General features: G+C 38.3%; 7 protein-coding genes and 1 long non-coding RNA gene across 15 annotated transcripts; 3 read left to right on the forward strand and 5 right to left on the reverse strand.

Moving 5' to 3' along the window:
- Nucleotides 1–1558: 1558 nt before the first annotated feature.
- Nucleotides 1559–29033, reverse strand: PANK3 (pantothenate kinase 3). Of its 2 annotated transcripts, XM_032989948.2 has the most exons (7): nt 28364–29033; nt 17362–17714; nt 15283–15536; nt 14464–14640; nt 12729–12852; nt 9464–9589; nt 1559–8077 (listed from the first exon to the last, which is right to left on the reverse strand). In XM_032989948.2, exons 1-7 carry the CDS (start codon nt 28389–28391, stop codon nt 8027–8029), a joined length of 1113 nt encoding a protein of 370 aa, XP_032845839.1. In that variant the 5' UTR covers nt 28392–29033; the 3' UTR covers nt 1559–8026. The 2 variants fall into 2 exon arrangements, with proteins under 2 accessions (XP_032845839.1, XP_032845840.1); XM_032989949.2 differs by lacking the exon at nt 28364–29033 and having other exon boundaries at nt 17358–17446.
- A 7544-nt stretch (nt 29034–36577) lies between these two features.
- On the reverse strand, nt 36578–561987 carry SLIT3 (slit guidance ligand 3). The gene is made up of 37 exons (XM_042790009.1): nt 561526–561987; nt 561185–561437; nt 538429–538500; nt 534426–534497; nt 508509–508580; nt 292304–292375; nt 265754–265825; nt 244305–244376; nt 239002–239165; nt 223923–224064; nt 207674–207745; nt 201599–201670; nt 191390–191461; nt 179501–179644; nt 177166–177329; nt 163276–163426; nt 161989–162063; nt 152805–152948; nt 149449–149592; nt 143848–144011; nt 141461–141593; nt 131962–132030; nt 130777–130848; nt 130521–130592; nt 123891–123962; nt 119140–119303; nt 114830–114954; nt 98532–98629; nt 91640–91779; nt 78450–78543; nt 72936–73073; nt 64668–64908; nt 62221–62351; nt 46294–46448; nt 43649–43934; nt 41239–41447; nt 36578–40119 (listed from the first exon to the last, which is right to left on the reverse strand). The coding sequence occupies exons 2-37, from the start codon at nt 561367–561369 to the stop codon at nt 39881–39883; spliced, it is 4563 nt and encodes a 1520-aa protein (XP_042645943.1). The 5' UTR covers nt 561370–561437; nt 561526–561987; the 3' UTR covers nt 36578–39880.
- Nucleotides 561988–583642: 21655 nt separating this feature from the next.
- LOC122153276 lies at nt 583643–597620 on the reverse strand. The gene is made up of 3 exons (XR_006165123.1): nt 597609–597620; nt 589918–589920; nt 583643–583763 (listed from the first exon to the last, which is right to left on the reverse strand). It is a non-coding gene; the product is annotated as an uncharacterized LOC122153276 (long non-coding RNA).
- Nucleotides 597621–640451: 42831 nt separating this feature from the next.
- On the forward strand, nt 640452–673680 carry SPDL1 (spindle apparatus coiled-coil protein 1). Of its 5 annotated transcripts, XM_042790362.1 has the most exons (13): nt 644643–644694; nt 646554–646601; nt 648450–648633; nt 650240–650416; nt 650723–650917; nt 651219–651368; nt 652006–652104; nt 652980–653090; nt 655716–655856; nt 657353–657462; nt 665315–665502; nt 666457–666802; nt 672780–673680. In XM_042790362.1, exons 3-13 carry the CDS (start codon nt 648475–648477, stop codon nt 672928–672930), a joined length of 1827 nt encoding a protein of 608 aa, XP_042646296.1. In that variant the 5' UTR covers nt 644643–644694; nt 646554–646601; nt 648450–648474; the 3' UTR covers nt 672931–673680. The 5 variants fall into 5 exon arrangements, with proteins under 5 accessions (XP_042646295.1, XP_042646292.1, XP_042646296.1 ...); XM_042790361.1 differs by lacking the exons at nt 644643–644694; nt 672780–673680 and adding an exon at nt 640452–640470 and having other exon boundaries at nt 666457–667007; XM_042790358.1 differs by lacking the exon at nt 672780–673680 and having other exon boundaries at nt 644636–644694; nt 666457–667007.
- Nucleotides 673681–678778: 5098 nt separating this feature from the next.
- DOCK2 (dedicator of cytokinesis 2) lies at nt 678779–872492 on the forward strand. Of its 2 annotated transcripts, none has more exons than XM_042790158.1 (52): nt 678779–678987; nt 688577–688660; nt 691664–691704; nt 694423–694478; nt 694633–694729; nt 696896–697044; nt 699124–699259; nt 701443–701597; nt 702237–702318; nt 702840–702975; nt 703548–703623; nt 704565–704641; nt 705027–705152; nt 705950–706074; nt 707475–707573; nt 709041–709113; nt 709189–709292; nt 711655–711838; nt 711937–712034; nt 713289–713378; nt 713634–713734; nt 715561–715695; nt 719538–719646; nt 726588–726658; nt 727295–727401; nt 743004–743152; nt 753104–753199; nt 797816–797914; nt 798903–798997; nt 815622–815700; nt 825766–825866; nt 825962–826020; nt 828056–828204; nt 837227–837312; nt 842693–842849; nt 844016–844056; nt 845338–845428; nt 846508–846627; nt 848248–848337; nt 849690–849794; nt 851987–852128; nt 853839–853920; nt 855179–855263; nt 857099–857185; nt 857500–857676; nt 859039–859122; nt 861967–862104; nt 864366–864493; nt 866242–866422; nt 867896–868016; nt 869000–869142; nt 870493–872492. In XM_042790158.1, the coding sequence occupies exons 1-52, from the start codon at nt 678948–678950 to the stop codon at nt 870565–870567; spliced, it is 5511 nt and encodes a 1836-aa protein (XP_042646092.1). In that variant the 5' UTR covers nt 678779–678947; the 3' UTR covers nt 870568–872492. The 2 variants fall into 2 exon arrangements, with proteins under 2 accessions (XP_042646092.1, XP_042646093.1); XM_042790159.1 differs by lacking the exon at nt 870493–872492 and adding an exon at nt 868691–868750 and having other exon boundaries at nt 869000–869081.
- INSYN2B (inhibitory synaptic factor family member 2B) lies at nt 759078–796674 on the reverse strand. Its single transcript, XM_009969781.3, has 4 exons — nt 796524–796674; nt 768028–770203; nt 764771–764845; nt 759078–760967 (listed from the first exon to the last, which is right to left on the reverse strand). The coding sequence occupies exons 2-4, from the start codon at nt 769401–769403 to the stop codon at nt 760781–760783; spliced, it is 1638 nt and encodes a 545-aa protein (XP_009968083.2). The 5' UTR covers nt 769404–770203; nt 796524–796674; the 3' UTR covers nt 759078–760780.
- A 7924-nt stretch (nt 872493–880416) lies between the features above and the next one.
- On the forward strand, nt 880417–884427 carry FOXI1 (forkhead box I1). 2 transcript variants are annotated; one of them, XM_032992698.2, is made up of 2 exons: nt 880417–881492; nt 882793–884427. In XM_032992698.2, the coding sequence occupies exons 1-2, from the start codon at nt 880876–880878 to the stop codon at nt 883019–883021; spliced, it is 846 nt and encodes a 281-aa protein (XP_032848589.1). In that variant the 5' UTR covers nt 880417–880875; the 3' UTR covers nt 883022–884427. The 2 variants fall into 2 exon arrangements, with proteins under 2 accessions (XP_032848589.1, XP_009972810.2); XM_009974508.3 differs by having other exon boundaries at nt 880417–881449; nt 882468–884427.
- Nucleotides 884428–971633: 87206 nt separating this feature from the next.
- On the reverse strand, nt 971634–1005448 carry LCP2 (lymphocyte cytosolic protein 2). Its single transcript, XM_032992693.2, has 21 exons — nt 1005165–1005448; nt 1001633–1001695; nt 997994–998040; nt 989300–989365; nt 988294–988325; nt 987422–987456; nt 985910–986108; nt 985076–985176; nt 983839–983908; nt 983547–983630; nt 982770–982795; nt 982661–982680; nt 982451–982555; nt 981527–981557; nt 980880–980892; nt 979720–979840; nt 977386–977435; nt 976434–976537; nt 975474–975551; nt 974228–974383; nt 971634–973482 (listed from the first exon to the last, which is right to left on the reverse strand). Exons 1-21 carry the CDS (start codon nt 1005240–1005242, stop codon nt 973360–973362), a joined length of 1602 nt encoding a protein of 533 aa, XP_032848584.1. The 5' UTR covers nt 1005243–1005448; the 3' UTR covers nt 971634–973359.
- Nucleotides 1005449–1036110: the final 30662 nt, after the last annotated feature.

Here is a 1036110-nt window from a genome sequence, read left to right on the forward strand (position 1 = left end):
CAAACACGTTTCTGAGACCTTAAGCACTCTCAGTGCACACATTCCCTTTTTACATGGTGTAGCTTTATGTCCTTCACAAGAAAGGCACCCTCAGGAACTGAAGAGCTTTACTGTGTCTTTGGAAAAGAAATTTTTACCTATAGCAAGTTGATATTGCTTCTTCCCTAACTGCTTATGACCGTGCTGTAACAGAGCTACTCTCATCATCGCCCTTCCTGCATCCAGCTGCCAGGGCCAGCCAGACTGGAAACAGGACATGGTCAACCGCCTCGGTACCTCCCACATGCTGTGCACAAGGTGACTGCTACCACTTTTTCATGCTGTAGCCTGAAATGGCAAAAAGTGGATTACTGAACACCTGTTGATGGACAGAAATGTCTTTAGAGTGTGGGGGGGTGTCACTCTGGGACAAAAGGCAAACTTCATTTTCAATCTATAGTTCTAAAAAGAGGGAAGTTACAAGGATTATTAAACTAGAGGTGTGCATTGCTGAGTCCAATAAAAAATCAAGTACAGCTGGCTGAATAGTCTTACAGTAACAGGAAGTTACTTATTTCATACAGACTTTTTTTTTTTCATCAGATCCACAGATAACTACATGAAGCTCACACAGCTTACCCTGTCCTGAGCTCGCACGCAGTCTGCACCAGGAAGTGGTTAAGGACCCCAGCTGAAATGCAGACCAGCTTCCACAGAAGGCTACTACAGTCCACTCAGAGAAAGAAGAGGTATTTCTGCATTTAAAAAATGGTAAACCAAATAAATCAACACCCCATAGACTTGTAAAGGAACTTTTATGTCTTAAAAGCTCATCTCCCCTAGGCAAAAAGAACGACTGGTGCAGAGCTCCTCTTCGCCTGACTCAATGGAGATACAACATAGAATAGAATTTTCAGGGTTTCATTTTTGGTAGTTCAAAGCAAAGATTTTCAGTTTGGATCTCCAAAATATTTGTACAGTGAACCCTGAGAAACAGTCTCCAACACAGCAAGCCTGTCACAAGATGCACTGCCAGTGTGCTGTTGTGGCACAGACTTCACTCCTGAGAACTTCTTGCCTGTTAGGCATCCGGTCAGAACAACTTTAGGACAATGTACTTTGGCTTTTCCAAAACATAAGCAAAGAATAATTGCAACAGAGTAGTAATTGCAGTATATATGTGATGTGCAGTTTATACATGAAATATTTTATTAAACAAAAAAATATCGCTCTGAGTCACCTGTGTGGATGAATAAGCATGTGCTCTCAAGATAATTTGGAAGTGAAAAGCTTATGGTAGCTTCACAACACGTTTTCTACTTCAGGACTCCAAACCTAACATTCTTTAGTAGACCAAATGTTTTTAAAAACGGGACCTGAATTTAAGAACTGTGAAGCATAGGCTTTTATTAAAGCCTGTAGAAGAGGAAGAAAACAGCTTGAAAACCATATCGGTCATGTTTCCTTAGTATAAAATGCTACAGAACAACCCCCAGTATCAAGTACCACAGCAATTTATGATGCTAAAGGAAAAAAACACTCCAAACCTCTCCCAAAGCCCACAAATATAGGCAAACAATGAACAATCTCAAATTATTTATTAGGAAAAGACAAAGTACTGTTTCAACATTCATACAGAACAAATGGTAATAAACTCAGGAAAATAAACTGTAAAACGTAGGCCCATTATGGAGGATTTGGGTTATGACAAAGTAAATGAAATCGAAACTTCATTCATGCAAACAAGCAGTAAAGAATTATTTACAGTTTTGATGGGATGAATTACAGCATTGGCCATATTTGCGCCCCAGTCAAATTACTCAGTGACATGTTAAAGGGATCTAATCTGTACATTCAATAACGAGAATCTATAAAAAGAAAAATAATTTAAACAATTTACAAGAGCTGTATTGCAGATGGCATAAAGGTATCATTTACAAGAGTTGTATTAACAGGTGACACAAAGGCATTAATCAGTAATTTATGAATAAAAATTTGTAGCACATATTTTTACATCACATCTTCAGTGTCTGAACAGTAAACAAGAAAGTGGAGACATAACATGAGTGCAATGTAATAGAATAAGGCAACTTAACCAAATGGCTCTTCGGAGAACTTCCATCCTACAAGGGTTTACAATTTATAAATTTGCCTGTCCGTTTTGCTAACCAACTAAAACAAATACGTGAAGACAGCAATTGGTGATTAGAAGGCCTGCATATGATGAGACAGTAGATGGAAAATTAAATACTCACTTGTTAAAATGCCAAAACTCAGGGATGTAAAAAAGTGCAGATTATCCAAAGCCCTCTATATCCTACCTCTATAACATCAACACACTAATTTTCATGTTCTAGATGTCATAATTTAGTATGTCTCAAAATACTAATTCACTAGTCTTATAATTAAGTTCTTCTGTAATGCACAATCTGTAACTAATATACCTCCTCCCAAAGCTTGTATTTACAATGTCCTTAAATTGATGCTAGAAGAATTGGGAAATGCTAGCAATTTATTGCAAAGATTAGCAACTGGCACACCAAATTTCAGTTTATTTTACAGGCAAGACTAATTAACGCATTTAGCCTTTAAAAATATTTTAAATGGGTATTTTTGCATTTTCAACAACTACCCCAAATGCTTAAGGTAACAGCTGATTTTCCCAACATTTTAGCAGAGAAAAAATGCCAATTGTTTTTTACTTGATAGTATTTGTTTAAACAGCTACAGTGACAAAACAAGGTGAAGGTTAACACTGAAATCCAGCAATGAAAAATCATCCATATCATAATGCACAATGGGAATGTTACGGGCCTTACAGAAAGCAGCACAGGAAGCCAAACCTGCCAATGACTTGCCACATTAACAAACACAATCCACATACTCTAAGAAAAAAACAAAAGGGAAACTTGAAATAAGGCCAAAAAATATTCGCAAATGATAAATTTTACGCCCATCAAAAGGACCAGGCCATAAATATTTTATTTACAATTTCTATTTAGAATCTTTATTTTCAACAAATGATTTAGCACCAGCAGGAATATGCAAAGTAGCATTACTGTGTTCCCCAGGCAGAAGACCTTGAGGCCAAATCTTGCTCATTAGTTTAAAAGCCCCCATTTAAGAGAATCTTCTACTCGGGTAACTAAAGTGAGCAGGATTTGGCATTCAGGGTATGCAAACCTAGACTGCTCAAACATATTCCATTAGCAATTAATAATTACAAATATATTACAGCATCTATTGAGATGTTTTCAGAAAGTGTGTTTTTAAGAATACTTAACATGCTTTACATGTGTGAAGTAAAACTAATAAAACAGGCTTCTTTGCAGACTTCATTTAAGTAATTTTATCACAGATGACAGAATACAGGTGATGTACTTTGGAATATATGAATGAAACTTAAAGAATGTAAGCAGGGAATTATCCCTCTATACTGCGATAAAGCAATTTTTACCTCCCATGGTCATGTCTGAGGACTTATTTCACCCATCGTATCCATAATGATTGTTAAGTCTGCCCCCTCTCCCTGTGCGTTTATGGGAAATGGAAAAATTAATACAACCCAAACAGTTACTGTATGTGTCAAGCGTGTTCCTAGCTCTGCACTGTGACCTACACCTACTTCTAGTCTGACCCACAGGTTTTTGTTCACTTTTTAACCTAAGCAAAGCTCTATTATATATTACATGTTTTTTTAAACCTACAGAATAATAATAAAAAGAGGATGTAGAAAGCCCTGTTGCTAGGACAACACTGACAAGGGAAAGAACTAGTCTCTTCCTGTGTGCAAATGGACTCAGGATAAAAAGCTGACCACAGCCTGCTCAACAGAACCGCACTGATTTTCATCTCTCTTCTGAAGCTCAATTAAACTGTTTCCTCAGGATTATACACATCTAGTATCCAGAACGTGAACAGAGAAAGTGATATTTAAAAACAGGTTGAATATAAATTTAGGCATTACTGTAAGTTAATGACTGAATACATATGACACCATCTAGTCTTTTAAGAAGCACAGATTTGCTCTAGATAAAAGACACTTTAATTAGTTCCAAATGTTAAAATCCCACCGTTATTCTGAAACATTTAGAAACAAGGAGTTATTCCAGCTTCTCTGGAAGTATTTTTTTTCCTAAAGACCTATACTGGATAGAGAAAAAGAGTTAGTATTACAACCCTTACAGGCAATCTAATCACCTTGCATGTATACTACCAACAACTCAAATGCAAGTATGAATCTCACAGTACTACCGAAGGAATATTTAAATCGTTATGAGGAACCAGAAGAGAACTTCTGTTCTTAATATACAGGCTGAGAGTAAGTGGGACAGTGTGGTCTCATGTTCTTTCCACACTGTCTCAAATTATGAACAGAGGTGTTGGTAGAATCACACAGGTGCTTGCTTGCAGAACACTACAGAGAGAGAGAGAAGGATCTTCAAAAGGCAGGTCAGACATCTGAACATCCTTTGAAAATCTGCATTGAACTATAAGACAAAGAAAGTATATCAGTGCTGCTTCTCTTGGAACTGTTAAATTTATTGAGGCTTTACTAAAAATAATGAAAAAGTGTTTACACTTAAACCTCTGCTAGCTTCAGTAAAGAACACTGAGGATGTGTTCATACCAGCTTGCTAAATATTCAAAATATATTGTAGAAGTACCCCTCTCATTTAAATTGCAGTTACCCTAAAAGTAAAACTAGAAAGGTGGAAGTGGTTAAGTTTAATATCCATACTAACTTGGAATAGTTTAATCTAAAAATTCTTTGGCCAGAAATAACCTGTACTTATCTGACTAAAAACTTGCATGATTTTTAGGGAGATACCGATACAATAAAACTGTGCGTAATACTTAGAAAGACCACGCTGGAGGGATGAGACCAAGAAATCCAAAAACATTACCCCAAGCTAAGGGCTACAGGGATAGGAAGCCAGAAAACTGACGCTGTTTTCCTGGCATCTCTATCTACACTGGGTTGAAGGGATCATCTCTATGGCCAATAAAATTACCTGCCATTTCTCTGGTAAGCAACACTGGTTAGAAAACCTCATGGATAAAGGCCCAGTACCAGTAAAAGTGGCATTATATGAAAAAATTAAAAGGCACTCACATGGCTGATTGAGCTGAAAACAATTACACATTCAAAATGAGCCTTACATTTTACTTTAGAAGAAAAATTATCACACAACTTCCCTCCAGAGAAGTGGTTCCACTTGAGAAGACAACAGTAGCCCTGAGAAAACACCAAATTTTCTCTACTGTACTACAACACATTGAATCAATTCACTCTAAAGCTGCTTCAACCAGTTAGCTTCGAGGAAAACAAATGGCAAGGGTGAAAGTAAAAACAGAGAGGATCGCAAAAATGCAAGTTAATTCAGTGATTTGCATAAAATAAACAAGCCTTTTCAACCTATTTAGAAGAGAATTTAGATGAAAAGACTTTTAAGGCTTATCTTGCAACTATTTGTGATGCCTAGCATTTCTACTGGTGGTAGAGTCAATCTTCGGAGACTCTAATAACAAGTTCTAAACTGACAGAAAATGAGATGAAACCCAAAGATGTGGCTTTACAGCAGGGCTTGAAAACTTCTCTGGTTGCTCTTGTAATGAAGTAACGATTGTGCTGATCAAACTAGCAAAAGGAAGCCATTTTTTCAGAAGCTCAAGGGAAGTAAAATAGAGGTAGGGCATACTTTTTGATTCTCACAGTAGTTTCTATACAGTACAGCTATTCAAGAATTACTCCATTAATTTATTCTGTAACTCTGTACAATTTAAAAATGCATCTTAGGTCCTATCAACTTCAAATGGTTTAAATTAACCATGGTCATTAGGTAATCATCTTCTACATGTGCTTCTGGTTAAATATACAAGTAACTTCTAACTACTGCTTCAAGAGCAGCTCTCTTTCAGTATCACAAAATGAGAAGTGAAGTAGCAATAAATACGGTCTAGAGGAACTGTTTCTAATTAAGCTGTAGTATGTGTCTTAAAGTACCTTACTTTACAAGAAAATACGCAGTTGGTTTGCAAAATCTTCAGGAGGCTGTCAAAACATTCAGAAAAATAAGTTTTTACAAAGTTTTATAACCAAATAAAGGTTACTTTCTATAGTCAATTGTAACTTAAAAGGAACAGTATACAGCATTTATAAAGACATTCTATAAAAAACATGTTCACTTATTTTCTGAAGTGCTCTGATCTAGCATTAGATCAGTTGAACTGTGAGTGTAATTTTGGGGGGTTTTGGTGGTGCTTTTGTTTTTTTTTTTTTCCTAAAATAAAACATCAAAGCAAGCACAATGAAAATGTAGTATGAGTACCAGAAAAAGCAACAATAAATGGAACTGCATTTGCAATTGGCATTGGGCTTAATGCGTAGGCTACTCTAAGTTACTGTACTCTTAAGGGACCACAGAAATAAAAAAAAAAAAAACAACCCCAAAATATGATGTTGGTATGGGGCTTTGAATTTTAAGAAAAGAAAGAAGACTGAAAATAGCACACAGAGGTTTCTAACACACTAGGTGGATGTGTCCATGAATACAACACATCCATGCTGTGGAATACTTGAGCGATCAGTTTTAAAAATACCTTAAAACCCAAGATATGAATGTGTTCTAGTCTGGTTGCTCTCATGCACTTATAGGAAATATTTAACATTAAAATGGTATCATAAAATTGGGTAGGTCTTTAGTCCACAAAGAGTCATATAGCTAATGACCGTTTAATAGTCCTACAAGTTGAAGATTTCATGCCCTGGCTTCAGGACTAAACTTATTACAATAATCACAACTGTAAATTTTAAAAGTATACAGAAAAACTCAAAAATCAGTTCCAGAGTACGGATTTTATCCAAAGGCCACAATTTGATAAATGTTTCCATATTGCAAGTGCACTAAATATTGGTCCATTTGGTGCTGCAATACAAACTCTGATGATGTCCTCAGCTTTCAAAAACAAACTTCCAAATCCAAAAGCAAGCTAACCACCTTTCATTTTTGCCATCTAATTAGATTTTGATCAACTCTGATAAAATTAAGGAGAAATCACATTTTCAGATTAGTAGGATGGGGCAGAAATTTTCCAAACTTCCACAGAAATGAGCCAAAGCATCAGAATTATGAGGTCCCATATTAAGTCTATTTTATAAGGATATCTTCAGTTCTCTCAAGCTTTGTGGTATCTTTACAAATAATGACTCGTGATGTCAGATTTTGTAAGAGACACCAAAAAAACCCAGAAGGCATTTTAAAAGTCATGTCCTCAAAAAAACAAAACCAAGCCCCCAAAATCTGCCTTCAGTAATCATTACATTCTTTTCCAAATCCAACCAGACCGAAGGGATCTTCCCAAAATACCAGCTGCATCTTTAAACAAATAAAGAAGGCAAGTGAATATCTTCACAAAACCTTCAAAGTAGCAACTGCTTAATCTGCTGCTTTGGCTGATATTTTGTGTTGCTAGTCTTCCACTGAAAATTAAAGCATTAATATTATTTCCATTACACATAAAAATAATTACTGTTCTTACTGTGGGAAGCAATTGTCTACAGTTCCCTCATCTCGTAGATAGTAGCTTACTGGTTTTAAAGTTGTTTCTTGTAAGCACACATTGCAAATTGTGCTCATAATATAGCTATAATTAATGAAAATAATTCTTCATTGATCAATTATATATAAAACTGACGGGCTTAAATACTCAGAAGTAAACTTGCAATATTGTGATGCTGAGCACTTAAAGGTTTGGCATTCCTTCTTCTGGAAGCTTGTTTTCAGAGAGTGTATTGCATATTAAAAGTTTGATACTGGCTACATGTACCAAAGAACATAAACGATATCCCCAAACAGTTCACTTTCAGTGCCCAACAGAGTGAAACCCCCTTTCTTATAATGGCAACATTCAGTAGCTAATCACTTCTTAAAAACAGTTACAGAAAATCTGCTATTTTCTTCTCCCCTCCCCAAATTTAGTTCCCCTTGCCATAAACAAATGTCATTCAGGTGGAAAATAGTTCAGTGTAGTGACATCTGGTATCTCAACTGAAATTTGGCAGCCCAAGAAGAGCACCGACAGCTCCGAAGTATCCCTGTTCAAAACAAACAAAAAATATTTCAGGTTCAAGCAAGGTATCAAATTCTGCACTAATCACATTTCCATGACAACAAAGCATCTGGTGGACCAACACTACAGAAAGAACACCATGCACTTTTAATATATAATCTTTAATAATAATTTTTTTAAGCTTTGTGAAACAAACATTTTATCCTTCTTATCTAGCTTAACTTTAGGCAATGTCACCCCAAGCCTCCCCATACACTGCAGGACTTCAAACACATGGAAATCAGGTTTGGTTTGTTTTTCCTAGAGGAGATGCATATTTTGGTTGCCACAGGATCTTCAATATCCATAGCAACACTATTCCTAAGGTGTAAGTCAAAAATTCATAAACTAACTGCACCTCACATTTAAAAAAAAAAATTATGTCCAGGGTTCAAAACCATATTTTTGACTGTATACTTACATGCATATAAAGAACCACATTCTCCTGTTGGGTTACTTTTCCCCTCTGGGGAAGCGAGATGTTCCCCCGCCCTCCATAACTATGAAATATAGAAGTGTTTGAAATCTACACTTGACCGAATGCAAGAATTTAAAATTTATCCAAGAAGAATCTGAAGGGTGTAGAACTAACACGGAACCATTCTGCTATTACTGCAGATACTAGCACCAGGACAGACTACTGTCAGTCTCAGGATGGGCAATAAAAGAAAAAAGTTGCGAGAATCAACTGAAGGGGAACAGATGTAATGCTGTAATATTTCCAGATCAACAAACTGAGGAAAAAAATTGCCAGCCAACTGTGCCAAGAAGCTACAAGTCTCCCAGCTGTTGCACATGTGTAATTAATATTGGTTGCCTGTATTTTAACCAAAACAGGTCAACTCTCTCAGCATTACATACTGATTGAACTGGAGAAGCTACCCAAAAGCAGGTTAGTCTCAGAGCATAAAATCACTACAGTGATTTAAGGTGTATCTGTGGTGGTATGAAATCAGTCCTTCTTAAAAGCAGTCTCAACTTTCAGGACATTGCTCAAGCTCAGTTGAGAACAATATAAGTGTTTCAAAGGCCCATGCTTTAGATCTCTCTGCAATCCTCTGAAATACAATACCTACTATTGTTTCCACACAAAACCAAGGAAAGACTGTTGAACCTCAGTGCAGAGCTTGACATTTTTTTGTCCCTCACCAAGGATCTCTAGTGTCAACTGAGATATCCCAAAGTGACTGAAGTACTTCCCTGGCAGAGAGAGCTATCCCCAGAGAACCAATACAGCATGACAAACCTCCTCTTATTTTCAGTGTTGACTTAGTCCCTGATGTCTCAGGATATCACACATAAGAGCTACTCAACAGATGCATTTCTGATTTATGGTAAAATAGTACATACAGATAAATGAACCACAGCATACCTCATGTTCTAGGAACAAGGCCTTCAGCTGGCCTTTTGACCAGTAATCCAGTGCATATGCAAGAAGCTTCATTGACAAAGTATTCACACGTAAAAAATTGCCAACAAACACAACTCTGTTTATTTTCTAAAAAGAGAAAAACAGCAAAGGATTAAGTCTTTTCACTGTTTAACACAGCTTTGAAAAATGAAGCTATGAAAGAAAAGACTGTCTTGAGGAAGAAAAAAAAAAAAAAAGCAGACCCCCAAAATGAACAATCCACAATAAAAATATGGTTCCAAAATTTAAAACACAGCATACTTGAGGAAAAGGAAAAACCATGCAACCCTCAAGAATTAAAGGACTTAATTAACAGAGAAATCACATTTGTGTTTCAAATCAAGTAAGCATTCTCAGTAATTAGGCTGAAGAAACAGCTCACCTAAAAGTAAAATAGAATGAAAAAATACTTGTATTTGGTAGAGAAGACTCAATGCCTTCATAGCCCTGTACAATGCTGCTTGATCCATATGCAACAAGGCAGCACTGTAAAGAAGCCGAAGACAGTAAGACATAACAGATATTCCTTTCATCTTCAGACTTCAATATACCTCAGCATAACATTAAACTAAGACTTAAATACTAGAAGTGATCTGTGAATTTTAATCAAGTCAAATGTAAAAAAGTGAAAATGGTTTAATTTTCCCCATTCACTGAAATAATCCAACATTATGTAGAAGCATCATTAAACACTGGTTTAATGATATAAGAGCAAGAACCAAAGAAAATTTAATTCTTAGTGTTTAAATAAGTGCTTAATTATGTTCAGTGAATATTCATATCCAAGTTGTTACAAAAACTAGTATGACAATTCAACCTGTAGTCAAATGACTAACATGCAACTGTTTTTCACTGTCTTGATTAGTTCACAGTGAAGACAAAGTAAACACACTGCTAAGGCACCCAAACATAATGTTGCTCTATGGCAGGAAGCCGAATAATTAAATCCATTTTGTCTTTATACATCAGTTCAAGATACTGGTTTGTGTATTCCTGCTATTTCTTATGATTTGTAGTTCTGTGACATAGTTGGAATTAGACCAAACCAACTTGGAATAAAGCTAATTTGTGCAGTTTACAAGTTCTGATTTGTAGTTGTTTACCCCCACTCTTGAATATAAATTGTATACATTTGCCTCAGACTCAGACTATGAGTATGTACTTTCAACTTCACCCTCATTATAACTCTTTTGTTATAAAGCTTTGGCATAAAGCAAAAGAGCCAAAATTAACTTAATACCTACAAAATAAACTTTCTTCTCCAAGACAGACATGACAGAAAGACGGAGAAGGAACTTGAGGGAGAACTTCCAGTATTAAAACCAGAAAAATATATTAGTCTGGATCCTAAGCAAAAGAAGGGTTACTGCAGCTAACAAGGTTGATATTTCTGAGACTTTCACATCCACAGCTTTTAAACAGAGTTCTAAATACAGTTACCCTTAGTCTTCTCTAAGAAAACCGTTACTAAACCTCAGTTATCCAAAGTTTGTTGATAATGAATGAGAAAATCCCTGGTGCTCCAACACCCGTATCTTCTATGCCTGAATTCGGTATTCTTTCCTAGGTTCTTGACTGTCCAGTGCTAATCATACTGGAACTGAACACATACTGTTTCTGTTGAGCAGTGCTTTGAGAAATAGAAGATGGCAGGAAACCGTCTCTGCATCATCCAGTAAGATAGGTGTCAAAACAATTAGAAGTCTCAAGAGTTGATAAAAATTAAAAATAATGTTTAACTAGAAGCAAGGCTTTCTATGAGCTTTAATCAGAGAATAATTTCAGCTTGATGAAACTGCTGGAGGCCATCAGGTCCTATGCACTACTCAAAGCATGTTGTTCAGCAACTTAAATACTGAAGCTGCTCAAGTCATATGGTTTGAAACTCTCCAAGGACACAGAGTCCACAGTCTCTCTCTGAGTCCATGTTTCAGGGCTTAACCACTCTCATTGTGAGCATCTTTTTTCCGTTATACCAATCAGAACTCCATTTGCTACAAGTTGCATCTATTGCTTCCTGTTCTTCTGCTCTGCACAGCTGTACCCTGGCAGTGTCTTCCCTGTAACCCTCTCTAGACAGTGACAACCATTCCACACTTCAGCTTCTTCTTCAGGCTTGACCCGGATTCCTCCACGTCTGCTCACACATTAGGTGCTCCAGGGCAGAGCCCTGTCTTGGTAACCTGTCTGTTAAGACTTGTTCTAGTTTGCCAGTGCTTCTCTTTTGGTGATGGTGGTGGCTGGGGGGAGGAGAGGGGGAAGAGGTCATGCCCAGAGTATCACCACCTCTGCTAATGCATCTCAGTACAAGGTCAGCCTTCACCGCTGCACATGTACACTGCTGATTCGTGTTCAGTTCATCTTGTCTGCCAGCACCTTCCTCCCTTCTGCAACGCTGCTCCCTACCTAGTCTGTATACCACCTTTTGCTTTTGCTGTGAGGATGCTATCCTGGAAGATCAATGAGCTATTTTCGTCTCCTTATGCCATTGGGACAACCGCCCACAAGATCTAGCTTCCTAAATCCTCCCAACACCAGAATCCTGTTCTACTCAAGTCCATCGACAGTCTCCATTCTGCTACGTGCCTTCTTCACTTTCCTCAGGATCTTAAACTCTACAGTTTCAAGGCTGTCACTAAAATCCCTGACCATTTCCTCACTCATGAACAGCAGGTCCAGCACCATGCTTGCCTAGTCAGCCTGCCTAGCACTCGTGTCAGAATATTGTCCCCAGCACACTGAGAAGTACAGATTGCTTGTTATCTGCCATGTTACCCTTTCAATAGAGGTCAGGATAGTCCCTCATGAGAATCAGGACTTACAGGTCCTCTTGTGACCCATGCTGCATGTGTTTGTGTACACATACTTAAGTGGGCCCACAATTATCCTGTTTTTGCAAGGAGACTTGAAGTCCTTTCATCACAACATCCCATGCTTCCCTGCTCCTTCACTTACCTGTAGGCTTTGGGCTTCGTTCCCTAATAAAGCTAGCTTGAAGCCCCCTCATCAGGTTACCCTCCCCACTTGCAAGGATATCCTTGTCCCACTTCTCCAAAGACAGAATATTCTGAACCAATTGCTAGGTCTTTAATATTACATTAATTTCTTTGTTTGATTTGAGAATGTCCTGAAAGGTTTAAAAATGATATATCATTTTAGCAGTCATTTAATCTGAAACCAAGTAATAGACGTATAAATAGATCATTTCCTTGTCAGAAGCTTTTACCTCATTTACTGCACACATCCGGGCAATAGACCCAATATTATTGGTGATGGTGACCAGTATGGCTCTTGCAAGATCTTCTTTACTAACAGACTCTCTCTTCTCTTTGTAGATCATATTTCCAAAACTAGAACAGGAAAAATCTTCATTAAGTACAAAGTGATTCATGTGCATTTGAAGTAATTTCAGAATGCAATTTTTATGCTATAACAGAACTTAAGTCTCATCTCTGTTCTTAAGGAGCTCCCTTTTTAAGTCTGTATTAAATACAGCAATTTGACAACTGACACTATAATGTGTGTATTTATTCCTTCACACAAAACAGTCAATCTTGTTACAATAATGACCCCTAACAAAATACTTTTGTTTAGATTATTGACTTCCATGAAGAATCATCTACAGCAAAAAGTAGTCTTATTCTTAGGCAAGACTACTCTGCAAATCTAGTTACTGTAAATTAAGTCAATGCCTATGTCTGACTGGTGAGTCCTCCAACTCCTCATGATTGCTTCCTCACTCACAGTATCTATCCAATTCTCTATTGTCAAAGTAGAAATAAACCAGAGGTGAGTTGAATGGTTTTATGATAGAACACAATCCTCTGAAACAGAAAATAAACAGCTGTCAGAGTGCAATTCAGGTTGTACAAATTAAGAGTTCTAGATTAGAAAGGCATTTCCATTACTACACACAGTAGATCATTTCCCATGAATTATAAAAAAGAAAAAACAATAAAAGAATCCATAGTTATACATGATATTTTACCACTAAGGACCGTGCCATATCTAAGTCAGTTCTGAGAGCCAGAATCCTGATTATTCTAAAACTTAATAGTCATCAGCAATCCTAAGGGTCTTAAAAAGTAAATGAGAACAAAAAGTACCTATATACAGAGAGAGTTAAGATGTATTGACTAAAAGTGTAAAGCTTGCACATATTAAAACCTCTCAGCACATACTCTCTCAAGAGGTTTGGGCTCAGCTGGCTGGAGAGCGAGAAGAATTACGTTACCATGAATTAAAAACTCTTATTACTGAATAAGAGCAAAGATTTAATGAACTCTCTTATATACATACTAGTTTCGCTCCTAAAGTTTATTCTTCTTACATTTCTTAAGGGTAGAGAAGTTGTAACAGCACCAATAATCTTCCTCTACAGAAATGAATCTTGCAGCTATGAAAAAAATCCTATGTCATTAACAGTAAAATACATTTGTTCTCATGGTGCAAACTGTTTAGGTTCAACAGCCTTCATAAGTGATAAAAGTATTTAAAACATTATGCCAGGTCCTGTACTGACAACCATGTATCAAAAAAAGCAGACTTTCCCAAAAAATTAAGAGATACTAACATAAGAGCAACACAAATGCCATCTTATACTCACCTTCCCTCTGGACAATGGCCCTAATAAAAGAATCTAGGAAATCAAAATGTAATCGGATTTGTTTTTCCTCTATACTCTGTTCTTGCCACTCCTGTGATCACCTCACGTTCTGACTCATGTACAGCTGTATATGACATACCACATGACGTTTCCTCAATACCTAGCTAGCAGGCACCTGCAGTTTTTAGGCTTTAAATCTTACAAAAACTGAGTATGTATGCTTTTAGGATAAAAATGTAACTTGACTACAATAAAAGTTTGCAAAAAGCAGTTTTCTCTGTATTAATTGTTTAAGTCTTGATTTTGAAGGCCCCCAAACCAGCAAAAAGAACAACAAAAAAGATCTCTTGCTTACCTGGATGCTACAGCCCATCCTGGCAAGCCAAATCTTTCGTAGTCTCCTCCATAAATATCTCGAACCAGCTTGTCAGCGTGTGTGCTGTCTCCTTTAGATGCCATTTCCAGAGCTTCTTCAAAACTTTCACAGCCCGTCAACAAACTGCATAAACCAAGAAAGGTCCCTCCACCTAGACTAAGAAGAAAGAAGACTGGTTGCTTTTAAATAGTATTTTCTCTCATCAAAGATTATTATTTCTGACTAAGAAAATAAACAAATAAAGCCCTCTAACTTAGATACCAAGCTGTCTGCTTTCTTGTTCAAGGTTTACTACATAAACAGTCAATCAATTTAACATTTTTATGTCACTTACAAGAAAATAGACATATATTAAGAGCTAACAAATAGTTATAAACTCTCAAAAGATAAGCTGAAGACGTAAGAGACAAAATCCCTAAACACCCACATTGTGCCACTGACTCTGATCTTTGATCATTTACTGTAAATCACGTGTGGACATATTTATTCTTATGGAGCAAGAGAAACAGGTTCACTGGACACACTATCAAAACTGAAGACAAAACCTGTAAAACTGTTACTACAGAGCACTTCTAGCACTCATTGATTGATAAGTAAGATACTAGCTAAACCTCCTCAATAACAGAACTATGGGAATGGGCTTCAATGAATGCAGCTGTAAATTAAAGATAAAATCCTTTTCCATATTACAGAATGAGGGAAGAGGTAGGTGGGGGAAATCAGGGGGAGGAACCACTTTGAAAACAGAAGGCTCACTGTTCCACAGAGTAACAACCCCAAAGTAGGATTTTAAGTTACCTTGTTCCAGTTACTCTTTTGTAGTTGTCTTTGGAATGGACTGATAAAATACTGACTCCTGAACCAATGTTAACAACCAGCAATGGGTATGGATCATCCAGGTTAAAAGGCATCTTTTGGCATCTCTCAGGATCTGAGGCATTTTCAAAATAATAGCACTCTGCCTGGCCATTGAAGCTGACAGAGTCTATATACAATAAGCCTTTGACAAGGCAGTCAAGCTCATCCAGTTTGTGCAGCTGGAGGTTTCCAATCTGTGTTAAAAAAGAAGATGACAGTGTCAACATGTTCTAACATTGCTTAAACACGCTACAAATTTGCAAGTATATTTGTACTGCCTAACTTTAAGAAGCTATCTTGGGGAACTAATTCAGGAACTTCAATCCCACTATAAAGCCAACAAAGAATTCAGAGGTAAATTTTGAATACAATAATTTGCAAATTACTCTATCAATCTAGATCTCAGACCTGACTCAAGAAAAGACAGGCAGTATAAATATCTGCTTTGGTAAACCCAAAGATAACTTGAGATACTCAGACATTAATCCACTGAAAAATTAGCAATATTTTTCATCAATCAAAATCAAAAAAGGTCAGCAAATATACTAGAGGCCCCATCAAGTGTCATATTGATGAAACTTGCACATCTTTTCAAGGTTTGTGTGTTTTCTCCCCCATCTTAGAACGCAAACAGTCCTTTCTAAGATGTCAATAGTTTTATCTACTTAAGATAAAAATGTCAGTGGCATCATATTAACTACTCTTGCAACTTTATTAAAACTCCAGGAATCATAAGAAAACTACAGATCAGAAATTCTACAAGACTTTAGGCTCGTTACAGTTCTTCCTGTTTTGCACATGACATTTAAGCTGCTGTTCTCCAATAAAGCAGAAAGACAATTTCACATGTGCTGTGGATTCCAGAAAGGCTGTAATATTGCACTATACTTACTCTAATTTAACTCCAGGCTTTCACAAAAAGGATGATCATGCTCTCTCCCTTACCACAGCAGGGAGTTCCAACGGTTATAGCATCCAATTAAACAGCTAATTCAAGAAAAAACTCCCATAAAGTCTATCTCTCGATCAGGTGAGCTCACATTTAGAAAGCAGCCTGCAGTTAGATTATGAAGTTGCATAATCTGACAGGATTGCACATTGCTGACTGACATCAGTACCAGATCACAGCACTGTCAGTCCCCTCTTCTTCCCCCAGGCCCTTCAGCTTTTCTTGCCATGGCACAACTGTGAAGCTTCAGTGTTGAGCAGATCAGGGAACTGTTCCAACATAAAATATTTCTGTGGGGTTTTAGATAACGAATTAGTTCTGCTGTACAAATTGTTACCCTACCCCACAAACAGTGTACCAGCTCAATACAAGACTGGCACAGGAATGGAAATACAAGCAGATTTTTGAAACCAAACATTCTGCACTATTTAAAGTCTTCTTCTCTAGAAGTACAAGAGATCTGTAGCCACTTTAAAACTAGGACATGTGCACACTGAGTACTGTGGTAAGATTCTCAGTTAGTAACATCTTTGGATAGGAACTGCATCTAAAATGAATGATCCTTTTTGATTGTGAGGGGAACAGTCAAAACACCTCAGGAAAATCCCAAACTGAAAAAAGACTGTCTTTGAGCTGTGTGTTTTGCCACAGGTCTCTAAACAATGCACTGGACTAAAATAATGAGGATAATCCCACCCACAAACACTGAAAACCTATCATCAAAAACTGCTTTGGAAGGAAAATCCAAAGTGACTGACACACCTCAGCAGTTTAAGCACATTTCCCATCAGAGAAAACATAGATTACAAAATGGTGAACTTTCACAAAGATGTCCTGCATTTCACTGCACTAATGGAATTTTCTAACTAGCTGTTAGCATTAGGTCTTCAGGGTTATGATGATGATGTCAGAAAGCATATTTCTAGATTATCATGCATAAGACTGAAAAACAAATGAATAATTAATAACTTTGAGCATTCCACAGTTTTTCCAAAATACTGTTTATTTTAACCCATCATCAGCAATGCTTTTAGCATCAGCTTCAGTACAAGGAAAGATAGGCTACCTACTGTGCGAAAGTCTTCTTCAAACTTGTAAGCGCCACCGCCAGTGGCACAGAGCACCGTATGTAGTGTTGAAAAGTTTTTATTTCTTCCCATTTGGATAAAAGTAGGCAAATCATGAGTTGGAAATCGAATAAAGTGCAAGTTTCCTCTTCGAGCAAAAATCGTTAGGTCTTTCAGCTCAAGATGAACATCTCGAATGCCAGTGGATCCATAGGCTACATTGGAAGTCAGATATTTGCGGATGCTCTTCAAGCTTTCAACTTCTTCCTGCTCCTCCTCTGCAGTGATATCAATAGGTTCAAAATATGCAAGTTTCACCAAAGTTCCCCCAATGTCCATGCCAAACCATGGAAAAGCTGTGAAGATACAAGAATTGATCAATTAGCTTTGTTAAAGAACAAAAGCAATACATATAACTTAAGGCTACACCAACACTATACTTTTCAACAAGACAGACATTAACAAAAATCATCACAGCAACAAAGAATTAGTACTCATTTCCTTACAGGATCTTAAAATATCCCTCCTGACACAGGTAAAAATAGAAAAAAGAGCAACTCTATTTACACCTTTAAATGCTATCACATGTGCTCATAAGGCCCAACTAAAAACTCCCCTAACCATACTGTATCTTTCATACCAACTCATAAACAAATTAAACATTCTTTTTTTTTTTTTTTCACAACAAAGGATTAAAATAACCTTCATTCCTAAAATAATAGTTTTGACATAGTTTAGTACAAAGACTGCAATGCACACTGGTGAGAAAGCAGGTTACACGTTGTAGCTAACCGTGGCAGGACAGGTGTTCCTCCTGTTATCTTTTCCTCACAAAACATGTTTTGTTTGAGAGAGAAGCATTAATTTATTTGCATGTATTTTAAAAATTGAGACAGTAAAGATGTCAAATTTATGGAGATGAAAAGAGCTGTTTATACATCCCTTGAAGTCACAAAGGGCTAACAAAAAGTACTATTAACAAGTACATGTAAGATAAAAATTAGTATTATTGAATTTAGGTTCCATTTTTCTTTTTTTGTATCTTGGATAGGAAGGGGGAATTTCTGTACTACAAAACAACACCACTAAATCACAGATACTTTGTCACTTTTGTGAGATGACTGCAATTCTTAACAGGGATTCTATGATTTATGTCACCTAGGACCATGATTTGAATACACCTATACCAATAAATCTTCCTAACCACGTGCGGTAAAGAAGATACTCGGCAACCCTACAGCAAAGACAGCATCTTCATCTGAAAGTTTCCGCACTGTAATTTCCTAGAAACAGTGTTTAAAACTTAATCTGTAAGTTTAAAAAAGATCCTGAACATCCATCTCGGAAGCTCGTATTTTTATTTCCTAATTGAATGTAACTTGATGGGTTGTTTGGTTTTGGTTGTTTTGTTTTGTTGGGGTTTTTTTTGTTTTTTGTTTTTTTTGTTTGTTTGGTTGGTTGGTTGGTTTTTTTTTTTTTATTTTATGGTTTGGTTGGGGCTTTTTTTTTTTTGCTTTTGTTTTTTTTAATATTCTGTAGTTTCAATTGATTTCTTCAGATGCAATTCATGTATTATAGAAGCATGAAATTCAGGAACAAAACCAAAAAGATGTTAACATGGTCATCATTAATGGCTTGCCGTCCAAGTGCAGAGCAGTGACGAGTGGTGTTCCTCAGGGGTTGGTTTTGGGAGCAGCTCTGTTTAGCATCTTTGTTGGTGACATGGACAGTGGGATCAAGCGCACCCTCCGCAAGTTCCCCGCTGACACTGGGCTGTGTGGTGGGTGACACGCGGGAGGGCAGGGATGGCATCCAGACGGACCTGGGCAGGCTGGAGAGGGGGGCCCGGGCAAACCTCATGGGGTTCAACAAGGCCAAGGGCAAGGTCCTGCCCAGGGGTCGGGGCAATCCCCAGCACAAACCCAGGCTGGGCGAGGAGTGGCTGGAGAGCAGCCCCGAGGAGAGGGACTGGGGGGGTTGGTGGGGGGAAAACTGCCCGTGAGGCAGCCCCGTGCGCTCGCAGCCCAGAACCCACCCGTGCCCTGGGCTGCAGCCAGAGCAGGGGGGGCAGCAGGGCCAGGGGGGGATTCTCCCCCTCTGCTCCGCTCTGGGGAGACCCCCCTGCAGTGCCGGGGCCAGCTTGGGGGCCCCCAACAGCAGAAGGACCCGGAGCTGCTCGAGCGGGGCCAGAGGAGGCCACGAAGATGCTGGGGGGGCTGGAGCAGCTCCCCTGGGAGGCCGGGCTGAGAGAGTTGGGGGGGTTCAGCCTGGAGAAGAGAAGTCTCCAGGGGGACCCTCGAGCTGCCTCCCAGGGCTTAAAGGGGGGACAGGGAAGGTGGGGAGGGACTCTGGGTCAGGGGGTGTGGGGTTAGAACGAGGGGTGACGGTTTTGAACTGCAAGAGGGTAGATGTAGATTAGATAGAAGGAAGAAATTCTTCCTTGTGCGGGGGGTGAGGCACTGGCCCAGGGTGCCCAGAGCAGCTGTGGCTGCCCCCTCCCTGGAAGGGTTCAAGGCCAGGTTGGACAGGGCTTTGGGCAAACTGGGCTGGTGGAAGGGGTCCCTGCCGATGGCAGAGGGTTAGAGCTAGATGATCTTTAAGGTCCCTTCCAACCCAAACCATCCCATGATTCTATGATCAAGAGTAAGATGTAGTTATGTTGGATTTACGTTACCAGTGGGATCTATCCTTGAGAAGAATTGCCTACCAAAAAATTTTAGTGTATTTAGTCAAAGCTGGCTGCGTGCCAGTTCATTTATTACATGAGTACAAAAGTTAAAGAAACTTAAAAGTTGCTTCAACTTTCAGGAATGGATGTCCAGAGAATATTGTTAGATATTAGAATGAGTTGGTAACCTTTCTCAACTTGAAAAACAAAATTTATATACAAGGGTAAATTCTGCGAGTAAAATCTAGCTCCAAGTGGGAATGGAGTTCTATAAACCTGGTATCTGTTCTATAAAGCTGAGATCTAAGCATAAAGTCACATATGAACTGACTTTACAACTGCATACCTGACTTGTTTGCACTGTGACTCTGGACATAAGAAAATCTGTCATGTTACTGTTTGAACACAATTAACTGATGATTTATTAAGTGATCTCACTAAGTTTCAGCCTCTTCTTGTAAACGATGTCACAAGACCAAACCAAAGGGAAGTTGATTCACCCAGCAGACCAGAAAGTGTCTGTAGGAGTCAATCCAACCCATTCAGAATTTAGCTAGGACACAGCAAGCCAACTACTATCTAAAACACTCGGGCTTCTTCCTGCTCAGTGGGCCTACTGAATAACTAGGATCTAGTCTTCCACAACAAGAAAGAGGGGGAAACAGCTAAAAGTTCAAGTGATGAGCTTAAGAAAGATTGGTGCACATCATGCCCGTTTGTCAGATGATCCACCCTATCCCACCTTAAATGATCCAAAAGGCTTTTGCAAATATAGCATTAGTTGCATCTCTTAAAATATTAATGTTTATAAATCTTGTATACCTAGGAAAAAACAAGAACAGTTGAACTGTAAGGAAGTTTATTCCATAATTCAATTGAGAACATATTTTAAGCAAAAGAATGGGATCATGCTGTACAATATCAGTTTTCTGGGTTAACTGAGTGATCTTAACAGCAATTTAAAGATTTTTTGAAACTGAATAGGTCAGTTTTCACCTCTGTGACAAACCCCAATAAGTTTCACATTTTTCTATTGCAAATTTGTCAACACTGCGCTGGTAAGTATATTGCTCAAGTTTCATTTACAAGGTGGAGGAGTTCTGACAAGCAACTGGGCCCACGTAATGTTAACTTACTTCTTATACCGTCAATCCAGAAGAAGATATTACACAAGGATTCTTGTGTATGTAAGCCACTCAGTTTATATACAGGTCTAGCAAGGAAAATTAAAGCCACTTTATTTTCCAGACACAGAAGGGATACACATACATGACAAGCGTACAATCAGTTGAACTGTAGCAGCAATTTTGGGACTGCAAGGATACAAGATTTGTCCATGCTTGGGCTACCTTTAAATATTAGAAATACACTAATTCTATAGAGTTAGAATGTAATTGTACATGGACACAATGTGGAAACCTTGTGAATTCTCCTCCTATTGCTGCAGCCTTCAAATCAATTTGCTTTGGGTGGATCTTGGCTCAGGATCCCTCCTACATGGAAGCAGGGCAAATGGAGAAAACAAGAACCTGTGTGAAAACACCAGTTCCTCTTCCAATTACTGAAAAAGTGATTTCATTTTCAGGGTTAAAATAAGGTCACAGAGATTCAGGATGGAGGACTGCTCAGAAAATACACTATGGAGAGCATGTTCAAGTTTCCTACAAGACTTCCCCTCCAGAGGGCAGCCAGGCTAATCATGGCAGTGGCTAAAGATGACACCTCTACTTTAACTCATGCCACACATACAAGAAAACTGTGGATTACTTTACACCGCATATAGGAGCACTCTAAGGTGATGTTGTTATTCTTTGAGGCATGTTTGAAGCATAAGAGTTTTCACTCTATATATGGTATCTGTAGCATATAGACCAGCATCTGTAGCTGGTGTAGCCTCTCAAATACATGAGAATTTTAATTCTGAGGCAGTCTTGTATTTGAAAGCTGTCTTGGAAAAAGACAAAAATAGTATGGTACATACCTTGGGCTGGGAATATAGAAATGACTCTATAAAAAATATTTTTATACCCATATTGGTGGGTCATGCTTGAGTGAGATATTTAGGAGAAGAATGACGACAGCACAGTCATTTGAAAAAAATATCCCCAGACATCAGCTTGATCCTGTGGCAGTCACAGTTAAAGAAATGTGCCTGGATAAGACCAGTACCAATTGCACAACTTTTGGTCCAAGCTTATAGCTCTGCAGATACCAGGTTTGAGGATTTGAGCAACTGTAACCATTATGCCACAGCTTCAATTCATACGAAGAAACAATGCACCTACATTAAGACTGGGCTTCTTCTGCAGCTCTATGGGAATTTGGTCATTAAACGATTTTTCTCTGCTCTTCCTCTTTTTTAACTGTTCTTACTTTTAGAAAGACTCTACAAAAAGTGGTGCACAGCTCAGAATTAGTACTTGCTGAGAATTTAATTGCTATTCACAGAAGAAATCCAGTGTCCTGTCTTTTCAAAGTTTAGCTCCTCTCTGCAGAGGACAGCTTCAACTTGAAAAAAGAAAAGCAAGACCTGAACATTTTACTCAACAAGTCCAACTGCCTTGGATAGACTACATAAAACTGCTTCAAAAACATATAGTCTGATTTTAGGAAGTCAAGCCAGGCTGTATTCAAGAATACATAAAATAGATATTTTTACTATCTGAGAAGAGGCTAATATGCAAATGCAAACTGGGAAGTCAAATCCCATATGGTTTAATGTAATACTTCAAATAGAACTGTCTCAAACTGGACAACAAGATAAGTATCACAATATCCAACCTTCTTAACTCCAAATCTAGATTTTCTTTCACTCCCCAGCTCTGCCAGGAGCCACTGTGGTCCCTACGCAGACACAGCATGCAGGAGCCTTTGCTATAAAACAACGGATTGCTTCATATATGTTGTGAAGATAGCTTTGAGAGGCAACCTGCTCAGAGTTAAAAAAATAATAACTTTTAAGAGGATTCCCTAGAACTGCTTCCTGCAGCGTAGAAAAGCACTTCCCACATGGGAAGAGTGCTGTCACAAGGTGATGTGGTCAAGTAACAATGTAGTATTTCCACCTAGTAAGAAACCCCATGATGATGGCTTCTGGTTGTTTTTTAAATTATTCTTGAGAGCTACACAGGGAGGCCTCATTCTCTTGTGTTTGCACTTCTCAAGTTCTTGGCATACATAATTTCTGGCAGCAATCTTAAGGGTTACTTCTATCTTATCATATAAGGTCTTTATATGCCAAAAGGAAATAATTACAGTAAAAAGTCTTTCTCATGCCAATACAAGCACAAAGGTTAAAGTGTTTTCCTTTTCTATGGGTTCTGCTTCAGCAGAGCAGAAGACCTTTGAAGTTCTTCACACTGACCACAACCTAGTATTTTGACTTTGTACACCCATTTCGGATCCAAAGCTGCAGGAGTTACACATTCAAAGGCTTAACTACTTCCTCCTTTTTCAGTCAAGCATAAGATTCTTCAGTTTAACACACTATTTGTATTTAGCTTTTAAAGACTGAGAAACTTATTACTGGTAAACTCTTTCCTATGAATGTAATGACACATTTGAAACACGAACACCTTTAAAATAGTTCCTTCTCACCATAAGATAAAATAACAGTCTGGGTCAACTCTGCATTAAATCAACAAGAACTAACCTTCAAAGAAGAGTAGCTACCTCCTAATTCAAGCAGGGAGTTTTGCACCATAAAAAAAACAACCAACCAACCAACCAAACAGAATCACAGCTGCCAGTGACAGTAGAGAACAGGCTACCAGGTTTTTTTTTTGTAGAAAAGCTTACATATTATTAAGACGTAAGACTGTTGCACTTCAAGTACAAATGTGGCTTGAAGAACAAATGCCAAAGCATGCTGCAGTTCGTGATTCTATATTGGCTTAAGATAGAAGAAAGGAAAATGATCATGAAATCACATGAAAACTTAAATTTACTTCTGCCAGCACTGCAACAGTGCTTTATGAAAGTAGTCAGTATTATCAGCTCTGATGCACAAAACTTACCGTCTAATTCAGCTCAGTACGTAGCTTTTGATAACAAAGCTAACCTTGATCCCATTCTTATCTGATTACTGACAAAACAAAGTTCACTATATAAAAGTTATACTGAACTATTACACGGTTAGTGTTTACAAACACAGAAACTGAATGTATCTTGCAGTTTCTCCAAATGCATTTTCCCCTGTACATGCATTCATTCTTATCATGCTTCCAGTATTTCCTTAAAACATCTGCATACAGCAGAGTAAAAATTAATGGCAAACTCCAGCATCTAAATCAGCTAGCAGTCTAAGGTAACTAACGTGTCCAATGGGACAAGTTAAGAGAAAACACAAAGGTTGTTGAACTTCTAAATCAAGTGAGATGAACCTGATGGCTAGGCAGCAAAGTGCTTTTGCTGTGCCCAGTTACACAGAGGTGTGCCTGTGAGCCTCTACAGCGCAAAACTGCATATCTAAGGTCCTTAGTCCTTAAGATACTGGAGAGTTTCCATGCCTCACTAGTTTTGTAACAGATTTTTGGTTCAGATTTCCCAAATCCAGCTCAAAACAGATTTGGGCTGGACAGAATTAACACCCGGATTAAATATATCTGACACACACTGTCACATCCTCCCATTTCCCTCGTGGGAAAACTTCTTCATCAAGCTCTGTAAACTCACCACACTTTCCCACTCAGCCACCTCTAATCACGCTACAGAAAGGCCACATTTGCCAGTAGGAGGACAGGTGGTAACTGGCAATTACCATATCTGCTCTTCATTAGGTTTATCACATCTACAAGTGGATGCCATGTAAAACTAATACAAGACAAAATATCGCTGCTTTCATCATCTCCCTCCTTGCTCATTCTGTTAATTTTGTTGACATTTCAGCAGCAATCTCTTTGGGGATAGGTGTTTTTATTACAGTGAGATTCAGCATGCAAAGGCATAATCTAACACTCAGAGAGGCAAACACAGTATAAAGCTGTATCTGGCAGTATTAACCCATTACTAGAAATATTTTTTTCTATTCCAGTGAAATGAGAGCCTGTAACACCTGCTATGGGCTAATAATCAGCTTTCAAGTACTAATAAAATGCTAGGATACCACAAGACTAAGCAGCAAGTTCTGTGAACAGAAAAATCAATTTAAAAGAGATTCTCCAGCCATCTAAATAGGTTTTTTTATCAATTTTACTCCACAAATCCTGCATGGGATCACCATGTCCACAATGCCTACATGTGTCTGTAGAACCGCATGAGAGAAAATAAACTTTCACATTAGAGAAAATAAAAAGATTTTCATCTTGTCTTTACATTGATACAGCATTTTGCAAATCTCTACTAAGTACTTTCATACATTAACGTGTCTCAATTTACCTCAAGGGAAATGCAGGCATTTTTTTTTTCCAAACTATTTTTAATAAACAAACAAAAAAAAAAACTGTAAAAAGTAACATACACTGTGTAGTAAATATTAGAAGCCTTTGCCTTTCCTTCAGCAGTCCATTACACTCCAGAGCCAATATGAAGGGCTCCACCTCCCCTGAAAAGCAGAGCATGCTGGCACCTTCCTGCTCTCAGGCACCTCGCCTTCCCCCACCAACATGAAGAGCTCTCTCTGAATGAGTGGCTCCTCTCTTCCCTTTAGACAGATCTCACACAGCAGCGGTTCTGCAACACGCTTTGCCCTCACATTTATCATCTCCACCCCCAAATAACCTTTGGAAGTTTCTCTTAAAATTGCCAGCCATTCTTCACCATATGCATTTCCTCAGAAGAGCCATCACACAGCTGCTGGTTGGAAGGGTCCTCCGGAGGTCATCAAGTCCAACCTCTCAGTCACACTAGCAGGAAAATTGCCAACGCTAGACGAGGTCAACTACTGCTTTGTCCAGTCAATGTTTGAAGACCTCTGAAGTTTTTTAAGAATCCTCTGAGAATGGAGACTCTACAACCCTCTCCAGCTTTCACTGCTGCACAAACTACTTAGTAGAAGGTTTTCCTAATGTGAATTTCTGTTATCCTCCTTTAAAATGCCTATCACCTCCAATCACTCGTAAAAGAAATTTATATGGCCCTTTACTAGCCTCTTTCCAGACTGCTAATGTCAGAAGCCATGCTCCATAAATTCAGCTGCATTTCTTACCCTTTTTACAGCAACAAAGTAGCAACAGCACTAGCCAGGTGAAGATCTGCAAAGGAGGACAGCACAAGCATGTGGAGGCAGTGTGTCCACATCAGAAATTCTGAACTTGCTGGTGTCCCCATTTCACCCTCACCTCTCTTATGACAGACACGGCACTTAGCACAATCGTGCTTTCTTTCATGATGCTAAACATCACAGATAAAATTACAGGTAGGCTGAAGTAATCTTCTCAATTCCACTTTGCAGGCTCTTAAAACAGACTAATAACCTCTTGTTAAATAATGATTTACCATTTTTCCCCTGCATCAAATTTGGCTCCAGCACAGATAATTAAATACTCACTTCACCTAAGAAATGTATATCCGTTCAACAATTGTATTGAAATGTGTCTGCAACTGTCTTAGCCAAATAATTTGTAACTAGACAGTCTAAAACTGGTACTGTGAGCCCAACTCAGCTTTCAGGTCAATTTGAGCATGTAAGTCAAATCCACAGCAGCATTTGGGCACCAAAGCCCCTGAACATCAATGGACATTTCCATCTTTAGCGCTTTTGTGGATCCGCTCCTCTTCAAACATCCAGCTGCTCTCCTACTTCAGTCAGCGCAACTAACCAGGAGCAGAGATCTACAGAATGAGTATAAAGTTCATCTCCTATGAAATTAAGTGCTATTATCTTTAAAAAAGCCATTGGCTTCAAAATACGTTACAGAGTCAAGACGAAATAAACAATGTAGTTTGGCACTGTATTCTTTCCCTCCACTCCTGCTGTTCCACTTGTTTCCGATTCCCATGGTACAACCAACAAAATTCAAGTTCAAGAACTTGAAGAGTGCAACTACAAATCTGGCATATTTAAGCAGTTAAAACTTCTTGATGACATCTGCTGCTGTTATTTAAACATGAGTTTTAAATCCACCACTACAGAAAGCAAGTCTTTGAGACCCAGCAGAGACACCCCTGAAATTAGAAGGTTTCTCACCATTTTACATTACCAAACCACTGTAACATCTTACAGCCAATTACTGCTTTGGAATTTTGGTATCATTCCTTAAATATTATACCAGGGGAAAAAAAAAAAAAGAGCTGTGTGCACTGTCATCTTTGTAAACATGACTAAAGTCAATTCAGCAATTTCCACACATGGGCAGTAATAAAAGGTGATGGCTATTTGTGTGTTGCAAGATTAATATTTAGGGTTTCCTTAACCCACCACAAGAAACAAAGTATTTTCACAGCCAAATTCAATCCATGTTTATAGCTATTTCTAGAGCTACACTAATACTTCCTGTGGTAAATACATGTTTGGTGATTTTCTTGTTAGGCTGCTCAAACAGTGTATTTAAAAATATACATTTTCAATATACTCTCTTAGTTGTACGCTCTTCATGAGACAGGGATGCCATGTGACTGAGAATAAGAGTAGGCCTAACTCTTTAGGACTAGCCATGTTTTCCCTACAGTAACTCACCCTGAAAATAAGTCTCTAAGTATGATCACAAAGAAAAAATAGCTTCACTCAGCAGAGAAGTACCTGCATTCCTCTCAGCTAAGGTACACCTGTGTAAGTCTGACAGTTGCGTTGACTTGAACAGCTATGTATCTGTTACACTGGAAAAAAAAACGCCTGTAACATAGACTAACTTCACCCAACGCAATTCTCTCTTCCCACAAAATATCAGTAGTCTTAGACATTTTGTTTACATTCACCTGAGTCTGAACCATGTTTGTGCCCTCCAAAACAAATATGGTGCTCCAAAGCAATAAATAATAGGAAATATTACTACAACTGTGCCTATTAATGGGGAGCATTTAGCATATTTTAGTGAAGGACTTGTACTCAAATATTAACAAATATTATCTCTTAAAAAAAAAAAAAAAAGAAACCCAACAAAAAAACTAACAAACAAAAGCTGATTAGCTCTTAAAAACGGATTAAAATCAGCATTAAAACCAGCACCCGTACGCCAAAACCTGATTGCTCTCTACTCGAGGAGAAGCCCTCCCCACGCCAGCTCCGGTCTGTAAGACTGCCCGAACCCCGACACCTCACCGAAGAGGGAGGCACAGCGGCGAGAAGGGCCTCGGCGGCACCTTCCCGAGCCGCGGCTCTGAGCCACCCGCAGAACCGGCCCCCGCGTCCCGCCACGGCGCCCACGACCGCGGCCGGCGCTGCGGCACCCGCGCCCTTACACGGCTTCTTGGCGTCCTTGATCTTCATGGTGCGGCGGCGGCGGCGGCGGCCCGGTTCGCCGGCCGGCTGGGGCGGGCGGGGCGCGGCGCCGCGCTCGGGGTGGGTGTCCTGCCCCTCGCCTGATGGGGCGGGAAGCGGCGGCAGCGGCTCCTCGGGGCCGGCCCTCGGTCTCCTGATCCGCGGCCGGTGGGCGGCGGGCGCCCGCCTCCTCGGGAGCGGCGCTGGCAGCACCCGCCGCTACGCCCGCGGCCCGGGCAGGCGCTCGTCGAGCGGCGGCGGCCGCATCGGCTAAAGCGGGCTGGGGCGGGGAGACGCGGCGGGAGGCGGCGCGGAGCGGCCCCTCACGCCCGGCCCGGCGCGGCGGCTGCGTCCCGCGGCGAGGTGCCGAGCATCGGCCCCGGGGCCGCCGCGTCGCCGAAGGGCGAGCCCTTCCCGCCGCCTCAGGGCGCGGCAGCGCCCGGGGAGGAGCGGCACAGGGGAGGCTCCCCCGGCTCGGGCGCGGCCCGGCGCGCAGGGGCTGCCCCGCCGCCCGCCGCCGCGGCCCCTCTCGGCAGGTGGGCGGCCCCGGCCCTGCGGAGGCGCCGGCCCGGCGCGGAGCCCCTCCGGCACAAGATGGCGGCCGGCACCGGGGAGCCGCGGCCGCGCCGCACAATGGGGCCGAGGCGGCGCAGCGGCTCGCGCGCGCCCGCCCCGCCGCTGCCGCAGCGCTGCCGCCCCCCCCCCCCCCCCCCGCCCCGGACCCGTCACGGGGCGGCGCGAGGCGCGCCGGGAGCCGCAGTCCGGCCCGGCACGCGCCGCCGCGCTCTGCCTACAGCTCCCGGCGCGCCGCGCGCCGCCCGCCCGTCACCCCACGGAGCCGCCGCCAATCGGGAGGCGCCACCGCGGGCGGCGGGGCAGGGCCGGCGCTGCGCGCGCGCCGGCTGAGGGGCGGGCGGGTGGTTCCCCCTCAGCCCCGCGGCGGCCATGGGCGCCCGCCGCCAGCTCCGCCGGCCTGGTCGTGTGGCAGTGGAGCGCTTGGGGGCGGCTCACCCCCAAAGCGGGGACGGGGCAAGAGGGGCCCGAGCTGCCCGTGGCGGCTGCTGCTGCGCCACCGGGAGGGCAGGCTGAGTTGGTGCTGCCCCAGCGTTCGCCCTCTCCGTGGCTGCTCAGGTTTAAGTACTGCGTGAGCTCTCTTTGGCTGTACAGAAAGGAGAAAACTGAGGTTTGTTTGTCATTTCTCCTGACTACAACTGGAAGTTCTCACACAATTACACGCTAGAAGCAGTTTGGGAAATTACTCCTTTAATTTGCTGGTGCCTGGACTCCAATAACTACACAGCTAATGTCAGCCCTCAGGAAAGCCTTTCCTCACCCAGAACAAGGATAGGCTGAATTTCATACCCTGTTAGAGGGTTGTGGAGAGTCTCCTCATGGCAGGCAGCTGGAGAGAAGCCTGCTGACAGTGGCAGGATATGGCGAGGTCTCTGGCCTACTGCTCGCAACTCAGAGTCTTCCAGCAAGAAGTCGGTGGAGCATACAGCTGTGTTTCCTCCCCTCTGTGATAAAATGCCATGTAATTCTAGATCAATTACTGTGGTCTGGGATGGCTCTAAAAGCCAGAAGGAGGATTGGGGCATCAGCTCTGTCTTGGAAGCTGAAGTTTCCTGATGTGTCTGGGGTTTTGCTTCAGCAAAAGTCTCTGTTGAAGTCCCCCTTTACAAACTGAGGAAAGACAAGGCTCAACTTCCTGTGCAAGTGGTTTACTCACAAACCTACTATGTAGAAACAGGAACCACCATTTTCTTCCATTCCCCTACTGCCCCTAAACACGTACTAAAAAAACTATTACCGCAAACCAAGTGACCTTTGCTTAGTCCCAGTCACGACCTTCCTTCAGGAGAGGATTTTGGATGTCAGATCCCAGAAAAGGACCATGTATGCTTACAGCCCTACTACAAGGGAAGATTTCAGATGTAGACCTGTCCTCAGTTCCCACTCAGTAGGTCCAGCACAGCTTTTCTCTCCACATTGGCCACTTTTGTGCATGGTGAGGGAGCCCAGATGCCTCATTTTCTGGTTCTACATCTGCTTTCAGCACTGGTATTTTGTTGGGTCTCATTCTAAAACCTGTCACAGAAGGCTTTCTTAATTTTCATCCCGAGTCTTACATTAAAAAAAGCCCAAAGTCTCATGTGGATGCCATCTCCCTTTTATCGTGTTTCCTTTCTTAAATGTCTGGGTTTGGGAACCTGACTCTGAAGCCTTCTTAGTGATTACTTCTTGTCACTTAAGCGTGTATTAACAAGGCTGCAGAACTTCTCTCTTCCTGTAAGCTGCATGTAATTGTGGAAATTCCCATGTGTTCTTCTTAAAGAGAGGAAATTTTGGGGTGCCTTTGTGGTTTTCCACTGCAATGTAGTTTACTATTGAAATTTTAAACAGAAGCATTTACATATATACTGGGGAATACAAGAATTTAGCTGCTACCTGGAAGTTAACTTTTGCCCATTCATGGATATACACTGTGATCATAAGATCACAGAATGATTCGGGTTGGAAGGGACCTTAAAGATCATCCAGTCCCACCCCCCTGCCCTGGGCAGGGCCCCCTTCCCCCAGCCCAGGGGGGCTCCCAGCCCTGTCCAACCTGGCCTTGAACCCTTCCAGGGAGGGGGCAGCCACAGCTGCTCTGGGCACCCTGGGCCAGCGCCTCACCACCCACACAGGGAAGAATTTCTGCCTTAGATCTAATCTAAACCTACCCTCTTGCAGTTCAAAACCGTCACACCTCGTTCTAACCCCACACCCCCTGACCCAGAGTCCCTCCCCACCTTTCCTGTCCCCCTTTTAAGCCCTGGGAGGCCGTTCGAGGGTCTCCCCGGAGCCTTTTCTTCTCCAGGCTGAACCCCCCCCAACTCTCTCAGCCCGGCCTCACAGGAGAGACTCTAACTTCATGCCTGTCACCAGACTATGCAGTGTGGAATGTTTTGTGTAAAATGAGCTATTTGGTGTCGCGTGGGCATCTCTGGTGGGGTTGGGGAAAACAGATCTGCAGTGGGTTTTTTCAGTATCTCAATCCTGAGGCATTTTTTCCACTGCCTGTACTCTGACTATGGTTCCTACACAACTAACTCTAGAGGACTTGAAATACCATCTCTGGGAAGCGCCAGTAATAAACATGCACATGCAACCCAGAAAAACAAGAAAAACCTAGCCTACTGCCTGACAGCTGTTCAATTCCTGCTTTCTTAAAACACACAGAAAACTTCCTGACCCAGCCTTTCAGTGAGGAAATTGTAATTCTCCCTTTCCAGCACTGCAGATTTGGTGATTTCTTTCCTAGTTTTTGACTTTGGTCAGAGAAAAAAATAGATACTTTGTGCATGGGTTTCTTAGGAGCAACTTCTGAATTTGAATACACTAGATGCTCATTTTATTTTATCTAGCAAACCCTCTTATTTCATCTCCCCGTGTAAAAAAATGGGAATAAATAAAGGGCTCTGTGACAATTAATGAACTGGGGGCTGTTCAAATAAAAACAAGATCAGCAAATCTGAAAGTTCTGTTTAAGTACTGCTTCACCAGAAGGTGAAATGCTTTAGCTGAACATCATCAGCTAAGACAGAATATATGAAAAAACAAGCCAAGCTCAACTCCTAGCTATCTTTAATCTTATCTCAGAGTAGAGGCTTAGCTCAAACTAGATGTTTAACACAAGCCTGTCTTTAATTTGCAGATCAAGTTGATTTATAGGTTATGAGCACTTTTAGGTTGGAGTTACTTGTATGTCAGCCAGCATGCTGCTTTGAATATCCCATAAGTAAGAATAAATAAATCTGAAGGTGAATGTATGATTTGCTATATAAATATAAATGTGTGTATGTATCTATATATATTTATATAACCAATGCCAAGCTATAGTTGTTAACGATGTGCCTAAAGTGCTGTACAGTGTCTGTGTGGGATGAAACCGTGTGAGAGGATTCTATATGAACAATATAGCTGAAGGCAAGGACTTTTTTTTTAAACCAGTATTACTTACAAAGATGTTTTGGGGAGAGACAAAAAATGTTTAATTTCTCTATTAGAATCTCATTTATTGATATGACCAACTTGATCTGTCTGGACCTTAGTGCCTTAGACCATACTTTGGTAGTTACTTCAACATAATAAAAAAAGAAAAAAAAAAATGAAAAAACCCTCATGACCCTGACAATTCAATGAGTGCTTTACCCAGAAGAAACTATGACTGTTGAAGAGGTGCAAAATATGCTGGTGTATAATTAAGGAATTTTAAGCTCCTCTATAGTAACTGCCAGTTGTACATGCTCTTATCACATGCCAGGTGAAAGCATGATAGCATCTTGTGTGCTGCAAAGTCCCAACGTAAATTACCTTGTGGTATTTGGTTCCTTTAACCTTGCTCTGCATTCAAAGTGTCTAAGGCAGGGTTGAGTCATTTGCTTGCCATTAACAACCCTTCTCAGTGGAGAACGGTGGTTTCAGTTCCTTCTCGCTTCACAAAAATAGTTTCCTCAAATGACAATTTCATGTTTATTGTCTGCTTTGTGGTATTTCTTCTGCTGCATTTCTAAGTTTCCAATGAAACAGTTTCCAAGGATGAGGCTAGGGAATAGCCCTGTGCTGGACCAAAGCCTCCTGCCATTTTGCCAGGGTGGTGAAATATGTATCTAAGTTGTGGCTTTTTCTGTCTTTGCAGAAGTTCATCCCCTGCGCTAGTGCAGGACGTGGGTCTCAGCACTGGAGACAAGGTGGTGGGGAAGGATAAAGGTGCCTGTACAGGAGCAGGGGCCGGCAGCTGCCGTGGCTCAGGGCCGAGTTCACCTGTCCTCTGCAGAGTTGCTGCCTGGTTAAATGCTGCTGGCAGAAGATTAGCTGGAAAACTGGACCACTGAAAATGTAATGGATGGATTCCCCGTGAGTTTTGAGCTATCCTGTGAGCACAAAGGCCATTGATCCTGTGGGACTCACTCAATCCTCTTGCCTCCCTTCCACACATCTCTGGGATAGGATGTGTACTCTTCCTCCACAGGTAAGACACATTAGTTGTAAGAGATTATTTTTATGAGTGATCTTTGTGCCATGGGGACAAGAGTCATAGACAGTAGGAGAAGGCAATGCCATCCCCAGACTGCCTCGAGCATCATTTTACTTTGAAAGCATGGAAGCCCTGGGAAAGGAGAAGGTCAAGAGATCATGTAGGAACAAGCTGCAAAGCTATGCAAGTCTCGCAGCAACTTCTGTTCCTCCTGCTTGTGAGACTTCGGGATGCCCCTATGTGTCATGGTAGAAGTTTAAGCTTCCTCATACTAATAAGTAGTGCTTGTACCATATATGTGCTCTGTTACATGCCCGAGGAGGTTCTTGCTGCCTGCAGGGCTGTCTGGGGGCTGGAGGTGCTCGGAGGAACAGCTGTGCTTTCTTGCACAGGCAAGCGGTACTGCGGGCTGCAGGGGTGTGCACCTACCTGCTCGGAGTAGGGCCCTGCTGGGTAATAAACTCTGCAGGCATGTAGTGCTTATGCCTCAGAGCAAACCGCAGCAGAATTGGGGTAGAAATATCAGAATCAGTTATTATTCCATACGGTTCTAGCACTGAAGTAACGGTAGTGCCATCAACAGCAGCCTCGTGATGCTGTCCTGGGGCCGCCGCAGTGCAGACAGCAGCTTCCCCGCACACCAGGACACGAAGCCATCGTCCTTCTGCGGAGGGATGGTGCCAAAGAAGTGCTAGACACCCTCAGGTCTCACACACATCCTCCTGGGGCTCAGCAGGGGCATCCTCCTGCTACTGCTTCCTGCAGATTCCCCGGGGAAAACTGTGGACTCCCGACTGCAGTGCCCCCATGTCAAGTTGGAGCTTATGGAGACTGCAGGGGCTCCTTTCCTCACGGGACCAATGTGAAGAGCACTAGGAAGTTGATGTCACAGGATCAATGAAATCTGAGAAATTATTCTTTAAAACTCCCCAGAAAATCCATGTATCGCATATACCTACGCTCCTCTGAGGACAGCTGAGGCGTGCCTAGCTTGGAGAGAAGGGGGCTGAGGGGCACCCTCGTGGCTCTCTGTAGCTTCCTGAGGCGGGGAAGTGGAGAGGGAGGTGCTGAGCTCTTCTCCCTGGGCTCCAGGGCCGTGGGAATGGTTGAACGCTGCGCCGGGGCAGGTTCAGCCTGGCCCCGAGGAAGCGTTGCTTTCCCCAGAGGGCGGCCAGAGCCTGGGACAGGCTTCCTGGGGAGCGGGCGAGTGCTTCAGTGCCCTTAACAACGGGCTGCGGCTGGCTCAGCCCCGAACCGCTCAGGCAGCTGGGCCCGATGGTCGCTGTAGGTCCCTGACAGCCCCGCCCCGCCCCGCCCCGCCCCGCCCCGGAGACCCGCGGAGCGGCGGGGGCCGGGCCGCGCCCTGCGGCGCCACCTGCTGGCGGAGCCGGCGCCGCGCGCACGTGTGTGTGTGTGGCGGGGGAGGGGCGGTGCGGGGCTGCGCTGGCCGGGGCGTGGGGCTGCGCTCGCCGTGTCTGGCGTAACCGCTAACCACGCGTGGGGGACCGAGCGGCCGCGAGCCCGGCGGCGGGACGGGGACAGAGCAGCCTCAGCCCGGGGACGTGGCTTCCAGGGAATCCCGACCCGGCTGGCAGCGGCCGCCCCAGCGGGGTCAGGGACGCGGGGAGGCGGCGCGGGGCCGGGTCAGCGCCGCAGGCGGCAGGGGTGCGGCACGGAGCCCGAAGGCTCCCACCAGCCGCTGGCGGGACGGTCCCTGGGCTCCTGTCCTGGGTCAGCCGTGGGGACCGAAGCCGGTTTGCGGTATCTCATTCGACGTTCCCCTCGCCTGTCCTCGAAAGCTGCAGGGCACGTCCTGGGAAACATTCTGGCTCGGCTCAGCCATGGAACAGCAGTGGGCTTGCCAGCCTGTGACCCAGTGTGACATCTCTCGGCCCGCAGCTGAAGGGATTTCTCAAAAGCACCTTGGGCTGGGCAAATACTGCCTGTCCTAGCCACCGAACTGTGAGGCTGTCGGGTAACCTGAAGTAGGAATTGGGCAGTAGTAAAAGAGGACACAGAGAGCAGAAGTGCCAGGACCCCCAGAGAACAATGCAAAACCCACAGCCCAACACCCTGCAAACAGCAACACCGTCTGACTATTCCCTGCCGAGTAGAAAAAACAAAGATAAAAGAATGCAGGATAGACAGTTTCTCGGCATTCTTTGCCTCAGACCAAGAGCTTAAAAGCGATACCTAGAGCGCTGCAAGCAGAAGCCCAAACAAGAGCATTTTATCCTTGGGCTGCAGTTGCTCGCTGAGAAACCCATCTGCTGCAAAGCCACAAGCAATACTAAATAACTGTTGTGCAAACCAGCTACTTCAGCCAGTACTTAAAAATTTTTGAGTAGTTCCTGCTAGCTTTTTTAGTGGACTCAGCTGGGTTTGCCTTAGGTGAAAATGCTACCATCTGCTACAATTATATAATTAACCTTCGCAGTTCAGGCTTAACGATGCTCATTAAGGTTGAGTGTTTTTATTGGCTGAGTGCTGTCACCAGTTTTGCATGGAATGGCAAAGGCAACTCTGAGGGCTGTAGTTTGAAGCATAATTAGCAATATGTGAGTGTTACATGGGGGCATGGGTGAAGGAAGGCTGAGGGCTAGGTGGGAGCTTCGTTTTTATCCTATGCTAAGGCTGGAATGCAAGGAACAGAAATCTGTTACCTCTGGGTCACTAATAATAATCAGCTATGGAGATGTGGTACCAAATTTGGAAAATATGTGTGTCAGGACATCACGAGATCCCTGTGACCCACTGTAGGCTGTGTGACTTCCATTTCCTCAGTCAGACCTCCTCTGATCCTAATTCCCAATATTTCTTCACTTATTCTATTATTAGTTAATGAGTGTATTTTTGCTGCAGGCCTTTCTCAAACAGCTTTTTTTTTTTTTTTTAAAGCAGCAAATAAAGTATTTAATTGTTGAAGTACCCAGGCCTAAAACCTATGTGGCTTATTTCATCTGTGTATGTAAGACTCCTAAAAGATTGTGATACCATAAAAATCTGTAACCACTGTTCACGCTATGTTTAAGTACATAACCATACTCTGAGGAGATCTGTCCAAGAGGAACATGGGTAGTTCCCCCCCCATTTTCCGTGAGCTCTCTCTCGTGCTCTGATAGGTCAGACTCAACACTGCAAATACATATAGAAATAATCTGCATCACAAGGTATGTTACAATCTTCCATAACCCAACAATTTATTTAAACTTACATCACAATGAGAATCTATTAATAAAATACATCAGTTCACACCAGTCTGCATTGCCATTTTTTAAGGGTAAGCATCTTTCTTCACTTTATATTAAAACTTTATAGAGGTAAAAACTACTGCATTGTACCCGCAGTTCTTGAAATCTATTGTAACATTAGGCAGGTTACAGAGGAACTTTCAGAGCTAATTACACTTCAGTTAACCTCACATTTTTGGCACATCTGAATGCTTTTTATTTTCTTCTTAACATAAAATAATTCTATAGCAAGTCAGAGAATCATTGACATAAAGCATCACTATCCAATGGCAAGTGCTGCCTAAAAGCATACAAAAATTGCATCATTTGGTTACAAAATAGATATCTTAGTTCTTTATCCCAACGCTTAACACTGAAGTGCCATGACAGAAAAGGGCCAGGAACAGGGCCAGGCTCGCTGAGTTGTTACTGGTCACTTTGCTGCAAGGCTTTGCTTAAATAAATCCCAGAGTGATGTGTTAACAAGACGTTGATGGCTTTTGCCTTGCCAGTCAAGGCCATTCCTTACAAAGCACCCTCCAGCAGGTGCGAGGCCACGAGTAAATGTCACCTTTTTCATACGCGTTGCTGCTCAAGGGACAAAGTAAACACAGTTTTGGGTGGCGTTCAAGAGGGGCCGTGTTTCTGCAGGCCTTGGCAGCTTAGTGTCTACAAATCATGTAGTAGAGCACAGGGAGGACTTGTGAGCCACTGCTCAGTCTGGATTTCTTCTGCCTGGCACCATAGCAGCTGCTTCTTTAGAAATCAAAGTGTTTCAATCAGGAGTGAAACGTTAACGGTAGTGGTGGGCCAGGCACATACTTGCGCAAGGGCCTGTAGTTACTTGCACAGATCTTTAAAACCTGTAGGTTGTGGGTTTGGGTGATTTTTGTTGTACACCACAAACTCCAGCTGCTATGAGCTTCTGACACTATATTCAAAATAAAAAGCAGCCCATAGCACTGGCTACCAGAGTCAGTTTTTCCCTGGCTCTTGAGCTGTACTGTTTCAGTCAGAGTTTGGCACATGAACTAGTGGTTGGTTTATGTTTCACTGACTGCAGGCTCCACATACTAATAGTTGTTTTGTGAGATGGCTATCACATTGGTTATGTCCCTTCTGCTCAAACTGCTCTGGTAGTAACAAATAAATATGAATGAACTGCTGCAGTTAAGGAGAGGTTGACATAGCAGAAGAACGTCAAGCATGTTAGAGCTTTCTGGTTGCATGATAGCTAAAGGTCACTTTTCTTTAATGGAAAAGAAACATTCATACTTGTCATGGCAGGGCCGCATTCTGTGCATCTTTCCAAAGCACCAGTCAGACAAAAGCCTCCTTTACTTAGGGGGCAATCGTAGAATCCATAGACTCATTTGGGTTGGAAGGGACCTTAAAGATCACCCAGTCCCACCCCCCTGCCCCGGGCAGGGCCCCTTGCCCCCAGCCCAGGGTGCTCCCAGCCCCGTCCAACCTGGCCTTGGTTCAACATTCTTACTCATCCTTTGCTGAAGCCCCTGATTGGAAATCCTTTTGGTCAGACCAGCAAGCATTCCCCAAAGGAGCTTACAGCTGCTAGGAATCATCTCTGACTTTACCTCTCTTAGAGAAAAAGAAATCAAAGGAAGGACTATAACACTTGCTATGTTAGAGAAAGAAAGAAATTACACTTACAGTGGAAGAGTTGTTGATGGGGATGTTTGAAACTTATAGTAAGAGAAACTTCAAGCTATCCATGGTACTCTTTGCACGTACTTTCTGAACCTGAAAGGTAGCCCTACCCAAAAACCCTCCAAAAATCCAACTCACTTCCAGAGTCAATTTTTGCCTCACGTTCACAGTGAGAAATTATCCCTGCATTGATTTCCATTTCCTATTCAGCATTTGCTCTGAGCACAGTTAAAGTTAACGGGAGCCTTTTGGGAGACACAAGTGTGGGATATGAAGCGGTGCGGATGGAGAAGCTTTGGCTGAATTGTCCAATCTGCACCAAATGCGAGAACAGGCCGGGGTGGAGCTGGAACGTCTCTCCATGTGCAGAGAAGAGAGTGCTGCTAAGGTGGGCAGATGTCAGCTGATACCTTCACACGGGTATAGTGCAACTTCTGCTCGGTTAAAAAGCTGTGGAAAAGTAGCCAATTGCCCGGTACCAGAGTGTGGGTGAACAAGCAGCTACAGCCCAGCTCACACCCATGGCTGAAGTGACCGTGGGAGCACAAGCCATTGCACTGCAGGTACGTTCTGGCACCTGCAGTATTTTCATGCTCTTTACAACCTTTGCAAGTTAAAGTGTCAAGGCGTGACAAACTATGTAGCAGTGCATTCCTCATATTTCATATACAAAAAAAGGCTCAAGGCCGGGAGCAAGAAGGCACAAACTTGGGAAATAACATAGCTGAGGAGTTTACACAAAAGTACTATGTCATTTATTAGGCATTACTTAGCACTTACTTCACATTTTGCCCCCAAATGTCCCAAAGCAACATGTATTTCCCCACTTCCTTTCCCTTCGTCCCCTTCTTTTGGATAAAGCTGCCTGTGCTCTATAGATACAGTTGCTGAAGACTATAATGTGAACACAGATAAATACAACATACACAGCAAAAAAGGTATTATAGTATTACAATAGTCAAATAATGTAGTTAGCCTCAAGCTACGGCAGTGCCTACGTGCTATAGGGAACGGGCTCAAGAACAGCAAGCGGAGCCACTGGACGGGAAGAAAGCAGCGTCGGCAGCGTTGGGCAGAGCAAGGGGCCGAGGGGAGGCTTCCTCAGGGCGCCTGAGCAGGCGAGGTGGCTGTCGGTCATGGGGAGCCGCTCTCTTCGGAGACCCACCCAGAGCCTCGGAGACTTCTCCAGCCTGTATCAGTTCTGTGGCGGGTCCTTGGAACACCTTTACATTTGTTCATTGTGCATACAGATAAAGTCACCCCCACATTTCTCCTGTTAGGCTATGTTTTCTCTATATATTTTTTTTAAACTTTTAACTTTTGAATTTTTTTTTCTTACAACTGTTAAAAAAGTTTCATGGTAAAAATAACTCACTATATGATACATATACCCAAAGTGGTGCGATACTTTATATAATAAAAGATGAAAATAGTCACTTTCCATAATAAAAATAAGTTCTATTTTTAGTTTATTTTACAATATACTTAATAACTCTTTTCTTCTTCACTCTGAAAGTAAATAGGTCCCGTTTTGATCGCGCTTCTGAGTCGATTAAAGTGGCAAGAGACTGGAGAATGGCTTATAAGCATTTTGAGCAGCCGCATTCCACATGTCTCTCCAGTTCTTCCGTGAAGGTGGAGCCATCCACGCACTGGAAGAAGTATTTCCGCCTTTTGCTCCGGAGAGGAACGCAGCACTGCCCGCTGCCGCAGCCGCCGCGGCATTCCAGGCGGGGCACTTTGGAGGCAGTGGCACACGACGTGTAGCCCTGCTGCTTACGGACCACTTCTCGAATGATCTCTCCTTGGCAGAGATTCTCTGGTAAGACAAGAGAGATGTCAGCAATTAAAAAAAAGAAATGTGGTAACTATTTTGCCAGATATTCCCCAAACATCAGCAAACAGCCCTGAACTTGTAATGATATTCAAGGCAAACAGATGGCATGAGAAGGACCTTCATCTTTTACTGCTTTGTACCTGCCATCAGAACAGAGCTTGTGTTACACAAATGTGTAATATCCGGCACAAGGCAGAGGCCAAGCAGGCCTGCTGGCTTTGATCAGCAGTTCTGGAAGTGCTTTAATGAATGCTGAGTGTTGAATCCTGCAACACTCCTGCAAAATATGAATTAGTTTTACTAGGTCTGCTTCTCAGGATCAAAGGTCAGCCTGCTCTGCCTGACATCAGCAATCTGGGGTACCTGAAAATGTCTGTGCTGTTCTGCAGTCGCTTTGCAGCAGCCAGATAAATTTTGGTGAGGCTGTATATGGGTATAATTTGGAAAGTCTGTGGCTCATTCACGAGAAAGGCACAGCCTAAATTAAAATAATACAAGCCAGCTCCTTCTTTTTGTGCAGAAGCCAAAAAGGCAGAAGAGATGAAGTTAGAACTCGCCGAGTTTCCAGTGAGTCTTTTCTGGTCAGGGCACAAGAGTTGGGCCCCTGCTCTAGCGGGGAAGTCCAGCACGATCTGTGGGATCCCCAGGATACCTGCCCGCTGCATCAGAGGCCGCAAGCTGCGAGCCTGCACTGTCACTTCAGATGAGCAGTACCTCCTGCCTTCCCGCTCCTGCTCACGGCATCTACAAAAGCCCTTGTCATGCAGGGCGAGAGCTCCTTTCCCAGCACTGCAAGTCACCGATCACTGCTTGCTGAGGGTAAACCTCACAACAACCTCTCCTTTAAACATCCCACCAGAATCCTGGGAGCAGCAAACCCTGAGGATTCAGGAGACAAGAGAATAAGACCTTTCGTTACAGATGTCCCCCTTTCCATAAGTTATCAGTGTGTGTTTCTTTTCTCCTTCCCGACTTAGCTTTACCTTCTGTTATTTGCCATTTTCCCCCAAAAAATGCAAGTCACGTGGAAGAGAGGTAAAAACAAAGGTGTAAACCAGAAATGCAGCAGACCAGCGTCCTGGGCCCTGGGGCCAAGCGTACCTCTGTCACAGTGTTCTCCACTGTAGTTAGGATCGCATTCGCAGTAGGGTTCCCCGTGCTCAGAAATTTTACACTGCCCATGGTTGCATTTCAAAATCCTGCAGGGATTTGAGGAGTTGTTCTTCTTGTCACAGTACATGCCTGTGTAGCCCTCCAGGCACTTACAGGTGTAAGCAACATTGGCCACCATGCACTTACCATGCAGACACCTGGAGAAAGAGAAGCATTTAGAGCTGGCCTGTGTTAGATGTGACAGTTCCTTTTCCCAGGGATGTTTGGTTTTGGCATTTCTGCCCATTTTATTCCAGGACACTAATCCAAAACCAGCAGTTCAGTGTCTAACGCTCTGAATAAACTGTGAGTTTTCAGTGAATACTGGATAATGTTCAGAGGATACAGTTAGAATTTGTGCTCCTAAGTGATCTCTTTGAAAAACATGCTCCTCCATGAGCACGGATCAGCGCCTGGCGTCCACACAAGACAGCTCACATTTACAGCAGCAGCACGTGGAACCAGGTGCCAACAACCAAGCTGCATGCCCAGGCTTCCTTAGCAGAATAACTACAAATAATGTCAAGTGATGAAAAACAGTGTGATAAATGAAGGTGTTTGTGGAAAAGCTATGCACAGACTTGTTGACGGGCAGTTGTAGTTGAAGTGTTCTCTGGCTGGTGTGGTTTGCAGTGAGCTTTGGTATTTCTGCGGAGTACTGCAGGGAGGGGTGTTGATCCTTAGCAGGTTCTCTGACACCATCTCCACATCTGGGACAGGGACAGGCTTGAAATGGACTGAGGACAGGGAAGAAAGCAACACTGTCCAGCCAAGACAAACGGCACAGGGCTTATAAACCTTTACTGTAGCAGGTCCTACTTGACATAAACCCATGTCTTATTTTTATTTCTTTGCTTTCTAGTACTTTAAAATTGTTCCTGCTTATGTTGAATCCTTGTACATTTCATTTTAAAGCTTTGAACTAAAAAGCACAAATAATAAAAGCTGTTTCAGCCAGGTCAAGACATGCAAAATACTGTCATAAAGGGAGTCACGGCCTATATAAAGCAGGATTTTCTGCCCCACTAACCAAAGGTGTGCTTGGGTAGTAACTCTTGTTATCATCAACTACCTGTTCTTTACAGTTGCATTTCCTCACTGAGATTAATCTGTGAGCAGACACCTGCCAGCACGACACCCCTGGATACAAAGGGCTTGCCTTTAAGGAGACAATGCCAGAAGGCTGAAGTGATTTAATGAAAGGTGAGACAGTATGTAAGCATTAAAAATATGCACAGCTGCTTTCCTTAGCAAGAGGGCTCCGTTCATGATTGCATCACCCTCCTTGGATGATGAGAGAAACAATCCCTCATCACGCAAACATCTGGAACTCCCTTATTTTTCTCTGTCCAACCACAGCAGCTTCATGCTGATGTTGGAAATTCAAGGAAACATTTGGGCCTCTGACTGTTTCTTCACTTGGGTCTTCATACCCTTGGTCTGTAGACTGTCAGGTGCTTCTCAACACCTCCCAGGGTTCAGCACTTTGCAGAATTAGACCCAGAAGCAAGTTTAAAGCAGTACCTCTGCCAAGTGAAATTTCTGCCCTTAAGAGAGTGGTTACTCACTGTGTCAATTTACCTGTCAAAAGTACGTGCTTGTGAAAAGCCCCTTTCCACAGACAGCGCAACCAAAGTGGCTTCTAAAACAAAAGTACTTCCATCTGCTCATGAAACAGCACTGAATTATGCAGACTGCTGCTCTGTGCTGGACTGTTTCCCTGTGTACTTGCCATAAGTAAGCTATTCACCCAGCGTTTCTGATGGAGATGTGGTTATTGAGCCTTTGAACTGCAACTGCTTTATGCTCGTGCTCCCTTTGCATGCAACTCCATGCTGTCCTTTAAACTTGCATTTTAAAGCGGTGTTTCAGAATGTAATATTTAAGTCAGCTATTAGGGAACTTTAAAACTGTTCACGCTGGAGTGCGTAATGATCTTCAGGGAGTTAGTCTGAACACTGGGCCCAATGCTGCTGTGAGCATATCCCTAAACTGCGTACCTCCTGCTCACAGGTAGCTCTGCTCCGGATGAGCGCAGGCACTCACCCCCTCAGAGGCAAGCCATACCCGTCAACAGGAGTTTTCGTATTTTAATGCATAGAGTCACAGCTGAAAGTATGACCTGCAGTATTAACACCTTAGCTCCTCCAGGACGAAGAGCTCATTTGGAGAGTGAGCAATGCCAGAACAAGGAGTGGAAATCGAGAGTTGCCATGGATCCTGACTCACAACTGTCAATAATTTCATGTGGGAACCCAGCACCTCCAAAAATAGTCAGATGTGGTTTTACAAGATCAAACATGAAATATGCATTAGCTGCAAAGCTTCCGCCCTCCCATCAGCATTTGTTCAAGCTTACTTGTGGTTAAGACATGGGTCTCCAATTTCCTGGTCACACAGGGGCCCCGTCCAGCCTGGGTGACATTCACAAATCACACTTGTTTTCTCCAGGGACCGGCAAATGCCGTGCTTGCAGATGTTACAGGATTTGCAGCCAGGAAGGACTCCTAGCGACTGCTGTGGTAAATCCTTGAAATCCTGCAGCTCATTATTGATGCGGACATCGTGAATACATCCATGAAAACCATTTGGTGTCTTATCTGCACCCTGGCGCAGTGAAGATAATCCAGTAGAGGTCGGGATCCCTTCAGATAAAAACAAGAAGGGAAGGTTTACTCACAGTTACAATGATAGTACATAAATTGTAATTGCTAATGTTTCTTTTGTCACAGCCCCTTATAATCTTTAAAGAATTAATTTGCATAGGACCTTTGCAGGGTAGCACAGACTCATTGTCCTCATTCTGGGAATAGAAAGAAACAAAAATAAAGTCACCTGCCCAAGCTTACGTAAGAAGTGTATGACCAAAAAAAAACAGCCCAGTTTTTTTTCGGCCAACGGCCATGTGTTCTTACCCTTAGATAACGTTCCTTCTGTCTATCCTTTAATAGCAGTTATCCTTCTGAAAGGCTTAAGATTGTCTTTACTTGCCAGCAGGTAGCTACCACCTCTGGGACACAGCAAGCTAGTTAGGCATGACTAGATCACAGCGTTAAGACAGGGAGTGGTAAGAGTGCACCCCGTCTAAACCAACGCAGGAGAACTCTAGCGACAGGGCACGGCAGTGGGGAGGCCGGGCCAAGGCTCTGTGGCAAGTACCCGCCATCTCGTTCAAGCCCTTGGAAGAGTTCACACGCTCAGATGGCCGGCAGGTTCTTTTGGAAGTTGTGTCACACCCTCCCCACCCGCATCTGCTTGGGCTGTGCCAGCGCATTAGCAGAGGCAAGGGCTTCCGTCTTCAACCGCGCCAGGCCTCTGAGTTTGGTATCTGTAAGTCCACTGTTAAAGATGGTCTTAAAACAAAACCAGCATCTTTATTTAACTGTGCATTATGAAGAAAGTTGCTAGACTAGGTGATGGAGAGATGGACAAAATTGCGGGCACGTGAAGGCTCAGGTCGCTCTTAAAGCTTAGTGTAGGTTAGGAACAATTGCTCTGGGGTATTTTAATCAATTACTTTAACTAAACAGTCTGCAGTGGCATCCATGGGAATGCTACACGCAGAGGTGGCACATGGAGAACAGTCAGGGTTTAGAAAGAAGCCTGAAGAATTTCAGTGGGCATTAAAAAAAATCTCCACTGAGCCCATGGCTCCTGGTATCCACCAGTCCTTCATTTCAGGTCTCAGGTTTGTCCTGTGAATGCATTTCTGTAGGTACCGTTTGAGAGTTAGTATTGATCCACAGTGCTCATCCATTAATAAAACTTTTCCACTTGGTTACTTCTCAAGTTCCCTGTGTATAAATTGCTGTGGGGTTGCTATCTTTTATGCTGTGCTAGGGGGTGAAATTGTTATGGCCTCACCAACAGATTATCTCTGATGCATAATGCTCTTTAATAGCCTGTGACATTCTTAATAGGAACCAATTATAAAAGTTCAGCTCTGTACAAAGCAAGCTTAGCCAGTTTTCTGATTTACAAGGGCAATATTCAGGGTTGTTTTAGAAAAGTGTTATTAAAGGGAATTATTTACAAAAGGCTTGACCAGCACCAAGTGAAGTTGGTAAGTTCCTACTATTGACTTCAGTGATCTTGTTAGAAAAAGCCCAAATACTTTCTGAGTCTATTATTGTTCTGCTGACTTTTGTATTTAGAAAAGGCTGACTAAAAATTCAAGAACTCTGTGTTGAGAGAAGGGAGAGATTTCAACATTCAGTCAGGAATAGAGTTGGGGGAGTTCTGTCAAAACCAAATCAATTGGGCACAGCACAGCCTTCATTCTGTCTCTCACATCCAGACACCTAATCAGTGGGATACTCATTATTCTGGGCACCTGTTCCCCACCCCATGTGGCCCCTCCGTCCCCCAAAATTCAGTATTGAATGTGAAAAAACTTATTAACTAAAGTTTGGGTAATCCAAATATCTTTCTAATATTGAAGCTCTGGCTTCAGTTTCCAATGTGAAAACTATTAGCCAAGAAGTTATTAGTCAGCTTATGTGTTAATATGGTTTGGAGGCCTTAATTTTTTCTTATTCCCTCCAAATATTTAGACCTCTATAAAATTTCCAGCAAAAATACCACTCGTTTATGGTGTATTTAAACCTACTGACTATTGGCTTGGTTTTTTTGCTGTGGCTGTGCGCGATACTTCCATTGTATTCTTCAACATCTTGGTGCCAGGCAGTTCTGAAAGCTTGAGAAATGACAAACTGATCACCCTCGCCGTGGCTGTGTAACACAGAAGCTGCCTGTGCTGAGGTTAACTTCCCCGGCCCGGCGTGCGAGCTCGTGTGGCCGTGCGCTGCGGTGCTCGCGGACTGCGGAAGCAGAGCAGCAGAGCTGTGGTTTCCAAGCTCTCTGTTCAGGGAAGCAACCTCTGGCAGAGGGGAAAGGCAAACTCCTAGTTCCAACCCCGCCAGAGAGTCCTCTCCATAGGATGGAACGTGGTTTGCTTCTGAGAAGACTTGCTAAAATCTCAAAGTCCAGAGCAACTCACTGTACCTCCAATGTAGAGGGGTGTGTTGAGGCTGACAGAAGACTGTTTCTGGAGTTTTCCTAGACTCTTGGGAGTCCCCTTGTCCACCACCAGGTTCAGAGTTTGATTCAGCATCACGAGTTCCACACTATGAAACTGCCCATCATTTACTGTTTCCACACTAAAAGAATAAGAGAGAAGATGCCATTAACAATGAGCAGCCTCTGCTTCTGTGACATCCCACGTCCCGGTATTACACCTTGGAAGGCACAGCTCCCATTCCATGCTCCTTTACGGTCTCTGTGTTCTCAACATTTCCTTGAGCGTGAGCCTCCAAGGTACAAATTTAAACATTGTTGATGCCTGTGTGGGCAGTACCCATACATATATAGCACTTGAGAAGACAGCTAATCAGGATAGTAGCTACTGTAGATGTTTTTCCCCGGGCAGAAACACAAGGGTGTAGCTACATGGTATATTGGCTTCGGTGACAAAATCCCTTAAAGCCCCTTGTTCTGTGCTCTCAGCCACAGCCTGCTGCCCCTCTGTCACACTGCTTGGTGCCCATGCTGCAAGCTGAATCACTGCAATTATTTCTTCTGGTTTGGTTAGTATAAACTCAAATTATTTCACAGGGGCAGGGAGGGACTGCAGTTTGGGGCAAGAAACAGCAGGGGCCTCTGAAACCAGCATTTCCTCACAGCAGCAATATCTTGTAACTCCACACTGAGGCATAAGGACAGGCTGAGTTTCCCAAAGCCAGAGAAGGCATTCAGGAGGTTTTGGCTTATAGATGACTGGGGTACTTTTTTCAATACAATACAGGGCCACCTGAATGCAAGGAAAACTGACGAATTGCTACTCCTCTTGGAGAAACATTTAGGTGTAGACTGAGGCTTGAGAATAAGACAGCAGGAATTCTGGGGAGGAACAGGGAGCAGATAGCTGTCTGAGCAGACAAGATTTTAAAGGCACCATGTATTTATTGCTCAGGTCTTTTTAACACTGATTTTTAAAATGCATGAACCCTGCAGTGAGTGAGATAACTCAACAGCTCTTGGCTAGTCTGTACCACATACAATCTTCACCTTTATCTTCAGTATCAGTCTCCCAGAAATTAAAAGGTGCAGTGATATAATTCAATCTGCATCACACTATCATATTTTATTTTCATAACAGCCTCAGCCCTCAAGCCTTTCTGCTGCATGTTGAAATTCCCTAAAACAACCCGATAGCTTCACACACTCAGAAAAGCAGGGAGGGGCAAGGGTGGGATTACCTGCTCCTGAGCAAAGAGGGCTGGTAGTTAGAGATGTGATGGGACTCTCCCACTGCCGTGGATGTAATTAAATGGCACAGCCTCTGTTCCATATGCATGCAAACACCAGCGCATAATGAGAATCTAATAGCAGTGGCGGTTACAGCTGAAATTGGACTGTGGGCTATGTAAACTGCCCACATGCATGGTGCTGCCAACACATCTTAAGTCTGGCCTGCGAGCGCCCTTTTCCACATTCCTCCCAGCAGGCTCGTAGCTGGGTGGTGGTTCTGTTACATACAGACAGACAGAAAACACCAACTGTGGGATTTAGGCATCCTGAGGCACTGCTCAGCCAACAACCTGGATTTGGGATTACCCACATTTTCTTTACAACCAGTGGAGAGGAAGAGGCGCGCTTAAGAAGTGACTCATCTCTAAGGATGAATCACCTTTTTTAGATGTGCCCACCTCAACCTAGATGACATGCTGCCCATCTTTAGCACCCAGTCCTGCATAACTGATGTGTGTGCCTGTTGTAGCACAGAAATAGGACCTCGACTTCAGAAACAAATTACATGACTTGGAAATTGCCAGAATTCAGTTGTTCCTGGAAGAAGTTTCACTTTTATAGTGTTTTACAGTAGGCCTGACATAACCAACTAAAACCAAGCAACATCAGGCAGAAAGTCAGCACTGCAGACATTTCTGAGGATGAGCTGGTTTAAGAAGAGCGTACTGCTGCTTCAGAACTGAGCTAATGTGCCTCTGCAGTGCTGCTGTCCTCACAGGATTTGGGGATGAATCACAAACACATACGCCTTTAAAAGTTTATATAAGATTGCACAGGTTGTAAAGTGAGAGCAGTATATGAGCACCTTTACTGTGCGGCTTTACATAAACACACTGTAAGTTAGTTCTGCCGTGGAACATCTCCTGGGGAGGCTCTGCTGGCCGAACTGCTCGTTCTTGACCTGCAGGAGAGCGGCTGGGCTGCGGTTGCTGCCCACCCTCCGGATGGTGAGAGTGCCCCGGGGAGCCAGGTCTCAAGAACCTGGAGCTCATGGTACGGTTTGAAATGGTTCCGAGAGAAAAAAAATAAGGCTTGACATTGTACAAAAATCCAGACCCAGTGGATCCAGCAGACAGTCTGGCTCAAAACACAGTTGTATCAGGGCCACTGCAAGGGCAGTGAGTTGCGTGGGCCGGGGCAAGAGGCCGAGGACTTACACTAGCCTCATTGCCCCCGGTGATGTAGTGCGTGCACCTCAGAGAAGCAAGCCTGTCATCGCTGTACTCGAGCCCGCTGTATCAGGGCCCACACCTCTAGCAGACTACTTTATGGATTGACAACTCAAGTAAGTTTGAAAACAGCTGGTCCAAACTTTCTGTTTAGATATTCTTGAATTCCGCTAAGTATCTGCCACAGTACAAGAAACAGCTGTGTTACAGCAATGTGCCGACCGACCGGGGTGAGCCCTGTGTACTCCCTGCATATCTAACTGTTGTGTTGCAACACTTAATTCATATGGGTAAAGTACTTGGACTTCCAGCTGAAAGGTGCGAGATAAATGGGAATGCATATTTGTAATTGCTAGTCTATGCAGAAGTGCCAGTGAAAGGAAGAAGAATAGCCAAAACCCATCGGCTCTGAGAGCTGAGCACCGAGGAGGTGGGATGGATGGCTGTATGACAGGGAACCCTCCCCTGGTGGGATCAGTATCTGAAGCGAACGCACAAAACTACATCGTTATCTGAAGAAGGCCACGCTATGACCATTTGTCAGAGGACAACATTATCACGTCTGGCAGGGCTGGCCCTTCCCTGGGCCAGGATTTCACAGGCATTAATCACCTCCTCCTCCGCAGTGTGTGCTTTTTCCAGATTAAGCCTTGACTAACAGGCAAACAAAAGTCTGTGTGTCCTGGCGATGGAAGCGGCCGCCCCACGTGGTGCTCACACCTTTCAGCATACCCAGCGCTGGCATTTTTGCTGCAAGGGGAGTGAGAGGTCCCTGTCAGTAGGTACATGTGGGTGAGCGTTACTCAGTCCTGACGCTTTTGCTTTTTAACTCCGAATTAAAATAACCTGTGCCTGGACTTTGAGAAACAAAGTAATTTGCAGCCATCACCCAACACTGCAGCTTGGTAAAGCAGATAAAGTCAAAACGGGCAAAGCACTCATTTGCTTTTTGAGAAGACGCACACATATGATAGAAAAGCTGAATGTGGACAAGCAGGATGGCAGAAAATCCCCAGCCAGGAGATACTTGTGTTAAAGCACTTACTGCTGTTGCTGACAGAAAGACGTTAAGATGCCTTTGGATTTTGAAAGAGATGAAGACAACATTGGGGGAGAAACCAGTGGTGAGAGAAATGCTACATGAACTCTTCTCAGAGCCTCTTATGTAGCTGGGCCTTTAGGAGACTCAGCAATTGTCTGAGACAGTTGGAGACAGTGGCTTGGCTGGAGATGAAGGGAGGAAACCCACAGACGCTGAACAGCGCATCACAGCGCAGCTCGCAGCTCAGACTTGCTGTGCTCGGCTTTTCTCCGAGGGGCCTCTTCCCGACCCAGCTCTCTGCAAGCGTTTTATTAAAACCTTAATTGAATTCTTACTGGGGATCAGGTGGCCTTACAGGGCTCTTCCTTCCGAGAGCGCCCGCGGCGTGGCGGTACCTGCTTGGGAGGCAGGGGCTGCCCTGCTTCACCGGCACCCCGGCGCCCCGCCGGCGGGCACGGGGCTGCGCGCACCGAACCGGCGGCGGCGGCAGCGGCCAGATCGGCCCGAGGGGTTGAACCCGGGGCCCGCCGCGCCGCGACCGGAGCCGCGACCGGAGCCGCGACCGGAGCCGCGACCGGAGCCGCGTCGCGACAGCCCGGGCCCCGCCGAGCCCCGCGGCGGGCACCAGGGGGCGCTGGAGCACCACCGACCGGCCCGGCCCGGCCCGGCCTCCCCTCGGCCTCCCTTCCTCTCCTTTCCTCCTTCCCTCCCTCCTCTCCCTCCCCTCCTGCCTCCCCTCCTGCCTCCCCTCCCTCCCCTCCTGCCTCCCCTCCTTCCCCTCCCTCCCCTCGGGATCCCCCGCTCACCCGCCGGGGAGGGCGAGCCAGAGCCGAGCGCGGGTTTGTGTCGGGTCGCTGCTCCGAAGGAACTTGCGGAGAAGAGCTCTGGCCATGTCACACACCTGACAGCTCACCCGACCTTACCCAACTCCTTCCCTTCCGCCAAGCTGTTCGTGCTTTATGGCCGAATCAAAATAACGTGGCCGGGCACAGGGCAAGGGAGATGGGAAAGGGACCGAAGGAAGAAGCCAAAGGGCCACCAGACTTGAGCCAACTGCTTTTCCTGGGGCACTACCAAACCAAGTCCCGGCTTTTGAGATTTTTCCAAGCTATTAAAAAAGACAGGCATGAATTTTTAGCCAACTTCCAACTGGATATTATATAGTTTGTGATATATTATTGAAAAAAGGGAGGAATTATGTTTGACGCGTAAACATTTGAAGTGTGAGCAAGGATTTTCAGGAACTTAAACTTGCTAAAAAGCAAGCAGGAAAATGACTCAAAAGACCAGCTTTATGTAACACAGAAGGATTCCTCAGGACCCAGGAACTGCTTCTCGTACTGCCGTAGGCAGGCTGGTGAGGGCCCATCTCGTCAGACATCTCACAGACGGTATTCACAGTGTCCGCAGGACCTTCACTCGAGTCTCACTACGCAGTTGGTGCTGAGAAACCATTTCAGTTCCCGTCCAAGCATAATCACTTCTGCTCCCTCACAGTACGTACCGAGGGCCCAAGCAGCGGCGGGCAGGCCGAGGGCTGGCGGGGGCCTTCCCGGGGTCAGCAGTGCCGCGAAAGGATCCCAGCCGGAGCCGGGTGCCCCGGGAGCCCCCTGGGTGCTGCAGCACCGCACCCTGCCTCCCCAGCAAAGGGCACACTGGCTGCTCCCTGGCCAGCAGCACCCCTCACCCCTCTCCCCTCAGTTACACTCCTCTTTTCATAGCCCAGGTGACGTGTCTTGCACAGTCCATTAGATTCCTTTCATCAAGGTTACCCTCACTGAGAGCTCGCCGTGGCATCCGATCAGATTTGGCCAAAAAAAAAAAGAGGAAAATCCTGGGCATGAGAGGAGAGCCCTGCTTGCAAAGCTCAAGAGAAGGCCCTGGGTCCAGCACCTTCTGCTCCCTCTCTCCCCAGGTGTGAAGCTTGGAGCTGCCCTCCCAGGGAAGGGAGCGCTCTGTGAAAGAGTCATTAAAATTTCATATCGCAGGGAGCTGGCCTCATCTGTCAGAGCCATTCCAGCAAGATGAGCCAGCAGACCCATCGCACAGGGCACTGCACACAGGCCATGGACAATGGCCTCTTCTGGGGGCTTAGACTCCAGAACACAAAGAAGTGAAGGGAAAGGGATGTGTATTGAACATAAAGCCCCAGGGAATATATGAAAGAACCGATTTCCACTCTCATTTTTGATCTATTTCTCCTCTCCCTCCTATATTTTCTTCCCTCACTACTCCAGCCCCAAGCACACACAGATGTTATAAACACTGGCTCCACTTGTTCTAATACCCAAGAGAGATTTAGAGCTGAACTACTATAAATATGCCAGTGAACAGAAATGCATTAAAGGATTAAAGCATTCAATCTGAACTTCTAAAATTTGGGCTTTTGGGGTTAGTTTTTTTCACTGACGTGTAATATACCTTTAGTGAAGACAGCAAAGAACAGCAGGGCAGAGAAGTCAAAAACAAAAATAGCTTTAAGTATCACAGCAAACCATGTCACTGAGGAAAAGTATAACCATCAATTATGCAAATGAGGACATCAATTCATTAGCTACAGTCTCCAGATTTTCCTGACCTCTGTCTTAATGGGGACATGCCTCATTTGAAGTGCAGAACAAAGCAAACACAAGGATGGTAAGTGACTGGGGAGTGAAGGCCACAGGGAACACTGAATTTAGATAACCTTTGAAAATGTTTGAAGTAGAAGGGAAGAAGCAGAAATACATGTCCAAAAGGGCTTAAGGAGCTTACAGGACGTGGGAAGAACAGGCACCAGAGAAGAGGTACCAAAATCAAGAAACACAAGGTGAGAGCTGCAGGGAGCCGCATCGAGCTGTTAGCAATTTGGGAGCTGTGAAACCCTTACTGTGCCAGGCTGACTTCAGGTATCAGTGGTAATGGTTTTTCACCTTTTCAAGCTACTGTTACCTCCTGCCCTTAGTTCCAGTTATAATCAGTCTTTGGCCTAAAATAGATTTAAGCTTCTCCATGGCAACAAAGGCAAAATCATAATTGGAGTGGTGTTTGTGCTACCTCTACAATAACACATCATTTCAAGCACTATCATCTTCAGACACCAAATAAAAACCACATGTTGAGAAAAAAGTATGAAAAATGCTAATGAAACACAAGATTAGGTACATAAGAGGCGAAAGAGATACATTAAAGCACTCAAGTTCACTTTCTGCTTAAAATATACTCTCTTTTGTTACGTTCAGTCCTGTTTTACATGACTTGAACGTTAGGTCTCCTAGGCTGAGAGCACTCAATATTAAGATTTTTTTTCCTTGATCCCTCCAGTTTCATTTGCTAGGTTTTATACCTTTTCTCCTACTTACAACTCTGTAGACCACCCAAAGAACCATCTTTCTCTTCTTGGTGTTTACAGCCCTTAAACACTGGCAGCTGATTACCGTATCTCCCTTAATGATCGTTTGGCCAGGCTATGCATATCTAATTTCCAGTCATAATTCAATTCCTGCAGCACCCCTGCCAACAGTGAAAGTTATTGTATTACAGACCTTCTAAGGGAAAAGCAAGGACCTTTTTATACCCCTGCAACATGCAATTAACACAATCCTGACCCCTTCCCCTAGATTATTCACAAAAGGGTCAGATTCATGGCCAGGGTAAACACCCCTTGTTTGCAGTGAATTCTCACGGTGTCCCTGACACGGGCAAGAGGTCTGACACCTCCCTCCAGCTCCACCGCTGGCGAGCCGAAGCTGCACCGGTCTCCTGCAGCATCACCACGTCTCTGCAGAGCTGAATACTTCATTCTGCTAACTGGGAATTTGTGGAACGCAAGCATCATGGCCGTAAAAGCAGCTTAAAGTCCAAGGCCTCTCCTGAATGACAGATCGCAGCGTTACTGCCTTCCCTTCTTACTGCACCAGAACGAGCTTGCACATCATGGCTCACAGCGTATGCGGTGCAATGAGCTATTGCAACTCGGTGTCTTTACTGTAACATGCATCATATAAAATAGCAAACCCAGTAAATACAGGGTGTAAAAACAATCACGTATGGCATCTGCAGTGCTACGGGGACTCACTGAATCTGTTACCCTTAAAAAAAATGACACTGCAAACAGCACAGAGGAAGGCAGGCGCTGGCGCAGCAGCAGGGCCGGTGACAGCACCGGGTGCCGCGCCCCCCCGGGCGCGGAGCCGGCACCGTCCCTGCACAGGGGTGCTGCACGTACCGGGACGTGCTGCGGCACAGCCCCGCCGCGACCCGCAGCGGGACAGGGTGCTGGGGTTTACTTTATAGCACCAGTATCCAGCGCGACTGAAAGCAGCTCTGCCGTGCAGCTGGATATCAAATCTCAGGTTCTGATGAGGAAATCCATCAAGTGTCTTCACAGAGTCATTTCATCAGGGGGAATACTTTACACCATCCATCCCCTTTCCAGCTCTGGAAAATACGAAGGTATCTGCCATTTAGCAGCAGGGAGCAGGGCCACTACAGAATACAATTAAAACAGCTTCCAATTAGAATAACAGAGAATGATGGGTTTTATCTGAAATTGGAGGCTAAACCTCAAGAAAAAAACCAACTGTGTCTATTTAGAAACCTGATGCATGGTCAGGAAATTAATTTGTTTCCACCTCATCTGTGGCAACATACCTACAGTTGTACGCCTCTCCTTCCACAAAAAAACCCGAAAGCCACTGCTGTTTGACAACCAGGAGAGCAGCTGCCATACCCACCTTTTCCAGCAGACTGGGGTATGCTGGTAAATGCAGAGCCACGGCTCACGCTTCTATATTGGGAAGAAGCACTGAAATAATTGTGGACAGAGCCATGCCGCACCTCCGTGATCATGCCAGTTCTGCATGCACTTCTAACAGAGACTGTATCTATTGAATCCAGAGCCCGGTGCTTGGTATAAATGGGATATAAATCTATCACACATGGTATACATCTAAACTTTGTGTTAGTCATCATGTTTACAAGAAATTTACAGGCAGAAAAAAAATATACAAGTTAGCTTGTTATGTGTTGTTATAAGGCAAACCCCTCACCATTCAAGGCATGAGCCATTCATTAGTGCAAAGAAGCTTGTATAATTCCGACCACGTTTAGGTGTATTCCATCATTGTCTATTATGAGAATACTTCAACCTTCCTCTGACGTAATCAGCATGAAGCAACTTTGGCAACATACTACCGGACTAATGACCTGTATAGCAAGAAAATACCTGTCAAAATACATTTGCACACCTTTCTCCTAGTTACACACTGGAAACAGAGTGCAGCACAAGAGTGTATTTCCAGCATGCAGAAACCACGCTGGTGGCTCAGAAGGTGGACTAACACCAGCGCTAATTTATGAGGGCTCAGGAGCTGACAGGGCCACTCTCATGGTTTCACGGATGCTCTCACTAGAAGAAACAGTGAGGCCATGTTATGGACGGACTAATGACAAAACCAGGTTATCTGCTGGGGAGGAGGAAATAGTTCGTAGTAGTTCACAATTACTTTTGGTTTGGCTGGGCAGTTTTAAGGCTTGAACTGAACTTGCTAAAACTCAACCCAGCTATTGACTTTAACAGGGGAAAACCTGCATTTATAATGTGAGTTTCTGCATTCTCAGCAGCAATTTTCTTTCAATGATACAGCTGTATTATTTTTAGTCATAGTCAAATCACTGTAGAGAACAATTTTTGGCTTCACCATTCATTTTTACATAAACCCAAAACTACTTTGAACAGCAAGTACCTGCATGGTGTTGAGCTACTTGTAGAGTTCAGCAAACTTCTAAGAGCAAGCATCTTCCTTCCTGATGCTCTTGCAAATATATAATGGTATTAACCGAATGGTTAACACTCTCCATGGCAAAGTGAAATGTCATAATTATGAAGGATTTGCTTTCCATCTTTAGGTGTAATCCTCTGAAATGACCAATACAGTCAGGAGAGAGAGGAGCAGCATGGGGCTAGTATGTTAGATTCTAACTAGAGGCTGAACTCAGAGTATTTTAAAACATTGATTCATTTTGGGTATTCCCCCCTCTCCACTTTTGTTTATGAACTATCCCTACCTCATCACCTCTCATTTCTTCTTGGGATTAATACTGACATCTTGTTGACTTAATTACATTTTTATTATTCTGTGCTGAAAGAAATCAGCATTATGATGTTATTGTACTGAAACTATATGTACATGGTATGTACTGCGCTCCTCTGTTTTGTATAACGCTTCCTAAAAAGCTGCTGATCAAGAAAGCCACCAGTGGGGATGGACACAGCATACCTGCTCCAGCGTCCCTCCCGTCCCCTCCAGCTGGGAGAGAGCCACGGGAGATACAGGTGGAGCCGGGTGGGGGACAGGTATGCAGTGACTAAAGTAACAGGGTACAGACCAGCCTATGGGTATCTTTTAGAAAACAACATCCGATCAATTTGCTTAACACAATACACAGACTGCTGACAATTTGCTTGTGTGTTCTCTGTGCATTAAAGCCAGCGCAGTCTGCTTAAAAAGTGATTTGGGAGGAGGAAGACTGCCTTCTGCCACCTGCTTGAAGCTGATTTGGGTTTGCAGCAGTACTCTGATTTTTTTAAAAAACAGCGCTAAAGGTGACAGCGATGGTGTAGGTGGTGACATTCCTAATCAAAAGGATACAAATAACATCTCTGCTTTGACTTCAAGTGGTCATAGTGCAAGTCAGTTCAAAGAACGAGTTAAAATGGCACGAAACCCTTTGTGGCAGAGGAGCAGCTACTGAGTTTATTGCTTTCACAGACGGTGGCGTAAGTTGCCCCCAGTTGAGTGGTGAGCGTGGAGGGCAGGACGGCGCCAAGCACGCGCCTGGCCCAGTCCCGGGCCTTGTGGCGACCAGCAGCCCCTGCCCGCCGGCAGCACCCGCGGCCGCCGCCGCAGCCCGGCCTCCGCTGACGGGGACGCCTGAGCACGGCACAGACCGACAGCCCCGGGCTCTGGGCCCTGAGGAAGGTGACCTGGGACTCAGCGAACGTCGCTCCTGTTTCGGCCACCACCACAGGGCCGGTGGCTTTAGGTGACCTAACTTCCCGTACCTGGTACACAGACGTGCCAACACCGACTTGCTTTATGAAGGTTTTGCCTTCTGATAAAACGTCTCACTCTGAAACACCCTACACAGATGTAAAGCTGTGGGGCTGCAGCATGGTGTTTCTGGGTCCTCAGATATTACACTGAAGAGAATGAGCTGGGTGGAGGCAAGGAGAGAGAGGAGAGATGAGGAACTATTGTTCTTGGAAGAGATACTGAAGAGATTTACAAAGAAAAAAATTAATTCAGCTTAACAAGATTTTGCCTGCTAAGTCCTCAGGCAGCCTGAAGGACAAAACTTTACCCTTCTTAAGTCTTAAGCTTCATCTCGGCAGAAGAAATTTTCTGAATTTCATTAAAGCAAATATTTGATTCTGAACCTAATGATAAAAGTTAGATGATAGTTTAGGGTCTTGGCCTTACATTTTCACCATACAACTACAGAAAAATCCAAGAAAAACCAGAAAAATGCAATGCTTGTAGTGTGACAAGAACTCACACGCTTGTCTTTTTTGTCCCATTTAAATACACCAGAGCCCTTTATAAAGCCAAAAAATAATTAATCTGTCCTTTGCCTTGGCTCATGCAAGATGTATAAGCACATTCAAATTTTACAACTTCTACTGTGCAGGTCAGAGATTAATACTGGTTTCTTTCATTATATTTGATGCAAAATCCCTAAGGAGTACCTGAAAAATAAGAGTGTGTGATAGAATAAAATGAATCACAAATATGCAGAATTGTTAAGAGCTCGGTGATATCTCACAGAAATCTCTGAGAAACAGTCTATTTAGAGACCATGCAGAAGTATCAAACAGGAATCCCACCAGGGATGGCACATCACAGCTGCAGACTATGAAGGTATTAGGAAGAAAAGGACCAGTCATGCAGTGAGCTCTGCAAAATGACTTTTGGTGAAAACTGTGTTTGACAAGCTCTAATAATGATCCTAAGAATAATTAATGCTTTCACTCCTCCAGCACATTCCTCCCTAGAAGATAGTGAATTAATAGTGAAGCCTCCCAGGCTTTTTTGCAGATAAGCGATTGCAGCTAAAGAGAGGCAATTATACAAGAATCCCATCTCCCATATCTTTGGAAGACGTGGAAGTTCCTCCATCACCAAAGCAACTGCTCAATCTCAGCACCAGAAGAGTGGAGGAGAAGTCTATGAAGTCTGAGTACTGGACCAAAGTCCTTGAGTACAATCAAGTTCATCCCAGGAGTGGCATGGCCAGGGACCTGTTGGTGGACAACGAGTGCCGGTGGCCACACGGGTGGCTCCCCTGTCTGTATGCAACATGGCAATCTGGGAACTCTGGAGGGATTTACATCAGCAGTTTGTGTCAAATTGCTGTTTTCCATTTCTATTAGGAAGGATTAATTTAGCATCCAAATCGGTATGATTGTGTAACAGCATAAGACCTATCAGAAAAAAAAAAATTACAAGTAAGGCCTTATCTCTGGTTCAAGGAACAGACATAGGAAAAAAGAATGATAATAGGAAGCTCTCCCTATAGAATACAGCTAAACAGATAACCTGTATCAGTGGCTGATTGCTGAAACTACAGAAATTCATTGTCCTTGTTAATTCAAACTTTTAAGAATTGGAGTATGGTGGTAAATAAAAGCAGCACATTCCTCATCAGTTCGTATCTTTAAATTAAGATAGGGTATCTGTGTAAAAGATTTACTTTATTTCAAGAATTCACTGTTGGCTTAGTACTGAGTACTGTCATGACATGGCAGAGTAACTCTCACCAGTGCAAAAACCAGGAAGTCAATAAAGTGTTTGGAAACAGACTTCTCCTTTGTGCACCTACAGAATAATTAAATATAATAAAAGAAACAACAAATACGAATCCTACTTCAAAAATGGATCTTCTTTAAGATGTTTACTATGATGTGCAGGCAACAGTTATTCTGCTGCTTACAGTGAGGAGTTTCAGTAACAGACCGGTCAGCTTTTCCATTAAAAAGGCGAGTTCAATCATTGCATATTCATCCATTAACTTGTATTTCTTTCTAACTTGATGATAAAAGACAATGTACTTTAGGTAGTCTTTTCCACTGGACAATTGCTGACCTTTCTCTGACTGGAACAAAAGAGAAGTCCAATGTCAACTTTAACCTTTCTATCCAAACATACAATAGGAATGAATACATGTAAAGCAAATCCGAATGTACAGCAAGTTAATCTTGGGCTTTTCCAGACCAGCTTTGCACTGCGGTTCTACTTAACTCTGCTCAAAGGAGCGGCGAGCATACAGGAGCAGGTCCACTGCAGAAGCCAGAGACAACCTGCCTTCACGGCGCGGGTGAAATGAACTGCTCTGTCCCGGCATGCCTGCAGCCCGCTGCTCGGGCACATCCCTGCCCTCGGCCTCCTGCAACAGTTCTGCGAAGTGAGGCTGCCGGCAGAATTCACTACCACAGGAAGTTCAGAGCGTACACACCACGTGTCTGGTACAAACCTTCACCCTGGCTGTATGTGAAGGGGCTGGGGGAGAGTTTTGCAATGCTGCACATTGCATGCTTCCTCCCTTCCAGCACCCTTCTGCTGAATACTGCTGGAAACTACCACCACGTGTGCCTTACTCGCTGCTGGCTGCCCAACCTGTCTGACAACAGGCTTTATCTTATCCCTACAGGATATTACCTGTATTAGCCAAGTATTTTGCTAATTTTACTGTTCTTAAGTACTATGAATAAATCTTATCATGGAGTCTCCGATGAAGAATTACAGATAATGTCGCTTGCCAATGACTTCCCACATCCTGTCATGGGAGTACCTGAAGTAGCCAGCAAAACATCTCAGTTACTACACAGGACCAGGTCAGTTAGAGATTTCCTGCAGCTGTAGCTGGCACAGCTCCCGCCAGGCAGTATTTCAAGGCCTCCTCCACTTTTGGCAGACTCTTCTGACAGAAAACAAGAGCCAAAGCACTGCTTATTTCTTCTGAGAAGTGGACCACTTTGGAGGATAGCAGTGCCTGATATTACCCGTGAAAATTCATCTAATAGTCTTTCAACAGAGCTTCTCAAAGGCAAACAGTCCACTTTTGCCAAGACTGAGATTAAAATGAGGCATCTAAACAAGACAGCAAGGAGTAGGCAGTAGAGAAGGCAAACTGTTTTACCAAATGGTGAGGCCAAGATCTGAATGTTACAGGTTCTCCTAGTAACCTTATTTTTAATGGAAAATTGTAGAGGTTGCAGAAAGGAGTTCCCCAAATTTTCAGGTTTAGGCAAAATGCATCACACTGAATGAGCTATTACTTTCATCAAAATGCAAGTTAGGAGACAATGCAATTAAAAGTACAGATAAACTCATGGGAGCCAGTGTCAGATATAAAAGAAGCCTCATTTCCCTGGAGAAGGTGTCTAAAACATCCAGAAGGTATTAGCAACACAAGTTAGAAATTATGGCCAATGCCTGAATAATGGAAATGATTGACCATTGTCCAAGCTACCAAAGGAAATGGGGGATTTTCCATTATTTGGTGTTTTTCTATCAAAACTGGGTGCCAAACTGGAAGTCGTCTTAGCCAAACAGATCTTACACCTTAGCTGAAAATCAAACAGGATATACAGGGAGGTCAAATCAAATCCACTCACGCCTTCTATCCTTAGATCCTGTGATTGTAAGGAGAAAAGCAGGTTTCCTCCCCCTTCCCCAGCCCTTAAGGAAAACAAGGCTTTTAATCTGTTTAGAGGCCCTTTTTGACATTCTTTAGCTGCAGTTTTTCTCAATCAACCTAATCTTTTCCCATCAAGCTCCATACTAATCCCATTTTGCTCCACTCCTTAAACTAATAAAAGATTAGAGTGACATTTCAGAAAGGGCATCGTATTAAGCAGCTTCTTTCCTATCTCAACAGATCACACAGCACAAAACGTAGTGAACAGGCCATTAATCTTATGGTAATGAGGTGTCAGTCTGAATGGAGACCTCCTCCTTGATCAATATGAAGGGCGCAGGAATAATGAGGACACTGCCGCTTGCCATCTCTGGCAACTTTGCCAGAAAGCAGCAGATCCATGAAGAGTTGTTGTGATGGTGGCAACAGCTCTTGTCACCACACCACTCTGCCCTTGACAACGGAGAGCAAGCATCCACGCCGATCTGTCACCCCCTGTGCTGCCCACACATGATGAGCTTTTCCCTATGTTCTAATTAGTGGCATAAAACTGTTTAACAACTTCAGCTTTGGTCTAACATGAAATCAATTAGGATTAGCAGCCACACAGAGAGAAATTTTTCACACTTATCCAGCAGGTGAAAATCCCTAACAAATTACTTTCTTCATTCCTACACTGGACAAGCCGTTGGTCTTCCTGTGACATGCCTGTATTGGTATTAGCCAATTCGCTTTTATACAGAAAGAATTTTTTCATTTTGTTAAACAGGTCACCATTCCCCCTAAAGAAAACTCCCTGGAAGACTCAAGTTTTGCTAAGTTCTGAGAAAACTTTCCAGAGAAAGCACAAGGCCCGTCTTGGCTAGTGATACATGGTGGCACCCTTTCACTTGCTCTCACAGGAGGTGAGCTGGGAAAAACAGCTATTCTGCACACACAGGGCCATGAAACTGCACTGAACCTGAAAGGGCTCCCTGTGGTCACAACCTCATGTTTACACAGAACAAACTGGAACAACAGGGCTTAAAAATAATCAGAAGGGAATTATCCCAGGGTGACAGCTGTGAAAGGAACAGTGGAAGACATGAGCAGCACATCTCTCCTTCCTAGGGAAACGCCTCTGTGCATGTGCATGGGTTTCACTTATACATTTGCTTTTCTTTCTTGTGAGTAGTGAATAAAAAACGTGGCTTTGGTATACCCAAAAGTCAAGTGTCTGAAGGTCAAATTGCCCTACAATTTACCTTCCTAATTTGTGGTCTGTGTAGCTCCTACTGATATAGGTAAGAGTTGTTCCAAAAATATTCACCCTGTAGAGGAATTCAGCCCTTTTCTTATCTGACACAGTCTAATCCTGCAGTTGCATAGTCACTGTTCTGTCTTGGTACAGTAAATTAATGCTAAATATCAACAACAAAGAAACTGATTATTTGGAACTATTTCAAGGACAACATTCAGCACAAACTAAATCTTTACAGTAGATGAGAAAACACAACATTTTGCTGCAATCACAATAGGATATACTATAGCTGGTATTGACAATAAACGCCTATTTTTATCCATGCAGCCTCTAGCCAAGTCTTTATTCTGATGTTCTTATCTAATTACATGGATAAAAGAGATAACTTGAAGTAAAATAAACAGTTCTTCTCCTGTGCACATTTCTTACAAAAATCCTACTTCTCCATCTTTTTGGGGAATCAATTGTCTTGGTAAGGCTTAGCTATTTACCTGTATACTGTGGTAGGTGGAGAATTCAGCGTGTCGTAGATGAGCCTCACGTGTCCTTGATACAACTCCAGAGCCAAAGGATCATTGTCTCCTTTGTATAATAAGATGCCATTGTCCTTGTCTGTTGCTACCTGTGAAACATTAATAACCAGGTAGGGCTGCTTGAGAATGATTAAAAATGAATAAAGCTATATTAAAAATCAAACCAAAATCATATATGCAATTTAAATATGATTTAGTAAATCATATTTATGGGCAACAACGTGAGCAAGAGCCATGAGACACAAAAAGGTCTTGGTGACATTGAGTGGGCTCATACACAAACAGGTCGGCCCCCCACTAAGGGATGGCTCCCTTGTTTCAAATGAGAACTAGTTTTCAGGAGGTGAAAGCTGCAATTTATTTGATCCTTGTCAATAGACTGCTGCGGTATTTTTGGTGACACGTGAATTTATTTCTCAGCTACTACCTCAGCTTGAAGTGAGAGCTTAGAAAATCAACTCTGGCAGTTGGCGGAGTTTCTCACAATTACAAGCAAACAAATTTCAGCAAGCGCTGATCTGTTCATAGACTTTCTATGAACATGAAGAAGGAAAGAAGGACCTGTCCCCACATCTAGCATAACCAGCAGTTAACCAGCACTCAGAGTTATTAGCAAGTCATGATGGTTTCAAATGGGACATTTAGAGAGTCAGAAAGAAGAGAGTAGCCCTCGTCCCTCTAGATTTGATGCACATCAAGGAAAAAAAATATATTGAACTCTGAATCAAAGAACAAAAACAAACAGAAGAGACCAAATGAGATTTTGAGATACAACCTGTCCGTTATTTTCACAGTACATATTTCTTGAGATTTCTTGCTTATTTTTTTGTAATGGCTGTTAAATTCCAAAACAAAACAGTAAATTCAAAAATCCATTTGCATTTATAGATATATAACTACTATATTTTTGCCTTTAAAAGATTTTTTTTTCTTGAGCACTTTTTAATAAGATTTCCTCTATCTGTTCTTAATAATCAAAGTTGTATTCTAATTTTAATTCACCAGTGATTAATTACTGTATGCAAGAATAATATTCAGACTGGGAAACAAGAAGTGAGAACATCGTCTGCATGTGCTCTCAGTAATAGTCAGTTTTATTCAAGCTATGCCTGACGTAATGCATATTGTATGCTTAAGAAGATAATGTCCAGATTTTCAGCTTTAAAGTTGACTTACAGTATTTGGAGCCTTTGGGGAGCCATATTTTAGAGCGCCCACATTTTAGAATTTTTTTGTGATATTAAATAAAAGGGGACTTTGAAGAAAAACTGGATTTTCAAATATACATGAATTAGCTTAGTTTTCATATGAACTGTACACTCAAGCTATTAAAGAAAAGATAAATCTTAATTATGGATTTTTTTCATTAGATTAAACTATGCAGGAACCGCCCTTTAAAAATCCATTCCTAATGAGGAAGTTCAGTCCTCTTTCCCATGTCTTGACATTGGTATTTTAATTACAACCAAACTCCATCAAGTAAGTCTAGAATATGATTTCCAACTGTGAAATACAGTATTTTCAAACTGAGAAAATAAATGCAATGAAATAAACATAGAGGGATTATTTTTCTTCTTACATCTTTTGAAATGCTATGCTTCATTTGCAGGGTGAATCTAGCATAGGAATAGTCCAGTTTAACAATCAGTGGCCTAAGAAACAGATGTATCATGGCATGTGCTTCACACATCTCTTTATTAGAAAACATATAAAGCTAGAAATTATTCCCTCATTTACTTTGGGATACTATAGGAAAAAAAAAAAAAGTTTAATGCTTACTAGATTGTTAAAGTAAATAACTTCCAAATCACTTAAATATCATGTTGGACTAAGTATCCAAAATACCTTCAATCCACAACCACAAAGATGGCAGTAGTGGGATGGCACCTTTGCTATCTATTTTCCATTACCTTTTGGACCTTAGACCTCAAGCCGAATTTAGGTGCAACTACAGGACAGTAACAAAATCCCAGGCCTTTTGTCTACTGAATGTGCATGGTAAAAGAGTATGCAAATTACTGTCTGGAAAGGCCCTTTAGAGTAGCCTCTTTCAATAGGTCTCCTAATATTAAGCACTAATTTCTACAGGATGAAACACAATGCTGTAAATCAGTAAGAAGACAGGGAGGTTTCCCAAAGCTTCTCTAGTTACATTGCCAGCCTGGGAATAAGAGTGGTGAGCTTCTGGAGGCAGCCTGTGTGCCCACAAGGGTACAGTGGTGCCTTAGTTGCTCCTTAACATTTCAATAATTTTAGAGCAGATAACTGGCTCACAAGTTGACTCTAACTTTGTCAGCACCTTGGCCAATAGACCCTGTTCCTTCAGAATTAAAAAATATAAACATGTATATGTACTTCTGCTTAGAAGTGCATTGGGCTGGCAACTGATGCTCTGTGTGACATACCTGGAGGGAGATGTTTGCCTGAGGGCGAATTTTGGCTGACGGCAGCTCCACGTAGGAATCCTTCCCAACAAAGTTGACTGTGATGAGCTTCTCGCACCTCTGGCCAGCAAAGCCAGCGAGGCAGCGGCAGACGGGCTCCTGGTGCGCGACGATGCACTGGGCCCCGTTCTGGCACTCGTAGTTATCACACGGGCTTGTCTGGAGAAGGACCATCGGCGGAGGAGTTTCACAGAAAAGTCCACTGTAGAAGGTAAAGGAAAGAAAAAGCAGCCTCGATTATCAGTATTTTTCAAGGAAGGAAACATTTTCACGTGCTGACATTATACTACTCCTGTGGTATAGCGACTCTCAGATTCAGCTGCCATGTGTCTGCTTTACTGTGTGAAAGCTACACAGCATCGTGCTGTACAGAAATCCCCACGCTGGGTCTGAATGAGCCAGTTCCAATACTGAAAGCAATTTGTACGGCACACTGCACTGGTTATTTAGCTCTGCAAGGTACAGCACTTGGTCTAAAACAGTTTCCATCTCACACTGCACCATGCAGAGGTTCCCAGCAAAAACAGAACCATTTAAGCCCAAACTTGAGATTACCCTGTCCTAGGCTTTGTGACCCGAGTCTACCTCTGCTGTTGTAAGGCAAGCAAGGGGAAAATCCTCTAATTTTAGGGCTTTTTATAGCCTCCTCACTGTATATCAGAGAGTGTATCATCAACAGATGGGCAACTGCTAAAAAGTATCAGAAGCAATGCACTGATCCCACACTATTTGCTGGGCAGCTTCCCTGAATTGGTTGTTTCTAACAGCATCAGGATCATTAACTTTATTTTAGCTGCGTTTGGGGTTGGCCATGTCCTGGATCAGAAGAATGCAAAGGAAGGGAAGCTCTCCCAGAATCAGAGGCAGCTGAAAACCAAATGCCAGATCTGAGTACTTGTGAACTCAAATCATACTCAGATCTGGAGGAAAGCGCTGTGGTTCAGTCTTAACGACATGAGAGGCAAAACACACATGTAGGAACCTCTGACTTCTGAGGCTTGGGCCACATTGCTGAGGAGCAGCGATGGCTCAGGCCCCAGGCTGCCTTCCTGGATCCAGCATGGCTGCACACTTCACAGGGTATTTGCTGGAACGATGCAGCTAACCTGAAATGGCAACACCAGCATAGAAGGAGCAGGGAAAAGAGAGAAAGGGCAAAAAGGGAGAAAGCAATCTTTCACAGTGATGTCATGTGTCAGACTGAACTGCAATAAGTAAATGAAAAATCTCCACCCAGTATACCCACTGGGCCTGTGCAATCAATGGGTACTGCACAGGGACTGGGCCCGGCTCTCTGGCTGGCTGCACGTGGTATGACCCTGCACCCATGCCCCAAATTTCTCATTACAGCCACTGTCCAAAACCAACAAACCCTTTCTGAACTGATGAGAGAACATAAACTCTTTGCATCGAGTTCTGTGACTGCTTGAAAATGTGTAGACAGTAAAATGATGAAAAATTGGTAACTGGTGAGTAGGGAGCGTGTGTCAGGCTGTGCTGCAGGGACTGCTGTGGCGAGGGCTGTGGCGAGGGCTGTGGGCTCAGGCTCCTGCACCATCTCTCTCTGCTACAGAGTGTTCGTCAGCACGGGGGCAGAGGGCTTTTCAGGAGAGGATTGTGGCAGGCCCATTCATGCAGTGAATAACCCATCAGCCCAGTTCTGGAACATTGAAATCCCACTTGTCCCACTAGGAATTTCCTGCCATTCAGGGAGCACTTTGTGGAATAATAGCACTCTTATAAAAACAAAGCAAAAAAGTGCCAAAAACCTCACTCCTTGCCAGTAAAGCAGGTGAGACTTGGAAGCTCAGTGAATTTCTAGGCAACCTTCCTAGATACAATTAGAATAGAAACCCAAGCCATTACCCTACAGTAAATAGTACTGATAAATACAAGACGTGCAAGAACAGCAAATAAAACAGCCACAACATACTTGAGAACAATCTTGCTTAGCCACAGAGACCAGAACCTGCTGTCTCTGTAACAGAAGGGAATGGAGATGACTGATTTCCTTTTTACATTTTCTCATGTGAAATTTTGCACAGAGTACCACAGCTCTATCTTTAGCGCTGTGTGGAACGGCAGCCCAAACCTCTCCCTGTCCCTGTTCTCCCAACACATGCCATTCTCTCGTCTGCCTCTGGGAAACACGAAAGAGAAAGGAACAACACAACAAACCATGGGTGGGCTAAATCCTGAACTGCGTCAAAAGCAGTGGAGTTGCTTTGCCTTTCTGTTAAGTCTGAGTGAAGAGACACAGGGTTTTTCATTACTACTTTTAAAAAAGGCAAACTTGAAGAGTGCCTTGAAAGATGCAAACATTTGGGATTTGCACCTGGAAGAAGACCAGAAAAGCTCTCCTTTCCCCACAGCCGCTCTACAGCATGGAATACATACCCTAACCAGTTTTCTAACTTTGCCCAAATCCGTATGTTGACCTTGGACATGGTGATGTGGATACAGCAAACAAAAATCTGTTCCACAGGAATAAGCACAAGGAAGGTGAAAAACACTGCTGGGGCTTTCCAAGGCCGAGGCAGAGAGCTGCGCCGTCTCTCGCCGCTGCCCCGTGCGCAGGCCCTGCAGGGGCCGTCCCCTCCAGACCCGGTGCCACGCGGGGCTGGCTGTGCTCACGTACACAAACACACACCTTCTCAGACAGAACCACCTCTTGGTACTTTCCAGGACAAACTGCGTTTCAACACTTTTCTCATTGCATTGCCCTAAGCCTCCTTTATTCACCACAGGGTCCGAGCGATGGTTCACAGCCAGCCTCCCCACGCCCATCCCATCGCCACCTCGCTGCTCTGAGGGGCAGGGAGCTGTGCTTGACAGGGACCCCTTACCTTCCCCCACTGCCTGGGTGACACTTCGTGCTGTGAGTGGTCACAGTCACAGGATGCTAAGACTACCAGCAAAGGGTTGGGAGGGGGGGCAGAGGGGAGCAAACAACTCCCCATCATCCAAGTGGTAAATATGCTCTACCAGAAGAACATAATCTTGCACAGGGACAAGCCACTCTATTTATTTAGACAAATGCATCTCAAAAGTGTAATCTGGCAGGCAATACTGCTGGCAGTAAATAAACTCCATTTACTTTGCTCCAAGGAGTATTTGGAGGAGACATACAGGATGAGTACGTGGGCAGCAGTGGAAATGGGAGCACGGCAGGCAGCACGGTGTGGGGGGAGTAACTGCATATGGGTGTATCTGATTAGTGTGGCAAGGCTTTGGTAGCAGGGGGGCTGCAGGGGTGGTTTCTGTGAGAAGCTGCTAGAAGCTTCCCCTGTGTCTGACAGAGCCAACGCCAGCTGGCTCCAAGACAGCCCTGCCGCTGGCCAAGGCTGAGCCCATCAGCAATGGTGGTAGCACCTCTGGGATAACGTATTGAAGAAATGGGAAAAAAAAAAAACGAAACAACTGGGGGGAGCAATTTCAGCCTGAGAGGAGTGAGAATATGTGAGGGAAACAACCCTACAGAGACCAAGGTCAGTGAAGAAGGGGGTGGAGGTGCTCCAGGTGCTGGAGCAGAGATTCCCCCACAGCCCATGGTGAAGGTGATGGTGAGGCAGGCTGTGCCCTGCAGCCTGTGGTGGTCAACAGTGGAGCTGATCTCCACCTGCAGCCCATGGAGGACCCCGCGCTGGAGTGGGGGGATGTGCCCGAAGGAGGCTGTGACCCCATGGGAAGCCCACACTGGAGCAGGCTCCTGGCAGGACCTGTGACCCCTTGGGGGACCCACGCTGGATCAGTCTGCTCCTGGAGGACTGCACCCCGTGGGAGGGACCCATGCTGCAGCAGTTTGTGGAGAATTGTCTCCTGTGGGAGGGACCCACGCTGGAGCAGGGGAAGAGTGTGAGGAGTCCTCCTCCTGAGGAGGAAGGAGGGGCAGAGATAGCCCGTGATGAACTGACCGCAACCCCAATCCCCTGCCCTGCTGTGATGCTCTGAGTGAGGAGGGAGAGAAAATCGGGAGTAAAGCTGTGCCCGGGAAGAAGGAAGGGGTGGGTGGAAGGTGCTTTAAGATTTAGTTTTTATTTCTCATTACCCTACTCTGATTTGACTGGCAATAAATTAATTTTCCCAAGTCGAGTCTGTTTTGCCTGTGATGGTAATTGCTGAGTGATCTCTCCCTGTCCTTTTCTCGACCCACGTGCCTTTTCTTATATTTTCTCTCCCCATCCAGCTGTGGAGGGCAGCGATAGAGTGGCTTTGGTGGGCGCCTGCCATCCTGCCAGGGTCAACCCACCGCAGTGGGAAATGGTTGTCTTTGTTCAGTCCAGTATGTTTCTCAATGTAAGTTGGTTCTTGGGAACATTTCTTTGTGAACACACCTAAACTATGAATTAGTTATAGACTAAGAGACTTTCCCTTCCTGAACAAGACCCTTTGCTGCAGCTTCTTGGCAAAGCCCCACAGGCCACCAGGTTCCTGGAGGGTGAGTGCTGCACCCTGGGGACGTAGCACCACTCAGCAAGAGATGGTTTGGATTCCCTCTTCCAAGAAAACAACGGAATATTAAAAAACAGCAACAACCTCATGGGAAGATAGATACACAGAAAGCAATTCTTGCCAATTTAAGGTAGTTACTGTGGTAGCTGCCTATCAGCACAGCAGTCAGAGCCAGCCAGAGTTGATGAGCTGAGGACACATCAGTGCCACGTCCCCATTGCTAGCCAGGCACTAAAGTGAGTGTCCGATTGCAGCACTTTCCTGTTCAAAGCCTGGTTTCATTAAGTGTGTGATTTCCCTCTCCAGTGCAGGGCTTTGAAGCTGGCTGGCAAACACGTCAGGAGAAGCAGGAATGGGATCAAACCAGGGTCGACTCCACAGATGGCTGTCACCCCTGGCCTGATGTCAGGTGGAATTTTTTTCCAGAGGTGACTAGCAGAAAGGAGCACTACTAACCCAGCCCATTAGCTTTGTTCTACCTAATGCCAATCATTTTGTTTTGTCTGTGAGCAACAAGTAGAAAGCAGAAGGAAAGTCAGTGCATATAATTCTAATTTCATGGAAGTTAAAAATAATAATAATAAAAAATCCATGCGACCCACAACAGCCTCCACTAACAAAAAGCAAATGTTGCAAGAAGCCAGTGTGTCTGTGCTTGGTGCTGCTCTGAAAGATTCTCTGAGCTCCAGCACGGCTCCTGCACAACTCTTCCTTGCTGTGAAACCCCTTCAGTGGGTGGCTTTCCAAGTGCAGCTGTCCTGCTACTGGCATCTAGAAGTTACATTAGCAACAATGTCTGTCAAGGCCTTTCTTTTTCCCATTTAAAAATATTTTTTAAAATATATTTTTGGAAAGAATGAATACTATTTATTTTCCTGGCAGTGGAATGTGGAGCACAGCCTGACTTGTATAGCTTGGCCAAGACCATTCTGCCTGGTACAATCTCATTTATTTAAATAATCACTGCTGAGTTTCTTGAAGCAAACTATCCCAGTGGGGAACTCTGAAGCATCTACACAATGGAGGAACAGTGCTTTGTATCAAGCTCAGCAGCCTTAATGTGTGCATCCCCAATAGAGCAACATTTATCAGGACAACACTACTGTGAGGCTGATTGCTAGAGGGAAGGTTTGGTAAGTTAGGTTTTATCCAATGGGGTTCACAAATTCTCAGAAATGTTTTCATCTGCAGGGGGTAAATGAATGTTATTCTGTGAAGAAAACATTGACAACTTTTCAGGAAGAAAGTGTATTATGTAATTGCAAAAGGTTGCTGAGTGATAAGGAAAGGTGCTGCCTAGAGCACAACTACAGCTGAACAGTGAATAGGAAATGCAAAGATGGGAAAACAAGCGTGTGCATGTTGGTACTACTGCTTTTGGGGGGCTGGCATCAGAGGTGTGTCACCGTGCATGTGCGGCCCTACACTGTTAAGAATTACCAGAGTGCTGTTTGTTCAACTGTGCGAGGATGTAAGTTTTAACATCCTTATTAATGTGTGACTCCAAGTGGCTTTGACATACAGCATAGTGACAACCATAACATTGTTATAGCTCTATGCATTTATTACAACAGCATAAGCTCCAGATAACTGGGAGGTCACTCTGCAAACTCACTGCTGGGAAATGATTCCTGATACTTAGCCAAAAAACTTTATTAATCATCATCTCAGGTCTCCTAGTTACCTTTGTCAGACCACCCCTTGCGTTCTCTCCTTTTCATCAACACTTGCAGCCTTCAAATACTTGCAAAGTTATCTCTGTGCCACACAGCCCAGTGCCTGAGGCACGCTTCGGGAACAGTTGAGTCTATAACCCTGAACATCAGAAGGCTGAACTCTGTCAATCACCATCTTTGCAATTGCAATCTTAAGAGGGAAAAAAAAATCAGAACCCCCTTCAGAGCAGCAGGCCTTTAAACTACAAAAGGCTGGAATCATGGAAAGAATAATGAGCAGATCATATTTTGTTAGCAGAATTTTAATCCTGAAATCAAACAAGATCAGGGACTATTCTGCATGGAGACACAAGGGGATTCATTCTGCTCCTCGGCTTGGCAGAAGGACCCCGTTAGTGCTCACTGTGATGTTTTTCTCCTGTAAGACCCCTGTTCCCTTGCATTTTGCACAGGAAATTTGGGGAGGTGGCATGGACTAGTACAAAAAAAAGAAAGTAGACAGGAGACTTTAAGTTAATCCTGGCTCTGCTGTTGACAGGCAGCAGGATTACATTGCTTGCCCAAGTCTCCCCTGGGCTATGAAGTGCTGTCTAAGCTAGTGGTTGAGTTTTGGAGCTTTGTATATAAAGACGTTTCCTCTTCTTGGAGGACTTTTAGTGGAATGAAACCTACTCATTTGAGTGAGAGAGCAGGCTGGGCTGTGCCAGGTTCTGTTCTTGAAGTCCCTGGTGTGAGATCAGGCAACCCGGGGCCCTGCCTAAACTGCCAGTAGAGCTGCTTGGTACACAGGAAGGGACCCAGACCAGTCTCCCACCTACCCCTGCTGCTCTGCTCAACTGTGTCACGACTCAAAACATCTCTGCCAAACACTGTGACCCTGCCTTCCTGGAAAAAAACCCTCATATTCATCACTGCCTAGTAGTGACATGCCTTAAAAATTAAGGGATCTGCAGCAGAAGTCTCCCGGTCCCTACCATATGATGACAGTTTTGAGTTACCCTTGACTCTAGATATGGCTTTGCAATCCCATTTCTCAACTCTAACAATTAGATAATGTTGAGCATTTACCATTCTACTGTGGGACAGCCACCTGTTATCCTTACCAGTCACCAATTTGCAAAATCCCTAAGGCCATCAAAGGGATTGAAGCAGAGAATGAGACATAGAGAAAAGGGTATGAATTTGAAATTCAGAGGATATCTGGTATCTTGTAAATAACAAGTCTGATTCTGTGAAACCACAGGCTGACATCATGTTATATATCAATGCCTATTCAGGGAAGGCTGTCTGCTTTGCAATAAAAATGTGTGTTCAGAGGCAAAAACCCCAAAACCCAGCAAGGATAAAAGCAAGAAGAATGAAAACAATTGCAGATACAAAGCAGAGAAAATGATTTATAAATGTTCATGCAATTTCTGCTTTGTCAAGACTGATCTTTTCAGGTACTCCTTCTTTGTCTCATGTGTATTTCAAACACAGAAAAGGTTTAGCTGGAAGGAAGCCAGTATCCAGCCTCAGGCAATGATTAGTGAATCCATTTGGAGCAGCACACTTATCTTTGACAGACAGAGAGATTTCCAGGAGTCAGATATATTGGCAGCTGTCAGAATCAGAGACTGGAAATTTAGAGCCCAAGTTGCATTGAGCCCATCCACCAACAGGCACAGAGATAATGGCACAGAATCTTCAGACTCGTGTTTTCTTGCAGCCAGGTCTGAGAGTTCGTATATGTAACTTTATGATCCCTTGCTCACTCTCACGCATGCAGAGTTTATCTCCATATAATTTATGTGAGTGTATTACCTAGTGTTTTGCCAGGAAAGGCTGGGACAGGCAGGCAGGCAGGCAAACTAACACAGCACTGCACAAAAGGCAAACTGCTGTTTTCAAAGCAAGAATTGTCAACCCCCTGTATTCAGCTAGCTCGTTAAGACCTACTTCAGCTACGAGATTTGAAGCACTGAGCCATCCGCTTACGTAGGAATGACAGACTGACACCATATCTAGAGGCTGATTAGCTCTGAGGATGAAAGTAATTACAGAAAGTGCCCCAACACTATGTACGGAAGACAGTCCAGGGCAGGAGCTGACTCTCACGTACCTGAAACCCTGAGGACAGACGCAGGTGTAGCCATTGACTGCATCTACGCAGACGGCTCCATGGCGACACTTATGGCCCGCACAGTCATCATCATCTATTTCACAGTGTTTTCCACTGTAACCCGGCAAGCACTCACATCTGAAATACAAGAAGATCGCTGTTAATAGCTTGTTTCAACATTCACAACAATAGCACACACAGGCAGCGTAGCACCAATCTGATTTGAGATGGAAAGTTGTTAGCAATTATTCCTGGAAACATTAAGCACAGCTCCTGCCATCAGAAGTGCTCAAGTCCCTCCTGTCTGTCTGCAGTTGAGGTTCTGCAATCTGCTTAAATTCAAGCTGAGCAAAGCAATACCATACTACTGCTTTTCCTCAGCCAAGTCTGTGTAGGAGGGTGATCATATAGCGGTCTCCCAGTTATGCTAAAGATGACAACATCTTCCCTAGCCTTACAGACTCAGAGGGCAGTATTCTGCAAGGGTAGTTGCTGTGATGTCTCAGACTGCGATTTTGCCAAGGTCTGCACACCGCTGAGTGCCTGAGGTTGGCTCTGTGCCGCTACACAGAGCACAGTAAGGTTCCACCTTCCAAATGGAAGCAATGTGCAAGCAAACCATAAAACTCAGCAAACCTAAAGGAAAAGATCGTCAGTTTTGAGTCCACCACCTGTTTGCCATTCATTAGCAAGGCAGAACAAATGTTGCTGCAACTACAGAAAGCTGTCTTTGAAGCCTGTCCTTTCCTGTGGTGACACTCAGGCAAAGTGTGTACCTGCTGCTATGGGGTAACACCATTCATTGGAGCAACAAAATGGGATGCACCCAAACCTGCAGACATTGGCTTTTTGTTTTATTTTATACAATTCTCAAGTTTGTTGTATGAAGGCTGCATCAGCATTTCTATTATAAGTCTTACAGAAGTTTATAACCTGACAATAGAAAATACATCCCAAAGTCTGACTTGGAACAGATCTTCTGGGATTGCTGAATAGCCTCTTTTTGAATCTGTAGTGTAGACAATGTTTAGTCATGAACACGCTTTAGTCCATAAAACACGTTTTACTCCTCCCAGCTGGATGTTACTGCACATCTGGAAAACAAAAGGCCTATCACTTCAACCAAAATAAGGGGAGAGCTACAGTTAACGTCAGCAATAAAAAAGTGGCCTGTGCTCTTGCTAGTGCCCCTTGTTTGGACCCAGTGTGCTTGCCACCAAGAGCTGGAAGAGAAGAGACATTATAAAGTTGAGGGAGGAGGCATCAGGAGAGAAACTACTGCTCCACCAAGATATTCTGCTGGCCTCCCCCTCCCTGCCAGCAGCCTGGTCGCTTAAGAGCAGGAGGAGGCTCCATGTGGAAAACCTCTTCAGAGGAAGTGGACACACAGGAGCTGATGAGGAAAGATGTTTCCACTTTCCATTCAACTGTCATTGTGCTGAAATTGGTTGCAAGTGACAGTGTGTTTTGGCTCCTGGCTGCTCCCCAGCTTGTCCAGGCAAGGCAGCGAGTTGGGTGAAACCTGCTGGAGTGGAACGGCGGGTCCTGTGTGCGCTGTGGCCAGCGAAGGGCTGCCACAGCAGCAGGGCTTCAGCAACCACCTAGCTCAAGCACTGAGAAGAATGAGACCTCCAGTCTCCACTTCAAAACAGGGCTTGTGACTGGCTAAACAAGGAGCTGCGGCCTGGAGGATAGATAATTTTGTGTAGATTCATATACTTTCTTTTTCCATCCACCCTACATGAGAGGCCCCCATCGTGACCCTCTGCAGCCACACAATGGTTGATGTTCCAGCTCTGCATGCCTGAATTGCTTTTTTACACCTTAGTGGCTCAGGGAATACTGTGATTAACATAACAGAGATGACAAAACAGAGCAAAAAAGCAAAAAGTGCTCCTTCCGCAAACCATAAGCAGCGGTCAACATTTTTTGGCAACATTTTAGTCACACCTGCAAGCAAATAATGTCAATCAAAAGACTTTGTGGGGGAATTGGCAGCATTTAATCCTGTTGCTTTTTATTGATCCCTGCAGTCCTAATATAAAGTGATGTAATAATGAACGATGTGCAGTTCCTTATTCAGGGCTGCCATGCATCAATTTTATGATGTGTATTGGCTATCTCAGTAATGACAGAACCACCACTTTTCTCTGCAGGGCTGTGTTAAATCAGCATTTTAAGCTGTCAGGTAATAATTCCAAGCTTTAAAATAATAAAGTATATTTATACCATGCTCCAACATCAATACAGTGAATGGAAAACCATGCTCCTTTCCTGAAGTTACTTTTTTAGAAGTAATTTCATTGTGCTAAATAGCATTCCTTTTTGTTGATTTTTGTTTTGTTTTGTTTTCTGGCATACAGAAGGCTACTCTTCTTCTACAGTAACAGCACAATAAAGATGTGGAGGCTGGAAGTGAGAAAAGCCACCTGCAATTTTAGCTTAGAAAGCAAAGAGCTCTGTGCAGCCAAACAGACACTGAAATAGTGCAGTTTGCTTCCAAGCTTGGCTTTCCCTTTAGAAACATGGAATTCCTTTTGGGTCAGTCATCTCTGAGCTCTTAGTGTGTCACATCTAGGCTGAAGCTACCAAAAAATGCATGCCTGGAGTACAGTGGGGGAGAAACTCAGCCACATGAGTGCCTCAGCCAGCCTCCTCCTAGAAACCCCAGCTCTCCCCCGCCAGGGAGTGATGGCATGTTAGCTTCATCCCTATCCCACATAGTGTCAGCAAGTGACTATCAGTAAAAGTATGGTGCAGTAAAGAAGGTGGCAATGAGTCTTCCATATTCAAATCCTGGTAAGAGAGTAATTTACACTATTAGATCAGTTATCTCATTTTGAGTGACCATCTGACACCAGTACAGTTGAAATCTTGCTTTCTGCTGCAGCTTTATAGTGATGGCAACATTCCCAGTATCAGAGAGAGCCTAAAACCATGTCTAGTGGTATTCAAAATGTTGGCCTAAACCGAGGGGATTTGCATCTGCATGCACTCAATGTCTATTGTATTAAAGCTGTGAATCATGGCTTCTATTGCAGGGCCAGAATGGAATTTCCCTCTCCATATCAATAAATATCTTGGCTTCCTATTTTTTTTCCTGTCTTTGTCATCTTTTCTTCCCTCTGCAGAGCTGTGGATTGACAAGAGCTGAGGGCAGGACAGACAGATCGACTGGTGTCCTTGCTGATATGATACTCTTCACCTGTGTGTCCTATTGACATGCCCAGGGCAGAAACCTGACCAGTGAATGGTCAGCTCAGGAACAAGCCTGAATCCTATCATTAACATTCCCCACCTCCGTAAGCAGAGGGAAGGACTGGTGCATGAGCCTGACTCATTCTGCATGTGGGATTATACTGCACCGTTATGTGCTAAATATATGGTACCTCACAGGTTAGGAGATCAAACTGGGATCCGTTTGGTCAAGGGATCAGCAATAGCACAGGACCAGAGCTGGTTGTTTTCAGTGAGACCCAGCAACAACCACACATCACTACAAAAGCTGCTGAGGGCTCTCAGTCCATTTCTGAATGGTTTAGTGCAACTAAAATATGAAAGAATAAGCAATACTTTGACAAATCTACATTCAAGGCTGGGCAGGCCCCTTCACCTCTCAAATCTGGCCTGCTAGAAAGCAAAACGGGACAGAAGGAGTAAAGAAATTATGGATTTTTGTGTAGCATTCAACAAAAAGTGGGAAGAATAACGCAACAAACAGTAGTAGAAAATACAAGTAGTTATTTAGGCTCCCTCCAAGAGTTAATGGCCCCACTGTAAAGAACACTTTTCCAGCAAGCAAGCAAGCAAAAGTGTCTTATTTACTCAAATTATTTGGGTGGCAAATGCTTCCAGCAAGGGTAAAACCACTGAGGACCACAGCTGTCTCCATCCCTTCATACATCTATCAACATAAAGTAATTAGAGTTACAAGCCTTTGCCTCGAAACATGATGTAGCTACTGGGCTAGCTAAATGATGGATTAACTAGGAATGAAAGCTAGAAAGAACATCAGGGACTGTTTATGTACCAGTACACACCTCCTTATCCAGTCCCTGGGCATCATTTTAGGAACTGTACTAATCATTTAATAGCTTCATCTTCCTCAGGAGTAGGAAATATTTCTGTCTGGAGGTTTTTCACCCAAAAGAAGGGCTTGAGTTGTACCGACTGACTGTCTAGCACAGATTCAGCAGCCCTCTAGATAGCCACCATCTCTAAAAATTTGGTTCACTTCCTTTTAACTATCCTGAAATATTCTGTGTATTAGTTTACACTGTTCTGACACGCTGGTTGCTTCACAGGACACAATCTGACCCCAACTGCAAGCTACCAGGAAGACCAAAGAGTGCTACTGTCTCTCCCCTGTGACATGCTGGGTGTGCTGGGAGGAGGGCATCCCTTGCCAAAACCCCAGCACTCCCTTCCAGAAGGGAATTGGTGAGCACCCTGGACTGCATTGTGGCTGTGAAAACAGCCTTAGGAGAAAGTGCAGAATGCAGCTCACACTGCACTGAACTCTCTTTAATCTATCTTCCTTTCTTACTTCTTTGATTCAAAGATCTTTTCTTGACAAGCTTTCCGCAGAGCTTGACTTTTCAAATGACTGTCTCTATTTGCTAAATTGCTCTGAAATTCCCTCTTCAGACAAGTGATGAACACCGCTACTATGCATCTCTCAAAACACCCCAACCCCCAAATCTCCAGATGTTTTACTGCCATTTAAAACATGAGGCTTTATTTTGCCCCTGCGAAAGTCAGTGTCATTCCCAATACGCAAATGCAAACACAGACTTCACAAAATCTAACACGAGCCGAGCGAGGCTCGCCTCTGTAGCCAACAGAAGGCGGCGGCTCCCAAGTGAGAGCAGTCCAGTTTAGCTGTTTTCTGCTGCTGCCCAGGTGGGAAGTGTGGGGAAAAGAGCCGCACTGCGGTCAAGGCCGGCCTTGGCCAGCACACCCCAAGGCTGCAAGCCATCCTGCAAAACAACAGCTAAAGTGGGAATAGAACAGAAAACTCCTGACCTGCAGCTTTATGCTCTGGCCACAATTTTATCTTTCCCTTCTCAGTAGTTAGAATGGGGATTAGATTTTAAACACCGAGCCAGCATGGCTGAGGAGAGCTGAGTTACGTATGTTAAAGCTCCTGTTATGCTACTTGAATCGATGGCTGCCTTAAGGAACATGTAAGGAAACTGTCCTTAGTTTCTGATGCAGGATAAGATACTTTGCAGTAACTGTTCCAGAAGTACTCCTTTTGCCATGCTTTATTCTAGAATACTTTCTCTGGTCTGGGGGGTATATCCATTATTTTCAAGTAAACCACAAAAGGCAAGAAAAGTATGTATGATTGCATTAAAATTAAAATGTGACATGGCCTGAAGTATATACAGTCTTGCACTATTTGCATTAATTTTGATGATTTCTACCCCAAACTCAGTGCCAGTTCAACCCCAGTCAAGCCAATGGAGTGATCTGCCCAGAGTGTGGAGACCATCATGTACACACACTTACCTGGTTCCTTTGTCAAGAGGAAGACATTTGGACTCATGTTGGCACGGATTTAGATCAGGAACACAGTGGTTAATCACCTCATCACACAGTTCACCTGAGACAAAAGAAAAGCAATAAAGCTATAACACAGCTTGGACAATCCTGAAGCAGCTCCAACCATGATGTTCAGGGATGACAAATCTCCCTAAATGGAGACAGCTCAGTAGTTCGGCAGGAAGCGACAATATTGCTTATGAGGGCACGTGAGACTTCATTAAATTGAGCGCCTTTGACCTATAGCGACTGTACTGTTTCTATCACATGAATTTGAAAGGCTGGTATAAAAGGTACTGACATATAAACTCCACTTGGAGACAGACCAAGGATCAAATGGGCAGTTCCTGACCCAGAACCTCTTATATCAAAGCAAGAAAGTGACAAAAGAATGAAGTTGCTCATTAGACCATAACATTTTCACACTGAAACATATTTTAGCCATAGTTAATACTCTGCCAAAGAAGCTGATTGGACATCATTCTGGAAAAGAACAACAACCCACAGACCCTCCCCCCCAAAACCTCTGTGACTCTCAATAATAGGAACCAGCTTTAGGACTGCATGCAATTATAAAACATTCACTATTTATAAGAAAAGTACTAGCTCTATTGTGCTCACAGGAGATGGTGTCTTTTCGGAAAAAAATCCATCACATGTAAGCTCAGATCAGCTGTTTCTAGGTATGGTGTGTTACATGCCACGCACCTCTCTGGATTTGTATAAATTTTAATAATTAATAGTTAAAGAATGTTCAAACCCAGATAGTTTACTTAAATACCACCCTTCCCTGAGTCCTAAATTATTAGGTCACACTTCAGTACCCCAGGATTTGAGATCCAGCCAAAGACCACAGAAATCTTTGCCTTCCCAAGAAACCAACAGAAACCTACCCCACACCTCCCAAAGCCTTGCAGGAAAAGAAAAGGTCAGGTACTCTCAACACAGAAACCCCCAAAAGCTACAGTCCCAAAGTCCCCTATGCAGCTATATCAGAAGACCACATCTGCAGGGTTTCAAGGTTATGCATATTTTGTGTGCCTGTACACGATACATACCATCACATGAGCAACAAGCCATGTGGATAGTGTGGGAAAAAGAATCATGTGGGAGGCACTGGTGGGCTGGCAGTGTTTTAGCAGTATTTTCATGAAGCTGCAGCTCCACCTGTCTTGGGAGAAACTCCATTTTCAAAAATCCTTACATTGCTAACTCTAGTGGTTACAGAGGAACACTTGAAAACACAAGCCAAGCAAACCACAAAGATCAAAATTCAGATGGAAAATGCAAATCAGAACCGTCTGTCTTTTATCAGTCTTGTGATTGGGCAGGGATGACTGAGAGTACACTTTTGAGGATGACTGGTGGTGACAGGTATGGTTTAAGTTGTTAACACCCCCAGCTCACTCCTTCAGGATATTTTTCCCACATCTCCAGCCTCCCTGCAGTACAAGCTACCTAGGTCTTTATTTGACTCTTCATACTAGATTAGAAGTAAATTATGTATTTGCAAAAATTGCTCCCTGTTTTTTTGTTTTGTTCAAACATGGTACATCTAATATATCTGCTTTTTAGAGCTGTCAAGCATAAGTAAGAAAGTGGAGTAAGAATACAAGCCCTGGAGGCACGAGAGAGGGTACTACCAGCATAAACTCTGTACTCGTGTGCCATAGATGCCCTCTTGACTTTTAGTGGGCTGGGTTTGGCAATACCGGAGAAGTCTGGCATGGCAACCTGCAGTGGGCAGTTTATTGTTCATAGTACCAGTTAGAAGACAACCAATTCCATCTGGAGCCAAGGAATCCCAGGAAGGCACCGCTATTAAATGCTACCAAGCCTTTTTACAGCCCTGGATAAATCTGGGGCAAATGTAATGGATGTATCCAGCTCAGGAAGGGGGACATGCCAATGAAACTGAGTGCTGCAAATCCATGGGAACCAGGGAAACAGATCATTCACTGGACTTGAGGTTTGCAATTGTACTTTGTTACTCCTCAAAAGCAGCTAGAGACATTTGAGTCTTACAACTAAGAACACAGCTGTCATTAGGGACAGCTATTAACACATTTTTGAGGTAGCAGAATTAGAGACAGGTCCACTTATTAAGCAATCCTCAAATCCACAGCCCACCAACCCTCCCAAATACTAACAAGCAAAGCAATTCCCTGAGCCTTTGGGCAGACATGAACATGAGCTGGTCAGATCTTGCTATGATGCCTGGACAAATGCCAGTTTGTTGTCTTGGTATTCTTCATGTCCCTTGTGTGCTATGAATCTTATATGAAAATAAACATGAAAAAAAAAGTAACTGGTTGGTGACATTAGAAGATCTCAATGATCTAAAGCTGGAAATATTTTTGGAAGACCATTTAATAACTGAATACAGTGTGGATATATGCCTTCAACTACCATTTCACTAAAAATGGTCAATACATACTTTTGAAGTTTTTATTTCTTCTGTTTTGTTTTGTTTTGAAGAAAAGGAAATAGGCTTTAAAAAAACAAGAACAGTTTCATAAACTCTCAAAGGAAATCATAATTCTTCTTAAACTATTCTTCTCAACAGTCTTGACAAGTGCTTAGAGATCCAGTAAAAATCTCCCCAAATGTCAAATATTATGACTCACTGTGTCATTCTGAAGGCACCACTATCAAAATGTAGGAGAATTCTAGGCTAGGTACCAAACATAGCATCCAAAAAAATTTGTCATTTTTCATGCAAAACTTGGAACATTTAAGGATCCTTCCTGTTATTTTTCCCATCTATCACTCATTAGGGAGCTCACTTGGGAATGCCTTGCAACTAGAGCAGCCTCATCTCAGGAAGAAAATTCTTCTTGATACATTATTTCAGGCTCCACCAATGTTCACTAGATGTTGCAGAAAGCATGCCAGGGAAATAAAACACGTTCTGAAAAGCAAAACCCAAGGCACCAGCTACACAAAGACTTTCTCATATTTTATTCACTCAGAAAATATCTGGGCCAAAAAATCTGCCCTCAGACCTGAAAGTGCAATATTCATTGGCCGCTTTAATGTCAGTATCAGAGGAAAAATCTGATTCTCTTTTTTTAGAGTGACACAGGGCTGCTTCTCCATGCAGCAATTAAACATCCAGTCCAAATTTCTCATTGGATAGCTATGTGAACCTAAAACCAAACTGGACATTAATCTTAGGCCAACTTCTAGCAGCACTGATTCTCCTTGTGGAAGATATTTGATCATGCTAAATCAACAGAAAACCTCAGTGTAATGCTTTCCCAAACACAGAAAAGAATCCAACCACCCCTTTTTCCTCTCTCCTATGCATTCTCAAATCAGAACTCCAATTTGGGTACACAAGGGTGCTTACATAAAACACAGAAAAACAACAACTATATTTCTTTTCTAATCAGTTAAGCATTTTTTAATCCCCCAAAATATTTTTTGTTTCATCAAGGCATACTTACTCTCTTTTATCAAAACCAGAGATAACAGATCAACATGCAATGAACCCCAGTGAAGAACAGGCTAAGACTATGTCAGGTTTACAAGAGGAAAACCACTTATACCATCAGATTTTACTTTTCATAGAAGCTGGAGGTATTAGGTCGATAATGTTCTGTGTTCTGAAGAACTGAGGTATGATATGAAGAGGGTACCTTTATAAAGCTAGGCACATCCTCAGCTGTGCAGGCACTACAATTCAAACTTCTTAAGGGCAGTGGTAATGTGCTGGTAATTAGTGCTTGTTTAGAAGGAAGCATTAGACAGATGAAGGAAGCAGTCTGATCTGCCACAAAAAATGCAACTTTCAGATTAGAGCCAAGTTGTACTGACAGGTGGAACACTAACAGGTGGATTCTCCATTGCTGCTGTCTCATGCATTTAAAAAGGAGAAAAAGATAATCCCCAAACAACAGAAGAAGTATTCTGCCCCTTTAAAACTACTTCCTTTGTCCCCTTTACTAGCATTGCTCGTTGCTTTAAAAAAAAACACAGCAAAACAATTTTTTTGTCTCATGCAACATTTTGCTGGTCTTATTTTTTCATTAAGATCCTTAATTTCATGGGGCTTTCCACATTCACTGTTCACAGGGCTCACTGCTTATGAAGAGCCGCCAAGAAACATGATTAGGCTTTTCTGTAGCCTTCCACACATCTCAGAATGAAGCCAAAACAACAATAGAGTAATAAAGATGACTTTTACACACAGTTTAATAATCATCTTTCTTTTTTTCCGTTCTGTGCTGTCATGAGAGCTATTTATTTCATGCCACATTAGACTTTTAAAATCAGGATCCAAGTTACCCTATTTCTCCTTAATCGGTAAAAAAGAGATTGGATGCATAGTATTTTACTTACTTGTCTATAAGTAAAACTGCAGTTCTGAAAAGACAATCTAGACCACCAATATGAAACCAGTGAATTTGATGTTTTTTTTTCTTTTGTTTCATATGTCAGTTGGGTCATACTTTGTTCTCTCATTCAGAGTATTCATGAAATAATTGATAAAGCAACATAGAAAATATTCTCATCCTATATGTGAGAGAAGCTTTTGTAGGGCCTGGAAGACTAAAAGCAAAAATGCTGTCAAGAACTTCACCATATTACTTGAAAAAAGGAAAGTGCTTACAGTGAAGAAAGAATGAAGAAAGCCTGACCTTTATCCACAGAGAAAAGTTTTACAGGCTGCACAGGGAGAAAGTATGCATTTGAGTGATTAAATAGTATGTTGCAATTTTCTGAACTTTGCCAGGTAAGTCAGAATGGAACTCTTCTGTTTACGACTAATAAAAAATACTGTATTGTTTTCCTCATAAGAGATTACTCATTTTATATCTAATAACTTGTATCAGAAGAAATGTTTTTTTCATTTTGTTTTCCCCGTTTCTCTTTTCAGTTATTAAAAAGAAGTCACTGCCAATTGGAAATTTCAGGAGAACACAGAACCTAAAAATGGTTGGGTGGAACAGACATAGGATGTTCCTCCAAGAAAATAATTCAGTTAGGAATGTTGTTGATGTTTGATGAAAAAGATTTGAGGCTCATCATAGAAAATAGAAAAAATTAATTTTTTACTTCTAAACTGCTTTAACTTGCGATGAAGAAAAGAGAAACTCTGTGAAAATCCTTCAGTGGCAAATGCAGTTTGCTGCCATGTTAGATACCAAAACATGAAAGAAATTATCTGGAATACATTGTAGCAGAATTCTCCTTCTGCATTATTAGTGAAGTTTGCTCCTGCTTGATGAACACTGCCCACAATACTTAGAAGGAAAAGAACTAAAAGCTATTTTATGCTTTTTATTCTGTGTTAATGCTTTAAAAACTCATATCTGAGTTTTTATGTATCAGGTTTTGGCCTATTAAGTGAGAACCTGAAGTTAGACTCCACATTGAGATTCCGAGAGTGGCTTGTTTTTCAGAATTAAGGAGCAACTACCTCTAACCTTGAGGTTAAACAAAGGGATAACTGATTAAACAACAAGATCTGGGTAGAGAAATTACGATCCTTTCACTATTTCTGAATCTTGAAGGAGGAATGTGTTCTAGTTCTATGCACTGCCAAAGTACAAAAAATCATATTCAACATCACAAATGCCACAACACAGTATGTAAAAATTAATTAAACCAGGCAATTTGCAGTGCTCTTACAGGGTGGTAACCTGCATACAGCATTATCCCTCAGAACCACTCTGTCTGGAATAGATCCTAATTTTGCTAGACCCCCTACATTTTTGAGCTGTATTACTTCACATGGACATTTTCCAATTATGTGATTTGCCTGGAATCCATTAGTAATCAGTTCAGTTATTCACACAATCTAGTGCATCCAGTCAGATCTGAGATGCCATACAGTTTCTGAAATGTCCTTTCAGGGCTGGCAGATAGGACACGGAGACACTGTAGACTCATGCGGGTCTGAATGGGGGGATGGGGAATGGGGGTTGCAGTCTTCATAATGCATTGTCTCTGCCACTCCTTCCTCCTCATGCTGTTCGCTGCTACAGCAGGGCTCCCTCCCATGGGATACAGTCCCTCACCAACCTCTCCAACGTGGCTCCTTCCCATGGGCTGCAGTTCGTCAAGACCTGCTCCAGCATGGGTCCTTTCCATGGGATACAGTTCTTCAGGAACAGACTGAAGGGACACAGCTCCTGCCAGAAAATCTGCTCCTACATGGGCTCCCCTCCACGGGGTGCAGCTCTTGCCAGGAGCCTGCTCCTTGTGTGGGCTCTTCACGGGCTGCAGCTCTTTCAGGGCATATCCACCTGCTCTGGCATGGGGTCCTCCACAGGCTGCAGTGTGGATATCTGCTCTGACATGGTCCTTCACGGGCTGCAGGGGGACAACCTTCTTCACTGTGGTCTTCTCCATGGCCTGCAGGGGAATTTCTGCTCCAGCACCTTGAGTACCTCTTCCCTTTTCTTCTTCACTTCACTTGGCATTTGCATAGTTGCTTCTCCCACATTTTTTCATCAGCGCTGCTGACGGGCTCAGCTTTGGGGAATAGCATGTCTGACAGGGGAGCAGCTCCTCTCACAAAAGTCACCCCTACAGCCCCCCTCCTCCTCTGCTACTAAAATCTTGCCATGTAAATCCAATACAGTCTCTGAACCTACCAAGGTCTTTGAAGAATACTTGACATATAGAAAAATTTACCTATTTCCTACTGGCAGTTCTAACGTAGCCATCACTGTGATGTTGGAGTGCTGAATGCATTGACTGTGTATTAACTGCAGTATACACTGTGGCCAGTAAGCAGGTAAGTAATGGGCTTGTGATTAATGTCCAATTCTTTGATGTGTTTCTTCACGGATTGGATTTAATGAATCATGAATTCCCTTTGTGGATGATATTCACTCCACCCATCCTTTAAGACAGTAGTAGCTGAGATTATATTTTCTTAGAGATGTACTGTCGTCCTGATGAACAAAAGAAATTGTCCAGTATATCTGGTTCCCCAAATATGACACATTTCATTTTACAAATGGGACTCTGACCAGAAGTAATCCTGGAGCCAAGAGCTCCAACATGACAAGACACGCATACTGAGAGTAAAGACAGGCTGCGGCACCGCCAGTTACTGTGCTATTTCCTTCTTTAGTCCCCGTACAATGAGATAAGAGAGTCCAAACTGATAGCAATGACATGTGGTTCTCTCTTAATAAAACAGGGCTGATGGGCTTAGGCTCTTAAACAAAGCTAAAAACTTCCAATTCTTCCAACACTTCTCATTCATAGCAACAGAAGTGGGAAATGTGGGTGCTTTTTTATTTTTTGCACCGAAAGCAAACACACTTCACTTTTGCCAAGTAACTAAAACCGAGAAACTTCCATGTAAGGCAGAACTCCTTGAAATAAAGGGAAGAAATGACACCAAACTTTGCCCACAATTTTCTCTGTTTGTCTGGAGGAAATTATGGCTAAGGTTCCAGAGTCTTAAAAGAGGCTCATACTTAAATACTTGTTTAAGCCTTCAGTGGTTATTAGGCAGTCCAGATCCTTGTGGAACCACAAGGCTGAACCATGTTACCTAAAAACTTCCCGTTCTTGTATCAAATGCATAGCTAAAAACTCACAAGGGGGAAAAAACAACTTATAGTGCAATAATCCACTTCAGCTTCATTCAGCTGCCACTGGTGCCCATCTCGGGGATTGTTCCAAATCAGCTTCACAATGGTTAGCAATGGGAAATGGGCTGCAGGGCTCCAGCAAAGAGTGTCAGCCACGAGCCACCACACAACTTCTTTCTTCCAGAGTTGTTTGGCTTGACTAGGTGCTTGGCTTTGGCCATGCAACATTACCACAATCAGATACGCCAGAAAAAGGGACCATAATCACTAACAGTAAAGAGTATTCTGTCTAAAAGTAGCATAACTGCAAAAGTCTCAGATACCATCTACCACAGGACACCACAAGGTCCCCTAAGGTAAAATAGATCCTAGGTTTCTCTTCCAAACAAATAAAACCAGAAATAGTTTCTAGCTTTTTTTTTTTTTTTTGGTAGATATTTTTTTTCTGTGATACAAACTGCTTGCAGCTTTTTCCCAGGGAAACAAACTATTTTAAAACAATTGCTCCCCCCTTCCCCTGCCATGGGATGCCATGTAATTTAGAAAAGGCCTATTTTCAGTAGTGGAAGCCACTATTTTTTTTTTTTTAAGTTTCAGAACAAAGGAGTTTGGCTGTTTGTTGAGGGTTTTTAGGATCTTTAGAAAAACCTGAAATATTTCCTGATTTATTTGTGTGCAAGCATTACATATTTCTGCTTCTGGCCAAAATCAAACAAATAGGAGGAAGGAAAAGTCACAGCAAACAAATAAACAAAAATAAACTAGCCAGTAAAGCATAAAACCATTCAAAGTACATAGTACACATACACTCCTTGGTGAAACTGAGGAGAGGATCTCTTTTTGGAGGTATGAAAGTCTATATTTGAATCTAGAACTATAATCAAAACAGTAGTGGCTCTCAAGAGGGTCTGTGACAGTAGCGAATAGAAAAATGGGATGGAAGGGAAAGATTGTATTAATTTTGTCCTACATTTCTAAATCACAAATCTAGGGAGACAGCAGAATGTTTATATCAATAGTTGATAATAGGCCATGTTAAAGCCAAAAAGACAAAGAGAAACTCAAAAAGGAATAGAACCAGGGTAGCTGATCTAATTCACAGCTTCCTCTTTCAGTGTTCCTATATATGTTTCTTTTTAAAGAGGAGGAAAGCTTACAAAACTGTAAGGAGAAGCTTTAATCCATCAAAGGGTCCAACCAGGTTGTAAAGCAGCCCACAGACTGCTCAGGTTTTAGAGCTGGCTGGGCTTTGGGTACACAATTATCCAGGAGGACATACATGCTTATAGTTTAGCATCAGGATTAAATTAACCAGCTGGGGAGAGGAAAAATAAAACATCAGCTGACAATAACAGCCATCAGGACCCTGCTACATAGCATGAGTATTGGTTTGGTTATGTAAATACAGGCAACAAATGTTGAAAATATTGACTTTAAGAATGGTGAGGAGATCTGGTGGTGCTGGTAAGAGCTTGAATATTTTTTATGGCAATCAGCTATCTATTTATCCTCCCTCTCAGTTTTGTCTTCCTTAACATATGTTTTCCTATTTCCTAGAATCCATTTGTATTTGCACATTGTTTTAAAGCTATTAGATGGAACGGAACTAGGAAGGAGGTCATTGTGTGAGTGTGGGTTGTTTTTTGGTGTGGGTTTTTTTTAAATGAAAGTGAAATGGGGCTGAAGTGTGGGAAATTCTTTCCCTCAGCAGTCACTTAAAAAATTGGCCATTTTTCATCTACTTTGAGTGAGGGAAAAGACTGTCAAAGAATTTTAAAGGAAAACACTGCAAAAAGTTATTAATTGAAGAAAGATCTTTGGCCTCCATTATTCTAACCAATGAAAGCAAAATGTAAGCATTTTTATTTGGGGTATTGTTTCCTAAAAAGGCTATAACAAGTAAGACTAGACAGACAGAAGATAAAGCAGGAAAATACTAAGATATGGAAAAAACCAAACCCAGGATACTGCAACTTTGTCAATAGTCAACATTTCCAACACATGCGTTTTTAATTTGCATTTCATTTAGGAACATAAGATTTACTACTATGATTTAACCATCAGTCAACTAAACCAAGGGGGATCCTGAATATTTCTTACAGCACAACACACATACACGCTCTTGGATCTTCTTCCTCCCTGTATTCAGACTATTTTTTGTGTTTCAACATACATTTATTTCATACATGCAGTGTTTACGGTAAGATCATTGCAGTTTTACCAATATTATGGCATCTGAGACCACAGGAATGATGAGGGATTCAGACTACCTATGTCACAGTGCTACCAGAGCCTGCCTGCCACTACAGTTGAGAAAATAAGGAATCTACAGTAGCTGAGCTTGGCATCCCTAACCAACAGCCTGAATGTTACTAGAGACATCACAGATTCTCAGTACAGAAAGATCTAGTCTGATCTCCAGTGTAACATAGACCACTCTTGAATTAACTTCTGTTTTAACTACAGCATCTGCTGAGAAATCCAGTTTGTATCTAGAACCAACAACTCTTGCATAATTATGTTGATTAAAATGTATGGTCTGGATTTGTTCAGCCACAAAGGCCAGTCAATGAACCTTTTAAAGAAATTCTATTCTCCATACAAGTGTTTGTGGGGACAAAAAAAAAGGAAAAAGTTTGCTCTGTCTGCCTAATCTTTGTTAAGCCAAATAAGTTTTTTTTCTTGAGATCTTCAAGACCTATTCTCAATCCCCCAGTGTTTTTTATGTTTCATCTCTAATCCTCTTTCTCATCTCCCAACTTGCTCCTTGAATTCTGAACAACAGAATTAAGTATAATATTTGGGCACAACACAAAGTGATATTATCTACATTTTCTGTCCTACTAGACACACCCTGCCTATGGATATCACTGTCCTTTTAGTTAAACACATTGAGAGCTCCTTGTCCCCCAGCCTACTTCACAGAAAAACTGCTTCCTTGGAAAGTACCCTCCGTCATCCATTCTTTGTTCATATAAATATAGATAAAATCCATACACGTGGCAACTCTGAAGCACACACAGTTTGCTAAGACAATGTTTAGTACAGTCAGCACCTGAGAGGGATGTGGCTACCTCAGTGCACAATTCTGAGCACAGGATTAAGTATTCCTGACTACACTGGTGACCTGCCTTCTCTCTGAAATGTTAGCATTCAATATTCTTAGTACCTTCAACACAATTTTAGAGTCATCTGCACCTACTTCTTTTTTTTTTTTTTTTTTTTTTTTTTAATAGATACTGCCATAGTAGCTTCAGGTATTGCTTCAGTTTAAAGAGATTTATTTAAGGAGAATATACACTGGATGTCACAGGTGACATCAGTCAAACTCTTCGGTCAATAGATCCCCCTCTCTTTCCAGGTCAAACACACAAATCCTTTTGAAGTGTTTCTTCAGGACTTGCCTATGTGCTTCCATAGCATTTCCTTAGCTGCTGTTCATTCAATCAAGCAACTTCAGATGATATCCAATTTCTTGTGTTTGTATTCAACTCTTGGAGGACCCTCAAAACCATGGCTCACACTTGCTTGGCTTGTATGTAACCTCTGTTTGGCTGATGGCTTCAATTCTTCCAGCCATTTTATGCTGTTCCCTGCCCTTCTGTTCTGAGGGATATTTCAGACCAGCTGGTGCACTGCAGTGAGTCATTCCAGGCGACTGATCAGGTTCCATGAAATATTCCCCCTCCAAAATGGAGGTAAAGCAGGTTAAGGCAATTATTTTATCGCAGTTCACTAAACTCTTCCTAGTTTTAAGCAACATGAACTGTTGAAACCCTTCAGATTTCTAATTTAAGCAACACCCCTATTTTTGCAACCCTTTTCACTTATGATTCATATTATATTTTCCAGAAGTATTTCCTGTTCTTCTTCAAAAATTGTTTGTTTCAACTGTAGTCAAAGCTCTTGCCTGCATTATGATAGCAAATGCTTAGTGTGTGGCATGTACAATTCTGTGTATCCCCCACTGCAAGACTGGTGTCTAGTATTTGACAAACTCCTGTTAATAATCATAAGCATAGCACAGGTAGTATTCAGAAAACAAAAACAAAAACCAAACAAACCACAAACCAAACAACCTGGAAGTTGACTAAATATATTTCAAAACTGATTCTGAAGTATCATATGAGTTCTCTGGCTCCTATCCAGACCATCATTTGAGAAGAAATCCCAATCTATTTCTTTCCTACCTTTTTTGTCTGAAAAAAAAAAAAAATCTGCAATATGCCTGTGAAAAGGAAAGTGCATTTGCATATACACTGGATTCAGTTCCTTACTAGATATGTCTTCTCCTGGCTAGGCAAATATATTTCCTCTTGTAAATGTAAAGACTCTGCGTCCTTGTATAGAGTTTTGTTTGAAACCACCCAAGAACAGCTCACATAAATAGTGCACAAGTAAGCACAATGGGCTCAACATCCTGTAAGCAAAATGCTTTACTCTGCTAAGCTGAATTTTTTCAGTTTTTGGCAGGAAGATCATTTTAGAACTCCAATAAATGTACATTCAAGTCGTAAGGCTTTTCTCAGCTAAAGATTTACATGGGCCTCCTTTGTATCAGCCACAAAAGTATTTTAAGAGTTTGGAAATTCTAGAAGCTTTCCTCCTGCCTTACTCAGCCACTCAAGCTTGATCCTCATTAAATCCCCTGACATGTAATATATTCCAGTGTACAAGAAGCCCTTCATTACTTCTCCATGCTTAGAAGGTAATAAACCCATTTCAAAGGACAGAAGTAGGAACCACTGCAGGTGTTTCCTTACTGCTCCATGCTGGGCCAGGAAGGCTGCGCTAACGCAGTTTGAATGAGTCAATGGTATTCTCCAGTAATGACTTGAGAAAAAGCATTTTTAGATTCCATTTATGAGGGTTTTTGCTCTTGCAGAAGGTTTAGGAAGGAATTTATCTGAAATGCAGGATGGGTGCTGGAGATACTAATTCCATTTCTAACTCAGTTACCAACTCCTGTCACTGTGGACTTAGCAGGTGACTGCACATCTGCTCAGCTGGGCTAACTGCCACGGGTGCACACTGAAGACTACAACTGAGCCTACAGTTTCTTACACAGCCTTTGCTTCTCCACTTGTAAAATGGAGATAACTAATTTAAACAGCATATTGCCAGGCTCATTTTATTTAATAAATGTAGACCTCTGAGACCTCAGGTGAAAGCCATACCCCAAAAGCTATTTTCCCTACCATAATTTAAACAGGAACTGGTTTTATTTTCCAAGATTCAGAACAGATGAATATCAGGCTCATCTCTGTACTGGGAATATTTCTGAAATACATTTAGAGAACATGCATGCAGAAATACAGATTTCTCTGACACCTTAAACTTCACTATTTTTTAATGCATTTTACAATGAGGCATCAGCATTTTGACTCAGAAAAGTGGCCATGTTTGTGAGCACGTGTGTTGCAGTATTGGTAGAACTAACATCTTTCCAGTAAGACATCGGGGTTGCTTTAAAATGGGATTAGATTCTTGGTTAATTACACACTCATGGACAAAATAAACATACATTTGGACCCTTCCCTTCAGGAACTGAAGAGACTCCTAATGGATTCCTGTTCTTTGGTTGTGGCCCTTTCTTACCTGTGTAATTAGGAGGGCAGAGACAGACATAGTTGTTGATCCCATCCACACACGTAGAGTTATTCTCGCAGTCATTATCTTCACAGTCATCTGGGTTTATTTCACACCTCTCCCCCTCATACCCAAGGAGACAAGAACAGCTTTGAAGAAAGAAAAAAATTAATAAAAGTTAGCATGGATCTGAAGGGGCAGGAGGTTTGAGCTATAAAACTGAAATTAAATCATATAAAAGTGAGTTCCTGGAGCCAAATTCACTGCTGCTGTGAAGTACAGAGCACTTTAACCCTGTGTTTGGTGAAGGATGCAGTCTGATGGTTCATGGGGTCATGTAATTATTTACATGAGACATGAAAGCATCAGCAGGAGACAGCCTCCGTCATGCTTCCCTTTGCTTTCTTTGCTGATAACCCCAGCCCTGAATTGAAGTTAGCAACTCCAGGGCAGGAGAGCAAGCACTCATCACAATATTCAAATCCTTGGCTTCTCTGTTAATGATTTTGTGAGTATGTGGATACTTGCCTACTGAGGACTGCACAATCATAGGGCAACTTGGCAGCTTTTAGATGGCTCACTCTCTTTAAAGAGCAATGGCTTGAACTAAGTTTACAGACATGAACATTTTCTTCACATTACCACTCTGTCACTTGTCCAAACAAGAAATGTTTGGGAATGATTGCTTCTACAAGTGCAGTAAGGTTTCAGTACTTCTGCAGCTCCTTCAACATCTATTTGTAGAAGAGCCGATGATGTCTAGATAATTCATCAAAACCACAAACAAACAATGGCAGAGCTAGTAATGGTCTGTGAGGATGTGGACACCGTTAAAGAATAATCACACTAAGTATTTTATCTCAGAAGACTGAGGTACGGTCCCCAGAGGGAGTGTAAGAAACTAAGTGGTTGAAGAATGACTTTAACTTTTTTTCAATCTCCATCTCTTCTCCAGATCTAGAAGTTATGGTTGCTAAGAGAACCTTTATATTTTTAACTAGCTGTAAGTGATGAAGAGGTGGAGGCCACAGTTTCCTATAAGAGAGTCTAAAAACATGTGTTAAGTGTTCCAGTCACTTCAGTGGCTTCTAAGAAGCCAGGGATGATATTTGAAGTGTGAGTATTGAAGTGTCAGTATTGCTGTCCACTAGTCACAGAAAGTGTGTGTGGAAGAGAAAGGTTGTTTCGAGTCCCAGTCCAAACTCCACATGCACTCAGCTGTTCATTTCCTTTCCCATGCAAGTTTTGGTGGCAGAAAAGGAACTGAACAAATGTAAAGCACTACTGATGGATGAGGATGAAAACCAGAAACCACCAGAGCAGTCACACTAATTGCCATCCACTGCTTTCTGGAGCCAGAATTTCCAAAGCAGAGATAGCTGCAGAGTACTTTTTTTCAGCTCAGATGGACGAAGTGGACATGGGGTGATTATCCTGCTTTATGTATGTGTCATGGGGTTGAGGTGGGGAATGCCCTGGAGAAATAGGAGATTTTCGGAGTCTGTGAAGAAAACTGCAGCACTTTTGGGCTGGTTGCTCCTAGCATGACATTTGCTTCTCTTCCTCCTGTGTGCCACAGACTGAGCAGAGCGCAGGGACCCCCAAGGGAGGATGGCACAGAGCTCTACATCCACCTTCAGTCTGTCCCAGGTTGAACCCTGAGGGTAAGCTTAGATTCTTCATGACATGTGCAAGCTCAGAAACTAAGGGATTAACAATGAGGAAGAAAAAAGGGAAGGGAGTGTGTCTTGAGTCACCACAACAGTAAGATCTTCTAGATGGTTACAGAACAGGCATAAAGGTTCCTTGCTAACAGTTGTCTTCATTCAGGTCTGTAGGGACCATTCACAGTTCATAAGAGTTAGGAAACCTTCACCATGCATAACCAAATCCAAACTGCTCAAATAAATCCAATTTAGGACACAATAAATCAATAAGAAATATTTTCTTTTCCTGTCTCAAGCTCATTATTGCTAATAAAATATGTCCTCTTGCTGACCCTGCACTGATCCAGAGGATCACAGGAGGCAGATAAGAAAGAAGAGCTCGCACACCATCTTTTGTGGCAATGCAAGTGTCGGGGAGGGGGTTAAAGACATATAATCAAATACAGTGGCACATTCATCATGTCTCCTTTTTCGATTACAAAACCCCATTTTCAGGGGTTTATAACTCAGCCATAAAAATATGCTCCAGGCTGCAACTTGGCATCCAAGGTCTCAGTTTGGGAGCACAAATTTTTCTCTCCATTTAAAGAAAAGCAACAAGAGTGACTTTGTGCTGGTTATTTTTATGTGAATATAACACCATTTTCCTTCCACAAAAGGATTGGGACAGCTTGGATGTATGCAATTAAAAATGACATTATTAAATACTATCACAGTAATGCTTCAACTCAGTAGATTTGCCATTAGTAACAATACATATGGGATTGTTAACATACAATTGCTCAGTATTAGGACACATTCCATACTGAAGGAAATGTCAGCATAATTGATGGCATTTGGCTACTGGTCCCTATGTATTATAGGGAGTCTTTACATTATTGATTACGTATGATTATTTATTTTGATTTGCATTCAAATGTGCCAAATATGAGGACTGAAATTAAAAGATAAAACATACAATTTGGGACCTGGATTGAACCATATGTTGAAAGAGTTGTAGTTTGGGACTGTTTGTATGTATTTTCCCAGAAAAAGCTTACAAGAAAAATGAAGTTTGCAGAGTGACTGGAAGGTCATCGAATTTGGGTTCCAGCTGACCGAGAGAGAAAATTAATTCCAGAGACAATGATGAAAACTTTGTACTGACTAAATAGTGAAGCAGTGTGAGACAGCGTTTCATTTGGACCTCAGAAACAATGGAACCATGCAGGAAAGAACTATTTTCTAAGATGCTGTGATCTCATAATGGTCCAAATTCCCTATTCCCCCAGTTCAGGGATTTTCTGTTACTGTTGTGTTTTCCTATAAATAAAGAACTAAATAAAACCCCATTATCCTCATGAAGACACAAGGGAACACAGAACTTAATGACAACATTTTGGGGGTAAACTTTTGGAGCTGAAGTATACCGGCAATTTCGTAAATTTACTATATTCATTGTTTTTTTTTTTTTTTTTTTCCCATAAACTAATGAAACAGTTTAGCATCTGTTTATTAAAACAGGCATATATACAGTGTATCACATTTCAAAAAATCAACTTTTAAATAGAGATAGTAAATTCTTTCAGGAATATTAGTTTTTTGGTAAAGGAGCTTTTTACATCTACATCCCAATGGAGTAGCCTGTAAGTCTGGAAGTGCAACGTTTTTCCTTGAACTAGGCAGAATTAACACTAGGGAGTTAATCAGTTCCAGGATTTTACATTTATGAGGGAACTTAAAGTTTGTGGAAAACACTAAAGAAAATGCTCTGGAAAATGGAAGGGATTTTATATGGAGTAAAGTTAAAATAATCCAGAGACTTTTTTTTCCCAACACAGTGGGTTATCAAAGATCAGATTGTTGCCTGTGGCTAACTGAAGCAGAGCTGACAGCTCTGCCTCCTTTGTCAGTCTCACTTACAGGCATGCTAAATGACTAGGACATGTCTGACTGACCATCTTTTTCTATCAGTCTCAATAAGCACTTTTTTTGGCAACCTTTTGCCAAAGAAGACATAGATTAGGTTAGATTAGATTAGATTAGATTATTAGATTAGAACACAACAAACAATTCAGAGGGAAGAAGAACTTAAATTTCTCATCCCCTGAGCCATGGGATGCCACAACTATTCTTTAATACAGAAGTTGTCCCTACCTGAAAAAAGAGAATGTGAAAATTACTCAGAATTGAAAAAGTACAAGAATAAAAGATGCCAAGAAGGACTGAAGAACTCTAGCTGAACCTTTGCCCTTTGGCTGCCTCACCAGGACCTGCTATTACAACAAATCTGAGCATCTCAATCCCCTGCTGCTGTGAGCCTTTGTGGGTACCAGGCACAGCGGGCAAGTCAGGCTGGAATCTCAGTCATAACTATGAATTTCCTGTCTTTGCCTGGGGAACATCACCACCTTAGCATTATTTAAAAGGTAATTTTCTTGTCTACGGCTACAGAAACTTGAGAGTTAAACTGCTTGGCATTTCATAGGGAGAGAGCTTTGGCTTAAGTTTCCTTTTTACAAGAGTAAAGATTTGACAAGTTTGGCAGCAGAGTTTGTGTATGAATATATTTCCCTAGGGAAGAGAATATACAGAAGATATAATTTCTTTTACAGGCCACACAACAGAAAAATCCAAGGAGGCCTCTCATGAAAATGTTTTTGACATCCGCTTCCTCACAGCATATAATCTAAGGCAACATTTTCCCATCTTGATGAACACAATTTATATGTACGTAACTCTGACTGCTGCCATCCACTGGAGAGATTTCCCACCAAAATACCAAACCAGTCAACCAATCAAATTAAATCTCAAATTGTTTCTTTATCTTCCCTGTCACTGACTGTTCCATCCCCACACCACACTTTTCTATGACATGCTAAAGCTCCATGCTCCTCTTCTCCAGAGCAGCTGGGGCTCTGGACTGACCAAATTAAAAACATGGAGAGAAAACAGAGCAATTCATAAGCTGAACATTCAATTTTATGAAGCAAGATTTTGAAGAGATATGATTTTATTTGTCTTTTATTAGACAAACTGAAGCTATATAAATAACTATAAAAGCAGAAACCTTCCCTAAAAAGCTTCATATGTTGTTAAACATCAAAACCACCCCTGCAGTTTTATAAAGGATCTCAAAAACTACGTTCATTTGGAACTGAAGCAAAGCTGCTGAAATTGTAAAATTCTTCATGAGAAAAGTTCAGAAGTAGCTTTCATTTCAGATCATTCAAAACTTGTTATTTTCTACCATAGAACAAAACAAAAATGCTAAAGAAAAGCCTGATCCAAAATATAAGCTGAAACCTTTCATTCTAGTATTATGGATATAATAAAATGTTTTACTAGGACATTTTTAGTATCAGCTAGATTTCTGAAAAATAAGCAGAGTGACAGAAAACAGATATTCTAATATGATACAATTTTGCTTTGGCACAAGCTGGAAAAAGTTATCTAAGCAGTATTGCATGAGGGTGACCAGAAGGGAACCCGAACCAAAGACCACCAGACCTTTATTTCTCTCAAGCAGAAACTGAATCTGAACTGTTACTCCAGAAATTGCTAGGCCTGCTAAAATCTGAATCAAGAAGAGGTATATCAGATCAGAGTAGTGGCTTCACCAAAATCTGGGGGGTCTGCCAAAGCAGCATGACCATCTGCACGTGCTATGATCTGCAGAGCCTCCTCATCCTCTCCCAGCACCGTGCAGCAGTACGACCCCACAGAGGCACCTCTACCCAGGAGATGCACTCCCCTGCTCTGCTAAGGGCCTTGCCACAGGTGCTCCAGCTGAGCGTTAGCTGCCCCTCATGGCGACGTGGCTGTGTGTTTTACTCCCACTGTCCGTGTCGGAAAGCCTCCGGTCGTTATTTGTAACAGAGCCTGACAGTGTCCCTTCATCCCCATCAACCTACACTTTTCCACTGTAATATCACCGTTGTCCTTCTGTGTCCAACACGTGCTGGATCTGTTTCTGTAAGGGGGGAACTCTTGAGGATGGGCAGGAACAGAGACAGAGAGAAGCTTTGGGGCATTTCTTCCATTTTCTGCTTCCCCATTCATCCCACCCACAGGGAAAAATGGAAGCTCTTCTGTGCCTCATTCCCATATGAGAGGTTTGAGGAGTTAAAAAAAAAGGGCACAATGCTTTTCTGGAAATATAAAAGGCATCCTATCACTGGTAGGGGAACAGGACAGGGGTTGTTAACCCCCCAGTTCACCAAAAGTCCTGTCAGTCACCCAAACATAAGATGATTTTTTCTGACATAAGATGATAGGGGTTTGCTGACTTGGTTAACAAACAGTTAACCTTAGTTGGAACAATCTTAATCACAGCTGAAACCAAACTGGAATCACACTGGAAAAAATGTACTGGTTTGACTCCCTGCTTACACCATTTATAAACCTTGCAATTCTGTGTTTCCCTCCAGCTGTTGTTGATAGGAAGCTATATATAGGAGAAGACAAAGCAGCAGCCTCAGTAACATAAAGCATTTAGAAGTGAGGCTTTCATATATGCAATTGAAACAACAGCATGGTGTACTTTTGTACATATTTTGTGCAAAAAATAGCACATATACTGAAAATTTCAGCAACTCTTTTCTAAAAAAAAAAAAAAAAATCTATCAACTCTAATGACAACTAGTGGCCAATGCCTCAAACTTGTACTTAGCTGTAAAGTAGTGTCTGCAGCAGCACAAATCTCCCAGTTACCTCATGAAAATGAATTCTCTTGGAGTATCCCCACTTATGCTCCGTCTTTCTTATATGGGAAAACTGAGATCCGTAATGTCCAGCTGTAAAGGTTATTCTCTTGCAGGCACAATGCTCAAGATGTGGCAACCTCTCCATGTTTTTTAATGGTTTCTGAAAAGCCTGTTTATCTACAGGATTCTTCAGTATGAAAACATTTTGCATCTGGTTGTCAAACAACAGATGCTTACTTTACAAATACAAAAAAGGGTATATGTGAGTTTGAAATGCTCCAAGGAAAATTAGCATACAGATAACACAATGCAGATCAGAGAGACCGCTCAAAATAGCTCTTGAGAGTGTATTCTATTATGAGAAAATAAGGAGGCCTGCTTCAGAGAAAACAATATGTCTCACCAATGAAACCAGATTAATTATTTTGTATGGCAAATAGAAGTGTCACATGCAGCAGATTTTATAAAATAGCCATTATAGTTCATTAATGCAAAGTAGAAACACATTTAATTTTAACATCTCATTTTAAATGATCTTTGTGTTACTACCTGAATCCATCTTTATTTGTCTCGGTGAGGTGGCAGGTCCCTCCATTCTGACATGGATTTTGAATGCAAGAATTAATAGGCACACTGCAGTCTCGACCCTGTTTGGGAAAATTCAAAAGAAACAAGGTTAGTAAGACTCATGTCATCTGAACCAACGTCTCTTGCTCCCTCACCCAACACGTGGCATCATTTGCAGGGGGTCTTCAGTCTTCAGACCCATCACATCACCTAATGTTCTTTACTGATGGTCAGACATATTCATCGCTTAAGTGAGAATCTGGGCAGGGCAACTGTTCTGATCAATGGGACTGGTGGGTATCTTGGTACCATTTCAGTTTCAAGACTTTAATTAATTCTTTAATTTAAGCGTTTTAGGGAAACAGCTGATTTCATCATTACTCTAACACACTTTAATCTCTAATGTTAGTTACTGTGAAAAGAATTAATCATGACCACAGGTAAGCAGAAGGCCACACACAGTCAGCACAAGACCACATAGAGTCGGCGCTCGTTCAGCCGTATTTACCAAGCGGTCAGTTAAACACTGCAACAGTACACCGTACTCATTACTACACACCATCAAAACCTAAAAGGGAAAAGAATTTGAAAACACCAAATCTTGTTTGAGATATCATCACTGAATCAATTCCTTTCTTAAAGATTGCCCTAAACTATATGGCAGTTCCAACTGAACGTCACTAGCTTGAACAACCTCCACAGTTACCAACTGACTTTTATTGGCTCTTCAAGGCATAGACATATTTCTCTGATCATTATGTTCTGCTGAGTAGAACAAGCCTGTTGTAAAATTGGCAAATACACCAAAGAGTTTGGTCTTGCTTTTCAGCTACTCACACAGTTGGATGGAATAAAGACACCTCAAAGCCTCAATACTCGAGGTATCTGTGCAATCACAAGAAGTTCAAGAGATTGCTCTACTCTTCCTAATGAAGATCCCGTTAGCAGTGGCTCTCTGCCAGCTCATCTACTGGAAAGCTGATACATAACTGCAATCAAGATGAGAAAAATATCTCAGGAGATATATTAATTCAGTCAAGGTTGTAAGGTTTTTTTGCCTTGGTTTAAAAATCATTATTTACATTGTACTTTAGAGGAATAACAATGGTATATCCAGGTTTTCAAACAAAGAGGGCAGATGCCAGTCCATGACATTGGTTCGTGACAGATGTAACTTCTGTGTGTTAGTACTGAACACTACACTATCACTGCCAACTTTCCTTGCTGACAGCACTCATTGAAAGTCATTCCTTTCTCCACTGAATTGGCAACAACTTCCAACCCCTTTCAGACTACATGGTGTGATGTACTGGAGCAGGTTGTACTCAGTTTCTATAGTTTCATCTTTTTTATGATGGTTGTGTTGGCAAAATGAAGCATCTTGATGCTTCAGCCATGTATTACACATGAAAGCATCAACTGTTAGTTGTTTTTCCACCTAACTTTGAGACTTTGTTGTTCTCACTTAAGATATACTATAACATTAGAATTAAGAATAGATTTTGAGAAGCCTAAGACTGAACTTGGCAGATGTCTGACAATTATTTGCTTGCCTCAGGATGAATACAGTGGTGTTAGATAAGGCATAGAAAAGGACTACCAAAATGTTCAAGGACATGGAACTACTTTAGAAGAAGATACTATAAAGACTAGGACTTTTAGTCTGGAGAAAAGAAAATTCATGAGGGTTATATGAAAGAGGTTTACAAAACCATGGAGGTGGTGAATGCAGAATTTGTCACACACTAAATCCCTCAGAAGTAGAAGGACCCTTACGGATGTTAGAAGATGAGCTTAAAACAGATAAAAGAAAATAACTTATTCCAAAGTATGAGCTTTTGCCACAGGATGTTGTAAAGTCAGATAGTATAAAAGCCATTAGACAAATACACATACAATAGATCCAAATGAGATATGAAAGGCAATAGGCAGACATCAACATCCCTAGTTGGATGGTAGTGGGTGCTGGGAAAACCAGAGAGGAGTGGGTGACCAGTCTTGCCTCCTCTCCTCAAACAGTCAAGATTTGCTGGTGCCCTCATGACAGACAGAATGCTGCAGTAAATGCACTACAGACCCATGATGGCATTTTTCGTGTTCTTATGTCAAAGTTGTTTGAAAGGCTTATTTGGCTCTCAACAAGGAAAATGTCCCTACCTTTTTTTCAAAAGAACCTAGGCTGCTCCCTAGACGAGATGGTTTTGTGCATTGTAATGGAACAGATTTCTCAGGAAGATCACACCAGGATGGGTTTGATCAGTGTGTCTATGGTTGCATATCTCTTTGGGAAATCTTGGTCTTGAACAAACAAATAGGCTGGTCACATCTTCCTAACTCTTGTTCTTGCCCACTTCTCTCTTGCACTCTAAATTGGTCAAAAGATCATGCTGAGCTCTTGACCAGTGTGCCCATTTCCAGATGTGCCCAGCCTGGAGGTGACCGGCCAGCAGGACAAGGACTGTGCTGGTTCTGTGACAACTCAAGCTCCATTCATGCTTCGAGTACTGTTCAAATAATAGTAGCAATTTTAATTTGCCTCCGGAGCACCTAACCTGAAAGTTCTGTAGCCTCAATTAAGACTAATCAAGGCATTAAAAAGCCCAAATCAGCTTGTAAGTGTGAACTTTTGTACAGTTCATTTGATCTGGTCTGTCCACTGATGGTGCTAGACTTTCCCATTCTCATTTCCTACAGTTCAGTCCTCCAAATACTACTGAAATCTTCCGTATTTTGTCAGGTAGGACATACTGCTTTTGTACTGGGAGAAGAACTGAGGCACACAGTAATTATACTTTTGTCCAACACCACAGAGGAGCTTTGTTACAGAAATGGGAGACAAAGCTGTATTTCTTGAGGCTCTGTCCACAGTATTCCCCAGAGAGAGGAGAAGCAGCTTTGCATTTTTAGATTAGTGCAAATACAAAGAAACAAGGACATACTTCTCCTTGGTTGAATCGGAACACATTTCCAAAGAACAACAGAAAGGCCTGGCCAACCCCCTGCCTCTCTGTGAGTTCATTCCCCCAACACAGCAGTGCAGGCAGCATGCGAAGCCCTAACCGAAGTCCTGGCAGAGGAGGTTTCTGCTTCATCCCATGCTGCATCTGCCAAACAGCCTGTCCTTCTCCATCTGAAATCCTGAGCCCCCAAACGTCTCAGGGAAGAATTGGGAAAGCGCCGAGGGAAGCTTCTGCAGGTTTTGTTTTGGCACCATGTGGTCCGCAGCACTTCACGGATGCGAGCCGTGCAGCATTAGCACTAATCCACTGCCACCCTTCTCCAACATTGCTGGTGTTTTGCCCATCTGTGTTGAGAATCCTGTGTGTTTACCACGATATCCTAGTAAAGCTGGAAGATTCCATTTTTTTTATCTCTAAGATGACAAATACTTTTCCTGTGTCCCTGAAGAATGGACTATTTTACAGATACATCACTAACATCAATTATTTCTGTTTCATATGAACTCTTCATCACTAAAATATTAACACACTGGATCACTAAAATATTAAACCTTGTGCAGCTAAGCATAGCAAAAAGCAAAGCAGAAACTACAGTATCTGTTTTTCTGAAGGTTTTTGTTACAGTTGAACATCGTGTAAAACAGTCCCATCATTTCTACTGCAATTAATCAGATTATTTTGAATGTTCTTGTAAAAAATTAATAAAGATAAGTGTTAAAATGAGAGCAAGGCATTTTCAGTCTCTCATTGGCACATGAAATTTCTTATGATTTAGACTTAGATCTCACTTCCATACAGAACATAGTTGAATTATTGGTTTCTTGGGCCTCAGGCACCATGGAAACCGATTAGTATGTGCTGCTGAATCAGACTTAATTACAACACTAAGTTGCTATGTGGCTTTAGGAAAATTAGAGTCTCTCTCAGTTTACTCACTGTAATAAATGGGCAAACAGCACTTAATCCTTCTCTGAGGATTATCTTCTCTGAGTTGACTTTATCAATAGCACATTGAGAGCCCGCAAAACAAGTACAATTTCTCTAACACATAAGACTATGAAAAACAAAGATTTCTGAAAGGAGAGAAGCTGCAGAAAATATTGGTACTAATAAATCTACAGCAAAGCAAGGCCATTTTATTTCTGTGTAAGACTGTCACTACCCAGAAGAGACTAAAGATATTCTAGAAACATCCTTCAAATGAATAATGCAATTCTCTAGTCTCAATTTACAGTAAGACTGTTCTTACTGGAAAAATGGAATTGCTGTCAAGCATCACTAAAATTAATTTATCTGTGGGTTGGGAAATACTCTTTGAATTACATTCCCTGGAAAAAACCCTATTGTTACAAAGGAGAATACTGTATATTTGTTTCAAGACTGAAGAGCCTTTTAATGAAGTATGAATCAGAAAAAGAGGTGCAGACTTTGTTTCAAGGACAGGCAAGAAGATATGACTGCTTCAGCAATTCACAGAAAGAGGATGAAGGTCCCTCTGTGTGCAATATTTTATTTCTAGAGCTTTCTTAAGCTGCAATAAATTTTTGTCTAGTCTGATAGGAAAGCATCAGATCCAAAACACTTTTATATAATTTCTCTCATTTTCTGTAGGAGAGGAAAGGATTAGGTGTTGAAACATAAAATTTCTGCAACTAATCAGAAGACATATATGTCCAGAGTCCAGCTGCCTTTTTAAATCTTAAGTACCTCAGCTGGTCAGGATTTTATCTGGGCTGCTCCAGCTTCATATTTCAGTGAATGAGAACAGAAACAATCCACCATACTTAGAAATTATCAGTTCTTCATTTCACACTCAGCAGTAATTAAACACACTGGGCATTAGTGTATATACAAGCTGTTCCTCAGTACTGCTTTGCCCAATTCTAGCCCTTACAAGTATCCAGTACTGGAAAACATTACATCATGATTAGTAAAACACCCAAGAACAAGTAGCAAAAATTAATAAAGGCCTCGGCAGGAAGAACAAAGGATAATACAATAAAAAAGCACTCATTTGTTTTGACACTGTTTCAACCACTGCAATGATTATTATTTTTTTTTAAATTAATTTTCACAAATTAGTATTGTCTATGGAGACTGAAAGCTTCATTCGAGATCGCATGGCAGAGATTTGACCTCTGTCCATTTTAATGTGATCCTTCACCCGTTTCTAACAGCAGTGGGCACAGATAAGAAGCGGCATCATGGAGCTCGCCACAGGCACAAGGTAGAAACCTTCTGGTGTATAAAACTATCCCTGCTGACTGCAGCAGAAACATGATCCAGCCAGCAATGAAGACACCTGCAGACAGGCAGAAGTCTATCCAACTTCAATAGTTCGTGAATAAGGAGACCTCTTTCCATCTAATTACAGCCTTATTCAATGACTACAGTGTTTTCAAGCATGTTGGAAAAATGAGCTATACAGAAGAAATACTTAAGTTTATTTGAGTTGTTAACAATATACAATGTGTTCACAATAAATTTTATTTAGATGGTAGATACAGAGAACAGATGGTAGGGTTCATGTGTTTAGTAAAAATACTAGACGAAGACAAATATAGTTGATAGAGATTTTAAATAAAGAACTAGGAAATTTTCATCAACAACTTAATTTTGAAGGTCTAAATACAGCTAGAGCTTTTAGGGAAATCAGGCAAATTACCAGTTACAAAGATACTGTATTGCAAACTTAGTCCTTTGCATTCTTAATAGTGGAAATAATACATCCATATCCAACTCTCAGTCTCACAAATGTCAATACACTAGTCTTATGGGTGTCCTGGTCAGAAGTTAATAAGCAATCATTACGTTAGGGGAAAAGGCTAAGTAAACCTTCCACTTCATTACAGGCTTGAAGGAAAATTCACAGAAAAGATAAACTGAGAAGTACACTGTGTTCTATTAATGTGTATTCAGCAATGTTATTCAAACTTACAAGTATCTGCCAGCTTTAAATTTTTAACCTCCTAATGTTGTGAAATTAAGAAAAAATGGGCACTTACAGCCACTGTGTGTAGCTTTGCTCTGCTTCCACAAAGCTTGGGAAGTAGTTTATTCACCACAGTTTTCTGAACAATTCTGACATGTGCTGATTGCTTGAGTGTTAAACCTACATCTGCATGTGCCAGTGGGATTCGTTCATATACTCAGATCTGCAAAGGTCTAATAGCAGAGTGAAGGGCTAAATGTGGTGTGTAAACAAGTCATGATTCCTGATTCTTCATATAAAAGAATGAGAAGAGATGGGATGAGAGGAGAGGGGGAAAAAACATCCAGAAATAATAGAAGACACAGACACTCAGCGCAGAAAGAGAATTCAGTGTGAACTAAACAGATTGAATGGATTTTTTACTTGAGTTTTGCTTCTTTCATGCTTGGTAAAGTGAGAACTATGATCAAAGGTTTTCCTGAAGTTATGGCATATAGCTATCCAATAAGGTCTAAACTGAGGCTACAGTCTTTTACCTAGTGACAGCTTTACCAGTGTCTTCTTTCACCATTTGAAACCTTTATCCCTCTGTCATAAATAGTTGAAATTGGAGAGCAAATTGAAATATTCCCAGGACAGGAAGGGAAAGAGATGTCTCACAAACAAAGTTTTATCACGTAAACCTCAATTCCACCAGAAAATTAAGCCAGGAAATAAGAGTGAGGTATTCAGCAGTTTCCCTGTAATAAATACCTTTAGCAGCCATAAATACAAAGGAGAAACACAAAGGATTTTGCATAGCTGACCAAGGAAACACAGTCTCATGAATTCAGGTACACAGCCAATACACCCAGTTACAAGTTTGGCAGGAAAAATTCTCTCAAGTTCTATTCACGATTGTGTATTTCAGAGCCTTTCACTGCAAAGAAACCCAGTATTTGCTATAATGAGATAATGAAAATGAAAAGTTTTATGTGTTCTGCAAATCTTAAAGCAATTTATGAAAGTTAGCATGCCATCTTATGCTAATTGCAGCATGAAGGACTTGATGGATCTCAGCAATCACTGCAAACACATCTACTCAGCTTTGTGAAGGGAATACTTAGTTATCAAATAATTAGAGATGTTGAAAACTGAGTGAACAACAAAACTAACTAAAATTAATCTAAATTCCTTTGCAGGAAGGGCTAAAAAATACAGCATTAGGAATTACTCCATTGTTATTTTACCAGCAGAACCATTTGAAACTGATTTCCTAATATATTGCATTGATATTAAGATGTATGTAGACAGCTCACACATTGATATCTATATACAGTAGTCTGAAGCTCTTCAGTAGATCCAGGTGATACTATTTTCTTGTTTATGCTTTCTGGCCATGGACATAATGGCTAAGCCTCAACCTGGAAAAGATGTAGATGACGTTCATTGGCAAGGTCAAATAACTACAAGAGCTGGCAGGGTGTATGTTAGATCCATCTGTTTAGGCATATATACAAATTATTTGGCAAGGCATGGATAATATCACAGTAATTTTGGATCAGATTGGTTTTAGATTGCCAGGTGGAAGTTGAAAGATTTTGATCATCTGTTGTTCACAAAAATGCTGTGATGACTCCTGAATGCAGACCTTGCTACAGACATCCATGCCTTGGATGCTTCTAGGTTACGGTACTCACAGTGGTGATGAATTAACTATTTCTCTTTAGTCATCTGTCCCAATGGGTTAATAAAAGTGTACCTTCTGAGAATTACTGTTTACAAGCCAATTAATTTAACAGTAAAAAGTAACTAACTTCATCCATTTCTAGTGTAGAAAAGAGTTTTAAAATAGGTTTGCTTTTACTAGGCAATTCTGATTTCTTTTTCCAGTTCAGGATTGTTGTTTATACAGCTATACTTACATTGACACAACAATACAACAAAAAAGTTGCCCGCTGCTCACAAGCATCATGAGAAATACCATTTGCTAAATGGCACAGAAGCTAGATTATGAAAAGGAGATACATTGATATTGTTTTTGTTGCTGACCTCCCTGCCATTTGGCTGATTTAACTCCCTCTGAAAACTTACACAGTGTTAGTGTCTGAAGTAAAAATACAGGTAATAGTTATTTATACCCCACCATCTTCAGGACAGTATAGTTATCTTCTATGCCAGTCTAGCTTCATCTGGCACCTGATTCAACAATAATTGGGAATGGCAGCAGCACTTCTTAGTGACTTTCTTGTCCTTGTTAATAAATCACAATTGTCAATTTATAGCAAATTAGGTGAACTCTGCTCTCTTAAGCCTCATTTTATTTAAATCAGAAAGATTTATGATCCTCCAGGGTATAATGCACCTTCCATTACCTCTGTAGCTAGTAATCAAGAATATGCCTGTCAAAGTTAAAGTGCAAGAATTCATCATATTATTTTTTAAAAACTCTGGTTCTTCTCATACAAGTATGAAATTTAATTCTCAGTGGACATCTGAGGTTTATTCTGCAATTATATTCATTACCACGTAAATCCTGATTGTCCTTCTAAACCTCTCCTTACATAAGCACTTTGGGTTTCAATGGTCTTTTGGGCTTTTAATCAATGACAGAGATATGTCATTAATCTATCATGGAGTCAATTCATATAGCACTTATCTGAACTGAGTCCAGAGGTACCAAACTGGATGGGGCTGGTGCTCCAGAGCTTCCAAGGTTACTCAATCAACTGGTTGATGCAGATCACTGTCTGAATGTTTTGGGAGATGTAGAAGAAAATTAGGGACACTGAAAATAGCTGATTTTGCCCAGGGTTGCCTCTGTACATAAAACCCAACTCAAAATATTTGATGTAAAAAGGACATTTTATATGAAATCTCTAATTCAACCAATATTCATGAATGAGAACAACGTTTTCAGTACATTCAAAACACTTAAGAGCTTATTTATTTTACAGTACATGTTGCAGTGACAACAAAACATTCCCTCTCAGGCTATCCAAAGCCAGTGCCTCTTTTAAAATGTGAACACTGTAGAGAAAGTTATAAAGATTGGAGATTTCTATAGAAAACACAATTTCTATTAATAAGAAATAAAAGAAAATATAATTGTTGTATTTTAAACTTATTGCTTGAGGCAATTAACCTATGCCTTAAGCTACTGAACGCAGCCTGCATGAGAGAGGAGGGACACATTACATGCAGGAACCCAATGGAACCTAACATGAGGCACAACTTATGAGATTAAAAAAAAAATCTCTCCCAAGAACTCACTAGATTTCTGAAATAAATACAGCTAAAGATGCTGGAAAAGTCACAGTCCATTTGCAGAGACTTATGCTGGTGTATCCCTGTCTGTTAAGGATGCAGGCTTTTGGTTTGGAACAGTTCTGTGCTGATACAAGGTCTCACACTGAAATACATCTTATATCAGCAAAAATGCCAGTATAATCTGTTTTGCTTGTGGAAGCTCTGTAAAGCTTCCCCTACAAGGCTTGCTGGTTCAGAGATACCAGCAATCCTTTCTGGCATAACCCAAGACTGTAATTTGATAGTGGGTTGAATTGTGACAGATAACCCAGGCAGGCTGCAACGTCTTCAGAATCAGACCTGCAAACGAATTTTTCTGACTACTAAAGAAATCAAACACACTCACTATGACAATGAGCAAGAGCACAACATTTATTTCAGAGGCGCTCAGAAGTACGAGGAGGGGACCCCGGGGGCCATGGTGGCAGGCGTCTGCCCCGCACCAGCTCAGCGTTGGAGCCTGACATTGCCAGCAACGGAGCGCAGAGAGCTTTGGTGGAGCTTTACCTGCAGTGTGCGTGCACTTACCCCTACACAGTAATCTACTAAATCTCAAGCTAGTCTGGCATTATATCATTTCTATTAACAGGAGGGAGTTTACTCTCACATGATAAAGGTTTTCTTTTCAGCTTAGCTTGCTTACAGAAACTTTACAGATTCCATCATTCCCAAAGGAAGGTGGGAAATAAGGCAATTAACATCCTAGGACAATCTCTGTTCATGTTCTTGGACAACAAAAGAAACCCAAAAGCCCTATCATCAAGTACAATCAATGCCAAAAAAGCCTCAAAGATAATAGATGACAGACAATCACAAGAAAATCTAACAATAAGGATTTTCAGCTGTGACCAACTACTTCAACTGATTCAATTATGTGGAAATGGTGGGATGCAGAAAATTAAGCGCTGGTTAAACAGAACTTGATTAAGCAGAATTATAGCAACCAGCAATCACCTGAAAGACAGACAAACCGCAGAGGAAGAAAAATTATTATTTAGTGTAATAGGACCAGGCAAACATAAGAACAAGAGCCTGAAATTCAGACTAAACGCCAATAAAAACTTCTCCTTTACCCGGAGAAAAGAAAGATTGGAAGTCTGGTTTCTCAAGGCATTTAGAGCTAGACCAGAAAAACAGTAGTAAAACAAAGCTGGGGGAATGATTCACACTGACAAAAGAATAAACATGACAGTGCCCACCTGTGGGTATGGCTTAGTATTCACCTTAACTGCTCAGCTACTTCTGATGCAGCACTGAACAAACACAGCAAATGCTTGAAGCTGCTCAACATCTGCTTTTTTGTTGGCATAACAAAAGTGGAAATACTTCTTCACAGTTGGCTTTATTGTTAAGAGCCCTCATTAGGGCATGCCACAATACATTACTATGTCTTTTACAGGGCTTGTGGTGGGTGTATGCATGCCTCACCACCTTCAGCCAGCAACTGTGGTGGTAAGCCTTCCTTAAACCTTTAATTTTTATGCTCTTCTAGATATAAATCTTCATTTTCTTTAGACCTACTGTAACAGAAAGGGCAAAAAGAAAGAAACGCAAGTCTGACTGATGCATAATAAGTTTTAAGGAATACGTACACACAAGAAAATATTGTGATTTCTGCATTTTTCTCTGCCCTAGGAGCATTATGTGAAATCATAACCACTGACTGCTGACGCTGGTGTTTGTCCTAAAAATCCATACACAAATACAGGCCTACTCATTTTACGTGGTCACCCATTACCTCTCATCCCTAAAGGCTTCCTGCTTTATTTTACTAACAGTGGAAAATGCTTCTTCAACATTAATTAATAAGTATTTTCAGTATGGTTAAGGCAAACAAACAAGATATAAAACACCCCAGATCACATAAACTCACGCTCCAGGAGAATTTATTGGCATGAAAGTTCAAGGCAGCATCACCTCACACAAACAGTATTTTGCTGCACTGATTTCTTCATATGAAAACTTGGCATTGAGCTTACATTCCACTGCCTGTCCCCCCGACCTAGACACTGGGAAGGGAAAGAGGCCAAGACAGTGTAACATGTAAGGGCAAAGACATTTGCTCTCCTGTCTCACGTGGATGAGGGCAGGCTGGTTGGTTTAAGAGCTCCTTGCAATTTCTCCTCCTTTTGCAATTCCAATGTGAGGATTTATTTGTGCATTGAATGATGTATATGGGGACTTATATGCATATGTTAATAGATCCAAAGAAACAAAAGCACAGAGTTGTATTTCCAAACAGTATTAGCCTAACAAACTAGGCATGGACTCTCACACAGCTGGCATGCATCAGCAGCCAAGCTCTACACTCAATTACATTCATATAACCCCACCCAAATCAGCATAACTGAGAAACTGGCCCATTGGAAGAAACTTACACTGTCTTGGCCTTGAGCTGTAAAAGCTGGCCAGAATATCTGTACATAAGCAAACACTATCATATCTACATCTTAATATCAGTTCTGTGTTGAATACTTCTCCAACATGCGTTATTCTAGGACTTTAAACAGATTATTCATGTAACGCTACAGAAGTACATCTACACGGCAAAGCGCAAATACAGCAAACTTCATTTGCCTGTGCTCCAAGCAAATGCAAGGCCATGTGCACGCTCACGAGCGTACGATGCAGCCAGGGCAGCACTGAGTCCATGCTAATGGCATGGGGTCTGTACTGATACAACCTGCTTCTTAGCCCTGTGCTGAGCAGTCACAGCCTCTGCTCAGCTCCATCTATCTGCTCAAGTTCTGGCACATTTGTTATGTCTGTGTACAACACGTGAGAGACACGAAACCTGCATATCGCAGAGACACTCTGCTCTGAGATTCTCAATTTCTAACCCTGTTTCCACGGACGAAAACCTGGCGAAGGGGGCGGGGAGGAGGAAGAGCCAAATTCCTAGCAGAACTTTGGAGCCAGCTTCCTCTCTAAATATCATTCTGGCTTCACTATAATGCCTCCCACCACAAGAGTCTGGCTGCAAAGAACACGGTCTCTCCAAAGCCCAAGAGCTTTACCCAGGATTTTTCCAATTGTATCTGTCATTCTGCATGACTGGTGAAATTTCTTGAACCCTCGAGATACTGCAGAGCTGCTAGAAAAGTCAGGACACTGGCTGAACTCAACAGAGAGGTGAACAGAGTTGGATAAAATTTACAGAGCAACTCTAGCACAGCTACGCATCAGCATCTGTTGCCTGAAGTGTGGGATATGTGCTATACTAATTTTGCCTATCTTCACTTTCCATTTCAGATAGTTTTTGGTAACAGCAGAACCCAGAGTTGAAAAACTTCCTGCATCCCAACAGCTCAGGCTCCCATTTATTCAAGCAATCAGAGAGGCTGTGGTGATGCCTAGGCAGGTACTGCATTTCATATTCCAGGTTGCCAATGTTGTTTCATTCTACATATAAGTCTATTGGGAAGAAAGAAAATTACTCTCCTTCATTAGCTGTTACCTCAGTTTTAAGAAAAAAAAGTACAAAGGACACAAAAATCAGCCAAAAAAATCAAAAATGGCATTTTTAGAATACAGCAATGACAAAATATACCGACTGTTGGTTTCACTCACCTTAGTTTTTACTATAGCTATTCAAGTAAATCCTTTCTCAATGGCTTATGATTATTCTCATGAATTCTAACACCCATAGACTTGATTTTACAATATCAATGGGAATACATAAAAGCCACACACTCTGCAGGATAAATGAATTAGTACAGCACCGTTATCTATTTACCAGCCACCAGCTGCACTCACACACACTTGCACTGCAGGTGGCCAGCAGCATTTAAAGCAGAAGAAAGCTTCACTTCTCTACTTGTAATCATACTTCACAATCTAAACCACACATATTATTTAAATAATCTTTCAAAGAATGCTGTGGAAAAGAGGAAAAAAAACCCACTGGATAATTACACCTATGTCTGTGTTTAATATGAAAACACAAGTTTCATAACATTAAGAGACATTTCCTGCCAGCATCGGTGGCACCCTGGAGCTCGAGCTCGTGCGGCGTGCCAGTCGCCGTAGGTGGCACTCTCACACCATCTCCCACTGTCTTTGGGGCTTTGTCCCCAAAGAACAACTGCAAAAACGCTGTTTCAACCATGGTTTATCTACAGCAAGCACATTCATCACCCATTTTAAGAACAGATAGCTATCAGCACGCAGCCTTCCCTGGTTCTAAGTGAGCAATCTATATTTGTGTCCTCATCAGACACAACTGCTGGGCCCGCTGGCCTCTCAGATCAGATGGTCTGTGAGTGATCTCATTTTTAAGTTTACTCAAACCCATCATGGGCAGGATTACACATTGCTAAAGCCCCATAAGGTATACATTTGATAGAAAAAACATTTTTGTGATCATGAAAAATAAGAGATTGAGTCATCATCAATGTGATAGTGAAAAATAAGACTATAGGCTTTTGTGACTACAGTTAACTGGTAGAAGTTCCTGATTTCATCAGACACCAGTTTGGCAACTGGTAACTTAGGTGGCTTTCTGCTAGTTGGCCTATTGCTTTTTTTCTAAAGGCTAGCATGAGCATAGCAACCCAAGAAAGTAGTTGTCTGTCCCTTTCCAGGGAACATTATAAAGCCGTCAGCTCATTTGAATGAGCTTGCATTTGAAAAAGGGTGGGTTTTCACTTTATTGATGCACTCTTCCACACAGGATTTTTTCAAAATCTACATCAAACAAGGAAAAACAAATGCTGAGAGGGCAGATTTCGGGCAATTTATCAAGGTCTGGGAAATAGCTTCCAGATGGATAGAGCTGTTTGGTGCTGGCTGGTGAGAAGGAAGCAAGGTATTGTTATTGAATTAGCATGAATCTCTGGTGGAGAACTGCGTGGTAGATAGAGTGCTCCTTTCATATGGTTTGCATTTGGACCTGTCATATTTCATTTTTATTCAAAAACCTGTGGTAAAGACACACAGTTCTTTTTTGCTTATTAAATTTCCACCAATTCTCCCTGTACTGTTATCCAGTCAGTTTTTTTAAACTCTGATCTAAGTGCCATGCCTGGGTCTGTTTGCTCTCTGCCATGCTTGGATGACGGCTTGGTGCTTACAAGCTCACAAGTGGTTTTAGGTTTTGCATTCACACACTGAATGTTACCTGATAAAGTGTGTGAGAGAGGAGAAAAGCTGGATGGTCAATGAGATGTTTAAACTGAGTCACTTCAAGAGTTTATCAAAATCTTTCTAAGTAAAACGATGTATACTGAGGTCTAATGTGCACACTAGAACGTGATTGCTAATATAACTAGAGGATTATTCTTGTTAATAAATCCTTCCTTTATAAACATGTCTTCTAGCAGTATAAATGCATCTATACTAGTGCATTTGCTAATACAGAAATACTGTAAAAGAAAAAAAAGAAAAAACACAAAAAAAAACTAAGGGCAAAAAAAGAGATATACTCATAACCAACAAATTTCTACTTTGAATAACCTCGATACCTGTTCCATGATACATGTCTTATGGAGTAAGATATTTATTTTCCTGCTAGATTTGAAAGCATTTACTTTCCAAGTTACCCTAACAGTCACCTAGTCCCATCTGAAGAATTCAACCTAGTTTATGTTAAACGTCAAATTAAAATGACCATTCTTCTATTAACCTGAGGAGATAAACTGCCACATTTTCCCTCATTGTAAAGATGTATCAATTGTTACCAAGCAGTTTCAGTTAAATGAATTTTTAACACTATGGTCTTTTAAGATCCTGAAATGTTGTTGCCTGATATGCCAATGGTTTGAAGGGTTTTTAATGAGAGGAAATTTCCAATGGCTTTTTCAACTATTTAGGAGAATTGTTATTATTCTTGAGTACTAGGTGTGGGGGCACTGGGATGTAATAAAAGAAATGAGCTTTACATCTTCCCTTTTCCAATGTTTCAGGGATCTACTGCAATTACTCTGTTACCATCTGGGATGTATCCTTGGCAAATAGAGAAGGGAAATGGTGATATCATCAGAACCAACTAATTCCTAAATCCTACCTGAAATGTAAGACATGGATACTTGTGCATACTTCCCACACATATGTCTGGTTTTGCCCTTCTTTTTTTCCCTTTAGTTCTTATTACTCTGTGTTTTATGATCATCTGCTTCAACTGACCAAGACTCCGTAAGAAATATCCAATGAGGCAAATCAAGTAACAGTCTACAGGACGCAACCTACTTCTCTAGCCATCACATCTGATCCCCACACCTCCCCCCCGAGTTGTTTTACAGATCTTATGCCTCATTTATTACTTATACTTAACTGCTAAGCTACTGACTACTGAGCTAGTTTTCCAGTTCTATCAGCTCTGAAACAAAGTCTTGGTAGCCTCGAGCTCTCATGATGCAGTGTTAACAACAGGAGTTACCTATCACTACAGAAGAAACTGCATTACTCAATGACACTATTTTCAGATTTTCAGATGGTATCAGGAAGCTGACACTGCATGCTCACAATGCTTGGCATCTACAGGATTTCACATTTGCAGATCACTCTATGGACACCAGTGCTCAGAAGTCAGAGACAGCTGAGCTAGTGGTTGTGTCTGATCAGTTATCACCTTTCTGCTAATCAGTCTGTGCAAGATGGATGTAAACTAGCAGGTATCCATGTTCTGTTGCTGTGGACTAAACTGGCCCTTAATTCTCATCTGAGCTGCCTCCTCTTTAGCCTGGCAGTGTATGAAGTGATTATCTTGTTACTGGCAAAAGAAAAGAAATTAAAAGGAAGATAAAATCAACTTGCCATTTCATATGGATGTCTAGATCAAAGAATCAGAGAATGCCCACGGTTGGAAGTGACCTCTGGAGATAGTCTAGTCCAACCACCCCACTCAAAGCAGGGTCAACTAGAGCAAGTTGCTCAGAATGATCTGTATAGTCACAGCATAGAGAGAAAGAAATGTCTTTCTGATTGCACGGGATAAAATTTGTAGTGGGGAGCAGTTTAAAGGTCACACACAATCTACTTGAGTAAGGGATCTTTTGAGCTCAGTTGCCTGTAAAATTGACTTCTCACGGTACAACAATTAAGAAAACAGAAGGGATGGGGAACACTTTATTGCTTTTCATGTAGTTCATTTGTAGTCATACCTTGAAGCCAAAAGGGCAAGTGCATTGATAAAACTCCACTGGATCATTGTTGCATGTCCCGTTGTTCTTACATGGATTGGAGAGGCAGGGGTTACACTTGGACACAACACTGATATCTACCGGATCTGGAAAGGCAAAACACAGTGTACAAATAGGGAACTGGATTACAAAAGCTAATACTTCACATACTCACAGATACATTTTTTCCTAATGCAGTATTCACCCTGCATTGGCACAAATACACATGCTGCTGGTGCAGATTTATAAAACAGCATGGGACTCCCAAGTATCAGAGAGGTTTTAAGTAGTTAAATCAAGCACGAGGCAAGTCTCAGTGATGCTTATATTCTCCTGGACATGCAAACATCAGCTCTGAAAAAACATGTTGGGAATCTCCAGAGAGTGGGCTTATGGATATATGGCTTTCAGCAATCTTTCTTTCTTTCAGTGCTGGAAATTCTGCAATAGCAACCCCTAGGGAACTACAACATGACATTTCTATGGCTGGTATAGGAATGAAAGTGCAGATGCAACAGCAGAAATAAAAAACATGCATAAGAAAGATTTAGTTAAGGGCTTAAGGGAATATTTAGGTGCCAAGTGTTTTACCATCCTTAATTTTAACAGAGTTCAAAACCTACTTTCTTCCTGTTCTGCCCAGAATAATAATTATCAACATTGAGCTATCTCAGCAAAACGCAGCAAATATGCAAAGATGCAAATGTATGCAGGTAAATACACATGGCCTTATTTAAACCATTTAATAAATCACATTTTTTAACAGAACTCTTTGAGAGAAGTAGTAATGTTTGTGGGTGAGCAGGAAAATGAACAGAGGCCAAAACAATACTAAGTACATTTGGGGTACCAAGTCAATCAATATTTTATCGTTGAGATTTTACAGAGAGCTGTATAGGCCGTTATATTTACAGTTAAAGAAATGGTGATTTTGAAATGGCTTCATTTTGAATATTAATGAGTTAACACCTTTTACACATAAAAAATAAAACTTAACACTTTAAAAGAGCTTATATTATACTAGGAGTAAAGACCATAAAATAACTTTATTTCATTTTTAAGGAAATATATTTTAAAAGAACTTAAAATTGGTCCTGTGCTAATCAGAAGTGGGCACAGAGCTTCTGTTATTGCATGATAAATGATAAGAAGGAATAAATTGTGAAACATCCTGAAAATTAAGAAAATCAGCTTATTCTTGATGTTAAAGAGAAGGTGGAGCTCGAGAAGGTGACCAAAACTAAGGATGAAAAAAATCCCTTCTAGTCAAGGATTTGCTTTGGACCATCCTGTATGAGATAAACCCTCATTATTAAATTGAATAGTTGTACAGCACCAACAGGGTGTAAGAACATGTCAGAAATAGCTACCAAGGAGTCTCAGCTGAAAAGTACCTGCAATGTAAAGGCTATATACTGATCCTATACTGATGGTGGTGTTATCAGGGCCACTGATGGCAGAGTGCAACATGCAATGTTCTGTTAACAGGGCACAGTTGATTGCAGAGTGTAACATGCAATAATGAGTTAAAAATACACAAGAAGTAATAAATCCAAAAAATCAAATCAAAGACTGTTGTTGCACTCTTCTATCTTTGCATTTATGTCTAACCAAATGCCATACATGCTTTTAACTTAGAGTTAGGACAGCAAGAGGAAATAACATCTGAATTTCTGGCTCTGGCAGGGGGTGGAATGTGGCATATCTAAGCTACTTTTGTTATGAAGGTAGAATGTTCAAAGAATATAGGAAGGTAGCTTCTTGGAGAGCTCAAGAGACAGGCAGCAGTGCTGCTCTTCTAGATTTAGAGGTCACTAAGCCAGAATTTGTTCTGTTATTTATTTATTTCATAATACACACACGTACATTTTCCATTTATTCCTATGGCATAGATCAAAGCTAATCAATGTAGGAGCTAATAGGAACAGTGTTAGTTCCTAGCAGTTAAGTAGTTCATTAGTTTGCCCTTGTGGATTTGATTTATAAATCCATATAGCAAAATGCCCTCAGCCCAGCACATTCCTTTGCTCTACTGCATAACTAGGAGGGCAATTTAATAAAAAGCAGAGCTGAGTTTGCATGACTTGCACATTACATACTTTTATTTTCTTGGCTCTGCTGAGACATAACCTTCTGCTCAGTCACAGGCTAAAAACATAATTTTAATAAGAATAAGTTAAACTCTATTTTTTTTAAATGTAAAAGTTACTGGAGGTCACAGAGGACATCTATGCACTACCTTTGTACAAGCATCTCAAGGTACCAAGCTCAGCATTTTGCAGCAATGACTCGGGCTTTTAGGGGGCCAGGGGGCTCAGCTCACCCTGAGCTCCGTGCTAGCCGTGCTAGAGCTAGGACTGCACCTACACGGACATATCCCTGGACACTCTGTGTCACCCCACAGACAGTCTCGTTCTGCTGCTGACTGGCACATGTCTCAGGTTCAGCTCTGCAACGAACGAGAGGGCGATGCAGCTGCAGGACAAACCCGGGCGGCACCGCACCCTGTCACCGGCCACGCGCGTGGCTCCAGCCCGAGGGAAAACCTGCGCTTGACATCGTGATAAATCCTGTTGCTTTACCATAAAAGAGCATCACCGGTGTCCGGACAGAATAGCACGGGCATTGGATCTTAAACACACACATGGGAAATTGGTTCAGTTAGACTACCAAATCACGCATTGTTTTTCAAAATATATGCACTGTGATTAGAAAAGGTGGATTCTGCTAGGGCCTGGAGTATACTGCCACTCCTCCAGACCATCAACAGTTTCTGCTCGTCCAAAGACTACTTTCAAATCAACACTTTTTTCTCCTTTTCTATTCAGATAAAGTGAGCCATGGAGCCTGCTGGGAATAGCAGAGAGCCCACCAGTTTTCCAGTGGACCAAGCTAATAATTACATAAAAACCATACAGGTGTTTTTAATAGTCTGAATCACAGGTTTGCCTGTCTCTTGCCTAAGAGCTGCCTGCTTAGTTTTGAGAGAAAATAAGCATAACTATTGATGTATTACAGTTTCAGAATGAAGTGGTCACCTAGTTCATCTTTCTGGGTTAATTTTCAGGCCCTGTTTCATATGTAAATACAATAATTTTGTTTCGCTTCGTGTGAACAAGTACGTTATTTGGTATTTTTAGAGTATATTTGTATCTCACATTTGAGAGGCTATTATAAAGTCTGTAGTTCTGATAATTATAGTCAGAGTTCTGATAGCCTTGAGGCTGACATTTCAAAGTAATTAAATTATAAGGTTATAGTTATTAAAAATATATATGAAAGGGCATAAAATTCAACTCAGGCTTGGGAATCCATGTTCTAAACCCACCTCAACACCATCATTTGTTTGTTCAGCAGTTTAATCTCAGCCTCTACAAAACCATGCTGCCAAGCAGTACTGTACATGTGTGTGGCACTCTGAGAGGCATAAAAACAGGCTTTATGCCCTCGTTTCCATTTCTAAAAGAGGCTACCAACCCATCTTTCCACTACAAATATAGCTACATCTTCACATACTCACTGGTAACATAAGTGAACCTTCAAAACTTTTTTTACAGTAAGAACATACAGGTATATCTTAACCTACATTCAGCAGCAAGCTACTTACTTTATCCATGAAAAAAAAGTGTGCTGTCATTTGTCTAACTGCTCTCTAATGCAGCACACCCCTAACACTGACTACCCCTTATTGTTAACAGCTGCACCTCAACCCTCTCCTGAATGAATGTACACTGTATTCAGACATGAAACATTTTCCATCATCTCCAGTTTCTGATAGAGAGCTGATGAGGACAGTTTGCAGATCTTCAAATTGAAATGTACTCTTGGTAAATACTTGCTTTCCAGAAGAATTCTCGGTTTCTCAGATTGCAAGTAAATGTACATAAAAACTAGAGTGCTCTGTATTTTAAAAATAACTCTTATTTTACCAAAGTTTTCTGGGGTAGGTAGAAGAGCAAAACCAATTTATTTGCTCAAATAAATTCTAGCAACATCCTATATGCTAACTTGCCATTATCTCTGGTGTGAGCAACAGAAATACTAACTCTTCCGGGGTTTGCTGGTTTTCCTTTCAGTGGTGCAGTTAACTGTACTTTGTGGAAGAACACTTGAAAATACAACTTGAGTGTAGTGTGATGGTTCAGAAAATGAAAGCCAAAGCCAACTCCTCCCCCCCCCCCGCCCCGCCAACTCACTTTAAAACCAAACAGCTTCCAAGAGTATAAAAATAAAGCACTGCATATGAGGATAAGCAATAGGACAGAACAGAGAGCCTCCCAGCTTGCTCCTACCTTTGCACTGGAAGTGGTGAGTTGGTGTTGTGAGGAGCAGCCTGTCCACCATGGTGTCAGGCCCGCTGCAGCGGGCTATCCCTGGCTCCTTGTACCCTGCCTTCACCCACTCGGACAGCCAGCGGAGGTTGCAGTCACAGTGCAGAGGGTTGGTACCTAGGGCCCTTGTGGTGTAAAACAATTAACAGCAGTTATGTTGGCTTGCAAGCAAATATAACATCCCCGATCTTACTGAGGCACATTTTATTCTACACTTTTACAGCAGTGCTTTACTTCAAAATGTGGGAAAGATCTTGAGTATTCAGGATGTCTTTTAGCTTTATCTCCCCCAGTATTCCCACTCTTTTCCTTTCTTCCCATCATTAGTTAGGGAGCTTTCATAAATACCTAACAACAAATCACTTTTTCAAACAATTGTGCTTGAGCAATGTCACCAGACAGACTGCTTTTATCAAATTTTTCCCATTTGTTTCTTTTATTTAAGTCTTTGGCCTTCATGACCATATTCTAACAGTGAATTGTGCAATTTAGTTTGAATCTGATGACTCATGCTCATGTGTCCTCACTAGATGAAACATGCACACAGAGGATACCCCTGTTTGCAAAACTTCAACCTGGTGTCTGCTAAGTTTGTTTATGGCTTTGGAAATGCATTTCATGGTTAACTCATCACTTGAGTTAGGTCATATGGTTAAGTAGATGGATTCACATAGTGTAATTATAATTCACAAAACTTTTTTGTTATTCATGAAGATTATCCAAAAGAAAACAAACGTTTTACCTTAAGTTTAGGGGCTGCTTTGACTCATTTACATTATTTTTTCTCTTAAAGTGTCTTTTCAGGCAATCAGCCAATTACAGACAAAGTCCAGACTTCAAAAAAGTCAGTTTAAAAACAATTAATTTTTGAAAGTGTGAAAAAATGTATGTTGGAAGTCTGAATTTAGTTTGCCGAAGGTAAATGTAAGGCTTTAGCTGTAAAACACTTGACTTGCCATGGGAATAAAATTAACTAAATAAAGATTAGCATAGGGAAAAGATACTAAAGAAACCAATAATTCAAACTGGGTTTTAGACTTTACTATTTCTGCATATGTTACAAACTATTTTTAAGACGGTATTTTAAACTCAAGCTTCTTTCAAATAAAAACATATCGGACAGGATATTAAGATAGAAACCTCTGGTAAATTTGTTGATACATTTCTACTGGAGTGACTAATGAACCCACTGTGCCCTAGACAGTTTCATAATGAGAGTTCATAGGTTCAAACCTTGTCTAGGGCTCATTCATCAAAATTAAATGTGTACTGCAGCAGAGTATTAAAAAATACCCATCCATTCCTTCTGTAAATCCATTGCTTATAACAGAAAAAAAAATACTGGGTTGACTTTTTGACCCTGTAACTGTGATCAACTGGCTCACTTGTCCAAGGTCAAACAAAAAGCAGCAGTGAAAGTTGGACCAAGAAATTAACTTCAGCATTGAGAAACTGCCATATATAAAATGGGAGTGGGAGGACAACACAAAGCTAGTTACTGTGTTAATTAATCTTTATAAACTACAGTAGAAATAAGGCTGCTCTATAGACACTAGAAATGATTACCAATAACATTGTTGTACAACTGCAGAAATTACCGCGTGTATCTTTCCATTCTTTTGTTTGTGGTTTTGTTGGGCTTTTTTCTTAGTTTCTAGGAACTATAGTGAATTCTTGTATCTTCATTCATGAATTCCAACATACTCTATTTCTTTGCCCATTACAGAAAAATATTTCCAGAAGGTAAAAATAACTTGTGCTGTAATAAAATACCACTACGAGCATTTTAAAAATGTGCAGATATTTCTGTTCAGACACTTTTTTTTTTTAGGCAACTTAGAATAAAGTCAATTAAAATAACTCTTGCCATGATAATGTGGAGAAACAGAGGAGGGGACAACTTATATTTATAGGTAACTAACATAAATTTGAGTAAAGATGAGACGATTCAACAGGATTAGGAATCTGAGCTGTTTATCGAAAATATGTCTGATAGAAATACCTGCTGTACGCAGCATCCACTACCAAGGTTTTTTGGTGGAGTCCCTGGAGTGCCGAGGGGCCAGCTGGTGTGTGGGCAGGATTTAGGGAGCTGAATCAGTTACAGAGTTGTGTGCAACAGTGAGGACAGAAAATGCAGGAATGGGCCACGCTGAGGTGGTCTCTGTTCTACCCCAATGGATTTTGGGTTCTTTTTAAGTATTAATACATGTGATCATTCAGTAGTGCTGCAACATTGTTATCACTGCCCTGGACTGAACAAGTTAGTATAGCTATGGCTTAACTAGACAATTATATGATTCAAGTAAATAAAGTAATAAATAGTAAACAAAACTAGTGTGTGTATACCATATACAAACCTTCCTCTGTCTTTAATGAGGTATATCAGTTAAATAGTTTGTTATAATAGTTACATTACAACAATATGATGTTTACAATGTAAAGAAAATTTGGTGAACATTTTCTTGCAGGCTTTAAAAAGCTATGGAAAAGTGACTGAAGTTTCTAGATCTCAGTTTTGTTCTTCCAATTACAGACCCATCTAAAGATATTGGAAAAGACTCTGAATAAAACCAGTAGTTTTGTCTATGCCAGACAAATATTTCTTTGCAATTCTTTGCAAAGGTAGATTTGATACCCTCCCTCTTCCCTTATCCTCCCTGCCAAACTATACTGATGCAGAAGGCCCAGGCTAATCATCCTGCTTAACACCTTGGAATCAGCTTTCTCCAGCCATAATATATATCCTACTCTCAGCTATGCAACTTGTAAATTTAACAGAAAATTTTGTTTTCCCATGCATTATTAGTTTGATAAGCAGCTACCCCTTATAACATTTTCAAAATTATTCCAAGTGCCTGCTTCCTCCTTGAAGATCAATATAACAGGAAGAGCTCAAAATGAATTTATTTTCAATTATGTATGACTTCGTTTGACTAAACACAGCTTTTCCTGGCATGTGAAGAGCAAAAATCATTGTGGTTGCTAGAAGTTTCAGAATCCTCTTCAAGAAATTGGAGAGCACAATTGCACTGTAAAATTCAATTGTTCAACTGTGCAAATTACACCCCAGACAGGTCTTATTTATTTTATGGATCCTATTTATTACTGTTCATTTGAGCTTTGTGTATTTTACATTTCTGGCAGCACATATATCTAAACAGATAGACTGCAGTGATTGTATTGGGCCAAAGGGGTTTTTATCACTCCCTAAGGTGAACGGTTTACCCAGGAAAATTGCATCTGCACTTCATTTAAAGTAAACCCTGAGGAAGATCCAAACAAATGGGGCATGATAAGTTTATCTCTTGAGTTCTAAAAATACCCTCAGAAGCCAGATTCCCAGTATGGGAGGTGTCACTGTGCTTCCGAAAGGAGGCAGAGGGCTTCAGTTCAGTCAGACTTTCATCCCAAATCAACATGCTAAATGATTTGACCATACTGTGAACATGAAGAAGAAACACATGTTGCGCAAAAACAATATTATCCTCTGATTTAGATACCAAGGTGTAAGCTTGAAATAGAGAAGGTTATCTCTCTGCTGAAGCCTAAATTGCCTAAGTTGCTCACATATGGTTTCTGTCTCTACCAATCTGAGGTATCTTTATTTTCTATTGTCCAGAGAGAAACTGAGACAGAAAGCTGTTATAGAGAAATAAACAGTCCAAGGACATACTTGCTATCCAGAAAATATGTAAATATTAACTGAACCTTGTGTTCAGTGCTCTGGAGGGCATGCTTACGGTTGTGAAGAGAGAAACAGAGGTATAAAATTTATGTTAAATGCACATGTATCTGTTTGTATGTCTCAAGATGTGTACGCATCAACATCAACTCATGTGCATGAGGGCAGCATCAGAGCAGAAAACTTCTGTATCAACTTGTGAAACTAGTCACTTCACAAAATGACCAAGACATACCCAACCCTCTGATTACTTGAGGACAGTAATCAAGAAACATGCTACACAAAATTACTTTTCCTTTACATCCACTGTCTAATAATGTGAAGTATCACACATTATCTCCGTGAAAAAACATTTTCTGCTCACTCTTTTGGCACCAACTGTTACACTTTAGGTTTATTTTGTAACAATTGCAGCTATTTGTCTCTACAGTTCTTTCATCAACCAAAGTGCATTTAAAAATATCCTGGACCTCCATCAATAGAATAGTAATTTCCTGAAATATCTGAAATGTGTAATAATTTTTGCAAATTATGAAGTATTAATGCTGTGAAATGACCAATTTCCATATGATTAAATATACATCTGAAGTAGTGATTCATCAACAAGTTCATACACTGACATTTCAGTATGCAAAACATATGACACTTATTAAACCAGGAATTCACATTTGCTTAATATTTGCTCTTTGTGGGAGGTTTCCTGTCTCACTCTCAGACCATAACACACTCTGCATTTCACATAGACAATGCTGAAAGAAAGCCTTAAACACAAAGTCCACAGAAGAGGAAACTGTCACATTTGCTCATTTGGTTTTCCTTAAGAAAATATTTTGGTAACTAATAACAACAGGTTCTAGCATTTTTTTTATTTTCTTTGAACAGATGCACTATGAATATCCAGAGCAGAACATGGAAAGTGAGCAGGAAAAACAGAAAAGCTACACCATCTTAAATTTGTAATAATATGTACTGTTTTACAAATCTGAAACTGTCAATCAATCAGATGAACCCAGGCAGAAGTACTTACAGATGGGACAAGGATACCAGGTCGTTGAAAGAACCTTCGGGAACAGTGGAAATATCGTTTCCATGAAGTGTCCTAGAAGAGGGGAGAAGCAGGAAGGTATGAAACCACAGTATTTTATCTGCATCCCACAAGTGAAGGAATTGGTACTTATGAAGGATGTTTAATATTGTTTCTTTGAGAGTTTCTAGGGACTTCACAACTCATGAGTTTTCATGCTTTATTACTTCTACTTCTAGATGTTGGCATTAAAATAACGATACAATAGGAATTGTTGGTGACTAATGTTTTAAATTAAAAAGGTGGCATACTATTTATGTTATTAAAAGTGCATTGATGACAAGCAGACCCTCACATACAGAGCTGTATTCTTGTATAGAATCCCATTAGCTGGAAACACAGTAAAAAATAGAACGGGCAAATAGGAGCTGTGAAAGCTAAATTAAATATTGACTTCAGAGAGATGATAGGAGAGAACAAGGGTCCATGAGGGCAAATATAGCTGCACTTTCACATTCTTACAGTAGGAAATACCTCTATGTGCTGTATTTTTAAAATCTGTTTGACAAATACATTTATGCTACCAGAGAAAATACTTGAAATTAGTTGTTTTAGGGCATTATTCACCCTGTGCAAAGAAACTAACATTTTTCTAGCGGGGTTTTCAGGATCCTTCCAAAGGGGCTCTCTACTGTTTTCAGGACAATTTAAGCAGCCACTTTATCTCTTTTCTAAAAAATACATTTATGTGTGTGTTACATAGGCCAGCATAAATGGAATGATTTTTCACGCAGCTTGTAAAGCACAATACTTGTATTATAAGTGGCAGACACAAGAGTAAAAATCATTATTTGTGATTACTTGCGGTTTTCTTTGCAATTGCAACTGAAGGCCCTGCTACAAAGTAGGGCACCAGCACTAGAGGTTGTGACAGAGAGGAAGAGCACTTCTTGCAGCCCCAAGGCTGCAATCAGTCAGGGAAACATGCAGCAACAAATGAATGTACGGGAGGGTACAGGATGCTGGGGATAACAACTGAATAAAAACTATCCAGAAAATGCACCAGAGAAGATACACAATAATGTAGATTTTATTTTATAAATAAACAAAATCAGCTATTCAGCTGCTGCATCTTCTGTCTCACTAGATCATTATCTGGCAAAAAATATCATAGAGAAGAATATTCATAGTTTATTCTAGCTTTTCTAGTTTGCTTATCACTGAATACCAGTTTGCTATTTTACATAGTAATAAACAGTAAGAATTTATAAGGAGCTAACAGCAGTCAATTCTGCTGGATCTCACTAGCCATTTCTTAAACAAAAGTTGGTAGAAAACTTGCAAAGGAACAGGACATCAATATTTTAAAATTCTATTTTCTTTTGCATTTCTCCCCTGAGCTGGTTCAGTTATAGCAAATTGCTGTATTCTTTACGTCCTCTTTCCCAGGTCCAGGAATTACTCTCAGTGCTCCAGACGTGGCAGAGGAAGGTGGAAAACAGAAACCTGCTGTGTGTCAGTTTTGTAGCAGCTCCTTCCCTCAACTCATTTATTTTCTAATTTACCTGGTAATTTGTGGAACACAATAATCATATCTTATTTTTTATTTCTGTGACTGTAGAGATTCTTGAAATGGTGTACATTGAGTTTATTTAAAAGAAACCAAACATCTGGGCCCATGGAAATACACAATAGCCCCAGATGAAAATAAAAGCATCTCTTTTTACACCATTTCTTCCCTAACACCACGATAAGCTTCACCAGGATCTACATGATGCCTCACAACTCTTACGAATTCCACCTTTACACACTGCCTTACACCAGTGTACACACAGCAAGAAAAGCCAGACTTGCCAGGGGAAGATGCATCTTGTCCTGTCTCCATGAGGCTGGGCCCTACCATGCGCTGTGAACTGTGTGAACATAAGCAACGTCACCATGATCACGTTTCACAGTTCTCATTGCAGATGCAGTTTCTATCTTATTGCACTGCAAAGGTTTTCTACAGAGCATGAAGCCACAAAAACTACAGCAGAGTTATCCTGCTGGCATCTCTCTCCAGCTCTTGATGTCAGTATACCAAAAACTTCCCCTTCCAACATCCTGATTCTGAAATTTTCTTTTAGGCATACCTAGGTTTTGGCTATTAATAATAATACTTGGCATATAAAAGGATGGATGTCCAAGCAATTAATCCAAACAGGAACAGGAAGGATATGAGCTCCCACACAGTAACTCCAGTTAAAGCACATTCACTAATTCTATACTGAATGTCCAACTAACTGAGACATGCCTCACAGTTATTATATGAGTATTTTTGTTGGTATGAGGATGCAAGATCAAGCTGGGTCAACAACTTGTCAGCAGAATGTTCCCTCCTTGAGTGAAATGAGCATATTTAAATAAGCAGTCATTCATAATGACCTCACATTCTGATCTTTTAAACTACTTAAACATGTGCAAGAAGATTCTCTCTGAACAGACAGCAAAACTTATATCTATCTTCATATCAGTTGTGTTTATTCTGTGAAGGGGTACATTTTCCTTCCCAGATGTCTGGGAAACTTCTTCCAAGAGAAGCTGAAGAACAACAAAGCCATTTAGCTGTAAGAAAGTAAAACCATCAGAAATATAAAACTATTTGGAATGAATGGCCTGACTACATATTTCAAACATTGAAAATGCCTGCTTTTTAGTAAAAAAATAATGTCAGCAACATCATCACCCATGCAGCTAAAATGAAATGATAAATGCTAAAAGACCTAAACCCCACAATAATAAATAGTGGCGAGAGAATTCAACACTGCAAGAAAATCTTTTTCCACTTAGATCAACAACAGGAACACATTTTTACACCAAAAAACCTTATAAGCAAATGGTCAAATAAGATCTTAAAATATGTGGACAGTTAAAGCACACACATTGAGGTGTGTGTTCTCTCTGAAAAGCACAACTTCTAGGTATCCTCTTGTCTAAACATTGGTAAACAGCAAGGGTATGAATTTAAGGTGATGTGGATCTCCTCTCAGAGCACAAAGTAACAAAACACTTGAATTCTTGAAACAAAAACTTTCTTCTGTATGTAACATTAATTTGTATTCAGGCAAGAAAATTAACTAAACATACCCTTTTGGGTTGGTTTTTATTTTGGTTGTTTTTTTCTATTACTAGCTGTTCCCAAGTCCTGTCTCCTAGACCACTGTTTCATAACAATAGGTTCCTATAGACACAAAGGGGATGCTTTTTCAGTAAACAGTGACTAACCCTGTAAGAACAGAAATGTGGCTAAAAGCTTGGCTGATCTTACGGAGCCACATCCCATCAAGGGCAAACACCTGCAATGAACCCCGAAGGATGCCAAACCCTACAGAAACCCACACAACTCAGACGTCAGAGGAAGAGGGAAGCCACAGTGCGCAATGTTCATAACAGCAGCACCTTTTACAGATTTACTGGATAAGTACAAGTAGTCATTCTGCCATGAAAAAAAAAAAAAAAAAAAAAAAGGAAAAAGAAACAAAGCCAGATAGTATTTTTGTTAGGTCAAATCAGTGCAGCATTCAACAGTGAAAGTATATTGCAAAATATGGCTCCACGGTTGTGCCTGAAGAGTATTAGTGGTAGCTTTATCATCACACATAATACTATGTTGGTGTGAGCTTTGAACTGCAGCAAATATTCATCACTTTTCAGTAAAACTAGAATATCTCATGTTAGTACAATATTCTGTAACACATCTCATAACTGTTTTCATAAAGATAACATGGAAAATTGTTTAGCAATCTCAGAAAGTATTTTTATTTCTGGACTTTGCCTCAATTAAATCAGGACAAAATGTCATAAGTTACAACACTGTCAAACAATAAAAATAATCTTTAAAATAATCAGGTCAGGTCTATCAGAGAGTTCTAATACTTATAATTACTTTGTCTCAATCTCAGCTTTTTAAATATGTTTGCATTTGGCTTCTAAAAAGACTAGCTTTGGACAAAAAAAAAAAAAACAAAACCCAAAACCAAACCCACAATTTTTCACTGCTATAGCTTTGGTGCAAAAACCTACTGATATTAACTCTTGTTTATTAAAAAAATCCTTAAGGCTCTATGTTGAAATTACTCCCCAGCCCACTTTGCCTGCTGTTATGGATAAGTCATGGGAAGACCGAAGATTAAAGGCCTGATTGCATAAACACTGATATATATTCAAGCTTAAACATAAACATGTTGACTCTGCAGTTTTCTCAGTTGGGCTTGTGCTGAAAAATGGAGAGAGAGGACACAACCAGATATCTGTCAAAGATCAACTTCATCATACATCTATGATTATTCCAATTTTCAAATACATATTTACTTTATTTACTATAGAGAGGCAAAAATTAAAGAAGACGTAAGGAATTTGGAAGACACAGAAGCCTGTATGAGAAGTGTCTGCTACCTTCAGAGGCATGCACAACTAAAGGTAATGAGATCTCTATATTCTTTTTATTAAAAAAAGAAAAAAAAGTGGAAATTGTTTTGCTGATGTTTTCTCTTTTAAATTCCCCTGAGAATATGGATAATAAATAACTGACAATAACAGATTGCACACTGTCACTCAGAAGCCATTTTCTCTCTGGAGAATTGATTTTTAATAACAACATATATGACATGTGACAAAAGTTGTAGCTGATACCAGAGTTTTGTGGGCCATAATAAATCAAATCAATCTGGAGGTCTCCAAATGCATGGAACAGAAGCAGAGATTCCCATTTAGGCTTTATTTCACTCGTGCTGATCTGTGCAAGACAGGGAGGGCTTCTCCCTTGAAGGAGGAAGATATTTTTTCAATTTGATTAGCAGATCATTTTAAAAAGCCAAAAGATAACAGCTATTGTTAAAATATTGCCCTTTTTTTCTGTCCATACATGGCTTGGAAGAACAGAAGTGAAAAGAAAAGTTGCAGCTATTGGAAAGAGTGAGGCATGGTATATCTACACTATAATCACGGTAGAGTCCCAAACTTAGCTTTAATCAAACTAGCTTGCATATCAGAAGCATGCCAGAAGACAGCTCCATATGGAATAATTTATTTAGCCATGAAACAGAATATATTAATCTGTGGCTGAATTTCAGGACTCGTGTAACAGCTCAAATGTGACCATCTTAGTGCGCTAGAAATCAGAGTCCCAAGCCAAACTTAAAACAACAAATCCAAATCACGTAACTTTCTTGGTTTTACTAATGAAAACTGGGAATCTAAAGCTCTCTTCTAAGTTAGGAGGTTGAAACCTACATATCTATTTTACCATTCAAACCACAGCAAAAGAGCTCAGCTAAACAGCCCTATTGCTTCCACAGTTGCAGTATTGCCCATGTCGCCACTTAATTCCACAGTTACAGTCAGTGCACAGCAACCACTGCTCTTTAAATTCACAGAAACTTCCGCATGTGAATGACATTTAACTTTGCTAAAAAAATACAAAGTACTAACATGAAGTTTCAAATCACTCAGGACATATTCTTCAATGCCTCTCTCCTGACCTTTCAGTGTTTAAAGCTCTTTATCCTTCCACACACTGAATAATCAATCTCACCACAGATAAGCTATTTAATTTCTTTGCTTTCAGTTGCTGTGCAAGTAATGATCCACTTGTGTTGCTGGGTCATGGGGAGAAGGTGGCTTCTCCACCTTGTCCTGGCAGCCACACAGGGTCCATCCACACCTGTCCACACAAACAATGGAGCAAACCCAACCCAGGGTTTGTTTCTGATGGGGCAGATGGGGAAGGAGAGATAGTAAATACGAGACTGAAGCAGAAGTCAGTCTAGCAGATGCCTAAGAAAAGCTGGGGTGGCTGCTTGCTGCAAGAAACAGGCCCACAGCCCACACTCCAAGACAGTATAAAGAAGATGACTTTCAGAAGAGACTGTAAGCAAATTGTTCAATCCAGAAAGCTGCTGAAAGCAGATACACTGGAAAGAAAGAGTGCAGAAAAGGATCTCCAAGGAAAGAAATCACACATGGACATCTTTGAGTGTGCTGCAAGTCAACATGACGTGAAATTTCATTCACAATGACATTTGAGACAGGCATCTCAGCATTGCTCAGCTACTGGCTTGACTAATTCATTGTTTTAGTGTGGGGACTTCTAACTTCCTTTCAGATTTCATTCTTCTATGTAAAAAATTGCCTGCAGAAATTTAAATGAATAGAAAATATTCTAAAAATTAGTAAGTTTTCAGTAAAGACACTCTTGCTGAAGCATCCAATGCAAACTTGCACTCTAAAATATCAAGTTTTTGCAGACAAAGAGAAAAGTCCTCTCCTGTGGGGTACCCAGATGTTGCTCAAGTAGAAGAGAGAAACAGACTATGCAGTCTTCTGGAGGCCTGTTTTCATGACAGTTCTTGTCCCTGAACTATCAGAGAAAAGTCATTCTTCCTGCAAATATGTAATTGCTTCTTTTCCAAGTTTAACCTGCTCTAGTCATTACCGTACATATTGCACCTAAGTACAAGAACATTGAAGCTAATTGTGTGAAAATATTTATGACTACTGGATCAAGTGAAAGCCATCTGTTCATTAAAAATCTCCCTGCCATCAACAGCATTCTAATAAGCTGCAACTAAGCTGCATCAAAGAAGCGGTACTTACAGAACTCGAAGAGACCTGAGCCCATTGAACGCGTGGACTGGAATGCACCGAAGTCTATTGTAACTCAGGATGCTGGGAGAAAGAGAGAACCGAGTCACAACACCGTATTTTCTTTGATTATTTCACTACTTATTCAACAATAAGGAAGTATGGAAAGCCACATGCTTAAGTAATAAGATATATACTAATTGCTCAACACCTAAGGATGGTGTCTGTAAAGCAATTAAAACTGTTATCAAAACTTTGGACTACTTACAGTGTTGATAATTGAGTCATGTTGCTGAAGGTGTAATTGGCCAAAATGCTTATGCTGTTGTTGCTCAAATCACTGAAGACACAGACAGAGAAAATATCATTTATATGTATGGATGGAGAAATAAGTATTTTTTTAAAGATTACATAATATCTGCACAACAAAATGCTTGAAGCAGTTGAAAAGTCACATATGATCAATCGATATATTTTCTAATCAACTCTGAGCGAGCTCTAAAAGCAAAGCATATCAGACTTCCCTAAAAAGCCTCAGACTCAGAAATGTTAAAGCATATTTCCAGCATATAGCATTCAGTAAAAAAAAAATCAGCAAACACCACAAAAATTTTTTAAGAAGGATAAATTAATAAATGATACAAGCAAGAGTGAATATTTACTGTACCAACTTGCTTTGCAATGTATTACAGGCCAACCATTTCCATACGCTCTTCACATTGACAACTACTAGTACAAAATTTCATTTTTAATTTAAAAGAAGTCTTCTAGGCTCAAACAGAACATTTTGGTTTGTTGCTGCTTTCCCTTGAAAAACAAAATTAGAGATGTTTCCAAATAAAACATTATTTTAAAACAGAGGATTTTAGTTTTCCCTCCATGTTGCTTTTGTCTGAGGTTGTTCTGCCCATTTGACTTGAGTATCTACACTGCTGATTCAAACAGCACCTGAAAAATTCTGATAAATAGTTCAGTCAAGAAATTTCACTCCTGTGTATTTCAGGCAGCAGTTTACTGAACAAAGTCTAGTTGTGTCTCTATTCATAGCAGAAACAGCTATGCAAATTTTCATTGCTTAGCATTATAAATACTGCCTCACCTAGAACAAATTAATGTCGTCTCCTCTGTTAATGACCTTTACAGCTTTGCACAGATAATTCTGCCAAGTGAAACTGTAGCAGCCTGCATGAGAGTTTAGCCCTCTGGCAGAGGCTGGAAGCTCCTGCAGAGGAAGGGTCTCTGGTGCTCTCAGTCACCTCACTCTTTCTCCACTCTTTATGAACACTTACTGGCAGCAGTGGCCACTGTGAAATTCTTTCCATATTCAATTTACAGAAGGTTTTGGGGTTTTGTGGGTTTTTTCCCCCAAATACTAATTATTTATGTTCTACCTACAACACAGTGCAGAAGGAGTCATGTAATTTTCTTGACATTGTAAACACATGTTTCTTACATCAGTGTCAGGTGTCTGAAGGTGGAGAGCCCCTTCGGCACAGCAGTCAGATGGTTTCCTTCCAGGTATCTGAAAAAAGTCAAATTTGACAATTACACAAACATGTTAACAAGAACTCCTGTCATTCAATCTGCACCACGAATGAGGAAAATATAAAGTCAGTCACTAAGGAAATTATCTTTGATTCATTGCTTTGAAACTGTAACAGTTGCTATTTTATAAGTGAATTATCCCACATGCAAAGCATGACTGCAGTTCATTGATTTTTTTTTTTTTTTTTTTTTTTTTTTTTAAGACTTGCAAGCAAATAAAGGATCTCTGGCCTACAGCAAACAGAAGTGACCATTTGGTTTTCTATGACAGCAACTGAACAAGGGAAGAAAAATTGTATGGCCTGTGCCCTGAACTTAAAGTTACCTTCAACAAGTTTTCCATACGGATGTTGAGTGCTGACTGACCCTGTTAGGAAAGTTTTTGTCTTGTTCATGTAAATTCCTTGTACAGCCACAACTAGAAGAGGAGCTGCAGTGCCAGGTCTCTGTGCTGCAAAAAGTCCCGCTTATTCCAATGTCAACACAAACATCCATGAGTTTGATGACACATCCATTAGTGCAATTCCTACTATGGCATATACACCCTCCTTATCTTTCCTTTTCAAAGTACGCTGCTACAGGAGGGAAACTTGGTACAAATTGAAGACCAAAGACCAAGTTCTCTTTCAATACAGGCTCCTCCTACAAGCACTAAGAGTATTTAACAAAACAGCTTGTGTTTCCAGGTTTGAGACACCACTGGATATGTCTCTATTCAGACACATGCACAATATCACTGAAGCCTTTCCAGATAACTCTGTGTCCTCATACAGACATATAGTGCCTATATGTTGCAGTTTTTCTTCACTGAATAAACATGAACATCCAGTAACCGAGGGAAAAGGCCTGAACAAATATAATACTTTCCAAATGTTTGCTCAGAAGAGAGCACGGGTACTCAAGACTCCACAGCTGACCTGTGGTAGAAATGGGATGTGGGTTTTTTTCCCGTTTACTACAAAATAATAATAATACAAATACAACAGAGCTGGAGTTCTTTTCCTTAACCTTGGCTTTTGAGTGAAACTGCATCCCTGGAAGATACCAAAGTAGTAAGGCTCCAAAGGCAATTGGCCACTGTGGTGCCATGACACTGTCCAGGTGATCCTCCAGGCATCTGCCAGAAGCCCTAACTACCTAGGAAACAAAGCTACCTTCTCAGAAAATACTGTGTAGGAGGAAGGCATTTCTCCCTCCACAGGTGAGGATAAATGATGAAATTATATTTCCTTCATTACAAGATACTTTGGGGGATTTTTCCTAAGGTAGGCACAGGGCAATGCAATTGATGTGGTATGTTTTGAAAGATAATCAAGTGTAGCCAGGAAATGCAGCCCACAGACACCAGAACACTTAATGTGCTGTCTCTACTGCTGAAACTATAATCCGATAATCATGTTAAAAATTTTTATCCCACACATACAATTTCCTTTTCTTTGGCAACAGACCTCCTTATTCTGCATTTACTATAGCAAATAACAACAATAATAGATTATTACTGTGCTGTATGTTCCCTCTCTACATTAATTGTAACAACACAGAGATATTTGTGTAAACTAAATCCAAGAAAATTTTCCCACAAACTTTATTTTTACATCATTTAAAAATAAAATCTATAAACACTAACAGAATTTCTTACCTAATAGATTTTATAACTGCCACATTTTTTCCCCCCTTTCTATTTCAGCATAATGCCCTCTCAACATTTTCTGCTGCTTCAGCTCTTTTCAACTAAACTGCTCCAACTGTACTACCCCAGCCTCATGGTTACCCATTCTGCCTGTGCACGGGCTCCCATCAAGGCGGAGTTACCTTAGAGCATGCGGTGGAGCTGATTTAGCTCCTGGTAGGATTAGACTGGACAAGCAGGACTACGGGTTTTTGAATATTTAGCCAAAAGCAAAATCCCTCCTTGATTAAAAAAAACACCCAGACACTGAACAAATGAATCTCTCCATCCACTGAGATCACAAGCATCGAGTGACAGTGTTCCCTAGTAAACAGTTAGCCCTTGCAAAGTAGCAACACTGGCTCTGCTGATGCAGATTATCGCAAGCCAGGGAATGGGTTAGCTATGCTACATTTACACCTCCCAAGGATATTCGTATTCAGCAAGTGTAAAGTCACTTGCTTCATTTTGATGAAATCTGTCATAAATTATTTAGAAAATGGAGCTCCCTGGTGAATTCACACCATAAATTGTTACACAGAAGATCCTCAGAATTCAACCACGTAAGTACTATTTAAACAGGGTAAATCACGTCTCATTTCCCCAGTCATGGTCTGCTATGGACACAGCTAGCTGCTGGAAGTCTGAGCCTTCTCTTTCATCCCAGAAAGCTGCAAATCTTAAACCCATGCATAAGGGTAGGTTAAGGGTCCAGTCTTTATTCCAAATGTAAAATCCAAAGAATTTCCAAAGGAAATCAAAAGCAGGTCATGTATTATGTATTTGGATGTTATATATGATTTTCCTTTAGGAAAGGACACTCAACTCTTGCAATGTGTTGAAATATTAAGAAATATATTTTCAGGATATTCTCTTGTTGATCCCAATATGAAGCAGCCTGCAATTTGAACAACCTGATGATGGCTAGGCAAGGTTTACCCCCCTGTTTTGCTTTCTGATGCAATCAAAAGTTGAGGGTGCACATTTTAATCCAATGCTTCGTTATTCAGACCAACGTAGACATGGAGACCCCTGGAGTTAAACTCCTACGGCAGATCTGCTTTGAATAGCTGTGGATTTGTACTGCAAGCCATTTGATTGTTATATAAATGTGCTAGCAGAAAACTGCAATACTTATACCAGTGGTACAATTTCTGAACAAACACAATTTTACACTGAAAAATTACTGATAATATACTTTTCATGCATGCATAAGAACAATTCACCACTGTTAAACCTTTCACCACATTATACAAAGAATGTCAGTATTTTTTAAGCAAAAGTCATTCATTCTGAAAGCACATTTAAGTGCAATGATTTTGAAATAACCAGAGCTTTTAGGGCATAGGAACATGCCAAGAGACAGGAAGATCTCAGATGCAACATTTGAAGAAACCGACTGCTGCAGGTGAGCTGCTGCCCACCATGGGCCAGGCCTCGTCCGAGCAGGGGGGGATGTGGGGGTAGCAGCTCTGCACCTCACTGGGCTGAAGGTGATGTATGGGGCTGTGAGAGGGCTGGAAGCTGGACATAGTGAGTAACAGAATTATCCCTGAGGATGAAGGGGCATAGCCCAGTTACAAAACTCTGCATATTTATGTATGCATATAAATAAACAAACAAACATGGATGAAGCCACAGACCCCCTGCCCAAACAAAATCAAACAAGCCATAGCAGAATGATGTGGAGGGAAGATTGTATTTTTCATTCTTTTCAATCCTTAGCCAAAGGAAGATGATGTACATGGCATCTGGCATGCAAAGAAATTCTGGCATGAATGAAAAAAATGTATGCCCAACTTTAATGCTCAGAATCAAGTTATTAATATACAGACAGTCAGAGTCAAGAGTGGGTGTCGGCTGCCTTAATACAGACACACTGACTAGGATCCAAAACAACCTCATTTGCTTCCTAAAGTCTCTAGACTCTATAGTTTAAATAGCAGATTGGAAATCGTTTTCTACCCCATGAATGTTGCCGGGAATCCTAAAGTCTTAATAATGACTTGTAACCAACAAGCAATTACCAGAGCCAAAATTGAAAAAAAAAAAACCCAACCAACCAACCAACCAAAACACGTGTTCACGTTCTCATAAAATGCCACCTGCTATCTACTAGCAAAGACTTTTTCTAAGACACGACTGAGTTCTGGCGACAGGTAACACTTTGGCCAGGATGGCCGGCACTGCGGGGCCGTGCCTCGTTCCGTGCCTGCACCAACTGCGCCAGCTCTCAGATCCCAGTGCCTGCAGCAGCTCCAGGGCTCATCCAGCACCTTCCACACACACTAACACCACACATAAAAAATTTAAAACTATGCATAAAAGATGACAGCTGTTATTTTTCCAACTTGTCTATTTTTATACTGAAACCACTTGGATTGGAGGTGATATAACCAGCACAAGGTGCCAAAGCATCATGTAACGATTTGAATCACTTGGAACCTTTTTTGTACTGCAATGTCTATTCAGCCATAAAGTCAAGATCTCAGCGGCAATCTGTGCTAAGAGAAGAAACTGGAGAGAGAAATCAGTTCTCAGGCAGTAACTGAAAAGGCACAAAGCCTTTCCTTTAATTTCTTTAAATAGCTCATATAGTATGATACATTACAAAAAAGATGATACTTGACAATTTTATAAGGCTCTATAATTAAGTTATAGTCTAAACTTTTTAATGCAGAGACCCAATATCCTAAAATCTTGAGGCAAGTTTCATTTCCTAAAAATGGTGGTCTAGAAAAGAATTGGACTGTGAAAGACGAAACATCCACAAAGCGTCAATTTTAAGAGCTTCAATTACAGTTTCTTGAGAAGAAACAAAATTCAAGTATGGATCTAGGTACAAATTTGGATCTTGAACTTCCTTAAGTTTTAGCAGATTTGGACTCTGGATTTTGCTGTATTTGTATATCAGACCACAACTTACAGGTCTGACACACAGAAACATGGCTGTGTTTGAAAGTAAAGTGAAGGCCCTAAAGCTAAACTTACCTTTAGTCTCAGTTAGTGCTAAAGTCACTTTTCCGATAAGTACTCAAACTTCAACAGTTATTGAACACATTATTTGATAGTATTGATGCTATTTACTTTTTTAAACTATCAGATTTGAAATGCAGATTTAAGTAACTAAATGAAATGCAGCTGTAACTAAAATATCCTTCTACGGAACTATCCATTCTGTCAGTGGAAGAATTTTCCTCCACAGTGAATTAAGCAGGCTGTAAAACCTTTTATAACACAAGACCATGTAAGTCTAAGCTTTGATCTAAATTGTGTCTCTCCTTTATTATCAAAGGGAAATTCTCTGAAGTCTGTGCTAAGGGTCAGTGTATAAAATAGCGCAAATTGCCAGACAAGCAAAAGCATTTGCATTCTCAAGCAGATGATTTTCATCAGATATCTCACTTCAGAGGTACCTCTTCGATCAACAGCAATACAGGCATACTGAGAAATGGCACTACAATATTCTACATGTATCATAACTAACTGCTTACACATATTTATTGCAACAATTTGCATGGCCCAGGTATGAGCCAGTATTTTTAGTCACAAGCCAAGAGAAATCACAAGTGCATCGGAAGATGGAAAGGAGGGTTGAGTGGATGTGGCAGCAAATGTATGGGAAGCAATTGTCAAAATCACCTTGGCAACTGGAGATTCAGCTGAATAAAGGTGCCATACTAAGGCCAAGGCAGCAACAGGCGGCAAACTAGAGGTGGGGAATAAAGAGCTAAAACAGTTCAGTGGGATCGCTCTGCTAGTAAGCGGGTCAGCCACTTGCGAAAATTGTCGTGCCAAGTACTGAATGAGCTTGCAGGCTAAATGAACCTAACAGGCAGAACAAAAAACACAAACGGGAGGGAGAAGGTTTGTGAGGAGAGAAAGAGAAATGGCAAAAGTAATGCAAATATTAATATGCATTAATATAAATGGAAAGAAAAATAATCACTAACAATGATGTATGGATGCAGGTTTTCCTAACAATCCCATCAGTGCTATCATATAGCTCATTGTCATGACAACATTTGGAGACCAGAGACGACATGATTAGTACATATTTATTCTAAAATACACCATGCTCATTATGTTACAGCTTATGCACACGCCGTCCATATAATTGCCTCCAATGTTTTTCCCCAGTGCAAAATATTATTTGCTGTAGGTCCATAAAAGCAGCTGGATGCTGTCAGATAAGACTTTATTAGAAATAGACTATACTTTTGTGAAAAAAAGAAAAAACTAGTGTTCACACACTGAGGTAATATGGAAAAGGAAAAAGAGCATGGGAAATCTCGTTCAAGCAGATTTGGGGGAAAAAAAAAAAGAAGAAAAGGAAAGCCTAAAACACAAAGCAGCAGTGAGGCTAAGTTCCAAACTAGCTCATTGCATGGACATTTTACTTCTGAACATCTGGACTAGAAAAACGAGTATGTTCAAAAATCTGAGGTTTCTCTTCAGAGCAGGCAAACAGTGGGAAAAAATGCAGGCAGTACGTAAATATACAGCAAAGGAATTTGCAAGAAACAACATAATATTTCCCTATTCCCAAGAAGCTGAAAGAAGGCTTGCCCATGATGATGGCGTTTTGTGAAGGAATAGCTGGGAAATAGAAATTTCTTGCATCATCATCCCTCTAAAAAGCCAGGAGACTGAGTGATCTTTTCAACTCTATTCTAGATGGAAGCTTTCCCTGCCAAGGTAATCCCTCCTCCCAGGGGTGGTACAAACCAAACACAGGGATGTCTCCTGTCATTCCAAGCTCTAAATACGAAGGAGATAATGGTTTTCACATGTTTTGTCTATATACAATTCCAAAACAGAAACTCAGGAAGAAAGTTGGAAGGAACGAGCCTATGTCTCCAGTCCACTATAATAAAACATTGCCGGTGATCTTTTTGCTGAGTTTAGGTACAGTGAAATTTCACCCAGGAAAAGGTAACATTTTCCCTATGTCCCTGTGCAAGAGGTATGTTAATTTTTGCACATTGCTATTTAATACCTGTTACAATGAAAGATTTCCTGTTTTAAGAGTATATCTAAGACTATTTTAATTTAAAAGAACTTCTGGGAAGGCTATATTCAGTCATAGCAGACCACTTCATCTAGATACACGTCAGTTCTTAAACCATGTTGCATAAAAACACACTGGATCTTAATAGAAAGCACTGCAGCTAATGTGCCTTGTAAATGAATACATCAATAATGGAAGTTTATAAATGTTAGAGTGGTGCATTCACAAAAATTCCACTAAAATGTTCCCCTGCATCATATCACCGTTCAGGCCTCCCACAGGCGGGAAGCTGTGGGCTACCAGGACAAGAGGCTCCTTACAGCCGTGTCCTCTCCTTGGCCTGCCCTCTGTCCTTAGTGACCGTGGGTTTGTGTGGGTGCCTGGTGGGAGCACCGAGGCCCCAGCACACTGCCCAGAGGTCTCTGACACGAGAGCGTGGAAGGGCAGAAAGGCAGCGCGGGTTGCAGTAACACGGGGGAAGGGCTTTTAATCTCTCTGAGCATCCGTGAGCGCTGTACCAGCGAGAAGGGCGAAGGTGTCCCTGCCCCGGGGGCTGCGCTGGCTCTCTCTAGCCATGCTAAAGCCACGACTTCTTCTGTAGCACATAACTGAGGCGCTTTCCTGTTTCAAGTGCTAAACAGATATCCACTGCTACCCCAGAAACAAAACAGTTTTAAGAAGATATGCCAGCCTTAGGACACAGTTCAAAGCATCTAGGCATCCCTTAGGGAAACGGGGGTATTTTGATGTGAGGAGTGTAAATAGATGGAACAAGAGAAATCTCTTTTACCCTGTGCCCAGGAAGCTATTGGGTTCTCTCTGCCAAGTTTTAGCTGTCCTGAAAATGAGGCACGAGGTGGGGTTCCACAGGAGATGCTGTTTACCACAGCAGCAATGACAATTCTCAAACACAGAACAATAAAAATACTTAGGTTCACACTGGCAACTTGGGACCTAGATGATATAATCCATTTTAGATTATGGGCAACATCTTTATCTCAATATGGAAGCAGAAGGAAGGCAAGTAAGATTGATTTTTTTTTTTTTTTTTATTTCATTCTTCTCACAGTTTCCACAAACACATGAAATTTTCAGCTGCAGTACCTGCAGCTCATCTTTTGCTATACATACAAATAAGGAGCTCAGTTTATGTTGGTTGAGTGAGATCAGGATTGAATTTTGAGACAGCTGGGACAGATTCAAGGTTATATTTGCAGAACATGAAATATTCAGAGCCAGCCAGTCCATGGCTGACTGTGTTCTGCTGACACATTTCTGGATTGAATGCAGAAAGCCGAACTAGAGGCTTGCACAGCCAAGAGGCTCCTGCTGAAGAAGACAGTCACGTAAACTCTTATGAACTCAAACTGCTCTGTTCCAGGCTATTGCCTCATTTGCCAAGAAAGAGCTTAAGAAATATAGCAGTTTTCAAGAATGTGAGATTAATTTCACTCTTTTTGTGAAAGATACGTTGTCAGTGTATCAGATAGTATCAGTAAAACTCAATATGCAAAATTTAGACATAAAAATTCCTCAGTGTGGCAGTGGAAATCAAAGTAACATCTGTGATATCTTATTGTTGGCAAGTCATATTTGAATGCAATGAAACCTGAACAAGAACAGAGCAGAAACCACCTTGCAGACTTTTTATTACTGATGGCAATATATAAGGGAATACAGGCCAGGACTTTGCTTTTAATTCAAACCACTATTAACCATGCCTTGGTTAACAGTGTTCCAAGGATGTATTCATTAATGCAAAATTTCCATGTTAATTTGAGTTACCATATACACTTTCAGTACACTCCTCATTCAGCAACAAAGTCTTGTATTTGACTATAACACTGGTAGAAACCCCATTCTCCCACTGTGAAGGGAGTAAAAAGACATGTATCTCGTTAATCAGCTGCCCTATTACTAAATAGTAAAAATAATACTAGATTCTAAAAAATAGCAGAATCAGATTTTAATTTGTTACAAAATTCACTGAACATACCAACTAACTCGATCAATTACTTTCACACAGAAATGCTGATGAGATTGTAACAAGTTTCAGTAACGACTCACCTGGGATAGATTTGAATAAGGACCTAAAGGGGAAAAGCTCAGTATTTCTGCTGCCAACTGTTTAAACCGAGTGTATCTTACTTCCATGGAAAGAACTGATACCCACCATAAAGTCACTGCGGGGGGTGGATAAAAAGATGACTTGAAAGATGGTTCTCAACTATGATGAATTTACTTTACAATTTAATCTAATTATCCGTTATTTTAGCCATTACATGAGGTTTGGAGAAAAGAATTCATTGTTTATTTCTACCACTGGCTTTCTTTTTATTTTTTCTTTTTTTTAATCTCCTCAGAGGATAATTAGATCACAGCTGCGTAAGTTAGGAACTTATTTTCATCATCCCTTCAAACTGCCTGTTGTGAGCTTAGGTTTTTCAGAAGCACTACAGGATTATTCAATACTAATATATGCATTTGTTCCCTACACATGGAATTAATGGGTACAAGGACAGATAAACTCTGTTCCCATTACAGAGCAATGTATTCAGTCAAGGGACAAGTAAGTATAAAAATAATGGTCAAAACATATGGAAAGCACCAAAGCACAAAACACCAGCCACTAAAGTCAAAGGCAACCCCCCCAAGGACCTACAAAGCCTCATTATGATGTAATTTCATGAACTTCTCATGAAAGGAGCTATGTAAAAGGTAACTTACAACTCAGTCACGTCTTTGGGAATTCCTTTGGGCAATATCCGCAGCCCTTTGTTGCTGCAGCGTACCACCGAGTCCACACAAGTACACTGGGAAGGACAAGGAGGTGAAAGCAAGCAGCTACTTTCATCATTACCTACAGAGGGAGAGAAATGGAGTATTAGGAAGTCAGCTTTACAGCCCAAAGTCATGCACTTTGAAGATGACTGCTTATATGGACCAAGGAGGGACATCCCCGAATCCATCATAACGTTCACAATATTTTAAAGTAGATTCAAGGCTACAGATCTACCTGCCTTCATACTGGTTCTTTAGGCAACAAACAGGAACAAAAGTTCAAAAACTGAATAGCAATATTTTAACGTATTTTTTTTCCTAACGAGTATCTAATTCTCTGTAATTTTGCAAATTACAGTAAAATCAGTTATGCGAATCCCAAATCCTTCCCCCACCCCCAATGTACTAGCTGAAATGGAGAACCTGACCAGAATATTGCCCTTAAGTTAATCCTGACAGATGTGATTCACTATCTACTCTGCTTTAGGAAGACTTTTTTTAAAATTCAGCTTTTAGATGTTAATTTTTTACTTTTCAAAGTCAGCCTGGCACTTCATTTATCATCTGAATTGTAAAAACTCATTGTTTTTGACAAGGATAACCAGGCAAACAACAAACTGAGCAGCATACTTCCAACTGCTGGCAATCCATCTGTTGCACACATAAAAGTATCTACTTTCTCCAAAAACGGTTTCAAAGGTCCATAAACAGCAGATTAAATCTTGTAATTGAAGAACAATAGGGTTTCTGCAGAAGAAACCAACTCTTTGAAGTTAAGAACATTAAAGCATGGATTTTCCCCAAAAGCAACAGGCTTTGCAAAACACAAGGCAAATGCAGGCTACAGTATCACGACGTATACGAAAGGAAACACTTAGTGGCACATTCTGAAGATGACAGTGAGAGGAACAACACAACTGTTGGTGAGTACAGGCAGCCTGAGCTGACCAGCCCCACAGACACAGTGCTGCAATCCAAGAGCACACAGCCAGCTGTCATTATGTGCTGCCTTTTTTTTTTTTTTTTTTTTTTTAAACTGATTCAAGAACTAATTGAGACAGATCTGTTTCTTTCTTCTCTCTGCTGGGTGTACCCATGAGCACTGAGATTAAAGAGTAAGACTGGAAATCCTGATACAAGATAACACAATTACCCATAAATGTATGGGTAGGGAATCATTTGTATTCAGAGGGATGGAGAAGCACGACCAGCCGACAGGGCAGATTTTTTTTCTCTTTATCCCCCACTGAGCTTAATGAGCTTAACGACTGGAACCAAAATTCAAAGTCTTTCAGAAACCTGCAGAAAGAGCATGTTTCTTCAGCATATTCAATTTCCCCCTGTGTTCTGTGTTTTACACCCTGCCACCATCCACCTTCCATTCACTGCGGCTATCAGAGTGATTGTATGAGAGAGAAAGCTCCCAAGCATGGAATGTCAGTTTGTGGATCAGGATTTTTTTTTTTTTTTTCTCACAAACTAAAAGAGAATTATTCTTTAATGACTAAACTTGGGTCCCCTGAGCTCTGAGCCCAAGCACCTGGGCTTGTTGCCACATTGCTTGACTAGGACAGGAATTATTTTCTACTTTAAGTAGGAAACTTCTATCACTCCTATGGTCTCTTTAGAGGTATGACTAACTGCAGCTCCAGCATATCTGGTCTTAACAGGCAATCACAGCCTATAAGTCAAGTTAGCAGTGCATTCATCAGTCAATTTTTATCCTTACTATTTTTTTCTAAAGTCTGCTTCATCAGAAGACAAAGAACTACCTGGAGAATGAATGAAACATCAGGGGTTTTTTTGTTGTTTTGTTTTTTGTTTTCTGTTTGTTTGGTTTTGGGTTTTGGTTTTGGTTTTTTTTTTTTTTTTTTTTTTTTTTTTTTAAACCTATATGGACCCAGCAAAGCATTAAGCATCACTGAGTCATTTCAAATAATATCTAAGGTTTTTTATTTCCCTGTATTCATACCTGCTATTGGTAAAACTGAACAGTATCCAAAAATAAAAGACTTTCCAAGCACGAACCATTCCCACTGGCCTCAGACTGTTAACTAAGTGTATGAATAAGGAAGTGGGAGGAAGGGCCAGGATTATACAAAGCAGAACATTTGTCTATACTAAATGTATTCTTATTTTTAGGTGTAGATAGTACAAATTCAGAAACTGGAAAGCAAGAATAAAAATAAACTGCTGATAGGGAACAATGATCTTCAGCTCTAGATGGCTGTCTTCTTCATCATTAATCTGAAATGTTTACCATGCAGTATTTCTTGATAGGAATGGAGGTGCCAACATTACCATAAATGCCAAATCGAAATGGATTTTCTTACCATCGCAGGTGAAGTCCTGAACATCTACATCTTGAATTGGAATATCCTTTAAGAAAAAGGGTTTCAAACAGCGTGGATTTCCACTGACAATTCTCTTCTTCCTCAGCCATTTTCCCAGCCAGGCCAAATGGCAGTTACAATTAAAGGAGTTAGCCAGCAAATTGCTGAAATGGAACAAGACATAATTGCATTGAACACGAACATACAAAAATACTGAAATAACTACAGAAAGATGATAGGTTCCAAGTCCAAGTGCTTTCCTCCCATTTGTTTCTGTGAGCTCCTCCTCTGGTCTACAGATCAGGCAAGTTCTATGCAGGTTTTATACTAGGACTAGGGTTGTAATTAAAATACATATATATATGCATATATATATATATATATCTACATATGTTTATAAACCAAACTACTTACTGCTACAACTATTATTTAGACACACGTAACCACTACCAGGGCTCTATTTATAGTGGATTTTAACCCAAGCTACAGATCACACCCAAGTCTAAACTCACCACACACAGTGCACTCACGTATGCATGATCTTCAGTGTCATTACTTCAGGGAATGCCATGGAAGAGGTGAGCACCACTAGCCCTTAGCACAGACCTACTCCCTGTGCGTACAGCCACGCTGCCTTAGCACGCAGCTCCTTGCCCCAGTACACTCGTGCTTTCCACTCGCCTGTTACGGCCCACGCAAACGAGTGCCAGGTGGGAGCCACTGGCAACCTCAACTTGGGCTTCCTACTGAAATAGTAAGGATAGCACTCTGTATGTACACACATACATCTATAAAGCAGCACTGTCAGCTTGAGCCACTTTTTATGAAGCTTTCTAAGGTCAGTATATCTGGAGTGAAAAGCACCTGCTCTACAGCCTTGTGAACTTTGTGAGGTCGGCATCAGATCTTACTACAGCTCCCGAAATATCTTTCAAATACAGCTGCAGCCTCGCTTCAGTGCTGTGGTGCACAGTACCCAAAGCATTCATTTGACAGCCTCTGTGAGAGGGATTGATTCTTAACGTAACTGGGGTTAGCAGTGTTTAAGAAAGGAAAGCCCTCTCCAACCTGTTGCAAGCCATGAAAACATAGATGTATAGCAATTTCTCAGTAGAGCACCTGTAACATAGATAGTCAGTATAGAAAAGTAATTTCTATTTCTTAATAGGTTGTGATCCTTTGAATGAAAGGAGTGTAAAGTGACAGTTATTTTAAGCAACTATCTTTCTAAGCTAACTAAATTAATGCTAAGAATCTTGGAAAAAAACTTTTTTTTCTGGAGTCCTGTACTGAAATGCCTATCCATAATTTGTGTGTAGGCTTTTTTAGGACTAAACTTGAGATGAAGAAAAGAGGCTGATATCCCTGGTAAGAAAAGGCAGCTGACTATCTTATGCACAAAGACAGGGACAAACAATAGCTTCAGTCTGAGGTTGCCTCATCAAAGAAGAATGAGCTGTCAGAGCCCGATGTATGGAAAATGAAGTATTCAAACTAACACATCACATGTGAATCTATCTGAAAGTTCTTATTTTGGTAGTACAGAAAAAAAGACGATAATGACATTTCTCTAAAGCATCGCATATCTTTAAAACAAAAAAATGTAAGGCCCTAAAGAAACAGACACTTCAAATGCAAGTGTAGTAGCTGAAGACCTCATAAGTCTTCACTTGCAACATACTTTCACAAACCTAAATGTGTAGCCAAAATCACATTAGGTTTTCATCCAAGCAATTCCTCCAGAAAACAATAGTGCTGAAGACAAAAACATATGGCACAGTTGAGGTGTGGCAGCAAGAAAACAAACCCAAACCCATTCCTAAATTACATAGGTTCTAGGCCAACATCACATACCCACAATATGATTTACAGCTGCTCTCTGAATTGTAAAAAAGCATACTTCAATTACTGTGCTAGCCTGGAGCTCTGGGTGTGTAATTACGTGTGGATCTAGCACAGACTATTGTACATTGTGGAGAGGGAGAGCTGGGGGGGGAGGAGAAAACTCAGCATAATGTTCAATAATGAAAATATTCAAGCTACTTCATGCTGACTAGGATTCAAAGGCAAGGCTAACTTGCTGTATAAAGGTGAGAAAACAAACAGGTTACACAGGAGCTTTCAGACAGAATGTGCAGAAAAACATTGAAAGCATTACTCTAATTCTAGTTACTTTCCTCCTGAATTGTTTTCCATTTTCTTTAATCCATAATGAGACCACATGCAGGATGCCTTGTATATTTTCCATACTGACATACTTTGGCATGAATAGTGTGTTCAAACCTCCAATGCTAAGTGAACCAATGCGTCAAAGGCCATTTGTTCCACTGATGGAAAAGGGTGAGATCATATTCACAGAACAACTTCCGTGACACAAATCCTTATAATGAAATAATCCACAATTGGAAACAAAGAGCAGGTGTATATAATCAGGTTTCTGGAAAACCAGCAGCTCTGAACGTAAAGAACATTTTGCACATCTAGAGAGCATCTTACTGAGACATATCAAAAACTTTCAGAAACATTCAAACATTTGATCTACAAAATGCTCCCATCAAAATAGAAATTATCCCTTTCTGCAGAGGGGAGGTTGCTTTGATTTAATGTGTTACTGCTCACTAGCTGAGCAGCAGTAACTATCCACAAGCCCTCATTTTCTTCTTGGCAAACACAGGTTAACATATGACCTAAAATTTATTAAATCCTTGGATTAGAATTTGGATCATGCTTTTTGCAGGAACTAAGAAAGAATTAAGTTGTTACATATAAAATTAATAAATATACAAATCTACAGTTTTGACATTCATGTAACAGGGTAAAAAAAGACTAATTTATTTCATCATACATATGTCTTCCCACCACTTCAGCAACACATGAATTTTGTTCTTTGTCCAACTGCAGAGCAATGATTTTTTGTTTTAATGTGGTATTAAGTACATACATGTCCCTACATACATACTCTTTTCATGGCAAGACTGTGATGCAACTATTGGAAAAAAATGTAAGAACAAGGCCCTCCATAAAGTATCACAAGGGAAAAGAGATTCCATACTTCACTTGAAAGGCAATTGAAAGTTTGGAAAAGACAATTATTTGCAAAAGCTTTATTCCAGAATCTGGTTATTCAAGTGGAGTTCTTAAACCACAAACAGTAATGTTGGGTAGACAAATTGTTATAAAAACTCATAATTACTAATCAGTGTTCCTACACGTAACACAGTGATTTAACCACTCAAACAGAAACATAGCAATCAGGCTTTTAGCAAAGATATCATACTAATATTAAATTCAGAAGTGTTTACTCAAGGACATAGACATATATTTAAAATCAAGGGGGAATAGAAGTCTTGAGGAATGAAATATGCATATCCTACTACAAGTGTCTCTTAAAAATTGCAAAGAAGCCATAGAATATTAACTATTTAAATGGATTCTAGTGACCTGTTAGAAAAATATGCCGAAATGCAACTGGATATTGTTGAAAATATACTCTGGAATTCAGGTTTTTATACTAGAATAGTTGCATGCCATTCTGATGAGCCTGTTATCATTCTGGCATTAGCTCCATGCAGCTATTATAATAATAATTCATGGAAAACCAGTTCTGCTTGTAAATATGCCCACTTGTCTGTGTAAGGACTGAATTCTCTTTGTGCAGAAGTGCAAGCACACTTCAGTTTAGGTTGCTATAGTACCTAGTTTGACTAGTAACAAATAAAAAACTATTTTTTTACCAACAACTTACAAAATAGATGTTCTTCCTCTACTGAAAACCATTAGTCAGGGCATTATTTTCAGAGCTGTTCGTGTTTTGATAATATCAATGAGGCTGACTCACAAAGAATAATAACAAAAGGAACAATATTTTTTAGTGTTGTAAATATGCCAAGATAAAAATGGAAATGTTAAACTTTATATGAATTTCTGGCTCACATTAATAGATACAAAAATAAGTCATTGCAATGCCAGATTAACTTACAAAGTGTGGGTTGAACAGGAAAAACAGTCATACTATCTATCTTCAGTAGTGTTGTCATCTAATATATCCACCTACAAGGGAGCACTGCTAGGAAATGAACACATCCGAATTTTGCATTTATATGTGAAATTTTTCTATGACCTTAAGCTGATGTCCAGAGAAGTCAAAAGCACACCTTCTGCCTGTAGAATATGCACAGTGAAAACGTGTCAAAGAATAAACTTTTTCATCAAGACACAGCCAGGAGCCTGCCATGACCAACATGATCATAAGTCAGTGCCAAAGCAATGCATTCTAATTAGCAGCACCTTTAATTGCTGTTGCTAGAAATTGTAATAATCTTTATCCATAGCTGAAAAAAAAGGAAAATGGGTTATCTTCTAACAAAACATGACAAAGACACTTCTATGCAAACAAGGTAGGGACTTTATAGACTGATTCAGAGAGACACAGATATTAAGGGATCCATGGAAGGAAGCACAATTGCGGCAGAGGCAGGCAGGCATTGCTTGCAACACAGCAAGAACGAGCTTTTCAAAAAGGACCACTCGCTTTGACCAGTGACTTGAAAACAGTCAATAATCTGGTTGTGTTTCTCTCTTTGTCCATCAATTTCAAGGACACTTCTGGGACTACAGAAAGTAAATGGAAGAAAAGTCTAGGTTCTTTAGGCTGCATGGATCTAACATCAAAATGATAACTGATTCGCTGGTGAAAAGTTAGAACAACAAAATGGAAGAACAAAATAGCAGAGATTCAAGACTTCTTTCTTCTCTTAAACATGATGGAGAATACTTTCAAAACCTGAAATGCAATAGCACCAGTAGTTTATTTTGACTGGACAATTAGGGTGTATTTTCAAGGCAGCGTGCAGGGAAGTAAGCAGACAACTTCCATTAACAGCAACATCAGGGTTCCCATTCACAGCTGGAAACAAAGAACAGATTTTCTTTCTATATTTATCAGTCTGTACTTTATTAAAATGGACGCACTACAAGAAGCATGTAAGCGTATTTAAGAATCAAGGGAAATACCTCAAAGAAGGATTGAGAAGTATAAGAGAATTATCAGAAATAGGTGGCAATTTTCAAATGTCAATTTTCAAATTCACATTCAGCAGGAGTTGAGTATTTTGTCCTCTTAGGCTCTTCTGAAAATGTAAGCATTAGCGGGTAGATTTCTTCTGATATTTAACAAGTTTAAATGAAATCCAAGAAAGCTGTTCTTACAAAACTAGACTCTAGTGAAACTAAAGCAGCTTCAGGGAGCTGAAGTGTATGATAAGCTCTGCATTTCTGAATCTGCAGAGATTGTTTTACATGAACTTATACTGTGCACTGCACTAGGCTATGACACAGCAAAACATACAGTCATCCTGCCTGATGCTGGCAACCTCAAAGATTTTTCAGCCACTTCAGCTGAAGCAATTCAAATGTTTTTCTAAATCACACCTTGAATCCTCCAAACCTGAGATTTCAGTAGGATGGGGTTTTCTTCCCCTAAATGAAGTTTTCCACATTTAAACATTACGTAGTTTAATTTTAAAACTCAAACGTTGTCTTAAAAGGAAAGCACAGAATAACAGCATTGTGACATGTTTGTATCATAAAAAGATAACTTACATTGTAGACAAAGAGACTAATGTGCTGAAGGCTCCAGGGGTGATTGTGCTGATGTGATTGTCATACAGAGAAAGAAGCCTCACTGAACTCAGTCCAGCAAAGGTGTCATTGTTTATACAGCTGATAGAGTTGCTCCTCAGCATCCTGCAAGGATTACAACAGGGAATTAGGAATTACTGGGAGGGGGTATAATTTCAGGATAGGAGGTCCTTTATCTAGGGCATCAACAGATGCTTTGGCAAGCACTGTACTCTATTTTTATTGATTGCTGAAGTTCAACACAGCTATAGGAGGGCTAGACTCATGTAAACACTTTCTTATGAATTTAAAATGCATTTCATCCATACAACATTAGAAGCTGATGGGAGCTCCACATCTGAAAGTAGTATGCAATCAAAATTATGACTAGTGGCAAATTTGAAATAAAAAATAAAGTCTTAATCTGGTAAATATCTGAGAGTAAGTGAAGATGTATTTCATAGACCAGTTGAGAAAGATTGCCAGAAATGTATGACAGTAACAATACTAGCTGAATTACTCCTACTCCTATCACGGATGTTTTTTGTAATCCACCCTTCAAAAGTACGGAAGGAAACAGCATCCTCAGCAGAAATCAAGGAATAGCTTAGGAAAGATTTCCAGAACTAACACAAGCTCTGCAATGTCATTATAATCATTAATTGACAAGACAGAAAGCAGTAACCATTCTACAAAATGGTCTTTGCTCAGTGCTTGTACCAGATGAATCAGTGCTGTGTTTTGGAAGATACATCTCCCTGAGTTGTTATGGTAACAATGAACTCGATGATAAAGCCCAATTAATATGAAAGACTGTAGTATCTTGTTTCACTCCATAGCAAAAAAGGCTCATGTGTATTTGTAACACTGCATGCAATCAAAATCTGGGTCTGTAAACATCACTGCACAGTTGTGATATTCCTACTTAGGTGAAAAATAATACAGTAATTAAACCACACCACCAAAAATACACAAAATATATGCTGCTGATGCTGCTGTTCCAGTGAAATGATCCTCCAAATTGAAGAGGATTAATTCCTTGCTATCAAATTCAAGCAGTGAACAATGAAAATTCAGACTCCCTTAGAAGTCTGGATTTAAATCTCATATTGGTATCCGCCAGCTGGGCATTTAGATGCTGCATCAGTAGATACTTGAAAAATGCCAAAGAGAGATTAGATATGGCTGGGAAGAAATTCACAGTGTCATCACAGACATTTCGTGTTTCAGACCTGAACATTACATTGCTTTTGCATTACTATTCTCTACGTACAGTTATCACCACAGGCACTATGGTCTCAACAGATCTGGTATTGCAACTGGGGTGAAACTGTGCCAGAAAAGAGTCACAGGGCACTGAGACACACACCTTACACGTGGAATACTAAGCTGCCTGAAAGCCAGGTCAAGATCACAAGTTCTGAAATGAATAGGGTAGTAAATAAGAGAAATAAGGGCCTTAGTGGCTTAGTAGCAGTAGTAGTAGTAGCAGTAGTAGTTGTACTTTACATACAATTCTGTATGTAAAGTATCAGGCAGCAGTACTACAAAATGGGATCACCGAATTTGGATGCCCATGTTTCTTGCACAACGATTTATTACACTTCAGGAAACATACAGTCTTCTAAGAACTGGACCACAATCATGACCGATGTGGCCTCTTTGTAAAAGATCACAAATCTAACGCTCAAAGAAAGTCAATTAATGAATAGAAATGTATTTCCCTCAAGCCAAAACCTTTGGGTTTGTATCATGGTTCACCAATGCACTGTGTGCCCTCCTTCCTGAAGGAAAACTTATACTTACAGATCTTCGTATCATGCTGTGTATATTTAGATTGCTTTATCAGCTAGGGGGAAATATAGGTCAGGTCAGCAGGATAGCTTGAATGTTAAGCATCTTTTTATTAAAAAATGCTGAATTTTGTTTAGGAGCACTGCCATAGGCCACTTTACAGTATAAAAATGAATTTAGTATCTATGGACAGTAGCTTCAAATCCCTTAGTAAAGTGCATACATTGAATTAAAGAACAGATGGCTGTAACCACAGAAAAAAAATGTTAAAGGAACAGAAAAAGAAAAGTTCCCCATTTGTCATTACAGGCCAAAGTCCTTGAAGTGAAACTTGGGTTCCTTTTTATGCTTTGAGGAAGGACTGAAGTAATTGTACCATGATATTTTGCAACATAAGAAGTATTTTCTGCTAATGAATAAATTGCAGATTTTAAATTGCACTTTGATTCATAGAGTTTCTTTACTGACATCATCCACCTAGTCGAGTGTTTTCTTTCTACAGCAGGGAAGACTATACCAGAGAGGTATTTTTCACATACAGGTCGTACATATCATCTGGCATGACTCTTCGCTGTTACCAGAAGCTAGTCCCTGACTGCTTCTCAGGATGGGGAATGGGGTGGATCGGACACCACCTTGAAATCTTGTCTGTGACCCTTCTTCCAATCTAACTTTTAACGTGAAAATAAATTAGTGTTAGGTACTATGAATTTAAGTGTGTTAGATCTCAGAAATAAATTACAACGGTTGTCTAAGCATAAAAGTAATACCAAACTGATTTCTTATGCATTTGGGTTCTATGTCTCCTTCACACTCTTGCCAACCACAACCACATTAATAGTATACCCAGACAGACTTTTTATGGTACTTGTTGTGGGCAAGAAAGAGCATGCTGTGGCTAGTTCAAAGCCATGCCTGTGCTTGTGGGCTACTGTACTTATTGTGGAGTGAGTGGTCAGCTATGTTCTGACAGCAGGACCTGTAACAGTGAGATTATGCATGCCTTAAAGTTGCTTAGCTATACCTGTTTTGGTGGCAGCAATAACTTGAGTCTTTTCTTCCTATACTACCAATTTCATATAGCTTGTTGGATATTAAAAATCTTTTAGGCTCCTAGCCTACTCTGAGGCTTGGTTTAAGCAGACCAACAATTCCAAATCAGGTGGATGTGGAGTGTGAGGGTGGACTAATAGACAGCAAAGATGTTCCTACATGCCTTGTTTCCATAGGAAATAACAAAATAATGAAAGTATTAAACGATTAGAATTCCCAAAATTTAACCCACGACAGGTTCACCATCATGTTACTCCTAAAATTCTTGAAAATCTGTTTTTTCACAGAAATATCAGATAAGTCTTAAACTTACCCAGGACTGGAAATATATTGAAGATTTCACGAAATATATTGAAGATTTCATGACAGTGACAGTACGCCCTGACTTACAGCTTGTTGTCTAGTAACAGATATTTTAGCAGGCACTGCTGAACTTGATCACTCCCACTCAACTTATAAAGGAACAGAGAAAGACAGGGCTCTGTACTTACAAGGTCTTTAGCCCTGCAAGGCCTCTAAACATTCGTCCATGCACCGATTCCAGTTGATTCTCTGTCAGAATCAGTTCCTGCACTCCTGAAGCTCCATCAAATGTGCCTTCTCGTATTTCCTTGATCTTATTGTTGCTTAGATTTCTGGAAGGACACAACCAGTCACAGTAAGAAAATTGTTAGTGTTTTATTCCAGACATATGTCATCACACTGGAAGGAGGAAGATAGGAAGAATATGTGCCTTTTAGTGGTTATCTAGAGAGATATTCAGCAAGAAGAGCATACAGAAGTTCAAAAGTATACCTACTGTACTTACAAATAGCTCCCCTTCACTCATCAAAACCACAATTCTATCAGATTTATCAAGAGTATTGAAATTAACAGAATTACCAGCTCTTACACCTCATGTCTTTTTTGCTTTTAAGGGTCTCAGGGATACAATAAGTGGGGGTTTCTAACATCTGACTTATGTCCATGAAGTTACGGACCTTGCTTGGAACTGAGAGCTCATCTGGCAAGAATCAGGTAATGTTACTATGATTGAAATAGGTACCACACACTGAAACATGGAGTACTTTTACTTTGTGTACCAGGATCTTTATTCTTTTTAAACTCAACACTGGACTAAAACACAAAACTGGGTGACTGCATGTATCTGATACAAATTTTAATATGTGCACTCATGAACTCCCAGGCATTTAAATTTAACATCAACACTCAAAATGAAATGAGTATCACTTAATTCTCAATTCACAGCTACTGCAATATACAGCGTTATTTTCTAAATATTTACTCTGCCTATACCATCTCAAGATGTTTGCTTATAGATCAACATTGGAAAACTTCAATCTACAAAGTCAAATGAAGTTCTGATGAAATGCAAAATTAATCTTTTTAATATTTCATATTTGTGAAAAGATACTGAACAGAAAACTTCTGAATGATAAAATGTGATTAGAGATGCATAAAAATAAATGGTGGTTAATTATTTAAAACACTTATATAAAAGGCCTTAAGCACATTAAAACCTTGGGTCTCAGTCCTTCAAGTAAGCCCTGTACAGATTTTGGTGAATAATCCTATTTGTTCAGGTTTATGACAGGAAACACAATTCTTTGTTTTACTGTCTACTAGAAAAAAGAGAAAGTAAAAGATATGCTCTTTCTCCCAAGAAGATGCCAAATTCTAACACTATTACTCATATTGAATAGCACATTATTCCAGAAATGATCCCAGTACACACACAGCATGAGTAATAGTTTAAAATCCAATTCCAGGTGATATAAAACAAATGACAAGGTATCAGATTAACACCTGGGCTACTCTGCTCAGAAGAACAGGCACTCTTGTTGGGATAAAAGTTGACAGAAGACAAGGCAACAGGATAGCTTGGCCTCAGAGAGAAATAACGTGGGTCTTGCTCTTTGCAGAAGTCATCACTTAATAAAAAAAAAAAAATGTTGAATCTTGGAGATACGTTTCATGTGGGAAACTTGAGTACACTGGTTTATGTCTGCTGAACAACTGTCAGATAGTGGGCCCTACAGCATGTGGCCCATCACCTCTTGTACATTCTGTGATCAGAAAGAATAGGAGTATGCCAGCAATCAGCCAAAAATAACACAAAAACATATAGAAATACTTACATGCAGATTTTGCTTTCCAGAAGTTTAGTGCTTTGTGCTAACACTCACATGAAGAGTTTATGTTCAGTGTCAAAGCAAGTCGAAGAAGGATATTCTGACATGTGCATTTAATTTTGGGGCTCAGCTATTTCTCTTGTGGCAATGTTTATAGCTCAGCATCTCTTTTGAATGATGGCATAAATAAATGCTCCCAGTGATCCCTTTTCTGGTAAAGATCATGCCATGATGAATAATTGCACGAAAATAAATGAATAAATAAGTAAATGTTTGTAGTGGGAAGGGAGGGTAAGTTACTATAATACACAAAGATTTTGACTTTCAATTCACAGATTGCAAACTGACATATACTTGTAGTTACAAAGTTTTATTAGTTAGGTTTTACCATCTAAAGGATAGTTAGCCACATATATTAAAACATGGGTGTAATTTTAACAGATGATTAGATACTTAAGGCAAAAAAGAGCAAATATTGGAGAAAAAAGCTGGCCATAACTTCCAAAGGAATTGGCACCTTTATGCAATCCAAACCTCCTGAATTTTAATTGCTGTCAAAGAACTTCTGTAGATAGGGAACTTCACTCATTTGAGTTAATAATGCCTGATCATTTCAGCAACACAAAATTATTCAAAAATATGCTAGCGGTTTCAGAAGAAGCCAATTATATATACTTTTCCCATACAAAAGACTTGAAAATCCAAGATTAAATGCTATGATGAAATTGAAGTTGCAAGGCAGAGAAAAGACAAGCTTTACAATAATAAAGAGGTAAGGATGACACTGCCCTGCAATACCACTTGGAGTATTGTCAAATCAGGTATTGCCAACCTGGATTTCTTTATTTGTCTTCCTGAATTAAAGCTTCCCATATCAGAATGCAACAAAAAAAATGGTAGATGATAGCACTCATTCACTAAAAAAAAAAAAAGTATCCTCCTGAAAGTCTGACCTACAAGGATAACGAACATGAGAAATTACATACTTTTTAGTCTAGAAATACCAGCAAAAATAATCCGGTGATACAAACCTTGAAAAATGGAAGTAGTGAAACTTTTGCCTACTCTGCAACTCAGAGACCTCTACTCTGCCCAGCACTAAAAGAATCTTTCATATATGATCATAACACTTAACAAGGAATATTTTTTTCATCAGAAAAAAACTTCTGACAGACTTTACAGCAAACTCTCATTATAGAAAAGCCCCATCCTCCCGCAATGCTAAGCTTCTATAAGGAATTCTTCTCGAAATATTGGAAGCCAGTGGAAAATAAAGTGAGTCTTGAGAATTTCCCAAGATACCTATGCCCTCTGGGAATCTATAGTCAACATGGCCACTCAGAAAAGGCTATTGTTTCTGCAAGGGCTCCCTGATTTACCATGGTGATAATGTTTAGTCCTATTTCTAGACTTTTGCTTTGGGCAAGACGTCAGAAGAAACTTTCCGAAAGCCTGGATTTACTTTATGTGGGGCTGTGAATAGAAAGTTAATAGATCTAAGAAGCTATCAAGGTAGCATTGTTCACACAACTCACTTTTTAGTCAGATTTAATTTACTTTATGGCCGCAGTTTATCATAATATTATTTCTGTTGATTTTATAACTTCAACACAGAAAAAGCTGGATTCGATTCAGACGTGATAGAGCCATTCCTCCTGCTGTACCTGCTGGGCCAATTTGAACTTTCCAGCTTGCTATCCATCGCTGCATTACCGACACCCCTTCCCACTAGAACCACCACCCGAGCGCAGCCCAGCTGCAAAGGCTCGGCTTCGTCTCACCTTGAACCTTGTAGTTTTATCATACAAACAGCCTGCTCTACGTGGTGGTTTCCCTAGAATATTTCTGTCTGTTGGTGTTCTGTTTGGAATTTTAAAATATATGTTAGGAGGAAAACCCCAGTGCTGTTTCATTCTTGTGGAGGATGTTGAGGTGGTTTTACAGCTTCTACCAAGAGTCTGGCTGGCCTTTATAGCAAGTTGTTCTCAGAAGCAGGATGGCACTGAAAGTCTTAAACACTACAGGCAGTGACATGCACCCAGTGACACTCAGCAGAGTAGACTGATGGCCTCTCTGGAAAAAAAGGCAGGCACATTATGAGTCCAAATGCCTCTACAATATCATTTCCAGAAAACAAAGTCTGTTTCTGTGTAACAAGTGACAGATGACTGCAACCTCAATTGCCATGGCAAAATTTAAGCTTAGGGGAAAGAACAGCAGGTAACAGCTGTTTCCAAGGTCACAAACTACTTTTACCTCCCCAAGAAACTTGAGATTCTGTTTCTGAAACTGACATATAGTCTGCAAACTTTATCATGATTCAATTTTATTTTGCATGTAAAATGTGTTAAATCCTGGTCTGACTTTCCATATAATTCAATGTAGGAGAAATATTTACAGACAAATTAAGCCTCCAAAGGCAATTATGTCCTAGAGGTGGGGTTGGCAGTACCAGCTACTGCCAAGACAGCCTGACACTTCCTATTATAAGACCATTTTTTATGTTCACTTTGTAACTTTGGCAAGATTTAACAGAATGAACTGTTATATATCCCTTTCAGGTTTTGAGATAAATATTTTTTATTGTTCTTGTTCTCTGAGAAGAAAGGCCAGTCTCCTTTCTTCCCAGCAGCGTATGGCAGTTCACCTTTTTATTTTGAATGTGAACTCACTGACAATTTTTCTCTGCAGAAACAGCTGCCGGGACCCCAGTGGGAATGGCCAGTCCCACCGATTTCCTGTAGGCACTGTGGAACGGGCAGGTTCTGGAGCTGACATCTGGGAGTTGCAGCCTCTCCCTGTGGGTCAGCATCACATTTCAGCAAGCAAGTGTATCACCATGCTCCCACTGAAGTAGGTACCCAGGTGGTTTGGAGCTTGAGCCTGCCAGAAGACCCCTCCAGGCTCCCACTGCCACGGGAGTCCTCAAGCACTGGAGGGATTTTTGACTAAGTAACTTGACGTAGTCTCAGGGAGTCATGGGGTCCCCAGCGCTGAATTTGGTAGTTGCTATAAGCAAAGAACTGCTCCCTTCCACAGAAGTCAAAACCTTACCTTTGTGAATGGTAGTGTCACCTCTCACCCCTGCCCGATGAAAGACCTTGCTGTGTTGAGCAAGAAGATCTCCCACTGGCAACTTACTCCTCTGTGAAAGGCAGAAGCCTCCACCTCCCAGGGCTGGAGGGCAGCAAATCCTGGAGCCTTTCTATCTCACACAGATAGGATATCCCCAAAAACCCAAGTCATGGAGCTGCTCCGACTCTTAAGGAGCTCGGAAACACACACTTGTATTTCTCTTGCACTTCAAACAGATTCATATTGCTCTTTTCTAACCACCCCGCAAAATACTAGCAACACAGTTCTTGGAGCCTGGAATTCACTGTAATGTGACCTTAGCTTTCAGAGACAAGTCGTCCCTTTACACTTGCAAGATCAGGTGAGGTAATATAGTAAGAAAGCAATGAAAGCAACACAGAGTTCAGGACATTTTCCAAAACCCACTACTGGAGAACCCGGTAAATTACTTCTGAACCAGCTTAGATCTGTCTACAGCAATCTACATCAATGTTTTTATTCTACTGTAAAAAGCATTAAATATAAAGATGGATTAAAATTTAGGTTATGAAAATAGCATTATGTATATGGGATTTTGCAGCTAATTACTGAAGTTGATGTTTTTTTAAAAAAAGGCATATGCAGACATGTTAACCTTTTAGAAACCAGCAGGTAATCCTAGCAATTTAATTCTTAAATAAAATGTGGCATAACTTTGCATTATGGATCTGTGACCTTTAAATTTCTATATCAAGAATTCAATTTTGTTTTGAATTAACATGTATTAAATCCTGGGCTGACCCATCATACAATATGATTCAGCTTAGCAGGAATATTTACTGACAAATTACAACCCAAAAGCTAATTATGTATTAGAGGTAGGGTTGGCACTACCAGCTATTGCAAAGGTGGTCTGACACTTCCCTTTTTTTTTTTAATTTACGTTTAATTTAGAACATTGTCAAGATTTGAAAGAATGTGTCATCAGATGTCCTTTTCATGTTTAGAGGTAGATAATTTTTAGGTTGGTTTGTTTGTTTGTTTTTGTTTTTTTTAAACAAAAGAAGGAAGTTCACCTATCCCAGGAAATAAAAGCTAACCAAAATACCATTTTTCTTGTATCTCAAAACACTGATAATCTTTTTGTTAAAAGCCCAAAGCACTCAAATTCTGATTTCAATTTTGTTAACTGATTACTATGTAGGTATTTTATCTGTCAGTATTGGGATGAATTCTTAGACTTTAATGAAGAGACTTAAGATTCCTGCCACAATCCAAGGAGACAGCAAGACTTTTTATTTTTTTTTTTTTTTAATTTGAATTTTAGGAGCTAATTTTCCAGAGATTTTTTCAGTTCAGATTCTTCTTCACATGACATCTTCCAACGTCTCTTAAGACAGTGCAGGACACTGAGCTACATACTGGGCACATTTCTCTATCCAAGTATCTATCGTATCAATCCCAGGCAGTATTAAGAAGTAATGCCCTTGGCTGGATAGAGAGGGGACCCCAGTGAGATCTGTGAAGGCTATAAAAATAGCTCATAGCAATGCAGTGGAGTAACTGTGTGTGAGGGGCAGGAAGGGAGACTGAGTGAGAAGAGCAGGAGCTTTGTCAGAGGCTAGAGGTAGAGAGAAGAGGGGCAGGACACTGGCCTCATGCTGAGGCAAAACATGGCGAGAATACAAACTACACTGAATCAGGAGATGAGGAACCTAGCAAGGGATTAGGACAAGAGTCTAACTGAAAATGAAAAAATAAAGACTATTTTCACATATACATACTGGAGCAACCCTAACATGTCAATGACAAGTCTACAACTACTTCCTTTTGGAATCTTGTTAGAAAACCCAAGAGACTGTGATACGCTACAACACACATCCAGGCACCGACAACAGATGGAGTTTGAGTGACAAAAGAACACATGTGAGTGTACACCTAGAATACAAGTAAAACCTGAGTCCTCTTTAAGGTCCAATTTACAGACCACCTCAGAGTGTTTATGTTATAAAACCAAAGCTACACTTAGGGATAACGTAAGATGAGGAGGCACCAAGGTGAAACACCCATCGAGAGGAAGGATGAGCTAATTCCTCTATCTCTGGAATTATGCTGGAGCTTTACTAGCCACAGTGGAATGGCAGTACTCTTAAAGTAGTTTCTTAGCAAATTTCCTTGACTCAGATCTGTAACTAGTCTTAAACTGAATGAAGGACAACCAGAGGGCAATCATTCAAATGCCCATTCAGATATCCAGATTCTAGATATTCAGATTCATTTCAGAAGAAAGAGAATTTCAGAGATTAAATAAATAAAGAAAAAAAAAAAAAAGGTGATTTAGGCTAATGGTCTGCCATTGCAAAGCTCTGAATTTTTTCTTAATCCTAGGAGGCAATGCAATTTCCAGACAGACTCCTCCACCTGCTGTTTTCTTTTAACACTTGAACAGACAAGGAATATGATGAGACAGAGTCAATACTGCCAATCAAATAACAGTAAAATTTTTTGTCCCTTATACACACTGAAAAATGGGGGTTTGATCAATATTATTCCTCCTTAACTAAATAGCAGCAGTAAGCAGTAAGACTTAATGAAGACCACATGCATCACGTTCCTGCCACACATGCAGAGCTGCTGCATTAGCACCAGCAGCAGCACCAATCCCATCCCCTGGTATTTCCCTACATTTCCCTTGTGCATAATGGGGAGAGGCCTATTATTAGCAGAAGGATACTTAGTAAAGGCCAAATAATTACATAGAAGGAAAGGGGTGTTTGTTTGCTTTTTCCTGGGAACGCCTTCCCTTCACAAAATGGAAGTAGCAGAATTAGAAAAAAGAAGTGTAATCTGTTTTTTTAAGGATTAAGCTACTGTGTAAGCTCATGGTTGAAATAAGCTTATAAAAAAAAACATTCAGAAAATCCCTTTATTCAAATTAAGATACTTCTTTACAACATCAGATAGGACAAAAGAAATTAGCTCAACTACAAAGATTACCTAAAGAACCTCTGCTTGCAGGCTGGCACTAAAAATCCATACGAGAGACTCATTTTTATGAGGTGTAGGGCACAACTTTTTTCCTTCCATTTGAACTGCACCTGTACACCTCAGTTCTCATCGCCTACCAAGAACAGAGCAGAAAAATTTTTTGTTTCACAGGAAACAAACTCTTAAAAAACCTCCCATAACTGTTTCATGCTGCATTTACACATAACAATACAGCCCTGTCGAGGCATCCCTCCCACCTGAGTGACTGATGGGACTAGGAAGGACAGCACCATAACTTGCCTACTGTAAGTTTTAAATAAAATGAAAGGAATTATTCCAGCTATCACACCTCTCAAATTTTCAGAACATAAATCCTGATGGTTTGATGAGGACAGATGCTTTCCAATTTTTGTGTACTTCTATACACCTCTTTTCAGTCCCATTTACTATTTACTTACATAGACAACAGAGCACTTCAACAATGTCAACAACTTTTTCTAAATGCATTGTAGTTACAACTTATGGATCATTCATAAAACATGAGGCCAATGTATATGATTAATTACCCAAGTCTGGGTGGCCTGTACTTGCACAAATACAACCCCCAACCCAAATCTACAGTGCCACATCTGAAACTCTTGCAGAAATAAAACTGACCTAAGAATCCCACTACAGTTGTCTCCAAAGCCCCTGAGATCTTACATGGATTCAAAAGACTAGGAAGCTTCAGGCAGCAGAAATCACATGAAAGGAATGCAGAACAAAAAGCCTGGTTGGTTGGTTTCCCTAAATTACCTTGACTCTAGCAATAAAATCTTACTAAATTAAACAGTTAGATGAGACATTAGCAAAGGGCCATAGTGTTAAAACTTTAAACAACTTCAAAAGGCCCATTTAGAAGACTATCAGGAGGTATCTAACATACTATCCTCTTTCCAAAGCACAGCTGTTATTAAATATATACATTGTACGGTACCAGGACTCAGGTTGTTAGCAGAATTATATAGATATATTTGAACGACTGATCTCTAAATTAGCTAATTGATTCACCTCTCTAAAACAATAATGATCAAAAGAAGCTGCCATCATCTATATCTTGTAATATTATTTTCCTTTGACTGTTTGAAACAATTACACTATTTGGAGTCTCACTATACTTAAAAAAGACAAAACCAAAATGCTAAACTTTGTAGCCACTTCTAATAATAAGCATATATCTGGATAAACTCCGGGAGATAATTCACTTCAGTTTCCATAAGCCAAAGACTTTAAGAAATATAGCCTAAAGCATACTGAAATGTCAGCCTAGGGATCTTCATCTGTCACTGTGATTTAACTGGGCCTTTCCATCTAACAGGCAACTCATTCAGATTCCTTAAATTCACATTAAAAAAGCTATTTCTGCTACAGCAGTACTAAACTATAAAAAAAAATCATCCCTTCCTCCTTCATTATAATCCAAGGCAGCATGTATTCTAACAAGCAAGTGACTCAAACTTACATTTTTCTGAGGTTGGGCAATTTCTTGAAGAGTCCGATAGCTTCCAAAACAGAAATATCATTGTCATTCAAACGCCTGATAGGAACAAACAAAGAGACATTTAATACTTCACAGTTGTCTATAGACATATATCTGTGACATACAGGGCTGCCACAGAGAGAACTATGACTTTTGTTAGGCAAGACACTATCTGCCATCTCTCTCAGACTCCTAGAGTAAAAAGAGTTTAGCTTTCAAGGAAGGGCAATCTGGTAAAAGCTTAGGATGCCTCTAAGAGTGTAATGCCAAATGACAGTGTCAGAATGGCTTCTTCTTCCAATGCACACAGATAAGGGATCATTAACCTTAATCACTACACAGCCTTGCTTGCGTGACTAAACCTCCCTAACACATTCTGCTACAGAAGACGTGCAATTGGAGATGTGGTCCACATAAACAGATGAGATCTGATTTCAGGTCCTTTCCCATCAAAGTCTACTGGTCTTCAAAATTGATACAAAGGCCATTTTTGGCAGGCTTGGAATGCAGAATTCTTTCTCTGATTACATGTAGCTCCATTTTTCTATGCAGAGACTTTTCTGTGTTTCTGGATGTCTCATATTTTTCTTCCTTAACTTCAGATCAGTTTTTAAGAGGGTTTAAGTAGAATACCTTAAGTACAATAAATAGAATATCAACACAAAAAGAGAATTGTGTTTGAAGGGGCTACTAATATAACAAAAGAACCAGATTCTTCAGTTACTAAGCAATAAACATGTTTTCTCATATTCTTTAGCAGCCTATTATGTTTATAATTCTGAATAATCTCTAAAAGCAAGTAAATTTCATAAAACCACTTATGGCTTAACAATACATTAGTTTTAGTGACAGCCATTTTACCTAAGTAGCAGGCACTGCTGAGGTGGAATGGACTCCTGATCACAGATTTAACTTGAAAGGGTTAATCAATTTCTTAACTAAAAATGACCAGATGCAAAGACAAGGGACTCAAAAGTAGAATGGAAAGGAATCACATAGCTTGGGCCACAGAACAGGTCAAACCTTCAAGAAGACAAACAGGCAGCCAATGCACAGGGCCATGGCTTCTTTCTCATCTTCACAGTTCGAGTGAATGCTAAGGAAAAAAGAAAGTTGTGGTGCTCCTTTGAAATACTATTAACTTCCCCTTCTTTGCACAAGGATTAATGTAGAAGGTGCCTTGAATAGGTGGGAGTCCCTTTTACAGCCTTTAAAAACTAGGAAAACCAATATGCCCTGCTGAGCACATCCTGGGGAGCCAGCACTTACAGATCAGTAGTATATTCAGGAAGGTGACTGGGTAATCGGGTGAGTTTTTGGTTAGAGCAGTCTACAATTGTTCCCTCGCAGCGACACTTCTCAGGACAGACAAGGTCCATGAAACACTTCCCGGTGAATTTACTTCTGTAATCCTCTGACCCTGCAATAAAACGAAAATATATTCCAGCAAACAGTTCCTGATAACTGCAGCAATCAGAGATTTTATGGAATCTATTCTCAACACCGCCTCCTGTCAGCTCCCAGTTCCTGCACACAATTTTACTACTTGACAAAGACTTTTGTTCAGTAATTTTTCAAATTACTCCCAAGACTAGCCTCTGTTTTCTCACTCTTCCCTTGATAGATTAATTCCTTGTCTAACAAGCCTACCTGTTGAGGTATTTTTTGAAGCATGTCTAATTAGCTGTTGGAGTCTGCTTCAAATGAGCTCCAGCAAAATCACTTTTCCCCATTTGGAACTTAGTCCAGCAACAAGGAAAAGGGATCTCATGAAGGCAGGAGCTATCAATGCATTCAAATGACAGAAGATTTTTAAAGATGTCATTAAAAAGCCCCAAATTTTCAGACCTCAGTTATTAGGGTTATTTTTGAGAGCAATCTTTTATGAGAGAACCTTGTCAATTTTCCAACCATTAGATACCTTTATTAACTATGTTAAACAAACAGCGAAGGAAAGTAATAGCAGTTTAAATCATTTTCATTTTAATTAAGGAACGGGTAGAGCATACTTAGTGAGAAGCACTCCCTAATGTACCATTATACCATGATTGCCAGACCTCTTTGACTAGGTTTTTGACCCGTTCTAATGAAATGCTTTTCCAATTAGGCTCAGTGAACTAATCTGTCCTTTTCAGGTTTGGTTTTTCTCTTTTAATAACAGCAGGTTGGAAACTTGATCTCTGTGCTTCAAGGAACCAGGAGTATTAATAAATGTGTATGTAAGCAAAATGGTGCCAAGATCCTGCCATGCAATACCTATGCACTCACTTCATATTTCATAATGGAACCACACCAGAATTGTCTCAGGAACCTTGTGTAATGCCCAGTGATCATAACTACCAAGCAGTAATTTTTAATTTTTCCAGAGTTTTGTAAGTCAATTGCAAGGCCTTCACAAGAATGATCTGAGCAAGTTCAGTTTTTAAGAACCCGAATAAAATAAAAACTTAAACCTGAGCTGAAATTTGGTTTTAGAGACTAGGTGACATTCATCACCTGCTTCCCCTTGCCAGACTGATAAATACACCACTGCTCATTTTATGACTGCATACTATTTTCTGTATGAAAAAAGAAGTCACCTAAACCCACTATTATTTTAATTTATGTTACACATTACCTCTGCAGGGTGATGCAGTGAAAGTAAGCAATTCTGCAAGCAATCTAACATTTTGATTCCACAGACACACTTCGGTTTAGTTTTGTAATTCCAAACTAGACTATGAGAAAAATCACATACAGCTTTGTATGTTACCACTTCTGCAGTGCTAAATACTTTGCAGGTTATCATGCTTACTGTAAACTATACATCTAAAGTGAGACTTTGCTACTGTTCTTTAGCTTGACAGCACAGCACTTAAAATATTAGGACCACTGGGCATTTTAAAGTATTCTAAAAATACAGTCTAAGCCTTTCCCCACACCTCTATCATTTAAACTCTTACCCTTTCAAAAAATCCCGTCTGATTTCCAGTCCTAAAAATTCAAGCCTTGGTAGTCAGGCTAAAATGTCATGCAAGGAGTGCATTATGGCTTGATTACAAGAACATACAGCTATTCTTTCTTAGGTCTAAGAGACAGTACATTTGGTTGTTTATGACTCATTGGAAATAATATCAAAGTTGAACAGTTATCAGGACCAGAGTTTATTAAAACTGCTACAATTACAGTATACCTTGAAAAACCCACCAACATTTTTCAGTGATCAGAAAGTATCTTGGAAATCCTCAAGTTTACTCCTGAAGAAGCACTTTTAATTTTCATTGTAAATGCTTTCTTTAAAAGAATAATCACAAACATAATGAAGTTACACAGGGTAAAAATTTATTAAGTATAATTCTTACTCTACCGATGGATACAAGATTCAGCTTTCTGTGGGAAAAAAGAATGATGGGAAAGTAAGTAGAATGCTTTATGAAGGATAAAAAGGGGTATATAACATTAGAGGTTGAAAATCAGTTTTTGGTTTTCTCTCAAGGTTTCTGGCGAAGTAAATAAAGAATATTTACCACACTTTGACTTAGCAGTCTCACTCTCTTGATGACATACAAATTTCCACACTGCATCAGCTCTAAGAAGTTGATCTTGCCTGGGCACCAGTCCACTGCCTCCACACGTGCAACAGGGGAAAGCTCTCTCAGCTCAGCAGGAGAGGAAGGGAGCAAACATCACCTTCATACTTTTTTTTTGTTTTCCCTCTCTCTTTTTTTTTTTTTCTTCCGAATGAGTTTAAATAACAGTTACCCAGGTAAGCACTGAGTCAAAAGTAATCAATAGCATGTATATGCTCAGCAAGTACTCAGACATCCATTAGACTGTGAGACAGTAGGAATCACCTGCCAAAGACTAGATAAAATTTACTATTTGACCTGAGCCTTGAGATCACTTGGACAGGTGGCTGTTCTATTAAGATATTCCCACCTGGGATACTAATGCAAAATTCAGCCATCTGCTTGCAGAACTATTTAAAGTGTGTATATCAATTCTACATGCAGGGCTTTATCAGTGTACTACTGCAGGGCTCTGGGTGAACATGACAGGATTCAGGAAGCACGATTAACCATCACAGGCATGTAGTACTGCTTGCACACTGTAAAATCACCTGTGGAAAGCCATGGAAAAGAGATGCAGGACAGGCACAGAAGAAACACTTGGCTTCATTTCACTATTCCAGACCAGCCAATTGGTCATTTTATTATACCTGAAAGCATGTGTGCACTGTAGCTGACAACTCTGTGAAGCTTGGCTGAATATAAAACATGACTTGGGAGTTTCTAGTAATTTCCAAAATGAAAAGTAATTAACTTTGCTGTAAAATGAGTAGCCAAGGCAACAGCAAGACCTGTGTTTAACTGAGGGCAAGTGTGTCTATCTGAATTGCTAGTTAGTCTGATAACGGTTTTATTTCACAACCTACATGACACCACTGTCAGGTACCAGGGTATTGCAATTCCTCAGTATCATAAAACAAGCACACGTCATTCTACAAAACATCAGTACTGAGATATAGAAACACCACATTTCCAAGGGCTCAAAAGTTTTAGGTGCCTTTCTAATACTCATATGGAGAAATTAAATAACAGAGACAAATACCTTTTTGTCCTATTATTTTTAAGCATTGTTTAGCAAACCTGATTTCAGTTTTTAAAAATTAACTTTGCCCAGGGCACATAAAAGGAGTGCTGAATGATCTGTTCTGGAAAAAAATCAAGCTGCCTCAACAGGGGCTTGAATACTGACCTGATACATTCATTCTAGAAAAAATGGATCCAGCTGCCTCAAATTTGGCACCAAAAATATGATCACAGAGATCACTTGGTCTAAAACTTGGACACAAAACCAGAAATCCTGACACTCACTTCTTCATTTAATCACTATTCTCATAGGTTTTCAGGAAAAAAAAGTAGGTACATTGCTTGTCATAATTTCACATTACTAGTATTCATTCTTATCAGTAATTACAGATAAAAATCTAAGAATCTCAGAGGTCCTTCTGATGGCTCCATAACAGACATGTAACAGATCTGCAAGATGAGGCAGTACTTCCATATAAGAAAACTTTTGTATGAGGGTCTCAGAGTTCTTTATGAAGAGGTGTAATTAACTCTACTTTATATAGGAGGGAAGTTAGTCAGAAGTATGGTAAAGTTCTTATCTAAGCTGTCAAAGCTAAAATGGACCATTTGAGTATGCTGACTCAGCTTTGTGCTATGTAACCATTGGATAATACTGTTTTCATACAGGCCATGTTACCCATGTCATTTCAAGAGACAAAAGATAATGCTTTGCAGACACTTCTAAAGTTCTTTTGCAATATACTTCTTTATAATGAAAGTCCAGCGTGTTAAGATTGCTCAGATCAGGCCCAAAGCTACGTTAAGTACCAGGCAGCATGTTACAGAAATGGCATCCAAAGTGTACCTCAAGTAGAAGGACTCATTGGACGGCTCAAATAGAGAGATGCAGCTTACATTATTTATAAGGTAAGATGGCAAAAATGATGTTTTTATCTCTGTAGGTATGGCTGGAATCACCCTTGAATGATATTAATCAACAGGATGCCTAACTTCTTCATTTTATGAGCAATTAAACAGATTAATCACGTAGAAATGGTTATTCTGCATGCAAGCCCTCTGGAAAGTCTGTTGCAAACATCACTAGGGCTCCCCCCTGTAGTGCCCAGGAGTCTGGTTAAGCAACACTTCACCTTTTTCATGTTTCCTGTGAGAAAAGGGGAATCTCTCACCTTTTGATGCTTCTGAAAACAGCAGAAGTATCCCAGCATGCCATGCGGCAGGGAGTATGCAGCCTTCCATGGTGCTTGACAGAACCATGTTCAATTTGTATTGTTCTACCACATGGTTAGATCAAGCACAAAGGAAAACCCCATGAACAGCCAGAGTCAGAGTTAGGCAGCGCCAAAGAGAGAAGAGCGTTGAGAGGAAGCAGCATGGAGAAGCACAAGCTGAAGGTTCACGGAGAGCTGCTCTCCACTCCACCCATGCAAAAAGGTGCTGGATACAAGAGGTCATCCTTTATGCTACAACTGCAGGAACACCCTGGAGCACAATTGGGGTTAGTGGACAAGAACAGAGCCCAGGCGAATTCAGAAACAGAACTAATATGATAGAAAATACTACCAAAGGACTGCAAACAGCTCCTTCCAGGAAAGATGTGCAACTTCCACCAGATATTGAATGCCCGATCTACACTGCTCTTTATTAGCTACTTACTCTCTCCTGGTGTCTCCTTTCAGTATAAATGCCATTTTGGTTTGCTCCATTTATTTAAGTGCAATCTCAGAAATACTGCAGCTCATATTTATAATAGTAGATTCTGAGCTGATGGCCAGGCTCTGGCACTAAGTGCTCCTCAAGCTCTTTCTTCGTGCCTGATTTCAGCTCCCCATGGCCTTTCATGCTGCTGGCACTTACACTGGCAATCTGTATTTACCACTGCTTTGTTTTTTTTTTTTTTTTCTTTTTTTTTTTTTTTTCCCTAATTTCAACTGCAGTTTACAGCAAGGTAGCACACATGTGATACTACAAACATATTAAGTTAAACCAGAGTATTTTGTTATTCTGCCTCTTGGCATAATATCTGTTGGGTGGAAGCACTTGCTGATGGAAGCATTCCCTCTTTCCGACATCCTGGATTATTTCAAACAGCTTTACTTCTCATAACTTATTTCTGCAACTTTGAAATATAAAATAGGGCATTCAGTTTTGGCTTGACTGCTCCCACTGAAATAAAACTCGCATTGACTTTAATGTCTGCAGAACTATGCCACTGGAGAGTGTTTTTTAAAGTCACAACTCAAATGTTCTTGCAGGCTTCATGAATGAGAGAGGAAGTGGCTGTCCTCTGCAACTGCTCAGAACGTTTTGCTGGACTTCAGTGAAGGTCAGTGCTTGTGCTTTTAAAAAAATATCACTTTCCTTAGTAAGGGGTTTGCATTGCCCAAAGAACAAAGTCAGCATCAAGCAGATTATTCATTGCCCACATGGAGAGCAATGCAAATACTTGAGCAGAGATGACAGATAATACAGCAAAGGGCTCTGCTTCACCATTTTGCTATGAACTGGCATTACTTTGCAGAAAGCCAACACACAATTATTTTGGAATTCCAGAAGATAAGTACAGTGTTAAGTTAGTCACATCATACTGTGGGTTTGTGTACAGCAATGAAAGTAAGACAATTTGATTTACTGTCTATCTTTACAAATTAAGAAAGAAACTACAGCAGCTTTTTAGGGGAACCTAACACAATAAAACTTCAATGCCCACAAGCTGCCATATTATCCAGAGTCCTAACTGATACAAAAATTATATTATTAATTTTCTTTCGTGATTCATGCAACATGGCACAAAGAGGCATTAATTTACTTCCATGATTCATTCAAAGTATGCATAACTCTGGAATCCACATCTCATTTATTTAGAAATTATACCTATAATTAACATTCCTGCCAATAATCTTCTATGGCTCTAAAGAAGAAAGATGCAGAGTTCCATATCCTTATTCCTATACCAGTGTAATAATGCAGCAGTTCTGGCATGGGCTCTTTAAGTAAATTCATCAACAGTACTCTGTTAAGCAATGAGAAGCAATAGTTGATATCTTCCAAAGACTTTTATATTATATACTGATTTTCAGTATTAAGTGGAATATCTGTAATAAATTCAGTAATTTCAGTGTCAATGAACTCTTTCAGTCCTACTGGAAACAAATGCAGTCAGAGCCCTGCAAACGTCTTCCTGAGAAACCCCTAGAGAATATTTTGAACAAGTCTCTATTCCTCTGCTGCACTAATTAAACACCGCTTACAATAACTGCCTAAGCTAATCACCAACTACAATGAACAAGAGGTACCAGCACACAAAGAGAAGTCTGCCAAAAACCTAATTTATGTCTCCAGAATACATGAGGCAAAATACTCCACAGGCACATTCTGGCCTTTCTGCTTGTTGTAACTATTGTAAAAAATGTGCAGGAACATAGCTGCCTCTTCTTTCTTTTTTTTTTTTTTTTTTTTTGACAAATAGAACAGAAAAAAACAGGAAAGCACACTATTTTGTAAATTACATTTAAAAAAAAATATTCCATAGGTGCTTGGATGTACATAAGATCATTAAACAAAAAAAAAAGTTGAAAAGAGAATTATCATATCTCTAGATATTTGTTAGTATTCATGAAAAATACCACTCTTCAGATATGCTCTACATCCAAGCAGCTTTGTATGGCTCGCTCTTAGTGTTAATTCACCTCTGGTAATCCAAGATCTGTTTGTTTATCAGTCACTGAATCTGCAGTTTGCCAAGAATTTGTATATAGGACCCTATTTTTAACTGTCCCATAGCTCTAACACCTCAGGAGACTACTGCAGTCTCAGAATAGTCAGATGAAAATTTATTGTTCATTGCTCGAGCATTCTTGTACTGGTTTTAGCTTACTAGCTCTCTTGATGTCAATGCCCCTCCAATTATTTTCTTTATCCTATTCAAGTGACCGCTATACACACAAAAAAATGCTAACTTTGCATCTCTGGTAAGTGTTGCTCAGCTTAATCTCAACACACGCAATGGCAATGTGAGAGATGAGAACAAACTGTTCCACCTTAGATTTTGAAGTATCTGAGTTACAAGAGTAATCACTCAGCTTTCTGCCATAGCTAATGAAGACACCTCCAGAGGACAACTCAGATCTGCAGCGAGGAATCTATATAGCTTTGCACTCTGCCTATATAGGGAATCTAGGACAACTATGTTATTTGGATGCCTAAGTGATATGGATGCATCTGTGACTCAACATTCATTCTCCCTCTTTTCATTGCCTCTTTAGTACAGCCGCAGATAAGGATGTTGGCTGGTAACAAAGCAGTTCAGATGGGTTTGTTTTTTGAAGACTACTTCAACTTAAAAATAGAGTGAGACACAGTCTTAAAATAAACTTTTTAACTGGGGCACATCAATTTACTTTCTTATTAAGAGCCATACTCTCTGCCAAACAGTTCCACCTGCTCTATGTTAAGCTTATGCTTCCTTGAGTAAAACAGTTTCCATTCTGCCTACTTTCCCCCTCCTGCAGTGCGGGAAACCTTCACAACAGTGTTCATCATGAGCTAGTGAAGGGTTAGAGTAACTGACACAAATAAAGATCTGAATTGCTATCAGAGACTTACAGGAAAGGGAGGGCTATAATCAGTATATAGTACAGCCAAATTAGTTTTTCAACAGGAACATTTTTACAGTACAAGGGAATTCAGCTCCATTAATATTAGTCATAGCAGTCATGTTGTGTTCTCTAATGACTTTAACTTCCGAAAAATTTCATGCAAACCAAATCTCAGATATACTCAGTTACGGTACACAGTGAAGACTTTTGCTTCATAATTATGAATTCAGTCTGGGATTTAATCTGCAGGCAATTTGGTGCTGTTAAATAAACTTCCGTTCAGATAGAATTATTCTTATGCACAACAAACACATATCCTAGTTTCTCTATGCTCAGAGAGTTTCCAAAGGTACTTTTGTTGAGTCTTTGTGTCTTTTGGGGGGGTGGGGGTGTGAAAAGTAGAACACAGCATTTAACTGAGTAAAACCAAACCAAAACACACCATAAAACCCCATAGAAAGAAATCTCACTGCAGTTAATTTTCCAGTTGTCCAGATGATAGGCAATCACTCCACTCAAGCAAAAGCCCTGGTGAGCAAAAGTGCTGGCGCTTGTCCTCAGACAAGATTTCCCACAGATGTGACCATGCCTAGAGTGCAGGCAGTTCTGTGCAGGACTGAGATCCACCACTGTCACCTCCAGCATGGCCAAACCTCCAAGCTGTCCGGGCTTGGTGCCTGCTCAGGCAGGAGCTGCTGGAGACCAGCAGGCTAAGGGCAGGCAGAATCATGAATCCCTGAGCACGTGTTACTGCAGCACTGTAACAAGGCAGACGAGCAGGTGGATATTGGTGCTTTTCATCAAACAGAAAATGCTAAGGGCAGGGATATGAATGTCTGGTCTGTAAATGACTATTTTCTTACTAAAAATGGAAGGAATTTGTAAAGTTGTCATCAGTGTGACCGACAAATTACAGGAACAACTGGGGAGTGTTTCAATCACATAAATTATGTATGATCTGGATTAAATTCACCTGCCTTTCATGACTTCTAAACACGGGTTGAGGAGTAACAATATGTTGTACCTTTCATTTTGGGAGCTCAAAGAGTTTAAATAGTGCTTACATGTCACTAAGAGCAGAGAAGGGGATAACCTAGGGAGAGCAAAGGACAGGAAACGTGTGAACTGCAGTAGGAACTAGGAAAAAAGCCCTGATGTGCAACATGTGTTCTCCTGACTGAGAACACTGCACCCATTATAGTTGTAGGCTTCTAAGGTTGAAACAATGCAGAGAAGAGAGAAGGAAATTTCAGGTGATCACAAGTAATAAGAACTCTGTTCCTAAGTAGACAGGTAACCCAAGAAAAGTGTATATGTATGAAGAACGAGACTGGAAAGGACATGTAATGAATTAGAAGGAAAACTGTGATTAGTAAGAAGAGATTTTACCAAATGCCTTCAAAAAATATGAGTGAGCAAACAGCAACTACATTACTGTCTGGTAACAGGGGATAACACAAGAGAGATGACACTAGCCTTAAATATGAAAGCTCTGGATCTACATGTACCACAGAGCCTGACTTTGATTTGTGTTGGGTTAACAAGAAGCAGTGTCCAAAAGGGAGAGAATTGTGCTGGCGGATGGTTCATCCTCCTCCTCCTATTATTCCCTGTGCTTTTGATTTGTACAGCACTGTCTGGAACTGAAGTAACTAATTAAAGTCAGTTAGATACAATACATGCCCCAGTGCAAGAGGAAGCAGGAAGACAGGCTTACTTCATGGTATTTAAAATAGTAACCTTATTTCTAAGATTCTTATTTCCAAGAATTAGAAGAAAAAAAGCTTTTGTGATGTGATGCTGGTATATACACATACACTTTGATCATTATCAGAAATGGTTTCTGTTGGTACAGCAGGTAGAACTTGCAGTGCTTTTGAAATACACAATATACTGAAAAACACAAACATATCACAAGGAAAAAAAAAGATATACAACTGAATACAAGGGCAGCTTTCTGCAAAAGCTATTTCATACACTGTGTCACACAGCAATCAAGGATCCTGCCAACTCTTGAAGTGACAATAAGCTACCACAGAGACAACACAATCTGCTCATAGATTCATTTCCCTTTCTCCTAAAGCCTGGTGCTGCTTTAGAAAACAAAAATGCTGTGTAGTGAACTTAATCAAATGCTACTGGGAAGATTTTTGCTGTTCTTTTCTCCCCCCTATTCCTACTAAGAATGGGACCCTCCAGTGACCTAGGGCTGGCAAGTACCATTGGATCCCTAGGTGGTCATAGTGTGCAGATGCAGTCAAAATGAAAATTATCATCAGAATTTTACTGTTGTCACTGAAAATTACAGTATTTCCCTTTTCTAAAAGAGAGAATTAGTCATAGCCTATTCCTTTCATTTCTCTTTCAAGAAAAACCTTTTTCAGTCTCAGATTCTATAGCTGTGGGGAGAGAGTTGAGCAAGGGGAAAGTTTATTATTATTTTGGTGCACTGCATTAAATAGAAGTCAGAAAAACATAGAAAATAGTATCTATTGCAATCTGAGGCCTAAACATATTTGATAGTATATTCAACAGCTTTGCCTGTCTCACAGCCCTGGGCAAAACCATGCCCCTTTCCCTGCTGTTCCTTCATTTCATGCTATAATGCTTCCAATTCTCCTTTGAAAAAGAATTATGCACATTATCTATCTGTTGCACAGAATCTCCTTCCTGTGTCCACTCATAACCTTTGCAGATATTGCTCCACCATTATCAGTAAAAGCTTGAGTCATTTGGTTCAGAGAGGAAACAGCATCTGGGAAAAGTGCCTTTATGGAGAATTAAAAAAAGAAGGCAAGTTCCTCTTGCTAAATACTATCTAAACGGGTGGTGGGGAGCTGGAATAAAAAACAGAGGAAACAGTGTGCAGAATGAAGTTTTCTAGATTTGATTTTAATTTTTTTTTATTATGCTGGACAGTTTTGTCTTCACCGTTTCATTTAATTAATCAAATACAGTTCTATTTAGCTCAGCTGCATCTCTGAATGTGTCCTATTGACATTACCTTCTTGATGTTCCTTCACCACTTCAGATCGATGAACCTTCAAACAGTTCAGCTTTTCTTCCCCATTCCTGCTAACCACTCCTCTCTCCTACCCTCGTACAAAAAGGACTTTACTTTCTTCTCTTAATTTACTGAACAATCACATTTTGTCTCATGACAGGTCCTTCCTGACAGTCCCTTTTATGATACTTTGTAGAATTCAAATGAATGTGGAAAACACACAGATTGCTTAAGGATGACCTCAGAATTTTATGACTTCAGAACTGGTCCTTTACCTGATGTCAAAGTATTAAGCTCACTTTAGATTAACTACTCATAGGTGTGATCCTGACACTGGCCGAGTACCTCTAATCTCACAGAGCTCACACTTTCTGTGCATCCTCATCACTTCTCAAAGACCAGGTCAGGATAAAATCACTCACACTGCTTCCTTAACCAACCATGCATATTCACTGCGTTTTCCCCCACAAACCCATCTTTCCAACCACTGACATGTACTCAATGTATTAAACAAACTACATGAAAAAATCAGGATATTGAAACAAGAACCCTTTGAGAAAAGAGATGCACATTTACACAAGGATTTAAAATAAAAATTATTTCCTCATACACTGAGGAAACAGTGCAAAAACTAGACAGGGAGAATCCCACAGCCAGCAGGGACACTGACTAGTTACTAAGCACTGAAATCCCAGTGGGACTGTGCAGGCTCATCCCTGGATAGCACAAAGCACTGCTCAATAGTCTGACTTTGAATGATTAAGATTCATACCTCATGGACTTTTCTGCCCAGAGATGTGCTGTGTTAAATCCTGGGATGAAACCTATTCCTCAAAATGAAAACATGGAAAATTCCTGCTAAATGCCAAGTATGAAGCAGCCATGATTCAAAGGGACAACTTGAGCAGAAGAAGTGCCAAGGATGTCTGTTCTCTGGATTGATTTACAAACTAAGATTCTTCTAAACAATTAGACATTCCCCCTGCCTCATGTGAGCGGACAGTGAGCTGAGTTCAATGTATCTCATCGCCATCTGGAAACTCTACAGGCAAGGATATCTTCTCAATTGAGCTTTTGAATAGAATTAGTTTTCATCCAGCTGAAATCTTTGTTCCGAAGCTGTACAATCCCTGCTCTCCTTCTTCATAAGTCAGGTTTATGCCTTTTCCATGTGGTTTTGATATACTTGTACAAGTGGAGACCAAGGGAAAAACAGCCTAATGCCTCAAGGAAAGGACCCCCAAGATAAGAATTCATACAAAATATTATTCTCAACATCACCAGGTACTGTGTTTTGCATTGTTACTCTTCTTAGCTATGACCTTTCATAACTGATATCAGATGCTGCTTGCCTTATCCAACAGCCTGTACCATTGTTCAAGGCATGCATGCACATACATAACATTAATTTCTCTAGCCTATTAATAAAAGCAGAAGAAAATAACAATAGTAAATTGGGTACAGATTTATATCAATCTGGTTTTGCAGTCTACTTTCTTTTCTAAATTATACTTATGCATTTTCATTTTCAGTTTCTTTGAATATTAGTATTACTGACTAATTATCTTGTTACTATGATGGACACAATCCAAAATCCTACATAAAAGTATGTCATAATTTCAGTTCTCATTCTAAATTTTGTGGCTTGAGTCACAAGCGATTGAAGACTTTAACCAGCCTGCCCAAGAAAACCTGACTGCAAACGAAGTTATCTTTATTTTCTTTTCCCCATAAAGAGAAGGTTTAGTGCAGCATATTGCTCACAGAGATACACACAGCACAGTGGTTTGTTTTGGGCTGCTGCCATTCAGTTTCATGCTGCATCCCCATCTAGTGTCATTAATCTTTTACCACCAGGAACACAATTAATCATGGGTTTTGTTTGTTGGTTGGGTTTTTGGTTTTGTTTTTGGTTTTTTTTTTTTGTTTTGTTTTTTTTCCCAGAGGAAAAAGACAAAATCATAGTAGTTTTTATAGAGAACACTGCAAGGTACTCCATCAGTAACAGTAATTTTTCATCTCAGTGCACACTAGCATATTTGCTTACAGAAACCTGCTTGACTTTACAGTATACAAAAATGCAGTAATCTAAAATACATATAACCAATAGAAAGAACACATGAAGAAGCAGTCTGCTTAGTTGTGCTATATAAGGCAATAAATGTCCTTTTACTGATAGCTGGACCATAAATAAAGAACAGACAGGGTTGAGAAAATGGTGTTTATGTTATTTCAGAGGTTATTTTCAAGTGGAAACATTTTTCCATCTACCTCACAACACAAAATCTTTGCCTAAACTATGATGCAAGTTTTGATTCGAAACTTACTAAAACCAAAAATCTTACCAACTTCGCTGACAGTTTTACTTGAATTAGTGCATGTTTCTTGTGGATATAAAAAAAATAAAAAGTCTATTAAAGTATGTGAATTGATGCCATCCCTTCACTCCCAGCTTTACTCACACCCTAGGTCAGAAATGCCCACTGACAATTGTATAAAAACCTTACTCCATACTGTTTCAGCCTTTCAGCTCCGGGAACTTACTGGAGCTCAGCTCTCACTAAGGTCAATAAGAGTTCTGCCTGAATACAAATAATGATCCATTCACCTTCCACCCCTTCAAAATATGACATTTTCCACATGGATTCATTTACATCTTCATTGCTTTCCTTAGACATTTTATAACCTAGTAATTCTTTAAAATTAAATGTCACAAGCTATTCTATTTTTTCTTTTTTGTTTTTAAGAGACACACAGAAGACAGCTATAGACTGCCTCCCCTCTTTTTTTTTTTTTTTTTTTTTTTTAATCCATAAGGTAATTGGCTTTCTGGAGAACTAACTGAATTTTCCAAATTTAATTTTGAAAGATGCTCCATAATACCCATTATAGCAAACACTGTCCTGCAGATTTGATTAGTAGGCTCTCTGGACCTGCTTATTTCTGAATTGAAAGTGCAGTACAGCCTGGATAAATGAATTACCTGAGCAGCGGAACTTCTTGCTCTTGATCTGGCTGATTCGTTTGTTGGCAAGGCGACGCGGATTGCTGCATCGAGCGCCGCTGGTTTCTATCGGATTATCCTGCAGGTAATCAGCCAGCCACTTCAAATGGCAGTCGCACACAAATGGATTCTGAGCTAAATGTCTGCGAGAAGGATGGGATGTTTAATCAGAAGTGACCTGTGACACTGTACTCCATCACTGTTTTTCACAAACGCAAACCTGAAGAGTAGAGTAATTGAATAAGCTTCCAAAAACCCAGGCCTGGCGGAAACCACGCAGAGCTGCACATGAATGGGAGAATTCTGTGAGCTATCACATTTCGTAGCTCATTAAGCCTGCTGCAAGCCCTTTCTCAGAGGAAACAAAAATTAAGATAGCAAAGCCTGCTTTAAAGGACACAGACCTCCTGTCTGCAAAGTCCAGTGTTTTCTCCCGAGAGCCTGATACGCTGCCTTTAGAGAGAAATGCACCTTTTTAGATGCATCTGACCTGAAGATCATTTTGTATCCTGGTTTAAAAGAAATTTTATTGGCAAGCTGTTTCCTAGGGATCAAAATGTGAATTAGCAAAGTGCCTTGGATCTCTGGGCAAAGCCAGAAGTGATCCAGAGGTCTTTTCTCAAGAGTGAAATTGATATTTGCATATACTCATCATGTGTAATAGTATTCCCTATGTACGTATCTTTCCTAGAGCAAAAATTTTTATATTGGAGACTGAACTGTTTATGCAAGGTAGAACTTGACTCTATCCTTCACCAAAATTTGCACAACATATTTCCCACACAGTTGGAAATAGGTATTATAGCATTGATTTTAACTGGATATTTGGACTTCGTTAATAGAAATCTGCTGGAGTATCTTAGAGAGAACCAGCCTATCTCTGCTGATGTTATGATTCATTTTGCCTGACAAAGTTGAGCACTATATCAGGAGAGTTTGTCAGGTCTTTCGCAGAGCCTGATTCTGATCTCAGTTAAGCTAACTTGCACCAGTCCCTCTAGCTTCCATGGGAGCAGGACATGGCTCTTCAATAACTGCAAAGACAGTTTTTAAAAAGACAGATGTTTAAATTTGGTTTGGACAGAGGCGTAAAGTTATAGCCTCACAAAACTCTGCTCTGTTGCTGTTAGTGTGTTTTTTCCACCTGTAGAAACTTATTTTCTGTTTGCACTTATATTTATGAACTGTCACTTAACAGAGTAAGTATAAAATACAGCAGGGCAAGGGCTGTCAAGGAGTGGGAAGTGAAAGCACACATAGCAGAAAGTGCCTGAAGAAACTAGAGATTACTGTTGTAGTAGAGCCATTTCTGGTGTGAAAGGTCCAAAGAACAAACAAGCGTATAGAGACAGGATATGGGACTGGTTTTGTAGCTCTAGAAAAAAGGCAGAAAATGTCAATCATGTGGAGTACTAAAAATGGTAGAATGAATCAGAACACTTAATGAAAAAGTGTCTCAGTGTGAAGCAACAAGTCCATTCTAAATAACAGCCACCAGGAGTGCCAATAAAACCCCATGGAAACCAAGGTGAAATTTTTATGCCTTGAGGGTGTTGCCTGTTGTTTAACTTGACAAATATTATATACCTCTGTGAATGACCCTTCTCTGTCACCTTTGTTTACATTATATATCTATGTACATAGCATGTTGCAGCAGAAGAAAGCACAATAGAGGTGGTAGGGCAGGACTGAAGGGTTTGTACATGACTGTTCTAATGCCTTAATGGTTTGCAGCAATACAAACTGGCCAGAATCTGTTGGAAATGAAGGTTATGCTTGTGGCTGCCTGCGAAGGTAGCAGGTACCCTGCGGCTAGAAATCATCCCTATAAGTTAATTTTTATATGAATCAAAACATTCATAGAACTAATTTTGCCAATGCATTTCCAGTATTGTAATATCTATGTGCATGTGTATATATACATTTTCATTACTATAGTATGCGTATGTATATATATATATATAACATGCATATATAATCCAGAATGTGTCTGTTCAAGTAAGGAGAGATGCCAACTCACTTGTTCATTAAAAACTGTTAGGCAATGGTTAGGCTGTTCATGTATTGTACTGAACTTAATATACTTATGATATCTATATTACTATGGGCAGGCTGTATCGATAGTTGGCTGTTCTAAATTTATGCAATACTTTTCTTTCTTGCTCCTTTTATTTCTGGCAGAAAAGGAGGAGCTACTACGTTGGGGTCTCTTCCAAATTGCCTTAACATCAGATGCAACGCCTTTGCAAAGACAGGCAATATCTTTGGGGGGGAAAAGAGAGAGCTGTCATTTATGATATGGCTGCATACTCACAGAGTCTGGATCGATCGGAGAGGTGCAAAGAGGCCCTTGCTGATGGTCTGCAGTTTGTTGTCATAAAGAGATAGGAGTTTGAGATTATGCAGACCTTGGAACGTGTTTACCCTCAGGCAGTTGATCTTATTGGCATTGAGAAGCCTGAAAACAGAGGAGAGGTTTATAATTCATTAATCTTGTAATAATCAGATAAAGATAAACTGAACTTTGGGGTTAAATCTAAAAAATATTAACCCTCTCACCAAATCCAACCCACATTTAAAGATCTTCATTTGCCTGTTATACTAAAAAGGTGAAAAAACCACAGTCAACACTAATACTCTCATAGCCAGAGAATATATAGACATATAACAGGGCTAGCTATCTTAAAATACTTAAAAGATTTTTTTTTGTATGCTCAGCCCCACCTCCCATTTGTTCAAAATTCTACACAAATATTTAAAGAAATCACCAGCTTAATATACATAGAAATGGCAAATACTCCCTGCCTTGCTATTTCATGCACACACTCATACACAAAGTCCACAATGAGAAGAACCTTTTTTTTTCCATTTTTCACTACCAGCAGCTGTCTTAAGTCTAAATGAAATTCTGGAAGTTTGACATCTTTTGACAAACAGTGCAGGGTTAATTTGATCATTGGAGGAAGGAAAACATGATTCTCCTCAGAGACAAGAAGAGAGAAGTGTCGGGTCTGGACTAAAACTTACTGAAAGGCAGGCTCTCTTTATACCTAGGGATAGTCAAGTAGTGGACCAGGTTGCTCAGAGTTGTACGGTCTCCATTGTTGGAGGTTTTCAAGATGATATGGAATAAATCCACGAGCAACCTGCTCTGACCTAATAAGGTGGCTCTGTTTTGAGCACATGCTCTCCAGTCTCATCAGCTAGCGATCACCTGAGGCCTCTTCCAACTTCCACTGCCCTACAATTCTATGAACATACTTCATTCCAGTTACGCCAGATTCTTGTGCAGTTGTGGAAAAGCAGGAGAAAGAAAAGTTACATCCCTTCTTAATATGTATTTTGCACATCTACACAGAGCCAGCTGGCAGAACTAATCAGTTCAGCCAGAAGAACTTGGACAGTACTTGTGCAAGTTTTCTTAAATTATCCAGTCAGAGTTCTGTCACGTAGAACAAGTATATACAATCCCAACAAGCTGGATCTCCCTCTGAGACAATCAAACATGAGAACACTTAAATTGTCATCGTCATCTGCATATGTGGTATTTTACACTTAGAAGGAAAATAGGCAGGAAATGACCTATTCTTACAAAAGCCAAAATCCACATCTTTTGACTCCTATTAGCCTGAGAAAAATGGTAAACTGCAAACAATATATGCTGTTCGCTCAGTTCTCTTGGTCACAAAATTCTTGCTACTTTGTCAATGAGTTTGAAGGGCTTAATATTGCAACATTGTGGCTCTCCATGAGGCACTGTGCTAATACTAAGCGAGAAGACCAATGTGTTTACAGGTAAAAAGGAAAAGACATCCTCCACTCCTCAGTAAGCAAACACACCACCTTAAACACACCTCTCAGCATAGGGAGCTTCCATTTTCAACAACCCGCACATACACCACTATAGACAACAGGGAAACCTACCAGGGAATAAATGCATGCTTGCCAGCTGTACATGAGGCTTTTCTTTTATTCCAAAAAATAACTTCAGAAGGTGCTTCCTCTGCATAGCAGCCTGCCTTTGCTTTGCTGAAACCTTTGGAACACTGTACACTCATTACAGTTCTTTGCTCCTACTGTCATTTTGGCAGAGCCTTTTTACTGCAGTAAATGGCTACAGTAATTGTGATGCATAAAAGATGGACACATACTTGACTAGGGCCCTTTTTGCAAGGAGAGCAGGAAAGCAGTGCTTTGCAATGAGAGGGTGTCAGTGCAGAACTCACCTTCCTAGCCTACAGAAAAGACAATATCAATTTACCTGAATTTTCTCCTATATATGTTGCAGAAAACAAAGTTTGATATTAGATAAGAGAAAGTCCCATCGAAGGCAGTGATGGATAAATGAGGTTACATTTTTGCATGAACTAATAGCTAAAATAATTTTATGAAATCATAAGCAGCACCAGTATGACCTCTCTGGTATCTGTACTTCTGTGACTGATAATTATGTGACACCTCATCCACACTCCTGTTGACTCCACCAGAAGTAACAGGGTAATTTTCGTGTTAGGCTACAGAAACAGTTACTCCCACGCATTTGAATTCTGAGATTTTACTCCAATGGCAAACATCAATGTCATTTCTTAATACTTGCTTCTTATAGCCATTTGTATGTCCAAGCCAAAGCAATCTTCATTCTTTCTTGGTTCTTGTGCATTATGCATTTCTCTTTCAACCTTGTACATTACCTTTTCCATAAAGAACAGGTTAACAAGCTGTTAGAAGGCAGAATCAGCTACTGAGTTTTGAACAATAACCCCAGACATGCACTTCGACATTACAAATCCTTTGATTTCTACACCCTGCCCTTGTGCACTGGTCCCACACTGCTTTTAGATAATGCACTTCAGTTTAGATTGGATATTCCATGACAGAGGCTTGGTACCTAAGTTATGCAGGAAGAAAACAGAAAGCAAGTACCGATTTATTTTGCCAGATGCTATTTTTTTTCTACTATCATAGTAATATTTTACGTTGCAAGCAGTAGTTGTAACAAAGCATAAAGCAAAAATGAAAATAATCCCAGTAATAAGACAATTTACGACTGAACTACAGTTTATTTATATATGTGGACAACCGGCATGTCTTTTTGTGACACTTAAAAAGTGCACACACAGCAGAGCTGCGTTGTGCAGATGCTATTCACTCCTGTGCAAAGAGTGGGCTTGAAGTCTAACCATCATTGATCCCACTTACTACACCCTCAGAGCAAAGCTGACCTAGAACTGCAGTGAATACACAGGATTTGAATTCATTCTCTGATTAGTTTCAACAAAACATGAATAAACCCCATGCTGAAAATTATAATTTACAACCTGATGAGTTTTTCTGGCATGAATTCTCAATGATTACATTCATGGTGATATAATCTTTGACATTTCTGTAAGAGGCAAATACCAAAAATGAGAGAAACTAGTCCTATATATAGCCACAAACACAGAGGCACACTCTCCTTTAAGCATTGGAGAAGGTAATTTGGAACAGCAAAGCGCCTGTGCAGACTGTTTAGATGTGGGAATTCAGGTACTGCACAGCTTTTTGGAGGTGACAACACCTATTCTGTATATCACCTATGCAATATGTATGCAGTACCTAAATCTAAAGAGGACAGATAGTGTGCTCAACAGTAATACAGATGTGGACATCCCTGGTGGATCATGAGATAGATTAGTGTCCTATTTCTGATCAGAATTGGTGAGAAAGCGGGGAGGCGGGGGCAGGGGGGGAAGTGAAAAACTGAGAAAACAGAACCCCTAAAAATTTTTTCCTCTTACTTCATGTGAGTTAGAGGATGACTTTTGGCCAGAAGCATCAAGATCTATATTCCTTTCAAAATTCTGATTTATTTAAAAATATCTCCTCTATGCTAATTCCCCTATATAAATTCCAATTCTTCGCTTAATCTTTCTTCACTATCACAGCCCCCTAATAGCATCTAATTATTAATTAGGTATACAAGGCTGGACTCACATGCAGCTAAAAATGGTTATAAGAATTTTTTTTTAAACTAACACAAAGGCAGATGAGAAAAACATATTCTAGGAAGCAGAAACACTAATCTTCCTTAAACATCGAACCAAGCTGTAAAATATACTAAGGGTTCCTTTTATTGGACTCACAACAAAAGAAGGGACAATATTAAGAGTTGAGCCTTATTTTAGCAAGAATTACATGGTATTTATTTTGTACCAATTTATGGTGAAAGTAAATTCCACTAATTTTCCTATTTTGTTATCAGCTTGATTGGATGAGATTTACACACGGCCTCCAGATGTGGTGCAGCATTCAAAAAGGAGGTTAAAAATTCAAGTAGAAATAAAACCGCCTGCAAACCAGAGGGATGAGGGATTATTAACTCAAATCTCCATTTTCATCCCTCTGGATATGTTAAAAACATGAAGAAATCTCTTGCAAGTCTAGGACCACCACAGAATACAGGAGAACGGTTAAAGACCTTGTGGTTTACACACCATTGAAAGCAATGAGCAGAACAGAGCAGTATTACAATTCCATGAACCCATTTCCTGAAGAAGTGAATTTGTCCACACACATTGAAATAATAATGTGTTTCAGCTAAGCCCTTTGAATGAATGTATACTGAATTGGCACTGTAATGGTGTCAGATGCTCATGAGCACCATCTGCATAATTAAGATGGTCCCATAATTGAATTATATGCCCAAGCACAGTTTCAAGTGATTAACATTTAAATAACATTTTGAACTCCAACCTCAAAATGATTGAAAAATTTGTTTTTTTAAGAGCAAGTGGGGATGTTTATATGGCTTTTACCATTAGCAGTGTCTGTATTTTCAGCTCAGTGAAGACAAGTAATCAAACTATCAGCAAATAACTACATAACTCAGAGAACGAAACAGCAGCCTAGCAACCTTAACAGATGCTGGAGACTTCAGGTTGATTTCTGTTGCTACAGGATGGACCAAAAATCATCCTAGGGACATCAATGAGCCACAAGTAGTGTCAGGAAGAAAAGCTGCACAGAGCCACTGGAAAACTTCTCTTCCTCTAGCTTTGTGTTTTGACAGAGATGACAACATGATGAGAATGAAAATGTTCGGCATCCCATTAACTGGCTGGCACATCCCGCATGCCAGACTCCACTGGGGAAAATGAGAGCTCACCAGAAAAAGGCAGATGTAAGCTGCATGGGAGACTTGTACAGGAGAACTGGGTTAGAGTTTTTCATGGGTAACAGCAGAATACAAATTGAATATACATGACTTTAATAGAATATCAATAGTCAAAGGCTTCACCTACATTCAAAGGCACTATGGGGCAGCAAAGAAAGGACTCTTGGCAGAAAGCATTCCATAGGATATAGAATACCTGTTATAAAAAGTCAAAAACTTTTCAGCATTTTCTCTGGAAATGTATAGGGAATCAAATATCATTTTTGACTTAACACAACTAATCACAGGAGAAGAGCTGAAGTGTATCTAGTCAAGTACTCTGTCATTCCAGCAGTCAAGGACAAGCAAAGCCTAACAACAGAATTGCATGTGTCCCTGCTTACTTATTGGTAAAATAATTATATTGGGTTCCAGGAACATTTTAAAATGATCTGGAGTGTAGGGGAGCAATCTGACTGCCTCTTGCTGTGTCAACATATTTAGACATCTACTAAAATTTACATTTTCTAATGTGATGACTGACCACTGAAGAGTCTGTCAGTGTGAAATCATCATCATGCTTGCTTGAACCAGCTTCAAGTGTTTCTCCATGTTCAGGAAACTGGATGATGGTGATGACAAATTCATTCAATGTAAATTAAAATGGAAAAGTCATGAGCTGATAATGAGTCAAGAAGGAGGCACAGAGAACAGCCTGACAGTCCTGTTTTGGAGACATTTTAAAGGCCTCCTTTTATTTCTGATCCAAAAGACTGCAACTCCAGCTGAACACCATCCATAAAACAATCCTGTGGTACTCGTGTTAATACCTGGAGAATTATAAGCACATGTTGTCACTGCAACTGGACTTCTGTTATTCAAAAGTCAATATTGCCTAACTTATGCCTGCAGATAAGGTCACAGCTGATTTTATATAACCGCATGATAATTCAGATGCACAACAGAATAAACACATTTCCTCAACTTCCTGTGCTATCAGGAAGTTAGTTTCTTGTGTAATACTAACTACAAGAGTTTCTGTCAGGTGAGTCCAGCTTGGAGCACTGGCGTCAGAAGAGCTAATGAATTACACGCTGACGTACAAACCAGCAGTTGTTTTGGGAAGCTACATGCAGACAGGCTACAGAAGTGACACAGAAAAGGCAGATGCTGTTGTAGACATTCATTAGTGCTTGACTCTAATTGTATTTCTGTGTCTGGCAGATGCTGCTCCCTCACTTTAACAGCAGTTATTTAGTTTAGTAATATTATCACAATAGCAGCCTAAATGCAGAAATCTGAAGGAAAAAAGCTTGAGGCAAACAGCTTGAAAACAATTCTAAAGCTATTAAACAAGTCAGTGCAGAGAGTATTCTGTCCTGGACTGGAAGGACGAAGGTTGTATAGTATCTCTGCTGTAGCCAGAAATATTTCGAGTAACTAAGGGAAAAGTTCGTATGTTATTTTGCTAAATTAGAATCACAGAACCCAGAAATGACATAGGTTGCAAAGGACCTCCAGAGGTCATCTGGTCTGAACGCCAGTCAAAGCATAACCAATTTATAGATATTTAATGCAGATATTTGTTTTATCTAAAGAATAATTATTTCATCAGATCACAGGATAATTCAGAATGACAGGAAGCTTGAGAGGTTTTTTTGTCCTCTTATAGATCAGAACCAGGCTGCTTAGAGTTTTATTCAGTCTGGTCTTTAAAATCTTCACGGCCAGCGAATACACAACCTTCTGGGCAGCCTGATCCACTGCTTCACTTGTCGTTGTGAAAATGTTTCCCCTTACATCTAGTCAGAAAGTCTCTTTTGTCAATGTCTGTTGTTTCTTCTCCATGAGAAGAATGAAGAACTCCATGGAACAAGAACATTTTATACATCAATTAAAGTTCAGAAGATTCCTATGGGGAGAAGAGACTACTGTGCTGTAAGAGACTTGGAAATGAAAAACTGTAATTTCTTTATTCTGGCATTTATATACTGTTTGCATCACTGTTTAATGATACTTGTGTATATAACTGTTATGTATACAGTGCAAAATATTGGAATTGATGTACATTCTTTAGAGTAATTTTGTATTTCTTTTTTAAAATACTTTGTATGGGCTCGTGCTTTACTGGATTTTCTTTGAGCTTCCAGCAAGCTCCAGAAGTATACAATAAATAATTGGTAGATCCTATTTTAAGCCCTTAAGTACTGGGATTCAATTTACAATTACAAATCAACACAAGCAATTCAAACTTGGCACATTTGCCATGGAGAGATTTTCCATGCAACCTCACCAGAAGAGCTATGGGACTACCAAGTATTTCACTATTCATCCAAGGAGAAACAGCATAAAAAGCAGGTTAAAAAGAAGAATCACTCAAAGCAAAATCTGACTGGTTGAATTTTGGGAAGACTCATAATAACAATTTCTGAAAGTACACACATGACTTGTCACTTCATACAAGTTTATTCTAAACAAAGGTCAGTTGAAATTGTAAATATTAGATATAGTTCCCATTTTAACCCAGGTTAGATGATTGGATCTGGAGGTCTAATTTTTCACCACTTTTGAAGTTATTTTATCTGTCAATATGTCAGACTCCAGGCACCAGTATCATTATTGGTCTTTTCCAACTACAGTGCTGAATTTTCCCTAGTGATCAGACATTAGGAGAAGGAGAAGGCTGTATGCTTTTGGCTTCGTTTTATGAGAGAAGAATACAACAAACCTCTGATTTCAATATATATGTACCCCAGGATTATATCTACTTCTAGCAACATCAAAACGGAGTCCACTATAGGGATTCTTTCTTGCCCAGCCAGCCATGGGGATCTCAACCATAAGATTTAGGATCAACACGCCTGAGAACTGGTATGATTAGTAACTATGCAAAGTAAATTTCCTCAAGGAAAAGGTTTTATTGAAAATTGATACTTGCCAGACATTTGAAAAATGAGATTTTATCCCCCTATTTTATTTTGCTATACACTCTCTTTAAACAGTTGAGTTTTTATGATACCTTCTTGTTCCAGGAAACAGAGCACACTGTGAAGCACACAGTGTATAACTGCAGTAAAAAGGTTCCTAGAATGTTTGTTTTAATATCGTTGCAGAGAGGAAAGTGTATTACTTAGATATGAAAAATACTGGTTAACAAACTTCGTGCCCATTATCCACAGTTCACTGTCTTGAGTCACTTGACTCACTGTTTCCCTGCAGACTGGCTCTGCACATTTGCTCATTTGGGAGCAAGCAAAGCAACTGTCAGGTTTATCTGTCACAGGGTTTCTGAAAAAGAGCAAGCTGCACAGTTGTGCCCCCTGTGCAGTGACTGGCAGACAGTTTGGCAAATTCAAGGGCTCCTGAAAGAGCTTGTCCACATTCCAGGGAAACTGAAAGACAGGTGAGAAGGACATTTAAATATACCTCAGTTTCTAGACCAAGGTTAATCTAAAGCCTCCTGGACAGGAGTTCAAACTGGCCATAGCTAACAGTTACTTGAAAACTTCCACCTTGAACTGAAAGTGTTTCCCTTCTTTTGATACTCAAATGCAAGTTACACAAACAATGGTAATTAATCAAACATTATTTCACAGCTTGGATGGATTGTTGCCCCAGCGAAAGCAAAGTTTCAGTTTACTGTTAAAAAAACCCCAACAAACAAACAAAACCCCCCTCACTCTAGCTACCCCTTTCTGGAAAACAGTATAGCTCTCTAAAGTACAAATTGACCTAAAATTCTCAGAAGACACTTGATCCAGCCTGCTGAAAAGAAGAATATATGAACATAGGTTACAGTAGCTACAGTAGCCTTCTAGCATCCTCTCTCCTGGCAACTTCAGAGTAAGAAAAATTACATGGTCCAAGAAAAGATTCTGTTCCACAGAACAGATGTGCAGTTGGACTTCTATAATGTTTGCTGCTGTGTTGGTTATAATTGCATACTGAGGAAGGCGTAAGATTTGTGAAATTGGCAATTTAATAGAAATCCAATTGTGATTATTTATGTGGGGATTGTTAACTACTGAAGACAGCTAATTATAAAGAAGACTTCAGAAGCAACATTGTAAATTAAACCAATAGGGTTAAAAAACCCCAAACCAAAACAATAACAACAACACACAGATACACACACCCCCCCCTAAGAAAAAAACCTTATTACCTAACCATGCCTGGCTGTTTTCTTGCCAAATATAATATTGGCTTACACACCTTTGTTTTACATGACAGAAATACAGAATTCTAATGCTAGCCAAGTAGTCTAAAACTTCTTCTAAATTCTTCATTTCCCATACACCAAAGTCAGATGGGGTAGTTTAAGATGCTGCCATGCCTGAGCTGAGCATTACTTTACCCATCTACAGTGTTTCTGACATCAGTGGTACTGTCTGCAGATGTAAGGCACTTACACAAAACCATTCCACCAGAATAAAAGTGGAACAATCTGGGCCTGTATTGTGACAGTATATTTCAACAGAAGGATAATGACATTTCTGAGAAACTCTGCTAAGTCTTATCCAAACCAGTAAATAACAATATTATCTGCTCTGCTATTTCACAGTAATTATTTTTTCCTTCGAAATACAATCTCAGTGATTTTATACAGGACACACAACCACTCCCTTTTTCTGATTGTGTCCTGCTCTACCATAATGCCAGTATATTTTCAAAAATGCCCCAGCTCAAGCCTAGGAAATTATACTGACTACCAGAATACCTTAATCAGAACGTTCTTATCAGTGTGTCTCCAGACTAATAAGAAGAAATCCAATCTAGAGCCTACTGAACACTAAATTAGATCTAATCATAGGGCACTCTTCCAACTGTTCAAAAGCAGGTCTAAAACCAACGAATGCCATTTATTTTTTTTGGTATCCATTAAAATTCTACAAGCAATCCTTTAATAGCTGCTTCAAAGCCATGATCAGAAAAGTGTGCAGATATTTGTTTGTATTTAAAGCATGATCAATGCTTTCCTTGCCAAAAGCTGCTTTACATCCAAATTCTTTCAAGACCCGGAAAGACTCCAGAGCCACAATACTCTGGGATTTCCATAACGGAGCAACCTACTTACATCTTCTCAGCTTGAGAATGTTTAAATGGTTGAAGTACACCACCTTTTAATGGTTCTCTGGCACACAGATTTTGCCCCCTTAACAAAAAGGCATCATTTATATATGTAATTCATTGAAAGCCTGCACTACATGCACACAAGGACTATAGTATAAAGGCATTGAAACCTACTTAGCGCTTTATGCAGAAGTTCTAGACCCACATTTTTACAGGACATTGTGAGCCATGGGTTAAGTGATTTTTTTTTTTTTTTTCTACTGGGAAATATCCTACTTGTAAAGTGTCCTGGGTTAGACAGAGCAATGGTGTATCAATTCAAACTTATACCCATAAAATATTTGGGAGGGAGGGCTATGACAAAGCTCAGATTTTTTTAATGGTTTCTTTCTCGGAGGTCAAAGCGAAAAGTTAAGTTTTAGCTCTCCTTTTGCTTTCAGCATCTTCATTGTACCAAGAACAACCTGAGTCTGATAATGACTAACATGCCAGTTACATCAGCATGTACTGAGTCCTGGCTTCTAAGCACTTTCATGCTTATTATTCTCGCAACCGGCAAACTACCTCCCTCCTAAATACACAGTCTTCTCTTACTGCACAGGCTGGCCATGAAAATGCTCAAGTACCAACAAATTTGTGAGGTATGGGACAAGAAAGAGGAAAGGAGCTGCCAGAAAAAGTATGTGCAAAAGGTGAAGACAAAGTAATTGGCTGTGTGCAGGAGACGAACAGCTTCCCACTGTCACAGCTCTAGGATTGTCATAACCAAACCATATGTGCTCTTGATCATCCTTCTCTAGAACAGGGTGGTCCATGTTTGCAATTAAGATCTTATGGATAAATTATATGTCTGAGTAGTACTTCAGTTAATATACAGAGCAATTTCAACTATTTCATATTTTGTTTCTTTGGGTTTGCTCACAGATTTATAATCTAAATCTATGCTTGTTTTTATATAGAATATAAGCGCAGCAAAGACTGCAATCATAGACAGACACATTCAGTGGTAACAATGAACTTCTGGATATTCATTTCTGGTTCTGTCAAGACAGTCAGAAAGGTTTAAATTAACATGTCTAAAGGCTACTTTTTATTTTTGTATGTTATATAAATTATTGTTCGGGGGTGGAAGGTTATGTGTGATATAAACCAGAATTAATTAATTTATCATATATCACCTTTACTTTCTGAGTACATCATCCATGATGGCAAGCAGAACTTTAGGAATACACATTAAACTCACTTCACTTCTCCTCTCTCTACTGACTGGATGAAATAGTAGCTGATTTCCTTCTCTGAAGGAGTTACCAGTTCCCAATGTGATTATAGAGACAAGAGTGAGTGAAATTTGCAATTTCATATTTGGCTTAGGAAATTTTTTATGCTACATTCATAAATATCGAAGAGTGTATTATATATATCCTACCCCTAATCATGACTGTGTGTGAAACCCCACATGGCACAAAATACTCAAATACACAATATAATCTGAAATCATTTATCTTACAACTAAACCACATTTGGCATATATGAAAATAGAACTGAGCATGGCTCACAACAATAAGATCTTTTATACTACCGTTTTGCTTGCGTGTGCAGGTACTTGCAACACAGTAGCCCTCAAGGATCTAGGTATTCAACCACAAACGCTAAATGTGTAAAAATCATCAGATGGCATCCCCACCCGCACATCAGCTGGTGACCAAATTTCCTCTCTTGGACTTCACTGAGTCTCATTTCCTTCCCACACTTAAATCCTCTGTGTCTAATAGCCATTATACACACTGTCCTATAAAACTCTTGGCACCTTCTCCTTTTTTTTTTTTTTTTTTTTTTTTTCAGCCCTTGACTCCCTCTTGCCTGACACAGAAACAACAGACTAGACTACGATGTCCCAGTGAGTTTTCAGTGGAAAAGTTGATTATACTAATGTCAGAAGCTGAAAAAAACAGTAAATCTAGTTCATCTGTAAAATAAAGAAGAGGAAGGGATCATACTCACAGCAGCTGCAGAGACACAAGATCATCAAAAAGGCCTTGGGGAATCTCTGTGATCTTGTTTCCATAGAGCACTCTGAAAGATTCAGGAAGACAAAATAAATCTTAAGTAACAGACCAGTTTAGTGTCCTCCCACATCTCTACATTATCATCTTTATTGATCTTGTGCACCATGCCCAGGATCTGTGGGCATTTCATTTAACTACTGATCTCATTTTGTTTTCAGAGCATGTGGTATTAAATGAGTCGTTATGATTCAGGCTTCGTCTGGTGTTGGAAAGCATTTTTAATGTAGAAACTGGAAATCATCCAAAACTTTATCTGAAATATTTTTCATTCTGTTGAGGGATTTTTCTCCACCCTTTTCAGAAATATTTTAACCATTGAAAGGCACATTCTCTGATCACAAAACCTAGAATTCTGCTCAGTGATACTGAATTTAAAAGTCAGGGAGAACAAGCTGGTTGTAGATAAAATTTCATATAACCGACTCTCTTAAGATATAATAATTGGCATGAAACATGACACAGGCATCACGGGATAAAATATTATGGCTTCACCAGCTGCTGTTAACTTTTCAATCAGGTAATATAAAGAAAATTAGCCTGAACTGGAAATAGACATATATTTCAGAAACTCAAAAATAATTTCGGTATAGTTAAAAAAATCAGACAAATGAAAGTCACTGCATATATTTATTCAATCATAAATATATATGATATGATACCCATGATTTGGTTTTAATACTAAAAATATTTCATTTTTTAATGGAAAAATGAACATATACTATCCTCAGAAATTGAATTAAAGGGAAAAACAGACAAAGCTACCATTATGCTAAGATGCGTTACCTAGGGATCAGAGCAAAAATCATAAATGTCAGGAACACCTTAATATCAATCACAGCTAAAGTATTTACTCATGTCATTTCTGCAAGCTGATAAGATTTGTCAAAACCAGAAAGTGAGTTAGGAGCTTATATGGGTCCTGGTAAAAGGGAAGATTAGGCTCCCTCTGAAAATTTTATGCCTTATGTAAACATTTTAATAGATTTCAAATTGGGAAAAACAGTATTTATGCAATTTCTATAAGACATGGTAAATGGTTATAAACCAGCTCATGCCAAAACTTTGTTGCTTATGTGTCACGAAACTGGTAAATCCCCTTATTTTCTAATGTGGAATAACATGCTAGGAATGATTCAAATATCCATGTGATGCTTGGATGCTGGCCGAAATTCTGGCTTGCCCTGTCTTTCAACATTTAAAATATTATGGTGAATTGAACATACTGAAAACCAAACACTTAGCATGATGGACCATTTACAATACGCTCTGGCCTTCCCAGAGTAACACCACTTCAGTTTACTCTTCATCAGTCATTGGAAGTATATCACCTCTATGGGAGAGTTCCCAGATCAACTCATTTTTGAGCATAAATAAAATGAATCTAAATAAAATAACACCACTTGGATATAAAAGTCTAAATGTGAAGCTTCATTTTTCATTACTTTTGTAGTTTAGCAGGAACTGAACTTCTACCCAAGAAACTAATGATTATCTAGTATTATACTTTCTCTAGACAATTGTAACATAATTTCTCTTTATCTATTGCAGAATCAGGAGGTTGGTTTTTAATGTGCTGTTACAGATAGTGCTTTCTGTGAGTAATAAATGATAGTACTACTAAATTTTCCTAGTTGTTTCCCAATTTCAGCGCCAGAAGGCACACACAATTTCCTACTTCAAAAACATTTCATGCATTGTAGATTTTTATACTCTACCCACTCTACCCAAAAATAAACAGAAATGATGGCTGAGCTTTGAAAGGTCAAGCAGGTCCACTTAGATAGCAGTTTCAAAATATAAGATAATATTCAAGTCACTGAATTTCACTGGGCTCTAAAACAACATCCAAATGGCTGACTCAGACTTCTTTCTGAACAAAATAAGAATCCAGTATATTTCCATCTCAGTTTCCACTCTTTCCGAACAACATTTCTTTAGCAAGTGCAGCATCTGTATACAAAATTTAGATTATAAACTTTGTGATGTTAGATGAACATCTTCCTTAGTCTTGTGAAGTAGCAGGATCATCAATGCTGATCAATAATGCATAATACTATAGCATATAAGAAAGAGTTCAGAAGCTAAGCTTTACAAAATGCCCATGGCCACTAGTAAAAAAATCCCCACTCCAGACCAAGGGATTATTCTGGCTGTGGCGGTAAAATCACTTATGTGAGTAAAATCTTAAAGAAATCTCAACACTTACACTCAGTACAGTTGTAAGCTATAGTACTACTAAATACAAATATCAAAATAAGACTCTTATTAGAGTAATTTTTCATTTGCTTTTAAGAGTCAGAAAGTCATAGTTTAAGAGTCAGAAAGTCATAGTGCAGTGTTCCACTGAAGTTTAAACCTTGGATGTGTTTATGCATGCTCTTTATTATTTTGAGTGAAAAAAAACAGATTAAAATAGTTTATAAAATAAAACAAAGCTTCAATTTTTAGAAGCCATGAAAAGAAAATAACCATTTTCAAACCTAATTGGGCTTATGTGCATGTGGCGCATTAACATTCGAACAAATTAACAGCTAAACAAAAGTTAGTATGAGAGCTCAGGCACTTGTCTATAATTCATATTCATGTTCAGTACTACACAGAGCCAAATTAGCTAATGCCATTGTCTGCCTGCCATGCCAGGGCTGAAGTCAAACGCTCCTATAGAAAGAAGCAAAGAGGGGAGGGAAGATACATGATGAACTGCATCTCATTTCTTGAGTTCCTTATTTCCATTTACTCTAACAAAAAACACAGAAACTTTTGCTTTCCTCAGAGTTCTCATTTTTTTTTCTGTTTAAGACAGGAAAATATACTCATACCGACAAATATGAGTATTGGTCATGATCTTGATCGAAGATGCTTTTGTTCTGCATGTACCAACTGCTGCACTCCTAGTAGCACTATGAATGAGTTAGCTTGCAGAAAAGCCTGGCCAGGCTAGGTACACTCCAGTCTTGCAGCCACTTTCCTCTATGTCCTGTCATTACGCTCACCTCACCAACATGCACCACAGTGTTTCCAGAAGAGCAGCTTTGGGGAAAAAAGAAACCAAACAAAAACCCCAAACAAAAAAATAACTTTGAAAGCTGTTTTGAAAAATAACAGGAAACTCAGCCAGCTCAATTCAAGAACTTCACTTAAATACCCAATGCTTTTAGTAACAGAGATAAATTTTAGATTTGCCTATGTCATTGCAAGTTCTAAAAACGTACGTTCACTTGCATCCCTCACATATGTTGCAGGACATGCAGGTGTTCTGGATACTGTGCAAGCTTGGCACAGGAATACAACCTGCCTTCTATCCCCTAGCACCTGAAATTTTAGACCCCAAATATTTTTTTTATTAAAAATAACCTAACAGAGCTAATATGTAATAAAAATAAAATCAGCTCAGTAATTGCTGCCAGTAGACAGCGAATCATTGATTCAGAACGACATTTATTAGAACACAAAAAAAATTACTAAAATTTGTATTGTGTGCTCCTGATTGTTCATTTGCTTCTTAACTTTGCTGAGAAACCAAGTTAGCCACAGGTCTGACAAATACCATTTACTGTCAGGTGGAGAAGATATCACCCTAAACATGATGTACATTTTGGAAGAAAAAGAAAAGTGAGCTATAGCTTAATTCTGTATACATGATGCTAATCTTAAAAGTAGCAACTAGAGACTAAGCCAAAACTGGCTGAGACACCAATAGGTATCCTTTTTCTTACTGTTCATTTCTTTCTCGTCTTACCACTCATGGGAATCTCTTTTACAAAGATGGAAACCAGTCTGAATGGAGAAAACAATCATAAAGATGTGCAAATACATCAGACTTGCCAGTACATGGATTTTATTCTTGCCTTTTCCACAAGACAGGTATACATAACACCAGAATGACCAGTGTGAAGACTCATAATACATTCATCGTATTTTTAACTCAAGCAGACTTTTGTCAAATCTTTTGCTGGTGGCTTTCTAACATCAGCAAGTTGCTGTTATGGCACAGGTGCAGCTGAGCCATCCGAGGGCTATATTCTTAGCAACATGTAGGGCCATCAGCTTGCCAGTTGACAGCTAAAAGCTTTCAGCATGGCCACAAACCACAAGCTGTATGTAGTTCCTCAGAAGTACCTGTCAGGATGGCTCACAACTTGCAGCAGTTTTCAGACAGCTATCAACCTTCCAAACAATGGGAAGGACAACACACATAAAGCACAGACCCCTAGCTGCCCTGCAAGCATTGGAGGAGATCCCTGGAAGAAGCACCCTATTCAGATGAAGAGTTATTATGGAGCTGCAATAAGAAATTATATAAATACATAAAAGTCATAATGAGGCATTATATTTCCTCAGCCTGATTCTGGCATCATATTTTGATATTCCCCCCAAAATCTATCTACTCCAAGACACAATTAAATATTACATTTCCAGTTAAACAATTAATTGTTACTACTAAACTTAAAGTTTTGCAGATTAATCCAACTGATGCTCTAAGTAGCTAAAAATAGATATTAAACAGTGAAAGCAGTCACTACATAGATTCATCTAAAAGCTTGCGACACATCAGAAAAAGAAGGCATTGGAAGCACGCATAGCAACATGCATGTTACCTTGGGGGAGCATGTAAAAAACCTTCAGCGGCACGATCTTGAAACATAAATGTCTCACTGATTCTTCACAGACTCTAGACATTCTGACCCCTTGAACAATTTTAAAATTAATGAATTTGCAAAGACTCTACCAACATATGGATGGCGTTTCACATGCACCAAAGTTTAGCATACCACCTTCTAACGGTGTGAAACAATAATTGCTAAATTGTCTTTATTTTACAGTTCATTGGTCTGCCTTATTTGGAAATGTAGTTGCAATTTAGCTGCTTCATTAAGTCAGATCCCTGAATATAGAGATTTTTCCCTGGAAGGTGACACAGAACTTTTTGGGGTATGAAAGCCTAGCACAGAATCCCTTACTCTAGACCATATGGTTTCCAGCTAAGTGTTCCTTTATTTTGGCTTGGATGAAACATTCTTACTGAAGTGTCAAATTTTAACTTCATGCAATGCCTTTTTCAGTCCTCAGAATGCTTTTAACTTTCCTTCAGACTGTGAAAACAATTCTTGCTAGGAAGAATTATATTTCCCAAGCTACGTACAATGGCACAGGCTCAGTAAGAATTCAAGTTTTCAAAAGAGGAGGAATTGATAGGGGTAAAAACAGCAATAAATTTCTAATATCTGAAAGAAACGTAGACATGTAATTTTTTTTTCCCTGCACTATTTCATATTTCTTCAGAACAAGTTAGGCTAAATAAATCACAGTAAAAATATCCAAAGCAATTTGTTACCTTAAAATAAGTTTGGCAGTTATTGCAATAGACAGTGTTTTATTGCAGATTTCAAATCACCATGAATGACACCACATACATCATCACCCAGGAGATGATGGTCTAAATGGGACTGCTATGTCAAAATCTAAACTGTCTCTTGTCTTCGCGCCCAGGCTGATCTAAGCTTTTAAATTGTTCACTAGCTTAATTCAGCATATAAACAAAAGCAGAGGACTTCTCCCTCTGCAGTGGTCTAAAATTTATTCATTCAGTTTAACACACTGAAGGCTTAGACTATTCTGTCATATCTCATAAAATGTCCCCAGACAGTCTGGATATGGCCTTCCAAACCTACATTTGTGGGAAGTTTACTGACCCCAAGAATAACATTTATCTTTGATATATTAACAATAACCAAATGCTTATACAATCCTCTTACTGATATTAGACAGATTTTGAGTTGATTAAGTGAAAGATTAATTTGCTTCAGAAAGTGCATGCAGCAATCTTGAAACATGAAACTATTCATAACTTAGCCCCCATGTTCTACGCTGAGTTATTAACCACTCCAGCTCCAGCAAAGTGGAATTCTATGTACCACAAACAGAGCATTTCTCAAACTTTTGCTTAAAATTAAAATAACACATTCTTCTGCAATCAACCAATTTTGCCACACTTTTTAATACAAAGATACCATTTGCTCTTATTTACATGGAAAGAAGCACTGGATGGCAAGACGAATCCCTCCAACACAAAAGCCATAGCTACATTACCACAGCTCACTCACACCTGTGCCACTTACTGTTTTTTTAGATTAAAATAATTTGAATTATTTGTTTCTCATCTTGGTTATTTTCTATGGTCCCAGGTATTGCAGTATCACTACATTTCACAGCCTTCAACCCTGTATCATCTCTTTGAGACAGAGAAATGCTTCCACTTTTTCAAGAGGGGAGACTTTGATATAGATAAGCAGTTTGTTTGTCCAACAGCTGTCACTGAAATTATACAACATAATTTCTTCTTCCCAAATCCCACAGTAGCATACTTAAGACTAAATACCCTTTTTCTCAGGCCTTGATCCACAACACCCTTCATTCACTGGAATGGTTTTATGGTAAGCTCTCCACAGCTCTGTTCTCTCAAAACCAGAGGCTGGATCTTACTGTATGTTCAGTTTTGTCCATAAACAAGTTTGAAGATTTGTTCATACCAAAAATATACTAAGGGTCTAAGCCTTAGTGCCTAAATACTGAAAGAGAACTTCAGACACTGTAACAGAATTAAATCCACAGAACATACAGTCCCAGAGCTGACCAGTGACTCACACTGCCACCTGCACATGACACAACAAGGGGAAACTCAGAAAACTCTGGGAAAAAGAAAAAAATGTTCATCAATAAGAATGATTCCAGTTCCTTAACTGTTGTCACAAGCTGGGATTAAAAAAAAAAAAAAAAGTTATGTACATGCCCAAATATTTCTAAGAAAAATGGAGTAGAAATTCCTTGTTCCACACAGTCATCATATAGGGAGCAAAATCCCACTGAAAAGTGGTCATGGAGAAAACAAGGGGTTTTTTCCTCTGAGTGAGGAATGGAGAAGTCTTGAGTTCTTACAAGAACAAGCTTGCCTTTCTTTTGCTAAATGCAGAGAAAACCTAAGGTAGAAATGGTTTATTTAAAGTATTAAGATTTTGTGACCTGTTTGGCTCCCATAGGTGCATTTCTTGTTAGAGAAAACTTACAGATTTAAAATAAAAACTTATGACCTGATAGCATATGGATCACTTAGCACTTCTAAAAGATTTAAGTTTTATATATTTTAGGGAAAACTGCTTCTGTAATAAACATTCCTGTGTTTTGAAATCTACAATACACCATTTTTTCTTCCATCTCTACATAGGTACAATAGGCAGAGTAGTCTGAGAAACAGTTCTGCCTGGAAACACTAACCTAAGTTAACTTCAGAAGAAAGTCGAGTAGCAACTCACTATATATAGGCCTCCATTAGCCCGCCAGACTAACAATGTTGGCTGTCTTCCAGATAAGCACTTTCACTCTCTTAGACCCATAGGGAGCACTGCAATTGCAAGCAAGCAGGGAGTAAAGGGAGGAGCAGAAAATAGGAATAATGCAGGGGGGGAAAAAAAAGCAAGAATTTTAGGTAGTACAGCAGTACTTCATTTTTAATGGAAACAAAGTTGCTTACTTTCATTTGAGCATTAACATTTTCCCCTCTCATTTGTGTTTTAACTCAGCTAGCTGAGAAGTCCAGCTGCTCTGTGCACAGATTAAACCTCAATGGTGTCTCATTAAAATGTATGCCACCAATCACATTTGACTTACGTATATGAAAAATAAAAGTTACTGTCAGCTGAGCTGAAGGACTGTATGCAGAGCAGTGTTCCTTCAGGGCATGCAGCTGACTAAAGTTATTGGGGCCTCAGGCACCAAAAAGACTGAGCTGCTTAAAAGAGAAAACACTAGTAAGCAAACTGTCTTACTTCCTTTCCACCTCCTTGTTCTTTCCCCTTTGGTAGTTTAATTGGGAGGGCTGGCACTTCAAAAGAGCCATCTTCTCTTGCACTTACTTGTCTTCCTGCAGTTGACAGAACTGGACTGGTGGCTATAGCAGAGATTGGATGAAAGAAGATGCTCTACTTCTCAGAAGTAAAAACCTGGGGGAGGTTTCTTCAGAGAAACCCAGATTCTGCAGAACAGCAGATAATCTTGCTCCATAAAGGTATCTAGGGCTCAGAAACTGAAGCAACTACAGAAGTGACCAGCAGGGAAGAACCTGCCAGAGGTCTGGGTGACAGATCATGAAAGCTCATGTCACTAATTCTTTCCTATCAGCCGCAGGGAAAACATTTGTAAGATCTACCTGCAATGAACAGCAAGGTTAAAACCTGTCAAAAAAAAAAAGTAGAAGCCAAAGGCAAGCAAAATGGACAACTGAACCTACAGGAGGAAGCTGACAATTTCAAGGCTGGAGTCACTACTGTCCTAGAAACCAGTCTGCCAAAGAAAGGAGAAACAGATTGTGTGTTACAACATCTTTGGGTGGCTGCACTAGAAGGAAACTGAGGCAGAGACAAACACCAAACAAAGGAAAGACTGCTTAGAGGCAGTTCCTGTACTATAGCCCTTTCTGTACTGCATCTCATCTCTCTGCCCTCTCTCTTTCCCCTTGTAACATCCTAGAATTAACTTAAGCACTATTTTACTCACTTGGATATAAACATATTTAAACAGTTTTTTACTTAAAATATCATTTTCAATGACTGGGCAAAGAATACACAGTCATTTCACTTGCTTCTGTGTACAAGTCAAAACACTTTAAATTCCTGTCCAGTTTATATTCTCATTTCCTCTCCGTCCACTCTGATGTGTTCTGTCCCACTCTTGAGGCCACTTGGGGGTATCTGAATTAGCTATAGCTAAAGCTAAATAACTTCTGATTTGGGAAGTCAACGCCAGTAATGTCTTGCCTGTCTAGCTTGCTCCTAGCCAGGAGGTTTGCCAAGACAAGAAAGCTGGAGCACTGCAGCATCATCAGCAGTTTCATACCAAGCCAAAACTGTAGTGTTCAGTAAATACCATTCTCTTACTGAATCGTTTCCAGACAGCATTGAGGGATTTGACCATTTCCACAGCATGTTGAATAACACCACCCTAACTCTTCAACAAAGGCTAGCAACACTTAATATATATTTCTGGCATTTTCCCAGCTGGATACAGGGTACAAAAAAAAGGCCCATCCTTCTGCATTCTGGCTCAGAAGTTTACTGCAACATGTAAGTTTAATACTGAATAACTTTCTAATATTAGCACTAGTCAACAAGTTCTACAGGTTGTTAGAGTCATCCAGTATTCAGAGAATAAAAGTATGGCAGCATTTAGAAATAAACTACACTATTAAAAATCAAACTTTGTTTTATGACTATTAAGGAGCTAAATTTTTTTAAAACTGACTTTAAAATTACCAGAGGTAAATATCATTCCAGTTGAGCCTACCCTCTTCTCTCAACCTGGGGCTCTTTTTAATACTATTCTAGTTCATTCTCCATGTGCAGCTTCTGACCTTGTATTGCTCCTTTCATCCATTGAAAGCTCCATTGCTTTAATAGTGCTGTGGGTAGCTAGGTTGAAATATAGCTGCATTTAAATTCAACTTGGTGCTAAACCAGTTTCTGTGTTCTATTAAGAGTAACGAATAGTTGTCAAGAGATCCTACCTTCCTTTTATCTTTTGTATGAAGTCGTATTTTTGTCTTCTTTCAGCTTAATAAAGTACTAATTACAGTTATGAAATATAAACATTTTCTTAAAAGCTTAGGTTCTTCCCTAACTAGTTTGAAAAAAACCCCAAAACTAAACCAAAAAACTCACAAGAGAGTGCAATCTCAGTTCTTTAATCCAGAATAAAAATTAAATATGGAAGTATTTCCCCTAACTCCTCCCTGATTAACACCATCAAGAGGTGTCTGAGCTATGAGTAGGTTTTTGTGTGCCATGATGAGTTGGGGGACATGGATTAGCCTGCAGGTGCACATGTACAGCAGATCAACTAATGCACTGATTTGAAGTGAACAAGTCAGTCACCTTGAGGGTCTTCATCTATAAAAGAACTTCCTGGAGATGTGTAAACAGTTGCTCCTTCTAACCTTCATGACCAATTTTTCATTTACAAAACATCAGATGCGTCATGCAAGCTGGCAATTGCATACAGAAACATAAGTTCTCCCAAACAGCACATTATCATTTTTATTTCTCTTACACGCAAGCATTCCCCAAATGCCCATTCAGTTCTATTTTCTACTTACAATGAAATGAGTGATTTCAAGCCTCTGAATGCATCAGGTGCAATGTCAGTTATTTGATTCTTGCTGATGTCTCTGAAAAGATAAGGGAGAATTAAAAAAATATTTGTAAACAGGAATCTGATGAAAATATTTTAGCTGTAGTTTATTGGAAGAATGTACTTGACACAAAACCAGAACTAAAAGATCATATTACCTCAGAGAAATTATGAACTATGTGAGGACACAGATAGGCAAATTCCAGGAATGATCAGAAAACAAGAGTCAGTACGACCGACCATAGCCTCAACAAATCGGCAGCTCCCCTTTTAATAAGGTTAATAATTTTCTGGACACTGCAGTAAAGAGTTTTATGAAGATCTTTGAAGAACAACAGTGAGGTAGCCCACTGAATGAAAGCGGTTGATAAAACCATCTTAAAAAGTATTAACAACAGAGATCGCATTGTGAATCTGTGGGGTGGCCCTCAAGCATGAGGAGCAGCCTGTGACAAAGCATAAAGGTTGTCTGAATGTTTAAACGAAGGCATGGAAGGCTAACTTTATAACAGTGTAGAAGATCATATTTTGATTATAAGTGAAATGATATATAAGGTGAGGAGAGGTTCTGAGGTAGCTGGAAAGTGCTGCCAGGATATACATTAAGGAAGATGGTGGGATTAATGATGTCAGCATGGTGTAGGCACCAGGGGAATGGCTTCTGAGGCAGCAAGATTGTGTTTGTCTAAGAGAAGAAAGCTTGTGGTAAATGAGATATAAAGACAAACATATTTATAAATAACAGAAACATGTGCTATAGTCAAATAAAATTCCCATCAAAAGCCTAGGAAATTCCACTGAGTGTTAGTCTCGATTTATATGAAACAATATCAATAATTCTTAGGATGATAAAAATCTCCTGAGGTAAGACTTTTCCCACACCATCTCTGTTTAATACCAATGGGAAAGGGGATGGAAAACATACTCCCCAGGCCCCGATCCCAAAGCAGGCCCCAGTGTCACCAAGCAGATGTTTGGCTTTTAATGGCCTAGAGAAAGCAAGCAGCACAAAATTCTACCATGACCTTGATCTGGTGAGGCAGGTGAGAAGAGGGTCAACACAGCACTGGGAGCTCTGCCCAGAGTTTTCAGACACTCGGGAAAGCCTTCGAGCACCTGAATGGAAATCATGGACCTTTGAAGCCAGCAGCACTGCAGGGAACAACCAGCATGTTGCAGACCCTGTCAGGGAGCCCCAGCAAGATTCTCCCTTTCAGCTGTGATGAGTGGAATTCAGTTACAGCCTGCTGTCATTTTCAAGGTAAAGTGTGTTCCTGGTTTGGAAAATACCCTTCAATTTCAATCATAACCAACCAAGTACACAAAGATAAATATAGACTATGTCACAATTTCTTCATACATGGAGCCAAATTTACTACACTTAGGACCCAGATGCTCAGAACTGTGTGCCTTATCATGGGCGTCACTGCAATCCAATCTTTCTGTCAATCAGTTCAACCAGGTGCTTAGCTACAGGCATAACTTTCAGCCACCTTGTAGCATTCACTGACAGTTAGTACAGCTTGTATCAGTAGTATCAAATCTTTTCACGGATAGCTGAAGCAATACAGTATTTCATGTACATCTTCACAGTTATTTCCACTGGGGCACATGCTAAGGATCTCAGTCAGACTCTAAATAAACATCACTTGAGCAAGAACTTAGGAATCAGAAAGTAAGAAGGCTTTCCATTCTATACATGTTTCAAGTTACAAATTCTGTTGATTAAAATTTTAATGAAGTCCTCTAACTGTTTTAAAATCTAGTCACATAAAGTAGGATTTTCTCTGGTTCTTTTATAAGGCTCATTAAACAACTTCTCCGCAATCTACTGATGTTTCCTATTACAATATCCTGCCTACAAGGACAGCATTCTGTGAAGGTTTCCAGTTCTTCAGCTCAACTCAGAGCAGCCAAATTTGTGACAGTGAAAGTAGGAATATTTATTTTTATACAGGTTTTTGTGAAACTTATTTAGACTGCCTGGTAGCATTTGGTGCTTTCTATCTAGTAATTCTTATGTAAGCAGAAGTCTGTTGTGAATCTGTGCTATTTATTGAGGAACATATGACAGTGACATGAAATCAGGAGTTTCCTGAACAATGGCAAGCATCTGAAAAGGGGCATTTAGTTTTTGAAACAAGTATTTCAGCACTGTTTTATTGATTTGCTACATTTCAACATTTCCATCCATTCTCTCTCCCCACGTCCGGATGCTAATGAGTGTATAACTAATGGTGTCTGAACGTGCATAAATGCCTTGCTGGGTGATGACACTCACTCACTTCATGCAGATGCACTACAATCAGCAGTAGAAGATAATTAGACACATTATTTCCTTCCCATTAGAGTCCAAGCTCCACTGCTGTTGGATAAGGAGGCTCCATCTCCTTCTGACTTGACTGAGGCAAAGTGATTCAATTATGTCCTTGTACTTTTGTTCCCTTCCTTAGGTCTGCGCTTTGGCAAGATCATCCTATTCTGTGCTTCTGTTTTTCTAACCTGCACAACTAAGGCAATTTAGATCACATAAGGCTCATTTTCATAGTTTAGGGTATCTCTGAATCACTCAGTGGAAATGTGGCTCTTTAGCTGGAAATGTAATAAACTTATCAGGATTCCCACCCAGGCAGGGAATACATTAGTCACCTCACACTGGTCTCCCTGCACCTCTGACAGCACGGCAGAGATGTTCTTTCAAAAGGTGGCTGGACACACCTTGGAGGGTGGCTGTGATCCATTACCAGTTAGGGTTATAAATTGGTTTTGACTTTGCACCAGACGAGCAAGGATACCCTGTGAGTCACTGTATAACATATGACAGTATGGCTTAAATGTCTTTACTGTAAAAGGTTTTGAAACAAAGCAGATTTATTTTTAGATGCGGCCAAATGTTATTAATAGCATTGGATGAACATTCTCTTTGTCAACTAACATTATTAGAAACAGATTACTTGATTATCTGTAACATGTAAAATGGACTGCTCTCATTTGACAAGAGTACTCAGCAAAAATCCATGTCATATATGGTTTAGTTTTTAGAAGCTGCCTAACAAAAGTAGCAATGCCACAGAGCTACTGGGAAGACTGTGAAGTCTCAATGTGTTTTCTGCTAATATATGATAAAATTAATTTGACAACATGAAATGCCACTACAAGCATCAGAGCTAGTGAGGTACAACCCCGTCTTTCAAAATGGCTCAGTGTGTTTGGCTCTTAGTCCTGTGCTACAAACTTGTTAGTTAAAACCTCTGAAAAACAAAGACAAAATGGGAAGCAATGCCATGAACTTTGAAACTTGTAGGCTAGAAGTTAAAGAACTATGGTACAAGCACAACTGCTACTTGAATGAATTGAATATGGCACGTCTGGGAGTGGATACTTCATGCAATAATGACAACATCTATCTCTGGAGGTGAGATGTATCTCCTTCAAGCCCCTCAAACCTCTTCTGAAGCCCATGAATAACTGAGCACAGCTAGGACCTATTACATTCACCCCAAGATCAGGGGAATCGTCATCCCAGATTATATATCTCAATTGCGCATTTGAATTCTACAGGTGCCAAATCTTCCTTCTGAGACAGACACATTCAGCTTCATGTAATTAATTGTGTGAGAAGATTGGGCAATTATGATGAAATCCAAGACACAAAAGATTTCAGCTCCTTTCCTAAAACTCATTCACTAAAATAACTCTCCCATCCTGGAAGCTATTGAAGGGACATTCTAAACAGCAAACTTCAGCTAGATGCAAATATAACACTTGAATTAATATACATACATCTTCAACTATCATCTTGACCTATTAATATCAAGTTATATGAAGATTATCTTGGACAACTGTCACTTGCCTAAAAATTAATCTCAGTTATCCAATTATTTAAGAAAAGGAAACTGTATAATCTTGCAGGAAATACTCAGTAAACAATCAAAATACTGAGACTGCTGCAAGTGAGCAGTCTATTACCCCCAACATTCTTGCATATTTGCTCAACAGAAGGAGAAAAATACAATACAATTCACAATGTTATGCTAATGCTAGACCCTGAATTATAGAAAATATTATTATAAATAATATTTAATAACAATAACAATAATAAGTCTTTATTTGTACCCTGGGTAGGGCATCAAATAATTAAATCAATAATCTTCATGTTATTGCACTGCTCATTGAAATCTAAGTGACAGGAATTAAGAAAGGCTGATGACTTCAGTGATATTGAACATGTCCTTCCTCTATAAGGAAAAGGATGGATAATTCTCTTGTTTTAAGAGGTAGTCTTTGGACCAAAGTGTATTTTTGTGTTAACACTACTGGGAACCTTGCATACTGAAAACATGATGTCAATAATCTCTGCAAATATTGGAACAAATATTCTCAGTTAAAATTTATGTATCAACAGTGATGCCCATTTTAGAGCCTTACTTTCCATCAGGAATAAAATGGTAACAAGGAGAAAGATCAATAACCAAGTGGCAAAACATCATGTTTGTTATGGGACATTCTGCAGCCTAACTATCTATTCCAAGTTCTTCCACAAAATGCTGTCACGATAACTAAGCTTTGATACAGATCATCTGGCAAAATAACTTATTATTTAACGATGAGTTCAGATCTCAATGAGTATGCCAATTATACTCTAGAAAGCTGTTAACACAACTTGCTAATGGAATTCTGCTGTGAAATTCTAACATTAATCATTTCACATAGTAAGTGCTACATTGGGTTGAGCAGCTAGTCAAGTTAAAGAACGTTTTTTTGGTCGACTCCCATAAAACTAGAGTTCACCGATCATGAAAAATGAAAGGACAGTAAAACACTGCCAAAATCTAAAATTAGTCATACCTCAGAAAGAATTAAGTAGCAACTTTAATAATGAAAAAGTTACAAGTTAGGTCACTGAAAAGGGATCCATCAATTTTCACTGAAATTACCGTCTTGCTATCTAATACGGTACTTCTTTAAAAATACATACAGCTATATTGAAAGTGGGACAGAAGAACAGAGACTCTGTAAGATGGATGATTTGACCTGCTAAATATTAAGATCCATATTTACAGCTCTTCAGTTCTAGGAACTTGGTAAGCTTGGACTGGCAAACACAGTAATTTTACATTTAAATCCAAAGGTAGAGCACAAGCTCATTTCAGTTCCCAAAGCATTCGCTACCTGATAATCCAGTGTCTTTTGTGAAATAAGCTGACAGCTTCTTAGTTCCAGTAAGTATTGCTCACATCAGAAAACAAAAACTGTAAAGGCACTTTTTTAGCAGTTTTAGCACTGAGCTACAAAAGCCTGAATGACTTCGGCAAGTTACTGGTCCAGTAAAACCCATCAACATATTGATACTACGGTGAAGCAGGAGTAAATCATTTTATCATTGTACTGCTGTCACAACATCTCTCATATATCCCTTAAAAATGAAAAGAAAGATTGATCTGGGTATGCCCAGGTTATCTGCATAAGAGTGCAAATCAGGATTATTTTTTTTTAAATCCAAAGAGAAAACATGGGAACTAATAAGAAAGTAATTCTCTGGCTATCCACTGGTGATTAAAAAACAGAGAAAACAAACTCCAGCAGGTTTCTTTGTTTTCTTGAAAACAGTCAAACCATTTCAACATCAGGATACTGAATGCACTACAAAAATTCCTAACTACTCTGCAAGAACACGCACTCCTGCTATAACTGGGATCGATTAAATAGAAGTGGTGCAAACAGATATCAGAATGAAAGAGAAAAAAAATAGAACCTAAAATCTCTTCTGAGGAAGCAGATTTGAAGTTTGAACAGACTAACAACTAATTAGCTCACATCATTTATAACAGGAAGTGAAATAAAGCATTATTAAGGATTTCATGCACTGTTAGGCATCTTGAACCAAATTCCACCTTTGCTTACACTTTGAAGAGATTATTTGTGCAATCCCCAGTGATTTCAATATAGAAATTGCCAATATGTTTCTGAAATAAAGATACTGAACTTGAAGCTAGAAGATTCATGATTGCTTTTGCATGTTGGTCTTATTAAAACTTACATTCTCTTAAGCTTCTTGTACTGGGTAAAAGCTCCAGGGGGAATGATTTTGATGAGGTTTTGTTCCAAACGTCTAAAAACAAACAAAGTAATATACATGTTAACTACACAATTACAGGGCAGGAATAACATTAAACATGACAGAAAATTTTTATATAAATATAAACCAATTTTATAGAGTTTTAACGCAAAACAGATTTTTCTTTTGAAAGCCAATAAATGGAGAAATACTGAAAAAATAACTTAGAAAATAAAATAGCCTCATTGATTATACTAAATCTGTATAGAAAAAAAAGGAAAATGCTATCAAAATTGCACCTTTAAAACTCATGGAATCAATAAAAAACAGTAGCCATATTTTATTACTACTTAATCAAAGTTAAGGTGGAAAAGACAGATGCTTTTCGTGACTAGCTGTTGTAAACGGAACATAGCTATCCAAACTAAAAGCCATGCTATGTTGTGACAGCTTAATGAGCAGATTAATAATACTATCAGAGCGTCTCAGGAACAACAATCTGTGGGAGCACGTTGAAAAACAAAGTGGAACTCACTGTGATATGAATCCAGAGTTTTAAGGAGTCGGGGGGAGAGTCTATATTAAAGCAGAGCAAAAAAGGACTGTATCTTCCTATTTTAACTACCAAATACTGAAGGTGTTCTAAAATATGGTCCAGACTACATGATAATGCTGTTGTTTTCATTTCTAAGATTCGGTTTGAAAGAAGTATTTTTTATGATGTATCATAAATGCATGTATCACTAACATAAAATGTAAACAGCTTTAAGACACTGCATACAGTAACCACTAAGATTAATTTCTGTTCCTTCCCGCAAGTATCTTCAAGTCTTTGTCAGCAAGTTCCCCAAATTCCTGCTGAAAGGACTGTCTTCTCAGATGAACCCTAAATATTCATCTCAATTAGGAATGTAAAGGGCAATCCCCATACAACAAATTCAAATGACCATGGCTGCTAAAATTCTACAGAGTTGGAACTGAAAACGAAATTTGCTTTTACCTAGCTCTTATTTATTATTCAAACATTGTGCATTTTTTTCTCAAAAAATGTCATAAAAAGAAACAGTTCCAGTAGCAAAAATCTGTGGTTGGAAATGGTTTAGAATGGAAATACAAAAACAGACGGGAATGATGGAATGAATCACTCTAGTCATTTAGAGCTGCTGCAGCAATGAAGAGGGGAGAAAAAATTTTAAGACCAGGAACGGAGATAAAATGAGATGCAGGGAGAAGTAAATCATGTTTTTTAAAGGATTTGGGAATAACACAGAGATAACGTGGAAGGTCCATCAGCCCTCTATTGCACAGTATATCTTTCTGTTGATCCATGCTTTCAGCAGACAAAAGAAAAATCCCCTTGAAAATAAGATATTTTGTCAGCTCAGTTATACTCTAAGAAGCTATTTAAGTCATGAGCATTGGGATACTTGCACAGTCTACTTGTACAGTCCATGTGCATGCACTCTTATTTCTGTAGCAGTCTATTTTAAAGGTTGTGATCTGAGTTAATTCTATTCCTTTTTTGTGACTTGAGTTAGCATCTGAGGTTTCCCTTCCAGTTGATCTAAATATAACGTGCTTCATTTCTGGCAAGTCCACAGTGAAATGCAAATTGCTGTAAGCTTCAGCACACTACTATTGTTGGGTGTTTGTCACCAGAATTAGCAGCAGACATACTCTTCCCATAAAGGCTTTTTGTCAGCTTGCCTGCTTGGTGTTTAACTCCTCCCAAGTATGTCTATATAGACACTTCTAGGAACAAAAGAGGGCCATGCCTGTCCAATTCCCTCGCCTTATGGATGGAAATTAGGGGTTCACCCATGCTGCACATAGGAGCAGTACAGCAGTCCTTTCCTTACAGGGAAACTCAAATATAGCGATGGGGGGAAACATGGCCCCTTTTTATAATCACTTAGATTTCCAAGGAAATTTTATTGACCCAAGGATGGAAATATACCCAGAAATTTTGCCCCCAAAGGCAAAAAAAAGCCAAAATTTGAATATCCACAGACCTCAAGTAATAAGAAAAGATAAGATTTCTACAAAAGGTGTAGAGGAATACAGAAAAAGAGTTCTTTCAGAGAGCCAACTTCTGAAGCAGTACGGAATTCTTCACCTTCTCCTACAAAATTTGCAGCAGATGGCCTCTACAGAAATAGATGGTCAAGGCTGTTGTCACCTGCTGCTATATTTTCACCTTAGTATCTTACATTTTTTACTGAATTGAGTTCTTTGTAAATGAAGGACTAAAGACTACACATAACACATCATGTTTAGTGCACTACGTTTTGCAGATGTGACCAGAGAAGCAACAAGCAGTGCATGTTTGCAGGCAGATTCCAACTTGGGCACAAAATGCAGATGATCTTGGAGCATTAAAAAAGTGCAGCAGTAAATAAACATGTATTTTAAAAGCATGAAGTACTAATCGGACTTCCATTCATTTTTTTCATAAATGGATGTCATAGATTGGCAGGCATTAGGCTGAAAACCACGATGCAGTTACACATCTAAAATAGTAGAAAACATAGTATTTGTATTAATACTTTGTGCTTTCACCTCATCTGAGGTCATAAATGACATGTAAAGGACAGTACAGGATTAAAAATCTCTAGGAGACATTAGGTTTTGCCAGAAGGGGTGTTGGCAATTTCAAGGTGATGAAGGCTTAATTATAAACCAGTGTTATTCATGATATAATGGAAAACTGCTGCTAGAGGTGCCATCTTTCAAATAAAGTGAGAAACACAGTTCTTGCCTAGCGTTGTCATTTTTTTTCTCCAAAAATTGAAAAGCTAATCTAAATTTTACAGCCACATTTTGTTTCAGAGAAAATTGCCTAGTTTACCTAGAACATGACCTCTGGAAAACTGGTCTATCCCTGCATACTATGAAGTGCTGTTATATACTATAAAACCACCTGTGCAAGTGCAAAGCAACATCTGTGAGTTAATTTTTTTTTTTTGTATCACCAGAATATACTATAAAATAATTTTACAACACATTTGAGAACTCTGTACATGAGACACAGTCTTAAAAGTCTAAATTTTGATAACTTGGACTACTATCCCCTATGTCTAAGATTTCTTACAACTCAATAAAATTTTCCTTGATTTTCCTCTGGTATTTCATAATAAGATCTATTTAAAAGACTCCGCCAGTAGAATTCACAAAATTGATAAAACAAATTGGCCATGTTCAAACCTCTCAGGGCCTTTTGTTCCTCCTTTCAGTTACCCATTTCACCGTGCCATGTCGCCTGCTGGCAGCTGTTTCGCTTAAATGAATTGAAGCAGATCTCCCCACTTTTGACTCCCAGCAATGCTCTGTCTGCCTCTTGAAGCTTTATTTTAGAGTCTTTGACAACAACATCAAAGGACAAGAACAATTTCCTGTCTCTTCTCTAATATATTATCAGAGATTGGAAAGTATGAGAGCCCAATGGATTCAGATGTATTTTTCTTGTAATAACATGATGTTAGACAGGATAAAGTCATTCCCACTCTCTTTAAACAACTTCACATCAATGGAAGCGAAAAGTAAACATATTGGAGGAAACAAACAAACAAACAAACAACAGGGGGAATCTATGCAGTTAAATATGAAAAATTATCCCAAGATAAAGAATAAGCACTCCAATTCCCATGCTAATCCATCTCAAAGTTCACTGAGGTGCAAATCTTTTCATCGTCTCCTCATCTGGTGCCTGTACTGCTCCCACCAAGGATGGCAAAACACAAAGGATAAAAAACTCGGCCTAATGCAGCCTTCCTAGACCCAGCTCACACTCTCAAGGGTGACGAAGTCATTTGTCTTGAAGGGTGATTCCCCCTGCAGAGTGGGGGAGACGGATGTATTAATTTGGGCCTTAACTATCTCTCTTTCATTGAGGGAAAGAAAGAATTTGTTATTTGGGTCTCTAATAGAGCAGTTTGCTAGCAATTTTCTCATTTCAAACACCGTCTCAGCTGCTAATGTGTAATGTTTTGTCAAGCTTACCTAGCCATAACATAGACAAATCGCTAGCTTGGAGAAAAAGAGAGAGGGAGTGAAGCATCAGTACTGATAATTCTTAGCTGTCAGATGAATAGAGCCTACAGATGAGACAGCCATGCTCTATTAACAGTGCCATGAAGCTCTTGCCTGAGATGTGTCAGAAACGTCCCTCTGCACTGGGCAGTCATGAACTTCCCTGCCGGGAGAGAGAGAAAGCGAGTGAATGAGCCAGATTGCTCCACGCTGCTCTGCTCCCGGTGCCGGGGCCCTTTGGGCTTGTACCACTCAGGCAGCCAATAACCAAAAGCAATCTCTGACAGAGAGAAAGCGTAAAACCAGACTAGTGTGCAGCAGTAACCTGTAGCACACTCATGTCTGACAGGATGTACACCTGTGTAAAGGTGGTTGTTGGGAAAGGCAACCCCCTCGCTTTTCTCCTGCTCTATAAGCAGGGATTTGCAGGGAGCTGGTTAAAGACTGTGAGAAAAAAGTAGCATGTGCATCCCCCTCCAGTGACAAAGCCCAGAGTTGGGAAGAACTGTTCATATTAGGAAAGAGGAAACTTCTAGAGCACGTAGCAATCAAGAGACTGCTTCTCCTTGCCAAGGAGTGAGAACAACTGGATTATGAAAGCTGCTTGGATCAATTATCTCATATTTTGGATTTACATATCTTATCGTACATTTCGGACCTAATGAAGAAAAGTCCACAGATACATTTTCAGTATTTAAGAAGAATAAATAATACTTAAAATCTGGTCTTCTTACTACAAATATGGGTTATATCTGATCCCTGTCCTGACCCCTTTTCTTGCCTCTTCATTTGAAATACAAGCTTTATTCCTACCATCCACCACAGGTTCAGGTAGCTGCACTGCAGCATTTACCCAAAGCCTGCCCTGGGTAGGAGGCACCCTTGCTGGGAAGGAAGGAGTCCTGCCCTGTAGTCACGCACTCAGAACCTGCAGCTGATTCTGCAGTGAAAAACGCAGGAGCTGCAGCCATCGCCCTTTGCACCGCAGCACCGCAGCGCTGCACAGGGCGCTCCTCTGCAAAGTGCGCCGCAAAAAGCCTGCAGTCCTGCCCTTCAGAAAGTGTGCATGGACCTACATTACCAAGGAACAGCCTTTCTGTGGCTCTGTCTCTCATGCCTCAGTTCTCTGACAGGTAGAAAACAAAGTGCTTTGGCATGGCAGGACATTCAGCATTTTAAATGTATGTGCTTACTGCTTGTTTTAACAGACAGTTAAAGCCTTCAATCTCTATCTCAGACAAAAACTCTACCACCACTATAAAAACCCTAAACGCATATGGTTCTCCACGACTTTTATACCGCTGCCTTTCATCACAATACCTGAATGACTCCCAAATAAAATTAATAATATGTATTATAAATCCCTCTCATTGAATCTGCGTTAGGAACTGGAGAGCTGAGAGCCAGTAAACTGTCCACCTATATTAATACAAGGTGACAACTAGAGTTTCCCTTCGTATTCTGACGTTTGGTGTCAGTTTTCAGGGTCTAGCTGTCGAGCTCCTGCTTTAAAAAGGACTGCTTCTTAACTATTCACCTAAGGTCAGATCTTCAACAGACAAAATCCTATCAAGAATGAAGTGCCTTTTCAACATAAGTCTACCTAGGAATCTACACAGATAATTCTGCTCACCAAAAGACATCTTTCAGAATGAAACCAGATGTTTTGATATGTTCCCTGATACCATGGTGTTCATATGAAAGTAGTGATAGTGACACTGGATCTTCTCACATACCGCAGTGAATTTAGTTTAAGCTGACACAGCTCTGTAGTTGAGCAGTTGGCCACATATCTGCTGGTAAATGCTGAATTTGTAATGGCAGTCACATTATGAATCCACCAGCTCTGCTGTGGTATGTTAATTTTGCATCAATTGAGGTACAGACAAAGAAGAAGACACCAGAGAAATCTGTAGACTGGTATTTTGCATAAATTTTTTGATATAACACCAACGTCTCTGTCAACATAACCAGCCAGAATACAGTAATACACTGCCAAACCTGAAGGTTTCTCCATCTACCACTGTGATACTCCACATTGCTGAGTGGAATTTTTGGCCCTTCTCACTGCCTTTCATTGTTATTTCTCCTGCCAGTCTCAGTCACTTATTTTCATTGTGTCACCCTTGGAGTGAGGGTGGAGGCACCCACCGAGCATGCTGCAGGTACCTGAGCTCCCTCTCACCGTCCCAGTTGCACCGTTTGTGGTTGTGCCCAGACATAAAAGCAGGGACTTCAGGTGAGCTCCCCGGTGAGCCCCCAGCAGCAGGGACAATCGGCGAGGATGCTAAAGGTTAAACAGAAGATGTTTGAGGTAGAATGCAAAATAATGTCTCCACACTCTTATTCTAGACTAGACAATTTCCCATTTTAGGAGACCTTATTGGGTCACATGGATTTGGGATTAGAGCTTGCAGGAAGAATTTTACCTGTCATTAGGTTGTCATAGTCATTAGAGTCATTAGGTTGGAGAGATTTTGCATTTCCAACTCTCTACTGCTGGAATGCAGCCTAATTGAATACTTCATTCAACAGCATGCATGTGTTCATGCGCATTCTTGTTTCGGAAATGTTGTGGTGTAGCAAACACAGCAGAAACACAGATCCCACTCCTGGATTTTTGTGACACCCATTGATTCCAGTTCAGACCTGGTGATTCCAGTTCAGAAGGCTCCAAGGAGACCAGCCCACAGGGTGCTACACAGAGGATGACAATGCAGCATCTGCTCTGAGGCTGACTCAACCTTAAAACCTTTGCTGAGCCTTTTTTGTTGTCATTTTTTGAATTGAGTTTGGGGGGGTTGTGGGGTTTTTTTGTTTTGTTTTTAATTTGAAGCTCAAAGTCTATACTTGGGACATACATGGCTTCTACAGTATCTACCGGAAAGCAATAGTTGGCCTATGGTTACATTTCATAAATGTAAATGAGTAGGAATGGTTTTTAAGAAACCAGATTCAGAATGCTCTCTTTACTGAGAGTAAGTTTTTGTTTCATCAGGTCCCAGAAAGACTAGCCCCTTAACAAATCACACTGCTATTTCATTATTACTTTGGTAGATCAGTCCTGCCCACCTTCTATTGACTTCCTATTACTTCAAGAAACCTCCAGCCCAGATCTCGTTCAGAATTCTCTAACAGTGCAACAACCAGCTCAGGGATCTGAGGTTTTCAAGTTGGTTAGATTATATTTGCTAAGTTGTAACACAAAATTATAATTTCAGAGTTAGTGGAAATGGAAGCAGTAAACTGAAAGAAAGGAATAAAAGGTAATTGTTTACTCTATAATCTAATTTATGAAGAGCTCTGTATATTCTGTAACATCTATTTTTAGTACACATTTACAAACACTGACAAGGAAAAGTAAACCACAAGAAATAAGTAGGAAAATTAAATAGCTTTCTGGTAGTTGAAGTTCTGCCACCTGAAATACTTTGTCAACAGAATAGATTCTGTCATTTGAATATAAACATTCCTCAAATCCTTTGTTCTATACCTAATTTTTTTTTTTAGCAAAATAAACAGAACACATGTAAGCCAAAAGACTATCAGTGTTTCATGCAGTAAAATGTTTGATTAGTATATTTTATTTCAAAGTTATGATTTTATGCTACCTATTTTATTTTCTGTGTGATTCTTTCTACACTTTCAGAATAGGATTTCAGGATGTATATACTTATACTTTTGCTTGGCAAAACAGAAGCTTTTGAGTGACATTTTATTAGATAAAAAAGATATATGGCTTTTTGTTCATACTGTTCTTTTTATTAATAAGACTAAATTTATGTTCCTGCTGGACTAAAGTTACGTCTCTGGAGAAAAAAGAATATACACAAAAAAAAAAAAAACAACAACAAAACCCCAAACCAAAAAAACCCAACAACCGCAAACCTACAAGCCTTGTAAGGTTACCAAATCCTACACAGCTTGCCTGAGTAAAATTCACCTGCACATAACTTTTTGTTTTGTTTTGTTTTTTTAAAAAAAAATCTCACAATTATAGAGAGGAGGTAAAAAATGATACAGCCAAAATGAAAATTATCATGTGTATGAAATCTAGATTTACCAAAACAAAAACATCTTCTTATGCCTATAGATGACATTAGTTACACTTAATTTTACAAATAAAATTGAAGATATACGAAATAAATCCTGTCTTATCTTACAGCAGAAACTCCCTGATGTTACTGCTTGTTTCTAAAACTGTGAAACATACCTTTCTGTTTTCCTTAATCTCTCAGCATAGAAAACACCTTTACTCTTAACATTTCCTGTATTTATATTTTCTCTACTGACTCTCAATCTAAAACATTGTCTTTCTTATTTCTTTATTATTTTTGTGTCTTGCCCTCAAAGAGTAGATGATTTTCTACATAGTTTTGGCCTGACAATAGAAACCTCTTTTTTATATTGAATGCAAGGAGTGAATGACACAGTTTGCCTAGTGAGATCCAGAAGTAGTAGTCAAATTTGACATGTGAAGCTGTCCAGAGCCAATTTACAGCAGTGAATGAAAATCATATTATATGATTCAACTACAGGAGCCAACCTGATTCCCCAGCCAGAGAACTTGCCACCAGAGGCAATTATGGAACATTTATTGCAGTATTCAAAGATACTGTGCTGGCTCCAGCTACAGTATTTACTAGAAATATGGGAAAATTACTATAATTTTTTTTTAGGAGGAAGAACAATGTTAAATGCAGAACTGTAATTTCCCTATCCCCAAGGTTTATAGTTTCTACAAACATATATATTCTTGAAAAAAGAAAAAACTCTTGCCTTTAAGAAGCTGAGAACTTCAAACCCAACTGTTAATATACGTGAAATTGTTATGGTGCAGTTATTTATGATTTATATAAGAAAGAATTACTTTTATTACAGTTACCAGTGCTCAATCTTTCTATAATAGCTTTTCTGACTTTATTTTAATCGGTGGAAAATTGATTTTGAATATACCAGTAATTTAAATGCCCAGAATTTGTTGATCACCTTCCTCAAATCACAAAAGCTTCATCAAGATTCATAACTGAGGTCCCAGTTCTCCTATAATATGTACTCCTACAGGTACTGAAGAACAGAGAAGGTAATTTCTTCCCAAGAGAATCACTGAAGCAACAAAAGCAACAAACTCGTCTACCTAAAGGTCTCTCTGCAGCACTGCCCAACACAGTGGTACCCTCATGACAGCAATTCTATAAATATTAACTTTGTCAGAAAAGCATGCATTAAAGGTGGAATGAGTATTACATTTCAAAGTGATTCTCTTTCAGAAAAGCAGGCTCATTTTCATTTTGACAGAAACATGAGAAAACCAACAGTTAAGTGCATTAGATTTTTCCCTAGTGCTCAAACTCTAGCATTTTCCCTAGGAGTAGAAATTATGCACCAGAATCAAGCACTATTCATACCTACAAAATATCAGTCACCAATTCAGCTATAAATAGTGAGAATGATAAACTAAACCAACGTAGAACAAGTGATTCAAAACTGACCTTAAGCCAAACCTAGATGCTGGTGGAAGGGCTGCCATCCCATTTTACTCTGCTCAGAAGCTAGATGGGAAGCTGTGGTTATTATCTCACCAGATACGGGTGCCTAAGCAGCACTCTTCCTTGAGGGACTGTCAGCCTCTTTACTCTGTCTGAAGCAATTACATCAGCATTTAAACAAAAGGTCCTCCTTTCTGATTCAGATACATTCTATCCAGCATTACTCTTGGTTTATACAATTATATTGCTCTTAATCTCACCAGACAAAAAGTATTACAAAGGTTAAGTAACAGTGATAAAGCAAGCTCGGTATGAAAAAGCACATGTTTGAAACCTAAGATCAGTTTCAAGATCTAAGGATATACTTTTAATTCTGGAGTTTGAATTGTAAGTCTGCAGATGATGGGGACTCGGCTTTTCAAAGTAATTAGCGTTGCACAGCACAACGTGTTCAAAGCGCAGCTCCTATTGACTTTTGCTGCAGCTGTGAGTCCTCAGCACTTCTGAATATCTCTGCTGAGTCAGCCAGAAGCCCAGGATTACATCACTAGTGACCACCCATGAAAAGTCTGTGCAAGTCACTTGCCCAGAATCAAGTAATAAAGCCACTGGCAAGAAAAGATACAACCCAGTTCTCTGAGGAGCACTCATGCGATTATCTTCCCCAGTCTCCATTTTAGAATTTTCCTGTTTCTGAAACAAATAAACAGATCCTATATACACGGGCTCCCTCACTACACAACCCTGATGCATCCCTAGACGAGAAATGAACCCTGTCTTTTTGCAGCAACATGAGACTATGCTGTAATTAAAGTGCATACCACAACAAATATATGCAAAAGCACTGAATGAAGACTGCCGCTACAAATATTAACTTTGGCATTTTCTAATATTTTTTTTTTTTTACTTTTTAAAAATAATATATTTAATTTAGTAGATTCAAAAATGAAAAAAAAAAAATCAGTAGATTCAAAAGCTGAAATAACTAATTCCATCACAAGGAAACTCCTGTGGAACAAAAGTACACCACCCAGACTTCTGCACTGATGTCTAACTGGAATAGCAGCAGTTTAAACAGTAAATCCCTCTGTAGTCTAATAGTTAATCTCGGCATAGATGGTCACTGCTGCACAGGAACAAAGATAGGAAAATTGTTGTTGGGTTTCTCCAGTACACGGTGACAAGGCAGGGAGGGTCTGGAAGATATGTGTGTTTTCTGGTGGGAAGAGACTCCTTAGCTTCATCTTCACCTGCACCACTCTGTCCTGGCCCCGCAGCCTGGCCATCCCCATCCATGCCAGCCAGCGTCCCAGCCCTCCCGCCGCATCCCCAAAGCCCCCTGCAGACCCTGTGTCCCAGGCTCACTCCCAGCAATCTTAGGTCTTAACACCAAATACTCCTCACTTTTCACAGACTCATAGCACTTTTATCAACCTGTCTTGATTTCCTTTGTTTCCAATCTTTCTCATCATGTGTTTTGTTGTTTCCTCATTTGAGCTCAGCCTTCCTTTCCCAACAGTTTCCAGCCTCTGGGGGCTGTTCCATGCTTTCACCCAGGAAGGTCTTATACAAACTATTACGAAACACGAAGGCAGTAGTAGTCCCTATACTACTGCTTTAAGGTCTACAAAATTCTTAAGACAAAAGCTGTCTAGAATTAATATCCTAAAGCACAGCCTTGTTCACAGAGATAAATAAAAAAAATAAGCAGATTAGTCTGAGATACAGCATGAAAACTTCATTCTAAATAAGGGACAAAGAAAAAGCGTAGTGAGGTGGGCAAAAGACTAATAGGGAGTCACTCTCCAGTACTGGGAGGCATCAAATGAACCTGGCAGGCAGCATGTTGAAGCGAATACTGTTTGAAATGCTACAGACAGGTCTAGCAATGCCATTACTCCCAGTGCCCCACATCTGCAAGGGCAGGGAAGCTGTCCTTTCCCCGGCATAAAATCAGCCAAACACTAATGAATGAGAAGAGGCAAACAGCAGCAGAGCTCAGATCCATCCAGCCCAACATCTTGAGCCAACAGCCCAAACCATACGCAGAGTGAAATCCCCAGTTGTGGCAAGTGTGTTTCTCACACCACCCTTCTTCCAAGCCCCCCCAGGCTGCAGGACAGCCACTCTCGCAGGCACAGCTGGTAGCTTTGGATGTAACAGGTCTCTACTATATCCTGGCTTTGCTGTCTTTACGGGCTGAGCTGTCATTCAGTCTGAGAGGCACCGGTTGGGAGGCTGCCATCTAGTCTGATCAGAAAAACAGATTCTTTGAAGACTTTGTCTCCTACTAGTCTGTAGGCACCCCTCCCTCCCTATGACTCTCCAAGGTCAAGTCCATTTCTGTATTCACATTATGTTTCCTTATACATCTTGCATGCATTTTCTCTCACCCTTTCTCAATAAATGCAAACTTGTCCTCTTATTGTATATGCTGTTCCAATGTAGTGATAAAACTATACTGTGCATTTACCAGCAAACCATCAAGCCATATTTGTTTCAGTATCTCTTTTGCAGTAAATGCCTCCAGGTGCTCAATGACTTTTGTTTTGATCCAAGTATTCATGCAAAACTTTTCTGTGCTTATTCTCATGTGTTTCTCTGTAACATACACTGTTCATTTCTCCTCTGAAAAACACAAGAGAACCACTTTGTAAGCAGAGAATCTTTTATAACATTCAACACACAGCCTGTATTCCTCAGCTTCAATTTCTTGTAACTCATTTTTCCTCAGTCAATTTGGCTGCTGCTGTCAGCTCCCCACTGAACAAGAAGCTTTATAAAAAAATGAATTGCATTCTGTACATTCTAGCTACCTATTTTATGAAATTATGAAAAAGCAAGGCAGGGATACAGATTTTTAGCTTTCCTAAATTCCTTTATTTAATAAACATTCTTGCAATGAAGGCCTTCAGGATAATGCACCTCAGGGAGAGGTGTAATAGAGTAACACAACAGACTTCTAAGTCACATATGGCAGAGGTCAGCAGCAAGGGAAAATTAGTGTCATATGATGCTTGGTTTATGTTCTGTGACAATCGAGTTGCCTGTTTTGTGGTAGGTTTTTATCAACAAAAACAAATTTAGGCCTTGTTGGCAGCTTTGTCAGTGAAGGTTCTGCCTACTCACATTAACGAAGAAAGGCAGGAAGGCTGAGTAAAAGATCTTTAATTAATACCAAAACACAGAGTGAAATGTAGGTCACCTTTAATAACCATGTTAGAGTAACAGCAGTGTGTTTCATTTTTGTAGAACAGTTTGACAGTCAAGGTTTCTTTTCTGATACAATTTGGCTTACAAAGAAATACTGAGTTAAGGGGCAATACAAGAACTAGAAAGCTGTAACTGAATGAATGCGGATAATAACCAAGCAAAGGAACTTGGAAATGCCCCAGGTGGAACTGAGGAAGGCACAGCGTTTTAATACTATCATATAAATATTCTGAATGGACTACAGTCTACAGAGGAAAAATTTGTTTTAGTGAAATGAGTATTTACAATGCTAGATAGAAATGACTGAATGAAAAATACACCATCTCATGTAATATCCCTCAAGATTCTATGTAATAGCAACCCAGCCATGTAGTTTGCTGGTACCCCATATTGCATAGGAGGAATCTCATCTCTAGTAAGAGTTAGATCTCTCTGAGATGATGAGGATCGAATCATAGGGTTACAGAATCTAGAAAGAAGTGTTCGGGCAGCATGACTACATAGCCAATTTTTATACAAAGGGTATGACTAAATGCCAACCATGGGGGATAAGTCCCAAGGGAAAAAAAACAACAGTACTGCTGTGTGAGAGCAAGAGATGTGGGTTGCAGCATGTGGAGACAATTTACTTGGCCCCATTGATATAACATTACAGCAAAAGAGTATTATTCTGCTTATCATATCAAATCAGAAGTCAGCCATTATTCCATGAGTAGCTGGAACCAGCTCTCTGGATGGATTTTATATTGAATAAGCCCAGAGCAGCCACGGACAACCTGAATTTTTGAGCAGTATGACAGACTTCTGCATAAACCAGAATGGATATCTTGGTCAAAAGAATTTATGTTGGGATTTTTCTGGGAAAACACTGTGGCAGTTTCTTCTACCTTTCCAGAAACATTTTTCTATGTGACTATATCCTTTACTCTATGTGAGAATATGTAATACTTTGCCCTTGGATATAAGGTTAATTGCTCTATTTTTACTAGTACTTTTACAAAATGAAAACACCATTTTGGCAGTAGGAAAAAACATATGTAAGTGATGTCACTTGCCAAGACTTATTCTAATAGAATCATAGAATCATCGAACAGATTGGGTTGGAAGGGACGTTTAAAGGTCATCTAGTCCAAGCCCCCTGCACTGAGCAGGGACACCTTCAACCAGATCAAGTTGCTCAGAGTCCCCTCCAACCCAGAATGTTTCCAGGGATGGGGCATCTACCACCTCTCTGGGAAACCTGTGCCAGTGTTTCACCACCCTCATCGTAAACAGATAGAACTAATTAAATTTCTTAATATATATATTCCATAAAAATGAAATCTTTACAGGATTGATTCCCACAGAAAGTGAGCAATGAATGTTTTCATGAGGTTTACACTCTGAAGTTATGCAGAACTGCTCCCACCTGAAATGCCTGCAAAATGCAAAGAATATGTGCAGGACTGGAGCGATAGAAGAGGCTTATCTATAGACAAAGACTCAAATAAGTACTGCCTAAAATGCAAGAATTCTGACAGATCCAAATCATTAAACAGTGTGCCAAAAGCTTAATGTGGTGTTCTACGGATCTAGAAGTTTTATAACCTCCAGGTTATGAAAGTTGCTTAAACTGTTATATGCATCTTAATTAGCTATACCATCATCTAACCTAAAGGCTCTCCAAATCTTCTTTCACTTTCTGCTCTCCTAAGGAGACCTTCTAAGTTGTTTTTACTACAAGTTACAGGGACTAGGTTTGTGAGCTGGAGCAACCAAAGCAGAGACAGGGCTTGGATGCTCGATGCTATTATAACCGCAACAAAGGTGAACATTTTCACTTGCTTTCTCACACTGAAGTGCACTGCTGTCAGGAGAATGATGGAGCACAACAATTTCAGTTTTCCTGCAGATACTGCTCTCTGTGTGACTCTGGAATGGAGCCACAAAGATCATCTGATTTCTCCGAGCATTTTCAACACTACAAAATAAAATTTTATAATTCTCTAGCCCAACCCTAATTTGTGAGCAAGTCTGGACCAATTTCATTCTCTGTCTCTTATGACTGAACCATTCCAGTTACTCTGAAAATCTGTACTCCATCTGACAGAATTGGAAACAGGACTAAACACTGAATATCCTTGGTATGCCAAACACAATCTATATTTTCAGGATAATTTTAACCGATTTTCATGCACAGGAAAACAAGTGTTACATGCACATTTTGTGTGCCACAATATACTGGAAATGAACACAACCAATTCATTCTGAACTTTGTCAGGAGGCATGCAAGCAGGTAATGGGCATTCAGAACAGCTTGCGTAAGAACTTCTATTTTCTGTAAACATTTTTACATGCTCTAGATACATTCTCAACAATGTTAAGATGTTAATTCTTTGCATTTACTGAGCTAATTTTTTAATTTCTAATACATCTTTTCTGTGGAGATGCACAATCAGGCGTAAGCTACCTCTAAACTGTTGTGCTGAGATAGAAATCCAAACAAATTTGAGATGAATCTTAAATTATAAAAGCAACTGAAGAAGTGACTTAGAGCAGTGGTGGTGTAGAGCAAGATCATCAGCAAACAATATAGCACATCATCTTCATTGGCCACAACTGTCACATTGCTGGCATATTACAATGGGCCAGGCTACATATGAGCAATTCAACTTATGCTTTATCCTAGTGAATTTTACTATGTAGCAGTATTTCTACAGCAACGAGAAGCTGAATGAGTCCAGTGACTACACAAATATTTGAATTCATACTATGTAGACCTCAAAAGCTGTCTGGGTGTCAGCAACCTCTGTACAACAAGCACCTTGATCTGCATTCCCTATGGACTAACCAAAAGCATCTTGGTTTAATGTAACAGTATTTCAGGACCACAGTAGTATGAAGTCATGGACACAAAACCAGATGATTTAAATTCCTAGAGGTAGTGAAGACAAACAAGTCTGTAAAACCAGCATCCAATTTCAAAACACAAAAAAAATCACAAAAGTGTTAAAGAATTGGGAATAACAAAATGTGGGAGACAAGAAATAGAAGGTAAAATCAGCAGGGACAACGTGTTCTGATGTCATACCTCACTTCATGACAAACATATAGTGCTAAGATAACAAGAAATCCCTTAATCTCTTAGGGAATTCACCAACTAAAAATAAAACAGTTCAATTTAAAATAATTAAAAAAAAAAAAAAAAAGAACTGTGTATTTTCTTTTCCTGACTATAGAACTGTAATCTCAGATTTGTGAGACGTAAACACAATATGAACATAATACACCAAGAACTTCATCTTGTTTTCGGGTAGGGCAACTTCAAACAGTATCTTAATTAGAGAATAGTTTGAGCCCTTCGATCAAAAGAATGAAAGCAAAGAGAACAACTACATATATACCTGATAACTGCTCAGAACAGTTTTCAAAACATATGCCTTTCTTCCACACAGGATGCTATGAAATGGACTGAAAATGGAGAGGCATGGAAAAGAATGGTGCATTACACTGGCACTTACATTTCCCAGATGTCCTCTGGTAGGTTAGCTGGAATTTCTGTTAAACTCCTTCCTCGACAATCCACTACATTGTTGCTGCAGGTGCAGGCAGATGGGCAAGTGATGGAACTGGCACTGCACGAAGGAGGTTCAGACTGGGAACCTGAGACATAATGAAAACATTAAACATTAGTTTTGAAAAATGATTGCCTGAGATTTTAACAACAAGATACATCAGCCTCCCAGTTTTCCAGATCCTTTTCCTATATTAATAATAATTTATTTGGGTTCAGTGAATATAATGAGCTACAAATCAACTGCAGAGAAAATGTGTAAAAGATCACTGCATTCTTCCTCAGTCTCCACTCTCAACCTTCTGTCATGAACACTTTTTTGGTCCCCTCTATGATTATCCCTATCAATTTATTCAAAGATTTAAAAAATAAGCCTTAAGATCGAGTAGTATTTTGAAAAATTATCTTTGCCTAAAAGTTTCCATTATATAAGCACTGAGAGAAGACTGTCATCAATGATGACTTATGTTTTTGAAATGAGGTAACCTGTTATGCCATAAAGACTGGAAATATAAAGCGATTTTTTTTGAGATTAGACAATGCAGTTAATGGAAACACAAAAAGAGTTTAGAAAAACATGAGCTCAAACTTTCAAATCCTTGCTTAATTTACTAATTCTGCTGAAAGATAAGAAGCTACTTAGCAAAGGTTTAGGATGAGGACGTTGCTCTATATACATTCCCGTCAAACCATTAGATTCAGGTTTAATTAAGTGTCATTAAGTTTTTTTGAAACTGTAGTAATTATGTCAATTTTACTCAAATGGTTATGATTCTTACATCTAAAACTTTGATATATACATACACTTAGTCATAGATAAAATGGTTTTGCTACACTAATTGAGGTATTCAAGATGTAGCAGTTACTGACTTATTTATGGTGAGTCATTTTTCCGAAGTACATGTAGCATGAGAAACATCAAATATCTTTTTGACCAGACACAGAGAGCTGAATGTGAAGGTTTTTGTTGTTAAGAAATGACAAAATCATAATGGAAACAAGAAAAACTGGTATTTTACTACATTACAGTAGATTATAATCACAAAACATATTTGGTCTTGTGTTTGAAAAAATTCAAACCTCATAATTATCAAATCACAAATATATGTGAAATCATGGAAAACTATACACAAAGCTGTACATTCTTGGGGTTTGTCTTGGAGAAGACCCATGATTGATACTTTCATAAATTACAACTGCAGGTGACGGAAAGTCAAAAAATATTTGTTTGCATTGAATCCAGTATCATTATGACGATTAAATTTTTGTACCAGTGCAACATTCTTTTAAATTTTCTCTCTTGAATTATGCCTACATACCCTCTGGTTTAGCCCTTTACTATGCACAACAATGTCAACTTGTATAGGAAGCCCACACGTGTTCCTATTTTCAAAGACTTGTAAACAGCAATGAAAAGTCAACATCAGAAAGACAATCAGAGGCACCTCTAAATATCGTTATTTTGAAAGGCAGATACAGTTTGAAAAGATGTAAGCTGAAAACTTCTACAGGCTGACTTTATTCTTGCAGAGGGAGCCCTCCTGGAAAGCAGAAGACAATTACTGCAAAATCATGTACTTCATTAGAAATTAGAATTCTAATGTGAATTCGTTTCTGTTTGTCTGAATTTTCTTTAGTTCAAGCAAGCGGTCATTCCCTTTAAATATATTGTAGCCAGGGATGACAGAACTGCTTTATAATAAAGTACACTGTTGAGTTTCAGGATAAGACCACCATTTCAACCGTGTATGAAATGTTGCCAAATTAGAGTATTGGGTTTGAATATATACATATCTATTTTTTTTTTAGGTCATCACCTGACTTTCTTTTGGGACAGCAGGAGAAAATTATGGGTTTCACAGCAATTTATGTGTTTTAGATATAGCTGTCATTGATGTTAATCAGAGCTGTCAGTGACTGTATTTTGGCAGACCAGACCTCAGAACAACAATTCAGTCATCCAGAAATTAGATTTTCAGAGGTAGTGACTAACTTTGAAAAAATTAATCTCTCAGGATATTTGTGACATGGGTAGGAGTCAAATTTATTCTTTATGAGAGAGGGCATCTGTGTTCATCATGAGATGATCCTAATGATCCTTTCTCTTTGCTAAAACATCTTGTCTCATTCATAGTCCACTTTCCAACTTCCGTGACAGTTGTAGACAAGGACTTTACCAGCAACAGTCTTTTACCTCAATGCAGAGCTGGCTTTGGTACGAGAGTAGTTTCACCCTACAGAATCAACTGGGCAAAAATCTACTGTAAAAAAATAATTCAGTAATGTAATTTAAATCTAAATCCTAACACATATGGCCCATAGAATCAAGTTCATATTTATCAGGCAACCTGAACTGTGACTTGTGGCAGTTTCAAAATCTTATTAGGCATTGTCTTAACATAGTCAACATATGTGACCACGTGTGTAATACAGTATTTAAGTTGTAGCTATTTGAACAAAACAAACCAAAATCTTCACTAGTTAAACATGCACGTGTCTAACAGGGAGGACAAACAGCTCTCTTGCGTCTGTGTTCTGGCTATGCAATGATGGGCAAATATACCATCACTGAGATTTAATAGAATTCCTTCAAAATTAATGGAGCTCTGCCATGTATCACCAACAGCACTGCCAGCTGTGCCTTTCATGGAGTCTAAAGTTTCTGTAAGATTTTAACTGTTACTACTTCCAGAAGTAGGTTTATATTGCCTCAAAATACACACAGGCCTCTGTTTGCATAAGAATAAGAGGCTTTTTCTTACAACCTGATCACATATATTTTACATTTTCTCTTTGCCTGCCTACCTTATGGTGCAATGCCCAAAACAAAGTGAAGAATGAGCGAAGTGCAAAGAAGCTAATGCAGGCTTATAGGGATAGGGAGAAATTATCAAAATGGGAATAAAAATGTCAGAGCAATCTTTGATCTCTGGAGGCAAAAAGAAAGTTGGCAGCAAGGTCAAATCTTCCACACACACCCTTTATCATCACACATCTGGTGTGCTTTCTGAAGAGACTTTGTAGCAGGGGGGAAATGCATTTTGCACAGTTATAATACTACAACGCATCACTGTGGCTTTGAGAAGCAGTAATACACTCCCTTTTCTTTAGGGCACAACATCAAAAAAACTGATGTATTGCCAGCTGGAGTTTTAAGAGTCTGCTCCTGATGTACTGCATTTAAATCAACAGTAGAAGATTCAGTGAAACTCAGTTCATCACCTCCACATTTTGTGTGACGCAGTAATGCGGAGTGCTCTACACTAAAGGAATGGTTTGAAAGGAGGTTATTATATAAAGCACTCTGAAAAGGCAGAAACACCAGTCTTCCTTGCACAAAAAGCAGGCAGCAAGAATAACAAGGTGATAATATCATACTAGGGTTAAATATCATGGAACTTTCCAGCAACTTTTTGAATGAAAGGGCCAAAAGGTAAATCAAAACAATATGTGTACTGCTCACTAAGCCTTTCGGATCTTCTCCAAACACCTGATATACAGTTGACTGAAACCAACAGAAGTCCTTTGATTTACTCTGAATTTAGACCCAGAACCATTTACATGTGGTTTTCCACTACAAAAGAGGAACTTCTACGTGAACAGAGTTTTGATTTATGGCTAATAAAACAAATAACCAATTAGTTAACCAGGGAGGTACATCATGTCAAAATATAGAGAGAAGACAATATAATGACTTTATTCTTAGCACAGATGCAACCAAAATGGGATGAAAAAAACCCCCAGCTTACGCTGAAAGAAAGTACCATAAAGTAAAAACTAAAAGAGTCTGTCTTTGTGAGAACTCTTTATTTTCCACATATAATGAGTGATCAGTTTTCTCAGTTCTCTTAGAATAGGATCGAAAAATTAGTATTTTTATAAACTTAATTTCTCATTTTAAGCTTGAATTCTGAGTGCCCCAAAATATCTGCTACTCCTGCCACTTTTGATTGACATTTTGTGCCTAGAGTAAAGATACTTCTGATTCCATGAAGAACATAGCCCTTTATATTTGGTGAATTGCTTTTCTCCTCATGCAAAAAAAGTAGATCTAGACTGTACATTTCTGAAACTTTAAGGAATTAAAAAGACTTTGTGTGTAAATAGCTATCATTATTATCAAATGCTTTTGCTTATGTTCTTCTTTTGCAAAGAACAAAATACTGTGTTACACATGCACACTCAACATGCCTCTAGCACATATTCCATCAGCTCTTACACAGTTGTCTGTTAAGGTAAAGTTTTCTTGAATAATGCTATAAACAGAATTTAAAATCTGATTTGGATTAAACTGCTTCATTTAAATGAGGATCTATTGTTAGCTCCATAGCAGATCTATAGAATTAAAGCACAAAAAATCCAAGAGAGTTCAAATTAGTTTAGTGTTTGTATACTTGTTGAGAGCTGGTAAAGAAAGGACTCGTCAAGAAAACAAGTCTTAGTAGGCTAAGGAATTTAAAGTTCTTAAAATTAAAATCTGGGTATGATTTTCATAGGTATGCAGAGTATAAGCATACAAATAGATCAAGGGCCTCAAGGCAATACAGCCTCTAAAGAAGGATATTTGAAATCTAAAAATTAATTTTGCTTTTGCTGCCAACACTTCTTCAAATGAAAAGACACAGGAAAAGCAAAAATATTTCAGGATTCCTGTCTATGTCCTCACAAGTGCAGTAAACTCCTTACGGCATGGATGCAAAAGGAAATAGCCACAGACAAGCCAGCTGCATTTACATTATTTCTGTTCTGAAGTTCTTCTATCTGTCATCTTGTCATTTCAGATTTTTTCTGTTACACGGCAGCACTAGTTCACCATGTTAAACATGTTTTTCACTAAGAGATAAAAATAATCAACTCAATTATACATCTTGCTATAAAAAAAAATCAACTCTAACAAAATGTGGAAGCTAGGATAGGAACATGATTAACAAAAATTACTATGACTTTTGTGCCTGATGTAATGGAATGACAGCTTCAATGATTATGATAGTTAATATCTGGCATGCCATTAGCCTGCATCGCTTTATTATACAGGCTCAAGACTATGGGTTAGGGGGAGAGAGGAGACAGGGGAGAGACTTAGGACCCAGCAGTTTATAGAGAAATTAAGTGCTTTTTTCAAATAAGCATCTCATTGGCTTCTAGCCTTTTAAGAGCAGCAGATAGGCTGATATTACAATTAGAACAGAATGGTTATGGTGTATAAATGAACAGTTTAAATGTCACAGGCATTTAAAATAAATTTTGCAATGACTAAATAAACTAAATAATCTCATTTGCACTGACACCCAATTACGGCACACTAAGTAGTGTGCTTTATTATATCCTTACCTATCCAATTGTCTTTTCAGCAGAGTTCTTTTCCACCAGCAAAATGTTAGTTATTTGTAAAATTATTAATGGATTTTAAGATAAATCTGACAGGATTTACTGGTTAAAAATCTGTGGTGACTTTAAATCATTCTAAGTATAGCAGACATGAAGTTATTGATCAATAAACAAAACACGACCAGTACTGCAGATCTGAGGATATATTATGACCTTTTGTGGATTAATTAAATAACCCATTGGAACTTCTTACAATGCTGGGCCATCTGAAATCAATTACTGCTACATGAGCTATAGCTTTCACTAGACTCCCGATAACACAGTCTCAAAAAGATACCTAAAGCAGATATATTGCTCCTGATTGGTGTTTGCATCCCAGTATTAAAATACACTTAAGCATGCGCAGTCCTGCAGAAAGACATGGGCAAGTCTTTCACAACTGACTATCTGCAAAGTTAACATTCCTTATTGATGGAAAATGTTCCACTAATGGAGAAAAACTTGCACAAATGTGTTTATTCTACAGGAATATGAAGCAAATGGTTTATGCAAATATTTCCATCTATGGCTGTCCAACAGCTTTTCGCTGAACACAGCATTAAGTATTTATGATTAGTGACTTGAGCCCCTGATTGATGATGTTAACACCATCAAGTTCACGGTATGTAAAAATTTGCTAGTCATGAATATTCATTATTTGACTCAAGTTCACTGTTTTGCTGAACATTCCCAAACAGTAAACTTATTTGTTAAAAATTCATGGCACGTGAGCACAACTGTTCTGGAGGCAAAGTCAACACCAATTGGTTTACAAACAAATATTATGGAATAAAAAAGGAAATATCCAATTGCAGCAAAAAGAAGGTCTGGCATAATGAACGAAGCCTACTTTATTCTACAAAAATCTACTTTGCATATTTCAAAATATATCAGTAAAGTAACACCGCTGAAAATTAGACTTTACTTCACATTGTCTTATCTTAATAACACTAATATTGCAATGTTTTCATTAACAGTATGTCGTGGTTTGACTGGTCGGCAGCCAAACACCACACGACTGCTCACCCACTCCCCCAACCCACCCCCCCAACCTGGGAATAGGGGAGGGAATCGGAGGTGTAAAGGGAGACTCGCAGGTTGAGATAGGAACAGTTTAATAATGGTAATAAAATTAAAACAATGACAGTAATAGGAAATATAAATGGGCAATGCACAGTACAATTGCTCACCACCAGCTGACCAATACCCAGCCCGTTCCCGGCCAGCGATCCCGAAATACCAAAATCCTGCAGTAGCAATCCCGGAAGCGAGAGAGAGAGAGAGAGAGAGAGTGTCCTCCTTCCTGACCACCCCTCCTCTATACAGTGAGCACGACGTTCCAGGATATGGAATATTTCATTGGCCAGTTTGGGTCTGGAGCTCTGGCCGTGCTCCCTCCCTGCTCCCTGTGCCCTCGCGCACGGGCAGGACATGGGGAGTCGGAGAGTCCTCGAAATCTCAGTAGCAGCTGAAAACATCAGTGTGCTGTCAGCATTCTTCTCATACCAAACCCAAAGCTAAATCCAAAACACAGCACTATTCTAGTTACCAAAAAGGAATATTAACTCTATTTCAGCCCAAAACAGTACAGAAGTGACATTTAAAAATAGGTCCAGGAATAATAGAGTGAACTTATAAATATATTCAAGCATAAAAATGAAGAGGAAGATAAATTATTTAACTGAAAGAATACCACCTGTACAAGGGTAAATGATAGACTGTAAGCCTATGAAGGAAGTATAGCCCTGGAACAGCCTATCCGATAAAGAACCTGAACTGTTTCACAATGAATTTTGATAAAGTTGTGGAAAGGACAGGAATAGTTTAAGACTATGCTTTGAGTCCCAGGGGTTTGATTTGCTGGTATCTGAAAAGGTGTTTTAAACAGAACTTGATTTTGTTTGATTGCACACTCATCTTTGCTTCTGCTCCCCCTGCCCCTCCACATCCTGCTGTAGCTAACACAGGACCTGCCCTGCCCCAGCACAAAAGCTGGTTTCTTCAGGAAGAGGAGGAAGATGGGATTCACTTCAATCAGAAGCACTGCAGATTGTCACAGCTATTCAGAGGATGTTGGGCAGAATGCGACCTTTCTCCTGATTATGACACCCGAGGGGTCCAGCCTGGTCGTGAGCTCACCCAATGGCCAAATTTGCAGTGTGGAAACACTTTTTTCCAGATGAGCGGGCAAGGACTGAAGAGTGAGGCATCCTCCCTTTCCAGATCCTTCTCAGAATTCTTTGGATCAAATTCTTTGGCATTTGGGACATACTAAGGAACACAGGGCCATACCAACCTTTCTTGCCTTTCTCCTGCGACAGGCTGAGGTTACTGCCTTTGGTTTCTTGCAAGAGATCTCTTCTGGTACATTCAAGCTCTTTATGGTATCTGGAACGTATGGAATAAAATTCTGATGGACCTTCTGACCTGAACACGTTTGCCTGCAGTTACAAGGAATTAACTCAATGAATGAAGAGATCCCGTCGGTTTTGGTGTGGGGTGTCTGTACACAGGCGGCTGCGGGGGCCTCTGTGAGGAGAGGCCGGGGCTGCCTGTGCCAGGCACGGCCGGTTCCGGCCGGTTCCGGCCGGTTCCACGGCAGCCGGGCCGCAGGGCACGGCTGAGCCCGTCAGGGAAGCTGGCACTGCCTCTGTGAGTGTGTATTTGAGAAAGGACAAAGTGGTGCCAGGCAGTAAGGAGTGAGGAAAAAAGTGTGAGAAACAGCCCTGAGAGCGGCAAAGTCAGAGGATAAGGAAGAGGAGGAGGTGCTGAGCAGATCTTGCTTTCTCCCCAGTCCTGTTGTGGAGGGGGAGTGAGAGCAGCCGGGTGGGCGTCCAGCAGCTGGCCACGGTCAACCCGCCACAGTTTTAATGCAACTATATAACACCATGGAATTTCACTGTCAATAAAACAGAAATTCACATGAACCTGATGTTGACTGTATGCAACTTTTTATTTGCCACCTATTAATTTATGAAATTCTGCAGTCATTTTATGAGCAGCTCTATGCTTTTAAAAATTGTTTTTATTAATTGAGTAGCCATAAATGTGTTACCAGTCACATAAATGTATCGAACAGAGAAAGTCTACAGATTTCATACAAAGGCTTAGCCACGTACTCAAAGTCAACCCTGCTTCTTCATATTTAACACCGCTGCTTTCTCTGAACTAGCTCAGAACAAGGCTGTGGTACTGATTTGTGGCAGGACAGACCACCACGATGCATTTCCATTGTATACCAAAATATTACCAAGATACTAGTAATGAAATAAGCCACTGGTTTTGGACATTAACATAAAACCTAATCACATTATTATTCCTTATAGCAACAGTTCAAAAGCTCAATGGCTGATTAATTATACCCCAAACTGCCATCATTAAATAAGCATTAAAGTGTTACACATACTGCTTTGCGGAAAGAGAATTTCAGAAAAAAAGGTAATTATACTGAAAAGGTAAGACATCATTTTCAGACAGTAAAACTAAATTTACTGTAATTTAAAGAAAATTTTCAGCTTTGGTATTCGAAGAAATATTAAGTGCTTTAATAAATACATATTTATCCCTCAGATTTACGAGATGGTCTCCCAAATGAAAAACACCATATGTGGCAGCTTACATACAAAGCAATTCAAGAAATAAATTCTTACAGTGTGAAAGAGCATAACTGCTAGTGCAAGAGTAAATTTAAATTTGTAATAAGAAGTTTGATGGAAACAGTAAACAAACAAACTCGACAAATAACAATTAGTATCTCTCCAAACCTCCTATAGGATTTCATTAGAGGAGCAACTAACAAAGGCACAGTACCGAAATGTTTCTTTAGACTCAATGTCAATCTTAGTTTGTGGTAGCAAATTATAACAACAGGATGCAAAAATTCTATCAGAGTTCCCCCAAAATTTCTAAGACAAAATTTAAAGCACATTTTTTACCAAAAGGCTTTAAAAGTCATACAATGCTGGAAGTTCTGCATAGACTCCATTATAAGAGCAGTTACTGGGTCCACTGATGGTCACAAAAAGCATGAACCAACTTAAGAGTGAGAAAAAAGATGTTCTTTGTCTGATAGGACTCATAGGTCACTCTTTTGGAAAGAGGTCAAAATTAGATGAAATGGTTAAGCTCACTTCTAAAAGCAATAAAACAGCTGTACAATGAGGACATCCCACACAGCAGAAAGTGACCATTCACACGCACACACAGAGAAAGGCCTCCTCCTCCGGCTCTGTTTGTCCAGTGACCATTAAAAGGGAGAGCCATTAGCAGCCCTCCTCTGCGTGCACAGGGATGGACTGCATGGAGGGCAACGGTTCTGCTCCCTCAGCAGCAACCACTACTGCCCAGCACTAGCAAAACCTGCATCATTAGCAAACAGTCCTCCCCCTCTCTAGTTTCCAGTGAGCACCGATCTTCTGTGCTGGCAGTACCTCCACGTTCCGTGTTGAAAGCAGCAGACCTGCTGCTAGTTACGCAGATATACTACTGCACAGAGTCTTTTAAATAGGAGCAGATGGGGGGGAGTTCCTCTCCCCCCACGCTTTTCCTTTGCCATCTCCTGAATGTTCTCATTAAGACGCTAAGCTTGAGGAGTGCTATTTTATTAGCTACTCATTGTTGGTTGTCTCCTCAACAATATGCTATGAAGTTATTAGGAGAAAAATGGAGCAAGACACTCCACTGAGTTTTGTGGTCTGGGCCAGAGAGTAACAGCTATGTTTTAAGACCGTTTGACCTCACCTAAACAAATAAATCTGCTCCCTCATTAGGGCTTCCAGTCTGCATTAAGCAGCAGGACGCTAACATATTTTCCTCTTTACTATGCCTCAGCTGCAGTCTCCCTGTATGAATCAGAAGCTCTAGATCTTAAACCAAGATTTGGATCAATTCACTATTTTCTTAAAATCAGTATCAATTTCCCTAGCCAGAAATCACTAGACACTTGGATCTGGTAATTATTTCTCTCTTGCATTAATTTTAGGATGAATTTTAACTTCTTTAATCCTAATTATGCATCTTTATTTTCTTCAGGTTCTCGAGGATCCTCCGAAAGCGAACTAAGGATCAAGAATCAGAGAAAATCGCTTCTGATGAAAAAGAGAATGATGTATGGATCCACCTTCCTTCTCTAGAATGTTTTTTTCATTATTAAAGAAAACTGTCTTAGAAATGTACTTAAAAATCACATATTTTACACTTATGATTTGCTAAATTTCACATCACAAGACAAACAGGACACATCAGCTCCAAATCAATGTCAAGATTTTAGACGCTGGTGCTTCTTACACGAGAAAAAGCATGAATTCATTAACTGTTAGAAATATCAATCTCTAGTCTATTCTAAGAAATCTCATCCAGCCTTCATACTCCATTGTAAATGTTGCCCACTGTAAAATATCTCGAGCTACTGGCCAAAACTATACAAATCTGTATCAACCTGTGACTTCAGAGCCAACACCAAGTCCTAACATACTGCCTCAGAATCGGCATCAGCAGTACAAGAGAAAAATCAACTTCCTCCCACCACCCACTGAAATCAACCCACAGTCTCTGCTTGCTTATCTACCAGATAGTCTCCTCTGCAAGCAACCAATTGGGAACTGGTGACATTTGAGCTGTTCTGACAGCAGCTAGCTGAGGACAGCAGTGGCTGAAGTACGTTTGTCCTGGGTTTGAGTGAGTGGTGGGGCTTTTTGGTAGCAGGGGAGGGGGCTATAGGGGTGTCAAACCATGACAACATTACACATCACAGCATGAGATACGATGTTGCTGAGTGCATCTGCTTTATTCTTAGATATGCAGTTCAGATGTGTATTTATTCTCTCATGTATATGCTCAGGAAAACCAGAATGATTCATCATTGTAAAATAATCCAAATGGGGTCACTCAGTGGGTCCTGCACAGAGCACTGAAAGACCAACGTGGTATTGATGGTGAAACTTCACAAACCCACTGCTTCAGTTTGCAAAGCTGTAGAGCCACACTAACACAGGTGAGAAAATACATTATGACTTGACAAAACTTATCAATTTGTAGATTAATTTCAACTTCAATAAGTAAAGAGCGGGTAGAAGAATAATCAAAGAGCCATAATAAAACTTATATGAGAGGAAAATGAAATAAAATTACTACCCTAAGGAGGTCAGAGGAGGACAAGAGACAGACAAATATGCAGACAGAGAGAGAGAGAGTGTTTGAGAAAGACAGAGTTAGAGACAGGCTTTGAGAAAGAGAAGCCAGTTCAACAGTGAAACATCTGAACATAGGAAGGAAGCTGGTTTTGATCCAAGTGAAGACTGGAAGGCTGTAAGAGGTACTGAGCGTAAGCCAGCACCCCCCAGATGCTTCTCTGCTAGCTAAGGGGTATAAAAGTAAACAGTTCCCAAGGATCAGAGCGCAGGTAGTATTTCAACTGACATTAAGTCTTTGCTTAATGTACTGTTTTCTCTTGTCACGGCAATGTGGCAGTGAATTGCAAGGTTATGGTGGAGAGAGAGGAGAAATACATCATGCTCTCTACGCACAGCACGTCAACAGGGCACTCATCCTCTGGTGCCACGCAATTTCCCCTTCTGCAACATACTGTCATGTAGGAGACTGTCTCACCAAACAGATCCCAGAGCTCAATAAGTGGTCGTGCGGGAGGAAGAGTCTGTTTGGAGACTTCTTTGGGAACAGATGGCTTTAGGGGAAAGGCCCAGGAAGGCTGCCCTGTCAGGGGTGGCTCTGGAGGAGGGGACAGCTTGCTGAAGAAGACAGCCAGAACGCTCTGGTGGGTGACAGGACTGCCAGAGGTACTGAGTGCTCGCCCCTGATGGTGAGGGGGCATCTAGTCCCAACCCTGCTGTTAATGACCCTTCCCCTGCCTCCTCAGAAACACAAATCCAGTAAGACAGATTTGCAAACCTATCTCCAGGCAACTGCCCACTATTTAATCCTACACATTTACCTACAGCTCTGAGCCAAATGCTTATGGGCATGAACAACTGAAACCTGGAATAGCTTTTCTGCTGCTCATAATCTGCCTACAAGTGTCATTTGAATTAGCATATTTCTAATTTATGTGCACAATCTGAGTATTTTTGAAAGACTGACTCTCAGTTTACACAGGTATGACTCAGTTTACAGAGATATATCTGCACCTACCTCTGACTTCAGCAACATTATCTTGAGAGACTTTGCACCTAATTCATATAAACATCACTGTACAGGACTGGTAGCATAGTGTTCAGAAGGAATCAAGTAATTTAGGTTCCAGTTATGGCACTTCTTTATCAGTGTTTTACTTTTTCTTTTCCAACTTACACTATTTCTTGGTATGTCACATTCAAAATTTGTTTCGAAAGGAATATCTGTCATAAAATTATTTATAAAACCCCTATTTTTGCATAGGGTCCAAAGAATAACCAGAAGTCAGTTTTTCAAGGATTTTTTTCCTCTTTCCCCAAATTATTTGATTCCACTTTCTGCTTTGAAGCATTCAACAGCACAAGTTTTTAACTAGAATGCTCTGATGAAGCCCATTTTACAGGGGAGGAAAAGCTGAGTTTTCTTTTGCTGTGATGATATTCCCACTGCCATAAAAACACAAAAGCTTGAAATGCTGAGCCTATACTTAAACAGAGTAGTTTACTACATTGTATTTCAGTTCTTCATAACTATGATGCAAAGGCGGCTTTCACTGCCAGCTTGAGGCTAGTTACACTGACTCATATAAGCTTAAACTGTATAAAATTCCTTTGCAGAGGGACAAGTTCAGTTCACTATTCACCTCCTGTCCTAGTTTGACTTCACAGTCAAACATGAACAAATTATGCTGTAAAACCAGGAATAAGAACTGTAATAAGAGCAGGGAAGATTTATATCCTCTTTAAACTAGCTGTCCATGTAGGTTTTTGTCGAACTGGCACACACTAAGCCGAGTTCTCCGCTAAATCCTCCACTAAAATGAGTTCTTCAAACACATTTCTTTTTCGGTGTATTTCATTTCCCAAATGAGGGCTAGGGGATACAGTTGACAGACTGTCTCACTGGAAGCTTCTTTCCTTTAATTTCTATTAATTTATGTTTTTTAAAAAGCAGGCCAATCTCAAGAGTTCTCTTACATGTTATTGGTCCAACAGGCAACTGTTAAAAAGCTTTTCTCTTTTAGAAGTCATAGTCTGTAAGAAAACTCTATTTAGATGAGTTCTGTCCATGTTACATTTCTCATTCTGCAGTTATTATCTCTTCTCCTGATTTAAACGACTCTTCTTCCTTTACTTCACCATATCATAAATCCGAATAGCTGAACTCATGCCCCATCTGAAACTTCATTTCATAAGACAAAAATGCTGTGGTTACCTCTTCAGTAAAATTAGATTCTGCTAATAGCTTAATTCATTTATCCATTTATTTTATCTTTCCTCTCTCAAGACTGTTAGATTTCTAAACTTTTCTTTTAGTTAAATTTTTGATGTAATTTATCAGATATTCTGGGCATCATTCAATCTCTGCAACTGCGCAGAAGCTGCTCAGTACTCTTGCAAATCATGTCACAAAAATCACTGGTGCACAACTTCATCTTCTGTGTACCCACAACACTTCCTGCACACCTCCAGGGCTGGGCATTAATTTATTATCCATGATAGAGAAGAAGGGTTTGATCCCCTTAAGTACAACTGTTTCTCCCTTTCTTTGATACATGTAAATGAAACTATAGAAAAAAGGCATTCCTACAAACATGTCTAGCACAAGCACTTATACTGTATTTCCATCAGTCAATCCATGTACCAAGAGGACAGAGCTCCAGGGCTCACAGGCTGTGAAAGATAAAGGACAGAATACCACAAGACTCTCAGTCTATCAAGTTTAGGACTCACATCGGCTTCCTAACAAGCTCCCTGTGTTACCATTTGGTCTGCAAAACTATCTCCAAACTTGTGTCTGCTATCTTCCATTTTTTTTCACAGCATACACACTCCCATGCCTCTCCTCTCCCAGATCTCTTCCTTTCAGACAAATTCAGAATTCTTTTCCAATTTTTCTCTTTTTCTCGGTCTTTTTTCCTTTCTTTCTTTTTCTTATTCTCGTAAGAAAATGCACTTCTATCACAGCAGAGCCAAGTGTAGTTCCATAGACTTGATGAATAGGCCCAATGTATAGTCACACAATTTGTGAGTTGGCTGTGTATCATCAGCCTCATTTACCAGTGTGGAAACTTGTAGAACAGCAAAGAGCCTTGGCTCCCTAACAATCCTGTTTCAGTCCCTGGGATAAAATCTGCTTCTCGTGTTCTATAGTCCAAGCATTTATCAACAGACTCAGATTAGCATTTTCTATTTCCTTTCTTTAGTATTCCAGTCAGCTGTAGAGCTCTTCCCTTGAGAAATACCAAATTATCCACACTTAATTGATTTCTCATGTTGATATCATTGGCAACACTAAAGTAGAAAAAATAATTTGAGAATTGAAATGTTAACTGGAATCCAATAATTCTTATAAAGCTGAAAAAATTAACAATTTTATCTACTCCCATACAGTTTAGCAATGATAAAAACAAACAGGATTGCTACAGAATGGCATTCAAACACAGCACTGTAATTTTCTGCTCACTGTTTTTATGTGAAATCAATATGAAACCATCAGCTGATAGATAAATGAATAATTGGCATCATTACCAGAGCAGACAAAGTCCTTCTTCTGAACCTCCGCCACAAGAAAACCCCGCAGGTTCACAGGTGCCAAACAGAAGGTGAACTGCCCGATAGTGCGCCGCTGCCTCAGCCAGTCCGACAGCCAAGCCAGGTGGCAGTCGCAGTGCAGGACGTTGGAGTGAAGCCGCCTACAAATGACAGAAGAACCCTGAAGTTAGTAATTTTTTAAACAGGAGACACAAACCAGAGCAATCAAGTACAAGTCTGGCTGGCTCTCCACTGCAATGTAAGTCGGATCATTGCAGGTTATTGGTTACAGCTGAGTCAGGTCGTGACTGTCTACATTGCCATGTAATATACAACTGTACACATATAAATTAGTGCTATTATTTATAATGTCTGGGAGGAATGAGGTTCAATAATTACCCGCCTACAGGTAATCATGAGCTGGCCATTCTAGAGAGAAGCACATGCAGAATTTAAGATTCCTCCAAGTAATCACTTTATGATTTAATACCAGAAATAACTGCATGGATGTGATCTTTGAGTGAATACAGAGGATGGTTTGTATAAATACAAGGACTAGGCTGAAAACCAGGATGATAAGTGATTCTTCCCTCTTCTTTCTCCTTTGAGAAAGAGGGAGAGAGGGAAGGACAGAGGGGGACCCCACACACCAGAGGCTATTGATACCTTGTACGTTCCTGTGGTGCCTGTACAAATTCATCAATGCTCTTTTTACTGTGGCAATTTAATGCAAGTATGCAGGTTCTAGACAGGAATTTTCAACTCATGACGCAGAAGGGAACCATGACAGGGTCATGGCACAGAGCAGTGCTGGGGCCGTTCTTTACAATGGAAGATCAAGCCACACAGCTCCCTTCCCAGCCTGCTTCATGTGACTTCATGCGGGGCAAGTCTGCAAAATGACGACGTGTTCCGGGAGTGAATCTAGTCATTCTAATATTTACCAAACTTCAGGTCAAAATAAAAGCCGAGGACATTAATTATTTTATTCCCTGTAATGAGTCTTACATTTGCAGTGTTATACCAAAGCTGAAATGTTAAAACAGATTGAAAATCCTGTCAGAAATGGTTAGACAAAGCATTATTCACTAATATTATAGGCATTACATTTAGAAACCCCATACAATTGTTGTGCACAGAATTTAGCCTTGTCCATCCACCAAAGAAATTAACTGTCTATCTGTAAGATCTTCATATTGCATAGCAGCAGTGCAGGTCTGCAATGGGTCCCGGGCTGACAGTCCCCAGATATGTATGTCTGGGGTAGGCAGTCACAGTAAAAGACCACACATCTGGAACTGAGAGTTTATCCTATAGAGGTGGAAGATGCTGGTGTCCTGGGAGCACTGTAAAACGCAATCATGTTAGAAGGATGGCTAGAAGACCTTGTGTTTAAGGATTATGAAGCTATTTAATTGAAGTAAGTTAGATTTCTAGTAAAATATTTTGTTATTATGAACCATTAATCTGCCTGGAATACTTTTTGTTGACTGAAAGAACAAATAAATATATTTACAAAAAAAAAAAGAGAACAAATATCATCTACCCAGAAATCATCCTAAATTAAGATTTTGTTCTAACTTGGAGAGAAAGCATTTCATTTAAATCCTCAAAGTATTATCCCTTCCCACCACAGCAGTCAGCAATGATACTCAGAATCAACTTCCTTTGTAAATTGAAGCAGAGCTCATCCCTTGCATGGATGTACAGAGGCAGGAATAATAAAGCCACAATTTCACAAAAAGGGGCAGCTTTCCAGTTCTGCAAGATGTTTTTTTTTTTTCCTCACTACATTCTGATAGTTGATTTCTGGGTTTTCCCATTGTAGACTGTCACCTATTTGACAGCTCGCCTGCCTCAGCAGAGCCCTACCTTGTGGCTTGTTCAAGTTTTTTGTGCAGACAATCTACAGTTTGCTTTTGAGAGACCATTTAGAGAGCCTATCAAGCTTAACAAAGCAGCCTATTAGAATATATTTTTGATAACTACATTAATGAATACAGCCACAAAAAGACTTTTCAGAGTACTTCAAAAGCATAACAGACCAATTCCTCGTGAACATGAAAAGCACTAAAGTGATTTAGTACATTTTCAGTTTATCCTTAAACAAAAAAATTAAACGAAATTATGCAATTACCTATCTCAGCAGTCACTCACACATGCCGAGAGACAACAGGAAACTTGCCATTAAGCAAACAGGTATGGGGACATGCTTCAACACAAATAAAGCTGTTCCAGGCAATGGAAAGCAGATCAATAAAAACTAATTCCTGTCACTTCCAATCAAGGCTAAAACATCAATGAAACTTAGCAACAGAAAAGACAAATAAAAAAGGTTAGGACAGAAGAGTGGATTTTTCTAGAAGAATTCTTCAAGTGCTTCAAATTTTACTAGCATTTGTATTTTTTTTTTCTTTCCTCTAAGAGGTCACATTCAAGTTGACTATGCTCTTTATTTTTCCTTCTCTGTTCTTCTTAAATGAGCAGATTGTTTTGAGAGCCATGAAGAAAAAGCTATTTATCCACAGAACTATCACAGCAGATGCAGCTGCGGCACAAGCAGCCCCAAATATCCTGCTAATGGATCTCACTAGTGTGTAAAAGAGACACACTGGGGAAAATACTATCGACACACTGCCCTGGGCCTCAGCTGGGTGCAAAAAAGGACTTGTCCCTATTTAAATAACATCCAGACCAGGGATTCCCTACAACAGCTTCTGAACAAAAAAGCACATCTAAGTGTGAAGTGATTTGAGAAGGTGTACAAACTGATGATCATTTTTTAAGAAAACAGTAGAGTCACCAAACTGTAATGAACATCATTCACGATCCATTTGGACTGAATTTGCATCACCAACCAAGAGATTAAATAGTAGATCTTATTCAGCCATTGTGCCTCAGACAGTGTTCTCCTTTAATGCAAATTGTTTGTTGAGGTTATATATTGATGCAGGAGAAACAGGTTCCCAAGCGAAAAAAAGCTCAGGAAACTAGAGAGAATATTAATATCTCCCCCCAAATATTATCTTTATATAAATATTTTACATAGGTGAACAAATACCGATCAGTTTTACACATGCTCAGGTGTATTTTAGTTGTTAGGGTATTACTATCCATTTACACAAAACTTGATTAAATGAAAATAGTATTAGCCTAAATTCTGAACAGAAGATATTCAGAAAATATTGTGTAATATGTAGCTATTCAAGCTTTTTATTAATAATTATAATTAATGAAGTATAAATTGTGAAAAGTGCTAAGATGACTTGGGGATAGAGGAAGAAATTTTAATATGAAAGAGCAGAAGAAATTATGAAATGCTATTTGATTCCTGTATTTGTCTTATAGTAATTGCTATTTTGATGACTTTTCTGCCTCTTTTGAAACAGATGGAAGGAAATATAGGAAACTAAACTATTTTACTGTATTTCCACCTGTCTATGTAGGATTCTTTAACTCGTATATTGAACTGCTAAGAAGGGTACTGTGCATTATTTGGCATTCTTTGGAGACTGAAACATGCCACTTGATATTGATGAAACTACCTTTACAGAACATGAGCTGAATGAATACGAATGCAAGTTTGCAAAGGTGCCCTTTGAGCCATAGGCCCTAAATTAAATTTCCAGCAAATCCTTTTAGAGTGGGTCAGCATTCATGTTCTATAAAATGTGGATCTCAGAATTCAATATAAAAGCTTCTCTTTATAAATCCTATTTATGACTTCCTTTTTTTTTTTTTTTTTTCCCCTCCCCCCCACTCCCTTAATTACAGCAAAGGGGGATTAGTCAGTGTAAGTCTCCAGGGAGCTATATACAAAGCCATCTCCGAAATTAAACTAAAGGAAAATGGCAGAAGTCATTCAGCTCTGGTAACAGACAAGACTGACTGATCTGAAGAAGCCAGGCCAATTTTCTGGAGCACTGTGACTGAATGAGAAAAGGCACAACTCCAGGAACCTTAACCCTACACCTTTATCTTCTTTATCCATTCTCTTCTAAAAGACAAACATCTAATTTCTACTGAATTACTTACATTAAGATCTATGAATGTTACCATGTAATGAAGAATATAAATTTAACTCAGAGGTTGTCTTACATAGATTGACACGAGTAAGAGCCATTTTTCTTCATTTCTGTTAACTTATTTAATATGATTTTACACATGCGTACGTAGCATCCTTGACGCATTTTATTTTTTCAGTGCCGAAGAAAATTTTAAGGCTAGCTACTATTTCCCTTTGCTTTTAGGACTAAATACATCCTGGTTGAGTTTGAGATTCTGGAGGAAAAAGCAGAGAGACTTTCTTTAAACATGACTTTTCCTGAAGTTGTGTATTCCCTAAAGGAATTTAAAGGAATAATTTATTTAAACAAAATGTATTTGGTAGGCTATGGCTACATTATACAAATGCACACAGTCTAATTTCACGGTCTTTGTATTTTGGTCTACTAAAGCTGATCAGGGCTTTTCCAGTGGAATGGTGCCTAGCTATAGAAAAATGGATTTGACGTAAGAGAAGCTTTTCTTAAAAAATGCATCAGAATCAGTGATATTTTGTTTCAAAATGTATCTAGAAGCTTTTTTCAAGTTCTTTAAAAAAATTATTGTTTCAGAAATTTGCATTCTGAATTTAAAAAGAAGGAATTGGATTTAAACACAGGATATTCACAAAATTAAATTACTCGATCCATCTGAGCAGTTTTCACAATTTTTATGACATTCCAGCTTGGAGCACATTTCACATTATGGATTTTCCCATGGGAACAAAATGCCAGGTTCATTTCTGGGTAAATTCAAACTCATGATAAAACTGACTCTTACCTAACCCTGGGAAAATCCAGAGAACTCGCTGTCAGGGTTCGGAGGGCACCGGCCGCCCTCACAACCCCGCCCGGCCTCACCAGGGGCTCCCAGGCCCGCTCCCGCCCCAGCGACGCCATTGCAGCACGGGGCGCCGGCCCCGCCCCGGCCCACCCTGCCCGGCCATGGGCCCCGGCGGCGCCGCTCCCCACCCGTGGGCTGACGGCCCGGCCTGGCCTCAGCTGCCCCCATCCCCTGAGGAGCCCGAGGCCGCCCCCGCTGCGGGGGGTCCCGCGGGACAGGCCCACCTGCCAGGCCCCGCCATGCCCACCGCGGCCCTCACAGCCTCAGGCTTGGTCGGGGACCATCTTCCTCCAGAGTTGGGAGAATTGTTCACTTTGGGAAGTGACTGAAATGCGATTATCACAAGACAACAAACATCCGAAGAGTTGGCTTACAGCATCATTATTATTGTTATATGTGAAGATATTACTCACAGCGTCCTGATCTTTGGCATGTGATTGAAACTGGTAACAGGAATGCGGGTGATGTTGTTATTGTTGAGAGTACTGTCAGGAGAAAAAAAAAAAAAAAAAAAAAAAGAAAAAAGAGAGAAAATAGATTGATCAATTATTTACATTTCTTCACCATCACACTATTTACAGAAACAAGCTGCTAAAACTCTTGGTAATAAATCTGCCAGGCTGTGAGCAGTAAGACATGCTGACAGTACAATACCTCAACTTGTGACGTATCATGAAACATACTGTTAGGGCAGAACAACCAACAGCTGCATAAGAATAGATGAAGCTTACTATTTACCATGTCAGAGTACCAAGGAGTACAGGAGAGGAGTTTTTATCGACTACTGGAATGGATCCAGACTTTTTGGTTAAGCTGTAACTTTGCTTGAAAACGTGGTACAACCTGAGTGGAGGAACATCAAACTTGCACACCGCAATATGAAAGCTTTGCACTTGAAGCCCTCACTCTCACACAAAAAGAGAGCTGTTGACTCTCACAGGCTTGTTAACACAGCCAGCTTACACAGACAGACAGCTCAAATTGCCCTTCTGAAAACACACAGATGGATGAGTACCATTTCTTTGCTTTCCTTATGAAAAAATATATGGGTAGTGGAATGGACCGTAATAAAACATGTCATGACCCAGGCATGTAAGGATTTCTGCTGCTCTATCAAAGCAGAGCTTAAAGAGAAAATGATCTCAGCTGCTGGTAGGGACCCCCTTAGTGCTTCTTATGAAAAATGAACTGACTCGATTATCAACAGCTGAGTGTGCTGCTCCCATTTATGTAGTCCTAATTATATCAATGACTCTCTAGCAAATTAGAAGCAATAAAGATTATCAAGATGGCACAGGAAATGGAAAGCACTCCAACAGGGCATAATTGTCATGCTCCAAGAGCACCAAATCTGCAAATACAGTAGCCCAGTTTGTCATGAGAGTTGATGGAGCTGGTGAGGAGTCCATGTCCCAGCGTGGCCAGTCCTGCTACTGGCTGCAGCTGCCTGTGTGGAACCTGAGGTGTCCACAGCACCACGGCACAAAGCAACCTCCACTTTGTAAAAGGTGCACAGCACTCCACTGCATCACTTGGGTAGAAGATAGTGCTTTTGTGCGCTTGTGTATGTCTTGAAGAAAATACCTGCTGAAGCAACCTGAAGGCACGTTACCCTTCCCTGAACTATCCAGCTGTTACAATGTTATGTATTTACATAAGACACTTAATCAAAGCTCTTTAAGTTTTAGAGAAGTTAACTAGCCCTCTTGGCCACCTGCCAATTCAAAAACATCTTTACAATTCTGCCTAGAAATCCCATGGCAAAACCATCTACAACATCAGTAGATTAAAGCTAAATTAGATTATACCCTATTAAGACTGTTTTTCTGGTACACAGGAAGACACATATGCATATTGGCAAATCCAGAAGGTTGCAAGTTAACAGAGCTATTTGCAGGCACACTCAGGAGGGGTGTGCAAGCAGGCTCTGACACTGGCAGCAGTGTGTTTATGTTGCTGCTGCACTGCACCCCAGCAGGACAGAACATGACCACTTTGTTAGGAGGATCGTAGTTGGTATTTCAGCATAGTGCCGCAGCAGATGGATGCACTATTAATCTGGAGCCAGCCTGGGGGCTGATGTACCCATGACAGCAAACTGTACCAACAGAGCAAAATTACCCTTTCTTTCCAAATCTGTAAGCAGAGTGAGTTATGTCAGTAAAAGCAAAGTTTTGGAAATCTGGAATCTGCATGTGAGATCTGCTGCCAGAGATCTATGTCAGTCAAGTCACACACATTCACATGCCAGGCTGATAAAGAGCTGTAAACCTTAGTGCATCGTGGCTTATAGCATAACATACAGTATTCATTCCAGATCCTCTGGAAAACTTGATGCTGCCAAAAATTGGACAAGAAACTTGTAGCTAAGTATTGGGAACAATGAGCATGCAAAATTATGAGTTTGTGTATTCAGTTTCTTGATATGCATAGACTCAAACAGAGTCTATTATAAATTTACTGGATAAGATGAAGAGGGAAATACTGTCAACTTCAGAAGTAAACCTGAAAGTAAGCTCTTACAGCTACCAGCCATGTCATTTCATCAGCTGTGCATCACAGTCTGGACACATCACTGCCTTACTGTGCCTTCAGCACCAGCAGAGAACACAATGATTATCCGTGTACATCCACAGGGCTGAAAAGCTCTACCTTTGAATTCCTCCTAACCTCATGATGACAACACAAATGTCCCACTGAGGCAGTTTATATGGTGCAAAATGGACCTTTCTGACATACAACTGCTAATGCTTGATTACCTGATTTAGCCAGTGATGCAAACCAAAGTCTTTTGTGGACACATAGCCAAAACAAGCATGTACAACAGAACCTCTATTAAGGGTGCATACGTATATACATCAACACACCCACCCCTCAATATCTATATTTATTTGCTATTTTCATTTGCACATGCATGTTGGGAAGTCCAAACAGTGCTCACAAATGGAATTTCTAATTGCACCACCATTTTTTTTTTTTTTCTGTAAACGTAAAAATATAATTCACCTTCTGCCCCAGTTACCTGTTACGTAAAAATGAGCTATGCACTTGGTTGGAAGGTTTTAGGAATACACTGATAAATGAAAGCCACATGTGAAGTCAGCTCACAAAATTTGAATCGCATACCTGGCAGATGTCTGAATATGACACACACAGCACTCTAGGAGCCAATGGAAGCCATAGGAATTCAAGGCAGACCTTGTATTGATTTCAAAAGAACATAGATTGGATTCAAGCAGAACTGGACGTGACAGCAAGCCTCCTTCTGCGCTGAGGGTAGAGAACACATCCCTTTCTCCCAGTGCAATTCTTCATCTGGACACAGAAAGGTCAGCCTCTACTGTCTGATTTGATGATTCAAAAATATTTTTAAGTTCTTGAAATATTTCTGTTTAACAGTCAAAGCATTATTCCAATCACACAGTATTTCTGCTCACAAAATATCAGATGAGAGTGGCTCAGGTTTTGCACCTAATAAGCAAAGGTTTCCCATAATTAATAAATATATAACCTAAGAATCCTAAACCAGTGCTGCATTAATATACTCCTTGAACACAGATTTCCTGGGTAACTCTACCAGATAGCTTTTGTGCAGATGACTTGGTAGCAAACTATTTCATTGATATTTAAATGTTAGCCATAATGAAGGCAATAAAACATCTATGATAATAGCAATTATTTCAGAACAAAGAAGGCCAAACACTGCAAAGGGCGCTAATTGACAGTGAACCGTCTGCAGTACAGCCCTCCTGTAGCTGCAGGAATTTAACCCTGCTGCTCTGGTTGTGCAGAGCACAGGGCTCCCACGCAGTGGGAACACTTTGGCTGTTGAATGGGGACACATTTTCAGGTAGAGGTGTGCTCTAGAGGCACTCTGTAAAGCTTCCTGTCACGCACATGAAGCCTTCCCAGCAATGATTTTTAAAACTATGTGTCCTGACAGAGCTAAGCACGCAATACAGTGCCATTTTTAACACATGAAGGAAAAAAATAAGTTCTGCTCCAGTTGTCTGCTAGCTGCTCCAAGGCTTCAGTCTCATTTTGATCCAACTAAGGTTCAAATCCATAGAAAGAGATGCACAAACACCAAGAAGGTGTGAGAAACAGAAAACTTCCAGAATCTTCCAAGTCCTCCAACATCATATGGGGAAACGTGTATTCTGCTGGGTTCTCCCCAGCCTTATACCTCTCATCCCTTCCAGAACCCAATATAGCCTTGTTCCTTGGAAAAGAACTGTCCTCTCATTTAGAAGTCCTGTCCCTGTAAACTATTCACATCCAAAATGCTGAATCAGGAAGCAGAGGTTATAGACAATATTATTTATGCCAGCAAACTTCCCACCTTGGGCCGTGATCCTTGTCAGATCTTGCAAGCTAAGCAGAAGGGGACTGCAGCAGTCCTGAGGATCCTCCAAGGACTACTTGGAAGACACATAGCGTGGGATCAGCAATCTTCGAGGTGGTACATCCCCCCACCGGTATGACCTGTCATAGTCTCATTGACTTCAATTTACAACCCCAGAGGAACTGTTCTACTAACTCCTCTGCCCGTTGCCCAAACTGGTTAGAGGCATGCATGGAGCTGCTTTCTTCATTCTGAAGAATAAAGCTGATTTATAGCCCTTACAAATCAGATTTTTTTTTTTTTTTTTAAGGAAAGAATGCTCACTCTGCAACGCTGTCACAATTTGAAAACAATTATCTCCTTTCTCAAACTTTTTGTGCAAATTTAACTATATGCAGTTGCATTTCTGTTCTCTTCTGACTTGCTCCAAATTCACGTATACCACTCTAGTTCCCTGACAGAGAGTTGGTAATTCCAGACTCAATGTAATTACATGAAAATCATTAACCTGTATAAATGACTGTTATGTGTGTGGGGTTTTTTAATAATATTTATGCATTATTTTTTACTCCTTTCTTCACCCTCCTGAATAGGAATACAGGTGTTCAGGACTAGATGAGAGTCAGAAAAAAATTATGCTCCTAGTGCTAGAAGAAATCACACAACTTTTTGGCTGATACTTTGAGATAAAAAGGAAAGGATTTAAATTTTGAACCCTAATAATAATACAAATATTTTATTTTAAAAACTCAGGAACTCTAAGAATTCTTTCATGTTCCTTGGACTAACTCAGAGAGCAGAAATCCTAGGTTGTCAGCTCCATACTCAAAATCTCTCAATTCTATAAATTACAGAGTACAAAGAGATTTTGTTTCTCTTACTTGGAACTCAATGAATAATATAAATAAGAGCATATAAATATCAGAATACCCTGTGACTTATTCATCTGAAATAATAATACTTTCAATACAATGTATCTACCCACTCTGTTCCAGTTAGGTACTAGACATGGACCAAAGGGATCTTCTGGCAATGATGTCAGAAAAAGTTATAAAACACAACAGAATTATCTGAAATATTAACTATTTAATTTCTTCAATAAGTACATTGTAACACAATAACTGTTTTAATATTTTCCAGTCACAGTTCAAGTGGGAAAATACACAGGAGAGTTGTGTTTTTTGTTAAAGACATAACACTGTTTGATCATAATAGCATCTACTACATTCCAGCTTAAAGAAAGCTATTTTGTCATCGGCAAAAGGAAAAACTACCTTGCCAATGTCCATTTCTCTAAGTACAACACATTTTCATAATGTACATAGATTACTAGCTGTGCTTCAGTACAATAGCCACAGTAACGCTCCTTGTTTACAATCTGAATGGATTCAGATGAAAGGGGAAGGGGAGAACATGTCATATGCTGAAGACGTCCTTTGTTTTTTGACAGTAAGAGAGACTGATTTTCTTTCACATTCCAGTTCTGCAGCTGATTAGCACAAACAGCTAATCAAATTGAGAAATTATATGGTAGATTAAATTTTTGATTAACACTTTTCCCCAAGCCTTAATAAGCATCTACCATAGTTACTAGAGGTCTGCTGTACTGGTCATTCAGGTTTTTGATACATGCCAGGCTGCTTTTGTGTCACATTTGGCTGACAATGGGACATTGCAGCATCTGCAAAATTCTCAGTTAGGACAAAATATTCAGGCTCATTTACTGGCAGGTAAACAGAGAAAGAGATTTGAAAAGTCACCAGTTCATTTATTATATTTCAGGTTTTGAATGCCTGTTATGTTTGGGCACTAGAGATTCTTTACAGGCTTCTAACACACACGATTTGATAGAGGGAATCCTGCAAACAACAGTCCTCATTTAGCAGCACACACTTCTCTATGGGCTTCACTCTAAGTTAAACAACGATGTTCATTTCCTTTTCCTGCTCAAAATTCTCTCAACACAGTGTGGAAAGAACAAGGTGCCTAGTTACCCCACTCTGTGATAAACCTGTATTTTGAAAGTGAGACTTTGAAAGGGAGCAGCAAAGCAAACAGTCAAGGCTGGTGGGGAGGAGCCGTAGCAGGCACTGCAGCACTGGTAGCACTCACAAGTCTAACATTTCCTTCTGTCTCCTTCAATTACACCGCTGCTTTATCACAGTATGCTCGTTGGCCGTGTATGTAATCCGTGTGTTGTGTGTCCATAACACCATGTAATTGGGTTTAATGCAAGATTATTATCTATGTGCATGCAATGGATAGCTACAAATGGTGCATCTGCAGGCTTGTAACGTTCCCAAGAGTGAATTACTGTCATACTTCCCGATTACTGCTTCTCCCACAACTGCCATGGTTTCCAGGCTTCGTATCCCCAGTGCAACTATACATCCAGTAAATGAAACCGGAAAATTTATTAAGACTTAACCAACGCATCTCCATAATTAAGCCTCTCACATAAACAGTTTTCTTGATAATATTATTTCTGTTCAGAAGTGGGTGAACTGATACAAAAAAAGATCGAGCAGCTCACCCCAAGTTGGCAGTGGAGCTCAGAAGGGAACGCAACAGTCTGGCGCTGGCAGTGACAGAAAGGCAACTTCTCCAAGACTCCAAAGCTTGTAGGGGGGGAGTTCAGTGTTGGTAAATAAAAATATATGAAGGAATATTTTCACAGTGTACATGTGGACTGGAACTGTTGAATCCATGCAAGATTAGACATCTCCATCACGATTCATGCACATAAAAAAGAGGATCTTGGGGTCTGTATGAGACTAGAGATGAAACATGAATTTCAGTGTCTGCATTAGCAGCAAGATTTAACACTAACAGTGATAGAACCTTAGACCTCTATGTTAGCAGATTTGTATTACTTACTCTTAAACCTCTCTCCAACTACATAAAAAGCCATTGCAAGAGGAAAAGAAATTCTCTGTTTCCTGTATTCAACAAGGGTTAAGCAAAGCAGTAACGGGTTTAAATTTCAGAAAGGGGAATTATGATTAGATATAGAGGAAATGTTTCTTACAATAAGAACAGGGAAAATACAGAAAAGAGCTGTTACAGAGTGTGCAGCCATCAGCAGCGGAAGCCTGTAATAAAAGACTAAATGAATCCTTGGCAGGAATAGAGCGGGAGTCAATGGCCCTGCCCTAGGGTGGGACAATAGACGACAACTTCAGACCCCTTTCAGCCCTTATGTACTACTTGATATAACTAACAGCAGGGACATTTTACCAATTCCAAAAAGTGAATCTAAATCTGTTTTTAGTCATAAAACCAAGACTTGAATTTTATACACTGCCATAATTAATATTTGTAATTAACTTTGAGTTTGTAGGGTAAAAGGAGTTCTATTTTCAATAGCTGTAGAAAGCTATTTTTCACACAGGTCAGAAGGGATTTGCATTAAACATTTACTGCTTCTCATGGCCTCTGATGAAAAAGCAAAATGGCTTTGTCGCTCCACCCCTCAGCACTGACTACAGCCCTCAACCTTGACTTTCAAGGCACCCAAGATGTGCTCGTTAAGCAAGGTTCAAAACTCAACAGGATCTCTTCAGAGTTTTGGTGAGTCCTGAGTGCCTCTTGGACTCAATCCTTTGATCTCCTCAACAACTGTTAAAGTTAAAGCCCACAACTACTATGTGGGCATATAGTGAAAGCAACTGATGCTGCACTGATTAATCCATTACTCTCAACTGTTAGAAAACATAATGATCTCACAAGGGGCCTTATTCACTGACATACAGCAGTACAGCTCTGATCTGACACCTCAAATTAGCAGCAAAAGCAGGAACAGCTGGGTTTTTGTCTCAATATTTGTACCCAACTCCAAAATGAGTTGGCACTATACAAGTGCTATTTTTAAATACAACGTTAGCCCAGGCAAATAATCTAAATAGTCTCCAGGTGACAAGTAAAATCCACTGAAATAAATAAAAATAACTAGTTGCCAATTTGTGGTTTCTGTTCTAGTATTAGTCTTCTGCCAACATGTTCACAAATGGTCTCATTACAGCAACATGAGAGGCTCTAGCATTGTTAACTTGGGAAGCTGACTTCAAAAATACAATTAGTCTCAAGGATACAGAGTAAAGAAGATGTTCCTTTTAGAAATGTATGAAAAAATAAAATAAATAAGTTTAGCATGGAATTATGCACAAAACTGCCAGCAGTGTTTACTGCTACAACTGCCTGATTCTTACCATTCTGTGGCTGATTTTAATTTGCATATAACTGTCAGATTTTAACTATTTAAGCTTATTATAAAGGCCAGATGTTTGTGGCAGATTTTTTTTTTTTCCCTTGAAGGAGTGAGATTACTTTCAAAAAAAAATCAGGCTTTGGGGAAACAGGGCTATCGTAATAACAAATTATTTTTTTAAAATGCCTGTTTTGTCACCCAGCAAGAACCAGGGTGATCACATTTGCCTACAGCAGTAACTTTAGTCCTGTAGCTGCTGCATTAACTCTCCTTAGAGAGTGGCTGTGCCTTGGCTGGAGTCACTGGGACTGGTGAGGACAGGAGCTGAGCTTAACAGCAGAGGAGAGGGAAAGACAGGACCCACAGCTAAGAATGGTCGGGCAAGCTATCTGGGTAAAGAGATTGGCACTAGCAATCAGTGTGAATGGGTAAAAGGCCAGAAAAAAAAATCATGTGGACCTGTATAATCAAAATTGTATTGTTATATGTATGTAAGAGAGAGCAAAATTAAGGATTCTGGTGACTTATGTCTGGTGACTGATGCTGAAACCTTTCTAGCATTAATCTTTAGCCCTGCATTTAGGTTGTATGTGCACATAAGCATCAGTGTGCCTGAATTTACTTACTTATACTGACACGCAAGTAAATAAAATATGCTAAAACAAGATAAAGTAGAAAATAGAAGAACAGAATAAGATTAACTATGCCAAGACAAAGTAAAATAAAATAGAATAAAGGTTATAGAGAGAATGAGGGTACACGGTTCATTTAGGTTGCGAACTTTGTTAGATGTTAAGTCAAGAATGTCATTCACATGGTCTTAACATGAAATGTCTCACTGCTTCCCCTTATGGAAGTCTCTTTTTTCCGTACACAGAAGGACATATCCATTTTCCCACGCAATCACATCACCCCTATTAGTTGCATAAAAGATAGGTACCAGTTGCATCCCCCAATTCTTTCTAATGCCTATGCCCAGTGAGGGTTGAAAAAGTTTTTTAGAGAAATTTCAGTCAGCTTTTCAATATTTTACATGACATTCTAATTCTAGGCAGAAAATACAAATTCAATCCAGCCTGCATGGACACTTCAGTTATAAAAGCATTGGTGCAAAGACAAAAGAACACAGGCTGAAATTATTCTGCCACTGCTTTATTTTTAAATTAAGGATTCTCCAATGTGTTATTTTTCTAAACTCATAAATGGCACAAGAAACACTGCCTTTACTTTTTTTTGAATCAAGACATTTTCTCAAGTCTTTGCCCAAAGGCCATAATTTTTTCAGTACACTGTATTGGGAATGACTGCTGTGGCTCTAACTCCAAATTACATCCATAATTTTCTGTATTTGGACTCAGAGAAAGAAAAGTATTTTTGCAAACACTGAAAAAATTTTTTACATCATCAGGGTGGTTTTGATGTTTCTCTATGGCACCCAGTTTTCAGAGCTGATATTATTGCCTATAACCACTGGGAACAAGTCCAATTATCATAATACCCAGACCAATGTCCACTGAAGTCAGTGAAAATCGTGTCGCTGATTTCAGCAGGGAGTGAATCGAGTCCCTGCAATCTATTTATTTAGGCGCAGATTTTCACAGGAGCCACAGTGATCAAAACCATAATTGTATTCAATTTCAACTCACCTACATTTTGTTTTGTAGATTAATTTGAAAATCTCTTGTTCAATTAATTAATATAATTAAATTAATAACAGAATGATAGTACTTTAATACAAATTGATTGTTAAAATGATACACCTTTTTTTCTTTTTTTTTTTTTCTTTTTTTTTTTTCAGCTTATACAGCGATCTCTCATACTAAATATGGCTCTTGGTGTTACCCACTTGCATGCATGTCAGATACTGTAGTTTATGGATTCTGTGCTATTCCTGTCAAAATCAATGGAAACTGGATTGGGTTCTCAATGCATACAGAGGTCTGGAAAGCCCACCAGAGTGTATTTATGGAAAGTGTGAAAAAGAATCAACATGACAGGGTCAGATCAATCATACAAACCTTAAGTTTGAGGCATCAGGTTCCTGCCTGAACAGTTGTTTCTGTTTAAGTCCTGTCTGAAGCTAAAACATCTTATAAACCAATTCAAACTAACACAGTCCAGCTCCATTGTTTAAAAGGAACAACAGCTTTTGCCATTTTTTCAGGCTGAAGGCATTTAATGATGGAGATTTCCAAGTTAAAAGGTTTCAGCATTCAGTCAGCTGAGTGCTGTGGTTTTCTTATAGGACTCCACCAAAAGAAATTGTAAAGAAACCGATTAAACTTGGATCAGAAGGGAAGAGTATCATTCTTCAAAACCAAGTTTTAATTAGTCCCATCCTGAGTATGCTGCAACCTTAATGCTATAACCTTATAGCAAAAGCCTCTATTTTGATAGACTTCCCTACCGTAACGAACCTATCTTTTTCACACTTGTCAGTGTAACACACCCAGGAGCAGCAAAGCCATTCCAAGTGGCAGACAGGACTTAGTTGTCTTTTCAGAGCTAGAGGAAGTGACAAAAGATGGACTTCTGCATCCATTGTAAGGGGCTACGCGACCATGTTCCACCTCGTCGGGACAGTCGCCGTGCCAGCCTGTTGCCACTTGCCCAGCTGCCGCAATGCGGCACTGCCTGCGGGCCTGCGGACTGCTGCGCGCCCCACGCTGAGCGCCAGCACCGCCGGAGGGGCGAGCTGGCAGCCCCCGCAGCCGCAGCAGGCAGCTCCTCGGGAAGTGGAAATACAACAGTGAACAGAAATGGCACTGGCAGCAGCCTGCCTGGGTGTCTGGGTGTCAGTGCAAAAGGTTTTGCGACAGCCTGTTAGGAGGCAGGCGACTGGCATCCATGGGGAGGGGGCTGCCAGACCCCTGGTTTCCATTTCCCTCTGACGGCACACCTACCAGGTCCTGCAGGCAAAATAACGCCCCGTGTTCCTCTTGCCAGAGCGGTCCCCCTGATTTCAGGAGCCCGGTGTCTCTGCCGCCCTTCGGCTCCCAAGGCCATTGGCATTCCCACTGGGAGGGGGCAGCACGAAGAGATCTTTCACAGCTCCGTCAACATGACAACGGGCACAGTGCAGCACAGAACCACAAAGGCAATTCTCAGCTTTTCACAGCAAAGGAAGGAAAAGAATCAGATCTCTAAAAGAGGGAACTTCACCTTTACTGCCAAAACTGCCTCCCTTAAGTGCAAGAGATGCAGATCATATTTGTGGAATAATTTTATATTCTAACAGTATGTGATGCTCCTTCCAGCAATTCATCCATGCTGGAAATTAAGGCTAATATAAATCCACATGAATTAAATAGGGAATGTGTGATATACACATTCTGGGAATTCAGACTTGCATGTATGACCAGTTGTTAAGGAAAAGCTACATATATAGAGGAAAGAAATGTTTTGAACGAACAAAGACAACATGCAGTTCCTAGACAAGGGCAATTACATGTTTCTTGGTGAAGCTCAAAAGGGATCTGCTTTCCATCAGGATTTTCTTGTACTAATACATTCGACAGCTCTTGTGTGCATCACACGAGAAAAAGGTCAATATGTTTAAAAACATCTATCTTTCCAATTTTTAAATTTCTCCCAAACACCACCTTCCCATGAGAAGCAGCAATACCTGCTTATATTCATGCATGCGTATGCAACACAGCTAAGAAACCATAACAATTTGAATAGCAAATACTCACAGTGTTTCATTTGCGTTCAGTCCACGCAGTGAAAAAGTGCAAAATAAAATATGCACAGGAAAAAATTCGAAGCACTCATGATCTGTTCAGGAACATTCTACAAGCGCAAGAAGTAGCTAAATAAAAGGAGTCAACTGTTCTCCATACATGGCTGTTTCTCTGTAATATCTGCATGCATACAAAATAAAATCTAACTGCCATTGTGGATGGTCTGTCCTAACTGTTTCAGCGTAAGTATTAGCTGAAGTGCCTCACCCGATTTCTAACGCCCTAGCCGTGGACGGGAAGACGGGGTGTCTCGCAGATAAAATGGACCCAACCCTTTTAAGACATCACTGAAATTGCCCAAGGAGCCAGTAAGAAGCTTGGGTGCTCGCGGAATGGACTACCCCCCTCCCCAGAGCCCGCCCAGCCCGCAACCTCCTCTTGCACCAACGGGGCTTCTCAGCGGCCTTCAAGCGTCGTCGCAGAGATGCTGCATTGCGGCAATTTATCGATCACAGTAGCCAAGTCCAAAGCTGAAAGCCATGAACAAGATTTGCTCTCCCACCCTCCCTTCTCCCAACAAAGCACTTTTGGTGGCAGACACAAGCTAAGATTCTAATGGCAAAAGACGCAAAAGAAAATCTGAATTACCAATCTGGTGAACAAAGACCTTGTTCAGTATATGCTCCTACATCCTTTTATCACAGCCATCAAAATGCCTTCCACAATGTTCTCTTCTGTTTTACTCTCAAATAAATCCCAGTGTCAGCCACTGTCTGGTACTTGAAAACCACAGATATCTCATGCCACCTAGCACCGTGAAGACAAGAGGGATGCATGCAATTTTTAAAAATTAATGGCACTACTGCTTGTTCTTTCCTTCAGTGGCTTTATGTAGCCACCTCATTTGATGCTCTTTCAACTGACCAAGCTGTTTTCTGAGGTATCTCTAAAATACTCAAAAGTAACATGGTATATCACAACGAAGGTTTCTGGATGACCTTACAGCATTTAAAAATCTGTTTCTAAAGATCTCCAGATGTCCTAAGTGTGGCCATCCATCACTCATACATAATAAAACAATGCATTCAGATTACTCACCCCAGAGCAGAAACTTAAGAAATGTAATTCTGCTTCAATAGTATCGAACCAATTAACATGAAACTGTGTCATTTAAGATAACTAAATTAACACAGGAATTGTGATTGTTTGGCTTCAAATTACTTTAAAATTATTTCATACTTCCACCCGTAATGCAGCTCTTAAATTTTCTTTTTTCTTAAACACAGAATTGTATATGCTATGTAAAGAAAGTCTAATTTACACTAATCATATGCATTTCCTTTTAAAGTTTTAGAAATTACTTTTCCTGATTTAACCATAACATACATGATCTTTTCATCGGATATACTAGCACACATATATACTTACGTTATATGCATAACCCTGTGAACAGCAGGAAAAAAAGACACTGTGACTTTTAGATCAGAGGAAGCTTCTAGCTATGCAATTTTTTCAGGTGCAGATGTAATTATGTACTTCACTTACAAGCTAACTATCTACATAGTACTGTTTTGATTTCTAATTTACTGTAGATACAAGATTATTGTCCCAGCTCAAAATATTGGATAATGCTAATAATAAGTAACACATAGAACCCTGATCCCAGCAGCTACAGTTTAAATATCTGACAGAGTACTTGAAGTGGTAGACCAACAATTCTGGTGTAGAGAGCTCTGATCATAATTTAATTCTCTCTTTCCACAGAAACCAGGCTTTTGAGTCCTCTCTTGTATGAAGACTGGCTACAGCACAGAGCCTTTGTCTATGTTGTTCTGCCAGCACAGCAGAGGGACAAAAGCAACCTCTAAAAAAGACAAACCATTTATACCCTTATAGGTCATGAACAATACCTTAATTGCACACACAAATAAAGAAGGGAACCATTACGTGTTGTGAAACATTTTTTGAAATCATCATTTTTCTTTTTCTGTTTCAGTGATGGATCCCAGAGCAAGCAGGAGATCCTGAATTCACCATGAGTTCTGGACCCCAAATGCTGTCACCAAAGGGCTGAGGGCATCCCGGTATAGTTGATATCGGTATCACAGAAACCTGTGCCACACAGGCGTGCAGCCTCCTCCCCCAGCCAAAGAGGCCCTAGTAATGCCGACAGGATTACATCCAGCTACCATAGTATTGTCATCCAGCTGCTTTGGGGAGTCATATAAACAATGAATTGCAAATTATGGCATAAAATGACAGCTCATCTACCTTGAACTTGTTACTTTTCCTCAGAACTCTGTCATCACCTCAACTTTACCTGCAAGGAGTTTTATTCCCATCATAGTCTTCAGCTCAGCTTTTGGTTAAGGTGTTGAGCTGCATGTCTGCATTAAATATACAGCTGAGTGTCCTCTGGATTAAGTCGTTCACATTCATTTGACTTTCAACAGTCAAAATGCTTGTTCTACATCTTTTATATTACTGATGAAGAAACTATATTAGTCAAAGGGGAGGGAGGGCAAGTCACACGATGAGCAGAGCATGCAAATGAAACGATTAGTATCATGGGAGAGAAGGTTTGCCAGAAACCTCTGTGTCTCCTGGAGTTTTGACTTTGGAGTCTCTCAGAGCAGTGACTGCAGCACCGATAAAGGGCTCACACTACACAAGCCATAAAATCGGGCTTCCTCAAAAAGCATATTGGTCAGTGATTCATGAAACTAATAATTCTAACCTGGCACTGCTCTTATCTTGATAAGTTCTGCAGTCTGGATGGCTCCAGGCTATTTTTAAAGGGAAAAAAACCTCCAACCTAATGGAAGCAGGAAAGGAGAATGAGCACAGCATTCAACTACTACATATGCTCCAGGAGGGGAAAAATCCATCTTTTCTAAATATGTAATATAATTAGGCATCCGCACTGAGGATTGATAGAAATGTTCATCAATTTGCTGGGACATGCCTGGAATACTGCAGGATTAGCAAAATCATTGATCAATGAATTTATGCAAATATATTCTCCCCATAAAGAGAGAGTTACATTATAACTGTAACAGGCATCACTGATTTTCAGAGGCCCTCTCTTGCCCGCTCTTATTTTATCTCAGCTGGTCTTTGATATAAAGCCTGTCACCACGGTGCCATCTGGATAGTGTTCCTTTCACTATGCTGTACTTCCAACCTCTCATTTTGTAATATGTTATAGAACAGAGGTTATCTCAGATTTCATTTCCATATCCTGAGCAATGACACCAGATCTCCCATCGACATGTATCAGCAAATAAAAACATTTCTTATCAAGCAACCATGTAAGCACCCCATCTTTCCTCCATCAATTCTTTGTGCTAATTATGCATCTCTTTGCACTAGGGTCCATTGGGGGTGCAGTACCTTTCTAAAAGCTCTCCAGAAAATGGCATTTCTGTAGTTAATCTTATCTCCAACTGATTTATATAAGAGAGACCCTGTAATAACAACTGCCAGGTTCTTCAGGAACATTTTCTTTCCCTTAAAGACCTACAGTGATACAGGAGGCAGGAAGAATGGGAAGGGTATAAAATACAGGACAGTCTAATAAGTAATGGAGTAAAGAAAAATGGAAATTATCATTTGTCCACTGATCCCTCTATGCTCTGGGTGCACCATTTCTCAATTGCCAAACCGACTTTTGTTCTACCTCTGGCGTAACTCAATTGCCTGTGATACAAGTTCAACACAGAAAACCGAGGATACTTGGAAAAGCCAAACTCCTTCTTTTTCACCTAATTTCACCTAACTGGTAGATACTGCAATTACTCATATACTGCCCATGGTTACTGCCTTCAGACATGTATTATGTACATGCTAACTGATGAAATAACTAAAGGTTTTAAATTAATTTTATCCATTTACATACATTTGAGCTAACATATACACTTGGGTAAAAAAAAATAAACCCACCAGCAAAACCCCCAATAATTTTAATTTACCGTACTCAAATATGAATAAGTAAAACAGCTATGCACAACATTTTAAATAGAAATCTCATTTTCATTATTGTATGTGGGTATTTTGGTATCAGTTATAGGAACACAATTTACAGACTTCAAATTTGATCCTGATTGCCTCAACCGATCATAATTTCCAGGAAAATAAAGGAGGAAATCACATTTGTGTGGCATTTTCAGGCTTTCATTAAGCAATGACATCTCATATATTTAGAATTATGTCATGACTTTCGCTCTCTGACTCTCCACGTTGGGAAAGCAAATAAAAATCTCCTATCTAGTTAAGACATGCCCAGAATAGCATTTTGCAAATAAGTAAAACTGACTATATAACTGAGTGTTCAGCATACAGAAGACAACCGTAGGAACAATGAAATCCTGGCTGTAGCACAAAATAATGGTATATGTTTAGAAAAGTTCTTAAAAGTTTGCTAAGACAAAAGTGAGTGTGTATTATAAGCATACTCATCTATGACATCTCTATCAGAAATTGCAGAGATTACTAAATTTTTTATGAAACAGAATCCTTTATAACAGGAACATATGGGATTGAGAAAAGGAAAGCATGAATAACCCTACTGCACCTGTAAAATGCTCGCAGTGATTGGAATTGTCAGGCAATGTACAGAAGAACCGGGGGATGCAGAGCGCAACCAGCCTGACGGATCGCGCTCCGTCCCGCTGAACACGACTCGGTGCCGCATCAGTTTGAAAGAAACCAGCGTGTGGCACTTGTAGCTGTGCAATTTTCTGGGCGTTTGTCGTGGAGCAGGAAGAAGAGGGAGGCACTAATGCTTGGAGAGAAAAGCTTATATATATAGACACTAATAGAACAATTTTAATTTCTGAGAGTCCTATTATTTTCGTTGTAAGATTTCAGGGATGGAAGGGTGGTGTATTTTCATTTATGTTTACATTTTACAATCTGAAAAATTAACTTTTTTTTTTTTTCAAGATCTAATATTTAGGGATTATTTAGAATTGAAGTTACAATTTAAATTGCTTCTTGCACTTCTTCAGTATTACTTGTGAGTGAATTATCACTATTTTTCATCCTAAAGCATCCAGAGTTGGATGGCGGATTTCTCCGTGCATAGTTTGTTGCTACAGAGTCAATGACAGAATCAGTGCTCATTCGTTTCAAAAAGCAGATGAAACTCAGGAAAGAGGATTTTTCAAGCTCAGAGATATTATATGAAAGACCTACAACAATTAACATGACTAACAACAAACAAAACCCAAAACCATTCCAACTAGCTCTGCACAGCAAGAACTCATTTCCCTTCTTTAATAGAATACTATCCACAGACATCCTAGGATCACCTCTTGGTATGATAAAATCTTTTGGGTTTGGGAGTATTTTTTACAGAAAATCTGCAATGAACAAAGTGCGTTCAAGCTCCAGTCCCTCTGGCTATCATTATAATGTAGAAGGAAAACCAGTTTTTACAATATAAAACAAGGAAAACACTCCACCTAAGTTGCCAACAGTGACTCATAATTCTTTCTCTCCTGTCCACATGGCACAACTGCCATGTCACCACACAGTTTTCAAGCTACCCCAGTGAGGCAAAACAATAATAAATAAATTAAAAGGGGGTTTTGCTAAATTGAGTTCTCTATCTTACTGAGAAATGGATCCTAACAACACAAGTATTGTTCAGCACTTCCAGTCAAATGACAATAGCATGTTCATTCACTCAATATTACTAGTTTATCCAGTTCAACTGAGCTTGTCAAACCACCTTGAAATAAATTATTTTTATTCATGTATCCTAAGAGGCTGAAGGTGGAATTCTGAGCTCTGAAAAAGTTCTATCTCCGACGCTTCATCATTTTCGACATTTGGGAATAAAGCTATGGACTAATTTCTAATCTACAAAGGATATGAACATCATATTGCCACACACTATAAGGAATACTGGACAATTATTCTGAATAATTATTTGGGGTTTTTTGTTTTCTTTTGTGAGTTTTTTTTTTTAATAATCTTTAAATGTGCATTCAGCTACACTAATACGTATTTCTCAATAATACTGGTTTTGCCAGATACTGCCATAGGACATAACTAAAAATTAAGCAGAGCAGAAAACTTTCTCCTACTAAAAATGACACTTCAGTTAGTGAAAGTTTCACACCAATTTTCTTAAACTTTTTTGCACATTTCTATTCCAACAGGTCATAAATTAGTTATTAACTTTTGCCACCCCTTTATAAATACATGCCCCTTTTACATTTTATTGCTGTTTCAGCGGTTGCACACACCTTTCTGTGTCTTGGACTGCAAGAACAAACCCACTGAAATATGCTTTATTGTCTTACAAAAAGGGGGAAAGGAAGTATGTCAACAAGAAAAATCCCAACAGATTAAACCCAAAAACCTTCATGGGAAGCCATACAGAAAATCTGACACAAAAATGAACAAAACCAACCTCAACGCACACCTCCCAAGAAAGGATGTTTAAGTCAGTATGTCAGTTCTGTACCTAATTTCTCGGACATTATTTTCACCATGCTGCAGGGACAAAGACAATCAACAGAAGGCACCAAAGCACTTTATACTCAACATTTTGGAACTTTTTAACCCAAAACTCAGAGTCACCAGTAGCACTTGGCACCTGCATTATGGTCTACGTAGGTTAGGTCACAGGATCAGGGACAGCTTTTGGGACATACGAAACACAGAAGCTCGTAAGCGAAGAGGGGATCAAAGGACTGAGTTTGCACTGGGAGCCGCAGTCAGCGCCTTGGTCCGATCCAAGCTTCAGCTGAAGTTAGCAACTCACTGCACCGTGCCACGTACGGAAATTGGTCACAAATGTCAGTCTTGTTTTCATCTCTGCCTCTGTGTTATTTGTCAGTACAGGAACGTGTATCACAACACAGAACAAGAAAATAAAAGTAGTACATGAAAACAGTTTGTTGATAAGCAGAAATAAGTAACACGGACCACTGAGGGCTCTTCATTTCGAAGGATAACTGCACAACTTCCTTGTCCTACACCTCTCAAATCACCAAGCTCCTTGTACTCGTGTTTTTTGAGGAATTCAAGATGAATGAAAAATGCAATCTAGAAACCAAAGTGTTTTTAAAGAAAGAATTCTTAAATTTATTTCTGTTAGTAATTCTAAACATTTCGTCTCTGCCCCGAGTTATCTACAGAATTTAGAATTCTGTAGACAGGCGGGTGTGCAGAGAAAAGATGCAGATATGTAAACGTTTGATATCAGAAAGGTCACGAGATTTCAGTAAGATAAAGAAGAAATACATTGTTTGGTACTCTTGCAAACTGTTCAAACAGATAATTAGATTAATTTTTGCAAGAATCATTAAATATTTTCTACATACCGCATTACGGGTTAAAATATATCTCCATAAAGTACATAGTGGGTCTGAAAGGATGACATTTGTTTTCAGTTGTTAATATTCTTTGATCATTCAAATTGCTTTAAATTTTTAACGTTTATGACTGTTTTACAACTGAAGATATGATATTCTCTGGCGCATTAAGCAAATTTGTTTTGATAGATTAAATGCTTGAACTTGCTTTGGAGAAAAACTTGGAAAAAATTCAGGCTAGGTTGGAAGTATAAAGCTCACATTTTGTGACTGCAAGAAAAATATCTTTGGAAATAGATACAATCAATCTCTTTTCTCATCTTTTAGAATTAAGACTGATTTTTCCTGTAGCAGTATGTCTGTGCCGAAAATTAAAAATGCATTAAAGAACTGATTATGATGTATTTTATATATCCTCCTCTTCTCCCACCCACAAATAACTGGCATAGAATTAACCAATTAAAGGCAGAGAGGTAAATAAAGTAATTCAACATTTACTACATCCTGGGGAGAAGGAATACATTCCCAGCAATTTCTGCAGAGCCTGCAGAACTCGGTAATATTACAAAAAAGGCTCCATTTATTGCCCAGCCTATTTTAGTGAAAGTTATAGCACAGTCTACTGTCAGTGGAGGACTGATTCACTCTCTGCGGATATGGAAAATCAGTCCATTAAAAAAAAAGAAGAAAAAAAGTCAATTTTATAGGCGTTCATGATTTTTTTCTTTTTTTTTCCTTTCTTTCACCACACAGTAGACTTTTTAATCTGACAGACAAGTAGAAGTTTATAGTGGTAACACATTACTTTTTACTGAAAAGCGCTGTTAATATAGAATTAAAACAATACTCTTGGTAACATAAGTTCCCAGACAAGGAACTCTGCAGATGCCTACTGTGAGCTCAATATGAGCATCACACGCTGTGCGATCAGTATCAATATCCCAGCCTGGAGATAGAGGGGCCAGAGGTACCTGTGCTGACCGTGCCAGGCAAACACGCACAGCCACCACGCCGGGTCCCTCAGAAGGCAGAACTTGCTCCTGCTGAAACCGAGCATCCGTACAAGGTGGGTAGAGCCCCTGGGGAAGAATCCCCTCCGTTATCACATGTGTGCTCAAAACCACTGTGGTGCCAGGCACAGCGCTGTCTATAAAGCCCGTTGTTTTGCCTGTTCTCAGAAGACAAAGGCAATGTCTTGAGCCTGCTGACCCTCCAGGTGCCAGGACTGTGCGAGGCAGGTGCTTATTTTAGCCATCTACCATTTGCTGTTTCCTATCACCATGTAATTTAAGGGCAAGCTGTTCAGCAGTCTGAGCAGGCCTTCCCTGCTGTATTTAAGCTTATACTGTTTCAGTGCTGGACCAGTATGAACTCCAGTTCAGATGCTGAGGGTTTGAATTCTGGAGGGGTTGCCCCCATGACACTCCCTCTCCATTTTGGCTTAGGACTGTGGGCTTTCACAAATATTAACACTTTCAGCTTAGCAATATTAACTTTCAGGTAACAGGGAAAGCTTTATATCAGTTCACATAGTCGACACCTATTCCAGAAAAGGTCTCTAAGTGAACAAGAAACTATTAGTAATAAGCACATTATCTGCTCAGAGACTGAGTTCTGGGTAATATGGATTTTACATTGCAATGACAGTGCTCTAAAGCTAATGTGCATTTTCTCTCTTAGAGTCAGCTTTCACTGACTCTTTCACTGTCAAATCTTTCTTTTCTTTTTTTGGTCTGTGCTGCAGCTTTAACAGCCAATGTGTAAAGTTTGTGGTACATGAAGAGCACAACGTGGTGTTATTTCAGCCCTCAGAGAAGGATCCTCCCCAAAAGCCAATGACTGCACTGAACAAGCCTGCCAAACGCCTGTCTCTCCTCCCTCTTACATACCAAACACCTTTTAAACAGCTTTTTGTCTAGGGCAATTGTCAGATACCTCGTAATATCGTTCCCCGTGAACCTGTTACCCATCCGCTACTCGACATTTCGCAGACCTGGGCAGGTTTCTGGCTGCAGAGCATACCTCGGACGCACTTTGAATACAGCTGAACCCCATCTGTTCCACGCAGCAGCGAGCACGGCAATTTCCCTGCTCCTCAGGAGCGGCAGCAGAGAAGTCGTCTATTGTGGTTTAATTAGCAGTAACCCCAGCCTGGGGGAAGTGTGAGATTTCACTTTGCTACCTACACCACCGGGCTGAGGTGGGAAGGAAGGGTACCGAGCCCCCACATTCGCCCAGCACTGCAGCGCGGGGAGAGCCGCCCCCCCCGCCGCCCCAGCACGGCACCAAGTCAACTCACAGGATCTCCAGGTCGCGCAGGGCTCGGAAGGCTCCATCTTCGATGCAGCTGATCTGGTTGTTGTCCAGTTGCCTGCAGAAAGGAAGGGAGAGGATGAAGGCTGGCCGGTACGGGCAGAGCTGCCTCGGCGCGCCAGGTTGGGGGCTTCCCCGTCCCCGAGGTGTCCCTCCACCCCCTCGCAGCGCCTGCTCGCCACCCGGCGCAGGGCTGCTCGGCTGCCACGCTGCTCTGGCTCTGCTCGCTGCTGTCTGACAGCGCTGCACGCTACCGCACACTGAAGCCTGTCAGGTCTCAGTAAATATTAATTGCGCCTTTTTTTTTTTTTTTTTTTTTTAAAGGCAGAAGGGAGTAATTTCATTACATTAGGGCATCCAATCCATTATGAGCTTTTACCGTCATGTCACTGAAACAATTTCATTAAGCTAAAGGCCTGTAAATCATTGGAGGTCACTGTGCTGCCCTCCGTGACCTCCCAGAATGCCTTTTTTTCTTTTACTGGAAGTTGGAGTCCTCTGTCCTGACAGTACTAAATCTCCAGGCTTTATCTGCCCAAGAGCTGTGAGAGTGCATAGGGAATATACCAATTCCAAATTAGACTCAACTAATCTAATTTTATAGTCTTTTTATTATTCTAAGCACCAAATGTCTGTGGTGGTTCGATGCCTCTCTGCATTGTTACTGGTCCCATCTGGTAGCCCGTTCTATTGAAAGATTTCTGACTAAATACAGATTCTGTCTAACTGCATCAGGGAGAGCAATCCAGTGACAGAAAGCATTATACACATGTACACTTAAAACACTATTTTGCTTCAAAATGTGTAATTTAATATTTGGATGGTGGAGTTCTCTCATTTGTCTCCCTGCATACACATGATTTAAACATATTTTACAATATATGTGGATACAGCAGTACAGCTACATCTGTCTCTTCTGCTTAGAAAATTAAAGTTGTAAGTTGTAATTTAAAATTCAGTGATTACATTTTCTGACATCTGATACCTTAAATTTTACACTTAGAGAAATAAAATTATGTACCTACCCATGTGTAAGTAAAATAGCTGCATTTCCTAAAGAAACTGATGCAGGCTCCCAGCTCTATATTATACTGTCCTTTTCACAGTATAAACTTTAGATTTGGTGAGGCAGGGACCGTTTTTTCCGTGTGTGTAAAGTATCGTGAACAAAGATATCAAAACTGCACTGCAGTTTCTGGCTGCTATTAAAAACTCCTGAATACATACGCAGAGATAGCAAATATATTTCACCCGTGTATAATACATTTGTACAGTTTTACCAACTTCTTTCCAATTATTTGCTGTACCTAGCTTTTGTCTAAATAGACATTTATCAAAACTTTCTTCTTGTATAACAATTAAGCACAGAGAGAGCAAATATAATCTTTATGCACCCTTTTAAAGACTGAGTTTGACCTACTAACATTGAGCATCTTGAAAATGTATATCTTTGACAACTATGGGAAACTTATCCTTCGTAATGTAGTCTGGTCTCGAAGAATATCATGTTTTTTATGATTTAAAGTGCATGAAAAACACATACACTGTAAGGTCTACTTAAAAGCTTAGCAAGCATAAAGCCCAGCTAAGGTTTCTCATACCTATCATAACTCCGGAGAACATGCTGAATTTGGCAAAACTTCGGCGATGTCTCCTCTACTGACAGATACCAGGATGTACAATCATCCAAAATAGATCTTTCTGTAGCGTAAGACTTCCTTGCATAGCATATATACATATGTAATATAAGTATATACATGCATATTTATTTATGTTCTCTCTGTTTCTCCCACTAGCTAGCAAAGATGCTAAAAACTATATATTTTTGACTGTTGGGAGGACCAGTGGCTGCTGAGTGGCTTTTTCTGAGGTCCCTGTTTAATTGTGTGGGCTGTTAAAAATTTGGTGCTCAAACAGAAAGGATGGTACATTTCAGGAGGAATAAACTTAAAATGTGTTAAATATAACACTGGTTGCATGACTAAGAACTTTACACTTCAGTTGGCTTTATTAAGCATAAAGTTGGCACATGCTAGCATGACGAAGAGAAAGCAGGTGGAACTTGAGAATCACCTCTCTCTTTTCTCCTATGGGAAGTACTACATATTGCTTATTTTTATTTGAGTTATAGTATAATATTGATTTTTCTGCCAAATACACAAAAGTAGGCAAATAAACTCAGTGTGCAAGTCACAAAGCCTTCTGATTAAAGGGCTTCATATGCAGTGTATTGGTTTTTTTAAAAAACACTACTCTCACGCATTGATTTTTGTTGAAAAAGCATAATGACAATCTTAATCATATTTCTGTAGGTCCAGTCATGCTAGCACTAACAACCAAGTTTACTCTGTGTGATTAATCCACAGAACGACAGCAAGGGAAACCTTTAGATGCCAAGAAGATACGCACTTAGCAGGATAGTCAGTAAACAGGGAAAATATTCATTAGAGATACATATTGATTCCGTGTGCCCCGTAAACTAAATCTGCACAGTGTCTGGGAGACGTCCACGCGCTTAATGCTTCTTTGGAACAGAGCTCATGTCCCCTGATATCTATCACGCCAAAACATTCACATCTGTGTTTAACTCTAGGCATGAGAATTTCTTCTCAAAAGGAACAGAACTATTAGTTGTCTTAAAATTAGACATGACTGTTTTTAAGACCCTTCACCTCTCCATTTATTTCTCTCTGTGTAAAGATGGAAATTCTGTTTCTTTGCATCTGTACAGCACCTGGTAAACGGTTAAACAGAGACTAGAGATTTGAGAGTTTTTCCTGAAAGACAATGGGTTAGTTTAAGGTTTTGAGAAAACTTCAGGTAAAGACTTTCAGAAAGGCAAAGGCAGGTGTGTTCAACACATACTTCTATACCTGTGAAGACAAAACAAAAATCCTGTGATGTGGGCTAGCAGCCAGCTCACATACTCAAGGTGGGTAAGCTGTGCGTGCAGCTCTTCGATGCGCAGAATAGACACACCTAACATTTGTTGAGAAGAACATCTTACCTGAATAAAATTAATCATATGCAGAGAAAGTAAAAATTCTGGTTTAAAGACAAAGGAAAAAAGTCAGTATTTCAGAAGAGGTGGCATATATATTTCCTTGAGGAACATGAGACACTGCTCTCATTTCTTCATCGCTGCCTTATTGACGGAGCACTCACACGGAGCACTGCTACCCGAGACACAGATCAGCTGCTCTAGGCCTGCAGGTAAATTTAAAAAATGCTATCAGCCAGCAGAAGCATTTATTCAGATTTAAATGCCATCTCTATTTGTCAGTGTTCATACCCCTTCTAGACGATCTTTTTCTCTTCAATATTACAAACAGGACGTTATGCATGTAATGGTGTAATGTAACGGTCGGTAAAAAAGGTTAGACAACACAAACTCAGATTTAAGACACAATTTTAAAATGGAAAAAGTCACTTTTTTAATCCCTGTTTACTCCTGCCTTTTAAAGGAATACAGAACTATGCTCAGACTTTACCTAAAACTACAAAGTGATTCAAGTGCCTCTGAAGAAAATAAGGGTTCTCATGAAGGAAGAGTGAGCCTCTCTATTTAAAAGAGGCTAAAGGATGAATGAAACCACAATAACTAAGCTGTGTGAAATAGCCATACAATATGTGTGGCACATTATAAGAGCTACAAGCCACAGTATAAACAAATAAAACCTCCAAACTTTGAACTTCCAATTATTGCTACGTTAGATAGATATCTATGTTTTATTTGGGTAGAAGTGCTCGGTTAAATGCTGAGTCTCTCAAAGCGCTGGTCCTGGGCTCGGTGACACTGGCAGGGGGGTTCTTGATCCAACGTCAGTGAGCTGAGATCCCAGCCTGGGAAACCCAGCAGCTCGCCTGTGATTGAATTACCTACTCTGACCTCACCTAAGAGGCTCCAGGGATCTGAGATCCCCATGACAGGCAATTATCAACCAGACCATATGAACAGATACAAAGAGCAATACCAGAAGATCTCAGAGAACGGATGAAAACACTGAAGCAAAGAAAATACTGAATGGGTATGTGGTACTGAGGTGAAGTGTGACACAGACGAATCCTTATAAACCTTGTTAGAATTTATAAAACTATTCGGAAAAAAAGGGTCTTTCATATGGTAGAGCTATAATACAAGATGCCATATGTACTATTAAAATCTGACTCCACCATGACTCAAGAGCTAGTCTCTGTTTTTATTAAGAAGCAAGGAAATTATGTGACTAAATTATATGCAACTGATTAATCATTGGCCATCTTTAAAATTGTTGTTTTAAAGAAAAAACCTTAGACACTAATCACCTTTCCACAAAATGAGAAATAATGCTGCATCCCAGCAGATTTATATCACCAGACAGTCTATGGTTTGGCCAAGACATCGCTTTAACTGTTTAAAACACAAGTCCCTGGACGGAGTATAACTCTGGCTTATCCATTTAGATTTGTACATTATCTATCATAAGTGAGAATTAAATTTCAAATAACATTTGGAAGGAATAGTATTTTACAATGTTGATATTCTTTTGTCATTTGAAATAATCCTCTAAATACCGAGGCTCAAAGGTTTTGCTTACAGCAATAAGGAATATTTAGTTTTCAAATGCATTTGAGAGATAAAAATCCCCAGCAACAAAGCTGATACAATTCTTATCATGCTACTAGATGTAAGATTTTTAAAAAACCCTACAAAACTCCTATAAAACATTAAAAAATTGAATTAATCCAGAGCAAAATGTTATAAAACCCAAATAATCTCATCTTTTACTAACATTGAAAATCAGTTAATGTTTTAAACCCTACACTTACATTACTAGAAATGTTCCTTCATAGTACACCAACTAACCTGATGCCATATAGAAGAGCTTTCAGTATGTTTCCTGCAATTAGCCACACTCACATTCATGAAGAAGAGGTCCTTCAAGCATCAACATTTCACAGTAATGAAGTATAACATCAGTGTTTTGTACTTTGCTTCAGTAAGGGATTTTTTTTTTTCCATTCACACACCCTACCAAGGCTACTGCAGAGCTCAAGTGTTAAGCTGGTTTGTAATTATACTGTGACAGTAGTTTAATTATTATAACCTCTTTCTGTATTTTGTCCAGAATCTAGATAAATATTTAAATAAAAGCCTGTATTAACAAGTACTGTAATAAATACTTTTCAGATTCTTTGTTTCTCATATTTTACATGTTTAGCATAAAACGAAGTGTTAGAATAGTTGCATATTTAAGAAAGGTCTACTGTTACAGATAAGAAATTACTACTGTTACAGATAACTACTGTTGTAGATCCGAGGTTAAGCAAGAGCCATTTCCTTGTTAATACAAGACTTGCATATTTAACCAGAAGTATCCATATTAAAGGTACTGTATTACTAAAGTATTTAAAGGAATTTTCAATACCTATTTCACAGGAAGGTACATTCACTGTAACTTATTATAGAATTGTTGTTAGAAAAAAATGAATTTTGTTAATTACATCTCCAAAAGAACCTCAGTCTGGGCAATGTTTTTCCCAAACCTTTTCCAATTTTTTTTTTTTTTTTTTGTAATACAAACTGCTGGGTCTACGCCATCACTTTTCTCTAAAGTTTACACACTAGTACTGAACCTCTTCAATAACCCATAAGAATTAGAGAGACACTCTATAACATTTATTGTCCAGCCTCCAAACCAGACATTATATAACTTTGAGAATTTTAACATTTCAAAGGAAAGTGACACCAATACCTCTATGAAAAATTTCTCACATAGCAAACCAAAGTCCTTACCCTTAAATTAAATTGATAAGGAAGCACCATAAATGGTAATAGATGGTCCTTTGAAGTAACACTAAATTCAATTAAATTGAAATAAAGTTTTTTCAAAGCAGCTTTTAATGCATTTTACTCCTTATTGACGCTTTACTAAAATCATTCTGTAAGAGCTTGATTATATTAGAAAATATAAATAATTTATATATTAAATTCAACATTAAGATAATTCTCAAGTGGAGTAAATCGGTCGTGCAAAACACAAATGACAGACCTGCTGTGATCAAGCCAAAATCTCCCTCTGGGATTTTTACAATTGTTCCAAAATTCCTTTTTTTTTTTTTTAAAAAAAACTTCCTAAGATGTGGTTTTGCCAAAAGCTACAGTTGAAGCACTGTGAAGAAGCAGCTCATCTGCATGAAATAATTGGGCACAGTCATATTCTCTGCCTTCAATTTTCATGCCCAACCTATGTTGCCAGGTCGCTAAATAAGGAGGGAGGGATATCTGATTTGGAGGGGAAGAGTTGCTTATAAAGAATTACTCTGCAGGCTATTCAGAAGTATTAAGTATTTACTCTAAGCTTTTTTATTACATTAACCCACAATTCAAAATGTTGCTGTCAAAAAGTAGACATCATATTAGCTTAATGCAAAACCTAAGTGGTAAATGAACATGTAGACTACTCCTGCCTCTTCCCACAAGGATAAATACACACAAACCCAAGATTTCCTCTCAACATCAAGGGGTTTAGAACGATGTTTTTTTCTTTTTTTAACTCTCTGGTTTCTGATGTAACAAATAGTGCATACCAAGCACAGAAATGGCTGTCTCCATAGCAATTGGGGCAGGTTTTCTCGTTTCCCTAGTTACTCTTGACTGATAACCATCTGTTGTTCTCCTCTGCCATGTCCCCAAAGGGGAAAAGGGGAAGAAATAAGAAAGATAAAATGGGTGTTAGAGAATATAAAAGTTATTTACTGTAGTGGTTTTTACATTTTCAAGTTTGCACTTACTTAAACCTTTGTTTTATTTATTGTTATTTTCAGTTGACAAGTATCAAATACCACATCTATAGAAAAAACCTAATTCCAAAATGTTACTAATTATTCACCTTGATAGGAAATCATACTAGGGAACCATATTAGGAATAATAATAGGAAATCATATCATCAAGGATGGTACTATGACACTGAAAAATCTGAAACTAGGGCACTTATATAGAAAAAATATGCAGGTATTTTATCTAAATAATTAGTAGAAATTTGTAATGTATAAAGAGCATGAAGTAGAGGAGATGCAGAAGGTTAGTACCCTCCTAGCTGCTGCAGTCGGAGTAGGATCACTAACTGCTACTTTCCACCCCTGCCCTGCAACAGTGGCTGGAAGTTGCCTCTGTTTCCACGTTTGTGGCCATCACTTCCATCGACCTGTGAGCCCCTGGCTCCCCTCCGCTGTGCCTCTGCGGGGCTCCAAGTCGGGCCCAGGTACGACAACCCTGCAGGACCAGGCTCCCCGTGCCCCCGTCCTTCCTCGAGGACGGCAGCGCCGCTGAACTTGCACCATGGGCAAACCTCAACGGCCCCGCTGCCCAAGGCACGCGTCAGGATGCGTGCTATAAGCGAGGGCAATGTTTACACAGGCTCATGTACCATCAGGGTATTACTTACATGGAACTAATAGCACATAAGCCATGTTCATTTTGAAGCAAAACCAAATAAGCCTCCAGAGGCTAGCTGTTGCGGCAGATCAATATAGCAGCATGCAAGCGGGGTTTGGGTTTTTCATTTAAAATTGTTCTGTGCGTATGTTCCGTGTAGCAACAAATTCATTACAGGACCAAAAATTTTAAAAGGAAGACACGGAACGCTTCATCCCCTAACATTAAAATTTATATGAGCTGTCAGTTGCCAAAACCAGACAAAATTTGTTTGGAGCTACCAGTGTTTCTACAAGATGGCATCGGCAGGCCAGAGGACTGCAAGAAACTACAGCACAATGCAAGAAGGCAGGGCTGTTGCTCCGCCGGTTGTTACCCACAGTGCAGATGTTCTGGACATTTACTATATTCAGCTTTGAGAGGAAAACTAGAGCTCTCGTGCCTTTAAGAAACTTGTTCAGCAAAAGTGAAAATTATATGACGTGATAGAGGCTGTGACAGAGAGCAAATGCAACAGGCCTCGGCAATTAAGCGAAGGTAAACGCGCCCAAGGGCCAGGCACCAGCAGCACCTCTTTTCCACAGTTAGGAAGATGACAGAGCAAAAAGGAATTCTGACATTCAATCTCCAGACATCTGTCCCCTCTGAAATCATGTATTACCTTAGATTAATTCTATCACCCACAGTCACACAATAACTGGAGATATGTTTTCTAGCTCTTAAGACAACAATTAGGAGGAAATAATACCAAAACAGTAAGTGTTGTGAGTAAAGTCATAGCAAAATGTCAACCTTGTTACATGGCTGGTAAATTTGGGCAATTTGTGTTTTGGTGACTTTTTTTTTTTTTTTTTTTAATTAATATTAATGCCTAGTGGATGAATACCCAAACAACTGACATCTTGCTTATGAACTATAGGATCTTAGTATAACACACCAATAAATTTTTCAATCAGATCATGGTTTATCACACTGTTAAAAAAAAAAAATAAATAAAATGGCCAGTTAAAACTGTAGAGGGAAGAACAGTTTTGAATATCTCAGTGCCCCATTTTGGTTTGGGGAATAGTTCTTTTTTTAACATGGTTGTATTCAGTTCCTCAACATCCTCAACTTGTAGTGCTAAAATAACTGAAACTCACAGACACTGGAGCATAATTAATGAACACCACATATTTCAAGATGCTGCTTTAGTTTTAAATCACTCTGAAATGGGTTTCCACTACTGATCCTCCTTAGTACAGGCTCAGCAGATTTTGTACGGAGCTCCAAAGAGCAGGCCATTTCATCTTTCCTACAGCTGCAGGCTCCAAATTTAGGATGAGTAAGTGACATTCTAGACGATGAAAGGGTGGGGGCTGCTTCCAGGATTTTTTGTTTGGTTATACCCCTTTTCTCTTATACTGATCAGGCAACAGCAAATCTCCTTGAGACATTAAATTTAAATTATTCTAGTAATTTCCACTGTAAAAATTGCCACTGAAAAATAACCAATAAGTGTTTTCAATTACTTTAAGACAAGGAGCCATTTGGCTTAGCTACAGCTTTGTCTTGTTCACTGCCTACCTTTCAGGGCATTATAAAAACAAAACCTCTGACTTTGAACACACAAATGCTTCTAAAATGGCTGAAGTCCACAGGCAGCTCCAAACTCTGACTTCTCAGTCTAATTACGTCACTCTGCTTTCCAGGTATGTGACTTCACAGGCCTACTGAAAAAGAGTGGCAGACCCAAGGACACCACACAACTATGCTCCAAAGGCTGTTGCCCTGTTACTGGTATAAAGCAAGGCCAGCAACCGGTACTACAGACACATTTCAGATTTGTTTTCTGGTCGTTGCTTCAATGAACATGCAATGTCCCGATCCTCTGTTTTTAAGAGTCTTTATGTTTGTCATTTCTTAGCATCACATCTCATTTTGTAAGTCAGACCCGTGGTTGACTTGTAATCAACACTAGATAAGCATAGGGGTGAGCTTAGATGAGTTGGTGCTGAGGGTGGGAGAGAGACATTAGAATTCATCCTCAAGCTTCCGAGCTTTTAAGGCATTTACATCAAACTTCATTCTCATTACTCAAGGCAATGAATTCAAGTTCCACATCTAAATTCCCACTGGAATTACTTCTTATGGTTCCAGCTCTGACTGTATACTTCATTGCCCCAAATTTGCCTGTTCTCCTATGTGATTTCAAACAAATAACGTAATACGTGCTTTGGATTTCTGCATTACCTACTCACACTACAAAAACTTTGATGAAAGGGTGTTTTTTTGCTGTGCACTTTTATATATTTATTTATATTTGTACTGTGTTCATAAAAATAGTACTCTGCACTTCTCTGGGCACTCTGTGTGCTTATATATGTAAATTATGTAGTTATGTAAGTACATTTGATTTCTCATACATAAATACATATGTAAGTACTTATATATGAGTAAGCAAATAACACTCCTGTTACACTGAGAAGACTGCTAAAGTGTTCAAATAAGCAATAAAAACTGCTATTTTGTTACTGTTACGAAGTGGGGTAACCCTTGGCAAACACTGAGAGCACAAGAAAAGGAACAAGCATTTCTGAATTTCACTGCTTCGCTGAAAAAGCAGTGACTGTCTGAGGTTGGCTTCAGGACTGGGAGGGTGCTGGGTCACCGCCTTACCTGGGAGCTAGGAGACTAGTGATGTGAAAGAACCCTTGTCACAGCAACCAGAGAACATCAGGAAATCATTTCTGTAGGGAAGGGGGCAAGCTGTGTGCAAGAGCAGAAGGGAAGACCTTCGACAGGAGGCTGCTCTGGGCCATACACTGGTACACACTTTGCTTTAACTGCTGAACTTTCACCAAACAGCCTTCTCCAAACCTACAGCCTTTCATTTCACAGATGTGAGTGTTGTCTTGTCCTCTCTGCTATATGATGAGGTCCATGGGGAAGGAAACCTCATTTCTGTGTGCATTCAGAGCCTCATGCAAAGGTCCTGAGCAGGCCCACCTCAAGGTGACTTCTCATTATCAGCATTGCTGAAGTCCACTCATAGACATGAAGAGTCTGCTGGGCAGTTATACATGAATTTGAAGACCCACTCTCCTTCCTTCAGTAGTTGTCCATATTCAACTTAATCATCTCATGGTGTACTTCATAAAGAAGATGTCACATAAATTATGCCTCTGTGACTTGTCTTCTCTTCTGCCATCCACTCCTTTGCCCAAGTCTATAGCAGGTCTGGAACACTTGCAAAACTCACCTGCACTGTCAATGAAACACCTGAACATAACAAATGAAAGCCCAAAAGACTTAACTGGCCATTTACAGAACAAAACGGGTTAGGAAAGAATAACTAGTTACTAGACATTAAAAAAAAAACAAAAAACAAAAACAAAACAAAACAACAAAAACAAAACAACAACAACAAAAAAAAAAAAACAAAAACAAAACAAACAAAAAAAAAAAAAACAAAACCAAACAACTTTAAAGAAAAGGAAATAAAAAGAAAACTCAAAAAAGGCTGTAGGAAAGGAAAGAAAATAAATGACCTGATACATTAAATAGGAATCAAAAATAATGTTGCTCTTGGTTTTTGGGGGACCTAGCAATTACATACATTTTTAAATACTTTGAAAAGTGCTCTGGAAATACACAGCAAACTGGATCACAGTTGACAAAAAAGCCATTTGTTTTATTGTTTTCAAGCCAGCCAAATTCATGTCATCTGTGAAATGTTTATCACCCAGGGTAAGGACAGCAATCCATCCTGCAGATTTATGTTTACAAGCATTTTGGAACAAATGTTCCTATTTGAACACCCATATGAACCATAAGCATCCAATATGTTTGGATCACTATACTCAGTTTTTGTTAGCAGATCTTTAACTTTCTGAACAATGTTTTACCAAATCAGCGTGACACTACTATATATCCTGCAGGAACAGGGCACAGAGCATATGTGACAACTCTTCCACATATTCACCAGGGAGTGTTTCTTTCCACCTACATGAAACCATAGGACTATTTCTTTTCATTCATAAAAACAAATGGCATCTATCTTTTTTTGGAATTTATGTGATTGCTGTAGTATGTGAGTCCCTCACCCTTTAATATATGTATTCATCCGTCCCACAGATGCACAGCTGTCAGCAGCATAATGAGGTTTTACAAAAATTTCAGGAACTGAACGCAACACTTCCACTAACCTACATCATTTCTAAATTAAAATATGCTTCCCTGGCCTCACGACATGTAAAGCACCAACCTGAAACACAGAACAGGGAGAGGTTATATCAAAAGTGCTGAACACCACTCCCTGCAATAGATAGTTATTGATAATGTTACTATTGTCACAAAGTACATCTATAAAGATATAGGTAAAACACACATAACAGCACTGTTTTCCTGAATTGCAGTACTTGAAAGTAAAAAATATCATCAAAACCCCTTTTGGTACCTGATATCCTCACATAAGCTTAGTTCTTGGGTAGAATTTAAAAGCAGCCTAACAGGTGCTGAAGTCTTTCTTTCAGCTTTCTTTCTGGTTCACTATTCGCTTGGCGAAATTAAATGCTGGATAAGGAATAACTTGACCCTGAATCTGAAAACTGCAGAGTCTAGAAATCCTGGTACCAAGGGACAACCATAATCTCCAAAACAACACACACTGGATGAGAAGATAGGTCACCTTCAAAGGGCTTTATTCCATCTTGCAGGAGACTTGAGTAAGGTAACTTAAAAGTCTGTATTTATCTATAAGTGCAAGACTTCTAAAGAACAGAAATGTGAAAGAATTATTCCATTTAAAACTGATAAAAAACCAGCATCATGAAATAACTGCACCCCTAATTTTAAAAGAAAAGAAGAACAGATCTAGAAGATGGCTTATGATGAGCAATATGATTAGTATTATTAACAATTTTTTACACCTTACATCTAACATCAACAGGAAATATTGCAGAGGCAGGTTTATATACAGAATTTCCTATAAGTTATAGAAGTCAATATTTTTATCCACACGTTGCTAAGTTGTTTTCTTGTTTGTTTGTTTTAAGAAAAACACTTAATTTTTAAATTAATAACATCAACCTTCAGGTCATCTTATAGTTACATGTCTAAACTGTTCATTCACATTTACCTACTAGTCACTGAATAATGACTCTACAAGCCTTACAAAATTGAAGCCATTAACAAAGAATCTTAGAAGTTAACTTAATCCATATGACTTTGAAATTTTCTTGCTAGGTGGTATTTTTTTATTAGTAGTTTTTCCTGACATTAGTCCATAAATATATTCATAGCAGAGCCAGCTGCTTTCTCTGCCAGGGTTGTCATAACAAAAAGGCAGTCATGTGCAAGAAAACTTTTACTCCCTAGTAGAATTAGGCAGCAAATTTGGATCAGAAGAGCATACCAGTTACTTTATCTGACCCTTTAAACAAGATCTCAAACATCTAATTCATACTGAAATGTGACAGCACTTAAATAAAATGGCCAAAGAAAAGCCCTGCCCCAAAGTTTTCTTTCTTGCAATCAAAGCAACAAATCTTTTGTAAGTAGGTAAAGAGGATACCTGCACAGCTGGCTTCAGAGTACATTTCTCCCATTCTCCCATCCTTCTCAGTCATTCTCCTGAGAGTGCTGCTTCCCTAACTTATTGGCAAGAGCTATATGCTTATCCCCCCCTCCTGAACATTAACCCTTAATTATGCTTTCCAGCTGCCTCACACGAAGTGAGAGCGCCACATCTTTGAAAAGCAACGGGAGCTCAAGGCAGAGAGCTAAGAACCAAACAAAACCCCCACCAACACGGTTCAGATAACTGAGTCCCCTTATTCAGTGAATCATTCCACACAAACCACTTGACCTCCTTGAAGCAGTTATCTTCCTTATAAGACTGGTTTTAAAAGCAGGACCTAATCCATAGCTGATGCTGCATATGACCTCAGCATAAGCATATAAATTAAATACAAAATAAAGCAGGCTCAAGGGTGAAACTCACATATAGGGCTACTGAAAAAAAAAAAAAAGTAGAAGGAAGAACAAAAAAAAAAAAAAAATCAGTCTCATTTGCAAAGCTAATTTTCACACCAGAAAGATCCATTTCCCACCACACATCATGACAAGCAACTTTTAACGTGTATGAAAAAGAAAAATCTTTCGCCACATTGAGAGGTAGACTGGATGCAGCAACTCATATGTTGTACACCTGGAAATGCAGCAAGAACTGCTTATGGAGATCTCAGTGCAAACCATTTGCCTTAAGAAACCTGTGCACCACATCACAGTTTTATATAGCCCATTAGCTTATCTGCTTAAATGAGTTAAATTCTAGGGTTTTGTGGATTTTTTGGAAAAGCGTCATTCTGTATTCCAATGTTACCGTATCACGGCTGACTTATAAGCAACTTCTGACTGACAGGTTATTGAGGCAGAACTGTATCGGGAAACAAACCTGATCATTCTTGAAAGTCTCATGTTCCTTCAAAAGAACAATTAAGAAATTCTCACCTTCCCTCATAAACAAGAAAGGAAGAAGAATTCTAAGTGTGAAAATAGCACCTTGGACAAGCCATGTATGCACGTTATCATAGCATTACTGTACTACTGTTCAATGATTTGGAAAAATAACTCTAAAAAGAGCTTTAAAAAAAACAAACACAAAAGACTGGAGCAGAGGTTATTTCTACATGAAGATAGAATTCTCTCATTTGTTTCTCTGACATTTATGGGACTACCAAAGGGTAAACAAAAGCAAAATTAGATCCCACAGGCTTTTGGTAGGAAAAAAACGTGGAGGAAAATGATATTCGGTAGCAGAAATCAGTTGTACAAATGAGTCCACCATCTAACGGCCGTTTCCAATGCTGCTATCTCACATTCGCCCTATTTTATCTGGTCTTAAACAAAAGGGGTTTTATTCTTGCCTACCTCAAAGCTATTTTACGAAAGTCATTCTCATATTTGCACCTAGATAATCCACTTTACACTATTTCCATTAATCTCATAACAGATATTTGAGTGTCTGAGGATTCCCTCTGTGCTTCACTTAGATCCTTATTTTACATTGGAAGAAAACATTGACGGTCCAAGCACAAAAATGATTTTTTATAATAAAATGAGGATCCTCTGCAAGATCTTAATATGCATGCAGGATTTATATGATCTGAGCTTCTTTTGAGGAAATTTTCAAATGATGCTCCAATTTAGCTGTTTAAAAGGACTGCATAATATCCCTTGCTGTATAAACACAGTGAACATACGTTCACATAAAACCAATTTATGATGAAAAGTCTGTAAAACACAACTATACCTTACATTTTATTTCTTTTTTTCCTCCAAAAAATGTTTTCCTTTCAAGGCGTAACAATTTTGGATTGCACGAAACTGCAGGTGGTTTCATTCTCCTACAGCCACTTTATCTCCTGGAGCCACCCAACTGCAAGCTAGCGAAGCCACAGAACAGACTGAATCACGGAATGAGAAGCAGAATCGTTCCCTTCTCTGCTCTAAATGTGGTAAGAAACTATACAGGCTTTGGCGTTGTCGTCATTGTTTTAAATACCCCGTTCTGCTCTCGCACAGAAAGCTGCAGCCGAGTTGAGGACTCACAACAGCCAAGCTTCCGCCTTGCTGAGGTGAGGTCAAGACGAGGGGACATCCATCTTCTTTTGTGGTCAAGGAAGAGTGCTGCGGGAAATCTAGTCCCCCTATCAATTACTGAAATTAATTTTTGAGCTTAAGTCACTGCTTTCTGGAGAAAACATGAATCCATTTACTTACCTGTTTTGCACCAGTGTTTTCATCACTTTTTTTAAATGAAGTTAGATTAAAAATAATAATTGTGTTATCCAGAAAAAGTGATGCAGTCTTAATTAAGAACTGAGGTAGTTTTATTCACCTTAAAAGGTACAACAAATCCAGGAACACTGTTGCCTATTTACAAAATGAAATATCAAAACTTATTCCCAGTGAAAAGGTAAAACAATTGGGGGCTCCAGAGACCCACAGTATCTCTGCCTTGAAAGCCAAAAAGCACATTGGCTCTTCAAAACGGATTCCGAGCAGCAGGTCAGCACTCCCTGCAGATCCCCTCGCAGTAGGCAAGATCCCCATTTTGCACAGAACAGGTCCTGCCAGACAAGTCCCACGGCAAAGCGTGGCATTGCCACGGAACGAGCAGGCACTGCCCAACTCCTGCTCTCATGCCAAAAGACCCTTTTTTTCTGTAGCTAAAAGACATGTGTTGCACTGGCTGAAGAGCTGAGCTGAAACACAGGGGGAAAGAAAAGAAGGGGGGAAAAAAAAAAAAAAAAAAAAAAAGACTTAAGCTATGGTTTTAACTTTGTCCAGCTGGAAAGGTCAAGATGAGAAGGCAAACTTTGTTCTGCTGGTGGACAGTATTTACAACCCCCATTTATTCATGGAGTCTGCACTAAAATGATATTGCTATGCTGTTTTGGCTAGAGACTGCATATGCTGACCCCTCCGTGCCCAGCACAGCACCGGAATAATTCCATACAAAAGGTTTGCATTAAATGTAATGAAGCAAATGACAAAATCAATAAACCTGGAATGGTGTGGCTATCATAAAAATGATGTAAATTCAGAGTTCACCGTGGTTATGAAGCTATTTAGAATTATAATTAAAACCAGTACTATCTTTTTTTCAGAATAAAAACTCCTTTTGACAATCATAGATGAATGCTACAGGAAATTTTCAACAAATGTATTCAAAATTAAGGTATGGCACAAAGACAGCATAAATTATACAAATATAAACTGTAGTCATAGGTTAGCCTTAAAAAGTACAAAATAAAGAAAATTTGATTTTCTTATTTTTCAACTGATGTCACATCCAATTTTAATCAACTTTTATATCAAAAGGACAGTAAAAATACCACATAGCCTGTTTTTAAATCACGGTTATTTTCCGGAGTTTGTTTCTGTCAAAGAGACTTTTGTAAGACTATTAAAACAAAAAAGGGCCAAATCTGCTATTCATTACTCTCGGTACAAAAGCAGTGCTGCAGCATGGGTGCCGCATCAAGATTTGTCTAACGCTTCATTAAGATAAACCAATCATGAGCCCAGAAAGCAGCGGGCAGACATATCAATAGTCACCCTGACTTTTTGTAGCAGATTTCAAACCCCAGACAACAGGTCCCATTCAAATTTAGGGGTGATGTTTTCCTCTGTCACGCTCTGGACATGGAGCTAGTGGCTTCATTTAAAAATTTACACCAATGTCACATTTAGGCAAGGGAATTATATACAACTGAAATCTCTAGATTCCAGAAACTGATTTTTAAGCTATTTTTCACCTAATCAAACAGAAAATGCACTACAAATGTTAAAAGTGACTATGAAGCCTGGAGTTCTCACACCCAAATACTGAACCTTTTCAGTCTCCTGTGCAAACCGTTCACATCGCTGTGTCAGACGGGCTGTTTTCCTGATGGGACGCAGCACATCCCTGTCACTCTTCAAACCCCTCACTGATGACCAACTTACATCACTAATGGCTACAGAAGAAGTCCTTTTAGGGAGGAGAAGGTAATAAATTATGCAAAACACAAAGCATTAGGATGATCAGAACAAAATATGAAGTAGATGAAATAGATGACTTAGGCTTATGTGATACACTTCATCTTTCTTGTCATCAGCACTAGGATTTTACCATAGAAATAATGCTTGAAATACATTTCCAGAAAAGGAAAAAACAATTGGTATTTATGATTCTCTTACACCTACAAGAAATATTTTAAAATCTATGGCTGGCCTCAAAAATTACACTGAAAACAATATATATTTCCATGGATATACTGAATATAGAAATTGTCAAATGAAAATTATGTATAACCTTGTTATGGAGGTAGTCAGCTCTGATTCGCATCAGAAATATTAAAATTTTAAAAATATTAAATGCCACCATATTAAATGCCACCAAACATACATCCTCCATTATTAAATATTTCTGGCTTATGTACTTGTATTTTATTGGTAAAGCACACTTAAAAGATATTTCAGCTTTTATTTATCTGACATTTTAGTCAGGGGAAAGCAACCTTTACAGTGAGGAAAGCTGTTTCTCAGGAGTGATGGTTCAGCTTTTAATGAGTTGTCGGTGACAGATCCCTTGTGGCAAGTCAAGCCCACAAGTACAGGCATCCATGAAACAAATACTTCCTGAAATGCAACTGGACAGGAGCACAGAGCAGACATCCACTCTACTTAATGCAGATGTTTTCATTAAAAAAAAAAAAATATATATAAAATGTAGCGGTGCATTTTCAATCTGTGAAATCAATCTCAAGTGAAGTTCAAGTGGTAGTTTAGCACATCCAACAGATTTAAGATCATTCTGTGCTGGATAGTCCACCTGGTGTTTTATTTATTAGCAAGGGACATGGGAAAGGGGATTACATAAACCAAAATGTGTTTTAAAAATGCAAGTACTGTGTAATGACACTACCAAATATGACATACATTTAAATACTTTGTGAAATGGTGAAGGAGTTTTCCAGTATTTATCATGTGTGCTGGAGAATTTGCAGGTTATTAGTCTGCACATGTTTCTGCCATTGCTCCCTGATGCATTTGGGACCATCCCTGGTTGTTCAGGAATAAAGTGAGGAATCAGCATTCCCTCTAGCAGCTCTTCTCATAAACTACAGGAATATCCTGCAGGTCAGGACCAAACCCTGCCATTCACCATGTGAAGAGTTGGCATAACACTCCTGCTGAGCATTTGCAAAAACGTGCTCTCAAAACTGAAATGAGCTCACTAGCTAGCAAGATTACTGCTGAACTGGCATCTTTTAGTACCAGTGGACAAAGCAAAAAATACCACAAAACTTTTTCTTCCCAAGAAGGTAATTTTGAATAATGACTACTCCTTACGATATTAATAGAGATATATGCAAAAGTTCAGGATTGTTATAAAACTTGAAATAGACACTATTTCTTGACAATCACGATAAACTGGTAGAGAGCACAGCTATTCAGAAGACACTGCCTAAGTGTACCATATTCTAGAAAAATGCAGAATTAACTCCTCATTCAAGACGCTTTGCTCACCCTCAGGCATCCTGCACAAGGCTGTTCTGCGAGGGGGAAGGGATGTAAGGGCAGCTTGCCCTACAGAAGGGCACGCATCCTTGTGCCCAAGATGCTGTGCCTCTACAGACCGCCGGGAAGGACCGGTGGTGTACGTCTTGGTAACCCTTCCCACTGCAGCACAAATAAAAAGGCCATGCCTATTCACTGTAGGCAGAGATGAAACTGTGATCAAGAGGATGCGGTTTCTGAATTAAATTGGAAGTTTTAATCTGTGCATTCCTAACAGGTTTACTTGTGACTATGGCTGCAGCAGCTACGATGTTCCTGATGAGGACAGGGTGAGCAGTAAGGCACCTTCAGATGGGGGCTAACAAAAATGTAATTCCTCCCTTTGCCTGCCTGCTAGAAGTCAGGCTGAGTAGCATTTAGGTTTTCTTGCTTTTTTCTCTGATTTTTACTATAAAATAGTCAAGAGAAGTTATTTAGAAAGATCAGGGCAGGTAGATTTTAAAAGTTAGTGATTCAGAACTGAATAAACTGGAAGACAGAAAAGCAAAGGGATAATATATGCCAAACTGTCCTCAGGCAGTATAGCCAGCAGCAGTGCTGCAAGCAAAACTGCGATACACAGCTGGTCAGTCCCTGCAACGGTGGGGGGCGACTCTCAGGAGGCAAAGGGAACAACCAACTTGCTTGTCACTTGGTGTGCTGGCCCTCTGCATGAGGCCAGCTGAAGATGTAAAGAAATAAACATTACTGTATCACAAAATGCCCACCGCTAAGGCTCAGACTCTCTGTTTGGTTGGTTTTGCATATCTTATCTTAAATGCATTCTGCATTGTGTAGGGGACATGCATGTGCATTCCAATCAATCATATCTTTTTAATGATCTAATTGTGAAATACATGCTTTATGCATTTATTATAAGGGGTAGAACAGATGGTAAAAGCTCAAAGTAATATATTCATAGAATTAACTTATGCTGCAGGTGATGCTCCTCCGTAGAAGGTAGCAAGTTGGTAACGTGTTATTTTAATGTTATAATAATGCTGCATTACAACGGAATTTCTAGGAAAGCAAATGTGATGGCGACCGAGATCTCTCTTGAATTCATTACAGTCACTATCACAGTGAATACAAATTACAGGAGATAGAAAGGAATACACTGTTGGAATACATTGAGTGCAGTGTGAATTTATGGATAAGAAGGAGGAAAATTGTTTACAAATTTTTAAGGTTGAAGTAATTCAATCTTTTCACCCCCTAAAGAGTGCAAAAGGCTTGTCTTTAACGAATATTTTCAAATAGCTGACTGTTTCAATACCTCTGACCTGTTTTGCCAGCTCTGAAAACACTCAAAAATAACAGCTGAGATCAAAGCAACCTGAAATCTGTTCCATAATAGAAATCTATCCTTTCTTTACATTTTCATGTCTTCATATTTAAAATATACTGTGCCTTTCATGCACGTCATCAAATACAGACATATATTGTTCAGTCTACTGAAAGATACATAAGCAAATACACAAGTCAACATGGGATAATCAATTCTCCTCTGGTCATCTCATTGCTTTTATTTGAGGCCAACCACTGACTTCAGTAGACTCATTCCAGATTTTACACCAAACAAGTGGAAAATCTGGCCAACTGTTTATATTCCTCCTTTTGTTTTATTTCCCTGAAAATTGCAATAGTAACAGTGAATACTGTACACAAATGTCAAGAAACTAAGGCCAGGAATTTCAGAGGGCTCCGGATAATAGCTTCCCTTGAGAACTCAGACGAAAGGAGTTAAGTCTTCTAGTGTAACATTTCATTAAGATATACTGCATATTTATGTACAGCAAATAATTCACAATCAGTTGCTTGCTTTCTGCTACTGAACTGGCTACACACAAATCAATCATTATTTCTTTGGGTTTATTCATTATTTTAACTTGACAGGTATGTTTAATTATTTCTATTCTATGGCTGAATGGCAAAGATTACAAATATTCTCTGCAGTGCTGGTTGTGATGGATAAAAAAATGACATAGGAACATTTTTATATTTTGTGTAGGTGAATGCAAAATACCTCTCAACATAAAGAGCAAGTTCAGCTTTTTCTAAAACCTGAATGTGTAATCTAGATGTTTAATTTTTATAAAAGTCACATGGATCGATGCTAATCGTAGATGTATGCAGAAAAAGTAAGAGTATCTTCCAGGAAAAGCCATTTAACAAGTAAGAAACTGAAACTAATAGTCACAAAAATATTTTACAGTACTCATACAGCTCTTATTTTTTACATTGAATAGGTAATGTAACCACTAGGAAAATAAATATGTGCTGACTTACAGAAGTGTTAAATGCTATGTGCTGATGCATTTCTGCATTTTTTTTTTTTTAAATCTAAATGCTTAATTCCTTCTCCAAAGGAGCCTTCATGACTATAAAGATGTATATTACCCACAATTTCCTAAGTGGTCCCAGGACACAAGGAAAGCAGCTTGCGGGTCTAGTAATATGAGCTATTATCTTATGTGTGGTTGAGAAATATTTAGACAGAAATGCAATGAGCCTGCATTATCATGACAGATGAACCTGTTAGCTTGTGTTTTTCTGAATCCAATGCTACAAAATTCTACCTTATAGTCAAAGCCTGCAAAAGGAAAAAGACAGAAGCTGAATATGCACAGGACTGAGTTCCAGTGAATCAAGAACAAGAAATGGCAGCAGCTCCCCACAGAAAAAGCAGTAACTGTCTAACTTCACATGGCTCAAGCTCTGTGTGGTGTTCAAACCGGGCATCTACACTGCCAGGTTGGTTCCCCCTCTGCTCTGCTGCTCTGTCATTCTCCCCACCCACCCACACTGTTTTCCTTTCAGCGCACCATTTAATCATAGAATCACAGAACACCAGGTTGGAAGGGAACTCAAGGATCAACTGGTCCAACCTTTCCTGGCAAAAGCACAGTCTAGACAAGGTGGCTGGTAGATGTTGATGTGAAAGAGAGAACCATGCAAGGCAGAGCCTGAACCCTATAGATAGGATGGTCACGGGCCAGTTTCTACCATCCAGCCCCCTGCCACCAGCACGTGCTCCTTCACGTGGGTCATGGAGGCTGCACTGACATATACACTGACACCAAGTCTGGGCACTCTGGAAATACGTGAGATGCACGTTTGCACTCTCACTGCTTATGTAAGTAGCTTTCCCTTCAGTCTGAAAGGTGCGAGACAAGAATGGGTGCCAAAGGAGCAAAGGCTTAGGGAAACACACAACCAGAGTCTTGCCATTTTAGTCTCAGACAGATCTCTGCTTGTTGGTAAGTCTCGGGCTATTGAGTTTCCTCACTGCAATGCTGCAGAACAAAGGAATAAACTTTTGTCAAGAGATGGCAAAAGGACACAGGGCAGCAACTTTCCAGTAAGAGTCATTCTTTGAAATCTGTCCTGTGCATTTCTTATGGGAGAACAATCCCTGCAACACAACAAGCCCCGCTATCATCATGCCTCCAGGAATCACATTCCTACAATGCTTTGTGATCCCTACACAGCAAAACTAGATATGTTCAGCTTCACAGTCCTGAAGAGAGCACAGCGAGAGGAAGAGCTGGGAGTATACTGCCAATAACCACAAGCAACACCTTAAAAGAATGGTTGCTGCTGTTACAGGATCTTTATCTCAGTCGACCTCTGCATATTCCTGTTCTGGGAATCTGGCTGCCCTCAGTAAGGTGGGCTGGGCAAGCTAATTCAACAAAAACTGCAGGAATGCCTCACAAGAGAAACACTCATCTGAATGCCAGGATGTGATACAAGCGGGGTAGACATGAAGAAATACAAGAAGTGGCTCTGTGCATTTTTATGATGGAAGGCCATGGCTGACAGTGCTGAGTTAGCCCAAAGCTCAAGAATATCCAAATCCATATACATTCATTCTTGAAATAAACGTGCTTACTTGGGGCTAGATTCCTGCAAGAAACATTTCCTGTTCTCTAAGTAATAAGTAACAGAAATTGAATACAGGTGTGCACTGCAAGCTAGCCCTCTCTTGCCCTTTCTTGTTCAACTCTTTTAGGACCACTAAGTAGCATTTATGTATCTATTCTACAATATGTTCAAAGAGCCATTTTACACCAAATTACCATGTAAATTCACTATCTGTAATGGATATTATGTGTTCATTAAACCTTTTAAAAACTATGTAATTATTTCTACATTTTAATTAGAAATAGACTTACTAACTTATTCTTTGTGTGCAGATAGTTCCTTTGATTTTTATAGTCAAACGGCAGGAAACACTTCACATGAAAATAATTCGCATAACAAAATTTCCCCCACTTGAGGGTTTTAAAACCTCCTCTTGCCAGCCTCTGCTTTGGCTTTATCTCATGCAAAAACATTGGTCTCCCTGACATTTAAAAGCTCTTCTTTAGCACAGCCCTTGTATGTGAGCCCATTTTCTAGGGCTCACTGCTCTGCTAAGAGAATGACAAAAGATAGAAAGCTTTTAACATTTAAAAAGAAAGGCATGGTGCAAAATATCCTGGAACACTGCTTTCTATAATACTTTTTCTTTCCTATCATCTTAACATTTATATTTTTAAATGACCAAAATCATATTGGTATCAAGCCAGTTTTGCAGTCCTGGTGCTCGAGGGACATCGCCAAAGACTCCCACCATTTAGCACATGCAGCAGCACCTCTCCCCTCAAATTCAGGATTTTTTTTTTTTTTTTTTTTTTTTTACATCAGTATTCTCCAACTAGACACAGTCTGCCACTTTGTGTTGCTTACTGCTATGGCCATACTGAGATAAGGTAGCTCTCACCAGGTTTCCAAATGGTACCCACTGTAATTTTTATTAAGCCCTTAGGCTGCGTATTTCAGGGCTTGTATCCAAAAGGAATTTATGCCCTGGCTTACTCTATTGCATCATCTTCTCTGCATTTTTTCCTGAGGGAAGCTTTCCAAGCTGCTGTTAAAGACAGCATTAATCTGGACATTTTCATGTGGTCTAGCACTTGCTGTGTCCCTACTATAATATCTACAGAGTTATTATTTTTGCCATGACATTTAGACACTTTGTGTAGAAGCTAGAAGAATTTGAGGCCACGTTAAATGTCAAGCCATGAAAACAGAGACCATTCTATGCCAGCCTTTCCCTATATGAATAGTAAAGATAAACTGGAAAGGGTTGGGAAGTGCAGGAGAACATGTAACTTTATTTCTTATGTCTAAAAATCTCCAAGATCCCTCAAAAGCATGCTTTATAGGGTGGAAGAACTCTGAGATAGTACAATAAATCTGCAAAGTGATAACCATAGAAACGGCCAACCCTGCTGCTATCCTGTTAGCGCATATGTGTCAGAGAGTCACCAAGCGATTAGCAGTGCAGGTGTTTGAACAGCTGAATGGCACTGAAAGGCAAAGACTCATTCTCGTCCTCTAGGTGCTCGAACACTCGCACTCATTGGCATGGTCATTTCTGTGACTCAGAAGGGAGCGATCTGGCTGCCAAATCTAGACTGAGAATGGGAATTGGCATGTTTAAGCTTACTGCTTAAAGCTTTAAGAGCTTTAAATATTAACTTGGTTCAACTTGCATCACACCCTTCTAGTTATTGCTGCAGAAATTTTAATGCGTTTCCAGCAGCAAGTTGGCTCAAGATTTTGTCACATTTTTCTCAGCAACCCATAGGCCATGAGTCAGTGTCTGGAAGCAACAGTCATCTGACCACACCAGGTACACAATTCATCCATTCCTCACCAAGAAAAAATTACTATAGATCTGAGTGAAAAGTCTGCTTCTGCTTTTTATCTAAATAGTCAGTACTTGTGGGTCACATCAACAAATCTATTAATTAGACTACTAAGCTTTGTGCTCCTGCTGAGCCAGAGGTTGGACCAGATGACCTGCAGAGGTCACTTCCAAACAGAATTATTTTATGATTCTGTGATAAGTTCACTATTCCTGAAAGACAGAAACAGTGGCTACAGGGAAGCGCTTCTGATACTGTGTCTTTTACAGCACAATAATAGATACCGCCTAACTTGACAGTCACAATTTTTTGCTAAAGCTTTAGATCCCAACATTTATAGAGTTCCTGCAAGCACTCCAGCCAGCCATCCCTTGATATTGGCACACGTAAAGGTGAGACCCTGGTTCCTTCTGCACTGAGATTGGGTGCATAAATCAAAGAACACCTATGATTTTTCTGACAGCTTGCCAGAGGTGAAATCAACTCCGAATGCAAACTTTGCTATTTTAAATTTAGACAACTAACAGTAAATTATAGCCGGGAAGGTTAGCTACTCTGAAACAAAACACCATAAATTGTTCCTCTAGATTACACAATGGAAGTAAAGTTTGTGCTAACATAACAAAAAAGGCCACGTTTCTGTTGAAAATCCAGAAACTTCTTCCCATTATGAGCTATATTCTCCAGTATTTTCCCATGTCTTAAGAACTAGACCTGCTCACGCAGGTTCTCTGATGCTCCTCCACCGAAGAGGAACATTAGAGTACAGACTTAGATAGTTTAACTGACTCCTCAAGATGTATTTTCTCAGGCTGACATTCAGGTAAAAAAGCTTTCTTACCTGAAAAACTAAAGTCACTGTTGAATATACACAAGTAAGTAATAAACTGTGAAAAAAAAGCAAGCTTAGTATGCTGAATGCCTGCAGAAACAGCCGTAAACGTTTTATGATGTGTAAAAGTCTTCACATTCTGTCTATCCCAAAGTCTCCAGGGAACCTTGCGCACGGCTCAGCGAGAGCAGGGGGCATCTCAGAGCACTGCTCCCGTGCCTATGCTTTCCAGTTCTGGGGGAAGTCCTGCTTTGGTCTTTGCGGTCCTGTCTCGCTTGCACAAACCCCAGTGATGCGATATTCCCTGCAACACAGCATCACCAGAGAAAGTAGAAGAACTGTGCTTTGCCCTTGGATGCAGGTGTGGTCATGCTCTGACTCTTGGTGACTGCCCTTAACAGCTTCCGTGCTGCCTATAGAAAGAAATTTAGTCTGGACACTAAAGAGGTCATTCATTGGGGCAAGAAATGAAAACAGAGCACAGGTATGTTGCAAGACTGTTTGTAGAAAAGTGCTTCTTTTTAGATCTCCTTAAGCTGATTCTTCTAATAAAAAAAACAAAAAACAAAAAACAAACAAAAGAAAAACAACAAATCCACACTATTTACTCTCTGATTACAATATTTAACATGGTGAGGTATCAGATTTCAGCTACTGATGTGGTAACAGAATGCTAATACTAATGGTTCTGAAATGGTTCTGAGAGTGGCTGCAAGTTTTCTCAGGAAAACCTGACTTTGCCATCTTGTTGGCTGTGATTTCCTTTTTCAATTCACCTTGTGTTGACTCTAATGATGCCAATGGTGTGTTAGCGTGGGTGCGCACAAAAATGCATTTCTAGTACATAACACATAAGAGCCTCTAGCAGCTCTGGAAATACAGAGCTGAAAGTCTTTATTTACAGATATTTCAGACTGTATTTTACAGAAAATGGCTAGGACAGACTGGCTTCATTAGCACAAACAGCAAAACCTGCTTTTCTCTCTTTAATGGCTTTAAAAAATTATTTTAATTTTCAATACACACTGTCAATGCATGCACAGTGGATTTCCCATATTATTTTTTCATTTTCTGATATTTGTGCTCAACCACTGTGCCTATGTGCCACACTTTGCCATATTTACTTCCCATCTAAGTATGGGACATAAAATTTAATATAAGTGAAACATTTTGTTTTCATCCCCGAACTCTACCAGTTCTTCTCCTATGCATATCTTGCTTCAAGGCTTGGACCGTGATTTCACTGGATTTTACAGGACAATACTGCAGGAGGCAGTAAAGCCTTCACGTGTACTTTTTCCTTTCCTCAAAACTTCCCCAGGTGTGTTGCAGACTGTACATGTGGGCCAAAGTAGCACATGAGGCCCCTGACAATAACCTGCTGCACACAGCAGGGTCCACAGCTCCTTTTTTTGTTGCAGAGAGCTAACAACATGATGCTCAAACGCTAATAGCCAGATGTAACCACCACAAATATTAACGAAGGTGTCACTTACAAGTTCTTCACATCAATGATTCCTCGAAAGGCCTTTCTAGGGATTCCTTTTATCTGGTTTTCACTCAGGTCTCTGAATAAGGGAAGAGAGAAAAAAAATACATTGTATTAACAAAGAGAACACATATCTCAAATTTGCATGAGATAAAGGAACATACTCATGCTTGGAAAAGTGGATGCTTCTGGATTTGTTACACCACACTATGTTTTCAATTTTCTTTATCTCCTCTCGAGGTCTGTGGCATGAACTGAAATGACTCTCCAACAAAACCCACCAGAATTCATGATGCAAATGACAGAACTTCCAGAAAACATCACTCAAATGTGGTCATGACACTGGCACAATAGCACAATTCACTGTCAGAGTACCTGCAGCCAAATATTATGCCTTGAAATTGCAAACCTGTAGTGTAAATGTAATTTTCTCACCATGCTCCGGTTTGTTTACCAACTGCAAAAATACTTGGCTACCCCTGCTCAGATAACAGCCCCTTATTTGAAATTAATATTCAGGAAAAACATGACAATCATTCTCTTGTGAGTTTTGTAAGTTTACAGTGAAAAGATCTTGATCCATTGCCTTTAAAAAAATCACTGCATTGTGTATCAATGGGAAAAGCAGAATTTTTAACCTTGCTTTAAAAAAACAAAACAAAACAAAAAACAAAAATATGAACAGCAATTCCACATGTCTTTCTAGTACTTAAAACATTACAAAATGTTTCAATTTAAACCATTACATCTGCACTGTGAGTGCAGGTAGAGCAATGAGCACCGCAGGTTATAGTTTTCTGTTACACCACCTGCATTCAGTTGCTTTTTCCTTTGACGCACTATAAATACTTCTACTGGAATTTTCCGAGCTCGCAACCCTCTATCAGTACCAATGGAGGGCATCAGGAATGGGAGAGATACAGAAACATAATCAGAAAGTTGGGATGTTTTCAGGCTAAGGAAAAACAGCACTCACAATGATTTGTTTGCTGGCACCCTGTCAGAATGGAAAAAAGGGAGTAATTTCACTCCAGTTTAGGGTACAAACTGAGGGGAAGAGTGTAAGAAGATGCAAGTAAGAGAGACAAATGGAAAAGAAAAATGTAAGAAATAAGCAAATAGAGGAAATGAAAGGCACAGGGATGGCTGGAGAAAAGGACAAAGAAAGGTGATACCACAGTGCAGGGCATTACACCGTGCATCATTTGGTGTGACTGTGTCCCTATGTTATGTAAGTCCAAGACTTTGCCCCATTTTCAGAAAGAAACTCTGGCTTTCTAATGACTATTAAGACAAAATGGCAGTCATATGTACTCACCACCCGATACTCTTTTCTGTAAGTACATTTTGTGTTGCAGCAAGCCTCCTTTCTAGTCTCCACCAAATTGGCTTTATCAAATGAGAGGCCAGAAATCAGAGCCTGTCACAAAAGCCCACACTGACATTGGAGGTCAAGACAAGTCACGCAGGGCTTTCTTCTGCTTTCCATCAGGCAGATAGAAAAAAAAAAAGGGACTATGTCCTTGTCATGAGACTAATTCAATTTATACCAGTCATGCAGTCTACACCAGATTCTCAGAGTAGCCACAATGGTCCATTCAGACCATCACAAACAAAAATGTGCTGCTGGCTACAAGTCTCTTTTTCAAGCCAGATTAAAATTCTTTGTGACCTTCACAATTTGTTTAACACTGATCCACACCCTGACCCTTCATTCACCTCCCCTTTCTTTAGCCAGCAAGAAAATATTAGTTCTTTAAGGACAGACCTTCAACCCAGACAAATGATCAGGCAACCTGGACAGAGAAGAGAAGAAAGTAAAGTGTATTTCAGACCTATAAGAAGGAAGTTTTACACTGAAGATCGATTTCATGACTGGGAGTCACTTTGGTGTGACAGTGAGGCACAGCAGAGCTACAGCCAATGGTAAAAGCATGACAAAATGGCTTACGAAGGCAAAAATTAGCAAGATCTGAAAGCAAGAGACACGTAAAGGAGAACAAAGAGGGCTTGAAAAAGAACAGTGTGATCAAATAAAACCTTACTAAGCCCACCAACACCTCAAGTTGCATTTGTCTGGCATTTTATTGGGCATTATTTCAAATCAGGTTTTAAAATAAATTAGGTTTTCAAGTATTTTTTCCTAATATTATCGTGGTCTAAAAGGGCTAATTTATATTTTTGCTTTCTGCTTTGTCTTTATGCTCAGCTCTCACTTGCAGACAGGCAAAACCAGCAGACTGTAGGAAATTCATTCATTTTCTATGACAATCTTCTTGTAAATTGTATCACTTTTATTTTCCATTTAGGCACTCTCCTCTAGCTAACAATACTACCTCTCTAAATCTCCAGGATCATGGACTGATTTCATAAATAGCTCTAGTGGTCTGATGAACTGACAGCCTGCATGGCATTAGTGACGCAGCATGGCAGAAAACTCACAAATGCATGTTTCATTTTCCGTAACTGCCTTCTCACAATTATAATCATCCCTGTTTGAGACGGTTAGCAATAGTGTTCATCTCTGTTTCCTAACACTGTTCCAAACTTCTGTTAAGCATCCTTCATAAGCAAGGAAACACCAACCAAGCTTCAGCCTGTGCCCTTCACAAAATTTGCTCTGAGGAAGCAGAAGGCTGTAACAAGCAACTTGTCTACATAGTTTATCTTAAAGTTTCAGCTTTTCATTCCCTACTTCACATAACAGACATAATGGGAACCTCTCACTGAGGGTATGTAAAATAAATATTAGTTATTAATAGTAACTGCAGAAAAACAAATAAACTAATGTGAGGCCAAAACAAAACAAACCCTTAAAAAAAAAAAAAAAAAACAAAAAACAGACAGAAAAAAAGAATTGTGGTATTCAAGAAAAAATAAACAACGAATCAGAAGAAAAATAAATTGTGATCATTAATACATTTCCTATTTCTTAGACTGAAATTTCAAGCCACCTATTTCTGTAATGGAAGACAAGTCCAATGCCTGGGTGCATGATGTATCCTAAGGAGGAAATCTGAAAAATTCCAGCTTTAGAGAAACATATACTTCCAAAAATCCTCATCCTAATAGACAATGTCAGAGAGCTGACTAAAAACACGTCACTGAAGGACAAACTAAAACGTTAGTATGTCAGCAGCACCCTCCTTCACAACGGCTCCTCTGTACAGAAAGCAGCAAGCCCAACAACAATGGAAACACGTTCAATTGCATCCTGATAAAATAGACGTGTTGAGCTAAACAAATGTGCTTAGATGAAATTATTCTTCCTGTTATTTTGATAAATACAGGCAACTTTCATGCATTTCAATCAGCCATACAGCTTTGAGGCCGTGCAAATGGCCCAAAGATTCTGCAACCAGCCACAACCTCAATAAAGTGCAGTCTTTTTTGGGAAGTGTCCCCCTGCGCCTCCTTCACATAGGGGTCCTGTCCGATGGAAACACACCTGAAAAGCCCTTGGCAGCAGATCACAGAGGAGCCAACGCAGGTGCAGAGCACAGCAGGCAATGGTACTGGCTGTGTTCGACCAACAGCTTCCACAGCCAGCAGCGTGCAGTGACCACCCCTAAGGAGACAGCTCTCTCATTTCAGAGATGGGGAAACAGAGCCACAGAGATATTAAAGAGCTTTGACTTCAAGTTTGCATAGATCTGAGATGCAGGAGCTAACAAAATCCAGCTGTGGCTTACCTGCCTTCACAGCACAGCAGACCTCGCGTTAGTCTAACCCAGATTCAAACAAGAGTTGGCACAAGTCAATAGATTTTTTTTTTTTTTTCAGTTTTTATTTTAATTTAACTAAAATGTTTTGGACACAGATTAACTCCCTCCGCAAGTCTAATATTATTTTCCTGATCTTCAAATGTGAATTACAAGAGCCTTACTGATAAAAGGATTGGAAATTAAAAAAAAAAGACATCCCAAACTGCTGACGTTTTCTAAGTGCCTCTGCAGTCGTGGTTATAATGCTGGCTTTAGCTTCCTGTTTCAACCCTGGTTATTGCATCCTAAGTGAAATTTCAACTATCTAACACAGCAATAAAATACATTAAGACTCTTTTTTTATTTTGCCAGTGACAGAATATAAATCAGTTAATTGGAACACAGACCCCATGAACATTCATAAAATAAGAGTCTTCATTTGAACTACAGATCTAAAGCATTAAAATAGCTACTTTAATATAACTTACAAAGTTACAGTGGTACTGACAGTAAGACATATTATATGAAAAATAAAAAATCAACACTGATAGCATTATGCTTACGTTGCCTCCCTTTCCAAAAAACAAACAAAAAAATCCTTTGAGCATTTACCAGTTATTTTCCAGGTCTTTTTTTGCATACAGATTCTAAAATTTAAAAATATTATTTTTAAACAAAGAACTGCCTGAAAAGCAGTGTGATTAAGAAGTATTTATTGTGGTTGAACACAACTCTTATTATTTCTCCCACTCAAATGGACTAAAATGGAGATCACCATTAAGCATCACCCAATAAAGAACTAGACTTGCCTTTAATGTGTAACAAGTTAACGCAAAGACTTGAAGAACTAGACAACAAGAACAAACATTTCACGGCCAAACATGTATCTTTCCCAGTATGTTACTGGATGTTGATCCCATAATAAAACTGTAAACTCCTAGAGTTAACCATTAACACATGAAACCAATATTCAGCTAAAATGAAGAAAAAATCCAGCATAACTACCCTGATTCCTTCGAGTACCTTCTAGCTTATCCACCGTTCAACTGCTTCTTGGAATAAGAAAGGAGAGCTCACATACAACTCTCTCTGTAGCAGCTGATACAAAACCTCAAGACAATCACTGGTTGATTCAACTGTATATGGGGCTTGAGAGCGCAAAATAACCGTTTCCCAACATCTCTTTCTGAGACAATAATACTGGAAAGTTTATGTTGTTTGCTTGCTTTGCAAAATAAAACTAATGGAAAGGTATGGATGCTGATTTTAAGAAAGTGTCAGCTGCCACCAGTGCTAAGAAATAAGTACTTTGTCTGCTACCTTCACTCCAGCTACAGAATGTGAAGCTGAGAAAAATGAGAATTAGTTAATCCATGTTGGTAGCTTGTTTACATCCTTTTACTAAATAGGATTTCTGGGTTAAAAAAATTTCAGTCTTATGCAGTTACCAAAATAAAATAAAAAAGTTCTTGAGGTTTTGTGCACTATTAAAGTTTAGTGACTATTCTTCAACCCAACACTTCTTTATACACGGACTAAAACCAGCCTGAACTACTCTGAAAAAGGTCACATACTTAACACATTCTGGTCACTGCAATTTGTCTCATTAGAATTAGTTTTAATTTGTACAGCATGTTACACATAAACTCTATCCTACAATGTTTTACTGAATTAAATAACACAATTAAGGAGTTAAAGAGTAACAGATGTGGGAAAATTAGAGAGTATAATCCAAAGAGAAGAGGTATCTCCAAGTAACACATAATAAAAGATAAGGAAGTCAGTCAAGTGCGGAATGATACAAGTCAGCTTTTATAATAGAGCAAGAGCTGGAGGGAAGATAACTTCTACAGTCAGTGAAGAAAGAGGGCAAAGGGACCAATGGTCACTACTAAAGGGAGAGTTTGCAAGACAAAATGGGGTAACATGCAAAAAGGTAGAGAGACCAAGGAAAACCATGGAGGAAAAAAAGAAGTTTACTCAATTATATCTATAACAATTCCAGCACAGAATATTAATATTCACAGTGTCTTTTTCTTTTATCGAAAAGCTTGACATTCCCAAAGAAGCTGTGTTGTCTCCCAGAGTTTCTATTACAAACCACAACTTGCAATGCCTCAAACCCTGCTTAACCTCAAGCATGGCATAACCAGGATCATAAAACCAGCAGCAGAAAGGCTGCAGCACAGATTCCCTTCCAACAGCTACATTTTCTTCTTGCCCATCAGTACAATGACCCCCCGCAGAAGTGAATGACATTACAATTAATCTGGTCACATCCTCCTATGCAGCTCCAGCCACTTATTCTCAGGAAGCAGTGTGGAAGGATGCAGATCTGTCTCCTTTGCAATAAGCATGCACTTGCAAAGGCTGCTGTGCCTTCAAAGACAACAGAGCCAAGAGAGTAATCACCATGCCTGAGGTATGCAAGGAATGGATCCGAATTACTTGCGTGGTAAGTGTATCTGGAGGTGTAAGTGCCAGTATACACAAGCTCAAGGATGCAGACGTTGAAATCAGATCAAAACAGACTCTGTAAATATATTCAACCACATTTTTTAAAAATGTCTTTGTATCACATTAAGCTAGCATTTCATTTACAGCAAAGAACAGAAGAATTTTTCCTGCTCTGCTGAAATTGCGTGGCAGTTTTTAAATGGTTAAAATTAATATTTAATACTTTCTAGAGCTAAATACTATTATTATCTAGAACTACGTTGTTCTAGTTTTTCCAAAACTGTTCAGTATTACAGTTTTTCCTTTTCTAAAGATGGATTAACAACTGAGTTAGCTGTTGAGGACAATTTTGTACCTCTGAGCCTTGTAAATGTAAAAGATAAATTCAAGATATTTATCATCTGCCAGGTGGGAAAAACACTGACCAAATCAGCTCGCTACAATAGTAGTAAGAACAAGCTGTGGCAGGTCTGACACTCACATCAGCACCTCTATACTCAGGAGGGGCCTTAGCACTCAGTGAAGCAATGCCTTCCCCCTTTTTGTGTGTTCAGTGTAAAAGATGGTATTTACCATAAAGTAGCAGTTACAGCTCTCTAAGAGGAAAAGTGGCTAAGACTTGTTGCCAATGAACTACAAGGCGAGAGATTAAGAACAATAGTATTACTCTGTGGAAACTTGGCATCACTGCTGATTTTCTAAAAGGAAAAAAAATTCTTCCTGCTACTACTGCAATAAAAGTATAGATCTTGACAACATCTGAGTTCCAAAACAACAGCAGGTCCCACAGATGTTTTGTACCCTGGACAATGCAAGGTGATTGTGGTTTTGCTAAATATAATAAAGCTGGCTATCAATTCATGCTCTGGGAAGCCATTAAGAAACTCTTTCTAGTTTTGTTTTGTTTGTTTTAGGGGAGTGAATTTAGCTCAAAAGTTCCAATTAAACAAATCCTCACTGCTTTCCCAGAGTCACGCACTACTGCACAAGTACTACTGCTAAGCTTCCAGAAGATAAACACCACTGTTTCTTTGCTGATCTGGTTTTACTGTGAGGTGATAGATGCTAACTCTATACTTCTATACTTCAACATTCACTCAAAGCTTCACGTAGTCTAATTAACCCAAGTCACATACACATACCTTCATTCTGAAGAACAGGACACTGAACAGAGGCTGAGCTTAAAGACTGAGGACAGGTGTTCACTAAGCAATCAAGGAGGAAAAAGATCTCAGCAATAGATAATTATTTTAGCATCATCTTCCACCTTCTCCAAGGCCAAACTAAAACCCATTTGTTAATAAAGACCCTTCAAGGGATCCGACCTGCATTGACTTTTGCAGATTCATTACTTCTGTCCTGACACAACTACAGGGATCACTCAGTACATGGTGAAGTCTTTCTAAATGTTTAAAGGAACAGAGGATACACATTTGTGTATGCTTCTTAAGAGGTTTTTAAAAATTTCTTAGTTGCTTCAAACAACAAAAAAAATGCCACTCTGTTTCACTAAATTAGACAAGTGATGCATTTGGTTATCAGTGCACCCAACACAAAACCAGAAAAAAAAATAAATCTACCAGAATATCTCTTACAGAATTACTAGATATTTTTATACTATTTTAAATAAAAATAATCTATGTGTCAATGCCCAATTAAAAGTAACGTTTTCCTTCATGACTTTTACAATTCTTCCACCCTCCTTCTGCCATTCCCAAAATGCCGAGCAAATAGTGGTCAGACAGCATTTATGAGACGCTTATTTTAAAAGGACCCATCCTGAGACAGATCACTGTTTTCATTTTAGAAAGCAGCATCTGTTTTGGCTTTTGGAACATGTGCACAAAAATTAAATTTTACCTCAATCTCTTTATACTCAACTTTGGATACGTCCAGGAGCAGGAACTGCAAAGTAACTGACAGAGGACTGAGAGGAAACACTTGAAGAGAAGCGTCCCTCTAGAAATAGATAAAGCTTCTGACTAATAGATGATAATAAGGCTTCTTCACTAATAGTATTTAATGAAGGGTTTTAGTGCTTTATAAAGTAGTATCGATATAATTAATCCTCCCTTTTTATCAAGGGGACAATGAGACACAATGAGAGGCAGTATGTGACTAAAGCAAGCTACTCTAGCAGGGTGCAGGAAGAGACAAAAAAATCCCTTGAAAGTCAATACATTAGGTATTGTACTTTATGCAATTTATATACCAAGTCTTACCACATGTGGTGAGATTGGCCTGCCAGCAGAGAAACATCATGCACAATTCTGACAATGTATTTAAGAGAGATTAATTTTGATTGAAAAATCTTTTACTGTAGAATTTTCTGGTACTACTATACATTTTCAGCTGGATCACTGACAAAATAAAGTGATCCCAATGTGATATTGTTCCTATGCAATACCAAATTCTACCAATGCATCTCTATTACACTGTTCTCCAACCAAGCGAGATTACAACACAGAGGCACTAAAATGATTTAAGAGTAGGAACAACATACACCTCAGAGAGGTAGGAGCAAAGCACTAGCATCAGTGGAAAAAAAATCATACCCCCCATGATTTTCTGGGTTTGTAAATATTTGCTTGCTGCCAAAACGATGTGAATTGAAAAAAACTCTCTCACTGCTTATTAATGTTAGTTCTATGTAAAGTAGAAATTCAGTTACACGGAGGCTCCTTTATTTTAAGCTAATTTTAAAAAAATCCAAGTTTTATACTGTCGACCTGTCTTCTGTTTTATACTCTTGTCTGTTGAGCTGTATTGAAAAGAAATGCTATGCATTTGCAAATTCTAAAAATCAGTACGCAACATTACCTTACTCTGATCTCCACTGACCAAAAATTAGCACCTGTTTTAAGACCAGCCTGATCACTAAGCAAAAAGATATTTGCAGTCTATCGGTTATACCTTTTTAAAAATAAAACTTTTTAAAAAGTTTTTATTTTAGGAGACAAACATGTGAAATTATAAAGTATAAAACATTAGCTAATAATCTGCACCATCGCTGGATAACTGATCAACATCTGGAGGAAGACTCGCTCCTTAACGATCTTTCTTGACCTAATTCTGCCTTCGTTAATGATGACTATTTTTATAGTAAAGAATTTTTTGCACTTTACCAATACATTCAGAAAAATACCTCTCCGACTAGTTATATTCTTGTGCACCTAACTATCACATAGTAGAATGAAAACAATGGTCATAATAGTATTTAGTCTATTCAGGCTGTGATCCTATACTTTTGCTATGAAAATAGACTATTTTCTTAGGAGTAAGTGGCAACTGAAAGTATAAAGATCCAGGCTTTATTTCTTATTAAGTTCTCCTGAAATAGACCACTTATTTAATTTGTTTGCATGATCACCACAGGCATTTCTGTGGCTATACAGAAGTAATAAAAATTATACAGAATCCATAGATAGTAAAAACAACTACAGTGACATTCCATTTATTCTAGTGAGGTAGAAATGAATTGCAAATTATTTGAATGTACTGCAGTGAGAAAAATAACATTCTGTTTATAGCTAAGCCCTCGTTATCAAGAGGCTATTATTCTGTGGTAAAAAGTGTACTAGTGTAAGAGGGACACACTACTGCTTTAGCTGTAATAGAAGTTTTAAAAATAAATTATAATATTGGACCAGTAATATCTATTGCAGTGATATTCATCAGTCTGTACTTCACTAAGACGTAGTGAAGCCCTAGACAAAGGACAAAAGATTTTTATGCATCTTGTGCCTTCTTCCTTTCATAGTATCTTAGCTTCTATTTTTCTTCCACAACTTCTTTTTTAAATATCTTTCCTGCTATGAAACATTTTGTCCCTGAAAGCCCCTGTGAAACACTGCAGATATAAGAAGATACACTTCAGGCTGGTCTGTAGCCTTGATTCATTTTTCTATGTGGATATAACGTCTAGATTTATTAGACCAAGATGTAATACCACAAAGTGGTTAACTCTATTGGGGATATTAATGCAAGATGCAACTGTTTAAGTAATACTAGCTTCTCCTTTTTACGGTAGGCTCCACAAACCCACAAGCTATTAAATTATTTCAGAGCAGGCCGACCCTGACCATTATAGCTGAATTATACCTACAAACCTCATTCTGCCACCTTATCCAAACATACAAGAAAAGATTCACTGAAGCATAGCCAAATCATTTCTTTTTTTCAATGATTATCCAGGTGGGCAAAGCACCTTCAAGCATCCTACGCAATGCACAGAAAGTTTATCATTCAACAGTGATACACTTTAGAAAAAGGCATCTAAATAGAATATAGGTGTTTTAAATACAGAAAACAAAAATACAGCATACTAGTAGAACAAACGCGTTAACTAACACAACACAGATAGTTCTAAACATAAATTACCTTCCAGATAATGTGCATGCAAAATGATAAATCCCTCCAAAAAACGAAGTTAAACTTGTAATCATGTCACTCAGCCTATAGAGTGCTTTGTTATTTTAATGCTTTGGTAGATCACCTACCAAGGAGCTAAAACTTTATTGAAGACTAAGCTAAAATCAAGACAATTCACAAGAATTAACAGTCTCTCTAGGACTTCATTGCCACTTACAAACAAGCCTGGTCTGAGTAAGTTACAAGCTGAGTTATGTTCCCTGAAGCCAACCAAACACTGTATTATGAAAACCACAAAATTCTACTTTGAAAACAAATTCATTTTCTATCCCCAAACACCCAAAATACTCATAGGGATATGTGGGCATGTGTGAATTGTTTACAGTAACTCTCAAAGATTCTTGCGGCACATTTCAAGCTTTATTCCTGAAGACGAGAAGGAAACAAGGGCACCACTCTGATTCATCAGCAAATGCCTTGCTTCAGCAATCTGCAGAAGGATTTATTTGCATAAAGCCACTTCCAAAAATGAACTCGGCTTTCCTCTGACTCACTGTCAAGCATGTTGCTGAATTTCAGGTTGACAATGTCAGCTCAGGAAATTAAATTAAATGTAAAAAAGCTGACCGGGGAGAGGGAGGAGGGCTTCCTGCACAGCAGACTCCAAAGGGAAGCAACAAGAAGTCTACACATTGCTGTTTTAGTGTTGAAGCACTCTCAAATCAAAGAATATCAAATTGCAGCGTGATTTGATTTCATCACTGCTGGGAATGATGATGACTTTCTCTAAAGCCCACTACAGCTATGCGAGTCTCCACCAGAAACTGTGACTGACAACAACACTTGACTTTCAGTTATCCCAAAAGTTTCTTCAATTTATGACACCTCTGTTCAACTACTTTAGCAAGCTTTTGAAAAAACAATTCACTAAGGGGGTGTCACGTGCCATATGACACCAATAGTTCTATCTTATCAAGAAACAAAATTATAACTTCATTATAAAACTTGGAAAGTTTACATTCTATTTATTCACATCATTACTTCCAGATGTACATAAAGAAAACCAACAATCAAGAAGCAGAAACTAAAAGTCACCCCCCCAAAAAATTACAACAATTCCTGTATTGCATTTCCATACACAAAGTTTTTTGTTTGGTTCCAGAAAGTAACTCGTAGTGGAATCTGTTTTTATCCCAGTTCAGATGCAATCACTCTCCCTTTCTTTGAACAGTTAATTTCTGGAAAGACAACTCTAAGTACTGGGGAACTAGATCTAACGCAGAAAGTGGTTTTCTAACTAAACCTATCCCACCCTGTTAAATTTATACGATTATGATATAGGTTATATACAACACACATGGTTCCAATGTTGCTTCTAGATTGCACTCTTTGTTCAGTCTTTCTAAATCATAGAACATAAGAATGATATAAAAGAAGAAAGGCAAAACAAAAACTAAATGGTAGGGTTGGGATGCATTACCAACACTTTACCAAGGACAATAATACAGCAGAAGTATAGTTTTACATCCATTAAATATTTTGAATTTTCACATGTAACATACATACTTTGATTAGTAACGTTGCACAAGAGCCAAAGTATATTTCTCCATATGAAGTATATTTGGAAGTATTAAATACACCAAACATATATTTCTTCATAAGGTTCTAAATAAATTAAAAAATAGAAACAAACCCAAGTATTTTCAGTAAGTGCCTAAATGCTGATACTAGCTAGTGGAAAACAAAATTCACTAGAAGACAGAGATCATTTCTTCACATTTTCCACTGTGCCTGGTAATCAGAAACATTTTAACCAGGTTAAAAACATACATCGCAGGAAAATATCGGTGCCGTTTTCCTGCAATAGCCTAGAACTATGACTACTGATTATTTTAATAAATTCTATACATTAATCCATATGATATCTCTCTGTGTATTTACATGATGACTTTGTTCAGTTTGCATGGTAGACAGCATCTCTCTCAGAGAAATCAGCAAAGAATGGTCTCATTGAAACCTTCCATTCAGATACTGACCCCAGGTTATGGTCACGAGACGTTCAATAATCACTGAATGCTCAGCAGTGACTGCTCTTCAGCCCAGCACATCTGAGGTTTAAACATGAGAAAGGCCGAAAGAACATGCTCTAATCCCCTCAGTTTTAACTCACTGCCTTTAAAGCAACCCTGAGAAGTGTGAGAGGGGAGCAGGAAGGAGCCCAGTGCTGCCCAGCAAAGCCTGCGAGCAGGAATGCTCTGCTCTCCGCCTTCAGTGCGGGCTCTGGCACACGACCACTCACCTCTGGCCCAGAGGTGTTGGTGGTGTTAGCAATGCCATGGTGCCCCTCACTAAATAGATGGTAGCATATTTACATAGAACAGGTTTTAAGATGACTGAATAACGTATTAATATTTAATTAGGATTTTCTTTACCTTGTACGTATCTCCTGTGGTTATCAAAATCAGGCATTCGTTTAAAGCTGAAGTATTAACTACAGAAACATTTTTCATTCTATTGTACCAAAGCCTTAAAATGTAGATAAAAGGTAGGATGAAGTGGTATCAGTGCATTGCAAAGGTACCTGAGGGAACTTGCTTCCTTCATCGGCCATCTGCATGCTATAGAAATAACATCAATGCCACAAGGACAGCAGAGTTTGCTTATCAGATCAAAATAACGATGTGAATCTGTGACTGAGACTTGTGATTACATTTCTAACAACAGGGGGTGGTTTCCATAGTGGTCAAAAGTCACCCACTCACACAGAAATCTCTCTCCCAGCTCTGACCGCGAGGGTTTCAGCAGAGGCACGGCAGCATGGCCCCTGCGTGTTCCACCACCCTCCCCTGCGCCCACGGGGGCGGCTGCGGGCCGCGCTGCTGGGAAAGGCTGAAGAAGAGTTGTCCTTTGGGCTGACATGTGCAGTACACTGCAACCAGACACGCTCACAAGCAGCCGACTGATTTTAGAGGTTATTTTTAAAACTTTCATCAGGGTATTTTCTTCAAGGTGACCTATGACCTCTTCACTATCACTGATAAACCCTTACTTGGCAAGTTTCTCACGCATACTCCTTCTCTGGCAGGGCTGGAATAGTTCAGGCATCTGAGAAAATACCTACTTGACTGTGTCCAGTCCCCATCAAAAAGAAATTATTTCCAATGTGTTTGTAGGAATGAAGTCACTGAAGCCAAACAGATCCAAGTTTGTTTGTTTTTCTCTAACTTGATAAGCAAATCCTGCACAGAATGCCTAGGAGCTTTCTGCACTGGGAGTTTCTGTGCATCTGAGACTTAAACACTATAAGCATCTTTGCTAAGATAACATAAAATTTCAGAGCACATAGTTAATGTTCAAATGGCAGAATATATTGATTCTCTGCCCATCCCCTAGTATCTTAAGTTTACCCAGAAGACTATTTTATTTAATTAACTTGGTGCTTTATTAATATAAATATTCCACTATTGATCATAAGAGAAGCTGACGCATGTTTGAGTCAGGCATACATCAGATCCATTTAATGGAGCTCCACTTAGAAGAGTAGTTGGCTCTAAATCAAGGTAAATGGTAGCAAGTGCTCCTTTGGGATGACAGGGCTTAGCTGAATCTATAACATTTTTACGGAGCTAGTTTTTTTAAAAGCAGAAAGCGTATGGAAATTAGATATGAAAATGGTCTCTCCTTGCACGTATCAATTAAGCATGTCAATACCTTAATTAAATTGCTCAACTTAATGAGATTTATACCAATGAATATGTTTTATAGTTATAATAGCTTTTTTGGCTACTGTTCAAGATGTCAAATAAATTGTGAAAAGAGGATTAAAAAAGTAGTAATTGACATTCTGAACTGAAGCCAGTATTTTTTTCTCTCATTTTTTTCCTTCATTCATGTGATTTTGGAGAACATATAAATAAAGTAATGAACCCTGTAATAGCTTTGCTTTTAAAAATGTCTTTCTTTTCTAGTTCTAATCATTCTTATCAAATTCTCTGTCTAAGTAGCACACCATTTGAATTAAGAAGCACTTCAACCTAAATGATTACAGGCCTTTTTCCCCTTTGAGGCTCACTATTATGCCTTTCCTCCAAGTAAAAAGGAAGCAAAACTTTTCTATCCAGACATGCAGTTACTATAAAGACTTCTGTATCAGACTACGGCAGCGTAATGCCTCAAAGTAATGAGGCATTGCTTTTCACTGCACCAGTAACGGGGACTTCTACTCCCATCCGGGACTTGCTTCAATTTGTATCCACCATCTCTGGCCAAACATAACTTTCCATAATCTAGACCACACCTGAAGAAGTTGTGCAGAATTGTCAGAAAATGTATTTTGTAGAAGCAGCTCTTCCAGTCCTTTGATGCTTCACAGTGCTCTAATGATACCGCATCGATAAAACAAATTTAAAAAAAACCCCAAACCTAACCCACTACTAGTAAAACATATCTCCAAAAAGAAAATCTTTCATTTGCAATCTGCCACCCCAGGTCTTGCTGGCCTCACTAGCTTCCAGGTGAAAAGCAAATTTAAGTAACATTGATCAGAAACACCTGCTGTATTGGAAACTCTCGAGTAATGAATCCTAATTTTGTATGATGCCAGCTCAGAAGTACAAAAATATACAACAGAGCCTCAGAAAAAGACAGAAACACAACAAATGTCTTGTAGTGAGGATGGACAATTCTCATCTAAGGGTTAAAGAAAAGCATTGGATGTTGAATTTCCTGGCATAATCCCTGGCTCCATCCTAAATGTACTTTTGCAACCTTGACAAAGTCATGGTCTGTCTCAGTGACTCAGTTCTCTAGTATAGGACAAGGAACACGTGTCTTTATTGGTGATACCTGACTCACATGTAAAAATGCATATGCATTCTCAAGTAAGAAGTGTTACAAAAGCGCCTTCCCTGTAACTGCCAGCAGCGCCCCCCCTCCAGCAGGACCGCCAGTGACCGGGCAACACAAAGCGCCTTTTCCCGTGCCAAAAGCAGATGAAGGAGAAAGTTCAGTTCACATGCGATTCTCTCTATCATTGCCCAGTAACAAATACAGGAAGAACTGAAGATACAAAAATTGTCCCAGGGGAGCTTCACGTATAAAAAAACCTAAGTAAACTAAGATCATTTATCTTCCCTTTCAGCTGAATGATTTACTGGATTTTATTAGAAAAATAATGTCCAGCTCAAGCCTTTGCATAATTTAATCTCCAGGTTTCTGTATTTTATACTCAAGCTGAGAGATTTTTCCTGCAAATTCTTCAAGAAAGTACTTATTTTACAGTCATTCTATGATCTGTACTGGGTTTTGTAAAAACACTTACTAAACTATAATCAAAAGCCAAGTATGACTTGACAGTGGTCATTCAGAACTAAGAAGCATAGCAGCCATATCTGATTTTTCATGTCAACCAAGGTCTGACTTCTGGTCAGCTTCCCCTGATTTTCCCCACTCCAAAGTTACCAGTAGGGTTTTAAATGATACACTTCAACAACAGTAAGAGACACTGTGCTTTGACTTCATTTCTTACCCTTATTAAATGTTTGTCTGTACTGCCAATCTAATTTTTCTCCTTTGTCAAAACATTAAATCGATTTCTTCAGCTGAATTCCAAGGCAGCATCTTCTGTGACAGTGAAGGATAAACTCCTTGATATAAATCAGTTTGTTAGGTTAAAAAAATCGTAAGAATGATGGCTTAAATGTCAGGAATGAAGTGAAGGAATAATTTGTATAAGCCTTATCCTACCTCTCTCCACTATTCTTACAAATATTTAAGATCTAAACTGATTTTCAGTTGGTTAACGCAAGCAGAATTTGCTGTCTTTATAGCAATGTTTCTCATATACTGAAGTACCATTATTTATGTAAAATTGAAAATAATTTCTTATTTGATTAGTGTACCCACTACTTTTTTTCATATAGTTGAAGTACAACCTATTGCCTTCTGTTGAAATGGCATTATTCCACTTAGAGCATTCAATTACATTCTGAATATCACAGCCAATCATATCAATGTAGCTTTTTATCCCCTTACTGGGGTAGTCGACAGGTAAGGCTAAAGAAATACCAAATGCTAATTTGCCATACATTCCTAAGATTATATCTAATAAACTACTTTTCAGGAAAATATAACCCATTCCAGCCAGCTGATAGTTTAAATAAGATGTTTTAATAGAAAGAAGTCAAAGCTTCCCACTTGGTTTATCTGCTGCGACCTCTCCATAATCAGAGGCTGTTCATTACAGTATGTGTGTGAATGTGTCTATGGCTACAACTGTTTTACACCGAACCAGAAATCAGAGACCAGTGTGCAAGAACTGGTGTCTTACAAGGTTGCTTACTTTCAAGGTGAGCCTGCTTTCTCTGCAAATGAAGAGCAGCTTTGTGATATTTTGCTTGCCTAGTTAAATGCAAGATTTGACAGAAGAGCAAAGTGTCATTAGATTTGTCAACAGCAGCAACAGTTTACGTGCTATGATGCTGCTGGAGGCTTTCAGCTAGGGATCGAAAAAAAATGACAACACTCTCACATACTATCTGTATATAATGCAATTCACACTTTATAAAGGAAAAAAAGTTCATTCTTTAATGGTTGGCTTTAAGCCCTAATATACTATTTCAAGTACTGCTTCCAAAATTCAGACCGTGATGAATGCGTTCCTTTCTCAATATTCAGAATTGCATTTTTTTTTTTCTTTGCACTGATGACATTAAATTGGTTTATCTCATGGTACTTTCTCAAAATATCTCCCCTCTTTCATTTATGCCTAAATCTCATTCCCACGGTCATTAGTGAAACTGCAGATACAAGGGTAATATTTTCAACTTAAATAAAAACTATTAAGGTTTTACTTTTGACTTCATTTAAAACTAAACTTCATTTCATGTAAAAAGGGCTGATGTGACATCTCAATATATCGCTTTTAGGAGACAGCAGTATCTACATGATTACCATAGCTTACTTTAATTTTTAGCTTTCCTAGGGAACGTTGGAACCCAAGAAACAAAGAAACAGAATATAACAAATTGACAGGTTATATATTACTTTTAAATAGGCATTTATTTCCCAAGTTTTTCATCCACTGAAAATGGAAAGCAGTTCTAGTTTCAGCTTAAGGAATACTATGAAACGAAGCTGAAACCCCCCAATAATTACTTAAGTATTCCACATTTATGAATAATGGGGGGGATTTGACTGGATATGGGAGAGTAAATTTAATTTTTCTTCATGTTATTTGTTCTAACCCAACTATACAAGTTTGTTATAAAATACGCTGTGTTCTTCTTGGAAAAGGATGCACAGAGAGATACATGTATTCACAGAAAATAAAAACATCTAATCAAAAGACTTTATGCAGAACCAAACCATCAGTCATCCTTAACAGGAAAGTTATATTAGACCATTTAAATGTTTGAATGATAATACCTAATCATTTGAGAGAAAGATTGTTTTTTCCTTCAGTGTTAATGAGACCAAAGATTTGGGTAGCTGACTCCAAATCACAGAAAATACAGAATCAAAGCTGGAATGCCCTAATGAGCAGATTTACTCATTACTGAAGTTGCTCAGGACTTCCTCTTTTGTTGAAGAAAAAAAAAAAAAATAAAAAAAAGGAGGTTACAGGGATTTTTTGAGACTTCAAATGTCAGACATGACTACAACATGAAACTCAACTACTTCGATGTTATAATAATTTATGTCAGTATCTCAAAGGAGGTATTCTCCACAAATGACAAATTGCAGGAAACCTGGTTTTGCTGTAGCACCAAAATACACTGTCCTTGATGCAGAAGTGTCAGAAAACATTTTCTGGAGAAGTTCTTCTAGTCCTTTGATATGTCACAGTACTCTAACTTGCAATTGCAAGCATCAGCAATATATTAAAAAAAAAAATACTAATCCACCTCTATTAAAAGATTTCTTCAAAAAGAAAATGATACTCCATTTGCAAGCTGCCTCCCTGCGTCTCACTGGCCTCCCCGGCTTTCCAGTGCACCACTGCTCATATCACTCAACAACTTTGCTGCAGTAAACTTGAAATTAAGACCTCAGAATGGAACACTTCAATTTTATAAACAGAGAACACGGTTAATTTACTTTAAAACTAGGCTTACAACACATTCCAAAAGAAATAACCGTTCTTCAAATAAAAATAGAACTACTGCCTTAATTAGTTATTACTTTAAGTTTTACAAGATGAAGAGGTGTATTTTACTTAAATGCCAAAAAAATATTAAAAACATACTTGCCAAGGGAGAATAATTAGAGAATATGTATCTTGTGAATATATTTATATTTAAAATAATAAAGATGTTTTTTCAAATATGTGTCCTATTATACAGAAAAGAAAGTCACAGTAATATACAGGTTGTTAGTATATAATGCTCTATTATTCTTTCAGTTAATTAGAGTTCTGTAGGCTGAAATAGAAAACATATTATAAATATTGTCTAAAAGTAAGAAAATATTTGTAATGTGTAACAGTAACAATAAATACTTTATTTTTAATCTAATCAGCTAAGATTAAATGAGCCAAGGATGCATACAGTCAACGTCTATCAGATAAGGGATAGACTTAATGTAAAAAGGAAGATTACCTAGTATGCTACTATGCTCAACATTTCTGGTGGGCCTGGTAACAGAATACATCAAGAGTTTCTCCATGTATAACATGGGCATAACTCTTGCCTACCTGGGAAAAAGCAAAGTCCGTTCTATCTTACCATCACAACGGTAGCACAACACATCTAAAACTTGGATAGCATTTCTTATTTTCTACTTCAAATGGGAACTTCTAGCATTTAAACCAGAGTCAGAAGTGCAAGCCGAATACTACTCAGCTTGCATTAGAGCAGCACATATCAGGGTACCTTAAAATTCAACACGTCATTTTTTTAACATGCAATAAAGACATTACAAAATACTAGACAGATACATCTAGTGGTTACCAGAATGCTTTTTTTCATGAGCTCCTGGTTACGGGCAGAAAAGATTTCCTTAGATACCTCCAGCAGGCCTAAATTAAAAAAAGTTCAGCTCCTTCCATGAGAGAAGGCCTAAAAAAAAGTGCACCTAATTAAAAAAAAAGGTCTTTACAGCAGGTTGACCTGCCATGTTCCACTGCAGTGGGGAAGAAGAGGTCAGCATTTGCACTTCTGTCTGCCTCCTCGCCCTTTCTTTCACAGTGCTTATAAATTGATCAATGCTAAAGCAGGCTGAACATTTTCTAAGGGCAATGCTGGCTCCCACACTGCGGTCGGAACACTAGAAGCCTCCGTACGCTCCAGGCCTACTCTAAAGATGGTGTTCTTTGCGGTCCCGAGCTTTGTTGTCTTACGGACAGCTCAGGCTTAGGCAGCTTCATCCAGCTCCACCGCACACAAACGGTCTGCTTTAAGCAGAAGCACATCACATCAGGAATGCCACAAAGCCTCCAAAAGAAAGAGGAAATGATCCCCATGTCTCAGGAAAAGATCTTTTTGGTGGTAGCTCCTGGAGAACGGAGGATGGATAAAATTTGCTGCTTGGGTGGTGGCAGCTTTTCTTTTCTCTCTCTTCTGTTTTGAAAAGGAAAAATAGGAGTCTGTAGGGGGCTCACAATTGCTTTTTCAGCTTGGTATAACGACAAAGGTTGGCAAGCCTCATTTCCAAAAGCAAACTTTCTTTTCTCACAAAAATGGATGATTTTCAGGTGACTTTACATTTGAAAATAAGATTTATCCAAAATGACCTTTAAAACTTCCATCCTTTTGCCAACATTGCCACGGCTCAATGAAATCTCAGCAGTCAACTTTTATTGTTTTTATTTGCAACCTATTCTATTAAGCAAAAGTCTGAATGCATACTATCTTTAAGGTTTTACTTTGCCGACAATTCTGTTTGGGTCTTCTAGTGATTTATCAAAAAATTATTTCATTCTAAATGACTACTTCATAGCAAGGATGAAAAGGAGTGAAAGAATGATCAATGTTTTTAGGTGAATTTGTCAGGACTATGCATTTTACCTAGTATTTTAGGCTAAACAAATTTTCACTGCAGGTATTTTCTCTAGACAAATATTATCCAAGTGCAGGGAGGAGACACAAACAATGAATAAAAGTCACTCAAATATGAAACTCATGACTTCATTTTTCTCCATATTTTAAGAGCAGCTTACATTCTCATGCTTAAGTCAGGTCCTTATATCCTTTTAAGGAAGATTATACTGACGTGTTACCTACTCAATATTATTTGAAATACATGGAGCTATACATACATGCATTTTTAATAAACTGAAATTAAGTAAAATTTCATGTTCTGGTACACATTAATTAGAAATATTTCACTGTATGAGAAACCAACAAGAACACCACCACACCCATGCCCTACACACATACAAAATCTCTCTGACATGTTAATAATAAATTAATGGGAATAAGGAAGAAAATCAAGAAAATTAAAAATTGTCTCAGGTTGAATCTAACTATGATGACCAATAAGGAGTACAATATTTTATTCTTAATGGCCACTATCATAGATTGAATGTCTGCGACCTAGAATATGTCTTTTTTTTTTTTTTTTTTTTTTTTTTCCCTTACTGTGCTTTCATCATGTATGAGCCATCTTGGTCATTGCCAATATCATTTTTAACTTAAGACACTGGGACTTCTCATTATAAGAAAGTAGTAAATTTAATGGGGCTCAAGAAGTCATAGAAAGAAGCAGCTGATTTCATTTGCTTCTAAAGTTCTCTGGTCTTTAACCAGCCTCACATCCCACCACAGAGGAACGATAACAGTAACTAAGAGAACCACAGGGATGGCTCGTAGTCCCATCCCACATGCTCGGACATTATATATGTATTCCTCTCTGGTCACATTTTCCTTCTTCCACCTCTTGTATACTTCTTTTTTACATTTGAGTTTTGTCAGGAAATTTGCTCCTCCTTGCCACCTTTGCTTGAGTTCCTGCTTGTTGAGGTGGACTAGTTGAGCTTGGAGAACATGATCCATGAATCAACACATTGTGATTCTGGTATATTAAACATCACCCAGAGCCAGTTTGAAAAGAAACTTTTTGTTTAACTAGAGTTTAAAACATTTTAATGTAAGTGAGGCTCTAGAAGCATTCCATTGTGTTTTATTTCTTGGTAATATCTCCTTATGACAGCAGTCAACTAAACTTCTTATGTGAACAGACAAACAGAGCTTGTCCTCTTTTCTGTAGAGAACTACAAATTTTGGTTTATGTTTTACCAATAATAAGAGGGAGAAAAGGGACAAGAGGGAAGAAGGGAATGGAAAAAGTGGAACTCTAGTGCACTGTAAGCTAAAAACACTTCCAAAGCAGTCTGGCTGTTGTTTGTATCACTGCTTCCTTTTATCTTACTGGAACTACAACTGCAGTGACAATGCCAAGGTATATCCCAACACAGCATGGAGCAGGGAATGTGTTCTCATCTGTCTATATGCATCATTTACTGTACTCTGCACAAAGAACCACTGACTGCCCTTCATTACTGTTAATGGAATCTCAAGGTCAACGACCAGTCATAAATGTCCATTGTAAATAAAATGTATTGAAGACATGCTGCCCAAAGTCTTTTACATAGGTTTCTGGTGAGACTAAGTGTCAAAAACCCAGTTGACCTTTCAAGATAAAAAAACATTATCAGCTACATGAATTTAGATTTTAATCTGTTTCAATTAAGTGTATCCACTGAGATTACATATTTCCTGTGGGCTATTCACAGTTTGTGACATGTTTTATCAATATTCATTTTCTCTCCCCCCATGCTCATAGTATTTCTCCCACGTGGTGGTCTCCTATCATGCATATGTATGAGGCCTCTCATGGGAATACTGGTATAATAACAGTGCTGTAACACTCTTTGGCATTTTGTTATTAAAAAAATATATAGCTTTTGTATGTTTAGTTTGCACATCTCTCCCTTCTCACACAGAACAGCTGTAAGTCATTAAGAATAACCCCAAAATCCTCATTGGGCAGGATGAATAACAAGTTTGAATTCATAGATAAAGAAGAAGAAAAGACGATCTGACAGAGAAAGTAAAAAACCAACCAACTAACCAAAACCCCACAAACGAACAAAAAGATTTCCCCTACACACCACCCCCCCCAACTCTTCGGCTCAGAAAGCTGCCACACTGGATAGACTCAGAGCATCGGCAGGGATACAGCAATGTGTCCTCTGCACTAAGCAACATGGAAATTCATCCCAAGGTCCTGGCAAGCACTGATTTTGATGACATTCAAATGTTTTGTAACTTTCTCTTATCATAGAGAGGAGCTGATTTTCTGGAAGAGAGAGATGGAAGAACTGAACAAAGTTACAGGTTGCCAGGACAGAGAGCTATACGTTGGTTTTCTCCACTTCACTGAAAAGAAGTAATATGAAAAGAGATTTTTGTACCAAACAAAGTGATAGAGTAGCTATCAGATCCTGCCTTCAAAAGGAAGAGCCTTTTAATAACAAGTTGGCTTTAAACTCTGAAGAAGGGAAGCAGAGGACTGGGAAAGCACTGGATAATGGACCCTGTGATGGAGCACATGAGGCCATTACAACAGCCAGCCAGTTCAAGAACAGATGAAGAAGCGGTATCTTACCAACACCAGAACACAAGATTAGAAAAAAAGACAGGTTTACAAAAAACAACAACAAAACCACCACCACACAAAAAAACCCCAACACAACAACAACAAAAAACACAAACAAACAAAAAAATCCAAAACTATCCAAAAAAGAGGCGTGTCCAAGAATTACGTAAGAAAAAAAACAGTGCCCAGATGTAGGCCACTCATATGCTGACACATGACTTTATGTATTTATAAAAAGGGCATGAAACTACATATGTAGAACTTTATATGCTCTGACCATAGGATAAAGATACTTCTGGTATAATGTTTTTGCCCATTTGAAGGCCAAACAGCAATCTGCTAGAATAAGTCACAATACAGGGTGCAACAATGCCTTGAGACAGTGATACTAGCTGATAACATAGAAGAGGAAAGCTGTAAATAGACTTTGAATTAAATATAATCCTGAATTGTTCCTGAATGCTTATCTGCCAAATTCCAGCCCTTCTGACAGAAGCTTTATCCAGGCAAAATAACCTTTTTCTAGTCATTAACTTCACTACATATACTTATTTACCCCAAGGTCAGTTACTTCACAGAGAATAATGGAGGTCCAATTCCAGAACACATAGCAACTGGGAATTAGAGGCCCTAGCACATTTGTCCTAGTCGGCCTTTGATCATAGGTATAAATACTTAATTTGGTATGACACTAGTCACTTCTGCATGAACACACTATATTCCTCTACATTACATTCAGAAGTCGGACCAGTTTCAGTGATACTTAGAACACCAGCAATTACATAAGGATTTATAACTTCTACTAGAACATAAGTTATAGCACAGGGTTTTACAGCTTTTCCAAACAAGACTGAAATTGTTTTATTCATACTGCAGATCTGTGAAGTTCTTTTTAGTTCTAATTTTATTTTCTTTTTCTTCAGTGTAAAACTTCTTTTGACAGCAGAATGTACTGGAAGATGACAAAATACTGAATTTTAAAATGTTGTTAAACATTTCATACATTGGATGGGAACAGGTTAACAAGGGAACACAGAAATGTTTTCAATTGGCTAAGTAATTATTACTGAGCAAGAACTACAGCCATACTTTATATGTACCAGTCTGTTTAGACCATAGGGGTTAATTTTATAGGGGTTTGTTCAAGCATATTGTTTGTTTCAAATGCACTACATTAGCCAGATGCCAAGCTGATACAATAAACAGCCATGACAAATCTAATGAATTAAGAAAAAGAGAACCACATGAAGAAATTTTCACATGAAATCAGGTAATGACAGGAAAGAAAAATTAAGATATATTAAAGGAAATTAAAAAAGTCCAACATTCAAGTTGAAAAGAGATTCTAAACATGGGGACTAATTACGGCCTTTATCATACCTATGCATTTTACTCCATTAAGTAAAAAATTATTTATTTTAACACGGAAGCATTGGGACTTTAAATATATCCATAATCCAGTAAGTAATCCAGATAAAGGATTCATCTTCTGTTGAGGAATCAGAATAAATGACACAATTAATTAAAATTTTATCATACCATTTCTTAAAACAAAATTTTGCATTTAGCTACAGTGCTGTGTGGCTAATGCTTGCAAACAGGCCTACAGAGGCTTCTTGAATACAGGCAAGAAAAGAGCAGAAAAGGGATCCTTGGGCTCATTACAGATGCTAATGCAGTTTAATGACCAACTTTTTTTTTATTTTTTAAACAAGGTAAAAGCGATGTAAGACTCAAGCCATATTGCTAACAGAAGCTAAATGAACTGCAAAACAATAGAAGTGTTGTGATGTGCATTATTAACCCAGTGCAAGATAAGCCTCTATCGAGAAAAGTGTTAACAGTTCAGAATAAACTCACTCACTGCTCTTTCAGCTTGAGCTATCCGAAATTATTTGCATTTTCAATCCATTTTCATACAGATTAGTTAGAAGTGGATACATACTTGATAATAATAGCCAGTGAAACAATACATACAGTGTATATTGCAAGGAGCAACATGCATTTTTTTCAAACTTTGACTGCACAGCAATGCTTCTCTTTACACAAAGAGAAGTGGTTCTACTGAATGTTACGCTGATGTATGCTGCTAGCTTGGGCTGATCCCGTATGGGCTCTCTCGATTCAACAGCCCCGCTGCTAGTGTAGCAAAACTAAAAAGACCATCATTATCTAGACTAAGTATGAAACGCTCAGCAGCAGGACAAATAATACCATTAACATACAGCTTCCTTCTGCTTTACAAAATGCAAGTGTAAACTGCCCCAAAATCACCAAAATTCAGTAATATGAGCCCTTCACTGTATGTGATGTATGTGATATTAGATGGTGACAAGATGATTAAGATTCAGGTCAGGATTGGATCAGCTCAGTAACACTAATTCCCACATCTTCCCTCTCTACCTGTAACATATATGCATGTGTGAGCATATATAAACTATATATATTATATATTATAGATTGCATATATAAACTATATATATTTCAAATGCTATCACTAAAACACAGACCGCATTTGATTAATTAGTCGCAGAAGCTCTAAAATAAACCTATAACATAGTGAAAATAAACATGGAACAGCTACATTTCATGAAAGAGCAACCATTATTTGGAAATACTAATAGTCCATTACTAATTTTGCAGGTCTAAGCCTAAAGATGATGTGAAAGTACAGATTATTACTATCATTGGAGAATAATTTTTTAAATCAGGAACAATCATACTACATTATCGTATGATTTGAGAGTAGATATAACTATGCAAAAATTTTGCTCTGCTATACTGGAACCACAGGGTTATTCAGAATTTTGAAACCAGGTTTCATGCATTCTTTTTTTTTTTTTTTTAGATTTCTGTCACATTTTATAATACTAAGCACCTAAAATAATATGGGTTGGAAGGATATCTGTGGTTGCAGTGGGACAAAAATATATATCAGTTTGGCTCATGTACTGTACAAGTACACCCAAAATGTTTTTAAAATGTATATGCATTTTGTAACTTGCAAACTTCAAAACCAACTTAAACGTATTTGCCAGAACGAGGCTTTTTTTCCCCAGGGTGGCTGATCTGCCGGCCTTTGACATCACCATAAAAACCCTGTGAAGTTGAGCAGTGGTTGCACAGTGCTGTGGTTTGAAGAAACATTCCCTTCGCTGTATTTAAGTGAACACAGAAGGATCTCATGGAAAACAGGTAGCTTACACCTCACTTGGTGTCTTTTGCAAGAATTACTTTAAAAAACAATGCAAGGTTTGTATGAAGTTTCTTTCTTATGTGATCTTTAACTTAACAGAAATGTCTTTGTACTGCGTAATAGAATAGTATAGATAGTTTATAAGATCTATTTGAAAATTCCAGTGGAATCACTCTTTTCTGTTGTAGCAAATCCATACCACAAATGTCAGCCAACAATCCTACTGTAAAATGTTACCTGGTTTTCTCCAAGGGAGGCAGCCAAATTACCAATATGCTGTGCAGAAGTCACTGAACTGAAATACCTTCTTAATCTGCAGTACCGCAACACTGATAATGAAGTATATCATTTGTGGTTTTGATATTAGATGGAACATAATAAAAAGTAAATTGCAGCACACAAAAGGAAAAAAGGTATCTTCCCAAGGAGTAGATGATGTTTAAATTCAATACAGTAATAAACAGTACTTGTGTAACAAGCAGTAAATCCCTAGTAAATATAACAAATGAACCCTGACACAAGTCCACTTAAAATACTCTCTCACATATCTCTTTATGCATGCTCTTTCCACTAAAACTCCCTTGTGCCAATCTACTTTAATATTGCCTTGTACTGAAACTACAGCCCTTAGCACTATCTTCCAGATAATTCTTAGAAACAGGGCACTTCACTCATATGCCTCTTTGCTACTGAGGAATAAAATGGAACACATTTTTAAAAGGCAATTCTAGAAATATTAAGGTGTAAGCATAATCAAAACTGTACCCTTTAGTGTTTGAGAAGGCTGCTTGGGGATGTCATGAAGGAGAATACAGACACACCTCATAGACCAAAGATGCGTGAGAAAATACACGAACCTGTTTTGGAAAATGAAGGGATAAAGTTCCTAAAATAAATGGCCATTCTTCCTCTGTAAAAGACTATATAAGTATTATACAGATCCTCCATTACCAAGAAATCTACTGAACTAGAAACTGCTACCTTGCAAAAACCATCTTTACCCACACCGACACCCTTTGCCCTAGAACCCTTTGCTCACAAAGAATGGGAAGAAGCTGCTGAATGTAAATGAGAAGGATAGAACAAAATGACCTCAAGTTCAAATCCTATAAAATACCTCCAGCTACATTTTTACAAGCTCTTCTTAGAGATATGTTTAATTAAAATAAAAGCATGATATATGCCACTGTGCAAAGCTATTCTGATAACCAGAGTAGCTAAGAAATAATGACATAAAAGTTCCCCTTAAGACAGTTATTTTAGAAAGGCACACAGATTACTGCATCCGTGGCTTGTGGCCAATTTATCACATGCCTACTAATTTTTCCAATGTTTCAAGTGTGTTTCAGGAAGAGTTTATGGAAAAAGAAAGATAGGGCTTTTTTTTCTAATCTCTGATTCACTGGGAGATAGAAAAAAGTATTATTCATGACATCTTTTTGTTCTGAGGAAAATTTAAAAAGGAGAATCAGTACTTGAGTGTGCTGGACTTTTACTGATGTTCAGTATGTAAAAAAACACATTTCTTATTTTTTTGTTGTGAGTTTGCCAGGACAGGCTTGACATGACAAATTATTTATTTTCTAAAGAAAGTATTTGCAGAGAGGTAGTATATGCCACACCAGACGTACCAGTATGTGCTCCTTATCCAAAGGTGGTGACAAATACAAAGCACATGGGAAATGGAAAGACCCCTCAGCCTCCTTGTGGTGTTAGCAAAGTACTTCCCTGCCTAGATCCTAAACATTTCAAGGCACCTTTCTTGAATCATTTTTCTCGAGGGGAAAATGGAAGAAGATAGATTATATTATCTGTGTAAACCCTAACATTTTTGTAGAGAGAAAATAAGTTGAACACCAAATAATTTTCATCTAAACCCTTCAGCATAGTAACATACTGCTTTCGGATGGTAAGCAAGCTCCTCTCTGGCTGGCAGGATGGAAACAGAGCAGAGGCACAGTCAATGTAAACCAGCAGATTTTCCTCCAGCAAGGTTTGCAGGCCACGAGGTTCCTCCCCCTCTTCTCTCCCTGCAGTGTATTTTCAAGTCCAGTCTTGTCCTGTCCTTTCCATGTTTTGCATTCACTGGAGACTTTATTCTTTGCTGCTCCCTATGCCATCTGATTATTCAAGTCCCCTTATCTTCAGCATGCCTTCAGGAAATGACTGCAAACAGCAGTCCCTTCACAAACACCTCAAGGAGGATTGTTTTACGAGATTGTTATGGATTGCCAACTATTAGACATAGCTTTCCAAACAGGGGTGGCCCCTGACCCTCACAGCCCTGGCCACAAAACCACCTTGCCGGGCTGTCACCACCTCCTGGCAGTAACTAATGTGGTCAAGTCGCAGCTGGAGTTCACTGGTTTAAGCAGCCTCCTTTGCACAACGTAATGATGTCCCACAGCAACTGCAGTGAAGCATTTTTTAGAGCAATGCCTTTTACTACTATGAAAGATCATTGCAAATGCATCGGGCTGAATAACTCCCACTGAAACTTAACAAATACAGAGGTACTAATTAATAGCATATACAGCGCAGACTACTGCCAACCTCAGCATTAAGGATCTTTCCTTTGTGATTTGGCAAAATTTCCATCTTGCTTTATGACAATTCTGACCTCCATAAATGTGCCACGACCACTGCACCTAGTTATGAGACAGGTGAGCAGATGTTTTTCTGCAGTGATCACTGCTGTGGTGAAGACAGACACAGGGTGAGCCGTGCTGCTCATCATTGGTGTCCCATCAGAGACATGCCCTACTGGAATGCCACTAGGGGAATTACATTCCCCCATCAGAATGCCATCAGGGTTGTTCAGGTAAGTTCTCCTAGGCCCGTGGCCATTGACATGAGCCAAGTTAGCACTGCCATTATTTATACAGGTTAAGCCAAGGGTGTTGAATCAGGCAATAGACAAATTCCAAGAACAGCTGAACCAGTGGACCCAAATGCACTCTTATGGGCATATGGAAATAGACTTTGAGGTGAAGAGTAAGCAAAGGTCATAAACTTGCTACAAAATTAGGATTTATTTGTTTACAGAAATCTTAGGCAATCAGCAGCAGTTATACATCTGGTGACTGTCTGAACACAGAAGGACCATTCTTGAACTGGCAGGACAAGCTTCCCACTCTTCATCAAGGCCACAAAACAAAGAAAATATTTAGAGGAGAAATCCTCAGAAAAACAAGCCTTCAGGAGAGGAGATATGGATGAACTCTGATTAGCAACATGTTACTACAGTCTTACACCAGAACATGACCTCAACACATTTTTCTGTCTAAAAGAGCTGAAGGTGAAGAAACAGACAGTTGTGAAGGGAACATAAAAGTATTACCAAGTATCCTCACATTCATTACAAAGAGCTGGATACACAACCACAGAATAGAGAATCATCTTGGTCACAGGTGACTTTGGAAGGAACTTCTAGAGATCATCTATTTCAAATTCCCTTCTCAAAATAGGGTCAACTAGAACAGGTTGCTCAGTTTCCAAATTGCTATATTTTCTGTATTTCAGTTTGTGCCCATTGCACCAGGCACCACCACCGAGAAGAGCCTGGCTCCTTTGTCATTACTTTCCCCAATCAGGTATTTATAAGCACTGATAAAATCCCCTTCTGAGACTTCTGTTTTCCCAGCTGAACAGTCCCAGCTCTCAGCCTCTCCTTTTAAGTCAGATGCTCCAGTCCATAGTCATTCTGGCCCTTTGCTGGACTCTCTCCAGGAAGTCCATGTCTCTCTTGTACAGGGTTACCCAGAACTGGACCCAGTACTCCTGATGTATCACACCAGTATTTGCATCACCAGCAAGCTTGCTGGCGTGCACTCTGTCCCACCTTCCAGGTCATTAATGAAGATGTTAAACAGTATTGGATCCAGTAATAACTGCCAGATGGATTTTATGCTGCTAGTAGTCACACCCTTTGAGAGCCTGGCAGTTCAGCCAATTTTCAAGTACCTCACTGTCCAGTTCTCTAACCCATGCATTGTTGGTTTGTCTGTGAGGAAGTTATGGGAGACAGTGTTCTGTTACTGATTGGAATGTCACTTAATTTCCTATGCTAGGATCTCTGAATTTGGATCTAAGTTTCATAAGCCACAATGGCCAGTCCTCTGACCTGATGCTGAACATGGATGTTTGTTTTTAAATGGAACTAAAGGTTCCATTTTCTCCTAACAACTGAAGGCCAAGATATCTTCGCTGTCCTCTAATGTTCCCTGCATGTATGGATGTGCACATAGGCATCCAACTCTATAGATTAGGAAAGCAACGAGCGTTGATGCTCAAAAATTTATCGCATATGTCCTATTGGTGACCCTGCTATTCTTTGGGAATCCCTTTCTCTAAAAGACAGATAAATTTCAGACACAATTTTCCAGTTTCTATGGCCTGAAGAAACACTCTCTTAAAATGTCAAGCACAGTGCACCACCAGTACACAGGCACAGTATGTGTATGACACTTATGTTACTAACCTTGCTCAGGCCTGTACTTCAAACAAACACGTGCTGTAATTCAGAGATACTGGTGCATATCACAAGTAAAATTCCAGGTCAGATTCTTCATTATAATTAGATTTTGTCTTAGTAATTTGAAAAGTTTTTCTTCCACCACTTCTGATGGAGGCAAGTCTCAGCTTTAATCCAAAGTGATGACAGTGCCTCTACCAAAAAGACTTTAGAAAGCCATTCACCTCCTGCAAAATTATTAACAAATTTTATATCCTATCAGTATAAATAGACACTTATACATCAATAACAAATATATAATGGCTAGGTTGCATCAATTAACTCAAAACAAGAATGCCTTCAAGGGCGCCAAGTATTCTTAAGGAAATAGAGGCTTCTAATACAGGTTCTCTAATACTGTTGGTCTTGAAGCCTGACAGATTATTGATACAAATTGCATGTAATTAGCCTTATTAAAACCTGTAATACAATAAAGTTGTTATATGAACGAACTCACTACATTAACTGTCTTTAGCACTCTTAAGTCATAACCCATAGTTTTGCAGAAGGTTTCCCAGTCTGATACAACAATTTGACTATGTACAGTCCTCATCTTGCAGGAAGACAAGAATCTGTCCATAGAGACAATCTGTCATCAGTTTTATATCAGCTCCTTCCTGCTGCAAGGCAAAACACATGTATTGGACAGGATGAAAAGACTACTCCAGAAGAACAAAGTTAGTTTTTAAGCACCTTCCATGCTCAATGATATCTGAGGGGAGCCACAAACATATAGAATAAAATTTTGAGAGTTAGTGTGCACTGAACTATGTGTGTATACCTTATTAGGAATTAAGATACAAAAAGATTTTTCATGAGGAAAGGAATGCTGTCTCTCCTTCACACATTTTGACAAATGAGGATCATTAGCTAGCAAGAAATCAAGACAAACCTCTGTTGTTACAATTATTTCCTTTGCTCTCATAGGTATGACAGCTTCACACAGAACATCTCAAATATAGCAGTCAGTTTTCCATTGCCTGGTATCTAAATGTAACACTATTTCAAAGATCACCTATGAGCTTATTCCAACTAACCCATGCCTCTTTATTATTATTGATAACATTCAAATAAGAAGAGGTGAATAACAAAGCCTGGTAACAAATTCCAGTTGCACACCACATTTCCTGTCTTTTCCTTTTACGTTTACCCTCCATGTCTTCCCTTTTAAACACTAGCAAGCACTCTTTCAGCCAAAGGAGATGGAAAATGAAGATTTCCACTCTTCCTTTCTGTAAGACAGCTTGGAAAGCAGACAACTAGCATCAGACATTCTCTTCCGTTTGAGTGGGTTCAAAACCTGCCTTTCCCCATCAGAAGAGGGAGTCATTAACATCAAACTAGCGGCTGTGCCAGGGAGAGCAGTCTCTTCCAGTCTCCCTCTTGAAGTTATGCCATTGACAGAAAGAACAATAAACTTTCCAGAAAGACAGAATCAGAAAGAAACAGGACTAGAGAGCAGCAGTTAGAAGAGTTGCCTGGAGGAAGGAAAACCTGGGTTGCCAATCCTTGCTGTAAAGCTATTTATGTATTTTATCCAGTGACATACATGCAAAAGCAAAGCGTAGAAGTGATCTCTTGAAGAAGAGAGTAGAAGCTGGTGGCCTGACAGGCGCTGGATCTAGCCCTCATCTCCCCACTTCCAGTGTAATGATTTCATACAACTGACTTTCAAGATTAATTGCTTCTGATTCATGCCTGCGTGAAGTCAGAGTAAACCACTTAATTAGATTAACTGATCTAATAAGCAGGGAGCTGCACAAAGATCTTAAAGCTCCAGCTTTCTTCCCCCAGGGACATCCTTCACACACATACTCAAAGGGACTTCTTACCATAATAACAAATTCTCCCAAAGATGTACCCAAATCACTGCAGCAATAACCTCCATAGAGGTCTTGAAATCCTTTAGCATCAATCCTCAGGGTTAAAAAGTAAAAAACCCAGCCAGTTATATGTCTTAAAACATCAGCTGTGTTTCCCTGTAGGTGAAGTACATAGTCCATGCCTTTAAACTAAAACAAAAGACATTTCCTTCCCTTCCTTTGCCTGCTCCCTCTCCCTTTAAAGAGTAGGATAGGGCATGCTGCTTTTTCCTTAAGAAGCACACCAGATTTCCTGTCTTAAACACACTCTATAATTAACAACCAGCAAATAATGAGTACCCAGGATATATAAGTCTATTAGAGTGCTGGCAGTGCTAAAGACTCATGCTGTTTCACTGTAAGCTCCACTTGAAGAGGTGATTTATGGAGGACATTTTTTCATTAAGTAATAGCAAATGGTTTCCACCCTCACAGTACCCAGCAATCTTCTGGGAACAGAACAGTGATATTGAGTCCTTTTCTGGAGAGGAACATTTCAAGGACTTTGGCTAGAACATAAAACGACAATCATTTACTCAAGGTCAGTCAAAAATAAGGGCAAATACAACCAGAGGTTAAGCATAAGGCGCTTGATTGCATAAAATCTGTCAGTTAGAGAAATAATACAGTTGCTTTCAAAACTACCAAGGGCTCTAACTATACCCTTGCAGAAATAAAGACGGCCAGATTGTCACCACGTGTCTCAAATTATCATTACTGTTGCTACTTCTTCTATAGCCATTATTACACCTAAACAGCTAAACTCTTATTTCCCTTAATTACACTAAATACTTCTATCCTGAGTGAAACATATAGAAAGCTCCACTATAAAGTGACAAAGCTTTGAGTACTGCCTGTGTGCCAGCTAATACCACAATAATATTGGTACCTAATCATTTCAATTACCGACTTCCTTCTCCCCTAGGAGTATCTGTACAGAAGAACAAAATATAATTACATTGGCACTCCTGCTATTGCACATTACTTTCTCTGCAATTCTCCAGTGCTATTTACTACAAGACTGTGCCTGCTAATAGGGATTTCTCCAGTGTACAGACATGCAGGATTCAAAATATCATACTTATAATACCTTGCCTTCCCAGGCAACTAATTTAAGGCATTCAAATATTGTAGTAATATTAAAATAAACTTCATGACATTCACAGGAATTGTTCTTCACATATCATGGGTATAAATGCTGAGTTATCAGTGACAGCACACCAAACCACTGGCAGAGGTAGGAAGAGTACATTGGAGTCTTGGCTCCCAAAGATCAACACTGATTTTCTCAAATGTTTTCTCCCCCTTGCATCAACTAAAAAATATTGCCTACATTGAAAGATCTCAGTTCAGGAGTCCAAGTATGTACGTACAGCTACTATCACAGCTTAATTTTCTGAGTTGCCAAGAACAGATTTTGCTGTGACCTGGTCCCTCAAGACAGGAATACCAGACAAAAAAATCACCTCCATATATTAAATTCATTTAATATTCCTGTTTTGTTATAATACAGGTTCTTCTTATGAATCAGTACAGTCTTACAATAAAGTATGACCACAGGATAGAAAATCTGAAGTCCCACTGTAATTCAAGGAGTGAGCTGAACACTGGAGAAGTATTTTATTTTAAACACCCACCAGAGCCTTGAAAGAACCTCCCTCCCTATAATACCACTGTACCATGGCAAAGGGGAGAATGAAAACAGTATGCAGGTAATACCAACACACAGAAGTACAGTTAGATGGTTGTTCTTTGACCAAGGACGTAACTTCTGCAGCACTCACAGGCAAAGATACAGATTCATCCCACTCTTGAAACCACCATAAATTGGAAAGCACTGTTGTAGTGATCTCTGTTATACACACACATTTTTCTCTCAATATACGTAACAGTTGGCTATGTGCTTACTTTTCCATTTAAATTGACTTTGTAATAGCCTGAATATGAGAAGAAAGCAAGTAGAGAGCCCAACAATTTGTTCAGTCATCATCACTTTACTTTACTACTACTCTTAATTTCTTTCCTTCAGTACCTCTCATAATGGAGGAGATTTTGCAAAAAACCTACAGCTCCACTCTGGATCAAAAGCTGTTTTCTCAGAGTTCAAAAGAGCATGAATGCTTATTTATAATAAAAGAGGGGCTCTGCTTTCTGAGCCTGGTGAAGAGGGTGAAATTGGAGGCATTCCATAACTATGCTCACTTTGAGAGATGACAAGCAGTTCCCCTGGGGCTCTATGAAGCACATGGCAGGCAGGGCTCCTCACGTGGGGCATGCCTGGGGGTTGCCTGGGAGATATGATGAATACGATAAATATATGTGTTTAGTGGATGTTCTGATCCCAACAGCTCTTTGACCAGTTCTACACACTGCACGTCACCTCCTGCCTTCTGGATACGATAACATAACCCTTGGAGCAGAGAAGCACTCCGCCTGTCACTGCTATAGCTGGGATTTGCTGTTGAAATCCAACAGGCCCAAATCATACAAAACACTTAGATGGTTATTGTAAATCTTACATGGCAAAACATGCTTTCCATAATGTATCTGTGTAAACACTCTCAAACTCTTCAGTGAGAATCTTAACCTGTCTCCCTTAAAACCACAAAAACTGCTCTGTGTGCTGCCTAGGAAAAAAGGGATTGTATTTGGTGTAATCTTCTGCTCATTTTCCCACTTGAAAGGACCTATATTTTCAAAAATCCCATGGATTTTTGAATCCTACAGGACCCAGAAGCTACTCCTATGAAAGCCCTGGGCCCTCTAACATCATGTATGTAACATGGTATGATGTACCATGCACACAAGTCACTTCCCATGAGCAGCATCAACAATCAGACAAAACCACATTACAGCAATTTTAACACTAGCTTTAACATACACATACAGATTACACATAACAATATTTCAAAAATAACTTCTCATTTATTAACTAAAACTTTTGTTTAATGTCACCACACTCTTCTGTCATCTCTCCATTCATAACATTTTCTAGAAACTTAATGTGTCACAACCTGTACTTTTCAAGGCATGGCAAGGGATACATTTTAGCTAACAAACAACAATAAACAGTCCACCTGCTCAAATTTTGCCATAACACTACAAAATGCTCATTTTAAGAGGCATTTAATAGTTTGCTAAAGAGAAAAAGATACATTTTTAAAGGTATAAAAACTGTCCCGCAAAATTATCAGTTTGCAAAAGCAATTATTACAGTTGTAATACATTCATTAATATCCTGCTCTTTACAGTAATTTCTGTTATCTAAAACAGTCTGTGCTGCTCAAAAACCAGCAAAGGACTAGTTAGTATGACTACACACATTTATTTCATGGGAATCCATGCAGTACTCTTAATATTCCTTAAACTGGACAACTGGAGATACAAACAAGAGTTCAGAGTCTCCACTCCTTGTCTTACTCAGAATTCTATTAATCTTAATTACTTTAGTTGATGATGTTTAAAGCTGAAGTGCGGATTAGAGTGAAAGCTCAGATGTTTCAGTGGTCCTATATTGTAACGCTGTCCCTGGGTTTTAAAAAGATGGAAGGATTTGGAGAATTCACTTTCAGTCTCAGTTTTGAAATACCCAAGAAGCCTAGATTTCATTCTACCAGAAAAGTTTGCATTACTCATTTTACTTAGATAAACAGAGAGATGCCTGCTGACAAAAGACAATGACTTTGAAGATGAAGACTTTCATTTATACTGTCACTATACTATAAATATTATTTGTATTATTTAGTATAAATACTACAATTAGCAGCTGAGTTAATAAGTGCTATTTGTTAGTTTAATTATTTCAAAAAGCAGCTTAAGTCTGGTGGAAAATGTATTTCCACAGAGTTCCAATAAACAGTTCATCTTCCCAACACCCACAGTTTAAGAATTTTCCTAACATTTAGCAATATTGCAAAGGGTAAAAGAGGGCACAAAACATCATCTTGCAATTGCCACATAATTCTTCAGCACTATCACTCCCTTCCACTCAACTTGATTCTGACTAACGTTAAAGATGAAAAGAGCAAAACCATCCATTATCACAGGCCCAGTTCAGCATCTCTATAATTTTAAGTATTTTCATGTGACAGAAGTCCATGCAGGAAAAAATTTGGATTTGTTTCTGCTGATACGTAAATATTTAAGGTCTTTTTCTCGCTATTACTCCTGGGACAAAGACAACTAGGAGTTTTGATTGGGACATATCTTTAGCGAGTGTTACTTGATAAGAAATCTCTAAACTATATTTGAATATTCACATAGGATGAAGCAGTCCTTCCAAGCAGAGTGACTGCAGGTCATTTCATAGTGGGGCACTTCCCTCAGTGGTAGGAGACGTGCTTTAGAACTTGCTCAGTCAAATGTGCATATCCCACTCACTTCATTAGTGCCCCAGCCACTTGACTTTTGTTTAAAAGGAACAACTAGTTTGAAAAATTCTGCTAAAATGAATTTGAATTCTCAAGTAGTTGGAAATACCTGAATAAAGCTGGTGACTAAAAGGGCACCGTGGTGGTATACTGACATTTGTTGACACAACTGTACATGAGAAACAGTAAGAGCAAATCCAAGGAACTCATCAACCAGTGATCAGGTATCAGCTTTGCCAGGTGGACATCACTCAGCTTACAAAGATGTTTTTCCATAGGGCTGCTGTTGTGTAACATGACTATATATGATTGAAATGTTTAACAGAAAATTGAGTTTCATATCAAATTATAAAATAATATAATTGTAATTGTACTATTTAGCAGTTACATGAATGACCTGTTCTGCTGCAGGATTATGCAATCTGTTTAGTTTTCATGTATAGTATCTGATTAAATAATGCTACTTGGTCAAGCAGAAGACACATTAAGTTTAGTCCTTCCCAGTATCTCAGACATTTTAGTTGTCTGTATACTAAGAAGCCATCCGGTAAATACTACTGTTTGGAATAGGTAGGATTTGTCAATAAGGGAATGCAGTTCACCTTGGAGCAACGCGGGGCGTAGGTATTCTCATTTCAGGGAAATGAAAAGTCAGAGCATGATACTAAGGGCCAGGAGGAACATGGTAAAAAAAAAAATATAAATTCTATCAGGGAGCCAAGTAACAATATTGGAAATCATCACCATTGGTCTCTTTTTTTTCAGTATTCATCTGAGTATTATTGACCTGAGAAAGATCAGGATGAGCAGGGAGATTAGACACCACAACAAAAGAAAGCTGTCGATGCAGCACTGACTGATGTAGCTGACTACTGCAAACACTGTATATGAGCTACAGGAAATAGGGAGACTGGTCACAAGAAAAGGCCAAAGATAGGAGGCTTTCACCATATCAACACAACTGGCTTACAAAAATCACAAAAAAGGTTTTATTACTGTAATGGAACTAACTTGATATCCACCAGGGGCTACACCACTGAATCACCTGTACCACATTTCCAGCGTACTTAACAAGAGAACAGAAATAAGTAATGACAGTGTCAGACATTTAGCTGGAGGTACAGCAGTGGGTTGGTAAACTTGCAAACGTTTGAACCGACCCTGAACAAAAGACAGCAAAAGAAATGGTATTATTACACATAGCAAAACATGATCTGCAGCCTATGAACTCCTGGATTAAAAACTCAAGCTGTTACAGTGAGAAAACCAAATAAATACTAAAAAAATAGTTTATCATATTAAAATCCACTGTAGCTTGCTCATTAACTACCAGTGGTCTAGTTATATAATAGTGTTGCCTCACCAGTTTGTCATGCATAACAGCGTTTCTTTTTAGTTCATATCCTCTTTACTGGCTTTAGAAAGAGACACAAAAAATTACTCAATAGTTTAAGTCATTCTCTAAAAACTGTCTATAGTTTAAGAACTAGAATCATGGTATTAAATCTATACTGGATGATGGAACATTATTCTCAGTATATGCAAAGTTTAAAACTAAAGATGTGTCTTCTAATGTACTTAGATGCTTCTGGGATCCTTCAAAACGTGTGATTTTGAAGGAAAATCTCCTCAAACCAGATAAATAGACTGCACATCCCATTGATGCCTCCCAATCAACATATTTCCTCTTCCAAAAATACCCCAAAAGTCCCTCATAGAGAAGAATCATGGAATGCCTTAAATCAGTGCTCAGCAATAAAGTTTTATGAAAATGTAACTGCTCTGATACCAAAAAGAATTAAGTAAAATTCTCAGCAGCAAAAGGTTATTTGATTCATGTCTTTGATTCCAGCATTCCAAGTTAAAAGTGTTTCAAAAAAGTCTTGATTTCATATAAACAGTAGATTGTTAAATTGCCCTTTAACTTCATTTCTTTATATTACTCTGTTAACCTCCAGTGAAATCTCATTAGAGATGGATTTTCCAGCAGTACAATATGGTTCAAACATTAAGCCATGCAGCATATTTAATACAAGAGCCACCCTATTAAGCCAGATGATTAAAACATCTATGTATCCAGTAGATTTTATGGCAAAGCTGCTTTAAGATCTGCAGCAAAACCAGCAACGGAGTGAGACAGAACAGACTTAGAACATGCTTTAATGACTCCCCAGAAAGTAACCTTCTCCATACAACTGGCTGAGCTGGGCAGGCTGAGAGGATACCTGCTGGCAGGGCTCTGACACTGGGTAACAGGGAAACAAGAGACAGCGATGCCTGTTCTGGAAACTGGCATATTCCCCACTCATTCATTACATCGAAATTTAGGAAAGAGATTAATATATAAACTTTCTCCATTACTAATGAAAAGAAGGAGAAAAAAAAAAAAAAAAAAGGATTTCAAATGCACTCAACTATACTCATTTCAGACATGCATAAATTGAGGAAAAAGTTACAGAAAATAACACATTATATTGAAATGGCTATAGTGTGGTGATATTACACTGGGAACCTGAGAATTTGAGTACCACATTAGATAGGAGGACCTGCTCACTAACAGCTTTCTTCACTGGTGGAAAAAGTCTTTTTCACACATTTACAGATTATATAGCATACCAAAAGCTGCAAAATACTGCCATCCAGCTTGTCCATCTAATAACTTTTTTTAAGAAAAAAAAAAAAAAAAAAAAAAAAAAAAGACTGCTTTCTCAGAGAAATTAGAATTCCTCATGGAGATGGAAAGTTTATCCAAAAGTAGAGAGGAAATTAATTGACACGTAAAAGCTGAAATTCTGCACCAGTATCTACCAAGGATGGCCACTTCTTCCTTGCAGAGTCCTGCTGGTCTGGGAAGAGCCAGACAGAAGCAAAGCAAGTTTCCCTCCAGGCTTAAATCTTTGCCCAACTCCCTCTCACCCAGCCACGGGGCTGTCACATTTCCCTTGACCATCCTATAATACAGTCACAAGATGATAGCAGTAAGACTGCATGGCGCAGAAGAGCCAGAAAATTATATGACCTGGCGTAGGGATGGAGGAGGCCCTTACCAAACCCTTGGCTCCGGGGCAGGAATGACAGTCATCCTGTAGCTGCCGCCTGGCAACAGCCTATTTTTCAAACAAGCAGAAAAACCATGTGCTATTATTAAGGTGAAGAGATCCTGCTCTGAATGCTTTGTAATCCACAGTCCTGAGAGATCCAAATACTGTTATCCAATAGGACAGATTAAAATTTAGATTAGGAATAATAAAAGCTACTTTCTGCTTTTGTGAAGAGAGGATTATAAAAAATAAAAAAAAATCACATTTTATATTCAGGACATAACAAATAGAATTCAGGCTTTCAGCTGACTGGGTAAGCAGCGAGCTGTAGTGACTCCATTAAGTACATCCTTGAACAAAAACACTCCTGGAAACACTGCTCTCTTGAATAAGCATAAGGTAATACTTTGTGTTTGCATGCAGAAGTGATATTTTCCTATTGGCAACAATACTACTGTAGAATTTTAAATGATTTTTTTTTTTAAAGCATTTTCAAGGGGTGTGGTTTTTTTAAAAAAGTTATTTTCTAAAAGCCAAAAGTGGTATCTGTTCATATGTAAAATATAACTAAGTCAAAATAAATGTGGAAAAATACGAAGACTGAAGGATGGTAAGAACTCATTGTACTTCCAATTACTTTTTGTGATACTTCAGAATCAAGGAGCTCCTTTTAATACAAGGATAATCCTTTGCATTCAGCAAAAGATTAAAACAAAATTAGTTTTCTGTATCAACTACAAAGATTGACAATATAAATACGTGCACCAACGGATAAATCCAGTTCTCTCAACAACAAAAATCCCCTATAAAAGGCAATGCAAATCAATCACTTTGTAAGACTATACTGTGTATGTCTTAATACTCCAGTGGCCTGGGAAGTGCTGTGAGCACCTTGCCTGATGCAGCTGCTTGTTGTTCTGAACTGAGAGTTACACATGAAGGGAAGAAGGTCACATATATGAATTTACTACTATCGGTCACACTGCAGATGAAATCACCAACACCCAATCAGGCTCAATAGCCTACAGGTCTCTAAAGTAATTTTTAAATTTTTATCTAATTTCTAGGAATTGAATACAGTCCTTTAATTTCTTTGTTTTATGACTATTCAGTATTAGTTTATGCTAGAAAGACTGGAGCTTAAAGGTGTGAAATCAGAAGATATACTACTCATACTGCAAATTAAACCAGCCCTAGAATGCTGCTTCTGAGTTTTAGCAGAAATTAACTGTGGAGAAAAGTCTGTGGGTAATTCTAATTAACTTAAAACCATTAACATCATATATGGTTCAGTATAAGCATGCAACCCAGGAGCAACTAAAAATATCGCACAAAATAATTGCAGCATGTTCACATCCTCATACAAGTATTTTAACATCAAGTCAATATTGCTGAAAAGTTGAAGTTAAAAAGACTGAGCATAGGAATAAGGAGATCTGACTTTACTATCAAAGGTTTAACTTATTTTTATGTTGCCTTGGACAAGCAGTGTACCACCTATGCCTCAGTTTAATCCTTCTCTAATAATGATCCCATATGTCAATCACAAGTACTGTATTGTTATACATATATGCCATAAATACAGAGTAACAATTGTCAACATACTTCAAGAAACACAGAAGTATCATCATCTTATGTAAAAAAAAATAATGCTATAGTAGCAGGGCAATAAAGTACATTACTATTTTTAATTAAAAGAGAAAATACTCAGTTTTGAGATGAGAAGTGTTCATTGTAAAAATATAAAAGTTGAGGAGAGGTGCAAAAGTACCTGGAATTCTGAGATCTCCCGACTACTGTTTTTCTTTTATTCACTCTTAAATTTACATATACCCATGCTAACCCTTCTCAATTTCAGTGAAGAAAGAATTATACTTCAAGATTTCCTCCCTTGAAATAAAAGACTTGCAGAACTGAACTACAACCCCCTGAAAACAGAGATTTAATAGAACCATCAAAGGACCACAGCTGCACTATTGGATACCACCCTAATTAATATTACATAATCCATACAACACATGTGATCAATTTAGAGGTCCCAGGCGGTTCTTAAGTGAATGAATGCAATTTGTAAGCTCTGATCTGTCACTTCCACTTAGAGTAGAAGTGTCTACATTTCATATTACATTGTAATGTGTGCTGTAAGCCTGTATCAGAACTCCAATTACTCATATAATGATCAAGTTCCACAGACGTAATTAGGAAATAGGGAAGACAGGACCTGTAAAATCACGAGATGATGGCAGAGGAAAGGTAGGGAGAAAGGTAGGAAAAAAGTTACAAACGGGTCAATGTAACCTGCTTGGACAGGCTGCAGTTATTCGCCATTGGTTGGCACTATGAGGAGGAATTTGTCAAAATCTGCTTCACTTTAGTGTTATTTTGCATGAAGTGGAAAAATGTATCAGCTTAGGCTATATGCTTTAAAGTAAAATTAGGTGCTGAATCTGGGAAAACTTCAATAGAAAGCTTTCTGCATGTCTTATTTCCTATGCCTATTCTATTACAGCATTTAAAAGGAAGTACAGTTTCAATCCTTTAGCAATTCACCTAGTAAAAAGAAGAAATATGTATAAATTCAGTGCTGATTGGCTTTGATCAGGAAATTAACTTGCCCAACTAAAGCATATGCAAGAGCTGCAGTTTTCACAGTAATTTTTATGAATTCCAAAATTTGAACTACTGAACTATAGCCCCATTTAGAAAGACTAAAAGGTTACACTTAGTAAAGCTTGAAACTTGTCTCCATAGAAGAAAATGGATAACTTAAATGTAATAGATCTGAGATCTTACTAATAGGATAAGCTTCTCCTTCAAAAAAATAGCTACAACAGGAATGGCTTCATTGTGGCAAATTTTTTAATTAAACAACAAAGTAAATTTTGAAACACTTTTAAAACCTACTTAGAAATTTTCCAAAAAATTGTATGGAATGAAACATATGGAAAAGAAAGCTTACAAACAATTTTTGCTAGTGAATCAAATCCAAACACTACCACCAAGGAAATCTCCAAGATAATTCCATTATTTTTCCCCAGCCGGACTTCACATTCATGTAACATTGTTTTGAACTAAAGCCAGTTACAGCACAGGTCTGGGAAGGAAGGTTGAGGGCTGGCAACTCTGGCTCTGGTACGTGCACAAAAATCTCGTGCGGAGTTATTAACCTTTTTTTACAAAGTATATTACTTTAGAAGATGCTGAAACAATTAATGTAATTTAAAAATAATCTAGTATTGCCTACAGAATAGTAAATCTTATCCAGAACTAAAATAAATCAGATTTAACGATTTAGAGTAAATACATATGAAAAAAGATACTATAATTACACTCACTAAATATGGCTCCAGATAATTATTATGCTGGCTTTCATTGAAAGAAAAAAATAAAAGTGAAAGAAGGAGAGAAAATCATTTTAGGAAGGGGAGGGGAAAAGCCATGGCAGTGACGTTAGCAATGTTCCATTATGTCCTTATTTAATTCTGTGGCAAAGATCCCATTTACTTCAATGAGAGTACGATTTGGCAGGAAAGAGACAAGCAGAATTAAATAGTTTCAAAACAATTTTAATACACTGTTTTCCTTTCTCAATTCTGACAAGCTCATTTCCTTTTTTTTCTTTTTTTCCTTCTCTTTTTATTGTTGTTGTAGCAGTTCCTGTACATCAATAGAGAAAGTGGTTTTCAGCAGCCTCTGAAATGCTGGATTTTGTGCAGAGAAAACACACCAAGGCCCACCTTGCATGAAAGATCATAATAATCAGAGCAAAAATTTATTTAGTGACAGTGTGGTTAACGCGAGTGAAGTGTAAAACTGGAAACGGAAATCTGCACAGTCTGACTGGTTAATAACAGCTATCGCTCATAATGTTTTGCTGATCCAAATCAGAAAACAAGAAGAGAGAAACAAAGGGAAAAAAATGCAAGTGAGAAACTATGTTAGGGAAGTCTCAAGCCTGCTGTGAAGTAAATAACTGAAATGATTACTAATCAGTCTAATGTTTTTTAAAACAGTTCTGTCAGAGAGAAGGCAGAGCATTGCACCAACTATTATACACAAAATTAATTCCAACATTTCAAATACATAAAAATTGAGGGTATTTCGTTACTCTAGAAAAAGGACATTAACTGCTGTGGCAACGTAGATCGCAATAGGCAGAAATTATAAACAGAAAATGGTCAGAGAAACACTTCTCTTTTCCTCTAATTATTTATTAGAAAAATCAGTCTCAAGGAAGCACAAGATTTCCACAACACTGTCACAGATTTTAAATACTTTGCGCTGTTCTGCATAATGTTTTACTTCGCCCCCCGGCCGCCGCAGGGTGCAGCAAGCAGCCGTCCCCACCAACAGGCCCGTGCGCGCAGGCGCCTCGCTCCGTGACGCTCAGCTCTATTCCACAGCTAATCTTTTTAAAATGAACTTAATCCAGTTAACGGCAAAGAATAGCAAAATGTCAGAGTAATTGGATAACAGCCTGAGATTCCGTAATTATTTCATTACGGCAGCAGACACTGTTTAAACCAGGGGACACCCACCAGCACTGATGGGCCACAGCAGCCCTTGGCCGCTCCCTGCCCGTGCTCCTGAGGGCAACTGGCAGAATGACACCAGCAGCCTCACAGAAATTAAAAACATATTTAGGAAAAATTTAATTTGCATGACGTTTTTGTTAACTACAAGCCAAGCAGTTTACCATACCAGCTTTGGGATACTACGCAGTATCCCAATAGACTTGTCTTTCTCTCACATTTCCTTCAACCACCCCTGGCTCTGGTTCCTCAGCAGCGCTGGGACCCCCCACTTCCCCTTCCCTCCTTTTTGTCCCTTCGCTCGCAGCCGTGTCCCCTCGACAGGGAAGAGAGGAACACCCAGGCCATGGTGCCGTCGGGCTGGGAGCCGGCGCCCTGCCGGGGTCTGACACCTGAGGGGAGCGGGGTGGCAGCAGGGCCTCCCCAGGGAGGAGCAGCTCTGCACAGAGACCCCTCTGTACCCGCAGGGACACAGCCGCCATGAGATCGGCTGCAACGCCTCCGGGCCCTGCTCTGCCAGTCTCTGCTGGGAAAGGGAAGCAGGCTGCCCAGGGCGGCTCTGCCTTCAGCAGAGATCTGTGCAGGAGAGTCAAGATGGCTGGGTACAGCCAGGTACGTGGGGTCCCGCCTCAGACTCAGACACTTCTCCATGGCTGCTTGATCTTCCTTCCAGTTCTGTCAGAGGTCGAGTTCTGGGGCAGATGGACAGCGAGAGTGTTTAGTAATGGAAAACAGCACTTCTACTGAGCAGAAGTGTTGTTTCAAACACATAACAAAACAGCCCGCAAAATTTCCACGGCTGTCACATAATACTGACCAAAATGTTACTAGATGACGTGCCCAGTGCCCAGATGTCTGACCCTTACTCACGTGGACCAACAGTGACACCTGGGGGAGACAGAGGTGGGATGAGCACAGCTCACTCCCCTTCCTCGGGTATCGGGAGCAGCCAAGAAGATCATCTGTAGCCACACACCCATCCACCCTACACGCTGGGCCTCTCACCCCGTGGTGTATTCTAACTCAGTTTTGAAAACTAAGTAGCTTCTTAACTTTTAAGCTCTGGATATCCATTCATTGCCAGTGGATCTGAGCATCCTTGTGTTCAACAGTGTGTGGTGTTGGCTTGCTGTGAGGAGCCAGTGAGGTCACCTAGCACCACTTCACACCCAAAATAAGAAAAGCAGAAATATTTGTATTCTTATGACTGGTAATGCAAACTTTAAACGTTGCTTACTACAGATGTAATATTCTTTTCATGAAAACATTTGTATTTTCTTAAAAGGAAATAAGGAGTCATGAGAGGAATTATAGTATCATCTTGGACTACTGTAATCAGATTTTACAGAGAAAGAATGAGATTTTTTTTAAAGGTTTTTTTTTTATTATTATTATTATTTAAAACTTCCTTTGAAAAGATCTGTAGTTTGTGCTAACTACAGAGTGCAAATACAAACTTAATGGTGCACTCAACAAAGGAATAAATGACCTCCCACACTTTCTTCTTCCCTCCTCCCAATCTGCACCAGCTTCTCAACTCCCACACTTGACTTCTTGCCTCCCTTCTGAACAACCTGCCTCCCTGACGACCGTATCACTATTTATTGATTCATTCTTTTCTTCAGGGCAAAGGGCTGGAGAGGGTTCCTGCCTGCACTGAATGATTCCCCCCACTTTCCTTCACTGTGACAGAAGAAGCGAAGCAGCTTCAGTGGACTTGGGGATCTCGGCAGCATCCTCCCTCCACAGTGATGTTGTGGTTGGTGCAGGCTGGGTGGCTGGTGGGGCACTGGCAGCTTCTGCGGCCTGCACACGTTGGAAATTAGAGAGTGAATGAGCAGTTCCAGTCACTGCAGTTGCTTCACTCTGCGGGTGGCCCTAACGATAAGGTCTAATTCTCTGAAAATAAACTGTCAATCTTGAACAACTATTTCAGCATTCCAGTGAATTGCAGAGATACCTGCGATAACACACTGTCATCTCAAATGTTTATCCTGAGTTATTATAAATCTGATTAACAAAAAATCATAGTGAATTGTTCAGTTGTAAGTTCACTTGACAACAGCAGTTTCCTTCTCTCTGAATTCATTTGCTGTCCATAGCTCAAAGTTATGTTGTTGCAGGGATTTTGCATAAAGCATTTATTTTTTTTCTATTTTCAAGTGAATACCAAATGGCTCTCAGGGGCCATTACTTTTTTCAACTCAAACTCTTCTGGACAATATTTTTGTACAAGCCCTTGAGAGAAGTGGCTCATTCCAATCCTGTAACAATTTCCACCCCCAACATCTATTTCCTCTCCCTTATATGACTATTCTGCCATTCCATCTCTGCAGAAATACACTATTCTGCAACTCCAGACCATTTTCTCTTTCTAGACGGACTCATGAGATCAACACTTCAGAGCAGGTTTATGGTGCTGCTCAAGTTGCATTACATGACATCAGAAGGGATTTGAGCAGAGCACCCCTCCCAGAGCAACAACCACAGCTACCAGACAGTGCTGCAGCTCTTCCCCATCACAGCCATGTGAGCGGGACAGATTGGGGAGGGGAGCCTGGCCACAGGTGCCTGTGGCACACAGGGCTTGGGGAAGGGATAGGCCATGGCAAAGGATCGAGTATGAGCAAAAGAAGGGTGAGGGGGAAGCTACCGAAAGATCGATGCTTACGTACAGTAGGAAGCACCTGACAGGTTGTGCTTCTTATTGCAGTAGCAGCAACATGCAAAAGCCCTTGCTCCTCCTGAAGATCATTCTCCTGTTTTAAGACTGCTTCTTCTATATACTTAAGGTTTGGAAGCAGAAACCAACCCAGGTCGTTGAAAAGTCTCCTGGATAGAATTAGTGATTTTAGTTTGCATGAAGCAGTAATAGCAGGGAATCTCAAATCACTAATAAGAAAATTGACTGTTTCTGAAGTATGACTAAAAAATTTGAATTACTGAAGATGTTTTATATAATCATTGTAGACAAGACAGAATAAGGAAATCTACCTGATATACCTGTAGAAGTCAAAAACTGCAAACCTCATTGCATCTTAGGAGAAGAGTTCATCTCAGAAATGGTGACCATGTGGTTACTCGTAGCAGTAAAGCAAACTGTCACAGGCAAAACCAGCACCTAACATATACACACAAACAAGCAAGCAGACGTAATCCTGTTGCTCTCTACATGTCTTCATAACACCAACACTTCTCACATACTGTAAGAATGAAATCCTGCTGCAGTCATGCTAACAGTGCACAGTCATCTCAGCTAATATAGCCAAAAGCAAAGCTTAATCCTTCCTGATGGAAACAATCATGATATTTTGCCTGTACATTAGGATATTTCCTGCTTGAATACAAATAAAGGATACAGACAACAAATCAGAACAAAAGAAGATAGGAAGTATTTATTCCATGGTAATGACTGGAAGAGTACATGAATGAAATGCTGAAGCTGAGTGGAACAACATCTGTCAGATAGCAATCTTACAAGCTTTCTTACTAAATAAGGAAAGGACTGAACAACACTGTGTAATAATCAGGACTGGAAATTCCAAGCACTATTACAACGTATCCACTCCCTGTAAGCTCAGAGTATAGTTTTACAAAACAGCTTACTAAAAAATATTTCCCTTTAATCATATATACAGGAGCCCATAAAGTGAGAGAAGTGTGGTGCAAACTTAGTGAATCAATGTCACAAACCATAAAAAAAGCACACTTTTTTGCACAGTTGCATGCAAAATTTACAGCTCGTACAACAGCCAGATGACTTTTTAGTCATTCACACTCAGGATGTATTAGGACTGTGTTAACTCACTAGGCTGATGTATTGTAATTATTAGGGAGTCCTAGAAAGCTTTTGGACAGGGAACAATTGAAAGACCTGAAAATTTTCATCATTAATACTAAATGACCCAAATGCTATTGTATTATTAAAGCTAGGGAGGGTCATGGGATCAATAGAAAACAAACCCTAAGCAACAAATACTGAATCACTAAATTCGTAACTAGTGAAAGACAAAGCTTTCTGCAGGCATGCATCACTCCATATATGTAGGAATATACAAATTCAATGGCCTTTTGAAAAATTATATTTGTAAGTTGGAGCTGCATATAAAAAAATAAACAACAACAATAAAAAAGTAGATGGACTCCCCGTTTCTACAGTTGATGAGAAGATAAGGTTTGCCCTTAAAATGGTCACCCTGTTGTCAACAGGTTTTACAGTGTTGCCAGGGCAAAGTACTGCATATCTTGAATAGAAGACAAGCGATTTAAAGTCTTGGCCACAAGACCCACAAATCCACTGGAACAAGATTCACTGGCAGACTTGTGGCCTCCTGGGTGGCCTTACATCTACTTTCCCAGCATCAGTGGACACTGCAGATCAAGGAACTGTTAATCGGTAGAGAAGGAGACACAGCACATGCATGCATGTGTGTTTGCAGGGCTGCACAGGTCTAGTCTTTCACTTTCTTTAACTGAATGGGATGAATTTTCAAATGCTTCCATGCACTTAGAAATTTAATCGGTTGTGACAGATGCTGAAGAGTTCAAAAGTGTTCTTTAATATAAATAAAATAATTTATTGTGAAAGATGTTAGCTGTATTTATTTATTTATTTATTTTATTTTTATACAAAATGTTGGAACTGGTCTCCAACAAATTTTAGTGAAGATGGATCACTATTCTAAAAGGATGAAATGGACAAGGGGAAAAATAAATATAAGTAGAGGCCAGAGCCTGATATAGCTGAACTTAAAAAGAGAGACCTCATTTTTCTTTCCATCCTGAACATTACAGCTGTAACAGCTTTATTACTACAGCTTTATATATGTTTACATTTTTTACTGATTGTTGGCATTACAGCCACATCTGGTATCATTTTTCTTAACTTGCCTTATTACCATTTCTAACATGTTTTCCCCCACTCCCTGAGCCTCTCAAGGATCAATCTTGCCTTGCCATTCCACCCCATCTTGCCCTCCTACCTTCTCCTCTAAGTGTCATACTTTGTAAGACCTTCTTTCACGAGGTAATGACAACATGAACAAATTTTTTCTTTTTTCTTTTTTTTTTTTCTTAAATAAGGAAGAATGTAAATAGAAGGGCTGATTTGACAGCCTGACTGTTTGGCTGTGCTAGCTCCATTCTCATAACCCTAATTCCAACTCCCACTCTGATCTGCTAGCCAAACAACATATTTAATTGTATCATGCTGGTAGTACCAGGCCCAGATAACTGTTTTGCTGGCAGCGTTTCCCTAAACCGACCCTACAGCCACTATCTCAACTTCCACAGCTTAAAATAAATCTCAGGCTACAGAATACAAATTTATCACCTGGGAGATACCCCCTCCTTCATTTAGCACTGAGTTATGGGGAAGCTGCCTTACTCTGAAGCATGTCCACATCAAAGAAAAACTAAGCAGCCTCCTTTCCTTCTTCCATGTTCCTAGTTTCAAGTATTTAACAATTTGTGACATTTGCACTTTTTAACACTAATTGAGAACATACAAAATAAATTTTTATCTTAAGTACAGTTTTAAAACTAGAGGAAATCTTCCACTCCTGCTATTAATGAAAAACAAAGTTCTGGACTTTTTTAGGATTGGTGGAATCAAATTCATCATTATAACAGAATACAGTTCACTTACTGGCTAAAAAAACCCACAACAAAACAAAACAAAACACATTTAAACTGTCTCAGTTAATCAGAAAATACTTGTTTCACACTAGCATTTATACATGAAAATTAGATTAAAACTTATAGAGCAAAATGAAAATTATATAACTGCCAAATATATGGTCAGGGACAGAGCAAGGGAAATGTTCCTATAAAGAAGGCCACAAACCTAAATTTGAAAAATTTTATTCTTCTACTGTTCTTAGAGGCAGCTAATAGATATGTCACTTTGGGGTGGACTAGTAACTGTTGGAGAAGGTTCGATTTGGTGGCTAATGGATGAAATCATAGTATCAGCACATGAAATCAGAAATCCTATCACAAAACTAAGTCATAATGGAAGTTTGGAGTTGCAGTATAGGGGAAGGGTATACTTGTGCACTAAGTACCAAGCAGATGAACTTATTGCAAAGACATTCTCATGCAAAGATGTGCCCTGTCAATGTAACAGTTACTGAGCCCACAAAGTTTTTCGAGGACTTGACTTCAGTGCCAACCTTCCCCGTGAACTGCCCATTACAGAAAATTTTCTGAGTAGAGAGTAGGGTCATAAATTAAGAAAAAATTTTAACAACTGAACAGTTAATAGTTTTGTTAATGAATTTTGCTCTGGTCTATTACAGTGTTTAAAGGTCAAATAATATGCATATTTCTAGGGGTACTGAAAACCACAGGTGTGGTTCCTTACACAGATTTGCTAAAAATGGGTATGTTTGAGAAAGTCTTGAAAGTTGGAAGGAAGATGACTCCACCTGAGGAAGCCGCATCATCTCCTTGTGTTCATGTCACAGTCAATGACTACATTTTGGGTTTTTTTCCTCCAAACTGTGGTAATTCCAATGCAGGAAATTACAAATGGAGAGATCTCCCCAGCACAAATCTGATGACATTTAATTCCATTTGGAGTGCACTATATAAAGTTTTACCTCTGACACTCTATTTACTCCTGCCATTAGAGGCATTCACGGTCTTTGAAAAGATGTATCAGAAAAGGCAAGTTTTTTTATTTCATTTTGACATGTAGTTTTTAAGAAAAAGCAATTATGAGAATGACATGGTCTCTGGTATAGTTTCTAAAGTGGGACATGTGCTGCCAAAACATAACAGATTTTGAAGAATTATGTTTTTCCTTTTTTACATACAACATAATTACACCTATTTGGTGAGAACTCAGCTCTAAGCATTTTTTCTTCTCTCTACAAACCAGTATGGCTCTCTGGTACCTACGAAGAATCATTATTTTTGGCACAATATATTGAAAAAGAAGGTGTAAAAAGCATAGTGGTCACTCTACTTCCCAGCACCAAGTTTTAAAAAAAGTTATGTTTTAAGAAAATGGCAAGTACGCATCTATGAAAAAGTTTTGCACCAGAACAGGCCTTTCGACTTCTCTTTCTGGATCAACAAATGTTTGCAGACTCCTACAAGGTCTTCAGCTCCCTGTTTTTTCCCTTGCACTGCATACCTTCTACTCTAGAAGCACTGAGGTAGGTGCAAGCTCAGGCTATCAGTCTTGCACTGCACTGAAGTCACTTTTAACTATGGCTGTGCTCATTTCCAGCTGAGGCGTTTCACCAGGAAATTGAGCATTCAAAGGTTTGTTGTATAGATTTGGGGTTTGAGTATAATATGCATGTTTATAGATAGACAAGTATTACACACATGCTATATATAATACGTGTTGTATGGTACCCTTGCTAAAATGATTAAGAAAAAACCCAAGTGAGTAGAAGCCCTGCCTGATTACTTATGTCACATAGCCTCAAAAAATTTTAAGTGCAGAAAAGGTGGTTCTATGTAGAACCAACAAAAATAATTTATTTTTGATTAAGATTTTTGTTAACTGCCTTTTTATCCAAAATGTATTTTCTCTTTTCTACTATTACAAGTTTTGTTTACACACACAAATGAGACATTATCAGCAACTCTGCAAGAAAGCAATTATTTCAAATTAAGATAAAAATGCATAGAGCTGATGAAGAGGATGTATTTCTATTTCTCCTTTCTATCCTATACTTATATACCTGTAAACCTAGAAACCGATCAGTTCTCAAGAAAGCAATTAATCGTTTTTTAAATATCAGATAAAAACACCGATACTGGGAACTCAAGTACATAATTTTCCACCTCTGCTGATACGGGTAGCAAAGCCAGCCATATCATCCAGGGGACACTGTGTAGTCCAGAAGCTGGAATTGGATGCTAAGACCAAGCTACGTACCTTTGAAAGAAAGATGTTTCATTCTTCAGGGTTCGAGCTTATGGCTTTCCCGTGACAGAAGGGAAATAGTATTAATTTTTTAAAAATTTTTATAATTGTGCTTTAGAGGGCCATTGGACTTCATGACTTCTAGAGGACCCTTCCAGCCTAAATTATTCTATACTTCTAATTAAGATCATTAGACGTTGTTTTCCTCTTGCAGCTTTCTAAATTTCAACACACAAAACTGATGTAAATGCTAACCTAAATTCAAAGTTTAATTTTTGTGACAGTTTAAGACAAGGTTTCTAGACGGATAAAATATTATTCATTAAGCCAATTAGCATAGTGAGGAAAACAAGACAATTTGTCTGACCTGAAGAAGGGTCTGCGTTCTCCAAAGCCTATCATCTTCTTCCAGCTCTACCAGTCATTCTAAAAATAACACACTTAGTTGTGCCTTAAAAAACTCACATAAGGGATTTATTTCCACACCTAAAGAAGCACAGCTGTACACAGCTGTGTCGAGCAGCTCTGGGTCAGTGCAATCTCAAAACACCAAAGACCAGATGCCTCAAAACACCAGTGACCGAGCCGCTAGCCCCATTACCAAGAGTCAGCCCAGACTCGCCTATCTTGCCTTCAAATACTGACTGTGCAAGCTCTGCTCAGTTTAAAACATCAAAAAAATCTCAGCTTAAGTTGACATGGTTTCATAAAGCAGAAATTAAGAAACAAGTCAAGCGAAACTTTTGAAACTACTGAGGAAATAGGAAGACAGGCTTCCCCTCTTCCCCTCCACCTCTCTGAGCACACTATATTTAGAAAATTTAGAAAGGAAAACCCAGGGGTATATAAAGAAAATTGCAGTGCGTATTCAAATCAGTAAAAGAGGAAAAAGAATAAAGAGGAGGTGGATGGTTAGGGCAGTTTTCTCTCTGAGGTGTTTAATGTCCCCTGCCTCGGCACAGGCATCCACAGAGATGGTGGAACTACAGTCCTACAGCTGAATGTAATCATTCAACCTGCAAGGTAAAAATATGCACAGTTCTGACCCCTTCAAACTTTTTTTTCTTGTTCTTTTGCAGTTGATGCATGGTGATATTTTTTTGTTTTACTTTTAACCTTCTAACAAAAAGTAAAAGTTACCCAAAAAACTGTGAAGACACTTTTTAGAAAGTCCAGTTATCATGAAAACTAGAAAGCCATTGTGGCTTAGACTAACTGTGCCAACCCTATAAAAGGCAACAGGTGATGTAAATAGAAAAAGCTTGGCTTCGGTTCCACATGCCTTGATTATTTATTCTTATTTTCTGAATTAGTGTCTAGAGTTGGACACATAAGGACTGGGACAGCAGACAATATGACTGGCTAGTTGTAATGACAGCTGTTATCCATATGCTGACAGAAGGAGGACTTTGTTTCTAGCAACTGGGACCAAAAATACCTTTTTCTCTGAGTACCTAAGGATGGACAGGTAAGAATTAGTGTGTTCCACTGAACAGCAAGTTTCTTACAGTCCCCATGGGAAAATGAGGAATGAGGTCAAGATGTTAAATGAGATAATGTATACATTTTCATCAGGAATATAAAGGTTTGAAGTTTTGGGGGGTTTGGGGGGGGTTGGTTTTTTTTTTTTTTTGTTTTGGTTTTTTTTTTTGAGGGAGGGGGTGTGTTGAATCTTTTCTCTTGTAGATTAAATGTTCTAAATATCTTAAAATTTGTGCACCCAAGGGAATATGAATATTGTACTGACTCAGTCCCAACCAATCATGCAATCTAAAGAGCATGCCAAGTCTGGAAGGCATATTGAGCATGTTCTCCGACGATGATATCATAAAGGTTCCCACAATGGGAAACACATGGCACCAATTCCTCACATTCCCTAACCTGTACACATGAAGCTTCATTCAACTCTAATCACATCAGTGACAAAAATCAAAAGACATCAGGACCTAAAATTAAGAAAGTAACAAACTCCGGTGTCTGAATTTTACACACTAATCCTGTACTGGGATAAACATTTTTTCAAAAACCCAGGTGTATTCTCAACTGATAAATAGTGTTAGTCTGAAATTCAGCATAACAGTATGAGTTCACTCCTGATGCAAACATGTAAGGTATGATCTGGAGTTGTTTATTACCAAGTGTGTCTTGGAAGGGATGACATTAAAGCAAACTCCTTTCTCCAATATAAACATACATATGTTCACTGAAATACTGAAAAATCTGTCAAAGGAATTCTATAAAAGCTAAGTTACCAGATGTAAGTGCTATCGTAGCTGCTGCAGCTCCGTGGAAACACTTAATCATGCTGAGAAATGACGCCTCTTCCCCATGCGCTGAAGTGCTATCTCCTTTGTCTTCCTGTGTGTTGTACACCCTCAGGAGCTATTCATCGTGTCTTTCTGCTACTCACACTTGCTGCAGTTCGTATGCTTTCACATTCATCTTTGACAGAATACATGGGAATTGTGCTGTCCGTAGGGAGCCATAAAAACTGGAGATGGAGACGTATTTGAAATGCCAGAGAATGAACCCCTAACACCAAATTTTCTGTACCAAGGGTTTGCTACATCATGTTTAGGAAAAGCTTATTCAAAGGAAGCCTTCCATGTCTATGAGATGTAGAATTAGGGAATATGAACAGTGGGAGGTGTTTGCTGGCAAAAATTATGTATGAAAACAGCTTCCATTAATGTGGTCAGAGAATAAAGTTCTCTCTTCCTACTGAGAGAAATCACACATATCAGAAAAGTTTTAAAGCCATTTTTTGTCTCTGAAATTTACAAAATACCTTCAGTTCAGATAGCATTTTTTACTATTTTGACAAGATACCTAATATTTCTATAGGTGTCTTATCCAAATTTAGAAGAAAATTCTGAAGACAACTTATTTAGAGAAAGAAAATGGGGAATGCACCTTAGTTCACCAAGACGTAGATTTTCCTTATTGATTTTCAGGAAGAAATTTCTACTTTATTTCAATTGAAGTCACCATTTCGTTATTCCCACTTTACACCAGATGAACAGAAACACAGACAAAGTGACTTACTCAGGAGAAAAAGAGAAAAGAATAGACTAGGGATAAAAGCCAAGCTGTTAGAGCACTGGTTCAGTGTGCTGTCCCCAGGGAACATACCAACATCTTACAGATTAGAAGAAAGGAATAAACATCATTGAAAAAAAGACGCAAGCCTAAACTTTCCACACTGATAGTTCAAGCCTTCCTTTAACAAAGAAAAAAACTTATCTGGAAGTTGAAATTTAACCACAACCGGTTAAAGTGCATAAACTACTCTCATATTAAGTATCATACCATGTCATTCTAAATAAAAGCTCATTTGATTATTAAAAACTTGTAAACAAATTGCAAGTCAGAAACAGAAAAATCACACAACCGATGTATCTCAGAATACTCACTATAAATTTGAAAAAATCAATCATACAATTTCAGCTCCTCATATGTCACCTTCTATAGGAAGTCCAGACGTACTGAGAACACAGAGACTATTTCCCAACTGCTGAACATGCTTTGCAGATACATACACTTTTACGTCACAAAATAATGGTCTCTTCTTTGGTGACTATTACAATCCCGAATAGCAAATTTTTTTTCAACACCAGAAGCACAAGAGAGGACTAAACCAGAACTAACTGGCACAGTGAGCTAATCTGCAGTGTCAGCAGATTACAATGAAAAAGTTGATATCTGCAACAAATTAAAATCAAACAGGTGATCTCATGAAAACCTTTAAAACATTCTCAGATCTCTCAGAAAACTTTTAGATTAGGTATCAATCCCGTATTTTTTACATATTGAGATGTATGTATATGGAGTCACTTTGCTTCATCTGGCAACCTCTTCTCAAAGGATTTGGAGGACCCGGCAAGCACGTGTGGGTCTAGACAGAGGTAGAATGGGAAAGCTCACGTTATGTCTGCCTTCAATGGTTTGGCTCTAGCCAGAGCTATAAAGATATTTGGATCAAAATGCATACGTATATACACAAACAGAAAAGATATATACATTTTTATATAGATGCATATGAAATGATGTCTTTAGAAAACAAATTTTAAATCTTTTTTCAAAAGCTCTTTTTTTAAAGAGTATCTTTTTGCTCTTCCTTGCTATTGAGGAATACATGAGGAAAAAAAGTATGCATCTTTCCTTGAGGCACTTCAACAGCTCCTCTTTCCTTTCCCTTTCCTCTTTCTTTTCCTTAAGTTTGTTCTTCAATAGTTTATGTATAGTTTCCCATAAGAAAGAAATTACTATGAGACAGATGCTCACCCTCATATCTGGAAACATGTTAATGGAGTGCTTGTTCTCTTAGCTGTGCCCTTCTGTGGATGCTGTAGCTCCAAGTATATTATCACTAAAATTACAGCAGTTATCCTGACAAGGAGCTTCCTTACTGGCAAATCAAAATGGTGTGTAAATAATAAATACTGGAGACTTCATCTTCTAGACACATAGTGATTTATGACCTGTTTTCTCACATGCCTTTCACTTCAGAAACACTTGGCATGTGGCTTTACGTAACCTGACATTTTTCAAGGACTCTGTTTAACCCTTGCTTTGGTTGGTCATATCGGACAAATAAAACATACTTCTGGGCTTTCTACTTTGAGTAGTGATAGAAAATTCATTAAAATATATATTGCAGTCATCAAAAAATCTCTTAACAGCAAAATAAAAATGCCAACTCCAAGAAATCATCTGTTCTTCTGCAGAGCTCCATAAGATGAGGTGGTTTGGAGAATTTTTTTTTTTTTTAATGAGAAAGACAAAGACCATATTTTAGTTCCTAGGTACATATGAAAGATAAGTAGCCCACAAAGTTTCTCTTTTAACAGACAGTTTCACAGAAGAAAAAAGGAAGTCCAACTTCTGAAGACACTTCGGATGCAAACACAAAAGTATAGGCATCATTAACTCTGATGCATGAGGCACACATTAGTGCTTCAGCTGTAACAGCAGCTAATGACCCTGGATCCTCTTCCTGGACCGATACTTATTGGTTCCTAATGGACAGAAGCGTAAGATCTGCTCGATTTCTCTAAAATTTCTTTATGACAGACAGCATAGCCCTGGTTAACCATCGATCAATAAAGCATTTGAGGAGCCTCTTTTTTATATAATAACTATTTATCAAATTTGCCAAGTCATTTTGACCTATTAGTAACAGTGTGGAAGTATTCTAGGAAGCTCAGTTCGGCCTGGCATGAGTGTTTCCTTTCTGTTGTTTAGAGACAAACCCCCAGGAATCCCAAGGCAAGGGAGTTTTTTGACTTCATTAATGATTTTAAGTATTGTAGTGAATGACCAAAAAAATCCACATGAAAAAGATTTAAAATAGAAGTTACTTATCAGGAATGAAAGATTTTCCCTTTCCCATATGTGATCGTTAAGTGAGAGGTGCGCAGGCTAGGATTTGAACTCCCAAGTATAAGATTCTCCAGTACCAAGTCTGCAGTTTCCTCTTGTCACTGAACAATTTGAAAAGACAAATGTGTGTTATGGAATGAAAATAAGGCTTCTACTTCTTCGCAAACCCTTTTCACTCTCACTGACCATAAATTGCAAAGTTCAAGAAAACTAAATGATGCAATATACAACGCAGTATTTAAAAGATCCAAATGACATCTCCAAGTTGTTTTCCTCCCATCAATTTCAATATGAGTAGAGGTTTTTGTAAAAATCTTATCTTGAAGTTTTAAAAATGATCACATTTATTTATTTGTTTGAGCCAGCACAATTAAAATTTAGGTGATTCGCACATCAAATAATAGAATACAATCAAAGCTAAAAAAAAATGTAAATCATTAGACACCCTTATGTTAAATGAAACATTACGCAAGTTTTGAATGTACATTCACCAAACGAATTAACAGGAACAAGATGGCTGACATAAGCCCTTGTTTTATGAGGAGTAGATCAGACCTTACAAGTACTTCAGGCACTAGTAGAGATCTATAAAGACAAACTGGACCAGATGTGTTTCTCTAGGGATCTTGAGGGAACCACACCATGGAAAGGGCAACATATATTGTCCAGGTTAAAAAACAAGGCTTCCTAACCATGAGCTTCTGATCCATAATACCAGAAGAACATTCAAGATCAGGATGTAGGAAAGGCTGGTTGATAAGCAAACATCCCTCACGGGATCTCGCTGACAGTTCAGTGTAAGTTGATATATTTGGGCATCTACAGAAAAATAATCAGTTTTTACTTTTGGAATACAACAGAATTAAAACAGTGCTTTATTCCCTTAATGACTTGTCTAGATATCATTTTGGATTTATTTAGCATGAGGAAGTCATGTAACTTATAGTCAGCATAATAACTTCTTGTGGCGTATTAAAGCATTGTTTCAAAACTTGTTCACACCTTGACATTGACATGTCAGAGAACGTTTGATGAAAATGACTGTCTATATCAGAAGATTTAGTAGGAAGGTATTTCTTTAAGGATTCAATTTATGTGTTCCTATGAAAGACTGCATTTTATATTAAATTCAGTCCTTGAAGTACTGTAAGTACTGTATAGGCTATAGTTTCCATTCTGTAACTCCTAATATTAAATTAATATTTGTTTAGCAAAATGTCTTTAAGGTGTAAGAATTCTCAAGTCTATAGTTCAAGCCAGAAGTCTAAAGATAGAGTAGAACTGCAGTGTAGTAGTTGGTGAATTACTTAACTAACACAATTTTAATCCCATGTCTAGCCTATTGCTCTCATGATAGTCATCAGTGGGTGTAATATAAGGAAAATAAAATTTCAATTGTCCACTTTTCAGCATTAACTTCTAAATTAAACCAAGATTTATTTTTTCTGTTTTTCCCTTAGATTTGCTGATGTCTTTAACGGAGACTAGCACTTTTCAAAGCAACATTAATGATTTCTGAAATCTAGTGATGCAGTAATATATCTGTATGCTTTAGTTATAGCTACCCGATTTATAAAAATTGTCTCTAACTATGCTATAGAACATTCCATAAACAATTAACTGGATTTAGCACTGTCGTAGTTTAAAAATACAATTTGATGGGAACAATTTGCATGGAGTTATGAGACTGAATCAGATAGCTGATTAGAACCAACACTAGCAGAAGACAAACGACAAACTCTCTCAAAATGGTTCATTATATTAGTAAGTGAATGATCATTTGCTGATGGCAAAAAATAACTCAGAACTCTATTAGGAAAAGCAGCGTATTCACAGAATGTTTTCAGATACTTCATCTATAAGAGAAGAGTAGAAAAACCTTAGTAATATGGACAAATTTACAATGCGTTAATAAAATAAAACAATGCACAACTACTTTAGGTGGTTAAATGAAAACATTTAAGATTATGTCAAGCTGATAAAGCTGTAAGTCTGGATAGAACAAGTCACAAAATCACTTACATTAGCCATATACTGAATAGGCTTAAAAAGATGCAGGATAAGGGGGATGTAGAAGTCCATGTAATCACTGTGCAGCTTCTGGCTCCAGTAAAGAAGGATATCAGAACATGTAAATGTGATCAAATAGCACCAGTCGAAGCATGGCTTTCCTCCTACTGGAAACACCATCTAGACACTCATGGGGTAATATTCTGACACCTTCAGAAGAACTTTTTCTTTAGAGAGAGCTAAATGTAGCCATATCAGAATAAGGGTAGGATTAAAGAATATCTGTAGGTAAGACTAACCTCAGCCATCTTAACATAACTGGAGAGAAGAAAAGACCCTAGAACAACCAGCTGGAAGCATTTTGACTTGTATTTTCCAAAGGTGGTCGGATATTGATTCCCTCAGATTCATAAGGAAACAGTTGCTTGCAAAAACTACAAAGGAATTTGAACAGGTGAAAAAAAATCTAGAGCAGAAGCCACAGAAGTAGAAATATAAGAACAGACTGGGATGTATGGAGTCAAAAAAAGCTTTAGTGAACTGAAACGCCTGTGCTCTACAGTGACCCCACAGCAGATATCTAGAGGGCACATGTGCAGTGGTACTTATCCAGCTAACACACATCTGTCAGTAAGAAACAAACAACTAAAATAAATAATCTGTTGACATCAACACTTCATTTAATTAGATTTAAGAATAAAAAGGAATTAACAGAAACAAAGTAGATTATTTGGATTCTGAAAAAAAGTTCTCATGAAGACACCTGAGCATTCCTTGTTCAACTCTCTTCCTTGCTCTTCTTGCAACCCCTATAATGCTAAACACAAGCAGTGAAAATCAGTATGTGCAAAGCACTGCTAAAATTTGCTTAAAATACACTGAAAAACTAAGAGTTGAAGATAGTGTTCATTTTAAGGTGAATTTTGCATTTTTTCTCTCTATCATCTTTAGTTTACTCAGAAATAACTTATGTCAGTGAAATAATACCAATGCCAAATGAAAATGACGGGAACTTTGGCTTTGAAACATTTGTGGAAATATGCAGCAGCTGAACCCATGCCCAAAAGTGTATTTTTTGTTTGGATAATTAATTCTGTTTACCACCTAGCCAAAATGAATTACCATATATTCATCCAAAGCAGAATATTTTCCTCTTCCTTTTTTGCACTGGTACAAATCATAAATTTATTTCCAAAGGGATCCAGATGCAAACCTTCAACATTTCTGTAGGCAAAATAAACTACGACGTATGTTCTTCTTGGCAAATACAACATGCAAAAGGTGCCTGGAGATATGCTATACTGATTATGAGATATTATAGTGAAGTTTTATTATCCTTTTAAACAATAAAACAAGAAAAGAAACCAACATAAAAGCAAGCAGTTCTGTGCCAGATGTAAGAATTTAATGCTATCCATCCCTGACTAGCATTTGGAACATGTGCTTCAAATATGAAACTTTTGTAAGTCTCCCCAGGTGAGCAGTTGATCTTATCTTGCAATTTCTGCTTCTTTTCAAACAGTGCACAGCACAATCTAACAGCTGAGTGATCCTAAGAACGCTAAAGCTAAAATAAAGGGGGGAGATTTTTTTCTTCAACACCATATTCCTCAAGTAAACATTACATTCTGAAGAAAAAACTCATTGTAGTATCAACTCAGAATCTTAGAAGAGAACAAGAGAGTATGGAACAGTAAGGGGCTTGTCCTTCCCCCGCTCATTTCATTTTTAAGCGATCTTTCCTATGATCCTTCTTGCAGGTAGCATAAAATCTTCTCAGTCTTAAAATCTCAGAATTTAAAAATACTTTTTGGTCACATATGGCAGAAAAGGTTTTCAAAGTTGTAGTAAAACAGTCAGTTCAAAAGACTGTGGCCAAGATCATCTTCTGCAATAGTTCTGAATACATTTCTTGCAAATATCTAGTTCTAAAACTGGGGGGTTGAAATCTCTGAAGGAGACACATATACAAACATAACAACTTCCTACTCTATTTGTGGTGACTTTAACTTAAACAAAATGATGCAAATTCATGAAAAAAGAGCATTTCCTGGAAAAGTTTTTCAGATGGACAGTGACTTTCCTTCATTAGATTCTGTTGCATAAGGTCTCCTTGAGGGAAGAAATGTATCTGTAAAAAAAGTTATTTTAGAATCTCAGCTTATTGTTTTCTCTGAAGTGGACATAATGAGGACAGTTAAATGAAAGTAACATATACATGAACAAGTAGCAAATTAGCTTTTGCTTCTGATAAATAAATTATGAAGATAATTGTTCTCCTCAGACGACATCTGCAAAGGCTTAGCTGCTAAAAGGAGCATTTAGCTCACTTTAGAGAAATGCGAAATATCCTGCTACTAAATTCTGTTTTCCAACTGGTTCTTATTCACAGTAGAGGTATTAAATATTTATTATAGCAAAAATCAAGTATTTTCAGTTGTCCTAACTTGATGTCTATCAGTGAAGTAATAGGTTGCTTAGATTTTCTTACATGAACCTAAAATGTCATTGCCAAGAAAAGACATAAATGGGCCTCCACCACTTGACAAGGCCTGTATACAAAAATACATTTGCCCAATTTTCTGACAATTTACTGGTTGACAGCTTGCTAAACAAGGAAGAGCTACACTACAATAATAGTTGACAGATGCTGTTTCCGCTAACTTTCAAATTCCTCAAACCTTTCCAAAAACACATGCAAAAACTGATCTGCTTGTCTGTCGACTTACAATTCCAAGCAGTGATGTCCTGATACCACTGGCCTATCAGTTTACATGGGATATTTTTACATTATTCAAATGCACATGAACCACACATGGCAGAGAAAACATTCAGCAGAACTACTTGTATTTCTACTTACAAAACATACTATTTCGAAGCGGCACCAGTAGAAAGTTTCTAGAATCTAAATTTAAAACATGAGCACAGTGTTAAATTACACTTGCCAAACAATCAAGTCTCTTCCTTTTTCTGGCACCTGGTTATGAGAAAGACTGCACCATCCCATTTGTCATTCTGAGTGGATTTGTAACTTGTTCACATTATTTATTTTATATGGGCTAGCCATATTAGAACTAAGGGTACAAATACTACTGTTGAAGAACACCTAACCTAGCCAATAGCTCTAAAACACTGGTGTTGATTTCTAATAAAATTAAGTGCCTTGTCTATTAAGTTTTGATTTCATAAATGCCATATGACAACAGAAGTCATGCTCTTAATAATTAATGCCATTTGCAGATCCTTGTTGACAAAATCTAAAATGTTTGCCTTTAGCAAAGGTTTCTTCACTACTCATATGCTTTACTCTTTGAACTGGAATGCCGTTGGACTTTTTGCTATTTATTGGAAAGCTGTAAGCAAGAACAGATCTTAAACGGTACGCTCAAGCTTATGAGCTGTCAATGTAATTTCTTTCTAATGAGTCACTGGAATTCAGTATAGAGAGATATGATTAATCTCATCTCAACTACCTAAATGGGGGCACTAGGTAAAGAATACCAATTTGTGGGATCCTGAACACAACTAAACCACCCTCCATTTTGAATCATGTCTTTAACATAACACTGAGGTATTTGCTGGTTTTGAGAGTCCAGATCTGTAAAGATCTTTATAACTCTAACAGAGCAAGAGAAGATGCCAGACTCACTATACCAAAGTTAAGATGACCAGGGAAGCTGAAGTGTCACGGGGAGGCTCTGCCCTTAAATGCAGCCAACACAGCATATAACCAGGAGAGAGAGCACAGCAACTGAACACGTGGAGAGGGTGATCGTCATTAAAACCTCTCCACCCAGACAGTAGTGGTGTGAATTACTGTAGCATGAGATAGAGTAAGTTTGAAGATTAGTTGCCTTCTCCTCAAGTCTAGGACACACACACCTGCACTACATGATACTCTCTTTGAACAAACAGATGGTTTTCTCCACCTCATTCACCAACTTGGGTATTCCTTTCACATTACCACCATATACAAAATCTCAGTAGTACCACAGATGGAACTCACAGTCCAGGAGAGGCAACTATATCCTGGGTGTGGGGAAATATCATGTAGGAAACATATGGTATGCATGCCCTGATATTCAAGAAACAACTGACTCATACAGATGTTTTTTGCTGGCACATGAACCAGGACATGGGTTAACAAAAAAGTAAAAATACACTGAAAATATGTACAAACCTAACTGTTATTGTTATTCACCACTGAAAATCACAGCATGAATATTTTCTCATTTCTCCATTACTAGGTAAGTGGCAAACAAAAAAATCAAATAAGAAATCACAGAATTAAAAATACTTTTTCCTTCTTTTCCTCTTCTCACATTGATGCACATGGATCACTGTGCTGCATTTCCTTTTCAGGCTATCCAAAATCCTTTCTTCTGGGAAAATGTTAATCATGGCCCAAAGGTAAACAAGGTTTATAGGTAACTTAGTTCCTTTGGGAAGGCAGGAAATAATATTTAATTTGGTCTCTGGTATTCAGAGTTCCTGTGCAGACTACAGCAGAAAATACCTCAGTGCTCACCTAAACAAGGAGTTCATAAAAAAAGGTCTGCAAGACTTAACACTCCATAGCTACTCCACAGAACCCTTTTGAAGAGTAACATTCAGCACCTGATCTGCTCCATGTGGCTCTACTGATGTTTCATGCAAAACCCTTAAGGATATTGTGGTCCCCCCAGTTACTTTAATCATTGTTTAATTTCACTGGGCAAGACTTCAATGACCTGACTGCTGTAGGTAGGCAAATATTAATTTTTAAACATTATGTATATAATGAAGGGTGGGGGAAACTATGTACTGGTATCTTAAGCTGTATACATATTTCAGTCACTGACTGGTTTCTGTTCAAAGCAGTCAGGGAAGAACAAATAAAATTGGTTTAGGATAAATCTAGAAGTTCTACAGATACAGCATACTTGATGGCTTAATGGCCAGCGTTACTCAGCGTAGAATTTTGTAGTCTTCGGCTTGCCACAGACACCCAGCGCCAATGTCACACACACTAAGAGTGGCCCCCCGCACTGGGACACAGCCTGTTCTTCCACATCATCAAACATGATGCTCAGCAAAATCTGTATCAGTCCATGCCACTCTGCCGAAAAATATATCCTTAAGTGACAGCAGTGAAGGAAGGGAAGCTTACAATATGTACTCCCCATCACTGAACACAAAAGTTATTTAAAAACACCTATTTTACATGGGAATTTTTAAATTCCTGAGGCTTTAACCTTCTGAAAATTCTTTTAAGAGGAATAAAAGGCAGAGCAGAAGGTAACCTATAAGCAAACGAGGCTGATCTAGACAGAAAACAGATTTTCCTATTTACTGTAAGTGACAGCTGGATGAATTACACAAATCATCTGTCTCTCTCCATTTCCTTCTATCCATCAAACTGTATTTATCTATCTCTTCTTCTGACTATCTTCAGCTTTAGAAAATACATACAGTACAGCTTAAATTATTAATTTTCTGTTCAGTTTCTTCTAACACCAGTTTCAGTTCATTGACCTGTATAACTCATTGATTTAACTAATGCATTATCTACAACACTATGTATTATTAACTAAGTTTGGTCTCTTAAAACATTTCCATGACAACGTATCAAAGTAACATACTCACATTTCTCTGGCATACAAAATTTCTTCCTTTTCATAACATCTTCGGAAAAAGTAAATTAAATATAGATTGCTCTATTCCTGTAGCAGTAGTCAGATTAGCAACTGATACCCTAATCTCGCTCTCCCTGAATAAACTGCAAATCTCTCAGACCCTGTGTACCTATAGGTATTATTAACTGAAGTTTCTGCCACATTGACATACACTAGTAAAAAATGCAAAACCATGGAGGATATAAAACGCTCAACTTTCACTAATTCCAAAAAGAAAGGCAACAAGCATTTCATGCAAAGACTAAATAAAAGGCTTTTTCAGAGTCACAACAAATACAGAAATGCACTGAAGCACTGCCAGGAAAAACTGCAAACTCTTTGCCCTCTCTCACCTAACTCAAATGTCTTGCACCTCCAGGGAAGGGAATCCCAGCCAACATCATATTCTATGTTTTCTGCAAAGTCATCACTGAATCTAATGTGCAGGACTGCAACAGATTATAGAAGAAATGAGAACATCATTAGTCAAGCTATAAAGAGCTAGAGAAATTATGTAGGGTGATGCACTCTGTTAAAAAAATTAACACTAACTTGTATAGTATGAAAAACACAGTTGATATCTGTAGCTTCACTGTCTACTCTTCCTTTCCTTTCTTCTATTAGAAAAGCTCCAATGTTTTGTTCCACCAAAACAGTAGTTTATGTCAGTTAAATGCTTCCATGGTCTTTAGGAATAGTAAGAAGGAGCTGAGGACATTTTGTCGTACTGTGAGATGGAAGGAAGGATTGTGTCACTGCAGGGCTGGCACCTTCCAATAAAACCTGTGAGTGTTTCACTAATTAAATACTTGTTTTCCTAATCAAACCATTTGCTTTCATCCATCTTCTTCCTTGCTCTTGCAGAGGTTAATGTCAATAAACTTAAATTTCTTTGCAATTCTTATGGAAAAGCAAGCCAGAAGCTGGTGTGATTTTTAGAAAAGCTTTGTTCATTACTTTTCTGGTACCTTTCCTCATGCAGCAACTCTGGCAATATAGAATTAATACCATCCTCACTCTCCAAACAATCATGTCCTGTTGGTCTGTTTTGACCTTTCTCTGTTTTACCAAAAAAAAAAAAAAAAAAAAAAAAGAAGGTAGTGCCTTTTTTCTTGGTTTTAGAATTTTAAGATTTTAAGTCATAACTGAATAATCTTATTCCCTCCGAAATCACAGAGCAGATCAACCGAGCTTCTGAATGCTATGAGTACATAGCTAGGAATCTCACAGCCTTTGTAAAGGAGATATTGGTGCAGGTTACTCACCTGAAATTTTAATTTTTAACAATATACTGTAAAATTGAAATCATGTTTATGGTCCAAGAGCCTTAAAGGAAAGCATGTAGAAAGCATGAAGTTCACTGAGCGTCAATCTCTGCTGAAGATCAAAGTCATAATGCAATTCTTAAAATGTAGTAAGGCAAACCTGAACTCATTCCCTCTCACACAGGTAGCGAGCTGTGTTGATAGGATATGGTGCCCTCTGCTGATCACTGAGTATCTCAGCCTAATAATAACCAGAACTGTGTCCATTCCATTAATTGCTTTTCTAGTTGCTTTAGGCATACAGGACATGAATTGGTGCTCTTTCAAAACAAGTTTTAATGGTCCAGATGCACGCACCAGCATCACTCGCTCCCACAGAGCCTTATGCACCTTGCTGCTTTCATGGTGAGGAAGCGAGAAGACTGAGACAGCAGGCATCAACCCTCCAGCAAGTCCCCACCAGTCCTCCTCGCTTTCCGATGCTGCAGAGCAAAAGCAGATTAAAGCAGCCCCGTTCCAACTACCGGGACAGAGCAGCCTATTTCTGGAGCAGCACTGGCCTCCTGCAGCTACTTAGAGAAAGAATGACCCTGACTTGCTGTTGTATTGCCACTTCTTTTCTGCCAGCAAAATGCTGGGGCTCCTTCCCTGGTAATGAACTCGAATGAAGTCTCATTAAAGTACAGCCCGGTAGACTGCTGAGGACAACTGATCAAATGCAGGGCTCACAGTTTTCATCCACTACTGAAACCTGGACAGACTCATTACTCACAGCTGCTACTGGCACCCAGGGTGCGAATTAAAGATAACAAAATCCGGAAGCCATAAAACAACATATTTTTAAGGTCTTGCTCTACTCTACAGCTAATTCTGCTTCCTGAGGCTAAACAACCAAAATGCAAATCACCATATTCACAGTCTTAAATCAGCAACTCTTCAGACCTCATGGTCTACAATGACTGGGCTCTTTCATTCTCAAGAACAAACAGTTCCAATGCAGTAGGTTATAAAGGTTCCTATCAGCCCTGACAACAAGTTAATTTTCTGATACATTTCATTGCTGTATGCCTAGATTATTGAACAGAAAAAAAATTGCCAATTACATTCCATAAATAATAGTTTTATCACTAACTTTGTTAAATGTTGAAAGCATTTCATTAAGTGCTTCAAATAATAAAATATATCATTCTGGCTGGGAGTCTGTGAATGGCTCCCTGGTCAAAAACTGGAACATTGCCTTTAAACCTAGGTTATTAGAACAAATAACCACATTTATAGATTTTTTAGTATTTGTCTATAGGCATTTTCTAATTTGGATTAACATCTATTCTTCACACAAATATTCACAGTGAGAATTTTAGCTTAAGAATATTTATGTCAAGTGTACGCTTCTTTTTCTAACTCTCAAATTAAGACTTCTACGTTATCTTGGTTGTGGTTAAGAAAGGTATTTTGGACGTATCCTTTGTCATAACCATTTTTTAAAAAAGACTGTTATATACTGTCTTGACCATTGGTAGAGTTAACAATAGGGTTCTAATATACTTTGGGTTTGCTTCTGTAAATAGAACACTTAAATATGCAAGATTACTGTGTAATTATTGGTCTGTATCATAACAAATATACAATTTTGCTATTAGAAATCTCACTCTGAACACAACACGATGTTTACCTACCTACACTGCCTGAAAAAATTGACAGTATGTGGAATTTCACAGACAATTATTTGGCTTGCTGTGCCAAGGAAAGAAACTCATACTTCTTGCAAATAAGTACACGAGGTTCATTTAATTCAACGTGTACGCCAAACGGTACTTAGATTCATCTTCTATTATTTTAGGTTCTGTCAGTGAAGAAAGCAGACCTGCTCTGTTTGATAAAACCAACACCCTGCCCTCACCTTGCCTTTTCCAGCTCTCGACCATGAGATGCTGTTTATCCCCGCAAAGCTCACAGTTAGCGTTTGAATAAGAACTAACTACAGAAATCACTTTATCAAACCACCACAATACAATTTACTTCACTGGTTCATTTGGGGTTTTGTAAGCAGAATGCCACCCCCTTCCTCTGAAACAGTGCCAGCAGCTCAGCCCCAGCACGCCTGCTGGGACACCAACACACTGAGCAGAAACAAAGCTCAGGTCGTGCTGGACACGTCTATACTTCTTTTATGAGTCAGTGCCCACACGCTTCCACTTCGTACATCACACGTTTTGGAGAAAGCTGGGTCCAATGTACCATCATTCAAATGTAACATGATATTTTCACCACCCAGTTTGTTAAAGAAAGGCTCTGGGATAAATGAAAGGTAAAATCCTTGGAAAAATAAACTCAAGTCTGTAAAATATTAGCCAATGTTTTCATAACTTTTCCAGCAACTGTAATTTCTAATAGATCAACTGTGACTATATAAAGCTACATGGAGAAGTCTGAGTGACAGAGATAGACATATTGCAACTTTTCCTATAAGGCACAGACATCACATCTTCCAAACTTGTTGAAAAGTATTACTTTGGTTATAATTTATATTTTATATACTTGAAGGTGAACTACAATGGGAAACTTTATATCACGGTTTTTAGCTGTGTTATTTCAGGGAAATTTATTGACTCCCGTAGTTGTGAAGGTATGAAACAAAGGCATATTCTTCCCATGTTAAAGCAACTAAAAGCATCTTTTTCATACTAATGACTGAAATACACAGTTAAAACCGAAATATTTTTCAGGCAGTTCTCACATAGAGCATAGGTTCACTGTTCACTATATATTCACTGTAGAAACAGTCTAACCGCTGAAAATCTAACACCTACAGCGACTACATTAAGTTACACGCTATTTGTGTTTACTTCTCTTTTTTTCCCCAAATTAAAACTTTTTTTTGCACCAAGAAAATATTTATTCTCTGTCTGCCTTGCACTGCTGGCCATAGCTTCATCTTTTTCCTTCCCGTCCCACAGTTATTATTGACACTCTGTACTATGTTTCTCATTATTACTATAAACACAGAACACTGTTTTAATAAAAATAATTTAAATCAAGTCCATGCAGAAAGCCCATAAAAGATTTGAAAGAAAAAAAAAAATCAATGGAGAAGCTAAGACTGACTAGATGGCTAAGAGTATTACTAAGATTGAGGTCAGTCTGTACTTTCAAAACTTGCAGCTACTTTCTTCCATCCCAGCTCTCAAAAGAGCTCTTCAGCCTGTAGTAAGTTCAAGAAAGATAACACGAGGATTAAAGAGCCTGTGGCATGCAGCAGTTATTGCTCACAAAACTAATGGTCCCTCCTTATGTATTGAAAAAAACACAAACCATTTATTCCATAATTTAAATAAGAAACCACGATCTGAATATTATACTTTGATTTCAATCATGTTTACAGTGCACTGCAAATACCATCACAAACACATGTGAACTGACCAAAGCAAATCAACCATACACTTAATTACCCTGAAGAACCTGAAAGACCCTCTGAAGGAGACCAGATTCCCTGTAAAAGCTGATAATCACCTTTACATTTAAAACCTAGCTGAAGATTGGCATTTCTGTAGAAAAGACTATCACCTTTTTTTTTTTTTTTTTTTTTTTTTTTGATTCCTAGAAAGTGAATATTCAGCAGCCATCTGTTCAAGTGTGGTAATTTCACATGGCATAGGAAAAAATCCCTAATTTTTGGGCCTAGTTTATTTTTACACTCGGATCCCTCCACATTGCCAGAGAATTACAGAAGGTGCTTGGTGAGAAAACTCCTCCTTAAAGGTAACTTTGTCAAGGACAATACAGGACAAAATGCAAAGGGAATGAGGAGCTCTCATGTCATGTAACCTGCAGGTATTATTTCATCATGGATTGTAACTACTGCTAGAAAAATCCTTTCCAAGTGGCACTAGCAAAATGAGTAACAATTTTTCTCAGACTTTTAGATTTATTTAAAACTCTAGACTTAAAGATCAAAATGTTAAAACCTCTTCAGCTGTAACACTCAAAATACAACAAATATAAACTCTGAAAGAAAGTGCTTGTAAAGCTATTCAAAATAGTTTACCATTCCAGTACATGCAGTTTAGCCCATGACCTCTTTTAATTCTAGCCAGCCTGAAGAACGATTTATTGCTATTTAAACAGTTTTACTAACATAAAAATTTAGAATAGAACAGCCCAAAGCTGTGTGTTACAGAGAAAATCTTTGCAAAGTGACATCTAACATCAGGAAGACATCAGCCTACCCCTCTTCTTCTACTTCGTAGCAAGGGGAAAACCATAAAGGATGAACGACGTTCTCCCCTCCTGCTGGAGAATCAGTCAAATAAAGCTTCTTAATACTAAAATGACATCCTAGCTTATGAAAATACACTGCAAACTACACTTCTTAAGCCCTTCATAGTATTTGTAGGATACTTCAGGAATGCTGAGTCACTCATGCCATGTGTGCTTCAGTGTGTTACCCAATTAATTACAGAAGACCAAGCAGGGGAGTAGAACAAAATCTGCTTGAAAGTTTTGATATTTTAGGCAATTTTGCTCGGCTGCTTTTGCCTTAAAAGAATTTAAGAAAAATAGGAAACAAAAGACCTGCTTTTTCTATTAGAAATAGGTTCTGATTTTGTCTAGATAATAAGAATTTATAGTGTTGTTGAAAGGCCCTGGAGACAGTCCTGGAGACTGAAGTCATTTATTTACCCACAGAACAAGCACAGACTATACAAAAGCACCTGCCCCAGGAGCCCAGTGAAAAGCCCCTTAGACCTGACCTGGAGAGACAACTCGCAGAGGTGAAACAGGGTGCCTTGCTTCCCATTCCACCTGTGACTTTTTTTTTTTTTTTCTTTTTTTTTTAAGAAAGAGAGAGAGTGTGTGAAAAGTAAATTTACCATCTAGCAACAGTTCAAAGAATTCTTCAGAAATGTGATGCGAAAGTCTGTCTACTTTGAATGAAGCATCAGACCTCCCTGAGGTCACTGATGTGGCTTTTGGTCTTTGTTACTAAGCAAACACATAACTTTGGAACCTTCAAAAAAAATGGGGAAAAAAAATAGAATATGAATTCACACAGACAGACAGCAAACCCAGAAATAATAGCTACATTCATGAGAATAGCAGTTACTATTTAGATTTATGGAGTGTGATGTACTAATGTGTATAATGAAGCAGACGATCTAATGACTCGGAGTGCTAAAAAGGAGGGAAAAATAAATCCACAGAAGTCACAAGATTGCCTTTCAAGATTAATGGGGATAAACCAAACATTCCAGATGTTCTAATCCAGTGTTCTTGTCTCTATGCTACAGAAGATCACCTTTCCCAATGAAAAAACACCATCTTTCTTTCAACCTGCTCTTTTGTTCTCGTTACCATTCATGATTAATCAATTTTCATCTATCTGCTTTTTCTTCCACTTATACAATCAAAATGAAGGAGCAAACGTACTTTGTGTAGAAAACATTTTAATAAAAGTCTCTCTGAAGACAAAATACTATATAGTAGATGCATCCATAATATGTAATTTATCAAGATGAAGCCAAACAATATTTTTTTTTTCATAATTGCTGTTTAAATTATACAAAAATACTAGTATCAGTGCTAAAGCTGCCATTGTCACTGTTTTTCTTCTGCTGTAGAAACAGCAGTATCACAGCTAAGGACATGCTCTATTTACTGGACAAAATTTACTGTTCTAATTACTGGACCTGTTACAGCTAATGGAAAGTGAGAGTTATTGGGTTTTGCTCTGAAGAGGAAAGCTGTTCAACAACAAGGTAACAGTAGGATATAAAAGAGACTGGGGAATCTGATGAGTCTATGACTTGCTGTTACTATGGAAATCGGTGATTATAGCAAAAATATTCACATTTTAATCGTGTTCCCTGGAGGACTTACATCCCTAAATTAATTCTATTTTTAAATCCAAAATTTTGTTAATTTACTAATCCAATATCAACCACAAAAAGTCACCTAGAAAGTCACAGAAGAGCGAGGGTTGTTCATGCATGCTCGATATACAGAGCTCAGACTGAATGGCCAGTATTGAGTAGCACAGTTCCACTTCAGTTACTGCAAACCCATCACTAGCTTCACTGAGCATCTGGACTCCAGCATATGACTATGCTGAATTTTGAGTTCCATTTTTTCAAAAAGAGAGGACTGTACTCTATGCTAATACTAGTAATTTTAACTCTCAGAATAATGTGCTCTGTTAGCCATGCCCAGGTTTCCTAAAGCACCTTTTTGAAAAGAATTGAATAAGATCCTGCATAATCCATGTGATCACACTACAAGGTACTCAATTTCCCACACCTCAGCGTTATCTACAAAGCAAACAGAAGTGTCTAGAACATGAATTGAACATAGGATACAGCAACCTGGAAGATTAAAAAGAAAGTAAACACTTCAACACTTCATAGTTTCAAGAGATGCCTGCTTAGACTTGAGCTTCTAGGAGGTGTGAAAGTAAGTTCTTAATCACTGTCAAGACTATACTCTTATTTTTGACAGAAATCTAAGGATTTGATTGCATGGCTACTTGCATTACTCCCTTTAATTCAGTCTCTAAAATTCACTGTGACAAATCTGAAATTCATCCCCTGCCATGTTTGGTCCTTTTGTAATACAAAAAATAAAGCAAAAACTCAGAAGCTAAAAATAAGTTATATGAAAAGGCTTTTTATGGAAAGAGCATGGTAAACAAGCTTACGTAGGAAGCAGAATCTCAGAAGTGCTTTGAATATCACAGATGCACGTCTGTGATGAGCAGAGACTGGTTGGTTTGCACTGAGGGAGCTTGAGTGCTGCTGGAGACATCCTTTGGACAGAAGTCCTTAGGAGATGCCAGTCCTCAACACTCCTTAAACACAGACTTAAATGTCAGACAGACCTTTAAGGAAAGGGCTTGGGTTTTCTTTCTTTTGTATCTTGTTTCTAAATTTGTAGTTGGAAGCTCAACTTTGTACTTTGCTATATTTTACTGTCTCTTCCATAATCAGGTATAGGAAGAAGAGAGATCTCACCATGACCTGCCACCACATTCCTTTGGAAGTAACAACTTTTCTCAGGCCCGCAGAGTGATTTATAATCAAAGCATGTTTGGGGCTCCCTGAGAGTTGGGGAGAGCTTTTGCCAACAAATTGCAGAGGTCCGAGTGGCTTGGTAAAGTCAGTGTGTCTGGTCAGTGGTGTGGCACGTCCACAGCAGCTGTAATCACTGCCACATGAGAAGCAGCCGGTTGGAGGGAGGAGGACAACTTTTGTGATTTTATAGCTAATTATGCATGTGGTTACCACATTTGAAACCCCACTCAGCTTCCCACATAACGATCATTCCCTGCTACAGAAAGTCACACGCCAGCTTTAGGTCTCCCGCCTCTGTCTACCCCAGTCAGATGGAATCTGGTGACGATGTGAAGCCAAGAATGTGCAAACAGCATGCCTGACTCTGCTTCTCATCTCTGCATTTCAACAGAGATGCTAAGAGATAAACAACTGTGCTCTGAAACGAGGACTTTAGCAAATACTTTGCAAGTACAGTATTGGTTCCATTAAATAAAAAGCCAATTCCCTTTTAAAAAATCTTAAAATCAAAATCCTGAACTGTGTTTTTCAGAAGAGCAGTGGGAACAAGTTTAATAAGTTAGCTTCCAAATAAAATAAAGAAACCAGCCTTTATTAAATTATATGGAAGGGGGTCAGAGATTAAAAATCCTCTGCCTCTCATTATTAGACTTGAGATGACAGATTCATTCCAGAGCACAGAAGGAAATATATTATCCCAAAACAGGATATGAAGTTCAGTCCCAGTAGGTTAGTCTCTGTTAAGTAAATTTATTGTCTAATCTTTTAACTCTCCCCTCAAACTGCTGCTAAAGATCCTCTTCCCTATCAGCATTAAATCCTCTTTCCTTCCCTCTCCAGCTCTACCTACCCCCAAAGCTCACCAACAACATTGCCCCCTGGTCTCATTCCCACTAGGACTTTGATGGTGCATGAACTTCAGAGAAAAAAACAAGAAGTGATGGGAGTAGAAGGGAAAAGACTTTACAACTGCAATCGACCAACTAATAAAACCATGCTGTGCTCTGAATTGTTAGGCAGAAGAGAAAAGCCGGATAAATGTTTTGCTTGCTTTAAACAACAGCAGAAAGCCTGGTGGTGAGCTTTTTGTGTATTTGTGTGTGTGTGTGTGTGCCTAGTAACCGCTTTGTAATTTGGATACAGACATTGAAGAAAACCTTCAAAAGAGCTGTGTTCGTACGAGAGTACTTTCTGGGAAGAATTAAATGTACTATGTGAAGCTAGAAGGCACATCAAACAAAGAGCAACTCTATCCCCTTTTTGTTTACCATGGCAGAAGCAATCTTCCATACAATGATACATTTCTAATACACTGTTTAGTCTAACTTTAGAGTCCATGAAATTATTTGCAAAGACAGGGATTCCCAAAAAATTCCAGTAGAAAAAGGCAGTCTTGCCCTCATCCTCCCTTTCCCTCCCTGAATTGCATTAAATTTAATTGTATGGGTTAACTGCATGAAAGAGACACACTATGACAAAACCAAAATAACAAGAAGAGAAAACGCTTTCAGAGCAGCTAGAAATATTTCTATATGGGCTCTAAGATGGTTCTACCACCAAGGAGGACAAATATTTCACAAAGACCACAAGTCCAATATGCAGTACCCCTAGAAACACTGATTGATTCGATTTGTAAGATTGTGGGGTTTTTTTCCTTTAACGGTAAGTTACAGAAATACTCATATCAGGCACTTCTCCTCAGCCCTTTGCATGCTTTCATGTAGAAGAGCTGTGATGTACCATCTTTATACGTAGCAAAAAAATTGCAAAGAGCGTGGTTTTACCAACAGAGTGTGCTGTCAGTTTGCTATTAAATTGAGGACAACACCATTAAGAAAGACATTTTGTTTTATCTGGAGATCTGTTGCAAATATTTGGTTCTATAATAAGATGTTTAAATAGCTATCTCCACTTAAAACAGTTGATTTTCACAGCATCTGCTACAAAATGGCATTCTTGGCTATGTCTTGCATCACTGATGATGTACAGTCCTGAGCTGCACAACTCTTTCTCTGCAAGCATTTCTCTTATTTACCTCAAGGTTTTTCTGCTTCTCTTTAGGCTCTGTGTGGAGAAAGAATGGGAATCACAAGCACCACATTTGGTGAGTTTTCACATTACCAATGTTAAGATAACCATTCCTAGCCATAAAAGCATCCTTGCTTAGACTATTTTTCTTCTTCAAATTGAGAAATTCTAAGACAGTTAATACCTTAACTTGCACCCTACCATTCCAGTTCATTTTATTTTCACAGTGTGCAACATGCTAATTTTTATTACTGAAATTTATTTTTAAAACAATCACTGTGGATCAAATTCAGGTTTACAAAAAATAATAATACAAGGAAATAATAATGCTCTATTTTCTGTATAGCTTTGGTTTTGTTTTAATCCATAGCTTCCTTTTAACATTTATAATGATCTTTAATAGATTTAATGTTATCTCAATGACATACAGATCAAGTGTTAGTCATAGGTTGACTTTCACTGAACTCTTAACACCACTCTCCAGAAAAAGAAAGCTCTGTATTCTTCTCATTGCATCTGAATTAAAATAAGATATGCATATAGCAAAGTCTAAAGGTCTCCAGCCAAAAGCCTGCATAACCCATTATACATATATTCAACTTCCTTTTCCTTGGAAATTAATTCTTCAAACAGTTACACATTTGTAAGGAGCCAAAAATACATTTGTTCTTTTCTACTGATATAAGCCACACACTTTCCCTCTGTTTTGTGTACTCGAACTTCACTGGAGTACACAAGGCTTCAAGTCATCTGGTGAAAGAGTATATGGGGTTACAATGTAAACTGATCTACCAGACATCTGTAAATTACTCCCAATACAATATACAGGAGACGCTTACATCTGCATAGAAATATTTATGGGGACATAGAACAAAGGCACACACACACACTGAGCAAGCTCCAGCGCTGCCAGGGTGATCAGCTGAGCAATTTTGTCAAGACCCTCTCAGCACTTTTCTAACTTCCCCTGCTAAGTCTTACACTCAGTGGAACAAGCCACATCGGCTCTATGCAAAGAAATTAATGGGTATTCAGAGCACTGGACACATCTACTGTTAATGCAAATAAGATGACATTAACACAAATCTAAAGCAAGCTACCCAACTGGGACTTTTGGGGGAGGCATATTAAGGGCAGGGTCTATGTCTATCCAGATGTATCCAGAAGCAGCACCACACTGTTCCAATTGAACTAGAAAAAGGCTGAAACATTTATTTTGGTCAGTTAAAAGAGGAATACTAAGAATGTAGATTACTACAAAATTATATAAAAGGAAAAGACAATCAGAACAGCAGTCCTAGTGCCTGCCTGAGTCCCTCTGCAGCTCCCAAAACCGAGTCCCCCAGTCCCTTTTCATGGCAGAATCTGCGCAATGAATCATCATTTCCATTAGACATCAGCAAATGAAACTAGTTTTTCCTTATATTATTATTATTTGCCTAAACTGATCGTTCAGTGCAAGACTTCTGAGATTACAAGGGCAGGAGGAAGAAGATCAAACACTAACACTACTTAAGTCAAAATTCAGATGCATGATATGAACCAAAACCCCAGAAACTGAATGACAGTCTCTCCACAGATTTTAGACCAAAATGGACTACGGTGTTTGTGAAATCTAATCTCTTGTATGCTATATTGAACTGTACTGTCAAATGAACATTGCACCTTCGTTCAGAGGTGGCCAGAAGTATTAACATCTAAACTATGGAAAGGTTTAGTCTAACCAGGTTAAAAGGTCTCACTCATGGGATTGGCTGCTTTCAAAGGTGGGATTGGCATCAATAGTGTTACACTATCATCCAACCTAGCTGCCTGAAATAAAGCCAAATCTTGATGCCATGTCAACATTACCAAAACTCAAATGGGATTTTCTGTGCAACTGTCCCCATTGTTCCAAGCAAAAACAAACAAAAAGAAAAAAAACCAAACAAAACAACACCCTCACCAACCACCAAACCAAACTGCCACTCCAATGAAAACTTGTTTTTAAGTCACTCATTCTACACTTTCCATCAGGCAAACCTTGATTGTATCGTTTCCTCTTGATCTCCACCTATTGTACCAGACTGCAACATACTGAATAACAACAGTATTTTAGAAGTGAGTGCAATTACAGCAAAAGTATTTAAAGTGGCTCTTTAACACACACAGGAATGTGGCCTAAATATGAGAAATTCACATATCTCTCCATTTAATGTCCCTGGAAATTGTGAGCGTAAAACAAGTAAAGAAATCAATCAGAATTGTAATGCCTGAAGTTATTTGCTTCCCTATTCTTAAGCACAATCAATTAGATACCCACTTGAATTCCAAATGACTGATATGTTCTAAATGATATATACAGCACTGCCCTGACAAAATGATCATGGTATAAAGTACAAAGTTTGTGTGCTACATGTGAGTGTTCAAACATGCCATTCTAGTGTTGTAATCTCCAGTGCAAGCGTTCCTTCTAATTGTGTGCCTGTGCATTTGATACACTGACTCCAATCAGTCAGAACAGATAATCATCATGTATTTGAGTAATTCTTTAAACAAAATTTCACAAAACAGTTGCAGACAACTTATGGAAAAAAAGAAATTTATTTTGGAAGTATACTCCAAAAAAAGAAGTTGTCATCCTACAGGGTTTGGATTTAAAAATTAAGAGTTCTAGTTTCATAATGAAAGCCAAACATACTGAGAAGGCAAGACAGAAATCCTTACTGAGAAGGACTGCTTTAGAAATCAGTTTCTGAGTTCAGAAACTACTTTAAAACCCAGTGCATTATAAACCTAGATTCACTGGCCATTTCTCTGTTTCTCTCAGAATGAAAACGTGTCATTTCAGAAGGCCACAACAAAATAAGCAAAGGAAAATGTAAGGAAAACTCTTCTTACAATAAAAATGGAGTGACTAATGTGGATGACTCAGTTAATTGCATGACTTTCTACTAAGCATATTCACAGGGACAGAAATAACACTAAATCACAAGGAATATATGGGAAAATTATTTTGGACCAGTAAAAAAATTTATGTCAGAACAAATGTCTGGGTCTTCAGAGCAGTATCTTCTTGTGCGTACTGCAACTAACGACAGAAAATAGGGTCTCTTGTCTCCTCCCACTCTTCAGCCAAGGCCCTAGAGCCTCAGGACAATTCAGGTTGGAAGGGAAGCCAGGATTGTCCCTAGTCTAAACCAGGGCCAGCTCTGAAGTCAGACACAGCTGCCCATGGCTTTATCCTTTCTGGTCTTCAAAACCTCCAGGGACAGAGAGTGCACAACCTGTCTGGGCAGCTTGGGGTCTGCTGCTCAACTTCCTTCACGGAAAACAAGTTCCTCCTTATGTCCAGGTATCAAGATACAGGGTGTAGCATGCAGAGCAATAAAACATTCTGAAAATGAGTATTTTTGTAGCAAAATTCAGAAGCTGATTTTTAAACTCAAGGCCTCACTTTTCTTGGAACAGTATTTATGCTATGTTCCTTACAGATAGTTAGTTTTATCGGTCTTTGGCAGATAGCATCAGAAAAGCTGCTCATGTGAGTCTTTGGGTGCCAGATCTGAGTGGAAGCAATTTGGGATTGAGAACAGTTGGTGTAATAATAAGATCTGAATTAGCACTAATTTGTATCTACTTGACCTCTTCACATGACTTAATGGAGAGTACAAACCCCAGACCTGTTACATCTGTCCATCCCTAAGGATGGGAACAAGAAATATCCACCATGTAGCCGAGAGATTTCAATGCCATTAGGAATAGCAGAGTTTCCTGATGAATATCATATCCTTTTCAGTCATTCAGAAACACACACAATTCTGCACTAGCACTAAGGAGAAGGAAGTAAAAGGAAATTCAGGGGTAAGTGGTTATTGCCATATTATACGTATGCTTATAAATTTATTTCATATATATTAAATGTATTTGTTTATATAATAAATATTATTAAAAAGCATTCCACTTTCCTTTCAAACTCTTTTGACATGCTAAAATATCTGGTATCCAAATTAATTATGAAGTAGCTCTTTTTTTTTTTTTCCCTTTAGTAGCTACAAAAACCTGGAAATATTCACCATTTTAGATTTAATAAGTAAAATCACTAAAACACAGCAAGATAGTAGAAAACCTTGACCATAAATTCACAAGCCTCATAGCTGTTGCATTTGTCTGTGTGCACTGCAATGAAATTGTGAATGTTATCATGAACTTGGTAACGAACATAATTGTTAGTCCTAGAGAAAACTATTAGGAAGGTAACTTGATTTTCTTGTCATCCCTGTTCTGCATGAAGCAAAAGAAAGAAAAAATAAAATGCAATTGATGTAATGATTTTCGCAACAAGTATCTAATTGATTTTTCTGCTGCTACTATAATTTACAAATACTCCCATAGTAATTGTTTGGTTTAACTAAAAATATCACAGAAATGCTCCTGTAGTGATATTAATTATGTCACATTTTAACCATAGAGAAATTATTTAAAGGTCGTTAATGTATTCTATTATAAGATGTGTTTCATTTATAGAAGAACTAAAATGCACTAATAATACAGGAGGAAAATAGCGCCAAATAATCTATTTTCATTTTGGATGGCACTCTTGCATGACTGAAATTTAACAGGGCATCAGTAGGCAGTACAAACCAGGCAGTGGATAGGCTCAGCAGACTTTCAGGATACGTACTTTCTTTTAGGTTTCAAGAGATCATTTTCCTTGCTAATGCAGGCATGCATAATATGACCCTCCATCCATTTTATTGCTCTTCCAAGAAAAGCCACCTGATTGTACCATCATTCATTTCTTACTGAGATTTTTGCATGAGAAATTGGGAAAACCTTTGTTTTTACCCACCTCTATAGGAGACTAAGTGTCCATGACAAGTTAATAAAACATGGAAGCAGCCAGTTCCTATGTTCAGTCCTTTCAAGCCAGCACCATCCGCCCATGTGGCAGCTCTGCTGCCCTGCTCCATGGTCCTGCCAAGAGGAGGGCCCTGCTCTTCCAGAGTCCCATGCTCCTAAGGGGAACACTCAGTCCTCCCAGCCAACTACCATTTGTCACGTTCTGAAGGAGATCTTCCACGTCTTAAGCCTAAAAATGAGTAATGTTCATCAACAATGGAAATTTCTGGTCAGTGACTGGAACACAGATCTTCAGAGAAACTTCTATCACAACCACACAAAGGAATTATCTTTCTTAACTAGCCAAGAACTATTTATTAACTGAATTGAACCAAGAGAATGTTAGGTTTTGGTCTCCATGCAGAGAAGTATTGGTGTCTGGTTTCTTTCAGTATTTATTATGTGAGGGTATTGGCATCACTGAACTTAAAAACTGATACGTTCCTGTTGGTTTTACCTCCTTGTTCTAGCACACAGTGGTCCACGACACAATGTAGGCAATGTACCATCTGATCAGCAATGACTACAAATGTTGGAGGCCACCTGTTAATTAGTAGCATTTATCACTTGACAGCTACAGATCTCTCTCTACTGGAGCTCCTCTGAAAGGAGCAAGTTTGCTCCCAATACATGCAATGTTTTGCATGGAAAAGACAGATGGTGTCTTTTCTGTCAGAATCGGAAGCCGATGATTATTTAGTTCTGCTTAATCTGTATTTCAAAGACCGGACTTGCTAACTCACTGTTAGGATCAGAAGACTCCTAATTCAGGTGCTTACACTGTGGCTATAGCAAGTGTATACATTCAAAAATAATTTAAACAGATAATTTTGCTCCAAAAATTCTTGAAACAGTAGTGAGGCATTTATGCTCACATACAAGAAGTCATGCAACAGAACACGGAACTTGATGCTGACCTGTGAAATGACCAAGTAACTGCTTGTGAGTCCAACAGAAAGGTATTGGTAATGTCATGAGCAGACTTACTATCTAAGCTTGGCTTGGCCTTTGAATTATATCATTTACTATGTCAAGAACATCAACATCTCTCTAGTTTCACATTTCTCAACTTTTCAATTGAGCCAACAACATGAAAGAACATTAAATTTACCAAACAACTGGGGCAATCCCAAGGAAAAATGATGACTCCAAGCCAGAGGCTAACTTCAGAGATTCGTTTTTGTTTGTTTACCTAAACACATCCAAGATCCTTCTCAGAAGAGTTTGTTAGAAACAAATAAGTTTTCCAATTGCATTATAACAAAATCTTGAACCCTTATAGCCTATAATAATTACGGTACTGTATAATAATTACAGAACTACAATAATTACAGTACTCCATCTTAACTTCTCAAAAGGGTAAGAAAATACCATCCAAGTGTGGACCACATTTGTGGAAGCACCTGATATAAGACACATCCAGCTCTGGTTCCACAAGTTTTTTAAAAGAACAAAAACCCTGGTGTTTTTGTACACCAGATTTATTGCTTGATATGCACTTGGGTATGGTTTCACAAACAGACAAACCAGTTCAACAGTGAAAAATGCTTCACAAGGAGCAACAGCACAGAATGTGAAAACAGTGTCAAAATTATTTTCATGGTTCATACGATCCACTTTTTTACATTCAGAATCACTTTTTATTTTTCCTTTTGGGAAAAACATATTCCTGAAAGAAACTATTCTGGCAAACCACAGCTTTCCTGACTCAGTTGTCTTAAAACCAAAGCATCGATGTTACACCTTTTTCAGACAGAAAGACAGAGGTAAAAATGCAAGGAAACAATAAAAATATTGTTTGTGAGATCAGCTCCACTTCTCTCAGCGAAAACCCTTCCAACACATCTGCCAATCTATGTACACGAGGAGATCAAAATCTTCAACAGATGCAGAGAAAAACATTTTATTACAATATTCTCCACATTTTTTATTTTGTTCAGAGATTATTAAATGCAGGACAGTAAGGAACTATCTCTGAACCCACTCTGGGATCCAACTTTTAGTTGCTTCAGCAGCCTGGTAACTGATAGTGACTGAGACTAAAAGTTCTAAACTTTAAAACAAGGTCTGGCAGTGATTTTCAATAGCCAAGTGTGATCCAGCCAGTACTCACTTTAATTACTACTGAAGCATCCTTGGAAAAACTACATGGATTCTGGAATGAAGTATTAGGATGTTAAAACAATTTAGTGAATGTTTCTTCCCAATAAAAACATACAATTTCCCCTCTTTTTAGAAAAGATGTCTCATCAATACAGAGCATTTATTTTGTCAAAGACAGACTTTAATCAAAAGTCCTTCCTTTTGTATGGGTGTAACTAACTCTGTCACTTAATTAGCTTCTCACAAGAAAGCAAGCATTACTGACATCTTGCAGCACGTGACAAGGGAAATACAGCAAACGGGCACATCAATAGAGGACAATCAATATTAATTAAGTTTTCCCAATATCTTCTGGAAAGTGTAGCAAAGGAGGGAATGAGATTTTGTTGCTACGGAGAAGGAGGATTGCTTGAATAGTTATTGAACAAACAACTGTTTTCATTTACTAAGCTAAATAACTACTTCGCACGTGTTTTAAACAAAATCTAGTTGCATGCTAATTGTACCTGTCTGTTTTGCATTACCCAGTTAACATTTTCTTCATGCACATTAGCATAGCAGGCCACAGATAATTCATAATATTTCATCCACAAATATTAGAGATTATACTCAAAAACCTGCACTGAAATTATTCCACAATCACCATTGCACTCCTCACTGAATGTCTAGGATAGTGTCTTTGTCTCCTCTACATGATCAACAGCTAAATCAGCAAAGTCTAGACACACACTCACAGCAGTTTCAGTGCTGAGAAGCTGCCCTACAGCAATGTTCTCAGTTGCTTGTTTCCTTTGATAGTAGCATGGCACCACAAGTTATCCCACCAAAGATCGACTTATTGTATTTATATAGTCCTTCCCTTTCCAGGCCAAAGTTAAATGAAGTTGAAGGCAGCATCTATAGGACAAACCATAGTCACAGCCTTAAAGGATTAGAAGAAGCCATTGTTTTCATGTCAGACATGTTTTTATAATATAGACCATGTCTATTCCTGTTATTCCATTTTCATCATCACACCAGCTTTTCAGCAGTCAGCCGACCCTTTCCCACACCACAGTTTTAAAGGCTCATAAACATTATCTTTATTATATTAAGAGAGATTCAAAAATTTTAAAACAGATGTGAAGTCACTCCTGCCAAGAGCCTACACACAGTGTGAATCAATAGGATGTGGGTGCTGTAATGTACTCAAGAAAAGTAATTCTAAAACTCTGAGCTCAACTTGCTGATCAATTCTTTCTGCCTAGGAAAACAAAAGTCTTAAATAAATTAAGAGCTCCCATCTGCCTGGGACTAAGAGTGATCTGATGACCTGACTGTGGACGCTCCTCAAAGATGCTTCAATTCGCAGCATCTGTGGACACAGGAGTGATGAAAAAGAAGGATGAATTGTTTCTTTTGCTTCTTAAAGAAGCTGCATAGAGCAAACAGTGTCCATCCCATGTCTCTGGGTGAAGACAGACAAGAGAAATTCCATCACTTACTGTGCGTAGCTACAGGTTGGCCACGTTCTTCCTTCACTCCACTAGCAGGCTCACAGGGGCTTAAATTACTGTCACGTACCTAACAGCCATGAGCCCAGCTAGAGCAGACCAGCTTTTCCTGGGCTGTGTGCTGCTCAGATTTCCCCTGCCCCCTCCCCAGGGTTTGCTGTAAGCTCCTTCCTTCGGCGCTGCAGCTCCTGGAGCACTCATGGCTTTTTCTCCTCAACATTTGGGGCTAAGTCAACATTTTTCCCACAACGCAGAGTTGATCCATGTGGCATCATTATTTCTTTTTCCATTTCCTCTCAGCAGACAGTAGCTTTGGTTTTCTAATTTTTTATGTAAAATCTCTATGTGGCGATATCTTGCAGGAGTTTTTATGTGTGTGATTCTGGGAATTTACCACGTTCATCTGTAGGCGGTCAGCTTAATTTCTGAAACAGCTGAGAACTTTATATAAAACAAATACAGGGTAGTCTCAAGAAACAGCCTTTCCCCAGATAAGGATAAGGCCGGTCTTGGTTATTTGGTTAGTTTTTTGTTTTGTTTTGTTTTTTCTTTACTCCAACACAATCCTGTAACTGTTGTTAGCAGACAGAGAACATATTTCAGTGGCTGTCCAGGAGGAGGGACCTACTGTGGCTGATACACTGAGAGGGCTCTGGAGATAAAGGTGCCACAGCTCTGTTCTGAGACACCTCACTTGCAAGTGCAGTGGCACAAAGGGAAAGTGAAGAACAAGGAGTTAATGAGTCTCACGTTATCAAGTGTCCCATTTCAGAGGCCATGATTCACTGGGACTGCCTCCTCAGTAGGTACTCCAGCAAGGTTCCTCAGCTGCTGCGCCAAGACCTCACACCAGGACAAGTTGAGAACATAAGGGGTTATTATAGTCCTGTTCTTGTTGGCCACTTAGAGGTATTAAGCTCACAGTTCATCTTTTTAACCACTTATCTCTCCCCCATGTCACATTCCCCAGGTTTCCTCTTACCACTACAGTCTAGTCTGCAGTTGCATTCAAGCAGTTGTGGCCACAACTAAATGACAATAAGGAAAAAGGAACTATTTTGTCATTTCCATTATTTGTCTAATAGATAACACAGACAGTATACACAATGAGGTAGTAAGATGTGAAATCTTGGAAAGTATTCCATATATTAAGCTCTTAAATACTCTGAATGGCACTGAGCGCAAGCAGTCAAATCCTATGTGGTTTGAAAACTAGCTACAGCTCAGCAATATTTGCCATCTGGACAGATAAAGCGAGGCAGTGAGCAGGAGCAGTTTCCAGGGTGTTTAGGTTGGCAGTGACATGGCAACAGGAGCTGTCCTGTTTGCCAGGAGAGGGCAGGCATTCCCGCAGCCTTCTCCTCGGAAAGTTCTGCTGGATATAAGAGGACCTGTGCAACTACACGGACACCTGAATGTAATATACAAAAAGTGAAAAGAAATTCACTTACAAAACAGGATTTTCATTTGTAAATACACAACCACAATTTCAAAAGGAAATACTGTCAAAAAAACACTGTAAACAACACACCCTGCAAAGTAACATGCATGCAATAAATGCACAGAAAGAGACTGTTGGAATTATTCCAGCCTGTGGAACAGGTGTGTATCCATGTCAGCTAGTTCCACCTCTAGGGACCCCTGCTACGCCACTAACACCTCAAGTACCATGTTCTGTCATTGAGAACTTTTACACAAGTTACCACAAAGATGAACATGCAATCACAAGTCCAGTAGGTTAACCTGGATTAAAGTAACTGATGTAGTGCAGGCAAAATGCACACTCACGTCTGTACAACTACAAGGCACCCAGGGCAATATCACCCTTGAAAGGATTTTAATCATGTTGTAAGATTGGACCTGCTGGGATTGTTTCCACCTGCATGTCCTGAGCAGGGCCATACAGATCTCCTCTTCCATACACCGAAGACAATACAGGCACTGGAACTGGAGATGCCTCACCAAGCAGCTGGGCTTGAAGGCTACCACCAATGCTGTGCATGACACTACTGCCCTCTCCTGGAAGCAGCTCACCTGCATGTCCTTAGACATCTACGATCAGCCTTCAACACTTTTTTCCTTCTAAAATTGGTAAAGTTTTGAATTTTCCAAGCAACGGTATACAAATGGGATACTACACTAACACTAAACAATGTGATAATAATCCAGTTATTTATAGCTTGCCATAACCAGTATCGTGTATTTCAGAAACAAAGATACAGTACTAGGAAGTTGATACAAACTTTCTCCAAAACCAGCCATGGTAACTGGCCCTTGTACCAGTCAGTGTAACTTAAAACTTTTCAACTAGGAAAGTTAAATGCATACGAAACCATTAAAGCAGACTGACTACTCTGTGGAGCACCCTCCAGATATCATGTGACACTAAAAAGCAGCTTTCGTTTCTTATTTAAAACCAAAGTAAACAGCAATATAAAATCCCAATATAACAAACTCACTGTGCAAGTAGGGATGTGCCTAGAGCAAAATTTCCTAATTTTCTTGAAAACATGCATTTTGCTCTTTGGACTAATGCCATCTCTTTTTCTCTTGGCTCTGCCCCCTCAGGGCCATGCACTATTCAGCTGAATAACTGTAAGGTTCTCACTTGCAGGCAAATAGGAAAAGGTTTAATGAATCACAACATTTTGTTCATATTTTGCTTGGAGGAAGCATTTTCCACATTTTCTCCCTCTTAGTGAAGTTCAGAGAAATTCCACCCAAACCCTGTATAACTGCTTTATTGAGACCAAAAGTTCACTGACAGATCCTAGGGTTTCCCTACCAACCAAAAAGAAAGAGAAAAAGGGGCAGGGAAAATAAATGCTTGTATGAAGAGAATTAACTAATGAGCTTCCTGAGGCTTACTTATATTCCTCCAGAGGCCTATGAAGACCAAGGCTGTGAACAGTGCTTGCGCATACGTACAATCACAGCTCACATGCTGTGGAATGCTCTTTCAACTATAAAAAAATTCTTTTGAAATTCCTTCTTAGTGATACAGGATTCATTGGAACTCAAATTCCCATTGCTGTTCAACATCAAATAAAGAGAAAGATATGTGGGAGAAAACAGAAAAGATTTGTGCGATAGAAAATCTGACTTTCAGCTGGCCTGCCAGCAGAGTAAATGACACAGCCCCTGCCAATTGCTTTTATCATCTCAAGTAAAGGTTGGCAAAATGGAAATCAATGCACAGTTACTCACTGTTGTTGCTTTGATCCCTGTGTTGCTCCTTCTTGGTTCAAAGCACTGGGGAGAGTGCTGGCATTTTTGATCCACCCAAATGGCTCGTTGAGATAAGCATGGTCAATGAGGACAACATGGAGCAAAACTTGAGTTTGATTTCTAAACTGGAAACTGGACTTATGGAAATAATTTTACAAAACAAGAGAATAATTTCAACAGTAAGAGTTCCCTTACTTTGACTCCAAGGAGTTGAAAGAAAAACTAGGTGTAGCATAAATTCACTGAGGAATAACTGTACTACCTCTGCTACAATGGGATGGTAAAAATACAGAGTTATGTACACCTTAATATTTAGATTTTTTTTTTTAATAAAGAAATTAATTTACTTACTTATTTCAAACATTTAATTAAAAGTTCAGCAATGTGGGATTTTAAACAGAGGAAATTAGCTTGAAGGCATGTTCATTTGTAATATAAAAGGGTCTCACATTAATCCCTAATTAAATATTTCTCCACACTTAAATCAGTTAGACACTCAAGTAAAAAGGAATGAACACACAAATAATTTCCAAGGAAATTCTATATGCAGCTCAAGAAAAAAAAAAATAGCCTCCAGTTCTACTTTTCCTTCTTTTTTCCTCCTCTAATACCTTTCCTTCCAGGCAACTGCTCTTGAATGGCCTGATGAACAATTTATTCTCATTTCCAAGAGACATTAAAAATTTCTCCCCAAACTTACTAATATACTTACAGGAAAAAAATCTAATACTGAAGGAGAAGAAAGGGCTATTACAGATGTATGTGAAAAAGTCTAAAAACAAAGGTGGAGATGAGTGGAACAAAAGCTGCTGATGTTTACAAATAATTCATATATTAATTTTTTAAAAAGTATAGCTTTTCTTAATAAAAGCACAGTAGTGAAGAAGTTTAAAATATCAACTCTTATTTCACATTTTTCCATCTTGCTTTTACCTCAACAGATCAAATAAACTCCGTTAACAGATTTATGAAGGTATTCAACACAAAAAAAGCATGAGAAAACATGTTATAAAGAAATACATTTTATATTTAGAGAACAGCTTAGCATATCAGTGAAGTAAAGGAAAATCATTTTTGCAAAAAATTTGCTACAAAGAAGATTCAGAAGTATAAAACAGTTTCATATTATAAAAATTAATGAGATGTGTAGACATCTTCAGCATGATTCTCATCTTTCAGCTTCTTTCCTTACTTGTTCCCTCCCCCCTGACCTTACAAAACTTTGATCTTGCACTTGAGATTCATGATAGGGATTTTATTAATCAGCAAAGCAATCTATGACTGCTGCTCCCACCCATCCATGCTGTCAGGGAAGACAGAGAAGTGTAAAGGCAGTTACCAGTCCGTGCTGTCCAGGCCACCCCATAGAGCTTAAGTGCCTGCCTCCGTAAAGTCAGTTAAAAGTAATTATGTTCTATAGCAATGTATAATCTTAGATTTTGTTTTCTTTTTAAGGAAAAATTTCAAAATTAAATACAAAGCTGAGCTCATCAGGAACTGAAAGTGTAAATTTCATCTGATTTTAATTGCAGATTCCATTCTTCAGTTCCTTCATCTTTCTATGGAAGAAAAGCGGTGTTCAGACTCTGTTTCCTAGTCTGTCCCGCTTGAAGTTTATCCAACTCCAGAAAGAGTTGCAAACAGTAGAGAGAAATAAGCCAAGTAAATTACCACTCCTATCTTCTAAGCAGGAATACAAGTCAAAGCAGAAGCAAAGACAGCATATTTCTGAGTAACAGAAGTAAAACCACCTTTTCTCTTGGCCATGGCTGCATCGCTCCTGACTGACTGGTTTTGCTGTGTTAGCAAGCCAGACTCAAACTTTTTTCAGCAGCTGTAGCATTTAAGAAGTAGATCCCCTGTTGCTTAAGAAAACCAAGCTCTTGATACAGCCCTGCCCTTATTCTGGTCAGTTCTGAAACCTGTCTTCCAGCTATCTCCACGTTCTCAGGCTATTTTTTGTTAGAGGTGTCAATTCCTCTGGGAGATTTTCAGAATCAACCACTGTCCTCCCACACAAGTGAGGACATGGCAGTGTAAACTAGACTTCCACAGAAAGCCATGTTACCAACGGTAAATCAAACTCCATACACAGCAATAGACATAAGCAATATTTTCACAAATTGGTAGGGGAAATATCAACTCCATTAAATCATGTGCCAATGAACCAACACTCTATAGGCAGTACGAACTGCTCTGCATGGCGCACACTGCACAGGTGCACCCACGGGTGCCCGGCACAGACGGGAGGTGGCTCGACACCACACTCCCCCACCTTGAGGGAAATTCTCCTCCTCCATTCATCTCCCTCTCCATCCTCATTTTTCCCGCATCACACTTCTATTAACTTCCTTGTAGACTTCTAATGTGTCTTATTTAGTGGCTCATATCCAGCCTGCCATCACATCACCCACAGCTCCCAACGCAAGGCTGAAAATGAAGGAGGCGAAACTCCTCCAAAGCCGCCCATGCTCCGCGGCACCACTGCGGAGTACTGTTACAGGAAACACTTACTGGCAGTCGCAGTGCTGGATAATACTGATTGACAAGCAGTGACAGCACTTTTCAAAGTTTGGTGTACATGGACACGCAACAAAAGTAGAATGAGACTGTGTAAGCACAGCAGCAACCACTATTTAGACATGAGCTATCAGATAATTCTGCTATTTCCTATGTTAGGGAGAATGTAGGCTTGTGTCCTGTAATTTAGCTTTAGCTAATATGCACCCTCTCCTACTTAAATTTAAATCTTTTGAAAGCTCCTTGAAATGCAAGCAGAGGTTGAACCAGAGGTTCAAGTCATACATGGCTCTTTACAGATATTTTTAAAAAATATCTGATATTGCTGTGCCTGTGGTAGCAGCAGCAAGCACAGAAATAGAAGCATGTAAGTAGATACAGGAAGAAAGCAGAAATGTTGCAAAGGATGAAAACACAACAGTAATGGGAGCCTTCCATTACCTCCATGGAAACTAGATAACGTCACATCAGGAGGCACTGCAAAGCCTACATCCAAGGATATGATTAGCAGCAGCTTCACTGAGCAGCTGGGCAGGAAACCCACAAACAGAAAAGCAACAGTTCACTTAACCCTGAGCAGTGTGTGGTACCTGGGTAAATGTCAGCATCAAAGAACTGCTCTGCAATACTGACCATGGCATACTCAAACGCAGTATCCGTGTAGGAACAGCAAGAGTGTGGCTTAGTGGATTTTTTGTTTAACTTCAAAAGCAGAAACTGCAGGAAAGTAAGAAAAAGAGTTTCTTAAATTCTTAAAAAGGAGTTAAAAGAGGCAGTTGACACACTAAGCCCATGGTGGGCAGCACATAAACTATTTAAAGATATCACACTGAAGATTCAGAGAAAATATCACTTGTCAAAAAGAACTTTAGAAGGACCAACAGAAAGCCATCACAGCTGGAAAATACAGTAAAAGACACTACAAAGAAAACAAAATTTTTTTTTTTTTTCAAAAAGCATCAGAAGGTCTAAATGACACAGGAAGGATCATGAACCCCAACAGATTAAGTGCAAAAACACAGTTAGGTGAGGTTAAAAAACCACAAAACCAACACTCTCAAAAGAACTCACAGAAGTCCTCAAAAAACAGCAATATACTCATTTATCAAAAGCGAGAACCCTTCCAGAAAGTCTAAAGGACCGTGAGATGATCAAAGCATACAAGTAACATTCAGAGATAATACCAGAACAAAACCAGAAAAAACTTTCTTTGTATCCATGCTTCTGCTGAAGGGAAGTTTTCATTCCAGAACACCTCTGTTTGGGGAATGCCTCAGAAGCATCATTAGGCTGTGGAAGACATCAATGAAGTGAACAGCAAGATACTGTCAGGATGAGATATATCTACCTAAAATTCTGAAGAGTTTTTAGGATTAAATAGTCAAAGCCATGGAAACATTAGCTCAGTAGCATTTTATTTTTTCAAAAAAGGAAATAAAAGAGATATTATCATGAGTAAAGCAAAGCAGAAAGAGTAAGTCATTATCTCACTTTTTAAATCCCAGGTGTGCTTTGCACCCTCAGTGCAATCTTTAGTATTGTTATACTCGCTACAGAAAGAGCTGAAAAACATCTGGTGAAGATCCTACTGGTAGAACTGGGAAAGGTTCAGAGGGCAACAGGGAAGAAACAGCTTCTGCATGAGAACAACAAAGTAAGCCAGAACTATTAGATGGAAAAAAGGCAACTGAGAGGGGATACAACAGTGGTCTACAAAATCATGTGTGACACAGACTGACAGGGTACAAACATTCACTTCTTATCCAAAGAACAAGCTGCCATCAAATGATACAAAGGCAGCCAGAGCAAGAGTAAAAAGTGGAAGCAGTTCTTCAAACACAATGAAGCCGTGACACCCCTTGCAAAAATGTATCTAGATGGAAAAGTTAACATGAATTCAAACAGATACTGGTCAAATTGATGGAAGAAAAATCTCCTGTAATTATTATTAACTATAAAGACAACTGCTGCCTCCAGGAGCCTGGGACACAAAAGACCATAGGCACTGCACTCCTCCCCTCACACATCTCCAGGCACCTACCACGACAATAGGCTTGACAAACCACTGCTCTGATCTGATTTACTTTTACAAAACTTTCATTAAGTTAGTGTGGAGTGGCTGCTGCTGCTTTACATACTTGACTGGGCAACCTCTGAAAAGGATAAAAAAAAAATCTGTAAGCATCTGAGGCCTTTTCTATCTGCTCTGAAACATGTTTTGCACCAGAGGCTTAGTTAGAAAAGATGTATTCACAAAGATTGCCCTATACCTACTACATCAAATTTGGACAGCACCATCACTTCCATCTTCCTGTGATCCCACTGCATTACAATGAAGTAATAGCAAAGAGTGTATAGAGAACACTAATCTTTATGGCAAACCAAGTAATTTAGCACAAACTTTATAGTTACACAGACAGACCATGCACTTCCCTCCCTAGTTCTTAAAGAAACCCCAACAGAGCTAACTAAATATTGAGAGGATATTCAGATAAAAACATGAGCCAAAAATCAATTTGCAGTTACTCAGGATTCTAGGTGTTAGCACCTTGTATCTTCACTGTGACTATTGGTATAGACACAGTGGTGCAAGTCCAGATTCATAAAAATTATACTAACTATATGAAACCTCAGGACAGCTAAGATCTTTGAGTACAAAAGGGGCTTTCATTTGCAGTCCCTCTGATGCTCTCGGTAGTGTCTTCACACCACATTTAAAGGCAAGTGGCAGGAGGGAAGTCCACTCAAAGAAGACAGATTTGCCAAGTCAGAGAAAAGGGCAGTATTTCATAGAGGACAATATATCAAATGCAGCGAATAGAAGATGGTATGACTGGCAAAGAACCTTTTATGATTTGGTGGCCAAGTTCCATTATTTTTTAATGCTGTCTGTTCCTCAGTTGCATCTGAAAATCCCATCCAGAGAGAACATGGAGTACAGGAAACTGAGATAAAGCTGGAAAATTCTGGGAAGAAACTAAAAATTGTGGTGACAACAGGTTTGGCCAAGTAAAGCAGATTTAAAATTCAACTGGAGATTCAGCTTGACTACACCTGAGATACTTAAACCAACTATCACTTTAGATGAGAATTAACTGAAAACTATTTGTTGAATTTTACATTTGACTTCAGAAATAAAAAAGTTCTCAAAAAATTAGAGAAACAGTTAAAAGCTCACTCAACACATTTCATCATACTTAAAAAACCCCAAAACTTCCTTCTTACACAGAGAAGTTAATGTCAGCCAACCTAATCCAGCTGGCTGGATTTTCACTGATAATATAATCCGAATGACATCTTCCTGTGGGTTTTGTAACCCAGGATTGCCAAATTATTCTACATCCATATCAACACTACTAATACTTGAGTTTCACTGCCCAAAACCAATGGAAAAATAAAATTACAACACAGAAATATTTTCCTACCATGAATGAGTCTTGTGAGTTTTGGAAGCATTTCTTCTTCTATATAAACCAAGCCAGTGTGCGCTCTCCTGCCTGCAACTAGTTTTTTTTTTTGCTCAAGCCATACATGCAATGGAGGTGACACCATTACTTTTTATACACCCTTGCAGTCAGTGAGTCAGGTGCAAATCAATCAGCAACTCATCTTACAAATCAGTATGTACAAAAATCTTAGCACTGTGAAGCACACAGGAAAATATACAACTGCCAAATGAACTGGGCCACAAGGTACACGAGAACCATGTGTGTCATTTAGTTTTCATTCCTCTTTTCTTTTGTAATTTAATTTCCTAAATTGTCTTAGATGCATGAAAGGAAGTGCCAGAAACTTTACCCTCCGTTTAGACAACAGAGATGGAAAAATAATGATAACACATGTCTGTTTTTCTAGAGAAAGTAGAAATAAATATCCAAATCATAATCCAATACTATCTACAGATCATCTTGAAACCATTTCATCATACCAAAGCAAAGGTGTAATTTTTGTTCCACTTACAAAGATTCAGGAAATTTTGAGAAAGACCATTTGTTTGATTTACATTCAGTAACTTACTTCAGGGACTTACAATACCACTGTGTGTACAGTGCACACTAATTTGCACATTAACATATAGTGACTAGAAAAAAAAAAGCAAGCAACTGAAAAGTTGACTGTATCTTTTTCCCTAGTTTCATGTTTTGCTGCTGAGAAAATAGCTTGGTCTGGCTTTAGGCCTGTGAATGCTCTGTCAAATCAATCAAAGGGTCTATAAAGATACTGGAGTCGAGCAGCACCAACAGGGGACTTCTTAAGGCCTCTTGCCAGATACAACAAGAGTAAATATGAAAAGTTTAACATTCCAGGAATGAACTAGTGTCAAGTTTGCAACCAGTAAACACCCAAGACATCACCAGCCTCAGACCTACGGCACAGACCAAGGAGCCTGCCCTCTCCCTGTTTCCACTGGAGTTACCACATCTTGCTTTCTGGGAGAGATTTCTTGCTCAAAGAGCCATAACAGCCTGTAACTACCCCTTGCTCTAACAAAACTGCTAGATTACAAACATAATAAGGACTGACTCATTTTTGCACTGCAAAATTTTATTTCTTTCTTTCACACTGTAGCTATCATGCTACTTTCGGCAAAGTCTTGAGACTGTCACCAGTAAAAGGAAGAAAGGAAAAATGGGGTTGGACCCGATGACCTCCTTATAGTCCTTTCCAACCAGAATGACTCTGTGATCTCTTTATTTCTGATAGCAGCATCTAGATTTTGTGATCTTATTCCAGTAAACAAATAAGTTACCTTTCAGCTCTCCTTCAGAGTCTGGGCTGACCCTCACTTTAACACCTACGGTTTGCTTGGTTCCACACCAGTCCACACTCATCTCACTACTGTAAATCATTGACACAGAACATACACAGGTTAGACACATAACAAAGCAACAGGTTTAGTAGGCTTCATAAAAAATTTTCTTCATTTTTAAGCTTTTGCTCTAAGTAATAATCTAAGTATGACAACTTCAAAAAAGAAAAACATTACGAGAAAGAAACAAGACAAAGTTTTATAGAAAAGCATAGCTCATAAAAAGATATCGCTGATTTAGTTGATGGAGTTCTGGAACAAAGCAAAGGGACCCAAGCCAGCAAGACGCTAACGTGAAAGCAGAATGATAGTAGTCCAATGACAGAACTACTGTGCTTTTGACCAGCTGTAGAAGTGGCCTTCCTTGTTCATGGCCTATTCTTCTAAACTAAAAGCTGAACATTGTATTTAATCTGAATAACAGTCTCACTCAAATAGTCAAGTCACAAATAAAGCCCTTAGAGTAAGCAGAAGTTCTATAAAGATTTTCATCAATATACATCAAAGAACTAGGGAGATTTTCTTAACAGTGAAGCCATTTACCCTTCAACCACACGACACACTATTATCAGTCCATGACCTACTCCCAGCACCTCTGCCACAGTTTTCAATTAAAGGACAGTAGCATAGGGCAATACTTACTGGACTAGGGCAAAGGCTATGTCATAACTGAATGCATACAAAAGTGGGGAGGGAGGAAGAAATGACAACAATTAATGATATGTGCGTTTTTAAAGAGACCAAATACATTTTTAATAAATTCTTTAATCTTGCTCTTCGGAAGTCCCTATACAAGATGATGCCAGAGAACAGGGGTGGGAGTAGATGATGCTGGCAGTCTTCTCTCAGATCTATTACCTGGGAGCACGGTGAGATGAAACGCAGGCACCGTTTTGTGATACCACAACAAAACAGCTTATCTGCCTGTTACAGCTGGAGTAACAAAAAACATGGTCTTGAAGAGCCTGAGGGGACTAAACTACACAGGGCCTCCCACCTCTAGGGACCACGACCCCAGAGGTTTCCTGGACAGATCTAACAGGGGCTCTACACCTCCCTCAGAATTTGATATGAACTCCATATCCCTTACCAGCAAAGAACAGAAATGCTGCAATTTTACCTATTTTAAGCAAATAAACTATTTCATAGTTATTTCTTCATAAGGTACAGCCTAGTTCAGCCACTTCTATAAGAGCCGAGTCTCCTCAATAAAAAATAAAAGCAGCCAGATACTACATAGATTTCTTTTGATTGCTCTGTCATATCTGTAATTCAGAAAACGTACATCTCCTTCTCTGCTTCCAAACAGACCCTCCCTAGTTGGGAAGGAGCTACCCAAGCTGCGCCTACTGTCTCCCTCAAGGCTTCCCACATACCACAAGTTACGGTGACAAGCAAAGGAGTGACTGTCTTGAAAGCTCCTGCTCATTACATCTTAGCTCTAATTATGGACTATAATAACAGTACATTGAGGACACGTCTATAGAAAAATTCAATATTTTACTTACTAACTGACACAACTGGGGAAAAAACCCAAACAACTTTTATCCTTCAAAGTATCTGAAGCTCCAAACTTGTGTTTTTCCCAGCAGTTCTAGCTTCCTAGCTCGTCTTTGCAGACTATCAGTTATTGTATAGTAATACTTAACTAGGATAACACTAATCATTTCCTTTCATCCATTTAAATATATTTTCATTACTTTTCTAGTAGGAATACAAACATCATGTACAACTATGGGAGAAAAAGATTTAATACGTGATGCAGTCAACAGTGCAGAAACCCGAGCAATAATGCAAGAGCAGCAGGGATCGATCTCTTTTCCACACAGCCTTTAAGCATTCCAGTTTCAGGAAGTGCCCTAATCATAATCCATATAATACTGTAGGAGTACAAAAGTGAGATCTGAAAGGATGCATGCAGACTAGCATTAAATTTTGCTTTAAAATATGATGGGATATCTACCATGAAACCAGTAACCATCAATTAGATTTACCGCAAATGTCAAACATATGTTTAAACCAAACCAAATCCTATCATATCTGTATAAAAATGGGAGCAAACCAGTCCAATTTTATATAAAACTTACTTCACACAACTTGTGATGCTGCCTGAAGGAGCTTTATAAAGGAACATCTACATTTTATAGAAAGCTAACTGAAAGTATAGCACATACATCCAATCCCAACTTTAAAAGCCCCTCTCCGCAGAGGGACTCATTCACGTTTTCTCAGACAGAACCCATGTGTTCTGGTGCACTGGTGTTTATAGGTTTTTTGCACTGATGCATGCATAGGAGTTCTACAGTGAGGCACTACCATATACAAAGAACAGCAGCTCTTAATCCAGCACATAAAGCAGTATCGTAGGTTTATATACAGATAGCGTGGTGTCATTACACCCACTTACACAGTCGTGATTGTGAGGCCACATATTGCCGAATTTTATCTGGGCTTTTACTATCTGCTAAATTGTATTTTCTCTGTGTAAAAGTAGACTAATCTGCTGATGTGTTATTTCACTAATAGCACAAAACTATTGTAAAAATGGCTGACAAAATACATAAGCACTTTTATTAAGTTATTTCTGATAAAAGTTTGAAAGTTGCAAGTCATCAGCATCAGCTGCTCATTTTTCTTCTTTTAGGAAGCATTAAAAGCATTTGGTTTCCATACCATTCCCACTGCAAACCAACTATTTTCCTTCTCAATGCCAGATCCTACATTCCTCGCAGCCTTTGAGGATTAAGTCACTTTTACTCTTCATCCCACATAGGAAAAATAAAACCAAAATTAGTACAGCAAGCCAAGCAATCAATATTTTAGATAAAGCTTTATGAATGATGCAAAGAAGAATAAAGTGCAAAAATACATTCCAATAATGCATTAAAAGTACATTTAAAAGTTCTGGTAATTGCATATTCATGTTTAGAAAACATTTCTCCTAAATAGTCCTCCAATCTTGTTTCACAACTGATGTTGATGATACTGGTCTACGAATCTCTGAAGTCCCACAAATGGGGACTTGGCTTTGTGTACTGTTTACCAAAGATAATCATAGTCACCTAATAGTTCAACAGTATCAAACCCAGGACTGAAAAACCATCAGAAAAAGTTTTATTATTGATTTTATATGATCTTATTTACCAAATTATTTTTCAACCTTGGCACATGTAAGCATTCAGGTTTTCAAGCTTCTGACATCCATTAGAGCTTTAAAATTTAATTTTTTTCTTCTAAATCAAAGCTTTATTCATAAGTAATGATTTGATTCTAGGAACGAGAATTTTACGAAAACTTCTGTGAGATTAGAATTACGATCACTAAATGGCTTTTAGCGAAAATTATCTTTTTCTGATCTAATGTAGAGAGAGTTGTGTCTAAATCTCATCGAGCCAATGTATGTCCCGCAGCCAGCACTGGTGCAGGATGGACTTTGGACCACAGGAGATATTGCCCTGACACTCATAAGCACCTAGTTGGCTTTTGCACTTTTTTCCTTCTGTGGCCAGGAGTGGAACATGATGGTCTTCTAAGCTGCATTCCGGGCAAAACAGCGGGGATTACTTCTGAAATCAACGGTATGTGACTGTGGTTACACAGTCACGTCTGCCTTTACTATAGGAGTTGTCACATTAGGAACTCTCTCTGGCTTTGTTACTCAGTATCACAGACGCTATTCTCTATATTTATTGAAAATAATTACAACTTTACAACTCTTAACTACAAGACTGTTTCAACCACACACAAACATAAGATGTTAACATAGGATTCTGCAATTCTGAAGGCTCACTGATGTGATTATCAGAGTACAAGCCATGTCTTGCAGCTTAGCACTTATGGCTTACCATTGAAAGACTGCAATGTGTATTTATAAAAGAAAGAAAAAAGCGCAACACCTCAGAGAACATCAATTCTGAGGGACCACATATTGCTAACAATACTTAAATTCAAATACTTCATACAGTGTTTCTCTATTATTATTCTGAAAAACATATTCCAGAAACAAAACTAAATTACATTTCATATAAATAGCATTTGCCAGCTGAAGACCTCAAGAGCAGGCTGCACAGGAGATGCTGAGACTGATATACTGCTATGGAAAAACAACAAATGTGGTAGCTCAGCAGCTGGAACACACCTCTGCTCCAGCAGAGATAATGTAATGAAGCTATTGAGCAATGTGTCTTCACCAGTCTGCAAATGTGATCATTAGGTACCTGTCCCACAGTCACTGCTCACCCATGTTTACCAGTCCAAGTTACTAAACAATTTGGGTGGGCTGACTTCAAAAGGAAATCATAAACAGATTCTCATTTCTCTTATCCGAAGAGGAGAGGCTGCTCGCCTTGCCCACCACCAAACTGAGCAACCTGCTCAGAAACAGGAAGGAAAAAAGCCTGGGACTGGTGGGGGAGCAGGTGCAGGAACGGCTCAAACCAACTCCTGACCTTTGTCTGTTGTGGGTGAGTGATAATACATTTTCACTGCAACAACTGCCTGAACCACGAATATATTACTCAGCTCCAAGCAAAGCATGTGTTACCAGAGTTGATTCTTGTTAAATGTATTGCTCTAGCACTGCGAGAAGACAGGCTCAAAATGTTCAAGAGGAACTGAACCATTCTTGTACAGTTTGATTTAAGTATCAGGAGAAAGGGAGAAAGCAACACTTTTTCCCTTATAAATCACTGAACCTAACTTTTGGAAATTGCCACTGCTTTAACACAGATTACCAACTCAACAGATTTGTTGCCATATGCTCAGTGAATCACTGATCTCTTTAATAAGGCAAAGGACCTATTGGAAGCAGGAAAAGAAAGGAAGAGGAAATGTACTTGTAAATCATTTTCCTCTCTACACTCGTATTCAGACCTTTCATCTCATTTCATGAAGTTGTGGTTTCAGATTTCATAATGACAGTCTTTTGCTAGGACAACTGAACAGAAGTAAGGTTTCATCATGATAACTCTTTTGTCAATGAAATTACCAACTGATGCAAAAAAAATTCTCTTCATCCAAATGTGCTTGCACCTCATTACTGAAAAGACTAACCTTGTACAAACAAGATTCCCTATAAGACAAGAGGCCACTGCACAGCATTTATAGGATAGTCCAAAACTAACCTACCATAATCTATAAGCTTTCAGTCTTTAAGCCTCACATAAAGAAAAAAAAGTCTGTAACACTGCCTTCTCTAGAAGTGTATAAAGAGGCTACCAGAGGTTTGCAAATCCCACGGTATTACCTAGGCAGCTATCTGACCATGGGCTACTGCAGTGGCATAGTAATTAAATGTTTCACAGGTGCTGCTGAAAGTGCTGCCATCACAGCGGAGCTGGGTAAGGTGCACTGCAGAAGGTCCAAGGAGGTAGAAAATAATTATTCAGAAAATTTAAAAGGCACAATACATGAAATGATATTTAGATGGTTAAAAATTAAAAAAGGAGAGCAAACCAGCTGATGCTTGAGGCACTGCTATAGACGACACTAGGATCTCTGCTACTCTCTACCAGCCCTGCAATAATTGAAATATTGCCTTTTTTCAGGCAGATCCTGAAGGCTGGGGCTGGAAAGCCAAAACGTGCTGCTGGACCCAAGTGTGCTCTGCTGCTTGTAAGCCACCAAGCACAAAAGCAGTTCCATAAATCACAACCTGCCCAGTAACGCAGAGGGAATATTCTGGCATTTAAATGTTTTAATGGCATAAAAGTGAAGATGTCGCTTGCCATTACTGCAATTTCAGACATCCCATTCTGAATTCATTTAAAGCAGTATATGTTCTCATTTCTAGCCACTTTACAGCACATACCCTCATTTAAGTCTGAAAGGTTAATTTGTTTGCCAGAACTTCTGCATAAGAACTGTGAAAATGATCACCCTTTTCCCCTCAGCAGAAATGCTTTGAGGTGACTTAAGAATTATGTAAGTAAAAAACCGCACTGCTCACTGAGTAACTACCATCCCCTGTATTTGTTCTATACATGTATCCATTAAAGCATCCAGACTCATCTGGCTGTGGCAACAAAGTCTAAGAGGATATTTAGAAAAATATTTCCCTGAAGGCACAGGTGCAAATGGCCAAAACAAAGGGCTCCAGTCTAAATATTTAATAAATACAGAGCCATAAAAAACCAAGACTTCATTCACCATAGTTTTTTCTGTCAATTTGACAAAGAAGAATAAATAATTACATCTTTTTTAAATTAAGTATCAAATGCTGAATCATCCAGAAAATTAATAGTAATTTACAGGATAAATTTATAACTCAAATCACAGATACTATAATGATTTTCCATCAAATAAAGGACTGTTTTAACTAAGAACGTACATGGATTTCTCTCATGATTTCCATTTCCACTCAGTATTTCTTCTCCCAGTCTCCCACAATGTACTTTTACATACTGAAAAATCCTAAATTTATTTTTCATCCAAAAGAGTGCTCATCTTTAAAGTTGGTGTGAGATCAATTCAGCTCACCTACTCCCATAAGCAGAATAAGGGGAAAACAAACATTCACCACTTAGAGAAATAACACTCCTTTACTATTAAATATTTACTGTTGGTATTCTAAGAGGCTTGCAAGCTGAGTTGCAGTAGAAGGTATTTTTTATTACTGATTAGACAATGAAAGATTTTCATTGACAGATCCAATACTTACCATTAGGTATTTGTGTTGCAGTAAAAAAAAATGGTCTCCATTGTTGTTTTTTCTTATACAGATTATACTCTGGGGTTTTCTTTTTTTCTTTTGCTTTATTTTCCTCTGTTCTGCTTTTTGTTTGTTTGCTCCTTTTGGGGTCTCTGTTTTGTTTTGGTTTTACTGTGCAGTGTCCCTTGTCGTCTCATTTATATCAACCTCGTGATTGCTACTGAGTGCTTTACCAGCAGTAGAACTTAAACTTCACACAAAATCAGAAGTATATTGCAGTATATCAGAGCATCACTGCGGTTGGATATAAAAGCTCAGGAAGTCTCTAGTCCAAGCTCATGCTCAGAGAAGGGTCAGCTCCAAGGTCCAGTCCGGTCCGGAAAACCTCCAAGGTGGGGGATTCTCCTGCCAGAATGTTCCAGCTTAACTATCGTCACAGTGACATTTTCTGTCCCTATATTTAGTTCAAATCTTCCCTTATTTCAATTCACAATTGTTGCAGCTCATTCTCCTCCAAGAAAGTCCCTGGCTCAGGCAGGCTGTTGTTCAGCCTCTGAAGCCATCTCTCCTCCAGGCCGGATGAGCCCAGCTCCCTCAGCCTCCCCTCCCAGGGCCAGTGCTCCAGCCCCGGCCAGCCTGGGCTGGGGACCTCTGCTGGCCTCTTGCTTGTACTAGGACGATAAAACTGGACCCAATATTACACTTGGTCTAACAAGTGCCAAATATAGGCCAAGAATCACCTCCATTTGCTGATCATGCTCCTCTTCATGCTGTTCAATACACTGCCAACCTCTATCACGGGCAGGGCACACAACGCCCTCACATCCAGCCTTGTGCCCAACAGGGCCTCCACATTCTGCAGCAGAACTGCTCCCCACACGGTCAGTCCCCAGCCTGCGCAAGGCGTTATGCCATCTCAGGTGCAGACCTTGCTACAAGAACTTGTCTACCTGGAGGCAGACATTGTCTACTGCCCGCTGCTCATCCAGTAACTTCAGCACGGAAGGCAGTCAGGTTGGCCAAGTGTGATTTACTCCTGGAGAATCTGTGGTGGCCACTCCCAATCACCTTTTTCTTTCACATGCCTACAGATGCTTAAAGAGGAACGACCTCTCCTCTGATCCAGACCCGTGCACAGTCTCAGTGACCCCCTCATGGAGCCCATAGAGGAGCTCCAGACATTGGAGCCTTTTGTTCACTTGAAGGGCAAATTCTCATCTTCCCAGCCTGTCTTTACTGAGAACCCTCTACCTACCTGCCACCAAACACGAGCTACCCTCCTCCTTATTTATTTCAAAGGCATCTGTCCCGGTTTTGAGTGAGTAGAGGGGTGAGATTTTTTGTAGAGGGGAGGGGGCTACAGCCATGGCCCCTGTGAGAAGCTTCTCAAGGCTCCCCCGGCTCCAAGTCAGCCCCACCTCTGGCCAAGGCCGAGCCCATCAGCTGCACCACTGCCATAAGGTATTTCAGGAGGGACCTGGGAGGAGGAGTGGGACTTGTGAGGAGGAGTTGTGGCAGCTGCGTGAACACCAAGGTCAGTGGAGGAACGGAGGAAGAAATGAGGGGGGGGTGCCGGAGCAGAGACCCCCCTGTATCCTGTGGGGAGACGGCAGGGCGGCCCCCCCTGCCACCCATGGAGGTCTGCGGTGGAGCAGACACTGATATACGGCCCATGGGGGACCCACAAAGCTATTTAAGGTGTCTGCACCCAAAGGCAGCCGGGATCCTGTGGGAAGAAGCAGCCCCCGCTGCTGTAATTCAGCGCTGGGAGGATTGCAGCATGCGGGGGTGTCCCACGCCAGAGCAGCTCGGGAAGGGCTGCAGCCTGTGGGAAGGACTCAAGTCAGAGCAAAGTTGTGGAGGACTGTCTGCTGTGAGAGGGGGACCATGCTGGCAGGGGGAGGAAGTTCTATTAGTTCTCCCACTGAAGATGGAAGAAGCGGCACCAGCAACAGCACCCCCCATTCTCTGCACCGCTGGGGAAAGGAGGTAGAGAGATCGGGAGCAGAGCTGAGCCCAGGAAGAAAGGAAGGGTAGGGGGAAGGTGTCCTCAGGATATAGTAATGCTTCTCACTGTCCTAGTCTATCTGTTGTGTTGTTGTTAGTCTCTGTAATAAATTTATGCTCTTTTTTTCTTCCCCTAATGAGTCCTCCGTTTTCCTGTGACCATAATGGGTGATTTATCACCTCCTGTCCTATCTTGAATCCAAAGCCTTGGCTTATTTTCTCCTTCTCAGAGCTGGGGGGGCAAGGGGGAGTGAGCAGCTGAGTGGTGCTCAGTTGCCCTCTGAGCTCAAACCACAACAGCATCATAGATCTGACTCCATTGGCAGTTTTCATTTTGAAGAAGAATGCAGTACCAATCCTACACCTCACGTAGGCCAAGAGTAATTGAGTTCTTGTCTCCATTTGACGCCTTCTTGCTAACACAGGCTGCACATATAAGCTCAAAGCCAGTACATTTAAAATTTATGAAACCTGAGATCTGGGAATGCTACACAAAGCTTAGTTTTCTACTAGCATTCTACTGTGCAAGACTTTTAAGTGAACCAGAAACACAAATACACCTCAAAGCCATAAGATCCCTAGAATGTCTTCATTCCATGTTGTTTCTGGAAAAAGCATAACTTGTTGGACCACTTCTTTTGGTTCATCATCTTTTTCTCTACCACAGACACCAGCTAATAGACAATAACCTTACTGGGTTGACAAGCCCCTAAGTTAAAATTCTGACTCCAATTTATAAAGCAGCAAGCTGTGAAGAGTGAGACTGTCCCCTTGTGAATTATCTCTTAAGCCATGGAAAAATATAATTATAAGGAATAGATGTTAGTAGGAAATTGTGGTCTGATGGTTCAATTATTACTTTTCCTATGGCATGCTACCATAGCACATCATCATATGTTAAAATTTCAGCAAGACAATCAAAGTCATGTGACAAGTTTTATTTATATATTCTGATTATGCAATTAATAATCTTGATAGAACTGTTTTAGCAGCCACAGCAGATATTTGCCATATGCACACCAGGGGATCACAAAGACAAATTTGTAATCCTGTGAGAAGCAGAAAACACCATTACTCTATATAATGAAAATATAGAAATCTGTGTTAAGGCCGTTTCACATGGCCTGTGCAGGAGATGGCTATTGTAAAAACAACACAACAGCTTCATGTCTCATTGCATCCAGTCACCCACCTGTGATTAAAGGGAAATGACTATTGCTCTTAGACATCTCCAGTTTTCAGTACTTTAGTCACTGGTCAAAACCAACACAAGTAGTACAGGAAGGCACAACTTTCTATTTTTAAATGTTGCTTGGAGCTGGTTTGACCATCACATAGAAGAACACACTGAGCTCAGTAAATAAAAAGGAAAATTGTAACTACACTGCTTATGAAACTCAGCTGCTGACCTCATTTATTTGATAGGCAAGCAACTACCTTTTGCACAGTTGACAATAAATGTTGACACATTTACCTGTGTATTACACAAACATAACCTCCAGCATAGGAGATATAAAGATCAAACTAATCTAACATTAGCAAAGGTCAACAGGTAATAATGTAGCACTAGAATGAGAAAAGCCATTGCTAGAAGCCAAGGCAGCAACAGGTAACTTTTAAATGAAGAGCTATTGCTAAAAGAATACTCAGGTGTTGTAAACATTGTCATTAAAATTCACATTCACTACATCAAGAGAAAGGTAAAAGCAGCTGAAAATTCTTTTCAACAGTTTATGGTTAAACCAAAAGTGTCTACAGGATGCACTGAACCAAGCAGAGGCATTTGATTCAAATTTGCTTTAAAATATTTTATCTTAGTACTAGAGGTTACCATCAGAATACAACAAAGCTGATCCTTAAAGACATACTTTCCAGAAGCTTTGCAACTTGCAGGTAGCATGGTCTAGTCAGTTATGTGCATATGATGCTCAAATGTGAATGTGCTATATTGATAGAGCCCACAAGTATTATTTTATATACACTGCTAGTTTGCACGGAGATATTTTTAAGATAATTCGGTCTGGTGAAATAATAAAGATATGATCATGAAATTATCTAAATAATTATACACTCTTCAATTGATTCTAGATGTTAAGCATCCTAAATTAATAGGTCCTGAAATTTCCAACCACTGAAACTATTTCTCTGACCAATGGACATTTCAGCTAGTAATTCTGCATTTAATGTATAGCCAAAATGAATAAGCAAGGATATAATAATAAGATATAACAATAAGAGGAGACTGGAGGCAAATACCAGTTAATCACTCATTTAATAAGTACAAAATTACCACAAGCAGCCAGATCAAAATCAAAAGCATATTTGTATGTATACTGGCAATAGAAATTATCCTAATACAGTTCAGTTACATTTTGTGATGGGAAGTCGTTTTTAGACACTAAACATTTTTAGATATCATAAATTAAAAAAAAATGTTTTAAGTAGCATAAGGATTGATTAAAGACATATAAGGATCTCAGAGAAGAGAAATGCCATCTTTCCAATAATAAATAAAAAATGAGACAAGGCAAGACAGAGCCTCAGGAACAACTCACTAAAGGTATAAAAAGTACTATTATATTTATTTTCACAGATGTCAAAAAGCAAGAAAACTGCCATAGACAATTAAGGTCAAAAAGATGATAAAGATGCAATAAATATGCCCTTGAGACAACAGTTACGCATAAATTATTACACTGGGGCTGAAAAACTTTCCACTCTGGAGCTTTACCTTCAACTTGGTGAGAGTAAGAGGAACTGTCAGAAATGAATGAGACAGTGGAAAAGGCTTTACAAAAACTGATAAAATTCACAGAAAAATCACCTGGAATAGGTGTCAGTCAAACAGCAGTTCTGACACTAAGTGAGAAATATCTTTTCTGGTTTTGTGCTACTTCAGGATAAGCTTCACATGTCATCTTACCCAGCTGCTTTCAGTTCTTTACAACTAGCATAAAATTTCTCCGTTAGTAACTACAGAGCAAGACTGACTTCATCAGAAAACAAACAGAAAGCAACAAATGCAAAGACTATATTCAGAAGAGAACTTAAGAGAAGAAAAGATGATGGACTCCTGAAATCTGAAATATTTAATTGGGATTAATATGAACCAGGGCTAGTAGACTTACATATTGACCTAATAAGGTGCAGACCTGCTAGCATGGCTTCTATCAAGTTCAGTCTTACCTCAAACTGGAAAAAACATATTTGAAGCAGCCAACAAGTATATTATTCTGGGTGACCTTGTTGTTATAGCGTATTTTAATTTCTGAAAAGCTTTTTGCAACGTCCTTCACCAAAGACACTTACAAAGACTAAGTAGTCACAGGATAAAAGGAAAGGGTCTCTGTGCATCAATAATATTAAAAAAGCAAGGCACAGAACATGGGAAAAAATGAAAAATGGGCAGTTTTCACAGTGCCGGAGAGTTCACAGTATGGCTCCAGAGGCACTGGTGCTGGTCAACGTATTCAAGAAATGAAGAGAGTATATGAGATAACAAAGTTTTCAAATGATTCAGATTTTTTTAATATTGTAAAAACAAGTTAATTGCAGAGGGCAGCAAGAAGGCTCCTTGTTCAAAGTGACAAAGGATGAAGTGGAAGAAGCATTTATCAAAGTTGGGAAGTGCAATGTAGCACACATCCAAAAACATTATCATGATGAGTAAGCTCAGAAACACGAAACACTCTCTGAACACAGAGGCAGCTGTGGACTTCCAGCCTGGAAAAGAGTTAGAATGGATATACTGAAATGGCATGAAATATTACGCAGAAAACAAGAACAGTTTTTAACCGCTTCTCACATGTGGAGAATTAGAGTGTGTCAAATAAAATTACCAAGAAGTGCATCTGAAACCAAAAAGATGTACTATTTGATATAGCATTTAATAGCATGGAACTTTGTGCTGGAAGACCTTGTAAAGATAACATTAAAAAATAATGCTTGTTCTCAAATCCAGGAATGCAAATATTTATGGGGAAAGAAGTACACCAATGAAAATGAAAAAAAACAAACCAAACCACCGAAACTTGCAGCTACTATTTGTGAGTATGGCATATCTTCAGCACCGTGCTTGTGGATGCCAGTAAAAGGCTCCCAGCCGGGTAAGCACAGGGCTCGCGTGCCCCATTCTGACACACACACAGCACTCAGCTTGCTGGGCCAGAACGATCTCTGGTCTGACCAGTTGGACAGTGCTTACAGTTTTGTTTGCTCAGTAAAGCCTTAGCCACACAAATCATTCCTGATAGCAATATTTTAACAGGATCAATTCAGCAAAACAAAACAAAGTTCAAACCACTTGCTGATTACTGCATACTTTGAAATATAATTAAGGTTAATACTTCAAAGTCAGCACTTGAAAAAGATTTTGTAAGTTTAGGCAAGTGTGTTTTGAATGCTTTATTCTTTGAAACAGCTACGCTTGAGATGCCATAATACTTATATTAACAAACCAAAACACATGAAGATTTAACCAAGCTAACTTTCTGCTTATTTTTGTAACACGAAGCAAGGACAAATATCTAAGATTTTTCTTACTTGCAAATCACCTACACAGTGGATTTCCAAGCAGAAGAAATGCATAGCAGAGGGAACCTCACATTCAAAAATGTGTTTTTTCATGATAGAATACATTACCCAAAATATTCTAGAACTGAATTAAACATAGATGCAAGGTTGAACTGTGAACCCAAGGAGAGTCATTTCCAGTTGAAGGTCACATGGGGCAGATGTTGTTACACCTTAGAAGTGCACATAAATCTCATGATGTGGGGGAAAACGAGAATAAATGATTTTCCTATCAGTTTTTATTACAGCACCATTCTGATCTCTTGGATCTGAGGAGCAAAGCTATCCATCATCACTGCAGCTTAAAAATTCTAAATTATACGCCAAGAATCCAAGCAGCTGAAGATAAAAAGAGAGACAAAGATGATATTCAGATGGCAAAAGACTCACCCTACCACAAGTGAAAAAGAGACAAATCAAATGCATACAAGGAAGACACTTGAGAGACTTCTAAGGAAATAAGACTCACACAGGTCAGTGTGACAGGAAGTGTTTTTAGCATATTAGCAGACAACGGCAGACATATTTTCATCAGGAAACATGACAAGAAAGAATTTAAAGGGCAGATGTGGAGAAGCAAAAATGAAGGGCTCACTAGGTGTTTACAGGGAATTCAATTCCTTCCCAGTATAAGGGCAGTGGCGGAGGGTGGAAAAAACTTGTTTTAAAATGTCAAAATTTAAGGAGAACAAGTCTTGTATTGCAAGCTAAGAGGATGATGGATTGCACCCTCGGTTTTGAGGATGAGTTCTGCAACTGAAGACAAACAACTTCTGCATCACGCGTGTCCAGGGATTCCACCTCCCTGTCACAGCAAACAAATTGTCACACATGAAGCAACAGATTTTGAAAATGACCTTTTCAACAGCATCCTGGATTGACATTAGAAAGCAAAATTGTATTCTTTAACCCTAGAAAAAAGTGAATGATGCACTAATAAACGTGGAACTCTCAGTCCAAATCAGTATTTATGAATGTGAACCTACATAAAAGGCTGAATTTACAAATAATACACACACATAATCAGACATAAGGATGTTGAAGGCACAGCACACAAGTCATTTGCTCTTTCCTTTTGACTTAGTAACATAGATGGATTATAAATCCTGAATACGTACTACTTACACTGCATGGTCTTTAAAGAAGTAGGTCAGTAGCCTCCAAAACAACCATTTAAAAAATATTTTTAGATATTTACCTTTTTAATCTGTATCTGAGGATATTCTCACATACAGAATCAAAGCTGAACACAGCTCATTATACCTTCCTACAGCTTGGAAAACTTGAGTATAGAGGTCTCTTTGGTTTCGTAATTAAAACTGAAAGACAAACCCTTTCTTTCTGGAGTCTCAACTCCCAGCTCCAATTTCAAACCATTTACCTTGATGTTTATTAAAATCTCAACATGTCCAAAGTATTGAATTACTCAACACTCAGCAGCTGCTTGACCTCTCTCATTTAATCTCCTCCCTAGGTGAATACCCAAATTGAATTAAATGTTTACTAAATACATGACTCAGAATGGAAATCTATGCCAGTTCTGAGCCTTATGCTACAAAGGATGTTGTTGGTGACCAGCAAATAAGGAATTCAGTTCTCTTTATGCTAACAAGCAGTTCTGTTGTAAGCAAAATAAAACAATGTGCCAAATTCATGGCAGAACAAGAAGGAAAATACTTCTAAGAAGCTTAACAGATTCTCTTAGAATATATTTAACTACCATATTTCTACGCTTTGTTATTTTGACTTTATATTAGCACTCCACTCCTCAGTACAGAAGTACCTAGAACTTCAATACCAAACCTTCCAGAATGTATTAGGATCTTTAATTAGCCTGCTCCTAATAAAGTGGCTCTGTCCAGGTCCTAGACTTTTATATAGTTACTCATCCAATTAAGTCTCAAGACCTCTGCTATAGCTTTTCTGCTTTTAACCTTTAAAATGAAGAAATACCAGGTCAGTGGAGCTTGTGATTCTTGAGTTCAACAGCTAATTTGCTTCATTTCATCTAATCTACACCTTTAAATAGAAAACTTCAGAGATCTCAGCCATACTTCCCTCCCATCTGCTAAATCAATTCATACAGATAAAAGTAATCCAAAGAGTTACTTTCACTGACAATGCTCCTGTAACATGTACATTACATAGGAAAACCCACATCAAGAGAGCTTTCTTTTGTTTTGATTCCTTTTTGCTATTTGTCAGATCACCTGTTAGTTGCCGCATTCAGGAATGGCTGGGCCATACTTTAGCTACCCTCTGCTGTTCCCCACTGTACGTCATGGAACATGAAATCTCCCACAAAGCTACGTGCTCTGGCAAACCTTATCGCATCAGGTCAGTGTGCTTTATATCCAGGCCCATTGAGATCAGATCTCTAAAGCTGTACAAGGAGAATATTACTTTTTAATTTGTCCCGTATTATTTCATGCACATGGTAATTTCTTATTTCTTTCTCTACGTTATCACTTGAAATATGTTACTCTACTCACATTTTTTTCCCAGCCTGGCACTTGTCTCAAGTACAAATACACCCTACCATACCCTTATTCATTCCTCAACTGCCACTAAAAAGGAACCAGCAACTACATCAAAAATAGGCAAAAAGTAATGTGATATTACAGAAGCAGACCAAAATCCCTGACCACATGCACCTACTCTGGCAACTAACAATGAGCTACATGCTGCCATGTATTAGGTCCTTTATTCTCTGTATAGGCCAAGAGCTATTCTCAAATAAAAGCCATGGTACTACCCATTTTTATATCCTCAGACTAAATTAAAAAACTATTCTGTACTTTGGTTTGTGAGCATTTCATACTCCTGAGTATGAAAGCCATGCTTGAAGTTGTTAGCCAAGTTAACATGCTTAGTTCCTTTTTCCAAATCAAATTACAAGCTAGCTTGGACTCATCAGTAGCTTTATTTAAAACTTTGACATATGTGTCATGGCAAAAACACAGAATAGAAAACACTACAAGATAATAAAGTACATGCACATAACTAAATTAAGATTAACTGAAAACGGATCACTGACTTTAGAGAATTCATATGACAGTACCTCCCAGCCAAATATTAAGCACCCCTTTGGTGCACAGTGTCCCAAAATTCTGTAGGAAAATTCACAGCTCCAGTCAGAGACCTGATGAGCATTTCTGTGTTCCTGCTGCACCACATTTTCTATTCATTACATTTACATCAACAAAGCAACGCCATTTACCCAACATTTAACTTTCCAAGGAAGTCACATGCCACATGAATTCTGAAATAAGATTAGGAATATAATAAATCAAACTAACAAAAAGTCCAGTAAAATGTGGGCAAGAAGAAAATTCTTGGAATTATTATACAGAAGTGCCGATACTAAAATGCTTATATAGAAGAATAAAAATTAAAGGTGTTGACAAATCTAAAAAAACCCCACTTAATTCACAGAATTACGAGTCATTTTTAAGCATCCACTATATTAAAGCATTTTTATAACCTGACCTCAGCTGAATCCTAGCTCTGTTACCAAAATTAATAAAGGATTAATAAAAAGATTTCTCCACCTCAAAATGGGGTGGGGGGGGGAGAAAGAGAGGAGGGAATGAGCATTTATCTACCATTTTTCTAAATATATTATTTACTGAACTTCTGTTTCTCTCACTATCAAGCTGTTGGGTGGATGAGCAAGCACAGGCATTGAGAAAAATCCAATTGCCTTCCAGAATTACTTAAACCATGAGGAATCTGGTACGGGGTGCTGGTCTGCAAGCCCTAGCAAGGCTTCTGCTCCTGCCAGCTCACTCCATCCTATGACTCTTATGCTTTCTCACTCTGCCTGTGTCTGGAAAACAACATATTTAAATCTGTGGCAAAGCTGGTCATGAACTTGAAAGAAGCCAGGACTATTAAGTACAAAACTGAACAAACATGAAGATGCTGGGGGGGCTGGAGCAGCTCCCCTGGGAGGCCGGGCTGAGAGAGTTGGGGGGGTTCAGCCTGGAGAAGAGAAGGCTCCGGGGGGACCCTCGAGCAGCCTCCCAGGGCTTAAAGGGGGGACAGGAAAGGTGGGGAGGGACTCTGGGTCAGGGGGTGTGGGGGTAGGATGAGGGGTGACGGTTTTAAACTGACAGAGGGGAGATTTGGATTAGATAGAAGGAAGAAATTCTTCCCTGTGAGGCGCTGGCCCAGGGTGCCCAGAGCAGCTGTGGCTGCCCCCTCCCTGGAAGGGTTCAAGGCCAGGTTGGATGGGGCTGGGAGCCCCCTGGGCTGGGGGAAGGGGGACCTGCCCAGGGCAGGGGGTGGGACTGGATGATCTTTAGGGTCCCTTCCCACCCAAACCATTCTAGGATTCTACCATTATCTCTGGATTATTTAAATTAAAATTTCACTCTTTGAATTACATTGATAAGTCTGTCAAAATGGTGCAAGAAATGAAACACACTAAACTTTAGATGCTTCCATGAGGAGAAAGCATCAATTTAATGCACAGGGAATAAGAAGATTCATAAATTGAGAGACTAAATCCCTGTGTTTCATATTAGCAATTTATCTTAGTATAAATCACCACAACAGCAACTCTGTGTTGAATATAATTATAGTGATATTTAAAAGAAAGCAATAACCCATGGAATGAGATTTCAATATTGTAAACAGGGCTAATGTAAAGGTCAACAGTTCTCAGCAGCAGTGATCACTAAAGAGATGCCAACAAATTTGCTTTCCTCTCAGATTGTATCAAAGGAACAACTTCTGCAAAACCAGTTCCCTGTCCGCAGTCAGCAACACCCCAAGAGGCCGACCCCATCAACCTCTGCAAAGATGCTGGCAAAGCAAAACTCAGTGTTACTGCGGAGGGACACTGAGCACACCCCTAAGGATAGACACAAAATACAAGGGCACGCAAGGCAGGAGACAGAGCTGCAGTCACACATGGCGATGCCGGTACGTGACCTTTAGCTGTAGGTGCCTCTCAGTGCAGGGACAAAATGCAGCAGGACAGCAAGAAGCCAGGTCCCCAGGGTAGCCAGGCAGGATGCAGGCTGTGCCCCAAACCTATCCCAGACTTTTTTTTACCAGAGTAGAAGACAGCAGGGTTTCACTGTGGTGTAATGAGTGAGCCCCAAGATGTCACATCCACCCTATCACCCCACAAAGACGAAAAAACTGGACAGGAGACGTCATTTAACCTGATTTCTGTACATGTTTCCAAGCAAAACGAGTTGAACCACAATCTATGCTCCAGAACAAAAAAAAAAAATAAATCCCACCAAGTGTCTGTCTCCTCTTCTGCAGCCATGGCAAATGTAAGAACACACCACACCTCTCACACAGCAACATTATCTAAGCTGTCTGCAAAAGACATTAGGTATCAAAGTTAAAATACTTCTACATTTGAAGCAGTGACTAACTAAGCATATGCTAGATTATCCCACAATGCTTAAAACAGAGCAACAGACAGGGAGGCTTTAGACTTGCTAAATCCTCTGCTTTTTTCATCATAAATTACGCTCCAGGACACAGGCTGTTATAAATTGCCATTACCAACAGTCGTTTTTCAAGCTATAACTTTTAAATCTAGTGGAGAATGGGCAAGAAGAAATCTCACATACTTAACTAAAGTATACATCCCAGATAATCCCACAAACCACTTCAGATCTGTAGAAGTCTTCTAGCAGTTTTCTAAAGTATGTTTAAGAATAACAAGACTAAGAAAGAAGTAGGAGCCAAAGGAAAACCAAGCAACACCACTTCAAGTTTTCTTTTCAAGACAAGCAGCAGGCACAGTAGTAAAAAGCACCCTGCGAGCTAACAAATAAACATAATCCAGCCCAGGTTGGAGCATGAATGCTATCTGAGGTAAGAAACACTAAAAAGTCCCCAGGTTGCCGAAATGACACTCTTCATTTGTCTAACACAGGAAGACAAGTCTTCATCAAAAGCACATACAAACATTTCACTGCCAAGGACCAGAACACAACCCCACGGGCTATACCAGGCTCCCACAGCAGACACATCATCTGTTACTTGTGACTGCACTAAATAACCCTGTGGGATACATTCCCCAAGCTGAATGAATAGCAGGAAAGCTTTACAAAGAAAACAGAGTTTTTAAGACTTGGGCTACTAGGGATATTTAACAGCACTTCCATCTGGCCTTACTTCACTTTTCACCTAGGCTTCATTTCACCCTAAGAATATGTGTGTAAGCCTTTCCACCACTTCTCTCTCTCCAGGCACAAAAAAATGCCTAATCCAGTATTGACTGAGGTTCAAATCAGAAGCTGCTGCTATATAAAGAAGCCCAGAATTGAAGCTAAAAATCCACATGGAATTAAGATAAAGGGAATTAATTGTTAAGGGCTAAAGAACAGCGTTTGTCATGGGGAAAAGGTGACATAATACAGACATAATGTGTAGCTTGAATCACTCAAGTGACATGCTCTGTGGACATCCCTTCTACTCTTGTTAATCCCATAGACCAGAAACGCTCTGGAGACAAAAGCCTGCTCTTTATATGTGGTTGAAAAGTAGCTATGGCATAGGAAATGCTATTTCTATGTAAAAAACACATAGAAATAATGGCCACCTAAAGAAGCCATACACTGGTTTGTCTTGCTGAACCAAAAGGAGATCTTAACAAACATCTCTTCTCTTACTCTGGCCACACACAGATGGATCAGGAAGAGACAAAAGTAGAGCAAATGAAGTTAGAACAAAATTAAAGATTAGAGAATTGGTATGAAGAACTATCATATACAGAGCAATACAAAGACTGCAAAGATCAGAGAGCCACAAAGCCAACAACAAAATTTTAACTTAACAGAAAGTGGCATGGCACCAAAGCATTAGTAATCATGGAATAGTTACAAAGTAAATTACTTTTACAAATTGCCAAGTAAATATGCAAAGCTATCAATGCATAAAATCTGTACACTGTAAATAAGATGTAAGAAATTACTGGCTTTTAATTAAATTTATTCTGTAAATTTCATAAAATTCTACTCCAACAAAACACCGACCTCTGCAAACACAGCAGTTGGCTAGAATTTTTCAACACTGCTTAGCAGTATAATCATAACAAATCCAATACCTTTGCCAAACCTAGGCAAAATTGCTTTAGAGCACATAGCATCATTTTCAACTTCAGTAAACCCAGGAAGAGTTAAAAATTATATGCCTCGGTGTTAGACCACCCAGTGTTAAACAACGCCCTATTTTCGGGAAATGCTTGTATAAAATCCCATCAATACTAATATGTAGAGAGTGGAAAACAAGACCTTATGAATTAATTTTGATGGCAACAGATCAGGACTGATGTTTCCCAGTTTGCCCTAAGGAGAGGACACTCTAGCAGCCCATGGCTGGTGAGGGTGTTAACCTGTAACTCACACTAACACTCCCCCCATTGCACAGATTGTACTTCTTTACAAGATTATCATTTTGCTCAAGAAATCTTCAACAACCACAGAATAACCTGGATCCTCTCTAAAAAGTGTAAATCCACTCTGAAACAGGATCTACTAAAGCTTAGTGTAAAGGGATATATTTTATTAAGAATTTTTCCACACGTGCATACTCCAAAGCTGAACACCGGGTTTTGGTGCCTTGGAGGAGAGGGTCAGAAATGAAGTGCTGGCCCAAGATGAGAATGCAGGTGCCCAGGTAACAAACCGTGACCTCCGACACGCCACATCCCAGCCTGCTGTCCCGCGAGCATCCCGATGACTGTCCCGCTGACCCCTCCAGTGGCACCGGGCGGCTGGTGGCCTCGGCGCGTTGCCAGGGCAACGCAGCAGCGGATGAGGATGCGGCAGGACGTGTGCGCTGACCGCGCAGTCCGGGCAGGCAAAGGGGGAGGAATAACTTGTTCGCAAACATGATGCTTTTCATTTCTGTAGCAGCGCTTTGAGTTTTGAGCTCGCACGATGCAGTGGGAGTTCAATGGGATTTGATATCCGCATCCGGGCTCATCATTATTCCTATGTCGGTTTATAAATTCATTTTCCAATCAACACAGCGAGAACATGACTGCACTTTATGCTCAAATACTTTATAGTAAAATGTATATTCCAAACCCCAGCGAAAACAGGATGGTTAAAATACAACACCCAAATATTTAGGCTGCTGCATAAGTTCAAACACAGACAGTAGATGAAACACTGAATTGAGAGGCAGTTGTAGATTCCTAGAGGCATATCTAGGTACATCAAAGCTGAATGGCTTGCTATTTACTCATTTCAATTCCTGTGCTATGTAGTGTTAGCTTCATAATGTATCTTGAAGCTCCTTGCTTTTTAACAGTTCAAATTAATTAGGATCGATTGATCAAGAGTAGGAAGAGCCCACAGCTGGACTGCATGCACCAAGAACTGCTGGTTACATACAGCAATTCTACTGCAAGTCTCACAGCATCCAATGGCTTAAAACTTCACTTTCAAGAGTTGTGAATTCACATGAAATTGTTGGCTTTCATTTTAAGAAAGATTCTAGGAGTGGTTGGTTTTTTTACATGGAAAAGCTGAAAACTGAACTGAATCATGAAAAAATAAAAGGAATGAGAAATAAAGGAAAAACACTTTTTTTTTTTTTCAGTGCTTGACAAGCCAATTTTATGTCAGTTCAATGAAATGGTAATTTTTCATTTTAAAAAAGAGTGCTTATACACGAAGTGCTAGGAAATTCTGCAGCTGTTTTTCCTATCATTCTCCTTGAGAATCAGAATTCAGTTCCCTGCTAAGTTTGCCTCTAAAGAGCTTTGAAATCCAACAAGCACTTCGATCACGAGCTCTCTCTTCCTAAGCCTTCCGTGTATCGTAACCCGGGGTGTTACAAAAGCAGCTGCTATGCTGATCAGCAGTGACACTGTGAACACTGAGCCCCAGAAGCCAGTTTCAGAGAGTCCTATCTGCAGCTGCTATTGCTCAGAGAGGGGAAAAATCTGCAACACCCAGCTGGCAAGAGAACTTTCTAAACAAATCTAACATACAAAAAACTAATCAAGGCATGAAGTATTTAATTTCAAGAGAAACCGGGTGGCAGCCTGGTTGCTGCGAAACTTTATTGGTAGCCAGTAATTCAAAGAGGGGCTTGTTTGTTTGTTTTGCATATACAACAAACAACAATTTTGTTCTAAACATTTGGAGATGTATGTTAAGCCTACTTTCCAGGCACATTGGAAAAGGTAACACAGAAAACAGTCACTGAATAACAGGCAATGAATTCAACACTAGCAAGCATGTGCCGTAATCGTTCCCATAATTATGTTGTCTTTGAGTCAGTAGTTGTGAACTCCCTGGAAGCTGCTGAGGTAGTGAAGAATCGGAGGACCTGCCTGACTCCTCCCCTGGACTTTCCTGTGCTGTTACACCTATGTGAAGTGACCTCCTCTCTCCTGCCCCACATCCATCACACAAACATCGCGGTCCCGGCCGGCCGAACGGGCACCTCCGGGCGCTGGGCTGGCCCCCTGCTCACCACACTGCAGCACCATGATGGGCAGAAATGGCAACGTCAACAGTCATTGCCTTCTCACAGGTATTCAGAGCACAATGGCATAATTCTGTCTAAAAAAACCCGCTAGATCGAACACTTTCTCAAACGAGGTTCTAATATCAATATTATTATAAAAACAAAAGTTAAAAAGTAAATATTCAGCATTTGTTTAAGATTAAAGTTACCACAAAAGAAGAAAATTTTCCATTATTTTCAGTATCAAGCTTGATTAAAGGAATTAAATCCTTAGAAGAGATAATTACTAATGATTTCCAATAATTAAAAGTGTATTTTAAAGTCTAAAAGTTGTTTGTTTGTTTTAATGGGAGAGAGACTTTTAGAACTCTAATTTATGACTTTAAATGGAATTACTAAATGAAAAAATATCCCTCATAATAACAAATATTAATACTGAAAAAAAATCTATACTTCTAAAATTAAAAAAAAAAAAAAGTTTTTAAAAGTTGTGTGGCAGAAGCAATGCCCAAGACCCACTGGTAAAAATGAAGAACGGACTGCAGAAATATCCAGCTCCAAACTGGTGGGTTTGGGGTTTTACTTCCATTTTAATCCCAGTCATTTTAATTTCCATTTATAAATTCAATAGGCAACCATGGAAAAAAATTAAATATTATCCTTGCACAAATGCCAGCAGTTGTTCCTGACACAGATGGGTCAGCACACTCAAACAAGAGGACATACTGCAGTGCAAGAAGAGACCTCTCTTTACCATCACCAAGACTTTCCAATGCAGAGACAGAGAAGTAGTGAAATACAGACATTTTTTTACTGTACATTGAAGTTGTCCTGGTCTTTCCAACTTAAGTGGAGTTTAAGATTTTCTCCGGACTGCCAAGTAACTCCTGTCAGAAAACCACATGCACTTCGACATAATAAGCAGCCTCTGCTCAAGATCTCTTCTCCGAGAAAGAATTACACACCTCACCCACGGGCAGGGTGGTCTGTCACATTAATGCTGAAGTCTTTTTGGCAAGGCAGAGAGCATGGACGAGTGCCTGGCGCACAGATAAAAATAAGAAAAAGAAAGAATTCTGCAGCACTTCCAGCACTTGAGAGCCCAAAGCTAAAAACATTAAAAAGCCCCTCCCAAAAAATCCCCCCTCATCTCTTGTGTCTGCAAAGCCCCACTCAACCTGCTGAGTATCTCAAGAAACAAAACGTCTTTACATAAACGTGGGCAAATGCTCAACTCAAGGTATTTGTGACTGTAAAGAGGATATCAACAGTTTTTTTAAAAAATAAGAATCCAGCTGTGGAATATATCACAAACTGTTGCACTGTGAAACCCTGGCTCAGCTGTCTCACCCTGGGAGACACCCTCCCTTGGGAAGCCACCAGTTCACTTCGGTTTTCCCTCACAGCTGCCGGGCGCTAACGAGCACCCGTGCTGGTGCTGCCGGGCGCTTCAGCCCTCTGCTCCCTCGGGACAGCTCAGCTTGGATGGGCAAGGGCACAAACGGCCTCTGCCCTCAGCGGGTCAGGGCTCAAACATTCACTGACAAACCACACTGTCCTGTCCGCTTCGCTGCTGCCTCCACTGTGCTCTGCCTGCCTTCTGAACGCTGTGATAGCCAAACATGTGCAAAATATCCCTTTACCGATACGTGCTACCGTGCAACATTACCACATTTCCCTCAAACAAGGGCTCCGAATGAATAATGTATCTTCGTTTCATTGCAACTGCTCTCACTCAGAGGTGGTATGAAACCGGGCTGGGTTTCCTCTGCTTGCTGAACACAGAGGTGTTCAGATTAAATTTCAGAAGTCTACTTCTTCCTCTGAAATAAACAGATACTAGATACTACTTAACCACTTTCCTTTAAAAAAAAAAATCTTGCTTTCTTAAAGGTAAAATTAACACAAAATCTATTAATCATAAGTGATAATATAATTCAGGATACTAAGGGACTAGAATACAGCTGGGATTTACAATGTTACACTGCTTCAGAAGAGAAATTGCTGTTTACACACTCTAATAAACTGTGTAATTAGCATTTAAGTTTGTTTCAACACTTAAACAGAGGTTTCAACTGAAGTGTGGTTGTTCCTGTATCTGTATCCCACCACAGAAACTGGAGGAACTCATCCAGTTCTCTGCAGCAAACTGCTGCAGGTTCTCTGTGGATCCCCCACATGGGCACAAGAGCAAGAGTGTTGCTGTAAAAGACACTCATGAGACTTTCTACGAAACACTAGTTGCAGTTCTTGTCACCTCACTGCTCAGGAAAGAGCAGATATGGTCCACTAGAGAAAGCTGGTTAACAGGGCATTGTGTAAGAGAGAGCTAAAAAATTGTGGCTTGGCTGAGTAAGTGGGGTTACGTGAATTAAACAGCCATTTCACACTCAAGGCCAAAACAGCAGAGGGTTTGTGTTAAGAGATCAGAACACAAATCCTAAATTCTGTGGAATGATCAAAGAAAAATAGCAGGGGGGAGAAAAAGGGGAGATCCATTTCAAAGCCCGCTGAAGGAGTGAGCATTCCCCAACGCTACTGCTTTGCAAATTATAGCTACACCACTTCTGCCAAACACTCTATCATTCTGTGGTGCCTGAACTCTTGCAATTTTACCTTGCTCTGAACGACCATATTTCCAGTCTCCTGCTGCAGATTTAGAAGGATGCAATAATCCACAGCATTACATGAATGATGAGAAAATTTCTCACAGAAAACTACATCTTTTTACCCTGTTATGCTTCCAAGCAACCAAATCAGAAACTTTGAGCATCTTCCAATCATTTACATCTTTTAACTCAGACTCAACACTTCCTGATTTTTTCAGTCAAAAGCATACAAAATTACATATTCTAATGCATCATTCACAAGTGATATTTTGGAGGAAGGAGAAGCAGACAACCGCTTTATGGGACTAGGAGCTCACTACACCATTTGGCCAAGAGATCAAAGTACCCCAAAGGAAGCCTCTGCAATAAGGCTAGAGAGAAATAGCTGGGGAAGCAGGACTTCAGCCTGGTGTGGAAGAAGAACTACGTTTAAATCAGCTGTCCAACACACACCCCGTTTGGTTGGAGTTCATCAGAAATTTCCATATAAAAAAGGTAGCAGGTTGAGTTACAAACATCTTGGTTTAAAACACTGAGTTCAGAATATGTTTCTGAAGCCCCCAGGGAGAGTCCCAAAGGCATTGGTAACCTACTTAAGTGACAGCAGCCCCTGGGGATGCTGCAGCACTTGCAGCTGCCCACTGAAAAGGATGCTCACTGACCTTGTCAGGACCTTAGGGCTCCCAGCTTACCAGGCACTGATCAAAAAATACCTTCTTAGAATCTGGAACATCATTTTTAAAGTACATTTTATGCAGTATCTAAAAAAGATGTAATAAACAGTAACTTTGCACTATATTCTGTAATTTCTGATCATGCTTTCAGATAGCCTGAAGCCAGAGTAAGGGCTCCCCAGGAGACAATTCTAGCTGATCTCAGGGAAGCCCCAGGCTATGAGAAGAAAAACTGCAGCAGGAACAGAAAAGAACACTCACCACCTCTCAACAAGATGACCCCCAATCAGAAAATATCAATCTGAAAATGTTTTTTAACATCCATGTAACAAAGTAAATAAACTTCACTTTCAGGAGTAAAAGGCTGCCATTGCAGCTACTTACAGTGACTCAAAGAGCAGGAGAAGAGTTAAATTGGTTTATTCCTATGAGAAAACAAGTTTAGGCATTTGCACACATAGCATTTTTCTGATTACTAACACATGGGAAACCCACCTGAATACATAGACACACTGAAAAACCTGGGGTCATCACTTAAGCATTTGTCTATACGCAGTTGAGGCTTCTTGATTTTGATAACAATAGAAATTTTTAGCTGTCACATGTGACAGAAGAAAAAGACAGACAGGAAGAACAAACAATTACCCTTTAATTCTCATTATTTTTGTTGTATACTCTGTCATGGGAATCTTCTTACTTAGTTGTCTTTGTTCCCTTCTATTCCATGGTAAAAAAATACAGTTATACTTCTGCAAGCATCACTGGTTTTCACTGGAATTTTTACAAGTAGTGTAATACACATAACATTCTAATTAATCACATTCTCCTTACAGTTAAGAAATGAAAGCAAGAAGCACATTCTACCCTATTTCCCAGAAATGCCCAGAATTGCCTAACATGTCCTCCAATATTACAGCAGTTAATTTTTTGCAGTCTTCTGACCCTTATTGATCAAATAACAAAATTGTGCTTTCCAATCTAAAATATATTCCAACACAATTATTCAATTCTTATATAAATCCACATTTTATATATATATATATATATATATAAAATGAAGATATTTGTATATATATTATTAGTATTGTATACACATATTTTTATACAAATATAACAGGACTGGGAGAAACAAAATGATAACCTCTATCACAGTCTTGTGGCTCTGTTAAATACGTAAAGAATAACCATCTCATGGAAATATCCACAATTTGTAAAATCCCAATGAACACTGAAATTTCCTCAAACACTGAAGGAAATAAGCAATCCAGGATGGTATTCCACAGTACTTCAGCAGAAAAAAACAATTTCACACTAAGACTTCCTTCATATATATTTCCTAATCATTCTGTTCAAATCACAATACCAGGAAGGGGTCAGAAGTATATAAAAACTTTGCTACACTTTGGTCAGCATTTCTAACAGGAGCACTTCTGTGTCATGCAAATATTTTTATCTGTGCAAAGACAGCACTGTTATTCACTTAGATTCTTAGATATTCTACATTTAACTTTTTTTGACAGAAAGTTTCTGATCTGGCCAAACACTATTAACATAAGCAGAGAGATCCAAATGCAACAACCAGGTGTTTTTTTCAGCTGCTGTTTGACTGCTGTAAACACAAGCAGCTTACAGCTGGCTTCATGTTGACTGTACTTCAGGCATCTCTTCCCAGTGCTCCCAGGTTCTCCAACAGACGCTGAGAAACATTTCATCTGCCTCTTTACACACTCCTGTTGCACTATACTTTTGCCACTCTGTTGCACTGAGGACTCGGTCCAAAGACTAGCACTAATATTTCACTTTTCTGTTCTTGTATTTCTGCTTGCGAGTTCTATAAAAATGCATGACCACATGAACCTCCTCCATGAAAACAGGATCCATGTCACAGAATCCCTTCTACTGTCTGCTTTTACAATTATTGATGCATTGAAGCAAATAAATTCCTTGTATTTTACAGGGGTATCAATGCATTTTAGCTTTCTCTGAGTATCTAAACACAAAGGGATGGATTATTACAGTCTAATCAACACGTGAATAGAGAGGAAGAGATTTCGTACTCACTTAATTCTCAACATATTTCACACCATCTAATTTTAGAAAAGAAAAAAGATATAACCCTTCCCTAGTGTGTGAATATTGGTTTTCAAATCTATTCCTCCTTTTTTTATGCTTCTATGAAAAACTCTTCAGAGTTAGTTTCTTTATGTAATTTCTAAAAATAGGGCAATTGTAACTTTCTGCAATAGAAACAACAATGAAATGATTCTGTGGAGAGATGAATTATTTACTCTGATTAAAGTTCCTCCAGAGAGGCTAAGAATATTGTGTTCCTGGTTCACCAGAGGAAATGACAGTAAATTATTCTGAAATCATCTAAGAGAATGGTTTGCTGAAGCCCCTGTGAAGACAGCAGACATGAGGATTAAATAAATCAGAAGCAAAGAAGCCTCTTTTTTTAAATATGGTTTATGAGAAAACAGCATCAGCTTCTATCCAAATTCCAGGCTTGGGACATAAGTAGGAATAAAATAAAGTTGATTAGAGTTGGCCTCTGGCTGTGGTGGTGTCAGTTCAGTACTGCTGAGAACCCTCAATACTCATTTATGTCAACAGGCATTAACAGGATTAAGTGCTTTTACTTCTGGCCTCTTTACCATTCAAACATCAAGTGCTGGGTGTTATAGATTCTGTATTTGGTGCACCTTAAAAAATAATATGGTCATCTACATGAAGCAAGAGGACAGCTCTGATATTCAGCACTATAGTGCTTGGGTCTTCAGAAAAAAAAAAAAAAAAAAAAAAGCAAAAAAGTAAAAATGCCCTGTGATGCAGAAATTTTGGTCTGTGCATTGTGCCCACCCCAGTTCTGATCTAAAACAGTAGGTGAAAAATCTCCACAACATGAGAACCAACTGAAAACACTTCCTTGGTGGAAAAAATGGCTAAAAAAGAATTGGGTGGGGTTTCCCAGCCTAAATTGTAGTTGCCTCCCAGATTCCAATGTTGTAAGTACTGGTCTGGACTCCAAACTATTTCAAAACTACGCATCCCGGGCCTCTCAGAGACCTTGCCTAGATCACAACTACCAAATTTCTTGGCATAACAGAGATCAAAGAGCTTTATAACATCTGCTTATGATCTCTCTGTGCTCTGATAATTTAAAGATGGCAGTCTCAATTGCTCTCAAAAACTCCATTTAGTGTACAGTTTGACATAATTTTAGAGTCTATGTAAGAAAGAAAAACCCTACTAAAAATAAAAAATCTTGGCTGAAGAGTCTGCAAAAGTAAAAAAAAAAAAAACCAAAAAAAAACAAACCAAACAAAAAAAACACAACACCACAAAACAAACCAACAAACAAATTAAAAAAAAAAAAAAAAAAGAAAGAAAAAAGAAACCAACCAACAAGAACAACAATTAACCCATGGCTAAAGGTCGAAGGAAAGCGATGGATTTTAAACATGCAAGGGAAAACAAATCTCTCTTTATTATGGAAAATACAACTCAAGAGTTGACTAGAGAGTGTGAAATCAAATGTCAGTCAAGCAAAAGAGAATGCAGTGGAATGACTTCATTCCTTCTCATTTCATAAAGAAAATGTAAATATAGAGCATTTAATTTCTCAATAGAGAAATGTTCATTTTATTGAAATGTTAAGCAGGGATTAACTATACAATAGGTTATAATTCAATCCTTAGTTATGTTTGGTTTTCTTGAAGCATCATGGGATATTTTGGCATGAGCGTTTTTTTTCTTGGTTATCTCCTCAAAATCACATTCCCTTAATTATACACAGTTTTTGTCATTCAAAATAAATTCAGTTTATTACTGTCTTTTTAATGCCACTTGAAGTACAGTTGAACAATGCTCAGAAATAGTGAAAATCGCAGCTTTGAATTGCTAAGTGACATGTTCTCACAAAAGATCCAAGGGTGCCAGAGGCCACACATTCAAAGTCCTAATATTAAGATAGGCACCTTAGTCATATGAGTCTTTACACAGCTTACTTTTCTTTCTCTGAGAAAATACTCTCAGAAGCAAAGTTGTACCCTATGCAACATCAACTATAATGCGAGCCTCTTCTATATAAAACTGTGCATCCAAGCAGGATTTAATGCCTGCATTGAGTGTGTATTGCTCTTCTAGCTGATCCTGACAAATGGTACTGCCAACCATTTGTATGCCTCCAACCCAAGTAAACACATCAACAAACTGCATAGAAAATAGTTCCAGTGAGTTTGCTGTTACCACAGAACATCAAACAAACCTCCTGCTAACTGCAAACATCAAGTTGTCAAAGCAACTGGGTTTTTTCCTCTTAAAATGGTCATGCAAAACACTGAGCAATATCTCATGAGCACATTCAGGCCAGGCAAAAGACAGGAGCAGGAATTTAAGCAGGACACTACGTAACTTGTCTTAGTGAGTGCAAAAGGGCTGTTCTGAGACGCGGTGAGTCTCAGGCTCCCAACATGGTGAGTCAACACTCTATCACAGAACTTGGGGCTGCATTTAAACAAGTCACTTGCCAGTTTTGGTTTGGTTTTTCTTTAGCTGTGATGGGTGTGCAGACACCCCACGGGCAGGCAGGCAGCCTCAGCAGGGCTGGCCCAGCGCCCGCGGCGGGAGGCTTGGCTTTGCAAGGAGGACTGCTCTTGGCCCCAAGATCTAGCACTGGCTCCCTCAGGTCTCCGTCAGACTGATGCAGGGGTGAGTGTAGGTGTACATACCTCTGTATACGTGTGGTTTTATTTCACAGCCTCTACAATAACCCTTTAAACTGTATTCTGGAAAAACTCTTCCCATCAGGGAAAATTGAACTCTGAAAACTGAACTGCAACTCACACTCCTACCTCTTTCTTCCAATGGAACACATGGATTAGAGAAAGACTTTAGATTAAAGATGACAATCCAGAGTAAATAAACACAAAGCTAAGTATTTTTTACCTCAAACCTCCATCTGCTCACTGTTGGGACACACTACAAGTTCAAGCCCAGACACCACTTCTGTTAAGAACGGCATCTTCACAAAAACACCATCAGTCAGGTAAACATGAGAAGTTCAGGATCTTTAATGTCATCCATCAAACACCTGTCAGCATCTCTTCCTCTGGAGAGAGACTCTTAGGAGCACTGTGAGGTGTTTCCTCAGAGAGGTGTATTTATCAGGCAGGCACAGACACCCAGGACCCCTCAACACTGACTGCCGTGGTTCCCCTCTGCCCCCCATATCCACACACCAGCTCTAAGGCAACACAGGAGCACAGTAGGACATTGTTTACCTGAGTGTGACTGCACTTACACAGGAGGTAGAGAGGTTCTCTGAGAAAATTTAAGCCTTTCTTTGACGAGCCCGTGCCACAGAGCAGACTTGCTGCACGCACAAGAGCCAACAGGCCTGTGCCAGGAGCCAGCATGGCGGCCCGGCCCGCGCCTGCCACCACAGCCGCCTGCCCCCGGACACAGCAGCTTCCTAATAGCTTTAATAATTACTGTTAAACACTCTTTCTTATCACTGGCTTCTTAAAGCAGCCGCGTTCAACTTGGATAAAAAATTGCCATGTCCCAACATCAGCATCATCTGCTCCCAAGTCTGACACATTTGTGGACAATTTCTGATTTAAACAGCTTCTAAAAGTCAAGGCTCCTAGTGACTGCTTTTTGTCTTAAAAGTCCTGTTAGTGAATCAAAAGCATTCTCTGGCAAAAATACCTTCTGTGACTACCATTTTCTGGCACTTCAGTTATTGTGGTGGCTCAAATCAAACAGATCTCCTGTAATATCCTAGTAAATTATTGTAGCTGTTTAGCAGAATAGGTTGCTTCATAATTGCACTGCAGTATTTGCAGATGCTTTTCTCTGAAAACAAATCTTTAATCACACTAAAAGTGAAAATGTCCAACAGCAAATGGCTCTCACAGTTGCATCATTATGAACACACAATTTTGTGATCAGAAGTCAGGAGGTTCTCAAGAGTTAACTGACTATTATTCCACTCTGTACAGTGAAAGATAAGAGATGTCAAAAGGACATTGGAGTAGTTCATCTAAGTAAAGCCGCAGTAAGGAACTGGAACGCCCCTGCATCCCAAAATTGTACATGGATGTACAAAGCAAACAAGGAACAGATCACAATAGTTCTCTGAAAGCATTTCTATCAAACATAGATACCCAGGAGGAAAAACAAAGCTTTATCTGCTTCAGTAACACATCTCCTCTAGTGGCTACAAGCACTTGCCTCGGGTATTTCCCTGCAAGTAATAAAAATATGGAACATTCTTGCCTCTATGCTAAAGGTTAGATCTAAACTACTATGATTAATAGCCCCTGACAAATAGAACAAAACCACCAAGCTAGCATTTATAAGGTAATAAATAGACATAAAGACCTAGAAATAGTTGAACAGCATATGACCTATTACATCACTTATCAAAGACATGCAACTAAATAACCAAAGAGAAAAAGAAGGTCAACTTAGCCACATTTCAGGTGTTGAAAATCCAAAATAATCCTTTGGCTGTAAACACAATCCTAATCTACTGTTCTAAGGACAATATTAAAAATAATCTTCAGCTTTACTAGCCATTGCTTGTGTAATACTGGAAATTACAGACAAAGTTGACAGCAAAACAGATAAGGCACAATGCCCAATATTTTGGATAACCCTATTTTCAGTCTCTTTTCCTTTTGTGCAAAATGAGCTAAAAACTTCAGCAAAAGTGATTGTACAATTTCCCAGCAGGTTGTTAGAAATAGTTTGTCCATATGACGCATTCTTCTGCAACTCTTTTGATATGAACCAGTTGGACCGGTGCAGCCAAAAGACCTGTGCACCTCCAGCAGTAACAGAACCATATGAAAAAAGAGCACATACTCCATCAGTCATATTAACAGTGCAAATTTATGTCCCATCCCTCTCCCCCCATCCAAGTTTATCCTCACGTTGGAATCCAGAACACAAAATTGGAGAGAATCCCTGCCTCAGCACCACCTTTTCTCTCTGCCTTTAAGCTTAGCAAATATAAGAAATAGCTTAGCCTCAAAAAAGATCTCAGCATACGTGTGTTCACACATCTGTTCAGAGTTTGTCTGAGGAATGCTCTGAAGGCTGTTTGCACTGGGCAGTCTTTAGCCAAAGGCTGCTAAAACGAACACAATTTCTCCTGTACTGATGTTTAGCTACCAGGACCCTTGTCCTTCTGCTCCCCTTCCCAGTGCTGAAATAAAAAAAAAAAAAAAAAATAATGGAAAGAGAAGAATGCCATGTATCAAGAGTTTCTGCATCTTTGGCAAAAATCTTGAAACCTGTCTCTTTGCATATGTGACAGAGTTTCCTAACTAGGCCACTCATTTTAATATGTTTTCACATAACTAACACTAACCAGAAATTATGTAAAAATCAGCTCTTCTGAATGCATGTAACATCAAAAAATGTGTCAGGTATCTCAACAACAATCTGTTAGGAATAGCAGAATCTATATATAGTTTAATATCTCCTGAGCTCAGATGCATATTAGCAGCCTGATTTAGCTGTAACTACCACAGGATTTATCATACTGTCGTCAGAAATTTTGCCCACTCTTTACATATTTGGAATTTTATCTGGTTTATCTGTTATCTGATATGATGTTTGGTGAACACTGGATTTTACACACAGTGTATACTTCATCACATTCAACAACTAATGCAAGCTGCTATAGTACTCCCTAATGCAAAGTTAAAAGTCTAAAGAGCAAAATGTTACACTGTCAGAAATTAATGCTGACTTGACTTGGACTATTTTCACAGGACATCACTGAATAAATCTTGGAGCTAATTTACAGAGACATCCCCTCCACACAGCTCCTATCAAAAACAAGCAAAACATAAGCCTGCTTTGGTCCACACTGTTTATATTAATTTCCAGTTTGCATCACAAAAATAGATGATCTGTAATCATGGCCTGTCAGCTTGGTTCAACAAAATGAACGTTTCTTTTAGTTTGTGTATACCTTCACCATTTCTGTATATTGGTTTAATAAAACAGTAGTTAATCTAAATAAGAATGTTAGTCTTCTGCCTCAAAATAATACACTCAAGTTTCAGGAAAACTTAATTTTAGAAACTATATGGATGATGAACGACACAAATATTTACAAGTTGCAAAATAAATTCAACTGAGAAAAAAAATTCTTTGTAACTGAGCTGTTTGATCCTCCTCACATAGCCACAGTCTGTGTTTTTGTAGGTATACACTTTCTCTCCATGCAAAACCTCCTTTCCCTTGACACTGTCATTTCCTGCAGACAGAAGATGAATGTTTAGTGTAGGGCATGACTGTGATTAAGCTCCCAGTGCATTCTTCATCTGCAGTCCAGCTGGTGGAGCATCTCTACTGCTCCTCTTTCTCCTATGGGAGAAGTCTCTGATGTATAGAGCTTTGCAGGAGGGTGTTAGATTAAAAATCTCAAAAGGCTCTCCAAAACTTATGATCTCAATACTTAATCCCTTATTAAGGCATAAAAAGTGAAAAGTGCTATGACTCTGCCCAATCTCAGGAGTTGGCTTTTACAAAAAAATGCATTAAACTTGATTTGAGCTTTAGCCTCTTTGTTATGTTTTAATATTTAATTCATCATTGAGAGAAATGTTTCTCTGGACTATATGAAACAGTAAAATACATTTTTTTAAAGATGAAAACAAATACCTATGTTCTTACCACCACTCACCAAAATCCTCTGAAACAGGCATCACAGCCACATCCCCTCATGCAAAACTCACCAGTAACACAGCAAAGCACAGTGAAGCTCTGTTTCCTTTTATGCCAGTATATTTACCTTACCACGCCGCAAACAGCGGTACTTCTGCAAACTGGTAGCACTCAACTCTCCCATGTACCCATCACAGGGTGGCAGTAAGGAGTACAAATGCCAGGGTGGGCCTGTTTAATTATTTGAAGAAACAAGTCCCAGTTAAATTTCTCAACCAGAAATTAGCGTATCCTGTGTCTCAGAACAAGACTTTTCCAGTCTCTCAGAAGTGGACTATAAATTACATTAAAACATCTGTTTTCAAAAGCTATACGTTTTTTAATCTGTGATGCCCAATTAGCACATTCCACAGCCAAAATATCAATCGTCTACACAGCCGTCTACACTGAGGACAAAGGGTACCCAAGTGCAAAGAGTCTCTGCTACCTCTGTGTGTCCAGGAAAAATTAAAGTCGCTTCTCAAAAATCTCCCAAACATTTGCACATTCTCATCTTTGAACAAACGGTTTCCTTCTAGAAGTTGTGTCTGTTACAAGCTCTCTCTCCTCTTGCTGGTTTGGCATCCTTGCAATTTCCATACAGTCACAGGGTGGGTGATATTGGAAGGGACCCCTGAAGATGTAGTCCAAGACCCTGCTCAAGCAAGGTAATGCCCCTGCTGCAGGGGAGTTATTCCTCCCCAGGTGCAGGGTGTTGCAGAGCCTGATGAACAACATGTCGGCCTATTTCTCTAGGCTCATGAGGTCCCTCTGAACAGCAGCAAAATCATCTGGTTTATTAAACGCTTCTCAGTTCTGTATCTCAAAATTTTCACCTTCTGAATTTGGAGGCTAAAGCAAAGTTAGATGTACAAACTAGAGGGACTTTCTGTTAAAGAAAAGTAAATCTGTAGTTTTGCAGCTCAACATATTTCCCTTCCATGCTACCAGAATGTCTTTCACAGAAATTAAAGACTTCCGTAAGCTTAAATTCACTCATATAACCACTCAACTTAAGTGTAATAATTAGAATAAGATTATACTAAGAAGTTTCCCTTCAGGTCTAGCTTCCATCTGGGATTTTTGTTTTACATTTTCCAGTTGTCTGCAGAAGAAATATCTGTTATAGCCACAGAAGAACTACATCTATCTACACCCAGCTACTCAACTAACAGACTTCTGTTTTGCAGGGAAAGAGGTTAGTGGTAAACTAGATAGCATTCTATGACTGGCTAGGGTACATTCTATGCAGAACACAAGGACTATCAGATATGTATTCCTATTCCCCAATTAAGCTCTACAAACTACCCACTCCTTTAAAAAACCTAAAATTTTCACTCATCCAGTCTTGATTTTCTCCCGCCTTTGCTCCTTCTCTATTGCTAGTATCTGTTAAAGCTGTCAACTATTCCCTTTCCTGATGCTTCATAACTTCTCAGACTCCTGCTGTCTCTTATCTCCAACCACTTCCCTTGCATTTGCAGCCATGCATTGCTATACATATAGATATACATATTGCTATATATAGACCTTACTTTTTAAGCTATCAATTTATGCACGGATGTCTTTCAAAAAAGTTTCCACATTTGCACCTGTCTACTAAAGGGTCTACAATTCATGAGCTGGAAGTTTTCCTCCTTATATAAGCATGTATCCAAAACTGCAGTACAGCAAGATTGCAGCCCAAACTAAATTCAGCAATGGAGACTGGGGCAGCCCAAATCCCATTAAATAACACAGAATGCCCTATGTAATAAGCCACAGAAAAAATTCTTATTTAGGTAATCCATAACAGACAGCAAGATCACCAAATCACGAGTGTTTCCAGCAATACCATATAACAAGCAGCAGGAGTAAACTACTGTGCTAGAATGCAGTCGACTTTTCAAAAATACTATTGCCTACAAAGTTTCTTCTCTTTTTTTCACACTGACTTGTGTGGTTGTACAAAATCCTTCTGTGAATCTGAATCTAACACCCTTTCCATCCGCCCGTTAATTAAGGAAACACAGAAAATGTGGAAAGATTGCATTATGTTAAAGCAGAATGTACCAGTTGTATAAGAGCCTTTGGAGAATTTCCAACTCTATTGAAACTTGCCTCTTCAGAGGAAGGGGGGGGAAGAAAAAAAAAAAAAAGGTCAGAAAAGGCCTAAATTACCTTTCTGATTATGGAAAGGCTTTACACAATTCACATCACACATTAAAAAAAAAAATCCTCTGAAGCTAAGCAAGGTTTCACAGGAGCCTGAAGCACTGTGAATTCATGAAAAATGAATTTAATCGTCAAAGCTGAGACTAGGAGGAACTGTTCTACATAACAAAAAAGTTCTCAGCTGCATTATTAAAATCACTGCTTAAAAGATCAATTTATTTCAAAGAGTTGACTCCCTGCATTAGAAATTATCAAAGACACGTGATCTAAAAGGAGTCTTTATCAAACACAGTGCCCGTCTGCTGTAACTGCAACTGTGGTATAATTGCAATGCTTACGAACATATTATGTATTTTTGGTTTTATTTTTATCTAAATGTAGACATAAGATGGCTACAAGGCCTGTTAGAAAATGGCAGGATTGGTAGTTACTGACAAACGATTTGCCTAATTGTAGTAATGTTCACATTTCTTTAAACTTTTGATATAAACCATTAGATTTCATTTAGTCCCCATTCTAAGACAAAAATTGTAATGTTAAGCACACAAAATGAACCATACATACCCAATAGCTTTAATCAAAATACACTCTTCAACAGTTTCAGGTAGGTTCCAGAAGGCTAATACCAAATATGAAGGTAAGTCTGAAAGTGAAAAATGACTCTTCCCCTTACCAGCAACAATTTCTACCCCACATGGAAGGAAGCCTATGCTACATATGCCATGCGTTCTGCACAACGCTCATGTAAGAATGAGAATAATTAAGGACTGAAGCCGATTCCTATGCCTCTTCTCAGAAAGCATATAGAAAACCAAAGAATCAGAAGGTGTCAGAACTTTACTTCTCAATACCACATTCTATCCCCCTCACCCCCTTCTCATGTTGTGCTGATAAAAGGTCAAACTCAATTAAAAAAAAAAAAAAAAAAGCCAAATTTAAACAATTATACCCCGCTGGAGGAATAAATAAAAGAACTATGAAAGGAAAAAAATTCTTTTTTCCAGCTTGATTAGAACATAATAAAATTAATATAGACATCTGGCCTATTGATTCAGCTTATATGTAATGTACATGACCAAGAAATGCAACTTTATTTTATAAGACTGGACTGTCTCACAGTATCTACCTTGCTTTCTGACTCCGCTTAAAACAAGTCATCACTCAATACAATTTATGTCTTTCTAGAGTTCTCTCTTCTTTTAAAAGCATATCTAGCTACTAAGCCACTCAACAATGCACTGCTCAGCTCCTTTAATATCCCACCACCTGAATTTGCCTCTGCTTAAAAGATGTAATTCTAAGAGTCTACTATTTGTGAAATACTCTGATATAAATCTTTATGATGAGGTTTTGGATCTATAAATAACAGAAGACACACACACACACACCCTCCTTGCTGCTTCACTAACTGCACTATCGCTTCCCAGTAACTATGGGAAACCAGATGAAATCTGAACCCATTCATCAAAACATAGAAAATACTCCTCTTTTCAGTTAGGGAGATTGTACTTGTAGTATCTAAATGAGTAAACAGAATGCCATTTCCCACTGTTACAATGTTAGATCATTTATTATACCTGCTGCTAGCAAGCCAAAAACAAGTAGAAGAAAAACAACCTGCCACCCAAAATAATCATCATAAAAACAAAGTCTCTTTCTCCTTCCATTTAAGAAACATGGGCATTTCTGAAACAGAATAACAAGCCTTTGCCATGGCCAAGTCATGCTATATGTGTTGTTTAACAGGGAGTAAACTATTAAACTGAAGTTTCCAATACAATACAAAACACTGTGCTATAATCTGTACTTAAAATAGAACAGGCATATACTCAAAATGGCAACTCTGGTTTGATAAATTTAGGCTTACTAATTTGTAGGTGTGTGCACAAATCTGTTTACTTTGGTAATTAAATTTCCTAATAATTAGCTACAAGTGAAATGCTAGGAATGCCACAATGACAAAAGACTGAAAAGTTTTTACAGAATATGGTTTTATTTGCAATATAGGCCCTCAAATAAGTATTCAGAGATAAACCTGGAAATGACAAGTGTGTTAATACGTACTCATGTATAAAGACATTTTCTCCTAAGTTTGTACTAAACAGCAGCTCCTTTTCCAAATATTACCAGCCTGTTTCTTCTGGTTCTCTGCTAGCCACTCCCTGAAATGGAAAGCTTCAATAAAGGCTGCCTTTATTTTAACATCTGTTATCAAAGTTTGCTAGCCATAATAATTGCAGTCATGCTCCAAAAATAACAAGGAAAGGAAAAACTAAAGGCTAGCTCCCCATCCTCAATTTGCTACTACTATGGAATGCATTGCTTGGATAACCTGTTATAGACAGTACTATAGATAGTTCTTCTATCGTGAAATACCATGGCATAAGCTAGAAACTAAAATAAACAGCTAGACTATAAGGATTTTCAGTTAAACATACAGAGTGCTCAAATGCTTCAAGATTCACACCTTTACTGCTCAGTGGCTAAGAATAACCATTGCAACTGAAGTACCCATGATATTTTCTGCAGGATTGGCTGTGAATATCCAGCTACTCAGTTCTACACTGAGGAACAGGAAAGCCTTTTATCTTCCATCACAGCATTCAATTCACAAATGCTGATGCAACAACTATTCAAGGTTAGGCATAAATCTGCTTTCAAGATAAGTGATGTCTTTGTTCAATTTTATTTCACTTTTAAACCGGGAATAACGACATTTAAAATTTATGCAAGACAGCACTTAGTCAAAGTAAACAATTCACCTTGAATTTTAGTAGCTCTTGAAGCACAAGCAACCATTCCATGGCTTATTTTTTGCAGGCAGGAGTTTTCACATAGAAGCGACAGAAACGGGTTTGTGGGTAATAACTCTTTCATAATTTATAACAACTTTGTAAGAAACTGGGAGACAGAGCAGAGGAACTAGTTATCAAGAATCAGTATGGAGACCGATTGTGTAATGTGGTCCTCACAATAGTTGCACGATAGTTTATTGCATACCTGTTATATATACTAAGTATGGTCAAAAAAGAAAAACAAACCAAGTAAAATTACTATGCTTGTTGCTGTTGTGGATGTCATGATGTGATGGGAAGGCAGAAACATAGCAGACAGCAACCTACAAAGTGTAAAACCACACCAATGTTAACTAGGCTGTTAGTACATTCTGGATTTGCTTCTCACAGTGCTACTTGGCTCAAGATTTATTAAACTGCTTAAGTAAGGTAAAGGAAAAAAATCACTTGAAAACAGCATTTTCATTGCCAAATCAGGTCCTACAGTAGTGAGCATCATTCCTATGAGTACACTAGAGCTACGCAGTTAGAAAAACAAACAGCACAGATTTGTAGTTTATACAGGAAGCTGAGCTTTTTAAGTGTTTAACTAGGAAATTATTAAAACCCAGCAATTTTTACCTCCAGAGGGGAGTATCAGCCTTATCTGTGGGCTCAGCAGTGTTTTCTCTATTTGCTGCTTGTCACAATTACAAACTTTCAGTAAGGAACTGGACCAGTCAGGGTAATTCAGTATGAGATAAAGATCTATGAAGCCAGATGGTAGCTCACATTCTAACAGCTACAAATTGCTAAATTGGCATGGGAAATCAAGATAGTTATCAATTCATTATTATTATTCCAAGTTTCCCATTCCTTCTGTACTTCCATCTTAACTAGTTAAGCCAACCTAGACAGACATTTTAGCCTATGGTTGCTGATTTCCATACCTAAAACTGGGGCCAAACACAGTGATTTAAATAGGGATTGCTGTTCTAGACAATCTGAACACGTGCTCAACACGTTCTGCTGCCAGGTGTAACTGTATAGTACTTGGTAAGGATATTTAGTCATTTCAACTACAGTCACCAACTTCAGTCTATGAATGTAAACATTTTGTCCATCACACATACTAATGACTTATAAAGGTTACTGAAGTAGAGACTTTCCTATTTCTACTACCCCAGAAATAATTTTCTAAGACATTCTTATTTCACATCCAAAGCACAAATGTAAAAATTGATGCTACCATCACTGACAACAGCGCCTGTTGTTTCGAGTTGTTACTAAGCTGAAAGACATATTTGCTGAAATTTGACCAAGTCTGATAACCTCTTCCAGCAGTCAATAATCAAGGTAGAAAGAAAAGGTGGTTTGTTTGACCTTTCAAAAGTGATCCAGACAACTTTTAAAAAGCTATCTTATTTTCCAAGGCTTAGACTTGTTGCAGACTGGACATGTCTGCGCAGTGTCTGCATTAGTCTCTTTAAATGCTCAACTGAACAGGACAAGCTCAGAGGAGGAAATGAATTCACAACAGGAGATCCTCTAGTTGATTAACTTCACCCTCAGTGGTGGATGTCAGTCATGTTAATTGGAATCAATACACAGCAGTTAAGGGGGCACAGGGATAATCAGGCAGGGCAGGTCAACAGGCCCATCAGTTCTTAAAATAAGCTATCTGTTAACATCTTACAGTGGCATGTGACAAACCTTCCCTGCATTGGAATGCAAAGCATCTCTAAAATTCCAATTTAACACACAAATAAAGATAATTTGGCAACACCTATCTTACAATCTAGCAATAAAGGAAACACCCATTACAAATTAAACCAATGTTAAAGTGATCAAAGTAGTAAAGTGAAAAAGTAGACTCCCAGAAAAGCTTATAGGAAATCCTCAATCCAGCTTTTACACAAAATAAAAAGAGACACTAGTGTCTTAAAATCCTGCCATAGAGAAATTATGTCTAGCTGCAATTTTATTGTACACCTAAGGCTGAAATTCAACGCACGGTTTCAAAAGCGGTCATATGTCACAAGATGAAAAAGGAATAAAATCCCAAAGGTTTTCTACTCTTCAGATAAGAAATCACTCAGGAAGCCCATTAGAATAGTCACATCCTGGGCATCTCTTTCTCTCTTGCATCTTCAGTGTAGCACCATGCCTTCTTCCTCCCACTCTGCAACCCAGCACATCAGCTTGATCTGCAAGGGCAAGGTTTGCAACATCTGATACATGGGGTGTTTCAACAAGACACATCTAAGTATTATGCCATACACAGAAAAGCCTCTTGGATGGGTCTTACCAAAAATTCCTGCAGAAAAATACAGTCCTGCCTGTAGCACCAGAAGTTACCCTTCCTCAAAACATGGCCTGGTACCGGTACATAGGTATGATACACCAGACATCAATCCCTGCTGCATAACCTTACATACAATGTTGAGAAATCTGTTTCAATACAACACTAAGACAAATAATGCACCTGTAAGAAAAGGTATCTTCATTTCTTTTAGAATACGAAATACCACTGAATTTGAGCTTCACAAGACAATATTTTCTTAGTCTTTTAAACATGATACAATACAAAAGGGAGCAAATTAACCTTTGGCCAAAGGCTTTTGTATCTGTCCTCTACTCCTTTACGGAGTGAAATGAATGCCAGATGTTTTATTGCAATGTCTTCATACTCTGAACTACAGCAAATATCTCCAAGACAAGATCAGGGTATTTTATTTGTTATTATGAAGGTATCAAATCATATTTAACAGATTTATATAAAATCTGTAGTCATCTATATATTATTATCCTTCCCATTAAATTTAACCTAGCCTAACCAATTAAGTGCACAGATTAAGAGCACATGGTTCTTTGACTCCTCAGACCTACAAAAAGACTTTGTGAAATCTGGTTAAGCACTTCAAGGTGGGAGGTTTTCTGTCAGCCTCCTTAGTCATTAGAAAATGCAAAGGAGAGGAAATAAGGGCATCCTATTCTTTACTGTTGATATCAACTGGTCATCCACTCTGCAAACAAACATATTTTACAGAGCCCAAACTTTTTAAAAGAGCTCTTCAGTGAATAAAATGCAATTATTTCCCCTTCAAAATCACAGCTCTGCCTTCTGAGTTTCTGCCATCTGCCAGTGTTAAATTCCAATCCCATCATCAAATGGGTCAGTCCTGCCCTTGTAGGTGATGGTGTCGTTCCATGCACCATAAGCTCACTTGGGTATCAATGGAAGGAGAGATGTTCAGTTTGCTAATGCAGAGAAAGTGGCTTTTTTGAGTTACGAGGCCCAAAGGCATTTCAATTGCCAACTGCAATGAAACCATGCATCAATGTGTCCTCTGTTTCTCTAAAACTATGTATGCAGCCTTAGGAGACAAACCCAGTGCATGTGAAGACATTCCAACCAAATATTGGACTATTTAGGGTTCTTGAGTCTTTTCTTAGGAAGTAATTTTCCCTCACCACTTTATGCAAAGCAGCAGATCTGGCATTGAACTTTTTTTTAAGCATCCTATTTGTTTAAGGTGTCAGTGTGTTCTTCTGAAAATGGTTCTATCTTCAGTAAGAACGTGAACACAAAGCATGGCAGAGCCCGCGTAGGCCCAACACCCATGAGAAGTTATGCTCCACCTTCCTCAGAAAAGGGTTCCCAGGCCTGTATTACATGATGTCTGGCCTGATGTCAAGTTTCTGAACGCTCTGGCCAGAATAACCCACTACATGATCTAGTGAAAGTCCATACTACCTCTTGACTTTCAGCTTCTTTGTATACAAAAACACTAAAGTTACCACACCCAACTGAACACTTCTTAAAGTTTATGATCTTCAAAAGAAATATTGTACTTAATACATATCTCTACAAAAAAGGTCTGTCCACACAACAGTAATAGCTGAAAGTAAACCAGACGTTACAGCACTGTATTTCTTTGGGCATCTAGATTAATTTTATTCACATTCCCACATCAACTACCTCAACAACAGAGAGAATCATCACTTGCCAAGGGAAGACTCAGATGTCAAACCAAGAGACTTGCCTATACAGGCTATATAATAGCACTAAATGTACAGGGTATAGCAGTGCTGACTGCATTTCATCACCTCGCTACAGTCTTAAACTTCCAGAAAACAAAGCAGATAGCTGAACAATTCTCAAGATTACTGTTAAATACTGGCATAGCTGGTATGACTTTTTTCCCAGGTTAAGTATAAATGAAGATGCATTGGCTTCAACAAATAAACTGCTTTCAAACAAAATTCATAGTGGAGAGTGTCAATATTCACACTACTTATTCTACCCTTTAATAACTGTTTTCATCAACTAAACAGAAGTGATCTGGCAAGTTAAAGTAGCTGGGCTGATATCATTAGAACTCCTTTGGGCAAAGAGAACAAAAAAATTTTCCTTTCCTCCTGTGGAAAGCGTATTTATTGTCTTGTATTTGCCTAACTTAAAATCTTTAGGCATTTCAATTTCACTCTAATAGGACCACATGCAAATCACTACATTACATCCTATATCCTTTCTTTATTCCAGGGATAGGAAAATCAAAGCAATGACAAGCAAGCACAGTATGAAAATTCAAGTAGCGTGCCCTATGGTGAGCATGTTGAAATCCCTGCAGCGGATGTGGGATCCTGGATGCAAATGGCACTCTATAGCCTGGTAAGAGAATCAAATGTCTTCACTTGAAAACATCTGTCAGCCCCTGTGGTCACTCACGGCCACACTTATATTTTCAAGCTGCAGAACCCACTGAACTTCCATTTACATACTGATGTATTCAAATGCAGGCCTCTTCTCTATCCCATTATTTCCTGATAAATACTAGTATGCTGACTGATGCTTGCTCGCTTCCAAAGGGTAGCCATTGCAAATACAAGTCAAGCCAACTTAGTATAAACTGAGAAAGTCAAGACTATCTATATTAGTCTGGGTTAAATTGCCAGTGAAGTCTTAGATCCATACGAATTCAAGGATCAAGTTAAAAAAATACAGAAGATCCTTTTCTCAAGAGCTTTACATTAGTAGTTCCAAACAGTATCAGATCAACTGGAAACAGAAAAGAGACCAAGGAACTAGTCTTTACACAGAACATCAGTACAGATGAGTAGAACGTGACATACTGTCAAATTTACTACCTTCAGAAATTACATTAGAGATGCAATTTGAATTTCAGCTGGTTTCCAAAGCTTCTCTTTTAAAACAAATCAAGGCTAAGAGAATGTTCTGGGATTTCTGTCCTGAACTTGGAATACTTTATTAAAATTATACATGAATGAAACAAAAAAAAAGAAACACAACATTTGTATGAAGATAGGATACTTTCTGTATTATTTTCATACTTTAATAATCAAAAAGCTATTGCAATTAATTTCTAGAAGAGATATTTGAACTGAAGGGATATTTGTCAACTTACAGAAAATGGTAATGATTTTTGTTTCACCATGATAAATGGTTTCAGTCAAAAGTTGTGTCCTCTTTTCACAGCACAGACATTTTAATATTAGCTGTATCATACCTGAAGTTTTATATCTAAACTTTAGAACTACTTCTATAGTTGGTTATCACTAACTGGAAAGGATCAATACAAAGCATTTTATTATTACAGCTAGTTCAAGTATGAATGTTTTACACACAATGAAGACAAGCTAGTTCTAAAAAAGTATAGTTTAACTGCATACATCTTGGCATAGTACTGAAACCGCCTACGGGTCTTGACCACCCGGAGAGATGTGAAGAGACTTATGGGGTAAGCAGTACCATGGCTCCTTCAGACTGGGAGAGTGAAAATTAGCTGTCATTACTGGCTGCAAACATTTAAATTATCTTGGGAACTGTTAAATGCCTCTAATGGATGGATGAAGCCCGTTTCTCTCAAGGCAAGGGGCATTTGCACCTCTGGCCTATAACTGCAATGATGTTTCATTCTGGAGGAACCAAGCCTGTTACTGACATATGGAATCACAAAAAATCAATTAACTGAGGAATTCCTACTCTCAAGAAAAAATAAAAAAAAGAAAGGAAAAAAAAAAAGCACCTGATTGGATGAGCCATGTTTCTTATTAAGTGAATCCATACAGTATGAGCAGTCACTAATGTAAAGTACATTAAACATTTAATTAAAAATTGGCAAAGTTATTCTAAGTCACTTCACACACACAAAAGGCTGTAAACATGAATAAGGGCAGAGTCTCCCAGCAAGAGCATACCTGGACATGGTATTTCCTGGAATAACATTAAGAGGGCTGGTCCTAACATCATGTGAGCAAACTGCCAAACACACCTTAGTCAAAGTGTTGCTGCTGTTGCTAAACACTACAACCAGGCAGTGTTTCTTCAGAGTTACCATGTAACAGAAGACTCCATTTAATTCAAAGTGAGGAACTTGAAAAATTGTGATGTTACCTTTTCAATCCATAAAGTGAACACTGGATTGAAGTCTAAAGCTGAAAGCAACAAGAGTGTTCTCACTGAGGCAGCTGATGGGAAAGCTTACCTGAGAACTTTGGGGTTTTTCCTAATTTACTTCCTTGAGACACAAATCATGTTTTCACTGAATACATATGGTACTACATTCTTCATTAGAGTCTCTAAATATTATCCTAACAGCAATACAACTAAACCCAAGTATGATTTTTGTAGTTCTTCTGAAATATATGAGAAACCAGCTTGAATATGAAGAGCTGCAAAGTACAGGATTACCTGGGATTCAAGTGTATACAATTTGCATTCTTACAGATTGCAATGCATCAGCATCACAAAGATCACATGCCCTAAGTTGCTTTTTTAAATTTTTTTTTTTTATCTCAGCATTAACATGCCATTTATATGGCTTCAGAAACAAAGTAAGTCAATCAACAGTTAAGTATTGTAGGCATTTGATGACCTGTGTTGTTTTTTCATTAAATACCATCTTTAGTTCTTCTTCTGGGATTACAAAGTTTCTCTCAATTATTTTTGCCTTACCCCCTTGTTAATAGAAGCTAAACAGAAACATTAACTGCGGGTCCAGAATACAACAGACTCAGCCACACCACACCATTATCAATTTACCTACACTGTCTTCTCTCCTGTCAAGATTACTAGCCAAGTTTTACAGAAAGACAGCCTCAAGGGATAGTGGTGTATTAAAAAAACAAAACAAAACAAACACACACACAGAAAACAAACAAACAAACAAACAACACAAACAAAAACCCCACAAAACCAAAAAACAACAGAAATTTCCTCAGTTGGATTGGTAGTAAGAGTTAGACAAAAGAGTCTTCAGGGAAGGGTAAGGCACCTCTGAAAGTAAAAGTCAAATACATTCCTCAAAGAAGAAATCCAGCAGGAAGAAATGATAAGTGAGAGCAATATTCCATATAAAAACCTAACCGGGACTGCACTGAGAGCTAGTAGGAGACAGAGACTGAAAAAAAGCAGAAGCACAAACCTATCTAAGAAACGAATTCACAAATGCATGACAAGAGCATTTAGGATTCCAGTCCTAAACTCAATTAACAATTCTTAGTAAAGAATAGGAAAACTGAGAAAATCTGCCTGCATGATAAAATCAGACAGTAGTCAATCACCTTTCGGCACTCTCAAGAGCTCACAGGCTGGCTTCCTCATGCCCGCAAGACAGCATGGCTTCAGCGCCCACACGGAGGCTTCAGCTCCTGTAAGGATGCGGGGGCAACACAAAGAGAATGAAGCAGCCATCTCGTCCCAGATTCAGAAATTTTCCTACAGACCCTGGGAGGGCTGGGAGAGTCAATACCTGCTATGGGAGAGAGAAGCCAACTGCTGGAAACACAGAACTGTCAGGCAAAAAAGAATCATGTGCATGTGGCAAATCCAGTTTCTACATGCTTTCAGTCTGACAAATCCTAGCTTAGACGGTGTTTTATCTCCTGTGGATTACTCAATCAGACAAATGGTTGCCCTATGACAATGAGATCTAGTTTTGTTATCTCTAAATATTCTCCAAGTCCAGTCAGCGTGAAATAACATACATTAGGGTTTTGTTCCCTTTAACATGCACATTTTCTCTGTGAAAGATGGACTGATGGCAAAAACTGATCTAGAGCATCCTAGGACTACTGCTGAAAAGCGTATAACTCCAATACCAGGATTAGGATCCCATAGGTCCAAGACATGAATGTCTTGTAGAAGCTGCTCAGCCAAAACCACAATAATCACACTTTGTGCTTTAAGAAGGAACTAAAAGAGAAAAATGATGCTATCAGATTACTGATACACTCATCATCCAGTCAAAACCAGATGCCTTCTCCTTACCTAGATGCAAAGGCCTGAATAAAGGTTAAAAAAACAAGAGTTTTCAGTGTGGCTTAAGTAGTCACAGAATTCTTGCAAGCACACCATGATTTTATTAGCTACAGCTCAACCACAACATTAACTGTTCATGTCTCTACCTGGTTATTCACAACAATGTGAAACTAAATATTAAATTTTACTCAATGCCTACATTCATTTTTGTACTCTGTTTCCGTCAATTTAACAATGATGTGTGAGTTAAAAAGCAAGACAGAGCAGGCTGAGCTGGACACAAAACAACAGTCAACTATACTCTGAAACTGTAACAGAGGAAAACGTTTAAACTAGACAAAGGTAAGTGTCATTAAAGCAGCCCAAAAAGCTATTTTAGTTCTTTGAGTCAGACTGTGGCTCTTAAAGCATAGAAATTTGTCTGACAAACATGGAATGCACACCCTCCCTCAAATGGCTAGAAAATTTGGGCCTACTAAATAGAAGTAATGCTAAACTGGTGAATTCATAAAAGTCCCAAATAAACTCATGAGAAAGTGACACCCGCCACAAAGTTCGGTATGTATACACAGTAAATGACATTAAACCACTGTTACATCTAACATCCTATTGACAAAGAAGCTTGTTAACTCCAGTGCTTTGAAGTTTTAAATAACTTTTCTATCAAACTGAAATATTTAAAATCAGTTGAGTGTTGGGGTTTTTTTGGTGGAGGGGTGGGGGTTTTCCTGTTCTTTAATCAACTTACAATTCATTTTTATTCAAATATTTCATATATTATTTACTTTTAAAAAGTAAAATTATTATTATTCATAATATATTTGCTTAAGAGTAACAAACACTTTATTTTGGAAAGATCACCAGCATCAGCTGCAAAGATTTGGAGACAGTGAAAATTGGACGGGCTCACCCTACTACTATGTGAAGTTCTTCAAATAGTTTTCTTGTTCCTACATGCACTTTTCTGGGGCAAGTGGGGGGGGATGGAGTTTCTCATGCTATTTAAGTACTGCAGTATTGATAACTTTAGGAGAATTGTTACTTTCCACTCCATTTGATGCCCAGCCCTATTACACACTGTCTTGGACTTCTTGTTTCAACAGTAAAACCCACTTGCAGCCAAACTGAATACATATGGCATGCAAGAACTAGTGAGAGTACTGCACTAAAAGTTCTGCGTGATGCCTTGAATTGTAAATCTGAATCCCTGTCAGTGTTTAAACCTGTGAAATGCAGAGGGAATTTAAATAATGATTCAGTTATGGGAGCAGGTGGTTGTTCAACTTGCTGAATGTTCATCCTGCTGTTAACAGCTTACACATTTATACTACAGTACATGAAACAGTAAAGCACTAGTAAGAATATAAGGTGTTAACAACCACTACAAAATATTTCTGTAAGGGTACATTTCCTCCATTTCCCATCAACATAAATTCTGACAACAAAAAAACAATATTAATCCATGCATTCATTCATCTTTAGCATCTGCTTTTAATCTACACATTAATAGAAGGCTACATTTCATTATTAAGTTTTTCTTATTAACGACTGAATCAATATTTCTGCCCCTTCTGTAGTATCAGCTCATTAGTTTCCTGAAGCTGATTAGGTTTATTTAGATATTTTGAAAGGAGACCATATTCTATTTAAACAGACAACATAAAACATGCTGCTTCACAGAGACTTCATGGCACATCTGCATCTCCTTAAGTGGAATCACTCCTTCATTAGCAGCATAACCTTCAGTTCCCATCTAACAGGCGGAGCCAAACTTAATCCACAAGTAATCACACCGTACTGGTGGGTACTTAAGTACACTTAAGTAACCAAAGACCATTTAATTGGGAAAACCACACAGTGCCCATGGCAACGCAACGGTCCATATTCTGTCATTCAATATTTTCTAACTCTTTCAAAAATAAACACTTATGACTATAGGTGCAAGTTCTCCATAGTTATAATGTCTTTGGTAAAATTAAGTAGCACATAAATTTGCAAGCCTCTAAGATAACGCATCAAAACACAAAGGTCCATATTTAGTAACACAGTGTAAACACAGGGGTGCTGCTAATGCATTTTTAATCCCAAATTATCACAAACAGTGGAGAAAAACCCTGACAGCAGCATTCCTTACTAGTGCTCAACTGGTATTGTGCAAAAATAACACAGACCAATTTTGCAGCCTGAAAGCCTTTAAGCAGCAGCTTTACACTCCAGGGCATGCAGAACTGCGCTGACAGAAATGTTTCATTGACCAAGTACATTTTTAGGCTACCCCTAAATTCCTCTGCAGTTCTATGAGTTAGGAAAGAAGCTGAAATACAAATTCATGATGATGGGAGGGATTGAGTACCTGATCCCTCTGGAAATGTGCAGCAGTTAGAAATATTGTCCTTTTTCCTGTGCCGACAATTAAAACCCTGAGAGCAAAAATTATCATGGGAGCAGTCCATAATCCCTGCCAGTGCCCAGACAACTGCATTTGGTCAAGTCGTCTTTCTTGGCTGACTTTTCACTGAAGCACAGTAGGGAACACACAAAACGTCCTGCCTCTGCTGAGCCTGGCCTGGAAAACAGAAACTGCAATGACTTAATCATGATGGCTAAATTCTGGAGGGGGGAGGAAAACAAAACAAAACAAAACTTTCTCACTATGTGGTATCAGAAAAGCAGGAATGACTGCTGGCAAGCAATCTTCTTTTTCCTTTCATCACACAATTTGCTATCAGTAACCTCCCAGAGAAAGCAATTGGGTGTACACGGCATTGCATTTGGGAACATGTAGATACTACAGAGTATCATACTGTGATTATTCATTCATCTCTTTGCAGACAATTTTTCACCTAGCATTCTATATTCAGGATTTCTGCAGGTTTGGGTTTTGGTGTTTGTTAGGGTTAGAGTATTTTCATAGGTATCTAAATGTAAGTTTAACTAACAGAATTATTGCAGTTGTCAACCCAATAGCGAGTGTAAACCATGAACAATATTCTTCAGTAACTTTGAAACAAGGGAAATATGTGAAAGGCAGTTTATACAAACAACAGCTTCTGTAGCCATATAAAGGGAGCAGAACAGCTGACAAAAACATATCACTTCTGTACTTTCAAATAATTTGTTTTGACAGTGTCACAGTAGAACACATACATTAGTGACTTTTCATTTCTATCAGATTCACTGGTGGAGAATCAGAGTTAATTTCCTAACTAAAGAAAACCACATGCGTGTTTTACCACTTCCTGCCTTTTTGAAAAGCCTAAATCTACCTACGATTCCCAGCTTATGAACCAACTTCACTGTTTCCTTTGGAAGATGACAGGAATCCACTAATGATGTCAATGACTACAAAGTTTTAAAAATTGATACAATTACCTCTTTCAGTCTCTAAACAGGTAATCGGTTGTGACCAACTTTTCTCAATTTGCTAACAATCACTAAGTCTTAACTAAACATTTAAAAGCATAAGGACTTCATTTAAAAGTTTAAGTAGAATCAGTATAAAACTTAAATGACACCATCTGTTCTTAGCAGACCACATTCTTTAAGTGTTTTAAGTAGGAACAGGGCTGTACATCTCATCAGAAAATAGAAAACTGCATGCTAAAATTAAAAAAATCTCTTGAAATTCAACTCCAGAAGTATTCTGAGGCACCTTCTTAATTATTATCTACCACCAAAAGGCAACATGTTCATTCATTTAGTGCCTGTTGCATATGCCACTGAAGGGCATAGGAAAAAAAAAAGTATCCCATTGGGATTATAGAGTGAGAAAAAGAACTATAAATGATGATGTACAGTAATAAGAAATCATGGTTTAACTTAACCTTGTTCTGTAAAATCAGAAAAGGTGTACAAGAATTTAAATATATGAAAATATAGACAATGTTTTAATAAGCTGGTAAGCTTTAATAAGCTACAGTGAAAAGAAAAACATTAAAACTAAGTACTACTCTAAAAGTAAAAACTATTAATTCAGTACATTAAACATGTTTTAATCAAGTTTCATAAAATATTATCTTCATTTTTCCTTCATGTTGTTGTGACATAGGGAAAATGAGTTAAGTTTTTCACAAAATGGAGACATGTTATAACATCAGCCATAGAAAGATTGATACACTAAAAATGAAAGTTGTGCACATTTGTATTACAGTTCCAATACAAAACCATGTGGCATATCCTACAATATTACAATTTGATGTTTTGAAAAATAGTCCTGTATAAACCACAGTGAAAATAAATTGCAGCATATGTCCCACATAGTCAGGAACTTTCATGCCTCCTCTATTATGGTGAAAACTCATGTGCATGTACCACAAACCATTCTGCTTCTACTCATTAAGATCTTATGTGAATGAATATGGAAGTGTAAGTTCTAATACCAGCTGTACCCTTGTTTGCCACACTAGTCTGACTAACTCGTCCATTGTCCAGGGTGCTTGCAGTGGAATACTTCAATTCCTTTCTCCTCTAGCATGTCTTTTCTTATTTACCAAGTTTGTTGGAACATGGTTTTGAGGGGGAAAAAAACCAATCATTTTCTGCTGAAAGTTTCTTAGAAAGACTGACAACCAGGGATCTTAAATCGTCATCCCTTATCCGAAATCATCACACTAAATAGTTGAACCCAAAGGAGAATTTGCAGTTGACGATAGCAAGCAATCTTTCTCAAAAATACAAAACCTTGTCCTTTTCTTTTGGTGTTTTAGTAAGAGTTTCTGAACAGAGTAAGCCATGTAAATCATCATTTGGAAGGCTGGGGTGAGAGGGGCAAAGATCACAACACTCCCACAGGAGCACCGAAATGTTCCAGGGTAGTTTGGGGTGATAGCAGGGGCAAGGGGCTGCAGGTGCAGCCTAATTCTAGCGGCTCAGGAGACAAGTCATTTTATAAACCTTTGCCCTCACTATGTCATCTGTAAAATTTGTACAAAAGCCTAAGTGATTTTCAGTACAGTGTTAGGATACACACTACATCCCAGTTACAGCAACTGTTACTTCTGCATAAACAGAAAATGATCTGAAGACACATTTGTAACCTCCAAGTGGTTTGTTGTAGATTTATCAATCTACCTTATGCCACTCCAAGGCACTATTGCATTCACATGTATAAAGCTTTCCTGGAGCACAAAGTCTCAAAATAAATTAATAATAAAAAAGTTTGTGCTATAAATGTTTATTTAATATCACAGTTTTGATACCAACAGTTTGCAATGGTTTAGGTTTTTCCAAGTTAAGTCTTCTGAGTTTTTACCACATACTTATCCTGGAAAAACTCCCATACCAAAATTATGGAGAATACAAAACTGAGTCTATTTTAAATCACTGTCACATCTACTGTCATAAGGAACTGCACACTTAAAATACATCAGCACCAGCACTCAATACCCACCTAACAACACCATCTTTAGGGACATCAAAGAAGCTGGAATAGGGAAAGGTTTATTAACCTCAAGTAACCAGCACATCCAAGTAACCAGGTCTTGAAACTACAAATCTCACAAGGAAGTGATTCTCAGAAAATCTGTGGACGATACAAATTTAGTACCCACTTGTGCAAGAGAAGAGTCTCAGTCTCAACCTTTGGGTGGCAACTCTGCACATGTGTGTACACAGGCAGAGAAAGAACAGCAACAGTAGGGCAGGGAAGCTTCAGGAACAGCTCTTCCACAACTAACATTACACTCTTTCTCCTGCTCTCACAACTTAAGTATGAAGCATCAGCTTCCTTCCCATATAAACAAAAACTTTTCTTTCAACATCAAACTTGTCCTTTCTACTGGACAGGACATGAGTCCTTGCTCAGTTACCATGTTTCTTTTACAGACATGAGCATCTGTTATTGGAATCTTAATAACAATCACAGCACGAAAAAAAAAAAAAAAAAAAAAACCAAAACATTATCAGCTCCACTTTTTAAATACTTCTGATTTATCTATGGTATATTTTATGAAAATAAGAGTTATTTAATCTCTGCCTTGTTTTGCCATTCTGTACCATACAGGCTTTGGGAGCTGAGATACTGACATTTAATTTTACCAAGTGTTTTTGTTCCTTGGCTTTCATTCCAGTAAATCTGAAGATATCATTGCTATAGAAGAGTATTATATCCTCATTCAGAAATGGACAAGAACAAATTTCATAACCACTATATCATTTTCAATGCTGGAACACTTATACTCTTTATAGAGGACATAACTGATTTTCACTTTTATTTTATGGAGAGGAAGACATTTAAGTCACTATCACTTTATTTCTAAAAAGGCTATAAACAAGACATGCATTGTCTATAAAGTGCTAATATGAGAATCAAAATGTGCTGAAATACCTGAATGCAATTATTTAGCTATGATTGTAATTAGCCGCTTTTAAATCACAGTAATGAGCTAATGGAGTAGTACTCATGCAGAGGAAGTCAATGGGAATCCATTAGAAAGCTAATTAGAAGACAGTCTTTAAGAAGAGTTGTGGGTTTTTTCCTCCCTATTGGGTCACATAACCTACTGAACTGTGCACTTGGAAAATTTCTGCCAGCAAGGCTGGGAAGCACCACTCACCTTGTGCTTGTAAAACCACAATAGATTTTGCTTTAAGGGAACCTTCTACTTCAGTTGGAGACAGGAAAAGATTTTGTTCTATTTTACGTATGACTAGAATAAAAACAGAAGTGTAATTAAGAGTACATAAAGACACACACTGCACTCATGCTTACTTGCTGAACACCTGTGCTGCACTAGCAATTAAGGTAACTAAGTCAGAACTTAGCCAACCCTTTCCAATTACTTGAGTGCTCCTCTTCCTCCAGCTCCAGTGGCTCATTCATACTGCTTTGCCAGCCAGAAGGAAAACTTTAAGGAAGAAAACAATGTACAGTTGTTCACAATTTAACAATATTAACTTTACTGAAGCCTATAAGGAATTATTTTAGTAATGGCTTGTAATTGACCTGACAGATAAAGATTTATGGAAGATTCCACAAGAAAAGTAGAAGCAAATACCTGAGCAAAATTGCATTAGTATTTTGGGTTAGGGAAAAAAAAAAAAAAAAAAAAAAAAGGGAAAAAAGATGCCCAGAAGGAAAACATAGCTCCTAACACATTGGTTACAGCAAGGAGCAGAATGATGAATGACTGTGCTGTGCTGAAAGGGCACATGACAAGAGGATATTGTTCTCACCTGTGGACCTCTACTTCACTCAGATTTTAATGAATCATAGTCCTTTCAGTTCACTTACAAGTCTCAGTTCTTTACTCTCGGCACAAGACTTTAACATTTCTGTTTCTAGCATTCGTAGAACTACTGTTGACTGAAGAATTTATTACTCAATCCAGTTGACAGTATGCTGGGAACAGAAGAGATTTAGTCCGTCTTTCTATACATTCCCAACAACATCTCATTTTTACTCAGGAAATATTCATCATTTTCTAAAATGTCCCTCCCTTCTCCTTTAGCTCCAGCATGGCCAACGAGTCAAAGAACAAAACTGTGCTACATGTATGAAAACATATACCTAATGAAAGGTTTTATTTAAAGGTTTTATTATAATTGTAGTCACAGTGTGAAAAGTAAGTTCAGTATACCATCACTAATGCAAAAAATTCATTTCAGGGCACAATAAAAACTTTACACACCTCTTTTAAACTGAATTTAGCAGACACATCTTTCTGTACCTATCAAATCATAACATCTAATGGGGATTTTTAATATCTTGCCCTTCTTTTGCACTTTACAAATAAGCAACTGTCAGGTAACCCAACAAACTACACATAGGTGTTTAACCACCCCCAAAGTTTAAAGACAAAGATTAAAGACTGCAAAGCAGAAGTTGATTTAAGCTTTTCCTTAGCTCCTAATAAAAAATAGACTCGAGTAATTACTGTATCTTTGATGCAACAAAAGCATCAACTTTTTACTTTAAAAATTTATGCAGTGGTGTACAGTCAAATCTGTGCTATTCACAGAAGCAAATCCTTGCTTCCAGGTATTTCCCCCCATTCCAATAGAAAAGCTGCAGCTTTGCAGCAACTTGCAGTGTTTTATGCTCAGTATTCGTTGTCAGCAGTTGCAATTTTTATTACACCAACAGCAGAGGTTCCAACTAAAACCTGTGTAAGCCAAAGAGATGCTTGGCACTGGAGTATTTGATAAAAGAATAGTAAATAATGATGCAATAGAAATTACTAGTAGCAAAATTTTGCCTGTGACCACATAGCTAAATACCAGCAAAACCATAAACAAATAAGTTTTCTGAATCCCAGTACATTGCCTTGTACTGATTCAAGTTGTTTCCTACTTTACATTTTAAGACTTATGACCTCTTACATTGGTACTGGAAGGTGGAAGCCAGGCATTTTCCATGATAAAACCTTGCTTTCAGAAGGTTAGAACTTCATTAAACCTAAAAGGTTAAGTTCAGACTGCAGTAATGAAACTTTAACAAAAATATTCAGACTGAACCATTTTTGTTTGAGAACTGACATAGTACCTGAAATTATGATGCAGGTGCTAATTTGCAACTTTAAGTGATTCTTTTGAATTTATTTTTGTACTTTTTTAATAGAAAATAGAGATCATTCTAAACCACCAAATGAGTCAGCCTTTCTCTCACCTGGAAACACCACAGTGACTTAATTAAATGTGTGTGTGGTGGGGGGGGGTGTCTTCCACCATTATACTCAAAGTGCTATGTTTTTTTATTTTAAAGCTGAAGACATTTGTTTTATTCTAGCTGAAGCTTTTGGAGGCAAGGAGTTGGGGGAAACAATCAAAAGACCAAGTTCTCAGTAACAGTAATGTTAAAATACTTCCACCATTTATGTTGAATTGGATTTTTAAAAACCTTTTGCATACAACTAGAGATACTTACAGTATGAACTGTACTTTGTGATGTCCATGATAGTTGATTCCTTACACAAAGGGCTTTACTTCAATACTTACAACTCATCTAACATCAATACATCCTCATGTGAACAACCTATATATATTAGCTTTCAATTCACAGACCACTCAAAATGTACTGATATACTACATATTCTCAGGACATAACAATGATCATTATTTGATCATTTTTCTAAATAAATACTGTATTAAGTTTGTACTGCATTTTTATACCCCGAAGATCTTAACATTGCAGTGGGTAGCAATGCTAATGGCCTTGCATCTGACACCATACAAACTAGGCAAAAAATGCTAGAGCAAAGGCAAGCAAAAGAAAATAATCTTCGTCTAAACCATACCTGGCAAGAAGAAGAATACATGTGATGGTGAAAAACTTCTTCCACAAAAGACTTAGGCACCAGCAATGCTTGTACTACAGTCATGGACTAGTTACCTATCAATCATCCTCTAAATAATGTCTTACTTTCTCTTGAACATAAATCCAAAAACCTGATTTGAAAAGATGAATTTTTGGGGAACAGAATGGTTCTTAGGGCCCAAATCCCTGTGACACAATCTTACAATCCATACTACTTTCTTATTTATTTTTTCTTCAACTAATGTTCACAAACACTTCTATCTACTTTAACTTACAGACTGATGGATTTTTAATTCAAACCATGCTAAATACTTGCCTATTACCAAAATAATGCCACTCAAAGACTTTATATGTCAGTTCACACATCTAAAAATGTATTTTTATGCTGCTACTGACCCCTTAAATCAATAATCTGAATTTAAGTCGATTGGAATCACTGTTTCATCTGTTTGACACTTCTAGCATATGGAATAGCTTTAGCAATTGAAAAATAAGCCACAGGACAAAAATTATCAGAAGCAAGATCATGCTCAAGATGAATACATCACTTAAGCACATTTAAAGGCAGGATCAGGTATCAAATTTTTTCTTAATTGAGATTTATCTCCCTTTTTCTTTCCAGTATACTTTTAACTGCATGTAAGATGTACTTTGATTCAGACAGTCAGATCAGACATTCCATGGCAATGGTTTTAATTCCTGTTACATAATTAAATTCCAAAAGCTGAAATGGAATTATAGATACCATTTTTACATGTCCTAGAACTTCTTAGCACTCATGTGTACCATAAGAAAATGTGACAGGACATTACTCACTTTTAGTTTCCAGTTCCATTGAAAAAATTGTTAGAGCTTGGGGAAACTCAAAATTTGTGTGTTCTTTATTAGTCTTAGTACAGAAGTCATACATCTGAAGTCAAATTTCCTGCAAATAATGAAGTATTCTCTCTTTTAAATTACTGGGGGAAAAAAATATGCAAGATATCCTGCAATTAGAAACCACCCCCCAAGACTGCAAAATTAAACATTACATTTTGAAAATAATAATATCACCTCTGAATTAAAACTCATGTGATCATTTATTCACCTGTACCAGCCATCATATCAGTGTCTTCCAGTTTATGAAATGTTCTTAAACATAACAAAGCTTTTCACATTCTAAACAACCAATACCTCAATCCCGTGAATCGACTCAATGCTTTCAGCAGTCTATCTCCTCTACAGTCTTGAGTTTCAACATCATTCAAATTGGCATGTGCTGTAGTCAAATTACTATCAACAGTAAGGCTAATGAAGCTATCAGTATGAGCTATCCTAAACAAGCTTTGAGAACAGGCAGGAACATACCCATGCATGACTTATTTTTCCTAATACAAAGTCATACCAGAGCCTTTAAGCAGTTTCAGAGTTAATCACTGAAACAACTGACTGGAACTGCACTTTTATTTCAGAAGCATGTTGTTCAGGAAAAAAAAAAAAAAAAAGTTATATTTCTCTATCAATCTGGTATTTCAAATGCGTTTTTTTTGAGAACCATCTCAAAAGTAATTATATATGCCTTCCTAACATAATTTGGAAATACTTCCTTATACTCAACCTCATGGATAATGCTGCAGTATGTTAACACCTCCAACATGTGCTAATGGGGGGTCAGTTGTTCTGCCATCCTCAAATAAGTGTATGACAAGGAGCTACGCCCTTTTATGTATTTGTGGTGTTTTTGTTAAAAGTGGGGAGGGGAGAATTGGGCTGGGCCAGCAGAAAACATGATCTCTTGTGTATCCTGTCTTGGCTGCCATATTCTGGTTCAGCTGAAACCTTCTAGGGAAAGAGCTGAGCCTTCTGTAGACAATGAAAAGCACAGCAAGAAGGCACAAACAGAATAAAAGAATTCTGAAAGGACCATCTAAATCCTTTCTAACAACCCTATCTAACACCACAAGTAAACTGAAAATCTACTATTAGAGCTGATGAAGAAGCAGAACATTTTCTAACCAATAAGAACAAGTTACAAGACATCTGAGAAAGGCAGGAGTTCACTGACAGAATTAATGAAGAAAAGGATCCACTCAGTCAGGAATAAGTACTGACAGGAGGAAAATGCCCTCGTCTCCAAGTCAAATGGAGCTCTGGAATTAAGATTCCAGGGTGTATTACTGGTTATGTCAGTGAATCTTAGTGTGACCCTTACAAGATTGCAGGCCAAGCATTCAGATCTCCTGAGCAGCTAGCATTAGCATTACCAGTCAAGAGTAGAGGGGCACATAGTAGATCTGAAATCAGGACCACGATTTCTTCAGTTCTATAAAATGAAGGACACGCATTCACCTCAGATATTTTCTGACTTTAATTCATTCTTGGAAATACCACCGCAGTAAAGGATAATTTACTATCATTACTTAAAAGGTCTCAATAATGTTACCAAAAAATCTGGGTTTTTTTTTTACTAAATGCATTATACAGTTATTAAAATGGAACCATACATTAAAACAAAAGAAAAAAAAAATCTGCATTCTAATAGTGGACTTGGATCATAGTGCTGTGCTTGAGTTCAGAAGGAGGCTTATGTTATGGTGATGTATGTGCACATGCAAATAATTTAGTCAGAATTTCATACCATCCTTGCTAATCTATCACAGCTCACAAAACAAAGTTTTCATATCTGTGTACCAACCCAGGGACTCCTGCCAGGGTAGGGCACCCCAGGACCCGACGCAGGGCTGGGCTGGCAGGCCGGCCGTAGCGCAGCACCCCAGCCGCTGCGGGCTGGCAAGCGGGGATCACTGACCAGCCGCACCACTGGAAAAACACGCAGCGTTTTACAGGCTGCAAGAGCTAGTTATGTAAAGGCTGCACATTGTAAATTCTTTTACTGTTATGGAAAGTCCTAATGCTGTGTGGCCTTGAGAACTAATATGATCCCCTTTCAAAGGCCTTTCTTCAGAGTTTCCAGCTCTGGCTTTTTCCTACCCACTTTCCCAGCTTTTCTGAGTTCACCTTTGCAGAGTGGCAGGACTTGAGGATGGGGTGGGGGGCAAGCAGGAAGGAGTTCTCCCGGAAAATGCATTCCATAGATTTTACTTGGGTAATGGCACTGTAGTTTGAGTTTGGGTTTCATTCCTTTCCACCTTGTTTTTTTTAAAAAAAAAAAAAAATAAAAAAAAAAAATCAATTCTTGATATGCCCCTGTAGAAAACTTGAAGTTTCATTGTCAATTCCCTCAACCTCCATTTCTCCACAGCACCAAAGGGAAAAACCCTACCGGGCTGGTTACAGTCACAGCTTTAATGTTCTGTGAATTCCTTCAGCTGTGTAATGCAAACCTAATATTTTATAAATAGCTTGGGATAGTGTTCTCAGGTAGTAAAAAACACTGAGTGAAATTTAGATTTCTTTCTTCCCTCCCACCACCATTTTCTTCTTGGTCTCTCTGTTAGAAGGGGGTTTCTGTTGTTTCATTATTATCATGAGGCACTCTGCTTGGGCACCAGAGCTGATTTCAAAGTACTTTAAAGAACAAAACCCAAGAATAGACTAGATACATTAGACACACCCTCAGAAAGAGGCATCAGTTCCCTGTCTTACAAATCCTGTGCCTGATTTCAAGCTGTTCAGCAGCTGATATTTTACAAGCTAAGAAGGTGCTTCACTAAATCCCTATGTTCCGATTCACAATTTTTTTTTTTTTCCTTCTAAAACAGTCTTCTTATGCCTGAAGCCAGGTAGAGGATTGGATGTTAGTTCCTCTGAGGACTTAATAATAGGCTTTGCAAATATTATGTTTTAGATGTTCAATGATTCACTTTTTGGGGGTTTCTGATCCCTGCTAAGTAACAGCATCTTTGTCCTCCTTTCATACATACCAAAGAAAGCTGTATTATACTAACAAGCTGTCTCTGAAAAATTACCAAGTAATTGTAACAGAAATCACAAACTGACCAAATAAAAATCTAAAGAACTCCAAACCTGCATCAGAATGCCCACCACCATCTCAAAAAAATAAAATTATATTTAAAAAACCCTTCAGAGTAAGTTTAAGTATCCAAAACGTCACTGCTCTATTTAATGAGTTTTCATGTTTGGATATTTGAACATAATAATTTTAAATTAAGTCTGCTGATTTTTTCCTACTGATATTTTCAAATGTCATGGACAATACTCAGGCAGTATTCATAGTTTGACCCATATAATGAGACACGGTAAAACCTAAGGATGCATTTCTTCTCAGGTTAATTACTGTTTGCCAGTAAATTGCATTTTACTTGAAAAAGTGCTCAGAGGTTAAAAAAGTCTTTAGGCATTAGGAGGTCACCTCATGCCTTTAAGTTAAAAAGGAAGGATTAAAAAAAGGGGGGGGGGAACCCTTAACAAAAAAAAACAAAAAAAACCCACTCACTTGGACTATGAAATTCCCTCATTCCACCCTAGATACTAGACAATTATGTCAACCATGCAGTAAGAAAATAGATATTTTCAGACGAATCAATCCTTTAAATGAAGCATACCAAAGGCGCAGTATGGTAAGCAGGTTCTGCTGTAATCACTTTTTGAGCACAAGACATTTCATGTGGTACGATCCTGAGCCTGTTAATGTTGTCACTCTCGCCTGCTTAATGCTGCCTGTCTGCTTACTTCTCAGAGGGATAATACTGAGGACATTTGCAGCCACCACTACCCACTTGCTCATTTTCTGAAACAAAAAAATCTTAGGCTCAGTGCTGACTTGCTAACTGCCAGAGGGCAAGGGCAGGCATAGGTTTTACACTCAAACCACAAAGAATTTCAGGCCACATTCAAATAACAAAGGGTCAGCCAGGTGTTGTCCCATACAAGGAAACAATTTTCCGGTTCTGAACTTTACCTTCTGCTCTTGATTCCTCCCTAGGGATACTGTTAGTTTTTGATTAATTAAAAAAAAAAAAAAAAAAAAAAACAAAACAAAACACACAAACAAACAAACAAACAAAAAAAACACCAAAAGAAACCCCACCCAAAACACCAATAGAAGATGGAAGAGAAAAGAATATAAACCAGTAGAGCTATGTCAAAACAAAGAGATTATTCTTATCTATACACAGTAAACGTGAGCCAGGAAACTGTAAATTCTTAATGAAAGTTTACATTGTATCCTCAAATTCCTTTACAAATTCAGCAGGAAGTATGTGTTAATCTATAACAACATTTCTTTCTATAACACATTTCTAAAGGAGGTAAAATATTTTCTGACAGATCTATTTATTATCTGGAGAATGATCTTCCTGCCATTGAGTAATACAAAGCTTTGTTATAACCTCAAAGTTCACAACAGTAAACAAAAATTCTCCACTGGGATCCAGAAATATTTTATAGTGCATTTGCACTGAGCAGATTGGCCTTCAGTAGCAGTATTTTCAGCTAACAGTTCCTATAAAGTGTGTGTGCATACATATGCACATGTATATATAAACAGAGACACGGTGTATCTGTATGTTTGAAATTGTACTTTACTGTCTATACACAGAATCACTTCTATGCAATTCCTCTGTTACCATAACAGTACTGGAGAAATATTAGAAGCAATGAGTTTTGCTGAGTAGATCATCTACTTCGACAGAGATCATGTTACCTGCTAAGTGACTGTCAGTCAACATTTTCATGTATAAAGCTTCACTGGTATGAATAAGGTAGTTACATTAGTATCAAAAAGACTGCATTCTAGTACTTCTGGACTGATTTGCTCTCAATGTTGTCCAAAGATACAGTAGTGAAAGGGTATGGGTTCTACTAACTATGAATTTAGAGGCATTAATCCTAATGATATAACATAGGCAAATTTCATGTTGTAACCTTCACTAAAACATAAAACAAAGATCATTGGGAAAAGGGAAAATATCACGTTGCAGTACAAATCACCCCGTTCAATTTAGGAAAAACCCTTAATGAATTTGACCCTAGTTAGAAAAGGATGAAAATGTGTGACTCTGTGTCATATTTGCTCATCACACAGCAATCAAGTTGCTGCTGGATGCCAGGAGGGGGCTTAGCCTAAGTTAACAGAGTGGAGCCTCCACATTAAGCTGTATCTGAGGCAAAGCAACCAACAGGAAATTGGTCTTGTAATCTCCTGTTCTTCAAAGCACCAGCCTCTCAAATCTGTTTATTGGTTCAAAGTTTAATTACCCATCTATATGCACTCAATCTGTGCACAGCAGGGGAGACAAAACACTGTCAGGATCCCAATGAAATATCCCAGGCTTTGGAGAACACAAAGCCGATCTGACAGGGCAGGCCCACATTCCTCAGCTATTCCACAGATACCCATGAACTCCTCCAGCCAAGGCACCATGCTCCTCATCTTAAATCCGTAAGATCTCCATTAAAATTAGAATGCCAACTGATTATGTAACAAACGTACCAAGGTAAAAGAAAATTTTAGGTATGTATAATTTGATTAACCTACGGGCTCTAATGCTAATTGCCAGGCTTCTGTCTAAGCTTCTGACTCTGTCGCCCTGGAAGATTTTGCACAGCAGCAGCTGTGGTTTCCTCTCAGCAGCAGAAAGAGATCTTCAGTTCAGAAATTAGAGTAACAACACAAATTCACATCAGTAAGGGAAATTATGAGTTTAAAATAGTTGTATCGGACTAGCAAAAAATTGTACAGATTAATTTTGTGATAGACAATACTCCAATAGCACAAATGTGTATGAGTGGATAAACATACACAAAACTTTTGGAAAAAAAACAAGTACAGTACTAAAAGTTTTGCCGAAGCTTGTGGAAAATCACATAATTTAACTGCGTGTTACGGATGAGAAATGTTTTCAAATCTACAGAGAAAATCACCTAAAAAGTACCAGCAAAATTATTAGTTTTACTAAAAGTTTTTAAACATCTTGACTGTACGCAAATGGTGGGGGTGAAAGAAGAAAAAAAAGCTCTAGACTCAAGTTCCATAGAATTAGCCCAGAGAAAAGTAATTACTACTTTGATGGCATTACCTCAGATGAATAAATAATGGAGAGCATGTCCCATATCTTATCAGCTGCTATTTTTAGGATTTCAGTAGATCTGTAGACAATTACACGGAGTGAAGATAATGACAACTCCACAGTCCATATTTATATAGCAATAAAAACAAATTTCCAGGTCAAGATTGACAGAATTATTGCTGAGCTAATTCATTCTAAAACCGCATAAGCAACACCAAGGCTGTTAGCAGTTTCTCTGCAGAGATGTCTCCTTCTCCTACACTCATTACCTGACTTCTGAAAAAGCACTAGTAGAGGGCTGTGGAAATATTATGCTGACTAAGGTGTTTAATAGGTGAACTAATAGTTCATTTAGTACTGAATCTCACTACTGACAGTGAAGGGATTGCTGTCTAGTTGCCCTAGTCAAGAGAGATGAAGGAAACAAAACAAATTAATGACATCCCTCTTAGAGGCATTGATAGACCATCTGGCATAACCAGATCCCATATATAGAACACTTATGCACATCATCGTGCATGACAAAAACCTGTTTTTTTTCAAAGACCTACTTGGAGTCTAACACCCAAGTCACCTATTTTGGGAGCTCAATTCCTTGCACAAATAAGAAAAATAAAACTTAAGAGTAGGGAAAGAAACTTTCTTACTAGACTGTCTGTATACTTATTAAGTGACAGCTCCAGAAAGCCTCCTCCCCCCATGAACTGGTATCAATTTTTGGAATGCCCTACATGAGGACAGGAAGCTGCATGAATCCTCAGTCAGCATTATGTCCATTAGCTTGTTAATGGAAAGAAATACCGAAAGCAACTGAAGCCAAGTTAGTCAGAGGTACGTGTAACACAAAAAAAGGTAACTGAACAGTCACAAAGGTTCGACCAATACTGACACCCACTGAATGAAGTCAGAAACGAAGGACTGCAACAGAGCACAAATGCAGTAATGCAGAGCCAAGTTACATACAGTCTCAGATGCACCACAGTGCTAAGGATAACAGGGCTTCACTCATCCATTCATTAGCGACTGAAAAAACACCAGAGAAAAATCCAGTTTAAAAATGTAAGGTGCCAAAGTTCAGTAGTCCCTGGGGTTTTTTCCTCCCTGTATCCTCAACTATTACTGTAATTTATACACACAAAACAGTTTTTGCAGTCATATAAAATAACCTTAATGTGTGACTGAAGCTCCTCTGCCTGCTACTACAGTGGAGCATGGATGTACATCCCGTGGAGGTGAATGGATGCATTCCCACGGAAGGAAAGGGAACAAAGTGTTAGGTCAGATGCAACAGCACCCACATGTCTTTTCTTTCAATTCCTCTTTCCGGTGGCTTCCCATTTTAAGATTAAGACCATTCAGATACTTTACGTGATGTTTTAATTATTTTTGATCAACTATACACCATTCCACTGATGCATCTAACTTTTTCACAACCTGCAGATGCATACCACCTCATAGGTTTGACAACCAGAGACAAGCACAAGGTACATAAAGCTATAATTATTCAACAGCCATTGAACTGGCATTAGGGCATACTGTCTGGCAATTGTAGCTAACAATGCATAGGAAATATGCACCACACTCACACAGTTTAACTCCTACTTTACTACTTGTTAAACTGCACAGACTGATAATGTACAAGCTGACATGAAGCTAGTATACATTCATTCACATTTTAACAAATATGATTTCTGATTAGCCAGCAGAGTTTACATTAAACAAGAACATATTTAAAAATCACAAGCATACAATTTCTTCATCAGTCTGTAGATGGTATTTTAAAGGTTTATCAACTACACAATCTCACAGGGCTAATAGAAAAAAAAATCATATTAGAGATAACTCACACTTTTGAACGCAGGGGGGAGGAAAGCAGGAGAGTTTTACAAAGTGATATCCCAGAAGGGCTGCATTCCTGCCTGAAAGAGCACACCTGTGCCACTGCTCTGCTGTGCAGGATAAACTTGGTGTTAAAAAAGGTCAAGAGGCAAGCTTGACACACATGCAGACTCTGGAGGTAAACCAGAAAGCAACGTGCCACCTCTACAGAGTTGTAGATTTTCTAAATTCATAGCATACTTTGTCATCAATAGGGCCTGGAATGAAGGCCAGACACCAGAGTGAGTCAGTGCAGATAGCATTCTTTCCTTACAGATTTCCAATTTATAAACTAAACTTAGCACCTTAAAAAAAAGCTCTGCTACTGCCCAGGAAAAGCATGAAAAGAGACTGAAAGACATTATAAAGTATATCTTATGATTTCTCTTAATTACTACTAAATTTACACTTGGCAATTTCTGAGTACATTTCCATATTTTTAAGGAACACAGAATAAAGAACAACTGCTTTGCAAAAGAACTGCCATTCAATGTATAGCTAACTTTTCACTGCTGTTTTGGAAGGAGATAAGTATTTTAGAGCACCACTTTAACCCAGCCATCAAAAACAACTGTGGCAGTACCACAATTTAAATCTTGCCATGCTGAAACACAATTCTGGTATACTTTCAAGCAGCTTAAGAAATTGTGAAATTGAAAAAGGAGTATCTACATTACAGAGCAATTTTAAAAAGAAATTTTAAGCAGCAAAAATTCTCTAGAACAATCCATCATCTCAATTAGTAACTGAATAAACATACCAACATATTGATACAACACAGAAACATCAAGGTTATAAAGGGACCAACAGGAGTAAAGTTCATGCATGGAAACAGCTACCTGCACAGTACAACCCCCCCCAGCCCCCAAAATAATCAGCTTTAAAAGAGATCCTAGACTCCACCTCCTACCCATAACTTGATGTTTTGTTCAAAAAACAGTAGATTTGTGGGGGGACTTGTTTTATTCCAACATGAAACTACAGGCTTCTGAGAGCAAGAAATTCATAATCCTTCCTTAGGAATCCCACAGAAACCAAATAGCCTCACAAGCCACAGGCATGTTCCCAGTCTCGGGTTCCTGGTTCATTACTAAAGATTACATTGCCAAAGAACTGATTTTTTTTTTTTTTAAAAGACTACTATTGCCCAGCTTTGTAGCAAATAAATCTTCCTGGAGTGCACAGCTGTGAAAATAAAAATGTATAAATACATCTGAAATAGGAATGAAATCTCTAGAAGCGTTGTTCCTCTCTCACTATCCCACCTACCAAAAACCAGAGGGAAAGATTGCTGCCCTGTACTTAGTGGTTTGGTACCTTTTTTAAGTCTGTTTTTCCAGGGAGAAAACCCATACTTGTACCCATCTAATTTCTAACAATATTTCCTTCTAAATCCAGGAAGCAATTTGGACAGGGTAGAGTATCCATTGTATTTTGCTTTCTTCTTCAGCGGAAGACTCAATCGCCAACTGTGCAACCCAGGGACAACCCAGCTGCAAACGTATTGCCTCCTTTCCTGCAGGAGACGTGACTTCAGATTTATTTTGGAAGGGAGTGCTGAACTACACCAGTTAAACAGATTCCAGATATATATTTTGCTGAACCGGTTCAGTTCTGACAGGTGTAAACAGTAAAAGAAAGATGAGGGAAAAAGCAAAGTTTTCTTCTATGAGCCCATGTACACAGTCTTTGAACAGGATACAACTGACACTTCAGTGTTTTTATGAGATTCTAGAGTCTAGTCTGAATTATGAAATGACAGGCTTTCATAACTTGTCACATACTCTGCTTCTCCAAGATCCTCTTCCAAAAATAACACTAGTCATACTATAGAACCCTGCATTGTGCTTAATTCAGCTATTATAAGCGATGCTTTGAATTTCCATCACTCATTTTGCAGTCTAACATCCAATTTGTTGAATTACTGTTCTGTACATAAGAGTTTTCCTGTAGCACTAGACACACTATGAGTGGAAAAATACATAATAGATAAGAGCTTTTTATAATTATTTTCATTTCCACAAGTAATACATAAAAGAAATAATTCAATGTATTAATATGCTTATTAACTTTACAAATACTTACATACTGCTAAACTAATTTTATTTATGCATCTTTTGCACAATTTTTATTTAAAAAAAATTTTTTTTAAAGCTGTAAGCAACTATGCTTTCATTAAGCATCAAGCATTTATTAAATCAATTAATGTTGGACTAAAAATGTCTTGTGTCCAGATTTCATCTCCACAGATAAACACAAATACCTGTTTAAGTTTCCAATTTTACTTCATCACTTTTAAAGGGACAGATTTTGTACTATGCTGTCTTTCATAATGAAGCTGCTAAAAAGTCTGGTCTAACAAACAAACAGTGCTTTCCTAAGTAGACCAGCAATGAAAGCAGCTAGCTGCTGTCTGCAATGATAAGCGGCTGCAGTAGGTGTTGTATGGATAGAGAGAAGTTGTCCCTTGGAACTCCTTCCGCCCCTTCATTTTTGGTAACTGCCATTTCTGGTTCTAGAAGATGGCATGTTTGATCCCCTTCCTCCTCCCGTGGGAGCGGTTAAGCAGGGAGCAGGTTGCCCAGGGTGGCCGTGGGGTCTCCAGCCCTGGAGACGCTCCAATCCCGACTGGCCGCAGCCGCCCCATCCTGCTGCAGCAGATCCTGCTTTGCACAGGCACGCTGGAGCTCAGGGGGCCCAGCTATGCTGTTATTCTGAACTGCTGGATTTCCTCATATTCTAATCGTCTTCCCATCCTCACATGTAACAATATTGGTTTTCCCACTGCAAAAACATTGTGGGACATGGGGAAAAAAAAAAAAAAAAAAAACACACACATTTCTTTTTCCTAATTTTATACTCAAATATAGTAGTTTTGAAAATTAAATTCTAACTTGCACTGTACTTGCATTCTGCTAAAACGCACATGAAGAGAACATTAAGAAAAAGCAGAAAGAAGATGGAAAGAGCACAGAAATACTCTGTGAAAAAAACAAAACCAACTCCAGCTGCTATGAAACATGACATATCTCAGTAATTTGTGCTACCACATGTCTCAAAGAGATGTGATATTCTCAGTTATTCCCCTTCTATTCCTTCAGGGAAAATTCACTGGACTACCATGGGCAATATGTCCCTCAGAAGATGTTTTTTTTCTTTTTAGTTATGTAGAACCACACTGTATGTAGACCCACATAATGTGCTGCATCGTTCCACAAAACATAGACCCACACAATAAACTCTCCCATAGTACACTTAGAAAATATTTTGTCTTCTTTGTTTGCTCTTAGCATATTAAATGCAACTTAAAGCTAGAACAAAGCAATATTAAATCCTCACTGGTTCTACCACTGGGTTGTTTCATAAGAAAAAAAAAAAAATAAAAAAAAATAGCAAGTCCTACAGTTGATAATTCCTTGCATAGAGAATTGGGAATGAAGCTCACAATCTGGCTCCTGACCTTCAAAAAGCTCCAGACTAATCCTGTATATTTTAGAAGTCCACATGTAATCCAAAGTGTAGACTGTAGTCTTTGCTACTGTGGCACACTGGAGCTCTCTTACTCATTCAGAAAGAGAACATGATGCCTGATCATAAAACTATCTCAAGATGAATGCTGAACTGCAATCACAGCTGAATACGATGCACTCTACTGCTAACGTGTACCATTTTGTTGTTTAAAATATTCCTCACAAACACCTGTATTCCACTGCTTGAAGACAGATGCTGGCAAATCAACAACGCAAAGCTTGATGGCGATTTTCCCCCCCTCCCAAAAAAAATGTGAAGATAAGCAGCGGGAAAAGTCCTTAAAGACTGGCAGTTCAGATGAGACTTGCCCTTAAATTTATTTGAGTAAGTGTCTTTACATGTCTACAAATTAAAAGAAAATTCACTGATTTAATTTATTTCAGAAGTCTGGCCTTTCAACTTGACTTCAGAACCTAAGAGCCAAGAAACTGTTCCTTCACTCCAGGAGGATTTAAGTTCAAACATTTCTTACAATTTTTATTAAAAATGAGTAACCGAGTATAAGAAATTCCATAACTGAATACACAGCTGAATGATAAATTTCCATTTTATGACGCTTCAGGAGGCAAAAAAGGAGTGCTGAATGCTAGCTGGACAAATTTGACTGTGAGGCAAAATAGCATACGTGGAAAATGAACACATATCCTAGCAACCTGTCAAGAAGAATTTAGAGCAGCTTGACACAAGTGGTCTGAAGAGAGGCTGCAGGTAAGGATAGAAGGTCTATCCCTTACTAGTTCCTGGATTGCTGCAGACAAACCCATACACAGTTACCAACCCACAGCGGTAAGACTGATCTGTAAAGCCGAGTGGCAGGCCAGCCAGTATTTCTTCTAAACAACCAGTAATAGTTCTTTGGAAGGAAAGTTTAAAGATGACCAGGAGATAACTTTCACCTTACAGAAGGCATTCTTTTTGTCCATAATAACTGTCTTGGAATTGTAACTCAAGCTCAGCACCTTCAGAATAATTAGCATGAATGCATTTGAATGTATTTCATGTTAAAAGCACTGAAATGTGACTATACAGAGTTCAGGGTGTTACACAGAACATTTCTGCCTCACTCGTGCATTGTCTCTCTAAAGCTGATGGCACTGAAGCCTGAATCAAATGTATTAAGCTTTCATATCCTGACAATCTTGACCAAGCTCACTTTTACGTTATGTATAGCTCTCTGCATTAGTCAAGAATTTATCTTCCCTTCCCCAAAATATCTGAACAGAACTGTCAGCTCTATCAAATACACTTCTTAATCCAACTAAAATAAGTCAAAAAAAGTTCAGCAGGCAATTATCACAGGTTAATTTATACCACTCTACATAGAGTGACAATTTGTTCTTTGCTTTGAGTTTCTTGCTGATTCGCTTCTGCACAGAATAATTAAAAGTGATAAAACCACAAGAGAAACAAAATGTACAGACACACTAAACTGCTTAAAATTAATACAAAAGTAGAAACAACTACCAATATGAAGCACACTATCTGCCCAATCTGCAACATACTTCCAATATATAAATCATATTCTGAGCAATTACAGTATCTAAAGATAAGACTGATAAACTGTGCAACCAATCACATTCTCATTTCTAGCTATTAATTTATTTTTATATTTTAAAGTTATATCCACCGTCCAAAATATACCTTGCAATGCTATATTCTTATTATTTTCTTTTTTTTACAGTACCATATGGATTCTTTTTTATTCTTTATCCCCTAGAAGTTACTTTAACTATCACTGCCTTAAGTGTTCACTACAGTATAAGCATGAAATGCAGTGACTGAAGATCATTCCTTTTTTGCACTAGTAGAAAGAAAGATGTCAGGAATCTTTCACTGGAAGATATCTTTCACTTCCTACTCTGTACATTTGCTTGCTATGAAGAGATTTTTGGGAGGAAATCCGAGTGTTACCGCATCCAGGGATGCATATGTATATGATGTTGTTTAGAAGAATACAGTATTCATCTTCTGCCTGAGCTGAAGATCTCATGTCATATTTAACGGAAACATCAAATTGCATTTCAGAAAAATGTCTGGAACATACAGGAAGAACTTATTCCTCCAAATTATACCCTTGTTATGCCAGAAATAGTCTTTGCCTCTAACAACCCTTCCTTGGTGACTGAACAATCAAGGGAACAAACTATCAAAGTTTGCAGCCTTTTCTGTATGTGTGGTTTCTGATCACAGGAGCTTGATTCCTTGCCTAACCACCCGGAAAGGAGACTAAAAACAAATTAGTATCTCCCAGATGTAGAGAGATGCAAGATCTGATTAAGGCACTGACACGACAACTGGTAACCACTGCTCCTGGCACTCTTTTTAAAGAGTGTCATGGTACTTTCACAGCCAAATTCTCCTAATTAAGCAGTTAGGGGAGCTTCATCTGCCCCAAAATACCAGTGCTAAAACAGGTGGAGAGGTTTTTTCACTAGATGAGGAGTGTCTTTGTCCCATCCAAAGCAGCTCTAATGGCTCCAGGTACATATATAGCATCTCAACTCACTGTCTGTGCAACAGGCACGACGACAGAAGATCAGGCTCAGTGGGAAGGGGATAGGAGGCCTGTAAAGCACTTCAGGGGTGCATTGCAAATACCATCATCATTCTCTCAGGCATACTGGTGTTAAATACTGCAAGAACCATTTATGAAAATCAGTATTTATTTTCTTCCTAAAGCCACCTGCATAATTTATCCTCTTTCCTATCTTTCAAGATTCCCACATTTTCTAGGATAATACAACCAACAGGGGCGGGGATTAATTAATATCCAACAGCATAGTCAAGGGGACAGTTTAAAATCCTTTAGGATGTCTTTCAGGATTCACTACAGATGTTTCTAACAGCACGATGCTAACTCCTGAACACCACTCACAGTAATAGGAATATCTATTTCTGTATTTTCTCAATGAAGAGTCCATGCAACTGGTGAAGTAACCAGAGCACAAAGTTATAAACAGGATGACTATTCATGGATTACAGCACCAATTAAAAAACTTTGTGTTTTTATGTTACATAGCACTGAAAAAAGTTCTTACAAGAAACATCTGTCTCCCTCCTTATAATAAACACAATCCATTTACAAAAGACTGGGTTGCATAATGATTACACAAACTGAAGAACCATTTTATCAAAACCAGAAGAATGAAACACTTAAAGAATCCTCACTTACAGGAAAAGCAGCACAGAGATTCCCATTTTTTTACATACCCTGTACAAGCTGTTTACTCAAGCTGACACTAAGCAGAGCAGTACTCAGTACAAGCGAGCAAGGCTGCACGTTGAGGAGAATCTGTCCTCTTGCATGATCCTACCAGGGCATGAGGTGTCACACCTGCCTTCCCATGCCTACTAGGAGACACCAACAACGCGTACTGACATGAGCTACATTCTATGTCAGTGCCTACTTTATGGCAGTTTACATCTTTTACATAGAACTTCTAAAAATAACTAGAGCAATCCAGAATTACTCAACGACCTAGTCCACATGTCATTGGCAAAGTCACGAGAGCAGAAGGCATCTCCAACTTCTAGCATCAGGGAAAACAGCAGAGGTGAACTGAGCAGAAGTGAAAAAAAATCTAAGAGGCTTTTGCTGCACCAGTTTTGTTCCTTCCTGGAGTTGAAGAACCCCAGTTCACCCATTAAAGAAAAAAAAAAAAAAAAAGGAAAAAAAAAAAGGTAATTATTATAATACATCACAGATTTTCAGAGTGCTACACGTCTGTCTGAAGATCTTCTGTTTCATTCAGGCAAAAAATATTTTATGCAAGTAAAATAAAATACCCACATTACTAAAGAATTAAGCTATTGTCATTCCAAAAAGCAGAAACATGTTCACTGTCATTTGGAATGATACGTTCACTGTCGAGTGAGGAACTAGCCAGTCCACTAGCATGGATTTGAGGTTTGGGTTGGGTTTTGTTTTTTTGGGTTGTGTTGTTTTGTTCTGTTGGGAGTGGGGGTAGGCATGGTTGGTTTTCATCCGTAGTCCTGGAATTACATGCAGAGACAACTTCCATGACCTTTAAAAGCCTGAATGGCAAACTTAAGAGGATCCAATACATTTTGAGACTGTTTCCATGTATTCGAAAAGTTGGATTTCTAATGGTCAAATTAATTGATTTACACATTTCAGGTTCCATTTACTCTTAAAAACTGTCCTTTTTGTGACACAGCTGAAATCTTGGAGGACTTCAGTGCACTACGCATGGTCTATTGGGATATGCCTGATATTGAGCATCAGTAAAGATAAAACTCCTGGACATCAATGCATTTCACAGATACCCTCTTCTATATTGCACGATGCTGTCATCTCACAAAAGCATTGCAGAAGTATGGATGCAATGTCCAGTCTTCTTCCCAAACACAAAAATCCTCCAGCACAGAGCTAACAGAAGAATATTTGAGGTGTTCAAACCTGAACTACAGGAAAAGAGAGAATCATACTCTTAATTCACATCTCAGAACTTTCTACTTCTCCTAATGCCTGCTCTTTCCAGAAAAAGCATTCATTCAACAGAATTTTTTCATCATATGCATCCGTTTTCTTACGTAGATTGCACATATTAATTCTTGTGGAACAACCTAAAAGACTTATGAAGCAACTCAGCAGGAATGTACATCAGAGTAGCAGCTTAAACACAAATATCTAAACTGGAAAGACATAAATTGTGTTTAGAAAGTGAAAGACTAAAATATTTTCTTCAGGAATCACCCCTGCAGCAATGCATGTCAAAAGTCCTAATTACCAGCTGGACACAGATACTAAAATACCACAGAATAACAAGATTTTGATTAAATAACAGTTGTGAAATAAAAGAAATGTTTAGTTTGTAGCTTTGTCAATATTAGATTTATATTTGGCATCTACAAAGCCTACGTATGCTTTCAAGCATAAAAGTAGAGCAGGTATTTGGGACTCCATCCTACATGCTCAACTCTAAGTGACATTTCATTTTTCATAAAGCTTCCTAATCATTAACTCTAACATGCTTATTTTATAAAAGGTAATATGCATTAAAGAATTCACACAGATGGAGCTGGCTTAAGCCACGGCATGCACTAGTGAACCTTCTGCCAAATTTTATTTACCAAGAACACTGCTTGTTTGACTGCCTTGGCAATGACATTGGCTAAATATGATTTTGACATTCGGGGCTAAATTTGACAGCCATTAAATTGCAAAACAAATCAGTTAATAGAAATCAGACTGGATTAGATTTATCCCAGAGACACTTTTACAGACATTTGATTTCAGTTAGTGATATGTTGGTTTACTCAAGTTAGAAACAAATTTCATACCATTTACATAAATTTTCCTCTTAAAAACAGATCTGTCTTTTACACATTGAAGTTGAAAAGATGCCTTCAACAAGTGGGGGATTTTCTGGCACGGGTCTGTGCTAAAAGGCGATTGGTAGAATCTTCTACTAACTAATTAGTGGCATGTCCTATTTTCCTATTGATTTATAGCTTCTGATTAGGCTGGTTGTGGAATGCATTACAAAACAGCATCACATCTGAAGTTTGTTTTATTTTGGGCTAGCCTGTTACTCATTTTCAGATACAGAGATCCTCTTAAATAGAACGCAAAATGAAGGCTGTCATAAGTATAAATTTGTGTACAATCGAGCTGTATTACATGCTTTGATTACAGAAACAGAGGTCTTAGCCCACATTTTTCCCTGCTCAACTCAGACTGCCTATTTTATGCTCTTTACGTGGTTATTATTGCAACCACTTAAATTAAAACAAGACTGCCTTAGCATTGAGTGTAGTATTTTTGGGAGCTTCTTTTCTTCAGACTTGAATCCCCTCACACACCCAAAACCCATCTTCCTTTCTTTGATAACCAATCTTTGCAAAAAGCAATAACACAACCTGGGTAATGTTTTACTGCCCGCTTTTGCAAAGAAATTAAGAGTTCCTAGATACTGCCCTTAGATGTTGGTTGTTCTGGTGAGATTTTGTTCATCATTACAGCTTCAGAGGAATTTAAGGCTGTGAGAATTTACACAAACATGCCATTAACATAGCAAGCCACAAACATCAGGCATCAACTAACATTTCCATTGTGCAAATTAGTATCTGCAAGTAAATAACTTTTCCTAATATTAATCATAAAGCCAAATGAAAAGTACACAAACATTTAAAAAAAAAAAGTAAAAAAGCATCCTCTGACTGTGTAATCCTCATGTGGCTTCCAGGCCACAGAATGCAGGATAACTACATTCCTCCCATACCAACCCCTTGCTTGAAGAAATCAGGACTGGAATCAGTTTCTGAAACTCATTTAACAGACCTGCTTTTCCCCAATTTGAAAGAATAGACTCAAATTCAAAGAAATCTGCACATGTGAAAAACAATGGATGCTCCTAATTAATCAATCATTCTTCCAAAAAGTTTTAACATCTTCCTATTCAAAAGTAATTTCAAAGCTTTTGTAGATGTTAAAATATGATAATTTCACATGCATAATCCTAAAGAAACTTCTTTTTAGAAGTCATTAACGGCTAAAGGTTTCATAGTGATTTAGCTGGAAAAGAATAAATGTGCACAAATAAAATGAATCTCAGACACGAATTTCAATTCTGGAACATTACATTTTACCCAAAATCCACATGCAGCATGCTATTGTCAATTGCAGAGTTAGTATGGTAGCTAACCATTTTATACTGGGGAAGATATATGATAAAATTTTGTGGCAGAAAGAAATTCTCTTTAGAAAAGGACTTGAATATCTTCAAATTAATTTCTGTTTAAATATAAGCGAAACCTGCATATTTTGAGATCCTCCAAATCCCTATAAACCAAACTTTTTGATTTAAATGTACTAGTACTAAAAAAACTCCAAGCTTCAAAAAGCAGCCATTTGAAAGCAAATAACCCTCCAAATAGCACATAGCTGATAAGAACGTCAAAACATGGGCAAGTGGCGATACTGAAGTGTCCATCAACATTCCTTTCTGAAGCAAAAAAACGTTGGTGAAGTAAAACCCATTTCATACAGTATTTCACTTTGCCAAATCTGACAAAAGTGGTCTATCACGATTATTAGCCATCCATTCACAGCAGTCATTTTCAAAACTATTTGTAGTGTGAGCTTAAGTGTTCTCCATTTTGCTAAATGCTCTTTTCTCAAAAAAAAAAACCTCAAAAACATCTGATCATATTTGGGAGTGTATGTGGATGGCCTGATGTTATGACTCCCCTTTCTTAAATATTAATTCAAATGGACAATATGTTGAGTTTTTTCACAAACATATTTTACAATTTCCCTATGATATCATTCTTTTAAATATATTTTATTCAATTGCCAAAAATTACTGCAAGTAGCTATTCTGAGAATTTGTTGCTCTTTTTTTTTTTTTTGTACTGTCCTCGCTCACTACACCCAGGAGCTAGTCTCCCTGCACCATGCTTAGTTGCACTCACAGATGGATAAATTCCTCATAGCACTGAAGGGCTTCACCCGACCAAGTCTGCTCAAGCAAATCAAGACAGATCACGACCATTACACCATGCAAATTCTGCTGCACTTTGTCACTGTCTTCCACTGTTTGTTTCAGCTCTTGCAGCACGGTATAATGCCCAGCACTTGTACCAGCACAGCCATTTGTGGAACTGTGTTGTAAACTAGATGAAGTGTAGGTTTCATTACTATTTTATTAAGAGAACATTGAAGTCGGTTTCCCATTGCTATTCATCATGTACTCCTGTAAATATTTCACCGGCACAGAGGAGGTAGTGGCCCTGCTGTCAAAACCAGCTTTCCTAAGCACAGAGCTGAGGAAACTCTCATGACTTCTGCCCAGGCACCACAGTTTAGCATTGACTCAGCTGTGCCAGTAGGACTGGGGAGGGGGGGATTCAGCTTTAACTCATATAATCAGACTGATAGGACAATCTTCTCCAGAACCAAGAAAAGACTATCAACAACACAGATGACTTCAGTGAGGCACACAATCAAGTGCATTAACAAAATCAGAAGTGCAACCTAGCAGAAATGAGAAATCAAAAGGAAAGGTGGCAATGTAAGCAAGCAGCTTTCCTGTGCTCAAGCCAGCATCTCAAGAAACCACATATTCAGACATAAGTTAATCAGTCAGCAAATAGTACCACTCATGCAGGTTTCTTCCTCCTGCTGCCCATTGAATGACTCAAAATTTCAAGGCTCTTACCTTGGAACTTCCCTTCTATGGCACATATATTTCCCATCTGTGCTCTGAACAGTCTCATTCCACAAGGATTTCACACACAAATAAACCAGAGCTATGTTCTGAAGATAGTTTTATATTACCGGATGTAAAACTCCCTTGAAGAAAACATTTTATTATGTAACCATGTGAACCACATGTCCATGTACAGAGAAATCTATCTAAATGTACTTTCCTTGGAATGTTCCAGTAGACACCATTTCAGTGCAGAGATTGAGAGACAAATGAAAAAAACCAAGAGATAATAATATTCACCATAACCTCCTTGTCAAATCACACATAACACACAGACCTATGAGCACAGGTTCAAAATTGGATCCTCTTAGGCCACCACATCCAAACATTTAAGGTGGTAAGCCCAACAAGAAGAAACCTACATGCCCAAAATCGGAGTATAAATTTTTCACCTAAGGACCCACAATGAACAAGTGAATATCAATCTGAGGCTAACTTCCTGATTTGTATCATAAAACATTTTATGCTTACATATTCATTAGTAAACATTGCTTGTTTTCTGTAAAACAGCTTCAGTTTAACCTAGCAGAAACATTTAAATTAATTTTTCTATTTATGTTTATGTGTTTATGACATTTATCCTAAACCGGAGCTAAACCATCCTTTTCTTTGGGGATTGGCTTTATGAAAAATTGCAAACACACCTCACCAGATCCAATCTGACCATCTGACGAAAGTCAGCTTCCCCACTGCCTCATCACTGATGACATCCAAAATGGTGCCTATCAGCTCAGTGTCTGTGAAAACCTTAAATATATTAATAGCAGATCCAAAGAAAGGAGTAATATCTGCAAAAGCAGATGGTGTAATAGGTCTGGCCAGTTGGATAAAAGCCCAGGTTTTCATACCTTCAAATCAATTGAAAGCTTGAGCAAAATGAGTCCAGCAGCTTTCTGAATATGTCCAGATTTGCACTTCAGCATAGTTTTTGCATGAGCAACCTTTCTTCACAGTCTGGAACAGTGTTTAACAAGACAAATGGAGAAAGCATGTTGCCATGTAATGAAAGTAAAACCAGAATCTAGAATACAATCTGATGACTGGTATATAGCACATTAAAAATAAAATAAAAAAAAAATAAAAAGAGAATGACACATACAGTTTAAAAGGATATTCCCCAAAAATGTCACAGTTAGCTCCACAGCAGAGAACATTTATCAAATGAATTTTCCTGTAGCACACTATTTGTCCTCCTATAACCTGAAATATGGATTTGTATGCTTTCTTCCACCACTTCACACTCAAAAAGCCTCAAAGGAACATCCAGAGTAAACAGAGACCACATGAGAAAACCCCTGTGACCTTAAGCGTTATAATGGACTTTAATGTTCCTCATTTAAAATGTAAGCCTACAGCAGGTCTCCTTAGGGTATATCAGTGAACCAATATTTCTAGCAGGAAGAGCCTCTCAAAAGCACAAAAGAACTAGACAAAGAAACTAGATTAATTATTTTTTTTATTATTATTTTCTTTAACATTTGCAGTGGGACTGCGATCTAAAGGTTACTATTTCAAAATAAACACCTGCTTCTTGAAAAAAAAAAAAAGGCACTTTCAGATGTGTTTATATGAACAGATTACACCAAAGAGGACTTCTTTATATCACTGATTTCACCAACCATATAAATCAGCAAATTTCCGCATTTGATCAAGAGGAGAAAAACGTAAATAATCTTCTTGTATACTAAAGATCGCTACAGAACTTTATACAGGAACAAAAATTTGTTTTCAGCACCCAGAAGCAATTATATAACATGTAATAGCTGTATATGGAAGCACAATGTAGTTAAATGTTCAATATTACAAACAGCTGTCAATACTTGCTTACCTAGCTCTTATACAATGGCTAAAATCAAATCTCATGTTCTAAGGCTTCAGTTGGTCATCTGGAAGAGAAGTGGTATCTTTTTCCTCCTCTTGAACCCCAATTAGTTCCAACTTTTTAAAATTTCTTCTTAGTTTATTAATTTTTATTAATTTATTTAAATTTAATTAATTCTTTAAGGTCTTTATTTCTTCTTAGTTACTACTTATTTCTACTTAGTTATTACAAATAGTGGCAGAATAACTGAAGGTGTAGATCACTGCTTTGAGATCACGTGTGACGTTTCCTCAGATGGGCAGAGTAAACTTAATCCCTTAGAGTGGGCACTGTTTCTGAATGTTTCTTCCTGCCTGTGAAAGAATAACCAGACTGTTCATTCTATCTCCTTCTGTAACTGAAGACCTAAGTAGTTCAAGGACGATGTAGCACTTTTTGTGCAGGTCTCCAAGACCTTGCAAACTGGTGCTGCAGTGGTCTCTTGCCTGTGGCATACAACTTCCTTGTCACAATCAATAAAACACTGAGCTGCAGCAGCTTAGGGCTTTGCTAAGTGGGATCCAGGTGAATTGCAGCAGCATGGCATATACATAAATTGAAACAAAGATGATTAAATAGCACCTCAGGGTGTCAGTCACCATAAAACTAGAAAGCATTCCGACATTAAATGGTGTTTCTTGAGAGATGATCATTCTCATAGAAGATAAGATTTATTCTGTTACATTTCATAACTCTCAGCATCATCTGAGCTTTTTAAAGTCACCCTGAAACATGTATTCTCTTCTTTACAAGGTGCTGTCTTCACATAAAGATGTCCTCTGAATCCTGTTCCAATATTTTGATACTGCTCCCTTCAGTTATCGAATAATTCAAGCATTTCCAGGGTAAAACCTCAACATTTTTAAATAGCATAATCTTAATCTTCAAAAAAATTACTCGAGCACAAAGTATCAGTTTGCTTTTGTAGCTAGCACTTCTTTATAATGTCACTTCAACTTCAGTTTTCTCATTCAATGCAGTATTCTTAAATTTCTGAAATTTAAGGAACCATAAAAATGTATAATAATAAGAAAAAAGTATGCTGCATTTAATAAAAATACTTTGGAAATTGGGTATCAGAGATACCAAACTGAATTAGTTGACTGTCTCAGTGATCTAACAAAAAAGTAGTAGACTGTTTGAAGTGGTGGCAAGAAAGGCGATAGAGCAGCACAGTCCATTTATTTTCTGAATCACCTTGAGGTATAGTCACATGTAATTTACAAACCCAAATGTCATAAGTAAACAATATTTCAGTCACAAAAATTATTTCCTAACCAAAAAAATATTACATACTACATTGCAAATCTCTAGGATAATTTGGGGGGGGGAAAAAAAAAAAAAAAAAAAAAGCAGCAGATACTGAGCCCTACCTAGACCTCTTCAACAATGGCTTTTGTCACTTCTTTTCTTTGTTCATGCACCTTTGGGATTTCTATCATAACTTAACTTTTACCTAGGCACCCTTCACCTTTTCTGGCCTTCTGACCAACTTCTCGCTCTCTTCAGGATTAAGAACTTTCTGCATTTAAACCCTGCCTCTGCCCTGCTCTCACTTGCCACTCAGTGTACACAATTTGGTATTTCTGCTTACTACTACATCATATAGTGCACTTTCAAATTTAAGCACCAAGTCAGGCTCTATCACTAAAATGTTTACCCTACAAATTCTTGATGTTGCAATAATGCATATAGATACACTTAAAATCCTTCTGCTGCGAGGCAAGGAACTTTTTTTTTTCTTTTACTCAAACCAACTTTACTTGGGATTTTTAACTACTGTTGGAATTATGCTAAAATTTCTATCAACTTGAACATACCTAAATAACCTGATTTTCTTTTCAAGTTAAGAAAGAATTATTGCCAAGAGCAGTAGCTATATTTTCATAAGTTTTATCAAGTTCCTGAAAAACTTGTCACAAACAAAATAAAACACTGTGTTTCAAACATTTAGTTTCTTTTCGAATTGCTGGAAGTGTTTAACCTTCCTTCAATATTAACTTCAGAACCAGGATATTCTGTGCACATAAGGAATGCCCTCCATTATTTCAAGCACAGAAACACTCCTGCCCTACATCAACTAATACAGTGCTCCGCCACAATGTCATTATCTCGTATACCACAGCATCTTTCTGATTAGTTTTTAACAGTTTTCATTCATTTCTGTAATATTAATTGAAGTTTCTGACATAGGAAGGTTACGATCCTTTGAAGTCAACAGCGAGATTTTATAACTGCATGGATACTTTTTCCTTAGAAACAATGAAGTGCAACCATCATACCTCTACAATAGACTTCATTCTCTGCTAGTACCCTCTCAATATTACACGCTGAACTGCCATGTTTTCGGGATGCTGGTTCTCAAGAGTCCTTCCCACTCTACACCAACTTCTTCATCAACTGCTGGCAGCAGCTCCAGGAAGCATAATTATTGAATAGCCTTGCATGTTTTGTCACTTGAACTGAAGAGCTATAGTGATCTAAATCCCCCCCAACCAATATTTAGCATAAGAAAACTTTCTTATTGGAGCCACCAAAAAAAGCAAGAATCTCTTATTAAAAGGTAGACCACACAACAGAAGAGGACAACACAGATGCTGAATTTGATGACAGTTATAGCATACTATTGATTTGAGGCTTTGGTTATTTTTCTTTAATAGACTACAGGAGTTTATAATCCCTTAAATGAGATTCATAACAGTTTGTTAAATTTACGTTATTTCTCTGCCAGTTGGCATTTCTCTCATTATTTACTAGTTTCTTTGATTTAAAAAGAGAGTCCATACTTTGATCCCAACCAACAGGCATACTGGAAGTCATGTATAAGAAAATAACCTGAAGACAGTATCATTAAGGTCTTTGTAGCAATATGATCACAAAAGACACTAAACTCCATCTTAAATATGTTTATTTGTTGCTATAAAAGGGATTAATCAGCTAGTACATGGTACTGGTAGAGAACATTATAAAGGCACATGCATGTGATATTTGCAGATGCAACTACAGCTACTAAGTAATTGTCACTATTTACACAAGTCCACGACAAAAGTTGTTCGGTCAGTGCAATGCTCAGGACAATCAACATACCATGCTTTGACCATGGGTGGCTCAAATACAGACCCACCTGCAACATATCACCTAAATTTATACTCCTTTCCTTGGTCTTACCACATTTTTGTTCTGTGGAATTTCAGCTGCCACAAGAAACAAGACTTTGTAACATCTAGAAAAAATGGAGCAATGCAGTCAGGTTTCATGTGGACAAGCACCTTACTGACTTCACAAACTCCTCAATAGCTAAATGAGTACCTTCTCAGAAGTTACAGTTCAATTTAGAATTCAGGTCTTCAGGAACATACATTATCATCTTCACTTTTCCACTTTTTCCACAATTAACTAAACAGATCCCGTTAGCTATGCAAGTGTACCAGTCTCCAGGCAGCTTTCTCAAATCATCAAATCATTCTGCTGGGTAATTAAATGCACTCAAGGTTTCCCTTTGTAAACCCTTTCTCTTGCTACAGCTGCCTTTCTAAACATGTTCAATACATAAGGCAAACATGCCTATTCAAACATCATTGCCTTTTGACATTTCACTGGCATGCCAGTACCGCAAGGACCTCCTGATGTTTTGTGTTGCACAGTAAGTTACTGTCAAATGAACTTCAATCCAATCAAAGTACAAAAAGGCCTCATGGTCTTTTACACCTATGTGAAGACAATGGTAAACATGGAAGAGAGCAGCTCAATGCAAAGATCATTGTGCATCAGATTAAGGTGTTGTAGTCAACGCACATTACAAATTAAACTCACCGTGCCCATAATTACTTTGCTTTGTTTTTGCTGTCACTCTACATTTCAGGTTATTCTCTAACTTGCTAAAGCCTAAAGACAACAGACTTTAGACACCAGTGCTTTCCAGGCTTCCCACTTTTGAGAGCGCAACAGTCCTACCAAAATGTAAAATACCTTGATTCTACAAAAATAAAGGCATGAAAAACACTCAGTTATTTTATACACTCCAAAGAACCCATTTTGACATAATATGGTACAGTCTTTTATACCTATGTTTGGCCAAAGTACTCAGTGATATGATACAGAGATGTTCTTTTTTTTTTTTAATTGGCAATATATTATTTTCTTTGAAGTCCACTGACAAAAGGGAAAAGCTGTTAATTCTACAGAAGCATTAAGAAAAACAACAGATCTTCTGGTGTTTTGCCTTAGACCAACCATAAGTAGTATGATTTTGAATAGAAGAGCTCATATGTCTGAAACATTTCTCTGGAATAAAAGAAAACTTAAATTAAAATGCTTCAGCTTTTACCCAAACTGCAGGTACTGTTTTACTTTCTTTGCAACCTACTGCTAATGCCCTACAGCAGCAGCTATGACACCTGCAGCTCTACTTTGGAGCAGCATCTTATAACTAATGATGTGTTGATATGTTGACTGACAACCAAATAAAGCTTACAGTTCTGTGACAATTTTACTACTTCTTCATTTACCAACTAACAGGCCAGTTGATCAGACCAACAGCTCAGTCTTTATTCATGTTTTTCACTCTGAAATGACTGGCACTTGGAAAAAAAATCTGTTCCTCCCCCTATAGCCTCTAACAGCAGAAACCTGATGCAGAGCTACTTTCTCCTGAACATCTGTTTTAGACTTCGACACTGAACCAAAATGATCACAAGAAGGGAGAAAAATACACTCTTCCAATGGCAGAATAACTGACTCAATGAAAAATAGACACTTGTTTTATGTAGCTTGCATGGCACTTGAAGGTCAGACTTCATATATTAGCTTATATGTAACCATTAAGGAAGGGAGAGTTACACTGGAAAAGCAAGTTACACATAACATGCAAACCCGAGGAAACGCCAACATATATTCTCTCATCAGTTACGTCATCCACAATTTCAACTCGAGCACAAAGCTAGAGAACATCAGTGGCTTTTTAAGCATCACTATCTTACAAAAAATACTGTTTATTCTCTAACTGGCTTTACAAACAGAAAACAACAAATTTTTTTTTTTTTTTCATGATTACATATGAAGGTAGTTTAAAGACTACAAGTGAGTTTGTGACATCTCCAAAAGCACACAACATCACCCAGAAAAATGAAGGCAAGAGATCTCATCAGGGACATCAGAAGAAACTTATCTGACAAGATTATGATCATATTGTAAAATGATTTCAGGTGTGGAAACAGAGGACCTCATCATGTGACAAAGAGATCTCCAGATACACTTCACAGGTTTGTTCTAGCTAGAATATTTAATCTGAAATTTAATATTGCAAATGAAAATACAATATAATAACAAAGATTAAGAGCTTTAATTTTCTGAGGGGTTTTTCAGTCCAGAGATTACCATGGTTTAAAACAATACATAACATGTAATATTTTAAATGTTTATGCTAGTCTTCTGATGATCTGGCTATATGTTAACACACACTTAAGTGTGATATGTCTTAAACTTAGTAAATGGACTGGTTTTTTTGTATGCTGTGAGACTTTTTGGCTTCAAAAATACCTCATGTGTTTAGGAAAAGGTACTGAGAAATAATTCTCAGCCAGTTAGAATTGCCTAAAAGCGCCTTGCAGCAGAGCCCCTGCCTTCATCCCGGCACGGTCCCAGGTGAGCGGGGCTCTCTGCGGGGGCAGTAAACCCCAGGAGCATGTCACAATCCAGCCCCACACATACTTGGAACAGAAAAGTGTCTGAACACAGCAGTTGTCTGGGAAAACGGAAAATTTCTCAGCAGTGCCTTCTATTCCAGCCTTAAGAAAAATCCATAAGCAAACCAGTGCTTTGCACATGCATTTTATACAGTTGTGCCCTGGCTTCGCTCAAGTGGAGGGACGCCCTGCAGCATTCAGCCTTCAGCTGCCCCTCGCGGGTGCAGGGTGGGCCGATAGCCACCATTCCCAGGGGAGCGCAGGGCAAGGGCAAGCCCCACCAAGCAGCCGCCGAGCTGCCGGTGCCAAGCCCAGCAGCAGCACGCCTCGCAGCCTCCATCGGGAGCGTGCCGCCGGGGGCCCTCGCGCCGCGTAGCGCGCCGCCTCTCACGGCTTCGGATGCCAAAGGGACAGAAAGTTTTAGTGTCGCCACAGTCCTTTGCTAGCTGACTGCTCCACTCTGTCGTGCCAGCCCGCGTTTTAGATAAATGTTTCGGCTGATATATTTACCATTTAAGCTAATGCTTCATCCAGATTTTGAAACCTGAAAATACCATTTAGAACACACTATATAAATGGTATTCTTTGGGGGAAGGGGGGAAAGAGTGTTTGTGGGGGATTATTTTTTATTTAATATCTGCTTATGGATTCATAATAGCTGCTGGAGAACAGTAGCATTCATAAAAGGATGGTTTCCATGGAGAACAAAAAAGGTCAAATCATAATTTATTGAAAAGATTTCAACTCTATCAGTTAAGACTGATATACACATACATTAAAATAATAAAAAAAAATGGCATCTACGTCAGTTGTTTACTTATCTGCAACTTGAAGGCAACATCTCGGGTAAGAGCTGTCATAGAAATACATTTTCATCGCAAATGAGTTGACAGGAAGAAAAAGCAGGTGAAAAATAGCTAAAGGAAAGAGCTACATGTCATGCACTCATGAGGTGAGGTGTGCACATAGAATTTAATTTCTGTAATTAAATGTCAGGTTACAAAAAGCAAGAATATAATTAGTTCAGCATAATTTAGTGCCATTCAGATGGAACTGGAGCCTTGTGTACTCACCAAACAATTTGTACTAAAACAACACAAGCTGTTCAAACAAATTGACATTTTTAATTCCTTCTTATAACAGACCTTTATTATCAGTTTCTGAGATAGGATGTTTATTATGAACACAAAAATCTTTCAAAATACTTTAGGAAGGATGAATCTAGAAAATGCCAGAATCATTTACCACAAAATAATCAAGTCAAGATAACACTGCAATAATATGTATCCAATTATTAGTATCACCAAAAGAGAGGGAACACTATATGAAAAAAAAAGGTAAATAAAATTCTGAATTTAAAAAATTAATAATTTAATTTGGTTACCCAAAACCTTCTCCATTGAAAATATATTTAGGTATTGCTCTACATGAAGGTGGAAAATATAAGGGAAACCTGCTGGTCTTGATATTGTTCCACATACCCACTGCCTCTTGCATTACTAAAACATTCTTTGCTCCAAACCATTCAAGAACCGAACTTTTCTAATGTTTAAGGCCAAAGCATTTCATACCAATACCTGTAATTAATAGGAAATACTTCTATAAGCATTCTTATGTCCTTAGAAGATTCACTAAGCACCAATGGTCTTGAAATCTGACAAGATCTGAAATCCTTACTCAAGGGAAAAAAGAAAAAAGAGTCTTCAAGGGTAAGGACTCAAGACAAGAAAAACCCCACATCCCAAGCTTCAAGATCCACCCTTACAAAAATTAACGTTGTTAATTATTGCAAAATGTGATCACATTAGCATTTACCTGGTTTTAACTTTACTCAGAGCATTTCTGTATCAGAATATATTCCAAAATTTACTTTGATCCTACTTTAAAAAAATAATCTTATTCCTCATCACAGTCAACGCAAGTAAGCCTGCATTTTACACAGTTATCGCTAATTATATTTGGAATCTGAATCATGTTGCTACCTAGTCTTAATCTCATTTAAGAGAAGATTAACCTTTCTTGACTTTTCACCACAGAATCAACTCTTGAGAATTACAATGTGAGAATGGACACGTGACATTCATGCATCCTGCGTTGTTAAAATACATTTCCAATTACTCTTATGTTGCTTGTATCAGACTATATCAACACTTCGTAAGAGAAAATCTCTGCATTTCATGGAGTTCTAATTAGAAAACACCAAAGGATGTCTCAGAACAGTCAGTTTCTGTACACGACAGAAAATGTTTTGAATTGCAGAACACCAAGTAATTACTTCAACTCTACAGTAACGGAAGATGCATAAACACTCTTCTAGCTGAGTAACTACGGTAAAACCTGGTTAAACTATTAAAATAATTGAAAATACATATATAGAAAATGAGCAATGCTGACAGTGAATGTGACTTAGGTATTATTTACTTATTATTTAATAATACTTAGGGTATTATTCCCCTCTAGAATGATACTGTCAAAGGAGTCATTTGAAATTAGGGTTCCTATCTGACCCATACTTAGGCCCCATATATATTCATGTATTTTGAATAACCCAAAGGTTCTTAAGCCTCCCACTTCAAGACTGACTAAATTTTTTTTTTTTTTTTAAATATCTACATGGGGGAAAGATGTGAAGGAGTGTTGATAGATTGAAACTGGTTCCACATGCATATTAATAAAAGGGAAAGAATTCTTCAAGACAACAGTTCATGTCATAGCCTTGGATTTACAGGAAACCCATAATCATCGGAGTGCTACAGGGAGCCACCAAGGGTCAGAATGTGCAGTGGTATACCTCTAGTGATACAGCTTGCTCAGACGATTTCATATTACAGGAAGGAACTGGTAAACCACGGGCTGTTAAACGCGTGGAAGTCAGCTTCCTCCATGCTCGCCCGGCTTCACCCATGAGCCAATTACTGCAGCAGCACAGACCTCTGCATTCTCACTGCATGTGATCAGGACACTAAACACCAGGGCTTTGCAAAAATAATGGTTAAGAAGCCTCTTGTTTAGAGCTACACATAGTACTCGCAGACTGAAGAAGTTAAGATATATCCATATGCTTAAAAGTGACTTTGTAATGGCCAGTGAAAAATGCCTAAACACACACACGCAAAGTAAGAAAACCAGTCGTGTTTTGGACTCTCTGTCCGCCAAATACTTTCTTAAGCTAATATTGATATTTTAACCACAGCTCAAATTCTCTGACTGAAGTAAATATGCCTTTATAGTGGATTGCTTTTTCTGGACATTTGCCACTCCAGACATTATCCTTCATTAATGACAGAAATGGGACTAGCCCTTGTCAAGAAACTTCTTAAGAACACACATACTAGTTTTTTCTTTTTTTTTTGAACATCGAATATGAAAAACATTAATTTATTGAACTACACACAGCAAATATTCCTTCTACAATTAAACGTTTGAACTTCTTTTAGTACAATTAATTCTCATCTCCAGGTATTTCTTACAACATTATTCTTACGTGTCCCTGAACTCAGACTTCTATCTCTGCAGAGCTACTAAGAAGTATATCTTGTCAGATAGTTGACTCATCGTGCTACAGTGAGTGAAATGCATTATACCACTGGTTATACAACACCGAGTGAAACTATATGTTTCCTGCACATTATGAAACTATATATCAATGCTATATACAGCCTCTATGGCACCTTCATATACAGTTAGTTTCTGGGATTCCTTCTAACCTCTTAATTCAACTTGAGTATTCCCCTTAAAAACTTACTATAAATAAGATCTAATTAGCCTAACTATAAACAGAATAGTAATAACAGTATAATATAAAAATCGATCGTCTGTTCATTGTGGTTTTTTTGTTTGGTTGGTTTTTTTTTAACTACAGCTCTTTTTCAATTAACAAGAATATGTCAGCTTTACTAACTGTATGCAAGCTGTGATGCTGATGCAATCATTTTACCTTCAATAAGTGAGACTGAGAAAACATGGAAATACACTCATGGCTCATTGACGTAACACCCTAATAATGCATCAGCAAAGAAAATCAAAGAGATCATGGCTACAAGCAAGTCATGGTGATACCAAGACAATCACGACAGCTGTTAGTAAAACCTTGAAGGACCATTTTTCTTCAGTAGCTGTTATTACACATTAACATTAAAAAGGCTAAAAGCAAGTAACAAGTTTTCCTTCAGAGAACAGCACAAAACAATACTTCATTCTTAAATTTTATATAAGTTAAAGAGTCTACTGCTACTTCTTTAAAGACAATTTATGACATCATGTATTTCAAATATTCTCTTACTCTGTTTTTTAATATTAGAATTGGTTGACAAAGATTTGGCAGAAGTAGTTCCTATGACAATCATTACAAATAAGCAAAATATTGACAAGCAGACACTAAACTCCGGATAGGAGACAAATTCTTCTTCCAATTCTGCCATGTCTCTATGATACAGAGGCAACACCGCTCATTTGTGTTCATTTTAGTTACTCAATATTTATCTTTTCTCTTTGGACGGTACTTTTCTCTAAGCGTATGTAATATGTGGCAAGAAAACCAGACCATCTGTCATGGTTTGAGCTCAGAGGGCAACTGAGCATGATGCATCCGCTCACTCAGCGTGCTGGGTCTGGGGCATGGGGGAGGGAATCGGAGGGGTGAAGGGAGACTCTTAGGTTGGGATAAAAACAGTTTAATAATTGAAGTAAACACAAACAATAATAAAAATGGACAACGCACAGTGTGACTGCTCACCAGCCCGTTCCCAGCTAGGTATTCCCAAAATAACAAGATCCCACAATTGCAATCCTGGAAGCAAGAGAGAACCGCCCCCTTCCCGGCCACCTCTCCCCTATATACCGAGCATGGCGTTCCATGATATGGAATATATCACTGGCCACTTTGGGTCCGGTGCTCCGGCCGTGCTCCCTCCCTGCTTCTTGGGCACCTGAGAACAGGCAGGACATGGGGAGTTGGGGAGTCCTTGAGATCTCAGCAACAACTGAAAACATCAGTGTGTTATCAGCGTTCTTCTCATACCAAACCCCATCCTGAGTCCAAGACAGCATTATTCTAGCTACTAAGAAGAAAAATTAACTCTATCCCAGACAAAACCAGGACACCATCATGTACTATACAATACAAAGTCTAAGAGAGACACAGTGAGATCTCCTGTCAGCAGTTAAACTGTATTTCAATAGGTCTGTAAGAGTTGTAGGTAGTCGAGTTGAACTAAATGGCTGAAGGGGTTTTGCAGTTGGCAAAATCCACATGCAGAAGGTCTGTGATGTTTTCAAGATTTGTTTGAAAGTAGTCAAAAACACTGAATTTCCATTCATTTTAAAACTCCACCAAGATTCAGAATGTTCATGAAGTTAACTGTATGACTCTCAGAAAAGAATGAAGAATGATGAGACTTTGTAATCCGCATGCGCTCTCTCACAGCTCAAACAATCTCCAAAAATATGTATTGGATATTTAAAGACCAACCAATACACAGAGTCTTAAAATGCAACAATTGTAACTATAATGGGCAAGATTTACCAAAAAAAAAAAAAAAAAAAAAAAGCAAAAGATACGCAGCATGGAACTTGGATGAGAGTCACGAAGAGATTATTTTCTATTGTGGGATTCTGGCTTTGATGAGGGGTTTTGTTTTGATTTATGTTGGGTTTTCATTTTAGGCTTTTTTTTTTGTTTCATTATGTTTAATTTTTTTAAATTTATTTGACTCAACTCTTATAAACACAATACTGAATAAAAACAAGTCACTAGCCACTCCTGTTCCTATTGCATTATTTCTAATGATTATTTAAGAACAGCCTTTTGCAATTTACTAACTTGCATTTCAAAAAGGATGGGAATGAACCTAGTAACTCATCCACATATCATTTTCTCCCTTACTTTTTGCTCCCTTCTACTCTTTCATGCATTACCTACAGTGAAGTGAAAAAAAACTCAAAGTAGTTCTGTATTTTTGTTCATACAATTAGAATTTAAATTTCAAAGACACCAAATGACAGTATTACATTCACAGTCCTCTGCGGAAAGAAAAGGCAGTTATTGAAACTATTCATACATGGAGCATAGAATATCACTTAACTCAGCAAGCAGCCAAGCAGTAGTTCAACACACAAAAATGACTGAAATTCAAGTGCTGTTCTGCAAGTCAGATAGCCCGAACTTCCACTACGCAGAAAAAAGTGTGATTACTCTACCCACTGTCATAGGAAAGCACCACGTTCTGCGCATCCCGACTTCCCAAACCCTGTGCCGTATTTCTAGATCTCATTACCTGAAGAAGGTCAGTTTCCACCTTACAGACACAAAATATTTAGGTGATGACTGATATTTTGAGAAAAATAAATTTTTAAAAAGAGCTGCAAAGAATAGGAACTAGAACCAAGTTCTTCATTTACAGAAAAGTTTAAAAAAAGAATCTATAAACAAAGAAAGTAGGATCGTGTTATCAAATTCTATTTGTGAAACCAAAAAAAAAAATAACAAAACATAGGCTTCAGTGGAATTACAAATCTAGTCACGAACAAGTGCTGAATTCAGGTAAAGGCATAGTTACCAGTAATACTTATTTCCTAAATGCACGAGATAGAATCTGGGTCTGAATAAGAAACTTATTAGCTAATTTTCAAGGGGACTTTCTCTCAACTCTAACCCACACATCAGTTCATCTCTGAATTTGTGACAGTTTTTGAATTTCCCTAATAACCTGTACAAAAGGAAGATTTTTCATTATGGTTGAACTGACTCTGCAAAATCTTCTGGAATAGCTGAGAAGTAGTCTTATTACTGATTTAACTGAATTCTATAATAATTTTATTTTTAGAAACATTTTTAGAATATTTTTGAATACCTTTTTTAGAAACAAAGACAGGTAGCTCCATATATATATTTAGCAATTATGTGCTATTCACGACATATATCTGACTTGACAATTCAGATCTGTCAAATATCACAGATGGCTTTTGCAATAGTCACAACATCCTAACCAAACAAACAAACAAAAAAATCAATAAAATGCAAAATCAGTACATTAAAGAAATATACCCATTGCCTGATAATCATAAATTCAAGTTTGCTCAATCAGTTACATACTGCAAATTGTTCTCTGTGCTTTATCCAAAGAGAAGGAGGTTTTATACATCAACATTTCAGGTGTCATGTAACACAACAACTAATGTAAATTGAATACAATCAAGTAAAGTGGCTGGTTTTAATTCCAGCTTGTGTGAGGTTATACAGAAAGGTCCCAATCTTCTTAATGGGACTTGTCTGCGTAGCTCAGTACACCAACAGATAAAATTCTGGCTAGAAGCTGGTACGACAGCAAAGAGAAAAGTGAATTTGTCTCACCAAAAGAAACAAATAATAAAACATATAAAGGAAGAAAGAAAAGCTCAGAGGAGCTAGCTGCTTATTACAGCAAATTATACAATGAATATCGATATCTCAAATATTATTTATACTGAAAAAATCACTTATAAATCTGTGCTTGCCTACATAGCTCCAATTAACACCAGTTTTGAAGATGTAAAAGAACCCCCAAACCTAAAGCAGTTGTATATACGCATACACATTTACAACTCTGCTATTAGAAAACAAGCAAAACACCATTTCTCTTCCACACAACCCGCTCCACCCCCTCCACCCCCTCATTCTGTTTGCTAGGGAATTCGCAATCTTCTCAATCGTTGAATGCTGTTCAATCAGGGTCGGCAACTATTCCGACTGACACTGGGGAGAACTGGCATCAGCAAGCTGGGGGGGGGCACTGGGCTCTTCTTGCTAATTAAGAACTTGGCAATTTTCTCACTACTGTGGTACACCTGTAATTCTATTAAACAAGCAGCAGGAGCAATCTTCCATTACAAAAAAACAAAAACAAACAAAAAAACACAACCAAAACAAACAAAAAACAAACAAACAAAAAAGAACAAGAAACACACACACCACAACACAGAAAGCCCCCCAAAAAAGCAAACAAACAGAAAACCAAACCCAGGCAGGTTTAATTAAATGACAGCACCTCCTGCTGAAAACAGCTGTTTACTTGCAGAAAATACCCATACCTAAACAAAGAAGCTAATATTTAGCTTAATAGGTATTATTTTACCAACTTCTTTCAACTGCTTTCTTGTCTGTCTTTGATAATTAAGACCTGTTGTATCTGCAGTTTATCTATTCTGCTATTTTTTATATTTGAAAAGGGATTTCTGATGTACCTGTTTTCTGTGGCTTATAAATAGCAGGACATTTCGAACTACAACTTTACATGTAGGTTACACAGCTGCTCTGCGTTAGGCAATTAGCTGTAGTTAATACCTGTAATTATGCAGCCATAAGTAACAAGTTTCTCTTCACGGGATCAGCCACCCCCTTCTCAAATGCCAAAGGCTTTGGGACAACATCTTCCTCCATCCCCCCCCCCCCCCCCCCGCCCTTTTCCCTCCTAGACCTAAAGGGTCAGCACAAGCACACCCTGTCCTTAGGCAGCTTCTGCAGCACGCAAAAATAAACAGCTTGAGCACCATATTTTGCTTCTAAATAAATACCTCAACTCTTTTTATTTAGGAAAGATTTTTATGAAGTCAAAAGGTAACAGAAGTGGCTGCTTTTGTACAGGAAAACAAGATGCACTGAACTAAGAGCTTTCAAAAATAGTCTACACTTATTTTTTCATCTGCTCTTCATAATCAGCAAAAGTTTGTGTATCTTCATACACACAAAATAATTACATTTAATCAGGCACTTTTGTCTGAAGGTTACAATTATCATTGATTTGCTCTGAACCGCTAAATTAATTGTCTTGTAATGAGGCAGTTTCTCAATTAGAAATTGTTGATCTATAGACAAAAATAAGGCTAAATGAACACTTAAAGGGGATTAGTTTTTAACATACTTTGTTCTTCATGAGAATGAAAAGTACATAGAATATTTCTTCTTCTAAATTCTCAGAGAGTTAATATAGACAAATTTAACAGCTGGCTTCCTGCCTAAATAAGTACAAGAAAATTGTTTGGGTTATTTGGCTAACTGGATTTTTAAAAGCCCAGAAGAAAAACATACATAGGCTTCCAACAGCAAGCATTCAGAATATTTACATTACATGGCTCCACATCCCTACTTACCTCTGAGAAATGGTCATTAACTTACCCTTCTCCACTTTTAACTATCCCTGGATGCCACTATTTTACCCCCATCTCTGCACTTCTTTTCTGGCTTTGAACAATACTAATTTTTTCTGCACTATGGTAAGCATTTGCTCAACACTTAATAGGACGAGCTCATTTATCAGCATTGTTCAGCTGGCAGAGGGAAGATTTCATTGCCTATAGGCACCTGCCGAAATATTTTGTAACACCACTTGTACATCCCATTTTAATTTCAGCACTAATACAATCTTGCAGCTATGTTAAGAGGGCATATAGGCTAAGCATGGGTCACACAGAACTGTGGGCTACTGATAAGTGGCACAGACACAATTAGTTCTTATCTGTCCATCTGATACTTCTGCAAATGAGGGAGACCCTGCAGACCTAGGCTTTAAAGTCCATCTTCCCTTTTCCCTTTTTTTCTTTTTTTTTTTTTTTTTGGAAGGGTGGGGGGTTGGGAGGAACAAAAAAAAAAAAACACAACAGCTGTATACTCTTTCCTATTTAAAGACTGGCTGAAGCCTTCTGCATCACAAGTTCACTAATAGCGTAAATCCATTCTGAAGTAAAGCTGATGAGCAGTCCTCCTCCTAAAATGACTAAGCATAAGTCAGAGATTTAATCTCCTTTTTAAGTTCATATTTACTTTTCTATTTCCCTACATAATCTATTTTTGCAGCAAGCTAAGAGACTTTCTATCATACAGCCTGTATCTAAAAATGCAGTGATTACCAATATATACTCCCATCACATGAAATTACAATTAAAAAAAAAATTATGTGGAAAAAAAAATAAGATCAAGTAACACACTTTATGCAGCAGCTGTTTGATACAGATCTATATATATTCTGTAGAATTCATATAATAGACATATAAAAATATTTTTACACTAAATCATATGAAGTAAAATGGTAAGCTTATCTGGCCATAGATTACTTAAAAATTAAGCAGTCAAAATAAATGTTGCACACTCCCCAATCCAGAACTGAGATATGATGATAGCTGCACCTTTGACTTAGCATTTCTATGGTACAGTCAATGTACAGTTTAACTCAAGAGTCCAAACTAAACATTAGAAAAAAAAATAACATACAAGTATTACAATGAAGTCAAAGTTAGGATAAACAACACTTACAATGGAAATAGCAGAGGTAACACTTACATACCCAACTGAAAGAATAGATATAGTTCTTACTTCTGAAAGACGTAAAACCTTACAGCTTACATCTTAAAGGTAAGAACCAGCTTCATGATAGAACAGCACTTCTTTAACCACCTATGTAAATATTTTCCCATTTCCACATTTATATTTGGGAACATTTCTAAAACCAGGTTAGCTCTATCCTGTTAGTAACCAACATTCTAATACTTCTCACACTATGTAAATACTTGTAATACTTGTTCATTTTAGTTTTGCAGTTTTAAAAAACGCTAAAGTTATTATAATATTTCCAAAGCAACAAAGGTTAATGCCTTACTCAGTCGCTTAAAAAAAAATTCACATCTATCTGTTCATGATTTTACAAAGATCAATATTTTAAAGCTCTCTTCACAAACAGGCTAACATGACTCCAAAAGTACTTCAGACACATCCAGTTAGCCTCCATTGAAAAGTTACCACCCCGCTCCATACTCGAGTTGTAGAGCTCAAAGGAGTACCATATACCATTTCCGACTGAAGTCCCGGCCTTCAGTGTTGCAACCACAGCCATGAAACATAACTAAGATGGAAATGCTCCACAGGAGCAACCCATCATCTGCATGCAGTCAGCCCTAGAAGCCAAACTCAGGCAAGGAGAGCTCTACACAAAATCCACCTCTCCTGCTCCATCCATGGATATATTTCCAAAGATTTGTCCCACACTTAAGCAATACTGCCAGTTAGTTTGTCTCCAATTTTACATCTACTGACAACTATTTTCTTATCTGCTACAACAGTTCTGCTTCACAAGATTTTCCCAAAGTAGACTGATGAATAGCATCACATGGCTCATTCTCATTACCCAAACACATCAAAACAGACAAAGAAAACTACGAGCTTACTAAACTATGATTTCACAGAACATTGACTGAGACTTAGGACATTGGCTCACAAAGCTAAGTTGGCTTCTTGCTAGTAAAAAAAGAACAAAAAAAAAAAAACCCAAACCTGAAGTGACAAGGAATTGACAAACTTACTCATTTTGTTCAAAGGTAGCCACAAGATTTGCAGAGCTTGAAATTAGGATCTTGACTCAGCTCAGCTTCTCTCAGAGAAAACAGAGACCAGCCTAAACTTGAAATTGTCCTCACAAATGTTAGCACTAGAGCAGTGTACAACACCAGGATGGGTTTAATATACAATGGTCTGCACAGCGCGGTTGCAAGCATATCGTACTTGAACCAGAAAACAAGTTTAAGCCCTAATACTGTATCTATATATAGACACAGTAAACGAGATTGTAAAATGAACTTCTGGTTTTAAACCAGGCATTTTATTTTTGTTATTGTTAAGCCTATGTTTTATTGTACTTGTATTGTATACATTCCTATGGAGTACATTTCTTGCTATAAAGACAGATACAACACTGAAGTCCAAATGGTAGTGCGAAGAGATTCTCAAAGCATAAGCCAGTTAGGACTAACCAACATAAGAGCTAGTAGGCTACATCAATGAAATCAAATCTAAAATTAGAGAGACTGCTTTATTTCCCAAAACTTAGTTGATGATCTTACTAAAAACTTATATCAAACCTTTCCTACAAAATCAGGATCACTTATTGGGATTAAATATTCTCCTACTCAGTTCTTTGCAAATTTTTACTCCAGTTACTAAATTTTATATTTGTCTGAATAAAAGACTAAACCCTTATTTACACTTCACCATCAGGCCTATGCTATGCTCTACATCAAAGAACAATTCAAATTAACTCCACAGAAAATTTCTACCTGGATTGGTATAGTCCTTTTCTCTTCCTATACCCCAAGTGCCACAGAAAACATTCATGTGAATTAAATACTATGTTTGATTATGTCTTGTTACTATAAAAGCAGCAGGCTCTTCTCCTAATTCTACATTCACAGTCCCCATTCCCAGGAGATTTTTTTAATCACCAGAAAGAAAATTCTGCTTATAATTTCATGGGACAGCTTAGAGCCATGTGAGTGCTATATTCTCCTCCTGATCTTGTCTGTCAAAGTAATCCCCAGAACTTTTTACCTTAGTAAAGCTCCATCTGTTTTGTGGCAAAACAGCAGATCTTCACCAGAAGCACTTCAGCTAAGAACCATTTAGGCTGTAATCTGCATGTCTAACAGTTCACGTTAATTTAGAATAAAGCCACTGAAAACCCACATGACTACCTTGAAATTCATGATATAAAAGTGCTGGCAAATACACTTACACACCAAAATCCCTCCAGTTTCTCTTATCACTGGCTCTCCCCCTTTCTGATGGCTATTACTTGGATAGCAGCTCAGATTTGGCAACGCAGAAAACCTACATTGCAATCCAAATAACCACATCCTAAGGAGTAAGATGCAAGGAATAAGATGAAAAGCAAAAAACAGCAATAAATCAGACCCAGAAAAATCAAGACAAGGTTAAAAACCAAGTTAATGTCAAAAATAACAAAAAAAAAAAAAATCTAGTGCATTCTGTTTACAGGAAAACAATCCCCTGACTAACAAATTGATTTGCCCAGTACTTTCAAACAACATCCAGGTGCCAGTCACAAACTCTCTCACCATTATAGTCTTTTTCTCCGTGCTCATTCAACAGTCCTGTTCTACCACTCAGAACGGCAACTGACTCCAGCCTCTCTTTTTAAGGTCCTTCTTGCCATCTTTAATATTGTTGTCTGGGGGGGAAAAGGGGGGAAAAAAAAAAATCTCTTTTCATCACACATTGTTTCTGTGCTTAAGAACACTTCCTCAACGCCACACATGCAAAACAGTTCCCGTGATCTGCAACAACTGCTATTGAAAATTAATTATCTTTATCGAGTTTGATATGGAAGTAGGTCATGAACTGCAACGAAAAGCTGTACATGTACCCAAGTGATTAGAAATTGTGAGTATTTGGAATGAATATGCCATAAAACAGCAGGGTTTCATTGAGGAGTCTGATGGACACTGACAACAAGCCTGCTGAGCAGACCGACTGGCAAGTACTGAATGGTACAACTCCAATTACAGCAAGGCAGCTACAGCCAAGTAAGACTGTATTTAAACTGAAGCAGATTTTTCTTAGTTTTAAGTGGTACATTATCTGTCTTCTATAGCTCTAGTTCTGAACCCAGCATGCAATTTCATTAAAGGTGCAATTTATAGCTTATCTCTCTGTGAACTAGACTCACCCCTTCCCATTCTCCCTTTTGAAACTTCTCACTAGTTTCAAGCCACGTAATTTCACATCAAATAGTTCCTCAGGCACACCTCTCCCTCCAGCAACTAAACTTCAGTAATCTCATTACTTTGAAGACACATTAGTCTGGAAATTTAGCCTCACTTTAATAAGGCAGCCAATAGGAAAAACACGTATGCTTTGCTATTAGAACATGATCTGATCTCTGACAACACAAGTCTTGCCCATCAGGAGTTATGACAGTTCTTTACAGATAAATTTCTGGAACATTAGCTTCTACACTTCCAGTATGTTAATTGCCAGAAGACAGACCACACAGATCAGAAAGCACAGTTGGACTCAGTTTTATAACTGTGCTAAATTTTGAAAGAGATAATGAGTTACTCTATTTATGCATTTGCTTTATGATTTGTTTTGTGCCAAAGCCAAGCCCGCTACATGCATCCTCTCATTTCTTCTTAATACCTTCAGGGATCCCAAGAACCAAGCCATCTTCAAAACATGTATGAGTACTTTACATATGGAGATCTTCAAAGACAGAAGATTTCTTACCATATTCTTTGCACAACTTTCAGCAGTTGTACATTTCCTTTTCGCGTCTGAGTTGATGACAGGGAACAACATGCCAGTTTTTCCAGGCACAGAAATATACTGAAAAGCTCTCACACACCATTCACGCAGTTGTTTTAGACCTAACTCTTCTTCTATGTGAGATCAAAATATTTCACACACAGTGCTACATGAAAACAATGTAATTAAAAACATACTTCAAAGCCATTGTGTGTGCCAATCATTATGGTATTCACACATTTAAACTACAAATCTCTATTACACAACTGGGCATTTTTATGCTTTCATCTTGTTTTAAGAATGCAGAAAACTTGGAGCTATTCATATATATTGCCAGATGGCTCTGTTATCTCTCCATCCTTTAAAGGCTGTCCCATAATTCCTACCTATTCTTCCCCTCACCCCCAAAAATTTGCCAGAAGCACCAGCATATTTTGCCATTGGTTACACTGGAAAATACTTATCACCACAGCATAGCACTGCTCTATCTTCTGACCCCAGTATTATGTGGCTAAAAGTTCTTGTGATGACCACTTAAATCCCTCTATTAAGATGTTAACGTTTCTTCTGAAATATGTTTCATATCCTGCATATCACTCTGCAAACAGAGTCCACAATGGAGGACACTGGTGACAATACAAAACAGATCTGAGTTTTATGCTTAGCAATTCTATTCCCTTTAGGAATGAGACATGCCCAAAATGCAGAGTCTCTCACCAAACCAGTGACTCAGATGTCAACACAGGTGAACAATGTTATTTCACTGCAACTCCTGACTACTACCTCTAGTTTAGCTGCTTCACAGCGAAAAAATTCTCATTTAGGAAAGTCACATTTTTGATGAGAAAACATGAATGTCAAGCACTAACAACAGCCTTCTAGACTGCTGATATTACTTCAGGGTAACCTTGTAAAAATAGTCTATGAAAATCAACACAGATTCATTCTGAATACTTTTTATATATTACATTTTCATAGGTTTGCTTTTTTTTTTAAGGAATGCAAATGCATCGGTATTATCACTGTGAACACAAAGTGTGTCCTCCAGCCAAATGCTTCCTCCATGTAAGCTCTCAGCTGGTCAAGCAAATAGTCCCTTGTTTAAAGCTGGGGCTGTGGCAAACAAAATTCTGAGCTTCCACAGCAGATATTAAGCTCTAGGTCAGGAGTCATGGCAGATACTCCTGCTTCTCATCATTCTGTGCAGAGAAATGAGGGAAACACAGCTGGATGTAGAAAAGGACTCCAAGATCTAAAGAGTGTTTGGCATAGAAGTCTGCAAATCCCTGCTCATTTACAGTATTATTCTTGAAACACTAACCAGTAAGTTCTCTGCAATTACTGATAAAATAGGCTGGATAGATTAATTTAATCAAGTGGATTAATACAACCAAATATAATTACTGACATGTAAATAACAGGGACTCACTTTTAGGGTAAGTTTTCCATAACTTGCATGAGTGAAGAATGTAGAATTGTATGTACTGAAAATTGTAACACGTAAGGAAATGAAAAATCAGAAAGAGCAACCGGAAATGTTGTTAGTATTGTAGAGGAGAGGGAACAACAAATACATAAGAAGTCCAGTCATCAGAGAATTAATCACAGTACTATGTAAGGCCTGACACACAGACTGGTTAGAAACAGTTTGATCAGCATTTCTTTCAGTTTAAGTTCTGGCACGATCAGCCTTCACCATTTCAACTGCTGGCATGTTAGAAGTACCTAAACATGTGATTGGGAAATAAGGCTGGATAACTTAAAAATTAAACCAAGTAAAAGGACTTCCTCCCCCCAGCCGCCCCCCAGGCAGTTCTCCCCCTGGTAGCCATGCAGAGGAGCAAGTTCCACCATCAGCTACTGGCGCCCTGATGCCCAGTAGCCACAGCCACAGGAGCGACCACCCAGCTCACTGGGCACACCGGGCTGGCTGACGGCGAGGGCAGCACCCACGCGCTCATGTAGATTAGAACTTCAACTAGGGAGAATGCCAGTGAGTCTAGAGCTCTGGTACCCCTTTGGGATGCTTAACAAAGCGCCCACTATTCTCATGGTTCTTCAGGGAAGTGATGGAGAAGGGGCCCAAGTCCTCACACTGTGGGTTCCAATGGTGGAACAAGCTGGTACAATCAACAGCTTCTTCCTGGAGTAATTCAGAAGTATTAAAGAAGTGGGGTGAGGGGTAAGTGGTTGTGACTGTGTCAAGACCTGCGGTCAGCCATCATCTGTTCCGGGCCCAGCAGCACAACCCCACTCTACTTACACCCTTCTAAAGAGCTGTTCCAGCCCCATGGCACTGCGGTTTGGGAAGCAACCACAGAAGTGCAAAATAAAATGCCTCTGTTTACCTAACTGAGGTGAATGAATAAAGAGGCTTGACTTGGAAAACTGCAATGTCGCAGAACCAGGAAACTTTTACTTGAGCGCACTCACAAATCACACTCACAGCAGGTCTGACCAATATAGCAGGTATTTACAACAGCTTGCCTCACACAAGAAAAATTCAGTGCATTTTAATGTATTGAGAGTAGTTTCAGTTTTTCTACTTTGCTTTTAGCCTACAGTCTTAATTAGTGTCCTTTCAGAATATACTTTTGTTGTTTGTGGGGGGGAAAAAAAAAAAACACCACCCACACTGGTAAAATACTTTTCCCTATTCCCTTAATACTCTACATGCTTGCTTTCAATTTAGGATTCAGAAAAATCAATTTAAAACCATCTCAGGATCACTAGTACATAAAAACTAACCTCACTGTAGGTAAATTTTATAAGGCAAAAATCAGTGCCAATTCATGAGAAAATTCTTTTAATGCAGAGAAAAAGCAGCTGAGGAGCTATTAATTTCAGATTTTCTCATTATCTTCAGTATTTAAATGCACTTGTTCTAGCCCTTCTTTGTCCCCATGCATTGCTTAGGATATACATGTCAACAACATTAAAATGATGGTATGCTTGACACCAAAAAAGTAATAGATTTTTTTTGTTCCCCCTGCCCCGACCTCCTCCTTTTTTTTCTCTTTCTCTTTTAAACAAAGTATGGCAACAATTTGATAGCCCAGCAGTGTTTTGCCCTCCTGAACCCTGGCAATGACCCAGAGGATTTGCACTCTACCGCTAATCACAAGTCTGGCTGTGGCCATTTCCCATGACATAGCTGAAATTCTCCAAAACTTGCCCTCTCAACTCCACTAGCCCTGCCAGGCCGAAGTTATTTGCCGAACCCTCCACCTGGCAGCCCCGGCAGCCCAGCCCTGGGCGCTGCCCCCGGCCGCGGGGACCCCCCGGGACGCAGCCCCTCTGCAGACCTGCTTTCCAAACCGCAAGGTTGCAGCAGAAGTAGCAGGTGCTCTTATCTGACACATGCTTTGAAAGGAAACCAAAGGTTTTCTTTTGAAATTTAAATATAAAAAAATATACTCTGTGCACAGACGTCAATGCATTTTTAATATTTCTCTCTCAAGTTAATAAACCTAAGGCCTGTTTCTGTTCAACAGCCTGGCTGCCATTCCAGGCTCACATAACCTAGCACACATTCTCTTCAGTGACACACAAAAACAGCTCTGATTTACTTTACTCTTTTCTATTAATACCAGGAACCACGGGAAAGACACAATCCCATTTCTGATCTGTCCATGGCTTTTTATTATGCCAGAAAAGTGGACAATGTTAGTAGCTTTGAAGAAAATTACAACAAAAATCAAAGTTGCTTAGATCACTCATTCAGCATTTCACCATTTTAAGCTCATAGCATTTAATCAAGAAATCCCATGATTCTCAAGGTAAGGCACAGCTAAACCCTTTGTTTCCTGTCTGTATACCATGAGGTTATTTAAGTAGTGTGTAAAATCAAGATTTACCTCTGATGAAAAATCATCAGTATTTCAGGAACAGGAATGATCACAGTCTTTTTAAAACTTACTTATTCTTCAATGATTTAAGACAACTCAAGTAGTGTCTGGTTTTCCTAACATACCCAGTTAAAAACAAGAAGCAGCAATTTTTAAGCCTATGAAAGCTTTCATTCAAAAGCTCCCAAATATCTCAAGAGTTAGCTATTTACTTAATATCCCAACAATATAACAATCCCAAGTAAATGGCAGCATTATTGTAATGCATTAATGAAATTTACAATAGTGTGCATATTTATAATGTGTTTTGGCTGTTCCACTACACACTGTTTTAATTAAGCATTACATTTTCTTAAAAAACAATCTGAATGTCCATACTAAGAAACAGTTTCCAAGAGCAACTCAGCATCAGCACAACATGCGTCAGCGGTAGAAAGAAGTAACTACTAGGAGGGTCAGTAAAATAAAAGCCTACGTGAAACAACTGTCACACAAAGATGTTTGACTACCTAAAAAAAAAAAAAAAGAAAAAAATTGCCAACTCATAACACCAGTACTACCTAGCAGTTCGCTAATCCACACAACATTACTCAATTAAAAATGTCATCCAATTATTTAGAACACAAGCTGTTTAAATAATGCACTTCAACAACTGCAAGTTCCAATCAGGACACTGACTCTCACAAGTCTTGCTCACCACACTGCAAAATTCTTTGTCCTTATTTGGTAATTGCAGGTAATTGGTAATTGAGGGGTTTTAATAGTCTCTTAGCAAAAGTTTCAGAAGGACTACATGTCTCCTCAAAGTTTTATAATGATGCCATTTATTGCTATTTTTTATTTCATGTAGTTAAGTAATGCATGCTTTCATATTAGTTTACAGTGTGACCCACAAAGGTGAAGCTGCAGTAAATCAGCAGGCGCAACCCCAGAGCAGTCATAACACAAATTGGCACTCCACGGAGCCTCCTGCACAGGAATCCTGCGGGCCCTTGACCCGGATCCTACTGGCTATTATTTAGTTTGAAGACACCAGAGCTGCAATACTAGAAGAAAACCACTGCCACAATATCCTCCTGTGATTGCCTCTTCCAGTCTGGCAGGCCCTGATTCTGGCTCTTGTTTTCAATATATGGATCACTATTTTGTGCTCTAATATCCAGGCACAAGTGAAATAAAAACTACCAATTCAATATCTACAAAAAAATACTGCAAGAGTGAGGCCCAATTCCCATAAAACATCTCTAAATATATTTTTTACTGATGAGAGTTGACTAAACGCAGAAAATACATTACCCATCCTTTTATTCAAATGCTAAAGTGCATTAGGGGTAACTTAAAGGAAATAAAAGCATTGCACCTCAAATACCATTTCTACATTTTCTCTTAAAATTATAAAAAGTATGACCATATGAAATTTTAAGCAGTACTTAAATGTACTGTTTTCAATGAGCATTACAGCTATGCGCTAAAAACTGAGATGCATGGAATCATGAAAAGTCACTTGGTGAAGTAAGGACTCACAACATTACCTGCAACTCCTTCAAAGTAACCAAGTAAAGAGCTATTTAAGAATTAAATAACTAAGGATAATTAAGCTATCTGGAATTATTTAAGATAAAATTAACATTGACACACTGACTAGAGTTTCTGAAATATCACCACTCTTCATCTTCAATAGCTAGTCATTCATATACTGACAATATGACAACTTGCCTAAGATCTAACCCAGGTCTGTAATAGGGACATCGAATTCTATTACAGGGAAATGTAAAAAGAAAGCAAAAATTTTGTAAATACAACAGATGAATTTAAACCTCTATTTTTGTTTGTTAAAACAAACAAACAAAACAAAGAAACCCCCCACCCAAAGGGAAAAAAAAAAAACAAAACAACAAAAGAACAACAACAAAAAACCCACAAACAAACAAAAAAAAAACACACACACACAAACAAAACCCCAGACAGTTCACATATATGCCCTGAAGTAAAGCAGAGTAACACAGCTTTCAATCATCTGGACAATTATCCACTTTCTGTGGGCAAGAGAGCTACAGGGTTATGAGGTGATGCTTAACTTCAGTCTATGAATATGTAAAATAAGGAGCTACTAAATAATACTAAATGGTTTTACTCAACTCAAACTGATTTGTCTTTTATTACCAAAAAAAAAAAAAAATTAAAACAGAAAACCACTTCAGATAGTTCATTTTTTCTTCAAAAATAAACCTTCCTAAAATTCAAGTACTTGTCTCATTGACACAGTTAATAGTTACTTCATGTATTACCTGTCACTGACATATCAGTCTAAGCAGCACAACTCATTTCTTTGGCCGACTAGCCAAGAACTCTAAACTAATTAGTTTATCAGCATGACACAAGTGTTAGGATTTTGTAATATTTTTGATGATGATATACAGACACAAAAAAAAATTTATTTGACTTACATTTAAGTAGAAGTATGTAATTCAGTAACTGATTTGAGTAACTAACTGAAGTTGAGCCTTTCTGGAAGCACTACCAAGAAGTCATTCTCTTCATTATCAGATTAATTGATAATCATGCAAGAAAGAGTGTTATATTTTTCTTAGCTGAGGCTTCACAACAAGTTTCAAAATATACATGCTGGAAATAACATGTTTATCTTGAAAACATCAAGGAATATACTTCATATTTTTAAATAAGCACACATGATATTAAAGATTACAAACTCAACAATATTTGTCTCCTCAGCATCATCCTAGCTCTGCCACTTCGCCATCTCATTTTATATATTGTTTGGACCTATTTGAATCTGCTCCTATTTTACTTAGCTTACCAATCCCGCTTGTGATATGGGCATGAATTTGTAGCTTAAAGCATGCCTGAAATTCGGCATAACCCAATGGACATTAAGATAACATGTCCTCTTAACCACCCTTCTAAAACAGTTGGGGTTTTTATGTAATTTAAATAGACAGGTGACATTGTAGTAACATTACCTTAGAGGCTGTTTGGGAATAAATTTGAAAATTTTATCAAGATCGTCAGATTAAGATCAGAAAGAGAACAATCCTATTTCTGTAGTTGCAACCTGCAACTAAGTTAATATAATTCACATGCAAAATCTATGTTCTTAGATACTCTGAAGTTGAGATCAACTCGCCTTTCTTTTAAATTTTACCACTAGATACATAACAACACCATAGAGAAGAACTGAGTATCTCTGCAGATTCAGTAGTGTGTGCTCTGAAAAAATCTACATACTCACATTATTGATACAGCCATAAACACCCAAGACTGTGGCCAGGAACTGAAACGGGCTGGTAGCCAACTTGCAGCTGCCACCTTCACTGCAAAGCCCACAAGAGAGGCTACAAATTGTATGAGCAGTACCTGTCGACACCAACATCCTTCTGGGGATCTCATGATTTCTCCTTCTGTACGAGGCAGGAAAACATGGGTCCTCCAGAAAAAAAAAAGACTGGAAGTGTCTTCTCCTGTAGGAACACTTCCAGCCTCCATGCCAAGCCCACTCTGAAAAGTCCTGCAGAAAGGAAAATGCTGAGGCCATGATATGAGCCCTCTACACGCTATACTCCCTTTTTTCTTTTCTTATTATTTTCTAGGAGAAACTGTGAAGCACCTATGTGCCTATGTTGCATAATAATCCTAACACAGCCTACTGTGTACATCCTTCAGGTTTTAAAAGGTGGTTTTGAGCAGAGCGGGATCATGCCACATTCAGGAAAGGGATATAGCAAATAACTTTTTTCCGCAATGAGATGTTACAAGATGAAAATGTAAAAATACTGAACACTAAGGCACATCCTACCTCTGAAAAGGATACCACAGTCAGCATTATAAGCAGATCTCAACAGCACAGCTTAGGTTAGGAGATAGCTAAAAATTACTTTCTTGAGCAGCAGTTCATCGATTCTGGCTCCTGTTGACTTCAAAATTTTGTGGGAGTTGAGAGCCCTCATCTCACACTCCAGCAAGATCCTGGTGATAAACACAATCTTACACCTCTTAGGCACAGTATCTTCCAGCACCCACAAAAATCCTGTCTAGTACATTTAATCTTTTATTCGGAATAGAAGGGGGGGGAGGGAATAAAAAAAAAAAAACAAAACCAAAAAACACCACATACCCACCATCTAGTGTCCCATCCATAGTAACTGCCAAACCTTGAACCAGCTAAAAACTTTCAAACCCTAACATTAAATACTGCAAACTATGTACTTAACCACAGAATATTTCAGGTTGTAGGGGACATTTGCAGGTCATATGGTTCAACTTCCCACTCAAAACACAGCGAGCTTCAATATTAGATAAGGTAAATACACTCCATTCTTTCTCAAATGACATCAAGGAAACCAGAAAAATCTCTTTCTACAGAAGAAACAAACATATGAGCTTGCCAACATAATATTACATATGAAATCCTTAAAAATACAGCACAGTAGTGGGGAAAAAACACTGAACAATGCAGTGACTGCTGATTCAAGAAAAGCCACTACCGCTATATTTCTACAACTAATCCCCACCACTTGTACAAAAGAAGTCAGTAGTGTTCTGTGGAAAGTTACTGAATAATCAGTCAAGTATCTAATTGTTGTATGATTCAAAAAGTGCAGATTCAAGGTATACAGACGATTTGTCACCGGCTGTTCAAATCAGCAAAAATTTTCAGTGTAGTCACCCATACCTCTCGCATCCTTGGCATTCCTCTAGCATTTGCATACTCACTGGTAACTGCAAGAGCTTGTTTCAGTATGAATATTTTAAATTTTCATAGATGAAAATTGCTTCCCTAGAGTTTTTAACTGTGTTATCCTTTCAGGTCACCTTAAGTAAGGGAGATGTCAGGATAAAAGCCTAAATACTGTGTATCTTGGCATTCTCCCTTCCAAACTGACATTCAAACCCTGGTGTACCACCATGTAAAAAGCAGCTATAGAAATTCTCTAACTGAATTTCTTTTTCGTTTTCAGGACAAGGCTACAGAGTCATGACAGAGTCGTAAGTCCTCAGTTATGGAGAAATTCTTTCCCCCTTTTCATTTCATTAATTTGAAAGGAAGGACTCTACAAAGCGAATTGAGAGATATAAAAAAAGGAGACTTACCAAATAAGTGTGAACTTTTAAAGGTATATCACTTACACTTTCTATAAAACTGTATTTATGTATATACACAATTTACAAATTTTAATTATGAAGCTTAAAATAATTTAGCTCATACTTTTGCAAAGTTGGACATCAGATACAAGGCCTGTTGTAAGCCACTGCTACCCGCAGGCCAGACAATTTAGTGATTGGTTCTTTGTTCATGCACTGATTTAAACACAATGGAATTGTTTTACCTCATTAAATAGGAGCTGGAATAAGCTGCAGCTGCAAGAGAGAAGGTGGTCCTCATATTTAAAAACTAGCCATGCCATTTGGGAAAAAGAGTAACAGGCAGTGAAGAAAAATAATTCCCTTCAAACAACTGAAATACCCATTTTGAACATTAAATAGTGAAAAACCCAAGGCCAGTAAAAAGAAACATCATTTTCCTTTGAAGTTCACCACCAACTGGGGCAAGTGGCTTGTTGCATTCCCCAGGCTTACGGGAAATTTGTTTCCTGTCATGTCAGGAAAAAAATACCATTATTGCTATAGGTCCCTCTGGAGACTGTAATTACTGATGCATATAAATTACACTTTATCAAAATACTTGACAACTGTTGCCTTGAAAGTCAAAACCAAACAGTCTACCTGCACGGTATTGGTCTAATTCTATTCTCATTATAGGAAGGACTAGTAGAAATGGGAACACTGTACCATGTGTATGCATTTCCCAGTCACATACCTAATACCAAAGAAGAATGATGGAGCTTCACTAGATAATAATTCCTTTAGGTGAGTCACTGCCTTCTGGGGCAACACTCTTGCTCAGGCACAGATGGGCCCCTGTGTCCTCTCAATAAACCCAGTAAATTGTCATGGCTAGATTTACGTTGTTGCCAATCTTACTGCAATGCAAAATGCTGGGACCAGTATTCAAGTGTAGTCACATAAGTACTTAATATAGCAGAAGAAATACGAGGCCTCTAGAGTAAAGGAAAGGATGCTGTTCAAGTGAAGTACCTCCTACCGACCAACAGGTACCCAGATCAAGATCAGACATTGGAACAGCTGCCACTTGTGGAGAAAAAGCTCAAGTGCTAACAAAAACTTAGCACAGTATCCCATCAGCTCTGCCCCTAATAAGGCAATGTAAAGTATGGGGTTAATCAAACAATTACTGAGAAAAAGTTGAATAGGATGATATGAATCCAAGTAACTTGAGAAAGAAAGAAAAATCCCAATGTAATACTTTCAAAGATACAGTTACTAAGTGCATACACTAGTGGTAGAAAAATCGGTTTAGGGCTTGGAGACTGGTAAGGTTCTAGTGCACTCAGCAACCTTCTTCACTTCCAGTGGTACAGGAAAGACACTGAGGCAAGACTGACCCAGGACGATTATCTCAACTAACACAATAGGGAGTGTTCTATTCATGTGATTGTGTCATAGGATACAAGATTATTCTTTCAACACAAGAAACTAACTGTATAGGCATAACATTTGGTTTCATATTGGATGCCTTATTTTTCAACATCTTTCCCTTCACAGTTCACTAAGCACTGACATTGTACCTTGCATGTAAACCACCCAAAACATTAAACTTAACATTCCTTCATATATCAATAGGAATGAAGTAAATTCATACCAGCTGTTTCCTAAAGAAAATCTTTCCTAGATATGTCTCTAGTAACAGCCCATCAGGGAGTTTAACAGAGAAAAGCAAAAGACAGGTACTTAATTCCAAATATGCTTTGTTCAATTTTCTCAATAGTATTGGCATTTTCACTGTAGCAAATCTCAAACTTCAACGATAGCGATTACTGTATAGTTGAGTAATCTCACTAAGTTCCAAAGTATTATATAAGGGAAACATATTAAAAATCAGCTCATGGGCTTTTCATAACACAAGGTGCTATAAGCCTCTGTTTTCAGTATGTTACACTGAGTTAAGAAGTAAAAGCAGCTCAAACACACACCTTGTATAATATCCTTGTCTTAAAAGAGTAAGATGATAATAAACCGTCCTTGCCAATCTATTCTTGTAGCACCGTAACATTTAACTACTTACACGAGTTATTTTAATTTTGTTTCATAAATAGTTTCTACTCTCATAGGTTTTACAATGTAAACTGTACTTGGGACATGGAACTGCATCAGACTCTACATCAAATGCATCCTGGTTCAGCTCCACATTGACTCTTTTGACAGGCACACATACGCCTTGGGCTACAATCCCATGGCCTCTCTCAATTCAAGGAGATTTGAGTCATAATGAAATCCTGGATCATTTATGACTGTATTTCAAAAGCAAACATAGTGCATTTAAAAGTAATAGCAGCATTCGTTTTGGTGACCTTTAAGTGCCTGAAACACTTTAAACAGGCATGCCCTATTACCCCAGTGAAACACATTGAAAAGTTCCAGAAAGCCTAACTTAAGCTTCCCATTGTACACATTACTGACTTCAAGAAGAAAACCAAATGAGAATTCAAACAAGAAAGTATTTGGTCTTGCATCATTTTACCCACAAAATCCTGCACTCAGGGGGCACTCTGAATACACAGTAAATCTCTGCAGGTGAAGCTGAGCTCTGCTGCTGTGAAACAGTTAGATGTCAGAAAACTGGTTGAAGGAAATGGCCTTTCATTTTTGAAGTCACTGATCAACATCAAGATTTCATGTGCAGGACTTGTAATTTAACCATCATTAGTACCTCCAGAGCAATCCCCTACTTTTACTGTCCACTTGCACACCAGTTGAAACTCATTATTTGCAACTTATTTTCAAAGTATTTGAAAGGACTTTTACAAGACAATGAATGTAAACTAATCTTTACCTTCATGATGACAGCCTATCATGAAAAGCAATGGAAATACTTACATTATCATTATTATTATTTTCCTGTTATGCAAATGAGATATCTGTGTTTCAGGTCACCAGTTCAACCTGTTCCTACATTCACCTTGTGTAAGGAAACTGCCTCAAATGTGGAAGCAATGCTAAAAACTCCTATTTTAATCTCCTGTTCACCAAAAAAAAAGTTATATTTATTCTGTATTGTCTCCTAGTTGCACTAATGCAAATTTACAAGTGAATTTGCCAACGCGCATTCTAACTGTGGCCAGGACTCTACCAGATCTGGACCATTTTCTAAACTGAGCATGCAGCAAAACACTTTTCAGCTCCTTTCAATGTACAGCCAATGGGGGAAATGCAAAAAAATATTCACACATGAATTAACTAATTAAAAGGAAGTTTTTAAACAAGAAAAACAGTATTCATATAGTAATAAATTATGTGCAACTACACCATGACGTGCCGACATTTGCAGACGAGCTCTAGCAGCGAGGCCAAAAAGCCATGTTAACAAAGCAGCTGCAGTAAATCTGACTGACAAACTTCAAGCACACACAGTCAAACTGACAGAGTTATTCAGTTTCCAGAAAAGAAACTGCCAGTAAACCATCGGGTCAGAATACCTACAGTAATAATACACTCGCAGATACATCCTAACTATTCTCTGACTGCCATCTACACAGCTACACAATCCTCTGTCAAGCTTGACAAAAACAGCCCATGACTTCAATAGCCAACCCACCCCCAGGGGCACCAGCAACAATGCCTCCCCAGCCTCGCCACCCCCACAAATCAAGCCAGAGGGACCAGAATACAACACTGTAGGGAGCTACAACACTTCAGCTGGTGCTAACAGAAGCAAAAGACCCAAGTTCTGAAGACTAATGTAAGAAAATGGTAAGCCAATAATGCCCACCCACAATTATTGTATTTTGAGAACTCTAATAGCTCTCAGTCATGTGAAAGCCATCATAACAAGAAGCTGAGTCACTGTTCCCCCCCCCCCCCGGTTTTAACTTGTCACTCTAAACAAAGAGGTTGAAGCCTGTTAAAAAGGATGCATTTCAGAACTGGCAGAGAATACATGGCCACCCTCAGAAACCATGTCTCCAAATACCTAGGTGATGACTAACCATGGAGTCCTGATCAAGTTGTCTTTTAACTCACTGAAAGCAGCAAAATGGTCTGTAGAAGTTCAGAAAAGCCTGATTTGGCTAAACATCTTCAGGATGTTCTCAAACATCTTGGTTGAGGAGAAAAGAACCATCTCTGATGGGAGTTGATGTCTAACTGGATAAAGCAACTACATATAGAATTTTATCAATACTCCTTTTTGGATATTAAGAATAAGAAGAATTTTAAGAATCATTAGAAACTCTTTAGAACAGCCCTGTTGATGTGAAGTCCTACGCTGGACTTGTTAAGTTTACAAGGCTACCACTGGTGTTAGTAAAATAAACTAAGCATTTTCCAGGTAAAGATTGTGGTGAGCAGGCAATAACAGTGTAGCAATTTTTAACATGTTACCTCCAAGACATATTATTTGAAACTAGAATATGTTTCAGAGTGCTTTAAAAAACCCCTACATTCAGAAAAACTAACACCCAGCAACACGGCTAAGGCTACCAAACAACTTAGTGGCAAATTAATCTCACAAATTGGGAGCTTCCTGACTTCTTGAGCTGAATGCCAAGTGAAAGACCACATCACCTTTCCAATCGCACACAAAAAAAAATAGTGAAAATAGAAGGCAGTAGTTACTCAGCTAGTAGAGAAAAAGAACTTACTTCCAAAGCAGACTTATGCTTAATCTGCATGTGTGGTATTTCTTCTGGAAACGTATAGTCCTCTGCCACAAGCTACCTTAAATAGCTTAGTAATAAGATGACCTGATCACAGAAGTTGGCAACAGATGTCGTCTTAGAAGAAAGATGACACTAAAACGAAGAAGTAATTTTTGCAAAGAGTGCCCTTTCTTCTCCAGTCATGCCTATTTCCCCTAAGAGGGGAAACAAGACATCTGCACAGTATAAACTGAAATAACCAATTTCACACAAGGGAAAAAGCAGAATTGAGGAGGGAGCCTTCTGGCTTTTTGACATGTCTTCATTTGTTTTCTACTCTCACAATAAAAAAAACATCTTTTATTATTATTTTTTAAAATTAGTCTTCTTCACTAATTTAGACAGGAAAAAAAATCCTTACACTCTCCAAATAAAACTTTGTGCATTTTTATTTTTAAAAATTTCTACATACATTATTTACAACCAGAGCCAGAAAGAAGATATAAAGTGACTTCAGCTTGATAAATGGTGTAAATGTCATCCAGCTATCTGCAGCGCAAGCCTCTGACCTAATGCACATCTTTCTCAAGCCAGAAGTGCACCCTGGAGACCAGCAAACACTTACTGTAATTATTTACTGTCTTCTAAAAAGACCTGCTGTGATCTATGCACAGTAAAACTACAATTATTGGATGTGGATAAAACCACAAAAACACACTGTTACAAGCCCATGCTATTTTGTCATGGCAACGCCATAACTCAAACTCATGTAACAATTGAATTGTCAGGATCCTGCTTTAATGTGAAATGATAATGGAGCTCTACGCCAGCAATCTGTGAGATCTTTCTTTCTAGAAAGAGAACAAACAGAAAAATAAAGAGGACACGAAGAAAATTTATGAACTGGTTGCTTTTCCAAACACAGCTTCTGATGACAACCACGAGATAAAAGACTGAATTTGATCAAGAGTCATGATTTGATACTTTGAGCTTGCTAAGGACCAGGCTGGAAAGGCGGGTTTACAAGTGACAGTTCTAGTAAGGCTTTCAGCAGCAAATTCTTGGCAAATGATACACATGTGAAACAACCTCCCAGTTACAACAAACATCTCAGCTCTAAATGCACTCAAAGGAAAGCAGACATTGGTAAAACCTAATACAAACTGCACTTGTCAAACTCGAACCAACTGATCTACCCGGGCCAACTTCTGACTGCAGGGCCAGTGTGCAATAGAAGGACGTAATACTGCACAGCTAATCTAGAAGTTAAGTACACCTTTATATTTACATTTAACAAAGTCAGCTTCATAAGTAAAGCAGAAACTACATAGTTCCAGCTACTCCTACTAAAACTTACCTAATGAAACTACTTGCACAAAATCAAATCTACACACTGCACAAACACTAATATCATAAGGAAGCAGACCAATCAAGAAAAGAGATGGCAAATAGCAATGTGTAAGAATGAAATTAAAAGCCAGTATTATAAACAATTAAAAAGACTACATAGGTTTTCAGTGTTTAATAAATTTATCGTTAATTGCTTTTAGGTATGCACATCCACACAATAATACACATTTTTCACCAGCATCTTCAAAGTGTATAAATTACAGGATAAACCATTATCTCTAGCTAGTTTTAATGGGGTTTTAACACCTATCTCAAGGAGAATAAATGAGGAATAAAGGTGTGAAAGCCAGCAAAAATGATAAAACTACCTTCAAAGTCTTCAAAAACATTTGGTATGTTTTGTCTGTGTTTGCATGTGTGACCAGTCTTGTTTCTGATCTACCTTTAAAAATTAACAACAAAGGTCAAACAGATATTCAACGTTTACTGGCACTCCTACAAGTACCATACTTACATTTATTTACTTGACTGTTTTACACTGCTATACATACCTTATTAGTCATGTGATTTATTGCATACTAAACTAGAAAATTTAGATGATCTAATACAATGCATAGTTGTGGTTATAAAAAGCAGATGAGATTCATATCGGTGTTTTAAATAAATTATAAACAAAGTAGGAGGTACACATTTTTCCTATTTCAGGAAGAAAACATTTTAGAACTAAATTAAATATAATCAGATAAAACTTAATTTACATTTCATAACCAATGACACTGTATCAACACGAGTTAACAGAATTCCAAATATTATCCTCTTTAATCCTTCCAAAAGCAACAGTTCTGTACAGAGGCAGATGCCAGATAATTCCTGACAACCATGAACCTAAAGGAACAGCACGATGTAGCACGTTGAACACAAGACTCCCCCTATCATTTTAGCAGTTAGCCAAGTTGCCCCTTTTCCCCATTTCATTCTTTTTTCTTATTCCATCTTTGAACACTGAAGTGATACATTTCCCTTTCCAATTTGTTTCAGTCAAGTATTACCTAATTAATGTTTGAGTAGCACTTTCAAAAGCAAAATGTAATTATTAATAGTCACTGCCTATCTGTGACTATCTGTCACTAATGTTACCCTGGGAAACATTCATTTGCAATTAAGAGATACATACACCCATAGGAAACTGTAAGACAACACAAAAATCTCACGTTTCCATGACTGAAGTTGCATGGCCTCAAGCTAAGAAATCAAATAACAGCATCTGAACTTTGTTCATAACGTATTTACTGCAAAATGGTTTTCTCTGTCTAAAATTCAGTTTGCTTCACTACACTTGAGTTATTTGGCATGGCACATTGTACATGTATGCAATACAACAGCTTCCCATTTCTGCCTGAACATAAACACTTTTTGCCTATGAGGCTGACTGAACACTGGGTACAGGTTGCCCAGGGAGGCTGTGGAATCACTGTTCTTACATTTGAAAGCCATCAGGGCATCAACATCAGCCTGCTCGAGGTGACCCTGCCTGAGCAGGCAGTCAGTTGGACAAGACAACTTCCAGCAGCGCTTTCCAACCTCAACCATTTAATGATTCTGTTGGAACAGAAAATTGCTTCTCTTTAAGACTATTCATATAGCTGGTATTGCATGCTGCAAGTACTTACCTGCTGTTACCACCCATCTACCATAACCACCTTTCAAAATATTCCACTAAACAAGAAATAAAGCAGTTCTGCTAGTCCAGCTTTATTGATAAATCTCACAAATACTTACACGGTGCTGACAACAAGCAACACATTATACAATGGCTATTCCTGATAGTAAGAGGCCGTCCCACGTTATTAAAACAAATAATTTGTCTACAAGGTCTCCATCCTGATAATCTTGCTGTTTTAAACTCCTTTGGAAATAATTATAGATTAATACGATAAAACATTGGGACACACACAACTACAAAGTTTTAAAACCTTGAGATTTAGAAGGTATAACGCATGCACAGCCATGAACCAGTTTTGTCCAAGTTCAGGACCCCAGGGCTTTGCTCTCATACTAAAATGTTCAGCTTTAGTCTAAATTCTAGATTCTGATACTACCCTAAAAAGTAAACTACTGAATTTCAGAGTCTAATGGATACCTCTGGTATCAGATTTCAGTATCTTTAAGTCTCCGGAGCCTGGCTTGTTTTGTCAAGTGACAACTAAGACAGTTCATTAAAAGTGAATAGACCCAACTAATGTTCCATGGCTATAAATTCGGTGGAGGTCTTAATTCTCACTGCGAGACTTGAGTTCAGAGCACTTAAGAGTTCTTTTTCATCCACATAAAGGAACTTCACCTTGAGTTCTTCAGAACTGGCTTTATGTATAGAAGTTTCAACAACAAAACCATTACATTCTTACATGTTGCAGTGTTGGGGGGGGGGCTGTTGCCCATTTTTGTTTTTAGAAGATATTTATCTGATGGACCACTAGCATACTTGGCCTTTAGTGAAAAGCAGATGCACTATGATCATTTTATATACCAGCTGTGCACACAAAGGAAACTCGTGATTCCAGCACGCACAAAGCTCTGTTTATGAACTCTGCCAATAAATTTCACAAGTTGTTTTGGCGATTAGAAAATAATTATCTTGGAATCAAAACTTGGTTTTATAGCTGTTAAATTACATGTTTTCATTTACTATACTTTTTCTGTATATTTAATCACATGTATTAAGCTTAATATTACCTTTTTTTAATGGCTACATATTAGTAAATAATATCTGAAACTATACACAAATACATCTCTTGTTTCCATTTCTTGATTTATTAAAACTGCCTTTCCCTTTGCAGGAATTTTCAGTGAGAAAACTCCATTGTTTGATTTATTAGAGACTTAATTATTTATCACAAATAAAACATTTAAGAAGCTTTAAAACCTAGGAAATCGAGGCAATGGAGCAATGGCAAACATTTTCACTACAAAATCCAATCAAGGGTTCATTCACCATCCAATTTAAATTTAAAACTCTTATCTATACTAAAGCAAACAAAATCCATGAGCCTCAAAGCCACTCTTTCTAGAAGAAAAGGCTCAAAATCTTACAAGAAACTCATTTTGTGGGACGTTTCACATTCCATCTAAGGTTTATTCCCATATATATATATTCCTGCTTCTAATACCAACCAGATGTGACAACAAAGTCTAAGCAGCACTGTAAAAGTCACAAGGATATCCTGTAGTTTGGCATTTTGGGAAAGGCTTGGAGTGAAAAGGTAAAGGTACCTGGACTTTCAGTGATTGAGGAAGTAGTCATAATTTGAGAAGTCTTCTAAATCAAATTTTATTACTTATCAGAAAGATTGCATTTCAGTGAAAACGCACAGTGCCCTGATGTAAGTACACTATGATGACAAACAAGGAAACCATCAAGGACAACAGCATCGCTGTCCCAAACTATGCAAGCAGTGTGCATATGAAACTACAGTAGAACCCAACATGGCCACACAGATTTGTTCTCCAGCTTTTCAAGCACATCACTGACAGGAAACAATGTTTACATTTTAATTTCCAGCAGCAACAAGACTGAAGAGATTCTGCTGGTAGTGAACTACATTAAAAAGTTTGTTCCTCCAGTGAACTCACAAGCAGGTTTCAGCCCAGCTGACAGAACACTAAGAGAAGTCTTCGCATTTGTTTTGCACCCTGAGGCATTAACAGGTCTTCCCTGAGACCCTCAAGCACAGAAAAGTCCTGCGTGTTTAAGCACGTCAGTCACTCCATCTCCATCAAATTCTATTAATGCTAATAAATATGCCCAACTTTCACACTACTATCAAGTTACCGAACTTAAAATGTCACCTTTCTGTTTAGTTTTATATTTTTAAATAATGGAGCTTGGATCTTCATTAACGAAGTTGTAGCCTGTTATGGTTCACTGAGTGCGTGCTGAAGAGAGGAGCTGCAAGAATCACTGCTGATTTCATCTGCGTTTGCTATGTGAACAAGATTATGAGTTCTTAATTTTCAACAAATAAAACTAAATTTTACATTTTAGGCATACTGCATGGCAATATTTAATTCTTAAAATTTTGCATCATTTGAGCTGTAGCAAGCAATGCACAATTAAAATACTCTATTTCAGACTTTCTAGTTTACCAGAATTGTAACTATTAAAAAATAATAAAATAATTATTGCAGAGTCAACAGTTTGAAAACACAGCAGCAGAAATAATATATCTACACTACAGAAAATCAAAATTAAGATGAGTATTATCTACACTTTTTTATGTTTTTTTTAGTTCACTCCCTGTAAATTCCACAGAATCTACATCACCCATGTATCAGTCCCTCTTATCAATTTTTGCTTGACGACTTATATTCCCTTTCATCACTTCCTCAGCTATGCTTTCTCCTTGAAAGGCTAGGTCAGAGCACCTGCGGGAGGGGAACGCAAGCAGCATGCCTCTTCACTGAAGCGTTTTACCCAGAAAGCCAGTTGTGAACAAGGTAGACTGGCACCGCTGGATTTAAGACAAGTCATAACAGAAGTGAGAAGGAGCAACTCTGAATTTAACTTGCAGTTGGACTAGGCGAGTAAAACAAAACAGAAAGTAACCAACTTAAACACATACTTTTATTCTTCCTCAAAGTATAAAATAAATAAATATATGTGTGTGTGTGTGGTGTTAAATTCTCATAGGTAGCAAATTTCTCATTCTTATCCCATCACTGAGAAACATACAACCAAACTGTGTTTGGAACCATGACAGTTCACTTAGCTAAGATTTATTTACTTAAAATATACACTGTATTTATATAACACTTGTATCTTCAAAAGAAAAAGCAAGTTTCAACTGACAAACAGTGCTAAAGTGATCTATCTAAAGCACTATTAAACAGTAAGCAAGACGCTGAATGAATGTCAGTGAATAAAGACAAATGTTTCGACAGCATCCATTGGGAGGCATTACAGCACACAGCATTCATATTAATCATTCTATTTTACGTAATTTTCTTACAAATCTTTATATTCTAAAAGCAAAATTATTACCCTTGCTGCTAAGGACTATAATGTATCATGATTACATGATCTACTGAAAAATACACACTCTGGTATTGAAAATTCTCAATTACTTACACTTAATTTCTTTGTACAAGCTTCCTTAAGACAGATGCACACAAGTTATCAACACAAACAACCTTCCCTCAAAACCACAAATTACCAGAAAGTTCCTTTCAGCCTGATGATAGCCACGTACAGTGCATCCACTCACAGAGCTGTTTCTACTTGTTAAACCAGAATTTGTATTAGTGGATACACGTAAACTCTGTAGAAATTTTTATCTTGAAAGCATCACCGTTTTCTAAGACAACCAGCCTACATGAAGCAACTCTTCTACAAAATAAATACAGCTGGCATGTTCTGGGGACCAGATAAGGATATCTTCAAGTAAGTATCAGCTCAGACTTTATACTCAAGAGGAGTTTCAAGATGCAAAATTTCAAAAACATGCAAAGAACATTGGGAAATACAACCAAATCACTCGGCCATAGCAAATCCATTAAGCAAATTTTTTGTAGTGCATTTAAAAGCTGCGACAAAGGTTACAAAAATAAATCCAATTAAGATTTTTCAAGCAGACTTTAAGACCAAAAGACTGTTGTAGTTTGTAATTATTTATAGTTTGCATACGTATATTTAATTTCCAGAACAGTGTCGATCACATACAGTTTTTTATGTGCAAGTTTGGACAACAAAGTTCATTACAGAGATTCTCCAAAACTGTATCAGTATCTGCACAACACTGTTCAATTTGTCTGCTTTTAAAACATCAAAGAGCCTACTACTTTAAATAGCCACCTGATTCCAAAATCTTTGCCATCACCATGTGTTATGTATTTCTACAGGAGGAAAGACTTACTGCACTGCCTAAATGGTTTGTTGGTTGCATATAGAGATATTAAAATACTTATAGAAACTCCACATGGATGTAGCAACTTTTCAGCCATACTGTAGTAACAATTCCACCAGTCAAATCATAAGTCTTCCATATGACCAGACTAGCTGGTCTTCCATAAACAAACTCAAGCATAAAGAAACAGTTTTACTATATAGCACATCTTTCAAAGAGACAGTCTGGATCATGAGTTTAACTTTGGCAGGATCTAGAAAACAATTTCAAACAGCTTTTTGACTAATTTTTTAAGAAGGCAGATGATTCTTCTCTTGATAGTAACTGTGCCGGCATCTGCTCATCCATTTTAATTCTATTCACTTTTTTTTTCTTAAGTATTTTTTATAAATCATCCAGTCATTGTGCTAACACCACCCTCTCCCTCCCTCAACCAAAAAAAAATAATGCCAAGCTCGTGTTACTCTTCTCTTGATGCCATCTAAACATCTCATAACATAGTTCTTATATTTCAAGGAGATGAAAAATTCTTTAACTCTTCATATTTCCTCATCTTCCTGACTGACAAGGCAGCAGCCATAACTTTGCTGGTCTGCCTGGAAATACCTCAACTTAGTTAAAAAGAGAATTTTTAAAACTAAAAAAAGTTAAACCAATCTGTATTATGTCAACATACTATTTTATAAATAAGGGTATAAAATCTCTCTTTGTGGACATCTGGACTACACTGGATATGAGAAGTTGCCACTCTTCATGGTTTCTGTAACTCTACATACAGATTTGGAAGTAATTCACCTTAAAGTCATCATGGTGAATGTCCGAGGAACAGAAAAATTTTGTGGTTTCTCTTCTCTTGGATATTTATGCTCTACTGAATTATGACTACACACATGCAAACATAACACATCTCTTAACAACCCTTACTATGTAGCAGTTCTAATATCACAGAAATTAAACATTTCAGCACAGTTAAAACACAAACCTGTATAAGGAAGAACATGAAATAAAAACATAAATCAGATTATACTTACAATCTAGTTAACTTCTGTGTGTTCTGAAAAAGCAGCTCAGGAAGAACTTGCAACTTATTCTTGTTCAGGCGCCTAAAGAGTTACAATTAGAATAAAAAAAAAATAATTAGATTATCTTCCCAATTAAGAAGCTTATTCTATTATGCATAAACACATGATACTTCCATTGTATTAAACCTCATGCTATGAGCTCAGCATAGAATGTATTGTGTACGTTTTTCATACACGAGCCAAACAGATCATACCATCTGTAGGCCACCTGCCCACATTCTTGAGGTAAGGAGTCAAGTGACAGTCACCACAAAGATTGAATGTTCGAATATGGATGACTACACCAATGTATTATTTTAATTTTCCTCTGGATGCCTACTAACAGTGAATCATAAGCCCCCCCGGTCAGCCTTCACTGCTCTGAGGAATAGTTACTAGGAGGTAAGCTGGATTTTCCCCCCTTCTTCTTAAAACATAGGCACAGTAAATTAGTAACTTGACCAACCAAAATTATTTCCAGATTAGTTATTATTTCTACAGTATACACACAAGATTTATTTGTTTATTTACTTATTTATTTTTATAATTTTCTTAAAACTACTCTTTGAAAGAATGAGCACTACGGTAGAACATACGAACAGACAGGTACCGGACGACTCTATGGTGATTTGAAATAGAATCTTGATCTTTAAGATTCTTCCAGAAACATTTTAGAGAACAGCTTGATGTTTATTCAGTAGTCCATTTTACTCACTCACCGAGAAGTTTTACACTGATGAACAATTTGCCAACAGTAAGAAATCGACTATTAGAAGTTACTCCAGCCTAGTAGCTATAAAAAGCACCACCTTACCCTCCTTCATAAAATGCATGGCAGCCCTGCAAAAATCTAACAGCAGTTCTCTGTATAAGAAGCACTCGTTTCCTACAAGCCCTTTTTCTGTTGTCTGACAAGAAAAACAGTTGCTTACTTTCATTCTCCTAATGAATGTTATTCACACAATGAGGTTGACCTTAATTAATTACACACAACTCTACTGTTCTAAACAGGAAGCTGACTTCTCATATATATTTATATTAAAACTTGTATTTATACCTCGTTTGTTCCCAATTTATCTTAAAAGTTAACTTTGTTAGCAAATCTATGTTTGATAAAGTCTTGATCTCAGAAGACACATGGAAATTTTAGAAATCTGCTGATACTCAGCACCCAATACCTGCTTCCCAGTTTTCTTGCACACTGAGTTATTTCACTATCAGAATTCAGTAATTTTTTTGAACCGAAAGCCCTTCCACAGAGATCAAACTAATGTGGGGGTTTCATATGGCATCCATGTGAACATGCCTTGCAAGATAAAGGGTGACAGAGAAGAATATTAACTTCTCTTTTTGACACCTAGAATAGATCAAAGGCTGCTTTTGCAAGCTTGCTTACAGAGCCTAAACATTATGCATTACGCATGCCACATGCTAACTTAACCAAATAGAAAAACTGGTTATTTCACAGTGCTTTTACCAACTACCCAATTACATTTCTGAGATAAATGAACAATCCAGTAAATGACACACTAAACAAGAACATGGGAGATACTAAGCACTAGTTTGCATTTGGGAAAGCACATCAGAAGTTCTTAAATTGGATTCCCTTACTCATGTAAAATTTCACTTTCATACCTAAACTTATCCATGATCTTGTTTAATTTAAGGTGGATAGTAATGTGCTACTTAATGCTCATCAAATTCATGTCTTCAGTTAAGCCTGTTTATATTCTACAATAGTTGACCTATTTAGCAGAATGAAAAAATTACCTATGCTAACACAGGGCTTAGCACTTCTCAGTTCCATCCTCATTCATCAAGACTAGCATTACTTCTTGAGAAACACTAAACATGATGAACTTATTTATCAATTACAATGAAAAAGACTGCCAGTTAAATGCATCTACTCCACACAGTTGTCTAATGTTTATTACTGTGTCTAATCATCATTTCAGCTCTCATAATGTACTTACTGAGTTTATGCTTACATTTTTAAGCCACAGAAACAATGCAAAGTTATATTAAGTTTCTAGAATAGGAGGTTCCACACCAACAAGCAGACCAGAAAATGTACGTAGTAACAAAACATTGTATAAACAACTTACAGGAAAAAAAAAACTACCATCAAAAAGTTTTCCCTAACATATTGTCAAATTTATCCAGAATATCAAATATTTGTAAATATTTCCTATTATTTTTATGGGCCAACACTGCCCTACCTGTGATGGATAATGGATCAAGCTCTCAGTTGCCCTTTTAAATTCTCCCAAGCATTTTAAGATTTCATCCTGAGATTACCTTAATATTAATGTTCTTTCAAACACGGTGTGAAGGAAAGTCCACGCAAGGACGCTTTTGAAAAGCTCACATTGTGACCTACTGTTCATTACCACTAAACATTTCGTATTGGTCTAAACCTATTTAATAATTTTAAGATTATATTGTTATAAATGAAGTGTTGGTCTTTTTAGACTGTAAGTAAGCAATCCAAATCCATCTATCAAGACCAGTAACTTCATGACATTCTTCCTTTGCCGTACCTCAGGTAAGCTTGATTTTCAAAATAACCCATCAATACAGGTTGGTGCTCCTGCACTGCACTGTGCACGACACTGTCCTCTAAATACTGCAGGCACACAGCACTTCTGACACATACAAAGCTTGCAGCTAGTAAGGCAAAGCTAGGTTAGTAATTGATAACTAAGCACATCTGAAGTAACAACAAACATCTGAACACTCCATGGCTACCAATGTCTTGGTTCAAGCTACAGAACTCTCCAAACATCCCTTTCATCACATCCTCGGCTACCAATGTCTTCGTTCAAGCTACTGAACTCTCCAAACATCTCTTTCATCACATCCTCAGATTAACTTCAACTTGGAATTTCTGCCATAAGTCATTTTACTCATTGTTTGATTCTCAGGGGAACTTTGGGAACGAATAGGGATTTGTTTCTATTGATCATCACCTACTGTATTTCAATAACTTCTACTGCAATATTCACCTAAATATAAGACTAGATCACCTCATACAAACTTAGACATATTTGAGATAGGACACGTTTAACATGCTTATATTTATTATGTGCCAGAAAGCCACCAATAGCCTAGGAAAAATCCCAATTACACTTCTTATTTCTCTTACTGGGCTTGAGAGAAAAGCCATTAAGAAAGTTCTCAATACAGAAGTACCACAGTACAGGACAGGATGTTTTTAAATCCTAAAAAAAGAGACATAGAAGTGTTTAAAATTATTTAATGAAAAGAGCAAGTGTTCTGAATGGTCATTTATAAGCACTGTTTCCTCCACTTCAACAGAGAAACACGAAGGAACTATTCCACTACATTTCATAACACGTTGTTTGACAAGAACTTCAGTTTATCCTCATCTATCAGTGAGCTCTAGGGCAAATAAGGAAACTTCAAGTGTGAGGTGAAGCAAGAATTAGCAATGCCAGCACAGGGCTGGGCAAGCTCTGATGTAGCTGTTCCCAAGAGGTACCTCAGAGCACAAGCTGAGCATGCTTTCAGGAATCCGTTGTGCAGCAGCCCCTTCACATAAAAAAAGACCCAAAGAGAGGTATAGAAATTCCCTGTGCTTGCCTAAGCCTCCTACCTGCAAGAGCCTTGCACCACCATGTTATGGCCTAAATCTTAATCCTGTCAGGTGCTTAATTCTAATTACAACTGTATTTCTGATTTAATAACAAATACATTGGAAAAGGTGAAGCCACATATTATCAGGATAAAATAAAAACGGTCTGCAAAAAGTTCATAAACAAAATGAGACAAAGTCTTGCAAAATTATTTTGTAGGCACTGTTCTTGTGATTGCACTGTATTAACAAATATAGATATTCCTGAATTTAAATTAGTGACTTGAAATAGAAGTAACATCAAGGTACGATATCTGGAAATTGGATTTAAAAACCAAGCCATTTATGCAACTGCAACTAGTTATATCATGAAGGAATTACATGTCAGTTTTGTGAATCTGAACAGTAGACCAGAATTAAAGAAAATATAATTTACATTTTCTCATGAGAAAATTCAGTCAAATTTTGACTGTTAGACCAAATCCCTTGGACTATACAACATGAGAAGACCACCCAGGACTCACAGCACACTGCAACTGAAAACTTTGATCTGGCTTCTTCTCTCATGTTAGGAATACGTCCACCATGCAATCAGCACATGTACAAGCACGTGCATGCACACACAGAGCACCAAGCACCATCATACCAACACTGAGGTACACCCAGAGGAAGGAAAGAAGCCAGGGTGCGGAGCCAGACAAGATCTGGTCCAGGTTATTTGACCTGGGACTCCTGGATGAGAACGCAGCTGCTGAGTCTCTGAAGTATTTTGAACTGGATGTCTTACAGCTAATAAGACCTGCAAAGTATTCCGGGAATTCAGAGCACTGGACAGAATGATGCATAACCATCTAATGCCACAGAACAGATTAGCTCCAGCGCTGGATCAGAAACAACTCTGGATGTGCACAGCATGGAGTCCAGACTAATAAAACCTCCTGGAAGCTGAAGAACTGTGCAGAGAGGCTCTCCAGCAGTCATATCAGCTCTGGCAATACCTGCATTGAGTCAAACTTATTAAGTCTGATTAGACACATGCTGACTGTACAGTCAACAACCTCCATACACTAACAACTCCCTCCATCTTCCAGATCACTTTAACCACTACTGAGCATGGGAAATAGAACTTGGCACATTCCATTTTGTTAGTCTGCTCCTTGAGTCCCCGTAAGTGACCCATAAAATCTGACCAACGAACCACCAACTGCACACAATAGCTCTCAACGTCTGGGCAGTGGGCTTCCAGGACTGCATGCGTCACCTCCAAGGCATCTGTGTAAGACCACCACACTGGCACAACATCCTCTGACTAGGCTCAAGTACATATTCACCTATGTTTCTGTTGGAAGATGTTTAGGGAGCTGCAAATGGTAAAGGCTAAAAACCTGTATTTCTGCATGCAGGAATTTGCTACAGAAGTGAACTATGGTGTCTTCACAAATTCCTGTAACTCACTAGCACACTTCTCATAACTAAGATTGCTTAGTAAGCTGAAAAATTCCATCCAGGGTATAAGCTTACCCAGAGTTTAATTATGTTTGGATACAATATGGTTTCATCCTGTTAAAATCCCTCATATAAAACCAGGCATGGAAGTGGTTCAGCTCTTCTAATCACCTTACAGCAGAATACAGAGTTAAAACTTCAGTGCATGAAATACTGGGCTACCGCAGGAGCACTTCTATACAAGGTTTAACATTGTCTCTAATGATGTTCATAACATACATAGGGATAATATCTCTGCCCACCACAACAGTTATGAATGATAGCTTTATCTAACAAAACTTTATACTTATTAGATGTGCCCTTGAGTTTTTAATAAAAGAAGAGTAACTCCTTTCTTCAACACTGCAGACAGCAAGACACATTGGCATTATTTTCTAAGATATATACCTTGGGTTACTTGTTGACTATTATTCTGGATATTGCATGATATGATTTTCAAGGCAGCTATGAAATGAAAAAGCCATGAAACAAAACAAATACAATGATATGTTACCTCCAAGAAAATAACTAAATATACCTTTAAAAGAAACTGGTGAACTATGCACTGAGAAAGACTCACCTGCTGTTAACGTCTGGTTAAAAGGGCTACTCTTCTGAAACAGTACTAAACTACTTCAAAATGGATGGGAGCGGGGGGGAACACCAAGAAATCGGACGAGAAATAACAACATTTAAAAGAATTTAAAACCAAGGGACTTGAGTATTTTTCCCCAAAGACCGCCAGAGTCTTCCACAGCATTGTCAGGGAAGTCACTGAAGATTTTTACAGGTGCTGGGCTGCGAGTTGGTCTCAGGCACACAGACCCAACTCTTTTTAACCCTTCTGCTTTCTAAGCTCAACTCTGCTTCGCAGGAGTGATCTGAATTTATTACTCAGCTAATATTTAGATCTCTCAAAGACTGTAATACAAATATCAACTGCAGTTGGAAATGGAAAGAGTAAGAAGGTCACCTCTGGAGGCAAAAAAGACTTCTGTGCGGGTCCAAACTGTTCACCACACTCACAGGTGACCTGAAAAGGTGGTGGTGTAGGGGATGACACCATTTGCTGGTGATATGAAGGCTGATTACAAACTCCAGAAACAACTAATGGTATTTAGTGCCCAAATGGCAAAATGACATATAATTCATTGCAGGTTAAATGTAACAGAGATGGAAGGAAACAGGTTTTTAAATTCATGCATTCAACAGCATTCTCTAACCTGAAAATCACTTCACAGGAAGTATACCTATAAAAACATCAACTCACTGCTCTGTAGCAATTCATAAGGCAAGTGTTACAAATTCTTAGAAAAGTAATGGATAACATAATTGCTCTGTGTAAATCTATGGTGTATCCACATCTCAAAGCCTGAAAACTTTTGGAATTTCCACCTCAAAGAGGATCCCATAAGGTTCAGAGAAAGATGGCAAGGATGATCAGACTTACAGAGCAGCTTCCATATTGGAACAACTTAGTAGACAGAGACTCCCCACAAGGAAAACAGCTGAGGAAGAACATGCTAAAAGGTCTGTACAATGAAGCAAGGGAAGGTGATTAGAAACAGTTGTTCTCATCTTTGGTAATACAAGAAAAAACTTGGAAGTGTCAAATCTTGTTGATGGCAGCTTCAAAAAACAAATGGAATTAATTTTCCCACACAACATGCAGTTAAGTTGCGTAACAACCGATTGTGTATCAGTAGTTGTTAGTTTATGTGGGTATGGAAGACAAACAATTAGAAAACACATTAAGTAATATTAATTACAATGACCCAATTGATGATGCCAGTGATTTTTGCCACAATATAATTTATATATTTGCTTTTTCTTCATTTGCTCTTCCTTAGAGAGTTTCAACTGGGGACATGATACTGGCTTACTCATACTTTGGGTCTAAGCTAAGATGGCCACCTTCTAGAATTTGGTACTACTTTTTTTCTGTTCAATTTCATCAGGAAAGAATTTAAACCCAACACTAGAAATTTTAATTTATACTCAACAATGTACATTTTAAGCCTCTATTCAAAGCACTTCTGCAAAGTCTCTTTAGGCTGTGAAGTTTGCCTGCTGAACAAATTCAATGTGTTCCCAACATAAGGCTTAAAAAGACTATTTGAACATCAAGGAGCAACGTAAAAGTTTCATAATTAAAGTCGCAGCCAAGAGAAAGGTATATATGTACATGTGTATATAGGCATATTCATGTATCTATACACATCTCTAGGAACATTCCTTCCTTCTCATTTTACTTCAGCCAAAGCCCTTGTGTCCCACATCTGATACCCTCCCATGCCTCCAACTAAACTCTTCCGCTACTCCTAGTTACACTGGATGCTGACTTCTATTCTCATATAATATAACTACATAGATACTTATACTTCACAGCTTTATCACGTTACAAACTGCATTTTCTTGCTTTATGATTCAGATGGCCTAAAATGCAGATTTATAGAACTTGTGACCTTTAGAAGTCACAAAAAGTATACATGCAGCATAGTTGTCCAGTTCATTATTTTCTTTAGAGCAGCCACATATAGAATCAAACACCCAGTTTCAACAAAGGACAAATACTCCCCTCTCACCTCCCAAAAATACTCTGCTCATATACATAACAAGCACCAGTTTCTCCCCTTCCTCCCTCAGTCTACAGCCTATTTGGGGGTTCCTATGTCCTGAAGGCAAAGGGATAGAGGGAAACAACATCAGTGTCAGTCATGGACTATCAAGGGTCCTTAAATAAACAATGGAGAAGTTATTAACTGTGAAATTCCTACCTTCCTGGCTCCAACCAGGCTAATACTATTTCTTCCTCTGTCTGAAGCTGGGATAGGAGAGGAATTTAACTATTAAGATTCCCCTGACTATTAAAAAACAAGAGTAAGCAACAACCACTGGATCTTAGGAAGAAGCAATGCTACCAGCCTAGAAGTAGACTGAAGATATTTATCTTGGAAATAAATGGAGAATAGATGCTTTAAAAGGGTTATTTTCACCTTCATTATATTTCTGTTTTATTCCTTTCCTTGGCTTCTGGATAATTTCTGGATGAGTAAAGAACATCAATTTTGATAGGAAAATTTTCAAGTTGTTTTCAAGCCAGAGGTCATGTTTTCCTGGAGGAGAAACTTTCTTTGGGGTACTGACTTGTGCTGTGTCCCTCGTATTTACACAATTGGAAGGGTCACATCCAGTTCGAGTACTGTCCTTCCATGGAGTTCCACTCACAAGAAAAGCAAACAGGAGCTAAATCTAATCTATACCAAAGGCATCGTCAGCATAGATGGGAAATAAGATGCATATGGAAGAGCAACTTCCCAGGTTACCCTTTCTACCAGAAGAGACAGTTTGCATTATGGTAAAATGACTATTCCTTTTATCTGCCATTTCAGTCACACATATTATAGCCTTTAATTTTCTCAGCTTGTAACCATTCTAATCTTCTTTCAAGGAAAAAAACATTCATTGCTACTGCAAATTATCAAGAAGGCTATTTTAACAATCATGCAGTGTAATGCCCCTTACGTGCAGAATATGTCTTCCTTCTCAAGACTTGTATCACCACTGGAAGACTTCAGAAAGTTCAGAAGAATTTCAGGGTTCAGAAATCAAATAAACAGGTAAACCAACATTGTAAATCTCAGAAACCAATGTACTCCTTACACAATTAACTTCAGAAGTTGTAAAAGGCCTCATCCAATCACCCTCGATTTTTTTTTCAGCTCACGCATCACTATTTCTCTGTGAGCGAATATAATTTTTTATAATCTCCCTGTAGCACAGCGAGACTTAAGGTATTTTTATAGTGACTTCTCTCGTTTATTTACACAAAAGGTGTACAAATACATGCTTCATGTGGGCCTGACAGAGTAGCAACATTAACAGATCATACCAAATACAACCATATCCACTGTTTTGAGCAGCAGCATTTTCAGCTTCATGCTTTGTTCTCACAGCTGCAGAACAGTTCTACTTTGACTAAGAAGCAAACCAAGGAAAACTCAAAGCCCCTTTTCTGCAGTTAGAGTGAGTGGATGCACACTAAATACATGAGAAATTTCCTCCATGCTCTCTTCAAAGCCCCAGAGAGGCACTCAACTCCTTTCCATGGAGTAGGTAATCAATATAAAAGCCCAGTGTAAAAGCAATGCAAGTGTTATTTATTCAGACTTGGGAAATTGTGCTGTAGTCCAAGGCAATTTAATTTCTCATTATGCTACTAACTCGGTTTGGAAATTCTGAATACCATAATATCAGTAAAACATGCTTCATGCAAACATCAAATATTCAAGATGTGAGTAGAAATCACCGAATTTACATAGTTACAGAGGAAAAAGGAAAGGACCTGGCTTCTACTTGATCTCATGACAAAAAACACTAATATACATCTTCACTTTCCATTGAAAATTACTTGCAGTATTATATTTACTAATACTATTCTCACATATTACTGAACACGCTCTACCCAGAAATTTAAGTTGATACACAGGGTATGATATAAACCATCAGTTTTATTACCATCTCTTTGAATACAGGAATTACCTAGTTTTAACCCCACGAATGCGTGTGATATCCACTGGCCTCCAAATTCTGTGTCTGCTTTTCTACTGAGCATCGACAGTTTTACTACCAAATAAAACTACTACATATTTGTAATGAAATAAGTAGCACTCTCTTCCTTTCCAAACAAGTTCAACAACTTTCAAGTTCAATTTAACATCTATATTCACATTGCTAGCTATTATAAAACTCACTCTCCAACAGAAAACAAAAATTACAGTGGTTTTAAATTTTTAAAACAGGTAGTTTTCAGGGAGCAGTCCTGGTACTCCAGCCTTTAAGATCCAGAAATTATCCAAGTAACTTCGGGTTCACTCCCCAATTTGATAATTTATTTTATTTCACACTCAAAACATCTGGGTCTCATTTCTGGCAATAAACAAGCTAGCTTTTTCTCCTTTGTTATTAAGAGCTCTATGGCATTATCCTTGGAGAATAGCTCCAGGGAACATGATGTAGTTGAAGTAGTTTCTAAGAGTTACTTTAAGGGAGAAGCAGTCACTTCAGAAGTTTGAGTGTAACCAAGAAGCACTAAAAATGAATTAATGCATAAAAGAAGACTTGGACAGAAAGACAGGGGTTATTGAACTCCAAGGAGTTACTAAGTTTACTCTTTTAAGCAGCACTGACTTGGGAAGCAGCAAAGCAGGAGCACTGTCAACTTCATTGAATGGTTTCACCAGAAAATCCTATTAGCATCAAGAAATATGTTGTGGTCATTAATGTAACTTCTTCCTTTGCTTTGTATAACTTCCTTTTTATAATGAAAAACTGTCAAGATACAGCACACATTAAAAGAGTCAACCTTGTCCATTACTTTCTGTCAGCACCTCTTTATATTACTACACTAGGAAATGAAGGCAGACCATATATATTGGAATTTCAATAGGGTTGCTATGAGGAAGCCCAGTACAATCATATTACAGGATTATGGTGTGGAATAATTGAGTTTGTTTATTTATGTGACATGCTAGTACAGAAGCTTCTACAAAAACTGTGAGAGATACCACTGTATGTCACTAAGGGACTGTTTTCTAAGGGAAAGCTGTTTACAGTAGTTACAATTTTGAGATCCCTTATTACAAACACAGCAGGCTGGGTGGTCCTGGTTCACATTTTCAAAGCTGTCAGAAGTAATAACCTCTATTAGTAACTTCTCATTAGGCTGCAAAAGATTATCTATCCTCCTACCCTCTATCAGAAGCAGACTACATGACTTAGTACAAAGAAGCAGCATATGATCTGACAGCTCTACAATACTTTTTAGTTTTCAGCAAAAGATTTTTTTTGTCATTATTATTATTTTTTTAAGAATCTCTTCATATAAAAACAATCTGACATTAAGACGGAGGATAAAGCCAGTGTGTAAGCATTACACACAGATGTCCTCTGGCTAGGAACAAACTAGTAACATAAGCAAATAAAGTATGAGGACAGGTTTAAATGTCAACATTTTCCCAAAGCCAACGTGAAACAAAAAAGGTCTAATAACAATCACATATGCATTAAAGACTGAGATCAATGCCCTACATCATACAGAAATGGACAGAAGTGTTAGCATGAACTGAATTGAAGAAGTGAAGAGAGAACCTTAAGTATCAGAGAGCATTTGTTAATGACAGTGTCAAGAGCAAGAAAATCCTGTAAATCCAGAAGTAGCAAGCAACAGTACAGCGACAATCTCTTAACTCAGTAGCATATTTGTAAAACCAATCAGTTACATTTATGCAGGATGGTAGTTTATACCTGCCTTTATCAGCCTTTAATGTACAAGAACTTACAAATGTTATTAACCACCATTCACATACATCCAAAAAAGATTGATCAATAAACCCTCAAACAGTGAGGTGCTCTCTGCAGAAGCTATCTGTTCCTCAGTTTCTCCAATGCTTTTAGTAAGTTTTCTTTCTTCAAATCTAAAAAAAATTTAGGAATTCACACAAAGTTCTCCAATTTTTGTATCTTCAAAACCCTAACACAGAACAAGAAAAAATACAGTTACTTTCCATTATTCCTCCACAGACTACATGAAAACAGTAGGACTTTATCCAAGGAACATAAAGAATCTATTGGCAGTATCCTTAGTTGTCCACCATTTTTAATACTTAATAAATTTTTTATAGGCAGTAAAATAGACATGGTGAAACCACTTTCTTACACCTGAAAGTAATCTTTCCAGATCAGGGCTGAAACCCTATGAAGAAAGCAAAAAGTAAATTTTAGTATGCACATCTCCAAGCCATGTCAGCAGGGGCAACCAGTCTTAAAAGTTTGTATTAATCGAACTAACCATTTCCAGAAGTCAGAAATAGCTGTGAATAATTAGCAAGAAAACTTGCAAATACAACTATTATAGCAATTTTTACCAGAAGAAATAGAACCCTGTTCCTATTTGATCTGTTCTACTAACTGGATACCAGCCTGGCTCACCATGCCTCTCCATATATAGTAAAGAATGCTTCTGTGGCAATGGGTTACTCCTTCCTCCCGGGGGCTATATGCCAAACAGAGCTATTAAACAAGAAGACTAGCAGAATCATCTCCTGCCTGAAATCAAACTGGATGCCTAACAAAGGATGAATCCTCCAAAGGCAACAGAATGAATATAAGGAAATAATTAAGCAGACCAAAGAGCGCACTGCACACTTGACTTTAATTTGAAAACAAAAAAAGCAGCTCTAATGACTGCTTTATCACAAGTCTGTGAGAATTACCTATCACAACTCAAAGTACATTTTCTCACTAGAAAGCCACAAGGGGTAACTAGCCAAAAAAAAAATTCATTGTCATGAAATAAGATTTTATATAAAAATCAAGCACACTCAATTTCTGTGATTACCTCTGATCCACTTGAGCTTTCCCAGTAAGTTATCAAATACAGGGGTGAGTCTTTCTGAAGTGTTTCAGTACCTAGCAGTTATCATTTCTCTCGTATTTCTAATACACTGCATCACACCTATCCCCCTCAGAATTATCAAAGACAAATTTTTAAAAGTATACGTAATTTCCATAACATCTGCATGAACCCTAGAACGCTCTCTTCCTCTTGTGATCTTCATACTACAATACCTTGAGACGAAGAGGAAGACCTAGAGAAGAGATCACCTCCAAGCAACTGAGAACCTAATACAAGCATAAAGTTAACTATAAGCCGACATGAATTATTTTGTTCTCTTCTGTACGGAAGGCTGCAGCTGCAGGTGAGCTCCAGTTCAACAGATACAATTAAAATACAGTTGTGCCAGAGACAAAGTAAGTTCAAGACAGTACTGGTCTGACCAATGACAGAAAGACTTCAAGACCAACATATTCATATGTTCTCCAAGAATAAAAAGATGTTAAGTACTTTGATTTCATCATTTCACTCAGGAACAGGATTATCCAAGGACTGCTGTGCTTAACAGCATGAAATTCAGCCAGTAACACTTTCAGTTTTTCTAAAATGTCAAGCAGTATAATCCTTCTAATACGAGGAAGCTCAAAGAAGCAATGATAAAATTTAAGCTAAACAAAATTCATCCAAATTATTTCAGACCAGTGATGTAGCAGTTCCTACCCAACAGTAACACAGACCTTTAAGTATTTCCTACAGATCCCAGATGACTGCTCAATCCTTAAGTGTTTTGCTTAAGCAAATACTCTCATAAATCTTCATCAAGTATAAAGAACTGCTAAAATCAAACCAACAAACTACAGAAAAGAATAATGTTTAAAAACTCTGATGTAATGTTCAATGCTCATCAGCTATTCCAACTGATTTATGGTTACATTCTAGTAGAAGTGTCATTATTCCATTTGCTTTGTAACCATCATTTTCAGAAGCTTAAGAATCCTGAGGTTATAGAACCTCTTGTCTACATAAATGAGACCCAAATTTGTTTTTCCATGAGTTCTTATGGGTCAGCGACCTACTATGAAAATGTTTTTGATGAAATCAGGCTCGTTTATTTTCATGTTGTTAAAATAAACCTCTTTGTTTTGTAGCCCTGGTCAGATGTACTAATGCAAACCAAAACCAATTCACTGAAGCATACATCCTGCTTTCTTGCTAGCTGCCCTTTGCCTCTCTCGCACTTTTCCTGTGTTTGGATTCCTCCTGTGCAGACCTATTGACAGAGCTGCTAATGGCTTCCTTCAGAAAAGAGGTGCCAATTTTTTTTTTTTTTTTTAATGTTTACTAAAGAAATAAAAGGTTCACTCTTGCATCAGCAATAACAAAAGAAGTTTGGCTGTTCAGCAATGGCTGAATAATATCTAACTATATAATTATGTGCTATAGACAGACATACTAAACTATGAAATTTGAGGATATTACTGCCCTCTAGGACCCCACAGTACATAAACAGTTATTGGGAACTATTATTTTCCCAAATGCATATACCAAATTAGCAGATATCACCACTACACATCCACAAATCTACACACGTTGAAAGAATCACTGTAGGTGGTTTCTCTTAACTACTTTATTCGCTGAATAGTCCCCAAAGAGTAAGAAAGTGACAGCTACCGTATCATTTAAAAATTTATTCCAATAACAGCCCCATAAAAATAAACGCAAAGAAATACAGTTCTCGTTCACTTGATTTACAGACAAGAGAGTGGGAGGAGATTGGGAGGGATTATCTTTGAACTAGTATATCAGTACTACAGGCTTAGGAGGTTTTTTGCTAAATAAAGATGGTCCAGTAGAAACAGAAAGCAGCAGGTAGTGCTGGGGACTCACAAACCACCAGCTGATTAAGGCATACACTTGTTCCTTTTTAGATGTTCTTCCCATTTTATCTCCAGATTGCATGCACAAGATCTAGCTCACACTAAGTACTTATCAATAGTACGAAGCAAAGCATGAAATTTCTACCATTTCAGTATGTTTGTGCCACTCATCAACTACCGTTCCAAAAAAAAGCATCTCTGATGTGGAAGGACATGCACATCATCAAACCTACTGTTGACAGATATGGAGCAAGTACACTGTGGATTTATTTCCTGAATTAACATGCAACTACTTTTTCAGTCCTGAAACTTCAAGCGCAGAAATCACAGAATTCTGTGGCAAACTGACAGCTTGTCTTATTTTTAATAGTATAATAGAAAAGGACAAAGCAATTTTAACTTTTCTCAAATTATCGTAAGAAATATAAACTATTTTCAAGTATATAACCTGTATGCACATCAAGCAACTGCTGATCTGTGTACAAATACCATTACACATATTTCCATAAAACCTAAAGTTGTTTGCTTTAAAATAAGCAGAAAACTGAACATCGAAATCCAAATTGCAGATGCCTCTCATCAGAGGTAATGCCATGATCACAGTACATTACATGACAAAGCACTACTGTTTTTCAAGTATCCAATGCTCACCAAATGACAAAGTATGCCTCCAAAAAAGCCCCAAATAAATTTTGTCATGTTAAAGCTTTCTCTTACTCTTCTACAAGTCATGTTTCCAGTGATGTTTCTAAAAATTAGCTGACCTTTTCACAATATGGCTTAAACTACTTAAATACTTTGAAATAGAAATGCAGCCCGCTATATTAAGACACTGAACAGGATACTGACTTTCTCCATAATCAAAATGCAGACTGGGTACCTCTCAGAATTACCAGGTTTCACTTCTACAAGTTGTTTCATGCTTATTTTTTCCACCACAGTCTTATTTGCACTAGTGATCTATACTTACACTTGAACCACTGTGTCTCCCCAAAATAACAAGTTCTACCTGCAAGCTGCTATTGACATGAGAAGGTAAACACCAATTAATCTTGAGATACTAAGACATAGGCATTACAGAAGCATGTATATATATTGCGTGCTCACTATGTTGAACAATTATATTACAGAAAATCAAGTTCTAACCTTGAATATAATTTATATTCTTAGAATTTTAGTACCTTCACCCCAAAACACTTTCTATTTTGTCTTTCTGAAAAATAGCATGATTTGTTTAGTTTCAAAGTTATGGTGATACCTCAGCCCTGTGGTACATCTTTTGAAAAAAATTCATAAGAACTACTGAACAAAGTTGTGGCTACAGTTTTTGTTACACAAATGCATTTTGTTGAACATGCGTTGTCCTGTCCTGCCAGGCAGCTTTTCAGGGTTGCAAGAAGTTGCACCGGCATCCTCAAGTGGCCAACAGCTAGTTGTTAGAAAGCTCTAACGGGCCAGGACCATAATAACCAATACCTCACACTGCTGGACTGTGCTGTGAGAGTTAACAGCAGAGGATTCTCAAGGAAAGACTAAAACTGAAAGTTGCGCTAGATAAGAAATCAACAAAATTAAAAATTACATTCATGTATTTTGGACTGCAAAAATGTTCACCTTACAGATTTAAGTATACTTCATTCTGGGATGTGCATTCACTACTCACACTACATATGAAAGATGATTTATCATTACTGGACAGTATCATCCTACTACATCCCAACCAAAGCTACATATCCCTGAAAACTTAATATAAATTATAGAATATAAATTATTCACTATATAAACTGGGTATCTGCATGAAATAGGCCATACTTGAATACTTTCTTCAGTTCTTAACTGTTGTGAGAAGTTTGACTCTATATGGAAATGTATGTACTGGAGATCTTACAACATTCCTTTCCAACAAGAACGACGTTTTGGACTAATGGTTGCATATTCCCCTCCTGTCACAACAATTTTATATTGACGGCATATTTGAATTGTGGGAACAGCAAAAAGAGTTCTTTGAAAAAAAAAATTTTTTTTTAAATCTTTCCTGACCATAACCGGTATGTCATTCAGACAAATAAGTAATGCTTCTCTAAAATACTGGCAGTTAAGGAGTGTACTAAGGATACATTTCAGTGAAATCTTCCCAAGTAGCCTGTGTACAGCACGGACAGATAAGTGAAGCATGACAGCCATATCTTGAGAACATTTATTTTGGCTGTTTGAGCCAGGAGAAGCACATAAAGCTGAAACAAAAGCAATACAAAATTAATGAGCTTCCTTCTTTCCGTCCAAGAATTAATAAAGGTGAGCTGTCAGCTTGAACAGATGTGACACAATTAGATATAGTACTTGCATTCCACCCCAATGATTTACAGAAGTATACTATCCACACTCCACACCTATTTTATTTTTTATTTGTAGTTGCAGAGACACACCATATATATACCAAGAACTACTATATTATTGGTACTGGTTTTGCCCTGTGTGATTCTAAATGTAAACTGAGGTATCAACCACAGAGTTAAATAATCCACCATTTGCATCTTATACAGCAGTTTCCATCACATCTCATGACTAAAATTTGTACCTATTGTTTTATCTTCTCATTATCATTCACATTTCTCAGGGAAGCTACTGATTTTGCCTAGGTTTTTATTAAGCAAATCTTAGAGGAAACAGGGATTCCTTACTGGCAACCTGACAGCACTCCTTTAAAGAAGTCATCTATCCAGCATGAGCTTCTCAGTGGGGTGAAAGGCAGTTTAAGTCCACTAAACACCTCTGATCTAGACATGAAAAAGCAGTGCAACTTCCTCAAGTGTCTCAGCCCTCTCCATGAAAAGGACAGCATATCCTTAATACCTAAATTGTAGGCAGCTAGTTCAGCAGAAGCACAGTAAGGTTTGGAAAAGATGATAAGCTGTATAGTTTCTTGCAACAGATGAAAATCAGAAAACATCCAGCACTGGAACTGCACTGAATAGTCCACCTAGATCAGTACCTTGTTTCCAACAGTGCCAACATGCAGATGCATACAGAGGCATAAGCGCAGGGCAAGAACATACGATACTCCTCTACCAGCTTTGCTAGCTTTCAGCCTTTTTCAGCTGGATGAAGATTTTGCATATGGATATCTCTTTCATGAATGTAGCCAGCCTTGTGATGACCATCTGTGAGCTTCTATTTGAGTCTTCTAGGAGCTCCAACATTTTAGGATTTCCCTACTCTCCCCTCCTCTCCCCATTTCCCTCTTCCTCAACCCTGAATTGCATCTACTGTATTATTTCACAATCACTCAAGCTCCGAAGGTGCTTCTACAATTCCTCAGAGTGGGAATTTGGATTAAAACTGCCCATGAATCATATTTCTGGAAGGCTATATGAGAGCGATGGGAGATGGAGTGGATGGGTCCCAGCCACTCTGCTAACAGTTAACCTTTATCATCCAGGTTATTTTAGAGATAACTCCTAAAACACAAGAGGCAAATTCATACAAGTTGCTCTTTAAGAGGGAAGGGACAAGGCTTGAGGTCTTGACTCATATTTCAGCCAGTCAAATGAGACAAGGCAGTTCTTAAGTGTTCTGTCTGGCTGTAAATGATACCCATGGTTTGGAGGACTGATGAATCTATCTACCAGTAGTTGGAAAGATTTCACTGAGAGCTCCACATTTAAATTCAGAGAAGAGACCAGCAGCTCCAAGGATGAGTCATAAACATCCCATGTTTAAAGTGAAGGTGTTAACCAGCCCACGAGCACAGAGACAACTCTTTCCCCTTGGAAAAAAGGAAAAGCATTGGTCTAGACTAGGCCTGATTTAGCTATACATAAAAGACAGCAGAACAGGTCTGTGGTAAGACCTTGGCTGCGTGGGGAACAGCAAATCACTTCAGTTTTACAACACATGAAAAGATGACACAAAGTTGGAGATCACAGCACTCACAGTAGCACCACATGGTGCAATAAGCATAGCTGAATAATGAGAAAGCAGAAGTAATAACAGAGACCAGTAAAATTTGTAGTACTCCAGTCTCAGAAAAGTAACGCAAGAAGGCACCTCTTGTGCCCAAAGAACTGCATGATACCACAGGAAGATGCAACATATCACTGTGATTGATGAATTTTCACACAGCCTCAACACATGAACATTTATGGACTCAACTTTTCTCTTCACATGGATGTTAGAAATCAAGAGCTCTGGCTTGGCTTCCACCACACAGCATGAACAAGAAAATGGGTCTCGTTATGCCACTTTGGGACAACCATTCTCCAAGACCAAGACAGAAGGTAAAGAGAAGGAGTATGATTTCCCTTACTCTGTAGGAAGAATACATAGAAAGCATACTACTCCAGAGCACAAATGACTTAGAAAAGATTTAGTCTTCCTTGAGACTTTTGGCTATGAGTCAGAAGCAGGATCAAACTGTGAAACTCCTTTTGTGCAGTAAGTTGATGAAGCAACTCAAGAACTTAGAAAGCTACTATATGAGGGTGTTGCTGCTACTCTACTGCTATTAGAGTCAGAAAATTATGCAGATGAAGTACTTATAACATGGTCCTCACTTAAGCAGAAAAACAACATTACAGCCACTTCAAAGAGAAGATCCACACTCCAAAACACCACAATTCTTCAAGAAAATAGTAAGGCTGTACCCACACAAGTTAAACCAAATAGCCACTCCAAATAAATTCATAGTTTTCCTATGTATTTTTCAGAGATTGTCTGAAAGGGAAGCTTTGGCCAAACACCAAACTGGAGAGTAAAAAGGAATGGAAGCGGCTCAAATAATACTAGGAAGATTCTGCAGTACAGAGTGCTCCATTCTCTATTACTGTGCCATTAGCATCCAGGAATAAAACCAATAGCACCCCTTCAGATACTCACACCCAGAAATATTATAGCTCATCATCATGTAAACAAAGACACTCATTTGAAAGGCATCGCTAAACTTTTCTTGAAAATGCAAAGTAAAAGAAATTGCTTTTTCAGATGTTGATTATGGGATTTTTTTTTTTTAAACTGGAATAATTTCTCAAAAGATAAGGGACAAACATTATTGTCATGGTTTGAGCCCAGAGGACAACTGAGCACCATGCAACACTTCACTCCCCTCTCCCTCTCCACCTCTACCCACCCCAGTGCTGGAAAGGAAAAAATGAAGCAAAAGGCTCCAGAGTCAAGATAAAGACAAGGAGGGGTGGATCACCCATTACAGTCATGGGCAAGAGACAGACTCCTTAGGGGAAAAAAGAGCATCACTTTAATTCAAACTCTAGAAACCCCCAACATTTAACAGACAAGGTGGGACAGTGAGAAGCGCCACCACATCCCAAAACACCTCCCCCAGCCCTTCAGCTCTGCTCCCCATCTCTCTCCCTCCTCCCCCAGCAGTGCAGGGGGCAGGGGATGGGGGTTACAGTCAGCTCGCCGCTCCTTCCTCCTCGGGAGACGGGGTGAACGCTGCACATCCCTCCCCTGCTCCACGGGGCTCCCCTCTCACTGCAGACAGGCCACCACGAACCTTCTCCGCAGTGAGTCCTCCCCACGCGATCCAGCCCTTCCCGAGCCGCTCCAGCGTGGGTCCCCCCTGCGTGTTGCAGTCCTCCCAGCGCCGAACTACCACAGCTGGGGGGGCCGCTTCCCCCCTCAGAGTCCCGGCTTCTTTCAAGCTCAGCCTCCTGATCGGGTGCGGGCCCCTCCACAGGCTGCAGGTCGGCCTCTGCTCCACCGGTGACCTCCACGGGTGGCAGGGGGGTGGCCCTGCCGTCTCCCCACGGGAGACAGGGGGGCTCTGCTCCAGCGCACCTCCCGCCCCTTCCTCCTCCTTCCTTCCACTGACCTGGGTGTTCCCACAGGTGTCCTTCTCGTAACTCCTCCTCACAACTCCAGCTCCCCCTCCCAGGTTCCCCTTCTTAATTACGTTATGGCAGAGGCGCAGCCACCGCCACTAACTGGCTCGGCCTTGGCCAGAGGTGGGGCCGACTTGGAGCGGGGGGAGCTTCGAGAAGCTTCTCACAGGGGCCACTGCTGTAGCCCCCTCCCCCACTGACAAAAAACACATCGCACAAACCCAGCACAATTATTCATGATATTATTTAAATATTAACCAGCATCAATAAATATTACTTGAACTTGCAGTCATCAGCCAATGCAGCAAGGAGCTTCATATTGCTAGCTCACAGATGCAGGCAGCACAAGAATTAAGTACTAGTCTGTTCTTCACATCAGGAAAACAAGAACACACCTCAGTGTCACACACTGAATTTTGTTTTTTTTTATATTCTTTGCCATCTCCCACAAAGAGTGGTTAAGTTTACAACTGGTCTGTTAGAAACTCGTTTCCCCCATTTACAAAAGATAACATCACTGACAGGCTGTGATCTGGGTTTAGACAGCACAGGTTCATTTTACCCGATTTATGGTGGGTTGTTGCAGCAGTAATTCTGCCCAGTATGAAAGATTAACTCAAGTTTTGACATCTGCTACACCCAGTTCCTCAGGAGTCAATGTGGGGTGCAGATATCTTTGGTATGAATGCAAAGAAATCCATCCCTCCAAAATGCAAAGACACAGGAGCTTCACGATGCCTCTAGCAGCCCCAATTTATCACTCACACCCTCCTCAGAGGGTAAGGCCACAGGTTATCATTTCTCACTCCTAAAGCACCGCCCGTTCCTGGGGAGTTTGTTAGCAAACCTGGTACTACACCAACTTATATATGATAGCTTGAGAAGGAAGAGGGAAGTATGCAAGTAATGAAGTTGACTAGATATCAGACCACAGCTCTAAATCCATTTTAGCATGTCTTTGTTCTCCAGCATTTTATGATCACTGATTTCGAATCATGTTATCCATAGTCACAGGGAAATGGAGACACAAAACAAAGCTTTTTTCTGAAAGGCTACATTCAAACTGTCTTACATATTTACATATCCATATGGCTTCATAAATGTGTAGTGTATGCAGTTCCAGAAAAACTTCTAAACTGCACACACTGCAAACTTACATAAACACTATAGATTTGTCCATGCTACCAAAGATCTGCAATAAGCTTTTGTTTACAACAGCAAAGAACTGTCCAATGCTTTTATTATTTTGCCTGCTACTCTGAAGCACTTAGCAATCTTTCCACTCAGCATGTTAATTATGGAAGATGCTTTTTGTATTACATGATTTATTTAAAGCCTGTTCAATCTCGATTTATGAAATCCAGATTGTGAAGGATCACATGAAAATTTATTCTTCTCCTTAGCATCTTTGGTCACTAATAGCAGTTTTACAGTACATTATGCCAAATAAATATACTTTAATACCTTAAGCATTTAGGAAGCTGCTTACAAAGACTCAATGCACAGAAGCGACTGCCATTAAAGGTCAAGTACAAATCCCATTTTGACATCTGTTTTATCATGCACAAAACCAAAACCATACATATGTATGCTAGGGTTAAAATCTGGATTCTAGCTTTTTTTTTTTTTTCCTTTTTCTTTTGGCTTTTTAAGCTAATTATTTTTCCCAACTTCGAAAAGATTTGATTTGGCCATGCTTATACATTTTTCCCCCCTCCTCTAAACAACAAAAACACATTTTTAGTGTTTTCAGATGTTGAGATCTTTTATGCTAGCTAAAGACACTAATTTGAGTAGAAAGAACCAGCCATCAGCCAAAGTCCAGGCTTTTGAAGATAATACAGCTACGTGACAATTTCTGGCAGTTGGCCGTGGAAAAGTCAGGATCACTTGGTGTCTTATATCCTGCCTCATTTTTCACATATATGTGTGACATACATCTGGCTCTGGAAGAACTTTCAGTTCATCTTTTAGGCCCACCAGTAAGTATGCCTCTTTCTTCCTGCTCCTCTTTAAGATAAAATTATTATGAAATTCCATATGTAAAATCATACACTGTGTTAGTAGCAAAGCATACAGCTGAAATACTAAAATATAAATGTGGGTATAACATATTGTGCCAGTATAGAACTCTGTATAGGCTACTTCAAACCACAAAAAACAAAACCAGGAAAGAGGATCAAAGTCAGACGTTTTCCACTTAACTAGTAGGAAAAAACTGCAGAAGGGAACTAAAAATAAAGAACTACAACTTCTGAAAACTTCCACACACCAACAGGCCCAGGTGTTGTGCTAAAATTGTTACCCTGCTACTGGCAAGGAGGGCAGACTATCAAAATTTATAACTGGCACTTTCAGGTTTTAGCAGCAGATTTCCCTTGAACAGATGCATATATTTGTCCTGAAAAGTCTGTAATTCAACATCAATTAGCGTTATTTTTTGGAAAGAAGCACTTTAGACCTCAAGAAGCCTGGGAGAAGTTACCAAGCCTGAGAGGAGACATACCCAAGTCATTCTGGCACCTCAGACTTAAGTCACATGGACACATAGGCTCTACGCGCTTGACTGTGGCATGACACAAGAGCATCATTGGTTTGTTTGGGGCTCAACAACAGTGCAACAAGTAGAAGGTAGGAAGCTGAATGCACCATTGGTATCTATTAATGCTGTCTCTTAATTGCTTGACTTTTTATTGTTAGCTACTTCACCACTAATCTTTATGTTTTGAAATAAAACTGTAGAAACTTATTGGAATAAAACCATTAGAAACATTTCTGGTTTTCCGCTGTGGTGAGTACCACTAGTCATTCTCAAGACTTCTCAGTCTTAGGACTCATAAGAATAACTTACACTAAAACCACTGAATTTTGCTAAGAGGCAATCATTAAAATTTCTACACACTTGGAAAGCTGAGTATGGATATGCCAATGTAAGAAATGATTTCTACCTTCCATATGATTTCTCAACTTTGTACTCTTTGTCATTTTAACATACCTTGCATTATGTGCTTCCTTCAACTGATACTACCAAACTTCATTAAGCTATTACACAGTGTTTACAATATCCCGCCCTATATCTAAATAATGCCTTTAAATGCTCCATTGGTATTGTGAGCATTCATCTCCCACCCAAAAAAAAAAAAAATTCAAAACCAGAGTGAAATCTAAATAATTGGAGAGCCATCATCATGATGCTTTTGGCAGCAGTGGTTAACAACCCTACAGATATTTTAAGATTTACTTAGACTGTTATGCAGAACATTTCAAACAAAATTCTGCTAATTTACTCAGTTAATAAGGATGGACTTCCTTCAATATCCAGACAAGTGAAAAAATATTGAACTAAAATAAAATTCACCTAAGGTTATGCCCTTTCAATGATTACCATGAAGCAGTGAGTGGATTAATGTACTTCCACTGTTACTTTGAATGAAAGACCTATATATATGGTATTTTGCCAGGAATAGAAATTACTCGTTTTTTAAAGTCTGACACAATACGGCTGCTTTGTTCAGAAAGAAGTTAACGATTACTTTTGCATCTACTTCAGCAGATCAAAAAAGAACATTATTTGAAAATCTAAGCAATATAAGCAACTTTTATTTGTTATTTGAAAGAAATTAAATGGAAAAAAGCCAGTTTTTTTAATATTGAACCAGCATACTTTCTTCATTAACATTTTGCAATGCTTGACAATACTTAATAAAATAGCTTTAATATTACCTAAAATGTTGCAATTTAGCCTTTATAAGTTACGCCAAACTTTCCACAGTTCAATCTCCAAAGCCTACTGACTCATAGCAAAAAAAAAAAAAAAAAGATTTATAGTTTTGTCCTAAAAATGATTTAAGCTAAAATACCAAAAAATTTTAAGTTTCCAGGCCTCCCTTTCATATTACATTAATTTAGGAAATATTTTAATGACAGGCGATCCTAAAAGAAAAGCAGAGATGTAGTATGTTTAACAGGCCAAGTTAAGAGTTCGCACAGGAAAAAAGTAGTAAGAATTTCAAACATCACATACTTAAAAAGACACTATTAAAGGTGGTATATTTCCTAATTTCTGGTTTCACAAAATACATTAATTTGTTAACAGAGCTCGCTCTACAGAAAAACAACACGCTAAGGTGACACTTGAGTATCATTTCTGGTTACTAATTGCTAACCTTTCACCCAGATTTTTTCAAAACTCATTTTGTAGTTTAACAAAATCTATCTTTATATAAATAGAGGTATGAGAAAGATGTATTTATATACAGATATATATATATAAACACACATATATATATTAAATTAACTTAAAACTAGGACTTAGTAGTTAGGATACCAGTTTTCAAAGATGAGCTGTAACGTGAACAAGCTGTTTTCTACAGCATCAGGCTAGGCTTAATTTTGGGAAATTAGGCTGGTTATTATTTTGTACGCCCAAGAAACATGAAATAAATCAGCTATTGCAAAAATCTGATCTGAAAGTGCTTTCTAATTGAATATAGGTAAAAAGGACTTAAGATCAAAATTTAAAACTCATCTCCTTTACTGACGTAAAAGGAGCTTTGCAATGTAAGACAAAAATCCTGAGTAAATTAATTTCAAAAGTTCAACACACTAGTTAAACATCTTAAATGCAAATCTAATCTTGAGATCATCTGAAACAGTTTTAGTACAGCATATGCTCAATGCTCCAGACTTCTCTTGAACAATTGCTCTTGAAAGCTGCTTCAGAACACATCATTTAGAAAATACCAAGTTCTACAACAAATGCTTTGAATGTAAGTTATCAAGCATAAATAAACCTGCTTCTCCATCTAACAAACAGGCATTCCAAACCAGCATGTGATTTTTTTTAGTCACCTACCTCTAACAAGAAGTAGTTCCCAAAAGTATTTCAAGTATTACAGAGATTTTGTTCTGCTCCCATCATAAGCAGACAAATTAAGCTAGCTTCATGATAATGCTACACAGTACAGTCAACTGCGAGTAGCAACTGGACATAGCATGACTTCAGTACTTTTTGAGATGTAAGTTCATACTCTTGCAGAGTCAGTAGTTTTCTATAAAGCAGACTCTGGATTAAGAGACATCTTATATTCACCTCCTTGAAAAAAAATAAATGTAACTGCCGTCAAAAGCAGCAAAAATATACTGCCTTTCCTCCACTATGCTTTGCATTATATCCTGGAAACCACTGGTATCAGTGGAATTATGCAACTTCAAATGAAATTAAGCTAATCAGAAAATTAAGTCTAAAAGCAGTTTTAAAAATTCTGTGGTTCTCAAAGGAATCCACTGCAACTTCCACGAGCATAAATATTTATGTATGTATATAAATAAATAGAAATATATATGTATAATAATATTAAATTACAATTAACAAATCTTTCTTCTGCTACATATCAATTTTAAGACTTGCCCAGAAAATGTTTTTACAACTCTGGTGTCACCAACAGTTCTATTTTCTTGGCAAGCAATTGTACATTTTATATCAAGTATTACATGTCATGCAATATAAATTCAACTATGTTTAGATGTCATGCAATATAAATTCAACCGTGTTTAAGAGAATATTTTAATTTAGGCAGGTACCCATCTCTCTCTTTAAGGAAGTTAATCTTATAACCATGAAATATTATGAATGACCATTAGCAGTGAGGTGGAAAAAATGTAGATTTTCCATCGGTATATAGAGATACTTACAGCCGCTCAAGTTGTTTTAGGTCCTGAAACGCTCCACGTTCTATCACACTAATCTGATTTTCTTCCAAGTGTCTGCAATTCCAGAAATACCAGTTAGTTTTAAGGCAACAGAATAAAAGAATTTCCCCACTTCCCTTCACACATACTAAAAAATTGCTTTTCATAACAGTACCAATAACAGTTATAATCAGAGATTGTTAAAGCACTGTGGACAGAAGAAGCACTGCTTCTCTTGGTCACCAGTGGGAAACCTATTCCAAAACTGCCTCCTGACTGACAGATTTGGTAAACATTTTTGTTTCTAAACTTTTATAACCAGAACTATTATGCTCAGAAAGGTGTTGGTCTAGACACTGATTGTTATATCCTTACTATACTACTCTTAGTTTATGTAATGTAATTGTGATAACTCTTCCAGCCCACAGCAGGAACCCACTCAATGTCAACATATTTCCTGGTCCAGACTTTACGTTCTGCAAAGATTTCATGCTTGCTCAGAATAAACCATTTGTAAGTAATCCAAAGGGGCTCAATCCCTCCCAAAATACAACCATGGCAGCTCTGTGTGACAACTCTATGTATACACAGTCCCACTTACAACAGGGTGCAAAAACCTAAGGGAAAAGTCCCAGGTTTCCATTGGGGCTGACGCTACTTTTCTTCACCTCCTGAGACTGGGACAAGGGTAAGATATAAGCAATGGAGACTGACTTATCTTTCATTTACACTGTGCAAGAAATGCCTACTCATTTACACAGCAAAAATGTTCTTTATAGGTAAAGAGGAAGCCAAGGAAGAGGAATACCAATAGTCCCATTTAAGCTGACCTTTTTCCTCTCTCAGTGCTGCCTTCCAGCACACACCCATTTTCTGCTTCTCTAAGAGCACTCAGATGCATGGACTAAATCTCTAGGCTCTCCGCACATTTTACATTGCTTTAGCTAAAACACAGAAAGGAAGAACGTAACAGCCTCGGCCCAGCCAAGACTAACTAGGGAAAATGGACTACTCTTGCCTCTTCTCAACAGCCACTCCTCTGCACTTATCTATGAGGGTGCTCACAGCTGTTCAACTGGAGAGCAGTTGAGAAGATGGACAGCAAGAGAGTATGCCATGGCTAAAACCACATATGGAAGCGAAAAAAATATAATTAAAACCCCCAAACATGAGAACCAAAGGGGCATGTTCCAAAAAGGAGGGGGAAGAAAAACTGCATGAGGAAAGGTGAAAATCAGGTTATAAGAGAAAAGGAGAAGGTGCACAGAAAAAATATTTTGCATGTATGCTCTCTGGAAGCTTTTTTCTGTTGTACTGCTCTACCAATTTCCAGATCACTTGTTTATTGTCCTCATTCTGACGTATAAAAACAGAACTAGACTACCTTTCTAGGAACTCTGGGACAGGTTTTAAGTTTCTGTGCTTCCCACTATATCCCTATCACACATGGGGAAAAAAAAAAAAAAAAGAAAGAGGGTGTCAGTAATGTAGAACAACCAGAATTATGAAGAGACCATAAGAGAAAGCAAAGAAAAAATAAGACAAATCTGAAGGAATTCTGTAGAGCAAGAGTGCACAAAGTAAAAAGCTGCACAAAATAAAGTAAGAAAAACCACAAACACATAGCAGATAGGACAGGAACATGCAGAATAGGGAAATACACAACAGTGAATAAAAATGGGTATGTAGCAGACACTGAAATGGCATGCCTTGGGTTTCAGATGGTCTTCATACATTGGAAAAAAAAAAATATAAAAACCCCATATATTTTAATAGGTGTATTATGGTTTTATTCCTAATGACTTGTGGCAAACACCACACTACTCAAAGGCTGAACAACAGCATTACACAAACCTGTAACAAACACAGAACAAAACATTCCTGTAAAGATGGCAGCTGCATATTTCGCTTATTAAGGGCATTCAGTATGAATGACTGCAGGGGCATCAGGCAATGTCTGACACTATAAAAAACCAACCAAACCAAAAGAACTACTGACATTAATGATCGTATAGTACATGTGTTTTAATAGACTTTCAAAATGGTATTGACAGTTGGGATGGGAGCCAAGGAAATCTAAATGTCTCCACTGCTAGAGATGAGAAACATCACAGAACAGAAAGTCTTCCAATAAGACTTGAAATGTTTTCTTAGCATATGACAACTTGTTCAAAAGTGTTACGGTAGCAGGAGAAAAGACTTGCCTTTTCATTGGCAGTATTCAATTAATTCATTGATTGAATTATCACTAAATAACTGTAACGGTTCAACGGTTGCAGTTTTAAAGACTTTAGAAGATACTCAAAGGAAACCACTGACTGCAGAGGGCAACCTTCAGAAATACAGAAAGGAATTTTCAGGGGGTGCTGATGAGGTTACTTGTGTGTTTAACATCTGATAGCTGTTTGTTTCGGAAGAAAAGGTCAACAGGGTGGTAAAACCAGCCTGCCTCTGTCAGTGCTGGGACCAACTCAAGATCAGATCTTTTGTCTTAGTCACTAAAACTTGGAATTAAGCTCAGCAGTTCAGTAAAATACTGTTAGTGAACTCCATCTCACACACACACACACACAGAATGTAGTCACTGTTATGTAAATGGCACCTGATGAACAGAACTAGATACCAATTCTTCCTTTTTTTTTTAAGTAAAATTCGAAATTTGAACTTTATCCATTGGTTACTGTTAACATAAATACATACCTTTCATGTTTTTATTGGAAATGTTTCTGAAACATCTCAGTCACTGCTTTTAAACATATAGATCTCCACACATGCATATATAATCTCCCTGATAACACAGCAATGTTTCTCACTGAGAAACTTGCAAATTTGCATCGCTACAGCAGCACTTGATGCCCAAATTAGACCCAGTGAAGGCAGAAACCAACAGTTACTTTAAATGAGACCTCCAGAAGCGCTAAGAACCTAAGAGGTCAGCCTCAAGTAATTCAGTACATTACATTGAAAACTACTTTGTTTCTCTCATCTGACCTTTCCCGCTCCCCCCCCCCCCCCCCATGTATGCCCAAATATTTAAAGCTATATATTTGGGTTTACATACAGGAGTAATACAACTAACTTAATTTTCACAAAGCAAACACTGGATTCCCACAGTATTTCTGTCAAAGGCATCGATATCTACATCTGCCTCCACGTTGATGTGAAGGGGATCTAAACTACTTGATGTAATACAGAAAAACTGTTAGAGACATTTCAAAGGGAAAAAATAAATCATTTTAAATAGGAAGTCCGTCCAACCTTTCCTGAAAGGACTGAAATGGCTTCAAAATCTACTTCCTGTTCTTTTAACCTATGATTATTTTCTTAAGAAAAAAAAGGTCTGTATATAACTAGAATAAGTCCTAATTTTCATCCTTAATTTAGTGGTGCCATTTGAGGTTCACAGAAGTAAAAAATAGCAAATCAGTAATGACAGATTCTGTAGACTGATGTTTCCCCTTTTGATGTTCAAGGCCCATTTAGAAGTACAGTTAAACTGTAACTGATACTTTTAGATCAAGGAACAGCACCACCTAAACATCTCCGTATTCATTACTTCATATTAGACTAAAAAATTCACATGTTTCCTTGTGTACAACTTCTGCAGCTACCCGTAATCAAGTTCTGCTTAATCTTCTGCAAAAGGGCTGTTAATGGGACTGTACTTTAAGGTGACCAAAACCTGAAAGTCCTATTTGCTAGTGTTTCAGTAGAATTGATTTATGCGTAAGTGACTGTAAAGCGGATCAAAATTTTTACTATTCATTAAAAGCCAGTGAGAAACACAAACAACTAAATAGCTCTGAAGCCACGTTCAGACTTCAGCATAGAACTGAAATGCAGTATTTCACATCACAAATTGTTCCAGTTGCCTGATTTAAAAGAACACTAATGAATAATGTACCGAAATTACTGGCATTTGATGTCTAGAATTATGGACATTCTTGGTATCACCACCACTGTAAAACAGTCTTGTAAAGAAAGATAAGTTTTGTGTTATACTCACAAGACACGGAGATTCTTCAGTCCTGTGAAGTCCGTCTTCGTGATTCTTGTGATATTATTTTTTTCTAGATCACTGCAGAAGAAAAAGAAGACAGTATTCACACACTATAACTGACATCCAAAATTTCTTTAGCAGAATGCATCTCCGTCACTGGAGCATCTATCAGCTGCTCTATTTCTACAAACTAATGTTTCCATTAAAACCACAAAAAGCAAATCATCAATCCTGATACATTTTGCCTCCTCCTCCAAGTACATTGCTCTCATACAAGAACTTTCTTCCATTTTTATTTCCAGTATTGGTGCTCACTGCATGCCTGCCTCTCCCCTCAAGACTACAATCGTTTAAGAAACTAAATATATTTGAGACCCAATTGGTATAATACAGCTTAAACAGAGTACTTGCCACCAAAATTAAGATCAATCTCTGGGGCTACTCTAAACCCAAGTGAGTCCTGCCTGATGCAAAAACTTAGGTAACACAGAGCTTGAGGAGAGAATGACTGACTTTAGTGACTCCTAAGTGTGGTCATACCCAGATGACTGGAATATTTGCAAAGTTAGAGAACATCTTATGGGTTTTTTTTCTGAGCATTCTAATTGGGAAGGCTCCTGAATCCACCTTTTTGAAAAATGCTGGTTTTCAAAAATACTGTTAATCACACTAACCCATTTCCCATGTGTTTACACCCTTTGCCAGTTCCTACCCTCTGTCTTTAAACTCCTGGTTTCCTAACACCTTTATTATCCCCCCAATACATTTTCCTCATGTGGTCACATACCAAGTATAATGTCCTGCATCCTGCTTCACTCTCTGACAATTTATGTTCTAGATTCAAAATTATTAAGTAACTGGCATCTTTTCCAAGACAAGTAAAACACACTGTAACCAGACCTTGAGCTGCCCACTCTTCTGAATCTTCTCTTCCGAGTGAGCACACCAAAATATGGAATTTCATGTCTAAATTTACATCTTAATATGTTAGAGCTCAAAATCAAATACTCTAGTTTGAGACAAACTCTATTTAATTCAAAGTTGAGTCAAATGAAAAGTAAATTATTTTATAAGCTAATCCTTCTTGCAAGATCCTATACTTAAGGATAGCTCTCAGTACACTAACTTTGGTGCCTTCAGAGTCACAACAAACCAAGATTAACTCTTTCTTTCCCAACCTAGAGTCTTTCTGTCATTTCATTTGAAAAAAGCATACCAAACAGCTGGCTGTGCCATAGGTCCTGTGTTGTTGTTTTCTCTCCTCTAGACTTGCCTTTGCTAGACACCCGTAAAGTCCTCCTGGTTGAATATGTTCTGTTGTTTGGGGTTTGGGTTTTTTTTGTTGGTGGTTTTGGGTTTTAGTGTTTTTTGGTGTTGGTTGGTTGGTTGTTGGTTTTGTTTTGTTTTGTTTTTCCTGTCCAGACTGTTCCATCTGACCTAGTGCTAACCAACAGAGACAAGACAAACAGTCTTTTTTCCTGGTCTTCGCCCATGCTTATTTTAATATAATAAGCAATAAGCAGCAAACTTGCAATCAATAAGAACTGATATACTCTCCATCACATCACCACAAATTTGTTCTGGGTGTCAGTTTCCTAGATACATGAAGCCTTTTACAAAAAATAAATTTTCTAATGTCGGAGTAAACTTTTTTTCTTCCAAGTCACATTTTATGTCTACCAAAAGCTGTTAAATGTCAAAAATACAAGCCTTTGGGGAAACAGTTTTCATGCCAGAAAAGCATTCAGTATTTTTCTAAAGATCACGAGACTGTAAACAATACATTCTGACAAATTTTGTTGTCTATTGCCACTGAACGAAAACAATCTAATACGAAAAAATTTGTCATGAGGCTAGACAAATTTTCTAAAAGAGAATATGAGATCACAAATCCAGAACAGCAAGTAGAAGCTTTTCCTATGCAATTAATTTTAACTATAGTTCCTGTATTAATGTACACTGGGATACACCTCTTGGATTTAGGTTCAATTTCTCCCTCATTTCTAGTAAAATTCAATGGCAAAAAGATTACAGTATTATTTTTGAGTACATGTGGCAGTCATCTGACACCTGTACAAACCTTGACCCAGAAATAATTTCTGGAAATCAGATGTGTGTTCCTAAATGTTGTTTCAACTTGATTATTTCTCTAGGTACAAAAATAAATTCAGGGAAGGAGTAGAGGTCAGAACTCCCAGGAATGCCTCAGCTATCACATTTGCATTCTGAAAAATGCTGCATAGCTGGCTGTTTAGGAGGGCTTTTAGTGACTAGCAAGTAATACTGCAAACAAAATGTGAAAGCTCTCGAAGCATTGAGAGCAGTTTAACTACTCCTAACCTATCCTACAGGGGGGAAAAGTGCTCCTGGCTGGCACAATTTCCAGTGATTTTCTGTCATACGTGCAGTTCCATACAAGCCGGCCAATATGACTGCTACTTAAGCCAGTCTCTTTTTTACCTCACATAACATCCTCTTAGTAGGACAGAACTGCTACTAAGAAATATGTGAGTGTTCAAGCATAAATTATTATTTCCTTTGAATCAAGACCATTTTTTTCTCCCAACATGAAGTAATATTCTTCTAAGACATTAAATGAAAAGCAACTGTCATGGTAACAAATTCCATTTTTCTAGTGTGAACTACATTGTCAAATAAAGGCAGTTACATATTTTGAAGTTTAAGCTTGTTAAAAGGTACATTATCAATATTCAGAGAAGAAACAGGACTGATTTTTTTTTAATATACCTACTAACTTCCCCAAATGCTTCTAACCATGAAAAAGAGTTCTTTCCTAATATCAACACCACACTCCACTTATCAAAAAAGTAAGTATTTATATGAGTACAGGTAATTGTACTCATTCATCTGAGGAAATAACTCTTGATATTCCTGAACATACATAACTGTTTTTCCATTTCTGTATCTGATTAATATGGAATTAATCTCCTTTTAACATCATTTTAACATGCTGGTACAGTTACTTACTGGAATTGAAAAACTAACTAACTAAATAAACTAACATACCAACACAAAGAACTGAGGGTAGTCCCATACTTAGAAGTCTGCAATGACGATGATGAAGCTCATGGTTCATACTGACAAAAAACCCAGTCTACATGTCTGCAAGACTCGTGCCACAGACAAAACAGCTACAGTTTATGATCTCCATCTTTCCCCATCAATGTAATTTGACACAGACAACAAGAAAAAAGAACAGATTAAGGACTATAAAAAAAAGAATAAACTAACAAACCACACAGAAACAAACCAACACTATAACTCAGACCAATAATTCTACATGTTGTCCATAATAAATTTTTACTGAATTCTGCCTTTAAAAATAGAAGCCACAGAGGCAAAGAATACATCATATTTTTTGCATCTTTTTTCAATTATTTGCATCAATCTCCTAGTGAATCTTTCTAAGGTATAAGCAAGACATTAACAGGATTGAAAAAGTTGAGAAACACTAAAGTACAGCAGTATTTTATAATATTTAAATCTATTTATGATGGTTACTGATAAATGTCAAATGAATACTAAAGATTCTGAAGTCATAAAATGGTTTAAAAACAGAATAAACTTTTAAGAGTTAGTTTATACATCTTAGTACAGGACATTTAAATAATAGAAGGAACACATTCTCCTGTCAGGAAACCATTTTCTTTAGCACAGATGGGAACTAAGGATAGTGATAAGGAGATGAAGGGAAAATAAAATCCCTACATTTCAGCTATATGAACAAGACAGACAGTATCCTTGCTTGACTTACATCAACTGTATTCAAAAAAAGGCCCAATGAAAAAAAAAAAAAAAACAACTAAACAACTACAGGGTACTTTCACTGCATGTACCAGCCACCCTCTTCCATTTGCCTTTACCCTGTTAACTCAGTTGTGCTTGTCTCCAAGAATACCTTTGAATAACTGCCTACATTTTTCAGATTTTCTAGCTTAATTTCCTCTCCTGTTCTCAGTTCAGTTCTTCCACCCTTAGTGCATCATTAACTAACCATTGGTGTACCAGCGTGACCTGATTGCAAGAAGCATTGGAAAGAATTAAGTCTGGAGTAAGCAACGCATAAATAGCTTGTGTTTTACTTGCATGTTGTTTCCCATCTGCTTTTCATGTCCTTCAGAAGTTCTCCTTTGCCTGTACCTCAGAAAAAGGTTTAGCAAAGCACAGCATCAGAATTCGCCAAGGCAGATCCGAGTCTGCGAAGGTGTGAGAAGCAACACAGTGGACCTTGGCCCTGCTTTTTGTCCACTTTGGTAAGACTTAGTTCTCAGCACAGCTTTACTCAGCTTGAAAAATCGTATGCAGAACTGAACTTGTGTCATATGCACCGCAACCTCTCCACCACCCCAACCCTCCTGCCCAGTCTGAGGGCCCAATCTCACACATCTGCTCTTCTCCCTCTACTTTTAGCCCCAAGCACTCCTACTGTTTAACATTGCTCCCCTGGTGAAATCTGCAGCTCCCTTTTCAGAAAGAGACATAACATTTCTTATTCAATACATAGCTTGAGACTGCTTTTTCCTCTACTCCTGCAGAGCGGCACGGCCTATATTGCATACATAATATCAATCATTCTATTAGTTTATTCTGAAGGATAGTATCCAAGTCAAAGGTTTCCATATCTGTAAGTAAAATTATTTGGACACTGCTCTAACTTTAAGAGAGCCGTTCTTCATGAAGTTCACTTTCCTTAAACCATTTAGGGTTTAATTGATAACTACGGCCTCTGTCTCTATTTTAAAAAGCACTATTTACCTGCTGAACATTTGCCTGTTCCAGCACACTCTCCCTCAAGTTTTATCTATCATTTGAAGAAAAACAGACTAAAACCTTGATAAACTACTATGTAACACTTCCTCCTCCTGCTCACAGTAGGTCTAACACTGCTGCAAAGCAGCAGATTGCCACAGGTTACCCCATTAGTCAATTAAACTTTGTAACTGTGAAGTTACTGAACTAATGCAGACATTAGTGGTTTACAGATGGTATTTGTGGGCAACATAAGATTTTAATGTTTCCTTTATAAAGTTTGGCAGCTGATTATGGGCTCACTAGTGGGTTTCAACTACAGAAAGCTAAACCTTAATATCTAATCTTGGTTGGCTTTCAAACACATCAGCGTTCATAAGAACTGTTGGAAGCAAACAGCTTTGAAAAGAAGTCATCTGGGTCAAAGACATGGGGAAAATTATACAGTAAAGGTGATTTTAATTTATATTTAACTTGAACAAATACCTACATGGAGATGTATTCACTGAACATAATACTTTTACTGTACAGAATTCCTGCATTTTGCATAGTGTGTGGGGCCAAGCAGTTCTTAGATCTTACTCAACACATACACAAGCCCAGCTACTACTCCATCATTTCATGTTCAGATATTATCCCATCATCTGAGAACACCTAAGAAAACTCCATTAAGGAATACAGGTCTCTTCTGATGTGTCAGCAGCAAAATTGATACCACTCACTTAAAAAGAAACTGAAACTGTCATTTATACAAGCTTTAGTAAAGCTTTTGGTATTAGGTCCCTCTTGTCTCTGTATTTTTCTTTTTGGAATAAAACATGTTAAGGACAATGTAGGTGTAATTACAGCTTTAAAGAGAACAAACACAGAAAGAATTATTTCAGTGGGAACAGAAACATGAATTGGACTAGAATGGCACAAGACATCAGGAAAGTGAGTTCAGATGAATTATTAAAGGGAGCTTTACTCATAAACATATCCTGCTATGTTCTAATAACAATTTAATTCAATACATATTTTGTAGATGTTGAAGACTAAGTCACACAATGTACACACTTATTACAAACAGGGATGCTTGGAGCAACTGGAGCAAATCCTACTTCACAGCAAGAATTATTCTGAATTGCTTCATCTTTCATTCTTCTCTAAAGACAATCTAGTGTACTTAAGACAGGCTTTTAAATGTTTCAAAGCATCAACATTGTCTGGAGCATGCCATTACGCAGCTTCAAACAGCACTAGGAGTGAACAGATTTCCTCTTATATTAATTAAATTTCAGTTAATAACTATTTTGCTTTGCGACTCAACTCTTCCAAAACATCCTGTCGCTGTTCTCAACTGCCACCCTCTTCCTTGGACTGTATAAAGTTTGATTTGAGAAGAAAATCCACTTGCCATTTAGTACTATGCATTTCTGTCTTCTAGACTCCCACATTCCCTGGGAAATATACACTCATCTCAGTTCTTAGCCTATACTTCTCTAATATACATGATCAGAATTGAGTTTGATTAACACATCACTACAACAATAAACATTACAACTCTTACAAGAGCCAATAACAACGGCAATCAGATGCTGAACTCTTGCAACAATCTTCAAATCAATAATTCAATACTTACATATATAAAAAAAATATTTATACAAAATTCAAATCCTTTTATGGATAAGGATGCAAAAATTCAAAACAACACTACTAGACTGTAGAAAGTTCCTATTACTCAGATATCATTTTGCTACCTGCTGAACCCCTATGCATTGTAGTCTCCAAAATAATCCAAAGTTTGGGCCTTTATCAGAGCTGTCAGTCTTAAACATATCCAGGTGAATCCTAAACTTAATTCTTTAACTCTTCCAAGACTAGAGTGGGTTTTTTGACATCAGCTGCCCATTTTGGATCTAGCTCTAGTTGTCTAGTTATGCTTTTCTAGGCATAGAAGCCAAAGTAAAAAGCCTTACTAAAGTATTAAAAAAACATTAGCTCTTGGTACAACTCTAACGCATTTGTGTGGTTTTTGAACCTGTGAGGTGTGGGCACTGTACAAGTTCACAGGCACACAAAAGACTCTTGGTCTGATGGTCTCGGTCTGATGGTCTTACTGCAAGTGGTTTATTTGCTTTAAGACAAGCTTCTACTTAATGCTTTTTTTTTTTTTTTTTTTTTTTTTTTTTAAGTTACAGGTTTTTTTCTGATCTGGAAAACCACCAGACACTAGGACTAACCCTGTTAGCTTTTGGTCAGAAAATAAGTTACTTAAACTTAGTTCTCTTTCTAGAAGAAACACAGTTACTTCATTTAGCTAAAGCCATTCACTGCCAACAAGTGTTCCAGAGCAACAAGGTTTTCCTCCCATTCAGAGAACTCTCAGGTGCCAGTCTGGCAAATGCAGTGGCAATCCCAACAACAAAACCAAAGATCATCTCTCATGTCCAGTAATTTCATGCCAGTACTGATTTCGCATATCAATGACAAACACAAGTCCTAGATGGGCAGTTTTTTGTAAAATACTAATCTATTTGTCTTTAACCTAGGAAGACATTACACTAAATGAAAGTACATAGAAACTGAAAATAACCTGCTATATAAGGAGAAGGGAATCTAGAGCACCAGCTGCAACTTCATTCTAGTCCTCAGATGTTTGTTCATTTACATTAATAAACAAAGAAGTCAGTAAGAGCAGCAGAGAAACTGCGCACTATATTTAAGAAAAATTAACTGCCGTACACTTCAAAAGACAGCTCCAGCTCCTATCCCAGTTGTACAGCACTATGATTATTCCCTGTTCAACTGCTTCATAGGTAAGTACATATTTCTAGTCACAGAATCTCAAACACGAAATTTCGTTTCTGTACCTACTAACCCTTCAAAGTGGCCAACATATGCCAGCTCAAAACTATATGCATTTGTGTCACAGTTGGGAGAAACAAATTGGCATAAAACCCAATACTCTGAAAAGCATCTTGATTAAACCAACGCCCTGTGTAATCTACAAGGGAGATGCATTTCTCTTGATCTAATTCCTTGCCGTTTTCCAACAAGGGATGCATAAAAATGTGTGTCACACAGAACAATGCACTTAGCAATTAATAAAAATCTCACTCGTGCCCTAAGAATAGGTCAGGATCCAACACACCACCTAGAACTCCCATCACAACAAATCTCGGCTAGGACACAACTGACAGAACTCCCCAATATTCATGAAAAACAGAACAAAAATCATTTCCCCACACATTTAAGAGAAACTGTTTTGAGGATGTAGCACACAAAATTATTTGTTATGATTAATTTGTAATACATGCCAAAGGATTTATTTCAAATGATAAATCAACTTGGCAGTAACATTCAAAATGAGGGGGCTAAAATTCAAATGATAACAATTGAATCTAGATTCCTGAATCCAAAGAGTTACTGATATTTATCATAAGTCCAATTCCTCCAAATAACTCAAGCAGCACACATTCTTTGGAAACAAGGCTTTTATTGTTTTGCCACTACACTGCTAAAGGACTTTGTCAATCCCAACCACCTGCTAAAATGACAGCTGAGTCTTCCCTTGAAAATTTTCCTGTTTGATTTGTTTTCCCAGTCCCCCCAATCACTATGCAAGGTAACCATGAACACAAGCACACACCACCTGAACAGGAAGAAACATGTATTTTCACAGGTAAGTTAACCATTCACTTGGCTAACTACTGCACTATAGAAGCTTAAAAGCACTAGGAATACCTTCTTGATTTTTATGGAAGTTATCTGCAGGGTTTGAGGCAAAAGACTGGTCAGTAAAGCCCTCCTGTCTTTATGAGTGCTTGTCGTCTTACCTTTGGAACATGCTATCAACCGTCATCATTACAAGGAGAAAATCCACTCCCATGTGCGAATGTATCCATAGAGTATGGTTTGGCTACCTTTTGCAGTCTTTACACACTCAGTATCTGCTTTATTGTTTTAACCATTTTCCAAGATTTCTGCTATGAAAATTAATTTGTCTTAATGGGTATGGACTGCCACTAGCCTCTTAACCTTAAATGACTATAATTCCCTAGAGAAAGTGCTGGGCAATTCTCTTATGCCTTCAATCCAAGAACTTCAAAGTTACTGTGATTAACTACTCAGTTATAGCATTACCCTGAAGCTCTCTGTCAGCACAATCTGCATATCTTCAGAATTAACATATTCCCATCTCAACTTCTGCAATACAGGAAATAAAGTCCTGGGACTGAATTTTATGAAATACACAATTCCCTTAGTTTCTAAATCACTTAAAGTATGAACATAAAGAAAATGTTCATAAACGAATGTAAAGAAAAAAGACAAACAACTTCGAAATCATGTACAGCTCAAGTAATTTAATTTAAAAAAAAAAAATTACTTTTTTTTAGAAGATGGTTCATTCCATCTCCGTATAAGACTTATTTTTTCTATTTAAAACAGCTGACTTTGCCAATGAGCATAAGGATTTTTTTTATTTTTTATTTTATTGACTTCTGGGAAGACTGGTACTCTCTAAACATTTCACATCATCTAGTTCAATAGGAAAAGAATGGGGGAGGGGGGAAAAAGTGTTCCACCTAATAGAAAATAAGCCCATGCAACAACTACAGGCAGGACACTGACCGACCAGAGAGTTGCTTTGCAGAAAAGTATCTTGGAGGCCCTTTGGACCACAGAACACAAGCAGTGTAACCCTGCAGCAGTGAAGGCCACCCTTGACCAGACCACACTAGCAAGAGTGTAGCCAGAGGGTGTAAGAATTTGAAATAATTGACTAATCTCTTGTATTCAGAACCTGTGACAGCTCATCTGCAATACTGCAACCAGTTTCAGGCCCTCGGGTACAAGAAAGGCACTGACACATTGGAGAGAGAGGAGTACAGGGCCACTGGCAACATGACACGGGAACAGGGGCTGGGAGACCCGGGCTTGTTGGACTTAAGTAAAACGGGAGATCTTACCACAGCCTGTAACTACCTAGTAGGTAGGAGAATACAGGCCCCCTTCTCCAATCTGCAGTAAGATCACGTCATATGTGGAAAACACATTAATAGAGAAAAAAAAGAATCCCTGCCACAACCACCAGTTCTTGAAAAGGATTCAGACATCTTCTGCATAACTTCAGTAACAAGTACTGCACACGGTGTATTAACACAGTAGTATTGGGATCCAGTAATTTTTATGTTGTTCGCTATCCATCTTACATCAGAACAATGAACATACAATCCAACATTTAATGAATTTTGTTGTTGCTGGACAGCACCACATGTGTGACACTGGATAGTTTCAGTCTCCAGAATAATTTAATAATTTAAATGGTAATTAAATAGCCACACAATAGCTGGAATGTACAAATACCGTGCTGCAGTCCATCATACTTCTGCAACACACAAACAAGATACAGCTTTTAATTAAAAAAAAAAAAAAGAAAAAGTAGATCTTTCTTCCTGATTACAGAAAGCTTTCACATATGACTCAGGTTGTTTTCTTTCTATCTGAACAATGAGAAAACTGATCTGAGAGGGCAAGCACCCTAATTTTGTGAATAAGCTACCCATTCTTAGGCCCATTAGAGTAGTTCTTAGTTAATAACCCACATTAAGTGTCCAAATGATCTAGAACTGCTTGCAGGCAACACACTTCTGTCCTCATCCTTGTAAAAACAAGAAAAATTACTTGGCAAACCATAGGTGCTAAAAAACACCAAGGAAAAGCTGTGTTTTGCAACGTGTGCAGTAGCTGAATTCCCCATTGAGCAGATTGCTGTTGAAAGTCACAGCCGAGATCTGCAGAAAGCAGCATAATGGACTGAGTAATTCAAGTACTCTGTTTCTTCCAAGGAAATACACATTTGTCCCAGCCTGCAGGAACTCCTGACTAATTACTACAGTTCGCAGATTTTATTATATAAAAGAAATGTTATGCTGGCAGAGTAATCTTCTAACAGTACATGATTTTACACTCCCATGCCCTTCACACTTGACTCCAAAGTTTTGTAGTTATTCTTTATGTCCTCCAGATCTCGCTTGGTAGTGTCACCTGTGCCCTTGTGACAGATAAAGGGAGCCTGCAGGCAGAATATAACAGGTCAAGAGGTTATACTGGCACAACCTCATGTGCCAGTACACAAATACAAAGCTTATCAAACAAGCAGGAAGAGCTAATGTTTTGACTACAGTTTCAGAAATACAACATCATTGGAATAACTAACATGGTGGGATAGCTCTTGCAATCATAGGTACATTTGGCAATGGTTGAACACGGGGTTCTCAGTGAATACAGACAAGGAAGAGGAGTGAGTGGCCTTCACGTAAATAAACAGCTCAAATGTCTGGAGCTCCTCTATGGACTGGGTGAGAGTCCCACCGAGTGTGCAGGTCTGGAGCAGAGGAGAGATCAGTGAAAGTGACATTATCCTAGAAGTTTGTTACTAACCACCCACTCAGGGTGAAGGAGGGAACACCACTCCTCTTCAAGCAATGGGAGGAAGTCACCAGATCACAGACCTTAGATCTTACGAGGAATTTGAATCTCCCTGACATGCTGGAAAGGACGTGCACATTATAAGGAGAAAAAATTACAGTACTGTGTCATATTAGCTCAAGAATCATTTTCATTGATACTAAAATAACCCCAAGATTAACATCTGTATATAAAAAAACTTAATTTTTTACTTATTTCTTTTAACATCTTGATTTTATTTTACCCTTCTACTTAACTCCGGTAACTGCAGCTCATCTTTCATATCGAACATGCACCAGCTGGATTGTATGCACATTCAGTGGCTACATCAGCCCAGTGCTACTGCAACGAAGACAGCACAGTTATACAGGTAGAAATCAGACAGTGTCAGACATTCTTTGGGCCATCTTTTCACTCAACTATCAAGTGAACTATCTCATCAGGATATGAATAGATACATGCCTGCTCTTCTATCTTCATCCCTTTTCGACTTTAAAGGTTACTCAAGTGACTTCACATTCACTACCTCAAACAGTAATACATTGTAAAACAATGTAAAATATAACCTGAGATAACTGAACTTCAGAAAGATCTTCTAAGAATTATAAGCATTCTTCAGAGTTAACATCATTACTACAATTTATGTCAAACACACTTTCTCAAGCTTCTAGATATTTCTCCATTGTGTTTAATACCACTCTAATTTTAATTAAGGACTTACAGAACTGAATGCAATAAATAAATAACGCAAGAAACAAAGACTGACAAAAATCACTATTTTTCATGAGATTGCATATAGAATTAAAAAACCAAAACGGACGAAAAGACAAGTGTGTAGAAGTCAGCCAAAAAAAAAAAAAAAAAAGAAAAACATCACAAGGGGCTTATCAGGGAAGAAAAACATTACAGGTAAATTTAATCAAAACTCATATTGCTTTATTCCAGAAAGACAACATCCAGTGTTTGCATTTATGTCTGTATTTCACTTAACATTGTGGTATATGACTGAATGTAATACTGTGAAGAAACTGCTACCTGTTTACGTGCTCTTCACTAACACAGACAATTTGATGTTTAGGACTTGAAATATTTCACACCTGCTTCTGACTGCTGTGATTCTTGATGACTTGGGAAAACGTTCTACCAACAAACACTATTTTAGTGAAGCCCAACATGAAAATCAAGCCTCCATTTCACCTCCTTGCTAATTTTCAGACATGCACAGACTAGAAATTCTTCCCAGGAGATGTTTTCCTGGAAAGGTAATACAAGTCTTTGTTTGTGTTTGTGGTTTTTTGTTGTTGTTGTTCAGGGTTTTTTTTTTTTAATCTAACAAACATCCAGTTTCACCAATTCTATCCCTTCCAAATAGTACCACACTGAGTGTACATGTCTACCGTAGCCACTAAGGAGCAAATTAACCCAAGAAGTTGTGGTAAGAGATGTAGGACGGGGGTTTTTTAATATGTAAAATGAAATTTTGAAGGAAGTGGTATACTGACTTGACCAAGTTAGCATCTAGATATCACAACCACATGCGATTTTCTTCATTCTCAAGTAGATTCCCACCTCTCCTGTCCTGCCCTGTCCTCCTCGAACTTTTGGTTTTCAACATTTACTTGCTGGAGTAAAGCTGAATTGATTTCATGATGTTTGCTAAGTGAGCACAAAACTCAAGTTTTCCTGAACAAGACTTGGCACACAAATTTGATGGTTCAAGTTACTGAAACTACTCAGGCTTATAAAACCACATTGCACTAAGCCTATTACATACCTAAAAACTATGGAAGAACAACCTTGGAAAGTATCTATTCTATAAAATTAAGTTAAAGCCAACTGGGTATAATTAATTTTCAACTTCTAAAATACTTCATAAGCAATTAGCTCAAGAACTTCCCAGGCTAAAAAAAACAACCCCAAAACAAAATCAAAAACCCAACCAAACCAAACAACCCCCCAAAAAAATCCATAAAACACTTGATTGCTATCTTTTGCTGCTTTTTCATATGTTACCTATTAAAATTCACAACTCCGAAGGACCATTGGGCTGTTTCTTATACTTTCACATTCTTATCTGAGAAGCTTACATCCAGATGTGTTTTTGTGTCACTCTGAAGAACCAGCCTTTGCCTAGGGCTTTGTTTCACAATATCTACTTCCACTTCTGGAAAACAAGTTTTCTTTGCTCGAGAATTTTACTTCTGTGACTTGTTTTACCACTTCATTCTTGTCTCCAGCTTACATCTCTACAGCATTTATTTAGGCATTTCAGAAGTGCACAATTGCTTCCCTGTATTATTTCCTCACAATTAGTTCTTCAGTTTTTGCTCCCCAGCTATAATCTTAAAACACCATCTCTAACCTGCTCTACCACTTCAGGATGAGATGGCTAACCTCTTCTCATGACTCTACAACTACTTCAGAGAAGCTTGTGACCCTTAAGTTCCTGCCTCACTAAGTGATGCAGTAACCACTGCCACTCTCACCAAGCAGAGGTATTTCACCCAGGTTTTTCTGAAATCAGCATTTCAAAAAAACATACTTAATATAATGCCTCCCTAATCTAAATAAAACCATCACACAAATGAATGATAAATTTCAGAATAATCTGTAAATTAAGGTCCCACTAAGTCCAGGAAAAACTTGCTTTATGACTAACAGAAGGCACAAAACATTTTAACTGCTTTCCGGATGCAGGTTTTTATTGCTAAAATTTCTGAATTATATTTAAAGAATACAACTATTTTCATTAAATATTAGTATCTCCATATCTGTGGATGACCAGTACACACATATGCAGTGATGAGTTTTAATGGGCTTGATGTCACGTGACCATGTTTGTTATGAGCTTTATATGCTATGTATTATATTCTAAAACAGAGAGAACAGGCAAACCTTTAGGAGACCAGCATTCGGTGCTGTTTGACATGTTCTTATTGGGGGGGGAGGGGAGGGGGAAGGGAGCGGGCAGCAGAAATCAATTACTGTAAAGCTAAATTATATTCTTACCTAGAGCTCTGGGTAACAACTGAGAATTTCTTTGGTCATCCATCTTTAACAAGACAGCATGTCCCAAGGAACATGATTACAAAATTTTAAGGAAATGTCTTCCATTTTAGGATGAGCTTTTTGGAATCTCTGACAAATAACTGCAGTTAGGAATTTGAATCTTTTCTACTTTTGGGCAAGTGTTTTGGGGAAAAACCTTTTCCAAGTCAAGTTTTTGTATTAGGTCAGTACTCTGTAATATCTACTGCTAATGCTAGTAACTGTTTTTGACAGACAGACAACCAAGTATTTCTTCAACTTTAAAAGCTGCTAAAGCATCTGAAGAAGTGCTCATTATTCACCAGTGCTGTCCCAGAGAAATTACAGTGAAAACAATGCAGTAGGACAGTATGATCAGAGAAAGTGCATGAAGCTCACAACTCACTGCCTGTACCTCTTGAAGCTGTCAAGGTTATTTATTAGGTTCCCATAACAACCTAGACCAGTAGTACCTTACAATCTACTAATACATCTATTTTGTACAAGTTAACTAACACATTCCTTACCAGCCACGGGAATAAAGGAAAAAAAAACAATTGAAGAAACAAGGGTTAAGAAACAGTCCTCTGACTTTTGGTACACACAAGAATGCACCTATGCCTCTGCTTCCAGCATGTTATTTCCGTAATAACGAAGTGCTTTTGAAACATTTCATGACAATGTTCAATCACATACTCTTCCTCTCCACTCCTCTCCCCAAGTGAAGCAGCCAACCTTGACAGAATCTAGCTCTTAGAAAGAAGAGTTTGGAGCCAGACATTAAAACCTGCATTTAATAGTGCTGTGATTCTCAAGGTGAGAAGCTTTGACTCACTAATATGAAATTTATTACCATTTCTGCTATCATGCCTAGAAGCACCCTTACAATAGGTCAAGATTTCTTGATGTTAAGTGTTGTACAAACAAGCAAGTCTCACAGGGCTTTCAGCAAAGACAAAAAGAGCAAAGGGATGGGGACAAGCAGAAGAAACAGTACTGATCATCAGTACAGCAGGCACTGTCCTCAACTGTAAAGTAGCTGACATAGCATTACATATTTTTAACTGGTATCATGAAAATTAACAGTAAATACAAAATTTTGCAAAGTGACCTTTCTCTTTTTTTTTTTTAAATGAGGAGAGTTCCTCCCAAGCAAAAGCATCAAAATGGAATTTAAAAAAAAAAAAAATTCTATCAGAAATTGAGTTCATCACCATCCCCCCTCCAACTTCTACAAGCATCTTCACAAGCTGTTAAAATGGGTTACTGATCTCCAAATCTTTAACTTCCAGAACAGTTTATCCCTCCACTTACGTAGGGAGCCCTGGATGAAACAGAACCACCAATCTTCAGTCTACATAGAAAAAAACAACTGTGAAGGTACACAGAGAAAATATTCTGAAATATTACAGGCAACTGATTTGCCCTGTTCTTTTGGATGGTTGCCTGTATGCACAGCCACAGCATAATGTCACTGCAGTATCCTCACACAAGAAAAGAGGGTTAAAGTCTCTCCAGTTAAACCCCTAAATATAGCACCACCGCTAGGAGCCTTGCATCTCTAACCGGTCCATGTAGCAGTGAGGCATCCATGATAAGAACGCTATCTCCCAAAATGCTCGGTATTGCTTGGACTCTAAATCCATTTAATAGGTGTTTGAGGGCCTTGCTGAGTAACCTGACACTACTTCCAAAAGGTTCATTCTCCACCACGCAACTGAACTAGAAGGCCGTCATACTGACCTCTCTGCAGGAAGCACAGAGGGCTCTCCTGAGAACTCCCTTTGACACAACAAGTTAAGAATTGTTTCTGCAACAGTATTGCAAGTTTTCAGGAAAGCACAGGGAAAAGCGAGTTTGTGAGCAATACAAATTCTGAAGTCAATTTAGAAGTAAATTTCACATAGGTTTTGCAAATTGCTTGATGGAAACTCAAGACAAGACCAGCTTTAAAACACTAAGTTTTCTTCCTCATTTTAACTGAACTGATGTTTATTGAAAATGCTCCCTTCATCAGTGACAGAAAAGGAAAGAATATAAGCATCAGTTAACATGATTTCCCACCTGAGGGACAAAATTAATTTAAGCTCTCAGAAAAAGCAGCAACTCGCAGACAGAAAGGTAAAAATCTAATTAAAAGCTCCAGAAATCTATCAATCATAGGATTAAAAACATACATTGCAGCCAAACAGATGGTGTAAAACCGAAATACAAGACAAATTTATTCTGACAGAGACAACTGACAGACCAGATTCAGTTGGGGTAAAAAAAAGAAAAAAGCTGAAAATAACTGACAGAGAGGTAAGAACCAGCCTCTTAAATTCTCTTTCCTACAGAGATGGCCCTCAACCCATCTAAAATTTACTCACAGTACAAGACCACAGACCTGTTCCCCTTATGTAAATAGATAGATAGATCTTTTATGTATTTAACACCATTAGAAAAGACTGTCAGTTACTTACAAGGCTATTTCTCAACGGGGAAGAAGTAGCTCTTGCCATTGATGAGAGCTGTTCAAGATATTAAATGATACATCTGACTGGACAACATTGAAAACAGATCTGAAAATACAAAGAACATTACGGATCTCTGGAGAAAAGACTTAAAAATAGTGAAAACAGAATAGCTTAAGCCATGTTGCAGCCAGAATATTACTAGAATTCAGCCCTTTCTTATCCTGAAAATTACTTAAAAAATGAAAAAAAAAAAAAAAAGATAAATTGATATAGCCTTATATTGGCAAGCAAAACTCATTAATGAACCTAAAAGGAATGGGAGTGACAATGGTAGTCCCAAGCCAAAATCCATATAATATTATAATAATGCACTTAAATCAACAAGAAGTGACAGAAACTCCCTGTCACCCAAGGAGCAGAAAGGAGCCAAGGATAGGAGGCACATCCAACCAGCCTGTCTCAAAGACTTCACAAGACGAGACGACAGGGCATAAAAATTAGTTCTATCACGATAACATTTCCGAACACCACTGGTCATCCATACATGTGTGTAATAGGAACACACAGATAGACAACCACCTGAAGAAATTTTTGCCACACATTACTTATAGTCATTGTCACAACTGGAAATGCTTGAGTTTAAAAAAAAAAAGCTTGGCAATGACATTCCAGAACGATTACTGATAGTATTCACCTGACTGTCAAATGACTTCATAGCAACCAGCTTCGAGTGACAGACAGTAGACAACACAATGGCTTTTACAGAGGTTACTGTACAAACAAAGGAATATTAGGATTTATTTATTTTTGGCCTCGCATTCTATCTATACAGGTAAGCTATACCAACATTGGTTCACAATTCCCCAGACTCATACAAACACAAATTCCAGCCAGGGAAAAAAAGCGATATTCATCATCTCTATTTTAGGACTTCCTATAAGAAAACAGCTGTTTTTTAGAGGGGCAACTTTGCTTTCACTCAATTCTTTTGCAGGAATCAATACTCAGCTGCAAAAGTAAGAATATGAAAGGAGTTAATAGTCTCAGAGCAACTCAATAAAAAAATTCTGCAGTAAGTAGCCTGGTCCCTTTGATCTCAGAATCTCATTCAAATCTGTGTAAACAAATACAGACAACGTGACAACAGCCACTATTTGCTTCTGTAGCTACCAAACTGCAATAGCTAATTTCATCCTCCTTCCTGTTTCCATCACTTCAAAATGAGGTAACAAATTTAACCATGCAAGACTCTGATCCTACACAAATGCACATCAATGTCCAGTTGAGCACAAGTATACAGCATTAAGTTAGTAAAAGGAAGTAACCAGATTGAATTAAGCAACTCAGTCAAGTCTCCCCAGGATCAGTACCTCTGAGACAAAGCTCTTTGAAATTAAAGCCCTGTATGTCTACTTACTGACACATGACTGGGGTGGGTGGAGGGGGAAAAGGTTCCATGCAAGGTTTTGGAGACTATTACTACACAAACAAATGAATGGTAGTCCCTAGTGGGAAGAATTTTAGAAACACAGAATGTCAATGTAACAGTCAGTATAATTATATTTGCATGTGTTTAACATTGTGTTCTGCAGTAATATTGAAGCATTCAAGTCAGGATCCTAGATTTAATTTGGAAACAAAATTGAGGAAGTTGAAGACTTATTACAAGCCAGTGCAACTTCAGCAGCTACATACACCTAGGCCAAAAACACTATAATAATATATTTATATAACAGAAACCCCAAACCACATGAAAACTCCAGAGTAAGCAGATGACTAAGCTTCTAAATTGCACCTAAATGTGGACACACTCAATTTAGCTACTCAGACAAAGCACAGAACAGATTAGCCTTGCAAGCTTTATCAACGTAGCAAGGTAAAGAATCCTTCAAAGTAAAACACAAACCAGAACAACAGAATAACACAAGAGACCCATCCATTAAACAAGATTCTCAGCCACGAAGTGTAAGTTAATCAATAGCTCAAACATGGCTAAATTCTCCACAGAAACTTTTATACATATATAATGTGCTGCTAACAGACAGGGAGATAATGACGTGAATGGATGGAAAAACACAGAGCTCATGCTCCGTATTCAAACGGAAAGCAGATACTGAGCCAGAAGATTTCTGAGCAGTTTCTCCATATCACATGTTCCTTTCAGAGCTGAAGAATACAACTGTCAAGCAGGTGACTTTGATCTGTTCACTGCATTTACACATCATCCCAAACTAAACTGAACTATCAGCATTAAGTGTTATTAAAAAACCACATATATAGTATTTTACATATACAGAAAATATTTCCACTGAAGAAAATTACATAAATAGAGACTCGCATATAAGAACTGAACTGCTGGTAAGCAAACTCTGATTAGAGAAGTCTGATGAAGCAATCCTGAGGAGCTTTTCAGAAGGTAAAACATTCAAGATATTTACGGATGTATTTACATATTCATTATTTCTAAACACTAACTTCTGCTTCCTTTATTGGCACAAAACATCTTACCTGTTGCATAGCTTAAATAAAACAATCACTGTGCCCACCCCCAAAAGTTAACTATTAAATTATTAGCTTTCTCCAAAACATGAAAGGCGTATAAACTCTTTTTTGGTAGGATGTTATTTGGCTAATGGGGAATGGATCAGTAAATACTAACGTCAAGCCACAAGGTTCAGTTACATCATCCTGCTTGTGTACAAGTTTCTCTATGGAGCATCACATCTTGCAATTTGGGGAAAAGTCTTAGACCTAATTTCCTGTGTGAAATGATGGCTCTTCTGAGGCTTCCTTCTCCAGAACAAAAGTATGTGGAAGTTACTCCTGGAAGTGACAAATACTTGTTTCACCACCTACTTTCTCCAGACTGAATAGTTTCTTTCTGCAGTAGCATACAACACTCACCTCTTTTTAGCTGTTCATGAAACCTAAGCAAAAGCTTCCATCTATACCACACCATTAGAAGACTATCACACAACACAGTAACAAGGTGAACTACAACACAAGCCTAATACTGCTTGCTATATTTGTAAAGATAATATTAATCTGTGTAAAAAAGTTTCAGATAGTTTTACAACTGCGTGTGCCATGTGTGGATTCCCCTCAAGACAGAAATCACAGGTACAACTCCTTACAAAAACCACCTTCAAAAAGCATTTAAAAAAAAAAAAAAAATGCCTCAATCACATTTCTCATGAAAAATCAGCAATCAAGGCTCTGGTGATGTCCATTTCTTGGGGTATCATGAGATTATCACTAGCTCATTTAATAGAACTTCTCAGTAAGAGATTTTTTTCCCCCTAAAGATATTTCCCATTTTTTCCTTAATGTCATATTTTCAGTTTTCCTGGAGTTTCATATTAACACAAATTTAAATAATATTTAACTTGGATCCACTAGCCCGAGCAATCTGTAACATTTGTACAAACATAACTAAAAGCTTTGTGGCAAAATATTTTAAGTGATGCCATTAGTTCTCTTATTAATTAAAGCAAAATCTTTCCAACTTGAACGAGTATGAGGAATTTTTACCTCAAGAGACTGCAGAAAGAAGTGAAAGAAGTGTAAGAGTCTAAGAAGCCACTTGGTGTGTGGTCATCAAGAAACTTGTTAAAATTACTTTCCCAACATACCAGCATTTCTGAGATTAAAAATACCTTTGTCATTTCAGATATAATCAATTTGGTTTTATTCATGAGTTAAACTAGTTAAAGATTACACATCAACCCAGAGTTATGTCATCAATAGTTACAGGTTGCCATGGACCACAAAGAAAAATCAGATACTCTGATATATCCAGTGGCTGACTGATCTTTCACCTATGAGCAGAATTTAGACTTGGAGGAATATAGTCCTTCTCTCTCTACTGATTACATTAGGAAATTCAAGTTAGTGCAATTAGTAGAAATCTAGATTTGAAAGAACTGATACATGCTTTAAAACACAGTTGTAACAAAGGTGAACACTATAAAAAACAGTGAAAGGCTCATAACAGACTAATAAAGAGTTAAGACAGTATTTAAAAACACAGAATAATGTGTTACTACGCGATGCTCTGTATGCTATTTTCACAAGGTTTCAGCCACTGAATGCTTCGATAATACAGTATTTTAAAAACCAAACCGAACAAACAAAAAATATCCAACACAGCTACATTTCATATTTACCAGTAGTGTATCTCTGAGGTTAAATATTCCAACTGAGTATTGTCAAATAGCTACTATTGTTCTTCATGCTGCCATTAAACTAAAATTTAAATCTGTAAATAACACCAAAAATTATCAGGACCAAGAGCACAGGGACTACACTCTCTCTTATTCTTAACGCTTAACATACCAAAGGCCAAGAAACCTGGGCTTCTGGCTTGCTTCCTTCCAGAAGGCAGGGAAAGTTGACAACTCTATTAAGTACATTCTCATAAATGAAATTCTTTAACAAAATTAATTCAGTCCACCTCAAACTTTGGCAATAACAAATCACCATTTTTAAATTCTTCTCAGGATGGCAACTAACTTCGCATTTGTGAATCATTTTAACCTGAAATTTAAAAGTTTAATTCTAGTCTTTGATGCTTAAAACCGTGCACACACACCTCACCAATGAAGCATACAAAACATTTCTGTTATCACACAGACCTACTCCTACTGGCCTGTTGTACTATTCTGGTAGTGGTTTGTTGTTTCTGGGTTGTTTGTTTTTTGGTTTGTTGTTTTGTTTTTTTTTTTTTTTTTTTAATCTCTAAACTGCCAATTTGAGAGAGTACCTGGTTTCCATGCAAAAAAGTTAAGCTTTCCCCAACACTGACATATGAAAACTATTGTTCACACAGCTGGGGTTAAAAGGAAGGCTGATATGGCCACAAAACATTAAAGACAGCTGAACACTGTAGTAAGCAATCTGAATATTGCTATTATTTAAGAGGTCTCAGCACTATAAAATGCATTTAGAAACATTCAAGGATGCTATAAAAATTTAATTCTGGGACAGAATTTAGCTTTTAAGAGGACTCTATGGCACAAACACTTTGTTTGCTTAGTAACCTACTCCAGCTTGCTCTCTTAAAGGCAAAATCGCTTGAGAGTTTGAAGTTTCCTCAACTCTATGACCCAAAAGGAAATAAAATCGGAAGTCAGGCCGTAGAGTCCCCAGCGTTTGCTTACTGATTCAAAACCGCTTCAAGTTCCCAGCTAATCCCCATCAGGCACAAGCAGGGGCGCTTTGCCGAGGTGAGGCGCGGAGGTCCGCGCAGAACACGCCCTGCGCTGCGCATTAAGCGGCGTCAGAGGTGCCGTCCCCTGCACCAAGGCACTGCCAGAGCCGGGTCGCAGAACCGAAGTCTGCTTCCCTCTTTCTCCTTAGAAACTTATTAAGCAAGGAGAAAGAGTCAGCTGAGGAACTCCCGAGCACCCCGGGTACGCAAGGTTTACTCCGAACACACTGATCGCACTCCCGTGCTGAGGTTGGAAGCCCCCCGCAACGGCACACCACTATCATAAACTCTGAAGCCGATTAACAATTGAACAAGCAGCTTCCCCACAGCAGTTTAAGAATGAAATTAGAGACCAATTTAATGCGATTTCTTAGCCATTGGAATTAGTTTACGGCAATAGCCCATTTTTCCCCGGTGATGAATTCACCGCGCTGAGAAAGGCAGGAGAAACTGTTACCAGCAACCAGGTGAAAACATTCAGGTTTCTAATTGCATAGTAAATTGGTGTTTGCATTGACAGTGATTATCGCTGGGAGCACTTCGGGCAGAGCTCTAAACTCTGCATTACAAGCAAGTCAGTGCAAAACCCAATCAGATGGTAACTGAGACGGAAAAAACGTGAAACTCCGAAACGGATAATAATTTTTTTTTTTTTTTAAATCGAGAACAGCAGCAGGATAGCTGTAACTTCTGAAGAGCTCCTCCCCTTCCCTCCTGAAAACATTAATCCGTGTTTGATTACCGAAACTGCTGTTAGTATGTACTCTGCACTGCTAAGCAGGTGTGGAGAAACTCATCCCAGGTGCTTCTACAAGTACTTGAGGAGCCCTTAACGGTTTTTACTTACAGTCTCTCTGCATTCCTGGGAATATCCCTCGGTACAGTTTTGAGTCCTAGTCCGTGACAATCCACGTTGGAAGCAATACATGTACATTTATGCGGGCATCCTCCAACAGGCATCCAACTCACGGAGCTCCAAAAGCTCAAGAGCATTCCAAGGCACAGAAACGCACTTCTTCCACCAGACAACATGGTTTCTCGATCACTTCAGTGGGTATAAAAGTGTGCGCAAGCAGCCGGCCCTTAAAGATGAAATGCCTCTAAGAAGAAAGGGAAAAGAAAACAAGAGGCTCTTAGTACAGCCCAGGGGAGCCCACCACTGCCATCATCGCCGGAGCACCAGCAAACCTTCAAAGGCGCCCGAGAAGGTTACGTTGGGTGGAAGAAGGTGGGGAACTGCCTTTCGGGCTCAGGTTTCCTTCTGTTATCTGCGAACGGTACCAGGAGGCAGATAGTTTTAGAGAGCTGGAGCCAGATGCGTCCTCAGATGAAAGGGAAACCGGGAGCGGAGGCAAACACACAGCAAACATCCATCAGAAGCGGCGGCAGCCCCCAAAGCAGCCTCCTCCGCTCCGCATGGCCCCACCTGGGCCGGGCAGGTAACCCGCGGCGGGGGCGGTGGGGCGCTCCGGGGCTCCCTCCCGCCGCTCGGAGCCCCGGCAGCCCCGCGCTGGCCGGGGCGGGGGCCGAGGGGAGGCGAGGGGAAGCGGAGGGAGGCGGCGGCGCTGCGGCCGCTGCTGCGCTGCCCGCCCGCTCTCCATGCAGTGGGCACGGCAGCCGGGCGAGCGCCCGCGGCGCAGCGCGGGGCCTCCCCTCCCCCTCCCAAAATAGCACCCGCGGCGCCCATTGGCTGCGGGCGCCTTGACGTCACCAGCCGGCCGAACTTTGGGAGCGGAGGGCGGGTGGAAGTTTGGGGGCCGCGCCCGCCCGCGCCCCGCGGCCCCTTCCCCGCCCCGCGGCGTGCGGGGGGGACGCGGTTCCCAGGGCCGGAGCGGGGGCGAGCCCGGCCCCGGGCCCGGGTCGGGTTTCGGCGAGGAATGTGCGGGCTGCGGCGCGGGAAGCACCGCCCGGCGCTGCCTGAAAGCGACTCAGGTTTCCCCCTCCGGAGGGGAATTCGGCGCCTTTTGTCTCCCGCGTTCGCACTCCCCGAGTACCCTCTGGCGGCGGCGGGGGGACGGTCACCCTCCGGCGGGGCTCCCCTGGGACCCGCCCGCCTCCCCGGCCCGAGCGGCGGGGCCGCTGCCGCGATCAGAGCCCCGTGCGAAGCTGAAGTTCAGCGACGCCTCTGTGGAAACGCAGACAAAGCAGGCTGCCTTCCCGTGGCGATTCCCTGCTGATCGGATGGAGGTTCGGGCTCGGAAAGTTTTACCGACAGGGTACTAAAAAAGCCCCCCCAAAAACGCAGCACACCCTGACAAACTGATAGCATTTCGAGATTACTTGGAAAATAGCAAGATACACAAGAAGGCAGGTTTTCAACTCAGTCCTGGCCCATCACCAGGAAGGTTCTCCCTGGAGTTCACCACCAGACACATACAGTGACCTCTTGACCTGGTGCATGCATGTCACGAAAACCCATCCGTTTCAAAATACTTCATTCCTTCTTTTGCAAGCTTAAAGATAGTTCAAAAGGCACATTTGTGCTTAACATTATTGGGAACACAGATAATCTGTTGTTCACCTGCACAAACTCTTAGTCCCTCACTGTGCAGCTCAGGCTCTATTGCTGCATTTAGGGAAGTTCTCCTTCCCACCACTCAAGCAGGATCATGGCCAGTGTTACCATGAAACCCTCACAACCCCTCCGAAGGGTTGACAAGGCTGACAGATCAGGACATGAGTTCTCAGGTTTTGCTCAAAATGTGTTCTCAGCTTTTTTCTATGAACATCAAATTTGCTATTTTAAGTGAAGGGTTTGTAGTTAAAACACAACTGTAAGATCTTCAGCATGAGATATGGACATGGCATTCCAGTGTGCAGTAGCACATCTTAAGTACCTGTTCACTTCTGGCAACATTTGCTTCATGTTTTGATGACGGAAATTTGTAACTACCTGAGGCATTCCTGCCCACCTTGGGAACTGGTTTTGCCCAAACCAGTGAAACGCCCCCCTTTACAGCCAGCAAAGCAGCTACTTACCTACTGCCCTCCCTAACAAGCAGAGTTACACTCTAGAGCATTTGCCTGCAAAGAGAAAATTGCCAGAGAGCATGTGCAAGACCACAACTTAACCTTCACCTCTCCTGGTCTCTGTCTGAAAAAGCAATGAAATGATTTTCTAATTTTATAATGAATTATTTACATGAGAAATTTCATTTTTATATAGAAACCATTTTGATGAAAACTTAAGATTGAACCACTTGCGTGACTAGACTCAAAGCTCAGTTAAGTGCTCCTTATATAGCAGTATCCCGTGCGAGAAGGCTCGGTGACAAATGACACGAGGTTTGAAAATGCAGAGAGGGACTCAGCTGTCACCCCTTTAAGTGGCTGCTTTATGGTGCTTCAGAAAAGATTAGAAAATACTGTTTTCCCAAATCTTCACAAACCAGAAGTTTGGGAAGGTGTGTGTAATTCTGCCTGGATCCCCAAATGAACCTCTCCTTTCCCGGAGCAAAAGGCGGAGGAAGATCACTTTAACCTCCAGCATTAACAGATGAAGTAGGAGGTGAAGCCACAACAAAGCCCTCTCCAGCCTCCCAGTACCCAAAGCAGCAGTGATAACTGTAGGAGCTTGAACCATATCCCTCTCCTTTACCCTCTTGAGAAGGCAAAAGCCCAGACAGCTCCAGGCATGTCAGTGACACTCATCGCTATCTATTCTGAGGCAAGCACCCTCCATCCAGTGTTAGTGTACAAGAGATCAGCTCTTGAACAAGGAACAGCCGGCTCAGGCCAGACAAGACAGAAATTACACTGCTTAGGAAGACAAAGTACTCTGAAGTCTCCTCCACACAGACCAAAGGTGTAGATCCCTACCTCATTCAAGCAGTGAAAATACTTTTGTTGGAACCTAACTTTCCTTGGGAGCCAGGCAACATCATTCCAAAGAAATAATTTTTTTTTCCTGTTCTAGTTGATTAGCAAGCATCATTGTCCCACCTACAAAGATGGAGATATGGAGAGGGCACGCACCCCTCACCTCAGGATGGAAGTACAGAACCTGTTGGATACTTGCCATATGATGGCAAGTAATTCAAACATCATAGCCTGATGGGGGGTTTTTTGTTGTTTTTTTTTTGTTTGTTTGTTTGTTTTGTTTGTTTTTTAAGTTACTAATGTTTAGCTGTGATGAACTTCAAATTCTAAGAGATGCTGAAAAACCTCCCTAAAACCTCTTCAACCCTGTCACCCATGGCAGTCAGAATATTCCATGCTTCACTGCTAATCCCTCATGACAAAATTTCCTTGAAAAGGACAAGTGAACCAGAAAAAATGACAATAAAATAGATGAGCCAAAAGCTAAGCCTACCCTTGAAATACATCTAATTATTATAAAAACTAAGAGGCATGTTCTCCTACATTCCAGTTAAAATAGCTGTTAAAAGGAGATGGTCGCATATTCTCAAGCAATGCCACAGAGAAACGAAGTGTTGACTCTGCTCTTTTTCCTTCACACATCTACTATGGCTTCTGGCTCCCGGCAATTGCTAGAAGCTGGCAAACGAGTCACTATTCGCCTCTTAGTATGGAGTTGGCAGAGGTCAGCACAGCATGTGTTACACAAAACTGCACAAAACAACAGATTATGGAATAATCTGAACCTATAAAGTGTTTCTTATGTATATTTATACTAATTTAAACAACAAAGTTATTTTTATGGAGCTATCTAAAGCTGGATAGTTTTTATCCCTACTATTTGCTGAAGTATTAGAAACTACCAACACTTCCATATATGTAAAACTTCTCACAAACAAGATTATTATCAAAGGTGTGCTGTCTGCTCAGCAGTGATTTGAATCTTGTCTGCTGTTTCTGCAATAAGAAATATAGTACTTTCTCTTAGAAAATGAGTAGCTCACTGTATTTGGAACATCTTTGCATCACTTTGGAAACTGACCATTTAATACATAAATATTTTTATTTAATCTATTTGTTTTCAACTAAGAAAAAAAGTAGTTTTGCTTTTTTCTCCTAGTATGGAAGAATATTTACTAAACAGATGTTCAGAGTATATTTACATTCAAGCAGTGCTGCCACCTAAGCAGTTCTGTAGTTGCTTTCCCTCTTGAGCCTGCCAACAACACCCTGACCAACTCCAGCACTACCTCCACCTTGCAGTGCAGCCTTTGCACCACGCACAGTCTAGAGGAGACCTGACTTCTGGGAGCAGTGGAAAGGCAGCGTAGACAAAACCAGGAGACCATGACAGCTGCTTGGGGAGAGGTAAGTGAAAGAAAATCACTTTCCAAGAAATTTGGAACTTCCAACACCTTCTTCACAAAACACGCAAGCACAATGACTTTCAGAGTTAATATGCATAACTTCACCATATTTCTTGTCATATTCTTGACTTCTTGGGCAGTTCTGCATGCGCACACACTCTGCAGCAAGTGTGACATCTCTGAGAAATCTGGGACTCGCTGCACTGGCGTTGTCCATGTGGCCTGCACATGTGCAGTAAATCGGATGGCTCCCAAATGCTCATACTTTCTGCATGCACAATAGTCAGTTGTCTAGAGGCCTGATGGGAACTGTAGCAGCGCCTGGTCAGCTGGCTGAAGTCCTGAAATCTCTAAGTTTATGGGCAAAAAAATAAGACCTGTCTATGGAATCCAAACATCTGGGACTGTGGTTCAGGCCACAAAAGACCATTGCAGAACCTCACACTGCAGGGATACCTGCACAACAGAACACAGCCTCCACCATCACCAGCAGCAACTAGGAGGGTGGAGAGGAAATGAATGATTTTGATCGCTTCAAAGGGATCAAGCTTTGAATCTTATCATTTGAGTCACAAGGCTCCCTCGACAGCTCTAAGAGGAGCTCTCGAGCACATCCACCACAGTGCTTAATGCTCTGTCACATGGTCAAACTGATGTGTGCCTTTTGAACATGCTAAGTTCAAACTCTGCCTAATCTTAAAGTCCCTGATGCAATCATTTGGGAAGCAATGACATACACCAAGTTAAATAAAGTATCTCAGTATGTTACCTAAAAAGGACATAAAGCTAACACTTCAGAACCCTGTCAATGCTGAGGAATTTGAACTTGATTTTTAAGAGAAGCTGGAAATAGAGCACCGGTTTGACATGACGGATATCAATATTGCCACGCCATTGCAGAGCCCGCACCAGCTGAGCACACAGCCCCCGCAGGGGCTGCCGAACCCGCTCCCGAGCCGAGCCGAGCCGGGTCGAGCCGAGCCCAGTCGAGCCAAGCCGGAACGAGCCGAGCCGAGCCGAGCCGAGTCCGGCCGGGTACAACCGAGACGGGCCGAGCCTGCGCTGTCTCGCGGCGCCCCCTGGTGGCTGCGCGCCCCCGGCCCAGAGCCCCCGCCGCGCATGCTTAGAGCAGGCGGCGGCTCCGCGGGGCTCAGCCGGGCCGGTGTGCGCTTGGGGCGGCCCGCGGGGGTTCAGTGCCACAGGTGTCATAAAGATACCGCCATTTTCTGCTCCCATTTTAAGGGAGAAGGGAATTCGAAAATAAACACCGAATATTGGCTTTTATGAAGATATTTTTACGTTGATTATTTTTGTTAACTAAGAAAACAGTGCTTTCTTTCCTAAGTTAAGAATGTGTTTGGCTGAGCAAAACATTATACCTGTGCCTTTGTTATTAAACATTATGATTACTGAAATAAGCATTAGCTGCTCTTAAAATAGTCAAACTATAAAATGAAAACAACCATCAGATCTAGGACACTGCTAAAGGCTACTGCTTGGTATGAAACACCAGATGGATTAGAAAGTCTGGCAACTGCAGCTAGCCTTGTATTCTCCTCAAGCAGAGTAAAATTAGCAATCTGTACTTTTTTACTCACAAATCCATTCCCATTTTAAGATGTAGTAATAAGGAGCTGGGCTGGGTTTGTGTGGTGGGGTTTTGGTAGCAGGGGAGGGGGCTACAGCTGTGGCCCTTGTGTGAGAAGCTTCTCGAAGCTCCCCCGGCTCCAAGTCGGCCCCACCTCTGGCCAAGGCCCAGCCAGTTAGTGACGGTGGCTGAGCCTCTGCCATAACGTAATTAAGAAGGGGAACCTGGGAGGGGGAGCTGGAGTTGTGAGGAGGAGTTACGAGAAGGACACCTGTGGGAACACCCAGGTCAGTGGAAGGAAGGAGGAGGAAGGGGCGGGAGGTACGCTGGAGCAGAGCCCCCCTGTCTCCTGTGGGGAGACGGCAGGGCCACCCCCCTGCCACCCGTGGAGGTCACCGGTGGAGCAGAGGCCGACCTGCAGCCTGTGGAGGGGCCCGCACCTGATCAGGAGGCTGAGCTTGAAAGAAGCCGGGACTCTGAGGGGAGAAGCGGCCCCCCCAGCTGTGGTAGTTCGGCGCTGGGAGGACTGCAACACGCAGGGGGGACCCACGCCGGAGCGGCTCGGGAAGGGCTGGATCGCGTGGGGAGGATTCACTGCGGAGAAGGTTCGTGGAGGCCTGTCTGCAGTGAGAGGGGAGCCCCGTGGAGCAGGGGAGGGATGTGCAGCGTTCACCCCGTCTCCCGAGGAGGAAGGAGCGGCGAGCTGACTGTAACCCCCATCCCCTGCCCCCTGCGCCCCTGGGGGAGGAGGGAGAGAGATGGGGAGCAGAGCTGAAGGGCTGGGGGAGGTGTTTTGGGATGTGGTGGCGCTTCTCACTGTCCCACCTTGTCTGTTAAATGTTGGGGATTTCTAGGGTTTGAATTAAAGTGATGCTCTTTTTTTTTTTCCCTAAGGAGTCTGTCTTTTGCCCATGACTGTAATGGGTGATCCACCCCTCCTTGTCTTTATCCTGATTCTGGAGCCTTTTGCTTCATTTTCTCATTCCCGACGCTAGGAGTGGGAAGGGTGGGAGTGAACAGCTTTGTGGTGCTTAGTTGTCCTCTGGGTTCAAACTGTGACAGGAAGCTGACTCCATGCAAGACAGTTTGTCACTGTGTCACGTGGCATACCACAATTCACCACACAGTACACAAAAAAAGCCAGAATTTGGAGCAGCAAAAAATGTAAACAGAATTTTTTTCCACTTAGAGCAGGGCTCCCATTCATAGTAATTATGCAGAAGATGATGAATGAAACTTAATAAACCATCTATTTGCTCTTGCTTAGATTCAGAGACAGAATTGCAGTTGTCCTTGAAATTTGGAACTAATTCATTCTATCAGTTTAATTCTAATAATGGATGGTATGGAATTTACCTGCTGCTTATTCTAGTTCCTAATATACTATTGCTAAGGTAGTTGAAGTCAAACTGGGAAGTAGCAGAAAGCTAATTGACAGACATCGAGAAGGGATCATGCACCTTCTCTGCTGCTGAAAACATTTTAAGTGTGTTAAGGAATTTTAAATTATAGCTTATGAAGAAAACAAAGAAGGTAGTTCCACTAAATGCTTAGTAAATTAAATTAGGTTCTTTTGTATTAGATTTGTATCATACAACAGAAGCAACCTAGAAAGCCTTCCACATTATATTCCCTCTGCTGCTTACTGTGCCATATATTCCATCGCTTCCAGAGTATTAACTCTTGAGGTACTTTTGTCTTACATAGTTCACATTCACATACAACTTGCTATAGCTTTTTCCGCTTCATACTCAACATTTAAATACTAGAGAAAAGGAAAAAAAAATGCAAAACAAGGCCTATTATCATATGCTTTTAGTGCACCTAACAGATGAGCATTTCATTCTTAAATTAAGATCTGTAATCAATATGAACATGGCTTGGTCATAGCAGGCAATATTAAATACAGTTCATTCTGTTGCCAAGGCATATAGGCTTCTGTAAGAAAGTACTGAATGAGTTGGAAAATCTAAATAATTTAAATACTTGTGAAATATATGAAAGGGTAAAGAGGCCACAGCACAGCATCCTTTCAGGCTTGAGGGTGTTACTTCTGTTGGAAGGCACAGCAAGTTTTGGCAGTCGTTACCGGGGAGATTGGAGAGTCAAACTGTATAATCCATGACCTTCACTGCTGTATGAAACAATGAAACAGTATTTCCTTAGCTTTCTGTTGTTTTGTTTCAGCCAGATTCTGACATTAAGCATTTTTTGAGAGATTCTGCATTAGAGGAGGTTTAGGGTTTTTTCTAATTCAAGGCATAATAATTCATAATTCATGGCTGTCTATACCAGCATTTGTTTTAAAAAAAAAAAAAATCAGTTGAAGGGGCACAACCATGGCTACACTTTACCATCAACTATTAAGACAGTTTAGAAACACTGTTTTCATATACAAGTCATTACCAGTTTCTGGCATAAACATGCTTTCTCTCTTTGTATTTCAGCACACAGAATACTAACGGTCTTTACACATCTGTAACAATGCACAGTAGTTTCAGTGGTGGAAAATGATTAAACATAGTACAATTTAGGAGAAAGATTAGTGGATGAATATGCTGAATATGTTGAAGATGCACTGTTCATAACAACACAAACTTGCCACACAAAAAAACACGATAGTTTCTTACATTTAGAGGCTACTTGCACATTTATCCAAAACAAAAGCTCCCCTTGAGTAGCAGTTCTGCATTCAGAAAGAAGTCATATCATTTTCTCACCCCAAAAAGTTATTTGAGAAGTAAATAGAGAAGGTGCCCAGAAAAACAAATTTAAACACAGCCTTCTAGCTCAGCCACTGAGATGTATTAAAAGCAAAAGTTTTGAGAGTGGTAGGTTCAGAAGTGAATACTTCTCTTGGACAAGAGCTTGCAACTCCCTACTTAGAGATAAGGCAATCTTTTAGGTAGAGACTATCATCTTCATAACCTAAAATAAATATTTAAAGTTTTCAAGATTTGACTAGTTCCTTAGTTTCTAATCCAAAACAGAAGGATGGTGCAATAGATACCTGTTACCCTAAATGAGACCTTTTCACGTTGAAGTCTCCACTGTCTTAGAGAATGAAGCTAACCTGAAAGTCTTGGTATCTTTGGAGAAAATAAAGCATTCAAAGCTGTTATTAATAACTTCTGTATTTTGGTATTTTGATTCAACATGATTAACGCTTGCACATAGAATGAGCAATGCCATTGCCAGAATGTGAAACATTTCCTTATCTCAACTGTGGCTGGTTCACATAGCTCAATGTGTCAACACAAAACTGTCTTGTTTTGAAGCACAAGTAGCTTCCTAGAATTTTTCCTTCAAAGATGCATCAAGAGAAGTAAAATATAATTTAGTATGTGCTGGCATCAGAAGTTCATGTCTTCACCTATTCACAATATAGTCGTTCCCAACCCCTGACGTTGAAAAGTTTTCAATAACATGTCAGAAGTTTAAAAATATGTTCAACATAAAGCTTAGGCAGCTAGATCCCCATTATGTCAACACACTAACATTAAAAAAAAGTCTTCTGACTACAGAAAGGAAATAACTAGTGCTTATAGCAGGAACCAGAAAACCTGGATTTTGTTTCTGTGTTACTTATGGGCTCTGACCTTGGCAAGTCAGCCTTCTGGCCTGCATTTACTAGTTCATAAAGATTTATAATACACACAAGGTTATATAGCAGTCTGGTCTTTACAGAGCATGTTTCAAGTATTATTTTCAGTCTAAGTTAAAGTCTATATTAAATATAAAGGACTAGAAGTATTTTGTAAATATGCAATATGTTTATTAATGTGAATATTTTGTGGTCTTTGACATTAGAAAATTGTACTTTTTTTCCCTTATGGATTTGTTTAATGGATATAGTAATTGAAAGCAAAGTACTAGAGAAAATTTAAAATTTTCCCTGTAAGCATTTACATACTGTATATATAGTGATCTGGATGTCTATAGAATACTGTTTTTAACAGTAGTTTTCAATATCTACTCTGCATACTGTATAAAAGGGACAGAAATCCAAAGATCTGAAAATGTTTTATGCAAAGCTTTTGACGTGGAAAATTTAATAACTAATTAATAAAATTTGTGGTTTGTTCTCTTGTTTGGGCTTCCTAATCCTTCCTTACCCTCTGCTCCCCACCACCAAAAAAAAAAAAAGATGGAAAAAAAAAAAAAGACTGCAAGAAATTTCACAATGATACTGTAAACATCAGGACAATGAGCTGACCAGCCCCATTGGACAGAGAGAAAAAAGTTTTATCTAATTTTCTAGGTCACAGGATCTGTCTCACATAGTTTCTTTCAAGCCAGCACTTTGAAAGAAAACTGCAAAACTTCATAATGACTTATTACAATAGACTTTGCACTGAAGTTTTACAAGATTGATCCTTCATGTGCTATAGAAGATTACTAAACGCACTACCATGGAAGTGGTCTTTATCCAATATGGTTACTAACAGGAAAGCCAAATGCTGTTAATTTAATGAATTCAGTGGCCACAACACTTAGAAGTGTTACATTGGCACTTGTTTGCTCTTTCAGACACAAAGAATGATCTGCTTAGACTTTTGGAATTTTAAAAGAGTTAAAACATTTTAAAAGTACAAATAAAAGCCTTCAATATTAACAACATTCCTCTTTCTATAAAAGATAGCTATTTCTAGGCCAAACACATTATTTGCCAATCTCTTTGTTTGTTATAATTGTCTTTTCTCAAGAGATGTTATTTAAAATTGTCTAGAAACATTGGTTTTAAAGTGCAACTATGTTTACTTTAATCAATATGCAAACATGTGGAAACAAAAAAAAAGCAAATTCAGAAAATAAAGCTTCTCCTTCTGGTGGCAACTCTTAGATTTCACCTTGGTATTGGGGAAATAAAGAACCGTATCTCCTCCTGTCACCAAAGGTCCAGCACATAGATGTCACTACAAGAAATGACATAATTATTGGTTCAAAGTCCAAGTGAACCAATAGTCCAAGTTCAACTAACCCACTAACCCAGGAATGTTATGATTAGTCCCCAAATCCTGCAGTACTGTGGCATCCAAACAGGGTAGAACATCTTTCAGATCATCATATGCCATGACCCCACCTACCCTTGAAACACCTTTCAGAGAACTCCAAAGGATAGTTTACATCAATCATGCATCTAGTAGGCCTAATTTCAAACACATTAACTCATGCACAAATGACCTCATTCATTGTCACTGTGGAAGAAATAGCAGATAAATCCTGAAATTATATGAGTTTATATATGAACTATCTCAGGATTTCATAATCTAATTCCTTTTTCTATCATTTTCTCTTCAAGATGTAATGAACCATTTTATGATTCACCTTCAACAATCCACTTCACAAATAGAACAAAAATTACCAAAATAAGGCCTTATGTAATCAACCTTTTAGTTCTTTACATTATTACTAAAAAAATTGTCACTGAAGGAAAAAATACCAGTTTGACCTCCAGTGACTCTAAAACCTGGCTTCATATCCAGGATGATTTCTAAGCTTGAGGTTTCATGAGTCAGAATAAATACCCACTATACACTATTTAAAAGAAGTCTAATGCTATTGTAAGTTACTCTTTCATTAGGAATTGCCTAATAAATTTACTTTATTGTTGTCTTTCTTTAAAATGTCCTTTAATGGACCTTGTGCCTTCTTTACTGGCTGTCATATATAATCATATGTCTTTAAGCACCAGGAAAAGCAAAATCACATCACAGATGGAATTCTTTTCCAAGATGCTGTGCAAAAAACGTATTTGTTCCTTGTCAGAACATCATCCTCACAATGAAGGGCTAAGACAGGAAATTATGTTAGTAAAAGTGATGCTTCAGTTTCTGTGTATGTTTAAAATTAGAAATTGAGATTTTGTCTAGAAAGATATAAAGAAATAGAAATTAATTATTAGAGTCCAGTAGGTTAGAATTAGTATTTGCTAGTTGCTTTAAATAGAATATACATACACACAAGGAAACAACACAAACGAGAAAGTGATCCAAACAAAAAAACAATCCCAAATCATATAGATGCAAAACTGTAATACTAATATTGAAAATAATGTGGTTTGTATAGACTTACTGGACACTTTATCAAGATCATTTTTCCAAGCCATAGTTTAATTAAACAGCAACCTATTTGTCATTACTCTTACACTGTAAATATTAAACTCACTTTTTAATAACAGTAGTCTTTCATTGGCTTTATGCAGATTATTTGAGGGTAACTTCATATACTTTTTTGTTTTGGTTTGGGTCTTTTGTTTTGTGAATCCACATAATTTCCCAGTGATTTTCTGGGTTCATTACAAGATTATTTAGCACTCTGAAAATTTGAGAGAATATCTGGACTGAGGGCAACCTTGACATTATGGAATCATTTAAGCATTAAATTATTTTTATTCTAAAAAAGTAAAATCAAAACCAACTATCTGTACATCTTGTGCTGCTCAATCAAGTATCGAATTTTAAGTTTCAATATGATCATTGTCTGGCAAAAGCCTTATTCGACCATAATCACTGTCAAACCTAAACAAAAATTCACAACTTTACAAATCATTATTTTCATTTACATCATTAGTCTTGTTTTTAATTATTGTTCTCTCTCAGTTCAATTTCAGTGAGAAATTTTGATCACACTTTGGAGGAATCATTGCACATGCCTCCCTCTACTTTTATCCACAACTGTTTTGTGTTTTAGGGAACATAGCTCACCACTGATAAACAGCCAAACTAGGATACTACACAGCTCCAGGATTAGGGTTGTTTGTGCCATAACAGCTTTGACTTTATTCTGCACCAGGTGGTGAGTACAAAATACCAGCTGGTCCACTTGTTCTTGACATTTAACTATCTGAAGTAGATTGAGCGGAAGACTGTAAGACAAGTGACTAAACAAGCATTAACCAGTTGAATATTCGAGGGAACAATAGAAAGTTAACTTTTTACCTGGGTAGAAAATAAAAAATGTATGACCACAAGAAGGAAGCAATAAAGTTATTCTGTTATTATATTATAAAATGAACTAAAAGGGTGGAAAGTAGCTGCTGTAGGAAGCCTGTATTTCTGCTAACTCTTAATCAATTTGTATTTGTGATTAAGATTTCTCCACCATTTAACTGTGGTACAACTACTTCCTTGTGCCAAAATGTAAGGGATTTCAGGAATTAGTACAGAATTTGTCTTCTGTAAATATGCAACTTTGACTGGGTTCAAGCCCAGGCCATCAACTGCAATTTTATCTCTCGTTTGAAATTTTTTGACAAGCTAATTATTAAAGTAGCAGTTTTAGAAGCCAAAACAGCCAGGAGACAGATTTAGCCAATTCTCAGATAGAAGCTCTCAAGTTCCAATTGGAATTCTAAACTCTTCACTTCTCAGTTTCACAGAAACATAAGATATTTTTTTGATCCAGCATTTTGGATTTGAAATCTTTTTGGTATAATTAGGCAGAATAAACATGCAGGGGGAAAGGCTAACTCATGGAAAAGAAGAGGGTGTTTTGCTTTTTTTTTTTTAGATGGAATGACATAGCCCACTGCAATATTTACATTGACTATAGTTACGATGGACATTACTGGCTGTTTACACTTTAAGTCTATTCCTTAGAATATAAATCATTACCGCCAAGTATAAAGGGCCAAGAACTCTGACTGTTACTTTTCAATGTTATGTTACTGACTTCCATTATTAAAACTCAGCATTATCTTTACTTACCTTTCCCATGTCACTTTTCCAGTTTTCAGCTAATATTAACTGCTAAAATATGTGCAAAATACACACTAATTACAAAACTATGCTTTAGGCTAGATACATACTAATTCCTGTATAATCTGGTTGCTATTATGGCAATGCCTTTCTCTTAAGCATGCTTTTAGTCAAGCAAGCTTGATCTGTTAAAATCACAAACTTTCTGCGGGGCCTAGCATCCACCATCATATTTTAATACCATCATATTTTTGTGGTGTCAAGTCTACCATGTCCACATAAAGACAACAGGAAATGTACCTTTTGTAGGTGTACATATATTTTGAGACAGCGCTCAGGCAAGTTACAGAGCAAGGTTTCCCTCCCTGCGTGTTCACCTTTATCCCCACTCATGTTCTGAGGTGCTTGCTGTGTTGCTGTTTAGGACATTTCCAGCAATGCTGGTGCATCTCTGCATGCTCCCTCACCAATTGCTTGGTCAATGTACCTCACGTAGCTAGGTCAGCCAGCACAGTCACCGCTCCTATCTGCTTTATAAGCTCTATATCTAAAGCCATTATCAAGTAAAAGATTCAACCCAAGTAGTCAGGGGCTCACTTGCTGTTTTCCTTAGCTGACATTTATTAGTGCCTGACTAAAACAAGCTGGTCTTTAATTCTGGGGTGTTGCCAGTGTATTGTTTCATCCTATAATGTCTGTGATTTGATTGATTTTCTGAAAAAGAGTTATTGATGACTGGACTGAGTGACAAAAAAAAAAAGGGCTTCTGAAAACTCAAATGTAAGACATATTGTTAGGACCATTTTGGAGAGTATATGATGACTGTAATGCCCTGCTCTACTTCACGCTTTTCCTTTTAGAAGATATTAAATCTCAAAGAGAACAAAATATTCCTGTTCCAAAGTTACACAGGGAAAACCAGGTAGAAGTAAGGGAAAGCTCACAGCAGAGGGCTTCTCAGCTTCTCATGCACATTCAGACCTCCATATGTGAACTGAAATGATTGTATTTTAAAAAAAAATTAATGAAGTTAACCATGCCGATACCATACAATGCTGCCACAGAGCCATTTTTTCGTTTTTGAAAATCAGTTTTCCCTAAGCTATCCAGCAAGATACAGTTGGTTTGGGTGTTTTTCATCTGACCTCCAGAACAGGCTTTAAGTGCTATAACATCTGGCTCATTTTCACATTTGGCCAACTGCAATCTAGATGGAGACGTTACTGAAAGTAATGCCTCACAACTGAACAAAGGGCCACAATGAATTTTCAACATCAGTAAGGGTTGCAGCTCTGAACCAATCTGCACAGTTTTTTTCAACAGCTTCATGACAGCCATCTTGAGATGCTGATAAGCTCCAAAAGATGAGCAGGACTGAATCAAATGCAATTAGAGTTGGAACTTTCAGCTCTGAAGGTAACTTCAGGTCTTTATGCTACGCTGATGCAAAACTAAATACCAAGTGGTTCGTTATCCTCTGACTATATGGGCCATTTGTTGACATAAACAAAAACATGAAATAAACTACAGATTATTCAGTAATTTTAAGGGTAATCAACAAACTCAGGAACAAGTCAATGCCATGACAATGATATCTTAGTAAGTTACATCTGGGCAAAAGAAGAAAATACTATCTTTTTAAAAAATTATTTATTTATTGTATGCTTGTCCAGATCTTCAGAAATGGTTGCTTCATAGTTGGCTTTGGCAGTATATGCAGATTTACTAATCTGTTAAATCTCACTTATCCAAATTTAGCATTGTAATAGGGTAAATGTTTAGCATTACAGAACCCTTCTGCTAGTGATGCAAAACCAGAGGAGTTACTGAAGTTGAAGCTGTAGCAACTCCTACACAGTATAGAAACCTCTTGCACAGTACAGGTGCTTTTTTTATGCTAGAGGAAATACTTTGGTTTGCTTATTTTCATGGCAGAGTGCTGTTCTCTTTCATGTGCATTCTTTTATAAGTAGTAGATTAAACATATATTGAAACCTGAAACATCAGACATACAGTATTGTTTTTCCATATGTAAGATAACCATAATTAGCAGGAAATACTAAGGGCAAGTAGAAAATTATTAAGAAGTTACAAGGCTAAGAATAATTTCCTTGCATTAAAATCAGTTATAAGTTGAGCATTAAAGATCAATTTTTTTGGTGTTCACAAATAGGCACAAACTCTAAGTATTAGAAGGCTGACAGCAAAACATAACCTCCTGTGCTGGGTTTGAGTGGCGGGGTTTTTGGTAGTGGGGGAGAGGGCTACAGCGGTGGCTGCTGTGAGAAGTTCCTAGAAGGTCCTCTGGCTCCAAGGCCAAGCCAATTAGCAACGGTAGCTGCACCTCTGCAATAACCTCTGCAATATTTAAGGTGAACCTGGGAGGAGGAGTTGGAGCAGATGCCAATCTGCATCTCATGGAGGACCCACTCCTGAGCAGGCATCTATACCCGAAGAAGGCTGGGACTCTGAGGGAAGCCTGAGGTGAGGCAATTCATCAGTGATCCGCAGGAAGGACAGATGCTGGAGCAATCTGTAAAGAGCTGAAGCCTGTGGAAAGGACTCATGTCAGAGGATTTTCATGGAGCACTGTTCCCCATGAGAGGGACCCCACACTGGAGCACGGGAGGAGTGCAAAGAGTCCTCCCCCTGAGGAGGAAGGAGCAGCAGAGACAACGGGTGATGGAACTGACTGCAACCCCCATCCCCTGGCCCCCTGTGATGCTCGGGGGGAGGAGGAAGAGAAATCATGAGCAAAGTTGAGCCTGGAAAGAAGGGAGGGGTGGAGGAGGTGTTTTTAAAATGTGGTTGTATTTCTCACTGTCCTATTCTGTTTGAATGGTAAGTTAAGTGTTAGTGGTGGTGGTGTTCAAATTAAATTGATGTTCTTTTTCTTCCCCAATCAGGTCTGTGTTTTGCCCATGACCATAAGTGCGGACTCATTCCTCCCTGCCCTTGTCTCCATCCCTGAGCCTTTTGTTCTATTTTCTCCTCCCCATCCCTGAGGGGGAAGGAGTGAGCAAGACACTGCATGGTGCTCAGTTGCCTTCTGGGCTCAAACCACAACACCTCCAAAATATTCCCCTAAATAAAAATCAAATAAATGCTCATATGCTTTAACTGGTACATTTTACAACAAAGAGCGCAACCACAGAAAAAAACCCCAATCTTTTAGACTGATACTGAGAAGAGCTATCATTCCCCATCTGAGTACAAGAGCAAAAAACCTGCATACACACATGCACACAAAAACATGACAGAACAGAGCTGAATAGAAGCCTCCAGAAAATGTTTGACAAGTGTTAGATAAAAGATGGCATCAACAAATCAAGTGAGACCACATTCCCATAATAAGAAAGGCAAAACAGTGAAAGTGAGTTGTGAAGGTACAAGTCTCTTCCACCAAGAAAGGGTCCAAATATTTTTTCACTTCTGCATGTTTGCACTGCAGAATGTTTTATATTAAAACCTCAGTGCTTGCCTACAATATGTTTGTTTCCAGTGAATGCCAGAAAACCCCGCAAGCTGAGTTCACTCCAGCGGTGAAATGAATATTGTTACATTTTTTTCTCCCAGTAAAATAAATGAGCACAAGGACCTGTCGAATTTGTTCATGTACCAATACACACATGTCTCACAAGTTTTGCTCAAAGCATACAAAGTAATTTGTACACAAAAGTTATCTGAAAGGTAACCAAGAAATAGTAATCGATGACGAGTGAATGCTCATGGAAGACAACACAGCAGTAAGTTGCAGCACACGAACAGCTAGTCATCAATGCACAACATGCATACAGTCTACAGCTCTCTCCCTGATGATCTTCCCTGAGCTCTCCTTGCGCCTGAACAGGTCTATGGGAATTGTTCTGGTGGCCCACAGTGCTACGCCGCTCCATAACAACCTGGATACTTTGATTTAACTTGCCCACTCCAGGCAGGAGTTGGATGAGGTTACATCCATGGATCCTTTGCCACCTATATTATTCTGATACTCTAACAGGCCTTACTAGGCCTTTGGAGAAAACTCAGAAAGATAAATGAAAATTGAGCAGTGTATCCGGTATGTACAAAAATATTAAGGAGGAATCATCTAGACAGCAAGCACAAGAGACATCATGGCTAAGCTCAGGATGTACCTCATAGATTCATAGTTTTCTTTTTATTATTCTAACCATCATGTCCTAAAGAAAGAAGGAACCGGATGAATCCTCCCCGTAAATCTGGGCAACTGTGTGAAGACTAAATTTATAACACTGTTTGGAAACATTGTTCAACCATCTTATTAATGCTCGTTTAGCCCCACCTCAAAAAGCTTTGTAGAAAGAACTCCAGTTGAGTAGAATAAACTTCTGAAATCACTCCTCCAAATGAATATGCATTAGAACTGTAGCGATTATTCTCAACCCTGAAGTGTCTGGTGTAATAATCAAGGAAAAGACTTGTTGAAAGTTATAACGCATTAAGGTCTCATTTAAAATTCTCAAGCACCCTGGCAATAATAAAACTACTCTAAGAAATCATAAAGAATGTTTTTAGAGAGTAGCACAGATATGAAATATAGTCTAAGAAGAATTTAACCATGATCAAATATGTTAAGCTGTATACTTTGAGTATTACTTGTGTATACAGATACAAAAATACCCAGATTTTGTAGCAGGCCTTCTGACCCATTCCATGGAATTTTTGCCAAAATCTCTTAAGTGTTCTGGGTCTGCTTAATACAAACACTTTGGTTGTACTTATTGACTACTTGACATTATTCAGCTCTTGGAGACAGATTTTCATTAAACATCTTTAATAGTAAAAACTCTTTCATCCACAAGATTGCCTTTATCCACCATGTAAATACTTTTAAGAAGCAAAAAAATAGTTTTTGAAAATTGTGGGCGTTTTTGTGGCTTCATGGGGGTTCTTTGGTGCCAGTTTTTGTTTTGTTTTTTAACTACTGAAGTAATAATTTACTTCATTAAAGTTCTTTATCATCATTTAATTACCAGTTCACTGTTCATCTGTCAAATTAAATGCATTACTAGAAATTTCTATTCAGATAATGAATACCAAAATAATTCCTTGAATAATATATTAAAATTTCACTGCATCTAAATTACTTGCCTCATAACTATGTTGACTTTGAAAATTTTAAGCTCAAACTAATGAATTCCTCCCTGTGCACATTATTTATTTTTACACACAAAAGGAACAAAACTTCAACCATTATTCATCCTAAAGTGCTTTCCAAAATTGGATAACAACCACTTATGATGTCTACTGAATTGCAGAGAAAGCTATTAGCCCATTTAATACACTAACCAATATAAGTCTGCAGTTATTTAAGCAGCAACCAAGATTAGCTTTGGAAGCCTATGTGGATGGAAAAAATCTAATGTCATTTTCACTACCTACTGCTAAACTACCTTTTAAATATTTACTGTTGTATTTATTCACTGTACAAACCAAAGCCCCTAGAGTCATTGCAAAATAAAGTAAAAAAAATCATCACCTATGAGAAAATAAATAAATATCTTAACTAGATCTTTTTACTCTTTCCAACAAGTTATTTTTGCCCAATACAATGAGGGGGAAAAGAAAAAAAAGAAAGAAAGAAAGAAAGAAAGAAAGAAAGAAAGAAAGAAAGACAGAAAGAAAGAAAGAAAGAAAGACAGAAAGAAAGAAAGAAAGAAAGACAGAAAGAAAGAAAGACAGAAAGAAAGAAAGACAGAAAGAAAGACAGAAAGAAAGACAGAAAGAAAGAAAGAAAGAAAGAAAGAAAGAAAGAAAGAAAGAAAGAAAGAAAGAAAGAAAGAAAGAAAGAAAGAAAGAAAGAAAGAAAGAAAGAAAGAAAGAAAGAAAGAAAGAAAGAAAGAAAGAAAGAAAGAAAGAAAGAAAGAAAGAAAGAAAGAAAGAAAGAAAGAAAGAAAGAAAGAAAGAAAGAAAGAAAGAAAGAAAGAAAGAAAGAAAGAAAGAAAGAAAGAAAGAAAGAAAGAAAGAAAGAAAGAAAGAAAGAAAGAAAGAAAGAAAGAAAGAAAGCAGAAATATCAACTTATTTCTGAATGTATGCACTCACTGCCCTGATAATGGTAATTTTGATCTATTTTATCATGCTCAATACAGACTGTTTGTAGTCAGTGCTCATCACAGTAGTACAATATAAGAATTTTAGGATTATTTTTCTTCACACCATAAGACCGAAACTGTTCAGGAAACTATATAGACTAAAAGCACACGATAGTTGGCTTTTAAAGATTAATGGAAAGGAATGGCAAGATACTAACGATAGCAAACAACAAGCACTCCTCTCCACAGATATTTAGTAATCCATCATAGGTTATCAACAATATTCAATGCACTCAAGAGAAAATGTAATTGTTCAAACACAGTTCTTTTCAAATCCTGAAACCCCAACAGCTATTCTCACCACAGCAGAGGTCCCTCCCAGCTCAAGCTTGTTCCCTTTCTAGCATTTTGATTAGCACACAATCCAGGAATGAATGCAGCATTTGATACGCTGCCAACAGCATGTTTCTCTTCTCTGCCTACATTTGGTAGTTCTTTAGTCTTACTGCCACAAACCTTTTTGAGACTCAGTTCACTATACATGACTCTCCATTCTGAATTTAGAAATTTTAAGGTTCGTCATTATCCACTAAGATACTGTTATAAAATTTCAGTTATTATGACACATTATGCAGCTATTGCTCATAGTGTGAGTGTGCACAGACATACCCATCTGTCTCTCAGCAGAGCCTTTGCAGCTCCTCTACATCTGCACATATACTAACACAGTTCAGACCTAACGCACTTAGTCTGTGTGCCATGAATACAGATTTTACAAATCCATTTTTGGAACGGGAAATTTCTAGAACTTGGCTCTAACAGCTCAACCTGCTGAAATACACAGGCAAGGTACTCCCAGATGTAAGCAACTTAGTATCTTCCTATCACAAGACTATGATTTGTGCTACTCTGTGCATCCCATCTATAAAGCTTTAGCCTGCAGTTAAAAGAACGCCACAGCTCCATGGGCACAAGCTGTTTGACTGATGACTTCTTCTATCATTCCAGCTTCTTCTTGAAGAGCAACACATGTTATAATAACATAGAGCTCTTTTATACAGTCTTACATGATTTCATGTTCCGAGTAAACTGGTATAGGAAAAACATGCTAAACTGTTTTAGCACGTACATGCTGTTTAAACCAAAATAATCTGTCCCGAACAAAGCTGCACAACAGTCAACTGCCCTTCCACTTCTTGCCTGGGTAGCATGCCAATAAGGTTCATGACTTATAAAATGGTCAGAGATGCCCTAAGTGAAGAAGTGGAATAACAGCACACAGAATGAGAAATTCAAGGAGCACACAGCAGGCATTTTGCATATTGGTTCTCTGTGGCAAATACCACTGGAAGAAAATCTATCATACAAGGAGTGACCTTCAGAATGACATGATTCTTACAGTTGAATAACAGAAAACACTTACTGAAAGCCTCAGCCTAAGTGTTAAATCCTGGCCCGGGATAAAATTAACTGAATATATTAATAAAGGCCACATCTTCTGTAATAACAACTCCACAAAAACCAAGTCATGATAACGGCATTCTGAAACAGAACATTTGTATCGGTTAAATATTGCCATGAGGTAACTGCTCTTGCATATAAAAATGTTATGGTAAGGTGTTTTCTTTCAAAACACTCAATTCAAAATAGATTAGATACATGCTACACATTCATTATTCACATATCTTTCAGCCTAAGCTCTGACGTCTTCAGATCTATTTACTTATCCTTATAAGAAAAGCTTATCAGGAGAAGGAGCTAGCTATTCAGGAGACCTTCATTTAATAACATTAAACTTGGCAGAGTAGGTGTTGGAAATGTCAAGGTAACAAAAGCACTTTTTCTTGTGATTATTAGTAGTCCATTTATACTCCTGTCAAATTAAGACATGTCTGCTTGAATACATATTTCAATACATTATCCTGATACTCAGAATATCTGCAATGAACCCTCTGGAGACATTCAGATGGAACTTTCCTTTATCCATTTACAACTGACCTTGCCACCATGAATTTAACTAAAAAGAATGACAATAAGTTTATTAGTGTTGAATTCCAAGGAAGACATTGGAAATGTTGAGGTAGCTAGCTAGCATGAAAGGATATCAAGCATAGAATTAATCCACCTGTATTTAACAAGCTATTAATGATTAATACACCTGAAAGACCTATCATAACAGCTCACTGTCTGTCATTATTTTCAGTTGCTGCTACGTGATATGCATTGGAACTAGGGGATACTGAAGTACATCCTTATGAATCAGACCCCAAAGTGAAATGCTAAGACATATAGCAGAAATTGCTTATCTGCTTACCCTTCAGTAAACAAGAGGGAGAAGGAGAGAAAGATGTCCCAGTCATGCAGCACTGAGGCTGTTTTCCAGTCACATGCTATGTTTTACCTCAACTTAGAAAAATCAGTCAGAGAATCATAGAATCCCAGGTTGAGAGGGACCTCAAGGATCATCTGGTCCAACCGTTCTTGGCAAAAACTTGCTCTAGACCAGATGGCCCAGCGCGCTGTCCAGCTGAATCTTAAAAGTGCTCAATGTTGGACAATCCACCACTTTCCTGGGGAAATTATTACAATGGTTGATTGTTCCCACTGTGAAAAATTCTCCTCTCCCCAGGAGTAACTTGTACCCATTACCCCTTGTCTTTTCCATGTGACTCCTTATAAAAAGGGAGTTTTCTTCTTTGTAGCCACCCTTTAAATACTGGAACATGGTGATAAGATCTCCCCTAAGTCATCCCTTCTCAAGGCTGAAAAAACCCAGTTCTTTCAGCCTTTCCTCACATAGCAGTCTTCCCAGTCCCTTGATCATCTTTGTGGCCCTTCTATGGACCCTCTCCAGCCCGCCTGTAACTTTTTTGTATAGCTCAAACCAAAACCAAACACAGTATTGCAGGTGTAGCCTGACAAGCGCTGAGTGGGATAATGACTTCTTCACCTCTGCTGGTGATGCCCTTGTTGATCCAGCCCAGCACCTGGTTGGCTTTGCCGCTGCAGCCTGCTGCTCACTCATGTTGAGCTTGTTGTCCCTCAGTACCCACAGGTCCTTTCCACGGAGCTTCTCCCCAGCCAGGCAGATCCTAGCCTGTGCCGCACTCCTGGATTATGTTTTTCCAGGTGCAAGATCTTGCACTTGCCCTTGTTGAAATTCATGAAGTTCTTGTTAGCCCACTCTTTCAGCCTATCCAGGTCCTCCTGCAGGATGGCTCTCTCTTCCAAAGTGTCCACTTCCCCTTTCAGTTTGGTATCATCAGCAAAACTCATCAGGGTGCATTTGATCCCATCATCCAGATCACTTATGAAGATATTAAACAGCACTGGGTCCAGTATTGATCCCTGGGGGACCCCACTTGTGACAGGTTCCCAGTTTGAAATAGAGCTACTTACCACCACCCTGTGGGTGCAGCCAGTCAGCCGGTTCCCCACCTACCGCCCAGACCGCTTGTCTACACTGTAACCCATCAGTTTCTCTAGGAGAAGACTGAGGGCAACAGTATCAAAAGCTTCATCTCATCTGCATACTGCTCATGTTTTGGCATCAGCAATTAAACCACTTTAAATTACACTCATAGGAGAGCTTTTGCTTGCCCTTGAAAGTTTAATTGTTGTTCTGGATCAATGGCATTAGCAGGCCTCCTGCTCAGTCACTGGTTTATTAAACTTAAAAACTGCACCATGCCTCCCCCTTATATTTCTTCACTTATTAGACATTCAATCAAACTTTTGGATTTGGTCAATCCTTCAGAGCAGTTATAAAACTTCATGTTGTTATACTCTCAAGCATAGTCTGTGAAATGTGAGTTGTAGCACAAAGAGCTGAAGTTATCACACTGATGAGTAGTCTACCAGAAGTTACATGCTAAACCATTAGGAACCTTACCACGCAGAGCTATCAATAATATGTAAAACGCCCTGAGTGTTCATTGATCCCTGAAAAAGTCTGATCTCCATCGAGGAAGAAAAAATAATATCAAAGGTGGTTGGGGCTTTTTTGGTTGGTTGGTTGGTTTGTTTTCTTCTTTGACCTAACTCATTTGGAGTCAAGTTCATTTAATCAAAGAGAACTTTAACAGCTCCTGTGATGCTTTAAGTTATTCTATTGTAGTTATTCTATTGTTTGACCTTAGTTATCTCAGTAGTTCAAATTACGGTAAAGTTTCTGGATGCCATATTAGCAACTCCCTATAAAACTATGCTTAGTATTGTGCAAGCAGAAGGAGGACCTGCAGCTGTGGTAAGCCTGGGAGGAGAGATTCTTTTAGTTCAGCAAGCTATAAACAGGTGTGCTTTTATAGGAAAGTACTCTGTACTCTCAAAACATTTTAAGGCAATCTGTCACCTTCCTAAGAGACAATATTAGTGCCATTAATGCAGCCAATAACAGGGGAAATACCCATTCTGGTTTTGACTCTTAAACCAAAGCTACTAATCGGAGTTGAAAGTGTCCTGCTTCTCTGCTCTGCTGGTATACAGGACCCTTTCATACTGATTTTGGCCACCAGAAATTGGACCTGCTAATTCATTGTTACATTCCAGGATTTAGCCAACAGCTGGCTGCCAAAAATGAGTTCTGTCATTCTGTCTTCACGGGCTTCCTGACTTGACCTTTTTTTTCTCTGGTTTCAGATGTGAATTTTTTTTAGTCAGAAATTAATGTTTGGCATAATCAAAACATGACTTGTATTTCTGATGAGACATAAATACATACATGGAATATAAATCAATTGTTACTGACAACCCACATATATATCAGAAAGACAAGACTGGGAAACATTCCAGAAACATCCCCATGAAGCAGACAGAAAATATACATTAACATGATGAACAAGGTACACACATTTGCTGAAGAGAGGACAAACTTGTCAGAATATTTTGACTTTCCTTTTGAAGCCAGTTATTAAGCCACTAAAGTATCAGACCTCACCCGCTAAAACAGCTAATTCAAAACCAGTCATTGAGAAGTATGTTTAAATAGGAAGCGTGTTTGCATTGTCTTCAGTTTTGTTATTAAAAAGAACTAAGGATGGGAACATTTCTTATCTTGCAGATGTCTTAGCCTTAAACTACTTCTACACATCACAGTAAGTCAAAATAACTATCTGAAATTCTAAGCATCATACAATTAAGGGCTAATCCAGAATTCTTATTTTGAAAAAAACTCCTACCAACAACAAAAAAACCCAAACCCCATGCTATTTTTATGTTTTCTTGTTGACACACAATAGTTCTTGTATTACTGAAAAAATATGTGATCATTTGTTAATGATGCTACTGGAGAACACAAGGTAAAATTTTGCTAGGTGTTCATTAAAAATATTTGTCCCTGTACTGAAAAAAAATACTCAGTGTGCTTATCAAATGTAGGGCCAAATTATGATACATATTTTATGTAATGTAAATATTCAGTAGTTTCATTGGTGTCACTTATGGAGAGACATTCTGCATATGGAATTACATCTAATGAATTCTGAAGTATCTCTTTAGGAGCCCATTATATTTTTAACGTTCTAATACAGTGAAATTTCAGCTTAAAATGAAAACCATTTGATTACTATAGATTGGAAAATGCCTGTAAGTTCAATACTATCATGTCACATTGCGGGACATGCACCAACCTTAATAAACTTCCAATGTTTTAAGATTTAAATAGATTCTAATTAATTGCTAGGGAAAATAGCTTGTTTTGTTGTTTTTCTAAAATGTCTAGTAACACCTAAATAAGTGATGAGTGATGGGTATTTCCATCAAAAATGTTTATACAATAATCTGGGTAAGAGAAATTATCTCAGAAGAGCGTAGAGGAGAGTGACAGCAAAAGCTATCGCTTCAAGCTTACAAACAGCCATTCAACTCCTACTGGTAACGTAAATCACTGTCTATTCAATCTGCAAGTATTCTATCTGAATAATGTACTTTTAATCAAAGTAAGGAATGAAATAAGCTCCAGAAATTCTGGGTTTAAAATTCCTTTTGTTCTACATGAGAAATGCTGGAACTAAGTGGGGGAATACTGCAGGTGATGACTGTGGTCCAAAATATGACAATTAGAGGTGTTGATGTTCTGCATACTGTGAATATATTTTGTGTCTGTACCTAATTCAGATGCCTGACAACCTGCTCCGTAATGAAACCCCAATTTTGTGTGCATGTCTGGCAGTCTCTGCTTTGTAGCAAGAAATGAAATTTTACTCTTATCCAGCAGCATCTAAATGTTCTGCTAACAAAATATATCCATACAACTTACTGCATGCAAAGTTGATTCTTGACTGGTACAATCTCTCCATAGGTATGTCTACACTTATCACTTAGCTGAAACTTTATTTTGTTTTCAGCCCAAACCTGTGCAGCAGCCCGAGGGACAAAATCCTCCTCTTGCTTCACATCATGTCTGACAGATCTGCAGGTAGCTTTACCAACTGATTCATTTCCCAGAACCAAGACTAGCTTTGTAAGAGGGGTCCTGAATTAGAAGCATTGGCTGTATAGATGCCGCACTTATATCTTAGTCTAGCATTTCACACCTGATAATAGTGACGAGGAGAAGCAATCACTTCTTGCTCCTCCTCTTTTTCTGTTACAGTTGAAACATAACCATATCTGAACTTCCTAAAAAGAGTTCCAATAAAACTAAGTTCCCTATACCCCAAGCCTTACTGCTATGGAATGATCACGCCTCTTTAATCCCACTGTGACAGAGACCAAGCTGTACCTGCTAGATTACCAGTTTGGTTTCCCCTATGTTGTTCCCAACAACCATAGTTTGATGGTGGGGGCTCCATCTCAGACTCACATCCACACACAGTCTACTGGAGAAACTTGAAGCACCTTCTCTGACAATACAGACCCTAGCAACTTTTAAAGAGCAAGCTAATGCATGGCTTCAGCTCACCATTCATGATGTAGCTGTTAACTGCATTTTTGCTCTTACCTGCTTTTTGTGATGTCAGCTTCATTTTGTTCATTTTGTTTATGTGGAGTACAAGTTCCCTCATTTTTGCTATGTAATAAGACTGCACACAGAAGGTGGTGAAACATGAATTGCTGCATTCATTGAAATGAACACAGAAGGTCACAGAAATTCAGAAACTATAGGTGGCATGAGGTATCTCCTCCAAACCCCTCTGCTATCCACTTAGCACTAATTGATGAAATCATTCATTTGGTAACATATGTTGGTCAATAATCTAAAACAATCAGACATGGACAGTTGAGCATCTCTTGGGCTCCGCTTTCTCTGTGTATTATTGGCAAGTTTTCTTTTTAATTGTTTCAGCATTTACATTTAAATATAATTGGTCAATACACTCTTTCTTCCATAAACAGGAAGTAACTTTAAGATACCCAGCATTCTTGTCAGCTTCAGTGACATGGGGAGGTAGCGAACTTCTCAGATCATTGTATTTCTCTAATTACTGATTAACATGTTACTGGTACATCTTGGTTAAAAAAACAAAAAAACCCCAACCAAACAAACAAAAAAACCACAAACTCCCAAACAAACAAACAAAACAAAAAAAAACGGACAAACAAAAAACCAAAACAAAACAAAAAACAAAACCCACAACAAAACAAACCCAACAAAAAAAAAACAAACAAAAACCTTGTTTCTTTCAAGCTCCCTTTCCTTTCCGAGGAACTCCCAGAAGAGCCAGCTGGCACTCACAAACTCTCACTAGTTATTTCAAGACAAATGTTTACTTCCTTTATGGAGTGCTAAAGTAGCACATCAGTGACAGTTTAATACCAGGACCAAAAGCAATTTCCTGTAGAAATCAGAACAGTAACCTTGATTAAAACAACCCAGATCCTATTTTGAGACACTAAGTTATCAGCTAAAACAAGAAAGTAAGTCTAGAATTGAGTTGTGATTTATTTTCTTAGGTAGCATCCTAGATTTCACTGAACAGAAAAATTAAGTTTCTATTAATAAGCTACTTGAGAATTTAACTACTGTATCACAGCTGAACAGCACTCAGTTCCAATTCAGAGGTCAGTGTGTTGTTTTTTTTTTTCTTAACATAATGTTGTGAACAATCAAGCGACTTCTCATTCTAATAAATGTAGGCTTTTTTTGTTTTCTTAATAGTCACAAGCAATAATCATCACCTAATGTTGTAAAGATTTCTATTGTCTTATCTTTTACTTTAACTGGGAGTCTAATTTTGAGAACTTTCTCTTATCCAGCTTTGAGCTCATAAGCTGCAACTCCAAGTCAGCTATAGGAAACTTATGTTCTATGTGGATTAGGAAAAAAAAAAAAAAAGGAGTGGTTTTTAGTGTAAGATGTTAACAAAGAATAGGTATACCCAGCTTACATATGGTATAACTGATGTACGCATACATTCCAGTCCATTTTCCCAACTCTGAGAGACTTTTCCTGTACCAACACCAGAATAAGCCTACATCCAAAAGTAGCTGCAAACCAGCATAGTTTGATTATATATATATTTCAAGATAACACATTTACAAACTCAATAAAGACAAAAGCATCCCAAAATATTAAGCCTTGAAACTATTCACAGTCACTGTTTCTTCTGTGACTTTTTGACAGTTTAAGGCTAACAGTTTCTGAGGATCTTTGATCTCTTGCCAATTGCTTCCTCTTCCCCTGATACATGACAGCTTGCTGCAACAATTTCCTTGGTCTTCCAACACCTCCCCTTTTCTTAACTTCCTTACCTTTTTAGTTTAAGGCTTGCTATGGGATATGGAGATACTATATATATATACATGCTTCTATTCTTGCTCTATAGCAAAACTATTTAGCCACCTTTTCTGTAGTAACTCTATCCTTTCATGCATTTCAGGTTTACAGCTTTTAGTCAAGTCTTCCTCTTTTGTTCACCCTGAAAATTACTTGGTTTCAATATACAGGGCAACACCAGATGTATTCCTACTGCAGGCAGCAATATCATCCTACAGAGTTACAGTCTCTTATGGTCTCTGCTCAAGAAAACAAGGACTGTATTAAATTTTTTTTTCTCAGCTGATCTTAACTTACCCACTTTCAGTTGACCTAGTAATCGGTTCTCTTCTACCCAGTAAAAGCTCATGAAAATCCCATGAATTAGAACCGACAAGATTATGTTTACGTTTATACTTGTAGACCATTTTAGATAATTAGAATATTAGAGCAAAAATCCATCAGTGTAAGGCTTCAAGTAATTGTATAGGGTTGTGGGGCTTTTTAAGGTATTGTGTCCATACAGAATAAATTACAGATACTTCAGAGAAATGTGGACTAGGTTACCAATTGCATCACTAAGTACAAAAACTATACAGTAACACATGGTTGGCCATGAATGTTTTAAGGACCACTGACTGATATATAGTGAGTGGTGATAACATTTCAAATGTAAACCTTAACAGGGACCTTACAAGAAAAAAAAAACAATTAACTGTTATTCTAAGCGGCAAATCTTGACCAACAAAATAATGAAACGTTCACTCTTTCAAAAGGCACCTTAATAGGATCACAAGTACAATATTCCATTCTGAGAACTTAACTACCAGGAAGATAACATTGGAAGACTTATCTAAATCCTAAAATTGCAACAAAAATGACTTGGAGGAATGGCAAGTTATCCTGTAATCAGTTAAGTAACTGACATATGTAAATAGGTAAACTTTGCTTACACTTGAGAGTGTAGGCTAATCAGCAGCCAATAAATTGATTTCTAAGCACTTCTTCCTGTGGCCTCAGGACATGAACTAATCCAGGCTGAAACTAATTTTTAAAAATCTAATTAACTCATTAGCTTGAAGTTAAAAAAAAGTCTTTCCTCATCACAAACACCTGTACAAGTCACAACAAAGCAAGCATGTATGTTTTTCTAGAACTTCACCAATTCTGTTAGTGGGAAAAGATTTCAGGGAACCAAACCTCTTAAACTCAAAACCATTTATCTGCTCTTCCACTATCACATTTTATGGTGACAATTCACCTTTCATGGATTGTAGCTAAATTACATACTACTGGGGAACATTTACTCCACCTTCTTTAGGAAGACTAATTGGACTAGACCTTCAAAAACATAAAAATCTGTAAATGAAATTAACTTTCTTGCAATACTACTTCATTCCTAAAGAAAATATTTTTAGAGATAAAGAAATTGTATGAAGGTAGGGGAGAAGTGATTAGGATTCAGCCCAGGCATCAGACTGAAAACTACTAAGGCACATAATATCCTTGAGAAACTTTCCTTGGATAGTAATTCCTATGGATTCTTCTCCCAGTTTAAGGATATTGACCTTGTCCAATTAAGCCTACAGTCCCTAGAACTCACCTAGCTACACACTGCTCCACTAACATTATAAGTTACTTATTTCTTTTTTTTTAGTTATCCAGATAGTTCCAATATTATTCAATGTGGTCATTATTTTTATTTTCATTCAACCAATTACATAACCAAATATACTTCATAAGCATTCAGCTGGCAACATCTGGGATTAATTAAAAGAATGCTGGAGAATAGGAAAATCAAAATGCATCAGATAGTCTCCAAAAACATAATGGCTATTCAGAAATGATGAGTCCAGATTCCTGCAGATCATTAAGCAGGAATTTAGGAAAATTAAGGGAATAATAGAGGCAACAGCGGATTACAAATCCTGAGATAATACTTGAGAAAGCAGCAAAGGAACTAGGATGTTGCTAGAATACAGTCAGACACTCAAACCCAAATATAGTCCAATCAAGCTCATTAGATAAATAAGAATCACTCCCCAAAAGGGCAGAGAGAATGAGAAGAGGCATTAAAATATTACTTAGGTAAGACTCCATGAGTTGGAGTGTAGTCTAAGGTTAAAAAAGTTAAGGGGGGGCAAACTTAAGTACATAAAAAGGTAACAGAAAGATAAAGAAGCAAATGTTTATTTTAGGAAAGAACCGAAGAGTTGCTTCTCTGCCTGATGGACAGAGAATTAACACGGGACCGACAGTTACTTCTTGTTGTCACTGCAGCGAGAAATTCGAAATTCTTGTCTGCTAAAACCAGAGCAGATGTTAATAAAAAAAATTCTAATATGGATAGAGAAACATTAATTACTTTCAGTAGTTACTTACCATTAGGGAACATTATTTGGACAGTACACCTTTGGAATGGTTTTAAAATAAAAAATCGGGCAAAGGCATATAGTGGTCTATTCCAGCTCTGTGACACAATGGAACAGCTTTTATTATTAAGATATCCACAACTTTAGTTAAGTCAGATTTAGTATTCTTCAATTGTCTTTGCATTTGCCAAGTTTAGCAAATATTGAATAAGCCACATGGTAATTTGTATTTCTGAAAGGTATTATAGTTCTAATGAATTAAAATTATCTTTATTCAGAAGTCAATACTTCTAAAGGTGTACCAATTAAAATTCATCTGCATATATTTAAAAGAGTTTTTAAAAGTCCAAATATCTGCTAAATCTACGTAACATTTTATTAGCAGAGGCTTGCTATTGTCTCGTATTGCTGATTTCACACAGAACCTCTTTTACAAAAACATTTCAGCAATGGATTTCCTGATGAATTTACATATTACAGTAGTCTGTCCTGAAGAAAAGTCATTTAATGCTCTCCTGTTTATTAGTGTACTTCTTAAAAAAAACCCAGAAAGACTGTCAGTGGTTACAGAGAAAGGACTGCAACAAGTCAGACTAAAACACCCGCATGAAAACTAGCTTGATGCCTGGTAGAGCAGATGATGTAAACTGACCATAAAGTACAAGCCTTTTCTGAACTGTAGCTGTCCAAAATCTTTTGAGACTTCTTTTTTAGGGCCCCCCATCAGATTTACAGTTGTGGTATTTGCATATCATGCAGCAATTCTCTAGTCACAGTAGGCAGGTTAATAAAGTTAGCTCTGAAGTGTTATGCTTTTAGTCAAAACAGCTCGTTAGCTTAACTGGTTGACTTGAAGAACAAAAATGAAATATCACTATGGCATCTCAGCGGGACAACTTATTGCATTGGGTTGGCAAATAGCAGCCAAAATACGCAGTAGGAAAGAAAAGATCCTTTCTAAACTGGCTTTCAGAAAAGCTTGAATTATTTATGATTGACTAAATTTGCTATTATGCAGACCCAGTATGCAGTTTTCGCCGTCTAGAAGAATGCATATCTGACCCGGTCATGCTAACAAAAACCCGCGATCGTAGGAAACATATCAAGGGGGAAGATTGGAAGCAAGCTAGTCCTTTAAGCATAGTAAAGGGATTAAATATAATTTTTGTCACCCTTGTTATTGGTAATATGTCAAATGGATGGTTTAGCACATTTTTAGAAGTTTGTTGTGAAACCTAAGTTACTGGCAACATTTGTAGATGAAATTAATGTTAAAATGTAACAGTGCTAATGGTGAATATTATGTGATGGAATGTATGATTATGAATAACATTTATGATTAATTCTATTATTAAAATTTTTATTAATTTTCAGAACATGACATGGCACAACATTGTAACTTGTAGCTATTGCATTTGCACTACTACTAACTTCAATTATTATTTTTTTTTTTAAAGAGTATTGCATGAGGGCAGATTCATTTAATTTAGTCAATTAAGATTTTAATAAATGTTCAATAATTCATTCTCTGTCTGTCTCTTTATCTAACATCCAGAGTATACTATCAAAGAGAAAATGAGAAAAATGGGCCAGCATTTGAAGTGGCCATGTGTTTTTTATGCAAATTTTTTGTGTTTACATTTTAAGTTCAAGAAAGCCTATCTAAACTTTCAGAGAGAAAAGGTGGAAGCAGACCTACCAAGTGGTACTGTGTACATTTACGCCCAGCTGAAAAAGTAGAATCGAAGTTGGATAAAATAAAGTTGGATAAAATAAAGTTGTATAAAATAAAGGACAAAACCACAGCTGCCCCATATAGTTTTTACCTATGGAATATGTGTTTTACAAACTAATTTTGGATTTTCCTGGCACAATTTCAAAGCAGTTTTTCATCTATGGCAGATAACAAAATCTTAGACATACAGTTTGTTCCTCCTGGGGTATTACTAAACATTGGAATTATGGCAGATGAAAAAACATCTGTTGTCCCTTAAGTGGAGCCTGGTTTTGCCATCAAAAATGGTTGAGTTTGGTTATTCTTTACAAATGTTTTACTTTTATGTTCTAATGTTCATTCCACAAAGTTTCTTAGTGCACCACTGACACCAATTATGATTGCAATAAAATCTTTTTTGAGACAGAAGTTTGAAATGGAAGTTTGGCTCACCATTTGATCAAAGGTTCAAGGCTCAGAACTTCAGAGAATATTGCCACAAAGCTTTGTCACTTCCCAGAGGCAAGATTTCCTTTTTTGCATGGGCAAAATACAAGAATCAGTAAAAACTTTGGATAAAGAACACAAAGATTTTGATGTATTTTTTAATAACATAAATAATTTGTTATTTAGCACTGTGTTGGGCTGGACAGTGAAATTGCTAGCTTCTTATTCACATGGTCTATCAAATCCTAAGAATTTTGTATCTTTTGAAACTTCATGTGTACTACATTTCACGATCCATTCTATTATGCTAATAACTAATCTGCCAAATGGCAATAATCTTCCAGATTTGAGGTATCATATTTACATCATTGCTGGAATGACACACTTCCCATCATGCAAGTAAGGAGACTTATATATAATAGAGCTACTCTGACATGGCAGAATGAAACCGTTAATGCCAACCTTAGAAAGAACTGAATAATTTTCCATAATCATGGGAAAATGAGAGCTAGAAAATGGTATATAATAGACAAGACCTTACAAAAATCCGTCAGTCTCTACAAAATTATTTCAGCTTCTTAGTAGTTTATAAAGCTTAAATAGTTAATAGGAAGAACCGATAATACCGCAAGAATAGTAAAATTCAATTAAGGCATATATTGAAATTAAGATCTATAATAATAATAGTAATAATGAAGAATTTCAAAATAGTTGCCAGGTAGTACAAAGAAACCAAGGCTTTGTTTCTTCTTGATCACTTTATATATACTAGTTAAAACTGAGGGTGGATTCATGAAAACACCTTAACCTACAGTCCAGATGAATATTCTAAGCTTCCAATCCATTTGGCAGCTTTGGTACACATGAAATAAAGCAGTATGTTTAAATGTTCTCCTATATACCAAATTTGAGAGTAGATCACTACAATGCTTTACTGAGGCATTTAATCTCTGCACAAGATGCTTAAAAATTGGATCTGAAGTCATCTTCAAGACAGTCAGCACCACCTACACAGCTATAAGACACATTAGTATTTGGCAAAGTCCTGCCTATACCATGGTTGAGGGTTTAATTTTTTTCCTTTGTTTTTCCTTTCCCAAATGCAAACTTCATTTGCAACTTCCAGTCAATGAGAAGTTCTCAACTGTACAGTTTTCACCCTCTGTAAGCCCAGTATTTAATTTCTTTTCATATGTGTGGGTCTATGTTAAATGAAATTTGATCAAATGCTACCCTAGCTGTTTCACACTGTCTGGACTCAGTTGCTGCCATTTAAATTGGACATAGTTCAGGGTCTTCTAGTTATTGCAACGAAGTCTTATAAAAGCATTCATCTTAAAATGGTTATAAGATTGAACTGGTGCAAGCGTAGAAGCACTGAACTATTTGACCTAAGGATAATTTAAAAGATGGAGATGAAGATTAGTTAATAATGCTTTTTCTGCTAGGGTAATATAAACAGATTACATGGTTTGTTACTTCCTACATTAATAAAGCAAATTATCTAAAATAATACCACTGATATCAGTATTCAGTGGAGTACTAAATTTGTTTTTCCAAGTTTTGCTCACATATTTACAAAAAACCTTAAAAGCTCATAATTCTCACTGTTCACTATTTGCTGTTATGTTCCATCTATTAAGTCATTGAGTCTTCCATTCCACAGGAAAACAGAGTTGGATGTCATTCATATACAGCTACTTTACAAAAAAAAAATTTGGTTCCTGCCTAGCCAGCATGTCCGCTCTCATCCAAGACAACTACACCATGCTGCAGCTGAGTTGTCAGACACTGCCTGTACAGTTTTCTTAAAAGCATTTAACTTACTATATAGGAAATTCCGTATTCACAAAGTTAATTAGAAACCTAACTCTCTCTGGACACCTATTAACTACTCCCAGATCCTCCAATTTATTTAGATATTTCACTCCTAAATGGCGCAAAATATTTCAGTGTATATCTAGTCTTCTGCTGAGTTCGGCTTACATTTAAAGCCAACCAGAACCTGTGTAACCACAATTAATATATCACTGAGCCCACCTAATGTGTCCAAACTCTCAACAGAATTGATCTGAATTCAGCTCTGTGCTAACCACAGCTACATAGCTTCCATCCAACACAACAGAGAGATTGTATGTGTCTGCTCAGAAAGCAAGCCGAGGGATATCTTCACATCCATTTTCAGACTAACGTCTGTGTTCTCGCTTGTTCTGTAGAAGTCTCTCTACCCATTTACTATATAATACACACTTCATATCTTCTGAATTATACTTAAGTACCCATGCGTAAAAGCAGATACTGTGAAAGACTCAGACATATGTTTGCCTCTGCTGGCTGAAGACCATGAAATATAAATGTATATAAAACCCTCACTTAGTTAATTTCTCAGATAATCTTTTCATTTTGTTAAGTATTCAGCAATCTCTGATTTAGGGACTGAGACTCAACCCTACAAAGCCATGAAGCAAAACTGTTAAAGTATATGGTCAATTTTTAGTACTGAAAATAGCATGTAATATCTTAGAGTTTAGCAGCATTTGTACTGAGCATGTCTATACCACACCAAAAGTAAGGAATGGAAAATATAGGAGATATCTTATTAGTAACTTCAGTGGGAAAGCAGCTGATTTTATGACAGCAGAATGCATATTATTTTACTTTCCAATTATGGCAGCTCTCCCCAGTCCACAAACAAAAATTTAAAACATCTAAAAGAAGAACCACCAGAGGTTCAGAGGCTGCAGCTTGCTTCCCACTACTACTCCCAGAGAAATCTAAGAAGCCAAAAGCTTCTCTAAAACATATGTGTGTTTGTTTTTTTTTTTTTAAAAAAGAGCAACTTATTTTGATAGACCAGGTGCTACTTCTGTTAAGCCATTGCCATTATCTATGGATTTTTCCAGATTTAGAGACATTTAAGAAAGTTAGCCTTTTACAAAATTACATTCAGAAGACACTCTGGTTGAACTTTCTGCGATCACTCAGACTTGAAAATCTCTAGATAATAAACTTTTAAGTATTTCAAGAAACGCTTCAGTGTGCCTGGGGAGGACGGTGTTATTAGTATTCAACACTAAACAGTGCTGGGAGGTAAGGAAAGAAGCACACTGTCTTTCTTCCAGTAATTGTCATAGCATTAAATGTTTCTCCTGTAAATGCGTATTTTCCCTAAGCAAAGATTTAAACAGAAGAATTATGCATCTTCAAGAAAAGTATTTAAATAGATAATGAGGATGCTAGGTTTTATTAAAGATGCCATCACTGGCTACATTTATCTTAAGCCAGGCCCAGATGCTCGAGCCAGTGCAAAATATCCATTTAAATCAATAGTAGATTTGAGCAGCAACTAGAAGATTACACCTGCAATAAAGCCTGAGAGATTTGCCTCCTGTAATTGTCAAGCTACAGCTCTTGCTGGTGGAGCAATGCAGGCTCACTCCATGTTACCACTCTTCACAGTAGGTAGTTTAAAGAACCTGCATGTCTGTGAGGGCAATGACACTGAAGTAATGGGGGATCGTAAATGCAATAAGTTTAGTTGTTCCTTTAGTTGTGTCTGACCTAGAAGATAACAGAAGCCATTGCTGTTACCAGTTCAACCATTATTATTCCAGTTTAAAAAATTGCTGATTTATCACCACAAGAATCTTAAAGGGAACATGTAGTTTTGTTATGATTATGGGGAAATAAAATATTGTTTCTAATAAGATAGGATCAGGCTCTCTGCTCAACAAAGACACTTGCCTGCAGCTATTACACAGTGTGACTTGGAGTCTGACCACTCTTTATTCTCCACTTTGCAGTAAAGAGCCATGAGATGTACGCCACACTCTAAGCCAATAGCAGGTCATTATAGAACTACACATAGAGGAAAAAAAGCCCTGCCAACTTAACTACATTTCTGTTTTACTCTGGTTTTGACTCTAGCTTCATGACATTTACAGAAGCATCCTATTTCTTTCAGATATTTCCCCTCAGATATGATGAAAGTGCCATTCAGACTTTTACAGTTCTGTTGTAGAATACTATAATACTTCAAACAAACAGTACTTTTACTTGAAATAAGATGCTCATAAGCTGAACAAATAACTCCAAATCACTCAGCTGCAAGTAAAAAACAGCAAATAACTATTTTCTGTGACAAAATAGAACACATGAAGAATGTAGGGAAAAGAAGTTTGTCTTACATCAATTCATGCATGATGATCTGCAAGTACCTTTAAGGAAGTTCTGTTCATGTTAATTCTAAGAAAGTATAACCATACCAAACATACCAAATCAGTAAGGTGGGCTTCATTCAATTTATTCACCAAAGGTACTTTTCAGTTCTCAACTACTAAGGAATCTGGCTGCAGGGAAGCTTATTAGCTTATCACAAAATTCTCCTCCTGCTAAAACTCCCTTTCAACAGTACTGCTCATGGATGGCTTCTAGTACTAAATGGTCATCCAGAGAAGAACAGTGACACTTCATAATTGTGCTTACTGGAGATTACTCAAAGGAGTGAAGTGTGTGAAATCCTTAATCCTTACTGATTGCAACTCCTCCTCTCCTCAGTTCTAGTCTCCATTCTTTGATATGATGAAAATTTCTTAAGAATTCGACAAAACCTGTCATTCTTCCTTGCTCCAGGAAACTCGTTTGGTTAACCCCACTCCATGGTCATTGTGCTTGACATGATTTTACAACACAGTGGTTTTGTCTTCTATGTGCAGACTTTCTAAGATGAACTCTAGTGAAAGCAGTAGTGACCCTCTAAACACTCATTATTTGTTTCCCCTCTAACCCTTAACACTTGTAACACCATTAACATATATAAAAGTTTGAAGACATAAATCACCATTAAAACTCCTTATTTACAAATCTAAGAATAGCCAGAGTAAAACCCACATTTCTCAATGTGACCTCAATAAAGCACATTATCCTTTAAAAAATAAAATATTCTCATGTTAATACTGCATCAGCCACATATTCTTAGCTGACCCCTGTAGTCATACCTTCCAGTTAAACATAACACTGGACTAACGAGTTTGCATACTGACAGTAATGCAATAGCAACAGGGTAGATGGCACAGGATAACCACCAACATATTATCTGTGGCTAAGGATTACACTATACCGATATTTTCTTACCCATCTCCGGCACCATCAATCACTATTTTCATTTGATTTCTGCTTTTATCAGAGACTTGTTGGAAATTCCCTCTGCCATAGAAATTTTCTACTGCTCAGATGTCAACCTACCTCCACAGGCAGATATTTCAGTTGAGCAAGTCAGCAGTAGCTGAATGTAGCTGAAAGTAGGTTTCCCAGAAGCATGGGTACTGCAGTTCCTGGTTTTGCCTCAGAAAGTGGCAGGAGGCATATTTTTTTCTGGATTTGACTGAAGCAGAAAGGAATTAATTCACTCTGTCAAGCCTGTACTTATATCTAAGCTTGAGGCCTGAGCTGCAAAGTATTAAAACCTTATGTCCATGTGCAAAACCATCAGAAAACAAAAGGTTAGAGAACAAGAATATCATAGGGGCAGCTTGAGATCTTTCTTTCTGCAGGCAAAACAAATCACAGAAATTCTGCTAAGTGACTTGGTGACAATGCTCTCAGTTAATACCTTCCAGAATAATCCAGTTCCCAGCTTTACCACTGCTTCTCTTCTTACATAACATACAATTATGTGAAGTTTCCCAGCTTTGTATCTCTAGTGTAGACATTATGAAGGTTAGCTTAAACCACAGATGCCAGAAGTGTGACACTGATGGTTTCTGTTTCACAGATAAAATAGTTTTCTTGTATTTCTCCCATTTTGCTTCATCTGTGCTAAGTTACAGGGTAGACTAAGCTATCATTTAGCTGAACCAGAAGAACATACATATAGATAACACTAACATACTAGAAGGAAGGGAGTGAATACATTGCTAAAATATTGTGGTGGGGTTTTGGTAGCAGGGGAGGGGGCTACAGCTGTGGCCCTTGTGTGAGAAGCTTCTCGAAGCTCCCCCGGCTCCAAGTCGGCCCCACCTCTGGCCAAGGCTGAGCCAGTTAGTGACGGTGGCTGCGCCTCTGCCATAACGTAATTAAGAAGGGGAACCTGGGAGGGGGAGCTGGAGTTGTGAGGAGGAGTTACGAGAAGGACACCTGTGGGAACACCCAGGTCAGTGGAAGGAAGGAGGAGGAAGGGGCGGGAGGTGCGCTGGAGCAAAGCCCCCCTGTCTCCTGTGGGGAGACGGCAGGGCCACCCCCCTGCCACCCGTGGAGGTCACCGGTGGAGCAGAGGCCGACCTGCAGCCTGTGGAGGGGCCCGCACCCGATCAGGAGGCTGAGCTTGAAAGAAGCCGGGACTCTGAGGGGAGAAGCGCCCCCCCCAGCTGTGGTAGTTCGGCGCTGGGAGGACTGCAACACGCAGGGGGGACCCACGTCGGAGCGGCTCGGGAAGGGCTGGATCATGTGGGGAGGACTCACTGCGGAGAAGGTTCATGGAGGCCTGTCTGCAGTGAGAGGGGAGCCCCGTGGAGCAGGGGAGGGATGTGCAGCGTTCACCCCGTCTCCCGAGGAGGAAGGAGCGGCAAGCTGACTGTAACCCCCATCCCCTGCCCCCTGCACTGCTGGGGGAGGAGGGAGAGAGATGGGGAGCAGAGCTGAAGGGCTGGGGGAGGTGTTTTGGGATGTGGTGGCGCTTCTCACTGTCCCACCTTGTCTGTTAAATGTTGGGGGTTTCTAGGGTTTGAATTAAAGTGATGCTCTTTTTTATTTTCCCTAAGGAGTCTGTCTTTTGCCCATGACTGTAATGGGTGATCCACCCCTCCCTGCCCTTATCTTGATTCTGGAGCCTTTTGCTTCATTTTCTTCTTCCCAGCTCTGTGAGTGGGAAGAATGCATGAGCAGCTGCGTGGTGCTCAGTTGCACTCTGGGCTCAAACCGTGACAAACAGTTGCCCGGCTACAGGTGAGGCCCTTCCTGAACATGAGGAATAAAGTAAGAAAAAACAGCATTTCAGAAGTAACATATGAACATATAAATCATAAATTAGTTGTTGTCATTGACATTATTTCCATATATACAGAGGAAATTACAGAAGACATATAGAAGAAGTTATTTAGCTCTACTACATCGTCTGGTTTTAGTTCTGTTTGCCCTCTAGGTTCTGAGTGATTCCTTCCATTTCTAGCTACATAGTAAATTTGAGGGTGAAAAATACCAAATTTGAACAATGGTTGCTGAATATGTATATGAAGTGAAAGTTAATGCAAACTAGAATATAATTGAAAATCAAGTCAATCTTTGCAAACCTATCTACAGTTTTTTAAAACTCAGCTATTAACTGCAGCAGATAGAGCTACTACTAGAATTTCACCACTAGATGGCCTTATTTAAGTAATAACCTAGCATCATCAGTTATAAAGGTTTATGAAGTAGCAGACAGCATGTACATGTTACCCAAATTCCTTTTCTCGGTATGCAAGATAATTTGACACTGTTGCAAGGAGAGTTGCAACAGCACCTTGTTTAACAAAGTCCATTTTCACCTGTCTGAGTAGCTGGAAACCCCAGTTTCATCTGAGGCCTTGAGCAGATCATAATCATAACATAGGACACAGAAGTTTGATCTCAGTTCTGCTAATGTCTAAAATGGTGGGCTTCTTTTTTCAGACTTTAGCTGTCAGTTATGATACACCAAGGCCTTAAGAAACCAGTGCTGGATCAATTGTTATTCTGATAAAAAACTGTTTCTGATCCCCCAAAGCAAACATTTTAGTCTGTTCTTGACCTCCCGGTTATCTCAAAGTAATTTCTTAACCTACCTATCATTCTATGTTGCATTTGAGTCACAGCTTATGTGCTTCATTACTTACTGGCAATATTTTATCTTGAAGAGTAAAGGAAAGACAAAATTTAACATCCAGAACCACAGAGCCTTTACCTTTAGAATGGCACCAACTATTATAAGATGAGGGTAAGTAACTATGAGTAAGAGCTCTGATACAGACTAAACTCTGAAAAGCTGGAATCATTAAAGAAGAATAAAATTTGGAGATTTCAATCCAAGTAATTACAGGGCTGGCAGAGAAATCTAAGAATGTCCTTCCCTGGAAGAAATACTCATGACAAAAGTGTTTCTTAGGAACAGGATCTCAGCCACCAAACAGCGTAAGGATTGAGAGCTGTTTTCTTGATGTGCATTCAATATATAGGTGGCTACAGCTGTGTTTGATTAAATCTATCCTCAATAGTGACTCTCAATCACTAAGTCACAATTATTACTTAACTTTTAATTTAATATTTATTATTAAAAGCAATTTCGCCCCATGTACCATGAAATCACAAGACATCCAATTCCTATGATACTTTCCAAATCTTTAAACTCAGTGCAATGATACAAATAGTCAAGAGGCAGCAGAGTTGCTCCCTCAGAGGCTACACAGGCCACTTGAGGAGCCAGTACCCAACACCATGAAAAAGCAGGAGTTACTGTGAAAAAGATGTTCCCCAACAGAAGGAGATTTTCTTTGTTTGCAGGAAAATAACATGAAGAACATTCAAGTGACTTGCACCTCCAAGTGAGTTTGCAAATTAGTTTATAACTGAAATGATACAAATTAATACAATTGCATCAGAAGTATAAACCCTGTATAAAATCTATCATAAACTAACGTACCATTAAACAATATTGATCACAATAGAAAGCCTACTAGCTTAGCCCGAAAATTGTTAAACTTAAATTAGTATGATAGAGCTCATTCTGATTTGGATTAGATTTGAAACAGTTTTAAGTTTTTCTTAAGATTCCTAATGATCTAAATTTAAGCATCTATTTTAAAAAATATTATTCTCAGAAAAAGAAATGAAATAGATATTTTTTTTTATGAGTAGTTTTGACATCATGTCACTTGATGTACATAATAGACACAAATATTGAGAACTGAGCTATAAATCAGAAGCAATCCATTCACTATACAGGTGGAAACTTCAAGATAAAATGCACAAAAAACTGAAGTAATAAACAGCTATAAAAACCCCTGTAAAACTACAGCTGGGATGCTATTAAAACCTCTGAATATGGCAATGTGGCATAACTGCAGAAAATAAATTTTTGATTGCCTAACTTGCATTGATATTTTGCAGATGCTTTCAACCACAAAAAAATCTGAAAATTGTTCTTCTGCAGTCTTAATGTTATACAGAAAGGTTTAGCTCCACCCATTTGTCTTTGGCATAAAACCCCATGATCTCTGAAGTAACAAAGAAGGAAAAAATTGTTGATTTTGCTTTTTTGATGCACTTGCAAAGTCAGGCAGGACAAGAATAATCTACAAAAACCTGAAATAAGATAGCCATTTTTCCATTATCTTCCATCTCTGCTTAAAGAACTACAAGATTTGTCAATTTCAACGGTCAAAAGTTACCTGGAATGTTTTATGATATACTTGACTTAAATTGCTTAAAACATTTATTTGTTTTGATCTTATGCTCTAAGATGTGGCAAACTTTGATTTAAACATGCTAAAAAATGATGACGTAAATGTAAGTATCTTTGCTGAGCACTCAAATCTGCAGAGACACAGTTCTTCCATCACTTGGGAGGAACCACAGCCTGTACCAAGTTTGGTGAAAACTAGGATCTTTCCAACTTCCATCAATTTGAGTGCGCTGATGTTTCAACAACACCCCCATCTCATCAGTGTTCTGGGCAGGTGAGAAAGAACATATCTGGTTGCATCTGACATGACTGTGCTTCAAATACACTTTCTAAGAAATGACCAAAGAGACAGTTCAGCTTTCAATAACATAGCCTAATTCCCTAGTATTTGTTCAATTCACTGCTGGCAGTTATGTATGTTTGCTTTAGAATCTGCTCAAGTTAGTTTTTCAACTTTTGCTAGGAAGTCTACCTACCTCTCTCATACAGTATTTTTCTTTCTGACATTTTTGTTATTTTATTAGCTGCTATGCATTAAAGTGGCAGACTGCAAGAAAACAAATGGACACAGAGATGAAGCACAGCCAAAATTCTGGAACACTGGCTAGGTTGTTGAAGGAGATGAAGGAAGAAAGGACTGCAAATGGCTCTTCTGCAGAGGAGCATAGCCAGAGCTCAGTGCTGAAATCCAAGGGTATTGCCCAAAGCAGCAGACACCTTGGAGGATCACTTGAACAGATACTTCTACTGAATGGGAGTTGCCAACACTGTAATCACCATTACAGTGCATGTGGCAGACAGAATTCATACATACTTCCTTGAAAATTGACCAGTGTGCATCGGGTTTTGGTCAGTAACAGAGAAAATCAATTTCAGAAAATAATATTTGGGGGATATATGGGGATAATTTGCCCACAGAACATATATTAAAATGATCTTTTATATTTTACCCAATTGCTTGAACTTAGCAGCTGAGACTTTGAGTTTCTCATTCCTTTCAATTTGAAAAACTAAGCTTAGCAGTTCATAGTTTGTACTGCTAGCTACAGAGGAGAAGAGCTTCCTGTGATAACATTTTTAAGCTCCAATTCACATCAACTAAACTTAAAATGGTTCTAGATCAACACCATTTTTCACAGAAATAAAATGTATGCATTTGTTTTAGGCATGAAGACACACATTGCAACAGCTAAACAGAAAGTTCCAGTGTTAACTACTGTGTGGAAGCCTAAAAGTACGGGGGCATATACAGATGGTGCCTAGGATGGGAAGAGGAAAAAGCCAGGAACATCTGTCAGCACATGTGACAAGAACGTACATTATGAAAGAGCTCAATTCTCTCTCCCTGTTCCTCTCATAAAGAAGTTTCGGTTACATGAGCACAATGGAAGCAGTCAATAAAGCTCCATTTTATTTGCACTTGACATCAGAAATTAGCTGCCTTACAATTCTGTACATCATTTAATTTTTAAACAGTTAAAAAAAATGCACATTTGCATTGTAATGCAAAGATATCCATAGCAGTCAATGGCACATTCTGGGACATGAGGAAGACATTTAGGGGCCCACTGAGTGCATGTGGTAAGTCAGGTAAATCTTTGGATTTTCTGAGAGCAAATGAGTGAACTCAAGTTTCTCAATATGAACTGCAATATTCAGCTGCTCTAAACAGCAGTAAAGACTGATAATTAAGTGCTTGGCATTAAGAGCATTGAGGCCAGTTGGGTCCATGTATCAGTTTTTGGAGTTAATACAGATTTATTTCACCAAGGGTATTCCAACAATCAGTGAAGAAATTTCAGACTTCTGGGCATAAGGCTTCACAGCTGAACTTTTCAATATAAAACCACTATAAGTGAATTGTCTATATATCTATGAATTAACTGCAATAACTGCAATGATCCCCTAATGCTATGAAGCATACTGTCCCCCAGACTTTGTATGAGTTATTTTTGGACTCCTTTACTAACAGAGGGAGGAGAGGCACAATATCAGAGGACATTAAAATCAGTAAGTTTCACAGACTTACTAGCGCTTTTGTATTTTTCTGTCCATTTGCTTTACCTCTACCAAACTTACTCAGCTTATACTAAAATTTCAGCAGTTAATAGCCCCATCTTTACTGTTGTTGAAGAATTTTAGTATAACATAAAAACATTCCTCTCCTGTAACATTCCTGATCATCAAGCTATAAATGACTATCCTAAGGAGAATTTTAGCATTTTACTCCCATTCTTGTAGTTCATAGAAACTCAGAACAAAGGAAACACTCCACATGCCTTGGATAAATAACTTGGAGGGGCTAAGGGCACTGAAGGATGACCTCTAATTCAAAATAAATTGTGAAGTACATGTTTTTCAAGTGTTTATGTACATTTTTATCCACTTTGACCTTTCAGATGAAAGAATGTGTTCCCATTCTCCAAAAAGACTGTAAGCTCAGAAAAAAAGCTCAGAAAATTTCTGACAATGCAACATATTTCCATTCCAACCCACTAAAAGCTACAAACAGCCTCTGAAGTCAGTGTATCAGATCCAAAGAAAATAACCACTACTGTCATTTTATGTATCTAAAAACCCACAGATTCCTAGCATGGAAAGTAATGAGCACTGGTAATAACACTGAAAAATGGTCATGACCTATGACTAGTAAACACAGAAAGAAGTTTTGCATTACCTTGTAGTTCATTGGTTTTCACCAGCTCATATTCCTATCTGCAGCATCTATTTCAGTGTAACATGTTTGGAGGAAAAAAGTCTCTATCAGTGCCTGCACAGAAGTTCAATAAATATGAAATAATCTTGGTAATGATATAACTAGGGGGACAGAAAACAAAAGGAGAAAATTTTGCTCTAGTACAGCAGTTCTGTAACACGATCCAAGCCCCAACTTATTGTGTATCCAAACAAGATAAACAGTAAAAATGAAAGAGAAGAACTGTTTATGTTGAAGAGAAGAGCTTGCTAAAACAGGAGACACTAAAGCCAGTGACTGTTTCTAACACTTCTGCAAATGAATTCTCAACATTAGCATTCTGGCAGTGCTGTAGTCGATGAATCCATACAAGAGATAACATTTTGGTATTTGCAAAACTAAGCTAAGTAATCACTGTTTTATAGTTTGCAGGGACTAAAACCTCATAAGAAACAACTGCAAGTAATTATTTAAAAATCCACATTATTAGTGCAGTTCCCTGACTCAGCATCAGAGCTGGCATATTTCCTATCTTACATTCAAAGCTAAAGAAGAGCTAATGGAATTAAAGCATAATTTATTTAAGAGATGTAATTTTTTACCTACTGTAATACGTACATCCCTCAACTTCAGAGCAGAAGATACAAAGATAGCTTCCTATGTTTTAAGTCCAGTGTGTTTACCTTACATTTTTATATTGGTGTAAACTAAGTGACAGAAGTAGCAGCAAAGGACCTTAGAATAGATATTTTATTACTCCTATGAGGATAAATAACTTTCACTGCTCCTTTCCCACACATTATGTGGGGTTTACCTTCCACCTTCTACCACTGCTCAAGGGTTTCCCCTTCTCTCCCCCACTGCCTTTTCTTTTTTTGGGGGGTTGGGAGGGAGCTGGTGGGAGCAGACTTCCCACAAAATATATTTTAACACCTTGAGATATGCATAGATTTGCTGTGTATTCTAGATACTTAAATGCTTAATAGAGGCTAAAAAGGTGTGGGTTTAAAAAAAAAATATCTCATGGTAAGATCAGTCAACATCCAATTCTCAGGTAAAAAGCAACTACTGAAGCCAGTATGATGATTTCATTTATCCGACAGCTATCTGTCTGTGACATCATCTGTCTAGATTTTATTATGGTTGATACTTACGGAAAATCATGCACTTCAGTCTCCCAAATAATGATTCTTCAGTATTTTAAATCAACTCATAAAACCTAAGGTACAAAGTTCATAGCTCTTCCTTCCCATAGTTGAAAGCTACCTTTGTAGGTGTAGAAGTATGGTGCAGCATCAAGAACTTACAATACAACAGCTTTTCAAATAAATCAATAGTAAGGAAGACCTCTATCTAACTTGCATTTACTTTGGTGACTGCAGTAATTGAAACACATTCTTCCACATCCAAAACCTCATACCTCCCTCTACCACTACTAGTTTCATCAGAAACTGAAAATTCCTGGGAACTGAGTAAGTCAACACCCAGCATGTTGAAGATTTCAGTTATGAGAATATCCGTTCAACCATGACTGGTAAATCTGTCTGGTCAGTTGGTGACAGTTTTTAGGTCAATAGCTACTTTAGCTGCTGTAAAAGCCTCGTTATAGCCATGAGACACACATAGATAAACAAAATGAAAGCAGATGCTCTAACAGGTGAACTTTTTCTTTCTCTCACTATCATCACTGGATAATCTTTGGACTGTTATCATGCTAATAGAGTCTCATCATTACTGTAAGTGACCACCTTCTCTGAAAGCACAAGCCAACTTGTTTCATCTCGCAATGGAACTGACTAAGCTCGCTCCTACACAATTAGAGTCAGTTACAGGAGTGGTAAATCAAATAAATTTCTGTTTGCTTTTCATTAGTTTTCAGAAATTTGAGTTAATTAAATTACCAATTATCAGAATGAACAAGACTCCTGAGGCTAAGATTTTATATGAGTCATCTCACTTTCAACCCACTGAGCCAAAAACTGTGGGGCCTACATATTATTCCAACTAGAGAGATAATGGAGTCTGGCATCTTTGATGCCATCCTTTTCTTCATAATTATAGCACACTATTGTATTTCTCTCAACACAGCAGAAATCAAAAAAGGCAATCTTTGTTTATAGTTCCAAACCACTTCTAATAAGACCTTGAACCAGAAAACTCTTTTATTTTTGGCAGTGAGAAGTGGTGGGAGGGTGGGGATGGAACATCACACTGAAAAGCTTTGCTCAAGGTGCATCTGCAGGTTGCTCGATCCATCTTTTGGGCCCTTTTCTGCAGCAGTTCTTCCTGTTGATCTCACCTCACATCTCTTCTGTTGACACAGTACCTCCCAGAAGGTAAGTCTCCCTCCCTCAGTTTCCTTGAGGGCTCTACTCTTGGAGTTAGTCTCCTAATTGAAGCATTTGAATTCAGTTTACTTCAGGGAGAGAGGCACATTAACAGCTTTTAATATGTTATACATAAATGTGTATAAAACCATGGAGTATCACAGTTTTCCTCTTGTGCAGGATAAAAACAGCTCAATTAAGATTTTTTTGGTACATGCACAGGACATTTTACATAAATTAATTTCCTGTTATTGTAATTCCTAGCATGTTGTACAGACGCTATGGGAAGCAAGACAAGGATTTCACAAGAATATTCACAAGAATATTTCCCAGGTAAGAAAGAACCTAAGCCAGCGCTTGCTTTCAAAGAGAAGTAACCCAAGGAGCCATGGATCTAAATTAGCCAAACAGCCCGTTTCATTTCCTAAACATGTAATTACCCTAGAAGCAATACAGGTAAGAACATCTTAGACATTCTCTCAAGAGCATAAATGAGTGGTGCCTTAAATGTTATCTTAGTAACAGATATGTAGGACAAAAGACAAAACTCTTTTCAACTCACCCTCTCCCAACACTGCTGGCCCCAGGGAAGAAACAGTGTCAATTCTATAAATTCCTCAAACCACTGAGGTGAATAAATCCCTACTAGACATCTGCAATCAGTTAGTAAAAAATGATCTGGATGAGAAAAGAGCCAAGCTCTCATGGGTGATGGTTATGTAGCAGTCACATGCTACTTAACCATGACTACTTCTCTGCCCAAAGAGGCTAACGTGCTGCAGCCACACTTCTTGGGATAAAAGTTAAAAAACTGTTCAAAGCATTTGAGAAATATAAATTAACTCTTTGCATAAGGTTTTCCTTTAACTTGAGTGAGCTAAATCCAAATCAGTCATCTTATACCATGGCACAAGCAGCATACAGTCAGAAACCAGGCTTCTGATTTATTTTTTCATCTTAAGATTTGCAATTAGCACTTACTTTTCTAAGATTCAACTTTTTACAATAACTTTGTGTTCACTTGTTTGTTTAAGCAATTGACGTGATCTACCTGGACTTGTGCAAAGCATTTGACACTGTCCCACATGACATCCTTGTCTCTAAATTGGAGAGACATGGATTTGATGGACGGACCATTCGGTGGATAAGGAATTGGCTGGATGGTGGCACTCAAAGAGTTGCAGTCAACAGCTCGATGTGCAAGTGCAGAGCAGTGACGAGTGGTGTTCCTCAGGGGGTGGTGCTGGGAGCAGCGCTGTTTAACACCTTTGTCGGTTACATGGACAGTGGGATTGAGCGCACCCTCCGCAAGTTCCCCAACAACACCGATCTGTGTGGTGTGGGGGCACGTTGGGGGGCAGGGATGGCATCCCGAGGGACCTGGGCAGGCTGGAGAGGTGGGCCTGGGCAAACCTCATGGGGTTCAACAAGGCCAAGGGCAAGGTCCTGCCCAGGGGTCGGAGCAATCCCCAGCACAAACCCCGGCTGGGCGAGGAGTGGCTGGAGAGCAGCCCCGAGGAGAGGGACTGGGGGGGTTGGTGGGGGGAAAACTGCCCGTGAGGCAGCACCGTGCACTCGCAGCCCAGAACCCACCCGTGCCCTGGGCTGCAGCCAGAGCAGGGGGGGCAGCAGGGCCGGGGGGGGATTCTCCCCCTCTGCTCTGCTCTGGGGAGACCCCCCTGCAGTGCCGGGGCCAGCTCGGGGGCCCCCAACAGCAGAAGGACACGGAGCTGCTCGAGCGGGGCCAGAGGAGGCCACGAAGATGCTGGGGGGGCTGGAGCAGCTCCCCTGGGAGGCCGGGCTGAGAGAGTTGGGGGGGTTCAGCCTGGAGAAGAGAAGGCTCCGGGGAGACCTTCAAGTGGCCTCCCAGGGCTTAAAGGGGGGACAGGAAATGTGGGGAGGGACTCTGGGTCAGGGGGTGTGGGGTTAGGATGAGGAGTAACAATTTTAAATGGAAAGAGGGTAGATATAGATTAGGTGCAAGAAAGAAATTCTTCCCTGTGAGACACGGGCCCAGGGTGCCCAGAGCAGCTGTGGCTGCCCCCTCCCTGGAAGGGTTCAAGGCCAGGTTGGACGGGGCTGGGAGCACCCTGGGCTGGGGGAAGGGGGCCCTGCCCGGGGCAGGGCGGGGGGACTGGGTGATCTTTAAGGTCCCTTCCGACCCAAACCAGTCTATGGTTCTATGAAAATTGGAAAAGTTTGTATCACTTGAAATACACATTTAGTAGGATACACCATGATAAAATTCAGGATATTCTTTTGGCAAACTAAGGTTTAGTGCACCGCTCTGGCATCAGGTGAAAGCACCACATCTTTCTACAGAGAGAGCAGATCAGCATGGTGAAATTGCTTATCTTTCCTTTAATTTGCTTAACAATATTCTTTTAAGTGTTTTGATTGGCAATAACACAGAAGGTAGGAGTTCTGCTCCTCACTGAATAGAGAACTGTAAAGAAAGCAGCAAAGGATTCAAATGCTAAGCATAACCCAGAGCATTGATATTACTGTACGACCAATTCTGATAGTCAAGACTGGCTAAGACACAGCATACTGCTCTATAAAAACCCAGCAGTTTCCAAGTTATGTCAAATTCTGTTATACCCACACCACAGAAGCCAGGATTGTCACTAGCCTTAACTGCTTCATTAAATGCAAGATTAATTTTTATGCTTAAATTACAAAGTTATTCTGATCTAACACCACTGTGGTTTTTTTATAACTTTTTTTTTAACAGGTTTCTTTTCAGTTGTGTTCATTCTGTATCTTCAGACTGACCTAGTTTCACATTTCAGTTTTAACAAAGTCCACAAAGGCCAGCAGTTTTCCCTAAGTGACCAGACTCTCGGTCTCTTAATCCCAGCAACTCCAGGAAAGTCACAGATCAAAATTCAAGTAGTCTAAGTCAGAAAGGTTAATTAAAGGAAGATGAATATAGATTTTATTTATTAAATACAAGAATATTTGACTAGCTTTCAGTACAAATCAATAACTGGAATATTGGGATTACTGAACTCAATACTGCCACATGCATTTTATGACAGATTTGCTAACGCTTATCAAAGATGAAGATACTATACTTCAAACCAAAAAAAGGTGTATTTAACACTATGCAAGAGAGCACTCTCACAGAACTCAGAATGGAGGAGCTCTACCTACTGTAGGATAACTTTAATTTCATCACTGGTTCACTAATGGAATTTTCTTTCTAGTTCTTGAAAGATTTAATCCAGTAAACAAGGAAGTAAACCTCTTGATCGTACAGACTATCTGCCTTGCAGCTATTGGTATAATACTTATATCTGTAGTGCTTAAATTATGGGTAATTTCTGGGTTTTCCACATAGTTTATATTAATAGATAGTGAAATAGTAAGCACTTCCAGGACTAGAATTGGTGTTCAGACTCATTTACAACTCAAAGCAGACTTTTATTAGAAGAGTACATGGTCAGCTGCCCTAATACCTTGTACTTAGTGCATTATAATGTGATACGAATGATGGGAAGAATCACTGTTTTCCACTACCATCTGTGCCAGAACAAGGCTCCATAGCTCTGAAGTCTCCATATACTTGAAAATTGTGAAGCATTAAGCAGACAAGTCCATTCAGACTACAGTTCAGCTTGGCTTGCTGCAGATTAATAAGTGCTCAACTCACTGCCAACCTCCTGCTCCAAAATTTCTGCAGGCATATTAATTGTTCTGGTGACCCAGAGCCTGATGTGATCCAAGACATTATCTTTTCTGGAAGCTATTTCTCTTTATATGACCAGACACTCCCACTAGGTACATAAAAGTAAGTCTCAAGAAGCCCTGTATGTAACAGGTCACAAAGTTTGATTTCCAAACACACTCCTGTGCTATGAAGAAGCAAGCCAAAACATATGTCCGCCAATATTCCACAAAGAAGAAGGCTTCTTCGTGGCTGGCCGAGACAGGAAGATTATAATCAGAGGACAAATGCAATCCCTGAAGCTACTGTTAAAATAGGAAGAACTCTCATGTGTATTAAGGCCTTTCAAGAAAGCAAATTGGGAAGAGAAACAATCACCTCATCACTTCGGCTTTGTATCTTCTGTTTTATTTGAAGGTTTATGAATGAGGGCTTTCATGTGTCTGAGGAACTTCATTTTGTTTAAGTTTCCAGTCTTAATGTTTGCTTAATAGATACTATTTGTAAACTTACAATGTTGCCATGTCCAATCTCTATTTGTATTTGTTTCTCAAGCTTTTTTCCTCCCTCCTGTGTTTATTTCTGCATTGACACATCAAGGAAGGGCCTATTTTTGGCACACACTCTTGCCAAAACAAATTGTTTTATGCACAATTTCCTTTCATCAGAACTTCAACATATTAACATCTTGCATGTAAGTGTATATCAGGGTTAGAAAAACTGATGGGGGGAAGAATGGAACACATGTTGAGGCAAGCAAGATTAAAGGAAAACATTTCTCTGAATTAAAGCCCTCTTAGCAGTGCAGTTGAAACACTACACCCTAAGTTTTGTTTTGTCCTTAGACAAGTTCAACCCTTGATTAAATCATGTTTACAAATAATTTGGAATCAGTCCTCCTCTCCTGGAAACAATTAACAAGAAGTTTAAAGCAGAACACTTTCTCTTTTAGCGGGGGAGGGCAGTTCAAAAGTAAAGTTAGTGGAAGAGTAGAACTAAAGCAATTAACTGTCTCAAGTTTGTGTATGAACTGGGAAATAAAACATACAGCCGTTTAAGTGAACGTACTTTGGCACAGTAGATAACATTGATCCAAGTCAAAACCCTCCACAGAGCCCAGTTAAATGCATACATTAACTTCTATGATTATTTTCTAGATATAGATTTGCAGATGTTAACTAGAATAAACAAGAAAATGAGCTTAGCACTTCATATTCAAAACTGAAATCTAATATAGTATATTAAGTAATCTCTGCTGTCCAATTTAATTGCTATTTGGCAAAACCATCTTTGATAAAGAGTAACCGTCAAAAACATTTTCTTGCAGATCCTGATCTGAGATAGTCTATGCTTTGTTTAAAATTCTGTCCATTGTCAACAAGTTCTGCACAGTAAAAATGACAGGCTTTGTGTCACCTAGATTATTTTGGACAATGTATTTCTTAAGTAGTAATGCAACATTAAATAATCTAATGTTCATTATGAAATTGGTGTTGTCACACAAGGTTAACATATATCCAAGCAGGTAGGGACTACCCTCAAACACAATTGCCTACATGTTCTGTCATTCCAGAGGCATTCACTGTGAATTACTAGCTAGTGGATATCAAATAGCTATGGAGAAGTAGGAATTTTGTCCATGACAAGTTCACCTTGCAGCATAAGTAACTCATACATTATTGACACTTTTTACAACATTGATACTTATTGTCATCTCAGATCACCAGTACTATCCTTTAAGGACAAGAGATTTTGAAGAAAAGTCACAGCACATCATTCACATGATAGCATTAGCATTTCATAGTTGCGTATCGAACACGTGCAGCATGCCTTTCATTGCAATGTGAGCAAGTTTTCCAGACACAGGAGCACAACACAAGGGGATGATGTGTTGACAGCAAAGCTGACATGTAGGCTTCTTAAAAACAACTGAAAGGCTTGCTTTCCTTTTGCTAAGTGATGAATTTATGGATTATCATTTACAGATGAGTTAGTGGTGATGTGAGCTCTGTTTCCTTCCCTCACATTTATATTAGAACTTGTTAGGTAAAACTTAATCTTTGTGGAAGTTGGCTTCAGGTTTTTCTTATTATTGAACTTTAATAAAAAACCCCAATAGAACTAAACAAGTGTCATGTCAATGAGATCTTGAATGCAGAAGCACATATTATTGTAAAGTGAGAGGAGTCAGTGATGCAAGTACTTAATGTTGGGATGAAATTGGCTGAATTCGGATGACTAGCCTCTAAGATTGAAAAACTCAAACAACACAGAAAATTTACACTCCGCTCCTTCAGAGGAGTGTTTGCCTTGATCATTCAAGTGTGTACAGGACTATTTGCTTGAATATCACTAAAGGATATTGATAGTATCCCATCCCCATCCTTCTTTAAGCCTAAACTAATGACTATTAATTTACCAAGTTCAACTGCGCATCTTTATGTATTGATTCCATTTCAGTCGATCAACTTCATTGTTATTTATAAAACAGCTCTACCTTCAGAAGCTACAGTTGAACAACACCGATGTTACCAAATATTTTCTGGCAACTTTCCAGTTTTAGACTAAAATGACATTTGGATGATGTGCCAGTGTGCCAAGGTAAGAGGAAAGCTCAGTAGTGAGAGGCCACAAGCACTGCTCCCCACCACCCATGACTGAAGTTTCTCCCTTAAATGAGATGTCCATCTCTTTATAAGACAAGGGATGAAGATGATGCATCAGCTGATGTTTAACAAAATGTCTGGATAAAGTAATTTAATTTAGCAATATGGTCATTTAGAAATATGGCTTCATTTCAGATCAAAGTAACTCTACTAACTGTAACAAAGCAATTTAGTTCAAATCATTTGGCTGATACAGAAGACTCAGCACATACAGCTACTGCCTTGCCCTGCTCCTCCTCAGTGCTGAGAGTACAGTGTAGACATGCTGCAAGAAGAGTTGCAAACCATCTAATATACACCAAGTTTCTGTCATGACTCAATGGTATCTAAGCCACAAAAGTCCTTTTATACGTATATCCAATGGATCAGAATTCAGCAGAATTAGGGAAAAGCCTTTGAAGCATCAGAGCAACCTTAGAAACCGACCAATGGAGCTGAGGGAAGGTTAGGTAAAATAAACATAGTGAAGCAACTAGCCACAAAACTGAGTTTAAACAAAATTCAGTCCTTTTTCTTTATGCAATGAGTAATTTCCCTGAGACTGCAGATGACCAGCATCTCATATAGCTACATTTCATAAGACCATCCAGCCTCACAACAGTCTTACAGGAAAATGGCCAGAGAATGGTCTAGTCAAAATCTTCTAATAATTTTAAGCCAAAGTTAATCTAGGAATAGTTTATATTAATGTGATATAGAATTTATACACCTCTTCCCTTTTTCCCCCTCAAATACTGGTAGGCACCAGCCTACACCCACACCGATCAAGTTCCAGTTTATTTTGCTTAAAAACCTATAACAAGCATTAGTGGCAATGGGTTACCTTGCCTGCAAGACACAGCTAAGGAGAACAAGGGGAAATATGGTGTGAGGCTGAAGAGATTTTGAATGGAAGCAAGACTGTAATCTTACCAACCAGTTTTAGCATTTCCATCCTTTTTCAAGCACAAAGTTAGCTTATTCCCACCAGCAGTTTTCTTAATACAAATAAAATAACGGTTGGACTAGAGAAGGAACACAAAACATGTGAAGTTGAAAGACAGAAAACTTTGGTAGTGCCATCACATCTTTAGAAGAGAATAATGTTAACATACTTTGCCTAAATTCTACAAGCATCAGTGATTCTCTCATTAGTCCTAACATAAGGACAAAATTTTCCTTTTGACCTATAAGGAAATTTAAGAACAGTGTAATAAGCACCAATCATAATGGTGCCATATAGTACATCAGTAATTCCTGTTTGATAATATCCAGTGGAAATAAAATTGTGTCATCATTTTCTTTCCCTCATTTCTGAATAATCTGTTGTTTCTTACATTCTTACAGTGGTCAAATTACTGATTCTTAGCAAGATTGTAGCTGACTGTCTTAACAGTAAGCCTTAACAATTACAACTTATATTAACCTCCTTCTTACAGAATTCATCCATCCATCAAGATACTCAACTGCATGTGTTATGACAGCTATATGTAGTAGCAGAGAGCCCTAACCTTTTCAAGACTGATAGGTTAGATACTAGTGAGATTTTAAACTTACTGCACAGATATTAAACAACAGATGAAAAGAGGTCATAGTTGCTTCCCAGGGTTTAATATTTGCAAAAGAACTTCAGGTTATCTACTGCATAACCTGAAACAGGAGAGCTGGGGAAAAAGACGTCTTAGAGGGACTGTGTTATTCTTTAAATTTTGCTGAACAATCTGTCTGTAAAGTTCTGGTGGTGCTAGCAAAATTTTCCAGACTGAAAGACAGCTATAATGCACAGAATTATTTCCTCACCCAGTTGCCTATTTGTAATTTCTTTCTCCATGAACAAATCCACTCCTGATACACGGTATATGAAACAAAAAGCTTGCTGTGAACAAATGATAGAAGATGCTGACTTGTTGTTGTAGTATTTTAAAGTAATTGCATTGTGGTACATGCAGTGTTTTTGACACTATTGGTTGGTTGTGTCCAGTTTGGAACAGAAATTGAAGAACTGATAATAAATTCTTAGTACAGCTCTAGAATGAACTATCTGCTATGATGTTAGTACAATTCATGCTATCCTCTTATATGATCTTGTTATTTTTATCCTAATTTTTTCCCCACCCTACTATCTCTAGACTACCTCTCCAGGCTCTGTATTGCTCCTCACAATCTCTCCTTTGTATCACTGTCCTGCCCATGTGTATGGCATTAATTTGCATATGGTCAAGGCTCCAGTCTCATGAAACATAACTAGTACCTACCAACCCTGATGAAAGGATCATTCCACAGACACATGAAGGCAAATGGCTGTGGACCCCCCACTAGCAGTAAAGAAAACTTGAGGGAAAGAAAATTCAGGAGTTGGCAGACCTAATTACATTTTCATAAGATGGATAAGATCTTAAAAATTCATAAGCATTGGAACACTGCTGTATTACGTGTTTGAGACCTCAGTCACACTTGCTATGATTAAAGAGTCTGTGAAGGAAAACAAAACAACAACAACAAAAAAAAAAAAAATGGAAAAAACCCACCCAGGCCCCTAAAGGATCAAGATACATCTGCTAGTCAGTGCATCTCTGGCATGGAAAAAAAGATTTTGATCTTGCCTGATTTTGATTAAGCAAGATAAAGCTTCAAAAGCGAAAGTATTGCTATCTATTAGGCCTTGCCTTGAAACAAAAGTTCAGATGCACATGAGACCCTGTTGTCTCTCGACTGGCTTTCAGTTACTATACAAGAATTGTTCCAGTCCCATGAGGGTTGATCACATGAAAAAATGACCAGAAAGCAAGGATACACTCTGAAAAAAGAAAAGTACAATTTTCCAGAAATGCTAAACATCATCTTTCAACAATTACAGGTGCTCTAACTTTTTGATTCGAGGAACTGGCAAATAAAGTCTGTTAAATATAACAGAAGCACAATATCAGAGTTATTAGTTAGGATGCCATTTTCCCTGAATTTCACTTCAATGAAAAGAGACCCAGTTGTGAAAATTAACACAGAAGCATAGAATTCAGGGCAAGAGTAGGGATTTTTGGTGGTACAACACCACAAATTACTTAAGCAATATGAATGCAATGTAAGTTATCCTTTAAAATACAGCTACTTATTTGGTATCCCACACAAACAAACCAGATGAGCAGTGACAAGCAAGATAGGTGTTAGTGATGTTACCTTCACGTTTTTGTACTCTAACTCCTTCTCCGTGATCGCACATGCTTACAAATGAGCCAGCTACAGAAAAAGCTGGCATGAACATTTTTATTTGTTTCAGGATGTGGTAAACTGCTTGATCAATTATTAAACCTTAATTTTGCAATGCCAGCTTTTCAGTAACTTAGCAGCATATTATTGAGCATTGCTTTCAGAACCTGGAAGAAGTAATTTTTGCTGGAGGTTAGTATTATGACTTCATCGCTGGAAGAAAAGCTTTCATTGTTTAAGTTACCAGCAGAATTTAATAGAAGAGAAGGCAGAAGATAAGCTTTCAGCAGAATTTTTCAGTCAGGCACATATCCATATCTTTACCTGTCTTTTTCTTACATGAATCATAGACAAACTACAATTTATTTCAGCTCTTACAGTTTGGATAGCTTGAAAAAAAATAACCTCATTAAGGACTCAATTGAAAGCACCTAGGTGAAAAGTCTTCAACCCTTTAAGATCTGTACCAGACCTGTATCAGATTCAGCAAAGGATAGCGGATATAACGTAGTCAATTGTCAAGAACAGACAGCTAGTCCTCTCAGGCAAAAATCAGGATTGTTGTATCCTTAGAAAACATGTTTAATGATTCTAGAATGAAGATTCACATGAACTGGTACATCTACATGGCATAGGAAGAGCTATGCAGAAATAATAGCCTAAGGCATATTTGTGTACTATTTGGCTACCCTTCATAGCAGTATTAGGGCCAGCCTAGATAGTGATCTTCTGATTTAGCTATATTTTCCCTAGTCCAGGAAACTAAACTAGTCCTGAACCAGCACAGACACCACTACAGAAAGTAGTCAGTGGAACAATCCAGAGATTTAGGATGAGCTCCATGCCAGCTGCTATAAAGGATCAAGTCGTTTTTTTAATTATGTTTTAATGCAGCAATAAAGAAGAAAATCAGAACTTGAAAATTTAATTCTAGTAATGAAAGGAAGTGGCTGAGACTAGATACCCACTAGCTAAGGTCTGATACAGATAACCTGGCAAAACCTTCACCATTATATAAGTTTAACATTATACTCCTGTTCAAGTTACTGCCAGAGTGAAATAAGATGCCAGCACCAGTACTTATGCCAAAAATTGTACATACTAAAGCTTTTGGTAGCATAACGATAGAAGAAATTTATACCCCTGTTATTCTTCTACTAGGAAATTTTTTTTCTACTGCAGTAGCTGTTAAGAAAGGAGTAGAGATCTCTCATCCAGTGGTAATTAATATTGCAGATGCAAGAACATACATATTTACATCAGTACACACAACTGTTGATGACCTTGAGATGCTGAGAAATTTATTTCAACTCTATCGCACATTAACGGTGATGCTCACAGAAAAGGTTTTAGGCTGGTCTTCAGTTCTAGTGATTAGCCAGGAATAGTGTTAAGCAGGCTTTGGAACCATCACTTAACACTTTAATGAAATTGGAAAGCTACTTTACACATGTTGCAGCAAAACAGTTCCTGCACGTACCAGGAACTTGACTTCTGTCAACTTAATCATAGACCATATATCACATGAATATAAATTTGTTGAGCAGTTTGATTCTGGAACAATTACTTTTGATGAACCTGCCAGGAAAAAAAAAAAAAAATATCCTCTTTTCAACATTTCTCTGCCACTCCTTTAAAACATTCCCAACATACACGGATACATTCTTATTGTCAAAAACAATGCAGCAGATCATGTCACACAAAGTATTACCTGGAGCCAGGGTCCACCCAGGGAGCCCAGGCAGGAGCAAAAGGAGACAAGGCTAGAGATAGGGCTGAAGATGAGGCTACAATATATGGCCAGGGGTCCATGCAGGAGACAAGCTTCCTACAGAACAGGGCTGAGGTCCCTCCAGGAGGCAGTGCCAGAGACAGGCACTCCTAAGATAAAGCTTAGGCAGGAACTGAAGGCCCCAGACTGAGCTTAGGTGAGGCTCCTGAGCATGTGGGCAGAATTATGTGTGGGTCTCAGATGAGGCTGGTCTGGACCATTAAAGCTTGTTGGTGCCCTGAGAGCCCTGACTTTCTTGACTAGTTCTTGATGAGCCAAGTTTAACTATTTACTGAAACACATAGCTGCAGTAAATCAGTCAGGCTGTATAAGAGGTTTGCTCTTCTACCAGTAACAGCCAAAGTTTCAGAAGTACATGTGAGACTTAGGATTTACTAACAATCTGATTATATTATCATTATAAAAATATTATTCCAACCCAAACTTCAGTCTAAATTTCACAGCAAGAAGGTCTAACTTTTCAAATTTTACAGGATATCAAGTGTCAGTGATGCCCCTACATTGGAGTGTGGGAAAGTTGAAATAAAATACATGATTCTGAGTGAACTAATTTCCCTAATTGCAGTTGGTAAGTTAATGGATTTAATAAACAGCACATCATCAAAAAGAAAAATACCAGGGCAAACCCAAACATGATTAAAAAAAATCCTTTTCCCCCCTCTCTTCATAATTATCAGATTTCTTTGTACAAAATCTGCACACACAACTGCTTGAGTCCGAACCCCTGCCTCATGCATGACAGGGTATATGTGAATTACCTGTGCTGTGAGCCTGCCCTTTGCTCTCTTCCATTCTTATTCTTTCTTCCCACCAGTTGTTCATATCCCTTCCTTCTACCACCCATCCCCTGGATCTACTTAGAAGAGGTTGTTTTTCTCTTTTGGGCTTCAGCCATCAAGTTCTCCAGAAAAGTGCTTACCAGCTTCTGAGAGAAAATCTGAGTATGTTCTGTACATTTTCAGTTTACTTCTGTTACCTAGAATGGATTCTTGAGGACTGAAAAAAAAAGTCACTCAACTGCTTGTCAGTGTACACAAGCTCTGTTGTGCAGGGTTATACAAGCACAACTGGAGCAGTACTCACATACTTCAATGTCTACTAGTACAATTTTGGCTTTCATGCAAGTCCTTCTCTGATTAATGTGTTTCTTCTAGGGGGATGCAACATCAGTATATACAGACAAATTGAACACAAGTTCATGATTTCCTTTTACTTTGCTTACTTAACCCATTACAAGCAACATTCCAAGCCATCAGTACCTACAATATGGATTCAATATAGATACAGCCAGTTTTGGAGCTTCAAGCAGCATCAGCCCTAGACAGGCTACCACATACCTTGAATGCTAAAACCAGACAGTTAACCAAGGCATAAAAACCTCATAATAGGTTTCAAGCCTGTTAATCTCTATAAACACATGCTGCAGCAATGATGTCACTACTCCAGCTGTCCACAACACAAATATCAATGTATCCTTCAGAGGTGACCAGATGACACTGTAAAACTAAGATAACTCTTAATTACAAACAACAAAAACTCCCACATGTACAACAGTATAAATTACTCTTTTACCCAAGTTCTAAATATCTGGTTTCTAACTCTTAAATCCAGCTGCTTTGTTTAAGTAAATTGACATGGCATTTCATTACTTAACCTTGATCATTCAGAACACAATTTTGTCCCATGTTCGGCACTGTTGCTAACAAAATTTTACTCAAGAGCATTCAGAGCACTGTAGACACTGTATAGATCAGGCCCACCATTCCACTACTTCAAGACAGGATGTATGAAACTGTATGAGTAGGTACACCTCTTGCTGAGAGGTCTCACCGTAGAAGGTATAACAGAGAAGTTATGTGACAGCAGTATCCTTCTACAGTAAAAACAGTGTGTAGACAGTGATTACCATTTAATCACCGACATTGGAACTCCATAGTTCATCATCCACAGGAGAGTCATTAAAGGAAAAGGACTCACTATATTTCCTTTTGAGACTATTCCCAGACAGAGATTAGGAAATTGTAACACAGCCTAAAAGAGATTATTTATTGGTAAATACCATAAACAGTAAGATGCTTGGTATGTTTCTGTTAAGGTTAACTTTACTACAACTCTTCCTCTCCAGCAGATGTTCTTATTACTTCAGTAAACAACTGCAATTTGAAATGTTGCCTTTTTCATTGCAAAATACATCTATGTAAGTGATATGAAAAAGAAATAGTTGATTTAAAGATGTCTTTCCTGTCTGTTACAGAAAATTGAAACACTGCACGTGGTTCTATGTGCATCTGATTAAGTGTATAATATTTAATAACCCATTGTACAAGCTGTATCCATTCAGCAAATAGTACAAGTGGTTAGGTTTGAGAAATGCAAATTTGAGTAAGTATTTGTATTTACTGTTTAACAGTTCTGGTGGCCAATTTGACGAGCAAATATAATCAAAACAGGTCAAATCCTTAACATGAAAAGCTTAAATTATTCCCTTCTGGGAATAGGTGTGTCAAAAATTTCCCCAAATTAGTAAGCAACAACTATAGCAGAACTGTCCAAAAGCTGCATGTGTTTTCCAAGATATTTTTCAACTGGCAAGAGGAGTTACCACAACCTTTCCAGTGTAATAATGGCACGCTGCATGTGCATCAGTGCTGGTAGAGGCAAACAAAGCGTGTAAATCCTGCTACAGTTTAGACACAACAGATTGTAAATTGCCAAATGCTGTCAAGACCCCAAAGGTTCCATCCATGTACACTCACAAACACTGACTTGGCTAGCAATTTATGCTGTCAGAGCCCTTGACATTTAGAAAATTTAGGTTGACAGTTCTAGATTTGGGGGAAGTAAGTATTCTCTTCACATGCCACTTAAATGGCAACTATGTGTCCTCTCCACTCTTGCAAATCTTAGTTACAGTAGTCTTCTGCCTCACTGAGGAAACATTAATGAAGTTTTTCATAAACGTGGCACTCTACAACACAAGTTTATCCAAGGATGGGACAATTTTACTGCCAAAACTGACAGGTAAACTCACCTGTCTCTAGCAGGAATCTTAAAGCCTAGACATGTACAGTAAAATACGACTTAACATGCTCATTAAAAAAAAAATAAAATAAAATCAAGCCTTCTAGGGCAAAGTAAGTGGAAGCTGATCAGTAAATAGTGTATTCACACACCCTTTAAAGTTAACTCAACTACTTCGGGACAAAATTTTTGTTTGTTTGCTCTCATCATACTAAAACTGAGTTCTCCACCTGAGGATATATCCCAAGTCTTGTTGCAAAGTTATGCTCCACTTGCTAGGATTAATTATTTATACCCAAACAACAAATGATTAGTTATATAGCATTCACAAAAATTCATCAACTAGACAACTAATCAGTTACAAGCAGAACTGTTACCTCCACAGAAGTTAGAACAGAAATCACTTGAGCTATTTACTGACTGAATGTGGCGCACAACTTATGTCCCAAATGAAAGAGTACTTCCACCTGTTAGTGAGGTAGATAAAAGGAAAAATTTAAGACAAGTTACATAAACCATATCATGACAATACATTTTCACCAAACTCAAAGAAATTTATATTACATTTCAACTTCTGGAGGAATAAATCAAAGGGTCTTCAGCACAAGCATGTGTTAAAGAGGCACTGTATCTCAGTGGTGCCTCTTACTTACCAGAGCAAAAAATACAGCAAGGTAACAGTTTTACTTTTCACTGGAAACAAGTTACAATCCATATTCTGTAGGAAAGACCTATGAATCAGTGAAATTATCTCATCTACCACTATTTGACAATAGCTATGAGGCAGATTACTAAAGGCAATGTTTTCCAGATGAAACAGTCCTCTAATTAGGAATAAGAGTACTTTTTTCTTCCTTTTTCAGAAAAGACTGCTGTGAGGCAAGACAATAGAAATGGCACCATCTGCTAATAATCCAATTAGAGAATTTCAAAGCAACAGCTACAAAAGCTAGCTGTTAGTGATTTATTTTTCTAAACATATTTTTCAATTACACCACATGGAGGTCCACATGCTTTCTAATTACATTCTACTTGGAAAGTACAACAACTCATGGGATCAAGGAGAAATCACATCATGGTGTAATGCAAAACACGAGCTTTTCCCAGTTACATTTTATTCTCCAATTGTGACAGAATACATCTATGGCTTTACCACTTTTTCTCATATTCCCCATGATATGTGATAGTCAAACACATCTCAGACATCACTTTTAGCAGAATATTCTCAGGAATTATCTAGGATACACCCTCTCTTCCCACTTGGTTTATGGTCAAAATTATTATCAGATGTACAAAGACAATGCTAACTTGCCTAGTATGACTAAATGCTCTGAAGCGTTGTATTTAGGAGGCAACTGCTGCTTATCTTTCAAGATTACTTGAATTGGCTAACATTGTTTAGGTGAGCCAGTTGTTTATCAGTGCCAAACAACTCACTGGCTCTTGGCTTCTTACTGAAGATAGCCAAGTTCAAGATAGCCAAAAAAGAAACACTTTTGTTTGAATAGGTCTTCAGAAGTTACTGACAACTTTGGGAAATAAATGACTCGCTCAAGGCCTCACAACAAGTATATGGATTAAGAACACACAGAACTAAATGCACATCCTGAAGTATTAAGACATGCTTCCTCTAATACCACAGCAACTCATTCTGTTATATGAATAGATAATGGCCAATGGATTAATAATGCCACATGTGACACAGAACATAGAGCTACAATGGTAAAAAGCACATAAGGATTAGAAACAACCTATCTCAACAAGGACTTTGCTGAAGAAAAAAAAAAAACAACAACATTTTGGTTCTCATTCTGCCTTCAAGTAATTCTGTATATCTTTTCACATCTGTCTCACATCATGCTTAAAGAACCCTGTCATAGACCTGTGCAGGCTGTTACCAACTTCAGTAGGACACAGCTGAAAACTCAGTGTGGAGACTTTTGGTTTCCTGAAATCAAGAGATCAGTTTCTGCCCTTCAGTGAATACACTGTATTTTATTGCTAACGGACATACTGATAGCAAGGAAAAGGGCCCATCACCTCAGTCTGACACCTCCCCCTCATCATTTCATTAACTATTTTAACAACTGATTCTTTTAAGAATATATGCGAGATTTGATAAAATACAATGTGCTTCTTTGTATTCCCGGTACATAATAATCCATGAACATAAGATGCATCTACACGTAAAGAAAAAATAAGTACTGCCAATTCTTTCTGCCTAATTTGCATTCTCAGTCATCCCATGTTGCACTTCTTTAAAATAAGCATTCTTAAATATATTCTTATACACACTAGATACTTACTCAATTAGAGGGTGAAGTTTCTCAGAAACGTGTCTAGTGCAGGAGCAGACTGAGAAAGAATAGTCTGTGATTTATTTGAGGCTTCAGGTTTCATCCCATCATCAATTGACTGCAAAACAAGCACAATGCACAGTTAGTTCCATCCTGCATATATGATTGTGTATCTTATCCTTTAAAAAATTACAAACACATCATACCTTACTGTTCTACATAAAATTTTATTCCAAAAATCAATGTTACACACACCTTTACAGAAAAAAAAAAAAAAAAAGTTGATTGAAAGTTAACAGATAAAGCACAGTCACTGCATACAGAAAACTACCACAGTCAAATGAAAACACACTTTTCAAGTGACCACTACAGCTGATGGCCTGCTAAGAACAGTCTTAATGAAGGTTACCCACACTGAAGAGAATTTCTGAAAACATCCTTTTGACTTATTCATTCATTCAAATGGATTTAACTCAAACAAATTTATCTACTAGCTGCAAGTGAAAAGATCTATCAGAGGGAATTAAAACTACTAACAGTGATAATAACCTAAACCACTCTTAAGTAAGGATGTTAAGCCCCTGTTGCCCCATCCCATGTGCAGATCAGTTTACATTGCAGATGCTGATAACCAGGATTCTTAAACTGCAGAATCTTTTGGCAGGACTCCAATATGCTGCTACCAAAAAGATAAAAAAAAAAAAAAAAAAAAAAAAAAAGTGAAACAATTAGACCTGGCTTTCAGTTACACCAGCTCCAAAGGAACATCAGTTCCAAATAGAATGTGAAGCAGCATCCTGTTTTAATTAGGGAGAAGTTTTTCCAAGCTGTAGAGTTTTTGATCCAAATGTGATTTTATTGAGAAAAAAAATAATAATAATAATAAAAAAGATTTGTTACAAGTAGTATTTGTCTGGAAAAACTTCAATAGCTACACATTCTCCTGTGGCTAACAGCTGTTAAGCTATAAATCATATGTCCACTACAACTGCAGTAGTCCCAAATCTTTAATTTCTCCTCTCACTTTCCTTCTTCTAGATTAGCCTCCAGACAAAAATACAGAACATGAGCAAAAGTCTCAGCTAATGACCTTAACATTATTTTTATTAGGCCTTCAGAAGAAGCAACCTGCTAAACATTTTCCTATAACATATTGAATACCTTGTTGGTGGCATTATATAGCCTTTTTTTTTTTTTAAAGTAGCACATATGTGTTTGAAAAATATCATACCATGATCATACAACAGTTCTAAGTGTTGTTAGATTTTTTTCTTTCAAAAAACAGGTAGAAGAGGTGATAGTTCTGTTCTCCATAAAGAGCATTACATTGTATCAAGCACAGAGCAACCATTCACTACTATTATGCATATGTATTCTCACACATGAAAGAAATGCAAAGTGCTTGCTGAGCTTCATGCTGTCAGAGGATCAGAAAAATCCTTCACTGCACTGAGCTGGTAGTTGAGCTGTAAAAGAAGCCACTGACAGTCACAAGTAAACACTCCCTAAATAACTCATTTAACTGGCCAAGCTACTTAAGTGCAATAAGTTAACAAAAAATGTCTGTCTTCCTGAATTTTATAAATATAAGGCCAATGCTTCACCGTACAGCAACTCCTGAAATGTTGAAGCCTGCACAGGGGGTTACTATTGCACAAGAAATACCTAAATGCCCAAATCTGTGACAACAGAAAAACCTGGCAGCATTTGCTGCTCACACTATGAGAATGGGCTCACTTACGTTGTTCTGCAGAGGAAGTTTTCAGGTTTTTTAAAACTCGGAAAGCTAAAATGAAATCTTTGGGGGTTGATTAATCTCCTAATGTTACCCACTATACAGAACCTGTGAACAATAGTACTTTCTTCTTCACGCAGTTCTAGTAGTCCTGCAGTGTGGTGAAGCACAAGTTTTGCTGATAGCTTAAAGAAAATTCAGAATTTAACCACAGGGTGTCTGTCTTTAGTTTCTTTTCAAACTTAAGGTGCCACACTCATGCCTGGCAATAGCTTACAGTTGTGCCCTATCAAACCAAAGGATATGTAACCCCATATCCTGTGTCTAACAGTAGCTAACAGCAAATGCCTGGAGTGTGTCCAGTGAGACCATTCATGTAGTTAAACTAGTGTAGATATTTCAAAACCATCTTTAAATTAATTCATTTAAAGTAGCAGCAGCACAAAGCTCAGTGCAGGCTAGCCTACTGTGTGACAACAGGCACAATAAGATGTAAACATACTCTGAGCTTCATCACCTCCTTGCCTGACGATATACCTTCACTGAATAACATACAACAAAAATATTCCACAATTACATCCAAATATTCTCGAGTTACTAAGCAATAAATAGATTTATTCAGTCAATATCACGTGTAACCTATTCACTTAATGAGCAATCTGACCCTGTGTTCCTTCCTGTTTCTTTCCTATTCAGATGCTCTGGGCCAGAGGTTAATATACAGCTTCCTGGTCCTACCACTTGCTGAAGAAAATCAAGGCTTGTCTAGATAGCATCAACGTTACTGAGATAGTATCAAGACTTGAAGCAAAATGACTTGGACTGCTTTTTCGTGTACTTCTGGGTTCCAAGTACAGTTATGAGAATGCTTAGATGCTATGTTCCTTCACTCATGAAAAGGGGTATTTTTCTCTTTTATCCTATGAATACACAAGGTAATTATTAAACCATGTCCTGTGTGAAGGGTTAATACATCACAAGTAAATTTCAAAGTGATAAAAAAAAAACTTGGGCTCAGAGTATTTTTGTATGTATCTGTCATTGTATGAAACCTGTAATTCCCAGCATCCCTAAGATTGATTGCTTTGATTCTTTCCTAGGATCAAAGTATAGGCAACAGTTCCAGAGTGTCCTAAGATTGATTCATTGAGATAACTGACTTCAGAGAACCTACCTGCCATATCAAATTTTTAACAGTGTCCATTTCTTATGCTACATTCTGGTGCATCAAGTAGCTAATGAGGAAACACATCAGCTGGGGAAGGCAGAGAGGTCTACCATGAAACGAACTGTACAAACATGAAATGATCTATAGAGTAGGCAGCTACATAAAATCAAGCTTCCATTACTTACAACTGCAGAAGTTCTGTCAAAACTAATGCTCTCCTACTTGAGTCTATCATTAATAAATCCTTGAGAAACACCAATGCTCTATTGAGTATGAACAAACTACCTTTTCTGGGTTTTGATTTTTTTTTGTGTGTGTTTTTTTGTTTGTTTGTTAGTTATTTTATATAGTTTGGTAACAAAGGTTAAGGCAGAACATGGACCTGGGGTAAGCGGGCCCGATCACTGCAATTGGAGACACTTAGAACTGCAGAGATATTCAAGGAAATCAATTCAAACATAATGACCTGCAAATGAACCCTGTATGAATGAGAAGGTTATGATATCCAAGCAAAGCCTCTGACTCTTTACACAATTCTAAACTAGTCACTGTTAGATACACAGTAGAGATTCTGAATGTTAAAAGTAATTTTGCATTTCAGGCAGAATGTATGGATTGAGTGACTGACTACTGTCAGTCTTATGCCATGTGTATTCAGCTCTTCATTGTTCCCATGGCATTCTATTACAAGAAAACAAAACCAAATGAAAAAAATACCTTTTGAGTAATGTATCTGTAATGACATCACTCCTACCTACACCATACTAATAAAGCCACCTATGACCTTAATGAAGCAACCGGGACTTTTTATTTAAGGTTTTCATATATTTCTTCACAAAAAACCTAGGAATTTGACAGTTAAGTGCCATAACTTCAACAGTTAAATAGCATGGTCCCAATATTTAACCACTGTGAGACAAATATCTGACCTTATCTATTGGGATTCAATACTGAAAGAATGTCAGGGGATAACGGATAGTGAGCTGGTACATATAAAAGTGGAAATGGATTGCTGAAGGCTTAAGCAATAAGTGAATAAATTAAAAGAACCAAACATGTTACACTCAATGCAGTCTGATAATTCAATACTGTTACGCTAGCAAGATGAAAGACATCTTCACCTCAAAGTTGTATTAATGAGTCCTGAACCACAATAGTCCACAAAACACTTCCTGTACTTGTCTTTCTATAACTAATGGGCAGCAAGGCTCCTCAAGAGACTGACTAGACAATGAATGAGTGCAACTTATAAACTGTGAATTCATAGCATAAAAATCTGTCTAAATCAGTCTCTGGAGGAGGTCATTGTTTTTAGATGGAACCTGAAGAGACTAACATCCCTAATGATGTTCCTACCCTTGCACAGGAGCTTCTTTTGACAAAGCTGGTTAAGTGAACACCCATTCTGCACACACCCCACAAAGGTGAAGGGATTAAGCTGTAGAAATATATGGAATATTTATTAGCAAAACATTGCATTCCTATTTATTTCTGAAAAAAATATTGAATAAAAATGTTAAATGGTGATTTAAAACCTATTTTCAAAAAGGAGTTCAATTTATGTTACGTTCATGGTTTAAAAGGGATAGGCCCAGAAATTAACTTGCACGTCAGTTCAAAGCATTCACTAAAGTACATTGGACAGTGCTAGGGAAGATACCCCTCACAACAGTACACTATGGAGTAACACCACAACACATTTTCTCTGCTACAAATTTAACTTCTACATGCCCCTTAATGCTTCACCTAGATGCTTCCCTCTGAAACCCGTTGCATTCAAAAAAGCTAAGCAGAGCATCACTCACATTAATTAGGCTTGCCTTGTTTGCTTCCAAAATTAACTTGATTTTTTTATGGCAACTATACTCCCATTCCTCACTTGAGCAAGCAGTACACTGAGATATGAGGTCATAGCGGAATTATAAAAATCAAGAAATATCTTCATGACATGACACTAAGATCACATTTGATAGACAGATATCATTTCTGTTTATAGCATGTAGTTCAAATTAAAAGACATCTTTCTGAGCAGTTTAACTTCAGTTTTATTAAGCTCATTTTCTGAGAAAATTAAATGGTGCAACAGCACAATATTTTAATGCAATTTATATATTCAGTATGTGATAAGCAAATACGTGATCACATATCACAAAATATCTAATATTCACTTCAGGCTTTGACTTCTATTTTCCATAACTAAGTTACAAAAGTAAGGAAAAACCACAGAACACACAAATCTCTGACCTCAACGGGAGGTAAAGAATAACAGAAAAACCCAAAACAAAACCCAAAAAACCAGCAGCACAAAGCTATTGGATATTGAATATGGTTTCTTTTGCCTTGTCTGCAGATTTAATATTGAGAAATTAGTTGTTTTTAAATGAGGTATTCGTGAATGTTTGATCAAAAGATCAAATTCCACAAGAGTCAGAGCCATATCACTTCCTGTATAATAGATAATCTGTTCAAGACTCTGAAGGTAACTGAGCTGCTGCTTCAGGTGGTTACTATTTCCATGTTCACTGGGAAACATGCATTTCACTTCCCCTTTGGAAATTCATTGTCTGAAAACTCATCATCAATCATGAGTAAAGCCTTCAACTAGACTAGGACACAAACCCTGGCTTTCATTTGGAACCCTCAACTTCACAGAACTCAAAAATTAGCAGTTTAATTTCCCACCTTTAGTGCTTACAATCAACCAACTATTGTACTGAGATCTGAAGTGGACATAGACTGTCAGGATAAACTGCTCTGTAATACTTTGGTACTTCTATAAATATAAACATCATGCAGGATTCCAGCAAAATTTCAAGAGAGACAACTTTAGCATGTGCATATAGCTAGACTTCCCTTTGTAACTGTAGCTATCCAATAACCTTTTGGTAATACAGCAAGCTTGAAAAAAAACTATGTTCTAGCAAGCTATTAAAAATATCAATAAGAAGTAGGTTGGCCAATACAGGCTTTAAACTCAGTGTAAACACAGTATTTCCCAGACTGGTATTAAAGCTGTACCAGACCTATACATGCATTCTGGTCACTCTAAGTCCTATCCCAAATACCTACAAACTAAAGCACATCTTGATTATTTCAAACAGCTGTATGTTGAGACCTTAGAGCAACAGAAGTTTCTGTATCTGAAAAAAAAAAAAAAAAAGCATAGGAAGTTATGAATGGTAATTTAAATACAAATCCTCCTCTCATTCATTCTCCACTATAAACTCATTGCTAATAATCTGAATGCCTTTCACTAACATGTCTGGTGTATTAGGTATGTTTTAGGTCCCTCTCCTCAGCTGTTCTATCCCCAAGAAAAACAAAAATATGTCTCTAATGAAGCTTAAGTCCATCAGCTACTAAGGCCTGCTTTCTGCATTGTACTTTTTAAACTTACTTCACTCACCTGTAGTTCCAGAAGCAAGATGACTATATGCAAAGACAAAGGAGGCAGCTGTAAGAACTAATACGCGTTCTATGCTGGAGATTAGCTGCACATAATGAGCTGAAAAAAAACCAAAACAAACAAACAAACAAAAAAAAAAAAAAAACCAAAAACAAACAAAAAAACACCAACAAAAAAAAAAAAAAAAAACCAAAAAAAACCCACAACAAATTGTCTAGTAGCCAAGATATGTCAGGGTCTAGATGACTACACTAAAGGCTGGGATCTTTGGGACTCCTGAGGAGAGGCAGGTGCTCAACATGTAACTATTTCAAACACTTCACTTGTTTGAAGATGCCAGCCAAAGAAATTAAACCCTATGTGCTCCAATTCATTTTAATTCATATTCTGTTGGAAGGAGTATTAACAACAAAGTTTTGCCAGTTTTCTGCCTAAAAATTAAGCACATTTAATTATATTCCCCTGAAGGAAAAGTAGGAATAAAGTAACTCTGTCATTACAAAGGTGTATAAGGAGTCAGCATAAGCGCTCTCAAAATAAAACCTGTGGTAAACAACTGACTCAGTGGATGAGTCTTCCTACTCCTCCCATCACATTTAAAGTTTGCCTAAGGAAAAGCTTTAATTGGGGCATGCTTTTTCAAACTGTGAAGCAACTGCAAAAACAGTTAGTGATAGAAATTAAAAAATTTTAAAAAAATTTCAAAACTACCTTATAGAAATGATCGAAGATCAGGGAAGCAGTTAAATGTAAGGTAGGACCCAAGTAGGTAATTTATGTTATTCTTCTAATTGGCAGCATACTGTACTTGTAATACAACAGGCTAGAAGTGGGAATAATATACTCAATACCAACATTGTGAAAAATTTTACAGTGCAAGTGTAGCTGGTTCTAGAGACCTATCCTATTCCCTCACTATAGGAACCAAAGCCATGGCTAGCAGAGCAATTGCCTAAATCTATAGATTTTATTTCCAGAGGCATGAATCTTTCAGAATTCAAGCCAACTCTAAGCATAGTAACTCTTCTAGTTCAGAAGGTTTCTAATACACTGAACTTCAGCTCAAAATCTACAGTAATGTCATTTATGCAGTATAATGTTCATAGCTGTTCTTTTATTAGAATTTCACATTTTGTGCTGAGAAATTTATGAATTTAAGTTCAAGTTTCATTATATTTTTCATTAATTGCCCAGCTAATCAGCAGCATTATAAAATCTTGGAACAATACGAGTACACCAAATTGAGAATAAGCATAGGATGGCCAAGAATTTAATTTTAGGATCATATATAGTGATATGGTTAAACTCAGGAAGATCAAATTAGTCTGTTCATCTTCCAGAATTATGGCTAGAAACCAAGCTGAGCAAGACAATTCATGACAAGTGAGACGACAGCACAGAGATGTAGCTCAAAATGTGATGCAAATGGAACTGAACTAATAGATAGAACCACTGAACTGAATTTTCCTAATAGAAATTTAAGGATGAAGAATTTTAAACGTGTCTGTTTCTTCGGGCCTCAAATTTCTTGCCGTTACTGAGCATCAATATGGTACAAATAGTAGAGAGACAGAGCAGAGATTCAGATATAAAATGCACAGAATTTCTAAAGAGCTTTTGTGCCCAAATGGAAGTTTTAAAAATCTTGTAATCAAAGCCAGAAAAATAGTGAATAGCATACAACTAGATAACAGATGGCAATACTCAAAGGTCACACTGTCTTGCTAGTGAATTGCTTAAGTAAATGAACGTTGTCAACTGTAAGGACTCTATGTCTCTCCACGTAAAAATCTTAATGTTAAAATCTGCTAAGTGTGTAAAATAAACAACCTCAGCACAAGGCATCAGGTAATGGGTGTCTGCCCTAATTAGCTACATGACTTGCACACTTTCCTGCCTAGAAGTGATGGGAGCTTTTTGAGGAATAGCTTCCAGGCCGGGTAGTGCAAGCAGCCAAATGAATCATCTCTTCATCTAAACCTGGAAATTGATTATGATTCTTCTTTTACATCTGGCTTTAATTAGTTTTTGCTTTAAAAGTTGGTGCACTGCCTTGGATTCAACACCACTGAAACCCAAAGAAGCAATGAAGACTTAACCCCCCCAAGCACTGCAGCTGGCAAAAGCTCTTATCAGCTGAACAAAAATCTGGTAGCTCATTGTACATGCCAGTTGCAAATACGTCTTTTCTAAATTTACTTTTTGGAAGCACACTTATACAGCAATAAAATCATGAGATCATTTAGAAGTAACCACTACTTTTTACATAATAGTAACTTTTGGGAATAGTCCTACTACAGTTTCTAGATTAAAAACAGTTTAAGGATAACTTTTCACACAAGGCTATCTGGCTTCAGACAACTGTATTTTATGATTGAGCAAACGCCTAAAAAAAATTTGTTAGAGCTTAAATTCACAAGAGATGAATTAGAATTCTATGAATTAGAAGAGATTAGAAACCCACTTTAAGTTCCATAAAGATTAAATCTTTACATGTTTGATTTTGATAACCTTTCCTTTTAATTCAGTATGCAACTAAAAGAAAACAGTCATACTTTACATCACTGGACAGATCTCAAGGCAACAGAAATGCCTTACTACCCTTAGAATCGGGCTTTGCTCTGAAATAATACTTGTAAAATGACGAAAAAAGTAGTAATTGTTTTAGGCAAGATGTACTTTTTTCCTCCCCTTTTCCTCCTCTTTTTTGTATACTCTTGTAATTCCAATGACAGGTCAGAAAGATCACGTTAGTCTGTGAAGAGATTATTTTGGAACAAGACAGTGGCAGATAAATTATTGTCTGATTACCCACCTAAACTGTGAACAGATTGTGTGTGTTTATATATTATGCTTTATGGCTGAATAACACATTTCCACTAGATATAAGGAGTCTTCTGTGCAACATGTAATTTAGAGAATCAGGAGATCTATAGACAGACAAGCAGCAAGGGTCAAGTATTGATTGTGTGCAAAGACTTAGCAGACAGGATTAATTCATAACTAAGAAGTAGATTACAATTAAAAAAATGACCAATTACTAATACGAATTGTAGCTTTTGCTGAGAGTGAAGACCCTGATAAAATGCTGAAGGTAACCACAGAAAATTTTATGAGATATTAGAAATATTAATTCAACTGGTAATATCCAAAAGGGCCTTTATTCAAAAAGGCTTATGGAAACCTTTGGGAAAGAGAAGCTTTTATGAAATTAAGACTTGGGTAAAACATCCCAGTTGATCTGTTACTGTATTCTCTTTCAAGAATTACTATCCTACATGCAAGTGTTAGCAATGTAATTTTGCTTCTTATTCAAGTGAACAGCAGTTCAAAGTCCTAAATAAACATGAAGAAGCTGTTGAATTTCACTCCAGTATGGTCAAAACAGAATTTGACACCTTGGAGAAAGTTGCACTCAGCACGATGAAAGATACAGCCAGTGCCATTGTATGCTGCAAGTATGAATAATTTAAAATAATAAATAAAGGTACATTTACAGAAAGTAAACTGTCATATAATTCAATATACGCTCTAAGGCTAATCATACTTGCAGGAAAATTTAAAGCAAAAAGCCCTATCATCTTCCATGAGAGGAGGTAAACACCCCAAGACAATATAATAATATGCTTTAAAAGAGAAGTCATCCTACAGGAGCCTGACATCCTTGAAGTTGGAGAAACACTAATGTGGTGTTCTTCATTTCTTGTTTTGACTATATTTGTAGCAGTCATTTTTACCTCTGCAGAATACCTCTCCACTATAATAATCAACTGCTGGATGGAGCAAGAACAATATTTTAAATCAGCCTGGTTCCAATGGATTTGACACAAAAAAGCACCCTCTACTAATACTCTTCTTCTTCCAGAAGAAGTTAAAAAAAACCTCACTGGATAATGTGTTATACTGATCAGCTGAATCAGATGTGCAAGTGGTGCCAGTCTAGATTACAATAAAACTATACCCTATTTGGTTGTCTGGGTCCATGAAATCTGAAATGGAATTTAGTTGTTATGCAAGTAGCTTACCTAAAGAAGTACCTGTTTGTGAAAAGGTAGTTTTCAAATATTCTTAAGAACATGACTAAGACCTGTTTTTTGCTCTGTGGGTTCCTGCCTGAACAGGAAAGAGTGAAGGACTTATCTTTCCAGAAACCTGGTCAACCTGCAGTTCTATACAGCTCAAACTTAACTCAGCTGTGTAATGTTTTGTTCTCCATAGGTCTGACCTATGGAGAAATACACACATACAAAAATCTGGTTCAACTTTAGTTTAGTAAAACTCTCTTCCACATCTGTTTGCTCTTCAAAGGAGTAAGTATATTAGCATGTCAAACACTTAACTGTAAACAAATCTCTTCAACTGATAAGACATAGTTTGATTTCATATAAAAGCTTTAAGCTCACAGCATGCAGCAATTATCTGCTATGCCACAGTGAACAAAACATTACACAGCTTGCACAAAATACTTATGTATCACAATTCACAAAAAACCACAGCGTCCTGCTCAGGGAAGTTACTATTCTACACATCTTGGATTTACAGACAATAAAGATCCTGTATGTAAGAGCTTTGACCTTCCATTGTTGAAGCCTGAACTCGCTTAAAACATCATTCGAATCTAAAAGTCAAAGGAAAATTTCTAGTTTATATGGTGTATGATTATTTCATGTGAAAAAACACCATCTGCACTGCTTTCTGATTTCCCATGTCATTTAATTAATTCTAAATGATATAACAGTGAAAGTACAGCTTAAAGATGCACGATCTAGAAAAAACATTGTCTTCACAATCAGTCATTCAATCAGAAAGAAGTCATTGCAGTTACACAGAACCTGACAATGTATTATGATTAAAACTAATTCAGCCATAAATGGTAATGTAAATAATTTCACTGAGGAGCTACAGAAATCTTTTACTAATATTGTTGAAGCAGCAAGCAGGCAGGAGTAAGAACAAGTTCTTATATTGGGTGCTTCAGGTCAGACAATATGACCAGTTCTTCACCATTTTACCAGTTGAAATGTCTTGTCTGCAACCATTATCAACCATATCGTCTTTTCATAATCCCTTTCTACATAATGCCATGCCTATCAGAAAAGCCCAAACCAGTAATTGCCTACCTTAATGCTTTATCACAGTATCAAAACTCCCCCCCTGAGCTTTGCACTTGGAGAAAGACAGTGACATCCAGTGGTTCATTACTTAGTGATGTGTTTTAAATAGCTGTTTTCAGAGTATTTCCTAAATCCTATTACTCGCCTAAATATGATGACTTAAACCAAAGCCAGATCCCAGCTGCTCAAATCAGCACACACTTTAAAACAGATCCTGAGACATTACAAAGGCATTCTGCATACCAAAGGAAAATAAAGTAGACTTATTGCAATCTTAATATTGCTATTCTTTGATATGATCTGTGTGAAAAAAATCTGTTAACACTTAAAATAAAGAGCATTTGATCTCAAATACCTAACAGGGGTTAGTTATGTTTTCATTGCTATGATCAAAAATAAATGGTTATTTAATGAACAGATGCATAAAAGTTTCAGCTACTTTATAGTTCAAGTTTTATATGTATACATATATTATAGAAATAATATATGAATATATTAATTGTTGCTATAGGAAAAGACCAAATAACCAAAAGCTTTTCACTGTGCTGCTTAATTATATTCAAAAAGGCAACTTCAGTGCTTTATTTTGACCATATTAGAAAGGGTGTAGTACCACTGTCACAGGGCTGTTCCTGTGTTTGTAAGGTTTACCAAGATCATCAAAAAGTTTAACAAGTAGCCTCCAAATATATAAATATGAATTTTATGGATCTGGTAGTATCCAAGATGAAAGTACAAGGAAAGGAGCAAGCAAATATGTCAGAAGCAATAAAAACTCAAGGGAATAATGTTGAAATCAATCTTTTGATAATACTATTTCCCAGATACACAAAGTACACTATCATGATAAGGAGTAGAAAGGAACCCAGGTAAATCACTAAATTTTAACTTCGATCATTTTTTTTTTCTATTGCATTTGTTAATGTTTTAACTTCTCTTTCACCTTACTCTTCATTAGTGACAATCTTTCAAGAACTACTGCTTCCCTTTACATTGAACTAATTAGCAGAAAACAGCACTCCCCAGGAGTTTGTGTTAGGTATGTCTTAAGACATTCTACAATGGGGCAGACAATCCACCAGAAATTGGTCCCGATTGCTGAACAAAATAACCATTTTGCTTCTTTCCTAATCCTGAGTTAATTCCTAGAAGGAAACCTACGTATTTTAAGGAAAAGAACATCCCAGTGCTCAGAACTGCTTGCATTTCTACTCTAACTGAAGGAAGCACTTACGTGCCATTGCTGCTGAGATCTCTATGGCAACTTTCCCAAAGTCACACTGGCATTTTCTAGGAAACATTGCCCAAGTTAAGATTTAGGCAAAAAAAAAATATGTATCTTGATATTTTAGCATGATATCACAATTGGTATAGAGTGATATTGGTTTTCTGAAGACTTACATTTAAATCTAAAAAAACCAAGATGAATCCACCTAAATCTGAGTAGATTAACTATGCTAAATTTGGCTAAAGGAAGACTTTGTAAAGGCTGATACACTTCTTCATACTAAATGACACAGTAAATTTCATGTTTGGAAAGCTTTGCACACCATACATTTCAGGCCATTCAGTAACCTAATTTGTCTGTGGAAAAAGATTAATTGCATTACTAAAGACATTATAATCATAAACACAAAGCAGCAAATATGGTTACAGGCCATCTTCACTGAGGCATTTTGTGAGATCTTGCACTCAAGATTATATTTACAAGATTAAATGGTTCTGTATTTTGAGAGGCAGCATGAATATTTAGCAATGAAATAAAAGTCAATTGTGTTTAGAAATTTAAAATTAAAACTAGGCTCTAAGCTGTTGATCTGCCAGTAAAGCTATTAATTGGTATAATTATGTAGCAAATGAAGTTGGGACTAAAAGTGCCAGAATATTTGCCTAGCCTGGTAAAAGCAGCAAAGAACATATTCAAGTGATTAGACCCTTCTGTTCTATCTTTCCAAATTCTCCCATTTTACTTCTTATAGCTCACTTCATTGCTTTTATTACTTATTTTGTTTTCAAAAGTAAGTTTAAGGGGAAAACCATTACATTGGGGTGAGGTGTGGAAATCACAAAAAAGGTGGTGTGGTTTTGTTTTTTTTTTTTTTGTATGTTAAATTTCAGGTTTTTGTTGTTGTTGTTCAGTGTTTTCCAGAAGTTTTAGGAAACATATCTACTTGCTGGCAAGATTTCTACAGGTCAGATAATTGTCAGCCTGCCAGTCCCAGATAGAAGCTATTCAGTTGCTATGGTTGATGAATATACTTTTAAACTGGTATGTAAGCAGGCAACCAAAAATAAAATTAGTTAGTGCATAAGGTACTCCAAACCCCCCTCAAAACAAACAAACTTCAGTCTGCTAACACATGAGCAGGCTGTTAACTTCCAAAACATCATTTTTTGTTTCATGCAATCTCATGTCACGCTACACAGCTCTACAGTCAGAACAGGGCCACTTAATCTCAGAAATTATTATGTAAGTTTTCTTGAGAATAAGAAAGCATTCATTAGTCTTACCCAATAAGGTGTTTGGGTTCACCTTTTAAGGGGGATAAGGAAGATAGGAATGGCCATTATAAGTACAATCACAAGTATTTAGTCTGACAAAGTAAAAAGCTGGTTAAAGCAGTTAAAACTACAACTAATGAAACCATGACTGATTATGCTTCATGGATTCCAATGTAAAATTACTACACATTACCCATGTCTCATAGTTTAAAACCCCAGTTTTATACATAATATTGGTTCACATCTATAGCTTAATTTAGGTCCTTTAGGAACAATCTTTGCTTGAATATCTCATAACAGCATCTTTAAGTAATAGCAGGCTTTAAAATAAAACTACACTCCTTAAGCCATCAAACATTTGTGTAGTGAAATATAGCTCTTACAACTTAACAAGCTTTTTCTTTTTCTGTTCTTCAAGTGTCAGAGCTATATAATAAATTAGCACTTTTAAAACTACTTGATAGTCAATTGATGAAATATAGATTAATAAGAAATCCACTGCAATCATGACATCCAATATTTTGAAACACTGTGCAAGAATAACCGGATAGGAAAAAATTTACAGCTTAACATATTTTACATCAATAAACACTACATATTGCCAACATCAAAAGTTAAAGAAAAAAAAGAAAAAAATAATTTCCTTTGATTTTTATACTTACTTGTGCAAAACATTTAAATTGCTGTATCTCTGGGGAAAGTGAAAATGTTTCATTGTAGTCCTGAAATGAGGTCCAGGTGAAAGTTAAAGTGGTTTTCATGGTGAAAACGCTAATGACCTCCAGCTTCCAAGGCTGATTAAACTTTTTTATTCATTTGATTAGAAATGCACATTAACAGCGCTAAAATTATGTCCTTGTGATCTGTATAAAATTAAATTTAATCAAAATTAAAGATTATTACCCTATCCAACTATTTACTGAAAAAAAAAAAAAAAAGCAGGCACGTAAACTAATTTGAAAGATATCTTTTACCAAAGTGAAGCTATATCACTTTATTAAATAACACTGTCTCATTATTATTTAATATCTGTTACCTACTTCTCATAATACTTGTCTGATTATCAGAAAGAAAACTACAACGGCAGGAGACCGCCAGTTAAAGAAGGAAGCAGTAATTAAGCGAGATACCCACAAGGTGGTGCTGGTGATTTACGGCAGCTGGGTAGGCAGCCGGGAAGGGGGGGTGGTGTTATACAGCTCCCCGCACTATTTCTCTTTAATTTTGAAGGAAGAAGAATCTGGGTTGCAGAAAGTTATGTGGTTAGGAGAACCCGAGGAATATTAACTACCACGACAGCAGAGCTGTTAAAAGAAATATGACTGCAGGAAGGGAGTTTTGCTGTTTGTGAGTATATGAAAGAAAAAAATAGCTGTACAATTAGCAGTGTTCGTGATGGTATCTGTACATACATTTCTGTATCACAACATATGGCTTTTAAGTACTGATCTGTTGCTGTTACTAAGATTCTTTCATAATAGAGAGCAGCATTTAAATACTGAATTAACCATATATTATGTGCAAAAGGTTGAAAACTGTTGTCAACTAATTAAATTCATAATGTGTGGAAAAAGCAGTGCGGTTTTAAATCACCATTAAATTACAGATTGATAAAAATGGGAATTTGAATTTATACTGGATGTGGAGTTAAATTGATTCATTTAGGTTCTGCTTAGAGAAGGAAAAAATTGAGTTATAGTACACTCTAGATTATACTACATGTTGAAGTGGTAAACTTCTTATGGAATTGACTGATCTCTTGAGCTACCATGTGTAAACAAACAAAAAAGCCCAACTTTGTGAAGATAATATCATAAAACTTGTACTGTTATCTTGTATGTAAATTTCCACTGTAGCATGGCTCTGAATTTATACACTGAAGAGCGTATGTTTTCATAATTGGGCCCTTTGATTACATAAATCCAGAGAATTTCTTGTGAGGCTCCTGACCCATTCAAGCAAGTAGTAAAAAATGTAACAAATCTGAAAAAGAAGTAATGGGAAATTTTCATAAGGGGGTATCTGAAAGTTTGTATTTGAAAGAGACTCTCACACTTAATTGATGGATTTTGCTAAGTAATCATGCGAGGCCACAGAAGGCGAGCTAAGGTTAGATTAGTAAGAAAAATGCAAAAAGGGTCTTTGTTTAGCTAAGATGGTTGAAATAGTGAGATGAAGTGATTTGGATGAGGTCAGTCACTAATAGTTTAGAGAGGATTAGAAACAGTATGTTACTGGCTCTGAAGCTCTTGCTGTAATCACTGAGCTACTTGAGTTCCTTGAAAAATAAGTTAGGTATTAGTATTACTGCTCTTGGAATTCACAATGAAAAATTAAAACATGTAGACTTGTAAACTCTATTTAATTGAAGGTGAAAGTGCCTTATCGCAAAACAAGCAGAACTGTTTAATGTTTGCCAACTGAAAAATGTGGAAGGGGGTAAACCTGGGCTTTTATGAAGTTGCACTAGCAAATAAAGTAACATGGCTTTAAATTGTGCAAAATGTGTTGTTCTTAAATCATGAAGGGCAAGAACATGTGAAAAAAAAAAAATAAAACCAAAACCAAACAAACAAAAGAAAACAAAAAAACACACCCACCAACCAAGAAAAAACCCCAAATAACAAAACTTCCTAATGCTTCTACAGGTATTCATTATACTGAATTCTGGATCTCTTGTGCCCAAATGACTTGTGTAGCTAGTAATCAGTTGCTTCTCAATAGGCTGCTATTACTCACTTAGTTCACATAGCATTTGGGATATGAAGCACAGCTAGTAAAATATTTGTCAGTTCATATGTTACACTGAGCAATTAGCAGGGAAAGAATAAGAGGACTTTTTCATGTCACCCGGTTTTATGTAGATAAAGGCAACAAGCCTCCTTTTCGGGGGTGGGGGGGTGGAAAATCCCAACACATCTACTTGCTGTAAGTACTCTATTACTTGTAACTAAATCTTGTTTGCTAGCAGAGATAAGATTTACAAAACACACATTTAGATTTTTACACAGGGTCAGCAGTGCACAGAATTAATTAAGTTTAGTGATCTAAAAGGTCAATAAATTAAAATATACAAACTGCATGCTTAGGAAACTTCAATGCTTCAGTAACTACTGGATTTGTAGGATCTCTATAGGAAAATAGCTGTTATTGAGGTCATAAGCAGGAGAAAAATTTCTAAGACCAAATATATAGTTACAGTGGCAACCTAGAGGCTAATTAACACCTAAGCTGAAAAGAAACATGAAAAGTAAGAGTTTTCTTATAGTTAAGTCTGACAATATTTGTCTCCATAAAGCCAAATTTACTACAAATGATGGACTTAATGACCTTGTCATCCTATGCTCTTCTACAACCTCTCAAAATAAAATCTAGCTTCAAAGCTAAGTCCAACTCAAGAAATTCAAGAAGAACTCAAGGCATGTAGTAAACTGTAAATAGTGGTATTATGTAGCTACTAGATATTATAACACCGGTGAAGGTGAATATTCTTGTAGCATTCGGACAAAATGGTCACTCCAATTGTCGAGTTCATATTGCTAACAAGTTATTAACAACTGATGCATACATTTTATATCCACAAGAAATAGATGTGATCTGTAAAACAGTATCTGGAAGGTAATGGCATGTTTTAAATAATGAATTGGTTAAGTTCCTAACTCTGTTTTAAAGGCATAAATGGAAATTCTAAGCTGAGGAAAGTATTATGGACTTTGCTAACCTATTTAATGTATTAAACATCAACTGTTATACATGACTGTGGAACTTAAGGCAGAGGGAAGCAGCAGCTATTTTAACTGTTTTATGATTTAGAATGCTATGGCGGATAACTGATCTGGTGGAGCAATCATGTTAATACTTAGTATTTACAGTGTTTTTTATATTTTTCCAACATGTACTCAAATAACTGTCAGGAGAATTATATGGATTTGTTATTTAGGTGACTGTTATCCTTGTTTTAAAACAAGGGAGTTTAAACTTTGGATATTTGGAATGGTTAATCGCATAGTGAATGCAGCAGAATCAGGATTACAACAGGATTCTCTTGTTTCCAGTCCCTGTTTTAATCAACTTGGCATTCTTGCCAGTTGAGAACATTTTGTACTTAATTTTTAATCCCATTTCTACTGACAAAAGCTAGACTCACTTTTTGATAGAAAAGTAATATCATTTTGATAGAAGTCATAGTAGTTTTATTGGCTTCCTTTGTAGAATTTTACACTATAGCATATTTTCCAAGCTCCTTTTGTCTAACATCTATTTCTGTCCTAGATGCTCCAAATAGGATTGTTATCCTTGCATCTACTTACAGCCTGTTCCTTGAATTTAACCTTGGATTACTTGAAGTGTGTTTCTTTAAAGGCAGAATTTGCTTTTGTATATTTCTATGCAGTGTTTTTTGCCAGATATGTCACATTAAATATAAGAATAAACCTTTCACACTTATTGATGTGGTTAGACAAAGTGCAAAGATATATTTATCTTGCAGAACAGAAGTTTGACCACTGCTTAAAGGGTAAAAATTATTGAGGTTTTCTTTTGGGGCAGAGAAAATGGTACATGGACAACTGCGTGTGGACTCTCAAATAACCATCAGAACCACATGGTGAAATACTCCAGATGATGAATTTTGCTCTTCTTTGTGAATATTGTTCAGAACTTCACTGGTTTAGGGAATCTATGAATTCTGGACAATCTAACACAATGAAATCCCACCCTGGGACTCTTCCCTTGTGCAGCAAGTCAAGAGTAGGAACTAGAGCAAGCTAAGGAGAAAAATAGGAAGTTAGAAGTTGAGTTGATAGCTATGCTACAAGAACTATAGCTTGCTGTGTAGCTCTCAAGTTTGGACAGTAAGTTCCATAGAATCTAAGGAAAGGTTTGATTGAGATGCCTACACTTCTTCAGGAGTAGGCAGCCTCAGTGGTCCCTGCTGAGGAAGGGGATTCCCTTGATGGGAAGTGAGTGGTGAGATAAACCAGAGATGGTATTCTACTATCAAAACCAAGAACTCCCCTGCAGAATACTGCATGGGAGGAGCAGGGAGCAGATTGCTCCTCTACATGGCAGGTTTCCTAGATAATACAGAGCACTCTGTACACTTCGACTCTTAACACTTACTCTGTGTGCTTTTTTTGAGCGAGGTGGCACTGCCTGGGGCTCTGGAGCCAAGCATATCCCTCACACTGCAGTCCGCTCTGCTAGGGACAGGTAGGGCGGGAGAACTAGCGCTGAGCAGCTAAGGCTATTGCCTTCCCTTCTTTGTGGAAAACTTCCTGTGGCCCCCGCACAAACACTCTTCCACGCCGGCATCACCTGCACCGCTCCTTCACACCGTACCGAGCTCAGAAGACCAATTATTCTTTACAACGAAGAAGAGTGGCTGAGGCGGCCGCTCCCCTCAGCACCGGCGCCCCGCCTCGCGCCCAGGCGCATGCGCCGCTCTCCGCCGCGAGCTGGCGGCACCGCGGGAAAGGAGCGGGCGGGGGTGCGCGGGACTCTCGCGAGACTTGGGGCGGAGCCGAGTTTGAACTGCGGGAGCGGCGGCGGGTGGGCGCAGGTAGTGCGGAGGTGGGCGCTGAGGGGCCGCCGCCGCCTCGTGTCCGCGGTGGGGGGGTGTGTGTGTGTGTGTGTGTGTGTGTGTGGGGGGGGGGGGGGGGGGGGGGTGGTGCGCTTTCGAGCGGCGGGGCCGAGGGGAGAGCTCCTGCCCGCCCTCCTTTGGCGGGGCAGTGCCTGGGGCGCAGTGGCCCTCAGGCCCTTCCCCTCGGGGTCGCGCTGCCGCTGCCTCCCCCTCAAGGGGGAAAGGCCGCTTCCCCTCCTGCGGCCCCCCGAGGTGCTGCGTCGAGTGGAGGAGAGGGGGAATCCTCTGCCTCTCCGCCTTTTTGGCCCGTGATTATGAGAGTAGGGGTGGGGGGCGATTTCGGGTGGCGGGGTGCGGAGCGGGGCGCGCAGGTGGCCCCGCAGCCTGGCCGGCAGCGACCGGCCTGAGCTGCAGCGGGGTCACGGCCTGCACGGACAGACAGATTAAGCGTTGCCCTACACTGAAGTGCTAACAAAGTGCTCCCAGAGCCAGGTGCTAACTTGCCGAGTAATTCCTAGTGACCGAAAGATCACGCTGTAGTCTGGGTTGTTTTTTTATTTGTTGTTGTGTTGTTTTTTTTGTTTTTTTGTTTTTTGTTTTTTTTTTTTCCTGTTGTACTTATCCACCGAAGAATGTGTTTTGTGGGAAAGTGATTAGTGCTGAAAGTATTTCAGCTTGAGTGTGCGGCTTGGTAGGTGAAGAAAGGGACTTGTTTAGATAACTGAATTGAATTGTAAGGGGACTATGTGGCTTAAGGGAGAGGAACAATCTTGCTAATTTTGTTAGTGATCAGAAAGCTCTGTAGGTACTTCTGAATAGAAAGAACATAGATGACTTTTACATATGACCCTTGGGAATAGCAGTTTAACTGGAAGAACAGTTGCTGAGTAGGAGAAGAAAGTTTGCATGACAGGAGAGTGCTTTTTTTTTTATTTCCTATGTTATTATTTTCATGAAGGAGTACTTAAATGGTTGAATAATCAAGGTCCAGAGCCCTCAGTACAGAATGCACCATAAAATGTTTGAAGATAATTAAACAAAAGTGAGTAACTCTTGTAACTCTCAGTAGAATAAATGAAGGCTGATTTCTGTTATTTCCCCTCCTACCTGCTTGCCTTACCACCTATTTAATTAATCTTAAAACATTATTTTCAGGGTAGGTTACTTACCCTCTCATATAATATTAAATTGCAGGCAATTACTTCTCTATATAACAATACAGTAATATGTACAAAGCTACCTGGACTTGTCCTGTGAACTTAATCCAAAGTTGACAATGAAAAGTTGAGGGTGTCTGTGCTCTGAAAGGCAAGCTTGCTGTTTTCCCTAATAGTTGACAAGAAATGGGTGAATAGGAAACCTATTTCTCTTTTATATTTCAACTAGAAAAATAAAAAAAAGCTTAAGGTCTTTTTAATATTATCCAGTAAATTATTTAAGTACTCAAAGATCTTACAGGTGAAACTGGAGGAGAGCATGCAGAAGAGATTGAAGAAGTAGAAGGGAGCAAGACAAAATTCCCCAAATAACCCTTAAAGATATGTGTTCTAGAAGATGACCCTGGATGTAGCCTGTTTACTTGCCCCACAAGCCAATTGCAGAGCATCTTTCCTTTGGCAACATTGCCTGATTTGACTGTTTTTAAACTATCTGACAGCTGGCTCAACTGAGATTTGAATAAGATTTGCATTTCTGTGGGGTTTTAGCTTGTGATCTGCATTTTCATGAGACAGCCAAAGGCGTTAAGCCTTTTCAGAAAAGGACTGCTATGAAGGGCTGTGCTATAATTGCAGTTTATACTCATCAGGACTAGACAACTGTTGCTCATTTTTTTTTTTTCCTCTTAAAGGTGGAGTACAAGAATAAGGTCAAGAAAGATTTCAATGGACTTATGAAGGCGAGTGAAAAATGTTACTCAAATTTAATATAGTAAGCTGGGAGCAATGAAATTACTATGTTGCCTCTATTCTGTTGCTTGATAAAGCTATTTTTAAAATTCTAAATAAAACTATTTTTAAAATTCTGTTTATGAAGTGAATAAGGATTAATCCATTTACTAATGTAAATGCATGCCAGGAGTGGTTGCCTATGTGCTTGTATAGCTACATCTTACAGCTGAACATCTCATTAGTAAGTTGTACACAGCGTGCATGTCTGTCCACTAGTAATATGGTTGATTCTTAGTTATAGTTATGCAAAAGTCCTGTCTCTAACTGGCTTATTTTAGCATAATTGTGCAAAACTAGTATTTCTAGTGTTGCCATGGTTAGAAGTGAAAAACTGAAGTTTCAGAGCCCAGCTGGACAGTCTCTTTGTATGTGTTAAACAGAGTATCAACAGCAAGTGATGGAAAATGTGAAAAACAATTTGATAATTTCTGTCTTGTACATCTGAAAGGAACTAGCACAGTTTTGGCATGACAGACTTTTGCGTATTAAATTTTTTTTTTTTTCCTTTCTTCTATAGGAAGCTCCTAGTGGAGCTACCTGTGTCGGCTAAAAGTTAGCCAAAAAAAAGTGAAGGCTGGATATTACAATAATGACTCTTAAAAATAATCACTCCTGTATTGAGCTCTGAAATTTGCTCTTAAGACCAGCATCTTGCAAATATTCATAAGAATAATATATGTTCCGGTAAGAAATGGCAACAACTAAATTGTTTGTTAAAAGAAAAAGCACAGAATAAGATCTTCAATGAAGATTTACTTTAATCTTGAAATTATATGACAATTATGAACCCTAGCTTTGGAAAATCATCTGCAGATTTTTCTGTATTAGTATATATCATTGTTACTGCATACTTTGTGAGAGAACTCACGGCTTACGTTGTTCGGGAGCCTGAGTTTCTTTGCATTTTCTGTCTTACTAGGATTTTTTTTCAGTGTGCAGATTTAGTAGATTTGGGAGCAAACAGTCATACAAGTTTATGGTGTTCCTTTGACTTGATTTTTATTTTTTTAAATTATTTTGTTTCTTTGGATTTACTTTGCCTAACTTTTTGCAAAGTTCACCTTTACTGTTGTGATACAAAGATAGAAAGGGATGAATTTTCGGAAACATGTGACAGAGGATTGGTTATTAACAAATAGGTTACCTGCAGTGACTTAAGTTTAAAATGAAAAACAGTCATGAAATATGCCTTTAAACCCTAATAAATAATAAAAATCCCCATGTTAAAATTCCATAAATTTTAACAGAGTTTCTATTTGACTATTTCCTTTATCTACCTTTATCTGTTTCAATATCTCACATAATGTTATTAGGAGTAAACTATCCTGCTAATACAGCTGCCTACATGAATCTTAAGTGTTATTTGTGTACACAAGAAATGCTATACTTAGTGTGGCTTTACTTACAGTGCCACAGAAAATATCAACAGCCATATGCCTAAAAGTGTTTTTACAAGGTTATTTCCTAGCATTCTCTTGCATATGGCAAGGTAGCTATATACTACATTAACTCGGGTTCTAGTGTGCTAGGAAACCAGTCTGGGTACACAATTATTTTGCTGCATGCTCTTGCTTGAGACATAGTTGGGAATAAAATGCGAACTAAATGTGTGGAGAAAGAGCTATTATTTTACTGTTCACACGGCTGATGGCGTGTGAGCTATCCTTTCTGTGTCTTGTATTAATGCAAAAAAATATATCCTTGTATCCTGATTAAGAAGGGAAATGCAGTAACATCTTTCAGCTTAACTGTTGTGACTTGCTGTAATACATTTTTTAATCATTTTGTGTTTGTAGTATTGAAGTAACAAAAGGAAGAAAAATGGAGACAGAGACCATTTTAAGTCTTAGACAACAACTCAAGGAAGCAGAAAATGAGCGAAGAAAGGCGGCACAATATGGATTGCATTTATTGGAGTCCCAAAGTGAAGTTCAAAATCAGTTGGATCAAATGCGTTGTGAATTGACTGAGAAAACTGAGGTGATGTTTTAAACTTTGAGTAAAAAAAAGAGCAGTGAAGAACTCTGTTTTATTTTAATTATTTTCTGAATGTCACAGTTTTTTTAAATGCTTTTTAGAATCTAGATTAATTTTATATAAGTTTTAAGTATCTGTAGAGAGGTCTTTTTATCTCTTCTGTAAGATATTGAATGTAATTTTATCTCGCTGGGACAGGGTTTCATAGCTAATTATGCATCAAGTGTTCAGTACCATGTAGGATTAATTGTCTTTAATGTAAAATGAATACTAATTGCTAAAGTAAATTTGGTTTAGGACATGTATTTTGGGTATGTTTAGCAATTCATGCGTGTTATGCTCTCCCTACAAGCTTTGTTTTGCTTAAAGCAGTAAAAAGAAAGCTAGCTGCAAGACTGTAAAATTGATTTCTTCTGTAGTGAGGTTCTCAAATTTTCTAAATACCAGGGGAGTCTGAATTTATTAGTACATTTCTCTACAGCTCAGAAAAGCTGAGATGGTGGCTACTGTGTTTTGAAGCTGCATGCACAGGTTGTAATCCTGTGTTATAGGCTGGAGCAAAGTTACGAGCTTGTGTAAACAGGATCAGTTAGTAACTTATATTCCAAGGGCGGAGGGAAAGAATTGTGTGCTTTCGTACAGTAGAATAACATTTTGTGTGGGATCTGTGGTTATCCAATGGAGTCTTCTGAGCTTTTGAATCTGTGTTTCTCTTTGGAATCTGTGAGCCAGAGCAGTTACTGTGAACCCAAGTGTAAGTTTTAACAGTAGGCACAAGAGTCTTTCAGAAGAATGGGTGTATACTTCTGTAAAAGTCTGTATAGACATACTCTAAATTTTTGCCTTTCTTAGATCTGACCAGCAGTGCATTCCCAAACCTTTTCTGTGCTCTGTCTTTATCTTTGAGTTACAACTCTTGTCCTATATATTTGAGAGCTAAGCCTGTCCTTGATTTACCTTTTCTGCTTCCAAGACTCCTTTTTTTTTTTTTTTTTTTTTTTTTTTTTTTTTTTTTCTTAATTGCTAGCTCATGGAAGAGTAAAATGAAGCTGCCCTTTATAATTTGCAAACATGTAATCAGACATAGATGGTAGCTGATTACAAAGTCATTCTTCATTCTGGAAGGGTTGATGAGATTTATTACAAAACGATAGACAATTTAGATGTCTTTACCAAACATTGAACCCAGCTGTTTTTCAGTATAGGAACACTTGATGGACTGTAACAATATTTAATATAATGGGGTTGCATGGTGGTAGGAAGGACATGCAACCTCTCACTAAATTTCTTTGTTACACTTGCAGAAAAGATGCCACATCGTTCATGTTGGGTGCAAAGAAATACACAGTTTCCATGAAGAAGAGAATATTACACAACCAAATAAGTCATAAAAATTTAGAGTGGTTTTTGGGGGGCTTTTGGGAGGTCTGTTTTTGTAATTTTTTAAAACATAGGTATGACAGTTCCTTAACTGGGACTTCAACAAAAGGTTGAATGATCTACAAGTTTTAGGCATTTAATATCTTGGTTCTGAGCCTGCATTTCATCTGTTGTTCCCCATCATTTACGAATATTACTTCTAGATTTATTAGTATGTTATTTCTTTCAGAAATTTGAGCAAGAGAAATACTCTCTTCAGAGAGACATTGAACTCAAGAATCGAATGTTGGAAACCTTGAGTTCTGAATGTGATTCCTTTAAGCAACAGCAAAACATGCAACTAGATAAACAGAAAGAACAGCTTGCCAGATTCTATGGACAAGAAATCAGCGACCTCAAAAACAAGGTTTGGCAACTAATATACAGCTAAAAATTAGTATTTTAAAGAATACATAATTAACTTGTAATTGCACACTTAATACCAAAACAAATCTAGTAAATAGTTACACTGTACAGGAGCTTGTTTGGTTGTTTAACAAACATCTTCATAGTTACATTGTGAATTACATAAAATTTCAAAGTTTATTTTTAAAAGTTTACTCTTAAGTTGTATTTCTAAGACATTTTCTGGAAGTAGAGCAGCATCAAAAGTATTGTTCTTTTCAAGAATTCACCATAAAATGGTACTACTTAGTTGTCAACTGTCTTTAAGTTGGAGAACCTGAAAGCAGAACTAGATGAAACGCGACTGTCAGAGAAACAGCTGAAGCATAAAGTGGATCATCAGAAGGAAATAATTGCTGCCAAATCAGAAGAACTACATATGATGTCTGAACGTGTACATGAGACCATGTCCTCAGAAATGCTGAATCTTCAGATGGAACTCACTGAACTTGAAAGCGTGAAGGTCTGTGACTAGTACTTAATTATTAGGAATGTGGGCTAGTTGAAGATAAAATTCTGTACTTCTGCTCATTTAATTTTTAGATGTTTCATATATATTGCTACCTTATGATTAGCTTACTATTAATACAGTATGCACAGAAAAAAATGACTAGCCTTAACTAGACTGCAATACAATGTCCTTTGAATATTTTGTATTAAAAGTAATTACTCCTAACCTGTTTCATTCACTTGGGCCTGCTTTTCTGCAAATTGTTTTAAACTTTTTATTTCATACTTCATTTTTTTTTTGTTGTTTTGTTTAGGCCAGTGTTGAAGAACAGCTGAATGAAATGCAGTACAGTAAAGAACAATTAGAACTTATAAACCATAACTTACGTAATCAACTGGAGCGTCTACAAGGAGAAAAAGAAGAGAGAGAAAAAGAAGTTGTTTCTTATTGTAATGCATTAGAGGTATTCTCTTAATTCTATTCAACAGTGGTAGATAATCCCTGAATTCTACAAGTTGTGCTGCTAGTTTTTCAGTGAAATAGGAGTTTTGAGAGAGGAGTTCTGAGGAGAGAGGGAAAAAGAAGGCAGAGGGAAAAAACAAAAGGGTGTTGGCTAGTCATGTTTCGTGTTACCTGTTGCTAAATACTGTTTATATTGGCGTTCTTTTGTGGAAGGCTGTGTGTGGAGATCCTTTGCATTGCAGTACACTGCCTCATAACAGGACCTTCTTACTTGTTTCAAGTTCCTACTGAATGCCTTGGAAAGTTTTGTGCTGGGGAGTAGAGGATTTGTGACTAAATAGCACAGCAAGGCTAATAGTCTCAATACCAGCAATCTAGTTGCTAAACATCAGAATTTTCCTTTAAAGGTTTTAGTTGTGCTTTTGTCCTGAAGAACAAGTGGAATATTAAGCCTTTTAGTGAAACAAAATTGATTGTCTCTGACTGACTAGAACTGTATACATAGTTAAGTACTGCGGGATAATACAATGTGTACTAAAGGCATAGGAAATTTAAAGGAGGTAAAACTATCTGATTAAATTCATATACGCAGTACATCGCATGCTTAAATGACTAAAATCCTCTTTGCTTTAATCTAGAAAGCTCGTGAAGCTAATCAGGAGCTTCAGGTTCAGCTGGATCATGCAGTGCAGCAATCTTTGGACCCTACAAGTAAAGGCAATTCTCTCTTTGCTGAGGTACAATTCTGACACAGATAACTGAGAATATACACAGAAGAGAAGAAATACTTCCTAAGTTTTATTCTTAAATTGCATTGAAAATATTAGAGTATCTGTACCTGATCTGGCCAGCATGAATCTGTATTCCTCAAGTACTACTTCAGTGTTGAACTGTATACGAACTGATCTATGAAAAACAATTTCTGTGCACACTCTGAAGTTGAGAAGTTAGTAAACTTAATGGAATCACTTAAAGTTACCTGGCTATCAAGATAAAAGATGGGACTGAGGGTTCATGACATTCCTGTCTGCAGCTCTTACCTAGCTCTAAGTAGTTTTGTTCAGCTGCTAAGTCTTCTTTAATGCAGAGAATTGTATGTGAAATATTAAAAGATGCTGATTAAAAGATGTGTTTCACAAACATGCTGAAAATGGCTGGATGCTTGAGCATTTGGGAGGATTTTGAAATAAGTTTTTGAGTAAGAGTTCAGCTGCTGTTAAATGCATAGGAAGTTACTTTGTTTTCTAACAACACCCAGGGAATGGGTTAAATTGGTACATGGTTCATATTTTAAACTATTTGTTCTGATGCCAATGGACAAAATAATTCTACAGCAACACTGAAGTATGTGAAATGTTACTTAATTTTGATATCAGAAGAACAAAAGAAAAATCTGTTGCACTTCACTGATTGGACTTCAGCTGCTACAGCAGTCTACTCACTTTTGTCTCTGACATGATGACAATAGCACATATTTTCAAGTACTATTGCTGGAAAAGCAGTATTTATGAAACCAAGGTCAGTTGCTAGGCAACATCTTGTAAAACTCATCATTAAAGTGACAAATGATGTTATAATTTTCATAGTAATAATTGTTAACAATGTTCTGTAGGTGGAGGACCGTAGGGCAGAAATGGAACGACAGCTGATCAGTGTGAAAATAAAATATCAGTCACTACAGAAACAGCATGTATTCACTAGAGAACAGTTGCAGAGAATGAAGGTATGACCATTACTGTAATACTCCAGGATTTCTTTGGGGTCTAAGACGGCAATGCTTTAGTACACAGGCTAGGGGATTTGACTGTCTTCAAAATATGAGTTTGGGGGGAGGGAAATGAGAGAAAGTAACAAGTGATATGTCATCGTGCTATTTGATTTCTCCAGTATATCAGCATTTTTCTTTATCCTAGAACCCTAAGTTATACTGAAGGCGCTATGTTTGATGACTTTGGCAGTAGCTGTTAAATGGACAAAAGTATAACACAATTCCTGTCAGTCAAACTAGCACTCGATTTGTCTTGACAGTTGCTTTTCCTTATCTAATTCTTATACAACAGAAATCCATTTATTTGTGTATTAACTCTTTTTGTTAGTTGAATGTAAAGAAAACGGCAGGCTTGTACTCTGTCTTCTGATCACCCTGTTCTGGTTTTTTTTCCCTCTGGGTTGCTTTCTTGTTTTTGTTCATCCGTATTTTTTCTGCTTGTCCATAGTAGGGCAAGAATAATTTATGACAAAAGTTATTTGATTTAGAGTATGCTTCTATAGAATGGGAGCCTGTTGGTTAATACTATTAAGAATTAATTAGCAAAAGCTGATTTCCAAGATAATGTGAAGGGGATGCTGCAAAACTGCCACTGCTTTTGTGTTGGTCTTCTGAGTTTCCAATGCAAGAGTGGATCCTTACGTTTGATAAAATGCTTGATCATGCATTTTGAGGAGAGTGCTCAAACATCGAGAATGATGATAATGGGCAACGCTGAAGGTACAGGTTTGTGTTGCCTAACTTTTGTGGAGAAGTAGGTTGAAAATAATTGAAAGAACTTTCTTAAAGAACAATAAAAGAGCTACAGATGCAGCAAAGAAATTCTCCTTTACTAAAATCTGACCTTGAGAGCTAAAGATTTGAGTAAAATGATTGAATACCATCAGTTTCTTCAGAAATTTTCCCTTTGTAATCTGGAGGCATAGATCAGTCATCTGAAAGAATGGTACAGGAAACATTCCAAATAATGAAGATTTTGACTAGAACTGAGGCATATTGGTATCCCTATTCTATTATTTAATCTTTTTATTTAGAATTTCAATATGTACTTGGTATGTACCCAAAAAATTTCTTCCAGTATTAATAGTGGAGATAGATTGTTAAGACAGCTGTTCTGTTTAAGCTGCCATCTTAGATCCCTGTTAGGGTCTTCTCTGCTTTGTGTTGCATTGTGATGCTGTGTATAAAAGCTCAGTCTATGGTTAACTGAGCTCTTCATTTAGCACCTGATTGCCATGGTATAGTTAACTATTGTTGCAGCTTTAGTTGTCGGAATGTCTGAATGTGGTAGGTATTCACTGATGGCTTCTGAAGATCTGACTCCTGAACAGAATGTAACAAGTACTCCTCTGGAAGTTTTTCTCTATCCGGTGTGTTTTCTACAGCCCACAGTATCCCTTCCAGTTTATTAATGTTTCTGTTCTTGATTTTCATGTAGATCATCTGTGACTTGCAATTCTGACAGTTAGCAAATGGGCTTTTAAGTGAAAGGAGAAAAGGTTGAGTGTCTACAGGCTTGGGAAATGTAAGGATAGTTGTAGTCAGCCAGTGGGGGTTGAACTTTTGCCAAAAACTTGTGTCTAGTAGAAGCTATAAGGACATGATTGACTCTTCCTTTAGCTCTAGTTTGTGTACACAATCATCAATACCCTTTACTTGACATAGGAGACTCTGTAGGGTAAAAGCTCTTCTCTCACTTCCTTTCTTAATCTGCAATCTAATTTGTTTCAGTTGATCCTTTCCCTGTGATTTCTCCAGGTGTCCTACAGTGTTACCTTATCCATACTTACTAGACTGGTAAAAATGCTGCAGTTACCACTAACGCCCTGTTAAGTCTTTCCATTATTGCATTTCATATTATTTCTCCAGTTGTTTAGATGTCTGATGTATCACTTGTAACTGAATGCTTTAATGCCCTTGTACTATGATAGTATGTTAACAGCATCAGAAAAATGTGTATAAATGCAAGACTTTTCTTTGACATACTTCTCCTTTTGTAAAGGCAAAGGGTGTTGCTTTGCTTCAAAGGATGTGTTCCACTGAAGGAGTAGAAGCAGCTGAATTTTTTGGATTAATATTACAGAAAGAAAATTTAATGTTATCTATAACTCCCAATCAGTAATTCAAAAGAGGGGTTATTAAACTTGTTGATGAACTATAGAGTGCTTTTTCTGAAGTGATAAGTTCTTGATAGATGTAGTTTAGCTCGGATAAACAAGCCTGGCCTGTAGCTTGGTTCTAGCTTACTTGGTGTTTATGGTTTGAATGTGGAATGTTGTGTTTCCCCTTGACAGTGTATTTATAGGTTCCTTAGTCATTATGGAGAATGATATGACACCTCAGGAACGCTTCGTTCAGTAAGTTTTTAGCTGTCCTAAAGATGTTTAGTGTCAACCTATTGAGATAATTGTGAAGACTATGTTGTGAAGACTACGGAGTTTAAGCATCCAGTGCACTTCTATATTCAGGATTAGAATTACAAAACTGGAGTACCCTAACTGTTCTGGGTAAGAGGCTGAGATTTTCAGTCACTTAACACAGTACTTGTTGTAAAGATTATTTTTTCTCCATTTTTCCCAGCTGCAGATGGCTACACTGCTACAGATGAAAGGCTCTCAGGGAGAATTTGAGCAGTTGGAACGCTTACAGTCGATGTTAGAACAAAAGAACGGTGAGATAGAAGACCTTCTTATGAAAGTAAGGCAGCTAGAGAAATTTAAGGTATGTGGTCTATAATTAAGTGGAAAAGTCATAATGAAAAGCTAAAATATAAGAATAAGAAGATTTATGAAAACTACCTGAAGTCCATGCTCAGGCTGGAAAGGGATCCAGAGGCTACTCCTACCTTTATTTGACCAAAGTTCCATTTTATAGCTGGAGAACATACAGTTCTGATATTCAGAGAAGCAGAAAATGCTATACTACTCAGTCCCTTGTTTGGAGAATGTCTTGTCTGTGTTCCTCTGTGTAGCACCTTCATATTTTACATAGTTACCTGTAGTGTTTAAATTCAATTATTGGTCACAGTTACTGAGCTGCGACATGTGATATTTCTCTTGGAAGACATAACCATTTTGCATTTGTATTGTGTGTATTTAGGCTTTATCACTTCTTAGTCTGTCAGCTTTATTGCATTTCTTGGATATTTATTTCCTTAATGTGTCCTAACTTTGCAGCTGAAGTATGCCCTTTTCTAGGAAAACAGAATTGCTTAATCATCCTTGCAAAACGATTTATTCAGTCCTCTTATGCAGCTTGATAGCATCTTGTCAATATTTTGCAAAGTGAAAAATACGTGAGAACATCTTGTATGCACTTGTAATGTTACAGACATTTGTGTGTATACAGAGTGAAAAACTGCAGCCTTTCTTACATACTTTGGCCCTTTCTTATAGCTTTGGAAGGTAAACTTAGGTGTTCTAGCTGATGTGTTAGGATTAAGCTTTCTGGGATGGCATATACTACTCTGCATTAACCAAAGTGACATAAAGCTAGGCTTAACCCATTTTAGTAAGCAATTAAGACAGCTTGATTGCTTTACCAGTTTTTCATGTATGAGCTTGATCAGTGTTTAGTTTTGTCTCTGCCACAAATAAGCAGTGTCAGGAAATTAAATGTTTGATTCAAGTAACCATCAAAAGAACCTGTAGTCAGTGACTGACAGAAACCTAGTAAATCTGAGCTGCTTATTCAGAAAGAAACACAAAAACCTCAGAATGTCATCTGTAACTGATGTATTTTATAGAAAAGTCATTCCATTTATGTCATCTTTACTATGAACTGACTTTCTCATCTAAAAGAAGTGATTGATTTTGAGACTGTGGCTATAATTAACATGGTGTATATTCCTTTGGTGTCTAGCTGCTGAAGTTTAGAAGTAAAGGCTGAAGCAAATTCCCTGTGGGTTAACTAAATATCCTGTATTTTCAAGTAAGAAGGAAGATAGCTCTACTGCAATGGCACTCGAAAACCTTCTGGAGTTGAGATAACTTGCTTTTTTATTTTTCTCAGTGAATGAAAGAAAACTGTCATTTTCGGTGCTATTTGACATTTGTAACAAATGAGGAAGTACTCAGAGCAACTGAGTTCTTTTCTATCTTTGAATACCTCTATGATGAGGCTTCCCCATAGAAATACATGGCAACTTTATGTAAGAACTAAGCCAATGTGCTTCTGAATGGTCACTATTTGACAACCTGACTTTTTTTCTTTATCAGACTTTATATGAGAATATGGAAGAATCCAGAGCTAGTAGTAGCTCAAAAGGTGGAGAATCTGAAGATGGCTACTATGCAGATTTACTGCAAATGAAACTTGACAACTCAAAGTAGGTACTTAACGCTCTGAGACCTAGAGGTTGGTTGTAGTCTAAGTATCTTCTAGCTACTTGGTTTTATTCTCCCTTTTTTTGTTACTTTTTGTATTTAGTCCACTGATTGTATGTGCAAATGTGCTCATTGTCTCGTTTTCTAATGTTGTGGAACCATCCTATCTCCATTACAGGACTGAGTTTTGTTTGTCATTTTACTTACTGTTGTAAAAGATAGCAACAGAACTATTTTATACTACTGTTGTTTTCCACTAGAAATGTTGTTAATACTCCTAGATACTAGGTAATTGAGATGTTAAAACAACAAAAAAAAAAAAAAAAACCAAAACCCAAAAACTAACCTGTAAGGGAACTGTATGAAGCTTCTTAAAGTCTCTAGGCTGTATATATTTGTTTCTCTTGTACATAGGGCAGGATAATAACATGGTGTTGTGGTTTGAGCCTACTCAGCAGCTAAATGCCACACAGCCGCTCACCCACCCCTCCCCCCAACTGGGGAATGGGGAGGGAATCAGAGGGGCAAAGGGAGACTCGTGGGTTGAGATAAAAACAGTTTAATAACAGTAACAGAATAAATACACTGACAGCAGTATCAGCAGGTAATGTACAATACAGCTGCTCACCACCCGCCTGCTCCCAGCCAGCGATCCCAAACACAAAGGCCCCACAGCCACACTCCCAGCAGTGGCAGCCTCTCCCAGCCCTCTCCTGCCTTTATATAGTAGGCACAATGTCACATGACATGGACTATCAGCCAATCCTGGCCCAGCCCTCCAGCTGTGCTCCCCCCACCCCCGCACACAGGTGAGGGCACTGGGACCTGGGGAGCCCCTGGGGTCTCTGTGCTGCAGCACTCCTCCAGCTACTGAAACAAACAGGAACTCTATTCCAGCCTGAACCAGGACAGTATCCACCCCTTATTCCATATCATTTTACATTATGCTCACGTTCCATATTTCTAATACATTGTTATTTACAATCCTCTTCCTTGGTCAAAGACATACGCATACAGATGTCATTCCCTCAGTCCATGGTCCATCATTGCAGGATGTATCATGAGTTGACTTGGTCCATAGCTTCAGGTTCCATCTGTCATAACAGCCCCTTCAGGCAGGAGGAGCAATGCTCAGTCAGTAGGGCAGAGGTGTCCTTGGACCTGACAGGAGGATGGCATGCAGTCTCTGTTGCAGCTGGAGCTGATGCATCTGATGGTGTCTGTATTCACAGTCTGCAGCAGTCGCTGGGCATCAGTTGCTGGAACCAGTCCTATTTTCATCCACATTCATGTTTGCCATAACAAAGCAGTGGTAGGGTGGTGTGGTGACTAATCTAATACAGCTTATTGGCTATTTTCACCTAACATTAAGTCCCCTTGAGATACACATTGGACTTCCTTGTCCTTCTGCATTACCCACCAAGTGCACCCGGGTCCTTGGGCAAAGGTGATCCCACATATGGGCTTACCTTTACCTGAAGGAGGTATAACCCAGATGGTCTTCCCCAGCATGTTTTTAGGGTGCACTACCGGGACTCTGTCTCCATCTACAATATGCAGAATGTTCGACTGCGCAGGGCCAGCCTGGTTGGCAGATCCTCTAGTATTGACTAACCAGGTGGCCTTTGCTAAATGTGTGTCCCAATGCTTAAAAGTTCTGCCTCCCATTGCTCTCAGCATGGTCTTTAGTAACTCATTATACCGCTCAATTTTCCTGGAGGCTGGGGCATGATAGGGGATACGATATATCCACTCAATGCCATGTTCTTTTGCCCAGGTGTTTATAAGATTATTTCGAAGATGAGTACCATTATCTGACTCAATTCTATCTGGGGTGCCACGCCGCCACAGGACTTGTTTTTCAAGGCCCAGAATAGTGTTCTGAGCAGTGGCATGGGGCACAGCATATGTTTCCAGCCATCCGGTAGTTGCATCTACCATTGTGAGCACATAACGCTTACCATGCCGAGTTTGTGGGAGCGTGATGTAATCCATCTGCCAGGCCTCCCCATATCTATACTTTAACCATCTCCCTCCATACCAAAGAGGTTTTAACCGCTTGGCCTGCCTGATTGCAGCACATGTCTCACATTCATGGATAACCTGTGATATAATGTCCATAGTTAGGTCCACCCCTCGGTCACGAGCCCATCTGTATGTTGCGTCTCTTCCTTGATGGCCAGAGGAGTCATGGGCCCAAGGAGCCATAAATTTTTCACCCTTATGCTGCCAGTCCAGATCTACTTGGGCCACCTTAATCTTTGCAGCCTGGCCCACCTGGTGGTTGTTTTCATGTTCTTCCGTTGCTCGATTTTTGGGTATATGAGCATCTACGTGGCGTACTTTCACAACCAAGTTCTCTATTTGAGCAGCAATATCTTGCCACAAATCAGCAGCCCAGATGGGTTTGCCTCTACGCTGCCAGCCACTCTGTTCCCACTGCCGCAACCACCCCCACAGGGCATTTGCCACCATCCATGAGTCAGTGTAGAGATAAAGGACTGGCCATTTTTCTTGCTCAGCAATACTTAAGGCCAGCTGGATGGCTTTCACTTCTGCAAATTGACTGGATTCACCCTCTCCTTCAACAGCTTCTGCGACCTGTCATGTGGGGCTCCACACAGCAGCCTTCCACTTCCAATGTTTCCCTACAATGCGACAGGACCCATCGGTAAATAAGGCATAGCGCTCCTCATTATCCGGTAGCTCATTATATGGCAGTGCCTCTTCAGCTCGGGTCACCTCTTCCTCTGGTGACATTCCAAAGTCTTTGTTCTCTGGCCAATTTGTAATTACTTCTAGTATTCCTGGGCTGTTGGCGTTTCCTATTCGAGCTGTGTGATGAGCGCAACCCACTTACTCCATGTAGCATCAGTTGCATGATGTGTTGAGGGGACCTTCCCTTTGAACATCCAGCCCAGTACCGGCAGTCGGGGTGCCAAGAGGAGCTGTGCTTCTGTACCAATTACTTCTGAAGCAGCTCAGACCCCTTCATATACTGCCAGTATCTCTTTTTCAGTTGGAGTATAACGGGCTTCAGATCGTCTATATCCTCAAACTCCAGAATCCCAGGGGTCAACCCCGGGTCTCCCCTGGTGCCCTCTGCCAAAGACTCCAGGTAGGGCCATTCTCCCTGGCCGCAGTGTAGAGCACATTTTTAACATCATGTCCTGCCCGAACTGGCCCAAGGACTACAGCATAAACGATTTCTTGTTTAATTTGTTTAAAAGCTTGCTTTTGTTCAGGGCCCCATAAAAAGTCATTTTTCTTTCGGGTCACTTGATAAAGAGGGCTTACGATCTGACTGTAATTTGGAATATGCATTCTCCAGAAGCCTATCACACCTAAGAAAGCTTGTACTTCCTTTCTGCTGGTTGGTGGAGACATAGCTGTTATTTTATTAATCACATCCATTGGAATCTGACGACGTCCATCCTGCCATTTGATTCCTAAAAACTGAATCTCCTGTGCAGGGCCCTTGACTTTACCCCGTTTTATGGCAAAGTCAGCTCTCAAAAGAATTTTAACTATTTTCTCTCCCTTCTCAAAAACCTCTTCTGCTGTATTCCCCCATATAATGATGTCATCAATGTATTGTAAATGTTCTGGAGCTTCACCCTGTTCCAGTGCAGTGTGGATCAGTCCATGGCAAATAGTGGGACTGTGTTTCCACCCCTGGGGCAGTCTGTTCCAGGTGTATTGGACACCCCTCCAGGTGAAAGCAAACTGTGGCCTGCATTCTGCTGCCAGAGGGATGGAGAAAAAGGCATTGGCGATATCAATGGTGGCGTACCACTTGGCTGCCTTTGACTCCAATTCATACTGAAGCTGCAGCATGTCTGGCACAGCAGCACTTAACGGTGGTGTGACTTCATTCAGGCCCTGATAATCCACTGTCAGTCTCCACTCTCCATTAGACTTCCCCACTGGCCATATAGGGCTGTTGAAGGGTGAGCGAGTCTTGCTGATCACCCCTTGGCTCTCAAGCTGATGAATCAGTTGGCGGATGGGAACTACAGAGTCTCTGTTGGTGCGATATTGCCATCAGTGCACAGTCGTGGTAGCAATCGGCACCTGTTGCTCTTCAACCTTCAGTAGTCCCACAGCAGAAGGATCCTCTGAGAGCCCTGGCAGAGTGGACAGCTGTTTAATTTCTTCTGTCTCCAAGGCAGCTATGCCAAAAGCCCACCGGTACCCTTTTGGGTCCTTAAAATACCCTCTCCGGAGATAATCTATTCCAAGAATACAGGGAGCTTCCAGGCCAGTCACAACAGGGGGACTTTGCCACTCATTTCCAGTTAGGCTCACCTCAGCCTCCAACACAGTCAGCTGTTGAGAACCTCCTGTCACTCCTGAGATACAAATAGCCTCTGTTCCTTGGAAATTTGACAGCATCAGGGTGCACTGGGCACCAGTGTCCACCAAAGCCTTATACTCCTGGGGGTCAGATGTGCCAGGCCATCGAATCCACACAGTCCAGTAAACACGATTGTCCCTCTCCTCCACCTGGCTGGAGGCAGGGCCTCTCTAATGCTGCTCATAGTATCCATTGTTGATGAAGGGGTTAGTGCGGTCTGTGCGAACCTTGGTCTCATCCTGGTTACTCACTTCTTGTAAGTACGACTCAGAAGTTCTCCTCATAGGATCAGGAGCAAAGTCAATTCTTCTACGCTGTTTGGGTAACTGATTAGCTGAGACTGGAGCAGCACTTATCCTGGAAGAACCTTGATTTGTAGCCATTCTTCCTTCCAACTCTCGGACCCGCTCTCTTAGAACGTAGGTGGGTTTCCCTTCCCATTTCCTCATATCTTCTCCATGGTCACACAGGTAATACCATAGGTTCCCCCGTGGTGTATACCGTCTCGCTTGAGTAGGGAGTCGTTTGCTCCTGATAGCAGAGACCTTAGTCTGTGGAGGTGGAGAGTAGGACATGTCCTCTTTGAGTTGTCGGACTTCTTGTGACAGTTTCTCCACAGCCGCGACGATGGAAGAAGAGAGACTTTCTTTGTAGTGCCGGAGTCGGCGAGCCAAGTCATCCATAGTTGGTCCCTCTTCGTCTCTCCAGTCAAATACTGCTAGTGCATTCGAATGTGATGATGGAGCACTCCGTATAAACTTCCGCCACGTGGGACGGATGCACTGGACTTCATCTGGGTCTGTGGGTAGCCGCGCATAGTCTGGGTCATAATAAACCATCTCCTGCACAGCCAGTTCCCTCAGGTATTGGATGCCTCTCTCCATGGCAGTCCACTTACTTAGATGACATGTAAGATCTTCCTTGAAGGGATATCTGTCCCTCACGCCTGACAGTAGTCGTCTCCAAAGGCTGAGCATTTGTGTCTTTCTTCCAATAATCTTGTCAATGCCTGTGTCCCTGGACAGGGATCCCAGTTGCCTGGCTTCTCTACCTTCTAATTCCACACTGTTGGCCCCGCTATCCCAGCATTGGAGCAGCCAGGTAAGGAGGTGTTCACCTGGATGGCGGCTGAAATCCTTTCTCATGTCTCGTAGTTCACTCAGGGATAGAGATCGGGTGATTACCACTGGCTCTGCCTCCTCCTCCTGTTCTTGTGAGGGCCCTGGTTCATCATCATCTTTTATAATGCGAGGGGATTTTTTAGTGTATTTCTTCTTCTGTATGGGAGCAACTGATACTGTTGTGGATTGATGCTCCAGTTCACCCGCAGTACTTATCGTAGGGGTCAGATTGGCTGCAGCGTCAGTCGCCCGAGTTGGAGTGGCTGCAGTGCCTGGTGGGGGTGTCAGAGTGGTTGCAGTGCCAGTTGTTTTGCTCGCAGATGCCGAGACATCTTCCTTTTGAGGATACTGCATGGTGGCAAGCAGGGTTCGGTAGGCATGGGCCAGGCCCCAGCATGTTGCAATGATCTGCGTCTCTCTTGAGGTGTCAGGATGACAGCACACCTTTTCGAAATATTTTACTAATTTCTCAGGATCCCGCACTTGTTCAGGGGTGAAATTCCAAAACATTGGAGGTCCCCACTGTCCTAGGTACTTGCCCATGCTACCCCACACTCCCAGCCACTCATAACTCTGCAACCCTGGGGTAGACCTCTGGGTGGTATTCAGAAACAGTTGCTTAACCCGAAACAGAACCTGAATCACATTCAGGAACACTACAGCTTCCAGAAACAAGACAACAACATTAATATGAGCATTCTATGGATATTCAGAGTTCTCAGCATTGTCAAGTATACTTGCAAGTAGCTTGGAGAAGGGGAAGATGGAAGAAGGTATCTCCCCCTTGGGTGGGCTTTCTGAGGAGAAAAGGGGTAGGGTATAGTTACTAACCCACTCCAGTAGGTGCCCCATAACTCCCAGGACCGAAGATTTTATCATGCCATAAATTAGAGTTACATAATACAGCAAGGCAAAAATCTTAATCCAATTCCCACAGGTAATAAGCAACAACATGGGGACTACATATGGTAAGTAATGTGATGTATAACACAACTGCAGCAACAAAAAACCACGATTTTAGGAGCCAAGCAAATGACATTATAACAGGATGGGCAGTCAGCATTATAACAAACTTGATAGTACCCACAGATGAAATCTGTTATTATCTCAACCCTTTGCGCCCCACGTTGGGCTCCAAAAAGAACTGTTGTGGTTTGAGCCTACTCAGCAGCTAAATGCCACACAGCCGCTCACCCACCCTCCCCCCAACTGGGGAATGGGGAGGGAATCGGAGGGGCAAAGGGAGACTCGTGGGTTGAGATAAAAACAGTTTAATAACAGTAACAGAATAATACACTGACAGCAGTATCAGCAGGTAATGTACAATACAGCTGCTCACCACCCGCTGACCGACACCCACCTGCTCCCAGCCAGCAATCCCAAACACAAAGGCCCCACAGCCACACTCCCAGCAGTGGGAGCCTCTCCCAGCCCTCTCCTGCCTTTATATAGTGAGCACAATGTCACATGACATGGAGTGTCAGCCAATCCTGGCCCAGCCCTCCAGCTGTGCTCCCCCCACCCCCGCACACAGGTGAGGGCACTGGGACCTGGGGAGCCCCTGGGGTCTCTGTGCTGCAGCACTCCTCCAGCTACTGAAACAAACAGGAACTCTATTCCAGCCCCAACCAGGACACATGGAAATATTTTAGTGGACTATTCAGTTGCGATATGTTCTTTGGCTAGTGAATTCCGTATCTATTAATTAGACAGTCCATAGTGTTTGACCTCAGGACTGTTTTTAAGCACTCAGATGAAAGTATTGCACTTCCACCAGGTAGGCAATGGTCTGCTGTGAAGTCTATCACCTCACCGTTGCTATTATGAGAAACCAGCATGATCAGAGTACCTTAGGGTTGCTGAGGAACAGTGATTCAGTGCTTATGATGTGGAAGTTAACGGCCTCTGAAACAGTGGCAAGGACATGTGCTGAGTATTAACATAATCATTTTGGTGTTGGTCACGTATTGACACCTTTGTGAAAAGTTTGTGATGTGAGTTACAGTATAGTTACATTAATTGATACACAAGCTAGAAAACCCCCAATGAAATAGTGAATTTGTAGGGTAGGGAAGGTTTCTAAAATCAGTTATGTATGCACATGTGCATTGTTCAGCATATGCTTGTTAAAAATCAAGCTGTTCTTTCCATGGTAACTAAATTCACTGATGTACCTCAAGCTTAAGTGAAACCTTTCATTGTACTGGAAGAGGTCTCTTTCGATTCCTAGTAATGTATAAATACAAATGTTATATGAAGTTGCTGAATGCTTAGTTGATTTTGTATCTGCTGCTTTACAAAAAAAAACAAAAAACAAACAAAAAAACCCACAAAAGAAATGCAGTCTGAGTGACTATAACTTTTCTTCCACCCTAGCAAGGAAACTGAAACATTGAAAAATGAACTGTCCTTGCAGAGGATGAAAGCTCTCTATGAGAGCCAAAGGGTTCTGGAAGTTGAAAGGAAACTCTTCACAAATGAGAGGCAATTGCAAGCTTGTCAGAGTGAGAATATGAACTTGCGAGTTATGCTGGATGAGCTAAAAATGAAATATGAACCTGAAGGTAAATACTGCTTTTCCATACAGAGAAAAATAAGTACCTGGTCTTCTCGACCTTCACAAGTTGAATGGCATTAAGATTGGGTTAGTTCCAGATATAAAATAATGTTTAAATGGCCGTCTTTCTGATAATAACTCTGTCCAAAAACTGCTGAACTGAAATAGTTAAGCCCCACCTTGCTCAAAGACCTTACTTCAATGGGTACACTAACACTAATTTCATAAGACTAAAGAGTACAAATTACAGTGTTCAGAGGCTCTACAGAGTATAGCTAGATAACCGTAGTGAAGTAGGTGGGAACAAATTCACAGGAGGTGCCTTTCATAATGGTAGCAGGATCTCTCAGTTGATGAGAAGTACCAGCTTTCTGAATGTAGGCAGCTGGTACGAGCCTTGTAGCAAGTGCAAAGCATTTAGAGGAAAAACTGTTCAGTAGCTCAAATTAATATGGATTAAGTTTTGACAAAGAGGCCCACCTGAAAAACAGTTGATAGCTGGGTATGTGCAGAAGCAAGGGAGTTGTAGCCTGTGTAGGAAGCAGAATGGGGGAACCAGATGGGTGAATTGGCTTTGGTACTTGTCCGTACCCAGAGGATTTTATTTTAAAATATTAGTTGTGGAAGCTTACCTCAACAGCCTCGAAAATTGAAATAAAATAACTGAGCATATTCATGGAGTTCAGAGCATGTAATTAAAGGCTTTGGTAAAAAGGTAGAGTGGATGGGGAGAAAGATATTTTCATTTCCCTTTTCAAGCAAATTTTTATTGGGGTGCTTACTTGGTTATAACAGATTATATGAATGGACATACTTTGAGGGATATAAGTTGTCTATTAAGAATTATTCCAAGATCTTCAGTCACACAAAATGTTCTTTATTAGTTTTATTATGAACATGTTGGTGGATAAGTTAACTCCAGCTTCACTTGTGTACAGAAAATATATTCCTTTTTTCTTAGAAGTACGCCAGGGTACTAAAAATAAAAAGAAGAGGGAGAAGATTCCAGTGGATGCTACTTGTGAGTACTTGGACAGCAAAAATACTTCAGTAAAAGAAGGTGCTCTCACTCAATTGCCAAGTAAGGAAGAAACAAAGATGACGTCCAAGAACGTGGAGCAAAGTGATGTTTCTCCAAAAAAACCTGCTCTTGAAGCACCACCAATAAATACAGCTCTTCAAGCAGTGCAAAAAGTAGTTGAACCTGAAAGGGAAAGAAAGAGAGTTAAAGTGAAAGATGAGACTCATGATGCCTTTACTTCATATAGCAGAAGTGGAAGTAATTCCTTGACTTCAGCTGCCCCCAGGTCAGTGTCAGCTTCTGTCTGTGGTCAAGGCAACCGGCACAGCCCTGCATCTCTTCTCTTTCGCTGCATGAACTATGCTATCCACTTCTTTATCTATTTCCTCAGTGTTGCATGCAGTGTAATTCCTCAGCTCCGGCTGCCTACGTTGAACCTCTCAATACCTTTTAGAAAGACTAAAGTGATGACTAATGAACAAGACTCTTGAAGCTGTAACAATCTTTGAAATAACTTCCCTATTTCTTGAAAATGTCTAAGGTGTGCAGGCAGCTTGGCTGCTACGTTTGCTCTAACTTCAGAAATAGGACTTTTTTTGGTCCCTTCAAAGCTGCCACACACCTGTGTTACATATCAAAGTAACAAAGGCAATCGGTATCATGCTTCAGTTTCATAGCGAATCTCAGTCCTCATCAACTTTTAGATTTAGCTAAAAGCTTAAAAAATATTTAAATAAATTCTTTGCCTGAATTGGCTTAATAGAACTTGCATTGTATGAGATAATAGACGAATAATTATGCTATCTGGATTGTCAGACATTTGACTTGCCTCATCTGGATGCATGATAATTAGAAACAGAACTGATAAGTTAAGATGAAGTTTTTCCCCTGAACTGAGAACTTAAGTTACTTCTTGATAGATTGCAGAGTAACTTACAACAGTAATTAGCTGCAACCTTTTTATCTCAGTAAAAGGAATGCTGTTGTTTTTTTTCCCAGATGATGCTTTTGTATTCTGCTCATATTCCCAATCTTCGTAAACATGTGTTTGGGGGGAGAAAAAAAGATCTGGGATAGTCTAGATATGGTGAGCTTACAACTTGCTAATGTCTGCTTGTAAAAATACTTTATTGAATCTATAATGACAACAGCAGCCTCAAAGATGGAGGAAGGCCTAACACATGGAAATCTGTACAGTATTGCAAAAATTAATGGCATTCGGAAGTAATTGGATTGCTATTTTGACTCTTGGATTAATTTTTCAAGTTTACAATGGCTGCAATTAACAGATTGAAAGTAACCAAACAGTACAATCTTCTGAAACAGTCTGGAAAGAACATGAGTGAAATAGCAGTTTAGATATGTCAAAATGCAGGGACTGTTACTGAGGAGAAAATATCAGGGAGGTCAAAGGTGGGTGGTGAAAGTTGATAGGAAAGATTGGATCATTCAGTGATGGTGTTGTGTTTCGACAGTGTTCTGTACACATAAAGGAATAGATAGCATGTTACTGGGTGTGAAAAGTTTAACTTATTTCCTCATATTCTGGAAAGAAAGATGTGGTATCTGCCAGCAGGAAGTTGTTGGAAACAGTTTATGTGAACTGAAGGGGTAAACCTACCGGAGAGGGAGTGAGGAGAGGAAATTATTTTATGCAGTTGATGTTCGAAAACAGAGCGAGTGGAAAAAGTGGAAGAGGAGGGTGAAGTCGTAGTTCAGAAGGAGGATTCTAATCTTGCACCCATTGCTCTTGGTTCAAATAAGGAACAAAACATAAATAAATAGTTTTAAAAAAATCACCCACACAACAACAAAAAACCACCACAAAATGCTATATAAGCTTTTAAGGTATTTTCAATGGTAGTATGAACCTCCTAAAAGGCAAATCCAGCAGAAGGTTCTGTTCATGTTTCTGACTCTGTTAATAAACAGACAAATTCTCAATTAATGATGTTGTTAAGATAACAATGGGAATTTCCTTAAACCTGATCTGTTATGATCTATTATGAAATACGAAGTTGTCATAAAATCCTGAGTATTTGGGAAGTTGGGTTTCTAAACACTAAAAGAATCTCTGGACTGTTCTGTGATGGATGTGTCCAAGCCCTATGTAGGAATACAGCTAAATGCAAATGCACAAAGAATATTGGCAACTGGAGCAGTACTGGACCTGGAAATGGAAAGTTTGAGGGACGAAAAAATAATTGGCCTGTGCATGGTGGATAACACAAACTGAAACACTGAATTAAGTAAAATGTGATGCTCTGGCTGAAAAGGCTATTGTGGTCATTGGGGTTATTTTTGTAACTGGAGTAGTTTTTGTGCAATAATTAATCTAGTTCTGTCATTATTGGTCCATGGAATATGGCTATGAAAAGAGCCATAGTAACTATGACAGGATTGCAAACTTCATTTCTAGAAAATGGTGTTTGAAAAACTTTGTTATCTTAGCTTAGGAAGCAATGAAGTGGTCAGCAGTGATCTGTATGTACTTGTATGGGTGACAGATTTGTTTGTTGGAAGAGTCTTGATTGCTGATAGCATTTAGCTAGGTAAAGCCAGATGACTTTGAACTAATAGCACATGTATGTATCCTGCAGTGTGTGTGTGTATACTTAGAAAAGTTTAAAGTAAGTGAATGTTGGAATACTTCTATTAGGCGATAGTACTGATTTAGATTATGGTATGTGAGTGTTGAGAACATACTAGTTGAGACTAAAGATTAAATATTTAAGTGAATAATATTAATAGTTAATTGCTGTTGTAATTCAGGCAATGCAGAGGTTACGGTTATAGGTAGTGATACCTTCTGTTAGGCCAGCTGATCAACAAAAAGATGTATTTCTGCACTGAAATACTTATCTTTACTTCTGAAACCGAAGTAACAAAATCCAGCCTTTGATGCCCAGCTTAATTTGTATTTAGATTTGTGGTTGTTTGCTTTAGTTAGATCTAAAGAAGGGCTTGTGTGCCTGAGAGCTTATTTGTTCTTTTAAATAATTTATTTGGATCACAAATACCAAATCTGTCTCATTTGGATTTGGTTCAAATGCCTACAGCCATTTGGCTCAGCAGAAGAGCTAGATAACAAATACTCTCTTTGGGGTTTTAGGCATGGCATTCTTCCTCAGAAAGTAAAGCTCCATCTGATGAGACCAGTTGATCTTCCTTAAATGGGTAGAAGGAAACCCCATTACATCTTTTTAGAGTCTGCAAAGTCAAAGCGTAATAAAATCATGTCACAGTTTCACAAGCGGTTTTTTTTTAAGTGGAGGTGATTAACTCAGCTCTTCTTTGTGATCCATCCACTTCCCTGCACTAACACTTGATGAAATATGACGGTGCTATAAGGGCTGGTCTCTGAGCTGGCTTGGTGTAAGGGCTGGTGGATTACCTTGGACTTGCTGCCAGATGCCCACCCAGCTGCTCTCACTCCACCTCTCCAACAGGGTGGGGGAGAAAATAAGATGGAAAAGCCTGCCGGGTAAAGACAGGGATCAGTTAGTCATGGGTAAAGGACTTGGCTTGGGGAAGATTAACTCATTGCCAATAGTAGGACAGTGAGAAAGAAAACCACTGTCCCCCTGCCCCCCAACCCTTCTTCCCAGGCCCAACTTCACTCCTTCATTCCCAGCTTCTACCTCCTCCTCATCGAGTGGCACTGCGGGATGGGGAATGGCGGTTGCAGTTAGTTCATAACACTTTCTCTGCTGCTCCTTTGTTATCACAAAGGTTGCTAGAAAAGAATTAAAGAAGGGACTGGCTGGTTTTTGAAGTCCATGAGACTTGACTTCAGAACATGCTGCTCAGCTGTTAACTTTGGTATCTGCTAACCCATTCGCTTGTCCCTTTTCTTGTTATATGTAGCAGCCTGTAGACATGATCTATTACACAGTAATAAAACATGTATTTTTTAAAATAATTTAGATCAGTCTGGTGATTAAAGTATGGTTTAACAACTTCAAGGTTGTAGAATAATCAGTCCTGAAGCATTTGCAGGCCAACTATAAGATACAACGAATGAAAGAAGAAAATATTTGCTTGGATTGTTTGCTCATTATCACATTAAAGCTCAATTATTTGAACCTTCAGGCATTTCTGAATACCTCACTGCTGTAAACTATGGTTTTTAGAAGTGAGGCAAGGTACAGCTAATCTGAATAAAAGCCGTAACTAATTTAAAAGTGTAGGTTACTAACACCAAGTGGTTCATTAATTTCATATTCATAAGTCAGTGTCAGTCCTCAGATAAATTACTTCAGGTAACATATTTAATTAACATAGTTGTACTCTGAGGAGGTTAGCTGACTTTATGCTGACTTGCATAAAGATTTTTGTGTGCATTTGAAGTGTAATAAGATGATTTTTTTTCTTTAAATAACAAATTCTAATATCTGTTTACTTACATGAAACAATGTGGTGTTTTTGATGTGAATTTGATTTCCAGAGTTGTTACAGTATACACTAATGAAGTTACCTAATACTGTAAAAGAGGAGTGTTTTGTATAAATCCAATTGTGCTGCTTTGGAACATAATTCAATTTTTATTAGTCTTTTTGGTGTGAGTTCTTGCTTTGTTCTGTATTTTTATAGGGAATTCTTGTTGGAAAATATGGCCACTAGATTACTGGTTTTGGTGGCCTTGGACATAGGTTGTTTCAAGGCAGAATTGCAGAGGGACAAATGAAGAGAATCTACCATGGGACCTGACGCATAGACACAAACTATCCATTCCTAACTGGAGCTGCTAGGGAAGTGTAGACTGAACTGCAGAATAAACACTAACAAGATGATGAGTACTAAGAATACACTTTTTCTCCTTGCCTTAATGATTGGTTCTTGTTGTAACCACTTAATTATTAGGCTTCTTGTGAGTACCAGCACGTCTAAAATGGAGGGCAGCTGGGGGAAAGCTGGCTATTGACAAGTGGTTAGCCATCAGAATTACAGGTGTGAAGTTACTACATAGCAAATGGTGAACACTGTGGACCTAGGGGAGATGCACAGCAAAGCATATTTCTCCTTAATCTGTTGAGACAGTTCCTATAGGAAATAATACACAGATTGCTTGCAGTGGATAAGAATAGTTTGTATTTGTGTGTAATAGACTGAGGGGTGGGGCTGTAACTTCTTATGTTACAGCTCCTTTCATAGTCCTCATCTTCAGCTGTATCTTTGTATTGCAAATAAATTTCTAACAATTGGGTAGCATCCATTCTTGTTTGGAAAACCATCATTGAAAGCAGCTGTAGACTGTTGTGGGTTGTTCACTGGAGGCTCTTGAGACCAGTAGAAATCCACAAGGTCACTAGAGAATTGTTTTAACAGATGTGGTGATGAATCAGTGTAGAATTTGTGTTGGTATGTAAAGTGATGTTTCATTTGCAACCTCATTTTCCATAATTGGTTTTACGGTGGAAACAATCGTGTGTATTAATCAATTGGTTGTGGGTGATTCAGTTGAGTGAATGTCACTATTTATCCATTTATTCTAATGACACTTTTGTATGTTTACAAAGTAATTCCTAAATAATCAAAACATCTGATTGTGCTCAGATGTCTAAATCTTGTGTTTAACTTACTGCTTAACAATGATGTGGCAGTTTTATTGCCACTTACATTCATAGCAGAATTAAAACATGTCAGTAGACAAATGATGGGATTTAAATACTGAAAACAGTTTTTTTCCAGCAACTTCTTTTCAAATATTCAAGCATTAAGATAAAGGCAGTAGTAGTGCAAACTAGGTTGGAAATGAGTATTTTGCTTTAAGTGTAGTCCTTTTTTTGGTGATGCTAAAGCAAAATGCTTGACTTTATCATGTTTGTATTATGTTTCTGGGACTCTTCATTTGGTCTTGTGCTTTTGTGGACTTTATGTCCTTTAGGTGCATGGCACAGTCAATTCTTTTTGTTGTTTTTGTTTTGTTGGTTTTTTTTTGTTTTGTTTTGTTTTTGTTTTTGTTTTTGTTTTTTTGACACATCCCAACCAGTCAACACATTCACTAACCCTTTTTACCAAACATTTCAGCAGATAAAGAGGTGTGGGGAGTGGGAAGGCTGTCCTTTAAGTGATGAAATATGAGTAGTGCTCATAGCAAAATGCTTTATTTTGTCTCATTTTATTTTTAAACATTGCTTGCTCTGTCTTTGCTTATGGATGGTCTTGTATGCCTGTTGGCTTGTTGATTTTGCTTAAAACTCTTAATTAGCCTTCTTTTTTATTAACAAAATATGTATTTAGAATGGTTGCTTTGCCTATAGGTTAACAGCTGAATCCAGATTTGAAACTACAGAAAAAGAAGATAAGAAAGAAAATAGAGTCATGACTGAGAAGGAAACACAAAAGAAAAAATATACAACGTTGTACATATCTTCTAAGCCAACTTGTGAAACACAGTGTGCTCAGCAATAAAACCAACATTTCTGGAAGCAACCTGAACAATTTGGAGTCTTGCTTCAGCAGCAAATACTAAGTTAACTTATGTCACACGTAAATGTACAGGTTCCTAACTTAGGGATTGACCTGCCTTGTTTTAGGAGGAGTATGCTTGCATTAATGAGTTGTACTTTTTGTAACTTCCCGGAGGGTACCTATTATGTTGTCTGTCAATGTGACCTGAAGTGTTGCCTTGTCTTGAAACTTGGCTAGGTCTCTAAATATGTTAATTGTTATTTGTTTGAAGTATAGTGCTATTCTGAAAGAGAAGCTCTTGTTACAGAAGGTTTATTATACAATAAGACAAGGGTCAACCCTGAGCAGGACAGACTAGCCAGTGTTGATGCAGAACTCAACTAAGTCATGCATGTGCTCCTGAATTTGTTCCAATTCCTGGATTTGGAATTCTTAACATTTTTATTCCCCTTCTAATGTGTAACTGTTCAGCTTTAAGACTAGCTTGATTACAAAGGTGCATGTGAACCTTTCTATGCATTTTTTGGGATAGTATTCTTTTAAAACTCTATGAATTCTTGTATTTGCTTTAATAATTAAAGAAAATGTTTATTTTTCTTCCATTCTAAAATGTAGTTTATATTGCATTTGAGACAAAAAGTTTATCTGAAGCTGATCATCTTTTGATTGAGAGCTGCAGTATTTTGTAGAAAGGTTTTGTTTAAAAAAAAACAAAACAAGTACCACTCAATAAAAGCCAAGAAATAGTAACACATGTTCTGTGTGTCGTGTTTTTAGGAGACAAATAATAACTTTCTGTAACTTTCTGATGATACTTGGTGTGGAATAATTCTGAGGAGAACATTTATGTTACTTCCATTGATTTCCCCCACCCCTGACCCCAGCATTTATATGGAAGTTTAAGATAACTTCATTTGACTTGGTATACTACAGTTTAAGCTTCTTCTAGTGAATGGGTTAGCCACTTTCTGAGTAAAAGATTCAGTACTTAAAGAGCTTTCATCTTAAGACCTCTCCTTTTAAATCCATTATGAAAAAAGTATCTTGGAAGAATCTTACAACCCAGTGGGTTTTAGATTTGATGGCTTGATCTGCTGTGTGCTAACTTGCGTTGGTGCTTTGGAATCCAAGATTCCTGACACGCCTCTCCATTTAAACAGATAAGAGTTCAAGCTCCTGTCAGATACTGCTAGTGAGCACGAAGTTAGTAAAAGTACACATGCTCTAGGAATAGCTTTATTCGTTGTGTTCTAGCTTTGGTCAAATCACTGTTTGCTTTGGTAGCTTGCACTGTGGTAATGATGCTGACTGCAATTTTACTACTCCACTAGCAGAACACTTCTAGATAACGTACAGATGTACCTTACAAACACAGCATCTTGAGTTAAGTCATCTTCTGTAGAAATGTTACGGTGTCTCCTTGCCCCTTCGTCCCCCTCAGCCTGTAACTATCTCTTAAATGAAGATTTGTAGGTAGCTTTTGGAGAAACTGCCAACTGTGTCTTTAGGAATCTGTTCAATGTACTTGTCAAAGACAACTGTTTGCATATGCTTGTTTACAGTTGTGCCAGTTCATAGGTGATGCCTGGAATTGTGGTATAATCTGACTGTGCATGTAGATGGCTTTACGTTGTCAGTCACTTATCTCAACAAATAATGAACAGTAACATTTTGAGTGACAACAGAAGTGACTAAAATTGTGGCAAAGGAAACTGAACTGAGCAGATGTGGCTTCTCGCTTTCCAATGCAGTTTGAACTTATCAGCCCACTTCTCCAGAGTGAAGTTCAGGCACAGCCTGGTGGCTCCTACTGCTCTGGTAGAACAAAATGATAAATCCTTGCATCATAGAATCTAGTTGTATCACTTCATTTGTGAAATCTACTATCCAAATTCTTCAGTCTATTAAGTATCTTAAACTGAGAACACCTTATTTCATGCTAATTTTGGTTAAGATATTCTATGATGTTCCGTGGTATTTCAGGAAACTAATGTATATCCATGAAATAGTTCTTACCCTTCTTGATGTTGACTACACATATGAACTTAAATAATACTGCATTGAAGAAATCATATTTCTAATGTTATAGAGGGTTAGAAGGAAACCTTTTTTTATGCAAATAGTTTGTCAGCTTTGTGTACTGTCACTGCATTGATGGAAATATCATAAAGTAACTAGAATATATAACGGTTTTAATTAGAGGAGAACTGTCAGTAGCTTGACGTTGGATGCATGTACCTTAAATGGGAGTAGTGAACTGTAGATTGTCGACTAAGATAATCATATGTTGAGCTACTTGGTAGATGACATTTCTAAATTCTTTTTAAAACGTAAATAACTTGTTAACACCACAAACAAAACCAGAATGTCATTTTAACAAGTTAATAAAACTGATTAGGGTTATTTAGTTACTTCCAAAAACTACTTTACTTTTTTTACTAAACTACTGCTCTACTTGTACTGCTGCAGTTTGAGTATGTAATCTTCATCATATTAGATAATACATGCATGCTTACAAATCTTTTACGGAATTACAGCTAGCGGGGGGGTGGTGGTATGGGGAAGATGTCTGGAATTGTGAGGCTTTTGTTGTGCCATAATATACTTAAGGTATTGTCCTTCAAGTACATAAAAATACTTTGCATATTTTCTTTTTTCTTATTATTTTGTTTCTTCTGTTGCTTTCTTGCAGCTGTGCTCACAGATCTTGGCGTATAATAGAATTTAGAGCCAGGTAAATTAACTTGCTGTATTCTGCTTAAATTCTTCTGTATAATGGAAATCAGCATAGCTAAAACCTGATAATTAGATAGCATTATGTGCTGGTTTTGGCTGGGCTAGAGTTAATTTTCATCTCAGTAGCTGGTGTGGGGCTGTGGTTTGGATTTGTGCTGAAAGCAGTGTTGGGAACACAGGGATGTTTCCCTTGTTTTCTGCCTCTCACCCCACCCCACAGCGAGTGGCTGGGGGGGCACACAGCCGGGACAGTGACCCCCACTGACCCCAGGGACACCCCAGCCCCTGCGGCCTCATGCTCAGCGTGTAGAGCTGGGGGGAGGAGGAGGAAGGGGGGACGTTCAGAGTGATGGGATTTGCCTTCCCAAGTCACCGTTGTGTGATGGAGCCCGGCCTTCCCGGAGATGTCTGAAATCCTGCCTGCCCTTGGGCAGCGGGGAATGAACTCCTTGTTTTGCTTTGCTTTGCTTGCGTGTGCAGGTTTTGCTCTATCTATTCAACTGTCTTTACCTCAACCCATGAGTTTTCTCACTTTTTTACTCTTGTGATTCTCTACCCATCCCACCCAGGGGGAGTGAGCGAGCTCCTGAGTGGGGCTGAGTTGATGAGTGGGGTTAAACCATGACACAGTACTAAAGGAACTAAGAATTCTCTCCCTTCTGCTGCTGCTGTCCCCAAACCCCTGAAAAGATAAATTCTACCTGTGAATTCCCTAGGCAGAATGATTTTTATCTTTTGGGGAAGCAAGTAATCTTCTGCTTGCCCGTAAAAGACCTTCTGCCTGGAAAATGACTTAAGGAAAAGATGGGAATGTATGCGAGGGGGACAAATGATTATTTGTCCAATATTTTCTGTGCAGTAGTAATGTGGAATGGTAATTGCACAGATAAACCAATACTTGGAATAAAAACCTCCACTGACAAATATCATCCTCCTTAATTCTCTAGACCTGTGTTAGACTTTGTGCTCTGCTGTAGGAACAGGAGTTTTGGGTTACCATGCATGCTTTACTCACTGGATGCATTTTCCTGTTAAAAACATGTTGTTGTTCAATCCATTTGTTAGAAGTTATACCTAGGGCTTTTTCAAACAGACAGAGGATGGGATTGCCTTAGCTAACTTAGAGGAAAAGTGGTAGTAGGTGCTAGCAGTTAATGAGTTGCAAAAGCATCATCATGAAAGTCTGAGAGGAGGAAGCAGCAGCAGATGTGTGGGGGAAGGGGGCGGCAGGTGGGGAGCAGTGCTGAGGCTTGGGCTCCCAGTCAGGGCCTTGGGGGTCAGCGGGGCTGGCAGGGGACTCGGGGGGGGACAGAGCTGTGACAGAAGGAGCGGTGGTATTTACATGTCTTGTGCTCTTTGCAGTGTAAATTGTCTGAGATGGAAGAGATTCAGGTCATCAGAAAAGTATTGCAAATCGGATGCCGGTTTGGAGGTGAAATTTCTGTATCTAATTTCTTTAGCTGACTTATTTTCAAAATACAGTAGTATTGTATTGTTTAGGTTTATTACACCTACATAATGAAGCATGTTTTAAAATGATTGCTAGAAAGGAACAATTTTCCTCATGACTTGAGGATTACAGGGAAACATAATGTAGGCAAGCAATGCAGAACAAGAGAAGTCATGACCTTTAGGCCAAACAGTATATGGGAAGGGGTGATTTGCTGCAGCAGGGATTCAGACAGATAAGGAAGATAGTTATTACTGGTTAGGAAGTTATTACTCAAAATACATAGTAAACTAAAAGCTTGAAACGCTTCAACCTCAATCTTTTTTTTTGATGGATAAACAATATAAAGTAGATGTTATATGGAAAAGAAAAATTTAGAATTTTTAGATGAAGCTGATTGTAGATGGAGGTAATCTGAGTTGCTCAAAATCTATGTCGCTTTAATAAATATAATGCAGATTTCAATGTTATTTATGGGGGAAAATAACTAGCTAAAAATAATCATCTAAATCCTTTTGCTAAGCTAGTATGTAGACGTAGTTAAGATTAGGGCAATTCAGGCAAATCTGAGGTCAGGCTTAAGGTGGTTTTCCTCCATAAATAAGTGTAAGAATTACATGTGCAATGAGACAGACTCGCAGTCTGTGATTCTCATGATTGCTGATTAAAATGAAGAAGTGACATGTCATGTGTTATCAAAAATATCCTGATGGATGTAGCACAGCGCTGTTAAACACTTTTGATAAAGAATGCTTGCAAAGCTGCAATGCAATATCCAGAGGCCAGGGTTGTCATATGAATTTGTTGTACTGAGAAGCAGATAAAACAAAGAAACTGTAAACCTTTTAAGGCATTTTCTGTTTGTGTTGGTTTTGGTTTTAAATTTGAAGCTAAAGAACAGGAATGAAGGTGACAGAGTTGTTTTCAGTTTGGTGTGTTGTCCTTACTCCAAACTACAAACAACACGGCTTGGTCTTTGCACATCCGAAATGCCATTATGTAAGTTAGCTCACACAGCAGCCTGTGTGAAAGTAAAGGCTGTAAATATACAATAAATTTATTTTTGAAGTTTTGTCTTTACAGTAAGTTTAAGTATGTACTGCTTTGTTTAGACAATAAAGAGAAAGAAACTCTTCTACTTTTTTCTCCGGGGGTAGAATTATAGAAATAAGAAGGAATGGGTGTGGTTTGAAATGTTGTTGCTTTGTCTTCATTTCTTTTACGAGAAGAAATACGAAAAATTATGGAAAATGTTGAAGTACACATTTGTTATGAAAAACAAATCCCCATTCCAGGTCAGGTTAGACGAAAGTTGTTTTTAAGATGCAGTGTCTTGTGGAGTCAAATCTTTAAAATCTGGTTTTAGTGTGATTTAACAAATAAGTCCGCCTGGGTGTTTCAGAATGAACTAACCAAGGTTTAGGGATCGTTACTGTAGCTGGGCTTTGCACACAGTAGCCTTTCAGCTTAGCTTTTAAGTTTAGGGGTGGTGCAGGAGAGAACTGGGGTGGTTTCGCTCCTTTTTGCTTGCTTATGTGTTACAGCCAGTATCATGTAACAGAAACACCCAGTTTGGGATTCCCCTCCCCCATGACACTGGGTACAATATCGAGTTGAGAAAAGAGGAAGGAAGCTCAAGACCAGCAGCAAATCTCACAGAACCATCGCAGCTGCCTAAGCCTGCCTGCTAGTCCTCTGTGACTGACAGCAGCTGGGAGACAGATCTTGCTTCCAGTGCCTTTGTTGGTTACCTATCTTGGAAGTCTGCATCCTACAAATCTTGGTGTCCTTGGTGGCACGCATCCCCTGGAGCCTCGTGGATTCATGTACGATGGCAAGATGGCACAAGACAGACAAGAAGAGTGGCGTGGGTATGTAACTTGGTAAACTGCCATTTGAGTTTTGCCTTCACAATTTCTGAACAGGATGTGGGCAGGTGTTTTCTCTCGTGTGAGGAGTTAACACCTTCCACTTTAACACAGTGGCTTAATTGAAATGATCAATTTTGTACAAAGTTTTAAACTTTCGAGCAGAATGACATGAGGTACATGCGTGTCACCTTGGGAGATATAACCCACCCCACCACACCCACCCACCCCTCTCAAGTCTTGAACTTTCATGGTAATGCAGGTTTTCCCACCTTGATATTTTAGAAACACATTGAGTAAGTAGTATGTTGTGTAATAAGTATTTAGTAAGTTATATGATAAAAAGTTATGGCGAACAAACTTAGGGGAAGGAGAATCCTTTAGTTGCTTCTGAGAGACTGTCACTTGAGGTTAGTGTTACAGAAAAAAACCTGTATATGAGTTGGTAAGTCATGCTTTTTGGAAGGAAAGTCATCCTCCAACTGCAGTTTTTCTTAAAACTAATGATGTGTACTTGCATAAAGGACTGAATTCCTGTTTAAAAAAAAAAAAAACTTAAAATCATGAATCAAAGCTGAAGCACTTGAAATAAATGTCCTGCAGGTTCTCAGTACAGAAGACAGTTAATCTTGTAATATTTACGTTTTATTTTACCTACTAGTCCATAGTTATTAATCTGGAATCCCCAGATTCTTCTAGAAGACATTTTTTATTTTAAGAAGCCCGTAGTATTTTGTGATATGTAATAAAAACAAAAATCCTGCCCAACTGGCTTCATGAAAAAAAATGAACCATCAAGGAATAAATAAGAGTAAAAGAATGTCTTCCTGTTCAACTTCCATGTGCAGCAGTGGCAGAATTGTGAAATGCAAGTAGCCTGGTCTGGTGGCAGTTTGTATTACAAAATAAAGGATGTAAATATTTTCTGTTTCAATTTTACAACTAGTAGAAAGTATTTAATTTTTGCAGTTGTTTTTCTGGATGCTATTGATTTGGGAAAATATGACTGATTTGTTGGATGTGGTCTCTGTATCCCTGTACTAGTGACAGATGTTACCTCTCATGGATTGAAGTACTAGATACTAATCAGTTATTCACAGGAATAATATAAACCAAGCTTCACTTCTAGCAGCTTTTTACAAGGAGCCTTTTGGATCAGGGTGAATTTCACGTAATTACAAAAAAGGCTTGCTGCTACTGCACAATGATTTTAACATTATGGAGGCCGAATAATCTGACTTGATGTTAAGTGTGATATAGGCTAGTGATTTTTTTTTTAATGCATATACATAAGCAGTACAGATTTGGATTGTTTATGTTAGTCACTTGACTGAATACTCTGCTATCTGTTGTATCATGTGGGATGATGAGGATGAGGAGTCCTGAGACTTGGGAAGTTTCCAGGTGCCAACACAGTGATCGATAACTTGTGGACTAGGGACTAGAACTAACTGAAAGACTAACTTGCTGTCATATAAGCATTTAGGACATCAGTGGTAGTTAGGTGTCAGGAAGAGTGAAGACAAGGGCAAAATAAAACTACGTTTGTTTTTTTTTTTTTATTTGCAAGTTTTTAAAATTGATTGCCTTCTGAAAATTAAAACAAAGCCATGTAGCGCTCGACCCACTGTTGAGATTAGCTCAAAGAAGCAAACAGCCACTGTTGGACTAAAAGAAATCTGCAGAAAGGGTGAGTAATGAGAGGGGATTATCAAGTGCACCAAATATGAAACTGTGCAATTGATTTTCTCTTTCTTTTAGGAACTTTACTAGTGTTTAAAAGCAGACAACAAATTTCTCAAAGCTTTGATAAATTCCATTAAAATAGGTGAAGGAAGTAATAGACCCAGTTTGTGAAGCAGCAGACAGACCTTGCTTTACACTCAGATAATTTTTCAAAGATGATGCCTCTTCCTCTGTGTGCATAAAAAAGTAAACCTGGTTAGCCATGAAATATCTTTCTCAGGAACAAAGACTATACAGCCTTGCCTGTGCAGGACTAATAATGGGAAAATGAGATGAGGCCTACTGTTTATAGAAATAATTCCTGAAGGTTTATGGCTAAGAGTTTTAGGGTAAATGTATTCAGCTTTTAAATTTTAAAATTTGTAGCTGGCAGATACCGGATCTTAAGGCATCCTTGACACAAAGCATTTCAAATGTGGAAAATAAGAGTAGCTGCTCTCTAACATTGTCATGTGTACTTTGAATATACGTTCCCTCTCTTGGAGTTACCATAGCCATTACTGATTATTGCACTGCTCTACAGACTGATGTAGATGGGTCCTCCATGCATACTGAACTGCTCCTTGAAGGGTAGGTATGAGTGTGCTTTCCAAGGCCAAATCCAAAACAGAATATCGCAATTGAAGATCTCGAGTAGGTCGCTGGGGGTATTTCCTTTACCCTGTGCTTGCTCCCTGCTGATCCAGGCTACAAGCACAGATGTGATTTTGATATAAAAGAGAATCTGTGCAAGCTGTGTCATCACATGTGGTAGTCGTACTGCTGCTTGCTGTTTCTCCCTTTACCCCAAGTATGTTTCCTAGGTCAAAGAAGGTTTTTCTGTTAAACATTGTATTGTAAGACTACTTATACTTGTATGTAAACAATCACAATCGTAGCAATCACTGTGGTTTAGTCTGTTGCAAAGCAGAATAGGGAAAACAAGAACAACATTCAAAGGACTGCCCAACAATAATAGAATAGTAGTTATATAAGTACTTATACATGTAACTTTTTCTTATTGGTCGTCTTCAGTAGGGAGCGTTACATTTCTGGTTTTGCATAATTGCTTTAAGTTAATAGATAATGACAAATTCAGTAAGTATAGGTTATGCCCAGGAGTTGCTTTCCTTAGCTAAGCTGTTGGCTCATGGTCTGTTTTATTTTACTTTACTTATCTTGGAAACTAAATATATTTGTTCTTTCATTACATAAATTGGTAAGAATAGTGGGAGAGTCTCTCACCCAGAATAATTAAAAAAAAAAAACAACCAAACAAACAAACCCCAAGGAAACACCCATACCACAAGCCCCAGCTGTCCTGTCCTATACTACCCCCCACCACCTCCCCCTCCAAATAAAGTTGATCAGGGAAATGGACGCACAGAGGTTTTAGTTTTGGAAGGATGTTCAAAGAGGTTTTTGGAGACTTATTAAATGTATGCTCTTACAAACTGGAGGAAAAATAATGTAATTGCTAAATTTTAACTGTAGGAAACTCATGAAGTAATGAGGCCTGGAATATAGGGTATTGACAACCACAGTCACAAATTAAGTGCTTTTTGAATTTGAGGTATGTTGTAAGCATGCCTTGTGTCTCAGGAAAATCAAGAAACATGTGCAAACTGAGTCTACTGAGATAAAAAGTCTGTAAAAGTTGTCAAACTTTTGGAATAATACAGACTGGAAGCTTTTTGACCACAGACGGCTGTTTTGTCTTCTGTGTTTTGGAAACCTCTGTTTTCAACTCTGATGAATGAATCTCATGCTGAATTTCTTTTATTCGAAGTGTGCCTGGCGCCTCCAGGTTCCTCCGATGAGCAGAGTTTCAGCTTGCAAGGGCTTAACCTGACCTCTGGGTGAGCAGCAGAACGCTGAGGAGGTTGGGAAGGCCACACAGTCCCAGCTGGGATTGTTGGTTATGCCAGTGTGTGGGCTGTGTGCCCACTTCCGTATTTTACTTAATTAAATAGGATATTCCATACAGGTGATATTCAGCTTTGCAATTGGAAACCATATTCTTGTTTTGACACATGGAGCTTGTTCTTAGTCTTGGAGCATTCCCAGCGTAAATGTACACTACTTTTACGGTCGGTACAAGACAGAGAAGTCATGGTATGCTAGTGGTTTTGGATGACAGTTTCCTAGTAATGTGTAAGATGAAAAGTGTTTGAAAGCTGCTCAGACCTTGAGGAAGCTATCGCATCTGTGAAAAAGCTACAAGCTGGTGAAATATTATGTTGGTGTGCTAAATTCAAGTGCCAGATGTACTCCTGTACTGCTGAATCTGGAAATGGGTATTTGTCGACTTGAAGTGTAAGTTGAGGGGAGGAGAGGACTGGGTCACTCTGGAACTGTAGAAAAGCGTATGCAAAGGGCTGTAACTGGCTTGTCTGATTTAATCTGCTGAAGACTTCTGAAAATTATTTTACTGTGTATGTGAAATCTATGTAGGTAGAGCTGTAAAGGCAGCAGAGCTCTTGTCAGGGTCCATTGCCTACTTGATGAAACGCGACCCTTGAACGCAAGAGACTGTTCTCGCTGCTTGGGAAACACCAGCGGTTTTGTGAAGTGTAGCTCACTGCAAAAGGCAAACTGAAGTAAGGTAAAGAGAAAGCTGGGAAAGTAATACCTTTATCCACAATCTTCCATGAGAAGGAAAAAGCACAGTTAAATGCTCTCTTCTTCATAAAGACTTCTAAGAACAATGACCATGCTACTATTTTGTATGAAAAGATAGACATTCAGAACCCTTGTCTATCTATAACTAGTTGGGTGTGTTAGAACTTCCCAGTTCTTACATTGGCTTTATTGTGTTTATGGAGGAAAACAAGTAGCTCAAGTCAGCTCAAACTTCCAGCTGGCTCCAAGGTTAAGCATGTGAAGCAATCTGTAGTCAGTTGTTTTCTGACATAACAGTTGTCTGAGAACTGAAGTGTTACCTTTGCTGAGCATAGTTTGCAATAAATTAAATTTCCCTTTAGCCCACTTGACTTTGAGCTTTGGTACATGTCTCGAAACTGTGAAATGCTCATTAGAACTGCATCCATGTCCTGTTCAGTATAGCACACTTCCACTGTGAGATTTAAGGGGGGAGATCCTTAACTCAGAATACTGGAACAAAAGTTTTATAGGTTTCTTTCCAGCAGTCAAGAAATGTTGTTAGGACTGCATAATATTTTCACACGGGTTTTGTCAGTGTCCTTGCTGAGTAATTTCACCTTGTTTTAATGATGAGAAAATGGTAACTGAGCACAAATAATTGATCTATAAGGCAAGAAGGTACTGCTTCTACATTATTACTCATAAAAGTAGAGCTGTACTATTTAAAAGGATTCTTGCTAAGGCTATTTATTAGAAATTGTCTGAATATGCAAAGCACTTCATGTGTTATTACACAGAAATCATTCCAGATAGTTCTCCTGTTATGTTCAGGTGAAATTAAGCGCTGGTTCAGCAAAGCTATGCCTTGGGAACATTTTTTCAAATTCTGTTTCAGTGTAAGGGTGGAAAGTAGCCAAGGAATCTAACTTGAAACATGCGTTATTACTAAAAGGTGAGTCTCGAGAATGAAACAATGTAATGCTTGTATTTGTTATAAAGAACAGGGCAGGGACTTCAAATGAAGGAAAACAGCCAGGAAAGACAGCTAGGAAGATTAGGATAATGAATCGCTTCAGTGTTGCAGGTCTGTGGGATTTTCCTTGCTCACCATTCCCACCTTGCAGTAATTTACAGTCTAATCATGTGAATAGCAAGAAGATGGGTGTAGAAAGTACATGAATACTGTGGAAATGTAGCTTTTTGAGGAAAAGATTCTGTTACCTGGATTACTGAGTTTTCTAGAGTGTTTTGTGTGTGAAAGTTCCCAAATGAAGTACAAAGTAAGGTTTTTTTATTATTATGATTATAGGTTTTTTTCTGCTTCTCATCTTCTAAATTGAGGATCTATTGTTTAAATTATAAAATGTTAACTGTGCTTCTGTCTCGACCCGTGGTGTTTGAGTTTATATTTTAAGAGGAATCCTATGCTGAACAAAGAGTGGCTGTTTCATTTACCTTGTGTCTTGGAATGTCAAGAGAAGTGTCCTCTACAGATTTTTATTACTGTACTTTGGAAAGCACGTACATACCTATGTGGCTTAATGAAACAGGCTTTGTAGCCATGCATATGTTCAACAGCATCCACACATATATATCCAACAACTTCTGGCTTTAATAGTTACATAGAAATTAAGTGGAAGCATACAAATTTTTTTCACCCTTCATACTAATTTTTTGCTACTGGGATGGACACTGGTAGATGTCTACACTTACCCTCTGGGTGGCTGAATGTATGATGGTGATACCAGAATTAGACACAGAAGTTTCTTAGTAAAACTGTCTTTACAGCATGTGTTGTTTGGCTGAACAAGAGCGGATTTTCTGGGCACGCTTCATGGGAATGCTGGGAATCCCTTCCATCTTCCCGATGGACAATTCAAAGCCCACTTGAGCGGAGTGCAGTGTGGAAAGTCTTTTATGTTAGCAGTTAGACCTGTTTTTTTTTAGGCTTGCTTTCTGAAGCAATATTGTTGTGGTGAGCTGGCTTCCCACTCACCTCCAGAGGGGGCTAAAACAAACACCTGGAATCTGAGGGACTCTTGCACTGGTTTTTTGTTTGTTTTCTGTCTCTCGTGTGTGTGTCCTGCTATAAAATTACCACTGAGGTTACTGGGAGGCCTAAAAAGATAGTTTTTATTCTTTGCTGATCTGGGCGGGGGGAGGATATTTGCTAATGGTATCCTCGATGAAGTGTAAAGTCCATATTTAGGAACCCTGTCTTAAGGCGGGAGCTCCTGGGCAGGCTCTGTGCCGTTCTGGGACACTCGGACAGCGTCTGCGCACGGCTGCGCTGCTGGCGGGAACGCTTCTGCCTGGTGCTGCTGGGGACGGCACATGCTGGCCAAGCCTCTCCCACTAATCGCATTGCCATGACATCAGTTGCTCCTGAGGTCGGTAATTGCGATTGGTATGTGAGATGAATGCTGGGGTCTTCAAGCAGGCCACCTTCTGTGCCTCGAGGACACTGTCTCATTTGGTATTTATGGCTGGGATAGAGGATGCCGTGGGGTGGAGTGGAAGGAAGCTCTTCAGAGTGATTTGAAGAGGCCTTCTACTGGTTGGAGAGGGGGTTTTCTTAAAAAAAAAAACAAACAAAAAAACCCCAAACAAGCAAACAAAAAAAAAAACCAAAAAAACCCAAACCACAACAAAAAACAACCAACCAACCAACCTGTTGTGAGTATCCCACCAAAAAACCCCTTTAAGTCCATATAGGTTTTTCACACACTATTTTTAAAGAGCCAAATAAATTAAGTATGTGTTTGTGTGCACAAAACTGTACACACACAACCCCGGAGATCTAAACAGAAGGTGGAGGGAAGTGAATCCTCTTCTTGGCTGGTGACTTCTGAGGTGGTACTTGCAATATAACAGGGTCACGGTTTGTAAGGGAAATGATACCAGTTGCAGGTGAAAGGAGTTATAATTGGACATAATAGTCAAATTTTCATTCACAGTTAATTCAGAAATTTGCAGATGTGATAGTTAAGCTGTCTGGTGCTGTAGATATTGCATCTGAATGTAGCTGATGGTATTAGGCTGTTTGTTTATATAATTATTTGCAGTGGTAAATGGGATATAATTTCTTATCATAAAATGTCTGGATAGGTCTCTAGCTTAAAAATTTGTAAAGGAATTTGTTAAACTCATCCAACCAAGCAATCCGAATTCTACGGTAAAATCTCTCTCATTAAGTTTCCACTTACTCATTTAGAAAAGTCCTAGTTCACATAGCCACTTCCTTTGTCAGCTTGTTACTGCACTTCTCTGTATATTAACTGCTGTTAAATGAAGTGTTTAAGAGAGCAAAACCAATATGCAATGCAAATATATGACTCAGTAATTTGTATCTATATTTTGAGACAAATACAACTGCAAGCAGAGCAGTGCATATTTTGAAATACAAAGTCTATACTAGTCAACAGTAAACTTAATCTGTACGGACATTTCAGGAAAACAGTAAGATGACACACAACCCCACTCACCCCTCCCAGCACAGGTGGAAATACCTCTTGAAATGTCACTATAGCTTAGGAGGGTTGTTTGCCATCTTCCATTTCTTGAAATCTGTGTCAAGAGCAATGAAAGGAAGCCACTCAGAATGTAATGACACATCTACTTAAATTCAATTTTGTGTTGAGCTAAAGCAGCTCTCTGAGGATCGCTGAGGAAGTGTCTTCAGGATTCTCTTGAATAAATAGCTGAATTGGGACAGCAGAGACTCACTTCAAAGTTATGGGTTGGGGTTTTTTTGTTGTTGTGGTTTTTGTTTTTGTTTTTTTCTTCCCTCCTTATATTTAATGATTCCAGCCTTGCTCTACCCAATCAGGAGGAACTGGTGGGAAGGCCTCTTCATGACAGTGAAAATAAGCACTTATTTTTGGTCCAATAAGCCTCTTCATTCAATCTGAAATCCTTTCGAATTTCTGTTCCAGAAATACAGTGAATGTAACGATGGCAGAAGAAACAAGAAACACAATTTATGGAACACTTGAAAAAGTGAAGAGGATCAATCTTCTTAGCTGTACATTCCTACCTTAGTAATTTTCATGAAAGGCAATTTAATTTGAGACTTTAAACATAACTTTAAGTAAAATGTGTCATTAATACACATTTTGGCCTAGCAGAGATAAATATCCTGCTATAGGAGCCTGGAGGGGGGAACAAACAGGATGCAGGTATATCTTAAAGGTAGGCTCAGCTTTATAGATCAGTTTACTCCTAGTCCAAAATACTGCAAGTTTGGATGCTCTGTATGTGTGGCTGGACTGGGACACTCTTGAGAAAAGAAAACTCTGCTGACTGAAACCTTTACTGCACAGCAGAGGTCATGTTTAGTGGCTAGTGTACTGTTCCTACTTGTACTGTCTAATTGTGGTTTCAGGCTGACATATTTTAATCAGTTTCCCAGTGTGATACTGGCTTCAGTAACTACTTCTACCCTGTAATGCTATTGTACAAGTTTACAACCAAGCCCATGAAGAAAAAACAGACAGAAACAAATGCTTACTGTAGCAGCCCACATCCTGTAGAATGTAAGAACTAGTGAAGAAGCTTATTTTCTTGAATTCTTTCTGAAACTTAGCTGTTTCTTAACCACATATAGATAAGCTTCTGATTAGAAGACTTTTAAATTCTGCTGCTCATGTGTTCTCTTCAGAGTGATTAAATACAGAAAATTATGAAACTTTCTACTGTTTTCATATGAAACAGTTTCATGTTAAGATGAAGCATCTAAACCCAGGAAAGAATTCAATAAAATCAGTTTTCATGTGTGCCTCTGTGCCCCTTCTCACCAACACTGCCATAAATTTCTATAAACTGTGCACTTAAAGTCTTAGACCAGTAGACTAACAGTTCTCCAGCACAATGAATATTTATATATTGAAGACCTTTATCTAAATAGGTGCTCTTAAATCCTGTGCAGAGCAGTTGTTACGAATAGATAGTTTTAATGCATATGCTTGTTTGTTTGATTGGGGGTGGGTGGGTGGGTTGTTTTTGCTTTAGGGTTTTTTTTTGTTTGTTTGTATGTTGGTTTGTTTTTTAGCACTGGCCATTTTTTCAATACCTTTGCATTTTCACAAGAAGAGAGATTGAATAATAGCAACAGATGAACCTTCTTGATAGAATTATGGTTCTGTTTTTTTATTCTAGTGTATTTATCCTAGTACCAGAATCTCAATAAACATGTGTGGTTTTCAGTTTAATTGTAGTGTATGGCTGTACTGAAAAACAGTGCTTTTGTCCTTTATTTTTTCAGCTATATACAATTTCAAAGGCACAGGAGTACCACAACTACCTCTACAGATTGGCGATGTGGTCCATATCCTGGAGTCGTGTGAGGGTAAGTCAGTTGCCTTTGGGCTATAGGTTTCTCTGTGTGAATAACTTAATCCTTTTACTTCACAGCAGTTTTTCATGTTACCTTAGTTGTCTAAAGCTCTTATTTGTATTGGTGGTGGTGTTCTATTTTTGAGAAAGGACCTGTTCGTTTTTGGAGAGCGACAATTGTAATGTTACAGTACGTGCGGTTTTTTTGGAAAGCCATTACCAAAGAAGTAAGTCACGGTGAATGCAGAATTTGTGAAATTCCTGCCAGCTTGTAATGTGCCTGATGGATATTACATTAGATTTGATTGAAGTTTTAATGGAATATATTTTTGCCTCTAAAGATTTGTTGCTAGGAGATATTCAGCACTCAGTCATCCTATAGTATAAGATGGAAATATAGTACGTTAAAATAGTCTGCGGGTCAGCATGATAGAAACGTATCTCAAAACTATTCAACTTAGTGAACGTGATAAACAGCAGAAGTCCAAGTCAAGTCATGCGTGAGAGACAGACAATATGCTGATCCAAACTTACGTAGTTGGTATGTGGAGATATCTGACCATCTGGTATAAGTGTAAAATAAGTACAAGCAGTGGAAGAATAAGCAAACATAAAATTTTATACATTTGTGAAGCTGAATTAATTGATAATACTGTAGTGATAGTGTATTCCTCCATATTGATTTGATCTGCACCTTCACAGTCTTATTGAATTCTCTCCCAAGTCTGCCAGAGGTACTAAAGTTTATACGAGTGTAAAGCAACAAGGATGCCATCATTATTACTAACTCAACAGTTTGATATCTGCAAATGTCATCGTAATAGTAATTTATGTTTCATCTGCAGTGATGTTCTTGACCAAGTAAGGGTTTAAAAAAAAAAAAAATTGAAGTGCCTCAAGCTTTGCAGAATGTATTGTAAATTTATCTTCTTCAACCTACTTTCACTGTCAGCTGTATCTTATTAACTGTAGTTATGTTAAAGGCCAACTCCTGCATTAGGCAGTTACGGAGACAGCTCAGTGCTGAAAGACACTTGGTATATTGTGGTCATAAAGCTGCAAAGAATCTGAAGGTGTTTGAGCTCAGCCCAAACCACTTCACAGAGTTCTAGGTGATTTTCCATGGAAACAACAAAGTATTTAAGAGCATCTGAGAAACCATACCTCCAATGTTTTGGAGCATATAAGCATATTTTTTTTCTTCTTCTATTTGTAAGAGAAATTCAAGATCTCTAAGCATCAGTGAAAATATTTGTCATTTATCAGACTGTTAGGCAAGAGATCCATCTCTCAAAGTCATAAGTAATGATTCATGTCCTGTCCTAAAAACAATGAAAGTTTCTCATAGTTCTTTAAGCCTCCACTCTAAATGCTTTGGATAAAAAAAAAAACAAAAAAAAAACATGGCCAAACCAGAGACCACCTCATCCCTATATTATCTCTGTTAAATGCTGAAACAGCATTGCAAGTTTCTGACTCTGTGGCACGTTTGTTGTCAGGTTGTCAGCCCAACCTAGCAAGTTAAGTAGTGATCTTACGGGGTTATTTTTTATCTCAGTCTTTCCTGAATTCTCTGCCCTTAACACGCTGTCTCATAGCTTGCTTTATGAAATAAGCTTGTCAGTGAAGAAGTGGAATCTTTCTTATTGTGCAAGTGAGGAAGTTCATCTTTTATCAGCTATCATAAACGTATGCTGCCAGCTGCAGCTGAAGAGTAACCAACAGTAACAGGTTTTTTTTTCTGTACATATTTTACATGCTATTTTAGCTTGTTTTGTGTGCAGAACATACATGTGCAGCTACAGCAAATGGGATGAAACAGATTTTACACACTTGGTTGCAAATTGGAGATTATGTGCAAATAGTTCAGTTACAGAAGTGAGTTGGAATTTTATCGTAGAGAAGATATTGGAAAAATTCTCAGTGCTGAAAAACCTGGAAAACACCTGTCCTGAGACATCTTTTGAGATCAGTGATTCTCCTGTGACTTTTCGCATTGCCTTTCTAACAGTAGTGTTTGGGGGTTTGGGATTTTTTCTTTTTTATGCTTTGGTTGCATGGGTGAAATACCTGTGCTGTGTTAGAAATTGGGAGAGAGAAAAGGTGGTAGAGAAGAGATAATATCTGTTCATGAAATTATAGTCAGAAAATGTACACTTTTAGTTATAAAATGTTTTCTTTGGGGTGAAATAGAAGTATTCAACAGAGTTGAGTACTGTTGCTGTGCAGGTGATGTTTCATGATGGAATGTGCACACAGTTGACGTGGCTTCTGCTGTAATTAGTAAGGTTGAACTCCTCCCTTTATGTTCTTTGTAGAAGCTTATTGTGACTTAACTGGGGCATAGAAGGAACAAAGTCTGCATTAGTATTTTAACTGCCACTACTGTGATCTTGCAGTGTTCTTTCAGAAGGGGTTTTGAGTTATGAACGGAGCAGGAGCCTCATAAAAGCCCTTTATTTTCTTGAAGTTCTAACTTAAACTTTACACTAGGTGTAAAGGTTTTTGGGTCCAAAAGCTATAACTCCTCATGGCAGAAAAATGGCTTTCATTCTTCTTACATTCAAGGAAGTTGGATATATAACAGCTGTGTACCATACTGGGTTAATACTAAACCTAGAACAAAACGGGAAAAGCTTCGTGGGCTATTCAGTATCATGAGTGATCTTGGTTGAGAGAGACATATATGTGTGTGTATGTATATGGTATGTTACATTACAAAACATCTTATCCTCCTGTTTTTTGTGGGAGGGTGTTAAATTCTGTGTAAGATTTACTGCATTTACTATGCAAGACTTAAAATTAGACCATATAACAATACTTGCTAATGTGCAAGTAATGCTAAATATGCTTCCTGATATTCACTTTACTTTCATCTATGTATTTTTTTTTTATTTTAAAATATCCTATGCTAAATAGTTCTTATGTGAAACAAACCCCATGACTTTATTATCTCTTTATAACTTTATCTTTATACATGTTCTGTCACACTAAGTGCACTCTTTATTCCTTCTAGATTGGTACAAGGGTTATCTAGTAAGACATAAAGGATCAGAGGTAAGATAACACTATTCATTTATATGAGACTATTTTTAAGAAATCAACCTATGAAGTGGGTTTTTTAGTATCTCTGATCAGTTAGTCCTACTGTGAAGTCAGCTCTCTCCATTATCGTTCCTTTCAAGATGAATAAAATGATTATCATTTGTCCTGAACGATATTGGTAAATATTAGAAGTGAGGACGGGGAGAAGCAGATCAATGAAATAAAAATTACTGTGGCTTCAGGTTAACTGACTGATGCAGACATTATTTGAAATAACTTTCTGAGTTAATTTACTGCTAAATGTGTCTGTTTATGCACTATTTTTCTAAGGAGTCTGTAGGCTACATTCAATCAGAACCACTCCCATCAGACTTAAATTCTTAAATATATCTCTAATGTACAAAGATCATATTAATAAAAAAAGTCAGTATTCTTGTACTTAAAGATGGAAAGCCACAAATTAATAGTTTTTACCCTGGGTATGATGACTCCTGAGTTAGGCAGCAAGGAAAGTACTTCTTAGTTTCAGATGCACTTCTGTAGAAGAAAACACATTTTTTTGACACTTGGTCTTAGTATCACATTGTTTTTGGGAGCAGCAACGTGAAGGCATTTGAACTTAGAGATTCATGCCTATATTCAATTAAAAATGTTTGGTGGAAATTGCTTGTTTGTAGCCTGGAAAAAGAATGTATGAAACCTTCACAGCTACTTAAAAAGGGATGTCTGGGGAGCAGAGTGACAGTGGTTGGCAGAGAAAAGACGCCATCAGAAAAAATCAGAAGTCTTGTCTATTTCTCCTTTTTCTTATTTTCTATTCAATGGCTTGTAAGTATTAGCAATAACTTGTAATAACTTAGAGCAACTAATTTGTGTCTATTTTCAAACTGTATGTGAAAGTAGAATATTTTAGTTTCTTTTTAGAAGTAACAGATGCTTTATTTAGAATTTTACTTTATTGCCTAATGACTGCACATCCTAAAAGACAGAGGAATGAATAACTATTTGCAGTAGTCATGAAGAATTTTCTCTAGACTTCAGACTGTTGTTTCTCATGTTCTATGAGCTCCAGTACAACTGCACAGTACATCTTATTTGCTTGCTTCCATTTCCAGCTCATCACAGATGAGGTGGAAGCCAGGCTAGTGATAAGGCAGTTCACAGTAAGTTCTCAATACATCATGGTATTTCAGTGGAAGTTACCCAGAGTAGTTACTATCAGCTGGTTGATCTGCAGTAATTGAGGGCGGATATGAGAGAAGGGCTAACCATCCTCCCATCCTGTCCAATACGATAGCTGACTTTTAAATATTCCTTTGACATCTCTTTTGTCTCAAAATGCTATTGCTGTTTATTCTAATAACAATTTTATTCTTAATTTATTAAAATATACTCTAAAACTAAAAAGAGAAAATATTTACCAGAACTAACCACTTGTAATTAATTTTTAGTATTTCTAAAGGGTTTCATCAAGGTCAATATGCATAACATGTTTTAAGAAGTATTATTAATTTCATATACTAAGATTTCACTAAATTTACTATGAATGGGACCTTCTTTTTTACTTTGCTTCTTCATGGACTCTTTTGAACCTAAATCTTAATGAAAAATTGTGGAAGTGGTAAGACGTGATTGTGTTTTGATTAAGATCCAGTGTTAAAAGCATATGACAATAAAAGCTGAAATCTGAGAAAGACTTTGTAAAGTATCACATACAGATGTCAGTTATTGAACAGAGAAGAATCCAAGAAAAACCTAGCTTAATTACCATGAGTAGGTTTGGTAGTTAATGTGAGGGCTGTAATGGATAGATTGATGGTCAAACATTCCTTTAGGATAACTTAAAACTTCTCAGTTGTTGTAGAGCAAGGACACATCACATCGTTTTGTCTGGTTACCATTTTTTATTTTTAAGACCTGTGTAGAAAAACATTGAGAATGTAATGAAATCTGGTGTTTACTTTGCTACATCTTGCTGGGCATCTTACTGTATGGCCCCAGGTTACAAAATAAGACGAGAATCTCAGTTGCAGTGGTGCCACAAATACGTAGGAGGGCTGAGAGTTTATGGCTTTACCAAGTGTCTCCCTTCTCGGTGCATTGCAAATGAAAGGTCATTCTTTTTTCTTGAAGCAATTTTAGTCTTATGCACAGTGTTCTTGGCTCTTATGCTTCAAAGTACATTTTGAGTTTACTTTCATGTCAGTGGCCATTTTGCTATTCACCCTGAGTGATTTACTCTGTCAATATTCCTTTCACTAGACATAATGATCCTGTATCAGTGTCTCTCCTTTGATTTTATAATCAAGCTGATCTCTGAATTAGACTGCATTTTTTTTTTCCTAGAATGGGATATGTATGAGCTCATGCACAGAGAAAATGTTTCTTTAATGTATTTACACTGTAGACACTGTTTTATGTGGGAGTAGATGGAGGACAGGGGTGGAAGATAGTGTTTCTTACGAAGAAATAAAATTCTATGCATTCTGTGTTTGCAGAAAAGGATATCACAAAACTTGTATTATTTGTCTGTCAGACAGAAGTGCATCTAGCTGGATAGAAAACTAGACAGGCAGAAGTTAATTTGGAGATTATGGTTTATGTTCATAGCCATAGTTTTATGAAGAAAATTTAGAAGTGGGTTTTGGAAAGCTCTCATTTGTAACTTAAGTGTTCTTGGAGAATAAGAGTGAATTGTGGTTCGTTTTTTTTTGTTTTCTCTTTCAACAGGGAATATTTCCTAAATCTTTCATCCACATCAAGGAAGTTACTGTTGAAAAAAAAAGGTATTGAATTTAACTGTTTTATTACAGTAAGGCTCTTGGCTGCTAAATAATATATTTTAAAGCATTTATGTGCCTTAAACACAGTAACTATAACACAGATGTATAAAACTCAGATATTCTTTCTCATTTTGTTAAATTTTCTTCACTTCCATAGACATACAGAAAATATAATACCTGCTGAAATTCCTTTAGTTCAAGAAGTTACTGCTACGCTCTGGGAATGGGGAAGCATCTGGAAACAGCTTTATGTGGTATGACACTTTTGGATGCCATGTGCAGCCTGTTAATTAGTCCTATTTATGTGTATTGAGGCTTAGTTCAAATTAGTGTCTTTCCTTAGATGCAGGGCAGGATCTGAGAGGATTTCAGAATTACTTCTTCCTCACTGCTTAGATATTTACCATTTTCTTCGATGCCTTTAAATTAAAATGCTGATTTACTGCTGCGGAATGGTCTAGCTTCATGCCTTTATGAGTATCGTGTACATGACAAATTTTTCAAAATTATTCTTTGTAGAGTTGGCGAGTTTCAAGGTAGGAGTATCAAACATAACTAAGATGCATTTGAAAAACATTGACCATGTTCTTGGGATGATAGAACAAAAGTTGTTCAAGGGTTACTGGGAGAATGTAGCTAGAAACAAGTGGCAATTTCAAGAAGTCAGTGTTTTTAATTTCAATACTTGATTTTCGATTACTGTTGTGGTTTGAGCCTGGTCAGCAGCCAACCACCCCGCAGCTGATCACCCACCCTTCCCTCCCCGACCTGGGAATGGGGGAGGGAATCGGAGGTGTAAAGGGAGACTCGCAGGTTGAGATAGGAACAGTTTAATAATGGTAATAAAATGAAAACAATGACAGTAATAGGAAATATAAATGGGCAATGCACAGTACAATTGCTCACCACCAGCTGACCAATACCCAGCCCGTTCCCGAAATACCAAGATCCTGCAATTGCAATACTGGAAGCCAGAGAGAGAGTCCCCCTTCTCGACCACCCCTCCTCTGTATAGTAAGCATGACGTTCCGTGATATGGAATATTTAATTGTGCCCTTGTGCATGGGCAGGACATGGGGAGTTAGAGATTCCTTGAAATCTCAGTAGCAGCTGAAAACATCAGTGTGCTATAGGCATTCTTCTCATACCAAACCCAAAGCTGAATCTAAAACACAGCACTATTCTAGTTCCCAAAAAGGAATATTAACTCTATTTCAGCCCAAACCAGGACAGTTTCTTAAAGGAAAACATATTTTTTCCCACCTTGGAGAAAACCAGTTTCTCCTGTGAGCACTTTTGCCAATACATGAAAGTGCAATGAAATCGGATGTATTAGTCGAAATGGCCACTGCATCAGCATCTGTGTTTCTTGTAAGCAAGCAGCCTGCACTCATGGTGGCCTTCTGCATATGCCTGTAATGCCTACACTGTAGTATAGAACTGGAGAAGTGATTCATAATTTTTTTTTTAATAATCCTTTTATTTTAATTGGACCTGAAATATTTGTGCAGGCCTCAGCTATCCTTTATATAGAGACCAAACCTTATTTAGAGTATTATACCTGTCCTTGGACTACAAGACTGAGGGATAAAATTTGAACTTGAAGGATAGAAGGCTAATTTTTACATTTGCAAAATCATAGATATTTCATATATTGTAACCCTAGATTAATCCCTACTGATTCTAGTGACTTGTTTATGAATTTTTGGCCAACAGACTTGGGTTACAGAGTTGACTGGAAAAATGTCAAGAGAAGGTGAAATGTCTGGTATCTGAGTAATGTCTTCTAGCAGAAAACCAGTTCCAACAACTTGCACTGACTGCTTCAGGATCCCAGCCGTTGGATTTTGCTTTTTCTCTGCTGGGGCAAAGAAATCTTGAATGTGGTGTAGTTTTTCCGCATTAATATATTTTCCACAACATGTCACTTCTTAGTCTTCCACTTCTTAGAAGTCAACAACTAAAACCTTTCTTGTTTCAGTGAATGAGATTGGAACTGCTTTTGTGATTTATGCATTCTCTCACTTTTCTCCTCAATGCATTAATGCCATAATGTTATTCCTAACATGCTCTTATCAGTGTCTCACACAGAAGTAAATTGCTTCTATAATGTTTTCTCTTGATGAGACTTAGGGAACAAATTTTAAAACAGCACAATTAAATAAAACAAAAATGATATAATTTCCTATCCCCATACAAACTGCTTAAATTTCATGTCATTTCTCTATGGTTAACATGGGAGATTCTGTCCTTAACAGTTTGTGGAATGAGAGGATCCAGGAAGTACTGGATAAGTACTCTGCCTAATTCTTGCTCCTGCAATCGTTTAGCATTAAATATTACACATCCTTTAATTGTCAAGACCAATGTTTCACTTGGACTTTGAAGCTTGAAACCTATTGTTTTCTTTTATATATTAGACAAATAAGAAAGAGCGGTTCCAGCAGGTGCAGTCTATGATGTATGACTTAATGGAGTGGCGGTCACAGCTTCTGTCCGGGACTTTGCCAAAAGATGAGCTGAAAGAACTCAAACAGAAAGTCACTTCCAAAATTGACTATGGTAACAAGTAAGTGGGCCATGTTGCTTCCGGAAAACGCATTTTATTGTAAAGCACCCAACTAGAACAGAGATGGTGATAAAGTTTTCCTGTCTGCAGTTTTGTGAGTCATTAATGTGAGAGATAGACATATTGAATCTTACTTCTCAAATATCTCCCTGTTAATCCTGTGATAATAGTAGAGACCATGTTGACGCTTCTCATAGCAAATCACTTTTTCAAAATATTAATTTATTTGTTAATTACAGACATATGAGCTTGTCAATTGTACAGATTTGAGGTCAGGTAACTAACCTTTATATACATGTAACATCAGTGTACTCAGGACCCAAAACTTGTCCATCCTTCACAAACACCTCTAGTAGCCTACCTCTAGTAGTGTTATGCTACCACTTCAGAAGTGGTGCTGAGAGACCTTAGTGTGGTGGATGAATAGGAAGAGTCTGAAGCATACAGAGCCTTTGCTAAGGGCACCACACCGCCACCCTACCCCCTACAATTTACTAGGGAATTTCCAGGCAGAACTCTGGGTCTGGTAGTAGAAGTGAAACTACCATGGATAGAACAGCTCTTTGACAAAATGCCTTGTCTGCTTCTTGCTAATGAAAAGTCACTGCAACACAACACGTTTGGCAAAAATGGGGTGATGTGGGGTGAAATGGTGTTCTACCATCTGATGAAATGAGGAGAGAGCTTAGTAAACAAATCTTCATAGTATTGGTTTTATAGGCATTGGAATCTGGTCATAAACTGTATTTAGCTATTGCAAGTGACTGTGGTTATTGTGGCCTGAAGGTCTATATGCAGCTGAAAATCTTCATTTGCTTGTGGCTAGACACGAACACTGACCATGGGCTGTTACAAAACTCTTAACTTGTTCTCTGTTATGTGGATGCACAGATTTCTGATAAAGTCTGTTCTTACAGAACACACTATGTATCCTGATACACTGTGTAGAACTGAATGGTCACTCCAAGACAGATTTAACTTCTAAATGCTTCAAAAAAGCCTATATCTGATTAAGAAAACACTAATGTTTCTTTGCTTTCAGACTTTTGTTTTAAACACTCTTCTTTCCAAATTGTGAGACAATAAACTTTTTCATTTAGAGGAGTAGGGTTGGAAGGGATGTTTAAAATGGTTTGGAATTGTATAGAGGAATAGTATATCCATGTATATATATATATATATATATATAACTATATATAGATGGTATTTTTGAGTGCCTCAAAGTGTGGGGTTGAGTTGTAATGTATGAAGGAAACTTGCCAAAATGTGGAGAAGGAATAAAGGGGAATGACAATGGAGGCTGAGTGGGTCATTGTGGGAGAGGAGATGGAACACCACATCAGGAGGGATTGCAGATAATCACATAAGGTGATGAGGACAGCCTGCAGTGTGATACAGACAGCTTCAAACAACAGGCCCATAGGGGTGGCCAGTACATTTTAGAAGTTGTGAAAGGTGCAGTCTGTCATGGAGTAGACCAATTTTAGAGGGGGGTGGAGGAGTGAGATACTGGATGGGCAGGAAAGGGTATCTCTTTGCTGAGGTGACACCATAACAATGTGGGCAAGATCCTGTAGGAGGTATGGAAGTAAGATGAGTTTTGAACATTGAGTTAAAAAACAAAAGAGCAGAAGGAAGAAAGGCCTGATTTGTATGAGAGCAAAGGAGAACAGAGCGTAGTAGTTAGTTAAGTAACAGGACTGGAAGAGTAAGAGAGCAACATAAAAGCAGAAGGTAACAGGACAATCCTATGCATCTTGACCACAAAGGTTATATGTTAAAAAGCAAGAGATGAAGACTGGTGGATGTCATTGAACATGGTAATTCTATTTTATGTGATAGGCGTTTAAATGCTTTGGTGACATTGCTATAAATTTGTAAAATGGATAAATACTGTACAACAGCTTGATAAGAAAATCACAGGGTTGAGATAAATTTTTTTTCAGTCAAATACTGTTGCATGTATTTAAACTTCCTTTATTGTTTTAAAACTTGAAGCAGTTCATTGTGCATTGTATTTTTTCAGCTTTATTGTTATAAAATGAAATAACCCTGCTGTTACACTCTGTATTTTCACAGGATACTTGAGCTAGATCTAATAGTCAGAGATGAAGATGGAAATATCTTGGATCCAGATAAAACCAGTGTCATCAGCCTATTTCATGCACACGAAGAAGCAACTAATAAAATCACTGAGCGAATTAAGGAGGAAATGGTAGGAATGACTGGGCAAACTTAATGCTTCCTTTACTAAAATCAAAATGAAAAACCAGTACAAGCATTGAAGGATGTAATCTCCTACCATAAAAGTCTGTGGAAGCTTTTGCCTCTGACTGAACTAAGAGTAGATTCACGTTAATGTGTTATAAATATGACTAAGCCTCAAATTGAGGTAGTTGCATTTGTGCACTGGCTTCAGGCTGAGGGCTAGGTTGAAAGCCTATGTCTAAAGCTGGTTCTAAATCTGTACTTGGCTTCCTAAATAGCAGTATGTCTCCTCATTCCATCTCTGGGCTACTCAAGAGGTCAATTCACGTAGTGAATACTTGGAGTTCGGGCTGCAAGCTATGAAGAACCCAAGCTCTTTTTTAGAAGGTCTTGTGACAACACTAGTTCTTCACAGTGTGCTGCTGCTTGTTAGTTAGGCTGATGGAGTTGACTTTAAGGTCAGTAAACAGGAACTGAGGTGAACTCAGCATAACCTTGTGGGCACCGCAAGTTAGCATACCTAAGCAAAGCTGATGAGTGTATAAATTTAATCTTTTAAAATGCAAATCAGGTGACTACACTTCCTTGACCTTTTTCTATATTAAATCTGTTCAGGGACTTGCAAGATACTTGGGTACTTTTCTTCACTCATGAGAAAATAAACAGTAATAAAGCAAGTAAAACACTTGACAAAAAAAAGTTGGGCTGTCATGACACTTGAATAGTGCCTGTGACAAGTCACTGGAAAACACCTTATGAGTTGTTCTCGTCCATGTCACTAAATAAATCTTGCTTCCCAGACATCAAAATGCAATTAACTGACAATATAAAGAAAATTAAACATGGTAGTCTGCAACAGACTGTGTTGACTTGTTTTGAAAATAGAGCCAAACAATGAATAAAAAAAGCTTTAGGCCAACAAATGTTAAGTAGCTACTTCTAGGTGGTTAAAATGGGGTGTAAGTAGAAATTAGAAGCCTATTTTTGAGTGGGTGAACATGCTCAGCTGTGTCCTCATTGCAGCACGTGTTATTTGTCTCCTCCAAAGAGGTGTATTTTGTTTTGCTAGTGTTCCTAGCATACTGAAACTCCATTACGATGTGGATAGTAGGCCTTCTCCTGTCCTGCTGTGTTCAGAAATCATCTCTTTCAGACTTGTAGGCTTGCCTCTCTAGTGACAGCTTGATAATTTCTCTTCTCTTGAAAAAAGTGATAATGTTTCACACTTTGTATAGTTGACCAGTGGCTGAAGAACTCGCCTAAGATATGCAAGTCACAGAAACATAGAATATCTCAAGATAACTGGAAGGATCATTGAGTCCAACTCCCTACTCTCTTCTCATAAAGCAGTTTAAGTTCTTACAGCATAGCAAAAAATATTGTGAAATCTTTCAGGCGCAGTCTTTCACGAAAATTTTGGTGAAGGATTTCAGAATAGTTTCTTTGAAAGCAGCCTGATTTTCTTGGGAGGTAAGGTTGTGAATACATTAATGTACAGGAGGCTCTTTTCTCCTGAATGAAAGTAAATGTAAGATTTTTAAGAAAGAGAGCTTTCTGGAGGTGAAGGGAGAAGGGAAGAGGAACAGCTTAACCATTGTCCTCCTTGGAAATATTAATGAAATAAAGCAATTCCCCTTCCATTTCTATAAGGAGACACTTAACTGGAAATGATAGCATGCTTAGAATCCTATACCAAGGAAGTTCTTACTCAGTATGAGTAAGTCTCATAACTACTGCAAAAGATATGTATGGCATCTCTGTCATCAGTTTTTTCAGTATTTGTACACAGAGGTAGCTCCCTAGTCCGCGTGTAGTGCTTTGAAGAACCCAGCTAGAGCTTTGTATCTCCGTGCACCCAGCGAAGGCTCTTGAGAGGAAGGTGGGATCTTCCCTACCTATGTCACTTGTGCACCTTCTAATCTGCTTTCTAGCTTCATAGTAGAAAAGGATGTTGATACACTGGTGAAGTGTTGCGGAGGGTCAGAAAATTATTTGCTAGTTATGTCTGTGTTGTTAAGCAACGCCTTCCAGAGGAATATACAGGGCAATGCTTATTTGCTGGAAACTAGTATTTTTATATTTTGTATTTTTCAAAATTCACCGTTACCTATGATAAAAATTGAAACTGCCTGTAGTATCCCACCATTCTAATTCATGTATCTAGCTAATAATTCTCCTCCTTCTGAGTAGTCAAAGGACCAACCAGATTACGCATCGTACTCCCGAATGTCTTCATCCCCCACCCACAGCCTGTATGTCTTTGTGCGGAATTTTGTTTGCCGAATTGGAGAGGATGCAGAACTTTTTATGTCACTATATGATCCACAGAAATTAACAATTATAAGGTAAGCTTTCTTTTTTTATTTAATTGCAAAAGAGTAACAAAAGGGGCTAGCCAAAATTAACTAAAATAGTTTCTAATATGCCAGTAATGCAGAGAATAAATAAATAAAAGGAAGAAAACAAAAAGGAAAGGGCAGTGTGGACAGATGTAGTTGTTGGCAGCTACTAAAGAATTCTAGGGTAAGGGATCCCAAATATTTTGATGGGTAATTCATGGCTTGAATGTTTCAGAATTTTGGAGAAGCCTGAGACACCTTCAAAATTAAGAGATTATTTTTGTTAGGTAATGTCGTGGTGTCTGGAATGAAGTGCTGAAACAGGAGGAAGGGGACAAAATGGGAGTAATTTGTAGATTCAAAAACACATTAAGATTCTGTTGAGTATTCCTGTCAGACTGATGATGGTAATGTTTCCTCCAGAAAAGGTGCCATTCCGTCGTATGTTCAAGTTATTATTCAAAACTTCCTGATGGCATTTTGTATAGCATTCTTGTTGTCTTTTTAGTCCAGTATTGGATTAAAACAATCACCACAGACTACTGTCTGTTATGCAAGCTTTCTTATGTGCTGTTGTTTTTAATGTACTGTGAAAGGGAAGAATTTTAAAATCACATGACAATAAGATATTTATCTTCAAAACAGTGAGAACTACTTGGTGAGATGGGGGAGTAGAGGCTTTCCGAAGGAAATTGATATGCTCAACAATCTTAAAGTAGTGTTCACAGTAAGTGTTTTTCAGTTTACCTTACTCTGTGTTTAGAAATCAGGTTCTCTTCTCTGTAGTCACTATCAGAACTGATGATTGAGCGAGATGAAGAAGGAAGCAGAAGTAATCAAACAAACAGAGCAAGATGACCAGTCATTGAGTGTTTTAAGGCAGTGAGTGCTTTCATGTTCTTTCTTCAAATCAATTTGCTGCCTCATAAATTTACCAATGGGTTAATACTTTTTTTAACTGCTGAACTTCTGGACTGCTATTATTTTCTCTATATCACATTATATTTTCTTTGAACTTTATACTGTCAGGTTTTTCCTCACTTTTGAGGGCTCAGTTTGTTTGGGTCTTTTTTTTTGTTTGATTGCTTTCTTTTTTGTGTGTGTGTGTGTTTTAGTTGTTTGGTTTTCTGTTTGTTGTCCTCCCCCATTTATTACTGAGGCTCAAATTATTGCTGGAGGTCCTGTTTAAATTTCACAACCTGGTTCTTCCCCAAATAGTATTTCAATTGTTTCTTGTTTGTATCTTAGGATCTTGGAAATAAAGACCTTAGCAGAGACAAAATTTATTTAGTTTGTCAAATAGTTCGAGTTGGAAGGATGGATCTCAGAGATAGTAACTCAAAGAAGTACACACAAGGACTAAGGCGGCCTTTTGGAGTGGCAGGTAACTGATGTCTCCTGTGCTGTATCTGTAGCAGGACCCCAGTGATACCTGACAACCCAGGTCCATAGAATTTCTACCAAGACATGTCAGACTACAACATAGCTGTATTAACTACCTTCAATATCTAATTTTTAATTCTGTAAAGACTGCACCTACATTAGCATTTAGTTCTGGTCAGAAATGTGCTTTTGAATTTAATTTCCTGGTAATTCACACTGCTATGCAGTGCAAACCAGAGCTCAGTACCACAGCGTACTGACAGGATTCCTTGCAGATGGCATAAATCCAGTGATTATGTCCCAGAGCACCACCAATGCACTCATACCTGCATTTGCACGACTAGACCTAAACCAATCTGAAGTAATTCTCCCTTTACACACCATCATGTTTGTGGTGTGGACTTTGCACTAAGTGTTCTGCCCCACAAATCTACCCCTATTGAGCTACACTGCTTGCTAGTGAGAAGTCTATATTTACCTTGAGGCACAAGAACATTAATGTGTAGTATTCATAAGAGCAAATATTTTGTAATGCTGTTGTATGTTTTGATGATTTTTCCTTTACTCTTCTAGTTATGGATATTACAGATATCATAAAAGGAAAAGCTGAAAGTGATGAAGAGAAGCAGCATTTCATTCCCTTTCACCCGTAAGATAGTCATAGATATCGATTTTTCTATACACACAAAAGTATTTCTACATCTCCTTGGCTGTAAAAATGTGTGAAATGTTTCAAGAAAAAATTTTTTTTCATTTTAGTAATTTTATGTTGTAAAGGTGTTAATGATTCAAGTATCACTTTAAAAAGCATTTAAGACTTGACAGGGGTTATATTGCATGTTAAATGAATGTATATTTCTGTGAGTGTGCTCCTTGAGACAGCTGGTACCATGTCCTATTTAATAAAATCCAAATTAAACAGCTATACATACTCAACAGTAAGCTTTACAAGTATGGTAACTAGTAACTTAGATGATTGATTACATTAATTATCTTCAAAAGAAACACCAAACCAGCTGCCTGAAAACGTGATACTTGGGGATCAAATGCAGAGATGCCACTATTCACTGGAAACATGTTTGTGTATTCTACATAGCACTGATGTTATGTACCATGGAGAATAAATTCGATTGTGAGAGAGACAAGTATGACACACCGGTTTATTATTTCAGTTGTTCACAATTTGATCCAACATGTTTGTTCTGTGAGAACTGGTTTTTAATTTCAAAAGTAGCTGAAAAAAATTCAAAGTTAATTTGCCAAGCTTTTTAGCAGGGAAAGTGGACTGGACTGGCTCGTTGGTGAATGCATTCATGTTGTGCATGCCTACAAAACTATAAGCTCTCATCTTGTCAGACTGTCACAAATTGCCATTCCTGAAGTTGTTGGCTGAATCTTTTTCACTTCAGTGTACACATAAGCCTAGTATGAGTGGTCTGCAACTTGGGGTGAGAGATAATGAAATTACTGAATGTATCATAATATGGTCAACTACTGCAGAGGACCGAGGCCGTTGGTCATCAATGTTCTGAATGGTATTTGATATATTTAGGACTTAATTCCTAGAAGACATTGTTCTTTCTCCTGCAGGGTAGTGGCAGAGAATGACTTTTTACAGAGTCTCCTAAGCAAAGTCACTGCATCAAAAGGTGACAGCGGTGGACAAGGTAAAGTAGATTTTAAAATTATTATTATTCTTTAAAGTAACAAGGTATTTTTCTGGAACTTCATTTTATATTGTTTACATTTTAGAGAGACATTTATGTTAGACCTGTAGCATCACTGTGAAGGTATGTCAACAACTTTGAAACTGGAAGTTAAGATTCATGAGTTTGTTGTCGAATCTTAGGCTACTTAAATTAGTAGTTACGGTTTTGGATTATAGAGCTTTTACTTTCAGCTAAAGGAAGTGGGGGAAGTGATTTCTTACCACTACTTTGCTGGGTAGAAGAGGCAATCACCTGAAGAGAGGTTTTTCTGTTTCCCTACCATAAACATAATGTTGTTTGGGTTTTGTTTGTTTGTTTGTTTTTTCTTCCCCCCTCTTAATAGGTCTCTGGGTAACTGTGAAAATGCTTGTTGGAGATGTGATTCAAACTAGAAAGGACTATCCACATCTTGTAGACAGAACCACAGTTGTTGCTAGAAAGCTAGGATTTCCTGAAATAATCATGCCAGGTAGGAGGTGCTTTGTTCTATAATAGGAATGGATTTCTTTTTTTCCATTAATGAGCATTAGCTGCAGCCTTATTTACTTCTGTAATAGGAAACTCAGAGGCTCTTTAGAATTCACTCTTCGTGGTAACTTTTCCAATATTAGAAGCTTCTATAAAATAGTTAAATCCTTATAAAGTATTTTCTAGTACTTAAACAGAAAAAATAAAATCAAGACACTGTGGGATAATCCCAGCTCCTTGCACACAGATTTCTTGTATTTTAAGTAGGTTATGGTGGATGCTTACTTCAATTTTAAATTAATGTTATTTTTATTGTAACTTATCACTGTCCTTTGTTAATAACAAACATATGAGTTTACAATCTCGATTTTTTGGGGGGATTTTATATTTTCCAAGTTAAATCACTCCCTGTCTGCAATGCTCCTTTTTAATAAACCTAATCTCCTCCCCCCTTCAAGTCAAATTTAGATATTAATTTGTTCACAGGACAAAAACAGAGTATGAGGCTCCCTCTAGGAAGAGAAAATGAAGTAGTAGCATCACCTGTCACCTCACCTGCAGGTGTCAGTGCTGGATGGGAATTGCTTTAACTCACTTTGAGGACTCCCATTTGGTTTGTTCCACATTACATTGTAGTATCAGTTTAGCTAAGAAAAGAGAGCTGAAAATTTAAGTTCAGATGGAAAACACATTTTTATCTGTTTCACTGCAGAAAAAAAGGTACTCTTGTGAAGTTCACTTGATCCTGTGCTCTCACAGCATTTTCATTGTGTTTTAACCTTTCAATTTCTTTTTTAGGAGACATAAGAAATGACATTTATATTACACTGCTGTATGGAGATTTTGATAAATACAATAAAACAACTCAGAGAAATGTGGAAGTGATAATGTGTGTCTGTGATGAAGAAGGAAAAGTGGTGCCAGTAAGTTTTCTTATTTCTGTGTGATAGAGATAGAAACATGAGTTGCATTTTAGAAGTCAGCCTTAAACTTATTACATTTTTTTATAAAACGCTATTGTACAAAAACTTGCAGTTCTCTCACTTGTGTCATCTTGTGACTCATACATTTTATGATGTTTTAAGTGACGTATCTACCGAAGTTCTATAAATGCCATGCAAAATTTGCAACAAGAAATACCACTGAATGACCTATTTTAGCTCTGCCAAGGAATAAATGCTGTTCCTGGCAATTACTGTATTCTTACTCTAGGGTTTTTCTTGTGGAGATTCTCAGAGGAATGCAATTTGCACACTAAAATATTAGAAGTACCACTTCTGCTACATAAACCCTTGGTTTGTGACAGGAAAACTGTGTCATTGTACCTTGAATGAAGAACATAGCAAATAACTAAATTAATGACCACAGAGGAGTATGGACACTGCACATATGCAACATAAATATTTACAGCATCTTTTTGCTTCTCTATTTCCGTTTTGAGATTTTGTCATTTCCTTTAGGTCCTTTTAACACCAGTTCAGTATTTGAGGGGATTGTTGGCCGTTGCTTTTCTGAGCCTTATGCTGTTCACTGAATCAGTACTGTGATCATGAGGGTGAAATCATGATGAGGCTTTTTGAGATAATAAAGATGGAGTAACTCATAGTGGTTCATGACTTGCCGAAATGGATTTATGAACTACAATTAAATGCTTGACCTAAAAACCTCATTTTAAAGCTCAAATGTTCAGAGGCTCAGGAAACGCAGTATCTTCATATTAGTGCTTCTATTACTTGTTAATTTTGAATGACGCCAGATCCACATTCAAAACTGCTTGTTGAAGACAGGTCTTCAGGCTCTGTGCCACATGCTGGGCCTGACCCTGCAGCTTTCCCAGTGTCCCCAGTCTCCAAAAGCTCCAAGCTGGAGCTGCGCCGGCCCTTGGGGCGGTGGGGCCCGTGAACCGGGGAGAGGTTTGCCTCAGCTCCCAGGCCCCGCTGTCTCACAGGCACCAGCCGCCGTGGCGGTGTTCTGAGGCGGCAGAGGCGCGGAGCAGCGCGCTGCCCCAGCCCGGCTCCCGGCGGCCGCTCCCAAGTCGCGGAGGCTGCGCGGCCGAGGGCGGGAAGTGGAGCGCGGGGCCGGCCGGGCCGAGGGGGTGGCGCGGGCGCGGCCGCCATGGCTGCGCCCCTCAGCCGAGGCGCGGAGGGGGAAGCGCTGAGGGGGAACGCTGAGGGGAAGCTGCAGGCGCCGGGCGGTGCTTTACACCTCCGGTGGGTCTTGCTCAAGTCAGAAAAATTAACTGAAATTAATGTGAGACACTAAGCACTGTTTTTTCCCACACCCCCCCCCCTTTTTTTTTTTTTTTTTTTTTTTTTTTTTTAAGAATGCTGTTTGCTTGGGAGCGGGGGACAAACCCGTGAGTGAATATAGGTCAGTTGTTTACTATCAGGTCAAACAGCCGCGTTGGATGGAAACGCTAAAGGTACGGTTGTGCATATTTCCCCCTTGCTTTTTTCTCTTCATTTCTTGGTACCTCACACAGAAACGTTTCACAGCATCAGCTTTTTGTAAAAAATAACTTGCTTCTGAATACAGCTAGAAGAATGGAGCCTTACTCCTACCTCAGTTATTAGAGACACAGTGAGGCTTAAAAGTTGGCCTAGGAAATGTTAAGATTTTGTTTAGCAAAACAAATGAGGTCATCTTGATAACCTTATGTCCTAACATGGCTCATAAAAACTTAAATATTGTATCTGTTTTGTTGTGGTGAAACAATGGAGATGAGCTTCAATTGCTTGATTGGAGAAAAAATCCCTCTAAAATACCAAAACAACTCACCCCAAAGATTACAATTTTAGAGAGGAAAAAACTGTCCTGGATGTCTTCAGAGTAACACCAATAATTATCTAGCTTTAATGTCTTTGGAAAATGCCCAGAAGCTTTCGGAAGCAGTCATTTTTACAAAGCATGTCTCAGGCTTGCTAGCAAGCATGGTTTTTCTCTTTTTTTTTTTTTTTGAAGACAACTATTGAAGACAATGCATGCTTGTCATACATGGCAGTAACTATTACACTAAGGTATGTTGCTGACATTGGGCAGGACAGGGAGGGACTGGAAGTATAAGTTGAAACAGAAGCTTCTTTGTTGTTTTGGAAGCATTGACCCATTCTGTTTCTTGCTTACTATACTAGTTTCTTTTTAAAATTATTCAGTGATTCAGGCTTATACAGAATCATGAACAGTAGATCCTTTTGAAAAGTGTCATTAATATGAAAGAGTTATGCAGTAAGATTTGTAAAGGGAATTTGTCAGTGAACACAAATGGAGTATAAGTCTTCAAAGTTTTAGAACCATAAGCTTGATAATATAAAAGTGCATGCTTTTCCTTATGCACTTGGCCTTTTTGGTTGCATATTTGTTTTAAGTAGGTGTGCTGCTTTAAGAAGAAGGCACTGATATGTTCCCAGCATTCTACTCAAAGCTTTGAAACTGAACTTATTCACAAAAGTATACTTAATTTGTTTTGTTATAATTTTCACATATTTTTCACATTTTTATTAAATTGGTCATCAATTTATGTGTACGAAATGTGAACATTTCATAGTACAGAGTTGTTGCATAATTCTATATGGTTAACAGTGTAAGTAGTAAGACTGAAGTATACTTATTTTCTATCTTACAAGCACCTGTGTGCTTTAACTCACTGGATTCAGTACTTCATTTCTTTGGTGGTGCTAGTCTTTAAGCAAAGTCTAACAGATAATTGCTTACCAGCCGCCACTTCTGCTACTGGGGTCAGGCTCAATTGTTTAAAATGGTCTGTGAAAGGTATTATGGAGCCAGGAGAAGTGGTGCTCATGTATTCTAAAATAGGAGCTGTTTAGAAGTCAAACCACTTTCTGTCCCCACCCCCTATAACTCTATTGATTGTTTTCTGGTTTCACAAAAGGTAGCAGTCCCTATTGAAGACATGCAAAGGATACATCTGCGCTTCATGTTCAGACACAGGTCATCTCAAGAGTGTAAGTAGGGAATTTTTGCTTTAGTGAATTTTAATTCATTGATGGATAGTCAACAGAAAATGTTTTGCTTTGCAGCTAAAGATAAAGGAGAAAAGAATTTTGCAATGGCCTACATACGACTAATGAAGGAGGATGGAACAACTCTCCAAGATGGCATCCATGATTTGTTAGTCCTAAAGGTATTGGATCAATTTTTTTCCGTTTCTTTCCTCCATAAGACACTTTTCTTCACACTGTTGTCTTTGCATTGTTTATTTTCTTAGTGGTAGATTAATTTTGTTATTCTATCGAAGACAAATGGTGTGGTTTTCATCTGAACAATAATAATTTTTTGTAACCTGTTCCAGGGTAAGTAAAAGTTGCTCTAAATTTAATTAGACAGGTTATCGAAGCACAATGAGAGACAGTTACTCTTCCTACTGTTGTCAATGAAGTTTGTGCTTTTGCCCTTCTGTAGTATAGAGGAAGTTACGCTAAAGCTCAGTATCTGGGTATGTACCATTTTTCTTGCTGAAGAGGGGGGAAAAGTGTTGCTTTAATTCATTTAGGGTCTTTATCACATGAATAACCAGTCAATATAATCTTAGGGAATTTGTTGTTTGAAACTGCTCTGTGTAGTTACTGAGGTACAAAAGTGAAAGTTTCAGGAGTTTGGTTTTGGATGTAAAGACTAGTTTTGACTAGCACTGTTTGGACATGGGTAGCATTTTTGACTTAGTGAACTGAAGTGGGGAACAGATGTTTTAAGACTTGTTTTTTGTTGTGGTTTGTTTTTTTTTTCCACTTGAAGAATGGTGTCTAGCAGGAACCAAGAACCAGAAATCACTTCCAATACAGAAGAAATTTTGCTTCAGTTATTTCTTAGTGCTCTTTTCAGGAAACTAGTTTGCCACAACATTAATGGCAAGTGAGATGCACACAACTGAATCAATTAGTTTAGATTGTCCAACAAAGTTTAATGGCTGTGTGTAGTCATTTACCTTCTCTTCAATGATAAATACTTAGACCAGAAGGAACATAATGACAATGTTGTATGACTGTGTGGTTATGTTGGTTGTGAAATTCCATCTAGTTCATTTCTGCATCAACCTGGTAATTTTTCCTTAAGTGACAGCATAGATGAGAAATACTAAACAGATTTGACCTAGTTTATGTTTGGGAGAAATAGACAGAATTTCTGACATATGTTTGCCTATTCTAGTAATAAAAATAGCAATTGTAAGCTGTAAGTGTTTTAAACAGTGGTACATCTGGCCTTTCAAAATAAGTAATTTGAAAACTGCAGAGTATGAACAGTGTACTTAATTTTTACAGCCTCTAGGCAGTGAATCTTTCTGAGGCATTTCTGGATCAAAATTTCAAGTGTTTTCCCCATTGTCTTTCTAACTCGTCTCAAAAAGAGGAAGTAAAGATTCTCTTCTCGTTCCAGATATTCTGAGAAGTAATTATTTGGCAAGCTTGATGCGATCATAAAAGTTAGTAAAGCTGTCTGTTTTGCTGCATAAGGATTTTGCCTTTTGTCTCTCTAGGTCTCTTTGTAAACAATTTTTAGCCTTCTGGTTTGACAGGAAGTAGAGACTGCACACCTACAGCCACTGAAACAGATATAAGCACAAAACTTGAGAAAATCATTCTAGATTATTGTTTTTTTTAACTCCTTGTTTATGCACAATTGTAGACTAAGGGTCTGCAATTGTGTCAGATCTGTCATGGTGTTGTAGATTTAAGTGACAGAGCTCATATGTTCATTGGCGAAATTTTATTGAGTAGTTTGGTTAAAGAAAAATCTTACTCTCTGAACAGTGAGGGGGTATAATTTTTGTTGCCTTTGTTTAAGCACTGGGGTGTGAAACAAAAGTTGAGACAAATCTGTGAGGGTTGTAGCGTGCACCTTGATGAAATAGAAGAGGGAAAAATACCTGTTGGTGCTCTGGTTTTGTACTGTTTGTTCTACTGAAAAGCATGAATTCTGTGATATGTGTCGCCTAGCTACTGCTGCATGTTGTCTAATTTAAAGTATAACCTGATCTTTTATGTTAAAGGTCTAAGTATTAAGTTATAATGGGCATACCAAAATAGTGCTGCTATTCTTTTCCTATTCAGTCCCATTTTCTATTTTTAAATTGTGTGTATACATCATAATAGTGTTGTCTATTTCCTGTGTATAGTCTTCAGGTTAATGCTCAACAGTCTTTTGTGTTCTGTAGCTATTGACATTTTAATGAGAAATTGGCCCTTGCATTTACTCTGCCAGTAACGTCACCTGTCACGGTTCCTCACTGCACCTTGAAACACATACCTTTATAATTTCAATGTAGTATTTTCCCTGCATGTTCATTGCAGCCTTTCTTGCTGACTAACATTGACTCTTGGTTTACCTGTACGAGTAATGCTGGGACTTGGGTATTTGTTTATCTTTACTGCATGTGTTTAAGTCCATAGAAACATAGCTTGTAGTTTATGTTTGTAGGAAGTACAAAATTGCTCTAATTTTAAATCCAGTGGTATTAAATATGTAATAAATGGCATTTTTTTTTTCAGGGGGACAGTAAGAAAATGGAGGATGCTAATGCTTATTTGACATTGCCTTCTACACGTCAACATATAGAAAATAAAGGAGCAACCATAGTCAGAAACTCAAGTATTGTAGGGGGGCTTTCAGTAAGCTCACGAGATGGATTTTACATTTCAACTCTTGTTTGTTCTACAAAGTTAACTCAGAATGGTAAGTATCTTCTAAACAGAAGTTTTAGAAAGAGGACATGTACACTAATGATAAATCACACATTAAATTTTAATGTCTGTCCATTTATTTTCTATTAGTGGGCCTACTGGGTCTCTTGAAGTGGCGTATGAAGCCAGAGCTGCTTCAGGAGAACCTGGAAAAACTGAAGATTGTGGATGGAGAGGAAGTTGTGAAGGTATGTCTTTATATAGTTATTTTTCATATCCCTTCATACCATGGCAGAAAAAATGGTACTTAGTTTCAAAAAGAAAAAGAAACTGGAGGGGGAGTTACAGTAAACATAGGAACTTAAAGAAGCCTCTTATACTTTGTTTTGTGAGTGTAATTCATTCCGTGTAATGCCTTTGTCAGGGATAGTTTGCAAAAGACGTGAGCAAAGCTCTTTATTAGAGGGAGCAAGTAAGAAAGCACCTGAACAGAATTCTTCAGTGTTAGTCATCTTTTTTCTGCTTGTTGCTCCCAAACATCTCCAGTATTGGCTACTGTTAGGCTGTGGAGATTTGTACTGATCAAATCTGTCTTTCACTGGTAATTAACTTATTAGGATCCTTTTCTGCTTTCTGTTGTTTTATTTTGTTGGAAATTTTGTGTGTGGATGGAGAATTCAATACTAAGAACGTTATTTGGAGTAATTGCTGCTTTGGTCAGGTGCTTCTGTATATGTCACAGGTGAAGTTTAATTCTGAGCACGCACAGAAAAATTTGTTTAAAAACTTGATAGGATATGAAGGCAGCGATGGTAAAATATTTTCCACAGTCTGTTTTGAACTGTTTGCATCTCTGAAACATCACAAACAATTCCTACTGCTTTCTTTACAGCTCTTAATATTAATTTGCATGTTGATATGTTTAGGAACTGTATTGCATATACAATTATGTGCTTTGTTAATTTAGAAAGTATAATATAAAAAAGAAGTAAGTGTTATATAATATAAATAAAAATAATAGCATGTGCCACATTCCACAATATTAACATTTGTGTTACTCTTTCAATAAAAGCATTAGATGGATCTCTGAAGAAAAGGAGGAAGGAGAACTTCAAAAAAGAAAATATACATATATATTTTTTTTTTTAAGCAAAGATTTGGGTACCAAGTCACTGAGGTGCTTTCCTTTGATTTAAAGTGGGCTTTGAATCAGACCACAGAAGTACGAAGTGTGTTTTTAATCATCATGTATATGTGAAAATAGCAGCTACTAATCTGTATCACTAAGGAACTAGGAATGCATGTGTCTGAGGATGTAGGTTCGTAAAATTAAAGGAACTAGAGCCTAAATCCTCAGAAATGTTTTCTGAATTTAAGTGATGTTTCAGTGAAGGCCTTGAAAATTCTAACTTGAGAGAAACCAAGTCTACTATATGAAAACTGACTTCTGAGGTTTTCTAGTTGAATTGTTTACCAATTTGTCATTTCATATTGTTCTACAGTTTCTCCAAGATACACTGGATGCTCTGTTTAACATCATGATGGAACATTCCCACAGTAATGAGTATGACATCCTTGTATTTGATGCACTGGTGAGAATCAGTACTGAAGGATATTATTTGTCAAAGTAAAGAAACCTATAATTTTGAATGAGCTAGGAAGTTGTTTCTTTCAGGGAATTAGTCTTAAAATCTCTACAGAACAGATAGAATGTTACTGTCTGTCTGAAAAGCAAATTTCTTTAAAAACTCTTAAATAGTGGATTATCAAAAATATTTCAGAAGACTAATATTTAAATTTTAAATGTGAGTTAATGAAGAATACTAATTATGTCCATGTCTGTTTAGATATATATCATAGGACTCATTGCAGACCGTAAGTTTCAACATTTTAACGCTGTTTTGGAAGCATATATCCAACAGCATTTTAGTGCAACATTGGCGTACAAGTAAGTTTGTTTTCTTTTCTTTATCTTTTCTTTTCCTAAACCTCCACCATCACATTAAAAAAGTAAATCCTGTTCGTGACTTCTCTGATGTAATTGATGATGGCTGTTTTGATGCTGCTGTTTGCTTATCAGGAAACAAACCTGCCTGAGACACATACATATCATTACAAGTAGAGTTAATTGACAAGTAGTAATTGATTAAATTATTCTTAAATGATTCTTTTTCATTCATTTTCTCTTGCCTGGATTTTGCTGTGTCTGAGCACTTCACCTGTAATGTGTCAAATTTGTCAAAAGATAATTTGCTGTAAAGCCTCTCCCATTACTGGCCTTAACCTGAAATGCCTGAAGCAAGGACTTGAGGGTGTCTTGAACACTTTTACAGCAAACAAACTTGTTAAAAAAAAAATATATTTCTAAGACTTAACTGAATGGGCCTTTCTGATAATTTAATTGAAGCAGTAGAGGCAAAATAATGTTTGATAGTTCCCCAAATCATGATTTTTCTTGGCCTCATTGTTTCCATGCACATCATGGAAGATGTACTTCATTTCAAGAATCATTTATGAAGTAAACAAATAGATCTGTGTGACCTAACTCATAGTTAGGAAGGAGACAGATGTATAATGACGATATTACGATACAGTATTTTGGCCAAACTGTTATGGATTTATTCAGTTCCTATTTAGCCATCCATTTGTACCTAGCTTTTACAGATTTCTCAGAGGACTTAACACTGACACTGGAGGGACCTTGAGTGGACTGTTCTTGCATACAAGTTGGATAAATTTTGTTCCAACTCAGTAAAAAGCTGTGAGTTCAGAGAAGCTGTAAAAAGGAATAAATGAAAACACACAATGGGTGTAGTCCTCAGAAGGCTGAAAGCATGATATTTTGGTCCCGAAATGTGAGTTAGGCTAGTGCAGTTGGGCTGAGGATGGGTCTATTAGTTACACAGATAGATAGATAGATAGATATACATGTATGTATATCTATCTATCATATATTCTGTGCAGTAGGAAGCAGTTCTTGGAGCTATTATTTGCACACAAGTATGTTCCAAATATTATAGTGATCACTTACTAATGTTTCATCAGTCCAGTTACTGAACTGTTAAGTTTCATCAACATGGAAGTGCTAGTTTGAGTTTTATCCTTTTGTTTTGGTTGGTTGGTTTTGTTTGTTTGGGGTAGGGAACAGCAGGTTTCCATTTTTGTAATGATGTAAGAAAAAAACCTCAACTACCCTTATTTTAGTTCTTCTTAGGGATATGGTAAGATCAAGATTACATCATTAATACTAGTAATCATTTAAGATGAAACTTTAAATTAAGGAACTTACTTTTAGATGAGCTTTTATACTTTTTTAGCAGGTTGTGTGTTTAGCAAACAATTGGCTTTGGATACAAAGCAAGAAAGCATTTAAGTAAAATAAATACTTTAAACAGATATTGCTGTGTACCAGAATCTTGTCCTATTTACATGCGGTTAATTTAGAGCATGTAGTGATGTTTAATCACTACTTAACTGTATGTAGGCAGAAGTAATATTTTGTTAATTTGTGTGTGTATATTAAACTTCCATAGAAGTGCTTCCAGGATTGTGTAATGTTACACTGCTGTTCTGAGATTACAGATTGCTTTCTTGCTTGTGCATTTAAGAATTTGCTCCTCATTTGTTTATACTAATAGAATTTGTGCAACATAAATGCAAAAATACATCCAGTATATTTTGTTGTGTGTCCTTGACTTAAGCATAAACATTTATTTAGAGTAGCCAAAGAAGTTAGAAGTTAATTAAAAAAAAAAAAATGTTTTTTATCTTCAGGAAACTAATGACTGTTCTGAAGACTTACTTGGATATCTCCAGCCGAGGGGAGCAATGTGAACCTATCCTAAGAACTCTAAAAGCACTGGAATATGTTTTCAAGTTCATTGTTAGATCAAGGACATTGTTTTCACAGTAAGTACCTAAGCTATTGCCATTTAACTAGCAGTCCAATATCAGAAATAGGAATAGACCTGAGAAACAGAAAAAAATGATTCCAGAACAGTACTGTATTTTTTCTTTTAACAAAGAAAACATAAATGCTTGCAACTGGCCTAAAATACAGACATTGCTGAGATATTTTTGAAGAGGGAGTCTTCAAAAATCTGCTTTCTGATTCAGAGCGTAAGTTACAGAAATGTATTTAATAATAGTAGCAGATTTCAAAGGGTGATTATTCCTTGCATCAGATGACTTGGCCTAAGACAAATGGATGGCCAAACGTTGTGACAGATGGCTTGAAGCTGGATGTGTGTCCTTGAGATCATGGTGCTCAGCAGCTCACACTGTGCATAGAAAAATGTAATTTTCAGTAAGTTTGGTCCAGCATTCTCCGTCTGAAACTGGAGAGTTTCAGATCTCCAGGTAAGGAATTTATAGGGTAGACTCAGTGGATATGTATAGCTCAGCCAAACAGATGAGGAGTAATATTAACAAGTGACATTCAGGTTTAGGGAGAAAGAAGGAGATGAAAGCTGAAAGGAGAAAAACTGTGCTATGGTAACTGTGCCTCCCACTTCCTCCCCTAGCCCTTAAGGATCACCATGTCCAACAGACCCTATCCCTGTCCTCTGTTTCCTCTCTTCTGCTTCATCTTTTTCCATTCATCCTTAGCTGGTTTCCCAATAATACTTGTTCTGTTTTTCCTATGCTACATGGCTGAAGGAATGCAGTGGCAGAAGATATGCAGTGGCAAACTCAGGACTATATGTAGACCAAGTGGTTGGATGTTACATTTGTGGTTGGCAGTCAACAGAACAGAAAGATGTCCTGTTTTATCTGTCTTCTGCTGAGTTAGGAGCTCTACTACATTTGTTTTTCAAAAAAACCTTATAGTTCTGTAAAATGAAGTATATTTGATGAATTATTAAATTTGGTTGAAGTAGGAGTAGATTCAGAAGTTACTCGCTGCTGGTACGTAGCCCCATGGAAATATTCTTGTCTCTATCAATTCACTAATTCTAGATGGAATTAACAGGTGTCATGGGGAAAGGGGACATTTAGGCTTCTGGGGAAGGAGGCATTGTGTAGAGGATTATGGAAAATTTCTTTTATGAATGAAGGTCAGAAGGCAGGGGTTTGTTGCAGGGAGAACTTCGGTCTCATTTTAATCCTGAGTATTAGCTGGCAGCAAAAATTGTACATTGGGCAGTCTGTGGCAAACCAGGTTATTGCAATATGTTGCATATTGAAGTGATTAGCTACACATATCTACTCCTCTTAGTTTTCCCTATAAATGTCTTAACCAGAGGTCTGAAACTCTGAAATCAGTTGGACAATTATTATTATAGGCTTTAATAACTCTTGCAAATGGTAGTCTCTGGCAAAAATAACCAAACTGAACAGTATCATCTGACACTGTATATCCATCTATTGCTGTTGTGATCTAACCTTTTTCAGTGAATTTCCTATTGTGAGACTGGTCATGAGAAAGAAGAAAATATGGAAAAAAAAATGCATTAATGTGTTTTCTTCCCATGAGAAGTTAGGATTTATGATTGAAGTACTTCACTTTCAAGGGTTGAGATAAGCCTTTTTGGGGACAAATATTTTGAATTAATAGAGCTGAGACAGATCTTTAGATCATTCTCTCATTAATCTGATGGGCTGCTTGGGAAACTGAGATGCCTTGTTGAAAGGTAAGAGACATTACGAAGTGAAAATTATGTAGGAAAGAGATGAATAATGAATTCTAATGTTAGACATAAAATGAGAGACTTTTTTTTTAATCTCACTGTCAGGCTGATACATTGATAAGCAAGTTCTACTTTAATTTGAATTCATTGAATCCTGGTAAAGCTATAGAGATGTAATGAAAATGTGAAATGATGATGAAAAAAGCAAAATGTTTTTTATTCCAGTCATGCTGAGCTAAGGTTATGTCCTGCAGCTGTTTGTTCAGTGACTGTTATGTAGAAAGGTCATATATATTAGCCAAAGTTTTACATAATACAAACTCTGAAAACATGAAATGTTTGCTTTTCCTCCTTTCATTGGCCTAAGGTTGGTTTTGGCGGTGAAATTCATGTACCCTGTTGTGATGAAGTTGTTTCCAAGCAAATAATTAGTCATCTTTTAAAATTTGCTTTCAGAACAAGTGATTTGAATTGAAATTTAACACAGAGAATTGTATCTAAATGGAAGCTAGATGATGAGTCAGGAAATAGAATTACCATTCTACCTGGCTTAAATTAGTCCTGGTATAAATTTAAAAAAGCATGTTTCATGTATGTTGTGTGATGCTTCTGCCTCCCTCCTTGCCCCACAGGTTTAGTCAAGAAAGCTTAAAATTTCAACTGGAATAAAAAAATAAGTTTAAGAAAAATCATTTACTTCTGCAGTAACATTGTATTTTTCAATAAAAGCTGTATTAGTGCATTAGCCAAGTAACTGTAATAAACACTTAGACAGAGACAGTCACCTTGTTACAACTTGTATCTACTTAATTCTCATTGAAAAATAATTTTAAATAGCCCCCACATGTGCCAATCTCTGGTATGTTAAAAAAAAATTAAATCAATTAACTAAAAAACAAGGTCTGAAAATACCACTTGGTAATAAGATGTCTGTTCTGTGTAGGTGTTCTTGTACTAAAACTTACTTTTTTCAAGATGCATTTTACATCTGAATTTTTCCGGTAGGCATTTTTTACACAGCTATCACACCTCAGTAGGGGTGTACGTCCAGTAGTGTACATCATATATGTTGCATACATGCGTATATAATTTTTTCTCCTCTCCAGACGATGTTTTGGATCTTGGGGTTCCTTTCCAATAACCAGCTTAAATCTCATTGACAAGCATTGACCTAGGCAGAGGAGAGACCAGAGGCCTGACTAGTGTACCCCTCAGTATTTTTCCTTCCTCAAAGCTTTTTGCCAGTCACTGCATGACTGGCAGTTTTGATTTTTTTTCCTTGCTGTTGACAAAAGCTCTTAATTTGCCTTTAGTTCTCTTAAGGACTTAAGTTTCAAGTTGAAAAGAAAAGCACATGACACTGGAATGTATGACTTGAAAAGGAGAGGGGTTTTTGTCTTCTGATAGAGAAGGCAGTACATCAGAGGTGCAGCAGGTAGTTCACGATACCGCACACATATTTTCTTGTTGCATTGACTTTTTTCTTGTTTTTCTTTAACTTTTGAGAACTGTTTCAGGTGACTAATGTAATGTCACCAGGGTTTTATTACTGTTTATGTAAGCAATCTTTAATATTAATAGCTAGTATGAACAGTACAGCAGAGATAATCTGTAAGATTCATACTTCAGGACACAGAATGAAGAAATAAGTGCGAGCTTAATCTAAATGCTCTTTTTAACTTTCAAGCAACAAGTAGAGTCTTTTCTCAAAAAGCAGACTGGCTAATGGGGACAGTGAAAATAGCTATTTGAAAATGTGGCAATAACAGCAAAAGAAAGAAACATTGATAATATATGAAAAATATCACGGAGTAGCTCAATTATAGGAGAAAAAAACCCAATTTTTTTGCATAAAGGTCACTTTGACGTGACTTTATAAGCTCAAATCTGGGAAGTGTCGTTCTTTAGAGGCTTTTAAAAAAATTGAAAATGATTATGTCGTGTTCAAGCTGAAGAGTTTCTACACAATAGAGTGAATACCAGATATAACCCATTGGTGAAATACCTATGTACATAATATTGGATCAACTTACATACTTCTAAGGTAATGTTAAATCTAGTACATTTAGGATTATGTAACTTTCTGATTCTGAAAGGATAACCCAATGCATCTCTCAACAGATTATATGAAGGCAAAGAACAAACAGAATTTGAAGAATCTATGAGAAGACTCTTTGAATCCATCAACAACCTGATGAAAAGCCAACATAAAACTGCCATTTTGTTGCAGGTCGGTGTGTGCTTGGAAACAAGTTGATTTTTTTTTTTTTTATATGGTTTTGGTTTGTGGGCTTTTTGGTTTTCTTCTGTATAAATTGAGGGAAAGATGCTCTTAGGAAATGTACCTGTTGTGTGTCTTTTGAAATTCTCCTTTACTGGAAGACCACGTTTGAAGCCTAGGTTGAAAAGGTCAGGAGAAGATACAGTTGTATAATTTTTATCTATGTAGTGAGTGAAAGAACCAAAGCACTGATGCTGGAATCTTTCAGGGAGTCTGATGAAGTGAAGCCTCCAGTGGGAGCTGGATGTTTAATTTGAGTTTCTTCAGATAATGCTAAATGGGGACTCTACCATCTTAGTTCAAAAAGTAAACTTTATAGTATCAACGTTTCGGAGGTATGTTATTTAAACAACTTAAAGTAGGGTCAAAGTTTCTCATTCATGGCAATCTTAGTTATTCCAACACTTTGGAATTTGATGTTTTAAGAACAGTAGAAAAGAAGGAGCTATTACCATACTGAATAATTTGGATGTAGTTCTGGATTAAAATAGAAAACTATCAAAGCTTTCTATAAAGTAGGAAGCAGAAGAATTTTTGGGGACAACTGCCATGTTGATACTTCACATATTCCTTATTATGAACTCATTGTATTTGTTGGGTTTGGCTTTCCTTTGATTTCGTGTTTTGATTCCTCTTGCTGTGACTTAAACTAGAAGCCAGTGAAAAAGTCTCTGTGTTGAATGAATCCTCAGGTGGCTGATCTTGAGATTTGCATTATCTGACATTTTGCATGGAGTGTTAATGTACAACTGTAAAAAAAGATAAGAAATTAAATACTAATTTAATTGTATAATACCATGATTATATTCATGTTCTAAATACTTTTGAAAAATCATTCAGATACTCTGTTGTTATTTGACAATTCTGTAGAGGCCTTCCTGGCAATAGTTTATACATTTGAAATGCACTGCATCAGAAGCAGGAGTAACTTTGGAAAAAGGAAAAGAGCCATTACTATAAAGTAATACTGCAAGTGATAGTTTTTATAATAAGATTTGTTCTTGCGGTACTTGTACTGTATTACTATGTTAATTGACAAATAGATTTCAGAGGTATTATGCTCTTCAGGAGAGGCATGTCATGTCACTGCATGCCTGTCTGCCTTAATCTTAAAAAGGTACTGTGATACTGTCCATCTGTGTTTCCTCTAATGACCACAGTAGTTTCTTCTTCAGAGTGACAAGGAATAGTTGTAAAAGACTGTTTTGCTTCATTAACTGTTGCTGGGACCCATTAACTGGTTTGCAAGTGGCAGTTTTGGCTCTGAAATGGCTGATGGGTGTGTTTAAAAAGAGGTGGTACTGTAACAGTAATAGCAGTATGGCATTGGATATGCTGATGAATTTTGATTGTGCTTACTGTGATTCCCATATTCCCAAACTGAATGCTAGTTCTTAATATTACACCTGGTTAGCAAAAATACACTGTATCTTTGCTGATGCTCTTAATAGCAGATACATGAAAATGCAATTGAACATCTCTTAAAAAGGCTAAACAAAAAAAGTCTATGCTGATTCTAATGAGCAGGTAAACATGTTTCAAAGGCAGACTAGCTATTTAACAGTCATGCTTTTGCTCAATAACACCTTAAACATGAATATTTTTGTTTTCTAATGGGTGCTGTCAGTTGTGAAAAATGGATCGTATTTATTCATAACCATGAAGCACTAGTGGGATATTAAGTATCTAAATCTGCACCAGCTACTCTAAGTTTTCTTTTAAGCTGAAACACTTCATGGCAGATCTGAGATATTGGTCTATATTGTAACTTGGCTGTTGTCTTCACTACTGATAATGCATGCAGACCTGTTTCTGAAAGAAACCTACAAAGAGGTTGCTTTACATACAATAAATAAAAACCACTGCATTAATGTTATAAAATTCTAGTAGGAGAAGCATGGAAGGAGATATGTTCCACTCTAGTTTATTTCCAGCTGCTGGAAATAATAAAAATATATAATATATATATATAAATATATATATATATATATAAAAACACTCCCATTTTATCATAAACTCCATAGGCATGTCAGTCATAGTAGTTTTCATAATGGACATTATGGGGTTTTTTTGTGTCTATTTGTAGGAGACTGCTGTTATGATACTTGAGATTCCTGCTGTGGTAGGTGGATATGAGTTGTCCATAACAGGCCAGAAGAGTTGAGATAATTTCTTCATTGGTACAGATGGAGCAGAAAGGGGTAGAAATAAATTTGTAAGTCTGTCTCTGCCTAAAACTAACACTGATTTTTCCCTCCCCCCTGCTGCCATATTAAGTTTTGGGATGACAGTGATAGATACTGTGGTAGTAGAAAGTTGATTTTGCACGGTAAGGAATACGTGGTTATTGAGACACGTTACAAACACACAAGATTCCATGGGTGTTAACTGCACTTACCCAGAGAGGCAAGTTCACAGTCTATTGGAAAAATAGACAAATAATCAGAATATCAGAACAGCCTTAATCTGTCACATTTAAAATTATTGATAGGAGTTAAAGTGGAATATAGATTGCTAGGATCATTTGAATGAGTTCAAGTGGATTATACTATGAAGATATTGGAGATAAGAAATTTCTAGGAGCCTCAAAGAAAGTTAAAGTAATTGGGTTTCTCAGGATATTGAAACTTAAAATAAGCTAGTTAGCAGAGCCTCAGAATGTGAATTCTTAACTCTTAATTCACCCTTGGTTGTCCATATACCTATGAGGTTTAGTTTTAGAAGATTTAAAGGATTCTTTTAAAACCTGAAATGTCTGGTCTCTGCTAATGATCATTTTTTTTTAAAACCAAACCTTGCAACTCAGTATTTCAGTCAGTAGTAATTTCCCAGTCACTTTTTACTGATAGCAATCATACTCAGACTTGTGTTGATTATTAATTCAGTCAGGAAAAGATTGTTTATAAAATAAGTCATGTGAAACAGGCTAGTCAGTGCCAGAAGCACTTTACTGTTTCAATTTAACTTTATCTTCTGAGCGATATCTTACTTCCTAATCTGTTGCATGCTGTATAGGTTTACAAGAAGTTAAATATCTGTCTTTTAAAATCTCTCGGTCTAAAGCTGGCTGAAGTGGATAGGTGCTTTTTCTTGTTTTACTGCCTGAGCTTCAAGGAAGGTAGATATCTGGTTCTGTTTCGCAGTACTGTTCATATAAGCTTTGAACAGCTGACAGTTGTTAATTTATTGTTGGCAAACTGGAAATTTACACAGAAATCCCAATTAGCCTTTTTTTTTTTTTATTTTTACTCCTGGAATTGGTGAAGTTATCTCTTCTGTTTAAAGATGCAGACAGAATGCTTCTCAACTTCAGCGTTGCATGAAGTCATTTTACTACTACAATTAGGATTATAATTTCAATATCCTAATTTTTCTGATGTTTGAAAGCAATCATATGAACTGGTGAGTGACCTGTTTTCAGGTCCTTGAGTGTTACTTTGTAAAGAGATGGCCCTTTGTGGTTGAGATTTGGGAATGTTATAAATTCACTAGTACAAGTATCAGCGTGCATGTGCAGAGTAAGGACTCCTCCTTTTAAGAGACTTTTCACAGTTTTTTTCTTGTAATTATTTAAAATAAAAATTTTGTAATTTATACAGACTTATTGGTAGTGGCACTGATCTTCCTAGATACTAGACTTAAACCTTCTTAAAATTTATTTTGACAGGGATGATGTTACCATTGTGTTTCATTTATCAGTTTCTTCTCTGTAGCCATTGCTGATCTATTTTTGTACTTTTTAGATAGTTTTTCATAGAGTCTGTACTTCTGAGGATAGACTTCTTGAAATCTGGAAACCTGGAAATAAATTCTCAGAACCTGCCAGTAGTTTGATCAAGGGAGAATCAGGGGGTGAGGGGAAGTAGGGAAGTGTTAGTACCTTCTTACATTCCTCTGAGCTCTCAGGGGAAAAAAACATCTTTTTCTGCAGATATGTTTGTGTCTCTGCAAATCAACATATATTTCCTGGGAGTAAAATTTGAATTGTTTTAAAATTTCAGATTATATGTATTTACAAGGTCATATTATTGATGTGTGATTTGTAGTCTGTGTGTCCTTTCATTGACAAGCTTGTACTCTCAACCTTAAATGACAAATTGAGCCCCAGCTTCTTTTCCAAAAATTGTTCTGTCCCCCAGTGGACACATCATATTTGACCTACAGATGGTTTTCTCTGTTGCAAATCTCAGCAATGCCCAGCTTGCTCCTAGGCACTGATTTTAGAAAGTAGTACTCCCATGTCTATGCATGCTTTCAGAAACCTTATATGACATGTTCTCAAGGTCATGGAAGCATAGGAAGAAGAAATCCTGTGGCATTGAAAAGTATGAAAATAATGTAATACGAAGATGCTACCTTTTCTCATGCTTTCTCACATGCTTTTGACCCATCCATACTGCTGCAGTAGTACACTGTAATTACTTAAAACTGTACAGAGATGCATAGGTTACTTATGAGAGAATAAGGCTAGAAAGGTACTGACAGTGACAATTTGGCTGTGGTGTACAGGAGGGGATGGCACAATAACTTGCTAGAGTTGCCTTGACAGCAAATAAAATTAGACTAAGAAACAGAGCACTGATTATTTCTTTGAATGTTCTTTTCATCTCATGGGTACTTCAGTTTCATGGATATGGACAATATAATGTTGCAAAAGAGGGCAACTAAGAAAATAAGCTTGTTCAGGAGTAAAGGTTAAAATTTAACAGTATATTATATATGTAAGAAATAATTTTCTGCAATGCTGTGGGTATATTTGTATCCTCTTAAAAATTAATCTCTAAGGTTTGAAGAATGCAAAACATTTTGTTCTGCTTACTAGGAGATTTTTATGTCTTCATTAAGGGCAGTACTTAGTTGTGTCCATAGTACATCATTTGAAGCTATTACTGTAAATGTAACTTGGGAGTTTAAAAGAATGCAGGGGATATACTTGTTATTGTACTTCAGTTGGTATTACAGTTCTGCAGAGAAATAGTAGCTATATCCTTCCCATTTACTTCCTCATACAAGTTCAGAATAGGGAATATGTGGGAAGGGACACGGAACAGTAGACCAAATGTCAGCGGACTACTGCTTGAAATACTTTGTGGCCACTGGTGACCTTGTCCTTTATCAAATGTGTCTCACATGAACTGTGAATTGGTGTAAAATGAAATTCAGATGCTGCTGTTGTACAGTATCTTTATACAGTATTTGTTGCATGAAGAGGAAGGAACGGAACGTTCCTGAAGTAAAACTGGGGCTAAGACGAGTTTCTAGCCCACCACAGGTATTTGTACAGGTTTTTTAAATAGCCTCAATGTTTCAAAGTCTTGTTGTTTTGTGGGTTGTTTTATTTTTTGTTTCTCTTTTTTTTTTAAATAAAATAATCTTGTTCCCCAATCTACCTCAAGGAGCTAATAATGGCTATTTCAACAGTCCTTTTCACTGAAGTGGCAACAGCTTTTAAACACTCCTTTGACATTCTCAGGATTTTGTATGCATATGGGGATGAGACCTGCAGAGGAATGTGAAATATGAAGTGTGTTTTCACTTAAAAACAATGCTAGGCATGTGTCTAGGATAGTATAAGTATTAAAGAACTTAGCTAGATGAGTGCAGTGTAGAACACTTTCTGATAATTTTTGGTATTAGTAGCTTACTCTGGGTTTAAATAATTTCTTTTACTGTATTGTAATTTAAATTACCATATGCTGAATTTAAGAAACATAAGTAGTCAAGAATTGATTTCCACTGGTTCCTGGTTTACAGTCTATCTAGACTTCCAATGATGTGTAGTGCTAGTTCATCATGAAAAGTCACAATTGCTTGTAGGTAATTCAGTTTATCCCTTATTGTAATTTAAAAATTGTACAGACTTCAGGGGCTAGTTGAAAGAGCCTTCTGTTCTGGCTTTTTAAAAATTTGTTTTGGTTTTGTGCTTTGCCAGTATAAAATGGAAAGTGTGATCTTTAATATTTTGTTACAGTCCCTATAAACAAATGACATAAATCAAGAGTTACTCCTGTTTTCAAGGTGGGAAGTGAACTCCAATATTCTGAGTGAAAAGAAATTGTGCAATTTCAGCATGCATTTACTGGATAACTTGTTTAATCAATCCTGTAGCATGCACCATATTACCTTGAAGAAAAGACAGTAAGGGTCTATGTATTGCATAGTTTTGGGATTTGTTCCAATTTTTTTACTAACCCAGGATGTATCATGAGTGGAAGAGGCCTATTATGAAAAAAAGAGCTATGTAAGTGGTAGAAGACTTCATATCACTGTATTTTAGTTTTCAGCACCATGTTAGTTGGAAATGACACCCTAAAATTGCACGATGTGTTATTACTCTTGTAATTCTCATAGCCTGGACCAAGAAGAAGCTAGTCAAACTAAAATGTTATAAATTGTTTATCTTCACTATGGATGAACTTACAGCAGCATGCAAATGTAATTGATGTGATTAAATCTGTTTTCTTCAGTTGTAAGTTCCTAATGACAGCAGAGATTAACTATAGCTTTGGGATGAATAGGTGGCAGTTATCCTGACTTCGGCCTCCTGCATGGCACATTTCTGGGATGGAATCAATGCAAAGTGTGATCAAAGAGCTCCTGTTTTGATCGGTGCTTGGTTTACGTATTTGCATCATAATGAGTGTTAGTGGTCTACAAAGAGAATATGATCTACTTGGTATTATTGTATTGAAGTTCCTCTGTATATCCTCAGCATAAGAGCTCTTGTGTGACTAGTAGTCTATGGTGAAATTAATATTCAAACATGATGTAAAATTTCAGAAAAAAAAATTATTTTATATGTATCTGTTTCAGTGGTGTGCTCTGTATTGTTCAGATGCTATATATGCAGATAAACATACAAAATTAACTCAGTCTCTATGTCAATTCAGGTTGCTGCCTTGAAGTACATACCCTCAGTTCTTCATGATGTTGAAATGGTCTTTGATGCCAAGTTACTGAGGTGAGCTGCCTTTGAACATTTAGTAGCTGTATCACATGGTGTATACGATGAATCACTGCTGTCAACAGTGAATTCTTATTGCTCAGTTTATGGTAACAAAGCTATGCCAGTTTGTAATTATCAAGACAGTGGTGGAACTCTGGGTATATATTTTTAACAGAGAGATCTCATCTGACTAATGTGATAACAGAATTCATTATGGGGGCCCAATACTTAAGCAGTAACTTGGTGAATAAAATGAGCAAGTGGAACAATCTATCTTTTTTTAATAATATTATCTCCCCAACCCTCCCTTGAATAAGCCCTGGAAGCCAAAACTGATTTTAGCAGTTCGAAATAAGTATCTATCTTTACTTGTCAGACAAAGATAAATTGGCTCCACCACACACAAAAATATCTTTAGTCCATTGAAAACAATGGAAAGTAATAAACATTTGTAAATGTAGCCAAAATCTAACTCTTCCTTATCTTGTTTCTCTTGAAAATTTTCTTTCTAACCTGCTACTGATTTCTTGTCAATGTTTGTGATTCTGTAAGTCTTAAAAATAAAAAAATGTTTAGAAATATATGATCTTTTGTCTTTAATACATGATGAATTCATCTATACGATATTTATGACACTTCCTTTACATGCAGCCAACTACTGTATGAATTTTACACCTGCATTCCACCAGTGAAACTACAGAAGCAGAAAGTGCAGTCCATGAAGGAAATAGTACGCAGCAACCTTTTCAAAAAACAAGGTAAATATAAAATTCCCTTATGCCTTAAAATAAATAGGTGTGAGAATGTTGACTGATTTACTCTTTGTGCAATTTGTGTTTGAAATTGAGTAAAGCTAATAGTGAGAGTGCGAATGCCAGAAGTCTGACCTCAGGAGAGGATTCACCTCTCTCTACAAGAACTGTGGGAACTGGTGGATCTTAGAGGAGCAGTTTTGTGTGGTTTTCCTGTGATATAATGGTTAGAAGGATGGAGCTATATATATATCCTTTCAACTCACTTGTAAGATCTATAGTGAAATAAGAACATTTAGTGAAACCTTGTGAACACAGCTTATGTTATGTAAGGCCTCTGCCTGGGCAGAAGAAAAAAAGTCTGATTGTGCTGTAGTATAGCTCAGCTGCAATTCAGCATCTCCTTTTATAGGAATTATGATGTTTCTTAACATTTATCAGAACTTAGTGTCTTTCTCCCCTCTCAGAACAGGAGTCATAAGTGCTACTGAGATGTCTTTATTGGCCCTGTGCTTAGTCTTCCTTCATATTATCATAGAAAGGGAATTCTTGCTGAAAGAGTCCTAACATGGAAGCCCATTATTCACTTTACATGATTCACTTCATCTTCACTGTTAAGTGTTCTGTCTCCTCTCTTGTGGACCAGATGGCTTGCTTCCCTCTCAGCATCTTCCTCCTATGTAGAAGAGCTCCAGAACTTGGAAAGGCACACAAGCTACTCAGATGGATATCCACTTTGTCAGAATTTCAGTTTCTAACAATTTATAGATAATGATTCTAGGAACCTCACAGTACAACAGGGGATGAGCAAACAGTAATGAGTGTGAGTGGAGTGAGCCAGGATTTCTTTGCTCATCTTGTTCTTCTGTGTTGTCAGAAAAGTGATGCAGCTCTAACTAGCTAGGACAGATAAAAATTCAACTTTATTTTAAGACCAGGTTTACATTCTATTGAGACTGAAATGTATATTGTAAGCTATAACAGTAATTAGCTTTGTTGTGTTTTGAGACCATAATAAATTTCCCAGACAAAATCAAGAAAATAATGTAGTTGATTTTATTGTTTGGATTAAATTAGATGGTGTTTTAACCCAGATCTATTTAAATAATATCATGGTCATCAGCTGTAATTTTTTTTTGTAACTATTTGTAAGACTCAAGGTTGCTTGATTCAGTGGAACTTAAGCAGCTATAGTTGGGGTGTCTGCAGACATTTCTGCTTCTTGTGGTAAGTAGCATTTAGACCAGAAGGAAAAATAACTTCTTGCAAAACTGAGACACTCCTCGGGTTAGAATAGTGCACTGTCTTTAACTTTTGATCTTACTGGAATTCAGCAGGTTACCTTGACCGTGGTTAATACTGAGAAATTTTGTGTGAGCTATAATATGGTTTTGCCGTATGTATGCATTAGTAACAATCTTATGTGCAACCTGTAGGTATACAAAATACTGGACTAAACTCTCAGATTATAGCAGTTTTGGTTCATCTCTAATAAAGCCATCGCTTTGCTATCTGCAAGGATAGTTAAGAGACTTAAAGCAGTTGGGTAATTCTAATTTTGGTAGTACTAAATATATTACTTATTTTAATCTGTGCCTTTTGATAATGTTTATTCTTTTAGTGTCATATGTTACTCTCCAGTCAAATACATCTGGAAGAAAAATTCAAGTTTTTATTGTTCTGTCTCAGAATTTTAGAAGATATAGAATAGGAGCAGGCACTGCTGTGAAATAACAATGGTTCAACCATCTTTCTTCAAAGAAACCTGTCTCATTGTGATACGTTTGTTACTGGTTCTTGTATCAGGCATGTTGGTCAGGACAACAGATCCCATGCTTGTATAATTATCAATAAATCGCTAAAAAAGATATAGAAGGAAAATATTTGAGCATATAATATCCTGTGTGCTTCACAGTTCTATTGACTTACATCGTACTCCTTTTATTGTATATACCACAGCTCCTTTCTTCCATATTTTGTATGCTCCAGAAGAGAAGAGAGTGGGTTTTTGGATTCCAAAGAAGCTGCTATTATAGTATGCCTAGTGTGGTGCTCATTTCATGTGTTTAACAGGTCTTTGCTTTAGCTATGGACTGTTAATGCAAGATGTGCTGTAAAGGTTTTACTGCTTGCAAATAAATAATAATAATAATAATAGATTGCTGCTTCCTTGTAAATGCAGCCTGTCTGATGTCTTGAAATATGTAGTTGGTGTATCATGGAAAATGTCTACCTTAGAATATGTTGTGAATTATAAAAAGGATACATGTTTTCTGTTTCTATATTTTTAAGGTAATAATGAATGAGAATTTTTGCTAAGAGTATTTCTAGTTCTGAGGAGCTTTTATAATAACAATGAATGGTGCTTTTTATATACTGCTGACCAGATAATCAATACATTTTAATTTCTCCCAGACAGGTAGTTAGTGGCTTCATTTAGTCTTACATTTATACATGAAAAAAACAAATAATGTCGAAAACCTCTGTGCTTTTTTTCACTAACAACAAACACTTTACAGTAAAACCAAGCAGGTGAGACCATGAAGGCAGCATGTAACACTTAAACGTTTGCCAGCCTAACTTCTTTGCAGTGTGATCCAAACTTGCCCCCATAATTGACAGCCTGTATGCATTTGACAATATGAAGAAATTAATAGCTTGTTTATATGCTTATATTGATTACATATGCAAGATCTACCTTAAACTGTTTTTACTGTAATACTTGGTATATAATTACGTAATAATACTTTGATGCTGTTGGTTTTAGAAGAACCTAGAGAAGTAGATAGATCTTTTTTAATTATTAGTTTTAAACAAGAAACTGTCCTCTGAAGAAGCAGTTGCCCAAAACAGAGAAATCAAGTTGATGGCATTTAAAAATAAAGCTAAAACATGCCCAGTTTGTTTTAGCTTTAACATGACATACTGTTTTAGCAGTATCATGACTTATGCCATGATATTGCTAACTAGAGAATATTCATTTAAAGATTTTGTACTACAGTATTCTGATGAAGTGACAGATAAAACTGCTTCTTGCTGTTATTGTAGAGTTCAAAATGATACATTCTTGAACCTGACAATTTCCATTTTTTGGGGGGGGTGTGGTGGTGTTTGTTTCTAGGTTTTTGTGTTCTTAGGAGGGTAGCCAGGCATACCTCTTCACCATCTTCAGTGTAACCCAGTCAGGGTCAAATAGACTTTTACAAGTTTATTTTCCTTTTCATGAGAAAATTCCATGACAAAGGTGTCATTCCTCTTACACTTAGTATGGCCAGCTAATAATGCTACTGTTGCCTTAGTGGTGTTATCAAAGGATCAGTTAGGTCATTTAGTCCTATAGTTTCTCTTTTGGGTGATGATCTTTGTAACTTCCCTTTCACCCAAGCTGCTTCTACATTACTAATAACAGAAAATCAACTTTGGGATAATGGCAGAATGCTTTATATCTAATCACTATTTTACAATTATTTGCAAATATTTATATTTTGTTTTCATATTACTTGGATTTAGCCTTCAAGTTGTAATTACCATAGGGGAAAGTCCACAACATGTTTAAGTGCAGGCACTGAAGAATGTGAAGACCAATGCACAATGAAGTATCTCTGATAGAGTAGTATGAAAAAGTTTCTGTGCTGTGCTATTGTAATAGTGTGCACATAGCAAATGTACATTGCTGTGATTTAAAATAGAAAATTCTAAAGATGCTTTTTTTTCTCTACATTAAATACAATTGATTTTAAAATTAATGGGGTAGAGAACCAACTGTGTATGTAGGGTGTAGACAATGCCTGATTCATTACTCGAAGCAATGAGGTGGAAGGGAATTTACAAGAATGAAAGCATATGTAGTGTATCACAGAATAGGAGGCAGCATGATAATTAAGGCAAGATTACCAACAGTATCATTAACTAAAGTTCACATTTATCTAGAACAGATAGAATTTTTTTCTGCCATGAATATGGAATATATTTAACTACATTGCTAATTACAATGAAGTCTAGCAATTTGTGTGTGTTTCAAATTATCCATTTTTTCTCCAGGCCTTAGTATTTAGTCTCTTTCCATGCTGTTCATTACAGTTCCTGTTCAATTAATTTACTTCCATTCCCAGTGGTATTGTCTGAATAATTAAATTGGATTTCATATATTGATAGTTCCTTTCCTTTACCCATTGATGTTTACAGCATTTTCTAAGGAAGCAGACTTGTGGAAACATGAAAATATGCTTTCCAAAAAAAAAAAAAAAAAAAGACAGTGAAGTTTGTTTTTATTAATAAGTTACACATGAACCTGAAGTTGGAAGCCTTGAGGTTAAGCTGAATTTCTTGGTATGTATTCCCAGGTGTTCAGAAGTTTTTGCTGTAGTCTGACAAGGAACGGAGTGCATTCATCACACAGAATGTACAGTCCTGTTGTCTGATACTGTAACTGATCTTCAAAAGCCCCACAGTGCTACAACACTTTTACAAGCCTTTAAATTATATTGACAGATTTTTTTATTAAGGTTTCGATTTCTTGTTACCCCTCTGTAACTATAATAGGGTTTAGAGAGATTATGGTGGTTCAGGTGTTTGAATGGCTGAACGTAGGGAGAATGATGCTTCCAACTGTTTGTGCACTTTCAACATATTGTTTAGGAAGATTCTAACAGGATGTGTTAGCACATGTACTGACCTTTATCCAGTGTTGTCTTCAGACTACATCCTTCTTGATCAGAGGACAAGAAATCTTCTTAAACTTCAGTTTTGGCACTTTCCTTTTAAATTAGTCAATAATTACTTAAAAATACCAGAGGGAAACAAATGGTTGTCTTGTCCTGTATAAGCACCCCTAAGGGGACTTCATTGTCTCATTTATGATGTAAGAAATTGTCTCCTGTCATGTATTTTTGTCTTTGTATAATGGAATGTAATGAATTACTCTTGTGAAATTCTGTATTGGACCTACCAAAGAGTTTTGTTAGTATTGCTTCATTTCTATGTAAAACTACTTTAGATGCAGCACTTTTTTTTTTTTTTTTTAATAAATCTATTGCCAGAATTCCCTGACCATCTCTCCATTTTTGAGAGATCACCAGATTAAGACATAGCTGTTCAGAAATTACATGGTATTTTCATTGTACTTAGTGTTTCTGAGTTAATAGTATTTGGAGCTTGATTTTTATTTTAAGATGACCGTCGAATATTCACTGATGTTATTTTGGAAATCAGTTAGCCTTGAGAGAAATGGTGTTTATTGGCATGAAATTAATATAAAATGCTTGAACGTGTAAAAAAAATGTGCATGTGTTCAACATTGCTACTTTTGACTATATCGTCTAGAGGTCCAGTCCTGATGAGGAGTTTGTGCTGTAGCAGAGAACTGCTCCAAAGAATCTAAACTCTAAGTAGGTCACACAGATGGTCACTGGCGGGGGTGGGGATAGAGGTTCAGTCTCTTGGCTCAAAATCCAGGTCCTCTGCTCACTGTGGCTGTAGACATAGCTACTGCATGTTCAGCATATGCAAACCACTTGCTGATTTTGGAAGAACCTCAGCAAGAGACATATGTTAGCAGTAGGGGTTAATTTGCCAGATGCTGGAAGAAATGCCGAGACTATAGTGATTTTTTTTTTCTTTCTTAACTGAAGAACTCTTTCTATTGTACTACTGTTTGAACACGACAGGGACTTTCACGCACCCATAATTAGCCTGTTTGCTGACATTAATGTGTACATTACTGAGTTTTACCTGTGAAATATTCTCATTCTTGCATTTCACTGCTTGAAAAGTGTTGGTAGTTCATATGTTTGTGATCCAGAAGAGCAAAGATTTAGGTCAGATGTGAGATTTATTCCTTAAGTAATGCATGTATACGTGTCCTAAATTTTTGAGGTGCAGCTGAGGAAAACTGTCAATAGGTTGGTCCTGTGCTATGAATACCGTGTGTTACTAATTATATACAGATTAAATTATGGCATCTTTTCAATTAGATTATGATATTAAATACTGTAATATTAAATTTAAGCAGAACCGGTAAAATAAAATAAAAAAGGTGAACTGTAATATAGTATCAAGTGAATGCAAGTGGGTTTGGTAATGTTATTTGTGTACACTAGATCCTCAACAGTCTAAGGCTGTCCTGCTAGACTCTCTAATGAACTTTTCTGTTTGAAGAAAACAGGAAAATAATGACTTGTACTTTCATGTTATTTGTAATTATTTTTTCTAAAGGTTTGAATTTATTATTTGGGCTGTGATCTGTCAGGAAATGCCAGTTTGTGTTGTATAATGCCTACGTTTCACAAGGAATATAACGTTTGATTTTTTTCTTTGTTTTTTCTTTCAAAGATTCAGCTCCTAGGTCTGTGTTGTGATTTCAGATATGTGCAAGTCAGGGGCAACTGAGAAAAGTTTTAGAGTTAAAATAGTGGTGTGTAATCAGCAACAAGCAAGTCTTTCTTCTCTCTTCTATGTAACCCAATTAAAGATTTAGAAAAAAGTGTATTGCTTTTTCCTCCTCTTAAGAAAAAAAAAAAAAAAAAAGGAAAAGAGAAAAAGCATCAAGACCATTAATTTCTGATTAAACATCTTTCAGTTTAATTATTATTACCAGAGTTGAGTTAGACATTGATTTAAACTATTCTTGTAATTTTAGGTTTTATTCTTATTGATGCAGTTCTTAAACCAAAGTTTTATTTTTCATTTTCTGATTGTTTCCTGCATTGTTTTCAACACAAATTGTCAGTATTTTAAAATGTTTGAATGTAGGAGATGAATGCATGTGACTCTCCTGTTTTTAGATACTGGGAAGAAAATTGATAATAGTCACTGTTCATAAATTCCTTTAAAATGATTCTCTATTGAAATACAAAGTCTTTCCTGTAAATGTTTTCTTGAATTTTGTACTTAGCTTTGAAAAGATTCATGTAAGAAACACACTTCTGGGAATAAGTTTTTTGGTTTTGGTGGGTTTTTTTTCCTTCCTCCTTTTGTAATATGCAGTAGTCTTTTTAGAGATACCTTCAAACTATCATTTCAAACCCTGTATTAATTTTTTACCAGTTCTATTCCTGCAATACTTTGATATGGATAAGGATGGCATATGCGTATCTGTGGATATTTATCTTCATACATTTGTGAAGAACACATGTAGATTAAAGCCACTAATTTCTTCTGTTTGTGGAGAAGTAGGTGACATGCTCTATATTGCTACTGGTAACTTTGTGTTACACTTGACCCATTATGGCAGGTTTTTTTAGTTGTATAAAGACCTTTAAAAAAAGCATATGAAAGAAAATCTGAATCAAGTTAGGTGAACTAGTTTTAACAGAGGACTTCTAAATGTAGGTTTAAAAACTCAATGTTTACAACTGCTTCAAGTAGAAAAGAGAACAAAGGCATATTACAGAAGTTGATATGAAACTGTTACTTGAGCAAACTTCTGTGTGTTGATTAAATGAAATAAGGAAACATGTAAGTTGGAATTCATCAATATTTCGTAATCCAAACACAAGACAGGTTTTTAAATCTGACAGAGAGGAAATACTGACAAGTATTTGTGGCAGGCTGGCAGACTATTATGATTGCAAGCTGGAAAAGGCACTGAACACTTAGTGTTGTTTTGGCTACAGCAATGATAGTGTTAGATTTTGCTCTGGCTGCCTTCAAATACATGCCATTACTCAGCAAATGTGAGGAGTGGAGAAACTTGAAGATATGCCTTGAGGTTGAGGAATAGATGTGTTTGGCAGTGTCATGCTTGGTAGCATTGGTGTGTTGTGACCGTTCATGCTGTACCTATTCTCTATCTAACCTTACTTGCTCTGAATGGTCAGCAACAGTGTTGTGTGCTGGCTTCACAGGATCAACTGTTGTGTTTCTCCTTCCTATGTTAGTACTAGATTCCAGGAGACAAAAAGAATTTGAGTCTTACAGTGCTGTCAGAGTCTGTAGGTGACCTAGGACACCTTCCTTTTCTGTGGCTTTTACCTAAACTGTGAAATTTTAATTTGGAGTTAGCAATAAATAAGATGTATATACAGTGTTAAATTCATGATTTTTGGGGTGCCAACAGAGTTAAATGGCAAATAACAAAGAGAGAAGACTTACAATAAAGATGCCTACAGTTGTGAACAGATGTCCTTTGTGAAGAAACATGGTGTTTTAATTGAGCACTGACTGCCATGGAAAGTCTCTCTTCACTGGAAGAATGTTGTTTACTGATTTTATTTTTAAGGCTTTGCTCTAAATCTGTATTCAGATGACACCTATGTTCTTATTAAATTGGCATGCCAGTTTTTAAGTGGGCACAAAGCCATCTTAACAGATGGATATGACTACAGACATGCCAGGGAATTGAGAGTAGTGTTTCCTAAGGGAGACAAAAGTAATGTTAAATCTTTATTACCATTTTGGCTGCACAAATGAGGCAGGCAGGAATGAAGCCCGTCTGTGATTTTTGCTGAAGGAGATTCAAATGTCTTTTTTAATGACATAATTGCATTAATGACTTAGAGTTTGAATTTCACTTACCTGATACAGAAGAAATCATTAGATAACTTCTGAAGGAGAATAAGGTGAATAGAAGGGTTAAAAAAAAAAAAAAAAAAACAAAACCAACAAAACCCAAAACCGAGAATGTGTAACTGCTTAATCATTTTTGAGAATGCATCTACCTGCCCCTTAGTCAGGAAGGTGCTACCAGGGAACTTCTCTCTGAGAAGTGTGTTGGAATTTGGGCTCAATCATTACATAGAGCAGTATTTATTTTGATAGACCTTGATGAAATAAATGCAAGATGCTCAAACTGTATGTTGGTGTTCAAATACAGTTTGGGGCAGCACATGTTTTATTCTGGCTTCTAGAAAAAAAGTCAGAACAGTTGTTTTTTCATGGGTATGATCATTATTTGGCAATGTTATCACATCATTTATCAAGCAAAAAAGCAGCTAGTACTTAAACAGGCATCTGCCCCCCTGCCATGTGTCTCCCACAAATGTTTGGGGGGGTGGTGGGGCACAGAATATGTGTGTGTGTGTGGATTGCTTAATCATAGAGTTATAGAATCATTTAGGTTGGAAAGGACCCTTAATATTGAGTCCAACCGTAAACCTAACACTGCCAAGTGACCACTAAACCATGTCCACATCTGCACGTCTTTAAATACTTCTGTGGATGGTGACTTCACCACTTCCCTGGGCAGCCTGTTCCAGTGCATTATAGCCCTTCAGGCAGTTTCTTCTCAGCCTATCACTTGTTACTTGGAAAAAGACTGACCCCACCTCACTATGACCTCCTTTCAGGTAGTTGTAGGGTGATAAAGTCTACCCTGAGCCTCCTTTTCTCCAGTCTAAACATCCCCCGTTTCCTCAGCTGCTCCTTATTAGACTTGCTCTCCAGACCCTTCACCAGCTTCGTTGCCCTCCCCTGGACACGCTCCAGCCTGTTAATGTCTTCCTTGTAGTGAGGGGCCCAAAACTGAACCCAGTATTCAACATGTGGACTCACCAGTGCTGAGTACAGGGAGATGAACCCTGCCCTAGTCCTGATGGCCACACCATTGCTGATACAAGCCAGGATGCTGTTGGCCTTCTTGGCCACCTGGGCACAGTGCTGGCTCATGTTCAGCTGGCTGTTGACCAACAGCCCCAGGTTCTTTCTTGCCGGGCAGCTTTCCAGCCCCTCTTCCCCAAGCCTGTAGCGTTGCGTGGGGTAGTTGTGGCCCAGGTGCAGGACCCGGCACAGAGCCATGTTGAACCTCATACAGTTGGCCTTGGCCTGTTGATCTAGCCTGCCCGCATCCCTCTGTAGAGCCTTCCTACCCTCAAGCAGATCAACGCTCCTGTCCAAGTTGGTGTCATCTGCAGCCTTACTGAGGGTGCACTCAGTAATGACTCCAGATCATCAAATACTGCAACAGAAAATTTTACTTCAGATTTTTCTTTTCTTGATTACTGTCTTCCATGATTTTATTTTTTTTTTTTCTCATTTCCCTAGCCAATGAGTTGTTGATGCTCAAATGAGCACTTTGCTCATTTTGCTTCCTTAAGTTGTGCAATAATACCTTAATATCATAGTCTTGAATTTATGCACCCATTCAATAAACTTTTCTTTGTCCCAAGATAATAGAGGGGCTTCATATTTTGTATAATGTTCAAGTGAATCAGTTTTAATAGGATTTTTAAAGATGAGAAGTCATGACTGCAGTTTTATGGAATACTAGTCCACATGCAGCCTCAGGCTGAGACCAGGGCTTGTTTGCTATAAAAGCTAGTCTTTTTCATTTACTTCAACTGCACATGTTCATCAGAACATCTTGGAATTGCATCATTTGGGATGACTTTAATTGGTAGAGGTCTTAAAACCTAATTAATTTTCCTTTTCTAGGACTATTGTCTTTTGTTTATGAAAAATATCCTAGAATTACATTACCTGAGTTGTTTACTACACAGAAAATAATTATCCTGTATTGCCTTAACTGACAAACTGTGTTTATCTAGTAGCCAGTCACAAAATACAGGCATATGGCCTTAATCTAAACCAATATAGTACCAAAAAAAAACATTTTGCTTCTAAAAATACATTGAACAATTTTACCATTAATTATGACTGCAGGCTTGTTTTGAGTGTTTGTTCTAAAAGGAAATAATACAGCTAAGGCTAGTTAAGCAACCTTTGAATTTCTCTGCAGCTTGACACTTCAACATTGTTCATATCTGAAAATGCACTGTAAATTAATCAGCTGCATATGTTAAGTCCTTTTAATATATTCTGTATGTATCAAATACGGATCAAATTTTAATTTATAATGCAAATTACAACTGGGAGTAACGAAGCTTGCAAGGTAATTAGCTCTTAAAACTGGAGGAAATGAATTGTACCTTCTGTCTCAGCTGTCTCAGTACAATAGGAGAATTTTGTCTACAGAAGAAGTCCCGCTTTCTTAATGTTTAAGAAGTATAGAATGGCTTTCTGCAGAAGAATTATGTCGAAGACATATTTCTTTTACCAAAATATATTCGTATGTGGCTTTTCAGTGAGTTAGAAACAATGGTGGGCATTTTGCAATCTGGTAGGGAAAGTTTTTAAATGGTCTCTGAAACCCTGGTATGAAGAAGTTTTAAATTCAATGAAGTTGACTTCCACTCCTCTTTAAGTCCAGTGGAACTTGTAACTCATGATCTCTCTGCTTCCCAATTATTGGTCAGATGTGTATCACTGGCATCTGAAGTCAGATGTAATTTAGTGATTAATATAATATGTACCTCGAAGTCCTAGCTTTTTTATATAGGAGTACAGATTTAAAATGTTCTTTATCTAAAATACAGGATTCCCCTTGATCAAAGACTTTGTTCGGTCTAGTCTCTTACTTTACTTTTGAAATAAAGCTCATTAAGTATAGATTTTTCTTATGATTTATTATCCAGTTGCTTCCTTTAGCTTTAAAAGCTACCCAAAGAGCACTTCTGTATTTGTTAGCTGTCAGAAATTTTAGGGAAGATCTTAATGCCTTAAAAATTGAGCTGGATATTATTTTGGAGCAGTGGGGATAATAAGTATGTTTATCTTGGCAGTTGTGAAACTGCTATATGCATATAACATTCCATCCTCATTGTGAGTGGTGAAAAGTGGCTGAGATGTCATTTGGTATGGCTTTGAACTTCATTGCTATCAACAGACCTGCTAGTATAGCAGTCCCTACTGATTGTTTTTTGAAGTGGAAATATTTTAAAGGCACCATTTTCAAGAATGATAGCTGTGAGAAGACAGTTGCCAGCTAGATTTCTTACATGCTGTTTATTTGGAATCTGTATTCCTATGACATGTGATTGCAGATTAATTAAGGGTTGGATGTGTTTGTTTAAATATGTCTATCTCTACATTGTATTAATTGTAGCTGTTACTGTGTCTATTGCAGAATGTTAGTAATAGTTATGCATCCTTATAAGAAGTGGAGTTTGTACACAGCAGGTTTAGAGCAGAGAACTTGTGACACAAAATGTTACCAAGTGTAGATGTAGATACAGCTGCAGACAAGTACGTACAGTGATACTGTATGCAGATGAGCTTTATTGCCTATCATTTGGGTTAGTGTATTGGATACACAGTGCTATAGGAAAGGTGAGGGGTTTAGCTTGTGATGAATTGTTCCTTCAGCATATCTTGCATGCAGTTAGAGAATCTGAAAAGGAAGACAAGGATGAGGCAAGAGTGGATATCAGAAAAAAGAAATTGAATTTTTGATGTGCCTCAGTGCTTGCTGCATGTGTGTTTTCATACAGGTTAAATGTATGTGAAGCATTTTTTTTTTTTTTGCCTCTACAGATGCTGTGCCAGTGCTGCAACTGAATTGACAAGAAATAGGTTTCTCCTATCTGTCTTTACAGTCATGATTGTCATGTCATTTCTTCTGGTATAGGAAACCTTTTTGTTTGAGTCTATGGATGAAAAAAATGACAAGACCTAAAAATGTAATGATTTACATATATAGGTATATATGTAGAGATGTATCTTTGTTACTGATTTTCTGATGGTCTCTGTTTATTTTCCAAAGAATCAGGATCTAGCTGTCTTCTCCACATGTCTTGCTGTGTGCTGGAACTTGTTATCAGGAGTTGACTACTGTCTTCTGTTTCTGAGGATTACCAAGTGATCATTCGCAGAGCATGAAGCTACTGCTACACTACCATTAATTAGCAGCTTTTCCAATAAAGTGTCATAGTTCAAGTTGGAAGGAACCTGAGAATGTGTTCAACCTCCCGCTCAAAATGGGGTCAGCTGCGAGGTCAGACCAGGTTACTCTGGGCTTGCTCCAATTGGGTCTTGAAAACCTCCAAAGCCTGAGACTGGATAACCTGTTTGTTCCACTGCTTGACTGTCTTTTTCCTCATGAAGTTTTTCTTTATATCCAGTTTGAACTACCTGTTGCACTTGTTGTTCATTTTGTTGTTTGTTTTTTTTTTTTTTTCCCATCTGATCCACTTCAAAATCTGTTAAATGCATGCCATCTTTCAGTCACAGACTAGAAATCCACTGCAGTCCCATTTAATTTTTTCTTTCGCAACTTCATAAGCAAGTTCCTTGCATGTATGTCATTGAGGTGACATGCAGTGTCTAGCTCAGTAGCATATGGACTGTATAGAGAAATTAAGAGTCTAGCAAATAACTTTTTCAGACCAACTCTGCAGTGGGAATGAAATAGTCATCACTGTTTTAGAGAAATGGGTATTCACACTGGTGTCCTTACTGTCTTTTTCATAACCATAATGAAATGGTACTTGGTTAGCAATAAATGTTATGTCCAAAGGAAAAAAAATTTCTTAATTATTTTTAGAGTGGTCAGAACCTTGACAAATGAATCTTGAGGTGATCATAGTATGAACTGTTTTCCCCTGAATAGCCCTAGACTGTTGAAGGACAGTTTCTACAGATTGCGATGAAAAGAGAATTTGTTTTATAAATTTTTCAAAATTAGGCAGGTAATAATTTTATTTGCAACTTGTTCTTATTTGTTGACTGAATATGCAAACCCATTTTTATAATAAAAATGTATTACCACATTTCAGCAAGTTTTAAATATTGCATATAGCTTCTAACGTTGCTAATGATATTTCTTTGGTTTAGTTTTTGGTCAGGAAGCTAGTGGCACTGCATTAGTTACTAGAAGTGGTTGCTATGAGCAAATCAAGAAAGAATTTGCTAATTATCAAATTACATCTCAGTTCCAGAAAACTGTATAATCTTTGATGTCTACAGCTGGTGACTATGAATTCTATCAGTATTGGTGACTTTTGGAGGGGAGTTTTTCTCTGTCTCCATGGTCACAAATCCACTCTGAAGGGCTTTAGGAGTGTTAGTATGCCCTGCTACTATGCTCTAAGTGCTTTGTAAGTGCAGCTATTTTGTTTCTGAATCAGAGGAGTAGTCTGTGGCATGCTTTAAGTGCAGGAAGCTTGTTTATGTGCAGAATTGGTCACATAAATGAACTGTAAGCTCTGTGAAATTTCTATTTATGTTGCTCTTTGAACAGGTCTTGATATGTGGTTTTTAACTGCTGTTTTACTAGTGAGTTTGTAATTTAGTTGTTGAGTAAGATTTCTCTTGTAGCTTGGAACAAGGGTTATAGAAAATCATGTTGTGGCATTACTAAGAGTAGAGATACTTTCTGAGGCAAGAAATTACGATGCCGCTTAGGTGTGATTAAAAGCTCCTGGCCTTATGTGCCTTGGAGCTGTTACTTAAAATAAGAACAATCTGCATGGATAGCTTCTGTTGCTTCATCTGCAAAATTCAGAAATTTATAATCTATCTCCCTAATTTTTTCCTCTCATTCTTTCTTACCCTCCTGTCTTCCTGTACTAGCACCCTTATTATTGGGGGATTCTGAGCCCCTGGCTTGTTTTAATTCACATTGGATACAGTTTCACCACATCTCACATGCCACTTGTTTATGAGTATGCTGTATGTCAGGTTAAAGGTGTTCTGAATCATTCTTAAAATTAAAAATATAAAGCCACATTTTCATCTTTGATTGCAGTACTTAAGTTTTCTGGTTTTGTTCTATTGTGTTCTCAGAAGCTGTGATACATGGTATTGATGGAAAATAGTATCCAATTGGTGATATAAATATTTTTCCAAAGAGTTAAGGCAATTTTAAGCAATAAAAAAATCAGTTGAGTGGAAGTGAGTATGAACGTCAACTCGCTGTCTGTGATTAGAATGCTTCTGTAGTTCTATACAAATTTCACTTGGGGGTGGAAACTTTGAAGCTACATTTAGCTCTGTTTTCTTCCCAGGTTATTTTCACAAATATAACAACTCTTTGAAGAAGCTGCTCAGTGTTATTCACGCCGCTGTGCTGTGCTTTAATTACATAGCTCTGTACAGTTAGGTTGCTACTTAAATCTCTCAGTGGCATGTATCAAGTAAATTAGGAAAAAAAAATAATCTTCTGTATCTTTTATTCCTAGATAGGCAGTGTCTTCATTGATAAGATTTAAAATTTGTGCACCTTGTCCTATAAACAACTCTGTCTTAAAAAGTCAATGTACAAGTGAGACTGAAATATAATGTACATTTTGTGTCAGCTTCCTTAGATTTAGGTACAGATAAATGTATGCGCAGCTTTTGCTCTCATAGGCTTAATGGGCCTTTCATTAGTCTTTTCTTTGCATTCTTTTATGTGTTCTTAGAAGGTATGTTTCAAAATGATGCACATAGAATAAATCTGTTACTGTTTGTGTATTATTTTCAGAAAGAATAATAAGTATAGTATTTTTCTTACATTAAAATCCTGTCACTACTTAAACGTATCTTATTACCATGTGTACATAAACTGAGTAATTTGTTCCTAAGTGTTTGGGACAAGCTAAACACACTTAAGAATTTAACTGAAACAAATTATTTTTATCAGGAGTTTGTGTTTTTCATATAAGAAATACTGTTGATATACGAAAATATCACACAAGTTTAATACTATGCCTGAGGCACAATTGGAAAATCAAAAATTCCACACTGGGAGGGACTGTACCTGTTAAAGCATATGTTGTTTCACTGTTCAGAGGAGGGTTTATTTGCAGGTAGTATTTGATTTATATTTGTTTTTAAGATAATTTGCTTTCTTTCAGAGTGCAGGGACATTCTGCTTCCTGTGATTACGAAAGAGCTGAAGGAATTACTGGAACAGAAGGATGATCAGCCGCTGCAGGTCCAAGAGAAGAAGTACTGTGTTGAATTACTCAATAGCATCCTGGAGGTTCTGAGCTGTCAAGACCCTGTAAGTATTAATGATGATGTAGATGGCCTAAGACTTTAGGAAGCCTGAGCTGATTAGGTAGTAAATTATTGATGCTGACGGATCTCATTTAAATTTTTAATACAAGTCAGCGGCAAATTGAACTTTTCTCCTATTTTTCATAAACTTAAGTTAAAGGGCAGTTAAGGTATTAAAGGTGAAGTAATGAAATCCATGCTATCTTTTTTTATTAATTTTATATTCTTTAAATAGTCAGCTGCTGTAAATCACCATCTTATTATTAAAAACAGTGAGGCTGCTGTGTTTTTTCCTAGGAGAGGTTTAGGCACTTCTAGTTTTGTCTGGTAAAGGTCAATATACACTGAAATAAATTACAATATTGTGATACCAAGCCAAATAGTGTCGTTGACATGCCTGAGGGATGGGATGCTGTACACAGGGACCTGGACAAGCTCAAGAAGTGGGCTCATGTGAATCTTCTGAGGCTCAACAAGGCCAAGGGCAAGGTCCTGCCCAGGGGTCGGGGCAATCCCCAGCACAAACCCCGGCTGGGCGAGGAGTGGCTGGAGAGCAGCCCCGAGGAGAGGGACTGGGGGGGTTGGTGGGGGGAAAACTGCCCGTGAGGCAGCCCCGTGCACTCGCAGCCCAGAACCCACCCGTGCCCTGGGCTGCAGCCAGAGCAGGGGGGGCAGCAGGGCCAGGGAGGGGATTCTCCCCCTCTGCTCTGCTCTGGGGAGACCACCCTGCAGTGCCGGGGCCAGCTCAGGGGCCCCCAACAGCAGAAGGACACGGAGCTGCTCGAGCGGGGCCAGAGGAGGCCACGAAGATGCTGGGGGGGCTGGAGCAGCTCCCCTGGGAGGCCGGGCTGAGAGAGTTGGGGGGGTTCAGCCTGGAGAAGAGAAGTCTCCAGGGGGACCCTCGAGCTGCCTCCCAGGGCTTAAAGGGGGGACAGGAAAGGTGGGGAGGGACTCTGGTTGGGAGGGTGGGGATGGAATGAGGGGTAACGGTTTTCAATGGAAAGAGGGGAGATTTAGGTGAGATCTAAGGCAGAAATTGTTCCCTGTGCGGGGGGTGAGGCGCTGGCCCAGGGTGCCCAGAGCAGCTGTGGGTGCCCCCTCCCTGGAAGGGTTCAAGGCCAGGTTGGACGGGGCTGGGAGCCCCCTGGGCTGGGGGAAGGGGGCCCTGCTTATTGTTGTGGGGGTTGGACTAGATGAACTTTAAAGGTCCCTTCCAGCCCAAGCTATTCAATGGTTGTTTGATTATTCTAAGTATTCGGAATAATTTTCACATTTAATCTTTTTTCTTTTATGAAAACCCTTGTAGTTTCTGAAAGAAAGATTTTTCAGTGTACAAATGCTATAACTTATGGTTTCTCCTTTCAGCAATTATCTGTGTAAAACATTACTCTTAAATATATTTCACTTTGAGACTGTGGTTTCTTTCTTGGGCTCCTGAAGTTTTGGAGCATTGTAGAAGTTGTGATTTGAGTGTTTGCTTTTCTCATGTGAGATAATATTGAACTGACTTTTCAGTCCCTCACTTTGTAATGGAGATTAGGTTATTCAATGTATTTTCATGATAATTTGAGGAATTTATTCTGATAAAACCTAATAATAAATTACATTAAGAAAATTGTAGTTTGTCATGTGATTGTGTTGAATTCTCCTGAGCTATAGTTTTCTGATACACTTCTTCAAACTTTACAGGTTTTGGGTAAAGGCAAGTTGTCATTTCAGTAATTTTTCACTATGGATCCTTGTATTATTTTCTAGTAAGGAAATCATTATAGTTGCTTGGTTTCAGAAAAGTCTTTGAGTTTGAAACCATCTTCAGTTCTTCTCTGTTTGCACAGGGCAATCTTTTCATGTGTATTATGAGCATTTTCCTCTCAGTTTTAGACTTCAGGAGCACTTCAGCAGGGATTGATGCAAGGTGATACTTAAGAGGTATTCAACATTTGAATTTCAGATGGAATTCATAAGGGAAATGGCTAAAGCATGATCGAATAAAGAGTGAAGTTATAGGTTTATAGGGCTATAACGTAAGCTAAACCACTTTAATTACAGTATACTTTAAAATGTGAAACGCAGATGTAAAGCTAGATGGTTTAAACCTTTCTGCATGTGCACCACATAAGTTTACTTTCAAACTTAACAGTTGCTCTCTAATAACAGTAGCTGACATGTCAAAGACTTGTTAGTACCTTCTGAAAATACGGGTTTGTAGCTCATGTTTGCATGAGTGAAAGCTTTGCTGTGTGCAGAGTAGCATGAAGAAGTCAAATTCTTGTTGCTTGGTGTGCATATTCCATGCAGTCTGAAGATTTTTTTGTAGCTTCTAACTTGTCCAGTTTCCAAGAGTAGGAACTGACATATCCAGAATGGTGAAGAAACATAATAGACTGTTTTCCACAGAAGAAATATTTAAACATATAGGTTTTTAGAAGGTATCCCATTTTATTTATTTCTCAAATTACCATTTCTAAAGAAAAACACTCTTTTCAACCTGTGTCTTACTCATATTTTAAGTGTGGCTGTTGGCACAAAGCCAATTACTAAGTAGCATTCTAGCTAATAAATATATTTGTTCATTTTTAGAAATGCTTGTAAGTTGACATCTTGGGGAAAAAACATTTTGAAGTGTAGATAGTTTTTTGTTTTTTTTTTTTTTATTCCTCAATAATAGTAAAAACAAATCTTGAGGGATGGAGATTGACCTGTATCTGAGCTTATACATTGAAGTGCAAAGGTGGTTGAAGAGAAGCAAGTGTTTGTTTCAATAAACTCTATGTTTAGGAGGTTTGTAACTGCAGGTTTTGCACAGTTCTGTGAACGTGTTAATGTACATATGCTTCAAGGACTGAAGAAAATTAGACAAATACTTTAGATTTCATTTGGGAACATTCTAGTTGAAAACAACTTGGTTGCTGTGGTGCTGCTGAGAGCTTTTCAAAAGCTCTTAATTTTTTTCCTTCAAATGTTCTCCCTAGGTATTAGGCAAATGCTTAGCTGTGTTTGAAATCAAATGCTTTTTATCATTGTGGAGAATGTTGTTCTTAATAACAGGATTTTTTTTGTTGTTTTTTTTTTTTTTTTTTCTTCCACCTATCAGTATGATGTGTATGTTTAAACACAGCTGGAGACCAGAGGATAACGGGTGATTGTAGTCTTCATAGGTTTGGACTTCAGTCTCCCAAGAATCCAATTAAAATTATGTGATTTGTATAGAATGATGGTGTCTAAAAACATGGAATGTATTTTGTGCTTTTATTCCTACTGAATGAGGTAGGCAGGCAAACCTTTTTGCATTCTGACAAACAATGACTTTTTTAGGCAACGTGTAACCCATTATGTCATGAACGTTGCTGAGAATGTGAAACACATGCATTTAAGAAAAACACAAAACCCCATACACTCACATTTGTTTGAAACAAGTGGCACTCCTTCAATCACTTCTCTTTAAGGAAGGTAACCTTTGAACTGGCGATTCTCTGTGAGGTGTTTGGGTGGCAGTTATTTTACAGATTGCATTTGCAATAAATACTCATGAATTTTTAATACAAGGAGAAAAGTCCCTTGGAGTAGGTTTAAATCCGGTAGTGCAATCAGCGCGGTATGACCCCTCTGGAAAGTATAAGAAACATGAGTATAAGAAACGTCGTAGAATGTTAACAAAAGATCCAGATGCCTCTGTTGAGAAAAATACATACCTTGGCATGCCTTCTGGTAATATGATTGATGATCAGAGATAATACGGATGTTAGAAAATGTAAAGGTATATGTCATCAAATATAAGGCTGTCTTAACAGCAAATGTGTGACTCTCATGGGTAGTTTTTTTCCTTGGCAGAATCCATGGGTCACAGTTTCATTTGTTTAATTATGCTAAGCACTGGTCTGGATTTAGTACTAAAAATCTGCTTTTGAGATGACTTATCTGAAGGAGAAAAAAAGACCAAAGTCAGGGAACACCTTCAATACAGCAGTATCTAAGACATCAGACAGTAATTTGTCTTTAAGAGACAGTGCAGATTTCTTTAGAGTACAACAGAGATGTTTCCTTTTCAGCTGAAGTGAAAAACTGTGTTTCAAGGATATACAGTTCTGACTTGCAATGGAAAATACTTAGTGCCCCAGACTCATACAGGCAAATGGAAAAGGTTCACTATATGGCCAAATTATTATGATAGTAGTATTTAGGTGGTCTCTTCCAAAATGCCTTTATTCAGTATGTTCTAGATAGAATTGTTTCAGTAATTAACCAAATTATTTCTTATGGGATTGCACTTGAACCTTAAGATTAATGCAATCTGCTACTGAACAGTTAATTTCCTGTATCTCTTACCTTCATTTTAAGAAAATGGATGATTTGACCTGCTGGGGGAGAAAACTTCAGGTGTTAGTGGGAGACTCACTTTACATTATTAATTGTAAGCTCAACTGTTTTCAAAACACCGACATCTTGTCCATATTTCTTCTATTTTTTTCTATCTCAATAGAGAAAGCTGGTTTTGGATTAGTATTTTAAAATTTTTGTAAGCCTAGCTTTGATATTTTTGCATTGGATTTGTTTTGTGAAAATCAGCGGAAGTAGAATGTACACAAAGGACAGAAAAGAAGCAATAGTAGTTGTTCTGTGTTTCATGTGATCAAATGTTGTAGTGTGAGGTGATCATTGAAGGTGTTAGAGAGTTCTTGAAGAATGTAGTTGCTTTGTCAAAGGAAAAGCTATGGTGATACTAACAGCTCAGCTCTACGGGTTTGCCCTACATTGTTTGGCCTGTGGAAACATGGGAATCATCAGATCCTTATGTTCAAACACTGTTCGCTTCAGCTGGTGTTTAGCTGCTGGGTTCTACAGGTAGCAAGTACAATGTTAAGAATGGTGGTTTATGTAAAGGACTTTATGAATAGGCAGTAATGGTTAGGCATTTAGGTGACATGCTTATGTTTTTAACTTGCCTCTACAACAAACAATGTTTGGACATAGATGACATTGTTTTGAGTGAATCATGTCTACAATTAGCTTTATAGCTTGAGATTGTGTGCTTTCAGCACCTGTGAAATACAGTTAAGGCTCAGAACTGGAAGTTGTTGACAAAGGTCGTGGTGAAATCTGTGACTTTGTTTCCTTTTTAATTAAAAGCATTTCCCTTTTCCCACTTTACAACAACTTTAGCACATACAATTTGACAGCTCTTCATAAAATGACTTTGTCTCTAATCTGACATAAATCCTGTGGTTTAATATTTTGTGTATCAGAACAAGTTTTTATTTATAGTGCTTACACAAATGTAATGGTGATCCCTTTCTGTTGGAATGGAAAATAAAATCTTGGTGGAGACTACAAGTGGAAGTGAGATGTATAATCTTTTCCTGTTCTGTGCACAAAGTCAGTAATTGGCAGCAGCTGCATTTTGAGCTGTTGATTACATTAGCAAACAAGTCTGGAAGCATTTTAGAATTGTACAGAAATTTATAAAGCATTTGCCTAATTTATGGCAGACCTTAAGACTTCAGCAAAAGATAATTTCAATGGAATATAGTCAGGGAACCAGCATGTTCTTTTAGGGCCAGTTACCTGAAGTTCTTCTGCAGATAATTTTCAGTCAGAACAGTGCATGGTTATGAACTATGTGATTTTTAAAAAATAAAACTTTATCCTTTAATGTATTCTCCTTTTTTGTGTCTATGTCAGGGGCAACACAAAGTTCTAGAACTGAACACATAGAAGAGGAAGCATGCTGGATCTGTTCGATATGGAGTTTATTTTCTCCATGGCAGCCCATATGATGCTGTGTTTTAGATTTGTGACCAAACCAATGTTGATAACACAACAATAAAATTTTAATTGTTGTTGTATAGTGCTTGCATAGTGTCAAGGCATTCTCTGTTTCTCACTCTGACCTGTGCCAGGGAGTGGGCTAGAGTTGGACAAGAGTTTGGGCAAGGATACAGCTGGGACAGCTGAAGTGAATTGACTGAAGAGGTATCTCCAAGCGAGTATCTCAAGTACAAGTTATATAATATCATAGTTCTGAAGGAACCATTCAGTTAGTCCATGTTTGTCACTGTGCAAATAAATACCATATTCTGAAGTGCGTGATTGACTCTGCGACAATGGAATTACTCTAATTTTTGTCCCCAACCTGTAAAGTTTAAATATACCATGAAAACTAACTCAAACACTAACTGCTATTATCCTGCACAGATATATTTAAAGAGAGAAAAATTTTGTTTGGTTTGGATTTTCTATGAAGTAATTTATGTGTACGTGTCATCCATCCCATCAATGAATCTGAAAGCATCTGAGTTCTGTAAGAGAACTTCCTCCTGCTGACCTGCATACCATGTATGAGCTCTGATTGTTTCATGCCTTGGTCACCTCGCAAATCCTTTTGAACAGTGAAGACAATCATACATCTTTGATGACCATATTTCGTGAAATGGAATAATACATTTCATGTTTTCCAAGGGAGCATTTATATACAGTACAAGTTGTTAATTCAGTTTCTGAGAAGTCTTACGTTTAACCAAAGGGACTGCAGCCAAATGGTGGGTTTTCCAGGTTTCACTAAAAAACATATGTCAGCCTTGTGAAGTGAAATATGATCTAAGAAAATGCGTTGCTAGACTGTCTTCTGAAGCTAGAAGCTGTTAGTTAAAATAAAAGCTGAAATCTTGTGTATAGGCAATGTGTGAAAACAGTGGTTTTGTGAAGTTAGCAGTGTCAGTATTGAATGCCTAATTGTTTTGTAGATGATCAAGAAGAAAGATAGTCTCAGTTTCATAAAGAAACCATTTTAATTCATTTCCTAATATTTATCTGAAAATTCAGTGGCTTAGCAGAAAGTAGCCTTTGCGTGCCTGAGCATGTTGTTTTGTTTTGTTTTTTTTTTTTTTTCCTTAGGTGCGTTATGTGCTACTTGTGAAATCAGAATGAAGCTCATCTTTAATAATGGAGTCATGGCTAAATATTAAAAACACTATGCAATGTTCTGAACTGTCATTTATAATGGTATGTGGAAGGAAGTAAAGTTAGGTTATAAGATCCCTCATCTTGGAATTAAATAAATAAATAGATAAGGCAAAGTAATGAAGAAGTGACTTCCCTGTGCCCAGGGAAAGTGTGCAAAGTGCTAATACATAGTTTACAATTTTGGGCTGTTGATTTTTTTTTTTTTTTAATTATAGTGGTCATCAATATTATAAGACCAGCTATAATGAGTGATTGGATGTTGAATTGTAATAGAGGCCAAATCATAGGATCATACACTATTTCTTGCAGCATTGCAAATAACTATTCCAGCTGAGATGCCAGTTTTGATCTCTATGTTTGTTATAGTAGCTGCAGGGACAGTGTTGGAACCAGAAAGTTATTTACGTGTTGCAGTTCTTGCGCTGAGGCATAGTATCTTTCCTGGGTGAAGATAAATACTCTCTGCAAACTACATGCTGTGAGTTGTAGTGCTTTTGGAGACTATTGTCAGAAGGTAGCCACTGTTACAGCAGGTAGCTTTGCATACCTTTAAATGAATGTTAAGAAGTATCAGCAAAAAAAATTCTCTATACCATAGTTACTTTGCTTAATGTGGCTTCCCCTTTAATGCTGCTTTTTTTGCTTTGACAGTGTAGGATGTTTTGCTAATGTCTCCAATTAGCAAGGAATGTGTCACAACACAAGTGTACCACTAGATTCATGTGGTTCATTGGGGGGGTCCTGATGAACCTGTTGTCCATGGCATGGGGAGTTACACTGAGTAAGATATGGTCTGATACTGTGGTTCCAACAGCTCCATTATAAATATGGCTCAGCTTTCTGAAGGTAGACAGTTTAGAAACGTGCTGAGGGACCTTATATTGGTCTGACCCAAACATTGATCAAGAACCTAATGTCTTCATTTCTAGCACTGACAAGGAGCTTGTAGTTTATCCCTACCTGGAACAATCTAGTTTGTGTGCAGCAAAACCACTCAGCAGCAGTACATGGTAAATGGAAGCGATCAAGGGATTTGCCTCAAAGTTGTTCTGGTGTATAATTCTATAAATATGTTGTACTCTAGGCTGCTTCACCTTCCTCTACTGCTGTGTTAATTGGTAGCTTGATAAAATTATATATTTTATGGAAGGTGGCTTGCCATAGGTCTGTTGCTCTGCTGTCGTAGGATGTGTTCTTTCAACAGTTGAGAGGGCTTGTTTGAAACAAAATGCTCAATGTTGACTGGTATCCCAATGCACAAGGGTAACAAATGTTCTAGGCTGTGAGGCAAACCTCAAAATTATTTAATAAATGCAGTACTCTGTAATAAGATGGCAAACTGTTTTTGGACAGAAGTGCACAACTATAATATATATTGCTATAGTCAAATGGGAAGAAAGTGCAGTTTTATATTAGAGGTTTTTCTGACTTTTTTTAAAAAGAACAGGAAAAGAACACTAGAAAAGTGTTTGGTTAATCATTAAAGTTGATACGGGGAGAGATGCACTGTAGGTTTCTATATTTTATTTCACTGTTATTTCTAGTGCATTAAAAACACAAAGAGCATTGTATGGTTTTCAGATTTATGCCAATCAAATAATAATAAAGCTCACAATATGGCTATTGGGAAGTGGAAGAGTTGAAAGAGCAAGTGGCTTTGTGAAAGCACAGCAACAAATGTGTCTTCTCTGCAGCAACTCTCAGGTGTAGTCTTTTTATAAATATGAGACTGTACCGGATAAATTTCAGTTAATAAAAGAAAACACCAACCACAAACAAATTACTCTGTGAATACGTTGTTCATTTATAGTATATAGTAACTTTGAGCTCCTGTGACAGGTGAGAAGATTATTTAAGCTTGCATGTGTCATAGTCGAAGGACACAATAAGTCTAAATGGTAATAGTAAATAAATGGCTAGGTATGAGGAAGGTCTCAGTTGCAAGGGATGCTGGCCTGATCCAGATTAATCAAAACAGGAGAAAGGAAGGAGACTATATATGTTGTCTCAGAGGGAAAACAGTCAGAAGGAGATTCTCTTGAGGTGGTATGTGAGCTCAGCCACCTAAAATCGTGTTAAGAAATCACCATGGCTTATGTGATTGTGGTGTTCTTCCCATACTACATGATATTCAAGAGGTGCCTTGTTTTGTGTGAGCTAGTAATTTCTTTCTTTTTTTTTTTTTTTTTTTTTTAATTAGAAATTTGTTTAGACTTCTTTCATTGGTTATTGCACCCTCTTTGCAAAGCTGTCTAGTGATCAGAGTAAGGTCAGTGAAATTGGTGAATATAAGGATATACCCATCTGCTCAGTGTTTTAAAATAAAGACTCAAAAGTCCTTTAGCAGGCCTCATGCCAGAGGTACTTACCATTTGCTGTGAGTTGGTGAACATTTCCCATTGGGCTGCAAAGGTCACTCAAAACTTGGTGCTGATGGGTGGTGGGTCTCCAGTGGAGTCTCAGCCAGATTGACCAGTACTTTGGCAATGGGGCCAAAGAGCAGACCGTCTTCAGTTTGTGCCCTCACAGAGCTGCACAGTGAAGTGAAGATAACTGTCTCCTTTAATAATTATATACTTTGTGACTGCAGGCTAGAATGTTACTGAGCTCCAGGCTATGGTCAGGGCCATTGACAGATGTGGACAATTATGGTACAGTTTGGCTCAGATACCTATTAGCAGGGTGTTGCTATTAGGTTATAGGCTACTCAGTTACTGGGAAAACACAAGGCCCTTGAGTGAGGGATGGGAAGTAACTATTTGAAACAGAAAACAGTTATGGGGTAGATAGGGCTAAAATTGGATGGTGCCACCTGGAGTGATTATTGCACTGCAATTGAAACCAGGGAGCAGTGTGAGCAAGGAGAATTAGTGTTATTCTTTCAGTAGTGTGGTTATATTATACAACTTGAACTGTCAGCATGGAAATAATTGGTTTCTTCTTTCTTTTAGAAGAGAGATGGATATAATACCAAAACTGTTTTTTTAATTTACAGGCATCAACTTATCAACATATTGAAGAAATAATGGTACAGTTACTGCGCATAGTGAACAGAACTGTTATTACAATGGGACGAGATGATCCCTTAATTGTGAGTAATATTTTAATATATTTTTAATGCTTTGAAAGCAATTTTATAGTTGCCCTGAAAAATGCAAGTATAGTATTTGTGGAGTCCCTGTTTGTGGACTTTTTTAGATGTTAAATAAAAGGTCTAAAGCTTTACTCCTTTTTCATTCAACTGTGCCACTGAAGTGTAGTGGAATTCTGTGAGATTTGTGCATTCTTCAAAAAACTAAACACTAAGTCTGAAGTTAATTGCTGTTTGCAAAACGAAGAATGTTTTACAAACTTTTGTAAAGGGTACACTTTAACACATTGGAAATAGTGTTTCTACTAACTTACAGTGGATGTGTCTGAGAAAAAAAAAGAAAAAAAAAAAGCTATTCTGAATAGTTTCTATAGATAATTCGTGGATGCTCTGTTTCTCCCAATTTTTGCACATGCTTTACTTTTTTGTGGGTTGGAGTTGCTGTGGAACAGCTGCCATTCCTGGCTCAGATTCTGGAGCAGGAAGATGATGCCGTATGTGTACAGGGAAAACATCTGGGGATGCGCTGGCACAGAGCACTCACCTGAGGTTTTTGTGGAGATTCCATGGTTCGAGACTTATCTTCAAGGATATATTCTGCAATTTATTCAGATTTAAGTACATATCTCATGAGTTCTCCTCTTGATTTAGACTATTTGTGAGAAGGTAAGCCAGTTGTGGGAATTATGGGACTTGCCCATCAGACTCTGTGCTTAGGAGAAGGATATATATTAATAGTTAGCTTTTAGAGAGATAAATTTTCCTGCAAAATGATGAGCAGCATTTACTTGATTGTTCTGGACACAAGAGGTATATTGTGTCTCATTTAAAATATACTTTGTTGCCTTGGCCTTTTGTTTTGGAAAACCACGATAACAATTTTAGATCATTGCCAGTCAGATCGTATGTGTCTCCTAATAATTGAGTTCAGGGGAGATATTTGCCAGTGGTTGCTTCCACCTTCCTTTTGGTGGATCTGCAAGTGTCAGAAATCCTATGATAAATTGATTATCGGAGCTCCACTCTGTTGTTATTCAGCCTGTAACCTTCTGGCATATTTACATGGTCATAAAAAGAAGAGGTTTTGAATGAAGACCCAGTAAACCTTTTAGTTCTCTACAGTGTTTGAAAATGTTTTATGTACTTATAAAGAAAGCATCATATGAGTGTCATGGATAATGTAATCAATATATTAAGGAGTATTTCTGGATACCATAAACAATAAATGAAGAAGCACAATGAAACTGTAGGAAACATTAGGAAATCATTGGGAAACAAGCTGGTTACAGACAATTGAAATGGCTTGGAAAATATTTTTGGTTTCGTTTTCTTTTTGTTGTTGTTTGGTTATTTGGTTGGGGTTTTTTTTCTCATCTACTGTAACTTGTTCAGCTGTTTTTACCTAAAAAGATTAAATCCAGTGTGAATTTTGAAATGCAGATGTCTGAAGGATAATAATGCTCATAAGCACCTATGCATATGTGTTTATTGGGCATTTTAGAGGTTTTTCAAAGGAAAATCCCAATAAATTACAAAGTTTTCTAGAGCTGAGGCAAGATCTTTCAATAGAGTAGTCTTTTACATGTGACATGTCAAGAAATTGTTTGTAGTGAATGAAATAGCCTTATGCATTCAGAAAGAACTGGCAATATAATCTTGTTCCATGCTCTGTGTACTACCTTTAGTTCAGTCAGTTTTTGCTTTAAAACTTGGTGAGAGGGCCAAACTTCTTGAAATACTTAATGCTTAATCTTTTAAAAATTAAGCAGATAGTCAGGTTTGATGGCCTTCTGCAGAGAGCTTGGGTGAGCTAAAGCTGCTAAAAGTATGGTGAAGTCTGCAACTACAGGTGGGACGTATGGAATAGCTGCAGGCAGACTATGTATCTGGTGTTATATGGATAAGAATGACATTTAAATTTGACTACATCTGTTTCTTCCAGGAGAAGAGAAGGTTATTCCTTAGAATCTTTAATCTGTTACTATGTTTCTGAATATTGCAAGTATTTTTATTATCTTCTGCCACATAATTTTCTAGAATTTGAAAATAGTGTGAAAAACAATGCTAATACTGTGTTATACTAATAAAAACAATGGTTACAATTCACAATTCCTTGCAAATTCAAATGTCTTGTACCAGAGAGAGTACTGTATTTTATTTACCTCAGTGCTTTTGCTTTCTGGCAGCAATAAGCAGGTTAATTTTCGTATTGAAGTGCTGTTTTCACAATCTTCTAGCTTGTTCGCAGAGGAAGAGTTAAAGGATTTTGGGTTACAGTTGCTTTCACCTTTTCTTGCTACAGTGCCAGTTGAATCTAAGGGAAGGTGCTGCCTTTTGCGCAGCTGGTAACAGCATGCTGTGAGCTTTGTTCCTGTAATTACTGGAAAGAGGCTAGGAAGATCATAATCCCTTCAGGAGAAGGTGTTGGTGATGGAGAACTAATTTGGATCTCTGCAACTACTGCAGAGAAGACTTACTTCAATATCACTCTTGCCTTATTTGTGACATTTTGGCAGTTGAAGGCTTTAACACCTGCTTGATTATTTTCACTGTTAAAAAAAAAAAAAAAGGCACCTTGACTGTAGTTGAAGTGCTGCTAAACTTGTAACAGAGGGGGACAAGTTTGTTGTCTGAAATTAGCTACTCAAGCTTTATCTTGAATACTTTATGAAATTTAGACTTTTAGTTAAAGGGTGTTGTCATGCAGTGAAGTCCTATTACAGTAATTAGAGAAGTAAAATGTATAGAAGTGTGTAGGATACAGAAGTACTTGGTTTTGGTATTGGCTTTGTTAGGTAAACAAGAATATAAGTGCACCATATAAATTTTAAAGCTTTCCTTTGGTATTCCCAAACTTGATTTCGTTCACAATATCAGTTTAGCAAGATGAAAAGAGTGTAGTTCTGTTAGACAGAAAAGTCTTTAGCCCATTTATATAAGGCATTGTACAAATAAAGACTTTACTGGAAAAAAAAGCAACTACTGTGCTCTACAAATCAAAGCTACTCTAGATAGCATAGTTCTGCAAAAAAACAATACTCTCGGGAGAAATAATGACCAGAGAGACAATTCTGCAGAGCTTCTGTGGCCAGACAATATGATGTATTCAAATATACACATGCTGTAGCTAGAAGTTACAGCTTTTTTATTCAGGTTTCAAATTCAGATTCAAATCCTTTCTCTATCTAGAAAAGCTGCAGGATGGTTCCATGAAAGACCTATTTATTAATTTCCAATTAATTTTTCTTTTTCCAAAGAACTATTGTTCACTTCCTTTGCAATCTAAATATTGTTATTGATTCCAACAACCTAAGAAAAAAAATCGTATTTCATTGCAAAAGATAACATCACATTTGAAGAATCTATACATTTATAAAGCATACATTAGATAATACAGTTCATTAGGAAGGTGTTTTGTGTCTAAGCTAGCACAACTAAGTATTGTGGCCCTTCGGAAAGAGATATAGTGTGCAAAACTGCAAACAGTCCTACAGGAACTGCTGTTACATGACAGAGAAATCAGTTATTTTATTCATACATTCTGAATTTTTTAAGGAAGTTAGGTTGAATCCATAAAACAACAATTTCAAATACATTAATTTTGGAATAAGCCATGTTCTGTGCAATGTTTTAAAAATAGCATATTGGAATTGTCATTTAAATATGTCTTTCAAAAAAGTGTACAATATTTTGTATGCAGGTGCTGTGAAGTAGCTGTGGGTTCGATTTTTTTCTGTAGATGGTTTGTGTTTTTTGCTTTTTTTTTTTTTTAATTTATTTAAGAATGTGTTAGAATCAAACATTTATTTCCTACTCTGGGAGCTGGTTTTAGTTATTACACCACAATTTTCTAAATCAGAGAAATTTTTATAACTACTACTATTATCTTCTAACAATCTACCAATTTCTATTGCTTTTCCAATCTTGACATCATAAATTGCGTAATGTGTATCTGGTATTTTTTTAATTTCCTATATGAATTAATAATGTATAACTAAAATATTTTGGAAATATTAAACCATAAACCAAAAAGCAATGCTTACATATTCCACTTTCACATAGCTTAGATTGTCCAATTATGTGTTACAAAGCTATTATATTTTGGGTATTTTCTGTTGCTAGGATATACAAATTTCTGTTAAATCTAAACAAATCATACAGCAACTAAGCAGTCTTGCTCTATTGCTGTGGCTGATGCATACCATGGCTGACTCTTTCCCACTGTTAATGTAACAAATAACCTTTTGCTCCAATGTTCTTTTAAAAATTTTATGTAGAAAGCCTATTGTGTGTGACATACTGTGGAGAACACTGGGTATAACAGCATCTTGTATTTAGTAGGTGCAGCTTTATTGTGAAACTACAGTGCTAATTCTATTGTAGGAATAATTTATTTCTGGCATACTTTTATTTTGTTTTCAGTTAAACTACTGCATGTTTTTGGTCATGGTAGTCAGAACCTCTGCCAGAAGAATGAGGGAGTTCTGTCTTTGTTTCAGATAAGCCTTTTGTTTGGATCTTAAATATATATTGTAGAACTTGGCTAAGTATTGATACTACTGCTGACTCCAAAAAATCTCCTTTGTTGTACTGAAGTCCTGAAGTAGAGAACTCTAGGAGTAACCTTTCTGTAGGACAGTGCTTTAGCAGCACTGTAAATTTATATTTTCTTTCAAGGAAAGCAGTTGTCTTGAATGGGCTGAATTTGAAAACACCAAACAGAGGGTAGGCTGAAAGACAAGTGAATGTTCTTAAATTGCAGCATTGGGAGCTGAGGGTCAGCTGGCCTAGATACCTTAAGTGTTTCCCTACTGCTGTGTGTGCATATGTTAAAAGGAAAATTTCATATCCATATATGGATGATCCATAGTGTACTGTTTGAGAGAGAATTGAAAAACAACAAGTTGAGAAATATGGAAAACAAAGGCTAATTTTGACTGGGAATTTAAGGATTAAAAAGTATCTACAGTTCTGAATTCCATCTAGATCAGATATGAAAATGTAAAATCTGTAGCTATTTAAATAGGTATATTTCAGTTTTTCAGAAGTATTGATGTTTGTTCAGGTCACAGGAAAGTCTTAGAGTCTTACTTATAACTGTCTTTGGTTGGACTTTCTTAAACTAAATGGAGTGTTTCTGTTCTTGTATAGCTTTCTTGACCCCAGGAATTGATTGGTGCTGTGTGGTAAACTGAAACACAGTGGTTTCTTTAAATTGAATAATCTGGATCCTTTGAAAATGTATTGAAGGCATCATATTCATTATGTACACTAAACCAAAATCAGACAAGTTAAAATGAGCTTTTTTGTGCTTATCAAAAAGACAGACAAAAAGACTGGTTTTATATAATAACAAATTATTGAAAACTAGTTTACTACCAAAAAAAACCTTACTGGTTTTGCTAGTGTTATACCTGTTAGTGTTGCTGCTTATTATACCTTCCCCACAGAGGATATTAGTCTTAAAATGTTAATGCAGAAGATCATTTACACACAAATAAATCCATATCAGAGACTAATGCAAAATAGGAATGTTGTCGGCACAGCAGCATAAGCAGCAGATGTATTTGAGTGTCATGTAATGATGTGTTCTGATGTAATCATTTAATTATTACCTTAATTATACCCATTTCTGTCTCACTAACAGCATCTTTTTTTGCTAGTAAAAATTTCTATAAGGCTTTTCTTCTAAAAAGCCTCTAAAATAATGGTAATTTTGTGCTTGTCACTTCCATACTGACTGAACTTAACGTGAAATTGTTATTTAAAACTGACAGTCCTTCAGAATTTTGATAAATTAAGCCATGTCACATAGCATACTCTTAGAAATGAAGACAGGTTTTATCAAAAAACTGACTTCTTCCAGACAAAATTCTTCTGTGCAAAATTGTTTTTAATGTGTTTTCAAATGTGTAATTAACCCTAAGAATTCAAGGAACACAAAAGTGTACAAAAAGTGTACAGACATTTTTAATTGACATCAAACAGTTAATACAATAAGATTTAGAAAAATAGGATCCAGGGGTTAATCTACTGAATACCCTGGCACCATTTGGACTAATTAACCAGAGTCACTTCTAAGAAAAGGTTTGCAGTACATTCCACTAAACATAAAATACATTATTGAGGCTTTACAGTGTGCCCTTTAAACTTGCTTTGGAAAAATTTTCCCCCTCACCCCCCCTATGAAAGTTGACCATATCTTCATGAGCAAAATAATAGTATCATGAACTCTAAATTAGGTTATTGTCATACCCTGTGCTAGCTGGTAACTATTTTTGAAGAAAAGAAATAGTTGCGCTGACATCTGATAAAAATCTTTCCAGAATATATATTTGTTAATATAATACAGATAAGTTTATTAAATATTATTTATATGGTCAATTTTGTATTGTGTATCAACTTATATTTTAAGGCCAAAAGCTCACACCTTGGGATGTTTTGGTATAGTGATACAGGTCTTAAATGGGCAAATTGGGCAAGCAGTTTAGCAGGACAGTAGCCAAAGTTGTTATTCCCATGTATTCAGTAATTGTGTGAGGACATCCAAGGCATTGGATCCACCTTCAGGCTTCCAGATAGATGAAAGTCATCAACTTACTGGAGGGAGACCATCAAGGTGACTGTGGGCTGCACATAACATGTGAAGAGAAGCAGTGAAAATTGGATTTGTTCAGTCTTTAATAAGTGAAGGCTTAGGAGAGAGGTCTTACTATCTGTCCAATTCTCCTTGAAAGTGTATTTGGGTAGGGCAAAATGTAATGGACACAAGTTACAACATTGGAAATTCAGATTAGGTATTACGAAAAAAATTGGAAAATTTGGGAAGAAGCTTGCCCAAGGGGTTATGGATTCTTGTATTTGAAGATACTCAAAACTCAAATTCACCTAACTGGACCTTGCTTGTCTAGGGGGTTAAGACTACTGAGATATTATCTTCTTTTATGATTCTTTTCAGAGAAGTCTATTAAATGGCTGAAACTTCTAAATGGTTGCTTTTTAAAATGAACCAATAAAAGGACAGAGTGAAACTTACCCTGAAATTCTTTTTTGTTGTTGTTAAATATTAGATGATAGCAACACAAAATTTTTCAGTGACGATGTGAAATAATTGTAATAGTCTCCTTCGAGATCTGTTTGAAAAACGTAGATTCCCCTGAATCTGTTCTTGATTATGTGGTTTGTTTAAAGATCAATTAAGTTCTTCCCTTTTAGTCCATGTTGCTTATAAATGGGAAATGAAGACTGTGTGACACTCTTAGCTTTGTCTACCATTGTTACTTAAAGTATAGATTTAAACCTTGTTATTTTTGGAAAGTTGGAAAAAAAAAAATCTTTACAGAGCATATGAATGTGTCCTTGGAAAAATGAGAAAGCTTCCTTTTGAAAGTAACGTTTTCTTTTTGATGCGCCTTTTTTCTATGAGATGATGTAAGTAAATTCAATTCTTTTGATTTTTCAGATACTCTAATTAAACATTCTTTAGCTTTGTGATTTCATAATAGCACATTTTCAGGTGTGTGCTTTCAAACCTCTTTCTGTTCTAGTGTCTTTTGAAATGTAAAAGGATCCATAAGGAAGTCAAATCCACCAGAAGCACTTTCTTTTCACCTTTTTTGTTTTTCTTCTTAACTCCTTTTTCTCGGGAGCTGGGTGATCAGGTGGCAGTTTCTGAGGTGAAGCTGAACCTGGATTTTGCTCTGCGTGATCCAGCATTTTCAAAATCTGATGAAATCTTCCTTCTTGTTGTCTGAAGTCATATTCTACACTATGGAAAAATGAAAAGATTTAAGCTAGTAGGTGAGAAATTCCCTCTTTAAAAAACATGTGGAAAGGATGCTTACCTCATTAGAAGTATTTGACATTATTCAATATTAGAGTGTAGTTAAAAGGCTGTATAGATTGCTGCTTTGAAAATCAGTTAATCTCTTAATTTTTTTCTGAGGGTAACCTTTTTTACACGAGTTAAGAACTCCAGCCTTGTGCACAAAACAATGAGACAAAAATTAAAGGAGAAAAAATTAAAATGTACTAGGATGACCTTTCAGTGCATTTTGTTCATATTATTTTGATACTGGAATCTAACTCAGTTGTATGCTTGGCATGAGTTCAGAACTCTCACATGCTTAACTTCATTAAATGTAAATGTTTCCCTCTAGGAGACCTGCTAGGAATAAAAATATATGAAATCCAGCCAATATGTAAGTCTTTGAGGTAACTGGTATTAGTTGGCAGCAAACTAGAATGTCACTCATGTTCTCCATTACAAGCCATAATTATTATTGACGTCAAGTGAGAGCCAAGATGTTAATTACCTAAGAGCAGATATGTGTACACAAATAAATGTAAGGTTCAAAAGAACATATGTGGACAGTGATTAAGCAGCCTGATGCAACCAGTACAGTTAAATAAAAACAAACAAAGAAAAAGCAGCAAATCAAGAAGATGAAGTGCTGTATGTTTTTTCTTGATTTCAACCATCTTTTCTGGGTATGAAAGTGGGAGTTGTATCAGCCACGTCTGCTGTGGAGGTTTTAGCAGGTGGAGGGGAGTTGAGAGGAGCTGGTTGTATTTTTCATAATGCAAGCTCTTTGGGAGGAAAAAGGCACCGTCAGAAGGATGTTGGGATATCATGTTAAAGCCCTGAACCTGATTTGGGCACTGAGTAGAAGAAACCTGTAAAATCTGTAAATATGTGTATCTTTAAACACTATTAATTGTGAGTATTTATATCTATATAGAAATCCATAAGCATTGTTGAATAATACTTTAAAACTAACTAGAAGCTTGTTTCCCTTTATTATTAATATGTTTTGGGGTTTTTAATGAAATTAACTGGCAAAAAGAAAGCAATAGGATTATTGTAATTAAGAAGAACTGCAGAGAGATACTTGGACAAAGCAATACATAATAAATATAAAAGAAGTAGAAAAAAGTGATATAAATGACAAATTTAATTAGTGCCTCTTCAATTTTAAGAGTTTATTGCTAAAGCTGCGATTTAATACTTCTTGGCAGTCACAGATCACAAGTGCTGAGAATGAAATGTTCAGTTTATAGCATACATAAGGATAGCATCTGCTCATGTTATTTTTTTTTCTTCCCTTCAAAGTGTCTGATTTAATGTTGAGGATGTCATCTCTAGAGGCAAGAGGTCAGTTACTGTCCCTTATCTGCTGAGATAACTTTGGTTTTGCTTGCTACTTGGAGGTGTTTATTATAATACAAACATTTGTCATACAGGATCTAGACTGAAACTACCAAGTCAGCTCACATAAACCTGCTGGATAGTTAATAAAGCTGAACATACAGCCACGATATAACCAGTCACTGCTAGACTGAAAAGCTCTTTATTACTTCACCAAACAGTGTCATTCACACTTGGATTGATAGGAGATTAGGATATTGTTAGACTCAGGGACTGCTTAAAATGGGAATGATAAAGATGGTTCAGTGACAGTAACCCAACATTCTGCTTGTGCAGTGTTTGAATCACTGACTTAGGTTCTTCAAGAGCAAGAAAACAGGGAACAAGATTAAATGCTTGATTTTATAATTAATGACAACAGTCATGCTAGATTAGTGGAAAAAATGCTTGCGTGGATCTTTTAGGCTACATAAAACACAGGAATTGCATGGGTTTGTCAAGAGAAAAACTGGTAACAGTTACTTCTTTCAGAACGTTGTCTAATGAATATGTTACGAACTTCAAATACCCGTTATTCAGAATGCTTTATTCATGACTACGTCTTGTGGAACATCTCTTTAAAGTGAAAACTATTATGCTTCCTTGCTGTCTCCCGTTTTTTCTCTTAAAACTAGAAGCTCTTTAGAGGCACTGTGTTCTTTGTGTGTATTCTACTAATCATTGCACTGTAAACCTCTAGGCACTGTTATCATTATGAAATACCTAGTAAATCAAAAAGACACATCAATATTTTGTTACTTCCTCCATTCATTCCTTCAGATACTTGTGCTTGTTGCTCAGGATCTTTCCTGTATTTAAATGTGGCTCATGTAGAAAATGTAGTGTAAAGAACACTTCCAAGTGGTTATAGTGCATTCATTATATCCATAAAAAAATTTGAAGTCATAGTGCTTACAAACTGGCAAAGCAAATGGTCTGCCATATTGTTTGAAAAAAAGGAAAATTTTCAACCTAAAAGAGAAATTCTATTATCCTTTATTTTTGTAAATGTAAGCATGCTTAAATACCTAAAATCTCTGGAATACTAATATATATGAATATCTTTGAAGGTATAAAAAAATTCTAGGGGATGTTTTATAAATCAACTTACTATTTTGCAGCATCATGTCTAACTTCAGTACCTGATCTTCACAATATGTGACTTCATTTTCCACTGAGCTTTTTAATAAAAATAAACTTCAAAACAGTACAGCACATCAGAAATGTGATATGTGTGGCAAGGAAAATGAGCATGCAATTTAAATAATTAACTCATCAGCTACAGAGTCCTTTAAGTGTCCCTCACAAAAAAGGAGTCAAAAAAAGCCTGGCTTAAAATACCAGTGTTATAATTTCTCCATTACCTTTGTTTAAAATATATATTCTCTACCTCTCCAAATGGGGCCTAAGATATCACATGTAAATTTTGACCATGCGTTCATCTTCCTATTCATTCCTCTAAGTCTGCAGTGTATGGCAGTACTGGAAGGGATCTAAAAATTGAAGTGTGAGCTCCATCTTTGATACTGCTGCATTTGTGCAATATGTTACTTAATGTTCTGTGAAGAGCCCAATGGATCTTACAGAACAAATAACTGAAGCTTTGTGTTTTCTGCCTCATAACTGAGGTTGCAGAGATTAGAGAAGGTGTTCACGAGTTGGTGGAAGCTCTACAAAATCCCTTGCGGAGTGGACAAGCTGCATGTGCAGTATAGCCAAGACTGCACCTGGTAGATTTTTGGTGAATGGCTGGCAAGCTAAAGATTCTTACAGTGTGTTTGTACAGACACAGCATTTGAAACACATACAGCTTCTGGAACACAGTGCTACAAAGTCTTGTGGGTAGTAAGAGTTTAACATAAACTGCAGTTTAAATTTGGAGTAACTTACACTCAAATTGCACTCTCTCAAAATAATAACAAGTAAACATTTACTGAAGTGAGAAGCGTGGGAGTTCAGTTTTTGTTTGGCACATAAACATGAACTTCAGCTATAGCTTACTGGCATTTGGAGAATTGAGTGTTTATCTTCTCCAAGATCTAAATTTATTACAGAAATCCTAGCTTTAAAAATGTAACACACAAGGGGAATTTCATAATCAGAAATGGCATCAAAGGTTTTCAGAGCATGCTAGTAGTAATAATGCCATGAAGCATTAGAGCGAAATTTCTATTTGAATTCTCAGAAGTACAATACCTCTTTCAGATAACAGATAATGGTTTTCTACTTGGGAAAACAAACCAACCACCTCACACATACCACTTGTTTTTTTGTTAAAAACTGGATTAATAATAGAGACTTTTTATATAGCTGTGAACAAAACATTGTAGTGTACCTTTGTGAGAGATATACAGACGATACAAAATTGTCAGGGAGTGAAGTACCTGTAAATGATACATGCGGTGTTCTGACAGGTGCTGCAGTTGTTGAGGTCTTGCCCCGTGTGATAGAAGTTCCGCCTGTAATAGACAGTAGTTCAGGTATTGTGTAATTGTAGACATATTACAGATCTCTGAATCTTTCATGAATAAAAATAAATCTGTTCACCACTTCTATTATCCTTACTAAAAATTCTAGTGTCAAATGCTAAATTAGAAGGTTGCTTTAAAGAACTGAAACCCTATGTTGATTTATGTTTTTGTCTTGAATCTTTCCCACCTCATGCTGTTAAGATTCTGGTTGTTCTTTCTTGCATGAACGCTTGTTATGAATACGCTTATACATTTGACTGCTTCTCGTAAACACACTTCAAAGTATTTTAATATCCGTGTTCTTGGTGAATCAATCTGACCTCTACACTTAGGCCTTCCATTCGTTCCCCTTCTTGTGTTTCTTCACTTGAGTATAAACAAGTCCGATGTTTACTGCTGATAGTATACAAAGTTGGAGTGTTGAGAAACCAAAAGAAGTGACTTTCATACTTAACACCAACTACAGTTGAATTATTTTTATAGTGGAGAGGTCTGCATTAGAAACAGTTTGAGGTTGGTGTCTCATTACTTCTGAAGGATTCACAACACTTAAGTTTAATGAGTTTTATTTGAATTAGGGGAGTTCAGTTGATGCCAAAATAGTTTTCTGATAAATTTTGGAATCTAAGTGGAGGTTCTTCATATCTGGTGTTGTGCTACTTCTGCAAGTACCTGGAATGTTCAGTTTTACTACTAGATGATTCTAACAAGATGGATTGAAGCTTATAATTGATTCTCCATGTGAAACTTAAAGATATTTGTCAAAATTTTTGTTTTCAACCACATGGTAGCTGAACAGAAATGGACTACAAATACTGCTGAATAATCTGTGTTTTACTGCAAGTTATTCTTTGTAATGGTCATATTTGCAAACATAATTGGAACTCATCCCCTCTGTCATACATAAATACATGCAGGAGAGGAGGAGTGGGTATTTTTTTTTCTTTAATTTTCCAAAGAACTGTAGTCAGCTGGTATTTGTATGAAACATACTATAGACAAGTGATTGCTTAAATGTGACGTGGATTTTTTTTGCCCCCCTCCTCCCTGCCCCACCTCAGATCTTGCTTCTAAACTGAACTTTTGGATTTTTGTGTTTTAAAAACGTTTTTGCTTTTTTTGCTGTCAGTATGTCTACATGGATTTTGTCAGTTGTGTCTAGGCTATTACAGAAGTGCTGCTAGAAAATTGTATGGGCTTTTCATATAGTGAAAAATGACTGAGAACTACCCTTTGAGAGAGGATAGTTGGAGCTGAATTATATGGGAAAAATGTCACATGGAATAAATATTTATGTGGCACAGTGGAAACTAACAGAAGTACTTCCATACTAATAGTAGGATGGACTTCACTGGTTAATGTTTCCAGATAAAAAAGGTAATCTGTACAGAGGAAAATTAACTTGATTTATATTCTTTTTATTTTTTTAAGAGTGTAAATTTGTATGTGGAGTGTGAGTTAAAGAATTACTAATCAGAAATGAAGGAAGGTAATTTCAATTCCCAGATGGAATACCTCAAGAAAGAAAGAATTCTTCAAGAGAGATTTAGTTTTCCTCAGGTATTGTAAGAAAACTGGGGCGTACAAAACTGTGGCTTCAGTTAGTTCTATCCTGACAGTTTTTGCACAGCCATACAAACCATTTCAGTCCACACAGGAACAAGTGCAAAGACCTGGTTCTGAATCATGTAACCAAGTCGGTGTCACGTTCTGTGCTATTTCTATGCAACTGAACCTACACAAAAAATCTCAGTGGAGCTGCCTTTTTGTCATGTTTGCAGCAGAGTTTGTGGAAATGTGGAAGATTATCGGATTTATTCCTTAATTATAGTTAGTAAATACTATCGATACACATGATCTGATTTTAACATTAAGGATGCAGTTTTACTCAAAAAACAGTTGCACATGAATGATTATTCTAGAAGCCTAAGCTATGTGTGCTAAGTATAAAAGTAAATGTATCTTAACATAGACTTCATGTTGGTTTATCTTTAAACATAAAGTAAAATGGACCTTTTAGTCTCTTGATACTTTGAAATACTTGTTTGTTTTTTGAAAAAAAAAAAAAAAAGGATATACTACATTGTCAAAAAACAAAACTTTAAAATGTATCTTAGATGCATTTACTGTAAGTAGGAGCTGCTGTTAATGGTTTGGAAAGCGTTATTAGGATATTCTAAAACCTGTTTTGAGCATAGAAATATTTAAAATTATATTTTAACCTTATCCCGTAAAGGTGGCCAATATTTAGACATTAGTTGCATTTATAGTGTTATTATTTATAATGCATAAATAAGTTACATAAATAACATTTGCAGCCTTGACTAATAGTCAGTATGAGAGCATACTGAGAATAAACCCAGGTCATGCCTTCTTGTGTAGTGCAGAAAACAATCATTCTGAAATCTGAGATGCCAAAGTGAGTTCTTGCTAACAGTCTTCACATGCTGTATGTTCATAGTTTTAATCCCTTTTGAGCACTCACCTCCCATGAAATCTTCCTGACATACTGAAGCTCTTGAAGGTTACCTGGCATTGTGCCGTTTCCTATGCTTAAGGCACTCCCTTTAAGCACCTAAGTTGTTTGTGGTATCATGAAATGCAACTAGCAGTGTGGTCCCCAGATGTCTGCAGATGCTATGCTTTAGCCACTAATCCTTTTGCTTGCTTATAATGACAGTAATAATTTATTGGACAGAAGCATGGGTTTGCTGACATAAACTGTTTTAGCAGTAGGACTGCTTTGGCACTAAATATATGTCTGACCTTGCTTGTAAGAGATAGCTGTCTTGCCTTAGGTTTCTGTTGTACTACATTAGTACGTTAGACTGTTGGGTTTTGCTGTTTTACTGCATACAGATTTTAGCTAGATGGAGACTGCCAACTTGCAGGTGTCAGTGGCTTTGTATCTGACACCATAAATCTAAATTAAAAAGAGTTAATTAACTGTGTCTCACACTGGGTTTAGTAAAGGCAGCGTCAGCTAAAGCCAAGCTGCAGAGGCTTGCTTTTCTACTGAGGCCCAAATATCAGAAAAAAGTGTAAGATACCATTTTTGCAAACTCATCTTTAAATATCACAGGAAAGACTTTTTCAGTAGCAAAGGTTCAAAGAAGGCTAACATCTGTTTTACACTTCTAATGAATTACTAATATTAAAATGCACCATACCCTTCACTGAGGGCTCTGGATTTTTCCAGGTCTTGAATTACATTCAAAAGGACTTTAATCTTCTCCTGGTTCGACTGCAAGGATTCCTCTACAGACTGCAGCCTGCCTTGTAGGGCACAGAGTTCTCCATGTGCCAAATGAATTTTATTTATTTCACTAATCTCTTTGTTGCTTTGTGGTTTTAATTCATTCCTTGGCAGATAAGACTTTATGTGAAATCCTTCTAAACAGCTCTTACATTGGGAAACATCTGACTGGGTAGATTTTTTCTCGATTTCAGTATTACATGACAGAATAGATTTTGATGCATTACTGCTGGTCAGTGACACTGTTGTGTGATCATCATTTGTTAATGTCACACAGCTGGAATCTGTTTTGTGCTCTCCTGCCTGTTGATAGTCTCTGAGGAAACAAGGAGATGAACTGTGATTTGATGAAGGTGAGAATGGAGTAGTTTCCTTACTGCTTGCATCTTTGCTGGCTACAACGGACGCAAAATCACTTTTATCTGCTTCACAAGAGTCAGAATGAGGATTGCATTCAGTGCAGTTAGAATTGCTTAGGCAAGGGTATGCTTTTTCAGAATTAGATGACAACGTGCTGTTCTCATTATTTTCATTGCTATTTGTGACAGTAGAAGAATGCAGTGAATTACTTAAAGTCATGGTTGTGTCTGGTGTATCCATGGAAACATTGCTGTCATGTGGAAAACTCACATGTATGTATTCAGGCACCTGTGTAGAAACAGTTGTCTTCTCCAATACTGAGAAATCATCAGAGTGGATGGATCCATTGCTCTGTGCTTTTGATGGCCTTTGACTTAAGTGAACATCTACATCACTATTCCCAAATCCATCTTCCAAATGATTAGTTATTCTTAAGTAACAGAGATCTGAAGACATGTTTTGTTCAGAAAAATTGCCATTTACTTGGATAGAATTTGCAGGCTCGGCTGGCATTTCTGTTAATGATTTGCTTACTGTCAGCTTTTTCTTTTTAAAAACTGGGAAGTGTTTCCTGAGGCTAGGAGATGTTTGTATGGCAATATTCCGAAGCCCCTTCTGAGCCCTTGGAAAAGATGGAGATTGATGTAGCAAAAAATTGTGATCCCAAAATATTTCTGTTTTTCCTGTTGTGAACGCTATATCTTCGGCAGGATTAGTATCCAGTTCTGTCTTTGCGTTCACACCATCATCCTTGAATCGGACTTGCTGAGATTTGGTCCTGCGGTGGTGTGGCTGCCTTATAAAATCAGCTGAATCCAGACTGTTCCTCTTCAATAGCACGGGGCGCATTTTCATGTTTTGCTGATCCATTGAATCGCAATTTAAAGTTTGTAAGTAACGTGCTTCTTTGCGACCCATTTCATTTGTCATTTGACCTGTATATTAAGATTGTTCCTAAGTTGCAAATGAATACCTTGCTCCTGAAGAAGCTAAGCTTTTCATTCTTCTTGCTGTTATTATGTATACTTTTAACTGACATTCTCTCTCTAGGGATGCTTTTCCGAATTCTATTGCTGATTAGACCAAATACTGAGATAAGGAAATGAAATATCTCATTTAAGGAAAGATTTCTTGTAGGTAGGGAATCCAGAAATCCTTATGTTCAGAAGCTAACATGATTTTCATATTACAAAATTGCAACAGGTCATTATGCTTATAGTTAACTAAATTAAAGTTGAGTCTATGGCTTTTCTGACGGCTCTTATTTGACAGTCAGCTCTCCATTAGTGATGCAGCTTTTTTTTACGAGGGACCAGTCACATATGTTTTATTTGCATGTTGTGTAAACAGCAAGCGTAATAACTTCAGGGGCCATTTTCATTTCTGTTGCATAGTTTTACTGCTGGAATAAATACATTAACACCAAACTGAATTGCTTTCTTCAGAGAGAGTTTTTCTTCTTCAGGCATCTTTTTAATATTGCAAATAAAACTAATTTTCCCAAACAGCTAAGCAAAATGTAGCCACTTTTGACTGGGCAAAAAGACAGCATCCAGTGGGTTTCGGTGAGAAAAGTTACTGATGTGTACTTGTTACTTCAGTTCATGTAAGTACAAGGCCAATCATATCCAAGGGACTGTTTCATTTGGGGAGGTTCTGTAAATACTTTGGCATCAGAAGAGTGCTCCAGACTGAATAACCAGCAAATGTAGAATGACAGGAAATGTTTCCTGAAAGTAAAAAGACAACAGTTGTACATGAACAAAATGCCAAACACTGTAATTTTCTTCTGCAGTCTACTAACAACTTCTTATCTCCTGTGATTTTGTAACTTTGACAGTGAAATATTTGTGCAGAAACTGACAGATGTTTTATAATTTTCAAGTGCCTAAGCTTTTCTTAACATGAAATACAAACCACCAAAAATGGATAGAAAATATTAAGAGTAGTTTTCTCTTTGTGATCAGTACTTGTGCAGGCCTGCACATCTGGTTCCAAATATAGGTCTTAAAACTTAAATCTTCAGATTTGAAAATGGTTATTAAATCTTGTTATGGATGAAATATCAAAAAACTGAACTATACAAATAGGAGTTCTTAACTTGGAGGCAAGTTGAGGTTTGAACAAAACTCAGAATTTTAATTTTTTTTTTTTTTTTTTTAGAGTTGCTCATTTCAAAGTGTTCAGAGTACAACTCTTGGTCAAGGAAAAAGAAGCTTGTTTTTAAATGTGATTAATACAAATGGAACCTTTTCTGAGGATATGAAATCTTTCCCATGCAGTATCAATTATTTGGGAATCAGGACTGAAATTGGCTGCACATACGTGTAAAGTGTTCAACTCAGTTTGCATGCAGGAGACTAGCCTGTAAAGCTGTGGTTTGTTACATTAATCCAGAGCTCATCATGAGAAAACAAACATTAATCATTTTGAGTGACCACTGAAACTTCAATTTCTGAAAAACAGTTAGGACAATAATGTAGCCATAGCAATCATGTATTGCACTGGGAAGACTGGAGAAAAGTAAGATAACACTTGATTATGGAGCCAGCTGTTACCAAATTTTACCTGCTAGTATCTAAGTCTTTTTCAAGTGTAATATAACCACCAATCTTTTTTTGTACTCCCAGAAGAAACTCTTTGTCCCATTTGTCAATTCTGGCACTTCATTTATGTTTCTCACAGAGACATTTTATTCATAGGTTAAGGTCTAATGAGCATTGACAGCTTTCAAGTTCTCTTCACTTATTCTATAAAAATGCTACTATTAGTGAAGTTTTATGTGCTAATGAATTGTCCCTCCAAATGCAGATTATGGATGCATCCCCTGCACTGAGTGCCAGAATGGGTAGTTCCTAAACTTGTGCTCAAGTGCACACATGGCTGGTTCCTTTAAGCTAGGCAGTCCCCCCCGGCTGTTTAATGGTATGTTTTACTGGCGGAAGGCTTGTGTGGTGTACTGTTTCCTCTCTCCTGGTATGAGCCCATGTGCTAGAACGTGTTGACCAGTGGCACGACAGGGTATGGGAAAGACATGGAACAACGCGTTGCTAATGACTGTGTGATGTATTAGAGCTGCAGCAAGAAAATATAAAGGTAGTAAAAGTGAAAACTGTCTTGTACTTCACCAGTGTGAGCAGACAGCTTCACGTATGATGGATGAGCAATCACATAGACCAAGACTAATCTTGATGCTTCCATATTCTTATGTCAAAATGTAAGTTACTTTGCTATAATTTTGTTGGCAACCCTTCTGTTACAAGTTGAGATTCTGTTATGGCTTCATGAGATAGGACATACAGGTGAGTGTATGCCATATATAATTTCTTCAAATTATGTACATTTAACTTCTGTGCATTTTAGCCAGGACTTCTCACTCCAGATTTCTACACTGTTAAGGATGGTTTTGCTGTTTCTTACCTAAATAATCTGTGTGATAGACTTCCTCACAAATGTGAATTCTTCTACCTAAGTCTTTCCAGAATAGTTTGAGCCAAAATTCAGTATGTGCAATGAGTAGTGCTGAGCTCATAGCAGATTTTAAATCCTGAATTTTTAAATTCATGAGATGTATCTCTATGTAAAACATATTATCTGTTTTTTTTCACTAAATTATGCTAAATCTGAAACTAGCTGCTGGAATAGAATTGGGGGTAAGAGGAGGAATTTATGAAAAAGATGGGAAATATTCCATGGAATTTTTAATAATCCAACGTAGTTTGCTTTTAGGATTACAGTGATTGTTAGGACTGGGGCTAAATTCCCAGCATAGTGTTAATTTGCTGTTAATCCTGTTCCCTGTTAATTCACTAGTGGTTTCATTACTTTCATTATCTTCGTGCAATGCTTAAATAAAAGCTATGCTAACTTTACCATATTTAATTTACAAGAACTGATGAGGTGGGTGCAGTGAGAAAGATCTTGTTAGACAGAACATAGCAAACTGTTATGTAGCCTCATGTAACATTTAGGAAATGTAATATAATTTAAGCAAAGTAATAATGTGATATTACTGTATTATTAAGTTTCAGAAGAAAATGTGTGTTGGATGATTTCACTGCAGAAAGAAATGTTGCGTAAGATATCAAGGAAATAAGTATGTACATTAATACCAAATCTCACTTCCATGATATGCTAGCATTAAGTCACTTAAATCACTGGAAACAAATATACACAATAAACAAGTTAAACAGTTTCTCCAAATAAAGTTCCGGTGTCAAGCTCTGAATTCTCATATCATCCACTAATTACTGGAGGCTTTTTACCATTTTGTTTGAGAATTTATCCAAATATTGTTGTAGCATTTTCTACTTCCCATCACAGCTGCTGTGCTCTAGGCAGATGGACTACTTGAAAAGTTATACTTGCCCAATTAAATTCAGAAAGAAGCTTTAGTAATCTAATCCTTTGTGTTTTAAATACTTAAAAGCTTTCTACTTTGGCTGTTGAGGTAAGTGAGCTAGATTCTATCATTCTTAATTTGCAAATTGATACATTAATTCTGTGTAATTTTTAGCTACCTTGGCATCCACTAGTTTGGGGTTCATGTGAATTACTGTAGTGAAAGTTTTGATGCTGTCACTTCTATTAAAGCTACTCATCATTCCGGAGGATGCCTTGTGCCTTGGTTGTTTTGCTTAATTAGCACTTTGGATTCATTCCAATCTCTTTATTCACCAGTGGTTGAAGCAAGTGGCCTACTAGGTGCTTGACAGTTAATGTTGTTTTTAAATGGTGCATATTTCATGGTCCTCTCTTCAGTGTTTTGAATATAGGAATCTGATTGATGTATGTAATTGCATTTTTTTTTCCTTTTATGCTTGGCTTATACTGGTAAAGCAAAGCGTGGTATTTAAAGTCCCTACATGCTTTGCACACATAATTCTTAATAGTTACTCTGCAGTGTAAGTTTATTCTAGCTCCAGTGTAACTGTATTCCAGGGTATAATACATGAATTGCCTGCAGAAGACTTAAGGTGCAAAGTCTGCCACTTCAAACAGCATTGGAACTGGTTTCCCAGCCTCGAGATGGTGATTCTGAGTTCTTAAAAATGCACACACACTTTAGTTAGCCAGCCAAGCAGAAGAAATTTGACCACAAGAGATAGTTACATTTTTTTTTTTATAATTATTCTTCCATCCTTCCTGCCTCTGTCTTCCTCATTTCTTGAAGAGTGTCAAACACATTTTTTGATTCCTATTTCAGTTTAATGACTGAAGCTGTTGGTAGAAGAGTGCAGCTGGTGAGGATAAGTGAAGAATATGGGAAACTGTATGAAGTGAAAAAGCATGTAGCAAAGAGCAATGGGGATTTTGGAAGAGTGCAGATGTGTGAGTGTGGTGGCTCTGGTGGTTTTCTGCAGTTTGTGGAAGAAGTTAAATATCTGACACGGTTTTCTAACTAATTCAGTTGTAGTTTGACACCTTAATTTTCCATTTTATTAGTTTGGTCAAAAAAAAAAAAATACAGTGCTTTTCCCTGTAGTTGAAAGTGACACATTTGTAGTACTTTACTTTTCTTTTATGAATGTGTTAAAGCCGGTATTCCTTGAAAAGCAAGTTTGGATAAACCCTCTTCAATAAAGTCACTAGGCCAAAAGCACTTTGTGAGGGCTTTCAACAGGAAGATGAGTGTTATTTTCCCTGTTGTTCTTTTGAGCATCAGCCCTTGAAACTTTCTGATTTACTCTAATTTTTTGCCACTTCCAGATGATTTATCTACCAAAGATTAAACAGCAGATGAATTCAGACAGTACAGATGCAATGATAGCTGACAGAGCTGTAATAAATGAAAGATAATCTATTCAGACTGAGTAGTTTTAAGTAGTCTGATTTGTGTTTTAGCCTGCATAATATAGATTTTCTATTATATGCTGCTAGATGGACATTTTCATTTTAAAGAGTCATCTTGATTTATTTCATTATGGTTTGTGTTTGATAATAAGCTGTTTCCTAGGTGGGAGAGTCACGATCCTCAGTTTCTCAGAAATTTGTGCGACTGCCACTTCCCATTGATGTTGATATTCCTGAACTGTTGGTGGGACAAGAGACTGTGTGTGTTGCGGCCATTCTGATCTGTGTGCTTTTTAATGGCTGGATGACAGACTACACACTGCAGAGACTCATTCCATATGCAGGCTCATCCGTGCCTTTTAAAAAGAAAAATCAGCGTCTGAAACGAAACTTTCTTGACTAACCAGTTATGGAATCATGCTGTAAGTGTGTTGGTTTGGATGTGAGTTGTCTTCATGTTCATTTTCTATCTCTGTCAGGAACTTTGTCAATAGATGCTGGCAAAGCTGTTTAATTTAGCCATATCTCTACTTTTTATCCAACTTCTGTTGACTTCCTCAGAATAATGAGAGATGTAAAGGATAAGTTTAGATATGCTTCTGAAATCCCTGCAGACTCAAGTGAAATATATATCACCAGATAGCATGAAGAGCTAGCAATGCATTTAAAACCATTGGAATTTTGTGATGATAAAAATTCTCTCTGTTCTCCTTCTCCTGCCCTTCTGTGATGATAATACAGCCTTAGCTGAACTGCATCGAGTTCCCCTTGTCCCCAAGCCTAAATGTAAACAATAATATGAAGTTTACTGTTTTCCCTCCGTCCACAGACCTGAGTTAAGTTTAGATGCTTTGCCTTCTTTCTTCTTTTCAGTGCAGCACAAATTTTTAAGCATGCATGTTGGCAAAAATATTATGAGACAGATTGCTACATCTTTTTCTTTTGAGATGTAAAACTTAAAGCTGGGATGAAGAATACTCTAATGAATGTGGAAGCAATCTTTAAAATCTAAAAGTGTAAAGCAATTTAATAATTCAGTGGTTCTGTAACTGTCAAAATTCTTAATACTATCCACTTTCTTCTTTGTTCAGTATTCTCTCAAAGGTAATCTCTAAAGCAACAATCACAGTAAGTCATTATAGGATGGATTATAATGAACATCTTACGTTTTTATAACCCGAGAAACCTCTCTGAGGTTTACAGTCGTATTTTCTGCAAAGTTCTAAATTCATTAAGGCCAGAAAGGAATTCATCACAGTCACATGTGTGTGAATGGGTTTTAATAGTTTCATCTTTAATTTAAGGTAACTTTCATGTTTATACCAGGCTCTTATATAGTAGCATCAGGTTTTGCGGGGATTTTGAGAGTCTGGAGTAGGATGATAATAGAATACCATTGTATAAGCCACTTGTAGCATTATCTTGAGTGAGTAAATTTAAAGATAGAATTAATAAGGCTCATATTTCACTGAAAAATTCTTACCCTTTTGCATCATAAAAGCATTCCTGTGTTCTTCTCATCCTAAAATGTCTACTGAGTATTTCTGAAACATTATTAATTTTCATTATTGAATTAATCAGTGGTAGATTTTTTAAAACATGCAGTTTTTACTGGTTGTCAAAAGAGTTTGTGAGAAAGTACAGACAAAAACATATCCCACTTCACAGTTACCTGATGTACCAGTTATATTTTCTAGGACACAAACATAATTAGTAGTTGAATTATTTTAATAGTCATTAATAGTAACAAACTGAAGTTTGGACCCCAAATTTTTATTGGAGTCTGCAAAGGACTGTCTTGAAAATCCCACAGATGTCTCATTTCTTTTCTCTTTCAAGTTTTCTTTTATTATTTTATTCATTGTCATGTTACTGAAGTACAGCTGTTTCAACTGTATGCTTCATTTTGTTTCTTGGATTTAACTGTTACAATTGACTTGCGTAGTACTTGCCCCACTAATAATGTTCTGAGAAGAGATTGTGAGAGTCCTCAAAGTAATTCTTTTAGATTGTTTTATTTCACTATTTACATCTGTGCTGCCAAATATCCTCTACATTATTGGCCCACATTTTGGCACAGTCTTAGTCCTCTATTTCCATCTGTGCACTCTGGTTTTATGCCTAGCATCTGGGCAAAGAGGTACCTGTGGTGAGCTTCCACTGGATCATTGAGGGTCCAGTCAAGCACTACAGATGCAGCCCCAGATTTCTGCTGATTCAACTTCATTTCTCCCTGGTTGGGACAGATGGACTGATAGAAAAAACCTTTCTTGTCAGGAGGTATCTTATTAACATAAGTAGAAACTGGGTGAGTTTCTTGGAGCTTTTTAAAAAAAACATAAAGGAAGTGTGAGAAGGAATAAAAGGAAAAGTCAGAGAGAACTTTTTTGTCTTCGTTTTGTTTTTCTCTACATGATAGCTTTACTTTTTAAAAACCTTGCATAAAAAGGCAGTACGTGTGCCTTTACAGGAAAAATAGTGTATGCTCCCAAACCCTGCAAAATCCAGCCAAGTACACCTTTATTTTCCTTGATGTGGCCTCTTTAATTATAGCGTGAAGTTTAATGTTTCTGTAGTGATTTTACTCACAATACCTCAGCTAATTTAATCTTTAAAAAGGTGGGTATATTTATCCAGTTAAAGCTTCAGGCTGAATTTCAAAATGGTAAAATTCTAAAATGGCAGGTTTTTAATGTTTGGATGATTTACGGTATCTTTCTGACAGCTTAGTTAAACACTCCAAATTATATCACCTTTTCCTTGTGTTTTGAATATACACTATAAGCAGTATCCATTGAACAGTCACCAGCTTTATGCATTAATGTTAACATGAAACACGATGGTCTAATTATTTTCCAAACATGACTTTTCTTCAACTGGCAAATGTCCAAAACTTGTTGAGGATGTCAGAGACCCAGATAACACTCAATTCTTCCTTTTATGAAGATAACATTCAGAGGCAGCACAAGGCAATCACAGGTATTTGTTGCTAGGAAAAAACATAGAGCAAGGGCAGTCTGTCATGCAGTGAGTGGTTTGGTATGCAAATCTCAATGATTTCACCAAATTTTCTTCCAGAATCTCATTGGCACTGAAACAGAAAGGTTTTCTCTTTTGAAAAAACCCTTTAAGTAAGACTACAAGGAAGAAGTTTTGGCAAACAGATTTTAGACAGTGTTTCTTTCAGAAGAAAATAGCTGGAAATGCACTGAAAGCTATAGATGAACTGCAAGGGGGCTTCTGAAGGAAATATTTTCATATTAAAATGCATGAAAGATGCAGAGACTATGAAGTAAAAATAATCCCCCTAAAGTGCAAATTTGCATCTTACTGTGATACACAGGAAAAAGCTTGCAGAGAAACGGAAAGATGAAGCTGCTGAGAGATTTTTAAATGGCCTCTGTGTACAGGGGCTGATCATTGATCAGAACAAGAAGTCATTGCTTTGGGTCCCACAGAATAAAGGGAAAATATATTTATGAAGGTAAATATGTTTGTTATAATAATACATATACTAATTTGTGTAGCATAGTTTTGCATCTGGAGTTTCTCCGATGCACAGATTGTCTTGTGTAGCAGTGTTCTATTATTTATTTTCGCTGGCCAGCACACAGAATATCCTGTTCAGATTTTGTGTACTGCCACAGAAGAGTTCTGTGTATGTTCCTGCATGTGCTCAAACGTTCCCTACTGGTTTTGGTAATTGTGAATGAACCTTGCTTGAGCACTGAAGAAAGGAGGACCTAAGAAGGCATCATGAACTTCTCAACAAATCCTGTTAGCAGGTTTTTTGAACAACCTCAGGGGATCAACGTGACTGTAGAGGAAGATCTAGCAGATGAGTAATACAGGGTAGGATGTAAGCTTCTGACTTCAGAAAGGGAATATTTCAGTGATAGAAGACATTATAGTGTTTTATTGCTGATGAATATTACAGCAAGGTTTGAAAATTACTTTCAAGTTGATGAGACTGGGTAGAGAAGATGCTGTGACATTTACTGCCACTTGAAAAAGTGTCTTAGCTAGGCAAGTTTCAGGAATGAAAACTGAGTGTGGTTTGGCTATACTTGGGAGATAATGCAATGCCATTGTGCATGAAGTGCTGAAGATAAACGGAAAGGTAAAACCATGGTGATTTTATTTCTGAATATAATTTTCAGAACTATGGTACTTGAGTTTCCTTTATCCTTCTCTACTAAAAATAAAAGTTCAACACCTCCTTTGAAGAGATGATATATTCCATTGGCTGTTTCACAACAAAAGGCTTCATGGATCAGAAAATGTTTCTATCTCAATATTTCTTTGGAGCATATATTGGAATTTGTTAACACAAGGTTTACTGTCAGGAGATAAGATACAACACATACTTTCCTGTTAAGTGAATAAGTTCAGTCACATACAGTACACAAGTTGGCTTCCCCCCCGCCCCACCGTGTTAGTTTGCAAAGACAAGTGTACTTGAAACCGAGATATTTCTCTTGGAGAAATGCTTCAGTGCCTACAGGGAGATGGAAGTTATCCAATGTGACAGGTTGATGAGCTGGAAAATGTCGAAATAGCTGGCTCATAACAAAATTTCAGTGCTCTTTCTCATATAAATCTGATATTCTACTATTTTCCTTGTAGTTGAAAAATTACTGAAAAGTACTTGATGTTTATGTAAAAGTATGCATACGTATTACACCTCAGATTACTGTAAATTTATATCCAGGCTTCAGAAAATCTTAACATATCTATATCTAAATGTAGATATAGTTACATAGGTAGCCTTTGCATAGGCAGATATTCACATCTCTCGGTGTGTGTGAGAGCATGCTGCTTTGTGGGCCTTAGCAGTTTCATTACAGATGTATTAGGTCATGAAACTTAACTTTTGAACTTTTTCTTTGGTTGTCTAGTTATAACAACTATGCCTGTTTTAACAACCAAACTTAATATTTTTATTGAGTAGCAAACTTAAAAGCTACATTTACATGGCTCGTAGTGACAGTTTGCCACTCCCCACCACCTTTTTTCTGTCTTTGTTGAGAAGACTGCTATAGGAAATGTACACTATGTATTTAGTATGTGGGTTTGGGCACCTTTCTTCTGCTATCACCCACCTTACCTGACACTTTGGAGCTCTGGCTTTTCTAGACATGTCAGCTGCTCATATATAAAAAAAGATTCTTCATATATCTGGGGGAGACGGGGTGGGGGAAGGGGGTGTTTCTTTATATTTTTTTTCTTCCTGCCAGTCCCGTATCCTCCTTGATATTTCAGTCCTATTTCACAAAGTACGTTGTTTTTTCCAGTAGAGTATCAATATTAATAACTAAAAGTAGCAACATCTGTTGTTCTCACGTGTTTATTGTTTTGAGTAAGAAAGCCCAAAAAATCCAACTTCAGCACAGGTAAGGAAAAAGATCAAAAGTGTTGTTTTCCTCCCTTGCAATTCCGGAAGGTTAACCTTCATAATGTATGTACTGAATTTCTTCTTTCTTTACAGTGTTTACCACTTCTATTTCTCTGATCATAGGCAGTCTGCATCTTCTCTAGACAGAAGATGAAGAGGCCAAAAATATCTGAAGTCTCTCATGGTGATTTCTGTAACATAATCCCTTCCCATCATCCCACAGGATCTTGTCTGTTATCCTCAGAATAAAAATTGATGGACTTTGTTGGTATGGCACAGAAGTAATTTCATTACAGAATTCACTTTTCAGTTCTTGGCTCACAATAATATTTTCAGGAACTTTTTCAATATGGGAGTTTTGTGATGCACAGATCTATAGTATTCTTTACATTCATCTGTGGCTGTAACATGCAGTGATAACTCTCACTTTTTAACATGCATCACAGTAGTTAAGTACGTATCCAGTTGAAGCCACCGTCTGCATAGAGAGGGGTAAACAGTGCCAGACTGTGGCTGTGAAATACTTCCATTTGTTTTAACTTTTGCAACGTATTACACAAATTTGAATTCCATTCCATTGCATACACAGAAGAGATACCTTTAGTTTCAGTCATACTGATTCAGAGAAATAGAAACTGTTTATTTCCTTACTGGAATTAATTTATCTTCCTGTAAGTTAAGCTCCTTTTACAAAAAAGAAACATAAGTTGTCCCTAGAACTTCATACATTGAACATGATCCTTCTGTCTTCATTTGCGAGCTGCAGAACTCATGTGCATGCTCCTCTCGACCTGAAATTCGAACACTAGCAAAATGATTTTGCATGCATTGTTAAGTTTCAGTCATTAATGAAAGCTTGTGGGGATGTGTGCCCTTGCAATAGTAATAGTCAATAGTAATGAAATTCAAAATAAGTTAACACCTCAGTGCAGTTTCATTATCAAGAGTGGTTCATATACTGCCTGTGACTCTAGAGTGATTAGATGGGGATGTGTGCCCTTGAGAAAGATAGCCATGCAGTGTGCAGGAAGACTTCAGGTTTGTAACAGGGAAAGTTTTGCCATGTTCTCTAACAGTGTTCTCAAGTTCTACAAAACACTACTTCTTTCATTGATGTGCTTCTGGATTTTGAAAACATAATAATAAAATTCATATATCTTCCTACAGTAACATACAGTTAGGAACGACTAGTAACATAACACCATCTGCCCCAAGTCCTGTAATTTTACTTTGTGCGTATTTATGAATAATTGCTGGTCAATACGTCGCTTGTTTATTGAAGACAATTTTGCTTTTTTAAATAGGCTGTTTACTACAGCTGTGTGCTCTAGGTGGGAATATAGGAATCTTTGATCAAGTCCTAATACTAGACACCGTGATTCCATTTAAATTATGTGCACCACTGCATTAACAGTGCAATTTAAGCCTGGGTGAGAGGTAAGGCATTATTTCTTCCTGCAGAGCTCCCAGCTGACCTGAAAGTATGATTTATAGGTCAGAACTGGCTCTCAGTGAACCTGTTGAGAATATGATTATAACGGCTGTGATCGGTTATCTTCTGTCCAGGAAGAAGGCCCAGAGATTACTAGTGGCAAGGAGAGGGATCCAGCATTAGGCCTGTAAGGACAACTGGGGGAAAAGAAATGTTGTCTTTGTTCCATGACTCTGCTATTTGCACATCCATTTTAGTAAGGAAGACTAAGTGTAACTAGACTGAACATTGTTATTCAAACAAGAGTATTATGTCTTCTGTGTATAGGATAATGTACTTTAATTTTCCAGATAGATTTGTTCTGAATTCCTCAAGTAAGAAGTTACTGTATTAGGTGTTTTTAAAACTGTAGCTATATTTTCTTTGCATGTCTTAGTACCTGATGGAGGGTTTTTTGCTGTTCCTGTCCAGTTGGAGGGTGTGTGATATATTCTTCGTATTAGAGTTGTTGAGTGAATAGGAGAGGAAGACTATGGAGGTAATACTGCTTTTGTACATTAAGAGCTGTTTCATTTTTGAGCTACAGATTTGTGGCATGTGTCTAAGAGATGTGAATTCCAGGAAAAAAGACTATTTCTATCCTAAACGATTTAAACACAGAATAAAGCACTTGCTAAAGACTGACTTCTACACTTGAGTTGTTTCCATTATTACAGTATTGATTTACTTTTGAAAAATAATTTTTAATGTACTTGATCCAGCCCCTTTGCTTTCAGTTGGTTTCTGTGTTTTTTCAATTAATTTATAACTTCAGAGCACAAAGAATGACACAGCAAATCTGAGTCCAAAAATATTTAGCAGTCTGCTGTGCAGCAGCTGTATGTAATGCCTTGTAAGCATTGTGTTTTCAGTTGTGATGCTTCAGGATCTCCATAACTTAATATTTTTTTTTTGTCACTTCAGTATGTGGGAGTACTCAGTAAATGTAAGGAGTCTTCTGTTACTCTCACTAATATCACAAACCGTCTGGATATATTAGAAGACGGTGAGAGAAGAAACCATGTCAGGTTCTTGCTGAAATACATTCTCCCGTGACTTCTGCATTTCCTATGGAAATACTGAAACCTGTGTGGAAAGATTGTGCCAGATCTCATCAAGCTAGCAGGGCTGGAGTTTAAAATTTGCATCTTGAGGCTCTCTTAACTGTATTCTTTCAGGCCAGTGAGTGACATCAGAAATGCAAGTGGCAGTATATTTTGTCCTCATGAGATGTATTTTGTGTGCTTAGCAGAATATACCTTGCTGCATCTGCTTCCAACTGCTGGTTTTGAAAAACATTTCAGTGTGAGGGAATTGAATTATGGCAGTTTAGAGACTGGGTTACAAGAAATTGGCTGACAGTAACCGCTGGAGAGACTGAAATTATGCTTATTGGCTTTGGCAGGATATATGCAGAGAATGACGCTTCCCATAACTCTCTACTTCTGGTGTGAAAAGCTGCAGGTGGAGAAAAAAATGTAGGTTGAGATATAATGAGCAGGGGCTCCTCTGAGAAAATCTGGTATCAACTGTGATCATGGCTATTTCTCAGTATCAGAGAAATCTTTTCTCACGTTTTCTCATTCTCCAGCATAGTCTGCTAAGACCGTCTAATGTATTGGCGTGCCTTTTCTTTGAATGTGTGCAAAATGAAGCAGTGATATAATTGTCAGTAAGTTTGGTAGTTTGAGTTCTTGTATGATTTCTGTTTTATTCTGTCCTCAACCTGCCGTGAGCCAGGATTTTCCATTCTTGAAGGGGACTGCTGAGAAGAGTAGAGCAAGAGAGAAATCTGTTTATTGCAAGTTCCTGCGACACGTATTTGGGGGGATTACATTTAAGTACATGAGAATTACATGATAGGAAAGCATTTGGGCATGATCATTCTCTTGCTTTGGTTTTGCATTTTCAAATTTCAAGTCTAGTTCATATTGTCTGTACAGTAGGCTTTAGGGAAACTCTAAGTTTAGATTTTTAAGACTTGCACACCACATAATATCCTGACTGGCTATTTAACAACCCGACAGGTTGGTGTTGCTCATAAATAACGGGAAGTGACAACAGAGGTATATTTTGCTTTACTTGCATCTGATCTGTTGAGCAATACATCTCATTGAGTCCATGAGAAAGGCTGCAGGTTTAGTTTCTTTCATGAGCATTCTGAAGGCAGGTTTTTTCAGTCATGTGCTCAGTCTGGTACACCAATTTAGCAGTAATTCTCTGTGACTTTATTCTGTCATTTTATAGACCACTTCTGTCCTGTATATGCTAATGCTTTGTGGTTCAGTGTTGCTTGTGAGGTGCACAGATTATTATGCAGGGCAGGTGCCTTGAAAATTGAATTGTATCATCATTATTGCCTGACTACCTTTTCTAAAGGTAGACAGAATTGTTTTTCAAAAGCCTTGATGTTTGTGAGGAGAGGATTTGAAAAAAGCCCACTTCAGTTAATTATTTGCAGCCTGAAAAATAATGTAGCCTTACAACTGCTCTCTAAGCTTTGTGCCACTCTGTGTTAGGAGCTCCAGGCACTCAATGTAAACTTCTCTGCAGCTCATTCTTTGACAGAGATAACAATTCAGAATTAAAATATTATTCCCATGTTTAGCATTATTATAATACACTTATGGCTAAATATTGTTCTTGCTTCAAAGTTCAAATAAATTTTTTTAATCTTTTTTGATGACTATTGCAGTCTTAGGACAGGTTATGAGAGTTTAAAATTGTCTCACTACTAACAGGTACTGAGGAATGAAGAAATATGGAGCGGTCAAAAAAAAAAAAACCCACCACTGAAGAACTTTGTCTCTTGGTGTTTAGAAAGCAAATGTGCTTATCTTCTTTACCTAAAGCTTGTTTATTTGTCAATGCAGTAAGCTGGAAAAGGTCTAAGTTACATAGGAACTGGATACTCAGCTGGAACACAAATGTGCTTGATGACTGAAGTGCTGAGGGAGACATGGTAAAAACGAAAACTAGAAGGCTAAATTTAGTTTTTTCTATCAACCTTGTACCTCTGAACTAACTGCTTTGGTATATTCAGCTCCTAATCTTGGTAATACTTGTTATCTCTTAATATTAGTTTTAAAACGCCTACATAAAGGAAAAGAGACTCTGCAGTTAGAGGTTATTATCGCAAAGTCACAATGTTCTAAAGTTAAGGGCTGAGATTCAGTAGCTGTGGGTCTTTTGGCACACTGCATAACTACACACATAGAAACAGGATGAGGCAAATTCTGTGTAATCGCATAACCTTAGAAGGATAAGATACAGTAAGAACATGAAGTGGCTTTAGTGCATGCAGAGAGATAATAAAATCAATATGATATTTAAAAGAAAGGTGGTAAAATGTCAGAAAAGAGTGAGGTGATACTTTAGTATGTGTTGAGATGGAGCAGGGGAGAGAGATCTCAACACATACTGAAGTGTCACATATATATCTACCTATCTTCTGCTGGAGGCACTTAGAATCTACTGGATCTTGTGCCTAGTCTCCAAAAAGCAGAGCTGCAATCATCTGGTTAAAAAAGAAAAATGAAAAATCACACAAGTGTAGATAAGCATTTCACTGTCCTCTTGGGAAAGGCAATGCTTCACCTTGTTGAGTTTCCAAGATGACAGAACACAAATGGTGGGAGGACATCCTTTAATGATCTACTGATGTGGTCACTAAAAGAAAGATTTTGATCGTTGAACACACCACTTTGAACAGCTCTGAATCTTGCTGAAGAAATTACCAGCATGTTGCTTTTCTGGGCAATGTAAGTAAATGTCCCAGTGATGTCAAGGGCAAAACAAAAGCTTGTTTCTTTGCTTTTTCTCTTGTGAAATATTTCTTAGATCAGATTTTAACTGATTTTATAACATGTACAAGTTCAAATTTTATTTTTCGCTAGCAAAGTTATTATTAGATAGGGAAGTTCATCATTGATAGACATCTCTAATAAATCTGCACTGTCCTGAGCTGTGTGGAACTTGCTTGTCATTTGGTGTTGGGTTTCTTTATTATTCAGTCTTTCTCAGGCTGGCATTTTGAAGAAGTCTGGACATTGTATGTGGGAATTGAAATAAGCGTAACTCAAAAACTGCACGGAAATAAGGATCCTCAAAAAAATCTTGTGTTCGGCAAATAATTTTCCACAAATGAAGGAAGTAAACTTCAAAGGAGACGGGAAGATAGAATACATGTAGTAGGTTCTACAAACTAATAAAAAGTCCTGTTCGTCATATGTGAAATCCTTCTCAAGTAATATGTAAATTAATCATATAAGTAAATGCATATTGCCTTGAAAGCACTTTCCCTGTGCTTTTTGGTGCTCTTTTAAGCATAAGGATGCAGAATGGCTTCTGTAATTGAATATTTTACATCATTGTAGCCTCTCTAGTCAGTTGGAGAAGAAAACAGCAATATCTGCTCTTAAGTGGCTACATAATATGTAATACAGCCTGCCCTGCTTCAGTGTCTCTGGAATAAAGAACAGCTTTCTTTTTTTGGATGCCTGGGATGTTCTGCTGGGGTCTGTTGTTGCGTTGTCTGTAATTTTATAGAAGTTTTTTCCTTTCTTCATTATGGCATACAAGCAGTACATTGCCTTAGTGGCTCTGTAGTGAGGTTATTTTCACGAAATTGTGTTGGTTTTTATTTTAAAAGATATTTCCATTGTAAAAGGTCTCCTTGGGAGTAGCTTCAGGATTAATTTAGGTAAGTAGCAGTCTGATTCAGTGAAAATTTTGAAATGTATTCCTGCATTATTAACAGGACAGATAAAACATAAAGCATGTAGGCATGGTTTCTCTGTCACGTTTCAGGTATGACTGGGCATGCAATTTTTTCAGTGTTTTCCAGATTAAGTTGAAGAAGAAACCAAGTGACCACCTGGCCACAAAGGTGAGCCAGGCAGGCAATTTAGAATCCATTAGAGAAGCCTGGGTTATCTTCTATTGTGATAGCAAAAATAATTACACGTGCTTTTTCATTTCTTTTGGTTGTTTTTTGTCTCATAAAATTGAAAAAAACACCACAACTCTTAAAATAAAAAATTTGATAGAACCCACAGAAATGCTGCTGTGTGTAATCTGTCAACATTGCTATTTAACTATAAGCCCAGAAAAAGTCTTATAAGGCAGGAGTATGAAACTGTCTAACTGGCAGCCTCAAGGCATGTATATCCTTGTATCCTTATATAACAGCAATGACCTAATTCAGTGGGAATATCTTTTTTTTTTTTTTTTTTAATTTGTATGTTGATAGAGACATTTGTGTTCTTAATGTTATTTGTTTCATGAATAGCTTCCAGAAAACCATAGCATTTACCTAGTTGTGTCTGGTGCAGTAATTAAGATTTCTGTTAGCACACTGTTAACACTGATTTTCGTACACTTGGCATGTCCCCATGATACTACACAGGTACGTTAGGTTGTTTTCTCCTTTACCTTGTCTTGAAATGCTGATGTGCCCCAAACCTGTGGGGGAGGAAGAGCCAGCAACAGAGAAATGCATTTGATCAAGGACAAGGTTTGGGGCTTTTTTTCAGCTGCTAACAGTGGCCAGTCTAAGGTACTCTGCCAGCCCACTGTCCATATCCTACACACTTATTTCTTCAGTTTTGTTGCCATTAAAGAACCTCTTCCCTACACAGGGCTGTGAAATCCTGAATAACGTGTTCTTGAATCCAAAAGAGCGCAAGTTCTTTTTCTCTCTCCTGCAAAATCCCGGTGACTCTGTTATTGGTCTCCTGTTTTCATGCTTGATTACTCTGTTCTTCCAGAGCATCTGTGACTTGAGCTGTACAACCTGCTAAGTCCGACCTAATGTCCTGGAACTCTCTAACTGCAGCACTGTCATTTAGGTTTTTATGATAATCTGGAAGAGGGTAAGGGAGCTCCACTACTGTTCCTATATTTCAAATTTGCTCCTTCTTTATTACATTATTCATCTGGCATCAATGTATATACAGTATTCTTTCTCCTCCTGTTTGGTTATAAGCTCCTTTGTGTCTTTCCATTTTTACAAATTACTTGTAATTAGTCGATAAAATTATTTAAAAGCTTGATGTATTTAGCAATCTCAGAGGTCAGGATGTTGTACCAACGAGAGATTAAATAAAAGTTCATTTTATCTCACGTAACTACAGTACAATTTAAAAGAAGATAAATGGCCTCGTTATAGTTGTAAATGTTTTTTTGCAACATGCTTTCTAAATATAAGAAATTCTGTGGGAAAGACCGTGTAGCATCTTGTGCTGTCTTCCTTTTGTTAAAAAAGAAAAAATACTCTCTGTTACTGAATTCCTGGCACTAACCTCTGCAGTCTAGTAAGTTCTGGTTTAAGCTATAAAATATTATCAGTATCCTTTAAAGTAAAAACTGAGCAGAACAAGTTAGTTTTTTTCTTCTTAGTAAAACATGCCTTGAAAACTGATAATGAGCAAAATAGGAAATTTGATTCCAGTCCCCACTGAAGTTAAATAGGAACATGAGATCACCTCTAGCTTTCCAGACTCTTTCCTTAATATTGTAAAGTTGCAATCATAATTCTGAGAGGGCTTTGTTGAAGTAGGAACTGCACAATAGATCACAAGATACAGGTTTAGGAAGCTGTAATGTAAAATTCAGCTCAGTGGGCTTATGGGAACTTACATGAGAAAAGAATTTGATTTTTAAAACATACCATAATGACGTCATCAAGAGGTTAGTCCTCTTGAAGTACCTTGAAAATTCTTTTGATTATGTGATGGTAGAGCATCTACCAAATGCTTATTCTATCTTTCAGTTCTATAGACGTGATCATATGTATATTCATTACTAAATTAACATGATGAAAAATTACTTGCTTCATAAACAGGTCCTTTTGTATTATTTCAATAATACTATTTGTATTATTGAAGTGGTATAATAAGGATGATTCTACATACCATGACCTAATAAGCTTTTAAAAACAGTATCAGTAGTGTAGTTCTGGAACTGCTATTAAATCTAATAGCATTAATAGAGAAATGTAACTAGTGGAGGTGTAGGATGCAATAGTTCTAATCATAATCTTTTTTTTCTGTATGTGTCATTAGATATATAGTGATGCTCCCACATGTTCTGTATTGCAGCAACTAATCATAAAAATAAGATTTATAAGACTGTTTAGGAGATACATACACTAAACATCAGAGACATAACAAATTATATTTTTCATATATGCCATTTCTCTGGCACTCCAACTCCCTGATCAAGTCTGTTTATATATGATTCTGATTTTGTTTGTTTTCTGCTAGGAATGCAATTCCCTAACATGTATCTGCACTTATTATTTCTTTCTACTAGATTCAGGAGAGGGTGTTAACACCTTCTATTGTTAGTAAGACAATATTCAGATGAAATCCCAGTTTAGTGATTAGGAAAAATAAATCACTGCAAATAGCCCTCAATATTATGGCAGTAAAGCAACACGAAGAAAGTAGTCTCTTTTGGGTGTATAGTTATCATGCTCTGAAGTAGTTCATATGGTCAGATGACATGGCACCACAAAATATTTTTATATTCGTGTTTGCTAAAATGCTGGAACATTTTGAAAATCAGTTTGTGTTTGGGAAGACCTGTTATAACACAATGCTGTTACATCTATACTCACCATTTATTCTGGGGAGGATTTATGTTTGGGTTTGATTATTTTTTTTTGTGAGATGAATTTCAGGATGGGGATATAATTTGTTGTCAGAGGGACTTAATGCCAAGACAGCAGAGGTGTCAGCTTTGAGCATGCTTATGTGTGTTACCAAAAAAACCCCAGGAACAGGCCTTTAGTCGTCTTCTATTGTAGTTTCAGTATAAGGAGGCTCCTAGATGGCAGTCATTGAGCAACTAAGGGACAATCACATTACTGATGGAGCATAAACTGGGGCTTTCTGGATTTCCACATGCTCTTCTCTTCGTTGACAAAATTGCTGTCCCAGTGCCAGAGAGCAGCTTTAGCAGTCAAATTCAGAAGCTTCCCAAGTAGATGCAGTTTTAGAACTGTTCAGAGCACATATGGACTAAGCTAATTCCCTGAACACTGCTGTCAAAACAAGTAACTTATTAAAAATAAATTCCAACTGTTTGTTAAATGTAGCACTTGTATTAAGAAAGAGGATATCTTACTCAAATTCTCAGCAGTTATCTTTATTAACTTCTAGCTGTGAAACAGTGAATGTTACATATCTTCTCTCCTGTCTTTCTTCAAGAGTGTTTTTTATATATGTATGATTATGTATTACCTTTAGCCGTATAATTTTGTGATTGTTCATCTCCTGTGCTAATGAACTTGACTTTTACAGGCTTTTGACTGGTTTCTCTTTTCCTCATTTAAAAAATGGGAAAAAAAAAACCCAAGAGCTAAAATGTTCCCAGATTGTTATTCAAAGAAAATTCTACTCCCATCTTCATCTTAGTTTTCTAGTAAGTACATAATAAATTCAGCTCTCTTTGGGCTGGTGCAAAGAGTTATTAAAGCAGTGCTCCTTGTTCTGCTCAAGCCCAGGTATGATGTGTAGGTATTACACAATCCACTTAAAAGAGATTAGCACGTGCACAAGTTATTGGTGCAGACTATGCTATTTTGGTAAATTTCTCTCTATATTACCAGTTTCAGGATTCTTTGTTTCTGTGATACTATAACTGAAATGAAATCAACTGAGACATCTTAGAAGTGGCACTCATTAAAAAGAGCCACACCTAAGAAGGATGCTTATTTGGCAGTGGTTTGCAGAATACTCACTAGCAGATCATTCTGTAATTTTTGAAGCTTTATCCTTCCATGTTTATACACTTGTTCCCATGGAGTTTTCTTTTTTCCCTGACTATTCCCTATGCTTTCCATGAACCAACTTACCCAAAATTCAGTAGGAAAAGCTCTTTTGTTTTTGCTATGAACTTTCTTTTTAGCCAGTAACTCTGCTAACCACACTCCAAGATCTTTTTCATGTTTAGAAATGGCGCCCACTATTACATAAAAATTAAAAACCTATTATAAACCCCTACTGGATATAATTTAAATACTTTTTGTGTTTCAGATACAAAATAAAACTGTTCCAATGGTTGCTAGTTACTCCTTTGGTTTTACTTTAAAATCAAAATATTTCTGTGCACTTTGTCCCTGCTTTCATCTGTGGCAGAGTGGCAACTTGACAGAACAACATGAAGAAACTTCTGTAACACCTTTCCGCAGCCTAGCTGGCTTCAAAATCCAGAGGGGATTTTATCCTGTGTAAGAGTTACCTCCTTAGAAAAGTATATGAAATGGTCACATGCACGCTGCGTTACACTAATCATTATTTATGTCCATGCATTTTCCTTCCTTGATGGAAAAGTCCCCATTAATTGCCAGAGTACCACTACAGTGCTCTTAATGTGGAAGGGACAAAACACAATTGGAACTGCCAAATTAAAAGCCCTCTGTCTTTAGTGAATATTTCAAATATCAGGAAGAGTACCAGGCTTCTCATGTGAGTTTATCTCATTGTTATAGCTGCTAAAAAAAGAATAGTGATTTTCAATTAATTAAATTTTAATTTCTCACCAACTTGGATTTTACGCCTTACTTAGCTATGCCTAAGTAAAAGGGCAGACTGACGTAGCAAACGGGTCATCAACCAGGTAAGGCACTGCTGATCTTAATCTCAGCGTAAGAGATGGCTGCATATTGGCATTTGCAAATATTTCAGTACTGGACTGCACATACTTTGACAAAGCCAATATATATTCTTCAACAAGAACGTCTGGTACAAAACAGAGTTAAAGGTTTTTCCATTAATATCTTCAGGATTTTGGGAGATTTTGATGGCCTCGTGACAAGAAGCAGTCTTTGGAAGCTCAAGTGCAGCTGTGCTATTGGTCAAAAAGAAATTAAAAAATCTTCCATAATTTACAATACAATGTATTGGTGGATTCTTTAGAGATTGATATTAATCCTAAACATACACAGTTGGTAGATTTGTTAGTGTAATGGACGTGAGTTGTTGGAAAATTATATTGGGCCTTTTCTTCATAAAATCAATTTAAAAGCAAGAGCAAAGTTTCTGGAGTGATATGATTTTCTCCAGTTTCAAGCAGAACTATTATGATAATGCTTTGGTTTAACCAGTCACAAATATATTGTATTAGTCTCATCTCTGATCATGTGGTTGAAGCTTGATTTAATTTTTCTGTCTTCAGTGTGTGCAGCTGAAAAAGAACAAAATCAGTTGAAGAGTGGCTTAGTTCGGGGAATACAGGAGGTAGCTCTGTTTAGTTTTAAGGAAGTGAATTGGCATCTAAGACATTAATGTTCAATATGTGTAAATTTAAAATATATGGCTTGGAAAGAAAGGTGTTACTGCACTTTAATGAACTTAAATTGCTCAGTTCTACCCTTTTCTCTTTGACCTAGTTGTTGGTCTCCCTTGCAGCTAGGTGTTTTGCTTTGTAGTCTTGTATAGCTCTCAATCCCATCTGTTTGTTTTTTTTTTTTTTTTTTTCTGCTGTTAATTACTTCATCTCTGGGCAGGGGATTAGCTCCAGCTCATCCTAGTCATTGTATCACTTCCTTCAAGTTCGCAGTTTGCTTTCCAGCCCTTTTAAATACAAGTGGCTGGCCAAACTTCACAACATGGAATAAACCGGGGATATTTTTAATCTTATTCTCTGCCTGCATTTGGTATGTGTGGAATACTGACTGCCTGATCTTTAACATGGGAATGAGTGCACTGGGACACTTGGCAGGACGAGCCAAGCTTTGCCAGCTTGACTGACCATCTGGTTTAGTGGCAACAGGGAAATTTAATAGCACTTCTAATAAGAAATTAGTGAAGTAAGCAGCATCAGGATACTTGGGATTCTCAGTGGATATCTTACCTACCAGGGCAAGGAGTTCCTTTTGGCCTCTGAGACCAGTCTAGAAACTACATAAAGTAATTGTACATAAAGTAATTGTAGTGAAGCAATTAGTGGATTGCAGAGAAGAAGGGAAGAGATGGGGCATGGAGATGCATAGATCCCTAAAGGCAAGGGTGGAAGATTTCATCTGATACAGCAGAGCTGAGGTTGGGAGTATGGACAGCAGTGGTTGAGCAAGGAGATGAAAGCTGATATTTTTGGTAACAGCTCTGGACAAGCTAGTTCAGCTTTCAAGCAGTGATTCCCTTCTCACTTCATACTAAATAATGTTAGCTGTAATTTATTTGTACATAAACCTTGAGGATGAGCACAATGTTAATACTCTGGGAAAAGCAGTAAATTATACAACTGTGAGCACAGACTTAAGCATGAGTTTAAATCAATTACAGCAGATTGTTCATCCTAGCCAGAAACTGTAGTAGAAGTTCTGGAGTGGGTTTATGGCACAAAACCAACCATTCAATGAAACCCACCATCAGCAAAAACATTACAAAGCATGAAAAAAAATCTTTTTGGAATATTGCTGGGAGCAAATCAACACAAAGGTAAAAAAAAAAAAGTAAATAAAAATAGATGGAAAAGGATATATTCTAAAAAAACCATGCTTCTTTTCTCATACCATAAACAATTGTCATATTGCATTTATCTCTGTCTGAAAAATGCTTAAATAAAGTAATTTTTAAATTGCCTTGATTGTTGAACTTGTAACGTGTATTTAAATCTTACAGCAGCTGCTATTACTATTTCATTTTGTTATAATTGTCCTATATTATTCCATCTGATGGTCTGTGGGTTTAATAGTTGTATATCCTTTTGACTAAATTATATCAATGTAATGAAAACAGTAGAACAAGCTAAACCAGCCCAGCATGTTTTCAGAGATCAAAAGCTGTCAGTAAGATACAGAAACAGGATGCCTAAGCTTCTGTTCAGTCAGCTCTAAAAGACAAGACAGAACCCATGAACTATATGAATGTATAAATGGAAAAATAAAAACTCAGACCTACTAAGAGCAGATGAATCTGTTACTGTAAATCAGCTCTTAGTAAGGTGCGCTGATTGACAAGCTACAAGTCTGTGTAGATTAGGAGCTACTTCCCATTTCAGATGTACTCTACTCATCTGATGAGTACTCTAGGTTGTTGCATAGCAGCCTATTCTAATGTTTACATTTTTGCACTTTTATAGCTAGAAACAGTACATTTTAGGACAGCCCATGCATTGGCAGTGACATCTATTTCGAGAGAAGAAACAGAACTACTACATTAGCAGGTCAATTCAAATTCTGCTCATTTTTTCATTTCAGAGTGCTGTTGCTTCGTGTTTGCATAGTATGATAAAGATGTTTCTGGTAACCTCTACATATGCCACAGTTCTCGAGGTTTAATGTGGTTTTCTGAGGAACTGTGACTTCAAACCACTGTTGTTCTTCATGGCCTCACTGACCATCTTCTATACTTTACTCTTGTAGTAATTATGTTGCTCTTTAGCTTATGACACTAAACAGGTGTCATGACTCAGTAATTCTGTGAAGATAAAATTTTGGGAGGCCTTCTCAATTACATGCTTGTGCTAAAACATAAATATTGATCATTTTTTAACATTAGATTGAAACAGTTGATGGGTTAACTCTTCTTTAACAACATTAATGATAACATATTTATCACTGTTCCTCCAGAAAGATTTTTGTTTGTTTTTCAATAACAAAAAAAAAAGAGAACTGTTTGGTCTGTAGAAATTCTTGGTTACCCTTTTTATGTGCAGTGTTTTTAAAGTTACTGTCACTGACGTATGATGAGTTTTGAAACTTCTGGCTCAACTTGAAAGGGAGTTCAGAGGTAAATCTAATCTTTGTAGCATGGTAGCTTCATACACCACAAAAATGTTGGATCTTCTGGATAAGATTCTCTGCTCAATACAGAGAACTGTGCATTAATCTCATGTAAACCATCTTTAGTGAGTATAATGTTACGGATGGGGAGAGTGGTGCTATGTAAGGGCGTCCTCTTACCCTCAAAGAATTATTAGGGGAAGGAAAATGAGCATTTAAGACATCAAGTATTCTGCTAAAAAAGGGATATAAAAATAATATATCAACTTTGGCCTTCAGAAGTCTTTGAATTATTAGGAATTATTAATGCTTTTTTTTGTCTGCTTTTTAATGATGTACATGTGGTTCTGTATTTACACTCAGGCTCTGTGTTGGTAAAGCACTCTGTTAATGAGAGTAAACATCACTTAAGTGCCTACATGAAACAAATGTCCTCCTTAGTCTTTCCAGAAGTACACCTGCATGAAGATTGCCCACCCTACAGTCACTGAAATAGTTCTACTAGATTAGAATTGAAGTGTAGCTGCATTATGTTACTTCTGTTGCTGTTTGTTTTTGCAGTGTGTTTGCTTTATTTATTCTTGTGGTGCTAGTATTACTTGAAGTTTCTACGGCAACCTGTCACCATATGCTATTATAAAGTATGCTGGGATTTAGTTGCTAGGTGTTGAAGTTTGTCATCTTACTCATATGACCCTAATGTTTTTCAGATGCTTCTTTTCCTGTACATGTTGCGTCCCCAGCTAATATGCACTTTAACAACAGTGGAAACGATTCCGCGTTCTTTCTGCTTGATCTTAGAAAGCCCTATTTGTTTTACAGAATACACCTATGATCGCTTTTGATGTACTTCATATATACTCAACCAAAACATCATTTCTTTTACCTTAGACACTGTTTTGCAGTGTTTATACTAAAACCAGCCAGCATTATAGTTCATTTAAATTTTATATTAACTATGCTTTTTTAAAGTGGACAGGGAATTGAAGTGTCCTGAGACACTTTTTCCTCTGTCTCATTTTCAGTTGACTACCTATTTACTCATGTTCCTCTTCCCGATATAAGTGCAATGTTCATCCTGTTGATTTCCTTATTTCTTTGCACATTTTTTTGAAAGGTTGCCAGCCAATTGATTAATTCAAAAAATGGAGTTCAGTGTGGTTTCTGTTCCAGATTCTTTTACATTTAAATGGAAATTAGCATTTTTAAGTTGGAAAACTTAAATTTTTATTAGATCTCTTCATAGTAGTGCAGTGTATTCCAAATTATTTCTGTTAATTTTTCTGTTAATATTGTCTCATCAGTCAAGTGTTTACTTCAATACATTTATTTTTTATACATTTGACCTAGTTCTAATCAACCTTCTCTGCTGTATTCACAGGATAAATCCTAACAAGCCTAAGCACAGCTGAAATGACTTGTTAAGATTCTATCTGAAGAACTTGGCTTACTCTGCCACAACCCTTTTAATACTATTCGATCCCTATGTACGATGCTTTACTTAATGAAATTAATTTTTTAATCATAAGCATTAGACTATACTGTGTTTGTAGGCCGTGCTCGACCGAATTTCTTCTGTCCATCTAGTGAGCATACAGTCTGCATTCAAAGTGTAATAGATTGTTCTTGTGCAGAACTTACTGTGTTCTCAAGGAGATCATGCTCTTTGTACATTCTAGTAAGAGGTACTTAAACAGCATAGGGGAATTTAAGCAAATACACAGATACTTGTATATTTGATCACAGCTCTTTACAGACCTATGTTACACTTAAGTTCTACCAGGGAGAATGGTAATGCTGAGAGTGCATGAGTACTTCAAACATCTGGGGCTGCATCTGAGAAGTGAATCTTTATTGCTGGTATTTGGGGAATAGGAGGGAGGGGCAAGCTTTTAACCTATAAAGAATCTAGCAGTTAATTTCTAATAGTTGAGATCACTAGCAAAAAAAAATATTAAAGATCAAACAGTATTTCTGTACTTTCCTGCTTTACAGTTTTAATGGAAATGATGGAGGAAGTTTTTGTAGCAAACTAGCTTTACTGTCACCTTCTTTTTTATGTATCATTCAGTCCCACTGATGTAAATTTGACAGGTTTGGTGCGAGGTACTGGCCAGCAATATGTGATCTTTGCTTATGGCTTTTTGCAGTAATCAAGGAATATCATCTGTTAATTTTAAAATCACCATCTACAGTTACTAAAACCAGGCATTCATTCTGTACCATAATCCCAGATATAGCTAGAAACATTTTAGAAGTTGGTTTGAACAAAAGAAATAACCTTCTTAAAGTCTTTATGCCTTTAAGCAACATAATAAATTGATTCAATATGAAGAACTGCTGCTTATTTCATGGAGTGATTATTTTTGAAAGGCATTCTGTGGTGAATGTTTTACTACTAAAAATACAAGCTCTTTTTTATGTACAATTCTCTAACTTCTGTCACTAATCTTTTTTCAAAAGCAAGACATCAGAAGAAAAAATCCCACACAATTTCATTATTGAATCCTTTGCAATTCATTATTACTTTCAGCTATACATTTAACACCACGGGAAAGATCTGTTTGATCCATAACTGTAAAAGTGAACTACTACAGCAAGAAAACCAGCATTTCTTTTTAGAAGAGCATCAGTACCCGAGAACACACGATTCCTTACCTGAAAGCTTTTGGTTTACCTGCAGAAAATGTGTCTTCTTAGCCTTAAAAAGTAGGCAAGCCTCTCACTAGCACTAATGTTACTCCAAAAGAAGGTGTAAGTCCTTTATATTGTAATTGTCACTGTTTATATGCAAGAACTGTGCTGGGTCTGCTCACGTAGGAATAAATAAATAAATAAATAAAAGGCAGTACAAACTGAACCGCAGCTAACATATGAAAGTAAAAGACCTCTAGTGGCCATAACCTGCAGTTAAAGACGGCTTCCCTTCGCTACGGGGTAGACAAAATGGTTGGGTACGACAAACTGCAGCTGACACTTGGGTAGTGTGTGCCCTCGCTGCCTTCCTGATGCGACACAAGTTTAAAGGGATCAGGGTTAAGTAGCGAATCTGATCAGCACTAGGTGGAATTTCAATTCTGGTCAGAGGGGCTGGCGCATCCCTTATAACAATTCTAAACCAGTATGATTAAAATATCCAAGTAAATCTAGAAAATTAACATGCATGCTCATCTACTTTATAGTCATTTGTTTTAATAAAATCAAAGCTTTTAAAGCAGGTTCACTTTTAAAACAAAAATTAGAACTTCAGCAAATTAAAAGGCATCAATAAGGAGGAATCTTCACTGTCTTAAAGTGACAAATCATTAAGCTTGCTATTGTTACTTGAGAGATAAATGTCTTTGTGGCTTTCAGTAAATTACAGTGAACATTTAGGATTATAAATACCTTTTTATCTTTTAGCATTTCTGCTTTAGGAATTGGGAAAAATAAAATACTTCATTTTGAGGTAATTTGAAAGAACTTTTAAGAGATGCAAGTAATAGTATTCTATAGAATTTTTACTGAGTTCTGTAATAGCTACTTAAATGCCTTCAGAAAGTAAAAAAATAGCCTTTCTTGCAATATTTCTTCATGTGAGTAGCCTGTGTTTTTAGAATGATTAAAAAATTTTGATGCTAATATACTTTCTTCTTATGAATTCCTAATGGAAGAATCCTAGACAACATTATTTATAAAGTTTTCAGGTCACAATGTGTGTTTCCATGCAGTGTTTCATAAATTATGCAACTTTCTCACCAGAGCCCACCCCTTGTCACAATAGCTTTTGAATTATCCTTTTTGAGTTTTTAGTATGTTTCTTTCATCTCTGCTTGTAAAGGCTTGATTTTTTTTTTTTTTTTAACATAAAAGGATTTATCAGGCATTTAGAGTAGTTCAACTTTAGGAATAATACAATTAGATATCTTAATTAATCTGTATGTGTTGATTTCTGTCTGCTTTTCTTTCAGAGTCATTTTGTGGCGTGCATGACAGCGATCTTAAACCAGATGAACAACCAGCATTATTCAGTTTACATCGAAACTTTTCAGACAAGTTCAGAACTAGTCGTGAGTACAAAACAGTCATGGAGGTGATAAATAACTCCAAGTATTTTATTTCCTGTGAAAAATGAGTAGTGTTGTTTTGGAGTATCTTGTCTGATTCTTCCTAGAATGAAGTTTCCATACATTTTCTGCTTCTGTGTCATTGCGTTGCCTTCCTCTTTGAATGGTGACCTTGGACAATACTGTAATCAGAAACTTTGAAATACATATATGTGACTGTTATTGACCCTAGCATGAAGGTGGTGATACAATAATCAAGAACAAGTAGTGGGATCTTCATATTACACTGAGAAAAAAACCCACAACCAAATAACACCACCAACCCTCAGCTAACTGAACACTCCCTCCCCACTTCACACATAGTGATCAATTCCAACTTTTCATTTTCCTTATTGAGTCTACTTCTGGCCCAGATCATGTTGTATGCTAAAAGCAGTAAATGCCTTATTCTTGCAATGCATCATTTTATGCCAGTTGTTTCTGGCATAATTTAATGATACTTGGGGTGTATTCTAGTACCAGTGGCCACTGTGTTCTAGAAGGTTTCAGTAGTCCTATGTCTATTCTTCTATACTATTAACATAACTCTGAAGTAAGTATTGGCAAAGGTTTTGGTTACGCCATCTACACGGTTTGCCCATGGAGATTTTCAAATCTATTAAATCCTTATGCATAGTTAAACTGGTTTGCTAATTATTACATAATATAACAGTTTTACACCAAACTACTATAACTTTTTCTTTCCATTCATTTATGGCTTATCTTTTCGTAAGAGCCCAGCGTAATGACTTTTAGCTTTCATTTGGAATCAGAGAGTGCTGTTGTACAGGACTTCAGTTTCAGTCTCGCACTTTACTGATACCAGTAGGAATTTTTCCACTGTCTTCACCGGGAACAAAGTGGAGCCCTCCATCTTAGTTCTTTAATCACAGCAGGAACACTTAAACTTTGTGTTATGCAGTCACAGACTTACTGTATTTTGTTGTTCTAGGACTTCTTGATGGAAACGTTCATAATGTTCAAAGATCTCATTGGAAAGAATGTTTACCCTTCCGACTGGATGGCAATGAGCATGGTGCAGAACAGGTAAAATGGGGCTGGAGCATCAGTGCTCATGTTCCATGTGCTTGTGACAAGTGAATTCATTTCATGTCTTATAAAAAGTTTTACTGTGCAGTCTAACATGATTGTATCATTCCAGTTTGGTGAATGCCAAGAAGGTCATAATCTGAAATAATTCACTGACAGTACATTAAATAGCTAGCTGCCCATGCTTAAAGTCTACTTACAAGTGAAAGGAAAAAAAATATGTATTTAATAGTAAAATGGAAGTACATAGTTGGTCTCCATGTTGACAGTCAACAGAAGCCAAATTGTAAAAGACCTGTTGAATCTGAAGTGTACAGTTTCTGCACAGGGTTAGAGTGTCCTCACTAATAGGTCAGCAAGTTCATTGTGATACAAGTGTCATGAAGCACAATTTTCTTTCTGACCAGATATGGTTGCTTGGACTGCTAAAAGGTCTGATGATAAAGGCCAAATCTTTCAGTGCAATGCCGTATTTGTAGGAGGAGGTTGGATCCACAGTGCTTACTGTAGCTCACATCATCAAGGAAATGCATTGCTATACTATAGATCATTTGGGGTGTCATCATGATTGATTAATTCAAACTCAGGTATGTTGCCTCTGTAGATCAAGATGGCATCTGAGCAAAAGTTTGTATAATCAAATTTATCGTGTTCCTTTTTTTTTGTTCTATGAGAGCTTGCTATTAATAAGAAATGTTTGAGTACTCTTATATTATAAAATTGACTGAAGGAAATACCGTATGGACATAAACTCAGCAGATTGTACACCTGTACCCACAGCTATAATCTGTCTGGTTTGGTGGCACCATAAATGATGGTGGGATAAACAAAGTATTGCTTGATCTCTGTTAAGACACAGGACCACTGTTGTCTTGGTGTTAGGATTGCAGGTAGCATAAGTGAAGTTTCACATCATAGATTTTGCTGCCACATGAGCTCTTTTCAATTTATTTTTCCATATAATGTGATACTGAATTGGAAAGGAGAGAGAAGTGCACCTCCACCATTGATAATGTTTTTAGACAGCTGGCTTGGGCCAGCATATCACAGATGGATTCCTTCAGAGTATCTTTGAAATATAGCTTATTTGAAGGGGAAGGGAATGTTCTTCCCTTGAGGTGTGAGTTTTGTTGTTTATTATGGGCATCAGTTAGAAATTAATGGTTTTGGCAGCAACGAAAGGCTAGTATATAGGGTACAGGACAGGCTACGTGAGGATTTATTCCCTAGTAATTGTTTCTAGCTGTTCTGAAGTACTGACTTCTTCCTTTTTGTGTCTCTAGTCTATAACACAGGAAAGCAAGAGAGAGTTGCACTGAGAATGCAAAGTAAAACACATGGCTGCTCTAAACAAAGTTAGTTGGTTCAGTTTGTTTATTTGTGGAGCTTGTAGTTGAGGAAGAGTTTCCCTGAAATTTGAACACTTAGAGGTTTTACAAGCATTTATATGTGTAGAAGACATTGAACAAAAGAGTAACTGTGAGCATGTGACCACCTTACCTTGTGGATTTTTTTTTTTTTTCTGGATTTCTTCAACTTCATACTTAGTGGAAATCAAAGCTAAAAATGTCAATGAAAGGGATCTGGATTTGGAAAAAAAATCACTTCATTTACATGTTTTTATTTACTTTGAAGTTACCTTTGGGTTTGAACTTACTCTTGCCTCTTGTTCTCAATGAAATACTTCAAGTTTATATGCTGGATTGGATTGTGAAGTGAATATGCTTTCTTTTTTTTTTTTTTTTTTTGAGCAAGACTTCTGTTGGTGAGGTGGATTTTGATCACCTGTACTATCATTATTTTAGTTTTGTAGACATGTCAGTAACATTGAGTTTTCTAGAAGTCAGAGAGACTAAGTCTAAGAATTAAGTCTCAGAGATTCACAGGTTCCAATTAACTTAGAAGTCCACAGATGCTGTTTAATTGAAACGCCATAGTTACATAATTTTAGTCTTCCAGTTTTATAATACTGAAAAGAACAGAGGATACTTAATAAAGTTGATAATCTCCTGGGGGTGTTTAGTCTTGAGGAGAAGATCTACTAAGAAAATTTACAGCACCATGATACCAAATTTTGATACTGGATACATTTGCATCTAGGATTTGAATAGAATGATGTTAAATGAAAAGGTTTTCTTTTGTGTGTTGCATGATTCACAGCAAGGATTATGGTTCTAGTGGGTAGTGATGATGGCAGTGAGACCTCAGATGCCTAAGCCTCACTTCGTCACTCATGTACACTAATGTTCATGCAGAGAGATCACTAACCCCTCTTCTGAGGTGGGCAGGTACATATATGCTGGTGGATGTGGTCATTCCAGGTAAGATTTTGTAAATCATAGTAGATTCATCCCACTTGTTTCTCTGTCTGAGTCAGTCTTGGGGCCTATAAGGGTAAGATCTAATTCAATGCACATTCTTATATTGCTGCTGCTGCAATTCGCAATTATTTTTCAAGTAGCCAGGATTACTCTTAGGAGGTATCAGCTTAGTACCAAAGTAACCTAACAGTCTTCTGTTGTGTGTAAGCATATCAAACCTTTCATATGTAAAACTGTTTCTCTTATCTAGAAAATGCTGTTAACATCTGCATTATTCACAAGTATAGGACTTTTTTACTCTATGCGGTCAGGGGAAGTGTTGATCCTTAGTCAGAAAATATGCCTTTGGGGCTTGGGGGTTCACTTGGTGGTATCTATATTGCCTCAGTTACTGACAGTAGAAATTAATTTGTGATACTGTACATTTGTTGATAATGCTTTCTAATGACTGAACCTTGTGGGACAGCTTGGTCCTGTCAGGCTTTGTTCCTCTAAACTTATCCTTCATTGGACAAGTCAAATAAAAATATTTAAAGAAAAAGGTCAGCATTAAAAAAAAAATATTTAAAAGCTATTTAACAGTGCTTCTGTAAACACATTGCTTACCTAAATTGACTTGGCAATGTTGATACTCTTTGATTATGTTGCTGTTCCCAAGATTACATAAGGAAATGAGTTATTGATCTTACTTTCATGTCTTAATTTTTTATCAACAACTGGGAGAGGGGGGATTTTTGTTATCAATCTTTATAGAAATTTGATTTGGGTGGGGTTTTTTTCTGAGTGGGTGAGTGTTCTAGGAAATAAATTGAAAACTAATTTAGATTTCTAGATTTGTCTTATTAACATGCTTTACTCCAAACCAGAGAAGTAGCAGAGAAGAAGCCAGAGGGGATCAGACTGGGCTTTCTTATAATAACAATGAGAGAAGAAAATAAAATATTAAAAACAAACTAAAAGAACCACGCAAAAAGTGTTAGCACAGCTAAGGTTTTGCATCCTTAATTCACCTGTTCTGAGCAGGAGGCTACATGCAGGCCTTTTTATGCCCTAAAGGAGGTATTTCACCTTAAGAGTCTCTTCTTTCTGAATTTGGTAAAATATCAGTTACAGGCTGTAAGCCATGTCTATTGTGTAACCTAGCCAATGGCAGAATGTAGTTGGCACTTTCTCCCTACGGGCATTCAACAAAGCCTAACAGTCTCTCCCAGATGATCTCTTGTATTTTGTACCTAGTAAGGAAAGTGGGCATTGGTGGAATTTTGCTGTAGGATATACTGCATTACAGAAACATATAATCAGAGTACATTTTCTTAGAGGCAGAGGAAAGGGAGGAGCATAACTAGTACTGCAAGTTGGGTCCTGTTTGTGGGTTACAGGTGTTCCTAACGAGCAGGACACTAATTACTCATATATAAATACAGACAGACAATGCATCTACATTATCAGGGATGTTTCTATTAAATGGTAGTTGTTTGGCATAGAGTTGTTTGGCAAGGGAGAATGGACAGATTCGTGTCTGGGAGAAGCTGTGGTAGGTGAGTTGAAAGAATGGGAGTAGGAGCTTCATTGACTAGACTGACTTAGTCAAGCTTTGCCTATATCCGGATACAATGATTTAACTGAAATTCCTTTAAATCACTGTTATAAATGATGTGCTGTTAGCTCTTAAAGCATGTTCTGATTTCCAAAGCCCCTTTGAAGGAGGCGGAGGCTGTGTATACTAGTCCCACTGGACTGGGAGTCTTCTATTAGCAACTGAGAATCAAAAAGGGGAGTGAACTTTTTTTTTTTTTTTTTCCCCTCCGGTTAACAGCAAGATTGGAAGAACACTTTTTTTGTGGCAGAACACTTTTTTTGAGGCAGAACACTGAGAAATAATAAAATCCTTATTGAGGTCATGAGGATATAATATCTGCGTTATTTTTGTGGTCCTCCATGGTCGATTTAATTAACTTCTGTTCTAATGAAGGTTGCTTACTGCACACTTCTTACAAGTTGCTACTGCTTGCATGTGCACTTTATTCCACTTGTGGTACTTAGACTATTGGCTATTAGCTTATTAAAAGCAGTAATTCCTAGGTACATGGCATTTGTGGGGAAGTGCTTTGCTGGTTTAGGTAATACCATATAGTCTGCTTATCTCTCGGCTGTTCATAATTTTAATTTAGAGGCACATAATTCCTCCCTGGAAATTCCTGTACCTTAGTGTCAACATGAAGTGCATAGGGAGTCAGATTTGCTGAATGAAAGAAATGGTTACGGGGGTTAGCAACTAAAGGGAATGTATTCACATCCCTTCCTTCTGTTCCTCTGGGCTTTGAAATGGTAATTGCTTAGTTAGAGTTTCAAAATACTTGATCTTTTCATAATTAGTACCTGGAATCAGTTTTGATTGCTGTCCAGTCTGAAGTAGCTTAGTAAGCACTTTCATGGTTTGTGTGTCCATTTGAGTTGTTTTTTGAACCTTATTGACATTATATTTAGGTATTAAAAATAAAGGGAAACAGTTTTCACCAGTACATTTAAAGGTCAGATCATATTTGCTGAAAAACTCACGTGAGATAACACTGTAGGGTGTCTTCTAACACCAGTAGTTATGCTTTTTCTAAAATACGTTTTCATTACCTGTGTTTCTGAGTGTTTTCAGACATCTATAAGAGTCAAGTGTTCCCCAGACCTTTTTAAATCTAACTTGAAAGGCTTAGTGCTGCAGGTATTTGGCAAAAGAGCTGGAAATGTTGCCAATTTTCTTTCATTATACATACTAAAAATAGCTGCTTAGTTGCTGATGAACTGCTTTGTAACACCCTCAAGACCTGGTTCTCATGTAGCTCACATGTTGGAGCAGTATTATTAATTTAGCAAGATCTCATTATGGTTTCAAATCAGTGCCACCTGCATCCCCGAGTACCTTACTATTTCTCAGACTGCCAAGAACTATGGATTCTGTTGGTATCATTAGGTCCTGGCCAGCCAACACAATGAGGAAGAATAAGTTCCTCTTTGTGACCTAGCAAGGGACTGCAGGGATTCCACATCTGGGGTTTTTTTATAGAACATCTGTGGATGGCTCTGTTACGTGTTTTTCAGAAGTCATGTTTCTTCCACACTATTACATATGCACGTTTCTGAGCAACTCTACCTTTGAATAGAAAAAGTCTTTTCAGAAAAGGTAGCTGCTTACAGTATTGTCCTGTGAAACCTGACAAAATGTTGCTTTGTGTGTTATGAAGAGATGGTATTTTTAAAGTTGTAGTCTCAATCTTTAAGTACCAAGCACACAAAGCAAATTCAGTGGCTGTTGGAATGCTTTTCTTCTCAATTTTCTGAAGAGAAAACCAGAACAGCTGGTAGTCACAATTTAAGAGTATACTCAAGAAGGGTATTTATAATAGAGTTTGGGAGAGAAGGGAAACTGAACACAGTGGGCAGGAAGTAGGGAAACATACATTTTTCAAGCAACAAACTTTATGGGAGAGATGCTACAAATTGTGTTGCCTCTACCAACTCACTCGATTTCATAGAATCACAGAGTATCTCAAATTGGAAGGGAGAAAAAAACAAATTAATTAAAATATTAGAACTGCTTTTCAGTCTTCCATCTCTCTGTTGGTGGAAATGAAAGCTTGTCATTTCTTCATGTTTTAGAAATACCTTGTACTGTGATATATGTATTGATATCAGTGAGTATTCACAGACAGTAATGGAGCTGACTATGCACAAGGTACACAAATTCAGTGGATAAGAGTACGCTTACTCCAGCTGGTGGTGTAATATGGTGATCAATTTATAACAATTGTGATGAGATGTTAAAATCAGGAATACCACTTTAATTATGAAAACAGGAAAAAAAGCAATCTTCCTTAACTTTAATTCTCTGATTATTAATATGTAGTCTGTTCTCATAGGAAATGTAGAAGAAAATTCAGATTTATTTTATTCAACAAGGCTCTAACAGTTTGCTTAAAACATTGCCTGGCTCATTATTAGTCTTACAGAGAATGAAAAGGCATTGAATTATTTTTTTCTATGAGGAAAAAGCCAAACAAACAGTTTAAGTTAGTCTTACTCTTGTTTTTCAAAGATATATTGGGAGTTAAGATTCATTTATGTAGCTAAGGTTGGATGACAGTGCTGCATTTTATTCTGCGCAAATAAGATGGAGTTTAGAAGATGATCTGTTGTATACAAGTAACTCCTTTGTTTGATACTATTTTCCTCTGGCAACTTTAGACTGGCCTAAACATACTTGACAGAAATGCATTTGTTTTTCTTAAGGGCTTGAATTTTCAGGCAGTCAGAATGCATTTACACATAGGCTTACAGCATATTGCAGAACTTTGTAATTTTAATATATGAAAAAATATTTTAAGCAACATATATAAAAGTCTAATGAAAATAATCCTTTATGCACATATGGACAAAAGGGTAAGTGAAATATTATAACGAGTTCAAAGAGTTTGTGCTGTTTACTCATTGCTTTACTCATGTAGAGTAATAACATGTGTCCTTGGACAGTTTGCTTTTGCTATGAGACTAAAAATGTCCTTGCTGAAATGCAATTTCCCTATTAATATAAAGCCCCTTTCAAAGGCAGAGGACGTTTTATCTATTTATTTACTGTTTTTCTTGCTGGGTATTTGGTATACGGTATCTCAGTATTCTCAGTTTTGTATCTCCTTTCCATTAAATTCAGGTAACTTTCCTAGTTGTCTTTCCCAGTCCCTACAGAAGTCAGTATTTTATAGGGCAAATGACAAAAGGTTAGTCCTGGGAAATTGGAATAAGGCAGATAAAGAAGAGGTAGTTGTTTCACCGTGGGTTGTAAATTTACTTCCATGGAGAGTTACAGTTCCAGCTGTGGCTGATATGTCTGAGTCATTTAGTGCTTTGCTGTCAGTTACACGCCTAGCAGAGAGCATCTCTTCCATCTGTAGGTGTTTGAGTGTGGTTGTGCCTGATGTAACCCTACTTTTCAATTACTTGCATCTTTCTGGCACCAAACACTACAAGATGCTTATTCTGCCCTAACTCTTCATGTTGCTCATTGTTACCCATGATGTGGAATTATCTGCTTACCAAGAACCTAAACACTTAATGCTGCGGTGACTGCAGCAGATCATCTGCTCAGCAAGATAGGCTATTGCATATCGTGGTCGTGGTACTCAATGGATGCCTCTTCTGACCTGACTGCAGTCATTGAGACTTTTATCTAAAATGCAGGGAGAAAACATGCTGTGAGATATCCCTTACCTGCTCCCACTGCAGAGTACCTCGTCTTTCTTGGTATTGGCTGCTAGGATGTTCCTGCTTCTAGAGTATGAGATCTGCTGAAGTAAAAGCAAATTCTTCAGTGAAGAGAACAACTCAACACAGAAAAACGACTCGTTAGTTTGATTTTTTCAGAAAGTCAGTAAGGTAGTGTTACTTTTCCAGATACAACATTGACTCACATATAGAAATCTCAGAGGTTCTTTTCTATGTGGCCTGTTATAAAATATTTTTTGTATGTTTTCAGATAGTCTACTTTTAGTAAAACATTTGGGGATTAAGACAATTAGTAGTATTTTCCACTCTGTAGAACACATGTGCATATGAGTAAAAAAACAATTAAGAGATTACACACCTAAACTGTTCTAAATATATCACTACAGAAGAGACTGAAATGACAAATTCATGTTTCATCATTTTCATCAGGTGTTGTAAATGCGACTTCGGCCAGCACTTCATACCTTAAGAGATTTTCAGGAAATTAAATATATACAATTTTCTCATTTGCTGCATAATGATCTTTTTTAAAAAGTTGTAACCTGCTGATTCAATGCAACTTACTCAGTACTGATACAGTTTTGGATGTAAAGTATTAAGCTCAAGTAAGCAACAATTAGGCAAGAGGCAGATGCATAGTTGTCTGTACCTGTAATTACAGATTTTATTCTTACCTTCAGAAAAAGCTGGACTTCCCTAAAAGTAAAGAAATTATGTATTCTAGACAAAGTGTATTCACTTGCTAAATATTTTCAACAAGAATATCTAAAAAATCAAAAGTATATGTACTATGTTAAAACATAATGCAAGTATGGAGAAGGGATTTCAAATACTGAAAGCTTATGTAATGAAGAGAAAGAAAAAGCATAGCTCAAATACTACATTTTCCCTTTAAAGTTATGTAGTGAGATTATGAATAAATTACAGAGCTACTTAAAAACAACCCCACAAAACAAAAAAAACAACAAACCACCCAAAAAAACAAAGAGATTGTGTTATCCACACTGTTATCAATTAGTTTCACATAGTTCTCCTATTTTAATCCTTTGACATGTGCAATAAAAAAAGTATTTCTAGAAATAGGCCCTTGGAACACCCATGAAAATATGTTTACCAGAGTATCATTTCTACTCCATTTTTAGATGCACGGAAATGAAGATTAAATGATATGTACAAATATTACAGTAAGGGTAAATTACTATCAAGAGGTGAAAAACAAAAATCAGTGGAGGAATGGAAAAGTAATTCCACAATATCAATTCAAACTTCCTTCAAAAGTGAAAGCCATAAGAGTTTTTATTAGTGTACAACATCCTGATATAACCATGTTAAGTCATTACATTCATGTATAATAACTGGGTTTCTGCTTTGTATCTTATTGTCAGACTTCATCTAACATCAATGACACTGTGTAATTCATATGTTTGGGGGTTTTTTAAGCAAAATATTTCTACTCTGCAAACAATTACCTGGAATGCACAAATAGAGGAGAGTAGACTGAAGTGAGAAGATACTCACACTGTCAGGAAAACTTGAAAACACCTTTCAAACTAAGTTACTTATATCAGAGTCCATTATTACAGCAATTTGTATGCTTAGTTTTTAAGCTATGAAGTCTCCTAAAGCATTCAAACCTCATGGGGTTCAACAAGGCCAAGGGCAAGGTCCTGCCCAGGGGTCGGGGCAATCCCCAGCACAAACCCCGGCTGGGCGAGGAGTGGCTGGAGAGCAGCCCCGAGGAGAGGGACTGGGGGGGTTGGTGGGGGGAAAACTGCCCGTGAGGCAGCCCCGTGCGCTCGCAGCCCAGAACCCACCCGTGCCCTGGGCTGCAGCCAGAGCAGGGGGGGCAGCAGGGCCAGGGAGGGGATTCTCCCCCTCTGCTCCGCTCTGGGGAGACCCCCCTGCAGTGCCGGGGCCAGCTCGGGGGCCCCCAACAGCAGAAGGACACGGAGCTGCTCGAGCGGGGCCAGAGGAGGCCACGAAGATGCTGGGGGGGCTGGAGCAGCTCCCCTGGGAGGCCGGGCTGAGAGAGTTGGGGGGGTTCAGCCTGGGGAAGAGAAGGGTCTGGGGGGACCCTCGAGCTGCCTCCCAGGGCTTAAAGGGGAGACAGGAAAGGTGGGGAGGGACTCTGGATGGGAGGGTGGGGATGGAATGAGGGGTAACGGTTTTCAATGGAAAGAGGGGAGATTTAGGTGAGATCTAAGGCAGAAACTGTTCCCTGTGCGGGGGGTGAGGCGCTGGCCCAGGGTGCCCAGAGCAGCTGTGGCTGCCCCCTCCCTGGAAGGGTTCAAGGCCAGGTTGGACGGGGCTGGGAGCCCCCTGGGCTGGGGGAAGGGGGCCCTGCCCGGGGCAGAGGGGGGGACTGGGTGATCTTTAGGGTCCCTTCCAACCCAAACCAGTCTATGGTTCTACTGTGATTCTATGCTAAACATCACATTTTCAAAAGAGTTTGGCATGAATGTGTACATAAGATGCAGTTTTCAAAATGTATTTTGATTTCTAAATGGGAGATAAGCCATCTTTAAATCGTGTTTTAGGTAGGTGCTGAAGGAAGAGCTGCCTATAAAGACACTGTTGACAAAGTCAAGAGCTCTCAAATGGAAACTTCACTTGCATAGCATCAAAGCAATTCCTCATTCCTGTCTTTGTCTAGGTGTTGCTTCTGTACTGCTGTCAAATTAACTTGGATACATTATAGCATGTATTATTTTTATATGCTTGGCATAGCTATTCAAGGTAAATTTACAAATAATACTAATAAAGAAAATGAATTGTAGATAACTAACAACTTAGAACTGAGACAAGATAAGCTGGATAGCAGTTATTTTTAAGCAGTTATTTTCCAACTGTGCTATTTGGATAGACTCTGGACATACATTGAAAAAGAATTTAGGAAAATGACAATTGCTTTATTATTAAAATTCAATATGAAGAGTGCAAAAATTATTCTTCATTCTGTACTGATACTGAGTTGACATGAGGGAGAAATATAGTTAAATTATACTACTTTCTTTGCACCACTGGCCATATTTTTCCAGTTACCATGGAAGTGGATTGCTTCCTAAGTGTTGCCATTATTGTTCTCTTAATAACTAGGTTTCACATAGCTACAAGGTTTTTAAATAGTGTTTCCATCTTGCATTGTCCTTCATTTCTAAATCAATGATAGCTTGCACATTATTAGGAGATAATTTCTGCTGTTGCTTTGTAAAGATTTTTGTTATTATCTTTTCACCTGTTTTCTCAGGCTTTCTCCTGCTCTGTTCTGCTCACTGAAATAGTAAATGTGTGTATTTTAATCTCTCCTGTCACACTGATCACTTGTCTGATCTCTCTTCTGTGTATTTTATATCTTCCAGATTTAGTTTATATTTGCTTATCACTGTTACAGTCATTGACAATGATCGGCATTTGGGATTGGGTCTGACCCACTTTGCTAGTCTCCTCTTTATTTAACATGTTGCCTTCTAGCTTTGCACACAAGAAAGAAGAAGAATGATGATAGAAGCCTACAAGTGAATTAGTTGACTTCAGCTGCTTTTGCTTTGTGCTTGCTTTATGTTAAAATATGTATTAGGTGCCTTCTGCAAAGCATTTTGAGGATGCTACTATCAAGTGAACATAAATTATGTGGGTATATTATTTTGGCTTTGCTATTCCCTACTCCACATTTCATATAATTTGCATCCTGGCAAGACTATGTCTATCAAAACTCAGAAAAGATCGTCAAAATAATAGTCAATGCATCTTCTAGGCTTTGAAAGAGTTCTTCTCGTATTCTTCATCTGCTCAATTAGAGGATTCACTGATGAAAGTGCTGATTCATCAGTGTTTAGGGATTACGAAAAAATGACTGCCAAACTGAAGTATGTATAAGCCCTTCTGACTTGAATTTCTAGACCAAATTCTCTAAAAGAAAAGCACTTAGTCCCAGCTATGTTCTGTGTCTGAAGCCAGGTGCAGAAAAAGGCCAGCTTTTGCAAAGCCACATAAGAACAGGCAATACCAATTTAATTTTGGGAGGCTTGTTTTGTTTTGTTTTACTGTAATAATTTCTGGTTTATGCTGCCATGAGCTGATGCACTAATTCTAACCTGTTTGCTAAAAATAACTTGGAGTTCCAGATCTATATTTTAGCTTTATCACCCATTTGCACTTCAAAAGCAAGGACAATGTGCAGACCTATTTTACTGTTAAATAGTCATCATCTTCTAAGGAATACTCTTGAAATCCTACTTCATTTAACAGTATGTTTTTTATAGAATTGTTTCTTTGCTCTATCTCAGCCCCTCTGATTTATTTTGTTTGAGGGAGAATCCATTTGAAATAAAATTTTTATCTTAGGATGACTTATAAATTTTCAGCTTTGTCTTAAGTAATTTATATATGTTACTTACGGTAGTTAGGTCCCTGTTTAGATCATACATCTAAGTATTTGAAACTAAGCATAGTTGCAGAGGATTCTATTCATTGGGTTTTCTTTCAAGCCAAAATTTTGAAGGAAATTTCTCTGAGAATACAGTAAAGCAAAGCAGAAGCAGCAGGAAATTTAGAAGGGTAAAGAAGGTAGCAGCAGTTGAACCATGGCAATGCTGTTGCTGTCCTAAACCAAAACCTTGCCTTTTTATACCCAGATTAAGCCCAGAGACTTTGGCCTTTGGAGATCATCCATAAATCTTCAGGCCCAGGCGATTGGTATGAACTGTAAATTAGAAGCATTGATCCCCATAAACTCAGGAAATATCATGGCAATTGTTCTAGGTAAAGGGATTTCAACAATTTTAGATCACAATTATTTAAACTGGTGAGAAATTAACTCCATATTAAATGACTGTGCAAAAGTTACCATAATTAAACACCTGAAATTATATATTTGTAGCCCTGTGTAATTATTAAAATTAAGGGAAAATGTGACAAGAGGGGAAAGTTAAACAGAAAAAACACCTAATGATATCATCTGTATGAGAAATCAAGATCCTGCCCATTGGTCCCTCTAGATCAGTCGAAACTTGCAAAGCAAAACTGAGCAGCAGTCCCCAAGTTCAGAGAAAAGGTTAGCTCCAATGATCTGGGAAATGAAATCATATTACACTGTGACAAGATAATCCCTTTCAGTAATTTATCTCAATAACTTCTTCTGAAGTCAGTACATATTATATTTTTCTGACCTGTTCTGGGGCACGCTTTTTTGCTCCCTCTTTTCTAGCTGTGTCTCCTCCATTATATCAATTATAATTGATAAGTGATATTATGAACAATCGTATAAGGAATGATGACTTCACCTATCAAATTACTTTTACTCTCTCCTCTTAGATCAGTGTTTAGTTCTTTAAATAAGAATGTACTGTCAGTAAAATTATATTTTCTCTTATTTTCGTCAAAATATGAAAGTGTTTTATGAATATCTTTTTAGCTTTGTACTCGTGGCTAGTTAATTAATACCCCTTCTTGGTGAAAGGGGAGGCTGAGACATATAAAAATTAAATCATTGAGGTAAGACAGCATGGAATTTGCAGGAGCCAGGAATAGAATTCAAACCTACTGCCTAAGTGACTTGCAATGACAGAAATAGATACACCCTTTAGGCAAAATACAAATGCATGAAAATATTTGGAACTTGACAGCCTGGAAGCATTGCATGCTTCCTGCAAATATGTCATTCCAGTATATCAGATAAAAATAGCTGTGAGAATGAAGGGGATATTCACAAAACATACCTTACATATAATTATGATGTATGGAATCCTCTGAATATTTTTAATAATATCAGTAATTATTACTGGACGTTAAGTACCTCAGTGTTTCTCAGGTATCCTTGGGCGTTTTGGTGTAGTGGTTTAATGTTAGCCAAAGCTCTTCACAAAAAATTTTAAAATATGACACACAAGAAGTATGTCCATATTGTGAAATAGATTTGCACTAATAAATTTCGCATGTGTTTAAGTTATGATTATTTTTACTGTATCTTGAATGTTATTTCTGTGCTAAAACACAAAGTAAACAGAAGTGTAGTGTTTTATTAATGTAATACAGATTATCAGCACCATACAAGATTCTCCCCAAACAGGATATTTAGCTGACTTGTTTCACCATAGATGTGGGGGTAGTGTGTAAAAACACAGAAGTTGGGAAATTAAAAAAGTCTCTAAAATGGAGGACACCCCCTTCTACTCCAACAAAAGACATTCTGAGCGAAGGGAAATGCTACTCTCTGAGCAGCTGGAGCTGAAGAACTTGATCATGTGAGTTCACAAGAAATATACTTTGTAAGTCAGAAGAGAATCTGGAGCAATGTAGTTCAACAGAAAAGACGCTAAAGAGGCCTTGACCCAGAACTCCTACTCAGAAGAGTAAATGGAGATGCTGACAGACAGAATAACATGTGGGTGTCTGTGATTCTGCCTAGCTGTGTATTTTTTTTTGTGCTGTCCAAAGTAGATCATTCTTTTTAGAATCTCCTTTTTTTGCAGAATCTTAAACTGTGTGTGTCAAGCATCAGGCAGTTTTGTAGAGATAAATGTGCCCATGCGAGTGAAGCGTTAGAGAAGAATGTACTTATTTCCTTGTGGGTAGTGTAGGGCAGCTTGCAGAGGAAATTGCATTTTCCAGAATAAGAGTCGATCATATAAAAGACTGAAAAGAACATACAATAGCCCGTTCAGACCAACATAGACTAAAAATGCAGTGGATACACAGGGCAGTTCTGTGATTATACAGAGGTTGCTTTGGAGAGTGATGGTAGCCTGCAAAACCAGTATTGAGCAAAATTAGGTTTCTTGAACTTGAGGTGATTTGATGATGCTCAGCATTTGCACATCAGACCCTTAATTCAGCTGGCAAGATTAGCTGAGCTAGTGTTAGATGATTAGATCAGACTGTACCCTAGACCATTGGAAGGAAGCTCATCTGAATGTGTGGGATTGTGCAGTAGAGCAACACGGCACCCTTAGGAGTCTGTTACCTTCCAGTGCCACAGTTACTGTAGTCGTTAAAACTGTAGTGTCCCTCTAAGCACATTAAAAAAAAGGACTTGGCAAGATATAACACCATGTATAAATTACTTTATTTCCTTGATCATATCAACGTCAGAGGAATATTTGGTGGATGGAAAGAAAATATTCTTCAGGTTTTCGCAAAGAATTTTTTCCTCATTGAGAACCATAATCATAACAAAGGATTTCAGTCTAGCCAGTCAAGTTGTTGCCCTAATGAAGCAATGTGCTTCTTTGGACTATTCCTTAGTGGCTAAATAGGATTCCTTGTCATAAGCCTGCCAAAAGCTGAACTTTTGCTTTATCTCCCTCATTAAGAAACTGATTTTAGCCCTTGCAATTTTTTTTTTTTTTTTTTAGTGGTGAGACTAAAATTAATTTTACTGACTATTCTGTTTCTGGTAGTGGCTCATAAACGGCTGCCTAGGGAGCAGTGTAACAACTGATGTGGGAAGAAGTAACAGTTTGCTGTGTTATCGCAGCCTCCAGTGATCAATGACATTTACTTGTCCTTCCTTCACTTTTGTCTTTGATGTGTGTAGTTGCTTTTAAGCCAGTATAAAATCCAGGCTTTCACAGCATACTGTAGAAATGAGTTGCATAGCTGAGCAAGACCAGCATAAAAACTATCTCTTTTTGTTTACTTCAAATGCACATTCTGATGTTCTTCAGAGCTTTCCAATGCTTGTATGAGAAACAGTGAGCAGTAAGTCTCATCTCCATGGTACTTTCGATTTTATAGACTCTGCCATATCGCTCCTCAGTCACATAGTGTCCCCTGACTAAAGAAACCAGGCAAAATCCACTAAATGTGTTTGATCATTTCTTTGTCACATTTATTTGCTTGTTTTCTTCTCCCTTTTTGCTTTTTGGATTTGTTTATCTTTCTGAGATGAGAGATCAGAACACCACACAGAATCCAATACAAGGATGTAACATATAGATATCTGTGGTCTCTTAACCTTTTGCTGATAATTCTAACTATTGAATTTTCAATTGAATGCTACTAAACGTTAAGATGATGGGGGTTTTGTGGACCTGTTACAATTGTTAGATCTTTTTCCCGACTGATGACAGCTAGTTGACAGTTGGTCACTGCATTTAAACAGTTAGGATTGTTTTTCACCTGTGTTCACCTCCTTCAGGTTGCAGTACATTTGCCCCCACAGTGTTTGCCATAGAAATATTTCCACCTAAAAACTTTTTTAAAATTTCCTGATGAAGCAGAGGGAAATGGATCACTTGTTTTCAGAACTGTAAATTGAATGACACTCAATTATTTAAATAAGCTTTATAAATATCTGGAGATACAATAAATTTTTGTAGTACAAATGTACCGCGCTGGAATGTTAGGCAAAGAAATTAGCTTTAGAAACATGACTTAATCTTGCTGTATTAATAATGAGCATAAATAGGTGATGCTTTTCAAGGTAGAGGGATAATGTTCACATACTTCCTCTTGGAAGAAATAACTGTTGATCAGCTCAGCTTCAAATGTGTTTTTATAATCAACCTGAGGATGTGGATGGGCAGAGGTGTCATCCTCCCCACATCACCTGTGAGTAAACCAAACTGTTGCACATACTATCTTTTAATTGGGAAAAAGCAGTGGCAGCTTCTAGCTAATAATGTAAGTACAGGAACTCTTTCATCTGTCAAACGCATGAGGTGGTGGCAGCAGCACTCTTGTAGATGGTTTGGATTTGTCACGTAGAAGGTAAAACTGTTTTTAAAATAATTGCTCTCTATGTTTTCTCAGGAATGCAATGCAGCATGCAGCAGAGGGCAAGAAATTATCTCAATTTTTCATTGGAGATGAAGAAACTTTTTGACAGTTGTGTAGTTACATTTTTTTTACATATAACGCTATAAAGAACGTGCCATTGCACAGCATGTTACCTGGTGTATACGTGTGTGTGAACTTTGCATCTACTAGTGTGTTCTGTGTTTAAATGTGTTTCCATCAATATCATACGCGGTTGGAATAGATTCCTAGGGACTCATTCATTTATCTGTATCATTGCTTTCCTTTTTTAGGGTGTTCTTGCGAGCAATCAACAAATTTGCAGAGACAATGAACCAGAAGTTTCTGGAGAATATGAATTTTGAAGTCCAAGTAAGTATTTAGGCTTTTTAGCTGCACTGAGGTAGCATGTGCAGGTATGATCTTTTCGGTCTGTCAGAGCTTCTTCTGGTACTTCATCTCAGTATCAAAATGGCTGTTGATTTGAGGGTGGCAGAATTAGGCCATGTTTGATAGCACATGAAAATCGTGCTTTGATTATTTATGGAAAGGCAGTTAAACAGGGTAACTTTGTACTGTGATTCTCTCAGAACTGGCAAGCAGAAAACTGTTTTGTTAGGTTTTTTTTTTTGCTTTGCCAGCCAAGTATATTCATAAAGGCAGTCATTGATGTAATGCACATAGCCATTACAGTGTCATTCCTGTGTATGTAGGGCAGAAAGAGCTTAACTTTGTTTGATTCATAGAGTATTTAGCACTTAGAATTTATTTTTCATTTTAACTTGTGGTCTTCCCTGCTAACTCTATCATTCATTTATTTATTTTCCTTCTTTTTTCAGTAGTTCTTTCTAAAATAATTTTAAATTAAGTTGATTTATTTTAGTCTGCTCAATAACTTCATTTATAGCGTAACTATTCGGTCATGCTTTTTACCATCTGTTTGGCTTGCTTCAGATAACAATGAAAATGTCTCTGGTTTTACAATCATTAAATTGTTATTAAAATATAAATACAGTTTTAGAATCAGATTTTGTCACTAAATGCTGCCTGATTATGGTGTGTACTACAGATAGAAAACACAGCAATGATGTATAGTATGAAAAATTATTCTATTTCACTCTTTAGATTAACTGAGGTTGAGAGTAAATGTTTTAAGTTCAAAAATGCTTCCTGATTACAAAAGTCTAATCTGTTCAGTAGATAACTTACTGACCCTAATCGTGAAGTTCAGAGGAAGTTCAGGGCTCTGCCTTCTTGATTTTTACAAGGAGTGTAACATAGAAAAGACAAGGGGTAATGGGTACAGGTTACTCTTGGGGACATCCTGATTGGACACAAGAGAAAAATTTTTCACAACAAGCAAGATCAGCCCCTGGAATAATCTCCCAGGGAACTGGTGGATTCCCCAACATTGGACTCTTTTAAGGTTCAGATGGACAGGGTGCTGGGCTGTCTGGTCCAGACTGTGATTTTGCCAGAAAAGATTGGACCAGGTGATCCTTGAGGTCCCTTCCAACCTGATATTCTATGATTCTGTGATTCTTGATTTCTTCGGCTTTATATTTTACAGTTAATCTTGCAATTTGCAGTCTGTTTTAAGTGATTCTACTCTACTGCACGTGAGCTCATTCAATGTGTGTTACAAATAATGTCCAGCTGTTTCACTTGGTATGAATAAGTAATAGGAGTTGTGCATCTAAATGTAATATAATTTTTGAAAGATGCTTATGCCTACATAAGTGACTGCTACAGATCTAAAAACTTAAGTAAATTATTGCATATAGAGTTTTTATGAAGCAAATGGATTTTCATTAAAAAAAAAAAAAAAAAAAGCCCAAAGCAAGAACTGTTTATTCAAGGGTCAGTGGTTTAGGTTTTGTATGCAACAGCCTACTGGCAACCTAGTCTCCTGCTTAGGGGTATGTGTGCTGTTGATTTCTGGTTTCAAAGAGAAAGGGATGAGTAAAGTTCAGCTCATTACTGAGCATATGCAGCAAGATCACTGCCTCAAGAATTTGGAAGCTGAAATGGAGAGAACTATTTTAATATTCCTGATTAAGGGTAATTTAAACTATAGAAATAGAATATACTGGGATGGGGAAAATAGAGATGCATATTGGTGAAGATTTAAAAATACCCAGTATTACATCTTTAAGTTCTTTGCAAATGAGTGAATGATTTATACTGTTTGTAGAATGGTGTTTTCAAATCTGATCATTAACAAATAGTTGAAGAAAAGTCTTAAATATCAAAAAAAGAAAAAAAAGGCAATTTAAAACACAGTGAAGTAGATCTAAGGATTTTTCACATGACCAAGTGATTACATGATATCATATATGTAGCAGATAACCAAACAAAACAAATAGACTGTGAAGTAATTGAGCAACTAAAAGGGATATTTTAGCTCTAGATAAAAGCAATGAAGAAATTTTTACTACACAGTTGAAGTTTGTTAAATGGAGGAAAAAAGGGTTCCTGGCTTTTTTCTTGATACCAAAGCAAAATTGCTTTTTTTACTCATTATGTGATTCAGGCAGAAAGGAAAGGAATGACATCATTTAGGACCTGTGAAAGGATGTGGCATATCTGATGAACAGTGGTTACAATCTTGAAGTTTAAAACTGTGCATAAACTTAAAGCCATAGGTTTGATAATGAAGCTGTTATATACCTCAGAGACAAATACCAAAACTATGCACAGCACAGCATCGATGTGCTCTTAAATTTTCTGCCTTAGTATGCAATAAGTTTGGTTCACTGAGTTCATTTATGTAGCGAGCCCTTTTTTAAATTCCAGTGCTTTGACACCGAGATCGTCATTGCAGTGGTCAGGCAGGAAGTGCCACAGCTGCTCTTTGGCTTCAGAATCATTATTCTTGGAGATATTAAACAGTCATCTGATACTTGAGATGATATGCCTGCTGAGTGAGGGGCTTTTTTTGAGTTTTGCATGCAGAGTTTACATGCTGGATGTATTCAGGTGTACGTCAGTCACTCTCGGAAAACAAGCCACAATTAGAGATTCCATACAGCAGATATTCTCCAGTGTCAAAATCTAGAATAATAAAGAAAGGAGGACTAGTTAAAAGGCATTTGTTATAGAATATTTACTGTTATGCTGATAAGACAAAATCATGAGCTCCAGAGCAAAAAATTTTACAGAAGAGAAGGGAGTGAATTTTCATTAAGTGATCGACCAAAAATAAAGCATGAAACAAGAATGAACGAGGACTCACAGTATTCCTGGTACCTTAAGCTTGTGAATGCATACTGTGCAAACAGGGGAAGAATCTTGCATAGCATGTTAATGTGTGTTCTTTAGTACTGGAAGTGAACTGGAACATGATTTAATACACAGAAATCTGGAGCTTCAGTAGGAATTATTGAAATAGGTGAAAACCATCAATATTTAGCGGTTGATATTCTCTCCCTCTCTCTGTATTTGAAATATGTTATTGACTTGCATTTATGGTAGACATCAACACAGTTGTGTATTGAAACAGTTTCTCTAGAAAGGCTAGGAAATACTTCTCACTTAAAGATTCTAAAGAATGGATTCAGCAGACATCTGTCTGAAGCAGTTTAGCAGATCTTGCCTCGGGATATGGAGCTGGATTAGCTGACCTCTCGGGTTTCCTTCCGGATATGTTCTATGTTTACAACTAGAAAAAGTTCACTGAAGTTTAAATCATGTCACTGAAAGTTTGCAACTATGGAAAGTATAATAGTTTAAAAATCTATTCAGAATGAGCATCTTAAGATACTGTAAGGAGTTATATTGATGGTATACAAGAAAAATACAAAAAATAAGTTAGGAAAGCAGATCTGAGGTTAGGCTTTATTCTGAAGATCATGACAATACATGTCTTAATGGTGTTTGGCTTTTTCTTTGAATTCTTTGTTGCATTTTGTGTCAATAAAAAGTCCCATCTCTGTGATTGTAGATTCTTCATATTTTCTCTTTTCCCTCTTACTTTTTTATGCTTGCTCTCAAATATTATACTTATTTTAAATAATATTCATAAGGATTCTCTTAATTGATTGCAGAACTGTCTCATCAGCCAGCCAGTTTCCACACTATTTGCCACATATTGATGCTCACTAGTCAGGATCATGTTATGTAGTTGTAATAGGATTTGTGTTTGTGGGTTGGCTTTGGTGTTTGGGGTTTTTTTGAGGGTGTGGAGGGGTGTTGTACAGTAGGGCTAGCTCTTTTTCTTTACCAGCTGCTGCTAAGAAAGACAATTTTGCTTTGTAAATACAGCCATTACAGGTGATTTCAGCTGTGTTCAACATACCAGAATTGTCGCCTATTTTAGAATTGTATTTTGGTGTTTTGTATCAAGTAACAATTTTTTGAGGATTTGCCAATTTCAAGTGCAGAGATCAGACAACCTGTCCAGATGACTGTTTTGCAGCTGGGCTTTTGCAGGATAGCAGAATTAATGCACCATAATAATGTGTAAATTCTGAATTTAGGATGTATGAGTTGAGATGGGCTCTTCAGAAGAGACTAAACAAACAAACAAAAATATGAAGAATTTTAGAATATGTTTTGGAAAAAATGTTCCCTAAAAGTCAACTGGTTTCTTAGGTTTGATTATAACAAAAACTTGGTGTGGTTCTGTACTTATGCAATATACACATTCATGGTATCCTCAATAAATGTCTGAAAAGTATATTTCATGTGTGTTAAACCAAACAATCCTGGGACTTTTCAGTACACTTATCTTTTACCCTTGGTCAACCAAAAATTGCTGATTTTTTTTGACTGGAAATTTCTGTGTTTCAAGACAAAATATTATATGCATACTTCAAGGGTTAGCCCCCAGGGTGTTAAATGAGGATGAATAATCAGGGAATAATGTGGCTTTCCAAAGAAAAAGTGGTTTTGTACACCTGTTTCTGTTTTACACTGAAGAACATCCAGCTAGTTGATTTGCCATTTATTTGATTCAAAAGGATTTTTAAGGAAGCAAATATTAGACAGTAGTTCAGTTTTGAAGCCAAATATTATCCATCCATATGGATATAGAGATGTAGGTATGAAATAAAAATAGTGAGTTGAAATGTGAATTAACATTTTCTTCGCTGTTATATTAAAAATACCATAATTAAATGACCTTTCTATTTACCAGACTTGGTTTAACTGTCAACAGTTTCTTTATTTTTATAAATGCAGAACTAGGAAGGAAGGTTTAATTTCTTTTTTTTTTTTTATGCCAGTAGAAATCCCTTTTTCAACTTGGAAGTCATGGGGTTTTTCCCTCATTATTTTATTTAATTTGAATCAACTGTAAGACAGTCTTCCATCAACAGAAAAATGAAGATAACAGTGTTTAATTGTTCACTTCAAAATTTCAGTTAAATTTTCCGATGTGCACATCTACCTTTGTAGAACCTATTTAGGCCTCGTATGACATTTGTTTCTGTTAGTAGCTGATGTCATTAGCTAGCTGTTACTTTTGTCTAGGAGAAAGAGTATTTTTACTCTGTTGTCACTGTCAACTCCTGGCTCCATCAACTTTGGTTTTAGAAGTCTTGCATAGTGAGTATTTCCATTCAGCAGCTGAACACAACAGCACTTGTAACGCAGTCAGCATCCGCTGCCACCCTTAATGCCACTCAACTCATTGAAATGACTTCTTTGTGCAAAATTTCATTTATAATATTTCTGATTTGAAATGGCAGCTTCTGACATATTAGGGACAGGAAGGAGAGAACAAATGGAATCCACTTCGTTGTGGTCAGGCATAGCTATCATAGAGTTTCTATTTTGGAAAATACAGGGCTATTGATTCCCGTTCCTTCCTACCCTTCCCCTCTGTTAGCAGTGGCTTTTACAGGTCATTAGAAAGGATTATATTTCTAAATCTGTACTGTTACGGCAATTATAATTTCGTATTAATCATCTATATTCATGCCACAGAATTTTATTATAAAAGGCATAGCCCACATTCCATTATAACATCAGTCTGACTTAAAAGAAAATGTTTATTTTTCATGTTTTTCTTATCTTGCATGCACTAGGCACCATTAATAACGCAGCAGTAATGAAATGTATTTTAGCATCATAAAAAGAATTGCACAACTTATTTTTTCTTTTTAAATCTTCACTTAGAAACCCCCAAATCAAAAGCTTCACTGCATCACAAATATACGAGGGAAAATACACGCTATATTTTGCAAAAATATGTGTATGATAGTGATAGACATTGTAGAAAATCCTAGGAGGTGGCTGATGTTGAAGTTAATAGATAATGAAACTGTTAGAAAATTTAGCTAGCTGTATTAACTATACTAGCAATATTAGAAATGTTATATTTTTATGTATTATATATCGTATTGTACATTTGAAAATTATCAACTTTCAAAGTTTGAAGTTCCTCTCTGATCCTTCAGCCAACATATAGCTGAGTCTTCCTAGAGTGACCTATGCTAAGTAGTTGATTTTTTTTTTTATGTTCATCTGCAAATTTATTTGGACTTACTGCTTAGAAGGGAATGAAATATACAGGAGATAAATTCTGGAAAATTTTATATACATGAAACTATTTTTTACTAGATTTGAGAGTTCCTTAGTTCAGATGTTTGAGATGTTTTCCAACATAGGAATAATAGATGTCTGGGGTAGAAACTGTGTGCAAGTATTTTTCTTATGTTGCAACATTAAGCAAGAAACATATGACAAAAACAAGGAGAGAATGGGTTTTAACATGAAAATCTTTAAGGATTAAAAATGAATAAACCAAACTTTTGTTGGTTTATATCATGTGCTGTGTTTCTTCAAAGCTTGAGTAGACTTATTTTCATTAACCTGAAAATTTTCAACCTTTGTTCTGTCCTTTTGAAGTACATAACCAATACAGAGCAATTTTGTCAGAGGTCCCAAAGGATTTTCATAATTCTTTGAGATGAATCATACTCCCTCTTCCACCTCAAAGACACTTACCTGTCATGAACCAGTTTACATACCGTAGGAATAAGCCTGAAATATTGTGCTTGTAAGTCCCAGAATTTAGGAATCATAGGAAATAAATTTAATTCTGAAAATTATATTTAAGACTCCACTTCAACAGAATGCAATGCTTACTTTACTTTTTAATGTTTATCAGTTGGTGAGTTACTGTGAATTTTAGCCTTCACTTTCTGCGTATGTCTCTGTTTTTCTAAAATATTCTAAATGTGATATTCTAAAAGACAATGCAGGATAATTTTCATGAATGTTGGTTCACAGTTTTAAGACTGCACGATGCAGCCATGTGTGCTATCTTTATGACTGAATTTCAGTATCTATGGTTGATCCAATTTAGCAATTTTTTAAAACGCACATTGCTAGGCATGGGTTTAAAGTTATACTCAAAAAGCTCACAAGAATAGTAAAAAATAGGTGTTTATTTTAAGTTACTTAGTTTCAAATGATGAAGAAATGTATTTCAGTATGTAAAAGAGAGCATTAATGAGGTAAAGGCATGACATATTGAGAATGTCATATTTCCTTGAAATCAGTAGATCATTTCTTATAAATGTTATTCAAAGGTTCAAAAATATTATTTCTAACTAATCTAGTTCAATAGATGTGGTAACTACATGTAGATTGCAATTATACATACACGCAGAAAGTCTATAAGTGCCATTTTTCTACAAAATCAAGGTAATGAACCCGGTATCTACCTGAAATGTACTGTCTGCTGGTCTCAAGGGGCTGAGCTTGCTTTCACCATAATATTGCAAGAAAAAAAGTAAACAAAACTGTCATTTGTTTGGTTTATGATATGCTAGAGTACATTTAGTATCTGCAGTAAATTATCAGAAATTCAGAATTATTGTGAAGACTTCATGTTTCTCCTACATTATCAAAAAGAATTGAGCAAAGATGTCTGTGGAGAAAACAATGGCTAAAAGGTCGGCATTAGTGCAAAAGCGGCATGGGTTTCAGAGGTATGAAGGAGGCAGCAGCAGTATTTATTTTTGGTAGTTATCCTGAAAAATCATCCAGATCTCTTCTATGTGAGATGGCTAGAAATTTATTACTAAATTACTTCCACATTTTCCACTATGGCAGCTGTCATACTTCCCAGGGGGGCCCAGCCAGGTCATTCGCCACCTTCGGAGGCGTTGCAGCGCGCCGAGCCAGCCGGAGCTGTTACTGCCTCATGCTGCATCTCAGCAGGAGCTTGCCATGAATAACTGGTAACTAATAATTCCCGAGGAGGGTCACTTCTCAGCCCTAGCTTTGTCTGCCAGTACTCGGTCCCTAGCCAACAACTCAGCACTGGAGCTCACGCCAACAAGCAGTAAAGCGGGAGTGTCGCACAAATCAGAGCTCGAGCGCGCTGGTCTCCTCCTCACTGCGCTACTTTGCTCCAGCCCTACCACGTGCTACGTAACTGATGTTCACATGCAAAACATCTTGAAATCTTACTGTGGGCCTAAGAACAAGCAAAACAGGTCTCCTAAGCATATTTTTTTTTTCATTTTGGATATCAGCTTCTATCAGTGTTTGCCATTTTTTCCTTTTGAGAGACTACTTTGTCTTACAGGGTCTAAAGTTAGTTTTGGTACTTAAAAGCTTGCAAGTCCTTAGCTTGAATCTGCTGTTGAAATGCAAAGGCTATTTTTGTTGTTCTCAGCCATCAGAGAGTGCTCTGAGGACGAAAGGAAACATTTTATAAATAAGAATATTGAGTCTTCAGGGTGTGTCTCTTATAAAGTGATGTTGAACTTGGAGCTATTAAGTGAATAAATGGACCATTAACTGTAGTAATGAGGCTTCATTTTTCTCCCCATAATCTATAACGAATTGAGAAATTTTACATTTTACTGGTGTAATTGACATATGCAAAATATATTCCCTACACATCAATAAATACAGTTTCTCAAGGGACTGAAAATTCCAAGTTGGTCAAATTGATCTTTTAAAATCTCTGATAAGGGGATATAACAGGCCATTCAGGGCATAAATAATATTTATCCTGAGGAAAAAGGCTTTGAATTACTGTTTACTATTGGTATACTGTCAAAAATTAGATACGAACATAATTTAAATCTTTGTATTAATGTGAAAAAGAGCTGCTGCCTTACTAGTGCTCATATTCAAATGTAGTTTTTAATAAGGCTGTGATTGATTTGGGTGAATTCAGAGCGTCTTTGAATGGTGTGATATGTAACAGATTAATAACTGTCTCCAGTGAAATGCTACTTGAGTCTGTGTATCTGCACCCGGGATAACTATGCTCTCTGGACTGTAAATACTTAAAGACAGAAACAGCCCTCCTAAGGGCTTTTAAATAAGCAAGACTGCCAAGGAGAGCTTTAGTTGGGCCTCGAAGGGAGGAATAAATTAAATGCAGGATCTTTCACATTATAGAGGACATTTGAGAATTTCTTTTATTATAGGAAATGTCTGTATTTTTGTGTGTGTCCTTCTGTGTTGGTATCTATTTTTCCTGGTTATTTGTGCACAGGAGAGTTTTCCAGGTTGTAAAGGACAGAGATCACTTAAGTTTTTGATGAAGCATTATATTTCTAGGCTATTTAGTGTGGGTTCGCAGCCTAGGGTTGTATTTCACCGTACAGAATTACGGGGTTTGTAATAATGTTATATGTTTTCTTTCTGTCCTTTAAATTACCACTGAATACATTTACCTCTGCATATCTGTTGTCTCACTGATACATACAACGCATGTTTTTAGAAGCCATGTCTAAAGCCATTGCTGACTGCATAGAAGCATCTGAAAATAACATTTACTTCCTTGAATTTGTGTTTGCTAGTGAAGTTTCTTTTTTCACTTTCCACCCCTAGCATAGAGAAGTACTTTATTTGGATTGTCTAGAGAACAAGTAATTTGCTTTCAGAAACGAAGGGTTGTGCACTGGAGATATAAGGGGTTTTCTTCTAGTTCAAGTACATGACTCAGTACTATTAGTAGTTATTTAGGGATGTATTTTGTCCTTGTTTCATGTAGAGGGCTCTTAACAAAATGTATTGGAATTCCACACAAATAGCTGTTGAACTAGAATCCAAAAAGAAGACAGTAGGTGCCTTTTGAAGTAGTTCTCAAATACAGTGTAATTACATTTGATGCCTTTAGCTCCGAGTTGTTAAGTTTCACTGGCATGTAATGTATTTCGCTAGTCCTGCTATGGTTCGTGGTTTAATGTTGTTAGCGAATGAATCGCATATGAATCTTTTTTTTAGTAATATTTATTCAGCTGCTGTGTTACTAAGAGCAAATGTGTAGTAGCGGTTATTAAAATTCATTTTTCTTGCTTTTCTGCTAATTGCATAATACTAATGATGTACATCTTTGCATAATGTAAAACTCTCATATTGCTTGCATCATTTGGTTTCATAAATTATTCAGCACTATGCATAGTTTAATAATATTCCTGCTTTTCTCAAAACTATTATAATTTTCTTATATTCAATTTACAGCTGTGGAACAACTATTTCCATTTGGCTGTGGCTTTTATTACCCAAGATTCACTACAGCTAGAAAATTTTTCCCATGCAAAATACAACAAAATCCAGAACAAGTAAGCAATAATGTGTACTTTAGCTTATGTCTTTAATTTTGCAGTAAAATGATGGTAATGATAAAAATACCTTTCCTATTTCTCTTTTTTTCTAGATATGGGGATATGAGATGTTTAATTGGCTTTGCTATCCGTGACATGTGGTACAAACTTGGTGAGTAGGCAAATGAACTTAATTGCAACTGAATCCGTAGCATTGCTTGTTTCATTGAAAAATACCTGACATCAAGTGCTTTTGTAAATATTTCTATTTGAATTTAAAATGTTTTCACTCCTGTGATGAAGCGTGGAAGTGGCATGAGATACTGTTTGACTGCTGCCTATTTTTTATTTTGAAGACAACTTACAACCTTCTCAGAATTTTAAGATGGCTCAAATGAGAAGATTTCAGAAGTCTTATTTTCCTGAAATAGAGAACCAGATAAATTTTCCCTGAGAAGGTTACTGCTCAGTAACCTGGAATCTACAGTTCCAGAAATTAGTAGGCTCAGATTTGGCATCTGTTTGGATTAAAATTCCAGAATGTTTTTACATTTGTTGTACAGCCATGTTCTGCTACGGCTCCTTTGGGAGTTCATAATAAAGGGAACATTAATGTATTGTTCTATGAAAATACATACTATAGAGGGGTTTTGAAGTATACAATGAACACAGTTATGATGATGCCTATGATTATACTTTGAAATGCAAGCTGAATGTCAAATTTCAGACACTTAATCATGAAAAGACTAGATTTCATCAGTTTAACAGAGAAGACAGAAAAAAAGGCTTTACAACCATTCTGTCTCTTTGAGATCTCTTGACCACAGTCCAGTTCTGGTCTTTTGTTCCTCTGTACCACTTCAGTGGAGTGCTGAGCACAAGCTCATAGCATTTCTCCCTTTTTCCTGAGTTCTTCATTGTTCTGACTCAGCTAAAATGCATCCAAGAGAGCTTGTGTAATCTCTTATGTATCAGAAGTATATATTTTAAGTGGTGTGGAATCTTCTCAGTGCCTGCAATAAAGGAGCATTTCTTCCAGTAGTATCAATATTTTTTGCATGTTAAAATTTTAGTCAACATTTACCCACACTGTTCAAAATCTGAAGGTACTTGAATAAAAAGGTTCATCTTCATGAATACAAGGCAAAATTTAGAGTGATTGGCTGGGAGTCAACAAGAGGCAGAATTTATTCTGAACTCAATACCAAGTCTAATCCATATAGATACTAGAAGTTACTCAGTCATTCTGAGGTTTTTTTCAATCTTATTGACGTTACTGATTTAACTAGGATTAATAAAGATTATAAACAACATGAGTGGAAGAAAAAATAATGTTGCATAAAACTGTTGAAGTCATAATTTGATTATGCTTAGACTTACGTTAATATGGCACTCATAAGAGAGGAAAATCAGAATACTTTTTAGTTATGGAACAAGTCTAGTCATCTTTAGAATATTTTTATCTGTTTACAAGCTTTAGGCAGTATTGACATTCTTACCCAGGTCATTGGATTTTCCTGGTGATCTGCTCCACATATCAAATGTTTTTCTTCCCCAAGAAACAAGCAGCATTTGAAGAACACTCTTGGACCTTGCTGAGTTGTTGTAGATCTGGATGTTGGTTGACAGCAGATGTAACAGTTGTGCTACAAGATAGTTTTTTGTGGTGTTAGGAGCTGAGTTGTGTAGGTAGTGTTTCTGTTATTGCTTGCGATGCTTGATGCATTGGTTGGTTTGACTTACTAGTTGCAATGTTTGATGTTATTTGGAAATGAAAGCAAGTAATGTTTTTCTCCTTCATAAGCTAGAAGGGTTACACTATGTGACATCATTGTGTGGTGCACTCCTACTGATAGGATTGGGGGGATTTTTAGGTGTTTTTTATTACTTTGTACTCTGGGTATTTAAAAGATGTCAAAAGGTGAAAAACTGAAATGTTCACTAAATATGTCAACTCAGATGGCGTACATGCTTATTTCTGGCACTGAATTCTGACATCTTAGAATGGGACTATATCCATTAACACGCTTTCAGCTTTTGAGAAGTAATAGACATGAGTGACTAAGTTTTAAGATTTTGCCAGCATAGCTGGTTTAAAACATGGCTTTAAATGATTGCATGTCCTAAATGCTTTCCTAATTAAAAAAAAAAAAAAAAAAAAAAATTCTCTCTCCTCTCAAATACCCAGTTTGTGTTTCTGTTTTCAGGCCAGAATAAAATTTGCTTTATTCCGGGAATGATTGGACCCATCTTGGAAATGACTCTTATTCCAGAAGTTGAGCTACGAAAAGCCACCATCCCAATTTTCTTTGACATGATGCTGTGTGAATATCAAAGGACAGGAGAATTCCAAAAGGTGATTAAAAATACACTGTATTAAAATTTATTAAAATGTCATGTGATCGGTTCATTTCTGGTAAATGTGTTGTGTGGAGTCTTCTGCTTACAGAAAGTAAAATCCAAAATATTAAGAACAAAAAGAATAGCTTTTGTGCAAGTGAGTGTAGGCTCTCCAGAGAGATTTAGTTGGACTTAAGTAAAACTGTCATCATAATGACAGCATTAAGGCACTGAAATATGGACCCAAAGAGGCTGCAGGATCTTTATAAAAATTTTCAGAGTTTTCCTGTAAAAGGATCTGAGCAACAAGGCATGACATGGAAGTCAGCCCTCTGTTAAGTAGGAGGTATAATTAAATGATCTCTAGGGGTCCTTTCTAATCTATTTTTTTTATTATACCCCTTCTTTGTGACATAGATATTGATAAGCCAAAACTTCCAATTTTTAATACAGAATATCTGACAGAAGTAGCAATAAACAGTTAATTACATATTATCAGATTTCACAGGAAACTAGTTTTTCTAAATATTTATTGTGAGAAAAATAACCACAATGAAACACTGAGATTCCTAAAATGTTTTCTACAGTAATTTTGAAAAGGATTTTTAAATCACAAGTATTCAATATTTTTGATTGATAGGATAGAAATAGGGATGGTGGGATAGGACATCTGGGAATGCAAACTAAATCTCCTGCCACTGCTTGCTGTGTCTACCTGGGCAGTGAGTTTCTGTCAGTTATTTTTCCTAGCTGACTTTTCCATTCTCTGCAAGGTCTTTGGGCATGGACTCACCTTACTCTGTTTGCAAATTGCCTTTCACACTAAATTTTAAATTGGAGATTCAGGGTTTGTAGTTACACAAATAATTAATTCAGAACAACCTGTGTAACGGTAAGTAGCAAACAAAAAGTCATTATTTTAGACATTCATAGGAAAATAAATATAAATATCTCACTCATATATCCATCTATGTTTAATACTTTAAATCGTGTGGGGCATTTCTGTGTCAATGAAGTGTGGAACAAATGAGCAGATGGAATTCCCATTTTGGTCTGTATTCTACAGTGCAAAGCTTTTGGTTCAAGGCCAAGATTAAAAACCACTTTGCTTCTGTGCATCTGTTCCCTCCATGTCCTAATAGTCCTATATTTGCCTTCTTAAAAATGTTTTCCTGCTCTTGGCTTATACTTCATCTCTTGGGAGAGATGCACAGATCTGCACAGACCAAAAATCCTGAAAACTCATCAGTCATACTGACTGATTAACAAGAACAACAGCTTAGGAGCCTGGAAGATGCCAGACACTTAGGTGACCCTTAAATCACTTCTTATCCTAATATAACTATGTTTCAGGTGATATTTTTCCGTGCTGAGGAACAAGGACATTTGTTTTATTACAGCTCAAAAATAAGAGGTAATTTTTATCAGATGACATTAGAACTGTTTCACAATTGAGCACTGGAATCTCATTGGATTCTAATGTTTTGCTCTAGAAATTGTGATCATTTACTGGTCAACAATTGCTGGTTTTATTCTCTACTTTCCTATGGATAACATCATTAAGAGAAATTTCTTAAACTTGCATCTATAGATTGGGCAATTCTGTTGTTTTTTTTAAAACAATACATTTTAAAGGAAAGACATGTTAAGTTTTATTACATAAAATTGTTACTGTCTTAAGTAGAAAAGGCAAAGAAGTAATAAGAACAGAAAATTATTTGATGAACAAACATGTATACTAACTTTGACTAGTGGACAATTTTCATATACAAATTGGCACTTAGTATTATAAAGGATTTTTTCTTAAAGGTTTAGTATAAAATTTTGAGAATGATAGCATGTTATTTCAAGTCTGCCTTAGGCACTCATGAGCCTAGACTGACATTCAATTAAAACATAATTTTGCAGAACTTCAAAAATAAATAATTAATTTCTAATCTAATCCTCTCTGATGGGAGAGGGGAAAAAAGCAGACACATCTTTACTCAGTGAGTCTGTACTGGCAGCAGAATTAGGGCTTGTCTGGTACCTGCCACATCATTTACTAAACTTTATCAAAAAAGATAGAATCATAAACTTGATGTGGTAATGTGCTGGGACATCTGTGTGGCAGTGCTCCATGCGGGGTGGACACACTTGGTGTGTTGGTGCTAGTTCAAGAAACTGCGCCCCACTGTATTCATGCAACCTATGTGCAGCAAGGATATGAAGTTATTCAAATTTATCAAACAGGCATTTTATTTTATTTAGCTATTTCTATGAAATCAACTAATGCCAGAGGACACAAAATTCCACCTCCAGTTATCTCAAGAATGACATTCTATACATATATATTTAATGGAATGGAATACATACGTAGGTGTATGGCAAACTAAGGCATTTTCCTTGCGATCCTTCCTTTTACTTTGCACATGTGGTTTCCATTCCCCCAGAAGAAGTGTTATTTAAGTTTGTCATTTTAACTCTAATTGAAGATGTAGGGAGGAAGCCATTAATGTCTACTAATTTTAGCCATCGAGACTCTGTCTATCATTAGCTCAGAGAGCTAAGAATTTTGGAAGGGCAATTTATCCAACTTAGGTTTGGCATCTGTGGATAGAATTAGTCTTGAAAATACATCCCCTTCTTCAAATATAAAGGGAAGCCAGTTGCCCATGTGTTGGACACATGATGTTAAAATCCCATCCTCCAAATGTTGATAGCCCATCTTTCCTTGAAAGATCGGGTTATACATTTTGTTAAGGCTTCCCAAAGAAAGACACATCGTCAAGCAACCTCGTACTATTTGTTCTAACTGATAATCTGAGGCCAATATCTTGGAAAGAATTACTTGAAAAAAAAAACAACCAAACAAACAAAACCAAAACCAAGCCAAACTTAAACAAAGAAACAAAAAAAAGCTCATTGCAGAGTAAATGAAAATATCATTGCAGTAAACATGGTTTCAAGTTACATTAAGGATTTAACTTGGCTTAGGAAAGATTAATTCATCTGTGCTTATATTTTTGTTCAAATAAGTCATTCTGTTTGTGTTTGGTATTTTCAATTTAATGTGTCTCATTGGTTCCACCAGCTGCTGAATCCATCTGGGAAAGTTTTCTATATTTGCTTTCCTTCCTAACTGTTGTTGGGCTGTATCAGAAAATAGTGCAGACTGATGGTGTGTTCTTGGGCTCCCATAGCTATCGGGAGGGCTAGAGAGGAGGTGTTTCTTCTTAGTGAACCTCCTGGAGTCTGGTATCTTTCTGAGCTAACAGCTGTAAAAGGTTACCAGACGGGTGAACATAGGTGTTCTTGGCAAGCTCCTCTGATTTACAGGTGCTGTAAATACCCATATTTCTTACTCTCAGTTCTTGAAATTTTTTTATGCATGAGGATTTCAGAAGGATGTGGGATCATCCCATTAGCAGAAATCAAGTTTGTATGGCTCGGTGCTTCAGGCAGATTCATGTAGAAAAAGTTGAGATGTTTTGTGGTTTAGTATTGAAGTGTGCTCAGACACGTGGAGATTTCTTGGATCTAATAAATAGATAGGCAAGTAGTTTTAAAGCCAAAATGGTGCCAGGGACAATCGGGCAGACTCTCTTTAAGTTAGCAGAGAAATATCCTTTCCAGGACTTCATTTTGGCACAGACACGTTAAAGCTTTATTCTATATTTCTGTCAGCTTTTTTATTTATTTTGGTTCAAGCAACTGACTTTTTTTTGCAGCTTCTTGTGGTTTGAACCAAAGAAAAGCACTATTTTAGCTACCGAGAAGAAAAATTAACTCTCTTCCAGCCAAAACCAGGACATAGTTTTTGAGAAACTGCAGGAAAGATGCTTAGGAAGAGGTTTTTTGTTCATGTCCAGCATCTGTGAAATTATTGCCTCTTAGAGAAGTAATCAATTCTCTACCTGCTGAATAAGTACTAGGGAGGATTTAAGAGGTGGATGATTTTTAACTGGTGCTTGACTTGCCCTGTGTTCACAGATTCCTGTCTTACTGCAGCAAGTCCACAGACTTCAGCTCTAGAAAATGACTCGGTTGGATGTTCTTGCTTAATATTGCCTTGACCTGAAACTGCCGTGTGCCTGTTACCCGTGTTACTAGTACACACACATACACACACTGCTTACAAGTAGAAATGATTTCTAAGGCCTTTAAATTTCTTTTTCAGCCTGGACAAGTAATTTTTTTTTTTTTCTGATTCTCTATGTTTCAATGATATCTCTTTATTTTATAGGATAGGTATAGTATGTACTGTTCCACTGACAGTCTTTAATTTGTATTATAATTACAGAGAAAGAGCTAACTTTAGAGCAGCAAAACCTGCAAGTAACAGGACAAACAATTGCTGTGGATCACAGAGTATTGATACTCCTAATAAACCAAAATTCTTTGTGGCCTCTAAGGTTCCCTCTTATTTGACACTCCTGTAAAAAAAAAATAAGTAGTAGTAGTCCTTTCCTTCTACTCAAATCAGAAAATGGGATTGCTCTTTATACTGAACAACTTGTAGTTTTCTCTGAGAACATTATGGGAAGTAATTCTTAAATGGAGACTCTGAGATGTGGTCTGAAGCCATTAAGTATTTTGAGGAGCAGTGTAGAGCCTGTTCAGTACACCACAGAGATGAAACATTTTCTGCCGACTTCTGTTGAAATACTGGATGGCTACATGCTGCTCGGTTCTGCTGGAGTTAGTCCTATACTGCTGTTAACGTCGCTCATACGCATACTATACAGGTTAGCAAATTCACATTCAGCAATGACCTTTTATATGTAGGTATCTCACTTACAATAAACATATTTTCTCAATTTTCCCCTTCATTCTAGCAGCAGAGTATTTTAACTATTCTGTGCCCATTTAAACCAGTGCTCTTCACGTTTCCATGAACATTCCTTTCCTGCTCAGTCATCTTAAAATATGCTATACCTGGTGCCGAGCTGGAGAAGTCGCCAGCCTGTGCCATTGCATCATGTGTACACAACTTCAAGTTGTCTATCACATTGACCCCCTGTGAAGTGTTTAAATATTTCTATTTGAAGCGTATCTGTCAGCCGCTGCACTGTAATCATACAGACTATTTTGGTTTCACACATTTACAGCTGTGGTTTTGTTTTGACTTGGTCTGAGAAATAAGAAGTGTTTGAAATTCCTCCTTCCTCCCTGTCCCTTCTGGAGAAGTGGAGTGTATCTGTATTGCCAAATTTTCTGCACCTAGTCTTTCTGGTTTTGTGTGATGAGTATAGAATTAGGCCACTCAAGACACTGTTTCAAAGCTCCTTGCAAGAAGCAACCGCCCACTTCAGTCGTCTGTCTAAAGAGCAGTTGGCAGCATTGGGGTGACCCGGTAGATATGGGGTTGGACACATGGCTTCCTCCTGTCTTCGATGAATACTGAGTAATCCTGCTAGTTCTTCTCTCTCGGTGTGGAATTGTACTCGTTGCTGTGAAAAGGTGAAACCTGAGAAATTCTACAGAGAATGGATAGTCAGCATGTAACATCTGTTAGTTATCCTCAAACTTTAAATTTGAGTAGAATGTGGATTATTTATTTTAGGTTGCTTTTAGGGATGGATCTAAGGATATTTAAATAGAGATTTTTATGTAGCTTATATTATGTAACCTTATAAATCTGTTTCTTTAAGAAGCGGTTTTAACATAATTGCACTTACTGATTTTAGGGGCAAAATGAATTGATTAGTTTATATCCTGGAATGACTTTGGTGTTTGATATTTGCTGGTCCTGTTTAAGCTGAATCTCAGGACAAAAATGAAGGATATCGAATATTCAGGAGAAAAAGGCGGAATGCTTGGACTTCATTCTTGAAAAAGGCTGAGTAACTTTTCTGAGTGAAGGGTTTTAAACATGACCTACTTGAAGGAAGTGTATCTACTAACGTATTTTCAGTTAGAATGGCATGTTCTCTACAACTAAAGGAATTGTCCCTTCCAAACATTAGTCTGAAGGCATGCCTGACCTGCTTTCTGTTCGAAGGGGAAGATCTGTTTTCTTATATGTAGCTTTGGGCTTGGCTTCTTCAGTGCTGAACTTTTTGATGAGAATAAATATAAGTAAGGAAAAATGTCTTGCATTCCAGTTATCTGATATTACTGCATATAAAATACCATAGTAATTCTTTCTACCATGAAAGCCTTCCAGCCCTCTGACGGGATGATCTGGATCCCAGTCTGCCAAAGCTCTCGGTTACACAGAAATGCTCGAGGGAGAAAACAGAATTATTTATGTACTGAAAATTGCGTGAAATTTTGTGTGAACTAACAATGTGAAAATTTGCTGTGTTAGTACAGTAGTGATTTTTGTCATTTTTACAGTGCTTTTAATAATGATATCTACGTAAAGCAGCAGAGCTTTATTTCAATGTAGATCTCTTAGTTTTCTAATGCTTTCTCTGTGCCTCTTGACGTGTTAGTGGCCTGCCTAGAACCCTGTGGTAGACTTTTCCCACTGCTTCTTGAAAATACTGTGCCAAGCTTCCTCTTAGCTGAAGCTATATCTTACTAGGACACAAATTTTTCTTTAGCCCCTGAGGACTCCCTTTAGACTTGCTTCCTGCTTTTCTCAAATATCTTCTAATCGGTGCTCTTCTGCATGCTTCTCACTAGCACGTGTGCACACTCTCAGGGCATGAGGAATCTTTCATTTTTAGTATGTCTGTAGTTGATTCATAGGGCAATAGAACAGACAACACACACAAGCAGTCTTTTCTGCTGTCTCAACATGCTGTATGTAACAATGTGAAACATTCAGTATATATGAATATATATCTTTCGATATAGTTATGAATACAATTTTTGCCACACCTGAGTCATTTATTCATATGATACTCAGATTTTAGTAGAAACTTTGGAGTTAGGGGGTTGAGACACGTTGTGACTGCCCAAAGAGGACATTGGCAGCCACATTAGAAATGTTTTAAAAAACTTGTTGGCATTAAAAACTGGTAATTCTCTAACTGTACAGATCCTTTACAAATCTACATCAAGTTGTTTTCTCACATGATGATATCTGAACTACATACAGTTAGTTGGATGAGAACAAGGAAGGACAATAGCTGCACTGAGATTTTGAGATTCCTGTATCGCGCTTCCTTTCAGAGGGTGTACCCAAGTGAAATGGAAGCTTAGGGGAAGTGTATGTCCAGGCTCTCAGCACTGCTAAAAGCCCAGACTGTGAATCAAGCTGATGAAGCTTAGAATGCTTTTATAACTCCTAGAGTCTTCATATAACAAGCCGAAAAGAGATGTCAAAGAATGAAGAATCAAAGAAAAATATCAGGCAAGAGGCTTAGAAGCAATGAAGGTATTCAATAAAGGCTAAGCAAAGAACAAGGTCAAAATGCCTTAGGTAACCAGAGGATATGAAAAGGATTCCCTTTATAGTCACAGCTGGGGAGACTGCTTACTGGAAGAATGGCTCTGCCTTGAAGGGGATTTTCCTCGGTCTTGTACTTGTGCTGAGTTTTCAACCTGCAGGTGCAAAAAGATACCAGCTTCCTCACAACATAATATTTGAAGCTTGGGAAAAATTATGCTAGTGGGCTGACTGCTTTTTAGTGTTTTTTTTAACATATTAAAACCTGCAGCATCTTAATATTTATTTCTGCTAAGCCTATTGAATTACATTATTTTCTACCATGCAATGTTTTTATATTACGTTAATTTAAAATAGTTTTATGTTTTCCAAGATAGATATATCAGGTTATTTTAAAACACTTTCTTTTTTGAACACTTTTTCTTTGTTTTGTTTCAGATCATGTCTAAAGGACAACAGTAGGCTAGTACACCCAGTATTTTGGTTCAGAATGCCAGGGTCTGCACTGGACAATATTAATGGGGGGTTATTTTCCTTGGAACCCTCTCTCTGTAAATTTCCAACTGATTTAAGGCTGTGCTTTTTCGAATTTTCCAGTGGCATTTTCCATTTTATATTGAGGTGAAGGCAAACGAACAAACAACAAACAAAACCAAAACACAACAAACTTGTCTTCTGTATTTCTGTTATGAGTCTGATACATAAATATCAACCATTTGAGGACATCTGTTGAACATGAAAATCTAAACGCTTTAAGGTGCTTGGAAAAGGGGGGGAGTAGGAAAACCCCAAACAAACCATATGCATGTATTATAGTTTCCACGTTTTTCATTTTCCAGACCTAACTGCAGTTTGCATGATACATGGTAAAGGCACTGCAGTCTAATTACAAATTCTGATCTAAACATGTTAGATTTGATTAACCCTTAATTAACCCAATTATTACTACGGTATTATTAATGGTGTACTACCTAGAAATTCTCCAGAGATGTTGCAGGAGTTTATTGCACTTTAAAGCTGTCCAGCTATTGTCATTGGCAATTTGTAACAACAATTTCACAGGTTAGCATCAATTTCCCAGATAACTTCTTCTTTACCTGCGTCACAACGTTTGAAATTAGTCTTTCTCTTTTTCTGAATATTGTGAGATACGGTTCCCTTGCTTAATTATGTAAAAGTACCTGAGTATATGAGACACTGTTACAGGGTGTAACAGAAATGGCAAGAAAATAATATAGATAACAACTTCAGATACTCAGCTTCAATAAGTTTATTATAGGAATGACTGAGCCCAGTAGTCAGGTTGAAGTTTCAGGGGCGACGCTGCAAACTGGGAGATAGTGATTCTCCGTAAGATAAATTGGGGATAAAAGGAAACCTAGAGGCCTTGGAGTTTTAAGAGTTGGCTGATGAGTGACAGCTAAAAAGGTTTGACCAGTGGAGAAATATTAACAGGTTTTCTTTCTTTGTATGCACACAAGCTGCATAGATTCTTTTTCAGTTCAGAAAGGAGGAAAAGGTACTTTTTGACCTTATAAGTAAAGAAATAAGACCGATGATGACTCCCACTGGTGTGCATTATTCAGCTGAAATATGTTCAAGCATTTAACCATTGAGAATATGTGATATAACTACACAAACATATTCTTTCGTCGTACTGAAATGTGTTTGACCTCTGGGTATCTACTCAGTGTTTTGATTTTTCTTGCTTTATTAGTTTGAAAATGAAATAATTTTGAAGTTGGACCACGAGGTGGAAGGAGGACGAGGGGATGAACACTACATGCAGTTGTTCGAGTCCATGTAAGTAGTGCATGATAACAAACACCTTCAGGATGTGATTTTATCTTATTGTTCCCTTTTCTTAAGTTGGTAACCTCACTTTAAAAATAAAATAGAATCTTAGCAGGTTTTTTATGAAGGGACTGGAAATAGAATACTGCTTTAGTAAACCTGGTTTTGCTTGTTGAAACTGTTTTCCTGGTTCCTTCTCAGTATTTTGTGCTCCAACTAAAATACGAAGAAATGATACCTAACATGCATTTCTCTATCCAACTTTCAAGCAACAATAATTGCTCACCCCATTTTTTAGTATTTTCCCATTTTTCTTTATAACATTTTTTGATTTTACTTCACACCAATAAGAATAAGGTATTTTAAAGTGTCTGTCTTGCTTTTCTCAATGTCTAGATTGGGCTCCAAGAGATTATTCTCTGAATTTACATAAGGGGACTATCCTGGAAGGAGAATATTGCGAAGTGCTACCATTTAATAAGAATATTTCTGTATTGCTAACAATCCCAAAGCCTGGTATAGCATCTCCTCCTCTTCTTGGCTGCCCACATTCAGTTTTCTTCTCAGACTTAATAGCTGTGTCTTCACTTGGGGCAGGTTGTGTGTGTGATGTATTGGGCGGTGCTGGAATCCTTGCTCTTACCTCTGAGAATTTGTTGCTACCTTTGTGCCTTGGACTGTAACAGTGAGAAGTACATCACTCACCACGTACTTTCTCAAGCATTCATAACCTAATAGTTATTAAGTATAAAAATGCTGTAGCACGTTGGCTACCTGACAAAATCGATACAGGCTTTGTGATGTTGAGTGTGTATTTTTTTCCTTTCTCAAAGCCTGCTACCTTGTGTGTATTCTATGTTTGCAAAGATTGCTTTCCCCTGCACAAAGTTACATCCCTCACCAGGTGAAGCATGAAATCTTTGTGTACACTACAATGGAAAAAAATCTACTTTCAGTGAAAACTTATATTTGTAGAAAATATTTAATTATATAATCAAATAATAACATGTAAATGTTATGTAAATAATATGTAATTATGTTTTAATGAAGTAGTAAAATTTAAAAGAAACATAATCTAAATCAAACATAATTTAAATGTTATGCTGTGTTACTTTAATGTCTGTTCTGTGAGGAAGCAGATAACATAGAGAGGCAGACCTGAAAAAGGTACAAGTACTGACCCTTCTTAAGCAGTATTAAGCTATTCTTTGATACACTGGCAAGGACAGATGAAGTTTTAAAAATGTCTCTTGCACTTCCTAACATGCAATGACTATGTAAACTGACAGCAATAAACTAATTTTTTGATTTTGAATGTTTACTGTTTGGCTTCAGGTCTTAGGATAGTTGAGAGGTGACAGAGATGGTCAGACTAGTGCTTGGGGTGACAGAACAGACCTGCACGTACGCCGTTCCCTTACTCACACTGCTGCAACGCCTGAACTGCGATGCCTGCCGAAACTGGCGCTGCAGTTCATCATCTCTGCTACTGGGGATTCAGCTGACACAGTGGACATTTCTTGCCATGCTAAACTTTTCTTGCTGTTATTAAGGCTTTTTTTCCACATATCCATATTAAATCTTCCTTGCCTCAGTTTAAGCCGAACAGTTCTTGTTTTACCCACAAGGGACAAAAAGAATAATTTATTCTGTTTCTCTTTGTAACAGCTTTTAAGAAATTGGTTAGTTCCTGTCAAGTTTCCTTCAGTCTTCTCTTTAGGGTAAACAACCCCAATATTTCAGTCTGTCATATGAAATATTTTCTGGACATTCCTACAATGTCTACATCTCTTTTGAAATACTACGTTGCCTTAAAGCTGGAGAGAGTATTCAAATGGAAACTTCATTAATGCAAAGAAAAAAACTTCCTTCAGATCTTGTGCATGAGACTCTTGGAAGTTTTCTTCTTCTGAGCTGTGTAACACTGTTCGCTTGTCTCGCTTGCAGTTTACCCTTGCATTCAAATATTCTTCTAGAGAACTGGAACCTGTCCAGTTAAACGCCATCGTGCAGTAGTGCAGTCGAAGCGGAGGCTGGTGCCCTGTCTGTGGTTGGACCCTCTTCTCTTCTCTCGGTTGGTTGGTTGGTGGGTTTAAATCTTCCTACCTTTACACCTTTCAGAGCAGGGATTTCAGGCCTCCGTCCCCAACTCCCTGTTCCAGATGGACAGAGACTCAGTTAAACTGGGTTCCAGATTTATTCATTTAGTCTTATTTTCATCAATTAATTTCCTGTAACTGCATTCCTGCCCGGTTCCAGTTGCCACCTGAATGCAGCTGCGCAGCAGTAGCCAGTGACGGTCTGGTGTGTCGATGCTCACCCCTGCAACCAGCACTTTCCCAAACTGGTTGGCTGCTGGGAACTGGCCCACGCCCAGGAAACTGAATAGGTGCAGCAGAAGTTTAAGCCCTGCCTCGCATTTGTCCATAGTCCAGAAGGTTAGCGGGCGCCGCGGCGGGGTTAGGACCCAGCTGACGAATGCTGTCCCGGGCAGCACCCAGGAACAGTCGGGAGAACGTGGAGCAGATGAGAGGCTGTTCGATAAGCAGAACAGACAGGGCAGCCCTGTTTCTGGGAAATGGAGGAGAATCTAACTGCGAATACAAGTTGTACTCTGGCAGTTGTCCTCAGGCTCAGCAGATGAGTTCTGGTGTGGTTTAGTTACTAATGCAGGCACAACACAAAGCAGCATTTGGAAGCTTTCCAGTTCTCCATCATTGCAATGGCCCACGTTAGGCAGTTGTTTTCACGAGCTTTATTGAAAACATTTTTTATTTTAAAACTTCAATTTTTTTCAAGCTCTGTTGAAAAATATAAAGGTTTCTTACTCCCTCCTAGGGAAAAAAATATTTTTTTTCTAAAGTTTTATGGGTTGTCCTTATTGGTATTATTGTATAAAGCTGAGCAGGACGACTTTTTAAATCTTCCCTCGTGAGACGGGTATTCTTCTCTCCTGTTCATTTTGCAGTTCTCTTCTGTGTGTATTCCAGTTCACCTGCTTCAGTGACTGGAGTTACATACTGTATCCTGGGTGAGATGTAGCAAAAGCTTGTGTTTTATGTCAGTTTTTCTACCTGTATTGGAAAGAAATGTGATGTCATGGTGCCTCGTGTTCATTTGACAGTCAAGTAATGTCCCTAGGCCTGCCTTGTGCGCTGTCGCTCCCAGTGAACCTATGGCAAAAATTCCTAATAGTCTCTGAAATGGTGGCTGTGCTTTCCTTGTTAGCATCTTACCCTGTTTCTGATACTTACCATGTGTAAAATAACCCTATTTTTCCTGTATAGTGTTCCAGTCTCTTACGTGATTCCAAAGCTTTCTTACTTTCTTTTCCACAAATATCATTTAACATGCTCCAGCCTTTTTTGTCAGTTGTCAACTCTTCAGACCCTCTAGTATTTAACATTCTATTTGCAATACATTTAATGTCACAAGCCATGTTTCAATAATGTATTTAAATATTTCAGTTATTGTTTCAGACAAGTCAGACGACAGCAATTAATATATTCTGGTTTCATTCTTTAACCTCTATCTGTCACATCTTGTACAATACAAATGTTCTTTCAGACACACATGTACACGCTCCCACATCTCAGCCAAGTAACTCTGTTGGAGCTGAACTTTGAGACTTTGGGTACATTGGTGAGGTCCCATTCTAGGCCAAATCTTCGAGGTTTTCTTTGCAGTTAAAGTTAATATGAACATGTATTTTCTGAAGAAAGTTCAAATAATTTGGAGGAATAAAAAAATATTTTTGCAATTAAGTAAAATGTAATACTTTATAATGGAAGTTTTAAAAATAAGTGTATTTAAAAATTAATAATAAATTATTCAATTTATTTCCATATAAATTGAGCACTGTTAATGAGACACTAAGAGATCAGAAATTAAGATTAATGTGTCATCGAAATTGCTTGGCGTAAGTGCACAGCATAGTCTCAGGGATAATTTTGCAATTGTTAGCTTGTTTTTTCTATTTTCCTATGAGCATACGTGGTGGGTTTGAGATGTTATTAATAGAATATGTAAAATACACCTGTAATTACTCTGTGCATTGTGGTGAGCTGACCTGGGCTGGATGCCAGCTGCCCACCAAGCCGCTCTCTCACTCCCCTCCTCAGTGGCGGGGAGAAAATAAGATGGAAAAGGAAAGAACTCGTGGGTCAAGACAAAGGCAGTTCACTACAACAAAAGCCATGCGTGGAAGCAAAGAAACCACCAGGTTTATTCTCTACTTCCCATCAGCAGGCGATGTCGAGCCACCTCCCGGGCAGCAGGGCTTCAGTACCTGCACGGGTTCCCTGGGAGACAAACATAAGAACTAACTTGTGTGTGTCCCCGCTTTCTGTTAGCGTTTCCTTCCAAGCAGACATCGTACGGTGTGGAATATCCCTTCGGTCAGTCGGGGTGAGCTGCCCTGGCTGCGTCCTTCCACTGGGGCGTGAGCAGCACCTTTCCCGGTACCAGCACGCAGCCCAGCACTGCGGGCTGCTCCAGGGAAAATCAGCTCCGCCTCAGCCGGGCCCAGCGCATGCGTCTCTAAACATATATATACATCAGTGTATGTAAAAAAAAATGCAGTGTGTCAGAGAGAATCCCAATAGAAAACCAGAATGCTCTTAAGCAAAGAAAGAAAATAGTCCTTCATGAGGTGCTGCTAATAATTTCATACTGTTTAAACAGTTAAAGTCTGAAAACAAAGCTATGATAGTAACATGAAATATCGACTCCTAAATCACTTCAGCACTTTACAGAGAAACAGCATATGCTAACAGTTTGTTAATGTAAATTGGAATCTGGTGATGATGTATAAAACTCACTTTCCTATATTTTTATCAAAGGACAACTAACGTTTTTTTTTTTAGTATGCAGAAAGTTTATTGTTTGTTTTTGCTTATTTCTCAAGGGCGAATTTCTCCTATGAGGTCTTGTTAGTGAATGCCTTTTTTGTCTTAAAATTGTAATTTATGGTAGTTTGAACTTTCTACTCGCACGTAGCTGTATAAAGAGAAGAGAATAGTTGTTGCATTTTATATTGCACAATAATGGAGGGAAGGAAGGTGTGCTTATTGCAGCAGTGTGGCGTTCCAGAGACCTGAGTTTGTTACACCACAGATGCAGGTTGCCCTGTTCTGAAATTGTGGTATATCCTTGAATTTTAAGTAATTTTCGGACAGGAAAAGTAAATGTTTCCTTTTTTTTTTCCTTTTAATTTCTATCCCATCTGTCTTCTGGATATCTCAATTACCAGCCCCCAGAAGGAATTTCCAGGGCATTCTGCAGTTGCCTTACCCTTAATTTAGTATTTGTCTTCAGGTCAAAACGGTTTTTTCAGCTGATGGGCCAATAATTTTCACAGTATTGTAAAAACATTTTTTTGTGTTTATAGTCTTACAGAGTGTGCGTGTCAGTACCCCGGCATTTTTAACTTGGTTGAAAGTTTTGTCAGCCTCGTTAAAGGCCTCTTGGAGAAACTGCTGGATTACCGAACTGTGATGAATGATGAGAGCAAGGACAATCGCATGAGCTGCACTGTGAACTTACTGGTATGTTCTCTCCTGTAATTCTTGTGTGAGAAAGAGGAAGAGATTTAGAATCCATTTAGTAAAGATGAAGGTAAATCTTCCTGGGAAGAGGAGTGGTTGACAATGCTCAGCAGTGATTTAAACGTGGAGGCAGGAGATTTTTCTGTCTATTTTCATGGATATACACATAAACCTGAAAGTAGTGTCCACTCAGTTTTTTGGTTTTGCTTGTAGGTTTTATCCACTTTGATCCTGTGAATAAATAAGGATTTCTGCTGCTCATATACCTTTACCTTTTGATGGGCTTAAGGTAACAGTGGGATTTCGCCAGAGTCTAGTTTTGCGTAAGGAACTAGCCCACTTGCTGTGTAGGAACCTCTACAGTTCTGGTTTTTAAATCTAGGGAAAAAACCTGCAAGATAGACTTGCGGTAAGGTGCCAGGAAGATTTGAGTCTCCCATCTGGTTTTAGGCCATCCTGTCCTTTTTTCTATTCCTATTTCATAATGAGGATATCGCATATAGAGATTCCCCCACCAGGAAATTCCTCTAAGCTGAAGAGGAACCTTCATCAGTTTTAAAGGTTGGAAAGAGGACATTGTTAGTATGTACTGCACTCACGTACTCTCCGTTCGTCACTAATCGCTCTGCAATGTGGTATAAATTTCCGCAACTCCTTCAAGGGGCAATTCTCATCAATACATTTTGCACAACCTTAGCAACTCATATACCTGCACAAGGGTTATGGTGACAAAAATGGGCTTCGTTCCTGGAATTAGCTCCTCTGTATGGGTATTGCACGACAGTGTGACATACCAAGTGTTACGTATCAACTTCAATAAATAGCAGCTTCTTTTCTGGCCATCGGCTGTAGCCAGAGCATGTAGTTTATTATGTTAATGCATTTGGATAACCATACTTTCATCTTCTCCAACAGAAAAACTTTCACTAATTATTCGTTAGTAAACTGGAAGTATACAGATGTATGTATACTAATAACACATACTAATAACTAAATAAAATATTAATTGAAGTAGTAATACCAGGTTTCAACTTAAGATAGTGTGTAAATATTTTTTCTTATGCTGTCCAACTAGCGAGAAAAGCAAAACCTCAGCATATATATTTTTATCTTGTGCTTTATTAAAATACATTAGGAGATAACTTTTTAAATGTTTGTGTCCCTAGAATTTCTACAAGGACATTAACCGTGAAGAGATGTATATCAGGTATGGCAGTTGTTCTATCGGATCTATTTTGGAGAGGGCAATAATTTTCTCTTATGAATTCTGTTTTTATCATTGTTCTTGAATTTCTTTTACTTAATGTTAGTTTACAATACACAGTGATGCTGTTGTAGCCCAGGCCTCATTTATATTCTTGCTCCATTGTTTGCTTAGCTTTCAGCAATTTGGAACCTAGCATATGTATTCAGCAGCAGCGTTTTTTTCCCCCAAGAATCAACTTTTAGTTGATCAAATGACTCAACATTCATTGCCTATTGTTTTAAATAAAGAATATGCAGCTAGATTTGAGGTTTGATGGAGGTTGCGTTATACATTTAGAAGGGCAGAAGACGCATTCAAGTTTTGCAGAATTGTGCAGTCTGCCAAGTCTCTTTAAATATGCAACACTAGATGTAATGCAGAATTACTAGTAGAGCGTTCTTCTGTAAGAGCTGCAGCTCTACTGGCAAATTCTTTCAGATGTGACACGGCCTCTTGCTGTCTCGGAGAGTTTTGCATATGAGCTGCAGCAAAGCTTGCTGTTCAGAAGCTATTTGCTGCCTCTCAATCTGCAGAACCACCCGCACCTCAGCCGCTCCAGCACGAAGCCCAGAACCTCAGCTGAAATGAGCACTGATGGTGATTCAAGGCTAAACCTGGAGCTGTGAGCCGCAGCGGCCAGGGAGAAACAGCGCTCCCTCTGCGGGCGTTGCTGGGGGGGTCACATTTTCGGTTGGGGTGACAACTGGGAATGGTAACGCCGTGAACTGGTGCCGAACTGGCAGTTTACGACTTACAACAGCTCCTCTGCCCATACCACATTCCAAACTGTACAGGGACCTGCTTTGTCTTTCTGGGCCGGTACTTTGTGATTTTTCTTTTACCTTATCTGTTGTGCTTGCATCTATTTCCATGGAAAGTGTTGACATGCAATCGAAAAGTGCTAGGGAGAAGGGCAGCTATCTTTAGTAACAGCATTTAGAAATAATGGGCTCAGAGGGCCGATTGAGACCTGGAGTCTAGCGGTTCTTCCTCTTAGAGGTGGAGCTGACGGCAATTCACAGGAGGAGGTTGGCTCTTTCTCCTCCTGTGCAGTGTTTCAGCATTCAGAAAAGTCTGAACAAACGCACAGAGCTTTAACCCCTCTGTCCTTAAAGACTCCTCAGGTAGTGACTGCGTGACATCTGCGAAGTTCCCATTACACAGTTCATCTAGAATTTTTCTGACAGTTCGTATCGCAGTCATGTCAGTAGCGAGTCTAATTCTTGTTCTCTTCTCTAACAGATATTTGTATAAATTGCGAGACCTTCATTTAGATTGTGAGAATTACACGGAAGCAGCATATACCCTTCTACTCCATACGTGGCTCTTGAAGGTTAGATTTTCTAAATTCGATATATAAATAAGCTCTTGCAATTTTCACATTTATAAATTAAAAAGTGATTGTCTTAATCTCTAATTTGCTGTGTATTAGTTATTCACCTTAAAGGTATTCAAGTTTCTAGTTAAAAATACTGCAGTAGGTCATACAAAATTAACATTAATTGCTGAAATTGTATTTTCAATAGGTGATTAAAAGCCACACATGGGTAAAACTAAACATTGCAGCAAAAACAGTTTTACTTTATAGTGAGAACATTGTGTGCAAATTCTGAAGCCATTTAAATTCCATGTGGTTTTCATTTTGCTAATTTCTTATTATCCCAAACATAACAATGATGAAAATTAAACACAGTTTTTTCCAGCTATCACAGAGGGACATCTGACTTATCATTTTAAATAATATGAATCACTCTGCCAAATTATGCTTGCTTTCTTTTTTAACTGGTTATTATTTTTCACTATAATGTTTGTTCTCATTAACTAACATAATCAATAGAAATGGTAAGATGCATTTCCATTTCAAGGGAAATTCAAAATTCAACTGTTCTTCAGCAAAAAGTTGAGATTTCTTATGGAATTTCTTTTAGCACAGCACCATATAAATTTGGCTTTTCACAGTGCTGTTTTGCTTGAACTTCATTTTTATGTTTCTGATCATATAAAAATGAAATCTATTGTATGTATTGGTATAGACAAAGACAATACTATATGCAAATATTTTAATATAAAAAACCAAAACCAAATCAGTGAAGATGACACCACTGAAATAAAATTAACTAATTTTCTCACATAGATTTTTATCCAAAATTCTTGGATGGGGGTCAGGAAGGAACACAGGTTTTTAAAATGTTATGCATAGTCCTGGTTATCACATGAAGTACAGCACTTGTTTGAAGAGGTAAGGAAAGCATTTCCAGTGCCTTTCCCAGTGCCTTTGTGGAAGGGTGAAAAAGACTGGGGAAGAAAACACTTAGAAGAGCCCAGGGGACTAGACCTTGGGGGAGGGCGGGTGTCTGTGTGAAATGTTGAACTCCAAAATCATGTGTCTTCTTCGTGTGCTTTTATGCTCAGTGGTCAGATGAACAGTGTGCACCCCAAGTCATGTCAACAGAGTTCCAGTGTTCACAGACCTACCGACACTTGAAAGAGAATTTGTATGAGAAGATCATAGAATACTTTGACAAAGGAAAGGTAGGTCTGTAGAGTTCTTCCCCCTGCCAAATCTCTTCTTACTGTGTTACCTTGTTTAGTAGTATTTAATGAATATTCTCTGTATAAAAGATTTGTGTAGGAAATCCTCTTTGAAACGTGGGTCAAGTAAAAATTGTGTCCTGAAGGCTTATTCACACGGTGTATCTGTTGTATATGAACATATTCTTTCAGTAACCACATTCACAAAGAAAGAGGGCTGATGTTTGTACTAGTTACAGGCATCTCTGTCAGGCAGTAATAAAATAATAACAAATGTTTAATATCCTTTCCTTTACTGTGAAAAGGAACTGTACTACACAGATTGTGTTTCCAAACCATCCGGTCATTATCTCCCCAAAAATCAGACAGTTCAGAATGAAAATACTTGTTTCACAGAAGTCTGAGACTTGAACCTCAAACTTAAAATACAGTAGTTTGACATTTAGTACCTGAGTTTAGTTCATTTTTTTTCAAAAAAATCTGTTAATAAAATTGCCTGTCGAAACAATGACAGTAGAGCTGAGTTTTTCTGAAATAAAACAAATGACTAGAAAGAAGGGAAAAATTCTGCAGTGCTGGATAAGTAAGGCCTTTAAGTCATAATGTCTTGTCCAGCTGTAGCCAAAGGTATGAAGGGGGAAGGCAATTCATTACTGCTTCTTGCAAAATAAAGACATAGCTCCCCTACTAAAGTCCCTCCCATAGTTCAGAAGGTAGAAAGTTTTTGGTGCTTCAGCACTGTACAGGAAAATGCAGTGCTATTTATAACTCCTCGGGTTTCTTTGTTGGTATCTGAAATAACTACAATATAGCAGTCCCCACCCACTGCATCAGAATAATCAAATTCTCATGATTTCTGATCTGCCCGGCATTCAGGTTCTCCTCGGATACAGCAGAGGAGGTTTGCAGGCAGCCTAATGCAGACAGGAGGTTCAGAACTACCCAGCCTAGGAGTACACGGCGCCGTTTAAAAATGGTCATAACGAGTGTGGGCACCAATCCACAGGGGGTGATGCTCAGAGGACCCAATTCTGCCCTGGTCTTTCCAATCCAGCTTTGTAATTCCTCACAGTAATTTTCAGTGGTAGCCACTAAGTTGTGTGGAAAGAAACAAGCTGCTACTCCAGGTGTGTGGCAGCTTAAGTCTAAGCCTTATCATTTTTTAGCTGAGTAGGAGAGCTGTCATATGCAAGGCTACCTATGATTATGTACGCTTCAGAATTTCTTGTAAAATGAAGTGTGTTTGTTTTAGAGAGGCAGGAGTCAGTCCCCTCATACACTGCTCCTATGCTTGGGGTATATTCTGGATCTTATGCGCCTTAGCCATTTACTCCTCCAATGTATCTGAAAGGTTAGGTGAATTTTTATTATCTTATTGTAAGAATAAAGTAGGTTTACTTATTCCTTCCTATAATGAACCATAAAACACTTTTATTTTTCACATTAATCTGCTTTCCTAAAGTTTATGATTGCCTTGGGTCTTCCATTCTAAATGTGCAGTTAATAAATGACTGCAGTTTAAAGATAGCATAATCAATAAAGCTGCAGTTTAACAGTGATGCATTAAAAACTTATTTGTTGGTACTGGATTTACTATTTGAATATGTGGTTACATTGCAGATGTGGGAAGAAGCCATATCGTTATGCAAAGAACTTGCAGAGCAGTATGAAAAGGAAGTTTTTGACTATGAACTTCTAAGTCAAAACCTGGTAAGATTATATGCAGATCTTCAATTATTTCAGTCACAGAAATCAGTACCTTTTGAGCTATCAAATGATAGAGCTCCTTATAAGCTTGTTGTGTACAATTGATTTTTGATTCATTTGTCAAAGAGTTGCTATGTTGTGTTCTAACATTCCAGTGGTAAAGTAAATATTAATAAAAAACTGTTTGGTACAGTTGCATGGACACCACTTACTGAGATATCTTGAAACTCCTATAGATGAGACAGACGTGTTTTGAGTTAGAACAATTTAAAGGCCGTGTATCAAAGAAATATAACAAGTTTTTGAGGCCTTCGGGCAGCTTTAGTGTAGAAAAAGAGCCTGGATGCATTTTTTCCCTGAAATTTTCCTTTAAATTTTAGGAACCCAAATATTGACAAGCCTAAAGAATTCAGTTCTAATGGGGAACTGGGGAAGTAATACAACACAAGGAATTAGAACCAGGTCCAGAGGCTAAAAGGAAGATTTTAAAGGAAGATTAAACGTTCAATTATTTGTTTCCATTAAAATTGAATAAATCTAAGAAACCCCCTCCCCCACATACCTTCTTTTTTCCCGCCCCCAAGACTCCACACTTGCATGATCTTTAACAAATGTTTAGGGCTCATTCAATAGATACCCTTGAACCTTCCACAAAGAAACCATGGGAATTAAAACATTATGTTCTCAAACAGTGTTGTGTACAAACAAAGCTTCTTTTCTTCCCAATCAATTCTGCTTCTATTGTAAACTAAAAGGTAAAGGCAATTTTTTTGCCAATTCCATTAGAAATGCAGTGTTGCATATCTCATAGGGATAACACAGGAAATAAAAATAGTAAACCTAAGCGACACTTAGTATTTAATGGAAGACATTGATCTAAGGCCTTTACACGGTGTGTGTGGTTAGCACGATGCTGGGGCAAAGCTCGAGTTCATCTGTGCCTCAGACATTTGAGGCAGGGAGTTTATCCAAATGTATTATTTCAGTGATGTTATCAGTTAAGTGTTTAAAGTGCCAAGTATGGCTTCAGTGTTTGCTTTTTTTCTTTTCATGCTAATAGATTAAGGGTAAGCCTGATTCTGAGGTCAAATAATTGAAGGTGAAGCCATTCTCATTACATTTAGCTATGAATTATATTTGAGTAGAAATGTAAACAATATTCCATGTACCACAGCAGTGTCATGTGCATGTGTTGCCTAACTGCTTGTTGCTATGGTTTACCAACTGGTAATTGATAGCTCTTGCATATCCACTGATAGCTGTAGTCCGTAGTGCAGTACTACTGTAGAGCTTGAAGAATAAATGGAAAAAAACCCCAGACAAACAGAAGTAATTGCAGTTGGTTTTGCTTTCAGGTTCAACAAGCAAAGTTCTATGAAAACATCATGAAAATTCTGAGGCCTAAACCAGACTATTTTGCTGTTGGGTATTATGGCCAAGGATTCCCCACATTTCTAAGGGTAAACCTGTTCACTTTTTACTTTTTTTTCATCTATTTTCATATGCTTCTAAAAACCACAACATCGACTAAGGAAAATGAGTTGGTGGGGATATTTGCCATGGATTTAGTTTTGCTTGGGTGCGGGACTGTAGTCAAAATCTGGATGGTTACTTGTAAGAATATGTATGGGACGTTTTCAGATGCATTTAAATGGATTCTTTCTCTTGGTTTGTTTGTGGAAATTAGATGTATCAGGTAATGGAGGTGATATATGAAAAACAAATGCAGCAATGTGATATAAATTGGGATGGGCAGCTCTTCCCATACATATATATCTCAGCTGAGTCCCTACACAGGTTATTGACAACTAGTACAATGTCACTAACTAACTTGTGTTCAAATTAAAGCCACAATTCTGCTTCACATGAGCTCGGTATTTTTAGTGGACCTTGTCATGGACTGGCAAGAGTTTCAGATTTGTATTGCCTCTCAACTACAACTGAAATATATCGCAGGTGTAGAAACAGCATATTTTTCAGACCAATACACTCTATAGCCAAATATTGTGTCTCTAGCAGTGGGAAAAATTAGGTAAGTGGAGTGGGGAAGAGGAGTATGTAGAGCAGGTGTGCAGTGATACTGACCCCGTTATATATTCCCTACTTACATGACAAACAGCTTCCTGAGTTGGAGGTGACTCTTGTGTTTTCTGGCCCTTCATGGATTGTTCTACAGTGAATTTGTCCAGTTCCTTTCTGAGCTGATGCCCTCCAGAAGATGCTGTGGCCTCACAGCACACAGCTCGTGTGTGTTGGAGATTTACTGTTGCCTTTTTGTTGTCATCTGATAATTTCTCTACGCTCGTTTTTACAGAAAGACTGAACAGTTGTTCTTTCATCAGCTTCATCATGCCGTTCACGACATATTGTTCTCTTATAGTCTTGGTTTGCTTAAACATTGCTTCCACATCAACCATTCCATCTGTTTTAACATCCCGGTTCCCTTGCTGTCCATTTTCCAGATCATGAGATGGTAGGACAGGAAGTGGACATGGTATTTGAAATGTGGATACACTATGAACTTGTTTGCTGTGATACTCATGTTTCTTCTTTTGTTTTGCTGTTTTCCTCATATTTTTTTCTTCTTCCTCATATTTTGTTTTTCCTCATTTTTTTTATCTCTAATATGCATTGAGGTGATATGTTCATACCAATTCTTGTATTACTCTAAGTTTTTTCCTGAATGACAACAGCTAGTTGTTATCTTATGACACGGTAAATTTGAGCTGGTTTCATAAACAGACCTCTATATGCTGAATCTACTCTCTGTTTCCTTTACTTTTCTCCATTTTTGACTACTATGTGAGAAATCAAGAATCCAAAAGGTCTGTTTTATCAGGAAACTGGCCAAACTCAGGAAGTTATGCACAACCGGCTTTTACTTTAGCTTTTCAAAAGATCAATGCTTTCTTTTAACCACGGTAGTGTATCTCTTCAGAGTATAAAACTAACCTGAATATTTGACGTTTTCTTGTAAGAAAAAAAAAAAAATCTTTTCTTACATACTACAAGGAATATGTTAGCTTTTCTCACTTGAAAAGCAATGCAAGACCTCTGTTTCCCAGTTTTACAGGCCAAAGTTGCCTTGAAAGCATTGGAAAAAATAGTGAAAATGTATCTAATATTACACCAAAGGATGCATGCACCTTTTGTTTCTGGTATTATATTGTTATATTATTCTGGTGTTAAATGAAGCATGTTTGGGGTTAGACTGTATTGTAAATGAGTCCAGTTCTTAATACCAAGGAGAAGGAGCAAGCAGAGGAAACCTATACATTGGTTTTAGAAAGCTGTGAAACGGGACCCAGAATGTATTTGAAAGCAAATCCTTTTACCTGACAGACAAGAAGACGAGGAATTGCTGTACTTTTCTTACATCCCATCTGGTTTTATTCTACTCTGCAGAATTGGCCTCAGTGATGATGCCAATATATTTACATTCTAACAGCATAACGTATCATCTCTGGAGAGTCAGGGCTGCATTTCAGCACCTAGTCAAAGGGTTGTCTTGCTCTACAGTAAATTAATATTCAGAAAACAGTAACTCTTATTCCAAAATTTGGAGGCCTTGTTGTGTCACTGATAAACGTGCATCTATAGCTTCTGCCTGAGCATCATAAAGCCCAAGAAATCAGCTATTCGTGCCTTGCAGAACAAAGTATTCATCTATCGTGGGAAGGAGTATGAGAGGAGAGAGGATTTCCAGGCCCAGCTGATGAGTCAGTTTCCCAGCGCAGAGAAGATGAACACCACCTCAGCGCCCGGAGAGGATGTGAAAAGCTCTCCTGGCCAATGTATCCTTGGACACGTGGGACAGTTCAGAATGAAGGCGGGTTGGGGAAACCTTGTTAGCAAGACTTTATCTCTGTGGAACAATCATTTCCTAAAAAGGATGAATGTTTATTAATGTGGCAGCTCCGCTCGCAATTTCATATATATGTCATGGGTGTGTTTTATGGTTAGTTGCTAGGATGTTTGCTCTTTCTTTTCTCACAATTCTAAGGTGTCTGTCTCTTTCAGTCATCATAGAATCATTTAGGTTGGAAAAGACCCTTAAGATTGAGTCCAACCATAAACCTAGTCCACCACTAAACCATGTCCCTGCATGCCCACATCTCCACATCTTTTAAATACTTCTGGGGATGGTGACTCAGCCACTTCCCTGGGCAGCCTGTCCCAGTGCTTGATAACCTTTTCAGTGAAGAAAATGAATTCGAGTTCATACATGGTTTACTTTCATTTTCTTCAAATGACAAAAACAGTGATAAACACTTGAATTGGCTAAGTTTGAAGCAGCGAATTGTCTGTTACCTCACATATCTAGCTGTTGTGTCTTGATATTAAATTAATGTCTTCCTTGAACATTGTTCGGACTGGTGCTGTGTTTGGCTATCACCTGTATTTCTTGGCCACATATATAAGCCTTATGTCACTGTCAGAAATTTTCCTAGGAAAAATAACTCGTAAACATCATTAACCATCCTTTAGAATGCCCTAAATTATTCTTGTGTAAGAGTACTCTAACAGTTGCTTGCACACATTATCTTTTTTCTTCATGTTATGATTTAAATACATTCCTGGCTGAGCAAGTATGAGATCACCTCATTGTATCAGACATTTTTTTTTTCACTTGTTGACTTTCTTTTATTAATTTTCAAGGTAATATTGTAACAGTTCACATGCTCTCTTGAGTCTGTTCTGATGGAACCTGCTGGAGGAGAAAAGAATACCACTTTCTTTTCACACTGTTGGGACTGAAGCAGAGAATATTACAGTCTTGTTTTAGGATTGTACATTAGGCTTGAGTGCCGAGCTCTCATAAATCTGTCTTGTGTCTTAACTAGTTTGTTTTTTTTTGAGATCATATGCTTCAGTCCTTTCTTGAAGTTGAATTTGCTCAAGTCTATTTGCAGCCAACAGGAGATGCACTACTTATGCACTTAAGAAAAAGCTACAGAAACTAACCAGAGGGCATGAGTTTCAAATATACTGAAATATTTAAGAATATGATATATTTACTTACAAATAAAGTATTCAGACTAAAAAAATAACACTTCCATAGAAGAAGCAAATTTCAGGCAAAAGGGCTGCTCAACTGCAGATTTCAAAGGTGAAATGCTAAACATCATGACATTATGCATGCCTAAAGCTGAATAGTGAGACTTAACATCAGCTGTTGGTGACACTATTTTTGTAAGTTGGCTTGGCTTTAAAATTTAATGAAATATTCAGTGTGATAAATTCAGCCACAGATATTCAAGCTCAGCAAATAATAAAAATGTGCAGTTCAAAACAAATATTAATATATATTCACTGGTTACTACTGGCAGATTTTTCCTTTTTTCGGCCAAGGAAGGTCCAGAAGTGAAACCCTGAACTCTGCAGATTTTTCATCAGAAAATGTCTTTTTTTATTATTGTTCTATTTATTTATTTATTTCTCCCTCAGCCTACGGTATTTCATGCTGGTAGTTAATAACATGTCCCTAACTTCCATGATTTCAGATATCCAGTGTTTTACAGTGCAACCAGTCCTGGAGGAGCAACCTAAATTCAAAAATAAGGCAGTACCTGATCAAATTATAAAGTAAGTGCATTTCTGTAATAGATAATATAATGAAATGAGTCCATATTCCATATTCTGGTCTTAGAGATTTATTTTCATGAGTATACTTTGTTGGATATGTAATTATTTGTTAACATTATTTGATGACAATGCATTTATTCTATCAAAGACTTTTAAAATATCTGTCCTTTCAGATAGAACGGTATAAAGTGATCTGACTCAGTATGGCAGTATTTTCCACTTTCTTTTTTTTATTGATGAAGATAATCTTAGTAGTTCGGGTGAGAAATCATAGGTTCCCATGAACTAACTAACATACAGGAACTTTGCTTAGCTGAACTGTTGGGGTCTTTGCATTTATTTGCATCTCTAGGCTTCTGAAACATGGCTTGGTTTTACTGAAAGATATTTCTGAGGTATTTTTTTTCTCTGTAAAATTAGCTTTTACTTAACATGGCTTTAAATTTAATTTGCCTTAAAAACTAAAAACCAAAAGGAGGTAGTTTTCTGTGGGCAGCAAAATACTTAGCCAACACTGTTCAGTCTGTTCTTTCAAATTAGCTAGTGCTGAAAGCCAAGTGATTACGAGTTTAGTGGAAATGTGTGCTTAAGTGATTAAGAATGATTCATTAGCTAAACAGAATAGACCCTAACATGAATTTGCAGTAGATTTATTTAGATTGATGCCCCCAAATGTTTATATACATTTTCTTGTCTGTTACATGAAATTATTAATGGCTTCAAATGTTTAGTTTATTGAATAACTATTGTTCTGCATTGTGAGCAGAATTGTTAGATGTGATTAAACTGATTTGGCATGCACCGTGGGTTCAAAACCCGTGTATTTCAGTCCAGGTGAATACAGAGCAGATGTTCTGTTCAGACAGCTGTTTTTAACAAAATATACTCCTTTTGTATGCCATTGTAAAGCAAACAAGCAGTGTGCATGCCATAGCAAGAATAGAGGAAAGTAAAAATATTTTCTAGACCTTCTTCTGTAGATATGAACATTAATCTGGAAGTTCTGGAATTTTCATACCTGGATAATACACCCAGTCACAAGCTGAAGCTTATTACTGGTAAAATACTGTGTGTTGACCCTGATTTATAGAAAAAGTAGTTTTCTCCTGAGTTTTCAGTAAAGTGCTCTTTTTCTGAGCAGTAAATTCACTTTTAATTAAAAACTCAACTGACTCAAAATGAAATATTTCACTGTGATAACAAGGTCCATAAATTTCTGAATTCTGTATTTTATAATAGTCTTGTTTAAATCTTCCAGTTTTTATAAGTCCAACAACGTGCACCGGTTCAACTATTCAAGACCAGTCAGAAAAGGATCTGTTGACCCTGAAAATGAATTTGCTGTAAGTAAATGATAGACAGGGTGATGGGTGCAGTTCTGGTAGCTGTGACTGACTTTTGATCTAGTTCCTTTCATTGTCTCAGATTACCCATTACAGACACCCTAACTTTAGGATCTGGTTTAGAAAAATAAACACAAGATTTCTGTGTCAGCATTACTATGTACTTAGTGATACATCACTGTTTCAATTGCAGATAAACATTATGTAGCCAAATATGTTCAACACATTTGTGATAAGCAGTAACATTTTCTGGTAGAGATTTTCATTATGAAACAAGATGACAGGTAAATAAATACCAAGTGGTTTGGCTCTTACAGTTTACAACACTTTTGTCAGCTGCCAGCTTGGCAATGAGAGGTGTGTTGTCTGCTTTCATCAGTCCTGTGAAATCTTGACAGACTACAGTACTACCTTTGTCATGTTTATTCCCATGCATAATGGTGTAATGCCGAGAAATAGTCTCTGTTGTTCAAATCTGCAGCACCATAAATTATTTTTCAGTGCTGTGCATAAAAATGGGGTAAGTTTCTATATTTTAATTTTACAGATACCTGATCTTTTACAGTTTGTCATGAAAACTGTACCATCCAATCTTTATGCCAAAAGCTGCGCTCTTGGGATACTGAGGGGAAAAGCCCTTTATTTCAAAAATGTACAATTTCAGTTATGTGCATGCTGATCAGTAGTGCCAACAGTAAGGAGCGTCTAACCTGATGTTAAATTAAATGCTACAGATGCAAACTCTACCCTGACATCCCAGCTTTGCACTGTATTATCAAGATTCATGATGCATAGTGGCTTCTTTTGCAAACTGGAGAGTTCTGAAACTGTTTATGAATGTACCTTGAAATGGTTTTACAAAAATTAAATCATTAATGTTTTCCTTGCTGATGATGATAGATAATATGTATACTTATTTCAGAAAGGTGGAAACTGAGATAGTTGGAGAATGCCTTCATTGCATTCATTATGATGTTTCTCCTTACTGACAGTTTAGATGAGATGGTATTGGTGAAATAAGGAGCAGTAGGGTAAATGAACTAGTGGCATTTTAAAATATCAACAGATAGTCTTGTTCAGAAGAGGAAAACCAACAACAAAAAAAAAAAAAACAAAACAAGAAAATGAATGCTGGCAAGTTATTATAGTGCTATCACTGCTTTTAATTGAAGAAAAGAATATCAGGGAGTGCAGGGATAGGACAAGGGGCAGAGGTTTTAAACTGCAAGAGGGCAGATTTAGGTGAGATCTAAGGCAGAAATTGTTCCCTGTGCGGGGGGTGAGACACGGGCCCAGGGTGCCCAGAGCAGCTGTGGCTGCCCCCTCCCTGGAAGGGTTCAAGCCCAGGTTGGACGGGGCTGGGAGCACCCTGGGCTGGGGGAAGGGGGCCCTGCCCGAGGCAGGGAGGGGGGACTGGGTGATCTTTAGGGTCCCTTCCAACCCAAACCAGTCTGTGGTTCTATGAAATATGTTTTGAAAGTGGAGGGAGGAAGTCTAATCTGGGCAGAGGCAAGAGTAGGTCATTTAGTCACAGTCATTCATTCTGTGATGGCAAAAATGGAAATAGATACCAAAAGATTCAAGGGTAATTTGCTTTTTCCTCTGCTTTGTGCAAGCTTAGTGCCTTGTCCTGGGTTTGAAAATGACCTAATCTGAAGTCAGTAAAATTTTTTGTGCAAATTGCTGTGCTAGATTCATTTTGCAGTGTCTTTTTATGCAAAAATGTGCATATATTTTCTATCTACGTTCTTCTCACTCTGACATTTCAGAAGGCAGAAAAGATTGAAGTTTAAATCCTGAAGTATCATTTTCTCCCTGCTATGTTTTTTTAATAGTCTATGTGGATTGAGAGAACATCATTTGTTACAGCATACAAACTTCCTGGAATTTTACGATGGTTTGAAGTTGTCTCCATGTCACAGGTATGTATTAACGTGCAAAGAACCCCTGAAACATGTATCTGTATGGATCCTTATATACATAATAGCTTGTAAATTTGTCACACAAAGCTATTGTTACTTTACTTACTTTTATGCATACAAAACTGTTATTACTTATGTTTTATCTTTCTACTGCTGGGATCAATATATCTTACACCCGATTTATAGTTTCAGGATCAAGTCCTAAGAGAATTGAACAAATCTCTGTTGGTTTGCTGAATTGTAAGAATGTTGTTTATATACATGAAGCTTCATAAAACTCAAAATATCTTTTTATCTCTTTTGTTTCTTTATAGACTACAATTAGTCCTTTAGAGAATGCCATTGAGACTATGTCCACAACGAATGAAAAAATTTTGATGATGATTAACCAATACCAGAGCGATGAGAACCTTCCCATTAATCCACTTTCTATGCTTCTGAACGGCATTGTTGACCCAGCTGTTATGGGTGGCTTTGCTAAATATGAGAAGGTAGGAGCTTTTAAGTCAATGCAAAGAACACGTGCAGTTATGTGATTTCATAATCTTCCTACATACTTTGTTCAAAGTGGCAGTGGCATGTGGGCTGGCAATATGAAAGCCAGAACTACGCTGACTAAGAGACCTTCATATCCTGGTCACATCTGTCTTTGAAAGCAGAAATCCCCAAACTAAAGTTACTGAAGCTCAATATTATTTACATTTATGAGGGTTTTCATATACAGGTGAGACAAGATAGCCCTTTTGTAATGAGATGGGCTCTCACACATCGAAAGAATTGGTCTGAAGTCAATGAATCGAGTTTATCCCACGGCAGGTCTGGAGTATTTAGATGTGGGTTATCGACTGAACTGTCATCCGGTTTTCTCAGTAACTGCAGCCATTCTGCACAGCAGGTTTTGTTGTTAAAAAATGGGAATACAAATAAAAACTGTTCTGGCAATCCATGGAAAATGGAATGTCATGAGAAACTGAACTGTAGAAAATTTGTCCCTGAGGCCACCTTGTGAAGGCGAGACAGGAGAGAAAGCAGGAATGTCAAAACCTCATATAAATTTAAATTATTAATTATTGAAGTTTTGGATGAAAATTATTGTGGGTTACCCCACAGCTCTATTATTTCTGCCTGCCATTTCCTGATGAAAAGCATGTGATGTGCTCAGTAGGCTCAGCATGTCAGACAGACTCAGGTAGTGCTGAATAGATGCAATACATATATGTGTGTGTGTATATATATATATGTATGTATATATGTACACACCTAAAATATATGCAGTAAGCATGACGTATTCTGGAGGATTATGACTTATACTATGTTATTCCTAAAGTATAATTTCTTTAAATATTTGGCAGTCATGGACAAATAGCTACATTCCTTTGCACCCGAGGGATAAAGTCTTTGGGCAGCAAAAAGCAGTATGTATGCAATATCTGGCTCTGCTTAGCTAAGGAAGAGTTCAATTTCTTTATTGTATAACACTGGCTAATGTCAGTAACTAGGATACTTGAATTAAATGATCATTTTTCAATGTAAATCATGACACTCCAAGTTAGTGCCTTTTCAGTTTCAGTGCAAGTTTAATAAAACAAACAATAATGGGGTTTCATAGTAAGGGTCTCAAACTCAGAACTGTTGGATAAAGACTGAACAACTTTTAACAAAAACAGCACCTCAGTTCTCAACTGATATAATAAGGATTTATCACTAACAGCATCTCGTTAAGGAGCATGTGTATGTCTCTCTTATTTGATGATCAATTTTATGTTCACCAGCTGTTGGCAATGGAATATTCACTGATTTCTTTAACTGTTGAAATGATGGACTGAATTTTTTTTTTTTTTTTTTTGTCTAAGGCTTTCTTTACAGAAGAATATATCAGAAACCATCCAGAGGATCAAGAAAAGCTGAATAGTCTCAAAGATCTAATTGCTTGGCAGGTAACTTCTTACTGACAGCTGTCATCTGAGGCTCATCAGCTATTCCTTTTTCCTGTTCCTTTCTAGCGGGAGAACATAGCATTTAGATGATTGTGTCATTTTCACAGGGGTTTTGGTTTGGTTTGTTGTTTTGGGGTTTTTTTTTTTGGGGGGGGGGGGGTGTAGGTGTGGGGTATGAGGAGGAGAGAGAGGTGTGTGTTGCTTTTTTTTCTGTTTCTTCAAAGCCCAGAGGGGTAGAAGAATTAGAAGATTCTTGTTACAAACTTTCTGCTTAGTTCTGTGATGAGTTCTCATATTATGTTGAAAAGGGATACATAGTAAAATATTCTCTCTTGGACCAAATATTCTGTTTCAGAGTATGTATATATGGACTATGTATTTATTATCCTGTTTAGGTATTAATGGTTTCCTTTAAGTAGGAAAAAGGACTTCAGCTCCTTCAATTTTAATGTACCTAACAGGAAGCATGTATTCAGTTACTAATCCACTAAGACCACTGGCGAAACAGCGTAGCAGTAATTCCTTACCATCTGATGTGGCATGTGGTTGGTAAAACATTCTTGGGGATCTAAGCAATTCTGTCCTTCAGGGGTTTTAAAATCTGTGCCTAACTGGTAGAAACAGCTTAATTAAAAAAATCACACCATATTTCCTGAAAAGTATCATCATTACAGTGTCTGTTAAGAGTTAGATGAAATGCTGCCAGAATCAGGGGAATTACCCGTGTATCTCCTTATATCCTAGGGAAATCAGTAGGCCAGAAAAATACTTTGTATAACACATCATTTGGAATGGTTTATCAAAAGCTACATTTATGGGTAAAACTCAGGCTGTATTCCTGGAGACAAAACAGAGAGCATGATGAAAGTCTTAAGGGCTTCACGAATTGCTGGGAAAACAAGCACTTGCAAATATCAGGAATTCTCTTGGGAAATAACTCTTTCCTAGAGGTGTGTGTTTGCTGTTGTTGCTTTTGGTGGATTTTTGGTTTGGTGTTTTGTTTTGGTGTTTTGTTTGGTTTTTTGGTTGGTTGGTTGGGTTTTTTTTTTGGGGGGGGGGTGGGGGTGGTTGGTTTTTTTTTGTTTGTTTGGTTTTTTTGCATTAGAAACCTTAATGGAATGCTAGTTGCTCACAGGAGCTATTTTCATGCTCAGTGACCCTTCAAGATTGCTGCTACATGTCATTTGTGTGACAGATAGCATGGAAGACCATTAGTAAAGATTTTTAAGCTAAATCTCCAGAGGAAAACTGAATGTTCTGCCTATACTAGCAGCACTGAGGTTATGTGGATTTTTTTTTTTTTAGTGTGCATATGATAAGCTGACCAATCTGCAGAACTGTTTTGTTCTCAAAGAAGAAAATGCACCTATGGGAGGTGGGAGGAGGAAAAACTCTTGTCATTGACCAAAGCATTTGCTATGATAATGGAAGGAAGAAAAACATGACCTCAGAAATCATCAATACTATTTGCATTATCTAGTCCAAATAGAAATTATTGCTATCAATATATGGCAAAATGTATGACTGTAAGAGAGGAGATTTACATTTTTGTGCGTAGGTAATTTGTTAAGAAACCACTAACTGTTAAGTCCCCTGAAATGTAGATGATTTAAGTGAGAAAGCTGTTTGCTGTGTAAATGAATGGGCATATTAATTGCTGTATCAAGGCATAACATAGTGATCTCTCTTTCAAGAGAGATGTTATAAAATAGTGTGTTAATCTGGAATTTTACTATCGGAAGTGAATGTCTCAAGATATTTCTGGTCATGTTCCATGTCTCATTCTTTGTACTACCCCACTAAAAAATTCTTCCTCATTGATTTAATCTATGCTATCCTTGTGAGAGGGCTGCAGTGCCCTGGGCTGCAGCCAGAGCAGGGGGGGCAGCAGGGCCAGGGAGGGGATTCTCCCCCTCTGCTCCGCTCTGGGGAGACCCCCCTGCAGTGCCGGGGCCAGCTCGGGGGCCCCCAACAGCAGAAGGACCCGGAGTTGCTCGAGCGGGGCCTGAGGAGGCCACGGAGATGCTGGGGGGGCTGGAGCAGCTCCCCTGGGAGGCCGGGCTGAGAGAGTTGGGGGGGTTCAGCCTGGAGAAGAGAAGGCTCCGGGGGGACCCTTGAGCGGCCTCCCAGGGCTTAAAGGGGGGACAGGGAAGGTGGGGAGGGACTCTGGGTCAGGGGGTGTGGGGTTAGAACGAGGGGTGACGGTTTTGAACTGCAAGAGGGGAGATTTAGGTGAGATCTAAGGCAGAAATTGTTCCCTGTGCGGGGGGTGAGGCGCTGGCCCAGGGTGCCCAGAGCAGCTGTGGCTGCCCCCTCCCTGGAAGGGTTCAAGGCCAGGTTGGACGGGGCTGGGAGCCCCCTGGGCTGGGGGAAGGGGGCCCTGCCCAGGGCAGGGGGGGGACTGGGTGATCTTTAAGGTCCCTTCCAACCCAAAGCATGCTGTGGTTCTATGAAAGTACTGCCACATTATTGCTCCCATATAAACGGTTAGTAATATTAAACTATAGCAGGCACCTTTGTAAGCAGGTGGACTAGTACAAGTTTTTTAAACTGCCACATGGTCTGTTTAATCTCATAAGGGATTAGCATTAAAATACATAGAAGAGATAAAACAGTCACTATGAGGCAGCCAACATTCTTCAAATATTTACTGAGAAAGCTCAGTTTTCAAGACCCTTTCCATCTTGTACTTGCTGCTAAAAGCTGAGATCAACTGACAAATCATTCTGCCAATCACAGTAAGAGTTTTTGAGTTGATTTAGCACATGCTTTAAATGGAGTTAGAGACATTGTCAGACCCAGTTTAATATTCTCACTTTTTCTTCTTTCTTTCCCCTCTTCAAGATACCTTTCCTTGGGGCTGGAATTAAAATTCATGAAAGAAGAGTTTCTGATAATCTTCGTCCTTTCCATGACCGTATGGAGGAATGCTTCAAGCATTTAAAAGCTAAAGTGGAAAAGCAGTATGGAGCCAGAGAATTGGTATTGCTCTCCTTTTAACTTCTCATGCACTTTCTCTTTACTTAATACACATCTGGTTCTTCTAAACAAAACCACATACTAAACTTTTGTTGCTGGTGGGTTTTCTTGTCATCTGAAAGTAGGAAGACCTGAGTTTTATAGTCAAAGTGTTGATTCACTTCTCTGACGTATCAAATTTTCCTCATTCTGAAAGTTTTGGAGTATATTGTTATGTTTATTAATAGTTCAATTTGTTTCCTTATTATCAAGGAAGTAAAAGTAAATTCTCATGTTTCTTTGTAATTTCTCTTAGTGGTTTATGTCTTTGATCTGCAACTGATGTCTCCCTGTGCTAGTCACTTCCAGCTGTGTTGTGAAGGAAAACCTATCAAGTGTATAATACTATAAATATTAGTTGAGACAATACCAAAATATATGGGAATTGAAGAATAACTTCTAAACACAAACTCTCTAGACAATTCTTGAATAAAATGGTGTATCTGAGCTTGTGCAGGCTAGCAAAAATGATGTTGGCTGTTTTTTGTAATTAAACATCAGTTGCTTTGGAAATTATTTTATGTTGTTGCTTCCAGCATTGGTGATTTTATAAGAGGATTTATTCCTTCTGTCATAGAGGAAAAACTAGCAAGTTTTTAACCTAAATTTTGGATATTGTGCTGTGTTACACACCTATGTGATGAGAATTCTATTTATTTATCTCAGTACGTTGTGTTCTTTTCTTTTTTTTTTTATTTTCAGTCCTATGCCACCATCCTTGCAATCATAAAGAAGCTGTAATCCACAATTAGCAATCTTGCCTAATGCTTGAACCTTGCAACACTCTTACAGATCAGCACATAAAAAATGGACCTATTTAAAATTTTGCAAAAGCAGAGAATGTACTTCGTGAATGGCACTACTATCATTTTATCATGTCTGACTCTCTCTGGCAGCTGGCCTGAGGTTTTTTATTAAAAGAAGAGAAAACAAAACAAAACAAATTTATACAGCTATTGTGTCTTTCTCGCTAGATTCTGGCCATTGAAATGATAAGCAGCATGTAAATACTGCACGTAAACTCTACAAAACACTTGAAAATAATTTTGGAGACTACAGATCTTCCCAAGTCTTCTGCTAGACATCAGAGTCTTAGTGAGAAATGACATCAGGAGCAAAGCATTTGGGAATTTGGCATATGAAACTATGCATAAATTTTTAACATTTTCTGGATAATCAGAACAAAACCTTGTGTTTTAATATGAAACATTTTTAACGTGTTGTTCATATCCTGCTCATAGGATAGAAATTGAAATAGACTGAAAAAGTAGTTTATGGCATGCTTGCACTGGGAAGTTCTCAGAAACCTGCCTCATATCATAACACTGTGATGAGCTAACCAGGGGGAGGCATGCTCATCCCAGGAAATACTTGAACACAAAAAGGGAGGAGAGCTAACTGCACTCTACAATTTTAGATCCCAGAAGTCACCCTAGAAGAAAGGAAACAGTTCTGGGATTAGCCAAGAAATGTGATCTTTGTCCCTACCTTGTTAACAAGAGTAACAAACAGGAAAGCGTTTGGAAATAAGTCAGAGTGTTTCAGTTAACTTTATACCAGGCTGAAAAGCCTAAGTAATCATCAACATTAAGGTGATAGCTAAATCTTCTTCAAGAAGATTTGGAGTGAAATCTCTTTTTCCTTCTTCCACTGCAGAATGTATCAACTTCAAGGTTTGCAGAGAGAGAGATGCAGCATATATGACTGTGCAATATGGATGCATGATGACCTGGAAAATCCTCCTGTTCTTCATGTCTAGCTGTTAGGGAAAAGTTAATTTTCTCCAACATTTGCAAACATATGATTAAAAAAGGCTATATTAACATTTAGAGATGGCAGAGCCTGTTGTATTGAAGATGGGGCGTAATTAGTGTCTTGGAGCAAGGACTAAGTAAGTCTATTTGCCCAAGCAAGTATTTTAATGGCCTGAACCCAGGTCTGTACATAAGATCAGCAGACAGTTTATCTTCATTTCCTTTTCAAAATTAGAGTTAATTATGCCAACTGTAGTTTATTTAGCTACTCACTGTATCATTGCGTTTGAGAGGTCTTACAGTAAGAGTGCAAGACAGAAGAAACAATCACGGTAATTAATGGTAGCAAATACCTTCTTTCATGTCAAATATTAAAACATCTGTACTATCTTCAAGGCCTAGTGAAAAGGGATGAAATGAGGTTCACACAAAGTTGTTTGATAGAATGTGTTTCTCTCTTCCATCCTGTAGCCAGATTTTGATGACAAGAGAGTAGGACGGCCAAGATCAATGCTGAGATCCTATCGTCAGTTATCAGTTATTTCACTGACTTCCATGAATTCAGACTGCAGTACTCCAAACAAAATTGCTTCAGAAAGGTTAGTTATGAATACAATACAAATTTTCTTTCCATCCTGGTTTTTAATCGGTTTTATGGGATGAAACTAAAGGATTAAAAAAAAAGACACTCAAGGATAAAAACCACTAGCAGTCTTGTCAAACTATGCCAAAATGATTTTTAACTGTAGCTATCACTTCCTCCAGGCTTAAAGCTACAGTATTTCAACATTAATAGACAGAATACACTCAACTCCCACTGAAAAAAACGGCATTTCATTTTCAGAAAACAAGTATTTTAAAATTTAAATTACATCTTTAAAAAATACAAAGATCTGGAGTTTTTGCAAGTTTCTCTTTATAGAGCTTTTCACTTAATTAGCATCCTTTTGCTTGTAAAAATTGGAGAGGAAGAGGACAACCTTTACAAACATAGAAGTAAGGAGATGGAACGTTTTAGTAAAGCCTGTAGTAATGTAAAATGCTTTGCCTTAATATGCTTTTTTACTGCAGCACTGGGAAGCAAAGACTTTTAAGTTTGAGAGAACAGTTTTATTGATTAGTTTTTTCATTGACAAATTATTTTGATTGCTTTACAAATTATCCTTTGGGCACATAGAACTTATTCCCAAACAAGGTGCATATAAAATTGATCTTGCTGATCAGTGTTTATGACATTTTTTTTTGTTTTGTAAACATCTAATTTCCCTTTTTGAGTAGTTCACTTTTAAAAAATAGAATGTCCAGAGGTATATGACCCCAACTTGGAAGTGTTTCTTTTTAAGATACCCCTCTATTTTTGCACGTTCGACCGCCAATTTAACACTGCTTATTTAAATTTTTTGAGTTATCTAACCAAGATGTGCAGTATAACATGTTATGAGATGCGCCAGGCTGCTCTTCCTGTCCTTCAGCTTCCACTCAAGAAGGGTGTAGCACACAAACGTGATTTGTGACATGTCTACCAGCCCCATGTCTCTAATACAGCAGGACACCTCCTATGGAACCAGACAGCTATGCTTAAACAGCTGAACCATGCAGCTATTTTTAATTCTTATGATACCAAATTGTTCCTAGGAAACACAGGTCAACAAATTCACTATACTATTTGATTTATCCATTTTTATGTTGTAAAATAAGTTCAGCCCTGTGTTCAGTAGGCTAACTAGAGCAGCAAAGAAGGGAGTAAAACCAGCACCAATTTCATATTTTTTTTGTTTGGTTTGGGGTTGTGTTGTTTTTGTTTGTTTGTTTTGTTTTGTTTTTAAATAAAAAATAGCCCAAATTTGAAACTATAAAAACTAGAGGAAGAGGAAGGGAGGGGTTTTTTTTATCACTGGGTATGTGCGTTGTTGTCTAATATGGTGAAATAAATAGAAGGATGCATTTAAAACGTGACAATAAATAGTAATACTCTGTTACACTGTCTTCAACAATGAAAATAGCACCATCTTTGCTGTGCATAAACTTGCCATATGAGCTCTAACTCTGTTTAGGAGTTTGTAAGCTAATGCACAAATTTTTAAATAGGATTTGTACTTATGTTAATATTTTACATTCTTTGCAACATTTTAAGATGACATCATACCTCCTGAAGGTGTCTTATTTGTATCTACAATTGCCAGCTGAAGCGCATCATATACTTTTCACCAGTGGTTTTTTAAAGCTGCACAGAAAGTCAAAGGAAAGGATGACCTGCATTTATATTTCATGGGGAAATGACATCAGAATACCAGTGGCTCTTAAAATATCACTCAGCAACTTGTACTTTCTTCTTTTGCTCCTGCAGCTTTGATCTGGAAGTAGTGCTACCAAAGCCAGTAAAAGCAGAATCAGAGGAGACTGCTCTGCAAATGAATCCTCACCCTGAAGTAAAGATGAGAAGGTCCAAAAAAAGAACAAAAAGAAGCAGTGTGGTGTTTGCTGATGAGAAGACGGCACCTGATATTTCCATCTCTGACATGAAATGTGTATGTTACTAATTTAGAGTAGTATTTTATAATCCGTAAAAAAAGAAGACATTACTCCTTTGCTTAGGAAAAGAAAAATATATCGCATAGAACTTTAGCTGTCATAAAGGGAAATATGCAGGATGCAGAGACAATCTGCCCTGTCACGAATGAAACCTGCAAGATGCTGAGGAGGAAACAAATCAGTGGAAACATCGGGACATCTCTACTTGCTTATGATGACAGATAATATAGCCCTGAAGCTGCAATTTCTGAAGCTTGGTTAGCTTAAAATGGAGTACTGTATTGGGAGGGTTAAGCTAGCATTCCCGTGGAGAGGCAATTGACTGTGCTGACATTTCATGGCAGCTCCTCGCAGTCAGGGCTATTTCAGAAGTGATGAGCCCTGTACATTTTGTACCTTGTTATGGAACATGCAGCTGTTAGGAAATTGCAAGATTGCAAACAGCGTTCCTTAGCTGTGCCAGACTGGAGTTGGGAAGCACTGGTATCTCTCGCTCCATAGATCATCTGAGTGCTTTTATTGCACTGCTAGATCGTTAGAATTACTTACATAATTTACATTGTGCTTTGGGGGTTTTTTGGTAGTTTGATTCTTAGAAAACGTTTATTCTTTTTGTATAAAAAGAAATAATAAAAAAAATATTTAGAAGATGTCCTATTGATAGACAAGCCCTATCCAAATTAAAATGTCAGGCAATAACAGAACGTTGAATTACATGGAGAGAGCATAAGTTATTTGATTAAATATTTCTGGAAGAATCATCAAAGGCAAAGTGACTTCAGTAGAAAGATAAGATTCTTTTGGGAAACAAGGAGAAACTTATGAAGGGTTATGATTGTCTTACACTACGTGTCCTCATACAAAACAGAGATATATAGCAGTCATGCTCTGAGAAGCATTAACATACAAAAATAAGCAACACCTTTGTCTTTTGATTAAATTAGATAACACGTACACCTTCCTGTGGGAATCTCACTGCATATTGAATTACAGGATTTTCTTTTGCTTCAGAAAAATAGTTACAAGCCTTGCAGCAGCTGAGCTGGCTGTGTTAATGCAATCAAGAAAAATGTTTTCATAACTTCATTTTACTTTGCAATCACAGTTTGAGCTGGCTGATGGTATTATTCCAAAGATACAGTAGGAATACCATCCTACAGTTCCACAATACAGAATCTCTTCTAGCTAGCTTTTTTAGACCAACGTTTTTTCTATGTGGAATGAGAAGTGTTTATCTAACTAAATCATCTGCAATATTGTTACATGGGTTTAGCTAGTGTATAATATTATATGTGGACCCAATTCTTCTGCTTCTAGTTACTTTTGTTGTCTACTCATCAAACAGTCCAATAAGGAATTCTGGTTAGGCATGTTAGTTTGTTTCTTTTATGCTTTTCACAGAATACTATTTTGTTTATTGTTGCTCATATCTCAGTTCATTATTAATAGCTTTTATTTTTTTTAATTAGCTGTCAAGGAAATACGAGTTCATGAGTGACACCAACCTCTCAGAACATGTAGTGGCACCTCAGAAAACATCTGTCCTCAAGCAGATGAGTTCTGTCAGTCGTTCCATGCCAACTATTCCAGGTAAGATGCTTACAGTAAGATGAGAATTCTGCACTTCTTTATTGCTGTGTGAAGAAAACGTATCAGCAAAGGGTTTGCTCCAAGCAGAGCAGGTAGCTCTCTCTACATGGCTCTGTGCCTCTAAGACAGAGATTAAAATTTAAGTGTGTATTGTGCATGTGATGCTCGGCTGTTACTGCTGCTTGATAACACTGTGCTGCCTAGTGCTAACATGCAAACTCTAAACGTGTTACTTCTGGAGCTCCAGAGCTCTGAATTTTGTTTCCTTGTACAGTGTGGGCACTCCCCCTGCCTTGAAAGAGGCAAGGCTTATTCATCGTCCTTGCTTTGCAGGCTCTCACTTACAGAGAAAGGGCTTCTGCAGTCTGCTCTCACAGCTGAGGGCAGCCTTTGAAACAGGAAGAAATGTTCTTTGCTTTGCTTTGGCAGAGAAACATCTCCAAAAGTTGCCTCACAGCAAGAGGAAGGGGAAGCAAGATAATATAACTGCCCACTAGAAAGACAGGCAGTTGCATGATAGAGAAGGTGAAAGTGTAAGTGAAGGTGGAGCTCATTTCTAGGTCAGGGTATCTTGAGAAAATGTCCCCTATATCCATACCCCTTACCCCCTGCTACTTCCATAGCACATCCCATCTGCACTTCACCGATCCCTCCCATTGTCCATGTCTTTCCAGGTGCCTGTGACCGATGTTTAGCACAGCACAACAGACTGGCATGGCCCACTTCTTTTCCATGTATTTATCTATTTTGTCATCTTTGACCAGATCAGTTCATTTCTTTCACTATTCACTTTCAATGTAATGAAGTTTAGTGCTTCCCCATTAAAAATACTAATTTTTGTATTCTAAGGATATAGATAGCTTAAAAATGTCTTGTTGCTTTCTAGTAATTGCAGTAGTTCATTATTTTGAATTCTGCTTTATTTTATACTCTGATTCTCCTTTTTTGGTTTTGTTTTCTGCAACCAATGTTTCTATTCTAAGGATTAACTCTGTCCGTCAGCCCTGTGGCACCTGATGAAACAATTGCATCACATAGGTTGAGTCAACCAGTGTTTCCTTCCACCTCAGATGGTGACAAGAAAACCTTCAGAAAAAAGAAAGTGAACCAGTTATTTAAAACAATGGTAAGTTCTGTGTGTTTATGGGGAAAAGGAGTTACCTCTTTCAAAATGCTATACTCTGAAAATTAAGTAATTTTAAATTTTTCTTTTACTTTGCTCATCAGAGAGGAGTGGAAGCTCTATGGGGAAGCATATGGCTGTGCTTTCTGGAGTATGGCTGTCCATCTCTGCGTATGTTTAAAAGGCAGGCTCAGATGGGCAGTGCCGCAGCTGTACCACAAGAGGTCTCATTTGACCTACTGATTTTCTCTGATTTGCTTTATATAACGTTTATTAGCAAGATAGAAAATCAATTATTACATGTTCGATTTAATTGCAGCGGGCAGTTAGCACTAGCATCAGAGGAAGGTAAGCACAACATGTATGGCCAAACATGCACAGCATGAGTCCCTTTCTGATGTCAGAGGCGCTTTTTTGAAAGTAGAAATTGGCTTACACTGGAGTCATTAATGTTGCTCAAAACAGGTTGCCTTCCTTTAAAGTAGGAAACCTTTCACTGATTTCTGTGGAAATTTCACAAAATGAAAACTATTTAATGTAGTGTTTGAAAGCAAAAAATATATATTCAGTGCAGATATTAAAATTCTAAAATTTAAAATGTTTCCTATTTTTCAGGTAGTTAGGAGGGTGATATTTAACGCAGATGCCTGTAGCTACTGATATGCGTACTGCGTGACGATTCTGGGACACCTGTAATATTGTACATGTCAACTCTGATGATCTTTCAAAGCAAAGGCTTTTTTTTGGTTTGGTTTGGTTTGGTTTGGTTTGTTTTTTTTCTGGTGAATACATTTCATTTTCATCCATTAGTTTCTGCAGTGTCTTAAAAAATATAGATAGTGTCTTCAGGGACCACAGAGCAACATTTAGGAAAAATCTGCATTTAGGTATGTCCATAATCATATTTTTCTGGTAGGAACAAGAATAACCTATTAATGAGAAGTCTGTAGGATTTCACTTATATTCAATTTATCACACAATTGTTCTTTTCAGACCCAGGAGTAATAGTTTTTCAGCATGATCTCATCCACTCACACCTAAACCTAAATAGCATATAAAATAAGGAGGACAAAAAGTCCTCTTTTGCAAGTCTGAAAAAAAAAGACTGAATAAAGCTAAAAATTCATTTGTATAATGCTTCCACAGCATGATTGGAATCATGTGGGCAGGTTCAAATACAGGTTTCTGATTTAGCAAGATACAGAAATCAATTGAAAATATCCAGGATTTGGTCAATGTGTTTTTTTCTCTAGCCACAGCTTAAGGCCACAAGCTAGAAATTAATATACCTATAACTGAATCCAATAGAGTAGTCATTTTAACATATGGCATTCTGTTTCTCTTTTTTTGCAGCGCATTTCCAAAGTTCTAGAAGATGGAAAGCAGTCTGTGGAGCACCATTTCAAATCTTCATCTTCAGATCTGTAATTTGTTCTGTTACATGACCACCTCTCAACCAAAAAGAATTATATATACATATATATATCCTATGTTAGACCCCTGTCTACTCTAAAGAAAGGCACTGAGAACATAGATGACTAATAGAGAATATGAACAACAATACTCATGGGCTCTGATTAGTTACTTATGATATAGATATAGAAATAACATTTGAAAGAAATACTACAGGATGTGCCCGCCAGGATATGGAACAGAAGTTTACTGAGCCTCTGGTTACACAGGTCGAAGGGCATTGTGTGTTCCCTAGTGACAGGATTTCCTTCTGGGAAGAAAGATGCATTAAAAGGCCATCTGCAATGCTTACTATATAGTGTAAGTCAGCTCCTGTTCTTTTCAAAGAGCATGGAAGCTGTCATTTTGTGTAGCTTGTATAGGAACACTCCAGCTATCTTTAAGCTATTGCTGACAGCGTAGTCAAGGCAACTGATAGCTCAGCACACAATAGCCACTGACAATTTACTCTGTGGCTGTAGTTGGATTTACAGTCCTCAGATCCCTCTGCTGCTCCCACCACACTGCTCTGTATCCTCATGGTCTTTCTCACGGTGATGTCCATGACTGTGACACCATATGCCTGAGATATTTTCAGAACAGTGGCTATTATGTTGAAAACATGTGCAAAAGTTTATTTACACAGGTACAAATTGATATTACATCCAGCAGTGTGATAAACAAAAGCTGCATTTTCTGATGTTCATCAATAAAATGTTAAAATTTATTTTATTTGCCTTGAACCTTTCTCCCTGAAACCTCTAGATACCGTCGTATATAAGGTAATAGTTTGTTCCTTGACAGCAAATGGAATCCTGCAAGTCCAAGTCTTCTGTTTTCAAAATTGATTTTCTGTGTCTCTGCAACTCATGAGATAGCATTGGAAGATAACGCCTTATTGGCATGAAGCTAGACAGCACTGCAGGTCAGCATCTTGGGGTTTTTATATAAGCTGTCAGTTCTTTCTAAAGGCAACTATGTTATCAAAATATAAAGGTTTCTAAAGGGCGAATAATTTATTTCCTTCACTCATGCCTTTATGTTTCAGACACCTACATAGGTTTACATTCATTAAATAAAATATGAGCATGCATAGTGTTGTAGATGGGAGAGACTGGCCTTGTTGGCATTTATATGGATGTGGGAAAGACAAAGAGGTTAAATTATTCCTTGCTGAGTGGTTGAATCAATGGAAAGACATCTTCAGTTTATTCTAAGCCTGACTATTTCTATAAACACTTTTATGTTCAGCATGAATAATTTATTTAATGAATTTAGACTCTCTTTGCAAGTTGTCAGTGTGAAGCTGTTTCTACAGAAATAATTACCGATTGTCTTCTGTGAGAAGTTTGAAATATTTGCCATTGGAACTAATACTGCGCCAAGAAATACTTTTCACTAGAATAACTGTAGAGAGCAAAACAAAACGGGTCCAGTTTTAACCCTAAGTACAGTGTTTGTTGGCATGGATACTGATAAACTTTTCGTTTCATTTGCTTTTCACAGCAACTTGATACTGTTTCTGAGGAAGCTCAGAGAAAGAACGAGGCTTTTTCAGAAAAATAAACACCTCAGTTTAATAGAGTGGGTTATCTGTGAGTGGGAGAAAGTGAAAGGTTGAGGGGTACATGTTTAACATCTTACTACCCCGGGGGAAAAAGAGGGGTCAGGTACTCAGGTTGTCTTTCAATGTTATTTGCAGACACACTGAAGAAATATTGATATAAAAAATAAAGAGTACTTTAAAATAAAAGGTTTGATTCTAGTGGGAATGAGTCAGAAAAGGATGATTTAGCAACTGTTTATTCTTTGTAAAGATGCCTGTTACAGGTTATATTTTGCTTATTGTATCTTGCAGCTATGTTTTCATGTGAGAGTGGAATAAAAGAGTTCTAGCTCAAGCTGTTGTTATAAATTATAACTGAAGTACTGTGATTTAAAATAAGAAACTAGGGAAGAATTCCAAAGAATGGAAGGGAAGGAAGAGCCCAGAAACAAATACCAGGAACACAGAAGCACGTCCAAAGGAAGTTGAGTGTTGAGTGTTTAGATAGTGGTTCCAAGACTCATGCTTGTGTTTTCCTCAGGTTTTAGTATAATTTTTGATGAAGAGTTTAGATTTGCATGTAATTGACCAAATATCAGCAAAAATCTTAGTAGTTGTCCCACATCACAGATAGTCCTCCTCTTGCCAGTCCAGTTTTGGATCTGTTTCAAGCCTGAAATCATGCAAATCAACTCTGACAAAAAAGCAAAATTAACTAAGGAAAAATAATTGCCAAGAACAGGGCATATGTGGAACTGGAATTTTAAGGACGTTTGGACAACAAGCTCCAGCCATTCACAAGTTTCCAGAAACTGTGGATACTGACATTTAGTCCAAATAAACATAGCATGAAGAACAAATGATGCCCTGGGATAATAAAGTGCAAGTACGGCAATCTGGCAACATCTGTTTACAAATGTAAATCAGCATGGATTATCATCATTTCTGTCACAAGCAAAGTAGGCCTTTAGTTCACATATGCAGAGGAAGATCTACTCAGGTGGCACAGAACCTATGTATTTGACATTCTGTGAGGTGAAGCACAGAGGACAGAAATTTACTCCAGGGTAGGGTCAGGCTTTGGCTGCTGTCCCTGGGAATTAATGAAGCAGGGGTAGCTTCACCTGTAACCTGTATAGCCCTCCCACCTCTCAAGGTCAGAGAAGCATTTCTGGATACAATAACATTTTCATGTGCTCTCTGTATCAGAGTGTATTTCACTCATCTCGGATGTTCCTGGATGATCCTGGGTGTCTTGGAGTAGTCACTAGTATTATAGTATTTACTTATATTTTCCTCCCAGAATTAAGTTCCTACTTGCTCTTAGGCATTCAAGGTCCTTTTGAGAGGGAACATTGAGCAACATTGCAGGAGCTGCCCTCAGCTGTAAGGACTTCAACATTGGCAATATTTACTGCTGTGGGGTGCAGAAAGTGGTTGTTCTTTATTGTCAGAGTCTGTAATTTTCTATTCTGATTTGCTATGATGATGCAGTGTGTGCTAAAGGTTAACAATCCAAATGAATAACTGCTCTGCAAACAATCCTCAGGTAGACCACGGATTTTATAAGCTTTAAAATGTTAGACAAATTAAATCATGGTTTTAAAGTGAGGACAGTTTGATCTGATTGGGGTTTTGACAGAATTATCCCTTTTCAATGTATTTTTTTTGTCTTCCAGGATAGCCATGAGTGAACTTTCATATGACTGACCCTAGAATTAGACAGCCACTGTGAGTGTCTGTGCTGTAACAAATACACTTTCTGTGATAATTACTTTTTCATGAGTGTTAGTGTGTGCTGCAGCTCAGTATGCCCCATTATGCATGTGGGTTCACTAACAGGTTCATGTGAGAGGCATGAATGATCTCTCATAGTTAACGCTTCACAGGCCTTCCCATTAACTTGAATTAGTTCAGCTCATGGTAGGTGACTGCTACTGATGTTACAGTGGGTTTAAGAGGTGATTGAGTCAAAAGGCACAGGAAAGGTGATGGGGATCAGAAAACAGTCATTTAAGGTATGTATGCCCTGAGTTGGCAGACCAGGAGCCAAAAAAAGAGACTTATCTAGGTGAAGTAGTAGGAATCTTGCACTATTGTTGTAACTAGAAACCTCTAAAAACCCTCCATGTTTGAGAAATATTTTGAGGGATTATTTTCCCTAGAATATTTGCTCATACGTTTCTATACATCAGAAAGCAGCCCTGGATAGAGTTGCTTTAGATGTAACTCTTTTAGCCAGGAATGTTGTATTTTATCACACAATAAAGCATGTTATGGTTGAATACCTGGATGCTACAAATATTGAGGAATGTGAAGTCTTTACTACATGACTTCAGTTGCTTCCACACACTCGGCAATGCTTCAGTAGTGCTTTGTCACACTTAATAATACTAATGTACAATGCCTGAATTTGTAGAATCTTTCTTAACAACTGCATTTAGACTTCTTTCACAAGACAAGAAAACAGTGCTACTGGAGATCAGTACTGGAAAACAAAAGAACAAAGGAAACTAAACCTAAAAACACTTTAAGTCTCTAAATTTAGCGGAATTTCTGCACAGAATTTCAAAGCAAGCAATGGATTCTAATATGAAAAAGTTAAGAATGTTTACATATACCACTGGTTATTTTTACAGATCCCAGAATTACAAATCTAGATCTATGTAATATTGCTAAGGGGACAGTGATCACGGCAGTATAAGAACTTGTTGCTGACAGATTATCTCTAGGGCAGATCCAAACTAATTTGATACATTTTCATAAAATGTCACTAGGGGGAGATAACTAGTTGCAATATTTTGCCCATATAATAGAATTCAAACTACTGATCTGTCTACGCAGATACCTGGAAAACCAAAGTAGAGGAACTGGAAGTGTGTGGATTATTAACACTGTAAATCATCCTATTCACAAATTAGATGATCCTAATTTACTGCAGTTAAACCCTGGTTACATTAAAACAACCTTAAGTTTAACTATGACTGGGTGGGTCCATAGAGTAGTTCACCGCTCTTATTTGTATCAATTCACTTATCAGTTTTAGTTGCTAATTAATTTTCCACAAGTGTTTGTGTTGTGCAATTACCAAAGGGTGTAGAACATTGTGAACATTAAAAAAGGGAAAAGGAAGTTATGTTTTCTGAAAAATCCTTGGTTTTAAAGTGTCTTTTCAATATGTTCTTCATTTAAATTGTGGGGTGGGAGGAGCCATTTTATTCATACAAGCAAATACCTTGATGCTGAAATCTGACTGAAACAGAAGTATTAGCTTGTTACTTTTTTTTCTTTGTATAAATCCTGTTGGGCATCTCATTGAAATGCACAAGAATTTAAACTTTGAAGGGTTTTGGAAGGGTGTACTGATTAATTTCCTTGGTAAACACGATGTTTATACAACACCTCATTTGATTTTAGCACTGCCTATTTCTAGTATAAACAAACATTTAGTAGCAAGCATAGAAGAATAAGCAGATAATCTGAAAGAGGCAAGCATTTCAGCTGTTTGGAAGCTGGTAGCAGGAGTGAGGTTGCAAAGTATAAATGATTGAAGTATCTATATTTGTACGAATTTCCCATAATTGAGAGATGCCTTGGATTCTAACATGAGAGGAATTCATTGCAGAATCTCTCCATGCCTGGTTTAGACTTGAGGTACCCCTCCGTTGCAGGGCTGAGCATGTCTGTGTATCTAACTGCAGCAGATCCCAGGGGAGCCACAGGCAGGCAAATGGAGGCTGTAAATTTCTTGCCTGCCTATGGCCTGTCATGACTAATACATAAGTCAGGGGACACCTAATCCCCTCTACCATATTATATGTTGGCAAGATGGTGGAAGGGCTTTGTTGAAGCAGGAGTTATGACTACTTTTATTATCATAGTTCTCATGGTCAGAAAGCAGCTACTAGCCCTTATAAGGTTTTACAGTCTTCTAAAACTCCAGTTATAAAGTTGCTTTAAAAATCCACAGTGGTTTTGTTCTGAAGGGCTTAAAAAGTCTAAGGGCATTCTAGCATTGCAGTGTTTAAGGCACAGATCCAAATGATACTGCCTTTTCCATTAATTTAGTGTTCAACCTGCATTTCTAGAAATGAAGCTCAGTTCCCTTGTTTTGCAATACTGTATTTTACATTTCTTATGCTTTTGCGGTAACCTTGAGATGACATTGTTTTGCCTGCTACACCTCATTTCTTCTGATGGTGTGGTTTATTTTGTGCATACACTGGGCAGATGATTATTAGAATAAGACATGAAGACTTCTGCAACTAATCTACTAGACAACTGAGAATATAGATAATTTGTCATGTGAAAATGTCTTATCGATGGATACTGAACTGTTTCTGAATTCAGTGCATGAATTGTGTGAAACAAGGTGGGTTGCTTGGTATACTGAGTTGCAGATGAAGTTTTCTCTTACAAGCAATTTGTCTGTCTTCTTTGTGACGACATGAATAGCTTATATGAATTTTTCTTCAGCAAGGTGTTAAAATGGTGATTAATACACCATGATTAGGGTTATATACAATGTTAACAGAACACCCTAAAGCTTCATATTCATTAAAAATAGCTCTCTGCACCATGGGATTACCTGGCAATGTGTATAATTATCTGGATCAAGTGTAAACAACCAATTTAATTTCTGACGAATAAGCTAAAGTACATGATGCAGAGTGCTTTGCGTTGACTATAAGAGGGCCAAATGATATGCAGTATGTTATAAAGTTTGCCAAGATGAAGTTACGACTACAAAATTCTGAATCTATCTGAGCCGTTAGCGTGGGTTTACATGATGTTGTACTTTGCATCATTCAGGCATGGTGCTTTTGATCTAAGTTCTCTAAAACTGTCACATTGTGAAACAGCATGATGACCTGAAGGTGCTTGTGAGATTAGCAGGTATCATGCTTTATTTTGCTTTATCATTTTGGAAGATCCAGTTAAGAAGGTAGTTAGGAATATCTCAGCCAAAACATTACAAAAGTGTACAGAGAGTTCCCAGTGTTATTCTCTACCTTTTAACCCCTGTTTTTGCTTCATACTGTGTGCTAGCGTGCACCACTTCTCCCAAGTCACTGCATTTCAAAAACACTGAATGTATAGGTTACTTTGGAGTATGAGTGAAAAGCCTGAGGAAGATCAGTTTTAATTAAATTACTCTGAAATTTTCATAACCCAAGATTTCAGACAATTATTGTTTCCCTTCTGAAAAGGCGATCAATGTGAAGAAATATTACTGTTGGCTGGAGCAGAGGGGCACATAGGAGCTGACCTAAAAAACCTATGGAAAATAATGGTTCTGCAGGAGCTCAGCCAGAACCTTGCAGATTTTGGAGCTTCATGTAAGAAATCAAGAGGAGCAAATATCTGTATAACACAAGAGTTGACAGCAGTCTTTGGACTGACAATAATCTGTGGTTGGTTAGGCTACTGGTTGGTAGAGACGTGCACTCAGGGCTGTACAGTACTGTAGTAAAAAGAAATGTTAAAAACACATGCATCCTGCCTACAATGCATTTGGAAGTAATGATCACTAAACCATGACTCCAGCATCAGCCTCCTTTTTGTTTCTAGAGTTTTTCAGCTCTAAACATGATCTGTTAGCACAGCTTGGTCAGCATATCACCTTTTCCTGGCCTCTGTATGAAAGCCTCACCATTTTTCCTTCTCCTTTTTCCACTTGTGGGATTGCTACCTTCTCCTCCCTGCCCCACCCAGAACAGGAGTCTCAGTGCTGAGGACCCCAGGGCAGTGTTCCTGCCTTGACTCAGTTAACTCCTGCGCTGACCAGCCCTGCCCGGCAATCACAGCTTGAGCAGTTCGTTCTTTCCTCGATGCCTTTTGCCCGCGTATGAGCATCTGCACCCGAAGTGCTGTACAGGAACAGTACCGCAGGGATTCTCAAGCAGTGAGGTGTGCCCATGGTACTGACAAAGTACCATTTTTACTGTCATTGTTTATACTCTGCTCTGAGTAAAACAGGCCCAGTCAGTTGGAAGAAAAATGGTGCTGTTTGGATCGTGTCTCTGCTGGAAGCTGTGCCAGCACACACACGCCAGGGAGGGATCGGACCTTTGCACTCTCTTTCCAAGCTCTGCAGGCAGAAGCCTGCAGTTATCTTTGTACTTCACTGCTCTGAAAGCAGTACTTGCCATTCTTCGCCCCAGTCCTTGCTTTACTTAGTGCTGTGTGATACTTTGCTCAGACGTCACATCAAGGAGGGGCTGGGAGCAACACACCTTCTCAGGCCGCTGCAGAGCGCAGCTAGGGCTTCACCTTGCTAGAAAGCACTGCCCCAAAGCTTCACAGAGATTAATTTGTGGAGGACATCTGCAACCAGACACTGATGAAGGTTGTAAAAAGTAGTATTTTTTTCCTTTGTAAAGCCTGGCATATTTTCAAAGCATGTATTTACTCAGCAGCCACTTCAGTGTATTTTAACTGTAACTATGCATGCAGAACTCCTCAGGGAATAAGTATTTAGATGCTGCTCATCAGAGTCCGTGATGCATTTGGCTGAATTCTCACTTCTTGGAATAAACAAACCCTGAGCAGTAATACATTTGCAAGTTTTCCTTGTTTTCAAGAGGTTTTTTGGCAAAAATGGAATTTGCTGAGAGGATCAAAAATTTATTAGGTTTACTTTTCACACTATAGTAAAGGGTTTTAGTTCATCGTAAAAGTGTTTTTACACATTTGAGCATTTCTTGAATATTTTGTTCCACTGACTCTTCTGTAAATAATTACAGATTTTTAATTAGCAATATTTGTAACAATATTTGCAACAATATTTGCAGGACTACAGATATAATTTTAAAATATAGCTATATGTTAGCAAGCTAATTAAGAAGCTGGAGGCAATGTTGCTCAAACAGCTTTTTGCACGTTTGTAACTCTGATTCCTATGGAGAGAAAGATTATTTCAGATAGCTTTCTTGAGGAGGGATGGACTTGCATTATTACTTCCTGAGAAATGAATCATCATTTAGGCTTTTTTGTCCAAGTCACCTTTTGCACAACAGTTGTCACTTAGAAAATACGCCAGCCCCACTGTGTTCCATTTACCTTTGTTTAATGTGCATCTCTGCATAGGCTAGTTAGCATTTACAAGCTCTGAACTCTCAGTCATTCAAATTAAAATAGCAACTTGTTTGTCCATAGTTGCAGTAGAAATGATTTTATGTGCAGTGAAAGTGTGTATTCTTTTAAATAAGAGCTGTAGAGATGCATTTCTGCGCTGGCAGACTGGCTAGCTTTGTCGCTTCTTACTTAACATTTCAGTTGTATTTCCCATGACATTTTTCTTGTACCTTTCAAAGCAACAGCAGCAATATGAATGTAACATTGGTGAATCACTAATGCTTAGGAAGGGGGAAAATCTTGCTGGTGCTGCAGCACAAAAGACTAAGTGAATGATAAATGTGTGACAAAGCAAAAAAAGGCTTTGGTACAGCCAGGAATTCAAATCTACAGGTCAAAATTCATGTTTCTGTAGAAATTATAGGACTAGAGCCATCTTAAAGGCCTTGTAATACCAGGAATTTCTTTAATTGTATGGGTTATTAAGGCTGAGTCAAGTTCCAAAGGTATGTATGTGCCTTAAACATAAAAAAATATGCAAATATCACTTCTGAAGGAAACTGCAACCGTGCTTTTAACTACAGTGCAGTCTTTCATGCAGTGACACAGTCGTAAGAGCTGTCCTCAGTCCGAGACAGGTGTTGGTGAGATTGCAGCTCTGCTTTTTCCTCCTTCAGAAGTGCAGGGTGCATGCAAGGCAGTATTTTTCAAGTAAAAAAGGGCTAGAGGTTTTTCCTGGTTACTTAATTTTAAGGAATCAACTTTGGTCTGTGTAGATACAAATGAAGTTATTGGAAGTTAGCTGAAAAGGGCTGTGCTGAACACTGCACTGCCTCTTTCCTGTTTCGAAATTCTGCTAAGAGATGTTATGAGCTTTCTGCACCAATCCTGCAGCAAAGAGGAAGCAGCAAATAATGATTTCCTATCTCAGTTCACCAGTTTAAGCTCTAAAGAAAGGTTTGATGATTAAGCTTGAAATTTTTTTCTCACAAGATTAATCCTTACTTTAGGGAGTAATTCCATTTATATCAGTAAGATTACTCACGTGAGTGACCAGCTACAGAATTTGCCCATAGTACTGTGGTTGCCTAAGGGGAAGTACAAGCAACTCTGCAATTAAAATTACAGAAAGAAAAGGAGGTCTGAACTTTTCTTTTTTTTTTTTTTTTTTTTTTTTAAGTGTATATATATGCCTACTGTTTCACTGACGAGTGACAATGGCTTTTGCAATCTGAGGTGTTACTAGCAGCAGCTCAACATGGCTTTTCTTTAAAAGGAAAGAAATACTAAATGCTAAAGCTCCATTGTGAAAGGCAGAAGGAGGAGGGTCTCTGATGAGGAGTTTTAACTTCGAGGCACCTTAGGCTTTCCTTATGTGCATCACATTAGTGGAAAATTCCTTCATTTCTTTAAGAAGATAAACAGTTGTAAGTCTCACGTTTGGTTGAGGTGACATCAATGCCTGGCTGGAACTGCCAGCATTCCAAAAAGGATATCGTCCCCATCTGCAGCCACTCAGGGCTGCGGGGCGGAGCCTGCAGCACCAGCCGGGCCCAGTTCAGGTGCATAAGTAGGTCGGGCAGGGCCCAGGTGATGCACCTGCCTCAGCCAGGGGCCTGAGCACAGCTCTGTCAGAAGTGATCACCCGCCTGCGGTAGAGCATGAGCTCCTTTGAGCCACAAACACACTCTCCACCACGCTGCAGCCCACAGTTTCCAAATATCGGTCAAGAACCTCCAGAGATGAGTATCTACTACGAGAACTTTTTCCATCCACAGAACATCCCTAGCCCACAGCGTCCGAGCACCTTTGAGACGACGGATTACAACGCCACTCCCAATCCCTACCTCTGGCTAAATGGACCTTCCATTACCCCACCACCCTATCTCCCAGGATCCAATGCCAGCCCCTTCATTCCTCAGCCTTACGGGATGCAAAGGCAGCTCTTGCCTAACATGCATGGCCTGGGAGGAACTGACCTTGGCTGGCTTCCGCTCCCGTCCCAAGAAGAGCTGATGAAGTTGGTTAGACCGCCTTACTCTTACTCTGCACTTATTGCCATGGCTATCCATGGAGCACCCGAGAAGAGGCTGACTCTCAGTCAGATCTACCAGTATGTAGCTGATAACTTCCCATTTTATAACAAAAGCAAAGCTGGCTGGCAGAACTCTATACGGCACAACTTGTCTCTCAACGACTGCTTCAAGAAGGTGCCCCGAGATGAAGATGATCCAGGTATAGTACTCTCCTCCTCCTTTTCCCCCCCTCTAATTAAACCTGATTAATTTAAAAATGCTTAATATATTGTAAAGAGACAAAATAACCTAGATACAGAACATACACAAATTAGGTTTTCTATTTTCTAGAATATTAGAAGGCGACTATGCATGGTTGAGGTCTGAATCGGTGTTGCTATTAAATCTCTGAAGGGAAGGGGATTCTCCACTGCTCTGGGTCTTTCTGAGAACTGATTAATGTGCTGAGCATGAGGCGCAGCAAGCCCAGGAGCAGCCTGACTGAGTGAGTCACATTCAAACCCCCTTTGGTGTAATGTATAAGGCTTAAGTCAAAATTAACTGGGCATTCATGGAAACGAGATAAGGCAAACTCAGATTTGTCAAAGAAATCCCACAGCTTTAGGGAGTCAGCAAGAATTCTCAAGAGAAGAGCAGGCTGCTTTTATTGTTTGTTTCAAATTACGTTTTGCTTGGAATCACACCTCTGCTGTTTCCAACCCCTTGACTGATATGCTGTCAGATTTTTCTTTTATTTATTGTTTTCCATCAATAGCTGTTGAGAACCATTGAGAACATTTAAAAGCCATTCAATTATGCTGACACAGAGAGCCAAAAATCTGGTTCTAGCCTGTTAGAAACCTATCCTACCCCACTGAATCTAGAGTAGTAGCCCAGTATGGGATTTGATTACTTTCTGCTGTAAATTCAGAGGACCAGCTATATAGTGAAAACCTCCTTCCCTCACCAAGAAAACATAACAAAAAGAGCCAGTGGCTCCACTTGTAGTTTTACCTGTATGAAGTGTCAAGACTAAAGGATACAGCCCAAAACTTCACACTTTTTTTCTGAATTCAACAGACATCTGCTTTTGTGTGATTAAAATCACATGGTTTTTGCTCATGTAATTGTTCTGTTTCTGTGAAATGAGTGAAACGTTGTAAAGCCCTGGATAACTACTCTTTTCTGTCTGCGTGTATATTTTTAAATTAAAAATGTGCTTTTGTCCCCTTTGACAGGAAAAGGGAATTACTGGACTCTGGACCCAAACTGTGAAAAGATGTTCGATAATGGAAACTTTCGCAGGAAGAGGAAAAGGAAATCTGACATTGGGGCTAGTGCTGCCACCCTTGTATCTGAGAAATCGGAGGACAGTGCCCTGACTGGCAGCCCCAAAGTTGTAGAGCATCAGGATATCTTGGAAAACTCGTCACCTGGGACTGACAATTCACCTGAGAAAGGATCTCCACCTCCATCTTCCAGTAGCCCATGCCTCAGTAACTTCCTCTCCAGTATGACTGCATATGTTAACGGCTCCAACTCAGGGAGCCGCTCTGTGCCGCTGGGACTCAACACTGAACCCATTGACAAAATGGGACAGAACATGGTGGGCTTTAATTCCTACTCTCCACTCCCCAATATCCCCAGTCATGGTGGAGGAGAGTGGTCCAATTCTATGCCTTCTAGCCACCTTGGCTACAGCAACTCTGTGCTCAACCAGTTTAACACCCATTTTTACAGCAGTATCAGCACAAACAACACACTCTATTCCAGGGAAGGAACAGAGGTTTAAATGAAGGATTCTAAGACACCAAGGTGTAGCTATTTGTGAGAGAAATGACCTGTGGGCAGATGATTAGCGTTAGCCTGTCGACTCTGGGACCCACATTGCATCCTACCTTCTGACAGCCACAAACTTGTTACTCATTATACTTACATCACAAACACTCCACATTCAGCAGCTCCACACACAAAATCAGGTGTTGTAGCAGCAAGAGTAGTGAAGAGTTCTCCTGGGACACTGTGCTTGTATTGCTGCTGACTGTGGTCCTCTACAGACATCCTTGAGAAGTTACTGCTTGCTTTAGGCATGAAGCTTTTTTTGGCATGGTACTAATATTTCTGTGCTTTAAAAGTGCTCATAGAAATGTGGTCATGTCTCTAAATATCCTCTCTTGCTGATATAGGCTGTCTGTACTAGGCATGCTTAGCAAGTTCTTATTTGGCCAAAGCTATTCTGAGGCACCAAAGGATCTGTAATAAAAACTACTGTATAGTGAGCAACAACCACCACTTGAATGGCAAGTGCTGTCTTTGGTTTTCTCTCATACTAGTGCATATATTATATAAATTTTGATCCCTTTTCAACCCCAAGGAGAATATGGCTGTGAAGCAAGCTAGCATCCCCATGGGCACAACAGTCATTTTGAAACTGAAGTGGAAGCATGACAAAATATAATGGAATTGTCTTCTGCTGGTACAGTTGGATCTTAATGTTTTCAAATCTAATTACAGGGTCATTTTTTTTTTTTTTTTTTTTTGCCTTACACATGCGAATCTATTCACATAAGGAAAACAGGATCTGTCCTGAATATATATGTAAAATACATGAGGTTTTTAAGAAGAAAACACATTTATTCTATCTTAACATTCTACGTGAAACATTTCTACTGAGCAAAGAATTTGAATATTGAAGGGGGGAGAGGAAAGAGCAAAGGGGAGGAAGAAGGTTTAATTATCTCTGAGTTTCAGTTCCAAAGGCTAGATCTTTCCAAGTATCGGTTGCAGATATTGTAAAAAGTCCCTGTACTGTATTTTTTTTTCATTTTGTAAAAGTCTGTGCTGCTTGTCCTTGTGTAGATACTAGAAAGAATGCTTATTTTTCCTATGCTCTACTGTAGCTACAAACAATATTTCAAAACATATATGAAGTTTTTTCAAACAAAGACTTGAATCAAGTTCCATATTTATGTAGAGTAATATCAAGCTGGATAGACTGCAGCATACATAAACAGCAAGTTCAGCTGTTCATATCTGGGCACTGACCAGACATTTGGAAAAACAGAAATCATATTAATACATTGTAATAGATGATGTTTTGTCTTGATTTTTGTTTTTTTAAACTCTATATGGGTATAGTTTTGTTAGGGGCCTCCCCAGAAGCATTTTTAATAAAGCATTTGTGTAGAAGAGTGTGTACCTGTGTGTGTGTACTATAGTAATGTCTTTAAAAGGATCCTTAATAGTTTAACTGGAGAAATTTGCCTGAGGAAGGAGCAGTATAATAGTCATAGGTCGGTGACTGAGATAGCGTATGCCTAGGCAATCAAAATTTGCATGCCTGAGGAGTATAATTGGCTGCTATTATGCAAAATACTATCACTAAATAAAAATCATCCTTATAGTTTCCCTGCTGGAATTAAGTGGTGCTAATCATTTAAAATTTCAGAAACCAGACTATATTTTTGTGTGCCAATTAGCCAATATGACCACAATCTTTGCTGCATTCTTAATTATTATTTTATTTTTTATGTTTTAACTTTTTCACTAGCAAGGCTGCCGTGACCAGTCAGAGTTTTGCACCCACTAGGATTATTTCTCGGGAGTTGAAACCTACCTACACCGCTAACGTTGTTGTTCAAGACAAAAAATAACATGATTTTCTAGTGGTGTCCTGCTGCCATGACTGTAAGTTCATCTGAAGTCAGGCACATGCTGAGGCCTGAGCTGTAACTCCTGACCTCAGAATTTTACAGCCCTGCCAAGAATCTCAGGCCAAGAGGTGGACCATGATATGCCCTGCAGCCGAGCAGCTCTCAGCATTTGTTATAGAGATATTTGCTCCTGTGACAACTGAGAAATGCATTGGCAGTGCTGTTATGTCTTGGATTCAGCAGATACACAACAAATTGCCCAGAAATCTAGTTCCTGTGGAGTATATGGTTCACAAAACTGAGAGGAAATTAATTTCTTTAGTGGTGAAATGCAAAATGCTCCGTTATGTATTTACAGAGCAAAACCAGGGGGAAAAGTAAGGTGTAAATTATGCTAAGAAGAATGATGTTGCTAAACAGCAGCAGAGAGTAGAAAGTAACTCCTTTGTCCCTCAGCATTTTGTTTGACTCTCCTTGTTCCCAGTCCCAAATAATAAAAGGAAATCCATACAGGTATGCAAAAGGACAAGAGTTTTTGCCTCATTGCTTCCCAGATGCAGTCAACTAAATACCACTTTTGGCTTATGCATAATGAGGGAGTGCTGCCAAAATGCCGGTTCGTCACGGGCAGAGGTAAATTTTCCGGTGGGTTCCCTGACCACAGAGATTAACCAGCTTCCCTGCAACCATCCAGCTGGCTTGACACATCAGCTCAGTTGATGAAGCCGTTGTTCCAGCAGTGGAAAGATGATTGCATGTGATGTAATCCTATTTCTCCTCAAAACAGAACTACTTTGTAACAAAACAAATTAGGAACACTCTCCATCTGTATTTTTGTGTTTTTCAGAGAGACTCGGTTTTGATAACCAGCCATATTGATACATTCCTGGAGCTACTGCACATCAGTCTAGCACCTGCAGGGACACTGAACTACTATTCTTACATGAGCAGCAGCTCTGCTCTGTCAGAGGTAACGCTCCTATTCACGTATTTTATCAGTGTGGTAAACATACGGCTTTTGGAGGGAAACATCTGGTTTTTAGGGTTTTGGTGTCTTTAAGCATGCTGTTAAACTGAGACCTGTAAGTGAAATACATTTAAAACATTGCTGATCTTTACAGGCTTACAGTCTGAGTTACAAGCACATTTGCTGAATGATGCTGCTTGTAAAGAGAATTTGGGCTACAAGAACTCGGGAGTAGTTTTGTCTGTAAAGATTCTTGATTAATTTTTCATTCTTAGAGTGTGTTTTGTGTTGAGATGCAGCTATCTTCACATACCACTGCGGACACTGTGTTCCATGACTCTGCAATTATTTGTTCCCGGTTTAAAAAAGTTAACACTTAAAGGCTTCTTCCTTCTTGCCACAAACACATCCAGCCCTAAAGTGGTCAGAACACCTTACTACTTGATTTCCTTCTGCCATAGTAAAACTGCAACTATTAGAAGCCTTCACTGGCAGGCAGTGTGTCTTGACTAATGATGAGTAAAGAGTTCCTATATCTATCTGAGGTATACTGCTGCTGAATCCCTGGGGCAGCTTCACTGTCACTGACCCCGTCAGAAACACCTTCCCAGGGTTCTTATCCCACAGTTGCCTGGTTCCACGTCCTGGGTCTGCAGCAGCGGAGTCTGTGACTTCAGCCCTGGCTCTAGTACCAGGGAGGGCGTTGAGACCCAAACCGTGTTAGTGATTTGGGGTTTCACAGCAGAGATCTGGGCAACCCGGGATCCCTTGTACCACAGCCTCGGGGTTGTTCTACCTTGTCATGGGATCAGCTGCAAACCCTGGAGTCCTGCAGGACAGGCGCTGCTTTAGCTGAGGACATGGAGCTCTCAGGGTTTTGTAATCAACAATCTTTATTTACAAAAAAAATCCCAACCACACAAAAAAACCCACTAGGTTTGAGTAAAATGAAGCCACAACAAGGTAGCATTAAATGTGAGACTCGCTCATCTGCTAAATCCAAACCAGTCTGTTGATCAGATAATTGCAGACAGCTTAGGGGAAGAGTACAGGGGAGCAACATTAGATGCAAAGCTTGCACTAATGATGAGGATACAATGGAGAGCTGTTAGCAGCAAGATCTGCTAAATCTCTTGTTACAGTCAGTATGCAGGAAATGTAATTAATCTGCATGGCAATTTACTCTGTGCTTCATATTTATTTTAAGGGCCAAGCTTGTTGTGGAGCTTTTTACTGGATTAGGCAAAGTAGTCAAAGATCATTCTTTGCTGGTATTTACTTTATTAATGGTAATGGTTTGCCTAGATTATGAATGCAGGGTTTAATATTCACTCTGAAGCTACTGTTTCACTGTTCTGGCTGCATGTGAAGTTTCCATCACTCATCACCCCCTCCTGTAGGTTCTTAGTGCCTTTCACATCCTGATAATTCCACCTGCACAAATGCTTAAGTAATATTTTTTAACTTTGATTCAGTCAGAGTGAACCAGGCTCAAGAAAAATCCTATTAAGACTTGCTAATGTTAACCTGAATAGTTTGTGCTAAATCAGTTTTGGGGTGATTATGATGACAGACCGGCGTACAGATGCATCATACTTTGTGGCAGACTGCAGGGCTGGGGGAGAGAACCTTTCCCATTTCATCAGTGGTGAGTGACAGCCAGCACACACTTGTTAGAGAGAGGAAAAAGTTGGTGTGGCTGTTGCAAACCATGTAAACATGCTTTCTGTAAACAGTAGGAGACTTCTAAATCACACACCAAAAAAAAATCTAAAATGCTAAAGCCTCTTGATGCAGTGATGAACACTCATGCAATGCTCAGTGAACAATTACCAGTATAAATGTCTGATTATTGTTTAGCTAGTTTTCCAAATGCAGTATGACCTTCTTAGTATTTTGATCTTGTATGAAAAAACATTAGAAAAAGAAACTGTGCAAAATACCATAAAAAGAGTTTGCAAATACATTGGGTTTCATTCATACCTGTCTTACAAAACAAACATCTAAGACTGTAATATTCTTACAAAGTGGAAGAAGAGTAAAGCTAGACCACAAAGCTTAAAGATTTGTATTCAACTGTAAGAGTCTATAATGCCTGACCTTCCAGATGACAAACTGCTGAGAGCTTAAATGTTACTTCTTGTTCAAAGATGACACCAGGAGGTGTGGTGCAGCTATCTGTAAAGGAAAAGCACGTTCCAGTCCTGCCAGTATTTACTTCTCCAGTTAATAGCAATGGGGACGTTGCCAGATACATTGTGAATTACAATGCACTAACCTTTCTCTCATGATGGGATACATTATGAAATTCTTCACTGTTCAGTAGTGTCAATAGTTTCTTTGTTGCTTCATGTGAGAACATTCCCAGGTGAGGAAAATAATGAACTTCTTCCCAGTAGGTTTGCCAATTCATAACACTGCCAGTTTATGGCACTTCACAGGAACCCTTACAACAGTTTCCAATGGATCTTGGAAACATCTGACCCAGACCTATGTGATTTTTTGCCAAAGTGTCCACACCTCGAGATCTCTGAAGTATGAACCAAAAGCATGCTGTACGCTTCTTATAACCTCTAGCTTTCCCTGCTTTATGTGCTGACCAACTGCAAGAATCTGTATTTCTGTAGTCCTGGAGGTACTGCTGTTAGGTACATCGGTATTTGTCATGTGCTAGAAACCTGCAGGGCTGTCAGTGCCTGGACAGAAAGACACTCAAGTTTTTCTTTTTTATTATGTGGCTCTAGTTGTAAGCTGGTACGGACTTTCACCTACCCAAACAACTGCTCCTGGGTGGACTTGCACTATATACTGTCTGCTGATATCCCATGCAAATTAATTTTCAGAATACTTCTCTAGAACTAATTATTGCATGCCTTGTGTCGGTTAAATTGCAGTATAAATTACGTTCTACCTCAGCTTGGGTTTGATTCTTTTTGAATCCTAAAAGCATTCCTCTCCAAATCTCTTTGCAGAAAACAGTGGTTTTAGCTTTGTGCAGCGTATGATATCCGTTGCTTTTTTAAGGAGCAAGGTGGCGAGTCAAGCCAACACTAGAAGTAGCTAACCCTCATTTCTAACCTGCAAGTTACTCGTTTCTATATTTCATTGGTAAAAAAAAAAAAAACCCAAACTATTACTTGTTCCTTTGACAGAGATTCCTGATGAAATCTTGCAATGTACCAAGAACCCCAACTCCCCTCTATTTAAACTGAAACAGGAGAGCTCAGCTCCTTGCCTGTTTGAGCCAACGTTGACTGATGCATCTCACCTGCGAAGGACACCATGGCCCCGCGGGCATCAGGGCCCCTCCTACTGCTCTCTGCCTTCAGAAGGCCCCTGCAAGCACACAGCAGTTTGCTGGATTAGGGCCTAAGGCAGCAATTAACTGATGGATTGTTTTCCCTGATTTTTATTTTACAGTGGTATTTGTGTATACCACCCTAAAATGCTTCCCCAGTCACTGAATTTCTTCTCTGATCAGAGATGTCTTTTGTCAGAAATGACTATCAAATGAGCAAACATTGAACCTGTTTCCTGCTAGTACTGGAAATGGTACGTGGAAATCTTATACTTAATTTTCTGTTTGTAGTAGCAGAAATTATATGAATGGAGAGCTGAATAATTTTTACAGGTCTCTAAAGCACGTGTAGGGTGTGGGTGTGTGCAGCAGAGCATATTCATAATCCTGTTTTACATTAATAAGATCTTACTTTCAACTTCTTTTGCTCTTTCTTTTTCTGTTCTTGCTCCAGCAATTGTATAGCCACCAGCTTTTTAGTTTACAATTTTATGTCTCCAGTTGATGTTAGGCATCGGATATTCTTAGCATGCCCATGAATCAAGCTGGCTATCTAACTGCTTTGATTTAAATTAGTAGCACAAAAATCAAGCCAGAATTGATCTGATCTTTTTTCCATTTTTTAATTTAATAAACCCCATTTTTTTAACCTATTATCATCACTGGAACAATCAACAGAACATCTGAATAGCAAAAGTCTGAGTCATTTTTTAAGCACATGAGTAAACATAACCATGCCAGGAAAATAAAAATAATTGTTGAGGACATGCTAAATTGCACCAGCATCTTTTTGGTTCATGACATAATAATTATATTTTTTTTCTGAAATTATTTTTATCTATCTCCCATCTGTCCCTCTCATTGTTCTCATTCTATAACTGAGAATTTTTAGTCTCAGGTTTAGTGCAGGATGGATGACAGTTGCTAACTTGCTCCTCTTAAGACAAAGCAGCAAAGCAGTTGCAAGTACATAGGCTCTTAGGTGGTGCTTAGGGAATGGGTGCTTTCTATGCTGCACAGTTTCTGCTGGAACAGATGTACCTGTCTGCTTCCTGCAGACATGTAGATGTACATGTCCGCTTTCTGCTAGAACAGATGTATGGAGGTTGCTTGTAATCCCATGGAATCCCATCTCTGGCAACCATGGAAAAGGTGGTATGACAGGTATGGATTCTCTGAGTCAAAAAGATCGGTGTGGGCAGGTAGTGATGCAATCCTAAACTACCTGACTACCATATAACTGAGCTCCTAACCATTCTGGTCCTAGTTGAGAGTTTATGACCCATAGAATTGAATTGCCTAAACTGTCCTTGCCGTATCTTAATTTACCTAACAGTATTCTAGCCCCCTGGATGGGTTTCCAAATTTAACATGGCATTTCTTTCACCTCTCAAACATCCTTTTTATACCAGGTGCAGCTGTAGTTCGGTGGCAGGTGAAGTGGGGAACATGAATGATTTAAATAACACTGTGGGCACATCGTCATAGCAGACTGAAGCAGATCAGACCTGCAGTTAGGGCAGCACATTCACACAACCACCAGAGTCAAAACTCAAAAGAGAAAGCACTGGAGGCGGTGCAAAACCAGCTACCTCAGTCCATGCAATCATAGAAACAGGAGGCTCAGAAATTCTGTATGCATGCATTTTGCTCATAGGAAAATAAAGAGCTTATGCAGTGTAAGCTGAGTGCATTTTGAACAGAAATGGTTGCCAAAACAAATACTGAAGTGTGTCTGCTGCACAGTTTCTTAATGTTAGAAGTGGTCCTTCATTTCTTCTAAATGTTTCTGAGGCAATCTGAAGGGAGCACCCTAACCCTAGGATGACAGAAGCTTTCTGCACTCAATGTCTTTTTAAATTGTTATAAATCTGCTTTCACTGTGTGCCAAAGACTGCCAGCAATATTCTTCAAAAGTTAGGCATGCTTCGGTTAGGTAACTGTCCTGAACTGTGACTACTGCTCTCATACAGTCCTTTCCAGCCAAAAATACTTCCTGCTGCCTCCTACTTACTAGTGATGAGTTATAGTAATTAGTTCCCCTTGCTTCTGCCCCTCTGACAGACTCCAGAAGATAAGCAAGATAAGCAGGCACTAAGCAGGTGTTAGCAAGAAACTCTGCATGTGTAGTTCTGAGAGGTTTACAGCACTAAACCTTGGCATGCTGGTACTTTCCATGAAGAGCTGTCACAAGCTCTGATGATGTAACCACGCACCACATCAGGAGAGTTTTTCCTGATGTTTGAAATTGTGTCTAGGTGACCTATGATACCAGCATGGTCAGCTGGACTGGTAACACGCTTTTACTCCTGCAAAGCCACCAGTAGCAGAAGGAATCTGCTCAGCATTGTAATGCCAAAAGTACCATGGCAACATTACACAGACAGTAGCTAATTATACATTGCCCCATAAATGAACAGATGCATCCCTCCAGGCGACACATTGAAAAAGAGGGGTAACATTTGTGTCATAAGGGAAAGCTCTTTACACTGACACATTCTGCACAGAGGTTCATCTAGGACTCAGGATTGCCTCGTCAGGGTGTCCCACAAAGCAACGGAGGTTATTTGGTTATTTGCTGCAGCAGCGCAATGAGAGATACAAAGCTGCTGAGTTTATTTCTTTTTGTTGCCCTTGTAGAGGTGTAGATTTGTTGTGGCAAAGTATCAGTAACACAGAGTAATACTGATGTGCCTTACAGCTCAATAGCTATTTTATGCTGCTGTTTGAACAATGTGTTCTGGCATGAGCAGCTTATTGTTTGCTAGTTCATGACAAGTTTTGTGTATGCAAACTTGCATGCAAATCAGGCTTAATTTATTATGCTTCCCTCCAATGAGAGAGGAGGGAAAAAAACCCCACTGTTTAGTTTCAGCAATACATTTTCCTATGAATAGGGCAGCTATTAAATGATTTATGGAAAGAATGCTAAGAATGCAAGAAGTTCAAAGAAGGTGGGGGGATATCTTTTTTTCCTTGTCAGCTGGGAACCTGGTTATTTAATGCTGACAATGTCATCGTCTAACTTGACCTGAACTATCAGGCCCATAAGACTCACCTGCATATCACTGTATCACAAATGGGGAGACCTGTAATTATAGGTCTTACTTTTATTAAAAAAAAAAAAAAAAAAGGTTTAGCACATTTCTTGAATGGAAGAAGAAAGGGTTTGATATTTACTCAGCGTCCCTGTCTGTTGCTTTGCAGGGGACAGTGTGGCCTCAGCTGCCGTGAGGGTGTTGTGAGAGCCTCCCCTGCCCCAGCTCTGAACAGCCCTGTTCAGCTCAGCTCCCAGCAATTCTCTTGGAGCTCCTCTTTAATTTTGGCACTGGAAACAAGTGTTCCTTGGGCAGACTGGGGATGTCTTTGGGATGTTCAAACTCCTGTAACCCCTAAACTCGCATGATGATTTCCCTTCTGCAGTGAAATAGGTATCATTTCCACAAAGGTGAGGTTTTTAGGGGTTTTTCTTTGTTCAGATGATGTCACATAATTTAATAGAAAATATCTTAACTACAAAATTCTACAGGATAAATTAAAATTAATACCAATAAACTGGCCTTATCACAGATCTTTCTTTTAGTTAAATTGGATAGACCTACTTTAAAGAGCAATAAAATGAGCATTATTTTTCATTTATCAGGTTCATTCCCATGCAGTTCTGACAGTAGAAACCTGCATGTTAAAGGAGATATATGTCTTTCTGTGGACTGAATACCACTTGTAAAAGATGGTGAACACACACATACTGCATGCAAATGCAAATATTGAATACTACCAATTTCTGGGATGCTACACAATCCTTACTAATTTCCATCAAATATTTAATCTTTCTCCCTCTCTATAACAGGAAAACTGTATTGCAGAATTCATCTGGCATCTTTCTTATCACATATAGAAAACTTACTGGGTTGCTACAGGTTAATCTTATGTGTTCTAAAATACCACGGGTTTTGATAGAATTAGCATGTGTACTTAATTGTTTCTCTGAAAAGGTATCTCACTTGCCACTGAAAGACGTCTCCATCCACAGTACTGCGTACAGTTACAGCTCTAAAAGATGATACATACTGAGACTATTTTAAGTCATATCATATATGGCTTCATATATGTAAATGTAAACAGGTATGTATACGTAAACAGGTGATGTTCACTTCTTATTTGGTGTAAGCATTAAGTTTTAGTGATCCCAGATTTGTTCTAAGGAAAAATGCAGAGTTTACAGAACCTGAACATTTTTCTAGGACCACAAAATCATCTGTTCCGTTTAGAAGTGGCAAATACAAGCTAACTCTGGCAAGTAACGGACTGAGATGCTCTTCAAATCTGGATTTATTTAATCCTGTTTCCATACAGCTTAAGTAGATACGTGATAAGCATGCAGGCAGAGCAGTCATTGTTTTCCTGGTATACCATCTGTATCCTTTGGTATTTTTAAAGCACTTTACAATGTATGGTATAAAATGGATGCAGCCAAGGAGCAGCTAACCTGTAATCTTGTCCCCACAAACAAGGAGAGGACAGTGTAAGTCACCTGCAGGCTTGCTTGCAATGTGTTACTTCTGGTTTTCATATAAAATGGTATTTAAAGCAAATATTGTAAATTTATGCCATTTTGGATGTTAGTATTTATGCAAATAAATATGCAAAGAGGTATCGTCTTTTATTCCCTGGGAACTTAGTAAGGTAGCCCTTAAAGGTTGAAAGACCTCAGACTACTGTCAATCAGGACTTTTTCTTCTTTTCTCTATCGAAGTGTATTTAACATTCCTGACCCTGCGCAGAAGGGGAAAAATAAGGTCATAGCTGTGGAAAAACCTGTTGATGATAACTGATTATATGAAAATGAAGCAGTCCAGCAGGCTGTGGATAGCATAGGTCAGGTCTACTTAAAAACAAAGTTAAAAATGCAGTGATAGAAACATGAAAATTCTGGAACATGAGTGAAACAGAAGCCACCAGTTGTGGTCAGATGAATCCTTTAATACTGCTGTTATTTCCTGTTGCCATGTGGGACAGGTGATGGCTGTAGTGGCCTGTTATCCCAAATAACTGCTTAGAGTGGGAATAACACCAACAAACGTGCCAGAGAAAGGGCTGACCTAAACCCCGGAGTGTGAATTCAGAGCACCAACAAGCAAACAAAAAGTCTGCAACTTGAGAATTTTCCAAGTATTTGTTTTAGGCACGAGTCACAGCAGAAATATTAACTACCTCCTGTAATCTGTGAACATTAATGCTACAGTGGTTTCTGCATGACTTTAAGTTCCCTTGGTGATTGGGTGTCATGATTCTTATCTATGTGATCCAACAGTAAAGCTGTCTACTTTAGTACTACATTTTACAATGTTTTTATTGAGACTATTAATCTCTAACTAGTTTGGGGTTGCAGATTATATCTGAAAAGGACATTTTTCACCTAAAATTTATAAAAAGGTTTGATATTAGATTTCAGTGGACAGTCACATGTACAAAACATGTCTGTGTATTATGTGCAAAAAATTCTGAAAATATGTACAGGCTGGATTTGAATCATATCAGGTAAAGCAGTTAAGCAAGTGCAAACCTTTAAGTACTCCTGAAGTTCTATGAAAATTGAGTTTTAAGCGCCAATATATTGTTTCCAACTTGTGTTTGTTGAACTTGATGTTTTCATGATAAGAAAAAAGAACAACTCAAAACAAAAATCAAGGGCGGTATGTATTTTACCTTGTCTCCATTCACTGCTTCACATATTCCTATAATAAACTGGAGGATTTAATGGCAGCAGCAATACTTTGTGGAGCAAGGGTGAGAACAAATGGGCAGGGGCTGGGAAATAACTCAGGAAATCTTTAAAGTAAAACTGTCACCAAGGCTTCTGTCACAAAGCCTTTATCCATGGTCTCACATAATTCCAGGCAAACTCTTTATTTAGCTAAACTGCTCTATGGTCCACTTTCATCATAGATTCCAAAAAAGAATATATGAAAATTTTAAGCTGTTTGAAATTCTTGGAAGTTTTAAAAATAGGTCTGTTGTGGGGAAGTAGACAGGCTGTGTTATACAACTTTCACCATGGGCCTCGTTGCTCATTACTTTTTCCCAAAGCTGATGAACAAAGGAGTATGATTTACACTGAATCGGGGTTCAAACCTATATCAGAACAGCTTATACTCTAGATTCACTCTGTCCTCTGTGTATGCTGCAAGCTTTACCCATGTACTGATGTACTGTAGATGCATACTTGGGCTGAGGAGGAATAACTTGGCAGTTATTTTCAAGAGAATGGGATAATTACATTGATAGAACAGAGAAAATCAGCCATGCACAAATTAAAAATGGACATTAAATACATGTATAATTAAATAAAAATAATGGAACATCCCAATTTTAAAGGTTGCTTATGAAACTGCATCAGAGTTGGTGAAAAGGGCCAGCAGTTACTCCTGGAAGCAGGTTTTTGCCTATTGCTGGTTATTATCTCCCAGGGTAGCTGGAGCTGCATTACAAACTTAAGGCAGACTTGTGAACTAAAGTGAATATATCTGCTCGTACTCCACCCAGGGAAATCCACTGGCATCCTCTCCTGTTGCCTAGTTTCTGTAGAGTTCTACAGCCTGGGAACCTGTAGTATTTCACTGATACTTGTTGTAGACTAAATCTAGGTGGAGTAAGCCTGCCTCTGCTGCAGTAATTCTAGGGATTCCAGTTCATATGGCTCTCAGATGTGTCTTCAGATAGTGTCCACTGTAGTAACTACAGCTCCTAGTTAAAGTCACTCTTTTCAATCAATAACATGGTTCATTTACTTCCACAGTTGAAAAGAAAAAGAAAAATTATCCTTCTTTAAACTACTTCCTAAAAAGAAAATGCACCTGAAAACCAAACAGTTTTTCATCACAGAGTTTCTGGAATACTTCTTCCAAATTTGCCCCCCACTTAATAATCTGTCTGATATTGTAGAGAGTGACCTACTGAAAAATCAGCCGTACGTTCCAGTTTTTAGAGCCTATTTCATTTTGAAACACTAAAAAAGCCACTATTCTCTTTTGAAATCTATTGTCAGTTTGTACTTTCTTCTTAGGAAAGAGGAGGCAGAAGGTATCATCAAACCATTACAGCCACTCACCATGCTCACACAATGCCCAAACAGAAGTCTGTAGTTCCCTGGTTCATGCAGGTAGCTAGCTGCTAAGTAGAACAGCTATTCCTATGAAATCTTTCATTAGAAATTGAAAACACCTACCAGGCCATCCTGACCACTACAGAAGATAAAGATGCTTTATGCATCCTACCTGTCCAAGTTTAAAAGCTTATGGAATCAATCTGAAGCAATAAGTAAACAAATTCCAGTAACTGAGGGGAACACTGAATCCATTTTCCCCATACTGTGAAAAAACAAAGCCCTAACAGTCTGGTCTTTTGTCCAGAAACACAAGCTTTTAATTAATATCTTACAAAATTACTTGTATTTTTTTTTTCTAGAGGAACCTGCCTGGCTTGTATTGCAAGGAACTGAAGTGAGAGATGGCCTGAACTTGGCAGCACAACTCAATTTAGGTAAAAGAATCCACAAAAGTCCATTTGGCCGGTAAAGCTGCAGCGAGAACAAATAATCTCCCACAGAAATTACATAATTACATGGATTGGTTTTACAAATTTGGTGCTTCGTCTGCTTTACACTTACATTTGAAGACTGCTAAAATGTGACAGAGGATAATTTTTTATGTATTAAGTGCTGTCTGATATTTTCCTTTGTGTCCAGTGTATGTTTTCCTTCCAAAGGAAGGAAGATGCTTTATAAAATTGTCCTCATGGGGCTTCGCTGTAAAATATCAGTTTCCTGCAAATTATACATTTATTTGCATTTTGTTGATTTGACAACTGAGGTTTGGAATGAATGGACATATCTGAGGTCAGGCATTAAGTTGGCACAGTCTACACGAGTGAAGTTTGAAACAGAATGTGAGAATTAACACGCTTTTTTCTTATGCTGTGGGCATGTTTTTAAAGGTCCAGATTGGGTTTCTCTTGTTTGTTCATTAGAGCAGCTTGGGAAAGTACAGCAAAATCCATCGTTTTTCTGCTTGCTACTGTCTAGAAAGATTCAAGGTCATCAACAGCAGCACACCAAGGGTTTCAAGTCGTCAGTCTGAGTTGTAGGAACCATAGCACCTCATAGTAGTGTTCAACTTGATATAATAAAGAACTTAGAAAAGCAAGATTTTGTTCTGAATTTCTTAGAATTAGAAACAGAATAATTTTGAGCCAGATTAACTTTCTGTTACAGTACATAATAGCGTGGTCTATGTGTGTGGTACATCAAGGATTACATGCTATCACTGGGAGTAGCAGGATTGCAAGAGAAGGATCTGCTGATATTAAAGTACTGTTTCTGCTTCACTCATGATTTAACTCAATATATATGTTGAACAGAAATGAGACTGAAAGAAATTTATAGCTGAGATGTCTGAATTTGACAATTAATGTTAGCAGTCATTCTGAGCAATAAGTGTTCCCTCTGGGAAAGGCAAGGACATGCTGTGATTTGACTAACACTTCTCTGAAGGATTATCCCAATTTCAAAAGATGTCACAAAAAATTCACTATGTTCACTTGTACAATACCATTCTTCTGAAGAATTCAAAATTAATTGATTCCTTTAAGCCTTTTAACATTCTTACGAACCCAGTATCTAAATGCTTTGCAGGCTAACAATCTGAAAGTAAAAACAATTCTCAATGGCATTCCCAATTCTCAAGGCTGTTCTATAAATCTTGAAGAGATTTCAAGGTTGCCATGCCCACTTCTGATTGTGGGACCCTGTTATCCATCCCCGAACATATTCCCCAAGGCCTGCCTGTTTATTTCTCCTATTTAAGAGACTCTAAAATCCCTTCCCCTTTAGTCTTCACAGCACTGTTGTTACCATGACAGCTGACAGTCACAAAGAAGACAAGAGTGACATAGCATACCTGTGTTGTTATGTGCTTGGATAAAAACTGTTATACAATGCAGCTCCGTATACTGCAGTCAGTAGAAACATCATCATCCCACTTTGCCCTAGACTCCTTATTCAATCCATGTGATTAGATCTTACAGCATGTAATTATCTCGTTGGTACAGACTCCCTAAAGAAACAATAATCCCTCCATACCTTTTCTGCAGAAAGGACTTAACGTGCATTTCCAGTGAACAGATCTATTTAAACTGAATTGTGATGGCTCTTTAAAGAATTATATCAGATTTTAATTACAAAATATGTATGCATATTTTAACCTCATTATACAGGTTTTTAGACTCAGCAGGAGCTGTCTTCTCTTTAACCTTCTACGTCTGTCATTATTTAGTTAGAAAGCACTCTTATAGTGGGCCAGAATAATTCTGCTGTTACTTTTGATTAGTGCTGGTAAACCGGTACACCCTACACCTGCCATAATACAACAGGTGCACTTTGCAAGAAATATAGTCCTTAATTCAACATATTTCACATAATAGTTGTGAAATAAAAGCAGAAGAGCTAAGGAATAGCTGAACCCTGTTGGGACATTCTTCACATGTTGATGATGCACATTTATCAAGAGGCTTTCCATTGGCTGAGTTGGTGATACAAATAGGACTGTGTTTGCAATTTCCCAGTGTCTGTGGCATATAGTTTGTGACTGCATTAATTCTGTTGCCATGAAATTTGTGGCACTTCTGTAATAGAAGATCGCTTAGGTAGTAACGAGTGAAGACACTGTACATTCAAATAAAATAAACTTTTATACCACTACAAGCATAAACAGCACAAGAAACCTAAGAATCCAAGCACAAAAAGATGTGATCATGCATATTAATGATCTTAGAATGTAGAAAATTAGTGAAGCATGCAAAAATAAACACTCTTAGTTATGCATTATTTTCATCATGAAAATCTCTTTATAAATCTGCAAAGAGTTCTTCTGAAATAATTTACTTCTGTTTAGATTAGTTTTATCAGTTTAATATTGACTGAACAACCTAAAACCATTATGAAGTTAATATTTGTTGTGTTCAGTTTTACTTTTTGTTTCCTTTCCTGAAATGGACTCTTCAGAAGCCATATTTGAATTGAAATTATTGTAGGTCTTAAAGCCTCTAACCTTCTACTCATAATAGTCTGCAAAGAAGCATGTGATATACCATCTCCATATGTAGTGTAAAGGAAACACATACAAAAAGGTGGTTTTATAGTGTCCAGAGATGCAAACAGAAGAGCAAACCCTTGCACACCACTACAACTGCAATACTGCTTTTGCAGCTAAACTGGAAGCAAAATTTGAAAGCCACTCAGGAAAGAAAGAAAACTCTACAGTGCAGTAATGATTCTGATTCTTGTGCAATATAAAGATGAACTCAAATGCAAATGTCTCATAATCTTGCCTTTTCCATTTACCTGCATATACTTTTTTTTTTTTTTTTCCTGTAGGAAGCCCACTAAGACATTCAAATTCAAGTTTTCACTGGTATTTTTGGAACAACTAAATCAACAAATTTTATGTTAAAACAGACATGCTTTTTCTACAAATAACTAGTTCCAATTTTTTCTCCAAGACCTTTGAGTATCCTTCCAAAAAAAGAGCTTCTAGTGTATGATTTATTTCATTTTACAGGAACTTAAGAAATAATGTAAATGGTATAAACTGTTAATACTGTGAATAAGAAAACACAATCACATATTTTAGATATTCTGTTTCAAGTGTGATGTGACAGTACTGAAACTACCTTGCAAAATCCTGGGCAGTTTGAGACAATATGGAGAAGGATCCATGCAGCAATAGCAGCTCTCTGTGGTGATGAATTCTGAATCTGTAGAAGGAAAAACAGTGGGGAGAAATATCTGTTAATAGTAATTTAGACAGAGACATTTTCAGGAAAAAGACACAACCCAGTAATGTACAGAATAGAGAAAACAAGAAATAGTAATTCTTGTAACACTGTCAGAAAAACATCATGTTCATTGTACAGTATTTTCATTATACAATATGGATACATAATAAGACATTGAATGGAAAATTATGTAAGTAAATATATTATTTTAATCATTTAACATTTGCATTTTGATGAATAAATGATGTCATATTATTTTAAAACATTTTTATACTACGTTAAACAAAACCCACAAGTAATATCAGTGCTATTGAAATGCATACCAAAGAGTTTTGCCCTAATTTCATGCAAGTTACAGGTTCCTGCTATATCCACCTGAAATTGGTAAAAGTGAGATCAGAATCAGGCCCAAACCACAATTCTTGGGGGGGAAAAATCATAGATCTATGTTTATTATATTTAGCAATAAAATTTACAGCCGTGTTATCTGTTGGCTATGCAAAACCAAACACTTGTACAGGTGGAGTGTGCCACATGTTTATATGTAAACAAATGGCCTAACCCTGCCTCGGGGCACTGTAACCTAGCGCACAAAGCTCCAGTGAGCTAGGGCTGGCTTTAGGGAAACCAGCCTGCACAGGAGAAAGTTAATTTGTCTAAACCACCTAGAGGCACCTCAAGGTGAAGTTCTAGCCCAAGCTAAAGTTCACATATATAAACAGCCTGGTGACTGGGCATAGATCAGAGCCCAGTGACCATGGAAAGGAGAAATTGCCCCCACCATCTGCATGGGGACCCTGTTTCAGGGGCGCTGCATCCATGTGCCTTCCTGCAGGGTCTCACCACCATTGGTGACTTCTTTGTGCCTCTTTCCAGTAGTGGGGAGAGGGTGAGCCTCTTCAGGCACATTAGTCTAGGAGATTCTCTAGGATCTCCCAAACAATATAAAGAGGTAAAGGTCACAGAAGGTTCGGTGTTTCTTGTACTTTTCTGAAAAGTTGTTTCAGGTCATTCATTAAATGTGGAACATAATTTATACTACACAGAGCATCCTCAAACTGAATTTTTAAACCTAGAAGATAATGCTTCCAGTTACGTTTTCCAGTCACAGCTAGTGAATTTGATAATGAAATTTAAATTAAAGATTTACTGGCAGTCAGGTAGTTTTTCTTGATACGGCTCGTCTGGCACCGAGGAAACTGAGTCAAATGAATGTGACCATTCCTGGAAAGCCAATTGATGAAAGCTTGACAGGCTCTCAGCAGTCTGAGTTTGTCTTCACTAGGGAGAAGGCTGTCTTTCTGCTATGAATTTTGAGATTGGTGTTGGTCAGGTGACAATTTTGCCACACAGCAAGCTGTAAGGAAATGATTGTCACTAGGGGACAGGTAAAAAATAGGAAACTATGAAGTTGCATCCTTTCTGCAGAGTGGCTTTGCTTCCTGTGCAGATCGAAGTGGCTTATGGCCTTACCCTGCATGCAGGAGGAGGCAGCTAGTAAGCCTTGTAAAGCTTCTGTCAGGAGTTTTGGGTGGGGCTGGAGAAAACTTTTGATTAAAAGCCCATATTGATTGTAAAAATTAGCTCTCCAGTAGAAGTTATCAGACAGGCCAAGGTAATCTAGGCTTTAATCAAAATAATAATTCATTGCATGTGGCATCTCAAGCCTGTCTTCACTGCTATGAAAAAGGAGTCATTTGAGTCTTTATGTGTTTAAGGTCTGTGGTGCCCATGCAACAAGGTACACTCGTTTGCTATAAAGCAAGAGGCAATTTTATTCTGTGGTAAAACTTAAGGCATTTTTTGATTGGGTTTGGGATGGGTTTTTATAGTGGTTTTTTGTTGCTGTTGTTGGTTGGTAGTTGATTTTTTTTATTTGCCTGGTATGGTTGACATCCTAGATGTAGCAACATAAAGGATACACCATCTTTAGCTCTGAAAGCTTTTTTTCCAGTAATATCAGAAGGGACCTTTACCCAAAACCAGGACTAAAGAGGAGAAACAGGTCATGAATTGCATTTACAAAGTTTGTGAAGCTCATTGTCTAAGGCAGTGGCTTTAATTAAAATGAGGTCATGATGTCAGGTCCATAGTGTAAAATTAAGTCAAGTGAAAAGACAAGTGCTTCTTTCTATTGGGGTTTTGTTTGTAGGACTGATTTTTCTGCTCTTGTTCAACATGCATGGTTTTGTAGTGGATTTACTGTATATCTATAGTGCTGACTTCCTCAAGGCAAATCAAAACTGGCCAAATATATGTCCAAATTTCCAAAGTATTGGTGACTGCCCTCCTATTTGTTTTAGCCCAGCCAGTCTTTGGAACTCCTTTTCCTCCACCACCAGTTATAGCAAGGCATAGAGGGACAAACCTAAAGCTAGAGTCAATACAAATTTTACTGCAACATAGAAATGACATCGTGTCAACAATTGCTACACTGAAAGTTTTTTTTCTAATACGTTATTCAGTTCAGGTAGGGCAGAAACAGCTCTGTCTATCTCTCTCCAAATGTTTGGGAATGCTGAAGGAAGATATTCATGTAAAAGATAAATAAATCGGTATTTCAGGAAAATTACAGTCTGACTTTGAACTGTTTAGACCTAAACAACAGATGGCGAGACTGCTGCAGATCAGGCATAACAAGAAAAATTACTAGTTGGTGACTTCCTCCTGTTCCTTAGTACTGTAATGCTTCAAACTCAAGTTCCTTGCTGTTTTTATTTTAACTCTAATTTCTCCCAGTTCTCCAGCCTTCAAAAAATAGGTTATATTCCATGTTTATAATTCTACTACTGATATTACCAGTCCATACACAAAAGACAATTGTCTCCTGAACAAAGGAGATTCCCCACTTGCCATTCTGAAGATTTAAAAGTAGGTTGCTACACTTCCACACTCAGAAGACAATCACAGAACTGGAACTGTAAGCTGGAACCAAGAAATCACAGTGTCTCTCCTTTCTGTCTTTTCCACATATGGCTTTGAGGAATACACATCCGGGGAGGTATTACAAAGAAATGCCACCTTTAATCTTCTTTTAGCCAGATTACTACAAAATAAGCTTTTCTTCTTTCTGCCGTGCATGGAAACAACTCATGAGAGCTCAAAAACTGACTCTGCCTCAGTAGTGAGTTTGGATCACTTACAGAGAGCAGTACGGTAAGGACAATAAAGTATTAGAAATAGTAATATGTCAACAATAGGTTCTTATTCAAGACACCTGTAAGCTTGCAATACCTGGTCATCAAGTCTTCAGTAGAGAATAGATACGTTATGCTCCATAGTTTAAAAAAAAAAAAAAAAATCAGAAATTTAAATAAGCTATGAATGAAAGGGGAGCAAGATAATGCCCCAAAATAAAGTGATGATGTGATGGACTGGGATGGCAAGCAAAGGATGCAAAGTGATATGGATAGCTGAGACCTTGTAAACAACACAGGGCAGAACAGGGACCATGTCAAGAATATGCACTGAAGACAGACAGTGATCTTGTAACAGATCATAAATTATGTTACTGATATAGCTGGGAAATGAAACACTTGTTATTTCTGAGGAAAATCAGACCCCAAAAATTCCAGTCAACCATAACTGATCTGTATATACATAGCCACAGGAAGTCCAAGAGTGCAGATATTTTTTCTAGATCTGTGTTTCTTGTGCAGATAGCTATAACTATTGTCATCAGACCTGCTAGTCTCCTATGCACTGATGTCACTTCAAAATCAAAAGATGTGCAAATTCATGGAAGATCTAAGCACAGTTGCTTTTACAAACACACAAACCACATTTCTTGTATTTTTAGATATCACTACAAGTGCTGCTTAGTTAGGAACTGAAATAGGTAGTTAAACCAGTAAAACCTATTTAAGGACATGTCTATTCATGCTGAACATGTGATGTAGTGAAAAGCAATCTTTTATTAATACTGCTTCATTATTATTTTTAATCCCTCATTGATATATACTGTGCACTTAGGCATTGTTAACTATTCTAAACAGCAAAACAGTAGCTGGCTTTATAATTGCTTCCTAGTTAACGCTTATTGTACAGGAGCAAAATGTTACATCTTATGATATTCTCAACAGGATCCACAACCTCAGTTGGAGATAGGCAGTAGATAGTGTTCTCCACAAATCATGTTTTTACATATAATCATTACATGCATATAGAAGTAAAATTTCAGCTTTTCCCATTACCAACCAGCTCTGGTCTAGGAATTGATTCAGCCTACCCAGCCTCCATTTTCAGAGTCTCCACAACACCTTTTGTTCCAGCAACTCACATTTCCTTCATTTCAATACTGTGAACAGTTCACACCATTTTATATCTTAAGGCTGCTTATATTTTTCTGCATCTAACGTTATGTGATGAAAGAAACTCCAGTCCCTCCCTTCTAGCCTAAATCACATTTTATGTCCTTCACAGCATCCTTTCTTGCAAACCTCACTTTTCCATCAGGATTCCTCTTTCCGTTTTTAATCAATTTGTTCTCCAGTCAGTATTTCAACTACAGCCCTCTGTATCCAGCAAGCTAGATTACAACTGCTGGGTTAGTTACTTTTGTTTGAATGAAGCCAAAATGCTGAGGTTTTGATAAAGAGCACTGGTATAACAGAACTAGTGGACACTGATTTATGAAATGGACAGCATGGCAATGGCAGTGGAAAGTCTGACTGGAAGGCTATGGGAGTTGCTATGATTTACCACAGCTTGTAGCTGTGAGAAACTCTTCCCCACACTTGGAACAAATTATCTTCTTGGAAGAGGTTCTCTTGTTCAAAGCCTAACAATCTGGTCTTTGGTTATATTATGCTTTGTTATCGAAATTTTAGCAATTTTTTCTCAGTAGAATATATGACAATCAAATAAGAGAAACTGGCTAAACTGAAGAAAGAGCAACTTAGTTTGTACTAAGATGGATCATTAAATAGTAAAACCTGACAAAATTCTTTCTAGGTTACAACAGAAAACAGTTGAAGTATTGCAAAGGCTAGAAAGTATATACTTTTTTCTTTTTCTTTTTTTTTTTTTTTAAGAGAAAGGGAAAGGAGAAATCTTTCATAAGTCAGCCAGCTAAACTAAATTCCAAGAAAAATCCTTTGACTGTGTTAGCAAATAGGTATCTTTCAATTGCCAAGAAACTTTACAGTAACAGCTAACCTGAATTTGTCAGGAAAATGTCATGCCAAACCAGCCTAACTGCCACTTTCTTGACAGGGCACCATTACAATCATAACAGAAACAGCAGCAACTGTTCCAGAACCGGCCTGCAGCGAAGCTTTGGGGACTGCAAGTACTGTGGAAGATAGACTTCGAACTTGGCCAGACGGAAATGAGGGCAGAGATGTAAGATGTCACCTGAAACACTGTGTCAATCTTTAGGCACTATTCTGCAGAGAGCAGTGTTAAGAGATGCTGAACGCTCAAAATATATATATAACCCATATCTCCCCTCATATATATATATATAAAATAAAATAACAAAAGTAGAAAACACCTAGAACAGAATTCCAGGAAGGTTCTGCTATCTGTCACTGTAGTTTCAAAGATTAGACCAAGAGTTGTCAGCCGTGACACAGGTACTGTCAATCCTGCCCTGAGCTGTGGAGGTTCTCTGGTGTCCCCGAGGATGGACGCGGGTCCCGCTCCCTGCCCACGCCAGGCACCAGTGGCCCCTGCGGCCTCAGAAGGCGTAAGGCATCCGAGGGAAAGGGACCGGCGGCTCCTAATGCCCCGCGGCTCGGCAGCACCAGCTGTGCGCCCGGCCGGGCCCTCACCACTACCGCCATCAGCCTCGGCCCGCCCGGCCCCTCCAGCCCAGGGTGCCTTCCCGCCCCCAGCATGCCTTCGGACTACTCTCAGCGTGCCTTCTGCTCTCCTCTACGCACCTTCCCGCCCTCAGCCTGCCTTCCAGCAGCCCTCAGTGTGCCTTTCCGCCCTCAGCCAGCCTTCCAGCCGCCCTCAGCCAGCCTTTCAGCCGCCCTCAGCCTGCCTTCCAGCCGCCCTCAGCCTGCCTTCCAGCCGCCCTCAGCCTGCCTTCCAGCCGCCCTCAGCCTCCCTTCCAGCCGCCCTCAGCCTGCCTTCCAGCTGCCCTCAGCCAGCCTTCCTGCCGCCCTCAGCCTGCCTTCCAGCCGCCCTCAGCCTGCCTTCCTACCACTCTAAGCGTGCTTTCCCGCCCTTAGAGTGCCATCCCGCCCCTCAGAGTGCCTTCCTACCACTCTCAGCGTGCCTTCCCGCCGCCCTCAGCCTGCCTTCCTGCCCTCAGCCTGACTTCCCGCCTTCAGCTGCCTTTCCACCAGGGCCGCCGCACACCCTCTCCCAGGAGCCAGGACCCCCCTGAGACACCCCAACGCTGGTTTTGGAGCAGAAATGAAGCCAGCTCTAACCCTGCGAGCCTAGCTGCGCACACTGAGGTATGGAGCCAGGCCGGCCTTTCACCTGGGTCTCACATGAGCCTTGTAATGCCCCCTGAAACCTCTGGCTTTAAAAACACACCTTTTGCATAGAACACCTCAGTCAATAGCAGGGTTATTTCATGTGTCAGTTCCTGGCTGGAGGGAGAACAGCGCAAGTTGGAGAGGAGAAAAGACAAAGATACTTGTGCCACTGGCTGGGTGATGAGTGACACAACACTGGGCAGATTGTTAGGAGTATCTCTAAACTGCATCTCCCTGCTTCTGCTATTCCCTTGCTGCAGTTATTTCCTCACAGATGGGGGAAGCTTCCTTCAGGCACTGTGCTCCCTCCTTTCACAAAACCCCTCCACTGGGAACTGAGAGCTCCCATCTTCCCAAGAGGGGAATTTCAATCTCAGCCCAGCTGTCAGTACTGCACCTGCATCATGTGCTTTAGGCTATAGGCTTGTACTGTTTTAACATTACACTGTTCCTGCAAAATTAATGAAACTTTTGAATTATTCACGGTTCGCTTTTATAGAACAAGTGTGAGCAAAACCTAGTCTTTAATGGGATTTAAGTGGAGTAGTGCTTCTCAGCAGCAGCAACTGCTGTTAAATTCTTCTTAAAAGTACAGCAGCTGTGTATCTCTTTAGAGCTGCTGGTTTGAATTTAGATTGAAAATCTTGTGATGATATCAACTAGCTTCACAGGTTGCATAGTTCTAAAAGATGACAAACTAGAAATAATCGAACCGTTGTTATATAGGAATCTCAATGTTCTCAGTCTGCACAGGCCATTTGAAGCCTTGGTGTTGTTAATCTGACTGCACCTAAGGACTTGGAAAGAATGTAGGTGCTAGTAAGGAATGTTTGCCGCCCTGAACAAAACAAAACAAACCTATCCCAAAACAACAACAACAAAAAAACCAAACCAAACCAAAACAAAAAATAATCAAAAACCCCCACAAGTCCTCATATTTTACAGCAGTGTCACCTACAGCACTGTGGTAAGTATAAGAGAAGCGGAAGAGAGAGTCCTGTATTTCATGGGAAAAAAAGAATCTTAAGCCATATTTCCCTGTCATGTATAGTTTGCCTGTTTCAACATTAATTGCTAGCATGCAAATAAGAGTCATTATCTTAGCTATGTGAGTAGATCTTATTATACTTTCTAGGAAGGCGTAAAGTTTAGTACAGCACTCTAGACATTTCTCATTTTGATGCAAGAAACCGAACTGACATATCTTGAAATGCCACATTACCACAATGTAAAGTGGGAAGGATCATGTCAGTGCTGCAAACCATTTTCTACCATAACAATGAGCATCAAGTACCAGTGTGTTCCTCTGTGTCTTAAACTGCCCTGAGATATGGTATCTAACATGAACGACTTCAGTCTCTGTATTTGTTGCCAGGGCCAGTCTCTGAGACTAGAAGGATGATTCTCTGGATTTAAAAAAAAAAAAAAAAAAGCCTTAACTTCCATTAAGCTTTTGTAAAATTTTGCATTGCAAATTAGGACAAGATGTTGCAGAGTTGGAAGTCTGCTATACTTATTTCAGAAACTGTTAAATGAGAACATTTCAAAGATATTTGAAATGAGATGCAGTTTCTGAGCTCCAGGCTTAGTTATTTCACAAACTCTTTTCCTTTTTCTAAAGTCTTAAAGCTAGAAAAGATTGGAGAAGCCTTGAGAACTGGAACTTCTGTGGCAATCCACAGAACTGAAGTATTCAAATATGGCTGTATTTATCAATTTATTTTTCTCTACAGTCACCCTTTACATTCAGGTAGGCCTAGAATTTGTGTATAGTGCCAAATAGCAGAGATACGTGTATCAAAACAGTACCATAGGATACATTTTTTTCATGTAAATAGAGATCAAGGTCTGTAATAGTGATTTAGTCTCATTTGGGTGGGGATGGGAGGGAGAGTGGAATGTGCAAGCATATCGGAAGTGACATGAAATTGTTTTACGTATGTCAGGTCCTACCCACCTCTTCTGGCAACCTCCTTGTGTTCAGAGACCAGGGATGTAACATGGCTGCCATAATGCTGAATAGAGGCAGAGCAGGCTGCGCATGTTCACAGCTGCTGTGAAGGTTTCTTCAATTACAAACTGAGTTACAGCTGCTTAGGGTGGTGAGCTCCCTTGCTTTAGGTCTAAAAGCAAGAGTCATTAAGTAATATTTTGAAGAACTATTGTGGAGATAATATGACACTGCTGACCAAAAGCACAGAGGTACATGGCAAAACTCAATGCCAGAAATTTGCTTGATCTTGAGAGGTTGCCTTGAATTTTACTGCTTACAGCTACATCTGTGATGGAGGAGACAATAGACAGTGAGTAAAGCAGCTGCTTCTGAGCAGACTGTGCTCAGCTTCTGAGCTGTTTGATTCTCCTGTCTTCAAGGAAATGGGTTTTTATAACACGTATAATAACTTTTTCTTCCTAATGCTAACAATGAGGCGTGGATTAGATTTTTGAAGTGAGGACACAGGATCCCTGAAATATTTACATGTAGATGTTGCACCCACATTTGTTTCTCAGGGCGAATGCCGCAGCATTGTCACTGTTGGTAGCCAAAAGACTTTTTAGACTTCCTGCCAGTCCCAGGGTGCTAAGCAGACCTCCAATACAGAGTCTTTATGTATGACAGCTCACAGAAATCAAATCTGAGCTGCAGTTTTCATCTGTCTGTCCAGAAAAATGGAAAATTGTAGAAAATATGTACATTTCAATAAGGTGAAGTGTTTGGGGGCAACTTGTGATGTTTTTTACTCTTTTTGAGCTATTAACACATCTGTCCTTGCCCCAACTGAACCTAAGTTCCAGCAATTTATTTTTTCCCCTGCAACATTTAATCCTTCTTCCCTTCTCCTTTTCTCTCCCCTATGATAAAGACAGGTATAACCACACTCTACAAGCAACCCAGCAGGCAAAGAACAAATTCTTGAGACTAAAATTTGAAAACTGGGGTTTATAAGTTATAATAATACAGGAGCCTCCAGTCTCATGATTGTGGTGGAGTCATTATTTGACAAAGAATGCAAAGGCAAAAGAAAGGCCAAGACATCACCTGGAAAACAAAGCTTTAATATTATGGCTTTAAAAGGAGTTTCTGTGTGTAAGACTTGAGATTTGCTATGGAATTCTTTCAGAACAAGTATTTAGCTTTAATTAGCAGGGTGGTATCTTGGTTAATGGCATTCTTTGAATTCTTCAGTGGCTGTGAAATGCTGAGGCCTTATTAAGGAAGAACATTAAGAAAAAGGAGCCCCAGGAGATAAACACACTTTCCCAATTTCCCAAATTGAATGTTCCAAGCATACATGTTCATGGTTTTCAACTTTAAAATATATTGTTAATTGAAAGAACACAATGAATGTTTATGGAAATGCAGTGGCCCATTCAGGGGTGTAGCCCATCTTCTCAGGTTGTGGATATGCAACCAGCTTTACTCTGAGCTTTGTTACAACTGTGCAGCTCCTTGTACACACTCTCCAGCTGATCTGAGAGTACTTTTAATGGGATTATTTTGTCTAGAACTACTTCATGCTTTTGTGAGTTTATCAAATAAGTAGAAGATAGTCCTAATCCAGCATGAAAGTGCTGTGCTTAGAGAGGCAAGAGTGATTCACCTCGTATTTTCAACTAACTTAGCTATTTAACAATACTTGTATGATCTCAGTCATCATTTGGAGAATGAAGGATATTTGGTGTGAAGCAGAGACCTGCTACTACAGGGTGTAAATACCTTATATGTTCTTTATACATTAAATACATGTATACTGTATAATAAACTATGCAGACCCAGATTGGTGGTCCGTGTAGCTCAGTGGCCTGCCTCTAACAGTGGCTATAAGTGGCCAAGGGAAGAGTAGAAAGTCAGCATTCTCCTTAGAGATCCTAAAGGAGTTTACATTCGATATGTAAAATACTAAAAACCCTCTAACAGCCCTCCATAAAGCTGAACCAACTACACGTTTAGCTGACTCCCAGTTCCCGGTAATGCAAATATCGATATAATTCAAAACTACAGTCTTCTGGAATTAACTGATTAATCTGATTAGATGAATAAGAAATCATCTCGTATTACCCCTAACAGTAACACATTTAGTATTTGCATATGGTTTGAATGAAGGTTGTCAAAGACATGCAAACTAGAGGTTGAGAAATAAAGTTTCTTAAATAGAGATCTTGAAATATAAAAGGTGATATAGGCTTGGTCTTTGCTGATACCCAAACTGCATTTACACATTGCTCTGTTTAGCTCCCCCCCTCCATTTTTTGTAATCCCTACAGAAAACCTTTTAATAGAGAACTTCTAGTATCTCATTCCTTTAGTCCTCAGAAACAGACTTATATCACTCATGAGATCTAGTTCTTATGCTATGTATACACTCAAAATACACACTGTAAACTGAATAAATAGATCTATAACAAACAGTTAGTGGTCACAGATGGCACTGTGGTCTTAAAAGGGGTCATGTCTACTCTTTTATTATTTTAATAGGTAAATACTATATTCTATGGTTTATAATTTCAAGATGATTCAAAAGAATGTAGGCACAGTGAATTCCAGTGAGAGATAACAGCGTAAATGCTTAAAAATACCCATTCCACAGTTACATTTTTTCCCTCCAGTGCTATTTGTAACAATTGTGTTGGAAATCTCTGTAATGTGTTCATGTTGGAATCCAGTCTTAGAAACAGAATTTTAAAATTAATTTTGATACTTGAAAAATGCAGTGACTTCCTAATACAGAAAGTAGCATAAACAGAAAATAAATTTTTAAAAAAGGAAAAATGTAGCAACAAGTAGAATCTGTATGTCTAGAGCCTTGTTTGGCTTGTTTGTGTCTCCCCACCTACACATTTAAATCTAATAAGCAATCTGCCCTCCTACTGTCAACCTCATCTCCCCCGTTTCCTTAAATATTTGCAGTTACAAAAGCACTGAAATTACAAAATTATTATAACTCAACAATGGGTTAATTAGTATCTATTTAGGAACATTAACTACAAGTATAAACCCAATTCATATTTCGATAAAAAGATGATTCCTTTATCCTTACAGCCAAATAAATCCTAGTCTTTTTTATGCCCAATCAAGCTAGTCTTTTGCTGTGGCTACATTCTTCCTTTTCTGAACTAAGGCTGTAACTAATTTACCAAATTGGGATTTTAGATACATTAAGCATTTAAAACGCTTACCAATTGGTGGAAACAGAATATGTTTAAAATGCTTTTCTTGGTCTTTAGCTGAAAAATAAAGCAGTACATAACCTATTGAAATAGTCTAAATTTTTGTGGGCAGAATTTGAAACATGCTTTTAGATTAAAGATACTCAGAGTTCTGAACAGAATAAATTCAGACATTCACTGCTAGTTTAAAAAATAGGCCAATTACAAGATTACTCTTTGATATCAGACTCTTTTCACATAAGCAGATATTCTAGAGCATTCCTCAAGAGAGACTCTTACCACTCCTTGGTAGAACCACTACGTAGGAGAAAACAAAACAAAACAAAGTACTCTCTTCTTTTATTCTTAATAACTGTTAGACTAGACTTACAAGTGTTGGAGAGTGACTGTTTGTAAAGCATTAGCTCAGTAAAACAAAGGAGCAATTATTCGATTGGCATAGCCCGCTTCTAACACAGTATAAAATACTCTCTTACTATTACATTAATATCTCATTTCAGAGCACAAAACAAACCCAATGCATTCGAACTTTCAGTGAATTATTTCCACAAGCCTGCTTGGGAAACCTTCCCTCTGCTGACACGCTGACTTTTCGCTAACCTCTTCGCAGCCCCTGCTTATCTGAGGGATTTTGTTTTGTTTTGGACAGAGCTCCTAGTTGAGCAGATCTACTTCCCAAGAGACTCTAATTAACCCAGTAATTCTACTTCCTTGTCGTGTCTATCTCTCAGGGAATGAGTGCCTTTCAAAGGCTGTTAACCCCCTGTTTGCAGTGTCTTATATATGATTTCTGGCTTTGTATACAAAATCAGTATGTGCTATCTATTTTCAGGAGCTGATGCTTTAAGGATATTGTTCTTTCATCAGAAAACATCTGCAAAAGCAGTAACTTTTTGTACAAGTGGAGACAGGAATTATACTGTCCAGGGAGTGCTGAGCAGTGTGCTGAATTCTTCAGCTCAAGGATAGAATATTATGAGGGGAAAAGCCAGCATAGGTATAGCTAATTAGACTAAGTAAACAAAAAAATTAGAAGAACGCATGTGGCATTTGGCTCACTAAATATGGTTGTAGGATGCAGAACAGGTACAACTGCTTTTCTCCTGAAAGTGCCAATGAGCTTTGCTGAGAACTTTCCAATACCATGTCTGTAAACACAGTACAGATATCTGTGAGAGTGACACTTGGCTTAGTAGGGTTGATGCTTTCCTTTATATTTTTGCCATTTATCTTTAAACATGATTCAACCTCAGAGATTTTACAGAAGTTGTCTTTTTATGAGAACGGCATTAAAAAATCTCTGAGGTTCCACGACGTCAGCAGTTCAACAATCAAGATGGGTGTGGTGAAGCAGCCATCAAGAAAGCATACAATAAGTAAATCCTGATATAAAACACAGTCTTGAGCTCCGTTTGATTTTAGGGTATTTGTTAGTTTAGAGATTCTATTTAAAGCTGCAGAAGCCAAACTGAACACAAGCTTGCGTAATAGCTAGGCTGTGTTCCTGAGCTTCCTTGTCTTCCCCGAGTCTAGTTGGTTCTGGATGCTTTTCTAGTCATCTAATTTTCTTGTAGATTTTGAGAGCAAAAGTTACCAATCAGCAAGATTAAAGAGCTAATAAGTGTTGGGAAAGTAACTTTGATACAACTATGGTTTGCTATCATCCATTTGTCCAGAAGCACTTAAACTATTTTTTCCCTCACTGGGATTCAAAACCATGATTAAGCTGCTGAAAACTCCTCTCACATGTAATTTTTGCTTTCGGACTGGTACATTAATAGTGCATTAGGATTCAACACAATTTGTTACTTGAAGATCTTACACTTTTTTTTTCCCTAGACTGTTAATATTAATATCTGAATTTAGCACTGTAACAGAGAGCTTGATGATTGCATCCTAAACTCATTGGAATCAGTAACATTTTTTCATAGGGTCTCACTAGTTGCAGGACGGGTAATTTTATATCATTTAACATTTCCCTTTAACATTAACAGTAGTAAAGGTCAAAACTAAATCCTAAGTCTTCATTCTGACCAAAGGAATGTTCCTCCAATCATTTTACAGTGCTTGCCTGGTGCCTAAGTAGCATAAGACCTGGACATTCATAATGAAGCTATTTGTTCAAACTGCTTGGAGTGGGGGTTCAGCCCTTCAAACTACAGTTAGCTCTCTGTATATTTTTGCAAGCAATGCCTGGGTGATCATGCAGTCTAGTGAGGCCTGGTTTTCCAGCTGTACGTTCTGTGTGGGTTTTTTGAAGGAGGACAAACATTAGAGTCTCTTTTGTTATCATCTGATCTCACAGAAGAGCAACACTTATTAATAAATATGCGGTATTTGTATTGTCCAAGTCAGTGTTTAAAACACATAAGGGTATTGCTTTTGTATATTTTTATATATTATTTTTATACCTCAAGGGACTTGTTTCTCCAGCCCTTGCTCTATGGAGCAATCTCAGTTAAAAGAATGATGTTCCTGTGTTCAGTGGGATGTTCAAAAAAAGTAAGGTGAGTCCTATGATTCAGAACACTACTGGAAAAATGATCTTAAAAGTTGTATGCATTTGCAAATACTTTGTAAAAAAAAATATTAACAATACTTTTATTGATACTTTTGGTTTCTATATCTCTTTAGTGTTATGTGAGAATGTGTAGAACACAAGTCACACATTATTATGTCTGCACCAACACTAGCGTGACATGTTTTATGTCACTATGCATCTTATTAAAATAAAACTACTGACTGCCAATTCCGTGCCAGTTCAAGGTATTTTGAGAGGAGAGGGCTTAAGTGTATTATGGGAATTTGGTTTCTTGTTTTAGAGGTGGTGCTTATTATTTTATTACTGCCTAAGTGACAGTGCTGTTTGATACTTGTAAGCAGTAGTAGCTGAAAGAGTGCCATTGATGAAAACAAATACATTTGATGCGAGTAGTAAATGCAGCCTTGTATAGGGTATTTACTGTAGTGTTAAAATTAATGAATACAGTGTATTTTACTTTTCTCAGAGAGGAAAAAAGTGGAAAAATTTGAATTGAAAATTTCTGTTATTTGGTAATAAGGATATAAGCAGAAGACAGAATTCTCCAGAGAGGGATACCAGTAGGGTTGGACTCTCCAAAGACACCGAGTAGGTAGTCAAAACAGTCCTGAGAAAGCTGTAGTGCCGTGCTGCTAGGTGAAAGCATCTATATTTTTGCCTTGTATCAGTAGCAGGCTGCATTGCTGCATTAGGGCTTCATCAATGAGGTTGAACACAGCTTTTCACAAAAACTGTCTGTGTGGATTCCTCAGCTTTCACCTGTGTGATTGTAACATGGTTCCTGACGTTTTGCCCAGTAGCAGCCCACCTGAAAACTGCCTAGAAGAAACAATGTGTGCTTGCAGTCTCAGCTTTGAGTGGGATTGGATGCTGATTACATCACTCTTAGCAAATTCCAGGAGGTATAGTATGGCTCAGGAGTCTTGGAGCAGGAGCACAGAAATAAACATCAGCAAGTTAAGACAATAATATCTTTTTTTTTGTTTAATTAATAAAGTTCTTGCTGAGCTACCTGTAGGAAAGGAAGAGGTGCAGGGAAAGAAAGATTTTGTTACGCTGGGCTTAGTAATTAAGACAAAATTTTCAATTTGCTTGTCTAAACTTCAAGAAATTCTGGGAAGCCAGAAGGGTCCAGGGGCTTGGGCATTATCAGAAAGGTCAGAAAATTTGAATTTTGCTCCCTGACTTTATAGATGATTTTCTTTCAGCAAGTCACTTCATGTCTCTGTTTTTTCACAGTAACATGTTAGAGCTGGGCCTTCTTTTCACTGTTTGCTGAGCATCAATCACAACAGGATCCTGGTATTTTTAATGGGTATTGGGTTCTGCCACAATATATACAAAATAAATTAATAAATACAGAATCAGGCCCAGCCGTCAGGCACCAAAATGTAAAGTCAGATTGTTTGGACTCCTGTGTGCACATTCTTAGGAATTAGGTTTCAGGATGAATGAATCTATTCATCTCTCACAGCCTTTTAGACACTACTTACCTATGGAACTTTCCAGTATCCTCTGAGACTTCCAGGATGTTGTTGATTAAGATGAAATATTCTTTTGTGAATACTTGTGCATGCAGCATGTGTTTTTTAATGCATGTTAAATATTGCTATGCTTAAGCTGAAATGGGGAATAAGCATGCTGCACATTGTTGTTACTTGCTGTGAAGTGATTTAACAAATGTTTGAACAGCTGTTGCTGGGTAGACCCTGTTGATATAAGTGGTGGAATCATGAGAGCTCGTGTTTTGGTTGTTTACAGTGGAAAAGGATTAATCAAATAATTTTCTGCTTGGGTAAAGGACTCTATATAAATGCAGTAGAGAGTTAATATAATTTATGTTAGAGTCTGTCAAATCCAGCTTTGCATGCATAGTGAGTATTATTAAAGATGCACATTTCTGATCTTCCAGAAAAGGTGATAGGGTTTTGGCTACTCTAGCAGTCAAGACAGGAAAATTGCATTGGAGAATAGTCAGGACAGTTGCTGATCTTTATCTTATCTAACAAGCTTCTTTCCGTTCCAGAAAGTCTCTGAACCATAATTCTAGGTGGACCAATGAAGTGACTGGCACAAAGTTTGATCATTTGTAGCAGAAAAACAACACTTATGTAGTTAGTGCACTTTGCCACAAGAAAGGTTCTGCTCTGTTCTAATACTAGATTGCCAATGAGTTTTAGTAGTAATATGGTAGGGGAAAGATAGTCTCTATACACTAATGAATGGTACTAAAGGAACAGCTAGCATTCCTGTCATACCGCAAACTCACCAAACAGGAAAAGAAAATAAGGGTAGAATGGTTTAATGGTTTTTGCTCCTAAAAATGGAAAACAGATATCCAGATCCCAAAGACCCTACTTGAACTTTCTGCCTACGGTCTGACATCTGATAAGAACTCATTTGTAAGGACAGATTTGACAGTGGGAAGCCACTGTGGCAGTGGGTAGCCAGTCACAGTGGAGTCTGGGTTTTCAGCTTGCTTCAAAATGCACCAAATAAAGGCCCTGAATTTTAGCACAGTGATTAAATTTTTTGAAAGTCTGAATGCTAATTTTGGTGCCTGAGTTGATTCCTTCTGAGTAGCTGACTGCCAGGACTCAGGTTTGCCAGAGAAGACTCAAAAGGTTTAGTGGTGGCAAGCACGGTGAGTTGTTTGCAAGAAGTGTGCACTTGTGGTCAGCAAACCTGCAAGTCTTGGAGGTGCATAGGGCAGTGGTAATGCAGTGAATCCATCGTCATCCCTTACATATGTCCCTTTGTACTGCTGTTCTCACCAGAAAACAAAAGTGTAGAGGGGTCTTAGGAAATTAGTTGCTTTCTTATGGGCTTCATGGAAGGGAGACCTGAGGTGTGACGACAGGGAGCTGCTACAGTTTATGCTGTATTACTTTGGATGATAAAAGAGTCTAACATCTGCAATGAAACATTTGTCAAATTATTTTTTTCTTTGCTTTTTATTCCCCACCCTCCTTTTTGCACTACAATGTATTGTATTGCCCTGGCCTCTGAGCAGTTCCTCAGGCTTTTTATAAAAAATAAAACATGTAGTAGAACATAAAAAGGTCTTTCTTATATCAAGGAAGATGGCATACTGAGGAATGCTTATTGCCAGACTGATCTTACAAGTAAGCAATCCTTTCCAGGAGAGTAAGGAGTGACTGAGATGCCTTTATTGCAAGGAACTCTATATAACAATAAAACATTCAGTAAAGTTTATATTGCTGCTACCATAACTGAGACATGATATTTAAATAAAATAGCACTGCTTTCATGACTGCATACTGCGGTGTCAGCTAAATCAACTAAAAAGAAGAGTTTAACTGGATTTTATTTCTTCTGAAGGATAAAAGCTGTCAGATTGTGTACTGATAGCTGCAAGGGTATTCCGTGTAGCAGATCACTCAAGAGTAAGATGAAGCAGTGGTTGTGGTTGTAGAGGCATTTTGCTGCAGCTCCACCAGTGATATGCAATGTGTCTTCATAGTCACTCTGCTTTGGGGGGCCAGCCATCAGAACTTCATGCTTTAAATTAATTGTGCTTATCTCAGAAGCCTGGAAACAGACATAATCAAGGTATCCCCATGCCTATTGCCATGAAGAGAAGGCCACGCTGGATGTCAGGGTGGCTTGAATACAGTCAGTGAGGAAGCCTGTGCTGCAGATCTCTTAATGGTATCCCACTTGGCTAGCTTAAAAGTGGCTATGTGCACTCTTTTGTTCCTCTTATTTGTAGTATAAGTAAATTCCAATTTGGAAACATTGTGAGATTTGATCTTTGACTTCATGGCTTTGACCACGGTCATTTTCAATCTGTGTTAAACATTTCTGTAATTTTCTTTTAATGTTGTCAGGACAATTTCTTCTATTTTACCTTTTTTTTTTTTTTTTTTTTGATAACTTTATTTAGGAGGAGTTGATTTAATTAACAGTTTGTCTTTCTAAGAGCCACAAAACTGGTCACCTAGACAATCAGTACAGAAATCAGGACTATCAAGGCAAGTGGTGATGCGCATGTCTTGATGAACTTTAATGGTAGCAATTTCAATAATTCATTTGGTGATAGATAAAAGCTGACCTACAGATAATGAATCTGTCTTCAGGAAAAGTTGGGACATAACAGACTGAGAAAAGCAGTTGTCTTAATTATGGTAATTATGTTAATTTAGGTTTTAAATAATAAGAGACTTACACTTTATATATTTAATGTTTCAATTAACTATGGGTATTAAGGCAAATGAGGCATCTCAGAGATACAGATTCATTTCAGCATTTCATATAAGATATGATAAAGAACTTTCTGGGAAAAACAGCAGTATGAAGAAGTGAAACATTGGGGAAAATGGGCTCTTACATCTACCTCTCTCACAAGCACACAGTGTGTAAACCAGGGGATGAAAGATCATATTTGCAGGTAAAGCACTGAAGCCCATCTGTTTAGAGTAGCTGAGGACCTGACCCCTGAGTCCACTGAAGACTGTATCTGCCACGGATTCCACCTTCTGGACCAGTTGTCTTAGGCGCTATCCTATCAAGTGGTGTGAGTCTGAGACTTATTGCACTGAATGTCCCTGGCAGGATTAGGGCAACCTCAAGTCTACTTCATTTAAAATCAATCTGTGAACAGACCTTACTTTGCAGTGAAATGTCAAGTCTTTATGAATTCAGAATTAAGAAAGTCATAATCCTATGTGACTTTGTAAACCCAGATGTGCCTAAATATCCTGGAAATTACTGTTTTTTCTGCTCCAGAGGTAGTAAATGATATTTGCTCTGCTAGTTTTGCATGCTTTCCAAAACTTCATTCTCAAACCAAGCAAAAGAATCTTCACATTCATGTTTCTTTCCTGCACAAAACATAATGAATGTTTCACTGCAATGTATAAACTCATTGGTTACCTGACTGAATAAACATAGCAGATTCCATCCAGAAATCTTTATTTCCTCAGCAAAAACACAGCCTTATTCTGTAGTTACAAAACAGACTTAATAGATGTGGTGCTCAGGGATATGGTTTAGTGGTGGACTTGGTAGTATCAGGTTAATGTTTGGACTCAATGATCTTAAGGGTCTTTTCCAATCTAAATGATTCTATGATTCCATGATAGGTAATAATGCCCTAGAGCAGTGTAGCCATAATCCCCCCAAAACAAAAGCAGTTTTTTGTGAATGCAGCAGCATTGAGTGAGAACTACGCTACGGTTGCAATCCTTCTACTCACTGAAAACACCATTCATTACTCAAGCTTTTTTTTTAAGCTTGGGTTTTCTTTTTAAATTCACTTCCTTTTTTACCTGGGCAAACAACTGTCTTCCAAGCATCAACCTCATACAATATACCTTTTGATATGATATTAAAAGATGGTAATTTTTAGTATATTATTGCGCAAAATCACAGGAGGTAGGAAGTGCCTCAGCTCCTAGGAGTACAGAAGTCAGGGGCTATAAAGAATAGTGTGGTTAATGAAAGGTGAAATGCAATTACCAGTGTCCCAGCTAAGAGATTCCTTACCTAAGTTTCATTTTTGGATGTGTTGACTGACCAGTATATTTTATCTGACCCTGAATATGAAGTGAGTTTCTTACTATGGGAACGCCAAAAACAAACAGAAGAAAGTTTAATTGCCTTTGTCACTCCTACACTAAGAGCCAGACTGTGTTTGGGGTTCATGGTGTACAGGAATTTAAACTCAGGCAGAGTCTATTGCTTTCAAAAGCATTATTCCTGGAGGTAGCAAGTGTGAGTGTGCAAAATGTACTGACCCTAAAGAAAAGAGTGCGGTGTGTCTGCAGTGCAATATGAAATAAAAAGAAAATAAGTTTAAAACCAGGTTGCTTTTCCAGGCTTTCCATATGCACCAACCTATTCACTCAGAATTTTTAAAATGCAGGGGAAATGTGAGTGCTGGGCTATTTTAACAATGGTTCAGCAGGTTTGTTGTTTTTTTTTTTTTTTTAAAAAAAGAGAAAGAAAAAAAGGCAGCAGGACTGTATGCCACTATTCTCTGAAATGCTTTCAATAACTGTCTTGAGAAGGACAATGAGAACACTGAATCTGTGGTGAATTAAGCAGGTACTTCATTCCTGATATCTTGATATTTGATGGTACATTAGCCAGAAATATCAGGTAAGGAAAGAAAAGAGGAAACGTGTGAATCACAGCATTGGTTACTTTCAGGTTTGAAAGATTGTAAGTTTTATAAGGTTTAAAGTAAGCAAAGTAACTAAAAAGTATGAATTAGAAATTTCTGGAAAAGACCTTCATTCATACATCTTTTAATCACTAAGTAGATGGCTCACTGTACCACCACTCCAGTTGAATACCTCAGAATCATTAATAGATTTTATCGTCTCAACATTCTTATACAACACAATCTAATTTTGCAAATGATGAACTAAGAAAGAGTGTGACTTAGATGACCAAAGCCACAAAATAAATCTAGGTTTAAGCGAGCAATCGATGAGGTACTCTGAGATCATGCTCCACAAGGAGGACATGCCACGCAGGACACGTCCTGGACTTGCAGTGCCACTGGCACCCACACTTCGATTAGGCTGGGCCAGCAGTTTGGTAGAAAGGCAGCTTGAGACCTGCACTGCCTTTTCAGTGTCTTACCTGGAGATTTATTTCATACTGCTCTTCTTTAGAAACAAATTGGTTTGGGTCAGGTTCTCATAGTGGAGACAGGAAGTATTACATGCTGCAACTCGTGCAGACTTGTCCAACTATCTTTGAACTAGCTAGTTCCAACACTTTCAGCAACGTAGTCACAGCACCATGGAATACCAAACAGCTGGGGACTGCTTTCAAATACACCACTAATAGTGCCTGTGTTAATTTGGACTCACTTAGACAAGCTGCAGTTACTATAGCATGTATGCCCTCACAAATAATTTTTAGGGAGGGAGCTGAAACTACATCAAATGATGTCCAGATGCATGATCAGCTGTGCAGGAAAGCAGTAAGGAAGATTTGTGCAGTGACTGAGCGGCTGCCCAGCTGCGATGGTATCAGAGGATGTAATTCATTTAATTCTCTACCCATTGTATAACCTTCAATACCACACCGAGACCGATGTTGCTTTACATCTCTCTGCACCAACTGTTGCCTGATTCCCTGGCACGTTCCTCCCCAGGCAAACCCTGCAGTTCCCCTCAGAGGGCTTCTCCATCACAGCCAGCTGCTATCTCTCTTAGTCTCTAATCTGGGCTGTAAAGTAGGCCCATTTTCCAGGCAGTGTTTACTGAAAACACAGGAGCGTGCCTGGCTCCCTCAGCCATACCTCCTCCCTCCCTCCCTCCCTCCCTCCCAGTCCCTGGCAGGCTGCATGGCTATGGAGGTCACGCTGCAGGACTCTCCCTCTGCCTTTGAGAGAGCCTGGAGTGAAATCACCAGCCCGTAAGACCATTAACCCTGACAGGTTTACAGTTGCTTCCTCTGAGGTTCAGAGATTTCATTGTGCTTAGAGCTAGTCAAAGTGGTTGACAGTAAAGCAAACAGTAACATGATTGAAATCTTCATTAGAGAGAAAACTGGTGCACTAAAGGAAAGATTTGGGATAGGAGAACACAGTGCAAGATCAAGGCTTTAAGTGAGATCAGTAATTTAAAAATGAAATTTCTAAAAAAGAAGAGAAGAGATAATGAAAAGGGTCGGAACCAAATAATAAGGGATAATTATGAGGTTGATGTTACTCACGTATGGCACTGGGGAGCCGAAAAGAAGAAATTGGATCTTGCTGCAGTGCTTAGTACTAGGAAATGTTCAAATCCTTCATGAAAAAGCACATCTGAAATGGTAACTTCCTTATGTTTGCTGCTGTAGATTTATTATGGCTAAGACCCATATATTCTGTAGTTACACTCCTATTTCCGTAGGGATGCACTAAGTTTTCAGAAGCAGAAACCATCTGGTGCTGCCTTCAGCAGCATTTTTGTCCCTATTTCCTGACAACTGTGATTGTGTCAAGATAATTAGGGATTTTGCTTGAATAAAATATTTCTAGATTTCTTTGCAGCTTGTTCTGAACTAATTACCCATCCCTATCCATCTTGACAGGTGACCTGTCTTATTCTAGGGATGAGAAGAGCTGTTTTCTTTCTCTCTTCCTTACTTCATGATCAGACCATCAATGGATCTGACATGTGGTAAATGGCACCCATCATCAGCATATATCATACTGACTCTACTTGGCCAATTTTTTGTAACTTGGGACTTAAAAGGAGTAGAAAGCAAGTAGACTCTATGATTTTTTTTCTTGATAACAGCGCCCTTTCTTGCTTGGTGTTGAGTGGGCTGTTGAAACAGTATTGTAATGGGGCTATATTCAACCGGTTAACTGTAGAGTAAGCATTCATGTTTTAAAAGAGAGACTTTTAGGAGCCTACCCTACTCTTGTTAAAGCCAGTGGGCATTCCTGCATGTCAGTGGAAGCAAGATAAGATTTCAAGTCACATCTTATATTCTACATGTTCTTCTGTGTGCTCGGAAATTTGATTTATCGCCACTCATGACTAGAGATCATGATAGTTGTTTGAATTTTCAGTCAAATAAGACAAATGCATCTCTGTTTTCTCTAGTTATATATTTATTCGGTAATCAACACAACTTTAAAGTTCCCAAACTCGTTCTTTAAGTGTTTGACACAGAGGTTAGGAGCAGTGATCTCCAATGGAGATGAAGAGCTGCAAGAGCAGTCTCTCTCTCAGGCAGAGCGGCCAGGAGCCCCTCCATAGTCCTACCTGAATGCCAAGGCTGGTTTCCTGTACAGACCTGTCTACTGTCGGGTGTTTTGATATGCTTGGGCACTAGCAGGATATTTTTGCATATGGTAGTGTGTTTGTATTTTCTCTCCAATGTTTCTTGTAACAAATGAGTAGACACCATATTTTCTGCCTAGCATTTTGTTTTCTTGTCAGCAGTTTAGCATGAGGAAGAATACTTGTTCCAAAAAAAACCTTAAAATGTGTTCAACTCTAGCCACTCACAACTTAATTTCTCTGTGTTGTGTTTCTTGGGCTGCAGTGTGGATACAGACTAGTGTCTTGTCTGGGTTTCAGCTCTAAATTGCCCTAGTTGGAGAGTGTCACCACTTTTAGACATGTCTCTGGCAACAAGGAAAAGAAAAGCCACTGCCCTTCTGCATGAGTAAAGGAAAAATCTGATAATCTGGTTTGATTTGCTGTAGATGTTAACAAAAGGCTCAGAGGAATGTGAATGACAGCCACAGTGAAAATTGGTATGAAACTCCAGAATATGGACACTTTTAGTTTAGAGTAACTAAAATAATTAAATATTTATCAAAATTTATATCAGAAGAGCTAAGAAGCCTGGTTTCATGTGCTGATCTATTTAAAAAGATAAATTTAGAAGAAATATGGAGAAAAATTATGATTTAAAAATGCAGTTACGTACAAAACAAGATCACTGATCTGGAAATAAACTAGTTGTGCTTAACTAGAAAGCAGTTGCCAAGAGGTTTATTCCATTAATTAATTAGTTTTTATGCATTCGTATTGGAAACTTAGGCAATATAACTGAACAGTTTGTTCCTTTCTTGACAGGAATTATGATAATAGATGCCAAGAGCTTGGATGTATAGGTTTTTTATCCTCCCTAGGGGATCTTTCAGAATTAAGAACTTTTGGCAACTATTATTTCCTTTCTGTTTGAAGCATCTTTAGGAAAATGAAATGATAACATTCACTTAAAGAACAAAATGTCTAGAATTTATTTCACTCCTATTACTAAAATGATTGGAACTTGAACAGGATGTTGGGAGAAAACTCATTTAACACCCTTGTCAACTTTGATAATGTTTGCTTCTCCAGCTGGTCTCTTCTATTTATTCTTTCTCTGGTTTATAGCTTAATGAACTGGTAGAGTCAGAACTACATCTTATTTTAGGCAGAAGAAACTTGTAATCAGGCAATGCAAGCTGCAAACTGTCCCACACCTCTAGAAATAAATTAAGTGATTTAATGGTCCAGTATTTGGCATTTAGATTTGGCGCAGTTGAACATTTGCCTGTGATATCTGTGGAGGTCTTGGAAAGGAAAACATATACATTAAAAATTATATTGTTTGTATCCAATTTAATATTTCTGAAATATGAAAAAAGCCATTTTGTGGTTTGGCTTTCTGTTGCATTCAAATTCAAGTGTATATATGGACTTACTGTGCTTTTTTCAGACTTATGTTTAATCACTAGAAAACTCTTTATCCAAAATTAAATCACAGGTACCTTCCCAGGAAAAGAGGTTGTCTTCCACTTAACACTCAGTGTTTCTCATTCAAGTGGAGCATGAATCATAGGATCTACCCTTGCTGTAGGATGATGAAAATACAGCAAAATGCTGACAGAAACTGAAGGCAATTTGTGAAATCATTTGAAGTTTTACGAGGTGTTGGAAACCTGAAATATTTTGTCAGTGTTTGCTCATTAGAGATCACTGTATGTTCTGAAACTTTCCTGACCCAGGAAGGTCTGTGGAGCACTGTGACAGCCACGGAGGTGATGCTCACCCCCCCAGCCAGCTGCTTGCGTGGTGTGGAGCTGCTCCGGGAGCAGCAGCCTGGAGCTGGGCCTCCGGAGTCGGCAGGCCACGCCGTGCTTGGGCCCACCTGGAATCCTGTTGGGCCCCGCTTCTGTGCCCCTCCACTTAGTAACAACTTCCCCTAGCTCATGAGGGGCAGGAGCTGGATTTCTTTCCTCCTCTGAAATCAGTTCTTCACTTAGAAAGAGAAACATTTATTCATCTCATAGTGCACCTGAAGCAAAGTTGCACGATATGCTGATATTGATGCATGTGTAGCGTTTATTAGTGCAGATACGTGAGAAACAGTTAAAATATTTTCCCTTTCATTTTCTTTGAATAGTGCATTAGAGTGAGGATGCTCAGATCCTTTTGTATATGCATTTTATTGTACAATTTGCCTTTTCTCCTGAGATATGCTTTATTTCAATTTCAAGCTTTCAGATAAGTTCCAAGGAGAGAGTGCAGTTATTTTAGAGGAATGAAAAAGACAGAAGAATTTGGTTTATATCTTTGTTGTCCAAAATGGTACTTAAAAAATCAAACTGTAAAGAATTCCAATAATAGACTCTCTGCTCTGTTATTCAGAGGTAAAAGATAAAAGATAAGCCTGTTGGCAACTAGGAACTTATTTCAGCAGCTTCTGAAGTGTGTCACAGACAAGTCTGCAAAGACATTTCGTAATATCACTGATAAAGATCATGTAGTATTGAACTGATCTGCAAACATGCAAACACAGACTAAACTTGTGTGTGTCATTGTGCATATGTATTCATCTAGATTTGTGAGCAAGTGGAAGGACAACTTTTCAATAATTTTGTAGTAAAGTAAGAAGTTTATTGCTCATTACCTGTTTTCCAGTTGTTCTTTTATTTTGGCTCTGTTTATCATTTTCAGCGTATGAAAATGAATGAGATGTTAGTAAAAATGTTTCTGATTCACCGATACAGCTATTACATGACAGAGTAGTAAATAACTAATATTTCCAGCTTTAAGGGCTAAGACTTTATAAAGGTAAGGGTATAAAAGATGGTGCAGCAATTATGCTTTCTTTTTCTCTGTCAGTGCCTTATTCTGCAGTCTGTATCTTGTTACTGGCTGCTGATTAACCTGTTCAGTGGTTATTTGAAAGTCAGCAAACAAGGAGTTTCTCTGAATTGAAAAACAATTATCAGTAATATAGGAGTGGATAAGATGGTGATGGGAGATGCTTCCTCCATTCAAACAGTAGCTTTAGTCTCCCAGAGCTCACATTTAATCCTCCTTAATGTTGTTATGTACCCAGACATTCCGCCCTTTTAGAAACATGATGACTTCCACACTTGTGTTAATAGTACCCTTGATGTAAATCTGCTTCCTGAACTTCATGTATGTAGACATTCTTGACAATGCTTCCTCTTTGCTAGGACAGAATAGACTTTCACAGGAGAGAAAAGTAGTATCGTAAGGAAACAGGATAAAGCAGAGCAATAAATGAATGGTTTGCTAAGAAAATCTACCTGAAATCTTAAAGTCTGAAAATAACATATTCTACTTTTTCCCCTCTCTGGCACCCTTGTGAAAAGTCCTATTAACTATGCCATTTAGTCTGTGACTGGCAGTGAAGCCTGTGCTGTCATCACCAAGAATAACCAAGAATTTGGTCTAGTCTTAATTAACTATTTGTGGCATGTAATAAAATACAGTATAATTGTGGTGTTGTTTGTTGGGCAGAATTTTTTATTTGAGACTTTGTACAAGAGAGTAAGTGCTGTTGTCTGCATGTGATGGGGCTGTGATTTATAGAAAGAAGAAACCTGGTATGGAAGGAGCATCTTGGATGCTGCTGCTGTTGTGAGCTCAGAAGCAGGAATGGCTCATAGGCATCTGCAGCTTAAGGGAAGGAAATCTTTTCCTTGCTTTCCCAGCATCTTGCATACATCCTGTCTGGCATCAGATTCAACTGCTAGGTCTTCTTTCAAAAAAGATTAGTGGAACCAATAACAGCTAAGTGCACCTGCTGAAGTCAGATCTGAGGTGCTAAATATGTCCATCAGAATTTTCCAGGAAGAATACAAATTTACAGTAAATGCAGCATTAAAAGCAGAAGCATTGTTCTCTAATACAGCAGATAAAGCAGATCCATTATGCAAGCTTGGCAGCAGAGATAGTCTGTCTCAGAGGCATTTTATTAATTTTTCAGGAATATAAATCAGGGTGATTTCATGTTGAATAAAGAATAAAATATTGTTGCTTTCATTTCCAGACTCTCAATATAAGTACAGTAAAAGTACTGTAAGGAAATTAGCTTTTTGATCCAGTATTCACCAACAGTAGGTCCTGCTAACAGTGGGAATAGTCTTAATGAGCAGTTTGCAAGAGAAAGATTTATATATTTTCATTATAGACAGATTTTGTAAGATTTTTAATTTTGTGGCCTGAAAGGAAGCTTTTAGCCAGTTACTAATAAAATAGTAAGACTGGCTGTGGTATATGAGGAGATGTAATGCCTTAGAAAAATGGGGATGTGATTAGCTTCCAGGTCTTAGTGTTGAGTTTCTTCTGAATGGCATGTCATCTTGCCCTTGCATGCATATATACTCAACATATTCTAACTCCTCTTCATAGTTCCACAGTTCCAGACTAGAGTCTGCAAAGCACACATTTGCTGTACAATGGTTTCATTTTTGACCTTGCTCTGGGTGCCAGCTGGAAATAATCTGTTTAGCTTGATCCGTCATCTGTCTTTGCATAGGAAAAGGAAGAATGGAAAGGTAAAGAGGAGATGCACCGCTGCTGTTGTGTAGTGTACCTCCTACAGGGTCCTGTACGTTTTTTTCTATATTAAGGGTTTTTTTCTATATTAAGTGGGGTGAGATAAGGAGACAGAAAGTAATTAAAACAGTTGATGGTGCTCTTTCAAAAAAACCAAACCTTTGACTATATTCTATAGGTGTTTAGGATTAAATATTTTCTTTCATTCAAGGTGTTTCAGTCTGAAACTTGTCTTTCTACAGTATCTAATATAGTGACATCCTGTTGCAGGAATATTATTCCCAGCTTCTATACCACAGGAATTTACATTATTAACAACAACAGTAATAGTAATAGTGTTTTCAGGAGCAGGGTGCCCATGGAGCCATGCCATGACAGTGGATCATTGCTGAGTCTGACAGAAACATACCCACTGCTGAATTGCTAGTGCAGCTATTGATAGCACCCTAGAGCAAATTTTGGTATGTATAGCTGAAAGCTTTATCCAGAATAAAAAACCTAGTATTTTTTTAAAAACAATATTTCTAGGATGCTATGGAAATGGATGTGGCAAGACAGGCTAACTGGATAGCCAGCATATTCCACAGTGTGTGCATAGTGTTAGCTAAATGCTGAGGCATGATTACTGTACGCCCATTCCTTTAAGAATTTTGTAGTAAGACCAGTCACATGCCCCTTAAAAAAAAACAAACCCACAAACATATTTGATCTTTAATAAGAGAATTTTAAAAAATCTATTACAATAAAACTGGTCTGCAAAGGTGAAATATATTCCATTGAGGAATCTTCAATGGCACTTCACTGAAATTCCAGAGTGTGGCCACTTTTCAAGACCTGTCTTATACCTGCGTCATCTTTAACAGGATATTCTGTTAACATTGCCAATGCAGGCTCAATAAGGTAATAGGAAATTAATTTCGTTTAAAATAAAAAAACTATGAAATCTCAAGGTGAGCTATAGAAAGACTGTGTTGCTAGCAAATCCTAGGAAGATGAATGCATCTGCTTTATTTGATGGGAAATTAGAAGTGTAGGACTTTCTCCTGAGACTTACCACAGTGCATTTGGCTTCCTGAATTTGAAGCAAACCCATACTGCAAGCAAAAATGCAGGGAATGACTGGAACAGGAGCGGTGACTTAGCTAAATCTCTTAAACTAACATTCCTCTTTCATGTTAGAGCAAAACAATGTTACTGCTTGAGTTATAATAAATTGCTGCTTAATAAGGCCAGAAGTAAGTCATCTCTTTTTAGCTAATTCCTGTTCAGCTTCCCCAGCTATAAAACACTTATTAAAGAAAGTTTAGCAGCTGTGCTGTTCTCTGAGGCATGAAAAATCTTGATTAAGGTCGCTATACTGGAGTCAATGAAGCTTAAACCTTGATATACTGGGACATGGGGAGAGGCCAAAGTAGCTTTATACTCCACAGTGTCCTGCTGACCAATCCACAGAGGACTGTTTGTTTTGGACTCTGAAAAGCAGCTTGCCAAACCTCCTGCCTATATGATAAGCATCGTGTTATCTGTGCCTACCTGCAAGGTTAAGAGCAGCAAGCAAAAAGCTGTGGTCACAGAAGAAAAGGGCAGGATAGTTTAAGCAACCTTTGAGGCCGACCTTCTGGAATTCCTGCTTTTGACAAAGAAGAAAGTGTCTTTTCGGGGGAAAAGATCACCTTTGAGCTTTTTAGACTTCAGCTGTTGGATTTGAGGAATACATTTCAGTAGCTTATTATAGTTGCCGTAATAGCTCTGAGGAAAGCTGTGCCTCAGTATTATTTAAATCACCACTTGAAATATACTTGAATTCACATTATTTGTAAATTGAATGTAACTTCATCAAAGGTGTTAATGAAAGGTGATTAATGATGATACAAATTGATTATGTTGATGAGTCACTTTCTACTCTGAACACCGTAGGTTAATTATCTGTCATGGGCATAGCCTGGTCTTTCACTGGTGTAACAGGACAAAGTTTCGACTACATGATCTTTTCTCTAGTTATTACAGAAATGATTGCTGAGCTCAGCATATAGACAAGTCACTGACAAAAACACTAACCAGTTTAGGACAATATTAATATTAGCATTTCCACTATCAATCAGAAAGTTTCTCATTAGACCTTGAATTGTAATTTTTATCTACTGCTTTTCTAAGCAAGGAGGAGGGTTTCTTGGAATAAATGTCTGATTTTCCTGGACCAGGTTCTGTATTCAAATACACAGTATAACTCCATGGATAGGCAAAAATGAGTGGGAATGACACAAGTGAGGCTGTACTTGTTTATATGAGTATAACTGCTGGCAGCGGATCACTGACCAGCCTGACTTTATGGTGTTCTCCATGCAGTTCATTAGCCCTGCTCCAAGTCTGCCTGGTCATATCATACCAACCCGCTTCCACTATGGATGTCAGAGTCAGAAAATTTCACCCTCTGTAATGCACAAACATTTCCACCCTTTGGGAGAGGATGTTTCTCCATCTGTCCTGAGTGTTAGTGACTTGAAAGACATTTCCAATAAGCTGCAAGGAAGTAATTCAGATGTGTGAAGTTTCTTGATGCTGATTGTCTTCAGCAACTCTTTTGAGATCTGGGCTTCCCTGGGACTGAAGCCTCTTCTGTTGTCTGAGTGGGGGAGCATGAGATCAAGGAAGGAGGATAGGACATACTCCTAAAATTATTGTTTCCATTTGATTTTTTCTTTTAGATGTTTCTGCAAAGAAATTATAACCTGGCCTCATTATATCATTGTGCCTGCCTTGATTTAGTGCATTTATGTCTAGAATTAATAATAAGACACAAAATTTTTTTCTGGCTAAATTAATGTTTTTTCGTGCTGAAACCTAAGAGATCACCTTTTATGTCACCTGCTAGGATATATCTTCCATAATTGTTAACCTCTATTCTTATAGATAAACTGCAAAGGCATTGCAATGAACAGGATATAGACAAAGGTTAAAATGAACACATCTGTTATTTGCACACAGACTGTTAGTATGTGCAGATTTTACTCCTGGTTTGGATTATAATGACTTTAATTAGTATACATTCTCTACCATTTTTTATGCCTCTCTTAGAAGCATTGATTCCATTGTATATAAAGAGGTTTGAATAGTATCATGGCAGGAATAAAACCTAGTCCAAAGTTGGAATGCTAGCTGCTACAGATACAATGGTGTTGCAGTCACAAGATTAACTGAGTTTTGATTCCTGATTTTTTACTATTTTTTTTTTCCCATTTATTCTGGAGTATGAGGTACAGGGCTTTGAATTAGATCTGAAAAGTGGGGAAAAACCTTCATGGAGAGTTGATTTTTTGCTTTTGCTCAGTTTTGTTTGTCAGTCCTTGCAACAAATTAAATGTATGTAATTGCTTTTCCATTTGTTTTCATTTTGTATTTACAATGGAAAGCATTACAAAATACATTCCCACAGGTAATGAACTGCTGTAATTGTTCTGATGAAAAGTATATAAAATATCTTTTGATTTCTTTGCTGGTAAGTGAAAACTTATGTATAATTATAAAATTTAAGATTAAAAAAACCCCTGAAACATCAAGATTAATCTGGAAGAGATTTCATCTGTAGTGTAAGTCTGGATCATCTTTCTGTAACTCCCACTCAGCTGCTATTGCAAAATACCTTTGCAAGGAAAGAAGGGATAGTAGCTAGACCAAGGCTACCTGAGCAAAACACTGATTGGGAGATTGCAGTTATAGAATCAAGAATCATGTAAAAACATTTTTTATGATTAATGAAGATCAGTTAATGAGTAACTGTCAAAGAACAGTTCACACCTCTGTATTGTGGTTATTTAGACGTAATTGGCTTTAATGAAATCACACGGCTATTGTATTTTATTTGTATAACCTTGTCTGATTTACTAAAAATCACTTGAGTGTTTTTACAAGTTTGTTTCTTTTTTTATTAAAGCAGAGAGGCTGACTCATTGTTCTGAATCCATGTGTACACACACAACCTCTGATGTACGTGCCAGCATCCATATTTAGGGAAAGGTTCAGAAAGAATGAGATTGTATGTTCCTGTGAGCATAAATGGCAGCAAATTCAGGCTTCTGGTGTCATGCTGTGCATAATACATTTTTCTGATATATGTCCTAAGTACAAATTGACTGGTGTTTCAATGTATTGTTCTGGGGTTATGGTATAAAAGGTTCAAGGCACTATTGGTTTTAAATGTCATTCAGAAGTTGGGTATTACTGGTGAAGCAGTGTTGAAGCATGGCTCTACAAAAGTAAAGTAAAGAAAGTCCTCTGGACTTTCAGCCTATGTGCTTGTGCATTTTGATTCAACCATACATTCTGAAATGCTGCAGGACAGTGTGTTCCTTCACCGTTTTTGTGGATGAGGTCTGCAGCAAAAGCAAATGCTTGTGATGTTTAGCTGGGTAACTTTTGTCCTGGCCATTCCTTTACTCTTATTTATTGTTTTGTTGCTGGCATCTATTTGGCAAATTGCTATTTTGACATGTACAAGTCCACTAGATGATCTTACTTGCAGAACTCCTCAGTAGTTAGAGATCATGATAACCTAGCAGTTCTGCAGGTGCAACTCATAAGGCATACAATCATATTCTCACGCATTTACTGATCCAGCTACCCTGTATTCTGACTACAAATTAATTCCACCAAGAATGGAGTTTCCCAGCTGTATCTTTCTGCATCAAAGCAAAAGCTAAAAAAGAAAGGAAAAATAATTTAAACAGGTCTACCATAAAAAGATTAGGCAGTTCAGTTAGGAAGTAATTTTTAAGTGCACATTGCAATAATTAAAGACACAATGCTTAAAGACACAATAAAGAATAGCTTAAAACCAATTAGATTTGGTTTATATTACGGGAGAGAAAGCTAATATTCTAGGCTGGTTTGGCAGACCTATGAATATCCTAATTCCATTCTTTCTCTTCCCTGATCTCTCTTCCTTCTTCCACTTCTCCAAACATGTTAGAGGGCTTAAGTTATTTCCAAGGACTGCAGACAATCTACTGTAAAATAATATACTTGCTTTTTGTTTTATGATTTTGTTATCGGCATATTTCATAAACAAATAAGTATAGTTGCTGGAGAAACCAAGCTTAAATTATCTCCCAATTATAGTCTAACTTATCTCCCAATTATAGTCTAACATGAACAGAAATTAATAGCCCAGTTCTTTTAGCCCAAATATACACTGATTTAGATGAAGGATAAACTATATTGGCCAGAAATTTGCCCTGTATGTAAAATGTATCTTCTGTGTTCACAGGCTCATGTACATGTATCATGATAGATCATATACTATATCACAGATCATATTTTCCTTTTTCCTTTCCATCATTTTTCCTTGTAGTCTGCTGTCATTTCTTGCTATACCATTTGTTTAATGCCTTGCAGAGTCATCAGAATTGAAACATCTACACTGCAAAGCGAGTGGGGCCAGAGGAGGCCACGGAGATGCTGGAGGGGCTGGAGCAGCTCCCCTGGGAGGCCGGGCTGAGAGAGTTGGGGGGGTTCAGCCTGGAGAAGAGAAGGCTCCGGGGAGACCTTCGAGCGGCCTCCCAGGGCTTAAAGGGGGGACAGGGAAGGTGGGGAGGGACTCTGGGTCAGGGGGTGGGGATAGGGCGAGCGGGAATGGTTTTAAACTGGCAGAGGGCAGATTTAGATGAGATCTAAGGGAGAAACTGTTCCCTGTGCGGGGGGTGAGGCGCTGGCCCAGGGTGCCCAGAGCAGCTGTGGCTGCCCCCTCCCTGGAAGGGTTCAAGGCCAGGTTGGACGGGGCTGGGAGCCCCCTGGGCTGGGGGAAGGGGGCCCTGCCCGGGGCAGGGGGGTGGGACTGGATGATCTTTAGGGTCCCTTCCAACCCAAAGCATGCTATGGTTCTATGAAAGTACTGCCACATTATTGCTCCCATATAAACAGTTAGTAATATTAAATATGATTGATAGTAGACAAATAGAATTGGAAATATAAGCCACTGTGTTAAAGTGTTATGTTTTATGCAGTTATGACATCCTCTTTGCATAAAAAGTATTCTTCTTTTATGATAGACTGGAACGTTTCTGAAGAGCCTCATGTCACCTTCTATAGTCACAGGTACATGAGTGTTCTTCCAGTTAGGGATGTACCCAGAAAATGTAGATGGAAACTCAGAAGTTAATGCATAGGTTTCACTAGACAAAATTAGCTGTAAAAAGTAGTACCTCCTTATTTGATATTTCTATTTCTTCGCTGTCAACAGTAGGTATCTATTTAGGTGGGAAAAACAAATTACTACTTCAAAAAATGCTATTCAAAGGAACAGTATGTAAAGGTGAGCCACCCTTAGCGTTTACCTATTCATCACACAGTTTTCAGCTCCAGTCTGAATTTCATAATCTTTGAAGATATCTGGAAAACAGAAATGAAAATTTAAAACTCAAATCTCCCAAGAAGCTATAGCAGTAGTAGAACTGACATTGTGAGAATCAGCAAAATACTGAAGCCAGGACTTTGAATATTGAAAAATTCCTTGCTTAAGACACTTAGACAGTGACTGATTTTTCCACCAATCAGACTCCTATAAAACATGTTAAATTATACTTCCAGTCTTTAAGCATGCAGAATAATAAAATATTTTTAAAGTTTTACTTCTTAAGGTACACTAATATTATCTAGTATCAGCAACAATAGATTTACCTGCCTTAGACAATCAGAAAAGATGCAGCAGCCATAGTGACATAATTGCCTTAGGTCTGAAATTTTTTCTTGTCTACAGTCTAATTCACTGACCCTTTTCCACAAGTATATTTAAGTTCTTTAGGTAACAATTCAGGCAAATAATAACGGAATTTTTGTGATCTCATATGAAGTAATTTCTTCAGCACTGACATCAGTAAGCCAGGAACAGTTTGATTTCAGTGGGAAATGTGGCAAAATTAATTTGAAAATTGTTAAGGAATTGCTTTCCAATCACTCCTAACTATTTTCCTGTGCTAGACATCACAGGAAGTAAAAAGAAAGAGAACCAGTATTCATCTGGGATATGTTGTTAGCAGTTATACAGATCTTAAAACATCTATGTAGAAAGAAATAACAGAATCAAATATTATTTATTATTCTTGGAGCTGCAGCTGTCACTGTCTTTCATTCACTAAATACTGTTCAGAATAAACTTGCACCTTTAGGGTGAACCTGCAGGACAGAGGAAAACTAAAAGATAACTTGAAGAATAATGAACTTAGAGTTTGCACACGAATTCATGTAAACACCAAGCTGGACTAGTCTAGTTCTTACTAGAAAACACCTGTTTCAGGCTGGAGAATGTAGTATCTACTGGAGAGACATGAACTTAACTACCAAGTAGGCACAATCGACAAGTCCTGCATTTTCCATCTATCAGGAAATATATTGCCAAGGTGTCTAAAAGGAGAAACTGAAATTTGTGCTTACTCTAAGTGACTTGAGAACTGAAGAGTGGCTGCTAGCACTGTTCTGTTTCTGTGACATCCCACCTTTGTTTTTTCAGCCCAGGCTATTCTCTGCCACTGTATTCATGTGGACAGAGAGGGAAGAAGTGTGAATAGGATTGGATACAGCTAAGAAACCTGCTCCCAATTAGACCAGAGTAAAACTAATTTACCTGGTATATTTATATTTTGCAATGAATTCATTACAGAGACTAATGAAGACTTGTGCATTTAAATGATTTCTCCTAGGGCTGATTTAAGAAAGCAGTTTGGAAGCTAGTCATAGAGGGGACTAAAAAAGTAATGCCTAATTCAGTATGGTAAAGTATTGTGTTTTATAGAGATTTCTGTAGTAATTTGTTCTTTGTATACTAGTATGTGCAGATCTCCCCCAAGGACTGCTTGTCATCTCCTTTGCTATACCCAACTCTTAGAATACTTTTTCATAATTCTGCAGTGCAAATGATTTGGTCATCAGGCAGGTACCTCCTCCTGTGTAACCTAGAGTGTACAATAATAGAGACACGAGGAGGATTACATTTATTATTGGTGTCTCCACTGAGATTAATAGATTGACCTCAGGGATTTTTTCCATTGCAGGAGACAAAGAAACTTTATATAACAGGTTATTTAGCCAGTAAAATTTTTTTAAAGTAGCCTGTACTTGATGGCTTCTTCAGTCTTGGATTGGTACCTCCACCACTGCATGAACTGTATTTCTCTGATTTACTCTTCTTCCTCAGAAATATGGTCAAAGCTTTAAATATGGAGATATGAGAATATAAAAGTTATGATTATCAGCTGTAGTAGTACAGAAGAGAGTAGGTTATATTAGTTAACACTACTTGAAGACCCGTTACCCTCCCTAAGCAGTGCCATACTACCTTCTGGAGAGGTCCCCACAGGTTGTGTGCTGTAATTCTGCTGCATGGTATAAATTAGCAGAGGTGCAATGAATCTAAATGTTTGGAACTCTTAGATACAGTATGGAGCTGTAAGCAGTTTCTGTCAGAACAGCGTGTGCAGAGTAGCTTGCTCTCAGTCGAGAAGGTTGTCCCAAGAGAGCCATTAATAACATAACCCGTAAACTAGGAGTGGGGAGAAGAAAAGGCCTGCTTAAGGGCTGATTAGATCTTTGGTAGGTTGTGCATTTACACACCCCTCATGCTACCCTGTAACAAGAGGAGCAAGTGAATGTGCTAGTGGCTACACATTTATGAAGGGTATACATGGAACATGCATAAGGAATTCCCTAATGTCCTACAGGCATTCAGCACATACTCTTGTGAGTGCTGTAATATCGCTATGAATGACAGGAATCAGTAGTGTTAAGCTTTTGTTGTTCTTACTACTATTCCGTGAAAACTAGCAGCTGGATCAAGATTGCATTCTTATTTCTCAAAAGCATCCAAGCACCTGACACACATTGTTTGTACTTATTGCCACAAGTTGAATTTTGAATCAGAAGCCAGATGGATGATTTCAGATCTTACTTGAATCCACACTAGGCATCCAGTCTTGCAGCAGAAATGTACTGTTGCAAAGAAATCCAGTGCTTTAGGGTATTCTACATTATTTACAGGGTTAACAGGAAAGCAGCAGGCCTTATTTATGTGTAGTACAGGAGTTGCCAGAGCAGCAGAAATATTGTTTTCTTTCAATGATTAATGTGCTCAATAAAAGCGTAGCATCTGCTGCCAGCTTTCATTAACAAATAAATGAAAAACAAACCCGCGTGGTAGGCAGTGTGTCTGGGGACAGCTTAAACAGGACTGAGCTGCTTTAGATTTTAGCTATTTTCTTTAGTACAACAGTGTGGAGCACTTTGTTGTTTATAGGATAAACACTCGGGATTGAAGTGATCTGTGTAGCACACAGGAGCGGTTGCCAACCCATAACATTCTGCAGAATGCAAAAATTCCATAGCTGCTCCCTTGGGAATCATAGGCTACAATCTTCTTGCATGTTGGTTTCAGTGTAAATAACAGTTAAATCATCAGAACAGACAAGATGCCAGTAAAACTTTGAATATAGTATTAGTTAATTTTCCTTCCTTCATAATACAGGTTCAGCAGACTCAGAGCTCAGTCCTTGTGTTGGTTCAGGAGACGTGGTATTTCACACCACGTTAGTACAGGTAATGTATAAATGTATAAGGCTGTAAATATGTGCTTGTTTAGCTTCCTCACAACAAAGTAGACTCTCTGAAATACAATAGATAACCTCATTTTTAGCTTTATTTTCTATGGAAACAAGTTTTATTTGATCATGCTGTCTTTTTCTTCCAACTTTTGTCCTTATAACAATACTGGCCAATTCCACCCTCTCTGACAAGGAGAAAAAGGAGAGGAAGGTTTACATACAACAGTGTCTCAACGTAGGAGAAGGTTGCAGTGCCTACTTATTGACATCACAGAATCCTCACAGCAGAGAACTGTTATGAGTATGCCATCCTCATGGAAGCTTTAGTCAACGATTGGTGATTGAAATGAGTCCATGAAATTGTAAGAAGCCAGCCTTTCTCAGCTCTGGTACTGCTAAAACTGCTTTCCCTCATGGAAGTTTGAGAGTGACCAGCCAAGCAGATCTCAGACTGGACATGACTTTGCATCTGCAACAAGAACTTCACTGAATCAGTCTCAGGATGTGTAACGGTTGGAGAATTGCTTTTAGCATTTCCAGTTGTTTCAGACTTCTTTTGTATAGAAATTAAGTTCTTTTAAACAGATAAGCAGAGACTATTTCCAACAATAACGTGACTGTTCTTCGGACCCATGAAAGCCTATCAGTCTCCAGAGACATCTGTTTGCATATTTGCAAAATACAACTTATTAATTCATAGTGGAAATATATCACAGAATGGCAAAAACATTTCAGTACTAAAACCAAAAGACACAAAACCATCATAACCTCAGGGAGATAATAGAGCAGCCCCTGCAAGTTATATGGTGAGGTACAAGGACAGCTTTGGGAATCTGAGGTATTTGTTCTAAAACCCAGTAAGTACTCCAAGATTAATGGCAGTACAGAGAACCGTGCTATACCTTCAGCTGTACCTGCAAGCTGTGCTGAAACCAAGGAAACCTTCCCTATAAATGTTAGATAGGAGACCAATTCACCTGCACTGCTGTTCCCATAAAATCAACCTCTCCCAATTAATCTTCTCTGCAAAGAGCAATATATCTCCAAATAGAAGAGAGTAAGCTAGATTTCAACAATCACAAAAGCTAAGCTAACATACATCACAGAATTTGTACATAGCAGATAGATCGGATTAGATTTACAGTTTTCCTGTATATGACTTTGGTGCTCAGTACAAACTTGGTACTCATGGACCTTGTACAGTCACACACTGAAGAAAACTTCCTGTTACTGAGAACAGAACCTAGTCCTCAGTTATGACATACTGTAACTATCATCACTATGGAAATGTGATTATTTGCTAATGAACAGGTATCCCTCTATATTTAATTGCATCACACTTTTCAATCTTACATTCTTTCTAGGGTGATTATATTCCCTGTCTAGCATGAATCATCAAACTCTTCATGTATTTTCAGTGGGTGCTATGCAGAATGATGCATGGAGCAGGTGTGGCAAAGGACAGGGCAGTTCAAGTAAAAGGAAATTGAAATGTATTTTCAAAGAGAATGTACAAATACCTTAGTGTTTGATTTCCAGGGTGGTGATTAATTGCAAACTGTAAGATAACATACAGGACAAATAGGAGCAATAGCCGTTTGTTATATCATGTAGTAGATTCACCTCTGGTTTAAGCTGGCTTTTGGTGGTATGAACCAGAAAGCAGAGACTCTGGCAGTGTAAAGAGAAGCGAAAGCCTGAACTCCCTGCCTCTGGTAAATTCTGGGGGCTGGCAAGCTGTATTCAGAGGACACTGATCTCAGCAGTCTGCGGGCTGAGACCTTCTGGCACTCTGTGAGGTCATTAAAAGTGTTACCCCTTTCAGATATGATGGTGAAAATTAAAGTATGGCCTGCTCACATGAATGTGCAGATCATACCCATGCTAAAATTTGTCCTACTCATTTACTTGTACTTGGTTGTACTAGAGAACAAATCTTGGTTTGCATGTGCATTCTGAGTTCAGGGAATACAGAGTGGCTGTATTGAAACCCTGGACTCAAATGCCTGCAATGTGGTCTGCAGACTCAGGAGATGCAGTGTGTCATCAGACTTTGTCCATCTTATACTTGAGCTAGGCTAAAGAGCAAAAGAAATTTGGAGCTTTTACCTCTTCCCCTTGTATTTATAAAATCATTGTATGCTTTGGTACAACTTGCAGTTCCAGCTAAAAGCTGTAAAAGTTGCTGTGTTCCAGGTCATAAATTGGGGTGAGATGGCAGTGCTGTGTGATGAGGCTTGCACAATACCCACGCAGCTTATATCTGACTCAAGGCTTTGCTATTAATTCCTCACTTTCATGAACACAAAACTCATATCCTGTTCTTTTTCCACTCTTCGAAGAACACCTTCTATTACATGCCACAAGCAGAAATCTCTTTCTAGACAGTATAAAATTCCTCGAGATGTAACGCAGTGTAGCAAGATCATCTCAGAAATGAGGTTATGCATTTCCCCATTACCCAGTACCTCACACCACTGAAAAATGAAATGAGTTCCTGGCCCGAACGTTCCTGCTGTTATCTAACTCTCACTGTACTGCATGTCAATTATTAACATCAACAATGATAGAAATCTTAACACATGTTAAGAAACAGGACTCCATAATTTTTGTTAATCCTTATCATTTTGCCCTGTGATCTTTGTTTCAGAGCCTACCTTTCTCCATCTCCTTTTCCAATGTTTTCTCATAACTGGAGTGTTTTGGGCTGATACATTGCGTTCAGGCTTTGGTGGACAGGGTGCAAAAGCTGTTTACTACCTCTTTCACCCTCCAGCCAAAGATCTTGTTCATCATAAATAAGTTAATCTTACCTAAAAATACCACGAAGACTTTAATAGAAGATAGTAGACACCACTAAATGACTTAGCTGAGCTCTCAGATCAGAACATATTTATATATGTTAAGGACGTCACTGAATATCTGCCTTAAGTGTGAAAAACGTGGGGGTTTTGTTGGCTCACTTCATGTTTTTTCAGTGAATTTCAGACCCAGTGATGATCCTTTGATTTTTTTCAAGGTAATAAATCAGGTAGTGTAAAATCTGCTAACAAAGTGAACACTCCCCTTATGTAAAGCTTGGGGTTGGGGAGCAGGGGGTGCAGATGGATGTGCACTAATCATGGTACAGCATGTGTTAGGAATGAAGGAAAGCGTGACTGGAGACATATCTTTCTGCTATTTCTTTTCAGAAGATACAGTTTGAAGCTTTGCTGTCTGGCAAGTGTCAAAGCAGATTTCCATCTCCTTTAACCTTCTCCAGGTTTGGGTCTTGGAGAAGAGATTCAAGGAGCCATAGCTTGCCTCTTGACAGTCTCACTATCCCTGCTGTTGTCCAACAGAAAATGGTTACACGTGAATCTGACTCAGAAGGAGTTTGTGGAGTTAAAGAAGTGCAGGACTAAGCTCATGGTATGTGGGCTTCCCAACAGGATAAATGACGACAGTATCCAGTACTGGCTAATCCCACCTCCATGTTTTTTCACTACCATAATGTAATTGCATGTGTGCAAATGACATCATATATGTCTCCTTTCTTTGTGTAATCAAATATTGCTAGGTACCTCGGACAATGAAATACAGAGATCATCTAGGAAAAAAGATACCAGAAATTTCTACAGCTGAAGTTTCCCCCAGCTTCATGGAGCTGTACCAGAAGAGCTGTTCTAACATTGCAGGTGTGAGCTAGTGATTTATTCTGGAGTCATGGTCTGTTACTTTTTCTCTTTTCCTCTCTCAACGGAAAAAAAGCTGCCAGGATTAATCCATAGATGTGAGTGTACTCATCCTTCTCTGCAAGAAAACTGATCTCTGAATCAGAATTCTGAGAGAAGTCAGCTAGATGTCAGCAAGGCTGCAGGTTGCATCTGTACAGCCCATATCTTACAAGAAGCAGTAGCATTAAACAGTGCTAGAATGAATCAGTGATCCAGGCATGTGGAAGTGCTACTGTAAAATTCCTAGGAATTATGTAATTGCAGAGCCCCCTTGGATCAGAGAGCGGTATAGGTCAGTCATGAAAATACAGCTCCTTTTTTTAGTTGTTGGTATGTTTTATCTTTTCAGCTATAAGGTGATTCAGTCTGGAAGCTTTTTTGTGCTTGCTTTATTTCACATCAAATCACTTACTAAATGTGTAGAAACCTTGTAAAATCAAGAGCATCTAATTGGATTGTTATTTTAAATACAGAAGTCTTAGGACAGATTCCATCAATAAACTTTAGGAGAGCAGGAAAAATTCCTGCTTAGAAAGAGAAGAGTCAGTGTTAGGTTCTGATAGACAACTGGGCTTGCAAACCATGTGTTGAACAAAGAATGTCAGCGGTGTAAATTGCTATTGCATTTCCTTTTGTGTTAACTGTGGCTAGCTGCTGAACTACATTGCATGCAAGAGATACAATACCTGCCACCACCTCCTTGAATGCTTTTTCGAATTTGGTGGCTTGTGGAGTTCTCTGTGTTTCAGTATGTCTGGAATTGCTCTCTAGCTTCACTGAGTTCCTAGGCCAAGGACAGAATGAAACTTTGTCTGTTTAGGATGCTGTGCAATGCCAAATACCCTGGATACTGTGTTGTTTCACAGTGTGTTAGTTCATGTTCTCAGGGAGAGGGAAAACTGATTGCTGGATGTCAGCATAACCCCAGTGAGTGCAGTAGCTCTTCTTCCCCCGTAGCACTGTTTATCTCCACACAAGTCACAAACACAAAGTTGTCTTTATTAGGATTCTGGCTGATAGGGCACTAAATACATCTCACCAGAAATGCACATATCCCCAGCACACTGGCCGCTGAGAGGGGTTTAGCACTCACCCAAGACCTGCCAGCACAAGTACTGCAGTGTTTGGCTGCTACCTGAATGTCCCCCATGAGGATTGGCTTAGCTTGGCCATAGGTAATTTGCTGCAGGATCAAAACATACAATGCTAAGCACAAATAATTTTGGAAGAATTGATCCATTTGGGATGGAATCAAGTATGAGAACCTGATTATGTGAGAAAAGTTGTCAATTGTTCCATTGCACAGTCACTGGACACTTTCCTGATGCCAGGAGCAGTCTTTTGTGTTTCAAGTCAATTGTTTCCTCAGAAACAAACCCAAAATGAACAAAAAAATATAACCTACAAAGAAATCAAGAATAAATTAGTTTTTATTTTGCAATGTATGACAATTAGGAGAGCAAAAGATGCTGAGAAGCAGTGATCATAAAAGTGCTGTTAGAAATTTTCTCCTTAGTATGCAGGATTTATGATGAAACTAATCACACTGATTTCAAGAATAACTCCAGAAGACATTGTCCTGGAATAAGAGAGGTTTTATTTTAGAAAATTCAATTGAAAAAAGAAATTATCATAATATCCGAACTACCATGAGTTATGCAGTGATATACCAGTATCAAAGCTCATAGTTGACCTTGGACAAATTATTGTGAGAGCTACAGCAGATATTCTACTTTAGTGAGCTGAAAGTATGCTATTATGACATATGGTATGTATTAGATTTCTATATTGTTTTGCAGTTGTAGTATCAGTTATGTAGTAGCATGGGTAGATATTATCACCAGCCTAAAATGAGGTACCTGAGATACAGTCTTGTTTGTCTTGAACTGTTGCACAGTGATGGCAGATTTGGAGGTTGCACCTGCAGCTAATTCTTGAGTTTATTCCTCCTCCAAGTTTTCAGAAGACGTGCTAACATTGCCATCCCTAACTCGTCAGTGCTATAAAAGGCACATTTGGTGACACGATGAATTTCCAATAGACTTGAAGAAGTATTAAGGGCAGTGATTTGAGGATTATTCATCTGGAATATAGTTGTTACTATCTATTATCTGCGCTGAAAGAGGGAGATTAAAATGGGAACAGGTGGAGGCAATTGTTACTAAAATGATCAAGGAATTGGAGGGTTTCGTCATAGCATAGAAGATGGAAACATGTTTAATTAAGGAAAACAGAGGCAGTGTAGGGGCTACCAGATAATACTGACACAAGAACCAAAAGATATAAATTGGCTAAGAATAAATCTGGAGTGCAATTTTCATATAAGGTCAATTAGAGCAAAAGAAATTCTGAAATAGTCTTCCAAGAGAAGTAGTGAGAGGGGAAAATAATCTAATTTTAAGACAGAACATAATACTTTTATGAAAGGATGAAATGATGCAGTTCCATAAAAGGCAACTGTATTGAGTTACTCATGAGATCACCTTGCAGTCAGTGTTTCTATAATCCAAAATTTCTATGTACCAGTTGAAAGCACGAACAGAATTATTACCACTTTCAGGCAAGAATTTCATTACCACAGAACTAGGCTGTTCCTTGCCCTAGACACAGTGCTATCAAAATTTTGACAAATTGCTCATAGTAGGTATTGGTTAAGCAAGGACTGGCTATGCTGATGTAGCTGCTACAGCATGTGGGACATATATCTGGAAACCGCAGTCCTGCATCATCTGCTGCTGTGAGCCATGTGGTGCTACATGAACAGCCACAAAACAGGTGAGCTAATGATACTGCCATGGACTTACCTTATTTTTTGCCTTTTTTAAATAATTAATGTTTACAACCACCTTAATTCTATGCTGTCAATAGAGCCTGCTGCTATGCTGAAGCATTATTTATTACCTTTCTGTAAATTGATTCTTGAAATACCATGCTGCCCTCTTGAGGTTGCATAACATATGGTTTGGGTTTGGGTTTTTTTAGCCATTACTGGAAAGAAAAAGACTTTTTAGATAATATTTCTTTCTTATGGAAATAAGCAGATTAGGCATGAGCATTTCAAAGCCATCCCTGTGTTTTGGATGTTCCAAAAAGAACTGGGCATGCAAGTCCTTGCAAATGTCTTTGTCTTAATTTCTCCACCTTGACTCCTCAAGAGACCTAGAGGATCATGTGCAGAAGTGCCAAAGGCCGCAAGTAGAAATAGACTTGCTTCGTTACAGATATTGTTCTATTTAGATCTGAACACAGAAATAATTTGCAGTAATGGGAGGAATCACGTTTCAAGTACTCTGGTGCTGGCCAACAGTCTTGCATGGGTTTGGTCCTGCTAATATCAACAGTGGCAAGACATACAGTGGGTGATACATCTCTACTGCAGAGATCTGGCTGCCTGATAGTTTCTTCCAACTGCAGTGTCTCATTTGAAATGATTGCTTAAGAGAACTAAATGTGTCTATATTGGCAAAAGGAGGAATGCAGGTGATTAGAAGAAGTGCTGTAAAGCATATGCAAAGTATAAGCATAGAGGAGGAAGACAATGTGACAAAAATTGCCTCTGATAGTTTTGGGGGTATTATACATTGAAAAAAGGAAAGTTACTGGAGTGACTCCATGTAATAGTCTCTCTTAAATGAATTGTTTAACATGAGACCAGATGGACAATGGTGGGAATATGGTTAGGTGAAGTAGGTTGCTTAATTGCTCATTTTTTATTCATTGCTCTGGGAATCAATTTATAGTACAGTGTGTTCATCAGAGACAAACAGACTGGAACAAAAGAGGAAGGAGCTGGTTAGGTCCCATGTGTTTCTGTGCCACTGTAAGGCTTGGATTTGACGGGATATGAGGAGACGTTTTAGCCATCTGTCCTCTCCCCTTCTGCTCCACAGTGCCTGTGCCATTCCAAGGCATTCCTAGAGAAGATGAATGACAGCAGCTAGAAGCAGAGGTATTCTGGAAGTGACTGCTAATGACAGAAAGTTTGGCAGAGCTTCTACTGCCTAGACTAGAGGCAAAGTTTTCCATTTGCCCATCTAGTTTTAGAATATTTGCTGCCTGTCCTTAAGGGTTCCTTTCAAGCCCCAGCTGTGTTAACGGGTGGGACTCAGAGCCAGCACAATGGTTGGTGAAGCTTCTTTCAGACTGGCCGCCATGCCTGGCAGACAACACTTCGTTGGCCGTGAGGGTAGGAATGACTGGCAGTTGTAATAACAGTGCCAAAATGAATGCTAGCCTTTGCACTAGAAATGTTCATTCCAGCTGCTCAAACAAGAACCATGGGTCCCAGTAGTACATCTCCAGCCTGCCTGCCTTGACTAGAAACTAGTTATTGTACTTCACTGAGCAAATATCCACAGAATGACTAATGCCAGTGCACCTCAAAACCATCCCCATTACAGGGAGTAGTGTCACTAAATATATGAGAAATATGTATTCTTAATACCATATAAAAGGAAAGCCAATCCCCTCTTCTGGTATCTTTTAAAATTCCTGAAAAATAGGGAATGGTCCATGTACTTATTTTTTCAAGAGTAGATATAAATGTTCTTTAGCCAGTCTTTTTGTATGCAAGATTTCCAGGCCCCCATACTGTACTTCTTCATACATATTTTCAAGTATTCTTGTATTATCCCTATAATGATTGGCACATATGAATAAACACCACTACAAATAAGAAAAAAGCCAAGTGAAAAATGAACTAGAAGTGTTTGAATGTGACTGTGAAAAAGAACTTCCTTTTTCACATTTCACCTGGTTGAAAGCCAAGCATTTACATTCACTTTTAAATAATCAGATGCTTATTTTCAGATCAGGATACACCTGAGAAGGCCAGCAACCTTGCAAGAAAACCCAACAAAACAACCAAACCCAAAAGACCCCAAGAGCTCGACAGTTTTATTTCAAGCATGGAATAATGTATTTAGAGATAATTTGAAAAGCAGGACTGCTGACACAAAACTCATAAGTTTCTTCTCCAAAATTAATCCTATTTACTGACACTTATTTTTCACAAATGAAACTTTTTTTTTTTTTATGCAGAGAGGGCTTAACTGAGTACAATCTCTTTCCTTTCCCTAATACAGAATAGGTATGCCTTGTTCCTCAAGTCAATGTGACTCTTCAGCAGCTTTCGTGCCCGATAGAGTTTGTCTTTTCACTTGTGTTGTTCTTCTTAGCAACCTGCACATTGAAAATACTGACATATGTCCTCATGCTCTAGGCTACTGGTGCATAATTATAGCAAAATAAATACTAAATAGAGAAAAGACTTAAAGACTTATGTTCAGCTGCCTTCCATCTATCTTGTGATGTTGCTCTCATATGTTCCCTTTTTAAAGGTCTGTTTATTGGAAAGAGGAGTAATAGAAAAAAAGGATCAGAATCATCGAATCGCTTAGTTTGGAAAAGACCTTTAAGATCATTGAGTCCAATCATTAACCTAGTACTGCCAATAATAATAATTATTAATTTTATTATTATTATTATTAATATAATAGTACTTATCATCTGAAGTCATTTCTGTAAAAACTGCCAATTCTGACAAAAAAGAGCAGCTCCAGGTTTCTGGAAAGCAGTGTAGATCTCTGGTGGACTTGTTCTGCCCATTCAGGACTCAGTCATGCCCAGAACATCTCCAGAGTGAGCAGCATCACATCTCTTATGCAAGCATGGTATCTACAAGAATATAGCCACGGAATCCCAGGCTGCACAAGCATACCCTACATCTGGGGTAAATATTCAGGAGCAGGAGACTTTCCCAGTTACAATATTCTGCTCTTTGCAGTACAGATATGGAAGTTATTCTCAAAGCAATCAATTGTGACACATCCACAGTTGTGGGATAAATGTTAAGAATACTGTTGCAAACATGGCCAGATGCAGTTTCTTTATAAGCAAAATTTCCAGAAGAACTCTTAGAAATAGAACTAGAGACATGATAAGAACTGGTAACAAATAGGCATTTTAAAAAATACCTATCCTATATTTTATGTCTCAATGGCAGCTCAGTTCTTCAGAAATTTCTTCAGGACAATGTATTTCTAGATGGATCAATGTGTAATTTTGTAAGCCAAGTGTACTCTTGATGACATTTTGCCTATAATCTCTAGAGCAGTGTTTTTCACATTTTCTGTGGACCGGGGGATACTCCAAGTGAAAACTTGCTTAGCCATCTCACATGCAAAAGCTGTTGTAAAGCTGTTGTTGAGAGTCATGCACGTTTCATACTGCTTTATTGGTTTCCAGAAGTTCATGAAAAGTCCCATTGTAAAGTTCCTTTCGTTGTTGTCAAGTTACCACTAAATAGGGACATTGCTCATGCATGCTTAAATATCTTCTGTTAACCTGATGAAATGTGTCTAGCATGAAACCTAAGCACATGCTTAGTAGGAGCTGTAAAATATCTGTATATTTGTGTGCTATATTTCATCTATTTTATTTTAATAACCTCTATCTGTATCTTATTTCCCTGAACTAGTGTGTTACAGCCTTAACACAGGAAAGGTCAAGCTTTTGTATGCAGTAGAAATATGCATCAGTAAACAAAAGCAGCAGCTGTGAACTCAGCATCTATAAACTGTGTTGTTTTATATATTACTCTTCTTTTTAACCTGAAATTGTACATAACATTCAGCTTTATGACTAAGCCCAGTTCATTTTGCCTGAAGCCATGTGACCCTGAACTCCCACACTGTCTGATTTCAGGCTAAACAAGGTTGGTCTGGATCGGTACTAAACTGTGAAGAAAGAGGAAATGACCTTCAGTAACAATGCTTACTGCTGGTTCAGAGAGGACATCTGATCATTCAGTAAGGACACACTTTTTCCTGACTTGGTACTCAACAAGGTGGGAGGCGAAGTGTTGTTATTAAAAATGCTGCCCAGAGTACTATTTCATCAGAATCATACATATTCACTCTTGTTCTAAATTATAAATAAGACCTCTCTTTCTATCCTTGCATTTTTAGATCCCAGCTAGAGAAATGTATCAGAATATGAAACAACTTGAATTTAAAGTATTATTGTATTATAACTAGTAACAAGTTGTTTCTGTCTCAGAATTTGAGGGGTGTAAACAAAAATAAATTTGATCTTGACAGACCCAGATACATTTTGCGATGAAGTCTTATATAGAGGTCCTATGAGAGCAGAATTCTAATTTTCAGCACAAGTTCCTGTAAATCTATACATCTGCAAAGATGCATGCAGCTGAAAATAAAATGTAATATGACTTCAGAAGATTATCTGGACTTGTTACATGTTTTGGAAGTCTTATTGCTAGAAATGTCTATAGACATTGTAGGGTTGAAAGCAGCCAGTATTACATTACTACAATTTCTTATGCAACTGTTTTTATGGTTTTGTTTAAGGTAAGATATATTACACTGCTATGGTAATCCTTAGATAAGTGTAGTTAATAATAGTAAGTTATACCATTTGTCATCTCAGATTCTGTTTCTTGGCAATGGAGCGTTTTGATTTACTTGGTGTCATTCTGCTACTATATACTCATTGCTTCTGAAGTGGCACAACTCTAATCCTTTCAGATACCCAGACACAGAACTAAGTTTTATTATTTTATACATAGACCTGGAACCCCTGATTTTCAGACAGCTGAGACAAAAATGATAAAAGATGATGTACACAGCAAATAGAAAGTATTGCATGCTCTTCCTTAAGTTGTCATGGGCATCTTCCTAGTGAAGCAATGAAGGAAGTTCCTGAGGACCTCAACCACAAGCAAATGGTAGGAAGAACCAAAAGACATTTGCACAATCCAATAAAGCTGTCTTGGAAAGAAGTTTCTGTCTGTGGAGGTAATTAGAGAAGTTCCTGAGAAGGTCTTGAATAGAGAACTTGCCCTGTGGCTTCTTACCCTTTCCTGCCACACTGAGGCATGAGAGGATTAGTTGTAAATTTCCATATAATATTCTGTACATATATAATACTGAGAAATTTGAAATGTTGCTTTACTCTGAAAATTTTACTCATGATGCGCATATTCAGTTATAACTTGTTACTTAAGATGAAAAAAAATTATTAAAGAAAGATTGCTTCAAACTATAGTCCCACTGACCCAACTCAGCTAAGAACTGGGGAGCTGGACTCATTTTCTATTGCAACAGTAGAATTTCTTATGAGATTCTAGATGGTGACACATAAGCAGAGACCCTCTTATCAGCACAGAGCTGATGGAGTCACTGCAGCTGGAAAATCTCTCCTGGTACTGGTAGCATCAGGGTTAGAAAGAGTTCATTTGAACTGACAGTCCATTAAAAAATGGAAATTAAAAAGGAAAAAAGGATGTGACATGAGTGTAGTAACAATTTGAGCACTTTAAAGACACTGTTTGAAACAGAAAATGGGTTGAGTGTAAAAAGAGTACTAACAAACCTGATGCTTTTTCAGAATCTTGAAGAAATACATTATACAGAACACATATTTTTCTCTCTTTCTAATTGACTCTCCATACAATTTTCCCTTTGTGATTATGAGTCAGCCTTGACTCAAGTGTCCTGCAGGACATGTAGTGGTCCTTGACGAAACAAACATAAATAGCCGTCTAACCATAATTTTAAGCAAGTATTTGCAGTCATATAGATAACCCATGTTACCACATGGCACATTTGTTACTTAGACAAAATGGAACCTATTTACAATGAGATCAGATTATCACTTAAAAGCCTTCTGCAGTATAAAGCTGTTCAACTTCATTATAAGTATGCTTTCATGTTTTAAATTCAGAAGAACCTATCCTATTGACGGCATGAGGGATTTCTCTTTAAACATATCTTTCAAATATTAGATCATGATGAAACATCATCTGTATGTGACCTTCTGAAGGTCATGATGAAGAACAGACTTTTAGGTTGTTTTGGTAACAAGTGTATCACCAACAATGGCAAAACAGGACAGACTGACCTTATAAACATTACATCAGAACTGTTGCTAGAGATAACATGTTTGCTAAACTTCTCAAAATGAGCTGATACCACAAGTCATCTCATTGTGATCAGCACTAGGACTATTTCCTGCTAAGACTGGCTAGCAGACTGGTATATTATTGCTTGCCCAAAATATTGAACTTACAAAGTGAAGCTATCTTTATTTTGTGTAAATAAGCACAAGGGCTCTCTTCTGGAAGGACAAAAAGGTTGCTAGCAAATGCAAATAATGGAAAATACCAGTATGCTAATTATAAATACATTTGAAGTTAATATATTTTTAAGTAAATCTTATTATTACATTGATAAGTACAAAATTTATACCTTTCAGACTTTTCAAACAACATAATGTTTGTATTTTGATTTCAGCAAAATTGGGCTTTGATATTTAAATAGGTTATCTTATCATGCTACAGGATGTATCTTAAATTTTGGAAGTTCAAAATGCACTAGACTTAGTACTCCATGAAACAGGATAAAAAATTGCTCAGATTTTGCTGTGTGCTGTTCATTGTCTTCTCAGAGATTGCTTCGTGTTTTGGAAGTTTCCAAAAGCTAGGGAGAACCATGCAAAGTCCACTTAATTAGGAGGGCAGGGATAAAAAGAAACTGGAGAATAAACTTATAAAACTAGGTTAGAGCACTTGCTTGCATTTCCAGAAGGAAGTAACTTGAATCAGTCAGTGGTATTTTTTTAAAAATTTTGATTACTGAAAATATTCCACAGATATTCAGGTTAATTTTCAGTGGGCTGTAAAGCCAGATTGTACCATTATGACCCTGTATGGACCAATGATGAGTCTGTGAGAACCAACATAACTTGGCAAGTGAAACAACAATCATATTGCAAAAGTTGTTCCAGTTGCCGAACAGGAAAGGATGAGGGTTTTGTACGGAGTGTCCCTATTCCTTGATTTTGACAGAGGTAGTAGCAGGCAGCTTGAACTCTCTCCCTTGCTTTATCTTAGCCTTAGAAGACCCGCATGGCAGCCTTCTGCACCGGAGCAGTGGAGGTCCCCGAGCAGAGCCGCCCGGCGGGACACGCTGCGCTGGGGCACAGCCCCCGCGCGACGGTGGCTCTGCTGGCAGAAACACACAGAGAAACAGCACCAGTTTGTGGATGGTTGTTACAGGACAACTAATGCAAGTCAGATTGAACAGATCTCTCCATTTTTTATTTACACTGTACGCTGCAGTCTGTTGAGATCCTGAGCCATCTTTGAATCAATTCATCTGGCACTGAAAACTTACTGAGGAAGTAAAGACTAATTTACTTTGCTGAGAAGCAAGATAAAATTAACTTTGCTCTCTGTTCCGTGGCTAGATTTTATGCATTACCTCAGACACCTCTGTGTTAACACACAAGTGACACTTTCAATGTGCCTTTCCCTTGGTTTTGTTTCCTAACGTGGAAGCTTTCTTAGCAAAACAAAATGGCATTTGTTTTCTAACAGCAAAAACCTATTTCACATGTTTCCGATGTACAAAGGTGCTACCAAACAAAATTACAAGCGAAACATCAATTTTAACACTGCTCCTGCTGAAGTTTGTCATACCTCTTTCTAATGTAACACACAGCAACTCTGCAGTGACAGCAGAACTGGTTCTATTATGCAGCAAAGCAAATTAATACTTTGTGTCTAGGCTCAGGCCAAAATAGTTGATGGCTTATTGTGTGCAGAAGCTATTCTGTGATTAGGCAATACTGTAGTATGTAAGTGAAAGCCTGAACACATTCAATTATTTTTAAATTTCAATTGGGACATTTTTGAAAACATTTGTTTCTAGGATCAGCATTATTAACATTTTTTATGTTACAAGAGAACCCCATCTACACAGAGAGCAGATGACCTTCTCTAGTAGCATGTGTTGCATGTATTAAGTATTTTAATTAATTTCAAATAAATAAGTGGGTCATATTATTTATCTGCAACATAAAAATTCTAATGACATTGAAAAAAAATTAAGATCATGTCCAATTTTGTACTACCTAATCTTTGTTACTTACTAGTATTTTGTTTGTTTGTCTTAGGGGCTACAAATTTAACCAACATTTCAGATAAATATCTTTGAAAAAGAACTGAGCTAAAACCAACATAACTATATCTATATCACAGAGCAGAACTCCTGAGTACTTTTGGAAATGTCAGTGATAATCAGGGAGTTTTCAAATGAACTTTAAAGTGTTGTAAGCAAAATCTTTCCTTCCCCAGAACTTCATGAGTCAATTTTGATTTCTGTATCTATTTCTGCTTGCAAAGAAAATATATTTGCCAAAATTACTTAGAAGGAACATGGGCTAAATTCAGAGGGTTGAACTTACACTTAAATCCAAGTGGTTCTCTCAGACTTTAAATTGAAGGAGAGCAGAATTTAGTCATGACCTCTTATTATCTATACTGAATATGTTGAGCAATTATATTTTTGTCTCTGATTGTCATGAGACTATGACAAATGGAAGTACGTGCTATATGTGTGCAACTGCAGTCAGCTAAAGTCTGCCTGCAGTTACTTCTCTTCACCTTCAATGAAACAAATGGATTAATATAGAAGAAACATTTTGCCACTTGTTCTCTTATTTCCTAGTTGCTAGAAACAGATCATTTAAGAAAAGTAACTAGTTTGAATTTTGTGGCCTTTATGATGATTATCTGCAGCATTATGTTGCCACAATCTTGTTTGGCAAAAGATGTCAAGCTGTCAGGAGAGTTGTTTGGTATAATGGAAATAGGATAATTTTTTTTTCTCAGTGGTACATTTTCCATATTTATGGGATTTATATATTAGCAATGAAATGGCACCACAATGGTCTTCCATGTTTCCAATCATCAAATAATGATTTGAATTGCTTTGTCTATGTACAAAGCAGTATTTAAAAAAAAAAAAAAAATTATCAAAAGACTAGAAAAATAGCACCATCTTGCCCCCTCCCCTGCAACTAAGAATAATTGCTGAGTGGAAATCTAGGCATATTTTCCTGGGTTTATAACCAAACTCCTTTGTGTATTACTCTGAAACACGTATTAGCACAAAGGACTACACAGCCATAAATCTTTAAAGTTGTTCCATATTGATATTGCATATATATGACAATTAAGATCACACTTATCTGGCTGCTGATATGATTTGAAATATTTTCTTTTTCCATTTCAGAATTCAAAGAAATAATGCAATAGTCTTGCAGTAAATCCACTGGGAAGAAAGGCTTCACTATTATAGTCACAAACAATTAAATACTTGTGCAATGTCATATTAAAAAACCCCCAATATTGCTGGCCCTGCAAAAAGAATATTCTTCCCCTAAGGTACCTCCAGTAGACCATTTGCCCAAAATTTAGTATAAATGTTTAAAAAGACATTTTTATGTTACTTTTAAAGGCACCAGTGTTCAAACTCCACATTGTTCTCAAGATTCACACATTTTACTAGTTGCTTATGTACAGACACAAATGCTAGCTTGAATTTATCAGTCGTTACAGGTATCCATTTCCTTTATTTAATTAAACTTTATGTTCAGACACAGTATTCACTTTTCAAATCCTAGAATACTACTTAACCATTTTTCTGGTGCTAGATTTGCAAATAATTCAGGATTTCATTTATGCTCAACCTCACTGTTCCAAGTAATAGTTTATTAGGATGGCTATACACAATACTGCATATAATGAAAATTTGAGAAACAAACAGCTAAACAGCAAAGCCAATGGTGAAGGAAAACAAGGCTAGCAATTTTGGGTGACTCCATTTTGGAAGGCCAATGTTTTCCAAGGCTTCATTTTCAAAAAGTGTCACTGAATTTTCCCACAGTGCCGAGAAGATCTGTCCTTATTTCTTACTTACCAGACTAAATCTGAAAAACACACTCTGCACATTTACAGAACTGGTGTCAAGCTCCTTGACTAATTAAAAGGAAAATGAAAATCTTCCATTCTCATAAATGTTGTAACTTTCTTTTCATATTTCCTGCACTAAGATAAGACAAACTGTCCTAGAACTTATGCTTAGTACCTTCAGGAAACACTTCTCACATTAATACAACTCCTATAAACCTTATGAGACTGCTGTTTCAGCTGCTTACATGTATGAGAGAATTTTGCCATTTGGTGTTCAAACTAGGCTTCATAAAGTAGGAAGAAAAAAAATCTTTTAAAATTATCTTGAAATTGATTATTTCATTTAGTGAAAAATGAGACTAAAAAAAAGAAATTAATGAGATTTTAAGGTATTCTTAAACAAGATGATGTATTTTTAAGAACAAATTAAATAACCAGCTGATGTGGATCGGTATTTCTGTAAGTAAAAATTAACTTCTTATTTCTAGGTACATGGCTTAAGATTGAAGAGAATTTCCAACTACCTGTCTTACGCATCACTAAAAGTAAGTAAAACCAACTTAATTACACATCTTCACACATTAGATAACATTTATTAGCTAGAGCACAAAATGTACATAACTCTTCTGCGAAACAAATGTTTACTAGTCATTTCTTAGTCTGTCCCCCCAATGCCATAGGTGGCTTTGCTAAATCCCAGAATTACAAGTATTAATAAAATTATTTTCTTGTCCCCCCTTCCCGTCCTTCCCATGATTATCCAGTAGATTTAAAGCACTGATTAGACTAAAATATCTTAAGATTACTTTGCATTAGGAATATTTACCCTTGAAGATTATTCCTATGAAATAATTCAGCTAAAAAAAAAAATCACTTAAAAATAACCTTCCTGACTTGTACTCCAAACTCATATCCACAATTCTTGTTGAAATAACTTTCCCATAGATTCAGTCAGTAAACCATATTGAAATGCCATATGATCACCTGTGTCACTGCATGATGCTATCCCAAGAAACAGGGCTTTCTCAAAGTGAGCTTAGTGAATCTCTACTCTGGGATTTATACAATGCAATAAAAAATGACAAAAAACACAAATGCAAATATATTTTAAAATATAATATTAGCATTGTCAACACAAGAGACTTTATTTACTGCACAGAAAAGAAAATATTCAGAATAGTGTAATTTGTTTCAGGGAATGCACAAAAAAGTTTCAACAACTAACACACAGTGTTTCTTTGCAAAATAGCCCTTTGCATGATGCTGAAGCTGAAATGGTTTTTGCCCACTGGTATCTACATACTTGTAAAAGAAGGTCATTAGCCTCTATTCTGACTGCTCCTTTTGGATTACCTGTCTTTGTCTTTACACAAGTCAAACAATAAATAAAGGTAGTCTGTTAATATAGATTAGAGGTTAAACTGTTATTTATTGTCACATTTTATGGAGAGATTCTGTAGAGACTGTTACTGACCTTCCCTGCCTACAAAATAAGACTCATGTATTTACCCCAGGCAATCCATTTGCAATGAAAAGAAGTTATAGCCTTCCTGAAGAGGTACAGGCAAGCATGCAGAAACTGAGGTACAGTGATAAATCCTCATGAGGAACAGTTACTGAGTTAAATTACATCATAAATTCACATCATGTCATGTCTCTGAACATATTATATGAGGAAATAGTTGCAAACCAACAGATTTTCTCCTGCAATTTTTGAAGTCTTCTTTTAAACATCATCTGCGATTTGGTTAGAGTTGAGCATGAAGAAAGTATATAGCACATTTTCATTTATTTGAGTTTATGTAGTAGAGAGAGTTATAAAAGTAAACCAAACAAACAAACAAAAAAAAAAAACCAACATTCTTTTCATAAGTAGAAATAGCTGAAGAAAAATCATCATAACATTGACCCACTTACTGTGCCTTAATGACATTAACAGCATGCCCTTACATTGGTTTGTGACAGTACTTCTGCAACATACCCTATATCAGAACACACCTCAAAAATAAGTCTTCAAGGGTTGCTATAAACTTGAAACCATGGAAGTGCTTCCTGACTGCATAAAGTATGGAATTTTATTTTTAGAATGAAAAGAAACTCCTTATCTGAACATCCTAAATTGTGAGGATGTCAGAAATCCAAACTAAGCCTACCATAATGCTAAAAATGGAAAGGAAATAAAAAGAAAACCTCATAAAAATGTAATTTTCTCTTGTTTAAAGCAGCCACAGTCTTCTGCTTCCTCACCCAATCTGTCTTTCAGGCCCAGACCTGACCAAATTCTGATCATTTAAAAAACTTCAAAAGCCACTTCTTTCTGCAGCTCTTCCAGACTGCCTCATTGTCACTTCACCTGTGACCACACCACAGTATTACAGACAAAAGTAAAAGAACCATAATGCCTCTGTGAAGAAGAAATTCTATCCATCCAAGACATGGCCTTTCCCAGCCTGACTTGTCAAAGTGCATGAAAAAATGCTCAGGGGAGGCAGCAAAGAAGTCTTGCAGACAGCTGGGTAACTGCTGGTATGTAGTATAGCTCTACATCATAGCAGAGTAGGGAAGGGAGTGCTCTACAGCAAAGTATGAGGTAGGTTAGAAGTGGTGGTAAAGAAACTGTGTAACAGTGCTTCTGCGTTGTGTTTTTGCAAAGGATTACATGACTGCATCGTTCCCTTGTTGTCCAGAACTAAACAATCGGCAGGACACTGGCTGGCTTCTCAGACTAACAGAGGTAAGAGAACAGTCATTTTACTTGTTTCATCTTCCTTGTTTCAAAAGCAAAATGCTTAGAAAGATTAAAATATTTTAAACACTTGAAGACGTAAGGTCATGGTTCACTTCCCAACTGATGTCTGGGCAAGTACATCTGAAGGCTGCTGTGTTTAGCTACCGGAGGAGCACTCTGATTAGTTTAACGTACTCATTTATTCTTCAGAGTAAACCCCAAATTCTCAAATTCATTAAATTTGACACATAGAGAATAAGTCCTTATCCAGTACTTTCTTACAAATATCTTTACAAAAAGTATGTGAAAAACAGCCAGAGAATATCATAAGGAAAGGAAGAAATTGTAGCATAAAAAAAAAAAAAAAAGACAACCACATTTTCCAGAAACTTCTGAAGTTTCAGAAGGATGTTTATCTGGAAAAAAAATATTGCTGTAAAGGAGTAGACTACATCTGACTGTACTAGCCACAACCCTGGAGATAAAGAAAGGAAAATATGAGATAAGACTTCAGTTCCTCAACAGCACTTTGATGGTGTGCTCCTGCTAACAACCTTGTTCCACCTAAAAGTCTGCCGAGTTCAATTGTGTTGCTCTCCTTGGTGCATGTACTCTAATTTGGAATGAATGTCTACACACTGACAAGGTTTCAGTAGTCATGTATTTTTGAGACAAAACATACCAAATCTAGTACTGGTATTTTGTTTACAGATGGATAGTTATGAAGTATACCTTGCTTTTAATTTTTTTTAACTGCCTTATTGGAAAATTTGTCATTTTAATGACTGAAGTTTTTCTTTTTCCCTTCTTAGTCTTTGAAAAGACTAAAATCTCCAAAGGACTTCTGTTCATGGTAGCACACTGGTTCAGATTCGTGCTTACTCTTGTTTTTAGACTCCCCAAAGCAGGACCTACTGAGTATTTCCAGGTTTATTTTTGTTTAACAGACAAAGGATTTGCTACTTCCTTGCATATCACACTTACACTGTAAATTGAATCCTATCTCCAAACACCTTCCATTGTCCTCAATAAATTTCTTTGTAGTTCATTGTTTATATAGTTCATCCTTCACATATACACCTGTTTCTCTGTGAAGTAGCCAATCATTTATGAATAAGTAAATTTCAGCTCGTTTTTCGAACGTAAATCTTGATTTTGTCAAACTGCAAATCCTATACTTGACAAGATGTTTACTGAGGAATAACATAACCAGAAATGCTTTAATGAAGGAGACTACCTTCATCTAAAAGTCACAGAAGGTTCAACATTTTTGTGAGGTGTATATGGTCCTATGTTGCATGTTAAATGGATGAGTTGTACAGTAACATCTTGTTTAGTGTAAAATAGGTGGTGAGGGACGTTTAGTGAAACACTGCCCCTTGCTGGGAGTTTTGTGTTATTGTTCCTGATTATATTGGGTTTGAAAGCTCATGTGGTGATCTGTTTCTCACTTTAATGAGTTCATTCCTGGAGGGAATATTAAACACATTATTGCTAAAAATAAGCACCTCCTTGCTTATGTTACTGAATTATTTTAGTATTGGATATAGAAAGAGGTGGATAAGATTTGGAATAAAAGGAAATCATGTTTTCAGTGACATTTTGATATCCCCCCATTCGCAAGCACACGTGATCTGTCAAAGCGTACGTCTGTAAAACTGAGTCTCAGATGGCCGTGTGGGCATCTGCCCTGACTGTGCCACAGGAGTCCAGACCGCTGCTCTCACCCGCAACCAGACAAGACCACTTCATGCCTGCCAACTTGAGATTCAAGAGCTACAGTGAGCTCTTCTCAGTTTGCAAATCATGAATAATAACAACACTACAGTACCAAGGTTTTCTTGAAATAATTAATCCTATGGGTGATGCACAAGCTGGCACAGAATCCAGTTCACATGCTGGTTTTGCAGGGAACAAAAAAATAGAAAAAATCTGATAATGAACAAAGAGCTAACTTGATTCTGAATTTAAGCAATGAGCAATTTGTCTGGTGAGAAAGTATGCTCTTTATATAGTTCATTTCAGATGATAGCATAGCTTTAAAGGAGGTTTCGTCTTGGGTAGCTTGGATGCACTGATGTTAAGAAGTTTAAAAAGTATAACTAATTAACTTTTCCTGCTGTCACAAAAGAAGGTACCTACCTCTCATTCTTTCTTACTTTATTGAGGACACAGAGGGAATAATCACTACCATGAGCATGCTTAGAAAAATGCAGAATACTGGAATAAATGAATGGCCTTTCTTACACAGGAAAATAATACCTGAAAAATTTTATTTTTTCCCTGAAAAAAATTAAATCCAGAAATCAAATTAACCCATTTTCTTCCCTGTGTGAGTCACAGTGAGCCAGACTGCCATACTTACTGCTTCTGGCCCAAAATCTCACTGCTTGCATACCTATCCACATGATAGTATTAGAGTGAATAGTTTCAGACACAGTCAAATTAACATCTAAACAATTCAGTCCAAAGTGTTTCAATTTTCTGGTCACACCATCAAGGCTTAGACAAATGAATAGGAACAATAGAACTGATAATTGTTAAGATATCATAGATCCCGGCATGTGTATTCCTGAGTTATGTTCATCGTATTTTATGTATACCCACATACACAATGAAAACACTGTATTTTTAAAACCCAGGAAAAACACCTGAAATATAACTTTATGACTCACTTGTTCTGCTGTCCATATTATATCCGTATCATAGTTAACTATGGATTTTTTTCCTCAAATAAATTTTACTATTCAGTTATTTCTGATATAGCTCAGCCTTTTTATGACTTCAAATACAGTCACATTTTACTAGCAGGTTACCACTACTACTACAGTTAGTCAGTTTGATTCCTCATGGAAATGATTAAATGGGATGTTACTAGGCATACTAACCAGTTTACCATTCACATCATGAGCTGTTTTCACCGTCGAAAATTTTTATCCACCTGACAGGTGTACAGAGCTTTATTTAAAGTGACCGTATGTCGCTTGTCCAGCTACTGTATCCTGCAGTCCCTCGGTTACGAGTGCCAGACTGGCAAGCCTCGCAGGCCCTGCAGAGACACGAGGTGTGAATGCATCAGTGACTCATGCTCATCCTCACCATCAACCTTCACCTTAGACTGAAGTACGTTGGTAGGTGGAAGTTTAAACTTCTTCTGCATCAGCTGTAATATTTTATTTGCTCATTTTCAGGTTACCTATTTGCAGCCAAGTAAAAATCAAATTTAGGGAGCTTTTTGAACCAAGTTTTGAACTTATATATTCCAAGAGCTCTAGCGCTGCACTACACAGAATGTTAAAGATGTTTCATTGCTGCCAATTCTACTTTCCAGCAGCAAGAAAAGAGGAATTTAATTAGATGAGAGTGCCTGGGCAAAGTAGTAAATCATGCAGCACATTCCAACAGTGGGCAATGGATTAGGCACAGTAGACGCTACATCCAAAGCATTTAGAAGACCTCACAGAACATTCATTTTATTGCATCAGCAGTTGCCAACATAATCCTTGCTAATGTGTTCAAAGTGTTAATGAACAAGGGCATGAAAGTTGCTTCTTGCAGCTTTTTCAAAAAGTGACCAAGGCCACACTACCATGCTACTTACTCAGTAATGTCCACCTGCTGATAGACCTTCATGTCAGAGAAACTTTTAAGAAGGAAGCAATAAAACAACCTTCTATGAATCATCTTTGTGAAGTAAATTGAACTCATTTTGGAATGACTACGTACTTGTATTTGTGAATATTTTTATGGCACTTTTGGTCTTTTTTTCCACTGGTACAGTTATCAAAAACAAATGTATAAAGGTTAGGAAATGGACTTCTTGAGAGAAAAAGTAAGTAGGTAATAAAACATCGAGTATCAGAGAACTGATGAATTTTTCCTTTGATAAAGGTTGATTTGTAAGAAGGGCTAGCATTTATGTATGTAATGCACATTGCTCTGATGAGATCTGATGATTAAAATAAGTCAGGGTTGTATTTTACACTTCTAAATTCCTCTCTTTACTGTTCTTTATACTTTTCTTAAACATTTGCATTGAAAGTTCTTGTTAGAGGAAAAAGCTATAAAAAGCAGCCACTGAAGCAATATAAAGTAGGTGTTATAAAAAGCTTGGGCAGTAAAATGTCATCATTTTTTCTCCAGAAAATAAATGCTCTCATGTCTTTCAATGGAGGCCCACTGCTTCCTTTAAGTAATAAAGTGGAGACAAGCGAGCATGTGGCTAGTGAAAGGAGATAAAAAAAGTGATGAGCACAGAGCAGTGACACTGAAATGATCCTGAACTTTAGTGATCAGTTGTTGGTATCAGCCATGCCAAGATAGCTTATGATCACAACTTATGATCATATGATAATGATCATAAATGAACTTATGATCACATTACTATGTAAATTACGAACGGATATGTACCAGACTGATGTAATTATCTAAGTAGAACCCTTTTATGCAGTGATACGTACTCTTCCTACTTTCTTTTTAGATTTTACAGACACACATTTTAACTGTTTAGTTGCTGAAATGACACAGTATGTTAACCCTTACAGGCCAAACTTTTTGTTGTATTCAAACTTTTTGTTGTATTCACTGACAGAAAGCTAAGAAGAAAAATCTTGTACGTCTGTTTGAATTTTTGTGCTCTCACAGATTTAGTTCCAGTTCTTTCAATCTTCAGCAGAGCCTGGATTCTGAGACAGCTCCTCAGGGTCCCTCTAGGTCTCTCTATCTGTAGGCAGAGCCCAGGCTGGATTCTGGGTCCTGTTCTGGGCCTAGGCTTCCACTTCGAGATAGCAACTAGTTGCCATAACTTTTCAATTTAAGAGATTTTGTGGCTTCTTGGACCATTTGCTAATTCAGCCACTGGTTATTTTGTCCTCTCTCTCACCTGTGCAAGAACAAGATACATTTGTTAAAAGTACAGCTGGGCTTGGGTCATTCTTAAAAGCCTTATTTATTCTGTGGCAAAAGGTGATGTTAATTACCTCACTGCTGTGTGATGTTTGCTTGGCTGTTACATTACCTGTTCCTCCTGAAAAGGGTGTTTGTGTGAATCTGCTCTGTGCTCGCTTATCAGAGACACAGAAATGGACAAAAAGTGGACAAAAGTTAGCAGAGCAAGATCTCTGGTAAGTCATATTCAATCACTATCTGTAGTCTTTGTGTGATTCCATTAGAAAATAAAAATACGAACACGTATCCTGGAATCTGTAGTCTTGCCTTCTGAAGAGAGGAAAGTTGCTGGGCAGGAAATTAATGTTGCAATGTCACAATGAAGGACTGTCACAACAAATAGAGGAAATGAATGTCACAACCCTGATTTCTCAAGTTTGTGAAAAAAAATCTGATGTAATTGGGACAAAATTCAAAAACTCAACAACAAAAAAAATGACTTGACAAATCACAAAAAAAAAAAAAAGTGAAAAAGTGTTTATGTCAGACTAATGAAAACATTTACTTGCGGTACTTTAGAGATGGCAAGTTGAGATGGTCTTTTGCAATTCAGATTTACTGGTGTTGATTCAATTTCATGAGCAGTTTATATTTGAGTCTACACTTTTTAACAGAATAAGTAAGAAGAAAGTTTATTTAAAAATTCTTGATCAGCTGTCCTGATTACCTGAACAGAGGGGTGGCTGACTCTTTTACAGCATTTGTAGCTTGCTATAACTATTTTCAATCTACTGTGGCATTTTAAAAACAAACCTGCTATCAGTAAACATGCTTTTGCTTTATATACCACAAAATACATGTCCCCTTATACATAGCCTGGCTGCCAGTAACTGGGTGTGAGGAAAGGTAGCACAGAGTTCCTCAGAAGTGTATTTCAGGAAGGCTTTGCAGGTGCACCATGTAGAGCACACAGAATGGAGTACATTGAGAATGCACTCATGAAAGAATTGCTTGGGAAACCTAAAATGAGACTAGACACAAAACTGGTAAAATGCATAAAAAGGCATATTGGCAGTGTCAGAGAGCTAGAAAATCTAATCTGAGGCACAGTAACCTCTGCAGCTGTGTAACAAAAAATTGCAGATTCATTACAACCACAAGCAAGGAACCTTGACCAGCAGTGAACAATTTATTCTGGAGAAGCTGATTTTTTTCTTTATAATATCTCTATTACAAGAGTGTAAATTCATGAGAAAATCTCTTTGTGGAATACTAATTCAAATGAAAATTGTAAGAGGGATTATGTGAATGGAATACTGAGATACGTTTGCTCGGAAAAAGTAAATCTTTAAACAGGTAAAGAAGTTTTCAATTTCACAGGTGTCTTAGTTAACTCTATGAACTCTCAAAAGTTAAACTATTTTATATTAACTTCTTCAAGTGCTTGAGGAAGAAAGGAACAAAAATAACCTACTGTCAAACTGACTTGTAATGAACCACTTTCATCTGGCAGTTTTTATTTTCTTGGTGCATACAGAGCCTAATCCAGTCCTTTGGAAACACATTGTTTCTGGCTGAGCCCACAGTTCTTTGCTGCAGGGATCTTTCTGCCTCTTCACTGAGAGCCAAGCAGAAAAGAGGGTTGCTTTGGACATGTAATTTCGGTTTTTGCAGCTACATCGGAGCGCATGGATTTACAAATGTCTGGGGGTACGCAGCTCTGGTGGCACACCCGCTGTTTTGTGTTATGGTCTCTGCAAGGCTGAATGACTAACCCTATCCAAGCATGTACCTGGGAAACATTGCTGCTGCTGCTGGCTCTAAGTAAGCTAATTTTGGGAAGCAAGTCTTGTCTGGAGGTAATATGCGTTCAGCAAACAGAGCACCCTTTTATTTAAATATTATATCACGCTTCCAGAAGGTATACCTGTGATGTCAAGGGAGAAAGCCTCACAATGTAACTTTATGAAGGTTCAGGAAATGGACTTGTCTTCTGCTGAGGGGTAACTAAAGCATCTGCCTGGTCTGCAATAGAGTATTTTAATTACAAGCATTCAGATAATATGCAGTTTTGCAGAGGATCTAGACGTTCTGAATTTCAGAGTACCTGTGATGAGGGTGGAAGGTACAGTGTGTAGGTATTAATTAGTTCAGGATTTGTTGAAGCCCAGTAAAAAGCTTTTATTGATCCTTGCATTGATGTTAGCTGTGTTGTGACTCCAGTAGACTCCAGCAGAAAATATTTTTTGTGAGTTTACTGGAGTTGCCACACATAGTTACAGAAAGTTGCCTGACATAGTTACAGAAAGCAAAAAGGCAGTTGGTATGGCTAACATGCTATCACTTGTACCCGATGATAAATGGAATCTGTTTCTTACCCTCCTGGAATGATACATGGGTCCATCATGTGCAGGGAAAGAGGCGAGGGCTCTGAAAGGATGCTGGGATTCATAGAACAGGTATATTGTCAGATGTTAATAACTCTTGACAGCCTTATTCCACGTTCCACTTTGTAAAATTTATATATGATGTTATTTCTTGTTCATACAATTTGCAAATGTTAGGACTGACTTCCTTTATTTACAGCTAAAGCCAGCTCCTGCATTATTTGTGGGAGCTGGAAGCACCAACCATTTCTTTGTGCTGTGCTGCTATTCAAATGTGTGTCTGCAGCACACATCAATCTGGTAACCAAATTACATGGATCCTTTTAATGATTTATCTAGCTTCCAAACTTATTGAGAAATGAGCATAATAAAGAAGGATTGTGAAACATTTCTGTGGTTAAATGTCAGTGCTAATATATCAGAAAAAGCAGAAATGGGTATTATGTATAACTGTAGGCATTTTGCTGCATTTAAATGTGCCTGATTTGCCATAAAATAATTTCTCTGTGGTTCCAAAGAAATCTAGTAATGTCATAAGAGATTTCAACCATTTAGAGTTTACAGGAGAAATTCTCAACTCTCAGACTGGTTCCTGGAACAGTCCTCTAAATTCTTATTTTTGTCTTTTTGAGACATTTTGGGTTCTTTTTTCCATTCCTTATACAGTTTGATGGTACATTCTATTTTTTTTTTTTAATTAGAGAAAAAAATGAGAGCAATGGTATTTATGTAAAATTAATTTAAGCAGGATAGACCTTGAAAAGAAGCATAATTTTAGCATTGCTTTTTAATGAATTTCTTAGCTATACATCAAATGAGGTGAAGCAATGGGGAGAAGGACCTCACTTTTTTTTTTGGAAACATGACCAATAATGTTAGAGAGATATGTAATTGTTCACTTTATCTTTTAGTTTGTGTGAGAACCTCAAGAGAAACCTTAAGTTTGACATGTAGGAACATTTGTTAAACACTATCTGCCTATTAATGCTCATCAGTGGAGTCTGAAATACTGGGAGGATGATATTATCATAACTGAATTGGCCTGTGAGCCAAACAGACTTCTGAGATGTTAATGAGTCTGTTTATCCTTTAGTGAGTTGAAGCTTGATTAGACTTTTTAAGATCTCTTTTTGGTCTATTTCAACTGATTTTCATGTTGACATCCTTGTAGAACTAAACAATAACACAATAATACACCCACAAAGCATAAGCTTATGCTTTAATATATCAGTTATATATATCATTCATATATCAGTTTCTTAGAGCAACACAGACTTAATTACATTGCTGCTGTGAAACACTGTAATGGTTTTCATTCTATAGGTGGAACATTAGTGTTTTTAATGTTTTCTTAAGTATTATTAAAACATTCTCAGAAAAATGTATTATATAATTTCTTGAAGTTTTCTGGCTGAAAACTCCATAAGCAAAGTAATTTCACAACCCAATATACTATGTCACAAATACATATTTTAACTCAGAGTTTATCCTCCTGGTTCATGAGCTTCTATTACGGCAAGACAGTGCACTTAGCATTCTTCTCTACCTGTCACTCTTCACCCTAACTAATTGGATTGTAAACTTTTCAAGACAAAGTCTCACTTTTGCTTTATTGTTTTGTACCATGATCTGGTCAGGCTTTTTTTGGCCTTCAGCATGTACCAGTTTTCATCTGTGAAAACCCTGCAAATGCTCTAAAGCATATGAAACCCATTATTTTTTCACAAATAACTGTCATATGTTGAGGTTGAATGACTTTTTTCTGTGTGTTGGTTTGGTTTCTATTTGACTTTCCTTGAAATCTGGATTAACATTTTTTATACTCAGGCAATGGTAAATAAGCAATTCCTCTTTTGTTAGAGCTTTTCATGTGAAAGTTTAGTAAAATGCATTGAATCTTCAAACTCTCCTATTAGATCCACTAGAAAATTTTTAAGAAAGCTAAAGTTTTCAAAGTAACAGCAAATGGTTATATTTTCAGGAAAAGTTTATTTCCTTCTGTCTCATCTCCTATGTATGTAAATATAATGTCCTCAAAAGACAGGCTTTATTAGTGTTTATTAAGACACTCACTAAAATATTGTTTGTCTTTGAAGTGAGTAGATTTTGTCTATTTCCCACTAGGACAATTTCTTTAAAATATTTTTGTAACCAAGAGATACAACATGAGATCATGGTCTCTATCTTTTTACTTCATCTCTGATTGTACAGGAAAATAATTTTGGATATCCTTTATTTTGAAATCCTCCCGTTCAGAGATGGAGTGTTTAATTCTTCTAACTTTGCCTGAAATTATGTTCAAACTAATTTTACTGCAGAGGTGAAGAAGGCAGTTCTCTACAGTGATCTGTTTTAGTTGCCTGCAGTGCTTGCTGATTCACATCATAATCCTAAATTCATGACCTGAAATACATTTCAAGTCTTTCTGATCTTTTTTCCTCCTTAGAGAACTGGTTTGGTAGTAATTCTGTCTTTATCTGAGATTCATAAAAGTGACTGGATGGCTTCACCTTGCACAACTGAATGTGTTCTCAAAAAGACTCCAGGGAGACAGCTGTTTCATGGGTTAAAGTAGCATACACAGCCAGATCAGCCCATGATTAAAAAGAGTTACAATCAACTTCAGCTGCATGTATCTTTGCACATAAACCTGTAGGTTTATTTCAGGCAAAGCTGAAACTGCAGCTCATAAACTGACATGCTGATATGAAATTCTTAGCAACGCTTATGAGAACACTCCTCACAGAGAAGTCTAACTTAATAATTTAAATCATTAATTTCAATTTTTCATTTTGAAATATTACCTTATAAGGAATTCTGAAGTATTTCAGTTCCTAGTAAATTTGATTGTAGTAATTAAATCTCTCTTACTCTCATTTTTAGTTCTTAAAAGAAAATGCCTTGTACAGTTGACATCCTACACTGTTGGTCATCTTGCTTATTAGTATCTCAAATTATTGAAGATTATTATTAGAAAGGCCTTGCCTTTAAGAACCACTCTACTTGGTTTGTCCAATTAGGTCTGGCAACTCAGTTTATTGTACATATTTTGAATATAATCTTTCTGGTGGTTACAATATTCTATTTTTCGTTCTACATTTAGTTCACAGAAAGCAGGTGCCTGTTTATCTACATTATAGCTTCCTCTCCTAACCGCATTCCAGGCAGCCATTTAAGCATTCTACTTTACAGATTATTGAAGAAAATAACTTCTGCTTATACTAAGAGAAATATTTTCAGGAACTTGCTAGGCTACTTTTTTACTTTTTTGTACATATATTTTTATATACACTTTTATACATTCTTTTACATATAGAAGACATATAAAACCACCTTGTGTATTTTCTTTGTACACACCTATACTCTGGTATTTTGCCAGCAAAATCACCAGCTTCTGCAAACCACAGAAGGCTTTTTCCTTAGAGGCATACAGAATGGGCGCAGCAAACTTGTTTGCAGCAGGGTCCTTGCAAGACCTTATATACTGAAAGACTGTAGTACAGGAATTAGTGCATGTGTAAAGTGTTTCCTGCTCTGCATTTCTCATCTTCAGAAAGCCCAACAATCTAAGCAGAGTATCATGTTTTCTCTTTGAATCACAGTTGAATTGTGCCTTAACAGAAAATGCTATTCTGAGTTGCAATTTAGCTTCACCTGCAGTCATAAAACAATACATTCAGAATGCTTTATCATAAAGAAGTTTTGTGAATGCACACTCCTGAAAAAGACGGGGAATGGAAGAGTAAGTAAATGGCAGGTACCTGACTTCCCTGTCCATCTGTCCTCTACTGCACACCCAAATAATTCCATTCTCCTCGGAGGTACTGGTAACCCCCCTCCACTGGCACCACACAGCAAGTTCAAAATACAGATAAACGCTGAGCAGCAGGAAAGGTGGTTGCAGTGAATTAAATAAAAGTGCTGACAGCCATTCCCTTGCTTGATGTCCCTGTCTGTACACACTGGGGAAGAAATCAACAGTTCCCAACTCCCAGTCATTATTTAGCAGTTTTTGTTGATTTCAACTCGTCAGATATGTGCATCTAAGGGCAGTGTTCATTGTTGTAGTCTAAATTGGTAAACCTATATAACAGGGTCTTTCTGGTCTTCCTTGAATTTAGGCTCATTATTTGTTCTGTACTCATATATTACTCTTAGTCCATATGAATTCAAATTGATGACAAAAAGGAACTGACTGCTTATAAATTAACTGCTGCACATGCAATAGGCACTTCACAGGCAGGGCCTCAAAGGATGAGAGGAAATCACCGTTCACCAATCCCCCGTTGACATCTCAGACCTCTCTTTTCCACTTCTTCAGCTCTTGCAGCATTTGTGGTTACTTTTTACCTCCCACTCCTAAAATCACAACTCCTACAGGGCTCTTGCAACCGACCTACCGACTTTTCAAGGGCTGGAAGCGGGGCCCATCATGGGGCTTTCCTTGCTGAGCAAGGCAGGCGGCAGCAAGGCCCCAGGGCTGCCCGTGCACAGGGGCACGGCTTCCTCCTGCCTGCATGGGCTGCTGCTCACCCCGGGCCGGGGGAGCCCTCGGCAGCGGCCGCGGGGCCGGTGCCTCCCCGGGCCCAAGTGAAGGGGCCAGCTCGCCCACCTGGGAGGGAGCCACGGCGCAGCCGGGCCTCGGCAGTGGCGGGCTCCGCGAGGGCCTCTGGTGGCAAGGGCGGCGTTGCTGCGAGGTGCCGGGCCTCAGGCAGGGCCGAGGGGCCTCAGGGGCTGCCCTGAGCGACTTCACAGCAGCAGGGGAGGAGGAGCAACATCAGCCTGGCGTTCGGCGGGTACGGCTGCTAGCACCGGCTGGGCGTGCCGGGGAATGGCGTCAACTGGAGGAGGGCTGGCTGCGCTCCCAGCCGGGCCATGGCTGCAGGCCGCACCTGGAATCAGCACGGCCTGACCCATCTGCGAGGCAGCTGCCATCGCTCCGAGTTAATCCTCGGGCCTTCCAGCCTTGGGTGCTCCGTGCGCCACGCTGGCCGCCGGAGCTGGTGTCCCCCTGAGCAGTGCGGATCCCTCCCGCCAGCCCCATCAGGAGCTTTGCTCTAGCCACAGGCCATTTTGGGGGGGGGGGGGATAAAGGAGGGGCACGATTTTTTGTCTGCCCTGTTAGCTAAAAGCAGGGTCTTTTTCATTTCATTGCTCCCTTTCTGAACCCACACAGCACCAGGGTGAAATAAACCCTTCTTTTTTTTTTTTTTTTTTTTCTTTTTTCCTTTTTCAGTGTTGAAACAGCTTTCCAGTGACATCATACATTTAAACTTGCCTGAGGGTGTCCTAATGTGTAAGGAGAGAAGAGCAGAGAGAATGGGGGAAGAAAGAGCCCAGGGATCTGGTATTTAATCTCAGCTCTGTTACTGGCCAGCAGACATCCAACACTTGACTTTTTTGTGTGTGTGCTTTAGATTCTCCTTCCATAAATTGGTAACAGGAACTGTTTGCAATGCCTTTTTACATCTTTTAAGAAGTTTTCAATTTAAAAAAATACAGAATTTTCTTTGAGGAATTCTTAATTGCTATTATAAATATGCTTATTCACTATTAGTAATTCCATGTTTAACTCCCAAAAAAATTTCAGAAACACTGTCTCTAAAATAAAATAAAATAAATAAAATCCAATATTTTGTTATTCCTCAAGAATTAAAACTATTCAACCGCTTGGACTCTACTTTCAAATAACACTAATGTAAACAAGGTCTGGTCATTATATTTATCAAATGTTAATATATATTTGATATGAGATACATACTCATATGAAATATAGGTGTTATAATATATTTAATATATATTATTACATAATAATTTGGGGGTTGCCTTTTAGGATTTTTGGCCCTGGCTGCTGACTTCAGTGCAAAGCCGCTGTCTGAAGGGGCGAGAGACTTGGACAAAGAATCTATGTTAAATGTATGTTCAATTATTTTATCATATTTCTCAGTGTGCTGAGGTGTTCTACATAGCGAGCATTATTTATGAATCACCCAGAGTTTTTCCAGATTTTATTTTTAGAATTCCTGAATGATAAATAGCTTATAACTGGGCCATAAAACATGATATGTGCAATTTCCTTTAATATCTTTCCCGAAGAAAAAAATCCTAAAAAAGAGTGTAGTATAAAATTAAAAATCCAAATTATACTTCATTTCAAACAGTTTCTAGTCCTAATTGTCTCCAGATTTTGATTGTTATTTTAATTAAATGTTAAAGAGAGGGAATATGATCTCCAAGATAAGTAAAAAGATGTTGATGATAAAATAATTACCTCTCCAGATATAAATGTTCCTGGGCAGGTATTAGCAGATTCAGTAATATTCAGTGCTAATAGTGACATTAATTTCTCTTATGCAAGTTAATGTCACAATAGCTCCATCGTGTGGTTGACTGAATATTACTCAGTGATTAATTTTCTTTTAGATTCTATAGGTAAAGGTTGAAAACAAAAATTAAAAAAATGCTGGTGAGGAGAGGAAATTTTATATGCAGTTAATTTCACTGCATTTTTTTTTGTGGGGGAAAAAAAAAAGGAACTGGAAACAAAAATAAAACCTGAGTGTTTAGTAGTTGCAATTTGCCATATATAAGTAGATAATTATCCAGTGGAGAAGTTCTATTTAAACATTATTTTAGAAAAACAAAGAACAAATTTTGTAAATATTATGATTAGATTATTGCTGAGTTTATGAATCACATGTACACTGCCAGTTATGTTTTGTTTTGATTTCATATAGGTGTTCAAAAATGATGATGCCAATCGGCAGTTTAACCTTGAAGCTGCAATTAAAAATGTTGACAGAATGTCCAGTGAGCTGAAGAAACTAAATGGTAATTCTGGGTTCGTTAACCAGCTAAACCAGAAGCTGTTTAAGGCATCATTTTTAAAAGTGTGCAGTTGTGAATGGCTTGTTTTTCTATGTCATACAACTGTTTTTTAATGTAATGAAACAATACAGTTGCTCTTTTGTTTTGAAAAATTAATGAAACTGTAGTTCCGTAGATATGGAATCATTTTAGCCAACCATGGAAAAAAATCTGTTAAGTAGTCAAAGTTGGTCCTTTGTAGGAACAATAATAGTCTCTTCATAAAAATATTAACAGTATGGGAATACCAAACTTTATTTAACTGTCTTGAAGTAAATAAAACAAGGCAAACCTTCATATTTTTGAAATAGTTGATAGATGAACACTTCAGAAAGTGCTGTATGTAATTTGTCAATCACTTAGTGTTTACCATTCAGTACACAGAATGATGATACAGTGCCCTTTGTCTTTCAGTGGAAAGCCATCTACTGCTTTGTGACCTCATTTTGAATTTCAGCCATCCTGTGAAGGCCCAAGATTTAAGAGAAGCTGAAGAAAAGACTTGGAGTTTGACAGATTAAGTAATAACATCCATTTTCATGCATTGTCTTCTATTAATACTGCTTCTGTTTGAATTGTAAAACGATAATATGGTTTCCTGCAGTTAGGCTATTTTTATTTTAAACTGAAAATGTGGAGCGGAAAAATGCTGTAAGTAGGTTATTGATTTTTGAGACCTTTTTTTTAGCACAGATTTCCCAAATTAAGCCCACGAGGGCTGGAAAGACTGATATAATTAACTAGAAAGTTCAGGAAAAGTCATGAAGCTTTTCACATGTGGTTGTCTCCTTTTAAACAAAGACATATTGGAACTGTAACAAAATATTTTAAATTACTTCAAGTCACTGCTCTCTTATCTTGGTTGTGCTCCGGAAAGTGGGATAAGAAACAGTCAGTAAAGGGGGAACTGCAACTGTCATTTGATCTGCCTTCCTCATTCTAAAAATGCTGCTGAGGAAGGGGGTGAAAGAGCAGATTACTTCTGGGAAACTGAAAGTACTTTCATTATAGTTTCTGTAGTGACTTTCTAATGCACCTAGCTACAAAAGAAAGAAAGGTTTAGTGGTCTAAATACTCTATCCTGAAATCTTGGCTCAAAATTTGAGTAGCCGTTATTGATATGTAGTCCATTACAATTAATATTCAATCATACTTTACTTGTGAACGTGTTTGAATGTTGAGGTGTGGTTTTATGCACATATTAAATGTATTTACCTGAATAATCAAACCAGGATTTACTCTGCTGAAAAAAATATGCAGTGTTGTACTTTTTTATGCTGGTTTACATTTTATTTGTGTTTCACTAATGAGATGATTTAAAACAAATAAAACACAGTTCCATAGGAGATATTTCTGGGTTGTCAGACTTTTCAAGGCAGTGCAGTGAAACAGAATTACAACCCCAGCTCACAGAATCAGTGGTAATATTAGGGACGTTGGTAAGGATTTTTTGAAAACCATACGTTATCACTGACTTTTCTTTCACAAGATTAATAGTGAACTTTTAAAGAATAGTGGACTAGAAACAGTTTTTTTCAGCTGAATAATTTTAAGAATTTTATTTTTCATCTTTTGTTTCAACTCATAGTTGCATGGAAATTAAATTTGCTAACTTTGAATTCCAGCTCCTAGCAAAATATATTAGAAAGGAAAATAACATTTACAAAACACATATATTTAAATTAGAACTGTTTATGAAATCTGATTATTTTATCCCAGAAGCTATACAAATTACATGGAAGATAGTCTTCTGCCTTGAATTTTGGTTTAAGTGTTTCAAGTGATATACACACAAATGGCTTTAAAGGAGAAAAAGTGTGACAAATTCTAACATCATTATCAAACTAAGGTCTTGTCATAAAACAAAGGTTACGGGAAAACCAAGGCAAAGAGTGGGATAAATCTCACTTACCAAAGGAGAGGGAAAAACTCTTGACATATTATGCTTTAGTGGTCCTCAGTTTCAACTTATATTTTAGAACATGAGAATGTTATTGTTTTTTATTGAAAAAAAACCAAAACAAAACAAAACCAAAACAGTTAAATCAGAAAGCAGTTGTATAAGAGGAACTAAGTTTAGCCTGATTGTGTCTGTCTGCTTTCTAAGAGATTTGGGTGTGTTCTTCCAATTAAGAATCACATGATGATAATCTTGTTGATGTGTCTCCTACAAAAACCCACAGTTACTTAATTTAAAGGAAGACAGCTAAAGACAGTTCTGTGTTAAGGGAGAAAAGCTTGTTTCTGAGTGAGGGTGGAGAATCCTAGGAGTTACATAATTCCAATTAGTGGGTAAGACATGCCATCAGTAAATTAGCAGTGGTATAGCAGAGAGAACATGATATTTGTAGATATTTTATTTTTCTATGAAACAGTTTCACAGCTAACATAGACACAGATCTCGACAAGCAGCTGTATATCCAGGGTTGTTTTTTTTTTTTCTGGTGTCACTGAAACCTAGGTGTCTTTAGGATCCAGGTCAGCATCCGACTCTTTTCATAGAAGTGGTCATAGTTAGATTTGGTGGGGAGTGGACTGGGGAAAAAAATTGGGCTTTTCTTGTCTTTTGTCTACTCCTCAACTTTGACAAGGTTTGGGTCTACTCTGTATGTACAGTAACATAATGGCTGCTGCAGTTCTGATCTGAAAAATCTTTTTTTTTTTTTTTTTTTTCCCTCCTATGAAGGCAGAGACTTGTATCGGTATTTATTTCTGGGTCCTCTAATCTGGTATGGAAATCATTTCAAGAACACACACCTATGTTGGAAGATAAAAATTCTCATGTACAGTATGGTTAGTGGACAGTAATAAACACATCGTAGGAAAACCAGATTTATAGAGTACTGCATTTAAAGCATAATTTTAAAAGAACATTGTCCTTTTCCCTTAAATTTAAAGGATTTTTAATTCTTTATTTTAGTTTGCTGAAAAAGGAAATATCCTGAAGTTTACAAACTTCAGTAGGCTTCAATACTGCATGTGCTCTTCATTAAGGTATCTTTTAAATATGTCCTGCAGCGTATTTTAACATGCACTGGTTTCTTGAACCTCTGTCTTTTCCATCAATCAGAAGAAGAGGTGTTCTTTGAAAGTAATCGATGATATCTGCTACAGAAGAAAAGTCCTGTGGGATGGAAAAATTGAGAAGGCTATGATAAAAAATGTTAGACTTATTAGTAATTAGTAAAACCAAAAGGTTTTTTTTTTTAAACTCTAAATATTTAGCCATTTTATAAGGCCCACTAAATACTATCAAATCAGCTGATTTCATTCATGCCATAATCTGTAGCTCAATAGCTGTTAATTCAGTGTGTGTACAACCTACAGCAATGTTGTATAATTAATTTATGCAGTCTCGGCCTATTTAATACATGATGTTGTCATTCTGCCTGATACGATGATTGCATGTGAAAGTTCAAAAAATTGACTGATAAATCCAGAGTTCTGACTCGATCAGAACTGCAGTACATCTGCGGACTGGTCTGTCTGGTGCCAGTAAATCCAACACAGTACTGCTAGACATAAGTAAACTAGCAGTCTGGGAGCAAAGCAGTCAAGTTGGCAGATAGGTATTTGCTCTCAACTGTGCATTTCCCTTGTCTGGTATGTTAGTTGTAAATAAATATTCCCTAACCAGGTATATGGATTTTTAATAGTTGTATTCTGAGGCTATCCCTTCATTCCCTGGGTGCAAACAGGAGAATCTGATTTTACTTCAAGTGGTAACATATTCTATCAGGAGTAACTCTACAGCAGAAAGCAGAATTCCTCTGGAGTAAAACAGCTGCCAGGTTAAGTAGCCTGACATTTAGGAATGAGACAGGAGATACCTTAAGATTAAGGGAAGTAGTGTGAAAAACACGTAGTACCTCTTTTCCTTTTAAACCAGTTCCTAGCAAATAGATGTGATTTTGCTCCTGGTAACGAATCTGGATGTTGTATACTTTATCTCTGTATAACACCATCAGTACATATGGATGAGTAGCAGTTTTTCTTGAGCTGTCTCTCACCAAGAATGTTCCATCCTGAAAGAGGAAAAAAATGAAAGATGACAAATAAACGTCACTTCTGGGTTTGATCAGCATAACGTTACCTAGAGCACTCATGCTTTTAAGTGTGTTTTCTTTCTGAAATCTATTTCCTCTTAGTAAGAGAAACTGTACTATTAAAGAGTTTAGGTCATTTCTCAGATGTTTTATCTTTCAATTTACTATTTAAAACTTTCCTGTCTGATACAAATGCAGATTTTTAGGAAAGGGAGGAATGATGTTCTATGAGGGAGAGATTCAATTAAATGAGGAAGTAAAATATCAAAGGTCAAACCTCACATCACTTTAACCAGAAAAGAAGTTAATTTCTGGTAAGTGCCAATCAAGGTTCCTATGTGTTTTATTTACAGACAGCCTAAATTAATGATAGTGTCTGTGTAACTTTGGTAAAGGCAGTGATGTCTTGCTCTCTCTCTCTGCTTTTACTCATTTCAGATCTGTTTTAATAAGTCTTCCATTGAAACACCCTTTCTTAAAGGCACTGACTGTGATCTCATAAACTGGACCTTAGTACAAGTCATTGAAATGCTGTACATGCCGTCTTCAGCTCACTACATGAGCTGTGAAGCACCATAAACAGATTTCCCACAGTGATGGGACACGATTTGGTTTATCTCCACATGCACAGGTAAGCCTGGGTTTCATCTGTTTGAATATGTACTTCGTTTTGCTGGTAAATAGGGGCTCAAAAAGGGTGAGGTTCATCTCATCTAATTAAAGTGGTCTGAAACATGGAGTTTGCAACAAAGTCCTCACTGGTGACAGAGAACTATTTCTAGAGAAAAAAGTGACTCCTCCTTAAGAGACCTGAGGTGAAACTGTTTATTGGAGAGACAGAATTTGTTCTCTTGGACTATGGAAAACAACAGCCTTCATGGCTGGTTTAGACTAGATGTGTGACTTCTATGTGGGTAAAGATATCCAAGGTGAGTCCCTCCCTCTAAGTATCTGTATTGGGGCTATAACCTCACCATGTTATTTACCTTCACTCTTCCCATATCAAGGGAATAAACAGCAAGGACATCTAACTAGGAGATGGTGAGAATAACCAATAATTTAAGAGTACCTTGTTTATTTTTCGAAGAGCTGCTTCTGCTTCTGGCCGGCTAACATAAGCAACATACCATTCATCATTCAGTGAGTCCTATGTTTTTTGTGCGAGAGGATAAAGGAGAAAGTCAGCTGTCAATCAAACTTGTGATGTTAACAACACACAAATAGGTAGAGAGAAATTTGAATATGGGGGGTGTTCGGGTTTATATCCAGATTCTCTGAAGATACAAGCTTCAGAGATCATACTAGTATATATTACTGTATGGTAAGTGTCACTAAATGATTTTAAAATTATTTGCTCACTTTGATAAATTTGTAAATATTACAGACCTAGATAAAATATGTCTGCAAGTAAGCTAGGAAAACAGATATTTCCAAGTATTTTCAGTAAAAGACAGATTTTAAGTGACATTTTCTCTTTTGTCTGCCTGGGACACTAGCATCCTTTGCCTTCTTTTTTCTGGGTTTTTTAAAATTATTTAATTCTATTTTTTTAATTTTTAACTATCATCTGAGACAATAATGCAGACTTCCTGTGAACATGCCATGTATGGTTGCCCAGCAGTGTTATCACCAGGAGTGGTTTGCTCTAAACTTGTCATATTTAAAGAAATGTGAAACAAAACTGCACTTAAACGGTATTAATTCTTTACTTGCCAGAGTCATGGTTTGGGCCAGGTTTTGTGGAAGGAGAAATTAATGTGTAATGCTACTTGAAGACAATTGTGCAAAACAAGTAAATCAGCAAACAAGTATTTTTCTTATTTTGTTCTGCTGGGTATTTGCTATTGTTTTTCGTGGTGAAGACAAAATAAGGCACTAAAGTTTGACACAGAAAAGGAAACTGAAAGCACCTACTAACATCCTGACAGTGACTACTAACTAGAAAAACAACTTTGAAAAACATTCTCTCTCAAAATCAGAAAATTTGCTGTGCTTAGCAGTTATGGTTAATACTTGTAATGTTTTGTACCTCATCTTCCTCCATGTTTGTTTGGTGAGCAGTCTGTCTGCTAGGAATTGGCAATGGAGGTCTGATGTCAGCTGCGCCTCTTGAAGGGGATCTGCTGTTGTTTCCTTCAAAGATATAAAAGTAGAAAAAAATGTTAAAATCAGGAAAATTATTTCATCTGTGTAGTGCATACAGGGTGTACAATTTTAATTTTAAGCGGCATGCAGAATTTATTTCATTCTGATACTGAGACATTTTGGACTGATTTGAATCAGATTGAGGCTACTGTATGAGGACCAGGTTCTTTACAGAAATTCATCTTTGGTGCACAGGGACTTTAACTGAACTCTTGCAGTTCAGGTTTCTGTAAAATCAGATGAACTTGAAATCGAGGTTACATCTTTTCAGTTTCTGTGCCACAGTTACTCAGTTGAGAACATCTCCGGTTTCTTTAGAGACAGAAGTAAAGTTGTCTTTCTGCATTCCTTGCTTACTTAGCATCCAGAAACAACAAAATGTCACTGTAAGACATTGGCAGCTGTTACCATATAGGAAAAATTATTTACAAAGCAATTGATTTCTATTATTCCTTTATTTTTTATCATTATAAGATAAATATGCATTGTATTTCACATGGAAAGTGTTTTCTCCCTTTTATGAGAGTATTAGTATACTACCGTGCCTTGCAGGTAGTGTTGGTCACCTCTCAGTAGTGTTAGCTATATTGAAAAAGATGCTTATATGAAATTTTGACAGTGGTTTAACTAGGCAGTAAGCCCAAACTTCATGTGAGAAAAACCTTTTAGATTCAGACTAAGTTACACAAGACGGCTTTCAGGAACTTGATAGTTTTCTGTTCACAGTCCAGTCAGAAACATCCACAGAACAAAAAGATTATATTAACTGCACTGAAACAACCTTTCAACCTTCAGTCATTTTTTGTACAAAAAATGCAGGAATGCATGATACAAACCTAGATGTAAGCGTGGTGGTAGTGAGCCACTTGAAGACAGGTTTCTAGCACTGTTTAGAGAAAAAAAAAAAAAAAGTAGTCTGTATAACATTGCTATACAACATTTCTGTGCTCTGAAGAACTGATCTGGACTTTGTGCCTGTTTTACAGAATGTGAGATCCTATTGTGACCTATGCAGGATGAGAATAGCCTTTTCTTTCTTATTTTTGTTTTTCTTTTTTTTTTTTTTTTAATGTAATTAGAACCTCCATTAATTTTACTTGAAGCTCAGCATCTGGGAATAAGAGAGAATCAATAATGGGCCACCAAGACTTCTGTATCAGGGTCAGTGCAGAAAACTACTTCAGTTTGTTGAGTTTTCAGAGGGATTGACTACTTTATTCCCCTAAAGCAGGAAGCACAGGCAACAGCTTGCTAGATGTTTCTTTCTGTGGGGTTCCACTTACAGAGTCATTTTGCTTGTGGCTTCTATAATGTTGGTGAAATGCAGTTTCTCACCATTAATGTTGCAGCTATGAATGTGGAGCTACTGGCAAGAGTCCAGTGAAGGGCCACTAACATGATAAGGGACTGGAGCATCTCACATATGAGGAAAGGCTGAGGGACCTGGAACCGTTTAGCCTGGAAAAGAGAAGGCTGAGGAGGGATCTTATTAATGCATATAAATACCTGAAGGGAGAGCCGGGCTCTTTCCAGTGGTGCCCAGTGGCAATGGGCACAAATTGAAACACAGGAGGCTCCCTCTGAGCATCAGGAAACACTTTTTTTTTTCTGTGAGGGCAACTGAGCACTGGAGCAGGTTGCCAAGAAAGGTTGTGAAGTCTCTGTTCTTGGAGATACTCAGAAGCCATCTGGACATGGTGCTGGTCAGCCTGCTCTAGGTGCCCCTGCTTGAGCAGCAGCGTTGGACCACATGGTGTCCAAAGGGCCCTGCCAACCTCAACCTCTCTGTGATTCTGTAAGCTATGAGCTGACGGTAGCATAGAGCTCATACACACAGCACCATAATACTTCCACATGCCTATGCTTTTCCTCCTGTGTTTATTTTTATGCTTTTTGTTAGAAAATGTACAATTTCTTTTTATGGCCTGATCCCAGAACTCACATATAAAACTTCTCAAAAGTCCCAATCTTCAATTTTTATTTTTTTTAATTTCTTCACCTAATTTGGAGCAAACTGCCTGCATGATTTTCCTTTACAGTTCATGTTTCTCTTCTGCTTAAATGAACTGTACAAAAAGCTCTGGGATGAATATGTTAATTATGTTTGCAGAACAAAAACACCCTATCATGACTTGATTCATGAAAGAGAATCAGCCAAATGGGGAGCTCTGCTATAGGAAAATTTGGCAACATTGTATGAATACAAGCAGGAGTATTCATCATAGGAATAGTTCATATTTGCATATGACCTTGCTATTGCTGCTGCAATATTTGTTCTACTGGGGTGTCAGCAGTTCCAGGGGACGATGGTAAATGGTAGGAATTCATCAAAGAACCATTAAAAAAATACGGAGATTAGAAAATATACTTGAGATTTAGACTCAAAGAGCCCACTAACTCATCAAAGGCTAAGTCAGTTGCACACTACATCAGAAATCAAAATTTAATTAAGGGCTCTTCCATCTAGTGAATGAAGACATAAAAATCTAATATTTGGAAGTTGAAGGCAGAAGAAAATCATAGTTGAAACAAGGTTAATAATTTTAAATAATTATTAAGCATTAGAGTAAAATTTAGTAAAAGGGTGGTGAAATTCTGTCAGATTCAACTCTAGACTACTAAGGTTGTGGGTTTTTTTAGTTTTGAAGAAACTAAAAAGTTTAGTTTTTGAAGAAACTAAAAAGTAGTCGCAGCTCTAGCACTTAGGCTCCTAGATCGTGCAGAATCCTTTTACATAAGGACCTCTTTGACCTATATCTTGCATAGTTTTGTAGAAGATAATGCCTTCCCAAAAGGTCTTGTAATTCTTACTGATTCTGCAGGCAATAGGAGACATGTCTCCGGAATGGAAGCATTGTACCAAGTCAGCCCTAAATTATTTCCTTGACATAAAACTGGGACATTTGCATTTTATTCTTGGTTCCCTGATGTACATTAACTGCTTCACAGAATACAGAGCTTAAATTATATGAAGGATCCTCCTTGATAGCAGGAACAACACAGATTAGGATGTAGTGGAAGCAAGGGTATAGCCTGAAAAATAATCGACTACTTCAAATAGTTACCTTGTGTTCCCCTGAGAACCCTGTAGCCATGTACATACTATTATTTGCTGAATTGCAAAGAGATTAAGGTTCGAAAGGAATGACACAGTCATGGGTGAAACAAACCTTTCTGCACCAGGCATACTGTTGGATCCTGGCTTAGGTGGGGGCTTGATAGATTTGGATGGGAATGTATTGGAGCTGTATGGAGGCAAAGATAGTTGTGGCACTGGTCTTTGGGGTGCAGCTGTGAAGAGGAAGAGGAGGAAACTTGTGAGACATTCTTAAATTAGGTAGAATGAAGAAATGCTGTCACTGCTGTTCAATTAGATAAACATAATGGTGTAAACTGTTCTATAAAATGTCCTTCATATGTTAAAGATTGTAAATTCATATGGTCAACTGAGAACTTAAAGTTAAGCATTAAAATTAAAAATAAACCAGAACAAGCTTGAACAACATTTACATTTTCTAACTTCTGTTTTGGATAAGCCACAATTCAGATGTCCTAACTGCAGCTGAGCTGAAGGTGGTACATAACCATGTGTTCTCTGTTATGTTGCTTCTAAATAGTGGATTTGAGGTTGCCTTTTGAACTTCATTCCTTTGTGAGATTTCTCCCATATCATCAAAAGCAACAGCATAAAAGAAAACATTTTCTTTCTGCAATGTCCTCAGACCTCCACTACTGGTAAGGGGGGAACAGATTAATTGTGCTCTGCACAGTTTAAATAGCCCTATTCTTTATGGAGTCTTAGAGGGAGTGATAGTTTGTTGAGATGTGACCAAATGTTCTGCTTCTGTTATGGCATCACTTTACCAACTTAATTTGAGGAACCGGGAACCTGAGGTAATTTCTGAATACTATTATTACATGAAACAAGTTCTGCTTCTGCTCATTAGAGTAAATAGCATGACACAGAAGACTAGTACCAGCCAGCTTTGACTGAAAGTTTTGTTGAGAGCTGGGGGGATACCAGGTTTACATGCCTATCTGATGCTGTGTGCAGATCACAGATCTCTAAAATGTAATGTGTTTCAAAATAAATCCTGCTGTCTTGTAACTGCCTGACTGAAGGAAGCTAGTAGCTATTGATTTCCTGTGTTTTGTGGCTTTGATATATAAATCTACATGAGGTACTTTATAAGCATTCAACAACCTGTCAAGATACCACCTGACTTTTTGAACTTGCTCTAAAGAAACAATTATGCAAGAAATTTTTTTTTTTTTGAGAACTAAGACAAAAAAAAAATTAGATTTTTAAAATCACTGTAGAAATACTTACTTTCTTCTTCTTCCTGGGGAGCCAAAAGAAAATAAAAATTAGCAACATATATAGCACAGTTCTTAGGAATATTTTACAAAACAAAAACCTGGAAGTTGGATTCTGAGTGTACAAGAACTCTAATATCTATACTGTCACTTTCATCTAAAATGCTAGGGTTTCTATCTTCATGCAACACCAAATCATTTTTAAAGTTCTTGTGTTAAGGTGCAGCTGTTATTTACAAATAAACTGTGGCATAGGTGTCCCATAATGGATCTTGACCCAGAAATGTAAACTTTCCTCACTCCTTCAGTAAGTGTAGGTTCTCAGAGTTATCTGAAAGTGAAATCCTTAGGTCAGCTTAAGCTAAAAAAAAAAAATCAAAACCCCAAAACCTAGTGTAAGCAAAATCACTTCTCCCATGTCATAAAAAAAATCTGGCCTTATGCTTCCTGTTATCTAAGATAAAGTGCTCAGGGAATAAACTGAGCTTGACATTGAAAAACTGTTTAAAAAGAAATCATGTAGTATGAAAAATCCATGTGTATTCATTATAACCGATAAAAGAAATGAATTTACCTTTTCCAGAATTATTAGTTTATACATTTACTTAATTTTATTGTAGTCCCTATACCTTTAAATATTTGCTTTGACACTATACTTACTCCATTTTTTTTGTGTGGTGGCCAACCCTGCCTGAAATGAAACAGAGAAATCAAAGCATGAATCATAGATGGACTATTACTCATTCGCTTTGTGTGCATTAGGCCATATTTTCAACTAACACATGAATTTATAGTAAGTTTTGCAGACCCCATGAATGCAGAAACATTTTTTTTCTCATAAAAATATCTAAGATTCTAATTTTCAGCAATAATCAAAGACCTTATGCTAGTCCTTAGCCCATCTTGATTCTATCAACAAGGAAAATGTCTGATGAATTGATTATAAGATTAGAGTTTAAAACAAGTTTTTAGAATGATGAAACAGACTTCAAGTCTTGAACTCATGTATAGTGCTTAGCAACATTACTGGAGCACATGATAAGCCTTCCAGTCTTTGTTTCTCAGATAAATTATCCTGGCTGATTAGCAGATCTCAATTACTTTCACTAAGTCACACTGCTTAGCCTAGAAGTTATCTAGAAATTATCTAGTTCTGCTGGAGAATGCTGCTTGCTGTTAAGAAAGAGCTTTGCAGGCTAGTGAAGTCAATGGTAGGAAAGTAAAGCTTTCTTTTTCTAACATCCTTAATAAAATAGGAATAGAACTCATGAAAGAATGTTTCCTAGAGCAAGAACTTGATCTGGGGGAAGAAACATGGCTCATATATTTCTCTGTGCAGCTCGGAAGTGAGTCATGCTCTATATAATGGCTGTTTCAGATATGACTGAAGAGAGAACTTTTTCTGCATTCACACTTTTCTGTAGCTTACAGCACATCTCGTGCATACTTAGAAAGAAAAACTTTGATATCTGCAGACACTGCTGTCATGCAGTAGCAGTAAATTATACTATGTTGTGTTGCTAATCCATGCTTTTGTTAAATATAATTTATCCTTTATTAAATTTCAATTAAATGAACGCTTACTTTACAGGGGTTTGCTTCCTTAGAGGAGATGGATTGCCTCTTTCATATCTGTCACTTGGTGGGACAGGAGGTTTTGGCATCATTGCTAGCTGTTCCCCAAGGGATCTAAAGTAGGAGCAAGATAATGAAATAAAGGCAAAAAGTGCTTACTAAGAAATGATTGGGTAATACTGGCAACGGGAGTTTTGTTTCCAGAGGCAAATTTCTTACCTTAGCTGTGAAGTCAGAGGCTGTAAAACAAGGAATAGTTAAGACAGTGTATGAGTGTATCGGAATAGGTGGAAAACATCAATAAGCACCAAACAAAAAAAGACCTTACCTTTTCAGGAAAGCCTGGCTTCCTCCCTGAAAATAGTAAAAGTTTACATTTAGAAAAAAATGAAAATTAAACTTTCTAAAAAACAAACAAGTTTTTAATATCATTGAAAGTGAATTTTGCAGATTGAAGCTCCTGAGATGTAAGCCAGAGAAATATTCTGGCTTTGCAAGAGATGGCAAAATTACAGTATCTCTTAATAAAGGAAAATTTTTAAATTTTCAAAAGTAGCATGTTTTACAATGATACTTTCTATGGTTCAGTTTTGAATTACTGGATACTTTTATGTCATTATATAACAGATGAAAGAAAAATCATAGAGTAGACTCTTCAGATGCATTGTAAAATATGGGTTTCAGTTATGAAACAAGTGCCATTTTTTTTTCTATGTTTTTTTTCCAGTTCTCAGCATTCTTTCAAGTCTGGGTGCCAAATTACATATAGTAGCATACGTAGAGTTTTGTTAGTTTTGTATGCAAAAGTTATTTCCTCTTTTAACCTACTAAATATTTCCCTGTTCATTCACTGAAGTATTACATCAAACATTTATTGCACAAGGATCTCATAATGTCTTTCTGTTCAACTAGTCCTAAGCTAGGGCCACTACTTCCTAAATAAGATTTCTCTCACTTTATAAGTACTGCTCGCATTATTTAGTCATAAACAGTTCACCTCGTATGTGATTGAATTACAGTACTTTTGGTTGAGCCTTGTTAGTCAAACTGATAACTTTGAATAATCACAAAACCCCCACTGTTACTAATATAGGCAAATACTGACCTGATGCTGGGCTTTCTCTTTCAAATGGCGGAGCAAGGCGATCCAGTGGGGGTTTTGTACTTCTGTCTATAGAAGGAGCTGGGGCTAAACACAAAAGCTGTGTAAAATAATTTGCTGGTATAGGTCAATATATCTTTATTTTGCATAGCCATGAACTGGTGTTACTTAGTATAACAAGTGTGGCTCCTGTGTAAATAATAGAAGAAAGTGGAACTGAGGAGACACAGACAAAAGTGAAGTGCTATTTAGCCCATGGGAAAATCTCTGTCAAGAGAAAACCAGCTGTACTTACGTTTCAAAGGCTTGATATTCCTGTCTCTACTCAAGTCATTGTTGTTTGATGGTGGAGGAAAAGCTGGCAGCTAAAACAAATATTTCACATGTGGTTAAAGTGTGTCTTTCCTTTTCTGTTTTACTTTTAGTATATTAACCCCACCACACTACATCTGCCAATCTTTGTCTCTGGTGCAGCACAAGGAATAGGTCTCTGCTCAGTGCAGGAAGGACAGGAGCCATTTACACTCCTGAAGAATGACCTACATACATGGTGTTTTGTTAGAGGCAGAATTGCCTCCATCTGTTTCACCTCACAAGGAATACTCTTTCAATGCAGCAGGTGTTAGTTTTGAAAACTGGTATCAAAATTAGTGGGTGTAAATTTGAAGTTGAGAAATATGTATCAAGTCTGTGTTACTGACTGTTGTTGACTGAGGCGGGGGAGACAGGACTGTTCTTAGATATTGGAAGACCTGGGGTCAGACAGCATTGTATCGTAAGCAGCTGCATAGATGTTTGCATCTAAACCTGGATTTCTTCAGACAAATGCCTTCCAATGTTTGTTCTTATTCCAGAAAAATAGAGCAGCAATTTAGGACAGCAGTCTTGAGAACTCATGACAATTAAGAGTCCTCTGTGTTTTATATATATATATATATAATATGACACTTGGTCTGACCAAAAGTCCCTCTATCACATCCTAAAATTACCTTTACTTGTGTACTTGGGTAGGTCTAATGTATCTCTGTTCTGACATACAGTGAACCTACAGTGCTAGTTGTAAACAGCACAACTGCTTTCAGTTTTGAAGTATTCACAAAAAAAGGAAAAAAATCTGTCATGAGGGTTCTCATCATGCAGTTCCTTATACTTTTATGTGGCCTTAGTTCAATCAGACAATTGCTAGAAGTATACCTGGGAAAGCCTTAGCCTTTTTTTCTTTTTACAAAAATCACCAAAGAAACAGAGGCATCTATTACAAATCTGTAATTTATATGGGATTTATAGGGCATTCACAAGTGGGTACAAATTTCCAGTGTAAGAAATAGCCAAGTAATGGGAAATAATTTATTTGTGCCATGAAGTTTAATTGTTGAATGAAAAAATGGCCACCCTGTAACAGAGTTCAAATCTATTTTGATTACTGAAATTCCTCATCTGCATACAGTATCTTAATAAAAATGGCATTACACTTGGACTTCTAAGAAGGTACTGGTAAAGGAAGTAGTTGAAATATTAAGAAACAAACATACAGAAGCACCTCTTCCCCCAAATGAAGCTGGTACTGGGGATGAGCCAGGTCGCTGGGGCGGTACTGGAGGCTGATGTGATGATCTAGTTGTTGGAGGTCTGTCTAAAGAAAACAAAAATCCCAAACTAAACAGCTACACAGAGTTTGGTTATTTTATTCTCATTAGATCTTTACGAAAAAGAGCCCTTGCAATAACCTGCATACATAATTTATCCTAGAGACATTGTTTTAGTATATAATGGACAGTTGTTTTATGATCAGTGTTGCATTGGGAGTGACAGGCTCGTCTGTCCCTTTGGTGGTGAGGTGACTCCATCTGCTTGTCTGTTGGCCCACGCTATTTATTTTCATTCAGTGCAGTGCAGTGACCATGAAACACCAGCCAGTCTAAATGGCAGTTCTGTACTCCTGCAGGCTGCCAAAGAATCAGACAGAAAACTATGACAGGCAGAGAAAGCTGATCTCCTTCCAATTTTCCAGAGTTTTTTTGCCACTGTTGTGACAGCTTGCTCTGTTCAGGGTTGCACTACCAAAGCTAACACAGTATGCACACACGTAACTTCATGCACATTCAACCCAAAAGCCAAATAATGCACACATCATGTAAAGCTAATCGTTAATCCAACAGAGCTGGTCTGTAATAGAAAATTGAGATTTAAAAGCCACAAAGGCACCAACATGCTGTAAATCTCTCTCACTTAATCTTATTTATGAATGACACTGTTGACCTCAAAGAAAAACCTTCTATATGCCATTAGAAGCCACCTAAAATGTGGCTGATAATGTGTGAAAACGTAATTTACAAATTATTAGTAACACAGTTTTTAGTAATTACCTATATAATCTGTGTTGTTTGCAAGTGTCTTGGCAGGAAATATGACATTGTGGTGTGCTTCATCATTATTGGATGGAGGTGGCTCATAGCCATCACTGTCATGTTCTGCTTCCTCAGGTTCATCTGTTGGTGATTCATAGTCAGCCTCATCTTCCTTTTCCTGGTCATCATCAGGGCTTTCATAGTCATCATCTTCATCCTGGCAAATGTACATAAAAGATGGGTGCTGTGGCAGGATACTAAACACTGCAGTGCAATTTCCTTGTGGCCTTTCACTGTGGTATTTTTCACTTTGAAGGATATCAAGTTTTTTAAACCAGTTTGAGTGAAATTATTCTCTGTTGATGTAAAATGGGGAAAGGAAGCAGCATTTTATTAAGGCATACAGCAGTCGACAGCTTAAGAAAGGAAACAAGTATCATTTTATAAGAGTTAACTGCAGTAGAAGGTCAAGGTGATAGCTCACTGAAGTGCACAGTGCCTTTGTTTTAGGTAACAGACCAGCAAACAATTCAGTGCTTCCTAGAAACACATTGGAGCAGCAGATGATGGCTGTCCATATTTGCTCTTACTTAACAGCACGTACGCTACAGCATTCAACTCAACTATTTTAAAATGCTTCAGAAAAAATTAGGTCTTCAGTATGGATCTTGGTGCCCTCCACTGACCAGAATCAAAACAGCTTCATACAACTTGCAGGACCTGGTAAGATCACAGTATAAGTAGGGTAGCGGTCATTGCACATATTTTCTGTGCAATCTGCCAAGGCTTACAAGAAAAACTGTATTCTGTTTATCACTGGTATCTTGGCTGAAAGTTCCAGACTAGCTTCATATTGATAGAGAGCCCAGGTGCTCTATAGGTGGTGACTTTTACCTTTTGTGCTCCTAAAATAGCAGCAAACATCCTGCAAACTTAATAGCAACTGTTTTTTTAAAATTCTCTCTCCATTTTTTGCAAAAAATACATTGGTACTGGTCAGTGTAAGGGATCTTCATAAACCCAGCCTGTCCATCAGTCAGCTTATTAATTTAGGTAACTTAGTAGTGGATGCTTCATCTAATGATGTTTACCAATGCTTTTTCTGTCAAAAGGCAAGAGGAACTTTTGCAGTCTAGCTGGCTTCAAAAAATTAGATTCTTCAGCTAATCAACTCTAGAGAATACAATGGCAACAATTTGCCATTGAATAACATAGCAACCTTTCCTTTACTAGCCACCTCTGAAGAAATTCAGGTAAGGTTCTGTGGAGACCTGGTCATAGGCTGTGAGCTTCTACTTGAGCCAGCGGTATAGGACTGCTGTGCTGCAGCTCTGCATTGCCTTACTGGGGGAGACCCTTTCCTCAGGGAAGAAATCTGCATGCAGCTACTGCAGTCATTCATGCTCCTGCTTCTCAGTGCAACACCCCCTGGCATTGCTCACTCCATCCATGCTGCCCAAAGCAGATAATGCAAGAAACTTGCAGAAGAGGGACTCCATTCAACCAGGTTATCTTAATCCTGATACTCACAAATGAAGACCAGCCACCATCTTCTTGACTGTATCCTGCATGAAGAAGCATAACCACAGGCTTCTTAGCATGTACAACTTTTAAACTATCAAGACATAACTTGATCAAAAGGACAGAACAAATCTCAGATCAGTTCTGAACCACAATACTATGTCACAGAAACAAGGTAGGTCTCTCAAAGGCAGGCAGGCAGTCATGAAAGGTACTACTAGTAACATTCTGATTGAAAACTAAGGGTATAGCTATCTTTGTATGAGATGATATATGTGCTGTCACTTCAAGCTTGTCCTACACCTTTAAATATAACTTGAAGTAGAATGCTTTGAGAATGAGCACAGACTTCTTAGCTCTTCATTTAATATTATTCAATCTTTCATATACAAAGGTTTTTTTTAATTTCAGTACGACTCAGGGAACATGGTAGCTTGCAGAAATTTTAAGTGTTCATGGCCTATTATGAAAATAATTGAAATAAAAATTCAGAGCACAGCAGTCATCTAGAAGCTTACCTCTCTAACACGGGGTGCTGCTAGCAGTAGGGGCGGAGGGTACAGGTGTTGGAACAGAAATACATAAGCACTGATACTATATATTGGGTTAAAGAAAGGCAGTTTGGGAATTCTCATGTAAATGTCTCTGCTCTTGTCTTTCTTCACCATCTTTTCTATTTTAAAAATATTTTTTCTTACTTGTTCTCCTGTAACTACTCCTCATTCTTTTTGTAACTTCTTCGTGCTCTTATCTTTTCCTGTTTGTTGTTTCGGGTTCTTCTCCCCCCACCCCCTATTTACTCTGCCCTGCAAGGATTAACTTAATATTTTGATAGTTTAAACACTTTTTTTGTTAGAGACTATCTGTCAGTAGACACTTACCTGGATTTTCAGGACATTTTTGTGTTTGGGCCCTACAACAAAGATACAAAAAAAAAGAAATTCCTTACATTTGCAATTCTTAAATGTTTGAAGCATATTAAAATATATTTTGAATAAAGGTAATAGTTAGCTTTAACGGTAGAACAAAGTTTATATAGATGAGTTTAATTCTATCCAAAATGCCAAAAACACACTACTTCATATTTTATATACAAGATCCTAATGTAAGCTAAACTGTCTTGAAAAATAACCAAGTCAGTGAGGTCAAATGTTTAGAAACAAAGGGACTCAGTAAATAAATTTATCAGGGGCCCCAGTCCTGAAAATAGAAACTTTCTTTACTAATTCCATTCGAGCTGCTGAAAGTCAAGTTCATAAATATTTATAGGGTTGATAAATACTTTTATGGTTTTCAATTCTAGTTTTGAACTCTATTTAATGCAAAGGTGTAAAATTATGTTATCAGATGATGTAAAACCATGTTATGTAGACTAAACTTAGATTTTCATTGTATAGGAAAATAAATTATTATTTTGTCATTAAATGTTCTTGCAATTTTTGCTCTTTTCCTATTGCAAGAATATTATATTCAATGATAAATCATGAAGTATTAAAAAGTGTAATGACATATAGGTCTATGAAATGCATTAATAATGATTTATTAATGCAGTAATATGTGCCTAGGGTTTATAACATTCCTAAAGGTTAATTTATTCAGGTGGAAAATTGTATGATATTTAAATGTTACTTGGTTCCGAACATGGCAGAAGTATCTAGGGTGTTCATGGGCTTAGGCTCTGCTATTCTTAATAGTTATTATTCTATTTGAATATATATTTCCATATATTCTATGATATATTATTCTTAATAATTAACAAAACAGAGGTTAATTTTATATAATTTCCAGGATGTCCTTCTGACCCATGTATTACTGATCAAATGGAAAACACTCCAGAGAAGATATATCTGAAAGCTTTGAAAAAGAAAGCTGAATCCTTTTACTTACCATTTTGGAAAGAAAGATAGCCTCCCTTCATTTCTGTTTATTTCTTGACTTAATTTACTTACAATTCTATTTGAAAGAAACACAAAAATAGTTTAAAAAAACCTTGAAAGTCATCAGTCATTTTCTTAGATGCTTTCCCTCTGTATTTACTAAATGAAATCTGGTCATTCAGAATTATTCTTTACTATGTGGTAAGAATATTGAATTTATCATCTTACTGCAAATTTATACTATAGAGTATCCAATTGAAAACTAGACTTTTTTTACATAGATGAAAACCCATATTGTTGAATCAAGTTTAAAAATAAACATTAAACCCGGCAAGCCTTAGAAACTTTGGGTGTGGTAGATTTCACGCACTAGAACACTGCTTTAAATAATGGTGATTGCATTTGTACTATTTTGCACGGAAAAAGCAGATAATGACTCAGGAAACAGTTTCTACCAAGCTTATGGTTCCAAAAGCAGGGATTAAATGGACCCTTTGTGTACTCTCTATTCTTTTTGTCTCCCTCCCTCTATAACCAAGATATACCCAACTGAGAATCCCTCCGATAAAGAAGGTGAAAATGTTGGTTTAGTTCCATGTTAGAACACATTGGCAGGGCAGGGCAGAAGTATACATGGAACATACAAAGACTATAGCTTTATGTCTAGAGAGTTTTCCAAGTGGATGTGTTTGCCATCACTCCAGCACTGTTTGTGTAGAGCAGTAGGGTGAATAACAATCAGTGAAATGCAGTCTTGAGTGAAATTTCAGTCAGGGGCATGCATTTATGCTGCTAATATCGCTGGCATCCACAGCTGGCACAGACATCTGGGACTGAGAGTTTTTGTAGTGACTGAGTCCCTGAGAACAACTCTGAGGTTACAGGACAGTCAATACTGAGATTAGCAGCACTAAGTCCATTGAGAGCAACCAAATTCTGTTCTGCTTTATTTAGAATATGATTATTTTGTTTCAAAGGAAGTTTTTGTTTCAAAGTAAGCTTTTGATTAGTCATGGTCTGATTCCTAATTCTCAGTATTTCTGAGGAAAGTCCCACTGAGAAAGTCCTGTGACAACCAAAGCAAATTGGTTACATACATCTGGTTAAAAATACCCCATTTTACTTGCAGCTTATATTATTTAGGTCTATCAGAGACAGTAATTGTGGAAATAAAAGCAGTGTGAAAAAAAATAGGAACTCAACATGTCTGTTTATCTCAGATTCTAAATTCTATAAAAGCTTGTTTGTTAGTGCAGAATTCTTTTCCATGCATCTTCAATTTGGTCAGTCAAACTTTATATCGATCTTGTAAAATCTTTTCTAATGGCCAAGCAGTTACCACTCCATTTTGCTTTTCTTCTTCTTTCATGTCTTTTTCCACTACTCAGCAATAATAATCCCCTAGGTTTTTTCCAAATGACCTCATTTGTGCATCTCTTTCATGTCTAACTGCTTTTCCGGGCTGGGACTTGAGGAAAACAAGCTTTCAAGCAATCTAAGATTTAAAAAAACAGCCAACAAAAATGTGGGGGTTTTTTTTTGATCCTGTACCATGCAAAAAACCTTTCCCTTATTTTGAATATCTGAATATCCCTTCTCTCGCCCTTGTTACTTTCCTAATGCTTACTTTATTGTAATTCAAATTAAAAGATAAATTCAAGGCATAGGGTTACTTTGTCTGATAATGGAAAGTGCTATGGGCACAGATCAGGCTGCCAGCAAGTATCAGAGAACAAGCAATTTCAGCTCAGTAGGGTCATGCTGTCTGAAAAGGATGAAGATGGGTAGTTTGATGTTAAGGATATGTACTTAAGGACCCAAATATGAAAATAGAAAGGCAGAGGAAGAATATTTCGGGGGTTTTCTTTTTTAAGACGGTACTTCGCAATTTTCTGATTTGAAGTAAATATTGTTATGCTTGTCCCTTTTGAAATAAGCACATGCACAAATGTTAATTTAAGAAGGATTACAGCTGTCTAAATCTGACATCATTACCCAAGAAAATTGTATAAAGCAAGAAAAATGCCGAGTTATAGGCACAGGACTCCTCTTGCTCTTTTTCTTTCCCATGCAATGAACGTTCCTCTGCACAAGAAATTTCCTTCTGCTGCAGGTGATAAGGAAGTTGCTGTATGAGTAATAAATTCCACGTGAAACTTCAGGAAATGTCCTGGGGTGAACAGTGTACTGCGTGCACCAGTGCTTTGGGTGAGAATTGGATTATGGATCTTGTGTGTGACTTATTCTCTCTTGTAGAAGAGGTAGAGGAAGAATCTTTTTTAATATTGTGTTTATTTTCATCTAAAGAAATGAAATTAAATCACTGGGTTTAGAGCTAATAATTCTTTTGGTTCAGACCTCCTTGGGTGTGAATGAGACCTGAGTGTTTGGAACCTTTCTGGACTAAACCTGGGCTGGCTGCTATGAGGATTTGTATCAACTGGCTTTTAAGGAAACACTGAAAGGAAAAAAATGCTCATCTTATCTTGCTGCAAAAATTTAATCATTTGATGCTTAAAATACAGTGTTTAATCTTTACTTCAACTTTATTTGAAATGTTCAGACCAATGGCTCAGAGAGGTTATTAGACGAAAGCAAGGTTTAGAATGTAATACTTTACAAGCAACATTATTACAGAAGATGGGTGTGCTGAGCAGCTGAGTCTGTAGCCATGTGAGGAAGGAAGTACCAAAACCACACTGCTTTCTGAGTTGTGGGAGTGGGTGATAGGAGAGGATAAGGCAACAGCACTTGCAGAAAATGTTACTCAGACTTCTCTTTCTCTTTCTACCTCCTCCACCAGATGCTTAGCTTAAAACTGGCAGGAAGTTGAAAATAAGAATTAAAAAACAACAAAAAAAACAAAAAAAAAACAAAAAAAAAAAAAAAAAAACCAAAACCAAACCACACAACCAACCCCCAAAAGTAGTACTCCAAAACTGGCTTTTGTTTCCTTAACTGCAAATATTGTTGTCATGAGTAGAATCCATTCTACCTGTATTGGGATAAAGGACTTAAGGTGGGTGAGAGAGATGGAAAGCAAAGTCCTCTAGGATCAGTAAGTTGCACAGTTGCATACTGAACACTGTGAAGGGCATAGCTTGTGATGAAGTCTTTGTTCTGGCCTTTGAGAAAAGTGTGTTGGGCAGATGTAGTACTATTATGTTGGCTTCAGAACTGACTGAATATCAGTTATGTTCTAAACCTTTCAACAACCTTCAGCATCTCATCTGAGATAGCATGTGTGCACACACATTCATCTCTGCCCAAGCTATATCTTTTTAAAAGAGAAGGGCACCATATAATTTCTTAATTTTTAGATTTGCACGTTGACTCTCCTGAAAGTAGAAGGACTTTCAGAGTGTGCCATGTTTGCAGGCTCTGAATGTGTCCCATTCAGAACTCAGCGTGCTTACCATGTTTGAACTGGAAGATACAATTATTTACTTTAATGCAACGATGCTCTTTTTATTGCTGGAAATTTTCACAAATGCTATGGAATATGCCATCAACTTTCTGACCAAGGTTGAAAATTTCAAATCTCAGCTTTGCCAGCAGTCTGTCACTGAGGACAGCCAGAGATCTACAGCCTGTATTAGTACCTTAACTTATGGAAGACTTGGAAATGTTTTCTCTCAGGATAATAAACAATAAGCATGGCAAAGACTAACTTCAGTGTTTAGATCATAGGTCAGGTATTGACCAACCACCAACATTATTTTGAATTAAATCTTTGCTTTTTCTTGTTTATTAATTCTGACCACAGTAAGGAACATTGTGTAGAATCTGTTTTAAAATATTTTGCAAGACTCACATTTGTTATCCACAAATATAAACCTTTATGACCTTCTGTGACTGCCAGTAGTGATGATGAGCAACAAGAAAACTCCATGTGTCCCTTAAGCTATATCTTGGCCTTTTGTTTCATTAGATTTATTAAAATGTTAATTACAGCATCATGATTAGGTCTGAGTTTCATTTAGCACTTAAGACAGATATTCAGTGTCTGCTCTGTGTAAAATGTACCATATCCCTTCCATGCTCCACCAATGTACCACTTATTCTTTCAGGATGCAGTGTGTTATTTGTGAAGCTTTGGGTGTGTATGTTAATCTAGTGCTATTAATGTTAACTTAAATGGTTGTCTCATAAGATATAGCAAATACAAGAGTAATAGGAATGAGCACAACAAAAAATGTAAGTTTTTAACAGATTTTCATATTGTTCCAAAAATGCCAAGCGTTAAGCATAGTGTATGTTTGAAGAAAATGGGTTGCAACTGTGCAAAGTTATTAATAACTGACAAATTGTTAGGTCAACTGTGATGTTACCTCTTACTTAGGATAACAGGTACATTCATGATAGGCCAATCTCTAAAGCTGATGGTCATGCCACAATTTTTTATTTTAATTTTTCATTGGGAAAAGGGAGAAAATGTATGCGTTAGGTGTTCCTACCAGTGGATTACTTGGTCCAAATATTGCTGCTCCGTAAAGGATCATGGCAACATGCTAATTTGGGGATAATGGCTGAATACCTCCTGGGTCACAGATTTCCACCAAATCTGTGAACAAGTGAGGTAGGGAAAACCCTTTGTGGTCTGAAGACTGGGTTCCACCACATGTAGTCATGCAGTATCAGGTATTTCAAAGATCGTTCAGTGCCATAACAGATCTGCGTAGGTCACTGGAACAGATAGGCATATATCTCTTCATAGAATGGTAACTATGCTTAAATTCTTCAGATATGGTTAGTATTCTTAAAAGTAAATTTTTACCAACTGATTTAAACCTGATACTCTGTATCTTCAAATAGAAATACATATATTCAAGTAGAAATACTATGTGGTGGCATTTTCTGGTTAGCTTGAAGAAGTGCCTGAAGCTCAGCATGTGTCCAAGTACTGCCTTTTGAACAGGAGCCTTAAACCAGCCCAAGAATCTCTCTTTACTCCCTCTTCCTATGTCCACCTAAAGCAGTTCAACTACAACACAGAACTGGCAAAGCCCAAGTGGCTTTTGCCGCCTCCCACTTGTTTAAAGGAAAGGGTGAAAGTGAAGCAATGAGTGGAGTTGCACTCTGCCTTTTGCTTTGGGACCTTGTGCCTGAACTAGACCTTTGATTCTACTGTGCACCTAAGTGAGAATGAAAGAAATGCTTCTATGTTAAATCAAAATATAGCATTAATCAGTGTTAATTTTCTAAACTTCTCCTTAAGATTGCTTTAATAGCAACATAAGTACAAGAGGTCTCAGGGTTCCAGAGAGCAACAGCATCATAAATGTAAATATACTGAATGAGAGTGAAAACTTCATATTTGTGAGAGAAGCCCCAGATGGAATAATAGTTTCAAATTTGAGGGTTTATTTAAAGGTCTAGATAATGCAAAGAAAGAAGGGCATGTGGCTTTCCAATCATCTCATGCTCTGGCACAGCTTTATGCATAATTCAAAAATGAGGACAATTTTTGATTTTGATCCTCTCACATACTCCATGACAAAGTCAGTCTTCAGTCTTCCTTTTCCATCTTCCACAAGATAAAATGCTCTAATGGACACGTGGGCTACATTTCCTTAACCATGCCGGTAAAAACCACCTTGTGTACAAGACCCCTGTGTCTCTTGCAGGCATACAGGAAAGTCAGGTGGTGACTGCAAACAAGAATGGGAATCGCTGCTGAGGTGAATGGACTGTGGAGCTTGTTAGGGTCCCTCAAAAAATCTGTGTGTGGACTGTGCAGCTGCAGGGGCAGGGAGTCCTATGCAGACTTATTGTCCATTAATAAATTGTCCATAATAACTTACTGCCCATTGCCAGAATAAAAGTTGCAGGACTGTCTGGATGCATCAGCCACTTTTATATGGTGCCCTTATATACGTAAATTTTTTAGAAAAATTTTCAGTAAAGAGAAATAGAGAGTTTTAAAGATTTTATGAAGTATTTTAATGTTAAAAATAGTGTTTAAATCATTTTTTTGCTATTTAAAATTAAGCCAAAAGAAGATTCATTAAGATGTGCACCTATAATATGCCTGGTGGAGATTAACTTTCAAAATAGTAATTCTGTTAATAATAACAGAAAATTGTGGTGATTTTTTATTTGTTTCAGGAAATGGCCTATCATACTTTGTAATGACATCTGTTGCCTACCTAGGCACTTCAGGATTCGTGTAAGCATCACAGAATGATCCCCAAGTAATGACACAGTTATATTCAAAATCTGATCAGTAGGTTTGCTCAAATGTCTGTATTTAGTAAAACCACATCCCCAGCTCAGGAGGTCTGTATGGATGCAGGCTGCGGTTTGCAGACCTTGTATATGTGCAAGTGCTGGGTTCTGTTCTCAGTACATGTAGGTCAGCATAACCCTGCTCAAGTTACTGGGGAACAATCTCTCTTGTATATGTGCTTTTTATTCATCCCACTGGCCAATACTGTAAGTGTGACACTTGCTAGTTATATTAAGCATTTTTACAGAACGTGCTCAGATTTTAGCACTGTTGTTAAGAATCAGGTACTACAACTACAATATGCTAATGTGTATTTCAGCTTGTAGAAAAACTTTTCCTACTAGGTGAGGCCTGCATTATGGTATGAAAGTAAGGTGTGAATATGTTTTAGTAGAAGTCAACAGCAAGCACTTTGCATTTTGGTGAGAGTGTGGAGATTTTGAAGTAATGAAATTAATGTTAAAAAAATTACAGGTTCTTCTATTCATTAATTTTATATTGTTGGATTTGGTTTTGTGTTTTTTTTTTTTTTTTTTTTTTTCTAATGGCAACCCGTTCGCTTTCCTATTAAAGCTCTAAATTCTTGTTTTAAGCAGTGTCATTACATGGTGGACCCCACACCAAACTTTTTCCATATATATTCACAATATTCTAGTGAGTTATTTCCCTGTTGATAAGTGTGGAGAAAGCTAAGAACAAAGGCATTAGTTCCAGAACTTTCATTTGGATTTATTAATTTACTTATTTACTCAGTTCACCCTTTACTCAGTTCACACCAAGCTTCACCCTTCTTTTAAAGCTCTTGATTTCAAGTTCTCTTCTTGTTGAGAAACACAAAAGATCTGATTAGAAAAGGCTGTTCATGTTCTGCTAGGGTGTTACAAGGTAAACAAACTGTGAAAATCGAACTTTAAAAACATTTTTATGATATCAGTAGATCAGACGAGGAGATAGAAGCAACTCCACATTGTGAGATTTCATTCTAACTATTCATCTATGACATTAATATCTCTTGTATGTGTATTTTTATTAGACCTTCCACTGACCACTTTTGACTCGCAAATTTGAAAGGTCATCACCAAAAGTTCTCAAAATTGGAAGTTCGAACAAGGACAACATGAGGTAATTTTGTCAAAAGGCTGTTAAGGAGGGACAAACTATCAGGGAATTATAAGTAATGTGTTTTACAGCATGGTAAGATGAGTTTTTCATCACAGACGATCTGGTGTAACTCTGGTCCCTCAGTCTCAGCAACCATAGTTAAATGTAGGTAAATGTTGCTTTTAATTGGCAGTAAGTTAAAATATATTGAGACATTGGGGCATCTTTTTTTTTTTTATATCATCTGGGCCCCCTTACGAGCACATCATATACTGCCAATCCCTATTACCGGGAAATTTATTGTGTGAAAGTATAGATATGAACTTAAGAAACATGTCATGTCCAAGGCTTTCAAGTTCAGGTCCTCACATGTCCGATCCAAACAGAAGTATCTTCCTGCCCTCAGATCCAGTCACCATCTCACCCATAAGTGTATGAAATACAGACCACACAGGTATTTCAAAACTTTTCAGTACTGTTAGCTTCACCAAAACATCTTACACAAGCTCTGATGCATCAGAAAAGGCGAAGGAGACTGTATGACCCATAGCAAAATCAAGATATGTAGAGAAGGAGTCTGGAACTGGGAAATGATCAACAAAGTAACAGCCATGTTGGAACAATCTAATTCCTTTTTTTTCCATGCGTCTCAGTTAACTTCCAGTTAACCTTCTAACTTCCAGTTTAAATATGTACCACAGAATTCATAGCACAGTAAAATCCTTCATTTTTCATCATGAAATAGAAGAAGCAGCTAATTTCTCTGTTACTCAGTACTGACTTAATGAGATTATTGTTCTTCGTTTAGTGACTTTTATGAAATCTATTCAGACAAATTTGAAACTTTTTCAAGGCCTAATCCGCAGGAGCTGAGGAAAGCTATTTAACATTGAATCAAATGTTCCAGACTGATTTAACTTTAACACCTACCTAAAGGAAAAGTACATGATGAAAATCAGCTGAACTCCTCAACTGTTGTGTACATCTGCCTTTTTTTTTTTTTTACGTTAGGTTAAAGTCAGCAGTTAAGAAGTGAACAGTTAAATCATACTCCGAAGGTAGTTGCAAAAACTTGCAACTTGCAAGTTAAATTTGCAAAAACGTTTAACTGTGTGTAGCTGCTGACATTCATAGAATTTATGGATGAGTTCTTCTGAACATCCCCCAGACAATTTTGTTGTATTGTATCACTGGTTTTGAGCAGTCATGACAACACTCCTTTTATTGTGAAACTCTCCTTTTTCTCTCAGTACACTGTAAATAACAGGTCTCTAACTAATCATTTGCAAATCATTTGCCTGACATTTCCTATGAGCTTTCACTGCAAACCAGCTGAAATAGTTTTTAATATGAAATTGGTTTGGCTCTACTTACGGTACTCTGAGTTTGGGAAATTTCTGAATATCATTTTCAGACATGTTCTGAAAAGAAAACATATAGTATATATGACAAAATTGTCCATAGAACACGCTGTGACTTACAGAAGTTTGCAGACTCAAATGTGTGGCATGAAGTTTCAACTGATAGGAATATAAAGTGCATAGAAAAGCAATGCAAGACAACAGCCTGCCCATCCCATGACTCATACGAGAAGTGAACCCATTTTCATTAAAAATCCTCTCTATTTTTTCTGTTTTTCTGGATGTTGGGTTTTAATTTATGTTGCTTCCAGCTGTATTAAACTAGTTAGGAGGTTAATAAACATCATGTGTATTTGTTTACACACAAAGGACTTCAACAAAATAATCACATCTAACTTCAAAGAGAAGTATTTCAATAGCTAGAATGTTTTAATGGTAGTTTGTTAAAAAGATCTGTAAGGAGATGTAAAATCTTAAACCAGCTCTTACCAGATGAGAGTTGGGTAAGTTTGTTTACCAGCAGATGAGCCATTATTCCAGGATTATTTTCAAATTAATGGAACTCTGTGTAAAGTTAAAATAATTTGCTTTTCTGATTTGGATTCTAATCCAGTTCTTTACTGATGATATATTGTCACATTGACTTACAGGCAAGGTTAAAATCCATCCCTGCTCTCCTTCTCAAAAGAACTTGAAATAAAACCCTGTTCTGCAACAGCTTCCTCCCTAGAGATTGTCAAAGATTCTTAAGCTAAAGCAGGTGAACAGACAGTAAACCAAAAAATTCCAGAACTATTTTTAAGTCATCTTCTTTTTTTTTTTTTTTAATCTTTTTGTTCTCTTGCTTTCTGGATATTGCTTTTCATTGTACATTGGCATCACCTAGCATACAGGGAAACATATCCTTTATGTATTTATTGTTAAATAAGTCTTGAGATACTCTAAGTTGTCTCAGTGGACCACGTCAAACAATTAAGAGACATCTTGTGCTACTGATTATGGGTGTGAGCTCAACAGAACATGCATGATCTGCTTGAAATCATCATCAATGCCATTCTTTCCAGCAATTTTGGGATTAGGCTTCTCACAGTAAATATAAAAGGACAGAATATTTCAAATGCTTTTTTAAACACTTGTAGTTTTAAGGTAATGTGCAATGAAATGCCCTTTGTACAGGGCTGTTCCTGGTATGGAAGGCAAACTTCTACCAGAGATTCTGACTTTATGCTATTTTGCTTCACATCTTTTTAGTAAGCTAAAAAATATGGTATGTAAGTGGCTTCAGAAGCTAGATATATTGAATTCGTTCATGTCTGCGTAGTGAAATCAGGCAAAGTCGTGCATGATTGCAAAGTTTCAAGGTAAAACTGTAAAGTTTAAAATAGAGCACCATTTGCTGGAGTTTTATGCTAAGAACCTTATCTAGCACATCACAGTATATGTAAAATCACATGTTCTAGTGGAGATGTAGCTGGAAAACTCCTTGGACTTAAGAGCAGCCTTGGAAGCCTAACAAAAATCTTTTGAGGCTGGAGAGTGTTTCTTCCTCCTTCAACCATAATATAGCAATTAGATTGCAGATTACTCCTGACCTGATCTTACACATGTTGTCTTGAGAGCTTTACTGATGCTCCTGCAGAGAGAGTCAGCCTCTCTCTTCCATCATTTGCAACTCCAAGTTCAGGTCAGAATTTAGTGCATTATGAAAACTCTTGAGAAAGTGTTTTGTTTAGTTAATCATAAGCTTCGCAAACTCTCTTTGGGACATGGATGATAGTCTGGTTCTTTCTGTCTTTCTTACTGCCAACAAAAAGAAGTTTCTAATTACACACTGGTTCACAATGCTATCAATGATTTTCAGGACAGAACAAATCCTGTCTGTGTTTTCCAGCACTATGTTTCCTCTGGGAGTAATGACAGGAGTAAAACACAGGAAAAATGTATTCCCTTTATGGAAACGTCCTGCAGGATTTACTGAAGAATCATAATTCTTTCTAAAGAATTTTTAAGCTTCTCTCTGGAATTCTATTCTGGTGATAAACCTGACAAATATTATGGGTTTAAACTCTCATAAAGGGGCCCATGTTGCTGTTTTAAATATTAGAGAATTTTATTAGAATAAGTTACATGGAATCCCTCTGGTTTTATTCCTACTACATCTCGACTGGACTTTCCTTGTGGTACCCAGTCACAGAAATGTGACTTTGAAACTAGGATGTTATTCTGATAAATGAGAGAGCAATATTTATAGTCAGGTTTACCATAAAGATCTGACAACAGATACAAAACCTGCAAACACTCAGTCTTAACAGTTTCTTCTGTGTGAATGTAATTTGGCAGTTTCCAATAACTTACAGCATGTAAAAGATATTTCTTAAAAAAAAAAATTCATACAGAGAAGCAATTTTTTTTTTCAAGATTGCATTGTACTCTAGAATATTCCACTTACAGTCTCCTTTTGTTGTTCTGCTTAACAGGTGAACCTTTTTTGCATCATACAATTCGCCAGTGGGTCAAAAGTTGCACTCCGAGCTATGTATTTACAGAAACACTCCAGAAGTAATAAAAAAATTACAAAAAATCACTTAGGGATCATACAGTTACTGCTCTTGTTATTTGTACCTCACAAACTTCCAGAATTTCATAATGCTTCCAGAGCCAGAACTCCCACTCCAGCCACAGATCCTTTGTGCTTAAGCTAAGGAGAACGTCTTAAGGGTTAGTAGGATAAATCCTGTGACACACATCTGAGTAATTCTGAGTCCACCCAGTAGGAGTCAGGTGTAATATCCTGTTCTTACAAAAGGTGTTTGAAAATTTTTATGTTACATTTCAATGAAATGTCAAAAAGCTTGATACATTAGGACAAGTAAATAGAAAATAAGAAGGCTTTAGAAGAGGTATGCATAGATTACCCCACTATGACTAATTATACAAATGATCAAAATGACTGCTTTTGGCAAAAATAGAATAGTTTATGTTTGGAAATAAAATAAAATAGAAGTAAAATGAAGTAATAATAAAAGCCCTTACACATCTTCCTGTCTATGTATTTAAGACCTGATAATAGAACCTATGTTGATGGAAGTTGTCAGCTTTTCTAAAGTTAGGACAAGTTGCTGGTAAAGCCTGGAGCAATGTTGATTTAAACCCACTGGGTCTTTGCTTATGAGTTTTGGCGCTCTTAAAGTTCATTGATTTTGTGTATTGCTGCAGAAGAAATCTAATTTTAACTATAGACTCATGAAACGGTGATTACAACAGAAGGCCAGTCATTCTGACCAGGTCTGTGTCTTCTTTAGTAGGAGAGGACAATTAATAAATGTGAGTTTTCTGTAGTTAGTATTCGAAAGCAAGCACTTCCAATAAAGGAAGAGATGAACTTGAGACAAGACTGTGGTTTGATAACTTCCCTGTCAGTTTAAAAAATACTAAAATATATGCATATTAAGCAACATGCATGGGTTCTCAGCATTCCATATTTAAAGCAAGATGACTGGCTGATTTTAGAAGAGGCGTTTACTTCTCATATTTATATCTCAGCAACCATCTGTGAGCTAAGTACTTTGCATCTGCCAATGCAAAGTAAGGAGGAGTCAAAACCATCACTTGACTGGAATCTTACAGGAAGGAATTTTACAACTCTACTTACCAAAAATCTTTGTCCATTTATGCTGTGCTTTCTCACAACTTTCTCACAGTCCTTATACTTTAACTGTCAATGAAAAGAAGAAGATTATTGCACCCTTAATTATGAGAATGGATTAAGGCACTTATACATACGGCTAGCTTTGAGTAGATGCTTTAAGTTACCCTTTTATGTGCTAGAGCCTGTATGAATGTAAACGTGGATTTTTAAAACAAAGATTTTTCAGTGGACTTGAGCATTTTCATCCATATAGGAACATGTAATTCCTCACATTTAACAAACACCTCACAGTTGCCTGGCCCAAAGAAATATTTGGAAAATGGATAGTTGTAATACTGACTGGGATGAACAATTGCAGAAAACAGGAAGTATGGCAAAAGCCTGTTTATCTGGGAATACTGAAACCCTGATCTCAGTCGCTGGATTCATTTTTGTGACCCAAAAACTTCCTCTTCTGGATTGAAATGCTGCCTGCAAATTCTCTGTAAAATTTTTGAAATCTTTTCCACAATATTATATTTTACAGTAGCATCTAGGACAATGACATGCATTTTAGAAGTTGATCATATACATAAGAAGAGAAAGCTCCTGGTCCTACCAGGCAAAAATTTAACAGTAATTTGGGGGACTTAGAAGAAGCAGCAAACCAAAAAGCTAGACATGTTTAACAAGATATGACTCTTAAATATTTCCAGTGGGTGTCTTAAATTGTTCCTTTATTTATTTGAACAGTTATGTGAGAACACAGCTTATATTTAGATCTGTCTAGAATGCATTTGTTCAAGTCCATACCAGATGGTACCCAAAGAGCAGGCAGACAAAGTGACTTTTTGGAGCCTTCAAGACAGAAGAATGACTCTGTGCTGCTGGGAGAATTCCCCTAAAGCAGAGAACATCTTATAGGGAGCATTATGTCCTTTCTTAGTTCTATCCTGTTTATTCATTTTAAGAATTGATCTTGTAACTTGGTGCTATATGAGGACAGATCCTGAAAACATCTGAACAGATGAGACAGTATTTCTAGGAGCCACCTTCAGTTATTCATATGCAGAAACAGACCTAACTCTGCTAAATATTTTAGGATACAGGTTAAGACTTTCGTGCAGACTGAGGATTTAAGCCTGTAAATAAAGTCTCGTTCATATAGTGAGTGTTCTCATGACATTACCAGCACGAGTCTGTATGCAGCAGTGAGCAACTGCTGTACTTGGTAGAACACATTGTGACTGAGACCTAACCTCATTCTTAAAGTAATTGATGGAAAATACTGCTTAGTGATTAAAAATAATCCTCGGGATATTACAAAGATGAATATCTTTACTTTTTCTAAAAAAAAAATGTTAAGTCTTTAGAAATTATTGGAAGGTTTTATTCTTTATTGGTCCTTCCCTATCTTGAATGCATGGTTTAAATTAACATAGGCTTTAATGATAAATTAGATGTTATTACTGTTAAGTATGAAAAATTCGTATTTGACAGAAACTGAGGACTTTCTTCATTACAGTAATACATCACAGTATTGGTACATAAACTACTGATGTGTATATGGGCTGAATTTTGCTAATATGAAGGTGTAAGCTAACAGTGAATTGGTGAAAATCTTACCACTGCCCTATGTCATGACCAATCACTTCAGGTGAAAGAAGATTTGAATGTGATTGTCCTTTGAAAATCATCCCACAATTATCTCAGTTTGGAAGGAAAAAAAAATGCTTATCCCTCTTGGACTTGAATCCTGAAATTTGAACATATGTCTGCACGCAAAATACATTAGTCAGATGCAAATAAAGCATTCCTAATGTATAACATTCAACCCTTTAATAATACGTGTGAGGGAAATTATCTGGGTTTATCTAGGGAGAAGATCTCGTCATTTATGGCAGTTGCCCAGAGCTGGGTGACTTAGGCTGACATTGTCTTACACAGACTTCTTAGATGACTTTAAGTAGATTCTGCCCTGATTCACCTCTACGAAAGTGAAATGCCAAAGTTATCTTTATCCTGGGGGGTATCGGGATCAGTAGAGGGGAGGTTCTCAAAAATTAATGTAACCGTGCCCATTCAGTTATGATAGAATTTACAGAAATTTCTTTTATCACTGTTAAGAATGTCATTACCAACCCTTTCCGGAAGCCATTTGCCTTAGTCTCTTGGAAATGGTGATCCAAACCACCATGCACCAGTGTTGTAATTTTTTTGTATTTCTCTGAAGTTGCCTGTTGATAAGGATCTCATCGGTTCCATCTCAAATTCTTCATTTCACTTTCCTGTTCCACTAATCCCTGTACCCTAAAATTGGATGTTTGCAAGTAGTTGGCAGTTTCACTTCTCTGGAGATTTGGTAGACACAGACTTTGTGCTTGATCTGCTTGTCTTTAATAGCTAGTTTTGCAATGTAGTCTCAAACTTGCCTCAGATCCCCAACTGAAGCTCTCGCAGAGTGAGTTATAGGAGCCATTGAAACAATAGATTTTGCATTATTTCAAAATGAAGCCCAAACTGTTTCAGGTTTTATGAGTCTAGTCTGACAGCCCCCTTGAAAATGAACTAGCTATGCTGTCATTCCTTGAAAATCTTCCCAAATCATCTGACTGATCTGAATGTTAAATTCCAGGCTGACAGTTTTGGGCTTTGAGGGGAACATACTCAGTTGCAAGGGAGATGGAGCAGGCGGTATTTCTGATGCAAATTGAAAAATGAGCAATTTGCAGAGAACATACAGAAATGAAATTTTGGTAAAATTGGCTCAGTTACATATTCCTGGGCAATTGCAAAGGTGTCAGCATTGCTGTGCAGAGGATATATATTGGCAGTGAATTCCTGTATTGACTTTCAAACTATTCCTTCAGTGGAGAAACTCCTCTGCAGTGTAAAATGAAATTTATAGATCGTCACAAGTGGAAAAGATGTCAAAAGAATCAGAAGTTCCTAGCTAATGTCTATCATCCTATGTAATGTCAGAAAAAGTAACAGTGACAGGAAAGAAGGGGTAGCTGGTAATCTTGAGCTGTGAGTTTTGCCCAAGAAGTTTTAGAATAGGAAAGTCAAACCAAAAGGTGAAAGGTTTTTCCAACCGAGCCTAAAACATTTATGAGTCCATGTATCCACTACTGTTAAGCTCCTGGCTGGGTTCCCATGGATGTGATTAGCAAAGCCACTCAGGGGCTCATTTGTGACCACTGAGCAATTTGAAAAAAAATCTCTATTCTGGAAATCATTGGAGACCTAGAAAACTTGTAAACTTTACACATTAATGCCTTCTACAGCTGTTAATGTATGTCATATCAAGAATTGTTATAGTAAAGTGTGTATTTTCTCTGAAAAGTTATGAGCTTATCTTATACCCAATTTAAAACACACTTTCAAGATTCATTTATAGATTTCACTGGCCAGTTTAGCTCCACTCTTTAATTGTCCGTGGTTTTGCTTTTAGTTTGGCAGCAAGCTTTACCCATTATAAAAATCTGTACATTTAGCACAATGTTACAGTAGTTTGCTCCTCTGTCATGCAAAGACAAAACACAGTCAAACTTACCATCCTAAAATATTCTGCTAAGTCATCTGGGTTCCATGTAACCACGTCTGAACGATAGGGAACGTTTCGCAAATCCATTGTAAGTTTTCTCCTCTAGGCAGTTAGAGAGCGTTCATAGCAGTACCATCGATGAAGCAGCCATATATTCCCTGTGTGTGACCACCTCCAGTGTGTCCAGTAATTCCTTGCCTAATACCCAGCTGCTTCAGTTTCAGACCTGGTTGTTTTTCATTTAGAACTACGTTGTTAGGACATCCAGGAGAGATACTGCTTCCTCTAATACAAAATGGTTTCTTCTCAGAAAAGTTGTCAGCTAGTCAGCCTTACCACTTCCTTTGTCTGAATATAAATAAGTAAACAAGGAAGCACAGCAAAGTGTTGAAAATGTTCTGCCTGATACATATAAGTAAGCCTCTGTCGGCCCTATTTGCTTGTAATTGCATACATAAATATTTACCTATTTACATTCACAGTATAAAAATATTGGCATATTATCTGCATAGACACTGGATACTGCTTCTGTGCAAAGTCTAGCCCCTGCAAGACCCCCTCCAAAGAAGAAAACATTCACATAAGAGAAATTTCTTCAACTTACCTCACTACCTGAAGCGTCACATTATCTTTCTTTGATTTGTACTACAATTAAAGTTCTTGGAGTTGCACATAAGGAGGTATACTCTAATTAGGGATGGAATTACAGTCAGCATTCCTTCAAATAAGGAATGTCAGTGAAACTGAAAAATGGACAAGCTTAGGTGAAAAACTATTACATTGTCATTGTTTCAGTGCTCCATTTTTCAGCTACCTCTAATGAGGATTTTTGTGTCTGAAAAAAAATCCACAGAACCATAACATTACCACAGGGACGTGATAGACTGCACCTGTCATGTATAGCCAATTCAGGCATCATCCTATCTGTAGGTCCCTTTGGTGACAATACATCTAGTAATTCCAAATGTGCCTGTCTTAAAAAAAAGGCAGCATGCCCATTCTCCCTTTTCTTGATGTGGAGCTTCCTCCCAAAGTTGTGCTGGTATGAAAGCTTGGGGTCAATGTTCACATCTGCTCCATTAGACTGCACAAAAGGTGGTGTTTTGTGAGCTTCCTATATTAGTAAGAATAGATGCATAGTGCTGAAGCATTGGAAAGTTTCTCTTCTTTCTGGTGAAATGCACCACTCTTACTACTTCTAGTCACTGAAGACCTTCTGCCTTCTAATCTTGGGACTGTAATTTGCAAGTGCATTACATACGAGTGCATGTGTTTGAGATCATACCTTCAAGTCTCTATAATATTGTATATAAGAGTTTTCCTTTTGAAATTCACAGTCTGTGAAACAACTTACTTCTGGAGAAATTTTGGTAAAGGTTAGCGGCATGGTATTTAAAACTCTCTAAAACTAAATTGCTGTAACAGCTGTTCTAAACAGTGTAGCATTTATCAAATACATGATATAGCTGTGTTTTGTGGGCTCTTATTTGCAATGACCTGTATGAATCCTGAGAGGCATGTACTGACAGTATCACAGAAATATCATCACCTCTTCATTGTAAATCTAGATTTGGGGATGAAATAGGACTAAATTAGCTTGTGACAAAGAATCCCCAAAGGAGAAGTTTTTTTGATGGCACATTATCAGCAGAAGTAAAGGGGAGATTACATAGCATACATCTCAGACACCCCATCACACACCATGTCTTTCAACAGTGAAACAAGTTCCTTACAGTACAGAGACAGGAAGAAGCCTATGCAATAATTCCTAATTGTTCATTCTAGTACAGTATTTCATTACCTTCTAATGTAATTTCTGTCCCAAATCTAGCGTAGCAGCTCTAATTTCAATTGTGTTATTCCTTATTTGTACTAATATAAAACTAATTAGTCTGGTCAAAATTTATTCTGACGATGTTATAGAGGAATCATAGCAACATTTATTCTGATGCTGAGATAGGAGAAAAGCAGTCACCTTCAAAGTCAATCTCCTAGTCTAGAGAGCAACTAACAGCAATTCTAACACATTTATCTAATCATTATTGCTTGGATCTTGTCTGTGTCACTGTGAGTACATTATAGCTACATGCATATTTTATGCATTTTTGTAAAACAAGCTGCACATGTACTTGAGCTTTGTCTTTGTCTAGAACTGCTTTTGTAATGTAATAAATACATAGGATGCGGTGGCCAAGTGAAGCTTGCTGAGAAAACATCACTGTGTATTTCTACATCTGAATTTTTAGATATTCTGCCAGACTAGTGTAACAATTTTAAATTGCATTTCCAGCCTATGTATGTATTTGAACAGGTCAATGCAAAATGTTCAACTTGCAAATAACCATTCATGAGTCATGGCCCTCAATTCCAACCAGACAGCAAAGAGTTGTTTTGAAAGATGCTTTTAAATGTCTTTCTTTGTGGCCCAGAAATGCAATGTGGCAAATCCCGTATTCCTGGAAATGGAATTCCATATTCCTGAAAAAAAGACCCCACATTATCTCCTTGTGCTTTTAATTGTTCTTCCATTCCATCTTCTCATATTTTCCCACTTGTTTATTATTTCTCTTTCTCTCTTCAGAGTCACTGTTGTTACCTCCAGAATTAGCACTTTCTCCCAGGTGCTTCTGTTGCCTCCAGTGTCCTCTGCTCAGAGAGGCAATTTCAACACTGATGGTCACTGAGAAAGGAAACCAAGAGCGAGAAAGTTGAATATCCACACTTTTGCAAGCCCGCGTGCCAGAACCTCTAGCCAGATTTGGGTAGGAGTGTAAGGGAGGATGTCTAGGAAGCAACCACATCTGATTTTTCCAGAGGAAGGCAGAATGACTGCAGGGAGAGCATTAGGGTAGTTAAATGAACTGCAACCACCAGGCAGGGCTGCAGAGAGTTCCTGGGGAAGAATGTCAAGTTAGACAGGCTACACATAGAAATTCAGTTGGTAACTAAATACATATCAGAGGTGACAGTCCTGTCTGTTGGGAATGATCACATGCTTTGAATCTTAGTAGTTCAATCTTATACTGCAAGGAATGAAGACACAATAAGTAGGCAGCACAAAATACATCTGTTCTGAAATTGAGAAACATTGACGTTGCAACTGTTATCAGGTGCATACCTTTCCCCTGTGACCTTTTTTCCTCTTTTCAAAGAATTAGGTCTTTTATAGTTGATGCCTGCAGTGACACAACCTTCACATAAAAAATGTGTCTCTTCAAATAACACCTGCCAATGGTACAGTTCTTTCAGATGTAGTGATGGTCTGGTGACTGATATTTGAAAATGTGAGAGTCTAACCGTTTTAGGCAACACAGGAGGGAAATTCACTCTGCCCACATTCTTCTGCCTTCAAAGAGCATCAATATTTTCCATTTTCTCTCACCTCTTTCTGGTGGTGCTCTGTCCCACATCACCCTGTTTTAAGTGGAGTCAAAGGCTTACTTTGAACAGCTTTCAGAATGGCTTATTTTTCTAGAATAACTCAGTTTACATGTCAGTTTTCCTAGAGCCACACAAAAAAGTTCAAACCTCGTAAGAATTTAGTCTTCATATTCATCTCAGACCCAAAGCAAAGTGGATCTTTATGTCATGTTTTTCTTCTGTCCTGCCCAATTTTGTTTTTAAAAGACTTGGGTTCTTCCTTCCTTTTATCCTGGGAATATTTACCATTCCCAGCCTATATTTCCTATTTTAACATTGCATGCCTTATTCCCAAGCTGTATACCTGTCTATATCCATTATTTTCTTAATTCTTGTAGTCAAGTATTAAATCTTGATTTTGCAGTGTCTGTGCAGTAATACAAGATCCAAACCTGAGTCCTTGCCAACTTAAAAAAGCTGAGGTGCAGGAATGGAACTACGAGTCTTCCATACCATGTGGTGGCTGGGTCACAGGCCACCCCAAACACGGGCTGGGGACTGCTATCTGCCAGAACAGGGGTGGGCACTGAATTGCTGACACTTTACAAATTTGATACTTGGGTTATATGCATGACACTTCAATAGGACTAGCAGTCAGGGTAGATGCTAACTAACCGACCTGCATCTGAAATACATGGTTTGAATAAAACTGTGTCTGAGATACTAGCTTCAAATCCAATTTCACAAAAAAAAATTTCTGTGTATTCTTTCTGAACTCAACCCTCAGCAATGATATTCCTGGATGGGAAAAAAAAATATGCATGCTTGAGGAAGCATATTTTGCATTGCTAGTGAATTGTGTTACTTTGAGTAGTAGAAATACAAAGTTTTGGCAGTTCGAAATGCCTGAAATCCTAGAACACAGCCACTAGAGTGCAGCTGAACTCTATTCAGAAAACAGAGAGAATCAAATATCTATTAAGGTGCTGTAAAAAAAGAGGCAAGTAGTAAGAGATATTTGAGAAAGAGTACTGTTTTTCCAGGTACATATTTTTTTCCACTCTGTTGGGCTCATAAGTGGCATAACATGTCTAGAGATGCTGCAAACAAAAGCAGAGGAGAACACCTAGCAGACCTTAGGAAAGATGCCTACTGAGGAAAGACTGAAAAAAATGCTTTGCTTGGTCTGGGAAAGGGAAGTTGGAGATGACGGAAGGAAAAAGGAGACAAACTTAGTGACTTTGGGTGATAGCAATCAGTTGTTCTCATGACCTGTGAAAGGCTCTGCTAGCAAGAAAAGCAGCTGCAAGCTTAGAGAACGGGTATTGCAGATTGAAGAACTCCTGCCCAGTGTTTAGACTGTTCAGTGCAATTCAACAGTTCAATTCATAAAGTGCCAGACAATGCCAGCTGTACTGGGACTCAGACAGAAAATAAGGTGGGCCAAAAGAACAACTGGAAAGGGTGTTCAGTTTTGGATATGATACTGCATTTTAGTACGGTGTCTTCCAGGTACAGAGCTCTACCAGCAAACACGCAGGTGTTGTAATTGAATAGGCAAATTTGACAGAGACATTGGAGTTAAGGTGAAGATGGAGAAAGTTAGAAATGCAGCATTTAGTCTGGGGTAACTGCTCAGACCCTTTCCACCCGTGCTGTCCAAAAGCACAGGCTTCCTCCCGCCAGCTCCAGGCCGAGGCCTGGGCCTCCCCCCAGGGCCCGCTGCCCCCGCACAGCCCCTCCTGCTCTCACAGCTCCCGCTCTGGCTCCCGCCCCATCCTGGCACTCCTGCCTACGAGGAGAGCGGAGCGGGCGCAAAGTAGTTTTATGAGCGCTGTAGTAAAAAGGAGTGAACAGAAAAGTCCCTGATCAAAGTGCTAAAAGCTGGGAAAGGGAGAAAAAAGGACAAAAGCGAATCCAACTAGGGACTTTTCTGTGTCTTGGGTCCTATATGCCCTGGTTTCCCGCTGAAGAGCTGAAACGGGGTGGAAGGTGCTGTGACGGTGTGCCGATGGCGGTACCCAGCAGTGGCCGTCGGTGGTGAGGCAAATGAAAATTGCCCACCTCTGCAGCTCCTCGGAGGATGGAAAGAAAGTCTGGGTTCAGGACTGTTGCTAAAGTGTGCCCTAAAGAATTATAGTTCTGCCTACTATTGGATTTACCAGAATGCTTATTTTTTGTTGTGGTTTCTCCTTTCCCTGAAAGAAAACTGTTGTTTTGAATCCTTTTGAGTCAGTGTTTGTGAGTGGGCTAATGCAGCCTCTTGCACAGTGCCAAAGGAAGCTGCTGGGGAGTATTTAAGGTTATTTATCTTCTTTACTATGACACGGCACCTGCTGATGGTTATATATGGCACTGTAATTACACAGTGTATCCGAACTTGCATACAGCCTGTTAACTGGATGCTGACTGTTTTGTGGCCCCTGTTCAGGCTGATCCCCCTCATGCCGTGAGGAGCTGCGGCCCCCGGGCTGCCATGCAGGCCCAGGAGCCCACTTCAGCGCTCACAATATCCCCAATAGTGCTTTCGAAGGTAAAAGTGATCTTAAGCTGCGAGGAGGAGAAGCTTTCACTGCAGTTGGGTGAAATACATGTAAGACATAGTTGCTTTTGACTTTTTTGGGTTGAGAGTATGGCTTTGAAAGGAGCTGCCAGGAGTGCAAAAGCCAGGCGAGGGCTGGCCCGCCCAGCTCGCTGCGGTGCTGGGAACCAGCGGCCGAGGGAGCCGCTCTCCCAAGATGGCACCAAAGCCCCGGGAATGCCCGGGCAGGGCTTCTGTACCCAGCTTTCCGTTTGCTTTGCCTTTCTTTTTTTTTTTTTTCTTTTTTTTTTTCCTTTTTTTTTGGTACATATTTATTTTAAAATAAATAAATAAATAAATAAAAACTGTTCTCTTTCAGCAAAGATGACTGAACAGTGACCAAAAAATGTGATTTTCATCAAAGTTTTTTAAGCAGAAGTATTTCAATTTTATCCAACTGTTCTGACAGCTAAATATACGTTAATTATTTCAACCCAGCCCATTTTATTATTTTTATCAAATGAACTATTGACACCAATAAACAGCTTATTGGCTCTGACATTCAGATTGCAAATAAAAACCTCTTGTTATTTAGACAAGCAGCTGTTTTCTTAACCTAATCAAAGCTAATTCTATAGAACTTTCAGAGTTTAAACTGCTTTCAGTTCAGATCTCTACTGGGAAACAAAATCAAATTTAGGCATTGGACTCATCACAAGGAAGGCTTGGCAACTTGATAAAGAAGACAATTGCTGTTAAATTCAACATCAAAATCTGGAGTGATTGTTGCAACTGCAGAGCATCATGTCCATACACAAACTCAGAACTGGATTCTGATCCTAGTATATTCAAAATTCTCTAAATATTTAAACAGCTTACTGAACAGTAAGAAAACCACTAGTGATTTGGCAATGCTGAGAAAAAGGAAAAAGCTTCAACAGCTTATACATTGATATGTGTTCATTTCAGACCTTCATGGGAAATGTTTTTGTCAACCCTGAGAGTGTTTGAGAGTGAATTTCATGCCAGATCAGCAAATATGTTACATGTGATTAAAATTATGATATTACAGCTTCATAGTTACACTTGTAACCCAGTGGTGCTATTGGCACTTTCCTTTATTCCTGCAGTGTTCCTAGCAGACGGAGCAAGAAGCTGGAACTCAGAAGAAATGCTTAACATTCTCATCTTTGCAGCACAGATTTTTTTCTGGCAGGCAGAGAAGATACCATCCCATAAATGCCAGAACATTTCCTCCTCTACAGATTTCCTGAGGGCTTCTGAACCAGTAGTTTAGATGCATCTAGACCAGCATGGTCTGGAGGCACAGATGTCTAGAGAAAATAAGAGCTGCTGCTAACCAACAGTCTCGGGTATAGTTTTGTTTTTAGTGTTAGTTTTGTTTTCAATATTTATATTCCTCTCTATGACTGTCTCAGAGTTTCCAAGGAGCTGAATTCTTGAACACTCCATGCTTCTAAAATTTTCAGTCTCATCTTATGTTCAAAATAAATTATGTTCATATTACATTTTTTTTTCCTCATAAACTAGCATTTTGCATATATTTTAATCTGTACATGTGTATAGTGCTATGAGTGGACTTAGAAACCATTATTTTTAATCTTCTGGCTCATTATGAAGGAGGGCCAGCACAGATCAAAAGTAATTATCCAGTTGGGACAGTCCTAATCAGTCAGGTCTCTCATCCAAGATGTAGATAAAAGTAACAGCAGTGCCAGAGTAGTGCCAGTCACCTTGCTGTTTGTTGACGAGTGATAACAATATGATCTGCCACAAGAGACAGGGGTGTCCGTTGCCCAGAGCAGCACAGGGATGCAATTTGGGCTTCCTTCATTGGCTGCAGTGGTGTAAATCTCAAAACCTTGGAAGGAAGACCCATAACTGCTGAGTTTTCACACGCAATTAAAGACAGAATTAGCTGCTGCTGCAACTCCAAGACATGGTCCTTTCCCAGCTGCTGGTTTCTGTATTTGTGCTGCTCCTGCTTGTGCCAGCATAAGCATTGTTGTGACCACAGGAGGAAACAAGATCAGGAATTTGGCTGTGTTAGCTAATCTAACAAAAAATAATGATGAAATGGTTGGTTTCAGATTGTGGCTCTTCCCTGGTATGGCTTTGCTGTATGACTATGTGAGTGGTTACGCCTGCACAGAGTAGGAGGTCTAGCATAGCAAGGAAAATTTTTGGCACTGGGTCTGTGGGAAAGTCTGGGCTGTTTCTTTTGGCAGCAATGCCAGTTCAGACTGTACATTAAATTATAACATAGGCAAAGTGGGTCATCCAGAAAAAAAATGGGAACCCTTTTTATTTTTACTGTGTAGTTAATCTTATGTCACCAGCTTGTTCTGGCTGATGGGGCATGCACTACTTCTTGTTTAGGATTTAAACTTAAAGAATTCAAATCCTTTTTTCCAGAGAAAGTTGAGCATTCTTTTATGTGCTTCTTACTACTTGACTGTTATCCTCTGTATAGTTTAATATGATGCAGAATTTAGACATTAGTTTCAGGTAGTTTCATTATAAGTGACATAAATAACAAGCTGTGACACTGAAAGAAGGCTGAAGGCAGACACTGAAGTGTCTGAACTGTCTGCTACTTAGCACAGTAAGTGTTGAAAGTTTCCTACAACTGTCTATTTTTAACTATTCTGCAAAACTCCCACTTGTTTCTCATCCCATAACACTTTTACTCTTAAGTTATATAAAGAAGATTCTTCATTAAGCTCCTGGATGTTTGTGTGAACTGGGTATATGATACCAAGTCTGTGAAAAAATAGAACCACTCTTTATTATACTTATTTGTCTTTTACATGTTGGTTTTGGTTTTGTTTTTTTTTTTTTTTTTTTTGCTATAGAAAGGCACAATTTGTCACTGGTCTTACATTTTGTGAACAGATTTTCTTTCTTAGTGTCCATATACTATCCTTCTGGGCACTTCTGCTCACCACATTGGACTGTGATGATTACAAAAGCCTCACATTCAGATGTTATTTCTGGCCTATGTGCTCTGGCTTGCAGGAGTTCAGACTTGAGAAGCTGGTTTGCCTTCAACATCAGCAGCTCTTCATCCAAAGACCTTCTCTCTGGTTAGGTCATATAGATTTGACTGTCTTCTACTCTCACCCCATGCCACTGCATTTGGACTAGCACAGAAGTTAAAGAGAAGGCAAGCAAATCCCCATATTTTAAAAGATGCTTGCAGTCTTCTGTTTAGGGAGCTAATGATCTCAAACATTATTTATAAGCTAATAGATTTTTCCAAGCCATTATGTCACTCACAAATTATTCTTGCTCATGTCTGGATGCAGAATTAATGAGTGTATATCAGGAGACTGCAAGTACCTGCTCTGCCAGCAGAAGTCTCTCTCGTATGTCAATATGAAAGACTTAGCTCTACTTTTAACCTAGATCTCATTTAGAGAAATTCTGTCCCTATCTCAAGAACATTTGTCACATGCTGTGTATCAGGGTCCTGAGGGCACTAATAGGCCCTAATGGCCCTGACTAGCTTCAGCTGGGGCCTCCACCCACCCCCTGCCCATGGTCTGGGGCTGTATTTAAGATCAGCTCAGGGGCCTGCTAAGTGATTTATCACTGAGGATTCCAATAGGTCATGAGAGGTCTCCTCAGATAAACTAATATTTGTTTTCTAGTAAAACTTAGGCTTTCAAGCAAAAGTTTCTGCTTTCCATTCTTCATTGTATCAATTAGAGGTTTGACATAGTCTGGATTGCTCTAATTATAGTCAGCACTCTTATTTAGCTTGCCATGTTACTTTAGGATGGTCTTGAAAATTAATGACTTCCTAATGTTGGTAGTTTCTGGAGGGTGAAGTTGAGGATATGTTCTCTGATGCTGTTCGGAAGTGTGGGGGGGGGAACTGTTGGATGCTTTCTCTTTTTCCCAGCGTTTGCTCTGACTTAACAATCTTGGGGAGTTTAACTAATTCTCCTGTAGATAAGAGGCAATGTAAGTAAGGAATTGTAAAAATCTGGTTCTTTGCTGTGTAATATGTATAAACAGCATACAGGACCAAGATGACAGAGATTAATTCCTGATGGGGAGTGGGACTCCATAGCCCCTGTGTCACAACTGTGCAGGTATAACAGCTGTTTCTAATTGTAGTTTTCACTTGTCTGGGTGGTGGAGCCATGAGAAGAAAGGCTGCACTTCCCTACTGTAGACACGCTTACTGTTACACCTGCAAGACCACTCTTACTGAATCTCTTATGTATTGTCCAGGCTGATTAATCCAGACTGCTTGACTGTCTGTGTGAGTCCTGTTAAACTGTGTAAATTTGTATGTCTGTACCTCAGCTATGGAAAGTGTTTTTTATAGTCCCTTGATTAACAGGTGAACCTCTAAGGAACTCTGAGTTTTTCATGCTGCTGTAGTTGCTGCTGCTGTTCTTAAGGCCAGTCCCAGTGAAACTGGATGTGGTCAAGATACTTACTATGGCCTGGTAGAACCAGTTACTCATTTACCTAGGCAGGCTTATTGTTGCTTACTAATTTGAGTGTTTATAGGTCAGAAGCTAGTTAAATGATTCTTTCAAAATGAGACACTGATATCTGTAGTGAAGAGGGTAAATTTAAAACCCTTCCTAAAACTTGTGAATAGAACTTCTTAGCGCAGGGTGAGACACCTCTTTTATTCATCTCCCCCAAAGCAAAGGTCCTGTGAGTATAATTTGGAGCAGATTTGGGGCCACTTCTTCCCTCTCTGGGCAATATACAGAAACTATCTAGCTTTTCATCTTTGTGTACTTCTGCAGTAGCAGACTTAGCTTTGTGCTTTAATGCGTTCTGCAGTATGGATGCAGGCCTCCAGAGGTTATTGGGTGAATTGATGTTTTTTTTATCTTAATCCAACCAAGACAGAATCATTATTCATCAGTTCTGTAAAGAGATTAATATTGCGTTAAGGCTTCTGGAAATGGATTTGTATACAAATCTTGAATTTACTTGGCCTTTCCTCAGTTACCATTTCTAAAGTATAATTGCTACTATTTACATTGAGATAAATATCTGGAAATAGGAGCAGAGAGGGGCACATATCCCACGTAAACAACTTGCTAAGGTAAGTGCTTGTGTTGCTCAGTCAAATAAACAGCTGCCAGTTGCAGACTGCTTTTGGATAATGTTGAGAATCTAATGGACAGCGTAGTTCCAGAACGTGCTTTGGCTGCCTGCACTAGTGGGTGGGCAGGGTAATAAGAGAAGCCACTTGTGCAAATGGAGCTCAGGTTTCCACTTGTGCTCAACACCAGTCAGAGATACATTAATACAACCTCTGTCCTACTGCACATGTAATCACATTTACTTTGCAAGAGAGCATTAATGATACTTTGCAAGAGAGTATTAATGACATATTAATAAAAATTAGTTCTTTATAGGTATTCATAGCTTCAGGCTCCAGTTTCTTAAATCTCAACATTTATTGAGACAATTTTTGGTAGAAGTCCATTTTAAAGAAAAAAAAAAAAAGTGATAATGTGCTTCTGTGGGTGTGAACCAAATCAAGCTCTATTACCCTGGGCTGGTTGTCAGAGCTCAGGTTAATGTCATTTAGGTGTCTGTGGGGGAGGAACTTGTGTGTGTGTCAGAAGCAAGATGGAGGTATTGATGGGGCAAACAGGTAGGTGCTGATAGGTCTTAAGGTGATGAGGTCAGCAAGGACACCCTGTCTGTTCACTCAGGGTTTGTAGGGTTACTGAGGAAAAACTTCCCAGGAGCAGTTCTCATGCAAGGAAGCAAAACTGGATCATGAGGGGTAGAACTGGAGGTGGTAAACTCAGGGCCAGATCTGTTATGGAGGTATATGGCCAATGATATGCTGATGTTTACTGGTTTTGAAGACACTTGGTGATTCTTCTATGAGAAGAGGGACAAGCCCCAGCCCCCAACCTGTGCAGGAGAGGGACATAACAGGCTCAGTTTGTCTCCCCATAGACTCTACTGTGGGATGAGATGTTCCAGCCTAAAGCCATGTGGAAAGCCAAAAGCTGTGTGATGTTCAGAAAAATGCAATTTGCTGGAAATGTGCCTTAATGACATAAGAAGTACTTTCTTCAGAAAACATGAGAAACTCTATACCCTATCTTCTTAGGGGTAATATAAAATTACTGAACAGTGTACAGACTCACTGTTTGCAGGGATAGGAAAATAGAGCACTTCTGAGGCAAATGTTTACAGAATCACGAGCAGTAAGAAAGATGAGAGCACTAACTGCAGTCATTGAGGCTTTTAATCAGTTCAAATCTTCAGCTAGACATGATCTTTTTCAGTTCTCTTGAAATGCTTCATTTTTGCTTTAATGATAGAAGTTGGTCTGAGTCGTTTGCTTATGGGTCACTGGCAGGTGACAGAGGACCTGCTCCAGAGCCAGTGGATGGCATGGAAGGCCCAGGCTGGGGCTTGCTATGCACTTTGGCTAGAGCCAGCATATACTTGCTTCACTATTAATAAAGGTACTGTGTAGACTTTAAAAATACTTTGGTTCCAGCACTTAGTATTGCACTCTGAATTGCCTCTGCCAAGTTAATAGGGTAAAGGACTGTAATAAGAAATTGTTGGGAGAAGCAGGATAGAAAAAGCACTGAGATGGAGGCTGAGCATGATCCACTTTACATGGGGCTTTGAGTATTTATAGTTTGAAAAGGTTGGTGAAGGGAAGAAAAATCACTTGAGAAATCTCAAATGGTAAGAATGAGTCCCAGGTGGGAAATGTATAAAGAGGAGGCTGGGTGTGAAGGGGAAAATGTTGATTATAGAATTGTAGGTATTCATTTTACTGCTGCGTTTGCTGGAAGGGTAAAAAATAATTTTGCTGTATTTTAAATGAGCACAGGCTTTGGATGACTGCATTGCTTGCAATGAGATGATACTTGCTCTTTTTCTGAAGGGGAAGCCTAATAGGCAGCTGTTAATTTGTAATGTAACCTACGGGAGCAGTTCTACTATGGCTACATTGCATTTTAAGGTAAACATTTTTATTTATGAAAAAGTAGTAAGCAAGCTAAAACTGTGGGTAGGGCTGGGAAAGAATTCAAATCATGTTTTAAGCATAGTGCCTTCTGAGTCAGAGTTAGTTATACTCATGTTTTGAGCCACAGTATTTCCATTTCCCAGTGTTTATTATACCAGAATTATTCATGAATTTAAATCAGGTCTGAACACTGATCTTTGACAGAAGGAGGCTAGCTTTCCTCTCCCAACCAGGTGTATCACCATTTTCCAGCGCAAACTGTTGGGAATAAGGTATGTATAGCATAGCATTTATTAATTTAATTATTTCTGAAGATGTTTTTTTTTCCAAAAAGTACTAAGGCATATTCTGAGTCTTGTAACAGAGAAAGCTAATTTACTGAATAAGCTACTAGTCAGAAATCAGGTGATGGGGAATCTTGCATGCGGAATGTAAGTGTCTGCGTAACTGATGTTTTTCATTACACTTATTTACACCTGCAAGCTCTGCATTTAAAGAGGACGCACATCTAAAGTGTACCAGGAAAGAAAATACTATTTCCACCTCGACCACAATGATACTTTCAATATCTCCTTTACAGCTTTCTCTTACAGAGATGGGCCTTATTGTAGCAGCTACTTCCTGAAGGCACAGTTCTCACCCCAGATAACTTATGGAAAGATCCTTCAGGACTTACAGAAACTTCTTGGGATCCGAAGATCAACAAAGCCCTCTACCTAATATTTCAGTATTTCAGCCTGCTTAGACATGTTACATTCTACTGAAGTACCTTGCATGTATATGAATTACTGCTGTTCTTGTACTGGCTGGGCTGTCACAAATTTGCATTCCTCACAGCTGCCTAGTTCAAAGTGCTGTGAGACAAAGCATACAGTGCTATATCCTTTTATAGGCCTTATAATACATATGATCAGGTAAATTGAGAAGAAAAAGAAGGCTAATTTGCACTTTACAAATGAGGGATTAAAAACTTCTCCAGAACAATATAATTTTATAGGAACGACTGTCATCATAGACAGTATCTTCCTGTTTGGGATCAAGATCTGTTCCTTTCCCTTTAGCTAAGGCAAACATGCAGGCGTGGATGAGCTGGAAGGTGCCTGGGTGTTAGAGGGATGAGTACGGCATAAGAAACTATAGCATAGAATATCACCAAGGTCACACAGATAGCTTATAGCAGAGCAGCAGCTTTAATCTGTGTAGTCTGAGTTCCAGTCCAGTGCACTGTCTTCCAAAATTAGTCATCACTTGGCATAAGTCTGAACAGTTTTGCAAATTTGCAATTTTGTGGTACAGAGGTGTTCTTTAGTTACTAAATTAGGTATTTCCTGCACTGGGGTAGCATCCAACACATGCTTAGGCAGAAAGCCATTTTGTTATTACTTCTCCTCAGTAAGAAAGGATCTCTTGTGTGGGCAAGGTTTTGCTGTGCATCCATTTACCACTACAGCACCTGGCAATAGACTAATGAGAGCACAGCTAACAGTGTGGCTGTTCCGAGTTGTGGAAAGACACTGGTATGCCCAGAGCAGCTAGTAGAGAGGGAGAGTGCAGAGATGACTTAAGAGTCAGCTTTGTGTAGCCATGGTTGTCTTTGACTTGAGGGAGAACCATTCTCTTCCCCTCCCCGTTCAAGTCCTATTCTTCTGGTTTTACCCTTTGTTACAATCTGTGAATGAGAGTTTGCTTTGGACGTGAATTCAATGTCAAGTCAGAGGACTTGGAACCAACAGCCTTTTTTAGTCTGACTGCAGTAAGACAGGCCCACTTCAGAAGTATTTTGAACCTGTTTATAGGTAGCTTCTGATGAGCTGTGTTTAAACAGATTTGCAAGTGACACGATTCATCTAAATTTAACTTTACCCTTCAAAAAATAACAATTCTGAAAAGGAAAATATGGTAAGAAATGTAATTAGATTTCCCACTGTTGAAAGCTTATAAACAGCAGCGTAATGCAGTAAGCCTGATAATAACGACGGAATGCAGTGTTAGCAAGGCCTTGACATTAAAGGGAAAAAACAGATGATTCTATGGGACCGTAGTGTTGCGAACAAATGATCTGTATTCAAAAGGAAGTATAGAGCAAACATTAAACTTTAATGGAATAATCTCAAGGGGAAGGTTATTTTCATGCAGCTGAACATTTTTCTTATTAGCATAACACATGGTCACTTTTGCAACAAGCATAATATTGTTCATCATCCACTTGTTCTGTGTAAAGGTTAAGTCCCCTTGGAAGTACAGTCAAATAAGCTAGTTTACTATCCACTTTGGAATGCAATTCTGCCTGTGATCAGGGCGTATTTGAATTTGAGGCACTACTTCAATGCCAGTGGAAACTACACTGGTTTGGGTTTTGGTTTGGTTTTGTTTTTGTTTTTTTTTTTTTCCCTAATATTTGAAAGAAAGGGCAGTGCTAATGCTTTGTATTAGCCACCTTTGGAGATCAGACTTCCTTAAGAAATATCTGTATGTACTCATTTTAATGTGTCCTTTGTGAGATAAATGGGATTCTTGCTCTACATGGAAAGTGTAGAGAGTGATTTAGTCCCAAAATTTCAAATCTGGGCACATGAAGTGAGGACTTCTTGAGTTCTAAAAAGATCAGTGGTGGTAGGCACTGGCTTATTAAAGATGTCTGGAAGTTGAGGCTCTGTTTTGAATATTTTTGAGCCCCAGTGATTTCTGAGGTTGGACGGTGCTGGTTTGTTATAATTTCAGCAGTAAGTTGAGGTGCATAGCTCTGGTGATGGACCATGGATTGCACTGGAAATCAGACTGTTGGAATTTGGTCACCACTTGATTCTCCCATTAGTTCAGAAGGATGGTAACCTTTGGGAGCCATTTCCCATTCTGTGCTGTCTTCATTTGTGAGAAAGAGGAGGAATAGCTTTACAGGCTTACCTAAGGTCTGCTGTATGGATGGTCTGTCACAGAATTAAAATATTGTTAAGTATCAAGTTCAATAAAGAATCAGTGAGCACTGAAGCTGTAATTACTGGGGGCTGAAAATCACTTTAGATTGATAATATATGCTAGCTGATAACCGGGCCCCATATGAAATATCCCTCTGAAATATTTGTTGCAGTGAAGTTTGTTCTAAGAATATTTTTTGCCCACTCTAGGATCCAAGTCTACTACCTTCATGATTTTTTTAAGAATTTCATATAATAGCTAGAGGCAATAAGTTTTTGCAGTCCATGCTTTGTACTTGGTCCAGTGTCTGCTTTTATCTATTCTAACACTTGCTGTTATGAGCAGCATACTTACTACCTTTCTCACACAGAACTTCTGCCTAGCTCTGCTCTTTCTTTACTCCCTCTCACACTAGTAAACGTTATTTTTCACAACTATTAAAACTAAACCCAGTTCTACAAAGATGCATTTATACACAGCATAAACACAAACTGTATGTGAGTTTAAGCTTGATTTCTTGTCTGCTTTTTCTACATAAACATCTCAGCTTCTTTAAAAAACAAGTACTTTAAAGTGATGTTCTTGGGTTTGCAGTGAGAACACTGAACTTTATCACCTCAGTACGTGAGGTGAGACCCTGCCATAGGCCTCTGCCAAAAAAGCGATAGACTTATGATAGCAGGAAGCTGGGTAATCTAGTGATCAGAGCAGGAGATTAAACATGGATGAAAACCGATAAATGTTTTGCCTTTGATCGGTCATCTGTGAAATGGTTCTACCAATGTGTCCTCATCATGGGAAGACTGAATTTCCAGGACCAGTCCTGCTAGGTCTTGAGTTCCCCAGCTCCCGCTGTGTTTCCTCACTCAAACACTGAGTTACGCGTGGAGGTGCCTATGACCCTGGCGGCCCTCGTTGATAATCAGCAGAAAGGACATGTACAGAACACTCCATTACTACTCATTATTTTGGGAACACTAACATATAAATATGTACTTGTTGCAAATGTAGGCTGTGACTAATTAATTTATTAATTCCCTGAATTATGGCTGTATTAGGAGTTCAATATTTGCATGTAGAAAGAACCCACTGTGATTTCAAATATCAATCAGCAGGATTTGTGCTCCTAACTTGGAAGCTTTCATTAATGCTGTGCGGCAAGTCTATTTCCCATTCTCCTCTCTTAATACCATAAATCATGATTAAACTCCTTCAGTGTACAGATTTGTATCTTAAAGTGGTGAAAATTGTATGGCCAGTTTTTTTGTAATTTTATTTGGAACCTTACAATTCTGATTTTTACTCCCATAAAGCTCTGGTGTTTAGAGTGTTTAGATTTTCATTAAAAAAAAAAAAAAAATCTGACTTTTGCAGTAAACATGAGAATCAAAGTATCTCAAATAACAGAACCTGAACTCACTCTTAAAATACACTCAAACATATAAATACTCATTTATGTAGCTTGCTATTTGCTGGACTAAATTCTTACAAGTGAATAACACTGAGTCATTATGTTGTGGACTTCAGACTGAAAATCTGTCTTGGTATGTATGATCCATGTTAAGCAAGCAAGTAGAGTGCTTAGGGTCTGGAACAGGAAAGTGCTCATTCTGTGTTTAAAAAAAAAAAAAAAAAAACAATCAAAAACACACACACACAAAAACCCCACCCCAGGCTTTAAACACTGAAAATGCTAAGTAATGTCATTATTCAGCGTTTTGGTCAGTTACTGTGGTATCTCTCATGTTGGCAGGTATTAACTGAAGCCATTAAAAGCTGTGTAACATTTCATAACATAATTATTTTAATGAAGACATTCAGAACTTTGAGAGCAAACTATGAACAGGCACTAAATATTTCTGATATGCGAACCCTGTAATTTTTTACCCACAGAGAAGTTATACAAATTTATAGTCACACCACCTTTAGTTACTCATAAATTTATTGTGATGAGCTGAACCTTTTTCTGGGTTAAAATCAGATGTCTTTAGTAGTAAAGATTAAACTATATATTGTTAACACTTAAACTGGTTCTAAAACCAAAGATGATTGCTAGGCCTTGGTTCCTTGCTCAGTTTACTTATGCTCTGTTATTCCACCTGAGGGCTTAGAATATTGTTTATCATGTTATTCAAAGCTCAACTGAATTATGACAAGGGGCACAATTTAAAGTGATGTTAAAAAAAAAAAAAAAAAAAAAGGGAAAAAAATCCCTAAAGACTGTAGGGGAGATGACTAACAATGCTTAAGTTTTTGATTTATAACTGGAGACAATGCCAAGCTTCACTTGAACTGTGAAACAAAGTCTGTATTTTGTTACAAACACCAGCAGGCATAAAAGAAGAATTTGAAGCAATTACCAGCAGTAAGGATGTTATTAAAAATTGCCTAATCTATCAAGTATGTAGTCAAAAAAAAAAAAGTGAACATGGCAGCTAGTCTTCACTTCTAAGGTCTGTGTTTTCCTGCCAGTTTTTAAATGGCTGGAATATTTTCCTGATGGAAACAGTTCAAGTTTTGCAGTTTGTCTTTCCAAATTAAGACGGGCAAAGCAGTTTGAGAGTGACTGCATGATGTTGCAGACTCTTTTCTAACTTTTGACTTATGTGCTGATCTTCCAGATCACTAATTTGTCCTATCACAGTAGAAGTAACTCCAGTGTCTGTTGCCTGTGGGAAGTATATTGAGTGTCCCACAGTTTTTAATTTTACATAAATATTGCCCTTCTTGTAGCAAAGGAAATAACCTCTGTAGGGTTGTACTATGTATTGTACTAATAGATCAACTCAAAAAAACCCATAGTTTGCTGCCTAAGTACCTGTTTGGTTACTGCAGTTATCTGTCTATAAATATGTAAAAATGCATATGTGAAGGAGAATGTGTCTGAAATTAGGTTCGTGGTTCAAGATGCCACATGTAAAAGAATCAGCCTTCCATGGAGGCTTTGCTCATTACTACACATACACTTGGGCACAATAATATCTTGTAATCACTATAACACTTTCAGAATAACCATAGCTAGCAAAAGTGTCTCATCAGCAAGTGTTATTTATAATAACAGTAGACTGAAAGCAGACCTGCAGTAGGGATTCTCTAAGGAGGACTACAATGCAGTTCTACTAATAGCAGGAACAGGGACTTCTGGTTTTTCTTACTTTAAAAGCCAGAGGTTTTTAGAAGACTCGAGATTTCTGTATCTAATTTTAAGTGATTGATATAGGAGTAAGCACACAGTGATCTTAACATATCATTCAGAGGTAAGATACTGTGTCTGTTCTAACAGCCTGTTGTCACTAAGACAAAATAATGCACTGGACATTTGCAAGTGAAATACTGAAATCAAATGAATTTGTGTAAGAAGCAATGAGCCTTTCTTGTCGAACTTGCTCCTAATTATAATCCCAGCAAGACAGTAGCTGGTTAGACTCAGCAGGTACATTTTAGCTAATGGAAATTATTAGTGCACAGTTCCAGGAAAGGAAAGGGGAGAATTTACTTTGGGTGTTTTAATGGACGTGGATTATAAAGCTAGTAACATTTCAGAGTTGCTTGGTGGTCTCATGGATCGAAGTCACTTAGTATAGTCTGCTTTTCTCCCCATGTTGTGACTGTCTTTGCACCCATCCTAGATTTAAGGCTCTACTTTGTAACAAGTCCTAACAAGTTTAAACAAATTTTCCTGGATTAGAATACTGAATACCCTTAAAAGGATGAAAATAAACTGCTTATCACCAGTATGGTATCAGGTATCTTGGCCCTTCTATCTTCCCACTAAACAACTTTGAGAGGCGCTTTGTTATTAGCAGGTTCTGGAAGCTACAAATGGGGGATGATTTATCTTGTAATGAATCCAGTAAAAAAGGCTGACAGTATTCTGAATGGAAATGGAAGCAATCATACGATGTTTATTCTTTCTTTTATTTCCCTACCATTGCTCTCTTGTACTAGTTGAGTATTCAGCGTATCATGACTACTATTAGTGACATTTCTAACTTCTTTGTTACAAGCAGTTCTTATCACTGTATGTTCAATTTATTTTCAGCTGTTTTGAAACTGGAAATGATGATTACAAAATCAATCTCTGCCAGTGTATGACTTTGAATACTGGGTAATCCTACCTTTGGCCTGGTTGTCACAAAAATCAGTAGAAAGGCTTGAGAACACCTAAATTAGAATTGGACTGAGCCTGTATATATTTGTCCTTTAATAATCCAAATTCTTTCTACTTAAAACAAGATAAAATAATATAAACCTCTTACTCTTCAAGTACTGCTAACAATTTAGTACATTTTGGCACTTGGAAATGGTGGGCAAGTTCAATTTACATTTTTATTGTAATAGGGAAAGGTAAAGAAAATGACCCACTATTTTTATTTAATAAAAATATAGAATAAACGTAACATAGCTTTTTTCTCTGGGAATTATCTAGCATTATCTAATATGCTATCCAGTAAAACATGCCTTTTACTTCACATGAAATCCCTGATATCACAGGTGAATATTTTAATTGCTTCCAGTTGGAGGCATGATCCAGTTTTGAAGTCAACTATAAAACTCCAATTTCAAAGGGTTTCTGAAATTAGTATATTTGTCAGCCTACCTGGATGATGTATGGCTGTCTCTGGCCTGTAATGCCATGGTAACAAAGACTGTTATGTACCTCTTCTGTCAATAAGTGGTACATAAAATTCCTTTTCCCTTGACATTATGAATCCAGACCCACAACACTTTGGGGTGTGTAGTGGTAATGTTTGCCTGAATTCTACATTCTACAGCAGTGTATGGTTTCATCTTATCTGAAGCACAGGTATAATGCTCTCACTTCAGGAAGTGAAGTGAAGAAGAGAGTGTAGACAAATGAACATTTCAGATCCCAGTGCAAACCCCATTTGTTAAAGAGTTCGTATTCTTACGATTAAGAAAGAATCCCAATATGGAGTGACAGCTGAAAGGAGCAGAGAGAAATAGTGTTGTACTCAAGGAAGGCACTACTTCAAAAAGCAAGGGATAAAATTTGTGAAGGAAAAGGGACAGCCAAGGGAATGACTTGCTGAAGCAAAAATGGATGAAAAGGTGATGAGATCTTAAGAATAAATCTTTCAAAGTAGACGCTGAGTTTAGAAGGGAGCCTGTGGGTTGAGTCCAGAGACAGCAGTAATCGATGGATGCCCACCCTTTCTTCAGGAAATAAACAGGTAAAAAGCAATTGAAATTTGCACTTTTTTTCCCTGGTGAGTGAGATCTCCGCCGCACAGGGACTGCTCTTCTGTAAGATCACTTGTGAATAGCATTGTTGTTCAGCTGTGCAGGTAGGCATTTGCTTATAATTAACTTTAGAGGAACACATCAATGAATATTTTGCATTAATATGCTCTACCTGTACTGGCCTGGGGCGTGCACATCACAGTAAACGATAAGGATTCCACTGAGTGAATTAAGGTTCGAGTAATCATATTCAATTATGTATCAAGATGGACTGGCTGTGGCTCGCCTATCTTTAGTCATCTGTTTTACCTGATCTTCAAGATGGCATCTAGCAAATGGAGAGAGGCATCTCTTATTTCTTTCTTTACTCAATAGTCCTTGTCTAAAATGCAATCATCTGAAGATAAGTGGGTGCATTTGCCCTCTAGAAGTGTGCAGTTCTCTTCATGGACTTTCAAGGGGGTTGAGGTGACCAGCTTAGCCTGGAGGAATAGGGTTAAATGATGCAAATAGGCACTAAGAGATCTTATTTCTCATCTTACAAAGAAGTTTTAGTATTTTTAATTGTTTGTTGTTTTGGTTTTTTTTTTTTGTCGCAGTTTCACTGCTTTCTGCTTCAAAACACTCTTGGGAGCTGTGGTGGTATGACTTTTTTGTTGCTGGTGCTTAAAGCATTAGTTTGAACTTCTTTAGATTCAGTCAACTTGTTTGTTGTTGAGTCGGTTATTTTTCCTGCACAAGCTCAGGAGCAGTCATAACAACCGAACTAATCCAGAAAAGAGTAAGCATGCTGATCAATCCAGAATGAGGTAGAAATATTCTTTGAAATCCATAAGGTCTATACTTAATTCCACTAAAATTCTTGAAAAGAGATCAACAGCATGAATGTATATTACTGTGCTAGACTGACTCAAAGTATATTTCTTTCACTCATAAATTTGCTGTGTGCTTAAAGATGTATTAACAATCCTATGACCTAATAAACAGATTCCCCTGCAGTGCTGTCTCTTACAGTAATACATGTGAACATGTGTTTTCTCAAGGGTGTTTGTGGATATTAGGTTCTTCAGTTGCCATGTATTTCTCACTAATGGATAAATCTAGAGTGGATAAATCGGATAAAACTCAGTGCTTTCTTTGAGCCGTGGGGTCAGTCCCTGCACCCTGTTCTATTTACAGCACAGATTAGCCAATTAGTACTCAGGAAGACTACTGTTAGTTTTGCATCCTTACGAAGTTAGGGAGTGAGCTTCCCTGCAGTTCCCAATTACAATGCTGATCCAAGCTATTGGCAAAAACTATTTTCCTACTTAGGAAGCTGAGTTGGCTGCAGAGCCAGTTCCCTGATGCAGTTTTATTTATTTTTATGGGGCGCTTAATTCCCTGTACATTGCAGGTCTCCAACAGCAGCAGATAATGTCCTTGTGCTTGTTCCCATACTCTCTCTGCAGCTGGCACTTTGCCCGAGACGTTCCTCTCTCACTCCTGAGGCCAAGTGATACCATGTGCAATATGTTATCTTCTTGAGGGTCTCATGAAACTTCTCAGAAGTTGCACTCAAACTCCCAAACACATCAAGCACTTTGTGTGCCTCTGCCTAAAGTAGGTGTATTTTTCCCACATTTAGGCTTCTTCCTGCTGTTTCTGCTACACCATTATGTAAAGAAGTGTAATTCCTTCCCACAGGTAACTCCGCCAAAATACCAGACAGCAGTTACATCCCTACTTCCAACCACTTTCCTCGTTTTTAATCACCCCACCAGCAGTTGCAAACAGAATTCCATAAAAAGCATAAATATTAACGTCTTGCTACAGTGTGATGGGTTTCTTTAGATTACAAAATCTGCTGTTGCTTTTTGAAAACTAAATGTTACGTTCTAGGAAAAAGCAAAACCAATTTTGCCATCTGTGCTTGTTTGTCTAGACTAGATTTTGATCAAAATGACACAACTTCCAAAAAAATTGTCAGAAGAATCTGATTAGGACTACCATGTTCCTAGTGTAAAATAGTTCAGGCTCAGTTGTGCTGGCCATATCTAGTCCTACATCCTTTGTACATGCTTCTGAAACTTTCAGAGTGTCTTAGATTTTCCCTTTTCTAGTAACTCCAATTTTTAATATCTCTTACTCTAACAATCCCACTTTTGATTTCTTTGATATGGTACTCAGTTCTGGAAAATTTTTCTTTAACGTAATCATGTCTTCTCAGCTGAATGAGTAATATTAGAAAATTGGGTAATAGGAGCTAAATGTGGGAATTCCTCAGTACCTGTTATCATTAGTGTGATTTGGCAGTGTGCAGCAGAGTATGAAAGACCAGCTGTTATCACAACTGCTAGATTTAACTTCACTTTCTTTTTTTTTTGGTGACAATAGGGATCAAGGTGAGACACTTACAATGAAATAACATAGCATTCCCAAACTGTTTTTTTTGTCTGCATTTCTATTTCTGTTAGACAACTCCCATGGGATTTATCATACTAGTTAGTTACTGGTGCTTGAAAGCTTTTGACTACAACATCATGGTACTCCCGGAATTAGCAGTGAATTCTTGAAAATGATTGTACTTACCATCCTGAAAGATCCTCCCTCCCAGGTCTGTCATATGATTGAGCCTCTCTAACAGCCAGGTGGGAACTGAATAAAGGAAATACTTGTAATTTTATAAATCTTCAGAGAAAAGCCTTTGTAGTTTTTCCTCTCACTCTTGTGATGATCTCTGATGCATGACACTTCCAAAACAATGATAGATTGTAAATTCATACATAGGTTAAACAAAACTGGCAGAGTTTGGACAGGCTCGACAAATCCCTTCTGCACAAACGTATATAGGTGATAAAATGAATGATAGTCTGAAGCTTACAACACTCAATGTGGACAGTTATCTTTATGCAGAAAATAACTTCATGTGCTGTGTGTTGTTTAAAAGTTGTTGACTGTGGTCTAATGTCAAAGCAAGATACAAGTTGTCTGTGCTGCTGAAAGGGCAGAGTTCTTCATCTAAAACGTTAGACTGCCACTGAGTTCAAGAGAAGGCACTAGTTATCTCCCCTGCTGCATCATCTGAAAACACAACTAATATCATCAGAGCGCTGGCTGAACTCACTTTAAAAGCTTCTTCAGAAAATAGTCATGCATCGGAAGTCAGCAGGGAACGGGAGAAATCAGAGCTGTATCTACTTGAATTATTACATAAAATGTTGGAACCCTGGCCTGATGCATGAGAGCTCATTTCAAAGGAAACCATCTGGCTATGTTATAAATGCAAAGTTTATCCAATCTTCTCTGTTATTGCAATCTGGTCCCTTTATGTGTGAGAGAACATGCTTTATTGCATTCCAGAGACAGACTTGTTCTCTGTATTTAACTTCAGGGCAGTAAGCAGAAAGGATCATGTTCACAGGTGAGTGGATTGCCTACACAGGGCATTTACCTAAAGACATCAGAATTAGAGTTCTGCTCTAGAATCTTACAGGAGGGGGACAGGATAATCTGCAAGTGCCAAGCAAATTAAGATGGATGTAAACACAGACTGTTCTCAACCACAACTTGGAAGGAAGCACTCTATTAACTTGGGGTGAAACACTGAGTTAATTGGCAGATTGTGACTTCTCTGCCTACTTGAGCCTAAAATGTGTTTAGATCTGAATCTTTCTGTTCTTTAAAGTGTCTAGAATGAATATAAAATTCAGAAATTGCAACATGTGATTGACAAATCAGTTGAAGTATCACCACAGAAGAGTTGATCCATTTTAATGAAAGGATTCAATTTGTAAGAGAATAACTAGTACTAAATGTATTCACAAAACACAGTCGTTTAGTTTTTCTCCCTCAAAATCAATATTTAAAATATTCAGTATTAGCCAGGGTGATATGCACAAATGCACCACATCCTGTTGACTTAAACATATAGAGTTTGAGTACTTTAAGTGTCTTTGGTCTATTGATGGAACTTCAATTGGTGGTGGTGATGTATCATGTGCTAAATTCTTTCTAAAATCTGCCATCTAGCGTAGGTTCCAAGAACTGCAAATTCTGGTCATAAGCTTTTTGAAAAATGTGTTATTGCTGGGTTTTAAAATTAAAACGTTTAAAGAATCTGATCTAAAGGTAGTTTTTTAACTTGAGCTAAATCTTAATGCCATGAATGAAAAATTATCTGGTTCAATGGGTGAACCAGTAAGCTTAATGTAAATGTAAGAGAAGCCTTATCTGAAACGTAATGTGAATAAGTCTTAACATCCATTTATTCCTGAGGTTTTAGAAGCACATAATGAATATATAAGTAATGTCAGGCTTTACAATTTATGTGTTTCTAAACACTTTTTCATACTCTGTAGTAATGTAGCATTTAGTTTCCTCTGGAAATTAGACTACATTGTCTTAGATCTAGTATAAATAAAGGTTAGTCCTGGATTTAGAGCTTCCAGTCTGCATTAACAGGAGAGATAATCGAAGAAATGTGGGGGGCCTTTTTATGGCAGGAAATTGAGGTTGCTTTTCTACAGTTCTCCCTTATCTGCTTGCAGCCTCGTCTATTTAGACTGATTGACTCCTTGCAGCAGGGACTGTTTTATTTTCTCTACAGAACCTCATGAACAGCTGAGTGCCATACTGAAAGACTGCAGCAGAGCTTAGAAACACAGATTTATTGAACACCGCTGTAGTGACTTAGTCAAAAGAGCAACTTACTCTTGCAGAGTATTGCTTAGGCATGTCTTTGTAGTCACTACTTTCCAACGGTCTTTTGAAAAAGAATGAGGTGGTAGACGCTGAGTAAATTAGTAGTAATGGAGATATATTCTAGAGATGAATATATTAATCAGACCAGAATATTTGAGTGTTTTTATACATTTTAAAGGGCTCAAGATCTGGAGTAGTGACCAAAATATAGTTAACTCATCCCTAGCAATTTTGTCTGGCAATTTTCCTTTTTTTTTTTTTCCTTTCTCTGGCCTTTTGATTTGATGCAGGCATCTGACATTGATTATTCCATGTGGAAGACAGAGGAACTGGAACTCCTTGGGCAGCCCTTCATCACCAGATGAAAGCACAGGAAGGTGTGTGAACTTCATCCAGGCAGATTGGAAAGGGCTGAACAAACCAGCGTACCTGCTACACAGAAGAGAGCATATCAGAACTGTAACTTTCAAAGTAGAAAGGGAAAGGTCCTACATGATCGAGACCTGAAGAAAGATATGTTTTCTTCTGAAGACGTCTGAGACCTGTTACGAAACATCTAGAGACTTCACTAATACAGCCAGTTTACTTTGTAGTGTCACTTCTGTATTTAACAGAAATGGTGACAGTGGGAGTTAGCTTGGATTTACACTGGTAGAAATATTTCTTCCCCCATATTTGGGAGAGTTATCCTAGGATACAATGTTTTAACATAGGCAGAGTAGGCCACTATAATTGTACTATAATAACTGAAGTAGCAAAACTGCAGTTAAGTACTTAAGCGCTTAAAGCTAATTGGAAATTTGCATTTGATTCCATTGGAAACAATTTTACCTTTTCTCATTTTGTGAGCTTTCCAATTGCAAGTCAGAGTAGCTCCAGTCAATCTCAGCCCTTCGGTTGGGACGCATGAGGGGCTTCCCACAGGGCTCAGCCTGCAGAGGCAGAAACTGAGAAGCTCCAGAGGTAAGAGTTGCCAGGTTTTTCTTTGTACCTGTGGATGGTGCTTGTATGTGCTATTGATTTACAATTATTATTCAGTTTTGAAATTAAAGGCGCATTCCCTGACTTCTAGAGTACTTAACATCAGGTTTGGGGCAAAAGGTATATTTAGTATTGAAATAAAAGAAAATATTTGGAAGCAACATGCCAGAGACAGGTTCTGTTTGGTGAACATGGTTGTCTTAAAGACAACAAAAGCCGTTAGCAAACCAAAACAGCTTGAGGTCAGTACATTTTACCCTGCACAAATACGTGTGTAAGCAAATTAAAATACAACAGTCTGGGTTTAAACTGCTCTCAAGGAAGACCCATAAAGGATAGGGTAAAAGATACACTTAGTGGCTAAATGCTCAGGGTTAATTAGGCACAGACACACACAGACTCGAGAAGCATATCTGAGTATCTCTCTTATTTTATGAATTTACAAGAGGGGGGAACATTCAGCAGGAAAAAACTCAAGAGTTTTTCAAGAGCACAGAACAGACATCATTTTTTACAAGTATTTGTATCACATATTGTATCAGGCTTGCTTAGAATCATTCTTTTCTGGGAGAGAAATCTTTCATATCATGGGTCACATTAAAATCTCATATCATGACTAGCTCCATTACTCTAAAATATGTCAGGATGGTGAAAAAGCATGAGTTCCTCTGCTTTTATACTTCTCCTCCTCTCTTGTCTTTAGAGGATGATATTTTTATAGCTTGATTTTGCTCTTTGCATATACAGCCATAAGCTTTTACGCTCAACAGCCAATTAGTTTGCTAGATCTAACCAACACAGTGCCTCCTCACAGCAGTGTCACCTTCTGTCCCTTGGGCAACATGTGCTCTTGGTACAGCGTCCTGGCAGCTGAACTGTGCTGCACATCTACCAGCTACCACATCTGCAAGGGAGGAAAAGGCGACACCGAAGGGCTGCTGCCACCTGCTCATGCTGAAGTGCCACAGTGCTGATCGCCCGACAGCTCTTGCGGTGGTGTGACCCACAGGGAGAATGCCAGAAACTGGATTCTACCCCTTCAAATCTGATTAAGTCGGGCAATACAAAAAAAGACTTTTTTGTTCCATAGATCAGATGTTTTGTGTATTCAGTTACTAAAGCTTCAAATATTTCAGACTTCAGGTGTGCATCTTGAGACTACACTTACTCCTGTGTGCCTTGGTATACTGAAGCAGAAGAGGCACCAAGTACTGCATTGCACTTCAATAGTGGCATGATTATGAATTGTCCTGTAAAGGCCATGATCAGCAGACATAAATAATTGTGTATTTCTAATCCAGTACAGTGAAAGAGCCATATATGTCGTAGGTTTTAAGGTCCTACAAAAGCCTACCAGTTTTGATTAAAAATCAATATTCACTTCAACATTTCTTAATACAACTGGATGCTTATGTTTTTAATATGGAAATTAATATCCTGGTGAGTCTCTAGTTAGCTGTGGCATTGAAGCTGACTGAAATAGCAGTAGGTGTGTGAGTACAAACCTCCAGTTTGCTGCCAGGTCTGTCAAAACTTCTGCCAGGTCTTTGCAGAGAGGGACAAAGACCCAGAGATGCCATGGGCCCACCTCTTGGGGACCAGTTGGTCAGCCCTACTTTCTCTTGTAGTTTAACAGCAAATGTCTCAAAACAGTGACAGTTTTCCCTGTCCTCTGTCTCCAGGTCATGCAGGAAACTTGGTTCTCTACTGTTACTGATACTACACTGTTTAAGCTACCACAAGAATGACATTGTGACTACCCTGATCTGATAGTTCTTTACAGTCAGTATGGGGATAGTGAAACAGGGCAAATGGGCAAGAACTCATGAACTTGTGTTTGACATACATTAATCAAAACTTTTATTAATCTCACTGTCAGTTTTCTTCCATAAACGTTAACCAGGAACTAGATTTTTTTAAATGACCCATTTATTTGCTAGGAGAGAATACACTTTAGGGGCAGCTAAAAAGCCATTAATTCAATTTCAGAAAGCATTTCTGACTTAAAAGTTAATGGTTAAGTGTCTTATTTAGTTAATTTATAATGAAAATATCAACTTTTCTGTTTTAAATATATATTTAACATTGAAATTAAGTACAGATAATGAAAATCACTTAAAAATTAATTCTGCATAGGAAAAAAACCCTCTTTTCTATCTGAAGAAGTGCTGTTAGAGAAGTAGCTGTAGGGCCAATCTTAGTCAGTGAAGCTCTGACTTCTTGCCATCAGAAGTCTTCCAGCAATTGTATTTTATTCTAATTGCTTTGTCATTGCAAGACTGTCTTTGCCAGTTGTTTGGTATTTAGTTCAGAAGTTCCTGCCTTCTGAATATTTTCATGCGTGGCAGCAACTTTCAGATTTCAACCCACCTGCCTAGTTCAATTGACCTGAAAGCTTAGTTACTGAATTAGGGAGACCATGACCACAGATTCTTATAGATCCAAACTACTTTGGCTTTGTGGTGGAAATATTGACATTTTAATGTATTTCCTACATCTTTAACAAAAAAGATAGCAGATGTCTGGCTGGCTTGACACAGATCAAAGTAAAGTTGCTATATAATTTATAGTAAGACCATGCGTTGTTCAGGTATGTTTCTGACAGTATGATGCTTCAGGCTCGGTATAGATACTAGGAGTCATTAAGACCAAGGCAAATCCTTTGATATGTCATCGCATAGTCACTCATAAAAATAACATGATGGGGATTTTGGCTAGTAAGAAAGAACAAAGCAAATCTTTTGAGTGGTGGGATTTTGTTGTATTTTTCATTTGGCTTTGAATTTTAAAACTCAGTGATTCGCAAGCTTTGCCCATTGGTGCTGAATTTTGAAAAGCGCCATTGCTTTTTCTTTGATGGAACTGATGGCTCCGTGAACAGTCAACCTTTCCCTAATCCTGTTAGGTGTAAGAGCAAGGGGTAATCAAAAACATATTGAAGTTATTTCTACCTCTCTGGTTGTTTGGTAATGCAGCTGTGCCATTCTGTAGCAATGACAATACTGAAATAATGGTCTAAGGGCTAGCTGCGTACACAATTTTAGAAGACATAAGACGCTAAAAGAGAAAACAGACTTAAATGCTCTTCATTGATATTAGAATGCCAAACTGGGAAAACAGATCATTTTGTTAAGCAGCTGTCTGACCAGCTCCAGGGTTTCAAAGTAGACTCATAAAGCATGGAAAGGCACAAAAGGGGATTTGTAAAGGGCAAGGAAAATCATGGGAGAACAATTTTTGTAAATAATACATAAAAATAGTAAAATAGTAGTACAGATGTCTGAGGGTAGTAAAAGAACTAGGCCTACTGAAGCATGCCCACACATTTTAAAAACAAAAATAAAGAAAATTATCCTTCCTCTCTTCAAGCTGTCCTTTTTACAGTATCTAAAACTTCCTGAGCTCTTTTCACATTGCATCAGTAACGTTCTCCCTAGCTCCTGTGGCTGTTCTTTTAGTGTATCTTCAAGCTGATAGCACAACTGCAGGAGAGGTAGGTATTCCATCATTCTTCTCCTGCTGCTACAGTCTGTCATTTTATTGCCTCTTTGATGAATCTCAACAGCTTTAATTGATTTTAAAAATAGAAATGGCAAAAATAGGACAAAACCAAAACCATATCACCCATTGCTTTTCCTGTATAGCATATTATAATTGACTTTCAAAGCAGCCAACAGAAATGCTTATGGAAGCAATTCACCTAGAAATTTCTGAGTTGGAGCCCACTTCTGCAACGTGAAGAGTCTACCAAGGGGTAAGATGTGTATTCTGTTACTCAACCACAAAGAGCTTGACTCAGTGAGGTAACCAAGTTCTGTAGTCTGTGTTATGCGGAAAATTAGGAGGGACTTCTCGTTGCTGATGACTGTGATGCTCATGCAAGCATCTACAGACAGTAAAGTCTGGAACATCAACTATTTCATTTCCTTGTAACTGCTGGAAGTGCTATAGCTCTTACAAATCTTACATGTTTCTCTCAAGGGGATGGGGGGAGCTTTTTTAATTCCTGGGTTCCATAGCCACAAGTGATGGAGAATGATGGTTGAAATTGGTCAGCCTTTTCCTATTAGCAGGCTTGTTGTTTGTCTTGATCTTTGTCTTGTAGATCCACCACAGTTCCCATTACATAGTAGCAAGATGGGAAGATTTATAATGAAGAAAAGCTTGCAGTAAATGAAAGGGGAGGGGAAGACATTTTAAAGTGTGTCTAAAATTAGCAAGATGCAATATTGTCTGTTTTTGTTTTTGAGAACACTAATGTGGTAAATTGAAATTTGGCT

This window comes from Tyto alba, unplaced genomic scaffold (genome assembly GCF_018691265.1).
Source record: "Tyto alba isolate M040663 unplaced genomic scaffold, T.alba_DEE_v4.0 Super-Scaffold_17, whole genome shotgun sequence".
In the NCBI taxonomy this organism is placed as follows: Eukaryota; Metazoa; Chordata; class Aves; order Strigiformes; family Tytonidae; genus Tyto; species Tyto alba.

Coding starts and splice junctions, on each gene's coding strand:
- PANK3 (XM_032989948.2), bottom strand. CDS start 28,391: ATGAAGATCAAGGACGCCAAGAAGCCGT. Junction 15,537..17,361: donor TTGAAGAAGACTTTCGCACA/GTAGGTAGCCTA, acceptor TTTTTAACACAG/ATTGGAAACCTCCAGCTGCA. Junction 14,641..15,282: donor AAAAGAGTAACTGGAACAAG/GTAACTTAAAAT, acceptor CTTTCTTCTTAG/TCTAGGTGGAGGGACCTTTC.
- SLIT3 (XM_042790009.1), bottom strand. CDS start 561,369: ATGTTGTCTGGTGGAAGAAGTGCGTTTCTGTGCCTTGGAATGCTCTTG. Junction 201,671..207,673: donor TACAAGAAGCTTAAGAGAAT/GTAAGTTTTAAT, acceptor TTATCTTTTCAG/AGACATCAGCAAGAATCAAA. Junction 40,120..41,238: donor TGGAGAACACTGTGACAGAG/GTACGCTTGGCC, acceptor TTGTCTTACCAG/AGAATCTCTGCCAAGGAGAG.
- SPDL1 (XM_042790361.1), top strand. CDS start 648,475: ATGGAGACAGAGACCATTTTAAGTCTTAGACAACAACTCAAGGAAGCA. Junction 655,857..657,352: donor GGCAGCTAGAGAAATTTAAG/GTATGTGGTCTA, acceptor TTTCTTTATCAG/ACTTTATATGAGAATATGGA. Junction 657,463..665,314: donor ATGAAACTTGACAACTCAAA/GTAGGTACTTAA, acceptor CTTCCACCCTAG/CAAGGAAACTGAAACATTGA.
- DOCK2 (XM_042790158.1), top strand. CDS start 678,948: ATGGCAAGATGGCACAAGACAGACAAGAAGAGTGGCGTGG. Junction 842,850..844,015: donor GCTGCACTGTGAACTTACTG/GTATGTTCTCTC, acceptor TTGTGTCCCTAG/AATTTCTACAAGGACATTAA. Junction 866,423..867,895: donor CCATCTCTGACATGAAATGT/GTATGTTACTAA, acceptor TTTTTTAATTAG/CTGTCAAGGAAATACGAGTT.
- INSYN2B (XM_009969781.3), bottom strand. CDS start 769,403: ATGACAAATGAAATGGGTCGCAAAGAAGCACGTTACTTACAAACTTTA. Junction 764,846..768,027: donor TCCAGAGCCCTCAGTGAAGG/GTATGGTGCATT, acceptor TGTCTATTACAG/GCGGAACTTCTATCACACGG. Junction 760,968..764,770: donor ACCGCATGTATCATTTACAG/GTACTTCACTCC, acceptor ATTTTTCCATAG/TGTAGAATATGACTTCAGAC.
- FOXI1 (XM_009974508.3), top strand. CDS start 880,876: ATGAGCTCCTTTGAGCCACAAACACACTCTCCACCACGCTGCAGCCCA. Junction 881,450..882,467: donor CCGAGATGAAGATGATCCAG/GTATAGTACTCT, acceptor CCCCTTTGACAG/GAAAAGGGAATTACTGGACT.
- LCP2 (XM_032992693.2), bottom strand. CDS start 1,005,242: ATGGATTTGCGAAACGTTCCCTATCGTTCAGACGTGGTTACATGGAAC. Junction 977,436..979,719: donor AGTATGCCTGGTGCAGAAAG/GTTTGTTTCACC, acceptor TTCTCTAAACAG/TGCTAGAAACCTGTCTTCAA. Junction 976,538..977,385: donor ACCACCACGCTTACATCTAG/GTTTGTATCATG, acceptor ATATCTTTGAAG/GAAACAACAGCAGATCCCCT.